Raw genomic sequence first — 1153433 nt, forward strand, 5'->3', positions numbered from 1 at the left:
TCTAAGTTTGGGTTTTTAGGTGCCACTGCAATACAAATAATGAAACAGCTGGATGGGGAGAGGCAGTATGATAATCTAGTGACTAGGGCACTGGAGTGGGATTCAGGGGACTAAGGGTATACATCCATGTACCTCAGTTTCCCCACTGGCAAAATGGGGATGGTGCTACTGACCCTCTTTGTAAACCACTTTGATAAGACCTAGGCTTTATTACCCTGGATTCCCCCTGCTGTTCACACAGCCTCAGAGCGTGTGTGCAGCGTGCGTCTCGGGGAGCCTCGCTCAGCCTGTTCCGCACACCCCTGAAGAACAGGCAGTAGCTGCAACCAGACACCCTCCCTCCCCGGGGTATGCAGGCAGCTAGACCGCCCCTCCCCCATCCTTGGGCGGCAGGCACGCACAGCCCCGCCCTCAGGGGAGCCCGGGGCAGCAGGGCTGACTCTGAGCCAGACACTCCTCCCCCTCCCCGCACGCAGAGCAGGACCCATAGAGCGCGCGGCGCCGGGCTAGAGAGTAGCCAGCAGGGGCCGCCGGGCTTGCGCAGCGCCCCCAAGCGGCAGCCGCGGCTTGGCGGTGACCGAGCGGAGAAAGGGAGAGGGAGAGTAATGGCGGCCAGTTAGTGTGTGACTGAGCCGAGAAGACGGCGGCGAACTCGGCGCGCTCGGTGTGTCTGTCTGCCCGGCCGCCCCGCTCCCCGGGAGGAGGCGGCGCCCCGCAGCCCTCCCTCCGCGGCGGCGGCTCCCCGTGTCCGCCTTCGCCGGGGCCATGGTGAACACCAGGAAGAGCTCCCTGCGCCCCCTGGGCAAAGCGGCGGCCGCCGCGGCCGGAGCCGGCAGCCATTTCATCTCGTCCCGGACCCGCTCCTCCAAGAGAGGCACCAAGGCCGGGCTAGAGGAGGCGGCGGCGGCCCGGGTGAGGGAAGCGGCGGCCCGGAGAAGGGCTGGGAGGGCACCGCTGCTGCCTCTGTCGGGGCCGGCGGGGCAGAGGCAGAGCTGGGCAGACGGGGAGGGGAGCACCGGCGGGGCTGTCTCTGCCGGGGTTGGGGAGTGACTTGGGAGCCGGCAGAGGGGCGGCAGGGGGAAGGGGATCCGTCCACACTCGGCAGTGCGGGGCTGGGGCGGTACGGACGAGGGGAGCTGGGATTTGCCGGGGGACGAGGGGTGCAGCTGGGCTGCCGGGCTGGGTTACTTTCGGGTGTGCTCAGCTGAGCTGGGGAGAGGGACGGCGGCTCCGGGGTGAAGAAGGGGGCTGGAGGGCGGGTTTGTGTGGCGGGAGCTTTGGGGGACAGGGGTTGTAGCCGTGGGGTGGTGGAAGACTTGGGAGCAGAGGGGACAAAAGTTCTCGTGCCGCCGGCTGGCTACATCTGTGTGCGAGAGGGGAACAGACAGGCTGCTGCTGTGCCCGGCAGGGGATCGGGGAGGTAGGAGCGGAGCAAAGCTCCCTCTCTGGCTGCGCCTGGGACTGCACGGGAGGGACAACAAGAAACAAAAGTTGGGAGCTGCGGCTCCAGTAGCATACAAAATAGTGGCCTCAACTCACCTATGACAGCTGTCCGCATCAGCCTTGACAGCCCTGCTTTGGGCATGTCTCCCTCCGTATTTTAATCCCTCCCTTGAAAAGCAAGGGAAAATAATAATTTTTGCCTATTTGCTTAATTAGCTGTTTTCCCAGCATGATTTATAATCAGAGCTTTGATTGTATGGTCTAATCACAGCTGAATCCAACAGCCTAATGTATGAAACTAACATTTTGTAGATTATAATCTATATCTACTGCCGATTTCAGGAGGCTTGTCTTCTCCACCCTTTCTGGAAAGATTTGCTGACAACAAATGTATGCTCCTCCTTTATTAGAGGGGGCTCCTTGTGTGATTGGAAGAAAATTGATTGCATTACTACTTTTCTGCTGGTGGTTCTTGTGCTCTGATTTGAAACCCATAGTCTTAACATGATACACAGTAGGTTGCCCCTGCACTCAGTGTGTCTAGAAAGATTTAGGGCTGAATGAATACAGGAATGACACAGCTGAGGATCAAAATGTTTGACAGTCATGCACCAAGGGACCACATTCCATTCACTGCTGAGGAGGAAGACATGGAGACAAGTAGAAAAAAGCAGTAGCAGCCAGAATTGTTAAAAACCCTCTCCCCTTCCCTTTGTTTACAAACACTAAAGAACACTGTTGACTAGGTGTCAGCTGTAAACTGTGTGTGCTTTTTCAGTCCTCTCCTGTTTCTTCTTAATTTCCTTCTTTTTTTCTCTGTCTGATTTTTCTTTCAGTTTCTGCTCTCTGCTATTTTTCTGTGCTATGGCTAGTAAAGCTTCTAACACACATTCCAGTATGCCAGTCCCATGAGCCTCGTATACCCCGTGAACCAAAGTTTGACTTAACCCTCTCTGGCTTGCTGTGTAGAGGAGTGTACTGCTGCTAAGCACTAAGATCATAGAATCATAGTAGATTATTGTTGGGAGAGACCTCGGGAGGTCATCTAGTCCAACTCCCTGCTCAAAGCAGGACCAATCCCTACTAAATCATCCCAGCCAGGGCTTTGTCAAGCCTTAAAAACCTCTGAGGATGGAGATTCCACCACCTCCCTAGATAACCCATTCCAGTGCCTCACCACCCTCCTAGTGAAATAGGTTTTTGTAATATCCAGCCTAGACCTCCCGCACTGCAACTTGACACCATTGCTGTTTGTTCAGTCATTTGCCACCACTGGGAAGAGCCTAGCTCCATCCTCTTTGGAATCCCTTTTCAGGTAGTTGAAGGCTGCTATCAAATCCTCCCCCCCCCCTCTTCTGCAGACTAAATAAGCCAAGTTTGTTCAGCCTCTCCTTGTAAGTTGTGTACCCCAGACATCTAATAATTTTTGTTGCCCTCTGCTGGACTCTCTCCAATTTTCCACATCCTTTCTGTAATGGAGGGCCCCAAACTGGATGCAGTACTCCAGATGTGGCCTCACCAGAGCCAAATAGAGGGGAATAATCACTTTCCGTGATCTGCTGGCTACTAATGCAGCCCAATATGCTGTTAGCCTTCTTGGCAACAAGGGCATACTATTGACTCATATTCAGCTTCTCATCCACTATAATCCCCAGGTCCTCATCTGCAGAACTGCCGCTTAGCCAATCGGTCCCCAGCCTGTAGCAGTGCAAGGGATTCTTCCGTCCTAAGTGCAGGACTCTGCACTTGTCCTTTTTGAACCTCATCAGATTTCTTTTAGCCCAATCCCCCAATTTGTCTAGATCACTCTGGACCTTATTCCCCCAGCTCAGTGTTATCTGTGAACTTGCCAAGAGTGCAATCCATCACATCATCTAGATCATTAATGAAGATGTTGAACAAAACTGGCCCCAGGACAGACACCTGCGGCACTCCGCTTGATACTGGCTGCCAACTAGACATTGAGCCGTTGACCACTATCCGTTGAGCCCGACGATTTAGTCAGTTTTCTGTCCACCTTATAGTCCAGTCATCCAGTCCATACTTTTGTAACTTGCTGGCAAGAATACTGTGGGAAACTTAGCAAAGCTTTTGATTCAAGTCAAGATATATCATGTCCACCGCTTTCCCCATATCCACAGAGCAAGTTATCTCATCATAGAAGGCAATCAGGTTGGTCAGGCATGACTTGCCCTTGGTGAATCCATATTGACCATTCCCGATCACCTTCTTCTCCCAGTGCTTCAAAATGGATTCCTTGAGGACCTGCTCCATGATTTTTCCAGGGATCGAGAGTGTTCCTTTCCATTGATTTAAAAATGCACAGACAAATTATTTCCTTGTTATGGAGTGAGGGAAAGGGGAAAGTGAAATTGTCCTGAAAATCACTATATCCATACCAAGATACTTTTACAAATGAAGTGTTTCTAAAGGCAAGTGTGTATCTTTGCATGACCTAATGGATTTGTTTTGGAATACATTGGAGCACTCTTACATTAATCTTAGGCACACTCCAAAGTATTCACTGTTGTTAGTCTTTTTTTCTTTAGAAAAATAGTAGCCAAAAGCTATCAGAACTTGTTAGAAGCTTTTTCTCTTCTTCCTTTTCATAATTTTAGTGCATTCATATTTTCATTTTCAGTATGCATTTTACACTGTAGCTTTAAGTATGGGAAGCTGTTGTTAATATAAGGTCTAAGAAATTGATAATGATGTGATCTGGAAAAGGTACAGAGAAGTGCAACAAACATGAATAGGTATATGGAACGCTTCTGTATTAGGGGAGAGTAAAAAAACTGGGACTATTCAGCTTGGAAAAGAGATAACAAAGTGGGAGAGATATGACAGATCTATAAGATCACAAATGGTGTGGAGAAAGTGAATAAGGAAGTGTTTTTTTACCCCCTCTCATAGCACAAGAACCAGGGGTCACCCAATGAAATTAGTAGTCAGCAGGTTTAAAACAAACAAAAGAAAGTGCTACTTCATCTAAATACACAGTCAGCCTGTGGAACTTGTTGCCAAGGCTTGTTGTGAGGGCCGAAAGTAGATTCCAAAAAGAATTAGGCATGTTCATGGATGATAGGTCCGTCAATGGCTATTAGCCAAGATGATTAGAGATGCCAGCCACCCCATGCTCTGGGTGTCCCTGAAGCCTCTGACTGGCAGATGGTGGGACTGTATGTTGGGGTGGATCACATGATAATTGCTCTGTTCTGTTCATTCACTTTGAAGCATCTGGCACAGGCCACTGTAGGAAGATAGGATACTAGGCTAGATGTAACGTTGGTCTTGACCTAGTGTAGTTATTCTTATGTTTGTAAGCTCTCAGATCTCCATGAAATGTTAAAAATATCTAACAATTTTCTGTGATTAAAATGTGCCAAAATCAATAAGGTGGTTAGATATCAATATTTATGTAGAAAAAAATAGCTGAAATTAAAAAAAAAAAAAACCCACACCAAGCCATGATTTATAAAATTACTATTATGAGACAGTGTTGTAGCTGCAGTGTTGGGGGGAAATGAATGGATTAGTATGTCATGTATGTGTGTTTGGAGGCAATTGTTTCATTTACTTCTCAAGTTGGTTGTAATGATGTCTCTCTTTAAAACCTACCATAGATTTGTGATCTGAGAACCCCAGCTCTGCTGGAGGTCTGGTGAATGGGAAGTTAAAGGTTTCAGCAGACTCCAGGCGCTCTATAAATCAAAAATATTGTCTATACCTTTGTGAGCCTGAGTTTACTTCCACAAGAGTGTTGACTTGGGATCCCTGTGGAATGCTGTTTCTTGAATATGTTTGCAAATACCAGTCAGGGAGAATTGGTAAGATTATTTTTGTGTTCCATACCATTGATTAAAATTGAGCCAACAGTATGACAGTATCCTCTAAGAATGTTGGCCATACCTGATACAGTAGATGCGGGTCTACAAACTGCACCCATCGGTTTTGTCACTCTTCCATTCCCGCCCGCCCCATGGTTTTTCTTGGCATTTTCTAAGATATTTTAGGTTATAAGCACACATTTATGAGGCTACACTTGAAAAGACCCAAACTTAGGGGAAAGGAATATATGAGATTTAAATGTCTAATGTATTAAATGTTAGTATGTTGTTGAGTAACATGTTTCAGGTGATTTGCTTGGTAGATTCAAAGACTCAGATGTAATACATGTGCTATGTATTGGCCACATACTAAGATTAAGAAAATCAACTTGCTAAATAGATCAAGGAATCAGATTTTTATTCTCTGTAATGGTATGGCAGTATTTAGTACTTTAAAATGTGAAGAGGAGAAAGCGAGGTGTATTGTTTTCATGCTTAATTTGTAATATTGTAAGTGTAATGGGAGGTTTGGTTGCCTTTTATGTAAGATGTAAGAAATTACCCATTTTACTATTAAAATGTCACTTGCAAGTGTTTTATGGCTTGATATTTAAACATTCTGACAGGAACAAAATTTATCAAGCTATTCAAAATTATAAAATTATGAAAGTAGGTTTTATAAACTTTAATTCTGAACCTCACTCAAACTGTAAAAAACTTAAGTAAACTTTTTTTACCCTAAAATACATGCAAGAGTTTCTATTGTTAATTTACGAAACTAATTTTTCTATGTCTTTTAGATACTGATATAAGAATTGTAATTGCAATGATTGGGTGTAATTAGCCATTGAAATTAAGTTTACCTTACTCCACAATATTGAGAGGTGATTCTTTAATGCAGTTGCAAAAAACTAAAAGGCATGTATTTATTTCTCAGCTACTATTATTGTAGTTTTTTTAATCATGCCACTGTATTGGTCAGACATTTTAGAAATCTAGATAAGATTAACCTAATTTAATTAGGCAAGGAAGCATTAAAAGTACTTTAAGAGCTACTTGAGGGCACTCTGATTACTGTAATACAAGTTCCTTGCTAAAAGTAGGACTGCCAACATGTTCAGTTCAGTTCAGTAGGAACATAGAGCTCTCCATTGTACTTAATTGCTAATAGGAGCACAAACAGAACTGGGGATTGACATAAAGCACTGTAGTTACATGGAACATAAGCACTATACAGCATTTTTATGATTCATAGTAACAATAAATATATATATCTTGATTTAAATTTCTAAATATATAAAAATTAATTGAAATAATTTTTTCCACATTAAAGGTGTGATAGTATAACTTTACAGATTCTTCTTCAGGGTATATAGTCATGGCTACTCTTTAGTTCTTAAAAATACCAATTACTCTTTAATGGTCAACAACTGAAACATATTAAAATATTTTTGACATGTTTTTGACTTTTATTTTTATTTAAAAAATATTAGTTTTAAAACGTGTAAAAATTAAAGAAGTATTTTTTCCTTTCAAACAGAATAGCAAAAGACGTAACATGTTTGTTTTTGTTTTGAAAAACGCTTGATGCAGATTAATGAGTATTATTGTCTTTCCTTTTACACTTAAACTTCCATTTTTACAAGTTCTAAGGACTTGTTGGTTTGGAATTTCCTTTTGATGATTACCTATATGACAGTGCCTAACACTCTTAATGGCTATTCTATGTATTTGAAATAAAAATGCTGGAAAATTCACTGATCTTGAGTCATGTAGGAAAAAGAAAATGACACTGCTTTGCACTTGTGTTTAAAAGTTATTTAAAGAAAAATATCCGTCCTAAAGATGCTCCTGTATTTTCAAATCACTGAGTTGAGTATTAGTTTTACTGTTTTCAGTAATGCTAATGGGAGTATTTCAGATAAAACTTGCACAATTCTTATGAAGTTATGAAAAAGATGTTGGTTAAAGGCAGATTCTTGAGGAAATCCATCTTTGAAAGCTAGTCGTCCCCCCCCCACCCGGCGCCCCTTGTTTTAGTGATGTTCCTTACTTTTGAGACCTGGCATGAGAAATTCAGGAATAAATCATGTAGTTTGTTCCTTAGTACTGTGTTGTTCACACATCTGTGCATAGTGGGAAATGGAACAATTGTTCCAAGTGGTCAACTTCCTGCCAATATTCTAGTATGCGTAAAGCTTGTTTGACATTATATCACTTAATGTGCCCAAATGAACATGTGGGGATAGTTTTTCAAAAGCAGTCTACCAAATCATTTTGCCTGTGATAATCTGGAAATTGGGTCACATACTAATGGCTAAATTTTCGTATAGAAAAATAATTACATATTTTGCTTGACACTGCTGGTCATATTCTGCAATAATACTATTCTGGATTTTGAACTCCTTGGAACTCGGAAGTGAAGCAGGATAAAACATAATATGTGAATAAGACCTCCAAAGGGCATTCGGGAAATGGTGTTGGTGATATAGTAGGCTGCTCTCTTTCTTCTGAGTACTAAACCAGTATCCCAGTGTAGCATTAATGGAGGCTGCTTATGGAGCTGCCATCTTTCAGATGAGTCTTAAAACAGGTCAGAGACACTTTTCATTAAAGATCCCATGGCATTTTTTGCTAGAATTGTGTTTAGCTTGGGGTTCTGCAAGGTAATTAACTCAGGTAATTATGTTCTGATCACCCAATTTCCCCTGTACTTTCAGTTGGATGTAGTATATTGTTCTGTAATTTCTGCCCTAAACTTCTATATACTGATAAACTGTTGATGTTCAGCCCAGTAATTGAATTTATTACTGTATAAATCTTTATAAAGCTCTTTTCACACCAAGTATCCAGTACCTAGGCGTGGATGACCTTTAGTCTTCTGCTACTCAGGTTGTAGCTATGACCTGGTCATTTCAGTGTGTTTATATATTTTATTACTAATATAGCACTCCCAGTTTGGGCAGTAAAAGCCCTCACACCACTTCTAGTGCAGGGAGAGGGAGGACCATGAGCTTATGTATCTTTCCAGGTATATTTCTCCATCCTTTTTTCTCTGCTATTTTCTCCCTGTCTGCTGGCTTTTTGTTTTGCTCTCCCTTTTCCTTTGACTCACTTTCCTGGTCTCTGAGCCTGGTCTTGTTACATTAACTTACTTCCTCATTACCTTTTGGAACATTTTTTGCTCCTCAGTGAGTGTTCCTGCTGCCTCTACCAAATCTCCTTTCTCAATTCCCACAACCCTACCGGTCACTGTCCAACTGCTATGGATGTTTGAGGTCCCAGCATTTTTCCGATCCTCCTGCTCAGTGATCTTCACCCAAATCATTCTGCTTATTTATTTAATTAGATTTATAGGAGTGCTAAAAGGAGTGCCTAGCCATACACTTTAGGCTTTCTTGTCCGAGCTGAAAATACATACAACAAACACATTGCTGTTTCAGTAGCAGTAGAGAGGAAGAAATTTGGCTATCTACCTTGTATGATATTTCTGTAGCGCCTTACGTCATAAATCCGAAATAACTTGTACAAATTATGTATATTATTCCCCTCCTTTTTAAGTTTAAATTAATACAGTAGTTTCTAAATGTAGTTCTAATCTGCTATGCGTAGCCTTGGAGTTTGGACCGTAGGGAAGGAAAACAATGCTAAGGAAAAAACCAAGCTGGTGTATGGTAGATTTTGAATATTTTTTCTTTTGGTTTTTGAACTTGTCATTGAATATTTACATGAACTAAATATATATTTCAAATGCTTTGATAATAGAATCTAAAAATTTCTGTAAGGTGGGAAGGATGCCTGATAGTTCAATATAAAACTGGCTATGTTAACTTCCTGTATTCTTCAATTTTTGTGGTGTTAATTTAACTAAATCAGGAGCTCTTAATGTGGCGGTTGTGAACAGGTATCCGGTAATTGCAAATACTCTGTCCCTTTCATACTGGTAAATGGGGTGGACCCTGTATAGAAAATTGGGTACCAATATGCAAAAAAATGGAGCACCACTGCACTAGGTGGTTGTTTCTTGTTCTAATTAGTAAATTCAAAACTGCTCATCAATACTTGAAAAGCATGAGAGTTAGTTTTTAGTGATTAGTAAACATCTGTATGGCTTGACATGCCTGAAGTTGAAGGAAGTTGTAGGAAATAAGAAATTGAATATGCTAATGAAGATGATTCTTCTGATGTAAAATGCAAACATTGTCAAGAATGAAGTAGTGAGTGGAAAGGGATTCATGCTTCTTTTAAAAGTTCAGAAAATAGGCTTCTTCAGATTTATCAAATGTGCCACTACCTTAAAGATTGGTTATTGAAGCAGAGGAGCAAAAGACAAGAAGTTTTGATGATTCTGCAAGTGAGGTATTTCTGATGCCAGAGTCACTATTGAAACGTAGCATCAATCATTATGAAGTCAGTTCCAAGGCTGGTCAGCAGCTGTTCAGCATCAGGAATGTTTTCTGTTCTTTGGCATCCAAAAACCCCAACAATCTGTCTGTGATTATGGAATACAAACAGTTGAAAGTAAAGGCTTTTGGTAAGAAAGTCGCAATCTTTTTTATGCAATAAATTTCACCTTTCAACCTAGCACAAAGTGAGCAATTTAAATAAATGATTAAAGCACTCATCACAAATATACTTCTCCAGACAAATTTAAACTTGCTTCTAGATGCTTTAAATAAAGAAACAGAGGAAAATTAAAAGAGTCATTGACACTGATGCAGCATAGATGGATGAATATAAAGTAATTACCAAGTAATGATTGCATGTATACATACGGGGAAAATGTATTTCTGCATAATGCTATTGAGTATGTGTGAGAAGAGAAACCTGTAGAATATTATGTCCTAGTAGCTAAATGTGCCATCCAAATATTCAGGGAAACTTATGACAAGGAGAGTTCTTTGTGGTTTTCCTCAGACAACCAAATTAAAATGAAAAAGAGGAGAGCTCAGGTGCAAACATCATAATCTTCTGACCTGTAAGTGGTTCAGCATTTTTATCCAAACGTTCCTGAGAAAGAAGCAACCCATAACACAGTCCTTAAGGACATTGCAGAAGGTAGAAGATACTTTGGCATCCATGATCAGCCTTCATGGTCGGTTGATTGAATGGAAAAAGCAGGCTTTATGCTTTAGTGCTCCAGTGACACTTGATGGAATTTTTAGTAAGACCGTGTTGCTCTATTTTCTTCCAACTACCATAAAATATGATTAAATTTGCACTGAGCATGAAGAACTTAAGTCAAAGAATTTTGCAAAAGACTGTAAAAGAAAGCACTAAATTTACAAAAGCAATTGAAAGAAGTTTTGAAGGAATTTGACAAATTACTGGAGGATTACTGGGAAATCTAACTTGATCTAATTAACAACAAAGATCTAGAACTTTACAAAACCAAAACCAAAAAAACAGTTCAAGGAAGCTATGGAACCTTTCCATGACTCAGTCAAAATGACTGATCCCAAATATAATATTATTGATTATAGTTAATAATACTTATCACTTACCTCACTTTCACTGGTAGATCTGAAAGTGCTGTACAAAGGAGGTCAGTATCCTTATCCCCATTTTTTCACATATGGGGAAACTGAGGTATAGGGAGGAAAGTGACTTGCCCAAGATCACCCAGCAGATCAGTTTCAAAGTGAGAAATTGAATCCAGGTCTCCTGAGTCCCATTCCAGTGCCCATTCCAGCAGGCTATTAATGCTTCCCTATAAAGGTTATAGGTTGAATCCAGACCAGGAAGAATAGGCTGAAATGTAGATGTTAGACAGTAATCTTGAATTCTTTCCATCTCTCCTAGCATGTAAAATTGAAGATCCAGATTTCCACCTCAAATTGGTGATGGGGTGGAGGGCATGTATGAACATGGTGAAAAACTCCGCAAGTTTTTAATCTCCCAGAAGGCAGGACAATGGACTTCAGAACTTTTGTTATAGTTTTACCCCCCCCACCCAAATCTGCACTCCTAGTCAACTCTTCATCAACTGAGTATTTGTGTATTTGTTTGGCTGCTATGGTTTAATAGGCTAGGTGCAGAAAAAACAAATAGGTTGTTAAAGTGTATTGATGTACAAGGACAGATACAAAAGAGTATCAGCCCTAATTAGTTAGGCTAGATATAGTTGTGCAGTTGTGTACAGAATTATACAGCTTTAAACTACACCTTTGTGGTTGAAGTGCAGTTCAGATAAAACAAAGTGCACAGTGCCAATGTGATCTAGACCTAGACTTTCTTTTGGAAAAAGTGTATGTATCTTTTTATGTCTGAGGAATAAAAATGCTTATAAAGTGAGCCCACATTGTATAGTATTTATTAGAATATCCTTCTTCCCTCAAGAAAAAACTAGTAGTATTCTAAATAGGGCATTACAACAGGCCTGCTTGGTATGGTAGAAACAAGATAAATTCTTTATTTGGTCACCTCTTTGTTTTCTTCCCTACTTGTTACATCCATCTTAAATAATAAAAACCTTTAGTAACCCACTTCATCAATACCCTGAGACATGTTTGCACTGCTGTTCAGAATATACAAGTAAGCAGTAGTTACTGACCCCAGATTTTCTAAGGTTAGTCAAAACATTGCTCTTATGAGCAATGTTAATGTCTACAAATCATAAATCTCATTTCAAGGAGATAAAGGCAGAAGTAGAGATACTTTTGAGTATCATCGGTAAAGCAGATTTCCTGATAACATTTAGTTGTTTAATACAGTTACATTTCAGGAGGTTAATTTGGTATTTGTAAAATGAGAGAGAAGAGAATAGTAATTGAAATAATTTGGACACCTTTAAAACTACATAGTTAAGAAATTAATTTAAAAATCTTGAAATTGAATATGTTAGTGAATAGTAGAAGAGGGAGACAAGATTATAGATGATGAAGGGAGTAAAATAATAGGTGGAAAACTATTGTATCAAGTTTTGCTGAAATGATATGAACAATATAATAATTGTGTTGCTTGTAGGGTGACCAGATGTCCCAATTTTATAGGGACAGTCCTGACTTTTGGGTCTTTTTCTTATATAGGCTCCTGTTACCCCTACCCCCTGTCCTCATTTTTCACATTTGCTGTCTGGTCACCCTAGTTGGATGTGGCCACAGGTTAAAGACATGGGAATGGTGTGACATATTATTCAATAAAATAGATGATTGAGAGAGCTGGTTTTACCATGATGGAAACTTTTTTTATATCAGGGCATCAACTGATACAAATTTCAGTGCCGCTGAATCAATAGTTGCACAAATGGGAACCTTCTTCTGAAATTCTCAAGTTGTAGAAGTGGCCTAAATGTATCAGAACTCTTATTCCAAAACTAGATTGAATTGAGAGTGCCCACTTAGTAAAAATCATGAGATTAGATTATATTGTTGCTTTACTATTGTGCTTCTGATCTCCTGAGTGAACTGTGTTACTTCTTAGCTTGGTTGGAATTGTCAAGGCTTGTCGGAATTGACGACTTCATTATCCATGTGGATGACGACCTTCTAGGTTAATTCATAATCATTTGTATTTATCAGGAAATGGTAAATTTTTTCAAGCCCAGGCGTAGATCACATTGGAACTATAAATTTTTTGTTTGAAGTGTAGTTCAGATAAAACAAAGGTGGCACTTGTGGGTTTTAGAAGCACCCAGAAGTATCAGAGACATCTTTGATGGAGAAAGCATGTGCTGGTCCTGCATCAGCAACTTTCCTCAATCAGTAAACCTGTGGGAATAGTGGTTGCTTCTGGATAGCCAGACAGCAGCTGTGGCTAAGGTATCTTTTTTCATTTTCTCTTGGATAGCAGCTTGTAACTTTTTAAAACCATAAATCCTTTATGTTTATTAGTATCCTCTACATGCTAGAGATTGCCTCTCTCTGTCCGTTAACTTGACAGTTGATCATGTGAAATGCTTGAAATAGCAGTGCCCATTGTATGCTTCGGGGCAGGCATTTATCAGTGAAGGGCTCTGGAGTTTGCTCCCCTCCTAGCTTCATCAGGGCATAAGTTTGTTGCCTTGGGCCATCCTGCAACACCTGATCTATTTACTTAAGTCTTTTTCTAAAGAAGGGGGTTGAGAAGGAGCATTGAATTATTTTCTTTAGTTTCTAGTTTGGATGTTATACCAATATAATAAAAACCAGCAGGATCTTATTAAGAGGGATAAGGCAAGGATGCCACATTTATTGTAAATATAATAATAAAGCAAAAGACAAAAGTAAACAAAGTTGTTTGACTAATTTCTATTACTACTTATTCCATATATATATATATACACACACACACACACATTCATTTACACAATCATTTATTCAAGTTTTGTATAGGAGTTATAGTTACCAGCCTAGAAGTTGCTCATGCCAAATTACTGGCCGCATATCTTGGTCATGAGGCTGGAGCCGAGTCTGTGTCAGATGCACATGATGCTCCTAGAGGCTGGCAGCAGAACCAGAGACTCAAAGTCCTCAGTTTTTGGAGTTTATTCTTATAGGAATTAATTCCTATGTTAATCTGTGGGAGCTGTTTCATCCTGCTGTTGCTGACTCAATCAGCAGATGGCACATTCCTGGTGGCTCCACACTGTTAAAGTAGCACATTCCTTCCAGGTGTTTGGAGTGAATCCCAGTTTACCCTCCGGGGGTTGTCTGATGGTCCACTTGACACATTCTTTGGCCGATGGATCCTTTCTAGGTTGACACCTCCCTAACCATTCATATACATCAAGCATTCATCAATATACATTTCATATCTTAGGCCTGGTCTACACTATGCATTTAAACCGATTTTAGCAGCGTAAAATGATTTAATGCTGTACCCGTCCATACTACGAGGCCCTTTATATCGATATAAAGGGCTCTTTAAATCGGTTTCTGTACTCCTCCCCGACGAGAGGAGTAGCGCTAAAATCGGTATTACCATATCGGATTAGGGTTAGTGTGGCCGCAAATCGACGGTATTGGCCTCCGGGCGGTATCCCACAGTGCACCACTGTGACCGCTCTGGACAGCAGTCTGAATTCGGATGCACTGGCCAGGTATACAGGAAAAGCTCCGCGAACTTTTGAATTTCATTTCCTGTTTGGCCAGCATGGAGCTGTGATCAGCACAGGTGACCACACAGAGCTCATCAGCACAGGTAGCAATGCAGTCTCCTGAGAATCGAAAAAGAGCTCCAGCATGGACCGCACGGGAAGTAGTGGATCTGATCGCTATCTGGGGAGAGGATTCAGCACTAACAGAACTCCGTTCCAAAGGATGAAAAGAAAAAATATTTGCAAAAATTTCCAAGGCTATGATGGCCAAAGGCCACACCAGGGACTCAGTGCAGTGCAGAGTGAAAGTTAAGGAGCTCAGACAAGCCTACCAGAAAACCAAAGCAGCAAACGGAAGGTCTGGGTCAGGGCCGAAAACATGCCGCTTCTATGCTGAGCTGCATGCAATTTTAGGGGGCTGCGCCACCACTATCCCACCCCTGTCCATGAATTCCGAGGTGGGGGTTGTAATCTCAACCATGGCTGAGGATTCTGCGGAGGGGGAAGATGATGAGGAGGAAGACCTTGCAGCGAGCACACAGCACTCCGTTAGCCCCAACAGCCAGGAGCTTTTTGTGACTCAGACAGAATTACCCTCCCAAGCCACTAGCCCAGACAGTGAAGCCATGGAAGTGACCTCTGGTGAGTGTACCTTTTGTAAATATAAAACATGGTTTAAAAGCAAGCGTTTTTTAATGATTGATTTGCCATGAGGGCTTGGGATGCATTCACGGCCAGTAAAGTTAACTGAAAAAGTTTGTTAACATGTCTGGGGATGGAGCGGAAATCCTCCAGGGATATCTCCATGAAGCGCTCCTGGAGGTACTCCAAAAGCCTTTGCAGAAGGTTTCTGGGCAAGGCAGCCGTGTTCCATCCACCATGGTAGGACACTTTACCACGCCATGCCTGTAGCAAGTAATCGGGTATCATTGCATGACAAAGCCTAGCTGCGTATGGTCCCGGTGATTGCTGGCATTCAAGAAACATCCGTTCTTTATCTCGCTCTGTTATCCTCAGCAGAGTGATATCGTTCATGGTAACCTGGTTGAAATTCAGGAATTTAATTAAGGGGACAGAGATGGCCATTTTCCTACTGGGTTGTTGCTTAAAAGAAATCCTTCCTTGCACGTAGCCACGCGGGGGGAGGGGAGGAAGGATAGCGCTAAGCTTTTTTGTGTTTGTAGGAATCGTCCCAGCTACCAGCCACGCGGTGGGGGGCAGAAAGGGAGGTGATTAGCAGTGATCTTCCATGATACCAGCCAAGCGGTGGGGGAAGAGATAAAGCAATCATCCTAGAGAATTGCATGGGGGGGGGTTGGCTGCTGCTGCTGCATGTTAACAGGAAGAAGAGTCAGAGGGCACTGTGTATATGAAGGCTGGAGAAGCTGAAAGACAATGGCTTACCATGGCCGCATGCAAGCTGAATTCTGATGCCCGGACCTGCATCTGTGAGATCTGTAACACCAGAGCCGCAGGCACTCAATATTAAGATGCAAAATGCGACCTTGTAGTGAAATCACATGTGCTATGTAAGGTGAATAGTGTTGTTCACTGTGAAAGAGTTTAACCATTGTTCTGTAAAATGTATCTTTTAAAATATTTCTCTCCCTATTTTCACCCACTCATGCAGCTCCACATTTTTCAAGCCTCCCTACTCCATCCCGAAGGCTCTCTCAGATAAGGCGGAGGAAAAAGAAGACACAAGACGAAATGTTCTAGGAAATCATGGAAGTAACCCGCAATGAAAGAGCTCATCTGAATGACTGGAAGGACGTGGTAGCAAAGTACAGGAAAGATGCCAGTGAACGTGAGGATAGGAGGGACCAACGAGAGGATAGGAGGGACGAACGTGAGGATAGGAGAGACGCTCGAGATGAGAGGTGGCGGCAGGAAGATCAGAGGTGTAGGCAGGAAGACCAGCGGCGGCGGGATGCAACACTGGAGCTGCTGCGTGATCAAACTGATATCCTCCGACGTCTGGTGGATCTTAAGGAAGAGCAGCGGGGTCACAGAGTGCTGCTGCAGCCCCTGTGTAACCACCCTCACCACTCACCATGTTCCATATCTTCCTCACCCAGACGTGTAAGAACACGTAGGGGAAGGCTTCGTGCACCCGCCCACTCCACCCCAATGGACAGTCCAACCAAAAGGCTGTCATTAGATTGAAATGTATTTAATGGCCTTTTCCTTCCCTCCTATGCTCCTCCCAAACCACACCCGGGATACCTTGTCAGTTCTCTGCCTCTTTTTATAATTACTTTTTAATAATGAATACATGATTTTTAAACGATAGTGACTTTATTTCCTTAAGCAAGCTGTAATCGAAGGGGGAGGGTGGGTTGCTTACAGGGAATGACTTTTAATAAAGAATACATGATTTTTAAACGATAGTGACTTTTTATTTCCTTAAGCAAGCTGTAATCGAAGGAGGAGGGTGGATTACTTACAGGGAAGGAGTCAATAAAGGGGGGATGTTCATGAAGGGGAAACAAACACAGCAGTCACACCTTACCCTGGCCCGTGATGAAACTCGTTTTCAAAACTTCTCTGATGCGCACCGCTTCCTGGTGTGCTCTTCTAATCGCCCTGGTGTCTGGCTGCACGTAATCAGCGGACAGGTGATTTGCCTCAGCCTCGGGTCTCCCCCTTACTCTCACAGAGATTGTGGAGCACACAGCAAGCAGCAATAACAAAGGGGACATTGGTTTGGCTGAGGTCTGAGCGAGTGAGTAACGTTCGCCAGCGAGCCTTTAAATGGCCAAATGCACATTCTACCACCATCCTGCACTTGCTCAGCCTGTAATTAAACAGCTCCTGACCACTGTCCAGGCTGCCTGTGTATGGCTTCATGAGCCATGGCATCAAGGGGTAGGCTGGGTCCCCCAGGATAGCTATAGGCATTTCAACATCCCCAACTGTTATTTTCTGGTCTGGGAAGTAATTCCCTTGCTGCAGCCGTTTAAACAGAACAGTGCTTCTGAAGACGCGAGCGTCATGAACCCTTCCTGGCCATCCCACGTGGATGTTGGTGAAACGTCCTTTGTGATCCACCAGTGCTTGCAGCACCATTGAAAAGTACCCCTTGCGGTTTATGTACTGGGTGCCCTGGTGCTCTGGTGCCAAGGTAGGGATATGGGTTCCATCTATCGCCCTTCAACAGTTAGGGAATCCCATTGCAGCAAAGCCATCCACTATGACCTGCGCATTTCCCAGAGTCACAACCTTTCATAGCAGCAGCTTAACGATTGCTTTGGCTGCTTGCATCACAGCAGCCCCCACAGTAGATTTTCCCACTCCAAATTGATTCCCGACTGACCGGTAGCTGTCTGGCATTGCAAGCTTCCAGAGGGCTATTGCCACTTTCTTTTACACTGTGACGGCTGCTCTCATCTTGGTATTCTGGCATTTCAGTGCAGGGGAAAGCAAGTCACAAAGTTCCATGAAAGTGCCCTTACGCATGCGAAAGTTTCGCAGCCACTGGGAATTGTCCCACACCCGCAAAACTATGCGGTCCCACCAGTCTGTGCTTGTTTCCCGGGCCCAAAATTGGTGTTCAATGGCTAGAACCTGCCCCATTACCAGCAGGATCTCCAAAGTGCAGGGGCCCGCGGTTTGAGATAATTCTGTGTCCATGTCCTCATTACTCTCGTCGCCGCGCTGCCGTAGCTGCTGCCTCCTCCTCGCCTGGCTTTGCAGGTCCTGGTTCAGCATAGAATGCACGAGAATGTGTGAGGTGTTTACAACGTCCACTATTGCGGTATTGATCTGAGCAGGGTCCATGCTTGCTGTGCTTTGGCGTTTGCAGAGTTCACCCAGGAAAAAAGGCGCGAAATGGTTGTCTGCTGCTTTCAGGAAGGGAGGGGTGAGGCTGTACCCAGAACCACCCGCGACAATGATTTTTGCCCCATCAGGCACTGGGCTCTCAACCCAGAATTCCAAGGGGCGGGGGAGACTGCAGGAACTATGGGATAGCTACGGGATAGCTACCCACAGTGCAACGCTCCAGAAATCGACAGTAGCCTCGGACCATGGACGCACACCATCGAATTAATGTGCTTAGTGTGGCCGCGTGCACTTGACTTTATACAATCTGTTTTATAAAACCGGTTTATGTAAAATCGGAATAATCCCGTAGTGTAGACGTACCCTTAGCCAGAGTCAATTAATGGCTTAAGGCTTACAGCAGGGGTGGTAACATAGTGTTCACTTTAAGAACATAGTCAGTTGTCTTGTTTGTAAGTTTTACATAGTAATAGAGTATCTTTCACAGGACAGATACAATCAATGTTTTCTGCAGACAGGAGCTTACAAGTTTTAACAGAAGAACTAAAAGATTTTTAAAAGCAGCAAAGAATCCTGTGGCACCTTATAGACTAACAGACGTTTTGGAGCATGAGCTTTCGTGGGTGAATACCCACTTTGTCAGGTGCATGTAGTGGAAATTTCCAGGGGCAGGTATATATATGCAAGCAAGCTAGAAATAATGAGGTTAGTTCAGTCAGGGAGAACACGGCTACCCCTCTAATGAAAGATTTTTGTACTTGGTGAAACTGGGGGGTGGGGGTCACTGTTACTTGGGGGAATCACTGTTAGTACCTTCTTTAATATCCCTACATGGAGAGTTCTTTAATTTATTAATATTTAAAATGTTACAGATACATATAACAACATGTAGGTGTATTATAGATTCATAGTTGAGAAGGCCAGAACAGACCATTGTAATCATCCAGTTTGACGACCTGGGTAACACAGGCCATAAGGCTTCCCTGAATTAACTTGTTTGAACTAGAGCAGCATTTCTCAAATGTGGCCATTGAGGCCACATGTAGCCACCAGGAGCTTTTCTTGCGGGCACAGCCTCCTGGGCAGTGATGGGGGGAGGGAAGCAGTGGACCCTCCCCCAGGGCTACCAGCAGGCATTGAGCCCTGCCCCTCTCCGGAGCCCACAAACGCTGGAGGAGCAGGCAGCCAGTGAGTTCCCCACCTTCCCAGGGGTAGTGAGGCTCATGCTTCGGGTTTCAGCCTTGGGGTGGTAGGCAGCAGGCTCCAGTCATTGGGCTTCAGGCTCTGGCCCTGGACCTCAGTCACATGGTGGTGGGTTCTGGCCCTCGGCTCACCAGTCTTGATTTAAAAATTCCCAGTGATGGAGAATCTGCCATTACTCTTGGTAAATTGTTCAAATGGTTAATTGCCCTCATTGTTTTGTGCCTTATTTTTACTCAGAATCCGTCTATCTTAAACTTCTAGCCTCTGGATCTTGCTATATGTTTTTCTTCAAGATAGAAGAACTCCAGAACAGAAATTAAAAATATTGAAAGGGAAGGATACAGTTGAAAATATAACAACACTGCATGCAAGCAGTTTTTGCTGAATTTCGTATTTGACATTATTGTAGATTAAAAGTATAGAGTGGGAAAGGAAACATTCCTCTGTGCACATATGTATGTGTGTATTTATACAGTATATATTTTTAAAAAGTGTAAGTTCATTTTCCCTTCATTCTCCCGTTTCTCCATCCAGGTGAGAGGACTGTAAATGGATTATAAACCTGCATGCGTATCTTACACTTAAATTAATGGACTAATGCCAACAAAGAATCTAAGTGGCATTAGATTAGCAGAAAATTTGGTTCACCACCTGTGCAGGATGCTCACCGCTGGCTCTTTGCCCCTTAGTATGAGACTAACCAAACTCCCCTAGCTGTAAAGTTTTGTTTTTATTCTTGAGCTCAACAATAGTAGTGAAGAGCATGACCATTGTGCTCCTCTTAGAGAGAGTGTAATCGGCACCTTCCGAACTTTAGTCAGTTCCTTACTTTCAGTTGGTAAAGGAGCTTTCTGGAGGAGACTGCTTTATTGTTTCAGCTCTTTTGTATCACAGTGAGGTTCATTGGGTATCCTCTTCTACTAGTCAGGTCCAGTACAGTTAGGCAGTTTTTTTCAGGCCTTGTGCTTCCATTCACTTTAGAACTAGTTTATTTTCATGGTCCTTTAGCATGTGTTTCTCTGCAGTGGCCTGGCATTTGTCTCGGTGCTTTGGAACAGAGTTTTTGTTTCTGCCACTGTGTTGCCTCAATATTGTTTCAGCCAACACCCTGGCACTACCAAGATGTTTTAGTGGGTGTTCTCTGCACTCTGGTGACAGCATTGCTATCAGCACATGAGATACCAGCTCCAGTGCCACGGCTTCACAGTAGTCTTAAGGCTGCTCATTGCTTTATTGCCTGAACAGCTGTTTCAGTGCTGACTTAATTTTGAAGATTGAGCCTGTCTCAGTGCTTGTTTCTTTGTTGGCCCTAGAGGTCTGCTCAGGTCTAATTTTTAGGTCTGAGCTGGACCCAAGCCCATTCAATCTGAGCCTGAGAGGGTTGGATCATTTTCTGACTCAACTCTTCTGCCTGAACCTGAGTCACTGCCACCACCTCCTGCCCCTGAGGTCTGCTCTCCTCTGCTTGTGCTCAGATAAATTTGTTAGTCTCTAAGGTGCCACAAGTACTCCTCGTTCTTTTTGCTGATACAGACTAACATGGCTACCACTCTGAAACCTGAAAGTGTCCTGTTGTTTTCCCACCTGACCTGGACCCAACACTTCAGATTAACTTTTACTGTGTGTGGGAATCAAAATAACTTAGGTCTTTTCCTTGTGCTAGCTTTCAGGCTTTCACGGTGAAAAATGTTGCATAGACTGCAACATGTGTTGCATCAAATCTAATTCAGGGCTTGGTGCTTTTTGTATTTGGAGTGGGCTTGATTGTCTCACATTCAGGTTAATGAGGTTAATGGTAGGTGTTAGTATTTTGTAGCTTTCTCTAAACAGGTTAAGAATTAATATTTTTAGAAATAATAAAGAATAATTAAAAGTTATTGTAGCCTATGTTAAGCAAAAACCTGCTTTGTTTTTAATAATGGTATGATATTAAGTTTACAGCAAGTTATCAAATGGCTTTAGGCGGTATTACATTGTTGTTCCTGTCTTTACTCAGCTTTGTTCTTCTGTACCACTCAGGCTAGTTTCAAACCAGTGCTGCCACTTCACTTGCAACTCTGCTTCTCTGTTGCACAGAGTAACTCCTGGCATTTCAGAAATGAAGTGTTCATTAAGATTGACTTGCATTAGTGGTGCACTTCAGTAATAGCACAGAACACATCTCTGGCAGTTCACACAGCATGTACAGATGTGGCTGTAGGTTATAGTACAGGACTATAATTTTGTGAGTGTTCAGTGGATTCAAGGTATAGACCTTGCTGGTTGTTAGTTGCAAAGTAGATTTGGTAATGAACATTTATTTTATAACTTTAAACAAGCCTTGATGACCATTTAATGTTAGGGAGTTAGAGTGGAGAGCTCTAGTACCGATTTATCTGAATTTTAATTGGATTTTGGGATCCAAACCCACTGCTTTATTTTAAAGTTTTAAAATTTGATTCTGCATTGTTGGATAAGAGATGAATACTTAAAAAAAATTATAAGGAGTTAGATCTGCAAAAAGCCAATCTGTATGTTCATTGGGGGAAAAAAGTGTCTTTTTAATCCTTGTCAAGCTGGCTTGTATTTGGATCCTAGTGAAGACAAGGCAGTTATAGTTTTACATGTTTGCTAGGCTCACCCACCTGGTTACTTTAACTAGCTAACAAGTGTTAAAATTGAGATTTTAATATGGGTTAATTAACATATGACATGCAGCATGGGCAAAAATATATGTTTTTTGTAAATGGAGAGAACATCTTACAATATGACATTTATGGGGCTGAATCTTAGCCAGTTGCCCAATACTGTAATAGTTTCTCTCCCCTTGCATGTGTAACAAAACTCCACCTGCCAAACCCTCCTCCAAAATGCATGTTTCTTAATTGTTTTACCCTTGAGTAATTGCAGTTTCATTCTAGTTAGGCAACCCATAAAGCCTGATGCGTAAATTGGAGATGCATAATCAGTTTCTGTATGAGTAAAATTCTACTTTGTTCCTAGTTTAAACATTTCCTGACATTTCTAATAGCTGTGCTACCTAGGAGATGAGTGTCTTGCTGTTGCAATAGAAGCTATGTAATCTCCACATTAAGACTGCTGCTGTGTGATCCCAAATTCCCCATTCCCACAGTCTTGATTATTTCTTATTTAATTTACCTTCTTCACTGGAAAACTCTCTAGTGTTACCTGTACAGTCATTTCCTATGCAGGTCTCTGAAGTTGCCTCTTATTTTCTTCTGGCTGGATTGTTATGATCAAGTTATCTCCTGCAGTCTTTTGAGTACTTCACAGTGGTGTTGAGACTAAACCCGTTAATGCTTGTAAAGTACTTTGAGAGCACATTAGATATATGCAATAGAAGTGCAAAGTCCAAGTGATGTTAACCAACGGTTGTGTGATGATTTGACTTTCTGCAAAGAGAAAAAATAACAATATGCAAAATGTTTGGGTACACTTCTTAATATTCATATTGAGGCACTATCAATTGAATATGCTCTGTCTGGTTCTTGCTAGATCTTACTATCCTCATCTGTGTCTGCCCTTCATTCTATTTTCTGATCTTTTCACAGTGATCCAAAACCAGATTCCATCTTGAAGTGTCAGGGTAGGCTCTACGTGGCCACCTACCTCTTTATGTTCTCATCACCTACTTTCATTTGTCTCCTGTTGGCTTCCAATTCCATCACCATCATTTATTTTATATCTTACAATGGTGCTGTACTTTGTGCATAGATCTTTCATTTCTGCCTTGAAAGGGTCAGCAGTTTCCCATGTTCATGTGCTGTTTCTGCCAGTCGTGTGACTAGTTTACATTTGGTGCAGTTTGGGAGTCATTTTTGGCTTCATACTAGAACGTGAAAGGGGCTCAGCCTCAACATTGGACTCCTCTTCTTCTGTCAGACAATCAGCATTCTTTTGTTGAATTCTTAGCTTAACTTTAGTACAAGTTCCATACTGTGTCAGAACGTACTGTATATATAGTTTTCTATTCTCCATGACAGTATGTCTCTTCCACTACACTTTAACCACCAGCACCCTATTGGTAACATATACATCATTTCATTATGGCAAATCACTGGATTTTTACTATAGCAGACATAATAAAAGATGACTTAGGTATTTTACTGAAACCCACAGCCAGTTTTCTTTGTAGAAGGGACAAGTCTTGAAAAGTTTACCTGACAGCTTTCTAGCCCAAAGAATGTGGGGCTTGTCTATGGTGCTGCAGCTGTGCTTTTACAGTACCATAGTGTAGAAACTTGCTACCATGACGAAAGGAATTTTGCCATCACTGTAGTTAATCCACCCTCTAGAAAGATAGTACACAGTACTTAGGATGGATCTTTAACTTTGAGCAATTTCTTTGGTGGGAAAAGATTGTGTTTCACTGAAATCAGCTGGGATTTTAGCATTTTTTTTTAATGTTACATTTTTTGTTTGATTGTGGACAATTCCTACTGAAGAAGGGACGTTTTTAGTTGGCTAGAAATCGTGTATGTCACTTATTTTTGGGTCTGGTAAGATGTTTTGCTATCTCCCTTGTCTGCTTTTTTTCGTCATGGATCAATGTGGTTAATATCAATTTCAGCATAGTTTGGTATTTAGAAGTATTCTTTCTACTAACTCTTTATGCTGTTATTGAAAACTGTAAAGGAAGAGTGTAGAAAAAGGTAAAAGCATTTAGTTCCTTTTTAAATATTTTTGATTTCTGATAAAAGCTTCTGAAAATATCTATAACACTTTTCATTTTTTATTGAGATAGATATCTCAATATTTGCACATTTTTTTTAACTGAAAACACAAAACCTAAAATTGCCCAGACATTTTGGTGATGGATGCTTTAGAATTAATGTGTTAATCACTTTGCTAAAGGTATGAGAGAGAACTGATCATAGTATCTTGCTGTTTCTTATTTTAATAGCTACTTAAAAAAATTCAGTAGTACAATAGAGAGAAAAGGTATTTTGTGAATTACAGTAATAGTGAGGGCAGTAATGTTTCCAGGGATACAGTACATTGGGTTTTAGAAAACTAGAAATATTTAGTTTAGAAGCCTTATAAATAATTATTGATAAGTACAGAATTTTAAAATTGTACACTCATCAGGTCCAGTGTTAAGTCTTTGCTAGATGACTTGATGAGTTAGCATTCAGCATGTGTGCATTTTTAAGGTACAGTAACTCCTCACTTAACGTTGTAGTTATGTTGCTGAAAAATGCGACTTTAAGTGAAACTTTGTTAAGCTAATCCAATTTCCCCATAAGAATGAATGTAAGGGTGGGGGGAGGGTTAGGTTCCAGGGAAATTGGTTTTTGCCATACAGTACAATACTGTAGTTGGGAGGTGCCTCCGCTTTACCCCACACAGGCACAGCCCACTGGGGCTGGAAACAATGAGGCAGGCAAGGAAGCTGAAGGTGTTGTAGGCTAGGAGAAGCACGTTGTGCAGCGGCAGCTTCCCATACTCTGCAAGCAGCGGGGGTGGGGGGCTCAACCCTTGGCTGCCCACTCCACACCTTCCCCCAAGCCACCACCTTTAACCCACCTCTTCTCCCCCCCCTTTACTCCGCACGCTGCGTCCTCGCTTCTTCTCTTGTCCTCCTGCCTGTGGCAGTCAGCTGGCTTGCAGGGCAGGAGGGATGGGGGAGGAGTGAGGACTCAGCGTCAACTTCCCCCCTCGCTCTCCTGCCTGTGGCAATCAGCTGATTTGTGGCATTCAAGAGGCAGGAGAGGGAGGGGGAGCTTGCATGCCGAGTCCTCCCTCCTGCCTCCTGAACACTGCAAGCCAGCTGATTGCTGCAGGCAGGAGGCGGCAGAGGGGAGAAGGGGCAAGGCACTTTTCCGCGGGGTCTGCTGGTGGGTGGGAGGCACTGTGGGAGGGAGTAGGGGAGCTGATAGGGGGGCTGCCAGCTGTGGACTAAGCAGACAACCAGAAAACATTATGGCGAAGCATTCCACAACTTTAAATGGAGCATATTCTGTAATTGAGCAGGGACGTAAGATCGAAACAAGTTAAGCGGGGAGTTACTGTACATGTCATGTGTTCCATGAGCATCAATAAAGCATTGCTATGTTTGTGTGAACTGGGTTTGATTTTCTTCTGGTGAGTAGTGGAATCTTATTTTTGTTATGGGAGTGTAAAAATGAACCAATCAAATGTGTTTGATGCTTTGTTTCTTTCAGAAAGATGAAGGTAGTGATGGTAGTTTGAGTGATAGTCACATATCCCCTCCAGCCAAACGTACCTTGAAACATGCTGATCCTGTGTGCAAAGACAAATCAAAATCGCGCAGTACTGGGCAGCGAGAGGAATGGAGCATTTCAGCTGGACAGTCCAGGTAATCTGGTGCACTTTTCTTATAGTCTGCATTGTCTTACTTCAGGAATAAGAACTATGTGAATCCTATGGGTTGTGTTCCTCCTTATGTGACACCACTTTATCTGTTAAAATGGGAATGGTGGAATGTATTGGAGTCCAATTTTATGTTATTTGTGCATCCAGAACTCTGTGACTTCATTAGGAGTTCTGTGTACACAAGGAATAAGCAGCTGAGCCTAAATTTAGAAGCAGGCCAAAGTACTGCGCATTCCATATAGCGCCACTGAAGGAGACATTTGTTTCATTTTCTGACCAATTGATTTAATTTTAAGAAAAAGTTTCCAGGTTCAAAGAAGTTCAATAGGATTCAAGTAATTATGCAAATATATGGACACCAAGCAAAAGCCTCAAACTGTTGTGCCTGGAACAGCTTGTTTGAATACTGATCTTGGCCCTTGTAACTGCTACTGCATATTGTATAGGACTAGGCATTCTTTGTTTCATATTGTTTTAAACTCCGTAAGTGAATGACAAAGTCATCCTTGTTACTGTTAGCATATGGGAACTACAATAGCTAATTATAAGGCAACACCCCTTAAGATGGGACACATTTAAATACCAAATTGATTCAAATTGATGTGGATAAGAGAGGTGATTATTTAAACTGAGAAATGTATGACTACAGTGTATTATATAGCCTGCTTCTTTCAGAAATCATCTTGGAGCATATACAGCCATCTCTGATATGCTGGTCATTTAGCAGTCTACACCAGCACTACACAACAGTTTAGCTGTTAGACAAGATGTAAAGAATACATGGTGGATTGATTTAAGTCAAAGCAATTTAAATCAACAATTTTAATCATGATTTAAAGCAGCAAACTGGAAACCTTATTTAAAATAATTGATTTTAATCATGCTTTGCTTTTGAACTTTTTAATTATTTTCCTAAAGAAAGGTTGATTCTCATTTGTTGGTAACCAATAAAATATATTGAATTGCAACTATGTATACCCTTAATGCAACATTTAGTGCTTCTTTTTCCTAATCAGAGTGATACGCTATCTCAACACACATTTATTTAAACAATTACCTAGCTAACTTGAATTTATTCATATTTTTAGCTCTTACATTTTTATTATGTTAAAAATGGTGAATTTCTTATTTATTAGATTAATTTTTTTACTTGTGATTTGTCAAGCTCTCTTTGGATGGAAATTCAAATGCAATTAAAATGCACAATTTTTTTTATTTTGTAATAAACTTCCTTTAATGTGCTGGTTACACAAAAAGAAGTATCAGAGTTTATCAAAACCTATTTTACATTAAAAAAGGACGTATTATCTATAGTTAGTGAATTGAACTGGTAGTTTCTGTCATCTGTCCTTTAAGATTTTAGAATTAGTGTAGGTCTCATCCTTTCAGACCTTGTCTTTTATTGATAGATTGCAAGGGGAAAGCAAGCTTTCCTGCTTTTTCAATTCCCAGTTGGTCTCTTCACTTTGAATGACCTAGTCATTTAACTAAACTAGTTGAATAAAGTGAAATGAAAAAAATCTTCTCCCCGCACCTGCAGAAGAGGCTACTGCTATCAAAAACATTTATCACTTCAGAAAACTCCAGTTCCAGATGCTTATTCTGTGACTTCCATCAGTTCAGTGGTTTGACTTTCTTTAAAATAGGCAGCAAACATGCACTGCTTAATATTATTCTTTTATTTACTGTAAAAAATTATAATAGATTATAATACGTTTAGGCCTACACCTATGTCAATTTCAAATTTAACTTTAAATAAAATACAGGTTTATTTTTAAAAAATAAGTTAATTTAAATAAAATCTGAGGTTTTTTTAATTGATCCTGGAAGAATATCACTTAGGTGAACTCAGTTTGCCTGAACTGAAATTTGGCCAGGACATTGGGCTAACATCATTGCTCCTTTAAGAAGTTCTACGATGTGTCTGATGACTGGATCTTGGTCTGGTACAGAAACTAGGTTTAAAGTAGAGAACTGAGATTAAAATAAAATTTTAGCAATGGGCTACTTGAACAAGCCCATACATAATAACCTGTGGGAGATTCTGCTTCTTGGTATTAAGCAACAAATACATGTGACCATAAAGCTATTACTAATGTTTGTTTGTCAAAAATGCCTGAGAGGGTCATGATTTGCAGATGCAATTCTCCCATGTGTTCCTATCCATCACTGTGACAAAGTTTTGAGGTCTACCATGGTGAGTCCCTTGTTTCATGAAAAATGTGTACACCTTTCCAGGTAAAAGATAGCAGAAGCCCATTTTCTAGTTAAATCCATCTCTTCAGAAGTAGACATTTTTGCAAGAGTAAAGGGGCAGTGAAGCGTAGGTCAAGTGATTTCCCTTTTCCTTTTTCAACTGGTTAATTTATTCACTTTCCAACCTGAAATCAGTTGTCCCACCCACCTTCCACTGTGCACAATAGTTATTGCAGTTCAGTGGTCCTTATACGCATTGTAAAGCACCTAAGATCCTTCAGGATGACAGACAGTATATGAATATAAATTCTTGATTTGACTAATCTATTTTGATTTTATATGTACTGGTACCAACAGGTTATTTTCAGCTAATATTCTATCATGATTTTAGGGAATTTATACATTTTAATTCTAACAGTATAATTTATGTTTTAATAAGTTAGTCTTAACGGATAAGAAATACAATCTTTTACTCTAATGTAAAAATCAAGACTGAATATATGGTACAAATAATTTATTAACCCATGTAATTTTTGGAAGAGGTTTGTATCATGTTTTGGCTCTCATAGCAACTCATTGGGAGTTTCCTTTCCTTTAGGAAAACTAACTTTAAAAAAAGAAACAAGAATACTTATGATTGAGGTCTTAAATAATATTTTTACTGTTGATTTAAGTAAACTTGATGTCAGTCTCTTTCCCTTCAGTTATTAGATTTGTTAAATAGATTTAATTTTTTTGTTTTCATAACTTTGCCCTGTGCATTTTTATTGCTTAGTTTTCATTGTTTTCAGTTATCAACCAAATCATTAAGAGTTTAAATGGTGTTTACTTCTGACTAGCAGCAGCAAGAGTACTGTTTCTGAAACTTGTGTGGGGCTTCTTTGACAGGAGGGGACATAAGTGAAGTGATGTTGCCTATTAGTGGAACAGATATTAATATGTCTTTTTCAGTATGGTGATACTAGTTAAAATTGTTTATTAGTATAGAAGTAAAATATTAGTATAGTGATAAGAACACAAGGACGGGTCAGACTAATGGTCCATCTAGCCCAGTATCCTGTCTTCTGACAGTGGCCAATGCCAACTTCAGTTCCAACTTCAGATGCAAGCCAAATTCTTGAGATCATCTTTTACAAATGCTTTAAATTATGCTTAATGTATAACACTTAAGGATTTCTATTTCAAAAGTATTGGTTTCATTGTAGCTTTTATGTAGTAAATGAAATGTTGATATATTTTTCATATTTAATATAATTTGTTTTCCAGGTTAACGTCTCAGGCTGCTGCTACGTTACCCACTGGACGTAGCTTATGTAAGTGTTTTCCCTGTGGTTATTTTATATTTAATCTTAACTACTTCTATATTGATGATTCTCAAATGCATATATTTTGACACCTTCGTCGGTGTGTTTTTCCCTTGTTTACAAGAAACTGTTTTCTCTCTGATTCCTTCAGATAATTTATTGAGTGCTTCCTTTGGGCATGAGTAGGGTTAAGATTCTGTCACGAGTATTTTTAGTGAAAGTCAGGGATAGGTCGCAGGCAATAAACAAAAATTCATGGAAGCCTGCGACTAGAGCCCTGCATGGATACAAAATTTGTATCTGCTCCCATTGACAAATGTGGACCATGGATATAAAGTGGATAGCTGAAGATTTGTGGGGCTCCAGATATAAAATTTGCATCCGATTCACGGATAGCCACAGATTAGCAGGACTCTACCTGCGACCTCTCCCTGACTTTTAGTAAAAATACCATGGGAGGGGGGCGGGGATAGAGACAAATAGAGTACTGCCAGGACTGCTGGAGCTTGTAGCTGCTCCAGCCCCATTGCTGCTCCTGCGGGAGGGGCTGACTGCTGCTGCTTCAATCCCAGCTGCTGCTGTGGCAGTGAGGAACCACTACTTCAGTGGGCCTGGGACTGGCTGCTGGTTAACTGTTCTGGCGGGTGGCCCCAGGGCTGACAGCTGCTGCAGCCCTGCCTAGAAGAAGTCACAGAGGTCCTGAAAAGTCACTGAATCCATGACCGTCTGTGACAGAATTGTATTCTTAGGCATAAGGAGCATCCTCAAACTTAGTTCCATGTCTCTTCCCAATTCAGAATTCCCATTTGGTGTCTCCTGGCCATAATCTTGTCTACACTTGCATCAACGTGTAGGTTACGTACAGCTACACACTGCAGTGAAAGGCTGGCTGTGTCCACACTCGCTGTGATGTGTAGCTACACGTGGCAGTGGAAGTCTCTGGCAGTGGGAGGCACTGGGAAAAGGCTGCGGCAGTGGGGAGCTGCTAGAGCCTTTTCTCCTTGCCTCCTCCCTGCCAGTCTCTTATCCTATGTTGGAGTCTTTCACTTCAGCAGGGAAAGGCTCTGACAGCAGGACACTACACCGCTCAAAATAGCGGCATAGATGTGGAAGACACTACTTGGGCATGTAGAGAGCCGTGTAGGGTATATACCCTAAGGGTCAGGCAGGTTTCTACTCTACTTCCCTAAGCAATGCCTCACTGTCTACACTGGTATTTCTGCCTAAGCTAGCTGGGTGTGCAGTGTACCTTATGTGCTGTTATAAGTGTAGACCTGCCGTTGATCCCAGATTTTACTTTCATGGACTTGTTTTGGTCTGTTTCTTGCAAGTGATATCTCTAATTTATCCAGTCCCTTTGCTTACCTAATACCTGGCCTTCTCTGGCTTGGCACACTGTTTCACTACTGTTCTTGAGACCTGCTATGTCTGCAGCTCCTGCCGCCTGGAACAATGTTCCTGTGAATCTTCACCTTAGCAGTTTGCCAGTTCATTTCAAATCTCAACTGAAAACGTATCCAGTTTTTATGTCTATACTCCTTAATTTCTGTCTCCTTTAGTTATATATTGAGTCTGAGAGTATATTCAATTGCATTAAGTGTTTTGGGTAATATTAATCACTTTTATTACCGGAGTACCTAAAGAACCAACTGTGGGGCTCCATAGTCTAGGCACTGGACAAAGTAGCATACATAAATTTCTATGCAAAATAAAATAAAATTGTATTGTATAAGTATAAAACCTTTTGATACTGTACTTAAAGGAAAGAGTAAGAACTGAAACTGTGCGAAGGGTGAATTAGTCTTAATGTTAACTTTGAAATACTGAATATTTGGTGTTCAAATACAAACTTACATAAATATACATTATTTTATGGTACAAGTAAATAGCCCAAATGGCAGAGAAGTACAGTTAGTAAAATAACATTGGTAGGGACTTAAAACAGATACCTCTTATTACAGTAAACGTCAGGATGCATGTTCAGGGGGGAACTGACTCTGTTTCTTAATATAATTTGGTTTCTTATCCTTGCTAAGTAATCTGATTATTGAATTCTTGTTTGTAAAAACGTTGTTTCCTGCATTTTGAAGTAGTAATACAAATTTCTCTTAGCTCTCAAAAGCCATTCCCTTCGAGGGGAAAAAAAGGGAGATGGAGACCATGCTTGCATAAACGGAGATATAGAAGTGAGAAAAAGTTGTCGGTCCAGGAAAAACAGATTTGAAACTTTGAATCAGAGTTTATTGTTTGATCAGCTAGTAAACAGGTATGTGTGGATACTTCAGTTGCACACATCACAAAGCATCTTGATGTTTTTTTTTTTAAAAACAGTTCGAAGGCCCTTTATTGCAGTTCTATCTAAATGTCATTTCAATAAATGAACAACAGTAACAACAACAGATGGAAGTTAAGTACATCTTGCTTGTATGGCTGAGTTATAAAATGTCAACAAGTTTGTAGCTGTTTCTTTACCACTTGTTGATAATGAGATACTGCATACAGGATTGGTGTCACTTTTTGACTTTACAGAGCAGATAAAGTTGATCAGAAAGGAAGGCACAGCTGTTGATCTCAACACAGAAATGGGAGCTAGGAATTCCTTGCTTTGAAAGTGGTTTCCTCTGTGGCCTTGGGCAAGTCACTTACCCTCCCTGTCTCAGTTTTCTCTTCCGTAAAATGGGTATAATATCTGCCTTTTGAGAGATTCTGAGTATCGCAGTGTTTGCAAAATGTTTTAAACGTGAAAAATGTTCTGTAATTGCTAAGTAAGATCTTTATTACTGATAATAAATGTATTCTGCTGAACTTTAGTTTTTTACAGAAACTGCTTTTTTCAATGTGCTCAGTAACCACTTGGTATCAGTTTATAAGTTTCTCTTGAGTTACTTTTTCCCTAAATGAATTTGAACCCCTTTTTTAGTCAACTCCTCTTCCTCCTCAATATAGTAATAGGAAAGCAATCTACTATAAAGATGGTAATGTGATAAGATTGTGACACTGACACCTGCATTTGTGTTTACATTGAGGCAAAGTGTCCAAAATTATGAACAATGACTTGAATGTATCTAGATCAGTTAGGTTGTGCATCAGAAATACTTAGTATTAATTATAAATTCAAAGGAAAAAAATGCTTTTGGGTAACATTTTTCTTCTTTTAACATTTTGATTTTTAGTTTAATTTTTCCTTTTGTTGAAGGGGTTTCTCCCTTCGTGGGTGTGTGTGTATGGGGGGTGGTGGTGGTGGTGATGGTGGTCACACTACATACTATCAGGTTTGGTGGAAGGGAATGACCATCTTCCAACAAATTCCCAAAAGTTTCACCAGACTTCTAAATAGTTATATCTTTATCTCCATTGATTTCAGGATTTCACACTTTAGATTTACCTTTAACGTTCTGACTGGAAATGATTGAAAATTGATAACAATTTCCAACTGTTATGCAGCTTTAGTACATTTCCAGTGGACAGGTATCCACGGTACACAAACCTTCACCGCAGTTAGCAATAATTTGACAGTCATGACAAATAAGTAGACGATTGATTCGGCCTGGCCGATGACTTGTCATCTCCTTCCCGAGAAGTGGTGCGTCCTGTTCAGTCCATAGCACCATCAGTTTAACAACACTTTAAGACATTTAAGGTAAAAGTACTTCTCTTGAAGAGCTTGCAGTCCAGTTATACAATGATTAAGTTAAATGATGCAACAGAGGCAAATTAATGAGCAGTGGAGTTCTGTATATGTCTCTTTCATTTCACATATTTGGTTTATTTAAAAAAAATTCCTTTATTTGTTAGCCCTTGCCTCAGAGAAATGCTGTCATTTTATAGAGCTTACAGGACTGAGGCACATTTACAGGAGTGCAGTGTTATTACCTGTGCTACACTGGTTATGCAGATGAAAAGCTTCAATCTCACAGGCTGTCAGTCTGGTACTTTTCACTAGTATACCATTCGGACTCACCAGATTTTAAAATTAACCCCCACAACTTACAAAGAGAACACACATTTTAAATTAAAATTGGTATTAGAGTTTGATTCAAAGCCCATAAAATAATCATTTTTTTCTTGTGCTGACACTTTGTATACATTTACCCTCTTCTTCCAATTTTCTTTATTACTGCTGACTATTTTTAGTTTAATTGATGGATTCAAGGAGTTGCAGGAGCGACTGAAATCAAATTTTAGTTAATCTGTAGATTTTATTCCATATATAATTCCGGGAATGATTGCGAAGAAACTATATTTTTAATGTCATGCGTTACATAGAATTATTTATATGTGTAAAAGTTCTGCAGCTCTTCTATTTTAAGTCTGAATATTTGTCTTTTTTATGTTAAATATTGTGTCTATTTAGTACTGCTGAAGCTGTACTACAAGAAATGGACAATATTAACATCAGGCGGAATAGGCGATCTGGAGAAGTAGAACGGCTGCGAATGTGGACAGACACAGAATTTGTAAGTTCAGAATCTGTGGCTATATGTATTTTTTTTATAACTCTCCATACGGCAGTTGCCTACAGTATGTTAAAATTCTAAAGCATTTTTTCAACTCCTAGTTAATGCTCACTGTTATAAATAAACATTGATGCTAGCTAGGTGTATTTAATTTTAGAAAGATATTAATATGCCATCCTGTTTGGTCAATGGGAAATTGACGGATGCATTCTCATATTGTGCTAGTGTTGTTAAATTGGAGAGGAAACATGGTTTAGTGGTCCGAAAACAGGACTGGGCAGCATGATGGCCTGAGTTCTAAACACAGGCTTTGACATTGATACAATCTGTGGCCCCGGAAGAGTCATTCCTTAATCCTCCTCATTTGTAAAATGAGAATACTTACCCTGCTTCTCAGGGTTATTTGTTGGTAAAACACATGGAAGATGGAAAGCACTACTTAGGTATTATCATTACTATTTGGGCTAACAATGCAGGTTACGAGGAATAGTATAGATTAAAGAGCAAATTCATTTTGTTCTAGGAAAACATGGACATGTATTCTCGAGTGAAGAGAAGGCGGAAATCGCTGAGAAGAAATAGCTATGGAATTCAGAACCATCACGAAGTATCCACTGAAGGGGAAGAAGAAGGTATGGATTGTACAGATGAACTATAGGGCTTCATTTGAAACACTAATGAAACATGCTGTTTAGAGGTAATGACTGCTTAAAATAGCTAGTGTATTGATACAAATAGTGTACAGTACTACTGCACTGTAATAGAGAGAATTAGTAATAATTTGCTTCTGCTTAATAGAAAACGAACAGGGTCACTGGAAATACTCAATATAGAAATTTTGCTCTTTAGCAAAGATTTATGGTGTCCACAGGTTTCAGTGTACTGCTGAAAAGGATCTGAGAGTTATAGTGGATCACAAATTGAACTAAAGCTTTTGTTTAAATTAAAAAAAGTTTGTTAAATTGGCATTACAAATCTGGAACAATTGAAACCAGATTTTCTGTATCTTAGAACTGAAACAGTTGCTCTGGGTAGTGTAAATCACAGTGAAGTGTAAATTTTGAAACTGAGTGGAGGCAATTTAAATAATATTAACTGTTATGCTAGTGATTATTTTAGTAGAAACATCCAACTCGTATCTTTAGCCTGTGGGTTTAGGTTTCTTTCAGAGAGCTTTAAATAGGAATTAGGCTGCAAATTTTAAAGTTGTAATTATTTTAGTATTTTATCAAATATTTGATTTCTTTTGGTTATCATAGGAATTTTGGGACAATGAAAAGAAGAGCAAAGGTATTCTAGGTTTTTGGAAATCATACAATTGTACAGTCAGAAGGGCTCTAGAGACATCATCAAGACCAATCCCCTGTGCTGAGACAAGATCAAGTAAACCTAGACCAGGAGTAGGCAACCTATGGCATATGCGCCAAAGGCGGCACGCAAGCTGATTTTCAGTGGCACTCGCACTGCCTGGGTCCTGGCCACTGGTCTGGGGGGCTCTGCATTTTAATTTAATTTTAAATGAAGCTTCTTAAACATTTAAAAAACCTTATTTACTTTACATACAACAATAGTTTAGTTATATATTATAGACTTTTATAGAAAGAGACCTTCTTACAACATTAAAATATATTACTGGCATGCAAAACCTTAAATTAGCGTGAATAAATGAAGACTCGGCACACCACTTCTGAAAGGTTGCCGACCCCTGACCTAGACCATCCCCGACAAATGTTTGTCCAGTGTGTTCTTAAAAACCTTCAGTGATGGGAATTTCACAACCTGTCTTGGAGGGCTATTCCAGAGCGTAACTACCCTCATAATTGAAAAGATTTTCCTAATATCTATTATAAATTTCCCTTGCTTTAGATGAAACCTTTTACTTTGTGTTCTACTTCAGTGAACGTGGAGAACAATTGATCACTGTCCTCTTTATAATAGTCCTTAACATATTTGAATATTGTTATTAGGTCCCCGCCCAGTCTTCTTTTCTCAAAACTCAACAGACCCAGTTTTCTTAACCTTTCCTCTTAGATCAAGTTTTCTAAACCTTTTATCATTTTATCTGCTCTCCTCCGGATACTCCAGTTTGTTGACATCTTTCCTGTGTTGTGCCCAGAAATGAACACTATACTGCAGGTGAGGTCTCACCAATGCTGAATAGAGCAGGACAGATACTTCCTATATCTTGCATTTGATACTCTTGTTAATAGACCCCAGAGTATTAGCCTTTTTTGTAACTGCATCACATGGTTGACTCATACTCAGATTCTGATCCACTATAACCCTCAGATTCTTTTCAGCAGTTGGCACGGAGTCACAGTTTCAGTACTCTCTGAATGAAGCCAGTCAGGACTATAGTGCAATGTGTCTCCCCTCGGGGCACACACTCACCAGGGCAAGAGGCCTCCCTGGCTTCAGTGTTTCCTGGGTTTGATCTTGGAGCAGTCAGCACCCCTGTTCACACAGTGAGCTTCCCACAGTGAGTCTACCTGGATGGGACACCTGGGGAAGCCTTAAAAATCCCAAAGGGCCATGTACCCCAACTTTGCAGTCAGCAGTGACTCTCTGCTAGTGTTGTAAAACGAAGGGGTTTATTTGTCATTGGGAACACGGCATTGAACAGATCTTGTTAACACCAGAAACCAGGAAGTTACAGCAAAGTTCATATTAAGGGACTCCAGAGCCCTGGGCTCTTCTCCCGACTCCCAGACCAGCAGATGGACTCCTTCCAACAGCCCAGCCTCACTCATGCCCAGCAGCCCCGCCTCCATGCTTTGTCTCTTTCCCAAGTAAACAGATCACCTGGTCTCTTTGTTCTCCAATGCCTTTGGCTGGCTCTTTGCAGAAGATGGGCTCTAACCATCAGTTGCGATGGTACAGAGTGTCGGCCATTCTTTTTGCCCAAACAGAAAGTCAGTAGTCTGGAGGTCACTGCAATGATCTCACACTCTTATCCTTTCACCTAGATACTTGAATAATACATTGGGAAAACTGAAGCCTACACACAGTATTTAGAGAAAACATTAAGACCATTCTCACTTTGTCACAGCAGTACTACTACCTAACCATTTTGTAGCTGTGCATTTTATTTTTCTTTTCTAAAGAAAGTATGTTGCACTTATCTTTACTGAATTTCCTCTTGCTGAATTCAGACCAATTTGTCGTTTGTTTTGAATTCTAATCCTGTCGTCTAAAAGTGTTTGGCACCCCTCCCAGCTTACTATTAACTGCATATTTTATAAGCGTACGGTCTGCTCCATTATCCAAGTAATTAATGAAAATATTGAATGCTACCAGACCGGATACTGATCTGTGGGGTCCCCCACAGATTCATATGCCCTCCCAGTGAACCACTGATAACTCCTCTTTTACTATGGTCTTTCAACCAGCTGTGCACCCACTGTATAGTAATTTCACGTAGACCACTTTTCTGTAATTTGCTCATGAGAATGTCATATGGGACTGTGAAAAGCCTAACTGAAATCAAGATATATCACATCTTCTGCTTCCCCCCGTCCATTGGGCCACTAACCCGGTCAAAGAAGGAAATTGTGTTGATTTGGCATGATTTGTTGTTGACTAATCCATGCTGGCTGTTCCTTAAAACTCTATCATCCTATCGGTGCTTACAAACTGATTGTTTAAAAAATTGTTCTAATATCTCTCCAGGTATGAAAGTTAGGCTGACTGGTCTATAAATCCCCAGATCCTCTTTGTTCCACTTTTAAAAGATAGATACTATGTTTACCAGTCTGCTGAGGCCTCACCTGTCCTCCATGAGTTCTTGAAGATAATACTTAACAGTTCTAAGTTTGTTTCACCTAGTGCCTTAAGTACCCTAGGATGAATTTCATCAGGCCCTGCCGACTTGAATACATTTAATTTATCTAAATATTCTTTAAAGTGTTCATTTCCTGTTTCGGCTTGCATTCCCTCCCCGTTTTTTTATATAATTGTGCTGAGTATCTACTCCTCATTAACCCTTTTAGTGAACACTTCAGCTTTCTTGATGTATAACACTGCTCTACAGCTAAAATGCTTCTGAAATAAATATAGTCCAACTTTACTAATTCTGGGTCACTGAGAACGAAAATGATGCTTAAAATTGTTGATTGGCTCTAGTTTTCAAGATATGCTATTGAGTCAGTGTATATACGACCCTTGACTTGGGAATCGCGGAGGATAAGTGAGTTATAAAGGGAAGGGATCTCAATTTAAACCAGAAGTGACTAAAATACATCTTTGACTGGATCTATGACTAAATCTGTGACTGGGTTTGGATAGCACTTGCTTTTTAGGCAAAACAATGAATGATGCAATCTGAAGCTGGTATTGCATCATACATGATATGAATTGCATCATGTTATTCCTAGAAGTCATGGATGATGCAATCATAACGAAGCTTACATCACTCTGCTGAAGAAATAGCCCTATATCAGCTCTAGAAATCATACAATGTCGTGCTCTCTTATTTGTCAGTGTTTGATTTTGCAAAGGGACACATTTCTGTTTAGCCAAAGTGAGCAGAGAAGCCTCGTACTTGTATGAACAGTGCAGATAACTTCTGCTGTGTTTGTGGTGAAGTGACTTTTGCATCACTAAAGCGCAGTACAATCACTATGGTTAAGAAAGCTATCATCTTTATTTTGGCTGCAAAATTGGAGATCAGGACAAGAGGTGGGCCCCACCCATATGCTGCAACACTTGTGCAACAAATCTTTGCCAATGATTGAACAGGAAAAGGAAATCTATGCCTTTTGCAGTGCCAATGATTTGGAGAGAGCCAACAGCTCATACCAGCAATTGTTACTTCTGCATGGTGCCTCCAGTTGGGAAAAGTGTGTCAAAGAAGAAAAAGTGGACTGTGCATTATCCAAACATTCCATCAGCTATACGCCCAGTACCCCACGGAGAAGGACTGCCGGTTCCTGATGCACCAGAATCATTCTCACTTGAGTCAGACGAGGAAGAGGAAGAGAATGAAACTTCTGGTCCTGAACCATCAATGTCACAGGACCCACATTTTCTCCCATCCTCCTCCTCTGAACCACACCTCATAACACAAGGTGAACTGAATGACCTTGTCAGGGATTTGGAACTACCCAAGAGTAAGGCAGAGCTGTTGGACTCCAGACTACAGCAGTGGAATCTCCTGGCAGGCTATCAGGGCAAATGGAGCCCATCAATGCTTGCAGACTATTGCTGGATAGTGACAAGAGATGCTCCATTTAATGAATACATGAGACAAGCCAAGAAGCGCCGAATAGACACTGAATAGGACTAAACTATGTACTTAATAGTTTTTTGCCTTTTTGTTTCATAATAAATTTTATTTATATAACCCTTTTGCTGATTTTTAAAGTGTTACATAACCAGGACAGGTGAAATATTATAATGTAAAGCAACCATAAACACATGAAAAGACCTAGGTTTACAATTTATGATTAAAACTCTACTATCTATGCAATATACATAGACATAAAATGTAAAAATTTAAATATCTTAACAGTAGCCAGTCAGTTGTTTTAATTGTCATATTTGAATTCAGCACATCAAAATACATAATAAATAGCACATTTTATTTCTGAAGCAGACGACTTCTCAAAAGTTGTAGACTAGTGTAATCGGTTATTAGCTCTCTTTCCTCGCTACTCTTTCCTTCACTATTCTCTTGTTCCTAAGGTATTAAAAAAAAAACAACACTTGTCTTGTCTTCTTTGTCTCTTGCAAGGTGTAACTCATGTTGTGTCTTAGCCTTTCTGATTTTGTTCAGACATGCTTGTGCTGTTCTTTTGTCCTCTATCCTAGCAATTTATCCATGTTTTCACATCTTGTAGGATTCCTTTTTGATTTGCATGTCATTTAAGAGCTCCTGATGGAGCCATATTGGCATCTTACTATTCTTCCTATCTTTCTTTTGCATTGGGATGATTTGCAGTTGTGCCCATAGTGTTGTCTCCCTGAGAAACTGCCAGGTCTCCTGACCTCCCTTTTCCCTTAGATTTTCGTCTCATGGAACCTTACCTATTCTCTGAGTTTGTTAAAATCTGCTCTTTTGATTTTCACTATCCTAATTCTGCTGCATTCACTCCTCCCTTTCTCCTTAGAGTAATGAAATCTATCATTTCATGATCATTTTCACCAAAATTGCCTTCCACCTTCAGATTCTCAATGAATTTCTCCTTGTTGGTCAGAATCAAGTCAAAAATAGCTGCTCCTCTGGTTACTTCATCCATTTTCTGAAACACAGAGTTATTCCCTGTACATACCAAGAACTTATTGGACATTTTGTGTTTTGCTGTATTACTTTTCAAACAGATTCTGAGTACTTAAAGTCCCCCACTACTTCTGGGTCTTGTGTTTTGGATGTTTCTGTTGTTCTCCAAATGCCTCATCCACCTCCTCTTTTTGATTTGGTGTCTACTGTAGACCCCCTTCCATATATCATCCATATTTTTTCACCTTTTGTCTTTACCCAGAGACTTTCAACTGGTCTGTCTCTCAACCTCCTTCTTGATCTCAGAACAAGTTTATATATTCTTCCAACACCGCCTCCCTGTTTCTCTGCCTTGTCTTCCTACCTATACCCCTCTATATCAATATTCCAGTCATGAGATTTATCCCACCAAGTCAGTATGCTGCTAGTTAAGTCATAATGTAGCCTAAGCATTTATATTTCCAGTTCTTTCTGTTTGTTGCCCATATCCTTTGCATTTGTGTGTTGACATCTGAGATATTGAGCAGATTCCCATGCTGATTATTCTCTTGTTGCTCCTAAGATCCTACAGTAATTTTCCATGCCTCCCCCTCATAAGATTCCCCGCAAACATCTAGCTTTTTGTTAGTTGTCTTTTTTATGCTTACCTGTGGGCTTTTGTCACCTGTCTCCTTTGAACCTAGTTTAACTCTCCTCACTTATCTATTTAGCTTGTGCATAGTTGTCTAGCCAAGCAATGGCATCTTCAGTGGCATGATGCAGTTCTTCTAGGCCACCACTGAACCTAGTCAGCAGGCAATGTTTATCATCATCTGTATTGCACCGCAGCTGCACAAAGGGCCGTCATGAAGGCCCCGGTGATACTGGTTAGCTGCAAAGAGACCTTGCCCAGTTTGGAACCTGTTCAGCAGGAACCGTCGGCGATGGTGCAGGTCAAAACCAGGTGGGCAAATTGTGGGGTTGGTGTTGAGGGGAAGTGGTTGGGGATTATAACAGATATCCATTCCTCCCACCAGAGTGTTACCGCCCTAACATCCTGGCGTGGCAGATGAGACCATAATGGGCAACATGACGGCAAATGTGCGGCTGGTGTTTAAAAAGGTCATTCATTGTGCAGCAGCAGGCTTGGGTTGGCGCATACTTTCTCCAGTAATTTTCCAGTGGCAACCTTTCAGCTTATATGAGGAGGCACAATATTGATCGAACTGGAAGCCATGGGAGTTGAGTCAGACACCGGGTGCCAGAGATGATGCACATGGTGGCATGAAACTGCGTATTCACTAGTTTGATGTGTGATGATCAACTCTTAACTGGCACGCAGTACTCTGCCACCGAATACGAGGTGGCAAGAGCTGATGTCCGCAGAGTTAGAGCAGGAATACCTGATGACAAACGTGCCAGTTTGCTCAGTAGATTATTGCGCATCTTAACTGTAGCTTCTGTCTTCTTCGAGTGGACGTGGTAATTCAGTGTGCAGTCTAAGGTCACATCTAGATAGACTGGTTCTACTTCATGCTTCACCTTTTGACCATTCTGATAAACATTCAGTTCTCGGTTTGTGCTGGTGTGATGAAGATGGAACAAACTGGAAACTGTTTTTATGATGCTAGACTGGATACGCCAATCTTACAGTAGTCAGCTAACTTTGTCATGTCCCGGTTTAAGGTGCCATCAAACTTGTGGAATGTCTGGGCCTTGGTACTACAACAGTGTCATCTGCGTAAATGAACTTTCGTGACTCCGTTATTGGCAGGTCATTGATGTAAAGGTTGAACAGGGTTGGAGAAAGCACAGAACTCTGGGGGATAACCCTTTGCTCTGTCGTCTCCAAGACTTGTCTTCTCCCCCATATGGACTTTGAACTGCCTATTGCAGAGGAACAGTTCAACGAGTCCTGTGACCAAAGGTAGCAGGACCCATGATACCTTCACGAGCAGGCCAGTGTGCCATACCGTATCGTACGCTGCTGTTAGATCAATTAAAAACAGACCCTGTTTTTAAGTTTATATGGAAGCCATTTTCAACAAATGTGGTCAGTGTGAGTACTTGGTCGCATGTGCTATGGCCTCGGCAAAAGCTGGCTTGGTCAGGGCTCAGAATTCTCTCCATGGTGGGTAATATGAGCTGTAGGTGGGTGGGTGAGTTGGCGCTTGAAGATGCTCTTCCTTTTCTTGGTAGGTGGACCCCATCTCCTCTCAGCAGTCCTTCCTGGAATAGCATTCATGGTTGAAAAAGCTTCCTGGTTGCACAGATGGTATCAATATGCATTCATCTCCAGGATGCATATCCCCCTGTCTGGGACCTTACCCTCAGGCATGAGGATGGACAAGAACACAACCTTCACCCTTACCCCCAGAGCCCTGTAGTCACTGCTGATCTGCTCAGGATCATACCTGGTAGTATCATTAGTGCCCACATGGATGAGTGACATGGGATAGTGGTCAGAGTTAATCAATAGCAATAAGACAGAAGTGGTCCAGAAATACCATCCGGCTAACTCCCTTTGCATCACCAGCCATCTGTCTTACCAGCCACTTGGCACTTGTATGCTTGTTAAAGCCTGGGCCTTACACACAGCTGTAATGGGTGACTCAACCCATCACACTCAGCTGTCTGTAATCACTGGCCTGTTCACAAAAAATTGTACTGCTCTCTCTTCAAAGAGCCCAGCTAGAGCCCTTCAAAGAGCCCTGCTAGAAAACAGGTGCTGACTCACCTACCTACAGGGCAACCTTGTTCAGACAGTCAGTAACCTAGCCTAGATTTCAAAACACAGCATCCAACCCAGAGTCCTACCACACTCGTCAGCAAGTTCCCATCACAGAAAGTGTTTCTGTTTTGTCCCCTTCCCCCATCAGAGTTAATCAGTAGCAGTAAGACAGACGTGCCCCACAAATGCTCACCAGTTGGCTAACTTCTTTAGTCTCCCAGCTGCCTTCATTTTACCAGCCACATGTCTCAAGTAGGTAAGGGATTATTATTAAAGTGAAAAACAAAACCACCCCCCAAGTGGGTAAAATAAATGAATTTTATGTAAAACCACATTATAAATATATAGAAATCTACTACATTTATTATTGTTATATCCTGCTGATTTTCCAAAAAAATCCCATAGAAGCCAACATCCTGCAGATTTCCAGTGGTGATTAGTTTGTTCTAATTAGTAAAGAAAATGATCCTTATTCATGTAGAATTTATTTTGTGGAATTATTTTTGGGGAGAGGGGGAAAGGGGCAAGGTTGCTGTGAGATTAAGTAGTAGAACTGTTACATTTTCTTTCTAGAATCTCAAGAGGAAGATGGAGATATAGAAGTAGAAGAGGCAGAAGGAGAAGAAAATGATCGACCTTATAATCTAAGGCAAAGAAAAACTGTGGAAAGGTACCAGGCACCTCCAATAGGTAAGGAATCAGGACCAGAGATGACTTTTCTACTCATGTTAGCTGGACTTGCTCTTTGGTAGAGCTCAAAGATAACATAGATTTTTCCCTGTTAAGTATTGTAACTGTTTTGCCCTGATTTCTCTGGGTTACCGAATAAACATTGTGAGATTGTTAAAGCATGCAGTTGGACATGAGGCAAGTAAGGTTTTTATTCCAAGGCCTCCCACAGACTTGTTAAGTGACTTGCCAAAGGTCACACAGTTCTCCTCTATTGTATTGCTTGGTTGAAATAATGAACAAGGGGAGAGAAGTTGGATAATTGCTGTTTATCCCTAAGGGTGCTTCTATGCAGAGTTCCACAGGGTTGCATCGTGCTTCCCCTTTTGTTCAACATGTATACGGGGCATCTGAGAAGGTTAATGGGAGAGAGAGCCTCTGGTATATTCGGTGTGGTGGTGGTATCAATTCTATAACTATCTAATCTGACCTATCTAGTGCTGTTGCATGCCTGGATCAGAATCTGGCGTAGGTGAGGACATAGATAAGAGCTAACTGGTTAAAGCTCAATCAAGATAAGGAGATAGTGATCCTGGTAGGTTGGGGGAATCGGAATGGAAGATATGGTGATGGTTAGGTTTGTTCCTCTTAGTGAGATTGTGTGCCCACCATTCATAACTAGTGTGTGTAACTGGGGATAGTGTTGAATCCGTGGATGTTGTCAGTTTATCACAAGTAGCATTTTCCAGTCTTCGTCTAGATAAGAGGTTGCAACTATTTCTTTTGGACATAGACCTTGCTGCTGTTCATGCATATATCACTTCAAAATTAAACTACCACAGTGCACTGCACATAAGACTACAGCTAAAAACAACATGGAAACTGAAGCTGTTGCAGAATGTGGTGGCATGAATTCTGCCTATTTGAAAAACCACTTCTCTATCGCTGCTATATTGTGACAGCTGCAATCAGCTGAGGAGTTTGAAAAGAGATGGAACTGGTAATGGAGGCCCCTCGTAGAGACAACTCTATCTTTTTCATTCTTTCCCTTGATCTGAAATAATCCAAATCTTCTGACAGTGAGGGTATGCTGTAAATCCCATTTCTTCATATGGCTTTTGGAGCGAGAGGGTCACAATAAAAGATGAGGATTGTGAGGAAGAGGGATATAGACGAGCTTATTTTCATTATGATTTTGTTTGCTGGGTTTTGGGTGAGGTATTTCTAATTTTTGGCAGTCACCTAGAGCTCAGGATAGGCACTTCTTTGTATAGATTTGTTATAAATGAAAGTGAGTGGTTTTTTTTTTTTGTAAAGTAGATTGTCATGTGGTTACCCTTTCTGTATTTATTTGATGTTTCAAGCCTGTTACCTTTTTTTCTCAGTGCCAGCTCATCAAAAAAAGAGGGAAAATGCACTGTTTGATATTCACAGATCTCCTGCAAGAAGAAGCCATATCAGGTAAATGTCACAAGCTTTTTGTAGGTAGAAGATATTTGTGTGTGTTCAGCATATTTTGTTAGCCGTTTATTTTGAAACTTTCTGTCTCTGGGTTATACTTATTAAACCCAAAGACTCAGAAATAAGGCTCTTGTCCTGCAGTGAGCTTCATGTAGGTGGACTTCTGTGTTCATCCAAAACTTATGAAAGATAGAAAAGCTCATTTCAGGTTTGGGGCCTAAGTGTCTCTTTTTTTAAAAGCTCTTCTGTTTGTAACCTGTTGTTTCTTGTATTACCTGAAAAAACTGAAGACCAAGTTAGCTGAATTTTCCTATAATTAATAAAAAGTCGTCAGTATAATAGCATCAGGGTGTTACAAATAAAATGATTGCAGAATGCCTTCATGGAAAGATGGTTAGTTAATCTGAATAATAGTATGAAGTAGTGTAGTGTAAAAGAAAGCTTTTAATTGCAAAAGTATATAGGAATGTTAAGAATTACTAGACTGGAACAGACCCAAGGTCCTTCTAATCCAGTATCCTGTCTTTTGACAGTAGCCCAGCACCAGATGTTTCAGAGGAAGGTGTAAGAATATTGTAGTAGGTGGATTTGGGATAACCTGACCTCAACATAGGTCTCATCCTGTTCTTAAGCCCCGAAGCACAAGGTTTAATATCCCTTCCAAGATTATATTAATTGTAACAAATCTAGATATTCTTGATAGCCGTATAAATATCCATTCCCACATTGTATCTTAAGTACTTAGCATCAACCACTTTCTGAGGCAATGAATTCCATAGTTTGATCACATGAATTGTGCCTTAGGATCACATTCTGATTAGGGAACAAATGAACATAAAAGTCATGGTTGTATCATAATGCCAAGTAGAAGTTCTGTGTGATTAACCATCTGCTCAGGAGAGGCTCAGGACTGGAATAGCAGGTATGAATCAGGGTCTTTGAAAGAACTGTGTATTTGTATACTGTAACAGTCTCTAATAGTGCTATATTAGGGTATGTCTATGCTGCAATAAAACACCCATGGTTGGCCTTTGTCAGTTGACTTGGGCTCCTGCAGTGTAGATGCTTGGGCTGGAGCCTGGGCTCTGCGACCCGATAGTGCCAAGCCCGAACATCTACACTGGAATTTTATAGTCCCACAGCCTGTTTTGTCTTTTTTAAAGCAGCAAATTTCCCTCTGTACTGAAGAAACAAAGGAAACAAAATGCAATTTTAAAAAAAAGCAATCATTTTTCTTTTCTGTTCTGTTCTAGTAAATATTTCTTCCAAGTAGAGTTCATCTAAATTTCAATAAACAGAAAAGTTTTTTTTGTTTTTTTTTGTTTTAAATTTTATTTTGTTTTTTTGACTTGCTCTATTGCCAGGTAAAACTGGTGTATAGTAAGTTGAACTTCAAAACCTTGAGCAATTTTTTTGTAAACTTAGGCACACAACTAGAGCCTGACCTTTAGAGTTTGTAAAAATGAGCTTTCTATGAACTGAAATTAATAGGATATTTTTTTAAACAAAAAAGCCTCCTGTCGTGTTTGCAACCCAAATATAATAGCATGATCCTGTTCTACCTTTTAAGTGAAATGAAGTAGAAACTGATTGTAGACCACATTGAAATTGACAGTTTTCTTTGTCTTGTCCAAGCTCACAGAAGAGCAGGAAGTGTGAATATGGGAAACAAATAATGCTTACAATTCTTTCAGTTTTAATAATTTCCTGTGTTTGTAAGATGAAAAAATGTGGTTTTTAAAGATCTGATTTTAAAAAGGGTTTTGTCCATTAGTTCCAGCCAAGTTATTTTATTTAAAGAGATAAAGCAGTTTTTGAACAGATGGTCTTCTTTGAATAGTGTCCCGATGGGTGCTCCAGTCTGGGTGTGCTAACTCTCCTTAAGCCTCTGATCTGAGATTTCTCATAGCAGTGTCCCTTTGGCCTGTGTACGCGTGCTAGTTAGGCCTGTGCCTCATGTCTTCGTTACGTAGTACTGCACTGACGAACCGCCTCAGTTCCTTCTCAGCCACCTCGGCCTGAGATGGAGCTCTGGCGGTTATCCCCATTGAGATTTCCTCAACTTTGTCCTCATTTCTTATTCTAGTAGTTAGTTGTAGTAGTTCTTAGCATTAGTTTAGTTCAGTGGTTCTCAGATTGTGGGTCAGGATCCCAAAATGGGTCACAACCCCCTTTGAATGGGGTTGCCAGGGCTGGCTTAGACTTGCTGAAGCCTGAGCCTCAGTATCCAGGGCTGAAGCCAAAGTCAGGGGCTTCAGCAGTGGGTGGCAGAACTCAGGTTGCAGGCCCCCTGCCTGGGGCTGTAGCCCTTGAGCATCAGGGTTGGCCCCCCTTCCCGGAGCAGTGGGGCTCGGGCTTTGGTCCTCCTACCCAGGGCAGTGGGGCTTGGGCAGGCTTAGGCTTCGTCCCCCCTCCTGGGGTCGTGAAGTAATTTTTATTGTCAGAAGGGGGTTGTGGTGCAGTGAAGTTTGAGAACCCCTGGTTTTAGTTATTTAGTAAGTAGTAGTAGTTTTAGCTTCCTAGTTTTGAAAATAATAAAAATTCTCTATTATATATTATATTTAAATAGATACTAGTTAGTAGTGCTTGTTCACTGGAATGTTCTACCCAGTTCTCCCAGCTTCAGATGGTGTCTGTTGTGCTGGGAGGTGAACCTGGTAAGTAATGGGCACTTACCGGCTGCATCTGTTGCCTTGGGAAAACACACATCCTGTCTGGCACTGAAATCCAGAGCCAGAAAAAACAGGGAGATAAAATGTTGTCTCCTCATGACTGAGAGCTCTCTATGCCTGGCTTGTGACCTGGGCCAAGAGTTCTCATTTGTACAATGGTCTCCAAGAAAATTTTCTGCCTCCATAATATCAGAGCCCCACTCCTCCAGGGCATCTAGGAGGAAGATGCAAGACTCCTCTCAGAAGTCCTTCGAAGGCCATGCCCTGGGCTCACCAGGTAGGGAATCTACCTCTAAAAAGCTGAGATTGTCTGTGTCTTTGGTCACTCTGGCACCATCTGTTCTCCAATTGGGTACCCATGAGGCTGCTGGTTCCTCAGGTACCTAGGGCAACATTAGACTGAAAGACTGCAAAGCTTTCTTTAATCATTAGTACTGTTAGCAGCCCGGGATGGCAAGAAGAACTCTTTCTCGATATTGAAGAAGCCCTCTCGGGCTCCTAATACACTTCCCTTGGAGCACCCGAGACCCATGGTACTGTTAGCGCCCTCAGCCACCATCACCTCGGTGGAGACTGCAGACTCAGTACCCATGACACACTCACAGGAGTTCCATTTTCTCTGAGACCTGGCTGAATCTGAGACACCAGATTTTCTGCTGCTCGGCTCCAACATGCTGTCAGTACTGAGAACATCAATATTGTCTGAGGTTCACCTGGTACCAGTGGTTTCACCTCAGATCTCCAGGCGCTCCATTATTCCAGAGTGAGTTTGAGGAAAAGGATGCTGATGAAGACCTTCCCTTGGTGTCTCAAATATCAACTCAGGGTTCTCTCACTCCTATAGAGGCCTCTTTCCAGAAGTCTCTGATGAAACTATAACTACTCATGGTAAAAATTTGCAACCAACATCTCACTGGTATGAGCACCGGTGGGTGCCCCCTCCACCTTATGCACCTCCTTCTTGGCCATATTAGGACCTTTGGCTGGCCTATTGCCAACAATACTACAGGGCATTGTGCATCAGTAGGCCCTATCAAATTCATGGTCCATTTTGGTCAATTTCATGTTCCTAGGATTTTAAAAATAGCATTTTTCATGATTTCAACTACTTGAATCTGAAATTTCACAGTGTTTTAACTGTAGGGGTCCTGACCCAAAAAGGAATTGTGGGGGCTTGCAAGGTTATTGTAGGAGGAGTTGCGGTACTGCTACCCTTACTTCTGCACTGTTGCAGATGACGGTGCTGCCTTCAGAGCTGGGTAGCTGGAGAGTCTGCAGAGCTGATGTCCCAGCCAGCAGCCACCAAAGAGCCACCGCCAGTAGCCACACAGAAGTAAGGATGGAATTATATGGCATTGCCACCCTTACTTCTGTGCGGCTGCTGGCAGGGCACTGCCTTCAGAGAGCCAACAGCTGCCACTCTCCAGCCACCCAACTCTGAGGTCAGCACAGAACTAAGGGTTGCAATACCACAATCCCCCCTAAAAGAACCGTACAACCTTCCTACAACTCCCTTTTGAGTCAGGACCCCCAATTTGAGAAACTCTGGTCTCCCCTGTGAAATCGGTATAGTAGAGGGTAAAAGTGTGCAAAAGACCAGATTTCATGGACTGTGACGTGTTTTTCATTGCTGTGAATTTGGTAAGGCCGTAATCATCACTCCTCAGAGAGAGGCAACCTGCATCACTTGCTCCCTCCAGGAGACATGACCCTCAAGCGGAATCTTTTAAGGAGCAGGCCACTGATACTGATGAAGACGTCTCTCCTAATATTTCATCATTGTCTCTGGATGAAGCTGTTATGATTCTTCCTCCAGCCTTGGTGGATGATTTTCAGCACTTCCAAGTTCTGGTCAAGAGAATTGCTGACTCCTTGCGGTTCTCTTTCCAGGAAGTTAAAGAACCTCATCATAAGCTGCTTGATATCCTCTATTCACCTACCTCTGCCCACTTAGCTTTGCCTGTCAATGAAGCTCTTCTGGACGCAACGAAGATCATCTGGCACACTCCAGTTACTGCATGCAAGAGAGTGGATAAGGGGTATTATCTTCCAGCAAAGGACTCCGAATTTTTATTTTCTCATCCCTCACCCAACTCCTTGGCAGTCGATGCAGTTAATGAACATGAAAGGCAGCACTATGCTAAAAACATGCCTCATGAAAAGACCACAAACGTCTAAACCTACTGAGGAGGAAATCTTATTCCTCAGTGTCCTTCCAATTTAAAATTGCCAATTACCAGATGCAAATGGCAAAATTCAATCACAAAAATATACCAAAACTCTTTTGCTGACCACTTACCAGGAGAGCTCAGGAATCAACTTAGTGCAGTTGTTCTGGCAAGCAGCTGGCCCTCTGCAATATGTCTACAAGCCTCCCCCGATGTCGCTGATGCTGCTGCCCATCTGATTTGCTACAGTGGTAGTTATGAGAAGGACTCTCTGGCTTGAACTATCTGGATTTCCAAAAGGCGTCCAGAATATGGAGGAGCACCTTCCTTTTGATGGGTCTAAGTTGTTTGTGGATGGCATGGATAAATCTCTGCAAACGTTAGACTCTATGGATACCTTACTTTCTCTTGGTATTTGTACACCCACCTACAAGAGAGAGCTCACAAGTCCCAGACAGCTCAGAGATCCCGTCCTGCTCAATTCCTTACCTCCCAGAAGCCATGTGAGCAGCATCAGAAGACACAGAGATTCCAGTGAAGGAAACAGTCTACTTCTGAGCCTCCCATATCGCACGCTTCCACCTCCAAGCAAAATTTTGACAGGCTGGTTGAGGGCCTGAACTACCATCCTCATCCTCTCAAGCTGCACTGAGTCACCTGCCTTGACCATCTTTACCACTTCAGGAGCACTTGAGAGTCAGTCACTACAGACAAGTGGGTTTTGGAGATCATCTCAACAAGATACACCATCCACTTTAACCAACAAACCCCCATTCCCTGTTGTTCTTCAGAGACCCCTCTCGTGAGAGCTTGCTTCGTCAAGAAATAGACTCTCTCACACTTGGGAGCTATAGAACCAAACCCCATGCACCACAGAGGAAATGGATTTTATTCAAGATATTTCCTGGTACCAGAAAAGTGTGGAGGTTGGAGACCTATCTCAGATTTGAGGCCACTCAACACTATGTGAATGCACACAAATTCAAAATGGTGACTTGTGGTGATTATCCTGTCACTAGAGTAATGGGATTGTTTTTCAGCCCTCAGCCTTCAAGATGCATATTTCCATATTGTGATCCACCCATCCACAAACTATTCTTGCTCTCTGGAGTGGCTCACAACTGACTGCCAGAAAACAGGGCAGACATCCCAAGCTGGTGGTATGTTCTTTAATTAGATTTCATCAAGCCAATAACTAATGTCCTCTTAGCTTATGTGCAACATGCCTTAGGTGGCTCATGAACAGGATTCATCACTGAATTTGGTTTGCTGGTTGGATCATTAGCTATACCAGCCTTACTATATGGAGTCACAGTCAATCCCTTTAAACTCTTCAGTCTATCTTGCCATTCAGACAAACTGAACTTCTTGGTGATAGTGGTCAGTTAAACCAAAAATCACACCACATCAGGTTGTTTCCAGTCCCAAGAGACCAGTCGCTTACCCCAGATTAATTGGTACTCCAGATCTTAAAACAAAGACAACACTGGCAGCCAATTCTGTAGTAAATTAACTAAAGATTTATTAGCTCAGAAAAGAAAATGAGTTATTGAGAGGTTAAAATAAAAAAAAAATGTGGAGATATGTATATCTCATAGAACTGGAAGGGACCCTGAAAGGTCATTGAGTCCAGCCTCCTGCCTTCACTAGCAGGACCAAGTACTGATTTTGCCCCAGATCCCTAAGTGTCCCCCTCAAGGATTGAACTCAACCTTGGTTTTAGCAGGCCAATGCTCAAACCACTGAGCTACCCTCTCCTCCCCTCCCTGGGTGAGTCACAGTTTCTAATTCCAAATGGTTGCAGTCTTTTCAGGGTACCCTGATTGTCTCTGTGGACCTTTGATTTGCATCTGGTACATTTCTCTGTAAGAGCCCAGACAGAGATGAAAGATCTTATAACTTCTGACAGAAAACCAGCTGATCCCATGTGGGCTTTTCCTTTGATGGCGGTGAGTGAGGAATGCACTTTAAGTCTTTGACCTCTGGTTATCACACACAATGGCCACTTCCTTTGGAATTAGCACGTTTCTGTTGAAGTTCTTCATTAGCATTCCACAATCCTCCTTTGATGGGTTATTTTAGTTACAGGGGTATACACAATGTAAATGTTTGCTACTACATTATAACAGGATGACTGAAAACAGTGCAAGTAATGTTCCATTAGTTTCCTGAAGTCTAAACATCAAATGCACTCTTCTACTTTCAACAATCACTTTGATCTATACTAATACAGAAGTGAATTGGACTGAATACACTCTGCTCTGCCAACGTGTCACCTACATTTCACTGTTGGCCCAGACCACTTTCAATACTGAATGCACTTCTTTTGACTATTGTCTGCCCTAAGTCGCTTTTCAAAAGTTATGTCCGAAGTAGCAGTGCAGCCATAGGAAAAATATTTTCGTAGTCCCATACCTGGACAAGTGGCTGTTGAAAGGTCACTCCCTGGAACCAAATGGCTCAGTTAACTTCTGAGGTGATAGATCTCTTCCACGAATTCAGTATGCAGTTGAACATTCAAAATTTCACTTTTACTCCTGTTCAGGTACATCTTGATTCAGTAACAGGAAGACCCTGCCTTCCTCTGCATAGCTTTGTGGCCCTTTCCAGCATAGCCAACATAGATATTCAGTCCCCAGACTCCAGTCAAGAATAGTCTTCAGTGGCATGTGGCAGCCAGCACCTTTGTCATAGAACACTCAAAACTCAGAACGTGCTGTCTTCAAGGGTGTCTCAGAACTGTTTATTCACCAGACGTCATTTAAATACGCTTCTTTTCATACCCACTTCTGTAAAACAATCCTTCAACTGATGGAAAGACCATCACAACGTCCCATTGTGCACATCCTGCCACAACGGACGGTCATCATAGTGATGGATGCCTCTCTGCTAAAGTGGGGAGTGTATCTAAACACTCACATGACCCAGGATGAGAGGACATTGCAAGAGACCATGCTGCTACACAACCTCCTGGAACTCAGAGCAGTAAGATGCCCCGTCTTCAGTTTTTACCATTTATCAGGGTCAAACACATAAAGGTCATAACGGACAACATATCATGCATGTTTTACATCAGTTGGCAGGGAGAAGCAAGATCCCCCTCCTTCTGCGCCAAGACTGTCAAGCTTTGAAATTGGTGCATATGCAACCAGATAATCATCACAGTGGCGTATCTCACGGGGGTTGAGAATGTGATTATGAATGAACTCAGCGGGTGCTTCTTCCAAGACCATGAGTAGGAAATAGACCCCAGCATATGACACCACATATTCCACCAATGGGGCTCCCCTCAGACAGACTTGTTCGCCACAGAATTAAACAAGACATGTACCCAGTTTTACTCAAGAGGTACACTGGGTCTCAAATCCTTGGGGGATGATTTTCACCTTTGTTGATCGTCAACTCTCCTGTGTACATTCGCACCAGCTCCTCTAAAAGCCAAAGTTATGCTCAGAATAAAAAGAAAAGACAAAGCCAGAGTCATACTAATAGTTATGACTTGGCCCAGACAAATGCGGTTTCCTTACCTGATACAGCTGGCTGTTTAGTCACCAATCACTGTTCATGCCGCTCCTCATTTCCTCTCCTAGGAAGCTGGGATGATCCTTCACCCCAATCTTACAGTGCTTCTTCTCAAAACGTGATTGGTAGATGATTCACAGGATTAGAGACTTACCTGCTCCGAGGAAGTAAAAAGAGTACTGCTACAAAGCAGGAAAAAGTCTACTTGCTACACAGACTCTTAAAAATGGACAAGATTTTCTTACCCATTCTTGGAACCAGGCAAGAAATAAGCACAGACAAAGGTCGAATTTGAGCAGCACTGAGGGTTGATTTGTTTCCCTTATTTGTGCAATTATACTCAGACAGAAACACAACTCATTCATGTCGGCAGGCTGCAAGTGCAGGTGTTGGTTTTGAATTTGCAGGTGGCTGAGATTGGCCAGGCATCAGCTGCCCGGAGATAGACCACTAGGCGACAAAAGTCCCCAAAGTCCCTTCGGATCCGTGGAAGGGCTTCCATTCTGTTCCCAAGTTTAGCATGCTGTTACATTTCCTTATTGGTACCCTCCCGGCTGTCCGTCTTGAGATTTATACCTTTACCAAGATAATACCATGATTCCATAAATGACGATATTTGCTTCTTTGTTTTACCATTGGCTGTCACATTCACTCCTTACATTAACTGCATGAATACAATTGGTAATATAGAGCAATGCAGCTTTAAGCAAGCATCTAACATCATTTGGGAGTTTCTGCTGCTTGTGGCTCTGTAACAGCGTAGCAGGAAACTGTGCAGACTGCACTTGAAAGAGCAAAAGCTACAGATTGGTCTGTTGGTGTGACCTCATTGTTGTAAAATATACTAGACTACATCCTGACTCAAAAGTTCAGGACTATTGATGAGCTCCATAAGAGTCCACCTGGCAGCCATCATGGCTCTCCCCTCTCCTCCCAACAGAGCATTATTCTGTTTTTGCTGATCCAACATCAGTGAGATTTCTCAGGGGACATGGAAACCTCTATCCATCAGTCCAGCTCCTGACTGGGACCTCGTTCTGGTCTGTAAATGCCGCAGGAGACTACTGTTTGAGTTGATGGCTACCTGCTCACTGCTCTGTTCTTCAGTGAAGAAGACATTCCTGATATCCATCACATTGACATGACAGATTGGGGAAATAGGGGCCCTGATGGCATGCCCCCTTTTACTGTGTGCGTATGTATATATGTGTGTGTGTGTGTGTGTGTCTATATCTATATCTATATCTATATCTATATCTATATATTTTTATATTTTTAAGGACAAGATCACACTGCAGTCCCATCCCAAATTTTTACCTAAAGTTTCTTCTGAGTTTCATATTAACTAACTCATTCATCTGCCAGTTTTCCAACCCAAATTGCATCTAGATAACCAGGAGGCACTGCTGCACACCCTGGACATCAGGAGAGCCCCTGTCCTTCTGTTTGGATAGGACAAAACCCTTCAGAAAGACCCACAGATAATTTGCTTTGCAAGCAGATAAGTCAAAAGGGTCCGCAATCTCTAATCAAAAACTTTCCAAGTGGATATCTGGCTCCACTAGTTCTAGCTACGAATGGTGTGATAGTCAAACACCTCTGAATATACATGCTCATTCTGCAAGGTCCATTTCCACCTCCATGGCATTCCTCAAGAATATTCCCATATTGAGATATGTGAGGCTACTACTTGGGTGTCTATACATACGTTTGCTGAACACTATGCTATAACTTGTGACACTGCTGATACTGTGTTTTGGCTAGGCTGTAGTTTCTTTGATACTGGACTTGACTCCGAAGCTCCCTCTGCCTTAAAGGGAATTTCTTGGTATTCACTAGAGTGGAGCGCCCGTAGGGAAACTACTCAAAGAAATAGTTACTGCACAGGGTGAGTAACCGTGGTTCTTCAAGATGTGGGTCTCTATCGGTGCTCCACTACCCACCCTCCTTCCCGTCTGCATTGGAGTTCTCTGCTATGGAGCTTTGTGGTAGAGAAGGATCTGAGGTCAGTTGGCCTGTGCAGTGCTGTGTAACAATGGCATGAGGCTGACTAGCATGCATGTGCAGGCCTAACAAACTCTTCTATGAGAAATGTCTGATCAAAGGTGCGTGGTGGGCTAGCACACCTAGAGTGGAGCACCCATAGAGACAGACATCTCAAAGAACCACTGTTACTGTACAGGATAAGTAACCATTTCTTCTCTGTACTTTCCTTGTGTCGTTAAGAAAAAAGACAGGTTGGAGGCATTATATATTTAAGCCATCATCCTCTTTAAGGTGGTATTAATTTCTCTTAGATTCCACATTTATGACAGGGATACCAAAGACACTGATCACTGCCTCCCTGCAACTTTTTCTGGTTGATTTTGCCTTTCCATTTTATCCTGCTTAATGCTGTTGTAGAGTCTTCCATAAAAACTCACCATAGTGACATACTTTGCTGTCTGATTTCTCTTGATGATCAGACTGTTGAACTTGGCTGGCTTTATTTGTGTCTCAGCTACAATAGCTGAACACATGCAGATTACCATATTCATATAGGTGATAGAATTCTATATCCCTTAAGAGATCCTTGAGAATTACATCTCTGGCTACTCTGTCCAGCAGCCAGATGTTTCTGTTATTTCATACAAATATAAATGAAACAACTTTTTTTAGCAGTCTAAATTCAAACTGCATTTGTCTATTTTTATATGTTTATGTCTATGATATAATACAGCTCCCAATCTTTTCAAAGAGTTCTCTAGATTACAGTACTAAAATGAAGAGAAGTTACCTGTATGGATTTTGAAGAATAGCCTGTATTGCACATTTTATTTTTCTTTACTTCAGAATTGCAAGTACAATATAAACAATTTCTAAATTTTTTTAATATTCAGTATGAAAAGCGTTTAGAAAAAGAAACTAACTATAAGACTTAAGAACTTTTGGAATTTACAAAGAAGGAATTTAAATAGCTAAGATGTTACACTCTTGATTTTTGTTCTATTAGCTTCAGAGAGAGATGAGCGATGTAGGAGGTTTTATCAGATGACTGGTCTATCTGAAAATGTTTGATATTATAGCTTACTTTTCCATTTTGGTGATATGAAATGAACCACATGTCCCTAGGGCTTTCTTCCCTCTAAGAAATGTTCAAGTTGGAATCAGACATCAGTGGAACAATATAAGAAGAGAGAAATTTTCCTCACAGATTGTTTTGATGTGTCAACTATTTATGGAGAAAAAGTTGCTAAAATGTCTGCTAGACTTCAACAGTGCTGTTACATAAATTCTTTTTATTTTGTTTTAACATTTTAAAAAAAGTGAAATGTATTATTAGCTGCATGTTTATTTTGTTCTTTAAATAGGAGAAAGAAACATGCCATTCATAGCAGTGATACAACCTCTTCAGACGAAGAACGCTTTGAAAGGAGAAAGTCTAAGAGCATGGCCAGAGCAAGGAACAGGTATCACAACTTGCTGAGTCTTTGTGAGAGCCAGTTTATATGGACCTGGCAGGAAAAAGCAGAATTATGGTGTAATATTCCAGCTAGTGTGAAAAGCGATAGTTTGATTCAGCAAACTATTTAGAAAACTTCTTTTGCCTATGAAACTTCAATAAATTTAACTTACAATAGAAGAATATGGGGGGTGGGGCTTGTTTTAGTTACTGAACAAATATTACATTATTATTTATATATCTATATAAAATATACAAATATATTAGCATATATACTTGATCATAAACTGGTTCATTTATAAGCCGACACCCTCCCCCCCCCAGATGGATAAGTAAAACTGGAAATTTTTTTTAACCCGTTCATAAGCCGACCCTGTAATTCAGGGGTCAGCAAACTTTGGCTCCTGGGCCATCAGGATAAGCTGCTGGGGGGCCAAGATGGTTTGTTTACCTTGAGCATCCGCAGGCACGGAGGTAAACCTAAGTAAACAAAGTGTCCCGGCGCGCTAGCTGTTTACCCTGACGCGCCGGGACAGCAACTGGTGGGTAAATTTTTGCGGGGGGAGAAGCTGGGAGTCAGCGGAGTAACCTTTGTGACCACCCCCCACATGAACCCACCCCTAGTCCGGGACCCCTCCCAGTCTCCCAATCCCATCCCTTCCCACCTTATCTAGGGAGGGCCAGGGAAGGATGTCTCTGGCTTGCTCCGGTGGGCCAGATCTGGCGATGCAGCCGCAGCATGCTCCAGTGGGCTGGGCTGGGCAGCATGGCCGCAGCATGCTCTGGACGGTGGGGCCAAGCGGCACGGCTGCAGCTTGCTAGCCCTGGAGCTGCAGCTGCTTCGGAGGCTGGGGGGAGAGCAGCGTGGCCAGAAGCGGAGAGACTCTGGCCCCTTCTCTTCCCTGCTGGCTCTGCTGCCTCTCTTGCTCCCTCTGTTGAGGGGAGAAGCTGTGTTCCACCTCTCCCTTTCTGTAGCCGTTCATAAGCCGCCCACCTTCTCTGGTGCTTCTTTTTTTTTACTTAAAAAATTCAGCTTATGAATGAGTATATACGGTAATTGTTTTTCTTTACTGCTGCTTTCTGTGAACCCTTTCCTTACCACTTTAAGTAACTATGATTGCTTAATTATAAGGCTCTTCTTTGTTTCCATGTTTTCACCTGGTTGGGTTGGGTGTTCTCTTTGTTGGTTAAGAAATATACCTTGGTACAGGTTTTGTGGTTGGGTCTCTGCTTCTTGAATCATAAAGTTATCTTCATTGTATTTTAGGAACCTCTTTGTACGTCAGGCTGTCATTAATAAAGAACACTATCTTAGTCATTCTAGTCTTCTTTAATTTTGATTACTTTGACAGCCCTGGCCTGTATGGTTTTTCACTATTCTTCATCCTTCGTGATCGATAGGAGAGTCTCTACTTTTGTTCTTTCTTTTTCATTCCTGTTATCTTAACCTAATGAATTTAACCGCTGTTATTGAAAACTGCTTTGTAGTTTTAAGAAGCATAGTTTTACAAATGTTGGATTAAGTTGAAGGATACAGGAACAAACTTGTTTAGCTTAATGTTGATTTTGCTTGAGAGGGATAGCTGCACTAGTATCTTAATCTTCTAGTTCTGACAGTTAAGCCATTTTACTTGTTTTATTGCTGATATATTCAATATCAACCTAAATTGCTTTCGTTTATTGAACAGGTGTCTGCCTATGAATTTCAGAGCAGAAGACTTAGCCAGTGGAATCCTGCGAGAACGAGTAAAAGTTGGTGCAAGTTTGGCAGATGTTGATCCAATGATTCTTGACAAATCGGTAAGGTTTGTTAAGACTTGTCTCTTTTTTATAATTATGCATTTGAGATAATGAAGATTAATCAGAAATCCTAATTGGCAGCTTAGTGAAAATCAGAGTTGAAGTGAATGCAAAATAAACTTTCAATGTAGTGTTGTTAACTAGTCTATCTGTTCATCCAGTGATGTCCATATACCAATTTTGGGCCAGAAAGCACTTGCTTTTAGTCTGTGTGTAATTCTCTGGTGAAATACATCATAAAGAAGCAAACAGGTCATATTCACAGTATATATTTCTTCTGCTGGTTATCTCTAAAGATAATTGCATTTCTAAAAGTCAGTGGATTTTTATTTGAATTTTTATGTTTGAGAAAACTTTACTGTTTTAGTACATCCATTTTTGCATGTGTTATGTAGTTACATACATATTTGCATACATGCTGTGTTAAAAATAACAAGTTGTTGCTTTACATGTTTTGTGTTTTCTTAGGTTCGGTTTGATAGCATAGGTGGATTGAGCCATCATATCCATGCATTAAAGGAAATGGTAGTGTTTCCTCTTCTCTATCCAGAAATCTTTGAAAAATTCAAAATACAGCCACCAAGGTAGGTGGATTGATTCTTTGTTGCTGTTTTTTTTTTTTAAATTTCATTGTACGCCCTAAAAGTACTTAATAGGATAACATGTAGAAGACCGGTCCTTTCTCTGAAGAGCTCACAAGGTAAATAGATGGATAGACAAATGAGGATTATACTATACACGAGTATTAGAGAGGCAGGAATATGTGGATTGCAAAAATAAATTCTCTCTTACTTGCAGGTGGCAGGTGTATCTCTTTGTGGTTTAATTAGAGAAATATTTTTTTGCAGGCTGCTGCAGAAGTGAACTTTTTTGTTTTCAATGACGTGAGGTGAGGGTTGGAGGTTTGACATTCATTTTGGAAGCGTGTTTCCAGTCATAATCAGCAGCATGATGACATGGAGACAATTCTGGAAAAATGAGACAAAAGGGTTATTAAACTAGTATCATTAACAGAGCAGGGTTGAGGGGATGCTAGAAGAGACCAGATGAGACAATTAGTCAAGGCTGTGTGTGATACAGGGCCTTGAAACAAGGACAGTAAGTTTAATGCACAGTGGAATAGAGTCTGTGATATGACTGATGGCCAGATAACAGTGTTGAAGCAACAGGCAAGAGATGATTTTGCCAGCAGGTTTTGAATGAACTTGAGGCAGCCAAGTCTCTCAAACTCTTTTTTTGTTACTAATTTTGTGCTGGTTTAACCAAGTCCCAAAACAGACATCCTGCTATTGAAGGATTCATCTGGGTAGGGGAAACTAATGGGAAGAACCAGTTGGAGAACATGAAAATTCTTTGAACGATTAATTGCCTCCTGCCTGAGAGTCTTAAGTGAAAGACACTGTTCTTAACTTAACCAAGTTGCAAAATAAAAAAATTAGCAGGTAGTATAAACTTGTTTTTCTGTGAATAGAACTTAATTGACAACGTTCTTAAGTGTACAAAGCAGACTTGAATCCCTAGCTATATTGTTCTTGTCATGCTGGCATTAGTCAAAACTTATTTGTAAAGAAGAAAGTGATCAGTTGAAGATATGAAAGGACCATATATGCTTTATAAGAAGGCTATTAAAAATATCGAGGTTCATGTAAAAACAAAAATTAAAGGCCTTCCTCCCCTAATGAAACATATGCAGAAACAAAATTGAATTCTGATGTAGTACGAAATTTTAAACGAAGAAAAAACTAATAATATTACAAAATACAAGACTCAGCTTAATAGTTTTTCATTTCTTTTAGTTTGTGGCATCTTATATTTTGTAAGATCAACTTAAATGTGCCAAGTAATGATGAAAAGATAGTCTTTTTTTTTTTTCCTTCTCTGGGCTCCCTATCTTGAAGTTTTTCAAGAGACATAAAATAAATTTGACTATAATATTGATCCATTTATCTTCAGGGGCTGTTTATTCTATGGTCCTCCTGGAACAGGTAAAACCTTGGTAGCTAGAGCTCTAGCTAATGAATGCAGTCAAGGAGACAAAAAGGTGGCTTTCTTTATGAGAAAAGGAGCAGACTGTCTCAGCAAGTGGGTTGGTGAATCTGAACGGCAACTTCGTCTCCTCTTCGATCAGGTTGGAAGATGTTCAGATACTTTTGAAATATATTTTCCATATAATATTTTTCATTGCAGTGTGTTTCATGGAGCCAAAATTGTCTTTGGATAAAAGGAAACTTTTATATAAGTTACAGTACAGGGGGCAGGATTTGCTAGAGCTTTAAATTTGGATGAAAGAGGAATGGTGATTAAATGATATTGCATTGTGTCTAAGTGTTATCAATCAACATGTATTAAAAAACAGTATAAGAGGAAGCTCCCTGACCTGTCCAGGACTACTAGTATCATAGTTGTCGTGGTGGGTGTGGGTAGAAATCACAACAGAATGATTTGAATCATTGACCTGGCATCTGGCTGGCATATTCAGGGCATATACTATGGTAAAGATTGATTTGAGAATTGTGTTTTTGAGAGTACACTTCAGGCACTTTTTAGTATGACCAATCCTTTACTCATTCAGCTAGCGAGGATGATGGAGAGGGGAGAGATTCAGGTAAAACAGTGGAATCCAATCTCTTGCACAAATGCAACTTTCAGATATAGGTACTTAGTTTAAACAAATATAATACTGTAGAGAAATACAGTGCTTTCTATAATTAAGAGACTTAGACTTTTAATTTCTTAATATTTTCCAGGTAAGGCCGTGAGGGGGGGGAGAGACTTCAGATAATAAAAGGTGCTAGTGGAAAATCAGGAAGTACTTTTTTTACGTAGTCTGGCTTCAAAGCAAAACAAAAAATTATGCCCTTCTTCATTACCTCAAAGAGCTTGTAAAAACATTTTGCTTTTGTTTTACATTAGAAACATCAAGTCTGATCTTAAAACTTTCTATTCTTGGAGGATTTGCCATTCTTGTTAAAAATGGGAATATAGTATCATAGAAGGATGAAAGATGCAGCTTTCACAGGAGGACGTAGGGATCTTATTCGTTGTTGATATTGCTTCTCTCAGAAGTTCAGAGCTAGTGGCACTGAAACTAAAGTTTGTCTGTTGTGAAGTCACATTCCAATTCCTCCAAAGTTTTCCCTACTACTTGAGCAAGAAGAGAGAAATGTGGGCTTTGAGTGGGGATTTTCAAAAGTGATCAGCACTGTCATAACTCTGTTGCAATATTAGGCCAATGCTAAGGGCTTTTGTAAATTCCACCCTAATATTTCTAATATAAAACACAAGCAAAAAAAAAAGAAACAAATTATGGAAGCTGTCTTCATGACTCATAGAAGGGCATTAAAGGCAAAAACAATGCTTTTTTTCTTGCTTTGAATTTTCTCTTGAAGTTATGTTGTCTTTTTGTTGTTTGTTTTTTTTAAATGTAATGCTTAACTGTCAGTTAACTGTGTTGGAAACACTCTTGCTCAAGTAGAGACTATAAGTATATATTTTGGAAATATTCCACTATTTGAAGAAAAAAAAGTCAGAAAGTACTTTTTTTTTTTTTTTACTTAAAGGCTGGCTGTAAAGCAAAACAAGAATTATTCTCTTTTCTTAGGAAAAAAAAAAGGCCACATTTCTGGACATACAATGCCCATTTCTGAACTTGTTTTTATATCTTTAGGTTTGTAAAGACTTACAAATCTAGCAGCAGCTGACTAAAACATGACAAGAAACTGATTGTGTTTATTACATTATAGACTCATAGACTCTAGGACTGGAAGGACCTTGAGAGGTCATCGAGTCCAGTCCCCTGCCCTCATGGCAGGACCAAATACTGTCTAGACCATCCCTAATAGACTTATAAAGTAATAGAAGAATAATTTAGAGTGTCGAGTATAGGTTAAATAAATACTATGATTGCAAGAGTAATTGAGATACTGGAAATGAGGCTCAGAACCTAGCATAAGAAAATGGTTTACAGTATTAACAGAAACAGCTTTGTATGAGAGGAGGAAATGTGTATCACAAGTTAAATGAATGTACCTGGGGGTCATATTCTTGTTTTACAAGTATGTATTTTAATCCCACCATGTCATTTTTTCTCTCCTGTGCGTCTTAGTCCCTTGATTTCATTGTTCTGATATTTTACCTCAGTATTATACTTTTTTCTTTGTTATGGGTATTTATTGCAATTTTATATTCTAAAAAACAAAAGAATTCAAAAATAAACATTTAAAACAGTTACAAAAATGTGATCTCCTGCATTGCTCCAGGCATTGAGAATTCAGTCATCTAAAGGCAGATTGTCACATTATGAATCAGTGCCACCCTGTTTGGGATTGTTCAAGAGTGCAGGAAAACTATGGCACTGGTGCCATCTTCCTTAGGTAAAGGAAAATACAGTCTGACTTGCTTTGGTTTAATATTACAACTTTGTTGTTAACCTTCAGATTCTCAGAGCTGGGTTTAAAAAAGCATCCCAGTGCAAGCTTTTAACATACAGCCTGTGGAAGTGTTACCAGCACATAGTGAAGAGAATTTGTTTTTACTCCATTGCAGAAGAAATTGGAATTAACAGCTAATATCCCTTCCTGTTTCTACCCACCAGGCATACTTGATGAGACCCGCTATAATCTTCTTTGATGAAATAGATGGTTTGGCCCCAGTTCGTTCTAGTAGACAAGACCAGATTCACAGGTAATGTTTTTAATATACTACTGCAGGTTATGTTTTTATTTTCGTAAATTTAAAATAGCTTTTTTGTAAAGCTTCATTTGGATTATTTCTTGGGTTAGATCCTTGCCCCTCTTCTGGCACTTTTACACTAGGTGAAAGATCCAGTGTGGTGTAAAGGGTCACTAAAAGTCCTGTTTATGACTAAGTGATGATTACTCCTGCCCATGCAATGCCTTTTCAAGACCACCTTGCAAACTCTGTCTGCAGTGATATTGGACAATGGGCAGCCCAGGGAGGACGGCATAACTTAATTTAGACAACCTTGATGGCCTGTTATATAGGAGACCTTGATAATATTTACAAAAAATTGTTTGTTTTTGAAAAATTTCTTCTAGCTCTATAGTGTCTACCCTACTTGCCCTCATGGATGGACTGGATAATAGAGGAGAAATTGTCGTAATTGGTGCTACAAACAGACTTGAATCTATAGACCCAGCACTCAGGAGACCTGGTCGTTTTGACAGGGAATTTCTTTTCAACTTGCCTGATCAAAAGGTAAAAGTTACAAAGGGATAATGTAAAAATTTCTAGAGTAAAGTAAGTAGGTATCTCTGAAGATCCACATATTTGATACAGATCTCTATCAAATAGCATTTGGTATGTTTCAGAAATGGTAACAGTTTGTCCATTGGTAGTTCTTTTGTTAGTGTGGTATTTCTTTATTTGGAAACTAGAATTCTTTAGACAACTCAAAGGCACTTACTCTCTCTGCAAAATTCAGTTCATAGTACATTTAAAGTTTTGAAAATGTTTTAAAAGTCATTCAAGCAAAAAAAGGCATTTTAATGCCTCTGAGATAGGACATATGTTCTTACAACTCAAACAGCTCAACTAAATTTATTGAAATTTCTCCAAAACAATCTATAACAGCAGACTGAGCAGACCCTCTTTCCTGTTGTCTCAGGTTTGCAGAAGACTCTCTCCAGGCAAACCATAGCAACAAAGTACAAATCTTCCTCTACCTCAGACTCCTCACTGGAAGTGTCAACTTTCATCTGAGACTAAACATGAGAAATTTCATCACAAAATAAAACATTTTGAGAGTTTAACAAGTTGATAATACACAGCAATTTGCACAGTGTTATATATCTTCAAAGTACTATGCAAACATTAACACTGGACTAACTTTCTGATTCTATTATAGTTATGGTTTCATCCATTTTGACAGAAGTAGCATGAAACTGGATGCAAAGCTCAGAATTCTTGAAATCTGCAAGAGCAAATAATTGTGTTGCAGTTTGCTAGTAGTGAGGGATTTTTAAAACGGTCTCTGTTGCTCCTCTTTGGGGCTCTTGTACACAAGCATTTAATATTTTACTAAACCATTCTAAGACAGTTTCCAACTAGAATCAAATTGGAAAAATAGAAATGCCCGCTAGCTAAGCAAAGAGGATTCCTCAGTTCAAAAACTGCTAGGTCCCTTGAAGTCTGTTTTCCAGCTCATAGTCTGTTGCAGTGCCCTAGTTCAGTGGCTCTCAACCTTTCCAGACTACTGTACCCCTTTCAGGAATCCGATTTGTCTTGCGTACCCACAAGTTTCACCTCACTTAAAAACTACTTGCTTAAAAACACAAGTGTCACAGCACACCTACAGAAAAATTGTTTACTTTCTCATTTTACTATATAATTATAAAATAAATCAACTGGAATATAAATATTGTACTTAAATTTTACTGTATTATAATATGTGGAGCAGTGTAAACAAGTCATTATCTATATGAAATTTTAGTTTGTACTGACTTTGCTAGTGCTTTCTATGTAACCTGTTGTAAAACAAGACAACTATCTAGATCAGTTGTCCCCTGGAAGACCTCTGAGTACCCCTAGAGGTACACATACCCCTGGTTGAGAACCACTGCCCTAGTCAGTGTGCTCTGTGCTGTGACATAAGTACTGTAATCTCACTGAAGTGTGGAGCTGGCCCAGAGAAGAGACAAGGTAAAGCACTATGCCTCACTTTTTCAAAACCATGCAATGTACTTTTAGAAGTGAAAAATTGGAGACCTTAATTGATCTTTCTCTGGGCTGGCTTCATTCTCCACTGAAGCTCTTTGGTAGTTCTGCTCTGAGTGAGAGGCATCATAGTGGAGCTGGCGACTCATGACTTTTGGGGACTCGAGTAAAAAAGGTAAGCTTGGTGAATTAAGTTTTGAAAGCCCCTCGTCACCTAGTTAGTGGGGGCTTCCATCAGCTGTTGAAGTACATAAAACCGTTTTGTTATTTGCAGATTACTTCAAAGTCATTTCAGTAACCCTAGCTGCAAATCTCCAGGCCTACAGATATGTTTGAAACTATGCATGTCTGGAATGTAATAATACTGAGCAGTAAAATAAATAAATATTGTGTTTGTGTATCAGCATTTAACTTTTTTTAAAAAGGAAATGTATAAAAAAAAATCAACATTTGAGCAACATTATCACTGTGAATTTAAGTGCACACACCTGCAAATTCAGAAAGGTTCCCACTGCAGTTGTAACTTAATCACATTACACTGTAAGCTATCTGGTGAAATGACTTCATCTTTGTATGGATTTGTACAATGCCTAGCCTGGTGAAGCCTGAATGCTGACTGAGGCTGCTGAGTACTATGATAATATAAATAGATAACTATATACACCTGTACCCCGATATAACACGAATTCTGATATAACATGATAAAGCAGTTCTCCGGGGGGCGCGGGACTGCATGCTCCGGTGGATCAAAGCAAGTTCAGTCTAACGTGGTTTCACTTATAATGCGGTAAGATTTTTTTGGCTCCCGAGGACAGCGTTATATCGGGATAGAGGTGTATATGGGAAGAAATACACTTAGCTGTCTGCATCATAATGAGAATTGCATATGTACAAAACAGGAGTTGTAATTTCAGTGTGAACATATTTTTACATTTTAGTTCGAGTATTTTATATTCACAACCACATGTTGCATTAATATATTTTTGATATTGGATTTAATGTGTAGGCTGTTAAAATCAAGTTTTAGTTGATTAGATTGGTTAAGTGTAATACTCGTGGAATTTTTCTGTAATAGTAAACTATCTTTGTAAAAGTTTAAATACTGAGGCGTTTGATAATGGCAGAAAATCTTATTTGGAAGTATAGTGGTTGCTACTAAGAGAGTCGGCGCACACAAGGATTTCCTATGCCACAAAACTTCCTTTCCTCTTGAGAATTTGTGTTGTACTCTTCTACATGTTCCTGTGACATTGTGTCAACACAATTAGGATAATTATTGACTCCTCTTGAATATGTGACCTAAGTGATTGAAATATGTTGATTTACTGTTGACTGCTGATTTTACTTGCTAATGCTGAAATACTTCTTTATCAGGCAAGAAAGCACATTTTACAAATTCATACCAGGGACTGGAACCCCAAACTGTCAGATCCTTTCTTGGGGGAGCTAGCTGAAAAATGTGTTGGTGAGTGGTACCATATTCGTGTTATCACATTTAGATGCCTTTTCTTTCTATAAAACCTTTCCTTAAAACTTGTAAAGTATGTTGAACGCTTGCTTCTGAAGTTCTGAACATGCATCAGATGCTTTGTTTTTTATTTATTTTTCAATTTTATTTTTATTGAGACTTTTATGCTTTCTACAACCCTTATTTGTAATCAGAAAAATCAGGCATGATTGTATCAAAGGGATTAATATACAGAATAAATACTCAGTAATAGTTTGAAGGTAATAATTCAGTAGATAATGTTTTTTCCTGACATAACCTCCAATGTCCTTTTGTAGGACTAGTGCCGACAAAAATAAAAGCACATGGGAAGCAGAATCTTTAGGTAAAGATTCCTTTAAAAACTTTACAGATGAGATTGGTTGGCACAGTTTTCCTGCCTTATTTGTGGACAAAAATAAATTTCAGTAGCTTTTACTGAATCTCTACCATGCTCTCTTCAGACAAAGACTCGCAAACTAACCACTGGTCTTAAAGCTAAGATATATCCTCCAGAGTCTACTACTGCATAATATACCCATGTGGCAGGCATAGGGCAAAAAACTTTCTGTCCGCTAGACTCAGGCACCATGAATATCTTAAATATACCATTGGAGCACTCAGAGACCTGCTGTACTGAATGGGAGGATGGTTGTTCAAGCCAGCTGCTTAAAAGCAGGACAGAAATAAAAACAAATGTTCATGTAGTGAGATTTTTAACTGGGGGAAATAACCCTAAAATACACACCACAACCTCCTCACAACAATTTGTCGTATAAAGATACATCCTCTGTCAACCATCTGCTCGGGCAAGCGTTGAAGTTCTCAGAACAAGGATAATCTCAGATAACTGTTCATTGGGATCCATCATCAAAGAAATAAGAAATTAAAATTGAGCATCAGTCCATTCAGTCAGCTACTGTACATCCGAATTATCCTCTTCATCCACAGGGACAACCATCTTCGAAGCAGCATCCCTCCGCTTTTGATCCACAAAGACCTCAACATCTTCTGGTGAGGAGAAAATATAACTATCCAGCAAACTCCAATTTAAGCTTTGCCGGGTATAAGACAGCATGTGCCAAACTCATTTAATGTAAATTCTGCTTGACTTTTTCAAAGGCCTGGTGCCACTTAATGGGAGAGGGGGGTTATCTGGGATAAAATCCAGTTTTGTTCCTTTGAAAGTTCACCATATTTCTGTCCACCTTGAGAATACAATTACATATTTTAAGATGTTCAGACTACAAGGACAGCCTTTTGTAGGTTTTACTGCAAGACATTCCTTGTGCTGAAGTAAAACCAGTTGGTTCTGGGGGAAAATTTGTTAATTTTCCAGAATAAGAAATATCCCCAGAATCTGGTGTGTCTGGTTCTTGCACCATTCTAATATTGTGCACTTGAATTTCTCCTTTCTGTATCCTGGAGCTTTAATGTCTTCCAGCATTTCCAAGACCAGAACATTGTGTCTACTATAGTCTCTACATCAGTCACAATAAGTCTAGTTTGTCTCACTTGCCCTGAGATTGCCTCATCATTTTTGTTCATGATGTCACGAACATCTAACCTTTTATTCAGGCTTTCTAGATTCTTTGGAGCCATGTGAACCTGCGTTTTGGTCCTCTTTTCACACTGATGCAGTAGCTATTAGTCTGCTCTTGTTCCCAAGAGTGGACAAAGTTTTAAAAAAAACAAAACAAAACCCCAGCCACCACCACCACCACCACCCAGTCTAGACTCAACAGGCTTTTTGTACAGCATTTTTACCTTTACCCTGTTTAGCGAACATGGCAACGCCTAAAAATACCTGAATCTTAATGAAGAAAACTACCGAAATGCTACAAATATAACTGACCTCTACTGAGAAGCAGTCATGAGAGTGGATAGCTTGCTTGTTGATGTATACTTCCCATACAACTTCATTTTAAAAAAAATGACAGGGCTTATTTATTTAAAAAAATAAGACAAACACAACCAGGACTTGTAGGGCAATAGCAGGTTGTTTCCTAAGGCTGGATTTTTGTCACAACTCTCATGGATTTCATGAGTTGATGTCTTAAAAATGACGTGTGCCATATGGAGACTTTTGTATCTGGGTTTGTTAAATAGTTGAAAAAAACTTCTTGGAGTGGCTTGAAGGCTACACCATTAAGCCATGGGCTGCCTGTGAGATTAAAAGAGTGCAGCAGCTCAGGGAGAGAACTGAAGTGATGTAAAAGGCCAGACCTTTGGAGTTTTAGTGGGAATTTTAAATTCCCAAAGTGGCCACAAGATGGGAAACTGAAAAAGCCATGAGCACAGGAAAAACGTATGGTCTTCATGCAGAGAGGTGTGTGTGTGTGTGTGTGTGTGTGTGTGTGTGTGTGTGTGAGAGAGAGAGATGGGTGCAAACCAGCCTGAAGTTTGTGACTTGTGCCTGTTTCTTGTACATATTTTTGTTTTGAATATTTACCTTCGAGGTAAATGGATACTCAGTTGTCTTGTTAATTCAATCTTTTAGAAAGCAAACCATATTAGCAACAGCGAAGTTGTGAACTCTTCCATCACCGTCTCTGTTAATCAGGTATATCCTTTCAAAATCTAGGTAGGCCATTTAAATAATATTAAACAAGGTTTTTAAAGAAATTCAGCACTGAGTCAAGACACTTCTTAGAAATATTCTATTTCATGTTCATTATCATAATTAAGCAACCTACAAGAAAAAGAGTTAATTTGTTACTAATTGGTTCTTCTTCTCCAATTTTAATACAGTGATGGAGAGAGATAACTGTTTGGGGTTTTTTCACCCCACTGTTGTGAGAAAGCTATGGTGGTATCTTTCACTTCAACCTCATACTGAGTTCTGTGCTGGCATGCTTCTTGTGCAGTGTGCCACAGAATTTTGACAATGATGCTTATGATGACATTAGGCCAAAATCTTGACCTTATTTGACAAGAAGATCCTACCATTGTCTTGTCATAGAAATAGTTATAACTGTTTTTTTGGGGAGGGCATTGGAGAGGAGAGAGTTTGAGGAGAAATCAGTTCCCAAGAGAAAAAACAGGGAAAGATGACTAGCAAGTTTCTGTAAAAGTCTGATGCATGTTTTGTAGTAGGCTGTTTGGGAGCCTGCTTCCTTACTGTATTTCTCCCTGAAAGTTGTGCCCAAAACAAAAAAAACGCTTCTTTGGTACAATCTGGTGATGGTAGGGAGCACAGAATGAACTATTTTAGTTTTGTTCTATCACAGGGAAAGCCCACCCCAAATTCAGCAGTATCTCCTAGATTTTTAAAAAGCAGAAGGAAATGCATTAAAATTTAGTTTTATTACTACAGTGACAATTGGGGATAAAATGAGTTCCTTCAAGGTTAGAGTGAAAAACCATGCTTCCTATTCAGCCTTGGCAACTTACTTGTGTTCTTACATCTTCTGGGCATGGCATGTATTTGCTTAATACTAAAAAACCTATAATGTTCTGCAAGATATTTTCTTGCAGTTGTCTTGTCAGTCACTTAAATGAGTTTACAAGTATGCACAAGAGAATCCTTCAGGAAAAGATGAATTATTACTCTTCAAATGCAGTTGCTTCTGAGAAATAGGAAAATAGAACTGGAGACTAATTGTATATCTGATCACCTGAGAATTTAATTTTCAAAAGAGGCCATAGGCAATTTCCTATTTGGAATTCCATGGAGATATACAAGCTATGATAAAAAAGACTGTTTGCAAGGAGTATTATAACATTATTAATAGAAGAACCGGAAAGGACATAGCTTTAGATTGCTGAGTCTTAATTTGTGTCAGAGATGCTTAAACAGGATTTTTATGATAATAGGGAGATTAGAGGAGCAATATAACCCTAATGCATGTTTGAGCTTAACAATTTTGATTTAGCTTTCCCCAAACTCATTTGTTCAGTCTATTGTGCTGTTCTGTCAGCAAATGGAGCATTGTGAACTGGTAAAATAATACACAAAGTTAAAAAGGCAAAGCAGCCTTTAGTGTATAACACAAATTCTAATTTACCCAGTACAAGTGAGTGCCCTCACCCTGCAGGTAGATTGCCACGTGTTAGGGTCTGTCAACATGGATGTAATTGTAAAATTGGGGCCTTATTACCTGAACAATGAATTCTAATCAGAAGCCACCTAAAGTTATTTAACTGTAAGAAAATAAATGACGGATTTATCCTCTAACAAAATGAGGGACAATAAGATTGCTTCTATCTAATCTGTTTTATTTCACTTGAGCTATGGCTTATTAATGTGAAATGGAAGATAGTTTTTAATTTAATCTGGTACTCAACTATTGTGATTATTTACACAGTTATAACTTTTTACCATTTTACTAGCCATTTTTCCAAAATGGAAAAAGTTTATTCAAAAAAGTTTTGTGTATGGAATCCAATATTTATGGTAATGTTCTGACTATAATCACATACTTGGACTCACATTCAAATCTTTATGGAAAAGTCCTATGGAATTTAATGGGACACCATCAGCTTAAAACCACATTTTCATCTTAAAAATGTTTACCTACTTTTATTACTAGCCCTTAAAATTAATATGACTAAAAAATTAGAAAACGGGGAGAGATTCTTAGTCATCCCCCAGTTTGTTTACTATGTGCATCTGTCAACACTTTGTATTGTCATGTTTATTTTTTTGTTGGTGGTGCAGGCCTGGTAAATGGGGGTTTACCAGAGGCAGTAATAGACCTGAAACACAGTGAGTGGGCTGGTGTGTGCACAGTAAGAGAGGAACAAGGCAGGAAGGCAAGCATAAACAACTTCAGTGATGAGGGTTTTGTGCCTGCCGGCGGACCTTCCTAAAACATAAAGAGGAGCAGGGAAACTATGAATTTTTTTCCTAAAAAGTGGTCTAAAAAAGTTTGATATACAATTTTAAAGGATGCTTGGCCAATTTTTTAAAAATTGTGAATAGATTCTATAAAAATCTATAAAAATGAGTAGAATTTAATACATTATATCGCTGTTAATTGTATCATTCTGTATGCTGGGTTAAAACACTATAAAATTTTTCTATTAGAGAATAATCTTGTAATTGGTTTAAAAATTGCTATTCCGTACTTCAGCAGCGGTGAAACAAAATGCACTAAAATAGATACATCTGTTGTTATGAAGGATAGACGCATACCAGTATAAGAAATCCAATTGTTTTAGTCCTGAAAGCAGCAAAACTATCAATTAGTACCACAAAAAACTATTTAAAAGTTTTAGACCTATATAATACAGTTGCATGTATGGCTCTAAATAATGATGATTAAGCAGCTATAGGTTCTAAACAGAAAATAGAATGAATAAAAAACACTACAACAGCATAGTAGATTTTCTGCTACCTTTCACCATACAACTATAGTTATAAAATTAAAAAGACAGAGAGAAAGAGTGTTGTGCTTGTCAGTAATACCTTAGTTTCTTCTAGCAGCTATGAAGAACGAATTAGGTGAGGGAATTTTCCTGTCTACTTATATGCTCTGATTAAATATTTTTCCTTAATATCCTCCATTTTCTCAGATGCTTTGTGGATATATGTACTTAGTCTCTAAAATTCATCTGGACCATTTGCTGCTTTAAAAAAAAAAATCACAATTTGTACGTAGGCATCCCTATAACTTTTTACAATTCTGTTTCACACAATTACAGTTGCAACTGATGCATTCATGTATAAAACAAAGACTATAAAGAAGAAAAGGAATAGAGATGACACAGGGCTGGGGGGAAGCTATAGTACATTCTATAATAAAATCTTGGAAAATATTGATATTGACATGATATGAATTTCTTGCCATATCGCATTGCTGTATAGGAATACCAGTGGGTGCTATTTTGTATTTGCATTTGCCTTTCTTCCATAGGCTATCCACAGTTATCTTTTTTTCTGGTGATCTTTGAGAGTAGTCCAGATAATGGTATCATTGTTTTTTAATAAGGGTTTAACATTTTGCTTCTTAAGCTGTAATCAGTTCCTGGGTTAATTTGCACTGGAACAGTACCTGTTCACTGGATGCAGTGTGAAAGAGTCTGTGACAATGAAGTGCAACTGGCTGCTCTTTTACTTTCAAGCTTGTTTTTACATATGCAAAATGTTGGTGCTTCTTTATAGAACATATGTATGTTTTTTTTTTTGTACACTAGGGTACTGTGGAGCTGATATAAAAGCACTTTGCACTGAGGCTGCCTTGATTGCCTTGCGACGGCGCTATCCTCAGATTTACGCAAGCAGTCAGAAACTGCAGCTTGATGTTTCTTCAATAGTTCTCAGCGCACAAGACTTTTACCATGCAATGCAGAATATTGTGCCTGCTTCCCAACGTGCCGTGATGTCTTCAGGACATGCACTATCCCTTGTCATAAGGCCACTGCTGGAAAGAACCTTCAATAACCTCTTGGTGGTTTTACACAAAGTATTTCCCCATGCCGAATATAGTCAAGGTGACAAAAGAGAAGGTACTTAGTTATTTTTATTTTTATTTTTATTTATTTTTTTTGCTCTTAATTATTCTGTTGTAGGTTGGAAAATATTCAGCATCCTTATCCTACTCCAAGCCTGAAATGTAATGAATCAAGTTTGCACCAATTTATGCCAGAACTGACTTTGATTTGCTTATTTTACTTGGACATATAATTAATTGTAATAATAATAATAATAATTGTAATTTATTAATGTAATGCTGTAGTGTCTAGAAGCCCCAGTCAAGAAACAGAATCTTATTGTGCTAGGTGTTGTAAAAACGCAGAACAAAAAGATAACCCCTGCCTCAAAGGCCTTACAATCGAAGTTAAGACGAGGCGATAGATGGAGACAGACAATGAAATGCTGTTGGTCAGCGTGATTGGGAGCGGTATGGACACAGCAGTGGCTTGTTGTCCAGTTTTTTGTGGGCATTACGGCAAAAGAGAGTTGTAAAGAGGGATTTGAAGGAGGATCATGAGGTAGTTTAGCCGACGTTTATGAGGAGCTTCTCCCAAGCACGATGGGTAGCCTGTGAGAAGGCATGGTAGTGCTTGTTTGAAAATTTAGCAAGTGGTTGATGGAGGCTGGCATCATGGGCTGATTGGAGGTGGGAGTTAACATTTTGTTAGCAAATGGGAGATCATGATTTATCCCCCAACCTACCCATTAAGGGCCTGGAAAGTGAAGACAAATAACCCCTTTTTCTTCCAGTGCTTGCTTGTGTCCATTGTAATGTAGATGTGTGCTTGCCCTCTGCACCACCACCGGAAATTTTTTCCTTCAGTGGTATCCATCGGATCGGCTGTGGTGCCCCTTGGAGTTGCACTGGTCGGCACCGTTGCAATTTGGTCTCCAGGAAAGAATCTTCAGAAACTGACAGGGAGGCGGAGTCATACATCTCTCTCAGGAACCGGCACCATAACTCCAGCTGGCACTACCCAACCATAGACCCAAGCCAAGGCATCTCACCCTTGGCTTGGCCTCCAGGACAGTGGCAGATACTAGTGTAGTGGCCTTTCTAGAACCCCTGGGCTTTTCCTCCGATGCAAGGATCACATTCCAGAAGATTATACTTTGTGGTGTCAGAGCCCAGAACACCTCCACCACTCCTCTTGGAGTGGGATCCAGGCTCTGGTACCAAGATCGATGCCAAATATCAACACCCGACACCACGCAACCTGTCTAGTGCCAAGGTTGAAGAACAGTGTCCTCTGCCTGTACAAGTGTCATCCTCTCTGGATGAGGCTGTTGTGGGAGCAGACATAACACCCTCCCAGGACGATTATAAGTCACATCAATAGCTCCTCAAAAAAGTGGCTCAAAACCTGGGTATTGAGGTGGAGGAGAACAGGGAGTACTCCCAGGCCCTCGTGGACGTTCAAGAGTGGCATTGTCACTAAACAATGCTATTATGGACCCCATACTGACATTATGGCATACCCCGGCATCCCTCCAGCCAACGGCAAAGAAAATGGAAAAGAAATAATTTGTCTTGGCTAAAGGATGTGAATTCCTTTATACCCATCTACCACAGCCTTTGGTGGTGTCGGCAGCCAATGAGTGGGGAACGACAGCGTCAGCAGGTGCCAAGGCCAAGGATGCCAAAAAATTAGACCTCTTCAGCAAAAAAAAAGTCTATTCAACAGGTGGCCTTCAGCTCAGGATTTGCAAATCAGCAGTCCTGAGCAGGTATAATTTTAACTCCTGGGACTCTGTTGAAATTTAAGGAGCTACTACCACAGAGTCCAGGCAAGAATTTGCTGCTGTCATGGAAGAAGGCAAATCTGTGGCAGGGTTGTCCCTGCAAGCCTTGGATGCCGTGGACGCTGCAGCTTGATCCATAGCCTCAGTGGTGGCAATGCGAAGCTCTGGGCTTCAGTCCTCGGACCTACAGTGTGAGGTTCAACAGTCATCACAGGACCTTGCTTTCAAGGGTATGTCACTCTTTTCTGAACAGACTGACTCCAAGCTACACAGTCTAAAGGACTCAAGGGCCATCCTGAAGTCTTTAGGGCTTTATACATGACACCCTTGAGGAAACATGATGATATGCCTCAGTTGGCTCCTCTTTTCTTCCCAGCACCCACCTGGCAAGACTACAGTAGGAGCAGAGGCTTTAGGAGAAGACCTCTGCACCAATCCTGGTCCGCACCTGTCTTCTCCCTTCCCCCCGACACTCTGCAGGGTCTGAGCAGGCCTTTCAATGAGACACTCAAGGATAACGTACAAGGACAGAACTGGGATCCAGCTTCACTAGTTTTTGTGGACCATTTATCCCATTTCTATCAGGCATGGGCCCGTATTACCTCAGATTTCTGGGTGCTATGCATGATAGCACTGGGATACAACATTCAGTTTAGTTGTCCGCATCCCCATCTCTCTTTAGAGACCTTTCTGTTCCCATTATTTCCTAATTTTGAAAGCCAACAGTGATTTCAGGCCGAGTCCAGACCTGTGAATGGTCAACAGATTCATGAAGAAGCTAAAGTTCCTCATGGTCTCCTTAGTTTCCATCATCCTCTCCCTGGAACCAGGGGACTGATACACTGCCCATGATTTGAAGGACGCTTACTTCCATATTTCAATCTTTCAGGGATACAGAAAATTCCTCAGGTTCGCTGTCTTGAGGAGAGGGGGTTCAGGTGTACCCTTATTTCAATGGCTAGTCAAAGGTCAGACCAAGGTCCAGGTGGAGTCCAACATAAAGTTAATACAGTCAACTTTCCAGGATTTAGGCCTGCTAATAAATGTGAGAGAAGTCTACTCTCTCCTGTGTTCAAAAGATAGAGTTCATTAGTCGATCTGTGACTCAGTTCAAACAAGAGCCTTCATCCCAGAAGCACATTTCCAAGCAATAGGGATGCTTATAGAGAGCCTCAGAAATCACTCCATTACCACAGCAAGAAACTGCTTGAAGCTCTTGCGCCACATGACATTATGCACAGGATGAAGTTCAATAAAGATAAGTGCAAAGTGCTCCACTTAGGAAGGAACAATCAGTTTCACACATACAGAATGGGAGGAGACTATCTAGGAAGGAGTATGGCAGAAAGAGATCTAGGGGTCAGAGTGGACCACAAGCTTTAATATGAGTCAACAGTGTGATATTGTTGCAAAAAAAGCAAATGTGATTCTGGGATGCATTAACAGGTGTGTTGTAAACAAGACATGAGAAGTCATTCTTCCGCTTTACTCTGCGCTGATTAGGCCTCAACTGGAGTATTGTGTCCAGTTCTGGGCACCGCATTTCAAGAAAGATGTGGAGAAACTGGAGAGGGTCCAGAGAAGAGCAACGAGAATGATTAAAGGTCTTGAGAACATGACCTATGAAGAAAGGCTGAAGGAATTGGGTTTGTTTAGTTTGGAAAAGAGAAGACTGAGAGGGGACATGATAGCAGTTTTCAGGTATCTAAAAGGGTGTCATCAGGAGGAGGGAGAAAACTTGTTCACCTTAGCTTCCAATGATAGAACAAGAAGCAATGGGCTTAAACTGCAGTAAGAGAGATTTAGGTTGGACATTAGGAAAAAGTTCCTAACTGTCAGGGTAGTTAAACACTGGAATAGATTGCCTAGGGAAGTTGTGGAATCTCCATCTCTGGAGATATTTAAGAGTAGGTTAGATAAATGTCTATTAGGGATGGTCTAGACAGTATTTGGTCCTGCCATGAGGGCGGGGGACTGGACTCGATGACCTCTCGAGGTCCCTTCCAGTCTGAGTCTATGCACCTACGTGATGCAGCATGCAAGACTTAGGTTCAGACCTCTCCAGCTGTGGATGGCATCTGTATACTCACCAAGCTGACACCACTTAAACACAGTCATCACAGTTCTCTCATCAGTGATTGCCTCCCTCCATTGGTGGCTAGATCTGCTGGCAGTGTGTGTAGGAGTTCCATTCTCAAGACCTCAAACATCAGTGTCTCCTGTCACAGTCACTTCGTCGATGGACTGGGGATGGGGGCTCACTTGGGGTCCCTCAGAACTCAGAGCCTCTGGTCTATGGAAGAGTTCTTGTTACACATCAATGCCAGGGAGCTCAGGGCGATTTGCTGGACCTGCCAGGCATTCCAATCCCAGGTGGCCTGCAGGTGTGTGTCAGTTCTCACAAACTACACAACAGTGATGTTTTATATCAACGGGCAGGGAGGAGTGAGGTCCTTTCACCTGTGCCAGGAAACACTTAGCTTGTGGGAATTCTGCATAGCCCACTCGATCCACCTCGAGGCCTCCTATTTGCTGGAATCACAGAACGAGCTAGCGGATCACATCAGCACATTGTTCTCCAACCACAAGCGGTCCATCCATATATATATTATGAAAGCCATTTTCCAGAAGTGGGGTAATCGCCAGATAGATCTGTTTGCGATGAAGCACAACAGGAAGTGTCTTCAGTTCTGTTCCTTCCTAGGTCAGAGCCCTGGGTCTCATGCAGATGACTTCCTCCTTCCTTGGATGGGTCATCTCTTCTATGCCTTTCCTCTCATACACAAGGTTTTGCTGAGGACCAAGCATGAGTCATCCTGATAGCCCTGGCTTGACCCTGCTAGCACTATTTCATCACATTCCTAGACCCTTGGTGTAAACACCAATCTGTCTACCTCCATTTCCAGACCTGATCTCCCAGGACCATGGCCATCTGCGTCATCTGAACCTTGAGTCCCTCACAGCCTGGAAACTCCATGGCTGAACCCCTCAGAGGTAACATGTTCTGCAGTTCATGAGATGCTTTTAGGGTGCAGAAGACCCTCCACTGGAGCCACTTACCTGGCAAAGTGGAAAAGGTTCTCGATCTGGTCTACACAGAGGTGTCTCACCTACACAATCAACATCACCATTAATTCTAGACTATTTACTCCACCTGAAACAATATGGGCTAACCGTGTCCTCTGTTAGGGTCCATCTGGATGCAATCTTGGCTTTTCACGCATGGGTGAACGGCCATTCTGTGTTCTCAAACTCCATCTGTAGTTTGTTCTTAAGGGTATTGAGAGATTGTTCCCTTTGGTATGGCAACCAAGCCCTCCCTGGAATTTCAGCCTTGTATTGTCAAGACTGACAGGACCTCCATTTGAAACATTGGCAACATGTTCTCTGCTCTTCCTATCCTGCAATGTGGCCTTCCTGATGGCCTTTACTTCTGCCAGAAAGGTCTCAGAGATCCTGGCTCTCACTTTAGAACCATGTTACACGATATTCTTCAAGGAGAAGGTCCAGTTGCTTCCACATCCAGCCTTCCTTCCAAAGGTGGTTTCACAGTTCCATAGTAACCAGGATATCTTCCTGCTGGTCTTCTATCCGAACCACATGCCAACAGAGAGGATCAGAGGCTCCACTTGCTGGACGTCAGATGTGCACTAGTTTTCTACATAAAAAGGACTAAATCATTTTGGAAATCTACTCAACTATTTGTGGCCATTGCATACAGCGTGGTGAAAGGTCTTCCAATCTCAGCGCAGAGAATTTCATCATGGATCACTTCCTGTATCCACACATCCTAGGATCTGTCAAAGGTTCGTGCCCTGACCCCATGTTCTACAAGGGCCCAAGCATCTTCGGCAGCATCTGTGGCACAAGTGCTTATGCAGGACATTTATAAAGCGGCAAAATGGTCATCATTTCATACTTTCACATCTCACTCTGCCATCGCCCAACAGGCTAGAGACGATGCTAGATTTGGCCAAGCAGTATTACAATCAGCTTGCCAATAAACTCTGAACCTTCCACCTGTACAGCTGCTTGGGAGTCACCTACATTGGAATAGACATGAGCAAGCACTTGAAGAAAAAAATGGTACTAACCTTCTGTAACTGTTGTTCTTCAAGATATGTTGCTTATATCCATTCCAACCCCCTCTACCCTGCTTTGCCAGAGTTAGCTGGCAAGAAAGGGAGGCTGCGCGTGACCTCAGGGAGCATCAGAGCTGACCCTGACGCATACCACTTGAGGAAGAGCTTTCCAGCGGCAGTGCTTGTGGCAAGAGCACGCCTACATTGGAATGGACATGAGCAACACACATCGAAGAATAGTAGTTACAGAAGGTAACTGGTTTTTTTTATGCCTTAGAAAAGGTGGAGCCAGTGGAAGGATTCAAAGAAAAGGGTGATATGGTCAAATGACAGGCTAGGAAAATGAACTTTGCAGTGGGATTTTGAATGGCTGAGAGTTGGGCAAACAGCATTTTGAATGGATGTGAGTGGTTGCATTTGTCAAGGCCAGAGAAAAGGATGTTTCAGTAACTGAGACACAAGATGATGAACACCTGCACAAGAATTTTAGCTGTGTGCATGTATAGGATAGGGCATGTCTTAGAGATGTTGTGGAGAGAGAGGGTATGGCTACACTTGCAGCTGTACAGCGCTGCTGCGGCAGCGCTTTGAAGTATGAGTGTGGTCACAGCGCCCGCGCTGGAAGAGAGCTCTCCCAGCGCTGCAGGTACTCCACCTCTCCGTGGGGATTAGCTTACAGTGCTGGGAGCCATGCTTCCAGCGCTGGGGCACTGTTTACACTGGTGCTTTACAGCACTGTAACTTGCTGCGCTCAGGGGTGTGTTTTTTCACACCCCTAAGCGAGAAAGTTGCAGCACTGTAAAGCGCTAGGGTAGCCAAGGCCAGGGCCTTCAAGATTTAAACAGACAGGATATGAGGATCTAGAGAGGTCTGAGTCGAAGATGAATCCAGGTTATGGGCCTGAATGATGGAGAGTATGGTGTTGCTGTTCATAGTAATTTAGAAAGTAGGTCAGAGAGTAAGGGGGATGGCGTAGGTGGAGGAAGATTAGGAGTTCTTCTGATGTGATATCCACAAGGAAATGCCAGAGAAACAGGCTGAGATTTAAGTTTGGACAGAAGGAGACGTATCTGGAGTAGAGCGAGAGAGAGAAAGTAGATGAATTTGTGTTTGCAAATGAGATTACTATTGAGGGGATGGGATAAGGCTATGTCAAAGCAACTCTGGCAACTCCTGGCCCTGGTGCTGAGTCTCTGCTGTCTGGGAAGGTATATACTGCTAAGAGGTAGAGCTCCCCAGTCATGCTTCCCATTGTTGGTGAAGGAGTGAGTCCAGGCTGCAAAGAAGGGTCTTTGGCAGTGCCTGGTCGAGTGCTTAGTTATGTTTAAGCAATGACCCAGGTCATTTCTTGGGAAGTTAGTTACTGGCAGGAGTAGTTGAGAATTTCAGCCCTTCTTCTTTGCTTACTTTAACATATGCTTAGTACTTTTTAGTGTTAGTACAGAATCTGAAAAGGCTCATGGTAATATATTTACACTTTATGAATGTATATGGATAAACCAAGATACAGAGAAGTGACTTGCACAATGTCACAAAGCAAGTCAGTGACAGAGCCATGAATCCTTGAGTTCTGACTTCTAGTTCCCTACTCTAGAGCAGTTCTGGCTTGAATTACTTAAATTTTTCTCCAGAGCTTTCTTAACAAACCCAGTTGTTAACCTCCAGGAAATACCACCTTAGAAGCCATTTGTTGTTGACATTGTTAAGAGAAAAGCATTCCTCTTTTTCTCATGTTATTTCAAAGTCTGTGTCCTGTTGCCTTTGCTCTAGTGCTGGTACTTTCCATGCAATCAATGACAAAGTTTGTTCTAAAGATTCTTTTATGCTTATGGTTAAATGGTCTATATATTTGTTTGTTTTCCTTCCTACTGATCTTTCCTTATTTTTACCAAAGAGAGCTTGGAAGTTTTCATTGAGTTTGAGTATTAGTCATAAACAGTTAGAATCATAGAAAAGTAGGGCTGGTAGAGACTTCAAGAAGTTACCAATTCTAGTGTCCTGCACTGAGGCAGGACTAAGTAAACCTAGACCATCCCAGACAGGTGTGTGTTTGAGCATATTCTTAAACATCCAGTAATGGGAATTCCCCAAACTCCCTCAGTAGCCTGTTCCAGAGTGTAAGAAAGAAAGTTATTCCTAAATCTAACGTAAATCATCCTTGTTGTAGATTAAGCTGATTACTTCTTCTCCAGGACATGGAGAACAATTAATCACCATTCTCTTTTCTAATACCATTCTCTTTTATATATATTTGAAGATTATCAGGTATCCCCTCAGTTTTCTTTTCTCAAGACTAAACCTGCCCATTTTTTAACCTTTCCTGAGAGGACAGGTTTTCTAAACCATTTATCATTTTGTTGCTCTCCTCTGGGCTGTCTTCAGTTTGTCCATCTTTCCCAAAAGTGTGGCACCCAGAATTGGACACAGAACTCCAGCAGAGGACTGTCTAGTGCTGAGTAGAGGAGGACAGTTACCTCCCATGTCTTACATTTGACCCTTGTGGGGTGCCAGGCTTCAGCCTGAGCCTGAACATCTACAATGCAATTTAACAGCCCAATAGCCTGAGCCTATGAGTCTGAGTCAGCTAATGGGCCAGCCACAGGTGTTTAATTGCAGTGTAGACATACCCTAAAATCAGTGTATATCATGTCTATTTCTTTACCCCATCCACTAGGCCAGTAACCCTGTCAAAGAAGGAAATTAGGTTGCTTTGGCAAGATTTGTTCTTGACATATCCATGCTGGCTACTCATAACTCTTAGTATCTTCTAGATGCTTGCAAATTGATTGTTTAATAATTTGTTGCAGTATCTCTCCAGGTATGAAAGTTAGGCTGACTGATCTATAATTCCCTGTGTGTTCTTTGCTACCCTTTTAAAAGATGGGTACTGTGTTCCCTTCACCAGTTCTCTGGGACATCATCTGTCCTCCATTGAGTTATTGAAGATAATTGCCAATGGTTCTGAGATTACTTCAGCTAGTTCCTTAATTACCCTAGGATGATTTTCATCAGGCCTTGCCAATTTGAATATATCAAACATACCTAAACATTCTTTAATCTGTTTTTCCCTATTTTGGGTTTCGTTCCTTCACCACTGAAGTTAATATTGTGTTGAATATCTGGTCACTATTGGATGAAAACCAAGATCCACTTCAGTTTAGGCTTAAACAGTTTCTCTTCACCTTTATTTTGTATGTTTTAGGACAATGCTATTATTACCTATACATTACATATACAGGCAGAAAAATATAAGGCAAGAAAGTTAATTGATCAAGTTACCTCTCCTAGGAACAGGGTGACTCTTCAAATTTCTGGTCTTTGCTGTTTTCTTTTCCTGTGTCATCTCTACTCTTGTTTTTAAGCACCTGTCTTTTATCTCTTGTTCTGTAGCTTTGTGCAGACTCAGTTTACCAAGGTACCTCATCTGTGTACCTATCTAATTAAAACATTATCATGCATAAATCACAACTAGCCTAAACTAATAGATTTTTGTTTATCTTGCTGAAACTTGCTTTCATCTGTCCACTTCTGTCATTCATTCTCTGCTTTCAATCCAGTTGGTTCTATCCAGTTCTTATCTTAAAATAATTATCCTTCTTATTGGTCTGTTTTTGTTGGCTGGGATTTTGGGCTTGTCTTGTTGGTTGGGGAGGCACATCTGAAGCCGTCTTGGCGCTCTGCTTTTGCCCTATTTGCACAGACCAAAGATTTTACAACTAAGACACAACTGTGTCTTACACAACCGTGAAGCTGTTTCAGTTAATTTCTGAAATGCTATATCAGCAGAGACACATTCAAAATGCACATTCCTTTACAGTCTTATTATAGTGTGTGTGTGTGTGTGTGTGTGTGTGTGTGTGTGTGTGTGTGTGTATATATATACATATATATAATACTAATTTCTCTAACATAATTCATTACAAGTTTTCTAATATACTATTAACCATTTTAGCAAAATTGGCATTAAACATTTCAGCTTCTTTGATGTCATCAGTTAGTACTCTTTCCTCACTAAGTGCTGGACCTGTGCTCTCCTTTGTCATTCTCTTGTTCCTAATGTATTTAAAGAGCCTCCTCTTCTTGTCTTTTATGTCCCTCGCAAGTTGTAACTTATGTTGTGCCTTAGCCATTCTGATTTTGTCCCTACATTCTAATGCTAGTCTTTTGTACTCCACCTGAGCACTTTATCCATATTTCCACTTTTTGTAGGATTCCTTTTTGATTTACAGGTCAACTAAGAGCTCCTGATGGAGCCATATTGGCATCTTACTATTCTTCCTGTCTTTCTTTTACATCAGGATGGTTTGCAGTTGTGCCTTTAATGTGGTCTCCTTGAGAAACTCCAGCTCGCCTGACCTCCTTTTTCTCTTAGATTTTCATCTCATGGAACCTTACCTACTAATTCTCTGAGTTTGTTAAAATCTGCTTTTTTGAAGTCTGTTGTCCTTATTCTGTTGCTCTGATTCCTTCCTTTACTTAGAATCATGAAATATGGCATTTCATGATCACTTTTTCACCCAAATTGCTTTCCACGGTCAGATTCGTAACCGATTCCTCCCAGAGCCACAATTTGGCCATGCCTGGTATAGATAATACTTAGTCCTGCCATGAGTGCAGGGGCTGGACTAGAAGATCTCTCGAGGGCCCTTCAAGTCCTACAGTATTATGATTCTACGCTTAATAGTTTTAAATATTTGTGCTCATATGCCACATTCCAGTTGATTGTTAGCATAAGTAAGTGATATCTAGAATTTTTTTTCTCTGTTTGGGTTTGAATGACAGCTACATAGTATATGCTTACCAGTTTAATCCCAACCCAGCAATGTTGGTTTTCGCTCTGTTATCTCTGTTTATCTTGAATTAATTTGGAATGTAGATTTCCAGTCATGCTGGATCTTCTGCCAAATGACTTTTCTGATTGGCGTCATGTGCTCAGGATTTTTCAGTTTACTTTCTTGCAGTTTTTCTTCTCTATTGTATTCAGTCTTTTCCTTTCATTTAAGAAGCCCTGTATAAAAGATAGTTAAATTCAGTAGCTGAGAATGGCTTGTTATTGAAGGAATTAAAATAGATTAAGACCCCAGGATATGAAAACAAAGTTGACTTGACCATTTTGATATTCTTTATCAAATTTGTGTGTGGTAGAAAGCAGTTCTCTGTTTCCAAACATAAGTTGTCCACTTTATCACTAGGAAAAATTATTGAAATATGAAGTATACTTCTGAAATTTGGTGGGCTTATTTATTTTGCACAATTGTGCATAGTCAGTAAGTAAGTTCAAATCAATAACATAGGCAATGAATGAATCTGCCAGCAAAATATATCAAGAAGCAGCATTTTGTAATGAGTTAAACCAGCAATTTAATTTATTGTAATACACAACTTATTTTTCTATCTTTATGGTTATGAAAATGGCACGTTGCTTGATGGTAAAAGGGCATTTGAATTTCTGACTGAACTCTATATTTTAACACTTTCTGGGTAGTACTGGTTACTAAAATCACATGTAGTAATTTCTTAGACATACCTTCTGATATTTAGACACATTCTTCCCACTTCATGTAGTATGTATTAAACTTTTTTTAACCAAGAAACCTCCAATGTCTTTGTTTGTTGAAGTGTACCAAGAAGTGACAGAACTCTAACATTAATAAACATCTCATTTTGAACAGACGCACCAAGTCTAATATTAGACGATAGTGAAGATGAAAATGCTTCATCAATTTTTGAGACAGGCTGTCACTCAGGATCACCAAAGAAACAATCGTCAGCTGCTATACGTAAACCCTACCTTCATTTTACAATGTGAGTATATTCATTTAGCTGTGAAATTCATAGGAGATCCGAAATTCTGAGGTCGTACTCTGATATTTTGCACTTAGAGTTCAAAGGAAGGGTTTATAAAGGTGCTTCATGGCAACATCCTTATATTTATATCTAAATGTGTTTAAAATACCAGGATATGTTTATCGAGAGATTTCTGTGTTGAAGCCTTTATGAGCAATTTTCCAAGCCATTCACACTCCTATGAAGTAGTAAGAGTGAATAATTGTGAGCTGGTTCTGTCCCCATTTAAACCTGTTTTGCATGCTGAGCTCTATTTAGCTTGAGAGTTCTCCATAGTTTAACTAAAATCGTTTAAATGTTTTATGATGACTTTGTGGTATTACAAACAGCATATGGGTATTCCAGAGTAGTGTTTGGCCTTTGGTACATAGCATTTTAAGAATGTAATTTCCATGCTTAGCCCCTGGGATATTTTTGAGACACATGCTGTGGAGATTGTAAACCTGAACCTCCAGCTGTTTTAGTAAGGAAGCAAAAATGCTGGTGTATTTTGGGAAATAATAAGTGCGCAATATATTGGCTGCTTTTTTTTTTTAACTGAGAAGTACTATTGAGCATCAGTGGACCAATAACAGTTATTATATATGTTTATAGTATTTAAATCTGATATTACAAATTAATTCGTTTCAGATCAAATTTCCTTGTATGCCAAAAAGCCTCCTCTTAATTTTTTCCTCACTTTGTGTGTTCTTAGCTGCTTTTCGAAGGAAAGTTGCAGAGACATTGTAGGTTAGAATTCGTGTATTAAATTTGGATGAAACACAACTGTTTATATTAAGATGGATGCTGCAACAAAAACCTAGAAATGTTAATTTTAATATGAATTGTTTAGATTAATATTTTGTATAGATTCTGTTGATGCCTATTTCACTAAGGAAAATGTGAGGCACTGTAGTAGAGCCATCTTGTGGAAGAAAGAAAATTATTTCTGAACAGTGATGCTTTAATAGTATTTGCAGTAACATGAACTTAAAAATAACTGATTAGCTTTAAAATAAAAATCTTGCTGTTTCCCTGAAGGTACATTGTCAAGGACTGCAGGCCTAACATTCAGGTTTCAATTGAAACAAAAAAAGAAACGTGTACACATATAACTAATTTTTGAATTTCATTATACATTTTTTTTTTTTTGGTGGATGGATTTATGACCTTCCCCATCAGATTTGTAAAGCAAAAGACAAGTTTTGTGCATAATGCATGGCAACTAGAAAGTGACTGCCCCAAAACATAAACAAAGTAAAACTGAGCAATCTAGTTTCACTCTTGAAGCTGAATGAATTTTAAAGAGTAGACAGAGTAATAAAGAGAAAATTAAATTAATTTTAAAATGTAGCTTTCAAATCAAGGTAATATTAATGTTTTAAACCCCATCCCCCTAATACCTGGCTAGAATCCTTTAAGATTTTTGCCTTTTAACAAAAATATAAAGTAATTTGCTAGACTCACATTTGGAACCTTTAAAGGAGTGAGTATTCCCAGCTGGAAGCTTATTAGTAAGAAGTGTGCAATATAAATACTAGACTAGATACTAGACCCTAAATCAGTAAAGTTCTTCAGCATTTTCATAAATCCTTTTAAATCGATGGTACCTAAGAACATGCTTAAAGTTACGTACCTTCTTAAGTGCTTTGTTGAATCTTGGGGTCTTGGCAGTTAGAAATGCATTGGCATGAAATAAACAGCCCCTGTGCAATATTTTTAATTCTGAAAACTAATAAGTCAACTTCACTTTGTTCTTAGAGCTGACAAAGAGCTTACTTGCATAATTTTTTATCCTCACCTTCTATCACTTAAAAAAATCCAGAAAATAAACAGCTAAACTTGCTTTTAGACAGGTACTTAAACAATATTTTTCATCCTTCATTTTGGTCTTTTTTGGGCTGCTAAAAAGTAACCTTTGTTAGTTAATGCCTTGCTACACACATGACTAAAGCTAGATGTTTATATCTGCATCCGATCTGCAATCCACAAAAATTGTCCATGAATAGCTTCAAATTTGCAGGGTTCTACTAACAGCTGCACGGGTCCCTGCACAGCAGTGACACATGGCTGTGCCAAGCCCCCAACCTCCTATTTGCCCCCTCTTCTCCTCACGAACCTCCTGCTCCACCTCCTCCTCCACCCCCGCCATATCTCCTTCTCTGCTCCAGGCAGGGAGGGTACAATTCTGGGCCCTCCTATGCAACGCTGCCCTTCCAGTGGGGGGTTCAGACACCCCTATGCAGCTGTGGCAGATCTAACGCACACAGACCCTGCCAGGACAGGCAGCGGCAACAACTACTCTCTTCACGACACTTGCGGTTGCTGCCTGCTAGTTTAAAGTACAACTATGCCTCTTTCAGAATGGTGCTTCACTCACTCCCTTCTGGGAGTTGTAGTTTACCTCCTCCGTTTGAGCAAGCTGGGGACTAGAACTCCCAGAATTCCCATCAGACTATTGCCATTAATCACAGCCTGCTGCTGCGTGATTCAGAGAGCCAAGCTGGAGCCTGAGAGCCGGGAGACAGCTGCTCTGTTTGGGTGAGTGTGTGGTGGAGAGCTCTGCACAGATACAAAATTTGTATCTGCACCCAACCTGTGATCTGCAAAAATGGTCCGCAGATATCCACATCTACGGATTTGGATATCTGTGGATTAGCAGGACTCTAAAGCTGCCTTTTTAAACCATGCAAACTCTCATGTGAACCTTTTAAATTGATTGAAGAGTGATTATATCGATTTAGCTTCTTTTGGTAAAGAATTTATTTAAGACAGTTGATGATAATCTAGGATTGCATCAATTTAATAATACCCACATAGATTTTGCACTGATTAATTAAATCAATTTCTAATCAGTTACACTGTTGCAACTGTGTGTATAGACAAGAGCCAAGGTAATCAGTGCTGGAACTGAGGCATGCCAAAGTTAGCACAGTACAGTCATCGCAGAACACCAATAGAAGATCTCTATTGTATTAGTTGAGATGAAGTCATTTAAAAACAATCTAAAAGAATTAAAAATTTAAACATTAGTAAGTAAAAGCTGAAACACCAGAAACTCTGTATAGATAAACATATATGTTTATATAATGATACATGGTGATATTTTTAAAATATTACTTCTGTTATAGGTCAGCTTACCACCAGCCAACCTCTTATAGGCCAAGATTACTGCTATCAGGAGAGAGAGGTTCTGGTCAAACTTCTCACCTTGCTCCAGCACTATTGCACTCTCTTGAAAAATTCTCTGTACATAGGCTAGATCTGCCAGCACTTTATTCAGTGAGTGCCAAAACACCCGAAGAATCATGTGCACAGGTGAGTCTACATAATATCTGAGCATCATAGAGCATTGATGCTAGCTGTGGTTTTATTCAGACTTATTTCCAATAAAGTATGATGTACACAATTATGGTCTTTTGGATAAAAGAAAGTGTACATGTGCCATTGCAAGCTAAAGCAGAGAAACATTCTAATATGATAACATTAACAAACTTTAAAGTTTTTATAGTTAGGAATTCTGATTTTTCTGCCGATGCAGCATGTAGATGGCAATGACGCTGACTGGGTAAACAGTTTTATCCGTCTAGGTAGTCGGGTGACAGCAGAAGGTTCTATATCTTAAGAAGTCATATGTTAGATCTGTCTCAAAGTCTTGCTTGGGCAGCAGGATGTCTGTGTGATAACTAAGACAAGACATAGTCAATTCTGTGTTGAACATTCCTGTGTGGAACAGAACCGTTAAAAACAGTTGAAGAGAATAAACAGAAGTTTTCAGTATCAAAAGTTATGGTGTATTCTTGATGTCCATTCGTTTGATTTTTTGTCACAAATGGGAAAATATTTGAATGGTCCTGGAGATTTGCAGTCTTGTATCAGGTGAGAACAAAACTGCAATAGCGGGGTTATGTCTAGCATGCAAAAGAAGATACGTTTTCACAGAAAGTTTATACAGCTGAGGTTGAAGGAAGTGGAGCATGAGATTGACCATGAATGAGGTTGGAAGATACAATTTTGAGGGATTTAAGAAGGCCAAATTCTCCTATACTGATTCTTGCCAAAGGAGGATTTGCAGGGGACTATTAGAATGGACTTCCAACCTCATGTGCCACCACAACTACACTGTAGTCATGCAATATCTTATAACTTCCGAGGAAAACTGGTTTCTGTTGGTTTGTTTGAACTGTGCGTGCACAGAAATTTGTCTTCGTTGACAAGGAAATAAAGACATACAAGTATTCGTAAAAGCTTTTTAAAACAGTCTGATTTATTATTTACATCTTATGTTCCTAAAAAGTCTGAGAGTCACTGTTTGGGAGTTTGGGTTAATGGTGTTCAGTTGACGCCTTATTCATTTGTATGAAAAGAAGATTGAAGAGGAGATAGATATGAAGGAGAGGATACTGAGATTAAGAAAGGAAGTGAGAAGTGAATAGGCCAGGAAAGAGGGGCGGGGGGTAAGGGAAGGTATATGGAGTGAGGACCAACTACTACGGAAGATGTGCATCTACAATATGATGTGATTAACCCAGAACTGGAGAATGTGACTTTTCTTGAAATCTTCCATTACAAATATTGCTCATTCCTATACGAAGCATAAAAATCAAGTCTAATTACTAAAATGTTTTTATGCCTTAAGAATACTGTTTTTTCATTAAGAGTTGCTTATGCCTGATTCCATTTTATATCTATATCTATGCAAGACAAAAAATGTTTAAAAGTATTAAGGTTAATGTTAAAAGTGTATTAGTAACATAAGGGCAGGGGCAGCTCTAGGCACCAGCAAAACAAGCAGCTGCTTGGGGCAGCCCATTAGCAGAGCGGCAGCTGGCAGGGATCCAGCCTGGGAGCTGAGAACCAACAGGGGGCCGTGGTAGCTGTAGTTCCTTGGTTAGCTCCCTGCTTATAGAACCAGCCCTGGAGCAGAGAAAACTACATTTCCCAGCATTCCCTTGGCCGCTATCAACAGGAAAGAGGAGGAGGGAGTATGGTAGCTGAATCCTCATGCTGCAGCTTGCTGTGAATGGAGAGCTCACTGCTTGAGCTGGGTGGCACTGTGAATAGGGAACAAGTGTGCCCAAGGAGTAGAAGGCTTTGGCCCAGATATCTCCTTCAGAAGACATCCCCAGACTGGGTTAGGGATACTGGTGTGACCTCACCTTGCTGCCCCCAAAGAAGGAATTGGGTGGACTAAATGGACAGTGCCCCTCTCTGTCTGAAGCCTAGCAAGGGAGGTATGTGGAGCCCACTAGAATTTAAAATGAAAAGTAAGGGAGGGGAAGCTCTGGACCTAGGCAGATTTAGATACAGTACTAGGCACTTAGGAGGATTTCCACTGCTGAGCGATGGAAGCAGAAATTGGCTTTTCCTTTCCATATTTAGCTAATATTCAGAAAGGGAATCTAACACCTGCCTTCCAGATTTGAACATTTCAAAATTCAGGAGCACTCAAGCTCAATTTGAGCAGCTGTTAATTCATTACTCCCAAATCAAATATACTGATCCACTGTAATTTGCTGTAGAAAAAGTAGGATAAAATTGAGCAAGAAATGCTTCCCAGTGGTTTTTCGGACTGGAATTGCTATTTTAACAGCCACTGCCCTTTTTTTTGTGTTTTGTTTTTGTTTTAGTTGTTTAAAAGGACGACAGTGATATTGCATTGGCAAATTCCCCATAGAAACAAAGAATGGAACAAAAGAATAATAAAGGCATCTCAACTTTTCCTCATTTATGGAGGACAGTCTTATAATATGCATCCAGATAGCCTCCAATCACACAAGCTGAAAATTGTTCCACTGCACTGCAGTTCTGTAATCATATGGGAACCAATCCTGTCTGTGTTCTGTGCACATCCAAAATTCCTGCTGAATGACCTGCCCTGGGAGCAAGTTACCAGTGACCCAGGGCTGGGGCGGCAGGGGGTGCAGGGGGAGAGGGCAGAGCCCAGCGCTGGGGCGGCAGGGAATGTGTGGGTTAGGGGGAACTGGTGAGGGGGAAGAAGGGGAGCCCAGAGCTGGGGCAGCATGAGGTGTGAGGGGGGAGCCCAGGGCTGGGATGGCAGAGGGGTGTGGGTGAGGGGAAGGCCAGGGCTGGGGAGGAAGATGGGGGGGAGAGCCCAGACCTGGGACAGCACGGGGTGTGTGTGTGTGGGGAGGAGAGCCCAGGGCTGGGGTGGCAGGGGGATGCGGGTCGAGGAGGGGAGAGCCCAAGGCTGGGGCGGTAGGGAGGTGTGGGTTGGGGGGAGGGAGAGCCCAGGGCTGGGGCGGCTACTGAAGTCTTTCACCTGTCCTATAGTAGGAAGCTTTTGTTGCAAACTATGTGTATGTGCGCACATACACATTCTTTGCATTAAACTATCTGTGCTCTGTACGCACATTATCAGCTTAGTGAATAATTGTGTGTGGCTGGAGTCCCATAATGCTATTAGCAAGCAGCTGTGTGGAAGAGAAGCTTCACAGAGTTATCACAAATAATTTATGTTGTGGTAATGTGTGCTAGCTTCATTTTTAACGTTACATTCAACACCTAAAAGAGGGCGTAGTTGGAAGAAGTAAACAAGTAAGGCCAAAATTCAGATTCAGAGCTCTAATACTGTAAAAAAGGAATGATATCCTTCTCTCTTTCTCCTGATTGGAGTCAAACTTATGACCAGAAAGACAATCCTTAAGTTAACGAGTCCTGTGGCACCTTAAAGACTAACAGATGCATTGGAGCATAAGCTTTCATGGGTGAATACTCACTTTGTCAGACACATGTAATGGAAATTTCCAGAGGCAGGTATAAATATGCATTTATGTAAAAGGATAAATGGACTCAAGTCAGATATTAGGAATGGCAATATACAAAAACCTGTAGGAGAACACTTCAACCTTCCTGGCCACACAATAGCAGATGTAAAGGTAGCCATCTTACAGCAAAAAAACGTCAGGGCCAGACTTCAAAGAGAGACTGATGAGCTTCAGTTCATTTGCAAATTTGACGCCATCAGATCAGGATTAAACAAAGACTGAATGCTCGCCAACTACAAAAGCAGTTTCTCCTCCCTTGGTGTTCGTACCTCAGCTGCTAGAAGAGGGGCTCACTCTCTCTGGCCACGTCCAGACTAGGAATTAAAATTGATTTTAGATACGCAACTTCAGCTACGAGAATAACGTAGCTGAAGTCGAATTTCTAAAATCGAGGTACTCACCAGTCTGGACGGCGCCGCATCGATGTCCGCGGCTCTCCGTGTCGATTCCAGAACTCCGTTCGGATTGATGGAGTTCCGGAATCGATGTAAGCGCGCTCGGGGATCGATACACCGCGTCCAGACTAAACGCGATATATCAATCCCCGAGCAATCGATTTTAACCCGCCGATGCCGTGGGTTAGTCTGGACGAGGGCTCTGATTGAACTAACCTCGTTATTTCCAGACTGATTCTTGCCTGCACATTTACACCTGCCTCTGGAAATTTCCATTACATGTGTCTGACAAAGTGGGTATTCACCCACGAAAGCTTACGCTCCAATACGTCTGTTAGTCTTTAAGGTGCCACAGGACTCATTGTTGCTTTTTACAGATCCAGACTAACATGGCTACCCCTCTGATACTTGAATCCTTAAGTTGTCATTCTTTTCTATAAGTGTTTTGGGCAAACTTAATGGAATCAATAGTAATCACCAGTAAGGAGCTGAAAGAGTTTGTAGCAATTATTGTGGACAGTACAACTCAAGCTGAAGAAACAATTTGAGTTCTTGAGGAATCTGCTGCCAGAAATAAAATGAACGTTAAAAAAAATTACAAATAGATATGGCCTTGTTAAAATAAACTAGATGAATATTTCTTGCTCTACTATCATAATGATGTCAGAATATCTGGGCTGCCAGAAGGCAAAGGGAAGTGTAATTGAGCTGAGTTTTTATGTACTCATGGAGTTGGATATAGAGGGTGAAATTTTGAGGTGTAACAGATATACTGAACACTGGCTCTCCTATGAGAAAAAATAGCAGGCCATGGGGAATAATAGCAAAGCTGCTAAAATTCTAAGAGAAACAAACCTGAAACTTAAAGTTAATTAATTAAAATGTTTCCTTGCTCTTGAAAAATTTCAGTCCTCCTGTCAAACATTCCATTTGGTTAACCACGAGCAACCAACCTAGTGCACTGTATATACAAGTGCCTGAGCCAAAACTAAGCGGCTTAATGGACTCCATATAATGCTTACAAATCTTAAAAAGCTTGTATTTGTGACATTTCACATTTTTCTATTCTGCTGCAAAATATGATACAGTTTAACTTTCCATGTGGTTTGCTTGTTGGATCTTTGTTGTAATAGATTATTAGAACAGAGTGTTGACTTATGACCTGTACCTGTTTTGGATGGCATTGTATATTGGCTTAAAGTAATTCAATTAAGAAAACAATATATTTATAAAAATTTGAATGGACAGCATTTTTATTGAAATTTGAGCTAACTAAGCTGATGAGAGGATGTCTATTGAAGGCATCAGGAGGCATTACCTAAGCCCATAAGTTTTCGTTTTTTTATTGTGTTGTAATACTCAATTTCTGAATTTAAATACTAGTGTTTCTCTTTACTAGATCTTTCGTGAAGCTCGAAGAACTGTACCAAGTATTGTTTACATGCCTCATATTGGTGATTGGTGGGAAGCTGTCAGTGAAACTGTGAGAGCTACTTTTCTAACTTTGCTGCAGGACATACCGTCATTTTCTCCTATATTTCTGCTGTCTACCTCTGAAACCATGTATAGTGAATTACCTGAAGAGGTGAGTGTTAAATATTTTTTGAGAGTGGAAGCATTACCAAAGTGTGTCTCTTTAAGAATATAGAACACTTAAATTAAAGTTGTACATAACCAGAACTTTATGCTATAGTTCTTATAATTTACTTTAAAATACCTCATGTTGAAATTGCCTTACATGAAGTTTAAGGTTAGTTCATATGTACTAACTCTTCAATCATTATCTTCTACATAGAAAACATCTGAAATAACAAACTTGAAACACTTTTGTCTTTATTTGAAGTGACAGTATTTCCTCTACGACTAAGAATGATTTCCATCTTCTTTGATCTCCATAAAGAAGCTCCCGCTGTTCTACACTGTGTGTTAAATTTTGCTCTGTTACACTGGTATAATTCCAGAAAAACTCCATTGAAGTTCTTGGAGTTAGTCTCGATTATACTGCAGTGTAAGAAAGACTCAGTGACTGCAGTGTAGCTTTAGTTGTTTTAAAACTTGAGGCATTCATGCAATTTTTTTTTCTAATTTTCTCTTTCTCCTCCTCCTCCTATCATTGCAGTAGCAACTGTTGCTGCACTGCCCCTTTAACTTGCATGTTATGGAAACTTCAATAACAATTCCAGATTATTCATTTTCCTTGGACATTGTGCTTCTTTGGAAATGGTTTGGTTACTTCTCAAGTACGGACAGTTTGTGTCTTTTGAAAAGTTTGATACTCTGTGTTTAAAATATACATTGATCAAATAGTTCAAGAACAAGTTGAATCATTTGACTCTTCATGACATTGTTTTCTTGCAGGTGAAGTGTATCTTTAGAATCCAGTATGAAGAGGTTTTTTATATTCAAAGACCAAGTGAAGAAGACAGACTGAGATTTTTCCAGGAGTTGATTCTTAATCAGGCATCAATGCCCCCACCCAGAAGGAAACAGACTGGTAAGCTACTTTACAATAAAGCCACAGTAGTGTGAGAATCTGTTTGAATAAAGTTTTGTACTGTAAAATGTTTTTCTTTTTAAATGGTTTTGGGAAATTCAGTTGTTGACCCTAACTACCAGTTTATCAATGTGCAGAACTTGCTTGTTTGTGTTATACTGAGTGAGATGGGGAGGAGCTTAAATGGTCAAGTTTGAAAAATTGGAAGGAAAATGGGAAATCCGCCCCCTCCCCCCGATTAAATGCATTGAGAAACCCCAGAAAGGGGTAGTCGTACAATTCCCTCTCACTAATACACCTGTACCTCGATATAATGCTGTCCTCAGGAGCCAAAAAATCTTACTGCATTATAGGTGAAACCAAGTTTTATCAAACTTGCTTTGATCCACTGGAGTGCGCAGCCCCACCCCTGGAGCACTGCTTTACCGCGTTATATCTGAATTCGTGTTACATCAGGTTGCGTTATATCGAGGTAGAGGTGTAGTTACTTTCTGACCTTTTCCTGCTTTCTTCCCTAGCTCTTTCTGCTCTGGAAGTTCTTCCTCTTGCATTACCGTCTCCTCCCCGCCAGCTCTCAGAAACAGAAAAGCAACGAATGGAGGACCAGGAGGAGAACACATTGAGAGAACTGCGGTTGTTTCTCAGGGATGTTACCAAGAGGCTGGCCACAGACAAACGCTTTAACATCTTCAGCAAACCGGTGGATATTGAAGAGGTCTTGTTTCAGTAATGTGCAAAAAATGAAGTTGAACCTATTAGAAAAAATATTTATTAATTAAAAAGGGCGTGGATAAATTAATATCCCAGTTATCCTTGCTATCCATGACCTAGCCAATTCTCCCCATCAGTAATCAGCTGGTGGCTTAGTCATAACCTTCTGTACCACAATGTGAGTGATCAGAAGCATATTCTCGTACACATTACTGGTTCAGCAGAGAAACTTGCATTACTCTAGCCTATACTAGTCAGTTTAAAATGCTTTTCCATTCTGAAAATCAGTATTATAAAAATGGTAGCACCTTATACATCAGATCTGCTACCAGGATGTACTTGGAATTGGATTTGCTTTCTTTAATTAACAAAAATTCGCTTTTACTGTTGAAGGACATAATTGGAAGACAGTGGGGTTGCCGTTATAACTGAGGGTGTCATTTGGCCTTAAAGTCTATTACTGTGCTGGTGTGTGAAAAGGAGAGAGTCTAGCTTGGCTTTCAGATAGAATACTAACTTTGTAGGGATGGCAGTAAGAAAAACATTCTTCTACTTCAATCTGAACACTGGTTGTGTAAGTCATTGAGAGACAATAAAAATGGACCCCTGCAATGTCACTTTTAGTGTAATTTTTTAGAAAAGAACTGCACTTTGAATTAAATGCAGAGTTAACAGGCTTTTATGAGAGGCCCCATCCAGTCCTCCACCAGCTTCAAGCCAGATTCAGTATTTGAACATTATTTGTGACTTAACTTCTTTATGTTAAAGGACTATGAACAATTCTCTTCAACTATGCAGAAGGAATATTATCATCATCGTTTTATAGATGGGGAATTGACACAGATGAGATTTAGTGATTTTCCAAAGGATTATGCAAAATCTATGACAGTGCTAGGAATTAATCCCAGATCTCTCAAGTCCCAATCCCTAATGCCTTAACGAGAAGACCTCCTTTTCTTATTTAACTGATCTGCTATATAAATTTGCAGTTTCACATGACAATTCTATTACTGGTGGTGATATATTTACTAGAAAAAATACAGGTTGACTTTTAGATCCCAGGATGAGTTAACAGGGCCTCTGTTTAGAAAAATAGCATTCTACTTGTAAACTGGACAGTGTACATTTGGGGATGCCATTTTTACTGCCTGTTCACAATAGAAAATCCACTTTAAATATATGTTTAAGCATTTAGCCAGTAGATAGATGTTGTATATGACATTTGAATTATGGTCTTAATCTAAGATTTATGTTGTGATATATTTTTTGTTGGAACTTCTAAAAATGCATGTTTACCTGGTTAGTCAAAAATTATTTCTCTGGAGCCATTACAGTTTGATCTAAATGTATTTCCTTTTTTTGGCAACCATCACCTTAATATATGGGTGATTTTAAAATATTCAGGACTACACAAACATTGAGACCTACTAATTTTAAATTGATTGTCATCTTAATTACATTGAAGCACTCATGCAGGGTGCATGTTTTAATCGAAGCAAATAATAATTAATTAATACGAGCATATCTCAGTGAGCTACTGTTAGTAGAGCTTTGTTGGTATCTTCTGTTGCCAAGAGTTAACCCCTTGTCATACAATTAATTCAGTTAAATACCTTTCACTCTGCCTGGAGGGCTGCTGAACCCATGATGAGGTGCACCATAGAAAGCAGTGAACTCCACAGACAAGGGGCCTCCTTCTGAGAATGCCCTGCTGCAAAGTCCATTGTGGCGAAATTAGATTTGGTGTTCATACAGATGATTATTGCAAATGTTTTGCAGAAAATTATTTTTAAAGATTAATGATTTGACTAAAATTAACAAAAAAGGCTTACCTACAGAATGGAGAAACAGTTTCACAGTTCTGCTTTGTGTGGGTGTAGGCCCACTATTTTTCATGTTCAGGACAATGTTAAAATATCAGAGGCTTTAATTGCAGCACCAGTTTAGTTTGCTCTGAAATTTAGATGTATCATTGGTTCTCTGAAGGAACTATAACTTTAGCACTATAATTTCAATTTCTCTGTTTAAAATCTTTGAATTAAAGATGTGTTGAAAATGAGAGTGCTCAAAATGTTGAACTGGCACATTTCTTAATTAGTACTGAGTATGCTGCATGAATATGTGTATAACGTGGGAAAGAGTGCCGATGAAATGCATAAGGCCCTGTGTCACTTCAGTATGCTGTTTGATTGTAGGTTTCAGATTATCTTGAAGTTATCAAAGAACCAATGGACCTGTCAACAGTAATAACCAAAATTGATAAACACAACTATTTGACTGCCAAGGATTTCCTAACAGATATTGATCTCATCTGTAGCAATGCATTGGAATATAATCCAGACAAAGACCCTGGAGGTAAGGAAATATTTAGTTTTGGCCTACCTAAATTTGAAACATAGTTGTTTAGTCGTGTGTATACTGTGTTATAAATTAGCTAAACAAGTGATTTTTCCCTGAAGGTCTATGCTTTTAATATTCTGAGAGACTCTTAAGTGGCAAGTTAGAATTTAAGTGAAAAATTCTAGCAGCTATGTCGTGGAGTGAGTGTGCAGGAACTAGTAAGCAAAGTAGGGTTAAAGCACATAACATTCACTTCTGGTAAATCAGGTTCCAATTCTGAGTAGGTCCGAAGTGAGAATGAATTTGATAGTTGCTTCTTGGTCTTCAGGGGACATCTGTCCACATAATAAAACCATCACATAATTTGGCAGAGCTATATGGAGAATCCTGCATAGCAACTTACCACAGTATGCATTTGCCTCCAGCTGTGGTCCTCACTTCCATGAGGACCAAATTCATCCACTAAATTAAGAACTCACCACTGGGGGTGGGGGAAGGAGCAGAACTAATCCCAAACAAAGAGGTCTGTTTTAGTTGATTAGGAAGAATATTCTTGCAAATGTATTTAAGTGGCATTTTTTCATGTGGCTGTTTCCAATTAAAAACAAAACAAAACTACAAGAGGACATTAGCGTGAAGGCTGTCCAACCTGCAGATATGGGAAATGTCATCCTCTGTATTTGTTGTAAAGAATGCATTATTGTGCGTTGGGAAGATGGATGTTGCTAAATAAGCCTTTGATCTGACAGCTTCCAAAGGTCAAGTCAGGTTTTAAAATGAAAAAGAAAATGCCCCTTTAAAGCATTTGTTAGTGTAGTGTGATGAATGGAAAACTGATCCTATCATCAAATGAAGACAGTGAATTAAAAGGTTTTCATTAAATACCATGAGACAAAACAAGAAATAGTTCTTTGAGTGGTTGCAGATATGTTCCACTCAGGTATGCATGTGTCCAGTGCACCAAAGCTTGAAAAGTTTGCCTAGCAGTACCCATAGGGCTGGTGCTTGCGCCCTTTCTTTGTGGCCCTTCACATGATTATTAAGGGCATTGCTGCTCTGACCCTCTTTTCCTTCTCACTGCCCGCAGCTAGAGTTGGAGTTTGTGTGGTGTTTCTTCATACTGATTTTATATTTCATTCTTCTGAAGTTTTGTTGTAAATAGTCATAATACTTAGTTATTTAGTAGTGCCTTAGCTACTCAGCCTAACTTTTCGAACTGTGTTTTTTCAGGTGAAATGCCTTCACCAGGATTTAAGCTCTGTCTGGTGTGTGGGATGGCTGTTCCTAATAGTGATCCTCATGTGTAGTGTTTAGAGAGGGGAACATTAAGGAAAGGTACTCCTATCTGCAAATCGTTTAAGAAGGAAGGGATCCAAGGGACTTGAGGCTCAAGCAGCACCTGATGCAGCATGCCATGAGTCCTGTTTGGCACCAGGCACGGTATTGGCTCCTCGGCCACCATCATAAACATAACAAGACGATGTTCCTCTGTCAGACTCTAAGACCTCCTCTAGGAGGAAGAGGGATCATTCACCTCCCTTGGGCCTCTGAGAAAATGACCTATAAAACAGACCATAGCCACTCCAGAGCTTGGAGAGAGTCCTCCTCTGCCAGAATCAGTGCAAACTGGCACCTTGACTCTTCAGATACACATGATGGAACTGGCTCTTCTACCTGCTCTCCAGTACTGAGGCAACATTAATTTGGGGCTGTACAGTCGACTCTGGCTCTGTCCATGGGATGTCTGCTGAGTCTGATGCCAATGACACTGGTGCCAATAGTGTCCAGTCCTTTGACATATCAGGTGATGTCAGATGTGTGTTGCCTTTTGGATCCTCATTTTCCAGTTGTCTGGGAATCTTCAGGTGCTGCGACTTCATCAGCAATGATGGATGGCACTGTGTGGGTTAACTACACAGGTGTCTCAGCTGCCAACATCACCCTCAACAGTGCATATCACATGGAGTACATAATTGTGGCTGGTGCTGGTACTGATGCTGAGGGATTTGCTAGCACAGCAGTTATCTTTGACATCAATAGTTGTCATTGGTGCAGACTGTGTCATTGGGATCAGTACCGACACCAGTGTCTGTGCCTTTTTTGGCATTGGTACCAAAGGAGAGTGCATTGCCCTTGCCAGTCATTCAGGGCACCAACTTCTCTGTCAGCCTTCGGGCTGATGCGGCCAGCACACTGGACCTCTGATGAGGCTGAACTCTGTCTTGCTTTTCCAGAGGTTGCTCCCCCGTTACCTCTGGATGATTTTGGGAATTCATCGTAGTCGAACTTGAGGTCCTCCCTCCCAGTCTAAAAGACAGTTGAGAACCCCTTTCTCATTCTGACCCCTTTCTGATCCATCACTGTTCCCGCAGCAGAGATGGGCTCTTGGCACAATGCCTACTGGCCACTGATGCCGTATCCCTATCCACAGTGGCCTGGGAATCCACAGGATGTTCCTTATTTCTTAAGGTCCTGACCTTCAACCCACTTCAGGGCAAGAGCACCCAACCCACCCATGGCATCGCTTCCCCAGCCACCTACATTGCAGATTCAGGCTGAGAGCACTACCACAGAACAGGAGCAGGGTCTGTTACTGCATCCAGAGAGGCCACTGACACCTCTTCCTTCATCTTCCTCATCACCAGATGACACTATGGTAATAGATGCTTCTTCTCCAGTACTGAACACTTTCAGGCACAGGAGGACCTCCTTAAATGATTGGCATTGGCCTTAGATATATAGGCCAGATTGGGGCAGGAAAACATGCACAGGTTAGTGGATGTTTTTAAATCCCAGAACCTAGGGAGAGTAACTCTCCCTGTTAACAATGTACTGTTGGAACTTGCTGAGGCTTTGTGGAACACCCTAACATCTTTAAAAGCAGCAGAGAGTCCTGTGGCACCTTATAGACTAACAAACGTATTGGAGATTGAGCTTTCATGGGTGAATACCCACTTCGTCGGATGCATGCATGCATCTTTGACGTCTGTGAGAAAGCATATGGTCAATCATTATGTATTTATGTAGGGATTCAAGTGTTTTTATTGGTGTCCTGCCCCTAACTTGCTTGTCATGACAGTAGCCCATGAGAGATCATGTCAAAGGAGGTACAAGTCCACTCCCAAGGACAAAGAAGTTGGATCCCCTGGGCAGGAAAATTTATTCAACCTCCTCCTTACAAATGCAAATTGCAAACCAGTAGGTTCTGCTATTCAAATGTAAGGCATTTCTCCAAGATCTTTGTTACTGATGAAGATTCTGTCTAGCTGGTTCGATTTTGAAATTTATCATTCAGTGCTGTTCCTTGGAAAAATTGGAACCTAGGATACAAATCTTATATGCATCAACAGTGTACTTGCTTCTTAGGCCAGTTGGATTTCCAGCTGAAGTGGTTTCCTTGAATTTCCATGTATAGCTTGCAGTGTTTGGGACTATGGAGACTTGCATAGTTGCATAAGCTGTTAATAGGCAGGAGTTGTTCTTAATGGCAAAAATCTGATACTGTAGGGTCAGATTTAATACACTTAACCTCATTTCATTCCCTAGATAAAGTTGCAGTGTAACAGAATGTGTTGGCCCCTTCAAAACCTGGCACCGCCAGCCCAAGTGTCACTGGAGGCTCAGCGCTTCAATATTGGGAAATGTAATCTGCAGAGGCCCTGGGAATTGTAGTATGAGGGTTCAGATGACTAAGTGACCCTTTTGACTGAGGTCAGGTGAGTTCAGGACTGAATATAGTGGAACTCTGGGAGAGTCCAAGGTTGAAGCAGTACCTGGGATGAAGCTCTCAACTGTGACCAGGCAGGAGGCCTGGAAAACAGTTGGAGGAGGCTGAGGGAAAGGGCCTCGGAGGGAACCAGAGGCTGAACTAACCCCACGCTCCGCTCCAGGAAGGGTGTGTATGAAGTGCAAGAGGACGAGGCTTTGGCTGTATGCTCCAGTGTGAAGACCCAGCCTGAAAGGGCCTCAGAGATGAGGGAGGTAACTCTGAACTCTGTCCCCACCAAGAAGCATCTTTCCTCTCACAAGAGCTCTGAAGCTTAGCAGGTGAAGAGGTGAGACGCCCCTGCTGCTAATGGAAGTAAAAAAACATTCTTCCAGAACCACTTCTAGGCCTCTGTCCCATTCCTTGGTTCTATGCAACAGGAAGATAGAATTACAGATACAGAGGAATCCACTTAAGGTGGCATCAAGCAAATTGGCACTGAGAATAAATGCAGCCCTGAAGAGTTCAGTCTTCACACTGACTTTGCATTTTAAAGATGTCCCTAAAGTAATCATTGGCATGAGATCACTTGGTATCGAAGCTACATCATACCCTGACATGTGCCAGAGCTCTAGTACCGGGACAACTGTATTCTAACTCCTTGGCACCAGGTCAGAGGACATCTAAGACTACAAGGTCAACTCCTGTGGTACTGAGATTATCAACCACTGCTGAGGAGTGAATACTACCTATGGTACCAAGCTCAACACCCTTCACGCACATGATACGAGGAATGTTTTTGGCTATCTCTTTTAGGGACACATCTGAAATAAGATTGACCCCTGAACTGGGACTCATTTATTAGAATATTCTCCTTTGTTGGCTAGATCAAAGTCTCCACTAGTGCAACCCAGAGTGTCTGTCATTTGAAGATCTTGCTGGGTCCCTGAGTTCAGGGTCATACAAAGTCATCTACTCTATAATGGATGGTGGCACCTTCCAGCTCAGCTCCAGTCTTGGAGGATTTTTCACCTTCCTCCTCTTCATCTTCAGGTACCTACAAGGAGCAGTTTCTGGAACCTCAGTCACCTCCACTGACTCCTTCAAGAGAAAGGGAGTACAGTAGCACCTCAGTTACGAACACCTCAGGAATAGAGGTTGTTCATAATGCTGAAATGTTAGTAACTATGAACAAAACATTATGGTTGTTCTTTCAGAAGTTTACAACTGAACATTGATTTAGTACAGCTTTGAAACTTTACTGTGCAGAAGAAAAAATGTGTTTTCCATTTATTTTTTAGTAGTTTAAGTTTTTAACAAAGTGCTGTAATATATTTGCGCTCCTCTCCCCCCACCCCTTTTTTTTTTTGTCTCTGCCGCTGCCTGATTGTGTACTTCCAGTTCCAAATGAGGTATATGGTTGACTGATCAGTTCATAACTCTGGTGTTTGTAACTTTGGGGTTCTTGGGCTAATGTGCCCTACCTGTATGGATTGCAGCCTTGGCCATACTGGCCTGGCTGGCCTCAACACTGAAGAAACCTAAGCCATCATTCAGCTTCTCTGAAGGAACCTGCATTTTAATTGTGTCAGAAAAGCCCTCAGGGACTTGTTCCTTCCCCTGTACCTCAAGTGGCTATGATGTTTCAACAACCTCTGAAGAGGAGGATGGAGAAGTGCAGGATGACACTTCTCCACACCAAGTTTTCTCATCATCTTCACTGGACAAAACAATGATCTCTTACATTCCTCCAATAATGGGGATGATTTTAACATGAATCAAGAGCTTTTAAAGAGAGTAGAAGAGGCTCTGGAAGCTTCCTTGGACCTGGTACAGGAGAAAACATGCAAGCTTTGGTCTTAACTATCTTGAGCAGTTTAGTATCATCTGCAAACTTTGCCACCTCACTTTTTAGCCCTTTCTCCAGATCATTAAGCTATTTCATATCCTGCAACCAGCTGCACAGAGCAGAATAGCCCTCACAATTAATAAGGGAATCCTCCAGCCAGGGGAGTATTTATGGGCCATCACCCATCATCAAGATATTTACAAACAAGTTAACCTCAAGGGTTTAGACCCACAATGGTCAGCTCTAACTTGGTTAGGCTGGCATTAGCAATGAACACTTTAAGAGTTTACACTTCTATACACTTTATTAAACAAGTGATGTAATTGCCTATTGCTAACTTGGTCATTACCTGTTCAGTCCTTTCTTATTATTAACTATCCCTGATAATTGGGACCTTTTCTTTGTTCTATTTTATCAGTTACCTTTAAGGTCCAGATTTTCCAATTAAGCTGTTGCCTTGCAAGGCCTTCCCATGACTGTGATGGCCTACAGAAAACATGTTTTTCTTTTTAAACTAGTCTAACCTTTTATCCTATACGCAGTCATCCCTGGTAGTCACCACAGTGAACGGAAAATCCAAGGCAGTACACAAATCCACCTCCAGGGAGATGGAACCAAAGAAGTTAGAACTTTTTGGCTGAAAAGTTTATTCTTCAGCATCTATGCAGAAGGTCAATTCATTGCTATCACTCATTATAGGCAATTCTAGACTCTATGGACATGGGAGCTATATTGCTGGCTAATGGAATTTGCATGTGAAGAGATTCAGGTTTGTCTGTGTCAAGGCTCCCTAAGGAAGTGCAGACTACAGTGCAAGACTTGACGTTTAATGGGAAGGACTTGTTCAATCCAAAGACAAACACAAAATTGCACTCCATCAAGGATTCTTGGATCATGGTCAGATCTTTGGGCCTTTACTTCCCAAATTTTAGGAGAAAGTATTATAAATCGCAGTTCTCTTCTAGGCAGAAATCCCAATCAACGATTTCATGTTTTTAACCATCAGAAACAATCTAGCCAGCTCAGAAAAAGAGAGAGGTTCCAAAAGAGAGAACCAGCCTTGTCATCTACTATCCAACCATCTCAGTCACAGAAGCAATAATTTTGATGCTTCGGTTGGGTATTCTGCACAGGACAGTGTGGATCTGTATCCCACTCTCCTGCCCTTCCCCCTGTTTTGGTTCCTGCCTCTCTCTGCGAATGTCTGGATTGCAATAACATCAGATTGTTGGGTCTTGTAGATAATCCAAGAGGGACGTACCCTCCAATTTCATACCTTCCCCCATCCCTTTTCAGGAAATAATCTCACGTGAGGAACTGAGTGCTGGGTGGGGTTGGTTCACCCTTATGCCCTCAGAAGGGAACATGAGGGCATGAAGGACACTAGTGTGACCCTTGCTGGACCCTACCGAACTTCCAAACTGTGCAGAGGGCACCAGAGGACTTAACATGCTTAAAACATCTTAAAAAATCAGTTACTATAAGGTAAACAACCCTTCCTTTCTCGTATCCTATCTGTCGTTACAAGTCTCTGTGGAGTATGTGACTTGCTGTGCTAGTATAAGTCACTTTATGACAGCATAACTGCATAGTCACTGAGGTTTTTACTGGTATAACTATTCTGGTAGACTATCACACCTGTAGTCAAAATAGTTATGAAACTGAAAGTGAAACTTTCAAGTGTTGACCAGGCCTTAGAGATAAGCCCCCAACCAAAATCCTAGATCTGAAAATCCTGGACTTTGGAGAAGCTTTTATCTGGGGCCAAAAATATTTTTTTGTTGTTTTTGGAACCATCTCTGCTGTTGTTAGATCATCTTTAGTCTCTTTCCCACTTAAAACAGAATGCATACATACTGTTGTGTGAACTCAACAGAGCATAAAGCAAAATACTTTATAACTATACTTTGCTTTAACTACCTTCATCATTTTTTAAATTACTCATAGCTGCTGATAGATTTGAAAAGCAAGCCTGGAGGTTTTTGGCAATGTAAAATTGTATCTCCTTCCCTACCAAAAAGTAAATACATCATTAATATACAGTCTCTTACTTTTGCATCCCAAATTCATGCACTTGGGACTGTTTTGTGAGAAGTGATTCTAGGGGCATGCAGAAGTATAGATCTAACACCCTTTTTTTGGTCAAGTGCTAGCAAACTGCTTCATTCTCTTGAAAATTGTTAACTATTTTTATGTTTATATTGCAATAGTACTTAGAATGTACTAATAATTTCCCATCTGCAGAAGTTAGTTTCCACTATTGACTGATTCTACCAGCCCTTCTAGTACTCGCAGCTTATTACTATACAGTGATTATCTTATCCACATCATACAGTACTATACTTGGTGAAATCTCCTGCCATTACTCATCAGCTGTGAAGCACCAACAGTGGTAGAGGAGGGAATACTAGCATAGACAGGGTATAGGAGATTTTTGTCACTGTCCTCTAATCCTAGGTGACATGATGGTAAAAGTAAATAAATTAAAATAAATAAAAAATAGGTGTCCTGTCAACACTAGCAACAGTCTCATTGTTGCTATCCCTGTAAGGGTGATAATGCAATGGTGGGAGACTTCCCAAAGAAGTGTAGATAGTGCCTAAGAGACCAGGTTAATGCATTTTCTGTACTTTGGCTTTTGACTCAGCAAATTCTCTCTCTGCCACAAAAATCACTACTTTAAAAGATCTAAATAATGGTATCCTTAATTGCTCTCTTATACTCTTCTAATTATTATCTGTAGTGATTCTTAAAGTTGAATTACATGTGTTAATTGCGCAATAATTTAATTTAGCCATTAGTATTTAATGTTTGCTGTTGAAATATTTATACCATTCAGAAAAAGAATTCAGGATGGATTATTGGCAATCTAGTTTTTGCACTAAGAACAAAGAAATAACTGGATAGAAAATGGTGTTGGGCATTTAACTGCATAAAACGTATCCCACAATGCTGTTTCTCCCCAGTGCAGTTTTTCCTATTACATCTCTGCTCATTTTCCAGCAAACTAATGTTGGAGTCTTGTCTTATCTACATCTGAAACTAGTGGAAACCAGTAATGTCTTGAGAAACATTCTTTTACTTATAATACTTGTGGCTCCAGTTTGGACAGTGAAGATGCCTTGGTGCCATGTCCCCCAGATCCAACTGAATACACAGCAGTCCTCTGCAGACTTACTTTCTGGTAGTTACGTTCATAATGTTAAAGCCACCAATGAAGCAAACATCAATATCATCAGCATAATAGTCAGTTAAGCACAACCATGAGTCTGTTACAGTATGATGTTTATTTTACAAATAAAAAGGCAGCCATAATCTGAAGCAAAGAAGTAGGCGGGTGATGTAGAAGACTACTAAAAATCTTAATGATATTGACACTAGACTCTGAAGGTTTTATTTTATACACAGCAGATTCAGGAATAAATGATTTTTCCAGGTTTTCCATGTGAGACTGAAGTTTCCATAGTTCCTTGTGATTTTTAAGTGTTTTAAACGAAATAGATCAGTAATACTCACTTTAGTAACCCACTCGGCAAACTGATTGCTTGGTTTGTTTGTCACTGAAGATCAGTTCATTGAGGTGGCAGCAGGCCCTGTGTGAACGATGTCATGGGAGAATACCACAGTATCCTCTGGCCTAATTTCAGGGAGTCTGTACTATCTTGAAGCAGGCAAGGCCACTTATAATTGTTAAGTGGTACTTTTTCCTCTTCTGATTCTCTGATGAAGGTTCCTGGTGATGCAAGCTTTGTGATCTCATAGCATATCTGCTTTCAAACCACAGGAAATAGAACTTAAAACTTTGTTGCATAGGTTCTTCTTTTGTGTACCAAGCTGGACAAATTTTTAGGCATCACTTTCTACTATGACATAAATTAATCTATTTAGGATGGTGGAAGCCTGCCTCTTGGCATTGAAGAAACTCTATCATTGATCAACTCAAAGCAACAGTTTTCCACCTTAGAAAAATTCTATATTGCCCAATAATTACATTGTTTTAAACTCATGTGATCCATATGCTAACTACTAATTTAAAAAAAAGAAAAGGGGTGAAAAAAGGGAAACTGGAGTGCGACATGTACTCCATAGTCACCAGCTTTCAGACCTACTGTGATGGTGATCTGTCTTCGTTTTTCCTATATTTGTTTGATTTGCTGGGTTTTTTTTCTTCCATTTCAAGGTATGTATTGTTGCTGTAATAGATATATTAAAATATAGTAAAACCACACACAGATATATAACAATGTGTACAAGAATAAGTAAAACTAATGTCTTATATTAATGTTTTTAATAGATAAAATAATTAGACACAGAGCTTGTACCTTGAAGGACACAGCACATGCCATAATTGCTGCTGAGCTGGATCCCGAATTTAATAAAATGTGTGAAGAAATCAAGGAAGCGAGAAGAAAAAGAGGTAAGTTCTGGAACTTTAATCTAAAGAAATATTTTTTGTACTGCAAAATATCAGATAATGTAGATAAATAAAAATAGGCATAAAATCAAAACTAAAAAAATATAAACATTTATATAAAAATTTGAGAAGCTTAGAAACAAAAGCGAGTGTACTAGGATGCATGGCAGAGGAAAAAAATTATTGATATAAAGGTATTACTGAACATGGTGGAGTAATGTAATATTTGACTATAAACTATACAGAAAGGACAGATTAGGTGAAGTGTGGTTGGTGGTGTATCTAAAAAGTTTCCATAGGATCTAGTGGGATAAATATCCTGATTGTAGACCATTGCAGTTGGATACATATGGATTCAAATCACAAGCTGCAAAAATGCAAGTATACTTCTGAATCAAGAAAAGAATACGGAGTGCACAATGTTGAGAGAGTTCACACAGGCAGCAAAGTCTAACCAAAAAAAAAAAAACAATAATGGGACTTCACCTATCCACATGTAACCTGGTCAAATATCACAATGAGCAGAGAAGAAATTTTGTTAAATTTTAAATGAATGCTTCTTGAAACAGCCTCCTAGAGCACATAGTAGTAGATGCTATTCTCAACATAACCCAAGTGACCACAATATAATCAACATCCTACAGGGGAGGAAAGGTATCAAAAACTAACACGGTGACACTAAACTTTAGAAAGGGAGGTTCCAGTAGTATCAATAAGCTAGTCAAAATAGCCCTAAAATCAAAAGCAAAGAAAATAAAGTTTAGATTTGGCATGGATGCTACATAAGAAAACAATAGTTTCATGTATTCTAGGGCCAGAAGGCGCTATTGTGATAATCTAGTCTGACTTCCCTAAATTCCTGTTGGAATAGAGCACATATTTTTTTTGATAACCATCCAGTCTTGATTTAAAGATTTCCAGTGATGGAGTATCTACCACATCCAGTGATAAAATGTGTTAATGGCTAATTACCCACATGGTTAAAAATGTCCACATTATTTCTAGTCTAAATTTGTCTAGCTTCAAGTCCTGCTATTGGAACTTGTTATAGCTTTGACTGCTAGGTTGAAGAGTCCTCAGAAATCCAAATTCTCTTCCCCCATTTGGGAACTTGGAACGTGATCTAGTTACCCCTATAACCTTCTCTTTAATAAACTACATAGCTTGAGCTCCTTGAGTCTCACTATAATGCATATTATAATGCATAGCAAAAGGCATGTTTTGCACCAGAGCGATCCCCATATCAAATTCAGGTCCTAGCTCCAAAGCATGTGTGTGCTGGAGTTTATCAGAGAAATGTCTGTAAGAATTTCTTTTAACATGGGGAAAAATAACTTACTTTTCCCTGATCTCGTTCTCAGAAACAGCTGAATCATTTTTCGCTAACCTTGCCCCACAAAATTAGCCTGAGGCAGATGCGTGGCATGGAAAATTTTAGTTGTAATGGTTTAAATATGGCAAAGTTATAAGCAGTTGAAAAGGGTCTTATAATGGGAAGTGGTGGGCAACCTTAACTTAAAGACAGTGTTACCAGCTCTACCTGTAAATAAGCTGTAGGGGTGATCTAAGAAATTAAAAACAAGTAAACATTATATCTGGACCTGATAAATCAAAATGATAGTTAAAAATCAAGTAATAAAACATGTAAAAGATCATGGAATCATAGAATATCAGGATTGGAAGGGACCTCAGGAGGTCATCTAGTCCAACCCCCTGCTCAAAGAAAGACCAATCCCCAACTAAATCATCCCAGCCAGGGCTTTGTCAAACCTGACTTTAAAAACCTCTAAGGAAAGAGATTCCACCACTTCTCTAGGTAACCCATTCCAGTGCTATCACAATATAATAGGGTCCAACCAGCATGATTTCAATAAAGGAAAATCATGCCTTGCTAATCTGCTAGTTTTCTTTGACTATGTCAGTAAAGTAATGGTGTTCCTAGCATCTGTTTGTCAGAGGTGGTGATGGACGGCAGGAGAGAGATCACTTGATCATTACCTGTTAGGTTCACGCCCTCTGGGGCACCTGGCTTTGGCCACTGTCGGTAGACAGATACTGGGCTGGATGGACCTTTGGTGTGACCCGATACGGCCGTTCCTATGTTCTTATTTAGACCGGAATGCCAACCTGTGGCTCTGGAGTCACATGCGGCTATTCAGAAGTTAATATGTGTCTCCTTGTAGTGGCACCGACTCCAGGGCTGGAGCTACAGGTGCCAACTTTCCAATGTGCCGTGGGGTGCTCACTGCTCAACCCTTGGCTCTGCCACAGGCCCTGCCCCCACTCCACCCATTCCCACCCCCTCCTCTGAGCCTGCAATGCCTTTCTTTCCTCCCCCCTGCCACTCCCAGAGCCTTCTGCATGCCATGAAACAGCTGATCAGGCGGTGCAGGGAGGGAGTGCTGATTAGTGGGGCTGCTGATGTATTTCTGTGGCTCTTTGGCAATGTACATTGGTAAATTCTGGCTCCTTCTCAGGCTCAGGTTGGCCACCCTTGATTTAGACTTTCAGAGGGTCTAGGGCCCTTGCAATATACAACAGAATTGAGCAGTCATGATGTTGGAGGCAAATTATTATAGTGGATCAAAAAGAGAGAGAGAAATCTGAGTAGTAGTTAAAGATTAATTTTCATTATGGCAAAAAACTGTGTGCAGTAACTTTCTGTACAAGGACCATTGTTGTTGTTTAATATATTTTTAATAAGCTGGATAAAGGGTGAAGGGACAAACATTTACAGATGGAACAAAATTTTTAGTCAAGTCCAACGAGGCCTGAGAAACTCTAGAAGGACCATTAGCTGGGTAAATCAGCAAATGAAATTCATTGTTCTTCTTTGACTAGTGTCCCTATGGGTGCTCCATGGTAGGTGCACTTGTGTCTCTGCGCTGCCAGAGAACTTTGGTAGCAGTGCCCATTCAGCCTGCACATGTCTCTCCCCCTGTCCCTTGTCCTCTGCCATGAGGCTAACCAGTGCGTGTGGGTTAACCCTCCCCCCCTTGGTTCCTTCTCAGCCACCCTTGGCTAGACATGGAGCTGTTAGCAATCTGTTCATTGGATTGTTATCTTTCTCTTAGCACTTCGGTAGTTAGTTAATCCCCTTCTTAGTTGTAGAACTTCCTTTATTTTCTTTCTTTTTGGGGGGCAGGTGGAAGAAACCTTTTTTTATTTTCCCCCTTTGTCTGGGGTTGCTCCAGCATGGGGTATGCCTGGTTCACCAGGCTTTAAGAGGTGTCTCTCTTGCAAGGAAGCTATCTCTAATGAATAAACATTTCTGCTGCATTCGTTGCCTTGAGGAAAGCCACATTTCCCAAAAGCAGGGGGTCTGCCAACAACTCAAGTCCATATTTCGGAAAGACAGAGAACTAAGACTAAAACTCCTCCTCAGAGAGGCAGCTTTTCAGCCTTCCCTGGACTCCTCATATCAGGAGTCACCCAAACGGTGCAAATCTTCCCCTCTTCCCCACAGCCCTCAACATTTATAGACTATGGGTTGAAGACAACCGCCGCAGACCCCTCATGTAAGTCTTTAAAAAAGAGGGCCATGAGCCCTGAGCTAGCCGAAAAAGATCACTGTCTTGTTCGGTATCATTGATACTGTCAGTACTGAGACAGTCTACACATGGTATCCATAGCTAATAAATGTCTGAAGCAGCTACCATTCATGCATCTAAGGATCTGATGAGCATATGCACCAAAGCAACAGTAGTGACAGATGAAAGCAGGAACAGAGACCACACCACTGCTAAGACGATGCTGCCGGTCTGAGTGTTACCATTAGCAACATCAAGAGTGAGGCATCTAGCCTCTGAGCCCTCAGTATGGCCCAGATCACTGATCCCTTCAGTGCTGCTGGGCCACTGGCAACCTCCATCAGCACCAAGTAGGTTGGCACTGCAGGAGTTTAGACACTCTAGAGACCTCAAGGTATCTGACACACCAAAGTTTCCCTTGCTCTGTACCAGTGCTCAGTTTACTTCAGATGCTGGACTCTCCACCGGTACCATGCCACGCACCTCCGTTCTCCAATGGTGAATTGGATTAGTGAACAGGAGGAGGTCATTTCCCATTTCTCCTCCCATGTTCCTACTAGTGCCTACTACCAGCTTCTTTGCTCCTCAATCAACATGGTATGGCCAACCACTGGTGCCACTACCGGGACCCCTTCCACCGCCCCAGTGGCCCTACTGGGATCCTTGGGTGGCATACAGACTCCACGCTTCCCAGCATCTAGTGTGGCCCACCATAAGTCTTTTGAGGTGCTTTCCCTCAGCCACGGTATTCAGAGCCTACGAACATCCAGAGGAGATCATGCAGGGAACCAGAGGGTGGATTCAAGGAGGACCAACATCTCTTCCTCCTCTCCAGACAAAGCAGTGTTGCCCCCTCCACCATCCCTAGTAGATGACTTCAGGCTATTTCATGAGCTAGCTAAAAGGGTGGCAGACATACCGCAGGGACCTCTTGAGAAAGTAAGACACCTATCAGAAAATCTTGGTTGTCTTGCACTCCTCATCTTCCTCTAGAATAGCCCTCCCCATCAATGAGGCCCTTCTTATATGGCAAATCTCGGCATCAGTCACGCCTGTCTGTACACAGGCTGATAAGAAATATTACATCCCAGCTAGGGATATGGAGTTTTTTCCCCTATCCCTCCCACTTATTCCATTGTAGTGGATGCAGTAAACTCCTGAAGTCAGCAACACCAGATGAGGTCTACCTCCTGTGAGACGGATTGGAAGTGCCTCGACGTATTTGGGAGAGAGGCCTATTCAGCTGCTACACTGCAATTCAGAATTGAAAGCTATCAAGCTCCGACAGCAAACTAGGACTACGTCAATTATGCCAAGCCTAACATGTTTATTGATCAGCTCCCAGAGTCACACTGTGCACAGTATTGGGTAGTGCTGTGAAGCGATTAAAAAAATTGATTAATCATGCTGTTAACCAATAATAGAATACAATTTTTATTTAAATATTTTTGGATGTTTTTTACATTTTGAAGTCTTGACTTCAGTTGCAACACAATACAAAGTGTACGATGCTCACTTCATATTTATTTTCTATTACAAATATTTGCACTGTAAAAAAACAAAAGGAATAGTATTTGTCAATTCACCTAATAAAAGCACTGTAGTGTAATCTCTTTATCATGAACGTAGAATTATGTACAAAAAAACCCTGCATTCAAAAATAAAACAATGTATAACTTTAGAGCGAACAAGTCCAATCAGTCCTACTTCTTGTTCAGCCAATCGCTCAGACAAACAAGTTTGTTTACATTTGCAGAAGATAATGCTGCCTGCTTCTTGTTTACAGTGTCACCTGAAAGTCAGAACAGGCATTTGCATGGCACTGTTGTAGCCGGCATCGCAAGATATTTACATGCCAGATTCATATGTCCCTTGATGCTTCAACCACCATTCCACAGGACATGTGTCCGTGCTGCTGACAGGTTCTGCTAGATAACAGTCCAAAGTAGTGTGGACAAACGAATGTTCATTTTCATCATCTGGCTCAGATGCCACCAGCAGAAGGCTGATTTTCTTTTTGCGTGGTTTGGGTTCTGTAGTTTCCAAATCAGAGTGTTACTCTATTCCACATCTCATCAAGCTCAGATTTTGGAAGGCACTTCAGATTCTTAAATCCTGGGTCGAGTGCTGTAGCTATCTTTAGAACTTTCACATTGGCATCTTCTTTGCAATTTGTCAAATTTGCAGTGAAAGTGTTCTTAAAACAAATATTTGCTGGGTCATCATCTGAGACTGCTATAATATGAAATATATGGCAGAAAGTGGTTAAAATAGAGCAGAGGACATACAGTTCTCCCTCAAGGAGTTCAGTCACAAATTTAATTAATGCATTATTCTTTTAATGAGCGTCGTCAGCTTGGAAGCATGTCCTCTGGAACAATGGCCAAAGCATGAAGAGGCATATGAATCGTTAGCGCATCTGACACATAAATATCTTGCAACTCCAGCTACAAAAGTGAAAACGCTTGTTCTCACTTTCAGGTGACATTGTAATTAAGAAGTGGGCAGCATTATCTCCCGTAAATGTAAACAAACTTGTTTCTCTTGACAGTTGGCTGAACAAGAAGTAGGACTGAGTGGTCTTGTAGACTCTAAATTTTTACATTGTTTTGTTTTTGAGTGAAGTTAGTAACAAAAAAACCTACATTTGTAAGTTGCACTTTCATAGTAATGAGATTGCGCTTCAGTACTTGTATGAAGTGAAATGAAAAATACTATTTCTTTTGTTAATCATTTTTATAGTGCAGATATTTGTAATCAGGAATAATATAAAGTGAGCACTGTACTCTTCGTATTCTGTGTTGTAATTGAAATTGATATATTTGAAAATGTAGGAAAAAATCCAAAATCTTTAATACATTTAAATTGATATTATATTGTTTAACAGCATGATTAATTTTTTTGGAGTTAATTGTGAGTCGACTGCGATTAATTGACAGCCCTAGTTTTGGGCCATAGTGAGGGACAGCTGGTGGCCAATACAGCACTCCAGTGAGCATTTGCACCTGAAACAGCAGCCCGCTCCAATCTCTACAATGGTGGTTATGTGAAGAGCGTCCTGGTGGCGCTTATCTGGCTTCACTAAGGAAGTACACACTACAGTAGAGGACATCCCCTTTGAAAGCACCAAATTGTTTGCTGAGAAGACTGACGCATTCCTCCATATGCCTAAAGACTCCAGGGCCATTCTCCGGTCATTAAGTATTTATACACCTGGACAAAAAAGAAAATATGGTCTGCAACCTCAGCATAAATCCCATGCACCACATTTCCCAACACAATGCTATTATGAACCTTCAAGATAAAAATGCAGTTTTTCCAGATGTAAACCATCAGGCCTCTAGTCTTCCTCTTCACAATCACTTATCTCAAAACATCAGTTTTGACATCTTGGTTGAGGCACCGACAAACCACTCCCCTAAACCAACCGCTACTGACTGGCCCTTCACACCTATTTGGGTACCCCCTTGCTTCATTCCACAACTGGAAAGAACAATATCCGACCAATGGGTTCTGGAAATTGTTCACAATGGGTACTCCATCCACTTCACCTCCTCCCACCTGCTTTCAGCACCCTTCTCCATCTCTCTTCAGGGACTCTTTTCGTGAGAGTTTATTATGACAAGAAATAGATCACCTTCACTGTCTAGGAGCCATAGAGCCTGTACCTCAATACCTACGTGGCAAAGGTTTCTACTTTGGTAATTTCCTGATACTTAAGAAGAAGGGAGTTGGAGACCCATACTGGACCTCAGAGCACTGAACAAATTTGTCAAAGCTCAAAAATTCAGGATGGTCACAGTAGCAGTAATTATTTCGTTTTTGGAACAGGGAGATTGGTTTTCGGCCCTCCACCTGCATGATGCCTATTTCCACATATCAATCCTACTTTCCCAGAGAGAGTTTTTCAGCTTTATCCTGGGCCAGGACCATTAACCAATACAGAGTATTCCTCTTTGGCCTCTTATCAGCTTTGAGAGTATTCCCCAAGGTCTTATCCATAGTCGTGGCTCACCTGCGCTCCCAGCAGATAATGATCTTCCTCTACCTGGACTCTTGTCTCCTCAGAGCCCACTCCTTCAGCAAGGCTTACCGGGTTACTCAAACTTCTGTAGACTTGTTCATGGACCTGGATCTATAGATCAGTGTCCAAAAATAGATGTTCACTCCAGTACAGCGGTTCATAGGAGCTGATCTCAACTCGTTATAGGCGAGGGTGCTCCTGCCGCATCACAGGTTCCACACTTTGGCTATGCTCCTAGAGGCCATACACACCAGCCCTAAAATATTAGCCAGACACTGCTTCCAACTTCTGTGATATCTCATGCCAAACTTCACATGAAGTGTGTCCAAATGTGTTTCAGCTATACAAACTAGACAAACCTCTGTCACTGCCCACCAAAGTCAAACACTCTATGGACTTGTACAAAGACCCAGCAAATGTTTTTCCAGGAATTCGCTTCTCACAAACTTTCTCATTGTCACTTCTCACCACTGACACGTCCCTCATGAAATAAAGCGCATAACTCAACAATCTTATGACATGTGGCAAGTGGTCCTCCATGGAGATGTCTCTTTGCATCAACCTCCTCGAACTCAGAGTGGTCAGGAACGCCTGTGCCACTTCCTTCCACTGATCAAGGGTACGCACATGACAGTCTTGACAGACGTGGCATGTATGTAATAATAAATTGCCAGGGAGGTGTCAAATCATGCTCCCTTTGCACAGAAGCACTAAAGCTATGGAACTGATACATTTCCCGCAGCATCACAGTATCAGCAGCCTATCGTCCAGGAGTACAAAACTCGATAGCAAACACTGTCGCAAGTTCCTATAGGGCCACAAATGGGTGATAAACTCAGCAATACTACATGACATATTCAGGCGGGGGGACACTGACTACAGAACTGTTCACTACTTACCTGAACAAGAATTGCCCATGCTGCTGCTTCAGGTCAAGAATAGTACAACACTGCTTAGGGGACACTCTCCTCCTTCCATGAGACAAGGATTTTGTCTGCGCTTTTTCTCCCATTCCCTCTACTATCAAAAGTACTGTTAAACATGGAGAGAGCGCAAATGTTATATTTATTATTCCCTCCTGGCTGAGACAGATGTGGTACCCTTACCTGTCACAACTGGCAACATGCCTGCCAGTCTCTCTCCAGTCAAGTCCATGCCGCCTCTTGCAGAACAAAGGACGCACTCTCCATCCCAGCCTGTGGATATTCCAGTTTAAGGCCTGGCTCCTTCATGGTTCCAGTACATAGAAAGGTCCTGCTTTGCAGAGGCACAGGCAGTGTTACTACACAGTAGAAAATTGGCTACCCACCATACCTGCTTGCAAAAGTGGACCAGGTTTCATGTCTGGTGTAATTCCAGACAAATTTCCCTAACGTCTGCTACTCTCCCAATTGTTTTAGATTATATACTGACTCTCTCAAGAAATCAGGACAATCTCTCAGTTCACTCAAAAGTTCATCTAGCAGCCATAGCAGCCTTCCATGAACAAACAGAAGGGTACTCAGTGCTCTCCCACCCCACCACGAATAGATTCCTCAGGGGTATAATAAACATTTTCCTCCAACCCAGACATCCTACTCCAGCAGGGGACCTAAACTTAGTACTAAAGAGCCTGACCAGGCTGCCTTTTGAACTCATGGCTATTTGTTCGCTCACACACAGCCTTCTTGGTGGCGATGGCCTCAGTGAGAATAGGGGAGATACAGCACTAATGGCACACCACTCTTATGTAGTACTCTTTTGGGACAAGGTTTCTCTCGGACCACACCAGAAATTCATCCCCAAGATGACCTTGTCTTTTCACATAAATCAACTGATTCACTTCCTGACCTTTTACCCTAAGCCTCACCATAATAACAAGCTATATTGCATGCACTAGACATTAGGAGAGCCCTGGCCTTACCTGGGTGGGATGAAGACCTTTAGGAAATCTCTTAGGCTTTTCCTTTCCATTGCGGGAAGGTCTAAAGGAGCATAGCATCCCAAAGACTCTTCAAAAGGGTCTCAAACTGTATCACACTGCTATCACCTCCATCTGGAATCTGCACACAGTGAAACTGAAAGGTAGTGAATTCAAAACAGATAAAATAAACACCACTTCACACAGTGCATAATTAAACTATAGAACTCATTGTGACGGCATGTTGTTGAAACCAACAATTTAGCATTATAGACTCATTGGACATCGATATACATAATAGGAATATACAGTTATAATACAGTAAATAGTTTGTAGAAGTTTTAAAAGGAATATAAAACTTACTGCTTTGGGGTTTTTGAAAATCTCTTAACTATTGGATGTTAAATGAAGATTGCCATGTGGGACAAATTATCCCATAGCTGCCAACTTTGGGGTTTCTTGCACCTTTCTCTGAAGCATCTGGGACTGGCCACTCTCAGCAGAGACATGACACTAGACTAGATGGACCTTTGGTGTATGTACCCGTGTAATTAAAAGCATGTGCCATAGCAGTGGGTATGTAGCAAATCATAATGTTTATGTAAATATTGCTTTAACTGTGTATCTATGGAATCTTTTCTAAAACATACCTAAACAATGTGGCAATAGGCGTCTTACAGCAGAAGATGCCATGAATTGGGGGGGGGGGGGGAAGGAAAGAATGGCTGAAAATATTGGATTAACTAACATCACAGAATGTAACCAACTATACCTGACTGTTAGTTGCAAAAGCAAAAAGCAGTCATCATTTCTGTTACTTGTTATTGATATGAGGAAACAAATACACTTTGCAATAGGGAGTGTGCATGCGTGTGTCTATATAATATAAAATACAGTAATAATGTAAACTTTTATTTAAATATATTAATTTTTCATGTGGAAAGTTTTTTTTTCCCCAAATATATTGAGGGAATATAATGAATCCTAAGACTTTTATTTTATTGAACATTGTGTCATGAATAGAAATCCTTTATAAAATGCTAATACAAATTTATATTTACATTAAATGTTTATTTAAAATAAGTAGAAAAAGCAAACTGTCAACGTGAAGTTGCTTTTGGATTTTATACTTTCATTTAGGTAATCTGGGGTAGGACAGGAAAATTTGGATTAAAAAAAATAAGGTTTGTGTTCCAAAATATGGAATTAATTGTTAAAGTTGCTTATCATGTGACTTACAAAGAGCCATATTTTCCTAAGGTCTGGTCTACAGTAAAAAGTTAGGTTGACCCAGCTTCATTGCTCAGTTGTGTGAAAAATCTACATCCCTGAGTGGCATAGTTAAGCTGACGTAACCCATGGTGTAGACAACATTACTTCTGTTGATCTAGCTGCCACCTCTCAGGGAGATGGATTACCTACGCTGATGAGTGAAGCCCTCCCATCGACGTAGGCAGTGTTTACGCTGAAGTGCTACACAACTGTGTTGCTGCAGCATTTCAAATGCAGATAAGCCTTAAGACATCAGATCTGACAGTTTTTAAGATCTTATGTCCAATAAATTCTATTGCCTGCTAAAAGCAAATATTATTCATTTAAATCTTGGTTTAGTAATGCCCATCTAAATATGTTAATTGCTGTGTTTTTAATGCAATACTATGTTCTAGGCTTCTTTCTGTGTTTGGTTTATGCAGCTCAGATTATTTAAATAGGTATGCTTATCTTTTATGTGCAGGCTTATCAGTAACAGCAGAGCAAATAAATCCTCATGGTTCCACTGTACGGAAAACAGAAACAGGAGTTGAAGAGGCATTTCGGAACAAACAAAAAAATGCAATAGCAGTTTGGCACAACTCTGCAAATAAATGTGCATGTGAGTACTTCAGATCACATTGTATTGAAGAAAGAACACTAGCCCAGAAAGCAATGATCATGGACTTGATACACACCTAGAAAAGGACTATTATTTCTATAAAATATCTGTTTTAGTTAGTGATTTATTTTTTATTTCCACTGTAGAACCACCACATTAAGCACACAGCTCTTGTGTCTTTAAGAGGCATCCATGTTCCAACTTCATTAAATCTTTGCTTAGGCAACCATTGAAAGGAAGTGGAAATCAGGATTTCAAACTGTTTTTGCAATGCAAAAAAGATAAAAGTATTACAATAGCTTTAAAATATTTTTTTCAGTGTAAAATAAGTAAAAAATTATCTTTCTCTGTGGTTAGAATTATCTTAAGGTTTTAAATTTTTTTTATGTTTCACATTTGTACAAAAGTAAATATTTCCTGTGTTAAGTTGTCTACAGAGCAGTTTTTTTATGGTAGATGTTGGTAGGCTTTGTTTTGCTTGCATGGATCCAGTTGTGAGCAACTTAAGTGTGCAGTGCTAAAAGCTGATGGGCACCCTCAACTCATCTCATTTAAATGAACGGAAGATGAGGTTGTCTAGCACCTTGCATAATCAGGACATCAATTCTAAAGTACAGAAGTATTTTATTGTGTTTGGTATGCTGTATAGGTTTTCTGAGTGTGGTTTAGGTAATAATAGGGACTATTAACTATTCTTGAGTGGTTTACTGATAGAAGTAATTAAATAAGCTGCGGTGAGCTTGGTTATAAAATTTGTACTATGTGAGCTTATTTGACAAACCAGAATAAGGGGGCATATGAGAGGGAATGTGTGTGGGCAAGTCACTGAGACTAGTGAATCAGCTTTGGGGTCAATAATAAATATTTTAAGCAAAAACTGTATAACTTCTTAGGGAAGTTCACGTAGATCGAAATGGGGAATTTCTTCACTGATCTTTCTTTTTTCTCTATAGTATTTTGGGGGAAAGGGGCTGTGTGCATGCAGCCGTCCAGGCATGAGTGTTGTTCCCAGGATATGAGACACACAAGGTGTGGTAACATCTTTTATTGGACCAAGAACTGTTGGTGGAAGAGATAAGCTTGACTAAGAGATCTCTGTAGCTTGAAAACTTGTCTCTTCTACCAATAGAATTTGGTCCAGTAAAATATACCTCACCCGCTTTGTGTATGTTTTTGGCATGGTAATGATACTACTTTCTTGGCACCAAAAAATGTTTTGGAAATGTATAGGATAGATTTGGCATCAAATAATTCCAGTCTGTGGCCTGTGTTTGTGGCCTTGTTTCTTGCCCATTCCTTCAATTGCTATGCTTACGGAATTAAAGAATCAGCACTGTGAAGTAATTGTTTATGTCTGAGATGTTCTAAAATAGTGGAAGCAGAAGTTTGCTTTCTATGTTTTCATTTTGCCACATGAATAAAGAAAAATGTGGAAACTGTACACAAAAATAAAGGTAGACAAGAAGTGTGCCCAAGATTGTTTGCACTCTGTCTTTGTGCCCTAAAACAGATTGCCACGCTGTGGTCCACAGAGTGTTTCCTGGTAGTGTTTGAGATGCTGTGCTGCTGTTTCCTTCCTTCATATCCAGCCAGGACTCTTGTGGAAACGAGGGTCAGCTGCCACTAGTCACTATTGTATAAAAAAAGTAGCTGCTTCCTTCCTCTCCCTTCCTGACCTTCTATTGGTGACACACTGGTAGTTTCCTCGCTGTGCCCCGAGACGTCATCAACTGAAGGAACTGCCAACTTCTCCAATATACAAGTGCAAACTGAGCTCTTGTCAAGGCACTGTCCTTGGGAAGATCTGGAACTATGAAGAGTGGGAGAGAGGAAAACTAGGGGTCTGGCTGAGATTGGGAGCACGCAGGAGGCAATCTAGGTTGTAAGAAGGGAGCTGGGTTAGGCTGCTGCACAGGACTGGGTGAGGTATCTGGGAACTAGAGGAAGAAACCAGAATTGAATGAATAGCCAGGATGGACCACCAGTATCTTGGGGAAGAGGATCAGGGAGGTGGAGGCACAGGTTCTTCTTCGAGTGATTGCTCATATCCATTCCAGTTAGGTGTACGCGCCGCGCGTGCACATTCGTCGGAAAACTTTTACCCTAGCAACTCAGTGGGCCGGCAGGTCGCCCCCTAGAGTGGCGCCACCATGGCGCTCCATATATACTCCTGCCGGCCCACCCGCTCCTCAGTTCCTTCTTACCGCCCGTGTCGGTCGTTGGAACAGTGGAGCGCGGCTTAGCTGACCTCCACTTCCCTAGCTACTCGTTTTCTCGTATATAATTATGCAGTTATAACACTTTTATATATATATTTGTATGGTTATACGTGTTTCTTTGCTAACATGGTTAGTTTAGTTAGCGGGGTTCAGGAAGTAGCCCTTCCATGAGCCCAGTGCCGGAGCCATGCATGGCTCACCCGGTTTTAAAAGGGGCCCGGCTTGCCAGAAGCCGCGGCCGAAGAGAGATCTACATGACTCCTGTTTGAAGTGCCTCAGGGAATCACACTTGACAGATAAGTGCCCCATTTGCAAGGCGTTTAAGCCGAGAACAAAAAGGTGCGGGACTTTCACTTATCCCTCCACCTTGGGCGCCGAGCGATGTTCAAGCGGCGGGCAGAAGCGCCTCCTCGGCACCGGACCCCGCCGGTACCACCAAGGCCTTTCGGCACCGACCGTCGCTGGCACCGATGTCGACTCGGCACCGCTCCCTTCTTCCGAGGTCGAGAGAGTCTACGATTCCTGCTGGTGCCTGGCAGCTCCCCGGCACGCGCCGTGGTTGAGCCCCCTGCTCCCGCTACTTCCGTGCCACCTGCATCGCAGCCAGAGAGCTCGCCTAAGTTGCGTTATCCGGCACCGTCACCTGCAGAGGCACCGATGACTTCGGCTCCGTCGATTCCAGTCCCCCAGGACCATGGAATCCGGTGCCTGGCAGCTCCCCGGCTCGCGCCGTGGTAGAGCTTACTGCTCCTGCTGCTTCGGTGCCAGCTGCACCACAGCTAGACAGCTCGTCTAAGATGGCTCGCCCGGCACCGCCGACGTCGGCACCGTCGATCCCGGTCCCACGAGGGCCGTAGAATCCGGTGCCTGACGGCTCCCCGGCACGCGCCGTGGTTGAGCGTATTGCTCCTGCTGCTTCCGTGCCAGCGGCACCGCAGCCAGAGAGCTCATCTAAGTCGGATCGCCCGGCGCCGACACCTGCTACGGCACCGATGACGTCGTCACCGTCGATCCCGGTCCCACAAGGGCCGTAGAATCCGGTGCCTGACGGCTCCCCGGCACGCGCCGTGGTTGAGCGTATTGCTCCTGCTGCTTCCGTGCCAGCGGCACCGCAGCCAGAGGGCTCGTCTACGTCGGATCGCCCGGCACCGACACCTGCTGCGGCACCGATGGCGTCGGCACCGTCGATCCCGGTCCCACAAGGGCCGTAGAATCCGGTGCCTGACGGCTCCCCGGCACGCGCCGTGGTTGAGCGTATTGCTCCTGCTGCTTCCGTGCCAGCGGCACCGCAGCCAGAGGGCTCGTCTACATCGGATCGCCCGGCACCGACACCTGCTGCGGCACCGATGGCGTCGGCACCGTCGATCCCGGTCCCACAAGGGCCGTAGAATCCGGTGCCTGACGGCTCCCCGGCACGCGCCGTGGTCGAGCTAATGTTCCGGCTGCTTCCGTGCCAACGGCACCGCGGCCAGAGGGCTAGTCTACGTCGGATCGCCCGGCACCGACACCTGCTGCGGCACCGATGACGTCGGCACCGTCGATCCCGGTCCCGCAAGGGCCGTAGAATCCGGTGCCTGACGGCTCCCCGGCACGCGCCGTGGTTGAGCTCCTGCTCCGGCTGCTTCCATGCCAACCGAAGCCTCTGAGGCACCGACAACATCGGCACTGTCGATTCCAGTCCCACAAGGGCTATCGAATCCGGTGCCCGACGGCTCCCCGGCACGCGCCGTGGTTGAGCGTATTACTTCCGCTGCTTCAGTGCTGACGGCACCGCAGCCAGACAGCTTATCTAACTCGGTTCGCCCGGCACCAGCTCCTACCGAAGCTCTGATGACCTCGGTACCGTGGATCCCGGCCCCACGAGGGCCGTCGAATCCGGTGCCTGACAGCTCCCCAGTACGCACTGTGGTTGAGCCTGCTGTTCCCTGCACGCCGGAGATGTTACCAACGGCGAGGGCTCTCAGTGCCATGACAGAGTCAGTGCTGCCTGACCCGGGCACCGCCGGTACGGGTAATACAGTCTCTTCAAGGGACTGTCCCCTGTCAGTACAGCAGAGCGGCACCGTTCATGATCACGGTCCCGCAGACACTCCAAGTCCTGTCGGCACGCTGGACACCACTGGCAGTCCCGGTGCTGTTTTCCTCGGTACTGGTCACACTCGCTGTACCGGTCGGTATCCCGTTCGCCGACCCGCTATCGGCACCGTTCCGACATCTGGCACCGGGGCAGGTACCTTGACTCCTGTAGCTCTTCTCCGAGCCTCGAGATCTCGGTCGACCTCCCAACACCGTTCTGGTTGCGGGTCTGGATCTCGTTCCAGGTACCGATACGCCTCCCGATGCCAGTCCCCGGTGCCGAGTTGGGCAAGGTCCGAGTGAGTCAGAGACTCGGCCCATGCCTTCTTTTAGTACCTCCATGGCCGTCCGGACACGCATCCGTGACAGCCCATATGCGCAGATTTTATGCTCAGGACCACGATCCTGATATGATGGCCAGCGGGCGCCAGCCCCGAAGCAGAAAGAGCCTTGGCGAATGCAAGGTGTACTCTGCAGGGGCCCTGCACCTCTGGGTAGCAAAGCAACAAGCCTTGCTTAGCTGCGATAATTATAGCACCTGGGTGGAGGAGTTTCTCCCTCGAACCTCCCACCTGGAGTTCGCTGCCGTCTTGGAGGACGGGGGAAAGAATTTACCCTTTGTTGGTAAAGGCATCTTCGCGGCAGAGACAGCCCCAGACTGCGAAGCCTGCTGGACAATAGGGTCCTAATGCGTCTCAGCATGTATACGCCAGCGACCAAACGCAGGCCTTTATGGCCCCAGCCGCCATACTCTGTGCCTAGCCAGAGGCAGAACTCTGGAAAACGGCAAGGCCAAGGTGGTTGCAGACAAACGTCAGGCCCCCTAAAAAGCCAAAGTCAAGGTCCCTCGCAATTACCACTGGGACCAAAGACGGACCTTCCAAGGTTCGCCGGAGGGCGGTGTACCAGTCGCAGGACGGGATCCCGATCCCGCTTTCTCCTGGCATGGCCCCAGTTACTTTCAGATCGCTGGGTCCTGCGCACGATGGAGCATAGGTACCACCTTTAATTTGCTCCAGCCCTGTCCCCCTTCAGCGGACGAAAGGGGCAAGGGGTTTTACTCCCGTTATGCCCTAGTCTCCCACTCGATCACAGGTCTCAGACCTCCCTGGTCCTGCATGGACTCAACCGGTTTAGGATAAGGTTGAAGTTCTACATGGTATCCCTGGGAACCATTATTCCATCCTTGCCTCCTGGGGGCTACTATGCCGCCCTGGATATGAAGGACGCGTACTTTCGCAGTGCCATCTTCCCTCCACACGGGAGATGCCTCCGCTGTATAGCCAGCGGTGAATACTCCCGGTTTACGGCCATAGTCGCCGCCTTCCGTCGCTGATGTCGGATATGCGTTTTCCGTATCTGGACGATTCGCTTATCCGAGGAGACTCTGAGACACAAACCGCTCAGCCGTGGGCATCGTCACGGTCTTATTCACAGATCAAGGCCTGATGATTGCTATAGAGCAATCCACTCTGGTTCCCACGCAGAGGTTGGGCTTCCTAGGGGCTCTCCTGGTCTCCTGCCTAGCCGGAGCCTGCTTATGACAACTGCGGTTTTAGGCGAGGGCAACAATCATCTGAGGTCTGAAGGCTTTCCCAACGACCTCAGCTCGCTCTTGTCTCAGTCTCCTGGGTCCATGGTTGCCCGCAAGTTTGTAACCAAACACGCCAAGCTCCGCCTCCGTCCTCTCCAAGTCCGGCCCACCGCGGCGTACCGCTTGGACAGGGAGCCAATGGTCATGGTAGTCACCGTTCCCTCGAACGTCTTAGGCTCCCTAGAGTGGTGGCTAACTCCCTCTTTGGTGTGGACAGGGATGCGGTTTCATCCGCCCCAGCCCTCACTGCCCCTGACGGCGGACACATCATCTCTCTGCTCGAGTGCTCATGGTCGCCTCCGAGCTTAAGGCCTTTGGTCTTCTAAGAAGCTGGCATTCCTCGTTAATGCCCCAAAAATGAGAGTAGTCCGCCTGGCATGCCAGGGGTTCCAGCGGCAGCTGCGAGGCCGTTGTATCTCGGTGTTTACAGCCAACACAAGGGCCAGGTGCTTCATAAGTATTCAGGGGGGACATAGTCCTCCCCCCCTTTTTTGTCAGGAGGCCATCCATTTCCGGGTCTTTTGCATGGCCCACTCGATGGAGCTGGCGACGTCCTTTCTCCCAGGCGTTCGGAACGTCTTAACTCTTTGACTCAGCAGGTTTTTCCTGTCTTACGAGTGATCACTCTGCCCCATGTGAGGCGTCCCGCTTTCCGGAAGTGGAGATGTTTCCTCACACAGACCTGTTCGCTCACCGCGAGAGCAGGAAATGCCAGGTGTTCTGCTCCTTCCAAGGTCTCTCCTCGGAATCGATCTTGGACGCATTCCTGATGCCGTGGAACGGCCAACTGCATTATGCCTCCCCACTGTTTCCACTGGTTCGTTACGTCCTGCTCAAACTCCGCAGGGGCAGAGCGTGCATCATCATGATCACTCCAGAGTGGTCCAGGCAGCACTGACATACCACGTTGCTCGGCCTGTCAGCCCAGACCTCATCACTCAGGGCAATGACAGGCTTCGTCACTCGGACCTGCAGCCTCTTCGCCTCACGGTGGCTCCTGCATACCTGAGTCGGGGTGACAGGCAGCCTTCCACCTGGTCAACGTACCGAGCCAGGTGGAAGCGTTTCCTTTACAGCTGCAGTACGCTCGATCTTGCTCCTGCTGAGGTCTCGATCCCCTCTATTTGGCCTGCCTCTGGCCTTCAGCGGCAGGATCTGGCGGTATCATCGCTGAGGATACTCTCAGTGGCCATCCCTACCTTCCAGCAGGCTAAGATGGACGTTCAGTGTCCCACGCTCTATGGGTTCGAGGTCCCTCAAGGGCTTGGAGCGCTTGCACCCTCGGGTGCGCCGCCCAGCCCCGCCCTGGGACCTCAACCTAGTCTTGGCCAGACGGGTCTCTGAGATCAGAGCTCTTACGAAGGTTCCACAAAGACAAGGTGCAGTTATGACCGCACCCGGCTTTCCTCCCTAAGGTGTTTTGGCCTTTCATGTTACCCACAGCTCAACGCAATGGGCATAACCGTTGCACTCCTTGGACATCTGTGGAGTGCTCGCATTATATTGTGCTGACAGAATCATTTCCTAAGGTGCCCCAGCTCTGCCCCGGTAGCGGGCCAAAGGGAGGGCTTGCTTGTTTTCCTCTCAGAGGATCTCATCTTGGGTGCTGGCGGACATCCCCACTTGTTATGATTTGGCTCATATTTCCCCAAGCCACATCACCGTGCATTCTACCAGGGCTCAGGCTTCATCTGCCGCCTTTCTGGCTCGTGTTTCTACCCACGAGACCTGTCGCGAAGCTCCATTGGTCCTCGGTCCTTACCTTTGCTTCGCAGTATGCCCTGGTTCAGCAGTCAAGAGAGGCTGTAGCCTCTGGCTCGGCAGTTTTATTCTGCCACATTTCACTCCGACCCCACCGCCTTTGTAAGGCTTGGGATTCACCTAACTGGAATGGATATGAGCAATCACTCGAAGAAGAAAAGACGGTTACTCACCTTTGTAACTGTTGTTCTTCGAGATGTGTTGCTCATATCCATTCCGCACCCGCCCTCCTTCCCCACTGTCGGAGTAGCCGGCAAGAAGGAACTGAGGAGCGGGTGGGCCGGCAGGAGTATATATGGAGCGCCATGGTGGCGCCACTCTAGGGGGCGACCTGCCGGCCCACTGAGTTGCTAGGGTAAAAGTTTTCCGACGAATGTGCACGCGCGGCGCGTACACCTAACTGGAATGGATATGAGCAACACATCTCGAAGAACAACAGTTACAAAGGTGAGTAACCGTCTTATCTGGAGACTAGTGAGAAAGAACTGAGGGGAATAGGGCCTAGAAACAAACATGAGAAAAGTTGGGAGTAGGGAAGGGAGTGAGGGGACAGCCTCAAGCAAAGGAAGAGCAGACTAAGCAAGGAACAAGGGAGCTTGAATGGCAGCAGATTGTGGGGCAGGACTGATTTTGTGAGGTAGTGGTAAAATGGTTTGCAGAAGATAATCATAGAATCGTAGAATTGGACATCAATAGGTCATCTAGTCTAATCCCTTGCATTGAAGCAGGACTAACTATTACCTAGATTATTTTGTTTATTGAAAGGAAAAAAGGAAATCCTTTGGAAGAGAGATTAAAACCGTAGTACCTTCTACAGATTTCTGATGATTGTCATAATATGTGGATAGTGTGTGTATGATTTGGTTTGGAAAGGACTGATTCTGAATGGAGGGAGAATAATTTATTTTAGAGCCAGAGTAGGATGTTTTGTAATTTACAAGTCAGTGAAATTAGGAGGGAATGAGGTAGTCTTTGCTATCAGAAAGGTTTGGCAACACTTGACTTAGAAACGTAATAGTAATATCAGAAAATGATCAGAAAATTATATGGGACCAAAACTTTTTTCTTTATAGTTAGCATTTCTGAAACAGACTTCCATTTTTTTTCTTTAAGGCTGAAACTAAATTCAGTTTTTTTCTTTATATGATGTTGATCTAGCTTTGATGTAGTCTTTTTGTATGCAGTTGCAACATCTTCCTTAACAATTTTCTCTTCCAGGAGGTTTGTTCATAACATTTAGAGAATAGTTGCCAAAAATTGGGGTAAGTCATATGAAACATATAATAATAAATCCTTTTATAAAGCAAGTTGTTGCGCATCTTCTCCTTGGGAACCGTATTGGAGAAGAGACTGCTTTAAGTGACTGCTTCTTGGAGCAGCTGGTATGGGAACCCACAAAGGAGAGGCATATCTCGATTTAGTCCTGAGTGGAGCGCAGGAGATGGTCCAAGAGGTAACTATAACAGGACCGCTTGGAAATAGTGACTATAATATAACAACAACAAATAACATCCCTGTGGTTAGAAAAACATCTCAACAGCCCAACACTGTGGCATTTATTTTCAAAAAGGGGAACTATGCAAAAATGAGGGGGTTAGTTAAACAGAAACGAAAAGGTACAGTGACTAAAAAACATCCATGCAGCTTGCAGGGATTTCACTTTAAAGATGCCATAATAGGGGCCCAACTTAAATGTATACCTCAAATTAAGAAACACCAGTAAAAGATCTAAAAAAAGAGCCACCGTGGCTTAACAACCTTGTAAAAGAAGCAGTGAGAGATAAAAAGACTTCCTTTAAGAAGTGGAAGTCAAATCCTAGTGAGGTTAATAGAAAGGAACATAAACACTGCCAAATTAAGTGTAAAAATGTAATAAGAAAAGCCATAGAGGAGTTTGAAGAATGTCTAGCCAAAAACTCCAAAGGTAATAACAAAATGTTTAAGTACATCAGAAATAGGAAGCCTGCTAAACAACCAGTGGAGCCCCTGGATGACCGAGATACAAAAGGAGCATTTAAAGACAATAAAATCATTGTGGAGAAACTAAATGGATTCTTTGCTTCAGTCTTCATGGCTGAAGATGTTAGGGAGATTCCCAAACCTGAGCCGGCTTTTGTATGAGAGAAATCTGAGGAACTGTCACAAATTGAAGTGTCACTAGAGGAGGTTTTGGAAATAATTGATAAACTTAACATTAAGAAGTCACTGGGACCGGATGGCATTCACCCAAGAGTTCTGAAAACTCAAATGTGAAATTGTGATACTATTAACTATGATTTGTAATCTGTCCTTTAAATCGGCTTCTGCACCCAATGACTGGATAGCTAATGTAACGCCAATATTTAAAAAGGGCTCTAGAGGTGATCCCAGCAATTACAGACCGGTAAGTCTGACGTCAGTACTGGGCAAATTAGTTGAAACAATCATAAAGAATAAAATTGTCAGACACCTAGAAGAACATAAATTGTTGGGCAAAAGTCAACATGGTTTCTTTAAAGGGAAATCGTGTCTTACTAATCTATTAGAGTTCTTTGAAGGGGTAAACAAACATGTGGACTAGAGGGATCCAGTGAACATAGTGTACTTAGATTTCCAGAAAGCCTTTGACAAGGTCCCTTACCAAAGGCTGTTATGTAAATTAAGTTGTCATGGGATAAAAGGGAAGGTCTTTTCATGGATTGAGAACTGGTTAAAAGACAGGGAACAAAGGGTAGGAATAAATGGTAAATTCTCAGAATGGAGAGGGGTAACTAGTGGTGTTCCCCAAGGGTAAGTCCTAGGACCAATCCTGTTCAACTTATTCATAAATGATCTGGAAAATGGGGTAAAAAGTGAGGTGGCAACGTTTGCAGATGATACTAAACTGCTCAAGATAGTAAAGATCAAAGCAGAATGTGGAGAACTTCACAAAACTAAGTGATTGGGCAACAAAATGGCAAATGAAATTTAATGTGGATAAATGTAAAGTAATGCACAGTGGAAAAAAATCCCCAACTATACATACAATATAATGGAGGCTAATTTAGCTACAACAAATCAGGAAAAAGCTCTTGGAGTCATCATGGATAGTTCTCTGAAGACGTCCACGCGGTGTGCAGAGGCAGTCAACAAAGCAAACAGGATGCTAAGAATCATTGAAAGGTGGATAGAGAATAATACGGAGACTATATTATTGTCCTTATATAAACCCATGGTACGCCCACATCTCGAATACTGCGTACAGATGTGGTCTCCTCATCTCAAAAAAGATATACTGGCACTAGCAGAGATTCAGAAAAGGGCAACTAAAATGATTAGGGGTGTCATGGTATAATTCCCCACTCTGAACCTTAGCGTCCAGAAGATGGGGTACCAGCATGAATTCCTCTAAGCTCAATTACCAGCTTAGTACTTGTAGCGCTGCCACCAACCAGGAATTCCAGTGCCTGGTACACTCTGGTCCCCCCAAAACCTTGCCCGGGGACCCCCAAGACCCAGACCCTCTGGATCTTAACACAAGGAAAGTAAACCCTTTCCCTCACCGTTGCCTCTCCCAGGCTTCCTCTCCCTGGGTTACCCTTAAAGATTACTGTGATTCAAACTCCTTGAATCTTAAAGCAGAGAGGAAAATTCACCTTCCCCCCTCCTTCTGTCTCCCCCTCCCAGACTCTCCCTGAGAGAGAAAGTAATCCTAACACAGAGAGAAATTAACCTTTCTCTCCCCCTTCCCTCCTTTCTCCCCACCAATTCCCTGGTGGATCCAGACTCAGTCCCCTGGGGTCTCACCAGGATAAAAAAACAATCAGGTTCTTAAACAAGAAAAGCTTTTAATTAAAGAAAGAAAAAAACAGTAAAAATTATCTTTGTAAATTTAAGATGGAGTATGTTACATGGTCTTTCAGCTATAGACACTAGGAATACCCTCCCAGCCTAAGTATACAAGTATAAATAAAAATCCTTTCAGCAAACACAAATTTGAACTCCTTCCAGCCAAATACACATTTGCAAATAAAGAAAACAAACATAAGCCTAACTCGCCTTATCACTTAGTACTTACTATTTTGAATCTATTTGAACCTGTATCAGGGAGATTGGAAAGAAACCTAGTTGCACGTCTGGTCATTCTCAGAACCCACAGAGAACAACAACCAAATTCTAACAGCACACACAAAAACTTCCCTCCCTCAAGATTTGAAAGTATCTGTCCCTTGATTGGTCCTCTGGTCAGGTGACAGGCAGGCTCACTGATCTTGTTAACCCTTTCCAGGCAAAAGAGACATGAAGTACTTCTGTTCTATTAACTCTTAACTATCCGTTTATGATAAGGGGTTTGGTATAGATCCCATATGAGGCGAGATTAAAGAGGCTAGGTCTTTTGAGCTTCTAAAAGAGGAGAGTAAGGTGGGATATGATAGAGGTATATAAAATCATGAGTGATGTGGAGAAAGTAGATAAGGAAAAGTTATTTATTTATTCCCGTAATACAAGAACTAAGGGTCACCAAATGAAATTAATGGGCAGCAGGTTTAAAACACATAAAAGGAAGTTCTTCTTCATGCAGCACACAGTCAGCTTGTGGAACTCCTTGCCTGAGGAGATTGTGAAGTCTAGGACTATAACAGCGTTTAAATGAGGACTAGATAATTTCATAGAGGTTAAGTCCATTAATGGCTATTAGCCAGGATGAGTAAGGAATGGTGTCCCTAGCCTCTGTTTGTCAGAGGATGGAGATGGATGGCAGGAGAGAGATCACTTGATAATTACCTGTTAGGTGCCCCAGAGGGAGTGAACCTGGCATTGGCCACTGTCAGTAGACAGGATTCTGGGCTAGATGGACTTTTGGTCTGACCCAGTATGGCCATTTTTATGTTCTTATGAGACTTTTCTTTTTTCGTCCGATATTTCAATGGCTTTGCAAAATCGTAAACAAAAAAAGATAGGATTGTTTATGCTGAACTACTACTAAAACAAGTTTAGCAAAGAATTGAAGTTACATTTTATCAAATAAAGATTTATGGTCAAGAATAACCAAGACTTGTGCATTTTTTATATCACAAATGCCATCATTTGGATTTCACCTATTTACTACTTTGTGAAATTGGTGCCATACTTTTAATTTTAATGTTAGTAATGTATTTTGGAATGGTTGTTTCTCACTGACTAAAGCTCAAGGTCTCTCTCTGTATCAGTGCAATTGTGTTTCTCAGGGTTAGATGACATTAGGCTGTCCGGCTGTCCCGGTTTTGTAGGAATAGTGCCGATATTTTGGGCTTTGTCTTATATAGGTGCCTATTATCCTCCCACTCCCTGTCCTGATTTTTCAGCTTGCTATTTGGTCACCCTAGATGACATGGTGGAAAGGGCAGGTGAGCTGCATCTAAGTTGTGGCTTCCATTTTTACTGCCATTGGTTGAAGCTGTGTCACATTGTAGATGACTTAAAAGGATTATTCCAATAGGAATTGAAAATTCATCCCTGAAAATACCAATTGACAGGTGCCTTCAACTTGGCTCAGTTTAGCCTATTCTTTATTATGAACTACATTCTCTTCTGATATATTGGTATCCACTGAAGTAAGTGAAGTTACTCTGGGTTTACACCAAGAGCTAAATGTGACCATATGCTTCTGATTGTGTTTGCTACTTCTCTTGTGCCTCACTATCCATATTGTAAAGTTCAGTGTTGTTGGTATTTTCATAATATCCCTGGCATAGTGTTTTCACACTTTGACTTGATAGTTAATTCTACTTCACATTACCTTGAAAACATGGATCATTCTTACCCAGGCCTCTGATTTTTTTTTTTTTTTTTTTTTTTTTTTTTTTTACTGTCAGATTTCTTAAGCAGTAACGTAAGTGCAGGTAGACTTCAGTTTTTTGGGTGAAATATTTTTGTAGGGTCAGAATCTTTTTTACTGGCACTTTTGAGGGGTATATCCTGTCTTTTCTTTGGTATTAAGTTCTTCATCCTTTTCCAAAGCTGTTAGAGCTCTGCTGTGTATACAGACAAAACCCAGTGTTTACTAAATATATAAAAGAAAATAGTAGAGATTGCAATTATAAAATGAAGCTATAGCAATTCTGAGGTCCTGGCTAGCAAATAGGCCATTGGAGTGTCGGATTAAAATTAATTTAAAATAAATACCAAAAATATAAAATCCCAACACTGTTTGTTACCCCTAGTTCAGTTACATTGTTGGCTGTCCTAGGCTCTGGCATCTTTCAATGTTTTTACAATTGTGCATATTAAATCTGGTAGTTTCAATGGAGAATATTTGCTGAAAATAGCTTTGTGTGGGCTCCTTGTACCCTGGCAAAATAGGGAACCTGTTCATCAGATCCACCAGTGTTAGCAACAAGGAAAGATGTAGTGTAGACAAGGATCATGTGGACTCAAGGGTGTTTTATCACCATGGCATCTAACCTTGCCCTATATGGAGGTGACACTATTGTGACTTGGGTGTAAGTTTTGTGGGACCACACCAGTGACATGAGTGAATGGTGAGTGGGGTTTACAGTGGTATTGCACGAGTGTGTGTGTGTGTGTGTGTGTGAGAGAGAGAGAAAGAGAGACAGAGAAGTGGTGCTGATGGTGTGTGTGGGCCCTGCTGAAGCAGTTAAAAATAGATTTTTGAGGCTAGAACAGCTAATGCCCCTTTAACTATGGCAATATTGCTGTAATAAAACTGAGTTCATATTGCTGTGTCTTGCCAGTAGATGGAGCATGTAGCACATTATTTTGCTGTCTTACAGTCAGATGCTTCAATATTACATCCAGATGGTCCCTGTGGGGAAGATTTGCTTTTTTGCTGTATTCAATAGAACGGTATTAAATTGGTGGAGTAGACTGATCAAGTGCTGTTCTCCTTGCGTAAGAACCTGCACAGCTTGTTATGTGGAGTGAAAGGTGCTCCAAATATCTTATCCATGTTTGACAATTGCAGGAAGGAAAATTCTTGTAGATTTATTTTAAAGCTAGTGAAGTATTAAAAATAGAATTAAATTCCAAACTTCAGATTAAAATTTCACAGCAAGTAAAAATAGTAGGAGAAACATATTACTGACTTTATCCTACTAGAGTAAGCCATGCTGTCTGCGAAGCTGCCTGTTGCTGAGACCAAACAAGGAAATGACTGGGGGGAAAAAATACTTCCTGAATAAAACCAATGTTTAGTGTATTATTTAAGTAAAAGCTGTGGCTTCGGATAGATTAGTCTTCACCAGTATTTGCAAATGACCTAAGTTTTGATGTCTGTTAACCCTCAGGTGGAAGGGTGAAGAAAGCTCTTCTGCATGTTTTCTTGTTTGTTTTTGGATGGTGACAATTTTTCTATAGCAATGTTAAAAAGAAAAAATTCTATTTTCGTTTCTCATCCTCTTTTCATTCTCACTCCCTCCACTCAAATTCCATTTATTCAGTTTCCTTTCCATTTTCTTTGTGATGACTTCTGACTGCTTAGCAGAAGTTACTAGCATTGACTAGTGACTGTAAAACAAGTGAGAGAGCCTGAGGGAGGAGAGGGAAGACTGGCTGCCCAATATTTTTGCAATTTTAACCAGTTTCTGCATTTGGGACCAAAATCTGCACTGTTTACTCTGGAATTTCAGCACTAGTATCTGATGGCATTTTAACTGTCACCTGGAACTGAAGGGTTAAGATGACTGACACTGGTTAAAATGCTGGTAGATGCTGATGCCTTGTCAGGCTAATGTTCCAAGTGTTGCTGCTTCTAATAGAACTGCAGTGATGATAGCATAACAAAGGTAAAAGAATTGTGGGCAAGAAGTATAGACCCAGCCATACAGGTCGCTGCTATATTGCTTCATTTCAAATAATAGATGGCACAGCCTCTTGCGGGGGTGGTTTAGTTGACAAGTCTTTTGAACTTTAGAGAAAACTTTTTAAAACTTTAAAAAAAATCTTCACCTTCAAAAAGCGACGGAGTCCCGTGGCACCTTATAGACTAACAGACAAAGTGGGTATTCACCCGTTAAAGCTTATGCTCCAATACGTCTGTTATTCTATAAGATGCCACAGGATTTTTTGTTGCTTTTTACATATCCAAACTAACACGGCTACCCCTCTGATACTTCAAAGTGAGTTACACACACTAATTAATCCTCAAAACAATCTTATAATGAGGTGGAGGTAAGTATTACTGACATTGAGTGTTTGAGGATGCAGTTACTATCTGAAATTAGAAGTTGGGAGTCCCTGGTTTTCTAGCCTGAGCTCAGACAACTACCATAGATCATGACCATGCCATACAAAGTTTTGTATTAGGAACGTACAAGAATTAACATGCTGGATCAGAACAATGTTTCATTTAGAGCAATTTCATGTCTCTAACATGACCTAGAACAGTAAAGTGCAAGAAATCCCACAGTTGACAATCATATATTACTGATTTTTGAGGCAAACTTCTTGGCTATATTAGTTAATGCTTTTATAAGCCTTTAAGAATTAGGCTTTTATAGCATCTGATTTTTTAAAAAAAATCCTATAATGAAGCTATGGATGTTTTTGTTACTCTTGACTCTCTAGTTGCTTCTTTAATCTTGTTAAACTCTTGTTCTCAGTATCTGATGGCAATGAGTTCCATAGACCAATTATGGATTGTATAAAATATTTTTTTGTTCTTTTTAAATATGCTGCCATTCAGTTTAATCGAATCTTTTTGTTTTGTGTTATGATAAAGCCAATGGGAGCTTCTGAATTACCTTTTCTGTATTTTTTTATTTTGTACACTTCTCTCTCAACACCCTTCATATTTGTCTCCTCCCTAACTCAAATAGTCCCAACCTATTCAGCCTCTCTTTGGGTACATCTTCACTACCCGCCATATCGGTCGGTAGCAATCAATTTCTCAGGGATCGATATATCACCTCTCACCTAGACGCGATATATCGATCCCTGAACGTGCTCCTGTTGACTCCGGAACTCCACCAATGCGAATGGTGGTAGCAGAGTTGACAGGGGGAGCCACGGACATCGATCCCATGCCGTGAGGACAGTAGGTAACTTGATCTAAGATACTTCGACTTCAGCTACGTTATTCACGTAGCTGAAGTTGCATATCTTAGATCGATCCCCTCCCCTAGTGTAGACCAGTCCTTTGTATGAGAAGTCTTCCTATGTCTGTAAACATTCTGATCACCAGCCATGTAACATTTATGTCAGGCCAGGAACAGGACTAGTGAAGAAAAGCCTTTTCTGTTGCAAGTGAGTTTTTCTGAGTTCACAAGGTTTATACTCAAATCAACATTTTGACTACGAACACTGCATGTATTAGTACAAGATGGTAAACGAAGTATCTGATTGTTATGCATTAAATTGTGTAAAGTATTGGGTTGAAGGTTGCTGTACATTATTACAGAATGGTTTTTGACTTTCTGCCTGTAATTTGGTTTTCCACCTTTTTCTTTTGCATTCTTTATTTTCTGAACCATGTTATTTGGTTCTGTTTTTCATTAATTTTTATTTCTCCTTTTGACAGAGAAACCAGTCTTGCAGTGAAAAGACTTCACAACATTCTCTTCTAGCCAATGATTTGAAACATCTGTCTGGATTTTTTTTTTAATAAACTTAAAGTAAAAGGTGGTACTTTGCAGTTGTTCATAATTACCTCACATTATTGCTATATGAAGGATGGTATTTAGTGGGTCTGAAGAGCCAACTGGATTGGCTAGTCATGTCAATACCTGTAATAGCTACCACTTACGGAGATGCTCAACAGGAGTACTAAGTTTCTGGACCATATAGATTGGCTGTGTATAACTGGACTCCACAGATAGAATTAATCTGTTTTCATTCTCTTTTAATTGGCGTAATTTCTCTTTTTAATTTTTGTGTCTCTGTCCTATCCCAAAATTAACTATTGTAATGATATATAATGATTGGAATGGGAGAAGGTCTATGCTAAATTATGAAAGGATTACATATTTGTGTTTCCTATCTCTCTTCTTGAGTAAGAGAAGTCAGGTTCATTTTTTGAATACTTGTCTATATATATTCCACTTTTGGTCAGTATGTCCCCTGTGTACTCAAGTTCAGATTGTTCTGGCCAACAGTGTTCATTGGGGTTGCATCAGTGCCCTGAATATCCTTGTCTTTCCCACCCAAGAGCATATAGGGTTTGAGCTATCCCCAACTGTTCCTCAGTTCCTTATCACTGGCTACGAGTTGCAACTTGCAGTGTCTGAGCTTCTTGCCCGCTGTGTGGTCTGTCAGTTGTATTGTAAATAGACAGGTATTTAGTCATTAGGATTAACATTAAATATTTTTGATATGTAAGAAGAAGAAACTTTTTTTCTTCTTTGTTTGAAATTTTACCAGCGCCGGAACCAGTCACGACTGAACACAGATCTCCGGCTTTAGAAACTGCCCTTCATGAGAGACACTAATGCCTCTTAACAATGGGCACACAAAATGCTTATTATATCTCAGTGATGTGCCATCTGTAAATTGTTCTTGGAGAGCTCAAGGCTAGAGTTTCACCTGAAGTCACTCTTTTTGAGGAGGCCAGTGCATTCCTCTTCAGACCTTGGAGTGGCTGGGGATGAAAATCCTGAGCACTCGTCCTCAGATTATTCCTGCTGGCTAGTCTGTATATGCAGATCATCAATACCTCAGAAATTACTTGGTTCCAACCTCTTGTTACTGAGGCCCCGGTACCAACACTCTTTTTCTATGCACCTACCAAAATACTGGCTTACTCCATACTGAAATCCTACACTGTGAGAGACCTTATAGTTTCTTCAGTACTAGACTCACTGGTATTTATCAGTAGTAAAGGGTACCTCCTTTGGTACTGACCACGTCAGCCGTATTGAAGCAGACAGTTTAAAAGGGACCATGAGTGGTCAGTAAAAGATACCATTATTCACGATACATTCGACCGGCATGGTCAAACAGACATAGGCCTGGAACATCATCAAAGACCAAAAAAAGTCACAGGTTCTGTTCCAGATCAGGGCAGAGTCAAGGATCTTCATCCAACACATTCCTGATCCCCTGGTCCCTGGGTCTAATATATGCTTACCATCTGATTCCATTGTTCTAATCTTGATAGTTATCAGAACTCTAAGGCAGGACTCCACCAGAATGATCATGATAGCACCAGGCAAGCCAAGGTTGTTTAGTTCAAAATCTCAGTGAATCTCTCTGTTCAACCTCCAATCCAGTTGCCTCTTCAACCCAATGTATCCCACAGACGCTGCAGATTCTCCGTTTGGGTCCACCTTCCCTGTACTTTCTGGCATGGATACTGGCTGCTTAACATCTGTGGGCCTGACCTGTGGACTCTATGAGGCTTGATTACTCTAAGTGGAAGAGATGCGGTCTAGGCATACCACCATCAGTTATCTCTCTGTCAGGTTCAAATACCTGAAATATCAGAATACCTTCTATTGGTAAGAATCTCTGGGCTATCTGTGAGCATTTTGAGGGTCTACCTAGCAATCATCTCAGCTTTCCCTCTGCCAATTCAGGAACATTTGACCTTCTCACACTCTACAGTAGCTAGGTTCATGAAGAGCCTTATGCAGGTATATTCCCCCAGTTCAGGGTCTTCTCCTTGGGATCTCACCCTTGTACTGACTGGTTGATGATGGGTCCAGCTGTTGAGCAACTAGCTATATGTTCCCTGTTTAATTTATCCATCAAAGTAGCCATTTTTGGAGCAGAAATATCTGCTAGAAGCTGGGGGGATACAAGCACTTGTGACAGGACTTCCATACATGGTATTTCATAAAGATAGGGTGACCTTGAGACCTAACTTGAAGTTCCTGCTTAAGATAATCTGTAATTTCCATCTCAACCAAATAATATATCTGACTCTTTTCTTTCCCTCATCCATGTTCCAACAAATACAAGGAGGAAGCTAAACTTCATAACTTAGATAACCATAACCTTCATTCTACCTGGACAGGTCTAAGCCATTTAGGATGTGCCCTAGATTGATTGTAGGTTATGGATATAGGGTGAAAGGACAGGTTATATCAACACACACTTTCTAGTTGGATTTCTGAATGCATTAAATTGTGCTATTAAATAGCCAATTTAGATTTACCATTGAGGGTTACAGCCCACTCTGTGATTGCTCAAGCAGCCCTTGTAGCATTTTTGAGAAGTTTTAGTAGTAGAGATATGTATGGCAGCTACTTGGAGTTCAGTGTACACATTTATCTAACATTATTCCATAGTAACATCATCAGTGTATCTGATGTACTCATTGGCATGACTGTCTTACAATCATTGTTCAGCTAGACTCTTTCGTCTCTGCTTGTGAGTTACCAACAATGGAATGTATAAATATATACGGACAAGCACTCAAAGATATGGTGACTTACCTTACAGTAAATGTGTTTCTTGTAGATTTGTTGTCCATAGAGATTCAGTGATCTGCCCTCATTTCCCACTACCATAGAATCCTGTAACACCTGGATTTTGTATTGGTGAAGGAACTAAGGGAGAGTTGGATTTTCCCAATCCACATCTTGCTGCATTTCAGTGGTGTGTGAGATCATTCTTAGTCTGTATAGTGTATTTGTAAAGGTGCTGTGTAAGCTTAAGCTATTATATTACTACAGGTCATCTTTGTAGGACCTTAAGGGCCATATACTTGTAATAAAATCAAATATTTTTCCACACTAGGTTATATCCTGTACAATAAGTTGTCATCACGCAAAGCTTGTAGAATATTTGTTCATATTCTATGTCTTGTCATGCGTGTTGCCCATTCATTTCATTAGAAGTTTGTAAAATAAAATGGAAACAAAAATCTGTGAACTGAATGGTGACTGAACTTTCCCTCTCATGTGAAACATAGACAAAAATAATCTTAATTAGTGTTGGGCTGAGAACAGTTTGTTAATAAAGCAGAGGTAAGACTGTGTGTGTGTGTGTGTGTGTGTGTGTGTGTGTGTGTGTGTGTGTGTGTGTGTGTAGTAATACATGCAAATATATGTGTGTTAATATAAATATAGACTCATAGACTATTGTTTTCATCAAAGTAATTTACCATCATCACCCACCCAGTGCACGTTTATGGAGCTTTTTGAATTTCAGTATCAGTTTAAAGAATTTGAATAAAAATTATGAGAACATCAAGCTTCTTGCTATGTATCACAGTAAACAGGTTGGTTTTTTTTTGGAAAGGTGTGCAATTGTTTAGATAACAAGGGAATGGGTAGAGTAATTGTTGATGGAGAGAGTGGGGCTGATGGGTAGAATCATAGAAGTGTAGGACTGCAAGGGACCTTGACAGGTCAGCTATTCCAGTCCCTGGCACTGAGGCAGGACTAAGTATTATCTATACCATCCCTGACAGGTGTTTGGAGGTTTTTAAGAACGGTTTAGACAATCATGAACATTCCACAACCTCTCTAGGTAATTTGTTCCTAGCTGTAAGGGTAGTTAAACATGGGAAGTTTTTCCTAATGTCTAACCTAAATCTCTCTTGCTGCAATTTAAGCCCATTACTACTTCTATTCTCAGTGGTTAAGGAGAACAATTTATCGCCCTTCTCTTTATAACAATCTTTTGTATACTTGAAGACTGTTACCATATCCCCCTTCAATCTTCTCTTTTAATCTTGGGGTGAGTGAGCTTGTTTGGTGGTTTGTTGTTTTTCTTTCTCTTTTGGGTTACTTCAAGTTACAGTGTCAGTTGGAATTGTGTGTTTAGGGACTGTTTGAGCCTTTGTTCCCTAGATCATCTTTGGTCAGCTTCAGTCAGCCTTGAGATCACACTCCCCCTGTGCGATTGACAATGGGGTTAGTACACCATATGACAGAAGGTTTTAAAAGTCAGAGGCTAAGCGACCAAGAGGAACTAGCAAACCAGGGACAGCAAACGGGAGGAAGGAGTCAAAATGTAATCGCTGTGATTAGGAAAGGCCACATTGCCAGTTTCAGTGCTGCTCCTGTCTCCTCCATGCGCACCTGTGTCCAGACAAAGACCCTGGCTATGGATGCCTCTGTCCAGATCTTGGTGTGGATTTGTAGACTGTGGCCTGCATTCCCTTTCATAGAAAACCAGGCTGAGGAAATCATCCAGTGTGAAAGGTGCCTGCTGGTGAAATCTCTCAGAAAGCAGGTTGGGAGAGCTAGAGGAGAAGGTGTCTAGGCTGAAGAGCATCCATGCACACAAGGAATTAATTGAGAATATTCATATGGACACCTCCAAGGCTGAGGAAGCTATCTAGCTAGAGAAGACAGCTGTCTTACCACTGAGGTAGGAGGCTATGGCTCTGTCATGGGGAGGAGACTGGCTTCTGGTTACTTCAGGCAGCAGGCCGTGCTCCATCCCTGCTCCCAATCTACTGACCATAGTGATGAAAAACAGTTATTCTAACTTGGCAATAGGGGATGAGGAATTGCCTGCAAAGTTGGAGGAGGAGAAGCTGTGTACCCCAAAGTATGGGAGGATAGCAGCCACCACTCCCAAGGGGTCGAAGGTGCCCTTCTGTCATCCTGATGTAACATCCTGGGAGGCATCTGCATCTGAGATGTTACAGATGGATTGTCAAGAATCATCCAACCCTCTGACTATTACCCCTTGGATTCATGTAGGCACTAATGATACTGCGGGGTATGCCCTGAGCAGATCAGAAGTGACTGGCAGGCTCTGGGAGTAAAGGTGAAGTAGCTGGGGGTGCAAGTGATGTTCTCTTCAATCCTTCTGGTCAAAGCTAGGGGCCCAGGCAGAGACTAATGCATCCTAGAGGTGAATGCGTGGCTATGTAGATGGTGTCACCAGGGGAGCTTTGGCTTCCTTGCCATGGGGTGCTGTTCTGGGGGGAAGGACTATTGAGCAGAGATGAGGCTCACCTGTTGAGTAAAGGGAAGAGTATCTTTGGATACAAACTGGCTAATGAGGGCTTTAAACTAGGTTTGACGGAGGCAGGAGACAAAAGCCCACAGGTAAGTCAAAAACATGGAGACCTGGTGAAGGGCAGGAATCTGGGGGAGAGCATGGGCAGTTATAGCTGTGGCAAGAAGGAACATGGAGGGAAATCAAATCAATATCTTAGATATCTGTATATTAATGCAATAGGTATAAGGAATAAATAGGAAGAACTAGAATACTGGTGAATAAACACAGCTATCTCATAGTTGGCATGAGAGACTTGAGGGATAATACCCATGACTGGAATATTTGTATAGAAGATGAGACAGACCCAGACCAGTTGGGTACAGGAGTCTGGTAGAGGGCAAATATACTGGTCACTGGGTGAGTAGTTTTCTGTTCCCTGAGTGACCAGAGCAGGATCTGCACTAGAGTAGTCAGGAACTTGCTAGAACCAGTTAAGGCAGACAGGCTGATTAGAACACCTTCAGACAATCAAGGCAGGCTAATCAGGGCACCTGGGTTTTAAAAGGAGCTCTCTCCAGTCGGATGGGGAGGAGCCAGAGGAGAAGGAGCATGTGTGAGGAGCTAGGAGCAAGAGGGCAAGGAGCTGAGAGTGAGAGAGTGTACTGCTGGAGGATTGAGGAGGACAAGCATTATCAGACACCAGGAGGAAGGTCCTGTGGTGAGGATAAAGGTGTTTGGAGGAGGCCTTGGGGAAGTAGCCCAGGGAGGTGTAGCTGTCACACAGCTGTTCCAGGAGGCACTATAGATAGCTGCAAATCCATAGGGCCCTGGGCTGGAACCCAGAGTAGAGGGCGGGCCTGGGTTCCTCCCAAACCTCCCAACTCCTGATCAGACACAGGAGGAGTTGATCCAGACTTGGGGGAGATCACTGAGGTGAGCAAATCTGCCAATAAGTGCTTGACCCACCAAGGTAGAGGAGGAACTTTGTCACAAAGGGTACAGTTGCTCAGGAAGGACAGGCAAGGGTAAAAAAAAGAGGAGATCTTGTCTTGAGGTTGAGATGGAAATTGGAGACAGATTTGTTGAAAGTCTCTGGGAAAAGATAAAAGGAGTAAAAAACAAAGGCGATGCCATGGTAGGGGTCTATTATAGACCACCTAAGGAGGAAAAAGAGGTGGATGAGTCTTTTTTAAACAATTAACAAAATCATGTAAAAGCAGCAAAGAGTCCTGTGGCACCTTATAGACTAACAGCTATAGTTAGTGCCACAGGACTCTTTGCTGCTTTTACAGATCCAGACTAACACGGCTACCTCACTGATACTTTTGATGTATTAGCAGAAATGTTGTAAGCAAGACATGAGAATTAATTTTTCCACTCTACTCAGCACTAATAAGGCCTCAGCTGGAGTATTGTGTCCAGTTCTGGGTGCCACATATCAGGAAAGATGTGGACAAATCAAATTGGAAAAAAGTCCAGAGGAGAGCGACAAAATGATTAAAGGTCTAGAAAACATGACCTCTGAGGAAAGATTGAAAAAATTGGGTTTGTTTAGTCTGGAGAATCATGAAGTCATAGTCATGTAGGACATAGGCTCCATGCACAGGGGGATGGTTTTGAATCAGTTAATTGTTTTCATATAGAAAATAAGGTATAAACAAATAAGATTAATCTATGTAGCAACAACTGGCCATCTACTTTGCTGTTATCATTTGAGAGTTACTCGTAAGCATAACAGTAGATAGCGATCTTAAGGAGAAATTTGTAGATGGGACAAGGCAATGGCCTTACAAACTAATTCAAGGATGGCATCAGATGCATAAAGGGGAGCATGGAAGATAGCACAAAGTTCTTGTGAGAGAAGTGGATAAATGGGCAGTAAAGGCTAGCATTGATAGTGGGGCGCTATGTAATAAAATAGATTAGTATGGAGAATCCAAGCTGTGAAAGACCTTAAAGGGAAGCCATGGAAGCGCATTTGTGACCTGGTGAAAAAAGGGAAAGCCAATGAATGAATGGACTCGAGAGGGGTGGCATGGTCAGTATGACGGATCAGGAGAATGATCTTAGCAGTAATGTTTTCAGTGGACCTGAACTGGAGTCCTGAAAACCTGAGAGGAGGAGGTTGCAGCAGTCAGGATGGGAACAGTCTGGAGATAGTTCTAGCTTCGTGGACAGAGGAAAAGGGCTGGAGAGAGTGGAGGAAGATGCAGCAAGATTTGGTCACTGCTTGGTTTACAGGTCTAGGTCTAAGCCAGGGGTAATCAATAGGTGGACTGTGGGCCAAATCCAGATTTCCAGATGCTTTTGAATGGATCTGAAATCTTTTTATTTACTTATTATTATTTTTTATTTTCTTCTCTGGAGTCTGATCTTGACTATACCTTGAGCAAGAAATTTGGACCTTGACAACAAATAGACTACTCCTCGTCTAAGCTAATGCCAGAGTTAAAGACAACATCTAAGTCACGAGACTTAGTGATGTAGACCACAAAGTGAGGAGAGTTTGGGAAGGAGGGAAAGGAGTACAGATTTAGCCATGTTTTGGGTGACTAAAGTGAATAGAAGGCAACATAACTTGATTATTGTTTTGATCTGTACTATCGTTATAATTAATACAGTCAGCAAGAAGGGCTCCCACTGTATAATGTATGTTGCCAAATACCATCAATTTTTTATTTTTAATTTCTCAGTGATGATATTAAATTGGAAATAATATTGGGGGGAGGGATAGCTCAATGGTTTGAGCATTGGCCTGCTAAATGCAGGTTTGAGAGTTTAATACTTGAGGGGGCCACTTAGGGATCTGGGGAAAAAATCAGTGAAGGTGGGGGGCTGGACTTGATGACCTGTCAAGGTCCCTTCCAGTTCTAGGAGATGGGTATATCTCCTATTATTATTATTATTATTATTATTATTATTATTATTATTATTATTATTTATTTTATTATTATTAGTGTCAGTATTGCAACATAAAAGCACTTCTTCTATGGGAAGTAACTCTTTAAAAATGCAGTGTCTTATTCAATAGATTGGTTCCCTCTGTGTGTGCTGCTTTAATGATGAAAAGAAGTTTTTTCTGTTTTTTCTTATCAATAAAAGACAATACAGCTTAAAGAGAGGGCTTGTGAATCACTTATTTTGATCACTATGTCTCCGGTTAGTTACACCTATGAAGCTAAGCTTGCACAGATGTGGCAAGGCCTAGTTTGGTCTTGAACTTCTATTATGGTGATGATGCACTAACTGGAAAGAACCCAGTTAGACTTTCTGGCCCTGATTCTCCAAAGCACTAAACGCATCTAATTGTAAGCACATGAATAATTTAATTTATTTTAGTGGGATTTCTCACATGCTTAAATGTAGGCATGTGCTTAAGTATTTGAATCATGGGCTCTGATCCCAGGATGAGTTTGCAGTGCTGACAGAACAAATGTATTATACTGGTAAACCGACCACATCTGATATAGAAATTGGGAGGTGATAAATATTTAATCTTTTACTTATAGCAAAGAACTGACCTTAAAGGAACTGTGCTTTTTTTGTTTTAAATTAAGTTTTTTTTAAAAATTCAACTTTCTGATGGAGAACCTTTTAAAAAGTAAGTCCTCTGCTATTTGAAAATTCCTTTAAAGAATTGTTGTATGGTTTCTGCTCCCCTGCTGTATTTTGTAAGGATCATAGAACCATAAAAATATAGGTCCAAAAGGACCTCGAGAGATCATCTAGTCCCTCCTCCTTCACCTCGCCATGCTGAGGCAGGACCAAGTATACCTAGACCATCTTTTTTAGTAGGCCTGAGAGCAAGCATATTTGGAATCCCCCGAAAGTGGAGCTTTGTCTCTGTATACACCTGCTTCAGCACCTTCAGTTTGAATTTTTCTGCTTCTATTATTGGTGAATGCCTTCTTGCAGAACCTGGAGAAGTGTATACAAGCTGCACCGAAGTTGTGCATGATACAAATGCAGCTGATCCTTAATAGTACCGTGAAACTGACTGTGTAGAAAGTGCTGTTGAATAAACAAACTAAGCGGGGAGATTGTGTTTTTTGTTTTTTTTTCAAAACTCTTTCAGCTCTAGTATTCTTAGAGGTTACTCATAACAATAGTATGTATACACTTTTCAGATAGAATCATAGACTTTAAGGTCATAAAGGACTATTATGATCATCTTGTCTGACCTCCTGCACAATGGAGGCCACAGAAGCTTACTCCCCCACTCCTGTGTCAAACCCCTAACCTATGTCTGAGCTATTGAAATCCTCAAATCATGGTTTAAAGACTTGAAGGTGCAGAGAATCCATCAGCAAGTGACCCATGCCGAGGGTGACCAGATGTCCTGATAAAATCAAGACTGTCCCGATATTTAACCCTTTGTCCTGCGTCCTGATCAATGTATGGAGGGCAGCAAGAGGGAGGCGCTGACCCTGTGAGTGCTCCAGAGTTGGAACACCCACGGGGAAAAATTACAGCCAAGCTCCTCCCTCCTCGTCTCCTTCTTCTCCCCTTCCCCCCAGCTCCACCCCCCTCCAGCACTTCCCACGGCCAAACAGCTGTTTGGCAATGCTTAGCGCTTTCTAGGAGGGAGGAGTGTGTACGCAGTGCGCTCAGGGGAGGAGGCAGAGAAGAGGCAGGGCAGGGGTGGGGAGTTGGGGGAAGGGGTGAAACAGGGGCAAGGTGAGGGTGGTGCAGGGGCGGAAAGAGGTGGAAAGTGGGCGAGCACGCACCCGGGAGAGGGGAAGTCGGCACCATAGGGGTGAGTGGCGGGTGGAGAGGCGAGTGGTGGGTGGGGGACTGAGGAGGGACACAGCAAGCCAGTGGATGAGGAAGGATGCGGGTGGGGGGGAAGGGCTGAGTGGGGAAGGGGGCGGGACCAGGGGCAGAGTGGAGGCGGAGCCTGGGAGGAGCAGGGGTGGACTGTGGGCGGGGCCAATGTGTCCCGATATTTTAGTGTGGTGATCTGGTCACCCTACCCATGCCCTATGCTGCAGAGGAAGGCGAAAACCCCCCAGGGCCTCTGCCAATCCTCCCTTGAGGAAAATTCCTTCCCGACCCCAAATATGCCGATCAGCTAAACTCTGAGCATGTGGGCAAGACTCACCAGCCGGACACCCAGGAAAGAATTCTCTTTAGTAACTCAGATCCCATCCCATCTAACATCCCATCACAGGCCATTGGACATATTTACTGCTAATAGTCAAAGATCAGTTAATTGCCAAAATTAGGCTATCCCATCATACCATCCCCTCCATAAACTTATCAAGCTTAGTCTTGAAGCCAGATATGTCTTTTGCCCCCACTGCTTCCCTTGGAAGGCTGTTCCAGAACTTCACTCCTCTTATGGTTAGTAACCTTCATCTAGGTTCAAGTCTAAACTTCCTGATGGCCAGTTTATATCCATTTGTTCTTGTGGCCACATTGGTACTGATCTTAAATAATTCCTCTCCCTCCCTGGTATTTATCCTTCTGATATATTTATAGAGAGCAATCATATCTCCCCTCAGCCTTCTTTTGGTTAAACTAAACAAGCCAAGCTCTTTGCGTCTCCTTTCATAAGACAGGTTTCCATTCCTCGGATCATCCTAGTAGCCCTTCTCCGTACCTGTTCCAGATTGAATTCATCCTTCTTAAACATGGGAGATCGGAAGTGCACACTGTATTCCAGATGAGGTCTCACCAGTGCCTTGTATAATACTACCTCCTTATCTCTACTGCAAATGCTTCGCCTGATGCACCTCAAGACCACATTAGCTTTTTTCATGGCCACATCACATTGGCAGCTCATAATTATCCTGTGATCAACCAATACTCCAAGGTCCCTCTCCTCCTCTGTTACTTCCAACTGATGTGTCCCCAGCTTATAACAAAAATTCTTGTTGTTAATCCCTAAGTGCATAACCTTGCACTTTTCACTATAAAATTTCTTCCTATTACTTTACGCCAGTTTACAAAGTCATCCAGATCTTCCTGTATGATATCCCGGTCCTTCTCTGTATTGGCAATATCTCCCAGCTTTGTGTCATCAGCAAACTATTAGCGCATTCCCACTTTTTGTGCCAACGTCAGTAATAAAAAGATTAAATAAGATTGGTCCCAAAACTGATCCTTGAGGAACTCCACTAGTAACCTCCCTCTAGCCTGACAGTTCTCCTTTCAGTACAACCCATTGTAGTCTCCCCTTTAACCAGTTCCTTATCCACCTTTCAATTTTCATATTGATCCCCATCTTTTCCAATTGAGCTAATAATTCCCGATATGGAACCGTATCAAATGCTTTACTGAAATTGAGGTAAATTAGATCCACTGTGTTTCCTTGTCTAAAAAATCTGTTACCTTCTCAAAGGAAGAGATCAGGTTGGTTTGGCATGATCTACCTTTTGTAAAACCATGTTGTATTTTGTCCCAATTACCATTGACCTCAATGTCCTTAACTACTTTCTCCTTCAAAATTTTTTCCAGGGCCTTGCATACTACAGATGTCAAACTGACAGGCCTGTAGTTACCCTGATCACTGTTTGTTTTTTCTTTTCTTAAAAATAGGAACTATGTTAGTAATTCTCCAGTCATATGGTACAACCCCTGAGTTTACAAATTCATTAAAAGTTCTTGCTAATGGGCTTGCAATTTCATGTGCCAGTTCCTTTAATATTCTTGGATGAAGATTATCTGGGCCCCCTAATTTAGTCCCATTAAGCTGTTCAAGTTTGGCTTCTGCCTCAGATATGGTAATATCTACCTCCATATAGTCATTCCCATTTGTCATCCAACCATTATCCCTAAGCTCCTCATTAGCCTTATTAAAGACTGAGGCAAACTATTTGTTTAGATATTGGGCCATGCCTAGGTTATGCTTAACCTCCACTCCATCCTCAGTGTTTAGCGGTCCCACTTCCTCTCTCTTTGTTTTCTTATTTATATGGCTCTAGAACCTTTTACTATTGGTTTTAATTCCCTTTGCAAGATTCAACTCTACATGGCTCTTGGCCTTTCTCACTTTATCCCTACATGTTCTGACCTCAGTAAGGTAGCTTTCCTTGCTGATCACTCCCATTTTCCACTCCTTGTTGGCTTTCTGCTTTTTCTTAATCACCTCTTTGAGATGCTTGCTCATCCAGCTTGGTCTACAATTCCTGCCTATAAATTGGGATGCAGGCTTCTGATAGTTTCTGCAACTTTGACTTGAAGTAATTCCAGGCCTCCTCTGCCTTTAGATCCACAAGTTCTTCAGTCCAATCCAGTTCCCTAAAATATGATTTTAAAGGTGAATGTGTGCTTTTAAGAACTTTTTAAACTAAAAAGTTAGACATTTCTTATTAACGTTGTAGTTAGTAAAGTCTTGAAACTAGTTAAATTATCAGATTAAGTAGCACTTTCAGAGAAGACGTTCTCAACGTTACATTTAGTTATGTTTCTCTGACCTCTTGTCATTTAATGCGCAGCACTCACATGTTACTAGCATCTTCAGAGCAACTTTGTGAACACTGATTTTCATAACTGACCTGGTGAGGTGGGTAGGTATAGTTAATGGACTTAGTTTCTTTCATTTTGAAAGATTGTCACTTTGAGAGAGTTTCCTGTTAATACTGATTTGTGCTGGCAGTATCTCTCCAGAGTAAACAATGTGACCACTTTAAGTATAGCAGCCTCCATTTTTCGATGGAAAAGCTCTTGCAAAGTGGTTATAACTTGTCTAAGAGCATAAGTAATCTGTATCGTAGCAGAAATTGGAATCCAGCAGTTCCCATCTATCTCTCGTTTGCTCAACCTACTAAAATACACTTTCTCATCATCTTATAAAATATGCTGAAATTCAACATTACAGGTGAATACTCTTCCTGAGCTATTGTTTGAAGTTTATATTAGGAACATAACCAAAAACCCCTTTTGAGATTGGGGTTCCTAGACACAATGCATATGTACCCTTAGAAGACACTGCCCCATCCCAGACAGTATATAATCTGACTTGAAACAAAGCAAACAGTAGGAGGGATGACAAGGTCATGGGGTTATGCAGCTTAATTCTAGCACAACATAATAGTTCCAAGTCATCTGAAGATTTAAAAAAAAAAGTGAAGTAAAATTGGCTTTCCTGAAATTCTACATCTCACAGCTATAATTGTCTGTCTGATGTTTTGTGGTCTAAATAGAAGTGGGTTTTCATGAGGAATGTGAAGAAGGAAAGAGGAGTGGCCTTACCGATTAATTTAATTAGTGCTTCCTGCACACTTGGTTAGTGTAAAATATCCATGATGGGTGAGATTTTCAGAAGTGGTCGGCATTGGCCTCACTCTGCTCTCATTGAAGCCAGTGGGAGTTCATTTTGCTGTTGACTTCAGTGGGAGCAGAATTAGCTCAATGCTAATTTGAAAATCCCCAGCTGTGGAAAGTTTGAGAATTGTGGGTGTCCGTTAGTATGTAGTCAATTATCCTAACCCATGTGTTGCAGATGTATGTGCTTTTAAAAGTGACATGTTTTTGTCTCTTCCAATTCAGTTCGAATAAGGAGGAAATCAAGACGACGTTCACAGTGGGGTAAAGGCATTATTAAAAAGAGAAAAGTCAACAATTTGAAGAAAGATGAAGATGATGCAAAATTTGCTGATGATGAAAATCATAGGGAGGGCAGGAAGCTGCTGGAGAATGGGGAGCTAGAAATCAGCACAGACTGCATTGAGGAGAATGGAGAGGAAATGGGAGATCTGTCTATGACAAATGATGAGTCCTCTTGTGATATCATGGATATAGATGCAGAACAGAGACTTAACAATGGGACAGTAGGAAAAGAAAACAGTTTTGCATCAACAGAAGAAGAGAGTTCAAATGAATCCCTGTTAGTAAATGACAGTCTTACTGTGAATGCTGAAAAGGAATCAAGGAAGGAGTCTCCATCCAAGTGGGACTGTGTGAATGGTGAGGCATCTACACACAGCTTAGAGGGGATACCTGTTCCAGAATGTCAGAATGGTAAAGCAGAACCAGTTGATGTTTCAGCATGTGACGATGATGTGCCTCGTAATGAGCAAAAAGGTGTGTCTGAAGATCAGCCAAAGGAAAAAACAGAAGGTTCTAGTGAAAATCAGGGAGCTGATTTGGTGAAACAGTCTAATACTGAAGTACAACAATACAGCAATAATGAAAAGACACCAGTGAGCAGCACAGACATTGAGACTAAAGATATTGAACCAGATAAAGAAGGTATGGTTTGTTTTCAGTATGTCCCGTATTGAGATTAATGCTGAAGTAAATATAGATGGGTATACTTTGTTGCAATAACAAGTGAGTAGTGTGTTTTGTGAACTGCAGCCAGGCATAGGCATAGGGAAGATAGGCAGCTGCGTAGGGCACCTGAAAATTTGGGGCACCACTGGGTCTTAGTGTCTACCCTCTTGTTTTCCTATCCCTGTTCTGACCCTTCCTGCAGGCTCCCACAGATGGCTGCTCTAGCCTGGTGAGTCTTCCTTGGGAGGGAATCTAGTAGTTAAAAGTGAAAAAACCTCCAGCCTGCCAGACCTATTAGCACAACATTGAAACTGTTAAAGAGACATTCAAGGGGTAATAAAGCCATTTAGGGCATTTGCCAACCCCAAGGTATATACTGACAGGTTTCAGAGTGGTAGTCCTGTTAGTCTGTATCAGCAAAAACAAGGACAAGTCCTTGTGTCACCTCAAAGACTAAGGGCTTGTCTACATCACAAAGTTGCAGCGCTGGTGAGGGGGTTACAGCGCTGCAACTTAGGAGGTGTACACATCTGCAGGGCATCACCAGCGCTGCAACTCCCTGTTTGCAGCGCTGGCCGTACTCCCGTTTTGTCTCGGGTGTAGAGGATCCAACGCTGGATCAAGTGTAGACACTTACCAGCGCTTTTCTTGACCTCCGTGGAATAAGCAGGTATCCCAGCATACCTGAGGAAGCCTCTCTGGTAATCAAGCTGGTCTCCTTCCCGGGTTTGCTCTCGCGTTCCCCGAACCCCCGAGCAAGCAGGTCTCCTTCCCTGCGGTTTGCAGGGGGGTTCGGGGAACGCAAGAGCAAACCCCGGGGAAGCTGGTCTCCTTCCCCGGTTTGCTCTCGCGTTCCCCGAACCCCCCTTGAAGCCGCCCAACAGCGCTGCAGTGTGGCCACATCTAACACCACTTGCATCGCTGGTTGCTGTAAGTGTGGCCACTCTGCAGCGCTGGCCCTATACAGCTGTACTAATACAGCTGTAACAACCAGCGTTGCAAAATTGTAGATGTAGACATACCCTAACAAATTATTTGGGCATAACCTTTTGTGGACTAGAACCCATTTCATCAGATGTCCACGAAAGCTTATGCCCAAATAAATTTTTATACTGTCAGTTTCTGACTTTACTGACAAAAACAGTTGTGCATTAATGTAATATTTACACAGAACATGTCGGTCCACAGGACCTTAGTTTAAAATTTGCTTTAAAAATATTTCATTAGTGAGCTGGTGAAGATTATGAAATCACATTTCTAAAAAATGCTTGCATAGAGTTTTAGATGCACAATCATCTTTAGCCTTAAATGTGTGGATCTTCAGACATAGTTTTTTAAATAAATCCTTCAAAAGACCTCCTTTATCTAAAACACACATTTTAATTACCATAGTTAAAAAAAAAAATTGCTTCCAAGTCTTCCTGTACTTTCTGTCCATCCCTTCATCACCTCTCCCCCCACTCCCCAGTGAAGAGAGCCCTTAAAGGGACAACAGTCCTTCCCTTCCAGATAGCTGGACAAAGAGTTCCCTTTCTTTACTTCTGACTATCCAACAAACTAGTTTTAAAAGAACCCTCCAGCAAAATCAGTACCTTAGTAAGACAAAATCCTTGTTATACCTAAAATCTTTGGAAACATATTTTTTTTAAAGTTGATGAAATTTCATAACCATGTCTCTTGTTATGGAGATCACACAAAGTAAATTACTGTTCCCTTTTTCTAAAAGCAATGAACAGTGTTATGAACACACTAAACCTCTCTGTTTAATTTAAAAGAATGTCTTTGTTTCAGTGAGTTAAACATGTAGTAATCTGGAATGCTGGTTTAAGATTTGAGTACATTTAAAATATAAATTCAACTTAGAAATACTGATGAAGAAAATGTAAAACAGAGAAGAGCTGCATCATGTATTCCATTATATGTAATGTTGTATTCAGCAGGACAGCTGACTCACCCTTACTATGAAGTTTTTGCAAATAAATCTCTGACAAACTTCAGGGCATATCAAAAAACCTGTGATTGACATTTTTTATTCCCAAATTTTAGTGCTTTTAATTAGGTACTTTCTTCATGTCCATTCTGCATGAGGGAGAGGGCATGGAAGTCTCTGCGGGGAACTGTGACTCTCCGCCACCATGAGGCAGGCTGGGCATCTCATTATCCTTTGCTGTCAAGTCCCTCCTCCCCCTCCCCCACCAGGCTGTGAGCTTGGACTGCCATCCGGCATAGGGGCACCAGTTTAATAATACTCCGTAGGGCCCCATAAATCCTAAGGACGGCCCTGACTGCAACCTGAACATTTTGAACATCTAATACTCTTATAACACAATTCCACCCTGAGTTAAATGTCATTTTTGGTCACATTTCCTTAGATAAATAAGTCTACCTCAGTACTGACAATGTTCTATGTGCTTCTGTATGGTTTCTGTGGGGAAACTGCAAATATACAGGTAACGTTCTGTGATGCTGAAAATAATTTGTTGTTTTTTTTTAAAATTCCTCACACTGTTTGTATGGGACCTAGTATGTTGTGGGTTCATAGTGGTTTCTGATCCAGGCATTTACCGTGTCACTGTTTTGGGTTTTAATTCAATAAAATATAGAAAGTATGTAATCTTACAGGATTTCCATATTGCAGATTTGAAGGATTTTGATGAAATCAAGTTGAGAGTAGTATATTTTTAAAAAATTTGTAACAAAAGGTTTTTGCCTGAGGTATATATGTTGCTTTGCAAGTGATGATCCCTGCTGGGAGCAGTTTACAATCAATAGATAGACATTGCAGAGAAAGGACAATAGACAAAGAGGTGGTAAGGATAATGGTGAATAAAAGCAGAGAAACATCATCTCTTGGGGGCCCGAGGGGAAGAGAGAAGTAAAAGGTGTTTGTTCGCTTGCTTTTTTGTTAGCTGTTCATGAATATGTAAAAGAACAATGTATCTTTAAATGGTTAGTGCTAGGGTTTGCAAAAAAAAAATGAGTTTTAACAAAGGTTTTTAAATGGCAGGTGTTGTTATTCCTCAGTGTATAAGGTTAGGAAGTGTTTTCCAAGGATAAGGAGTAGCATGGAATAAGGTACAGTAATAAGTGATAGGAGGAGATGAAGAGTATGTGTAGATTAGAAACTTGAGCAAGGCAGTGTACATGAGAAGATGAACAGGAAGAAGTGCTGATTTGTCAGGAGGAGTGGATTTTTGCAGGGCCTTGTAAGTTAGGAACACAATCTTCAACTTGGTGTGGAAGGCAGGTGGTAGCCAGTGAAGGGACTCAAACTGGGGGCAATGTGGTCTGAGTAACAGTGGAGGAAAATACTTTTAGAAATTTAATTATGTATATACTGAAGAAAACCACTGTGGCAACAATCAGTATTGTAAGAAGAGAGGAGGGTTGAGGCAAGAGAGAACCTATGGCAGGACAGGATCAGAAGTAGCAATAAAGAGAGAAGAGTAAATCTTGGGAGATGTTGTAGAGAAAGAACCACTAGGATTTTGCAAATGCTTGGATCTGGAAGGGGGAGAGAGAAGTCAAATATGACCTAGATTTCAAGCTTTGGTGTCAAAAGATGTTAAAAATTTACGCAGTGTTGGAGAAGGGAGGGCTTGGGAGGAAGAGAAAATTGATTTAATCAGGTGGAAAGATTTGGAGAATTTGCTTTGCACTTGCTGTTGCTATGTAGACTGACCCACTTTGCAGTGACTTGAAAAATTTTTGTTGAGAATTAAGGGCTCAGTTTTAAAGTTGAGCTATTTCATGGGTGCCTTTGAACTGTACAGTTTTTATGAACATAAATAAACTTATAGGAAACTATATACCATAATGAAAGTGAAGACAGTACTATGTGTTGGTTGAACCTTCATGTTTATATATTAAAAAAATGAACCTGTGCATTTTGTAAAAATCTCAATATACAAAGCTTCAGCAAACTTTTGATATTGTAAATGACATGATTCAATATACACCTCTACTCCAATATGACGCGACCTGATATAACACGAATTCGGATATAACGCGGTAAAGCAGCCCTCTGGTGGGGCGGGGCTGCGCACTCTGGTGGATCAAAGCAAGTTCGATATAACGCCGTTTCACCTATAACACAATAAGATTTTTGGGCTCCCAAGGACAGCATTATATCAGGGTAGAGGTGTACTTTAAAACAAAGTATAATATATTTTTAAAACTTAAAACTTTTTTTCTCAAGCTTTTACTTTAAATAATATATCCATCTACTTGTCTAAACTCCAGCAGTGTTGTTGTTTTATCTTCTGTCTAGATATAGAAAAAAAGTTTAAGAGATTTTTGTGAAAAATAAAGTTAATTTGGGAGAATCACACCATTAAACCAATGGTTTCCGTGGCTTAACTTTTTTTGTAGGTTTTGTGAGAATTCTACATTTGTCCATACTTCTCCCTACAATTTTCTTAAATTTCACCCATGGAAAAATTTGATCCGAGATTTTTGGTAGCATTGCCTGTTCAGCTTGCACATGCGTCTGTCACATCTCCGTGCCCTGTACCAAGGCAATGTAGCACAGCCTGGGTAAACAGCCTTATGTTCTTTCTCAATCGCATTTGACCAGAGACAGTTTAGTGTGTGCCTGTTTTCCTCTTCAGAGTTAGAATGTAATATATAGTGTTAGTTCGTTAGTTAGTTTGTAGGATTCTTAGTACTTTATAGTTGTTTGAACTGTTGTTCCTTTCTTCCTGGGGGAATTTTTTGTTTTGTTTTTTCCCTTACTGAGATGTCAGATGTTTTTTCTTGTATCTGGGATGCCAGGCTCACCAGATTTTAAACTGTGCCTCTTCTGTTGAAAAGTGATTCCCGTCAGTGTTGAGGGTTTTCAGCATATTGCTTGGGATACTCGCATATCCCCAGCAAGTGGAATATTTGTATTTGTTTTAAGGGAAGATCCCACAAAAACAGGGAGATTTAAGTATAGTGTGTTAGTGATGGAGAAAGCCTTAAGACTGACTTCTGACCTGGGAACAGGAAACTTCCTGAACAGGAGCCCTCTGCTTCCGTTAATGTCCTGTCTACATTGAGATCATGATCACGAGGGCTTCCAAGGTGAAGGCAGCATTGAGATCCTGGTCTCTGATACTCTCTGTCAGCAAGGTACCTATAATTGCTTCATTGTTTCTAAGAATTTCCCACTCAAAGACTAAGGACGGGGGGCAGATAAGTGAAGGAGAACGGGAAGTTCTTTCTCTTAGAAGATTCAGGAACCAGAGACCTCAGGGCCCTGTGAGGAGTGCTCTTGAGGCTCTAAGTACTTTGGGTGCCATGAAGCACTGTAAGACTTCATCTAAGTCCCATACCTTGCCGATAAAGGGTACGGTATCAAAGACTATTACTGTGGCTGCCATGAGATCCTGTTCTAGTAAGAGAGCAGGCTCACTGGAATCTGCAGTACCCTCAGACCCATGATCAACACCTCGGACAGTGACATCAAGAACAACTTCAGTGCCCATACCACATTCTGTTGTGGTCCAAGTACCCTCGTGAGTCACCTCTCTTTGCGACTTCCGGACATCTTTTGGTACCGAGAGCTGCTCAATCACCAGCTGTGCATGTTGTATTGAGATGCACTACTTCACAATTTCTACCATTCAGAAAGAACTGTTGTAACTTCCTTTACAATATGTAAAAGAGCATTCGTAGTCAGACTCTGAGCTTTCTGTTCAAGGCTTTCCAGTTTATTTGCTCAAGGAAATGTTGTTCTCTGCGGATTGAAGGAAGGCAGGATACAAGTTCTCTGCCTATTAATACTTGGAATCATCAGCATTGACTACCTCCCTTTGGCCTTATTGGGACCCATGGGCAGTGTACTATCTGCAGTTTTCAGGGTCCCTGATTCAGTCTCATAAGGAGCATAGAAGACCTCATTTTCCAGTACCTTCCATCCCTCCCCTCTGTGCTGAATCAGCAGGGGAGACCTTTATGGAGCAAGGGGCAAAGGTAGACAAGGAGGTCACCCACCATACAAATATCTCTTCTTCTTCTCCTGATTAGGCAGCAATGCTTCCATCATCACCATTAGCTGATGACTTTCAGCAGTTCCAGGACCTGCTGAAGCAGATGGTGAACATGCTACAAATTCCCCTGGAAGAAATCCAGGATTCCCATCACTAGTTTCTGGACATATTACATACTTCTACTTCAGCGCTGGTGCAACTGCCAATTTAATGAAGTTCTCCTTGAGCCAGCCAAGACCACAGGGCCAAATTCCAGCAGCAGCACACCCTACCTGCAAGAGAGCCAATTAAAAAATACTACACCTGGGCCAGGGAGCCAGAGTTTTTGTTTTTACACCTGACACCAAATTCTCTGGTCATGGACGCTGTTAAGGCAAGGTGTGGACAGCATATTCCTAAAGTTACCCCCTATAACAAGGACCAGAAGTATCTTGACCATTTTGGTCATAAAAGCGCCTCTTTGGTGACACTACATATTAGGATTACGAAATGCTGATGTCGAAATATGACTTCCTGAATAACCAGAAATTTAATGCTGTTATTTACCATTTACCACAGGAACATCAAGATCAGTTTAGTGCCATAATTAGGGCTGTCAAATGATTAAAAAAATTAATCGTGATTAATCGTGTGATTAAAAAAATTAATTTTGCTATTGTGCAATTAAAGAGAGAATAGAATATCATTTATTGAAATATTTTTGGATGTTTTCTACTTTTTCAAATATATTGATTTCATTTGCCACATAGAATACGAAGTGTTAAGTGCTCACTTTATTATAATTTTTATTACAAATATTTGTACAGTAAAAAACAAAAGAAATAGTATTTTTCAATTCACCTAATACAAATAATGTAGTGCAATCCCCTTATCGTGAAAGTTGAATTTACAAATGTAGAATTATGTATAAAAAAATAACTGCACTCAAAAATAAAACAATGTAAAATTTTAAAGCCTGGATGTTCACTCAGTCCTACTTCTTGTTCAGTCAATCACTGAGACAAACATGTTTGTTTATATTTGCAGGAGATAATGGTGTCCGCTACTTATTTGCATTGTTACCTGAAAGTGACCACAGGTGTTTTCATGGCACATTTGTAGCCGGCATCGCAAGATATTTATGTGCCAGATGCTCTAAAGATTCATATGTCCCTTCATGCTTCAACTATCCTTCCAGAGGACATGCATCCATGCCAATAACAGGTTCTGCTTAATAATGATCCAAAACAGTGCAGACCGATGCATATTCATTTTCATCGTCTGAGTCCGATGCCACCAGCAGAAAGTTGGTTTTTTAAAAATTTTTCTTATTTTTGAGGGGAGGGATGTTCGGGTTCTGTAGTTTCCGCCTTGGAGTGTTGCTGTTTTAAGACTTCTGAAAGCATGCTCCACACCTCATCCCTCTCAGATTTTGGAAGGCACTGCAGAGTCTTAAATCTTGGATTGAGTGCTGTAGCTGTCTTTAGAAATCTCACATTGGTATCTTCTTTGTGTGTTTTGTCAAATCTGCTGTGAAAATGTTCTTAAAATGAACAACATGTGCTGGGTCATCATCCAAGACTGCTATAACATGAAATATACGGCAGAATGCAGGTAAAACAGAGATATACATTCTCCCCCAAGGAGTGCAGTCACAAATTTTATTAACGCATTTTTTAAACGAGCATCATCAGCATGGAAGCATGTCCTCTGGAATGCTGTCCGAAGCATGAAGGGGCATACGAATGTTTAGTTTATCTGGCATGTAAATTCCTTGCAATGCTGGCTACAAAAGTGGCATGTAAATGCCTGTTCTCACTTTCAGGTGACATAACTAAGAAGCAGGCAGCATCATGTCCTGTAAATGTAAACAAACTTGTCTGTCTTTGCAATTGGCTGAACAAGAAGTAGGGCTGAGGGCTTGTAGGCTCTAAAGTTTTACATTGTTTAAGGTTTTTTGAGTTCAGTTATGTAACAAAAAAAAAAAAACACCCTACATTTGTAAGTTACACTTTCATGATAAAGATATTGCATTATGGTACTTATATGAGATGAATTGAAAAACATTCTTTATCATTTTTACGATGCAAAGATTTGTAATAAAAATAATATAAAATGAGCACTGTACACTTTGTATTCTGTGATATAATTGAAATCAATATATTTGAAAATGTAGAAAAGCATCCAAAAATATCTAATAAATTTCTATTGGTATTCCATTGTTTAACAGTTCAATTAATTACAATTAATTTTTTTGAAGTAATCATGTGAGTAAACTCCAATTAATTGACAGCCTTAGCCATAATTAAAAAGGAGGATCAGCTTTTGGTGAAGATGTCTTTGCAGGCTTCACTGGATGTGGCCAACATTGTAGCCAGGGCTATTTTCCCCCCGCAATAGTAATGAGATGAGCTTCCTGGCTTCAGTTGTCCGTTTTCCAGCAGGAGGTATAATCAGCCATTGAGGAGTTACCATTTAATGGCCACAAGCTCTTCAAGGATTTCGAAGATGACTGACTTCATACCCTAAAAGACTCTAGGGCTACACTTAGATCCTTAGGGGATATACATTCAAGTAAAAGTACATTCACAAGGTCTCAGTCTGCACAAAGATCCCATGTGATCCCATCTAGCTCAATTGTTACCTTCTGTAGAATATCTGAACCACCAGCAATATGGGGTTGAGATTCTCTAAAAGGAACATGACAACTACTCTGACTGCTTCATCCCAGCCATCAGCATCTTCCAAGCTCCGGTTTTTATGGTTTGGTTGAGAGTCTGAACCACTCGATAAGAGTTTCTCGGCTGCAGCAGTGTATCCCTTTTCCGTATGTTGGACACGGCCTGCCTGCGAGATATCTCTAATATATACCAGCATGTGTGGGAGACTAGGACATCAAACAAATGGATTTTGGAAGCTCTTCTGGTTATACAATCCAGTTTCTCCATCCTACCCTCCCATCCCTCTTCAGGGACCCCTCTCACAGTCAGTTGCAGAGAGAGATTATCACATTGACCCTAAGTCTAGGGGCCACAGAACCAGTTCCACTTCAACACTAAGGATAAGTATTTTTGATACTCTAGAGAAACAGATGTTGGCAGCCAATATTAGATCTCAGACAACTGAAGAAGAATGTCCAATATCTGAAATTCAGAATAGTCTCTCTAGCAGCTATAATTCCCTCCCTGAAGTCAGAGGACTGGCTCTCAGCCTCAAAGATTCTTAGTTCCATGTAGCAATTTAGCTCTTTTATGAAAGATTTCTTCGTTTCATAGTTGTTCACGATCACTACCAATACCAGATCCTACCCTTTGGCTTTTCTTCCACCCCAAGGGTTTTCTCAAAAATTATGGTGGTTGTAGCTGCCCACTTCCGTTGTTTAGGAATAACAGTTTTTCTCTACTTCAGCCACTGGATTCTCAAAGGATGGTCTTATCAGGAGGTGCTGTTGGCAGTTAAAAGAACAACTTTACTTTTCCACAGTTTAGGCCTACAAACAAGTGTGGAGAAATTGGCCTTGACCCCTACACCGTGAATATTTTTTAGAGGCGCGTTTCTGGATTTGATGATGGCTTATCCTTCCTCCCAACAGGTTCTTTGCTCCAAAGAACCTTATCCAAAGAATGCAGCGCAGTCTTCAAGTCTCTTTGTGTTTTTATAACACAGAACACTAGATTATATCTTTGTTTCCAGGTGTGGCTCAGGACGTTTTATATACCCAACAGACACAGTCTGAAGAAACAGGTGTCTATACCAAGCTGGGTTCAACAGTCACTCACCTGGTAGAAGGATCCTTCCAGGGTTTGTTCAGGAACCCCATTAATCCAGAATCCCCATACTGTCATAACATTGGACCCTTCTCTCTTGGGATGGGGAGCACATTTGGGTCATCACCCAGGCCAGGGCAAATGCTCACAACAAGAACAGTGCTTGCACATCAATCAGCTGGAATTGAGGGCAGTTAGAAATGCATATCCACCAACACCATTGCTTTAAAGGTTGTCAACAAGATCAAGCAGGACCAAGCGAGGGTAATTTTGAATGCACCAACTTGGCCAAGACAAGTTTGGTTTCCTTATCTTATCAGACTCGCCTCTGACCCTCTGTGGCAGTTCTTGCTTGATTCTTGACTGTCTCAATGTGGATCAATCACTTCACCCAAATCTGAATGTTCTGCAACTCCAAGCATAGTGTCTCAATGGTTCTTGGAACTAAAAGCATCGTGTTCATCGGGAGTATAATTTGTGGTGTTAAATATCAGGAAAATCTAGAAGATAATCTTACCTCCAGAAATGGAGCAGATACCATCTTTGGTGTAACTGCCATCATATTTCGCATGTCTAGTCATCTTTTTCTTGGATTACCTGTTGGAATTGAAGACATTGGTCTCTGTATGTGAGTTCCATCAAGGTTTTGTTAGTATCAATAACAGCTGTTTATTTGTCAATAGAAGGTTTCTCAGTTTTCGCACATCCAGGCACAAGGAGGTTTCATTAAAGATCTTCTGAATCTTTTTCCGATGGCTAGAGATCTTACTCTGCTTTGGGATCTCAAACTTTTGAGCCACTAGCTGTGTGCTCTGTTACATTTGTCTATGAAAGCGGCCTTTTTGGTGGGCAATTCTTCTGCTTTAAAGTTTGGGGAAAGTGGGGCTGTAATGGCAGGCCCTTCATTTACTGTGTTGTCCAGGGAGAAAGTATCATTACAATCCAATCCAAATTTTTACCTAAGGTTTCTTATGAGTTTCACATTAACCAAACTCTTCACCTTTCAGTTTTCTTTACTAAGCCTCATAACTCTATACAGCAAGCCGTCTTCCTTCCATACACTAGATGTTAAGAAAGCATTAGCCTTTTACTTGAACAGAACCAAGCCATTCAGGAAGTCCCCTAGACTTCCCCACCTCTATTGCAGATAGGTCTAAGGGATCCAGTATCTTCGTGCAGAGAGACTATAAGTGGATCTCCTGAATATATTACCACCTGTTGTGGTTTGGCTGATGCTCAACCTTCTGTAAGAGTGACTGCACATTCTACTAGATCAGTCTACATCTGTAGCCCTGTTCATGGATGTTTGCAGAAATCTGCAGAGCTGCAACATGGACTTCACTACAGACTTTTTCCTATCATTGTACTTTGGTTCACGCAGCTAGATCAGATGCTGCAGTAGGCAATGCAGACCTCTCTTCAGTGCTGGACTCTGTTCTGTACCTCCCACTTCCTTAAGGGGTTGCTGTGGTGGAGACACCTGAAGTGGAGTACTCAAACAGGGACACTACTCGAAGGAGAGGTCTTGTGCTGTAATTGGAGTTCTTTGAGATGTCTATCTGTGTGGGTGCTCTACTACCCATCATCCTTCCCCCGCACTTCAGAGTTTCTCTGTGGGACTCTGTCGTAGAGAAGGAACTGAAGGTCGTTTGCCCATGCGACCATATATAGCCTCAGTATGGGACACAAGCAGGGCTTAAATTCTTATAGATTATTTCCCGGAGCCCCGCTTCCCCCTCCGCAACATGCTATAAAAACTCCCAGGTCATTGAAAATATTTACCGGAGCTCTGCTCTGGACAGCTCCGGCTGAATTTAGCCCTGGACACAAGGATATATAGGGCACATGCGGAAGCTGAATGCGCACTGCTACCAAATAGCTTTGATCAAAGGCTCAGGGTGCATGCACACCTAAAGTGGAGCACCCACAGGGAGCTCTTGTTATTGCACAAGGTGAGTAACCTTTCATTCTTCTTTAATGACCCAGAAGGAACAGAGCACAGCTGTCAGTTTCACTTCCTTGTTACCCCACCAAGCAGGGCCGGCTTTAGGAATTGTGGGGCCCAATTCGAACAATTTCGACAGGGCCAGCAGGGATGACTTAAAAAGAAAAAACACATGTAAAAAACCACGTGGGGCTTGTGCTCATCGGGCAGTGCTCTGTGGCTTTGGCGGCACTTCAGCAGTGGGTCCTTCACTCGCTCCAGGTCTTCAGTGGCACTGAAGGATCTGACGCCGAAGTGCTGCCAAAGACCCAGAGCAAGCGAAGAACCCGCTGCCAAAGACCCGAAGCGCCGCCAGGTGAGTAAAAATTTAAAAAGCGCCTCTAAGGCGCAGGGCCCTCTTAGGAGCGGGGCCCGATTCGGGGGAATTGGTGGAATAGGCCTAAAGCCGGCCCTGCCACCAAGGAAGTACTACGTGGAGAAGCGTGGGTGCAGTTCTCCGCTAGATGGTGAAAGAGAGACAAGTGAAGGGGGGGAAAGGAAGCTAGTACAGTGGTAGAGTAAGTTTGGGACCAAATTGTCCCTTGTTCCCTAGCCCATTAGAAGCTTGAGAGTACTGGGGAGGCAGCACACATGGCCCAGTAGGAAGAAGAGAATTTTTTTTGTCAATCCCTAGTGGTCCCCCTTCAGTCCTGATGAGTTCCAGGTGGAGCAGTGTCCAGCCTTCCTCAGGGGTGATTATAGTAGAGCTTTGAGGTGCTGTCAGGAAAACACAAGTCACAGACATGAAATGAAACCAGTAAGGGGTTTGCATTGTGGTGTAGGATAGTCCAGTGAACTAGTATGCTCAAGAGACAGTTTGCTATTCCTGCCTCTGCTTGTGTATGCTTTCTCCTTATCACTCCTCATGGGTTGGCATTGACTGAGAGTGTGTTGAAGAAAACATGCCCTGGTGTGGGGCAGAGTGCACCCCTTAACACTAGTACTTGCAAAAGTCTTGGAGCGCTCTGTAATAAAATAATTATAAACATTAATTATTAAGAACAAATAAATGCTGCCGTAAACATATTTCTTTTCAATTCTGGCACCAGTTGGCAATCTGAAATAGAAGGAAGTTTATTCTACAATTAGGGCATAATTGTTGTGAATTCTTGCTCTGTCTATCAGAATGTTGTGATAAGGGAAGGGTAATTAAACTAACCATTTGGAATGTAAGGGAACACTCAGGATGTATTAAGTGAAAGCCAGTCAATCTGGAATTCTTACTTAAAATGTATGTTAAAAAAGCTTTAATATTGATCTAGAAGTTTACTGGGAATCACTGTTAACTTTTAAAGCTCAGGGAGATGTGACTAGAGCGGTGCAAATATCCAATTTTTCATTTCGGTGTCCTGACCAAAAAGTCTGGGAGGAAGAAAAAGTATTTTGGTTTGAAGTGAAGCAAAAAAGAAGTGGTTTTAAAAATAAAATAAAATAAAATAAAATAAAAAAAATCAGCTAACCCTAAAAGAAAAAGATACCACCCTAGTTTTGTGTCAAACTAAACATTTATTTCCAAGTATCTTAAAAAATACAACTGAAGCACAATAAGAAATAAAACATAATTTTTAATCAAAGTTGAAACATTCAGTTTTGAAAATGTTTCAACTTGTCTGGATTATTTTTTCTACTGAAACAGTTTGGTGAATTTAAAATGACATTGTGAAATCTTTCAGTTGACCTGAATCTGAATTTTTTGGTGAAAGAGTTTCATCTGAAAAATTTTGCCCAGCTCTAATTGTGACTTTCTTATACTTGTTAGGATATGTGCTTGTGTGTTCTGGACAAGTGGCATCCTTCATATTTATGTGGATACTAGATAATAGAGAATTATGCTAGCTGAACCTACCTATGCCTTAAGCATATATCAGCAGCTATAAGTGGCTTATCTTGAGCAGTGGTCATTACCTGGCATTATTTTTCAGATGGTAAAACAAACTCTCAATAGTAGACCTACAGATAAGAAATCTAATCCAATGATAAACATGATGATAGAATGACATCTGAGATCACAATAGCATCACCAGTTGAAATTACCCTGGCCAAAGTATGGCTCAGTTGCTACTTTGAGCCTTTTAATAAAAATCTGTCTTGTCTATTTCATTTAATAAAATTGAGAAATCCATTGCTTTGTCTCTCATAAAAAAAAAAAAGCCATACCAGAGTGCCCTCCACATATGTCTTTAAAATGGAAACAAGTAGAAATGAAAAGCAAGCTCAACTTGATCTGTAGGGGACACCACGTTATAGAGAAATGAATTGTGAATTAAACTAACCAGTGAAACTGTTGCTGGGTGATGCAATAAATAGATTCAGGCTATGTTAGAATAGACTCTGACCCATGCAATTCTTTTTGCCTGTTTAATCCTGTCACACGATGTTGAAATGTCTGATGACAGTAAGAGTGGAAAAGTACGAGTCAGTAACAATTTCCATAATGTGCATTCTGCAAAAGCCTGATTTAAAACATTTTTAATAAATCAAATTCAGACTTTAAATAAGTCTCTTTTAATAGTGAGGGTAATAAAACATTGGAACATCTTGCTGTGGAAAGAGGTGGATTCTCTAACAGTTGATTCTTTTCAGTAAAGATTGTCCTTCAGTATACAGTATTTCAACCAGAAGTTATGGGCTGGTTGCAGAATTAGTGGCCTGTGTTATGCAGCAGGTCAGACTAGATGATCTGCTGATGGGCGGTACTTGCTTTAATAGTAAATTCTAATTATCTTATATTTTCAGCCAGGTTTCCAAAACCAGGGTGTTGTGTACAAATGATTCTGTCCTATTCACAGCTGTCAGTAGTAATACACGGTCAAATTTTAATTTCAATGCCTCGATAATATGGTGGTATGGACTATATAAATGCCATAAGCTATTTTTAGTGGGGGTTTGAATGGGACATTATAGTTGAAAGACTATTGGAAATGTTGCATTTAATAAATATTTTATTTTATTTTAATTTTTTATCAGTTGTTCCTGATGTGCTGTAATTTTGCATCCAAATCACAGGTATATCGAAATTTAAGAAATCTCGAAAAGTCACTTTGGAGCCCCCAAAACCTGCAAGTCTGGAGCAGGTTCCGGAGGAGCCATTGGATCTCCTACCCCCTCTAATTGTTGATCATGACAGATTAAAGGTAATGGGACTGAGAACTAAAATTAATAATTACCACTATCAACCCTTTTCAAACACCATGGAAGATATTTTTATACTCTATACAGAAAATTGTGAAGACCCAGCTTCCCTTATTTTATATTGCAGAAAGTATAATCTTTTCTGTCAGCATTATCGTTTGAAGATTTTCTTTATCCAGCAATTTTTATTTAATTAGTGACCACATAACAAAATTAACTACTCATTTGTATCTTACTGCTGTATCTGCAGATACAGTAATAAATATACATATAAAATCTTTTTAATAATTATGGTATAACAGTCCAGTCCAGTGTTTCCAGTGCAGTTTGTGCAGACATGATTATGCAGTATGATGTAGTTGTGTTGATTGCTGGAGTTAATATCTGCTCTTTTCCTGATCCCCCCATCTAGTTTGTTTTTGGTTTTTTTGGTAGGCATTACAACAAAGGAGAGTTTTTTAAGAAGGGCTTTGAATGTTTACAGAGAGCTTCTCCCAAGTGTGAATGTTTTCCATGAGTGTAGTAATTAGAGAATCTCTGCATACTGAAACAAATGTAAAGAAGATCTCTAAGAGTTATCTGCTCTTAAGATTGTTGACAGCAGTTATATTATTTACATACTGAACCATGTTCTTGTTTGGAATATAAAATATCCTTCTAGCACATTTCTGCTTTGTCCGCAAACAATTAAATGTAATAATTAGTCTCAAACAGATTTCAAGAATGAATATATGAAAAACTTGATTCTTTATTTGTGTGTTATGTTTTTCCTCTTAACAGAAACTACTGGATATGTTGGTTAAGAGAAGTAATAACCTGACTGTTGACCAACTTGAGAGGCTGTACTCGCTCCTTAGTCAGTGCATCTATCGGCATCGTAAAGATTATGACAAATCACAACTTGTAGAGGTAAAGTTTTACAATGTCTCTTGTTTCTCATCTGAATTTTGCAATAGAATTTGGGTAGCAATATTTCTGTATTAACTAGTGCACATTTGAAACTGTATTAACTGCTAAAGATAAAAAGAAACTTGGTGCAATAAAGGTTAAGGAATACAGCGACCGTTAGTTTCTGATATGACCCAATCCCTCTATCTTTCCCCTGCAAACAATCAGACCCATCCGAGGTGTCTCTGTTTCTGTCTCATTAAATGCGATCTTAAAGAACATAAAGGATACAAATGACAAAATCCATAAAATTCAGATATAAGACTGGTGAAGTAGTAGGAACTCATTCTCTAGAGGCGAAATACTTGTGGCATCTTAGAGACTAACAAATTTATTGAGCATAAGCTTTCATGGGCTACAGCCCACTTCATCAGATGCATAGAATGGAACATATAGTAAGGAGCTATATATACGCATACAGAGAACATGAAAAGGTGGGAGTTGCCCTACCAACTCTAAGAGGCTAATTAATTAAGATGAGCAACTATCAGCAGGGGAAGTAAAACTTTTGTAGTGATAGTGACAAGAAGGTGTGAGGATACTTGACGTGGGGAAATAGATTCAATGTGTGTAATGGCTCAGCCATTCCCAGGCTCTATTCAAGCCTAAATTGATGGTATCTAGTTTGCATATTAATTCAAGTTCAGCAGTTTCTAGTTGGAATCTGGTTTTGAAGCTTTTCTGTTGCAAGATTGCCTCCTTTAAGTCTGTTACTGAGTGACCAGAGAGGTTGAAGTGTTGGCAGTCTTGCAACAGAAAAGCTTCAAAAACAAAAACTGTCTGTGAGCCAGTTATCTCTGTCACTGGCACCCTTCACCATAGAAATGTTTGCATTTCAGAAGCCCTATATCTGAAGAGTCTGTAAAGTATTTTGGGACTTCTGAGTAAGCATAGTGTTTTAATAATGTAAAGTGCAATTAGGGCTTAAATATCTTCTTTTAAAAAGGCTTTTCAGACTGAAGAACATGTTTTTTGCTATAGTCCAGGGATCGGCAACCTTTGGCACTTGTCTCATGAGGGAAATCAGCAGGCAGGCCAGGACTGTTTGTTTACCTGCAGTATCTGCGAGTTCGGCCAATCACAGCTCCTACTGGCTGCGATTTGCTGTTCTAGGCTAATGGGAGTTGCGGAAAGCCGCAGCCAGCACATCCCTCGGCCTATGCTGCATGCCAAAGGTTGACGATCCCTGCTATAGTCCGTTTATAAGATTAGGTTTTTAAAAATACTGGATTCATTTCTAACCACTGGACAGTAGATGGTTATTATGAAACCTTACATTTTTGTATGATGTGTTTAAAAACTACTACTTTTCAGTGGCCATGTTTCAGATAAATGATTGGCCTTAAATCAACAAACAGAAGTATTGCTTGGCAGCAGCTCTGGTCCACCCCTCAGCCTTCCTCATTTAGTAATACATGCAGGGTGCATCAACTGAAGTCTGATCTTAATACACCTGCATCTTCCCATTAACCATCAACTAGGAAAACTAATTTAAGAAGCAGTAATGCAGAAAACAGTCTCCCATTTATTGTTTTCCATCCACTAGCAGAAATGGTTAACAGAATTGTCTATTATATTTTGTTCAGGTTTAAAAGAAAATCATAGTAGATCTGATTATATAACACTAGTTTTATTTCTGTTGCTGTATATTTATATATAATTAATGCTTGGTGTCTCTTGCAGGAAATGGAAAGAACAGTTCATATGTTTGAAACATTCCTGTGATCTCTTTGAGATGGGTGGGTTTATCCTCTTAAACTGCTCATGGGAGAGCAGTCTTCTGAGCCATTCGATTTCCAGTTGCACCAAGTATGTGCAGAGCCTTGGTCTTAAGTGCTTGCTCTCTTTCTTTCTGTTAAATTTGGTGCTATTGTCTCAGGTACCTGAAACCAACCAGCCTACAAGAACCAAACAGAACTTCAGACAGTTGTATCTAATATAAATAAAGAATACAACACCACAACTTGGAGATTTTTGGTGCTACAGAAACGGCTCTCATTTCTGCTTCTGTTCTCTCTACATGCATTATCTTTTGGGAAACTTCAGACACAGTGGAGCAGACAAACAAACACAAACCTGGATAGAGCAGATCTAACTAGGTTGAATTTTTTTTTAATGGACAACTTTTTAAATTTTCTTTTTCAGTTTTTTTTTCTTGTTCTCTGGGGTAATGGACAGAAACCTGTTTCAAAGATGGCAGTGATGCATTGTGGTAGGGAACTTTAGTAACTGGATGTACAGTAATTTGAAAATGAGGCTCCCTAGAACTGCCTTTAATGTGCCTTTTTAGTCAATTGAGAAAGATAAGGCTATTCAAATGGTTGGACCTGTAGCAAATGGCAGAGTTAAAAAGTTGTCTTCAGAATGAAGAGCTCCAAAAGGATGATTTGCATTTCCTCATCATTGAATGGCAACCAGTATTATGATTCTAAAATGCCTGTCTTACTCTACAGAACTAAACTAAGACACACTGAAAAAAGCAACACAACTTTACCAAAACAGTGAAATTCTTTTATTCTATTGGTATATTTGTTATAGAAATAAACTACACAGTGAAACTCTCATATGTTACTGAAAACAAAATGAAGAGAATATTCATTAAGGGGGCTGTTCTTTTTTCCCACGATTCTATTTATTTGTTGTCCATTTTGAGTTCTTAGAAACAAAAGATGTTTAATTCTGGCAGGTTTCTTTCTTAAGTTTTGTTTTTATGAAAGCTAAGACTTGCTGAATGGACATAGAAAGGAGAGACAGTTAGCTAAAAGTCCTGGACCCCTAGCTCACTGTAAATACAATTTAATCCAGACTCCCACACCTTGGGCCATGTATAGCAGTATTAGTGTGGTGTAGGGGGAACGATACTTTATATGATCATTGGCCGTTTGTGGACCTCTGAACTAGGGTGTGTGGATTGCAGTTCTCTATAGCTGAATAGTGAGTGTATCAGTAGTTCAAAACTTGCCTTTCTGGAAATTGGAGAGACACAATCTAGGCAATTGCAAGAGGCAAGGACGTTGCACTAAAAGTCTTATCACAAGCTCAGTGTTAAAACACTATCTGGGCTGATTTGTTTCAGACAAATAAGTAGAAAATGTTGTAGACAGGTTGGCTGGTGTTGCCATGTGTTACCATTCATTATAACTGTTATATGTAGCTGCAGGAGCGTCTTTCCAAAATATGCAACACGTGTTTTGTTTTTAATTAGAGAAAACAGTCTTGGACTACTGCAGAGATACTGAGCTACCTCAGCTTTTTCTATTTTAGTTACCAACAGTGTTTACGGAGAACTGTAACACTCTCTGCTACCGTTTACATGCTGAAGCTAAGGTACTTGTCTTCATGTCTTTGGCTAGTAGTAGTATGCCACTGCAGAAAAACAAACTTGGGCCTTGGGCTACTGCAGTAATCCAAAGTGCTTCTTTGTATTTTATGTTTAAGCCTTCTAATTCTAGTTTGACCTTTTTCTCCCCCAAAATGCCACTTGTTTTCTTAATATCTAAGAGAAAAAAGTTTGAAGGCTTAGTATGCATATCGTCATACTATTCTAAATGCAAACCATGTAGAAACACTGTATATTTTGGTGAGAAAGTGCGATTAAAAACAAACAACCCAACAAAAACCCCATATTTCAAACAAGGTGTTCTTTGCTCTCTCAAATTGGATTATGGGGATTTTTTTCATGTTTCCTTTAGTATTTATTACCATCATTCCTGTTTCATATATTTTGCAGTCTGGTACATTAATAACAATTTTGTATTTTGATGGAAATTGTTACAAATTTTAAGATTTGATTAAATAAAATGTAGCAGATTTTTTGTAGCTAGTTTCTGATAAAAGGGTTTTTTGCAAGTCTCAGGTTCTTGCTGCAGATTTTTTTTTTTAAATATTTATTCCAGTTTCACTTGTTCAGAGAAGTATTTGTTCAAGTAGTAGCAGGACTTGTGAAAGGTAAAACTGCATACATTTTTAACATGTTGCTAAATTTGTATGAATTAAACAATTAAGTTTTTAGTCATCAGTGAATTTGACAAGCAAATATAAGCTCACGCCTAGCATTAAAGCTCGCGCCTAGCATTAAAATGCTTCCAACAGGTCAGTTCTTTTTAAAATAACCTTTAATAGTAATTAAAAGTCGATACAGAAACTGAAAGGTGCAACTTTATTAACTGAGGAGCTGCAACTTCAATATTCTAGGTCTTTTGAAAAGAAATAGCCAATCTAAATATGTTTTTCTTGGGTAAAATTATACCTGCCTTTCAGGCCCAAATAATCACATTACTACATCAGTTTTTTTTCCTTTACGGATGCCTGGTGGGTATAGAATTAAAGCAGCTGTTAATCTATCCATGTGGTCTAAACTTGTTTACTGTTTGTACATCTTTAATTTTTGTTTTGACATATAGCACGGGCAAGACTTTGTACAAATCAACCTCTGTTCCTCATTTTCTGATGTGAAAATTGCAAATAAACTCCTGTGCAAGGCCTTGTTCTTGAATCAGTAAAATGTGGCAGAGCCAGGTGGAGGTAAACTTTGTGGGCCATTGGGACTGTATTGGAGGTAGTGGAACTGTTCTAGGGTGAAGTTGATGGCTGTGGAGTAATAGTATTTGCAAGCTTGAATCTCACCTGTGATTAATTTTTGTTTGTTTTGTCTCCTTTTGTATTGTTGTTTTTTCTCATATGCCAATGTATTTATAGGATTGCTGGGTTTTTTGTACTCTTGTCTTCCCATTTTTTTGATTAAGTTGGTGGGTCAGCTGTGGCTTTTACATTCGATATATTGAGTGTCAGGTCCTGCAGCTGATAGTCATTTTATTTTATTGTTAGTAATCACAACATAAGCTTGAATCTGGGCTTGTACCTGCATCTTGTGTATCTTGTACATTGGGTTATTTAGACATCGGGGAGTCCTATTGTTTGGTTAATGTATGTCTACTTTGTGGATTAAGTAGACTTCTTTCATCAACTATGGTATATTTTGGATTCTATAGTTTTATTCAGAATTGTGTTAAAATTGATGTTTTGCATTTTAACTTCATTTTACATTAGTTTGAAGTAAGTTATTTAATTTTTGAACTTCTGGAAATTTTGAACATTTTACTGTAATTTGTAATATAACTGCTGTGAAATACTTGAATAAAGATGACAAGAAAAACATGGCTTTAGTTCCATTAAAAATGTTCTTGCATTTCAATGAAATGGTAATCTCCTAACTGAATGTCAGCCCTTTTCAAACCGGAGATTTCATTGATGATTCAGTAGGCATAATTTAATTTTGGGATCTCACTGATTGGTTGTTTAGGCAGTTTAGTCAGTAACTTTGCTCTCAATGTTTGCCTGTTAAAGGAAAACATCCACTTTTAATTTTGGGTAACTATTTGAAATTTGCAATGTGGATTATAATTAAATAACCTCAAGAAGAAAAATCTCCCTACTGTTAGGAAATGAGCTAAATTAAATTGTAGGATAATGGCAAGTGGGTAGTGCTGCTTTGCTGTAGATTAGCATCAAAGTGGGACCATTGATTTCTTTTCTCTTGCAGTCCTTTCCCCAGCTGAACTTTTTTTCTTTCTATGTAATGAACATTTTTCACTTTTCCAAATTGTTCTAACATTTTGGATTGGTTCAGTTCATTTAAAGCTAAAATTCTAACTCAACCCAGGTTATAGATACGCTTCTAGCAGACTTCAAGGTTATTTTTAGAAATCCAAGATGAGCTACAAATTGGGACAAACTGTCAATATAGAGATTATGTAAATCAAGGGTTACCCAGACTTTGCCCAGCTGAGGGCCATATGTGCCATTCACCTGGAGCTAGAAGGCTGTGTGTAATTTGTATAAGATGGAACAGATACAGATGTGCAGTTCTTTAGGATTAAGCCTAATTGTAGGAATTGGTATACTGAATTTTTGACCCTGTTCCCCTTTTTGGCCTTGTGTATTGGAACTACCAAGTTGCTGGGCATGTGAGGAGGATGTGGGGTAAGAAGGTTGGTAACATCTTATTTCAGGTCTGATTCTCCCATTCTGCTTTTATACACCAACCCAATAGCTTAGATAGATTCCAGGTGCCACTCTTTTGGCAAACAGTAACCTCAGGAGGATCAGAATAGAGAGTCGACCAGTTGGAGGTACACTCAGGTCCTACAACAGGAGCAGGCAAACTTTTTGCCCTGAGGGCCGCATCGGGTTTTGTAAATTGTATGGAGGGCCACGACCCCCTCCCGTAACCGGTCCGCCATACAATTTACGAAACCCGATGTGGCCCTCAGGGCAAAAAGTTTGCCCGCTCCTATCCCCCCCACACCTCCTATCTGCCCCTCCTTCTGCCCCCCCCCAGACTCCTGCCCCATCCAACCCCCCCATTCCCTGATGGCCCCTCTGGGAACCCTGCCTCATCCAACCCCTCATCTCATTCCTGAGGGCCCCCCTGGGACCTCTGCCCCATCCATCCCCTCCTCTCATTCCTGACGGCTCCCCTGGGACCTCTCCCCCATCCAACCACCCCTTCTACCTGTCCCTTGACTGCCCCTGGAACTCTTGCCCCTGCTACCCCATCCAACCCCCCCTCCTTCCTCACTTCCCCCCCAGAACCCCTGCCCTCATTCCACCACATTTCCCCTAGACCACCATCCACACCCCTGCCCCCTGACCACCACCCTGAATTCCTCTGCCCTCTATCCAACCCTCCCTGCCCCCTTACCGCGCTGCCTGGAGCACCGGTGGCTGGCAGTGCTACAGCTGCGCCACCTGGCTGAAGCTGGGCAATGCTGCCGCCGCCACCACCACACACCACAGAGCACTGGGTCAGGCTGGGATCTGCAGCTGCGCTGCCCCAGGATTTCACAGTCCTGCTGCCAAGAGCATTGCTCCAGCGGTGGAGCAAGCGAGCTGAGTCTGATGGGGGAGAGGGGACAGCAGGGGAGGGGCAGGGACTAACCTCCTGGGCCAGGAACTCAGGGCTTAGGCAGGATGGTCCTACGGGCTGTAGTTTGCCCACCTCTGTCCTACGACATGTTTGTGTCTGCTGCTCTGTGTAAAAGGAATGAAACTTGTGCCTTGCTGTGTGAGCACAGCTCTTGAAATTACATTTGTTAAACTACGTTTGTTATACCTGGTGACTCCATGACTAAAGAGCACTGAGAATTTTTGTCTCTTCTACTTCACTGTGACTGGAATCACAAATGCCTGTCCTGAGTAGATCTTGCAATTAAGACTGAGGGCAGTTCTGTGGCCTGCAATGTGTTGGAGGTTGGACTAGATGATCATGATGGTTCCCTTCTGACCTCAACACCTATGAGTCTAAGTTCTATTTATACACTTCCACGTTTGAGAGGGCAGAATAATTTGAGGTCAGTTTGGGGTTTAACTCTTGACATTAGCCTTTTAAACTACTATCTAATGGATAAGCAGCAAAGAATCCTGTGGCACCTTATAGACTAACAGACGTTTTGGAGCATGAGCTTTCGTGGGTGAATACCCACTTCCTCAGATGCACCCTATCTAATGGATAGGTGTCCATAAAAACAGTCATTCAGCACAGAGGGATGCAACTGGACATTCTCTTGAACTGGATATGGTTCACCTGGGACTGCAAGTGCAATTCATTGCTACAAGAACTATCCATATATAACCTGCTGGCTGTCTCAAACTGAGTTCTGTTGGGGGCCTTGTGATCTGGAGCACGTACTGGTGCTGCTGGATTCTGTTCCCAGTTCTTTTGTCTTACCTATCTGCGAAGCAGGGATATCATCTGCCTCATAGGCCAATTGTCAGATGTAATAAATGTTTGTGAAGTGCTTTGATACCTTTGGATGAATGATGCTTCAGAAGCAGTAAGCGGTAGCTTGGTTGTGGCTGTCATAGTTGTTATAAAATGATTCCATTAAAACCCTGTTGGCTCGTGAATATTTGACTAGTATAAACTGTTTGGGGTCAAGTTTTCCATGCTTGGTCTCTTGAGTGAAGTTCTTTGGAAAATCTGAGCAAAGTCTGACCCTTGGCACTGCATGCAGTATCGTCAACATTTCCTCCTTCAAATCCTTCTATAAACCTTACTTATTACAAGAGGCATATAACCTCTCTTCATGAAATGTTAACTAAACGGACAATGGTTTAAAAAACAAAATTACTCAGCTAAAATAATGAAATTGACCATATACATGTGAGCTTCTGCTCTTCTTCCTTCTATAAGCTATCTGTTTAGATTGCAGACTCTTCAGGGCAGAGACCTGAATTTTAAACTTGGACTAGCATCCTCCAGTGTCCAGCACACTGGGTTTCATTTAGGAGATTACTGGTTGAAAACTGTATACTGAACAGGCACAATAGGTAATTTTCTTGGTGAAAACTGTAGTCCCTTTGAATCAAAGCAAATGGGATTTTACACCTTAAGTCTACAGGTATGTACCTGCATAGCCTAATTAAACCCATATCCACAGGGGCAGATTAAGTGTATTCAGGGCTCTGGACACATCCCCTATAAAAGTCCATAGTCTGGCCCTGCAAGGAGCCCAAACCCTCCTTGATTTTGCAGTTGCAGGATCATCCACACCAGAGCTGGGTGCTGGCTTGGCAGGGGACTGGCACCACTCTTTTTGTAGCAGACTGGCCCTTCCCTGGAGCCTGATGCTCTGTCTTTGGGTGGGCTGTGGTCTATCTCCATGAAGGGAGAGTTTAGCACTCAGCTATAAGAGCAACAGGTGGGGGGAGGGAGCGCAAGAGCGTGTATGTGTGTCCCCTGCTGATATCACCCCAGCAAGTACTATGATAGGATGGCACCAGCAAGGGTTCCCCTAACTCCCTCTACAATCCTGTTGGGTTGACAGACACCCTCCCCCTACCCAGGATCAAATGTCTTGGTTAAGGTGAATGGGGCAGTTCACACCTGTTGCAGCCATTGTTTCAAGCTGTCTACAGACTCAGGAGAGGCGTAGATAGACTCAAGTAATATTCCGAAGAGTTTCTTTACAACTGTAAAGTCTAGGTGGAGGGAAATTTTTTGTTTGTAATGAAGGCTGAGATTGTGTTGTCCTGTGACTCCAGCAATTGGGTCCCTGGGCATCAGTCTATTGAGTCTAGGCCTTCATCTAGCCCTGCACATAAATTGATATAAAAGGAATTTACGAGATCTGGAAGCAAAATAGTTGCTAAGCAAGAAGTTTGTAAACTGGTGAAGTGGAATACCTCACTTTTTTTTCTTTTGTTTAAAACTAACCAAAACCTCAATATGTCATTGTGGGTGTGTCAATAACCTAGTCCCAGATTTGGACCTTAGCGTCCAAAATATGGGGGTTAGCATGAAAACCTCCAAGCTTAGTTACCAGCTTGGACCTGGTACTGCTGCCACCACCCAAAAAATTAGAGTGTTTTGGGGCACTCTGGTCCCCCCAAAAGCCTTCCCTGGGGACCCCAAGACCCAAATCCCTTGAGTCTCACAACAAAGGGAAACAAATCTTTTCCCTTCCCCCCTCCAGGTGCTCCTGGAGAGATACACAGAAGCAACCTCCGTGAATCTAAGCAGAGGGAGTCCACCCTCTCTAATTCCAGTCCTGGAAACAAAAACACTTCCCTCTTCACCCAGAGGGAATGCAAAGTCAGGCTAGTACATCTAACACACACAGGTCTCCCCTGACTTCTTCCTCCCACCAATTCCCTGGTGAGCTGCAGACTCAATTCCCTGGAGTTCCTCACTAAAGAAAAAACTCCAACAGGTCTTAAAAGAAAGCTTTATATAAAAAAGAAAGAAAAATACATACAAATGGTCTCTCTGTATTAAGGTGACAAAGGGTCAATTGCTTAAAAGAAATATGAATAAACAGCCTTATTCAAAAAGAATACAATTCAAAGCACTCCAGCAACTATAGACATGTAAATACAAAACAACAAACCATTTTTGTACTCACAACTTGGAAACAGAAGATTAGAAAGCAGGAAATAGAAAAATCCTTCTCTAGCTGAGAGAGATTCAGGCAGAAGACAAAGAACTCAGACACAAACTTCCCTCCACCCAGAGTTGACAAAATCTGGTTTCCTGATTGGTCCTCTGGTCAGGTGCTTCAGGTTACTTTTTTTTTCAGGTGAAAGAGACATTAACCCTTAGCTATCTGTTTATGACAGGGTGCACAGTTAAAATGAAAAAGAATCAGGAAATTAGTTTCAACAGCTATTAATCCAGCCACTGTTGCATTTCTACATATATGATTTTTTGTTAACTTTTATATTAAATAATATATTTATGCTCACTTAAACTGGGCACCTTCCAAGGAGTCTGTTTCAGTTCAGCCCAATAACAGTGAATGGGAATGACTACTGCTAAATTCCAGTTACAGTGCGGCTACCTTTTGAATAATGCCGTACCTTTAAATAATACTTTAATAGTGGGGAAATTCTAGGGCTATTTTTAAAATATAAAAGTTGCTAAATAAAGATTTAAAATAGTTTTTCTATTTAAGTGGGACAGCAAATTCATCCCAGGTTGTCCCAGTAAAGAGGATGCTACTGTACCATTCTACTAGTCAGACTTCTCTGATGAGCTGGACAGTGGTTTTATGACAGATCAACTCCATTTTCCCATTCCACTCAGAAGTCATAGGTTTGTTAGAGCAGAAGAGGGTTGGGGAAGAGTAGGGTAGCGGAATGGAGACGTCTACCGGCCCATTGCGCATATGTTAAGAAGAAGATCCTGAGACAGAGATTAAATTCATCCTAGACCATTTAAGGAACTAGCTGAAGGAATGTTGGAGCTGTTAAGTTATTTCAAGTTTGCTGTCACTGGGAGGACAAATCTAGTGGCATACCACAGGGGTCAGTCTTGGTCCTAGTACTATTCAATATTTTCATTAATGACTTGGCTAATGGAGAAGAGAGTGTGATTATAAAATTTCCAGATGACACCAAGCAGGGAGAGATTGCAAGCACTTCGGAGGACAGGATTAGATTTCAAAATGACCTTGACAAATTAGAGAATTGGTCTGAAATCAACAAGATGAAATTCAATAAAGATAAGTGCAAAGTAGTTCACTTAGGACGATAAAACAAATACACAACTACAAAATGGGGAATAACTGGGTAGGTGGTAGTACTGCTGAAAAGGATCTGGGGCTTACAATGGATCACAAATTGAATATGAGTCAACAATTGGATGCAGTTGCAAAAAAGGCTACTGTTGTTCTGGAATGTATTAACAAGATTGGGAGATAATTTCTGCTCTGCTGGGCACGGGTGAGGCCTCGCTGGAGTACTGTGTCCAGTTCTGGGCACCACCCTTAAAGGAAAATGTAGACAAATTGGAGGAGAGTCCCAGAGAAGAGCAACAAATATGATAAAAGGTTTAGAAAACCTGACCTATGAGAAGATTTTTAAAAAAAAACTGGGCACATTTAGTCTGAAGACTGAGACCTAAGTCTTATACATTAAGGGCTCTTGTAAAGAGGATGGTGATCAGTTGCTTTCCATGTCCACTGAAAATAGGACAAGAAGTATTGGACTTAATCTGTAGCAAGGGAGATTTAGGTTAGATATTGGGAAAAGCTTTCTAACTATGAGGGTAGTTGAACTCTGGAATAGGCTTCCAAGGGAGCTTATGCAATCCCTGTTGCTGGAGGTTTTTAGGAATAGGTTGGACAAATGCTTGTCGGGGCGGTCTAGGTTTAATTGGTTCTGCTTCAGTGGAGGGGCCTAACCTTGATGACTCCTTGAGATCCCTTCCACCCATACATTTTTATGCTTCTCTGCAAGACACTCAAGAGCTCCCCAAGGTGCTGGGGCACAAGGGGAGTTGAGGAAACAGTGCTGTAGGGGATTTCTTGCCTCTTTCCCATGCACTGCTGCTCAGACTCCTGCTTTGGCTCTTTTGGATCAGGGGGTTGGTGGGATGTATCTGAGCAATGCAGCTGGGATCTCAGTGAGGTAGACGGGGTGATGTTTGAGAATGAAAGTAGTTGGAGTAACTTGAATTTGTCAGCTTGTCTTTGCAGAGCTAAATTAGGTGTGATGAGTAAGAAGGAAACATTTTACTTCAGTGTGAATTTTGAAAACTGCCTTATCCCTGAGCATTAGGTGAGTAAGTGAGATGGGTTTGTAGGATTCTTCAGTTGGTGGTGTGTGGGAGTGGGGAAATGAAACTCGAGGGAAGTTTCAAAAAGTGCTTGCTTGGAAAATATTTCCTCTGGCAAAGTTAGTAAATCTTAGACCAAAAAAAGCAGAAAATTAGTTTTGTCCTAGAAAGAGTTAGTGTTAAATTTCGACTAAATTCAATCACTAAAGCATGAAATGGAGTGACTCATTCTGCTAAGTACAAATCTCGATGCATCTTGCACTATGATGCCATTCATGCATTTCCAAAATCAGCTTTCAGACATCACCTCGGCTGTCTCTGTACAGTGTAGGGCTTACATCTTCTTGCTCACATGGGTAGACTCTGACTTATAGGAATATGCAGACGCCACTTTGAGGAACAACAAATATTCATTGATTGATTTTAGTAACAGGATAAAGGATAGATGGTGAGATGCTGAATTGTATTAAAGTATCAAATTTTGGAAACAATTTTACAATTTTTAAGTATTTGAAACACAAATATACCAAGTAATTTTCATAAAATACCACAGTGTAATAGTGGAGCTAAAATTAACAGCTTTCACCTTGCATCGGGGCTGTAGAATTTCATCCTTAATCTACTTCTTGCTCTAGAATTTTGTTCCAAAAGAGGAGTTTTCATTTTTTTTTAAATCTCCTTCAGGATTGTGAAAACAACCTTAAAAATGAAAACTGAGTGTAACAGCTGCAGTGTTGTACTTTCCAGTCTTCAGTAATAAATCAAAAATGGGAATTAGTCTGTTGATTCTGAATCCTAGTGATGATTTATATATAATTAGCTATTTAACTGCTGATCATTCTAGCAGAAACATCAAGTTATTCAGAGAGTTTAAGGCCAAAAGGATGCATTAGGACAGCTAGTCTGACCTGCTTTATATTTGAGGCCATTAAATTTCACCAGTAACTTGTTTGGCTAAAACATATCTTCTAGAAAGGCACTAACTCTTAATTTGAAGACATTGCGATGGAGAATCCACCACCTCCCCTTGGTAATTTGTTCCAAAACTTAATCCTCCTCAGTATTCAGAGATGGATTAGGGGCTTGTGGGGCCCTGGGTCAGAGGAAGGGGGACCCCCTCTCACCTCTGCTGCCTGCAGTCCCTCTGCCCCCCCTTCCCTCCTTCCTGCTGGGGAGCTGGGTCGGGACACAGGGGCTTCTCCTGCCCAGCGCTCCTGACAGGAAGCTGGATTGGGACACGGGCTTCCCATGCCCTTTCGATGCTCCTACTGGGGGGCTGGGTTGGGGCACGGGGCATTGCCCCACTTTTCAGAAGGAGTATCAGGTCAGCTGCGCAAGCCCCAATGCTGGCAGGCACAGCAGTTGTGGGGAGTGTTGTGTACCTATTTTTCCAGCGGCCCCCCAATTGGCCTGGGCCCTGTTAACCCAGTGGCTAATCCGCCACTGTCAGTATTAGAAATTTGTGCTGTATTTCCAGTTTGAATGTCTCGCTTCTGCTCCCAGACATGGGTTCTCATACTGACTTTCTCTGCTACATGAAAGACCAATTTCTTACCTGGTAACCATTACCTGATTACCAGTGAAGGTGTTTATACATTGTAATTGTCACTTCAGTCTTCTTTTGGGTAAGCTAAACAGATTAAGCTCTTCAAATCCCTCATTGTAAGGCATTTTCTCCAGCCCTCAAGTCGTTTTTGCAGCTATTGTCTGTGCCTGCTCCAGCGATTCAGTATCCTTTAAAAAATACGGATACCAGAAGTATATGCAGTATTCCAGTATTGGTTGCATCAATGCCCCATACAGAGATAAAATCACCTCCCTACTCTTACTCACTACTCTCCTGTTTGGCCTCCTCCTTTCAGGAGATACCTAAAGAGCCATAGTCGGGCTGAATCTGCAGTTTGCAAGAACCCTCTGCCAGTTTTATCCTCCAAAGTGCTCCTTCCTGGGAGCTAGCAGCGCAGGGTCTGTCTATCTGCCAGCCCAGGGCTGGGCTCTTCTGAACCTTTTAAACCTCTTCTCCCTTTTAAAGCTTCTGCTCCAGGATTGCCATTTCTCACAGGTGCAGTGGCATGGGATTTGTACATCCCATCACAAGTATCTTTTCCCACTGATTCCACTGAAACTACTTGAGCAGTAAGATACTATTTTTATTTTGAGGAAGGATGGCAGAAAATCTAGCTCCAGGATTTGTTAAATTCCTGAAGAGCCTTGGATGGAAGCCATTATAGAACTGCAATGAATATTAATAATTCAGTACAAAACCTGTATTAAAATAATAGTGAGATTGCAAAGTGAAGCATCAGAATTCTGGGTATGACAAAGTTAAAGGCTGCATCGGGTTTCCAAAATTGTATGGAGGGCCGGTTAGGGGAGTCTGTGCCTCTCCAACCAGCCAGGCGTGGCCCAGCCCTTGCCCCCTATCTGACCGCACCTCCCCTGGTTCTCACCCCTGGATGGCCCCCCCAGGACTCCTTCCACATCTAACCCCCCCTATTCCCTGACGGCCTCCATGGGACTCCTGCCCCGTTCACCCCCTGTCCCTTGTCTGCCCCCAGAACCCCTGCCCCTGACTGCCCCATCAAACCCCTCCTCTCATTCCTGACTGGCTCCTCAGGACCCCTGCCCTCATTCAACCCCCCTGTTCCCTGCCCTCTGACCGCCCCGCCCCCTATCCACACCCCTCCCCCTGAGCATCTGCCAAACTCCCCCCCCCCATTCCCTGCCCCCTTACCACACTGGTAGCTGGCGGTGCTACAGCGGTGCTGCTCAGAGCACCAGGACAGGCAGCCGTGCCGCCCGGCTGGAGCCAGCCACGCCATAGTGCAGCACAGAGCAGCGGGTCATGCTGCGGCTCTGCAGGTGCGCTGCCCAGGAGCTCACAGCCCCGCCGCCCAGAGCATTGCGCTGGCAGCGCAGTGAGTTGAGGCTGTGGGGGAAGGGGCTAGCCTCCCAGGCCAGGAGTTCAGGGGCTGGGTCGGAAGGTCCCGCTGGCCAGATGTGGTCCGTGGGCCGTAGTTTGCCCACCTCTGCACAACATTGATTTCACCCATTCTCAATATGCATTGTGACTTCGTGTTATGACGTAGTCACATTTTTTAAATAATGCCATCACTACAATGGTTCCTGGCCTAACTGGACCTCTGACCCTACCTGCTCTCTTTGCCTCAGGTCTCAGGCCTCTAACCAGTACCTGTCTCCTGCGATAGACTCATGCAATTCTCCCAGGAGAGAGTGAAGGAAATAGCTGTTTTTTTAAATAAATAGCAGGCATTCTTCAGTTTCCTTCTGTGATATTTTCCTGCCTAGCAGCAGACAGTTAAGAGACTAGAAAGGGGAAATAAACAGGAAATGAAATAACGGCAAAGATACGGTTCTGCCAGAGAGAATACCAAGGGTCCTTGAGGAAACAATGGGGAAGCTGTTCACTGGACAGTAGCCTTGGCTTGGCTCCAGCTATTCTGGGAAGGTTTATTCTTCCCAGTCCTATATGTAGGATTAAAGGGGATGCTCAAACCTTAAAAATGCTTGCCTAGGGAAGAAGGGATCGGGTGGGCTGTCAGGCTGCCAGAGTGTGTTTGTGAGCGTTGACAGGGCTGCAGGGATATGCATTGAAGGAGTGACAGAACACAGCAGAGCAGTCTGCTGCTCCCAGCCTAGGGAGAGAGGTAGTTGGGCAGAAGAGAACTTACTGAAGTTGGCAGTGAAACATTACAGTAAAGGTAAGACCAATGCGCACAAGTCTTTTTTGCTTTAACCCTTTGCTCTTGGTGCTATGTGCCAGTGAACAGACAGACTTCTTAAACCAAGTATTTAGAACCAAAGCATCTCACAGAAAAAGACATTTTAAAACAACAAACAAGTCTTCATGAATGACTCATTTTCTCCAAGGTTTACCATTCCCTGGATCAACTGCTTCAGACTCCCTCCATGCAATCTCCCTGTGTCCTTTGATAGCTTCTAACAATTCAAACGAGGGTGATCAGCTGTCCTGATTTTATAGGGACAGTCCAATATTTGGGGCTTTGTCCTATTACTCCTTATCCCTGCCCTGATTTTTCATGCTTGCTTTCTGGTCACCCTAGGTCAAACACCTTCCCCTCCCTGCCCCCCAGCTCATTTCTTCTGAGAAGGGCTTTTTAGCTATTTACCGGCACGTTAAAGACGTATGGGCTGGATGAATGGACTATAACTGGATAGAAAGCTGGCTAGATTGTTGGGCTCAACGTCTAGTTGGCAGCCAGTATCAAGTGAAGTGCCCCAAGGGTTGGTCCTGGGGCCAGTTTTGTTCAATATCTTCATTAATGATCTGGAGGATGGTATGGACTGCACTCTCAGCAAGTTTGCAGATGACACTAAACTTGGAGGAGTGGTAGATACACTGGAGGTTAGGGATAGGATACAGAGGGACCTAGACAAATTAGAGGATTGGGCCAAAAGAAACCTGTTGAGGGTCAACAAGGACAAGTGCAGAATCCTGCACTTAGGATGGAAGAATCCCATGCACTGCTACAGACTAGGGACCGAGTAGCTAGGCAGCAATTCTGCAGAAAAGGACCTAGAGGTTACAGTGGACGAGAAGCTGGATATGAGTTGACAGTGTGCCCTTGTTGCCAAGAAGGCTAACAGCATTTTGGGCTGTATAAGTAGGGGCGTTGCCAGCAGATCAAGGGACGTGATCATTTCCCTCTATTCGACATTGGTGAGGCCTCATCTGGAGTACTGTGTCCAGTTTTGGGCCCCACACTACAAGGATGTGGAAAAAATGGGAAGAGTCCAGCAGAGGGCAACAAAAATGATTAGGGGGCTGGAGCACATGACTTATGAGAAGAGGCTGAGGGAACTGGGTTTGTTTAGTCTGCAGAAGAATGAGGGGGGATTTGATAGTGCTTTCAACTACCTGAAAGGGGGTTCCAAAGAGAAAGGATCTAGACTGTTTTCAGTGATACCAAGTGACAGAACAAGGAGTAATGGTCTCAAGTTGCAGTGGGGGAGGGTTAGGTTGGACATTAGGAAAAACTTTTTCACTAGGGATATGTATACAGTGATCGATCTATCAGGGATCAATTTATCACATCTAGTGTAGACGCGATAAATTGATTCCCCAATCACTCTCCCATTGGCTCCGGAACTCCTCCATGTCGAGAGGCAGAAGCGGAGTCAATGGGGGAGCGGTGGCCGTCAATCCCGCGCTGCAAGGATGCGAAGTAAGTGATTCTAAGTCGATCTAAGATACATCGACTTCAGTTACACTATTCTTGCAGCAGAAGTTGCGTATCTTAGATCGATTTCCCGCCCACCCCTCATTGTAGACCAGGCACAGGTGAGTGGTGAAGTACTGGAATGGGTTACCTAGGGAGGTGGTGGAATCTCCTTCCTTAGAGGTTTTTAAAGTCAGGTTTGACAAAGTCCTGGCTAGGATGATTTAGTTGGGGATTGGTCCTGCTTTGAGCAGGGGGTTGGACTAGATGACCTCCTGAGGTCCCTTCCAACCCTGATGTTCTATGATTCTAAGCAACACATACTGGCAGGGTAAATGTGGCAGAAGTATCAGTGCTGCGGAAAAAATTTTTAGACAAAACTTTTTTGGCAAAAAATGTAGATTTGGTGACACCAAAATGTTTTGGGAATTGGTGTTGCTTGCAGCAAATTGTTTTGGATGAAAAAAGTTCTAAAAAGATTCTAAAGGATTTGAAATGTTTAGATTTTTCAGTTTGAATTACCTTGTTTCAAAATTTTGTTAATTAAAAACAAGACATTTTTTTAAATGGTCAAAATTGAAACAAAATGTTTCATTTTGTCAAAACGTAACTTTGACCTGATATGGATTTTTTTTTCAACTTCTTGGGTTGCCAAAGATTTTGAAAAATTGTTTTGTTTGATCTAAAACCATTTGTTAATTAATTTTTTCAGACTTGGCAGTGAACTAAAAAAAAAACCCATTATTCATACAGCTTTACTAATTACCAATCAAGTGCTTTGTTTGAAAAGGAGGAAGAAGTGGATCATAATTTCAGTTACAGAGGTACTGGTGGTCGCATACCTGCTTTCTCTCAAAGTCTGTCCTGTGTGTGCATAGCCACTGGGTTTGTATGGTGTCTGGAAAGATTGTAATGTATTGCTGCTATGCCTAAGTCTAGGCTAGCTTCTTTCCCTGCCTCTAGCCAAGCCACTCTTCCTGATTTTCTCCTTACACTTTTTGCCAGGAGAATCAATATGCTGGAGTATTTGTGCTGTTTTCAGTGAACCAATTAATCACTGTTACTACATTTCTTTACATTTTGGGTTACATGTAAAGAAATAGGAGAGATTAGCAAAATCTAACAACAAATAGCTTCTCAAAGGAAAAGACCCTCAGGATGGAGTTGCTCTCAAGTGAGTTTAAGGCCAGAAGGGATCACCAGAACGTTTAGTCTGCCCTGCTTTATATCAGAGGCCATTAAATGTACTCAGTTACCCTTGTATTGAGCCCAATAACTTGTGTTTAGCGAAGGCATATCTTCCACAAAGGCATTCGGTCTTAATTTGAAGACATTGAGATGGAAAGCCCACTCCCTCCCTGTTAGAAATTTGTGCTGTATTTCCAATTTCAATGTCTGGCTTCGGCTTCCCACCATCAGTTCTTGTTATGACTCTGCTACACGACAGACCCTTTTCTTATATGATATTTTCTCCTCATGAAAGTCCTTTATACATTGTGTAGTCACCTTTCGGACCGTGTCTGCACTTGCTGTGGCATGTAGGTACCTGTAGCTACACACCACAGTGAAAAGCAAACTCGGTACCCACTCATTGCAGTGTGTAGGTGCACGTGTCAGGGAAAGACTTTGGCAGGCGGCATTTGCCTGGAGCCTTTTTCCGCTTCCTCCCTCTGCTAGAGTCTTTTCCCACTTACGGAGTCTTTCACTGTGGCATGAAAAGGCTCCAACAGTTGGATACTACACTGTTAAAAATAGTTTAGCTGTAGAAGGTTCTCCTTGGCCTCGTAGAGAGCTGTGTAGGGTATATACGCTGGGGTTCTGGTGTGTAGGGCACTCTAGTCTTCTAAGGAGCTCCTCAAGTTTTGGCAATGGGGATGGGGCTAAGAGTTTGGGAACAGCACATTTTTCTTCCGTATGTGGAAAGAAGCAGGAACATGTGTTTGTATGATGAGAGAATGATGAAATAGTTTCCAGTGTATTAGTAATGGAAGGTTATTAGACATCATCTACTTGGAATAAACATTTTTCAGTCAGAAGGCCTGGATAACCTGTACCGAAGAGTCTTAATAAGAGTTGTATGAGGAGATCTCTGCCCTGCAGATGTTAATTTTTAATAAATCTTATAATACCAGGGAATTGATGTAATCTGCGTCAATGTAAGACTTAGACTCTTGTAATTTGTCTCAGCACCTCATGACATTCTGAGTAAAATTTGAGCGCTATGCAGTATCAATAGAGCACATGTTAAATAGATAAGAACTGGCTAACTGACAGATATGAATGGGAATCTTCCTGCTTTCCCCTCTACACTTCTACATAGCAATTATATGTTGCCAATATGAAAATCTGTGACATATTGAAAAGGTGGGAACAAGATAAAATGGAATTTAATGTTAATAAATAACACGGGATACTGCACTAATTGAACAAGAAAATTAATAATTATTTACAATGGTAGTTTTTAGTAAAAATGAAGTGGCTACAGAATTGCCAGAATGAATCAGCATCCAAGCTCAGCTTGCCAAAATCTGATTATTTTTACTTTGGGATAGTGCCTGTACTATAATAAGCTCCCTATTCTAGATTTAAAAAATCAAAAGCATTTGGTCTTCCACTTTCATAATTTCATCCAGCAGATTCTTATTCTGCTACTATGGTGTAAACCAGCCCATGCCCCATAGATCAGAGTCTGGGAACCGCTCTGCTTGAGCACATTCCCCGAGCTGAGAAGAAGGTGCTAGTCTCTGCCCTCGAAGAGCTGCTATTCCTATAAATCTGCTTTTACCACAGGGGAAAAATAAAACACACAGGCTTCCATGGCTTGCAGTTGCCAGCTAAGCTTAATTGTATCCATACTCTGTGGCCACACAAAGGGGTGCGAAGAAATATAAGGCTACACACACTGAACAGTGGAGAAAGTGTATGTATTGCGGTGGTAGACATGGTTCAGGGCTGATGTCCCAGATTGGGCCTAAGTCACCATCACAAAACCTAGGTTTTATAACAACTTTATGGCTTACAAAATAGACACTGGAATTCGGGCTGCCAGCCTGATTGCTGAGCCAAAGAGAGCTCTTGAAATGCGTGCAGGAAGGAAGGTTTCAGAACATGAATTATCAGTTGGGCAGCCAGCACTGTCCTCCAGCCAGGTTGTAAAGGAGACTAACAGTGTCAAGGTAGCCCTTAAGATCTCACCTGTGAACTGGGAAAGGAGAGAGGACATTAGTAAAACATTGAAAGAGGACAAAAATTAAAAACCACAAGCAGCTGGTTACCCTTTTTATTCCTCTAATAAGGAACAAATGCAGACATTAGACTTGATGTCAGTGGCAAAGCTTCCCTCTCCTAGGCACTAGCTGAACCAAAACTTGAAATTCCTTGTAGTAAGCGGCTATACTTGATTGAAATAGAACTTGTGGGCTGACGAAAGAGAGAATTAAGGATAATTTGCCTAAAGAATCTAGTCCCAGTTCTCTTCTGGCTCAGGTGACAGCCCTCATTTGCATGAAGTCTAAACTGGGCCGCTGTTTAATCCAGCCTTATACAAAGTGGTTCTTCAAACCAGAAATGACACTTTTCTTGGTATCTCCAGGCCATGTGTAATGAAATGATAGCCCCACCATGCAGAGACATCTCTGCCTACTTCTCTCAAGATGGTAATTTTCCTTCTAGCTCTTCATTTTTTCTAACCAGGATGCTCAGGATGATCAAAAATTAGTGTTGCATTTTCTGTACCCCCCCGGTATCTGCATTGCAGCTGAAAGGAGGGTTTAATACCTGCTTTTAAAGTACCCAGACCCTGGAAGGGTGAAATGGAGCATTAAGGGTTTAGTTTAAGGCCCTCATCCAATTTGATGAGTCTTTATTTGCATGACAGGCTATACAAGTGGTGTCAAAGTATTAAGGAAAGACACCCCCTACTGGTATTTTTCAGAGGTTGGTATGACCTACCCAGCCCAGGACTACACATCCTAGGTGGGGTTTGATCTGCTGGGACTGGAAAATTAAATCAGCTTTTGAATCTAGTGTGGCGGGGTAAGGTAGCACCTTTCCAAGGGAACTGCTGCGCTTTCATTAGAAACTATTCAGGAAAGATTTGAGATTCAGGAATCCCCCAGATAGTGTCTCCTTGCTTGTAGTTAAGACTTCGTTTCCTTGAGTAGTAAACTTAACAAGTAAATAATCAGAAAGAGGAAAACAGCAACCCTGGGAACTGTGGGAGTATGTGGCGTTCACTGGAGGCAGCGAACCATCCCTTACATGGTAACTTTCAGTCCCCAGTGAGCTGATCTAGAGTCATACTAGTAAACAAGAGGTGAAAGGATTGGTATCATTACCAGTCCACTGAGCCAGCCTGTCCATGGAGTTTCTAAAAGCTTTTAAGGACAAAACCCCTTAGCAGATCTGTGTACATGATTCATTGAGCAAAGACTCTCAGCTAACTTCCCAGAGGGCAACTAAAATAATTTTCATATAAAATGAAAGCAAATAGCCTCTCTTTTGCTTATCCTACCAAGCCTTATTGACCAGTGCTGAGTAAGCCAGTCTTTCCGCAGTGTTGATGAAAAGGTTGGCAACTTATCCTGTGGGGTCTGGGTCATGGCTGCCTAATATCAAATTGCAAGGCTTTTAGTAATCTTCATGCGCTGTTCAACCTGAGCCACTAAGACCAAACAAAAATGTTTAAAAACTGCAATCCAGCTTCTAAATACTTGCAAAGTCACAGTCTGAACAAAGCTGAGACAAACTCAATAGTTTAATTATTTCTATAAATGTATATAACAGATGTTTGTTCCTACTATGGGTCTGAAATGTTCCACTGCAATGCACTGCCTCTCCCACCGGAGAGGTGTGGTTGGGACAAGTTATATTTGTCTCCTCATTAGTTCCCAACCCAGTGTTTTACAGATGACATCCAGTGAAACATCAGAGGAACCATGAGCTGTTACACTTCAGTGCTCTTGGAGACAAGTGTCCTTTTGTGGATTGCTGAACTCCCACTCCCAGATACAAAGGAACTTGACCACAGGGCAACAGTGGCTTTCATCTCTTAGAAATTACAAGACCAAGTAGCACAACTCCAGGCTCACTTAAATAAAGCAGTTTAGTAAGGTTTTACGATAAAGCTTCAAGATAATTGTATAAACCTTGATAGAAAACGAGCCCTCTGGTTCTTTACTTAATAGAGGTTTGGAAAAATGGAGTGGGGGAAAGGCAGGCAGTCTAGATAAATAGATCCCAGAGTTATTTATAAGCTTTTTTTTTTTAAAGTAGGCTGCAGGTATGTTGGAAGTTAGTAGTCAGTTAAATACTGGCAAGAAAAATTGGACCAGAGACAGATCCAGCTGGAACAAAAGCATTTTCCTCCATGGTTGCATGGAAAATTAATGTAAACATTAATGTGACATTGCCCTGTGTTCACTCTTAACAAAATTAATCCAATCTGGATGATGAATCTAGATCTATAAATATATTTATTATAATATAACAAGAACTTAACAGTAAACATAAACTATATACAATGCCATTACAGAGAACCCTGGTTGTTTTATATTAGTCACAGAAATAGCCAGTTTTGCTCCAGTGTGAGAAATGAAGAAATAAGCTAAATTGGAAATGTTGAATGTGTTAGGTCTTGTTGATTGCTAGCACCTCCTTTGGAGGTAGACACACACCAACACTAAAATTAGTCCTGCCCCAGGCAGTTAGAAACTTGTGCTCCAATCTTTAGGTTCACACTTGTACCCTGTTTGACATAAATACTTTAAATGACATATTATGTATATAATTTTGTTGTGCTTATTTTTTTCTCTAAAGAATAAATAATCAAAACAACTGCATAACAAAGGTTGGAACTTCACTATCAAAAGGAGAGAGATGTGAGTCACCATATAGCCTGACTGAGCATTTTTTAAATTATTTTTAAATACTGCAAGATACAAATTCCATACTATTTTGTTCTTTTATTAATAAAATAACTTTAAGGTGATTGGCTAACTGTCTGAACTGGTTTCCTGAAAGTTGTAAGCAGACCTCCCTGATACAAAAAGGCTAACATATTTGGTATGAAATTCAACTAGCTATTGACCGTAGTGTTTCTCATACAGAGATTCTGTAAAGGAATCTCTCCACAGAATTACCACCATGGCATTTAGAATCTAAAACTGTGACGGCAAATGTAGTAACTCTTTCTGCTGCTCTGTTTGGAAAAAAATCACACAAATCCTCTGCTCAGGATTATTTTCCATTTGTTAACTGTAAGAAGCTGTTTCCCCTCATTATATCTCCCTGCTCATCTCCCATTTGATCATTCCATTTACAAATTTATAAAGAATTTTCACATCACAATGCTTCTCTGGATAGACAATGTTTTAATATATATATATATATAAAAATATAACCCCTGTGCTGTGCATATACTTACAACTCTACACAGTAATCATTGTGTGTCTTTTATACTGGGCTTCATCCAATCCATTTTCTCTCATGGGATTTAAACTTGTGTGTTTAAAACGTGTGACTATTTTTATTCTGAAACGGTCTCATTCTGATGCCCCTTAATGAGAGAAGTTTGCATTTAAGACTTCCATACCTTTTAATTAGGAGATAGGTTTTGGTTTTTTTTTAAGATGTCCTCTTAGATGTAATTTAAAAACAAAAAGATAGTGGCATATATCCCAACATAAGGAATCTTGATTGTGATCCAAAAATGAGTATATGAGGCATCTTCTTAAATAACTTACTGAAAATGTGGAAATCCCACATCATATGGTTTGTTTTATTAACATGATTCCAATCAGAATATTTTGAAGAGGTTAGTTTAATCAAGAAAATGCCTCTGGACTCTAAAAATAATAATAATTGCATTAGAGGTTGCAAGCACTGTTAAGTTTTGCTCGTACAACAGAAAACAGGGTAAAAACCATTCTCCACTCCCAACACACAAATGCTGCCATGTAGGGGGCAGAAACCCATACAGCCCAAGAAACCCTTTTCACATAGAATGCCATTATAATCAGTTCTTCTCTCTCTTTCTCTCCTTTTTTTGCTGCTCTAGAGAACTGCAGTATTTATTTGAGCTGATGGAAGACTGACATCAACCTACGCCAGCTGTCACACAAGATATCTCTCAGTCATTGGTACTGAAAAGCATGTATTTGTTAAAAACAAATGTAGGAATCAAAGTGATAAGGACACTTTGACTTCTTTCTAATAGCCTAATGTGTAATAGTAAAACTAATCTTCTGCACAGTTATGTTAAGAATCAAGCTTGCTCTCTAGGAGTAAAATGCAGTTTTTTCTCTCCCCCCGGTTAAAAAATATGTGAAATTCTATTGCACCTGGGTTGACCCAAAGCCTACATCCGTAACAAGTGCCACTACAACATCTAGTGACACACTTGTATTATCAAGTTACACTATCTTACATAGCACGGAGCTCTCTGCTCCTCGTTCACCAAAAGGTGAAGATGATTTTCTACATTCAATGTAGAGAATATTCAAAACTTTAGAGCAATATGTTCGTTGCTTTTGTGTTTTTGTTCTTCTAATTTTATTTATTTTTCTTGTTGTAATAGCTTTTTTTATTTTTGCCTGCGTTTGGCAGGCAAAACCAGTTCTCCGTCCAACTCCTTGATAGCATCAACCGCTCTGAATGTACTTTTTAATTACTACACAGCCATGTCGAAACACAGGGCATGGCATATTGGGTAGAAGCGTCCACGTGTTTGTCTTAGGGTCGTAGGCTTCCATATTCCCCAGCGCAGGTCCTTCGCTGCTAACAATTCCACCCGTGGCATAAATTTTTCCATCAAGAACCACAGCACTATACACAAAAAGAAAAGAAAAGTTTTGCTTAGTATCTTGTAAAACAGTTCACATTGTAGTTTTTAATGCGCTTTTGTAATACAAGCCTAACACGATAACTATTAAAATAATAAGAAACACTTGCAGCTTTAGAAGGCTGAATACCCCTTCCATTAATTTTAATAACCTTCCCCTACCTGCGCTGCCCCTCCATCCCCCAGGTAAGCTTTCCCCACTTTAACCATACAGCAGGGAAACTGTGGAAGACATGACTCACTCAAGCCTATAGAGCAAGGGTCGGCAATCTTCGGCATGCGTGCCAAAGGTGGTACGCAAGCCGATTTGTGATGGGCTGAGCAGCCCATCGCCACTCTGGGGTTCCAGCTGCTGCAGCCCCAGTACACACCTGCTGCTGGCCTGGGGACCCCAAGGGAACCCCAGGCGGGCAGCGGGCTGAGCAGGCCGGCGGCTGAGACCCTGATTGGCAGGAGCTGGCGGCCGGAACCCCAGAGCGTTCAGCCCACTGCCTGCCTGGGGTTCCATTCACTCAGCCGGCAGCAGACTGGGTGGCTCAGTCTGCTGCCAATCTAGGGTGCCGGCAGCACTCAGCCTGCTGCTGGTCTGGGGTTCCGGCTGCCGGCCTCACTCAGCCTCCTGTCGGCCTGCGTGAGCAGAACCGCAGGCTGGTAGCGGGCTGAGGGGGGCCGGCGGCGAGGATCCCAGCTGGCAGGAGCTGGCGGACAGAACCCGAGGCCAGCAGCGGGCTGAGCGGGGCTGGTGGCAGAAACCCCAGACAAGGATCCCAGGCCCTGCTCAGCCCACTGCTGGTCTCGGGGTTCTAAATTGATAAGATCTGCACTTTAATTTTATTTTAAATGAAGCTTCTGAAATATTTTAAAAACCTTTAAATACAACAATAGTTTATTTATATAATATAGACATAGAGAGAGACCTTCTACAAACATTAAAATGTATTACTGGCAGGAGAAACGTTAAATTACAGTGAACTTGGCACACTGCTTCTGAAAGGTTGCCGGCGAGGGTATCAACAGCACAGCCACTGTTGCAATGTACCAGGCCTAGATATACACATAGGCACCACATATAAGTGTATAAACAAACAAATGTAGCTGCTATTCAGAAGTTTCTGGCTCCCAGTCCTGTGCATACAAAATGCCTCTTTTACATTACTAGTCTTTGCCAAAGCTGTAAAGGAGGAAACAGGCCCCCCCGCCTACAAGCTCAATGAAAACCCTTTTTTGACTCAACCCCTTGGCTGGTCAGTTATCTTTTTCTTTCATTGTGGAGGTTGGGGTCATGACCACATTTCCCCCTGAGCCAAACCCCCTCCCACCCCCATTTTCCTCTCTCAGACTCAGAAACACATCATACTGCCTGTATGTGGTTGCTGGTGTGAGTGCTGTCTGGCAAAAGGCATTACAGCATGCATACAAAGCCAATCAATGGCTATGGATACTGAACAGTCTCCGGGGGTGGGGAGCTGGGTGCCCTAGTTTATAAAAAGATTAGCATGTTTTAAAACTTTGCAAATTGTAAATATATTGCAAATAAAGCAAACTGAACGAAGGAGGGTAAGGGAGAGGCTCCCTGCCACTGACTGGGCTCGCTGAACTTAACACTAAGTAGCACATTCACAGATTTCATCAAACTCATTTTGAAGCAATAAGAAACATACAGAGCGGGTTGTAGCACAAGGAGGAAGAGTTAACATTTAAGGATGGGGCAAATGCAGACTCCTAAAAGATGCCAGCATAAAAAACAACCAACCAAAATGCCTCTGAAAAAAGAAGAATGTGAAGAACAAGAAGTGGGCAATGTCTTCAGTAGGAATCAGGATAAAAAGAAAGCTGAACTGAAAACAGTGATGAGAGGAGGATTTAAACAAGACGAGTATGAGTTACTTACACAAGTAAGTAGGAAATAATGAAGACCTTGTCAAAATAACTGTTAATCTGAAAGGAGGTAAATGGGGATACTTGAAACATTTGATTAATGCGTACATACAAATCAGCAGGGCTGGCTGATATACAGCCCAAGGTCTTAAGGGAATTTGCTAAGGAATTTACGGAACCACTGGTGATTATTTCTGAAAAGTCACATAGAAATGGGGAAGTACCAGAGGATTTGAATAAAGCAAGTGTTGAACCAATATTCAGAAAAGCAAAGACTCACTGTGAGATTACTGATTACTAATACACCTCTACCCTGATATAACGCGGTCCGTGGGAGCCAAAAATCTCACCACCTTATAGGTGAGACTGCGTTATATCGGGTTCGGTCCAGTACGGCGTACCGGCTCTTGCTGGTAGGCCATGCCAGACTGGACCGGCTTCCCCGGCGGGGATTTAAAGGGCCTGGTTCTCCACTGCTGCAGGGAGCCCTGGACCCTTTAAATCACCACCGGAGCTCTGGAAGTGGGGCTTGGGTGGGGATTTAAAGGACCTGGAGCTCCTCGCAACAGCCAGAGTCTCTGGCCCTTTTAATCCCCGCCCGAGCCCTGGGGCAGCCAGGCTCGAGCGGTGATTTAAAGGGCCCAGGGCTCCACACGAATTTGGATATAACACAATAAAGCAGTGGTGCTCAGGTGGTGCTTCAAAGGGCCCAGGGCTCCTGGCTGCTTTACTGCGTTATATCCAAATTCGTGTTCTATCGGGTCGCGTTCTAGCGGGGTAGAGGTGTATCTATTCTGTATAGCCTTACAATTTGCCCTCAGCTGAACTCCTACAGAAAAATGATAAAAGACAAAAACACCAAATACTTTTTCTCAAAGTGATCATTCCATATCTGACCTCTCAATCCTCATCCTCAACAGGAACCTGCACAACACCTTCAAAACACAAGCCTGGGAACTTAAATTCATAACTCTGCTTGACACCAAAAATCATGGCTGGAGATACTGATTTATGGCTTTTTATAACAATTTGTAACCTAGTAACCCTCCTTTGTCCTATAACTGCAGAGGTATTAACTGCCCCCTTCATCTTGAATAGTCTGTTGCAACATGTATTAACTCCTTATCTGTTCCATATTTGTACTTAGCTGTTGCCACTACCTGTCCCAGACTTGAAGTAGTGCTCTGCGTATGCCTCTCTCACCACCAGAAGTTGGGCCAATAAAGATACTACCTTACCCACCTACTCTATCTAAATGAATAAATAAATAAAATTAAAAAGATAGAGCGAGACTGAAACTAGGACCCTCCAACCAGCCTTTATTTAGTCATATATTCCTAACACTCCCAGCCCCTCCATCCATTTGTCAGTTACACCGACTCATTACATCGTGTCTTTAGAGACTTATGTGTAACTTTATGTAAGGAATAATGCCACTGAAGTGCACAATTGTACGAAGGATGAGCGTCTTGAATTGTAAGCACTGCAGGGCAGGGAAGCTTGCTTAATATGCCTACCAAAATGGTGTCCCAAACTTGATTGAGTATGACTGTAATACTGCTACTAATAAATAACTGCTATTAGTAGCAAGACCGACTGTTACGTATAAGCACTTAGGATAGTGGAATTATGAGAACTCAACAACATGGACTTGCTAAAGAACATAAGAATACAAGTCAGACTTAGCTGGCTACATTTGGGATAAAGACGTGTGGACACAGTTCTGTACAATGGTGACCTGTGCCAAACTGAGCCTTCATCTCTGCCCTAGAAAAGACAGCTTTCTAAAGGCTCAAAAGGGTACAATATGAGCATAAAAATGGCCACATTGGATCAGACTAATGGGCCACCTAGCCCAGTGGCCTGTCGCTGATCCTTGGAGTTTAGGGACAACTGGAGTCTGGTATTGCATCTCTGACCATTTTGGCTACTAGTCATTGATGGACCTAGCCTCCATGAATGTATCTAATACTTTCTTGAACCCATTTATACTTTTAGCCTTCACAGAATCCCATGGCAACAAGTTCCACAGGCTGACTGTGTGTTGTGTGAAGAAATACTTCCTTTTGTTTGTTTTAAACCTGCTGTCTATTAATTTCATCAGGTGACACCCCCCCTAGTTCTTTTGTTATGTGAAAGGGTAAATAACACATCCCTATTCACAAGACAGTCTGGCATACCAGTTTACCAATATGAACTGGCACAGGGTCACTCTGTTACAATGGGGTACAGAATACTGACCAGAGAGAGTAAGGGTACAGAAGGCATGTGAACACAGTAGTTTCAGCATGTTTTTGCAAACAAAAAAGTGGGAATTGGCCATATATGTACTGGGCTGCTGGTCCAGCTGTGCAAAGGGACACAGAAGAAGACTATTTTCAGGGATTGGCACTAGACGCTGTGGTATCTGTATTCTTCAGTTAAAGCCCTTGCTAGGGTAATCTGACAACACCTTACTTGAAAAATTAATTCAAATTGGTCTGGCTAGGAGCACTGCCACGTGGGTTAAAACAAAACTGATGGAAGAATCATAAATAAGGGGTAACGATAAGAGGCAATATTTGGTGCAGAGGGCGATGCTTTGGTCTGGTTTTATTTAACATCATCATTAATGAGTTAGAAACCTATGTAAGCAGCCCATTAAATTAAAGTTGCAAATTACTGGGAGGTGTTACCACCAGCAGGGAGGACAGACAAAATAATAGGAACACGGGGACCTTGAAAGGTTAGCAGTATGAATAGGCAATAAAAGGGGATCCAACTGAAAACACGAAAGTAAATACATCTGGGGAAAATACCTATATAGCTTACACATCAAGTTTCCAAAAGCATCTCAGGGTTAGCTCCACCAAGGAGATTCAGGCTCAGTGTTGCAAAGCCTGACTTTAGGCCCAGTAGAATCCACACTCCCAAGTTAGGTGTTCAAGGTCCCTATAAAATGCTTGTGAAGAGTTGGGTGCCGAAGAACAGGATACACAAAAGCCCACAGACTGAGTGGTGGGCCATCTAAGCTAGCTACTAGGAAATGCCAATCAGAGGGGCAACCCGTTGTATACAGCTCCACCCCTTATGTGTGCGCTTAAAACCCACCGCTCAGACGGAGTGAGGCAGGCCCCTAAGGCCAGCCTATACTCAAAAGTTATGTCGACCCAGCTACATTGCTCAGGGCTGTGAAAAAATCTACACCCCTGAGTGATGTTGTTAAGCCGAGCTAACCCCTAGTGTAGACCATGCTGGGCCAGTGGAAGAATTCTTCTGTTGACTAGCTACTGCCTCTTGGGGTGGTGGATTAACTAGGCCGATGGTAGAAACCCCTCCCTGCACTGTAGTGAGTATCTACATGAAAACATGACAGCAGCCAGCAGGTGTGTTTCTGTAGCATTTCACGTGTAGACAAACCCTTAGCCTGGGCTGGATCGAGACACCTATCTCTGCTTGGGATTCACAGCCCCAACCACTCTCCTGGAAACAGGCAACTAAGCCGGGTCAGCCCTTTCTCGAGGAGAAGATGGCGGTGGTGCTGCCTAAGTTTCTGCCAGTTGGCACATGCAAAGTCACCATAAGGCATGAAATCACTGAGCTGCTCAGTGCCTAACTCACACTTAAGCCCTGCTGTTCCCCTGCTTCGCTTGCCTAAGGGGCCTGATTTGGTAGGTGTGCATGGTACACATGTAACCTGCACAAGAAAAGAAGGAGATAGCTGGTGGTGGTTGTCCCAATAGCCTAGTGGTTAGAGCACTCACCTGGGATGTGGGCAACCCAAGTTCAAATCCCTGCTCTGCCTGCTTTGGAGTAGGGAGGTGAACCCAGGTCCTTTCACCAGCCCAGATGATTGCCCCAATCTCTGGGTATAAGGATAGACAGCACCACCAACTCCTCCTCTGTCTGGATGAGGCTCTATACACAAGGTAGGCACGAGCTAGGTATCAAGCTGCTAGGCAGTGTCAGGCCTGAGGCATGTTTATGCATGCTCACCAGCAAAAACTGGGGGCACCTAGGGGACTCTACCAGTGAAAACCAGGGTGCCTACAGGGTTGGTGGAAGCTAAGCAGGGGTTCTGAGTATGCTAGTGGTGCCTAAATGTTGGATTTAGGGCTAGATTAACAAGGAGACCTTAGATGCTCAACTGCCTAAGTGCAGTCCAAAACTTTAAGGCAGGTGGACGGAAAGTGGTATGTTCATCACTCCCTCTTCCTATTGTTCTTCTCCTCCCAGCCCCTCAGTTGTAAAAACAACATTAACGGAGGCTAATGTCTGAAGAAAGGAATAATCACAATAATTAGGATGCAAGCTTGTTGTTCGGTGCCATTAACACTAAGTGATTACATGCTGTCAGAACCTGAAGAGAAAGACAGCTGCGAGCAGAAGAACTTTGCTGTGAAAGCAACAAGCCCTCTGCCTGCTGTAGCGAGCGGAGCATACAGCCCAGGTCAAAGAACAGCTGAGCTTGGCGGAGTCACTATAATGCCAAATGGCTGAGAGTAATTTGTTCATAACCAAAGTATTTTTTCCATCTTCAAGTGAAATACTTTCCACAACTCTTGCTTGGAAATCGGACAGGGTGGTGGATGGCTGTGCGCTAGACTGGTTCCAATCTCTCCTCTCTGTTCCTGAGGCAAGTGGGTTTATTTTCTTTTATTTAAAACTGTCCATAAGAACGTACAAGAACAATCAGCCATACTGGGTCAGAACAACGGGCCAAAGGGGATGTCTACAAGGCAATTAAATACCCACGGCTGGCCCATGTCAGCTGCTTCAAGCTCTCAGGGATCAAGTTGTACAGTTGCCATGTAGATATTTGGGCGTGGGCTGGAATCTGAATGTCTACTCCACAATTTTGCAGCCTCACAGCCAAGCCCCAGGAGCCCAAGTCAGCTGACATGGGCCAGCCACGGATGTTTAATTGCAATGTAGAGATACCCTGCATGCACAGCAGGGGTGGGCAAACTTTTTGGCCTGAGGGCCACATCTGGGTGGGGAAATTGCATGAGGGCCATGAATGTAGGGCTGGGGCAGAGGGTTGGGATGCAGGAGGGAGTGAGGAGTGCAGGAGGGGGCTCAGGGCAGAGTGCGGAATATGGCGGGGGCTCAAGGGGTTAGGGGCTGCTGGAGTGTGGGCTGCAGGAGGGGTTCGGGTGCGGGCTCCAGCCCAGTGCTGCTTACCTGGAGTGGCTCTGGGGTGGCAGCAGCACGCACCAGAGCCAGGGCAGCCTGCCTGCCCTGGCCCCACGCCACTCCCAGAAGCAGCCGGCACCACATCCCTGCAGCCCCTGGGGAAGGGGGGGGGGGCAGAGGGCTCCGCGAGCTGCCCTCACCTGCGGGTACTTCCCCCAAAGCTCCCATTGGCCGCAGTTCCCCGTTCTTTGCCAACGGAAGCTGCAGGGGGCAGTGCCTGCAGGCGAGGGCAGTGCACAGAGCCATCCACCCCCCGCCCCCAGAGGCCGCAGTGATGTGGTGCCAGCCGCTTCTGGGAGTGGCACGGAGCCTGTGGCACTACGGGGGTGGTAATCCCGTGGGCCAGATCCAAACCCCTGATGGGCCAGATCCAGCTTGCGGGCCATAGTTTGTCCCCCCTGTGTACAGGGTTCAGGGAGGCATCTAGTTTTGCTAGTGATTTTCAACTGTGAACACTCTTTGGAGTTAGGCACCTAATGTGTTTTTTGCAAGAAGCCGGGGACATTCCCTCATAATCTTTACTGCGGGGGTTAAGGGGCTCAGCTGGATGTGGGAGACCTCCTAGTTCAAGGCTCCCCACACCAGATACGGAGAAAGGGGTTGAGCAACAATCTACCATTTCGCAGGCGAGTGCCCTAAATTACTGAGCTATGGGACATTTTGATCTGTGGCTCCCTGCATCTCTCATTTGAAGCTGTGCCACCATGGAGCAGAGAGACGGGCCCTTGGATGAGTGCTCTATTCTCCAGCATCAGTCTCACTCTGAGTATTTATCCACTGTGGAACAGCTTCAATAGGAGCAACTGAGGGTACTCCACATCAGAAGATCCTGTAGCCCAGTTTATTAGGGCATGTACCGAGAGGTGACAGATCGCTGTTCAAATCAGTTCTCTGGCAGAGGGGGAACTTGAACTAGGTGGTCGCCCACATCCCAGGTGAGTACCCAAACCCTTGGGCTAGAAGTTAGGAGGGAACTCTTCCCCTACAGCTGTTTTGTCAGGCAGCCTCTGATCAGGCCCTGCAGGTGAATTGGGCTGCTAAATGCCTGTATTCCCTTGGCTTGTGAATCGCTCTGGGGCTTAGGTGGCAGATAGGCATCTGGACGCTAGAGGAAGGAAACAATGCACACACCCACAGGCAGAAACTTAGGTACCCAGAGAACTGGGTAACTGCAAGAACTTAGACATCAAGTGAGTTCAGGCATCTGCAGAGTTTGGCAGTTTTGTGAAATCACAGCAAAGCCTAACCCTGGGACTTGGGCTCCAAAGTACTTCTGTAAACCTAGACTTTAGCTTTTCTTTTACTCTTTACTCACCCGCAGGACAAGAGAAGTACTTACCTACTTTTCATCAGAGGCTCTTAGTGCACTTTAGAGAAGTACTATGTACGAGTGATGCATTAGGACTCCATCCCTGTTTTTTAAATCAGTGTGTGAACTTGTGTGCACTGCATAAGCCATCTTGGTTTTTTGTTCTACTGCTTCTGTGAATAATTGTCTGATTTCACCCACAATAATTCTCATCTCTTTGAGATCACGTGTTTATGTTACAGCCAATGATCATTAAGAAAATATAGGAAGTATATAATGTTTAGGACAGGAAATGAGTATCTTATCCAAGTGCAGCCTGAGAGGGGTGGAATTTATTATCTGATTCAAGGAAGTACTTAACGTTGCGCTTAAGTCTTTCTCTATTCAGAAAAGCGGGTAAGCACGTGGTGGGTGCTTTCCATAATCAGGGCCCTCGTTTGGCAGAATATCAATTGCCTAAATTGAAATTTGGTGATGACGTCAAGGGACCTTTCACATCTCATCCAAAAGAGAGCAGCCCTAGCAGCACCGTTGCTTCGTAATGAAGCAATGTATTAACAGTAACTCAGACGGAAGAATCCTACCTCCTGAATCATCAGCATCACTGGCCACAGCAGCTAGGTCTGGTGTTCCTTAGAGATCTCCCATTCAAGAACTCTCTTGGCCTAAACCTTCTTAGCTTGTGAGTATCACACAAGGCAGCAGCACAAGATGGTATGGCTACAGGCTACTCTAAATTGTGAGACTTATAACATTCCCTGTACAAACTGGCCTAAAAACATTCATTCTTGGCTGGAAATTCACAACATTTGGAAAAAAAACTTTCTAGTCGTTTTTGAGGTTATAAAAATACATTTTTTAATGGCTGAACTGGTTTTCCCTTGTGCATCATATTCTGGTTAACTGAACATTTCAAGACTCTTTTTAATATGCGGAGATACTGAGAATGGGCATAGATCCACACACACTAATTTAATTGGAACAGATCCAAAAAGACAATTAAAGACTAGTAGGTAAATATACATAGAATTTCTTTACAAAACCTTCCTCTTTCAAATATTTACAAGTAAGAAATTAGCCCACTTTGTACACATTCTTTTGTTGCTCTTGCTTTTTAGTCAGATTTTCCCAAAACTTAATTATTTGTGGATTAATATATGGATGGGGCACCTCCAAAGAACATCCACTTGGAGGCTAGAGTTTAGTGGATGCTAATCTCCACAAGGCTCTCTCTCAATCTGGTAACTGTGCTAACAACCTCTGCCCATGTTCACAGAAAGTTTTGAAGCCAAGACGCTATGTTTTAGAAGGCTCAAGATTTAATGCCCAAGTTTTCCATAGGTTTTGTTAGGTGTCCCTGTGCTGCCGCAGATGTTATTTTTCGAATTAGATAGAAAATCAAGATTAAGACCACTCACAGTCATTAAAGATGTGCTGGAATTTTTTGTAGTTGCATTATTAGTGCGGGTGCCATGGCCATATTCTAATTATATTCTACCTAACTATATTCCCCCAGTGCTTTCAGTTGGATAGTGTTGGAGTAATAGTAATAGGATGAAATTTAATAGTGAAAAGTGCAAGGTCACGCACTTAGGGATTAATAATAAGAACTTTAGATATAGATTGGGGACGCATCAGTTGGAAGCAACAGAGAAGGAGAAGGACCTTGGGGTATTGGTAGATCACAGGATGACTATGAGCTGCCAATGTGATATAGCCGTTAAAAAAGCTAATGCGGTTTTAGGATGCATCAGGTGAGGTATTTCCAGCAAAGATAAGGAGGTGTTAGTACCGTTATATAAGGCGCTGGTGAGACCCCACCTGGAATACTGTGTGCAGTTCTGGTCTCCCGTGTTTAAGAAGGATGAATTCAAACTGGAACAGGTTCAGAGACGGGCTACTAGGATGATCCGAGGAATGGAAAACCTGCCTTATGAAAGGAGATTCAAAAAGCTTGGCTTGTTTAGCCTAGCCAAAAGAAGGCTGAGGGGGGATATGCTTGCTCTTTATAAATATATCAGAGGGATTAATATTAGAGAGGGAGAGGAATTATTTAAGCTTAGTACCAATGTAGACACAAGAACAAATGGGTATAAACTGGACACTAGGAAGTTTAGACTTGAAATTAGACGAAGGTTTCTAACCATTAGAGGAGTGAAGTTCTGGAACAGCCTTCCAAGGGGAGTAGTGGGGGCAAAAGACATATCTGGCTTTAAGATTAAGCTTGATAAGTTTATGGAAGGGATGGTATGACAGGAGAGCCTAATTTTGGCAATCGATCTTTGATTATCACCAGATAAGTATGCCCAGTGGTTGGTGATGGGATGTTGGATGGGATGGGATCTGAGTTACTGCAGACAATTCTTTTCTGAGTGCTGGCTGGTGAGTCTTGCCCACATGCTCAGGGTTTAGCTGATCGCCATATTTGGGGTCGGGAAGGAATTTTCCTCCGGGGCAGATTGGCAGAGGCCCTGGAGGTTTTTCGCCTTCCCCTGCAGTGTGGGGCATGGGTCACTTGCTGGTGGATTCTCTGCAGCTTGAGGTCTTCAAACCACAATTTGAAGACTTCAATAACTCAGGCATAGGTTAGGGGTTTGGATGGGTAGGGTTCTGTGGCCTGCTTTGTGCAGGGGGTCGGACTAGATGATCACATTGGTCCCTTCTGACCCTAGAATCTATGAATCTATGAATAAACTGTTGTGTAGTGTTGCTGTGTGCTGCTGAACAGCTGCCACACTTCTACCCAGAGGTGGCTGCATTTTAGTAGTAGCCAAGGCAGTTTCTGTGCATTATTTGTATATCAGTTATGCTTTAATGCACAGTGAGATCCTTCAGGATATAAACTGCTATATAAATGAAAGATCATTATTATTAGTCTGTTGCTGTGATTTAAATCAGCTGTCCATTTTCCCAAGTCCCAACCACATATTTCCTTCCAGATCTGCTAGAAGACCTAGGTTTTCTCTCTCTACCACTTTTCTCCCAGCTGTAGAAAAACGGACACTGCATGCTGAAAGGCCAGCTTTTAAATCTGTGGGCTTGAGAAGTAGGCAACTATTAAGAAATCATACTCCATAATCAGAGTCATCTGGGAATTTCTCTCCAAACAAGCTGTGCTCTAACCCATTTTAGTGTCTGAAGTTGATCCTAACTTTGTAACAGGAAATGAATAGGCTGGGGATCCACAACCAGTGCCACAAGTTAGTAGGCCCACTAGTTAAGCAGTGAAGTTATGCTTCACTGACCAAGAACCAGAATTTATTTAAAAGGTGAAAAAAAAACAAGCCCACCATGTTTGTGTTGTACTATTCAGCCTGAATCTAAGTTTTCTTAAGGGTTCCCATTCGACAGAGCCATATAACAAATCTTACTGGCTAAGAGTTGGAGAAGGAGGCTGAAACTGCTTTTCTCTGTCTGTTGGGAATTGCTGGTACTAAATTAGCTTCTCTGGAATCATTGCTGGTCCCACCGTGCTGCTGCTGTTACCCTGTGGAGAAACTCTGTAACACAGCTCTATTTGCATGCAGCCTGAATTCTAAGTAAGCAGGAATATGGAATTTTTAATCAGACACAGAAACATATTCTGTATTCTTTATGCTTGGAGAAAAATAAACCCTTGAAGAGTGAACTGGAAATGGAGGATATCTGTCTGCAAAGGGAGGACTTCTGAGCTATATGGAGCAGGGGAGGCTTTTTTCTCCCACTCCTTTGCAGAGTGGAGGGAGGTGGCCATCAGGACAGTGCAAAGCGCGATAATCACAGCTCCCAGCACTTGTCTTCTGCTGTCATCTGTGACTGAAGCAGACTAGCAGAGTATGTGGTTGGGGGGCCTCCAAATACCCAGCAGTACAAATATAGGCTGAAAATGAGACCACGATCATGTTGCTAAACACATATTTTCATGCTGTTTGGGAAACTCTAAAGATTCGGTTCACCCTAAACATCCAGTAGGAGATTTTCTATAGGCACAAAGGCCACTTATGTGTCTAACTCCCACTGACTTTCAAAGCAAGCTTGGTATATAACTACCCTTTGTGCCATTCAAATCCTGCCTCAGGTCAATATCAAAAGTCCCATTGTCTACAATGGGATTAGGTTTTGTCCCAAAGACATCAATTTATTTTAAATTGTAATTAAAAAGAGATTTAAATTGACCTCTACATTTTTTCACAAGTCACCCCTCCCATGCTATATGCAATCCCACTAGCTAGTTATTAAAGTGATAAAACCCTTCTGGTTAAAATATAAAAATGAGGTGCACAAACTTTTCCCAACAAACCAGGCTTTGTGTGAACCTGATTGAGGGAGGATCACATTAACATGTGGCTAATTTTTATGTTGTTAAATAACATCTGCATTTTTTTATTTATTTAAATCCTAGATAATGAGGCAACTCATGTAAGCTGCATCACACCCTTTATTTCTGGTTTACAATCTTTAGAGAAAAATATCATTAACTACTGTCTGAACACAGTGGGGTTCTCCTCAATTCAATTTCACTCTTGTTAATACAGAGGAACAGTGAAAATCTGTAATTAGCACAGAAGCAGCAGGAACACAGTGGCATTGGCTGGAAGCTGGTGTGTGATTTTTTAATCTGTTTGCTGCGGGACAAAATTCAGCTCAGCAGTCAAAAAGAGGGCACTCTTTTAAATATAAAAAATGTGGAACTGACATTTGAAATGGCTTTTTTGGTTTTAAGGTGTTTTCTGTCCTTATTTTGAAACTAAAAATAAAATACAAGAGGAGTTTTAAAAAATATAAACATTCAGGCACATGTTAGCAGTGATGCAGTGTGGCTCTCTGGCTAAGGAGCTGCCTTGGTGGTCAGCAGAGGTGGCTTCTATAGCTAAGATTTTGTCATGGTTATTTTTAGTAGAAGTCATGGACAGGTCATGGGCAAGAAACAAAAATTCACAGAGGCTGTGACCTGTCTGTGACTTTTACTGCTGCAGCTCTATAGTTTCCCTTGCTACCACGGTGGCTGGGTGCTGCAGGGTTCTCTCTCCTCTCTCCCTGCCAGGCTGTCCCTGGTCCATGGAACCCTGAGGAGGGCCCCCTGAGGAGGCTGTCACCTGTCACTGGAAACCTGCAGGGGGACCCTGAGGGGGGCTGTCGCCTGTCATTGCAAGCCTGCCAGGGCTCCGCTGGCTGCCAGCTGTAGTCCCGCAGCCCCAGGGACTGAAGCAGAAAATGTCAGGGAAGTCTCTGGGATTGACCTCCGTGAGAAAAACATAGCCTTACCCATGTGAACTGAGTATTATCATCCTCATTTTACAGAGAGGTAAACTGACTTACAGAGCATTTGTATGGCTTGCCCTGAGGTCATGCAGCCTGTCAGTGATTAGAACCCAAGAGTTCTGCCTCTCCCAGCCTCACACTGCAAATCATGGTGCTTAAATATTAAGGGGAAAAATGTTCAGTATGATGCACAAGGGCATTTAAAAACATGCCTAAATATGTATAATGAAGATGAATAAAAACATATTGTATATATCTCCCTTCCCCCTGCCACTCTCACTATGATTATTATGTAGTCATTTTTTTCCCCCAGTAGAAAATACTGAGGCACTGGTAATTCAATCTTAATGTTTTTTTCTCACCTGCAGAACTGCCTGGAGTGGTTCATGTTGGGACCTGCTTTAATATTGCCTTTCTCTGGGTCATAGATGGTGGTTGCTCTTGCATAAGCTCCTCCAAGAATAAAGATGAACCCATTGAGAGTGACTGCAGGAGCATATTTGTTATCTGTCAATGGAAAGCAATACTGAGATCAGTTTCTAGGCTCAGGTTTGGAGTTGTTTTTGTTTATACATTCCCTTTATTTAGAGATAAGTCACGTTTCTCTAAACCGCCAAGGCTAGGGAAAGAAAAATGAGGAAGTCTTTTTTGTTTTTGTTTGTCTCTCCTAAACTTCTCAAAGGCACTTTTAAAGTTCATCATCAGTCCTTCATTCCCCAACAAGCCCCTCCTTCCCCCTTTAAACTGGTACAGTTACAATTATCCTCTCCAAACCCTGATTGAGCCACAGTGAAAGCTCTGTTCTTGTATCTGAAATTAATGTATCAACTTGTTGCAGAGTTTCGAATTGCTGCAAATCTTCACTCGCTTTCCATTTCTGAGCAGTGGCTCAGATGAATCCTAGTGCAAAGAATCCCACTTCTTAATAGTATTAAAAAATAGATTATCTTTCGTATTCCTTTGTTGCTTGTAGGTGGGTCCCAACACATCTAAGAATATTTTCTGGGGCCTAACATTTCTCCCTTAATCTTTCCTGCAGACATAATCTGCAGCTGTCACTGACTTCAACCGGAGTTGTGAGTGCTCAGCATTTCTGACATGTTAGCCCCCCAAACGTTCTAAACTGATTTCTGTTGAAGTTTCCCGGGAATGCTTTAACACTGAGAAATTATCTGCAGAGTTATCAGACGATACTTGGTAAAGTTAACCATATCATTATTTTCATAAATAATATGTGAAATTTAGCTAGCAGACTTATTCCATACATCCCTATTATAATACATCATATGTTTATACACTGGGAAACTTTAACAATGCTGGTTGATATTTCCCATGCCTGGTGTTTGTCGCAGGCTATTTTTTTTTTTAACATTTCCGCTAAAATGGTCCAGCAGTTTCCAAGAACGAGATTGTTGTTCTGCACATATTAAAAAACTCCTCAAATTTTGAGCTGAGAAGTTCTAGCATCTCCATGTTTTGGAGCAGGGACTTGTAATTTGGCAGAGTGGCAGTCTTTGTGTCAGGGACAATCCTTTTGTTGTTCCAGTGAAAAAGGTGACCAAATTTGGCCAAGTTCCCCCAAAACTATGTTAAAAGAACATCATCAAGGTCAAAGCACTCAGAAGTTAGGAAATACCAGAATTAAGGTTGCCTGTTAAATCTTAAGTCAGCCCTCTTGTGTGTATGCCTTACGGTACTACATGAGCATGTATTTAAAATCTGTATCATAAGGCATAGACTACACTAGAAGTAAGTGGCTGTGATGTGATGTATGCTATTGTTCACATTTTAGCAGGAAAGAATCTTGCAGAAAGTTGGGCTACAGCATATGCTCAAACTTTTAGTTTCATCCTCCAGAGGATGTCAGCTGTCTGTGTGCAGTTAGTAAAGCATCCCAAGTGTAGAAAAAACAACAAGGAGTCCTTGTGGCACCTTGGGCATAAGCTTTTGTGGGCTAGAGCCCACTTCATCAGATGCATGAAGTGAAAAATACAGGAGCAGGTATAAATATATGAAAGGATGGGGGTTGCTTTACCAAGTGTGAAGTCAGTCTAATGAGATAAATCAATTAACAGCAGGATACCAAGGGAAGAAAAATAACTTTTGAAGTGGTAAGAGAATGGCCCATTACAAACAGTTGAGAAGAAGGTGTGAGTAACAGTAGGAAGAAACTAGTAATGGGGAAATTAAGTTTAGGTTTTAGTTGGGGGCTGGCTGAAGGTGATGGCTAGTGGCTTTCTGTCACTTTCTTTGTTGGGCCTGTCTTGAAGTAGGTGACTTCTCGGTATACCACTAGCCATCACCCATAGCCACCAACTAAAACCTCTTCGCCCCATCATCAAGAATCTACTACCTATCCTGAAGTACGATCCCTCACTCTCACAGACCTTAGGAGATAGGCCAGTCCTTGCCTACAGACAGCCTCCCCCCCCCCAACCTGAAGCAAATACTCACCAGCAACTATACACCACACAACAAAAACACCAACCCAGGAACCAAACCCTGCTACAAACCCCGGTGCCAACTCTGCCCACATATTTATTCTAGGGACAACATCATAGGACCTAACCACATCAGCCACACCATCCGGGGCTCATTCACCTGCACATCTACCAATATGATATATGCCATCATGTGCCAGCAACGCCCCTCTGCCATGTACCTGTGCCAAACCAGACAGTCTCTACGCAAAAGCAACCTCCATCCTTTCATGTATTTATACCTGCTCCTGTATTTTTCACTTCATGCATCTGATGAAGTGGCTCTAGCCCACAAAAGCTTATAAATAAATTTGTTAGTCTCTACGGTGCCAGAAGGACTCCTCATTGTTTTTTCTGATACAGACTAACAAGGCTACCACTCTGAAACCTGTCACCAAGTGTAGAAAGTACTGAAGTGGCTAAAGCAAGTTACTGGAAAAAGACAGGAGAAGTCTGTTGCTAACCAAGTATCTATATGCATATGTCGAAAAACAAATTACTCTTAGGAAAATGTCATCGCTCTTTGTGATTTAAAAAATAATAATCATGTAAAAGAAATCTGGGAAGAAACTAATTCACGTAGAAGACAGAACAATATCTTCTCAATTCCACTAAGCCATTATAACATAGCAGAAAGACTTATCTGTCCTAACACCTCCTATCCCATCTATTTCAAAATCAAAATGTGTGTGTGTGTGTTCTCCATATTTAACTATAAATTTTTTTCTGGTCTCTCTCTGGCTAACATTCTGCAAGAGAGTATATACAGCCCACAAAAGAGAGCTCAGCATTAAACTTCCAAATCTCACAGGAAATTTATTTTGGGCTTCCTCAAGGCAGAAGTAATAACTTCTCAAGAGGCTGAATTGCTGCCTTCATATTCCTATCTATCAGCAAAAAAGAGGAAACCCCTTTGGTTATTTAAATAGTGATATTTTTCTCTTTTTAAACAAGCAGATTGACTCTAGTAAAAGAATGAGAACCAGCCTATCAACTTTGATTCTTATCACTATTTTCAGTATTTCACCTATTCATAATCTTCTATTGTTTTCAACTTTAGCCACAATTTCTAAGTAAGTACAAAGTAAATTTGAGAGGTTTCAGGAAGGAAAAAGTTCATAGCAAGTAAACTCGACTTCTGGTGAGGACTTTATATTACAAAAATATAAGGGAACCCCACAGAGATGGAGTCATAAAAGTTATAAACCAATGTAGTTCATATTACTGTGGCTGCAGTAAACCCCCACAAGTGCCACTGACTTATCCCCAAACTCGTAATTTCCCTCTAGACGTCATGGTTTGATAACCAAATATGGTCTTCCAGTGTCCTCCAGGTGGATGGCGAATATCCATCCTTAGCTTTCACATCACTTGGATAGCATCAATTCCCCTTCCTTTCTCAATTTTCCTCTTCGAGGTTGGATAACCTTATTCAAACACTCCATATGCTCCATTTCCCTCCCCCACTTAAAGGTCACTTGCTAGCAGGTTAGTGATGAAACCATGTTTTGACCGGGCCTTTTTGATGATGGTGATGATAGATGTGTCGCTGAGCTCCCATGAACAGACAGCTTGGGCCACATTACTGAGGAACAAAACAGAAGCACTCTATATATTAAATGGCTAGTGGAGGAATGGGTAAATGGGGAAGGACAAAAAAAAAGGAGGAGGAAGGGGTTAGGGTGACCAAACATCCCGTTTTAGCCAGGATAGTCCCTTTTTTAAGCCCTGTCTCAGCCGTCCCAACTTTTTTGATAAAAAGTGGCCATTTGTCCCATTTGCTCTTGCCAAACTGATCAAGCTGGCAAGAGCAAATGGGACAAATGCTCACTTTTTTCAAAAAAGTGGGGTGCGGGGAAAAGTGCTGGGGAGGGAAGGGGGAGAGCAGCAATGCAAGCCCCAGTCTTTAGGAAATATGGTCACCGTGGAAGGGGCTGAAAGAGAAAAGAGTTGTTCTTCCCACAAAGAACCCTTTCAGCAGCAGTTTGAAGACATCTGGACACTAAATTCCACTTCCTGTCATAAAATCTAAATTGGAAACTGCCCAGTATTCCATGTATAGTTTTTGCAACAGAAAGTTAGTTGAGATTTAAATGCAGAAAAAAAGGTTAGGATTTTTTTTAAATGGTAGGAAAAAAGTCCACTGCTTTATTATTTCCCCCCTATCATTTTGCTAAGAACTATTGTTCAAAATGGATGAACTCACTGCATAACTCTATTCACTGAAATTGTGGCTCTTTAAAATAAAGGGGGAGTTTAAACCCAGTGAGTGATATTCTTTTAGCAATAAGTCATTCCAGAATGTGGTTTGTACTTGTAGGAAACCACTGGGCAGGTGCACTTCTTGGGTGGTTGAAAATCTAGCCTATCTGAGACATATACCAATAACCTCAAAATAACAATAGACTTCCTCTGTTTTGGCTTATGGCTACAGTATCACATTAACAAGCTATATATTCAGTAAGACAGAATTCTAAAATGTCCTGCTGCACTCTCAGCAACTGCTGAAAGATCTTACATTGCATTCCGAGCCAGTGCTTGGTTACAGCCTGAAATGGTATTAAAATGAATGGCGGAAATGATCCCTATTGTAAACATTTTATTGAAATCGCACCAGCCAAAACATTTTTTTTTCAAAAAAATGCTGGCATGCCACTGTATGACTGTATCCAGATATTATTCCTACTGAATAGTCCACTGAATTCCTTATGAGGTGAATATATGTATGCTTATGAAACAGACTGGAAAACTAGTTAATGGAAACCAAATCTGCTTTGAAAACTGTGTGTCTCCACTTCTCCCTGCATATCTAAGGCAGAAAAACTCATGCCTTGTGTAGCAAATCAACATACAGGAATGGGATAAGATGACATCCCTCAGCAGCCCAGAGACTGCAGTCTGATTCTTAACATAGCTTGTGAAGTCTGAACTGCAAATATTGTAATTAGCAGCCAGTTCTCAGATTTCAGACATTTGGCAAGGAGCTGCTGCAGCTCCTTGAAGCCAATGCCCTCATAGGAACAGGAGGGAAAGAGAAAATGGGAATGAGTATTATACCACTAACCAAGCACACATCCAGCTTCGGATCAATAGAGAGTGCACCAGAGGTGACAGTGCAGAAAATCTAAAGAGGAGGGGTGAGCAAATCTAGGGACTAACACAAGGGGTAAGAAACATACACTCCATGCTCATCTAAACTAAATAGCTATACTGGCACTTGCTCCCTCTCTGTTTAATATAGGATTTATGCTTACTATCTAGTAGGTCATGATTTTCTGTAATTTCAGAGGACAGGTAATACACCAGAGGCACTTAAATGAATCCTTGGCAAAGTCGCTCGCCTTCAGTCACAACAGTACCTTTTTTCTGTATGAAGGAAATTACTCTTGTATTTTTCAAAAGCAAAAAGCCCTACCGGAAATAATTTGTTCAGGTCTGGACACCAATTAACCAAGAAAATGCTGATGACCTGGAGGGCGTTAGAGGACAGCAACAAAATAGATCACGAGGCTGGAGGGACTGACTTGTGAAGAAAGATCAGAAGAGCTGAAATGTTATCAGCTTTGGTAAACGGAGACCTTAATAAATATTGAAACACCAAGGAGGGAGAGGCATTATTTAGAGTGCTACATGTGGATTATAGCTAAGCGAAATGAAGAGAAGGAAAATTTAGGTTTAACATTGGGAAAAAATTCTGAGATCTAGTTGGGTGTAGCATAGTTTCCCAATGGAAGAGGTGGAAGACCCATTGCTTGATACATTTAAAACTAAGCTAGATGAAGCACTAGAAAATATGCTGTCTGGAACAGTCCAGCCCTGGCAGAAGGATGGACTAAAGCAGAGGTGGCCAACCTTGGCCTGAGAAGGAGCCAGAATTTACCAATGTACATTGCCAAAGAGTCACAGTAATACGTCAGCAGCCGCCCATCAGCTCCCCACTCCACTCCCAGCACCTTCCACCCACTGGCAGCCCTGCTAGTCAGCACCTCTCCCTCCCTCCCTGCACCTCCTAATCAGCTGTTTCGTGGCATGTAGGAGGCTCTGGGGGGTGGGGGAGAAGCGAGGGCACAGCAGGCTCACGGGAGGGTTTGGGAAGGGGTGGAGTGGGGGCAGGGCCTGTGGCAGAGCCAGAGGTTGAGCAGTGAGCACCTCTCAGCACATTGGAAAGTTGGTGCCTGTAGCTCCAGCCTCGGAGTCGGTGCCTATACAAGGAGCCACAGGTTGGCCACCCCTGAACTACAGAGTCTTCCACTTTCTCTGATTCTGAATTTCTAAAAGAAAATCACAGGAATTGTTACTCCTTTAAATTAAACAAGGCAAAATCAGCCCTGGAATTATGAAGTAGAAATCTACAGACGTGATTAATATTGTCTTCAAAGTGTTCATGACAGCCGTAGTGCTCTGACTGAACACTCAGGCTGGGCATATAATTAGCCGGTTGATTCTCTCAGACATCCCTATGAAGCAGTGATGAAGGCCTCAGAGACCTGGCCTCAGATCTTTCCCTAGTATCTAAATTGCTGTTTACCATGCACTGTCTCAGCACATTCCAGAGTGCAGTGATACCCATCATGGGAGAAAAGGATGCCAAGCACATCTTTGGCCTACATGCAAATGCCTCTAGTGCCTGTCTGCCCTTTCTGAGGCAAAATAGTGAACAACATAACCCTGTATACCTGAGATCCTCTTGAGAGAGACAGCCAGACATAAATTGAAATTATAGCTGGTGTTCTCCTCAGGCCCTAAATGTCTTTCCTTATCCAACCTTACTGAAAGGAATCTAATAGAGTATTGTCATCTTCACCAAGAGAAAGTTTCCATGACAACACGTCACTGAGGAGCTGGTAGAGACCTGTGCAAGCCCCTGGTTAGCAGAGACAGCCACAAAAGCAAAATTTAGTCTTCCATTTTAATAAAAAATAAGTAAGTTTCTAGCCCTTTTCTTGCAAAATGTGAACTGATATAAATCGACACAGCCAGAGGAGGTAGGCAAGTGCAGCAGGAGAATGGGTGGAGGGGAAGGTGTGTGTGTGGGGTAAGATCCTCCCAAACACTGTCTGTGTGTTGAGGAAACCACTGAGCTTGGGCATAACCCCTCAAATCCTTACACCAGCTGTTTATAATGGTGTGATCATGGTAATAAGAATCTGACACAGGATTTGAGGGGATGGAATTATTTGATAGGACCTGACTGGAAATGTTAAGGTGGGCTCATCCTGTTGACAGTTTCAGCTTTTTCAGAGGCTGGGACTGAGCTGACAGGTTGCACCAGCTATTGCCAGAGCAGTTGCTACTGAGTAATCCACTTCTGTGTTTCTGCCCTCATAAGCACTTTCAAGAGCACATGGGAGACATCAGATGTAGTCCCATGACATCATCCTACATGCAAGGAAAGGAAGCCAAGCTGCAGCTGCACTGAATGGCAATCCTGCAGCCCCTATCCCTTCCTGCCAGTGCTTGCCTTCCCAGTCTGAAGACCTGGCATTGAGAAGAAGCCTGAAGCCCTGTTCTCTCACTCAACAGCCAGAGGAGGCCCATCCCCATCCACCAGTCTGAGGAGAACTTCCTTAGTCAGGGGAGAGCTACCCACCTTAAGAGCAGAGGAGGAACTCCACCAGCGAGGCAGATAGGGAAACAGAGAGTGTTCACTTGCCAGAAGCGAGTCCTAAAGTCACCACCCCTTGCCTCCATGCGAGAGTCTGAGCTGAAGACTAGGGGGGAACCTAATGATCCAGAGATGGACATGGTAGAAGAAATCAGATTTCGACTAGATACCAGAAATGTTCATGGGTCCCTGACCTGGGCTTTCCCACAGCACTCACCAGATTTTAAAATTTAACTATGGCGATAAGTAAATAAAACTCCTATTTTGCACATAAACTGTGTGGGTAGCTTTAAATGGAAAGCCCATTCAGAAACACAAATCAAAACTTATAGTTGAGTTAATGTAGGCAACTGGTTATTTGATATTGCATAAAAGAGTACATTTCAGTGCCCTAGCGTTAGACACAAAGTGAACTAAAACACAAAGTGACAAGATAATTATGCTTATTTACAATCACTGACTTCAGCATGTCTACAGTGGTCTTGTTAAAAAAGACAAGCCTTAGGAAGTTGTGCGTGAAATACATTTTCTTCAGCGGTGTAAGGACAGCATAGCAAGAAATGAAAACGTAAGCAGTGCAAGTATGAATGCTTGGTTGATTTTGTGGCACTACAGTTACCAGAATTGTTACTAAGTAGCAGCTTTGCTAGATGTTAGCGATTGCGAAGAAGAGATGTGAGACTGTTTAACTACAGAATCCTGCCAATCAACATAATCTCAAGTCCACAAAGGGTATGTCTACTTTGCAATTAAAAACCTGTGGCTTGCCCAGGCCACTTATTTGGGCTCACGGGGCTCAGGCTAAGGGGCTGTTTAATTGCAGTATAGATGTTCAGGTTTGGACTGGAGCTTGGGTTTTAGGACCCTGCGAGGTGAGAGGGTCCCAGAACTCAGTCTGCAGCCCAAATCTGAATGTCTGCACCACAATTAAATGGCCCCTTGGCCCAAGCACCATGAGCTCGAGTCAGAAGGCATGGGTCAGCCACAGAGTGTCTAACCACAGTGTAGGCAGAGCCTTACAGACTCCACTGAGTATATTTCCAGGTCTGCAGTCATCAAAAAGTTATTACTGCTTGATAACTGTTTCGTGACCTATGGGAAACATGTTTCAGTCCTAGGGCACAAGTATCTCATTTGGTACACTTATTGGCAGGCTCAGCAGAGAAGCCAGGGATTACATGAATGTAGAGCTGGGACTACCTTCTTCCTAGGAGAAATCTAAGTGGCACAGATTGGAGGCAGACTGGCAGGGCTATGTGAAGAGCTCACAATATTGCTGCCTATGCTATATCTGTTCTATGGAGAGAGGAGTTTGGTCTCTAGCTTGTTTCACTAGCATTGACATAATTTACAACAAATTATTCACCTAAAATCCCAACATTCATGCCAAGATTGGCTTGAATAGGTTAGCACACAACTTTCTGAAAGTGATGAACTTACAAGTACGAGCTACCATATGTCATACAATTCCCAGAGAGTAATTATCAGTGGTTCACAGTCATGCTGGAAGGGCAAAACGAGTGGGGTCCCGCAGGGATCAGTTCTGGATCCGGTTCTGTTCAGTTTCTTCATCAATGATTTAGATAATGGCATAAAGAGTACACCTATAAAGTTTGCAGATGATACCAAGCTGGCGGGGTTGCAAGTGCTTTGGAGGATAGGATTATAATTCAAAGTGATCTGGACAAACTGGAGAAATAAGATGAAATTCAATAAAGACAAATGCAAAGTACTTCACTTAGGAAGGAACGATCAGTTGCACACATACAAAATGGGAAATGACTGCCTAGGAAGGAGTACAGTGGAAAGGGATCTGGGGGTTGTAATGGACTACAAGCTAAATATGTGTCAACAGTGTAACACTGTTGCAAAAAAACCCAAACATCATTCTGGGATGTATTAGCAGGAGTGTTGTAAGCAAGACACAAGAAGTAATTCTTCTACTCTACTCTGTGCTGATTAGGCCTCAGCTGGAATATTGGGTTCATTTCTGGGCTCCACATTTAAGGAATTTATTGGAGAAAGTCCAGAGAAGAGCAATAAAAATGATCAAAGGTCTAGAAAACATGACCTATAAGGGAAGATTGAAAAAACTGGATTTATTTAGTCTGGAAAAGAGAAGACTGAGAGGGGAAATGATAATAATTTCCAAGTACATAAAAGTTTGTTACAAGGAGGAGAGAGAAAAATTGTTCTTAACCTCTGAGGACAGGACAAGAAGCAATGGGCTTAAATTGCAGCAAGGGAGGTTTGGGTTGGACATTTTGAAAAATTTCCTAATTGTCAGGATGGTTAAGCACTGGAATAAATTGCCTAGGGAGGTTGTGGAATCTCCATCACTGGAGATTTTTAAAAGCAGGTTAGACAAACCCGTCAGGGATGGTTCAGATAATACTTATTCCTGCCATGAGTGCAGGGATCTGGACTAGATGATCTCTTCCAGTCCTATGATTCTATACTTGCCCTCCCTGCATTCTTGTCATTGATTACCTTAGAATCAGAGACTGGTTTTAAATTAGTATTACTGGTTGTGGAAAAGCCCTTTATAGGGTTGGTTCTGGTTACATTCAAGAGCTGCTTGTATTCTGGGAATCTGAGCACATATAACACTTATTTAAAGAGCACATTATCTTATCTAAGGTCGAGAGAGTACCACATTTTTATTATGGGCATGAAATATGATCTCTACTGGAATTAATTCAATTTTCCTTTTATAAAAAGGCCACCAAGTCCCATTCTCTCTGGCTTTGTTTTTCTCATTGTTTTTAAAGGTTCATCATATTGAATGTGGAATGTCATTCTGTAAATGTCCTCCGAGCTTTAGTGGGAAGACATTTTATCAAAGTGGTTACTCAGGGATGAGCTGTCAAAATCTTAGGAACCGGTTCCCTACCGAGTCTTCAGCGGCACAGCTCCGGCGGGTGAAGGACCCACCGCCGAATACCCGGTAGGGAACTGTCCGGTGAGTACACCTCCCATTCATGTCCTGTCCCCGACTGCCCCCCTCAGAAACTGCAACCCATAATCCCCCCGCTCCTTGTCCCCTGACCACTCCTTCCCAAGACCCCCAACCCTAACTGCCCTCCCAAGACTCCACTCCCTGCCCAACTCGCCCTGCTCCCTGTCCCCTGACTGCCCCAACCCCATCCACCAACACCCCGACAGACCCCCAGAACTCCCACATGGCGCCTACCCAACCCCCACTTCCCCATCCCCTGACCGCCCCCCAAAAGCCTCTGCCCCATCCAACCCACCTTCACTCCCTGTCCCTGTCCCTGCCTTATCCAACCCCCCAACCCCGGCCTCTTACCCCTGCCAGGGCTGGGCTGGAGCCGCGCCACACAGCCGGACTCAGGCCTGGGGCCCAGACCAGAGCCACAGCCAGGGCCTGGGCCGGGGCCCGGCCCACAGTTGTGCTGCACAGCCCGACTCTGGCCGCGCGGTGCCTGGAGCTCTCCTCATGCCCCACCCCCACCCCAGTTTACCTGCAGGAAGCCCTGCTTCCTGCGAATCAGCTGATTCGCGGGAAGCGCAGAAAGCACGGGAGGGGGAGGAGAAGCCGGGGGGAGCGTCAGGGGAGGAGGTTGAGCTAGGTGAGCTGGGGCCAGGGGCAGGGAAGGGAGCTGGCACAGATTTTGTTAAATTTAAAAGCCTTCTTAGAACCGGGACAACCGATTCTAAACGAGCTTCTAAATTTAATAACCGGTTCCTGTGAACCGGTCCCAGATCACCACTGTGGTTACTACTACTACTACTTCGCAGTTGCAAAAATAAAGTATATTTTCCATAACCTCAGGGCCTTTTTGGTTAAGATCAAGCATAATATCACTATCACAGATGTCCTCCAGTAGGGGAGCAATTTTTTCAGTCTCTTGTGTTAAATGACTTTATAAATTTGCAAATAATTTGGTAGTATTTATTTCCCAATAAAAATCACAGTATGTTACACTTCCAGAATATTGTTAACGCATTACTTACATTTTCTCAAAAAAAGCACAAATACTACTCCCCATCCCCATCAATAGTTTTGATGTATTTTTTTGTTGGGAAATCATACAATTTATTTGAAAATGTATGATGTACCCATCTTGGGATATTTTTGGATGATTTTTCCAAGCACGCACGGCCTTGACACCTGCTAGACAATATAACGAGTCCAGGGAATGAATTCTCAGCTCCTCTGGCACTTGTACTATTTTGGTAAGGAAAAAGAATACTTTTTTGCATAATACATTCATTTTTGCAGTATGCTCTGAGCATAGAAAAACCTCAATGTCACTCAGTCGATTATAGGAACAGCAGCCGTTGTGTCCATGTTATGGAAAAAGCCAGGAAATAGGTTTGTTAGCGTTGCTGCAATACATAAATATGATTGTTGGTGGTTGATGCCCTCCTGCTGGGTGCTTCACGCTACATCATATGCATGTCATGTTACATTAAACTGGACACAAAGAACAGCCAGGGAAAAGGAAAAGAGCAATGCTATATCCACAGGGGAAGCTATAAACACAGATTTTATAGGCAAAAACTGACTCCCCAAAACTTGCTTCTTCCACGATGCCTGAAACAGGGGCTGCTAACAGGGAGTTTTGCAAGGGAGTTCTCCAAGTGAAGGAGGAGCAAATACAGCATCTGTGGGGTAAGTGACTGTCTGTAGTGTGTGTGTGTTTGTGTTTGGGGGTTACTTGCTGTGTGCTGAGCTTATGTTTGTCAGTCTGTTTGTTTGTTTGGTGGTTTGAAGGACCATGTGTTGTGGCTGGCAGTTGGAGGCCATGAGCTTCAAAGGAAGGTTTGAAAGCTCGAAGCCTCTGGTAATTGGCTGAGCCTTAATCAGTAGGTGGGGCATTAACTCAGGCCAGGGCTTTATAAAGCCGCGCACAAGCGACCAGGGGCTGCTAACAGGGAGTTTTGCAAGGGAGTTGGGAAGGGAGGGGGGGTCCCTTGTGGGTCCTACCTGTTCCCCTGTAGTCCCCTTAAAACCTATAATCCAAACCATATTCCAAAACCCCTTTCTTTAAACCACCCTTTCATTAACTAGGAGACAATGCAGGCAGAAGCCCAGCAGAAGAGTGGGGGCTATCCAGTTTATTGCGCTGAGTGTAGCATGTATGATTACCTGCCCTGTGGGCGGGTGGCGTATGTGTGCAGACGGTGCAAGGAGCTCCTGGCCCTCAGAGACCACGTACGGACTTTGGAGGCCAGGCTGGCGGAACTGGAGGAGCTAAGAGAGGCAGAGAGGTATGCTGATGAGGCTTTCCGGGACACTGTAGAATTGTCCCACCTCCGCTCAGACAGCCTCTGCGCTGTTGAGGAGGAAGAAAGGCCCAGGGAAGCAGAGCAGTCAATGGGAGCAGAGGGAAACCTTCCCATAGTTGGGACCCTCCTTCCAGATGGTGCTGGGGTTGCCTCTTGCACTGAGGTTACCTCTCCGGGGGAGGGAACTCCAGTTGCTAGGAAAAGGCAGGTGTTAGTAATGGGAGATTCGATCATTAGAAACACAGATAGCTGGGTTTGTGATGACTGGGAGAACCGTATGGTGACTTGCCTGCCTGGTGCGAAGGTTGCAGATCTCTCGAGGCATCTAGACAGACTTATGTGTAGTGCTGGGGAGGAGTCGGTGGTTGTGATACACGTAGGTACCAATGACATAAGAAGGGTAGGAGAGATGTCCTGGAAGCCAAATTTAGGCTGCTAGGAAAGAGACTGAACCTCTATGGTGGCAGTCTCAGAAATGCTCCCAGTTCCACGCGCAGGGCCAGGTAGGCAGGCAGAGCTTCAGAGTCTCAATGCGTGGATGAGACGATGGTGTAGAGAGGAGGGATTTACGTTCATTAGGAACTGGGGAAACTTTTGGGATGGGGGGAGCCTATACAAGAGAGATGGGCTCCACCTAAACCAAAGTGGAACCAGACTGCTGGCACTAAACATTAAAAAGGTTGTAGAGCAGTTTTTAAACTAGGAGATGGGGGAAAGCCGACTACTGCAGAGGAGCATGTGGATCGGACATAGACTTCTCTTAGGGGAGAGTCTGATGATAGGGAATCTCCAGGTTATAGTCAGGAACAGAGGACGGAAGAGGATAACGTAAGGGCCGGATCAGATGATAAACAGTCACATAAAAAAGAATCTGGCACATCAGAAAAGGGCAGACAAATAAACAGGGACAAGTTTTTAAAGTGCTTGTACACAAATGCTAGAAGTCTAAATAATAAGATGGGTGAACTAGAGTGCCTTGTGTTAAAGGAGGATATTGATATAATAGGCATCACAGAAACCTGGTGGACTGAGAGCAATCAATGGGACACAATCATTCCGGGGTACAAAATATATTGGAAGGACAGAACCGGTCGTGCAGGGGGAGGAGTGGCACTATATGTGAAAGAAAATGTAGATTCAATTGAAGTAAAAATCTTAAGCGAATCCACATGTTCCATAGAATCGCTATGCATAGAAATTTCATGCTCTAATAAAAATATAACATTAGGGATCTACTATTGACCATCTGATCAGGACAGTAATAGTGATGATGAAATGCTAAGGGAAATTAGAGAGACTATCAACATTAAGAACCCAATAACAGTGGGGGATTTCAATTATCCCCCTATTGACTGGGAACATTTCACTTCAGGACGAAATGCAGACACAAAATTTCTCGATACTTTAAATGACTGCTTCATGAAGCAGCTGGTACGGGAACCCACAAGGGGAGAGGCAACTCTAGATTTAATCCTGAGTGGAGCGCAGGAGCTGGTCCAAGAGGTAACTATAGCAGGACCACTTGGAAATAGTGACCATAATACAATAGCATTCAACATCCCTGTGGGGGGAAGAACACTTCAACAGCCCAACACGGTGGCATTTAATTTCAAAAGAGGGAACTATACAAAAATGAGGGGGTTAGTTAAACAAAAGTTAAAAGGTACAGTGACTAAAGTGAAATCCCTGCAAGTTGGATGGGCCCTTTTTAAAGACACCATAATAGAGGCCCAACTTCAATGTATACCCCAAATTAAGAAACACAATAAAAGAACTAAAAAAGAGCCACCGTGGCTTAACAACCATGTAAAAGAAGCAGTGAGAGATAAAAAGACTTCCTTTAAAAAGTGGAAGTCAAATCCTAATGAGGTAAATAGAAAGGAGCACAAACACTGCCAGCTTAACTGCAAGAGTGTAATAAGAAAAGCCAAAGAGGAGTTTGAAGAACGGCTAGCCAAAAACGCCAAACGTAATAACAAAATGTTTTTTAAGTACATTAGAAGCAGGAAGCCTGCTAAACAACCAGTGGGGCCCCTTGACGATCGAGATACAAAAGGAGCGCTTAAAGACGATAAAGTCATTGCGGAGAAATTAAATGGATTCTTTGCTTCAGTCTTAACAGCTGAGGATGTTAGGGAGATTCCCAAACCTGAGCCGGCTTTTGTAGGTGACAAATCTGAGGAACTGTCACAGATTGAAGTGTCACTAGAGGAGGTTTTGGAATTAATTGATAAACTCAACATTAACAAGTCACTGGGACCAGATGGCATTCACCCAAGAATTCTGAAAGAACTCAAATGTGAAGTTGCGGAACTATTAACTGAGGTTTGTAACCTGTCCTTTAAATCGGCTTCGGTACCCAATGACTGGAAGTTAGCTAATGTAACGCCAATATTTAAAAAGGGCTCTAGAGGTGATCCTGGCAATTACAGACCGATAAGTCTAACGTCAGTACCGGGCAAATTAGTCGAAACAATAGTTAAGAATAAAATTGTCAGACACATAGAAAAACAAACTATTGAGCAATAGTCAACATGGTTTCTGTAAAGAGAAATCGTGTCTTACTAATCTATTAGAGTTCTTTGAAGGGGTCAACAAACATGTGGACAAGGGGGATCCAGTGGACATAGTGTACTTAGATTTCCAGAAAGCCTTTGACAAGGTCCCTCACCAAAGGCTTTTACATAAATTAAGCTGTCATGGGATAAAAGGGAAGGTCCTTTCATGGACTGAGAACTGGTTAAAAGACTGGGAACAAAGGGTAGGAATAAATGGTAAATTCTCAGAATGGAGAGGGTTAACTTGTGGTGTTCCCCAAGGGTCAGTCCTAGGACCAATTCTATTCAATTTATTCACAAATGATCTGGAGAAAGGGGTAAACAGTGAGGTGGCAAAGTTTGCAGATGATACTAAACTGCTCAAGATAGTTAAGACCAAAGCAGATTGTGAAGAACTTCAAAAAGATCCCACAAAACTAAGTGATTGGGCAACAAAATGGCAAATGAAATTTAATGTGGACAAATTTAAAGTAATGCACGTTGGAAAAAATAACCCCAACTATACGTACAATATGATGTGGACTAATTTAGCTACAATGAGTCAGGAAAAAGATCTTGGCGTGATCGTGGATAGTTCTCTGAAGATGTCCACCCAGTGCGCAGAGGCGGTCAAGAAAGCAAACAGGATGTTAGAAATCATTAAAAAGGAGATAGAGAATAAGACTGAGAATATATTAATGCCCTTATATAAATCCATGGTACGCCCACATCTCGAATACTGTGTACAGATGTGGTCTCCTCACCTCAAAAAAGATATTCTAGCACTAGAAAAGGTTCAGAAAAGGGCAACTAAAATGATTAGGGGTTTGGAGAGGGTCCCATATGAAGAAAGATTAAAGAGGCTAGGCCTCTTTAGCTTGGAAAAGAGGAGACTAAGGGGGGATATGATAAAGGTATATAAAATCATGAATGATGTTGAGAAAGTGGATAAGGAAAAGTTATTTACTTATTCCCATAATACAAGAACTAGGGGTCACCAAATGAAATTAATAGGTAGCAGGTTTAAAACAAATAAAAGGAAGTTCTTCTTCACACAGTGCACAGTCAACTTGTGGAACTCCTTACCTGAGGAGGTTGTGAAGGCTAGGACTATAACAATGTTTAAAAGGGAACTGGATAAATTCATGGTGGCTAAGTCCAAAAATGGCTATTAGCCAGGAAGGGTAAAGAAGGTGTCCCTAGCTCTGTTCATCAGAGGATGGAGAAGGATGGCAGGAGAGAGATCGCTTGATCATTGCCTGTTAGCTTCACTCCCTCTGGGGCACCTGGCATTGGCCACTGTCGGTAGACAGGATACTGAGCTAGATGGACCTTTGGTCTGACCCAGTACGGCCGTTCTTATGTTCTTATGAAATAGGGATGTAGTAAATAAATAAAGACATAAATAAAATAATAATAATTAATATACAGAAAGGGGGAAAAGGAGTTTATTTTGGACATCCATAGGTGCTCAGGCCTAACCTGAATAACCATGTCATTGTAAAAGAAGCAAAGTGTCTTGTGGCACCTTATAGACTAACAGACGTATTGGAGCATGAGCTTTTGTAGGTGAATACCCACTTTATTGTATTCACCCACGAAAGCGCATGCTCCAATACGTCTGTTAGTCTATAAGGTGCCACAGGACTCTTTGCTGCTTTTACAGATCCAGACTAACATGGCTACCCCTCTGATACATGTCATTGTAGTGCTGCATCCTACTGTTGCATCCTATCTAACATTGACTTTAAAATCTTTAGGCCAGGCACCCTTGGTTTGAAGTTTCAGAAGAGTTCCATGTTCAAAAGCAATTTAGGACTGGATCCTCAAAGGTGTTCTGGCACTTGGGAGTTAGGTGCCTAAAGTACTGATTTCAGTGGGAGTTAGACGTCTAAATACGTTTGAGGATCTGGGCCTTAGGAAACGAAGTCCCATTGAAAATCAATGCTATTTAGACTCCTATGTGCCTATGTCACTTTTGAGAATGGACCTTAGGGTATGTCTACACTGGAGCTGGAGGTGTAATTTTTCAGCCTTCATAGACATACCTGTGCTAGCTCTGATGGAGCTAGTGTGCAAAAAAATCGAAGTCTATCCACAGTGACAAGAGTGGTGGGAGGGGTTAGCTATTCTAATACATACATAGGCTCTCAGATGGGATCATACTCAGGGCAGCTAGTCCATCTGCCCACTTGCAACACTCCATTTTTAGTATGTTAGCTTGATCATTGCTAATGTGTATAAGTCTATTTGAGCTGGAAATTATATCTTCCAGCTCCAGTACAGACATACCATTAGGCTTCTAAGTCACTTAGGGCTAGCTCTGTAAAGGGATGCAAGTGTCTAAATGCCATTTTAGGTGCTTACGTGCAAAATTTAGATCGTTAAAACTCCTACTTGGATGCCACCTAATGCTGTAGGCACCTATGATAAAGTCCCCTAGGGGCCCGAATTTCTGCCGGTGGACATGCACAAAGCCACCTAAGTCCTGACACCCAAGCTGCTTGGGACCTAAGTCCCTGCTCTGATGACTATTTATGGATTTAAAGGATTTTGAAAATTTTAGTCCCCTTGTCTTTCTATTGGTTCTGTAAAGCATGTAGCAGTCTCCTGGGAACTGTAAACATAACTAATAAAAACAGTGCTGGATCTTCATAGTCCACCTGTCTTGTGGATTTTCTATCCTGCAAGGTGAATTCCATTGAACAATATCTATGAGTTACTGCAAAAAAGACCTTCGCTTCCTTTGGGCAAGAGGAATTTCAACAACAGCAATAATAATACATTAAATGAATGGCATTGTTCTAGGCATGAAGTGACATTTGATGGCATAACAAAATTTTAGTGCACTGTATAATGTATAGGGTATCCATACCTGTGTTACTTTCCTTTCTGTCCCCACCTTGAACCCACCCCTTCTAGCTAAATATCCAGGGGTATTAATGAGTGTCATTTGCCTTGAGTGAAGGATCCAGACCACTGCATCTCCAGGTTAATATACTACATACTGCTGCCAACCCTGCCCAACATTGCTATTACAAACACCTTTTCCTCAGCCTTATATTAAAGACATATTTACATTGAGCCTCTTTGGTTTACTTATTTTGTGATACAGACATTTATATCATGACATTTATTTCTTTTTTAAATTGTAAAATGCTGATCACTTACCGATCATTGGAGACTCTATAAAACTCCATGCATTAGTCTGAGGGACATATGACTGCAGGACTCCAGCGGCTCGACCAGCTTCATTCACCCCGCCAAACACGTAGATCTTGCCACCACAAACAGTGGCAGCTGCAGAATGCACGGCCTTTGGCAGAGGAGCTATTGTCTCCCACTGATTGGTGATTGTGTCATACCTAAAACAAAAGCGATAGGAATAAGTCCAGATAATATAGTGATGGATGTATTGTAAACGCATGACAGATAAACCAGACTGAGAGATAAACAGCTAGGCAGACAGATAAAACAGACCTGAAAACATACCGTCTAACACCAAAGCAATCCAACTGTTTTGGTAGATAATGCCATTAATGCCACTTTCTATCCTTTAAAGAAGATAATGATACAGGCACAGAGAAAACCAGATCTATTTCTTCATATGCCTCTCAAGCCTAATTATAGCTTAGGCTAAAGAAACTTAGGACACCTTTGTCAAGATGACTTCCACTAATTAATTTCTACTAATTGGAATACAGTAAGATTATTCTTGCAAATCAGTGTGGTGATATCCAACAGCAACCAGAGGCAAGGAATTGTTAATATACTTAAATTGTTTAGCTTGTGAAGCTCATCACATCATCAAACATAATGCAACATGATAGGTCTTTTTACTTTAGATAACTAGACATTAATGCACATTTTGTGCATGTGTAAATTGCCTTCATTTAATTGCCACTGTATGTATCAAGCTACAACTACACTTCATTGCAGGATATTGCAAATGTTAATGGGGAGTTTGCCTCTGGAATAAGATTTCCTCATTGCATTCATTTTTAACATGTAGCGCAACAGAAAAGAAGATTCATTAGAGCACTAAATTAGTTTTAAGATCATCAGTATCTGATTTAATTAAGCCATTGACCATAAGGATGTGCAGTTAATAAACAATGGATTAAGATTCACTTTAGACAATGTCATAAGATCAGACATCTATTATTTTAAATAATGTGGTAGTGATCCAAAGAGCTCCAGTAAAATGAGCCTCGGAGTCAGTGGAAAACAACATGGTTCAATATTTCCATGTAATGGTACAGTGAGTCAAATAGTAGTTGCCAAAATGGTACTAACTCAGAACAGTGGATGGCAAACACACAAGCCTTCATCACCCATTTAGAGCTTTGGCTCCTGATAACAGGAGGGATACTTATAACATGCAAATACTCTAGATTCCTGGTCTTCAGAATCTCTTTCAGAAACTGACATATTTATTCCTAGTGATATTCTCCCTTTGTGACACATCTCTCAGTCTGCCAGGGTATGCCTACACAACATCGGGGAGTGAGCCTCCCAGTCCGAGTGTGCAGACTAAGTAGTTTGAGCTTCTTAAGTCTCTCTCTGGCATGTTTTCCAAATACCAGATCATTCTGGTTTAACTCCAGTCAACTCCTAAAGTGTCCACACAGGGATTTGCACCAGAGTAACTACATTGGTTTAAAAACAGAATAAATCTAAATCAATGCAACTTTCTTGTGCAGAGAAAAATCACAACCAGTTCATCCCTTAGCTTTCTGCTCTTTTCTATTTATATTCTTCCTTTCATTCTTATTATCTCCATCTTTAACTGCCACTTTTACAATAGTGGTGAGTATCTTCTGACACTCTATTCAACTGCTTACAGCCAAGAGAATTAACTTAAAAAACACCCACCTTGAACTCCTTCCTTGACTCAGACCTCTCATTTGACTCTGCTGTTTAGAGTAGTAAATTAAGACTTAATTTACTGGATCCCATCCACCCAAATATTTCCCTCTGCAAAAGTGCTCACAGTACTTCTGGCTCTCTACTATGCCAATGCTAGCTCCTGCTTCCCTGTTTCCAAGCCTGTCCACAGCATTCTCTGGTGGCGGGCTTACCCAAACACTGTGGGTCTATTGACCTCATCCCAGTTTATGGACTAAACCTGCAAAATAAAAATAACCCTCCTTGTTTTGAAAATTCTGCATTCCTCAGCTTTCCCTCGTAGGACTCATCTTTCTCGCACCTCACTCATCTCATTTAGCACGTGCTTTCACTCTCTTCCTTTCCCCAAAATCTCAGCATTAATGGCAAGACAGGCTTTTACTCTGCAACTTCTGTCCTTTGGAGCAGCTCTTTGCCTTATGAACTCTCCAACTCTTTTCATACCTCATCTGAAAACAAGTTTCCCCCCTTTTTCCTCAGCCTCTTAATTTCTCTCCTTCTAAGATTAAACAGCCTTATGACTGAATGCTTTAATTTATTCACATTATAAATGCTATCATTAACAGTAGTTTATAGACCACCAACTCTTCACTATCTTGTACATTATTTAATTTTGGAATACAATTTTCAGGAAGGATTCAATACAAAATAAAGCTTCATTGTGTAGTGTTGATCTGCACTCCAGATGGCTCAAATGATGTTTAAAATCATATTAATGGTTTTGCCTTTTTCATTTCCTTCTGACTGTTCTGAGGATCTTAATGAACTATTCTTGGACAAGGTTCTAGATATAATTTTGTTAAGACATCAATATAACAGTAGGTTCTGAAACAGTGTGTAAAGAGACAATTACAAATTATTTTTATATTTAATTTTTTAAACTGTATTCCATTTGCACATATAAATCAAAGTAGTTAGCCAATTTTAGATAAATCTAGAGGCCTTGCATCAGAATAACATACTTCCTCGTTCAATACCCTTCAGACAGATAATTACTATGAAGTATCAAAATCCATAAACATTTAGCCATATATATAGTCAGCATATGCTGACATTTCAGCTCTCATGTATTAAGAAGCCCCATCCATTATTTAGAAACCTAGTTCATAGATCCTCTTCATTCCTCCATCCGTTATTTGAACACAAGCACAGAATACTCCTGGGGGGATTCTGCGGGACTGCGCACTGGCAGAAAATGCTCCCCCTCTTACCCCCTGCAGAATTCTTGTACTTCCTTGCAGAAAATGACAGGAAAGCCACATATGTTTGTGTGGGGGGATAACCATTGATGCAGTTTTTTGGAGGGACTTCCCCCCCAAACAGAGGCGAGGCATGGGGGGGGGCAAACAGTTATGCGTCACTGCCCCCTACTCATTTCTGCAAGTGCAGAGCTGCCCAGCTGAAAGAAGGAGGCTGCATCTTGGCTCCGCTGACTCTGCAGCTAAACGTTGCCTCCAGTGTCAGCTGTGCTCTCCTTTTGTGTGCTGGGAGCCTTCCTGTTTTCTGTGGATCAGTGAGTGCTGGCAGTGTGGCTGGGTAAGCAAGGGGTGGGGGAAATGAGAGAAGGAGAGGGTGAGGGGAAGAGGCAGTGGGGAAGGAAGGGGGTGGAATAGGGCAGGAGAATGTTAAGAGTGAGGGGAGGGGCATGGTGAAGAACAGGGGATAGGGAAATTGCAGGGGGAAGTGGGAGTCTGACATTCGGTGTCCCCTCAGCAGAAGCTGGGGCTCCCCCGTTAAGCAGGCCCATTGAATCCTCACCCTAAGAAGTCCTATCCCCCCAATCTAGACCCCTCTGACGAGCCCCCCAGACTCAGACACCCACATCAAGCCTCTTCTCCCCACACCCAGACCCACTCCCCGCTCAGTGGCATAGCCAGGGTTGCTGCCGAGGGGGAGCAACGGAGAGAAAAGGCGCATGTCCTTTGGCTGCATTTCTGCAGCCCTGCGCATGTGCCGATATGCTGCTGAAAGATGGAGCGGCGGATGCGCAAGGCCACCGAAAGATGGAGTGGTGCGCCACCAAAATCATGGACGAATGGAAAAGGCGCCACTTGGTGAATTCTGGGCTTGGGGGAGCAGGCGCTCCCTCTGCTCCCCACCTAGCTACGTTACTGCCCCTGCTAAGCCCCAACCACCTTCACCTGGATCCCCTGCAGTGTCTCATTGCCCCTGCACCCGAAACCCCTCAATGAGCCCCTGTTCATTCAGATCTCCCATTGAGCCCCCCGCACCCAGATTGCCCAACACAGAAACATGTCATCCTGCACCTGGATCTCCCCCACACTAAGCCCCTCCACACTTGGATCCTGGTGGGCTGGCCCTGCCCTACCCACACCTGGTGCACCTGGTGCAGAGGGGCAGGTCCCGGTGGTGTTTCTGGGGCAGGCCTGGCCCTTGTGCTGTGTCAGGGTCAGGTGCAGTCTCACTGCCGAGTTCCTGTACTGAGGGAGGTGGGGGCTTAAGGGTGATCTCCCACCTCAATGTATCCAGTGGTCTATGCTCCCCACTGTCATGTTGGAGCCCCATTTATTTATTGACACATAAAATTTGCAGAATTTTAAAATACTGTGCGCATAATCTTTAATATTTTGGTGCAGAATTCCCTCAGGAGTAACAGAAGCAGACAGGTTGGTGTGCAAATCTCTCACCTTAAACATCTAGGGACTTATTTCCTGTTACACACAAAATTGCCAGAGGGGCTCGATTGAGAACTGTAGTGTCACTGCTATTTCCTTAACAACCTTCTTCCAAAAACATAGCCCAACAATCCAATCCCACAGAAGATGAGTCTTGTGTGCTTAAAACATCCATTTCACAGAGTGAGTTTATGATTCAGCTCAGCTGGCATGTACACGTTATTTCAATAAATTAATAAATAATAAGGATGTATTACACATATCTGTCTATTTATATATCTGTTTAGGTTTTAAGAAGGTTGCCCATCCTAGTGGTACCTGCTTGGCTCTTTAAAGACATATTAGAAGACAAAGAATGAAATCTTGGCCCCAGCTCATAACAGTATCATAATGTATACTCACAAAGGGGCTGACGAAAAATTGCACAGACAATCTTAATTCTGGAACTTCCTAATTTCTGAGTGTTTGACTTTGCAAGTTCAACATTCCTGTAATGCAGTGTTTTGTATGTAATACTATCTAGTCCGGATAATAAATGATCTAAAAGCATAGATGGTCTCCTGAGACTGTATTTCTGTGCCCCATCCAAAGCACATTCAAAAAGCAATGTCCAATCCACACTATAGTGGAAAATGTAATCTCTCTATTAGTGTAGGTCATAACCACAAACCCCTACACACAAGTAAGGAATTGAGAAGTTCCGAGTTGGATTTTAATTGTGCATGTGACATCAGAAAATTGAGCAATTAAATTCACATTGTTCTGAACGTTACTGATTCTCCTGAAAGAGATGACCCAAATTCAAAATGCCTCATTGCTCATAAGACTTGGAACAATTATTCCATCTGCCTTCAATTTCCTGAGTACCTGCTAAAATTAGAACGTTGGGGCAATAGGGAGATGTTTCTGTTTGAATAATGTCAGTCTGTGGGTTGCAGTTTTTAAGGTGAACTTTTTCTCCCTCACCTTTCTACTGTTAAAAGCCCAGAATGTCAATTCCAAAACTGAACGCGTAACACACATGCCCACAAATGATTTAAGCTATGAAACTAACACACTCTTTAATCCCTGTACTTCACTTTAATTTTTAAAAACTTCCGATCTCCCAGCATAACCCAGAAGGGACACACAATCTAGGCATGCACTCTGTTCTACCGTTGCTTCTCATAAGTCACTTTTATTGAAAATAGCAGATTAATTATAATTGCGAGTTTAACAAATCCCCATCACAAGGGCTTACCTACCTCTGCAGAGGCAGAATGCATTGAAAGGATATGGAGAAAGCCTACTATTCTCCTAGATAAGTATGCATAACAGGCCTACACTAGCCTTGCTTTTTTAAACTGTAAATATTCTAGCATGCTCAGTTTAAGGCTTGTTGGGGCCTGAGCCACAAAATCTTTCATCAAAACGTGTGTGTCTCTGTGAGATCACAATGTGCAGGCACCATGTGGTCTCAGGTTACGTTCATTCTTGCAGTGCTTCCAACCCCAAGAGTTCCAAATCATGAGAATTGCCTTAAAATCATGAGATTAAAAATACATTAGGGATTCTCCTATTAGCCTTCTGGCTTCCCGGCCAGTAGGATGAGTGTTTTCAAGTTTTTCTTCACAACCACAAGGGCTAGAAATTCAATGGAGCTATGACATGTGCTCCTCACCTTTAAAATGTAAGCTCAGATTCTAATGCAATCGTATGACTCTGGGAGCTGGGGACTTAAGAAAAGTACCAAATATGATGAGACGTGTGATAACAATTCCAAGAGTCATAAGACTTATTTTGGGGGCTGGAGGCTGATCTTGAGGGACAGGGGGTCTGGGGAATCACAGAATCGTAGAACTGGAAGGGACCTCGAGAGGTCATCTAGTCCAGTCCCGTGCACTTGGGGCAGGACTAACTATTAGTACTACTATTAGTATTAGGAAGGGGAAGGACCGGCTTTGCCTAATTCTCAGCCTACACAGTCACTGGTTTTGGAAATATAAACTGTTCTTTTTTTTTTGTTGATGGTCTGTTTAAGAGAGAACATGAGAATCAGAGCAGGAGAAAGAAACAGACTAGGCAAAAAGACATACTCTAATCAAAACTAAATAGTCTATTAGTGCACACAGGACACCTGCTTGCATCGCTGTCATTCCTCTTCATCTAAAAGAGGATTTTTAAAAAACAAACACCCCTACACTTTCTTTGTAAAAAAAAAAAGCATGACTTTAAATTACAGGAGAAGAGGTTTGGAAATTTGAAGAAATTTTGCAAACCTTTGAAACAGTTTTAGTCCCCCTGGGCCCACTCATCATCAGCTTGGCGTGTACAGCATGCACAATGCTAGCAAAATCCATTTACTCTTCACTATTTATGCTGCTTGTTTACTTTCTGTGTTCTCTCATTCACTGAGACAATGAACAAAGTCAGTTTCATTTTTGTTCATTTCACCTCTGCAATGATGGGATTGCAAACACTGCATGGAAAGGTTTACTCGCAGACATGCAAAGTGTCACACACTTTGGACGACACACACATTTGGTAGCCTTGTTATGTGTGTGCCACATCTCATGTACAATGTTAAAATGTGAAGACAGAGGTCAAGCTCCACACTACTCATATCCTCTTTTGTCTAGGGGAAGGCGCACTGGTCTAGGAGCCAGGAGCTCATGGCAAACATATCTGATTCTCCCATTTTACTGAGAGGTTGTACACAGTTACTTCTGGCAGACCTGAGAACAGAACCTAGGCCTTTACAATAGTAGTACCAAGACCTCAGTGTGTTTCTGAATGAATGCCTACTTAGCTGTGCTATCTGTCACTAATACTGTTGTAGAGTCAGCGATTGCGACACATTTCACAAATAGCTGTATTACCCACTGCAAAGTGTGCATGCCTCTAGAAGTTGGTCAAGGTAGAGGGCAACATCGTTCTTCTGCTCCTACTTAATCATTAGCTCATGCTCAAAAAAATCTTGTAATCTGGAACTGAAGGAACTGGGTTTGAACTCTACTCATGATCCATGCTGAGAAAAACAGTAGGTAATCATGCAATTACAGTATGATCCTGCAGCACAAAGAGGTAGGTTTAAGGTTGCAGATTATTATTATTATTATTACATGATAGGAGGGGCTGCTGCTAGCCCCACCTATTATTAAGGTTGCCTGATACTTCCCATATTAAGATCTTTTTTCAGCTTCAACTTTACCAGATATTAACCATTTGGGATGAATTTTTCTATGCTGGGTTTCTGCCTCCTGGTGATTTTTTGTGTGTGGAAAATTCTAGACAAAATGGTTCAGTCTTTTCGGAGAATGCAGCTAGAGAGAAATACTTTGTTTTGCCCATGTTAAAAAATTGGGCAGGCTTTTTTCGGACCTGCTAGTATATTGAAAAATCAGTTATTTTGCATAGCTCTAATTATAATGCATATACACAAGGAGGACAAATGAAAATTGCACAGGCAACCTTAATTCTACGATTTCCTAATGCTTGCGTGCTTGACTTTGCAACCTTAATATTTTCTTTTAATGTAGTTTTTATATGCAATATTTATATATTATTATATATAATTACATAAAGAAAACTATGTTAAAAGAGCATTAAGTTTACAAAGTCAAGCATTCAAAAGTTAAATGAAAAATCTGGTTCCCACCATGCTCTATTCAGCACATCTCAATACAGATTGAAAAGTGTTTCCATGTAATGGATGCTTATATGAGATGAAGTTGGTATGTCTCCTCTCCAATTCCCACACCACAAGCTACTACATATTTGTTTTAATACAATTTTTTTTCACTGGAACTTTTAAAAAAAGGGTAAATATTTCTATTTTTCTCATCCTCTGTAAAAGCTTGTTTTGACCAAATCAAAATTTTGGAGCTAATTTGAGTCAACAGTGTGCTTTTACATCACATGTCAAATAATTTCTTTAGGAGGAGACCCTTACCTTTCCACATGATCAACATTGCCTGCCACACCAACGCCTCCAATGGTATAAATTTTCCCATCATACACCAGGCTGTTGTGTCGACACCTTGGGACTGTCATGCGGGATACGAGATTCCAGTTATCAAGTAAGGACATGTAACACCAGACATCAGACAGCGTGACACCAGACTCCATGCCACCTGGCAACAAGGCATGGGTGAGAAAAGGAGAGAATTAAGTGAGAACTTGGATGCAGATAGTTCACTGTATGTTGCAATCTAAGCCAGTTACCAAGTAAAAGCTCTTCAAATGACATTTGAATAATTAAAATAAATTACCCTCAATAGGGAGCATCTGTTCCTATGAAGCAGATCTGTGTCATTTATTTATGCACCTCAAAGGTTTGGTTTTTTAAGATGACATGAGGATATCAAGATGTCAGACTAAGAAAGACGTGCATAAAGGAATATACACATCCAACAATAAATATCTTCCAATCTATTAAATTACTACACACTTGTAAGAAGGTGTCATGTGGCAGAGACTGACTGGCTTGCTAGACACTGTCCACTCTGAAACCCAGAATGCTTAATTCAGTTAAGTGACAAAGAATAGAAACAACATGTTTTGTACACATATAAAGTAGAATTGGGGGATTTTAAGGTTTAACTCCTAATTTTCAGACATCACTTCCATGTTTAGTTTGGTTTTGTGTTACAGTGCAGAGCAAGTCTTATAGGCACTGCCAAAGAAATTAAAATGATCAAGCAGTACAATAATACTGGATATATCTGTAGCTCTTTCTAGTTGAAGGTCCCAAAATATTTCACTTTCCAACACCTCATAAAGTGGGTATTATTATTCTTGTTTTACAGAATAGGAAACTGAGGTACAGAAAGGCAAAGTGATTTACCTAAGACCATACCAGGAGTCAGTGATTGAGCCAGGAACAGAACCCAGAGTCTCAGTTCTATGCCTTAATGACAAAACCATGCTTCTTCCTCAGTAATGCTTTACCAAAGGATATTTCATTAAACCTCCTGTGTTATCCACTGTGGAACACAGCAGTTTCAGGTGGTTTTATTTTATTCTACTTTTATATTTGCTTTGTGTTTCACATCTGAGCAAAGCAAAAAACCCAGTGGTACTCAGCAAGTTTTGCACTGAAATCATGTGAGGCTCCTGACTTTTACATGGTTTCCACCCACTACAATAAACTGGCCCAGATCCACCAGGTTCACAAGAAAGGGATCTAATAAACTTTGGGGGGTTGGATTTCATTATTAATCTTTTGCACAACTCTAGTTATTACACAGTCTGCAATGTGGATTCCTAATAGGATTCCTAATAGAAACTAGGTTAACAAAATGGCCGGCATTGCACAAAGACCTCCACTGGGGGACTTAACACTGGTACGAAAACAAAGAGATTTGGCTAAATTGGTAGCAATAATTTTTATTCAGCTCTGGTGGTTTTTAACATCTCTCTAATCAGCATAACGAGAAGTGATGGGGGAATTCAAAACCACGCAAACCACTCCTTGCCTGAGATTCTTTCTGTTCTCAGACATAATCAAACTTACTCAGGGCCCACTAGGAGGAGCCTTACAATTACCTACTAGAGGTTGCTTTTTTCCCCAATCCAAGCAAATGTACCATATGACTGAATACAAACAGACGCCTTTATACTTCAAGCACAAATTGAAGTCGGCAACTCTTTTAGATAAACCCTTTTCTGGAGCGTGGCTTCAGGAGCATTGAACCTAACAAGATTACTACAGTCTACTATCAAAAGAAAGATTTCAACAACACTCTTGTTAGCAAATATTTTAAGTGTAGGTCACATATTCAGCAGCTCAGTCAATCTTGAATGCAGCAACCCACCATTTAGACCCAACTTCAGCCACTGTTTTAAACTATGTTACTACAACCTGGAAACCTCTTTCACAGATTTGATGGTTGTCCAACCTATTCTCTATATAACTGCAAAACGTGCTGTTGACTGCTCTGGGAGGAAATTGCAGCTGAAGTGAAATGGAGAGTGATAAAAGCATATTTGTTTCTTTTTTCCTTTCCCCGAGGGGTGGTTGAATAAAACTGGCAACCATTCCTTCCCGCTTACAGTGTACAATACAGATTGTGAGGAGCCAGTGCTTTTCTTCTCCCAATGTGTATGCTACTTACCTGAAAGATAGATGTTGTCTCCAGCGCTGACTACACTGAAAAACTCCCGATCATAGAAAGGCAGGCTGGCCAATGGGTACCATTTATTGTTTTGAGGATTTAAGCAAGTGACCGCCGTTAAAGCTCGTTGGTTCATGCCAATCATCTGACGACCTCCCACGAGGACTATTACCTCAGCCACACCTAGGATGCAATTAACCAAAATACATTCTAAGAAAGCATCATCTCTCACCGGGAAGGTAACCTATCTAAAAGCACTTTGCAGTCAATCCATTTCTCTATGCCCATTAAAAATATACTTAGAAAAACAAGTCTTTTTTTGGTCTCCAATAGTCTGTAGCTAGCCTATCATTTATAATTTGGTTTCTTGAATATTGTTGCAGCTTATTAAAGGCTCACCTCTGAAAAAATATTGTAGGCTGAATGATAAAACAGGAGGCGGGTGGGGAGAAGGTGAAAAGGACATAGTGATAATGGGGAGTGAGGAGATACAATTGAAACATAACAGGATTTAATAAGGAGAGTTGGAACCACTTGTATTTGGATACAACCCCAACCTCACACAATAGGGCAAGATAATATAAAGGCCTCTATATCAAAAGATGAACAATGACTTCATTGGGATCAGGATTTGATCTTAAGCATGTAAACTGCCACCTGGCTTTGTCCTTGATTAATGCATCCTCACACCAAAGACTGATGCATTGAAAACTTTTAGGTTTTATCCCTCTTGGCTGCATTTCTTCAACATTTAAGTTTGTTTTCCATCCACTCCTTCAAAGGGGCCCTTTTTCAAAATACTCTTGTGTGCTTATGTAACAACAACAGACCCTGGTCATTGGTGGGTGGGATTGAACCTGAGATCTCTGGAACGTAGTGCCTGAGCCTTTACTGCGTGAACTAAATCCAGCAGGCTCGTAGCTAAGGCTACAGAGCAGACTCATAATCTCTCTCTTTAAGTGGTGTCACTAGACGCGACATAACACCACACCAGAGGTGTGTGGGTCACATTATCCCAAACAAACTTTGCCTAGTTAATAATTATTATTGTTACATGTGCATTACAGTTGTGCGCAGGAACCTCAGTCCTGGATCACGTCCCCGTGGTGGTACATGCTGTACAAACACACAGTGATGAGGCAGTCCATTCCTTAGAGAGCGCATTGATTTAGATTTACCTGCGCAGACGGAGATTTCCAAAACCTTTAATCTTAGGTGTACACTGGGCCACATTCCCTGCTGATGTGAACGGGTAGTCACTGGGGCCCATCTACTGAGGTTTTAACTCACAGTTTACTCAGTGCTTGGTCTGAGGTAAATCTGAGCAAGAATCTCGGGATCTGCTCCTATACCGGATTCCTATGGTACATCACATTTTAACTGCTTGACATCCTCTGGCCTGAAACACTCACTGTTGAGTGCTTGAGATATTTTGGATTTAGTGCTCAGTGTAATAGCAGAAACAGCAGCCCTGGTGCAAAGTACTATTCACCAGAATATTGGATTGTTGTCCGCCATCATCTGGATTTTTGAGTTTTCAGATTTAAGTATTCTTCAAACAAGTTTACTCTCTTATTAAGATATGAACCTAAAATACTATACAGTTTAATACAAATACTTCTTAGTAATGAGAGATCATTATTTTTAGTACATACCAGAAAATGTAATCTGATGTGCTAAAGATAACGTGCTGATAATAAATGACCTTGAGAGGGCATCTCACACCCTGCAGCAGACCCACAAAGGGTGTTTGGAGATCCTTTGTGCATCCATAAACGCAGACAATATGCAAAATAAATGGTTCTATATAATTAGACTCTGACCTAAAAAAATATAATCACCCTCCCTTATCCCAGAAGAATTACTTTCCCCTCATCAACAAGCTTCTGTAAAAGGTTTGCATTTCATCTATAATTTTATATACAAAGATAAAATAAGCATTTTTCAAAAATCTTCAAACATCACACCATTAGCCGTCTTCAGCAAAAGACTTTTTAGTGTGAATTGTTATTGAAAGTCATCTATGTTTCCTCCTTCTGAAAAGTGCTTTGAATAGGCAGTCTCCACGAGCGGCAAATGATGAGGCTTGATATACATTACATATACCATACTAGCTTCAATAGCCATGTACATCAGGAAGTCTGCTTAGCCTTGTCATTGTACTTGCTTGGAAGAAGCACCAAGCAAAACACATAGGAAAGTTTCAAGTATTTCTTCCACCTCTGATTCTTATTTGTAGCAGTTGTTTGATCCATACTATTTGTACTAACTTCCAGAGTAACAAGTATTTAGAAATTTTCTAACACTACCTTGATACAGATTGATTTATTACACTGGAGAATTGCTGCTTCTTTATTTTTGCTTAGCAAAAAACACATGTATGCCCCATGTGGAAAGCTTCTTGAAGCCACACATTTTTCACAGTGTGTGTGTGTGTGTGTGTGTTTTAAACATAATATATCTTGTGTGATCCTTTTGATTTGAATGGGACAAACAGCCTGATTTGATATTGTAAGACTTGTGGTATTGAAATAAGACTACAGCTACATAGTGCTGTGAAAGTGAAAACAGCTTTACAATAATTAATCAACTGATCCTCACAATACCCTGAGAGGAAAGTAAGAAAATATTATTGTCCTGAAAAAGCTGAGGCAGAGAAGACAAGGACCACATTTTTAGGAGTGTTGTCTAGGTGTAGGAGCCCAACTTTAAATACAGTAACTCCTCCCTTAATGTTGTAGTTATGTTCCTGAAATATGTGACTTTAAGTGAAACAATGTTAAACAAATCCAATTTCCCCATAAGAATTAATGTAAATGTGGGTGGGGTGGGGGGGTGAGGTTCCAGGGAAATTTTTTTCATCAGACAAAAGACTATATATATAGTGTATATATATATACACACACACACACAGTATAAGTTTTGAACAAACAATTTAATACCATACATAGCAATTATGATTATGACGCTTGGTTGAGGTGGTGAAGTTAGAGGGTAGAAGAGGGTGGAATATTTCCCAGGGAATGCCTTACTGCTAAATGATGAACTAGCAATTGGCTGAGCCCTCAAGGGTTACCTCAAGAGTTAACACATTGCTGTTAATGTAGCCTCCCACTCTACAAGGCAACATGAATGGAGGGAGGGGAGACAGCATGGCAGACAGAGACACACACACGGTGTGTGTGAAAGAGACATGCGCATTACTCCTTTAAGTACGCTGACCCCACTCTCAGTAAACTGCCTTTTTAAGTAGATAAGCAAGCTGAGACGGCAGCTGCTGTCAGGAAGCTCCCTACATCCTGAGTCCTGTCGTGTATGGAAGATGGGGTGAGTGGGGTGCAGGAGCAGGGGGGAGGGGGACACCCTGACATTAGTCTCCCTCTCGCTCCCTTGCACAGCAAGCAGGAGGCTCCCGGGAGCAGCTCCAAGGAAGAGGGCAGAAGCAGCACACGGCAGTGAGGGTAGGGACAGCTGAACTGCCTGGCAATTGCTAGCCTACTGGGCGGCTGCTGCACAGGGAACTTAGGCGAGTGGGGAGATGATAGAGGGGCTGCTGGTCCACCCTGGTTGCAAGCCCCCACTAGCTCCAGCGGGCTGCTCTTCCTGCAAGCAGTGGACAAAGCAGACGGCTGCTAAACAATGTTATAAGGGAGCATTGCGCAACTTTAAACTAGTATGTTCCCTAATTGATTAACAAGGTAACAACGAAACAAGGTTAACCGAGACAACTTTAAGTGAGGAGTTACTGTACTTAGAGCCCTATTTTCACAGGTGCTGAGCACCCTGCCATTGAAAATCAGACCACTCATTTAGGTGCCTAAATATGGATTTAAGTGCTTAGCTTTAGGCACTCTACTTCGATCATTTCGGTGCATGTGCCTAAAAAGTTGGGCTTCCCAAAAATAGAGTAAGCCAAAAGAGGGGAAGCTTTTTGGACCTTAAGTGACTTGCCTAAATGCCACAGAAGAAGGGTGATCATATTTCTCAAAGAGAAAACAGGACACTGCGAGTGGCTGGCCTGAGACCTACACCTCCCCCTCCCCGCCCACAGGGCTGGCCCGCGTTGCTTACCTGAGTCCTCTTCCTTGCGAAGGGGAAGGCAGGGCTTGGGTGAGCAGCAATGTATATACTAGATAGGGTGACCATAGTTCCCAAAGGCTGGGGCTGGCAGATCGCTGCTCTTCTGAGCCCTGCCTTCCCCCCTGCATGTGGCTGGAGTTGGGGTCACTGCTCGCCTCAGCCCTGCCTGCCTCCCCCTGCACAGGGCTGCCATTGTCGCTTGCCCCCCACCCCCACCCCAGCACATTTCTCTGCATCCCACTTTTTTGACAAAAGTGGGCATTTGTCCTGTTTGCTCTCGCCAGCCAACTTGATCAGTTTGGCAAGAGCAAATGCCCACTTTTGCCCAAAGAGTCAGGACAGTTGGGACAGGGCTTAAAAAAGGGACTGTCTCACCCAAAACAGGATGTATGGTCACCCTACACAGAAGGAGACAGAGTCGGAACTTGAATTAGAACTCTGGACTCCCTGGCTCCCAATCCTGTGCTCGTGAAAGGTGGTGAATGGAAGAGGAATAACACTTACTCCTCCCTTCCTATGCAAACTACAGACAGTCTGAACTGTTCAGTCTTGGACTGCAGGAACTGTCAAATCCGAGAGCTTTTTCTCTGAAGCCAGCTTTGCTTTACCTGCTGATAGCCTGGGCCGGGTTCTTGGTGTCTGCATCTCTTGTCGGGCATGTGGGAGCATGTGATAACGTTTTGCTTCATTCACTAGATCCCGGCAGGCCTCTGAAGACTTTATCAACTCCTCATTGTCAACAACATTTAGCAGATAACTGGGATGAATGAAGGGGAGGCGGACCACTGCCAGCAACTCTGCAGCATACTGGAGAAAGAACACACGGCAGCCTTAGTGCTTGATTTCAACCATTTGGCGTTTCCTCCTCCCCCATTACAAACACTTCCCCTTATTACCCAACTTGGGAATATATTATACTTTGAGCTGCCCTGAGTACCTGAGCTTTGCTGTACACAGTCCTGATTTTCATGGATCCTGCATATACTCCCCAAACCTTCACTATTGTTCAGGTAGCACAAAGCAACACATTCCTTAGATGCTCCACTTAGAAGGCTTTTTTGGGGGGGGTGGAGGGGGAAAGGTCCCATACAGAGACAAAACAATCTTCAAAAGCTGACTATTCTTGTTATACAGAGATTTTGTTGTAAAAGCAGATTCTCAACTTATGCTCAATATAACACCTTATGCACAGGAGACAGGCATTAATCTTCCTAGCTTCCTGAATTCACCTTGATATTTAAGATGGGTTGCTACATTGAAAACAAATGGCTTTTCTAGCATTTTGTGTGAAACAAAAGCAGATGAGCTGCTTGGGTTTGAATAGCTTCTATGGTGGAGCCTGAAAAACACCATCCAATTTGTTAACTATCTTTTAATTAGTAGGATTATTTGTTGGTGAAACAAACCACGTACTTCAAAGTTTTCCTAGAAATCAGATTCCTGTGGATGCTACGCAAATACTGACACTACACCTCATCTTCTATATTAATAAAATAAACCTTGTAGTGCAAAGGACATTGGAAGAAATGAAGCTGTCTGTCGCTGGTTATTGCTTAAAGGAAAATAAAACCACAAAAATGAAAATTGCAAGTGATAAATGAAGAGTCCATTCACTGAGAACCGATTTTAAATCATTGTTTATCTTACAGCATATCACAGAATACTTCATAGTAAGAGACAGAAGAGCTGGAGAATGCATTTATGGAGCTGGGTATAGGGAACATATCAGGACAATAAGGACTAACTAAAGCTGCATATTTAGAAGGACAGTAAAAGAAAGGTGACTATTCAAAACAGCAAAGATGAGTGTTACTAGTAAACGTTTATATTACCAGAGCACCCAAAGGCCCAAATTGGGATTAGGGCCAAGATTCAAGGAAATATTCATTAAGATTAAGGGGTTGAGCCTGAGCAGCACTTAATACCCAAAACTTCCACCGAACTGCAGGTGTTCATTACTTTCTGGAATCCATCTGCCTGTTTAGTTGTTTAGACCATGTTCATCACCTAGTGATGAACAGACTGGACTTCTACATAGATTGTTTCCGTCGACGTGCACGAGCTGAAATTGTGGAAAAGCAGCATCACTTGCCCTATAACCTCAGCCATGCAGAACACAACACCATCCACAGCCTCAGAAACAACTCTGACATTATAATCAAAGGGGCTGACACAGGAAGTGCTGTAGTCATCATTAATAGGTTGGAATATGAACAAAAGGCTGCTCAACAACTCTCTGACATCACATTCTACAGGCCATTATCCTCTGATCCCACTGAGGATTACCAAAAGAAACTGCATCATCTGCTCAAAAAACTCCCTAAAGAAGCACAGGAACAAATCTACACTGACTCACCCCTAGAGCCCCGACTAGGGGTATTCTACCTTCTACTCAAAATCCATAAACCTGGGAATCCTGGACACCCCATCATCTCAGGCATTGGTATCCTGACAGCAGGATTATCTGGCTATGTAGACTCTCTCCTCAGGCCCTATGCTACCAGCATTCCCAGCTATCTTCAAGACACCACTGACTTCCTGAGGAAACTACAATCCTTTGATGATCTTCCAAAAAACACCATCCTGGCCACTATGGATGTAGAAGCTCTTTACATCAATATTCCACACAAAAATGGACTACAAACCATCAAGAATAGCATCCCCGATACCATCATGGCAAACCTGGTGGCTAAACTTTGTGACTTTGTCCTCACCTACAACTATTTCAGATTTGGGGACAATTTATAACTTCAAGTCAGCGACACTGCTATGGGTACCTGCATGGCCCCACAGTATGCCAATATTTTTATGGCTGACTTACAACAATGCTTCCTCAATTCTCGTTCCCTTATGCCCCTACTCTACTTGCGCTACATCAATGACATCACATTATCTGGACACATGAGAAGGCAGCCATTGAGGAATTCCACCAAGATTTCAATGATTTCCACCCTACCATCAACCTCAGCCTGGACCAGTCCACACAAGAGGTCCACTTCCTAGACACTACAGTACTAATAAGCGATGGTCACATAAACACCACCCTATACCGGAAACCTACTTACCACTAGGCTTGCCTACATGCCTCCAGCTTTCATCCAGAGCACATCACATGATCCATTGTCTACAGCCAAGCTCTAAGATACAACTGCATTTGCTCTGGTCCCTCAGACCGAGACAAACATCTACAGAATCTTTATCAAGTGTTCTTAAAACTACGGTACCCACCTGGTGAAGTGAAGAAACAGACTGACAGAGCCAGAAGAGTACCGAGAAGTCACCTACTACAAGACAGGCCCAACAAAGAAAGTAACAGAACGCCACTAGCCGTCACCTACAGCCCTCAACTAAAACCTCTTCAGCGCATCATCAAGGATCTACAACCTATCCTGAAGGATGACCCCTCACTCTCACAGACCTTGGGAGACAGGTCAGTCCTCGCCTACAGACAGCCCGCCAACCTGAAGCAACTACACACCACACAACAAAAACACCAACCCAGGAACCAAACCCTGCTACAAACCCCGGTGCGAACTCTGCCCCCATATCTATTCTAGGGACAACATCACAGGACCTAATCACATCAGCCACACCATCTGGGGCTGGTTTACCTGCACATCTACCAATGTGATATATGCCATCATGTGCCAACAATGCCCCTCTGCCACGTACGTTGGCCAAACCAGACAGTCTCTATGCAAAAGAATAAATGGACACAAATCTGACATCAAGAATCATAACATTCAAAAACCAGTAGGAGAACATTTCTCTCTGGTCACTCAATAACAGTCCTAAAAGTGGCAATTCTTCAATAAAAAAACTTAAAAAACAAACTCCAATGTGAAGCTGCAGAACTGGAATTAATTTGCAAACTCGATACCATCAGATTAGGTCTGAATAAGGACTGGGAGTGGTTGGGTCATTACAAAACCTAAACTTAATTTCCCCAGTTCTAATTTCTCCCTATTGTTATTCACACCTTCTTCTCAACTGTCTGTAATGGGCCATTCTCTTACCACTTCAAAAGTTATTTTTCCTCCCTTGGTATCCTGCTGTTAATTGATTTATCTTGTTAGACTGACCTCACACTTGGTAAAGCAACCCCCATCCTTTCATGTATTTATACTTGCTCCTGTATTTTTCACTTCATGCATCTGACGAAGTGGGTTTTAGCCCACGAAAGCTTATGCCCAAATACATTTGTTAGTCTCTAAGTTGCCACAAGGACTCCTCATTTTTTTTAGCGTGTAAATGCCTCTAGTGTCTGGGAATCAGGTCACAGCTGCAGTGGAGGAAGAATGTAGAGCTACAAGGATGGAGAAAGGGAAAGATGAGTGAGCAGTTGTTGGTTAGAAATATTTCTCAAGATCTAGTGTGCACAATTGGTTCCACCCTGCTAGATGGCAAGCGATCATACTCATCACAGGAACATCTTCTACCACTTCCCATTTCCCTACAATAAATTTAAAACAGAGACATCAGTTTGGTAGGACATGCAATTATCTCTTTCCAGTAGGAGTTTATGCTTGGAGCCATGTCACCGTGATGATATAAACTAAGTTAAAATGAGCATGTGATGTGACTGAAATGGGTTCAGTCTGGCAGAGAGAAGAATACAGGTTTTCACAAAATCCAATCACTTCATTTAACAGAGTGTAACAGACATGGAAGTGCTTGGCAGTCTGAAATGTCCAGTTTTCTGAGGAGAGATGAGTGTGTGTTTGAATAACAGTAACACCTCTGAACTTCACAACTATAATAAATAACACTGTAATAACACTTTACACTTCTGCAGCACCTTTCTGTCAGAAGAGCTCAAAACGTTGTGCACACACTAATTATCGTCAGCCTCACAATACGCCAGGAGGCAGGCAGGTTTTACAGATGGGGAAGCTAAGGCAAATGATTAGAGTGACTTGCTCAACGTCAGAGTGACAGAAAGATGACCAGAAGCAAATGCTGACTACCTTGTTCTAACTGCTAATTCATGAGACTTCCTTAATACATGAGATTTGGGAGATGTATTTGCATAAGGCCAAAAGCTTGCAGGAAGGACCCTTTGGGTTCAATCCTGAGCATCACGCTGTTCCACTTGTATCAAGGAAGTGATGTAAAGGGAGTAGAAAACAACAGGGTTTCTCCTTCTGGGGTAGGAGGCGTCCTCAGTGAGTATAGCGTCATCTATACCTGGTTCTATGCCACCTGTCCTACAGCCTGCAATACAGGGGGCAAGTCAAAAGTGGGGGAGGTATGCAGGAAGTGCGGTCTTAACAGGCTGCTCTGTAGCAATTCCTATCTGTATGCTTGGGGGTCAAGGCTACTCTAATCTACACCAAACTCTAGGTTGGCCCCACAGAAGCAGACTCAGGATCAGGAAGACTCAGTGACCTCACTTGTGTCCCTAAAGTTTGCCTGGCAGAAGATCAGTTGAGAAACTGGGCACAGGTAAGAATTTGAGCCCTGCCATCTGCCACTGTTCCATACAGTGAAATAAAAGATGCTTCCGTGACTCTTTCCTCTACTAAAATTTATTGCAGAGGGGAAAAAAAAGTTCTGCCCTTTCCCTAGAGTTACAAATGTCAGCGACTTGGCTGCAGACATTTTAATGCCATTAAAATGATGTTAACTTGTGGGAGAGGGAACACAGTCAACATATGGCAGTGGGAGGCAAAGCTCTGATTTCAGGAAGTGCCTTTTTTAAGAAGTTTGGAGGCGTTTAGCCTTACAGAGGAGCCAAGATGAAATGCAGAATCAGGACACCAGGAATAATGAGGATATTGATGGGGACATCAAAGTTTAGCCAGTGAGTGTCTAATGGGGATGCTAATCCCATGCTGTAATGAACTAAAAGGAATAGCTAAATAATAGTTTAAGTAATGGAGAAATTGGAATATGCACACATCTACAGCTAAGGCAGGCCAAACAATCCTCCTAAGCATCCTGGTTCACCAGAAAGCTGCCCCTTCTGCCTCTCCAATAGGCCATGTGCAGGAAGCAGCCATACTGCCAAGTAAGACAAAACGCAAGCAAATACTCATGTCATTAAATGAAAACCTGGGGTTAGACACCAGGATGTCTTCATGTTTAGCTTAAATTGGCATTTAGGGGACAGCTCCCCTCCAGCAACGAGAGGCAATTCTCCTGACTCCACCCGCAGAGATACTGCATTCTTCCCCCATGCCTCCTAGAATAAATGAGGCAACGGCTGCTGAATTAGCAAAGCATACTCTCTCTTTCGCCCACCTTTCCTTAATTAGATTAGTGAGAAACTGTAACTGTGTTTCTCTCCCTCTCTTTCTCTGTCTGAGCTTGTGGCTCATTGTGAAGGCTAATAATAATTAGAACATGTCGCTCTCTCTCATCAGCATGAAAGCTAATGTCACATAGCAAAACTAATGACACATTTCACTCTTATTCTTTCCCCACCCAAACAGCTACAGAAATACAGCTGTACATGTGTGTGAGAAAGAGAGCACACACTTCTTCGCTGCCAGCATTAAGGGGATGTGTATATTGCTTTTTACCAAGGGATTTGTAGGGTATGTATAATCTCATTGTCTCTAGAGGATGGTAGAGGCTTTTATAAACCAGTGACTTTTCGCACTAGCTCCTTTAAGCACTATAGTCGATGGCGAGTTTCATTTGACTTTGCTGATTTAAGTACATCCAAGTGGTCTAGGGATTCTGTAGCCTTTTCCTTTCTGATTCTGCCTTGTGACTGCTTCATAGGCTCATTAGCTATGATTGTATTAAATTATCCTTTTTACTGAAGATTGGAATAAGTACTATTAAGCATTTCAACCTTCTTACCAGCCCATTTACTATTCTTCCTTTTCTTTCTCCTTCCCTTGCTCCTTGTACACATATAAAACTTCTATGGTTCCCTTTTACATTATTAATATCATTATTAATAATAATAAAATAGTACAATAGATACGAAGGGCACCTTTCAAAATGTACATGGCAAAAGTTTCAAAGAGCAGCCTCCAATTTTGTGGTTGCAAGTATGGGCTTACAGTTTGTGCCTGTAATTCCACTGTAGCTACATATTTTTTAGAGCATTCATTTCTCACATTCTGAATGCAAGTGCAAGTTGGGTAGTCGGAGATGCAAATATTCATATTTGCGCCTGCAATCACTTGGTGTAATTCTATGCAGGAGGTCAGACTAGATTATGATATGATAATGGTCTTTTCTGGCCTTAAATTCTATGAATCTGTTAATTTATTTTTTCAGGTGGTAAAAGGCAGACCATGTCTTAGACCCTTGAGCATTCAGCCCATCGTTTAGAGAAGGCTCCACTTCAAGGAATTCACCATTTAAATTCAATCACTGCCATACGAAGAATGAATGAGGCATGAGTATGGGGACAGACAGGACAGCTCTTCAACTGGTGTGGCTCCACTGATATCAATGGAGCTATTCTGATTGATTCCAGCTGAGGATATGGCTTATAGAATCACAGACAGTTGGGGATGAAAGGCTAGACCCCCTCACTGACTCTTTGTAGAGTTTGCTCTCCATGGGGGTGGGAAGGGAGAGCTGGCTTGACAACTCACGAGTAAGGGGGACTGGATATGAGGGAAGGAGTAGACAGACTTGGTGTGGGTTGGTTCCTGAGGCACATATACATTTGCCAGACTGCTATCGATTTTATTAGCTCAGCTGGCCAGCAGCTTCTTCACATAGCCTGAGTTCCCGAGGATTTATAAAACCCAGGACAAAATGCCTTTATGTTGCAAAACAAGCAGGGTTCCTGCCCCATAGAGCTTACAATCTAAATTTAGATGTGACACAATGAGCGAGAGAAACAAACCATAAGGTGGCATGCAGTGGGATAGCTCAGGGTTATACTAATCAGATCATACTGAGCAGTGGTGCGCATATGTCACTGGGCTCCTAGTAGGCAGAAAGCAATAACCCAATCTGGAATTTGGCCAATCCTTTGTGGTTAATGGCCCTATCCTGTGGGACCTTTAATATGCACACATGGTCATGATGTGTGTTTAAGATCTCCTCTGAAAGGATGGCACCTCTGACATCATAAAGCCCCCAGTACTACAATGGGATATTCACTGGTTACAGTTTTCACAGCACAGTGAAGATATAAATTGTTATGTGAGTGTAAAATATTACTGGGTCAGTACCGACTCAGAGTGATGGTGCTGCCTGTTGTACCATCAAGATTATTTCTTGCTGATTTGAGATGTCTCATCCATATATCTAACTGCATATAATTTATCCACTTAACTTCTGCATATGTTTTCTCTACCTCTGCAGTCAGAACAGCTCTCCAATTGGATCACAGAATATTTTAATGCTATTTACATTTCTGCTTGTTGGCCTGAATGGGGATGTTTACTTCATTAAACTTTTTGTGACCTTTCTTCCCCTAGGAATTATATCTGTATCATTAGTAGTTTATAGAAAGTTGGCTTTAGCATGCTATCTGACTTTCAAAACTCTCTTCAGTATCACATTTTAAAAAATAGCTTTTTACTCTGAAATCCCCAAGCCAGTAAAATCCTCATAGGTATTTTTTAAATGACTATCACTGTGCTTCTGATTGGGCTATTGTCACAACAGTATACTGCTAGTTTTAGGAAATATGTTTACTGTTGCAGAATCAAATTTCCTGCTCTTTAAATATTACACTGGAACGCTATCAAGATTTTTGACGTTTTTGAAGTAATGCCCAGAGAGGTCAAAATAATGTTTCCCTGATGTCTTACAGCTCATCTCTCTCCCTCTGTTTTACTATTCTTTCATACAAAAGACCCTTTGTGCTAGCTGCCTAAAGAAACATATTTTAGCTAGAAGTACAAATACAGAAGTAAGATTATCCATATTAAGATAGGTTTTTAGCCCAACGAACTGCTGTTTCAGCTGTTTATGCATAATTCTAAGAGACTATTTTTTAACATTTTAAAACTAAACTAGGAATACATTCAATTCATCAGAGAGACTGAGAAGATTAATACACCACAGCCTTAAAAAGATTTCTCTGCCCTCTCACACTGAGACTGGGTCCAAATTCAACTGGATTTTAGAGACAAAATAAAAAATTCTAATCTGACAGCTGCGGCAAAAACTCAGCGGTACTGTTAAACAATTATGAGATGACTCTGAGGTGGCAGCAATGCTACACCAACGATAACACACTGAGACCTGTAGGGAGCACACGTTTTTAGAAAGCAGAGGTTATCCCTTAGTTCCTGGGCTGGTGGTCAGATGATGAACTGCATGTTGAGCTGCACTGGCAATGAATGCTAGAAATCAAGAAATTTCCAGTGGCAGAGAGACAAGGCACTGTGGGTTAGTGCCAGGCAAGAGTCCTGTGCCCATCTTCCTGCTGCTGCTGGAAATCCTCCATGATCTTTTGAACTAGAACTCCCTACAGGACACCAAAAAGCCTTCGCAAACTACAGGTGTCCAAGTGCAATAGCAATGGGAAACTGGCTGTTTTTGGAAAGTTTAAAAAGAGTTCTTGAGATAGCAGCACCAGTTGCTGATTCGAAGCTTCACTAGAACAAAGCAAAGTTTTATTTTTGAGGCACCATAGTGCTACCTGGTGATCAGGGCAACCACTTCAATGCATATTGCCCATGGGTACCTCAAGGGCACGCATTCTTTCTAATAATCTCTTCCATATTTATAAGTGTTAGGACAAGTCCAAATCAAATCTCCACTCTCTGGTGTGCACAGCATTTGTCTGCTATTTATTACTGTTTAGTTTGCATTGGTTCAATTTCTTTGAACTGAAAATCCACTAACTATAAAGCGTGAGTATCATTATAGCTGGAAACCTTATAATGAGATGAATATTTGGAATGAAGTCTGGTTCCCAGGCCCCAGACTCACCCAGTGACTCAGTGGGAGGGAGCTACATGCAGAAATCCCATGCACAGCAAGAGGAAAATAGCACCCGCCTCACTTCTTGAAATGAAGTTTTAACATGACATCTTTATGGCAGCACAGCTGACTAAACACCATAATGTCATCAGTGTTGCAGAAAAGGAGCTGCTATCCTGTTCTCCAAACAGTTCATGGAGCAGCATGTGAACATGTATTTCTAGATGTAATGTGATCAGGTTATATTTAAGCACACAGGATGATGAATAATTAATTCATTATACTCAGAATGTATTTCACACTCAGACATTTTAATAAAAGAATCTTATCATAAATGTCTTATTCTGCTGACTAAACTCTACCAAAATAAATGTCCTCAGAAAGTAACAAACGATACAACAATCAGTGATTGGCATTTCATTTGTTCCGGTTATAAATATACACCCACGTATACACCTGTACACACACATATGTACCACAAAGGCATGCTGTCAAGATTAAATGGTGTTTATAATTTGCTTTGAAAAGGAAGAACACTCCTGACACATACAGCATAGTGATACACACATAAAAAGATTTTTTTTTCCTATTTCTAATGCAATCCTGAACTTCATTTCCCTTTCCATTCAGAAAAGCAGGGAGTGTGGCCTAATGTTTGGACCAGATGACTTGGGAGTCAGGAGTTCATGATTCTGCCACTGACATAAGTGTGACTACGTGCAATACAAGTAATCTCCTGTACAGCTACCCTGTATGTATATGTGCTTGCTGGATTGAGGCCTTAGTCATTCAGTTTCCTCAGCAATAGAAGAAAGAAACACACTGTTAAAAGTAGGAAGATGTGTTGGTAAAGCCACAAAAAAACTGAGAGGGGATTTCAGGACAGGTGCAGCTCCCAAAGCTACTTTCAACTTTTTTTTTTTTAAATTAAATAAACTAGATTTCAAGTTGATGGTATCCCTTTAAAAAAAAAAAAAAGAATGCCGTATACCAGCCTTTAGTGAGTAACCGAGAACTCCACCTTTACCCTGCTTTATTAATTAGTGGACCTGTTTTCTCTCTTGTATCACGTCTTCTCTTGATGTGGTTTTTTTATTATTCCTCTGGACCCCTGGGACTAGTATTAACTCACCCTTCTGTTTCCTCCACTCTTGTTATTCTTCTCTCTCCAGGCCTGCATTGGTTCTGTGAATTCTTATTTGTTTGGCCCCCTAGAAAAGGACTTATTTAAACCCCAGATCTCTAAGCAGTCTGTCACTATGTGAAGACACAATGATTACATCTCATTCCTTGCACTCTTCACTTTCAGAGAAATTGAAGTTTGTTACACCGCAATTATGGCATCCATTATGACTCTTCTGCTTTCCAAAGGGGAGGCTTTCAATGCATTCTGCTATTATTGTAGTCACTAGGGATGGGGTTTCCAAACGTGCTAAGCACTCAAATTTCATTAAATTTTAAAAGAAGTTGGGTGCCTAACTCCTATCAGCTCTTTTGAAAATTCCAACCTTCATTTCATACTTAGCCCATATTTGTCTTCCTGAGGCCTAACACCTGTGAACTGCATTGCTCAGTGAATTCATTTCTTACTATGATGAATTTAAGTAGCTTCCTGGTACAGGATGTCACCATTTTGAGTTTTCCTATCATTTTCTGCCCATTGCTAAGGAAAAGGTTCACAGGGTATTTGATACTTTCTGGATCATTAAGCTGGCCTTCTTCATAACTATGGAAACTTTCTGATGCTGCATGTTTGGCTATATGTGTTATTTGGGTATTTAAAATTCTCCAGGACTATGATATCCAAACACCTTGAGAGTTGCCCATTTTTCTTCCTTCCAGAAATGCACTGTCTCCTCTTCGTCATTCTTTGCATCCTAACCAAAGTAATTTTATTGTCATTCTCTTTAATTGCCAAAAGGTAAAAGCAGCAAAGAATCTGTGGCATCTTATAGACTAACAGACGTATTGGAGCATGAGCTTTCGTGGGTGAATACCCGCTTCGTCAGATGCGTGTAGTGGAAATTTCAGGGGCAGGTATATATGCAAGCAAGCTCGAGATAACGAGGTTAGTTCAATTAGGGAGGATGAGGCCCTGTTCTAACAGTTGAGGTGTGAAAACCAAGGAAGGAGAAACTGGTTTTGTAGTTGGCAAGCCATTCACAGTCTTTGTTTAATCTTGAGCTGACGGTGTCAAATTTGCAGATGACCTGAAGCTCAGCAGTTTCTCTTTGAAGTCTGGTGCTGAAGTTTTTTTGCTGCAGGATGGCCACCTTAAGGTCTGCTATAGTGTGGCCAGGGAGGTTGAAGTGTTCTCCTACAGGTTTTTGTATACTGCCATTCCTAATATCTGATTTGTGTCCATTTATCCTTTTCCGTAGAGACTGTCCTCCCTTGGTTTTCACACCTCAACTGTTAGAACAGGGCCTCATCCTCCCTGACTGAACTAACCTCGTTATCTCTAGCTTACTTCTTGCTTGCATATATATACCTGTGTTATAACCTTAGTCCCAGATTTGGACCTTAGCGTCCAAAATATGGGGGTTAGCATGAAAACCTCCAAGCTTAGCTACCAGCTTGGACCTGGTACTTGCTGCCACCACCCAAAAAATTAGAGTGTTTTGGGGCACTCTGGTCCCCCTGAAAAACCTTCCCTGGGGACCCCAAGACCCAAATCCCTTGAGTCTCACAACAAAGGGAAATAATCCTTTTTCCCTTCCCCCCTCCAGGTGCTCCTGGAGAGATACCCAGACACAAGCTCTGTGAATCCAAACAGAGTGACTCCCCCTCTCCATTCCCGGTCCTGGAAACAAAAAGGACTTTCCTATTCCCCCAGAGGGAATGCAAAATCAGGCTAGCCAATTCAACACACACCGATCTCCCCTGATTTCTTCCTCCCACCAATTCCCTGGTGAGTACAGACTCAATTTCCCTGAAGTAAAGAAAAACTCCAACAGGTCTTAAAAGAAAGCTTTATATAAAAAAGAAAGAAAAATTACAAATGGTCTCTCTGTATTAAGATGACGAATACAGGGTCAATTGCTTAAAAGAATATTGAATAAACAGCCTTATTCAAAAAGAATACAAATCAAAGCACTCCAGCACTTATATTCATGCAAATACCAAAGAAAAGAAACCATATAACTTACTATCTGATCTCTTTGTCCTTACACTTAGAAACAAAAGATTAGAAAGCTGAACTACTTCTCCAAAGCTCAGAGAAAGCAGGCAGCCAGAAAACAAAGACCTCAGACACAAAATTCCCTCCACCCCAAGTTGAAAAAATCCGGTTTCCTGATTGGTCCTCTGGTCAGGTGCTTCAGGTGAAAGAGACATTAACCCTTAGCTATCTGTTTATGACACGCCCCCCAAATTGCAGACAGTGGGGAAGCTCACTGGCGGCGATTTCCTTCTAGAACTTGAAAATAAACAGATTAATACAACACATGCACCTTTACATATACTACTAAGTATATAACTAACAGACTTCTACATTTTAAGAACACTTTTTAACTACTGGATTCTGGGAAACTCTCATGGGAGAGTGCATCAGCAACTTTGTTAGAAGCCCCTGTGATGTGTTGAATTTCAAAATCAAAATCTTGGAGAGCTAAACTCCAACGAAGAAGTTTCTTGTTGTTTCCCTTGGCAGTATGAAGCCACTTTAGTGCAGCATGGTCAGTTTGTAGTTGGAACCGCCGTCCCCAAACATATGGGCATAGCTTTTCCAGGGCGTACACAATGGCATAGCATTCCTTTTCACTGACTGACCAGTGACTTTCCCTCTCAGACAGTTTTTTGCTGAGAAACACGACAGGATGGAAGTTGTGATCTGTTGCTTGCTGCATGAGCACTGCTCCTATACCACGCTCAGATGCATCTGTGGTTTTTGGTCAGGTCGGTCAGTGGGGCAGCGATTTGGCTGTAGTGTGGTACAAATCGCCTGTAGTATCCGGCCAAGCCTAAGAAGGATTGGACCTGCTTCTTGGACCTTGGGACAGGCCACTTTTGGATAGCATCCACCTTGGCCTGTAGGGGGTTTATGGTTCCTCGACCCACCTGGTGCCCCAGGTAAGTCACTCTGTTTTGGCTTATTTGACACTTTTTGGCCTTAACAGTTAGTCCTGCCTGCCTGATGCGCTCAAAGACCTTTTCCAGGTGTAGTAGGTGTTCGGGCCAGGAGTCTGAAAAAATGGCCACATCATCGAGGTAGGCAACTGCAAATTCTCCCAGTCCAGCTAGTAGACCATCTACCAGCCTCTGGAAGGTGGCGGGTGCATTTCGAAGGCCGAAAGGAAGGACATTGAATTCATACACCCCCGCATGGGTGACGAATGCTGACCTCTCCTTGGCAGGTTCATCTAGCGGTACTTGCCAGTACCCCTTGGTTAAATCTATTGTAGAGATGAACTGGGCACGTCCCAACTTCTCCAATAGCTCATCGGTACGTGGCATTGGATAGTTGTCCGGACGAGTTACAGCATTTAGCTTACGGTAGTCCACGCAAAAGCGTATTTCCCCATCTGGTTTGGGTACCAGAACCACTGGAGATGCCCATGCACTGGTAGATGAGCGGATTATACCCATCTGTAGCATGTTCTGGATCTCCCGTTCTATAGCAGCTTGGGCATGAGGAGACACCCGGTAGGGTGGGGTTCTGATTGGGTGAGCATTACCTGTATCAATGGAGTGGTATGCCCGTTCAGTCCGTCCTGGGGTGGCTGAGAACAATGGGGCGAAGCTAGTGCACAGCTCCTTAATTTGTTGCCACTGCAGACGTTCCAGGGTGGTGGAGAGGTTCCATGCCACCGTCTTTTTTCCCGTCGTAGTAGACACCGTCAGGCCACTCAGCATCATCTCCCTGGACTGTAAACTGACAAACCTGTAAGTCTCTGGAATAGAAAGGCTTGAGAGAATTAACATGGTACACTTTAGGCTTTAGTGAGGAATTGGGAAATGCTATGAGGTAGTTTACAGCTCCCAGGCGCTCTTGGACCGTGAATGGCCCTTCCCATGATGCTTCCATCTTATGGGCCTGTTGCGCCTTCAAGACCATAACCTGGTCTCCTACCTTGAAGGAACGTTCTCTGGCATGTCTGTCATACCAGGCCTTTTGCTCTTCCTGAGCATCCTTTAGGTTTTCTCTAGCAAGGGCTAAAGAGTGTTGGAGGGTGCTTTGTAGGTTGCTTACAAAGTCCAGAATGTTAGTTCCTGGAGAAGGCGTAAACCCCTCCCATTGCTGCTTCACCAACTGTAATGGCCCCTTAACCTCGTGACCATACACAAGTTCAAATGGTGAAAACCCTAAACTGGGATGTGGTACAGCCCTGTAGGCAAACAGCAACTGCTGCAACACTAGGTCCCAATTATTGGAGAATTCGTTGATGAATTTTCGTATCATGGCCCCCAAAGTTCCATTGAACCTTTCCACCAGGCCATTGGTTTGATGGTGGTACGGGGTGGCAACCAAGTGATTCACCCCATGAGTTTCCCACAGTTTTTCCATGGTCCCTGCCAGGAAATTAGACCCTGAATCTGTAAGGATGTCGGAGGGCCAACCTACCCTGGCAAAGATGTCTGTTAGGGCCAGGCACACAGTGTTAGCCCTATGTTGCCTAGAGCTACTGCTTCTGGCCATCGGGTAGCAACGTCCACTAAAGTTAGTACGTACTGCTTTCCTCTGGGCGTCTTTTTTGGGAAAGGGCCCAGAATATCCACAGCTACTCGCTGAAATGGGACCTCAATTATGGAGAGTGGCTGGAGAGGGGCCTTGACCTGGTCTTGAGGCTTACCCACTCTTTGGCATACCTCACAAGACCGCACATACTTGGCAACATCCTTGCCCATCCCCTCCCAGTGGAAGGACTTCCCCAACCGGTCCTTGGTTCTGTTCACCCCAGCATGGCCACTGGGATGATCATGGGCTAAGCTTAAGAGCTTCCCCCCGGTACTTAGTTGGAACCACCAACTGTTTTTGCGGCTGCCATTCTTCCCGGTGTCCACCAGAAAGAATTTCCTTGTATAAAAGTCCTTGGTCTATAACAAACCGGGATCAATTAGAAGAGCTGAGAGGCGGTGGGGTGCTCCGTGCCGCCGCCCAAGCTTTCTGAAGGCTGTCATCCTCTTCCTGCTCAGCCTGAAACTGTTCCCTTGAGGCTGGGGTCACCAGTTCTTCCTCAGACTGTGGACTTGGGCTTGGTCCCTCTGGAAGCGATGTAGATGATGGGGTTGTTTCCGTTGCTGGTGAACCGCTCTCCGCTGGTGCACCTGAGGGTATTTCAGGCTCTGGCTGAGCCTTTTGGGTATGGCTGTCTTGTGCTTCTGCCAGTTCTGGCTCGCTGGCGCCCTCTGGCGTTGAGTTTGAAGATGTGGTTGCACTTGCTCGTGCTGGTTGCTGTTCCAGTTCCGGGCCTGGGACTGGAGATGCTGTGGCTGTTTCAGTGGTAGGCATGGAATCCGGGTCCACTACCTCTGTCTGGGTCTCTGGTAACACAGACGGGGCCTCTGTGGACGGCTCAGGAACAGGAATGGGTCTGGAAGCTTGCCTGGTTTGGCTACGTGTAACCATTCCCACTCTCTTGGCCCGCCTCACCTGGTTGGCCAAGTCTTCCCCCAGTAGCATGGGGATAGGATATTTGTCATAGACTGCAAAAGTCCACATTCCTGACCAGCCTTTGTACTGGACAGGCAGTTGAGCTGTAGGCAAGTCTACAGCTTGTGACATGAAGGGGTAAATTGTAACTTTGGCCTTTGGGTTGATGAATTTGGGGTCAACGAAGGATTGGTGGATAGCTGACACTTGTGCCCCCGTGTCTCTCCATGCAGTAACCTTCTTTCCGCCCACTCTCAAATTTTCCCTTCGCTCCAAGGGTATTTGAGAGGCATCCGGGCCTGGGGATCTTTGGTGTGATGGTGGTGTAATGAATTGCACTCGCCTGGTGTTCTTGGGACAGTTGGCCTTGATATGTCCCAGTTCATTACACTTAAAGCATCTTCCATCTGATGGGTCACTGGGCCGAGGTGAGTTACTGGAGACTGATGAGGTGGAAGGGTAGGGTGTCTGTGGCTTTACTTGGGTGGTATGTGGGGTCTTTGGCTGTCCTCGGTTGTAGGGTTTATGGTCTGTGTGCCCCCTGGGGTAATCGTTCCCCTTGACAGTAGCTTTCTTGCTTTCTGCCAGTTCCATCCATTTGGCTCCAATCTCCCCCGCCTCAGCGAGATCTTTGGGTTTTCCATCTTGTATGTACCGTGTGATGTCTTCAGGAACACCATCCAAGAACTGCTCCATTTGTATGAGGAGGTTCAGTTCTTCCAAGGTTTGAATGTTGTTTCCTGTTATCCAGGCCTCATAGTTTTTTGCAATGTAGTAGGCGTGTTTGGGAAATGACACCTCTGGTTTCCACTTTTGGGTTCTGAAGCGCCGACGGGCATGATCTGGGGTTATCCCCATTCTGTATCTGGCCTTGGTTTGAAAAAGTTTATAGTCATTCATTTGCTGCTTAGGCATTTCAGCTGCCACCTCTGCTAAAGGTCCACTGAGTTGTGGCCTTAATTCTACCATGTACTGGTCTTCGGGGATGCTGTACCCAAGACAGGCTCTTTCAAAATTTTCCAAGAAGGCCTCGGTGTCATCCCCTGCCTTGTAGGTGGGAAATTTCCTGTGCTGTGGAGCAATAATTGGCGCCGGGTTGTTAGGGTTGGCTGGCACATGCAGCCCAGCTTTTGCCAAGTCCAGTTCATGTTTTCTCTGTTTTTCCTTCTCTTCATACTCTTTTTGTTGTTTTTCCATTTCCTTTTGGTGTTTTTCCATTTCTTTTTGGTGTTTTTCCATTTCTCGGCGGTGGTCCGCCTCTTTGGCTGCCTGTTCTCTTTGGTAGGCTACCTCTTCTTCTTCTAGTTTTCTTTTGTAGGCTGCCTCTCTTTCTCTCTCTCTTATTTCCATCTCTGTTTGTTTTATTTCCAGTTGTCGCCTGTGTTCAGCTTCTCTGAATTGGTCTTCGGCCTCAATTTTTGCCTTGGTAGACATGGTTCCTGTTTTCTTGTGTTGGGGTGCCCTCCGGTGTTTCTCTTCTGAACTGCAGGCTCTCTGTTGCCTCCTGAAGTCTGCCTAGCAACAGTGCCTTTAGCTAATCTTCAATGTTAAGTAAACCTGAAAAACCACTTTATTTGCATTTATATAGTGCTGGTATGACTCTCAATGGGAGTGCTATTGTGTGACAAAAGACTCTTAACAGTCTGGTAATGGCTTCTTGCTTAACATGCAAGCCACAAACTGCCAGAGAGAGCAGAAATAAAAAATTCTCTCTGGTTCCCTTTTAAAACCAAACTTTTTCTCTGTGCTAAAAAGCCCTTAGCAGAGAAAAGAAAAATATAATATTCCTACTGGCTTCTGGATTCTGTCTATCTCCCACCCGCTGCCACTCATGTTATAACCTTAGTCCCAGATTTGGACCTTAGCGTCCAAAATATGGGGGTTAGCATGAAAACCTCCAAGCTTAGCTACCAGCTTGGACCTGGTACTTGCTGCCACCACCCAAAAAATTAGAGTGTTTTGGGGCACTCTGGTCCCCCTGAAAAACCTTCCCTGGGGACCCCAAGACCCAAATCCCTTGAGTCTCACAACAAAGGGAAATAATCCTTTTTCCCTTCCCCCCTCCAGGTGCTCCTGGAGAGATACCCAGACACAAGCTCTGTGAATCCAAACAGAGTGACTCCCCCTCTCCGTTCCCGGTCCTGGAAACAAAAAGGACTTTCCTATTCCCCCAGAGGGAATGCAAAATCAGGCTAGCCAATTCAACACACACCGATCTCCCCTGATTTCTTCCTCCCACCAATTCCCTGGTGAGTACAGACTCAATTTCCCTGAAGTAAAGAAAAACTCCAACAGGTCTTAAAAGAAAGCTTTATATAAAAAAGAAAGAAAAATTACAAATGGTCTCTCTGTATTAAGATGACGAATACAGGGTCAATTGCTTAAAAGAATATTGAATAAACAGCCTTATTCAAAAAGAATACAAATCAAAGCACTCCAGCACTTATATTCATGCAAATACCAAAGAAAAGAAACCATATAACTTACTATCTGATCTCTGTGTCCTTACACTTAGAAACAAAAGATTAGAAAGCAGAACTACTTCTCCAAAGCTCAGAGAAAGCAGGCAGCCAGAAAACAAAGACCTCAGACACAAAATTCCCTCCACCCCAAGTTGAAAAAATCCGGTTTCCTGATTGGTCCTCTGGTCAGGTGCTTCAGGTGAAAGAGATATTAACCCTTAGCTATCTTTTATGACAACCTGCCCCTGGAAATTTCCACTACATGCATCCGACGAAGTGAGTATTCACCCACGAAAGCTCGTGCTCCAATACGTCTGTTAGTCTATAAGGTGCCACAGATTCTTTGCTGCTTTTACAGATCCAGACTAACACGGCTACCCCTCCGATACTTGTCAAAAGGTAGTTCACTGGCATTTATAACATTTGACATAATGTCACTTTTCCTTCTCTGCATTGTCTTCCCTTTCCATCACTACTAGCTACTAAACTTACTGGTGTGCATGGTGTTCATTCAGCCTGCATTTGCTTTGCCTCAGTTTTATCCCATTGCCCCTGCAGTAGTTATGCTCCCTTGCACCATCCTAGGTAATTCCTCTCCTTTCCTCTTCAAATGCTTGCGGACAGTTATCCCCCTTTAGCTGTTGTTAGACCAAGTCAAGCATATTCAATCCTTTTAATCTTTCCTTCAAAATCAATTCCTCTAGTCCTTTAACCATTTGTTTTGTTCTTCTCTAAATTACCTTCAATTTGTCTACAAATCTGTGGTTCTCAGGTGCCATGAAGATACTATTTAGACAGAGCTTGCTCTGAGGACACAAGTTCATAGACAGCTCATTAATTTTTTTATGGGTAAGACATTTCATTTTATAAGTGGACATTTTGATGTTAAACAGTGTTTTTTTTAAAAGGGCACACTATCAGGTCCATATGGAGCACTGAGAAAGGTGACATAGAACATGGCACTCTGGTCAGATAATAAATTTACTACTTTAGATCTTGAATAGATATTGGGCCAGATCTCCAATTTGAGTATATTGACATAAATCCATTCACTGTTAGCCGAGCAACATTGGTTTGCACTAGCTGAGGATCTGGCCCAGTATCTAGTATATCCTATCAACACTCCATGTGACAAGTATTCTATCACCCCCCCACCACACACACACACACACACACACACACACACACACACACACACACACACACACATTTCACAGAGAGGAAAGTGGAGGCAGGTAAACTGGCTTACTCAAGGCCACACAGTGAGACTATGGCTAAACTAGGATTAGAGCACAAGAGTTTCTGGCACTAAGCCCTGCCTGTCCTACAACCACTCAGGGCCACCCAGAGGATTCCGGGGGCCTGGGGCCATCGGCGGCAGGCGGCTCTGGTGGATCTCCCGCAGGCGTGCCTGTGGAGGGTCTGCTGGACCCGCGGCTCTGGTGGAGCATCCGCAGGCACACCTGCGGGAGGTCCACCGGAGCCGCGGGACCAGCGGACCCTCCGCAGCCATGCCTGCGGGAGGTCCACCGGAGCCGTGGGACCAGCAAGCGGCAGGGGGCCCCCCGCACGGCAAAATGTCTAGAGCCGGCCCTGTTCGGCGGCGGGGGGCCCTTTCATTCTGGGACCCGCCGCTGAAGTGCCCCGAAGACCTGCGGCGGGGCCTCCCCACTGGCAAATTACCGCCGAAGCGGGACCCGCAGCCGAAGTGCAGCCCGCTCTTCGGCGGTAATTTGGTGACGGGGGCTCCCGCCGCAGGTCTTCGGGGCACTTCAGTGGCGGGTCCCTGAACGGAAGGGTCCCCCGCCGCTGAATTACCGCCGAAGACCGGGTTGCACTTCGGCGGCAGGTCCCGCTTTGGTGGTAATGTGATGGCAGGGGGTCCTTCCTCCCCGGAGCGGAAGGACTCCCCCGCCAGCGAAGACCGGGAGCGGAAGAAGCTCCGGGGCCCGGCCCCACAAGAGTTTTCTGGGGCCCCCGAGCGAGTGAAGGACCCCGCTCCAGGGGCCCCGAAAAACTCTCATGGGGGCCCCTGCAGAGCCCGGGGTCTGAGGCAAATTGCCCCTCTTGCCCCTCCCCCCGAGCGGCCCTGCAACCACTATACCATGATGCTTTTCAGACAACAGTGCCTCATTATGCAATATGTATTTTGTATGATCTCCCCAGAGGTAAACTAAGGTTAAAAGAAATAACTACCACGACAAACCCTACCATCTCCTCAATCAGTCTGGAAGAGAAATAAATAGAAAACCAGCAAATCCAGTTTTTCTAGATGTGTCAATCTATTGCTGGATTTCCGTCGAGTGACAAATAAAAGGAATCTCTAAAACCAGTGGTCTGCTTCCACTGCCACAGGAAATTACCTAACCATTCAGGAACCTGACATCAGATGCAATTTCTCTCAGTTAGATTGATTTTATGCAACTGCATTACTGGCAGGGCTGAAAGAGTTACATAAATGTTGCCATATGCAGTTGGCATACCGTTCCAAAGCACTGGGGTACAGTTATTTACCAAATATTAGTTTAATAAATATTTCATTATTTGAGCTCACTATCTGTCTTATGTAGATGGATCGGTGACTTTTGAAAGTTCTGTTACTCTACCTTTGTAGCACATCTCAGATGCTGTTTTCTGTAAAGCAGTACAGTTCTTTTATATAGCACTGTAAGACTCCTAAACGGCACACTTAACAGAATTAAAACTGGCGAGGGTATATCCTTTCACCTTGCTTTCCACAGCCCATGTCCATTCAGGAGCCTCCCACTGCCACTTTGAGCCTGGCCTTAAGAGGATTAACAACACTAAAAAGAATTTGATACCCAAGGAGCAGATTTTCAGTGGCACAAAGAACAGATAGGCACCCGATCCTCATTCTCTTGCAGTGAGAACAGGGGACTAAATCCCATTTGTGCTTTTGAAAATACACCTCCCCCGAAGAAGCTAACATAATACGAGGACTCTGGTGATTACAACCAAGGTAGTGCACAAGCAATAGCAGCTTTCCAAAGAGCTTTTCCTCCCTGGAGCTGTCACCCTACTTACTCCCTGCTGTGGAGAATGAAGAGCTATGTGTAATTTTTTTTTTTAAATAAATATCATCTCAGTTCACCCAGTTGAGATTATTCTGCCTGACTGCATGGAGTTCAATCAAAGGAGGCTGTTCGGAGGGGGGAGGGAAGGGGAAGGGGAAGAGGAAGAGGGAACAAACAGGAACAAGACAATGACAGAAATAAGGCTCCTTAAGGGAACAATGCAGAGAACTATTAATTGGGGAATGCCCCTGGCCAGCCTTTAACCACTCTGGCTAGGTTTATGATTACCATCCCTCAGTTTAAGCTTGAAGGGGATACTAAACCATTAAAGACCTCCCAGCCTAGAAAGGAAGGGGGCTTGAGTGGGCTGCCAGCAGCTGCCTCGGGGGAGATGCTGACAGAGACACATAGAGAGGGAGAAGATGCAGCAGGTAGCCTGCTCCCCCCAGTCCAGGAGCAGGGCTGTCTGGGCTAAGTAGAACTCACCCAGCAGTTGCAAGGAAAGAATGAGGTGCAGGTAAGAACCAGGCATATAGGTCTTTTGTTGTTTTACTCTTTGCTCTGCCTGCTATGTACCTCTGAGTAAATAATAATGCTTTGTTTTGAGCTCCCTAGGGAAAAGGGCTTACAAGTGCCAAACAGAGCTGGGCCTAGAGGATTAACATGCTTGGGAAACAGGGGAATTGCAGCCCAGAGATCCAGGCTCAGTGTGGTTCATCCACAGGGTTCCATGCACTTTAGAAGGAGAAAAATGGATCTAAAACACAGCTCACTCTATAACCACGATACCTGCCTTCCCATGCGTCGATGCCTTTACTCACTATGTTAACTTTATGAATTACACAGCAAGCGCTTCTGGGCAAAGACTTTGTCTCAATGTATTTTCAAAAAGCCCCATGAACACATCTGACACACCATCCATATACAATACATGATAGAATATAAAGAGCGTGCCCTCCATACTGTCCACCATTAAACTGCAGACCCCTGACCAGCTGTACCCCTGCAAGGATTCACCCTTGGTCAAGGATAGCAGTGAGGGTTGCACTGTACCTTTCAGCGGAATTTTAATTTGTAGCTGGAGCTCCACAGGACCCCCACTAGCAGAGGCTGCCTGCGGGCTGCCCTGAACCAGCATATTAACAAGTCTCTCGGGTCACGGACCCTCTCCCTTTTGTGACTTTGCTGGCTGGTTACTGAAGCAGTTGCTGTGGTGCCTTGCGCCCACTGGTTCCCTGCACCAAAAGGTCTGCAGCAACAGAGCCTGGGTGAATCAATCCCATTATAGCCTGAATTAAGTTACAGCATCCTGTGATGCTGGCAGACCAGGTGCCAGCTCATGCCAAGCCCGTAAGCTTCAACTGAACACTGACAAATACATAGCTGAATTAGTCTGGCTCACCTGTGGGTTAACATTGTTAAAACCGGTATTAGATTCATAAAAATATGTTTAGTGTTTAGACCTGTAAGTTGCTGCACGTATTGAGCTCACTTATAATAGCTGTATCCCATGTTATAAGATAATATTTAAGTGTTTGCTCTATAACTATAAAAGTGTTTTCTCTGAAATTGTAAACTTCCAGTCAAGAGAGAAGCACTACCAAGTGTGAAATACTAGCTTGCCACAGGAGGTATTATCTCCTCCTGCCCAACAATAAAAAAAAAAAAAGGCTCATATACACCAGATACACCACTGCGGAACATCAGAGGACAAAAGACTTCGTTATTGGCCCTCGTCACCCTCAATGAAGAGGAAATGTGCACATGAACATATCCCATCAGCTTCAACTCTGTGGCAAGATAGACTGGAGCGTCCAAGGGGACTGTCTGAGACTCCATGTTAAGGCTGTTTTAGTGCGTCAGAAGTTGATACCTGAGGCTTGGTTGGTGAAACCGAAGTATAAAACAACCTGTTTGGAGTTTGTGCCCTGGTTTGTAACTGTCTGCCCTGTGGTTGGCACTCAGGGTCATGAGCCACTCCAGATAGCTTGACATATCCATTCCAATCTGAGAAGTGTTCAGTGTACACAACGCATTGCCCTGACAGATTCAGCAGAAATGGTGGGTCTGATTCTGCAAGGTGTTGAGCACCTTGGACTCCCAATGAATTCAGGGACTGAACATCTGGTAGGACTGGGCTCGATATTTCTCATGCTGAAAGGAGGTGTCATCAAAATTTCTACAGATCATCTTTATCAGACAGAAGACAGGTTAGTCTGACTTTATATCCATCCCCAGAGTAATTTGTTTCTCAGCTCTGAAAATGTAGATGCCATTATAAAATTTTAATGAGAGGGTGTTTCATGGTAAATCTAAAAAGCAAGAGCTTCTGCTTTCAGAAAATAAGCATCTGACTAACAGCCTTATATATAATACAGCAGGATATAGAGAGGTCAGAAAAAGTCAGAGCAGCCAGCCTGCCACCCTTAAAACTGGGCTTAGCAATAGGACTGGACATGAAAGCAGCCAGCTATTGGTACCTTTAACATTAATTTATTCAAAACACTCATCTCCCTGTAGATACATATAAAAAATTGAAATAAAAACATAGGAAATCAAACACCACAGTGAGAAATTTGGAGAAACAAATAAAGCTATGAAAGCACTTCAGAAGCAGGAGAAAGAGGAATGTAACTTGGAAAAAAACCCACTCCAATTTCTTCAACATGAAAGTGAAAGAAGAGGAGGTAGCAGTGGCAGTGGCAGCAGTGAGAAGGAAAACAAAAACCACCACTTAAAAAACAAATTCATAACATCAGCACAGCAGGAGGCAGAAAAGAAATATTTAAACCAGCAATCTTGAAAACATAACCTAGATTGCCTGGTGATTGACACCCTCTGTTTGTGACAGAGAAACAGATTCATTCTGCAAGGTTCTTTCCACTACTGCCCTCGAGAATAATCCCATAATTCCATTAAGTTCTGTTTCAGTACAGGAGCAGCTCAGAACGGACTGTCTTCATCAAACTTTAAACAAGCAGAGAAACACACTAACAGTACTGCACATTTCCCAGGGCCAGTGAGAGCTGAGAAGGGGCCCATTTCAGTAAATCAATGGCACCGCATAAATGTTTTGTGATAATCATAACAACATATATGGCCCAGCTTTGGCTCTTGGTACCTGTTCTCAACCACCACTCCAACCACCAGGGTTGACTGCCTAGAACCCAGAGCCTGATAGCCAGAAATGGCCAAGCGCCTGCTTTGGCCTCTCTCTCCCCCCCACCCCACCCCACCCCACCCCACCCCACCCCAAATGGAAGCTCAGCAGGGTACTGGGGAAGTAACAATAACATGGGGGAGGCATTCTCCCTTCTGGGTGGGCCTGGACAGAGCCCATCTGCAAGAGGGAACATTCTGACCCAATAGTAAAGTTGGGGTTCAAACCAACAATCAATGTAGGTACTCGGACATCCCCTTATTACCACAGTTAGCTACCAAGATCAGCTAACTGCAAATCTTATTTAGTTATATCTAAGGTTTTTAAGTGTCACCAATGTAATTCATCTATCTCAAGGCCCATGTTTTGCCTTTATTGTCCTCAAAACCAGTCATTATTTATAACACTTATCTGGAGATAGTGCTGGGCAAGGTAATACATTTAACTTCACAAGTTAAGGGCAACTGCATAACTCAGACAAATAGTGCAGACAAGCTAACCCTAATAAATATTTATATACTACCAGAGGAGGTATCTGAATACCTAGTAAAGGTACAGTATAATTTTTTATACATAGTGTACTTATAAGTTGGTCATGCTATTAGCATTCAGCACCAAAAAAATTGTGATTTACTGAGGATTTTTGCTTCCCACTGTTACTGAATGTGCATGCCTTCCCAAAAATGTATCCCTTTCCTGAGGTAACATATCATGCAATTATAAACCTTAAAGCTTTAGCTTTGACTAAGTTTGCAGCCAACAATTCCAAGAGTCTATGTTTCTAATATATGTGTAGCAAATGAGAGGTTTTTAATTCTAAACAATCAGATAGGGGGAATCAGATTCTGAAATGGCATACAATTTGTGCATAACCTGGAGTCGCTTGCTGCTTTTTTACCTCCACAATCCCATCTTTTATTCATCTTCACATTTAAAATTGCACGGGGATAGTTTCTACTTTAAATAGGTATTTATGAGAATGGGGAAAGAGTGGTTTCTCAGATTATTTTTACCTGAGCTCTGAGTGCAGCATCCTTCTTAATCCATTTTATCACTGTTTCGTACACCAGCTCTTCTGCTTTGGTGTTCAGGCTGTCATTGGACATGTAGGAAATGAAGTCGTCTTTTGAGATATTAAGGATCTCCTCTTGATTGGCCACTTCTGGGAAAATTTGTAGGGCATATGCTTTGGCCATATTGTATAGTTCACTGCACTGCATAGCTTCAGCCATGGCTAATATTCCTAAGCAGTTGCTGGCAGTCAATTGTTTTTCTAAAAAGAGCAAATAAAATATAAATGAATGAATAAAAATGGCATTATTTCACTGATAAATAGATGCTATGAGCATAAATAACTCTGGTTCACTTTGAATAGCACCCAGGTTATTCCAATGAGTCACCATTAAAAGAAAAAAGTCTACCAAATGCAGTTTCTTTAGATCTGCTTTTTTAAATCTTTAACCGGGTGGAGGGTATTTTCTGGGCTTGTTTTTTGGTGTGTACTCTAGTGGTGTGGTTGGGAGAAACTTATTACCAAGGACCTCCTCTCCAGTAGGACTCAAGTAGTGAGACCACTGCTAATTCTAATGCTTACCATGTTCCTTTAAGAAACAGCAAAGAAGTAAACCCTAGTGCAGATGCTTTAAAAATAAACTCAGAAGGCTCTGAGGACATTTTTGAGGATGCTACAGTTGCTTCATGATAATGTATGTCCTGCTTAGCTACTAAGCCACTTCAAATAATAATAAAAAAATTTCCCCACAGGAACTTTGTTACTGTAGAATGTGATGACATTCCTTATGCAAAACACAGATTATACTAATGGTTTCTGTTAAATGTTGTGTAGTGGTGTTTCAAAGCAAATCATGCACAGAGGAGACAGCATTATCTGCTTCCTGGCAAACAAGGAACTGCACAGCGTGTAGTAACATGTTAAGGACGAGCTATGCTCTACACTTTGCTGTTCTTTTTGCTTTTCAGATACTCTGAAAATAAAAACCCACCAATAGGGTGCAAGAGGGTCTCTAGCCAAGGCATTAGCAGAAGCCTCAAAAAGTATGTCTACACTGCAAAGAAAAACCCATGGCACCACGGTCATGGCCTGCGGGGCTCAAGCTGTGGGACTAAAAATAGCACTGTAGATGTTCCTGCTTAGGCTGGATCCTGGGCTGCAAGACTGCACCCTTGCTGAGTTTCAGAAAATATTAAAAATATTCCAAAAATGCAGCACTTTTGTTCTGGAAAAGAGTGTGCATACATGGAGTTAATCAGCAATAGCTTCTCAGCATTAAACTCATACCCTGCCTTACTTTGGATTAACTTTAATGAGTACAAGCCTACATATACATACAAACCTGTTTAAAACTAGGTGGATAAAGTAAGCAGGTGATAGAAATCTAAACTTTTATCGCCACCAGTACTTGGAAAACTAAAGCCAAAAAGCAAATCTGACACTGGAGTCACATCAGTCTTGTAATTTTTAAAAGAAATGCCCCAGCCAGACCACCAGGGCATAGCCCTACAACATCTCTTATTCTGCATAATGGAAAACATCTGGTGGAATAAGCCTTTACTCGTATGAGAGCAGATATCCTACTTCAACACCTTTGCAAGTGGGGTTTTTGAGTTCTCAGATTTCTGTTCATCAGGTAACAGGCTTGGATATGGGACAACTGAACTGGCTGCAGCTGATCTTCTCTGAATGGGAGATGATGATCAAATATCTGTGCTGACTTTTCTAGATCTGAACCTGGTATTTTACTTATCTTTAATCCCTTGTAGATGTAGGCAGATGTTTCTGAGTGGCCCAGTCTTTCCTTTTTCAGAAGGACCAGAGGGTAGTGTTGGACAATTGCTATTCTTCCCCGAGAAACCTTTTTGTGGCATGTCACGGGCTCTATTTCATTATCCTTTCCCACATGTACGTAAGGCCATCAAGGTTTGTGAAGAAATGTGGGCTGAGATATATTCAACAGGTTGATGACACTTTATAAATTCTAACATAGCTGGTACAGTGGAACAAATGAGTTGATGCCTTTCTGAGATAAGAGCTCGGATGTCAGCTAGCTGGATGCAGTTCAGCTGGGGTAAGACTGAAATAATGTTAGTGGGGGAAGCAGCTGGGGGATAAATCATGTTGGGGGAAGCAGTTGGCAAAAATTATCTCAGCATCTTTAATTGAAAGGGTTCACCAACTACTTGCATCTGTAGTTCATCATATAGGTGTCTGATTAGATCTTGAAATACTTCCGGATGCCTAGGCAACAAAGAAAGGCTGGAGAACACTTTGCTCCATCTATGATTGAATGAGCGAGTGCTCCATTTCCCCTCTGATGCAGACCTTGCTACAATTATCTATGCCTTTGTCACTCAAGACTAGACTTGAATTGTACTCCACATGGGGCTCCCACCCCTAGATTATTCAACTGTTACACCAGTGCTCCAGGATAGCTGCCAACAGATTTCTGGGTGTAATTTAATAATGTCAGTTTTAACCTACAAATTCCTAAATGGTCTGAGACCTGGTTAAATACAAGATCACCTCTCTAACCCTTGCCAGATTGTTGCAAATGAGATCAACGGAGGCACTTGAGCTGGCAGGGCATTCTCTACTTATGCTTTGACTTTGGAATTCGTTCCCTATGTTGATCTGCCAGAGTCTGTATTTGTTAACCTTCCAGGCACGCTGCAAAGCTCATCTTTTATCCCAAGTATCTGGGGATGGAGTGGATGTCTGAGCAGGGATATAGGCAGAGATTGGTAGTATGCATGAAAGATTACTTGGCAGAACTGTGGTACCAATATAACAGGAGTTCAATAATTAGTGCAAGATCCCATCTGTTTGTGTTGAATGTTGTCTTTTTAATTTAGGAGGATGGAGCATATGAGTTAGGCATTACTAAAATCAGAACAAACACACCTCTCTGTTACAGGCTGTGAACCATTTAGTTAATGGGAGTCCATCCTTGCTTGTTCACACAAGCCTCTAGTGGCTTACTGTCTGGTCATATCTATAAGCTTCTGGATTTAATGATTCTCCAAAAGATGACAAGGCCCTTGTGAGGGTCTCACTTTCCCATCTTCAAACTGTCTGATGCCTCAGTTTCCTCATTGGCTGGGTGGTCTGGTTCTCCAGCTGACCCAAAAATTCCCCATCTGGAGTAGACAAAGACAATCAGAACACCTTCTTGGGCAGGGTCTGGTTGGACTTCTCTTCATACAGGGCTCCCAAATGCGCCTCTCACTGCTTCCTCCCAGGCTTCTTTTGGAAACTTGCTCTTCTCTCAGAAAAAAAATCAGAAATTCTGCTCTTCCCTAGTTGCCTCCTTGACAGACAGACCTCCCGCCCAGCAGGTCCACATCTCTCTCAGACTGAGGAAAGGAGACCCTTATATACTCAACATGCTTTGTGATCAGCCTACGGTTCCAGAGTGTACTGTAAGTCCCAGAATCAGGGCTGGCTCCAGCTTTTTTGCCACCCCAAGCAGTGAAGCAAAAGAAATAAAAATAAAGCTGACTGGCAGCACTTCGGCGGCAGCTCAATCAAGCCGCTTCATTCTTCTGCAGCAATTCGGCGGCGGATCCTTCACTCCCTCTCCTCCTATTCAGTGGCACTTTGGCGGCAGCTCAATGAGGAAGAGAGGGGCTGAGGGACCTGCCACCGAATTGCTGCTGAAAACCCAGATGTGCCAGCCCTTTCCATTGGCCGTCCCAAGCACCTGCTTCCTTCGCTGGTGCCTGGAGCTGGCCCTGCCCAGAATCTCTCTGTTTAGTTCACTGCTGTGACAGAAGCCCCCTCCTCACACACCCCAATTGTGATACTGATATATCTCCTGAATTCTGGTTTGGTTCACATGCCCCAGACCTTTCTCTTCCCTGCGTGCACAGACTAACCAAACCAGGGTGGTTTTTAGGAATTGTTTTTAATCCAGTTTCCTCTGCAACACTGAAACAGAACAAGAAACCCATCCTTTCTCTTTGTCCATGCACCAGAATGCTTGTTCATGCACCAGGCATCTTCAATCCTTGTTATCATCAACCAATAGCAAACACAGCATAGGAAATATACTCTGTGCTTGAAGCCATTTTGTCCAAAAGGGAGGGTAATTTTCCAATTCTGCAGGTTTAGTTGGCTTCTACTGGGGGATAATTATAAATCCCAGGTTTTTGAGACAACTGGTAGTTGCTAACTTGTGGTATCCAACTTCAGCAAGGATGCCTACTAGCTAGCTCCATATATGCAATGATATACACGTCCTTAGGCTCTGGGGCGCTCCTATAACTAATACCTGAATTTTTTATTGTAAATCTAGGATCACAAATAAGGCTGAAGGGAAAGTGATCCATGATAGATTTTGACTGGGAATGCCAAAGGATCAGTTCAACAGGGCATCAAAGTAAAACACTGAAGAGTTGCAAGAAAAGAGCGCAATAGATCAGTTGATTTGCTTATTGCACTTGCCTTGGCAACACATGGTATGGATTAAGTTAAAATCTATTACTGTACTACTGGTATCTGTTTCTGTACCAAGGAAGAGCTTATGTGCTATAATATGGTGCTTTTGATGCTAGATTCTTTAGAGAAAAAGGATGCACTGGAAAAAAGCAACCCTGAAGCCATAAGATGGGAGGAAGAGGAGGAAATGTCTTGGATATTCCATACCATTTCTGATCAGTTTACTAGCATTTAGCCAGCCATCATCTGGAACCTTCTATCACTTGTAGGCTTTGTTGCATTAGTCAGAACATAACTGGAAACGGTTGGCATTGCGCGTGTTGTTGACAAAAGCAGAACACTAAGTATAGAGCAGAAAGCGAGAAAAAAGCTGGAGATAGCCCTGGCAGTGAACAGTTAAGAAATGAAATTGTTGAGTGGGCTCCATTTCCCTGTCTGACAAATTCAGAGGGAGGTAACTAGTATCTAGATCAGTGAATCCTACGGGACATTTGAAAAGCTATTTTTGTGCTATGATATACTTGGTTCATGCATTGCCCAAAACAAAATAACCTTCTTAAACATTTATATGGCAAAGACTCCGCTATATCTGAAGCTGAATTCAGTCAAAGCTATAAATTCGTTCTCCAAATGAACTGTATGAATTCTCCAAATGAAAGTCTAAAACTCTGGTGACTCCCCATATATCACTAAATTTATAACCAACTCTCCTAGTTCATACTATAACATGGTTCACTGAATTCAAATATTAAATATTGGAAAAGGGAAATCTCACACTGATTTAGTGAAATAAATGCATTTTGGTTTGCTGGCTGAATCTTTCTTTAGTGATAATGTATTAAATACATCTAGTGATCATTGAAAGCTGTAAGATATATTCATTTAAAAAGGTACTGGAGGGAAGCTACAGAAAAGCAATGTCAGTACAAGAACCTATACTCAAGGTTCACAACCAACAAACTGGGCCTGAGAGAGACGGTTTTCAATCTACCATAGTACACTCATTTTAAACAAGAATTTTACATTTTTAAACAAGAGACAACAAAATATATTGAAAGAGGGAGCTTGAAATAATGGCCTGATTCATTACTGCATTGCTTCAGTTTTACACTCGTGTAGCCCCACTGCAGTCAGTTAGGTCAGCGTAGCACTGGGCAGTAACACAGTGATGAACCGAACCCAAGGTTGGATTTTGATTTTTGAACATGTATAGCATATTCCAAATGCTCATCTTCAAGACTGCATTTCTGATGTCAATTTACAATGACAAACTCTTGAGATAACTCCACGTGGGACAGAGGTAAATTTTGGTTCCAAAGGGAATGACATATCTTGCAATGAGGAAGAGTGAAGAGATATGTTTTAGGGAGGGTGAGAACAAGAGCATGAAAAAAAGTCTTGATATGGTGTGTATTGAAAGCAACACAACATCTGGGTAAAACTTTATATTAATAAGATTCCATTTATAAATGGTTTATACAGGGTTAACAAAACATTAATAGATCTTATAGGCACGTCACAGAAATGAGTACCATGTGTTATAGGTAGTTATGGGCACACCAGTACAAGGTGTTATAGATGGTTATAAGGCATGGTTATAGTTAACCTATCTTCCTGTTGAGACTCTGTATCAACATATAACCATTGACTATAATATCTATTAATCATTTATTAATGGAACCATAATATAAAAGTGTGACCACTCTACCTGATGTGGTTAAGACGGATCTCATTTACAAGACTTTTGAGAGTGCCAGGACTATTACTTCAGTGGCCAAAAGGATCTTTCACTTGACCTTTAGAATCTGTTTTTCAGGGTGCAGGAAAATGGCAGACTCTGACCCTTAACGGGGAGTTCATAGTCATCTACTGTTATAACAAACCTAGTCTGGCATAGCTTCTATAATCTACTGTAATAACCATATGAATGGGACATGCATTTGCATTTTAGAACTCAGTGTCTGCATAAAGTGCAACCTTTGTCAAATTAAATGGGATGCTGTACATCTACCCAAGATGTGAATGCAGTTGGATTTTTTTTCAGCTGCACAAACAACTTTACTGACTGTAAATCAGTTTAGTGCTGCAGCAATGGGAACATTATACATTCAGATCTCAGTTCAAACAAATGAAGTTCTATTGTGTTTCAAATAACATTTAATCTTGAATTTCCTAGGAGAACTATGAAATTTAAAAAAAAAAAAGGCCTAAGGCCTATAAACTCACAAGATGGAATGGGAATGACACTTACCTAGAAATGACACACAGACTTTACAGAAAGTATGAAACTGGAACTTGCTGGCAGCCTCCAGAAGAGTTTTTGCGTTGGCAGAATCTATGATCAAAGAACCTGTATAAACAAACTCCAGTAGTAATTCCAGAACATCTGCAGTGAGGTTTGACATGGCCAATTCCAGCTTCTCCCCGCCTCTGCTACTGTCTCGTGGTGACCTGTAACAGCAGACAAGGACATTCTTACAGGACATTATGCCATCCCCCTTTTGTTGTTGTTTACCAATTAGCGAGGGCTAGAAAATTGATTCATTAACTTTCTCCATATTTTTAAGGAATTGAAGAGTATGGTACTTTAAAATAACTGAACTTAAAGACTTTAACTGGATCTGAAAGAGAAGAGTCTTAAAGCGAGTTTTAAAAAAAAAATCAGTTTATTGCTACTCTGCATTTTCATGCAAAAGAAGGTTGCAAAAAAAAAAAAAAAAGGAAGAAAGAAAGAAAAAGAAAAGAATGAGCCAACATTAATGAGAATGAGGACCCGGATTAGCTTTCAAAGGGAAACAATACATTTTAATACTTAGAGTTAACATCTCATCTTTTGTGCATAATATGACATAGTAAGGCAAAAACACTCCTAAATTTCAAGAGAAAAGGTCACCTAGTTTTTCAAGAGCATATCCCCATCCAGTACATGAAATAATATTTTAAATGTCATGCGCATTTTGAGATCTATTTAAGGATCTTTTCTATCAGCCATAATAATAGTAAGTTTTAAAAAACTGTTGGGTTTTTTTTTTTGCTTGATTCCTCAATGAATGTTAATGTAACAATATATATGTTTTTGTTCTAAAAATATATTGTTCCCTTGTAGGCACTAAAAAAGGAAGCCCCTCATGGCATTGCTTTGAAAACTGAATACAAGACAAGATAGACAGACAAAATGGTTAGAGCAAAGAAGGGAAGGGGGTGGGAAAACAATAACCAGCTCTGCCACAGGAAGCCAGCAGCCATCCTCTAGGAAGTTTCATGACTGTGGCCTACGATTTTTCCTGCATAAAGTGCTAAACAATTTGGGGATCAAAATATCTCCTGCATTTGAAGTGTGCATTAGTGCTTGTGAAATTATGGGACAAAAAATAATAGTAATGTATTAAAATAAGGGCCCAGTTCCTAATGCATGGTTGGCTGGTGTAGCTGCAACACTAAGGACAGATAACACCTGAAAGACAAAAATGATAATAAATTTGGTAACGTCAAGAATGGGGGGAAAATCTGTTAAAGTAAGAAAATAAACTCCTTTAGTGGTTAGAGCCATTCAGCATCTTCTTACAGAAACATTAATTTCTCCTAATGACCAGACAATCAAAGTCCGCTCACTCCATCACTGCTACAGTTCTCGTGAAAACCATCGCATGATCAGCACCAAGGTGCATCATAGAGACCACCAACCTCTTCATAATAAACGGTCACATTAGCATCCACTGGCCAGGGCTGGCTTTAAATACAAGCAAGAATCACTTCCAGCAATTGCTTGGGAACCTACATGTTCAAGGTTCACAATGCTGTGAAGAAGCTTATGGTCAAATATCCCTTTCTAGCCCTGGAACCAGAGGACACAAGGCCAGAAATTCATAGTCTGATTCTGCCCCTCTCCCAACAAACACACATACAAAAATCCACAAAGCAATTTGAGGGTCCTGTAAATTGGAGGCATGCCCTGTCACTTTTTTTAATACCTCTGAGTTAGACAATGGTTTCAAATAGTAGAACAAGCCACATTTAGGCCCTGACCCTACAAAAGCTTATGTATGTGAACAGTCCTATTTAATGCAATGGTACTGAGAGTGAGTAAAATTAAGTGTATGCATAAGTCTTTGCAGGGCTGGAGTCTCTAATTTGCTTCATATTTCTATTTAAGGTACTTATATGGCCTCAATTACCACAAATATTCATCACCTCACAATCTTTATATCCTCACAGCACCCTGGCCAGGGAGCGAAGTACTGTTATTCTCATTTTACAGATGGGGAACTGAATTACAGATGGTATGTCTATACAGCATTTTGGATCACGCCTCCCAGATCAGGTCAACAGACTTGGGCTAACAGGGCTTGTGCTAACCCTTTAAAAATAGCGGTAGAGACAGCACTTTGAAGATGCAGCTCAGGCTGGAGCTCAGGCTCTGAACCCCACCCCTCTCAGGCTGGAGCTCCAGTTCAGGCTGGAGCTCCAGCCTGAACTGCAATTTGGAAAGCACTGTGTACACAGCTATTTTTAGAGCACTAGTGCAAGCTCTGCTAGCCTGTCTGTGAGGCTCACTCCAAAATACTGTGTAGATACAGGGTGACCAGACAGCAAGTATGAAAAATCGGGACAGGGGGTGGGGGGTATTAGGAGCCTGTATAAGAAAAAGACCCAATAATCGGGACTGCCCCTCTAATCTGGACATCTGGTCACCCTATGTAGATATGCCCAGAGAAACTAAATGATTTGCCCAAGGTCATGCAGGAAATCTATGTAAGAGCAGGAAATTAAATCCACGTCTCCCAAGTCCGCAGCTAGTGCCCTAAACACTGGGTCATCCTGTAGGAGATGCCATATTCTGAAAGCAGATGCATAAGCATGTACGTTAAGCAGGTTGCTTATTCTGCCCAACATGCACCCATTGTACTAAACCCTGACTTTTTAACAGGCGTTCTGTATGCTCTCAGAACTGTCATGCATGTAAGCAGTATTTTGCTCAGGCTACAATTCCTCTTGGGACAAGATAGAGAAGCAAAGATTGATTGAGCTCTGAGAGGAAGCCCGTAATCCAGTCTCTCTCTCACAATCCCCTGTACCTAATCTCTAGGTCTGTATAGATAGGGAACCTATCTAATGGTAGAGCAAGAGAACCTTTGACCACAAGGTATGTTGGATGCCATGCATCAAAGTGATTCCATGGTGTGGGAAGTACCTTGAGGTAAAAAGTTCTCTTGCTCTACCATTAATTGCCTCAAGTAACTGTTTGACATGAGTTCATCAGGCCGGTTTCGTTAATGTTATTTAATGTTTGGGCACAGATGCTCACATTTCTATAGGTATTCTGGTACTGGTGTGCTGAACAGCGCAACACCTAACTGATTTAGGAGCCTACATTTCATTTTCAAAAAGGGATTTCGGCATTCTGATGGGATTCAGACTCCTAAGTGCCTAAATCTCTTTTGGAAAATGAGATTTAGGACCCTAAATCAGTTAGGCATTACTTCATCTAAATACCTTTAGCAATATGGGCCAGAGAGCTCACTAATTTAAATGGGATTGTACGGCATTCGGCAATGGCAGGATTGAGTCCTCGCACGATAGGCAGGCCTGTTGCAAGCAAATATTTGTCTACGGTATTAATTCCATTTGTGCTGGCAAATGTTGTGGGGGTGAGTGCATGCACTGACAGGGGTAACAAGGCTCTTTGGGTGACTAATCATGTGCAGTTTCCGACTGTGAATGCAGCAGTGAACAAGCCAGACAGTGCAAAACCAGTAGCCTGCCACTGACATTAGAATAAAGAAAATACCAATTTAAGCAACAACTCCAGCCTGTCATTCTTTAGAATAATTAAGTTATAATCTCTTTTCCTTTGTAATACACCAAGCAATAAATGGCTGCTGCAATTGATTAAATACAAAAACAAAGCTAAGGTGTTCAGTCACAAAAGCCACTTATGGCAAGTATAATACAAAGCAATAGAGATTATTCATATTACTAAACCAGCCAGAAAAGGAAACTGAGTTGTGTCAGTTTCTGCCTCTGATGCTTTAAAAGTAGCATGTTGTGGTGCTTGGGCAACAGAGGCACAGCTTAGGGCAGTGGTGGGCAACCTGTGGCCCGCACACGGCCTGTCAAGGTAATCCACTGGTGGGCTGTGAGACAGTTCGTTTACACTGATCGCCTGCAGCTCTCAGTGGCCGTGGTTCGCCGTTCCCGCAGCTCCCACTGGCTGGGAATGGCAAACAGCTGTCACTGGGAGCTGCAGGGGGCCACAGGTTGCCCGCCACTGGTTTAGAGGTATCACTTACTTGGGATGCATACTGAAAACAGGCCTGGTTCAGCCAACAAAATAAAATAAGAAGCCTGCATGGCTTCCATGCTGATGACCTGGGCTCTGTAGATTTACTCGGCCTGGAAACCAGATGGATTATTGTCTAAAGCAGGTCCTAAGGGATCAACAGAGAGTTTTCAAAGAAACAGAGAAAGAGAAACATATGCGGAGACAGACTTATGACTGGAGACATCACAGAGTATTAGTGTGGTTTGAAATGGGATTCTGGGGTCCAGTTTAGTGAAATGGTTTTATAATAGAATTTTTTCTTAGGTATTTCCTTTCTAACTCTGATGTATTGTATAATGATATTCTTAAAGTGGTTCCCGTGTTTCTTATTTGATATGCAGCAGGATATAAAGATCCTCTATGCACCTAGCAGACTTCGTAAATGTACAAAAGTGGTCTATATTCTCCTCTCAGTTATATTGGTGCAAACCCAGTGAAGTCAGGAAGTTGCACAAGTATAACCAAGAGGAAAATTTAGCCTTGCTGTAAGTGCTTATACAGTTGACCAAGTGAAAAAACGTATGTGCATATATATACACTTGTGCACAAGGGGTCTGATCCTGCACAATTATAGTCAATGGGAGTTTTGTCACTCACTTCAGTGGGTGCAAGATGAGACCCTAACGGTCTAATATTGTTCTTAGAGAGGTCAACAGCAAAACTTCTACTGGGGAGAATTTGTCTGTAACTGAAAAAAGTGCACACAAATCAAGACATGCACACGCAGGAATGTTAATGGAAGCTCATTATAGATATAAAAAAGAACATGCACATACACATCTGAGAGACTGTCTCCTTAGCATTTTATTCTAGGCTGAAGCTGGGTAATATATGTTTTAGGTCCATGGACATAGTTAAACAAAGCACATTTTGCTATTTGCTCTGTGAACTCTAAAGTTTAACAATGTCATTTTATGGGCTTTCTAATCATTGCTCTTATTATAAAGGTCAAACATTTCACATTGTGACAGAAAATCAATAATTCTCCCAACAGCCCCTGGGGGCAATAAGTTTTGCTTCTAAAGAATAATGTGTAATAAACAATTTTAGACTTTACTTTATCATTGCTGCAATCTCTGAGAACAGCTAGAGTAAAAAGACGGTAATTCCTGATATATAAACTCATTAAAATTAGGGAGTGATTTAGAATAGAACTTTAAAAAGATGCATCTTGGGCTAAGCAGCAAAAAGGTTAGATTAGGTCTATATTTAAACAAGCTAAGAGAGTTCTTTTACAGCTTAACTATATTGTAGTTGTCAGGGAATTTTTTCAGATTAACAAATCATATAGCCACCCATGGGATGATTGTAGACCTAAAAAATGTGAAAACAAAATGTAATGAAGAGATAATCTACCTAAATAAACCAGGGTCCTTGGGCATGCTCTGTCCACTGAGCTCAGCTACAACTTTCAATGTAATAACTTAAACTGGAGAGATCATAGGCACAGGGAGACTTTTAAAGCAAAGGACATCTCAGTTATAAACTGGAACCCAAAGAACAAAGTTATTGGCCCTTTCACTGAGTTACTCTATATAGGGAAGCTAATAGAAATGCACACTGGTAAAACAGGATTTATATTAGAAGGGGGGAAAAATCCTTGCTTGCAATGTTCAAGATTGTGCTCTGGAAAATTTTTACACACACACACACACACACACACACACACACACACACACACACACACACACACACACACACACACACACACACACCCCCTCTCTCTCTGAATTCTTGGTATTAATGATAATTTTGTCCTTGAAATGCATTTCCTGAGATCCAGCACACATAGGTAAACATCAGCACTAGTGTTTCATGGTTAGTACAGACATAACTAAGTTTTCTTCATCATCTCCTGAATAAAGTTTAATATATATATGTATATATATATATATACACACACACACATATATACACACACACACACACATATATACATAAATTCTATTTATGAGATAATGCACTTGGTGTATTATATAAAATAACTTCACTGCATCATTTTTATCAAGAGGTTCTTTTTAATATAACCTTTCTGTGATGCAGTACAAAAAATTTTATAACGAGATGCTTTGAGTGTCAAAGCAGCATTTAGACTCCAGCTGAAGTACCCCTATATACGGAGTTCTCCTAGTATTTCACTTCATCAATTTACCGACAACAATACCTTTGCCTCTAACTGGCTTGCAACACTGTTTTGATTGACCAATGGTCTGATTGTCTCTTAGAGTTGGCTACAGTCTTACTCAGTTTCACTTCAAATGTGAAAAACTATCTGTGAGCAGTGGAGAAACCAGTTTTCTCACTGTTTACAAGCTATAGTCATAATAAAAGTCAAAGCAAATTCAGAGACAAGGTGGGTGAGGTAACATCTTTTACTGGACTACCTCACCCATCTTGTCTCTAATATTCTAGGACCAACACGGCTACAACACTGCATAAAACAAATTCAAAATATTCAAAATGGAGCCGCCTGCAAGGAGTGCACACGAATAATGCAAAACGCTTTATGTAAATGTACATTTCTGACTAGGAACAGTTGGTTCAACTTTATCCCACACTGCCTCATCATGCTGTATGTGAACAGGGAGACTAATAGACCTTTCAGTGACATCTCTTCATGTCTGAAGCAGTATGACTACATGGGGGGCAACCTCAAAGGCATGTCATACATCACAGCTTTGTCCTACGAAAATGGGTACCGAATAAAAGATTAACCTAAAAATAAAGACATTTTTGGTATTGTACCCCACCAGCATGCAGTGGTTAGAATCTGCCTCTTTCTCTGTTTCTATCCAGGGCCCATCACAATTCAACAAACAAAATTAAGCAGACAAGAAAATGAAATTGATTTCTATCAGATAGATTCAGCTATTGGGGGCATCTTTGATTTCCCTATTGATCATTATCCTGCACATCTTGGCCACTTGGAATTTAATGGCAATAGAACTCAGAAACCCTTGTACTTGAAAAGCACATGCCTCTATGGTTTGTGCTAAAGGAGATTTCTGTTAACATAATAGGGCTTGTGGCCCAAACAAATGAGCAGTTTTGATTCTATCCAGAGGGCAGTGGAACATGCATTCTATTCTTTACAACATATGTTGACACCTGCATCTGAGAGCCTTGATATTGCCCCCCCGATGCCATTGGTGTGGCTGGAAGTTGCACACACAGACCGTAGTATATGGCCCTAGGATTGCTGTCTTCTCTATCCAACTACCTAATGAACTTCCAGCTTCTGCTCCACCTCCTAAATGTACTGTGACATGCTGTTCTTATTGGTTTTGGTTTCATAGTGAGGGACATAATTAATACAAGAGCAAATATTTGTGTTCTCATTTCACTAGAGCAAAACATTTGCTACCTATGCCAATGGGATAAAAAAAATCAGAAATTAAATTGCTTCATTCCCTGGACAGTTTGTTTGGGTCTAAAGGAAACAGGAAATCTAAGATTAGAATATGAGATGAAGCACTTAAATCAAGAACAGCTACTTCTTTTTAACTGTCAAATTGTTTTGATTATCAAATAGAGAACACTAGACTGGGATTGGCAGCTTCTCATAAGGCTGAAGAGTCTGTTAGTTATGTGCTCATTAAAAACTTTTGTTCAAGTCTACACAATTTAGGCAGAATATCTTGTTTACTGTCGAACATAATCCTAGAGGTACATGAAGATCCAGGCAAATAAGAACAAAGTGCAGCATTGCTGCATCCTCACTATCCACTCTTTGACTTTTCATCATCAAAATTTTTAAATGGTTTAAAGTCACATGCCTGTTTATCTTGGGATAAACAAAAAAGAAGCTTAATGACATCTATAGCTTACCTCTAGCTAAGTAGAGAACAGATATTGTACTCTGCATGGAAAGCAATGTTTCATGCTTAAGAGCTTGATTTACGATTCTGTATAATTATAGGTTCATCATGAGATATAAATGTACAGATACACAAACATAACAACATGGATTTACACAACACAGACCCCAAGATGCATGTACACACTGTGGTCACATGTTATTTACTGATTTACTAGAGTTTATACAGCTGCAAGAGAATCAGTCAGGTAAATGATGAAACAAGGGACATTTATAGAGCAACATCATTGCAATACATGTGCCATAAGGCAGTGGATGTTCTATTAAATAGGATTTTTTAAAAATAAATTATACCCTAGCATGGCTTCTCTTTTGGAATTATTTTATCGATATCAAAATGTACTAACTTGCAAATCTCTGCCTTCTTTACGCTATCTCAGAGATAAATATTATCTGGAGCCTCAGCGACTATCCATCTTTCTCGTGAGACAAGAAAAATACATACTATAATGATGCTATACTGTGATTAGGGTAAAGAACTAGCAAAATCATGAGATTAAATAAATTAGTGTTTAAACATAGCCTTGCAAATTCATCATGAAACTTTACCTGACCAGGCACAAAATCTACTTGTCCACCCTTTACCATGACATTGATGCAGATAATGTTATTGCTTGCTCCAGGCAAAAAGAATTTGGCAAGGCTGATTTAGCATACTAGGTGCCAACCGCTCTCAGTTTGCAGCTGTTCAATCCCCGGTAAAGTCAGTGCAGTTCCATGAGTGTTAACCTGTTTGTGTATTGGGCATTTTCTCCTAATGCACCATCCACAAATCAGACAAATCATCATTTTAGACCAAGACAAACTATAGGTTAACAACAAATGCTTTTGTTAACAAGAGACGTGGCCAGAACAAAATAAAAAACGAACAAAAGAGGCAAATCTCAAATATGGTTTTAAGGCTATTCAAAGATGGAACACAATCTAATTGCTCTATGCAGGCTGCTTCAAAAAAGCAAGGCCAGGCTCAGTTGAAGGGTGTAATGCTATAGTACTGAGGTCACAGACTGAAATACAGATCTGCCTCCCTGCTGAGACTTGAGAAAGAAACAGACAAGCTTCAAGAGGTCAGCTTAAACAAGTGGCAAGAGAATGAGCCAATGGCTCTTGGAAGAGCAACATTTGCTGTCTCTGGACTCTTTTGCTAGGGTCGGGGAACAAAGTGAGAGCCTCTAAGGACCTGCTTGTAGAGTAATGAAAAACTGGGCCACAGTATTGAGTCTGGGCACCAACATACTTGCAAAAGCCTCATTTGAACAGAAAACAGCAAAATATATTGAGGAACAAAAATTTTGCTTTGGGGATTTTAGACGTAGGAAGAAGAATTAAAAATAAATGTCATGACCGACAACAGTTAATTCTTGAAAAACTACAGGTTCCTCTCATCCCGCTCAAATCTGATCTCTTCTGATCATATTTATTGCACAGTAATAAAACAGCTTACTACACAGTTGGCACTATACAAATAACAACAAATCCATTTAACTAGATGTGGTGAAATTTACACAAGTGTTTATGTAGGCCAGGCTACATCTAGGTATATCTAAGGCTCTCTTTCAATGCTGGAGGGGATAATTAAATATTTATTTATTAATTATTATGATTATGTATTCATATTAAGATAGTAGCCCTAAGGTTCTAATTGGCATTTCAAGAATTAGAATGAATTTTGCAAGGTGTTAGCTCTTTGATATAGGGTCTTACAGTTACATTTTTGTAATACAGTTAAGGCTTGTCTACATGGGGACATTCAGGAAAGTTAATCTGTATTAACTAAATGTGTGAATTTAAAGTGAATTAGTTAAACTGCATTAGATCCTTGTGTGGGCACTCTAATTCAAAATTAAAGTGGCCTTAATTCGGTTTAGCTTAATTCACTTTTCTGAGTGTCCCTGCAAAGGCAAACCCTTAGACGAGGCACATACCACCTTTAAAAAATATGTAAGTGAAAGGTATTATACCACGTAACTGGTAGTGTTTTTTCACATATCTCCTATTATTGGTACTGTGGATTTGTTACCTACAGCAAACCTTCAAGAATTGCTCTGCACATTTTGCCCATCACTGTTTAGTGCAACAGGAACAAAGGATTTGGCAAAAGCTGATCATATCATTAACCTAAATTCAGTATCCTAATCCAGCAGTGGCCAATACTGGATGTTAGGGAAAGGCAAAAATAAATAAATAAATCCCACCTCAAAATGCACTTGTGCAGTGTTGTAAACACAGGTGGGATGGGCAAAGTCAGTCTCATCCTTGACCCCCCACAGCTACCTTCTAGCACCCTGAATCATCATATTTGATTATTTTCATTTTAGGGCAAGACAAGCTTTTGGAGGGTGGCCGAAAACCACAGAGTTGAAGAGCCTAGTTCCAATCCCTGGACTGTGCAGTTTTTGCCTATCTGTCTTTGATCCATTTAGCTTTAACTGGCTCTTGTAATATAACTCTTCCCCTTTGCCCGTAAATTGCAAGTCCACAACACAGCCAAGCTCAGACTGGGCCCTGAGATGTAAGTAAATATAGCTAGGTCACACGAATCAGTGTCTTCCGAGCGGCTGCATGACAGCAATGTGGCTCACAGATAAGTCTAGCCAGAGCGAGGGCAAGGAACTGATTAGTCTGTCATTTCTTGGATAAGATTTGTAGGATTTGTAGTTCTGTCTAGAAATTACGTGAGTGAGAAGCCCTTGCCTACCAAAGAGAGAGAGGAGGCTGAGGTTAAGTGATTCTGCATCGTACCTCTGCAAGCTGGAACTGTCCTGAGGCAGATGCTTGATTTCCGCACCATAGCCTGAGCTTCAAGATGGATCTGCCCTGCCTCACTTGCCAGGTTTTGTCTTTCAAAACAGAATGAATTTATCTGCCTGCCAATGCAGAGCAAGCATCCAGAGCAAGCCTGTCACCCACCAATCCACGACTGTGTTTGCTTGGCTGAATACAGTCACACTTAAACGTCTGCTCTGGACTCTGTGTCAGTTCCTTGGCCCTTTGGTTCAGAAGCACAGTTAAGTATTTGTAACCTGCAGTTGGTTTATAGAGAAGCATGTGAATTTCTGCTCAGTGAAAACATGTTTTTCAGAGCCTGGCAGCTGCGTAGTATCAAACACTAGCGGCCAGCTGTGACATTAGGGTGTGAGTGTTGCTGCTGCTTAACAAAATACAAACGGCAGGAGAACAGCAATGACAAAAATGGCTGCCACTTGTAGGCGCATAAATCTACTTCCCATGGCAGTATTTCAAGACCAACATACTGTAGTTATGAGTTACTTGTTTAAGAGGAAAGGCATTTATAGTATTACTTGCACCTTCGCAGCAAACGAACAGTACACTTTGTACTCTCCATTAAACTTCCCTTTTTCATAGGCCCCATAAATAGTTTAACAGAAACAACTGATGATTTCCCTCTATGTACATCTCCAATTGCACCTGAAAAACGTATCTGATTTTCAAGACCATCTCCTCCTCTTTCAAAATAAAATAAAATAAAATAAAGCAAGGATTTACTTTCACAAATGTTTTATCTTTACAGGGAAGCTGAAAGAGGCAGATGCAGATATGCTCCCGACTTCTCAACTGGGGTTAAAAGCAAAAGTTCTTGATAAGAAGCAAAACAGGAAGGGATTGCTAAGAGTGGATTTTTCTTTCATCTGCTGTTTCTCATTTTTGGCTTCTCATAAGGTAAACACAAACCAGACAATCTGTTTTCCAGACACCTGAATGCTTTTGCAGTTTTGTCAGACTGTTTCAGAGGGAGAGAGGCAGATTTCTCTGTCTTGCATCCAAATTCTGCCTTCTTTTACAATGGTGTAAATCCAGAGTAACTCCCATGACTTCAATGAAGACACACTGGAATTTCAAGGGTGCAAGCCTTAGCACCCAGGTCCCAGACATAAAAAGAGGACCCGCTACCCCATTTTAGAAAAACAAAACAACAGAGAAAAGCAGCAGGCTATCCTGGCTTCTGGAAAAACAATTTGGTCATGAACTAAAGTGACTTTGCTCCTTTGGAAAAGAAATAGGACTAGAGTGTTGCCAGATTATGTTCCATCAGAATTCTTGGCTTTGTGATCTCATCTCCTGCTGTGTGTATTTTATGCTGTACGCTACTGGAATTAGCCAGCCCTTGGGGCTACAAAGTTAAGAGCATCATTAAAAGCAAATCTTGAACAGTTAAAAGGTACAGAATACTATTTGAACTTCTCTGTGCTGCTGCCTCACAAAGAAATACAACGCTGAGGTTTGCTTATAAGAGCCCGTATTTGGGCTCAGAAAGGAATTTTAACCCAAGAACTTCTTATCAATGTGAATTTGGTAAGGATTCCAGAACTTGGGGTTTAGGAAACAAAAAAAGCTAATCAAAGAGCTCCGGTGCAGTTTACTTTGCCATTTATATGGCAGCTGTATTTGTCTACTTAGCATGCAGGTTAAAAACATTATACCACATCATGGGATTTTCCATTCCTTTCTTCCAGACACACACAATCAAAACAAAGAAACATACACACAATCAAAACAAGGAATTCTAGTTACAAATGAAGCTGTAAAATCTGGTTCTGGAATGTGGACAATCTTGCCAAAGTTGGGAGGGGAGGGATGCTTGGGTATGGGGTTTTGGTTTGGCCTATTATAGAGATGGAGCCCAACGCAAAAATTAAGATTTGGATTTTGAAACATGCCCTTTATCCCTCCATAAAAATATATGGGGGAGGGAATCAAAGTTGGAGGGAGGGCTGTTTGGATTCTAGTCTCTCTCAATTCATGTAGAGATGATCACAGATGTATCTGACATATACACACGTATAGCATACACATACGGGTTGAGTCTGAGCCACAAAACTCAGATTCAGATTCTGGTCTTTATTTCAACCTCGCTTCCATAATTGGAAAGAATTCAGCTTGGGGTATCTGTTAGGGGCCAATTCCAATGCACACATACAAGATATGTGGATATTATTTAGGTTACAGGGGATCCTCCTGTTTTTCCACCTCTCATCCTTGTTTAACATTCATCCCCCCCCCCCAAGGTCATCTACTGCAATAACCTCCTGTTGGCCAAGTCTGAACAGGATCTTAAGTAATGCCACCTGATTAGCCAGAGGGCTCCTTCCAACAGGGGCTGAACATGCTGTCTATCTTATCACCAGCTCTAGAAGCAAGTGATAAGATCAGATAATGAAATACATCTCTCACACAAGGAAAGTTCTAAACATTAACCAAAAGAGTCACCAAGAAAAAAAATCCTTACAAATTTAACATAAAGAGTAGTAAGTCTGTTCCAAGAGTTTGATGTTTAAGAAAGCTACAAAGTAAAGGAGCATAAGAATGATAGTAATATAATTAGGCCTGCCAGCTGTGCTTTGGTTTGAGGGCACACACATTTTACCCAATCCTTCTGCTTTGCCTGTCTGCTTCATTCTTGTGAGCATGGAGGGTACAAGAAACCTGGAGCAGAGTTCAGACACATTTCAGCATGCTGCCTGCTTGTAGGAATGAAGCATATAGGTATAGTAGCAGGATGGGGAAAGAATGCCAGACAGTGAAGAAGTCCAATTCATTGACTTGTTATTGTTGGTTGTTCAGCATAGGAGTGTTTTGTTTTTTTTTAAATATTGGCTGAAAGCACAACTTGGGCTTGGTCTGGTGCACTCTGGCTTTCACCCAACAAAGCATATAAACTTGTGTTAAATTGTAAGTAAATGGGACTACTCATGTACTTAAGTGCTTTGCTGGTGTGGGGCTAGTGGGCTCAGCACCCTACAGGATCACGCCATTTTTAAGAACCAACAGATCTTCTAGGATCAGGAGAACAATATGTTTTTATTTCAAAATATACATATTTTAATGGCATATAGATAAATTAATGTTTGTTTTAAAATGTATATTCAGTTTTGGGTCAGTTAAATCTGACTGTGTCTTTTTCATTATAATGTGGTACACTGAGTCTGAGTGCTAGATTTATCCTTTAAAGACGTTGTAATTGGCCTTAATTATTGTCTAACCATCCGTTTTTACTCATTTGGGGTGTCACTTGCTATTCTGCCTTCAGATATTCACCTACAACACCCAGTGGTATCAGATACAGATAATCAGATGTGTTAGGGCAGTAGTTTGTCCATAGTGCAGGATATATAATGCAAGTACACAGAAACGTATTTTGCAAACATGTATATACATGATGACATGTAGACACACACCCAGAGTATCTTTACAGGGATGATCCTGTTCCCACTGAAGTCAGGGACCAAACTCTTGTTGACTTCAGCTGGAGCGGAATCAGATATTATATATCTATTGTACCACTGAACTCAACGTTCTTTATATAAATATTTAGGGAATACAAAGATATTTACTTATTCTTCAGCCACTTAATCCAACTGTGTCTGTTTTTATTTTTATGATAATAGAAAGAGTGCAATATAAATCACATTAAGGTTTCCGTGTGATCTGCGTTTCATCTTTCCTCAAAGGAGCTGTTAGCAACACGTGAGCATTATCAAGAGAACATTCTAAACATGCTGTATTTATAAATATACTGCCACTGTGAACTATCATGATTTTATATTACTAAGGGCATGCTCCCACAAGGTGCTGACTGCCTTTTGCAAGTTAAGTGTCTTCAACGTCCATTAACTTCCACGGGGTCATCGCAGGATTGGGCTTTCCAGTGTAGTTCCCTGAAAAGTGCATCTTTAAAATGGCACCTCAGGGCCCCAGGTTTAAGGTCTCTCAAAGATTAGCACAAATTTGCACACTCAGCAGGCGAACATTTATTTTTCCTATTATCCCCACCAGACAGCGTGAAAACTCAACCTGGCCTCAAGCTAGGTTCCTCCCTATTCAAGTGTCATCACCAGGAATAAAAATGTTGCTGCCTTGGATCCACCTGTGTGGCCCCATAAGCATTCATCAAGGTTATATGAGTGAGAGCGAGGCAGGGGGGCTGAACCGGTCTAGCTGAGATCAGAATTTGACCTGAGAACGCTTTACTACTGCTGCCGATGTGTGAGAAGGAGAAGAACACAAGCTGACTTTCAAATTCCTGGTTGAGTTTTCAGAGCCAGCAGTTCAGGGGGAATAAACACCCACCCTTTTCAGTCGGAAACTGAGTGAGTCTGATGTGAGTCACACGGAAACAAGTGTGGAAATCCAGGATTCCACTTTTGCAGAGTCACTTTTCAGAGAACTGCATTTAAGACTTTTTTTTTGTAAATGATTGCTCTGCTAAATCAGCATTCAGTCTATGGTTCATCTCCATTCGACAACTAAATTACACTCCTCCCCAGATTTTCTCTAGAAATAGATGGTGCCTGATGACTTTTGTAGATGAACCAACATCTTCACAGTCAAATCTAAACAGTGCGCCTTGGCCAGTCAATTACTGGGTTTCTATAAAGGATGTCTAAGATCTCCTTTCCCTATAGACTGCATACCTTATCTCGGTGAGAGGCATATACTGTAGTCTTAATTAGCAAGTGATAATGAGCAGACAGCAGAAAAAGGACAGAAAAGAGATATATCATAGCTAGAGCTAGCAATCATTAGGTTTACTGAGGGAAAATAACAAGCTACCAGGCCAACATATTTTTTATGAATAATTGATAAGGCAGTCGAGCACAATTATATCATAGTAATATAATATATATGCACAATTAGAAAAACAGCTTTGTGCAAAAGGACATAATACATTGAAAAGGAGATATCAGCCAATATGCCATCCTGAAATAAAATACCATCACTATTGTGTTAGTTGGTAAAATTTAAACACAGAATTTGAAAGCAAGCAAAATGTTCTGTAATTCCATTTTTAGCACAGTCCAGGCTCAGTCTGCTTAGGAAAATACTGCAAGGCAAAATCAGCAGCTGCATTAAATTTGCTGATGATTGAAAGAAAAATGAAAGTTATCCTGGTGGTAGTTTTTTTTTTATCCCTCCCTTCTTGCTACTCTAACTTACTAATAATATGAAAGTACCAATTTATTCCTATTGAGTATATGAAGCATACAAATTGAAAAATCAATGTAATGGAAAAAAAAGATTATCATGCACTGTTTAGAATCAATCAGCTAGAAACTGGGGGGTGGGGGAGATGCAAAGGCAGAGACATGAGGTTTAGAAATGTACACATTACATCTACTCTAAGCTAAAGCAGCGTTTGCTTAAGAAAAACTCCTCTTAGTCTAACATGCAGACTGAGTTATATTTTTATCTAACATTGTCTCTTTCCAATTTTTCCTATGAAAATTTGTCAATTGACTTTTTGCCTTTAAAAAGGCCTCAAATAATATTTTTTATAAATATTAACCCTCCTTTCTCCTAAGTGCCACACATGGCATGTAACAAAGATTTCAGGGCTGAAGGGGTTAATATTGTCTAAATACTTTATTGTTATGAAGTTTTAGCATCATTCACAGGAAAGCTTATGGCTCACTGTAGCCTGAAGGATAAAGTTTTGTACTATGTAATGGAATCCCTTTAAAATATTGATAGCAATAGTTCTATCATGTGGTCTGGATTACTACTAATAGTTCTGTTTTAAGCTTGGAATTCTAGTGATGGAACACCTTCTTCAGCCAAAATAGGCCATTACTGATCAGAAATAATTACATTGTATGAGTCAGATGTGTAACAAATGGATCTGAGTCTTGGTTTGAAAATACATTCAAAGGAGGTGGAAAGAATGGCTACTGGCTCTGTGACAGGAGATTCAATCTTCATAAACCTGCAAGAGAGGGGAAGAAAAAAGCGACACAAATGCGCCCTACAAAAGAACAGACCAGATCACAGCTGGAAGGAAGGCAAACCTTTTAATCAGGTCCTTGAAATACAAGCTGCAGGAAGCTAGAACATTTTGGTGGACTTCAAACTCTTTGCCTTCAACAATAATTTTCAGGTCTGTAAACTCTTTCGCTCTGCGTTGCTGGTTCAACTCCTTCAACATTTCTGCAGAACAGAGAAGACAGACAGTGCCAGGGTTCCCATTAAGAGTTTTTATTTATTTTTTTCTTGTAAAGAAGTAGAGAAATAGGAAACACTTGATTTTGTTTGTTGGCAAGACTGGCTCAACACTGACAGTAAAAGAAATAATAAACAAACTGGGCATTAAAAAAAAATAAGCAGGAACCAGTAGGTCTAAATAATTTAAAAAAACCCTAAACTTGTAGGGGTTAAAAACAAAAATTTAAAAATTCGAGCATCAGTAAATCAGACACACAGATAATGCATCATCACAGAAAAGTTGAATATAATTTCTTACAACAGAATGTGAGAACTACCTAATTTTTCTCCAAATGCAACTAACTTTTGAATGTATTGGAATAATATTAAGTAAAAACACGGCATTTTGATGTAATATGAACTGGATATATGTCAAAAGAATAAAACCAAAACCAGCATATCTTAAACACAAACATACTAAGAATGTGTGAAGTTTCTCAGTCAAGAAAATACAATACTATTAATTATAAGTATTATGTTATACTATATTGTATTAAAGTTTAACCAGGATTATCAATGCAGCTCATAAAATATCTTTACAATATAAGAACATAAGAATAGGTGACAATGTAATATGTTAAGCTAATCTTTTAACAGAATTCTTATGATTAAAAAAATCAGAGAGAGTAAATTATTGGCTTTTTTACTATTTTCCATCTTTTATACTCAGAGGATTTTCACCATTTCAGCATTTTTAATCTGTAGCCTTTGATAGCTTAATTTACAGCAACAATCAACTTTCGCACATCACAAGAGATTCACAATGACAAAAATAACCTCTGAAAGTATTTCTGTCCTACAGTAAGCACCTACCTCGCATGATGCCTCCTCTCATACAGGCTCTCGGTACTGAGAGAATGAAATAACAGCATGCCACATGTCTTCATATGTGAATGTGAACTATTAAGCAACCTTGATGTTCTATATGCCTGTTGGATCATTTAGGTGAAAGCCCTTCACTAAGGTTGGAGACCAGAATAATTATCAGGACAAATAACATACAGTTAAGTTGAGGGGGAGTAGTGGGGTTGAAGACAGTGATCAAGATGATAAAACTGACTTTAATATTAATGTGCTTTATATATACATATATCTATATATGCACATTATATATACACACACATATATATATATATACACACGTGCACACACACATACACACACACATATATATTTGCAATAGGTCAACATCCTCATTTCCTCAAACATCATAAAATCTTTACATCTAAAGGGTCCAATTCTCATTCACATGCAAGCCCTCTTTACAGTGTAAAGGCATCTTAAAGGGGTTTAATTGTATTTATGCCCACTATATTGCAGAATGATATAAAGGGGCCTTAGTGCAAAAGAGAATCAGAACCAAATAATCTTATGCTGCAGTCATGCTTCTCCTGCCTCCAAAATGAAATTCATCAAGCGTCATTTTAGAGATGCCTGTTATCCAACAGAACAAAAAAGCATGCGAATACTCAACTGCTACATTAAAAAGCAAACTGAAATCCAACCAAACCCCAACATCTGTGGTGAACATTTTTCAGGACTAAGTAAACAAATGTCACCTTGCACATTTATATCTATTTAAAGGAAACACAGTAGTGTCTGAAAGGCTAATTACTATGCGCTGAAATGGGTCAGCATCCTCCAGAGAGCAAGCAGATCATTAGAGAGGGCACAGAAATAACAGTAGGCTTGTGTCAGATCTATAATAGAGGAAAATATACCACTCTGTCCTGTGGGTGCTACACCATGGACTATTTTTAACACATTCTTTTAAACTAAAACATAATACTATTGCTCAAGCAAATGCAAAACTTAAATGGGGATGAAAGTGTTCCCTCTTATCTAGAGAAGTTTTAAGCTTTTGCTTGTGGCAAACATTTGATGATGGACTCTAGAACATGGGCCAAAGTCTGAGTTGGGCCTGAATCCTGCAGGCCTTGTTCAGTCAAAACCCCGGCTGAAAATCCAGGGGCACCAATGAGTGTTTTGCCTGAATAGGCCTAAGTGAGCGAGGTCTTCGGTTCCACAAGAACATCTTTATATGCTATTTTTAAACATGTTGGGTTTTTTGTTGTTTTAATTTCCCTTTTCTCTTCATACGTACACCACATTTTTCTAGACCTTCTCAATCTTGGCCCATCTTTTCCTCTCTCATTTTCAGTAACTGGATTTTCCTCAGACCAATTTTCTGTCATTTTATACCTTTATACCTCATTTTCTCCTTCAAACATGTTTTCTGATTCCGTCTCCTCTGCTATATATTTCATCCTTTGTTTCTGTATCTCTTTTTCAAATTTCCCCATCCAATTTCCTTTCCTCCTTTCTCTACACTTCTGCCTTCCTTAATCCCGTAGTCAATCCTCCTTCCTTCCCCAGTAGCCATATCTACATAGCCTTGCCATTCAAAAATCTTCCACATATAAGAGATCCAGGTAATGGGAAAGGAGATGGATCCTTTAAGTTTGGTACATCTTTTCCTTCAATATAGTCAGATAGAATAAAGCTTACTCTTGTGCAAAGGGTCAGGCATTCCAACACAACTTAATCCCCTGAGTCAAGCATTTATGATAAGATAAGGTGGCTGCAGTTAGAGCAACCATGCAGATGGACCTTTACCATTCCTTCAGACTGGGCGGGTGGGTGCTACTTAATACCATTCTGAACATGCTGGGATGGAAGGTGTGTGGGAACTGGCAGCAATGCATACATCTGTGGATAGATTAAAGACAACAGGGATGGGAGTCACTGGATCCATGACCATGGCCAAGAACTCCTTCATACTAGGATTCAGAATTCAACCTCTACAACTCCTCATAGGCTGGAGCAGAGGCTATTGAGGGGCTGTTCCCCATGTCTGGGATGGTTGTTTTTAAGTGCCTAAGACCCTACACAATACACTGTGTAAAGCCTGATAACTTGGGCTTTACACAGCACTCACTGATTACACCCAACCAGGGCCAGCGCTACCATTTAGGCGACCTAGGCAATGGCCTAGGGCACCAGAATTTTTGGGGGGCACTATTTTGCCGGGGGGGGGGGTGGCACGCGGGTCCAGTGGACCTACCGCAGCCATTTCGGCAGACAGCGCACTGGTCTAAAGGCTCCGGCGGACCTACCACAGTCATGCCTGCAGCAGATTCACCAGAGCCACGGCAGGTCCACCAGAGCCTTTAGACCAGCGGACCGCCTGCCGGCATCACTGCAGCACCTCCACCGGAGCCTTTCCAGCAGCGGACCATCCGCCAGCATGACTGCGGTAGGTCCACCAGACCCGCGGGGGGCGGCAAAATGGCCGTCCGCCTAGGGTGTCAGAAACCCTGGCGCCGCTACTGCACCCAACCCTGTAGCTGTTAGACTCTCTGTCTACATTGTTTGCAAGCAGGATTTACTTGTGCAGTATACTGCATGCATTCATTAAGGGATGCAAATCACAAAACACAGGTCTGCAGCAATGGTTCAGTTTGTCTCATAACAATATAAACCTGAACAAACCCAGAGAAGCAGCAGAAAGGCTTCTCTTTTGCCTCTGCAATTTTGAGGTTATAATTCCCCCCTCTCCCGTCTGACCCATTAGACTGCCCTGAACAGTCCTTTTTGTTATGGAGCTCAGTTTCTGAACCAAAGTGAGACAAAGCAGGGAGAAAAGAGAAGGAAGAAAGGAGTAAGTCAGGAAGCTCCATTGATTCATTGATCTTCCTTGTTGAGACCCCCTTTGTATTACTAAATAACTAGCAGGCATTAGTATTGGATACAAGGCTATATCAGAATGTATCCTTATTCTCAGTGTATTTGTAATGCTCATACTGTGCTTAGCTAGGCATTAATGATTTATGAGGATTCAGGCTCAGTTGCAAAACAAATTTTTTCACCAGGTAATAATGCCTGCCGATGAATTGTACACTGCAGTCCTGGCAGTGAAAAATGATCTGAGCTTTCCCTTGCTTCTCTCTTTTGGAGTTCCTATTTTAATCTTTTCCTCCTAAAGATGGGATTCCCTAAAAGAATCAAAAAGGGGCCCAGAGGGGCATTTATTATTATTCATTTATTCTTTTGGTTTCTTTGCTTTTAAAGAGGGAGTCTTCCTTTCTTTTTCTTTCTTTCTTTTGGGACCCACTTATATGCACAGCACAATTATAGCTAGCGAAAAAGAGGAAAGGGAATATCTACACTGCAATAGGGAGGTGTAACTGCAACACGTGTAAATATAGCAGCGTACCCATTGTGTCACAAGCAGCAGCAAGGGCTAGCTGCCCCAAATACATAGCCAGGCTTGTGGGCAGGACTGTATTTGATTAGCTAAACATGCTGCCACAGTGGCTACACTCTATTTTTAGCGAGCTAACTTGATCAAAGCTATGGGTATGCCTATGTGTGTGACAATCACACCTCCTGATTGCAGTGCAGACATACCCAAAGACCATAAAACTAGCACAGTGGGACCCAATGTTTTCTCCCCTCAGTGATTCCATGGCCGATATACGCAATTCACAAGTCAAAGGATTTGTTCCTATGTTCCCGCTCACTATAGGATCTAAGAAATTAAGCTGGGTCATTTCTGTTGCTTACATCATTACTAATGCTAAGGATCCTGTAACCAGAACCTGGCTGAAAACTGATGATGCATGATATAGAATAGAATCCAGCTTGCTCTCCCATAGCTCCATGGGCTCTGCCACTGGGCTAAGGACAGTAAAACCGAAAAAGGGATACGATTGAAAAGCCTACCTCCAAACAGCTCCACAAAGTTTGGAGTGAGAGGTACTTTACCACTTTACCACTATTAGACTTCACAACACGGCTAGGAGGTACTTTAAACACAGTTACACCCAGTTCACAAGAGAAAGAGAGGCACAGAATGTTGAAGTGACTCTGCAGAGGTCATACAGTGAGTCAGCTGCAGAGTCAGGAATAGAATTCAGCATCTCTGATTCCCAGATTCCAACTCTAACCACTGGACAACAGTCCCTCCCACTCAACTGAGAAATTACAAACTAAGCCAAAAAAGCCCAATAATCATGCTGCACGTAGGACCAACATTATTTGTGTTCTACTTCTAAAGAGCCAGCAAAGGGAGCAGAAGTAAACTAGTCAACCCAATTCCAAACTACCCATCATACTGCTATAACAGCCTACAAAGTAACTTGTTACCCACAGTTAGACTGTATTTCAAACAATGAGGACTGGCAACGCAACCCAAGGAGGCTTAATTTGTTTCTTAATAATGCCCTCAGATTTCCTTCCATTTGTAATAATAGATTCATTAGTTTAGTTTAAACTCTGAAAGGTGCCATGTATGAAAAAGGTGACAGCAGGAACTAACATACAATGGGCTTTTGTAACGTTTGGGAGTCAGCATAAACAACAGTTATTAAAAGTTGGCCTGGAAAAAGTGATGCATTTCAAAATTACCCTAAGTAATTAGTGATACATTACTGATTATGCCTGTGTGAAGTGAGCAAGAGATACAGAGAGCTTGCTTATACTGAGTTCATGTCACCATAATTAATGATCAGGACAGGAAAGATAAGATAGCTAAGAAAAAGCCACAGAAAGTAAAATCCAAATAATTTTTGGCCTGAAAAGTAGAGATTACTTCTCAGGATTATGATTTAAAAATAATCTATTACTATAAATAGGCATTTTAGCCACACTGACCAGCACTGTCCACAAACCTGCACGTTACTACATACCGTGGTACATTTGGACAGTCATATGAGAAGTTCAATTATGAAGCAAAAATAATGAGTCAGATGTGTAATGATGACAGAAAATTTTGTAAAGTAGTGACCAGCTTCACTTGAGTGTCTCCATGGGAAAACAAGATGAATGCCCCCTCCTGAGATGCACGGTTATTTCTGAGGGCAATTCACAGAACCATAGCCAGCTATGTGACCTGGCAGGATATTGCACTGGGTCTCACATTTTGTTAGTATCTTTTGAAAAACCCTTCTTCACCCCATCCCGATGTACACGAACACGCAGACAAAAAGAGTAAAAAGAATGGGGAATGCTATGCTGAATTGGTCCACTTACTTTGACAATAGTGTTAATGACAGGACTGATTTAGCTGTGTAGGCAAGTTTGAACCATATGCCTAGACGTGCTATTAGACTCATCCATCAGAAGTACCTAGGCCTCCCTGGCTATGCAGCTGCGAAGGCTGTTTTATATTCCAAGGTGGCACTTTGACACTGCACACCTGTCTATGACTGTGCTAATCACTCTGTACATTCCATGATGATGTGACATGGGGATTGGTTATTCCCCACTTGATAGATGGAGAAGATTCCACATGAATCTTGCTTGCTTGGGTCGCTTGCTGGTGGATTCTCTGCAGTTTGAGGTTTTCAAACCAGTTTTGAGGATTTCAATAACTCAGTCCTGGATTAGGGGATGTATAAAAGTGGATGGGTAGGGGGTTCTGTGGCCTGCCTTGTGCAGGAGGTCAGACTAGATGATCATATTGGTCCCTTCTGACCTATGAGTCTATGAGTCTATGAGTCTGTGATGTGAAGACAAAAACATCTCCTTGGATAACAGCTTTGTACTTATGAGTCAGAGAAACGAAAGGGCCCATCATTCTCTCCCACCTCCCAAGAAAACAGTAGGAGGAGAGGGGAGGGGGGATAAGTGACTTTCCAACAATAGAGGGCAGGAGAGGGCTCCCATCCATTGGCCTGTGATCCTGGCATGAGTCGAAACTTTGGGGTAATTATTTGTATGCTTTTCACAATTAAAACTGACATGAGCCTGCACCTGAAACATGTTCATCTTCATTCTTGTGGTCATTCACGTATAAGGCCCCAGCAGGGGTAAGAAGAAGGAAAGAGAGGGAGTGACAGGACAAAGCAGAGAATCATTCATATAAAGCTCTCCTCCCCAGCGTGAACGATTATAGGTGTTTATTGTGACCTGTCCACAGCAGACCAACCTTCCTCCCGAATAGTCAGTTTGCTGCAGAGCTGGGATCTTCAGCCATTGTGATCCCAACGCATATCGATTTCTGGTCAATATTATGAGCAGCTCATTTCCATATGGCCCCACATCAGACAAAATGAGCAATTAAAAAAACCCACTGCACCCTGTACTGGTGAACCAAAACCCAAAACGCAGACTCACTGACCGGGTTTTCTGTCAGTTTAGTATTGCGGACAACTGTAAATATGTATGCTGACAAAGAAAGCAATAACCAAGCTGCTGGAGAGAGTGTTAGATCATTTTTAAATTCAACATTGAACAGATAGTTACATAAGATCATTTCCTTCAAAAGACACTACATCTTCTAGTCTGTGATTTTCCCATTTTCAAGAGTACCAGTGATGATGAGATGCCTTGTGGTGCTAAATAGGGTTTCCATTATTCATATATGGCCAAATCTTGCATGCCTTCTTCATGTGAGTAATGGACACTGAAGTTAGTGGGACTACTATTCACATAAGGAGGAAGCTGAGCAGGGTTAGGCCTGTGATTAGTCTTCTTCAGGTTACTTAAAACTCTGGAATGCTAGAGCATCATTTTTCCCCACCAATTTGCAGTTCATTGTCATCATCTTAGCTGACATTAGGATGTACTCTGAGGACAGAAACCTCTTTACACGTTATGCAGGTGACATTTTCCAATCCTATATCATGGAGATAATTCTAGTGTATTATTTTAGCACCTTTTCTTTTTACATCCAGAGATGAAAAAGAGCTAAGTATGTGATTGCAGAACATCCATTTAAAATGTATTATTGGAGAAATCAATGCTGCTATAAAGTATGCTTTAATAATATAATATAAAAGGAGTTTGTTTTGTACTCAGGGCCCATATAAGAAGACAAATTTCAGCTTTCTTGACTCACACATTCTCAAAGTATAATCTTCTATATTGTAAAATTAGTGGAGTAGACAATATGCCTGAGAGTTTGTGAGTGCTGGGGGTTGCCAATCTCTCTAAGGAAAACCAATTTGATTAACTTGGGAAATTAAGTGGTTTTACTCTATACCTGGGGTGGCAGGACGAATGGGAAAAAGAAGACAATTATAGAAAAAATATGGTCTGTGCTGTTCTCCAGTGCAACCTGCGACCACTGAAAGGACAAGCAGTGAGACAACAGTTCCACATGCAGAGGTCCATCAAGATGTGCAGATTAAGATGGAGCATCATATGCCAAGATCTGTAGCCTTATGAGGCTCCCCTCTGATTAAATATGAGGCTGGCAGCAATCTGCTCCACATTAGACAAAACTGGCATAGCCCAGGGGATCCTGGCAAGTTGCCAATGCAGCCCTCTGTTCTGTACGCAATACGCCACTATTTCATGTAGCACTGTAATCTGGTTTCCAGTTAGACCACTATCTTCTCCAGAGATGGAGAGTTACAAATCCAAGCATGGAAACTCAAAGTTGCCTGGTTTTAAACAGAAATCTAGCCCTGATTGTTTAATTTGCCAGAAGATAGGTCTGAATATCAACAGATGCTTATGGGACAGTTAAAATATTTATTACTGTGTGATCTGGGATGATTCAGCTTTATCCTAATTGCCTGTAGCAGAAAACTAGTAGATAGCTTTTAGACCTTTTTTGATTTGTGGCCTGCTTTGTGCAGGGGGTTGGACTAGATGATCACATTGGTCCCTTCTGACCCTAGAATCTATGAATCCACGAATCTATATCCTTATGTAGTGCAAGGCAATAACTGAACATTTTTCTAGTTTTGAAAGCTCTGAACAAGAAGCACTCATATGTGCAACTGATCGTGTAATTAAAGGCTCCTCTACATGTCAGCAATTGTCAAGTGCTGACCAGTTCAGATGGAATAAAAAACAAAAACGACATATGAAGTATTCACACACAGAAAAAGGAAATGCTTGCTCGCCAAACTGCACAAATCACAAAAGTCTGCATTTTTTAAAAACAAGTGAGGTGATTTCTTACAATTAATTAGTGGTGTATCTAACAGAAATTACAGATAGTTTTAGAGGTTAATAAATAAATACTTTGCACTTACATAACACCTGTCAACTGAGGTGACCAAAGCAATTTACACACTTAATGAATTAGCCCCCTATTCTATGCCCAATTTAGTCAATAGCAGAACTCCCACTGACTTCTACAGGAGCAGGATTGAGGGCTTTTCCTCACACCGCGAGGGAGATATAAGTAAAGTACAACTTGGAGAGAAGTCGATAGTTATTAATCACTTGTAACAGCCATTTTATAACTGTTCAAATTACTGTAACACATGATACCTTGTGAAGGCAGATAAAAAACCATTCAAAAGAGCAGTCATGACACCCCACACTTTCAAAAGGCATAATGCATTATCTAAAACAAAAATACTATGAGTATAAAATAGAAAAATTTAGCACCCTATACCTCTCTAGCACCACCTGTCTTGGTGGCTAGAGCTCTCTGGCTGTGTGGTTCAAGGCATCAGCCCCCTTGCAGGGGGGGAAGTAAAAGGAGTCCAAACAAAAACTCAGCATGCTCCTGCGGCCCACAAAAAGGTACTGGAAAGTCAAAGAGGAAAAAAAAAAAAGGAGCCTGGGCTGCCAAGGCTCCCAAACCATTTCCGAGGTCAGCAATCCCTGGCTGGGAAGCTCTGAGTTGTAGTCCTGGTCCTTCAGGGACTCACCCTGCACAAAGCAGGGATCCTCCCTTTTAAGGACCTGCCCATCTCCAGGCTTGACAAGCATCGCAGGTACACTGGGTTGAGGCTGACTGTGTCCAGAGGAGCTCTTTAACCCTTTCCTGACTGGGGTGGTGACCTGCCCGACCACATATCTTCCCCTTAGGGCAGAGCTCAGGATCCCATTGTTGAAGCCCCAATTCCTGCAAAAAGAAGTCCCCATTACCATGTTTCTTTCCTGCATGGTATTGTACTTTAAACTATAGGATTGGCAAGACAAGTACCATCCCAGAAAACATGGGCTGATTTCCTTCATCATATTTAGTTCCCAGAGGGAGGCGTGAGCCATAATGAGGGAGAAAGTATTACCCAATAAATAGTTCCGAAGGGCTGCCAGTGCTTCCTTTTTCGATCACTGAACAGCCCTTTTCCCTGGGAAACAGCTTACAACTTAGATTCAAGACTGGGTGCTCCTCAGGCTTCACCTCTTGTGAACGTACTGCCATAAGCCTCCATCAGAGGGGTCCGTCTATAAAGCAAACTCTTTGGAAAAATTTGGATAGGAGAGGGCAGGTTCCTGGCACAGTCAGTCTTTGAAGGTGTTAAGGTTCTTCTCACGATTGTTGTGTCAGGGATCTTCCTTGGATTCCTTGGCTCTTTTATCACGTCTGCAGAGGGGCGGTGCTGGTGGCAAAACTGGGAATGAATTGCCTCTAGTAGCCAGCTAACCCAACAAAGTGCCTCACCTGCCTCCTCATCTGAAAAAAGGGATATGCTGACAATGCCTGCGCCTTGCTCAATAGAGCCCTAAGATGGACGCCTACCACAGTGTAATCCAGGTAAGTCACTTTCTGATTTGCCAGCTTGCATTTTGCTGGATTGGCTGTGAGGCTCCCAGGCAGGGATTGGAGGACTGCCCATACCTGTTGCAAGTGGTCATTCCAGTTGTCACTGTATGTAACTATGTCATGTAAATACACAGCAGCATACTGTTGGTGACCTAGGAGTACTCCCTCCATTAACTGTTGAAATGTTGCAGCTGCTTCATGTAAGTCAAAGGGCATTGTCCTGAAATGAAAGAGCCCAAAGGGGATTAAGAAACAGAAACAGACAGGAGTGGAGGAGCTTTGTCATTGCATTAAACACTAGAGGCATAATAGGAATATGATGATGATGATGATGATGATATTAAGACTCGATGTGTGGCTCTAGATAGTCAGTGGGTTCTTTAGTGGATAGAACCGGTTCAACACCAAAATACAGTCTTCTACCATTAGAGTTTAAAGGAATAACTTCATTAGCTGATGGCAGTAGTACACTCTTATCTTTTATGTGGACTAGCCATGATAACTAGGAATGGTTCACTTAGCCAGGAACTCCCTTATGAAAGTTTGGAAAAATGATGGAAGCTTGAAATGTACAAAAGTTCAACTGGTAAAAAGCTTAATTTCCCCCCCTAGCAACTTATGGATGTGAATTGTGGGAGATTAATGCTACTGACAAGAAGAAAATTGAAGCCTTTGAAATATAGTGCCGGCAGAGACTCTTGTGTATCTCCTGGATGGAAAACAAGACAAATGTCTGTGTTAGAAATATTACTGGAGAGAAGCAGAACCTGTTGTTGGAAATCAACAGGTGGAAACGTATGTTCTTTTGGACACATCAAGCATAGAGATGGAAATAACTTCAAGAAAGTTTTCATGGAAAGAATGGGGGTCGGTCATGGTGGTAGGAGATGATCAGTGAGAAGATGGATAGATGGTAAGGGACAGATCACTGGGAGGTCAGCTGCTGAATGCTCGAAAACAGCAATGGATTGAGAAGATTTTAAAAAATCCTGCTATGATGTCACCAATGTTCACACGCAAATAAATGGATTTTATTTTTATTTACTTATCTAGTAGAGAAAGTAGATATTTCCACAGTACACATTTTCACACTTTTAGCCAGCATGTTATACATACAGGGTGTTGACAGCTTGTCAGGGAATCATTACAGAAGCATTCCTTATTGGTTTAATCCAGAATATTTTAGAGCATCATAAAGCCAGGTTTTGGGAATGCTCACAGCTTTGCTGGACACACATGAGGCAGCTAAATAGTAGACTGGAGCTGCCAGAATCATTCCCTTTCTTTTGAGCAGGCACCAGGATGAAGTGAGTTGGGGGTAAAAAGAGAAGATAACCCTTTTGGAGCAGAAAGGAGTGAAAATGTGTGAAATGGAACCTCAAAGAGGCACAGAATCACTGCACAGTCCCACCATCAGTAAGGATGAGTTAACAGACTTGAAGTGGGGCACTCTTCTGTTTGTCTTTTGCATGTAACTGACCTTTCAGTGTACATCTCCCAGTACAGTCAGTTTTTGTACCCTTTGACTTGGTTTTGTGTAATACAGTTTGAATGAGAAGTTTTTTTGAAATTGGTCTTGGCTACAATTTATCAGAGTTTCTTAATGTCAGGTTGTATCTCTAACACAACATTCTACAAACACTGGTAGAAAGGTGAGCTAATTAAACACACCAAACACCACACATCTACAACTAATAGTGTTGGGAGGGAGCAGTATGCAGAATGCTGAGGAGGAGTCTGTTGTGTTTGGAGGCGGTAGCTTGGTAAAGAAGATGATGGAATAATGAAATCCCTAAGCGGGGGCGGGGGGCTGAGTTAAGGTTGTGGCGCATGGTCTGGCGGGTACAGTATTTGCGACAGAGGTAACGTCTGTCTGTGGAGATGGAGGAATACAGAATATGTATTGCTAAGGGGCTTGCCTTCATTTCCTTTTTTTGTGGGTTTGTATTTGGTATGTTATATGCATAGCAACCTTAAGGGCTTCATAACATAACATACTTTTTTGTATATTAGTTTCTATGTATTATTTCGATTGTGGCAGAACCCCAAACATACAAGGCACTGCACTGGAAGATACAGTTCCTAGCCTGAAGAGTTTACAGTCTAAAAAGAACAATCAATTGGTGGGGCAAAAAGTTAAAACACAGAAGTACAGAGATAAGGGTGATCATACAACGTATCAGTTGCACAATTTTGTGCATATGTATATGTGAGGCTGTATTATATAGTATATTTACAAGACTACATGTGGGTTTGTGATTCTCTTGTGGGAGAGGGAGAATGAGAAAATAAAAGATGTTCTTGAAAACCAATCCCCGCTCCCCCAAAAAACAAACCATACCAAATCCAACACCCTCCACCTTCTTCCACAAGAGCAAAAGGAATAGGAAGAAATATTGGACATGCACATTTTTTATGAACAAAATGTTCCTTTACTCAGATTTGCTCCAGTCAGAAAACCCTCTTCAAATGGGGTTACATTTCTTAATGCTCATCATTCCTTTAAATATACATTCTTTTAAAACTGGATTCAGCTGTGTAGTGTTTATACCTAGGGCCATACCAAATTCAAGGTCCATTTTGATCAATTTTATGGTCATAGGATTTTAAAAATTATAAATTTTATGATTTCAGCTATTTAAATCTGAAATTTCACGGTGTTGTAATTGTAGAGGTCCTGACAAAAAAAGGAGTTGGGGGAGAGGGTCACACGGTTATTGTAGGGGCGATTGCAGTACTGCTACCCTTATTTCTGCGCTGCTGCTGGCGATGGTGCTGTCTTCAGAGCTGGGCAGCTGGAGAGCGGTGACTGCTGGCTGGGATCCGAGCTCTGAAGGTACAGCTATCGTTAGCAGCAGTGCAGAAGTAAGGGTGGCATGTAATGTTCCCTCTAATCTTTTATATTTGTGTACGGAATGAATTTTGCTATGTGCACCAATATGGAGGTGATGTGTGGTGAGGGTGGGGCTGAGGGGTTTGGAGTGGGAGGGGGCTCAGGCCTGGGGCAGGGGGTGGGGTGCAGGGAGGTGAGGGCTCTGGCTGGGGGTGTGGGCTCTGGGGTGGGGCTGGGGATGAGGGGTCTGGGGTGTGGGAGGGGGCTCAGGGCAGAGAGGTGAGGTACTAGGAGGGAGGGTTCCGGCTGGGGGCACAGGCTCTGGGGTGGAGCTGGGGATGAGAGGTTTGGGGTGCAGGCTGCTCTGGGCTGCAGCAGGGAGAGAGGACTCTCCCAGTCCTCTCTCACCATGGCAGCTTTGAGGCTGGGACCAGGGGAAAGGTGCCTCTCCCCTGCCTGTGCAGCCCTTGATAGGCTGCTGTGTAGCAGTGCAACTTAGAGAGAACTTAGATGGCAGGGTATGGGATTGCCACCCTTACTTCTGCACTGATGCCTTTAGAGCTGGGCCCTCAGTTTGCAGCTGCCCCTCTCCGTCCACCCAGCCCTAAAGACAGCAACGCAGAATTAAGGGTAGCAATACCATACCATGCCATCTAAGTACCTTACTTCTGCACTGTTGCTGGGGGGTGGGGTGGCGGTGCCTTCAGAGCTGGGTGCCTGGCCAACAGCTGCTGGTCTCCGGCTGCCCAGGTCTGAAGGCAGAGCAGAAGTAAGGTTGGTAATACTGCAACCCCAATAAAATAACCTAACAATCCCCCCAACAACTCCTTTTTGGGTCAGGACCCCCAATTTGAGAAACGCTGCTCTCCCCTGTGAAATCTGTATAGTATAGGGTACAAGCACACAAAAGACCCAACAGCACTGGGAGAGACCAGATTTCATGATCCATAATGCATTTTTCACAGCCATGAATTTGGTAGGGCCCTATTTATACTTACAAGCACAAATAAAAAACTTCAGAGAAAATCCTGGCCCCACTGAAATCAATGGAAACACTATTGACTTCAATGGGAACAAGATTTCACCCTTAATCTTTTTCTTTTGCCTGGCAGTAGGAAGACTAATATTTAAAAAATAAATAGTAATTATGGCTGTACTCACAAATTCACGTGTGCCTAGATGTATTTTTATGGCATCCAAACTACCTTTAGATGAATGCCAATATCTTTTCTATTCATATCTCGACTTCCCAGGCCCTATAGAAACTCCCCACAGTATCCCATATTTAATGTAATATATGAAAGTACTTAAATTTGATGCCTGTGATTTTCACCCTGTGGTAGCACATTGCCACTTCTTTATAGCCACCTGTCTTGATACGTTATGAAACCTCTTACGATTCGTGAAACATCCTACTTTCTGCAGGCTAAATGTTATTTAAAAGTGAATTCTATCACAGCTTTCAAGGTATCTTAAAGTGTTTTACATAGTAATGAGTTAGTGACTAGTCACTGCAATACTACATAGGCAAATTCAGATGTCATTATGCACACAGCTGAAGTTTATATGTATAGGAATGGACATTATAATTTTCATTTTTAAATAGAAGAATCTCAGTGGACAGAAAAGCTAAAGCCAACCTTTTTCATAAAGTACGAGAGGACTTTAATTTCCACATGGGCAACCAAAAAAGGTGGGCAGCAGAGATCTGTAGTTTAAGATACCATCACCAGGTGGGCATTATAAATCTTCAATCATGTCCCCCTATAAACTGAAATGTCAGTTTGACATAACGCCTTCAGCGTATTTACAATTCATGACCTCATGCCTGTACAATTTAACAGCTATCTCTATTGCTAACATACTAAAAGTAAAGTATTACACATAGGAATGCAGCACAAACATTGTACTGCAATGCAGTGTCAGCTCTGGGAAGATGTCCAAGTTCTGATGAAACAACTCATGATCTCTTAGTTCAGAGTCAAGTACTAAAAACTGCACACCAAAATGCATTTGCAGTGTAAATCTGGAACAATTTAACAGAGTTACTCCTAGGCCCTGATCTGGCAAACACCTAGGCCCTGTCTATACATGAAAGATATACTGATTTAACTAAATTGATACAGTTGATTTAGTTAAGCTTATATAGCCTCTCTGTGTGACTAATCGTAAATCAGTTTAGGAGTTCCTTATACTGATTTAGTTTAACTTGATTTCTTACTCCCATTTGGTGACGCAGGGGGGAGCAGGGAAAGGATTTATTTCCTCCCTGCAGACCAGGAAATGTTGGATCCTGTCTACACTGTGCAGCGCAGTGTGCCGAAGAGGTGTGATCTGTAAAGCTCTAACTGCTCCTGTAGGTGCTGCTGGCATGCTCTAAAAGGCACCTAGTTCCTGTTAACATAATTCTGTTCCAGTTAGTGCAGCATGTTAGTGCCCTTTACAAATCCCACCCCTCTAATGTGCTTTGCTGGTTCACTGTAGGCAAGCACTTGGTATCAGTTACAGGCAATGGGAATTGTCCACGTGGGGCACCTTTCTGAGAGTGCCTCTATGACACTCCATCCACCCCAAGCCCCAACCTTGCAAATGCACACCAGCTATAGGAGAAACTGATGTCAGTGCCAATTCAAGGAGATTGCCCTGATTTAACTAAATTAGTTTCTGCACTGGTTTTGTTAAACTGATATAAGCCCTGAGGGTAGCCAAGGCCTTTACTACCAAATGGAATGCTAAGCACAGTAAGTTGTCAAATGTATTTTAGTAGGAGAACTCAAGTATGCAAGCGCTAAGTGTTTGCAGGGTCCAGTTGAGACAGTAGTGTAGCAGAGGAGAAGAAACACAGTTGGCCAGAGGAGAGTCTACAGTTATTGTTCTGGACTCTGATTCTCCTTTTACTTACACCAGTATGGTGGTGTATGTGTGTGTATATATATATTGAAATACGTTTATACTGAAACTAACATACAATACCATCGAAAGATGATTAAGGAAAAAGTATGGATTTATTGATGGTTTTAGGCTCTTAAAAAAACCTACTCTGCTAAATCTGTTTTTTTTTCCTTTTCCTTAAAAGTGTTAGATCTTTATTTCGTAACTCTCACTTGTATACTTGCTATTTCCTCCTAGCAGTATTTTTAAAGGTGGTAATATATCACAATAGAATGTGATTAGGATAATTTAGTGCATTCCTTATAATACTAAATTGCTAAAGACTGACATGGTATCTACAGTAGGCTGCAACCCCTCTCCCCCTTAAATATGTTGCACTGCAAGTGCAAAGTAAGATTGAAAATGAAGTAGCAGCCAGGGGCCTTCTGCATTTTTTTAAAGAAGATTTAGGTTAAATTTTCCAAAGTGGCTAAGTCGCTTAGGACCCTGGGACTTAGGCTTCTAAGCGTATATCTACACTGTAATATAAACCCAGGGTTCAAACTCAGGCTTAATGATAACCCCCCTTCCGTCTACGCACAAATCATGCTAACCCAGGGCTTGGACCCTGGGCTCCAGAATCCCATGGGGGTGGAGAGTCCAAGTCTGAATCAAGCTGTGACCCAGGGTTCAAGTCCTATTGCTTTCTAGTACAGATGCAGCACTACTGGATTCATGCTCTGGGAATATGCCAAAAGGATCCCACAATCTCATGAGATGACTTCTTTGTCCTCTGGATGGTCAAGTTTGGTGGACATTCAAGTTTTCCCACACTGCACCACGAACAAAGTGGCCCCATTTCAGGAGGACTAGGAAATCTGGGATATGGATGGTTGGACTTGGGTCTGCGTACTGTACTGTGGACAGTGGAGCTCAGGATTTGAGCCTGGGTTACAAATTTTTTAACCTAGGGTTGACAATCAGTGTAGATACTCAAGCCCTGGGTTCTCTAACAGAGGGTCAGCTGACTTGAGTTCCACTAAGTGTAGGTTGTCCACTACCCCTGTGCTCACATTACAGTGTAAACATTCCCACAGAGTTAGTAGAACTCGAGTTAGGAGATACTAGACTTAACCTATGGCTTGAGCATCTATACTCATTTGTAACTGTAGATTAGGAATTGTTGAATCCTGGGTCCCAGCCAAGGGCTCCAGCATCTACAGTGCATTATGTGGACCTGAGTCCAATGACCCATATCTCAGACTTCCTAGCACCCTCCCAAATGTGGCTATACTAGCTCCTTGTTCATGGTGCAGTGTCCACCAGGAAAACTTGACTGTCCATCAAACTTGACCGTCCAAGGACAAAGAAAGCCAGTTCATGGGACTGTGGGATACTTTTGATGGGCTCCAAGAGCACGTGTCCAGTGGGCCAGCATCTACACTGCAAAGCAATAGGGCTTGAATCCTGGGCCCTGTCTTGATTTGGACTTGGACCCTCTAACCCCATTGGGTCCTGGGCCCTGGATTCAAGGCCTGGGTTAGGACAATTTTTTCTGTAGATGGAAGCCAAGTTAAGCTTGAGCCTAAATTCAAATAATGGGCTGACACTGCAGTGTAGACATACCCTAAGTGATTAGGTGCTTTTGTAAATGTTACCCTATACATAATTTGTCATAAAAGAAAAATGTTGATACTAACATCTGTAGTAATAGGGTCAGATTGCATATTAGTAAAAGGTAGGATTTTGAGGGAGAAAACCAATACTATAAAATGGCTACATAGTACACTGCTGGACCCTTAAACGTTATCTATTCTGCAGGAATTTGCCTACCCTAGGTAATAATGAGTTCACGTTCAAGCAGAAAAGACTTTCTGCAGGAGAAGTGTGTTGGGGGGGAGGAGGAGGAGGATATGATTCTCCTGGTTTTACAACATTTTAACTCCAGTGGGCTTTTTGTGTTCTATTTGATTAACACTTTTGTAAGTGAAAGAATCGGAATCCAGACCTATAAACTGTAGAATTTCCTATTGTTAACACTTTTTTTTCTGTTATTTTCCCTTCAGAAACTTGGGACATTTATTCCTAATTCTCATGGTTTATAGCATCTATTCTGAAAATTAATTGAAATAAATATAAACCTTTAAAGCTACTGTGTATCAAGTAGAACTCCAATCAGAGAAAAGGGGACTCAATAAGCACAAAAGGCAATGTCTAGAACCCAGTGACAAACACTATTGTACTCCTCTACCTAACCTGACAAAAGGCCTGTACATCAAGAACTGGACTTTAGTCATTAGTGACTAGAATGGACTCTACCTGAAACTGGTCCTTTTTAGTCTTTTCTGACATTTAAAAGAGAATACCACAACTGCTCAAGGAATACTGTGCATCAAAAATCATCCATATGCTCCAAGTATACAGCCTGAAAGAGCTCAACCGTGTAAAATTAAAAAAGTAAGAGCCACACTTGATGAGGAAGAGGCTGATAATGTGAAGGGATTATAGATTTGTGCATAGTCCATAAAGAAACAATACTGCTGATTACATATCAGAAAGGAGGTGGCAAAATAGATTTGAACACAAAGTTCAGAGGAGAAGGGCGGGGACTGAACCTAATGGAAAGAGACACCAGGATGAAGACATCTGGCAGTTGGGGAGTCACGAATAAGGAAAGGTTGGTTAGGCAGCTGGGGAACCAAGATAGCAAGATCTTGAGATGTCAGACACTTGTGCTAAGTCATAGAAAAGGATGGAATGTTTCACAGTATCAAAAACAATATGGAGGTCAAGAAGGATGAGAAGAAAAATCCAATGTCAGATGAGAAAAGAGCATTAACCACATACAAAGGGCTAGTTTCAGGACTCTGTCAATGGCTGAAACCAGACTAGAAAAGTATCAGAGCTTGTTTTACATAATAAAAAAATATACTAGCCTAAAGCCACATAGACATACATACATATATATATACCAAGAGGAGCTCATTAATGGCAGTCACGTGGGAGTTAAATCCTCATGCACTTAGGCTAACAATGTAATGAAAGGTACTAAAACGATCAATTATGGAACTTCCTAAGTGACAGATATGAAGAGAGAAATCCTCTGCTTTATTGGACATTCCTCAAAGAAACTTTTTTACTCCCATGAAAACAGAAGTGTAAATATGCAGCTGTGACAGATGTTAGTATATGAATATTTATATATCCAAAGGCTTAGTGGACATTCTGGTCTACCCCACTAGGCATGTTAATATTTGACTAGATTAATCAAAGCATTAGGTTCATGAAACAATAATAAGCTGCCCCCTTACTTCCTTAGAGAAAGATGCAGTTCACGTCCCAAAGAACCTACCTACTTTCAGTGTGCTCAGTATCAAAGAATGTGACTCTGAAGCCTGTTAAAGTGACGCAGGAAACACTTTTGAATCCCCCAGCATTAGAAGTTTGGTTGAAACAAATTTTGAAAGTCTCTTTTAATAGGTTAAGAATAATTTGAGACTGATAAACAGTAACTCTGATCTAGGGTTGGTCCAAAAATAACAGGACAATTATCCTGTCAAATAATGTCAAAAATAGTCGAATATCGTAAATTTAGTAGAATAGTAACAAAAGAGTACCCTTAGGGTATGTCTACACTGGCAGAGTTATAGTGCCGGCAGTTACAGCATCACTCAGAGAGCGCTGACGGGACACTGTTGTTGTGTGTTCACACTGTCAGCTGCCTGTACAATAGCATGTCCACACTTGGAGCAGTAGTTGGAGTGGTGCACTCTGGAAAGCTGTCCCACAGAGCACCTCTTCCTCGTCTGCTGCTAAGAGTTGTGGGAAGATGGAGGAGGTCGTGGGGCATCCTGCGTCCTGTCCCAAAGCCCCATGATGCATTGCTTTGCATCCTCCCAGCAATCCCTTTGCTTCCATCCACATTTGGTGCCATCTTTCAACTGCTTGTGTACTGCGTGCTCTGCCTTTTTGGCCTGCAGGAATGGATCTTGCACTGTTGACCAGTATGCTGCTTGCTCTGACTAACATGTCACAGGTGGCACTGGAGTCATTCCTTAAACTACAAAGGCAAGAGGAGTGAGACATAGCTACTATGTGTGGTGAGATCAATGACACGAGATCGCTTGTGGCATTCACGGAGGCACTGATCATAGTGGAACGCCGCTTTTGGGCTCGGGAAACAAGCACTGAGTGGTGGAATCACATCATGATGCACATCTAGGATGACGAGCAGTGGCTGTAGAACTTTTGGATGAGGAAAACCACATTCATGGGACTCTGTGATGGGCTTGACCCAGCCTTGCGGTGCAAGAATACGAGAATGAAAGCTGCCCTGACATTGCAGAAGCACGTGGCAACTGCACTGTGGAAGCTGGCTACTCCAGACTGCTGCCAATAGGTCGCTAAACAGTTCGGAGTGGGAAAGTTAACCACTGGACTCATGTTGATGGAAGTATGCAGGGCCATTGATTGCATCCTGCTCCGAAAGACCGTGACTCTGGGCAACGTTCATGACATTGTGGATGGCTTTGCACAAATGGGCTTCCCTAACTGTGGAGAGATGATAGATGGCACACGTATTCCAATTCTGGCATCAGACCACCTAGCCACCAAGTACATTAATTGGAAAGGGTATTTCTCCAGGTGCTTGTGGATCGCAGTGTGTGTTTCATGAACATTAATGTAGGCTGGTCTGGAAAGGTGCATGACACAAGCATCCTTCAGAACACTGGCCTGTTAAGGAAGCTGCAAGGAGGGACTTTCTTCCCGGACCAGATGATCACCGTAGGGGAAGTCGAAATGCCCATTGTGATCCTGGGAGACCCCATCTACCCCTTTATGCAGTGGCTTATGAAGCCATACACGGGGCAACTTCACAGCAGCAAGGATCAGTTCAACAACAGGCTGAGCAAGTGCAGAATGACTATTGAGTGTGCTTTTGGACATTTAAAGGCCCGCTGGTGCTGCCTATATGGAAGGCTGGACCTGGCCGATGACAAACTCTCCATACTATTTGTGAAGGGAAGGGTGAAAGCTTCACTCAGGACTGGATCGCTGAGGTTCAGTGCCTGGAAGCTGAATTTGAACAGCCAGAGACTAGGACTATTAGAGGGCCACAGCGCAGGGCCATAAGGATCAGGGATGCTTTGAGGCAGCAATTTGAAGCTGAAAGACACCAATATTTGTTGCTATGCACGGGAGTGCAGTGCTTGTAATGCTAAGAAGTGACTGTGATTGGTGCAGATGATGCACTATGAAGGTTTAAGAAAATTGCCTGTTGCTTTGCAGGGCTGTTTGCTTTCAATTAGTGGAATAAAGATTGATTTCAAACCAAAACAATTCTTTTATTAAAAAACAACAACCAGAGGAGAGACAAACAAAAAAACACATTAGCACTGAGGAGGATGAGGGAAGGGAGGGTCCCAGGAGGAGATGGGGTCCTGGGATGGTTAAAGATTTGTGTATGTCCAGGTATCATATCCAACCTTCTCCTTTGGAATACAATGCAGTGGGTACTGTACTTCAGCAGGGCGAAACTGCAGAGGGACAGGTGTTGAGTACAGTGGGCACTGGGAGTCCGCAGGACTGGACTGTGATGGGGCAGGAGTGGAATGCAGCAGGTATAGACTGGAGCCAGGAGGTTGATAAGAGTATGTTGGTGGTGTCTGTGGGGTGCATGGGAAAGAGTTTCGCAAGAGTGGCTGAGGGGAGGATGGGCGCAGAGTTGCTCTGTTTGCAGTGTCTGCTTGGTGCTCCATAACGTTTAAGAGCCGCTCCATGGCTTCCTTCTGGCACGCCGCGTTCTCCTTCCAGTCTCGCTTCTCGCTTTCCCACTACTCCTTCAATACTTGTTTTTGGCCACAGAGTGCATCATGACGTCAGGGAGAAAGTCCTCCTTAATTCTTCGTGGCCGCTTTCTAATTCTGTGCAGCCGTTCAGCCAGCAATAACAAAGAGGGAGGCTGGACTCCCAAGGTCATATCTGTGAAACCAAAATACAAATTTTACAGAAGCAGGATTGTTTGCAACACAGAAACCACTGATTTAAAACACAGTCAGTATTCACATACCTGTCACTAACTGGCTGACCTCAGGCAAGCACACATGAGCCATAAGACTCCCAAAATCGTAACTGCAGGGACGAGGGACATCAATGCTGAAGGACCATACTGGGGTGAGCCAGCACTGGGGGGAGGGCTTATAATCATTCCTGTCCCCACATTTTCCATAGGCTGTGTTCATTATGGAAGATATCTCGCTGCTGAGGGTGAGCAGGGAATCAAGAGAGGGTCTTCTCCAAGACTGCGGCTTCTGCCCTGACCCCTATGCAGCTCGCCTGTGTTCAGCAATGGTCCCTCACCAGTGACGGCAGAGTGGCGTAGGAAAGTTACCCTTAATAGGGCAAGAAACAAAGCAGGTCTGCCAAAGAACCTGCTGCAGCGGATTGCCCAATATCTCCATGAGAGTTTCCTGGAGGTCTATGAGGCAGATTCCCGTGAAGTGAGGGAGTCAATCAACACCCTGTTTCATCACTCAGACTAGGAATGTGGTAGTATGCGAATCATACAGAAACAAGCTGCTTTCTGCAACCCTCCTGCCCCCAACAACTCACTTCAGCAATTCTTGAAATCAAGCCACTTACCAGGGGCCTCCTCTCCTGTTTGCGCTTTGCCAAGATCCAACAGCTGTGACTGGCTAGCCTCCTCCGGGGTACAGAACAGCTCTGGGCTGCATGCATCTCTGACCTCTGAGTTGTCCTCTGTCTCTGGGTCCTCCTCCCACTCCACATCCTCATCCAAGATTTTCTCCTCCTTGCTCGGTCCACTCTCGACTGGCATGCGAGCCACCAAAGTATCCACAGTGGCCTTTGTAGTGGAGATGGGGTCAGCACCGGGTACCATTTCCAGTTCTTTGTAGAAACAGCAGTTCATGGGCACAGCACTGGAGTGGTGGTTTACCTCCCGCGCCTTGTGGTAGGTGTTCCATAGCTCCTTCACTTTGACCCTGCACTGCAGTGTGTCCCAGTCAAGGCCGCTTTCTGTTACGCATCGTGAAATCTGTCCATAGGTATCATAATTCCTACAGCTGGAGCGCAGTTGGGACTGGACAGCCTCCTCTCCCCAAATGCTGATGAGGTCCAGCAGCTCAGCATTGCTCCAAGCAGGGGATCACCTCGTGCATGGCGCAGACACGGTCACCTGGAAAGATGCGCTGAAACCACTGCACGCATTACCAAGCAAACTGGAAGGGGACTTTCAAAGTTTGCAAGGAATTTAAGGAGTGGGGTTGATGGGTAGTCACCTGAGGGCACAGCAGTAGAGTTCAAACTGATGACTAGAGACGCGAGAACAGGCATTGTGGGACACTTCTTGGAGGCCAATCACAGCGCAGAAAGCTGTAAGCCTCTCGTCAGGGTGGTTTTTTTACAGCACTGTAACTGCACAGTTTTTGCGCACTAAGTGACTTGGCAATGTGTACACCTCGGGAGTTACAGCACAGAAAGCTGATTTACTGCGCAGAAGCTTGCCAGTGTAGACAAGGCCTAAGACTTTATGGTCTCCATTAGGCTAATCTTAGATATTTATACCTAATTAACAAAAAAACGAGTTACTTAACTGAGTTAGTTTAACTCAGAAAAATGCAAAACAGAATAAAATAAAGTTCGAAAAAATGAAAGAATAATAATAATTATTGCCTTTTAGCAATGTTAAGTTAAGATTTAAAAGTGAATATTATTCAAGACCAGACAGTTATAAAGGAAAAGAAAAAAGAAATTAAACAGAAATAAAACAAACATCATAACTATAAAAGAAAAAAGTCATTTTTAAATGGACTTATGCTAGGGAGGCAGCAGACCAAATCTTCAAGCAGCTTAATGGTTGTGCATCTTTCCTTTTTGTGTTGGGAGACGAGGTTTAATGACTGTGGACCCTCCTTTCCCTCCCCAACTCCCTTCTGAGTTAATTATGTATGTCTGTCTACTAAGTTAAGCTTGTAAGGTCTTTGCAGCAGGGACTGGTGTCTTTTAACTTCTTTAATGTGCTTTGTAAACTGCCTTGTACAAATAACGATGCACATATATTATATTTGTTCCAGAAGATTCCAGGTATGCAAGATGCTCAACTTTGAATTGGGTCACCTTTTCCCCAAGAAATGGCATTATCATTTAGTAAAGTGAGTGATCAAGACATTCCTAGGCTTGCTAACTGAAGGAACCATGGTGCTTACATCAGGGCATTCTTTTTAGAATATTTGACAATATTTGAACTTTTCAAATAATATGCAATCAACTGACTGATCAATTGACATCTGACTGGCCAGCTGACTGGCTTGCAAAGTCTAATCTGAATTGCAACATTTTTTGGGGTGGGGAGGAGGTGGAAATGAATTAAGCTTTGGAGACTGTTTACTGCATGTACTGTCAGTTCATTTTAATCATGTTTTAAAAGCAAGACTATACTCTTCAAATGGCTTTTCTTGCCATACAGACAAATAATGTAGAATGATTTAGTGTGCATTTTTTTCAAACAGAAAATAGCAATTTTGACTCTCTATTACCAGTTTCATAAGGAGAAATTACTTATTCATCAGAAATTGTATTTAGTCTTAGTTCTCTATCTTCCTTTTTGAAATGTAAAAAATGTTAACAGATTTACAAAAGGGGAGGGAAGTTTACATACTTTTACAGATCCTAAAACTTTACTAATTTTTATTAAACATCTTAAAGAAAATAGAACCTTTACCATCCCCCTCTCTGCCCTGCTGGAAAAAATCACATTATCTTAAAGCTATAACTAATCAAGAAACAAACTGAAGAAAGAGAACTGCCCCAATATTTCCAGAGAGAGACAAAGAATCATGAAGGCGTCAACTGCTTGGTATTCCAAGGTGGAACCTAAGAAATCAGCATTTGCCAAAAGATTTCATGCAATTTTAAAAGTGTATTTATTTATCAAGTTTATTATCATCAGTCCTCCTTCTGGAAAATATCCTTTGTCACCTACTGCATTTCAAGCCTATTTTGTCTGAACTTAAATGGAAGGGCTGGGAGTGGAGAGGGGAATTTCTGTAGTTAAGTACTGTTTTGTTAATAATTCTTTCAAAAATCCCTATAAAGGTATTTAAGAACTGCTTTAACCAAGAACTTATCGAAAATGTTCATCTGTAGTTAGAAGAGCATCAAACAAACGAATCAATTAACCAACCGTTCTGTTCACTGTCAAGGCTCATACTGCTTGGATTTCAGATCTTGACTCAGAAGATATTAAAAAATCCTGGGCCTGGTTCACCATTTTGTTCCTCCAGTTTTATTGGAGTTACACCAAAGTAAATCTGTATTAACACAGTGGTGAATCAAGGCTATTTCCCCATGTGACTAGGAAGTTAAAATCCCTTTTTCTTTGCCCAAAACTAGGAATCAAATGTGAGAATCACATAAGAATAATGCACTGATTGCTAATACTCAAATATTCACAATATCCGGCCAGCAAGTCAATATTTACATAGTAATGAGATTTCCAGCTGTTATAAGGACTATTTGAAGAACAAGTGTTTGTACGATCATCCCGCAGATGTCAGGCCACATTGGAATGTATTTGTCTAAGAAATATTTAAGTAAAAATCTGAGAAGGCTGCCTTCCACCTCATTCTTGAACCAAATTTGGAAGTGCTTGTACGGCTTTGTGATTTGTCAGCTTAGATAGCTACTTCAATTCACTAAGCAGTTAGAATTAAAGTGGTGGACAGAGTTATTTTTCACATTAACTGGAAGTCTGACATCTAGAGCTGTTAACTTGTACAACATGATCATGTTCCTTTGGGTTAATAGTGACAATACCTTTGCCACGAGGCAAGCTAATGGTATTTCCAGAACATTTGAGCTGGTAGCTTGATTCAGCCAAAACTTCATGTTCTGTTTTTCATCTTTTCTGTCGTTCATGATAACCTGATGAAAGGTTATATTAATCTAGCTCTCTTCCCTTGAAAAGGTCAATTCTGAAACATAGGACTTGCCACACTGGTTTAGACCTATTGTCCACATACTGTATCATATTCCCCCCCGACCCCTGCAAAAGAAATACCCTGCAAGAGTAAAAATAATGCAAGCAGAAGTCCAGCAGCAGAGTGGGGGCTATCCAGCTTATTGCACCAGATGCAGCATGTATGATTACCTGCCTTGTAGGCAGGTGGCATGAGAGTGAATTTCGTGCAAGCAGCTCATGATCCTCAGAAACCAAGTACAGGCTCTTGAGACCAGAGTCACTGAACTAGAGGAGCTATGGATGGCAGAGAACTACACAGAGGAGACTTTCTGGGACACAACAAAGCAGTTCCACCCCCAGTATGACAGCTTTTGTGCTGTTGAGTAGGATGAAAGTTCTGGGGAAGGAGAACATCAAAGTGGAGCACAGGGAAATGATCCCATAGTTGGAACCCTCCTTCCAGAGGATGCCATGGTATTATCTCGCACTGAGGATATCCCTCCATAGGAGGGGATTCCAGTTATTAGGAAGAGACAGGTGGGTTTGTGATGACTGAGAGAACAACATGGTGAATTGTCTGACAGGTGCAAAGGTTGTGGATCTCTTGGCACTATGTGAAAGTAAGCATAGAGTCAAAACTAGGAAAAACCTTTAATGAAACAAATTGTTCCACAAGATCTCTGTGAATAGAAATTCCATTAGAAATTCCATGTTTGAATAATAAGATTACAGCAGATATACTACGGGCCACCTGTTGACAGTGATTGTCAAATGCAAAGGGAAACTAGAGAGGCTACAAATATAGAAAGTTCAGTAATTATGGGGGATTTAAAATATCTCCATCGTGATTGGATATATGTCACTTCAGGATGGGATGCAGAAATAAAATGTCTAGATATCATTAATTCTTGGAGCAGCTAAACATGGATCCCACAAGAGGAGAGGCAGTTCTTGATTTAGTCCTAAGTGGCGCACAGGATCTGGTCCAAGAGGTGAATATAGCTGAACTGCTAAGTAATAGTGACCATAATGTAATTAAATTTAACATCTCTGGTGGGGACGAAGGGGGAAAATACAAAAGAAGCCCACCACAGTATTATACAAAAATGAGGAAGCTAATTAAATGGAAATTAAAAGGAACAGTCACAAGAGTGGAATGCCTGCACGCTGCACGGAAACTTTTTAAAAACAGCATAATAGAAGCTCAAATTAAATGTATACCCCAAATTTAAAGAAAACTGTAAGAGGACCAAATAAAAAAAACCACCATGACTAAACAAGACAGTAAACGAAGCGGTTAGAGGCAAAAAAAAAAAAATCCTCTAAAAACTGGCAGTCAAATGCAACTGAGGAAAACAGAAAGGAGCACAGACTCTGTCAGAGAGTCAATAAACATGTGGGCAAGGGGGATATAGCGTAGCAACACACAGTCAACCTGTGGAACTCATTGCCAGGGGATGTTGTGAAGACCAAAACTATAACTGGGTTAAAAAAAGAGCTAGATAAGTTCATGGAGGATAGATCCATCAATGGCTATTAGCCAAGATGGTCAGGGAAACAACCTCATGCTCTGGGTGTCCCAAAACCTCTGCCAGAAGCTGGGACAGAATGACTGGAGATGGATCACTCGATAAATGTCTCTGTTCTGTTCATTCTCTCTGAAGTATCTGGAACTGGCCACTGTTGGAAGATAAAATACTGGGATAGACGGACTGTTGATCTGACCCAGTATGGCCATTGTTATGTTCTTTAAACTAAGTTCTGCCACTTGTGGTTCCAAAACTAGATGCCGCTCATAGGAGCTACATAGCTTTTCATATGATCATTCTTTTTCTTTCTTGTGTGCTTTGATCAGCAATGGACATTTCAAAAAATAATAAATAAGCTTCAGAATTAACACTCCATTGAGACACCCAGATTATAAGGATGTGTACTATTCCTTTAAATCATGGCCGGTACCAGGTTTTCTGCCACCCCGAGCGGTGGGGAGAAAAAAAAAGCTGATCGGTGGCACTTTGGTGGCAGCTCAAGTGCCCTGCTCCATTCTTTGGCGGCAGTTCGGCGGCGGGTCCTTCACTCCCTCTCTTCCTCTGTGGCGGCACTTTGGTGGTAGCTCAAAGAAGGAGAGGGACTGAGGGACCTGCCACCCCTTTGTATTGGCCGCCCCAAGCACCTGCTTCCTTAGCTGGTGCCTGGAGCCGGCCCTGCTTTAAATAGGAATCAGCAGGTCAGCAATCAGAGTCTGGAACGATACTAGCAAGAGCTCTAAAGTGAAGCAGAGAAAGGGACAGAGAGAGAGAGAGTAGCTGTAGGGATAGTACCATTTTCCTTATTCTGATCAAGTTGCTAATTCAGTGTTAGATGGGAATGACCTTTTCTGTGAATTTTTACCATTGTTACATGATGTCAGAAGCTAACAACTTGAATTAGCACAAGTGAAAGGAAAGGGAAATGCCAAAGTTCACGAGGAAGAGGAGGAAGAGGAGGAGAACGTCAGGCAGAAGAGCGGAGGATCCATTCTCCCGAAAAGCCAAGAACAGTTTTGAAGCCTGAAACCCATCCCTTCACAGGACCAGTTGGCAGTGGAGTGTGATGCTAGGGAAGGCACGACTGGTGAGTGCACATTTCCAATCAAACTGTAGGGGTTACATGCTATTATTTCTTATATTTAATCTGAACAAAAAAGTAGGTGTAGATCAATGTTTCTCAAACTGGGGTTGCTGCTTGTTTAGGGAAAGGCCTTGGTGGGCCGGGCCGGTTTGTTTACCTGCACCATCCACAGGTCCGTCCAATTGCGGCTCCCACTGGCTATGGTTCGCTGCTGCAGGCCAATGGGAGCTGTTGGAAGCGGCGGCCAGTACGTCTCTCGGCCTGCACCTCTTCCAGCAGCCCCCATTGGCCTGGGGCAGCAAACCGCGGCCAGTGGGAGCCACGATCTGCCGGACCTGCTGACAGGGCAGGTAAACAAACCGGCCGGGCCCACCAGGGGCTTTCCGTATGCAAGCGGTGACCCCAGTTTGAGAAACACTGGTGTAGTGGGTATCGGTGGTCACTCCAGCTATGCAGAAGGTGCTCTCTGAAAAAGACTGTTTATTTGCCTGGGGTGGGGATGGCCTGGGAATATCTCTAGGAAGCTTTCATGGAGGTACTCTGCAATCCTTTGCAGAAGGTTTCTGGGAAGGGCTGCCTCATTTCATCCGCCAAGATATGACACTTTCCGGCACCATTCCAGTATTAATTCTGCTGGCATCATGGCAGCGCACAGCATTGCAGCGAAAGGGCCAGGTATGCAACTAGATGCTCACAGCATCTGCTCCCTTGCTGCATCTGTTACCCTCAAGAGAGTGATATTGCATAGAGTCATCTAGGGGAAACGGGGTGAAGATTTCAATGCTAGCTCTTAAACCTCAGACAATTCAACAAGTAATCCACCTTGTTAGCACTGACCCCCCACTTGGTAAGGCAACTCCCATCTTTTCATGTGCTATAATATATATTCTGCTTACAGTATTTTTCACTCCATGCATCTGATAAAGTGGGTTTTGGCCATCAAAAGCTTATGACCAAATAAATTTGTTAGTCTCCAAGGTGCCACAAAGACTCCTCGTTGTTTTTGCTGATACAGACTAACATGGCTACCACTCTGAAACAAAACACTGACTCCCTGCCCCAGGGACATAAGCTGGGAGAAGCACCTCTCTGCTGAAGTCACATTCAACACTAATGCTGAGCAGTTAAGAGCTCCACCTTATGCAACCTCCTGTATGAAACTCAGGGGAGAGAGGGCGCAGCCTCCCTCTGCCCTACCTAATTGGCGCCCTTGCAAACAACCCCCCAGCCTCGCCATGCACATCGTTAGAAGAAAGCTCCCCACAGATCAGGACACAACAACTCGAAGTGGCACCAGACCCTGCCAGAACAACAGATGCAAAATCTAATGGACATCTCTCCACTGCTAAGATGACCAATATCCCCCACAACATATCTTTCAAGATCCAGGGTTCCTATGCATGCCTATCACAACAGGTGGTGTACCTCATTCAGTGCACCAAATGCCCCAGCAACAACTATGTGGGTGAAACCAGACAATCACTGTGCTCTCAAATGAACTCACACAGAAAAATGATAAAGACAAAAACACCATATCACCCATGGGTGAACACTCTGTGAAAAGCGATCACTCCATATCTGACCGCTTAGTCCTGGTCTTCAAAGGATACCTGAACAATACCTCCAAAAGATGAGCCTGGGAGCTTAAATTCATAACTCTGCCGGACACTAAAATCCATGGACATAACAAACATTGGTTTTATGGCTCATTACAATGTGTATACACACGCTACGCCCTGCTACCTCTTAGTTCTCCTCTTCATTGCTAGGTGGTCTCCTACAGCATGTGTGAACCCCTTATGTGTATCAATTTGGACCACCTTGTATTTAGTTGGGACACTCTGGTTACCTTCTCCAGACCTGAGGAAGAGCTCTGTGATGCTCAAAAGCTTGTCCTTTCCACCAACAGAAGCTGGTCCAGTAAAAGACATTACCTCACCTACCTTGTCTCTCTCCTTTGTTGGCAGCATCTGCCTGGTAACCAAATGTCTCCCTCTCTCTGACCTGGAATATGGCATGCTCTCTCTAAATGATTTTATGATAAAAATGATGTGGTTTGGTTTTCCTTAGAAACTAAGCACATGTCATTTTAACATCTACAGCTTCAGCCGGCCTATGGCTTAGTATTCCACCTCTACCCAGCAACCTGAATCTCTCTGTTGACAATGAAATGTTCTGTTGCTCCACTGACAGAATTAAATTTTATTCCCCAGCAACAGAAGCAACAGGCATGAAAGCATTTGAACACACACACACACACACACACACACACACACACACACACACACACACACACACACACACACACACACACACAAAATGAGTGTATGTGGAAACTACATGGAATTAAATCTAAGCCCTGACAATGTTTATATAACAGGACTCTATGAGTAGCCTAGAAGGGGCTGAATGGACCTGTCATTTAAATTATACTGCACAATAAGTAAATGCCAATCTCAAAGTAGGTCGTTTCAATCTTACTGATCCTGTATTAAAAGTTACTATGAAGCAGAAGTTTAGAATTCCATCACAGTTTGAAAATGGCCTCCTCAAAGTTCACATACAATAAAAACACTCAGTGTCTCTCTATCAGAAGATTTAAAGCTATTTAGGTCTCTTTGTTCTCATGAAACCTAGACTATACAGTATTTATCCAAGATAGATGTAGAGAAAACAAAACAGAACCTTGATGTTAACCTCTTAAATTAGATGTCAATGTTTCAGAGGAAACTGTATGATCTGAAGGCACACAGAGAGACTATTCTTATAACAAGAATGGTGAGAAATCTCTTAATAGTAAAATGCCACTACAGTAATATGAGTCCAAGTAAAAAATTAATTAATTAAATGTAAAATATATTATCAAGCTTTATTTCAATGAACATTGCTTTTCAAATTATTTTTTAAATAATGTTAATACTTAGCATTTATGTGTAGAGCTTTTCATCCTCAATGTCCTTTAACAAGGAACTAATTTATTCTCTCAGCTAGTGTTATAAGAAATGCTGAATTACTCAATGCTTTTTTTGCCTTGGTCTTCACAAACAAGGTCAGCTCCCAGATAGCTGCACTGGGCAACACAGTATGGGGAGGAAGTGAGCAGCCCTCAGTGGTGAAAGAACAGGTTAAGGACTATTTAGAAAAGCTGGACGTGCACAAGTCCATGGGTCCAGATCTAATGCATGCACGGGTGCTGAAGAAGTTGCCTGATGTGATTGCAGAGCCATTAGTCATTATCTTTGAAAATTCGTGGCAATCAGGGGAGGTTCTGGACTACTGAAAAAAAGCAAATATAGTGCCCACATTTAAAAAAAGGGAAGAAAGAGAACCCGGGGAACTACAGACCGATGAGCCTCACTTCAGTCCCTGACAAAATCATGGAGCAGGTCCTCAAGAAATCCATTCTGAAGCACTTGGAGGAGAGGAAGGTGATCAGGAATAGTCAGCATGGATTCACCAAGGGCAAGTCATGCCTGACCAACCTGATTTCCTTCTATGATGAGAAAACTGGCTCTGTGGATATGGGGAAAGCGATGGATGTGATATATGTTGACTTTAGCAAAGCTTTTGATACAGTCTCCCACAGTATTCTTGCCAGCAAGTTAAAAAAATATGGTTCGGATGAATGGACTATAAAGTGGATAGAAAGCTGGCTAGATCATCGGGCTCAATGGGTAATGATCAATGGCTCAATGTCTAGTTGGCAGCCAGTCTCAAGCAGAGTGTCTCAGGGGTCGGTCACAGGGTCAATTTTGTTCAACATCTTTATTAATGATTTGGATGATGGGATAAATTGCACCCTCAGCAAGTTCGCAGATGACACCAAGGTAGGGGGAGAGATAGATATGCTAGAGGGTAGGGATAGGGTCCAGAGTGACCTAGACAAATTGGAGGATTGGGCCAAAAGAAATCTGATGAGGTTCAACAAGGACAAGTGCAGAGTCCTGCATTTAGAAAGGAAGAATCCCATGCACTGCTACAGGCTAGGGACCGACTGGCTAAGCAGCACTTCTGCAGAAAAGGACCTGGGGATTACAGTGGACGAGAAGCTGGATATGAGCCAGTAGTGTGCCCTTGTTGCCAAGAAGGCTAATGGCATATTGGGCTGTATTAGTAGGAGCATCGCCAGCAGATCGAGGAAAGTGATTATTTCCCTCTATTTGGCACTGGTTAGGCTACACCTGACATATTGCATCCAGTTTTGGTCCCCCCCACTACAGAAGGGATGTGGACAAACTGGAGAGAGTCCAGCAGAGGGCAACAAAAATGATTAGGGGGTTAGGGCACATGACTTACGAGGAGAGGCTAAGAGAACTAGAGTTATTTAGTCTGCAGAAGAGAAGAGCGAGCAGGGATTTGATAGCAGCCTTCAACTACCTGGAGGGGGGTTTCAAAGAGGATGGACTTAGGCTGTTCTCAGTGGTGGCAGATGACAGAATGAGAAGCAGTGGTCTCAAGTTGCAGTGGGGGAGGTCTAGGTTTGATATTAGGAAACTCTATTTCACTAGGAGGGTGGTGAGACACTGGAATGGGTTACCTAGGGAGGTGATGGAATCTCTATCCTTAGAGTTTTTTAAGGCCCAGCTTGACAAAGCCCTGGCTGGGATGAGTTAGCCGGTGTTGATCCTGCTTTGAGCAGGGAATTGGACTAGATGACCTCCTGAGATCTCTTCCAACCCTATGATTCTATGAAAGTGGCAAATATTTTTATTAATTTTTAAAACATTGTTCTGAGTTATATCTTTCTTTAAGTGGAATTTCCTCTAAAAAAAATCAAAATGGCAAAATTGTAGGTGGAGTTCAATATAAAAGTTGAAAAACAAAAGAAAATTTTCAATATTTTTAGCTTGTTTGAAAATTGCACTCTTTTGAATTAAAATAGGCTAATAATGGGAGATTCTATATTTTTTGTATGAAACTGGACCAATTTCAACCCCCCATAAAATCTTAAAATGCTCTAATTTTCAAATTTCTTTGAGTATTTCACACAGCCTTACTTACAAGACACCTGTGAGTTAAGGAATTAGTGTTATTACCATTTTATGCATTAGAAAACAGGCAAAGAGAAATTGAGGCCATTATTGTCAAACTTGTGTGCTTAAAGTAAAACCAGTATATGGATCATAATCTATAGTAAATTCATACTTTGGCACAAAAGTGTGTGGTCTGATACCCTATAGCCCAGGGGTGGGCAAACTTTTTGGGCCGAGGGCCACATCTGGGTGGGGAAATTGTATGCAGGGCTGGGGCAGGGGGTTGGGGTGCGGGAGGGAGTGCGGGGTGTGGGAGGGGGTGCGATGTACAGGAAAGAGCTCAGGGCAGAGGATGGATGCAGGGTGTATGAGGGGGCTCAGAGAAGGGGGTTGGGGTGCAGGAGGGGTGCAGAGTGCAGAAGGGAGCTCAGGGCAGGAGTCCAGGGGGGTACAGACTGCAGGAGGGGGCTCAGGGCCTGGGGTTGGGGTGCAGAAGGGGTGTGGGATGTGGCGGGGGCTCAGGGCAGAATATTGTGGTGCATGAAGTGCAGGCAGGGGGCTTAGGGCAGGGAGTTGGGGGTGGGGTGCAGGAGAGGTTTGGGCTCCAGCCTGGCACTGCTTACCTAAAGCGGCTCTGGGGTGGCAGCGGCATGCACTGGGGCCAGGGCAGGCTCTACGCATGCCTGCCCTGTCCCCAGCCCCGCGCCGCTCCAGAAAGCGCTGCGGCCCCTGGAGTGGGAGAAGGCAGACTGAGGGCTCCGCCTGCGCTGCTCTTGCCGTGCCTTAAGGTACCTCCCCCAAAGCTCCCATTGGCCGCGGTTCCCTGTTCCCAGCCAATGGGAGCTGCGGGAGGCGGTGCCTGGAGGCAAGGGCAACGTACGGAGCCCTCTGCCCCTCCGCCTGGGTCTGTAGGGTCATGGTGCTGGCCGCTTCTGAGAGCGGTGCGGGGCCCGCAGTGCCATCGGGGGCAAATCCCGCAGGCCAGATCCAAAGCCCTGAGGGGCCGGATCCGGCCCACAGGCCATAGTTTGCCCACTCCTGCTATAGCCCCATTAAGAATAGAAGTTGTGGATTCTTAGTACCTCTGAAAATCAGGTTACTTTTTAGGTAACTTAACTTTAGGTTCTCCAATTTGAAATCATGAGAGCAAAGCCACAGAAATAATCAGTGTCAGAGTCAGGAACAAAATTCAGGAGTTCCTGGATCTCAGTCCAGTGTCCAGAGTACTAGATTGTGACTCTCTGATCAGGACAACAAAACAACCTTTTATTGTTCTAGTCTGCTGCAAACTTCACATCAGATTGGAAGCAGAAGCCTCACATAGACAAGGAAGCAGAAAGATCTTGCTGTGCTTGATGTGAAAGGAGACTAGTGTCTAGGCTATGGCATCTGGTCAGGACATACAGGTAGAGACATAATTAGCAAATTGTTGCACCTTGCTCTGTTAGATGAATCATCACAGCATACAGCTGACACTGAAGGCTCTTCCACAGAGAGATTTACAATGACAATATGCTCTCAACATCCAGGAGATGTTGCTAACCTGGGTTTGAGGGTTTTGTTTTTTGTTTTAAATTGACTAATCACAAATCAGGCAAATGTGAAACATATTTTTGGTTTGCCTGATGATAAACTGAAAATTGGGTGATGATAAACTGAAAACTGCATCACTCTTCTATGCACCTGTATGGCAACACTTCAGGTCTGGGGCTTTCAAATTTTAAAAAAAGAATGTTTAGCTGAAATACGCATCATTCTTTGTGGGCTAATTTAATATTTGAATCTTTTAACTGTTCTTCTCATGGGCACATGCAACCTGAAAGAATTACAGTGCTGTGCCACAGTGCGACGGGGTCACTGAGATAGAGCATTACCCACACTGTGAACTGTGAATTTGACCTAAAAGTGCCAGGAAATTCAATACCGTGATGCAGGACAAATGACATTTCTGAAGACAACGAATACCGTGTTCTCTGACTCTACATTTAAACCCTGTAGCAGCATGAAACAAAGGGTGACAACATATGGTGAAAAATGCAGGAAATGATAAGGGGGTAAGGATGTTAATAGCTCTGACACAAATTATGACGGTCCGGAGATAAAGACAACTTCAGTCCCCGCCCCCCCGCCCCCAAATAACTTGGTTCTTTTACTAGCAATTCCATGTAGGAATTTTGGTGCTTACCAGAAATTTTCTTTCTTCAAGCAGTAAACTCCACAGGTCCTATGACAGGCCTTCAGCAAGCTCTAGCTCTGGAGGCTGAAATCTGACCGGTCATTGATAAATGTAACTATAAATATGCCTAGTGCTGAGCAATGAGAAGGATAGTGATATTGTTGAGTGTGACAGAAGGGAAATGGGAAAACTATGGGAGGAAGGATCAGAACTTTGGTTTTGGCCATGTGGCATTTAAGCCAATAATAAGACAGCTGAGAGGATATGTCAGAGACAGAGATGCGGGCAAGGCATCCAAGAGGATGTCAGAGAGACAGAGAAGCGTCCAAGGGGTTGCTTAGAGAGATTTTGATGTCTGGCTGAAGTGATATATTCTTCCCTCTAGACACTTGTGTACACTGAGTACAGCTGATACTTTAAATGAAGTGTCTTTAAATCCAGAGTGAGGCAGTCCTGAAGTAATGTTAGCATGCAATATATTTTTCTGCTCTTGATATATTGCTGCTACTAGTTTGCCAGTTTTTAAACTTTAGCCCACTTAAACCGCTTTGTTGGTGGACTTTTCTCTAGCAGCCAAAAAAGTAAAGATTTACCTGCTCCTTCTTAGATGGTTTCCTTTTACATTTTAGACAATCAGCTTTGCCAGAGTTGAGTTGTGTGATGGGACGCTAGGTAAACAGGCCCTTTCTAAATGGGAGGAACAAGAGCAGTACTGTTAGACTGACTAGGCCCGAAATCACAGTCTCTGCACTTTTCATTATTTATATTATGGTAACACCTAGATGCTGCAATAAGAATCTGGGTCCCATTGTGCCAGGCACTTTATAAAAATATATAAGCAATGTATTGCAGCAAATATAGTGCTGTCCAAATCAACTTTCTGCATTGTCTGGAGCAGAAATAGGAACAGCACACATGAGAATATAAAAACAGTCATACTGAGGAAGACCAGTGGTCCATCTAGTCCAGCGTCTTCCGACAGTGGCTGGTCAGATGCTTCAGAGGGAAAGAACGGGGCACTCATTGAGTGATCCATCCCATGTTGTCCAGTTGTGGCATTTGACAATCAGAGGCTTAGGGACACCCACAGCATGGAGTTGCATTCCTGACCATCTTAGCTAATAGCCAGTCATAGACTTATTCTCCATGAACTTGTCTAATTCTTTTTTGACCCCTGCTATAATTCTGGCCTTCACAACATCCCCTGGCAATGGCTTCCACAGGTTGACTGTGTGTTGTGTGAAGAAATACTTTTCTTTTGGTTTATTTTAAACCTGCTGTCTATTAATTTTATTGGTTGACCCCTGCTTCTTGTGTTATGTGAAAAGATAAATAATACTTCCCTATTCACTATCTCCACACTATTTATGATTTTATAGATCTCTATCATACCCCCTCCTATGCTGTCTCTTTTCCAAGCCAAACAGTTCCAGCCTTTTTAGTCCTTCCTCATATGGAAGCTGTTCCATACCCCTAATAATTTTTGTTGCCGTTCTCTGTACTTTTTCCAATTCTAATGTATCTTTTTTGAGATGGGGCAACCAGACCTGCATGTGGTATACCAGGTATGGGTGTACCATGGATTTATATAGTGGCATTATGAGATTTATCGTCTTATTATCTATCCCTTTCCTAATGGTTTCTAGCATTCTGCTAGCTTTTTTGACTGCTGCTGTATTTGAGCAGATCTTTACATAGAGCTATCCACAATGACCCCCAGATCTCTTTCTTGAGTGGTAACAGCATTTTGTATTTATGGCTGGGATGTATAACAGGAAGTCATACAGAAGGTAGTTTGGCCAAGAATGGAATAGCACTTTTGTGGATAGTGGTCCCTAATCTCGTCACCTGGCAAAAACAGTTGATATATTATTGTGCCTACAAAGAAAGAGACCAGTTCCTTGCTTGTCAATGTTCTAGCTGTGTACTGTCTACATCTTTGGAAGTAGGGTCAATTATTCCTGGTCTATTCTTTGCATGCTTTGACTGTTCACTTGTGCAATATACAGGCAAAAAGAGATTCTTTGTACATATGGATATGGTCTCAAGAGTGAGCAACCTGGATTCACCTTTCCCACTTACTTTTTCAGGTACATCATGGTGGGTGAACTGTTTGGTATAGCTGTAAATTCTCTCTTGAGTATGGAAGGATTCCATGTGTTGGACTATTACCATGTTCAAGTATTCTTCCTATCCACCCAGGTCACCATATATGGTTAGGATCTGTCCGCTTCTGAGGAATGGAAGTTTCTCTCTTTTCATCCACCAGTAATCTGCCCTGGGTAATTCTAACAGGACTTTGAACTTGGTTGCCCATGACAGTAAGGTCAGAATTTCCATCTCTTATGGAGTTTGATCCATGGTGGTTCGTATGCAAGACATCATCATCATCATCAAGAGACTCAGGAGGGACTGTATGGTGGATTGAGAGGAAGACTGAATCATCTGTATGACTTTCACTGACTTCCATTTTTGCTCCTGGGAGCTAAAATGTCTTGTGATGAATTGTGTCTTTCTGCACCTCTGTATGAATAATTGTTTGAACAGCTGTGAGCTGGTTCTTCTCTTTATTTATCATAAAGTCCTCTACTGCATGCCAGGTATTCACTGGGGCCACATTAATGGATGGTGGCTGAGTCAGGCCATTTAAAACGGTGTCGATATTAACCACTTTCTGTCTGAGAGTTCTAGTAGAGTCACCAGGATCTACATCAACATGTAGAGACTGTTCTAGATTTCATTTTGACAATTAGGGAGGAACTGGTTGAGAATTTGAAAGAGGAAGACTACTTAGGTGAAAGTGATCATGAAATGATAGGGTTCATGATTCTAAGGAATTGTAGGAGGGAAAACAGCACAATAAATATAATGGATTTCAAGAAGGCAGACTTTAGCAAACTCAGGGACTTGGTAGGTAGGATCCCATGGGAAGCAAGTCTAAGAGGAAAAATAGTTCAAGAGAGCTGGCAGTTTTTCAAAGAGACATTAAGGGCACAAGAGTGAGGGCCGGCTCCAGCATTTTAGCCGCCCCAAGAGGCGGGGGAAAAAAAAGCTGTGATCGGCACTTCTACCACCGCCACTTCATGCTTTGGCGGCAATTCGGCGGATGGTCCTTCCTTCCAAGAGGGACTGAGGGACTCGCCACTTAATTGCTGCCGAAGAGCTGGATGTGCCGGCCCTTTCTGTTGGCCGCCCCAAGCACCTGCTTGTTGCGCTGATGCCTGGAGCCGACCCTGACAAGAGTGAACAATCTCACTGCATAGGAAAGATAGGAAGTATGGCAAGAGACCACCCTGGCTTAACCAGGAGATCTTCAATGGTCTAAAAACAAAAAAAGAGTCCTATAAAAAGTGGAAACTAAGTCAAATGACAAAGGATGAATATAAACAAATAAGTCTGTAGGGATAAAACAAACAAGTCTGTAGGGATAAAATTAGAAAGGCCAAGGCACAAAATGAGATCAAACTAGCTAGAAATATAAACGGTAACAAGAAAATATTCTACAAATACATTAGCAGCAAGAGGAAGACCAAGGACAGGATAAGCCCATTACTCTATGAGATAGGGGGAGCAACAATAACAGAAAATGTAGAATGGCAGAAGTGTTGAATTATTTTTTTGTTTCAGTTTTCACCAAAAAGTCAGTACCGATTGGACATCTAAATTAATGAATGCCAATTAAAATAATGAAGTAGGATCAGAGGCTAAAATAGGGAAAGAACAAGTTAAAAATGACTTAGACAAGTTAACAACAAGGAGTCCGGTGGCACCTTAAAGACTAACAGATTTATTTGGGCATAAGCTTTCTTGGGGGAAAAAAACACTTTTACCCATGAAAGCTTATGCCCAAATAAATCTGTTAGTCTTTAAGGTGCCACCAGACTCCTTGTTGTTTTTGTGGATACAGACTAACATGTCTACCCCCTGATACTTAGACCAGTTAAATGTCTTCAAGTCACCAAAGCATGATGAAATACTTCTTAGAATAGTCAAGGAGTTGACTGAGGAGATATCAGAGCCAATAGTGATTAATCTGTGAAAAGTCATGGAAGATAGGTGAGATTCCAGAGGAGTGGAAAAGGGCAAATATAGTATCAATCTATAAAAAGGGGAATAAAGACAACCTGGGGAATTACAGACCAGTCAGTTTAACTTCAGTAGCTGGAAAGATAATGGAGCAAATTATTAAGCAATCAATTTGCAGACAATTAGAAGATAATAAGGTGATAAGTAAGTAACAGTCAGCATGGATTTGTCAAGAACAAATCATGTCAAACCATCATAACTTTTTTTAAGGGGGTAACAAGCCTTGTGGATGGGAAGAAGGAGAAAGGGTGAGGAGGGATAGTTTATTGGTTTGAGCACTAGCCTGCTAAAAACAGGGCTGTGAGTTCAATCCTTGAGGAGGCCACTTAGGCATCCAGGGCAAAATCAGTACTTGGTCCTGCTAGTAAAGGCAGGGGGCTGGACTCAATCACCTTTTGGGGTCCTTTCCAGCTCTATGAGATAAGTATATCTCAAATTATTTATTTTAATTTTATTTGGTATATCTTGACTTTAGTAAGGCTTTTGATACTGTCATACATGATCTTCTCATAAATAAACTAGGGAAATACAATCTAGATGGAAATGCAACCTAAGATGTGTGCATAACTAGGTGGAAAACAATTCCCAGAGAATAGTTATCAGTGGTTCACAGTCAACCTGGAAAAGCATACCAAGTGGAGTTGTGCAGGGCTCGGTGCTGGGTCCAGTTCTGTTCGATAGATTCATCAATGATTTAGATAATGGCATACAGTGTACACTTATAAAGTTTGTGGACGATACCAAGCTGGGAGGGATTATAAGTGCTTTGGAGAATAGGATTAAAATTCAAAATGATCTAGAGTAACTGGAGAAATGGTCTGAAGTAAATAGTATGAAATTCAATAAGGACAAATGCAAACTACCCCACTCAGGAAGGAACAATCAGTTGCACACATACAAAATGGCAAATGACTGCCTAGTAAGGAGTACTGCAGGAAGGGATCTGCGAGTCACAGTGGATCACAAGCTAAATACAAGTCAACAGTGTAACACCGTTGCAAAAAAAAAAACACCACCAAAAAAAAAACAACCCCAAAACATAATTCTGGGATGTATTAGCAGCAGTGTTGTAAGCAAGGCACGAGAAGTAATTCTTCCGCTTTACTCTGCGCTGATTAGGCCTCAGCTGGAGTATTGTGTCCAGTTCTGGGCGCCACATTTCAGGAAAGATGTGGACAAATTAGAGAGGAGCAACAAAAATGATTAAAACATGACCTATGAGGGAAGATAGAAAAAATTGGGAGGTTGTGTAATCTCCATCACTGGAGATTTTTAAGAGCAGGTTGGACAAACACCTGTCAGGGATGGTCTAGATAATACTTAGTCCTGCCTTGAGTGCAGGAGACTGGACTAGATGACCTCTTGAAGTCCCTCACAGTCCTATGATTCTATGGAGCTGTGATAAGGTGGATGGTAAGGATCATTATCTGAAACAGTATGAAACATAAGCAAACTGAGTGAGCCTACTGTGGAATGAGAAATTAGGAATATGGCGATGTGTCTTCTTGAAGACTTGGCTTACGAGAATTTCCCTTGCAATACAGCTTCTCCTTGAACTTCAGCTTTCACATAAACTTACTCAGGCACTTCAAATCCAGAAGTGCTCTGTTCCCGCCCATTCTCTCAAGGGGTGGGAATCTCCTCTATAACCCCAGTCTAAAGGAGGTGGGATACTGAGTATGTCTCGCACTACGGCCGATACCCATTTACCCAATATGGCAGGTGGCCGTTTGTCTGCACAGGAAAGGACTCTAGTTGAGACAAGTTATGCACAGAGAAAGAATCTGGGATCCAGTGTATGTCTACACTGCAATTAAACACCCTGGGGTGACCTGTGTCTGCTGACTCGAGCTTGTGGGACATGGCTATGGGACTGTTTAATTGTGGTACAGACATTCAGGATCGGGCTGGAGCCCAAACTCTGGGACTCTGTCAGTGGGCAAGGTTATCTTTTCACAACCTTTGCCTTCTTCTTTCCAGTCCAGAGCTTTTGATAAAGTCAAGCTAAAGCATCCTCGGTCAGAGTCTGAAAGAGATTAGGAGATATCTGCAACTCTGAGTTTAAAATGAACAGGGTTTTGGGCACAGGGAAAAAGGGAGGATCTGGGATTCAGGGCAGTGAGGGCTGGACCCTGCTTGGCTTTTGTCCTTTTGTCTTAGTCACATAGGGGAGGCACTGATGAGGAATTTCCTAGCAAGACAGAGGTGTGTGTGCATGTGTGTCTCCTTGGATCATTTTACTTTTAATTTGCCCCACAGAGCTGCTGCTCCTTTGATCCCTCACCAGGGTGTCTAAAGGCGAGTTGCTGATGCCTGGAAATTTTTGCTAAGGATGGCAAGTCTCCAAAGGGAATTGCAGTCACCTAATCAAACAGAGGGGGGATGGCAACTGCTCCAGGGAACAGTCTCTACCCCAGTATACCCTGGTGCTAAACTTTTCAGTTTTTGACAGTTTCTGACTCCTGCTCCTCAACTCAGACCATATCCTTTTGGCTCACAGCTAGGGTATGTGCTAAATACAGAATTGTTTTATATACTATATTGTATACAGATGATTCAGCTACCTCACATCCAACATCACCCTTAATTTTTGAATAGAGTAGTGTCATCACCTTCAAATGCCACAAAAGAGTTAACTATAAAACACATTCATAATTCACAGAGAGAGTAATGGTGGTCAGTCAATATTTTAGAAAATGCATATGTGTTGCTGAAATAGAGGCTCAGAGACACACAGTTCCTTTTGAGCAGCATAATCAGGAAGAAAAGAAGAGCCATGGTTTTGCAATGGCAGTTTTTTGCAGTAAATGTGTGATAACAGGTACTTTTGTTGGATTCTCATCTCTGCTCATAGTTTCCACTGACTATGAAGAGAATTAAACATTTAAGTTAGGGGACAGGAAAAGGGGATATCCATGATGAATGAGCTGTAAAGCTGAAGAGAATTTGCTGTACATCCTGACCAATTTAGCAGGGAAAGTAATCAATCCATTTACCTCTCTACTGAGAGAAATGGCAGGGAGATAAGAGGATAATGAATTCCAGGCACAATACCGATAAGAGGGACACTTAAAATGACCAGCCTGAATATATTCCGTAGTTAACAATGCTGACAAAAACAATGACAAAAAAATAATTTATTCATAGAAAATGAAGGTAGCCTTTTAAATCAAGGCAGCTATTGAAACCGAGGTAGCTTTACTAACCAGTAACCACTAGTGAAGTATCGTAGCAAAGGACACCTCCTCCCCTCTCCCCCCAAGCTTTCATGTTGTTTATAATGTGTCAGCTAAGTTGTGAGACCTTGCAATTTACAAATGGGGTAAGTTTTTCTCCTCTTTGGACAATTCTGGCTTTCCTCCACCTTCTGGTTAATGCAATAACACTTCTTAGGCAGCCTTGCATATTAATTTGCAACCTGAATTCATAATGGTTTTGCTCCACCGCTGCCATAACCTCTGTCCCTTAACCTTTTAAGAGATTGATAATAAGATGAGTGAACTAATGTCAAGCCTAATTTCTTTTTAAATAAAAATATTTGCTGATTCATTCCAAATGCAGCATTAAATTAAGTTAACAAAACTGCAACTGTCTGAAATAACTTTAGAGCTGAGTGTTGTATGACCACTTGGTGCAACAGGATGTGCTTGACATATATAAGTCACTGTAGCTATTGCATCTGACCAAAATAAATCCCATATTTGCTCAAGGTGCTTAAGGTCATGGCTCAGAGTAGGCTGCTCCATCCTGATTAGTTTCTTGAATTTCTCTTTACTATTTGAAATTGTTTATACAATTTAGAAGAATATGTTGGACCATTATCCTCTTGGTAAGTGAACCAAGTATGCATGCTGGGTTTTCACAATGCACAAGCAAGCACACTATCTAACCATCTAATCTTCTGGCCCAAGAGTATTTATTAATAATTATTGTTATTATTTTCAACATTTGCAGAAATACACTCTAATTACTTAACAAATCCCTTTCCCATATTTTGTCACTGGCATCAGATATGGAGGAAGTGTAGTAGTTATTAGAGGAGGTGTAGTAGTTTACTTATTTTCTATCTAGATGTCTATTACAAGTATAGGGGTTCGTTTTTGGGCATCTTTCCTCAGGCTGGACCAAATTATTATCTATAACTAGCATGACTGACATTTTGAGAATTCTTCTTCTATGTTTAAAAATCAATATCTGTTATTTAAATCTACCTTTTATTATTTTAATAAATGTACATAACACTACTGTCAGTCGTAGTAATTACACACACTCCTACCCCCACCATCCACTTTGTAGACAGGATACTGTATGATTCTTACCACATTAAAAGTTTTACTCCCTTACCACTCAACTGTAAGAAAAATGGATAAAGAGCACGTCTGAGTGAGAACATTCAAGTCACTTTGGTGAAGGTTTTACAACAAAAAGCTCTCACTAGATAGAGTTTTTTGTTGTTGTCTCTACTATATATATTGAATTTTCTCCTCTGCACTTGGTATGCAACTGAATTAGCAGGCCAGATGGCTGCAAAAGAGAAAAAACATACATTGCAGTTCATCTAGTCTCTATGTATGAACCCACAGTAACAGAAACGAAAAAAAGACTGGAAACTTCTGAGCATGAATGGACTTTTATTCTATTCTGCTTGTGCTCCTGGAGAGTACAGAGACAGGATAGGCAATAAAGGCAATAAAACTTGTCATCAATAAGAAACAGGTCTAATTGCCTTATAGCTGATGAAAGAAAAAAATGAGGGTGGACACACCCATTAAAAATTTTGCTGGAATTTCCCAATTTACACTGAAATTACAGGGTTTTTTTGGTTTGTTTTTTAATTCTGACCAGCGTGTTGCCAAGTCTTGACATTTAATTGAGACTCTCATGATAACTGATAATTTTCTTAAAGCCTCAGGTCCTGGGCCCTTGTGATTACATGAGAATCTCAGCTGTATTTTTTTTAAGTAAGCCTTTGTGGCTGCACAAAAAACCTTGAAAATTTGATCTGAGCGCATCTTGAAGGCTCAGAAACCAGAAGGAAAATAAAAAGAACCCAACCCCATTTTTTTAAGCCAATCTCATGATTTGGGGGAGAGGGTGGGTTAACTCATGATTTTTGTATTCTTGTGGTTGGCAACAGTGCATCTTGTAGATAAATACTTGACAAATTGGCAAGTTTTTTCTGATTTTTGTTTTAATTTTCCAAGTGGCTATACCTTCCCTATAGCACACGGAGATACTGCCATCGTGGGCTTCAGAGAAGTCCTTGCACATATATGTATCTACCGGCACATATATGTATCTACCAACATATAGCCCCAACAGCATATTACATGAAGGAGCCACAACCAATTCACTTAACCTGCTGAAAAATGTAACCCGCTTGCTAAGTAAAAATGGTCTTTGCTGGAAATAACCTTTTAATCTGAATCTATATTAAATTGATGTTTAGGAAGAACATTTTGTGAAACAGTCAGTTCTACTATACTGTCAATGCCAATCCCACTGAATAATTTCTGGCTTCTCTTGAATAAATGAAAGACAGTTAATCCGAGGAGCAAGTTAAAAGAACAAAATAAATAAAAATGTCAGCAAAGTCACTAACCTGTATCAGATCAGTTATGTAACCCACATTCTGTCTGCTACTATTCAAAACCCGCAGGGAACTGAGGATCTGGGTCATCTCCAGGATAAGCAGTGTCCTATCCAGCAATCAATATTCACAGTAGTAAGGTTTTCACCTCCCCCTTTATTACATGGAATCTTACGAGTTGACACTCTAGGGGGGAAAAATCTAAGTAATTTGCTACATTTCTCATTATGGCTCATCCCTAATTATTATGTCATTTGGACTCTTCAGTAACCCTGCAACTTTCCTGGAAATAAGATACTGCACTTCACTGTTAAGGTGTGACTCCTATAAGATAGGCTTAGTATAAAATAGTAAAAGCCACTACAATATTATTCCATCCATTAGAAGACCTGTTTCAATTACTACAAAGACCTAACAACAAGACTATATTGTCATGAAATCTGGAGAAACATCAGCTCTGCCAGTGTGGCATCTTCAACTTCCTAAGACATATAGTTGCCTCTTGTAACTTGAATAATGACTTTAAACTATATTTGCCTAATAATAGAATTTCTAGTGCCTAAAAATATCAAGGAAGTTTATTCACAGATATGCCAATACACCTCATGTATTACTCGGTGATTTCCAAGAACAAGTGCAAATAAGTTGCTTTGAACAACTGAAATGCCTCTTTGCATCTACTCCCTATTTTTTCCATTTGCTTTTAGTGGTCCAAATGCATTCATTTATGCCTGACACCCTCATTTAGAAGCGGTCCAGATGCAAAAGTCATTTCTTATGCTATTAAACTATTTGAAGTTGACAGTGCATGTTCAGGAACCAAAAGCCATTGTCTAGAGTTTATCTAAGAACCAGAATATTTTTGCCTTCACAGCAAAGCTTCCTATTTCATGGTACATTATGATTCCCACTCATTGCACTAACTTATGAGGAAGGCAGATTGATCTGATTGCTTAAACTGGTGAAGCTTAACTTCTCTTAAGTACACATCCTCAGGCATTAATTTGCTGCTCTTTATACTGCACTGTGTGCTAGCAGGAAAGACTTCCAAGTATCCCTTGATCCATGGAGGGTGTGATTAAAGTAGGAAAATCAGGACTCCTAGTCTGTATGTCCATTATCGCTACTGTCTCATTGTGTAACACTGGGCAAGTCACTTAGCTTCAGTTTTCTCTTTTGTAAGCTAGGGGAACAGATGTAAAGCATTGAGATTATTAATAAAACTTGCCAGAGAAATGCAGCATTATTATTATGCATGCTTTTTTTAGTATATTTAAAGGCTCAACTGACCACTTTCCTAACAGATGTATATAATCACATCCAGAAGAATCTAGAAAACAATTTATAAATGTCACTCTCAGAATACCTTACAAGTAACACATTAAGATCAGCAATAAGGGCTAACAAAAAGCATTAAATTATTTTCAGATCATGAGTCTTTCACAGTTCAAAGACATCCAAACTCTGAAGTGAAAGTTTGTTAGGCTATGTCTACACTACACAGCTTTTAGCAACAGGGCTGTGCTGCTACAGCTGTGCCGCTAAAAGGTGTGCATTGTAGCCGCTGTTTGTTGACAGGAGAGAGCTCTCTCAACAAAAAACTTCCAACCCTGCAACGAGTGGTGTAAGCGTTGTCGTCAGGTGAGCGCTCCTGCTGACAAAGGGCTGTTCACAGTAGTGGTTGTCATCGACAAAACTTTTGTCTTTCGTGTGTGTGTGTGTGTGTATCTGTGTTGTGTGTTTTTTAACACCTCTGAATGACAAAAGTATAGACAAAGCCTTAGTTTGCTTCACAGAATCACAGGCTCTGCTTCTTTTCTCTAATTGTTTCCAGAGCATGCAGATGCCAACATATACCTTGAAATTAATATATTCTCCCACTTATCTTGGGAAGTGGGACTCAGTGCTCTAAACCAGTGTTCCCCTTGCCAAATGAACCAGCAGATGTGGCAGGCCCAAGGGATGGCTGAGCCCTCTGATCCCAAAGATAGCTAAGTTGTCAGGAAGCTTCAACAGCTTTAGAAGCCTTTGAGAAACATGAAAGCATCAGACATTGCATACTAACACGTGAAACAGGTTTTAAGGTTCCACTTCAGAGGATCCTATCTGACAGAGTTGGGGAGAAAACGTGCTTGTCCTTCCAAGCGTGAGTGTGAGGGAAAAGGACCTCCAGAGATTATAACCTATTTCTGCTTCTGTAGTGCTCCTCTGCTGTTCACAGCAGGAGGAATGCAGAAATTAAAACTTGCATTCCAAATCGAGGGGCCCAATATATCTATCAGAACAAAGAGCTTCTGTCAAGCACCTCTGTTTATCATAATTAAAGTGGTACAAAAATTAAAAAATGGGAAAGGAGGGAGCAGATGGATGGAATCCTATCCTGGTGGCTCATTTCTGGTTGCTTCTTCTCTGTAGTCAGACCACAGCAACAGAAATGTGCTTTCCTCTCTATTCCTATTCTAACCAAATGATTGAATGCCCTTTTTGCTGCTGCAATCTCCTGGTGACCAAGATCTGTTTTTGTTATGGATGAACTATTCTATAATCATAGCAAAAAATTCACAAAAGCTGCTATATTCTACAGCATGCTACATTCAGCTACTTGCTGGAAACAATGTGAAAAACTAATGCACAGTAACCCAACTGGCCCTGAAAATACATATTTAAATGACCACAATGAAGTACTGTTGTAATGTGTAAGCTTGAAGCATGAGACAAGTAACAGAAAAATCTCAAGAACATCCAGAACTCACTAGAATACAAAACCTATCTCAGCTTCATCTCTCCCTTTCTTTGTTAGGTCCCTACAACCGCATACCCGCCCTCAGCACCAGCAACTCCCTTGTCATCTTCCCTCACAATGCCTCCCACAACTTCCTTTCATCACTGTGGATAACAATCCATTCTGCCTGTTACTCAGGCCTGTAACTTGGGCATCATCTTTGACTCTGACCTTTCTCTAGGTCCTCATCTCCAGGCTATGTCTAAATCTTGCTGATTCTGTCTGTATAACATCATTAAGCTATGGCCTTTCCTATTCAGTCACACAGCTAAAATTCTCATCCAGGCTCTCATCATTTCATATCTCAGTTATTGCAGCATCCTTCTTTCTGGCCTTGACAAATGCAACCTTGCCCTGCTCATATCCATTCACAATGCTACTGCTGAGATTGCTTACCGAGTTCATCACTTTGAACATGTCACCCCTCTCTTTGAATCCCTCCACTAGCTCCGCCTTCTCTATTGCTGTGTTCACTTTGAAGGCCCTCCATGGTCAATCCTCACCCCATCTGTGATCTCTCACTCACTACTGAGCTGTCGATGCTTGCAGCCCATGATGGGAGCTTCCACTGCCCATTTGTTATATTTTCAAGCAAACACCTTTGTGCTTTCTCCCAGGCTGCCCCACATGCTTGGGCGGTGCTTTCCACAAAGATCTCAAAACCCTACCTCATTATACATCTCCAAATCCTTCCTTTGCTGTGATGCTTGCAAAAAAAAAAAAAAAAAGGCCTACCACGCTGACCTATAATGTCTCATTGTTTCCTTATGCTCTCTCTTTGTCTGTATCTATTGTCTCTTGCGTTATGCTTAGATGGAAACACCCTTGAGATGGGGACTCTGTTTTCGTTCTGTGTTTGTACAGTGCCCAGCACAGTGGGTCTTGGTCCATGACTAGGGCTCCTAGGTACTCTGGTAATACAAGAACTAACAACAAGGTGCCTTCCCCTATCTCCTCAAGAAGACTGGTAGCTGTAGCATATGGCATATGGCTACAATGAGACGCTAAGGAAGATTAGAGAGGCTATCAAAATAAAAACTCAGTAATAATAATAGCGGGATTTCAATTATCCCCATATTGACTGGGTACATGTCACCTCAGGACGAAATGCAGAGAAAAAATTCCTTGATACTTTAAATGACTGCTTCATGGAGCAGCTGGTACAGGAACCCACAAGGGGAGAGGCAATTCTCGATTTAGACCTCAGTGGAGCGCGGGATCTGGTCCAAGAGGTAATTATAACAGGACCCCTTGGAAATAGTGACCATAATATAGCAACATTTAACATTCTTGTGGTGGGAAGAACATCTTGACAGCCCACCACTGTGGCATTTAATTTCAGAAAGGGGAACTATGCAAAAATGAGGGGGTTAGTTAAACAGAAATTAAAAGGTACAGTGACTAGAGTGAAATCCCAAATGAAATTAATAGGTAGCAGTGTTAAAACAAATAAAAGGAAGCTCTTCTTCACACAGCGCACGGTCAACTTGTGGAACTCCTTACCTGAGGAGGTTGTGAAGGCTGGGACTATAATAATGTTTAAAAGGGAACTGGAAAAATTCATGGTGGCTAAGTCCATAAATGGCTATTAGCCAGGAAGGGTAATGAATGGTGTCCCTAGTCACTGTTCATCAGAGGATGGAGATGGATGGCAGGAAAGAGATCACTTGATCATTGCCTATTAGCTTCACTCCCTCTGGGGCACCTGGCATTGGCCACTGTCGGTAGACAGATACTGGGCTAGATGGACCTTTGGTCTGACCCGGTATGGCCGTTCTTATGTTCTTATGTAAGCTGTATGAACACTTTTCAGAGACACCATAATAGAGACCCAACTTAAATGTACACCCCAAATTAAAAAACACAGAAAAAGAACTAAAAAAGAGCCACCATGGCTTAACAATCATGTAAAAGAAGCAGTGAGAGATAAAAAGGCATCTTTTAAAAAGTGGAAGTCAAATCCTAGTGAGGTAAATAGAAAGGAGCATAAACACTGCCAAATTAAGTGAAAAATGTAATAAGAAAAGCCAAAAAGGAGTTTGAAGAACAGCTAGCCAAAAATGCAAAAGGAAAATGTTTTTTAAGTACATCAGAAGCAGGAAGCCTGCTAAACAACCAGTGGGGCCCTGGATGATCAAGATACAAAAGGAGCACTTAAAGATGATAAAGTCATTGCAGAGAAACTAAATAAATCCTTTGCTTCAGTCTTCACAGCTGAAGATGTTAGGGAGATTCCCAAGCCTGAGCTGTCCTTTGTAGGTGACAAATCGGAGGAATGGTCACAGACTGAAGTGTCACTAGAGGAGGTTTTGGAAATAATTGATAAACTTAACAGTAACAAGTCACTGGGATCAGATGGCATTCATCGAAGAGTTCTGAAAGAAATCAAATGTGAAATTGCAGAACTATTAACTATGGTTTGTAACCTGTCCTTTAAATCAGTTTCTGTACCCAGATAGCTAACGTAACACCCATATTTAAAAAGGCTTCTAGAGGTGATCCCGGCAATTACAGACCAAAAAGTCTAATGTCAGTACTGAGCAAATTAGTTGAAACAATCATAAAGAATAACATAAATTATTGGGCAAAAGTCAACATAGTTTCTTTAAAGGGAAATCATGTCTTACTAATTAGAGTTCTTTGAAGGGGTCAACAAACATGTGGACTAGGGGGATCCAGTGGACATAGTGTACTTAGATTTCCAGAAAGCCTTTGACAAGGTCCCTCACCAAAGGCTCTTATATAAATTAAGTTGTCATGGGATAAGGGGGAAGATCCTTTCATGGACTGAGAATTGGTTAAAAGACAGGGAACAAAGGGTAGGAATAAATGGTAAATTCTTAGAATGGCGAGAGGTAACTAGTGGTGTTCCCCAAGGGTCAGTCCTAGGACCAATCCTATTCAATTATTCATAAATGATCTGGAGAAAGGGGTAAACGGTGAAATGGCAAAGTTTGCAGATGATACTAAACTGCTCAAGATAGTTAAGACCAAAGCAAACTGTGAAGAACTTCAAAAAGATCTCACAAAACTAAGTGATTGGGCAACAAAATGGCAAATGAAATTTAATGTGGATAAATGTAAAGTAATGCACATTGGAAAAAATAACCCCAATTATACATACAATATGATGGGGGCTAATGTAGCTACAACTAATCAGGAAAAAGATCTTGGAGTCATCAGGTATAGTTCTCTGAAGATGTCCACGCAGTGTGCAGCAGCAGTCAAAAAAGCAAACATGATGTTAGGAATCATTAAAAAAGGGATAGTGAATAAGACGGAGAATATCTTATTGTCATTATATAAATCCATGGTATACCCACATCTTTAATACCCTGTATATGTGTGGTCTCCTCATCTCAAAAAAGATATACTGGCATTAGAAAAGGTGCAGAGAAGGGCAACTAACATGACTAGGGGTTTGGAACATCTGAGGAGAGATTAAAGAGGCTAGGACTTTTCAGCTTGGAAAAGAGGAGATTAAAGGGGGTTATGATAGAGGTATATAAAATCATGAGTGGTGTGGAGAAAGTTAATAAAGAAAAGTTATTTACTTGTTCCCATAATATAAGAACTAGGGGCCGCCAAATGAAATTATTGGGCAGCAGGTTTAAAACAAATAAAAGAAAGTTCTTCGCAGAGCGCACAGTCAATCTGTGGAACTCCTTGCCTGAGGAGGTTGTGAAGGCTAGGACTATAATAGGATTTAAACGAGAACTAGATAAATTCATGGAGGTTAAGTCCATTAATGGCTATTAGCCAGGATGGGTAAGGAATGGTGTCCCTAGCCTCTGTTTGTCTGAGGGTGGAGATGGATGGCAGAGAGAGATCACTTCATCATTGCCTGTTAGGTTTACTCCCTCTGGGGCACCTGGCATTGACCACTGTCAGCAGACAGGATACTGGGCTGGATGGACCTTTGGTTTGACCCAGTATGTCCATTCTTATGTTCTCATGGCCTGTGGCAGACTGTTGAGACATTCTGAATCTCTCCAGTAATAGAAAATAAATTAATAATTAATAACAATAGTAATATCAACCTGCACTTACATAGCATGTTTAATTAGAAGATTTGGAGATTAGAAAAGTGGATAAATATTATTATCTTCCCACCTTACTGTGGAAAGAAATAATTCACATATACACATTATACAGTTATTTTGGCTCTGTACCTAGAACACACTTGAGCATGTGCTTAACTTGAGGACCTGAGGAGTTCCAATAAAGTCAATTAGACTGTTTATCCGTTAAACTTAATCATACGCTTAAATTCCTTGCTGGATCAAGGCCTATAATGTCAGTGTAGAAGGCAGAGCCTGAGCAGTACAAAGTCAACCTATATACAGTGGTTTGAATATTTTACATCAACATGTAATACAGTAGTTCATCTGATGGTTATCACAATTATAGATTTTCTTGTCTTTTTATATATTTTATGGATTATAACATTTTTATCAGAATATATTCTGGTTTTATAGATTAAACTATGCAGCATCAATTTATGCTTTTGTTCTCCATTAGTTTTCATCTCAAAGGACTGATTACTTATTAGTACTGATGGCAGATGAATCACATCAATTACATCAAGATGAAGAATTTATATAAAGAATGATACGTCACTGTTACTCTTATGGAAAAGTTCTATAGGGTTTAAGAGAAAATGATAATCTGTGTATATGCAGTGTTGTTATAGTCGTGGCAGTCCCCAGGATATTAGAGAGACTAGGTGGGTGAGGTAATATAATTTATTGGACCAATCTCTGCTGGTGAAAGAGACAAGCTTTTGAGCTTACACAGAGATATTTTTCAAGTCTGGGAAACTTAGGACACATTTACACTTAAAATGCTGCATTGACACAGCTGCACCAATGCAGCTGCGCCGCTTTGCCGCTTTAATGAAGATTCTCTAAGCTGATGGGAGAGAGCTCTCCTGTCAGCATAGTTCACTCATCTCCCTGAGGAGCGGTAGCTACGTTGCCAGGAGAAGCTCTGTCTACCCCGGGGACGGCTAGGTTGGTATAATTATGTCACTCGGGGGTATTTGTTTGTCACAGTTTCTACCCCCATCTCTCTTAAACTTAAGTACAGGCTTAAGTTCCATTGATTTAAATGGGACTCCATAATGGAACATCTTAAGCATGTGCCAGATCAGGGCTGAAGTCGATTTTGAATTACAAACTCAAATTGAAACCAAAACCCAAACCCTCTTGCACGTCAATAAATCAAAACCCCAGCTTGCCCCAAAAAACCAAACCAAACCAAGTACCCAAAAAAACAAACATAAAAAGGGTTGTTGATTAATCGCAGTTAACTCACGTGATTAACTCAAAAAATGAATCATGATTAAAAAAATTAATTGTGATTAATCGCACTGTTATACAATAGAATACCAATTGAAATTTATTAAATCTTTTTGGATGTTCTTCTACATTTTCAAGTGTATTGATTTCAATCACAGCACAGAATACAAAGTGTACAGTGCTCACTTTATATTATTTTTGTTTACAAATATCTGCACTGTAAAAATGATGAAAGAAATAGTACACCTCTACCCCGCTATAATGCGGTTGTGGGGAGCCAAAAATCCCTACCGCGTTATAGCTGAAACCCTGTTATATCAGGGTAGGGGCAGCAGAGCTCCAACAGTGATTTAAAGAGCCCTGGGGTCTAGCCGCTGTGCGGAGCCCAGGCCCTTTAAATCACCGGCGAGCCTCACTGCTGCAGGCCCAGGGTACCGGTGGCAGGGCTCCATCAGGATTTAAAGGGCACGGGGCTCCCTGCAGCAGCCAGAGCTCTGGACCCTTTAAATCACCGGTGAGCCCCGCTGCTGCAGCCCTAGGGTAGCGGCAGCAGGGCTCCAGCGGTGGTTTGAAGGGCTTGGGGTTCCCCACAGCAGCCGGAGCCCCAGACCCATTAAAGCACTGCCGGAGCCCCGCTGCTACCATGCTGTATGCGAACCCGTTTATATTGGGTCGCGTTATGGTGATGTAGAGGTGTACTCATACAACTACTATAGTGCAATCTCTTTATCAAGAAAGTGTAACTTACAAATGTAGATTTTTGTTATATAACTGAACTCAAAAACAAAACAATGTAAAACTTTAAAACCTACAAGTCCACTCAGTCCTATTTCTTGTTCAGCCAATTGCTAAGATAAATAAGTTTGTTTAATTTACAAGAGATAATGCTGCCTGCTTCTTATTTACAATGTCACCTTAAAGTGAGAACAGGTGTTCGCATGGCACTTTTGTAGCCAGGATTGCAAGGTATTTATGTCCCAGATATGCTAAACATTCATGCTTCGGCCATGATTCCAGAGTACGTGTTTCCACACTGACGATGCTTGTTAAAAAAATAGCATATTAATTAAATTTCTGACTGAACTCCTTGGGGGAGAAGTGTATGTCTCCTGTTCTGTTTACCTGCATTCTGCCATATATTTCATGTTATAGCAGTCTCGGCTAATGACCCAGTACGTTTCTTTTAAGAACACTTTCACAGCAGATTTGACAAAACGCAAAGAAGGTACCAATGTGAGATTTCTAAAGATAGCTACAGCACTCGACCTGTGGTTTAAGAATCTGAAGTGCCATCTGTCATAACATATTTCCCAGATTTGGACTTTAGCGTCCAAAATATGGGTGTTAGCATGAAAACCTCCAAGCTTAGTTACCAGCTTGGACCTGGTAAAGCTGCCACCACCCAAAAAATTAGAATGTTTTGGGGCACTCTGGTCCCCCCAAAAAACCTTCCCTGGGGACCCCAAAGACCCAAATTCCTTGAGTCTTACAACAAAGGGGAATAAACCATTTCCCCCCCCCTTCTCCCTTCCAGGTGTTCCCACCCTGGGTTCCTGGAGAGATACACAGAAGCAAGCTCCATGAATCTAAACAGAGGGACTCCACCCTCCCCGTTTCCAGTCCTGGAAACACAAGTACTTCCCTCTTCACCCAGAGGGTATGCAAAGTCAGGCTTAGTAAATCTAACACAAAGAGATTTTCCCCCTGACTTCTTCCTCCCACCAATTCCCTGGTGAGTTGCAGACTTAATTCCCTGGAATTCCCACTAAAGAAAAACTCCAACAGATCTAAAAAAGAAAGCTTTATAAGAAGAAAGAAAAATACATAAAAATGGTCTCTCTGTATTAAGTTGACAAATACAGGGTCAATTGCTCAAAAGAAATATGAATAAACAGCCTTATTAAAAAAGAATACAATTCAAAACACTCCAGCAACTACACACATGTAAATACAAAAGAAAACAATATAAACCTATGGTCTTCCTAGCTTTGTACTTACAACTTGGAAACAGAAGATTAGAAAGCCAGGAGACAGAAAAATCACTCTCATAGCCGAGGGGGTCAGACACAAGACAAAGAACAAAGAACTCACACACAAACTTCCCTCCACCCAGATTTGAAAAAGTCTTGTTTCCTGATTGGTCCTCTGGTCAGGTGTTTCAGGTTACTGATGTTACCCATTTACAGGTAAAAGAACATTAACCCTTAGCTATCTGTTTATGACACCATCCAAAATCTGAGAGGGACGAGGTATGGAGCATGCTTTTCAGAAGTCTTAAAAGAGCAAGACTCAGATGTGAAAACTACAGAACCTGAACCACCAAAAAAGAAAATCAACCTTCTGCATTTGGTTGCATCTGAGTCAGATGATGAAAATGAATATGCATCGGTCCATTCTGATTTGGATCATTATCAAGCAGAACCCCTCATCAGCATGGATTCATGTCCCCTGGAAAGGTGGTTGAAGCATGAAGGGATATATGAATCTTTAGCACATCTGGCATGTAAATATCTTGCGACACCAGCTACAACAGTGCCATGCAAACACCTGTTCTCACTTTAAGGTGACATTGTAAATAAGACGCAGGCAGCAGTATTGCCCATCAATGTAAACAAACTTGTTTGTCTGGGCGATTGGCTGAAGTAGGACTGAGTGGACTTGTAGGCACTAAAGTTTTACATTGTTTTATTTTTGAATGCATTTTTTTGGTACATAATTCTACATTTGTAAGTTCAACTTTCATAATAAAGAGATTGCACTACAGTACTTATATTAAGTGAACTGAAAAATACTATTTCTTTTGTTTTTTACAGTGCAAATATTTGTAATAAAAAATAAATATAAAGTAAGCACTCTATACTTCGTATTCTGTGTTGTAATTGAAATCAATATATTTGAAAATGTAGAAAACATCAAAAAATTTAAATAAATGCTATTCTATTATTGCTTAACAGTGCAATTAATCATGATTAATTTTTTAATCGCTTGACAGCCCTACAAAAAACAAAACAAAACAAAACAAAATCAAAAGACGAAACATACAACCCCCTTCTCTCCCACAAAACCTTTGAAAAAACTTAAATGGGAGAAAAACAGTTCTACCATGCACTGATATCTCAAAAATGGCCAAACAGAATGTTGCCAATTTAAAAATGCACCACAGCACTCAAAGTATGAACATTTTCAGCCCAAAGCTTTTTTTCCCAAAACAATTATAAATATCTGAAAACAAGGGCATAGTATGAAAATGCCTCCCACAAAGCCATAACTACAGCATTGCTAATGTGTTGCTATAATACTTGCTACAAATGATTATACTCTCTGGCTTTTGCACACCTATCCATTTAAGTAATTTACTTGAACTAAATTAAGCTTTGTTACAAATGTATAAATTAAATATAATTTAATATTTAATAATGTAATGCTTGCTATTCACAATTTCCACCACCACCACCTTCTGTTTCTAGACTTTTAAAGAGAAATCTTGCTGTTGTATTTGTCTTACTGTGACCTATGAGATAAGCCAATTTTGACAAAGCTAGTACAGTGACCACTCACTTACCCTAACAGTTAATATCATATTGAGCGTATTATACTGGTGTAACTTGTCATGCCAATAAAATTATAGAGAGGGAGTGAACAAACTTACTTCTATTAGCAAACCAGAAAAAGTTGTTTTTTTCCCCACTAATCATATTTTGTAATTGCCATAGTATGTTTCAGTTTATTTATGGAAAGCACATGCCTGACACACAGTATAAGTAACTAAGAAATGAGTTGTCAACAGCTAAGTAAAGCTGACTTTGAGGGAATCATTTCCATAGCAGGGAAGAGATTACATAGGAGAACCGGAGAGGTTTGGTGGCTGTATATTTATCTATGGGAAGTTCTTGCTATTGTACTTTGTATGGTGCATTTTAAATTTCTGGGATAAGTGACCAGAGCTCTAAATTGAGCGCTAATAAATTTAAACACCCACTGGTAACCAACGTTAATTATGATTTTTTATATGATAATTGTTTTCTAAATGCTCACGTGTGTTATGATTAATGCTACTGTATGTTAATTGGCTATATCAATTTAATTAACTGTGTTAAATTCATGACCTTCATATCTGATGTTTTAATAAACATAGTTGTACAGTGAATGCTTTATTAGAGTGATTTTTAACTTTTTTTCACTTGTGTCCCCTAAAAAATTTTGAATGGAGATGCGGACCCCTTTGGAAATCTAAGAAATAGTCTGTGGACCCTCAGGGGTCCATGGACCACAGGTTGAAAACCACAATTCTATGGTAACTACTATCTTTTGCAGACCCCTTAGACATAGTCTGTGGACCACTAGGGGCAGGGGTCCGAAAACCAGAGGTTGAAAAGAGCTCCTTTATTACATAAAATTATTACATAAAAACGTCCCACGTCACAATGCATAACTACATACTGATGTTACATTTCCTTGCTGTGATATACGCACCGAGTCCCAGGCCATTCTGAAAAGAAACTACAGATTTTAATTTATGTTCCAAATTTTGCCAGGATTATCAATGGTAGTTTTTGAGCTTTTTCTTTTAGTAACATAATATATCATAGTAAAAATGCACAGACAAGCGATGTGTCAGTTTTGATTTTTTCCACCTGATTCAGCAAGCCAAAATTCAGACACAGCAGTTTAAGCTGACTTGCACACTGAAGAATTTAAGTCTAAGCATTTAATCTGTTCTTTCCATAAATTTCTGCTGCTTGTGCTATTATAATGATGCTACTAGAGGAAGTTTATTTATATCACAGATTTTCAGCATCAGCACATTCAGAATACAACAGCAATCATTCAGTCAATAGCTAACAGCAATGTATGTAATAATATCATCACTAACTCTCCGAAAATCAAAAGCACATTTAGAGGAGACATGCTAAAATAAAGTCACTTTGTATCATCAGTAATACAGAATTTACTAAAACAAAATTTATTTCCTTTGCATACTATGTACACACGAGCTAACCCACAAGCATCAATTACACATGCCCTTTTGCAGCCACAGTCTGCAGATAATTAAGCAGTAATAAAATAAGGAAGTGCTTATGGGTCAATTAATAGAAATACTCCTTCTAGATAGATCCATTTTACGGCTATCGCCTTGTGCATCATAAAACACCTGAAGGGATTTTGCACATGAACTGACTAAAACCAGGGGGACTGTCAGTTAGTGGGAATAAACTTGACACTGTTCTGTCTAGACTCGGAGAAAGAAAACAATAGCAAGAACTCCACTTCTTTTTGTACAATAATACTCTATGCCCAATGCCCTCATACAGGACAAAGAAAGGCAGATACAACTGTTTCCTGTAAAAACACAATACCAGAAAGGGGACTGTGACAGATAAGAGCCAACCTATTTTTTTCAGTATATGTACGTATGATTTTTTTACAGGCTGCATCTAGCATCTTCAGTTCTACCATGAAAACAGTTCTCCTCCTTGCTGCTAGATGGTAGGCTGTGAAGTGCTTCTGAGAAAAGCCTGATTTGAGGGCTTGGAGCTGGTTCCCTCTCCCCTTACCCAAGGCAGTTTGTCTTCCAATTTTCAGATGGGTGTTGGAGAAGAAATGACACTTCCCTCAACCGTTTCCTCCTATTTCCAAGGAGTGGTCGTCAACATGTTTGCTTCTTGTCTTTGGGAGGGTGGAAAAATACTATATACACACACACACTTATATGTGTCTAGAGTGGTGTCCAAACTCAGAATGGTCAAGACAAAGTATTAGGGGAACACTAAAAGCCAGCAGACCACAGAAAAAGGACTCTCACAGGTGCATCTATGCATATGAACAGGCTGCCATAGTAACAGCAGGGGCAGCTGCTGTCATTGAAGATCACAGATAATAGTCAGTTTCCTTTCCGCGCCTTTGTTAATATTGCGCACAGTCAGCTAAGTACTATGTTGTTCAGTGCACAAATGAACCGCATAGTGTGCTCAGTGAGAAAAATGACTGATCAGTATGAAATTTCTATTTGCATGTTAATATAGAAAAGATTAACTCCATGGAAGTATAATCAAGGAACTACATGACTGGTGAGTAAAGGATCTTTGAGCACTAGCTGGATAGTGTCTGGAGCTAATCTTTCTTTTTTTTTTTTTTAAAATCCTCCTTTAGATTAAAATACATACACTTTCAATAGCAGTCATTGTTGATCTGGTTAAAATCATACAGTCGGGGGTATCCACCGAGGGTTACAAATTCAGGGTGAAGGTGTAAAAGCATGCAAGAAAATGTTCTACGGTAAATTACATTATCAGAACAATAAGCATTAAGGATACGATGCTAAGAACAGAATTGTTATCGCTGTGTGTATTCGCCCTGCCCCCTGACTTCAAAGTGCAATTGAGATTAACTTTCCTTATTCTTGGACTGGAGGAGGAGATTCCATTTTCTGGAAGGGAATGGGCAAGCATTGACAAGAGAAAAACTAACCTGAGCCAAACAGATTAAACCTTTCAGGATTTATCTTTGCACCTAAAGTTCCTTTAAGAGTTCAGCTATACTGCAGTAAACTTTTTAGAGAGATTTGCTGGGCACATTTGGAGACCTAGTGAAGCAGGACTAAATATGGGGAATGGCATATGGTAGAAAATGTACAAGTGTTTATCACAACCTGTGCATTGACCATAGGCATGCAGTCTGCAGTGTGGCAGTCCTTCCTCTTGCATATACCTACTAGAGGCTACCCTGTGATACTATGGAGATGAACAACCTAGTGAAGAATTGGGCAGCCTGCATAGGTGCCTTTGCTTCAGACTGAGAGTACATGACATCAGTGATCAGTGAACTGAGCTGGCCTCAGTTTAAGGTGTTGGGTTAGAAAACTTTCAATGGTTTGGGACTTGCTTGCCAGGGAAATCACTTTTCACCATGTCTGATACCTGATACCTTTACAGTGGAAACACTCCAGCTTAAATGGGAAGGGAGATGCTGACAAAGCATTCTCCATGAGTGGACCTTGACTGTGTAATTTGCGCTCTCATTTGGCACACCAGAGCCTGGATTTGTTAACCTTCTAGACATGCTGCAAAATGCATCTTTCTTCATGGACATCTGGCGAGTGAGTGGATGGTTATATATGGGTTTATTATTATAGTGGACAAAGATTATAACAGGAGTACTTGTGGCACCTTAGAGACTAACAAATTTATCTGAGCATAAGCTTTCGTGGGCTACAGCCCCACTTCATCGGATGCATGTAGTGGAAAATACAGTAGGAAGATATATATGTACAAGAGAACATGAAACAGTGGGTGTTATCATACACATTATAAGGAGAGTGATCAGTTAAGGTGAGCTGTTGTCAGCAGGAGAGAAAAAGAACTGTTTGTAGTGGTAAGGAAAATGGCCCATTTCCAGCAATTGACAAGGAGATGTAAGGAACTGTAGGGGGGAGGAAATAAACATGGGGATATAGTTTTACTCTGTGTAATGGCCCATCCACTCCCAGTCTTTATTCAAGCCTAATTTAATGGTGTTCAATTTGCAAGTTAATTCCAATTCAGCAGTCGCTCGTTGAAGTCTGGTTTTGAAGTTTTTGTTGTTGTAATATTCTGACTTTTAGGTCCGTAATCGAGTGGCCAGGGAGATTGAAGTGTTCTCCAACTGGTTTTTGAATGTTATAATTCTTGACGTCTGATTTGTGTTCATTTTTTCTTTTACATGGAGACTGTCCGGTTTGTCCAATGTACATGACAGAGGGGCATTGCTGGCACATGATGGCATATATCACATTGGTAGATGTGCAGGTGAACGAGCCCCTGATGGCATGGCTAATGTGATTAGGTCCTGTGATGGTATCTCCTGAATAGATATGTGGACAGAGATGGCAATGGGCTTTGTTGCAAGGATAGGTTCCTGGGTTAGTGTTTTTGTTGTGTGGTTTGCGGGTGCTGGTGAATATTTGCTTCAGGTTTGTGGGTTGTCTGTAAGCAAGAACTGGCCTGTCTCCCAAGATCTGTGAGAGTGATGGATCGTCCTTCAGGATAGGTTGTAGATCCTTGATGATGCGCTGGAGAGGTTTTAGTTGGGGGCTGAAGGTGACGGCTAGTGGCGTTCTGTTACTTTCTTTGTTGGGCCTGTCCTGTAGTAAGTGACTTCTGGGTACTCTTCTGGGTCTGTCAATCTGTTTCTTCACTTCAGCAGATGGGTACTGTAGTTGTAAGAATGCTTGATAGAGATCTTGGAGGTGTTTGTCTCTGTCTGAGGGGTTGGAGCAAATGTGATTGTATCGTAGAGCTTGGCTGTAGACAATGGATCGAGTGGTGTGGTCTGGATGAAAGGTACCTGGTGAAACCTACTGACTGATATACTTACCTACATGTCTCCAGCTTTCATCCAGACCACACCACTTGATCCATTGTCTACAGCCAAGCTCTACGTATCCTGTTCTTTTTGCGGATGCAGACTAACACGGCTGCTACTCTGAAACCAAAGATTATAACGTACCAAGTGGGTAAGTCCATTCTATTTGATACATACTGTGCATTTCATGTTGTTTTTAAAATATGAAATAAAAGCACCTGTAGCCTGGCACAGAGACACTTAAATAATAAATTAAAATAAACAAATAGCATTGTGGGTACAGAGGACTAAGTGACTGGAAGGTACCAAAAACAGACACATTGAAAAATGCTACCTCATAAAGACAGTAATCTCTCCCTGACCATTCCCCATTATAGCTAATCACCATTTTGCCAAAGGCACTGATAGAATATTTCTGGGGAGGACGTGGGAGGGTATGAGGGAAAGAGAAAGAATTCCTCATGTGTCTGGTCTCTCACTCCAAAACTGCAGCCCAATCTGAAAGTCAAATATTTCACTCCAGCTGGCAAATTCTCAGAAAGAGTCCAAATGGAATATTGCAGCAGGTGAAATTGAAAACTGGGCAGATAAGCGGTTGCGAGGCACACACTCCCCACGGCACTTTTTAATCAGGAACCCAGGACTCTTTGGTGGAGGTAATATCACATACTTACACTGGATTATATGGTACAAGTAATAGCCTTGCATGGGTAATAATTTTTTTTTCAGATTAAAAGTTTGTTTAATTTTAACACAGATATCTCTGCTGAGGGGTATAGCTGGATATTTCCACAGGAGTACACAGGCCTAATGCAAAACAAGCAGTTTAGCCCCTCTTCTCAGCAGTGATAGCCCAAGACAAAGCCTACCTAATAAACCAGCTGTAAATAGACAGATAGGACAGGGAAAGCACTGAGCCATGTACCAAATTGGCTTTGTACATACCAAGGGACTGCAAGGTAGATAGGAACGTGAAAGGCATCTTAGAAATAAGATAAAAGAGTCGATAAAAGTTAAAAAGAGAAAGATAGGGACATTAGCTAGACAGAAGGTAGTGGGAGTATAATTTCCTTTTAAAATAATTGCATTCTATTTAGGTTCTTACAGTACATGCCCTACCAAATAATCTGATCAGATGCATGTGTTCTGAGCTCCAGAGTAGACCTGATATACGTAATAAAAGCCCCATAAAACACATCCTGAGGTGACTTACTGCAATTGCAGATTTTGTTAAATTCTTTGTTTTTATTTTCCTCTTACCGCACTGGAGGCGAGAGTGTTTCTCAACCTGAGGATTTCTCTTTAGTTTTTCTATCTTAACCACTCCCCCACCTTAAAATACCCTTTTCTCCCTGTTCTTTGCTGTTAAAAAGGGACTTTCCTTATCTAGAACCTGTAATGCAGATGGAGGATCAGTGTTCACAAGCAGAGGTAGCCCAGCCTTCTCCTAAATCTCAATTATCCAAAGCGCTCCATTATCTAAACCAGGGATATGACTTTCCTATGTCTATTAGTTACACTGAAAATTCCCTTTGAATAGTCAGTGATACTTTCACAATGTGCCTTTGATACAAGGATGATCAAAGGTGACCAACAGTTTCTCCAAATGCTTTTACTACAAAAAAATGTCTGTGTGTAACTGTTTTTTTTTTGCTTTCCCAAATACTCTGAGACAACCTGCTACCCACCCTTCCTTCCCATCCCCTCATCAGTTCAGTTGCCATTGCACAATCAACAGTTCTTCAGCAGCAACTGTGTGAAGCTTTCAACTTCTTGATTTCCAGCAGGAAAGCTAGACTGACAAGTTATTTAATGCACCCAATTTAGAAGCTGAACCTGAAAGCAGCCCAGCCATGAGTGAAAATTTGTTGAATACAGAGTAGGAAAGGTGCTGTGAAGTTCTTTTTTTTAAATTTTAATTTAATATCGCACAAGGCACTAAAATGTCTTGTGTTCTTAGAAGAAAAGTCAAATAATACATTTTAGCTCTTCTCCTGTAACGCATGTGGGTTTATTTCATTAATTGATTTACAAAAGACACTCATTCACACACTCCCTGGTTGCTATGTGACTTGTACTGAGTCAACTTTAAGGACTGGTATCCACGATGACCCTCCTCCCCTTGAGACAAAACCATAAGAAAAGAAATGGGCTATATGGACTCAAGCCCAGCAGATGCCTTCTGGCAGCCAGTGGATAAGGTGAACTCCAAAATTCCATCCCACCATCCTCTAAAGTTTCAAACATTGGGAGTGTTATGCAACAGTGCTCCAGCTGGCCTCCACTGATATGCCAGAATTAGAAGCATGGCCTCTTCTCAGACAGGCAGGACCCAAACAATCCAGGGCTCCACAGATCACCTTAAACTGCAGCTGGAAGCAAACAGAAAGCTTCAGAATGTTTCAGAGAATTGGTGTTATATGCTTCCTACAACTAACAATGCCAAGCAGATGCATTCTGCTTCAGATGTAGCTTCTGAGTTCTCTTTAATGGTAGCCCCATGTATTTATTTATATTTAAAATATTATGTTAGGATCTAGGCACCCTAACATAATAATGATACAATAAATACAGTTAAATTAAATCTCAGCAGTATCAAAATCATCCGATCCACAGGAACTCAGCGGGCCACCTACCCCCTTCATCATCTCAGACTTCTCCAAAAGCCCTCTCAAGCAAGTGTCTTCTGCAATGTGCTAAAACACTCACCAAATTCAGGCTATTCTGGACCAGGGGGAGCAAGCTCTTGAGTCTTGGAGCCTCACAGGGAATATGCCCTGCCAGCTGCCCCCTCTCTTTTATAAATAGAGTGATCCAGCTCATACTTCCCTGCTGACTTCAGAAGTGGCATTATGGCACACGGAGAGAGGTGTATATATTACATACATGAGGGCTAAATCCTATTGGTGTAAACAGGTGCATCTCTACTGAAATCAATGCAATCCATTAAAACAAAAGGTTATGTCAGTGGTAAATCTGGCACACATGCTATACATTCAAGCTATAATATCCGATGTGGAAAGTCTTCCAATGTCTATATTGCAAATTTAATCTAAGGATGATATAAAAAAAATTCCACCCAATCTTCAAATCATCACCCAAAGCTATGTTATTCATACAGAAAATGTGGTATTTGGTAGGGTGTTGCCAGTGAATAAGATTTGCAATCAGAAAGACCATACCTTCTCCTTTTTGAGGTATATACTTTATAAAATTGTAAAATATCCTTTGAGCTCGGTAACAGGCTGGTGGTGTTCTGAAACAATTGCCTATTATATTGATCCACATTGCTTCATTGTTTTCTTGTGCCCGCCCTCTTTGCCTGTCTATCTCCATCTGTTGTCTCTTGTTTTATACTCAGCTTGTAAATTCTTTGAGGCAGGGACTATCTTTTTGTGTTCTGTGTTTGCAAAGGGTCTAGCACAATGGGCTCCTGGTCCATGACTAAGGCTTCTTGGCAGTATGGCAATACAAATAAATAACAACAATAAAGCAAAAAAAAAATCAGTTGTCTTCACATTAAAATAGGATGTCTTTCTGGAAGATATTCTTTAACCAAACAGAGGTTATTGGGCTCAATATAGGGGTAACTGAGTGACGTTTAATGGTCTGTGACGTACAGGAGATCAACTAGATGGTCTAATGGTTTCTTTTGGCCTTAAAATTGAAGAATCTATGAATATAAGATTACCAAGCAAGACACTTAGTTAGCAAGCATTTCAAGTTGCTAAGTGCTAGTGTAACCCACATACCTCCGGGGTGTGGTATTCTGTCCCCCTCTAGTGGCACCGAGACCACTTAGAGATTAATGAGTCAGCTACAGCCTTAGCTAAGAGCCATGTGGCTTTTAGCTCCTGGGGTAGAGGCTCATGCAGTAAGCTTCAGAGGTTCGAACCCAGGTTCGATCCTGCCCACTGACGACTCAGTTCTGTCGGCGTTACACGAATCCAAAGAAGACATGCTGTTATGCGTCATGCATTAAAAACCCCACAAACATTACAAATGAGGGAAGTCAACAGCTAAGATTAAATATACAATTCTGACCCTAAGCTTAATACAACATTCACTATCATATAGCCACACACTGGAAATTTCACTAGGCAGCACCAAAACAAACTTGGGGAGCAGAAGGGAAATAGAATTAGAGAATGAGGGAAAATGTGAATAGCACAAAAGGGACTAGGGGCAGGATGGGGCTGGACAGCCTGGAAGCAGTGGTGGAAACGGGCTGTAGTGAGAGTGCTGGAGAATAGCAGTGGAGGCTGTGATGGAGTAGTTATGCAGGCTGCAGGTGGCAGTAGGGGAGTTGTAGAAGTGGCAGAAATATCAGGGGAAGCAGGTAGGGAGACTGCAGGGATGTTGGAGAGCCACTTGATCCACTGAAGGCTCTGCTTTGATATCTTTGTGTTGCAAAGGTAAATCAGCTTAGAGATCTAATAGGTTGTAGCCTGTTTCCCTCTGCAACACATTAAGTGGCTAATCAAGTTATGTATTTCCATTCCCGCTTGCCTGATATAGATCCTTCCACGATGTGAAGATTTGTTATTAAACTATTTTTTCTATTAAAAACTCCATTTTGTTAGAAGACTACCTTATCCACCGCTCCAGGAATGAAAAGTAATTTAGCAGTGGCTAGTCCAAACTTTGCCTCACTCCCTCCTCTCTAGGCTGAGATTTTTTTTTAAATTGAGCTTAAGGATAAGTATATCAACACATGATAGCATACCACACATCAAAATCATGTATTACATGGACCACTCTCAGACTTTTAAACTCTATTCTTTGCTGGGAAAACATGAGAGAAATATCCTGAGATTCTGGGGTACATTTTGTAATTAAATACCAAATGCATAGTTTGGATCTGCAAAATTTTCACCAAACATTTTTTTCTACTAAGCTATTTTAACTATATACATTTTCAAAAAAAAAAAAAGTCTTCTCCAAACAAAAGTTGGGGGAAATAGAAAATTGGGGTTTTTTAATGGAAATTGGGACAAAACCTCAACTGTAGAGTTGGTAGAGTTGCCATTGTAATATTGAATTCCTATGTTGTATAATATAGAATGGTGAATCTTTCATTTTATGTTCTATTCCATTGGGTAAGAAACAGGCAAAAAATGAATAACTAACACAGAACCTCCTCTGCAAAGCACACCTCTGTAATGGGTCCAGAATTTCTGAGCCGTTCATAACTCAACTGCCACATTAAAGGAGATAGCTGAGAGATAATGAAAAGTAACCCCCCCAGAGAACAGAAACATGCAATGTACATGACTAGCCACTTTGCATTCCTGTTACTCTCCGGTAAGGAAAGGATGATTTAAATTACTGTGTAAATATTGGTACATGTAGAGGTTAAACAATATGTTGTACTGGAAACTGCCAAGCCTCCATTTATCCTTAGCCAGAGGACAGGACAGGCAGTATGAACGTGCATTGACAACCTTTTAATCTTATCATAGAGAAACCATTCCACGAATGAAAAGTAATTTAGCAGTCAGGCTAGTTCAAACTTTGCCTCATTCCCTACTTTCTAGGCTGGGATTTTTTTTTTAAATTGGATTTTAGGATAAGCATATCAACACATGATAATGTCACACACACCAAAAACCATATGCCAGTATAAATTACTGTATCAAACCTTAAGAAAATGCTTCTAAAGTCTAGACAATTTTCAGCCCCTTCTACCATCAGGATTAAACCTTTATTCCAAATTCAAACGCACCCAAACTGACATAACTTCTGAACAGTCACTGTAGTAGTCCTAATGTATAATTCACAGGATCACACACACCATTCCAAATGGTGAAACAACATAATACACTAGAGTAACACTCTTCTAAGCCCCAGCCCCATACCAGTCACATGCGTAAAGCTAAGCATATGTGTAAGTGTTTGGAGGATCAGGGCCTAAATAAACCCTCTTCATATTGAAAGTTACAACTTGTTTCAATGTATTGCAGGGTGCAAGTTACAATTCCATTTATAGTAAAATTCTAGCAATAAGATTATATAATATATCACACGCATTACATACACACCCCTAATACTGTGTGTTGTCTATATTTATTGTAAATATACACACTTCAAAAAGGGAGGGAACAAATGGATATGCGAGGGTGCTGAGAATCAGAACTCCTAGATTCTATTCCCAGCTGTGTACAGATTTATTGTGTGACCCTGGGCAAGTCATCGCAACTCAGTGTTGGATAGTTATACCTGCCTTTGTAAAGCGACTGAGATCCTCAGATAAAGAGAATCTAAACACAACAGAGGGTTATTTTTAAAAGAATGTTTTGAAGATTTGTTAGCATGAAGCTGGGGGGTGGAACCAAAGTCTGAGCTTTGTTCTCAGCCAGGGATCTGCAGATTTGCTGAAGTCATGAAAATAGCCAGTACAATCAAGCCATAAGCCATGCCAAGAACCTACTCCAGTCTACAGAACGATGAGACAATTCTTCCACAAATACTTAGCTCTAAGCAACTGCTGCTCCCTAAGCAGTACTTTTAATTCAGACTACTCTGCACCACTCCAATTAACTGTATTTTATGCTTAGTTGCATTATTCTCTATACTCGTACAGTTAGAATATATAGAGCCAAATTCCTCCCTCAATTACAGCTGAAGCTAGTGGAATACAGATGAGGGCAGCATTTGGCCCATATATTCCAGTTAAAGAAAAACAACCTCTCGACTTCCCAGTGCAATTTGGATTGGTCATAGAAGAAAGCAACAACAGCAAGTGATTAAACTTCATAGCACATAAATTCTTCAAAAAAAAAAAAAAAAACAGCAGGAGGAATAACCTTTTCTTCAACCCAGCATAAAAAATATAACCTCTAACAGACAGAAAATCCTATTACCTCCATCCACCCAATATTTGGGTATGGTCTACCTCCTCCTTATGCAGAAACTCTGCAGCGTCTGCCAGAGGAACACTCAAATGATGACCCCCACTTTAAGAGCATAATGAGTTTAGGAGAACATTATCCCACAGCTGCCTCCTGAATGGTTTCTTACAGCTTCCTCTGAAGAATCTGGGACTGGCCATTTCTGGAGACAAGATACTGGACTAGACAGACCAGCATAGCAACTCCTATGTATGCAGTTTGGTAAGCCAAAACGTTTGGTCAAAAAGTCAATTCTGCTGTAATTATGCATACATTTTTACACATCTGTTTCTGAAAATCAGGCCTGGATATACCTGGCTTCCTTCAGATAAATAACAGGTTTGCAGTGCCCACAGCTTCTGTCTCTCTAACACACGTAGCCATAAATGCTTTAACCTGCAGAAGACAAGTCTGTAACAGTTTTGAACTCTCTAGAGTCAATTTTTCATGGTAACTGTTTTATTTCAGTAACGATAAGTGATGTGGCAGGTAGATGTGGAAGGGAGAGGTTTTTTTCAGTATGCTCAGTGTCCAGTGTTACATGGGGTGGCTCCAGAGTTTGTGTGCAAGTGGCTGGGATCCCACTTGCATCCAGGGCCGGTTTTAGGCCGATTCCCCTGATTCCCCGGAATCGGGCCCTGTGCCTAAGAGGGCCCTGTGCCTTAGGAACCTTTTAAATTTTTTTAACTCGCCCGGCAGCAGTGAGTGGCGGGGGAACTTCGCTCGCTCCAGGTCTTCGGTGGCATTTTGGCAGTGGGGGGTTCTTCAGTGCTGTGGAAGACCCGGAGCGAGTGAAGGACCCCCCACCACCTTCAGGAACCTCTATATGTTTATCTGATCTTTTACTCCTTTAGATATTTCAATGCTGGATAATATCTAAGGTTCTCAGTTAGTATTGTCTACAAAAAGTTGGTTAGTGCATCTAAGAGGACCAAGGCCGGCTTTAGAAAACTGCGGGACCCAATTTGAATACCGAGCAGTGGTCCAGGTCTTCAGCAACACTTCGGTGGCAGGAGGTCCTTCACTCACTGCGGGTCTTCTGCAGCACTAAGGGACCAGCCGCTGCCAAAATGCTGCCAAAGGCCCAGAGCTAGTGAAGGACCCCCCCACCGCCGAAGTGTCGCCAAAGACCCAGATCGCCACCAGGTGAGTAAAAAAAATTTAAAAGGTGCCTAAGGTGCGGGGCCTTCTTAGGTGCGGGCCCGGGGCCTGATTCCGGGGAATGGGCCTAAATCTGGCCCTGATGAGGATGAGGCAGACGACTCCACCCATGCCACTCAGAGCAACATGGGCCCCACTGGAATGGATGCCAGCATTTCACCATGTGCCTTTATTTTTTCTACCCAATGCACCTGTCTCACTGTGCGGTGCTAACAAACAACACTGTTGATGTCATTTCTCATTCTTTTAGTCAGAGCATGTTGCATATCAGAGCTAATCTATGTGTTTTTTTAATGCCTGGTTCGGTATGTTTTTCCTTCTGCGGCATCCTCAGATGGTTAAGCCTGCTCAACTCAGGAATTCTTTATAATTTTCCATTGGGGATGTCTGTGTATGTTAGACTAATGGCTATGTTAAAAGCCTATCAGATAGCAGGAAATCAGGGACAGAGATCTGGTTAGCTGGATGTAGAGATTCCTTTAGAGGGTGTATCTTGGCTGCAGAATATTGTATTTGAATGCACATTAAAGTGGATGCTTTGCCTATGTTTTTTTCATGTACCCATGGACAAATCAATAAGGTATACAGTTTTTGAAATGACCTATAATTACTAGTGAAGTATCCAAGAGTTCGTGTCTGAGATAGTACTTTAGTTTCATAGCCTTAGAACATTCTTAACATTAACAGAGAAAAATTGCTCTTATTAAACCATTCAGTTGTGCGAAATTTTTTTAACCATACTGACATTAAAGAAAATTGAATTTGTTCTACAGGGAAGTTTTTAGAATTAAGATAAAGTGATGGTAAGAATTATTTCTTGGTTCAAGTGAAAAGCCAAGTTAAGCACAGGAAAGAAACCAGTGACAGGTGCCAGACACTGCCTTTGGAAGGAAATGCTGCTATTCTGAACTTTAGGGATAATCTCTAATGACCCCTGTAAGAAGAAAGAAAGAAAGAAAGAAAGAAAGAAAGAAAGAAAGAAAGAAAGAAACATTACTGACAAACTGAAATTTAACCCAGCACTTTAAAGTACAATTTGCTAAGGGAGTTCTGAAATATATACTGAGAGATTCCAAAAGATGATGGATCTTACTTTCAGAAATAGCAAGATCTGAAGGTCTTTAAAACTGCATGATACAAACTCTTTGTGAAGATGAAGGAAGTGTTCTTTATGTTACATTTTGGTTTGTACATGCAACATCAGGGGCCAGGCTATGAAGCTGAGAGCCCTGTGAAACCCCACCACGCTTCCAAATGACTGTTGAGAGTTTTAATGAACAGGGTGGACCTTCAAAATGTGTTTATTATACATTTGCCTTGAATAACATCAGACTGACAAATCACAACCCAGGGCTTGCAGACCTTTTATTTGTCACCAGCATTAGCTCAGGGGAAGCAAGAGAATGCCTTTGAACAAGGATTGATGTCTATTGACTAAGGATAAAGCTGAACCATGCTAAGAAAGCAAAGCAATTCATGGTGATTTCTTAAAATTAGTGCCTCACTGGTCAGAAGAAACATCTGAAACATTCTAAAATTACATACGTCTCAAGGGTCCACATTCTAAAATTACATATATCTCCAGGATCCAGATGAATGCAGAGTACTGTTAGGCCCGAGTTCCAGGCAAAGGAAAGTACCATTATGAAGCTTTCTATAAAGGAAAATACAGACTAAATATATGAAAGCCTGACCCTGACTCAAAAATATTCTGTCTCTAAGCACTGGATTTTGGTGATAAGCAGTGTAACAAGATTGGCTTGGGATCACCTCTGAGATTCCTTCACTTTAACATTCTTGAGCTCAAATATTTCTGTACTCTAGTGCTAAAAAAGGTCTTGTAACTTGTGTTTGTATTATTGAAGGAATTGTTATTATAAAATAAAAATTCACAAACATACATTGCTGCCATCTCATTACAGAAATTCTAACAGTCAGTGTGCTAGTTAAAAGAAAGAGACCAGGCAGCACTTTACAGTTTTGAATATGACTAAATACTCTGTAGAGCAGAAGCTGTAACATGAATGCAAAGAACTGTGTCTTCAAGAGATGCTCTTGAAGGTAAAGCAAACATGACTTTAGGTCATCAGTAACACCATTAACTAAGAGAAAACTGAGCTTGATGCAGATGTACAACAGAAAATAGGCTCTACAGTTTCAACTTCAGGGATTGTCACATCAAAAACTGGTAATTGTGACTCATTTAAATCTAGCAAACACAAGAAACCAGAGAGGACAAAACCCTCACAGAGGTCACCAAGGTTTTCCTGTCAAAAATATATATTGCAATCATTACAGAACAGACACTTCAGCTTCTCTGGAATAACTAACTAACTAAATAAAGCTAAAATACTTTTGCTGACAGAGAGCCTGCTTCCAAAAAACTAATGAGATCTTGCAACTGACTCGAACCTTCTTATAAATGTCTCCAACAATCATATTACCAGCAGTGATTTTTGCTTGCTTCCATGTGGCTAACACTGTGACATGCCTAACCTTATGTCTAACATAGGGTGTCCGAGAGGGACTGTGGAAAAGATGCACTAAAAAAATCTTCAGACATCTGCTATTTTTTTAAAGGAATTGAGGAGGATGGGGAGGGAAGAGCAGGTAGAAGTTAGAAATCCATGTCCATCCACAGTCTGTGTTTATGGCCTTGGCATTCCATGAATGTGCAAAGAAAAATGCCTCTGGAAGTGGTGTCATTTAAAAATATTCTGACATGGAAATGCTAATCAATAGACTCTCTATAGGAGTGCCTCCTTTAAGCCAATTAAAATGCCCAGTGTCCTAATGAAAATGAGACTTTAAAAATCAATTAAATATTTTATACGGGGTTGGGGAGGAGGCAGAAAACAACAAAAAGCCAATTTCCCCTGAGGGAAGATTAGCCAACACGATTTAACTTTAAGGCCTGCATCTAAAAGGATGCAGCTAATATGCTTGTCTGACTGCCATTTTGTAACCCAAGCTAAGTGCATTATAGAATCTATCAGGGTGTCGCTCAGAAATGCTATGGTTGGATCAATTCCTGCTGCAGGCACTGTGTTTCTTGAGTTTTGAAAGCAGAAAAAAATCCTTACATGAATCAACATGTCTTTGCAATGTTAGGCTACCCACATCCACTATGCAGACAAATACTTAAAACTGCTGAGAGAAAAGGACCTGAGATTTCTTGATAGTAAAACAAAAATCCCACATTTTAACTATTTATTATTTTGCAACCATTTGCGGGGGGCCTCTCAAAAACAAGTAATGAAATAGTATCTGCCTTCCAACAGCTTGCAATCTAAATCTGAAGATGACTTGACAAATGAGGGTTGTAAACTGAAAAGGTGGGGGAGTGGAGAGGCATCAGGATGCCTAAGTGCAGTAAAGTAGGTGTAACACAGGTTGTTGTGTCATGTCTCACTTTCGTGGTTGGTACATTTAGAGTATGCCTTCAGCCTACAGAAGCAAGCTTCCCAGCCGAGGTCAACAGACTTGGGCTAGTGGGGCATGTGCCCTTCAAATTGCTGTCTACACAGCTGTTTTTGTAGTGCTAGCATAAGCCCTGCTAGACCTAGTCTGTGAACCCAGGCTAGGAAGCTTGTGGCTGTGGGCTGTGTAGATATATGCATAGAGGATGAAAGCCTAGTACGCGTTTAGTTCAACTAGTAGAGGTGCATGATTTAGAGCTGAAAATCCAGGGTTCTATCTTCACTGACAAATGGTGATACAGAGGGAGTTTGCAGCCCATTTGCTGGTTGGCTAAACGAATCCTATCTTCATCTAACGCAATCTACACATAGGATAAGAGTCTACTGCTTGTTAGCCACTAACAGAGTCACTCAGTTCATTCCAGTGAGAGAGGTCTGTGCTTTAAAAGGAGCCCGAGGTTTTATTTTTTCTGGCGACTGGTGGTGGATTTGGTGGCAGTCATTAAACATGTATACCGGTATGTCCTGAATGAAGAAGGCACTGGCAATGTTTGTGAGAGAAAGAGATGAAAAGGGCAGTGAGGATGTTGTCATATTCAGAACAGATGTGAGAAGAGATCAGGTCTAAGAAGTAAGGTGGGATGGTAATTATGTGGAGTCTTGAAAGCAGTGCTAGCTGCAAAAGACAAATTCCATTTAATGCAAAATTAAAAAGTTTCCAGAGTTTGATTTTTATTCTGCACCAAAATGAAAATGAGACCTTTCACATTTTTTGCAGAAAAGCAGAGAGACCCACCCCAGAACAGCAGGTTAGGACATTCACCGAGATGGGGTAGGAAACCCAGGTGCGTGCTGTGATCACTCAGCTGTTGGCTATTCTGGTGTCTCTCTCCCTCTCTCTCTCCCCTGCCCCCCCATTCCATCCTGGACCTGAGAAACTGTCCAGATTAAAGTTTCATCAAAATTTCTGACCAGCTCTACTTGAAAGCAAAGTCAAGAAGTTTGAATTTGTTGTGAAGTAGGGAGCCTGCAAAGGGAGGGTTACTAATCACAATGTTTAACCAAATATAAGCTATTATAAATGTTATAAATTCTTATAAGTATTATAAATTCTTCACCTGGAAAAATACAGGAGGTGGAATATATACAGGTCATATGGGAAATTATTTGTTATGATGTCACAAAGAGGCAGGGCTTAGTAGTCTCTGCTAACATTTTGAGCATGCTCTATTTATTTATAGCTTTTTTATTTTAAAATTGGGCACTCAAATCTAGTAAAGCACAGATACCTCAGTAAGTGCTATTCGCTTGCAAGATATGGGGTTTTGCTGTGAAAGAATTTTTTTAAGTTGCTGTCCTGCAAAATGGCTCCTACCACGCTGGGAAAGTATATGTTTATCTGCAGCTGAAGGGATTTTCCTGAAGCATGTGTGCATACATATGCACACACATGCACACACACACATATACACAAAAACAGCAACAAAAATTCACACCTGGACTGAGACCAAGCATGGAAAGTTTTAAGTTCCATAGAAGAGTTTTTCACAATGTTATGAGCATATGAAAGGATGAGGTTATAAAAGACCCAAGATAAAATTAGTTAATGAAGTTGCTACCCCTCACACAGGAAAACCTCCCTGCGCTTTGAAATATTGAACTATCCGAGACTACTATGGAAATAAATAGGTGCTCCAATTGGACTGCATTTTCACCCCTAAAAATGATCTTTTGCATTTATCTTCTGGCCCATTCTGGTTTCTATGAGCCTTGTAGAAAACTGCTACATCCAGCATTCTTTCCAATTCCATAAGAATCAGAGAAAGGTCAAAAAGAGCAGAGAGAGCTCAAGAGGCCAAAATCCAGCTCGCTGATGAAGAGAAACTTTTCAAAGAGGGGATTTTAAATCCAATACCCCTAAGCAGCTCTCCTATCCATTCGAAGTTATGGTTTTCCTCACCTAATTTAATTGCAAAATGGAACTGCGACTGCTTAAAACTGAAAGTTGAACTGGATTTAAGGAATAGGACAGTTCAAATAACCCTTGGCACAAAGGTGGAAACCTGAGCTTTGCACTTGGGAACAGGAGCCTGAACTTAGAAACTAGCACCGACCAATAAATCTTCTGTTAATTTGCAGACAAGACATGTAAGGAGGCAGAACGTTGCTAAGAGAACTAGGGGATATACGGGAGCATAGCTAAGATCACAGGATAAGAATAGACTATGGGGAGCATTTGTGAGGATGCTTAGACCAGCAGCTAGACAAACAACCTCTAGAACCTTATAAAAGTTTACCCTGTTATAAGTGTAATTGAAGTCTCACGTAGCAATGTAGGGCCTCACCCAGCAAATACTTATGGCCAGGCATAGCACATACTAGGTATAATCCCTTTGATTTTACTGGAGCCACTCTTATTAACAAGCACCATACCTGGTTTTACGTGTTTGCAAGATTGGGCTTTTAAACGGTAAATTCTTTGGGGCAGAGGACTAGTATTTTTGTTTTCTTGTTTTTAAACATTGTAAAGCACATGCACATACATAGTAACTAAATAATAATAAAAATAATAGTCAGGTGCCTATGAAATAAACTGTGGCAAAGGATGAGGGGTAGGGAAGGGCTGTTGCTCCTGTTAATCTTGTTTAGGATTACTATGCTGAAGCTTTTATGAGTGGTTTAGTAAAGAAACTTCTAATGTACTGAGGTTTTCTAGCACTGCTGAAATATCTTTATTGCTTTTCTTACAAAGCTGTGATTAAACTAATTCCGCTATTGTCTATGGATTATTTTTCCTCTTGTGAACTGATTAAACCCATGGAAAAGGTTACAAATAAAAAAAACCCCTAAAGATGAAGCTCAGAAAGTGACTTCTAACTTCAAAATTAGCTGCAGTACGTTCATCTAAGTTTGGCAAGGATTCCTATAGTGCATTCCATTCCCATGTAACTAGTCACTGATTGGTTAACAGACAAGATGCCCTGAAGCCTAAATTAGCAAATGAAACCTGTTTAAGATTCACCTACCACTCCAGATTTCTGCAAAATTCATCCTGATTGTCTCACTGGATTCTGAGTTTCTTCAAGTATGAGTTGATTGTGCTAAATATTAGCAAACATTTGTCTTATCTGAGACTCCCTACAGCTGCTTTCCCCCCCACCCCCCATACCACATGTGATCAGGGAACGTGTTCTGTAAAAGGAGAACATGTGATTACATTGCACTGAGAAGAAGTATTTTTGTGTATAAAATATACGGGCTGAGCCCAAGCAACACATAGTGCATTTCAGGATTGGGGAGCACAGGAAAGTAGCTTTATCTCTCTGACTAGCTATCAGCCCTGCAAATCTGCTTTATATCTGCAGAGAGCCACTATCCGTGACCATGTTTGTAGATCGCGGATCAGATACGGATACAAATTTTGTATCTGGAACCCTGCAAATCTGTGGATATCTGCTTTATACCCGCGGACCATTTTTGCCATCTGCGGATCGGAGGCGGATACAAATTTTGTATCCGCACAGGGCTCTATGGCCACTCTACAGATATAATCTAGATATAAGGTACTGGCCACTCTACAGATACAATCTAGAACAGCTCTTAGGGCTGACCACAGTTGGGATGCAGGGAAGACTTGGCCATGTCCCCTTTTCAATGGCCATACCCTCTACACAAGCAACCGGGAAGGTCAGTGCCACTACACCCCCTCTGCAACACCGGAAGATTCCCTACATCAAAAGCTCATTCTGTTGCTGCCTATCCTAGTTTTAATGTAGCTTTGCACTTGGAGTGCAGCAAAAGAGCTGCAGGGCAGCCCAAGTTTTATCTTACAATTTGTCTGTCAATGGAATGAATTCGAACTATCTCAAACCAACAGTCGTGTTACTCTTTTCTTTGTGTTCTTTCTTTCACACACTCCCACATTAAGTTAGCGCAAGATCTTGTTCAACAGTTCACACTGAGACTACCAGAAAAAGCAGACTGTTCTGCAGCACATCCCTCACATGATTCCACTTTATTTAAGTTGTGGTTTTAGTCTTTGTTCTCTGCTAGTAAGTTTGAAAAGTAGAGTTACATTACAATACACTCTATAGCTAGAGTAGATAAGAACATAAGAATGGCCATTCTGCATCAATCCAAAGGTCCATCGAGCCCAGTATTCTGTCTTCTGACAGTGGCTACTGCCAGATGCTTCAGAGGTAATAAACAGAACAGGGCAATTTTGAGTGATCCATCCTGTCGTACAGTCCCAGCTCTGACAGCTAGAAATTTAGGGGCACCCAGAGCATGGGCCCTCTGACCATCTTGGCTAATAACCAATGATAGACCTATCCTCCATGAACTTTTCTAGACCCAGTTATACTCTCGGCCTTCACAACATCCATGGGAATGAGTTCAAAGGTTGACTGTGTGTTGTGTGAAGAAGTACTTCCTTCTGTTTGATTTAAACCTGCTGCCTACTCATTTCATCGGGTAACCCCTAGTACTTGTGTTATATGAAAGGGTAAATAACACTTCCTTATTCACTTGCTCTACACCATTCATGATTTTAGAGACCTCTGTCATATCCCCCCTTCTTTTCTAAGATGAATAGTCCCAGTCTTTTTAATTTTTTCTTGTACAGAAGTATAGTTTTCGTTGCCCTTCTATATACATTTTCCAATTCTAATATATCTTTTTTGAGATGGGGCAACCAGAACTGCATGCAGTAGTCAAGATGAAGGCCAGATTTATATAGTAGCAATTAGGATATTTTCTAACGATTCCTAACATTCTGCACATTGAGTGGATGTTTTCAGAGAATTATCCATGATGACTCCAAGATCAATTTCTTGAGTTGTAAATAGCTAATTTAGACCCCATCATTTTGTATGTATATGTTTTCCAGTGTGCATGACTTTGCATTTATCAACACTGAATTTCATTTGTCATTTTGTTGCTCTGCAGCCCAGTGCAAAAGAGCTTTTAAGTATGCATGGTGATTTAGCTACTTTGCATTAAGAGAAAGTAAATAAAACCAAATAAAAATAATTTACTTAAGTGATAAGCACTATGGAACTAATGGCAATAAACCCTCATTATCCATCCTGATTTTCTAAGATTGACCTGTGCATTAGCCTCTGCTTTACTGTAGTTCAGGAGAGCAGTTGTTATGAAAACACGTTATTAAATGTATTTATTTATTTTTTATAATTTTAGAAACCCTTGCTGATCCAAAGTAAGTAAAAGGTGACAAAATCCAACTTGACCATTACACGTGTATTATATATTTCAGGGGTCGGCAACCTTTCAGGAGTGGTCTGCTGAGTCTTCACTTATTCACTCTAATTTAAGATTTAGCGTGCCAGTAATACATTTTAATGTTTTTAGAAGGTCTCTTTCTATAAGACTATGACATATAACTAAACTATTGTTGTATGTAAAGTAAATAAGGTTTTTAAAATGTTTAAGACGCTTCATTTAAAATTAAATTAAAATGCAGAGCCCCCTGGACCGGTGGCCAGGACCTGTGAGTGCCACTGAAAATCAGCTCACGTGCCGCCTTTGGCATGCGTGCCATAGGTTGCCTACCCCTGATATATATACCACTACCCCGATATAACGCAACCCGATATAACATGATTTTGGATATAACGTGGTAAAGCAGTGCTCCGGGGGGAGGGGAGGGCTGTGCACTCCGGTGGATCAAAGCAAGTTTGATATAATTCAGTTTCACCTATAACACAGTAAGTTTTTTTGGCTCCCAAGGACAGCATTATATTATTTATAGTACAGTAGCCCCTACAGTTCTAATCAAGGAGTATTTCCCTACTGTGCAAGATGCTGCACAAACATGCATTAACATTACAGTCCACACCCCAAAGAGCTTAAGAGTTTAAGCCCCCAGTCTTGCAAGGGACTCTGAAGCCAAACTACAGCACCCACTAAGTGCACAGGGACCTGCTCACATGCAAACAGTTCCAGAGACAGATCCTTGGATATAACTAGAGCTGTGCGAATAGTGGATTTTTTGGTTTCACTGGAAATTTCTTTTTTGTTTTTTTTAAACTCGTTTCAGGTCAAACTGAAAATGAATTTTTCCTGAATTTTTGACAAATAAAAGAGTTAATTAAAATATAATTTCAGGTCAAAGCATTTCATTCAAACTTATGGTTAACCACATCCCTTCTAGACATTCTAATGAGAGAAGCATAGGCGATTCCTTAGGGTTGTGGAGGTCCTCTGGGGATCTTGTCCTCTCGTTGAATAGGCACTAGCTTTGCTTGGGGTTTTGCCTTTGATTTCTGGTATACTCGGGCTGCAAGACAACCAGTGAGAATGGGTATTGAATGGGTCCTGAACAACCTTTAGTATATGTAGTGTTGTTGTAGCTGTGTCAGTTCCAGGATATGCAAGTTCTGACATTCCTGCTATTCCTCATCCTCCCATGTGACTTCATTCCTATTCTATTTTCTCCCTTTCCTATCTTCCTTTTTTGTCTTCTGTCTAACTGATTCCAAGCCTGCCCAGCTTTGAAATTAATTTAACTGCATGGTGTCACCACCGTAAACAGCATAACAGGCTGAGACAGCATGAGCTGCCCTGGCCCAATGTAAAAGCTTATGGGTGGGAGGAAACCACAGTACACTAGCCAGATGTCATCCCAGAATGGGGAAACGAGCTAGGCCCTAGAGGCTAAAGCACACCTGTGTGCGACTGACCTGTCTATGGACCAGATGCTGTGCAGCATGTGAATAAAGCAAGCATCAATGAGACAGATGTTTACCTTTCGTCTCTATCCTTTCTCTTCCTCTCGTTTGTGTTTGTCTAAAGAGCACGAATAATCTTAACATCTGAAGTTGAGCACCTCCTAAAACTGAGTTGCTCTTTTTCCCAGCAAGGACATTTGATACCATCTGAGAGAGAATCAAGCAAGTGCTTTTTCTCTTCAAAAGACTCTATGCACAGCAAGAAGGGCATTTAGATAGTACTATAAGAGGGCCATGTAAGTACCTAGATAAAATAGAAAAGAAATAAGGTAGGTTATCAAAATGAAAATTGGTCTTTAGGATCTCTGTGTATTTATTTTCCATCACCTACTCCTCTTGATAGACAACTAGGAAAATTCAATTGTCTTTTTAAACCATGGACAAAATGAAGGTCTTGTTAAAATTTTGTCTATACATTTTTAAAACAGTGCACAGCATGTTAGTATCAGATCAGTCAGAAAGCCAATAGTCTTATCTGCTCAGATCTCAACTGCAAAGCAAGGTCAGTTCTTAGAGGGGAGGCCAACAAGGTGCTTCAGGTAGTGGCACTGGTGAAAAAGCTACTGACACTCATCACTCTGTATCAGTACAGGCTAGTGTCCCAATATTACCTAGTGGACACTGTTCTGCTGTAGGTGCCTTCTTAGGCACCTACAGGTTATGACTGATTGAGATTCTTAATAACCCTACAGCACTTATCACATAACTGGGGCTGCTAAACCTGTAATGCTAGCCAAATCCCAATTCTTCCTTTACAGTTCCAGCTCGACGTGGTATTCTTTTTACTTGTTATACTAACTATTGTTGCTGAATGCTACCTAACAGCTGTCACATTCTACCCTAGAATTGGTGGCACTTCAGTGGTGGGACAAGAGAATGCTAAGTACAGAGTTTAAAGCACAACAGGTATTAGAATTTTCATTAGGAATACAAGTATCAGAGGGGTAGCTGTGTTAGTCTGGATCTGTAAAAGCAGCAAAGAGTCCTGTGGCACCTTATAGACTAACAGACGTACTGGAGCATGAGCTTTCGTGGGTGAATGCCCACTTCATCAGATGCATGTACATAGGAATATAGTGTCTCTCTGTTGGTTGCTTTATGCTCAGGTACTAGAACCCTGCATCAGGATGCAGAAAAATTACTGTTGACTCATGCTGGAGGGTGAATTGGAGCATGAATCAATCTAAGGGGGTAGATTGTCCCTTGAGGGCAGTGGTAACTAGAGGCTGGGACAGAAGAGGTGTTGCAAGGAGTTTTTAGGAAACTCAAGTTTGGGGACAAAACCTAGAGCAAGGCTAACGTTTTGTTATTGTTTTTTGAGTAAACAATAAAACCAAACTATAGGAAGGGGTATGTTTGCAATATATACAATGGGCTAGATCCTCAGTTGATTTATATTGGTGTAGCTCCATTGACTTCAGTAGAACTATGCTGATTTACACCAGCTGAGAAGATAGCCCACTGTGTATAATTCTGGACCAGCGTGGAAAATCCATCTGCTTATATATTGTTTCATCTGCAATAAAATAAGAATCATGACCACTTTGAAAGAGATTTTAAAACTGTCTCATTTCTCTCTAGCTTTGGCACGGAGCTTAGCATCCTCTGCTGAAGCACTGCTGTGTAGTTTTTACTGCACCATTCTTCAGTGAATCACTATGGGTGCCACAGCTGTGGAGAGGGGCACTATATTTTCATAGTCTTAAGTGGCAAAAGCATACCACAGTTTAGTAAAAAAAAAAAAAAAAGTGGTGTTACTGTATATAACCACTGTAGTTCTCTCCAGATTGCTATAGATAGCTGCTGCACTTAAAGTGGACAATAAGGGTAATTTACAATAACTCTCTGGATGGTTTATACAACATATCTTGAGACTGTAATGAACTCCTCATAATTAGTGTTATTAATCATGGACCTCGTGTAGGGGATACATATCATGCATTCCATGTCAAAGGTTTTTATTAAACATTTTTTCATTTTCCCAGCTGAGGAATGCTAACAGGCTGCCATAAGTCTTTCCATCATTCAAATCTGCTCCAGTCTCATAAGCAATAATAGGGCTCAATCCAGATCTCAATTCATGGAGACTTCAGGGTGGCCAGGAACTTGTGGGAGGCACTCAGTACCCTACATGATGTATCACAGTTGAGTCTTCACTGACAGAGTTCTATAAGGAATCTATACTTGGGTCAATGGGGCCTGACAAGAGACCCATAAAACATCATACAATAAAACTGGAGTGGCCAACCTGAGCCTGAGAAGGAATCAGAATTTACCAATGTACATTGTCAAAGAGCCACAGTAATATGTCAGCAGCTTCCCATCGGTTCCACATCCCCACCCCTGCTCCCAGTGCCTCCCGCCCACTGGCAGCCCCACCGATCAGTGCCTCCCTCCCCCACCTCCCAACCAGCTGTTTCATGGCATGCAGGAGGCTCTCGGGGGGGAGGAGCGAGGGCATGGCAAACTCAGAGGAGGGGGTGGGAAGGGGTGGAGTGGGGGCAGGGCCTGTGACAGAGCCAGGGGTTGAGCTGTGAGCACCCTCGGCACACTGGAAAGTTGGCGCCTGTAGCTCCAGCCCCGGAGTTGGTGCCTATACAAGGAGCCGCATATTAACTTCTGAAGAGCCGCATGTGGTTCCAGAGCCACAGATTGGTCACCCCTGCAGTAAAATATTTTTAAACAGTATTTAGGCCTTGCAAAAGTAAGGTTCTACTCTGATTACAGCTGTCAAGGCTGATTCCCCACTCTGGCACTTTGAGTGCAGAAAGTGGGGGCCCACAAGGATTCTAAAAATTAATACTGGCCACTTCAGGCTTGTATTAAACTCCCACGGTTACAGCTTTACTCTGACCTTGGATGAGTAGATGCTGCCACCACCTAAGTGCAAAACCCCTTTGAGAACCCAGGAAAGTGCACTTGGGAATTCCTTCCTGTGGTGTACCCTCATGCCCTTTCACTCCCCTTCCAGGGAAGAGCTGAGAAAGAAAAACAAAGGAAATCAGTCATTGCCACCACCTAATTAAATGTGCACAAACCTCTTAGGGCACAAAAATCCAAATCTGTTCTTAAAAAAGGTAAATTTTATTAAAAACAAAAAGAAAGAAAATACACCTGGAAACTCAGGCTCTTGCTAGATTTAAAAAAACCAACAACATTTACAAGGATTAAGCATCAAGAATATCATTCTTGAGGTCCAGCTTAAAGGTTACAAGCAAAACAAAAGCATTGGGGACAGCACAGAGGAGTCCACAAGTCATAAAGAAATAAAAAGAGATAAATCTAACTGCATCTTCCTAGACACTTCCTGATATACTTACATATTGGGGATTTCAAATGAGTTGTTTCTAGGTATGATACTGATGATTTTTCATACCTGGCCCTAAGTTTCTTACAGAATCACTGCTCTGTGTCTGCTTCTCCCCGAGAACAACAGACAGACAAATGGGGAGTCTTGTTTCAATTTTAAAAAGTTTTAGCCTTCCCCTTAGCTCTTTTGGCCAGGTGCCCACTCGCTTCCTTTTACCTATGCATCGCAGTGAGACTTTTAACCCTTTACAGGTAAAGCAAGTAGAGAACAGCTACTAAGAGGGATTTTATAGCTAACTGGCTGGCTTGGTCCATAAAAGGGAGCTACTCCCCCATCTTCATTTATCACAACAGCTCTTGCTGATTTCCATAGGCATGTGTAGTAAGTGAGCTGCACAAGAACTAGTGGCACAGTCATAGCTAAAACCCAGGAATTCTGAATTCCAGTCCTGCTCTAACCAGTGGATAACATTTCCTTTCTGTTTGCACATTATTCTCAAAGCCTTTTGGTATCAAAGGTTGAGCAGTCTGCAAACCCTCATCTCTCAGCCATTTAACCTAAACTTTTAATGTAATTTTTATATGGAATTTTGTGTGTTAAATTGATTGTTTTATGGTTATATGTATATAAATCATAAAGATGTCACTGAAATCCTATGTTTTCCAATGTATGATCATAGAAGAGTCTGCCAAGGATGGCTCTAATCCACAAATCACTGAGAAGATAATGGTTTCATTAGTGTGCACTTCGGGGCCCTTAATCCACGCATCAATGACATAGCTCCTTTGGAGTTGCTACACTTTGTTCTGTCAATGCCTGCTCATGGAGCCTGGAATCTGTGGTCCTAGAATGCACAGTACTCTGAACTAAAGCCTTGTCCACACATAGGTTTGTACCAGTATAAGAAATGTTACTGAGGTCTGTGATTTTTTATCACAATAGTTATACTGGTACAACCTTTAGTGTTGATGCAGTTATACTGGTATAGTTTATTTTCCTTCCCTTACAGGAATTAGCTGTCCTGGTATAAGCATTGTTATAGTAGTATATAAGCATCCACACTGGGGATGTGGGATGGGGCTACACTGCTTTAACTATATACATATAGTTAAAGTGATACTACTGTTGTGTGTAGACAAGCCCTAAGAGTCCTTCTGAGAATGTGATAGAAAAAAGTGGATTTCTGAGGGCAGCGTGGGAAAGACTGTCCAAGTTCTTACCTGAGCCCCAGAAAGAATTATCCAGGCTCAAGCCCCCAATTTCACTCTCTTGCACACATCTTTAAGATGCTAGTGTTGTAGCTGAAGAGGGCTTGCTTTTTTGTTGTTTCCTCTTGGCTTTGACAACCTTATTTCTTAAGCAATATGGGAATGTGACTGAGACCAAGTGAATAAGCACAGTCACTTAGGCTGAGACTATATCTTAATCATGCTCTCTCTCTTGGTGTTGAAAATGGCCATGTCCCAACTTCACCACCAGTTAAACTGTCTTCTTCACCAGTTCAGGACAGGACCTGTTGCTGACAACTACTGTCAACCAGTGTAGTGACTGTATGGCCAGGTCTTATATGACAGACCCAGTTAGACTGGGACTGCCCTGAGCTTTGGAAATTGTTCCTGGGTATTTTCAGCATTGCTGGAGCACTGACAATGTGTGGAAGCACCTTTCCAACTATCCAGACAACATGTGAGCAGGTTCTCACTCTCTCTGCGGTCCCTCAGAACTCTTCCCAGCACCAAAACTGGCTCTCCTCACCTACTGTCAGTGGGAGCTGAAAGCAGCTCCTTCCACTGAATCTGAGAGGCATGATGCTGGTGACTGGGCTGGGGAGGCCTGGCTGAGAGATGCAACATTCTCCTTCAAGAACTGAAACAAGAAAGTAAGGAAAGAACGTGAGCCTGACATAAGGGTTGGGGCAACAAGGAGAAGCACAATGAAAGGTCCTGTGGGGAGGGGAACACATAGTTCTCCCCTCCCCACAGAGAGAGGGGAGGCTTCATCTCTCTGATCACAGCGACATGGGAGTGGAGGGAAGAATGACACAATGAAGGGAAGTTTTTCGCCTTCCTTTGCAGCATGGGGCACGGGTCACTTGCTGGAGGATTCTCTGCAGCGTGAGGTCTTCAAACCACGATTTGAGGACTTCAATAACTCAGACATAGGTTAGGGGCTTGTTATAGAAGTGGGTGGGTGAGATTCTGTGGTCTGCATTGTGCAGGAAGTCAGACTAGATGATCATAATGGTCCCTTCTGACCTTAAGTCTATGAGTCTATGACAGTTTTTCAGGTAACCTGGGGGTGTGAAATTCTAGCTCCCTCTCACTCAGTCCCTTGCTCACAGAGAGAGAGTGCGAGAGAGCACATGAGTGCACATCCTAAGCATTCCCATAACATTTTGGTAATTTTCTCTGCCCTTCATCACCCTTCTAAAAAGAAAAGGAGTAAAATAACCTAAAATTCACCAAAATGCACATAAGAGAACACCCTTGTGTCCCAGACCCCACTCTGCTCCCAAAGACTCCCCCTTCCAACCACAAAAACTTGTCCATAGAAAAAGGGTCCAAATGTTGGCAAAGAGGGAGGATGGAGAGGAGGAAACTGGGTGTCAGGAGTTTTATATTAAACAAGAACCACTGTTATTCCCTTTTCCTTTTTTATTCAGCTTGTCACTTTATCCTGAGGCACACAGACTATTTAACATGACTCATATGTGCCTACCACAGTATTTTATTGAAATTATTACATATGACTCTTTGTTAAAAATACTGGCTGTGACGGACAGGACTGTATATCTAGTGTATATCTCGACTTTCAAAAGTTAACTCTTCCTAGGCTGTTAGGAGCAGGAAGTCATGGCATAGGTCAGCCAAAAATTAAATCCTCTCCCTTGGATTTGTAATATGCTCAGATTTGACTTGGACATCCTGAAATATTAATAATTTCTGCCCAGTTAAAATGTAGTCAAAACATGCACTTTTTTGGGACAGATTTGCTAAAATTATATAAATTCACAAGGACAAATGCAATTTGTAGAGCTTACTAGTAATGTAATTTATTTGCCCTGAATATACCCATTTCCTTGGTTGAGGAGCTCCATTAGCTCTGTTATATTTGCAAAATTTGTATAAAAATCCAAGCCATAGTAACAAAGAAAATACTGTTACAGCACAGTCACAGCAATCACTTGTGTAAATTAAACAACTTTGGTATTTATTTGTTTAATTTTTAATTACAATCTCTAAAACCAGCAAGACCAGAATATGGGGCAGATGCTTCTGCAGAATTTAATTTAAAAAACTCAATCAACAAATATGGTCTGAAATTAAAAATGATGCTTCCTCTTCACTTGTTAACTCAGAAACAAATGATTTAATGTCCCACCCCTATTTATAATAATTTAATTATCATAACTAGAATAGCAGAGTCTAACAGTGCTCAGTCTCTAATACTGGGTCTACACTGTATCTGGGCACGCCTGGTTTGCTTAATGCGGTGCTTTAAATTTCACTGTAGTATTAAGCCTAGAAAAAGGAGCAAATGAATCCATTGCAAAATACCTGTCATTACCTGTATCATATCACTGAGGTATTCAAAACAGACAATATGAAAGCAGCCAGTGCAATTTTCATACTGTTATCATTTTTGATATTATACTGGCTAAAAGCAGTATCACACAAAAGCAATGCTTTCATCATTTTCAATGTGGGGATATGAGCAATTACATAATTTCTCATCATGATAAAGCTAAACAAACCTTTTCTTGAATAGAAAACTGTCATTTAACCAATTAATGGGTAATTACCCATAATAGACAGAAGATTGAAACTTGGACTTACATTCAGATTAGTTTGATTTATATTTTCCTCTCATTTTTGTTTCCTTAGTGTACCAAAAAATGGCTTGACAGGAGGAGAATCTATTTAATTTATAAGTCACTCTTCTGCACTTTTGGGAGTTGCTACAAAATCAACCTGACCCATAAGAAAAAAACAATTTACTTAAAACACTTAATTCTGCACACTGATAAAAACAGTCTATCAACCCAACGTGAACCAGAATTTATCACACCAGCACAACAGAAATTCTCTTTGGTGCCAGATTTCCAAAGCTAGGCACGTGAAACTGGGCAAAAACATCTGCTTGCAAATACCTAATATGTGCACAAAGAATCAGGTATTTAATGCACACAGCCACTTAGGTGTGAGGTGGTCATGTGAATGTGCACCAATATTGGAATCAGGGATGTGAAGATATACGTTAGGTGAATGAAAGTGTAGCTGAAGGGTTGATTGTACATGTCCTTACTTTGAAAACCTGGCTATTGACTAGCAAGCATCAGTATCAGTGTCCAGGACAGTGCATTTTCATCCAACCTTTGCCCAGTTTGAATATTCACTAAACAAATCAGCTGCTTCATAGACTCAAAGACTCATAGGTCAGAAGGGACCAATCTGATCATCTAGTCTGACCTCCTGCACAAGGCAGGCCACAGAACCCCACCCATCCAATTTTATAACAACCCCTATCCCAGGACCGAGTTATTGAAATCCTCAAAATTGGTTTGAAGACCTCAAGCTGCAGAGAAACCACCAGCAAGCGACCCGTGCCCACTTTATGATGTGAAATAGAACAGAGCAGTGAAAATAATGGTAATTAACTACACTGGGTAATATTTCTGTCAGCCAACCTGGAGTGTCACTTATCATGAAAGTTTGTTAGTAATTTCATAAATTAAGAAGATTTCCCCCCCTACCTTCAGCATTTGCCCCTTTAATTCCCCCCATTTCAGATCAGGATGGTTAGATCAGTCCTCCTGCCAGAAAAATGTTTTCCTGACTGAGGTGAAATTCTGAACTGACGTTATCCCTACAGTGAGGAGGTGATCTCAGCACCACTTTCTCATTGTGAAAGTGGATTAAAGGATTTTTTTTTATTAATAACACTTCAGAGATGTCTTGTTCATAGTAAAAGAACTCAGATCCTTCCTGCTTCAACAGGACAGACCCCTAACACTTGAAGTAAAGGAGAATCTCCATTAGCAATAAATCTCAATATAGGCTGGTTAGACAGTTCAGTAGTTCTGATTCCATCCAATAGTGAGCAGTGCTTAGCATGCACACCAATTCACTGTATCATTATATACCTGAAACAGAAATTACCCTTTTCCCCAAAAACACATCCAAGGGGGGTTTCACCTCTATTAAAAAAAAACTCATAAAACTCAGTTTTACAGAGTTTCCTAGCTATGATGTTTCCACTACATTACTATCACCAAGAAACAGTATCTCTGACTCTAGGAGAAGGATTAGCTAAAGGACCCCTGCATGGAGAATTCTTCTCCTAAAAGCAGTCTGGCCAAATTAATGCCTGGAAAAAAGAGAGTGTGGTGAGTATCAGCTCTCAGAAACTGATCATCAGCAACACCAGATCTCATAAACTGATCAGGTTTGGGGCTGGGTCAGCACTTGGATAGGAAACCACCAGGAAAGCAGAAATACAAGTGGAAGTGGTGTTGGCAGTTCAAACTGGTACTCTTCATTCTAAGTCAGGACTGATCCAATGCTTAAATGATTAGAGGATGCGATGCTACTAGAAGCACTGCCTCTTGAATGAGACAGAACACCCAGATCCTAATCAGAGGTGGCTATTAAATATCCGATGTCATTACTCCCCAGGAGTTAGCATATTATTCTAGTTCTTTTAGATAATTATAATCTATATTCCTAAAATTCTCATTTTTGTTTCAATTGGATTCAATATACTTATTCACCTCCTGTCCTAAACTTTTATAGTGTTGCCACATTCCGCCCCACAGATGGCCACACTCCAATGCTGAATAAAACAATTCCTCATGCCCAATCCTGCTCCTCCTGAGTTCAAGGGTATTAGGAACAAGCCTATAGTTGATAACTCAGTAAAGTCTGCAAAGACACTTTGGTATGAAAAGCACTGTATTAAATCATTTTCATTAGTACACATGAAGTAGCCATTTCTCCCATAAAATAGCTTTATTTTCTGTAATAAATATTTATATATTTATATTGTGAATTGTAATTATAGTAAGAAATTATTTCTGTCCACTTATATAGCTGCCTTTCACTTCATAAATAATAACTACAGTTCTGTACTTTGTACAAGGATTTTCTATGTTGCCCTTTCCCATAGGCTTTGAAAAGAAAGAGAATTTTAACTTTAAGGAACATCAAGTCTTATTGAAATAATAGCTAAGGTTTCCCTCACATCCAATGAATTTAAGCCTTTCTTTTTATTCCAAGAGTTTGGGAAGAAAAAGAAATGGTAAAATGATTTCCTGGCTTTGGTGAAATTCTGAACTGACTTTATTCTTAAGGTCAGGAAGCATTCTCAATACTGCTTTACCACTGTGAAAGTAAATTAAAGGTCTTTGATAACGCCTTGAGTTCACTTGTTTGTATTGCTGCACGTGGTGTGTCAAGAAGGCAGTCTTCACAAAAAGAGTAAAATAATGATGCATTACATAAAGACTTTCAAGAGCAGATTCCGTGGAAGGAAATCTTACTGGTGTTAGGCTTTATCAGATAACTGACCTCTGTAATACACTGGATTTGTGTGTCTTGGTAAGTCCATGCATGTATTCTCAGATAAAGCACTATCTTGAGTCTCCGGCTCCTGAAAACATTCCAAGGATTCTTCCTTCACAGAGGTGAGGCTCTAACTAGAAAAGCTAATTGCTTTTGACATATGCTATGACTTCTGAACTCATTTGATAGAAGGCAATATTGCAGAGGCTTTACGTGCAGCTCTGGCCCAGGGACTTACATATATGTAAAAGCATCATTCCTGCTATCTCATGTACTTCATTGCTTGAGCTGAATTTACTCTACTTTCCACTCTTTCCAGAACATCCAGTTTGGAACACAACTGCTCTAAATTGCAAACATAAAGATGGTGTGGTGTCATTGGCATTGGGGGGAGGGGAGGGTGGAGATGGATATGTTGTCAACCTCTGATATATAAATAGCACAACAACAGGTTTTGAATATACTCATAATGGAAGACAGACTGAATACAAGTTTATACAGATCATTAAACTCGTATATTGCAACATGGAGGACTTAGTTACACATCCTTGTGGCAAATGTACAGAAATGTATCAGAAAAACCTATTGCTAGTAAGAATTCTCTTACACAACCAACTATGATTGCCATCCAAAGAATTTCCTACTTTGGAAAATGTACTTTTATGGATTTTAAACATACAGAACAGAAATCCATAATTACTTTATCACATATGAGAACATCTCAAACTAACACACAACAGAACATTTCAGATGGGTAGTTAGCTATCTCTTTATTTCAAATCTAAGTTTACAATGGTTACTCTTACTTTTGCTTCAGACAAGGTCCTTGTGTCCTTTTGTCTTACAAAACCTGAACATCAATTATTTCCAGTTAAGCAGTTAATTTTTTTAATTGATGTTTGCCAAGTACTTTGAAGAGGTAAAACGCTACATAAGTCCTACAGTATTAGTATTATTTAAAATAGCTGCTGTTCAAAGCCCAGTCTGGCCTTGGGTTAGAGGACCATATCATCTGTAATCTCAAGGCACAGCAGGGTGAGCAGCGTTTCTGTTCTGAAATGTTTCTATTTCACAAGCCTGTTGAGACTTTTAAAAGCAATGTAATATGGGACAGAATCCTTCTTGTTCTTGTTCTGGTTGACAAAAAGGAGGAAATAATTCTTCCCCACTTCTTTAGGAGGAAGTTCAGCCACTGCTCTGTTTTCAGATGAGTGACCAATGGTCTCCTATATTCTCAAACATTTTGAACGAGACTCCCAAAAATTTCCACTTCAATAAATCCATGTGTAGAGACCTCTGGTTCTCTTCTAAGATAGCCCACTTCAGAATCTCCAGAATATATGTGTGTGTGTGTGTGTATATTTATTGTGATGCTCACAATAGCACCATAGATGTGTAATGCACTACACAGATGAAGTATAAAGCAGAGAACAGTAACAGGATGGCAGGGTTCTTCTGTTGACTCCACAATTATCATAATCAAGACAAATCCCAAAGGAATGTAGCCTCCCTGTAGATCAGTAGTTCTCAAACTTTTGTACTAGTGACACCTTTCACTTAGCAAGCCTCCGAGTGCAACCTCCCTTAGAAATTAAAAATACTTTTTTATATATTTAACACCATTATGAATGCAGGATTTCAGGTGGGGGCAGAGGCGAAAGTAAGCCCCAGCACAGCATACCGGCAAGAGCTGGTGCGCCGTACCGGGGCGGCCCAGCTTCCCCAGGTGGCAATTTAAAGGGCTTGGGGCTCCCAGCAGCAGTTGGAGCCCCAGGCCCTTTAAATTGCCACCAGAGCCCCGCTGCTGGAGCCCTGGGGTAGTGGCAGCAGGGCTCTGGGAGTTATTTAAAGGGCTGGGGCTCCCACTGCATCTGCTGCCCTGGGCCCTTTCAATAGTTGCCAGAGCCCCACAGCTGGTATCGCAGGGCTCTGGGGGCTATTAAAAGGGCCGGGGCGGTAGAAGCAGGGGAGTCCTGGGCCCTTTAAGGGCTCTGGGTGCTATTTAAAGGGCCCGGGGCTCCTGCTGCCACTATGGCCCTGGCCCTTTAAATAGCCGCCGAAGCCCCACTGCCGCTCCAGTGACTATTTAAAGGGCCCAGGGCGGTAGAGGCAGGGGAGCCCCGGGCCCTTTAAACAGCCCTGAGAGCCCCGCTACCAGAGCCCTGGTGTAGCAGCTGCAGTTGGGGGCTCCAGCAGTGGCTCAAAGGGCCCAGGGCGGTGGCAGCAGCTGAGCCCTGGGCCCTTTGAACTGCTGCCAGAGACCTCAGCTGCCACTGCTACCCCAGCAGGGGAGGGGGAGGGCACTTACCGGTACAGGGCAGGCTGGGGCTGGCTCTGACTCCCCTATCCCTGCCCCTTCTCCCCAGATCCCCGCCTCTTCTGGGGGCCAGAGCCAGCCCCAACTCAGCCGCGTACTGGCAAGTCCCTATTTCTACTTTCACCCTCGGGCAGAGGCTGGTCGTGGGACAACTCGCGACCCCCATGAAATAACCTCTCAACCCCCTGAGGGGTCCCGACCCCCAGTTTGAGAACCCCTGCTGTAGACTGAGTGCTGTCCAGACTGATCTCTAGCTAAGATGTTCTGGATGGATGTTCAGTCTATTTCCATCACTGGTGGTCTCACTGTGCCAGTGAAGAGTCCATGTAGCTGCCAACCATGAAATGCACCTTCCATTAATGCACTTTGTGAATTGCTGGTCTTCCATCCTAAATGTATGTTTGTACCAAGAAAACTGCCAAGACCAAACCAGGGGTGATGCAGGTGGTTGCTGGGTTTGTCTATGAATATCCTCATTGCTAATCTTGTTCTAGCATTTGCTGAAGATGGCTAGAATCGTCAATCCACCACTCTTCAGTCTCCTCAGCACCCACATTTCACAGCCGTACAACACAGCTGGCATACACGTGGTTCTAATCTTCAGCTTCACAGTAAGCTTCATGTCACGATGTCTTTGTGACCAACTGGGAATTTTCTGAAATATTTTTATGAATCCTATGCGTGCCTCAGTTTCCCACTGCACTTCACATTGTAAAAAACATTGTCTCCTGCTAAAACAGCACAGTAGGTATGAGGTGTGTCTGGGTGGAATAAGTAAGGTCATTAAAGAACTGACTGAAATTGACCCTAAATCAGAGCATCCAGCAAGACAAAGAGACACCCCAATGACTGAACCATCGGCACCTAACAGCAAAAAACCCTGGGAAGACAGAAAAGGAAATGGAGGAGGGGAAAAAGCTGCAGATGGAGGCCGTGACTGCTTGGCTCAGAACATGGTGGTGGCTTCTGCTATACAAGCGTCCACATCTTTTGAGCATCCTCCAGCACTGTCTGTGATGCTTCCGTGTATTTGAGAATCGCCACCTGCTTGATATGCCATCTGCAAGGTTAATACTGAGCTGGTAAGGTGCTGAACTTCTGCTGACTCAGTATATTCTGGTGCAGTTTGTTAACTCTACTAGAAAATTAAAGAAATTATAGTGGAAGTGGCTCCCGTGCCAAGGTAGGAAATCCTGAGAGAAACGCCAGGGACAGCCAAGCTCTGGACAGAAATTTGTGGTTTACCTTGTTACTGTGTCTAAGTTAGTGATAAAGAAAAACTTGAGGAAGGTTGTTCTAAGCATACAGAATAGCATGAAAGCAGGTAGACAGGTGGGCATATAAAATGATACAAATGGAACATCTGTATAAGTGGCATGAGTCTAAGAAAGAAGGGCAGGGAAGAGTGGGAACAAAGGGAGACAGTTTCAGATAAATTAGAAAGTAAATTTAAGAGCCTTGAGCAAAGAGTCTGAATTTGATTTGGGAGGATACAGGGAGCCAATAAAGGGATTTTAAGATGGTCCAAATGAACTTTGGAGTAGAGTTTTTGATGGGTTCAAGAGGGTGAAGTCAGAGTGTCAGAAAGGCCAGAGAGGAGGAAAATGCGGTAGCCAAGGCATGATGATTAATGCCTGCCAAAGAATTTTGCAAATTGTCCATGGGAATTTGCTGCTCACATGGTGTGAATCCAAAGGGCCCTAAAAAAAAATCCGTACTTTGTTCCATGTGGCTACTGTACTGAATGGACAGGACCAAATTACAGAGAAAGCAGTGCTTGAAAATAAAATTAAACAAAGGTCAGACATGACTCCCCCTACATTTATTTTGAAAATAGTTGGCTGACATTGGCATGGGCAAGGCTAACGGGATTCGGAAACCATATTCTGTGGAACCTCTTCTTGAGTGTGGTTTTTCAAAACCACTTTGGACATAGTTAGACCTGGTCCACAGTGACTTGCCATTCATATTCAGAACCAATTCCCCCATTCAAAGCCTTAATCCCTCACCCACTGTTTGAAGAAGCTGGGCAGGAAGAAATTGTGTCAATTGTTCAGATTTTTTTTAAATCATATTTTCAAATATATCCCCATTTCTATCATGGACAGGATCTTTTGGTGGCAGAACCACATCATCTACCAGTACAAGACATAAGCCAGGTAAGATTTGTCACACATTACTTTCAAAAGGATGAGAACTCAAGGGTACCAGATCTGGTACCTATGACTCTATTTAAAAAAGCAGCATTAAAGACGGTATCAGGCAGTCGATTACTTTTAAGAGAGTTAGGCAACGCTCATTAATTAATTTGCAAATGTCCCAATAAAATACATTGTAGCAATTAGATTCTCATGTTCTGGTTAGAAGTCAGAAATGAGAAGACGTGCACTTGCTCAGGATTGCTAATTCATCAATCAAAAAAAAATTAACTACAGATCAAATTCTTTATACTGTGCATTCTGTAAGTGATGTAGGACTCTTACAAATTCTCTTTGACCATTCCACTAAAACTCTCTGTATGTGAAGAATGGTGGCATTAAGATATAGTAGTGAACTTTGAAAACAATCCTGCTGGAGCATGCACTGGCGAAAATTATTATTGCAACCTCGTTCTGCTGATTACTGTGGTGTCTGAGTGCCTAAAGCTTCCCTAAAATCATTATATTTAATCTTGGAAAGATTGGGTCTGACATTGTACATGCAGTTATTTGCGAGTTAAAACCAGTGGGTGAATGTGCTAGAATGCTGATATCTAGTTACCACATTGGGCCTACAGATTATTATTTATTTATATTTTGGCCTAACAAGATCAAGACTTCAATGTCCTAGGCACTTACAAACACACAGTAAAAGAAATTTACTACCCTGAAGAGTTTACAGTCTAAATAGACAAAACAGTTGAAGGAGATTAGAGAGGATGTATTATCATCCCAATTATACAAACAGGGAAGTGTGACACGTAGAATAAATGACTTGTCCAAGACCACACAAGTAGTCTGTGGCAAAGTCAAAAATTGAATCCAGCTCTTCTGTGTCTCAATCCAATGTCTTAACCACAGGACTCTGCTTTCTCTTAGGCAGTTAGAGGGCTAAAAGTTAGCTTTTGCACCTGCAGTTAATTTTCCCAAACAATTTTCTGCCCAGAATTAGTTACACTCACAAAACTGTAGGTCAAGCTGAAGCCCCTTTAAAAATAAGCACTAAATTAGTAAACATCATTTTTTTCCACAGAAAGAGAAATGGATGATCATCAACAAAACCCTGTGTTGTATCAAGTCAACATTTACAAAGAATAATAGTATTGTTTGAGAACTAAAGAGAGTTCCAGTGTAATGAGGTCAAGGGTGAAGAGTATAAATGCTCCCTTTGATTAGGTCAGTGATGGTGCAACAGTATTCATTTGTAGGCATCACCTTGGTTTTAATTCATGATGTTTGATAGAGTTTGAAAATGAAGCGTTGAGAAATTAGTATTATAGCTACGAAATGCTCAGATTTTATTTCTTCATCTGTGATGACTTCTACAGTTATTTCTTTCTGAACCACAATCAGCATCTGATTTATTTTCCTTGCCAGTGAAAAGAACACTTAAACCAGTAAATATAAAAGAAAAATACCTGGAAATAACCAGCAATATTATCCATCAAAATTCATAAATTAAAACCAAAGCCTCTCAAGACTAATTATAAATTGAAGGGGAAAGCACTGCAGTACAGAACCTCGTTAGCCTCCATGGTTGACGTAATATCAAATTGCTTTAAAATACACTTTTCATATTGAGAGAAGTTCTCAGAGCTTGTCTTGGAATTTTAATGTAGTACACACGGCAGGACTATTCTGTGGATTTTCCACAGGCCCTCAGTAAGAGGAAGCATGCAGTCGTGCTGCCCCATGAGGACTCAATCTCAGTTTGGTACCTAGTTGCCCCATTACTCCAGAAAGGATGTAATCTGTTCCAGTCCTTTATCTGATACAGATTACTTCCACCCATCGCGTATGCTGGCTCAGCTGTGCTCTGCCCCACTTCAGGCTCAACAGTGCAGAAGGTGAAATAGCAGCCCTGAAGAGGCTGCTCTCCTACATTGTGCTATGAATCGCAATGCACGTAGCATGTGTGAGGGAGTAAAGGAGCGACTTACATCCCCTTACTCCTCCAGGCAGGTGGGCTGGGCAAGTGACAGATACTAAAACTGTACTTGAACATTCTTCTTGACTCACTATAATTTCATATTCTACAGCAAGCATGTATATATTTATTTATGTGAGCTTCAGTAGATCCTCAGCGCATAGCTCTGAATATACTTTCCTTCTAATTCCCATGACACTTATCTTTCCAAGACAGAACAGGACTTGAAACAGGGATGGAGTGCAATAGCTAATTCTGTACTAAAATATTTGTGTGACATTTCTATATGAAGATGACATGGTTTTGGAAGACAGCTAGAAATGCTTACTGTAAATTCAGCCAAAGGCAGTTACTGTCACATCTCAGTACTACTGTTGATCACGTATGATAGATCCCACACATTTCACAAAGCACAGAGATACAATTCTTCACACATGGTGCATAAAAGTAATTATTTTTTAAAATACTATTAACTTTTCCCATAATGTAGCTGCTTTTAAAATAGGAAATCCATTTGATTAATGAGGCTAAATATAAACAAAATGTATTTAATATGCAACAAAAAATAAACAACAAAAACACTCACAGGATCGCCTCCCACAACCCAGTTAGGAAGAAAGACTTAAAGGCAAATCCTGCAAGCCTGACTCATGTAAGTAAATCTTTATTTATGCAAGAAGTCATATTACAATTAAAGGGAGTACTTGCATGAGTAAACATTGCAGGATTGTCCTTTACACCATAAATAGAAAGAAAATCTGCTATATGTAACTGCTCTTATTAACATTCAAGAAAACCCAAACAATCTGACTTCTTCAGTCATACATTACAGAAGATCACTTTGACCTACTGCAACTGAAACAGCATATCAAAAGTGCCTTTAATTTTTTGTAATTTATTTGTTTAGCTTTAAATAGAAGTAACCAATTAAGAAACACAGTTTTGAGTGAATGCATTCTAATGTGGCCCCTACAGGAATACAACTCAGCCAAATGAAACATAATTATAGGAAACGAAATGTGAAATTTCAAATCAGTTCACTAATGAAGTCTAAAAATATCAGTACTCCCCTTATTCTGACTGGCAAGATCTCTTCTTTCACTTAGGGGATTGTTCTGTAATTATTCAGACCTGTGCAAGACTGGACTGTCAAGTCAAACAATAAAAAAGAAAATCTGAAGAATTTAATAAGAGAGATCCTAAGGCCGTCTGCAGCAGATCTTCTTATATCGCTGACCAAGGTCCCTCCGCAAGAGAGAGAAAATCTTTTAAAAAATGGTAAAGAACCAGTTCTGACTTTAAATGTTTCAACAGCTTGATATCATCACACTGTGTTTCCATTTCTTCTCAGAGAGCAAGCTGTCTATCATGTAAGAGCGTGAAATCAATTGGGCTGTAGAGCCTTAAATCCCCTAAGGGAGAAATTAAAACAATTTAAAAAAAAATAACCCACATGGTTTACAATAAGAATTCTACTCTACCACAGCAAGTTTTAAAGGTCGGGTTTCAAAACTCAGTTTTCTTCTCCTTTCCCTCCCTGGCCTCCTGCCGCCTCCTTTCCTTCCCCCGCCAAAAAAGCAAATAATGTATATGCTTGTTTGACATTCGATTTGCCAAGCAGAATTATAGTTTTATAAATAAAGGCTTTCAAGATTAGAAGTGGAGGAAGAAATGCCCTGGGTTTTTTTGTAAAACAAGCTCTGCTTTTGAGGCATTTGTATATGCATGCTTCATTGTCTCTCTTTACCATTAAAAGACAGGGAATAAATTAGCTGCTGATGACCTTACATAGGGAAGCTAGTTAAATCTAATTCCTGGGAAAACAGCTGTCTAGCCAGCAATTTATGAAAAATAGCACGGCTAATCGGTTAGCAGTTGTCACTAGTTAGAATTGGTGGTTTTCTCCATATTCTGCTTCTGAACATGTCCTAGAAACAAAGGTTCCCAATCACACGGAGGGATACTAAGTTCTTCTGCTTTGGCCTTGTATGATTGGCATTCTCTGTACCCTTTCCTCACCTTAAGTAGTAGCTTCTCTGAATTCAAGTAACCCACTGTTTCCCTGTTCTAACACATAACGGAGCTAATACTACTTTTACAATTGCAAGCCTAGAGTTTGGTGCAGTGTTAGCATCATTGATAGTCAAGAGTTTGAAAACCAATATCAAAAGCTTGCCATGATAATGAATTTTCCACCATGAGATTTAGGGCGACCAGATGTCCTGATAAAATCAGGACCGTCCCAATATTTAGGTGTTTGTCCCACATCCCAACTGATCTTTTGTCAGGATGCAATTTGTCCCAATATTTTGCTCCACTGGCAGCGTTCAGCTTTTTTTTTTTTGTTGCTCCGCCGGTGGACCTTCCCCAACTCCCACGTGTCCCGATATTTTCTTCCTCTCATCTGGTCACCCTACGATCAATGTACGATTGGGAAGCCATTTGTCCCGAAATTCAGATAAGGAGGCAAGCGTGTGGGAGGCGCCGACTCCGTGGGTGCTCCAGGGTTGAAGCACCCACGGGGAAAAGTTGAAGCCAAGGTCCCTCCTCCTCATCTCCTTCTCTCCTGCTCCCCCCAGCACACTGCATCCCCACTCCTTCCCCCATCCCAGTGCTTCCCGCCGCCTAACAGCTGTTTGGCAGCGCTTAGCGCTTTCCAGGATGGAGGGGGGAGGAGTGGGGGTGCGGCACACTCAGAGGAGGAGTGGAGAAGAGGCAGGGCAGGGGAGAGGACTTGGGAGAAAGGGGTGGAATGGGGGCGGAGTGAGGGCGGATGCTTGGGCGGGAAGAGGTGGGGAGGGTGAGCACCCACCCTGCAGAGGGGAAATCCGCACCATAGAGGTGAGTGGTGGGCGGGGGGGTGAAGAGGCGAGTGACGGGTAGCGAGGGTGAAGAGACGAGCGGTGGGTTGGGGACTGAGGAGGGACGCAGCAAGCTAACAGAGGGCAGGGAGGATGAGGAAGGGCGTGGTGGAGAGGCGCTGAATGGGGAGGGGGCAGTACCTGGGGCAGAGTGGAGGCAGACCCTGAGAGGAGTGGGGTGGACTGTGGGTGGGGCTGACAGCACCCCAATGTGTCCTGATATTTTACTGTTGCGATTTGGTCACCCTAATGAGATTAGACTATGGTTTGAAGCAGACAGAGTTATATTGCAAATTAAATGCCCACAATTGGATGGGGAGTGGTAGGTTGCATCCGGAACACCTGAAGCTACTGGCACTGATTAAGCAAGGTTTTTAAGCAATCCCATTGACTTCAATGGGATTACACAAGTACTTACAACTGGGCACATGCTGAATCAGGGCCTTAGGCCTGGTCTACACTCAAAAATTAGACCGACCTCGCTACGTCGCTAAAGGCTGTGAAAAATGTTGTGCCCTGTGCGATGTAGTTAGGTCAATCTAACTCCCAGTGTGGATACAGCTAGGTCAATGGAAGAATTCTTTTAGCTATTGCCTTTCAGAGAGATGGATTAATTACACTGATGGAAAATCCCTTCCATCAATGTAGGAGGCATCTAAACTGTGGTGCTACTGTGCTGTGCTGCTGCAGCCGTTGTAATGTAATCACACTCTTTGTCTGGTAAACTGAGGTAACCGGCCACAAAGGTTGAGAAACATTGCTCTGGAAAAGAAATGGCTTCAGTATAATAGAGGAGGATCTAATAGAACCACCACAGCTAAGAATCTCTCAGGTTTTGTCTAGAAGTCCCTTTTTCCCAATGGTTTATAACATGTAAAACCATCCAGGAAAACAAGGTCTTGGACTAGAAGGATTTGTTTTAAGGGAAGCAAATGACAAAAAACACTCAAAACAGCAGTTTACCCATTTTCAACTGCTTGTCTGTACCACTCAAAGCCCATTTAGCTTTTATAGGAGAGAAAAATAAGGAAGGCTAACAGCCTGCAGTGGGGTTTAGTTGTATCTGGTAGTTTGGGACTGGAAAACTAGAAAGCAGTCACAATATTTTGCTTTGGAAAATAACTTCTGAGCATGGGCAGTACTGGCTTTTCAAGAGGTGTTGGTAAGGGCTTGCACCTGCCAAACTAGAATTTACATAATAAGCAGTAAGGGTTATTGGACCAACCATTTTTTAATAAAGATCCCTTGGCCTTAATATAGATTTACACAATAGACTTTAATAGCTCATAGTGAGTACATAATTTACACGTGTCTTGCCTAAACACAAATATAAAAATAACACCACTAATCTAATGGATTCTTTGTGTTCTTTTGCATCAATTAAATAGATTTTGCTGACAAGATGTTTGTGGGTTTTTTTTAAGCTAAATTTTGTTTCAGCTTCACATATGGTATGTTAATAACTTTTTTAAAAGCTGGGCAAAACCCAAAAAGTGAAATAAAAATGATCACCACACAGAGACTAGATTAAAACAACATTCCAGTGTCTGGTATCAGACTGAAACTCTGAACATAACATTCCATTTCCCTGAGTATAGCAGCACATTTCGAAGCTGCTCTTCAGGAAGGATGAACCTTTGAAGATTCACTGTTCATAGGATTATTGTAACACTTAAGCCCAATGAAGTGGATAGTGCATAGACCTCCACCTTTAACATTGACTTTCTTTGGTTCCAGTCAATAATGCAACTTTCACTTGTTTGGTTCCCTTTGAAATGCACAGGGCGGAATCAGTTAAAAACAAGTTTTTACTCTTGCAGCTCAGGCTCAACTCAAGCCAAAGAAAGTGGTCTGATATAAATAAATATATTACATCTCAAAAGGAATCATAGAAACTGTGCAGCACTGAACAGCAGCTATCTCACGTGCTTTGAGATGTGGAATACCAGATTCTTTGATGGACCCTAAAAGGTGTCATTCAATACTAAAAAAAGTCCAAGCTTTTCTTTCTCCCCCTCTTAAGAATTGGTTTTGTCATCTTTAATTCATAAAAGCTACTGCAGAGCACAAGACAGGAAACTGCTGCTGGAGTGCTGGCACAGGTACATCAACAGCAAAGATGTTTTTATTGGCTAGTCTGTGCCTCTTTTACAGCTTTCTTGGCACAACTTGAATACTGTGGCCTAATTCATTCCTGAGAGCCCGTGTATTATGGCACCATGTATCAAAAACAACATTAAGAGGTCCAGTCTGACTTACCTTTTGGATGCCAAGGGTCTGTGAACTCGTACTTTCCCACGCCAATAGTCCGTAGCATTTGTACCCCATTTGTGGTCTCCTGATTGCCCGTCTGGCTGGGAGGAAGCTGAGGAGCAGCCGGCCCATTGGTAGCTGGAACACTATTGGGTAGGGCAGCTGAAGGCAGAGCAGGTGGCGGTGGAGGCAGAATAGGGCAAGTCATATGACCATTCCCTACTGCAGTGTGGCCTGGGTGAGTCACCTGACCAACCCCAGTCACAGAGGACATGATCGGCTGGCTGTTAGTGTACAAAGGCTGGCTTTGCAGGTTCACAACCATGTTATTCAGAGGCTGTGAAGGCTGCTGTTGAAGCTGATAATGAGCTGGCATTAATGGAAGCTGAGGGGTAACGTGAGGAGGGAGTGAGGGTGTAACTCCAATGATAGGGGCCTGGACATTCACTGCTGGGCTGAAGGTTGGAGGCTGAGTCATTCCATATGAATGAGTTATAAGAGTTGGCTGGCTACCGGCTGCAACTGTTGTAACCCATGGTGCTGTACCTGGGACAGAGAGGAAAAAAGAAAGCTAGCAATAAGAACAATTTTGGCAAAAAAAAAAAAACCAAACAAACCCAACACTAACTTTCTCTATATGTAAATGCTGCCCATAAATGAACCTTTTAGTAGCACCTAAGGTTTCTTTTTTTCTTTACAATATATAAAATGGTGCAGGATCTGGAACTATTCCAAACTGATAAGTGCCTAAAATTGCTGCAGTGATGTGAGTGCAATTGTTAAAATACTGATCAGGTAACATGCAGCATGTTTACAATTTTATGTATTTTGTGCTTTATGCAGCTTAAGTATATGCTTCCAAGAAAATTAACCTCTTTCCCCACCGTGATTTCATGGCTCCCTGACAAACACCCTGCGTGTGTAATAGTAGTGTTCCAGCCACTACATAGAGGTTGCAATTAGGCATCTGGCATAGCTGCACAATGTACAATGTGTGTCTGGAAGCTGGAAATCGTTTCAGGTAGTTCTGGACATAAAAGAGATCTTAAAGTACTACCCAGTGCCTTTTACTCTGGCAAAAACAGAGAAGGGGAAAAACACATTAATGAACTTGCAGGCATCTTAATATATTTCTATTAGCCCTGCTGTATAGGAAACTTGAGGGGGTCTTTACAAAGAGAGAGAAAAATCCAGCTGCAGTGTGTGTGTGTGTATATATATATATATGTGTATATATAAAAAGGACTAACAATAAAGTCTAATTTAGAGAGGTAATTGGAGATAGTGTATTGAATTTGCTTTGAACTATTTTCCCTGGCAGAATTACAAAGAAGATTGGAAACATACCTGGGTTTTCATTCTCCCTCATCTGTTTAGAGGGTGGTTCATCTGTGTCCCAGGGTGTAGATTGATTGATGGGTGTCTGTCCCCACCTAACACTAGTTGCAAGTCCTTGAGGCTGATTTTCAGTCTTGGAAATGCAAGGCGTCTACCAGAAAGAGAGAGAATACATGGAATAAAAATGTTAAGAATAGATGGAATAATAATTGTACCTGAAAGCTAGCAGCATTTATTGTTGTAGTACAAGAATATATACTAAGATCTTTAAATATCATTTTTACCCAGACTTGTACTAAATGTCAGTACCACAATACAAACAGCATTTGAAAAAAATATTTCTGGAAAAATGTAATAGAACCACCATTAACAAACAAACAAACCAAAACAAAAAAAAGCCACAGGATTTTCAGAAATAAATTGCTCTGCATTCTTTTTTTAACCTTGATAAACCTATTAATATAATCACTGTTTATATTAAAAAAATGAACAATTTTCTGTTTGCTCAGTCTTTTTTTTTTTAAAGTGAGTTTTTGCTTAGCAGGAAGCAGGAGGAAAAAAAAGAGCTACTTTATAACTGTAGGACAAATTACCATAGAACTATAAAGAGAAGACTTAGTATTTAGTGTCTGGCAACCCCTAAAATTGAACACTAATAATAATAAAAAAAGCACAGTGTAACTGTCTGCTGCTAAAGTGGCTATGCTGGCAGTTCTTTAAAGCTGTTAACATAATTGTAAAGTAGTGAAAGAAGCAAGACTCACTAATCATGGACGGGGGCATAATCATGACAATCATACAGGATTAAATGTAAACAATCACACAGGATTAAATGTTCAGCTAGGCAGCCGTTCAGTTTCACTGATTCCTCCCAAACAACTCATGATCTTACTGAAAAGATGCCTTTGAGTGCTCCAGCAAGTCCAGTTTCTCTAGAACTGCAGTTTATTTCATTGCTGGGGGATTAAAAGTGTTTATTGGTATTAGCAACCATAAAACAAATGGAACAAGCTGCCTATTAGTCAGTGAATGAGCATTGAGGAAACAATATTTAGAGCCCTCAAACACATAAATCCTGTCTGCCAGGTTGACCACTTGTTGCTCTATGTTCAGAGAAGTAATTTGGCCCTAAAGCTGAGGGACGAGAAGCTGGCTCTATAAATGCTCTTGGTGCTGCTGTCCCAGATGCAAGTTGTCAGAACTGCAAACCCCTTTGCCCTCAGCAGAACCTCAAATCCCCTCTATCAAACCCATCAACTCTCCCATCTCCGGCCTCTCAAAATATATCTGCTTCTCCACCAAGTCCATCAGTAGTTCCCCTTCCACTCCAAATCCATCAATTTTCTCACTACTCCCCCTACCTCAGAGTGTCCCTCTGCGTAGGGTGACCATACGTCCCATTTTGGCCAGACAGTCCCTTTTTTAAACCATCCTCATTGTCCTGATTTTTTTTGGGATAAGTAGGCATTTGTCACATTTGCTCTTGCCAACATGATCGGAGGGGGCGGGGGAGGTGTGGGGGGAGAATGACGATGCCCACACAGGTGGGGGAGGCAAGGCTCTGGCGGGGGCAGGCAGGCCTTGAGTGAGCAGTGACGCCAGCCCCAGCCTCTCATGGGGGGGTGAGGGTTTAGGGCTTGGGCAAGCAGCAACCCCTCATGAGTGGGGTGAAGGACCTGGAACAGTCCTGCAAGGGTGTGTGTGTGTGTGTGCTCGAACTAGCTTCACACGGTGTTGGGTTTTCTCTTTCGGAAATATGGTCACCCTACCTCTGCCCCTCATCTTTCTAGCTAACATTTCCCCGTTTTCACCCCAATCCCCTCTGAATCCCTCATTTCACCTCTAGGCGCTGCTTCCTCTTCATCTCCAGCCTCTCACCAATAGCACCTTTCTCCCTCGAGCTTTGGAAGGTGACAGGGGTTCTCCTTCTTTCTCCTAGAGCAGTGGGGAGAGCTAGACCCAGTAGCCAGAACCTCTCCCTCCCCGAGTCTGCCTGGAGGCAAACAGCCTTCTTTGTGCTGCTCTCCCTGCTGGCCAGCTGCTAGCACAGTATAGCTTGAGAGAGACAAGGTGGATGAGGTGGTATCTTTTAACTTGATCAATTTTTCTGTTTAAAACTGTACTTTTTTCCTATAAAATGTCATTTTGGATGATTTTTTATGAAAAGTCGTGAAATGAAAATTTGGTTTCTAATTTGTTTTTTTTCTCCAAAATCAATAATTACATTTTTAATTTTTTGTTTTTACCACTTTCCTCACTTTCTGCCTTCACCATTATTCCCACTAAGCGGAATAAAATGAATAAAAAGCCCAGGCTTAGATTTTGTTCTTTTTTTCACATTTTTTTCCTTCTGTAACTTTTCAAAACATTTTTGACTTTGGAAAATGTTGACAGGAGGAAAAAAACAAAGATAAAGAGGAAAAAATGAAGGGAAAAATCCTCTAGATAGCATTTCTATTATACTGTAATTAAATGGCAAAAAACATAAGGAGAGGGAATAATCAGAATTTTGAATATTTTTCAGTTTGGAAATTTGCCTGTGAAAAATCTCACATGAAAAATTTCAAATTAAAATCTGTTAAAAAGAAAAAAAAAACAGTGACAAATTTCTATCAGCTGTTCTCCAGACACTTTTCTCTATGTGCAACTGCACCGCTCAACAGTTGCACCACTCAACTGCTGCCAAGCCACTCGACACAGGCGATGGAGCACTGCAGCATACCACACCGAGCACTGCCGTCCTGCCCTCCACAGGACTGAAAACGGGGGGTAGAAGAAATGCAATGCTGTTGTTCCCTGCCAGTAAACTGGGTGGAATATATTCTCCTGTACCTTTTATATCTACCCCACACCTATGTTCTACAGCAGCAAATGCAATATGTAATCAACAGAGGATAGGAGGCAAGACCTTTTCCAGAAGGAACCCAATATTCATATTCAACCCCCATATATGACACAATCCATTTGTGCCATCTTTGTAAGTGCTTCTATTTTAAATTTGGCAGCTGTGTGCTGTGATTCTTTGTTTAAGTATTGGGGCTGTCTGAAGTGTTTATTAAGCATTTTTTAAAATTAACTGTAATACCATCATCAAGAGGTGCAGAACACAATGAAGTAACCATCAGACCTTATCAGCGCAACTTTTGTCACACGCTTAAACCACGAAAATTGTTTTAGGGTAAATAGTGGAGTAACTCTAAAGGCAGATGAAATTATATCAGCATCCTGAAAGATATAGGGCCAAACATATGCCATAACTGTAGCAGAATCCCCAAAGTATATCCAGAAGTGGGTTGAAAATAGAGCAGTGGGTCCAACCCCCTTCCAAACACTGGGAAAATTCAGCCCCAAACTTCACAGCTTGAGGCTGTCTCTCCAGCAGATCAAACCACAGCACTAAATCCAAACACACCCTGAAATTTAGGAAAGTTGCATTTGCATCTGGACTCAAACTCCATAGCTGGAGCCTATTTCTAATTATAACTATGAAATGTTGGAAAGACCACAGTGGGAAGAACCCTGCTAGTCTGCTACAATAATAAATCTGTTCTGCTTCAGCAAAATATTGGAACTTTTTCAAGAGAGCATTTTCACAAAGCATGTTCACAAATCCTGTTTCTTAATGGTTCAATGGATTTAAATGCACAAATCCAGCACATTGATTTCAAACTGCACTCTTAAGCTTGTATTTATTTGACCAGGAACAGCTACAAATTTGTTGGTACGAAATCACAACACACACTAATAAGGCACAATTTAGACAATACTGGATGGAAAAAGGCGAAAGCAGCTTACAAAACTTCCTGATATTTACTGTATTGCTAGACTCTACTCAAAATTCCAGGTTATTTTTCTTACTGTACAAAGGTTTACATTACAAGTGTTACATGTCTCTGACTTGATTGCAGAAATTACTGCTTTGCATATTTGGAAAGATTAATTATTTCCAATATTATCAGCACAGGGATCTTCGTTATGTGTGTGCGGGGGCACAAAAGTACTCATTTCAGCTTCTCATGTATAACACAAATGATTAAAAAATGGTCTGCATTATGCTAGTTGTGCATAGGGAAGAGATGTGTTCCATTAGTGTTAGGCAGACTTCACAGAAACTAATTGTACTATGTCACACTTTTATCTTTAGCTTTTATGTCAGATGCTTGTTGGAACTAAACAGGGAACACATGAAAAAAGTGAAATGCATTAAACAAAATTCTATCAGGTATGCATCTTAAAACGCTGCCAAATGCCTATTTATATGAAAAGACAAGAAGGTCTCTAGAAGGTCTATTACAGCCCATCTCAACAAAAGCATGCATTTCAGAAATGGCTGAAACACACAACAGACCACAGAGAATACTCAATCAATACTCTGCATATTTTCAGAGTCCATTTAAATGTGTCATTCACTCTGTGTTCTTAATTACAGGTAAATCGCACACAATCTAGGTAGGAGTTTTTTCACTTTTTTGTTTTGTTTTGTTTAAAGTTTCACTTTAAAAAGGTATATAAATTGCAAGTTGAGGGGTAAACTGCACCTGAAGAGGGTAGGTTTAGAAGATAAAATAAAAAAAGAGCAAGTAAAAAATCACTTAGAAAAGTTAGATGCCTGCAAGTCACCAGGGCCTGATGAAATGCATTCTAGAATACTCAAGAAGTTAATAGAAGAGGTATCTGAGCCTCTAGCTATTATCTTTGGGAAATCATGGGAGACGGGGGATATTCCAGAAGACTGGAAGGGAGCAAATATAGTGCCCATCTATAAAAAGGGAAATAAAAACAACCCAGGAAACTACAGACCAGTTAGTTTAACTTCTGTACCAGGGAAGATAATGGAGCAGGTAATTAAAGAAATCATCTGCAAACACTTGGAAGGTGGTAAGGTGATAGGGAATAGCCAGCATGGATTTGTAAAGAACAAATCGTGTCAAACTAATCTGATAGCGTTCTTTGATAGGATAACGAGCCTTGTGGATAAGGGAGAAGCAGTGGATGTGATATACCTAGACTTTAGTAAGGCATTTGATACGGTCTCGCATCATATTCTTATAGATAAACTAGGAAAGTACAATTTAGATGGGGTACTATAAGGTGGGTGCATAACTGGCTGGATAACCATACTCAGAGAGTAGTTGTTAATGGCTCCCAATCCTGCTGGAAAGGTATAACAAGTGGGGTTCCGCAGGGGTCTGTTTTGGGACCAGCTCTGTTCAATATCTTCATCAACAATTTAGATGTTGGCATAGAAAGTACGCTTATTAAGTTTGCGGACGATACCAAACTGGGAGGGATTGCAACTGCTTTGGAGGACAGGGTCAAAATTCAAAATGATCTAGACAAATTGGAGAAATAGTCTGAGGTAAACAGGATGAAGTTCAATAAAGAAATGCAAAGTGCTCCACTTAGGAAGGAACAATCAGTTTCACACATACAGAATGGGAAGAGACTGTCTAGGAAGGAGTATGGCAGAAAGAGATCTAGGGGTCATAGTGGACCACAAGCTTAATACGAGTCAACAGTGTGATACTGTTGCAAAAAAAGCAAACGTGATTCTGGGATGCATTAACAGGTGTGTTGTAAACAAGACACAAGAAGTCATTCTTCCGCTTTACTCTGCGCTGGTCAGGCCTCAGCTGGAGTATTGTGTCCAGTTCTGGGCACCGCATTTCAAGAAAGATGTGGAGAAATTGGAGAGGGTCCAGAGAAGAGCAACAAGAATGATTGAAGGTCTTGAGAACATGACCTGTGAAGGAAGGCTGAAGGAATTTGGTTTGTTTAGTTTGGAAAAGAGAAGACTGAGAGGGGACATGATAGCAGTTTTCAGGTATCTAAAAGGGTGTCATCAGGAGGAGGGAGAAAACTTGTTCACCTTAGCCTCCAATGATAGAACAAGAAGCAATGGGCTTAAACTGCAGCAGGGGAGATTTAGGTTGGACATTAGGAAAAAGTTCCTAACTGTCAGGGTAGTTAAACACTGGAATAGATTGCCTAGGGAAGTTGTGGAATCTCCATCTCTGGAGATATTTAAGAGTAGGTTAGATAAATGTCTATTAGGGATGGTCTAGACAATATTTGGTCCTGCCATGAGGGCAGGGGACTGGACTCAATGACCTCTCGAGGTCCCTTCCAGTCCTAGAGTCTATGAATCTATGAATCTATGACATTATGACTGATTTTACAATTTCAATAGAGAGAGGTGAGTTCTGGAGAGTCTGTTAGCTTTAGTTTGGAACTTCCTGCCGCTTTTATCAGTTTGATATACAGCTAAACATCAAATGAAACTAGCTTTACGTGTGGCGGTATAAATAAAAGTGCTTAGGACTAGTCTACACTACAGTCAGGCCAACGTAAGCTGCCTTGCATCAACCTAGTAGTGCATGTGTCTACGCTTAAATTTGTCTCCTACCGACGTAAGTGCCCCATTATGGCACCACAGTAACCTCACCTCCCGACCGGTGCTGAGCCATGGTCAATGTACTGAGGTTGATGCAGTGCACGCACAGACACTGCGTTCATTCCCTACGTTGACCCTAACAGTCTCCCAGCAGCTGTCCCACAATGCCCAATACTGACCGCTTTTGTCACAATTGTGAACTCCACTGCCCAGAGGTCACGGAGACCATAAGCCCCCCTCTCTCTAAAAACCTTGTGAAATTTTGAAATACCTTTTTTCTTGATTTCTCATCTTGGCGAGCACACCTAGCAGCTCTACACTGTTGTGTGCGACTGCCCAGCTGCCCATGCTGGCTACACACTCCTGCCTGGAGTAGACAGGAGATACTGGATCTCCTGGGCCTAAGGGGAGAATAAGCTGTGCAGGTATGAGCCACCATAGAAATGTGGACATCTATGAGCAGATTGGATGAGGGATGCAGGAGAAGGGGTACGACAGGCATCAGTAGCTGTGCTGCATGGAAGTGAAGGAACTGCAGCAGCCATAACAGAAGGCCGGGGAGGCCAAAAACCAAACTGATGCTGAGCTGAAGACTTGCTGCATTTATAAAGAGCTGCTTGTCGTATTTGGAGGAGACACCACCAGGAGCCTGTAGACCACCATGGATACCTCCAAGGAGCCTAAGACACCGACCCCAGGCAAGGAATAAGGAGGAGGAGGATGGGGGACAGTTGACCAGAAGATCCAGCTATGCTGCGAGCCAGGACCTATTTGAGACTCCACCACAGTCCAATCAATCCCAGCATTCGAGCATGGGCAAGCCCAGTGCAGGAGAAAGAACCTCGGGTAAGAACGTAAATGGATTTTCCATTACAATGATGTACTGATGGCACCCCCAACTTAGCATGACACAGTTATTGACATTTCATTAATTGACTCGTCCTAGAAGAGGCAGTGGTACGACAAAGAGAGGTAGCATTGTTATCTGCTTTTCATTCCTCTTTAGAGTCAGGCAGGCAGGCCATGCAAAGCAGTTCGTTTATGTACGCAGAGATGTCCCTTAAATTCTCCTGAGAGATCTCGATTAAACTTTCATGGTGCCATTCTGCAGTTCTCTCTCATAGGTTTCTGGGGGTGGCAGCTTTATAGCTTCGTCCATGGTAGAACACATTCCCACATCAGTCTGTAATAACTCTGGCAGGCACCATTGCAATAAACAGGCTAGCAACATATGGGCCTAAGTAGCTTCTGGATGCCAGTAGCAGGTGTGCTCTCTGTGCCTCTGATACCCCCAGCGGCGAGATGTTAGCTAAAATCATCACTGCCTGGGGAAAAGGGTGCCAGTATTCAGTGCCTTTGCCTTATACTCAGTTTCATGCAACCAAGCAATTCTCTCCCTATTTCCCTTGCCCCTGGAGGGCAGTGCTCACCATGGCTGGTGATGTGAGTGGTGCTGTGCACAAGCACTCTGAAGCAGACGTGTTAATAAGCAGTCTTGCTTAGCTTAGAGTTAAACTAATTGAATAAGCTAGTACCCATGAGCTACCACATGTAACTGCATCTTACACTTTGCAAGTTGAGTGAATGCAAGAGAGTCAGACAATGGGGAAGAAGGCTGATCTGTGTTTAAGGCACACGATTGGAAGTCAGGACACCTGTGTTCTACTCCTAGCTTTACTACAGATTTTCTGTGTGGTCTTAACCAAGTCACTTAACCGCTCTATAGCTCATTTCCTTACTATGGGTTTGTAAATTTCAATACTTTAATGTTAGTAAGGCACTTTGAGATTCTCAGCTCAAAAGCACTATAAAAATTCAAAGTCTTATCACAGGTGTTCAGACATGCATTATAGAAAGGTTAATACAGTAAATTAATCACATGTAAATAAATTATTGCAACCTGAAATTGCTTTTGACAATAGACTGGCTAGTTTGTGGCTATAGAAACTACTGATCTACTACCAGTTGGCTGAATAATTCCATCACTCTACTGGGCTTCATTTGGTTCCCTGCATTTTTCTCTTCTGTACTCATTTTTTTTTAATATAAAGAGCCTTCCCTTTTAATCATTTTCTGATCTCTGGTTTCCAGCCCTGGCCTGACTCTGACCCCGACTTGCTTATTGATCCTGGCTCTAGTGATTACTCCAAGCCCTATTAAGTGACTACAGCCTCCTGGCCATCGTTGACTTGTGGGCATAGCCCAGCCTTGACTGCTAGACCAGACTGCCTATGCCCAGCCCTTTAAAACAGGCAGCTTTCAAAAGAGTAAAACATAGTGATTATATTATTTGGAGACATACAGAGAAAACAAAACTAGGGTTAGACTGGTTCTTAAACCACAGAAATAAAGCCAGGAGCCCTTTTATCTGGCTATAAATAACAAAAAACACTCAGAAATAATCCCTCTCAATTTATAAGAAAATTAATTCCATTACAAATATAAAGGATGAATGGCAAGATATGAAATTACTCCAGAGTCTCATGAGGGTAACTGAGAGCAGAGTTGCCCCACAGTCCCCTGTTTAGCCCATATTACATAGGTTTACTAGGTCACTAGTAGCTGTCAAGGTAACCTATCTTTGAGTAGGCTTACGTTAAGGTAACATGGTTTAGAACTCTACAGTGAAATGACACCTAGTTTTTTGGTCAATGACACCTTTACGGTCAGTGAGAATCCAGGATCAAATGATACAAATAACACGCTACACAATACGTCAGCTGAATTAAAAAAAAACAACAAACCCAGAAGATGAAACACTTCTTGGGAGGTCCTTACAGTGCACTTTAGCAATCCCCTAAGAGGCTTGTAAAATTGCTGACATGCCTCTTGCTGCTGCTCAAAGTGCTAAAACCTCTTCAAACAGTTTCATGGGCAAAAGGGAACTGAAATGGATAAAGTGTTCTTACTTGTGGTTCCCAGCAGCTGAAGCTATTTTATTATGGCCTTCATTTAAAGTGATGGATGAAGAGTGGCGATTCTCTGTTCCAATTATCCAAAAGAGATTGGGAATGGCACTTTAATATTGAGATAATGTATCCAATATGTAACCTACTTTATTTTCTCCCTTCACTGAAAATAAAAAGGCACAGACAGACAAATGCACAGAGGCAAACATCCCCTCCCATAGAGGCAATCAGGGATCAAAACAGCTCCAATGTAATGAGCAAATTCCCCTTAAAACACTTAGTTATTACTAGCTGTAACCAGCAACAACTCGAAGCCCTAAACAGGACTTGAGCCCTGCTGTGTAGATGCTGTACAATGAACACTAGTGGATGGGGTCCCTGTCCCAAAGAGTAAGGGTGACCAGATGTCCCGATTTTATAGGGCTAGTCCCGATATTCAAGCCTTTTTCTTATATAGGGACCTATTACCCCCCGCCCCGTCCCGATTTTTCACACTTGCTATCTGGTCACCCTACAAAGAGTTTACAATCTAATTTGCAGTACTCATTCCTAAATACTGTATAAAGCAGGTATTTTCAGCATGCACATAACATCTAACATATACAGAGGCAGATCCTCAACTGGTGTAAATTGTCAAAGCTCACTGGATAGCATCCGGACTCTGTTTCTGAGTCCAGGTCAGTGGCTGAGCAACTGGTAAGTGCAGCGTGTATAATTACCTGCCCTGTAGGCATGTGGCGTATGTGTACATGCGGTGCAAGCAGCTCATGGCCCTCAGAGACCGAGTACAAGTTCTTGAGACCAGAGTGGCTGAACTGGAGGAGATAAGGAAGGTGGAGGGGTACATTGGTAAAGACTTACCAGGACATGGTAGTGAGGTCCACCCACCATCTGACAACCTCACTGCTTTTGAGGGGGATCAAAGTTTTGGGGAAGGAGAACATCAAGCTGGAGCAGAGGGGAAATAATCCCATAGCTGGGACCCTCCTTTCAGATGATGTCATGGTATCTTCTCATGGTGAGGATACCTCTTCAGGGCAGGGAATCCCTGTTATTAGGAACAGACAGGTAATAGTAATGGGGGATAAGATTAGAAATATAGATAGTTGGGTTTGTGATGACTGAGAGAACAGCAGGGTGAATTGGCTGTTGGGTGTGAAGACTGGGGATCTCTCAAGATATTTAGATAGGCTTATGTGAGGTGCTGGAGTGGAGCTGGTGGTTATGATACATCTAGGTACCAGTGACATAGGGAAAGGTAGGAGAGAGACCTTGCTGGCCAAATTTAGGCTGCTAGGTAAGAGATTAAAGTCCTGGACCTCCATGGTACCATTCTCTGAAATTCTTCCAGTTCCACGTGCAGGGCCAATAAGACAGGCAGAACTGTGGTGTTCGGAAGAGAGATTTAAATTTACTAGTAACTGGGGAACCTTTCGGGAAAGGAAGAGCCTATACAGGAAGGACAGGTTCCATCTAAACCAAAATGGTTGATGAAATTCAATGCTGATAAATGCAAAGTAATGCAGATAGGAAAATAGAATCCCAGCTATACATTGGTCTAAATTAGCTTTTACTATCCAAGAAAGAGATCTTGGAGTAATTATAGACAGTTCTCTGAAAATATCTGCTCAGTGTGCAGTGGCAATCAAAAAAACTAACCGAATGTTAGGAACCATTAGGGAAGGGATACATAATATAATCCCATTATATAAATCCACGGCACACCTACACCTTGAATATTGTATGCAGTTCCGGTTGCCCCATCTCAAAAAAGATATATTAGAACTGGAAAAAGGACATAGACAAGAGCAACAAAAATGATGAGGGGTATGGAACACCTTCCACAAGAGGAGACATTAAAAAGACTGGGGCTGTTCAGCTAAGAGAAGAGACGACTAAGGGGGATATGAGACAGGTCTATAAAATCATAAACGGTGTGGAGAAAGCTAATAAAGAATTGTTATTCACCCCTTCACATAACATAAGAACTGATGAAATTAACAGGCAGTAGGTTTAAAACAAATATAAGGAAGTACGTCTTCACACAACACACAGTTAACAGTGGATCTCATTGCCGGGGATGTGGTGAAGACCAAGAGTATAACTGGGTTCAAAAAAGAATTAGATAAGTTCATGGAAGAGAGTTCTATCAATGGCTATTAGCCAACATGGTCAGGTATGCAACCTCATGTTCTGGGTGTCCCTAAAATATAACTTGCAGAAGCTGGGACTGGACAACAGGGGGTGCATCACTTGATTATTTGCTCTGCTCTGTTTGGTCCCTCTGAAGCATTTGGCACCGACCCCTGTTGGAAGATAGGATACTGGGCTAGATGGACCACTGGTCTGACCCAGTATGGCCATTCTTATGTCTTAAGAAGGCTTTTGAGCTGATCCATTGAGAGGAAATAGTGCTATTTTAAAAGGGAAATAATTATATTAAAAATCTAGCGTAATGAATTAAAAATCTAAAACAAGAGGAGTGTGCAGGCAAGGCAGAAAATGAGCTATCCTGCAATAAAACCTCATTCAGGAACCTGTTCATGAGTGGAAAGAAGAACTCATCAACCTTACATTTCTCATTAACAGCCAATTCAACGATGATGCAGCATTGGTATTCTCTTTTCAAAGCTAATGTGGCCGCAATGAGAAAGAGAATAATATAGTTAACACACAGGAAAAATGTGGGTACCCAGCAAAAAAAGATAAAATAAATAAATAAAGGAAGTCTTAAATTTTAGTAGAGTTGAGTGAATAATTCATAACTGGCACCTTAAACTCCATCCAGAAATCAACAGACAGCCAATGCAGATTATGGATCATTGGTGGGATATGCTCAAAGTGAGATATGATACATCATTTAACAGGAAAGCACTGCCTTTTGCACTAACTCCAGTTTCTAAAATGATTTAAGGTGCAGCCTCCCATACACTTTAATAATTTAATCTCCAGGACACAAGGGCACAGATGAGAGTGGTGAGGTTCACATCCAAGAGAGAGTTGCAAGCTCCTTTACAACTGCAGATGGAAAACAGTCCCCCCATCACTGCTGCTACAATCATTTATCAGTAGCTGTGAGTCTAAGAAGACAAGCTGACAGACGAATGGCAAACACATACTTAATCAGAGGAGCTGATATAATTTTTCCAATATCCTCTGGCTGCTTCCCCTAAGCAACCAAAATCACCCCAATATTGTCTGGATTGTGTCTTAGCCATCTCATTCTCATGCATGCTCCAATCATTACCATAACATAAGATAGCCATTCAATTAAACCTGCTAGATCAGACAATGTAGAGAGAGCTGAGCATCATTAACATCCTGAAAATATATCAACTTCCACCCCCCATCTTGACTAAGACTTCATACACACATTGATCAGGAAAGGTCTTGTAATAGAACACAATGTGAGAATCCCTGGGCCAGAAAAGCAATTACCCAAACCTTCCTTCTCTGATCTCTCAGAAGGAAAAGAATCAAATCATCACAAGGCAATCCCAACTCTGCCAGTTTGGGTCCATAGGCAAGTCAGCAGCACCTCCCTGTTAATGATTTTGAAGGCAGCTGATAGATCTAACAGTATCAGCATGAACACCTGATTTTTATCCATCACCAGAAGGAGATCATTGACCAATACTACCAGTAAGTCTCAGTGCTATATGTAGCTCTGAAGCCATATTGACATAGGTCAAGGAGATCCAAGGTGTCTAAATACTGTGGGTTGTCTCACCACAGGCTTTTCCATTGTCTTAACCAGAAATGGAAGACAGACAAAGTTCTATAGTTGCCTAGATTGTCAGCACCAAGGTTTCTTGAACAAAAGTCATGACAATCTTTCCTAAAGAAGGTTTTGATAAGCTCTATCATTAGAGGATCAAATATTTGACCTCTAACGCTCACCAGTCTGGAAGGAACACTGCTGGCATATGGATCCAAAGCCCAGCTTGTGAAAGTAAGTTTTCCGAGCACATTCAGAACCTCAATGCAACATTGGCCTAAACTCATGCAGAGAAGCTCTGCTTCAGCTCAAGCAGTTCCTGCTCTGCTACCATGGATGTGCACAACTCCATCCAAATTAATGAAATATAGATATAAAAAAATTCTCATAATAAGAAGCCAGTGAATCTTCACCCAGAAGAACATATACACTGCATAAGTTTGCTCTTTGTGATTCTGCAAATGCTGTAATGGAGGGAGGAACTTCAATTTACCACAAATATTTTTTTTAATGAGTAAGAATGGAGCCCTTTCTCCTCTGAGCATATTCTCACATGCATGAAATTAATATAGCAGTTGACTTCTGAGTGAGTCAGCAAAGCAACCCTGGAATGGCCCAACAAGGGACCATGTTGAAAATTAAACAACTGCCCTGAACCCCTTACTCTGTTTCATGCCACCATCAATAAGGATTACAGTATTAGAGAAATACAAAAGGGTGTTTTAAAAAGAAAAGCAATATCACTTAAAACTCCAATTCATGCATTAGGTTGTTTCTACAGTGTTTCCTTTTGTTGGTCTGGATGCAAATCTTTGACATTCAAACCTTTCTGAATTCAGTGTTTCAATTATAGTGCACTCTCTTGGGCAGGAAAATGCATGTTCATTGCCTACACAGCAGGTACATTAAAAAAATATAAGAGTGCGTTTGTTGAATAGTGTTGCATAATATTGCTGATTTATTAACTTGGCTTGATCGATCCATCTATTGTCAAGGGCCTGTTTTGTTTTCACTTCCACTAGCACTTATGCGCATTCACCCGAGTTTCCATAATCTGAACCAGTTCTCCAGAGAGCTTTCTTTAATGGACAACAGAGAATTCTTTTTCTAAAAGTGGGATCAAAGTATATTTGGTCAACTCTCAAACAAAAGGATAGTCAGTACTATGAAAACTGTATGTTTACTTTTTATAGCAAGTAGCAATATAAACTCATAGGGCCAAATTCATCCCTGATGTAGCTCCATTAGCATCAACAGAATTATTAAACCAAGGATTAATATGGCCTAAAGTGAATTACAAATCCCAGTTTTGATAGTCTTCCATTAATAAATTGTTTACTCTATGCATAATTAAAGGATAGTGAATTCTGAACTCACTGAGAATTGTAAATAAAAAACCACCACCCAAAATCCTTTCATATTATAATTTTGATTCTCTTTTCTTTTGCAGAACAACAAAGACTTTCCAAAATAAAATTTATTAACTGTCTACATTTTAAGTAAAAGCCAACTAAAGGATGAGGGGAAACTGACTCGGGGCTTGGCTACACTCGAAACTTCAAAGTGCTGCCGCGGATGCCCTGCCGCAGCAGCGCTTTGAAGTGTGAGTGTGGTCACAGCACCAGCGCTGGGAGAGCTCTCTCCCAGCGCTGCACGTACTCCACCTCCCCATGGGGATTAGCTTGCAGTGCTGGGAGTACAGTTCACATGCTCTCACCCCCCGAGCGAGAAAGTTGCAGCGCTGTAAAGCGCCAGTGTAGCCAAGGCCTTACAAGATAAAACGCTTAGCTCTGGGACATGTACAGCATGTGCAACAAATTTCACATCATACATTAACAGGGCATGGAAGAAACCCCACTTATTAGAATTTACTCAAATTCAATATGAATGTTCAATTAAAACATCTTCTGAAGGTGAGTTATATGGCCACTAAAATTAAGTTGTGCAAAACAAAATTAGAGAGCTGCACCTGTCAAGGAGAATATACCTTTAATAATCCATTCCTTTTCATGCATACACGATGACACCCAAAATGTTGCTTGTTTGCTGCAACTGTATCAATCACGCTAAACATCTGGGCTACAGAGAGAAAAAATAATGTTTTACAGCAAAAATATTAAGAGTATATACCTACTTTTTTTCTCATCCAAAATCATATATCTGGATAGTTCTTATTACAAACTTCTCTTCTGGTTGGATTGAAGAAAATGCATTTGAAGGCTTGTCTACATTTGAAATGCTGCAGTTGTAGTGCTTCAGTGTAGACACTACCTATGCGGATGGAAGCATAGACAATCCACCTGCCCCAGAGGTGGTAGCTAGGTTGACAGAATTATTCTTCTGTCAATATAGCGCTGTCCATCGTGGGGGTTTAGGTTGGATTAACTACCCATTGCTGAGGGCGTGGATTTTTCAACCCTCTGAGCTGTATAGCTGGGTTGGCCTAACTTTTTAGTGTAGACCAGGCCTTAGGATTCCAACACATTTGTTCAAACCACCACCCTTAGGGCTGGTCTACACTGGGAACTTACATCCACATAGTTACATCTTTCAGGGGTGTGAAAAAGCCACACTTCTGAGAGACGTAGCTATGTTAAGCTAACCCCAGTGTAGATAGTGCAAGGATGATGGAAGAAGTCTTCCATCAACCTCGCTACTGCCTCTTGGGCAGGTGGATTAATTACAGTGATGGGAAACCCTTCTGACCGTTGTAGTGAGTGTCTACACTGAAGCACTCCAGTGGTGCAGATTCAACACTCCAGCTGTAGCATTATAAATGTAGGCATATCCTTACCCTTGAATTTTTCTGTTGGTTTCTGAAAGGAGGTTAACATTCCACAAGCTGTTCTGTGTTCCCAAAAGGGATCTGCCAAGCAGGCATAAAGTCTTAGGGCTCAATCCTGCTTACATTCAGTCATCTAACTTTAATCATGAAAGTAGTTCAATGCATGATCGGGCCCTTAGATGGTTATTTAGATTGACTTACAAGACACTACTGGTACATAAGGTTTATGGAATACAGAACTACCATGTTAATTTTACTGGATTGTAGCCTTACATCAAAACAAGAGGCTGGTAAATGAGGTTTGTTTCCACATCTCCAACCTACCAGTAGTCTGGGGATTGGGGATTTGTCTGGGGTTTACTGTCTGGGGATTTGTCCTGCTTTGAGCAGGGGGTTGGACTAGATAATCTCCTGAGGTCCCTTCCAATCCTGATATTCTATGATTCTATGAAGCTGCCAAATTCCTCTAAATATTTTCTCTCTGTAGAACTGACTTCTCATATTGGTTCAAATGCTTGAGCTGCTTCAAGCTTCATTCTTCTAAGAGATTCATGGCAAAAGCTTTGCATACCAAGAAATATAAATCTAGCACATTGCTATTAGACATACTTTGCTGCATGCAGTGTTGTGGTAGACGTGTTGCTCTCAGGATGTTAGAGAAACATGAGGGGGGAGATAATAACTTTTTTGGACCAACTTTTGTGGGTGAGAGAGGCTTAGACCTGAAGAAGAGCTCTGGGGAAGCTCAAAAGCTTGCCAAAAGAAGCTGGTCCAATAAAAGATATTACCTCACCTACCCTTGTCTCTCTAATACTTTGCTGCCCAGAGCCACAAATGTAACTAAAACAGATCATGGTGTTACTGTGATTAGCTCTGCTGACAGGGATGCTGAAGTTGTATTAAGATGCCTTCCACTTTTTCATTCAAATTCATTCCTCTTATTTTTGAGATATGAACCGGACGATCCCGCAATACATTTGTGTTCACTACATCATTTTATGAAATATTTCTCATTGGTTGCCAGAGTGTATTGGAGAATTTTAAAATGTAACAACTTCTTTCAGGGTTTTTTTTTTTTTTAACTTTTCATTTGACATAGGACTCGACGACATTCATTATATATAATTCTTGTGGGGTGGGATTTTCAAAAGTGCTTGTTAGTGGCCACTGGAGTCCAGGAGAGAAGAATTATCATTGAGAGCAGAGGGAACAGAGTTAGGACAAAGGTAAGTGCTACTGAACGTCCCAGCCTTATTATTTATCTTCAAATTTAATTTGATCACACTTAATAAAAACACAACAGTTGTGATTTCTTTCTCCAAGAAGCCAAAAACAATATTCCACAACATCAAGAGAAGCCTGCCACACACAACTCACTACCTCAAAGACAACGTGGCGGGCGGGGGCAGAGGGGAAGGGATGGAGAGAAAAGAGGAGCTTTCAGTGACCTCTAAATATCGCAGACTGTCAGCAATGACGGAATCAAATTTCAGTGTTAAAGGGCCCTCCATTGAGGACAACTCACCAACAATCCCCAAATGCTTAGATCGATGGATAGTTACTGTGAGTTCAGAAAATGACCTCTGTGACCTACTGTGGTGACTGACTAGTAGATGGGTGGTGTCCCAGGCAGCCAGATATAAACCTAAATATTGGGATTTACAGATCAAAGTCAATACTTTGAATTGCATTTAGAAGTGGATAGGAAGCCAATGGAGTTCCTGGAGAACTCAGGTAACATATTATTTTTGGATAATACTACCTAACAGGTAGACAGCCACACACTGCACTTACTGTAGATTTTAAGTGGTCTAAATGTAGTCTCAGGTACAGCATGTGTAATAATCTGATCTAGATGTCACAACGGCTTGGTTTGCTATGATAATCCAGGGATTAGAAAGAAAGGGTAAAAATATCTCACCAGTTGAATATCAAAGTGGCACTCTTGGCCACAAATGCCAACTAGGTTTAGATAAAGTCCAAACAGCACTGAAAATTGTGACCCTACTGAATGAAGGATGGAATAACCTCCTTCCCCCTCAACAACTAGTGACAGAAACCATCCTTCTTGCATCAAGGTCCCTGCACCAATGCACCAACCTCGCCACTGTCTATTCTGGGCTGACGTTTTCCAGTCCCAATCCCAGCCACTGCCAGCCACTCTGAAAGCACACATTAGAACATCCATCTGGCTAGAATGCAACACAGAGCTGCGTCTCATTTATATACTGACAACACCACACCATCTTGGCTTAATATGGAGCAACTCCCAATACCCCTAAAATTCATCAGAATCCCACTGAGGTCATTGGGAACAGGACTATGCCCTATCTCCCCTATAGCAACTTCATATACACATGAAACAGAAGAGGTGACAAAATAGTGCTTATACATTTGGTTGAGCCTTCAAAAGGAAGTGGATGTATGTGTATGGCTGCAACATGAGTACTATGAAAATGTCTGTCTCCAGTGCCTGCCAAAGAAACCCCCATCCCGTGTACTGATGCAAGAGAAGGGGGGGAAAAAGCAGGGGGCGGGAATTAAAACAGAGACTAGCGACATATCTGTTTTTCTAATGCTTCACATGATTAATTACTTGATTCATTTTCAATGACTGATTCAATCAATCCTGATCAAAATAACAGCTAAAATGATCAAAATGCCATACAAATTATTTGGTTACTGAGGATCCAATCAAATAAAACAGGATTCAGTTAGCCAGGATCAGATTAAGTAGAAGTCACTGTATAAAATAAGAAACATGTCTGTACTTCTGGGAATTTGTTGGATCTGTAATGTCAGAATTTCCCCCTCTCTGTAAGAGAATATATCGATCATTTTAAATGAAATTGTTTTTGTTTCACAACAGTTCTTCACACATGACAAGGAAAGTTTCGGTATCACAATGATGGGTAGTGCTGAAATTATTTATCATAATTTATATTGTGGTAGCACCTTGGAGTGCAGGGAATCAGGAACCCACTATGCTAAACTCTGTTAAAACATATAACAAAGAGACTCAAAGAGCTTACAACCTCTGCATAAGGCAAGAGACAGGGGAGTACATGGTAACAGAAATGAATGTACGATGACAAATGTAGGATAGGCACAGCAATCTCATATAATGGCACAGAATCGTATCTAATGTTGTGACATCAGCAATGGGCATGAACTAAGAGCTCACAAAGAAACTACCATCCAACAAGAAGCATTTATGAGAGACCTGAGTCTGTCAAGAATGCAGCTGCCAAAATTCATAACTATGAAATTAAATGAAGTACAAATATCACATAAAAATTGCTTTCATTTTAAATCCCTGACGTAGGTCTGTATTCACAGACCATCACAGACCTGCAGAGACAATGGAGTGCCACCTCACACAACTCTGCCACAACTCCCGTGGTATAGCTGGGAGCAGTGTTGAATGCATTGCAAAGGGGCTCCATGTCCAAACCTCTTCAGGCAAAGGAAGGCTTCAGAACAGGGGGAAGGGAATGTATCTAGGAGTAGAAGGGAATAATTCAATGCAGAGCATTATAAAGAAAAGGCAAAAACAAAACAAAACAAAACAAAACAAACCCTACAACTCCTGCCTGTTTTCATTGAGAGAATCCCACACAGATTATACTTACCAGGTGCTGAGAAGCATTCCACAGAACATTTGAATGAAATCATCACAGTTGGGTATTAACTGGCAGCCCTGATTGGTGGGACAGTGTGGGGAAAACTTCCAGTGTGACAACCACGGTGCATATATTCAGGGGTTAAACAAAGGATCTCAGTCCTTAGCGCTATCAGTCTTGCATTTTTATGAGCACCAAGTTCATGGGAAAAGTTAAAATTTTGAGAGATCCTTCAAATATTCATGTGTGTGCGTGGACATGCCTCCCCCCTCCCCACACACAAAGAGGCAGGTTACAAATGAAACAGCTGCACGAGAACTGCTCCGGATTCTGATGACAAACAAGTCTAGATTAATTCACTTGGTGTCATCAGAAGTCCTTGGGGTGTAGGCACATGTGTGTGAGCATGCCTCTATGTTGTACCCTACTAGCTCACAGTCTCTAGTGCATTTCAGATGCTAATTAGTAAGGACAGGTGACCCTCCTGGGGGTTAAGGTTTTGCAAACATCTTTATTTATTGAGCTCGCAACACTAATTTGGGGTTGCAAATGTCTTTTTTTCTCTTGTAATTTAAGGCTAATTGTTTTTGTTTCTCTCCACAGTGTGAATATATTTTAAAACATTATGGTTTTTTAGCCAGAGACATATCAGTATTGAGGATAAGAACATCTTTCCCCTCCAAAAGTGTCCCATTAGAATGTGCAATATATATGTATTTAATTCTCTCTCCTCTGCTCCTTTCTCCACAGTCTCCCTGTATTTGTTTTCCTTCCTGATAAATCTCAACTCAATTTTTTACCTAATTTTTCCATGTTTGTTTTCCTCTCTATGCCCTCTTAATCACACTCTTTCTTAAGTGGAAGAAACACCCAATTATATTCATGTTAGAACTGAACTTTCATATCTACAATGTGCAAATGGGATCAAAGTTAGGCAAAATAAATTCACTCAGCACTACAAATTAAACAGAGACTTTGCACCTGTTCTTTCAAGAGCGTTAAGACGTCAAGGACTCACCAAACTGTCACAAAAATATGATGAACAGGCACTTTTTGTATTTATTCATACAGACTGTTCAAATGTTTGTCAGATTTAACAGAAATGCTAACAGATCAGAATACAAATACTAATCTATCCCAAAAATCTGGTTATATTTTCTACTAAAGTAGTGCTTAGAGCCATTAAACAAGGATCAGGGCCATATCCCTGTATATAGTTTATATATCAGTTATGTTTTAAAAAGCTTTGGGATTCTTTGGGTTGAAAACTGAAAGTTATTACACCTCTACCCTGATATAACGTGACCCAATATAACAAGAATTCGGATATAACGTGGTAAAGCAGCACCTTGGGGAGAGGGCTGGGGGGGCCCTGCGCGCTCCGGCGGATCAAAGCAAGTTCGATTATAATGCGATTTCACCCATAATGCGGTAAGATTTTTTGGCTACTGAAGACAGCGTTATATTGGGGTAGAGGTGTATTATTATTTTAAATATGATTTATTAGAACGAGTCCTCAGGAACTCTCTCATCTGCTTTTAATTTCTTTTCATTTTATGAATGAATCTGTATACGTGTATTAGTAAGCAAAAATTCAATTGTGCAAGGCTCAATGGAGACAGAAATTCAAGCTAATAAATGTAGAACACCTCCAAAACTTGATTTCAAATAGCTTTCTGATACACAAATTCAGATAGCTTGGACCTTTCTAAGGCTAGCCCTGAGTACTGACTCCACTGGGAAGCTAGGAATCCCCCCTTTTCAGTGGAATAAAGCTGTACTTTCTGGCTATGCAGAAGAGAAAGATATTAGGTTTTAAAGTTGTGACATTTCAATGTCTTGAAAATCCAACTCAAACCCAGCACTGAATCTTGCCTCCACCTGAAAGGCCAGATGCTTTAGTTAGCATTAGTCCAACTGTAAAATATCAGAGGTAGAGAAATGTATATAACTAATACATTTAAAAAACTCTGAAAAAAATCTTTTCTATATGTAAAAATATCATGAATTTCAGGGCCTAGCTGATAAGCAAGTGCTGTGGATCCCATCATCAGAAACTGGAACTATTCCCTTTCCAAAGGCATGAAACTCCTTCTCTACCTGTGCAGAGTTACCAGATATTTGTCCTGAAAGCTGTCACTGACACAGGATTGAATAGTGCCTATCATGGGCCTCGGGCCAATGCTATTTTGCAGGAAATTTCCACATTTAGAGAGACTGAAGGAATGGTTGTTTTGGCAGGTTGATTTTTAAAACAAGGCAGTTGTTTCAAGCTGCTCAGGGATTTGGATTGTTAGAATAAATTCTAGGGAGATGACTTTGTGAGTAGAGGGCAGCAGAGGTAGACAAAGAAGCATGAGAAATGCAAGTCATCACATGACACCTTTGGCTGTATTACTCATCCTCTGTCCTCTGTCCCCTGGGACCATTTCTAAGGTTCTGACACACCCAAGCAGTTTCAAACAGCTACCATTAAAAGACTAACCAACAAAAAATCCCAACAACTAACAAAATCAGAGCAATGTGTATGTATCTGGTCATGTATGTTTCTGTACACTAGAGGGAATGGGGTGAAAAGGAAAAAAGAGAAAGAAAAGAAGACACTGGAAAGAGAATTTGAAAAGAACTCCAAAGGAAAAGGTACTAAAGAAGAAAGGAAGAAACAGGAAAGGAAGAAAAGGTTGTCTTAGAGAACAAACCAAACTAACATTCTGTATATAATATGAGTGGGGCTTTTTTTTAAAGCATTCCGCTTTGACCTCACCCTACTCTCATTGAAATCAACAAGAGTTTTAACACTGACTTCAGTGGGAGAAGAGTTAAGTCAAAGCTGAACACTTCTGAAAATTCTATCTTAAAGTCATACGGCATTACAGCAAATCTAGCGTGAGAGAGGGGAAAAAGATCTTCCAAGTTACAAGGTAGACAGAAAGATAAAAGCGACTGAGCGAAGAGAAGGAAGACCAAAACCAAGGAAGATGTAATACTCTAATTCGTTAAATTTTCCTGTAGTAATTTTAATGCAAAAAGTGTCAAAAGAAAATCAACACAATATTTGATTTGATGTTTTTAAACACACACATGCACACTCTCACGCACACTTTCTGTCATTGATTTGTAAAATAAAATGCAGATAGGCGCTCCCTAACAGGACAACATGAATTATGTAAGCCCATTTAGAAGTGGGGAGGTGTTCCGTTTTGAAAGAGTTCCTATTTAGTCTTAATCTACTCTTATCTTTATATCTCTATAGGTCACTCAGTGCATAAATATGGTGCACAAAAACAGCCCATGACAACAATGAAACAGAAAGTGCTTGCAGGATCAGTAACAGTAAAAATGCTCTTGCGTAAAAAAAGGGCCTTCATTTTGCATTCTGCTCAGCTTCAGGCAATATACCTGGATCTCAGGACTATTCTTTATTCTTGGGTAATTATTTAATGCTTTCACCCTGAGTATCACTCATTATGCCAATTAGATTTCATATAATTCATGTTCTCCTCCTATCATCCACACATAAAATCGCCTTTTAGTTTTTAACAACTCCATAAATAAGTAAATAAATAAATAAATAAATAAACCTTCTCCCTAAGGTTGTGTAAAATTCAGCCTTGTTACTAGTTCTAAACAGGAAACAGTCAGTCTGCATTTTTAGAAAAACAAATAAGGCTTACTATATTAATATGCTGCAACAAAGCTATTACTTAGTGCATGAGGACCGTTACTAAATACAAGTTTCGATGACAGAGTCAGATCATGTTGTCTAGACACAATTTAGTCCGCATTAAATTAAATCCATGATCATAGAAGGTTTAACTTCAAAAAAAGGAAAATATAGCCAAGTTAGTTAGATCGACAGCCTATATTATTTTGAGGCAGTTACACAAAACAAGAGACAGTCAGCTGTTGTAAAAAAATTCCCAGGGGAGCAACATTACCCAGTAGGATTTTTCTAAAATGTTCTTGGCCTGGTACGTGACATCAACACACACTTAATTTTGTAAAAGCAGCAAAGAGTCCTGTGGCACCTTATAGACTAACAGACGTTTTGGAGCATGAGCTTTCGTGGGTGAATACCCACTTCGTCAGATGCATCAGACGAAGTGGGTATTCACTCACGAAAGCTCATGCTCCAAAACGTCTGTTAGTCTATAAGGTGCCATAGGACTCTTTGCTGCTTTTACAGATCCAGACTAACACGGCTACCCCTCTGATACTTAATTTTGGAGAGACAAAAACCAGATGACCCTAACGGGCCTTTATTCAGGAGCTTTGGCTATCATTGAGGTCCCCAAACTGCTACCGTGACTGGTTTATTTCATACTTCATGGAGAGCCTCTGAATCTCTAAATTATTCTTCAATTCTGCTAACTGGGAGCTAAAGGAAAATGTAATTGTAACAGTAAGGGACTTGTTTCTCCTCCCAAATCAAAACAAGGCACGGAATTTTATTTTTTTATTTGTTTCAGAGAATTTTAGTGACAGGTGCCAGTCCCTAGATGCTGCAATCCTATTTATCCATAGAATGGCTATAGCTAAAAGGTGGATTACTTAAGAATATACCAGGTTTGAATCTACAGCTAGCATCTGATAGATTTGTTTGTGTCTCCCAAAAGACTGTCACAGAATACCCAGCTGACAGTATGTACTGTGCATGCTGGGTAATATTTGCCAACACCGCTTAGAGCCAGATTTTTAAAGATATTTAGGTGCCTAAAAATACAGATAGGCACCCAGTGGGATTTTTAACAGTGCCTAAGAAAGTTAGGTGGCCATAGATTTCAAGCTTTTAAGCTAGGTACTTTAAAAATCCTTCTAGGCACCTAACAGCATCCTCAAGTGCCTAAATACCTTTGCAAATCTGGCTCTAGGTGTGCACATCACTTTTGAAAATGGAATTTAGATACTTTTCAAAATTTTACCTGCCACCTGAACTGGAGACTTGAAACACTGAAGATTTGGAACACTCACTGGTCATGGTTCCCCTCCTATTCTCTAGCTCACATTCATCTCTCATGTTCTAGGAAGCTGGTAGCCACTGTTTTGTGCTTCTCCCTGTGTTACTCATAGCTTCATCCAGGCCACTGCTGACGGCAGAACCCATACCCATAGCGTACCTAATCTTTTCCCTGGGTACAGCACAACACAGTCTTCTTAGATTCCCTCACCAGTGTACCCCAACTTTCACCTGGAGCAGCAAAGTGAAATGATAGACTTATAGACTTTAAGGCCAGAAGGGACCATCATGATCATCCAGTCTGACCTCCTGTACATTTCAGGCTACAGAACCTCACGCACCCACTCCCATAATAGACCAATAACCTCTGGCTGAGTTATTGACGTCCTCAAATCATAATTTTAAGACTTCAAGTTACAGAGAATCCACCATTTACACTCATTTAAACCTGCAAATGACCCAGGCCCTATGCTGCAGAGGAAGCCGAAAAAGAGGATAAGAGTAGTCCATTTGCCATGACTAGCCCATCCTCAGGCTTTCTGCTGAGTCTGCTGATAAGAAATTGGCTGAAAACAGAGTTCCAAATCTGAAAGCATCCAAAACTTTGGGGAAATTTAGATCAGGATTCTTACTTCACAATGGCTCAGACCCTTCTCAACTGCAAACAAAAATGGCAACTGAAATGGCTCTGTTCACATGGGATATTGAACAAATATAACATGGTAACTAGTTTTAGTCATGACAGACTTAAACCAGATAAAATCCAGTAACATCAAAAGGTGGAAAGTGTTGTTAGCATAGAACTCAGGGAGGAGAAGTGGAACCAGCTGTTTAATTGTATAATATTAATGCCTAAGTCATACTTCCCATTTATTGATGTATTTGATTTCTAAGAGTAGTAGTAGTAAGCCATTACTCTGTATTCCCTAATGTCAGTCTGAGCTTGTTTCCTAAACTACATTCTCTGCTGTCCTAAGCTTTTCAATTGTCTAAGGCAGCTAGTAGTCTAAACATCAGGTCAGGAACCCCTGAACTCTGTAAATCCAGTTTAAGTAAAGTTGTGACTATAAATACTAAGGGTCTGTCTATGCTCTGAGAACACTGAAGATCCCAAGACTCTTTTCATCAGAGTTGGGATTTGTCCCAGTGCTCTCATCACCATGATGCTGCATAGTGAACTAGTTGCATACCATCCAACCTTCAGGGGTGGCTTCCATTCCATTCCAAGCTCTTGGTGCCCTTGACATACTCTTAAAAACACAATACTATAGGAGTTATAAACAAAAATCATCCAAAACCACAGAACCACTTCTTCTCACCCCTCCCACACCACCTCTGCTGCTACCTAAATTCTTTGTGATCCTGTAGGCAGAAGTTGATACGTACACGCAAATTATAATTAAGGACAGACCTTGTTGAATGAAGGATGCAATTATTTATTGAATAATATATTTGAAAAACAATGCATCATCCTAATATATTACTCAATGGATGTTTTCAACCATCTATAGAGCTGTTTGGATAATGCAAAAAAGATTCATTGAATAATTTATTTGACAGACAACAGCATTATTCATCAAATACATTATTCAACTAATAGTATTCGATCGGTACTAATTAAAAGCAGAGAAGCAATCGGTCTTTCAGATCCCAGCCTTGGCTCCGTTAAGAAAACAGACTGTCTGGCTCAGAAGTGTTCCACAGTGGAATGTCTCAGTGCAGCATTCTATCACAAGTGCAGCTGATCCACATGCTGCTTTTCTTAAAGGAGCCAGACCCAGCATCTCATCTGTACTCAACCAAACACATCCACATCACAATGGTAAGGTATGTACATATGCAGTTAACTCCTTTCATGCCTGACAGAAAAGGGACTAAATTGCAAAGGTTGGATTTGAACTTCCTCAGCATTCTGTCGTGATTGGATACAGGGTTTTGGCTCATCTTGAATGTCTCATAAACGACTGAAACAAATTGTTTTCCCGAACCAGTAGCTTCTTATCACAAACATGACACACAAACACATACAATTTTTTTTAATTGACATGCAAAAGGAAGCAATGCATAACATATGGATTTTCAGGAACTTCTTAAAGAAAGGTGCTTAACATTAAAGGGGGTCAAATCCTTCTAGACAGGAGTTGAGGAACCTTACTAATGTACCAGGTGATGCTCTTTTAGGACCACACAGGATGCAGTTATCATCAGACTGTCCTGTAGCTTGCTAGGTCCCTTACAATTAGGGTGACCAAATAACAACTGTGAAAAAACGGGACGGGGGTAGGGGGTAATAGGTGCCTATATAAGAAAAAGTCCCCCCAAAAGGGATTGTCCCTATAAAAATGGGACATATGGTCACTCTACTCACTATACAAAATGCTAGAACAATCAGCTGAAGCAAATCAGCCTCATGATCTTGGCAACACACTCCTTCAGTATTTAGCGTAACTTTTACTTTACAAAGAATAACTGTCACATAATAAACTTTTATAGAACTTCCAGGGAACATGAGTCAAGTGACAGTCAAATCTGCTGCTGAAAGAAGCACCAATGATTTGCAAATTAATGTCCTCCAAGCATTTAATTCTTCATCCAAAACTTTCTCTCCAGTTTTTTGGCAGATCACAAAAAGCAAATGCTTGAATTATTTTCAGAGAATAAAGTTCAAAATAATAAAAGTGGAGGTCAGACAATCATCAGTGGTATTCCTCTAACTACTAATTGGAACTGCTTTGCTAGTTTCATTTATGCTACTAATTTAAGCAGGCTTCCTAATGATTCAAGCCACATTTTTTACTCTAATCCCCTCCCCTGTTTTGAGGAGAGTAGATGAATGTGCTTAAATGCAATGCAGACAATAAATTCATGCCAGTTGAGAAGTAGTAAATGACATTTACTGGTTTCTCAGTTCCCATTTCATGATTGATATCGAACTATAAACAAGAAAATAAGTACCATTAAAAATCTTTCTGTACAGCAGCAAATAGGGTATTAGTGGCAGTTTGCCTGTGCTTATTAACAAGGCATGTCAGTTGCTGCACACTGATCAGTAACTGCATAAGAACTCAGCCTACTGTAGAAGTCCTGAGTCTATGTACTTTCAATTTTAGACCATAACCATAATACGCTCCACAACCCAATGAAATTTCTAATAATACTAACCAATGATGTGTTAAACTGAGACACTTCTAGCTTGAATGTTAAAAACTTCACTATGATTTAAAGGATCTATGCTTACCTTTCTCTATCAATTTACTGTTAATTTGCTGCTATTGAAGCAATTTATTTAAAAAATTGTAATATTTTATTTAAATTTTAACATCAGTCCTGTCATTTTAAATATATATTCAAATTGCATTTGCTTTACAAAATGCAATTCTGCAATTTGAGAGGGATACGAAATTGCATAAAAAGTGTTGGAGGGGAAGCAGAGAAGAAGAGATTACCTGAAAAAAATATCAAAAACGAGGAATAGGGGACAATTCTCACTACTGCTTAGAGGATGGAGTCATTAGGGGAAGTTTAGGTCACAATTATCTCCTGGTTACACAAAATGCTGTGTGCATTGCAATTGTAAAAAGTGTTAGATATCTTATTTTCTCTTTTTTGCTACTTGATTTTTCTACTGTCTATTAGTAATTTGGGCTGCAGTCTGCAAGAAGGACACCATAAAACCCCACACTAGTGAGTTTTCTTAAAGGTGTCCTCCATGTGCTTCCCCCGCCCCAAGCAATCTAAGCCTGTCTCTCTGTGTGTGTGTGTGTGTGTGTGTGTGTGTGTGTGTGTGTGTGTGTGTGTGTGTGTGTGTGTGTGTGTGTGTGTGTACGCCAAGCAATCTAACCCTCCGTGTGTGCGCGCACGCGTGCGTGCTGAGTTCCTCCCAATTCTAAGAGGGGCATTCAGCAGGAAATTAATTTTAAAACTACCGACATCCATATGGCACTGAGAGGCAATGCTAAGCTGTGATGCCCCAGCATTTGTCATTCATGCTGATATCACAGCTATTACAGTTTATGGATTGATTTTGCAAAGGACTTCTAAAACCCTGCACCTCTGGGATGTTATGATAATCATTCTTTAAAAATCTTTGGCAAATCATTCTCTGATCCAGCAGGGTTCTGGGGCAGCTGTAATGTCATAGTGTTATGCACTAGGGTAATTCAAGGGAGTGGAATCCGGTCAGCGTGAATTCAGGGACCTGAAATAAAAACATTTACAATTAGCTTTGCGATTAATGTCTCATTTAGCCAGGTTATTTGTGGTCTTCGGTGAATCAAAATATATTGAGCTTGTTAGTAGTATTTTTGAAATATTTGCACTTTTAAACAACAGTCCAAACAGTTTCAGGCCCTATCACTAGACAGCAACAGAGCATAGCAGAGGACACATTAATGTCTGCTGACAACCTCCTGAAATTACAGCAGTTACATTAAATATGGATCTGGCTATTTGAATTCAGAGACGAGGTTATGTAATGGACATTTCAAAGTTAATTGTCCACTGTAAAGGTGTCCAGCAAAAAGGGCTATATCAATTAAATATAACTTTAAAAAAATTACATATGTATATATATATAGAAAAGCCAGACTGAAAAAAGCGTCAGGTGGGTCTCCCATTAAGCTTCTTCTACACCAGGGGTCGGCAACCTTTCAGAAGTGGTGTGCCGAGTTTTCATTTATTCACGCTACTTTAAGGTTTTGAGTGCCAGTACTATATTTTAATGTTTTTAGAAGGTCTCTTTCTATAAGTCTATAATATATAACTAAACAATTGTTGTATGTAAAGTAAATAAGGTTTTAAAAATGTTTTAAAAGCTTCATTTAAAATTAAATTAAAATGCAGAGCCCCTTGGACCACTGGCCAGGACCCAGGCAGTGTGAGTGCCACTGAAAATCAGCTCATGTGCCATCTTTGGCGTTTTCGCATGCCATAGGTTGCCTACCCCTGTTCTACCCATTCTTCAGTGAGATTCCTGTCTCACTAGACCATTGGCGGCTCATCAAGTAAATTGCCTGTGTCAGGAATATCTAGTTCCTCAGTGCAGGACTGGACTAGAGCTGAGCAAATAATTGATTTTTTGGTTTGGTGGCCAAATTGAAAAATCTAGAAAAAAATCCAGTTTGTTTCAAACCAAAACGGACTTCCCCCTCTTCACCAAAATGAAAAACTGAAAGAAAAAAAAAAAGTCATTCAGGTCAAGGCAAAATGACATTTCCAAAATGAAAGGTTGATTCAAAACAAAATGTTGAGACACAACATTGGCATTTCTATTTTTTTTCAGGGTTTTTTCAGCTGAAAATACTCGCCAAATTCGACTTGAATTCACAAATAGTTTCGGTGTCTTGAGAAATGCACTTTTGGCAAATTTACTATTTGCCACAAAACATTTGCCCAGCTCTGTGCTGGATCGAGGAACAGAACTCAGGTTTCACTTGTGAGTGTACGGAGCTAACCACTGAGGGTCCTCAAATAAAGATTGTTGAAATAACTTTTCAGGAACACCATTTGCCATTCCCATCTCGCAATGGATACCCAGCTCCTCCTTCTTCTGGCGCCTCCAACAAACCAGCCCTCTCAAGGAGGACACCTCCATTTCACTTCACAGCCCTGCAGGCACAGATAGAGAACACTGAAAACACTTTACAACATTCCCTTAATTATTAAGGAGCCAACGTAAAAGAGCAACCTAATATTTTGATCTGGAGCTGCTACCGTGCCTTCATCTAGTTCAGTCTCTGGATTACTGCCTCCAATCCATCCATCCAACTCTCATTCCTACCTCAAACACTATGTAGCCATCTAGTCTCCGAGAGTGATTGGCATCGCAGTTGCACCAGGCGTAACCCCCCTACGGGTGATGTGCCTCTAGCTCTGTCATCTCCATTAGGGAGGAATCATACAATTCCTCGTCTTAGAGTAGGATCTGGTTTGTAACCCACCGTGTGCTAACATGCGACTACCTCAGCAGGCTCGAGTTATGTTCGGTACCTGCAGTTCTGCTCCTCAGGAGAGGTGAACAGTGGCACCCAGTGACCAGACTTTTCAAAACAAAGTATCATTTATTCTTCACAGCAGGAGCACTGGCCTATGTATCTGAAGCTGACCATCCCTTGCTCCCACCTGACATTAGCTGGATAGCCCTTACTTCTTCAGAGTCCCTCCACACTGCCTTTCTGCGTAATTAAGAAAAGGGCCTAGGCTTACTGTCTAGTGTCCTTTTGATTTTAGGTGGGTTCCAGACTGGGCAGGTGGGCCCTTCACAGTGAATAGCTAGCCACTGTTTTCTTAGTGACCCATGAAGTGTTTCCCCAGGAAGTATCTTATCTCTAGTTGTTTCATTTCCTGCTTTGCTTTTCCTTTTGACTGAGCTCCATGGAGTCAGACAAAAATCTCCCTTACTCGAACTGGAGAATCACAGAACATAATTAGCGCACATGCACTAATACATAGCAGTCCCACATCCTCCACAAACGTTACCAGAAGATTCAGAGGAAGGCGCAAGAATGCCCGAAATGGGCAATTATGAAATAATCTGTTCATCGATGAAGTTCCTTCTTAACCCCACAATTAGTGTGCTTAGATACAATCAACCCTGAAACATGAGGGCTTATATCCCTCATACATTTTTATCATCTCTCCTGCAACCATGGATCTTCCCATTATTCAGTTAAACGTCTAATCCCCTTTTTAACTCTAGAGCACTCTTGGCCTCTATGGCATTGTGACAAATGTGAGGATGCTCGGTCACAAATATTGATTTGTATCCCATCATGTAGCTTATTTATTGGATTTCTGAGATGGTGTGTTAGACTATTATAGGGGAGCAGAGAGTTTAAGCAAACTGTCAGGAGCACAGCTGATTCCCATCCTGATTGCAAGGCAACCCAGGAAACTCGGCTGGGCCCAATAAGCCTTCTCCAAATGACCCTGGATTCCCAATTGTGCAGAGGAGCTACTAGTCTGCTATTTAATCATTGCAGCACCAGCACAGTGGCTGCTCATTGTGTACCAGGCTTGCAGATGCACTTGCCCTGCTCCATTTTCCAGTCCTTCCTCCCCTCCTTGCTCCAGCCTTGTCCCACCTTGACTCTTGTCCTCTCCAACCTAGTCCTTGCCTCCCTGCCTTGGTCCCGTGACTTGACTTATTGACTTCAGCTTAGAATCATAGAATATCAGGGTTGGAAGGGACCTCAGGAGGTCATCTAGTCCAACTCCCTGCTCAAAGCATGACCAATCCCCAACTAAATCATCCCAGCCAGGGCTTTGTCAAGCCTGACCTTAAAAACCTCTAAGGAAGGAGATTCCACCATTTCCCTAGGTAACTCATTCCAGTGCTTCACCACCCTCCTAGTGAAAAAGCTTTTCCTAATATCCAGCCTAAACCTTCCCCACTGCAACTTAAGACCATTACTCTTTGTTTCATCATCTGCTACCATTGAGAACAGCCTAGATCCACCCTCTTTGGAATCCCCTTTTCAGGTAGTTGAAAGCAGCTATCAAATCCCCCCTCATTCTTCTCTTCTGCAGACTAAACAATCCCAATTCCCTCAGCCTCTCCCCATAAGTCATGTACTCCAGCCCGCTAATCACTTTTGTTGCCTTTCGCTGGACTCTTTCCAATTTTTCCACATTCTTCTTGTAGTGTGGGGCCCAAAACTGGATACAATACTGCAGATGAGGCCTCACCAATGCCGAATAGATGAGAATGATCACATCCCTCAATCTGCTGGAAATGCTCCTACTTATACAGCCCCAAATGCTGTTAGCCTTCTTGGCAACAAGGACACACTGTTGATTCATATCCAGCTTCTCATCCACTATAATCCCTAGGTTCTTTTCTGCAGAACTGCTGCCTAGCCATTCAGTCCCTAGTCTGTAGCAGTGCATGGGATTCTTCCATCCTAAGTGCAGGACTCTGCACTTTTCCTTGTTGAACGCATCAGATTTCTTTTGGCCCAATCCTCTAATTTGTCTAGGTCCCTCTAGATCTAAAGGTAGCCACCCTGCAGCAAAAAAAATTCAGGACCAGACTTCAAAGGGAAACTGCTGAGCTTCAGTTCATCTGCAAATTTTGACACCATTAGCTCAGGATTAAACAAAGACTGTGAATGGCTTGCCAACTACAAAAGCAGTTTCTCCTCCCTTGGTTTTCACACCTCAACTGCTAGAACAGGGCCTCATCCTACCTGATTGAACTAACCTCGTTATCTCTAGCCTGTCTCTTGCTTGCATATATATACCTGCCCCTGGAAATTTCCACTACATGCATCCGACAAAGTGGGTATTCACACACGAAAGCTCATGCGCCAATACGTCTGTTAGTCTATAAGGTGCCACAGGACTCTTTGCTGCTTTTACAGATCCAGACTAACATGGCTACCCCTCTGATACTAGGTCTCTCTGTATCCTATCCCTACTCCTCTCAGTTTAGTATCATCTGTGAACTTGCTGAGGGTGCAATCCCTGCCATCCTCCAGATCATTAATGAAGATATTGAAGAAAACCACCCCAGGACTGAGCCTTGGGGCACTCCGCTTGATACCGGCTGCCAACTAGACATGGAGCCATTGATCACTACCCTCTGAGCCCAATGATCTAGCCAGCTTTCTATCCACCTTGCAGTCCATTCATCCAGCCCATACTTCTTTAACTTGCTGGCAAGAATACTTACCCTTCGCCTTGGTGTTCCTGATCCCAGCTCTGGTTCTGACCTTTAGCTTGGCTTCTTGACCTTGACTCTGGCTTCATCCTTAGCATGGTACCTGCCTCCTGAATAGCTGCTCACAATTACTTCAAACTGCCATTGCAACCACCAGGCAAAGTTCTGCTCCACTTACTAGGTAGGTTGTCCAAGCCCTGCGAGCTTATACACTCTTCTGCACCAGTAGATACAATCACAAGACTAGTGACTGCAAGCCATTAAGGCTGAAAGGGTCTGAGACTGCTGAAAAATGGCTGGGTTTGCTGAGAGGAAAAAAACAAATATGAGGCAAAAGGAAGACCTCATCCCTTGGCCCTATAACAAAGACCACTGAGCAGCATAGTAATTGGGTCCACAGGAAAGGTGTGTGCTTTCAGAAAGCCCAGTTTCCCTGGAAGAAGGGAACAGCCTAGGAGACAAACTGAGACCTGGTTTGGTCCTTGGATTCTTAAAAGAATGCAAGTCTATTCTATTCCTGAAACCTAAGAGGAAACCCTATCCAATTTAGCTTGTAGAAGTGTAAGGTGAGATGGGACTAAATATGTGCGTAATACTGTTGTACTAAAATGCCTTTTCCCCTAATGTTTTGCTAAATAAAAACACTGTTTGAATAAGGCCGTTGGTAATTCTATCGTTCTCCCAAAAGGAAGAAACACAGGTGCCCCAAACCCAGTTGAACTTGCAAAGTGATAAGCGGTTGGTATACACAGGGCAATGTAGCCAGGTCCCAGTCTGAGAGTGGAAAAATCGCAAGAATGTATGCTGAGGCAGTTAAGGACAAGAGGATCAAGGCCTTAAGTCAGTGCTTTAGATAGACTGCAAAAGGAGCAGAAGTACAGCAAGCCCTGTAAGACAGACATCTTGTGGGTGAGTTACATGGGTAATTATGTACTATGTAAAAATATTTCTATTAGTTGTAAATTTGTTGCCCTTCAGTTTCATTGAATGTTCCACTGCTTCTTTTAAAGGAACACATACTTTTACTGCTCCAAACCATAATTAATTTTATTATGCACACACACACTGATATGAACATACGTACAACCAGATAGAGACATACACACATACAAAATCATGTCCCCTCTTATTCATCTCTAAACTAAACCTCCCTAATACTTTAAATCTTATTTCATCTGCTTCTGGTCATTTTTGTTGCCTCTCTCTGAATCCCCTCTATTATACCAAGATATACTTACGCCTCTGTACAGTTTCCTTTTTTTAAAAAAAAATAACAGCACTGCAACTATTGAAGTATTTCTCTCTTTGACCAATGCCTGCTAGTTCAACATATTTGTGATATTTGTGACTCTCTCTTTGGAAAATAAAGAACACGGGAGAATTAGGATTCAAACAAATCAATAGTCAACTACTATAAAATCCTACAGTATTTTCACTGAACGCTTTTTTATTGCTTCTTTCTGCAAATGTAGGTAACAAATAAATGAATTCTTACCAAAAGGAAAGAGAACTTGAGTATTGTAGGACTATGTTAAAACTGATTTAACTGCATGCTTACTTCCAGTTAAAGTGACTGGATTTTAAGTATTCGCAAGCTCAGCTTTTCAAGCATTCATGTCTATGCTTTGATGCATTGTATTTCAGATGTAAGTTTAGTCACCGATAAATTCCTTCTTAAATGATTTTCTGATATATTATGACCAACATAGTAGCACAAAAACATTCTCTCTTATGAAAGACATAGATGAAAATACTAAGAAGTAAACTGGGGTTTGACAATGCCATTCAACATTTCTCCCAAATTTTTGAACGTAAAACTTCTTAGTCCTCATTTCTAAGAAAGTTTTCAGACATCACAAAAACAAACAAAAAAATTTTTTTTCAAAGGGTCTTTGAAAAAGATCAACCCAGGAAAAAAGAAAAGAAAATCTGAACATTCTTTGAAAGTGGTGAAAAAAGTGTCCTTATTTCCAATGTCTTTTCACACATTATCCTTTTTTCTACTGTAATATGCCCAGGCACATGGATGTCTTGCTCAGCAGTGATCCCTGTGATGTAGAAAAGAGAGAGAACATCTTGCACTTAAGCAGGGCTTCCTTGTGATATTTCTTTGAACACCCTTCACACCACTTCCATCAAACACCTTTCCCCCGCCTCCCCATCCAAATCAGTCAAGTAACCTTACAATACTTCTTTTTCATTGCACACAAACCTGCAGTTGGCCAGATCTTATTCTTACCTTTTCATCAATATGCTGGAGACTGGTTTTAAGAATGGGGAGGGGGAGCTGAGGTGTGGGGGAAGCAGCTATACAGGTTACTTGTCCTCATTCCTTTCTTTAAACAGAAGAAGGGGAGCAATCTCTGCTTTTTTTGACAACAACAATTCCAGGAGTCCCAACTCTAGATTCTGCTGAATTGAGGCTATTTGTGTCAACACAGTCTCTAAGCACTCAAGCACATCATTGAAGCTTAGCATCAAAGCAGGCAGCCATCAAATAACATGGTACTTCAAGCTGCTTTGTTGTTTTCTGTTTTGAAATACATATTTTCAGAATCATATCTTGTCTATTCTTCCTAGAGCCCATCATCCGTCACTAAACTGGTGGCCTGGAATCATCAAGGCCAATAGTTTGAAGCCATGTTCTCCTCTCATTTTTTCCAGAGTTGAACAAACAATGGCAACTCAGGTGCAATGAAAGTATTTTGCACTGACCAACTTCAAATGATCACTCAAGTGACCAGTTCTTATTTAATCCTTTGCCATGTAGGGTATTTATGGGGAAGGGTCTCAACATGCTAATATCACTTTGGAACTAGTGAAGGGTAGGAATATTTTATGAACTCAAGGACAGAAATAATGAATTCGTGCTTTGTCTCCCACCACCTACCAATTCCTTTTCCTCTACTACACTGCCAATCTGTTCCATCTCCTCCTTGCTGTTCTCCTGACCCTTTGGAGTCTCCTGGGTTCTTTCACTTTCTCAGGCCTTGATGTCAGTCCCTACCTATTGCTACTTCACAACTTCTGGAATAGCCCTAGAGAATATACATGAGAAAACCCTTATCCAGAGATCCAATATCTGTCCGTCTACCTGGTCCTTGTTCATTGGTTTATTGACTCACAGTCTGGTCTGCCTAAAGTTTATGCACAGAACAGGACCAGTACTAGCAATGTAAGCTTCCCTACACCACTATGCCACTGTGCCTTAATTTTGATGGGATGGGATCATCTGTAGTGATGACAGGGTAGGCCTGTCTACAGAATCATAGAGCCCTTGATCTTTCAGCTGAGACTGCCAGTCATAATACTGGCTTTCACCAGCTGTCCATTAAGAACAGAACTGAGACCTGAAACTTGTTTCACATAATCCAAACAGCTATTAGATGGTATGTAATGTTGCTAATACCTAATGACATTGTGGAACTAAGCCAAATACCAACTAGTGACCTGGAGAAGAAAGGCTCTTTATCCTACAACCAATCCCCCTGACCTTTATTTTCAATCTGTGGGAAATTAAATATATTAGGACTACAGCTATAGTAATGCCACTCTTCAGTCTCCATGGTTAGCCTATATTATAAGACTGTTTTTTTCTATCCCAGACATCTAGCTATATTTACCAAAATGACAGCTCTCAATAATTATTACATTGTATATTTTATTTTTAAATCCTTTAAATAAAGAATTGTTTGTAAAAATGTAGCTTCATTTATTGGCTTTGAAACTGTGAAGTGTAGTGTGCAGCTTTCTGAAACGTCAAATCATGGAATCATGAAGCAAACACCTTCATGGATCCTCATTAGAGTCCTAACAAGTGTAAAGACTGTAACAGAGTCACATCAAGGGTCAGAGAAAATACAAAGGAAACATCCAGCTCAGTACAAGAGCCATGCAGGCTCTTTAGAAGAATGGCACAGCTGAAAGAGCTAAAGGAGTTTTATTAAAGCACCTAAAGACTTACTGAACTGAGTCAGAACCTGACCATGTCATCTCAAAACACAAGGCCTATGCAGTAGGCAACCCAAAACTAATAGATGGGCCAAATTCCTCCCTGATATCACTCCGTTGACTTGAATGGAGCTATTTTGTCTATAGTATTATGAGAATATTTTAATTTCAATAAAATGGCTACCTTGCTGAGATTAAGTCAGACAGATGTTTCAGCAGTTATTAAATCACTTAACTAATTACTCCAAATACTTTTCCAGCCATATCTACTATGATAAACACCTCGACCTAAATTACACTGAGTAAACTGCAGGGGAATTGTACAAGCTCTTGGTTTTGGGAGACGATAGGATGGAACGTAGTGTTTGGCACTTACTGTCATCAGCATTATAATGATTCAGCTAGAATATACATAATTTTGTTGCTGACCTTATATTATTATCTAATTAAGGTAATTTACGTAATTACTTGTTCAAAAGACTAATTTTGTTCCACAACATAAAGAGTTTTGGAGCACAGCAGTATGAGAGAATTAGATTCTAATATAGCAATATTGTAAAATTAAAACCTCTAGTGAGTCTAGTGAATCAAAAGGGAAGAAGAATAGCAAAAGTTGATAAGAGAGTAAGGAAACCTGGATCCTACTTCTTCCTCCTCCATAAACCTTTTGTGCAACCTCCTATGTGTTATGAAGAAATATATTTAGAATGTTTGTTGCTTTATGTAAACTCAGATTTAATCATTAATTATATTAAAATCTGTACAAAGCCAAAAAGACAAAACAAACAAACAAACAAACCTCAAACATCCTTCTTTTAAGAGAAGTCACAACTTCAGGGTGCTGTGAAGAAAAAGTTTTTGTCAAGAAATGATTAGCCTATAAATTTACCCTTTACAACAAAGGAAAGAATTGGGTTTGATCAGAAATACCATTTTGAGAGGAATACACTGAGTACATAGCAGTCTTGGTTATCTGTTTTGAGCTATAAACCTGACCATAACAAATGGGCCATCTTATCTCTTCCTGATTCCTGATAAAATTATTTGAAGTTTTTCTCTTGAGACTAATCCAGGGGCGGCTCTAGCTTTTCTGCCGCCCCAAGCACAGCATGCAGGCTGCCTTCGGCGGCACGCCTGCGGGAGGTCCCTGGTCCCATGGCTTCGGCATACCCGCCACCAAATTGCCACCAAATCTGCAGGACCGGTGGACCTCTCGCAGGCAAGCCGCCAAAGGCAGCCTGACTGCCGCACTCACAGCGACCGGCAGGGTGGCCCCTATGGCTTGTTGTCCCAGGCACGCGCTTGGAGCGCTGGTGCCTGGAGCCGCCGCTGGACTAATCCTAGAATAAAAGTTCATATAAAACAATTATCACTTTTGCACACAGTACAAGAGTTAAAGGAAGACATTTTTATCATATTAAGAGTTAGAAAACATTTGAAACCTGAAAAAGAGCTCTGTGTAAGCTCGAAAGCTTGTCTTGCTTAACAACAGAATTTGGCCCAATAAAAGATATTACCTCATCTGGTTATTTCTCTAATATTCTGGGACCCACACAGCTCCCACAACACAGCAGGAAACATTTGTTAAAATTTATTGGAATCACTGTAAACTCATGACTTTATTTAAAGGCGAAAACCTGTTGTCTTGTCTTTCAGTGCTTAGAAACTATAGAAGCTTATGTTCTTTAAATTTTGTAAATTGCTTATTTTCTTAATTATAATATTTCAATTCTAAAGGTAAAAATTCCTTATTATAAATACTTATTGCTATTTTGAGCTGTACAATGGACACGCACTTGACACAATCACGAAACAAAAATATTGTTAGAAGTAATTGATATTTTCTTCTTTTTAATACTTGGGAATTCACTTAAACACATAATTTTAACTGAGGAGGTAATTATTTTGAATGCATATGAAATTTACTGATCAAACTTAAAGTCACAGGAAGCAGCCTGAAGAAGTGTTAATAGAAGAAATTACATTTTGGAGAGATTATTTTGGTACTTCTAGTGAGTATGTTATATTAATAATATAAACTTCTAAAGTACTTTTTCTAAAAAGCTAAGAAACTTTTACATAGTCTGTCTGTATTTATACTCAACTGAAAGAGCTCTTCACGTACTCTTAAGCATTTGTAGAACTGGAATGATATTGCAGAAAATAGACCCAATAAAAGTTTTCAAAGTAAAACTTCAAAGAGAGTAAGAGACATCCCTACCAGAACCGAGTCAGAAATACCTTCTGATGTGCATATGTAACTCCTACAGCATGTGCATCAAGAGCTTGATCCAGCAAAGCACTTAAATGTGTGCTTAAAGTTAAGCATGCGCTTAAGTTCTTTGCTGGATATAGCCAGAATGTTCTGCATCATCCAAAATAGAGCTTTACATGAAAAAGCAACTGAGACCAATCTGACAAAGAGATGCAAAAGCAACAAGCCTCAATATTTGAATCCTACCACGCCCCTCAAAGGCATGTTCTCATGCATTCACGAGAAAAAAAGTGGTATTATATATACATATATAATACCTATATAGTGACAGCGTCAGGCCAGATTGCTACAAGAGAGTGGTCAAAGGTAGATACATTAGCTCCATGTTAAGCAGGTCCCTTTTCCCTGGGTAAGATAACAGGGCCTATTCCAGAACACTCAGGAACTTTCTAGAACTAATTAAGGCAGGCAGGTTAATTAGGACATCTGTAGCCAATTGGGAAGTTACTAGAATTAATAAAGGCTAATCAGGACACCTGGTATAAAAAGGTTCTCACTCCAGTTAGTGAGGTGTGCATAAGGAGCTGGGAGTGAGAGGACATGCTTCTGGAGGACTGAGGAGTACAAGCGTTAACAGACATCAGGAGGAAGGTCCTGTGGTGAGGACAAAGAAGGTATTGGGAGGAGGCCATGAGGAAGTAGCCCAGGGAATTGTAGCTGTCATGTAGCTGTTCCAGAAGGCACTCTAGACAGCTGCAGTCCACAGGGTCCTGGGTGGGAAGCCAGAGTAGAGGGCGGGCCCGGGTTCACCCCAAACCTCCCAACTCCTGATCCAACACAGGTAGATCTCTGAGGCTAGCAAAATCCACCAATAAGGGCAGGACCCACCAAGGTAGAGGAGGAACTTTATCACTCTCTCTCTGTATATATATATATATATATATAACTGATGAAGTTAAGAAGGGAAAAGACAAAGGAGATCATTACACAACACAGAAGGAGAGGCTCAAGCCAATGCAAGGACACTTGCTGCAATTTGAGAAGCTCACACAAAGCTCAGAAATAACACAGGCAAAGCAAGGACCATCAATGAGCCAAGACCCAAGAAGAACCCTACAACCTCAACACTTCCCCCCAAAAATGATGCCACCAAGTCCCAAGCTTCACTGAATGATATAAAGTCTTACACATGCATGGCCATCGGTTACTGAAAATGATTTCATTTGAATGTTGAAATGTTATTGTAACTTAAGTTTTATTAACAACTTATCCTGTTAAACCCCAAATAGCTAGACAACATAAGCCGACTAATGTATGACAGAGAGACTGTGGGGGATTTAACCTGAATTTAAGATACTTAGTTTTCATTAAATGTTCTGACTCAAACTATTCTTTGAACAAATTGGGGGGTTCAATAACACACTGAGACTTTAAGATAATACTCTTAGAGCTGCTTCATCAAGTAATGGAATTAAAGTTCTCCAGCTACCAAACTTTGTGGGACTTACTTTCGTCTATTTATAAATATTTTTAGTTTATCTACGATAAAAAGTATGATTAACCTTCCTTTAAACATTAAAAACGGTCTTTAAAAAAAAGGCTGGATTATCTACGATAATTACAGAGGATCTACTTTATTAACTCCTGTTTCAACTTCCCTACAGACAAATGTCCTCTAAAGTAATATATCTGACAGCAGATCTCACTCGAATGGAATGTATGATCTCCAATGGAAGTTTTCAACCAGGAGTAATGGAACTAGCATGCTAAATTTTATTGCTTATTTTTGCTTCTAATTTTCCCTTCAGAAAAAAAAGGTTAATAACTTTGATTTCGATTGCTTGTATCTATCATGGCATAATCTAAGGCACAGAAAGAACCTTTATAGCATGACACTAATAGTGGAGTCACATCCCTGATCCTGTATCATTAAAAAAAAGATTTATAATTTAGTCCATGTAATCTTTGCTTCATCAGACTATAATGTTAATAATTGGGGCAGATCAAATTATTTGGTTCTGAACTCCTCAACTCATATGTAAACTTGCCCTTTTTATCCACAACACCAAACATGAGTATATGGATTTGGCTAAGGCTTGTAAGGGCATCTTATTCAAGCGAAGGACAATAGGTAACTTCATCATGGTCGATCAGTAGCTATAAAAGGAGAAGATTTCTTATAGTCAAGGGCTCTTTAATGAAGCAGACAAAGGAATATGAGATCCAATGGTTGGAAGCTCAACTAGATACATTCAAACTGGAAATAAGGTCCACATTTTTAACTGAGCGTAATTAACCACTGGAACACCTTGACAAGGGATGTGGTGGATTCCCCATTACAAATCTAAATCAAGACTGGATATCTTTCTAAAAATGTGTTTAAGCTGAACCACAAAATGTGGGATTGATTCAAGAATCGCCTAGTGAAATTTTATGGCTTTGTTATGCAAAAGTACGAGTCGGTGATCATATTGGTCTGCTGGCCTTATGATCTATGAAACTTACTTGGAAAGGTGATGGTTGTATTTGGACTTGGTGGTTAAGGAGAAAAAAAGAGATGTGTCCCGTTGTATTAATTTAGATGGAATAAATGGGCGCAAAGAGTTAAAGGTGCTAATAAAAGCCTGAAACAGTCCTACACTGAACAGTTTTAAACCAGGTTTGGTTTGGTATAGAGAGACTCGGCTAGTTTCCTGGCAAACACACTAAGAAAATCCTGCCAAAGTTTAGTATATATTAACTAAGATACATAAAAGAAAAGAATTTAAACCAAGTTACAGTGTGGGTTAAAACTGAAATGAAATGGTTATGCAAAGCAAACTTAACCAAAACCTATCAGAGCCTGCTTTTAAGGGAATATCAGTTGGACAGTCCTGTTCAGTGGGGAGGAAAGGGTTAGTTTAGTTGCTCGGTTCTGAGCTGTGCGGGATGGGTGCGTTTCCTGATTTTAACAAAGAGACAGATGCAAAGGGAGAAGAGACATGATAGTGAAGGTGGAGGAGACAAGGCTTATGTAGATGTTCTCAGGATTCTGGGTGGCAGGTCAGTCTCAGATGGATGCTGTAGGCTGGCAGGACAGTCACGAAAGAAGTGATGTAGACTCTGGTTCATTTCCTAATCTAGGACATCATCTGGTTGGCCTGGTCCCTCTCCTTTACTGGTCTCTCTCAGGTTGGGAAGAGCTGGATGGGCTGCTTTGTCTCATTGTACTGGCAGCCCATCCGGTATGGTACTGTTAACCTCATGATCATGGGCTCAAATATTTGCAGTCATGAAATATTTCTGTTAGATTTCACAGTTTTTGGAACCCCTCGATTAAAAATTCCCTTTCAAAGAGCAACATGAAAAAGAGAATTATTACAAAACATTTACTTCTGCCCTAGGACTTGCTGTCCCTAGTGGGGATAGATTTACTTTATCACTCTCTCATAAATAAGGACACTGGACACAAGATGTATTGAATCCATATGGAGCAAGGAAAAGTGATCTTAATGACACATTTATTGGATGTATGCTGACACTGAATTTTTCAGTTCATTAGATGTTCTCCACGCTCTCTCTAGCTTGCTTATTTTAGGATTATTAGTTTTCTTGTTATGACTCTCCAGTCTGTTTCCTAATTGTCATTAAAAAAAAAAGTTAATCTGACTTTAAATTGGCATTAATAAAACCCTGAAAAGGAATCAAGGAAAAACATTATTATCTTAAGGCGTATCTCTGGAGAATCAGGGCCAAAGCCTACCTCTTGCCTTTAACCCATGGAAGACATGAAAGAAAGCTTTAATTTAAAAGCTTAGAAGCCTGTACACAATTCTGGTAATTGTTGTTTTTCTGTTTGATGCTTTTGAGCAGTTTCACTCCAAGACCTGAGATACATCAAAGAATGTGTATTTTATGGGCTTTGTTTGATGGTGAAAGCTTCTACTTATATGCTTTAAGTCATCAAAACAGTCTGGAGGAGGAGATGAGCAGAAACATCCTGGAAAAGAGTTCCAGATATCACCGAGTAAATGAAGAGGCATGAAAACTGGACAGACGTAACAGCTCTCCTTTAAAGTGCACCCAAATAGGGAGCTGAATATTGTATATGTACAATACACATGGGCCCGATCCAAAGCCCATTGAAGTCAATGGAAATACTCCTTTCAACTGCAGTGGGCTTTGGATCAGGCCTCAAAGACTTTAGGGTTAATGAAAAGGCTTATGGCCTAGATTCAAAGGTACTTAGGCACCTAAACCCCTGACTTAGGCACCTATGCAAAAATCACAAAACTCCCGCCAAACCTGTAGGTACCTAAATTCACTCAGCATCTAAGTTTTTGCAGTAAAAAGTTCCCTAAATTTGCAATGAAAGAGGTGCCGGAGCTCAAGCAACTAGATGCTAGGGCTCAAGCAATATTTTACATTCATCACGGATGCAGCAAGCGCAGCGGTGTCAGGGCTATGCAATGCCAAGCCTAGAGATGGTGGTGCTCAGCCCTGGCAAGCTCTGACACAAATTAAGCACTGCCCTTGTCTCCCGCCTGAGACCCAGAGCGATTCACAAACTAGGGAAGATAGGCACTTGTCCGCCTAACTCGTGTGCAGGGCCTGATCTGGTAGGACTGCTCCTCCTCCTCCTCTTCCCACCCAGCTTCCTGCCAAAACACCTTAGGCACCCAGCTTCAAGAGAGGGTTCACAACTGACAATCACTAGCAGAGATAGGCTTCGGAGAGATGCCTGTCTCTCAAGAGGAGTGGGATAGCATACATCCCTCTCCTTGGCATCTCCCGTTGGCTAGCTTAGGTGGCTCCCCACCTAGCATGCCGGTCTTTGAGAATTGCAGTGTCCCCATTCATGATAAAGCAGCCTGGGCACCTAACTCAGGCTTTGTAAATCACAGCATTATTCCTGTGATTTCTAGGCACTGAAAAGGTGGGCGATGTGATGCTCAGCATCTCTTTCATCAGAGCTTGGCGCCTTGATCTGATCAAATGTTTAACAGAGCACTGCAAGGAACAGGGATGAGAAGCCATTTAAGGAGAGAATTTGAACTTATAGCACATGCGTAGCTGACAGGAGTAGGAGGGGATGTTGCAGCTTAGCTGCCCGAGAGACCACCTGTCTTTCCGAAGAGAACACTTCAATCACTAGGAACACATTGGGTTTTTGGCGCCCTCTGCCTCTGGAGATGATGACACATTACTGTCTCATTTACTTGGAGCACAATTGAAGACACCCAGACCTCCTCATAATTAATGCTACAAAATGACCAAATGACACCCTTTCCACTATGGTTCTGCCTCTTTACAAACATGATCCTCACAAATGTGTGAGCCTGTGAGAACAGTGGCAGATAACACTGTCCTTACTTGAGCTGCTGTGGTGCATCTTTTATTTAATATCCAGATTCTATAGTGATGAGGTGCTCCAGAGTTAGACAAAGATCTGTTCCTCAAGTCTGTTACCCACTCACACACTGTATCCCTAGTATTTTCCTTTTTTCTCCTTCCATTCACCCTCACTCTGGTTATCCACAGCCGATTGCCCACCCCACAGCTGCTGTTCTTCTTCCCCTGACACTCCTTTAACCCAGCATGCTGTCAACACAGCAAACTTCACTTTGAAATTCCACTAAGCCTAACTTTGACTCTGCTTGGGGGCTGGCTTTGCTTTTCTCCCAGGGAGTGGGTATGCTTACCAATACTTAATAAGTTCCATGGCATGAGAACACAGGGATGAAAGCCACTGCTACATGAGAGAGAAAGACACACAAAATATGGGATGGATGTGTGAGCCTTCCGCTTGAAGCCGGAGTTTTGGTAGGCATGGTGACAGTTTTGTTCTGCATTGAAAGGTCTTATTTTTATTTGCCCAATTGTTTTCCTTTGCTTTTGAGATATAATCTCCATTATCACAGTCTTTCCTGCTCAATGCTTTTTTAATGCATGTTTTATTTATCTTAATAAGATCCTTTATGCTCCTGTGTGAATTCCAATTGTTATGGCTCATTTTAATTTCCTTTAAAGCTCTTGGCCATTCTTCTGTTGAAGTAAATCTCGTTCCACTTAATAAAAATTCTTCGCTATGCAGATATATAGAATTTCCTTGTCTTATCGCTGAAATTCCTGAATAAGCAAAATTTAAATTATCTGGCATATATTTTATATAGTTTAGTTTGATAAAGGTGATGGAGACTAACATGGGAAAAGCTGCACATCATATTAGGGTGCAGAGCAATCAAAGGAACTCATGGCATAGCTAAGCATGCCCCAATCCTTTCATTTTCAATTTGTTCTATATCTCCCCATTCAGGTTGCTAATCCATTCTGACTGGAGGGGCAAGAGGAGAGAAATTTATGTTGTGGCTGAATATCTGGCCTAGATATACTTTACTGCACTTGAAAACCTATGCCAGTGACAGAACTAGCTTTAACATTCTAAATAATGAAAAATACTTCTTGGGTTCATTTCAAGTAAACCCTGGAGGGCTTTTGCAGCTCATAGTTATTTCCAGGTAGTACTGTGGACTTAGCTCTAGAAATCATCAGTTTAGTTGTTTAAGCCACAATGCAATGCTATTTCTGTAATGTTTTTCTAGGGTGTAACTTTTTTTGCTCTTTTTATTATATAAGAGCACTGTGAACAACAAAAATAACTCTGTTGACCATGACTGCTTGTAATCATAATTGTCTCAGTCGGGTGGGCAAACTACGGCCAGCAGAAGTGGGGGCTTGCCCCACTCTGGCGCTCCCGCTGGGAGAATGGGGTTAGGGGCTTGCCCTGCTCTGCCTGCCCGACTTTCTCACGTGTTCAGGTGGGACCTGCGCAAGGGCATGCTTGTCACTGTGGCTGCACAACCCAAATGCGCCATCAGAGTCTGGAACAGGGGTAGACAACCTATGGCACACGTGCTGAAAGCGGCACGCAAGCTGATTTTCAGTGGCACTCACACTGCCCAGTTCTTGGCCAACAGTCTGGGGGTTCTGCATTTTAATTTAATTTTAAATTAAGTGTCTTAAACATTTTAAAAGCTTTATTTACTTTACATACAACAATACATTAGTTATATATTATAGATTTATAGAAAGAGACCTTCTAAAAACATTAAAATGTATGACTGGCACGCAAAACCTTAAATTAGAGTGAATAAATAAAGACTCGGCACAGCACTTCTGAAAGGTTGCCGACCCCTGGTCTGGAATGTGCAAGCCCCCGTGCCTGCTACTTGTTGGCTCTGGTGACTCTGCTGTTTTAATAGTGTTAATTTTCCATTGTTGAGGATAAAACAAAGAGTAGTTGACCAGAGAGTGCCAGCTGCATTGTTCACATTAATCAAAGAGGGCGTGGAAAGGAGGTAAGTTTAGTTTAATTATTGTAATACTTTATGATGGTATATTTATAAAAGTAAGGTTTAATGTTTATTTCCAGTAAAATGTATCTTTATTAAATAAAGTTTATTTGAATATCTCTAAATTTTAATTTTGTGAGCATTCATGGTCCACCATATAATTTCCATACCCAGATGTGGCCCTCAGGCCAAAAAGTTTGCCCATCCCCTGTCTAAGTAAAAACTTGCCCCCGCCCCTCATTTGTTTGTTGTATGTATTTGTTGCCATTCATCATATATTTGGATTGCAACCTCTTTGGGACAGAGACCACCCTTTCATTATATGCATGTACTGTGTCCTGTTCGGGAGCTATAATGTGGTTGAATATTATACCTTTTCGAAAAACTGCTAACCAAATTCTGGCTTCCCTTATACATACACAAGGAAAAGCTAATCAAGTAAAGGGACCAAAAGGAGACTAGAAAACTAAACTAATAAGTGATTCTGAGTCAGAAAAAAGGAGGCTTAGAGATAGCTACAGAATATGGATGCTGCATGAGTGACACAGCAGATCACCAAAAGAAGTAATGGTTTATGCAACATGCCACCAACTGGGCAAATTCATCAGACTCAAAATTGGCATAACTCTGAGGCTGAAGAGATTGTTTGGGACTGTAGGGAGTACAGAGAAGATGCCCCATCACTGTGCAGGGGATTATTGTTACAGATGCTAAAACTACTCATTCAAGCTCCATTCCAGGAAAATTTAGCACTAGCTGTGTGCAGCCAGCTAACAACCATGGCAGAGCTGCCAAAACACTCATGACAATGGCAAACCACAAGCAGGTGTAGATTCTGAACCTTTAGAAGCTCTTCATGCAGAAAACTTAACCCATCAAGCTTGGCACTCCTTGTCTGAGAGAGGGGACAATGAGCGATCACGGATCATACTTGGAAAGCGGGGGGCATCCTGGCATGAAAACAGAGAGGTGCACTCTCTGGGACTTTCCAAGACTCAGCTTGATTGGGGCACTTTGCTGCCACATGTTAGATTATGGTCTCTCCCATTTTTAAATGTACATCTGTATTAGTATCTTTAGGGTGGTGAGTGTATTTCCTGCAGCCAGTTGTGCACTGGAGTTGTGATTTAGACAGATGTTTACGCAGTTCTTGGGATAGTCGTTCACTTTTTAGTTAAGTCCCAGGCAGACTGCGAAGAACTACAAAAGGATCTCTCAAAACTAGGTGACTGGGCAACAAAATGGCAGATGAAATTCAATGTTGATAAATGCAAAGTAATGCACATTGGAAAACAATCCCAATTACACATATTAAATGATGGGATCTGAATTAGCTGTTACCATTCAAGAAAAAGATCTTGGAGTCACTGTGAATAGTTCTCTGAAAAACATCTACTTAATGTGCAGCGGCAGTCAAAAAAGTGAACTGAATGTTGGAAATCATTAGGAAAGGGATAGATAATAAAACAGAAAATATCATACTGCCTCTTAGACCAGGGATGGGCAAACTTTTTGTCCTGAGGGCCACATCTGGGTATGGACATTATCTGGTGGGCCATGGAATGCCCACATCTTGGATACTGAGTGCAGATGTGGTCATCCCATCTCAAAAAAGATAGATTGGAATTGGAAAAGGTTCAGAAAAGGGCAACAAAAATTATTAGGAATATAAAACAACTGCCACATGAGGAGAGATTAATAAAACTGGGATTATTCAGCTTACTGGTGGATTCTCTGCAGCTTGAGGTCTTCAAACCACAATTTGAAGACTTCAATAACTCGGACATAGGTTAGGGGTTTGTTATAGAAGTGGAGGGGTAGGATTCTGTGGCCTGCTTTGTGCAGGAGGTCAGACTAGATGATCACATTGGTCCCTTCTGACCTTAAAGTCTATGAGTCTATGAGCTTGGAAAAGAGATGACTAACGGGGGATATGATTGAGGTCTATAAAATCATGACTGGTTTGGAGAAAGTAAGTAAGGAAGTGTTATTTACTCCTTCTCATAACACAAGAACTAGGGGTCACCAAATGAAATTAATAGGCAGAAGGCTTAAAACAAACAAAAGGAAGTATTTCTTCAAACAACGCACAGTCAACCTGTGGAACTCTTTGCCAGAGGATGTTGTGAAGGCCAACATTATAACAGGGTTCAAAAAAGAAGCAGATAAATTCATGGAGGATAGGTCCATCAATGGGCAGGGATGGTGGGCAGGTTTGATGTCCCTAGCCTCTGTTTGCAGAAGCTGGGAATGAGCAATACAGAAAGGATCACTTGATGATTACCTGTTCTGTTCATTCCCTCTGGGGCAGCTGGCATTGGCCACTGTTAGAAGATAGAATAATGGGCTAGGTGGACCTTTGGTCTGACCCAGTGTGGCCGTTCTTATGTTTGGGTGGTTTGAAAACCCATGGACCTCCAACATTTTACATCACATGCCGTCCTGTGTACGAGGAATGAGCTAGATTCTAGATGTTCTTTTCTGAAACATCCTTCATTTAATTTGTATGCAAGTTTGGAGCCTCCCTTAGGTTTTCCCATCCACATCCAGAATACTCCCCTAGGGTTCAAAACCAGTAAAGGAATGCGTTGGAATACTGCAGCACAACATCCCTGGTTCCTTGAAACCAGATCCAATCGAAAATCCTAAATCCTTGTTTTAGAATTGAACCAGATTAGTACAGGGACTATCGTATCATTCATGGCTCACTAGGGACAAAGAAATCAGCTCCACCTAGATTGAGACACCAAGGAAATAGGCACCTTCAGTGCTGGGCCCTTGGCTGTTTAAGCCTTTACTATAGCAGCTCAGAACGTGCACTTGTCTGAGAACCTCTCGGGACTATACCAAACCCTCCTTTCAGTGAATGCCTCCCCATCAAGCGCAGGTACCAGAATAATTACATAACATAAAATGAAACAGAAATACAAGCCATCAAACTTCTAGGAGAAAGAAGAGCTCTTGTTTTGAGTCTTAGCGGACTATGTTCACTGCCTAGATCAGGGGTCCCCAATGTGGTGCCCGTGGGTGCCATGGCGCCCGCAGGGGCATCTTAATGCACCTGCATCCTGGCCCCTGGGAGAGCACCCGCCGAAATGCCACAGCAGCATTTTGGCGGGGACGCCTCTCGATGATGCCACTTGCCGTTGACAAGTGACGTCATCGAGAGGCGTCGCCACTGAAATTCGGCGGCATTTTGGCGGGTGCTGCACTGCCGCAGTGGTCCTTTGGCTGGTGCCTGCCAGCCAAAAAGGTTGGGGACCACTGGCCTAGTTCCTATGGTGACTGGTGCTCTGGATAGACAGGGCAATGTTTTTATTTAAACAGACAGTGAACATGTACTTTCAGATATGTGTAGATAGCAATATATAGATAATGTATATTATACACTATACACAGTGGTTTCCTCCTCTACAAGACAGATATTTAGCTCAGAAGAGTCAGAAATATGCACATTGAAATTATGTGTCAGGCTGCAAAGATATTCCAATCCTTACAAAGTTTTCTTGTCCATTCTGTTGCACACAGGGAGGAACACACTCAAATCCTTCACAGTCCTAAGTCCAGGTAAAAGAAGAGGATTTGACATTTGGGGTTCAATCCTGCCATCCAAAGCTCAGTCAAAGAGCAGCTATTTTACAAGATACTCAACAATGGGCATTAGAGCAGGAGGGGAGGACAATGACTTAAAGTTGATCTATTGAAATGTTCTTAGTGCTAGGCTAAAAGTGTAAACCATTTAAAGTCACTGATGTTCTTTTTGATTCTCTGGGAGACTTCCTAAATCAGCTTCAAATTTACTCATTTCTGCTTTAAAACAACAAGCTTTACAAACGATTAAAAAAAACCCAAACAAACACCACCCAGATGGTAACTATTATCTGAGCCAGAACACAGAGACAAATATATCCACTTAGGGCAAACTAGCATATTGTATTATATCACTATGATGTACTGTAATGGGATATGATTTACATTAAAACTTGTTGTGAATTAGAGATTTAACTTATGGACTTTCTACACAAATTAAACAACAAACGAGTATATGAAAATGTGCTCTAATAATGGCATGCATCCTGTCACCAAAGGCAGGATTATTTCCAGAGCAAAATACCTGGGTAAATGATCTCAAAGAGCAGCATACAGCTTCCAAACAATGCTGTACAGACGTGTTGTAAAACTGAAGTCCTGGTCACTTGTGGTCATTAATGATTTCATGGCACTCTTCAAAAGAGTAAGGGCCAGAATTTTGAATACAAATGGCTAGGGAACTGGTGCAATGTGACCATTGTTTATTATGGTAAATATAATTATCCCCGTTACTTTGAATTCTTCTCCCTCAGTTTGCTGCATCCACCTGAGCCCATAAACTTATGGCTCTCTGGTGCAGGGACTATCTTTTAGTTAATCGTGAGCACAGCACCTAGCAGAATGGGGGTTATCGGTGCTAACACAATACACATACATAAATAAAATAATAATAATAATAATTAATAATAATTTGCCAGGAAGCAAGGCCAAGTTCACACTTGCTACCCAAGATTCCCATTGTACCTTTACCTGGAAAACATACTTTTCACTTCCTGTCTGAAATTGTTTTGTAGTGCTGCTATGCACTTTAAATAGTTGCAGCATTCCACCGAAGAAGCAGCTGATTTTAGGACTGGATGGTATATAAAAATGCGTGTGCGTGCACATGCACACACACATTTTAGTTTTCTAATCTACATAACCATTTCCTGTTGTGCTTCTAATGACATGAAAGTTTTTTCTGCAAGGGAGGCTGAAGTTGTGAGTTAAGTCAGAAGATGAGAGTTTTGTTCCTAGCTCTTCCACAAGCATGCTGAGTGGCCATGGGTAAGTCATTTAATCTCTCTGTGCTTCAATTTCCCCATCTGTAAAGTACAAAGAATACTTTCCCACCTCACAATGATGCGTTTGTAAAGCTCTTTGGGAATCTTTGGATATAAGCTAACAGGGAAGTCAAAATTGTTATTTAACTGTCCTATGGTCAACTTGAAATATTGATGGCAAAGCTATTTCACTTTGACCATACAGCAATCACTTCACCACCTATCAAGTGTGGAAGGCGTCTTTTAAGCATTGACTGTGCACGCACACGCGTTTTTATATACCATCCAACCCTAAAATTTACCAATAGCGCGAGGATGTAATGAGGAGTTCCTGGTCTGTTGCATCATCCAGCTTTTGAGGAGCTAGGGAAGTAAGTGGGATAAGAATTTTTTCGTTTTTTTAAAAGAGAGAAAAAATTATGAGGGGAGGATAACCAGACAACATTTAGAAGCAGCCTTAGAATCTGATGAAATCCGTATCAGACATGTTGACATTTAGATAAAGTGAAAGTTATTACATGGCGACAAGATTTATATATCTTAATTAACACTCTGGGGATGAGCCCTCAGCATTGCCACAGCTGAACCACTGTCTGCTAACTCTATTAACAATGAATGCTGAGAGGATTACTGTCAACCCTGAGTTACTGTCATACGAAAAGGTAAAAATAAATAAATAAAAGAACAGTAACAAGACTATGCTTAGTGGGTAAAACTTTCAGAAGTATCTAAATCACTAAAGAGCCTATGTCCCATTTTCAAAAGTGACTTTCAAAGTTTCAGTGAGACTTTGCCCACCAGATATCTAAATGACTTCCGCAAATAGGCCTTAAGCTCCTAAACCATTTAGGAGCCTCTGAAAATTGTCCCCACTACAAAGAGATAATAAGGCAAGGTCCTATGATATTGAAGTGAAGAGTTCTGAGGAAAATGTTAGTGGAGACACTGCAGCAAAAAGATGTAAATGGGGAGAGGAGGAACAGCAAATAGAACAAGTGAATAGAACACGAAGGCGACATGCAATCTAACATTACAGTGGATTATTATATGACAAACATGAAATAAGAGCTTGTAATGGACAGGGTCAGATAATATAGAAGAGGCGGGAAGCAAAGAAGCAGAAGAGACACACAAGTAAAGGAGAATATTTTTCTGTGTAAACAGGACTTCTCAAACTGTTCATAGTGCTAATCACATCATAACAGAGTCTGATTCATGGGCCACTCACTTCTGATTGCATAAAATTGTTGTGACCACTACAGCTATGGCCTACATAGAAAAGTCATATAAGGAAAGCATTTAGGTACTTTTAACTGTCTTCAATGTTTCATCCCATTCTGAGGAAAGGGACTCAATCTACTTTGGCCTTTCATTTAATTTCTCTCTCATTTTTCAGCCGGAAACAAGCAGGATACCCAGCACTATGTGATCAGTTAGCACTCAACAGGCCACACCTGGGGACTCACTGGTGGTACGAGAGTGAAAATGTATGAAATGAGGTAGAAATGTAAGCAGTAAAATATAGAGAAATGGCAGGAAAATTGTTCCTTTGCTGTTATGCTCAGAGGACCAAATTGAAACCTGATGCAAATACTGCATTTTCACTGGCTTCAGTGGCACTGTGCCCATGCTCCCCAAGTTGGAATCTGGTCAGCAATCTAATCCAGTCTGCACCATGTCAGACAGCCAGGCAATTTAGCACTCATTCTATTTCAGATATAAACCAATGTCTTCCCCACAACCATACCAGCTGATACACCAGGATATTGGAGGATTGACATGATGTGTTGAAATTTCAGCACACAAAATTAACAGCTAGTTACCCAGGCGCCAAAGAATTCAAGAAAGCTAAAGGCAAAGCACAAGTCTCTCTCTCTCTCTCTCACACACACACACTAACAGCAATATAATGCCACCAGCTATAAATGAAAAGAGCAAGTAAGATCTAATGCATGCTAGAGTTGTTGGTGCTGTATAAATGTCTTGTTCTATTCCACTCTAGTGTTATTCCAGGGTTAAGCGTATTCAATGCCCTTTATAATCAAGTTGTCAATATACAGTCTTGATGTTACACATTGATTTTCTGCCAAAAAAAAGGAGGATGTTATCCCTTTGTTTTCAACAGCATGGCAGCAGGTTAATATTTTTAGATCATAATCTCCTCTATCACCACACAGACCTGGCCATCTTCCTGGCCCCACACAGTTTAACTGTATTTTTTTAAATATGACAGTCCGTCCCAGACATGGAGGTAAAATAAGGTGGCAGTGTATATATTAACAACTGGTAGTCTATGCAGCTGTATATTGTACCAACAGACTAGTCATACAAACAACCTTCTTTCCTCCAAACAGGAGCAAAAAAAGCAGCCAAGGAAACCGATCCTGTACAATAAGAAATGTAAATGTTAGATTTTCAATAGAGAGACATTAATAGAATAATAATAGTAACGATAATAATTACTAAAAGGGCTGGACAAAAAATTAACTGAACCTCACAAGGCCTTTTGGAAAGTTGGTGTTATCATGATTTTCACAGCTGAGGAAATTCAGACAGAGAGAGATTTAAGTGACTTGCCTGTGAGTGTTTTCAGCTCAATGGGAAGAGAATTTTGATCTTCCAAGCCTCAGTCCTATGCCTTAATCAGAGAGCTTATGCCTACACTACAAGCTAGGGGCGTGATTCGCAGCTTGCGGACACATACGTATGCTAGCTCTAACCAAGCTAACGTGAGTAAAAATAGTGCAGCTGCAGTAGCAGAGACAGCGATGGCATGGCTAAGCCATGCCAAATACATATGCACTTGTTTTGGGGTGGGTGTACTTGGCACAGTTGGGCCATATCTCTGCTCTTGCCACTGTAGTGCAGTGACACTAATATTTATCCCCATGCCAGCTCAATGAGAGCTAGCATGTGTGTCTGCGAGCTGGTAATCAGAGCCCTAGCTCATAGTGCAGATGTAGCCAAAGACATCCTTGGCTCCCTCCCCCAACCACATTACTGACCCACAAGTATGGAAAATTCAAGGGCTCTTCCAGTTGACCTCCCCTATCAAGAGCACTGAAATGAAAAGGAAAACCCACCCTGTTTTTTGTTTTAATTTTATTTCCATTCAGCAGGGAGTACAAAGGCTAACAAAGCACTGCCTCCTTTCTCAGTTACTATGGACACCACCACTTCCTGTCTGTCATTCAGGCCCAAAACCTGGGCATCATCTTTTACTGGGACCTCTCTCTAGATCCTCACATCCAGGCTATGTCTAAGACTTACAGAGTCTCTTTTGTGTAATATTGTTAAGATATGGCCTTTCGAATCCACCCACACAGCTAAAACGCTTGTCCAGGATCTCAATATCTTGTGTCTTGATTACTGCAACTTCCTTTTCTCTGGCCTTGATAAATGCCATCTTGCTTCTCATATCTATTCAGAAAATTGCTATCAAGATCATTTTGCTAGCTCATTGCTTTGACCATGTGATCTCCCTCTTTGCATCCCTTCACTGGCTCCCTGAACTGAGTATCTTTCTCAATGGACATTGCTTGAAACACAAATCCCAACCAGTGTACCTCAGAGTAACTCTAGATGGATCTCTCACATAATAACTTAACTATATGAGGAAAACTGTGGCTAAGGTGAAATTGCATAAAACCTTCTAAGCAAAGTGACCAGCACTTCTTGATGGGGTGACCAGATGTCTCAATTTTATAGAGACAGTCCTGATTTTTGGATCTTTTTCTTATATAGGCTCCTATTACCCCCCACCCATGTCCTGATTTTTCACATTTGCTGTCTGGTCACCCTACTTCATGGGGAGCAAATCTTCAGACTCTCTGATCATGTGATTTAGCCCTCTGTCAGTTTGCAGCAGAATACTGTGCTCTTGTCTGGCTCCATCTGTCACATGTCAAGTTGGTTGACACACAACTTATATAAACATACGTATCATAACTGGGAGGATTCAACCCACATCCCCCGTTCTGAAGCTCCCCATGTTAAGCAACATCACTCTTCCATATCTGTTGGTAGAGTGCTACAGTCAGAATGGTTGAGACGATCTGGGCAAACCCAGGCCTAGCAGTACACACAGACATTTTCGACCACCCAACAGTGGGCTTATCATTGAGGCACCCATTGTGGACCCACATGACCTTCCCAGGTTTCTCTGCAATGCCAAGAATGGTCTGCAGCTGATGTCAGAAACCAATCCCTTGTCACTGATCCAACCATGCGTGTGCTCAGCTTTGATTTGCCACACTGCTCCTGGGGCTCTCTGAACTGATTTTGAATGGGTCAGGGTCAATGTGCAGCCAATCTTCACACCTGGGGCCAACAAGAGGGTCCCACGTGGGGCTGTGGCCAAAGACGGACCATGTCTCACATCACCGATGACTAACCTCAGACTGGATTTGATAGTGTTGTGAGGTCTCTGCTCTTTGCTCACGAGCCTCCCGTGAATTGGCTTGGCAATCTCCACATCTGATAAGAAACTGGCCCCCTGTTTTCTATCATATCCAACGTAAGCTACTTGTCTTTGCTTTTAAGGCCTTTCATGACCTCCCCATCCAACTTATCATCTCTCATTCAGTTACCAAAAGGTCTACTCCAGCCTGCGATAAGCGCATGATGTCAGTTACCCTTGCCCGCTTGTTAACCTTTCAGATAAGGACTTTCATGCTTTCTCCCTCGTTTCCTCTCAGAGTCAGGAGGAACTCTCTGTAAACATCCACAAAGCCACTTCATTGTTCTCCTTCAAACACATGCTTAAAACTTTCCTCTTCTGTGATGCCTACGAAAAACTCGACAATGGAGTGCTGAGACCCCTATTGGTCATGCTGACCAATATTGTATCATTGTTTCCTTGTGCTCCCCCACCAGTCTCTCATTATCCATCCACTGTCTCATATACACTTAGACACAATGTCTGAGTTTCAGAAATGCTGAGCATCCACAACTCATGTTTAAATCAACTGGAGTGGGAGGTGCTCACATCTCTGCAAATCAGGCCTATGGTTTTAAAATTGACCTTAGTTCTTGCATGCTTGCATAAGACTCGGCCTCTAACATGCAACTATAAACAACACACATGAATAAAGGATCCAAAAGCAACTATAAACCACAGCCAAAGAGAGGATACAGCCAGAGATGAGTCAGTCAATTATTCACTTACTATGGAAGGCAAGCAAGGGAGACAGAAGATTCTTCTCCTTGAGCTGCACTTTAATCTTGTAAGTTTACAACCATTGCATTCTTGTTTAGAATACCTGTGTTGCATGCATGCAAAATTCATTGATTACCTTAAGTACAAGTGCAGTGAAGCTACACGCAATACCAACATGGTAACTTTAAATTATCTTTCATGAAAGATTTCTTATTACTCCACATATTTGTTGTTCTCAACTTCATTTGCCTGCATTAAAAAAAATCATTGTTTGTTAAGAATACCATTGCTTCGGGGCTGGCTGGCTCAGGGGATTGTGGTAGGGGGATATGGAAACACTTTAGGCCCTAGATATTATAGCCATGAGTGGCTTTGAAATACGTAGACAGATAGGTAATTTATTTGAACACAGTCTATGATAGCAGAGCTGATGCAGAGCATTAAAAATACATCATTCTTTCTAGGATGTTTAATGGTCAATTTTCCAAGATTTGTTCCATGCTCTTTCTATAAACTGGGCCAAGTTTTAAACCTCCCTGTGAGGATAACCAGCTACATTTCAAGGAATGTTTTTTTTAAAAAGGACAAAACAACTGTATGACAAATAGTGGACAAGGCATTATAAGGAACAGCAATCCACCATGAGTTTTTTATGGTACAAGATCATGTATTTGTGTTTGGTGTATATGTGATCCTTTGCATGGATTACTGCTAAAATACAGGTTAGTTTGCACTCTTTATTGGCTTGACCTGGGAAGCAGGATATTATGCCACCAAATGATGGGTGGTAACTGACCCATTTTCTCCTTCTGCACCACTGCTGTAGTTTCTGGGTTTCAGCTGTGACTTCAACCATGTTCCATTAGGAACCCCTATAGTATAGGGCTGGGGATGCTGAATATGTGCAGCACAATCAATCTATCCCTTACTGTCTAGCTACCAACCTGCTTTAGATTTCAGACAAAACATCAAAGAACTGTTATTCTTCTGATGACCACATCAACTAAAGACTTTTTTAAAAATGAGATTTATTAAAAAAGAGACATTTTTGAGAAGACTAACTGTATAACAAAATCCCTAACATTTAGCCACTTGGAACACTATCATACAGATCTGATGTCTGCTAATATTTACACTCTGTTGAACAGAGCTCTTTCTAAAGAAGCAATCTGAACACGAATCATTTTTCTATGAACTAGTTGACAGAGCCCATTAGATTTTAAGTAATTTGCCTATAGGGTTCCTTTACACACCTTGAACAAGAAATTATTCAAGTTTGCAGAAATCTATAAAAAAGCTTCCACTATCAACTTGCAAAATTTGACACATTTCAAAAGTTGACAGCTCTAACCTCTTCTGTTTTGCTCAAAGGAGCCAGGAAAACAGAAGACAGCTTATTAAAATGACTTTGTAAGATGGTGACAGATTTCCTGAATCAGAGACCAAATGGAAAATGAGGAGTGGGGAAAATGAAATTTCAAAATACTACTCAATGCAGGCAGTCATGAAGGGTTATTCATTTATTAATTTTTCAATCTTATTTCAGGCAAGGAGAAGAGAAAGAGAGAGAGAGAGAGAGATCATGCTTCACTTTCTGGATATTGGTGAGGATTTACTGCCATGTTTGACAAGGAAAGAACAGCATAGATTAGCTATTTGGATTTGCAAAACCCTTTGACCTTGTTTCTCACTACAGGTTACTATCTAGGACACGAAGAAAATCAACATGCTGTAAGAAAAGCTTTGCGGTAAGAGACAAAGGGGTGGTTATACATTGATACTTTCAGGCTGGGGAAAAGTGTCACACATGATCAATACCGAGACCAAGACTATCATTATAATTGTTATTTTTATTATTATTCTAAGTGATTTGGAAGGTTCTGAAAGCAAGACTTCTAATTTTGTTAGGATTCTAACTTGGGAGGCAGAGCAAATAATACAGAAGGACTGAGATAATTGAAACACCTGACCAAGTAAAACGAGAATGCAGCTCCCTGCTGATAAGCTGGAGACTGTAATTACCATAATTCACGAAGTAAAGAATCAAGCAAAGTAATGGATATTGTACATAATACAAATTGGTCACAAAACATAGAGCACCAAGCAAGTCACCAATGCTCCCATTGCAACATGCAACTGCAGGACTGAACTGAAATTAGTACAAGCAAGGCAGTACAAATACAATGTACAGGTTGGACCTCAGCACCATTACTAGACAGCATTAATTTGGCCTCATCTAGAGAAACATATACATTAAAACAATATTAAATTAACTTCCATTTCTATGATCTCTCCAGAGATGAAAGATCTAGTAGGCCAGTTAGTCTACTTCCTTGTTAGTGGAGACTGTTCCTTAGAGTATACAGCATTGCCTGCCCCAAACATTCAAAAATTATGAGTGAGGACCCTCAAAAATCCTGAGTCTTAAAAATTATGAGATTTAAAAAATGAAACATTTGGGGTTCTCTTCATTTGCTTTATGGGTTTTTCAAACATATAGGGCATCATGTTTTTGAGCTTTACTCACTAACCAGGAGGACCAGATATATCCTTTTTATTTTTTAAAATGAAAGCTAAAATTCTCCCATAATCACACAATCCCAGGAGCTGAGGTTTTAAGAACCTCCCCACCCCCCTGAAATAGGGTGAGAGACATGCAGTAAAATCACAAGAGTTGGCAACCCTGAGAATATTCTACAGCATTTTGTACAGCATCATGAATTACATTCGTTCTCAAAGATTTAAATAATTGGGAAGATGTACACGTTCTGTTGGCTAAGGAATTCGCAGTGACCTTATTTTACAAAGGACATTGCCAAGGTTGGCAGGACCCAAAATTAAAACCTAGCCTAGAAAATAAATTTTTCAAATGTCCTCCTGATTCTGAAAAAATATATTAGCCTGCCAAAGCAAGGGCTGCAAGATTATTAAAGTGCCAACTACAATTTATGCCCAAGATACCTGAGTGGCCATCTATATCCTGCCAAGGCAGCTGGGTTGCCCATGCTCTCTGGCCCCTCGTTATACTGAGATCAGGTCTTCTCAGTTCAATGATCCTGATTGTAGAACTCTTTCCTTGAGGGACTTGCACTGTTGCCTCATTAAACCATTCAGTATAAGAGCAAGCGGTCAGACCATCCTTAACCATTTTAATCTCTCCTCTTCATTGACTTTACCCCCCATCCTCCATATCTGTGAATTATAAGAACATCTGGTATCAGGGACAAATGGGCTAGGCTTATATTCATTTATGTTTATATAACAAACAGGTCAGAATGCCGAGTTTGGTTGCAATCAGTACCTCTGCGAGGGGCAGGAACATTGTATATTCCAATACAGGAACTCCTCATTTAACGTTGTAGTAATCTTCCTGAAAAATGCGACTTTAAGTGAAACGATGTTAAGCGAATCCAATTTCCCCATAAGAATTAATGTAAATGAGGGGGTTAGGTTCCAGGGAATTTTTTTTCACCAGACACACACACACACACACACACACACACACACACACACACACACACACACACACACACACACACACACACACACACACACACACACACTTTAAGTTTTAAACAAACAATTTAATACTGGTACACAGTGATGATGATTGTGAAGCTTGGTTAAGGTGGAGTCAGAACGTGGGATATTTCCCTTACTGCTAAATGATGAACTAGCAATTGGCTGAGCCCTCAAGGGTTAACTCTCTCACTCTGCAAGGTAGCAGGAATGGAGGGAGATATGCACATTTCCCTTAATTACACTGCCTTGTTAATTAGATCAGCTTGCTGAGACTGCAGCTCTGGTGTGCCCCCCTTGCTCTATGGAAGATGGGGTAAGTGGGGTGCAGGACTGGGGGGAGGGGGACATCCTGACATTAGCCCCCCTCTTCCTTTCATCCCTCCACCCCCGGCACAGCAAGCAGGAGTCTCGGGGAGAAGCTCCAAGGCAGAGGGCAGGAGCAGCACATGGCAGTGGGGGGAAGGACACAGTCAAACTGCAGGCAGCTGCTGTACAGGGAACTTAGGTGACCAGGGAGCTGATAGGGGGCTGCTGGTCCACCCTGGCTCCAAACCCCCACCAGCTAGCTGCAACGGGCTGCTCTCCCGGCAATCAGTAGACAAAGCAGGCAGCTGCCAAACAACGTTCGAAGGGAGTATTACAAAACTTTAAACAAGCATGTTCCCTAAATGATCAGTAACGTAACAACGAAACAACAAGAACCGGGACGACTTTAAGTGAGGAGTTACTGTACTCCAGTAGATTCCAAGCAGAGAGGGTGTGATGTGCAGACACGCCCATGAACACAAACAAACCCAGAGCCCCAGGATGTTGTAGCTGGTTGGTCACCCTGCCGATTAATTGCCATTTACCTATACGCTATCCTGTGGAGAACAGGATAGTGTTCATCTTGCCTGTTCAAGAAGAATGGGGCCGACAGGCAGAGAGGAAGGGATGGTGAAATGTGCACATACACAGTTCTAACAGCAAACAAAGCTGGTACTGTAGGTCTAAAACAACCCTCCTCTGCCCCACCATTTCCTCCATACACAGCTCCTTCCACTCTCCACTCCAAACTTAGGCACTTTATTCAAATATTTATTCTGGATGCAGATTATCTTTAATTGTTTTTTTGCTTGCTACTTATTATTGCTTTCATCTGTCTTGGAATGGGACCTACAGACTTCTAGGCAAATGGACCGAATGGGTGCCTCGTTTTACTGTGGCTTATGTACTTCAATTCTTTGCTAAAGATGTTATTTTGTAGCTTTCACAGTAATTCTCACAGATATCCTAGCAGCTCCTAAAATCTTCCATTTGTGCTTCTTTCCTCCAGAGCAGGCAAACACCGCAGCTCTGACTTGAGAATCTAGGCCCAAAAGCTTTCCTAAGTCAATACATATATTTAAAGCATGGGGCATGAAAATTTAAAAAATGTGAAAGATTGTGGGGACAAACAGGCAATCCTAGACTGTGATTTTTTTTTAAATTTTACCATAAAATAGAACAGATAAAACTCATGCTATTAGTTGTTGAGTGCTGTCCCAAGTGCAGGGTGATGCTAGGCACATAAATGAGGCTGCATTTGCTCCAAGCCTAGACACAGTTTGACGTCCAAATACACCAGAGACCAGCTCCCTGTGAAGTAGCATGGATAATTTCAGAGATCATTGATGCAAGTCTTTGGGGAAAGGGTGTGTTTTCAGAAGGTAGGTATCTGATGCAGAGAAGGCATTTCTTGTTGAACAGGAAAAGTAAAGGAGCTTTAACAAGAAAAAGGATATAAACAGGGCAGTTAGGACCATGCCTCCCTCCCAGAGAACGTTACTTCTAAAATTATTTATTCAGCAAATTTTATGCTAAATTTCTAAAAGCAACTTCTAAGGCTTGGTTCAGATTTATACCAAAGCAGCATTACACTGCCTTAGTGCAGAAAGAATCAAGCCTCTAATGTTTACAGTACAGAACCGCAGGAGTTAACCTTCTTAACCCTGCAAAACTGAAACCAAGACATGGTAGGAAAAATCATAAACCAAAATTCATCCCTTAGAAATGTCCACTGGAAAAGAACATTCTAAGGTCCGAATGTGATCCTGAATATTTATTTGCCATAACGCATGTGCATAAGTGGCAGAATAAGTGCAGCATAAACAATTAGATCATCAGTCTATAGACAATGGGCTAGATTACTAACTAATTTCAGTTAGCAACTCTGTTCTGCATATGGGGTACTTAGACTCCTCCAATTTATCTAATTATCTCCAAGGCTTGAATGATTTCAGCCTTGTGTAATTCTTCAGACTGACTAGTTTTTTTCCTGCAACTTATACAATGTATGAAACCAAGGGTGAAAAACCTCATGTGTCAACCTCCAGCCATCAATCAATCTCAATGATTTGTACACTAGAACTTTGCTAAGGAAAATGCTATTTATGGTAAAAGACTGTGTGCTTCACCGCTATCTTCAGCAGCTGAAGATACATTCTGAGCATGCAGACTACATAGGGACTTTTTGGTTATTTGGTTTGGATTTTTCTTTTTCATGTGAGCAAATAAATATTTGATTGATATAGAGAATTCCTAAATGTCAATACACATTCTCCAATGTACCGTCTGCTTGAATGTCAATGCATCCAACTGACAGGACATCCAGTACTGTCAAGTAGCAATATGTGCATAGTTGTATAGCATTGGGCTTGGTAGTTGAAGCTAAACCATGCAAAACTCAGAACAAATGTAAAATGAAAAGGAATGAAACATCTAACACAAGAAAAGGTTAGGGAGCAATAACTAATAACCCTTATTACTGTTATCCTGACCTAAAGTGCTCCTAAAATGCTTTACAAACTGGGGACTCTCCACTATCTTTACACCAGCTTTCCACTGGTGTAATTTCATTAACTTCAGGAGAATTACTTTCTATTTACCCTGTCACAAGTAAGAAGAGAATCCAGCCATCTCTGTACTGAAAACAGAATAACCATGTTGGGACAACAGCCCATAAATTGAGTTGGATCCAGTATTGTTGCACGATTGCTGACCTAAACTGTTGTGCATTGGTAATGTGCTCAATGTTTAGACCTGAAGAAGAGCTCTGTGTAGCTCGAAAGCATGTCTCTCATGAACAGACGTTGGTTCACCACAGATAATCCATCATGGACCTTGTCTGTCTAATGTTCAGAGGAAAGAAATTTAGGCTGGTAGAAATGAACCACTGAATGTGAAAACTCTCACAGCTGGTACATCACTGATAAAAATGGACTTCTACTGTACTGCCAGCTCTTTATGTTTAGCAAGGGAAGGTTTTCTACACTGTAATTTCTCTTATTTTCAGAAGATATCGTCTAAAATAATTGAAACCATTATATTGTTGCCAATTGTCACTATTTTACTGTGAGTCTCATAACAGTTGGTGTTTTCCTTAATGGCCCAAATTCTGGAGTATTCTGATTGTGTCAGAATGCCAAGTGCATTAAAAAATAAAAATATGGAAAGTGTTTCTAGCACTCAGGGTTGCAAAGCAAGCTTCAAGATCCAGAAAGCAAGTAAAAAGAATCTAAAATTTATTATTTCTCAAACTCTCAGATTTTTGGGTCCAGACTTATGATTTTATTTAACACTTGGGACTGACAATACTGCTGTTAACAAAAACAACAAAGTATTTCTCTATCTTTACCTTGCTTGCTTTAAAAATTGCCAACAAGGATTTTTTTCTCCTTCTTTCTAATGGAGCAGAAAATTAAGATTTCTTTGTTTGTTTTTGGCTCACTAGCTTCATCAGTGATGCCAGAACATCTATGGAAATTGAGTTTATTTGTTGATTTTACTGAAATTTGATAGGTAGGTAATACAAAAACACTGACTACAGAATGTGTGTACTGTACTTCTATCTCTTTTACACTCGTTTTCTTTGCAAGAGAGATTTGAAGATGTATTTGTGCTGTAGTTAAATATTTGCAATCTGAAGGGATTTAGGACAATTTTGAAGTTGGTCACAACTCACTTAAGCAGGCTAAGAGTATCTCTTAAACTTTTTATAATTAGTTTTAATGAGAATGCCTTTTGTGGAACAGTCATAAATCAAACCAGAAGGTCAAGCTGGCAGACATTTTCCAATCAGCTAGGGTATAGCCCCAACAGGTTTAATAAAATAAAAAGGAGATTAGCTTACATTGTACAGTACCACTGTTGGCATAAGTATAACAAGAAATGCACATATACACTCAACTGTTATATGAATATTTCAATAATCATATTATAAGATACACAGCCACAGTGAAGTACCAAACAAAAGAAAGGCCTTAGGGTGAAATTCTAGCCCTTCTGAAGTCACTGTCAAAACTCCTATTGACTTTCATTGGACTAAAGATTTCATCCTCTGGGTTTATTTAGCAACAAGATTTTGTATGTGTTGGGTAGAGGAGGAGGTGCAGCATAGTAAGGGGTTCCCTAAGATGCATGGTGCACTTTATCCATCACTCTATCTCTAACGAAAATGGCTCGAAATGCATATATATATAAACCTACTCTTGGGATTAAATGTAGTAGTTTTTAACATATAGTGGCAGTAAGGCCCAGTGGGAAGGCTACTAATGCCACAGCCAACTGATGCTGCTCCCACCACTGCTTCTTTAAGAGAGTAGAGGGTTGCTCAGTTCCCGAGAACCTTTCTGTGGGCAAGGGAAAAGGATGAGAGAAAGTGCCAAAAAACTTTGGCTGAGTACACTCATGTAAGCCTTCTGTGAGTCTACTGCTAAATCATCTTCTCAGACCCCAGGATCCCACTGTGGATCATTTATATGGACTCCTTTCCATAGCAAAGGGAGACGACTGTTGATTGAGTTATAGGAAATATTGATCAGCTGCTGGCCCTCCGGATGGGCTTGCCTCCTAACCATACCCTATAACTACATGCTCAAGTACTCATCCCATCCACCCAGCTACATTTTTCAAGAACAGAGAATTTTTATTTTGTTTGTAGACAGAAGAATAAAACAAGACTGAGATTCAGGTGATCAATCACCCAGTATATTCCCATACCACCACAGGAGTATGTGCAAGTGAAAATGAGATTATAACGATGCGGCAAGGGCTTTGTATCCATAACCATTCATTCCAAGGTGCATTTGTGCATCTAGGGTACAGATTTGTTCTGATTTTCCTTAAAGCAATAGCATCAGAGCTGTGTAAGCAGGTGAGCAACTATGCTTAGAAGCCCCCTTGGCGGGGGAAAGCTAAAACAGAATGTCAGATGGGGTGAGAGAGGAGAGGCAATAGCATCTGGCTAGCAAACTGCTCTCTGGCATTTTCAGTGATTTCCATGCGGAGCCAGGTGGCTTGATAATTTCAAATCCTGGCCACCTCTGCTAACACAATGAATTATGAGCACAACCATTAACAATAATAGGAGTTATGGATGTAATACCTCGCCTAGGAGACTGGAAATGTAAGCGGATGTTTTCTTTTGCAGCAGAGGTAGGAAGCAGAGGGAAAAACGTTATGTGGTGAAAATTAGGGGGAAAGAGAAAATGATTTTTTTTTCAGACATCCACTGCAGAGTGTCTACAATATTGCCTGATAATAAGCTGAAAATACAGACTTTATTTCCCTTTGGAATTCAAATGTTTGTACATCACCAGGGCATCTCTAATATCTAAGTAATAAGTGCAGCAGATCTGTAAGTACACTATTGAATCTCAAGTTCCTGCAGTACAATATCAGTTTGAGAGTGTGTGCTAGGAGAGGGGGAATGTTATTACATTTTATAAGGTTCTCCCAAGCACTTTCTGAATTTAAAGCTAAACCACAAGCTCCAGTAAGAGAATGCACTCTACTCTCCTACTTAAATCTGCATTCATTTATCTGAAACATTCCCCCTGGACAAAGGAAGAGGGTTTTTATTATTTCCCCAGCTCCTGAACATTAAATTTAAGAGTTCATAAAGACAGAGTGCAGCTTCTGTGCGATATATATTTATACTGCAGTTGGTAAGGTCTTGCAATTTGTGAGGTTCACTTTGGTGGATCTAACACATCTGCATTGCTGATAAAACTAGATCATGGCCTTCCTTACGTCTTATCTTGGTTCAAGAGACAACAGTGGAATTCACTAGTGCTTGTTGCCTTTCGGCCAGATTAACTGCAACAGAAATTAACAATTTCCAAGTATGTTTTATAATTGAACACCCTGTAAGAAAGTACAAATCACATTCTTATTTGGTATGGACAATTCCCAACATGATGTTCAAGCTACAGCATACCATCTTATTCCCTCGACAGTTGAAAATACCAGGTAGGCCAAGGCAGAATGCACTTGCTTATCTGTTTGAATAGACCAGGTATAGTGCAATGTACTACACCACTGATTTATATATAAAAAAAAATGTTAATGAACCACAACAATACTGCTTGTTCTAGAAGCCCAGTAACTGAAGGGCTGACTGTTGTTGTTGTGCAGGGGTAGGCTGCATCATTTAAACATTTAAGATTAAACGATTTAGGAGTTCAAAGCAAATCAGATGCCTATCAAACAATGTACGCCCTGTGAAGCTTCTCTAAATAAAGACTATTACATTTCTTTCCACTACCTCTAACTGCTCAGAATGTGTTGTTTGTTTACCAGTATCTCTGGTTCAAACTATAGAACTTCCAGATCCAATTTAAATTGTTCAAAGGGTCAGTTAGTTGCATTGATTGAACTTGGATCCAAAATATTAAAAAAGGTTTTATAATGAAATAAATATTTACTAATCAGATTATCTACCCAGAGAAACAATCTTTGTTGTTAGGCTGCCATTTATTAAGCTTTCAATCAACCGTGTGGCTTCTAATGAGCTGTGTTTTCATGTCTTACTTAATATAGAACAGCTTGTCATTCTGTGTCATACAATGTGGCTTTGTACTCCAAGAGAGACATGAATACCTAGAAGGAAGGAAAATACTGACAGTGACACCATGGCGTTAGTCAGTATTCTCTTTACATTAATGTTTATTATGGTAGTGCCTAAGGACTGATCAAGAATGATTTAGTCACTTTACAAACACAGTAAAGACTAGTAACAGACTACTCCTTGCCTCAAAGAGCTTACAGCCTAAGCAGATAAGGAAGATGGAGCACAAAGGCCACACAGTTCCTGGTTACCTGTCACATTGGTGTTTAGTGGGAATGCTTAACACAGAATGGAGTGTGTCTAGGTACAGGTAAAAACTGTTTCACAAAATTTGTCATGTTATTATAAAAATGCAAGGCACAAATGGTTACTGTGAAAGATTCCCTACTCTTGTGAGAATGCAATGAATAATATCCATATCTGACAAATACAAACATTTAAAAACAGGTTTCAGTAAGACCAAAGGGGAAAGATAAATGCATGGGGGTGCATTTGAATGTAAAAAATGCTCTGAAAGTAAAAGCTCTTATACAGCTCAAGGATCCTGATTTTCAAGATGTCAAGTGCACAACTGTATGCACAAAAAAATGTACACCGCTGATTTGCACAATTAAAGTGAACCAGGGATTTGGATAAATGATTGTCCCAGTGCTTAATTTGTAATGAAAGAGGTGCCGGGGTTCAAGCAATTTTTTTACTTTCATAACTGACGCAGCAAACCCAGAGGTGCCAGGGCTATGAACTGCCAAGTCTAGGGGTGCCGGGGCTCAGCCCTGGCAAGCCCTGGCACAAATTAAGCACTGGATTGTCCAGTTATACATCTGGCCCTTTGTGTGAGAAAATACTTGCTGTGCAATTCACCACAACTGTGGTAAATGCACATACATATTATTTATGCAATTGTATACCAGACTTTTTTAAAAATAGTCCCTTTCTGGATATTGTTAAAGCCACCAGCATCAAGAGACTTGTCCTTTGGAGACATGTTCCTCATCTGTTTGGAGACATGCAAAAGCTCAGATATGTAACTCGATGTTCTACTAGACCATGAACAAAGGGGTTTTACAGAAAATATTCTTCCATATAGAAAACTAATCTTGTGGCTTTTAATTTGCTTTACTAGAAATAATGTTAAGGGACAGGCATTGACTCAGAAATTCTGATTTAACGCTGTAACTATGTTCTTAACTCACTGTGCTTAAAAGCCCAGGAGATGGAATATGAACCATGGTTAGTCTTTCCTACTGAAAGAGCTATAATACTTTGGCAAAAATTGAAATATGGATTTGCTATTTTAGGGCCATTTAGATCGGCTATTTTTCTCAATCTCTAGGCATACTCTTCTGTTAGTGACATCACAAATTATGTCACTTTAACTTTGTCATTGCTCTTAGAGGTGGTTTAATCCTTTATATTATTTTGACAGATTTTTTTTGCTTTTACTATTTAATTATAATTTTTCCTTAGAAAGCACATTTCAATATAGGAACTAAGAGCATAGGAACTAGGAACATTTTCCAGTCCTTAATTAAGCCATACTGCTCCTCCTGAGATGAATATCATCCTTATTTTCTGGACAGCAAAGAAGCGGTTAAGTGATACCCAGCGTTCTACAGCCAGTCATTGTCAGAGCTGGAAACAAAACCTAGGAGTCCTGACTGTCAAGCCCTTTTGTATCCCTCAATACTTAACTTAACAGCTGCCAGTGGACATGCTGTATCAGTATTAGAATGCATAAAATACATTAAAACGGTGTGTACATTTCTTTTCTATTTAAAAATTTGCATTAGGAAAAGGCATTAAAACAAAATTGAAAAACAAACCAAAAATGTCCACCCACCCAAATAGTCTTTGTATCAGCTCAGTCAAGGATGCACACCCTTAAAGAAGGTCCTGTAACATTAGCATCTTGTCACCGGAAGACTGTCAGCCTCCGCAGTCTGCTGACAACCATGTTCATTATCAGCTAGTAAATGAACGACTGTGCAGTATCCTGGTTGGGAACCTGAAGGTCCTTCAGTATTAACAGCTTTAACACTTTTCCCTCTTTCTTTCAACTCTGTATTTTTAACAATGATGTTATTTAACACATGCCTGTATGAACAACTTTATTCTTTCTTCTGATCTGTTCTTATAAAATAAGTTTGTGTTAATACAGGCTGCCTATAATTCATTAAGCCAAATTCCTTTCCATTTGGAGGCTTATATAGTTGTTGAAAAGCTGTCACTATAATGAATTGTCACTGCAACCTTTTATGAACTTACCTTCATTTTTATGTCAAAATTTATCTCAACAGTCTTGCAGTACTTGCTTTCAATTATTTCTATAACATCACCCTTTCGGTAATATAGCATTCAAGATAATACACTGGGATAAACTTCTCCCCCACCCTGCATTCACACCACAAATAAATATAAGTTTTCTGTTTTAACAGGAGTTGTACTGAATGAGGTGAAGCTGCCTGTGCGCTTCCCAGTGGGCAAACAAACCAAAGGCATTTATTGATTCCAAACCAAAAAGTGAAAGAGTCATAAATAAATGCAATGGTCCACATTAGAAAGGAAGAAAAGCTATAAAAAATCCCCTTCAATGGCAAAAAATGAAGCCATCATTCTGTTTTACAAGACAAAAGCATATACACATGCAAATCCCACATATTCCAAGTGGTCGCTACATTAAAATAAAGGAGGTAATAAGGACAACGACTGAATGCTTAATTAACCTCCCTGCTGCCGTAACTACTGGACAGAATTACCCTTTCCTCATTCATAGTTGATAAATGTAAAATGATTAAGGGCCCAAGCCTGAAGAATAAAGCATCCTCAACTCTGAATGATTTCAATGGGAATGGAGGGTGCTCAGCACCTTGCAGGATATGCTGTAAAGAAGACTGGCCTCTCCAACTATGTTCTAAAACAGTCCCAAACTCTCCAAAGGCGACCAATAAAATGCACATTTTTTTTGCACTTGAGAAATTGACCTTTTCCCCATGCTTGAATTTTCTAATGGCTTTAAAACAGATCTTGGCCTTGTCTTCACTTGGAAGGATTTGCTGGCATACATATCCTATATAGATAAAATGGGGAAATGCTCTGGCGTGGATGCAGTATTGGAATCAAAAAGTTTATACTCCCAGTATAGTACACACACACTTAGATCAGTATAACTGTCTCCACAGTAGGTCTTTTACTAGCATTACAATTTCGGTGCGGGAAGAAAATCACTCCTCTAAATGAAAGTTATGCTGGTAAAAAATTTAGACCAGGCCCTTGAATCAAAATACCATATGAAAAATAATACTCTTAAAAAGCTTAATTTTCCCCCAAAAATAAAAGTAAGATTGGAAATGGAAGTACCAGCCTGAAAGTTATGAAGATTAACATGTTGCCTATATATCTGCCAAACGATTATACAACAAAATTAAATTTCACATATGATCGCTGAAGTAATGGAGAGCCAAACCATGCAGTTACTACTCACTCCACCCCCTACGGCAAAGCTTTTGAAATACTTGTTTTGTTGAGTAAGGAGAGAGGCAGGACTGTACAGAAGTTGTAGGACTTGGCTCATGTCAAGCTAAAATAAGACATCTCATATGTTAATAACTGAAATCCAGCTCCCACCAGTAATTTCAGACTTTTTTCGGTAGGGGTGTATGTGTGTTTGGGTATGGAAGGGGAAAGAGGTGAGAAACTGATTAATTTAATGTATGTTCATGAGATTCTTTTTCCCAATATAGACAAGCATATTCTCACAATGATCTCTACTACCACTTTTTTTAGTAATAATCATTATTATTAATTTGTATTGTGAAAGGGCCTAAGGGCCTCAGCTCTGGCCCCACCGTACCAGGTGCTGCTCAAACACATAAACAATAAGATAGCCTTCTGCTCCTACTGTGCCGCTGGCAGACTAGGTGCAGCTCTTATCAAGGCTTTAGGCCTCAGCCAAGCACCAACAAATTAATTGCTGGAAACCAGTCTGTTTCACCTGCATGTTAGTATGGTTAAGATGGGTATCAGACTTATAATAATGTGTTTAGTGTTTACACTTTATAAAATGCTTGTAAATTGCTGCACGCACTAATCTCACTTATAATTTCTTTCTGGATGCTATAAGGTAATATTTAAGTTTTTGGTTTATAACTATAAAAACTGTTTGCTCTGACACTGTGAACTTAGTCAGGAGGGATCATCTCTTGCCCATCAAGAAGGCCTATCAAAAATAAATGGGCCCTTGTGGACATCACAATACAAAGACTTTGTAAATTCTCCCCTTAGACTCCTGGAGAGGCTACTTGCAAAGGGGCTCAGCCCATCAGCTTGAATTAATAATAACTGGAGATATACATTGTCATAGCATTCCCTCTCAGATCTGAACCTTAGAGTTCAGAAAATGAGATACTAGCCCCTGAATCCTCTAAGTTTAATTACCATCTTAGATCTGATAGCACTGCCACCACCCAAAAATATAGTGTTTTGGGGCACTCTGACCTCCCCAACTTTCCCTGGGGACCCCAAGAACCCAGATCCCTTGGGTTCTTAAAACAAGGAGAAATAAACCATTCCCCCACCTTTCCCCCTCCCAGAATTTCCCTCCCTGGGCTATCCTGAGAGATACTGATCCAACCTCTTAAATCACCATACAGAGAAGCATCTCCCTTCCCTTCCACAAAGAGGCAAACAGATTCAAGGAAAACAGAGAGAGATTCTATCTCTCCCCCCTCCTGTCTCCCCAATCCGTCCTGGTGAGTTATCCCAATCCCCTGGAATAAAACAAGGGAAACAACGGGAAAAAAAATCAATCAGGTTCCCTAAAAAGAAATCTTTCAATAAAAGAAAGGAAAAAGTAAAGAATTATCTCTGTAACTTCAAGATGTAAAAATTACAGGGTCCTATAGCTTACAGACACCAGAAAGAGACTTTCCCCCCAGTACCAATACAAATCAAAATATTCCCAGCAACTACACATATAAAAATTAACCAGCCAGATCCACAATTGCAAATAGAGTAAAACAATCAAAAAGCCTAAACCGCCTGTTTTTACTTACTATTTGAAAAGAAACTTAGACCGCCTGTAGTAATGTCTGGTCTCTCTCAGACCCTCCGAGAGAAGAACACACAATGGACAAAGAACACACACAAAAGCTTCCCTCCACCCAAATTTAAAAGTATCTTGTCTTCTGGTCAGGTCCAGTTCCCTGCTTGTAACCTTTTACAGGTAGAAGAGACATTAACCTTTAACAATCTGTTTATGACATACCTATCTCATAGAACTGGAAGAGACCCTGAAAGGCCATTGAGTCCAACCCCCTACCTACACAAGCAGGACCAAGTACTGATTTTTGCCCCAGGTCCTTAAGTGGCCCCCTCAAGAAGTGAACTCACAACCCAGGGTTTAGCAAGCCAATGCTCAAACCACTGAGCTATCCTCCCCCATTGATCTATTCTGGAAGATGGAAATAAAAATAGCTGACAAGAAATTTTTTCATCTCCTTTGCTGTCTGGATTCTTACAGGGCCAGAGCTATGATCCAGAAGCAGAGATCCCCAGAGTCAACTTGGGTTAGCTCTACAAGACATTCAGAGCTGATAGATTGCTAAAACTCTGTCACCTATTGGAACCATAGAGTGCAACTCATTTATGTATATATATTTGCCTGCTTTCACCTTGTAATAACTCTCTCATTTCTTTTCTTAATTAATAAATCCTTAGTTAGTTTACTATAGGATTGATGACAAGAGATGTTTTTAGTGTGAGATGTAAGGTACAAATTTACTTGGGGTAAGTGACTGGTCTCTTGGGACTGTGAGCAACTTGAATATATTGTAATCTTTGGTGTATAGCAACCATCTATCACTAAATCCAGATTGCCTGGGTGGCAAGATAGTCCCCTTGGGCATTCCAGTCTCTCTGTGACTCCGTGGTAAGACTGTCATAGTACTTCAGGAGTTCACACTTGTTACTGGGATAGTGAAATATAATTAAAGAACATTCAAGCAGTTTGGGGGTCTCTGCCCTGCTTCCCTAACGTTGGCGTTCACAGCCATTACCCACTCCAGACACCTACATCTTAATTTTGTATAATGGCTGAAATTGGAAAAAAAGAATATTTAGCTGAATTCTCTTGGTGAGGGCTACAAGACTATGGAATACAGCCTCAGCAAAGAAGTAAAAATCTCAGTCACTGGGGTCATTTTAAAACTAGGCTGGAAGAACACTGAAGGCTACAGGTCTGATCTTAGCAAAAGGATTGGCAGAGTGTTCTTTTAATCCTCTCTAATTTCTACAGCTCATTAATACAAAAAACAAACCCAGAGAAAACTGAAGAAAGCGCACAGCATAACAGAGCAGTACCACTGTAGCATGCTCCCCCCCCATATCCTCTGAAAGTTTCTCTATCTCAAAGCTTCAGGGTCTGCACATTAAATATGGAGGAAGTGCCATGTCAGGGCGGCAGCACCAATTGCTGTCCATAATGATACATGCAGATGCAGGAATTTTCTCATGGCAGGTAATGCTGACACTGGCTGTATTGTTTTCTGCTTGGTCCTCTTCTGCTTGCTGAGCTCCAAGTATGAGTTCTAGAGAAGTCACACTGCCACAGAAAAAGAAGTGGGCACATGAACAGGCTCGGGGTACTGAGACTCTGCATAAGGACCCCCTGCCCTCACCGTATATCTCCAGGTAGGCAAGATTTTCCTATGTATCCCAGGTCAGCCTGAGGTTTTGCAGCACTGCAGGCAACAAGAGTGTGGACAGGAAACATCTCAGTGATTTCAACATGCAGAGTTTCCTGGATCTTCATATTTCCTGTGATGACAATCCTTGGATACAAACACATATTTCAAAGACTACTGAGAAAAATGCCCTCATTCTTGTAATTAAAGTTTCCTCCATTTTGAGCTATGTAAAGACACACGTGAAAAATACACTCAAAGCAGTTTGAGAGTGTGATCAGATTTTCTCCTTTCATCTTCAATCAGTTGAATCACTGTGCCAGATATTCTGATCAATTCTCTGAGCCCTACCTTGGCACACAGCAACATGCTCACCATATCATGGTCTTCTTTTTGGTCCATTTTTAATAACTCAGTAAAATTGTAGCGGAAGGCAGATAGCAGGAAGGAAATCATATGGATTGGATCTTCTATGTATTATCCCTCTGCTGATCTCACTGGGTTTGAAACATCCCAGCTTTATAACGTATGTAATTTGTGAGGATTTAAAAGTTTCAGATGGTTTTCTCCACCAGGGGACATGGTTCAGTTTGAAACTATAGAACATTTTTGCAGAGAGAGAGAGAAAGAGAAAGAGAGAGTGTTGGGGAACAGGGATGGGGGAGCACCAGTGAACAGCATGAGGACCTTGTCTTTTCCAGAAGGCTTTTAGGCCACTCTCTGTATAAAGGAATAAAACTCCAAGTCTCGGAGTAATTGCTTTTAGATGATTAAGTGCCTCAAAATGTTACTAGCACTTAAGTTTGGACGTAAAGGGCTATTGGTTGGTGCAACAGACAGATGTACTATTATTCAAAAAATTTTATGCCATCATCATACCACTGAATTTTTGCATAGTTTAAGGTGAAATACACATTCCAGGAATCTCCTTTTAATTAGCACAACACTGGTGTTCTGTGAGCATAAAAACCACAGGCTTCTAATAGCATATGGGTGGGTAAAAGTCTAATGGAGGGGTCAAACTTTGCCAGAAAGGACCTTCCCCTTGAGAGCAAGACAACTGGGGAAAAAAAGACAAGTGCACAAAATCTAAGGCTGATGCAAACCATCTTATAATGTGTACTGAGACTGGGGCGGGGAAGGTGAGGGTGGGGGGCGAATCAGCAGCACTCATCAACTAATCAGTCTCAGCTGAGATAACACATAATAAACTGTACTATTCTTATAATTGAGGTGATCTTTAAAAAAAGCAGGCTTGAATGATTTTTTTTCTCTGCTTTCTTATATTATAAAATTTTATAAAATCTAATCTTAAAAAATTATATAATACATAGTTTGGGAAAAGAGTGTCTGTACATCTGGGTATAGTGCTTAAATTATCCACAAATATAAAGTTAGTTTTTTAAAAGTCATATTATACATAGCGTACATAATCAGCAATAACCCAAACTTAGGTGAATAGATTTAATAATATAGTTTAGATATTAGAATCCGAATACTCGGGTACATCACTCATGAAAAGTCGTACAGGGATTTGGTTGTGGAAAACTAAATATATTAATGAGTAGAGATTGTCCCTCAGTAACTGAGAATTAGGTTGGTTCACAATCCATGAGGAAAGTATTTGTTACTTTCCTGACTGCGCTTCTTACTACAGCAATATCAGGAATAACAAGTCTCTTCTTCCTTATTTCTGCTGAAGGACTCCAGGGAGTACTAAAGACCTGGAGTGGGAACTTCCAGAGCCCTCAGAAGAGAATGCTGCTTCTCTGACAGACCACTTTGTCAGTAATTTAGCTGGTCTGTATAAAATTACCATTTATCCTGGATTTGATGGTAGCCTCTAGGTATCCTCATAGACTTCAAGGTCAGAAGGAACCATCATGACTATCTAGTCTGACCTCCTCCACATTACAGGCCTCAGAACCTCACCCATCCTCTGGTTGAGTTACTGAAGTCCTCAAATCATAAGCTACAGTTCTCACAGGCAAGCTTGGTTGCTAGGTGACAAGAGTTGTCCAGCAAAAAGGAATAAGTTATGCACAAAATAGTTCTAATATATAAAGCAAGAAGTAGTAATTTTCAGAAACACCTTTCAGTATATTATAAATCAGCCAAACTTTCCATTTGCAGGTCACCTTCAAAGTATAAGAAGTAAAAATGTAGGCTTGCGCTATATGATTTTATATATACACATACATATATATATATACACATACATATATATATATTATGCTAAATGGTATCCTGATATCCCTTTCTGCTAATGCCTTTCTAAGGCTATGTGTAAAGTCACTGCACCAAATAGAAAATGCCACTGTGGAGTCATAGGAGAGGTATATAACTAACCAAGGACATATGTGCAAGTTCAAAATGTAGAGCTATTGCCCTCAGAGCCCTTTAGAATACATATGATTAGAATATATATTAGGATTTTTTGGTACTATATGAAATTATTCAAAATGATTGCTGTCATAGCGACATCCTTATTTCAAATATTGTATAGTGTGCTTCAATCCAAACGTATAAAAGGAACAGCTGCAACATTAAAGCAATCTACTTCCTTTGCTACCAGCCTTCAATTGAACTTCACTCAGGTGGAATTGTTCGTGTATTTTCTTGTTTGACTTGGGTGGGAGTGGTGTTAAGCTGGAGGAGTATTAAAGAGTGACATGAAATAAAAGCATTCCTCTCTTTCAGAGATTATGCCATTATTTTTTAAAATTGTACATGTAAGTGTTTAGTTTACATATTTTAGCCCTGAGAAATCTAAAATGAAAATCTTTAGAGTGACACAGAATATAAGGGCATGTCTACACTGGCAGAGTTATAGTGCCGGCAGTTACAAGGTCGCTCAGAGTGCGCTGCAGGAAAACCGCTGTTGTGTGTTCACACTGTCAGCCAGGGGCGGCTCCAGGCCCCAGCACACCAAGCGGGTGCTTGGGGCGGCATGCCACAGGGGGCACTCTGCCGGTTGCTGGGAGGGTGGCAGGCAGGGTGCCTTCGGCAGCTTGCCTGCGGAGGGTCTGCTGGTCCCGCGGCTCTGGTGGACCTCCCGCAGGCGTGCCTGCGGAGGGTCTGCTGGTCCCATGGCTCCAGTGGACCCACCACAGGCACTCCTGCGGGAGGTCCACCGGAGCCGTGGGACCAGAGGACTCTCCACCGGCACACCTGCAGGAGGTCCACCGGAGCCGCGAGATCGGCGAGTGGCAGAGCGCCGAGGCAGCATGATGCCGTGCTTGGGGTGGCGAAATGTCTAGAGCCGCCCTTGCTGTCAGCTGCCAGCGCAATAGCGTGTTCACACTTGCAGCAGTATTCAGAGCGGTGCACTCTGAGCAGCTATCCCACAGAGCAACTCTTTCTGTTATGCCGCTAAGACTCATGGGAAGACAGAGAGAATTGCGGGGCATCCTGCGTCCTGTCCCAATTACCAGTATTGCATTGCTTCACATGCCAGCAATCCCTGTGCTTCCTTCTGCATTTGGCGCCATCTTTCAACGGCTTGTGTACTGCGTACCCTGCCTCACTGGGCTGCAGGAATGGATCCCAAACTGTTGACCAATATGCTGCTTGCTCTGACCAACACGAGAGGCAGTAGAGTTATTCCTTAAACTACAAAGGCAAGAGGAGTGAGATACTGATTTAGCCATGCATAGTAGCTACACTACGAGATTGCTTGTGGCCTTCACAAGCACCACAGTGGAACGCTGCTTTTGGGCTTGGGACACAAGCACAGAGTGATGGGATCACATTGTCATGCACATCTGGGATGACGAGCAGTGGCTGCAGAACTTTTGCAAGAGGAAAGCCATATTCATGGGGCTGTGTGATGAGCTCGCCCCAGCCCTGCAGCACAAGGACATGAGAATGAGAGCTACGCTGTCACTGGAGAAGCGCATGGCGATTGCACTGTGGAAACTGGCTATTCCAGACTGCTATGATCAGTCACTAACCTGTTCGGAGTGGGAAGGTTGACAGTTGGACTCACGTTGATGAAATGTGCAGGGCCATTATTCGCATCCTGCTCCAAAAGACCTTGATTCTGGGCAACATGAGTGACATTGTAGATGGCTTTGTACAAATGGGCTTTCCCTAACTGTGGAGAGGTGACAGATGGCACGCATATTGCAATTCTGGCACCGGATCACCTAGCCACTGAGTACATTAATCGCAAGGGGTATTTCTCAATGGTTCTCCAGGTGCTTGTGGATCACTGTGGGCATTTCACAGACAGTGTGCATGACACACATTTCACAGAAAGGTGCACGACACACACATCTTTTGGAACTCTGGCCTGTTCAGGAAGCTGCAAGCAGGAACTTTCTTCCTGGCCCAGAAGATCACCGTAGGGGAAGTCAAAATGCCCATTGTGATCCTGGGAGACCCCATCTACCCCTTAATGCCATAGCTTATGAAGCCATACACGGGGCAACTTGACAGCAGCAAGGAGTGGTTCAACAACAGGCTGAGCAAGTGCAGAATGACTGTTGAATGTGCTTTTGGCTGTTTAAAGGGCCGCTGGCACTGCCTCTGTGGGAAGCTAGACCTGGCTGATGACAATTTTCCTATGCTTATAGCCACATGCTGTACACTCCATACTATTTGTGAAGGGAAGGGTGAAAGCTTCACTCAGGGCTGGACCGCAGAGGCTCAGCGCCTGGAGGCTGAGTTCGAACAGCCAGAGACCAGGGCTGTTAGAGAGGCCATAAGGATCAGGGATGCCTTGAGGCAGCAATTTGAAGCTGAAAGCCACTAATATTTGTTGATATATTTGGGAGTTCAGTGCTTGTAATGCTAGGAGGTGATTGGTGCACAGATGCAATATGTGAGTTTAACAATGATATGTTGCTTTGCAGGGCTCTTTTTGCTCTCAATTAATAGAATAAAAATTGCTTTCAAGCCAACATAATTCTTTTATTAAAAGATAACAACAGGAGGAGAGAGTCAAACAAAAAAAGCCATCAGCAGTGAGGGGGATGGGGAAAGGGAAGGTCCCAGGAGAAAGAGGGGTCCTGGGATGGCTAAAGATTTGTGTATGTCCAGGGATTCAACCTTCTCCTTTGGAGAAAAATGCAGCGGGTGCTGTACTTCAGCAGGGCCAAACTGCAGAGGGATGGGTATTGAGTACAGTAGGTACTGGGAGTCCACACTGCTGGACTGTGACGTGGAAGGAGTGGAATGCCGCAGGTATAGACTGGAGCTAGGAGGTTGATAAGAGTGTGTTAGCAGTGCCAGAGCCGCCCAGAGGATTCAGGGGGCCTGGGGTCTTCAGCGGTGGGGGGCCCCCACTTCAGCGGTAATTTGGTGGCAGGGGGGTCCTTCTGCTCTGGGACCTGCTGCCGAAGTGCCCTGAAGACCTGCGGCGGGGGCCCCTAGCCACCAAATTACCGCCGAAGACCCAGCATTTTGGTGGCGGGCCCCGCTTCGGTGGTTATTCGATGGTGAGGGGTCCTTCCACTCTGTAGTGGAAGGACCCCCTGTTGCCAAAGACCTGGAGCAGAAGCAGCTCCGGGGGGCCCCAGCCCCGCGAGAGTTTTCCGGGGTCCCCGGAGCAAGTGAAGGACCCCGCTTCAGGGCCCCCAAAAAAGTCTCATGGGGGCCCCTGCAAGGCCTGGGGCAAATTGCCCCCTTGGGCAGTGTGTGTGGTGGGGGAGGGAGGGCACAAAGAAAGAGATTTGTGACAGCGGCTGCAGGAGGGAGCGGCTGCAGAGCTGCTCGGTTTGAAGAGCTAGTATTGCCTTGAGCGTGTCAACTTGGTGCTCCATAAGAACCGCTCCGTGGCTTCATTCTGGTGTGCTGCGTTCTCCTCTTGGTCCCTCTTCTTGCTGTCCTGTCACTCCTTCAATTCCTGTTTCTTGATGGCAGAGTGCATCATAACATCACGGAGAAAGTTCTCCTTAGTTCTTCTTGGCAACTTTCTAATTCTGCGCAGCCGTTCAGCTGCCGATAACAAAGAGGGAGGCTGGGCTCCCAAGCTCATCTCTGTGACGTTTAAACGCAACATTCTACAGAAGCAGTATTGTTTGCAACACAGAAACAACACTGATTCAGTGATTTAAAACACAGCCAGTACTCACACACCTGTCACTAACTGATTGACCCCAGGCAAGCACGCATGAGCCACACAACCCTCAAAATGGTGAGTGGCCGCAGAAGCAGCGTAAATCACTCTTCCCGGACCCTTCTGTACACTGGGCATGTGGCTCTTGGGGAGAGCCAGCACTGTAGGAGAGGCCTGATAGTCTTCCCTGTCCCCACACTTTCCACAGGCTGTGTTCATTATGGCAGATATCTTGCTGCTGAGGGTGAGCAGGGAATCAAGGGAGGGTCTTCTCCAAGCCTGCAGCTTCCGCCCTGCACTGTATGCAGCAATGGTCCCCACCCATGATGGCAGAGTAGCGCAGGAAAGTTACCGTTAATAGGGCAAGAAACAAAGCAGCCCTGCCGAGGAACCTACGGGAGCGGATTGCCCAGTATCTCCATGAGAGTTTCCCGGAGATCTCTGAGGGAGATTCCTGTGAAGTGAGGGAGCCTGTTCCACTGCTCAGACTAGGCCTGTGGTCGGAGACAAGCCTGCTTTCTACAACCTTCCTGCCCCCAACAACTCGCTTCAGCAATTCCCAAAATCAGATCCACTTACCATGGGCCTCCTCTCCTGTTTGTGCTCCGCAAACTCTGACAGCTATGATTGGCTAGCCTCCTCCAGGGTAGAAGAGAGCTCCTGGCTGCATGCATTTCTGACCTCCGAGCCATCCTCTGCCTCTGGATTCCCTTCTCCCTCCACAGCCTCATCCAAGATTTCCTCCTCCTGGCTCGGTCCATTCTCGACTGGCACATGAGCCACTGAAGTATCCACAGCGGTCTTTACAGTGGAGGTGGGGTCACTGCTGAGTATCTCGTCCAGCTCTTTGTAGAACCAGCAGCTCGTGGACACAGCACCAGAAGCACAGGAGCGGTGGTTTGCCTCCCGCACCTTGTGGTAGGCGTTCTGCAGCTCCTGCACTTTGAGCCTGCACTGCATATGTGTACAGGTCATGGCCCCTTTCTGTCATGCATCGTGAAAGTGTCCAAAGGTATCATAATTAATTCCTACAGCTAGAGTGCAGCTGGAACTGGACATCCTCCTCTCCCCAAATGCTGATGAGGCCCAGCAGCTCGGCACTGATCCAACTGGGGGATCACCTAGTGCGTGGAGCAGGCATGGCCACCTGGAAAGATGCGCTGAGACCACTGCACGCATCGCCGAGCAAACAGGAAGGGACTTTCAAAATTCCAAAGGTATATAAGGGGTGTGGCTGACAGTTGGTCACCCGAGGGCAGGGCAGTAGAGTTCAAACTGATGACCAGAGAAGCAAAAACAGGCATTGTGGGATACCTCCCAGGAGGCCAATTGCAGCACTATAATTGACCACGGTGTCTACACTGGTACCACAGCACTGGAGTCCTGGTGCAGAAAGCTGAACGCCTCTCGGCGGGGTGTTTTTTTTAAAGCCCTACAACTGCGCAGTTTCTGTGCACTAAGTGGCTTGGCAGTGCATACATCTCGGGAGTTACAGCGCAGAAAGCTGCTTTACTGCTCCGAAACTTGCCAGTGTAGACAGGGCCTAAGCAAAACAGAAATGTTAGCCAGCTTTAGTTAAAATCTTACTGTCACAACTGAGGACTTCTTTTGATTTCAACATGCAACAAGAGTGGGTCAAGAAGATTGGTCTAATACCTTACTGTCCTTGAAGAAAATGGGAGTTTTATCATTGACTTTCCAAGCAGCAGAACCGTGGCTCACACTAGAATAATCTCTGATATTTAAAAATCCAAAATCAAGTCAGTACAATTTAAATACATAAATGAATAAACTAACCAGATAATTGACGTCACCTCAATTCAAGAACTAACTTCTCATTTGCTCAACTAGTGATGTAGCGTCACATTACTCTTATTGATTTATTCCATCTATTTAAAGAGTCAGACTCTGATAGCACCCAACCTGAATAAGGGTCGCAAAATGGGGCCCAAATCCATTTTGAAGTCACACATAATTTTAAACATTTCTGATTAGAAAGGTAGTTAAAAGTCAAGGACTGTTAACCTCCCACTCTCACAAAACTTTAGCCTTCCAGTAGTGTAAAATGTTCGATCCTGCTTAAGAACCCTAGGACAATTACTATAACAGTTTCTGAAAATTTTGTTGCCTTAAAGATACTCCCATGGGTGGTTGGATCACTACTGGTATATGCAATAAAAGTCTGTAAAAACCAAAATTAATACTTTAAGGTCCCAGACGATTTATAAAGCGTCTAGCTATACAATGAATTTCTTTAATATAAAATTATGGTAGATGTTTAGAGCTTGTGTTACATCTGTACAAGATTTATACAATAAAACTATCTTGAAAATGATTTCATTTAATTGCTGCACATTCAAAACCCTCTTATCAAATTAATTCCTGGTTTATTCTTGAAGTGCCATTGAGTTTTAAAATATCCGAAGTATGTACAGTAATACAACAGATATATGAGGACATTGATTAAGAAGAAGAATTATCTAGGTAACTACAATGACTAATGAGAGATATAGGTGAGCCAGACGATAGTAGCCGGGTTTACATTTACTAGGAAACCAAGTAAGCTGCCAGTAACTGAAGTAGACGGTCTAAAAAATAATATTTCTTCCATTGTCTGAAGTGATTTTGCTGCAGTCTTCCAGGATTCCTGTAAAAGAACTCTTTGTATCCTAAATTTAGAAGAAAATGTTCACATGCAAGGAATTAAAAGATTTGCTAAATTGCTGGCTTCCATTCAACACAATCTCATCTTTCATTCACCAAGGGGAATGGTAAAGTGTGTTTTTTGCAAAAACTAGTTATACGTGAACTCCTGTAGAGATCATATAGACTTTTGTGAAGCCAAGGCATAAAATCTGCCAGACTTCTTCCTTCTTGCAGTGACTCAGACATTCAGGGATCTCTGCTTACCCAAAGACCTTGGATGAAATCTGACCCCAGTTAAGTCAATAAGAATTTTGCCATTGACTTTAATGGGGCCAGCATGCTAGCTCTGCTGTTTGAAGTTAATTTTTTGCATTGTCCTGGACAAAGCCTGATGATAACACAACATATGCACTTACATAGAGCCTCATCTTCCAGGCCCCCAAAACTACATACACACCTCTTCCCACTCACGAAAGCACAATCCTCAATTCTCATCCTCAGTACCATCTCTAACTCTGCTGCCTGTGTAACGCTGACAGACCCCAGTTGTTGGCACTGAATTTGGGACCTCTGAAGTTTAGCGTATGAGTTTCTGCTGCATGAACTAAAAGCCACATAATTCTTAGCCAAGGCTGTAGCAGACTCAATTTTGAACTGGGCTAGGCACCACTACAGCAGGACAGAGCACCATACCATGCAAGCATGGTTTACAACTTCAAACAATGACTTTCTTAAACCAGAGATAGGTATGATTCAGTGCTATTTCCAGGCTTCTGAATACATGTAGGTAGTTTCCACCTTTTGAGAAGATTCACAAACAGAGGAGAGTTGTGAGAGTGTTGCTTCAGATAGGACCCCAAAAGTCAGATATTCAGCACTCATTCTAGCAGCATTACACCCAAATGTAATGACCTTTAAACTTCTAATAATACCAAAGGAAAAAGGTATCTGGCCGTTAGGTGGAAGTTCTCTGAGTATATGGGATAAAAACTGGTCTGCCTGGTGCCACTCCCAGAAACATAGATATTATCCTTTCAGCGTTTTGCGTTATGTAATACAAATCTTAAAAAAGCTAATACCATTGCCAAAGGTCCAGAGATGCTACCTCCAGTGATGCAGAAGTAGATTCCAAAGACACTGGGGCAAATTCCGAGGCAGCTATGCCAATCGCTAACATCTTAGCACAAAACATGGGCGTGGGACAGTTTCATTCTCTACACATAAACAGTCACTGAATTTTCTCACGGTGAAAAGCCACAGAGGAAGCGAACGGCTTGGGAAAAGCTTGTGTTTTGGGCAAGAAGACCTTTATTTAGGGATTGCTCCTTTTTGAAAACAAAAATGTGAACATTCAGAGCTAAAATGAAAAGTCCTGAGGGACCTTGAACTTCCATTAGGCTTTTACCTCCTGGAGCTGGTGGAACTATGTGTTGTATAAGCTTGTTAAATTACCTAATCTGGTGGAGACTATCCCCTGCTTTGGAAACCAGACCCAGACCAGTCTCATTCCATTCTCTTCATGGAACTTCCCTACATGAGCACCATCTGTTCTCTCTTTAGACAACCAAGACCCATCAATTGAAGAAAGCAGTCTCAGAAAGAGTGTGTGTTGAGGTGGGAGGGAAGACACTGGGGAGAAAGAAGAAATGGGCCTGCCTTCCTCTCTCAATATCTCTAGGAGGTGCAACAGACTTAAGAGCAACTGTCTGAACAGCAGAGAGCAGAAGTGGGCAAACTATGGCCTGCAGGACCGTCCTGCTCAGCCCTTGAGCTCCCGGCCAAGGAGACTAGCCAGCACCCGGCCCCTCCCCTGCTGTCCGCCATCCCCCACAGCCTCAACTCGTTGCGCCGCCAGCGCTCTGGTCTGCCATTCCTGCCGGGCAGTGCAGCGGCGTGGCTGGCTCTAGCTGGGCTGCGAGCTCCTACTGCTCTGAGCGGCACGGTAAGGGGCAGGGAGCAGGGAGCGGCTGGATAGGTGTGGGAGTCCCGGGGGACTTGTCGGGGGCAGGGGTGTGCATAGGGATCGGGGCAGTTAAGCGACAGGGAGTAGGGGGCGTGGGATGGGTTGGGGGTTCTGGGAGGACAGGGAACGGGGGGGGTTGGATAGGCGTGGGAGTCCCGGGGGACCTGTTGGGAGATGGGGCTGTGGATAGGGGTTGGGGCTGTCAGGGGACAGGGAGCGGGGGGGTTGAATAGGGGATGAGGTGCCGAGGTGTGGTTAGGTCGGGGACAAGGAGTGGCGGTCGGGGACAAGGAGCAAGGGGGGTTGAATGGGTCAGAGGTTCTGAGGGGGGCATTCAGAGGGTGGGAAGTGGGAGGGGTGGATAGGGGGTGGGGCCAGGCTGTTTGGGAGGCACAGTCTTTCTTACCCAGTGCTCCATACAGTTTTGCAATCCTGATGTGGCCCTCAGGCCAGAAAGTTTGCCAATCCCTGGCTTAGAGGGAAGTAGGCAAGACACTGGAGCTCACTCACAAGACAAGTGCCAGCTAGGGGAATCCTTGGGAGAAGAGGGGCATTGTTTGGGAGAGAGGAGTATGAGACCATCCATAATTCCCATACAATGCTATTGGGCACCTATCCAAAGTGCAAAATATTTGAGGCCCTGATAATTAAGATATTTATGTTAAATGTGCCATTCACCAGAACAAACACACAATTCTCACCCCTGGCTAACTGGCAAAGCTGTCCTTTGAGGGAAAAATACTCAAAAATATTTTATCTGTTGGTAAATATTTTATCTGTTTGTATACACTCTTAATGCACAATTTGCACAAGTAACACCCAAACCAATGTTCAGCAGAGACTCTCTATGGGGGGATAAACCTCAACACTGATTATTAATAAAGTAGTTATAATTTATTCTTATAATGTTAGGAGAAACTTGCCTGCACTTTTACTGAATTTTAAGAATTACTTACCATTCTTAAAGAATATCATAGCTTACATGCTTATGTTTAATCACTTATGTAATTATATGAAATAGCCAGTCTAAGGAAATTTCTAGAGAATCTGTTTTCTGCCAACCACAGACAGCCCCTGAGTGATAAGGAAGGGAAGGATATACCAGTGGATAGGGCAGTAGCCTAGGACTTGAAAGACCCAGACTGGGAATTCCTGCTCTGCCATAAGCTTCCTCTGTGACCTTAGGCGAGTCACTTAGCTTCTCTGTGACTCAGTTCCCCATCTGTAAAGTGAGAATAGCATCACTTCCCTACCTCATCAGGATGTTGTGGGGACAAATACATTAAGACTGTGAAGCACTTTGAGATGCACTGATGAAAAGTGCTACATAAGATCTAGTTATTGTTGATTGTTATTATTAATACTATTATTTTTAAATCTCCTTACCCATAAAACTATGTTTATTACCTTCAAGTGTGTTTACACAGATTCTGGAATGCAGCTTTCTGGCTTCTCTTTAGCTTTAGCATTCCATACTATTTTCTTTTATACTATGTTTTGAAAGATGTATATACATGTTAGTTGTTGTGATTCATGCTTTGTATAGAGTACTTGATAGGAGTCTTTAACTGCAAATTGTAAATGTACTAGTGGAAATAGTGAGTTGTAAATTTAGAAACCCTTTGGTCAAAAGTCAAGCAAGCCAACAAGATTATCTTATCAAAGAAAAAGACACATCCCTCTCCTAGAAGATACTAGTTTGGCATAGATATGATTGTTACCTCAAGAAAAGAGAATTTGTAAGATACTCATGTTTTAGAAAAAGAACCAATTGTGTAAAAGAAGGTAAGGATGCTTTTTATTCAGGAAATTCCAAAGAGGAGTAATGCTTAGGATATGTATTATCAGAACTATAAACTAAGTCATAAATTTGTCCCTCCTCTTTGCCAAGAAAACCTTTAGTTTAAACCCACACAAAGAATACTAAAAATATCCTTATTGAAACTGATTTCTTTTATAAGCTGTCTAAAGTCTTCATTCTACAAACGTAAGAACATTTATGGTTGAAAAATGTTTTACTTCCAAATAATTTCCACTGAAAGGTAAAAATGCTTAAGATAATAAATGTCTTTTGAAATGTATATTTGCAAATATTATGTATTTAAATACAAGCCTTCATATAACTGCCTGATATCATTATTTGTTTGATGTTATATGTTATATTGTTATATGTTTTATGTACTAATGTAGCAAGGTCATTTGATGCTATAACTGGTTACGAACATAAAAACCACATAAGTATAAAATATTGATATTAATTGTGAATTAGTAATCTAGCGCTTAAGCAAGTCCTTAACAAACTAAGAGAGACAAGAGTCACCTCTCTAAGGACTGGTAAGAAGAAACTCCAAGAATTTATTTGATAACTATTTAAGTTTAAAGATTGTGTTTAATAATTAAATTTAAAAATACTATTTTGAGAGCAGAGAGACCTTTATACAGGAAACAGGAGCGTGCCTAGTAAACCCTGATGGAATTCCAAGGGATCTCAGAAAATGGACTGAACAAAAGAAAGAGTTAAAACTCTAGCTTTAAAGATGTTCTGAGAGTTTCCCACCACAAGGACAAAAGCAATTACATCCCTGCTGTCTATGCATTAGCAGACTGCATATTCATGAGCTGCATGAAGATACAAACAAGACAATCCCAGGAAGCTGTTGAGCCAATGAAAAGTGACAGCATCTGATATCTGAACTTAACCGAGCCCTTGAAAGAGTATATCTTCTTCCTTCAGCGAGACTATGGAAAGGGAGTGTATCATTCTCCCTGAATTGAGAGAGCAAACAGCACCACTTTCATCACAGCACTCTCATCTTAGTTCAGCTTATTCCTGGCACCTCTACAAGCAAAAAGAGCAGCAGCAACCAGACAGCTAAGAAGAACAGAGAATCAACAACACAGCATGAAGAAGCAGCAACCACCCAGCTCAGCACTGCTTCTGTGACGTGATGACATCACTGAAGACTTCAGCATTGTTGATGAGATGGAGTTTGCAAAAGTACTACCAAGAGAGTAGATTTAAATTTTTTTGGTTAACAATTTTAATGAGATATTGACATGCTATTGTAATTTAAGGTACTAACAGCTGGAGTGGAGATATCAGTTGAGCTTGATAAACAGAGAAGTAGTGGGATTTAATTAGTTATCTATGACATACTGAGGTAGCAGGTTTCAGAGGAATAGCCTGTTAGTCTGAATCAGTAAAAACAACAAGGAATCCTTGTGGCACCTTAGAGACTAACAGATTTATTTGGGCATAAGCTTTCATGGGCTATAACCCACTTCATCAGATGCATGGAGTGGAAAATACAGTAAGCAGGTATAAAAATATAGCACATGAAAAGATGGGAGTTGCCTTACCAAGTGAGGGGTCAGTGCTAATGAGGCCAATTCAATTAGGGTGAATGTAACCATTCCCAACACTTGACAAGAAGGTGTGAATATCAACAGAGGGAAAATTACTTTTGGTACCCAGCCACTCCCAGTCTTTATTCAGGCCTAAGTTGGTGGTGTCAAGTTTGCAAATTAATTCCAGTTCTGCAGTTTCTCACTGAAGTCTGTTTTTGAATGTTTTTTGTTGAAGAATAGCCACTTTTAAGTTTGTTATTGAGTGTCCAGGGAGATTGAAGTGTTCTCCTACTGGTTTTTGAATGTTACAATTCTTGATGTCTGATTTGTGTCCATTTATTCTTTTGCGTAGAGTCTGTCCAGTTTAGCCAATGTACATGGCAAAGGGGCATTGCTGGCAAATGATGGCATATATCACATTGGTTGATGTGCAGGTGAAAGAGCACCTGATGGTGTGGTTGATGTGGTTATGTCCTATGATGATGTCACTTGAATAGATGTGCAGTACTAGATACTGAGGTAGGACGCAATACTGATTGGGAATAATGTACTTTGATTTTAGTTTACCTAGAATCCACACCAGAGCAGACCCACTACTCAGGTGTAAGCTTTGCTGAAAGGTCTTCACAGAAGAGATTGTAACTGAAGTAGTCATTGTTTATTACTTGTTTGCATTCTGTTTTATCTTTCGTTGATAATAAAAGGGTCATAGTTAATAATTGGGATTATTTTGCTTGTCTTTAATCATGGTATCTGCTAAAACATGGGAAGAAAACCGCATGTGACTACCAACAGTCTGAGTCACATCCTTGAATTGGCATTATTAAGATTGGGCCCCTACCACTTCTTCTTTTTCTAGACTAGACATTTTTAGTAATCTGGGGGATAAAATTACTTGGCTCTCAACATCCCTTTCTACCTCACATCATTTACATTACACCATCTGCATCAGCTGGAGTTTCTCTCTTTTAGAGCAACACTGAAAATACAGATTCCAAGGAAAAAATACTGTTCTAGCGCCAAATTCCACCACTTTCACTCAGCTTGAGAAATACCTGACTCTGAGAGAAGTCCTGATGATTTTAGGATTGATTAACTCCATTGATTAAAGGTGCCAGTTGCTGTAAGGTTTACCCCTGGGTGAATGGAGTGAAATTAATGTGTCATGCCCAGACACATATTTTTAATGTTGCGGAGCATTCAGCTATAGCCTGGTGGAGGTGGGGAATGCACAGAAGCAGAGCTACCATATATTATGACCAAAAGTCAACATTCTTGCATGTAAACAGTCTATTAACAACTGGGAGAAAGGGGAAACTGATGCTACCATGACCATTAGCAGTCAGACAAGAACAACATCTTTGACTGGAAACCTACCTTATGACTTCTGAAAGGGTAATTTTGATCTGATTTGAGCTGATCATTAAAGCCCAGGAAGAACTCAACCCCGCTTTCCCCAGAATAAGTGTGAAATGAAGTCTCCTGGAATTTACTGAAAGCTTCACTTCTATTGTAAGTGATTGTTTTAATTTAAATACCAGAGCAATAGTAAATTTTCATGAAATTAAAAATAGTACTTATTAATAACATGAACAAAAACTGTAAAAGTTCAGTAGCTAGCAGCAATTCAGAGTTGCACAAGTAGCACTAAAATAATTAAAACCACTTGTGTTTCAATAATAATAAATACATGTCATGACCCTAAGCTGAAAAATAACATTAAAATCTATTTGGTATGTAAATTCACTTGAATGATAACAAGTCATGCACCATAAGAAAGCATGAAATAGAAAAAATATTTACTAATAAATTATGAAAGGAAAATCAAAGGAGAAAAAATACAGTTGTGTGTTTACTCATTATTTTACTTTAATTTCATCTAACTTTGTGAAAAACCCCAGGGGCCAAGGACATTAATTTTTTGCTTTTGCTGTTTTACCAATTCCTAATGGAGAATAACAAAAGAATTTCAATCACAGAAATTGGAATAATGGGAAGGAATCAGAAAGAAAATTGAAGAAAACTGCAGGATACCCAGAGAGCAAGAAATAAATAAGTAAATTCTAAACGTGTTTATAAAATGAGGGAAAATGCCAGTGTCATATCAGTTACCCTGGTTGATTTCAGCAGCAGCAAGACAGGAAGAAAATAATCTAGAGAGACTTAAAAAGTAACAAATCTCTAGGACCAGATGGAAATTTTCCTAGGGTATTAGAGAAGATCAAGAGAGAAACTTTTGGGCTACTGGCAGTCATCATGGAATGCTTGATGAATTCCAGATGGAATACAGAAATCAGTAAATATGGCACTGGGTCATGAAATGATATGAAATAATACTTTAGAATGAAATTAACAATACATTTTGTAATGCAGCAACACATCACAGCTACCGTAAAATGGATATAATTTGATGAGCTACCATTTAATATGTGATGTCAGAAACTATCACAACAAAATAAAACAAAACCTTCTGAATGACTTGCTGGTAGAAAAGGCAGTTAGTTCTCTCTGAACATCACACAGCAGTTCTCAATTTAGGGGACATCTCAGAAATTAGATCCCCTGGCATACTGGCAAGTGAAAGTATTATAATTTGTATTACAGGGTCACCCAGAGCAGTGGTTCTCAAATTTTTTTTTTTCACGGCCCACTTGAAAATTGGTGAGTCTCGGCACACCACTTAATGATAATTCCAAATGTTGTTTGTACTTTGGATAACTATTGTAAAGCACTTTGGATAAAGGTGCTATATATATTGTGACAGACCCAGGCCAGTGGGGTGCAGGAGTCTGGTACAGGGCAAATATAATGGTCACTGGGTGAGTAGTTTTCTGTTCCCTGAGTGACCAGAGCAGGGTCTGCACTAGAGTAGTCAGGAACTTGCTAGAACCAATTAAGGCAGACAGGCTGATTAGAACACCTGCAGACAATCAAGGCAGGCTAATCAGGGCACCTGGGTTTTAAAAGGGGCTCTCTCTAGTCAGATGGGGAGGAGCCAGAGGAGAGGAAGTGCGTGTGAGGAGCTGGGAGTAAGAGACACAAGGAGCTGAGACTGAGAGGGTGTGCTGCTGGAGGACTAAGGAGTACAAGCATTATCAGACACCAGGAGGAAGGTCCTGTGGTGAGGATAAAAAGGGTGTTTGGAGGAGGCCTTGGGGAAGTAGCCCAGGGAATTGTAGCTGTCACACAGCTGTTACAAGAGGCACTATAGACAGCTGCAAATCCATAGGGCCCTGGGCTGGAACCTGGAGTAGAGGGAGGGCCTGGGTTCCCCCCAAACCTCCCAACTCCTGATCAGACACAGGAGGAGTTGATCCAGACTGTGAGGGAGATCACTGAGGTGAACAAATCTGCCAATAACCGCAGAACCCACCAAGGTAGAGCAGGAACTTTGTCACTATATATATATATATACACACATATAAAAACCTTAATAATAATTAACTTTTTTGTTCTACAAATAAAAGCACACAACACATATTTTAATATCAGTAGTCTTACCTTTCTAATGTGATGGCTGTGCCCTCTCTCCCCCGCCACAGCAGCCCCTGAGCTGCGGCTGAGAAGGAGGGGCGTCTCCCCCACTGCGGCAGCTCACAAGCTTGTGCTCTGAAGGAGGGGGGTCTCTCCCTCTCTCACCCGCCGTGGCAGCCCCCAAACTGGGACTGGGAAGGAGGGGGATCTCTCCCTCTCTCCCCCACCGCAGAAGCCCCCAAGCTGTGGCTGGTAAGGAGGCGGGTCTCTCCCCCACCACAGCAGCCACAGAGCTGAGGCTGGGAAGGAGGGCCATCTCTCTTCAGCAGCTGCAGCCCTGGAGCTGGGGATAGTCACCTCTTTCTCTGGCCGCTGTTGCCCAGCACATCCCAAATTCCCCCCACCCCCTATTCTCAATGCACTGCCTCCTCCTACCTACCCACTATTCCCCACAAGGCCACAACCTCACCTTACATGTGCATCTTCTCCAGGCACCTAATTAGTGGAGCTATGCCTGCCCATTTTCACTAATTTTCATTGTCTCATGTGCAGCCACCCAGACACGCACCTTAGAGGGAACTATCCGCAGACCACCTGAATGGAGCTCACGGACCACTGGTGGTCCATGGACCACAGTTTGAGAACCTCTGACCTAGAGGTCCTAACTGAGAGCGGAGTCCCACTGTGTTAGGCACCGCATATGCATGCACTATACACATATGCCCCAAAGAGCTTACATGCTTACCAGACAAAACTGACAAAGGGTTGGAGAAGAAACAGAGTAACAGAGAAGTGAAGTGAGGTGCCCATGGTCACATAACTGGTCTTGGCAGAGTCGACAACAGCGCCAAGTCTCCTGAATCCCAGTCAAGTGTTCCATCCATTAGACCATGCTGTTTCCCAATATCCAACTATCATTGTCTATGAAAGGGGACAAAGCTGCTGTTAATATGCTGTACATAAGCTCCATACCACTCTCTTCCTCTCATCCTGGTCAGGTTCAGAAGTAGAGGCTGCCATGGCAGAAGGTTGGCCGAAAGAGGTACACTTCGATGGAAAGATGAAAAACTAAACAATGTGCTCAATTTGCTTTCTGTGTAAAATAATCCATTTCTAGTAATCCATTCTTTTTCCTTTTTTACTATTGTCTCTCTCCACTTCCTTATCACCTCCTATTCACTGTCTGTTTGCCCATCTTTCTCTAAGCACCACTTACCATGGTATGAGTGCTATTTTAATCTTACTACTTATGTTCCCTATTCACTAAGGGCCCACTCTATAAAGTGTGGGACATCCTTGATTCCCACTGGGCCAAAACGTGTATCTGTGATGCTGACTGACCAGATCATGCTAGAGTCTATTCAGGTTAATTCACTTGTGTACTAAATTAAAGCGACTGTAAACATGTAAGTGTTTTGGGTGTTCAAACTTCATAAAACTCATAAGTGAAAACAATGCATGTAACATCCTATCTGTTCCTGTCATATGTAATAGCAAACATTTACATGGGAAATACCCTTGTAACTAAATTACCCATCAAAGAAATCTTGTGAAATGCTAATGACGGACTTAAGGATTTTAACAGAAATTGCTAATTTCAAAGTGAATGACATTATGTATGTGGTCAGAGGTCAAAAGTCTAAGTGCATTCCTCACCTACCTTCATCAAAGGAAAAGCCCACATGGATAGAGACACTGCCAGCTTGCTTTCTGTGTGAAAATACTATAAATATGGATTCAAAGAAAGATTCTTTATCTTGGACTCCAACAGGGCATAATAACTGAACAAGAAAATGGAGATCCCAAGAATTATTCTGGGTAGCCCTGAAAGACCTTTGGGAAACCGGCAGTTTATGACATCATTCCCACCACTGAGAGTTACAAACTGTGATTTACCTATTATTATATTTTACCTGATTTAACCTCTCAATAACTCTCATTCTTTTCCTTAGTTAATAAATCTTTAGTTAGTAAAGTTTCTATAGGTTAGTTTCTATAGTAAATCTTTAGGTTACTATAGAATTTGCTGCCAGTGTTGGCTTTGGTGTGAAATCTGGAGTATCAATTGATCTAGGTTATGTGACCTGTCTCTTGGGACTGGAAGAAACCTCATGTGGTTTGATTTTAGGTTTAACTAAACTTTTGTCATGACGTTCAGTTTGTCTAGGTGGCAAGATAGACTGGAGAGGCTAAGGGCACTGTCTGTGACTATATGGTAAGACTGGTATAGTGTTCTAGGAATTCACATTTGTTACTAGCGTGGTGAAATCTAGCTATAGAACACACCACCAGCTTGGGGTGTCTTCCCTGAGATAGGCTCTCACAGTCGTGAGCCACTCCAGACTGCATGACATATTCCACTGAAATCAATGGGACTTTTGCCATTGACTTCAATTCATGCAAGCTCTAATTCATTAATTTTAATTTGGGATTGAGCGTACTCAGGCCATTGCTGGAGGAGCAAAGAACATAGTAAGGTCAAGTATTTAGATTGCAAACATCTCAGAGGAGAAACTTTTGTCTTGTGTATCTGTATTACGAAGTCCACACTGAAATGTGGCACTATCTAAATTAGTGATGAATAAAATATCAGTAAAACAGTAGCAATTATTATTATAATAAAATAAGTAATAATAAATAATACTACTGGTCCCAATTATGCAACCCTCACATTGAGTTGTACCTTAATCTGTGAATGGTCCCATTAAAAATGTAGGTAAGGAGATGAGGAAAGACAAAGAAAACTTCCAAGGATTGAGGGATTGGAACATGCAACATGAAGTCTTACAGAAATGTAAAGCTCTCTATTGTGGTCTATGAAGTAGGAAACACATGTAGAAAATAAATGGAATTGAAGATGACCGCAAAAAAGGATTTTGAGAGGAACCCTGGAGTAACAGAGGGAGTCTCTTTTTTAAAATGTCATGACAATCTTAGAGAATCTAAATAGCAGACAGAGCAGCAGACTAAAGGGCTTAGGCAGCAATGTCAGCAACAGAATAAAAGCCCCAAAATTATTAGATGAAAGAGTCTCATTTACAGTAACATTAAAGGCTAGATTAAAAAAAAAACAACGCAAGAAATCTTGGAGTGGAGGCTGCTGCCACACCTGTCCTTAAGTCACTTTTATAGCCCATTTTTTCAATTTGATACTATTTGGAATGGTTAAGATATCAAATCCTAATGAAGTGAGGTTTACAGTGGAAGAACTGCTGGGCACCTTATCTGGATGACAAAACAGGTCTCTTCCATCTCTAATTTTTGTGAGAGCAGCTGTATCATGCATCAGTACAATGCCAAGACAAGATGTGCCAATGAGACATTGTCTCTCCTCTCATCCTATTAAGTTCTAGTCTGGTTTCCACTCTGGAAAAAATAAAACATGAAACACCATATTAAGCTATGAAGGATAGGAAAGCTGCTTTCAGGATTAGAGTGGAATCTATGAAAATCAGTTCAAGAAGCTTAATATATGGAAGAAAAAATAGAAGAAATCTAATTAATAAACAAAGGTTTTAATTACAAGAAAGAAGTCATTCAAAAGACACTAGCAGATGATTCCATCTCAGCAGTTCAACCTTAAACATAAGCAAAACTGGGGCAAACATAAAACCATCTTTTAAGTCAGAAGAGTGGCTGAACTGAAAGGAGAAAGTAAAGCCTAAGTTATGCCAACTGCTGAAGTCTTCATTCCATAATGTGCAGAAAATTTAGAACTTGTGGGTTTCTCCTTCAGCAATAAATCTAAAATTGATTTCATGAAACAAAAAGGTAGTTTTTAGTAACCTCTGAAAACGTTAACTTCCATTTTGGGAATTAACAACTACATTCAAAGAAATATCATTACTAATTTCATAGCTATTCAAGAACCACATACAGCCATGACTTACTGAGCTACTGTGATATACAAGTTGGTAGTTCCATTAGAAACACTGATAAGTACTGCATAACTAGTAATGCACTACCGTGTGTTCAATACCACACATCACAGTATCATAAATATTTACTTAGCTACTATAGTTGCTCTGAGCTTGCAAATGCTATATAATGCAAACTGGTGCTATCTTCAATGTAATGTTTATTCTGAGGGAATATTTATTTTTTTCATATGTTAATCCATAGACTTGATTCTATTTTCTCCATAAATAGAAGTTATTAATTGCAGGTTGTTGGCTGAAGTGTGATTGTAAATCTGACAACTGGGCAGCCTTTATTTTCTGTGATCTCTATGTAAACCGTATGCAGTTTAAAAACAAAACAGCAGCAGCAGCAGCAAGTTACTTTCCTATCTGTCATTGCTGCTAACATCCTGGGATCTGTAAGTCAAGCTGGGTAGTTCGTTCCTCTTACTATGAATTACTACTATTAATTATATGTATTACAGTTGCACTTGGAGGCCCCAGCTGAGACTGGAGGTAGGACCTATTAGAATACATTATAAGAAAGAGTCACTGTTCCAGAAAGCTACAACCTGAACAAACAAGACCAAAATGGGTTAAAAGGGAAAAAAAGAGACACAGAAGTGGAGTGACTTTCTCAAGCCTCACAAGCAGGTGAGGTCTCCATAGTTCCCTCCCAGTGCTTTATTCACTGAACCACTTACTGTGGCTGAGGCCTGGCCTGACATGAGTAATTAACAACCAAGAGGGAGGCCTCATTTCTTGGAGGATAGAATTAAGGAGGTAAACAAATCATTAGGTTGAAAAAGACAACCTAGCTCAGGTAAGAGGGGGAACACCCAGGGAACCATTTATTAACAATATAATTTAGGAATGTAAAAGGGAGGTTGAGCATGGATAGAGCATACTGCACAAGCATTGATTCCTAAAAGGTAACCAAATCAATCCAAAAATGCATGATGTAATGTATAATAAATGCAATGAGATGAAAGAGGGTTTTTCTGTAACTTTTAGATGTGAAGTACATCTTTTAACCACCCCCTACACTTGAGTCTGATCATCTCAGCACAGCTTTGCTGTATGCTAAATAAAGGAACCTGAGTGATGAAGTTTGGAGTCGAACTGAGTCTCAGAAAACTGGATAAAGTGTTCTCCCACAACTGGACAAGATGTTCTGAACAAGCTGAGTGGGAGAGGTCTCAGAAGGAATGTCAACATTAACCACCAGCACCATAAAAACGAATCTCCAACTAAAACACAGTTGGCTATTTTATTGATGCACAAGGCAGAACATAATCTACCTCTCCTGTTCCATAGTAGCTAGTGCTATGTAACAAATACCTGATTAAAACTTGGTTTTATTCAATAGGACTCAAGGACCTATATAGGAACAATGACTATGTTTACTTTTCTGACTATAACAGCCCTCTAAATCTATGAACCCTAAATATACCACACTGTCATAAAAATATCACCACCTGGCAATCAGTGTTTTATCCACCTCCTATATTATTATTCAGTGACAAAACCCTAAGCACCATTGGCCTCTAGACCTTGTGTTACCTTATGTTTTTTTGGCGGCGTGGGTGGAGGATTATTAGTATCTTCCTCTGACGTAAATTATGCTGGCCACTGTCAGAGAGGATACTGGACAAGATGAACCCTGGGCCAATCTGGCATAGCAATGCCTATATTCATAGGAGATAGTCCTTTTGCAGAGAACCAAAAGGCAAGGGTTTGTTACAGGACAATAGGAATAAAGGGGGAAATAATAGTTTAGGGAATACAAAGCACTTAAGAAGAATGATTGCAGATGATGGGATCAGAGATGGGGAGGGGAAAAATAATTTGAGATGATCAGTTCAGTGGTGTGACCCTCGAACGGATTAGAAAAGCAGCTGGAATATGAAAGATCAAGAATGTTAAGGAAAGAGAAAAATTAGAAGATCTATGATCATAATGCTATCTTCCCCCCACCCCAGCATAGAACTCACAATGGTTGCACTTAGCTGCATCCAGGAGGAGTGGACAGACAGCTTCTCTGGCACTGCAGCATCTCTCCAATGCCAGCTGCAACACAGAAGCTCCCCCACCACCTCCACCACATGTGCACACTTCTGAGATTGAAAAACCTTCATGCAGCAAAAGCTAGCACAAATAGTGAATGGAGACATTACTTCTGAACAGTCTCCTAGGTGGAACCCAAAATATCAGCTACAGTAAGTCATCAAGTAAGTATTCACTTCTTCTTCGGAGCGTTTGATGTAGATGTGGATCTGCATATTGTGTGTGTGTTCTAAAAGAAGTGGATAGGGTATATGGGTGGTAAAAAGATAAAACATATCCATATGGGTCCTGAATATATATTTAGCCTACTGAGTGCAAATTTTATTTGCTTAACCTTAAAATACAGAGGGTTAGGATCTAAAGCACACTTGGAATTTACCAATGGCATTCTGAATAGACACTCTCAGCTTTCTTCACATATGTTTTTATTCAACATTTAGGCAAGAACTGAAATCTGCTTTATAACTTTTTGTGTGTGTGTTAGTTTTTGCAAATACTCATTACTTTTGTTACTCTAGGGTGAAATGTGCACCACCCACAGTACAAAAGATGTGTCCTCTTTCCCAGTGCAACTGCAGAGGCCACTACACATGTCAGCCAACAGGAACGCACGCCAGCCAATTGACTCATTTACACGGCACATTCAGAGCTGGTGCTAGCAATTGCCTCCCCAACATTCTGTGCCCAGTGTTCTCTCTCACTCCAAACTAAACTAGAGTGGAGAAACTCTTTAATCACTACTCACACATTCTTAGTTTCTACCCTGCCTATGCAAAGAAAAGCTTAGGTCATAGACACCAGATGGGATGGCATAGAAAGATTGTCATATGCATGCGTACACCAGCATATAGTGGGAAAGATCCTGCAAGGTGCTGAGTCTCACCTGAGCACCTTCATATCTCACTGTCTTTAGAGAGAGTTCTCAACAATTTGCAGAATAAATAACCACATACAATACAATGATTAACAGACCACAGCTGGGACTAGACCATAGGTCTCACCCGAGTTAAGTGTTCAGTTCACTCACCTTAGAAAGCTGCAGCATTTAAATTGCCTTTACCTAGTGTTTATTTTTGATTGATAACTATTATATTCCAGGTAATTCATACTAATCTCTCTTCAATATGTGCAGTTAAGCATTTATATAACATTCTTTGTTTTCCTCACTCAGCGTTTCATTATATTTTTCAAGATTAAAAGGTGAACTGAAAAGCTTTTTTATCTACTAAGACTAGAGTTCGGGTTTTTCTTTCTTTCTCCAGCAACCACTGATGAATTACTAACACCTGGAAACAAAGCCAGACCTTCATTCTCTACACAGCCCTAGGCATTCGTGATTCATCAACAAATGCAGAAGAAAGAAATACACAATTTTGAAGTCAGCATTTGACAAATAATGGAGAAATAGATCTTCAAATATTTTGCTTTAAAACTTATTTGGAAAGGTCAAGTTTACACAAATAGTCTGCTAATGATTTGGAATCTTAAAGTGTTATAAAATAATGTTATTTACTCAAACACATTAATTGAACTACTGAGATGTCTGGTAACAGCACAGTCGTTTCACTTTGCAGATGTGTTGTATTACAGATCTCTCTCTTATTGTGAATCATGCTGGATATGAGAGGCATCCACTTAAGTTTTGATACATTTTCTTGCTTTACTAAATTTTCCTGTCATATTTACATGCAAAAACTGCTTCACTTCACATTCAAATTCTCATTCTTGCCTGTTGTTTGTCTCGGCCACATCTGTGTTTATTGTGTGGCTGGTGGCTATGGTGTGCTTCTTAGCTAGAATCTGTCAGATAACTATTGTGTGATTTGTCTTGCTTTTAAAGGTGACCTTCCAACCAGGTAATACTTGCATCCATTTTAAACAATATATGCCAAATGCCCCAATGGAAAAGCAAGTGGGATGGGGGGAGAGGGAGGAAGGGTAGGCATTCAGCAAGTTACTAGTTATAATTCACCCCTTTCTTAGGTCCCATGATACTCCAGCTTTGCTATGGATCGCTGGCTCCTTCTTCAGTGTGCCCCAGGGTGAATAAAGGGGAAGTCTGAAAGTAAGCAGCCACAAAACTTTGAAAAGCAGAAGTTTACTATTTAAGTTTTCACCTCATGTTGCATGGTTCAGTCTTGACAGTTAACTTGCATTTAAAACAACCCTATGCAACAGAGCTGTCAGCCAGAGACATATTTGAGCCACAAAGGCCATTTAAAATTCTTTCCCAACTGAGGAAACATCAGTCATCCATGGAAGACCTCTATTCCTAGGTTAGGAGCTTGAGGGATGCATGGAGCATGCTCAGTAAGTTTTCAGAAGTTATTGCCAACTGCAACAATTAAGCTGGACAATGCTTATTGTTGTGCCCCTGGGAAAGGAACAGCTTTGACCATGATCCTGGGGAAGAGGCAGCCTTGAAGAAAGTCTCTGAACTGGGCTCACCAATTTAGGCATTATCCTGATGTTATCAAAGAGAGAAATACCTCCCTTGGATCTACGAGAAGCCTTAAGATGTTCTTCTTAAGCATATACGGGCCTGTTGCAGAGTTTCCTTTCTGCTTGACTGGGGCCTTGTCAATTATACTCCTTAAATTCAGTCCATCTATGCAGTTAACCTGCATCTCACATGTTACTAAATGTAGCCTAAAAATGGAAGGCTTGAAAAGGGTAGCTTTTTTGACAGCAAAGACATTAAAAGTTTAATAAAAAGCATTCAAGTGTTTATCATTTCTGTATATTGAAAAACACATCAGCGACATCTATTACAAATCATGTTGGCGGCATTAATTATTAATTATAGAATTCTACCTCTCCATTTCTTAGTCATCGTGAAAACAGTTTGATGAAATAACCTTTGTGAGTAATCAACAGCAATAACATCACCCAGGCAGGCCATAAATAATATAATGAAATGAGCAACATAGGGATTTTATCAGCAACCATGCAGTGAGGAAAAAACAAAAGAAAACAACAACAAAATCCATCCTGTAATCAAAGTATGTGGATACAGAAATACAAAATGCACCAGCATTAAAGAAAAAGTGAACTCTGGTAAAATAATGTGAATACCTCTGGCTAGCTTGCATGCCAAATCTCATCTTGTTGATAAACAGCACGTGGCCTGATATGCAACATCAAAGGTCCTGTAACCTTTTCTAATGCCCCATCCAGACCTACACAGCCATTAGTTTAATACAAAATAATATTGACAGACACTGGTGGCATTTGCTGAGTACAATGCCAGGGCCTTTGCAGTGTCTGGTCTACTTAGATCAGATGGTATGTACTTCGATTATTACTTCACATCATTTCACATACATTTGATGAAGACTATAATGTAAAATTAAAAAACCCCCAAAACTTCACCCTCCCCAGTAGCCTCTGTTGCCAAAACTAAAAGAAAAAAGCCGCTGTGCACAAATCCAGGGTTTATTACATAAAATTGCTCAACAGTATGAATATATTTTAAAGACAAACAACAATGTAAAAATCAAAAATGAGGGATACTCTCACAAAAAAAGACTAAGACATCTGTTTGTTAACTATATAGCTAACCTATCCCAAAGTCAAATCTCATTGGATGATATACAAATCTGACCTAGTGGAGGACAATTTTCCCATCAAGGTTATGTTACTTAATCAAGTGTATGTCCAAGAATAATATAAAAACCCAAAGATGAAACATCGTCTTTTCTCCCTGTCCTCCAATTATAATCTAGAGCTCTAGTGTTATGTACAGTATATAATACACCACACAGTAAGAACTATGCCAGCAAACACTTTAAAATATTCATGAAACAGAGAGTTGTGCTAGACTTTTAACATGACTATTGGTACTCTCCAATGGAGTGACAAATCAGAGTCAAGTAATGTCATCTGTTCCAGCTGATCTTTCCAGGCGCCAACCAACAAACAATGTGAATGCAGGAAGCAAACAGTAAGCAGGCAAAAAAAAAGCAGAAAAGTGTGTTTGTTTTGTGGGTTTTTTTTTTTTCTCCTTTTCCAGTAGTTGCAAACCCTAAGCAACCTATTGCATCCACAAGGAAATATAACAGATTCCCTTGGTCCCACACAAACATGAACAACTGGGGGTACAAAAGTGATTAGTACACAATAAGCTATTTTGAAGCATTACAGCATTATGTAGTATCACAAGGAAAAGCATCAACAGGTAACAAAGTGGAAACAAAATGTCCATAAAAGCCATTCTGCTGGGAAAATAATGAAGGGGGGGGGGAATCAATAATTGAACTTTCGGCTTTCCCAATTAGCAGGTATTTTAGAATCTACATGGCACTGAAACTTACTATAGTAAAACACTGCTGTAATTTAAGACTTCTAATTAAAAAGCTTTAACATTAACATTTGCTTCCCTACCACTTCCTTTCTTTAAATGTTTGTCTCTACATACAATAAAATTAAGAAAAAGAATTCAAATCATTGAAGAAATTATTTTAGGTTGAAGATTAAGAAAACATGAGTTAAAGGTGTTAGTCCGAACTGGAAGGATGGGTTTTCTTATGACTAAGGATACACACAGGAACCTTTATTTTCTGTGTAATTTCTTTATCCACTGTGTAATTTCTTTTTAGTTCATTCCAGCTACATGCCCTCCTCATTAGCTAATCCAGTCCATCTCTGATAGTGCATGACTGGTCCTTAGCATGTTTTGTAGTACTTTATCCAGTCCAATCATGCAGTTAAAAAGCACTGAGGCTTCCACTCCATCACATGGAAGTCGCATAGATCTCATTATTAGCAGGTTTCCTGTGATTATTAGCTTAAAATTCCCCTCTTCTCAATTTCAAAGGGATTTTGGTTACAATACAGGTTTTAGGCCCTCTGTGGATCAGTGAAGCTCTGTTATCATTGATTCCTCCAGTATGCCTACTCTAAACGTTGGTGCTTAAGAAATGTAGAACTGATTACCCACAAATTCTTCTTCATTCTATGCTGCCAAACTAAATTCTGACCTGCATAAACCATATTATTTTAGTCCTGAGCCTTTTCAGACTGAGACAATCATACCAACTTGTGTAGAATAATGTCTACTAGGATTGGGCACTCATTGGCACACCTACCATTGGAATTGAACTCTGGATTCCTGAAATTAAAGACTTAAGCAGTAAACCCCAATGCCAACTATTTTCTCCCCCACATACTTAATACATTTTCCTTGTATTCATTCTAGCATGCCACCCAATTATCCAGGCAGTAGGAGGACTAATAATCATGTCAAATGCTCAGCAAATACTATGCCCTTTTCTGAATGCACTTAATACATCTGGAAATTTCAGCACTAATCTATGAGCCACATGCTGTAACCACCTTACTCCAAGAGTTTTTCAGTAATGAATTCCATTTCTTTTCTTCTAAACATTTTAGCTGCCATATGTGCTCCACACAGGAGTCCTGACAAGACATTTATACTGCATATTTCTATTACAGTTTTTTCTGCTGCATCACAGCTTCATTTGCTGTCAGTCTTCAGTACATGGTCTGCTTTCCCAGTCTTTGTAGTCATCTCCCTTTGGAAAGGGGAAGAATTAAAAGGGACCTGAGAGAGGTATTTAAGACCAAGAGGTATAAAGGAAACTGACCAGGGTTCTGCTTTTACACTCTCTCATAAAACAAGAATCGGGGGTCATTTTGTGAAATTAAAGGCCAGTGAATGTCTAATTAATAAAAAGGAAAGACTTTATATTGTTTACTCAGCTTGAGAAATTTATTGCCGCAGGAGGTCAAAGAGATAACACTTCAGCAGGACTTACGTGAGTTGGTTAATTTTACAAACAGCTGCAATATTTTTGGGCATGCATGCTAAAAACCTGGGTAATAAAATATTTGGCTTTGTGGAACAAAACTGATTGCAATAAGGGTCAGGCAGGAATTCCCCACCAATACATGTGTACAACAGCACAGAACTGTGCAGGGACACCGTGAGGAAAGTTTGCTTTTCTTTGATGTATCAGATGGCCACTGTCAGATGCAGGATACCAGACTTGGTAGTCAGATATCCCATATAGTTGGATCCCATATAGCAAATGGATACCACTATGGATATTGGAATGCCTCTCTACTCAACCCAAGTACAATTCTCCAGAACTTCCATTTAAAGAAAATATCAAACGTCATATCTAAATTCTTCTTTCACCACTATTGATTTAGCAATTTCAATATAGTTGTAGTTAGCCAACTATCCTAGCACGAGTCATTGTTCAGTCTTTTGGTGTATTTTTTTTTTTAAGTCGCTGATAAGCCTTGTTCTGTCCAGAAAGTCTGTATCAGTTAATGGACCATCTTCTCCTAATGTGCTAAAAAACAAAATACCCACATTTTAAAAATCATGAAATCCAGCTCCATCCCAAAAAAGAACAGCAGCAAAACAGGCAAATTAATGTATATACCCTAAAAACAAAAGCAACCTTACTTGGAATTTGAATAATTAGGTAAGCATTTAAAATCTAAGGCCTTGTGTACACTACACAGTTTTGTCAATTAAAGTCAGCTTTTGTCGGAAAAACAGTGAAGGTGTACACACTGCAATGCTCCTTCTGACAATAAAACTCTCCTGCTTTGCCGACAAAATAAAACAACCTCAAAGAGAGGTGTGGAGCTTTTTGCAGCAAAGTTATATCGACAAAGTGTCAGTGTAGACACCACATTTGGTCATGTCACTGTAAATGGCTTCTAGGAGGTGTCCCACAATAGCCATCCTGACCGCTCTGGTCAGCAGTTTGAACTCCTCTGCCCTGCACCCAGATATACAGGCATCTCTCCATCCCCCTTTAAAGGCTCGGGAATTTTTTAAATTCCACTTCCTGTGTGCTCAGCATGGACAGCTCACATCATGTCTTTCCAGATGATCAGGGAGGCTCCATACAGCAAATGCTCTACCACTTGGAGAGCATCTGAGTTGTTGGATCTGTGGTCTCTGTAGGGAAAGAAAGTTGTGCAGTCCCAGCGCCGTCCAACCGTAGGAACTTTGATACCTACAGTCAGATTTCTCACGTTGGATAAGGGCTATGAAGGGGACATATCAGTTCTGTGCCAAGATACAGAACCTGAGGCAGGTGTACCAGAACACGAGGGAGGCAAACCATTGCTCTGGTGCTGTGCCGAAGACCTGCCGCTTCTATAAGGAGCTGGATGCCATTGTTGGTGGTTACCCCACCTCCACTGCCAAGAGCCCTTTGGATTCTTCGGCAGGGCTGGAGGCAGCAGACAATGGACTCAACCCCAAGGATGAAGTCATGGATGAGGAGATCGAGTTAGAGGATGATGTGGAGCACACAGCAGGGCTGTCTGTGGCACAGCGAGTCAAGACTCTTTCCACTCTGGAGGGGTCTAGCCAGTCCCAGCATTCCATCTCTGGTGCGCAAGATGCAGCAGAGGAGAGAACAGATAAGTGACCTTTTTGATGCTGCTTGGTTATATGAGGTAGAGATGTCCTTTGCTTTGTATATTCTAGAAGTAGGTGAAGGGAAAGAAATGTACAAGACTCGCTGTGTTTGCACATGCTTCACATTCCCTTGTGTATCTAAGCAGTGTGGTGTAACAGCATGTTAATGTAATTCATTAGATCTCCAGAAAGATCTCTAGGAAACTTTCCTGGATGTACTCGCCAATCCTCTGCCAAAGGGTCCTTCGCATGATCCTCTGCAAAGTGTTCATAACAGTGACCACAATACTAGGGAGCAGTGCAGGATCCATCCTTTCAGACAGAGATGGCGGGCATACAGTAAACAGGTGCTGTTGAAAAATGCTGTGAAATGCAGTCAGAGGCCCATGGAATGCTAGGACGGAAAGAATGGAATCATGGGACTTTGAGCCCGCAACCATGATGCACTCCATCTTCCCACAAATCCTAGCTGCAGAAGGTGGTGAGTAGCACAGTGGGATAGCCGCCCTGCACTGCTCTTTCTGTTGATGCTAGAGTACCAACTGTGGACGCACTCTGCCAATGGAAGGAACATCGTGTAAACATGCACAAGCCATATAAATTAGACTGGATTTTGGTTGTCGGCTTACCTTGCATCTACAAAACTGTAGTGTAGACAAGCCCTAAGCCTGAGGAACCTAACCTCCCAATGCATGATACTAAGGAAAAGGGACTGTACTTTCAAAGCATTAACTTAAGTGATGGGGGAGAGATTTCAGTACTGGGAGGAGAGTAGTGAATGCTGTTTAAAATATCAGTAAGGGCTGCGTGACTATGGGAGAACAGCTGGAAAAAATTCAGCAGCAATCTGATTTCACATACAGGAGCAGCAGAGCAGGAGGAGGAAAACACATAGCACAAGCCATCTATGATGGACCTCAAAATAGGGCCTAGGTAGAATTTTCAGAAGTGCTTACGTGACTTGGCAGCCTGGATCTTATTTTCAAAAGTATCTTAAGCACTTCATATTCTAAGTTCCACTGACTTTCAATAAGACTTAGGCTCATAAGTTCCTAAGTCAGTTTTGAAAATGGCATTTAGAAACTTTTGAAAATTTCATCCCTTAAGTGGGGCTTAAGCAGCACACAGGCCTTGCACCAGCACTCTGCAAAGGGGTGAATTTAGCTACATCTGGGGGGTGAGGGGGGGGGAAGAGAAATGGAACAACTGCCAGGTGGTTTGGGGTCTGAAATTTAGGTTACTGAACAAATGGTTTTGGGAGATGAAGAGGGTGACAAAGGAGAATTGAAGTGTTTTGATGAATCTGTACAGAACTTTAATTCAAGACATTTTTAAAGCCCACACTTTGGCCTGCAAGATAGCCTTCTACTTTACACTGCTATAGCCCTTTTCATTGGAAGATTTGAGAACACAGAGGCAAACATGCAGCACAGCCTTGTGTCAGTGCATTGGAACCAAGAAATGAAATTAAACATTTTTCTGTCCAAGCAAAAGTAGATGCATGTGATCATTTTAAAATCAAAAGGTTTAATAATCTTACTATTAGTAAGAGTAACAGAGGTGTGACAGCTTGGCAATTTAGCCTGACAATTCGCTGTTCCTCAAAAAATATGAGAGACAAGGCAGATATGGCACCTTGCTTTCTCATAGCACTGAAAACCCCAAACAAATCATGCATTAATGGTCATCTGCAGAACTTAGTTTTGCCAACTTCTACAATCTCATGTTGTCTCATGATTTTTGTGTTTTTATTTAAAAGCCCCAGCTTCCATAGACAAGTGTAACACACACACACACACGTATCCCTGCTTTCATTTAAAAAACAAATATGTTTCTAAGCATCATGGTCATGAGGAGAGCTGGACCTGTGACTAGAGTGTATCCTACGGACTCACAAGCCAGATGGGAAATAAAAAGATTATTGTAAAAAAGTCTTATGATTCTTAAGCCAGTCACGTGATTTTGAGGGGATTGACTCATGATATTTGAACATCTGTGGTCGGCAGCACTGGAAGACATTAATAGCAACTGGATGAAAAATGAAATAAAACAGACTGGTAACATGTGTAAGCACAAGACAGATGCTTGAATGCTTTTCTGGAGAACTATATTAGGATTTTATTGCCTCAAGACCAACTGGGATTAAGCATTGCCTTAAAGAAAGCCCATATTTTCAGACCATCCGGTCATAACTGCAAAGAAGGCACTTGGATACTATGATAAGAACATAAGAATGGCATATTTTATAATGTTTGGGGCTGAGGTATACAAGGTCCTAGAGAGACAGAAAGATAAGAAGGCAGAAAATTAGATACTGATCATTAGCAACACAGTATTCTATTCTATATAGATTCTTATACCATGTTCATCAGTGTAATATCTGAGCATCTTCTGGTAGTGCACTAAGTGATATCACTTACATCTGTCATGTGTAGTTTGTTTTGTCATCTGTCTACAGCAGTGGCCTCCAAACTGTGGGGTGCGCCGCCCCCAGCTGTTCTCTGGCTCTGCTCCTGGCTCCAGCCTCAGCCCTTGACCACTGCTCTGTTCCCGACCCTGGCCCCACTCCTGGCTCCAGACCTGTCACCAGCTGTGGCCCCAGCTTGGACCCCTTACCCCTATCCAAGCCCCCCCAAAACCATCTGAGGGCCACAGCCCTGCTCCCAGCCCCAGTTCTGGGGGATGGACAGGGGTAAGAGGCCATGAAAAGTTTGGAGACCACTGGTCTATAGGGTGGATATTTAAATCACTGATTTTAAACGTGTTTAAATCAGCAACAGAAAACCTTTTTTTTTTTAAAGTAATCAATTTTAATCTTATTTTATATTTGTACCTTTTAGTTATTTTCCTAGACACAAGTTTATTCTCATTGGTTGGTACCATTAAAATATGTCGATCTGTAACTAAATATAATTTTATCATTAAACTTGGTACTTCTTTTTGCTAAGACAATACACTAGATCGATATACACGTATTTAAGCAATTATATAGCTTAACAAATATTTGTTCAGATTCTTAGTTTTTACTTTTTAAAAATTATGTTAGAAAATGGTGATTCATTTCTAATGATTAATTTTTTAACTTGAGATTTGTATCAAGAACTATTTGGATGGAAATTGGAATTCAATTAAACGTACGCAAAAACAGCATATACTTTTTTAATTAGTTAAATAAAGCTAACAAATGTGCTGGATACATGAGAAAAAAAGAAAGTTTATCAAAAACATGTTTTGCATTTAAAACTAACTGATTTATTAAACAAAGGAAGTATTATCTGTAGTTAATAAACTGAACTGATTGTTTCTGGTCACCATGCCCTTCAAGAGTTTACATTAGTAGATCTCATCTTCTTTCATTCACAGACTGGATAAGGAGAAAAAGCTTTCCTGCTTTTTTCAACCCCCAACCAGTTTCTTCATTTTGAATAACCCAGTCATTGAACTGAACTAGCTGAATAAACTGGAAGGATAAAAGTACTTTCTCTGCATCTGAAGAAGAGATTACTGCTGCCAAAAGCTAGTTCATCTCTTCAACAAAATCTGGTTCTAGATTCTTCCACCAGTTCAGTGCTTTGACTTTTTAAAATTTTTTTGACAGCAAACATATATCACTTAATATTATTTTTGTTTAATTTAAATGATTTGTAAAATATTATAGTACATTTAGGCCTTAACATAGGTTGTCTTAATTTCAAATTTAATTTTAAACAGATTTATTTTAAAAAAAGGATTTAAATTAAAAAATCTGATTTTAGTAGAAAATCTAATTTAAATAAAATATCAATTTTTATTAATAATAATAATTGATTTTATCACTTTGCCCCTCTCTCTTTTAACCTGAGTATTACAGAGCCACCTCTGTGAGTTCAACCATTACTAGCCACAAAAGATTGTCCCCCCACCTCGATAATTCCACAGTCATGGTTATGCCAGGAATAAATGTTCCTAAAATATCACAGTGCAAACAGATTTCTATCACTATTACATTAACTGAATAGTACAACCCAAGTTTCCATGTCATTGCAATGATGAAAGGAGCATTATAATTAGAGGTTACATTAAAGAGTAAGAAAGGTAAGAGAAGTCTTGTACTGCACACTAAGATTTATTATAAAAGTAGAAATAGTAGAACAAAATTGAGAAAACAAACATGGACATTTTGTGACAAAATACAACAAAGAACTTGACATTTGCAGTAGACCTCATAAAACTTGAGGTAGTTTTAAGTAGGATTAACACAGCAAGCATCTTTCTCTAACCAAACTTTTAAAACCTAAATGGTATTACAGCTGCAGAAATTTCATGTTGTGTCATTTTCTCCATTAAGACTTTGATACAGTATATCTTCCAGTAATTTCACATAAGAAGAACAGTGTTAGTAATGAACTGTAAAAGCAGCAAAGAATCCTGTGGCACCTTATAGACTAACAGACGTTTTGGAGCATGAGCTTTCGTGGGTGAATACCCACTTCGTCAGATGCATGTAGTGGAAATTTCCAGGGGCAGGTATATATATGCAGGCAAGCTAGAGATAATGAGGTAGTTCAATCAGGGAGGATGAGGCCCTGTTCTAGCAGTTGAGGTGTGAAAACCAAGGGAGGAGAAACTGGTTTTGTAATTGGCAAGTCATTCACAGTCTTTGTTTAATCCTGAGCTGATGGTGTCAAATTTGCAGATGAACTGAAGCTCAGCAGTTTCTCTTTGAAGTCTGGTGCTGAAGTTTTTTTGCTGCAGGATGGCCACCTTAAGGTCTGCTATAGTGTGGCCAGGGAGGTTGAAGTGCTCTCCTACAGGTTTTGTATATTGCCATTCCTAATGTCTGATTTGTGTTCGTTTATCCTTTTCCATAGTGACTGTCCAGTTTGGCCGATGTACATAGCAGAGGGGCATTGCTGGCATATGATGGCGTATATTACATTGGTGGACATGCAGGTGAATGAACCAGTGATGGTGTGGCTGATCTGGTTAGGTCCTGTGATGGTGTCGCTGGTGTAGATATGTGGGCAGAGTTGGCATCGAGGTTTGTTGCATGGATTGGTTCCTGACTTAGAGTTCCTATGGTGCGGTGTGCAGTTACTGGTGAGAATATGTTTCAGGTTGGCAGGCTGCCTGTGGGCGAGGACTGGCCTGCCACCCCAAGGCCTGTGAAAGTGTGGGATCATTGTCCAGGATGGGTTGTAGATCCCTGATGATGCGTTGGAGAGGTTTTAGCTGGGGACTGTACGTGATGGCCAGAGGAATCCTGTTGGTTTCTTTGGTTTTCACACCTCAACTTCTAGAACAGAGCCTCATCCTCACTGATTGAACTACCTCATTATCTCTAGCTTGCCTGCATATATATACCTGCCCCTGGAAATTTCCACTACATGCATCTGACGAAGTGGGTATTCACCCACGAAAGCTCATGCTCCAAAAAGTCTGTTAGTCTATAAGGTGCCACAGGATTCTTTGCTGCTTTTACAGATCCAGACTAACACGGCTATCCCTCTGAGTAATGAACTGGAAGCACAAGAAGTAATATTAAGAAGATTAAAAGCAAAAGTGCTCATGGAAAAAAAAACCCTTGTCATAAAGGGCAAGAGTAGCATAAAATCCCTCCTTATCTGTAAAGGGTTAAGAAGCTCAGATAACCTGGTTGGCACCTGACCAGAAGGACCAATGAGGAAAGAAGATACTTTCAAATCTGGGGGTAGAAGGGGAGAAAGGCTTTGTTTTGTGCTGTGTGGGTGTTCTCTCTGGAGACAAAGGGAACGACCAAGCAAGTAATCCAGCTTCCACTGAAATGATGCATCTAATATTACAGAGGTAGTAAGTAATAGCAAGGAATTGCATTAGAGTATCTTTTGTTTTAGCTTGTGAATTTTCCCTGTGCTAAGAGGAAGGTTTATTCCTGGTTTTTTTTGTAACTTTAAAGTTTTGCCTAGAGGGGAAATCCTCTGTGTTTTGAATCTTTTGTTACCCTGTAAAGTATCTTCCATCCTGATTTTACAGAGGTGATTCTTTATCCTTTAATAATTCTTCTTTTAAAAACCGGATTGATTTTTTCATTGTTCTTATGATCCAAGGGTTTGGTCTGTGTTCACCTGTATGAATTGGTGCGGATATTATTCTCAAGCCTTCCCCAGGAAGGGGGTATAGGGTTTGGGGAAATATTTTGGGGGAATAGGACTCCAAGTGGTCCTTTCCCTGATTCTTTGTCTAAATCACTTGGTGGTGGCAGCATATTGTTCAAGGACAAGGTGGAGTTTGTGCCTTGGAAAAGTTTTTAACCTAAGCTGGTAAAAATAAGCTTAGGGGGTCTTTCATGCGGGTCTCCACATCTGTACCCCGCTCTGTGAGTTCAGAGTGGGGAAGGAAGCCTGACAACCCTATTTTTAAAAAACACATTCTCTGCAATTAAGAAAATGTACTTGAAATGAATCAGCTAAATGTTTCTGCTAATTGCCAAAAAAAAAACTTGATAAACTCAAGTCAAAACCTGTGATGAGAATATGAAAAGACACCTGAAGATTATGGCCCTTTAGCTATTAAAGAGTTCTTATACTATCTGGGAAGCATTTAAAAGCATTAGTGACTTATCTTCATGTTGTTCACCGCAATTTGTTCTTAAATTACCATATGAATCTCAGAATACAGTGAAGTTAAAAATATAGCTCATTAGGATTGCTCAGAAATACAATTCAATACCACCGATCAAACAGAATTCAATCCTTTTCTATTTAGTTAAAATGAGCTTCTGTTAGCACTACCACCTTCTAGGCACAGAGCTGCAGTACAAAGTCACAAAGGATTAAAATGTTTGCTAGATACCACCATGCATGTAACATTTGAGTAAATGGGGTAGTTTTTTACTGAGGGAACTAGGTGAGACTGGTTTGAAACCAGAGATGCTTTGAATCAGATCTGAGTTCTGCCATTGACCGTAACATCTGGAAAAATGAATTTGCATTTGAAAGCAATATGATAATACAAAAGATAATAGCATTACTACTAATAATAGAGAATTGTCTCATTAACTGTCATTTATTGTATATTTATACAGTACATGGCACTATAGAGCCCAACTTGGTGAAGGCTTTTAAGTACTACCCAATAAAAATGTTCAATAATAATAATCATGAAAGAACAAAAGCGAAAGATGAAGGACAGTATATGTTCTCTACTTAGCAGGGAAAGAGAGTTAATAACTGATGAAATCAAGAAGGCTGAGGTGTTTAATGCCTATTTTGCTTCAATCTTCACGAAAAAGGTTAATGGTGGCCAGATACTCAATACAATTAATATTAACAACAAGGGGGGGGAAACAAGCCAAAATAGCAAAGAATATTTACACAAGTTAGATGAATTCACGTCAGCAGAGCCTGACAAAATTCATGCTAGGGTACTTAAGGAACTAGCTGAAGAAATCTTGGAACCATTAGCAATTATCTTTGAGAACTCATGGAGGAAGAGTGAGGTCCCAAAGGACTAGACAAGGGCAAACAGATCTTTAAAAAGGGCAACAAAGAGGACCCAGGGAATCATAGACGAGTCAGCCTAACTTTGTTACCTAGAAAGATATTGGAACAAATTATTAAATAATCAATTTTTAAGCACCTAGAGGATAATAGAGTTATAAAGAAAAGTCAGCATGGGTTTGTCAGGAACAAATCATGTCATATCAACCTAATTTCCTTCTTTGACAGGTTTACTAGCCTTGTGGATAGGGTGAAGCTGTGATACATCTTGATTTTAGTAAGATTTTTGGCACATTTCCACATGATAGTCTCATAAGCAAACTAGGGAAATGTGGTCAACACGATTACTGTAAGGCACAAATGATTGAATGGCCATACTCAAAGAGTACTTATCAATGGTTTGCTGACAAATTGGGAGAGCATAACTAGTGGGGTCTTACAGGGGTCAGTCCTGGGTCTGATACGATTTAATATTTTCATTAGTGAGTTGGATAATGGATTGGAAAGTATGCTTATAAAATTTACAGATCACACCAAGCTGGGAAGGGTTGCAACCGAACAACAGGATTAGAATTCAAAACGATCTTGGCAAATTGGTCTGAATGCAACAGGATAAAATTCAATAAAGTGCGGGGTACTACATTTAGGAAGGAAAAATCAAATGCACAACTACAAAAAGGAATAACTAGGCAGGTGGGAGTACTGCTGAAAAGGATCAGAAGTGTAGTGCATCATCAATTGAATATGAGTCAACAATGTGATACAGTTGTGAAAAATGCTAATGTATTTCTGGGGTGTCTGAACAGGAGTATTGTATGTCCAACACAGTAGGTAATTGCACCAGTCTACTCGGTACTGATGAAGCCTCAGCTGGAGTACTGTATCCAGTTCTGGGTGCCACACCTTAGGAAAGATGTGGACAGATTGGAGAGAGTCCAGAGGAGAGCAAAAAAAATGATGAAAGGTTTAGAAAACCTGACCTATGAGCAATGTTTAATTTGTAATGAAAGAGGTGCCGGGGCTCAAGTAATTTTTTTACTTTCATAACAGATGTGGCAAGCCCAGGGGTGCCGGGACTAGAGGAACTACAAGCCTAGAGGAGCCAAGGCTCAGCCCTGGCAAGCCCTGGCACTGCCTATGAGGATAAGTTAAAAAAACAGGTACATTTAGTTTAAAGAACAGAAAACTGAGGGGAGACCTGATAGCAGTCTTCAAATATGTTAAGGGCTGTTATAAAGAGGACTGTAAAAGCAGCGAAGAGTCCTGTGGCACCTTATAGACTAACAGACGTATTGGAGCATGAGCTTTCGTGGGTGAATACATGTACATGCATCCGACGAAGTGGGTATTCACCCACGAAAGCTCATGCTCCAATACGTCTGTTAGTCTATAAGGTGCCACAGGACGCTTTGCTGCTTTTACAGATCCAGACTAACACGGCTACCCCTCTGATACTATAAAGAGGACTATGATCAATTATTCTCCATGTTCACTGAAGGTAGGAGAAGAAGAGGAGGTTACTCACCCTGTGCAGTAACTGACATTCTTTGAGATAAGTGTCCCTGTGGGTGCTCCACTCCAGGTGTTGGTGCGTCCCTGCCCCTTTGTTCGGAGATTTTTGTAGCAGTACTTGTACTGGCCACGCATGTGCAGAGCCTGCCCTGGCTCTGAGTATACCTTAATAGTACGCATGCGAGGCCGGTCTCCTCAGTTCCTTCTCTACAATGGAGGCTACACCAACTCCGAAATAGAGGGGAGGAGGGTGGGTAGTGGAGCACCCACAGGGACATTCATCTTGAAGAACGTCAGTTACTGCACAGGGTGAGTAACCTCCTCTTCTTTGAGAGAGATGTCCCTGTGGGTGCTCCACTACAGATGACTTAAAAGCAGTGTGTCTCAAAGAGGTAGGGACTTCGGATCTGAGGCCATGTCTACATCTAAAATTTTGCAGCGCTGGTTGTTACAGCTGTATTAGTACAGCTGTATAGGGCCAGCGCTGCAGAGTGGCCACACTTACAGCAACCAGCGCTGCAAGTGGTGTTAGATGTGGCCACACTGCAGCGCTGTTGGGCGGCTTCAAGGGGGGTTCCGGGAACGCGAGAGCAAACCGGGAAAGGAGACCAGCTTCGCCGCGGTTTGCTCTCGCGTTCCCGGAGCCACCCTGCAAACCACAGGGAAGGAGACCTGCTTGCTCGGGGTTCCGGGAACGAGAGAGCAAACCGGGAAAGGAGACCAGCTTCGCCGCGGTTTGCTCTCGCGTTCCCGGAGCCACCCTGCAACCGCAGGGAAGGAGACCTGCTTGCTCGGGGTTCCGGGAACGAGAGAGCAAACCGCGGCGAAGCTGGTCTCCTTCCCCGGCTTGCTCTCTCGTTCCCGGAACCCCGAGCAAGCAGGTAGGAGAACCGCTTGCTCGGCGGTTCGGGGAACGAGAGAGCAACCGGGAAAGGAGACCAGCTTTGCCGCGGTTTGCTCTCTCGTTCCCGGAGCCACCTGCAAACCGCAGGGAAGGAGAACCGCTTGCTCGGCGGTTCGGGGAACGAGAGAGCAAACCGGGAAAGGAGACCAGCTTCGCCGCGGTTTGCTCTCGCGTTCCCGGAGCCACCCTGCAAACCGCAGGGAAGGAGACCTGCTTGCTCGGATTCAGGGAACGAGAGAGCAAAACCGCGGCGAAGCTGGTCTCCTTTCCCGGTTTGCTCTCTCGTTCCCCGAACCGCCGAGCAAGCGGTTCTCCTTCCCTGTGGTTTGCAGGGTGGCTCCGGGAACGAGAGAGCAAACCGCGGCAAAGCTGGTCTCCTTTCCCGGTTTGCTCTCTCGTTCCCCGAACCGCCGAGCAAGCGGTTCTCCTTACCTGCTTGCTCGGGGTTCCGGGAACGAGAGAGCAAACCGGGAAAGGAGATCAGCTTGATTACCAGAGGCTTCCTCCTTCCACGGAGGTCAAGAAAAGCGCTGGTAAGTGTTTACATTGGATTACCAGCGCTGGATCACCAGCGCTGGATCCTCTACACCCGAGACAAAACGGGAGTACGGCCAGCGCTGCAAACAGGGAGTTGCAGCGCTGGTGATGCCCTGCAGATGTGTACACCTTCAAAGTTGCAGCGCTGTAACTCCCTCACCAGCGCTGCAACTTTCTGATGTAGACAAGCCCTGATAGGAATGCAGTAGATAGTACAGCTCTGCCCAATCGTGTATCAGAGAGAGGGCCCTGAGTAAGGGCATAGTGTTTAACAAATGTGTGTTCAGAGGACCAAGTGGTTGCTTTACAGATGTCAGCCAAGGGAACTTTGTGTAAGAAAGCCACAGAGGCAGCCAGAGATCTAGTGGAGTGAGTTCTGATGCCAGCTGGGGGTGTAACCTCCTTTATCTGATAGCACAATCGGATGCACTGAGAAATCCAGTTTGAAAGTCTCTGGGTAGAAATAGGGGTCCCATTGGAACGGTCCGCAATGGAGACAAAAAGTCTAGAAGAATTTCTAAAGGTTTGGTTCTATCCAAATAGAAGGACAAGGCCTTGTGTACGTCTAATGTATGCATTGTGGCTCTGAACGAGTTTGCATGTGGTTTCAGAAAGAAGGTTGACAGGTGTATCGGCTCATTAATGTGGAATGAGGAATGCACCTTTGGACGAAATTTGGGGTGTAATCTAAGGGTAACCTTGTCCTTGAAAAATAGCATATATGGTGGGTCTGCCAGAAGAGCTACTATTTCTCCTGCCCGTCTGGTGGAGATAATTGCCACTAAAACTGCTGTTTTCATCGAAAGATGTAAAAGACAGCAAGTGGTTAGGGGCTCAAATGGTTGTTGAGTTAGGCAGGATAGTACTAAATGAAGGTTCCATGGAGGGGTAGGCGGTTTAATGTCTGAGTATAGGGCTTGGAGTCCCTTGAGGAAACGCTTGATGATTGGATGAGCAAAGACAGTGGTATCATCAATTCTGTGATGAAAGGTTGTAATAGCAGCTAAATGGACTCTGATGGAGCTGAAAGAAAGGCCAGATTGCTTAAGGTCCAATAGGTAGTCAGGTATGAGCGGGAGAGGTACCAACGTGGGAAAAAGTTGCTTAGCTGAACACCATTGTGTGAATCGCTTCCACTTTCGGAGATGGGTGGTGTGAGTAGATTGTTTTCTGCTATGTAGGAGCACTCTTTGAATTTGTTCAGAGCAATCTAGTTCATTTTGGGAGAACCATGTAGGAACCAGGCTTTGAGGTGAAGCATGGACAGGTTGGGGTGAAGAAATCGGCCGTGTTGCTGTGATAGGAGGTTCGGGATGAGAGGTAATGAAATTGGTGGTCGAATCGACATTCTGGTGAGGAACGGAAACCACGGTTGTCTGGGCCATGACAGGGCAATCAGGATCACTGTGGCAAGGTCTGTTTGTATCTTTATCAGGACTCTGAGAATCGGCATCGTGGGAAAAGCACAGAGTAAGTTCCGGTGCCATGGGATCATGAATGCGTCTCCCAGGGTATGTTTGCCCAGTCTCACTCTGGAGCAAAAGTTGGGACATTTCATGTTTTTTGCAGTTGCAAAAAGGTCTATGGTATGGTGATCTCACATGCAGAATATGTTGTGAATAATTCTCTCGTCTATCTCCCATTCGTGATCCCAGGGAAAGTGACTGCTTCATTGGTCCTCCGTGGTGTTCATCACTCCGGGAAGATAGGCAGCTGATATCCGGATGTTGTTCACAAAGCACCAGTTCCAGAGCTTCATAGCCTCTGTGCAAAGCAAGTGGGAGTGAGCTCTTTCCTGCCTGTTTACACATAACATGCAGGCAATGTTGTCTGTCATTATGTGTACATGTTGATTCCTGATTAGTGGGAGGAAGTGACGGCACGCATTGCATATGGCTCGAAGTTCTAGGACATTTATGTGCAGGGAGGTTTCGGCTGAAGACCATAGCCCCTGGACTGTGTGGTCAGATGTGTGCACCCCATCCTGTCAGGGATGCATCAGTAGTCAATATGAGGGATGGAGCCTCCTGGAGAAAAGGGACTCCTGAACAGAGGTTGGAGGGAACTGTCCACCACAGTAGAGAGTCTTTGATTCCGAAAGGTATGGAGAGAGGCTTGTTTAGAGCATGCACATTCGGTCTGTAAAGTGTGGCCAGCGACGCTTGGAAGCACCTCATGTATAGTCGTGAATTTTGGACCATGAAAGTGCACAAGGCCATGTGACCTAGTAGTTGTAGACAGTCTCAGGCAGTGACCTGGGGACTGCTGTGAAGTTTTGTGGCCAGTAGGCTTCTGGAGTTGAAGCGGTCGGGTGGGAGAGATGCCAATCCCATCCAGGAGTCTAGGTCTGCTCCTATGAACTCCAGGTGTTGGGTGGGATGTAATGTGGATTTGTTTTTGTTTATCTGTAGGCTGAGAGATAGGAAACAATCGACAGTGAGCCGCGTGAATTGGAGAGCTTTGTCGAACTTTGAGGCTTTGGGGAGGCAATCATCGAGGTAAGGAAATATTATGACCCCTTGTTTCCTGAGGTAGGCAGTGACTACTGCTAGCAGCTTGGAAAAAACAGGGGGGGGCCGTGGACAGTTCGAAGGGTAGAACCCTGCATTGAAAATGTGCCGAGACGAGGTTAAAACAAAGGCAACGTCTGTGGGCTGGATGTATAGTCACATGAAAATAGGCGTCCTGTAGGTCGAGGGCTGAAAACCAATCGCCCCGCTCCAGTGCTGGGATTATGGCGGTGAGAGTAACCATCTTGAACTTTTGCTTTTTGATAAATTTGTTGAGCCGCCTGAGGTCTAGGATCGGTCGCCATCCCCCAGTTTTCTTTTCTGTTAAGAAATAATGGGAGTAAAAACCCTTCCCTTTGTGTCGTTTGGACAAAATTTCTATTGCTTCTAGCTGAAGGAGAAGTTGCACTTCCTGGAGGAGAAGTGGCTCGTGAGAGGGGTTCCTGAAGAGGGATGGGGGGGGAGGGTGGGTGGGCGGGAGACAAGGAGAGGAAAGGGATAGATTAGTCAATTGTAACGATCTCCATAACCCACTTGTTGGTGGTAATGCTCTGCCATTGATGGGAAAATGGTCGTAGGTGGTGTCCAAAAATAGGCGCATGCAGTGTTTGCTCTGAAGTGGGAACGCTGTTTTCTAAACCCTCGACCAAAGGTTCAAATCTGCTTATTAGTTGGAGAGGGTTGAAGAGCCCCCGAAGAATTGGGACGATGACACTGGTATCTTGGTCTCAGACGTTGCTGTTGTTGTTGTTGTTCCTGTAATCTATGGAACTGCTGTGTATATGTGGGGTAGCATGGACGGTGGTAAGGTTGATATCTATATTGTCACCTTTTGGTCGTAGGGGGTTGGATTCCTAAGGACTGGAGGGTTGCCCTTGAGTCCTTCATTGAATGAAGTACGTTGTTCATGGTGGAAGCAAAGAGTTTGTCACTGTCAAAGGGAAGATCTTCAATGGTACTCTGGACCTCTCAAGGAAAGGAAGAGCAGGAGAGCCATGAACCTCAGTGCATGACCACTGCTGTGGCGGTGGATCTTGCTGCAGTACTGACTGAATCGAGGGCCGCTTGAAGAGCGGTACGTGATATGATTTGTCCCTTGGAAACTAGAGCTGTGAATTGCTGTTTCTTTTGTTCTGGAATGTCATCAGTAAAGTCCATGAATTTGTTATAGTTTCTGTGATCATATTTTGCAAGAACTGCAGTATAATTAGCAATATGAAATTGTAGCATTGAAGATGCATATACTTTACGACCAAAGAGGTCCAAGCATTTACTTTCCTTTTTGGATGGGGTGGAGCAGGAATACTGCTGTTTGGTCCTTTGGTTGGCTGCATCTATTACCAATGAGTTTGGCGCTGGATGGGTAAAAAGGAATTCAGAGCCCTTAGAAAGGAAGAAGTACTTGCAGTCCACTTGTTTATCGGTAGGTAGGCTTGTAGCTGGAGTCTGCCAGATAGACTTAGCTGGTTCTAAAACGGCTACATTGATTAGTAATGCAACCCTAGAGGAAGAAGAGGGCTGTAGGATGTCCATTAACTCATGCTGTTGTTCAGGGACTTCCTCCAAGTTAATTGTCAACTTACTGGCAACTCTTTTAAAAAGGTCTTGAAATTTTGAGAAGTCATCCGAAGATGTTGGAGGAGGGGGAAGTAAGGCTTCTTCAGGCGTTACCTCCAGCTCTACTGGAATAGGAGCAGGACTTGATTGATCCTGCAAGTGTGACGGTGTTGCCTGGTGTCTTGTGTCACTGCCAGGTTCGTCAGGTGGTGGTGCTAGGCAGGTGTTGGGCTTGGTTGAGGTGGAGTAGCAGGTGTGTTCCCGAGAATATGATGCCCCTGGGACCCAATATTGCCATGGTGGTGGGAATGGCATAGGTGGTGCCATCCAGGGGCTCACACACCAGGGGGCAGGTTCCTGAGAATAGGTTGAGGTAATTTTTCTATGACCTCTGTTGACTGGGGTCTGAGGATGGGAGTCTTGATACAGTGAAAAATCCCCCTGTGGTCCAGCTTCCTCCTCACTGGAGGAAGGTTGTTCGGACCCTTGGAGAGAAGCAGGCATTCAGCAGGGGTGACTGCAGGATAGGTGACACGAGGAAATCTCTTGACTGAGTAAACTGCAGTGCTGAGGCTCCTGTGTGAGGTGAAGGCTGTACAGGAGGAAGCTGCGGTGAGGAAAAATTCCTCTGCACCGGTGTTTTGAGCCTGGGCTCACTGCCAGTCAGATCAGCAAGTATCAGTGCCAGAGCTGGTGCCGGGAGATTAATATCAGCCTGCAGGGGGTCAGGCAGGTCACAGTATGTCGGTGCCAAGCGGTACCAGAAGAGAGGCAGGCAACTGGAAGCCTGAAGCCCCGGCACTGGAGCTTTGCACCGCCGCCACAGGCGTGTTTCGCGCGGTGCCAGAGGAGCCCAGCTCGTCAAATATGCTCAAGAGGGGAAGCACTGGGAGGGAAGCGGTAGATCTGCCCGGAGAAATCTTGTGTCGCAGGATTTCCTTTGTGGATGACAAAAGGTGCCCTCTTTTTGAAGTTTTCTTGTGCTTCTTTGAGGTGGGGGTGGTGGGCAGCAGAGCCAGAATCAGTGCCTGGGTCTGAAGCTGACCCTAGGGATTTCTGAAGGAGGAGCAGTTTCAATCTAAACTCCCTGTCCTTCTGTGCCCTGGAGCTAAGTTTACTGCAGTGGGCACATCCTTGGGGGATGTGGGTCTCCCCCAAACATTTTATATATTGTGAGTGGCCATCTAACAGAGGGATAGGCTCCTTGCCGGTAGAGCAGTGCTTAAAGCCTGTGGAGCCAGGCATGTCCGAAGCGCCTGCAGCTGACTGGAACGAAGGAAAAAAATATATATTTTTTTTTTAAAGAAAGAGATAGAAATGGTAACTAACAACAAACTAACCACAAACTAACTAACGAGAAGGGTTACTGCAACAAGAGGAAAGAAGTTCTTAACGAGTCTGCTGAGCTCCGTCTCAGGCCCAGGACGGTAGAGAAGGAACTGAGGAGACCGGCCACGCATGCATACTATTAAGGTATACTCAGAGCTGGGGGCAGGCTCTGCGCATGCGTGGCCGGTACGAGTTCTGCTACAGAAATCTCCGAGCAAAGGTGCAGGGACGCTTCAACACCTGGAGTGGAGCACCCACAGGGACATCTCCCAAAGAAGTAGTAATGGTCTTAAACTGCAGCATAGGAGATTTAGATTAGCTATTTCTACATGTCACCTCAGGATGGGATGCAGAGATAAAGTTTCTTGACACCTTAAATCAGTGGTCTCCAAAGTGGGTAGAGCGCACTGCAGGGGGTGCGCAAGAGGATCCTTCGGGGTGCGCGGCAGGAGGAGCGCCACTGGAGTAGCGCCGCTTCCCTGCCACACTTCGGCAGTTCGGCTGGGAGTCCGAGCGGCTTTTTTTTTTCTTCTCTTCTTCGGCAGTTCAGCCGGGAGTCTGAGTGGTTTTTTCACTTCGACAGTTCAGCCGGGAGCAGGGGGTGCATGCTCAAATTTTTTTTACTGATGGGCTGCATGATCAAAAAAATTTGAAGACCACTGCCTTAACTGACTGCTTCTTGGAGCAGCTGGTTCTGGAACCCACCAGAGGAGAGCCAATTCTTGATTTAATCGTAAGCAGAGCACAGGATCTGGTTCAGGAGATGAATATAGCTGGACCACTTGGTAATTGGCACCATAATATAATTAAATTTAATATCTCTGTGGCAGGAAAGACACCACAGTGGCCCAATACTGTGGCATTTAATTTCAGAAAGGGGAACTACACAAAAATGAGGAGGTTAGTTAAACAGAAATTAAAGGGTACACTGCCAAAAGTGAAATCTCTGCAAGCTGCGTGGAAACTTTTAAAAGACATCATAATAGAGGTTAAACTTAAATGTATACCCCATATTAAAAACAGCCGGAGAACCAAAAAAGAGCCACCATGGCTAAACAGCAAAGTAAAAGAAGCAGTGAGAGGCAAAAAGGCATCCTTTTAAAAGTAGAAGTTAAATCCTAGTGAGAAAAATAGAAAGGAGCATAAACACTGGCAAACGAAGTGTAAAAATACAATTAGGAAGGCCAAAAAAGAATTTGAGGAACAGTTCGACAAAGACTGAAAAAGTAATAGCAATTTTTTTTTAAGTACATCAGATGCAGAAAGCCTACTAAACAACCAGTGGGGCCACTGGACAATCAAGGTGTTAAAGGAGCACTCGAGGACGATAAGGCCATGACCACTGTGGATAAACTAAATGAATTCTTTGCATCGGTCGGCATGGCTGAGGTTGTGAGGGAGATTTCCAAACCTGAGCCATTCTTTTTAGGTGACAGATCTGAGGAACTGTCCCAGATGGAGGTGTCATTAGAGGAGGTTTTGGGACAAATTGATAAATTAAACAGCAATAAGTCACCAGAACCAGTTGGTATTCACCCAAGAGTTCTGAAGAAACTCAAATGTGAAATTGAAGAACTACTAACTGTAGTCTGTAACCTATCATTTAAATCAGCTTCTTTACCAGATGACTGGAGGATAGCTAATGTGACGCCAATTTTTAAAAAGTGCTTCAGAGGTGATCCCGGCAATTACAGGTCTGTAAACCTGACTTCAGTACCGGGCAAACTGGTTGAAACTATAATACAGAACAAGATTGTCAGACATATATAAATGAATATAATTTGTTGAGGAAGAATCAACAGGGTTTTAGTAAAGGGAAATCATGCCTCACCAATCAACTAGAATTCTTTGAGGGGGTCAACAAACATGTGGACCAAGGGGATCCAGTGTACTTAGATTTTCAGAAAGTCTTTGACAAGGTCCCTCACCAAAGGCTCTTATGCAAAGTAAGCTGCCACAGGATAAGAGGGAAGGTGCTATCATGAATTGGTAACTGGTAGGATAGGAAACAAAGCATAGGTAAAAATGATCAGTTTTCAGAATGGAGAGAGGTAAACAGTGGTGCCCCCCAGGGGTCTGTTCTGGGACCAGTCCTATTCAACATATTTCATAAATGATCTGGAAAAGGGGGTAAACAGTGAGGTGGCAAAATTTGCAGATGACACAAAATTATTAAAGACAGTTAAGATCCAGACAGACTGTGAAGAGCTAAAAAAGGATCTCTCAAAACTGGGTGACTGGGCAACAAAATGGTAGATTAACTTTAAGGTTGATAAATGCGAACTAATGCACATTGGAAAGCATAATCCCACCTATATATATAAAATGATGGGGTCTAAATTAGCTGTTACCACTCAAGAAAGAGATCTTGGAGTCATTGTGGATAGTTCTCTGAAAACATCCACTCAGTGTGCAGCAGCAGTAAAAAAAGTGAACAGAATAATTAAGAAAGGGATAGATAATAGGATAGAAAATATCATGTTCCCTCTATATAAATTCATAGTACACCCACATCTTGAATATTGTGTGCAGATGTGATTGCCCCATCTCAAAAAAGATATATTGGAATTGGAAAAGATTCAGAAAATGGCAACAAAAATGATTAGGGGTATGGAATGGCTTCCATATGAAGAGAGATTAAAAAAGCTGGGACTTTTCATCTTGGAAAAGAGATGGCTAAGGGGAGATGTGATTGAGGTCTATAAAATCATGACTGGTGTAGAGAAAGTAGATAAGGAAGTGTTGTTTACCACTTCTCATAAACACAAGAACTAGGGGTTACCAAATGAAATTAATAGGCAGTAGGTTTAGAACAAATTAAGTATTTCTTCACACAACACACAGTCAACCTGTGGAACTCCTTGACAGAGGATGTTGTAAAGGCCGAGGCCATAACAGAGTTCAAAAAAAGAATTAGACAAAGGCATGGAGAATAGGTCCATCAATGCCTATTAGCCAGGACGGGCAGGAATGGTACCCCTAGCCTCTATTTGCCAGAAGCTGGGAATAGGCAACAGGGGATGGATCACTTGATGATTGACTGTTCCGTTCATTCCCTCTGGGGCACCTGGCACTGGCCACTGTCGGAAGACAGGATACTGGGCTAGATGGACCTTTGGTCTGACCCAGTAGGGCCATTCTTATGTTCTTATATAATTTCACCTGGTTACCCCTGTACTGTATGTTCATGCTGTTTTAGCTGTTAATTTGTCAAAAATTTGACACTCAGTGTAGCTTCTGTATAGAAATTATTCACAATAATAAACTTCAGCATGATAATGTATCTGCCAATCCAGAACAAAATTCTTTCTCTTTTGTATCTCATAAGAAATACAAGAGCTCTTATTTATTAATACACTATGTGCAATGGGCCAAATATCTCTCATTCGTGTAACAAATGAGCAAAATTAGCAATAATGAGAAATACCAAAATGAACATGAAAAGAGAGATTAAGAGGGAAACAAACATATGTGGAAAAAATACTATTGCTAAGTATTTGGCAAAGTTTCTGCTACTAGAGCCAAACAGGCTTAAGCAACATATGACTTCCCCCCTTTAGAAGGTAAAACATAAAAATATTAATAAGTATTCACAGCATATAGAGCTTTTCATATTTAGATCTCAAAGCACTGTATGAAGATATCATTATCTCTGTTTTAACAGATGGGGTCAATGACGTCTAGTGTTTAAATGGCTTGCTCAAGGTCACACAGCAAAACAATAGTATATCCCAGATCACGAAACTCCCATTGTATGCCATAAGACCATGCTGCCTCCCGATATAACACAGAGATGCCTCTGAGAAGCATTTCACAAATTGTTCGGGGTGGAAGAAGGGGGAGGCGGAAAGGAAAGGAGTAAAATGAAAAAACAGACGAGATGTGAGGAGGAAAACAAAACAAAACGACATAAACCATGTCTGCACAGGAAGGGTGAGAAATAAAGCCATCTCAGACAAACCGAGAAACAAGAGACGAGCAGGGTCTCATTTATGTTTCATCTATTTCATTTTTGGTGAACGAGCAACAAAGCAAAAAATCAATGAGCCATTTTGAAATCTTCCATTTTCATATAGGAAATTTCATTAAAAAGAAATTCAGTTTTTTCTGCATTAGAGAAAGAGCAAATACAATACAATACAATACAATACAATACAATACAATACAATACAATAAAAAGATGTTGAATCAGAAAGAAAGCACTCCAAGGAACAGAGCAAACTTCTGAGACAGTTGGGAAAGAGGAGGAAAAACCAGAGAATGGACCAGTGAGCCAAAGGGAAACTATTAACTTCAATAACCCCTTGCTCAGATGGAAAATACCTTCGGCCATGCCTGCTACCTGACCCCTGATTTAAGGCCCAAACAGGTGCCCAGTGATTTCAATGGAAGTCTTTCAACTGACTGCAGTGGGCATTGCATTAGGCCTTCATTGAAGAGTTGTGTGGTTGGTGAAATATTCCCAGCTTCTGAATTTGCCCAAAGACTGAGAAGCTGAATTCAGATAGCGCACAAGAGGTGCATAGTACCACCACCACCACAGTACTGGCCTGGCTGAATAGTGGTTTGCACTTGTAAAGCCACTTTCTTTGGAGGATTGCAAAATGCTTGGGCCAAGAATTTCAAAAAGTTAGACTCCTAAATCCAAATTTGTGTGCCCAAATAAGTGGTCTGATTTTCAAAAATTTGAGTACCAAGCAGTTCCCAATGACTAAGGAATATGGGACACTACTTTTTCCCTGTTTAAAGTTGAACCTAGCTCAGCAGTAGGCAAACTTTTTGCCCTGAGGGCTACATCGGGTTTCCGAAAATGTATGGAGGCCCAGTTACGGGAGGCTGTGTTTCCCCAAACAGCCAGGCATGGCCTGGCCCCTCACCCCCCCATCCAACCGCCCCTGTTCCCTCTCCCCTGACGGCCCCTCGGAACCTCTGCCCCTGATTGCCTCCACTGCCCCATCCAACCCCATCTCCTTCCTGACTGCACCCTGGAGCCCCTGCCCCCATCCACCCCCCTGTTCTCCGCCCTCTGACTACCCCACCCCCTATCCAGCCCCCAGACAACTACCCCAAACTCTCCTGCCCTCTATCCAACCCCCCCTGCTCCCTGGCCCCTTACCATGTTGCCTGGAGCACCAGTGGCTGGCAGTGCTACAGCTATGCCACCCAGAGCCCTGGGACAGGCAGCCGTGCTGCCCGGCTGGAGTCAGCCATGCCACCACACAGCGCAGAGCACTGGGTCAGGCCGTGGCTCTGCAGTTGTGCTACCCGGCAAGAGCTTGCAGCTCCACTGCTCAGAGCATTGCGCCAATGAGCTGAGGCTGTGGGGGAGGGGGAACAGGAAGGGAGGGACCGGGGGCAAGCCTCTGGGCCAGGAGCTCAGGGACTGGGCAGGAGGGTCCCACAGGCTGGATGTGGCCCGCGGGCCGTAGTTTGCCCAACTCTGGTCTTGCTCCTGCTATCAGCCCAATTTTCAATACTCTCAGGAATCAGATACCCCAAACCCACTGAATTTCATAAGAATTGGGTTCCTAACTCTTTTAGTCACCTTTCAAAATCTCACCCTGTTCAAAGTACTGTATAAAATTGGCTAAAGAATCATTGTAACATCACTGAGAAAAAGTATTATTATCATCCTCATTTTACTGATGGGGAAATGAGGAGCAGAAAGGGGAAATGTAGGGTTGCCAGGTGTTCGGTTTTCAACCGGAATGCCTGGTCGAAAAGGGACCCTAGTGGCTCCGGTCGGCATCACTAAAAGGGCCGTTTAAAGTCCAATCAGCAGTGCAGTAGGTCTAAGGCAGGCTCCCTGCCTTCCCTCGCTCTGCGCAGCTCTGGGAGCAGCTGGCATATCCATGTGGCCCCTAGGCACAGGGGTGATCAGGGAAGCTCCACGCACTGCCCTCACCCCAAGCACCGGCTCTGCAGCTCCCAGTGACTGGGAACCGCAGTCAATGGGAGCTGCGGAGTGGAACCTGCAGGTGCGGAGCTACCTGGACGCCTTTGCACCTAGGAGCCGGACATGCCAGCCACTCCCAGGAGCAGCACAGAGCCAAGGCAGGCAGGGAGCTTGTCTTAGCTCCGCTGCACCACTGGGCAGGTGCTGCCTGAGGTAAGTGCCATCTGGCTGAAGCCTGCACTCCAAACCCCCTCCTGCACCTCAACTCTTGGCCCCAAGCCAGAACTCGCTCCTGCATCCCCTCCCAGAGCCCTCACCCCAACACCCTGCCCCAGCCTGAGCCCTCTTCTGGAGCCCAGACCCCTTTTTGCACTCCAAACCCCAACCCCAGCCCTGAGCTCCATCCCACACCCAAACTCCTTCTCGGAGCCCACAGGCACCCCAACCCCCTGCCCCAGCCCTGAGACCCCTCTTGCACCCAAAACCCCTCATCCCCTGCCCCACCCCAGAGCCCATACCACCAGATGGAGCCATACCCCCTTCCACACTCCAATCCCCTGCCCCAGACCTGAGCCTGCTCCCGCACTCCAAACCCTTGACTCCAGCCCAGATCCCCCTCCTGCACCCCTCATTTCTGGCCCCTTCCCAGAGCCCACCACCCCCAGTCAGAGCCCTCACTCCCTTCCGCACTCCAACCCCGTCCCAGCCCAGTGAAAGTGAGTGAGGGTGGGGGAGAGCGAGCGATGGAGGGAGGGAACATGGAGTGAGTGGGGGCTGTGGCCTTGAAGAAGGGGTGGGTCCTTGGGGAAGGGGTGGAGCCAGGGTGATCAGTTTTGTGCGATTGGAAAGTTATCAGCGCTAGGGACCAAACTCCCCTATTGTACCGTGCTGCAGATGTGTTATCGATTTTGCGCAGGAACTCATGTCTGAATGGCGACGTTATGAACACATAATACAAATAAGGTAACAGCTGCAAGGATTTTCTTTGAACAGAGTTATTCCTTGGCCAGGATATATTGTAGTACCTTTTAAACACTGTCAAGAGCAATTAAAGTGCAGGTCAAAATCATATGATATATATAATTGCCTGACTCTCCCTTATCTGCACCTTTAGTTGAAGAGTATACATTTTTTCTCCATTTCTTTTCAGCAGAACATAATTATTACTGTCGCTGTCATTTCTTGGTCTTGATAACAATTAAATTAAATTTGGCACTTAAACCAGGACTAGGCACTTACCTTTTCAATGATATTTCATAACATAAATGCTGAGTAGACTGTGGAGAAGGGACGGGGTCTAAAGTATAAAGTTCAGAATTTATTTAACACATCAGACCTTGTTCATTAAATACTCTGTACTCCAAAACACAATATGATTAGACAAACAGGTAGCCATTTTCAGTGATGGGGGAGAGATTTAGATGTGAGGTTTCCCTGGAAGTTAATAGGAATCAGATCACTATACCTTCTTCCACCCCATCCCCTTCAACCCAAGCCTGAGTAATGAAATTTGCCACCACAATGTTTCACCTCTATAAGCCAAAGTCCTATACTGATGTTATAGATTTACATGCATAGCTGGACGGTTTTATGACATACTGTGGTTATGAATGCCAGGACAGATGTATTCAAATCTCATGCTTGAGAATATAAAAGGAGTTAAGAGGAAATTCCCCGCCCCCAATACATACACTCAATTTACGGCACTGCACAATTTATCAGACGCATTGTGGGTTTTTCCTCATATTCGTCTGGAGCCTGAAGTACTGGCTACATTCTATCCAGTATAGTATGGCAAAACCTAGGTTATTAAACAATTACATCCAAAGATTATATGAGTTTTTAGTAAATGTAAACTTTGTGGGCAGATGGAATCTTTATTGCCAATATAGAGCCAAATAAAGTTTGTCTAAGGTCTCAATTCATGACTCTTTTCCAAACAAACATAAATGAAATATGAGTATTTAATATAATGAAACATGAATCGCTGGCTTCTATACCATCCTAGGGAAAAATGTGAACCAGAAGGTATTTTAATGAAAAGTAGAAGCAAAAATCACAATCTAATGTTTAAAAGCCATAAGAGTTCATTTTAGTTTGAAAGGAAATCATTTTTCAAAGTACTATACTCTATTTAAAAACATAGATTGAATAAGTTTATTAAATTACCAGACCATTGCATTTATGAAATCCATAAGTCAGATCAATTGTGCACAGTCAGCTCTAGAAAGTAATTGCTGGGCTCTCTCAAAATGGACAAGCCAAAAACTTCAAGGACTAGCTTTTCCCTCTATTATTTATAAGGTGCACAAAGTGGTGGAATAGAATCTAATTCATAATGCCTTTTTAATGTTTTTATAGCACAATATTTTCACTTATTTCTAATCTCAGTGGATGACAGGTTGCCATTATTGAATTTCCATTAATATGAATTATGGGTACAATATATTTTACCCAATATCATCTACCCCAAGCCCTAACATGATTCTACAATAAAAATCACACAGTCAGCACATTTCTCAAGTAGAAAGCATTAAAAGTCATTGTAAATTAGTCTCAATATCTGATACTATACATTCAACCTTGACTTTGTGCCTGCCTGTTTTGCAGAACTGCAGCAATAACCTAGAATTATAGTTGTTGCCATTAAAATGTCAATATTTACCAACAGCTGCCACTCTCTGATATGTATGGCATCAGTCCAGCCATGCAATTAAGCATCTGTTTAATTTTAAGGATGTGAACGGTCTCATTCATATCAATAGCATTACACAGATACTTAAATTTAAGCACATGCTTAGGTGTTTTACTGGATTAGGGCCAGAATGCTCAGTCCCTTAGAGTATTGAGCCCTATCTGTGGTATCGCAGATACGAGTACCACGTGGTGAGAGCTGTTGGTGAATATAGGGTTTTAATAGAAAGTTACAGTGAGGCTTAGCTGGAATGGCCCCACAGCAAAGCTTTTCCTTTGAGGCACACTAAGTTTCTTATATATACTGTTTTAAGACATATTTGTGGTCCTTTATTACACAGATAAAAGAGAACACCCACATTTGGCAAACAACCTTGGATCTAACCCTCTTTATCTTCATCAGCCTTGTAAAATGATCAAGTACTTGCCCAAAATCTATTGATCCCCCTTTACCATAACAATAGGCAATAATGAAAAAAATATATATTTTATATACCTTACAAAACCAATAACTTCCTCCATGATGGTAGACAGGTATAAGTTTTTCAGTTAAGGGTATGTGAACACAAATAACCAGCTTGTTCTATTTAAATCTGGCTTCTACATCTTCTATTAAGAAGAATACAACTATCTAGTAGCCATTGAACTACCTTACAGCTATTATAGTTTGTAGGGGAATGTTCCCTGGATTCTAGATACACAATGCAAAACAAAATCATCCGCTGCTCTAAATGCGAAAACTAATGCAAGTAAAACTCATCATCAATTGCCCCCCATATTTAGGGACTGCATAAACCAATATGTCTGTTCAATACTAAAACCACACTCACAATGTTGTGCCAGTATCACTGATGATGCTGGTGCACAAGAGAGGAAGTATAACAAAGAACCCCCCTCCGTTAACTACAAGCTGAATTAAATTAAAGGGACACAAGATGGGAGGGGGGGGGCTCCAAGTCTGCCAAATGGGAAAAAAAATGACAAACAGAAGAGGGTGTAGAGGTTCTAGACACTTTCAAAATGTCAGAGAGGGCATGGTCCCAGCCCTGAAGAGCTTGCATACTAAAAGACCAGAAGACAACGAGCAGAGGAAAATGGTACAAAGAAGTAAAATGGTAAAAGATAATTGGCTATGTTAGGTAACAATATTTTAATACTGTGCTATTTTGGGATTTTACACATACATACACAGTGAATATTGGACAATACTGGGTATGTGCATATATATATTATATGGTACATACACACATACTCTCACCAAGTACCACAGCCTAGCCATAATCAGCAGGTTAGTTCATCCAGGTGTCATGGCAGAAGGGGGCCTTTAGCAAGAATCTGTATGCAAAGTGGGTAGGGGTCTTGCAGAAGAGCTCAGGAAGGGCATTCTATGTTTTAGGGAGGCATGGATATGCCTGTCAAAAAAGCAGACAAAAGGCTGCTATAATTAGAAGAGTGGAGGGTATGTACAGGTAGAGGAAATGTGAAAAGAAAAAGGGATAGATAAGCAGGGACAGTGTCCTTCCAACATTTTCTTAAATGTCAGCTTTTAACCATGACACCACCAACCAGGGGTGCTGGAACAATTTTCATAATGAGTGTGCTGAACCACTGAACCAAATTGTAAACACTGTCTATGATGGAAACCACTTCAAGCCCAGGGGGTGCAGCAGCACCCCTAGTTCCAGCACCTATGCCACCAACATTTTCTATGCATATAACAACTTTTATCAGATGATCCAAGGCACCGCGCACTCTGCTCTTTAACATCTGGCATTATCTAACGTGTTTCCCCTTCTTACTTTGGCAAAAATGAACAAACACTGAACTATCAATGCACACCTTCAACTTTACTTGTAACATTTAAATTTCATTTTGATTTCAATAACAATGTGGAGTCTGGTGGTACCTTAAAGGCTAACAGATTTATTTGGGCATAAGCTTTCATGGGTAAAAAACCAATAAATCTGTTAGTCTTTAATGTGCCACCGGACTCCTGGCTGTTTTTGTGGATACAGACTAACATGGCTACCCCTCTTATACTTTAAATTCAAGGCTTTCCTGCAGCTTAATTAACTGTTCAGGTACATTATTCAGATTTCTATGGAGTGCTGCACATTGAGAAGTACGGTGTGATAAGTGGGAGAAAGAGCAATATTTAAAGAAGTTCGGAGAACTCTGCTTACACAATGTACTCTATAAACTCTTTACAAGACAAGGAAAATAATTTTATAATCTTTGGCATAGGTTTACATGTGTAAAACCCATATTAATAAAATCAGTCCTTGTTCATTATTTGAACACAAATCCCATTAATAATTTCATTAAGCTACCACTTCAGTTCATTATTTTACTTATTCCCTCTTCAGTATATTCACTGTCAACATCTGCTGCTGTTCTTGAGAAAGAGGGTGAGCAGGGCATGCAATTGCATTTGCACTCAACACTGTACCCTTGGCTGGCTGGCAACCAGCGATGATATAAAGGGCATTTCATTCGCTCTTACACAGAGACAGAAAGCGTCGCCTTACAACATAAACAGCTTCCATCTTAACAGTGAAGATCCATCTCTGAATTCAAATTACCTCATTATCAGAGCTACTCTGCATGCTTGTTCAATACTTACAAGCAGAAGCTTTAAGGGGGGAAAAAAGGGAAAGAGAGATGTAGCAATATAAGTTTATACTTTGAAAGTAAAAACTTGCAACAGAAAACAAAATCACTTTTACCATGTTAGGCATTCAAGAAGGCAACAGATAACACAGTCCCAATGCACAGCAGTGTCTGTGATGATGAATGAAGAATGGGCACAGGACTCTTAAAAAGGTTATTACAGCAAATTTAAGCAAACCAATTGTGCAGAGAGTCTTGTGAGAGAGCTCAGATGGTCGCTTAACAGAGAAGGTTTTCAGAACTTCTATTCTAATCACCCAGTCTCAGCACAACTAGCTCAATTTGCTTTACCAATCTAAAAGGCTGAAAGATATGGGAAAAAAAGAGATACTTCCCTCAATACATTGAAAAAGGTGGAGTGCACGCCTATTTAGCTCCAATTCTCATAAATGGCTTTTTTTTGTTTAAACAAACTGTCATAACTTTAGTCCCAGATTTGGACCTTAGCGTCCAAAATATGGGGGTTAGCATGAAAACCTCCAAGCTTAGCTACCAGCTTGGACCTGGTACTTGCTGCCACCACCCAAAAAATTAGAGTGTTTTGGGGCACTCTGGTCCCCCTGAAAAACCTTCCCTGGGGACCCCAGGACCCAAATCCCTTGAGTCTCACAACAAAGGGAAATAATCCTTTTTCCCTTCCCCCCTCCAGGTGCTCCTGGAGAGATACACAGACACAAGCTCTGTGAATCCAAACAGAGTGACTCCCCCTCTCCGTTTCCAGTCCTGGAAACAAAGCACTTTCCTCTTCACCCAGAGGGAATGCAAAATCAGGCTAGCAAATCCAACACACACAGATCTCCCCCTGATTTCTTCCTCCCACCAATTCCCTGGTGAGTACAGACTCAATTTCCCTGAAATTTCCCAGAAAAGAAAACTCCAACAGGTCTCAAAAAGAAAGCTTTATATAAAAAGAAAGAAAATACATACAAATGGTTTCTCTGTATTAAGGTGACAAAATACAGGGTCGTTTGCTTAAAAGAATATTGAATAAACAGCCTTATTAAAAAAGAATACAAATCAAAGCACTCCAGCACTTATATTCATGCAAATACCAAAGAAAAGAAACCATATAACTTACTATCTGATCTCTTTGTCCTTACACTTAGAAACAGAAGATTAGAAAACAGAAACTACTTCTCCAAAGCTCAGAGAAAGCAGGCAGACAGAAAACAAAGAACTCAGACACAAACTTCCCTCCACCCAGAGTTGAAAAAAATTTGGTTTCCTGATTGGTCCTTTGGTCAGGTGCTTCAGGTGAAAGAGACATTAACTCTTAGCTATTTGTTTATGACACGCCCCCCAAATTGCAGACAGTGGGGAAGCTTACTGGCGGCGATTTTCTTCTAGAACTTTAAAATTTAATTTAAGATTACTACAACACATGCACCTTTACATATACTACTAAGTATATAACTAACAGACTTTTACATTTTAAGAACACTTTTTAACTACTGAATTTTGGGAAACTTTTACGGGAGAGAGCATTAGCAACTTTGTTAGAAGCTTTTGTGATGTGTTGAATTTTAAAATTAAATTTTGGAGAGCTAAACTTTAACGAAGAAGTTTTTTGTTGTTTTTCTTGGCAGTATGAAGCCACTTTAGCGCAGCATGGTTAGTTTGTAGTTGGAACCGCCATTTTTAAACATATGGGCGTAGCTTTTTTAGGGTGTACACAATGGCATAGCATTGCTTTTTACTGACTGACCAGTGACTTTTTTTTTAGACAGTTTTTTGCTGAGAAACACGACAGGATGGAAGTTGTGATCTGTTGCTTTTTGCATGAGCAGTGCTTTTATACCACGCTTGATGCATTCGTGGTTACTAGGAATGGTTTGTTAAAATTCGGGGCCCTGAGCACAGGGTGAGACATGAGCGTTGCCTTAAGTTGAGTAAAGGCCTTTTGACACTCATCAGTTTACTTAACTGCATTTGGCTGGGTCTTTTTGGTCAGGTCGGTCAGTGGGGCAGCGATTTGGCTGTAGTGTGGTACAAATCGCCTGTAGTATCCGGCCAAGCCTAAGAAGGATTGGACCTGTTTTTTTGACCTTGGGACAGGCCACTTTTGGATAGCATTCACCTTGGCCTGTAGGGGGTTTATGGTTTCTTGACCCACCTGGTGCCTCAGGTAAGTCACTCTCTTTTGGCCTATTTGACACTTTTTGGCCTTAACAGTTAGTCCGGCCTGCCTGATGCGCTGAAAGACCTTTTCCAGATGTAGTAGGTGTTCGGGCCAGGAGTCTGAAAAAATGGCCACATCATTGAGGTAGGCAACTGCAAATTCTTCCAGTCCAGCTAGTAGACCATCTACCAGCCTCTGGAAGGTGGCGGGTGCATTTCGAAGGCCGAAAGGAAGGACATTGAATTCATACACCCCCGCATGGGTGACGAATGCTGACCTCTTCTTGGCAGGTTCATCTAGTGGTACTTGCCAGTACCCCTTGGTTAAGTCTATTGTAGAGATGAACTGGGCACGTCCAACTTCTTCAATAGCTCATCGGTGCGTGGCATTGGATAGTTGTTCGGACGAGTTACAGCATTTAGCTTACGGTAGTCCACGCAAAAGCGTATTTTCCCATCTGGTTTGGGTACCAGAACCACTGGAGATGCCCATGCACTGGTAGATGAGCGGATTATACCCATCTGTAGCATGTTCTGGATTTTCCGTTCTATAGCAGCTTGGGCATGAGGAGACACCCAGTAGGGTGGGGTTCTGATTGGGTGAGCATTACCTGTATTAATGGAGTGGTATGCCCGTTCAGTCCGTCCTGGGGTGGCTGAGAACAATGGGCCGAAGCTAGTGCACAGCTCCTTGATTTGTCGCCGCTGCAGACGTTCCAGGGTGGTTGAGAGGTTCACCTCTTCCACGCCACCGTCTTTTTTCCTGTCGTAGTAGACACCGTTAGGCCACTGAGTATCATCTTCCTGGACTGTAAACTGACAAACCTGTAAATCTCTGGAATAGAAAGGCTTGAGAGAATTAACATGGTACACTTTAGGCTTTAGTGAGGAATTGGGAAATGCTATGAGGTAGTTTACAGTTCCCAGGCGCTCTTGGACCGTGAATGGCCCTTCCCATGATGCTTCCATCTTATGGGCCTGTTGCGCCTTCAAGACCATAACCTGGTCTCCTACCTTGAAGGAACGTTCTCTGGCATGTCTGTCATACCAGGCCTTTTGCTCTTCTTGAGCATCCTTTAGGTTTTTCTTAGCAAGGGCTAAAGAGTGTTGGAGGGTGCTTTGAAGGTTGCTTACAAAGTCCAGAATGTTAGTTCCTGGAGAAGGCGTAAACCCCTCCCATTGCTGCTTTACCAACTGTAATGGTCCCTTAACCTCGTGTCCATACACAAGTTGAAATGGCGAAAACCCTAAACTGGGACTGTGGTACAGCCCTGTAGGCAAACAGCAACTGCTGCAACACTAGGTCCCAATTATTGGAGAATTCGTTGATGAATTTTCGTATCATGGCCCCCAAAGTTCCATTGAACCTTTACACCAAGCCATTGGTTTGATGGTGGTACGGGGTGGCAACCAAGTGATTCATCCCATGAGTTTCCCACAGTTTTTCCATGGTCCCTGCCAAGAAATTAGACCCTGAATCTGTAAGGATGTCGGAGGGCCAATCTACCCTGGCAAAGATGTCTGTTAGGGCCAGGCACACAGTGTTAGCCCTGGTGTTGCCTAGAGCTACTGCTTCCGGCCATCGGGTAGCAAAGTCCACTAAAGTCAGTACGTACTGCTTTCCTCTGGGTGTTTTTTTTTTTGGGAAAGGACCCAGAATATCCACAGCTACTCGCTGAAATGGGACCTCAATTATGGGGAGTGGCTGGAGAGGGGCCTTGACCTGGTCTTGAGGCTTTCCCACTTTTTGGCATACCTCACAAGACCGGACATACTTGGCAACGTTCTTGCCCATCCCCTCCCAGTGGAAGGACTTCCCCAACCGGTCCTTGGTTCTGTTCACCCCAGCATGGCCACTGGGATGATCATGGGCTAAGCTTAAGAGCTTCCCCCAGTACTTAGTTGGAACCACCAACTGTTTTTGCGGCTGCCATTCTTCCCGGTGTCCATCAGAAAGAATTTCCTTGTATAAAAGTCCTTGGTCTATAACAAACCGGGATCGATTAGAAGAGCTGAGAGGCGGTGGGGTGCTCCGTGCCACCGCCCAAGCTTTCTGAAGGCTGTCATCTGCTTCCTGCTCAGGCTGGAACTGTTCCCTTGAGGCTGGGGTCACCAGTTCTTCCTCAGACTGTGGACTTGGGCTTGGTCCCTCTGGAAACGATGTAGATGATGGGGTTGTTTCCGTTGCTGGTGAACCGCTCTCCGCTGGTGCACCTGAGGGTATTTCAGGCCCTGGCTGAGCCTTTTGGGTATGGCTGTATGTTGCTTCTGCCAGTTTTGGCTCACTGGCGCCCTCTGGCGTTGAGTTTGAAGCTGTGGTTGCAATTGCTGGTGCTGGTTGCTGTTCCAGTTCTGGGCCTGGGACTGCAGGTGCTGTGGCTGTTTCAGTGGTAGGCATGGAATCCGGGTCCACTACCTCTGTCTGGGTCTCTGGTAACACAGACGGGGCCTCTGTGGACGGCTCAGGAACAGGAATGGGTCTGGAAGCTTGCCTGGTTTGGCTATGTGTAACCATTCCCACTCTCTTGGCCCGCTTCACCTGGTTGGCCAAGTCTTCCCCCAGTAGCATGGGGATAGGATAATTGTCATAGACTGCAAAAGTCCACATTCCTGACCAGCCTTTGTACTGGACAGGCAGTTCAGCTGTAGGCAAGTCTACAGCTTGTGACATGAAGGGGTAAATTGTAACTTTGGCCTTTGGGTTGATGAATTTGGGGTCAACGAAGGATTGGTGGATAGCTGACACTTGTGCCCCATGTGTCTCTCGACGCAGTAACCTTCTTTCCGCCCACTCTCAACTTTTCCCTTCGCTCCAAGGGTATTTGAGAGGCATCCGGGCCTGGGGATCTTTGGTGTGATGGTGGTGTAATGAATTGCACTCGCATGGTGTTCTTTGGACAGTTGGCCTTGATATGTCCCAGTTCATTACACTTAAAGCATCTTCCATCTGATGGGTCACTGGGCCGAGGTGCGTTACTGGAGACTGGTGAGGTGGAAGAGTAGGGCGTCTGTGGCTTTACTTGGATTGTATGTGGGGTCTTTGGCTGTCCTCGGTTGTAGGGTTTATGGTCGGTGTGCCCCCTGGGGTAGTCGTTCCCCTTGACAGTAGCTTTCTTGCTTTCTGCCACTTCCATCCATTTGGCTCCAATCTCCCCGCCTCAGCGAGATCTTTGGGTTTTCCATGTTGTATGTACCGTGTGATGTCTTCAGGAACAACATCCAAGAACTGCTCCATTTGTATGAGGAGGTGCAGTTCTTCCAAGGTTTGAACGTTGTGTCCTGTTATCCAGGCCTCATAGTTTTTTGCAACGTAGTAGGCGTGTTTGGGAAATGACACATCTGGTTTCCACTTTTGGGTTCTGAAGCGCCGACGGGCATGATCTGGGGTTATCCCCATTCTGTATTTGGCCTTGGTTTGAAAAAGTTTATAGTCATTCATTTGCTGCTTAGACATTTCAGCTGCCACCTCTGCTAAAGGTCCACTGAGCTGTGACCTCAATTCTACCATGTACTGGTCTTCGGGGATGCTGTACCCAAGACAGGCTCTTTCAAAATTTTCCAAGAAGGCCTGGGTGTCATCACCTGCCTTGTAGGTGGGAAATTTCCTGTGCTGTGGAGCAATAATTGGCGCCGGGTTGTTAGGGTTGGCTGGCACATGCAGCCCAGCTTTTGCCAAGTCCAGTTCATGTTTTCTCTGTTTTTCCTTCTCTTCATACTCTTTTTATTGTTTTTCCATTTCTTTTTGTTGTTTTTCCATGTCTCGGTGGTGGGCCACCTCTTTTTCTTCTAGTTTTCTTTTGTGTGCTGCCTCTTTGGCTGCCTGTTCTCTTTGGTAGGCTGCCTCTCTTTCTCTCTCTCTTATTTCCATCTCTGTTTGTTTTATTTCCAGTTGTTGCCTGTGTTCACCTTCTCTGACTTGAACTTCGGCCTCAATTTTTGCCTTAGAAGTCATGGTTCCTGTTTTCTTGTGTTGGGGTGCCCTCCAGTGTTTATCTTCTGAACTGCAGGCTCTGTTGCCTCCTGGGGTCTGCCTAGCAACCGGGGTTTTGCCCTTTGTTTTCAATGTAAAGCAAACCAGAAAAACCACTTTATTTGCATGTATATAGTGCTGGTAATGACTCTCAATGGGAGTGCTATTGTGTGACAAAAGACTCTTAATAGCACCTTAATGGTTTCTTGCTTATTATGCAAGCCACAAACTGCCAGAGAGAGCAGAAAAAAATATTCTCTCTGGTTCCCTTTTAAAACCACACTGTTTCTCTCTGCTAAAAAGGCCTTAGCAGAGAAAAGAAAAATATAATATTCCTACTGGCTTCTGGATTTTGTCTATCCCGTAACCGCTGCACACCATGTCATAACTTTAGTCCCAGATTTGGACCTTAGCGTCCAAAATATGGGGGTTAGCATGAAAACCTCCAAGCTTAGTTACCAGCTTGGACCTGGTACTTGCTGCCACCACCCAAAAAATTAGAGTGTTTTGGGGCACTCTGGTCCCCCTGAAAACCCTTCCCTGGGGACCCCAAGACCCAAATCCCTTGAGTCTCACAACAAAGGGAAATAATCCTTTTTCCCTTCCCCCCTCCATGTGCTCCTGGAGAGATACACAGACACAAGCTCTGTGAATCCAAACAGAGTGACTCCCCCTCTCCGTTCCCAGTCCTGGAAACAAAAGCACTTTCCTATTCACCCAGAGGGAATGCAGAATCAGGCTAGCAAATCCAACACACACAGATCTCCCCCTGATTTCTTCCTCCCACCAATTCCCTGGTGAGTACAGACTCAATTTCCCTGAATTTCCCAGAAAAGAAAACTCCAACAGGTTCTCAAAAGAAAGCTTTATATAAAAAGAAAGAAAAATACATTCAAATGGTCTCTCTGTATTAAGGTGACAAAATACAGGGTCGTATTGCTTAAAAGAATATGAATAAACAGCCTTATTAAAAAAGAATACAAATCAAAGCACTCCAGCACTTATATTCATGCAAATACCAAAGAAAAGAAACCATATAACTTACTATCTGATCTCTTTGTCCTTACACTTAGAAACAGAAGATTAGAAAACAGAATCTACTTCTCCAAAGCTCAGAGAAAGCAGGCAGACAGAAAACAAAGACCTCAGACACAAAATTCCCTCCACCCAAAGTTGAAAAAATCTGGTTTCCTGATTGGTCCTCTGGTCAGGTGCTTCAGGTGAAAGAGACATTAACCCTTAACTATCTGTTTATGACACAAACAAAGTTAGTTTTGGCCTAGTGAAAGATTTCAGCCTTGAAACCAATGTCCTCGGTATAGAGATACATACAGAGAAGATGGGCTATAGCAATGCAAGCCTCTTCACACTGCCCCATCAATGTGACTTAACTTCGTCCAGGAAAGGCCAGTTCCAAAATAAAAGACTACAAACAAGGATGATGTACACACGGAGGTGAAATGGACTGAGATCAACAGCTCATTTTAGACAGCTGACTGAATAATCACCTTATAGTAATGGTTTCACATTGGTAATAGTGACTGAATCTGTCTTGCACAATACCCAGTATTAACTCCTGAGCCACTCATCAAATGGACTTGATTATACTGTACTTTGAGAGATCTATAGTAGTTTGGCAGTCTGTTAAGGCTGGTATGGTAAGGAAGGTGAGCCACTGGGCCCATACACATAGCAACACATGCGAGGAAGACCAAAGTGTTGTTTGTATGTCTTCTTTTGATAAAAAGGCTACCAAACATAACACAGGCTCATGGAATTCAGTCCAGGCTCTGCCACGTGGAAGCAAACTATCCATTGTACACACATTTTGATAAATACACAAAACACAATATCTGCCACAGGACAGCCTCCCAGTCATGAAACCATCTATCAACTATCACTGATAACCAAGGCCCAAACCATCACATCCTGAGATGGAACACATGCAGGAGAGCCACTTGAATTTTGCTTGCAGTGTCATCTCCACGTGTGGAATGATACGTACGTGTGTAGCAGCAGCTATTTGTTGGGGCTGAAAACTGCACTTGGTTCATTAGATAAACTAAAATGCTGAAGGACAATCAGAATCTGGAGCTGTTTTCTTGCAACTCTACATGAGGGTATCACTGAGGCAGTTTGAAACTCTCTATTCATGAAATGACAATAATCAGGAGACTTCTGTTAATAAAAGGATATGTGATCCATTTCCAGAGAACAAATTGTACAGAAAATTGTACCTCAGATGGATGAAAATGGAAGAGGGGAGGCGAAAATTGGGCCTAACAAAAAGATATAACCATAGCCTTGGAATTTTCCCAGTCCTGGCAACTAGCACAGGTTTATGGGACCATGGCTGGCAGAAAGTGCTATTATTTACTATTCAATGTTGCAGTGAGAGTGAATAGATAATCTTGGGTAAGCAAAAAATCAATTGTGCAGGTAGTGAGAGATGTTTCTACTTCAGCATTTAATTGATAACATGCTTTTTCATACTAGATATATGTCAGCATTCATCTGATAACTAACATGGTCTCTCATTTCCAGACCCCAAAAATTCATTTTCTGCAACTTGAAATGTGTAAGACCACATTCTTCACTCTGGCACGGGAACTGAAGGCATTAGCTATTTGTGGTTCTCTGCAAATCAGTGCCTCAAAGACTTCTACTAAACAACAGAAACAGGCTCTTTCTGTGGCTTCTACTGCAGTCTCTAGAACATCAGCTTCTATTTAAAAAGAAAGAATGAGAATCATGAACTCTCCTGGCTGCAATGACTCTAATCACAATGCAAAACTGATGAACCACTGTCCTATTGAGTCTGCAGGCAGGTTAAAAGAATAGCACAAAACAGAGGTGAGAATGTTCCCCCAAGCCATTCCAAGTTTCATCTCAGTAGGCTGTGAAATTGTGAATCCCAGTTACAACCCATTTAACTCATGCCAACATTAAGTCATTTCCATTATAAGCAGAGCTAACTGGAAAACTGTCAAAAACAAAAGAAATTTTGTGAAAATATTCATGCTCCTCCTACCCATTTATTTTATTTTCTACCCATTTTACTTCTCAGGGATATTATCTACTGAGGGATTTTCTGCTGCAGTGGGCTGATTTGGATAGTCTATATAGAAATACTGCTGACAAGGAAAGGTTTACACAGGTGCTGGGAATGCTGGTGCTGTTTTGGTTTTGGTTTTCACTAGGATGCTGCGTAAAACAACATATATTTCAGTTACAAATAGGAAATGCTGCCTCCAGTAAAGCCAGTTAAGACCCTAGGAAATGTCAGGGGAATCTGAGTTAACTGGCCTAGGATAGGAAAACTGGGGGGAAATGGCAAGAATACGGATGTCTCTTCCTCCAGTCTGCTGGTTCCCACTTAATAGCTTTGAAAGGAGCCTTGTTCAGTCTTTCTCCAAGGGTAGAATGATGGCTGCCATGCTGAACCTTATGACTGGGAGCTGAACATGTGAGAGGGAAAAAGTAGTCAGGGGATCCTGAGGAGTTTGACAGTTATCTTCTCTTAGACAATATATATACAAAGCCCCTCCCTTGCCAACTCAGCCTCAAAAGACGATCACAGTAAGGAGGCAGGCTACAGAAAGACTGATTCCAGCAATGTTCAGTGTAACTGCTTCATGCCATTGCTACAGAGCCAAGCCCTAACTGAAAGCCTCTGGCAGGACCAATCATAAGCTTCTAGAAATTAAATTAAGCAGGAAATACAGATGGGGGCTATCTTTTATACTATATATCCCAATGTTACCTTTGTATCTCTTTGAATCTTTTCTTCACAGAGTCCTTTCTACAGCAGTCTATAGTGTTTCCACCACATATTACATAGGGTGGCTACTCAATGTAACATGTAACATGATATGCAATGCAGCTCACAAAATCTAGAGGGGAAACCACATATAAGAGGGCAAGACAAATGGATAATAGTGAGGGCCTGTCACTGCTTCTCCTTCCCTGAACACAGAACAGGTATCTCCACTGTAACTGGATTCCCTCCCGCTCAGGGCAGTACTTCAGTGACTCTGTACGTATGTATTTTGCAAAATGCTTTGTAATCCTTTGGGATGAAAGTTACTTTATATGTATATACTATTATCATATAAACAGCATATGTTCTAGAATGTTGCAGTTATCAAGCCAAAAAAGCCTCCATTTCTTGACATATTTGTGCAACAACTTAGGAATAATAAATATTATTAATGTACTTCTCAGTATTTTGTTCTAGGATTATTATGAAAGATCCACGATCACGGAATGTAAAAGTAGTCTTGTGACATGGGAAATTTTTTATTTATTAATCATTACTTATTATTTACACAGTGGGTGCACTGGACTTTAGAGACAAATGCTGCTTTACAGACAGCACATATTTCTTAATAGAACTTCTGTTTTGTTTTCAAAAGTGCATCAGTTTGGAGACACTATATCGTAGCGGGTAGCAACCACATATTTCAGCCTGACAGCAGCAGAACACAGTTAAAAAAAGAAGAGGCAAATAGACTTGTGGGAGAATTTTGAACAGTGAATTCCTCCAACACACCAATTAAAACACATGCCTATTATTTTAGGAAAGTGTGTATCTTCCAAGAACAAAATGTTATAGAAGCCAACAACAAAGACCCAGGCTTTTATGACTTGGTAAGTGTTAACCTCCAAGGCAAGAGGAAAACCAGCCCTGGAACTGGAAAAACCTACAAGTGAACCCAAAGGAAACACGGTAAGTGAACTCCCTCAGAAACAACATGCAGAGAGGGGCACAGGTCTCTGAGCTAACTGGTCAGGCTTAGTTCATTTCTCTTGTTTTGCAAGCAATTTCTAAGTTGAAGAAGGCAAATGAAATGGTAGTATCAACAAAACAATCCTCCCAACAAAAATAAAACTAAGAAGATTTTTTTGCCTGATATAGATTAGGCTTCAAAAAGTGCTACTAATTTTTGCCCATCATAAACTGCAAACACAAATGACAGACTGTAGACATTCAACCATCCAACCGCAGCTGCAAAACTGCAGACTCAAAATCAGAGTCTGCATGGAGACCCCTTAGAAAACTGTTGCCTTCTCCAACCCCTCTAAAATGTTTCCTAATTTTGTTCTGCCAATGCATGATTGCAATCAACATTTCATTGAATGAAAAAAAATTAGTTCTCTTTCAAGAAATTTCCGTAGACTACCTGGCAAAATTAAGCATTTGCAATGATAAACAAACAAACAAACATGAAGCTAAACCTTCTATACAAGTGCAAAGGTTTTATGTTTTGTTTTTTGAAACCAGGGGAATTTTGATGACGACAACAATGACTTGTATTAATATTTCTTGCATCAATTGTATCAACTGTTAATATTAAGCAATATTAAAACAAAATTTGAAAAGAAAGGTAGGATTAGGAAATAAAAAGAACTTCAAAGAATCCGTCACTCACCTCTTGGGCAGCACACATTTTGTTTACTGGATATTACTGATATTTATCATTTTCAGAAGTCAAGATACTTTTGGATCCAAACAAGGTCTCGAAACACCCCCTCCCCTTTTACCCAAAATTGCCATGTTTGTGATTTTGTAATTACTTCACTACATTAATTACTGCTGCAAACACACTGCCTTTCATCTTCAAAGGGAGCTGGGCCTAGAATCTGGCCTGACCTCTTAGGTCTTTCAACAGATGATAAACACATTGCAAGTAAAAAAAGAGCATGGTTATTTACTAACTATATGGATTAATTAGGGCATCTAGGAAACTTTAGCAGTACTGCAAGTCCACTATTAAAGATGCAAATGAAAAGACTCTTAGTACAGAGGAAGAACAAAGGAAAAGATGGGCAGAACATTTTCAGGCTGTTTTAAATAGAACAAGCCCAAATGAACCACTAGAAATATGTGATGAAGACCTACCACCAGAACTTGATATTGATTTTGAATATGTCACAATGAAAGAAGTTAGAAAACCAGAAGAAAACTCAAAAATGGGACTACCCCTAGAGACATTACTGGAGAAATACTTAAAATCAGTGGCCAAAAAAAAAAAATCCCTCCATACTTTCCTTGTGTTTTCGAATAGACTATGGAATGAAGAAAAGAACCAAACCCAGTGGAAGAGATTCCACTTAGAGTCATACTGCCAAAGAAGGGTGACCTTACGAACTGCAATAACTAGAGAGAAATCACATTACTCTCTATTCTTAGGAAAATCATGCTCAACATTATCTTGGAATGTATCAAGAAACAAACAGATCTCCAGCATAGAGAGGAACAAGCAGGTTTTACACCACAGAGATCATGTGCAGACCATATTGTTTTATAGATTTTCAGGAGATTTTTGATATCTTATATAGAAATAGTCTTTGGGAAACTATGATATATGATGGAATACCAGCAAAAAATAATTAGAATGATCAAAAACCTACATAAGGCCAAATGTTCAGTTTGAGATGGTGACATCATCAGCTAGTGGTTTGCACTGACCACTGGAGTAAGGCAAGGTTGTATATATTATGTCCCCGCTACTGTTTGCACTGGTCAATGACTACTGTCATGAGGAAAGTAACTGTAGAAGGCAACCAGGACAGTTAAGGACAAATGATAAAGCACAACTGGATGACCCTGCTTTTCCTGACATTGTCCATTTCATTCAACACACAACTTAATGGAAGAAAAGACCCTGCTTTTGGCAGACACAGCAAAACAAACTGGTTTGTTGATCAAGAAGGACAAGACAAAATATATGACTATCAGTGTCCCAAAAGCAGGCATCAGAGTAGATGGAGAAATGCTAGAAGTAAGTCTTTTTACTTATTTAGAGAGTGAGATGTGCAGTGATGGTGACACCATGCTAGATGTCAAGTAACAAATACCAAAATCAGCAAACTTCTATAAACTTGAAAAAATTTGGAAAAGTAGCATGATTGGCACAGATGCAAAATATTAATTTTTAATACCAGCATCATGTCTGGCCTCTTTTATGGAGCAGACTCATGGAAATCTACAGCCAACATTGATAAGATCCACAGGCAGTTCCTTTGAGTTGAAGATATTCAGAGTCCACTGGACAGACTTTCTTGCAACAACATGAGAAAATGCCAGTGGAGCAACCAACTTACAGCATCAAACATGGTAAGAAGACTACAATGAAACTATTTAGGGCAGGGGTCCCCAACGTGGTGCGCCCACGTCTTGGCCAGCGGTCGAGCATCCGCTGAAATTCGGCGGCATTTCAGGGGCGACACCTCTCAATGACGCCGCTTGCCGCTGACATTTCGGATGCTCGACTGCCGCTGCCACGGTCCTTTGTCTGGCTCCCGCCAGATGAAAAGGTTGGGGACCACTGATTTAGGGCATGCTTTAAGGATGCCACCAGCATGACTTCCACAAAAAGTGATAATATGGACATCACCCGGGAAGAGAAAAAGTGGGCGACCTGGAGAAACATTATGCAGAACAAGAGAGAAAGAAGCCAGATCCACCATCGTGACACTCAGATGCCTGAACAGACCAGCACAAGACCAACATACATTTCAGAAAATAGCATATGCCCTGTGCTCCTGAAGGTGTGGAAGATTAAAGAAAGAACACGTGCACTGGTTATACTGGGAAATTCCTAAAGAAGGGGAAGCCACACAGAAGTCTGGAAGCTGTGGACCACATTAAATAGCACATCACATCATAAGGTATTTACCAAATCATGCAAAGCTGCTGAACTTTCAGACCCAGTGAACTACAAGGAGGGTAGGGAAAATGCCTCTGTCTACCCTTACAAATATATCAGTGCTAATGCACCTGGGAACATTGCTTTGATCTTTTGATGTTTCTTGAGATGGCAGATTTAAAAAAACTTATAGTGATCCAATTAGGCCTGTGCATACAACAGTATCCTTCACCTAACAGAGGAAAAGGTTTGCACCTGGAAAGCCACAAAGCACAGACAGTGCTACATTTTAAACTTTTTTTTTTTCCTGCAAGTCCTTGGAAGGATAACCCATTTCCCTAGAACAAACTGTTGTACTTTTTGACACACACAGTCTGAAATCTGACTTGGAATCATAGTAATCATAGGGGAAAAAAAGGAAGGCTCTGAAATGCAACTCTTTTCACCTCTGCACTTGGTATGTGCAGTTCCACTGAGTCCAGATCAAAAGAAGTGACGGACTACCCAAGGAGAACAGTGTTCCATAAGAAATTTTGACAAAAAAGTGTCAGCTGTCAATACCAGACCCCATAGGACCCTACAGTAGCCCCATGCAGAGACGCTGCACTACAAGTCACGTATATTTTATCATGGTATATTTACTGTTTTCTAGCAAGCACACATTCCAATATTTATAATCTCTCTTTATGCAAGCCGCTTATGTTTTATAATAGTAAGAATAGTACATTTTAGTGACTGTGTAGAGCAACAAATTGTTGCATGTAATTAGTCATGTACAACATAAGGCACAACTTGAAAAACAATTCATGTTTACTTTTCCTCTGCTTAATCGGTATTTTAAATATTTACAGAAGCCAAACACCAGCTTATGCAGTTATCATCTCAGAACTGAAAGGACAAGATCTTACAATACTAAATACAACAATGTGTATCTGAATACCTGAGTGTCTGCTATGACCATTTGTTTGGCCAGTGTTTGACTCGGGGGAGGGGGGGGGCAAACTTCGGCCCGCAGGCTAGATCTGGCCGGTCAGGGCTTTCAACCTGGCCCGTGGGATTGTCAGCCCCGTGGCACAGTGGGACTAAGGCAGGCTAACTGCCTGCCCTGGCCCTGCACAGCTCCCAGAAGCAGCCAGCACCACATCCCTACGGTCCCTGAAGGAGAGGGGGCAGGGGGTTCTGTGCGCTGCTCTCGCCTGCAGGTACTGCCCCCTGCAGCTCCTATTGGTCGGGAACCGGAAACCATGGCCAGTGGGAGCTTTGTGGGTGTTACCTGCAGGCAACAGAGGCGCATGGCGCAGCCACCTCCCTTCCCCCTCCGCACCCTCAGGAACCACTGCCGGACATGCTAGCCACTTCTGGGAGTGACATGAGGCCAGGTAGGCAGGGAGCCTGCCTTAGCCTCACTGAGCATTGCTGCCAACCCCGGAGCCGCTCAAGGTAAGCAGTGCTGGGCTGGAGCCCGCACCTGAACCCCTCCTGCACCCCAAGCCCTTGCCCTGAGTCCCTTCCTGCACACCACACCCCCTCCCACACCTCAACCCCCTGCCTCAGCCCTACATTCATGGCCCTGCATACAATTTCCCTATCCAGATGTGGCCCTCGGGCCAAGAAGTTTGCCCACCCCTGGTTTGACTGAAGCTAGTTACAGGAACTGTTTGACTGTGTGTATGTCTGTTTGAAAAGTGTGGGTTGGGAATGCTTTGGTGCAGGTGGGCCTTGAGTGGTTGACTAGAGTGTGAACCAGGCGAGGGGCAACTGCTTCCAGTGCCTACTTATCCACATAGGCACCAACGATATTGCCAAGAATGACCTTGAATGAATCACTGTAGACTACATGGCTCTGGGAAGAAGGATAGAAGAGTTTTGGGTACAAGTGGTGTTCTTGTCCATCCTCCCTGTTGAAGGAAAAAGGCCCAGGCACGGACCGTCAAACTGTACTTTGGCTTCTTTGACAATGAGTTACAGTTCCAGGAATCTAGGCCATATGGTGGGCAGTGAAAAAAATCCGCCAAAGCGTATCTAGACTCAAGTAACGAAGACAAGGGAAAGGGGATAATTTCTAGAAATTACAACTGCATTAAAAAGGCAAACAGAAAAGCAACAGGGTAGTCTGCAAAATCTCTTCAATGCCTGTATACAAATGCAAGGAGTACGTGGAACACATAGGGTGACCTAGAAGTCATGGTAAATGAAGAAAATTATGACTTAATTAGCAACACAAAGACTTGGTGGGACAGACAATTCCCATAATTGGAATACCAGCATTGAAGGAGATAGTTTGTTCCAAAAGCATAGGTATGGGGAAAAAGGAGGAGGTGTTGTGCTGTATGTCAAGAATGTATAAACTTGCTCCAAGGGGAAGTGAGCAACAGACCTGAGAATCTCTGGGTAAGGCTAAGAAGGGAAAAGAACAGTAGTGACATTATGGTGGGGGTGTATTACAGATCACCAAATGAGGAAGAGGAAATGAATAAGTCATTCTGAAAGCAGATAACAAGATTAGCTAACACACATGAACATTTATTAATGGGGGATTTTAACTTCCCTGATATCTGTTGGAAGACTATTGCAGCAAAACGTAATACGTCCTGCAAATTCTTAGCAGCTAGGGGGTTGTCCATTTTGGATCTACCTTTGACCAACAGGGATAAATTAGTTGTGAATGTGAAGGTCGACAGAAGAGCGATTGGTGGTTGATTTAGCAGATCTTCACTAGAAAGGAAGGCCAAGGCAAAGAATGAGTGACAGATAGCAAGAAATGTTAGAGACAACAAGAAGGGGTTCTTCAAATATGTCAGTCAAAAAAGAAAGATCAGGGGTGGTGTTGGTCTGCTAATCAATGGAGAAGGTGAGCTGGTAATGGAAGACGATAGGAGGGCAGAGCTGCTGAATGCCTAATTTGCTTCAGTCTTCTCATAAAAAATAAATATGACTGAATGACCAGCAAAGTTACCACACACAATAAAGAAGAAGGGATGCAGATAGGGATGAGTAAAGAACATGTCAGATATCTCCTGACCAACTTGAATGAAATCAAATCAGCGGGGCCAGATGCTATTCACCCAAGGGTACTGAAGTAATTAGCTGAAGAAATCTCGGAGCAACTGGCAACAATATTTACAAACTCATGGATGATGGGAGAGGTCGTGAAAGAATGGAGAAGGGCTAATGTAGTGCCCATATTTAAAAAGGGGGGATCCGGCCCATCTAACATTTCTGTCCGGCCCACCCGGCTCTTTGGCTGCCCCTTTGCAATCTCCGGGCTGGTAACAGTCCCACAGTGCAGTGGGCACTCAGGCAGGCTGGCTGCCTGCTGTGGCCCCAAATCACTCCCAGAAGTGGCCGGCTGCTGCTGGCATGTCTCTTTACGCTGCTGGTGGCGGAGGAGGTGGCTTGGTATGCTGCCCTCACTCTCAGCACTGTCCTCACAGCTCCCATTGGTCAGAAACCAGCCAACGGGAGCTGCAGAGGTGGTGCTTGCAGGTACAGGCAACTCACTGAGACCCACTGCCCTCCTCCCCTCGAGGGGTGCACAGAGATGTTCCAGCAGCAGCTAGCCACAGCCACTTCTGGGAGCAGCCTGGGGCCATGGTATAGAGGCAGTATGCCTGAGTCCTGCTGCATTGCTGGCCACGAGCCACCTGTGGTAAGCGCCTCCCGGCCAGAGCCTGCATCTCTCACCTCCACCCACATTCCAACTCCCTGCCCCAGATCACAACCCCCTTCTGCACCCAAACTCCCATCCACCCCCTCTTACATCCCAATCCCCTGCCCCAGCCTGGAGCCCCCACCTGCATCAAACTCCCTCCCAGAGCCCACACTCCTCACCTTCTCCCGCACCCCAACACTCTGCACCAGCCCGGAGGTCTCTCCTGCACCCAAACTCCCTCTCATTCCCCGTACCACCTCCATTAATATAGTAGAAATGTGCAGCCCTTGGTGACTTACCAAAATTCATGGAGTGGCCCCCCTGCAAAAATTATTGCCCACCCCTTTATTAATGGAATGATGTCAGATTGGAGGAAGGTCTCAAGTGGGGTTCCACAGGGATCTGTTCTGAGCCTGGTATTGTTTAGCATCTTAATTAATGACTTGGATGGAGGTATAGAGAGCATATTGATCAAGTTTGCATATGACACAAAGCTAAGGATGGTTGCCAATACTTTGGAGGATAGACTTAAAATTCAGAGGAATCTTGATAAATTGGAGAAATGGACTATAGACTACAAAATGAAATCCAATAAAGACAAATGTTAGGTGCTACATTTAGGGAAGAAAACCCAATGCACAAATACAAACTGGGGAAAAATTGGCTTGGCAGCAACACTGCTAAGAAGGACCTGGGAGTTGTAGTGAATCATACCCTCAGCATGAGTCAGCAATGCGATACAAATAAAGCAAATGCAATTTTAGGTTGTATTAACAGACGCATAACATGTAAATTACAGGAGGTAATAGTACTGCTATACTCAGCATTGGTTAGGCCTCAGATGGAGTAATGGGTCTAATTTTGGTCACCAATGTATAGAAAGGATACAGAAAAACTGGAAAGGATCCAGAGATGAGAGACAAAGATGATCAAAGGGATAGAATGCAAATATGAACAAAGGCTGAGGGAACTGGATATGTTTCGTTTGGAAAAGAGGCAATTATGGGGGGAGGGATAGCTCAGTGGTTTGAGCATTGGCCTACTAAACCCAGGGTTGTGAATTTAATCCTTGAGGGGGCCATTTAGGAATCTGGGGAAAAATCTGTCTGGGGATTGGTCCTGCTTTGAGCAGCAGTTGGACTAGGTGACCTCCTGAGGTCCCTTCCAACCCTGATATTCTATAATAGCAGTCTTCAAATACTTGAAAGGCTGCCATAAAGAAGATGGAGAAAAATTGTTCTCTCTTGCCACCAAAGGCAGGACAGGAGGAAATGTGTTCGAAGTACAGCATAGCAGATTTAGATTAAACCTCAGGAAAAACTTCCTTACTGTAAGAACAGCAGGACAATGGAACAGACTGCCTTGGGAGGTTGTGGCAGCTTCTTCACTGGAGGTTTTCAAAAGGAGGCTGGATAGCCATCTGTCTTGGATGTTTTAGACACAAGAAATCCTGCATCTTGGCAGAGGGGTTATATAAGATCAATGGTTCTCAACCAGGGGTACATGTATCCCTCAGGGTTCACATAGGTCTTCCAGGGGGTATATCAACTCATCTAGATATTTGCCTAGTTTTAAAACAGGCAACATAAAAAGCAATAGCGAAGTCAATACAAACTAAAATTTCATACAACAACTTATTTATACTGCTCTATGTATTATACGCTGAAATTCAGTAAGTGTGCTGAGACACTTTTGTATTATTATGTCTGATTTTGTAAGCAAGTAGGTTTAAAGTTCAGTGAAACTTGGGTTATGCAAGACAAATTAGACTCCTGAAAGGGGCACAGTAGTCTGGAAAGTTTGAGAGTCACTGGACTAGATGACCGTTGAGGTCCCTTCTAATCATATGATTCTATGTACAGCAAATGGTTGGCAGGTAACAGACTGAAGAGTGAGAACCTTTTACCAGTTGGGGTAGGGGAACTAAATTATTTTGGATCTCAAAGGAAATAAATGTGTTAACATTTTACCTTTATGGCATTTTATCTTATTTCTTTTTACAATGCATTCTACAGCCATACAAATTTGTTTCTCCTTTAAAACAAGAATTTCCCCCACTTTCCTGCTCATTTGTTTTATATGACTTGGTTAAGCCACAGCATGGTGAGACAGGTTGATTTCTCCCTCTGCATTCCCTGTGCTGCTTTCCAGAGAGGTTAACAAACATTTTACACTCTCCTTCTCCCCTCCCACATTTCCTTTGAGCCGAACCACCCTAGGATCAAAACTCTGCTAGCAACAACACACAACCCTTAAATCTTATGGGACCACTGTAAACACAGAAGGCCAGGCTCTGATTTCAGTTATTCCCTGATAAACTCAGAGTAACCATACTACAGACAGTTACCCTTGGTTATGCTGAAGAAAATCCTATCAGAATTTGAGACTGGATTTTTTATACCCATTGTCATAAGTTTAACCTTGAAATTAACAAATCATTAAGCATGTGGGGGCTTAGGAATCAATTCATTTTCCAGGCAAAGGGTTTTTTAAATTAATGCCGAACAAAAAATAATCAGACAGTGCCTGACACCACACAGATCCTGTTGACGTATCAATCTTTTCAGGCATTTAAAAATAATATCCAGATAATAAAAGTAAATGTTCTATAACCAAAAAATCTCTAGGTAATAAAATTTCAAATTACAGCCCATGACAACACTTCTAAATTGCAGCTGTGATGCAGAAGCTTTGATGGAGAAAATTGTACAAGTAACACGGAAAGTAATTTGGAAAAGCAACAGAGAATAGAGGTGCTTCTAATATGAACAGATAACATGGTTGGAATATTGTGTGGCGCCCTTAATCGGATTCTAGAGTGTTTCATTGCCTATATCTTAAATAATGCTGCAGTTTTATGGGGAGTTCCCTGATAGTTTCTACTAGCAAATAAACCCATGGGAGAAAAAAATGAGCCAAATAATCATACGCGATGGGACTAAGAGTGTGTCAAAATGAAGCTGCACATTGCCCTTTAGTGCTATGAGTCACCTGCTTTCTCCTGCCAAACACTTCAGCAGTTAAAAGGACGCCAAATGCAGAAATACTCCACAACTGGGGATTTTGACCCTAGGATTCAGAATAAGCCATCCCCAGGTGGAAGCTCTGTGACCCAGTGGCTTGCAAACAGGACTGAGAGTCAGGAGGCCCAACTTGACAAAAAGGTGAGAATACTTGCTCAACGACCTTGAGCAAAATCACAATTTCTCTGTGTCTCACTTTCTCTATCATTATATAGGGATTATAACATTAACATACCTTAGAGGGGCACTGAGGCTTAAACAATGTTTGTAAAGTGTGGGCGACAGTAGCCCAAAGTCCTTTTTTATTTGTTTGTTCAGTAAAAAATGAAAAAAAAATCACCACATTTTTCTTTTTAATAACCCAGGCCAAACACGCAATTTTTCAAGACAATAAGAAACAGGTACGTGTGATTTGTGGAAAGGCATTTCACTTGCAGTTAGCAAGTTACTGGTATGTCCGGCGAGCAATATTAAACACTGAAGATTTGCATCATATCTTTAGTAATATAGTCTGTCCACACATATCAATGTTTTGTCTGTGATGTGAAGCACAAGTTCTTTTGGGGCCACCTTCTAAGAACACAGGAGTTGCCATACTGAATCAGATCTGTCTAATCCAGTATTCTGTTTCCACCAATGGCCAACACCAGATGCTTCAGAAGAAGGTGCAAGGAACCTCAGAGTAGGCAGATGTGGTATGACCTGTATTCCATGAAGGTATCACCTCATCCTTAATAGTTAGAAATTGGCTTAAACTCCAAAACAAAGTTTTATATCCCTTCCAGTACTCTTTTTGTTAGCATTAGTTATTATAATTCTGGATATTCTTATAATCTTGTCTGCTCAGACTAAATATTCTAAAGGGCCCTTCTGGACTTAACATCGATGGATCTTTAAACTCTGGGGCTCAATGACATCATGTCACAATGAGTTCCACAGTCTAATGACAGGTTATGTGAAAATATATTTCCTTTTATCCGTTCTGAATTTTTCACCTAGGGTTCAAATTAAAAAAGAAGAAAAGGATGGAAATATAATTAGTAGTGGTCAACAAGATTTTATGTACAATAGGTCTTGCCAAACAAACCTGGTATAATCCTCTGATGAGATCACAAGTTTGGTTGATAAAAGTAACTGCGCAGATGTAATATACTTAGACTTCTGTAGGGCAGTTAAAAAATACCAACATATACTATCAATAAAGCACATGTTAATTAGATTAGGCTGACTGGTCTCAAAGAGTAGTTGTCAATGGAGAATCATCACTGAATGGAGGTGTTTCCAGTGGGGTTCTGAAGAGATCTGTACTAGGCCTGAAGCTATTTAACATTCTCATCAATAGTCTGACCATAAATATAAAATCACCATTGAAAGCTGAAGCCAGATAAATTCAAAGTAGAATTAGACACACATTTTTAATAGTGAGAGTCACTAAACACTGGAACAAGATAGAAAGGGAGCTACCGGATTCTCCATCTCTGGATGTCTTCAAATCAAGACTGGATGCCTTTCTGGAAGATATGCTTTAGCCAAAACACAAGTTATCGGGCTCCATCCTGGGCTAAGAACTTGGCATATATCTGTTTTTAAAATAGACCAAGCAACTGTGCATTCTTCTGGTTTGTGATTTTCCAATTACATGGATTTAAATTTTTATGGTTAACCATTAGCTGGATAGTCAACAGTTGGAGGCAAACTCATTGCTTTGGGATACTACTAATCATCTGAGCTGAACCACAAGTGTAAATCTGCAGTATGCGAGACAGACAGCACACTTTTTCATCTACAAAACTTTCTCGTGTAGTTTGTGGGAAGTTTCCTAGGCAACATCCCATTAAATCAACTATTCAGATTCCTCACCCCTTCTGTTTCCCAAGCTTTATATCACCTACATAATGTTTGTTTTCTTCCTATTGATCTAGTTGGTGTCAAAACCATTCTTACTAGTAAAACTCATCTAGGAAATTGCCTAATAAGATAATTTAGAAAATTCTTCACATTTAACATATGATCACAAAACACTTAAAATGCTGATTTTTCCCTCCCTCCCCCTGAGAAGCAAACACTTTAGCATCATAGTTCAGCCTCAATGGGCTGTTAAACATCTGCAGCAAAGGCCGATCAACCCCAGCCAGCAGCTGGATTTTTAGCAGTACAGAGGTCATGATAAATGAAACCACTATGCTGGCTTCAAAACTTGCTTTATAATCTTCTCCAGACAAAGCGTGACCAAAATGCATCCATCGTGGAGGACATCTGGGGAAATCCCATATTCATTTTCATTGGGAACTTACTGCCTGTTGTCAAATAAAAATTAATGAAAACACTATGGACCCTTTTAAAAAACATTCACACGGTAAACTTTGGCCAACTGTTTCCTTCTGCAGCATTGACCTTGTTTTTCTACTTTGTAAAAAAAATCAATATGGTATGGTATTGCAGTAAAATTTCAGCATGTTCTTGGCTTACTTTAAATAACTTCATTGTCTTCTTTTCCCCTGTCTGCGTCTGTTGTATTTGGCACTTGCATTTATTAACATGAAAGCAAGTTGAAAGAAAAATGTAAATATCATAAAAAGAAAAGCAGCAGGGCATGTGGCTTGCCTGGCTAAAGCCACGGATACCTTTACAATGTGCTAGGGTTTTCCACCACCCTCCCTCCCCGCGCTCCCCTCCACCCCGCTTCAGCTTTCCTAGTAATTTCTGTATGCAGGAAGGCAAATAATATATTTCACTGATACAATTTTTTTTAGCTTTGTAGACTTAAGAGGATCTACAAGTTAAAAGAAACACACTACTAGTCAGTAGAATAAAATCAATAAAAAACCACTAGTCATTTTATTTCTTTGTTCTTTAACATTTTCTTCCTTCTTAACCTGTATTTATGTAAAAAGCAGATAGCCTTGTCTCAACTGTGGGCTCCCACTATTCCTATGATGATGCTACAGATGGCAATGTGGAAAGGCACTCTGGACAACTTACAGGGAAGGGACAGGCAACAAAAGCAAAAAAAACAAAAAAACCCTGTGCACTTTGCTCAGTTCCTGCTCTTTGTGACATAAAAATAGATCAGCACAGGAAAACTGGAACACTCCTCGGGTAGTTAGACAAACAAGGTGGATCATTTCCAGCAACAAAATTGAGAACTAAGTGCTTCACAAAAATTAATAAAAGCATGAAACTCGTTCTGTGATATACGGAACTGATTGCTCTCTCTGTTCAGTGATGGAACGAAGTGGGAGATCCACCAGCCCATGAAGGTCATCTTACTACACAAACAGCACACATCAGGACCAACAGAAGGAAAAAGGCAAACGGCCATTGGACTTCTTATTCCCATCATCATATAACATATAACATCATAAACAAGGGGCTTCTGAAGGGGACAAGTGTTGCCCCATCTGTAATTTCCTCTAACTTGTCATTACTGAAAACAAGAAAATTCTTACTTTGGTAGTTGAAGCTGCGGATGAGTTGGCCACAAGGCTCGTTCTCACGTCGCTGTTCACTGTGGTGCAAGCAGCCGTGGCTGGAGTAGGTAGTCGAGAGGGAACAATTGGCAAAGGCAACAGCCCAGGTCTGTTGTTGCAGTTGCTGCTCGCTGTACTGTTACAGTTACTGCTGTTCACGTGATTCCCATTGGAGCTCCATTCTCGGCGATCCCACCCAGTGCGATAATCTCTTTCAAACCGGCTGTGGTGCCGTGACATCTCGGTTGAGTATGGCTTCTTCTCAAAGGGAACTCTAGAGCTTGCCTGAAATGTTAAAAGCAAAGAGATGTTATAAAGTAAGCCCAAAGCAAAACCCCTACTCAATCATTTGGGCCAGTCCTGCCAGTCACCACCATGCCTATTTCGCAGCACAGGTGAAATTGTGCCAATCAAACATCAGGAGAGGGGATTATGTTTGTAGCAATCTTAATTTAAAATTGAAATGAGAGAGTTAGGATACTGACTGAGCACGTGGTGGAGAGAACAGTCACTCAGTTTCCAGGGAATTCCACACGCCCAAACTTTCTAGCAGGATCTCAAGAGACAATACACAAAGAATGAAACACCAAGTTAGAACCAATTCATCATCCAACCTCTCTAACAGCTTGCTAAATATGCCCTTTTGAAAATTAAACCTTTCATGGATCTTGCACCAAAGAAATGTCCACCCCACCAATCCCAGTGAGGGGAAGATGAAAAGAAAGCCTTCATATTTGTCATTGCGCCTGCCACTCTCATTTATTTTAACACATACAGACTCACAGATCCATTCATAGAGTTCATTAACTCCGCAAATGACCATTAGATTGTCCAGTCTGACTTCCTATATATCATAGCCCATTAAATTTCACCCAATTACCTGTTTTTGAGCCCAATAACTTGTGTTTGACAAAAAACAGATCTTCCAGAAAGGCATCCAGACTTGACTGAGAGACATCAAGATGGAGAATCCACCACCTTCCTTGGCGGTTTGTTCCAGTGGTTAATCATCCTCATGGTAGAAAATTTGAGGCTTATTTCCAATTTGAGTTTGTCTAGCCAGAGCTTCCAGCCATTGGTTATTTTTACAGTAGAACCTCAGAGTTATGAACACCAGCAGTACAAACTGACCGCAGGGCCGGATTTCCAATTAGTCGCAGTAGGCATGTGCCTAGGGGCATTCTAGGGGCACCTTACCTCTCTAAAACTGGATTCAACACAAAGGTCAGCTGTAAGCAGGGGGGCACTTAAGATGCTGTGCCTAGGTGTGCGGAAGGTGTAAATCTGGCCCTGACTGACTGGTCAACCACACACCGCATTTGGAACTGGAAGTATGCAATCAGGCAGCAGAGACTAAAAAAATTAAATATAGTACAGTACAGTGTTAAAATGTAACCTACTAAAATAATAAAAGGAAAGTTTACAAAGAAGATTTGACAAGGTAAGGAAACTGTTTCTGTGGTTTGTTTCATTTAAATTAAGATGATTAAAAGAAGCATTTTTCTTCTGCATAGTAAAATTTCAAAGCTTTATTAAGTCAATGTTCAGTTCTAAACTTCTGAAAGATCAACCATAATGTTTTGTTCAGTGTTATGAAAATTTCAAAGTTATAAACAACGTCCATTCCCGAAGTGTTCGTAACCTCTGAGGTTCTACTTCATGTTTCTCTCTGATAGATTAAAGAGCCCTTTAGTACCCACTATTTTCTCCTCGTGAATATACTTATATATTGTAATCAAGTCACCTTTCAATCTTCTTTTTGATAAATTAAACAGATTAAGCTCTTTAAATCTCTTACTTTAAGGTTCTCCAGGTCTTGAATAATTTTTGTGGCTCTTTTCTTCACCCTCTCCAATTTTTTAACATCTTTTTAAAAATATGAACACCAGAACTGAGCGTAGTATTACAGTATCAGGCTCAGCAGTGCCGTGTAGTAAAATATAATCACCTCCTTAGTCCTACTCACTACTTTACTTCTACATCCAAGGGTCGCATTGATCCTTTTTTGCCAGAGTATTGCATTGGAAGCTCACAATGAATTGTTTGTCCTCTCTGACCTCTCATTAGGCTCCTTTTCAGTCCTTGCTTTCCAGGATACAGTCCCCCATTTTGTAGGTGTGGCCTGCATTCCTTTTTTCTAGATGTGTAACTTTGCATTTAGCTGTATAATCTTTGAGTGGAGCCAGTTTACCAGGAAATCCAGATCACTCCATATGACTATCCTGTCCTTATCATCATTTACTACTCTGCCAAACTTTGTCATCTGCAAATTATACCAGCAGTGGGCAAGTCATCTCAGCACAGAACAGGGAAGCAGAAACTCCTGAGTTCTAATCCCAGTTCTGACAATTTCACACCACATTATGTGATGGGATGTACCAGCCCTACACTGGCCTAGCAAGGGTTAGCCAGGCACTTTGGGCCCAGGAGGCAATGCTCCCGTGCACTTGCTTGGCATGCTCTGGCTGGAAGCAGTATATAAAACGAGGCGGCTTAGCTCAGTCTGGGCTGACTGAGGAGTAGAATGGATACACGCTGCAGACTCCTGCCAGGGAGCCGCTAGAGTGCCAGCCTGCGGAGGCTGAAGGCACTGAATCATGGCGGGACCATAGGCAACTGCAGAGGATGCGGGATTTGGCAAGCCACTACCCCAGAGGAGGATTCAGAAGCAAGGGTAGGAAGTTTGTTGAGAGGAGAACTGAAGTCAGGACTGCTGGTTCCATAGGGCCTAGGGTTGGGACCCAGTGGAGTAGGATGGGCCCAGATCCCTCTGCCCCTTTCCACACCTATCACTAGACCCTACTCCCCAGACGACTAAGGCAGCTACATAGACTCCATCCATTAGGCATCGCTGCCCTGAGGCCAAAGACAGTTTCATGGATTTTGGCCAGGAGGTCTCGCTGCCTTGAGAGCAAGGACAGCTTCATGGACTCTGGCCCCTAGGCTTCACTGCTCCGAGAGCAAGGGTAGCTCTGTAGACTCTGGTCATTAGGCCTCACTGCCCTGAGGATAAAGGACAGCCCTCTGATCACCGACCGCTAGGCCTGTCTACCTTGACCCACAAGGAGCTACATTCACAAAAAGGGGGCGTTCTCCCTCCTTTTTCTTCCCTGATGGCCTGAAATCCCACTACACATGGCCTCGAGCAAGTCACTTAACCCTCTCTGCTTAAAATGGGAACATCCTCCAAGTGACACTGTGACATTTGTACAGCATTAGGAAGTGAAGAATATTATATATAAATGCTAAATACAGTTTCTCACATTAATAAATCATGAACATTTGGTTCATTACAGCAACTCATCTATTTTACTTGCATCACACAATCCAATTTATTATGAGATCAGAGAAACTCATTTTGTATTTAGGAATGCATACAACAAAAATGGGCAAGAAAAATATCCCAGCTTATGATAGCTGAAGAGATATTACTTCTTAGTATTTTTCTGCTGGATAAGGTCAGTGTTGCACTATGTGTGGTTTTACTTATGTTATCATCATGGACAACCACAGAATGGGCAGAATTTCTGAGCTCCGACACAAGCTGTCCTGCGGCTCCTATTAGCCTGTCCACCATAAATGTCTTCGCGCTGTTGAGTGAGACAACTTTATCTTAAGTGTAAGGTAGAAAAAACATATCTAGAAAATTCAAACCTAAGCCACTAATAGTGAGATATAACTCAGACATACTGTAAGACAGTAGCAAGTGAACAATTTTAGTAAGAAGACAACTGGTAATACAGCAGAATGGCAAGTGAAGCTGGCATATTAGAGACAAACGTGGCCCATCAGAGAAATACCATTTACGCTTAAAGAATGTTCTCCAATTGTACTAGAGGGGATTTATATCACACTCCTTATAACAAAAGATTGGGACTACTTCTCAAGAACATAAACAAGAAAAATTCGGCCAAAAACTACATCTGCAGAGGTTTGTCCTTCTACTCTATGACTAGTAAAATGGTGTGTAGAGGCCCACATATCAGCTTTTGTAATTGTTGTTTAGGAACCTTTTGCACCTCTTCATCCAAGAGGTGGTGTTGCTTTCCTGGGAAGGGTCGCAGGGCAAGATTTGCCCTGAGCAGTCTATGCTTCAGAAATAGCCATTCAAGTACCTTTGGATAGTTCTTCTGGGGGGCTCTCAATAAACTCATGATACTTGTGTCCTGTTCAAACAGAATTTCATGGCCCTTCTGACATGCAGTTTATGAGGATGCCTCTCAACCTTTTTGAAATGACATGGAAGTGACAAACCAACTTCTGATTATGGCAAAAATTAGAGGCACACTGTGCATCAACAAGGCGGTACAGTAAATAGAACAAAAAATCTTTAAAAAATCTTTTTAAAACATAGTGGGGGGAGATTTTCTATGAGCAATGACTGCCATCTCACAGAAAACTAGCACCAGAAATGTAGCTTTAAGGCTTAAACAATTTAAGACTTTTATAGCAGCTCTTGCATCGTGGTCTAAAAATACTTTACACATTGTAATCAAAAGGGGCACTATCAACTCAAATTTACAATTTTAAAATGTACTTGTCAAGCTGCGGGGAGTGGCTCACCACTGTGAGTGCCAACCTCGGGGCAGACTTTCAAGGAACTGGGCACAAACCCCAAACTGGTTGTATGTTACACAATTAGATTTCACCAACCAAATAACAAGTGTGAACTCCTCAAGCACTATAACAGTCTTACCTGGAGTCACAGACAGTCTCCTTGGACACACCAGTCTATCTAGCCACCCAGGCAAGCTTGTCTTTGTGACAGATTGTCTGTTATACCAAAAGTCACAACAATATTCAGGTTACTCCCAGTCCCGAACACTTACCCCAGGTCAAGTACCTACTAGATTTCTCACCAATGACAATGCTTGTTGCCAATTCTATAATAAACTAATGAAATGACCATTAACTAAGGGCTAGTGTACACTAGAATCACTGCAGCAGCATAGCTGTACTGATGCATCGCTAGTGCAGACGCTCTGTGCTGATGGGAGAGAGCTCTCCCATCAGCATAATAAATCCATCTCTGTGAGAGGCAGTAGATATATCTCCTGCCGACACAGAGCTGTCCATAACATCACTTAGGTTGGTGTAACTTATGTCATTGGGGGGGGGGACTTTTTCACACATCAAATCGTGACATAAGTTATACTGACATAAGTTCAAGTGTGTACAAGCTCTAAGAAAAAGGACGGAGAGTTATTTACAAGCCTAAAGGAGAAAAACATACACACAAACAAGTTACAGTCTTAAGTTCCAAAAGGTGATAGTAGCTGTTATACATACAAGCTCTGTATTTCCTTTAGGGCTAACCCAAGCCAAGCAGCTTGGTGATCCATTACTTATGCTTAGAAATATTGCCCTCTCCAAATTCCAACCAGCATAGTGATAACAATTTCTCCTTAACAGAAATTTTTGTTCCCTTCCCCCAGCATACATTTTGCTGTCTCTTCCCCCCACCCCCCAAGGAAAGGATGTGGACAAATTGGAGAGAGGCCAGCGGAGGGCAAGAAAAATGATCAGGGGGCTGGGGCACATAACTTACAAAGAGAGGCTGAGGGAACTGGGCTTGTTCAGTCTGCAGAAGAGAAGAGTGAGGGCAGATTTGACAGGAGCCTTCAACTACTACTACTTTGGAAGGGGGGTTCCAAAGAGGATGGAGCTGGGCTGTTCTCAGTGGTGGCAGATGACAGAACAAGGAGCAGTGGTCTCAAGTAGCAGTGGGGGAGGTTTAGGTTGAATATTAGGAAACACTATTTCACTAGGAGAGTGGTGAAGCACTGGAATGGGTTATCTAGGGAGGTGGTGGAATCTCCTTCCTTACAGGTTTTTAACATCAGGCTTGACAAAGCCCTGGCTGGGATGATTTAGTTGGGGTTGGTCCTGCCTTGACAGAGGGTTGGACTAAATTACCTCCTGAGGTCTCTTACAACCCTAATCTTCTATGATTCATGGGTTAGGGGGAAGCAATCAACAAAGTGGGTTTGACTGGTGTCTATAGGCCTTCTTGTGTTGGGGAGAAGATGAGACCTCTTGTAAGTAAGTTAGTATTTCACACTTGGTAATGCTTCTCTTCTGATTGAGGGCATTTACAGTCTTAGCAAACATTTTTATAGTTCCAGAGCAAACACTTAAATACTATCTTACAACATGGGATATCAATATTACAAGTACGGTTGCCAACTTTCTAATTGCACAAAAAAGAACACAAACACCCTTGCCCTGCCTTCCTTCTCTGGACCTTTCCTGAGGCCCTGCCCCTTCCCTGAGGCTCCGCTGCTGCTCACTCTACCAACCCCGGCCACTCGCTCACCCCCACCCTCACTCACTCTCTCATTTTCACCGGGCTGGGGCAGGGGCTTTGGGTATGGGAGGGGATACAGGCTCTGGGCTGGGAGTGTGGGCTCTGAGCTGGGGCCAGAAATGAGGGGTTGAGTGAGCGGGATTCGGGATGGTGCAGGAGGTTGGGGTGCAGGGGTGAGGGATCTAGAGTGGGGCTGGGGATGAGGGGTTTGGGCTGCAGGAGGGGGCTCAGGGCTGGGGCAGAGGATTGGGGTGCAAGAAGAGTTCCAGGGTATGGGCTACAGGCAGCTCCCCACAAGCAGTGACATGTTCATCGGCTCTGAGGTGAAGGCACGGCCAGGTGGCTCTGCGCGCTGCCTCCACCAGCAGGCACTGCGCTCACCACTCCCATTGGCCGTGGTTCCCAGCCAATGGGAGCTGCAGAGCCAGTGCTGAGGACAGGACAGGGGCAGAACATGGAGCCCCCATGGCCACACCTCTGCCTAGGAGCCAGGCAATATCGCTGCTTCCGGGGAGCTGTGTGGAGCCAGAGCAGGCAGTCTGCCAGCCCTGTGCTAACCGGACTTTTAATGGCCTGGTCAGCAGCACTGAGCAGAGATGCCAGGGTCCCTTTTTGACCAGACACCTGGCAACCCTAATTATAAGTAACATGAATACATGCAGCATCCTACAAGCATTGCATAAAGTCTAAACACTAAACACATTCTTATAACTCTAATAACTCTTTTAACAATACTAACACAAAGGCAGGCCAGACTGGTTTCCAGCTCTGCATTTGTCAGTGTTCAGTGAGGCCCACTGGCCTTGGCATGAGCTGGCCCATGGCCTGCCAGCATCACAGCACTTTGTTATTTTATATCTCTGGAGAAGTCCGTCTCTCTACATTTTTGCCCCTAAATCTATGCAACCTGCATGTATGTCTGGGGACATCTTTGTGGGCTCTTGTTTTGGAAGGTGGCTGGGAATCAAATGGCCCACTCCAGCTGAGCTAAAGGAGAATCTCCATAGTTGTATTAGTATTCAGGTTTATATCTTCTGTAGGCCAGCCATCTAGAGGGAATCAAATCATGCCTGAATGTACACCCCCACAAATGCACTATTCCTTGAGCAGAATTGACATGTCACTCAGCAGAGAGCAGTGAAACACATACCTAAGTCAACAGCTAGCAGTTTCTACTGCATGGTCTAAGACACCATGCCCCCAGCAGTTCCACGATCAGATGATACTGACAGGCAATTACATCAATAACTAGCAGAGGAAAGGGCTGCAAGGAACCCATTCATGTTTAAGAAGTGTATTTAAGACCCAATACCCTGTTTATGAGCACACTCCTTCCATGCCATGGCTGCCATTCTTAAAATCATTTTCTGATGCTCTCAGTAAAAGTTAAGATCAAACACCGGAAACATCACTGTTTGTACATATGTCATCAAACATATGCTACTAGTTTAGATATCACTTTTGACTGATGACAAAGATCTGACAGCAACAAGTGAGACTGGTGATGGCTACGTACTGCATGAGAATTCAATTGCCAGTGCTTGGTATTATTATTTTTTAAATAAAAACCAATATAAAATGGTCCCATAACTAGCTGCTATGTGGGGCAAGGGGAGAGGGAGAGGAAGTTGCTCAAGAACAGGTTATTGAATTTTGAAATATATTTATGACCCCATGGCTTACTAGTCATCTCCCTCCCCTATTTAATTGGTGAGGCCAGAGTGACATAATGTGCAAACACACCTACGCTCATAACTCAAGTTTATCCCACTGAAACTGTGCAATGAATGGAGCATAAATTATTACATCCCTCGACATGGTATTTGTTACAGCCCAATGTAAGATCTCTTGAAAAACTGCACTGAAATGGGATTGCAAATTGTTCTCAACAGTAGCACGGATGGTAGCAACCGTTATAGTTAAGGATGTATATGCATTTCCATCCTAACTCAGTTTTCAGTGGCTCCAAAATGTTCACTTTCCAGGCTAAAACTTTCCAGGCATGGTCTCTTTTCAAAGAACTTTTCTTTTGTCACACATTTTTAATTTGTGAGCAAAAATTAATCTTTCAGACATTCTGGAATACAAGAATGGGGAAAAAACAAATGACCCTAATTAAATACAAATAACTCTTATGATTTAAAAAAAAATTACTAACAAAAACACATGTGCGCGCGTGTGTGTGTGTATCCATTTATGGTACTTATACAGAATGTGGACCTGAGGCTGAAGAGGATCCTAAAGGAAGCAAGAAAGAATCCACTGATTGTCCTTCACGTGGGAATAAATGATACTGCTAGATTCTTGCTCAGAAGCATTAAAGAAGAGTATGGCAGCCTGGGGAAGACGCTTAAAGAAATGGAGGCTCAGGTGATCTTCAGTGGAATTCTATCTGTCCCAAGAAGAGGAGAGTGAAGGTGAGACAAGATTATGAAGATCAACAAATGGCTCAGGTAATGGAACTAGCAAGACAGCTTTTAGTTGTTGAACAATTGGTAGGTATTCATGGACAGAGAACTGTTTGCATGGCAATGGATTCCACCTGAGTTGGGAGGGAAACAGACTTCTGGGGTGAAGGTAAGCAACACTGATTAAAAGAGCTTTAAACAAGGAATTCAGGGGAGATGATTGGGAGATGCTCATATGATCTCTATGCCTGACTCTAATATTGAGCGGGAGGAAAGTCAGCTAAAAGAGGTTATAGCAATGGAGAAAGGAACAATGAGTAGAGGAACAAGAGGAAAGAAAGTGCCAGTTCCACTGACAGTAACAGGTAGGCGATACTGGCCGTAAAATGATTGTACCTAATCAGGTAAGGAATCTGGATGAAGCCAAGCAGAAATGACTAAGATGTCTGTACACAAATGCAAGGAATGCACTGCATAACAAAATGGGGGAACCAGAATTACTGGTGCAGGAAGTGAAACCAGATATTATAGGGATAATGGAAATGTGATGGAATGGTATTTGTGATTGGAGTACAAGTACTGAAGGGAATATGTTGTTCAAGAAAGACAGAACAAAAGGAAGAGATGGTGGAGTAGCACTGTATATTAATGACGAGATAGCCTGTAAAAGAATTAGAAGTGATGGAATAAATAAAATGGACTCTGTTTGGGTCAAAATCACTTTGGGGATGAAAGGTAACAGAGTCTCCACTGGGATTGAGCTTGGAGTCTATTACAGACCCGGAACATCCAAGATGGATATGGATAGAAACCGCTTTATTATTTTAAATGAAATAAATACTACCAGGAATTGTATGATTATGGGAAACCTTAATTTCCCGGATCTCGATTGGAGGACCTAGATATTTCCGGGTGTTATCGCCAACAGATTTCTTCACTAAATAGTCCCTGAATCAACAAGAGGTGATGCCATTTTAGATTTAGTATTGGTAAATAGCAAGGACCTCACGCAAGAACTGGTTGTAAAGGACAACCTTGGTTTGAGTGATCATGAATTAATTCAGTTTAAACTAAACAGAAGGATAAACCCTTGGAAGTCAGAAAGTGCAGGGGAAAAGTAAGAAGTACCAAAAGCCAAGCAGAGCTGGACCTTGCAAAGGAAATTAAAATCAATAGTAAAAGGTTCTTTAGCCATATAAATAAAAAGAAACACTGAGGATGGGGTGGAGATTAAAGATAATCTAGGCATGGGCCAACATATAAATGAATACTTTGCCTCAGCTTTTAATAAGGGTAATAAAAAGCTTGGGGGCAGTGGCAAGGTGAGTCATGGGAACGAGGGTATGGGAACAGAAATTATATCTAAGGTAGAAGCCAGACTCAAACAGCTTAATGGGACCAAACTGGGGAGCCCGGATAACCTCCATCCAACAACATTAAAGGAACTAGCACATGAAATTGAAAGCCCAGTGGCAAGGACTTTTAATGAATCTATAAACTTGGGAGTCATACCCTATGCCTGGAGAATTGCAAATATAATATGTATATTTAAAAAAAAAGGGGAGAGAGATTCTGGAATTGACAGTCCCATTACTTTGATCTCAATTGTATGCAAGATACTAAAACAAATCTTGAAAGAGAGAGCCATTAAAGACATACAGGCAAACGGTAATTGGGACAAAATACAACATGGTTTTACAAAAGGTAGATCATGCCAGACCAACCTGATCTCTTTCTTTGAGAAGATAACTGATTTTCTAGACAAAGAAAAAATAGTAGCTCTAATCTACTTGGATTTCAATGAAGTATTTGATAGAGTTCCACACTGGAAATTATTCATTAAACTGGAGAAGATGGGGATTAATATAAAAATTGAAAGGTGAGTAAGGAACTGGTTGAAGGGGAGACTATATCAGGTCATGCTGAAAGGTGAACTGTCAAGCTGGAAGGAGGTTAATACTGGAGTTCCTCAAGGAACAGTCTTGTTTAACATTTTCATTAATGACCTTGGCATAAAAAGTGGGAGTGCATTAATAAAATTTACAGGTGACACAAAATTGAGAGGTATTGCCAATAGAAAAGATGATTGGAATATAATACAAGAAGATTTGAATGACCTTGAAAATTGTAGTAATAGAAACAGAATGAAATTTAATAGTGAAAATGCAATGTCATGCACTTAGGGACTAACAACAAGAATGTTTGCTATAAGCTGGGGATGTACCACTTGGAAGTAACAGAGGAGGAGGAAAACCTGGGTATACTGGTCAATCACAGGATATCTACAAGCCACCAGTGTGAAGCAGCTGTGAAAAAGGCTAATGTAGTCCTTGGATGCAACAGGCAACATATTTCCAGTAGAGATAGGGAAGTGTTATTATCAGTACAGAAGTCACTGGTGAGACGTCATCTGGAATATTGTGTGCAATTCTCATCTCCCATGTTTAAGAAAGATTGATTCAAACTGGAATAGGTACAGCGAAGGGCTACTAGGATGATCAGAGGAATTGAGAACCTACATTATGAGAGGAGACTTAAGGAGCTTGGCTTCTTTACCCTAACAAAATAAAAGTTAATTGTTCTCTATATATACACATCACAGGGAACAACATCAGGGAGGGAGAGGAATTATTTAATTTAAAGGCCAGTGCTGGAACAAGAACAAACATGTATAAACTTGCCATCAATAAGTTTAGGCTTGAAACTAGACAAAGGTTTCTAACCAGCAGCGGATTGAAGTTCTGGAACAGCTTTCCATAAGAAGTAATGGAGGTAAAAATCTTAATTGTTTTAAAACTAAGCTTGATAAATTTGTAGAGGGCATGTGGCCCATCTGCAACTGTTAGTAGCAAATATCTGGAGATGAGGCACAAGGTGGGGGGGACTTTGACTTACTACAGAGAATTTTTTCCCAGGTGTCTGGCTGGTAGGTTTTGCCCACATGCTCAGGGTCTAACTGACTGCCGTATTTGGGGTCTGGAAGGATTTTTCCCCCAAGTCAGATTGTGAGGGGGTTTTTTGTCTTCCTTTGCAGCATGGGGCACAGGTCACTTGCTAGTTTAAACTAGAGTAAATAGTGGATTCTCTATAACTTTAAATCAAGATTTGAGAACTTCAGTAACTCAGCTGGAGGTTATGGGCCTGTTACAGGAGTGGGTGAGTGAGGTTCTGTGGCCTTCAACGTGCAGGTCAGGCTAGACGATCATAACGGTCCCTTCTGGACTTAATGTCTATGGTGGCCATTATCATAGCATCTGAGCACCTCACAATCTTTAATGTGTTTGTCTTCATAACACCCCATGAGATTAGGAACTGCTATTATCCTCATTTTACAGATGAAGAACTGTGGCGCAGAAAGAATAAGTAACTTGCCCAAGGTCAGGCGGGAATTCTGTGGAAGGGGAAATTACGCATTGCATAGGTGACGCTCATTCTACACTGTCTTAGTCAGCTGTGCAGCATACGGCTTTGTGAAGGTTCAGAATCAACAAGACAGCCTTCTGGGGGGAGGGATAGCTCAGTGGTTTGAGCATTAGCCTGCTAAACCCAGGATTGAGAGTTCAATTCTTGAGGGGGCCATTTAGGGAACTAGGGCAAAAAATCTGTCTAGGGGTTAGACTAGATGACCTCCTGAGGTCCCTTCCAATTCTAGGATACACATAAGATAGAACCACTTCTGTGGATTAGAATACCTCTAATCTTAAATAGACAGGGCAACCCTTGTTCCTGTTTGTCACATGCAATCAAAAGGTGTGTGTGCATATGCAAGTGCACAACCAATGGGGAAAACAAATCCTTTGGGGGGGGGCAGATGACCCAGCAGTTATTGGATGAAATGATAAATTTAGAAATAGAAAGGAGATCAAGATGGAATTAGGTGGATGATCTAGAAGAAGGTAATAGGCTGGAGAAGAGAGATCAAGCCACCAGAATGTTCTAAAAATCCTCTGGCAAGCTGAATCCAGATATACAATATGGAAGAGTGAGCAACCCACCAGTCTATACCAATGTCCACTAAATCCCAGAATAACTCATCACTGCACATGCTGTGCAGATTTCACATCGAACATTTAGAACCATTAAAATTTCAGGGAAAGGATGTGTAAGGCTACTGACATCATCTTGATTGCATCAACCCTGATACAATACTAATAAAAGAAGGGCATCACTTCCCCACATCTTACATTTACAGGAGCCGGGGGGCTTTTATATACAACACTATGACATAAACTTTCAGGGAATCTTGTAGACATCTCTCTTAACCCATCAAGGTCCAAATGTGCAACACAATGTAGATAAAGCCCTTAGAAAGGAGGGAGACAAAATTATTATCCATGCAGGACAGTTAAAATGCAGTGGGATTCCTCCTGCAAAGGTAAATAACTCTTTCTATAACTAGAGATTCATGGTTATTTCTCATGCAAGTAAGTTTCAACAATGAAATTCAATAATAAAAACTTAGAGACACCATGTCTGTGTAGAATGCAGGTAACTATGGGACTAAAATGAGCGGTATTTTATATAAGAACATAAAGAACAGCCATACTGGGTCAGACCAAAAGTCTAACTAGTGCAGTATCCTGTCTTCTGACAGTGGCTAATGCCAGGTGCTCCAGAGGGAATGAACAGAGCAGGTAATCATCAAGTATGTATGTAAGCAGAATATTTTTACTATGTGAAGCCCATGAACTTCAACAGGAGTTAACAAAGCCCTTCCAACTCTGGAATGAGAAGGGTATGTTATACTGATATTATGGATAAAATTTCTAGAAAAGGATAACTTTCTGAAATGCACCTAAGTGACGTAAAGACTAAATCCCATGTTCAAAAGCACCTACGTCCCATTCACAGCATATATCTTAGATATTAACTGTGGAATTGAACACATTATCTAAAACAAACACATATGTACGGATGCAAGAGCTACATTAGAAGCATTTGCAATTGCATTGTACTGCACAGACTTTGCTAGGTTTCGGCAGATCATTCAGGTAAATTTTAATGCTTCACATTTTATATTATCTGCTCAACATTTATCAGAGCCCTCCTTCCCCCAAGCTGAACACTTACTGTTTTGTAGAAAAACTTTCCCAGTCATGCTCTTCTAAATGACAGCCCAGCCTATGCCTTAGGGCAGCTTTCCCCTTGCTTTCCACATTCATCTAGCCTCAGTCTCCTTAAAATGCCTGTCTGCGAAAAAAGGCTTGCAGCCAATCTAAAGCTACAGAATCAGATTTCTTGGACTATTAGAGATTTAGCTTCATTAAATGACTTCAAAACTAAAGGTCAACCTTTTAATTTAAATTTTTCCTGGATAAGCTTCTGTTTCTAAATTTAATATTAAAAAAAAAAAAAGTAAAATGAGAGAAATATGATATGCCATTTGCATGAAAGCCTGGAGGCATCTACTGAAGTGGCTACTTGGTTATTAGAGGAATGGAAGAAAATAAAAGAGAAATGAAACATTCAAATAAGCAGCTAAACAGCATCATTAATTTTCAGACTGGACAAACAGAAGCACATATAAAATAGCTTATTAAAAAGCTTCACGATCAGTTAAGTCTATGCATAGCATAAGTATTTTATGAGATTTACACAAAAACAGGGATGATGACGAGGAGAGAGACTTGATGTAATCGGCTCCAACATGAAGAACTGTAACTGATAGGGAGAAAATGTCTAAGTACTTATGCTTGAATGATTTCAGATACATGCTGAAGGGAAAATGTTACTGGATGCAGTTTTATCAGAACATACCAATACAGCAGCCTCTTCCTTCGACATAGGGCTAACCACACAATGTTCACATATCCCAGACCACTATTATCCCAAAATATACCTATGTTTACAAGCACTCAGGATATTTTATATTTTAAGGACACACAACACAAACATAACCATATAAATATGGCATTAAAAAAATCCTTGAAACAATACAGTATAAAATTGCTAGGTCAGATACCCATAATGATGCTTAACAGAGCTGAGTTATAAACTCATAACAATGCCTATTTGTTTGTTTCATCTGGTACTATAGTACTACAGAATACAGTACATCTATGTAATACTATAGATTATAGTAAATCTTACTGCAATAAGTGGTGCTTTTCCATCTCTAAGTGGAATTCCATAAGTCTGCTAGGTCAGGTCCAAGTTGGGACATCACCTTTCCTATGCTTTTTTGGGTGAGTCAGCTTTGGGATTTGATTTATTCTGTACAAGTGCAATAAATAAACAAAATGTTTTATTCATGCTCAACAGTATTTACACATTATGAGGAATTTTTTATACATGTAGAGAATCATTGTTCTAGGCCTACATAGATCCAACGAATTCATTTTCACATTTTTGCTTAACTTATCTATTTATTTTGGACAACTTCCATGAAAGACTTCTTTGTTAGACTACATCGGGAGGAATCCAATCGAGATTCTGTAAAGCTGAACTTACAAGCAGCTGTGTAGAAAGATAAGAACTAGAAATATCTGAGGGGCAAGGAAACCACTTCATTATCAAGCAAGGTCTACTTTTGTAAACCCCGGATTTAGGCTCGTAAATAGGGTAAACAATTATAAAGCTTCTGTGAAATCCAAGGCAAGGCAGATAGACTTGAGCCACCTTAGTCAGAGCTAAAAAAAACCCCACCAGTAAGTGATAAAAGAGCAGAAGAAGATCTAAGATAGTACTGAGGATTTAATTTTTCTAACTAGACGCTGCAGGGGACAATTCAATGGGATTTTTTGCTGCTGTTCTGTTTTTTCAAATCAGAGCAGCAACAAAAGTGTCTTCTTGGGTACAGACTTCATTACCCAAGAATGACAAGGCAGATTTGGCAGTTCAGATTGTAAACATTATAGGAAAACAAAGACTTATTATTCTAAAATACTTCGGAGGGATATGGCGATTTCTCTGGAGATAAGAAAAGAGATAAGGACCCAAGAACATTTAAGGCAATAAAAACAGCCACATTGTCAGTGACACCCAATCCTGTAAATCTGGTTTCATCCCAAGAGAAGTGGAAATCTTCTTAATAGAGCAATTAAAATATATACATTCTATTTAATTTTTTCTTATTAAACATCTTAGAATTTCAAAGTGAAATTTGTTTTCAAATCTGATCATTCTCCATAGTTTATCATTTGTTTTCAGATGCTAATTCCTACACAGCTTCAGGGGGTTAAATGACACGTGCTGGTATTTGGTGTTCATGTACCCCAGCATCGTGAGGTAATCCTACATTTGGAAGTCTGAAGCCATTTGCACTCTTCCACCCCCACCCCCATTCATTCTGCAGGAACAGAAGGTGAAAAGAGCCCACCTAGTGTTGGGTACACAACTCGGGAACACATGACGTTGTGGAGTTTGCATTGAGTCTGAAAGTCACCCGTATCTTTGTTCTTTGAGGAAATGCTACTGGTAGCATCAACCCAGACATTAAGTATGGATTTTTTGGATCCACCAGATCTTAATATGGCTGTACTGAGACAGTATTACTCCACCCACATACCAATCAGTGTTCAGTGCCAACAAGCTGGTAAAAGCATATTCACTATTGCACATGAGAAAGGCGGATATTGGCAAGTCACATAAGAGTCAACTTAACTATGTGCTTTGAATACACCCTGGGGCAGATACAAGTTTTTCCGTCTACCTTTTGGAATAAAAACAGCTAGTGAAGTGTTTCAACAAAAGAATAATGAAATATTTGGAGATATTGCAGGCATCCATATAATAGCCATAACATGATAACAGCAGCAGCAATTCAGGCAGAACATGATCAGATACTGAAGAAAATGACGACAAGGGCTCAAGCAGAGTTCAACTCAGATAAAATCCAGTTCATAGTAGAAGAAGATAAATATATGGGACACATTCTCTCATCACAAGGAATCAGGCCAAATGACAATAAGGTTGAAGACACAGTTAACATGAAACCTCCACAAAACAAGAAAGCATTATGGAGGATTCTGGGGATTATTAGATTCCTTGCACATTGCATCCTAGGTGAAACATCTTTGACTGCTCCACTAAGACAACCACTGCATGAGAACATAACTTGGCAATGATCATGAGAATACACTGCAACAGCTAAAGACAGCACTCTGTAATGCATCAATACTCAGATTCCATGATCCCGACAAGCCAGTCACCACACAATGAGATGCATCCAAAGATGGTTTACAAGCTTGTCTACTGTAAGACAGAGGCCTTGTTTCATATGCATCATGAGCTCTGACAGAGAAGAACAAAATTATGCCCAAATTTAGATGGTGCTACTAACTATTGGATTTGTGACCAAGAAATTTCATCATTACATATATGGAGTATAGGTTGAGATACAGTCTGATCAGAACCACAGGAGGCAATCTTCTCTGCAAAAGCAAATGCAAGGCTATACCACATGCTACTTCAGTTACAAAAATATATTCTTAAAGAATATGGTAAAGAAATGTTAATTGCAGACACATTATCAAGAGCTGCAGTGGAACATATTAAAGAACCAGATGATGAGGCCACCTTTATACTTCGTTAAACAAACTGAAGGAGGACATAAGGGAAGTTCCTGTAGTGCAATCCTGACTTGTTATTGTATGTGAGGGCTGGCCATGCAGAAGAAAAGTGAATCCCAGACTACATTTATGCTGGGCAGTGAAAGACACTATTTCATTACAGCAAGATTTGTTAATGGCTGGTGACAAGATAATTATTCCTAATAATACAATGCAGGGAACGCTTAACTGCTTGTATGAGTCACATCAAGGCATTCAGAGAACAAAGGCATGAACAACAGATAATGTACTGGCCAGGTATGACCAAACACAGAATATCTTACAGAAGGATGCAGAGTATGTCAGAAACGGAGACCAAATAACCAAAAAGAACCATTATAATCTCATGAGATTCCTGACACTCTGGCACAAGATAGCTGCAGGTATTTTTTACTTCAAGAGACATTTTATCTAGTCCTAGTGGACTACTTCTCCAAATTTCCAGTGTCTGCCAGACAAGTCAGCACATTCCAGGATTGCTAAACTGAGAGCTAGGTTTGCAAGACACAGCATCCCAGCAGAGTTAGTGAATGTCCATATTCCGTCTGTGAGCAAAGCAATAGGTAACTTGAAAAGATCTTGGGGACTATATAACTCCCTCATATCAGTCCTGATACCCACAATCAAATGGAATGGCTGAGAGAAACACTCAAACAACAAAATTTATGTTTCACAAAACAACTGCAGTGGATAGAGATCCTGCTCAGTTCTTCTAGAATTGAGAAACACACCACTGAGAGGTATGGAATACTGACCCATCACAGCTGCTGATGGGGAGGAGGTTGAGAACGTTTCCATCGTCACATGCACTGATACAACCCAAAATACCTCAGATGTCTTACACGAGATTAAAGCACCTATGGGAAAGACAAAACAAATACTATGACTGGACATCTAAGCCACTATCTGTGTTCATTATGGAGACCCAATATGCATGGAGAAAACACAATGTTGACAACCACCAAGGGGTGGTAGCCATATCTCCAGAGCCATAGTCATACTATATTGAAACACCTACAGGAGAAAGTTAAAGACATTTTAGCAGGCATCTAAGACCCGGTCAGCCAGTGCCAACAACAGATACACCAGAAGACTCAAGCGGTACCTTGTGGTGTTGGTCCTGCTTTGAACAGGGGGTTGGACTAGATGACCTCCTGAGGTCTCTTCCAACCCTAATCTTCTATGATTCTACCTGTCCCAGAAAACCAGAAATCAGAATTGACACTAATATCTTCTGAATCACAGGTTGCATCAGAACCATCAGAAAGTAAATTCTGACACTTAACATTGATGCAGGCACACTCAGGGTCTAGATACTTAGAGTCTGTAGGGACCATCTTGTTATGTATCTAACAAAGAGAGCTGTAGTTTAAACTTCATATGCCCCATCTCACTCTGGGTTCCTGAAGTACTGAGGCTGCAGGATACTCACAAGGAAGACACTCTTGGCTGCCTGCCTGTGCTGTCTGAGTCTGAAGCTCCATCACCCTTTACCAGGGCACTCAAGCAGACACTCACCTCAATCCCCTGCCCATCTCCGTCCCTGTTAGTTGCTGCTGCCTCCTTCTCCCCCTGGGGGCTCCAGAGTCCCCTGGTGTTTGCATAACAAATGGAGAACAGAGAGGCCACTTAACTACCTTAAGTCAGGTGCCCATTGCAGCCCTCCACATCTGTGGAAGAAGCTACAGCTTCTATCTGCAACCCAGTTGAATGTATGAGGCTCCTGCTGGGTGAGGGAACGTGTGGTAGGGCTCTTATTTGTAACATTTGGCAGAAGGGACTAAAGTAGATGGAAACAGGAGGAGGTTCTAACATTCCACGAGCCAAGAAGGGGAGGAGGGAAAGGAGAGATTTGGAGAAATATTGCTGATGCAAGCCAGGGAAAGGAAAGGGAGCTATGCTGCACTACCTCTCTACTGCTACAATTTCCCCATATTTAAACTCTGCTTGAGTGCCCTGGCAAAGAGTGATGGAGCAGTTAGAGACAAAAAGACATCTTCTAATTTTTAAAAGTCAAATCCTACCGAGGAAAATAGAAAGCCAAATCCAGTGTAAAAGTATAATTAGGCAGACTAAAAAAGAATTTGAAGAGCAACTAGCAAAGGACACAAAAACTAACACCAATTTTTTTTTAAAGTACAACACAAGCAGGAAGCATGGCAAACAATCAGCGGGGCCACTGGATTACCAAGGTGAAAAGGAGCACTTAAGGAAGACAAGGCCATTTCAGAGAAGCGAAATGAATTCTTTGCATTGGTCTTTACTGCACAGGATATGAAGGAGATTCCCACACTTTAGCCATTCTTTTTAGGTGACAAATCTGAGGAACTGTCCCAGACTGAGGTGTCAACAGAGGAACAAATTGATAAATTAAATAGTAAGAAGTCACCAGTGGTATTCAACCAAGAATTCTGAAGGAATTCAAATATGAGATTGCAGAATTACTAACTGTGGTACGTAACCTATTGTTTAAATAAGTTAAAACTGAAGGATAGCTAATGTAATGCCAATTTAAAAAAAAATTCCAGAGGCGATCTTGACAATGAAATGTTAGTAAGCCTAACTTCAGTATCAGGCAAATAGGTTGTAACTATAGTAAAGAACAGAATTATCATACACATAGATGAACACGATATCTAGGGGAAGAGTCAAAACGGGTTTTGTAAAATGAAATCATGCCTTGCCAATCTATTACAATTCTTTAAGGGTGTCAGCAAATATGTGGACAAGAATGTTTCAATGGATAGTGTACTTAGGCCTGGTCTACACTGGGGGAGGAGGGGATCGATCTAAGATACGCAACTTCAGCTACGAGAATAGTGTAGCTGAAGTTGACGTATCTGAGACTGACTTAGATTGACTGACTTCGCATCCCCGCAGCGTGGGATTGACGGTCGCCGCTCCCCTGTCGACTCCGCTTCTGCCTCTTGCCCTGGTGGAGTTCCGGAGTGAACGACGAGTGCGTCCAGGGACTGATGTATCATGTCTAGACGAGACGCGATACATCGATCCCCGACAGATCGATCACTACCCGCTGGATCAGAGTTACAAAGGGATCTTACAAAGCTGAGCTGCTGGAAGCTGGTCAGTCTCCTGTTTTGGGATTTGGGAGAGGATAACCCCATGACCCTGGATTTCCCCCGCACCCTGCTTCCCAAGATGGACTTTGCTGAATGTTCCTGCTTTCTGTGTCAACAAGATCTGTTCTATGCTGTGTTCCCAACAACTAATAAACCTTATGTTTTACAACACTGGCTGAGAGCCACTGCTGACTGCAAAGGTGGGGTACACAGTCCCTTTGGGGGGCATATAAGGCTTCCCCAGATGTCCCATTCTGGTGGACTCCCTGCAGGGAGCTCATGGAGTGGAACAGGGCTGCTGAATGCTCCGAGGTCAGACCCAAGGAGCCACCGAAGCCAAGGAGGCTTGCCCTAGTGAGAGTGTGCCCTGAGGGGGGAGACACTGCAACAAGGGTCCTGTCTGCCTTCATGCAGAGCAGTTCCAGACCATGGAGCCTGTGCACTCCGTGACAGCAGCTAATCAAAGCTGCTGCAGAGCTCTACCGCCTCCGCTCACCAGCCAAAAGAAAAAGAAAAGGGAGCAGCAGCAGAAGATATCATTTTACAAGAGGGGAGGAGAAAGCAGAAACAGCCCAGTAGTTCAGGGCTGCTCTGCTCCCACTTTGTAAAGAATGGGTCTGCTCCTCCACTCCAGGCCCTGGAGAGGGGCAGGGGGAGAGTGTTGCAGCGTAGAGGAGAACTCCCTTGGAGCTGCCCGCCCCACAGGCTTGCAAGTGAAGAAGCTGCAGGCAGATGTGGGGAGGGGGTGAATGGGGCTGCACCATTGTTGGGTGGCTGGAGATGCAGAGTTGATGTGCGGCTAGGGCAAATATGAGGACTTTGGTCACAAAATTAACTGATTTGGGGCTGGAGGTGCCAAACTGATATGGAGTTTTAGGCACAACATTAACTGGTGTGGGGATGGCCAAATTTGTATTTCTCAGTATAAATTGCCAGTGGTAGTTGTCAAATACACATGGGAAGGAGAGTTCAAAAGTAGAAGACTACTAAAAAAAACCCCATTATTTAATATATATATTTTTTAAATCTCATGATTTTGGAGCCAGTCTCACAATTATTTGGATCTAAATCATGATTTTTGAACTTTTGGAGTTGGCAATTCCAGTTCCTAGAAGAATGGTAACATAGCAAACGCAGGTCATATGCAAAATTCTTTACTCATATTTTCCCTTTATAGTTGCAGCTTTGTGTATTTTGATTTCTGTGGTTAAACGTATTGCAAGCCATAGTAAAGCCAGCTTGAGTCTCATGGTTAAGTTATGGTTGCTGCACAAAGCATAATGTTTGCATTTTATAGACTATTTTATTTATTATGCATTTAATTCCTTTTAAGGAAAGGGGGAAGAAAAACCACCCCATACCTCATATTTATATTTAAATAGCTTCAACTAGCTCTGAAAGTTAACACCTCCTTGAGGTGAGTGGCACCAAAGAGGGCTGTAAATTACCTCATCTGGGGCTGACGATAAACCTGGTTAATGGGAAGCAGTACACCAGATTCCAGTGCGCTGGCTACATTGACACAACAGCAAGAGACAGGAATTAAACATTTATTAAATAATGAAAGCGTAGAGTTTTTAGAATATTTCAATAACAATTACAAAAAAACATTATACAGACTCCCATTTATCATAGTATCAAAATGCCTCACAATCTTTAACGCATTTTTCCTCACAGCACTCCTGTGAGGTAAGGCAGGGCTATAATCCCCATTTTACAGATGGGGAACTGAGCCACAGGGAGACTAACTGACTTGCCCAAGGTCACAAAGGAAGTCTGTAGAAGGGCAGAGAATTGGTCCTGGGTTTATAAAGTCCTAGGATAATGTTCTAAACATTTGGATTATCCTTCCTCTCTATTTGGGTCTTCTGAGTCTGAGGCTACCACTCTTTCCACTTGACCATCCTTTTCTTTATCTCAGGAACCACTTTTTTTCCCTACTCTCATAATGTTCTCTGGTCCTTAATAGCAAGACAGGTTTTGGGGGTGCAGATTTTTCTGTATGCTTCCATGAGACATTTGCTTCTGCAGGTCTGATTACGTATCAGTATCCTTTCATTGACTAAACTGATGGGATTGTTCTTGTTAACTCACCTAACAAAGGCTGATATTTTTCAAGTCCAAGGTCATGAATTCCGTTCCTGGTGCATGTCATTTTGCAGTTGTCTGGAGACTACAGTATCCATATGTATGTAGTCACAGATCATTACCTTTTTATTGAACTAACTACATATAAAATGGACCCATTTTATTTTTAGTTAGCTTAATAAACATGAATTGCTTACAACTTCTTTTATTCTGAAAGCCAACACCTCAAGAATGATAGGGACAGTGCCCACTATCCTAATGAATGAATATTAAAACCCCAAAGCCAAAGTTAACCACTTCTCAGCTGACTCAGCTATACTGTTCCAGTGCTTGTTATAAGTAATCACTGACAGCCGATGTTCCACGGTCATTTCTTACTTCTCTTATTTTTACATTAGTACTTCAGGAACTGGTGGCATTTTCTTAAATATTTACAGCGTGTGCCCACAATCATAGTGACATAAAAAGAAATCTGCCACCAAAATTTTCAAATTTGGGTCCCTGAACTAAGCTCCTAAATCCACATTTGCGCACACACACACACACATTTCCAAAAGTGGTAAGCACTTACAGCTCTCATTGACTTGAGCTGAATTTGTGAATGCTCAGAACTTCTGAAAAATCAAGCAAAAATTAATCCTAAATATGAGTTTAGGAGTCTAACTTTAAGCCCTCAGGTTTGAAAATATTCTCTAAAATATTGATCCTGGGTAACAATAATTCAGATGATGTTTAACCAAAGTTGGTCAGAGTTTTTGTGTAATTTCATAAATCAGTCACATACATGTGCCAACTGCCTATACGTACTGAAAGTCTGCACTCAATTCTTTTCCATATATTTGCCAGTCCTACAAGGTTTTTTCATCTTCTTTCTGTCTTTATTTCATGAAATAAAGTTAATTAAAAAAATGGAAGAAGAGACACACAGCATTCTGATAGTTTTCCTATGGGGCTAATTTTACTAGCAATTTGCGCTATTGTTACTGGTAAATCACTGGAAGTGCTAATGAAAAATTAAATGATATTTGAAAAATTGCATTTGGCAATATAACATTAGCATAAAATGAAAGGAAAGAAACACATGGGTACTGCTGTAAATGATAAGCTCAAATTATTGAAATTCATCTGAGTACATAGCTCATTCATTTACTCAGAGACTAACTTGAGTTACAGCAACATGTAATCATTTTAACTCATTTTAGATTTGGTGCTTGTGTGAGGTACCATCAGAATGGTGCATTACCTTCCTCACAGGCAAAGTGTAATATACAGATAGATGTAATATAAGCTTGCTATACCTCAGCAATCTCACCCAACCAATTGACCACCCCAGGGGTACAATGTAATTCAGTCTCCCGTCTGCTCACTTTGTGGGTTTTTCTCCTGATTGGTCAATTATTCCAAATCGAGCAAAATTAAATGTGGTATTTTTGTGATGTGGAATGATGTTCGCCAGTGACCAAAGTGAAACGAATAAATTAATTTCACTTAAAGCCTCAGGCAGAACTCAAAAATTCAAGTGGGGAGGGGGGAAGTTTGAGACTGCAGCTGCTTTATCTATTTGTTGCTCAAACCCTCTTGCAATTTACTGTCTTTAATTCAATTTTTATTCACAGATTGTTTGGGGGAAAATAATATTAGGAACCAGGAAGAGTATGTGACCCTATAAGACAGTGTGTTGTGCAGAATTTAAACTTATGGAGAGGCAATAGATGCTGTTCTCTTGTTCCATGAAATATATAATATTCACCCTGCCGGTTGCAAATTTATCCAGTAGATGTCAACACCAGCAAAAAATATGTTTTAAGCCAACCTTAACAGCAACAGCAGTCACTTCAATTTACAGGAGTGTATCAGAGGGACATTTAATCTTTGGAGGCATCAAATCTTTATTAGTTTCTACTGTCCTGTCCCTGCATCCTCAGAATCACCTCATGATAATCATACCTGGACTTTTTGAATCATTTCTTTTTGCTTTCAGAAAAAATCCTTGTCTGGCTTGTTGCACATTGGAAACATTGCTAATACACACTTTATCGTTTTCAGGAGAGAGAGAGAGTGTGAGTGAGTGTGTGTGTGTGTAGAAATATATTTGTTGCAAAGCAATTACTACATACAGGATTCTCACAGTTACTAAATATAATCTGAAGATGCCTGCTATCTTTTGACCTTTCACTGCATGGTTAAGCAATGAAATAATTTCATGGATTTTGCTCCTTCCTCAAGAAGCTCCCCAGCCGCAACAGTGACCTGAGAGTCCCATCCTGACCTCAGGTCAACAAATGCTTGCTGTCTCTGTTGTTTTTAAATAGATCAAGGACAATCTGTTGTAAGCCTTTTACCATTATCATCATTCAGGCTACTGAATTTGCTGCCAAGTTTTAACCATGCAAAAAAACAAGGCCATTTCTATTGACACTTTTAAATCTAATATTGAGACCTGACTGTTTGAACAGCTTGTGTGTAGAAACTGAAGCACAGATTTCTGTTCCTTTTTTGTTTATTTTTAGATAAATCTTGTTTCTATTCTACAATGTTTGTATCTGGATACCTAGTTTGCTGCAGTTACATGCTTCATGTATATTACAGTGGTTTTACATCATTGCCATTTAGTTATTTCAGTTATACTCTTTCTGGGGTAGAGGAAAAGAGGAGGGAATCAATGGATCATCTTCCTGATTGGTTGGTTTTTATTTCCCCACCATCTTAAACTAAAAACATCAGAAAGAAAACCAACTATGTATATAAATACCATGTGATGGACTAAATTCGATATTTTAAAACAAACAATTGTATTGCATTAGTGGTACACTTATAAAGTGGTATACAAAATGACAAGTAGATCTAAATTCTGTTGAGGGGGACTGTAATGGGGTGACGACTCTCCAGCGCGGCACCTCCTGTTGGTGGTCCTGGGAATTAGCTCTTTGACCCAGGAGCAACCTCTGCAGGCTGGTGTCTTGCCTTGCTGCTGGCCCCCATGTCCCTCCCGGACCCCTGTGCCCCTTCTGCTAGGGTACTGCCCCCTGCAGTACCCCGCGGTCTCTTTGGGTCTACCCTTCCCGGGGACCCCACAACCCCCTATCCCCACCTTGCCTCAGTCTTGGGCTACTGCCAGTCACCATCCAGTCCCCGCTCACTGGGGCGGACTGCAGTGTAAAAGCCACCCCTCACAGGCAAGGGGGGGTTGGGCCTGCTGCCTGTGCCTACCCTTGGGCTGCCCTCTGCAACCCCAGTACCCCTTCCGGCCTTTGTCAGGCCTGCAACCTGGGGCTTTCCAGGCCGGAGCTCCCTAGCTCCTCTGGCTTTTCCCCAGCCCTGCCCCACTTTAGGTACTTGGTTCCCCGGCAGCTAGGTCCTTCCCTCTCAAAGCTAGAGAGAGAGTCTCTTGGCTTCTGGCCCACAGCCCTCTTATAAGGGCCAGCTGGGCCCTGATTAAACTGGCCACAGCTATGGTCAGCTACCTACTCAGCTTCCCCAGCCGTTCTTCATCCCTCTTACCCTGCTGCAGCCCTCTCTGATGGTATACTATATCAATTCATCTAGAAATTCTACACCTCTGGAGAAGCAGGAGCAATGTCATAGGTCCAAATCTGTGAAGCAGTGCAACCTGATTGGTTGCCTGATGTCAACAGCAGAGCCAGCAGCAGTGATGTGATGACCATAACACTAAACCCCCAGAGAACAGTCATAATGGTTCTGTATTATCTGAGAGGATAAAGTCACTTTTCGGCACTAGGAAAAGATATCAAAGGCAAAATCTAATTTTGCTATCCTGAAATATGAAATGACGAAGCCAAAGATAATGCATTCAAGACCTCACATCCTAAGTAAGTAATTTGCAACTACATGGACATGTTAAAACTTAAAAATACACATACTGTAAATATAATGGTACTATACTTAGGTAGAAGGTAAAGCACAGATCTTAGGTACACCGGGTACACTGCATTCCATTAACAATTCTATTTATTTCTTCTTTAACTCAGGGTCCCATCAAAGAATCAGTGAAAGCTGGGCCACAATGATATCTTTTGCATTTTGCAGGCTGACTCATTACATTATTTCCATCAGTCTTACACACACACATATTTTTGTGGGCCACAAAACACAAGGACTATTATTATAATCTAGTCTAACATTCTAAATGCAGGCCATCCAGTTTCACCAAGTAACGTTTGTTACCACACACAATATTTTGTGGATAAACTATAGTGCAGAAAGAACACCTACTTATTCTAAACTTATCCAACCTGTCAATAGTTGGAGGCTCTATAAATTGTCTGTGTTCAGTCATTCCAGTGACCAATGGATCTTAGTTGTTAAGATATTCTTCCTAATAACTAGCCAAATTAATCTTTCCTCAGCTTCAAACCATTCAGACAGAGGGTTTCCTAATACCTCGCTTCCAGGGATTTCTTTGCTCTACGCCTGTGCACTTCATCGTGGCTGGGAGGCTCTTGGGTGAGTGAAGCAGAGCAGAGACTGAAAAAGCTCATCTCTTCCAAAAGCCAAACAGGATCCAGGCACAGCACCTCAGTAGAAACCCAGCAAGTGGATAGCAGGGAGGCTGGACACCTCTGATCCCCAGTGAAGTTGATTATGTTTGATTTTAAATTAATAATAAACACACTACCCGAATGTGAGAGGAAGCATGGTCTTGTGGTTATGCCATTGGACATGGACTCCACAGGTCAGGGCTCTGCCACAGGCCTCTTGCGTGACCTTGGGCAAGTGACTTAGCCTGTCTGCACTTTGAGGTCCTCCCATATGTAGAATGGAAACACTAATACTCCCCTACCTCACAGCGACACTGCGAAGATCAATTTATTTGTTCACACAAAGTGCTCAGATATTAGGGTGATAAACCACTATAGAAAAAAAGTCCCCCCCCCTTGTGGTAACTCATTTGAGTCTGCTTCCAATTTGGAGAACACTTGTTCATCATTCCCAGTTTATTAACCAATTTTTGATCCATGTTATGGCATTAGTTCAAATTGCTGTTTTTCCCATTACTATATATTATTTATACATTATAAATGTCTGCGCCACTTTACAGAACACACAGTTTACAAACTCACTCAGATGTGGTGCCACACCAATTGCTTTACTGCAGATAGCATATACCCAACGGATTCCCTGTACCTTAAGTCAAGAATGACATCCAAAGACGCTATAAGATCGATTCGGCATATGTTTTAAAAGACATAGTCTATTATTAGACATGTTTTTCTCAAACATTCCCATACTGCCCTCATTACATAATGTGGCCAGATTAAACAGAACACTTTGTTTAATAATTTCCTCGTTCTTCTTTGCCATTCTTCTTTAGGGCGGTTCCTAGCTTTGTCTTTTTTCCCGTCAGGTACATCTCCTGAATCCCACGATTCACTACACATTACTTCTAGTGGTTTCAAGATTTTTTTTTCTAACCCATAGGAGATGAACTCCCAGGTGCATTTAATTTGGAACTGTTGTGAGAATTTTGTCAGATGTTTTTTCCATCATCCCTTTGCTCTTGGTCTCCACAGTTACATTTACTGACAAATTTTCCTATACAAGTTTCTCCAATTTCCCCATCTTTTAAAATAATTATAAGCATTTACATAGTACATTTCATCTTCAAAGCATGTTACAAACAGTACTATTAATTCCCATAGCATCCCTGTTATTCTCAATCCCATTTTACAAGTAGTCAAAGAGGCACAGAGGTTAAGTGACTTTGATTCTAGCCACATAGGAAGTCAGTGACAGGTCTGGGACTAGAATACAAGACTTCCTGATTCTCAGTTCCAAGCTAAAAACTGGATCCTAATTATCTTAACACAAAAATTATGCTCTTGTGGCTACAACTCAAATCCTTTTGGATGTTCTGAACTGTGGAAAAATAATGATGGTGTTTGGAGGAGATTGGAGAGAAAGGGATAACACAAACCCACAAAGAACAGCACCTAAACACTATCCAAGTGATATCTTTGGCTCTTGTATTCTAAAGTTGTCCAGCAGTGCCCTACAGTGTAAACCACAATACGCATAATGTTTAGTGTTAGCAAAAACAATCGTCTTCACAGACAGAGGCACAATTAGTGCATTCGCACACATGGGTGGCAAGTCTGTAGAAATTTTGGTGGTGCTCAGAACCCGCCCCCCCATCTCCGTCCCCCCAAACTCCACCCCCACCTGCCTAAGGCTCTGGGAGGGGTTGGGGGGGAGGTCTAGGGTGCAGGTCCTGGGCTGGGGATTGGGGTGCAGGGTGCAGGCTTTGGGATGGAGTTTGGATGCTGGGTGCAGGCACTGGGCTGGGGCAGGGGGTGGGTGTGCAGGAGAGGGTGAGGGGTGCAGGCTCTGGGAGGGAGTTTGGGGGTGGGAAGGGGTGTGTGGGAAAGGGGAAGGGGTGCACAATCTGGGAGGGGGTGCATGCTCTGGGAGGGAGTTTGGGGATAGGAGGGAGTGCAAGGGTGAGGGCTGTAGGGCTGAGGATGAGGGATTCATGATGCAGGACGGGGCTTAGGGCTAGGGCAGAGGGTTCGGGTGTGGGGTGAGGGCTGTGGGGCTGAGGATGAGGGGTTCATGCTGCGGGGGGGCACTCAGAGCTGGGACACAGGATCAGGGTGCAAGGGAACGAGCGTTGGGGCTGAGGATGAAGGGTTCGTGCTGCGGGGGGAGTGTTGAGGGCTGGGGCAGAGGATCAGAGTGCGGGGGGATGAGGGTTGGGGCTGAGGATGAGGGGTTCATGCTGTGGGGGGGCTCAGAGCTGGGGCAGAGGATCAGGGTGCGGAGGGATGAGAGTTGGGGCTGAGGATGAGGGGTTCATGCTGCGGGGGGGGGGAGTCAGAGCTGGGGCAGAGAACCAGGGTGCAGGGGGATGAGGGTTGGGGATGAGGATGAGGGGTTCATGCTATGGGGGGACTCAGAGCTGGGGCAGAGGATCAGGGTGTGGGGGGATGAGGGTTGGGGCTGAGGATGAGGGCTTCATGATGCAGGAGGGGGCTCAGGGCTGGGGCAGAGGATCAGTGTGTGGGGGGATGACAGCACTGGCTTGGGCTGGGGGTGAGGGGTTCAGGATGCAGGAGGGGGCTCAGGGCTGGGGCAGAGGATTAGGTGTGGGGGGATGACAGCTCTGGCTGGGGGATGAGGGGTTCATGATGCAGGAGGGGGCTCAGGGCTGGGGCAGAAGATCAGAATGCGGAGGGATGAGGGTTGGGGTTTAGGATGAGGGGTTCATGATGCAGGAGGGGGCTCAGGGCTGGGGCAGAGGATCAGGGTGCGGGAGGATGAGGGGTTCATGATGCAGGAGGGGCTCAGGGCTGGGGCAGAAGATCAAGGTGCAGGGGGATGAGGGCTCTGGCTGGGACTGGGGGATGAGGGGTTCATGCTGCGGGGGGGGGCTCAGAGCTGGGGCAGAGGATCAGGGTGCGGGGGGATGAGGGCTCTGGATGGGGCTGAGGGGTGTTGAAGAGGCTCAGGGCTAGGGCAGAAGGGCAGGATAAGGGCAGCCTGCCTTGCCATTAGTGGATGGCGGGAGCTAGGACCCTGGGGCGGCAGACAACAGTTCTGCCGGGAGCTGTTCTACACAGGCAGCAGAAGCAGGCAGGGAAGAGGCACGCGCAGCTTTCTGTCAGGGCGTGGCGAGGGGGGGGGGGACACGTAGGGGGAGGGGTGGCAGGCGGGAGCTGGGACCTGCTCCAGGCAGGGACACGGCGGGGCAGGGCGGGGCGGAGGCAGACCCAAGGGGGCCGGGGCCCGATCCATGCAGGGCCCAGGGAGAGATCCAACTCCAAATATTGCTGGAGCAGGGCCCCCAGCCCTGAATATTGCTGGTGCCCGAGCACCGCAAACATATATAACCTGCCGCCTATGTTCACACAACATTTTCTGAGACATATTTTCCCAACCACTACCCAAACCAAAAACACAGACCTTCAAGCCAGAGAAAAATTTGCAATTTAAAACAAGTGTAGTCTGTTCCAAAATGGCTTCAGTAAAGAGCTTTAGTATTTGATGAGGAGATTACACTATTTTCAATTGCACGGAGCAAAAGTCTTTTAAAATAAAGTACAAGAATACCAATGCTAAGATTTGCAACAAGATAACAAAAAGCTAATCAGTCATTTGAAGATGTGCACCTTGCTGCATAAAGTTTCCAGAATAATGGAACTTAACTTCAGCATTTCTTTTATCTAGGCAGGAAGTCTAAACAAAATCTGTATGTAACATTAACTGTATGTTCTATGAGAACAAATGCAGAGTGTCAGGCTGGTATTAGAAGTCTATTTTACTGCCTCTAAAGAACTTTCCATATCTAAAAGAAAGCTCCTCCGTCCTCCAGGGATGGGCTTACAGAATCAGAAGATACTATCTGGCACCCACTCACTATTCATAAAGCTCTAATTGCCTTCTAGTGAGTGACTCATGACTATGTTGAAGTTTCTTGTTAACATGGCATCTGAGTACAAAGACAAATGCAGCCTTAGGTTCAGTGACGGAGTGCACCCTCTTCACTTAGGGTGATCACCAGACTTCACACAGAAAGGATCCGGCCCTTACTCACATACAACTGAAGCAGCAAAGAAGGCTACTGATATTGTCTATACTACATTCTGGATTCCTTACACTTATAGGGTTAGATTCAGCTCAGATTTAAGCAGACTTCTACTGAAATGCACCCAGGAGTAAGGTCCCCCCAGGAAGCACATTTGAGGATGGAAGGAGGAGGTTAACTGGAGGAAAGCAAGATATATGACGCTGTCCAAAACACACACAACCTTGTTAGCAGAGAGAAGGAAGCTATCCACCTATGGTACTTATGGCCTCACCGCCACTGTAATACTTGAGGACCTCACAATATTTAAGGTATTTATTCTCATAACATCAATGTAAAGTAGGGACATGCTATTAATCCCATTTTACAGATGGGTAACTGAGGCACACAGAGACTAATTGACGTGGCCAGTGCCACACAGGAAATCTGTAGCAGAGCAGGAATCCCAGATCTCCCAAGCCCTAGGGTAGTGCCCAAACCACTGACCCATCCTTTTTAAGGTCAATCACCTCCTGCCCTCTCCACTTCAGCCTCACTCTACCTACCCTCCATGCGATCCTCCTTTGTCCCCTCTCTTCTCCCACACCTACCCTTTTCCCTTTCCTAGGGTTGGAGCCATAGGAACAAACATTGCCCAAAGGGGAGAGCACTTGCTAAGGAGGGTGAGAACAAACCACAATACGAGCTGATTCAATATATTTCTTCATCCGTCTCTGTTAACTGGGCTCCTGTGCAGGTTTTGCCATTACCTAAAGCTGCTTCCCTAAACAAACAGACAAAAACCTTGAGGGAGGACACTTATGCTTTCACTCCCGCTATTATTTGGGAGGAAACCACTAAAAGGAGCCAGGTCATGCACAAAGCAGTAATTAAGGAACCTGCCTCACCTTACTAAGGCACCCACATAAAGCACATGCTTCTGGGTTATCAGTCAGACAGAAGCTGTTCTTGCCATTCCTGTTTCACAGATTATAGGATTTACACAGAGGTTGGTAAAATATTGTGTAGCATTGCTATAAAATAGCATGTGTTGCCTACATTGTAAGTCAGAGAAAAGTTATGCCATTGTAATATGTAGCTTTCCTGTAATAAATTACACTGATCAGCTAAAGTACAGGTTACAGTAAAGTCTACAGAACTCAATTCATGTTGTGTCAGTAATCTCAATATGGAAGAAAAAAAATCTAATTTCCCCTAGGAATTTTATACATTAGCAAAATGACTGAGATTTAATTGCTTTGAGAAAAAAATTATTCATACAGTCATTTAAAAAAAAGAAATATGATTGCGCAGTCCTTTTCAGCTATGGAAATAGCAAATAACACTCAATTTAAGCACTTTTCAGAAACCAATGAAGCCCAGCTTGCTGGTACTATCGGTCTTTTAATCTTGTGGCATTGCTTCTCCGAAAGATGCAATACAACCTGACTAACCTGCTCCTGTGCAATACAAGTACTTTAAAGGTGACCTGAAAAGTTATTAAAATAAAAAATTAAGCAAGCTTGAGCAACTTGTGCTGAAAGCCCTAAGTAACCAGAGAGGCACAGAATTCTGCACACTAAGGTTTAAATGCTAAAACTTGTCTTAATTTTTTGGTTTGGTTTTGTATCTCATGAAGTATGGTCCTGACGTAATTAGCTAAGTGCTCAGTGTGACGCCCCTGGGGGCCCTCGCACACTGTGAAACACAACTGTAAATGACTTATGGGAAGTGAGTGACAGAGGTATAGTCATGACGCTTAATGCACTAGTGGAGTGCTCAGATGCTATGGTGATAAGCACAGTACAAGAACTTATACAGAACAGAGCAGCAGAATTGGGTCAGGCTTTATGAGGGAAAGGGCCAAACCCCTTCATTGTGTAACTCTACTTCAGTTACTGATGTTGCCCTTTCCACCCCTCCCTACTGTCCTCCTACTTGTGTCATACTGTCCATGAGGTTGTCTGCTGCTAGACACAGGGAACTTGACCTTATACCTGTATCCAGACACCTCTAGCACACTTTGGGAACTGAAATGGGGACTTCCAGAGCCAAAAGCATGAGCTGCTACAGCTTGTGCTGAAGTGCCAAGGCTCTGTAGCTGGGCACTGTAACAACTCGTATCCTCTGTGGATATGCACAGAGGGGGACCTGTGACAGATAATTATCATTCGGTTACATCTTCATGCTGCTTGCTATAGTCTGAATGTTCCCTCCTCTGGGCTACTGGCTATTTGCTACAACTCCCCCCGACTCCCTCACGGTCTGGGCAGTGCAGCTTCACTCTACCTATTCTCCATGCTGCCCTCCTCTCTGCCTTACTCCTTCACCCGCCTCCCCTCTATGTCTCTTTTTCCTTCCCTTGTCTTCCTGGTTAGCTAGTCCACGCCACCCGGTCCAAACCTCGCAGCAAAATAATAAAAAAAAATCCCAGCAACAAAGAAGAACACCCCGCCCCCACAAAAATTCTGGACCTTAGCGTCCAAAATATGGGTACTAGCATTAATTCCCCTAAGCTTAATTACCAGCTTAGATCTGATAGGCTGCCACCAATCAGGACTTAGAGTAGAGCGCCTGATACACTCTGGTCTCCCCCAAAAACCTTCCCTGGGGGTTCCAAGACCCAAATTCCTTGAGTCTCACAACAAAGGGAAATAAACCATTCCCTTCCCCCTCCCTTCTTCCTCCCAGCTCCTTCCCACCCTGGGAACACTAGGAGATCGCCTGATTCAACTTCTTGAATCACCACACCGAGAGGAATGTTACCTTCCTCCTCACCCAGAGCCCGTACAGATTCAAGCTGCGTGAATCTAACACAAAGAGAAAATTTATCCTTCCCTTTTCCCCACCAATTCCCTTGAACCTTAACAAGGAGAAAAAAATCACACAGGTCTTAAAAGCAAAACTTTTAATAAAAAAGAAAGAAAAAGTAAAAGGTTTATCTCTGCACTTTAGATGGTAAAAAGTTACAGGGTCTTTTAACTATAAACAATAGAAAGAAAATTTCTCCAGCAGAAACACAATTTAAGCTACTTCCAGCAAGTACACATATGCAAATGAAAAAAAAAACAAATTAAAAGACTATGACCGCCTTTTCTTACTTACAATTCTGAATAGATAAGAGACTGTAGCAGGGAGATTGGCAGAAACCTGGTTGCACCTCTAGTCCCGTCCAGGACCCAGAGAGAACAAAGCCAAACCCCAAACCCACAAACAAAGGCTTCCCTCCACGAGATTTGAAAGTATTTTGCCTCCTGATTGGTCCTCTGGTCAGGTGTTTGCAGGTCACTGTTTGTTAACCCTTTATAAGTGAAAGAGACATTAACCCTTAGCTATCTGTTTATGACATGCCCCCCAAATCGCAGACAGTGGGGAACATTACTGGCGGTGATTTCTTCCTATAACTTTAGAATAACCAGGTTAATACAACACATGTACCTTTACATATACTACTAAGTATGTAAACTACAAGACTTTTTACATTTTAAGGACAAAATTCAACCAGTGGATTCTGGGAAACTTTCACGAGAGAGTGCATCAGCTACTTTGTTAGAAGCTCCTGAAATGTGTTGAATTTTAAAATCAAAATCTTGGAGAGCTAAACTCCATCGACGCAGTTTTTTGTTGTTTCCCTTGGCAGTATGAAGCCACTTTAGCGCAGCATGGTCAGTTTGTAGCTGGAACCGCCGTCCCCAAATGTATGGGCGTAGCTTTTCCAGGGCGTACACAATGGCGTAGCATTCCTTGTCACTGACTGACCAGTGACTTTCCCTCTCAGACAGTTTCTTGCTGAGAAACACGACAGGATGGAAGTTGTGATCTGGTCCTTCCTGCATAAGCACTGCTCCTATACCACGCTCAGATGCATCTGTGGTGACTAGGAATGGGTTGTCAAAGTCCGGGGCCCTGAGCACAGGGTCAGACATGAGTGTCGCCTTAAGCTGGGTAAAGGCCTTCTGACACTCATTAGTCCACTTGACTGCATGTGGCTGGGTCTTTTTGGTCAGGTCGTTCAGTGGGGCAGCGATTTGGCTGTAGTGTGATACAAATCGCCTGTAATACCCGGCCAAGCCTAAGAAGGATTGGACCTTTTTTTTTACTTTGGGACAGGCCACTTTTGGATAGCATCCACCTTGGCCTGTAGGGGGTTTATGGTTCCTCGACCCACCTGTCACTCTGTTTTGGCCTATTTGACACTTTTTGGCCTTAACAGTTAGTCCGGCCTGCCTGATGCGCTCAAAGACCTTTTCCAGGTGTTCTAGGTGTTCGGCCCAGGAGTCAGAAAAAATGGCCACATCATCGAGGTAGGCAACTGCATATTCGCCCAGTCCTGCTAGTAGACCATCTACCAGCCTCTGGAAGGTGGCGGGTGCATTTCGCAGCCCGAAAGGAAGCACATTAAATTCATACACCCCTGCCTGGGTGATGAATGCTGACCTCTCTTTGGCAGGTTCATCTAGCGGTACTTACCAGTACCCCTTGGTTAAGTCTATTTTAGAGATGAACTGGGCACGTCCCAACTTTTCCAATAGCTCATCGTTGCATGGCATTGGATAGTTGTCTGGACGAGTTACCGCATTTAGCTTATGGTAGTCCACGCAAAAGCGTATTTCCCAATCTGGTTTGGGTACCAGAACCACTGGAGATGCCCATGCACTGGTAGATGAGCGGATTATACCCATCTGTAGCATGTTTTGTATCTCCCGTTCTATAGCAGCTTGGGCGTGAGGAGACACCCAGTAGGGTGGGGTTCTAATTGGGTGAGCATTACCTGTGTCAATGGAGTGGTATGCCCGTTCAGTCCGTCCTGGGGTGGCTGAGAACAATGGGGCGAAGCTAGTGCACAGCTCCTTGATTTGTTGCCATTGCAGACATTCCAGGTTGGTTGAGAGGTTCACCTCTTCCACGCCACCGTCTTCTTTCCCTTCGTAGTAGACACCGTCACGCCACTCAGCGTCATCTCCTCCCTGGACTGTAAACTGACAAACCTGTAAGTCTCGGGAATAAAAGGGCCTGAGAGAATTAACATGGTACACTTTGGGCTTAAGGGAGGAATTGGGAAATGCTATGAGGTAGTTAACAGCTCCCAGGCGCTCTTGGACCGTGAATGGCCCTTCCCATGATGCTTCCATCTTATGGGCCTGTTGCGCCTTCAAGACCATAACCTGGTCTCCTACCTTGAAGGAATGTTCTCCGGTATGTCTGTCATACCAGGCCTTTTGCTCTTTTTGATCATCCTTTAGGTTTTCTTTAGCAAGGGCTAAAGAGTGTCGGAGGATGTTTTGTAGGTGGCTTACAAAGTCCAGAATGTTAGCCCCTGGAGAAGGCGTAAACCCCTCCCATTGCTGCTTTACCAACTGTAATGGCCCCTTAACCTCGTGGCCATACACAAGTTCAAATGGTGAAAACCCTAAACTGGGATGTGCTACAGCCCTGTAGGCAAAAAGCAACTGCTGCAACACTAGTTCCCAGTCATTGGAGTGTTCATTGACGAATTTACGTATCATGGCCCCCAAAGTTCCATTAAACCTTTCCACCAGGATATAGGTTTGATGGTGGTACGGGGTGGCAACCAAGTGGTTCACCCCATGAGTTTCCCACAGTTTTTGCATGGTCCCTGTCAGGAAATTAGATCCTGAATCTGTAAGGATATCGGAGGGCCAACCTACCCTGGCAAAAATGTCTGTTAGGGCCAGGCACACAGTGTTAGCCCTGGTGTTGCCTAGAGCTACTGCTTCCGGCCATTGGGTAGCAAAGTCCATGAAAGTCAGTACGTACTGCTTTCCTCTGGGTGTCTTTTTTGGGAAAGGACCCAGAATATCCACAGCTACTCGCTGAAATGGGACCTCAATTATGGGGAGTGGCTGGAGAGAGGCCTTGACCTGGTCTTGGGGTTTTCCCACTCTTTGGCACACCTCACAAGACCGGACATACTTGGCAACGTCCTTGCCCATCCCCTCCCAGTGGAAGGACTTCCCTAACCGGTCCTTGGTTCTGTTCACCCCAGCATGGCCACTGGGATGATCATGGGCTAAGCTTAAGAGCTTTTTCCGGTACTTAGTTGGAACCACCAACTGTTTTTGTGGATGCCAGTCTTCCTGGTGTCCACCAGAAAGAGTCTCCTTGTATAAAAGTCCTTGTTCTACAACAAACCGGGATCGATTAGAAGAGCTGAGAGGCGGTGGGGTGCTCCGTGCCGCTGCCCAAGCTTTCTGAATGCCGTCATCTGCTTCCTGCTGAGTCTGGAACTGTTCCCTTGAGGCTGGAGACACCAGTTCCTCCTTAGACTGTGGACTTGGGCTTGGTCCCTCTGGAAGTGATGTAGGTGATGGGTTTGTTTCCGTTGCTGGTGAACCGCTCTCCGCTGGTGCACCAGGAGGTATTTCAGGCTCTGGCTGAGCCTCTTGGGTGTGGTTGTCTGCTGCTTCTGCCAGTTCAGGCTCGCTGCCGCCCTCTGGCGTTGGGGTTGAAGATGGATTTGCAAGCACTGTCGTCAGTGCTGGCAACAGTTCTGGCTGCTTTTCCAGTTCCTGGTCTGGGACTGGAAGCACTGTGGCTGTTTCAGTTGTTGGCATGGGATCTGGGTCCACTACCTCTGTCTGGGTCTCTTGTAACACAGACGGGGCCTCTATGGACAGCTCAGGAACAGGAATGGGTCTGGAAGCTTGCCTGGGTTGGCTATGTGTAACCATTCCCACTCTCTTGGCCCGTTTCACCTAGTTGGCCAAATCTTCCCCCAGTAGCATGGGGATGGAATAATTGTCATAGGCTGCAAAAGTCCACATTCCTGACCAGCCTTTGTACTGGACAGGCAATTCAGCTGTAGGCAAGTCTACAGCTTGTGACATGAAGGGGTAAATTGTCACTTGGGCCTTTGGGTTGATGAATTTGGGGTCAACGAAGGATTGGTGGATAGCTGACACTTGTGCCCCCGTGTCTCTCCACGCAGTAACCTTCTTTCCACCCACTCTCAAAATTTCCCTTCGCTCCAAGGGTATTTGAGAGGCATCTGGGACTGGGGATCTTTGGTGTGATGATGGTGTAATGAACTGCACTCGATTGGGGTTCTTTGGGCAGTTGGCCTTTATATGTCCCAGTTCATTACACGTGAAGCATCTTCCAGCTGACTGGTCACTGGGTCAAGGTGGGTTACTGGAGACTGGTGAGGTGGAAGAACAGGGCGTCTGTGGCTTTCCTTGGGTTGTAGGTGGGGTCTTTGGCTGCCCTCGGTTGTAGGGTTTATTGTTGGAGTGCCCCCTGGGGTATTTGCTCCCCTTGACAATAGCTTTTTTCTTTTCTGCCACTTCCATCCATTTGGCTCCAATCTCCCCCGCCTCGATTACCGTTTTGGGTTTCCCATCTAGGATGTACCTCTCTATTTCCTCAGGAATATCATCTAAGAACTGCTCCATTTGTATCAGGAGGTGCAGCTCGTCCAGATTCTTAACCTTTGTTCCTGATATCCAGGCTTCATAATTCTTTCCAATGTGGTAGGCGTGTCGGGGGAATGACACATCTGGTTTCCATTTTAGGGTTCTGAACCACCGACGGGCATGTTCAGGTGTTATCCCCATTCTGTATCTGGCCTTGGTTTGAAAAAGTTTATAATTGTTCATGTTTTCCCTAGGCATTTCAGCCGCCACTTCTGCTAAGGGTCCACTGAGCAGAGGCCTCAATTCTACCATGTACTGGTCTTCAGAGATGCTGTACCCAAGGCAGGCTCTTTCAAAATTTTCTAAGAAGGCCTCAGTGTCATTACCTGCCTTGTAGGTGGGAAATTTCTTGTGCTGTGGAACCATTATTGGCGAAGGGTTGTTAGGATTGGCTGTGTTCTGTTGCCTAGCCTGTTTTAATTCCAGGGCCTGTCGGTGGGCCTCCCTCCGGAGTTCTATCCTGTCTTCTGTAGGCTGCATCTTCTTCTTCTTGTTTCCTTCTGTGGGCCACCTCTTCTTCTTGTTGTTTTCTTTTGTGGGCTGCCTCTTCTTCTTCTTGTTTCCTTCTGCGGGCCACCTCTTCTTGTTGTTTACTTTTGTGGGCTGCCTCTTCCTTGGCTAGTTCTGCATTAATTAGTTCCATCCGTCTCCTATGTTCATTTTCTTTGTCCATGGCTTGTTGCCGTGCTCGTTCCTGTCTCAGGCTTTCCTTGGAACTCATGGTTCCTGCTTTCTTGTGCTGAGGCGCCCTCTGGTGTTTACTGCCTGAAATGCAGGTCCTCTGTTGGCTTCCTGGGGTTGCTTAGCAACAGAGACCTTTTAACTTCCTAGCCTCTCCCAAAAGAGGCAAAAAGCTAAAGAAACTGTCTTTCATTTACAAATGTGTTCTGTTGGTGTAGCTGACTCACAGCTGGAGTTCTATTGTTTAACAAAAGACCCCTGTTAAACTTAATGGCCCTTGCCTGAGGCCATATCTATACACAGCCAGACCAAAGCAAGGAAAATAAATTCTCTGGTTGCAGTTTACAAAAATAAACCCTTTCCCTCTGCTTATAACCAGCTAGCAGAGAAGCAAATTAATAATCTTACTGGCTTTTGGATTTTTATCTTTCCCACACGCTGCACACCATGTCAAGTATAATTCCCAATTCTGGACCTTAGCATCCAAAATATGGGTACTAGCATTAATTCCCCTAAGCTTAATTACCAGCTTAGATCTGCCACCAATCAGGACTTAGAGTAGAGTGCCTGATAGACTCTGGTCTCCCCCAAAAACCTTCCCTGGGGGTTCCAAATTCCTTGAGTCTCACAACAAAGGGAAATAAACCATTCCCTTCCCCCTCCCTTCTTCCTCCCAGCTCCTTCCCACCCTGGGAACACTAGGAGATCGCCTGATTCAACTTCTTGAATCACCACACCGAGAGGAGTGTTACCTTCCTCCTCACCCAGAGCCCGTACAGATTCAAGCTGCGTGAATCTAACACAAAGAGAAAATTTATCCTTCCCTTCTCCCCACCTATTCCCTTGAACCTTAACTAGGAGAAAAAAATCACACAGGTCTTAAAAAGCAAAACTTTTAATAAAAAAGAAAGAAAAAGTAAAAGGTTTATCTCTGTACTTTAGATGGTAAAAAGTTACAGGGTCTTTTAACTATAAACAATAGAAAGAAACTTTCTCCAGCAGAAACACAATTTAAGCTACTTCCAGCAAGTACACATGTGCAAATGAAAAAAATAACAAATTAAAAGACTATGACCGCCTTTTCTTACTTACAATTCTGAATAGATAAGAGACTGTAGCAGGGAGATTGGCAGAAACCTGGTTGCACCTCTAGTCCCATCCAGGACCCAGAGAGAACAAAGCCAAACCCCAAACCCACAAACAAAGGCTTCCCTCCACGAGATTTGAAAGTATTTTGTCTCCTGATTGGTCCTCTGGTCAGGTGTTTGCAGGTCATTGTTTGTTAAGCCTTTATAGGTGAAAGAGACATTAACCCTTAGCTATCTGTTTATGACACCCGCCTCCCCTCTATGTCTCTTTTTCCTTCCCTTGTCTTCCTGGTTAGCTAGTCCCCACCATCCGGTCCAAAACTCGCTGCAAAATAATAAAAAAAAATCCCAGCAACAAAGGAGAACATCCCACCCCCACAAATAATGGAACTCACACGTTGTTTGCAAATCCTCACTCTGCTAGTCTATAATATCCCTTCCCCCATCCTTTTCTGTCTTCTCTGTTTAGACTGTAAGCTCTTCAGGGCAGGGGCTGTCTGCTATTCTGTGTCTTCCCAGTGTCTAGCACAATGGGGTCTGTTCTCAGTCCTAGGCATTACTGTAATACAAATAAACGAAAATAATGTTAGCAAAGGGTTAAAGGTAAAAAAAGGTAAAAATCCCAAACACATGTGCCAATCACTCTAACCACTATACCCCTGTGCCGAATCACTTTTCTTTTCCTTTCCTCTATTTTATAGTCTTTATACAGTAAGACCAGTGTTAACTGGCTCTCTCTTAATGTGTGTTTGTACAATGCCTAGTACATCAAGGATGCTGGGGTTTTGGCTGCTACAGCAACAAAGAATAAAATATTCATTATGATAGTAAAGTTTCATGGGTTTTTACATGTTATTTTTCTTTAAATACTACTATAAAGTAAGGATATTAAAAGCTCCAGGAATCACTGCAATAAAGACTGATATAAATAAGACAATCATAGAACCATGGGACCTTTATATAATGCCTATCACCAAAGATCCCAGATAAATTAATTTTGGGTAAAACTATCTTCACAACAGTCTTGTGCACTAGGTACATTAAGCATTATGCTGATTTCACAGATGCAGGAACTACAGGCATAAACAGCTCCAATGCTCCCCATACTCCACAATGATAAAGGCTTTGATCCTGTAAAGACATGTGAGATATGACTTACTTTAAGCAGGTGAGTAATCACAGTGAAGTCAATGAAACTAGTTATCTGCTTAAAGCAAAGCACGTGTGTAAGTCTTTGCTGTATCAGAGCCATAGCTCAAAGGGACTCCGTAAGTCGCTGCCTAGTAACTAGCCCTAGGGTGACCAAACAGCAAGTGTGAAAAACCATGACCAGGGGGGGTGTAATAGGAGCCTATATAAGAAAAAGACCCCAACATCAGGACTATCCCACATCTGGTTATCCTAGCTAGCCTCTATGCCACAACTTTTGTGACCATCTCCAAAACCATTTCAAGTTCTCTGAAAAACAGCAACTAAACTAACATTAGGCCAAAAGGAGGCCTGACCTCATGGCGCAAAAAGATTTTGGTAAGCCGATATCATTAAACAGAAACAAAAATATTATCTACATTTCAGCCACAGAAAGATATGTGCGGAGCAGGTGAGATATCAATGATGGTGAAATAGAGGAGGACATTAAAGAAAAAAAATGTAATTGTTCACAGTCTAAGAGAGTGTTTCAAACAACAAAGATAAAAAAAAGACGTTAGTTGTATTTCAAAAAAGTTACTTGATGGTGGTCTTTTAAAATTTTAATTCTGTTCTCCAGTGATGAGTACACCGTCAGGAGTCTTAGTCAGTGTATCAATTTACTAGAGACAGTTTCAGCAGCAGCTAGGGGGAAAAACTGTTCAATTCACGGATTCAGAAGATACAAATGGTACAAGCCATCCTATGATTATCCCTGGGATATCTGAGCACTTGGGCCTGCCAGTAAGGCCAAGAAACATGTTATTACTATTTTCCAAGTGATAAAGTGCTGGTGTAACTTTTGGGTGGGCTATTGTTTACTTCATTGCCCTTCCCCAGTGCCTAAAAATACCCAATTCCCATAAAATATAGCTGGAGATCTAGAGGTCAGTCTCTAAGGATTTTCAGCAAGGATTGCACAGGGTCAACCTCCCTACATTCAAGTCCCAAAAGGAACTAAATAAATGAATTTAATTATATAACTTTATAAAATCTTATGATACAAAATTCTATTTACAGCATGAAATGGCTATTTTATTATCCACAGACATTACCTTCACAGGTATACATAAATATAAATAAATAAAACTTAAAATCTGAACAGTTCAGTTCCCACAGCAATACAGTGAGAAGAAACTGAAAGTTCCCAAAAGCTTAGGTTTAGTTCACCTAAGTCTCAGTTAGAGTCTTTGATCACCAAATCTAGACAGTCTACTGAGTCTAAAACCACATTTTCCCTCCACTTGCTTGCAGGGCTCTTCAGTTGGGATCCATGAAGACCCATTCTCTGCTGAAATCACTCCTAGCCAATCAGCTAACTGATTAATCAACCACTCAGCAAAGTGTACAGATTTAAAGAAAAAACTGTTACAAGAAAATACAAAACTGAGAATAGAAAAATAGAAATGACTCTTTCCCTGTTATCACATTTAAAGAAAACTTGGTGACTTAGACTAGCTGACACAATTTAACTAGAACAGTTTGGCTAAAATCAAAACAGCATTCAAAGCATACAATTATAGACTCATAGTCTTTAAGGTCAGAAGGGACCATCATGACTGACTTCCTGCACAACCAGGGGCGGCTCAAGGCACCAGCACACCAAGTGCATGCCTGGTGGGGCAAGCTGCGGGGAGTGGCCTGCCGGTCGCTGGGAGGGCAGCAGTCAGGCTGCCTTCAGCTGCATGTCTGCGGGAGGTCCGCTGATAAGGCAGATTCGGCAGCAATTCGATGGCGGGTACGCCAAAGGCACGGGACTGGCGGACCTCCCACAGACATGCCACCAAATCCGCGTTAACAGCGGACCTTCCGCAGGCATGCCGCCAAAAGCCACCTGACTGCCATGCTTGGGGCGGCAAAATATATAGAGACACCCCTGTGCACAATGCAGGCCACAAAATCTCACCCACCCACTCCTGTAACATTGCCCAGGCTTCCCTGTTAGAGGGTTAACAATATCACTGACCTGATGCAAAACGCTTCAGAGTTAGGGACAACAGCCTGCTTTCCGCTCCTGGGCTCAGCTTCTCCCAACTCACACAGGAACATGGCCCTTTGTAAAGCAGCTGCCCTGACTGCTTGACCTCATGGAGTCTGAGTCTGAGCCCAGCAACAGGGAACCTATTGGAGCACACCCAAATCTACCACAACCAATTCCAGTTGTGGAGTTTCTGGATGTGGACTGCTAAATCTGCCTAGCAACAATAACCTAGACACAACTCACTCCTACAATGGGTCTCTTAAAGAGATATCTCCCTATTAGGCACATGGGTTACACCGGGTCTCAACAGAATGTTTATATGTTAAATTCCTGCATTCCACTTGCAACATGTGCATATGTAATGCCGAGAGGATCCCGGTTGTCAGCAGGAGGAATCGAACCTGGGACCTCTGGAGCTTACTGCATGAGCTAAAAGGTAGCTGCCTTTTAGCTAAGGCTGTAGAGCAGACTCATTTTCTCTCTCTCTCTAAGTGGTCTCGGTGCCACTAGATGGGACAGAACACCACACCCAGGAAATTTGTGTGTTACACATACACAGCAGTTACTGAAAACTCGGAGCCAGCGAACACTCAGCTCTGTGCAATGTCTCATTGACAGATTTTCATTTTGCTTATTTGTTCAGAGCCAAAATGTGCTTTGGTATTGGCCTCCATTTATTGGGATGCTGTTGAATCCCCTAGCCTCAGAAGAATGTGTGCCCCTCAAGGTTATTGTCACAGAGAGGCTCTCCCTTAGGTGGCAAGTGCCAGCCCATGGAGGGCTTTGAAAATGAAGACTAAGGTCAAATTAAAGGCTTTGTTCAGTGGGAAGGCAGTGCAGAAAATGGAGCACCAGGCTGATATGGTTTTGGCAGCCTGTTTTGCTACATAGGTAGCCTGTTGCATTCAGAGCCAATTAGAGTTCATCCTTTTCTTCCTGAGGTACAATGTGTTGCAATACAGCTATGACCATTCTACTCCTCACTGCATCTCTTTCTTATGGCTGCTCACTTTTACCATTGGAAAGGGAGTTGTTTAATAAAGCCAGCCATTCCCTAGTGACAAGGACTGCATATCATCATTTGGCATATATATGCATATAGTGTGAAAGATAACACTGTGCTATAAAAAAAGGTGTTGGGATACAACACAGCTCACAATGTTGCAATATTAGGAGAAAAAAATAGGAAACATCCCCCTCGCCTTATTTGAAGGCTTGAAGTCAGAGATGGACTCAAACAACAAGAAACCAAGCTGCAACCAGACTGACACTCCCTACCCCGAATTCAACATCTGTATTTTTTTTTTGCTTGGCCTCCTATATGGAGGACAAATGGAGCCATTTGCAAAAATTCAGCTTGTGATCTGGATTTGAATTTCATACAGCACCAAACTTCAGAGATGTTCAGATATAGGGGTTTGCCTCAGTTCCTTCCCTTCTCTAATGAAAGTAATTTATTTTTTCAAACATGCCACCTGAGACCGATGATGTTGCTTCAGGTCATATGTGCCACACATCTAACTGCTTTCTAATACTCTTAATAGTGCCACACTGATGTCTTCAGCTTATTATTATTACAGATGCAGGAAGGTCATGGTATTCTCTCTAAAATACTTCTGTAATGGAGTGGATTAATTTAATGAGTGCCAAGTACTGCAAAGGAAGTGACAATGATTTGATGTTTTGGTACAATTAAGACTCATTAGCCAGTGACTTTTTTCCTACGTGTCTGACACCATAACATATACATATCAGATATAAAAGTTCCACATTTATTTCTAGTCTTTTCTTTAAAAAACGCGAAAAGTGGAAATGAGAAAAGCCACGTATTTGATTACTTACTGCTGGCCTACTTTAGGAACATCACACGCAATCCCTTGTGAGAGCTATGGAATGAACATAAAATTCATATGTCTTATGTTAAATGACGGTTGAGGGCAAACACTACTAGAGGTTATGCAGTATTAAGCCTTCAGACATAGCTAAAACTGCAATATTTCTGGTAAATTGTAATCTAACCCAGATGCGTATATGAGCCAAATTTGTGGCACATTTTGCATGAAATGGGCAAACATGCAGGCTAACCTTCATTCAAAGGGGAAAACTGAAGGCACAGTTAGGACTGAAGCTGAAACATCCTGCTACCTGACACAGACATGAATAGGAGTTTGAAACCAAAATTCCAATGGGGCCCTAGATGTCTGATTGTAGCATTTTCTGGAATTCAGCCTTGGTTGGAAAGCTGCTTGAAGACTAAGAACCGACTCATTTTGTTCTCCCACTATATCTAGAGCCTTAATGTTCATGGTGCCTTGTCGCAAATTTGAGAACTTGGAGGAAAACGTAAACCCTGAAAAACTGAGTAGCAGAATATCCGAGCACTTCTTCCTTGACAAGTCTTTGAACATCCAGCCAACTCCACAGTGATCTACTAAGTGGAATCTTGTGTTTCTTGGGAAAACAACTCTTTTGATTTAAATGAACAATGTATACTAGACTATTCTCCCCTGAACAAATGTCACCAACTTAGTTTAGGTTTCAAACCTCCTCTCCCCAATCTAAAACACATTTATTCATTTTGGCTGGGAGAGGCATGATTACTTGCTGAACTGCAAAATATAACAGAAATAATTTCATGCAATTAGAAGGAAAAGAACAATCAAAGTAGCATTTTTATGCATTAAACATTCCTATCTACACCACTGGAAATCCAGACACAACAATATTGTGCTCAGCCATAATAACCAAAAAGTTACATTTGCCACCAATAAAGTGAAGTGGCCAATAAAATTTTTTTGTCCAAACTGAGTAGAGATTAAAAAATAAACAGCACAAATGGTGAGAAACAAATTTGATTTAAAAATATTTCAGTTGTGATAAACTAAACTTATTAACACAGGAAAGGACTTGTTTTTAAGATATTTATATCTTGACAGTGTGTCCTTTTAATACTATGCTATGATACATTTTTCAATGATTTTCTGGGTCCTCTCTAATTTTTATTTAAGAAAAATATTAAGTTACAATTTTTCAGAGTTATTAGTTAAACATAATTAAAGGTCCAACAGTGCTAGGTGCTGTACAGACATATAACAAAGACGAGGTGGGAAGAGTAAATATTATCGAAATATGGTGAAAATAATCTCAAGATGTAAAAGAAAACAGAAAAGTAAAAAAGAAAAGAAAAAAATCAATACAGCTTCTGGTTCTCCTTGCAAATTCAGCATCACTCAATTATATTCTACACCAGTGGTCTCCAAAGTGGGGTGCATGCACCCCAGGGGGTGTGCAGGAGGATACTTTGAGTTGCGTGGCAGGAGGAGCGTCGCCGGAGCAGTGCCGCTCCCTCCCCCGCCCCCCGTTTGGCAGTTCGGCCGGGAGTCCAAGCGGCTTTTCCCCCCCTCACCTCCCTCGGCTTTTTTTTTCCTTCAACAGTTCAGCCGGGAACAGGGGGTGCATGCTCAAAATTTTTTTACTGATGGGGTGCGCAATCAAAGAAGTTTGTAGACCAATGATCTAAGCAACTACAGTGCTGTTTATACCCTGTGCTGGGGAGCTATACACATATGTACTGTCCATGCTGCAGAAAGAAGTTTCCAGCATAGTTTAGTTTGCACCATACCTACATTAAATACATTATTATATAAAACACATACATATAATATCATATTTTATATTTTATATATATATATGGAGAGAGAGAGAGAGAGAGAAATATCTAACGTACATAATGCCATTTTGCAAGTAGTGTTCATTTTCAGGCTAAAATCGTTAGTATCCTACAACCAAACTCTTGGATAGTTTTGGGAGAAGTCTTTTCTACCAAAGGTATGTTATTGTGAGTTTGGGGAGCCTAAGGGTTCAGAAAACTTCAAAGACCTCACTCCATGATGTTTTTTTGCATTGGAATGACTGGGTCTAAAGCTGTCAGTCCCTCCTGCCGAGTCGTCTCTTCCCTCTCCCCTACCTCATGCTTTTTTTCTGACATCTTAAGACTGCCATGACTTGAGTGTGGCTCTGAGGAGCTCACAGACTGCTTCTCTGGAAACTCACAATTCTTTGTTTTTGTATCTGTCTTGGCAAGTGCACTTGTGTCTATATCCAGGCCTGATTGTGTAGAACAGTGGTCCTCAAACTTTTTACCTCATGCCCCTTTTACCTCTGTCCAGCATCCCCCCCCCACCCCCCCCACAAGCTGGAAGTAGAGCCATGGCTCCAGGAGGCGGGACACAGACAGGGATAAGGAGGCCAAGGCTGGGGCCACAGCTGGGGTGGGGCGGAAGCAGAGTCTCGGCTGGGGGCCAAGGCCAGTAGCTGGAGTCCTGGGCTCAACGCCAGCAGCCAGGGCCTGGAGCAGATGTGCGGCTGGCAGCGGGGCTCTGGGTACTGGGTTGGGGCCAGTGGCAGAGCTTGCTGGCGCTCTTCTCTGCCCCCCACCCATGGGGGCTGGCCCAGGCCCCAGCCACACACCCTGAATGTTCCCCCGCGCCCCTCTAAAGCTCCACAGTTTGGGGACTTCTGCCCTACAAGCTGCGATAGCCTAAAACTTCAATCTATTAGTGTATTGAATTAAACCTACTAATATTCAGGGTCAAAGTTCCTACTCCGTCCTTCGCTCAACCTTACTGTGATGAGGTTCAACAGGTCAGGAGACCCAAGAGATGTGAATGATTTTAAATACTACATGAGTTACATCCCTGTGAACAACCCCTTGAGTCATGGACAAACTGACAGACTGAGCTCTGAATGTTCTTTTTTGGGATGGGGGTTCATCTCAGACTCCTAATGCTGCTTCAGGAAGCTTATGTTAACATTTTTAAATGTTATTATGTAAATATCCTCATGTGTGACAGAAAAAAAAGTGGGTCTGGACATAAATCCTAATCAAATTAGTTAATAATCTCCATAGAGACCCCATACAACAAGGGTTGCAGCAGCTCTGTCAATCACCAAGTAAGGTTTCAAATGTCTTGTACAAATGACTTCATGTTTTTCTTACTGGCCTGATTAGGGGCCTGATCCATTAAAGTCAATGGAGTTGTTCCATTGAGCTCAGTGGGAGCAGGAGCAGGCCGTATATACCTCAAATGTAGAGAACAGTCCCTGAAATCCAAATTGTAAGAGGTATCCTCTTAATTATTATTAAGAAAAAACTTTAAGGTGCTCACCACCTTTAAAAAAATAAGCTCCAAGTCCTGCTCATACAAATGGTGCAAACATCAGATCACTGCAATACGATCCTGTTTATTAAAGGAGTAATATATAATAAAGAGAGAGGCCTCAGAATCATGACTATATCAGACCCAAAGTACACAAATTATCACATATTTACAATCTTTTTACATAAGGCGCATCAGTAAACACATTTCATATTTCACAATTATCTATGATATGCCACTGAAAGTACCATTGTATATGTTTATAGCAACTGTATCCAAGACATACTAAGAAGATTTCAGGGAGTACAGATACTCCAAAATGTACAGGGTACAACTAATTTTTTTTTTAAACAGAAGCAAGTGTAACTTAATCCAGTGATGCAAAGTATTATTGTTATAAATGATGTCAAGTGCCCTTGGATTTAATAGTACAAGTGCTCTATTCATCACAATATAAACTGGCAATAGTATCACTCTGCATTATTTTTATTAAACAAACTCTTCTTGTGGAGTAGTGCTACCCCATATAAGAGGCACAAAAACCATAACACTCTCATTCCAAGATGTCTCTGGCTATTATTGTGAGTAGGGTGACCAGAGAGCAAATGTGAAAAATTGGGATGAGGTGGGGGGGTATTTGGAGCCTATATAAGAAAAAGACCCAAAAATCAGGACTGTCCCTATAAAATCGGGACATCTGGTCACTCTAATTGTGAGGAAGTTCTTTACAGTCTTTTGAAAATAATGGTGCAGTCATTCCAATGAGATTTCATTGCTCTTCTAAATAAACAGAGCACTTACACAGTGCTTTTCATCTGTAGATCACAAATTGCTATACAAAAGTAGGGTAAATATTTTTCTCATTTTACAGGGAGAAGTGAAGTGACTTGCCCAAAGTCACACACACAATCATGATCACAGATAGAAATAAAAGCGAGGTCTGCTAACTCAGTTCTGTGTCCTATTGACTGGACCAGGTTGCTTTCCCTGCTTTTTCACTAATAGGAAAGAAGCCTTACATGTACCTCAGACAAAGGGAAATCAGCATACCAACTTTTATTGCACTAGCTGTTTCTAATGCATCCATCACCATGGTACCTGAGCATCACATTCATGTCCATGTGTAATTAGTCAATGTTATATACTGTGGATAAAAGGCTGGTAAGGAAGAATTTTTTTCTTCTATTAAAATCTTCAAAATTTTACTGGTTATTTGTTAATATATTTTTCTTGTAATGTGTGGTGGCACTAGTTTCACAACAAGATCACAATACACACAATATAACATCCTCTCAGGAATCACTGCAAATGCTCAACTCGTGCTATGCATCAATAGAAGTTATTCCAACCAATAAAAAAGAGTCTAAATTACCATGAGCACATGGCTCTGAGATGACATCAAGCATTCTCTCTCCCATGTGCTTGGCTGGCTGATTCATATGCTTAGGGTCTACTTACTGATTGCCATATGTGAGGTGGGAAAGGAATTTTCACTCAGGTCAGAACCCCCAACCCAGTGACCTTGGGATTTTTTCACCTTCCTCTACAGCAGGGGTGGTCAAACTTTTTGGCCCAAGGGCCACATCTGGGGCAGGAGTTTGGGGTGCAGTGGGAGAAGGCTCCGGCAGGGGTGTGGGGTCTGGGGTGGGGATGAGGGGTTTGGGGTGCAGAAGGGTGCTCTGGGCTGGAACTGAGGGGTTTGGAGGGCAGGAGGGGGATCAAGGCTGGAGTAGGAGGTTGGGGCATAGGAGGAGGTCAGGGGTGCAGGCTCTGGGTGATGCTTACCTCAAGCAGCTCCCAGAAGCAGTGGCATGTCTCCCCTCCGGCTCCTATGCAGAGGTGCAGCCAGGTGGCTCTGTGTGCTGCCCTGTCTGCAGGCACCACCCCTGCAGCTCCCATTGGCCGTGGTTCCCAGCAGGGGCGGTGCTTAGGGTGGGGGCAGCATGCAGAGCCACCTGGATGCATCCGACGAAGCGGGTATTCACCCATGAAAGCTCATGCTCCAATACGTCTGTTAGTCTATAAGGTGCCACAGGACTCTTCGCTGCTTTTGCAGGAGAAATGGCTCACTTCTTGGCATGCAAATTTCCTTCATTGGTACCAACTTCTTTCCACTGTTGGCCTCATTTTGTGGGATCATATTAAAAAAAACAAACAAAACACCCAGCAGCTCTGGTCACAGCACTCTTCTCAGCAAATCCTTTTATTGGCTCTCCAAGTTTACAGCTGCTTATTTTTGCCTTCAAAACTCTGCATAGCTCCACCCTTGCCTATGCTTCCAGTCTCTTTTCTTCCTACTGCCCCGTCTTCTCTGGCTCCATCTGTAGCCTTCTCTCATTTTCAATTTTGTTGCTTCTTCCACATTATCCTTTTCACATAGATTTCTACCCTCTGCTTTTCCAACTCATTCCCCAATCATGAAGCCAAGCAATGCTAATTTGCCCCTTATTATTTATTATACATTAAACCAACACACACAAATCCACTTTTCTTCACCCAGTTGCATCACCGTGATTCCATCTTGGGGGTGCTTCAATTGTGAACTGTTGTTTAGTATTATGTCTCTCTAGAAGAAGGAACCTTTCCCCGCTACACTTTCTGTTCTGTACAGTGCTGTCTGCAGTGTAAGTGCTCAACAAACAGTTTGTCATCTGGGCAGCAGATAATGCAACTACACAAGTATCTATATTAGCCAGTACAAACTACATCACTTTTATTGGAAATAAAAGTATTAGAGGAGGTATAAACAAACTGATTTTTCCACAAGGGAGGATGAAAGTGAGAGGTGAAACGCAGGGTCTGATTTTCAGAGGTGTTCAGAACCTGCAGATCTCACCTGCTTCATTTGGAGCTGCAGGTGCCCAGCATTTGTGAGGAAGCCTGAGTTCTCAAGCTGGGCACCCAAAATCAGACAGTTCTTCCGCAATTGTGGGTCTTCACATCTCTGCCACAATTTCCCCCTCTACACTATAAAATGGGGCTCATACTTCTCCAAATTTCAGCTGTGCTTTAAGTGTTATTTAATAAAATGCTTTGAAGAGGGTGAGTGTAATGCAGTTGGCAAAGTATAATTACTGCTTCTTCTGATGAGTAGCAGCAGTCTTAAGGGGCAAGAGCAGCAACTGCCCTCGGGCAAAACGGAAAATTGCCCTGAGGTGAAAATAACTTGATTGTGCAACATCACAATATATCTTCAAGCTTCGAACTATCTACGGCACGGCACGGTCTCTTAAACTATTTTTACCCTTGGGCAATATCTTATTGTCATCTCAGTCATTTAGATTATGTTAAAATCTCAAAACACAGGAGGAATTTCACACATAAGATTAAGAATTTCCTGCTTTATTTCCTACAGTGCAAAAAGGACCACAGCTACTGTTCTGAGGTAGCTGAATTCAAAAGAAAGGCAGCTCTCCAGCCAACCAGTTAAGAAAATTGCCATGTATCCACTCCTGGCAGAAATCTGGAGTAAATGTTCAAGAATATTTGGGGGGGCGGGTTGGCATGGGAGAAAGATCAATGTTTTATTAGTTATTCCAACTCTCAGATTTTTTTTGAAAGATACTTGATTTTTAAAACAATTTAATGTTCTGATAGACATTATAAATAAACGTTTTATCAGAGTCACCAGGTTTCTTTTTTTAAAACTGTGTTCCATAGGGATAGTTACAGGGAAAGATTATTACACATGTTCAAATCACAGCTAGATATTTTCAGAGATCCTGACAAACCACAAGTTTCACTAGCTTCCCGGGGAGCAGCAACTCTTTACCACCTCTGAAAATCAGACCAACAGTTGTGGTTTTGGGTGCTTGGAAGGTCTGCATGGAACCTACCAACCAGACTATAAACCTTCCCAATGCCAGAAGCTTATAGAAAAAATACTTCTGGGGGGCCAGAAGTATTACTGTCAAAAGCAAAGGGCAACAGACAGATTGTATCAGTTGATGATCAGAGCTGTACCAAGCAACAGCCTTAGACTCATTCAAAATTGGGAAAAAATCATAGATCGAAGTCTAAATTTCAAAATGTTAATAACTAGAAAATTTCCCTTCCACACCCTTTTTTTTTCCAAATGAAAATGATCTGATTGTTTTAATTGTTTGGGGTTTTTTTAAGATACAGGGGGGTCTGAAATTTATTTTTTCATTTATTTACATTTCTGCTTGCCTTTTTTTTTTAAGTTAGACATATCAGGAATGTTGATTTTCTAGGAGAACCTCTGAGAGTGTTAAAGGATATTTATTATTAGCTCTTATCTTAACTGACAAGGTGCAGGGCTGTTGAATCTTTAACAAAGGCTTCCTTTAGTCAAAATGTTAGGGCTGGTCTCTGTACAAGCTTGCACCAAAATATCAAAAGGTGCGAATTAAAATCTATTCAGCTATTTCAGTATAAGGCTTTGTGTGGGAACTTGTATTTTAGACAACTCAGCTTTAACTACTTTCATTCTGAGATGAGTTGGTCTGTGCACCGACTTGCACCAAAATAACTATCGTAACTGAATTGGTTTTAGAAAATCTATTTAATTAAATCAGTGGAAGTCTGTGTGGTGATTTAGGCACTGAAATTAAATAGTAATTGACAAAAAAAAAGTTCTAAACAGTTTGATTGAAACTCCATTCCCCTTTTAAAAGCTCACCATTGCTCTAGCTCTCGAGTCATTCAAGTTTTCCAGTCTAGGCAGGCTGACCCTCAATTTCTAATGTTAAAAGCAAGTAGAAAAAGGCTCCTAAAACGTTGTTTTAAACAAATCAAAACATCATCAACACAACCACCGCTATGCTTTCAGGCGTCCTTTTCACGTGGCCCTAAATCATCACATTTTATTTTAAATCTCCTACATTTTTGTATTTTTAAACGTACAACAAGGGCATTCAGAGCTCTGGTTGGGTGTGTTTGGGTATGATGTTTGTATAAGCCTGAAATTTGAACAAACAAGCAAGTAAAGAAAAAAAAAGAACATAAAGCCCACTGCCCTCACCCCTTTTGCAAGTCTCATTTAATGCCCAGATCAAAACCATTGTTTTTAAAACTTTGAAGAAAAATTGTATTTGGCCTTCAGAGTAAGCCTGGCAATTTTTAGACCAAATCAATTTTTCTTAGCAAAAATTATAGGAATTGGAGTGGGAGGCTTCAGAATGGATTTATGAAACCTAAAGGCAACTTTAGCTATAGCAACATTACTGTCTCTCCATAATATCCAGCGCATCTCATGTTTCCACCCCTAAATGCATGTTTTCGTGCTACCACTGCATTGTGTTAATTATATGTGTTTTGCACTAATGCTGAAAAAAGTGATGCCGCTATTTCTAAACTACAGAAACTAATTTTTAGTTTGTCCCCTTTAAAGTAATTTTATACTGACTTTTCAGTCACTATTTGTGAAAACTAGGGTAGGGGAAGGACCAGAGAACACTTCTAATGTATACACATCAATTTTTAAATAGCTTTTTATGTTCCTTGAGATGAAAATGCATGCAGCTTGGCTCATTTAGAACTGGTGCAACATTCCCCATCCTCAGATAAGTTACATCACGTGGGCTGCAGTCATAGTAAATCTCATGATTTATCAAGGCCAAGGACTGCAGGAAGTGATGCTGCTGATCCATTCAAAATGTTGCTGCACAGATCATTTTCCTAGCTTGTCATTTTCACAACGTCCATCTCTTGCATCCCTCCCTTGCTTCTCCTTCTCCATTATATCAAACAAACGACTGCCTTCCAATAGGAGCAGTGTGGTGTAGTGGTAAGTGGGGCCTAGTACAGCTACCCGAGTTGTGAGTCTAACTGTAGAAAGTGGGTAAAAGTTTATAAACAATGGGGCAAACAACCTAACTAGTTTTAAAATGGAGCTCGATAAATTCATGAACAAGGTGTTATGGTGGGGTTGCCTGTGATAGCAGGGGACTGAACACGATGATCCAGGAGTCCCTTAGTCTTATGTCCCCATGTAGTTGTTTATTTATGTCCCTGTACTCATACTTGCATGGCTCCTCTCAGCCCATCTCCACCCAACTCATCATCTCTAATATGCTGCTGAGATGTTGACTCTGCCTCTGATCAGCCCATGAGGCCAGTCTCCATCACCAGTCTGTTAAATTTTCAAACAAGCACTTTCATGCTTTTCCCCATGCTGCCCTCAAGTGTGGAAGGTGCTTCCTGTGAACATCCACAAAGCTGCCTCCTTGTCATCCTACAAATCCCTCACAATCTCTGTCCTTTGCCACGATGCCTACAAAACACTTGACAGGCAGCTGGTATGCAGACAGGGCCAGCTCCAGACACCAGCCAAGCAAACTCATGCTTGGGGTGGCAGATTCTAAGGGGCAGCATTCCGTCCAATCCTCGGGCGGCACGGCCGCTCTGTTTTTTTCTTTTGTTCGCCATTCTGGCCGCCCTGTAGCGGGTGGTGATGAGGAGGACAGGAGCGCCCTGTCTGCCCCAGCCCGTGCCAAGTCTGCAGCAAGCCCAGCAGCCCGCATCCTTCCCTCCCCGCCGACAGGAGTGCCACGGAGCCCTCCCGGCAGGCGGCGCAGCGGGAGGGGCCAAGTGGTGAGTGCCCTGGCTGAAAGAAGCCCTGGCTGCCCCCCTTCTGTCTCCCCCACCCCGCTCCCTCCCGCTCCCCCCTGCTAGCTGGGGCGCGCACTCCACTGCCCGGGGCACGTCTGCAGCGCAGGGAGTCCCACTAGCCGAAAGTTTGCACCCTGGCTCCGGCCACCCCGCAGGTTTGTTTTTTTTCCCTTGGGGCAGCAAAAAAGCCAGAGCTGGCCCTGTATGCAGGGACCACTGCTTATCATGCAGACCAGTATTATCTTATTGTTTCTTGTGCTTCCCTATCTGTCTGTGTCCATGACTGGTGTGCTTAGGGACTTCCACAACGTAAATAATAAAAGTAACAAGTTTTAAATTATTTTAAAATTATTATGTTCAAATAATTATAAAAATGCGGCCATTAAACGATCCCATGTCACCTTTTTTGCCCACCCATAAGAATAACGCTGTGTCCTTTTTGTCCAGGCCAAATTTAGATTTTGTCAATTCCACCTCAGAACTCTCTGCATTTCTGCAGTGGATGAAGTGACTCCTCTACAGAGTCTGTAAAGAGCTCTGGGATCTTCCAGGATGAAAGGTAACGTACCAGTACCAGAGTTCTAGAAGTGACAGACTACAGCGGCTCCTCACACAGTTCCCTCCTTTAAATTACAGTGGAAGCTAAGATGTACAGGATGTGATAGCATAGGGCCAAGACAGGAAAGCTTTGGATAAAGAGATGAAGTAAAGGGATGGCGTGATATTGTGTACTGGGCTACTGGCCATGTAAGTCAACTTTTGTGCCAGAAACTCTCCTTATCAGTATTGAAACTTGAAGGGAACTATATGCTGCTGGTTGCTTTAATAAAAGCTGTGTTTTATACTACTGTAAAATTATATATATATATATTCATCTCTCTACTGCCAACCAATGGCAGCAAATCCACCCCTGCAGTAGTTTTATCCATGCAATACAGAGGTTCTGCCTTTTCAATATAAGCAAGCATCTCGTAATGAAGAATACCTGCAAACCAGCCTATACTGAATCAACAAAGCAGCAATTATCACAGTGTTATCCTATATTTTAACACACCCTGTAAAGGGTAGAAGAATGAGGATTAAGCAGGTAAAACATTCAAAAGTACAATGACTATCTGCCGTGTCTTAAATTCACTTCTGTCACTTTCAGTTTAATGTTATACTGTAAAAACCTCCAAGGAAGTGAGCTTCAGAGGAGAGTCTGTCTTTCAGTCACTTCTGAAACTATGTACAATTTATCTGGTATTTCACATCAAAGGAAAAGTTTGGAAATTAGAATAATTTATTGTATTAATCAATAGAATTTATCAGTTCTGGTGGAAAGTATTAAACAAAAACAAAGTGTTGTATATGCTTTGGCAATGGAGTTATCTTTGCTTCTTTTAGAGAATATTAATGCAGACACTGGGTCAGATTCACACAGGTATAAGGGGATTGTTGGTTCAATATTTTACTAATACACCATAGCATTTAAATGGGATAGTATCAGGTTAATATATATATATTACTTATATCTTCTTAAATATATTACTATCACCACTTTAGATTATTAAAAGTGAGCAAGATTTAAAAATATATAATTAACTTCTCACCACTTATGCATTTATTTTCTGCAATCCACTTTGTTTGGGAAGTGAAGATAAGCTAGTCTGGGGTCGGCAACCTTTCAGAAGTGGTGTGCTGAGTCTTCATTTATTCACTCTAATTGAAGGTTTCACGTGCCAGTAAGACATTTTAACATTTTTAGAAGGTCTCTTTCTATAAGTCTATAATATATAACTAAACTATTCGTATGTAAAGTAAATAAAGTTTTTAGAATGTTTAAAAAGCTTCATTTAAAATTAAATTAAAATGCAGAGCCCCCCAGACCGGGGGCCAGGACCCAGGCAGTGTGAATGCCACTGAAAATCAGCTCGTGTGCCGCCTTTGGCATGCGTGCCATAGGTTGCCTACCCCTGAGCTAGTCTATTTCACATTGTTCATAATTAGTTTCACCTTCTAGTACTCATGCACTAGTATAGTTCCCCATGGTTTAGACTGCCAATATTGAATGTAACTGAAATGCCATGGCATGGGAGACTTTTACTGGAAAAAATTATACACAAGTTTACTTAAAGAAAAACAACACAATACCAAGATATGAACACAAGAGCTTTAATCCCCTAACCAAAGGGAGTTGGCAAGTGAAGAAAAAGGTTTAGACCCAAAGAAAATATTTTTCATTAGGATTTTGTTCTTAAAGCTTCATTTTTTATTATTAAGTTTAAGAAAAAAACCCTGTAAGCCTAATTTTGGAAACTAAAATAGGGACAGTGTGCCTTCACTCACCAACATGGGTATTTGTTTTCTGCAAATATATTTCTGCTAACTAGAAATCATTTTCTAAAAGAAAACTGTATTCTAAAGTTTTAAGTTGTGTGCTGGTGAGCCATTATCAAATGTGCAAAGAGGGTGGGGAGTTATCTATATACACTGCCAGTGGGTTATACTGTTTGTGAGACAGTAATGGAATGCTAGGCATAGGACTGCTAATTCCTATTGCTGGGAGCAGAGTGTGGTCTAGGGGTTACAGACTGTCTAGCCAAGGATAACAATGCCCTGGTTTGGTCATCTTTGGGGATGGAACCCTGGGGCTATGACCTGATGAACCAGGCCTATTAGCATAGTGGCAATAACAGAATCACACCTCTAGATTTGGTCTAGCTGTAGGTGACAGAGAGCCACACTGTGATAGCATGGGTTACACAAGCACCTAATTTGGCATATTCCTTGTGAAAATCAGTGTGTGCTAGAGTGGACAAGACTAGGATCTGTTATATTAAAATCCTGAGTCCTAATCCTAGCTATGCTTGAATTGACTTTGTGTAAGCTCTGAGTAATCACACCCATTAAGATGGCTGAACGATAGTTATTTCCAAAAGTAGTAATATGAGGCCTTAATAATAGTAAGGATTATGAAGACATTCTGTAAGAGGGCTCTCTATGTGCTCCAAAAAACACATGAAAGCAAGAGTTTATCACACTGGAAAAGGGATGCTGGGCAGAGTGGGACAGTTCTCTGAGCTCTCATGAGTTTAGCTGGCTAGTTCTTGCTCATATACAAGGGTCTGACTCAGGGGTGGGCAAACTTTTTGGCCCAAGGGCCACATCTGGGTGGGAAAATGCATGCAGGGCCATGAATGTAGGGCTGGGGCAGGGGGTTTGGGTGCGGGAGGGAATGCGGGGTCTGTGAGGGGGTGTGGTGTGCAGGAAGTGGTTCAGGGCAAGGGGTTGGGGCGGAGGACGGCTGCGGGGCATACAAGGGGGCTCAGGGAAGGGGGTTGGGGTGCAGGAGGGGATGCGGAGTGCAGGAGAGGGTTCAGGGCAGGGAGTAGGGATATGGGGTGCCAGAGGAGTTCGGGGTGTGGGCTCCGGCCCAGCACCGCTTACCTGGAGTGGCTCTGGGGTGGCAGCAGTATGCACCAGGGCCAGGGCAGGCTCCCTGCCTGCCTGCCCTGGCCCCATGCCGCTCCTGGAAGCGTCCGGCACTATGTCCCTGTGGCCTCTGGGGGAGGGGGAGCAGAGGGCTCTGTAGTAAGATGAGGCTCTGAAACATAAACCCTTGGTATCAGAGGCCCGGTATGAGGCAAGAGGCCTGAACTGAAGTAATGGTCAAGAGTTTGCTAACATAAAGCAAAGTTAAGCTGTGAGCCAGAGGCAGGCCCTGCTCACAAAAGTTGGCAAGAAGAAGGCTGCTAATTGGACGTATACACATATCTAAAGGGTATCAAGTATTTACAGGATAAACATGTGCCAGAATGGCCCCCAGAACATTCCAGTATGAATACATTCCACAGAGATAATGAGGAACAGGGTCACCCATCCTAAAAAACAGGGTCAAAAGGATATGAAAGAAAGACTAGTTTGTTCGAACCAACGTGTACTAGGAGAAAGGCAGCACCTCAACATGCAAAGGGGTTGTACCTCGATGCGTCAGAAGTGATGTGTAACTTTTTTGTACCTGTGTATAAGAATGCATCCCTGAGTGGATGTCATTGTCCATCCTAGGGGGCAGTGGAGAGTTCCGCCACTGACTGAGCTGTGTCCATTGTCAGGGGACACATATTTGTAGTATGTCCTGTAGAATCTGTGGGAAACTATTACTGTGCTTCGTTTGACAATAAACCTGGCCGGGTGCCTTCGTACCTTATCGGAGTCTGTGATCATTGGAGGTTCTGTCAGGGTCTGCTATGTCAGCTATCTGCGCAGAGCCAGGGCAGCACACAGAGGGAACAAACAAACGCAGCTGACTGTTATCAACACTGGATAGAGCAGAGCACCAAACTGGTGATGTCTGACAACAGCCTCCATGCACTGCCCTCATCTGTGGGTACCTCCCCTGAAGCTCCCAGTGGCCACGGTTTCCCGGCCAATGGGAGCTGCAGGGAGCAGTGCCTGCAGGCGAGGGTAGCACAGGGAGCCCTCTGCCCGCACCCCTCCCAGGCTGCAGGAACGTGGTGCTAGCTGCTCCTGGGAGTGGCGCGGGGCCCGCAGCACCATGGGAGTGGCAATCCTGTGGGACGGACCCAAAGCCCTGACAGGTCGGATCTGACCCATGGGCCATAGTTTGCCCACCCCTGGTCTAACTGATCACCACATGTGGGCTGGGAAGGAATTTTTCTCCAGATCAGATTGGCCATGACCATGGGAGTTTTTCACTTTCCTCTACAGCATTGAGTGCGGGCCAGTTCCTGGGATTATCTTGTTATACCTCACTTAATCAATTCCATCCCATTGCAATGGCCTCAAGCACTGATGCATCTCAGTCCCTCTTATTATCTGACTGTGGAACCATCACCTGTGGGCTGTAATATTTTGGTCTAATTTTGGTTGTTAAGTTTAGTGTGCGGGTGCTGGGTTGGGTTGGTGCCCAGTGATATACACAAGATCAGATTAAATAATCAGCTAGTCCCTTATGGTCTTCAACTCTATGAAAAAATATTTTCATAACAGCTCCTGCAGCAAGGACCAAAAACCACATGGTTCATGATAAATTCATGAGAGATGGCAACACAGGCGCCGGCTTTGTGATTTCCCAGGGGGTGCTGGGGAGGGAGGAAGAGGAGCTGATCAGAGGGGTCCATTGGCAGCCAGGAGGCGCTGGGGGGGGGAAGGGAGGAGCTGGTCCGCAGGTTTTCCAGTGGATGCTGAGCTCTCACTGTTTTTTTTTCCTGAGCACCTATGGAGTCGGCACCTATGGTTGGCAACACCAATGACCTATGCTGCCCATACTGTTCCCATAAGCCCGAAGTACTCATGCTTCCTTCTGCTAGCTTGGACATATTAGATTGTGAGTAACAAAGTAGCATGCTGGTTATCCCGCCCAACTCATCCATACTTACAGGAGTGACCAAGCATTAAAACATTTAACTGACTGAAAGGTTTGAAGATATGGACTCTCAAAGGAATACACGGCTGTTTCTTTTGTGATGTGTTGGAAATTGGCTACATGATGCACAGCTGTGGCTGGTGGCAGTACTGCCAGCCTCATGTGTTCAAAACGCATGAGACTGGTTTAAAAAAAATCATAAGATTATAAAAAAAAATTTATTATGTTAATTTGCCTTCTGGTTTTCGAGCCATTATGGTGCATTTGCGTCACATTTTCAAGCTTTTCTCCACAAACATGAGGGCTGGAATCTTGTAAACATTTATTAATGAACACTGAGATTCCCACCTACTCACATGTATCCAGAAGCTGAGCCTTTACCAACCCTCCCTACCCCAACAAAACAAATAACCAAAACACCAAATATCGCAACATTTATGATAAGATTACAGGAACTGGCAACATTGTGGGCTGGGTGCTTCAGATCCCTTTTCTCAAACCTGGTTGTTGACTAAATTTATCACCATTATGTTTCCCTTTAATCTACTCTCTGCATATTCCTTTTAAGAAAACATCATGGGCTACCTGTATGCTAAGCAGCCCAGTGCTGGGAGTATCCACAGTTTGTAATATTTTAATTCATTCCCTTCAGGAACAAACATTGTGGAAGTTATATAATGACTAGTGCTATGTGTCCAGTACCTAATACATATAAACTTCAAGTCACTACATGACTCCTCACCCACATACATCAGTGCTCTCATTCCTCCCCCTGGACCCTCTCCGTACTTACTCTGGTCCCAACTTCCCTCCTTATAGATACTTTGCATCTATCTCCCACTCACCTTCTAAAAGTCTTTCATGCCTCCCTTACACCTAGTATGCCCTACCTCTCTCTTCCTTCAAATCCTTCAGACATACATTTATATACCACCACAGGCATACATAATGCTTTATGGCTATTAAGCAGACAAGACTTCTGCTCCAAGGAGTTAACTCTTTAAACAAGCTTGTAAACTAAGGCTGAGCTGTTATCAGATGTTGTATATCTAACCCACCTTGTCTGAGTTTGAAGGTGAATACAAGCTTGCACAGGGGCTGTGGCTTCCTTTCTGTATAGTATAGAGCATAAAGTCAGCGCTCAACAAACACTAGTAACATTTTCCTCCCAATTATAATAAACATTTGCCTCTCAGGTAAAGAAACATTTCCCACTGCATTCCTGCACAAAGGTTCTTTCTTAAAGTAAATGTTATACTGAAATTATTACAACACCAATGAATTACTATTAATTAAAAGTAAGGAAAATTTACTGAACCAAATGATGATTCTGTAACAGATCAAATACCAAGAAGTATAAAGCATATTGCACTCAGTAATTAACTGGCTAGTGCATCTTAGATCACAGCTGTTTGTGTTTCACAGGCCCTGCAGTGTTTTTGCATCATGCAGTGATTTGATTTCCTGTACAGTTGGGTAGAACCTGTAGGCAATAACTGTATGTAAGAAAATTGATCTTAGAGAGAGTTCCAGGGGGAACCTCTCCGACCCCACACCCCATATTTTATAGGTGACAGACACTGCCTCCACAATAAACTGTATCCCAGCTGAGAATAAACATTTTTTCCAGTGCTAACTTTTGTGCATTCAGTATTAACAAGTCCATCTGCAATAGCATTATCTAGCATCTCTCAACAATGTAATGCAACCCCGTATTGCTAATAGCTAACAAAGACTTTTCTTTTAGCTCAAGTCCTCCTGTTCCAAGATCTCTTGAGTTGCATCTCTTCTGCTACTGTGCATTTGCTAATACAGTAGAAGCTCAAAGATATGAACACCAGAGTACAGACTGACCGGTCAACTGGACACCATGTGAAACTGGAAGTAATCAATCAGCAGGGCAACAGAGAAAATAGAAGCAAATACTGTATTGTGCCTGTATTGCATCTCAAAGGTAGGCTCATCTGGGCTGCTTGTTCAAACCTCAACCCCATCCCCTTGCACAGAGCAGCCACTTACAGCAAGATGCTGGGACTGCCAGCCCAAGGCAACCAGAGCCAGCAGAGCAGGAGCAGTGCTGGGAGTCTGCACTGCTTTCACCCCTCTCTGCGTGCACACACACACACACACCACACACACACCAACACACCCCCTCTGCAGAGGGCAGGACAAGCTTGCAAACTCATGCCAGCGCTGAGTAGAGAGCTCAGCTGCTGCTGAAACCTGGCCTGGGATATCAGCTGTTGGAGCTGAAGCCCAAACTGTGCTCTGTTCAGAGTTACAAACATTTCAGAGTTATGGACAACTCCATTCCCAAGGTGTCTGTAACTCTGAGGTTCTACTGTACCCCTGGTGTGAAGTGTAATTAGAACGCTGAAGTCCAAGGCAAAGAGTTGTTACATCATCTGTATAAGCAACAGCAAGATCTATCAAGTTGTTTCAAGTTACTTCAGCACTTGTGAAATGTGATGGATTAACAAACAAACAATGAAGTCTTCTATATACCCATTGGAAAAATAAAAAGGAACCCACCAGCAGTCCTTTACTGCCCCATCAATATGCATCAACACAGAAACAAGGCAATGCTCGCAAAAGCCGTCCAATATATCACGCAGAACAGTCTAAAATTCCCAGGTTTGGGATGTTTATTATTAACCATCCAAACAATGCCAAATATATACAAAATTCCTTAAGAACTGTATTTCATCTAAAAAGTAATAACATTAAAATAGCTAATTTCTGAGACTAATAACATCATTAATTCAGGTAACTGAAGATGGCTATTTGTGCAAGATGGACAGTATGAAATGTACTGAGACCAAATTCATTTCACATTGTCCAAATTATTACTTATCAACTATGAAATGACAACAGCTTTCTATCACTGTTGATCTGGTTCAGATTTCAAACCAGTGAAAGGCTATGAATCCTATTACCAGTTTCTTGAGCCCTCCATTGACAAACAGGAAACCAAAATGCACTATTGTTTCTAAGGAGAAGGACTGAGGGCAATTTTCTAAGAAAAAACCTACATTTTGTTGGTTCTATCACAGTGACCAGTGGAGTCAATTTGATAATGACTCATTTCATGAGACATTCTGCCACCCTGCCTAATGTCAGGTGACCAAAGCCAGGAAATAGAAACCAGTCTATAACTAGCATTCCTGTGTGAAACCTAATTATTGCAGTTACCATGCAGGTCTAAGCTTCTTTTAGATGGTGCACACATTTCTGCACATACACAAGGCAAAATGTTATGAATTCTACACAGCTTCAGATTTGCTATTTTAAAGCTCATACCAGCTTCAAGCTCTTACATGCTTATTGCAAATGAGAATTACATTTCTAGTTCTATCCTTCCTATACTAAATTAAATACAATTTACAGATTCAGGGTTGCATATTCACAAAGGGGATACTATGATCAAGAACCAGGAAGGATGTGCTAGAACTCCTAAGCAAAAGAAACGTGCTTTTTTTTCCAAGGGCCTTCCCCTTTATAGCCTGTCACTTACAGACACCTCCGGCATTTAAAAATACTCCATGCATTTGTGGAACTATTTTCCAGAACAAAACGTTATCATTCATCAGGAGCAGAGCAGTTTGCAGTGTGAACAATTCGCTTTAGTTAAGTACCATATGGCTGCCCGTAGGAAAATGCCAACATGTTTCAACTCTACAGCTGGGCCATGGTTCCTTTATTCATTGTGCAGATGGTTGTAATTGACACTACTACTAAAACAGGTCTCAAGCACTTCTGCAGGATCATTAGAGTAATTAGTTATTAAATACAGTTACTATTTTTAGAAAGCAGGTTTTAATGCTTGGCATGTAAAATGCAATATTTTGCTATAATGAGATAGGCTAAATGTTACAGGGAGGGGAAAAAAATGTAAGTGTTTTTGTATTATTTTATCCAAAAGACTAGAAAAGCTGCAGGAGAAAATCAAAAGACATAAAATTACTGGCTAAGGAATCAGCTGAAACAAGAAGTATTTTTAAAAGGATCTTCTACTGCAACTGTATAGAAAACTTTTGGGTCAGAGATAACAAGTCAAGAACAAATACAGCATCCAGTTAAAAAAAAAAAAAAAAAAAAAGGCACAAAATTTCTCTCTGTTACCTAATCCCAGAGATTAATATAACCGTATACATAGAATTTAACCATTTCAAGGCCTGACCTCGTCTGATCAGGTGTATTTATTTTAATTGCCATAAAGCAGACAAGCACCCATCCCATATTCTTGGTGCACTTACATAATTCAATTTTCAGGGTAAATATCAGAACAGGCTGCTCTTCTGACTACAAAAGTAACGTCATATTAACAGGATCAGGGCATTACAGAAGAGCAAAGAAAACAGCCCATAATACACAAAGGGTTAGCCTTCAGACCCAATATGTAGGCAAAGATGTAATAAAGCACACACTAAACCAGAGACATTTGGTCTCCTTGGTGTTACAGAGTAACATCCAACTGTCAGAGACAACAGCATGAGGAAGGGGATGCTCAGCCTTACAAAGCAGAACTATAAATTGCTTCCAATTGCCTAGTCATTGGCAACCAAAAAAAGACATAACATTCATGTGAGGAGAACAATAGAAACTACCGCTATACTTGCAATTATAGCACTGTACGGAAAGTTTGGTCAGGTTTCCATTATAAAGCTCAGTTTTGGGTGTTTTATGATGTTACTTAAAATATTTGCTGCAGGCTGCAATCTGAGAAAAGGTCCCATATAAAAAACCCAAACACTTTTTTATATGACAGATAAAAATAATTTATTCAAATGTAGGACCCCCTCCCCAGGAAATAGAAACTTACAAAAGATGTGTTCAATTTCTTAAGTTAGATTTTCTTAAAGTACATCATGTACATATATAATTTTAATAATAAATAACAATAGTACTGCAGATCTTAAAAGCACAAAGGATGATACATCATTAAACTGAAGTTATTTATGTCAGACTGTTATTGTTCTGTGCTTACAGCTGAACCAGCTTTCATGACTATTTTCAAAGGAGATGTAAAGCAGAGATCATGAACACTAGTCAGATTCATGGCACTTATCCCGTGGTAGGAGTGTTAACCCTACGTGTCTTGGCCAAATTTCAAATCAGATAATTACATTCTGTCTTCCTACATTCCACAGAGTTTCAATTAGATAGAATATTCTTCTTTAATGTCCATCCTACAGTCATGCAGTGTTGCTGTGTTCTGTTCAAAGACTGCCATGTCCTACCCCAGAGATGCCTGCATTTCATTGCTGAGTGGAATGATTGCTGCATATATAATTTATAAAGTGCAGTGGGAGCTTTCAGTAGACAAAATTGGTAGGTACATTTACCGGTTTAAAACTGAACTTTTTTAGGTTCTTTGTCTATGATATGCACTACTGGGTTACTTAACACATTGAACCTTTGTTTACCATAAATGAACATCTATTCTGCCAATTCTCCAAATATAAATATATAAATATTTTTAGCACACTGATGTAATTCTCACATGCAGTAGCTGAACAGTCTAATCTAAGAGCTGAGAATTTTAGATATTTTATTATTTACCTGCAGGCTAGCGTGCATTTTTCAAAGTCTCTGAATACTTTATTTGATAGATCTTAATAGCTTGGAAGGTTATGTTAGTCAATATTAAGTTGAGTAATGCAGGTGATTTCTAACCTTTAAATAACTTTTTTCCTGAGAACAGGGTAGGAAAATCAATACACCATAGCTAAAAAGGGTTCTTGATAGATAAACTATGGAACAAGTTCCCAGTGTGATGCCATAGCTAGGAGGGATGCTTGGATATATAAGCAGGGGATTATCAAGTAGGAGTAGGGAGGGGGTAATACCCCTGTGTATGGCATTAATGAGACCATTATTGATATCCTGTGTCCAGTTTTGGTGTCTGCACTTTGAAAAGAATGTTTAAAAAAAATTGGAAAGGGTTCAGAAAAAAAAAAACAAGAATGATGTGAAGTCTGAAAAACATGCCTTATAGAAGAGATTTAAGAAGCTCAATCTATTTAATCTATCCAAGAGAAGGTAAAGAGGTGACCTTACCATGGGGAAGAGATTTCCGAAAGAAGACGCAGCATTTTAGTCTAGCAGAAAAAGGCATAACAACACCCAGTGGTTGGAAGCTGAAACTAGACAAATTCAGACTAGAACTAAGGAGCAAATTTTTAAAAGTGAGAGTAATTAACTATTGGAACCACTTACCAAGGGACATTGTGGACTCTCCATCTCTAAATCCAGACTGGATGTCTTTCTAAAAAACACACTACAGCTGAGACAGAAGTTAATGGGCTTGAATCAGAGATTAGTGGGTGAAATTCTTTGGCTTGTATTTTGCAGGAGGTCAAACTAGAGGATCATAATGGTCTGCCCCCCCCAGCCCGCCCCCTTTTCTGGCTTTAAAGTCTATGGATTAGTTATTAGAAAAACCTTGAATGTTATCAAAAGTCACTTAGTAGCATCTGACATTTCAGAGCACCGACTTGCTACGTATTCCAAATTCTATAATATAGACCTCAACCCTCCAGGGTTCTCTTTAATTGCCTTGTAAGAAGGCCTTAGGAGCAGCTTGACAATTGGTGTAGAGCAGGGTTTCCCAACTGTTTTCAGAGTGGACATCTTATAGAGATATTGACTTATGGAGCATCTCTCCTCTCCCATTTCTCACTGTGCAGACCTCATCTTCCCCTGTTCACAATCAGATAACATCCCTATAGCAAGTACAGCAATTACTTTCATGGAAAATTAATTGCCCAGAAATTATTTTATGTCTTTTAATGTAACTCAGCAGGTGAAAATATACTATTAGCCCAATTCCTGCAGCCCAGCAGCACTGTGAGAACCAAATGGTACAACCAACTATGGAGTAAAACTGAAAGACTTTAAACTGTCAAAAAGGAAAAGAAAAATCTCAAAGTTGAACCACAAGTTGCAGGGCTGGATGATGTAAGAATCACTAGGTCAAACTCTATGGCCTGTATTATGCAGAAGTCAAATTAGATGATCATAATGATCCCTTCTGGTCTTCAAATCGATGAAACCAGGTTATCAGTGGGGAACAGCATACATGGTCTCTGAGTCAGACCGCAAAAATGAGTGATGGTACTCTCCCCCAAGCTCCACCCACTCATTATATGAAAATGAAATGCCACTAGATTGAGCAAATCTTCAAAACACGTTTATCTGTCTTCTCCGTAGAATGCTTCTATCAGCAGTGAAAAAATCAATGATGGCATTTAAATTGTCATCCTTAGTCTTCACAATTAACATCCTCTCAAAAAATGAATGAAAAAGCACAGTTCACAGCAATCTGAATAATCATGTCAGGATGCCTGTAGATTCTGAAAAATACCATTGCATTGGTTCAGATTTTGAAGGCTGTCTTGACAATACATAACGGCTAGAGGCAAATGTGTTTTTAAACTGCCAGCTTAGATTCTGGAGCACAAGATGAAGTCATCAAAGCAAAAGGACCAGTTTTTAGATTCTTGAGTTTATTGTCTGCACTGCCGTATCACAATAGCCAACATGAATTAAAATTTAGAGTTAAAAAAATAAAAGCAACACAACATACACACAGGCATGAAGGAGCTGTTGCTGAGAGCTAAATTATTTTACAAACGCGAGACTCAGACCTTATGAAAATATGCATTTCTAAAATAAGAGAGTGTGGCACTGGACAGCACCAGGCAATGCAACAATCTGAATATTTGTGTGTTTCATGCATACATAGAGCCTCTCCATTGACTTCCCATGAGTTTTGTATAAGCCCTGAGGTGTTGAAATACTTTGAGGTGTTGAAATACTTTACTGAGAAGTTTAACACCTCTGCAGGCTTCTCAGGTTATAGGTATACCTATCAGGCACAAAGTAGATTCATCTTTACTTCTCCAGGTTGTGGAGCTATAATTGTCAATTTCATTAAATAGGATGTTCTTTATCTTACTGCAAAAGAATAGAAAATAGAACACAAAGGAATAGATTAGAGAGGCAAACAGAGGAATAAAAAGCAATCATGAAGCAAAAAGAAAGTTAATATAGATTTAGAAAAAGAGCTCAAATCAGAACTTTTGTTCCCCATAGATCAAGGCTTACCACTCTGACATTATTGGTTTTAATTTCAAGGTCTAATCAACTCCCTGGCTATTGCAACTTTCTTATCGACTGAAAGAGTGAGGAAGGGCATGAAACACGTGGAAGCTGAGAGAGTTAACAAAATGAGCTAGGGCTTAAAAAAATACAATGCTACTATGGTCCCTTTATAATGTCAGTAGGAAGTTGTTAGGCTGTCATTCCACAGATGTTCATCCACACATATACAAGAACACAAACAAATCTCAGGGGATCCCTAACGTTATGTGTGGCATACAGAAACGTGAACATTCTTCATTCATCACACGTTTCCTCTTCCTCTTGCTGCGATAACAACCCAGGGAATAAAAAGGACGCCGCTTCCAAAATAATTAATCCAGCAGAGGAAATGTGGACTAGCCTATCAAACAACATCGCAACCCAGGAAGTGAACAAGCAAAACTACACTGAAATTATAGCAGTACAGTACCTTATATTGGGTAGAACAATTATTTTTAAATACTACAGGTCTGCAGATTTCCATCTGTTCTATTGGATTTTTCTTTGTCTTTCAAGAAAAAAATAGAAACAATTTTACCATATCATTATAATCTTTCCTTTCCTTTCAACAACAATTGAATGTTTCTTTTAGATTGTAGGTAAAAGGCAAAGCTCAGCCATTTAGACAAAAAAGTCTAGCAATTAATTTTCTCCTTTAAACAAAAAAAAAATAATAATCTGCACTACTACAGGTTCAGGTAGCCAGTATCTTTATTCCTCACAACTTCACAAAGGTTGTCTTAGAAAGGAAATTGCACCTATGATGCTCAGGACATAAGTCCAAAATGTAAAAATAAATTCTTCCTTGAATAAGTTTGAAAGTATGTTTGTAAGTAATTCTTCTTAATAAAGCAGGCAATTATGAGCTAAGAGTCTCATCCTGCAACACTTATCAGGAGGATCACAAAGTTAATGTGGTTGCGCGTATGAGGAAGAGCTCCAGGACTGGGCCCTAAATGTGTGGTGAGGCCATCTTGTTATAGTGTGGCACTCTTTTCAACCACAAGGGGCACTATCTGGTAATCAAGGTGTCATAAACAGAGAGCTAAGGGTTACTGTCTCTTTCACCTGAAAAGAAGTAACCTGAAACACCTGACCAGAGGACCAATCAGGAAACAAGACTTTTTCAAATCTGGGTGGAGGGAAGTTTGTGTGTGAGTCCTTTGTTCTGGTCTTGTGCCTGTCTCTCTCTCGGCTATGAGAGGATTTCTGTTTCCTGCCTTTCTAATCTCCTGTTTCCCAGTTGTAAGTACAAAAAGATAGGTTTGTTTTTTTTGTATTTACATGTGTGTAGTTGCTGGAGTGCTTTAAATTGTATTCTTTTTGAATAAGGCTGTTTATTCATATTTCTTTTAAGCAAATGACCCTGTATTTGTCACCTTAATACAGAGAGACCATTTTTATGTATTTTTCTTTCTTCTTATAAAGCTTTCTTTTTAAGACCTGTTGGAGTTTTTCTTTAGTGGGGAACTCCAGGGAATTGAGTCTGTGCTCACCAGGGAATTGGTGGGAGGAAGAAGTCAGGGGGAAATCTGTGTGTGTTAGATTTACTAGCCTGACTTTGCATTCCTTCTGGGTAAAGAGGGAAGTACTTCTGTTTCCAGGACTGGAAATAGGGAGGGTGGAATTCCTCTGTTTAGATTCACGGAGCTTGCTTCTGTGTATCTCTCCAGAAACCCAGAAAGGGAACACCTGGAGGGGGGAAGGGAAATGGTTTATTCTCCTTTGTTGTGAGACTCAAGGAATTTGGGTCTTGGGGTCCCCAGGGAAGGTTTTTGGGGGGACCAGAGTGCCCCAAAACACTCTAATTTTTTGGGTGGTGGCAGCTTTACCAGGTCCAAGCTGGTAACTAAGCTTGGAGGTTTTCATGCTAACCCCCATATTTTGGATGCTAAGGTCCAAATCTGGGAATAGGTTATGACACAAGGAAACAAGTGTTACCACAGAGAAATTTCCTCCTCCTCCTCTTACAAAGATGTGCAGTGAAAAAGGCTGTAAAAATGGCTGATTACAAGACAGCTGGGGGGAGAACGGTTTTGGGCAGGAAAAACTAAATTATCTGGGATCACAAAGCTCGGCTGAGCAACAAGCTGGGTTGGTTTCTCTATTCACATTAGTGTGTGTGCGTATATGTTCACGTGTCTGAGTATACATATGCTTGTGTTAAGTTGTTTTATTATAAATGCAACGTTGCCAGCTCTTGTGATTTTGTTGCAATTGTCGTGATATTTAGTGTTTTTCTTAAAGCACCAATTCTTAGAGGCATGTGGCTAGGAAAGCTCAGTTTTCATTAAAAAGAAAGATGCAAACTCTCATGCTTGCAGAGAAAAGTCTGGAAAACATTACCCTAGCATACCTGAAAGACAAATAAAATAATCCAACTTTTAAAAACAACCTCATGATTTTTAATCCAACCTCATGATATTTTGGGATCTGACTGAAGATTTCTGAATGCTTAAGGCTGGCAATATTGTAAATATTATTCCTTAGGGGAAACCCAAACTGGAACATGTAACTTGATTATCATGTCTGTGATAAAACTGTCCCATTCCAATTTCTAAATCTAGCCTAAATAAATAAAAATAAAGAGTATGGGTGAGGGGTTAGGATGGAAATAGTGATCTTTTTACACATATTTTCACCTAAAGCTAAGATGACATTACAACATATTAACTAATTGATGACATGAAATCAGCTCCTTATTAAGAGTGATAAATTCTAACAATAATCCGGTATTTTTAAGATTCCAAACTTGTACTTTAAAACAATCACTGTCAAAAATCAGCATCACACATATGAAGAGAAGAGTTAAAGCCTTTACAGGTCTACGGGCCAACAATTTGATACACTCCTAACAAATGATTAATTACGTCATTTGAAATTAAATCCCTCTCTTGCAGAGTTTGACAGTTTTGAGGTGGCGAAGAAAAGAGAGAACATAACAAGTAAAAAGAGAGAGTAGAAAGATAATCAGGGAAACAGGAGTAAAAGAAACAGGGTTTAGTTCACTGCTTCTAATTCCCAGGGAAAGTATAGATGTAAGGGATCACTGTTAGTCTGGCTGGTAAACAGCAACAGCTGGTTCAAATTCTGCCTCTAAGATTTCATTCATTTTACTGCTGACAAATACACTCAGTGAATCAGTGCCAGCATAACGTATTGTCTGCACACGCATAAAAAAAAAGTACAACAATGTGAAAAAACAACTGTGGAGGAAAAGAAGATATTCAGCCTAATTTCGAACCAATTCAAGTCTCGTGGGTTTGGAAATGCCGTAGCCTGCATGTGTGAGCTTATCCACGGTCACATTCCTCCTCGTGCTCTGCTCAACAGCATTTAAATGCAAGTTATTCTCTATAGGATAACACACATTTTACTTCTTACAACAAAACACCGAGGTTATCAAAAGTTACCTCCTAGGAATCTTCTTAGAACTCAGACTAGTAACCTCATTGTCCTACTGCAACCAGATTTAGCAGCATGCCATCCAACAATTAATCATATATCTCACTGCTTAACATTCATCAGCCACTCTGACCACTTCAACAAACACCTAATAATAGTGGAACTGTCATTTCTGGAAGCCTTTTGTCAGTCTGTTTTAGCTAAAAATCTGCAATATGTACTTGAACCACAATTATGAGAAAGGCTAAGGACAGAGAACAGGGTTTACTGTCACTGCAGTGCACACTGGAACACATGGCATGCCTTAGTCCAACCTTATAGTTTATGGTTTCTAGAAAAGGTATGGAACTTAACAGAAGTTCTTTTTTGAGTGTGCAGAAGATGACGGGGGGGGGGGTTCCTTTTAGCAATTTTTCCAAGGCTGTGAATAGCCCGTTTGGAATACAGCTAAAGTAAGAAAAGGCTACTTAAACTAATCCGAGACGTCCCTACCAGGCGGAACTGTACTTTGCACATGTATATCAGCACCTGTATGAACAGAAACAGTATGTATGTGCATGATTACTGCTTAGGCGACATTATTCCCAGTTTAGTGGAACATGATGCAACCGTTATGTATCATCTGAGACCATCACAAGGGAAGTGCTTGCTGAAGCAGCCTCCTTGCATCAAGTCATACAACTCTCCGGTGCCTATATACTATGGTGGTTGGTGTGCTATAAAAAATGATAGAGAATGAAAATATACTCTTGGAATGTGAAATGGTGCTTTAAAAGGAAAGCTGATGGTTTCAGTGTGTGCAACTAGACACCAGATAATGATATGCAAGTGGTCTGAAAAGGACTGACCAGTTGCAAAATGATTAAAACAGTGGTCCCCAAACTTTTCAACATCATGCCCTCCCTTACCCCTGTCCATACAGGGGACGCCGACAGAGATAAGGAGGCCAAGGCTGGGGCCGCAGTTGGAGGTAGGTCTAGGACTAGGGGTGGGGACTGAGGCAGCCTCCTCACATCAAGTCATACAACTCCAAGCGCCTATATACTACGGTGGTTGGTGTGCCATAAACAAACGACAGCATCATGCCCTCCCTTACTCCTGTCCATACAGGGAACCCGACAGAGGTGAGAGGGCCGCAACTGGAGGCGAGTCTGGGACTAGGGGCGGGGCCGGAACGCAGTTGGGAGTGGAGCAGGGCTGGGTGGTCCTCCCTCCCTGCCCACTCTAGAGGGGCTGGCCCAGGCCATGCCATGCCCCCCCAAACATTCCTCCATGCCCCCGCGGGCCCCACAGTTTGGAGATCTATGAATTAAAGGTTTTAAGGGATGTTTAAACCAACATATTACATGCTTGCAACACTCCTGGTTCTGAGGGTCAAGACTGCGACATGCTTTGGCAGAAGAAACAGAATAGCTAGGAAAACCTGGCACGCAGGAAAGGCATAAAAGTAACTCTATGACTGGTGCTCCCATAGATCTCACTTCCATACTCCAATCCACACTTCACAGGGCTGATAGTAGCAACAATTTCCAGACTCAGGATTTTATAGACATCAGCTCCTGGAGAAATCTGGCACAAATGTTCTGTGCATCATCAATCCAGCCACCAGCTGAGCAGTCCATTCATGTCCCACCCTCCCAAAGATTTTATATTATATATATATAAACACTGATTCTGGCCACCCTCCAGCTCACAGCCCACTCTGCCTTAATAATTAGAAATAAAACAATCCCAGAACAATTCACACTCAAATAGGGTAATCTGTTTTCAGGGTCTGCTCATTTGTGTCACAACAGAATGTATCATCCAGTTTTTGTGGAGCTGCTGGCCAGCTGAGACGGTGGAACTGACAGCAAGCTGGGTGAAGTCCCGCTAGATGACCGGTCCTGAGATCTGTCACACAATATTACTGACACCTTACTCTCCATGCGGCGAACAGAGCGGCTAACAGGGGAGTTTCAGTGGGAGTGCTGTTGGAGGAGCAGGTTTTTGTGGATTTTGTAGTTTGTAGTGTTTGTGTGTGAGTGTGTGTGTGTGCAGGCTGCTAGGGGCTGTGTGCTGGGAGTGAGGCTGAGCCCTGAGTTGGGGGCGGGGCTTACCTGATTAGGGGTCCTATATAAGCAGCCAGGCACTCAGGCAGCGGCACAGTCAGCTGCAGCGGCACAGGAGGCGGCGAACAGAGCGGCTAACAGGGGAGTTTCAGTGGGAGTTTCCAGGGGGAGGTTACAGGGGAGACCCAGGCAGAGGAACCAGGAAGGCAGACCAAAGAGGCAGGGGTCTGCAAGCAGCCCAACCCGTGTTGGTGGCCTGCAGAGTGGTGTGAGGCGTGGATTGCCAGGCACAGAGTTGGAGTGCTACAATGGAGGCGGAGGCAGCAGGTGCAGACACGCTGAGGATGACTGGATGCGGTAGCTGCGGCATGTACATGGTCCTAGAGGGAGCACCTGAAAGGAGTTTCATCTGCATGAAGTGCCGCCTGATAGAGCTGCTGGAGGAAAAGGTCAGAGGACTGGAGATGCAAGTGGAAACTCTGGCTGAGTTTAGAAGGGGATTTGAGCAGATGATGGAACACAGACATGACGAGGAGCAGGGGACAAGCTCAGACAAACAGATAGAAGCAGGACCAAAGGACTCTGAGGAGGGGCTGCTGGGTGAGGAAAGTGGACGATGGAAGCATGTGACTAGGAGAACCAGGCAGAGGAAAAGACGGGCCAGCGATGGAGAAATAGAACTCAGGAACAGGTTTGCTGAGTTAGGAAATCAAGATGGAGCACAGCAGGCTACTGAAGGACAAAGGGCGAGGAAGAAGAGGCGAGCAGCTAGTCCTGCAGAAAGAGGGGAGGAGTCGATGGAGGCGACACCAAGTGTGAGCCCTAGGAGGACTGTAAGGGCGAATACAAATCAAGAGGAAATGCAAGCACCTGCTGTGGGGGATAGACCGCAGAATCGCACTGTCGCCAGGAAAAGGCAAGTTTACGTGATTGGAGACTCTTTACTGAGAAGAGTGGATAGGCCTGTAACTAGACCTGATCGGGAGAACAGAAGGGTGTGCTGTCTGCCAGGGGCTAAGATACAGGATGTGGACCAGAGGCTGAATACGATCTTAGCGGGAGCGGGAAAGAATCCGTTGATTATCCTTCATGTGGGAACGAATGATACGGCTAGTTACTCGCTGGACTGTATCAAGGAGGACTATGCCAGACTGGGGAAGAGGCTCAAAGACATCGAGGCTCAGGTGATCTTCAGTGGGATTCTGCCGGTTCCTAGAGCGGGGCGACGAAGGAGTGACAAGATTATGGCGATCAACAGATGGCTTAGGGAGTGGTGTTATAAGACGGGCTTTGGGATGTACGGTCACTGGGAAGCGTTTACGGATAGACGACTGTTCGCTCAGGATGGACTTCATCTAAGCAAGGAGGGAAATAGAATTCTAGGATGGAGGCTCGCCGACCTCATCAAGAGAGCTTTAAACTAGGAAGTTGGGGGAGATGGTTGGGAGATGTTCAGGAGATCTCCACGCCGGAATGTAACCTGGAGAGGAAAGTAAACAAAGTGAGAGGGGATACCCTTGTGGTCCCAAGATTTGATCCAAGGAGGAATAGTGGAGAAACCAGAGTAACGGGTGATGCTGGTGGTAAAAGGTCGCTGCACGACGGAGGAAAGAATGTCACTGATGCCAAACGCCGAAAATTAAAAGGTCTGTACACTAATGCGAGGAGTCTAGGTAACAAGATGGAGGAACTGGAGTTACTGGTGCAGGAAGTAAAACCGGATATTATAGGGATAACTGAAACCTGGTGGAATAGCACTCATGACTGGAGCACGGGCATTGAAGGCTATGTGCTGTTTAGGAAAGACAGAAAGAAAGGCAAAGGTGGTGGAGTAGCCTTGTACATCAATGATGACATTAACTGTAGCGAAATAAGAAGCGATGGAATGGATAAGACAGAGTCTGTCTGGGCGAAAATCACATTGGGTAAAAAAGCAACTAGAGCTTCCCCTGAGATAGTGCTTGGCGTGTGCTACAGACCGCCGGGATCTGATTGGGATATGGATAGAGACCTCTTTAATGTCTTTAATGAAGTAAACACAAAGGGGAAATGTGTGATTATGGGGGACTTCAACTTCCCGGATATAGACTGGAGGACGAGTACTTGCAAGAATAATAGGGGTCAGATTTTTCTGGATGTGATAGCGGATGGATTTCTTCATCAAGTAGTTGAAGTACCTACGAGAGGAGATGCCATTTTAGATTTGGTGTTGGTGAGCAGTGAGGACCTCGTAGAAGAAATGGTGGTGGGGGATAACCTTGGTTCGAGTGATCATGAGCTGATTCAGTTCAAACTAGATGGAAGGGTAAACAAATGTAGATCTGGGATTAGGGTTTTTGACTTCTCGAGGGCTAATTTTAAAGAGTTAAGGAAATTAGTTAGGGAAGTGGATTGGACGGAGGAATTAGTGGATTTGGATGCGGAGGAGGCCTGGAATTACTTTAAGTCACAGCTGCGGAGACTGTCGGAAGCCTGCATCCCGAGAAAGGGGAAAAAAAACATGGGCAGGAGTCGTAGGCCAAACTGGATGAGCAAACAACTCAGAGAGGGGATTAGACAAAAGCAGACAGCTTACAGAGAGTGGAAGAGAGGCAGGATCAGTAAGGAAAGCTACCTTGGTGAGGTCAGAACATGTAGGGATAAAGTGAGGAAGGCTAAAAGCCGCATTGAACTGGACCTTGCAAAGGGAATCAAAACCAATAGTAAAAGGTTCTACAGCCACATAAATAAGAAGAAAACAAAGAAAGAAGAAGTGGGGCCGCTATACACAGAGGATGGAATGGAGATTAAGGATAACCTAGGCATGGCCCAACATCTAAACAAGTACTTTGCTTCAGTTTTTAATAAGACTAGTGAACCTTGGGATGATGGAGGGATGATAAACGGGAATGTGGATATGGAAATGGATATTACCGCAACTGAGGTAGAGGCCGTACTTGAACAGCTCGATGGGACGAAGTCGGAGGGCCCGGACAATCTCCATCCGAGGATATTAAAGGAACTGGCGCGTGAAATTGCGAGCCCGTTAGCGGAAATTTTTAAGCAATCGGTAAACTCGGGGGTTGTGCCGTATGATTGGAGGATTGCTAATGTAGTTCCTATTTTTAAGAAAGGGAATAAAAGTGATCCGGGTAATTATAGGCCTGTTAGCTTGACGTCTGTAGTATGCAAGGTCTTGGAAAAAATCTTAAGGGAGAAAGTAGTCAAGGACATAGAAGTCAATGGCAATTGGGACGAATTGCAACACGGATTTAGTAAAGGTAGATCGTGCCAAACCAATCTGATCTCCTTCTTTGAGAAGGTGACGGATTACTTAGATAAAGGAAATGCGGTAGATATAATTTACCTAGATTTTAGTAAGGCGTTCGACACGGTTCCGCACGGGGAACTGTTAGTCAAATTGGAAAAGATGGGAATGAATACGATAGTTGTAAGTTGGATAAGGAACTGGTTAAAGGGGAGACTCCAGAGGGTCGTATTGAAGGGTGAACTGTCAGGCTGGAAGGAGGTCACTAGTGGAGTCCCTCAAGGATCGGTTTTGGGACCAATCTTATTTAACCTTTTTATTACTGACCTTGGCACAAAGAGCGGGAATGTGCTAATTAAGTTTGCGGATGACACGAAGCTGGGAGGTATTGCTAATACGGAGAAGGACAGGGATACTATTCAGGAAGATCTGAACCACCTTATAAACTGGAGTAATAGAAATAGGATGAAATACAATAGTGAAAAGTGCAAGGTTATGCATTTAGGAATTAATAATAAGAATTTTGGATATACGTTGGGGGAGCATCAGTTGGAAGCGACGGAGGAGGAGAAGGACCTTGGGGTGCTGGTTGATAGCAGGATGACTATGAGTCGCCAATGTGATACGGCTGTTAAAAAAGCAAATGCGATTTTGGGATGCATCAGGCGGGGTATTTCCTGCAAGGATAAGGAGGTGTTAGTACCGTTATACAAGGCGTTGGTGAGACCCCATCTGGAATACTGTGTGCAGTTCTGGTGTCCCATGTTCAAGAAGGATGAATTCAAACTGGAACAGGTTCAGAGACGGGCTACGAGGATGATCCGAGGAATGGAAAAACTGCCTTATGAAAGGAGACTCAAAGAGCTTGGCTTGTTTAGCCTGGCCAAAAGAAGGCTGCGGGGGGATATGCTTACTCTATATAAATATATCAGGGGGGTTAACGTTAGGGAGGGAGAGGAATTATTTAAGTTTAGTACTAATGTAGGCACGAGGACGAATGGGTATAAACTGGATATTAGGAAGTTTAGACTTGAAATTAGACGAAGGTTTCTAACCATTAGGGGAGTGAAGTTCTGGAACAGCCTTCCGAGGGAAGTAGTGGGGGCAGAAGACTTTCCTGGCTTTAAGACAAAGCTTGATAAGTATATGGAGGGGATGTTATGATAGGATTGTAATTTGGGCAATTGATCTTGGATTACCACCAGATAGGTCTGCTCAATGATCTGCGGGGAGTTGTTGGATGGCATGGGAACTGAGTTACTGCAGAGAATTCCTTCTTGGGTGCTGGCTGGTGAGTCTTGCCCACATGCTCAGGGTTTAGCTGATCGCCATATTTGGGGTCGGGAAGGAATTTTCCTCCAGGGCAAATTGGCAGTGGCCCTGGAGGTTTTTCGCCTTCCCCTGCAGCATGGGGCACGGGTCACTTGCTGGTGGTTTCTCTGCAGCTTGAGGTCTTCAAACCAATTTTGAAGATTTCAATAACTCTATCCTGGGATAGGGGTTGTTATAAAATTGGATGGGTGGGGTTCTGTGGCCTGCCTTGTGCAGGAGGTCAGACTAGATGATCAGATTGGTCCCTTCTGACCTATGAGTCTATGAGTCTATGAGTCTATGAAGCCTCCCAGTGAGCAAACACTAGAGCCTAACACTACCCTGTACACACATGCAGACTGACTTCATGTAGAATCAGACTCTGGGCACAGACACAAATAGCAAGTTTACAGGCTACACAGCTGAATTTCTACCATATGGCTACCGATGCAGACTGCAGGGTGGTCTGTCTCACTTAGTGATCCTGGCAGGAAACTGCATCAGAGCAGAGATTATTCCTTTGCTCTCACTCCACTAACCCACGCTGCTTCTCATCTTACTAGCTACCCCTGAGCTGGCCTGAGGTCAGAGGTCATGCTGGCTGCTCAGTGGAGAAGCTGGTTCAGTTCCACACAATGTACTGCAGTGAGCAAGTGTTACCCACACACCTCCTGGGTGTGGTGTTCTGTCCCATCTAGTGGCACCGAGATCACTGAGAGAGAGACAGAGATTTTGAGTCTGCTCTACAGCCTTAGCTAACAGCCAGTTGGCTTTTAGCTCATGTGGTAGAGCAGTGTGGGCAACCTTTGGCCCATGGGCCGCATGCAGCCCATCAGGGTAATCCACTGGCAGGCTGCGAAACATTTTACGGACACTGACCGTCCACAGGCACAGCATCCTGCAGCCCCAGTGGCCGCGGTTCTCTGTTCCTGGCCAATGTGAGCTGTGGGAAGTGGCAGTCAGCACATCCCTGCGGCCCCTTCATCTGCAGGCGCCGCTTTCTACAGCTTCCATTGGCAGGGAACAGAGAACTGCGGTCTCTGGGAGATGAGGGAGAGGGGCGGTGCCTGCGGACAGTCAGTATCAGCAAAATGTCTCATAACCTGCAATCAGATGACCCTGCTGCGCCACAGGTTGCCCACTACCGCAGTAGAGGCTCATGCACTAGGCTCCAGAGATCCCAGGTTCGACCCCGCCTGCCAATGACCAGGGTCTGTTAGTGTTACACAAGCACCAACCTGAGTTCTATCAGCAGTAGCCTGGGCATCCCTGCTCTGTCCAGTTGTGAACTGATCTTGGGTCTTCCTGAAAATCAAGGGACCAATGGCCATAGTATTTCCAGACCTTGAAGGCCAGTCCTGGGTGACTGTGAGAGACTGACAACCACTAGGAAAATAAAATTGGTGATGAGCTTTCAGCCCTGGTGGCCACTGTGCATTAATTATGTTGGTTTACATTTTGAAGGTTATTTGAAAAGAAGAAATGGCTAGACACTTCTTTAATGTAAAAAGTTAAATATAAGCTTAAATTTTCTTTTATGCTTATTAACAGCCACCTCCTCTGCCCCGCAACTCCACATTAAGAAAGGTCCATTGTCACAGGTCGGCACTGCTAGCAGGGCAGGCAAGCCAGCAGAGATCAAGAGTGCTAATAGAAAATGTAGCATGTCTGCATTTTTTGAAAGTGAACCTGCCAAGTTTTAATTACATACACCTGCTGGTGACATAGCGTCGCTATCTAATAAATCAGACCATGGTTAAAATATGTTACCATGTGTATCAGGGGTTAGTTGCTTGTATTCTCTCCCCTGTCTCTGTCCCATGTGGTGCCCAGCCTAACACGGCACTTTGCCGCAACAATTTTATAGGGTGCAGGATAGGGTAAAAGGACTGGTACTCTACTGCTGTCCCCTTCTTATTATATCAGGAAGAACCAAAAGTTTGTGTGCAGAACTATATCAAGACGTGTTAACAATACCAAATGCAGATGATTCATTACAAGAACTTTATGATCACTGGCATGAAAATGGTTCCACACAGAACCCAAAATAGACCAATGGATAAGAAAAGTGCATCAGGTTAGGTTAGCATATGCAAGCAGTGTTATCATTGGCTGGGACAGTCAACAAAAATACTCCTATTGCAAAACTTCTTTTCTTCCTCCCATGCTTTTATTTAGGGAGGGAAGAGGGAACTCCCATCAGAACCCTTCATTAACCACATTTTTCAAATATGTAATTCCACATCGATTTACAGTATAATCCAACAGTCGTTAAGGCAACTGCTTACGAATCTAAGGCATATTTATGATGTAAATATTTTTACAAGTTGGTGATTCTGCTGGATCCCCTCCGCCCGCCTTCTCCCCTGTGCACTCTAGAGAAACTGCTATCAAAGTCCCTAGTGATCATTTCCTGGCTATGTCTGAAAGACTGGAATGCATCCAGACCTTCCTTGACCTTTATACCACCTTTTATATATATACCTTTGATAATTTCCCCTTCCCTGACATTCTTGGCTTCCATGACTCTCCTATCTTGGTTCTCCTCCTATTTCTCAGGCTGCTCTGTCAGTCTCTCCTCAAAGCAGAGATGAAAGGAAGAGGTCATCCTAGGACAGAATGTAGAGGAAAAAGAGGAGGTGGTGAAGAACACTGAGGGACTCCACTAGATGGTGACTGGAAGAGCAGAAATTGCTGCAAAAGCAGATGTAGAACATGTGGCTGGAGAGACTGGAGGATAATTAAGAGAGGACGGAGCTGCTGAACCAAGGGTAGACAAGATGTCAAGGAGGAAGGAGAGATTAACAGTATCAGAAACAGCATAAAAGTAAAAGGAGATGGAATTCAGGTCTCCAGACCTAGTTCAGAGAAGACCACTGGAACTTTGGTGAGAGCAGTTCACATGGGATAGAGAGGGAAAATGCCAGACCAGGGCAGAACTAGCAGTGAATATGCAGAGAAGACGTTTATGTGGTTGTTGTTGACAATGTGCTAGACGTATTTATAAGTGAAGGCGACAAAAGGAGAAAGGATAGCAGTAAGAGACACAAAGAAGAAATGGTCGGCTTTTCCAAGGATACCAAGGTATGTTTGTACACAAAGAAACAAAAGGTTCAGCATGAGGAAGTAGAAAGGGTAGCAGGACAGAGGAGGAGGAGCTAGGGCCAAGCAACCAGATAGAGGCACTGGAAGAAGAGAGTGGCTGGAAGCCCTCAAGCTTGGCGGCTGAGAAAAATGAAAGGAGAGGAAGTTGGAAGAGAAGCATGGTAGTAGAGGGGAGTAAATGAGACAGAAGAATATCATGTGAGATCCTGTCAATCTTCTCCTTTAAGCTGTTGGCAAGATCCTGGATATGAGAGAGATGATGTAAGGGGAATAAGGTCTTGAGAAGGTAGTTGAAGGTGATGAACAGGTTATGGGGATGACAGGCATTGAACTCAACGAGGGAGAAGCAGAGCTGCTTTGTGAGTGAGGGGGCAGTGATAAAAGAAGAAAACAGGCATGTAATGGAGGAAATCTATCAGGGTCACTGGATTCTTCTTGTGGCATTTGGTTGTACAACAGTAGGAACAGAAAAAATAGGCAAGAGGGATTAGCCAAGGCCAGGGTTTTGTGGGATGACAGTGCAGTGAGAGAAAGGGGAAGAAAAGTCAATTGTGAAGAAAAATGGGGTTCACAGAGGACAGGAATAGAACATGAGTAGCAGAGAACTCAGGGATGCTGATTCATAAGATTAGAAGCTACAGAGGAGGTAGGAAGAAAGTTTGGGTACTGGACGGAAATAGGACAGTGATCAGAAAGAGGGAATTCTGTGATAAAAAAATAAGAGAAGGAGCAGTGCTGGTGGAATGGGGGTCAACGAGTGGCCATTTTCATGCATGACAGAACTGATTCAGGGTCAAAGGTCAGTTGAGGATGTAAGGGCCAGAATGTAGGAGGTTAAATGGTGAGAAGGGATGCTAGTGTGAAAGTTAATGTCATAGAGGATGGGTGGAAGAATCCAAGGCAAAGAAAGACGAAGAGTGATGCATCATAGATTAGAAAGGAAGCAGAAGTGCTAGTAGACAACTGCTGCACGGAAGAGAGGGAAGAGGAGTCGAACATAGTAGTGCTCAAAGGAGGAATGAGCCTGCGGGGGAAGATGGTAGCATCTGGCCAGAACAGCAATAAGATTCTCTGAATTTTAGAAAGAGACAGACAAATCCCAGTCTGTGCTAGAGAAATTTTCATCATTGTGAAAGAGAGAATTTCCTCTAGCAATGGGTATTGCTTCCCTCCACTCCTAAATAATACACAACACAAACGCTCAAAACAGGATTTAAACATAGCCAATAAAAGGTGGTTGTGATAGACTGATAATATCCTGTAACATCCTGAACAAACCTTATAGAATTAAGATTAACTTAATTCAATGAAGTTTAACCTCACCTAATTAGAGTTAATACCTTTGGGGTAACATTGTATTAAAAATGCAATTGTGTATATGTTATTGTGGCATTGCATGTACCTTTTCTAACAGGAGGGGAATGTTAATCTATTTCCAACTTCATCAGCCCTTTGAAGCCACCTTGTGGACAGATGCTCACATACTAGTTCAAACTGGATTCTCCAGAGGCCAGCTGACAAAGGAAGGATTTTTGGATAAATAACTTGGTTTTAAACTGGCTCAGGATCTTCTTTCTGTTCCAGCAAACAGATAGGATTCCTGGTCCGGAGAGAGCTCCAAATCTTAGGAAGAATTGAAAGGCCTGGGCCTACTGAGGCCCCATAAGACTGTGTGCTTGTTCTGAGATGAAGCTGCAGTGAACTTATAACCACAAGGAATCCCTGTGTGTGAGGATGTGAAGGACTGCTCCTGCCAGAATCCATGTTAGGGGTGGGGTGAACCCTGATAAACTTATTAGTTCTTGTATTGTTTTAATATGTTTTCTCTGTTGTGTTTTTTTACCTTAAGAATAAAATAGGTTTGCATAGAAAGAGCTGTATGGTACTTATTACTGTTGACAATCGCTTTGTTATCAACCTCTGAAGAGAAAGCAAGCAGGAGTGTTTGAGCAGCTTGTTTCTGCTGGGAATAACACAGCGAAGGCAGGGAACTATGAAGCCTGGAAATAACCTGGTCAGAATGACCAGAGGAGCGTCTCCACCCAAATGGTAACAGCTGGGGTGCTGGAAACCTGACAGTGGGTGCCCTTGCTGGACCACTGAGGGAAAATACAAGGTGCCGTTGCCCTGAACAATGACAGTGTTAATATTTACAAAACTAAATGTACTTAAACTGATGAAAAACTGTACACTATATATTGTGTTTATCCTATATTTGATAACCTCTAAGAACATTACCAAATTTTTAAAAGGACTACAGTGGGCTTTCAAATGGCTCTTTCAAAATCAGCGTGGGGCACATGTTTCCTGAGGGCTTTAATTATGATGGCTCTAGACTGCATTAAACTCACATCTTCCCAATACCCCATAAACTGCAGCTTGAGAACCTTATGGAATTGACCAGGACCTAGATCCTGTCCCTGCTAACATTGGTGTTTTACGTGTAGTGGCTATAGCAGCAGTATGAAACAGAGCAATTGTGACTGCATTTCAGCTCAGACAAGAGCAAAATCTAAATCCATTCTCTCCTTCAGCTTCCAGTACAACATAAAAATGCTATAAAAATGGGAAAGGAAAGAACCAGGACAGCAGATCACAAATGGAAAGGATGTGTGGCAACAAATAGGTCAGACAAATGGAGCATTCCCAATCCAAGACTAACGTTTTTTTTGAAGAATATTTTCTGATTAATATGCCATCAAAAAGTACGATCTATGGAAGAGAAGGAGTCGCCCCACTACGTCTGATTATTCTTCCTTTCCACCTAAGTCCTAATTAGTAAATAATTAGTATATAACATGTTCAACAAAAACAAATAGTTATACAACAAGTGCATCCCAAGGTACCTGCTAGCCTTCTCTTGCGCAGAGGGATTGAGGCTAAGGTTCCGAGCCACAACCTCTGGCTCCTGCATTATGTTTCCTTGTTACACTGCTCTGCTCTGGTAGAAGCTGAGTATAATGGACTAAAATCCTAATCTGTAAAAGCACTCTGTGCCAGTGCTTCAGAGATCACGATTTTAGTCAATTTCACTTTGCTGCTTCTAGGGCACACAGCAGAGCGGCATATCAGGGAAGAACACAACAAAAACCCCCACAATATGCAAAGAGAGAGACAGATACAAACAGAGGGTTGAGGGGAGGCAGGAGGGAGGTAACATAATATGAAGGAAAAGGGTATAGAACAGGGTTGTGAATGAATAGGAACCCTGGCCTATTCCCTTCCTAACAGCATAGTATCTATAGCCAGTTAAGATGGCAATTTTGCAACAGAAAAGCTTCAAAAACAAACTCTAAGGAGAAGCTGCTGAACTTGAATTTATATGCAAACTAGATTCCATTAACTTAGGTCTGACTGGGAATGGCTCAGTCATTACACTGATTTAATCTATTTCCCCATGTTAAAGTATCTTCACACCTTCATGTCAACTGTCCGAAATGGGCCATCTTGATTATCACTTCAAAAGTTTTTCTCCCCTGCTGATAATAGCTTCTCTTAATTAATTAGCCTCTTACAATTGGTATGGGTACTTCCACTTTTTCATGTTCTGTATGTATAAATATCTTCTTACTGTGTGTTCCATTCTATGCATCCGATGAAGTGGGCTGTAGCCCACAAAAGCTTATGCTCAAAATAAATTTGTTAGTCTCTAAGGTGCCACAAGCACTCCTGTTCTTTTTGCTGATACAGACTAACACGGCTGCTACTCTGAAATAAATCCATAGTTTTCTGAGAGTTTGAGTGACCCAGAAAATATTTTTAATTATTTGGATTAGAAAATAATATCAGGGATAGGAGAATCCTGACTACACCTGGGGTGTGTTACAGAGAATCTATTACAATTTTATGAAGAGGGTTCCCCCCTCCCTTTTATCCTTAACATTAAAAAAATAAAAATTATACTGTCAAGGCTAGAAGAACTGAAATTTCATCTACCAGCTCAGTTTTTATTTGAATGCATATTTTACTGTCCCACACACAAGAGACTGGTGTAACATAAAGAAAGGTGCCCTGGAAGATCAATCACTAGGCAGTTTTTTTTTTTTGTTTTAATTCAAGGCACAATGGTCTCTATTTAAAAAAAAAACAAAAACACCAAACCAATGTGGACCAGCAATAACTGCCCAGGAAATGCAATAACTCAGACTTCACTGCGTGTTAACTATTAGCACCCGTGTGCTGCAGTCCATGGGGCAAAGATGGATTTTTCCAACCATCAGGAGAGCAGTATGATTGCAATTAGTAACTAGATTGTAAATAATTTTTTAAAAGGTACATTTGGCTTATCAACTTTGACAAAGTCTCTGTACCAGAGTGATATTTCCTAAATTTTGGATGTCAAAAGGGTTATCTCCACAGCTAAAAATCTACTTTAAGTCCCCTCACAGGCTAAGAATATCCTTACATAGGATTAGTATTATATACTGGTAATGCTCTTAGAAGTGAAAGCTGATTGAACTTTGTCCCTTGGGAGAGTTTAGACAGGACATCAGCAGTCCAGTGGACTGCTAACCTAGAACACCTTGGCAGTCACGGTCATGATTCTGCCATTGGCCAGCAGACCAACAGTAGTGATGCAACTTAATCTCATGGATAGAAGTCAGAAGATGCTGGCTTCGTTACCAGTCTCTGCTACTAGCTCATTCTGGTCATGGGCAGTTAACTCAGCTATTAAAGAGGGAAGAAACTCCTGACCCACCTTTGTAAATGACTTTTGGAACCTTGCTGAAAGTAGGGTGACCAGATAGCAAGTGTGAAAAATTGGGTGGGGGGTAATAGTTGCCTATCTAAGACAAAGCCCCTAATATCTGGAGGTCTGGTCACCCTAGCTGAAAGGCACTGTGCAAGTACTACTATTATTTGACACGTTGCCTGTGCATTTTGGTTAAACTAAATGGGAAATTATATTACATATACACTCTTGAACTGTCAAATGGATTATCTGGCCAATGGAAAATAATTGGCCGATGGAAAACATCCTCCAATCTGTTCAAGTATTTTTGGAATCAACAATGGTCTAGATGGGTTTAGATGAAAATCATATGACCTTACGGGCCTACAGGAAAGAATCTGCTCAGGATAAATCTAACATTGCATCATATTTAGGGAAGAAGGACATTTTCCAGAAGGACTTTAATGCATGCTGTGAATTCCACTTTTTTGGGGGGGGGAAGGAGGAAGGCTGAGAAACACTGTAGGAAACAAAAGTTATGGGCCTGATGAACCAAAGCTAAGAAAATAAAAATACTTTTCACCGACTCCCTTGGGAACTGAAAGGTGGTCCTGATAACAATGGGAGTGAGAAATTAAAAGAATGTGAGGGGGAGAAACTGTACAGAAAAAATGGAGACAGATTTCCATTGCCATTTATCCCAGCCAGAGTGTTCACTCTCAGCCCTTAGGAGGTGGGGGGTAGGTGCAGGAGCTGCCCCAGGACCTAAATGTAACAGAATCAGTCCTTCCATGCTCTCCCACACTTTCTGGAGTGGAAGTGGGGAAAAAGGAGGGGAGGCAACTTCCCTGTAAGATTGCAGCTTACTTACTTCCTTGTGCTGTTCCAGTTGTGCTGGCTGGCAAATTGGGACAGAAGGGAGGAAAGAAAGAAGGAAATGGAAAACAAGGCCTTGATTCTCGCCTTTGCCATCCACTAGTTCACAGAGACAGCATCCAGAGAACATGGGCTGCACTCTTCACCAGCCCAGAGGATAGGGGTCTTAGCCAAGCAGTGTGGTGGAATGGGCTTTACTCCCCCTCTGTGGGGATGTAAGACAAGGGCACAATTTAGCTTAAAAACAAACTATACAAGGTCATACTGGAACTCAGTATCCAGGTCAGGAGTAGCACCCATGCCTTACTAGTGCTGTGCTTCAGCCACTAGACTGCTGACTAGTACCTGTGGGTTTATCTTGTTTTTGGACACTATAGGAATAGCATGTCAGGAGCATTTATGGAAGTAGCATTGTCATAAGGTCCCTATCAGGTCTTTTCCCTCCTCTACCCAACATGGGAACAGCTCCCTCATTCACCAGTCTGAAGAGAATAGCCCACTCTATCCCATGAGCTCCAAACCCAGACAGTTTCAGGTTCTCAAACTCACATTCTGAGGCAATTTAGATTAGGACCTGTTCTCTGGTCACTCCCCTAAAACTGGGAAGCCTTCAACACTCTAAGCCTCGGTCAGGAGAGGGGAAGAATCAGCAGAGAAATTTGATCCACCCTAGCCTCAGAGCTCTCGGCCCCAAGAAAACTCTAACTGGGAAAAAAAGGAAGCTTGTTAACAAGTATTGACTGGTTTCCACTCTCCTTCTCCAAGACCTTTTCCTAATCCTCAGTGACACAGTGGCCTATCATCATTGTTACCTTTGCAGCAAAAGCCTTGGGATGAAGAAGTACAAACAAGGCCCAAAGTCACTGGATTCAGGCCTGATCAGTCACTATTTATAACATTCCACTACAATATTATATATATAAGACAAGAGTTGCTATATTGAACCAGGTTCAGCTTCTATTTACAGAGCCCATTTTCTTAGGAGCATACTGCTCTTCAAGCACCTTAACAACTGTCACCTAGATGCTAATTTCCTCTTTGTACTCGGCCTAACACTTCAGAACATGTTAAAAATCAGACATAAAAGTTATCGTATCCTAACAATCAGGAAACAAGAGTCTTTTAAAGGTTTGAATTCAACCACAAATGGATTTCTTCCTAAGTTAGGAAACATTTATATATTGCTGATTTACTACAGGTGCGGTAACCGAATTTGTACTTACACACACCAGCTGCAAGCAAATCAAGAAAAAAAGCTTCTTAAAAGACACAGAGGACTTGATGTCATTTGGGCTGAGACAGAATTTCCACATACAAGTGAACAAAACAAATGGGAATTTATAATTTTCTCTGTCACAGCTCATAACTTTTAAAGGTTGGAATTTCACACCCACACTGGAGTGGAATTTTATGTGTTTACATGGAGTGGAAATAAGATCTCTCTGAAAATAGTTTTTAGATCCTTTTTAGGCATCACAATAACCCAAATGTAACTCTTTTGCCAAGGGTATTGACCAATTTTGTCATCAAATAGGTAACTCCCCAACAAGCTTTTATTTTATTTTATTTTATTTTATTTTATTTTATTATTTATTTGGGGAGAAATCAATGCTTTTCCCTTTCTCTTTCCTCCATGGATACTATTCATAAGCAACAGATATTTTTGCCTTTTAAAAACCCCAATATGTTTTGGTTTTGTACAATTTCACTTCTGCAAGAGATCAACAACTGAGTCAGGCACATTCTAAAACAAGAAGCCACAGTGACTTTATCCAGGAAATATGAGGTGGCCGAGATCCAACATGGCGGGTGTTCAAGGTGAAAGAAAAGGGTGGGAATGGATTCACAAATTAATTGTCAATTATAGAAGACTGCTGGCATGGATTTTGGATGCATGCACAGGAGAATTTACCTGGGAATCTTACTTGATTGAGCCGTACACAATGCAGAAGCAATTACTGTATCACCAAAGAAGGGACAGCAGCATAATTGGACCAATAAGAGGAGTTAGTTGAAAGAAGCAAGGAAGCACAATTGCTGATACAAGAGAACAAACACAAAGGTACCTAACTGACTGCGATCACACAGGAGAGGAACAATAGAAAGGATGTACAAGCCCCTGCTGCATGTCTGATTGAAGGGCCACCTCTACAGAGGAGCACACAGGGAATGAATTGTTAATTCAATCTTTCGGCTGTAATCAAAGGCTGCCAAAAAGGTGTTAATTGTCATATTCACTTCTGTGATGTGGTCATGCCAACAACTCATTTCCTGTACCAGAAGTCACAAGAAACTGTTGACAGATGGCAAGGACTTCAGGTCTCCACTGACCTAGGCTGGGTTTGACAAGTGACCTGGAAGTGATGTAGTCAATCTCTTACTTTCGTTTCCCCTGTGCCATGCTGTGCTAACATTAGAGTCTCTTCTTCTTTAGGCTAGATCTACCTCAAGTGTTGTGCTTTTTATGCAAAGCCTGTGAGCAAACAGGAGTGAACTGTTTCTTGGCTTGTGTGACTAAAAGAATGAAACAGCAAATTCACTTTTTAGCATACATCTTCCCACGTGATTACAATGAAGAAGACCAGAGCTCAAATCTCAGACTTGGTCTTTGGCTCCTAATGCCATACCACAACAGTGTGGGAAGAATGAAAGATCCATGCCAGTGCAGCTGCTGTTCCTGCTGTAATTTTGAGGAAAGGGAGACGAGCTTCTGCCCAGTGCTTTGAGAGTGATATCATCATCTGAGCAAGCCAGGAAGAAAGGGAACACATGAAAACTAAAAAAGAACACTCCTCCTTAACAAAGTAAATAGTCATGCATGACTTTCGCAGACAAAGTTCCTTGCCCTGGATTGTTCACAAACTACAGGGCCACAGGAGTTTGAGCTAGGTTTAAAGATGTAAAGGAAAAATGAGCCAGTGGTTTTGGTGCTAGCCTGGACTTAGGAAATATGGGTTGAAACTTTGCTCTGTCAAAGGTTTCCCAAGTGAACTTGACCAAGCCACTTAAGGGCATGTCTACCTTTCGATATGGGGTGTAATTCCCAGCTCCAGTAAATATTCATGGGGGTGGGAGGGGCTAGCCACTCCAAGGACATGCCTAGGGTCTTTGATGTGTATGTACTTTGGGCGGCTAGCCACTCGCACTGCTACAGCTACACGATTTTTTGAAAACTAGCACACGTGTCTCCTCAAATTGGGAATTATGCCCCAGCCCAAAATGTAAACATACCTGTAGGCATGGTATACACTAAAAAGCTAGGTCGACCCAGCTATGTTGCATGGGGTGTGAAAAATCCGCACCCCCAAATGATATAGCTAAGCTGACCTAACCCCTGGTGTAGACAATGCTAGGTCGACAGAAGTATGCTTCCGTTGACCTAGCTACTGTCTGTCAGGAAGGTGAATTAACCACAGTGATGATAGAACTCTTCTCTTTGCTGTAGCGAGTGTCTACAATGAAGCGCTCCAATGGTGCAGCCGCAGAGTTTCAAGTGTAGACAAGCCCTAAGTCTCTCTGGTTCAGATCCACACAGGGATTTAGGTGCTACAATGCTGAGCATTGCAATAGCTAACTTTTTGGCACCTAGCAAATCATAGGAGTCTGCTGAGATCCACAAAGTCTGAGTTAGGTGTCTATGCTTCCTCTACAGTGCATGGGGAGAGACAGAATGGGATCCAAAAAAAGCCACCACACATGGTTACCTAAGCCAGCCAAAAGGAGAGGCAAATGAGAGCAGTGTGTCTTAAACCCCATCCCTCTCATGGAAATAGGCACCTAAGTCCAGCTTGCAGGGAGGTGCCTATCTCTGGTTAATGATTCACAACTGGGAACCCCACTCTTGGTGTCAGGCAGCTTACGTGCCTATGTGATTTCTTGTAAGAATGAATTAGGCACTTGCTCACTCCACACAAAGTGGGGTGGGAGGAGTAGAGTGGCTCACTGGAGCAGGAGGGCAGGACCCTGGATCTGTCACCTCTCAGGTGTGGGCCCAAACCACCAGACTAGAATCATTCTATCTGGCCCAACGAGTCTTAAATTATTTATTCAGAGTAGAAAACAGGAGAGACTGAGGTAGCCCTACATCAGAATATCTGAAAACTCCATGTCACAGCACTCTCCTGTGAAGTTAGTGACCCCTGTTCAAATCCTCTCTCTCACCTCAGGCTTTTTTTTTTTCTCTTTTAACACGTTCTATGGTCTGTGTTATACAGGAGGTCAGACTAAATAATCACAATGGTCCCTTCTGGCCCTGGAATCTATGAATGATTTGCTCAGGAGGGAGTTAACACTGTCTTGGGGGTTTTACCTCCTCTATTTGTCATTACTGCCTGTTGCTGAGCTGGTGGCAGGCTGCTATATAATACAATGCCATCTCTCTGTTTTCTAAGACTCAGGCAGAGTTTTTCCTCCATTTTTTTTAAAGTTGTGTATGATTCCTGATGATTTGAGGAAAACTTTCTCGTGGTTCCTTGTACTTTCTCCTCCTATATCCAAAATACTTCTATCTCAAACTCTCTGTCACACTGCAAAAGTTAATCCTCCTTGGGTTTACACTGCTTTTGTGCCTCCCAATTTCCACTGCTAGTTCATGGTCACCAATTCTGTATTTGGTCAGAGTCTGCCATAATTCTGCACACTTCACTGTGGTGAGATATCTGCTTGTGTGATAGTTCTGTGCATGGATCTGGAGCATTATATTCATTTCAGAAAACTGAGAATGAAGAACATATATCTGAAAAGCTGGCTGGTGCTAAAACCAATTGAAAAGAGGGATTAACTCATCTTTTCTGACACTGCATTATTATCATATCCATTTTACAGATGGGAAATAAGGATGCTTGGCCCCTAAGGAAAACAAAGCCACTCCTTTAATTCTTTAGCTTTAGATACCCGTGTTTGGAAAAACCCAAAGCCACAGAGGAACTTGCTCTTACCCAGACTGAATTAAGGCATCAGGAATTCATGAATGCCTCTCTCTATCCAGCACAAGCCAGCTTCTTAAAGCTAGGTCATGCCTCTCTATTTACACTATTGCCAAGCTGATCAGTGATGTGTGGCCTCTAACTGGTAGCTGGCTAGCAGATGCAGTCACACAAACTCTATGATCTCAGAAAACAGACGAAGTTTTAAAAAGCAGGCACCAATAACAATGCACAGGAATGCTCCTAGGGCTCCAAGAGGTCTATCTGACCATATTATGAATAACAACCTTCTTCAAAGTGCTCATGCAGCACAAAGCTGTGGCAGGCATGGTTACTAACACAGGAAAATGTTGGCTTAACACAGCTTGGGCACTCTCTATCTCCAAAGCATTAATCAATTATCTCCCTGTTACAGCTGGGGAAACAGAGGCACAGAAAGATTAAACGACTTGGCAAAGGGATTGGGGACAGTGAGTGGCAGAACCTGCCAGAGAAACAAAGATGACGTGACTCCTAATCTAAAGCTAATTCCTCAGACTACCTAGGGTGAAATCCCAGCCATTGCCCTCAGTGGGTCCAGGATTCACTCATAGTCTCCCCAACACACTTTACAGAAAACAAGCAGGGCTGCAATCTGGTGGCACATCTTCAGCAAGCTCAGAAACTGTTCTTTTTAACCTCTGCATGATCTGTAGTAACATCTCCCCTAGGTCTAATACATGACCTATCTGTATAGGTCTCCATTTTCTGTCACTGTTTGTTTTGTTTTCTCTTTCAGTAACTGTGACGCTCTGTACCTTGGGGGAAAACCTAGCACCCCCATGTTCATCCTTGTAAAATGACTGTGTGGTATCCAATGCAAAGTTTGTCATGTTGGGTGTCTTTGGAAGGCTCCTGATGCACAGAGTATTCTTGTTACACTAATGTTATAGGTTATAATTTCATGTATTGAGCTATAAGGCTGAAAATGTGTCCTCATGGTCTAAAATAAGCCCAGGCAAAAACTCTCCAAAGCACAGAGGCAGTTCACATATCAGGGCAGGTATGGGACAAACCCAGCCCAGCCTCACAGGAATAAAGGATGCTCAGCTAGGTAGCAACAAAAGGATCTGTTGGACTCTCGAGTGAGTCACCCCCTTCCTTTGGTCAGTTTGGGACTGCGATGAGGTAATACTCACCTGACTCTGAAACGAGGGGGAGGCAAAGCCAAGAGGGAAGAAACAACATGATAAAAGGGAGAGACTTTGCCATGCTCTCTCTCTCTCTCTTCTATCTACAGACACCACCAAATGACTCAAGTGCTGATCAAAGGGGAGAGCCTGGCTGAAGAGCAACCAGCCAGCCTGTGATGAGAAGCATTTAAGTTTGTAAGGACACTGAAAGTGTTAAAATCAGTTTAGAATGCATTTTGTTTTTATTCCATTTGACCAAATCTGACTTATGTTTTGACTTTTAATCACTTAAATTCTATCTTTATAGTTAATAAATCTGTTTGTTTATTCTACCTGAAGCAGTGTGTTTAATTTAAAGCATGTCAGAGACTCCCCTTGGGATAACAAACCTGGTACCTATCTATTTCTTTGTTAAACTGATGAACTTACATAAACTTGCAGCATCCAGTGGGCATAATTGGACGCTGCAAGACGGAGGTTCCTAGGGTTGTGTCTGGGACCAGAGATATTGGCTAGTGTCATTCAGTTGCACAATCCAAGGAGCAGATTCCGCACCAGAGGCTGTGCGTGAACATCCCAGGAGTGGGGGTTCTCACAGCAGAGCAGGGTAAGGCTGGCTCCCAGAGTCAAGGATTGGAGTTACCTAGCAGATCACTGGCCCAGATAACACCAGAGGGGAACGCCACAGTAACCATAACAGTTCTCTATTTCACTCACCCCGTCTCAACCCTTTTCTAAGCTTCCCTTCATCCATGAGTCTTTGATATATTCCCTTCCTTTCCTGATCTGAAGACTGGTAAGCACAGCAGGTGAAGAGTGTTAGCTCCACTTCTGCTGCTAATTGGCCTCACAGGCTCATTGAGACAGTGCTGGCAAATGACATACTAAGTTAATCAGAAACTTGGATTCATGAGAGAATGTTCACACTTACAGAGGCTGAGCAGAGATTTGCAAGTGAGCCTTTAAAATGAAGCACTTACCAAAACGAGAATGGCTTCCTCTAATTATCCTAGGTACATCTACGGCTTCTAGTACTGTATTATCTGAGCACATCACAATCTTTAATGAGAGAATAAATACAAATACTCTTTCGTGACAGGGAAGTCCTATTATTCCCACTTAGCAGATGGGGAACTAAGACATAGAGGCCCAGTTCCACTAAGGCACTCAGGCTCCTAAAGGTATGTCTACACTGCAATTACACACTCGCAGCTGGCTTGTGCTAGCTGACTTGGTCTCATGGGGCTCCGGCTCAGGGGCTGTTTAATTGTGGTGCAGATGTTTGGGCTTGGGCTGGAGCTGGAACCTGAGCTCTGGGAGACTTGAGCCTGGGCTCCAGACAGAGCCTGAACCTCTACACTGCAATTAAACAGCCCCTTACATTAAACTCCATGAATCCGAATCATCTAGCACAGGTCAGTCACAGGTGTCTAACTGCAGTGTAGATATACCCGAACTCTGAATTGTAGGCTCCATTACAATCCACAAAACTCCTGCCTAATCCTGTAGGTGCCTAAACTCACTCAGCTCCTAAGTTTTCAGACAAAATTCCCTAGGTGCCTAAGTTACTGCTTCTGGGCATATGCACTGCTGCCTCCCTCTAGGCGTCCAGATGCCTATCTTCCGAAGCCCCAGAGCGATCCACAAACCGGGGGAAGATAAGTATGATGGACAGGCAAACACTTACCTCCAACAAATACCTGAGTGGTCTGTCACTTTTTCTCTCCGCTGCAACACTTACAGAGCTTGTCATGCTGTAAAAGTATCACTGAATTGAATTTTCTCTAGTTTAGTAGATGGCATCAGCATATTATGTATGGATCATAGTCCATTTTTTTGGTCAGACGTGATGCAGCTCCAATATCGAAAACATAACCAGATGACTAATGTTCTTTGTTTACTTAAAGAGTTCCAAAGAATTTCCTTTTACTCTCCTTAACATCTCTAATATATCTAGTTTCATTCATTACAATGTTTTCTCTATTTATTTAACGCAGATCATGTTACTAAGGAACAGCTCCCCCTCCCTCAACTATAGGGATTCTTTGGAAAACTGGCTGCACAGTCCTGTCATTCAGTTAATTGATTTAACTAACTTTTTCTACATTCGTATTCTATGACATATCAAATGTTTGAGGTTGGGTTTTGGAGAACCTGCTTTCTCTCTGTATACTAAAGCAACCACAAGAATCCAATGTTTACACTAGGATAAAATGCCTGGAGTTAAGAGGAATACAAGAGTACAAGAGGTACAGTATTCTTTCATAAGGGTAACTTCAAGACTTTGGTTTAAAAGCATAAAAATCCCTCTGTGTTGCTCATTATGTTTGCTAAGTAGTCGTTAAAAAAATAACAGTTCTAGGGCCTGCCTATACTGAGTGTATTTGTACAGATATAGCTATACTGATGCAGAGACATGGTGTAAATGCACTCTTAGTGTAGCCTGTGGAGTGAATCCACATTAAGGGTTTGTTCATGTATCATTACGCTGGTGTAGCTACACTGATGGAAATATCCCAGAGCACTCATTTCTTAGCTGGTTCAAAATCTTGGATCATAACCTTTTGTGGTGAGTAACACACTGGTTTCCAACTCCTGATATTTACAAAAGTTCCTAGCGTGGGTGGGTTAATGACAATTTACAGCTTTTTCCATTAGCCTGGAAAACAACAAATCATCTATGAAGAATCTTTTGGGTGAAATTCTCATATTCTCCTACTCCCGTTGTTTTGGCCTAGAAAGTACAAACATGAGTTAATGAGGGAGATAGTGAACAGCAGTGGGGTGCTGTCTTCCAATTTTAGTTGGTTATTCAAAAGCCATTTTTTTTGTTTTTAAGGAGCATAGGCAGTGAAGTTTTACTAATGATGAATGTTTATGAAGGATCACACACTTCTCTAGCTCACAGGACTGTAAGGAGGATTAGTTTAGAACACTTTGAATGTGTAAAGTACTATATTATTTGACAGTCCGAGGGGTAAATAATATATGAATATTCCTTGACCTTCAGAGGAAAGAAAAAGTTAGTTTATTACAAACAAACTATGCATGTAAATAAGCAATAAAAGCCACTAAGTCAAGAGTACACTGACGATACAGAGAATTATACCCGAGCTGCCTCTCTCCTTTCACAGCTTCCAATTTTACAAAATTTGAGTTTTGTGCTCTTCATTCAACACGTGAAACAATGGCATAGGCTTTAAACAGAAGAAGTGACAGAATAAGAAAAATGAACTGTGAGGTCCAGGTACAGCCTTTAATGGGAAAAAACCTCAATCACAATATATTCCGAATGATTAATTCAGTTCAGATGTTCATCGACACTTCTTGGAACCTACTTTATAGCTTTCATTGATGACCACTAGCACAATAAGCGCCTAACATTTGACTTTTCACATATGCTTCAAAACAACAAAAGTATGAGAGAACTGTCTGTAGAAAGAGTAGGTCTGAGTTCACTCACTAAAGATCCTCCCCCAAGGAAAGAAAAACAAATTTGTTCTGAGAAATGTAAAAAAAAAAGTGGAAATTTTGATGTGAAACTACTCAGATTAAAAACAGGCAATTTTATTTATGCTTCTATGAAGCTCTCCAATTCCACTCAGTGTAATTACAGATGCCTCACTACTTACAAATCACCTCACACACTGCATAAAGGAATACAATTTTTGGCTGTCCAAATTACAAAAGACCGTAATGCACAAAGGCAATAAACACAGGTCTGCCAGCAATCAGATAACACTTATCGTAAACAATGGCTTTTGCTATTTATTATATTTGAAACAGGTTCAGCTACCAAGTCTTATAAGATTTGGCTATTCTTGTTTTTTTGTGGAGTTTCCAGCAGTTGGCTGCGGCAAGATAAAGTATTTAACCAGAAGAGTTTCAGAAATCGGGCCAATTTTGCATTAAACAGATAATATAAATGGCCACGCACTAACACTGTGCTTTGAAGAGAGAAATGTTCAGCTTGTGGAATTCCTTGTCCGACTCCCCATAACCTCTACAGGTTTACAACCTCTAACACCCTTTGCTTCCTCTTTTTGCCAATTTTTCTTGAATACTAAATACTATTGCATCCATATCCTCCCCAGTGCACAGCATGAACACCAAGATGGGTTGCACAGATACCAATGTCCGTCAGGCGTCAATGCTCAGAGCTGGGTTCAGACCTTGCCACTAGTTATAACGAAGACTGTGGACAGAACTGTGGCACATTCCAGGGCAGAAGTGGTTGACTTTAATGAGTTGCTAGGCCAACATCACTTCCGGCCTCATGCCCAGAGAGGACAGACAAGTTCTCACACAGTATACTGCAAAAGAATTCACAGAACGTGCTACAGACCATAGGATCTGCCCCTAGACGTCAGTGCTACATGAGAGTCAGTGTGGTGCCAGTGTGGACACGGGGCATTGCAGCAACTTGAGTGTTAATTTGCAACATGGCCACTCTAGCTTATGCTAGGGTAATACAAGAGAAATGACTTGAGTGTGGATCACTCAAGTTAACTGAAGTGAAGATGAATTCAGAGTGCACCTTAGAGACTGGGAGGGGAGAAGCAGTCAGTACTCTTCAGAGTCAGGAACCACATAGCAACAGATCCATGACCCTTGTCCCACTCCTGCCCTCCTAGCTCTAGAATCTCCTGTGGATCAGGGCTCCATGGCACATAGGAGGCGAATAATCTCTGCACACACTCTGCAAATCCATAACAGTTCCGCAGCAAAAAATAATAATTAATAATAAAAAAAATCCTTCTCCTCAGTCACGGAGAGTCAAGAGGGCCTCCTCAGTGACCCATGGTTAGTTCCCATGAAATTAGTGACAGTTTTACTATTATATCAGTGGCCTAAGATTTAGTCATAATGAAGTTGCAGCAGACCTGATACAGACATATCTATATATCTATATCTCCTATCAGGTCTGCTGATTATATAAATAAATAAATAAATAAATAAGAGAGAGAGAGAAAGAAAATCTGGAAAAGTGATATTTTTCTACCTACAGCTCTTTGATTTTAAATATATTTAGCAGTTATATTTTTTTCAGAAAAAAGGAAAACTCGAAGAACATATTGTAGATTGGCAAAAAAAATCAAAACAGGTTAATGGAATGTTAAGATTCAGAATTTAAATGCACTTGTCAGGAAACACAAAATTGTAATTCCCATAACAATTGTAATGAACCCTTTGCGCATATGCAGAATTTTATACTGCTGTATATGGTGAGAAATTTATGCCTTCCTATATATGCGTTATGACAGAATTACAGTTACATTGGGAACTATAACTTTGAATTTCCTGCCTTTTGTATATTAAATTCACAACTGTAATATTGCATTAACAGTTTTTTACACTGAATTCCCCTGGTTTAAAATAAAGGAGGGAAGACAGCAAGTGATCAGACACTGAAATAACTGCACTTGAGTTCTGCTGTGTTTCTATGTACAATTTTACTAACATTTGTTTTATCTGATTCTTACACCTACCTTCATCGTTAGGAATACACATATGTTTATTTCAGTCTTTATTTGTATGTAACATGTTCAGACCCAGCAGTACATATAACTGGAGCCTGGCACATTACAAATTTAGAAAGAGAGAGAACAAGTCAATAAACCAGTAGTTAGGGCATCCACCTAGGAAGTGGGAGACTCAATCTCCCTTCCCCTGCTTCCCCCTTTCATTTAGCAGCTCTTCTATTTTGTGCTTAAACAAGGTCCTGTAGACAGCTGAGGAACCATGCTAACCATTACCACATTGTTACACCGTTGTTTCAAGCAGGGTTCTAGCACTGTTTCCTTACTAAACTGGACAGAGGTATTATTGGCTGAGAGCCACATTAGAACAGGGTTATAAAGCCACACTATAGGCTATCTATGGTCCCATTTAGGGTACTGAATGCTACAGTATAGGATGGCCCAATTTACAACATGAGAGTTCCCAACACGTTTAAACATCTGCCAGAAAGAACGATGTTTTAAACTATCATACTGTAACAAGGTCTTGCAACATGGTAGCTTTCTACTGCGTAGACATAAAAGGGGTATTCTTAGGTATGGTTTGGCTAGTAGCCTTTAAATATCCTTGTCAGAATTGATCAGGGAAACCATACTCAAATCCTATTAGCAACACCTATGTTTAAATTACTTTCATTAATAGAAAAATGAAGATATATACTGTGTAAGTATTTTTATAACGCTTTTTGTTGTTCTTTTATGAAAGCCCTTCTTTAAGGCCGCTATTAGACACTTACAGTTACATTAACAGTAACTAAACACAATTAGAAGTTAGTAAAGCTAAGAAAACAATCCCATTAAACAAAATCTACTAAATAAAAGCAAAATGTGCTAAAACCAAACCAAACCTCTAGTCTGATCTGCTTTCCATGCCACACATCCATACAGAATCAGCAGTCCTCAGACGGGACAGAATTCCTTGAAGTAAAAAGACAGATCATTGCTATCTATTCAGACCAGAGACTTCAGCGACAATGGTCCATACACTAACATATCAGAAGAAAGACTGCCACAGAACTGAACTTTGGAGTCTGAGTAAATGAGTGGTGACACTTATGGAAGGTTTTTTCCCCCTAGTCTGTTTAGATTTATACAATTGTAGGTCACAATATTTAATCTACCCAACAATGGAAGTCTAGACATTAATACAGTGTGCATCACTGCATTGTCTGGTTTTGTATGGTACTATATACAAATGTTAACTAAAATAATCATTGAGTGTAATCTGGGCATAGAATTGTTCAGCTGAAGTTGCAACTACAAACAACTGTATCAGTAGATTAAGCTCTCAATATAATATGGCCTCAACTTTCCTGTCCAAAATTAGAATAAATGCATTGAGGACAGTTTTTATCTGTTCAGTGTAAGGCTCTCTGCCTTTCTTTATGCACAGTTTTATCTGTAATTATAGTTTCCACAAGCGAAGATGTTTTCCTTATGCCCAACAATCCACAGTGAATTTTAAAGTGATAAATACACAGTCACATGTGGTGCTCTGTCTAGTATGACAGTTTTTTCTTAACCCAGAATAGGAGTCAGAGACAGAAAGAGAAAAATTGCCTCCAATCATATTGTTACACTGTGCACAGTTTATGGCTGGCATGCATCCAGCTTGTGGTTGTGATAAGAAATGCATAATCCTATTATGCAGAGAAGAGTCAGAACGTACAAATAGATCTCGGAAATGGGTACCTCTCCTGTAAGATTACTCCTTTTCACCATAATAGTTCTGCAAGTAGGTCTAGACAGTAAGGCTGTGCTATTTTCCCTGCTGTTAGGTGACAGCCAGCTGTCAGAATAATTCACCACACATGAGCTGGTATTGTTGCAGCACACAAAATACAGCACAATTACTTACAAGTGCAATGTTAATTAAAACAATAACTACAAGCCATAGTAGAGTGGTATGAGACGAGTGTATTGTGCTGCATAAAAGACAGCCAGGTTTGGGAATGAGATGTCTGTCAGTTTTACCACCTTGCAATGTGAGGTCATCAGATCTTACAAGCTAGGCAGGGTTGAGCTGGGCTAGTTCTTTAAAAACAGAAGAGCTTAACTGTGCACTTAGGTGCTACAGGAGTTCATCCTGGTGGCTCTCTGGATTGCATTCTTCCTTTTGAGGCAATGCTGAACCAGTTTCAGGAGCCGTTGAAAGCATAGACTTTGCACATCAGATGTAAAACCAAGGTTCTGTACAGATATCCCCTGGCATGTCTGTAAGATTAGGGGTGCCACATCTGATTTTGCAGGGTAAATTAAGAACTCTGGATAATTCCATTCTTCTTAACAATTTCTTCTTCACCTTTTTCCTCACTTTCTGAAACAAACTGATGTATAGCATCACCGTGGCTCTGATTCAAGAAACCACTTACACACATCCTTAACTTTATGCACATGTTTGACTCCTAAATTGACTCTGTTCAGCCAAGTGCACTCCTGGAAGAGGATGCATTCCTAATTCAGGGTCTACGTGCTGATAAATTGCTGCATTCCACGCCGCAAGAGACTGTACTTTAATTGTGTGTGATATGATTTGGGGGAATCTGTGTACAGCTTATGGATTCTGGTTGATACTGTGGACTCACTCTGTCTGTGTCAGATGGCAAATTCTATTTTGAATGTGCAGCTGATTTGCCTTTTCTGCTGTCTTTTGTCTCCACATTAAGCTAAAACCTACCAGAGGTTAAAGGAGAAATTTCTGCACCTAGCACAGGGCTAACAATGGAGGGTTGTTAATTTTTGACAATTGTCCATTCAAATGAGACATCCTTAGGCAAAGAGACGGCTGCCACCAACAGCACAAGCAATTCTCAAGTCTGGACTCACCTGATAAGGCTGATGAGAGGGTCACCTGACAAAGGGGACAGGAGGTTATAAAAGAGAAGATCTCTCACTTGCATTCTGGAGACAGAACAGAAGGCACTGACTGCAAGGATCTGAGATGAGAGTCCACAGACACATGCATGGACACATACCCAGAGAGACACACCTGCATGCACACTAACTCACACCATGACTTGGAGGAGAAGTGAAGAGCTGCAGAAACCTTTGCAAAGCCTGTCTGTGTATTATGTACTACACCTACCATATATGCCTGAAGAGGTGACCTGTACACCCAGAGTGCCCACAGCATTAGAGCTCTGGAAGAAGGTGTGCTGAAGCTCTAGGCAACTTTGGGGGAGTCAGTAGTAGTTTCAGAGTGTAGGCAGGTGGAATGCCAGGTCTCAGTCTTCATAAAGGGATGCTAAACAGAGGATCTGCACCCTGAGAATGTGTTTAGAAACCTAAAGCCAGACACAGCACCTGGGATCTGCTCAGATTCAGGAAGTTTAAAACACACGTGGCCTAGTGAGGAGGGTCCCAAACACAACAGCCTGGTGAGTGTCCAGCTGTAGCAGCTTTTCTAGGGCTGTGTAACACCTGTATTTTAGTGGGAAGTGACGGGATATAACTATCAATGGAATGTTGAGAGCCTTAGACCGTTGACAGAGAATCCTTTAAGTTCCTCAAATGAAAGGGACTAAAAAGGGCAAAATATCCAAGCCACCAATGCTCAGACAAGGGTCACCGATGTGTCACATTGGAGTGAAAGACAGCAAATGAGGGCAAATGCTTTTATGAGGATACTTTCTTCTAATACATCTCTAGGAGCCGAATTCACAGGTAAAAGGTTTGTTATTTCAAGGATAGTATAGGAATCAGAGGAGAGGAATAAAAAGGGATACCTTACACAGTTCTGGAATGAAGAGGATCTGTAATTTAAAAATAATCAACGCATGCGCCTGCACACACATGCACGTGCATACACACACACACACACTTTTTATAAATATTTATAAATATTAGAATTGGAAAAGATACAGAGAAGGGCAACAACAACAATAATAATAAATATATATACATGTATATATACAATATATATATATGTTTTTTTTTTTTGAGATGGGGTGACCAGACCTGCATGTACTATTCAAGGTGTGGACATACCATGGATTGATATAGTGGCATTATGATATTTACTGTCTTATCTACCCCTTTCCCAATGGTCCTTAACATTGTTAGCTTTTTTGACTGCCACTCTATGCTGAGCAGATGTTTTCAGAGAACCATCCATAATGACTCCTAAATCTCTTTATTGAGTGGTAACAACTGGATTATTATTTCGAAAGTGCATTACTTTACACTTATCAACATTGAATTTCATCTGCGTTTTGTTGTACAGTCGGGTGAGATCCCTCTGTAACTTTTTGCAGTCAGCTAAAAATCCGAGTAATTTTGTACCATCTGCAAACTTTGCCACCTCACTATTCACTCCCTTTAGCCAGATAATTTATGAATATGTTGAACAAGACAGGTCCCAGTTCAGATTGACGGGACCCTGCTATTTACCTCTTTCCATTGTGAAAACTGGCCATTTATTCCTACCCTTTGTTTTCTATATTTTAAATGAGCTAGTGATCCATACAAGGACCTTCCCTCTTATCCCATGACTCCTTAATTTGCTTAAGAGCCCTTGCTGTGGGACCTTGTCAAAGGCTTTCCAAAAGTCCAAGTTCTGTATATCAACTGGATCACCCTTGTCCAAAGGGTTACTGACACCCACAAAAGAATTCTAATAAGATTAGTGAGGCAAGATTTCCCATTACAAAAGCCATATTGACTTTTCCCTAACGTATCATGCTCATCTTCGTGTCAGATAAGTCTGTATTTTATTACAGTTTCAGACAATTTTCCTGGTACTGAAATTAGGCTTATTAGCCAGCACCACCTCTTCAGCCTTAAAAAAAAAAATCAGTATTAGACTAGCTATTCTCTAGACATTTGGCACAGAGGCTGATTTAAACAATAGGTACATACAAGTTCTGCAGTTTCATATTTGAGTTTTTTCAGAACTCTTTTCCTGGAGACTTATAACTGCTGAATTATCAATTCGTTCCAAAACCTTCTCTATAGACACCTCAATCTGGGACAGTTCCTCAGATCTGTCACCTAAAAAGAATAGCTCAGGTGTGGGAATCTACACCACATCCTGCAAAGGCCTGATCTTCCTTGAGTGCTTATTTAGCACCTCAGCCATCCAGTGGCCCCACTGATTACTGGGCAAACTTCTTGCTTCTGATGTGCTTAAAAAATGCTGTTAGTTTTGTGTGTCTTTTGATAGTTATTCTTCAGATTCTTTTCAGGCTTGCCAAATTATACTTTTACACTTGTTTATGCTGCTTTCTATTTTCCTCACTAGTATTTGATTTCCAATATTTAAAGGATGCCTTTTTGCCTCTAACCGCCTCTTTTATTCTACTGTTTCGCCAAGGTGGAATAATTTTAGTCCTCTTACTTTTATTTTTTTTTAAATTGGAGTATACATTTAGTTTGAGCATCTATTATGCTATTTTTAAATAATTTCCATGCAACTTGCAGACATTTTACTCTTGTGACTGTTTCTTTTAATTTCTGTTTAACTAGCTTCCTCATTTTTGTGTATTTCCCCTTTCTGAAGTTAAGTGCTACTATGGTGGATTTCTGGGTATTTTCCTCCCTACAAGGAGGTAACATTTAAACTACTTTATGGTCCCAACTATATTTACCTCTTGGACCATCTATATTCATGGATGTTACAGGAGTGAAACTGAGTGGAAAAACTAAAGGGAAAAGAGCGGAGGTGAGAAAAGAAAGGATAAGAAAAAGAAGTAAAGCAATAGCAGTATTGATATTCAAAAATCATGAGCCAGGCCCTTAAACTCCTGAGGTTGGCTTAAAAATCATGAGATTTATAAATACATTTTGTATTCTTTTAATTTTTCTTTGAATGTTTGATTCTTTAGGGTTCATATTTTGAGCATTTTCCTCCGTAGCCACGAGGGCTAGAAACTTACCTTTTATTTTAAAGTAAAAGCTGAAATTCTTACATACCTATGGGACTCCACTACACTCCAAGCTAGGGGTGTGACTCCCAGCTCTCAGACATGTACCCACACTCGCTCTCATCTAAACGACCATGTTAAACATAGCAGTGTAGCCATGACAGCATGGGCAATGGCAGCAGCAGCCCAGGCTAGCCATCCCAAGCACAAACCTGCCTGAACCCCATGGGTATGTACTTGGGTCAGCTAGTCTGTGCAGCTGCTGCATGGTGCTACTACAGCTGCTGCCTGATGCTACTGCAGCTACACTACTTTTTTAGTGTGCTAGCTCAGATGGGAGCTAGCGTGAGTAAGTGTACGTGAGCTGGCAATGACACCCTTAGCTCGTAGTGTAGACATAGCCAAGTAATGCCATGGCACTCCATCACGTCCGGCTCTAAGCAAAACACCAACTACTGTAATACCTCTTGTAAAACTGCGAGAATTGGCAACACTTATAGTGCTCCCAGGACAGCTGAAGGGAAAGAGCAATTACAGTTTAGAAGAAAATAATTTACAGTCCTGATCCTGCAACTGACTACATATTGTGGATCCCTGCTGCCATGCAGACAACCCCAATGAAATCAACGGGAGTTTACCCATGCTGAGCGAACTGTAGGATCAACACCTATAAAACAATAACTCTGGAAAGGTTTATTAGATTCCCCACTTTCTCCCCCTCTTTCGGAGAAAGGTGCTCTGAGAGCAGGGAGAAATGGACTTTCACTAGTGTATACGTTTGGACAGCACCTAGCATAGTGTGGGCGCAACCTTAATGCATTTATTTGTACCTGAAGGTCTAAAATATTCAAAAGGATCCAAGTGGATGGAGATGTAAGCCCACGTGTAATCTAAATGAAGTCTAGAAGCTGCTCATTAAGTACAGTGTGTGTGTGTGTGTGTGTGTGTGGGTACAAATACATACTGGAACACACACACACAGAGTGCCATATGATCCCTAATTTGGGGTACTCCGCACCACTTACCTACAGCCTGTATTTGACAGCAGCACCTTTCTAACATTTAATGGTTTCAAACCCTCTTTCCCTCAGCATTATAAACAAGTTTTGCTCCCGAGGGGGAACTCGGGATGTATGTGCACAGATCCATAAAATCCAGATGAGTACTTTATAAACAAAAGCACCAATGCATATTTATCTTTAATAACTGCACTCACAGGAGTTGGAATAAGCCATTCCTTTAAAATAGCCTTAAAAAATTCAGCAGACTGGATGGTGCTGGTAATTTATTATGAGCTAGGATGCCTTTCACTTCCAGAAAGCTCATTCAAATTTAGTAGATTAGTACAACAGTAACTAATTACTGTCCAGTGACTATTCACGTCTGCATAAAATGAGTTGTCAGTCTTAGCCCAATTGCCACTTTGGAGTTAATTCCTAAAGACCAAAAGAACAACTGGCAAACCCAGCAAAAAGTCCAAGAAATGACCTACTGGCTGCTACAAGGTTAGAGTTGATCCTAACGTCACGGTGGCAAAGTAAAGCTAGCTACGGTGCTATTCCTTGTCTCGGACCTGTTCTGTGAAAGACGCAAGAACTTCAGTCTGCAGAGCTGTCAATCTTTCCCTACCCCATAGCATAGACTCAAGAAAATAGTTGTTCCTCAGACTGACACAGCATCATTGAAACCCCACGTGCTTTTGTTGTTTTTAAGAGGTGTTAGTATTACAAAATAGAGGTTGCACAGCCCATCAAAGCTTCACTCTTAAGATTTATGGGCTGCTCATGGGCTGCACCACAGGATCCTGGAACTGCCATGAAGACAGCACTAAAATAAGGGAACATTCTTTCCAGCTAAGCTTGTCCTTGGCTCACAGAGGCAAGCCAGTGCCTCAGCTCAGCAACAGCTCAGCTGTACTTTTTCATTTGCATGAATAATATAACGGCGATTATAATATAGCTTCCAGAGGAGCTGTCACATTGAAGAAAAAAAGGGGAGGGGAGATAATTTACTTTGCTGATACTTCTTTTTTTGAAGCACGTTCCTCTGTGCTTTAAGATAGGCGAGTGCGATTAAGAGCCGTCTCTCACCTTCAGCTGGTTTCTACACTGAAATCACAATGCTGTGTTTATTACATCAAGGCTCATGTTGTGTAACTGATGTCAGAAATCCATTCTCAATTAATTGCAGAAAATGGAAATGAAACCTTTCATTTAAGACAAGTCAAAATGACTTCATGTACAATGTTTTATCTTCTCTGCAAATGGATAAAAAAATGGGGCTTGGATTTCAACATTATATGCATAGGGAGATATTTCTATGTCCTCTGAATCATTTTATGATGGGACGGTGCAAGTGTTTACTGTAACTTGACTCAACAACAAAGCACCTTCAATGATTTTATTTTATTTTTATTTTTATTTTTTTTAGCAATAGGCCTAAATAATAGGAGAAATCCAGCTCCTTTTATTCTGTTCTTTACTTTTCCCCCTTATTTCCTGACACTGCAGGAATGTTTCTAAGCTTTAGCAATTTTCCTTATGGCTATACAAAAACAAAAATCCCTCTGTACAGGAGGTTGTAGGACCCTACATGGGAAGGCAAGGCTCTTTTGCCAAGTCCCCCTTGAAGATGGTGTGACAGACTGACAACATCCTGTAATATCCTGAACAAACCATATGGAATTAGGATAAACTTTTACTGAATTAGAGTTAATATCGCTGAGGTACATTGTATTAAAAATGCAATTGTGTATGTTATTGTCGAGTTGTATGCATTTTGATGGGAGGGGTAAAGAAGAGAGAACAGCAGCGGGTGATTATGCAAATTTGCTCAGGTTATGACATCTCCAAAGAAGCCATCTCACTGGAGAGATGTGCATATACTAGTTCAAACTGGATTATCCAGGGAACAACAAAAAAAGGATTTTTGGATAAATAGTATGGTATAAAACTGGCTCAGGACCTTCTTCCTGACTCAGAAAACAGATGGACCTTCTGGTTCACAGAGGGCCCTAATCCTTAGGGTAGGTTGCAGGGACTGGGCCTACTGAGACCTCATCAGCCTGGATGCTTGTTCTGAGCAGAAGCTGTGATGAACTTGTAACCACAAGTAGTCCTGGGCGGTTGGAGGGAGGACTTTTCCTGCCAGAATCCAGGTTAAGGTAAACCTTGATAAGCTTATTAGCATGCATGTAGGTTATTGTATTGTTTTTAATGTTTTTGCTGTAATGCTTTTACCTTCAGAATAAAATAGGCTTACATAGAAAGAACTGTGTGGTACTGATAACTGTAGTGATTACACCTGATAGCCTCTGAAGAGAAAGCAAGCTGGTGGGGATTAACACAATGAAGGCAGGAAGCTGTGCAGGCTGGAAATAACCCGGTTGGAAGGGAGAGAGGCGCTGATCTCCACCCCAGAGGTGACATCCAGGGAGCCAGAAACCTGAGAGTGGGTTCCCTTACTGGACCATTGAGGGAAAATAGAGTTACAGTTGCCTGGAATTGTGACAGGGAAAAGGACTCCCCACTAACTCTTATTCTCTGCTGTGTCCATGCCTCTCCAGCCATGCTGCTTAACCCAGCTCCTTGACTCCAGGTTTAGTTCCATGGATACCCAATCCACACCCCATTCTATAATGTTAGGGGCTTTTTTAATTAATATTTGTTTTTATTAAATTGAGTGAGGTTCTAACCAAGATGGCATGATTAAAAAACCATAACCATGCTCCACAATTTACAGTAAGATTGGCAGTTAAATTAGTTTGGCCCACCTGGGAAGATAATTCCAATCCTTTTTAATGCTTGGTTTTCTGTTAGTATGGGACTGAAGTTATAAAGCTGTATACTGAAAAAGAAAAGATGGTTTACTTAACTTTTACTCCATATAGAATACTGTAAAAAGTTGTTTGGATAACCACAGATTTATAGATTATGCAATGAATGATGCTAGACACCATTATGCCCGGGAAATCTGAAGAAAAACAAAAGGATTGCATACTCTTAAACAACTTGCAATACATTTTTTTTCTTTCTGTTTTATGGTTTGTTGTGTGTCTTATGTTCTGTATGCACATATGCTAATCTTCGTATTACTTTAAAGGAAGGAAACAGGAAGTGAGACAAAAAAGCATGTAGCAAGTAATGGGCACTGTAGTAAATGTTAAAAGAGGGATAGATTATTGTGAAATGGTAGGGAACAGAATGACGTGAAACTGTGTTCACATTTGAAAGATCAAACAAAATATAAGGGCTAAGCCAAAATAATTAATAGATTTCCTACTGACCAATTATTACTCTAGCAATTAATAACAAGGCAGATACATAGATAATAAATGAAAGATGGAAAAATACAGAACAACTTCAGATGAAAGAACAATGCAAAAAGGCACGTGTTCCTCTAGAAAGATTAAAGAAGTAGGAAGCTGGTTGAAAAGAACTCTGCTCAAATTATCAGTGCACAGACTTAGGTGGCAACACAAGGGCAATGAAGGCTGACAAAGAACGTGTCTGTGGTCAGTTTCCATTAGACACGATGAATCAGTTATATTAAATTTAGAATTCCAATAAAATCTTGCTATTGTTTTGGCTAATTGACTTAAGGAGGGTCCAGGGGATTATCATATTGTCAGAGGTTTATTATCCTGGAAAAAGGGTTCTTTCTATAGATAATATGATGGCAGATTGCCAGTGCTCTTGTGGTCACTGTATCCTGCCAATGGAGCAAAAGAAAAAGGATTAAACACAAACTTCGTACAGTGGTTGCCATTAAAAGACTAACATTTTCCCTGTCTCCAAAGAATGGTATCTGATATTTGGCAGTTGTTTCCTATTCTGAAAACTGTCAGCAAGTGCTGGTTGTTTACTGGCAACCAATGGATTCTGTTAACATGAGCACAACCAGTCTGAGCAATGGAATTCCCCTTCACAGTAAGTGATGAAAACAGTTTACTCCATTTGTTAGTGACAGAGAAGGGATGATCTAAAGCACTCAGCTCTGACTCAGGAGACCTGGGCTCAATTCCCAGCTCTGCCATTAACTACTTGGGAAATATTAATACTTCTGTATCTCACAGGTAGGCATTGTAAGAATAAATCCACAAATACCTGAAAGGCAACCTGAAATTGTGTTGATAGGGACCATAAAAAGTAGCTAGTTAGGATAAAATACTACAGTATTATCAGTACTTAAGCTATACTGAGCAAGACATTACAAGTTCTGGAATTTGGGCTTCTGTGGAGCTGAAAGTTCAATTCAGAAGCAGAATTTCTCCACGTGAGGCTCATAGAAGCACTTGGCTTCAGAGGTGCTGATTTTCTAATATGCGGGGGGGGTCCTCCCCCCAGCTCTGCCCCAGGCCCCGCCCCCATTCCACTCATTCCTCCAAGGCCCTACCCTGTCCCACCTTTTCCCACCCCCATTCCCATGCGTGCTGTGACATCACTCCTCCTTCTCCACCCCAGAGTCTCCTGCATGCTGTGGTACAGCTGATTGCGGCAGGAAGGAGGTGCTGGGAGGGAAGGGAAGGTACTGATCGCTGGAGTTGCCAGCAGGTTGGAGGCAGAAGGGGGAGAGGGGGTGATATGGAGGCTGCTGGTGGGTGCTCAGCACCCACCATTTTTTTCCGTGGGTGCTCCAGCCCTGGAGCACCCACAGAGTTGGTGCCTATGCTTGGCTTTCTCAATATTCCTTAGTCTTTGCAGAAAAAAAATCCAACCCCATTGATCAATATATAATTTTGGTACAAATTTATAGTACTGCTAATTGAGTACCATATACTTCGAGCAGATATGAGCAGTTCGAACATTCCCATGTGCAGCCATTTCAGAATAAGGGAGTTTTTTCCTCCATACATGTAAACAGTCTAAATTCTGGTCATACCCAGAATTTTCATTGTATTAAGCACTGTACAAATGCAAAAAAACTGTCCCTGACCAGAAGAGCAAATATCAGACAAAGGATGAGGGGAAACAGATGAACGGAGAGGTCAAGTGACCACCCAGGTGAGAAGTCACACTGCAGGTCAGTGGCAGGGCTGGGAATACAACCCAGGGATGAAATCCTAGCCCCACTGAAGTGAGTGGCAAAACTTGTTTGACTTCAATGGGTCAGGATTTCACTCATGGTTTCCAGAGTTCCAGGTCAGTGTTCTATCTATTAGACCATACTGCCTCTCATACTACTGGTTCTAACGGCATACCCCATTTTAAGCACAGGGAATAACTCTAAAACCAGAATGAAGTTCAGATGCAGGGAAAAAGGATTGGCCAGTGGTTAGAGTGGTTCAGTTCCTGTTCCTGTTCCTCCACAAGCATCCTCTATGGCACTGATCAACTCACTTTGTCTGTGCCTCAGTTTCCTATTTGTAAATTGAGGTTAATAGTACTTTCCTACTTCATGAGGGTGCTGCAAGGAGAAATACATTAGAGATTTTGAAGTTCTCAGATACTATAGTGATGGAGGCCATTTTAAAGTACATTCTACATGTTAAAAGAATCCCCTCTAAACCCATTTATTTGGTGATTAGACTACTTTAGACCAGATGGTTTCCATTTGCGGTCCATGGAAATGTTATCAACGGTAGCTTACGGGTAAACTTTTCAAAAGCACATAAATCTTACATACAAAATCACCTAAGTCACTAGGTGAAAATCAATAGGACAACTGCTTTTGAAAATTTCACCCTCCAGTGCTTTGTGCTTTCTACAAGGTATCCAGCTTTCTTCTTATTCTCCCGAAATTGTTGTTTTACTTTTTGTACTAGGATTTGCCCTTTTGGGAGGGATCAAGTGGGGGAAACAGTTATGTTTTTCTTCTGACTTTCAATCTTGTCAGTCACTTCCCAGTCTCTCCTTAAATTTGGGGGCTAAATCCAATGTCCTTATTCAAACAAACAATCTCCCACTGAATCCAGAAATAATAATTTCAGCTTTAGGACCTGAACTTTAGTGTCTGTTCCACTAACAGGTGTGTTACTAGTGTCTCATTGCTCCATTCTACTGAGAGTTGCATATGCAGCAACTCATGAGGCTTTTCTACATGTAACCGTAGAACATCTCGGGAGTTCCCAGATCAGCTCACACTTTATCTTCCCCTGCTGCAGCTGCAAGTGCTAAAAATTCAGAATAGCTAGAGGGCTCATTGCACCTTGCTGAGCTTCCCCAGAGAGACCAACAGGTGCCCAAGCCTCTGCAAGAATCTGACTATGAAGACTAATTCTCGGCTGCTGGCGTCTGTAACTCTCAATCTCTGAAAAAAATGTGATATGTAGGAGGGAAGGATTTCAAAAATGTGTAGCAATGAATTAACTAAAAAGCAGAGCATTTCCATTTCATCACACATTATGAGTCATCATCACTTTAGAAATTCATGTTTGAATTCTCATGATTCACATTTGCTAAAACTTTTTACAGTCTTCTGATAAGGTTTTTTGCTATAAAAACTATTTTTGTAGCAACAATTCTTTAAAATTCCTTTTAAAGCTACACCACTAAAGGGGTAAAATTTTCAGTAGCACCTACGTGACTCTACAAGCCTTAGTCCCATTTTCAAATCTGGGCTGAAGTCTCATTGAAAGTCCAGTGTGACTCAGATTTGTTACTTTCAGTGAGACTCGGGCTCTTCAGAGCCTAATGGCTCCTCCACACAGGAAAGATAGTGTGGAATAAGCTAGTGTATGGATTAAAAGTACAGTAGCTATTCCACACTAACTCCCTGCATGGATACTCTTATCCACATTAAAAGTTCCCTTTGGACAAAGTTAAAATTCACAAAGGCACTTTTAGAAGGGAACATGAGCATCTGTGTCCACTTGGATAGGATGCAGTCTGCAGGCAATTCCTCTGGGTGTTTATTTGAAATCCCCCTCAATATTTAGCATCCCTCCTCTTAATCACTTAAAGCACTTTATAAACATTAACCCTCAACACCACTTTTTGGAGAGATAAGTCTCCACTTTACAGACAGAAAAACAGAGACAGAGGATATGGTAATTTTTTTTAAGTGGCCTCTCTGATTATTTTGAGTGTCCAGTTTAAGATACCTTGCGCTCAATTTTCAGAGATCTGGAGGGCCTATAACTCCTTTAAAAAAAAACAAACTGTAGGTGCTCAGCATCTCTGGAGGAAAAAATCAGATGCAAAGTATTTCAAGCTGGATGCTTAAAAACTGAGACACCCAAAATTAGTGGATATTTGAAGATTTTGGCCTAATTGATTTGCCCACAGTTGCACAGCAAGTCTTTGTCCGATTAGAGGTTAAAACCCCTGTCTCCTGACACCCAGACCCCCACTGCAATTCTTAGAGAGTAACTCTTAGTAGCAATGGTGTTAAAACAGAGGGTTTTGTGTTTAAATAATCATGCATTTTAGTAAGTTAATTGGAAAAGCATGTACTTGAGTTTTTAACCTTCATTTTGATCTACAATTTTAGATTTATTTCTCCCATTTAAAACTGAAAAAAACATCACATAGGTAAGAGAACCATGTCAATAACAAAAATTGTTTATTCATTTTTGGGACCTTGTGACTGACATGCTAAAGACAACGACAGCAGAAACATTTAGGGAACTGCTAGCTATATCAGCTCCATTTATGTAGAAGTGTAATTTCGTATTCTATGTCTAATTTCCCTGTTATTTTCAGTGCAATTTAAAAACTATTTAGGGGAGAGGGTCCTGTTGCTAACAAAACAAACAAACAATTATTCTGTGGCTATGCAATATGCACTCTCTTTTGCTCTCTCCTAATGTAAATTCTGAACAGCTCTTGGAGATTTTATACACACAGAAGTTTCCATGAAAAAAAAACAAAACCCACAATAGAAGCTTCTTTACTCTTAATTCATCTAGGCAGTTCAATATGACTGAGGTACAAAATCTACTGCTGCCGGGTGGACAAACAAACATACATTGAACCTTCGCTAGAATCAAATGATTGTCTGTAAAGCTGTCTGCATGTTGAGAACTAGATGGGTTTGACTAGTGTATTATCTTTCCTAGCACATCAAACAAAGTCTACATAACCTAATAGCAAAAGCTTTAAAACAAATGTATTAATAGGTAAGGAGGTGGGGGAGGAGGGAATTGCCACTAAGGAAAGTCATTGCACATACACATCTTGCTACTAATCACTAATGTAAGTAGAAAGTGAAATACTTCCTCATATACAAAAGACACTATTGTTTCGCTTTTGTACCATTCATCATATACAAAATAATCTCATACTAATCACAGCATTTATCAGTCTGTGACGAAGAAAAAAAAATACAACCCAACAACTGCCACAACATCTTAGAGCTGACAATTCAAGAGCAATCAATATAATGCCGGTCTCAGACTGCTAGAAGGATTAGATTTAGCTTGAAAACAAGTAGTGCAATTAACAATTGGTATTGGGTCTAGTGTTAGGATTAGTAGGCAGTGCTAATCACAAGAAATGTAGAAGATTAGGAGGTGCTGGTTCCCAGTAAGGTTTTCAAGCACATGTAAATATTGAAATTCATTGTGGGATTAAAATACCGCAAGTCTAAAAGAGGTGGAATATTAAAGTAGCAGCCAGATTCAGTTAGGCTGTCCTCCACCTTCCCTTGAGGATTAGAGATTCTGCTTTTTCCAGCTTTGTAAAATTATGTAGCGTATCATGATGAAGGACACTAAATATGCTTTTACAATACCAAAGACAGGTACTGAGAAATGCATTACTGTGATATAAGGCAGTTAGGTTAGGGGGAAAAGAGATTCTGGTTACCAGAAGCTGGTCTAACACAGGGTGCATAACTGCACATCGAAGTGCTTAGAAAGGGAAGATAATGTGAATTGCTAAGATACTTAATGCATGGATCTTTTACGCATTAACAAGACTAGGGTGCACCTTAACGCATTGGTTTCTGGTTCTTTATGGCGGTTCTAAGATTACCTTCATGTTCCATTCTGCTTCAGTCATCAATTACCAAAGACAAATAAAGATCCCCAATGTTAATGTTGAAGCTAAAGCTGTGCAAAAACACATGAAAGAGATTTAATTAAAAAAAAAAATCGAGAAATTTTTTTTTAAAGTCTAAATGTGAAGTTTGGATTAGTAATTTCAATGAAACATTTCAACCAACTTTATTTGTAACACTGTGCTACACGACTCACTTTCTTTTCCATATGGAAGTCTCTGTCCAAAGGATTCTTAACACCTCAACCAGCACTGCCAAGGTTAGGTTGCGAGCCACATGTAGGCCTCTATTCGGTCAGTAGTGTGATGTCTAAAGGGGACACTGTGGGCCGGATCTTCCATTGACTGGATGCTGTCTTATGTCATTTGGCAGGGACATAAACCCAAGCCTCTCTCACACATCCAACCCTTTTCCAGAGATTCTCCACAGAGCTGGGAATGATAGGTCAATGGTATCCACACCTCGCTGCCTGCCCACTCCTTCACCAGCCTGCCTAGAATACATCTCTCCCTCTGTGAAGCCCCTAGGAGGGGCCTCTAAGGGTACGTCTACATTCCAATTAAACACCTGCAGCTGGCCCGTCAGCTGTCTCAGGCTGGGCTAAGAGGCTGTTTAATTGTGATGTAGATGTTTGGGCTCAGGCCAAAGCCCAAGCTCTGGGATCCTACCCGCCTTATGTTTAATTGCAGTGTAGAATACCCTAAGGAGACCAGGTGTTGCTGACCCACCACCACCTCCTTTCCACAAGGGAATGAAGAGATATACACTGCGAGAGCGCCCTGGGGATTGCTGGGTAAGGGGGTAGTGGGTAATGATCTCAGCCAAGTCTATGTAACTATTTTCTAGTGCTCATTTTCACTGAAGTGCTTCTGGTGCATTTAGTTGCACTTTTCACTTCCATATGATTTTGCTTTTCTTTTTCTCCTCAGAATGATCTCCTTTCTCCTTCTGCTACTGGCACCTGAAAAACCATCGATTTATGAGAGTTATAAAACAGTCATATTAAATAATAGAGGTGAACGCACTGTGTGTGATTTCTGCAAAAGTCTTTTCAGAAGAGATAAATTTATTCACTGCATTATGGAACAGTTTGAGAAAACAAGATCATACAATGTACAGCAGTGCCTCTATATTTAAATTGTGTCATTTCTATTCATGAGCACTCTGATTAGATACACTGCAAAAATCATCAGTAAGAAATAAATAATTCTGCCAAATTAATAGTTGTTGATTTTTTTACCTGCAAATGTAAGTAGCATCTCATTCACACTAGATAAAATTGCCATAATTTGGATGCATGGATCATGTTGGTTCAAGCCTATAAAGCATATTGAGTGAGTTACTCATCTGCATTTTCTTAATATTAAACATTTTCTTTTAAAATAATAATGAAAAAAAGTTATGTAGTGAGTTAAGATTGGATGAGGAGTATTTTAATTTGAAAGGTTTGGTGGCTCAGACTTCCACAAGTGGGCGGAGAGAAATAAATGGCTAAAAATGCACAGCTTGGGTTGAAAGGGGGGAATTTGGGGGGATATTGCTAAACTGTCCCTGTCAAAGAGGATTTATCCCAAGCTCATAAAATACACTTCTGACAAATAGTTTTGGTTTATGCCCTCTAAATGCACCAAGCAGCATGAACTGCTACTAATGTAATTGGATAACAATACCAACCTGCCATTACAAGAGTGCACACTGCACCAAGTCTGGGGAATACTCCATTTGAACTATGTGAGCAAGTTGGAACAAATGCCTCATAACATGAAGTTACTTAGCAGGAAGCCCAACCAAATATTGTATATTTAAGCAAAATGCATTTTATTGAACTACTGTATGTTGAGTATGAGTTGAGTATGTTGAGCTACTGTATGTTGATGAGTGCAGTACATACACTAGACTTATCAATACACAAAACACATTACACACCCTTAAGGAATTTGTCTGATTTGAATCAACAAGATATTCTCCTAAAATCAAATAATTTCCAGAACATTTCAAAAATGAATGCATAGCTGAATATCTTAAGGACACCTTGTTTGCAAAGCAGACAGACAATACAGATCAGAGAATTAGGTATTGCAGGCAAAGCAAAATTAAGAAACAGCTGCACATGCGCACAATATGACAGATTAGCAAAATAGGGGTAAAAACAAAAATAATAGAAAAAATAGAAAAAAATGAACTGACAACAAAATCTCAATGCACAATAAAGATTTTGGAAGCTCATTTGCACATACACCTCTACTTTGATACAATGCCGTCCTTGGGAGCCAAAAAAATCTTACCACATTATAGGTGAAACCGCGTTATATTGAACATGCTTTGATCCACCGGAGTGCGCAGCCCCGCCCCCCCCCGAGCACTGCTTTACCGCATTATATCCAAATATGTGTTATATCGGGTGGTGTTATATCAAGGTAGCGGTGTAAATTGGAAAACACAATTCTTGTATTAGCAATTGATGAAGAAACAATATACCTTAAACCTCTAGTACATTTGAAATTATTTCCTTTGGTTCAAAGCTGATAATCCTGTAACAACCAGTAACTAAATGGTGACTTGTCAGACTTGCTCTGAATGTAGAACGTTTGAACAGTTCTTTACTAACCCAAAGCCATTATCAAAACTATCAAAATTACAGTAACTAGACTTACTGCAGCATAAATTGTTGTTTTAGCCATTTAAATGTTTAGTGAACATAACAAGATTGGATTGGTTTTCAAGGGTTACTAGCATAAATATACCCTCACCCATACAGTACACTTTGTCAATTTCAGCTTCCCATAAATCAAATATACAACCAATCATCCTTTTATGCTAGATATTAATGGCAATTCCATTATTCAAATCTAGCTAGTGTACATTTTCCCTTCATAGGAATGTAAAGCAGTTCTGAGTAGACTTTTAAGCAGGCAATGGGAGATTCTAATCTTACTAAAATCCTCTTACTATAACTTTAGAGCAGGCAAAGATGAGGGATTCTGCATTTCTCAATTTATCTAGTCTGTGAAGAAGGCAGTTTTTAATTCCTGTAACCAGTGAAATATTAGAAATCCTTTTGCATGCTTAAAGGACTGTATCCTTCCTTAATAACATAAGAGACACTCAGCGTAATTGTTTTTGCTCATGTATCAGTAAGAAGAGATACAATTCTTCAGTATGTTACAATTAAAGGTTCTTATCACTATACAAACCTCTTTCAGAGAATTACTAAAACGAGTTTGCACGTTGTCTAATTTTCTGCTTAAAACTAAATGTTTACACTCAGTGCAAAATGAAGTGAAAGTGTAAAACAGGGGTCAGCAACGTTTCAGAAGTGCTGTGCCGAGTCTTCGTTTATTAACTCTAATTTAAGGTTTCGCGTGCCAGTGAGACATTTTAACATTTTTAGAAGGTCTCTTTCTATAAGTCTATAATATATAACTAAACTATTGTTGTATGTAAAGTAAATCAGGTTTTTAAAATGTTTAAGAAGCCTCATTTAAAATTAAATTAAAATGCAGAGCCCCCCGGACCGGTGGCTAGGACCAAGCCAGTGTGGGTGCCACTGAAAATCAGCTCGCGTGCCGCCTTTGGCACACGGGCCATAGGTTGCCTACCCCTGGTGTAAAATGTACATATATTTATGTCATCTACCAAATAAACAAAACAGAAAACTTAACTATCATTTATGCAGCACAATCTGTTCTGCCACTGGCTTTCTTCTCTCCCCCGTCTTCCCTCAACCTCTCACTCCATGAACACAGAAACATAGGAACTAAGAGGATTTATATTTCAATAATTCATCTCTTTTACAGTCATTTCTAACTATGCACCAAAGTTCATCCACAGTGCTAGCCCGATTTAGCTGATTCAAATAGTATTTTAAACAGTGTTCTGTAGTGATGGTCACAAAAGGCTTATAGGAAACTGCACAGCTGTGTTTATGTCAAAAACTGCTCTATAGCACATGATGAAACTCTACCCTGTCTGAGGGAGACACAATACCAGCCATCTCCTACCCAAATGCTACACTTATTTTGTAGAATTGCTCGTGCACAAAAGGCTTATTTTTCATTCCTGTGTCTATGTCTGTGGGTACGAAGGGAGGACTACAAAAGAATTCTTCCATGGAGAATAAGCAGATCAGTACTTTTTTTTTTTAAATGGTGGGGAGCCCTGCTGCAGTAGAAGCTGACTTAACTTGTGAAAAGTAAATCCTGCAGCATGGGCTGCGGGACTTGCTCACCTGATCCTGCAGCCATGTCAGCTCAAGATCAGATCCCATTTGGTTTCAAAAGCCAAGTGTAGTCTGGTCTTTCACCTGTATTGATGGCCACCAAAGATCACCTTACAAGATGTGATGCTGCCCATTCAGCTAGTGCAGAGGTGGGCAAACTATGGCCCATGGGATCTTCCTGCCCGGCCCTTGAGCTCCTGCCCTGGGAGGCTACCCCCCGGCCCCTCCCCTGCAGCCTCAGCTCACTGCACCACTGGCACAATGCTCTGGGCGATGGGGCTGCGGACTCTTGCCGGGCAGCGCAGCTGCAGAGCCCGGGCCTGACTTGGTGTCTGCGCTGCACGGTGGTGTGGCTGGCTCCAGCCGGGTGGCATGTCTGCTTGTCCTGGTGCTCTGGGTGGTGCAGCTGTAGCACCGCCAGCCATTGGTGCTCCAGGCAGCGCGGTAATGGGACAGAGAGCAGGGCGGAGGGGTGGATAGAGGGCAGGGGAGTTTGGGGTGGTGGTCAGGGGTGTGGATAGAGGTCAGGGCAGTCAGAGAGCGGAGAACAGGGTGGTTCGATGGGGTAGGGGTCCTGGGGGGGGCAGTCAGGAATGAGGAAGAGGAGTTGGATGGGGAAACAGGGAGCAGTCAGGGGCAGGGGTTCCGGGGCTGTTAAGGGACAGGGAGAAGGGGTGGTTGGATGGGGCAAGGGTCCGGGGGGGTGAGAGGGGAAGTCAGGAATGCCCGCCCCTGAGCTAGTGGCTTTCTTCCTTCTGTGACAGTAATGAACTTGTATTCCAACCTAGTGATGATGATCCTTTGCAACAATGTCTCTTGGTTGACTTGTACAACTGATATTCTAACCAACTGCAGTCATGGTTAAGATCACATAGCACTTTCTTCAGGGTTAAAATCCCTCTCTTGTGTTCTGGGGAAATTCCAGTTCAGATAACCTTATTCCATCTACCTAAAATTCCCTCGTAGTTTCAGTATAATCTGTGACTGCCATGATCAACAAGTATGGATTTAATTAGTGAAAAGACTTGAGTGGTTGACCAGGAGATGGATATACTCTGGGAGGTCAATGTAGAGAGTTCTTGTAGAGAATCCCCAGTGCTCTGACCCTTCAGGTCGTGTTTATCACAGCAGCAGACTGTAACAGACTCAGTGCAGTTCATGAGAGAAAATCTATAGCTTGAAAATTTTTAAACTCCCTGGGAAAAATGGTATCTGAAAATTTAGATTCTTTATGTTGACTGCCTGCTTGAGAACCCAAGCTCTCTTACAGCTGCACAAAGGCTTCAGTGTGCGGAGGTAGGGTTGGGAAAACTCAAGCTCTCACATAACCTAGAACCATTCCCGTGACTTTGGATACCTAAGAGAAACAAGAAGAATTTGCTTAAAGTCAACAAACTAGAAACCAAATACTGAAAATTTCATGAGAAAAAAATTAAAATTTCTGTAGCGATGCTACAGTACTTTGTTTGTGAAGAAAAGGGCTGCTGAAGTGAAGAATCATTCTGGGATATGGGAACTGCCAGTAGTTTAGTAACCAGCTGCAGTACCACAAATGAATCTTCTTGGTCAAGCTTATATTTTCAAATCCACTGAAGTGGAGATTGATTGCATCAAAGACTGAGGAAGGCACTAGAGACATGTTGAAAGTGGAGCTGGACGAAAGAAGACAAATATTGAGAACATTATTTTATTTAGTTTACTGTGCAGAACAGCAATGGCTCATTTGAAATAGGCGTGTGGTTTTTTTTTTTTTGTATATGCCACATGAATAATATCTATGTTATTGAAATAATATATTTGGTGAAGTGTTATGTTTGCATTACATGTTTTTGGAGAATTTGGTTACGAATACGTTGAAATAACTTTATTGGGCATCATATTTATGACATGTCTATTCTTGAAGTTCTATTTTGAGACCAGTCAGAATTTATATTCATATTGCACACTGGATATATAAATATAAATATAAATAAAAATAAAAGATGCTCAATGTTGTTGGTTATGTTGTGGGAGTCCTCTTTAAATACATGTAAAAAAAAGTCTTAAAAGTTGCACAAACTGGGCACCCTGCTACAGACTGAGATAGCTTGCTACCCCACGCTTTGTGAAGTGCTGATGCACATTTGCTCAGCAAACCTGTGTGCAATGAAGATTTTCCCCTCAACTTTTTTATACTAGGAACCTAATAAAATATCTTGGTTTACAATTGTTTTTATTTAAGAGGAATATAATGTTTTATTATGGATACAAAATTTTGAGCATGTGTATAAATATACACGTGACTAAACAGTATGTATAAACTAGTTCTAATCCAGCCCCACTTTTTCACAATAGTCCTTGTCCACAACAGTGTGATTTACAGTACTGTCTATTACTTTGTAATTTCTGATCTCTGGTGATAGTGGACATAATTCTTACTGCCTTTCTTTATGAATGTGATGCTTTATTTGTAAGGTTTCCCCCTTCCCACTGAAAATCTTGATCTTGCTGTGAAGAAACTCAACACTGTTAGAGAAAAATTTAGTGCTAAGATACTCTGACCTTTATAATGATTGTTTCTGTTGTTACGATAGGAAAATATATTGTAACATGCAAAGTCCCTTGTGTTCCAGTTAAAAAAAGCCATCTTCCAGTAACAGCATACTGTGATCAATAACACTTTCTTAATATGTTATATTACCTCTCACTGAAAATCTCTCACTTGACATTTCAGACTGCATGGGGGGAAACTCCTGACAAAACCCAAAATGGTAAACAAGATGCCGCAAATTAATTCTATCCCATGGTGATCTTTCCTTTCTTGAACAGTTTGACAAGTCTGGGTCATCTGACTTCAGCAGAAGCCTTTGCAGCTTGAAACAGAGATATCTGCTCCATCTACCATAGTGATTGCTATTTTAGTCTGGGTCATTTTGTGTTGAAATATGTTGTATGGTTTAAATGTCTCATTTCATCGGAGACCACACTCTGTAGGTTTTGAAACATTAAATTTAAGAAAGAGATGCATAGGCCTCATATACATTTTCAGATATGTATCTTTTAAGCCAGAATCCTGAACATAAGTATAGTTCACTTTCAAATCTACTGTGCCATGATGAATATCTGTTACTCTGTACAGAGGTGGATCCTGAGAAGCACTGAATACCTACAACATCAATTGAAAGAGCTCAGTTCTGCACTATTGAAGTCAACGGGGGCTTTCCTGTAATAAGTATTATTATTAAGCACCCCAGTCCTAGGTACTAACCCACATTGCTACATCAACAACAGCAGGATCAGGCCTGCCCGTGTTAAAAGCAGTAGTAGCACCTCAGCATCTCTCAGAGGCCACATCCTGCAAAATTTAGGCATGTGCAGAATTTGGTCAATGGGACTAATGACATGCACCCAAATCTTTTCAGGATCAGAGTCAGAATCAGTACCTACATTAATACAACAACAGAAAGAATAAGTGGTGCACAGTTTTTTTAATATTTATACTATGATAATACCCATTGTCCTCGGTGTTTCTCAAACACATGGGAAGATGCTGTCCTTTCTCAGCTGAATTTAGTCTAAGGTGTAAATCCAACAAAGTACTTAAGCACACACACAACTTTAAACCCATGGAGTAGTCCAACTGAACACAAAGGAACTGATCATACGTATACAGTGAAGAAGGTGCTTAAGTGCTTTAATGAATAAGAATCTAAGAAGAAAAGTGGAATATGAAGAGTCAGGGGAGAAGGATACAATTATTAATATAGTTATAATTCCCGCAACCCATTAAACTTATAAAGCAAGTGCCGACATCCACCCCCCGACATCCATTCCACAAGCCATTACTGTGAGATTGAGTTCCTCTATGCACTGTGGCAGAACTGAGTCTGGCAAAGAGATCAGGAGTTCCTTCATCTCAGGAAACAGGTCCATTAATGAGAAGCAACGCTGAAGAAGATATGGCAACATTTGTTGCAAAAAGTAAGCAAACAAACAGGTGAGGCTCACGCCACTGATGGAGCAAAAGTACAGGTGTGACATAAGAGCAAACTAGAAGGGAAGGACAGAAATGTGAAATGCTTTGAGGGTAAGGTCAATTAAAAAAAAAAAAAAAACTATCCAGCAAAACTCTATATAATTTGCATGAACAAAATATCCTCTGTGGTGAACGATTTCATTTGTAATAAATAAAATCTGCAATCCAGGCAACATCATGGCCTGATGACTCATGATCCATTCATAATTATCACTCATCTCAGTCCTAAATGAGCTCATTATTAATAAAGCTGGCAAAAATATTTTAAACTGCTCTTGTAAAAAGAACTTAATTTAGAAAGATATCACGTTTCCAGGCTCTCTTTCTAGTCCTAAACCTTGACTGTGTAAGATGGCAGCCTCATAGCAACCCTCATGTGTCTTTCCTTTGACTTCTAACAAGTGATTTAGATACAAGCATCTAAGCTGTATAGTAACACAAAACATTAGAAACTATATTTCTCTGGTTTAAAAGCAACTATTAACATTGCAGAGATAATTTTATACTATAAACATACATATTTTGACCTTTTTACGGTGTCTTTTTCCCAAGGAACTAAAAATATTTCACGGTTTCTGGAGGTCTCACAGCACCCCTGTGAATTAGAAGGATAAACTCTCCATTTTAAAAGACAAGGAAGCTGAGGCATAGTAGTCACAAAGGAAGCATGTGCCTCAGTTTCCTTGGGAATAGAACCCAGATATAACTCGCAAGCCTGGAGTTATGATATGGTGGCTAGAATTGTGGCTATCAACAGAAGCTATATATAAATACATAAATCGACAGGACCATATTACTTAAGCAATGTTCTCCCTTTTACTTACAGAACTTAAGCAGGCAACTCCTGATCAGCATTCATAGAATATTTGTTAGTATTTCCTGTGTCTCAGCTAGAGAAAATCCACCTCCCTTCCTGAAATCATGCTACTAGCTCATTGTGCAATACTGGGAGTGTATATGGAGCATGATTCTTCCCAGAACGATACTCTGTTTAGCAGATTTGCAGAAGTGTTTAGATTGCCTCATCTTAACATGTATAACAATGGTTATTGGACAACAACAAAAAAAAAGAAAAAGAAAAAGAAAATCCAATCTCTTTTTAAGATATAGAGCTCTGAATTTTTCTGGATAAGTGAATCTCCCACTGTGTGAAGGAGAGTTACTGCTTAGTTTCTGCGCCATATGCCAATACATATCACATTAGACTCCTACTTAAGGTTATAGATACCAGAAGACAGTGCAGCTAGCCTTTTCAACTTTGTTTAACTTGCTTTTCTCCCCAACTGACTGAGTCAATGAAAACTGAAATCTTTGCTTCAAACCACCTACGATGCAGAACAGAAATTTTAAAGCAGCAAGGCTGTGTCAGAGATAAAAGCAGTGTTCTTTCACTTCTGGCTTTGGTACAGAGGATGGAGATGTTCTTGTGGCCCCTTTTGTTTCTCCACATTATATTGTCAGTTGTTCTTTACTTTACAGATTACACACAGTATCACATTAGATGCAACCCACAGTTCCACTGCAACATACAGCTAAAAGCCATGCTGTTGAGTGGTAGAGCAGACAAGCAACTAATGGCATGTGGTCAACAGAAGTCTCACTTTATCGTTTACATGCCTCGCTCACACTTTCCTCAGGTAGCTAGTACTCTGTAAAGCAATTATTCTGCTGTGCTGGAGGAACCACAGCTATTAAAACAACTGCATTACAATCACAGCTCTCACACTCCTTTCCTCCATTTCAAATGATGTTGTTCTTTAATGCTACATATAGTCAAAACCGATGTCAGTTTGAATCAGAGACCAAAGGTTCCTATGTAACTGCCCACTTAGAATACTAAAGTTTTATTTCCATACTCTGCACCATAGTCAGGATTTATAACGCCTCGAACAAGATGTGTGAACAGCCCCCCACCCCCACATAAAAGATTAAAATGTATTTTAAAGGAAGCAACAAAGACTGAGAACATGTGAAAATGGGTCAGAAAGACCAAATGGTCATTCATGCTCTCAGCCCACTACAGCAGTGGACAAAGTGCATCTTGGAAAAAGGAGACAGACTCGGACACCTTAGAAAAAATTCTGATTCCATATGAAACTCAGCGAAGGGGAGGGAGTAATCCACAAATTAACAATGTCAGATTTCAGACTTCATACGAATATAAACATGACAACTTTATTAATACATTATAATTTGCTCTAACAAAACCACAAGAGTTCTCCTATCGTCAAGTAACAGGCACAGTACATTGTTTCAGAAATATCAACAGGAGGAATGTCACAATATCTTTACTTCAGTAGACAGCCAAGGACCATCCTCGGAACATTAGAGGAAGGTTTTTTATTTTCATATCAAGTGCATTATACTGCCACGTGCCCAGTGAATTTAACTTGTGATATTACCATGACAAAAAATAAATTCATTTATCTTTATTGTATGAATGCAAATTCTTCTCATTTAGCCCATTTTCCCTCCTCTTAGCTGTACTTTCCCATCTCATTCTATTTAATACTCTCCCTCAGACTCCCCAGACTCCTGTTTGCCTCTTGATCTGCTGTTTTCATCTCTTTCCCTGCACATATCAAGCCAAGGTACTTCCACATGAAGCTCCAGCCACCCAGGCCAGAGTACTACTGTTGTTGGAGCACTGCAACAGGGACTCTTCTCTCTTTCCTCCCTCCCCACCACCAATGAGCCAGTCAGCAAAGCAGGCAGTAGATTTTTTTCTCTCCCTGCTGACTTTTTCATCAGCTGACACACCCCTGGCCAGGCCAAGCTTGGCACAGTATCCATACTGGTGGCCAGGATATGATCTACCAACACATACAGAAACAGAGCTACTTTTTTAATACATATTTGAACATTTACTTTTACTACAACTAGAATACAATTCCAGGCAAAAACCTTACTCACAATTCTGGTTTATTTTTCAAAAACATTTATTTTATATTTGTATAGATGGGCTACGATCATATTTCATTTTTAATCTCCGTTGCCAGTAAAATGATTCCATTTTATATATCTCTCTGTTCTATCCTGAGCACTCTAACAATGTGCATATACACATGGTCTCCCAGCTGATACGTGCATGTGAGATCAGGCCCTTAATTTGTAAAACACACATTGAGAAGCTGCAAGCCAATCGTTTAAGGATGTTGCAAGTCTCAGAAATGTAATGTGTTTGCATTTGTGTGCATGTATTATAGGCAGGTCCAGTATTAACAATGCCTGATACTTCCCATTATAAGACCCTGTTTTCAGTTACTTAAAATATTGCCAAACTTTAAGAGATTGGGCTGAAATTTTCCAAACTAGGTGTATGTCTGCCTCAGGAAAATTTTGGCCAAAAGAGTTCATCCATTTCCAAGACTGAGACCAGGAAAAAATAGCTTTTTTGTCTATCCTAGTGACCTTTTGAGAAGCCCTTGTGCCCTCATGCTTTGGAGCAAGGGATTGAAATTTTGGCAGAGGAGTGAGCATACTCCAGCCAGAGGTGCAGAGGGATGAGGAGAACTTTCCCTGTAATTGCAGTTCCTGCAGCAGCAGTGCCAGGTCAGGATCAGGACACCAGAACTATGAGCAGGATGCCTCTCTCTCTGATTCCCTCGGTAACCCCCTGCTGACATCCAGGCAGCATAGAAGAGGAAGCTGCCTAATTCAAATGCAAAGGGGACAGGAGCCAGACCTGGGTAGGAGCACAGGACAAGGACCAAGGACGGGGAGGGGACTGGTAGGTGGCAGGGAGAGACTGGGAAAAGAGACTGTGAGAAGGAGCCAGGGTGAAGATGAGGAACCATGGGAAGGAGACAGAGCCATTGAGGAACGTAGAATATGGGCGTAAGAGTGATTGGAAACTTGGACTGAGGGGGAAGTTAGAGATCAGATGAGGAATGGGGTGTGACTGGGAACTAGGAATGGCTAGACAAGAAAACTGGGGACAAGGATTGGGGTGGAGGGAACTGGAAATAGCTGGACAAGAAGACTGAGTCTGGGAGGAGAGAGAGAAAGTCTGAGATTGGGATAAGACACCTGAGGAGTGGAGACAGGTACTGTCTAGGTCAGGGGTTCTCAAGCTTTTTCTTTCTGAGCCCCCTCCCCCCCATAAAAACTCCACATCCCACCTGTGCCACAACAACTGTTTTTCTGCATATAAAAGCCAGGGCCAGCATTAGGGGGTAGGAAGCAGGGCAACTGCCTGGGGCCCCACACCACACAGCCCAGTGAACCTAAGTTGCTAAGGCTTTAGCTTCAGCCTCAGGTGGCAGGGCTTGGGGTGGCAGGGCTTCAGCTTTCTGCCCTGGACCCCAGTGAGTCTCTGCTTGGCGGACCCCCTCAAATCTGCTCACAGCCCCCAGGGGGCCTCAGACCACTGGTTGAGAACTGCTGGTCTAGGTAAAGAGAATAGCACTGGAACAAGGAGATGGGTGGGAAAAAGACATGACTAGACAGGGTCTGGTTAGGGGCAAAGGGGTCACACCCCGGGGAAACAGGCGGCAGAGTGTGTCCAATAGAGCACCCCCACCTTGAATTGGAACCCAAGATTCCGGAGTCCCATCTTTCCTCTGCTGTCGGCAGGTATTTGTAAAACCCTTTGGCAAATCTCATCTCCCGCTAGTGCTTGTCCACATAGAAGATTACAACCGATTACTGCTATTATTTACTTCTTTAGCCAAGTAGCAGAGGTCTGTGCAGTGGATCTAAAGTTTCCAGCTGTGCTGATGACCTACGTGGGATGCCACATGATGGAACTTCTATTTTTTCAGTCTGTTTTGTTTAAAAAAAACGTAGGCAATCTTAATTCTGATGTTTCTTCACTTTTGAGTACTTATCTTTGCAACCTTAATAATGTTTGTTTAACCTATTTGTGTGTAATATATAATAAAGTGTATGCATGCACATATATAAATTAAGACATAGAATTTGTCCACCCAGTTTATAGCTTCTTATTGTAAAGGTTACATAATGTAGGGCCTGATTCTGAAGTCTTAGTACCAACACTGTATTCACATCCCACTGAATTGAAATATGACTCCTCATGGTAGCGTTTGCAGAATCAGTTTTTACTCTACTTCCCCACTTCTTATATTGTAACGCAGCAATTCAGTTGCCTCTGCCCAGATACAGATTTACTGCAGTCACTGAAAGATAAAACAGGGCCCAAATTGTATTTGTTAGGTGACAAGAGGTCATGAAGGAGAAAGCTGAAAAGATTTCAGGTGGATTTGCTATCTTGAAAACAAACTGTTTTCTAGGTTATAAAAAATAAGTAATTGTACTCTTACCTTGTGGTTTCCAGAATCTGTGTCAAATTCAATTTCTGGCAATACAGTAAGTAAACTGCAGGACTGCAAACTCTTGCATTTAGCAGGAGATTTCTGGGAAACCGGACTACCTAGAAAGAGTTGAAGAAAATAAAAGGCTATTTTCTATCTGAAGATGAAGTAATCTATATTTAATAAGAAGAGCCTTTCAATGAGCATAGCACAAGTGAAAAATAGCTCCACAATCGGAGAAGTTAAATGTCACCATGATCGGCACGAAGAACTTTAATCTCCCAGAGGTGACAAAAATCTCCATGAAGTGTAGAGAGTCTGGTTCCTGGTGGATTATTAGAGTTTAACAGAGAATGGCCAATAACCAAAGTAACATGGTGCTAACCCTCTTATCAAGATACAAAAAAACCAGGGGGTGGTGGAAATCTTCTCTTTAATAAATTGCTACAAAAAAGAGAGCACAAAAGCACATGCACAAGACAAAGTAGACCAAGACAATTTAAAAGCTATATGACATTATAGAAGAAAGGTTTTTTTTTGTTAGCAAAGAGCATGTCTCTGCAGTAAAAATAATCCCAGAAGATCAATTTCAAATAAATATATATATAGTTTTAATGCCCAGTGTAAAGTCACTATTCGCAATAACAAAGCAGTTTTATGCCTATGTTCCTCCTTTCAGATGTAATATATGTGAAAGTATTTTTCATGACAGGAAGTGGCATGTATCCCTGCAAGAATGAACTGCTGCCATTATCTGGGAATCAATACAATTATTTTAACTGAATATAACACTACCGATTGATTTCACATTTTTACTTTGAGTTTTGGGCTGTATGGGGAAAATTTTTACAGAGACAAGAGATCCCTGGACAGGTAAATGAGTTACTATAAATTAATTCCCAATTTTCAGTCAGCTTTCCTTGAACAATGCAATCAGTGGTTCTTTCCTCCAGATACCTCAAGTTAAGCATTCTCCTCCCCACCCCACTTTGTAGTGACAGATACACACAACTCACATTTTAGATATATTCTGAATCAGTACAAAATGATTCAAGGTCTCCACCTAAAAGCAGCACCACAGACACCATGCTCCATCTCGTGAGATGTGAGCACTCATGCCCCCCCCCCCCCCACTGAGTATTACCATCAATTATTTTTACTATGGCACCACCTAGAAATTTCAAACACAATCTTTGCAAACACATGTTAAGAGACAGTCTCTGCCCTGAAGAGTTTACAATCCAAATATATATGCCACAGGGTGGGAAGGGAAACAGAAACACAAAACAGGTGAAGTGACTTACCCAGGGTCACATGGCAGGTAAATGTAGAGCATTTACACCTCCCCACTCTTATGCCTTATCCACAGGACCAGGCTATATCTCCTTTAATGGAGTTTAATGAGAATGGCACAAATTCTGAGTACAATATCTATCAGAGAAGTATGTCGCAACATGCAGTTTTAAACAAGAGATGATCAATTCTAAGGACTCTCAGAGCCTCCCCCCTCTTCCCCCAATGGCATGATATGTCATTAGAAAGAACAGCAATAACAAAAGCAAAATGTTGGGAGAGGTTGTTGAATTAGTTTAGCATACAGAGACTCCATACAGAATCAGAACCCCAATGTCCTAAGCACTATTCAAATACCCAAACAGCGAAGGCCCCAATCTGCAACTGGCTCCATGCAGGTGGACTAGGTTCACACCCATACGGAGCCAAATTGACTTCTGTGGTGCTCTAAGCACAGCCAGATGCAGCATTGTTCCTTAACGCAGATGGAGATAGAAAATATAAATGTAGATGGAAAAATGGCAGGGACAGCTAGACAGAGGCGGTCTGAAGGGGGAAGGGGGAGCTGTAATCCTCAACCATGAAAATGATTTATAAAGAAGGGCTTATGCCCAAATCCTTCCTTGATCACCACTTCCACCACCCACTGTCCCAAAGAGCAGGCAAAATTGTTATATGGGCAAAACAAAAACAGGGTTAGAGGGTGTGTTTAAACTCGCTGCTATTTACATACCTAGCAGCAAAAAAATCCCGTAAAAGGACTTCTAAAAGATTTATTTTTTTAATCTTATCAAACTTAGTTGTGGTTCAACAGCAGATTACATTAAGGAAAAAAAAAAGGAACAACTGCAGATTCAGCATAACATTCTAAGCCATTAGAACAAAATGCATGTCCTGTATGAGCCAAATTAGAGAGGAGAGGATTTTTCAAACTCCCTATCCCATAGTTATCACTTCCTTTTTCATGTGTTATTTTTTCAGACATCAACTACCTTGTGAACATAAGATACCAGCTAGATGGGCCACTGTTTGGCACCACAGAAAATGAGCATCTTTGTATGTCAGAGACCGGAGTGTAGCTTAGCATTCAAATACCCAATTACTTTGGGTGTTGTGGGCTGATATCATCTCCATCTTTTGGAGCAAACAGACCTCAGTATGTAAGTCAATGTTGAGACAGAAAATGATTTTAAAGATGCTCAACACTGGATAATGTACACTGAAGACAAAAATGAAACCCCACCCCTCCTAATGCATTCCATAGCTTTAAAAAAATATGTCATGGCCCAGAATTATGACTGACTGTATGATTTGTATTCCTGCATCAATAATCATTTCTTAAGAAGGAAGCCTACCTCAGTAATATTCGCGGGGAGTTCACAAGAGCTTGGCAAACATTTCTGACAAAACAAAAATAAACTCAAACAGAAGGATTGCTCATAAAATGCCACATCAACAATTCCTTTGACAGGCATCTGGATTATGCTGCCTTTTAAATGGGAAAAACAAAGATGTTACTTCTAAGTTTAAATGGAAACAGTGAAATATGCTATTAAAAATATCAGATCATAAACAAAGCTATTTTACACAGACTCAAATGCAATGAGTAAGTATTACAACAAAGCTCGCCAGGATCCTTTGCAAGCAAAGCACTTACTGGAAAAGGGGGATGGGGGAGGGCATTTTGCTAGAAGTTGTGCACACAATCAATATTAGACAAGGACCACAGATTATTTCTGGGTGCCCAGCTCTATAGGAAAAGACGACTGACCACTATTCCATTGTGAAATGGCCAATCTAATCTGGTATCTTGCCTGAAGGGGTCTACACTTGATGCTTTAAATCAGTGGTTCTCAAACTTTAACTCACCAACCCCTTTCACGAAAATATCAAATCTCGCAAACCCCCTCCTAACAATGAGTATTTCCAGGGATTTTCTCACTTACCTGAGCATATATTACAGAAGCAGTGATACTGGAAATAATTTGGGGTTTTTATGACACACTTATTACACACTATTTATTATTACATTATTATTTCTCATTACATTATTCATTTAATTACATTATGAAAACGGCAACACTCTTTCAAAATTTCACTTTTGTAGCTCATATCACTTTGATTAAGCTTCCTCCATATTTCATCAAGGTGTACTAGACGTGAAACAGCATGAAGGTATTTAAGAAGCCAACTCAAATAAAGAATTCCTCCCATAAGCATTCGGGTCTTGAGCAGTTCAGGCAAACAACGCACGACTACAACAAAGCTTAAACTTGTTCTTCATATTAATTTTTAAAACACTAGCAGCCTATTTAATTTTAGAAACAGCCAAAAATATCCACCTCCCTTTCCATTTCTCATAAGAAGTCTTGAAGTTTAAATCTCCAGTGTGTGATGGATGCACTTGCTTTAATCTGCATAGCTCTTGGAAGTCTGGAACCATTGGAGAAAGATAAAGTCTCATGTCTGGTTCAGCATTGAATCTGCTTCTGTATTTGGTATTCAGATGTGCATATGAGGAAAATACTTTCTTCCATAAGAATGTTATTGAAAACGGTAACAAAACTATAGTAGCTTCTTCTGCCAGCAGAGGGTACTCGTTTCTTAAACTCAGCCAAAAGTTGATCAATGACAGACTTCTGAAACTCCTTTTTAGTTCGTAATCACAGGAGATTTCAATCAACTTCTCCTTTTCCTCAGTGCTCAATATCTGTGTTGAGAAAGTGGTATCATCAAAGGGGTTGAGAATCCAGTCACTATCGCCTGACATAGCTGGAAAGTATTGCCTGAACACTGTGTAAAGTCCTTTTAGGTGTGCAGTTATATTGGTTTTAGTGCACTGATCCAACCAAAGTTTATTTTCTGCCAGGAAGTTATAGTCATGGAGCTTGGGCTGCCGGTCGCCGCACCAAGGGGTCCATAGGGACAGAAGTGTCCACCATTATAGATTTTTTTCTGAGAATCTCCTGATTCATTTAAAGCAGTGGTTCCCAAACAGGGGTTTGTGAACCCTTGGGGGTTCACAAAATGTAAGTTAAAATTCTAATATGCCTATTTGTGCAATGCTGCCCATGGAGATGAAGCCTGAGGTTAGACCCCATAGGAAGCTTCCCCCAAAGCATGAGATGTGATTACCTCCTCTTACCTTGGACCACTCTAGACCATTGTTAATGGTCATTACATTATCCAGAAAATGTTTATCTCTAGCAGCTAATGCATAAGATGACTGTCATGATGCAAAGGAGAAGTTCTTGTTGTTCTAAATTATCTAAGATGTTCTCAAAATTTTTTGAGTGAAAACTGATGTTGCAATATGTGAAACTCAAAGACAGGATATTCAGATGCAAAAAAATAGACACTAGAAAGTCTATTTCTATGAACAGGCAGTGCTTCGAGCAAAACCGTTCACCTCTGCAAGAAAGTTTCTTTGAAGTTGGACACATGTAGCTTGCTACACTAGCTGGATGTCCTTAAAAATTCACAGCAAACTTTTCATGCTTCATTATGATTTGTTGGCTTTCTTGAGGATTTGGTGAGCATCTCGGAGACACACAGGACATTGAGAGCTCTCATCTCTTAACTGAAGCAGCGACTGCTGTATCTTAACCAAAATCAACCTTCTCACTAAAATGGCTGTTAGACATTGGAATTACAGGTGTCACCAACAAGAACAAAGAACGCTTTGCTCAACTTTCAGCCTCTGTCTCTTGAGATGTTAAAAGTTTTACTGGTATTCCAAAGTCTACCAAGATAGAAAATACCTAAAATGTCCATTGTAAATAAAATAATGTTTGTTTTTGCCCTTGAGAAATTTTTTTCAGGCCTTCTCTGTAAGCAAGCAAAACTGGCACAAACCCATTCATTCCCCTAAGCTCTGGCCTGTGCTGAGTCAGATAATCAAGGTTCACGTGAGGAGGTAGCCAGGCCATGCATTCTGTAAGATGGGCTGTTCACATGGATACAGAGATCTGAAGGGAGCAAGAAGGTTTTGCAGCAGTAGAGCCAGGATGATAAGCAGACTATGAAACCCTGTCCTAAGAAGGAAGACGGTAGAGAAACCCTGCACCACAGGCAGGAAGATTTTGATCACAGAGCTAAAAGGAACCATGTTGGGTTCAGCAAAGAGCCAAAGGGCAGCAGAAACTAGGAAGAAACCTGCTCGGCCCGCTGCTGCAAAACGGGAAGGAAGTGTTCGTTAAACAGGACTTGGGAAGAACGGCTTGTGCCTAGAAAGGTCAAACTGATTATTTTATTTTACAGCTTAATATGCCAGACCCTAAGAGAGGGAACATTATTTTGAAATGCCTGAGTGAGTGCCAATTAGTTTGAAGGGAACATGAGGTGGGGTGACTGCGACTGCCCCACTGTGGGGTGGCCTGTGTTGGACAGCACCCTGAAACAGGTGGTTAAAAAGATTCCTGCAGAAGGGATTTCAAAACCTAGAGGAGTAACTTCTATAATATCTCTGTTACTTTCAGCCTATTACATTCTGGCTGAAGTAACAGGTATTTCTTCTTGTTCCTTAACTAGCTGAATTTCTCCTGTGTGTCCAGAAGGATTGGCAAAAGTAATTTCAACTTATTTAAAGCAGAGGGATGTGAAGATGCATTGTGTGTGCTCTCACTCGACCACTTGGGGAGTTAAGGTTGGAGGCGGGGAAAGACCCCTACACTTATTTTGGCTGGGGCTTGAGCCTTAAGCTGAAAGTCTCACATGGTATCCCTTTTAGCAAGTCAGAGGCAAGGGCTAGCTATGGGCAGCAGCCTCATGCACTCATGGGAGCCCTAACCTGCTCCTTCCCCATCATGTTTTAAGAGAGCACCAGCACCCTGACTTGTCCTTGAGGGAGGCCACCAGAGAGATACAACAGACTACTGGCTCTTCCTGCCTTAAAAAAACTCTTTGGGGGTGAAGAGGGATAAGGAAGCTGATTGTGTGTTGGAGGGGGCCAGGTACCTTAAAGTCAAGCAAGCAGATGGGAGTTCTGGATCCTATGACAATCTAAAATAATTTGTTCACAGCAAGAATTTGTTCTCTTGATACAAACTGTTAGTTTGCATGAGAGTACTATAGATGTCATTCACCTGAGTTAAGGATGATATGCCAGGAAAATCGGAACTGCTCAGTTTAAAATAATAAAAATGAAAAGTGACTTAGGCTATATAAACCCAGGGTTTGCGGCCTTTCCATGTGGTGCTGAGGAAGCACTACACATCTGTCTTTCACCACTATTATGTGGTCTTCACAGTCAACTTATACTTTGTGGGCTTGTTCTGGTTTCCCTAGATTTAAACCAAGTCTAAATGAAAATAAACAACACATTTAAAAAAAAAAAAAAAAGCATGTGGCAAAAAACACAAGTAGAATTGGCCAAAAATCCAGACACGGGCAGCTGAGGGTGTTTAATACAAAGGAAAGAAAAGAAAAATGTGTTTTAAAACATGAAGTATTAAAGAGCAGCTGCATCCTAGAGCGGGGTAGCTTGAATCCTTGTGAGCAACAAGCTGTTTCAGCAGCCAAAGTCTTCTAGCTACTTGTGGAGGAATGAACCGCGTGAAGCTGCGGAATGCATGCATGCGACCAATATCACACACACACACACAAAATATAGATAGATAGATAGATAGATATAGATATATCTTTTAGAGGAGTTGCAGCCATAGTGGTGCCATAGACTTTTCCCCCTGTTTTCCTGCACCACACTGGCCCAGCATCATAAAAAAAAACACTCTCCCACCAACAGTCACTATAATTCATTATAATCCTGATATGCATGCATGGAATTGGGGGTAGAGGACAGGAGGCTGCCCTCTTCCAGAGCCTTCCAAGTCTCTCCGCACCCGGCAACAACCTAAGGATTGAACCCAGAAATGCCAACCAAATGGCTGGGGGTGTAACTACAAGGGTAATAATGCATGGTGGGTTAAATCACTCGCTTAAGCCATTGAGACAGCTTGCCAACCCGCAAAACAGCCACCTTGACCCCTGCCACTTCTAATGTGTTTTGCCAAAGTATAAAGCAAACTTGTGTCCTGTTATGTCATTTTTACCTCCATTCTCACTCCTTTGATCTTATTTAGGGAGACACTACTAGGTAAACAGTAGAACTAACACACTTCCCTTGACACACACACACACACACACACACACGTCTCACCAAGATTAACTGGATTTATATAGATACATGGAAGGGAGAAAGTCCTCTTAGGTCTACACTAATACTGATTTGTTAGTCAGGAATTTGTGTTAGACATTTTTTTTCAAAAGTGGGTTTAGACAATACAAGTTGAAAGGCCAATGTTATATGAACTATAGACCCAGGCATGGTTCTGCATCCTGTCTGTAAAGATTTATTAGAAGCTTGTTATTCACTAAACTGATGTGTGTATGTGTTGAGTCTAAGTTGAACATGCTCCTTCTTACCTAATGGAATGTCTCTCACACAGCTCAGCTAACAGTAATCCCTGTCCATCATGCCACACACTCATCCCACTACAGGTACAAGAGCCTTCTTCTCTGCATCTCCAGCTACTTGGGAACATTCTTCCTTTGTCACACACTCCATCTCATTTAAAGTCTCAGCTCAGAACTTCTCCTCACTCAATTTCTCTGTCTCTCTTTTGTCATTTAAAATCAGAAGCTCTCAAAACAGTGATCCATGGAGCATTAAATGGTGCAGGCTGGTCACATGAACAGTCACTCACCTGCTCCGTGGGTGTTCCAGACAGGTGACTTTTGCATGAAAGTGACTATACAAAACAAACAAAAAGCAAGACTTTTTTCACCGTATTGCACAGTGGGGCTGTTTCATTTCACAGAGGCTTACAGTATGAATCACTGAAGGGACATAGGCAAATAAAGGTGACAGTCCATGACCCAAGGAGCTTACACTCAAAAGACAGACATAGCACAGCAAAAGATGGCAAAGGATGTGGGGGACAAGAGTTACAAAGAAAAGATGACATATGCCCATGGTTACACATGATTCATGTCACTTCTTCGTCTATTTGTATTAAGTCACGTGTGAGTCAGTAGGTTATTTGCTATATTTTGACCAAGGTGTTATTGCAATTCATATGGAAAGTTGCAGGGCAATTACTCCCCTCCCGCCAACAAAAGCAACTATTTATTATTTGTATTGTAGTGCTGCCTACAATTCCCCAACTAATATTGGAGCCAGATGGTGCTATGTACTGTACATACACATAGGAAGAGACTATATCTTTCCCACAGATAATACAGTCTTTAAAAAAGTGGTGGGGCGGGGCATGAAAGTAAGTATTATTAGAAATGAGGAACTGAGGTAGAAAGAAATTGAAGTGATTTGCCCACACGCACACAAGGGGCCAGTGAGAATATTATCCAGGTATCTTGAGTCCGCAATTCAGTGCCTTAAAATCACAAGAACCTCAGAATCTTTCCTCCCAATCTACGTTGTATAGCTATAGACTTAATCTTCATGATTATGGGGGTGACTTTACACTGTACCAGTAGTGTGGCCATGGAGTTATAAATGAGGATCCCTGATCAAGTGCACATTCAGCCCAAATTATCTGCTAAAAAGTTATCCTCTTATGGGTTACATAAAGACATAATACATCTACATTAACCTGTGTGCCACTGAAGCAGCCTTTCCAGCAATTTGGCCTACTTTATCTGCAAGTAGAGTCTCATACCCAATTTGAGCAAGGGAGCACACATTTTAAATCATGATGAGAGACTCCAATTTTCACTGGATGCAGTGTCAAATTTATTTGTAATAGGATCATCTATTATCTGTCAATACTGAGCAAACATGGTGAGAAAATAATGGTTAGTAGTACATTAAATGTTCTATCTGGAATGCCCTGCCTGAGGAAAATGAGCACAATGGTGATGGAGTTGAAAATAAAGGGTCTGTTTATTTGTTGTTTAATGCAGCCCACCTGAAGTTAATAATTACCTCACATGTGTGATCAGAAGTTTAGAAAACTAGTTATCTTCCTTCCTCACCCCATTTTAAAGACAGAAAATCTATTCCAGTTACTAGGGCACGTTCGTTATCATAGCTCTACTGGTGGCAAAGATGAGATCAACACCAGAAAGAAGAGAGATCAACACCTGAAGAGGAAGGCAGAGCAGGGTGATGCTCAATGTAATGACATATGTAAGAGGCATAAGTCAGAGCACTGGATTGGGAGCCAAGAATTCCTGAGTTCTGATCCCAGCTTGTGGCTTCTAGGCAAGCATGCAGGTGCCTTCAGTGGGAGGCTCAGCAGGCTACAGACAAATAAATGACAGAGATGTTACCAGGGGGAAGCTGTGAAGAAAGCAGTGCTTTTTTACATTCACAAGTTAAATCCAGTTGAATAAGGATCATTGTTCCAAGCCAAGTGTAGGCTGAGGTTAGTCTCCAAAGTCACAGCATCCATAACTAGACCTTTGCTTTCTTTAGACAAGCCTTGGCCAGCTGCTACTATTCGCCCATTGGTCAGTCCATACACTGGCTCAGATGAACAATCCCATGAATTGGTTGTCTACAGGCCTTCCCCTATATCAAGGAAACCGGCATACTCTGTCTCACTCAGGAAGTAGCTAGATACTCTACTATGAGCCTTCCATACCACCAGGAAACCCCTAGATTAGCATCTGCCTGCAAACAAGCCAGCAGGCACAAATGGGGGACTACAGATGCAATCAGGGCATGGGTTACTCCAGCATTTTGACATCTAACCCAAATTACAGACCATAACTCAGTCTTCTGCTTGTAGCTGTAGCTCTCAGTCCTTGTGAGGATAGGTCCTTCTGAGCCTGGAAGGGTTGTATTCCACTTGTCAAGGCAGCCAGCTTTCCAAAGCCTGTTTCCTCCTTTTTATCTCTTCCACTTGGAAGATTGTTTATTTTAAGCTGGATATTTCTCACAGGTGTTGCAGAGAGGAACTACCTTCAGTCCTCTGCTTGAAGGCCAAATTATTAACACCTTCCTCACCTGGCTCACGCTGGGGTTTGTATACTCCCACACAGCACTCCATCACTGTCTTCTTCAGTTTCTTCATTAACAATGCACAGAAAACAAAAGAACTAGAGAAGGCTATGTACTTCCACACCTAAGTAGAGTGTTGCGAAATATTAATGGCTTTTTTTTTTGCGCTAATGGTGGACCACTCAAGTGTTTGATGGCACTTGGATTTGTGATTGATTATTGTCCCTTTTAATAGTTAAGCACACAGAGTTTGGGTATTAGAAGAGAGTGGAAGATAATATAATGTTACTGAGAAAGTTTAAATTTTTAATTTTACTTTCCCTTCCCACTCCTTAAATGCTTTATGCACAGGCACACAGAGTAAAATGCAAATAAACAATCAAACTAAGGATGTCTAAACCAGTCTAAAAAGTGAGAAGGGGGAAGAATATACAAACAAAGGGTCATGCTAAAAATAAAAACATGTTAGGAAAAGATCAAGGCCAAGGAGAGAAGCACTGGAAAGGATGACATACCATGGGGCAACCATAACACAGGCCCCATGGCTGCCAAAGGAAGAAAGGAAAGAGATTCACAAGGTGAGGGTGGCACCAGAGCACAAGTGCCAGTGTTATGTTCTCTTTGCTTGATATTGGCCAATACAATGATGAAGCATTCAGCAGAAGCAAAGTGTATATTTTGCCTAACACATACGAAGACTGATAGATTTACAGAAGTGTCCAGCTTTATTTTGCAGGTTATCTTGAATGTGCTGGAAACAAACTCTTCATAAAGTTGTACATTGTTCAGTAACTTCACTAATTATAGACTTAGCACTCTGCTATTGTTCAAGATATTCCTTTCCTAGTACAACTCATTGTTTAAGAAATCATGCATCGGTAATGGAAACTTTACACATAAGAGTGAAGTTCTCCTAGTAGCGAAGTGTCACTTCCACAGAACCTTTTTTCCTCTAGTAGGTAATATGCAAATTATCTGTGCTGACCTCTCCTTAATTTAGAATACCTCTGTCATAAACCAATTATCAACATTTGACACAAGCAGCACTTGCAAGTTTGAAAAGCAATTAAAATTTAGGAGCTGTCTCTCACAATAAAAAAAACCCAAACACTCACAGAAGTAGCATTACAGGAAAGTTGCTCCATGCAACCCATCATTCTAATTCAGCCTCAATCAATCAAGCCAGGCCTCGCTGAATAGCAGGGCTCAGGCAGACAAATAGCAATGTTTACGAGGTGCAGCTGGTGGTACTTACCTTTAACAGCAAAAGCAGCATCAGTTAAATTAACATTCTTCATACTTTCATTGCTCATTATGATTTGACAGACATACCCGCAGTCCACATAAAAGACTGAGAGTGAGAATGCTGTCTAACATCCTGCCATGAAACAAGACCACCTAATGGGAGCAACCACTGTAATTAAAACTCTGGAAACTGAGAATAAAACTAGTTAAAGAAGACAGTGCTGGGGATTATGACCTACTTTGAGTTTTATTAAAGCAATCACAAAAGTCTATACATCTTCTTAGGCCAAAATAAAAAACAAATAATCTACTACTTTTGATATTTATCCAATAAAGGACTCGAGTATCACCTTGATCCAAGACTCATCTGTGTTGTTGCAGGTTTGGAAGTGCAGTGGGGATGACAGAGATTACTTAAGTATTAACTAATCAGTTTCCCCAGGAGAACTCTTTCCCTAAATCCTATTTGCTCAACTTCACACGATTTTCTTTGATGGCGAATTCTACTTAAACAAGTTCTACTTAAAAAATTACAGCAACATTTAATCTCTTGGATCAGGAAAAGTTAATTTATTCAACTCAAGGCAGTATTTTCTAAGTCTCATAACTTGAGGTTTCAGAGGTAAATGTAGTATGAAAAAGGTGCTTAAAAATCTAATTCCAAATTGTCACAGTAACTGCATCTATTCAGGGACTGGGAGTCAAAGTGTATTAAAGAGGAATTTACTTGGCAGCAAAAAACCCTCAAAAATGCTGTAAAAAATTCATATGTACCTATATCTGCATGACATCTAAAGAGGACAAATAAAATTCTATGGGAATATGCTTTTGTACACCTATTTATTCTGAAGGTATTTATTCTGCCTGATCATGCACTTTACAGCTTCTGTAGAATTGGAAGAAATAAATTTTCCTTAAGCCATTTTATGATCTGATGGTTATTGTGGACTGGGATTTTCAGTTAGTGAAGATGGTTAATTAGCACGACACATTTCTTTTACAATAAATGTAAACCTCACACTTATATTGAATGCTTTGTTGTTCTTCCTATATGAACTTCTGAGCCTCAAGACTCCTTCCTTCCTCCACCGTGAAGACTCCATGTCTTCTTGACAAGGAGGACTGAGCAAAACTCCCTTTGGAGCCCATTAGTGCTAATCCTGATTTGTTCAGAAGTATCACTGCAAAGCTTTGAAAAGACTCTTCTTCCCCCAGGAGTAAAGTGTAGTAACTCCACAGCACTCCCAGCTGAGGACCTGAACGACCTAATTAGAATCTTGCACTCTGATCTCCAAAGGGATAGCATGTTATGAATCTACTAGACCCCAGCTGGCTTGCACAGTGCAAGATACGCAAGTTGGATGATATGCAAGTTGACTAGTAGTGGTTTGGAGGGATAAGGAAATCTAGATTTCAACACCCTCCTCAACACTTTTTTTTACCGTTGCAAACTGAGGCCCCAGTTCAGCGAGAATGTAAACATTAATTTAAGTTCCACTAAATTCAATTAGACTTAAACATGTTTTAAGTGCTTTGCTGAACTGGGATCTGACTTGTTGGTTATATGATGAAAGGGCTAAGCCCAGAGAGCACTGTAATACAGAGACACAGTGGAAGAAAGAATTTGGAAAACAATATTCAGGTTTGCAGCATTGAGTTTGCTATGATGTAAATCCATTATTTAATATATGCAGTTGTATTAAAAAAAGGTAGCACTCATCACATGAGCATAAACTTTCTACCTCTTCACTTTAAACTCCATGGAAAATCTCAAATTAGGATGTATACACTCATTAAAATCTGAAGTTCACGATGGGCCTTGGATCAGGCCTATGGGATTGTTTTATTTAATAATAATACTCAGCTCTTACACTGCATTTTTCATTATTAGATCACAAAAGCACTTCACAATCTTTAATGAACTTATGCTATTATCACCATTTTACAGACTGGAACCTGAGGAAGAAAGAGGCTAAGTGACTTGCCCCAGGTCACACAGGAAGTCTGTGACAGAGCAGGGAACTGAATTTAAGATACTTTCCTCTCAGGAAAGTAGACTAGTGGGGGAGCATCATTTTAGTTTCTACTGTATGAATAACTGCACCATTGATTTAAACCATTTCAACCCTAGCCAAATAGCTAACCAAACATGCTCTGGTGAACTTTATAAAAATATATTCTTAAATAAAATTTCCTTAATAGCAAATACTTTGCCTCAGGCAAACTCTGTTACCTCACTTAGCACTGGAACGTCTTATCTTCTGTTCATTTCTTATAATAATAAATAATTATGCTTTTTTGTTTAACTTAGATTGGATCTTCTACAGCTCTACATTTAAGACTATTTAAGACTTAAAGCGCTCTCAAAAGTACAAGCCTAACCTAACCAGTATCTCAGAGAGCAGAAATGCCAGTCGTTCAAATACACAATATGAACTGGCTACTTTAAATGAGCTGATGAGACCCAGGAGACAAACCTACACTTTTCCATAGCTTTGAAACTGGTAAAGGAGGAAATGTAGCATCTTTATGGTAGCAGCCATCACCTCTTGGGAGATGATAAAAGGATGCCTAAGTTTAACCCACTTCAAAAAGGGAACAAAAAAACCCCAACCCCCCACACCGTAACAAGAAGCAACAGGAAAAGCACTGGAGAATTCTTTTTTTTCCCTCAAGAGTATATTTATACAACACTGCTCAATATAGTCTCAGGGAAAAACCTCAGGCCACGTCTACACCTCTATACCACTGCCAGCTGCATCTAGTGAATGTGTAGCTGCGCGCTGCAATGAAAAGCACACTACGTCCACACCATGGTGCGTAGTTACACATGCTAGTGAAAGGCTCTGGCAAAGGAGAGGCAGCGGGGAAAAGACCGAGCCTTTCTCTGCTGCTTCCCCCGGCCAGAGCCTTTCCTCTCTGCTCAAGCCTTTCCCTGTGGTGGTGCAGACATGGTGGCAACAGCTTGGCAAATAGACAGTCATGTTCGGAATGTACTCAAATACATACCCACACCATTCAGGCATGTCTTTACTGTGTTCGCCTAAGCATGCCTCCCAGTCTATATTGCTAGTTATACCCTTGCTAGGGGAGCTACCTGGGTATGTACTCTACACACTACCGAAAGACGAGTGCAGTGTAGATGCATCCTTTGATGCATGTGTGTACATGGTTTGGATTTTGTTTTGGGAGGGGTTTTTTTGGTCTAGCTACATGATATATTAAACTATAGGAGACCCAAGGAATAGCATGTGTGTGCCAGTTACAACACAATTTGCAAAGAAATAATAAGAAATGACTCTATGTACACACAAGTGTACAGGCATTCCATGGGAGAGAGAAACCCTGGAACATAATACCACCAAGAGACCTAGAGGAGTTAGTGGATAGTCAATTAGAGATCAGCATACAACACTATATGGCTGCAGGCCAATGTGATTTAGGATTTCAGATGCAGAGACATTTCATTACTGTGCTATGAAGGGACTGTCCACTATTGTATACACTGGCAGCACTTTTTCCCTCCAAAAAAGTTAGAGAAGAAGTAGAGAAAAACCATCATAAATGATTAAGGGGATGAATTGATTATCATTACAATGTTTTCTTAAAAGAAGATATGTACAGCTTGGCTAAGGGGCAGAGAGTTAACTGACTGTGTAATACTAAGAAAGCAGAGAAATTATTTAACATTTAAAAGTAATGAAGTCCAAGGAATATATTCCCTGTGGATTGCACCTTGATAGAGTGAGAATGCTTGTGTGCAGCATTGATGCTGAAAGCTATGGTGGAGTGAGTTTTCAATTATTAAAGGCCACCAAAGCCAGACAGGTCAAAGGGTAGGGACCAGATGCAAAACAATCTACTGGTCCTCCAGTTTTGGGATTGAGTGATAAGCCAACAACCTATCTTTGTAAAAAATAATAATAATAAAAAATTATAATAATACAGGAAGGTTGCCATTCTGCCAAACAGCATGGCAACGTAATGGACTCTGTCTTGGTAAAAGCGATGAGTCTTGCTGAAAGTCATCAGGAAGCCCAAAAGTTCTCTACAAAAGGCAAAACAAACTACGAAAGTAGGTTTCTGGAAAATTAGAACAATGGCTGCAACAAGAAAAAACACAGGGGTGATAAAAGAAATGGACAAATATAATTAATGGTCCCTTCTGGCCTTAAAGTCTATGAGACAAAATAAGAAAGATATCTTTTATTGGGCCAACTTGTGTTGGTGGAACAGAGCTTTCAAGCTTTCCAGAACTCTTCCTCAGGTCTGGAGAAGGTAACTAGAGTATCCAAGCTAAAAACAAGATGGGACAAATTATTGAGCATAAGGGGTTCACACAGGGTACATGAAACCACTTAAAATGAAAAAGGAAATTAATGCCTCTGCCACTGTAGGACAAAGAAGCTTTAGTAGATAGGAGGGTATGTTACAAGTTGTTGTAATGAGCTATAAAACTAGTGCCTCTGTAAAGACCATGTTTTCCAGTATCCAGCAGAGTTATGAATTTAAGTTCCCAAGCTTGTCTTTTGAAGTTGTTGTACAGGTTTCCTTTGAGGATGAGGACTGAAAAGTGTTCGCCTGTGGGTGATAGAGTGTTTTTGTCTTATCATTTTTCTGTGTGAGTTCATTCAAAAGAGCAGCGCCAGTCTGGTTTCAACCACATAGTTGTTTTGGGGGCATCATGATGCACCTCATCCAGCACATCAATGTTGTGATAGGAATGTGTAGGGTCTAGGGATCTTGAAAGGTGTGTTGTGAGATGAATTAATTATTATAGAAGTGAAAATATGTCTGGAGGGTTTGCATCTATTTCCGCAGGCTCTGGTGCTGCTTTGAGTCGGCGTGTCCTGGCATGTGGTGAGGCTGTTCTGATGATGAGCTTGGAAATGTGGGGGGGGGGGTTGTTTGAGGAATTGGTTGTGAATCTGAATGTGGAAGGCAATTTGAGTGAAAGTGATCGTGAAATGACAGATTTCATGGTTCTAAGGAAAGGAAGGAGTGAGAGCAGCAGAATAAGTAACAATGGATTTCCAAAAAGCAGACTTTAACAAGAACTTGTAGGTAAGGTCCCATGGGAAGAAAATCTAAGGGATAAAGGAGCTCAGGAGAACTGCCAGTTTCTCAAGAAGACAACCTTCACATAGTCCATCAGTTCAAGATTGACATTTTCATGCTCTCTCTTTTTGTGGATTATGGAGTGAGAGCGACTCTGAAGTCCAAAGCATGACATGCATGCTTGTGAGCAGATCAGGCAGACAAAAAGTTATTGGTGAGCATCTTGGTAGCTATAGTAGTGGTATGAAGATTTTCCCTTTCAGCTAATCAATTATTTCCATTCTCTTCAAATACTTGGAAAGCTCTGAGTGTTGTGTGTCACCATGCTGATCTATTTGACACAGACTTCTTGAGATCATCTGGCTTTATTGCACCAAAATGTATGCTTTTCTTGGTGCTGTCCTTGTAGTGATTTCTGGGCCGACTTTGATTCCAACATCCTTGTGCCAAGTCTCCACAGAAAATTTTTCTGGGGAGTTAATGTTCAGGCATCCTAATGATATATCCAACCCAGCGTAGTTGGGCTTTTATCAACATGGCCTCAATGCTTTTGGAGAACCTCCAGGTTGGTAATTTTGTCTTGCCAGCAGATCCCCATAATGGCACGCAGAGTTCACATATTTAAGGCCTCTAGCTGATTGATATGCCATTTGTATGGTGTCCAGGTCCCACAGACATAGAGAAGAGATGTGAGCACGAAAGCATTGTAAAGTTTTTATTTTTGTTGACAGAGATATGTTGTTGTATTTCAGGACTTTGTTGCATAGCTTTCCTAGTAACTGAGAAGCTTTCTGTATCCTGTTCGTGATCTCTTTGTCAAGAGATCAAATCATTGGAGATGTTGCTGCCGAGATAGGTAGAACTGTCAACTTGCTTTAGTTGGATTCCACTAATGGATACGCTGGGGAATATGGCATGGAGCGGTGAAGGAGACAATATGAAAAGCACAACTGTAAACAATTCCGATGCACAAGAAACATAAGAAGAATAGTAAGACACCAATATGGCTCCATGAGGAGCTCTTTAATGACCTGAAAATCAAAAAGGAATTCTATTTAAAAAAAAAAAAGGAAACGGAGACAAATTGCTAAGGATGAATACAAAAAGGATAGCATAAGCACGTTGGGACAAAATCAGAAAAGCTAATGCACAAGACGAATTAAACCTAACAAGGGACAAAAAAGCAGTAAAGAAGAGGTTCTATAAATACATTAGGAGCAAGAGAAATACAAAGGAAAGTGTAGGTTCTCTGCTCAGCGAGGAAGAACAGTTAATAATGAATGACATCAAGAATGCTGAATTGTTTAATGCCTATTTTGCTTCGGTCTTCACAAAAAGGTAAATTGTGATGAGACACTTAACAATATTAACATTACTGATAAAGGAGGAGGAAAGCAAGCCAAAATAGGGAAAGAACAGGTTAAAGAAAGAATATTTAGGTAAGTTACATGTATTCAAGTCAAAGGACGTGATTAAATTAATCTTAAGAGTACTTCAGGAACTAACTGAAGCAATCTCAGACCCATTAGCAATTATCTTTGAGAACACTTGGAGGATGGGTAAGAACCCAGAAGACTGGTGAAGGGCAAACATAGTGCCTATATTTAAAAAGGGGAACAAAGAGAACCCGGGGAATCATAGACCAGTCAGCCTAACTTTGATACCTGGAAAGAAAGTGGAACAAATTATTAAACAATCACTTTGTAAGCACCTAGAGGATAAGAGGACTATAAAGAATAGTCACCATGAAATTGTTAAGAACAACGCATGCCATATTTCCTTCTTTGACAGGATACTGGCCTAGTGGATGAGGGGGAAGCAACTGATGTGATATATCTTGATTTTAGTAAGGCTTTTGATACAGCCCCACATGACATAAGCTAACTAGAGAAATGGGGTCTAGATGAAATTACTATAAGGTGGGTGCATAACTGGCTGAATGAACAACATGGCTACCCCCTCTGAAACCTGTCACCACACTCAAAGAGTATACTGTCATTATTTGGGGAACAAATATAGTGAGTTCCCACAGGGGTCAGTCCTGGGTCTAGTAGTATTCAATATTTTCATTAAAGATTTGTAAAATGGAATGGGGAGTACGTTTATAAAATTTGTGGATGACACCAAGCTAGGAGGAGTTGCAAGCACTTTGGAGGACAGGATGAGAATTCAAAACAATTTTGGAAATTTGGTCTGAAATCAACAATTAAATAAAGACAAATAAATGCAAAGTACTAGACTTAGAAAGAAAAAAAAATCAAATGCAAAACTACAAAATGAGTAATAACTGGCTATGCAGTAGTAACACTGAAAAGGATCTGGGGGTGGTGGTGGAACAAATTGAATATGAGTGAATTATTTGATGCAGTTGAAAAAAAGACCAATATTATTCTGCGGTGTATTAACAGGAATGTTATATGTAAGATAGGTGGTAATTGTCCTTCTCTGCTTAGCACTGGCAAGGCCTCAGCAAGAGTACTGTATCTAGTTCTGGTGACCACATTTTAAGAAAGAGGTGGACAAACTGGATAGAGTCTAGAAGAGAGCAACAAAAAATGATAAAAAGTTTAGAAACCTTGACTTACGAAGAAATGTTAAAAAACAAACCAAAACAAAACAGGGCATGTTTAGTCTTGAGAAAAGAAGACTGAGGAGGGACCTGAATACAGTCTTCAAATACAGTAAGGGTTGTTACAAAGAAGGCAATTGTTTTCCATGTCCACTGAAGGTATGACAAGAAGTATTGGATTTAATCTGCAGGAAGAGACATTTAGAAAGTTTTTCCTAACATCTAACACAAGTATGAGGATAGTTAAGCATTGGAATAGGCTTCCAAAGTAGCATGTGCAATCCCAGTCACTGAAGGTTTTTAAAAAGTAGACTAGACAAACACCTGTCAGGGATGGTCTAGGTATACTTGGTCCTGCATCAGTGCAAGGGACTGGAATAGATGACCTCTTAAGGTCTTTTCCAGCCCTATATTTCTATGATTCTATGTTGATTTTGCATTGGAAGAGAGGTCAGTGATATTCACTTTTCTTAATGTAACTTGTTTTATTTAAACTATATACACTAGTCCTTGAGAGGAGGTGGTCAAACAACATGCAAGGCATTCTCTTCTTCCAGGAATCCTAATCCAACACCAATGTACATTTCCCATGGAACAACTCTGTCCCAAGAATTGTCTCTAGTTAGAGAGATCAAGGTAGGGAGAAAACTATTATTACTGCTTGTAACCACTCTTCTAAAAATAAACTCCATATTAAAACTGACAATGCAGCATTTCTTCATGGACTGAAGAATGCTCAAACACTAAGAAAAAGGACTTTTAAAACTGTGTGACAGCACCATCTGGTGACTCCACTGTAATAATCTAGTGCTATTTGTGAACATGGCACTTTATGAATTTACAAATATTAAGGAAGACTCAGTCATTGCCCCCAAAAGTTTGTGATTTAAGCTACATGCTGGACACAAGAAAAAGGGGAGAAATTTTAAAAATCATTAAATTTGATAAGGTTTGGCACAAGTCTTCGTGGTTCCAGATGTATTGTTGCATTTGCCTTTTTTAAAAAATATATAGTTTTTATATAACTTTCATGTTTCTCTACATCAATATAAGCAAGAGAGAACGACAGCAGTGAATATGATAAAACTCTGACTAAATGGAAGATCCACATGACCAGAAAAATTTAGGCCAAGCATCAGGAATGATTTCCTGCCAGTGAGCTCTATTATCCAGGACCATGAAATAGCCTTCCAAGGGAAGCAATAGATGTTCCATGGTTTAGGGATATTTGAAACAAGACAGAGTGATATTGTGGGAGAAAGAAAAGCAATGTTAAATACAAACTTGCACTGGTATGCTTGATCTAATCTTGCCCTAGTGGTCTTTTCAACAGATAACCAGGATGCTAGACCTACAGCTAAACATACATTTTTAGCAGAAAAATCCTAAGCTGGAAACTAGGGCCTCAATCCTACAATGAGCTCTGTGTGACTGGTTCCCTGCACCCCTATGGAGCTCTACCGGGGCTCTGTCTGTGCAACATTCATTGAAGGCTCCGGGCGCTGAAGTCTCAGCTCTCATTTCCTAGCTTGAACTATAAGACTGCGCTCCCTCCCAAATGATTCAGTATTGCAGTTCACAATTAATTCTTAAAAGGACACACAATGCCTGGGCTGGGTTCTTTACTTGATAAAAATCATTGGCTATAAATGGATCAAAAGTTGATAAAACAGTTTATTTATGACAACAGAGGAATCCATTTTTACAATTTATACAAACTGGTCCAAGGATTTCCTTCTGAGCAGCTCACTAAATCCAGGCTCGAAAGCTAAAAGTGAGCACATTTAATACATTTCAGATGCTGAATGCTGTCGGGATCTGAAGATAAGCAACTTCTGCCAGACAATTTAGATTTAATAATATTTGTTGGTTTTTCCAAAGATGAAAGACTGTTATTTTAAATCATTGCTTCATAGAATTTGGTTTGCATACATTTAGTACAGAAAGGTAAGCCACGATTGTGTATTGTTATACAGTGACATAAATGCTCTATTTTCAAACAACCTTGTTTCTGCTGCAATCTTTTTCCAGTTAGACCATTTTCCATTTGTGAAAAACAGTTACATTTTGTTTCCGGGTTTTTTTCCCCCCTGCTTGCATTACTGAAAACTTGTTTAAACCCATTCATCTTTCAGTCCCACAACAACTTGTTCTTCAGTGCTCCCAGTAAGTATAAAGAAATGCAAACAAACAATCAGAGCTGTTTTTTGTTCTGCAAAACAGAATTCCAATCCAAGGGAAATTCAAAATTATAGCTTTTAGTTATAAAAAGTCAGCCCATCACCACATTACTTTAGTTGCATCTATGTGCTAAGGGGGGGGGGGGGGGGGAATCAGGATGAATTATTAAAACTGCCTCATATGCCCGTGGATCTAACAGCGTGCTTACACCATTGTAATCCTCGAGGATATTAATGCAAAATTAAGAAAAAAAAACTTTGATTATGCATCTGTGGTTTTTATACTACAAACAATCATCCCCCCAGAGGAAAATCTACTTTGTGACTCACCTATCTTTGTTCATGCTTGCTACCTGCAATTGCTGCAAACAAATGGAAGAGCAGATTTGGTGGACAGGTTCACTTCAACTTAGCTTGCAGAGGTGAAGGGCTATTCTACGAGCATGCTTGGGAGACAGAATGGGAAGCTAAGACTCACACATAGGTGCCACAGAACCTTAACCTGACCAGTTTTTAACTTTCTGATAATGATTTATTTTACTTTTATTATCAGAGGGGTAGCCGTGTTAGTCTGGATCTGTAAAAGCAGCAAAGAATCCTGTGGCACCTTATAGACTAACAGACGTTTTGGAGCATGAGCTTTCAGGGTGAATACCCACTTCGTCAGATGCATCTGACGAAGTGGGTATTCACCCACGAAAGCTCATGCTCCAAAACATCTGTTAGTCTATAAGGTGCCACAGGATTCTTTGCTGCTTTTACTTTTATTGGTATAAACATCAGCCTCTGAAAAAAAGACCTTGCCGATTGAAACTGTTTCTGCAGAGTTATTCCACTGTCTTTCAGCCACAACCTGTTTTTCAGCAATAAATACTCTGCACATATAGTGCTTTTTTGCATGTAAGTCTCAGAACATGTTACACCAGTGGTTCTTAACCTTTACTGCAGCCTGCAGCCCCTTTGGTTCTCAAACTATGTTCTCGCACCCCTTATCAAAAATCGCTGAAGTAGGTCAGTTCTTTAAACCTAGATACATCATAACTATAGAATGAAAGAGATAGCATTCACTCAGGCCAGGGCTTTATAAAGCCACGCATAAGCAACCAGGGAGCTTTGTGAACAGGGGCTGCTAACAAGGAGTTTCGCAAGGGAGTTCTCTAGGTGAAGGAGGAGCAAATACAGCATCTGTGGGGTAAGTGACTGTCTGTAGTGTGTGTGTTTGCGTTTGGGGGTTACTTGCTGTGTGCTGTGCTTGTGTTTGTCAGTCTGTTTGTTTGGTTGTTTGAAGGACCGTGTGATGAGGCTGGCAGTTGGAGGCCATGAGCTTCAAAGGAAGGTTTGAAAGCTCGAAGCCTCTGGTAATTGGCTGAGCCTTAATCAGTGGGCGGGGCATTTACTGAAGCTAGCGCTTTATAAAGCCGCACACAAGCGACCAGGGAGCTTTGCAAACAAGGGCTGCTAACAGGGAGTTTCGCAAGGGAGTTTAGAAGGGGAGTGGGAAGGGAGTAGGTGTCCCTTGTCGGTCCTACCTGTTCCCCTGTAGTCCCCTTAAAACCTATAATCTAAACCACATTCCAAAACCCCTTTCTTTAAACCACCCTTTCATTAACTAGGAGAAAATGCAGGCAGAAGCCCAGCAGCAGAGTGAGAGCTATCCAGTTTATTGCACTGAGTGTAGCATGTATGATTACCTGCCCTGTGGGCGGGTGGCGTATATGTGCTGTCGGTGCAAGGAGCTCCTGGCCCTCAGAGACCATGTACGGACTTTGGAGGCCAGGGTGGCAGAACTGGAGGAGCTAAGAGAGGCAGAGAGGTATGTTGATGAGGCTTTCCGGGACACTGTAGAATTGTCCCACCTCTACTCAGACAGCCTCTGTGCTGTTGAGGAGGAAGAAAGGCCCAGGGAAGCAGAGCAGTCAATGGGAGCAGAGGGAAACCTTCCCATAGTTGGGACTTTCCTTCCAGATGGTGCTGGGGTTGCCTCTCGCACTGAGGTTACCTCTCCGGGGGAGGGAACTCCAGTTTCTAGGGAAAGGCAGGTGTTAGTAATGGGAAATTGGATCATTAGAAACGTAGATAGCTGGGTTTCTGATGACCGGGAGAACCATATGGTGACTTGCCTGCCTGGTGCGAAGGTTGCAGATCTCTCGAGGCATCTAGACAGACTTATGTGTAGTGCTGGGGAGGACCCGGTGGTCGTGGTACACGTAGATACCAATGACATAGGGAAGGGTAGGAGAGATGTCCTGGAGGCCAAATTTAGGCTGCTAGCGAAGAGACTGAAATCCAGGACCTCTATGGTGGCAGTCTCAGAAATGCTCCCAGTTCCACGCGCAGGGCCAGGTAGGCAGGCAGAGCTTCAGAGTCTCAGTGTGTGGATGAGACGATGGTGTAGAGAGGAGGGATTTACGTTCATCAGGAACTGGGGAAACTTTTGGGATGGGGGGAGCCTATACAGGAAAGATGGTCTCCACCTAAACCAAAGTGGAACCAGACTGCTGGCACTAAACATTAAAAAGGTTGTAGAGCAGTTTTTAAACTAGGAGATGGAGGAAAGCCGACTGTTGCAGAGAAGCATGTGGATCGGACACAGACTTCTCTTAGGGGAGAGTCTGATGATAGGGAATCTCCAGGTTATAGTCAGGAACAGAGGATGGAAGAGGATAATGTAAGGATCGGATCAGATGATAAACAGTCACATAAAAAAGAATCTGGCACATCAGAAAAGGGCAGACAAATAAACAGGGACAAGTTTTTAAAGTGCTTGTACACAAATGCTAGAAGTCTAAATAATAAGATGGGTGAACTAGAGTGCCTTGTGATAAAGGAGGATATTGATATAATAGGCATCACAGAAACCTGGTGGACTGAGAGCAATCAATGGGACACAATCATTCCAGGGTACAAAATATATCAGAAGGACAGAACAGGTCATGCAAGGGGAGGAGTGGCACTATATGTGAAAGAAAATGTAGATTCAAATGAAGTAAAAATCTTAAGCAAATCCACATGTTCCATAGAATCGCTATGGATAGAAATTTCATGCTCTAATAAAAATATAACATTAGGGATCTATTATCGACCACCTGACCAGGACAGTAATAGTGATGATGAAATACTAAGGGAAATTAGAGAGGCTATCAAATTAAGAACCCAATAATAGTGGGGGATTTCAATTATCCCCCTATTGACTGGGAACATTTCACTTCAGGACGAAATGCAGAGATAAAATTTCTCGATATTTTAAATGACTGCTTCATGGAGCAGCTGGTATAGGAACTCACAAGGGGAGAGGAAACTCTAGATTTAATCCTGAGTGGACCGCAGGAGCTGGTCCAAGAGGTAACTATAGCAGGACCGCTTGGAAATAGTGACCATAATACAATAGCATTCAACATCCCTGTGGGGGGGAGAACACCTCAAAAGCCCAACGCTATGGCATTTAATTTCAAAAGGGGGAACTATACAAAAATGAGAGGGTTAGTTAAACAAAAAGTTAAAAGGTACAGTGACTAAAGTGAAATCCCTGCAAGTTGCATGGGCCCTTTTTAAAGACACTATAATAGAGGCCCAACTTCAATGTATACCCCAAATTAAGAAACACAGTAAAAACTAAAAAATGAGCCACTGTGGCTTAACAACCATGTAAAAGAAGCAGTGAGAGATAAAAAGACTTCCTTTAAAAAGTGGAAGTCAAATCCTAGTGAGGCAAATAGAAAGGAGCACAAATACTGCCAACTTAAGTGCAAGAGTGTAATAAGAAAAGCCAAAGAGGAGTTTGAAGAACGGCTAGCCAAAAACTCCAAAAGGTAATACCAAAATGTTTTTTAAGTACATCAGAAGCAGGAAGCCTGCTAAACAACCAGTGGGGCCTCTAGACAATCGAAATACAAAAGGAGTGCTTAAAGACGATAAAGTCATTGCAGAGAAATTAATGGATTCTTTGCTTCAGTCTTCACGGCTGAGGATGTCAGGGAGGTTCCCAAACCTGAGCTGGCTTTTGTAGGTGACAAATCTGAGGAACTGTCACAGATTGAAGTGTCACTAGAGGAGGTTTTGGAATTAATTGATAAACTCAACATTAACAAGTCACCGGGACCGGATGGCATTCACCCAAGAGTTCTGAAAGAATTCAAATGTGAAGTTGCAAAACTATTAACTAATGTTTGTAACCTGTCCTTTAAATCGGCTTTGGTACTCAATGAGTGGAAGTTAGCTAATGTAACCAATATTTAAAAAGGGCTCTAAAGGTGATCCCACCAATTACAGACCGGTGAGTCTAACGTCGGTCTTAGGCAAATTAGTCGAAACAATAGTTAAGAATAAAATTGTCAGACATATAGAACAATATAAACTGTTGAGCAATAGTCAACATGGTTTCTGTAAAGGGAAATCATGTCTTACTAATCTATTAGAGTTCTTTGAAGGGGTCAACAAACATGTGGACAAGGGGGATCCAGTGGACATAGTCTACTTAGATTTCCAGAAAGCCTTTGACAAGGTCCCTCACCAAAGGCTCTTACGTAAATTAAGCTGTCATGGGATAAAAGGGAAGGTCCTTTCATGGATTGAGAACTGGTTAAAAGACAGGGAACAAAGGGTAGGAATTAATGGTAAATTCTCAGAATGGAGAGGGGTAACTAGTGGTGTTCCCCAAGGGTCAGTCCTAGGACCAATTCTATTCAATTTATTCATAAATGATCTGGAGAAAGGGGTAAACAGTGAGGTGGCAAAGTTTGCAGATGATACTAAACTACTCAAGATAGTTAAGACCAAAGCAGATTGTGAAGAACTTCAAAAAGATCTCACAAAACTAAGTGATTGGGCAACAAAATGGCAAATGAAATTTAATGTGGATAAATGTCAAGTAATGCACATTGGAAAAAATAACCCCAACTATACATACAATATGATGGGGGCTAATTTAGCTACAACGAGTCAGGAAAAAGATCTTGGAGTCATCGTGGATAGTTCTCTGAAGATGTCCACGCGGTGTGCAGAGGTGGTCAAAAAAGCAAACAGGATGTTAGGAATCATTAAAAAGGGGACAGAGAATAAGACTGAGAGTATATTATTGCCCTTATGTAAATCCATGGTACGCCCACATCTCGAATACTGTGTACAGATGTGGTCTCCTCACCTAAAAAAAAAAAAAAAAAAAAAAGGATATTCTAGCACTACAAAAGGGTCAGAAAAAGGCAACTAAAATGATTAAGGGATTGGAGAGGGTCCCATACGAGGAAAGATTAAAGAGGCTAGGCCTCTTCAGCTTGGAAAAGAGGAGACTAAGGGGGGATATGATAGAGGTATATAAAATCATGAGTGATGTTGAGAAAGTGGATAAGGAAAAGTTATTTACTTATTCCCATAATACAAGAACTAGGGGTCACCAAATGATATTAATAGGCAGAAGGTTTAAAACAAATAAAAGGAAGTTCTTCTTCACGCAGCACACAGTCAACTTGTGGAACTCCTTACCTGAGGAGGTTGTGAAGGCTAGGACTAGAACAATGTTTAAAAGGGAACTGGATAAATTCACGGTGGCTAAGTCCATAAATGGCTATTAGCCAGGAAGGGTAAAGAATGGTGTCCCTAGCCTCTGTTCATCAGAGGATGGAGATAGATGGCAGGAGAGAGATCACTTGATCATTGCCTGTTAGCTTCACTCCCTCTGGGGCACCTGGCATTGGCCACTGTCGGTAGACAGATACTGGGCTAGATGGACCTTTGGTCTGCCCTGGTACGGCCGTTCTTATGTTCTTAATTTCACAGTAATATTAAGAATACATGAGAAAATTACACGTTTGGTAGATCATAGTGTGTTAAATGTTAAAGACCCACACAGAGATCACTCTTAGGACAGACTATATACATTTTGTATTTGAATGATCTATGATGTTTGCTTTGCTTTGTTAGTTATTTTTCTTCCCCCTTCGTCAAATCATTCAAGTCAAGTCAAGAGCTCCCAACATTACCGACACTCTGCCATGCAGAGGCCCACTGGTGCCAACCGACAAAGGCTTCACTGTTGTGTAACAACTCCTAATAGGCCTGACAAACTCACTACACGTAGCATTCTGCTTTCACGGTATTTATCCATAAATTATATCATGTGAGGTCTCTAAGAAAAGCTCATTTAATATTGATCTTCATAATATGAATGACGTTTGCAGAGTTGTCAATATGTGATGAAAATATATTTTGAAGTCAGCATCCAATGCAGAGCTGACAAACGGATTTTAGGTTAGATAAAGGATGTTGATTCACCTCTCTTTCTTTTGACCATGTAGATTAAGTCAACATGATGGAAGCCCTATGTACATATGAAGTCAATAGGGGATGGTAAATCAACAGCAAGGCAAGATACCAGCAACTGAACCACAACGGGGTTGTGCTGTCTCTGGGCTGAGGAAGGGCAGAGACGGTGCAGGGGAGAGGGATGACTGGACACACTGACTTGGTGAATATGAGGGAAGGCAAAATGACACCCTTTGATGCTGCACAGAATCTCAACCAGGGTTTGGTTGAAAATGCTGAAAAAGGCTTTGGGGTGAGATAAACTTATTTAGACAAAAAAGGTTAGATTGCTACATTAAATTTAATTTCTAAAAAGCATGTTATGCTTTTCTTTTCTATGTAATCATTTCTGTTTCCACTTATTATCCCTAATCACTATTTCCTTAAATCTTAGCCTTTGATAATAGATTTATGACTGTTTCCACCATAAATAAATCTCAATGCTTTGTTGTTGTAAAGGACCCAATCCTGACACCCGTCAAGCTGTGTGTATACTGTTCCCTTGGGGATAGCAAACTTGTTAATTTCTGTGAGTGTCCAGTGACAGAGGCGGGATATTACAGAGCGACACTTTCAAAGGGACTTGAGGGCTGGGGTACACTTATTGTTAACCTCCAGGGCAAAGTAAAGGCTGGCAGAGCCCTGTGGAGACTGGGTGGTTAGCAAAACCAACAGTGTTAGGGAGATGACACCCTGTGAAGCACCAGCAATTCTTCTTGCTGAAGACAGGAGGTTAACAAAGTAACGCCCAGTTCTGGTACCCCAAGAAGTGTCACTCCCTCTCCCTTCTGCATCCCTAGACACAAAGGGCAAACCCAACAAACTTCATTTTTCCCATAAACAATTTCACAAAATGTCTGTGCTGGGTCACTCACAACATAATGCAGCACTCCACAGCATTTCAGATATTTAAATTAATCTCTTAGCTGAGCCACTTGTCAATATCAATAGTACCATAAGAGGTGACTACTTTCCCCCTTTTATAACTGTTGCTATGAAATTAGAGTACATCTAAAGCAAGCTTTCCTACAGCATACTTCATGTGACCTAAATATTCTCCTTTCCTCTATAAAATTCTAGGAATGGCGCACTGAATATAGCTGGAGGAAAGAATAGTTTCCTGTTAAAAAAAAAAAAGTCCAGACATTAAATTAGAAAGACCCAGACCAACTGTGGCAGCACAATTTCAAAATCTCTTAAAAAGGAAATTAACAAGTGCTTCCCTTCAGTGCAATGCAATAATTGTAACTCAGAGTTCTGGTGATGGAACACTTTTTTTTTTTGCCGTAGGTTTTATGATAGTCACACTCATTTTACCCCAAGGGGAGCAAAGGGAGGTAACTAGTCCAAAACTTCAACTTTTTAAAAAATGCCATCAGCTAATGACAGACCTTAACAGCACCTGCAATTTTACGGCAGTCTACATGAGCATTAAGTGACAGACAACAAAAAAGCCGCAAGCAGCACTGCTCTAGAGTAAGCCTCTACTTGCCAGTGGACTTTCTTGTTATGTCAGCCCCACTTGAAACGGATGTGGAATTTTAAGTATCATTCTGGAATGCTCTCAGCTTGGAATATCTGGATGAAGATAAGCAATCCTCTAACTGAATGCAGCATTTACGAGAAAGACAAGCTATTTACTCCCTTTTAAATAATTAGGAGAGGTCTAAGAGGGGAAGTGCCAAACAATACCAAAAAGGAACAGCCTTGAAGCGATCATAGCACTCTGAATTTAATATTATTTATTATGCTTATTATGCTAGTGCTTCAGGGCCAAACAAGGTCAGGGCTTGTTGTGCTAGGCACTGTACAAACACAAAGTAATAGACAGTGTCTGCCTGGAAAAGCCTTTAATCTAAATAGACAAGACAGATAAGAGTAAGGAGGTCTCTCTCTCTCTCTCTCTCTCATACACACACAGTGATGGCAGCAAATGTCACATTAGTGTCATTTTTATTGTAGTTGGTCAGTTTTGAGTTTATTTGGGGGAGTGGGAGGGGGTTAGATGGAGTTAGCTAACCAGAAAGACAAAGGAAGGGAGAAGGGACAGGGCATGAAACACAGGTGCAGTGACAATGAGGTGAGCAAGACGGCTGGAAAGGGAATGACCAGAATGAGCACTGTGACAAGCAGCTGATGACACCTGTTGGTTCCTGCTGCAGAACCTGCTACAGCTGCTTTGGTCTGTGTCTGCTCTGCCAGCTTTAGCTTTGCTGGCCTGGGGGACCTGCTCCTCTGGAATATGTCTCTTGTCCCACCCCACATAGCTTGCATGGGCCCCCAGAGGAGATGTGGGGGGGTGACCCCTGCACAGCTCTGGGTTCATGTCAGGGGACATTCCTCACCCCCAGAAAGCTTCAGGACCTTCAAAATGCTTTGGTAAAAGGCCCCAAACATTGAAGTCAGTGGCTAAATTTTCTACTGATCTCAGTGGGAGCAGAATTCAGTCACATCTGAATTCCTCACTACGCTCTGCTGAAAGATTATCACCACCCCCATTTTACAGCTATAGACTGAGACAGAGAACAAAACGAATTATCCCAAGGCAATATAGGAGTAGCACTCATGAGCTAGTGTCTGGCTCAATCCATTAGAATGCGCTCCCTTTCAATATTAAAAACAGCATCTATCGTATTTAGGGTCAACAACCTCACCTTCTTCAGAGCAAGGGCAAAGCGGCTGGAATAGACACCAATGCAGTCTTCAATGAGTATTTATTCTCTATTCCATGTAGGACTTTGTGTTTCTAAGATAAAGCCTCTTATTGCCTTTCGGGTATTTTGTTTGAAATTTGTAATTACCTGATAAAGATGATAGAGAGTGTGGTGTTTAGCATTAACTAATTCTGTAGAAAAAGATTCATATTAAGTATTTTGCTAAGCAATAGTACATTTAACCAAACAAACAAAAACAAGAGATTCTATATATGGTTGCTTGCCAAACCCACATTTTAAGGTAAAATACAAAAGTCAGCAGCTTTGGCAACAGAATCCTGAGGAATCCTGAGCATCAGTCACTCCAGTGAGTGACTGCATCTCTTAAACATGTTTCATAACAACTGCAGAGTTGCCAGTTTGCAATCAGGACTCACATGTTTCAGCTTTCTAAGAACATCTTGCCAAAGAAAGGAAGCCACCAAACCGGAGAGTCCGATGTACCCAAATCCTTTAGTTATTTTGCAAACAAAACTCTCAACGAATTTGTCACAGGATAGCTGGTCCCTGTGGAGAGACTAAACCCATCTCCCCAGTAACATGGCAGAGGAGTCCAATCCAAGTAATTAAAGAGGGCTGGGCTCCACCTGGGCCTATGAAGGGCTGCTAGTGGGCAGATGAGATGAACTAAGGCTATATTTACACTTCCACTTATGTCGGCAAAAATTGTGTCTTTTAGGGGAGTGAATATTCCACCCGCTAAGCGACATAAGCTACGTCAGCATAAGTGCTAGCGTGTTCTTCTGCCAACATAGATGCTGCCGCTCATTGGGCGGTGGACTTATTATGTCGACAGGAGAGCTCTCTCCCGTCAGCTACACTAGAGAGCATATAGTTGTGCAGCTGCATCAGTACAGCTGCGTCACTGTGCTCTCAGGGTAGACATAGCCTAAGACAGGCTATGCCCTGGAGGAGGAAAAGAGTGCAGTTAGCTCCTGTGGTGGATCCCTGGAGGAAGAGCTCAGAGAAGCTTCCCTGGGGTGGCTGCTCCCAGAAGGGAGCAGGGCTGACTGAAACTGAGAAGCTCCCAGGAGCAGGAGTGCCAGAGAACCCTGGGAGGAGTGGCCTTGAAGTCTGAAACAAAGGAATGAGTTAAAAGACTGGCTTTTTGTTTGTTTTCCTAACTTCTGTTAAGGAAAAAAAAACCTCCTCGCAAACCACCAGGCATGGCAGTGCATGCTTTGGAGCGCAGGAGAAGCCAGGCCTGGTGACAAGCTTCAATAGCAGTTTTGTATGGATAGTTCTCTCTGTCAGGTGCTTGGCTGGCTAGTTCTTGCTCACATGCTTGGGGTCTAACTGATTACCATATGTGGGAATGGGAAAGGAATTTCCCTCCAGGTCAGATTGGCAATGATCTTGGATGTTTTTTGCCTCTCTCTGTTATGTGTGGGTGTGGGGCCACTTGCCAAGATTATCTGGATATATCTCAATCATTTCCCTGCCATCACAGGGGCACATAATAGAATTCCTAGAACTCCTGTGGCATGTAATACTTTGGTCTAATTTCAATTGTTGGGTTTAGTGTTCGGGTGCTGGGTGGGGTTGGTGGCCTGTGATATCCAGGAGGTCAGACTAGCTAATCTGGTGGTCCCTTCTGTATAAACTGACACCTGGATCTAGCCTTAGACTTCTAAAATTATTGTAAGTCTCCAGATAGCATTATTACAGACAGCGTTACAATCTCTTTTTAACTGAACAAACAGGCAGTAAGATCTTAGAACTGCTGGGTTCACAGCCATGCAATTAGTTAGATGTTCTGGTGGCACCAATCAAGTTTTGTTCCCTGCTTGAATCTCTGACTGGAATCACGTCCTTCCAAAAATCCAGGTGCACTCTTTTAACTGAAGAATTTCTTAGAATCTGTGCATTTCATATGTTTACAGTTAAGAGCACTTGATGTCAGAATATAAAAGAAAAGATTATCAACAGCCAGGACAACCTGAGAGAATGCTTTCCTTTCCCCTTGAAATGCTACCTTTCAAAAACTGTTTTCTTTTGACATGTTTTGTGGGTATCATTTCTGTCCCCCAGTTAAAAGGAAATTGTGAAACAATTCCAGATGGAAAAGATACTGATGTGTTTACTAAACAGATAAGCTTTCCACTTGTCACCACTTTACCACATCAACAATAAGTAAGTAACTCAAAAGTACGAAACTTGAAAGATTCAATACAAAAGTCTGAAACACCCCTCTTTTGTTTGCGGGGAGGGCAAGGAGGGAACTGGGTGCAGAGCAGAGCAGAGATATATATTGGCAGAATTAGAAAAACATAATATACCTACTTAGATCCTTTAACTGTGACATATGGACCCAAGTTTCCTAGTTAGTATCATCCCTAAAAGTAATTTTGAAAATTTTCCTATCCTAACACTGTGCCCTATTTAACAGCTACTTTGAATATGTCTACACTGCAGTTCAACACCCACACCTGGCCCAGGTCAGCTGACGGGCTCTTTGGGCTCAGGCTGCTGGGCCATAAAACTGCAGTGTAGATGTTCAGGCTTAGATTAGAGCCAAGGTTCTGGGAACCTCCCCCTTTGTGGGGTCCCAGAGCTTAGGCTCAAGCCCAAGCCCAAGCCCAAATGTCTATGCCACAGTTTTACTGCCCCATAGCCCGAGCTCCATGAGCCTACGTCAGCTGACACGTGCCAGCCACGCATGTTTAATTGCAGTGTAGACATACCCTTGTTTTTGTCCCAGACTTGCCTGCATTTCAGTTTTGTAGATTATGTGACATGTCACATAATTGCTGCTTGTAAAGTGTTTTGAGGTAATTGAAAGTGAAAAATTGCAGTACTTAGCTATAACTATCCTAAATTCTTCAAAATTCCAATATTTAACTGGACAGCAGGAATTTTTTTTGCCTTTTTTTTTTTTTTAAATACACGCTATACCATAAATCCAGAGTGAAATTGTTCCAGAAACTACAGCTCATTCGCACTTATTCTCACAAAATGAGAGATGCTACAAGCAATTGGCTGGAGTTCTAGCATGTTTCCTTTTGTTTTCTTTCCCACCCTTCAGAAATATGTCTTTGTTCTTAGAAGGCTTAAAACCGGATTTCACTCTGAAAAATGACTCTAAAAAGAAGCATCAAGGGGATCCCATATTTATGATTGCACAGTGCTTCTATATGAAGTTTGCTCAATTTACAAATAAAAGAGTTTTTCCTCCTTCCCCCCTGCCCCCCAACCAGCCCTGCAATAATGCTCAGAGTCAAACTGGGCTCTTTCCTTTTCTGTGCATCGACACCAGGAATAACACTCTTGCAAGTCATACTCTACCTTCAATGACATCTGGGCATCCTCATCATCTTCAATGGGGTTGCACAGATGTCACTTATGGAAGAATTTGGCAGTGCGGTTAATAACTCTGATTATTATTCTGCATTAGGAGAAGCACCCAGCTCCCTTTCTCAAAGCTGTGTTGGCTCTGCAGAGCAGGCAAGGACATTTCTCAGTAAAAATGGCAAATACAATTGGAAATATAGATAGTGAGCAGACTTGTTGAGCAAGATCTCATCTGTTTACCTAGTCACATTTTTTCTGTTGTTAACTGTGCTTTTGCTTTAGGACAAAATTAATTTTAGATTTAGTCTTTAATAACTACCTTAAAAGGATGCTGCTTACTTAAAATCAAAAATAAAATTAAAAAAAAAGTTTCCCTGTGCAACTTTTAAACACTTGCCTTAAATGCTATATTACCACATATCTCATAGACTGCATACCATACAAACCCTGCACCACCTATGGATTGTTTCTGTTTATAGACTTGTCTGTGTTGTTCAGAAGAATAGCATCTAAGTGCCTTACTAAAATTAATGAATTTAGCCTCATAATGCTACAGGGTATGAAATTCTGGCCCCAGCAACGTTAACAGCAAAACTTTCATTGGAGCCAGAATTCTACACAAGAAATATTATAATCCCCATTTTGCAGATACATAACTGCAATGTAAAACCATCCACATTTTTGGTATCAAAGAATAAATGCAACTACATTGTTTCTATGAAACTCATTTGTGATCATAGAATATCAGGCTTAGAAGGGACCTCAGAAGGTCATATAATCCAACCCCCTGCTCAAAGCACAACCAATCTCCAGACAGATTTTTGCCCCAGATCCCTAAATGGCCCCCTCAAGGACTGAACTCACCACCCTAGGTTTAAGAGGCCAGTGCTCAAACCACTGAGCTATCCTTCCCTCCCCATCATTAAAGTGATGTATCAAAAACCAAAATACCCTCTAACACTCCAGTAAAAGTGTTCTTAGTATTATTACTGAGTGCATTACAGCCTCTAACTCATTTAAATTCTAAGTGAAAGTGTTCAATGCCTATGGTCAATGGCCAATATCATGCCAATCTGATTACTCAAATGTTCCAGGATTTATTAGCTCCCTAAAAGAATGGATGCTTGTAGATAAGGCAGAGCACTAGGACTCAGGAGATCGGTGTTCTATTCTTGGCTTTGGCACAGATATCCTGTCTGACAAGTGCCAGCCTCTCTGTGCTCAATTCCCTAACTGTGAAATGGGGATTAGGATATTTCCTTAACTTAGGAGAATTTGCTAATGTATGCAAGGTGCTCAGATACATCAGTAACATGAGCCTATAAATAAAAATAAGTTATTCTATCATCCAAAAGTTTCCTTGTATTTCCTCTCCCACAAATGTAAATCTGTGCAGCATACCAGATCAGGTATTTCATAGAAACGTAGGACTGGAAGGGACCTTGATAGGTCATCTAGTTCAGCCTCCAACATTTAAAGCAGGAAAAAGTATTTTCTAGACCATCCATGAGAGGGTATTTTTCTAACCCTGTTTTTCAAAATTTCCAATGACAGAGACTCCGCAACTTTCATAGGTGATTTGTTCCAATACTTAACTACACATATAGTTGGGAAGCTTTTCCTTATGTTTAACCTAAATCTTCCTAGCTGCAATTTAAGACCAATGCTTTTTGTCTTGTCTTCAGCAGTTAAGGAGAACATTTTATCATTCTCCTCTTTATAACAACCTTTTACTTACTTGAAGACTGAGAAGACAGAAGGGGGACATGTTAACAATCTTTCCTCATAGGTCATGTTTTCCAGACCTTTAATCATTTTTGTTACTCTTCTCTGAACTTCCTTTAATTTGTCCACATATTTCTCAAAAGGATCTCATCGGTTCCTGCAGTGGCAGGAAGCTGTAAGGTACTCCCGCTGCCTAAGGCAGCAGACTCCCAAGCTCTCAGCCACCATGGGCAGCGGAGGTACCCCATAGCTCCTAGCCACTGCAGGCAGGGGGGTACTCTACAGCTCCTGGCTGCTGCAGGGGATCCCCGCCGTGGGGCAGGGGCACTGGCAGCTCCCCTGCCGCCACCGTGGGAGGGAAGAGGGACTCCCACAGTGCCCCTGCTGCCAAAATAGGGGAGAAGGAGGACCCCAGCAACTCTCTGTCACCGCCGTGGGGCAGGGGGCCCACAGCAGCCCCTGGCCGCCATGAGGGAGGGGCAGGGGGACCTCTGCAGCTCCCCACTGAGGCGGTGGCAGGGGGATTCCCACAGCACTCCCCACTGCTGGGAAGGGAGCAGGGGGACCTTGTGGCTTCTCTCCACCCCTGGTGGCAGGGTACCCTGGAGCTCTAAGCCCCCATGACTGGTGGGAGCCCCAAAGCTCCCAGACATCCCATAGCTGCCCAGTCCCTGCCCATTTTATCACAAATATTGTTAGTAAAAGTCACGGACAGGTCACGGGCAATAAAGAAAGATTCAAAAGCCCATGACCTGTCCCTTTTACTAAAAATATCAATGACAAAATCTTAGCCTTACTTATCAGTGCTGAGTAGAGTGGAAGAATTACTTCTCGTGTCTTGCTTATAACTCTCCTGCTAATACATCCCAGAATGACATTCACTTCTTCTTTTCTTTTTTCTGCAACAGTCTTGCTTTGTGGACCCATATCTAGTTTGTGATCCACCATCACCCCAAATCCTTGTCTGAAGTATTCCTTCCTAGACAGTCATTTTCCATGTTGTATTTGTGCAATGTATTTGTCAAACATTATGTTCTATACAGACATGTTAAGCAATGTGACCACTTACACATTGTTTAGAAGAAAGCTGCAGTTGTGGGAACTGGATAGCTACAGTGTCTCATTTCTCCTTAGTCCAAAGTAGAAGAGACAGTTCTATATCTTTCAGAGATGCCAGCCTGCCAGAATAAGGGGACTGAGTTTATCGTCACAGATGAAGTTGGCTGTATTTGCCTCCCTCATTACTTCAATTGGTATCATCTCTTCAGTGTGTAAAAAGAGAGGGGTAAGGCTGGACATAGTGGTCCTATTACACTGTCACATAAGGATGTACAGAACGTGTTAATGTTTTTTTAAGACAAACAATGTTAATGTCATGTTGCAGTCAGAAGGCATGCTATATGCAAGATACGGAGCAGACAATGCACATACTTTCTGCTATTCCATTCAAAAGATAGGCATTGGAAACATATTTTTATCATTTAAAAAGGAAAATGTCAACCTTTTACTCAGCCCAGAGAGTTGAGACTACTAGACATGGCTGCACTTCTCACCACGAATAAATGATCAAATACAATTGGAAACTAAGAGCCTAAATCATCAATCATTCTACCAGCTAAACCACGTATCTTTTCCCATAGTTCCACATCCAGCAGGACTGCAGAACTTTAGCCTTATGTTTTTAGGAACGCTCAGTATCCTGGAACACATTTAAATATAGAACATGAATACTTTTCTGTCAACAAAATTTCATCCTGTTTTAAACAATACTACCAGTGTCAAAAATGTCAGCAACTTTTAAGCATGTTGGCTACTCCCAGCAGCTAGCTAGAAATACCAATTGTATTTGATTTTTCCCCCTAAGGCCATCTCACAGATTTTTCACAACCAGAAGCAACTTTTGTAACTCTTAGGTTATTAGTAGATTTCACTGCTTTCAAAGAATATCAGGGTTGGAAGGGACCTCAGGAGGTCATCTAGTCCAACCCCCCCTGCTCAAAGCAGGACCAATCCCCAACTAAATCATCCCAGCCAGGGCTGCTTCACCACCCTCCTAGTGAAAAAGTTTTTCCTAATATCCAGCCTAAACCTCCTCCACTGCAACTTGAGACCATTGCTCCTTGTTTCCTCAGCCTGTGTGCAATTTCCACCATGAAAAGTTGTAAATTACTCTGTTTACTACCACCAGAAGGGTTGGTATCATGTGCTGCTAGAAGCAGACAGTCTTTTAAGAAAGACTTCTGTTATAAACATACACCAGACAAACCCAACTCAGTACTTGTGCCCAACATTGTTGTTCAACCTCCTAATGAATGAAGCAGGACCAGTCTCTGCTTCCGACACAGGATTTTAAAGTGCTCTGTTGTCCACTCTAGTATGATCATGCTGTCTAGGAAGTAATAGTTTGGCTTCAGGTACATATGAATATTTACTGGCAATGAGAAAAAAAAAAGAGACGCATGTTTCATGTGGGCAGCGTTCCTATGGTCTGAGGCCAAGTGTAGACCTAAGACTTAGGTCAACCTAGCTATATTGTTCAGGGGTGTGAAAAATTCCACACCCTATGTGACATAGTTAATTTGAACTAAACTTACACTGAAGACACCGCCAGGTCAATGGAAGAAGGCGTGGATTTTCTACAGTGACAAAAAAATCTTTCATTGTAGTAATACGTGTCTGCACTACAGCACTGCATCAGCAGAGCTGCAGCACTGCTGTAGTGCTTGAAGTGTAGACACGCTCTAAGCTATCTCCTATCTAATAGTCCTTATATAAGGCCAGGCCTAGAATGGTGTTCACAAAGCAAGGAGTATGTTTAAGCAAGTTTGTGGCAGAGTTCGGGAATGGAGGGATCACGGATGATTGCTGGAGTTTATTTCACACTGATTGAGTGTATTTCCTTCTCAAATATTGGATAAGATTTATCTACATGTGTCTAGGCACGGCTTGAATGCTTAACTTTACTCATGGTGAGATTCTGATCCAACATGAAGCCAAGCAGGAATTAGCTATAACCATCAACAAGGGGAAGCCAGTTAGGGAACAGGTAGGTGTGGTGTTAAATTAGTACTAACAAGACTTAAGCCATAGATTTAGGGAGGTGGGACTTGCCTGCAGGAATTTTAGGATTTCACAAAGCATTGCAGTCTGCATGACTTTGATCCAAGGGGCCGCTGCACATCTGAAGCAGCTCTTTACTAGATTCCAAATGGGAAAGTGCCTAGTTTGCAAAGACTGTTATGTTCATTTGTTTATATAAACTATTACACACAACTGAAACAAACAACACTGCAATCTGCTCTTTCCACCTTAAGATCTGCTATTGTGTGGCCAGGGAGGTCCTGCAGCCATCCTGCAGGAAAAAAACTTCAGGACCAGACTTCAAAGAGAAACTGCTGAGCTTCAGTTCATCTGCAAATTTGACACCATCAGCTCAGGATTAAACAAAGACTGTGAATGGCTTGCCAACTACAAAACCAGTTTCTCCTCCCTTGGTTTTCACACCTCAACTGCTAGAACAGGGCCTTATCCTCCCTGATTGAACTAACCTCATTATCTCTAGCTTGCTTCTTGCTTGCATATTATATTATATAATATATATATGCAAGCAAGAAGCAAGCTAGAGATAATGTAATAATATATATATATACACACACACACACACACACACACACACACACACACACCCCTGCCCCTGGAAATTTCCACTACATGCATCCCACAAAGTGGGTATTCACCCACGAAAGCTCATGCTCCAATACATCTGTTAGTCTATAAGGTGCCACAGGATTCTTTGCTGCTTATTAAAAAATCTGTAACTTGAATTCAGGCTCAGCTAAAAGTACACTCCAGAGTGGATTGTTGTTACCACTTATAAGGCTGCATGGCAGGTGGCAATGCCATTAATCTTCCACAATGACAAGCTGTTCCTCTCAATCATGGTTTGAGATAAATTTCAGCACCCATCAAGAGTATGAGCTTGAAAGTAGGTTGACTGTTCAGCCAGGTTAAAAATGCAGCTGATATTTTACTTAAGGCTTCATAATGTTTAGCAGAAGAAACACTAAGGCAGAAAATATATATTGATAAACATACAGAGTACAACAGAGTACACACAATGACACCGCATCTACACAAAATGTGCTTTTACTGGAACAAACAGTATTCCATATGTATCACACACATGCAATTTTTTCAAATGGATCAAAATTGTGTTATAACCCTAATAGCAAGACAGACAATCCACTTCAGACCCCTATGGAAGTGAACATTCATTATAAAGATTAGTTTTGATCTATTAAAAATATGCCTACTCCAAAGTGCTCATAGGGAAAGATACAGCATTATAACTATTTTACCAAGTAGGTAAAATAGGTGAAAAATGTGCTAAAATAGGCTAAGTACATGGCCAAACAGTAATCATCGGCACAACCTCCCACCCTTTTTTACGTTAAAGCCCAAAACTGGAGTTAGCATTGCACCCTGATGCTCAACAAACTACCTCTATTGGAGCAGTGAGGGAAGCACGTGCCAACGTTGGCACTTTCTCAATGGAGAGACCCTACCCTTAGTACACCACATAAGCAATGTTAGCAAGAGTGGCCCAGCTGAACTCAAACAATTAAGGTGGTTCACAGGAAAGGAGTCTGTGTCTCAAGACCCAGAGCATCTAGGGCTTGATGGAACAATACTAAAACCCTGAAATGCAGACAGAAGCAAATAAAAAACCAGTGTAGTCTTCAGAGGGTTGATGCACAATGCATTTTTTGTCTGACAAAGCCTAACAGAATGTGCTTTCTAAACTAGCTGGAGCAATCAGTAGCCTTCAGTAGGGATTACACAAGTATAAAAGAGCACATAAGTCTACCCCTGGGGGAATTCTGCACAAAAAAATTTAAAATGTGCACACTATTTTAAAATTTTGCAAAATTCTCATATTTTATTTGTCAAAATAACACAAAATAATCACACCCATTTCAATTATTTTTGGTTATTTATTTCAAAATACCTGTCAGCAAGTATGTCTGTGACAATACAGACAACAAAAAAGATTCAGGAAATCTTTTTTTAACAAATAGATTCCTTACTAGGCATATTAATTCAGAACTCTGAGAAATAATTAATTTAAACCACAATACAGAAACATATTTCCCCCATCCCTCAGAAGCAGTGCAAAGGCTTGGGGGACTCAGGGGTAACAGAGTAGTTGAGGGAGAGGGAAGTAAATTGCTGGGAAGGAGCCTTGGTATGAACTTGGAGGGCTGTTCAGTATGGGTGGGAAAAGTATGGAACAGGTTTTTGAGGGGGAGGAAGGCAGGGAAGAGAGCTTCCCCTATGCAGACCCTGACCTCTCCCATTCAGTCACGCACACCTGCCCTTGTTTCCATGTGTTCCTGCACCCCCATGTGTCCCTCCACCCCCACTCCCCCACATTCCCCGGTGACCCTGCACCCCTCCCCATGTGGCTCTGTACCCCCTCCCCATGTGGCTCTGCACCCCCTCCCAGCCACTCCTCCGTCCCTATGTAGTTCTGCACCTCCTCCCCCATCACCATGTGGCCCTGCACTGCCTTGCCACCTGGGACCCTGCTCCACCACACCCGTTCAGCCCCTGCCCCAGTCTGCCCTCCCCCACCAGCCCTTATTAGCCCCTTATGAGCACCCCATGATGTCTGTCTCCTCATAGCCCTTGTCTCCTAACCTGGCTTGACAGGTGCTGTGAAGAAGGCAGGCTCTCTTCCCTTGCTGGCTGGGAGCTGCTGCTGTGTTCTATCACCACAGTGCCCTCTGGTGGGCAAAAGCCAGAACTGCAGCAACATTTCAATAGAAGCAGCTTTTTTCTGCACAAAAATTCAAAAATAATTCAAAAATCCAGTTCATTAATTATGCATGTGCTCAGAAGTGCAGAATTTCCCCAGGAGTAATAAGTCAACCAGTAGCACCTTTAGCGGTGATGAAGACTAAACCAGAGAGAACCCATCCTGGCACTCAGAACTGCCATGGAGAAAAACAAATTTATTAACCAAGCAAACTGAATATGGAATCAGTGGGGCAAAACAGAGATTTAATTCCACAGTACCACTCTTTCCAGCATCATCTTTCAGGTTAGAACACCATAACACTAACATATAAAGACTCTTCCGCAGATTTTCTTTGTCATATAATTTACTGCTTCCCTGTAATTGCATCAATGAAGAAGTGACCAAGATCAGGGCATAAGGAGCTAAACCAATCAAGATGCATTACGTTCTGATCCCTGAATCAAATCAATTTCCATTTACCAAAGAGATGTATTCTCCCACTTCAATAAACGCTAAAAAGAGAAAGATGAAAAAGTTTCTTGATCCTTGTGCAATTAGAACCTAACTGAAAGCAGCTGATAACCTACAGTACACCACCCTCTCAAAAGCTCTCTCACACAGAAGAGTTCTGTTCCACAGCATTTGACTCAAAGAGAAGGACAGAATGCTTGCATCCTAAAGAATCCTTCAGCTAATTCAAGCCTACAAGAAGATGACTTCACTAGCAGCCAACTTTGGCTGATGACGAATTTCTGCACAGACACTGCCAAGCTTTAGGCTATTATTAGTATTAATTTTAATTGGGAACATTGAAATGCTGTGACTTAAGATTCATTAACAGTTTCCCCTCATGCAACCTTGAATACTTGGCAACTTATTTCTGGAAAGGAAACAGAGGAGACATAAAATAACTTAATTAAAATAGAGGGACAATGTGGGATTTAATTTGAATTTAATATTCTTGATTTTCATTGAGCTTCCTGTCTCAAGCCACTCTTTAAATGAGTCTGTGGATTAAAAGACATGCTGAGATCTTAAGTGAACACTCTTAGTCTATTCTTCAAAGTAACTGAATTAGAGCCTCCCTCCAATTATGGAATTTCTTGAGGAAAAGCCAGTAATGATATGAGTATTGGACTTTATTAAGATCAATTATTTGACAGTCTAGATACTGCCAGCTGACATTTTATATGAATGGGATTGAGAACATTGAATGTATAGAAAATATCACCATTTTAAGGCAATGGCAGAATGAATGAGAATGAAACAAGGAGAAGAGCCAGCACCATGAGACCAATAAGTGTTCTGTAGTCCAGTCTGAGGACTCCTGTGGTAGACAGCATGACAAACTGCCATATTTCATTCAGCTAATATTAAGGAAGTACCTGATATACTTTTCCATGTAAGCAATTGCTATAGTTACTAAACAGATGTTACAAACTGGTAATGGAAAGAAAGGGGAGACCAGGTGATCATGAATGGGACTAGACAGGGTCGGTCCACTCTGTGAAAAATGTTTGAAACCCCTTGATGTAACAATGAAGGGAATATAGAGAGGCTGTGGAAAGTGGGTATGGGGAAGGAAGCATGGAAAAACAACAGGTGCGATCTACCTGTAAAGCAAAGCTGCGTAAACATTAGAGAAATCCAAAATGAGGAGGCAAGAAAGGTGCGGGTGAGAAAGCAGAAAATTTAAATGTTAGTTCCAAAGGCAAATTGTGAATCAATATTTGTTAAGAGACTGGAGATGAAGACTTATGACTATTTGGCCAGGTAACTAAAGAGGAATTCATTTCCAAAGGTAGTGCATTAGCATAAACATCACCTGCTGGATCTGAATAAAAGCCAAGATTCCTTAGCTAATAAGATAATAACAGTTAACACCCCATCAATCTAACGGGCTCCAAGAATTTAAATTTGCAGGCATGAAGGACAAAGGGTTGGGGGATGGAAGACATTCCTGACAGACTGAAGGTCATTCACACAGGGACTGGAGGTTGATGATGCTTGATAATTAGAAAATGGGCCTGGAAAACGGACAGGCACAGCACATTACTGGCGCAAGCATCAGAGTATCTCAAGGAGTTTGGGGCTTGCCCAGGTGAAGCTAAGGAGGCTTAGTCCTAATTACTGTTCTGCTTTTGGTTTCATTTCCTTTAAATTTTCCAAAAAACTTGGTTGTATTTAAGACATTTGGCTCTTACACCGTCTCTGGGATAACTCACTACAGTCCTTTTTTTTGGAGAAAAGAACAAGGAATCTGATAGCAGAAAACAACAAAATCTGAGGTACTCGGTCAAGGATCATACGCCTTGGACATCAGTGAAAAGCAGTCTGAAGTCAGCAAGACAACTAGGTACTAAAAAGGAGCAACAGTGATAAAGGGACCAAAACATTCAAACATGGTTCTGGAATGAAACTTCCTTTGGTCTCTTATAAACCACTTGGTATTGTTTAAAATACCTGGGAAAGTAGGTTTGATTTCTACATCCAGTCTCTAACCACACATTAATGCACAAGCTCCTTTCTGACTTGAATAGAATCAACAAGTCTGCTTACTTTTTGAGTAGAATCAACTTCTCTTACGCAGGGAAGCAAACCTCACTCTGATAGAAACTTAGTTACCAAGTCTTAATTAGCACTTCGTTTTGTGGCTTGTTTTTTATTTTTATTTTTATTTCTTGTAGAGAAGTCATTAATAAGTGAGTGTCTGCTTGTCTGAGTCATGACATTTCTTAATGTACTAAAACACACTGGTGTGACAAATACCAGTGGTGGGATCGAACCTTTCGACTCGAGTCAGGATAAAACTATTATAATTGGCCTACGAGATCTTTTTTTGCTCCATTCTATAATTTTAACAATTTTTGGAAAAGATTAATTGGCATGCAACAAAGTAGCTCATGCTTAAAAACAAACATCACTTTCATGGCAATGCATGCTGCCACAACCATATTTTACAGTGGAGATATACAACAACAGCAACAACAAAAAGGTACAATCCCACAGTGTGGCAAGCAATGCGGCAAGAATTCTGAACACATATAGAGACTGAGAAAATAACATCCAAGTGGCAATCAGCTATGAAAAATATAGTTTTGTAGGCATGTACCCCACTGCTATATGAATAGACAACACATACACACGACAGGATGTTGGACCACCTTCCATTCCTAGTTATTAATATCCAGAAGATTTCTCCCTAATTGGGATCTAAGTATGTACAGGAGAAGCGCAATTCTTCTCTTTGATAGCCTATTGCTGAATTTTAGACTAGTGAGAGCAGGTGGTATGTCCTCTGCATTTAGGATTTGATCATAAAATTGCTATGCAATTGGGCTACAGTGAAATTTTCTCTTTATAGGATATGCAAGATTCACTTGGTTTTGATTATATGGTTGTTTTTAAAATTAACATTTAAGAGTATGCATTGGAGAGAGAGCAATTTCGCAGAGAGACGTTTTCTTTTCAGACCAGCTTTTCTCAACAGCACTACCACCTCTGGCTGTTAACCCTAAAATAATCAGAGTTGAAAGTTTCCTAGAGACAAGATTGTGGGGTTTTTGGGGGCGGGGGAGTGGAAAAGAAAGGAAAGGCAGAGAGATTCTGCTTCAGTCAATTTCTCTTCTGGCTGTGTAATTTGACACATTGGTACTCAAACGCTATCTATTCAACACAGTATGTTGCTAATCTAATCTAAAGCAGGAGTGTGAACACTGCTGTGCTATGGAAATACTTAACAATGCAAACATGATTAGCCACATAGAAGGAGCTTTACATGCAACTGTTTCGGGAGCAAAATTTAATAGTACAACAATGACGAGATGGCCTCCCTCTTCCCTTCTATCTCATCAACACTTACATTATAGCGCTCAATGCACACTAGGCTTTAATCTTGCTGTCCGCAATTTTTTTCCTTGCTAATATGAAGGCTCATCTAGCACTAATTATGGCAATTTAATGAAGAGCAGAGAAAAGAATGATTAATAAAGGCCTTCACCATTTGTTATGTTTTTGGCAAGTTGAGCTGCATTAGATCATGACTACAACAAAATTATGAGGCTATAAAATGTACTCCATAATCTAAGCAAAAAAGTAATTAGATGCATTTTACTCCATACCACAAGACAATTGATATAATTTGAGAAAAAAGAAAAAAATCCAAAATGTGACTCACACTTTGCAAAAGCAGCAAAGAATCCTGTGGCACCTTGTAGACTAACAGACGTTTTGATGCATGTAGTGGAAATTTCCACTACATGCATCTGAGGAGGTGGGTATTCACGCACAAAAGCTCATGCTCCAAAACGTCTGTTAGTCTATAAGGTGCCACAGGATTCTTTGCTGCTTTTACAGATCCAGATTAACACGGCTACCCCTCTGATACTTGACACTTTGCAAATATCATGTGTCTGAGACCCGTGATTCTGATTTAGGTATGCTCTGGGAATTTGGGACAAGAGAGAATCCCTGAACTGGGCACTGATTAAAGATCAGCTGCAGTAGGTGGAGAGGAGTTATGATGGCTAATTAGTCAGGTATCTTCAGTGAACATCTATGCAAAGATTTACCACTCCAAATCTGACGTCGCACTCATCCTCAACCTTCCTCCACCCCAAATATCCCCACCACATAGCTCTGTATAAGTCTTTTTTTAGCAGTTTTTCCATAAATTGCACCTGATGGGGAAGGTAGCATATATTCTCACACCAGTAAAATGATAATTTGATAATGTTAGTCAATCCTATAAGACCTGTGTAATAGTCAATACTATATAATACCCGTGTTCAATCTCTAAGATTGCCAGTGTTAACAGATATTCCAGAAGCCTGAGCAAACTTTAACCAAGTTGAATGTTTGTGTATTTGAGGTCTGTGCCCAGCCTACCTGCCATCTGACTACTTACTAAACAGGATAGCATCAAGACTAGATCTCAAAAAAGATTAAACAGGTTTTATGTTTTCCTTCCAAAATGTGAGCTTCTCAGCACTTATATGAATAGTGTTGTGCTGCAAACTGTCTTAGAAAAAAAAACAAAAAATATTAAATGGGGGAAAAAAAAGTTCTCAAAGAGGATTTAAATACAATTAGCTAGTCACTCTTCTGATCTCTTTTGGAAAGGATTTTAGGAGAATGGAACAAGGGCTCAACATCTTGAAAGTCAAATAAAATAGCTACAAAGAATGTTATTTTAAAGAAATGGACAGACTAGACAAAGGAGGCATTGGAACATGGGGATTAATTAAGAGAAATTATGTTGTGGAACTTGACAGTGCAAGTATTAAAGGAGCAATGTCAACTCAACTTTGACCCCAGATCTATGTTTGTGGAGAAACAAGTTTTAGAAAACTTTAAACCAATGGAAAGTTTTCACTTCTTTTTTTCCTCCTCTTCAGTTCTAAGGGGGGAGAAGTGTTTACACAAATAAAAATCCCACTGCAATGTTTACAACCAAAATACTGAATCTAAAAGTGAAACTGACTTTTGTGGTTTTCCCCAAGATGAAAAAATAGTTCTGATATTCTGTAAATAACTGATCTTATGTAAAGACATTTGCTAGTGCTCATGCACAGTGGGCACAGTCACATTAGAAATAACAAGGACGACATGCAAAGAAGAAACAACAAGTAAACCCCACAAAATGAATTGGATTCCAAGTGATCAGTTTTAATAAATCCAACATATTAGTAGTATCTGAGGCAACACGGTATGTTTGTCTAAAACAGGACTTACCTTGGCAGCACTCACTTAATATCAAGTGAAGATTCCCACAGAATTCTGCCAATCCAGCCTCAAGACTGAAATAATGTTTTCATTACTATAATCCTGACTGTAAATTTTGTCATTCAAATAAGGGGTAATTAATAAGTCCACCCTCATTTTCTTAGAAACACAGGACAGGAAGGGACCGGGAGAGGTCATCTAGTCCAGTTCCCTGCACTCATGGCAGGACTAAGTATTATCTATACCATCCCTGACAGATGTTTGTCTAAACTGATCTTAAAAATCTCCAATGACGGCAATTCCACAGTCACTCTAGGCAATTTATTCCAGTGCTTAACCACCCTGGACAGTTAAGAAGTTTTTCCGAGAGTCCAACCTAAGCCATCTTGCTGCAATTTAAGCCCCATTGCTTGTTGTTCTATCCTCAGAGGTTAAGGAGAACGCTTTCTCTCTCCTACTTGTAACAATCTTTTATGTACTTAAAAACTGTTATGTCCCCCTTCAGTCTTCTTTTCTCCAGATTAAACAAATCCAGTTTTTTCCAATCTTCCCTCATAGGTCATGTTTTCTAGACCTTTAAATCATTTTTGTTGCTCTTCTCTGGACTTCCTCCAATTTGTCCACATCTTTCCTGAAATGTGGAGCCCAGAACTGGACACAATATTCCAGGTGAGACCTAATCAGCACGGAGCAGAGCACAAGAATTACTTCTCGTGTCTTACTTACAACACTCTACTAATACACCTCAGAAGCATGTTTGCTTTTTTTGCCACAGAGTTACACTGTTGACTCATATTTAGCTTGTGATCCACCATGAACTCCAGATCCCTTTCTGCAGTACTCCATTTTGTATGTGTGGAACCGACTGTTCCTTCCTAAGTGGAGTACTTTGCATTTGTCCTTATTGAATTTCATCCTATTTACTTCAGACCATTTCTCCAATTTGTCCAGATAGGATTAAAATTCAAAACAATCCTCCAAAGCACTTGCAACCCTTCCCAGTTTGGTATCGTCCATAAACTTTTAGTTAATGGCATGGAAAGCACATTAATAATCATTGATGAAGATATTGATCAGAACCGGACTCAGAACTGATCCATGCGGGACCTCACTTGATATGTTCTTCCAGCTTGACTGTGAACCACCACTACTAACTACTCTCTATAAAAAGAACAGGAGTACTTGTGGCACCTTAGAGACGACATTTTTTAGTCTCTAAGGTGCCACAAGTACTCCTGTTCTTTTTGCAGATACAGACTAACACAGCTGCTACTCTGAATACTCTGTGAATGGTTTTCCAACCAGTTATGCACCCACCTTATAGTAGCTCCATCTAGGTCACTGGCTCCTCAGCCTTTCCAGACTACTGTACCCCTTTCAAGAGTATGATCTGTCTTGTGTACCCCTGAGTTACATCTCACTTAAAAACTTGCAAAAATCAGACATAAAAATACAAAAAAGTGTCACAGCACACTATTACTGAAAAAATTGCTTATTTTCTCGTTTTTACCATATAAATTATAAAATCAATCAATTGGAATATAAATATTGTACTTACATTTCAGTGTACAGTATATAGAAAAGTATAAACAAATCATTGTCTATGAAATTTTAGTTTGTATTGACTTTGCTAGTGCTTTTTATGTAGACTGTTGTAAAATGAGGCAAATATCTAGATGAGTTGATGGACTCCCTGTAAGACTTCTGAGTGCCCCTGAGAATCATTGATCTAGGCTGTATTTCCCTAGTTTGTTACAAGGTCATGCGAGATAGTATCTAATGCCTTACATATGGGGACCTTCTTCAGCAATCCATTCCTTTCTGTGTCCAGGTGTCTCTAAATTCCCCTCTCTGTTTCCAAGCTTCTCCCATACCAGACTGGATTTGGTTTTGGGACACTCCCCACATCCCTCCACAGCAACAGCAGAATTTTGACTGGCTCCCCTTGCCGTGTACAGGGGGGGAAAAAAAAAAAGGAAGGGGGAATTATGTGCTCCCTCAACCACTAGACTAAGCCTGAGGCAAAGACATTCTAAGATACCTTAATCCTCCTGACTGGTTTCCATCATGTTGTGGCTCTCTGCTGCTCAGAGTTCTCTAGTATTATTTTGTAATAATGACAGACAACTTTCCTGTCTGGTTTTAAAATTCACGTTAAGACAATATATGTGTCCTTCATGTGCTGTTTCTTACTGAATTGTAACTGTCATGGAGTCCCCGGGCGATGCCCTGGAACTGCCCCCCACAAAGCCAGTCAGGACTTTGGGGAGCCTCCTCTCCCTTGGAGCAGACTATCTTCAGGGCAAGCAGCTCACACAGCTTCACCTTCCTGGGTCTGACTGTGGAGCATTCAGCATATGCCCCTCCGTGCGCTTCCCACAGCAAGTCCACCCAGGCGGGGTCCTGGGGAAACCAGAGGGTTCTCCATGCACCTCCACTTCGTAGTCAGACGTGACTCTTAGCCAGCCAGTAAAACAGAGGTTTATTATATGACAGAAACATGGTCTAAAACAGAGCTTGTAGGCACAGAGAACAGGACCCCTCAGCTGGGTCCATTCTGGGGCCCAGCGAGCCAGACAACCCAGTCTGCCCTCACTTCCCGTCCCCAGCCAGCTCCAAACTGAAACCCCCTCCAGCCCCTCCTTTCTGGCCTTTGTCTCTTTCCCAGGCCAGGAGGCCACCTGATCTTTTTGTTCACCTTTAGCCATCCCCTTGCAGGGGGGGTTGGGGGGAAAGGCCCCAGCCATTTGCTGCCAAGAGAGAGTGTCAGCCATTTATGTATGCTGGAGACTTAAGAAATGCATAGGGGAAATTGAGGCACTCACAGTATTCAGAGGAAACATTCAGAACAGTCCCACTTTGTCACAGTGACATATTCATAATTCAATAAGGCACAGCATATGAACAATTATTTAAACATTTAAAAACGTGGTGGATTACTGGCTTTTTACAAAAACTGGCATATTTAAGCATAAAAAACAAAACCTATTACTGCTGTCTTTAAAACAAAAGCACACATTTTCTATTGCAGTGCTCTCTTCTCTGTCCTTCTGCAGCAAGAAGGCTGTGCCCAGCACCAGGAAATGCTGGAAGGCACTGTTTAAAAGTGTATTTTATTTTATTTGTGTACCTGAATCATAGATTCCAAGGCCAGAAAGAATCACTGTGATCAACAACTCTGACCTCCTATGGAATACAGGCCATAGGACTTCCCCCAAAATAATTTGTAGAGCAGATCCAATCTTGATTTAGAAAATTGTCAGTGATGGAGAATCCATCAAGACCCTCGGTAAGTTGTTCCAATGGTTAATTACACTCATCATTAAAAAATTACACCTTATTTCTAGTCTGAATTATTTCCTGGCTGACTAAAATTCCTAATCCCTACTCAATCAGAATCTTATATTAACCAACAAAAGGGCAAAACAGAAGGGGAAAAAACTCCTATCAGATTCTCATCACCATAGTATTAAAAAGACAGACTTATTTTTAGCCCATTTTCTTCCCATACCAATAGATCTTAGGATACAGTTCCTGGTGGTTAAATTACTATTACTATTATTTTTTTGCGCACACTGGCAACTTTTTATAGATACATTCTGGCACCATGGGTAAGGCAAACTATGCAAAGCAGATTAAAATAAAGATCTAAGTGTGAGTGCTTATTTAATATCCAATAGAGTACAATTATCTAAAAGTAAAGAGTTGAGCAGGGGACAGTCTATGCTCCAGTAGACAAGCTCAAGACACAGTGCGAGCCTTCTACCCACATGGAAAAGTCCTAGATAATTATATTCCTGCTATACAATTCTACAGAATAATTTTAGAAGACTATCAGTCTCCACTGAATTTTATGGGGATTAAGTAATTTTTGTAGAATCAGACTGTATCATCCTTGCTTTCTTTATATTTAAAATAATAACAAAAAACATACATAAAGAATCCTATTTGGGTCCAGATTTTTGAAGGTACTTGTGTGTTGCTGCACCCATGGCTTGTCTACACTTAGAACGCTGCAGAGGCGCAGCTGCAGTGAAGACACTACCTGTACTGATGGAAGAGCTTCTCCCATTGGTGTAGGTAATCCATCTGCCCAAGAGTATAAATTGACAGAATTCTCCTGTCAACCTAGCGCTGTGTTGCTCAGGGATGTGGATTTTTCACACCCCTGGGTGATGCAGTTATCCTGAACTAATTTCTTAGTGTAAACCAGGCCTTAGGGTATGTCTACACTATGAAATTAGGTCGAATTTATAGAAGTTGTTTTTTTAGAAATTGTTTTTATACAGTCAATTGTGTTTGTCACCACACAAAATGCTCTAAGTGCATTAAATCGGCAGACTGTGTCCACAGTACTGAGGCTAGCGTTGACTTCTGAAGTGTTGCACTGTGGGTAGCTATCTCACAGTCTCCGCTGCCCATTGGAATTCTGGGTTGAGATCCCAATGCCCGAAGGGGCAAAAACAGTGTCACGGGTGGTTCTGGGTACATGTCATCAGGCCCCCATCTCCCTCCCTCCCTCCGTGAAAGCAATGGCAGACAATCATTTCACGCCTTTTTTCCTGGGTTACCTGAGCAGACACCACACCATGGCAAGCATGGAGCCCGCTCAGCTCACCATCACCGTACATCTCCTGGGTGCTGGTAGACATGGGACTGCATTGCTACACAGCAGCAGCTCATTGCCTTATGGCAGCAGAGGGTGCATTATAATTGGTAGCCATCATTGTCGTATTCCTTGAGTGCTCTTTTAGCTGACCTCGGTGGTCAGTCAGGGGCTCCTGGGCAGACATGGGAGTGACTCAGCCAGGTCATTCCCATCTTCTGCTGAGCACCCAGGAGATGATGATGGCTAGCAGTTGTACTGCACCGTCTACTGTCAGCCTAAGATGTAAAAGATAGATGGAGCAGATCAAAACAAGAAATTGACCCAATTTGTTTTGTGAAATCAACAGCCTGCTAAACCCAGGGTTTTGAGTTCAATCCTTGAGGGGCCCATTCGTGTGACAGTTGTTTGTGTTTCTCCTTGATGCAAAACCACCCCTTTTGTTGATTTTAATTCCCTGTAAGCCATGTCGTCTCTCCCTCCGTCAGAGCAACGGCAGACAATTGTTTCATGCAAAACCAGGCAAGGAGGCAATGGCAGCGTGGTGACGAGAGTGATGAGAACATAGACATGGTCATAGACTTCTCACAAAGTATGGGCCTGGCAATGTGCCCTGGCAATGTGCACATTACCCAAATAATCTATGGTTCTATGTTAATGAGCTCTGCATGGTCACCTGTGTTGATCAGCTTGCCACGCTGGCCAAACAGGAAATGAAATTCAAAAGTTTGCGGGCCTTTTCCTGTCTCCCTGGCCAGTGCATCTGAGTTAAGAGCGCTGTACAGAGTGCTCCATTGTGACCACTCTGAGATAGCTCCTGGAGGCCAATACCATCAAATTGTGCCCACACTATCCCAGATTCGACCCAGCACTAATCCCCTCGAAGATGGAGTAACGAAATTGATGTAAAGAGCCCTTTTAAGTAAAAAAAAAAAGGGGGGGGGCTTTGTTGTGTGGATGGGTCCAGGGTTAAATCAAGATTACACTGCTAAATTCGACCTAAAGTCATAGTGTAGACCAGGCCTTAGTGTCTTTCAAAAGAGATTTAATATCCAATAGATATTAAAAGTCTACACCCCAACAACTATTGAGGAAATTTAGACTCAAGTGTCCAGGTCCTTTTTTAAAGAGATTTAGGCTCCCAAATTAGTTTGGTGGTGTGACACTGAGCACAGCAATAATGCCTAGATAGCTGGAAAAATCTGGACCTAGGTGCTCTAAGAATTATGCTTACAATGACTACTAAGCAGCAATTTAAAAAACCCAGAATTTATACACAAGTAACAAAATTAACCTCCCTTTTCCCCCATGAACATACTCTCAACCTTCCCTATCAACCCTGCCAAATAAACTACATTTGCAGTATATCTGGAGGGTCCTCGAGTTCTGGCTATTTCAGACCAAGGATGTGGGGCAAATGTCAGAGTCCTGAAGCCAACACAGCAGACATTCTGCCAACAGCGCCTGTTTTGATTTATTTAATTTATTTATTTTGATAATGAGGGAGATCCAGTTTCAGCACCCCCACTGACTGCAGCTGCCAGCAGGAAATCATGGGAGGAAGGTAGTCTCTGAGATTGGCCTGGGCCCAGATCAATTAAAGGCTTTTAAGAACATCAGACTTTTTAGCATATAGGATTATACTACTCTACCATTCCTCTTGCTCCAGCTATTCCATGCTGCCAGCATAGCTGTTTTCCACAAGTACTAAATTCACTTCTGTTTTCCCTAAAATAACTGAAGTCATTCAGTATTATTTTAGAATGAAATAATTCCCTGAAAATAAAAAACAAAAGTTCAGCACTAGACTTACAAAACTTGCAGCAACATGTAGTCAGCGAACATTAGCGACCAAGTGTAACCAACCCATCCAATTTCAGTTTTACTTGCTGCATTTTTTTGTTTTGATATATTGGTAATTCTGTAATCTAAAACTGTATTCCACTCAAGAGGTTTAGGACAAATTCATAATCAACATACCAGCAGCATGCTCTAGCCAAGTTGTGGCCCAGACCAAGCAGCAACTGAAAGGGAATCTAGCACCTCTGTGCTAGATTCATCAGATCAATAAAAAGAATATGCTTGAACGCAGGATTTAGCCAATGCCAATGCAAAGTTCAGGAAAAGAGAGAACATCAAAAAGGTGCATCTTAAAAGAAGGGCTAAACAGGGCCTGAAAACTTGACCTACTAGCCAGAGGCAGATAAGAAATATTAGCAGGGCAGGACCTTGGTGAGGTCCAGGGATAATGTTCTGGTGATAAGACTAACTCATCCTCAGTCCCAGCTACTGAAGAGAGAAAATGCTATCTCTAGACCCTGTTCTGAGGCTCTGTTTTTCACATCAGCCTCTGGAATTTTCTTTCCTTGCATCAGAGTCTGACTCATGGCTGTGAAGATGGTGGGAGAAAAGCAGAGTGACTATTCTACTTGTCCCCTAGCATTCTGGCGGCCGGAAGAGACAGACTCAGTGGAATGGAAATTGCATACCTTTCACACTCCTGGCTGCCATTAGGGAGATTCTTTGCAGCCATGTTGGTCTCTCTAGTACCCTAGGACAAGATGGGTGAGGTAATATCTTTTATTGGACAACTTCTGCCAGTGAGAGACGAACTTACACAAAGCTGAAGAAGAAAAGCTCAAAAGCAGGTGATGCGGGGGCAGGAGGGGGAACAGACGCACTGAAGATTACTCCACTAACTCTCCAGCTTCGGGGCAGGGGGGCAGATTGGCCCTGCCTCCCTTACCAAGCCCAGCTTATAGCTTTCACCAACAGACTGGAATGAAATTGACATAATTCTTGTTTGTTTTACTGGTGTCCAAAAATGTGTTGACGTTGATAGGCTATAGTACCCTTACAATCTACAGTTACAGCTTCTGATCGGATTAAACTGAAGCCTATGGAATTCAGTTTCCTTCTCATGCTTCTTTCCTTAGATCTGTTAATATTAGGACTTGAAAAATCCACACACAAATGAGAAGGAGGAACCCTTTCCTGGCGAATAGGCTGCAGGGTGGGATTGGGTTGAGAATCAATTAATGCAGAATTAATGCTTTAACTTAGAACTCTCCACAAAACTCTAGCTTTGATTATTGCAAAGACAGCCATGCATATATGATCCAATGCAGTGCTTTCTTCCTAAAACTGCACTCATCTTCCACGTTACTGACATTGCTATGAGTTTTCCAAGCAGCAACACTACTACGATCAGTTTTTACGAATGCTATCCACAGCCTTGTGGACAACTGAAATCCTGGCAAGAATTACATCAATTTCATTTTGCACGTTCCTGGGAAAACTCTGAGTAATAGAAGAGGCAGGTGCTGTTTGCAGGGGGTTGTACTTATAGGCAAGAGTGGCAAAGATCCTCTTCCCCTTCTCAAAACAGTCAGGAAGATAAAAGGAAGGATGGACTGATGGATTTCTTCACGCCAGCTAGGAAGACCAAAAAAGCATATAATATTTATGACACTTTCAAATCAAAGTTGAGCTGCAATATAACTGGGCTGTGACTGAGGTTAGAACAGTGATGTTCTCCTGAATGGATGCAGACGTGCCCACATCCAATCAGTAGGTCATTATTCTAGGCCTTTAAATGTAAAGTCAGTCGACAGGTGCTTACCAGACTACAAGTTCTGACCTGTTTACTTTTTATTTTTTATTTCTCACCCTAATCTTGAAATTGCCAATAGTCATTATGGTAAAAATCTAATTAATGCTCACTAATGAGTGGGAGACCGACTGCAAATTACTGAATTTGCCAATTACCACGTGAGTGAACAAGTTAAAGTATCACAGAATGTGCTCTGTTAATTTATTCTGACAACTGTAGTTTGCTTTAAATTATTTATGACACTTCAAAGAAGATTAATTCTTTTGTCTTTTTTTGTAAAAATACTGCCGTCTCTCCAGTGATACTAAATTACTGATGTGGGTGATCCTCTATCACAGGAGAGTAGGAATACCGACCTGGGGGTCACTTGCATGATAGATGATCCATATTTATTGGCCCTGGACCTCTTTCTCGGAAAGTGTAGATTTTGAGAGAGCTGTACTTCCCTGAAAACACAAAATCCATCTAAAATGCCTTAGCAATAGAAAAACCTGCTTGTTTTAGGGTCCACTCCAAAGGGACTACTAGTTCTTGGGCAGAATAGATTTGGTTTTTATAATCTCTACGACTACTCTCTGATGACTGAATCAGTGTCTCATTTCCTCCTGTTTGTTCAGGTCACTCCTGCAATGCAGTCTGTCTTGATTAGAAAGAGGGTGCCCTTCCATGCTATGTTTAAAACTTAAATGTGCACACTTTACTCTGTAGTTCTAGAAAATTTTGCTTTTCTTCCTTTTCTGTTTTGACCAGCTTTGTTGGCTAAATCACGTAAGCAAGCTCTGCACACATGAGACTTTGAATATTATCACTTTATAGTCCAGTGTTATTAAGAGCATTGCTCAACCTTCAAACCCGCCAATGTGTGTCACGTGCCATAAAAATGTGTGACACATAGCCAAAGTGTGGAACATTTTGTTTTGTTGCCCCATAACTGAAAATGTTTTTTAACTATCAAATGTATTTTAAAGGATTTTTTCCTCACTGTCTTAAATAAATGAGCTTTTCTCTTTTTTAAAAATTGGAAAACTATCATGCGCAGCCATACGCATCCCTCTGCCATGGGCCTTCAGATGTTCAAACGCAAACTTCTGCCATTTGGGCTAAGAGGATAACTTATTTATGTGGATCAACTCCTAAAGTTGCCAACTTTCTGACTGCAGAAAACTGAACTCTCTTGCCCTGCCCTCTGCCTCACCCCTTCCCTGAGACCCTGACCCTGCCTGGCCCCTTCTCCGAGCCCCTGCCCCCCTCTCACTCCATCTCCCCTTCCCTCCATCACTTGCTCTCCCCCCAACCCTCGCTCACTCACTGGGCTAGGGCAGGGGGTTGGGGTGCCGGAGGGGGTGAGGACTCCAGCTGGGGGTGTGGGCTCTGGGCAGGGATGAGGGGAAGGTCTCCAGGCTGCAGCCGAAGGGTTCAGAGTGTGGGAGGGGGTTCCGAGCTGGGGCAGGGTGTTGGGGCATGAGAGGGGGGTGTGGGATTCGGGAGGGAGTGTGGGTGCAGGAGGGGGCTCAGAGATGGGGCAGGGGGTGGGGTGCAGGAGGAAGTTTAGGGTGTGGGCTCCAGGTGACACTCACCTCAGGCAACTCCCCAGAAGCAGCAACATGTCCCTAGGTGCCTAGGCGCAGGGGTGGCCAGGCAGCTCTGCATACTGCCCCCACGGGCAGGTGCCGCCCACGCAACTCCTATCAGCCATGGTTCCCCCTGCGCTTAGGAGCCAGAGGGACATGCTGGCCGCTTCTGGGAGCCACACAGAGCCAGGGCAGGGAGCCTGCCTTAGCCCCACCAACCAAACTTTTAACAGCCTGGCCAGCGGTGCTGATTGGAACAGCCAGGGTCCCTTTTTGTCTGGGCATTCCAGTCTAAAACCCAACACCTAGCAACCCTATCAACATCTAGAGAAGGATGTGACACACTCTGCCAGCAGAATGTTGGGGGGAAAAGCAAGACTCCTGGGCTCTGCTCCTGACTCTGGGAAAGGAAATGCGGACTAGGACTTGGAGCGACAGTCACCAACGAGATACATAGGTGCAAAATTTGACATGTTTATTACGAATGGACAGTATGGCTCAGTGGATGGTTGTGGCTTCTGCTGCAGGAGCTTCAACCCCCACATCAGCCCATCCTTCTGCCTAGCAATTAATTCTGCCCCCCACGAAGCCTGTCCCTTAAGTCTTCATATCAAATCTCCTCCTACCTCTGCCCCTCAGCCTCACTTCTGCTCCTCCTACAACTGCAGGGGCTCTTCACCCCTTTCCCTTGGGAGTCACCATCTCCCCCTCCCAAGGCTGAGGGTTGTGCAGAAGCCATTCCATTGCTCACGGCCGGGGGGAGACCAGGCTGTCTGCTAGGGTTGCCAACACTGTAATTCAAAAACGCAGGAGAAACTCAGAGGCCCAAGGGTGGCTGGGCCAAATTTGAGTTGCACTGTGACACTGTGCACCAAGTCAAGTTGCCAACCAGCGGTACTACCCTGGTTGAAATATGGGAGGAAAGGCATCCTGTGCTTATTTAGTATGGGACAGACAATATTTTATTTAAATAAGGGCAGGGCCAGTGGTACACTTGCTGATGAGGCCCAGGGCAGAAACTAAGATGTGGCCCCCACCCTGAGCCTTGCTGTGCCAGGCTGAAGCCCAAGCCCAAGCCCCGCCTCCCAGGACTGAAGCATGAGCTGTCTGGCATCACAGCTCAGCTCTCCAAATGTTCCTCCACACACCCCTAAGGGACCCATCCCACAGTTTTAAATCACACTAAAGTAGAGGTTTTATTTCCACTTTTAGAGATTATATTACTGTAATACTCGCATTACATTTACCCAGAGTGACGGTGCAGATATGATGTCACATAGCTTTGCGGGGCCCCCTGTTGCGTAGGCCTTGGAAAATTGTCCTGCTTGCTACCCCCTAACACTGGCCCTGAAAGGAAATCCCTTATGACATGGGACTGTTGGCAATCCTAGTGTCAGCTCTTGAGAGGAGAGTGAGTGCCGCATACCTCCTGCAGCAGCTCTGATTGGCTGCTTTTCCACAGGAGGTGGGAAAGGCAGCCAGTCCAAGCACCCCCGCACCGGCAGCGCTACAGTTCCCAAAGGGTCGGAGATTCTGGCTTCAAAATCACCAGACTGGCTCCAGCCAGGCTGAAATCCCATGAGATGGCAACAGGGAGATCACTGCAAGGGTACAAAGGTGGGACTCCTCCAGCCTAGTGCCAGGGCTACTCCTTACAGGAGGCAGTCACATGCTGACCCACCCATCCGCCAGCCAGCATTCAGTCCCTTAGTCAGCCTTGTTTGGACCTTTCACGCAGCCCCCTAGTTTGCAGCTATGCCCAAGTATTTGTCTGTCACAACTACCCCTGCCTCCTTTGCCAGCAATGGGCTCCTTCCCAGGTCAGTTCTCAGCCTTTAAATCCCAGCTCTTGAGGAGCCTGGCCATCTCACTGCCATCAACTCCCAGCCTGCTGCTCTGCTCATATACAAATTCTGCCCTCTTTGACCTCTGGCAGTCCACGAGCTTGTGCTAGAGGAATTACGTTGCCCTCTATGGGCCCGATGTCACACTGGGGGTTATGAAACGGTGTGCCAAGTCTTCATTAATTTAAGGTCGCACATGCGACACCGGCAGCATGGGTGGCAGACAGAACCCCAGACCGGCCCCTGCCAGCCAGGGTCCTGGCTGCTGGCGCGGCTCAGCCCACTACCAGCCCTGGTTCTGTCCATCCAGGCCAGCAGCAGGCTGAGCGGGGCCGATGGGCAGGACCTCGGTTGGCAGCAGCGTGCCACTAAAAATCAGCTCGCGTGCGGCAGGTTGCCAACCCCGATCTACAGCCACACAGCATTTTGGAATGCCAGAAAGCACTGAAAACATTGTCTGTCTGCCACCACAGACAGATGTGGCAGTGTAGTCGAGAGGGTATAGAACTAGACTGAGACTCAAGTTCTTTGCCCACGTCTGCTACTGGATAACCTTGGGCATGACTTGCCTACAGTGTGTATGGCTCAGTCTGACCTTCGAAGCATACCTGATGTAAGTTTAATTAGCAACCAGCAAGAGGAGTATGATGCAGAGATAAACAAATTACACAAGCAAGCAATAAAACATTTCCTTTTTATATATTTAAATAATAAAATAGCAAATGTTTTATTTCTTCAGTAGTCATGCTTGTGGCATTACAGCATAAAGTATTTACTAGCTGTAAAAATGGATATTTACTTTATGCACATTTATCAGTGTGTATTTAACAATCACACGGCCTTTTGTACATAGATGTGTATAGTCATAAGTTTGTCACACTCTTAAAATTAGTGTAAAGACAAACACTATCTTAGGCGAGATATCTCTATGAAGTTGATCAGTTTGTAGATATATTTTTAGGTGTCTAATAGAATGGCAAGGATGTCTCGTACAGTCAGTCAATCTATGTCCGTTAAAGTCAGGATAACTGAACAGAGCAGCAGAATCCCCGTGGCAGTTGTCCAGATATCTGAAATGACAAGTCAAAGCCACATTTGCTTGTTTCCATCAAAATGTTTATTAAAAAAGGCTTGAGAGGAGTTATTGTTTAAAGCTCTGTGTGGGAGCAGAGGAGGAGACCTCTCCCATAAAGCAAGTCTAGATTAAATCAGAGAAAACGGATGATAAGATGTAGGAAATCTAGTGATATCAAAGCCTTGAATTCTTGATTTAGTGTTTGGTTTGACAATTAAGAAAAAAAAAAGAACACAACACAAGATGCTACTATGTTGTAATAAGCCAGGGCTGTACATATAGATGCCACAACTTGAGAGTGAAGCCAACCCGTAGAGGGGGCATGATCAATATACTAAGTTCTTGTATTATACACATAATCCTCCCCTCCCTTTTTATTAAACTTCCATATAATGACCTTCCTTGTGGATGAATTGAGGCCCAATCCTGAAGACAGTCAGTCACTCACTGAAGCATAGCTCTTCCCTCACAGAGTCTCACTGAAATATACAAGATATAGTAAAGAAAACCTATATGTGAGGGAGGGGAGTAACTATGGGATTGGGTCCTTGGCTGACAGATGATAGAAATGGGAAATGAAGGTCTTGATGTAAACTTCTTTGGAGGACCCCAGTTTCAGGACACAGTCAGATTCCCAAATGCAGAATTCCAAAAGGATCTAATCTGCAGAAATCCCTTCAGAACTCTTAGAGATGGGACTTTCCTTGTTGCTACTAAAATGCAGCAAGGAAACTCTGCATACAGAGATACAGTGCACCTTAACCCATTTCATATCTATATCCAAATGCTCGTGGTATAGCTAGACAGAGCAACCCCAGAGTATGTCCTCTGAATATCAGATACCAGAGGGGTATCTAAAAGGGACATGGGAATCATTGTGGACTTCTCAAAGACCACATCTGCTCAATGTGAGCTGCAAAGAAAACAGCAAACAAGATTTTAGCATGCACAATTAACAAGACAGGAAATAATACAGAAAACGTTATAATGCTATTAAATAATCAATGGTGTGGCCTCACCAGGAATGTGGTCATCCCATCACAAAAAGGGCATTGAAGAACCAGTAGAAGTTTAGAAAAAGGCTATAAGAATGATATGGGGCATGAAGACTCTCATATGGAGATAGATTGAAGAAACTAGAATTATTCACCTTAGAAACAAGCTGAATTAGAGGAGACATGATCAAAGTATACAAAATAATGAATGTTACAGAGAAGATATGAGACAGATTGTGCTTCCTAACACAAAAACATACAATCAAAATGAAAGGTAGCCAATTCAAAACAGATAGAAGGAAATATTTCTTCGCACAATGCTTGGGCCGTGGAACTCTCTGCCACAAAAGTCACTCACTGAAGTACTGATGTGCCACTAAGGCCAAGAACTGAGCAAGACTGAATGAAGGACTGGACAATTATACAGATAAGAATATCCAGCATTATAATAGCAAATAAGTTTTGGAAGAGAAACATCATGCCCCTTTTAGGACTTCCAGCTAGTCCCAAAACGTAGGAATTAGGACAAGACCTAATATGGGAGACAGATTTTCTTGCCCCTTTCTTTGAAGTATCTGGTACTGAGCACAGTTGGAGACAGGATATGGCAGTAAATGGACTATGGCTCCAACCTAGTATGGCAATTCCTATTATCCAATTGAATCTGATTTTCTGGATGTTTGTTCAGATTCAAAATTAAATAGGTTTACCCTAACCTACTGATAGTTTTAAGAAATATAGTATCTGAGTTACATGAACATATTCTGTATAGGAATGAGTGTTCAACTCAAATCCAGTGCACACAGCTTTCTCTTGAATGTTCAGACAGTATTTTATGGTTGTAAAGAACCTATGATATTTCTTGTCCCTTGGGAATCCTTCAGAATGAAAGATACATGTAAGATTATTATGGCTTTCCCTCACTAAACCATTGAGAGAAAAAACATGTATTATAGCTATTGTGTATTATTTCAACTGTGAATTAGAAAAAAAATCTGTCAGTTATATTTATGAGGCAGCAACAACAACAACTTTAAATGTCATGAAGTCCCAGATTTTCCAACAATGGCTTGTACTTGCTCTTTTCTGAAAGGCTCTCTATGTTTAAACAGTAGAAGAGCCACTTGCTGCACAAGCCTCTGATAAGTAAAATAGTCTGTACTGCAGTTGTAACAGTTAGTTTCATAATGGTATATACACATTTCTTTTTTAAATACTTGAGCCTGGCTGAGAAGCTAGAATCTGCTGGCACATTACATAGAGCATCATTTTATTTATTTTGGACACTCTTGCCTTTTCTTTTTAAAATTGTATTAGCTATTTGGTCTAATGAGTCAAAACACCTAGTTAATGCAGATTGTAAATTGCATATTTTTTGTAATTGATTAATTCTGTCTCCTGCTCTGGCTAAGCAGAAGAGTCATTAGAGTTGTGCCATGTAGGAATTGTTAAAGGTAAATGGAATCTGGAAGAACACACAGTCTATGGAACTGTAGTGGTTTATATTAGAATAAGGCTAAGGCTATCTTGCCAGTTTGGTTTAGTTTCAGTCCCTGAATCAAGGTGGCAGCTATTTCACTATGAGCCAGGATGTTCATTAGAGAGAACATTGTTTTTAAATGAATTGTTCAAGCTGTATTTCACTTCTCGTATTTTCCCCATCTTTATTCTTAATTCTTTTAATGGTTAAATTGAACTTAAAGGATTCTTGTATTGGAGACTTAGCCCTATGCATTTTTTAATTCAAACTTTAAAAAAAAAGTTGGAGAAGTCCCTTCTTTTTAAATACATCTAGGTATTTCACACTTCTGTCTGAAGATCGTTTTACCTATATTTTTACAGTAATCTAGGGAGTGTAACAAAAATATATTTCTTCATTTTTTTCCTATAGGTTCATTTTAAGTCCAAAAGGGACTATGGCGGCCATCTAATCTGACAGTTTGTATAACATAGACAATAGGACTTCCCTATATTAATTCCTGTTTCAAGTTAAATTGCCGTGCTTTAACTAGAGCATATCTTTTAGAAAAAACACCCAATCTTGATTTTAAAGTTTCCAGTGCTGGAGAACACATCACAACTTCTGGTAAAATGTTTCAATGGTTAATTACTCTCCTCTGTTAAAAATTTGCACCTTATTTCCAGCCTGAATTTGTCCTCTTCTCCCTCCCACAATCTTTGCTGATACTAGATTTTGGTCACTGGGGATTTTTTTAAAAGTGTTTTTTTAAAAAAATAAAAATTATTTTTAAATAATCCAATTTAAGATTGAATTTTAAACAACATAAGTTCAGTACTAAATGTACTATAACTATTCAAATCATTTAAATTATATACAAAAAATAATATTAAGGACATGTTTGCTGCCAAGTTTTAAAGAAAGTCAGATCACTGAACTGATGGAAGTCACCAAGAATTAGAGTTTGTTAAAGTGCTAAACCAGCTTTTGTCAGCAGTAGCCTCTTCTGCGGGTGAAGATAGAATGTTTTATTCCTTTCAGTTTATTCATCTAGTTCAGTTCAATGGCTAGGTCATTCAAAATTAAGAAACTGATTGGGAGTCGAAAAAAGCAGGAAAGCTAGTTTTCCTCTTCCAATCTTCATTTCACTTCTTGATTCCATTTCCTGTTTACATGGGGTAAGATGTGCCCATGATTCTTTGCAACTCTTTCCAATCCCTGGCACAGGTTCATAGGTTTTGGAGTTCTAGTCCTTTTCTCCTCAGACTTCTGTTGACGGAGCTTTTCCATCATATCCTCCATGTTCCATGTCCTTCCTTGATGTCCTCTTCTTCCCATGCTTTCTTTGCTGGTCATTCTTCTCTCATTCTTAAAACATGCCCAGCCCAACTCAATCGTGTGCTCTCCAACCTATCCCTGAGAGTCCCAAATTCATCTTCCCCCAAATTTCCTCCATGCACACATTGTCCTCCCTCCACCTGCCATTCTCCATGTACTATCTTCTTTTCTTCCATTTCCACAAGACCCACCGTTACCAAACCATTGTGCAGGCTTAGGGAAGCACATGCAGCATACACTTTTCCTTTTGTTTTTTTCTCCTCTTCCAATGAATAAAAATTAGATATGAGAGGATGAAATCTACTAGCTCTAAAATCTTGAAGGACATTGTGACCAGAAACAATCAATTCAACTAATTAACTACAGTCAATTCTTCCTTTGTTTAATACATCAGTTATAAATCATAGAATCACAGGGTTAGGAGGAACCTTAAGGGTCATCTAGTCTATACCCTCCACCCCCTGTGCAGGATTTGTTGGGTCTAAACCATCAAAGACAGATGGCCATTCACCTTCTTTTTGAAAACCTCCAGTGAGGAAGCCTCCACAAACTTCCCTAGGTAGTGTGTTCCATAATCTAACTATAAGAACAGTTGGACAAAATCCAAGGGAAAATTCTCCTAAATTGGCTATACTGTAGTTTGAACCCATTACCTCTTGTGCTACCCTCTGTGGCAAGACAGAACAATTTTTCCTCCATTTTTCTTATGTCAGCCTTTCAAGTATTTGGAGATATGTCCTCCCCTTAATCTCCTCTTTTCCAAATGAAACATTCCCAGTTCCTTCAGCCTTTGCTCATGGCTTGCATTCTATCCCTTTGATCATTTTTGTTGTTTGCCTCTGGATTCTTTCCAATTTCTCCACATCCTTTCTATACAGCAGTGATTAAAATTGGATATAGTACTCCAGCTGAGTCCTAACCAGCATGTAGAGCAGTACTATCACATCGCATGACTTGCACATGCTATACCTCTGTTAATGGAACCCCAAATTGCATTTGCTTTTTTTGCCACAGCATCGCATTGTTGACTCATTGTGGCTGTGATCCACCAAAACTCCCAGATCTTTTTTGGGCAGTGCTGCTGCCAAGTTTTATATTTGTGCATTTGGTTTTTCTTCCCTAAGTATAGCACCTTACATTTGCCTTTCTTGTATTTCATTTTACAACTGAAAAATGTGTTTTGATAAAAACTTATCCTTCTTAAGTATTCAGCACCTTAAAGGTAGCTTAACTCTTTTTAAAATTCAAATTTTGTTTTTGTGCATTTTAAATTGAATTTGAATGTCCAACTAATTAAACATTTACATAAATCCCAAGTAAAAAATAATCACCTAGTAAAGAAATGAATCATTCACCATTTTCTAATATAATAAAAAGTTAAAAATTAAGAATCTGGACTGATATAAGTTAAGCGATGTAACTACTTTAAGAAATATGTATACATATCCTCCTGACTAGCAAAAGAAAGAAAGAGTACATCAAATTTAGTGTAAAGGCTATACTTAGTTGCAAATCAACCTTTTTTAGTAGGACCAAACAATGAAATTCAGCCTTCTTTAGGCAAATAACTAAAAAGTACAAATGCAGAACATAATTAAAATGGATGATTTAAAAATCAAGGTTTCCTGATTGATTTAAATCAAAGCAATTAAAATCACCAATTTTAGTCATTTAAATCAGCAATCCATGCTAATTTGGTCTATTGTTTCAGAGAACAGAGTAACAACTGTAAAATCCAAAGCCACAAAAAAAGAGACTCTGGAGATGTGGTATATGAAACAATTTAGATTTCAAGATGACAGTGTCTCTTTAAAATACGATTTTTTTGCTTTAATTTAGGATAACATTTTGTTCAGTTATCCAGTTCCATTAAAGGAATGTTTGACATTTTATCTGCATAAGTTTTAAATAGCAAAAGGTTTGAATCTGAAGAATCTTTCATTTATATCAGCATTTATCATAAAAGACGGGCTAGATTTACTCAAGAGGCGAGCAAAAAGCATGGCAGATAGACAGCAAGCATTTTAAAATAAAAGCTATGCAAAACTATTTTGTAAAGGTATGATCCCTCAGTATGATTGTACTTGGAGCTGCATAATGTTTTTATGTCTGCTGTTACAGTAATTTTAACAATTAATTTTCCAGAACTGTTCTTCAAAGAAATACTGCATGAAACCGTTGAGTAGTTTGGAGGACTGTGTTAATAGACAGAATAAGAGATTCAGTGGGAGAATGAATTATAGTGCTAGATTGTTCAATCCTATGACAATCTTTCATATTCAGAAGACATTTGTCAGAAATTTCTGCACATGGCCCTAAATTTCCTAGAATGACTACTAATTTTGGATGCCCCACTAGACATTTCAAAGGGGCCTGGTGTTCAGTAAGCATGGGGCACCCACACACTGAAAGTCAGGCAGGCCCTGTTAAATGTCAGATAAATCAACATTTCCTATAACATTATGGATTTAAATTTTCAGAGATGAAGGGCTTGATCATCTCTGTCCCTCCAGGTCATGAAGATCTGTCCTTGTGAGTATGGGCACAGGCTCTAAGGCAGTGGTCACCAACCGGTTGATTGCAATCGACTGGTCGATCCTGGGAACTCTCCCAGTCGATCACAATCTCCACTGGAGCAGCAGGTCTGCCACTCAGCTTGCTCCCTGCCTGCCGCAGCCCCACGCCATTCCTGGAAGCGGCCAGCACGGCCCCACGGTGGGGGAGCTGGAGTCTCAGTGCACTGTTCCTGCCTGCAGGCACCATCACCCCAGCTCCCGTTGGCCGGGAACACGGAACTGTGGCCAATGGCAGCAGAGAGGGGCAGCACACAGAACCACATGCCCACTGCTCCCCCCTGCAGGGGCATGTTGGTCCCTTCCGGGAGTGGCATGGGGCTGGGGCAGGCAGGAAGCCTGCCTTAGCCTCGCTGCGCCGCCAACTGGAAGTTGCCCACGGTAAGTTCTGCCCAGTGGGAGGTTGCACCCCAACCCCTGCCCCCCTCCCAGAGCCAGCACCCAATACCCGCTCCTGCACCCCAAACTCCCTCCTGTACCCCAAACCTGATCCACCTCCCAGAGCTAGCACTCCATGCCACCCCGTCATCCTGAACCCCCTCCTGTACCCCAAGCCCCTGTCCCAGCCCTGAGCCCCCTCACAGAGCCAGTGTCCAACCCCCTGTCCTGTGCCCCCTTCCAGAGCAAACACCCTGCACCCCAACACTCTGCCCCAGCCTGGAGTCCCCTCTTGCACCCAAACTCCATCTTAGAGCTTGCACTCCTCACCCCCTCCTGCATCCCAACCCCTTGCCCCAGGCTCAGCCCAGAGCCCCCTCCCACACTGCGAACCCCTTAGCCCCAGCCCAGAGCCTGCACCCCTCCCAAATCCCAGCCCAGTGAAAATGAATGAGGCTGGGGGAGAGTGAGCAACAGGGGTGAGTGGGTGAAGTGAGCAGGGTGGGGCTTTGGGGAAGGGAAGGGGCCTCGGGGAAGGGGTGGGGTAGATCCTGGGTTGCCCTTAAATTCAAAAAAGTGATCTTGAGCCTAAAAAGGTTGGAGACCACTGCTCAAAAAGGTATGTTCTCTCTTCCTTCATTTCTATAGAAGACACGGAACAGTTGCTTTGCAGACACAAGACTCCACAAATCAGGACTAGTTTTTAACAGGAGCAGGATCTTTCTAACCCCTTCAACTCCACAGGGACTTATAACTATCTGTAACCTTGCTAGTATTATCATACTTGGGTTCCTTTTCTGTTGGAGGTAAGGAGTGAATAGCAATGAGGCAGCAGCATACAGTCACTCAAACTGTGGGGCACGCTAGGGGGGCATAGAGGAATGTTCAGGGGGGCACAGTGGGGCCTGGGCTAGCCCCCACAGGGGGCAGGCAGAGAGTACCATCCAGCCCCACTCCAACCTCACTCCCAGCTGCATTCTTGGCTCCCAGCCACAGCCATAGTCCTGTCCCTAGCCTTGGCTCCCCTGACTATGGCCTGACCATGGCTTCCACTCTCGGCCCTCGGCCCAGCTGCACCCCTAGCCACAGACCCCGTGTTCCCAGCCCCAGCCCTACCCCCAGCCTTGGCTCCTCTTTCCACACCCCTCTCCCGAGCTGTAGTCTCGCAACCCAGTCCTGGCTCCTGGGGCAGAGGGGGGGATGGAAACCTGGAGGTGGGGACATAACCATGAAAAGTTTGTGGAACACTGCAGTAGCAACTGCTGTGGGCCAGGAAGCAGTTTATATGACCCTGGTTTTCATACTGTTTTGTGGGTTTTTTTAAAAGGCATTGTCAGACATTGGAAATGTTCCCCGAATCATTCAATGTTTAAAACAAGGCTGAAGTTTAGCACACATATTTACAAAATTCTTCCTGTTTCTCTTCGATTCTTCCTGTTGAAGGTAGGGGTCCGGGCAGAGACAGATGCACTGTGGAGGTGAATGCCTGGCTGCGAAGATGGTGTAGCCAGGAGGGCTTTGGCTTCCTCGACCACGGGATGCTATTCGAGGAAGGACTGCTAGGCACAGATGGCGTTCACCTTTCGAAGAGGGGAAAGGCCTTATTTGCGCACAGACTGGCTAACCTAGTAAGGAGGGCTTTAAACTAGGTTCGATGGGGACAGGTGAGCAAAGCCCACAGGTAAGTGGGGAACAAGACCTGGGAGATGGGTTGGAAACAGGAGGGAGCACGGGCTATAATGGCAGAGAGGAAGGAGGGTCAGGGCAAAGCTGGGAGGCAAGATCAAACCAGTATCTTAGATGCCTATATACAAATGCAAGAAGTATGGGTAATAAGCAGGAAGAACTGGAAGTGCTAATAAATAAATACAACTATGACATTATTGGCATTACTGAAACTTGGTGGGATAATACACACGACTGAAATGTTGGTGTGAATGGGTATAGTTTGCTCAGGAAGGATTGACAGGAAAAAAAGGGAGGAGGTGTTGCCTTATATATTAAAAATGTACACACTTGGACTGAGGTGGAGATGGACATAGGAGACGGAAGTGTTGAGAGTCTCTGGGTTAGGCTAAAAGGGGTAAAAAACATGGGTGATGTCGTGCTGGGAGTCTACTACAGGCCACCTAATCAGGTGGAAGAGGTGGATGAGGCTTTTTTCAAACAACTAACAAAATCATCCAAAGCCCAAGATTTGGTGGTGATGGGGGACTTCAACTATCCAGATATATGTTGCGAAAATAACACCGTGGGGCACAGACTATCTAATAAGTTCCTGGACTGCATTGCAGACAACTTTTTATTTCAGAAAGTTGAAAAAGCTACTAAGGGGGAAGCTGTTCTAGACTTGATTTTAACAAAAAGGGAGGAACTTGTTGAGAATTTGAAAGTAGAAGGAAGCTTGGGTGAAAGTGATCATGAAATCATAGAATTTGCAATTCTAAGCAAGGGTAGAAGGGAGTACAGCAGAATAGAGACAATGGATTTCAGGAAGGCGGATTTTGGTAAGCTCAGAGAGCTGATAGGTAAGGTCCCATGGGAATTAAGACTGAGGGGAAAAACAACTGAGGAAAGTTGGCAGTTTTTCAAAGGGACACTATTAAGGGCCCAAAAGCAAGTTATTCCGATGGTTAGGAAAGATAGAAAATGTGGCAAAAGACCATCTTGGCTTAACCACGAGATCATGCGTGACCTACAAAATAAAAAGGCGTCATATAAAAAATGGAAACTAGGTCAGATTACAAAGGATGAATATAGGCAAATAACACAGGAATGCAGAGGCAAAATTAGAAAAGCAAAGGCAAAAAATTAACTCAAACTAGCTATGGGAATAAAGGGAAACAAGAAGACTTTTTATCAATACATTAGAAGCAAGAGGAAGACCAAGGACAGGGTAGGCCCACTGCTCAATGAGGAGGGGAAAACAGTAATGGGAGACTTGGAAATGGCAGAGATGCTTAATGACTTCTTTGTTTCAGTCTTCACTGAGAAGTCTGAAGGAATGTCTAGTATAGTGAATGCTTACGGGAAGAGGGTAGGTTCAGAAGAGAAAATAAAAAAAGAGCAAGTAAAAAATCACTTAGAAAAGTTAGATGCCTGCAAGTCACCAGGGCCTGATGAAATGCATCCTAGAATACTCAAGGAGTTAATAGAAAAGGTATCTGAGCCTCTAGCTATTATCTTTGGGAAATCATGGGAGACGGGGGAGATTCCAGAAGACTGGAAGGGGGCAAATATAGTGCCCATCTATAAAAAGGGAAATAAAAACAACCCAGGAAACTACAGACCAGTTAGTTTAACTTCTGTACCAGGGAAGATAATGGAGCAGGTAATCAAAGAAATCATCTGCAAACACTTGGAAGTTGGTAAGGTGATAGGGAATAGCCAGCATGGATTTGTAAAGAACAAATCGTGTCAAACTAATCTGATAGCATTCTTTGATAGGATAACGAGCCTTGTGGATAAGGGAGAAGCGGTGGATGTGATATACCTAGACTTTAGTAAGGCATTTGATACAGTCTCGCATGATATTCTTATAGATAAACTAGGAAAGTACAATTTAGATGGGGCTACTATAAGGTGGGTGCATAATTGGTTGGATAGCCATACTCAGAGAGTAGTTGTTAATGGCTCCCAATCCTGCTGGACAGGTATAACAAGTGGGGTTCTGCAGGGGTCTGTTTTGGGACCGGTTCTGTTCAATATCTTCATCAACGATTTAGATGTTGGTATAGAAAGTACGCTTATTAACTTTGCGGACGATACCAAACTGGGAGGGATTGCAACTGCTTTGGAGGACAGGGTCAAAATTCAAAATGATCTGGACAAATTGGAGAAATGGTCTGAGGTAAACAGGATGAAGTTCAATAAAGATAAATGCAAAGTGCTCTACCTAGGAAGGAACAATCAGTTTCACAGATACAGAATGGGAAGAGACTGTCTAGGAAGGAGTATGGCAGAAAGATCTAGGGGTCATAGTAGACCACAAGCTTAATATGAGTCAACAGTGTGATACTGTTGCAAAAAAAGCAAACGTGATTCTGGGATGCATTAACAGGTGTGTTGTAAACAAGACATGAGAAGTCATTCTTCCGCTTTATTCTGCGCTGGTTAGGCCTCAACTGGAGTATTGTGTCCAGTTCTGGGCACCGCATTTCAAGAAAGATGTGGAGAAATTGGAGAGGGTCCAGAGAAGAGCAACAAGAATGATTAAAGGTCTTGAGAACATGACCTATGAAGGAAGGCTGAAGGAATTGGGTTTGTTTAGTTTGGAAAAGAGAAGACTGAAAGGGGACATGATAGCAGTTTTCAGGTATCTAAAAGGGTGTCATGCTGGATCCCAATAGAACAGCAGGGAAATCAAGATTTCAGATTCCTTCACTAATCTGAACACTGGAACTATTAATATATGTTATGGGAGTGTATGTTGTTGCTAGAATTGTCTAACAGATACATTAACTAGGTTCTGCATCCATCTCCTCCACAAGCCACCCCCAACTCCCCTCCCACCCCCATTGTCTTCGTCATACATTTCTTCCCAACATCTATGTCTCCCAGGCAGACTTGTCTTTATCTACTGAATCAGCACTGAGTTGGGCTCAATCAAATCTCCACAAAAAGTATGCCTTAATTCACCCTATCCCCACACATGAGAGACTTAACAAGAAAGATATATTATTCTGCACTAATCATCAAATGCCTGACATTTTTTTTCTTTAAGTCTCAGCAACAACTTCCCTTTTACTATTCTAGTAGATGTTAAGCTACCAAATCCAGTGTTCTGCCCAAAAATGAGAAGGTGAGAGCAAGAAGTGACTTGTCAAATCTTTAGGACACTTCTGGAAAGCAAATTTCTCCAAGTTCCAGTCCCTGAGGGATAATAAAATGCTTTTATAAAATCATTTATTTGCTGTGACAACAATATAGCTGGAAAAATGTTTCCTGGCCAAAACATCTCATCTGAATAAAAAGTTTTAAAATATTCAGACATTTGACTAGGAGACTACCTGTTGCTGATCAAAGAGGAGCTAGTCTTGGTTAATTCTGCCGGCACCCTCATTTTTAAGGTGTGAGAATTTATGTCCATTTAATACCCAAAAGCCACTTATGGAGGGTCTCAGCTCTCCATCATGGAAAGGGAAGGAGTCATCTAATTCCACAGCACCATTCCAGCATCCCCTCTGACTTCCCCCAGAGAGCTCTGAATACAGAAAAGAGATGGAGAAATAGCGACTTTGCATCACCCTGCCACCTACTAACACCACAGAAGAAGCCAGTGCAACTAATGGCTCTCTCCATGCTACAGAGATCTCTGTTAATGGTGTGTTTCAGGGACAGCCATCAGCTGGGGAAGCCCTGATGGCAAGACTGGCTCCACGCTAGAGGGTGTGGGCAGGAGACTCCAGAGCCGGTGCAAGCAAAGGCCTCATTACGGAACTAAGGGGGATCTGCATGGACTGGGGACAGAAACCCTGTTTGTTCCACATGAATCCACAGCCTGGTCCAGAACGATCTGGGGAAGCCTACACCTGGGGTAACTCAAACTCCCCTTATCCTTCCCAGGTTTTTCCTGCAAGATTATCAGTGGGAGGGGCAATCTGAACCTTAAACACTCTGCATCTATAGAACAAGTACAGACAAGGCAGTGAAAGCTTTGCCACACTGCCTTGCCAATATGTCTGCCCAAGCCTGATCACCACTAGTCTGGCAGTTCCATCCCCATGGCCCATTCAATCTTTGGCATATGCTGAGGCTGCAAACCAGCCATAGTGTGAATAAATTTGTCCACAGGGAACCAAACTGAATTAATCTCATTATGTGCACTGCGAAAGGCTAAGGAAGGTCACAAATCTGAGAACTAGGCAGCCTGACCTTCAGCACAGATGCCATCATTATCAGCAGAGGGATGAGGAAGAGAGAAGTAAAATGCAAAGACATTTACAAGAGAAAATTACATTTTTTTTATAAGAAGAAGAAGAAGAAGAGTGACAACTAGGATGTCACCCCCAGTCTCCCAATCATTTAATGCCTTTTGCATTAACTGCTGCCAAATAAAAGGCATCAGGTCCATCTGGCACATGTATACTTCCCAGGCTGCCAAATGTTCCTTAAGATTCAGTGGATTTACGGTTGGGTGTATTTGCAAATTCCAATCTCCTAGCTGAGCTGTGTTCTTGAATAGAATCCTTGCCTCTTGAGATCCCTAGAAGGAGGTGAGCAGAGGTATGCTGTGATTATTCAGTGTTTGTTATACCTGTACTATGTATAGTCCAATTTTCTTGATTACTAATGGGTTTTTTTAAAAACAGCTGCAAGACACTTGTAAAAACAAACAATTCTTCCATCTCTAGATGAGTTTCAGGTAAGATGTGAAATCATTCAATCAGTGAAAAGGGAGGGAAAATAGATTATGTTGACATATCTGGCTAGCAACATACCAAATTCATCCAGAAAATAAACATTTATACACTGCAACTGCAAGAAGCTATCAGTGCATAATTTAGGATAATTTTTACCTTCCACATTTTACTAATATCATATCTGCCCTTTAAAACCATTTTATTTTCCCCAGTAATTGGTGATAAAATGCCCTCTTGTGGACTTGAGTGTGGACCACCTCAGTAGCACCAAGAGTTCCTGAATCTACAGAGACTTCACATATTTCTGAGAATTTCTGTTTAAATTAATGAGAGAAAGCACAGCCTAGCTTTCCAGCAGAAATGGATACCCACAGACCCTAGTAAGGCTATATTTGGTTACTAAGCATCCCATCCATATACGTGTTTTAGGGTTCTAAACCGTGCAAATATGAAAGCACTTCTATCCTCAACGTAGCCACAATTTACTATAATAACTACATGGTTTTGTTGTGGGTTTTGGTGGGGGTTTTGTTTGTTTGTTTTGACAAACGAATGCTCCCTTTCTTGTGTCTAAGGAACACAAATCTAAACAAAATAAACTCTTAGAGAAATCTGAACAGAAAGGATATGCACTACAATGCTAAGAAGCACCAGGAGGATTTCACAGAATGCAAGATGTCTTTTAGATCTGTATCAGAACTAAACCATACCCAGTGTAGTTCACTATTCACTTAAGAGTTTTCCAGTGCAGCCAAAGTCAAACTGCAGAGCTACTGCTATAAGAATCTAAGTAGTACAAAACACTTACACCACAGGAAAGAAGTGTGGATGTGTGATATAAGATTAATAGAAGCATTTTTTCCTCCCTGCAGCACTGATTTGCAGAGAGGTTCCTCAAAAAAGGTATTTATGCTTCCATTTACCTTCCCTACACCCCTCTCTCTTTGCAGCATTATATAGAATTTTAATTTTAAAACAAGGTTTATTTGCTAATTTAGGGTAGTAAAATTTGTTAGTTTTATTTTCATGGTGTTTGTGGAACACTTCTCAGTATCCCTTTTTAGGCCCTCATCCTACAAAGCAGTTACGCATATACTTAACTTGAAGCCAGTCAGAATATTTACTTGTGTAAAGTTCATCATAGATTTAAGCTGGCAGGATCAGGGTTTCAGTTTATCCTTTTTGACAAACAAAAAAGAAACACCATATTTGTTTGAAACTGTCCTTCATTTGTGTATCTCACACCCACAGTGCGGTGCTCCGTCCCTCTCTAGGCTAACAGGTAATTTAAAATAACAGAGCACAGGAACTAGAAGCTCATGCTATAAGATCCAGAGATCCCATGTTTGGGTCCCTGCAGTCAACTGTCCATCTGGGAATCTGATGTTACATTTGTAACATCCTCTTAAAGCTTGAATATAAGATTTCATACCCCAGCAACTCAGTATAATTTGTCACTACTGTTCAATAGTTGCTACCTACTCAACTAATTCTAGGTATTCAGTTTTGATACTAACGGCAATGAATCTTTTCCTGCTTATCAGAGGCAAGCCAAAATTAATGTTCCTCCTGTTTTTATACCAGTATGCATGGCAAGAACAAAGGATCCAAAAAATTGTCTTTAAGCTTCATAGCAATTTAGTAATGAAAAACAAACATGACAAATATCTGCCCAGGGACACTCATAGGATTCTCATTAATTTCAACGGAAATCCTTATTCTGATGTCCACAAGTGCATATTTTGGCTCATAAAAGAAAGAATTATCATACCCCTAAAACAAATTTTGGAAAGGGATATAGTCAAGTCCAAAAGATTACAACTCTTCCCCAAATCCAAAACCAAACTCGGGTTTAGTATATGACCCCTATTCTATGAAGAACTGGAGTTTAGATAGTTGCAAGACTTTCAGTGTGCCATCCTTTACAAATAAATTTTTATAAATTTTTATAAATACTTGGAGGAAATATGACCCATCAAATATTCATGTTTGACAAGGTTGAGTGATTGGGAGAGAACCATGCTGCCTGAAAGCAACAGAAAGTAAGTGGTTAAGCAGAATCTTATTTAGATCCAATTGATTTTTTTACACTACCAGCTTCTTTAGATTGCAAAGATGCCTAAGACCCTGATTAAACCATCACCTCAATGCCTGACTGTCACAATAATAGTAGAGTATATATATGAACATCTGGCAAGTCAATTGACCAATCTGCCATCCGTTCCTGCATGAAGATTTACAAGAATCCTGCTCTTAGCTTGGGAACTTCTCTTTACAGCAAGTCAAACTGTGGATCAAGATATATAAGAATGCAGCATTATGGAGAGGCAGCAGCTGTTTCATATAGTTAGAGATGCAACTGAGTTTCCATTATAAGCCCAAATTTGTCAGACCCTTCAGTCCAGCTGAACCACAGAATATTGGCCTCAAACTTGAAAGCTTAGGTTGAGGTAGAATTTGTCTGCCTAAATTAAGGTCAGGTGGACAATGCGTTCATGAATTACAACATGCAAAGAGAAAGCTATAATTCTGAAAACTTCTTTCTCTTCCTTACAAAAGAGGCAAAAACCAAAAACTTGTACACATAATGAGAGAAATTATGGGTCACTAGACTCATGTAGCTGATTCTAGTGCAAAGATCCAAGTATTAGAAACTCAGATTTATATTAACATTTGATATTTTTTAGATATTTAATGTCAGCATGACACATTAGGTGCTGGTAAACTAATTCTGGCTCATCTGTAATGCTAGAACTACCACTGGGGCCCACGATTTCCTGCACAGAGCCTCAGGAAGAGGGGGAAAGAGATGGGTATTCTACATCTTTCAGGGCTCCCTGTCTTCTTATTACTTCCCTCCACTTGCATACATACACCCTAAACTTTCCAAGAGCTCCACTCTTCTGGCCCATAGATGGCCTAGGGGGAGGAACGAGGGTGGCAACCAAAGAGAGGAGATTAGTGGGTCATTTCTCCCATTTCAAGTAAGAGTCTTGTGAGAGTCTTATGAAATTCTTTGGTGGTCACTCCCCAACTCCCCACAGGCCTTACTAGGATCCAGACAAGCCACAATTGGCTCAGAGGCAAAGGAGACTGTTAGGGCATTTGGAGTGGAGAAGCCCAATGAGACTGAAGCAGCATGGTTACCAACAAGCCTGCTAAGCTTGTGGGGGCTGTGGTTCTAAAACTGCCTCCTAGAGATTGATGGGGAGATTCCTCCCCCTCACCACCATGACCTCCATAGGAGGCCCCAAGAACTCTCCACTATCCCTGCAGAAATGATTCTCTTAGCAAGCCTCAAGGGTTGATAAGCTTACCCAGTCAGAATCCTACACCTGTGCTGATCCCCTCCTGTGGGCCTTATGGGGTATGCATTAGTGAGGCTCCTCTGTCCCAAGCCTCAGGAAGTCAACAACAAGGGGAGGAGGAGAAAAAATGTAAGAACATCCCGCATCCATTCCCAAGCTTCAGGTAAAAGGACTAAAAAACTAAACTAACTAATTAACTAAATAAAAATCCTTAATGTGAAACGGAGGTTCCATATACATGATCCTCAAATATATATTACCTTTTGAGAAGGTATTTAAGACAAAAGGGAAGCATTAAACACTGAGGAAGCTAAAAGCTAAAGCTGTACTTCTCAGAGAAGGCACTGTTTTGAACTCTAGCCAACACAACCTTAACTCTGGCCCAATAAAGTTGCATCCATATAATATTCTTAGAATGAAGCAGGAAGTGTTGCACACTTTGACTTTGTCTGTTTTTAAACTTAAATCCTAATGTTCTTCAAAAGATAATATACACTCCAATAACTTAGTTATTGCAACTTTAGTGGTTTTCTGGAGGGGGAGGCGAGTTGTTATCTAAAAAACCCTTTTCAAAGTCTTGAGGGATGCTGGTGTGAACCATTAAAGTGTGATATTGAAACCAAGTGAATTTTCCCTAACGTTGATACAATTTCTTTTTGTGAAGATCACAAATTTTAACACAGGCTGCAAAGCACTTCTGTCTAAGAAAGATGAAAAAATCCAATATGGGGCATCATGACAGCAAATAGCCTATAGTTCTCTTTAGCTTAGAGATTCAGCTATGTAGTGACCCCACTGCTTTGAAAGGCAGCCTTTTTTTTAAAATACTCATTTCAGGAAAGTCTTTGTTTTCTTACCTTCAATGCCAGTATTTTTCCTCCTCCAAACAATGATTCAGTTTCATTCACGGAGAGATAAGACTGATGTTGCAAAGCTAAGGCTGCCAACCCCCTAGAAGTTTAGTTATAAAATTATATTTTTAAAGGAGGAACATGTACTAGAAAATAGGCTTTTATTTACTTTGGTGATTTGATAATCTTGAAGACAAGGCCCAATGTTTACCTAGGATTTTACGGCCCCAAATGTAACTTCATTTATTTCAACAGATTTGAGACAAGGATGAATTTGGCCCATTATATAATATTGATCTAGACAAAAACATTTTAAAAAAGCCCAAAGCCAATGTTTTAAGTGACTTGCTTTATCCCATCCATCAGGAGATCAGCAAATATAGCCAGTTTTTAACAAAATCTCTCTCTTGCTATCTCTTGCCTCCAGCAAAGAGGAAGGAATTTAGTTAAATAGTTGCACAAGCTTCAGGAGGATTCACTTTTGGGCCTGATGATACAAGGAAGTTTGCTCTTTAGAATGTATTAGATTAATTAAAATTCTTCTTTTAAGAACCTGAAAAAAATAAATAAAAGTAATCTAATACATTCCTTCTCTAAATACTACCCTACGGGAGCGCGATGGCTCCTTCTTTCTCTGTCTCCGGTAAAAGCACACACACAAGACATTTTCCCCCTTCCAGATTTTTAAGTATCTTGTCCCCTTATTGGTCCTTCTGGTCAGGTGCCAGCTAGGTTATGGGAGCTTCTTAAACCTTTACAGGTAAAAGAGGAATTAACCCTTAACTGTATGTTTATGACAACTTGGGGTTAGCAATTCTGGGTATATACACCTCTACTTCGATATAATGCTGTCCTTGGGAGCCCAAAAATCATACCGCGTTATAGGTGAAACCGCATTATATCGAACTTGCTTTGATCCACCAGAGTGCGCAGCCCCAGCCCACAGGGGCACGGCTTTATCGCGTTACAGCCGAACTTGTGTTATATCGGGTCACATTATATTGGTGTATCTAGAGAAAAATCTAGACTGACAGAGTCCATGAAACCAGAATTTGATTACAAGGGACAAATTCTCCCCTTTGCATCTGTACATCCCTTCATTGATTTGTGAGGAATTGCATGAATAACTAAGAGCAGCATTTGACCCCTATCCTAATACTATAATTCCTAAATATTAAAAGCAGAAGCAAAGGTACATATTAATATTACTGACCTACCATCCCTACCTACAAGCAGTCTATTGCAAAAATATTGTACCAGCAACATATATTGCTTGAAAAAATTAAGATAGACAGACAGTGGCTGCTAATAGGAGATCAATTGGCATGCCTGGCTAAATTGTTATTAAGCAGAGGATACAGAAAAAGAAGCAATACTGCATGTGAATATATGCAAGTTTCTCCCAAATTAATTCACTTCTAATGGAATATTGATCAGCATGCCTGATGTTTGGAAATCTGAAATAATATTTAAAGAGAAAAAAATACTTAAAAAAAAAAAAAAGGAGTGCAAGATAGAGACTAATTTAGCAATGGATTTTCCCTACATTTTTCTTCTATTAATAGCTAAAAATAGGGTCTGAATGAAAAAAGAATGAGGGCAGTGCAGTATGGTTAACACTGTGCCTTTCACTGTGTTAGCAAGTCTGTCAGAGTGCACTGGAAACACTAACCACACACCCTCCACTCCCCTCTCCTCAAGAGGCAAGTACAGTGTTTCTCATAATCCCTCAACACACAATATGCGTACTATGTCTGGTACTCCTCTACTCCCAGGAGGACAGAGTACAGAATGCCTGTGTTAGTATTTGAGCTTTTCAGATGAAAGAGGTCAAGTTGTTTGTGAAACTGGGCGGGGGGAGAAGGGAGGCAAGGGAAAGTGTCTTTAAATGTCAAAATAACCACAGTTAGAGAGACTTAAAAAGCGAATATGTGCTAAACCTAATCTGGTATGGTACTTGGTGAGTTAGACATCACCCAGCAAGAGCCTTGGAGGGATTTGTGCCTGCCTCCAATGAGAGTTTCTAGGACTAAAAGCAACACACCACCTTTGTCTAAGCCTACCTGCAATAGGCAGAGTCCAACAGGCCTCAAACTCCTTTCCTGGGATGTGAGTCAACCTCAGGAGCACTTGCTGACCCCTGCTAGCAGGGAGCATTGTCCATGGGGAAAAGTGAGGGGAGGAATGATTCAGCAATGGACACAGGGCACTAAATAGGCTTCATTATGGCTGCCACCTTCCTTCCCTCCTTATCCTCCCCCATCAGCAGCTATGATGGCAAAGAGGGGAGAGAAATGGCTTGCTACCGTTGTGACTGTCATTTATATGACCCTCAGGTCCCGCTGAAATCACCTTTAAGCATTACAGAGTTAAAAAAGAAACATTTACTCTAGAGTTTCACTTTCTTATACTAGACACACCCACCTACTTTTACCTTTTGGCAACTCTCTGACATACCACTGGACCTTATTTTTAGAGGAGGTAAATTTGTTCCATCTCACCACTTCAACATTTACAATATCCCTCTACATGAGGCCCTTACTGCTTCCATTTTTATCTTCTTAAACAAATGCCAGACACACCCGGGGGAGGGGGGAAGGGACGGGGAAGGACAAACACAAACAAAATCACTACACACACAAAGCCACAAAAAAATTTTTAAAAAAATCCCTCCTTTGTTGTCACTGTTCCCAGCCCCATCACTTTAGCCACAGAGCAGGCACTACACAGTATAGTCCAGTTTCTTCTTCGAGTGCTTGCTCATATCCATTCCAGTTAGGTGTGCGCGCGCCGCGTGCACGTTCGTCAGAAGATTTTTACCCTAGCAACACTCAGTGGGTCGGCTGAGCGCCCCCTGGAGTGGCGCCGCCATGGCGCCGGATATATACCCCTGCCAACCCAACTGCCCCTCAGTTCCTTCTTACCGCCTGTGTCGGTCGTTGGAACTGTAGAGTGCAGTTTTACTGACCTCCACCTCCCTAGCTACTCGTAGTTCTCTAGTTACTTTTTGTGTATACCAGTTCAAAGTTATATAGTTATAGTTAACACTAACTATGAACGATAAGAATTAAGAGGGGTTCGGGCATTAGCCCCTTCCCCGCATCCGGTGCCGGGGCCCATGCCCGGTTCACCGGGTTTCAAACTGTGCTCGGCCTGTCATAAGCCGATGCCGACAGGAGATCCACAAGACTCCTGCCTTAAGTGCCTCGGGGAATCTCACCTGACAGATAAGTGTCGCATCTGCAAGGCTTTTAAGCCAAGAACAAAAAAGGAGCGGGACTTTCGGCTAAAGCAGCTCCTCATGGAGGTGGCTCTTACCCCTCCGCTTCGGCACCGAGTGCTGGTCAATCGGCGAGCAGAAGCACCTCCTCGGCACCGGACCGCGCCGGTACTGCCAAGGCCTCTCAGCACTGGCCGTCGCCAGCACCGAAGTCGACTCGGCACCGCTCCCTCTTCCCGAGGTCGAGAAAGCCTAAGACTCCTGCTGCTTCCGTGCCACCTGCACCGCAGCCAGAGAGCTTGGCTAAGTCGGATCGCCCGGCACCGACACCTGCCGCAGCACCGACGACATCAGCACCGTAGATTCCAGTCCCATGAGGGACGTCGAGTCTGGTGCCTGTCAGCTTCCCGGCGTGAGCCGTGGTTGAGCTTACTATTCCATCCACGCCAGAGACAGACACACACACACAGTCTCAACGGCGATGGATCTGATTGTCATGACAGAGTCGATGCTGCCTCAACCCCCGGCACCGCCAGTGCAGGTAATACAGTCTCTATCAGCAAGCCTGCCTTGAAAAGACCATCCTCTGTCAGCATAGCAGAGCAGCACCGTTCACGATCACGGTCCGGCAGACGTTCCAGGTCCCGTCGGCGCTCCCGCTCCCGATGCCGCTCGCAGTCCTGGTACCGTTTTCCTCCTCAGTACCAGTCGCACTCGCGGCACCGGTCAGTATCCTGTTCACTGGCCCACTACTCTCGGCACCGTTCCAGCTCCTGGCACCGCCCCAAGTACCGTGACTCCCGTAGCCCCTCCCGACATCGAGCCTCGAGATCTCGGTCGACCTCCTGGCACTACTCTGGTAGCAGGTCACGATCTCGTTCCCGGTACCAGTATGCGTCCCAGTACTGGTCCCCGGTGCTGAGTAGGGCAAGGTCCACTAGAGACAGAGACAGAGACTCTGCCCAGGGCTTTTCAGCACCTCCATGGCCATCCAGACACACATCAGTGTCGTCCCACGCGGACAGCTCTTATGCTCAGGACCGCGATTCTGATGTGCCCACCAGAGTCTTCCAAGAGACCCAGGCCCAGGACCAAGGACCCCATCAGTGGTCTTTCTGGACACCTTGGGTGTACCACCAGGCCCAAGGTGTACCAGTAGTTCCGTCCCACTCTGTCTCACAGCACCGAGTGCCAGAGGCGACGGTTAGTCATCCCCCTCCCACTGCTGCGGAGGAAGCCCCAGTTCACCCACCGGACTCCCAGGTTCCTCTGGAGCAGGAGATTGCCCAAGAGCAACAGGCCACCCAAGACCCACTCGTCGCCAGCATCTCCTCTTCCTCTTCTCCAGATGAGGCGGCAGCAGGAACATCCTCCTCGGGCCCTCCTCCAGTCGACTGAGAGCCCATCAGGACCTCCTAAAGGAGGGTAGCACTCAATATGAACCTCCAGGTGGTGGAGGTCCCGGAGGTAGAGGACCCGGTAGTGCACATTCTATTGGCGGATGCCCCTACTAGAGTGGCCTTATCATTTATTCGGACCATCCAGGCGAATGCTGATACTATATGGCAGTCCCCAGCCTCTATCCCTCCTGCGGCCAGGGGAGTCGAGCATAAATATATGGTACCCTCTAAAGGGTATGAGTACTTGTATGTCCATCCTCCTCCCTGCTCACTAGTCATCCAGTCCATTAATGAGAGGGATTGCATGGCCAGCAGGCGCCAGCCCCGAAATCGAAGGAGGCTAGGCGAATGGACCTACTCGGCCGCAAGGTGTACTCGGCAGGGGTCCTACAGCTCTGGGTGGCAAATCAACAAGACTTGCTTAGCCGGTATAATTATAACACCTGGGTAGCGGTGGGTAAGTTCATGGAGCTTCTCCCTCAAGACTCCCGCCAAGAGTTCGCTGACCTCTTGGAGGAAGGGAAAAAGGAGGCCAGAACTTCCCTTCAGGCCTCTTTGGATGCAGCTGACTCAGCAGCCAGGACTCTGGCCTCGAGTGTTGCCATGAGTTGCATCTCATGGCTTCAGGTTTCAAACCTCCCACTGGACCTGCAGTATACCATTCAGGACTTACCATTTGATGATAAAGGCCTCTTCTCGGAAAAGACTGACCTCAGGCTGCAAAGCCTGAAGGACAACAGGGTCATAATGCGCTCTCTCAGCATGCATACGCCGGTGATCCAATGCAGGCCTTTCCATCCCCAGCCTCACTGCCCATACTCTGTGCCTAGACAAAGATAGGACTTTGGCAGGTGGCGCTGCTGATGTGGTCGCACACGACCGTCAGGACCCCCAAGGGGGCCAAAATCAAGGTCCCTCGAAACCACCACCGGGACCAAAGATGAACTTTTGAAGGTGCGCCCGAGGGCGGTGTACCAGTTACAGGCCAGGATCCCTCTCCTCCCTTCTCCAGCCATCTCTCCTACTTCCTCCCGGTGTGGTCCAAGTTAACTTCAGATCGCTGGGTCTTACGCATAGTGGCGTATGGGTACCACCTCCAATTTATTTCAACCCCGCCCTCCCACCCTCCAATCCTGTCCCTCTTCAGGGACCCCTCTCACGAATAATTCCTCTTACAAGAAGTGCAGACGCACCTCGCTATAGGAGCTATAGAGGAGGTACCAAAGCACGAAAGGGGCAAGGGGTTTTACTCCCGTTATTTCCTAATCCCCAAATCAAAGGGAGGTCTCAGACCTATCCTAGACCTGCAAGGACTCAACCAGTTTATGATAAAAGTTGAAGTTCCAAATGGTATCCGTGGGGACCATTATCCCATCCTTGGATCCTGGAGACTGGTATGCCGCCCTCGATATGAAGGATGTGTACTTTCACATCACCATCTTTCCTCCGCACAGGAGATACCTCCGCTTTGTAGCCAACCGTCAGCACTTCCAGTTTACGGTCCTGCCTTTTGGCCTTTCTACAGCCCTAAGGGTATTTACAAAGTGTATGTCCGTAGTCGCCGCCTACCTCTGTTGACATCAGATACACGTTTTTCCGTATCTGGACAATTGGCTCATCCAAGGGACGTCTGAAACACAAGTCACTCAGCATGTGGGCATTGTCAAGGACCTATTCACACATCTAGGCCTGATGATCAATATAGAAAAATCCACTCTGGTTCCCATGCAGAGGTTAGACTTCATATCCTGGACTCCAATCCAGCCAGAGCCAGCTTACCACAGCCGCGGTTTCAGGCGATGGCAACAATCATCCGAGGTCTACAGAATTTCCCGACGACCTCGGCTCGCACTTGTCTCGGTCTCCTGGGTCACATGGCTGCCTGCACGTTTGTAACCAAACACAGCAGGCTCCGCCTCCGTCCTCTCCAAGTCTGGCTCAACTCGGTATACCGCCCGGGCAGGGACCCAATAGACATGATAGTCACCATTCCCCCAAGCACCCTAGGCTCCCTAGAATGGTGGCTAACTCCCTCCCTGGTGTGTGCAGGGATGCCGTTCCATCCGCCCCAACTCTCAATGTCCCTGACGACGGACGCATCATCTCTCGGCTGGGGTGCTCACCTCGGTCACCTTCATACTCAAGGCCTTTGGTCTTCTCAGTAGCTGGCATTACACATAAATGTCCGAGAACTGAGAGCAGTCCGCCTGGCATGCCAGGCATTCCAACAACAGTTGCGAGGCCATTGTGTCTCAGTGTTTACAGACAACACAACGGCCATGTACTACATAAACAAACAGGGAGGGAAACGGTCCTCCCCCCTTTGTCAGGATGCCATCCAACTCTGGGACTTTTGCATAGCCCACTCGATAGATCTGGTAGCGTCCTTTCTCCCAAGCATTCAGAATACCCTGACGGATCGACTCAGCAGGTCTTTCCTGTCTCACGAGTGGTCGATCCGCCCAGACGTTATGCATTCTGTTTTCCAGAAGTGGGGATGTTCCCACATAGACCTGTTCGCTTCCCGCAAGAACAGGAAATGCCAGATGTTCTGCTCCTTCCAAGGTCTCTCCCCGGCATCGATCTCAGACGCTTTCCTGACACCGTGGAAGAGTCAGGTCCTTTATGCCTTCCCACTGTTCCCGCTGGTTCACAAGATCCTGCTGAAACTCCACAGGGACAGAGCGCACATCATCATGATCACTCCAGCGTGGTCCAGGCAGTACTGGTACACCACGTTGCTCGACCTGTTGATAGCCAACCCCATTACCCTGCCACTCCACCCAGACCTCATAACTCAGGACCACGGCAGGCTTCGCCACCTGGACCTGCAGGCTCTTCCCCTCACGGCATGGCTTCTGCGTGGCTCAGCCAGTCAGAGTTACGTTGCTCTGAATCAGTATGACAAGTTCTCCTGGGTAGCAGGAAGCCTTCCACCCGGTCAAAATACCTGGCCAAGTGGAAGCGTTTCTCCTGCTGGTGCGAAATGCTTAATCTTACTCCCACTGAGGTCTCGATCCCCTCTATTTTGGACTACCTCTGGTCTCTCAAACAGCAGGGCCTAGCAGTATCATCACTGAGGGTACACTTGGCAGCCATCTCTACCCAGGAGAAGGTGGTCGTTCCGTGTTGTCACACCCTATTGTTTCGAGGTTCCTCAAGGGCTTGGAGCATTTATACCCTCAAGTACGCCGCCCACCCCCGATATGGGACCTCAATCTGGTTTTAACCAGATTTATGTCTCCCCCATTCGAGCCGTTAGCAACCTGCTTGCTACTATACTATCTCGGAAGGCAGTTTTCCTCGTAGCCATTACCTCGGCCAGACGAGTCTCTGAGCTTAGGGCTCTTATGGTGGATCCGCTGTACATTGTGTTCCACAAAGGCAAGGTGCAGTTGCGACCACACCTGGCTTTCCTTCCTAAGGTGGTTTCGGCCTTTCATGTTGACCAGGACATATTTCTCTCGGTCTTCTTCCCGAAGCCACGCTCAACGTGACGGGAGCAACAACTGCACTCCCTGGATGTCCGTAGAGTGCTCGCATTTTATATTGAGCGGACAAAACCGTTTTGTGAAATGCCCCAACTCTTTGTCGTGGTAGCAGACTGAATGAAAGGCCTACCTGTTTCTTCTCAGAGGATCTCATCTTGGGTGACGGTGTGCATCCACACTTGTTATGATTTGGCTCGTATTTCCCCAAGCCACATCACCGCGCATTCTACCAGGGCTCAGGCTTCATCTGCCACCTTTCTGGCTAGTGTATGTATTCAGGAGATATGTCGTGCAGCTACCTGGTCCTTGGTCCATACCTTTGCTTCGCATTATGCTCTGGTTCAACAGTCAAGAGATGAGGCAGCCTTTGGCTCAACAGTTTTGCATTCTGCCACATCTCACTCTGACCCCACCACCTAGGTAGGCCTTGGGAATCACCTAACTGGAATGGATATGAGCAAGCACTCGAAGAAGAAAAGATGGTTACTCACCTTTGTAACTGTTGTTCTTCGAGATATGTTGCTCATATCCATTCCAAACCTGCCCTCCCTCCCCACTGTAGCCGGCAAGAAGGAACTGAGGGGCGGTAGGGTAGGCAGGGGTATATATCCGGTGCCATGGCGGCACCACTCCAGGGGGCGCCCAGCCGACCCACCGAGTGTTGCTAGGGTAAAAATCTTCCGACAAACGTGCATGCAGCACGCGCACATCTAACTAGAATGCATATGAGCAACACATCTCGAAGAACAACAGTTCCAAAGGTGAGTAACTGTCTTTTATCTCTACTGAGTGTGGTAGAGGGAGTGTTTTCATTCTTATTGCAGGGCCACCTGACTCTCCAGAGAGAGGAAAAGATAAAGTTATTTTTTTGAGGTGACTTTTTTTTTAAAAACTGCTTTTCAACCCATAGAAGGGGAGCAAGAAGTTCAACAGAATCCTGTTTAGCTTGTAAGTTATTTTTGAAGCACTCTATGACATGTCACAAGTGGTTTGGGTTTTGTGTGTGTTTACTAGATAAAACAAAAAAACAAAAAACAACAAGAACTGTTTTAATTTGAAACCTTCCAATTTAGCATTTCTCATTACTTGACAGGTGTAGGAATATACTAGCTGAAAAATACAGTTAAAAGACGTGTGTCATACACAAATCTTTTCTTTAAGAAAAAAAACTATGTTCCAATTGTCGTGTCATATTTTCACCTATATTTCAATGAGCAGCTAAAAGAAACACAGCTGAGTCTGTTTCAACATGTGAACATTCAATCTAGTCACCAGACCATACCTTACTTGATTCTGTGGGTTTAATGAACTTTTCCCCATTATTCCCTTGTTTGTTTTTTTATTTGTAGTTTATCTGACAGTTGTTCAAAATGGAAAACCAACGCATTTGAGTTCTGTGTATTCTTCTTCATTACAGAAGTTAGTGCGTTTGAATATCACACTGAAAAGAAACTTTTCTTTGAGCAGTTCAGCACACTGTGACCTGCAGATCCACTAGTAGTGTTCACAGACCAAAAACAAAATCAGAGCTTTATAACAAGGTCTGACAAAGCATCTCTCAGAACGGTATTATCTGATTTAAATATTAATTACTCATCAACACAGACCTTAAGAAGTGTCTGAAGCAAAAGCTTTTAAATCACACTTTAAGTCCAGGATTTTTACTGTCTGCATTGTGATGCAAATCATGCTTTTTAGAGTTGAAACAGATAATCAGTCTCTCTCAATGTTCAAAAATATCAATAGATGTATGATTAAAGTCCAGCCCGACATATTAAGCAGATCTTGAATTTATGAACCCTACTGCATAAGAGCAGTATCATCTGAATTATTTGTGTGTAAATTTGGGAGATTCTTTACAGAGTTTCTGCACTATGCGTGTGCTTTACAATGTAGATTCCTGCAACATGCATATGTTTGACAGTTTTCAGTTGATTAATAAGATTCATTTGTTACAATACAGTGGAATATTTCCTTGCATTTGACTACATTGTCTCAGTTTCAAAACATACCCTTAGAAAGAGTAACTTTCTTGGACCCAAAGGTGCACTTTTCACTCACACTTATGCAAACTTTTCTGGTCTAGCGTTCCAGGGAAAAGAATCATGATCTATACAAACAAACACAAAAATGCACACTAATATCCCTAACAAAAAGGCACTGGTAATAGCCCTTTCATTTTATAATAATCTGTTATAAAAATGCATTACTGCAGACTGAGTCAGCATTCATTTTTAACATGTGGCACGACTGCAAAAAGTAATGAGTTTACCATAGAGTACCCAAGCTTTAAGGGATCAGTCTTCTCTATAGCCCCTATAGGTTATAAATGAAATGGTTGTACAAGTCAGTATTACTGCACATGAAGGTTAAAGGTTGCCTCAAATTTGTAATGGTATCAGGAAGAGGTCTGACATTACAAAGTTAAAGGCAGTCATGGTAACAAGCCAAATTTATCACTTTAAAAATCTAGACCCAGGTGTCCAAATAAAAACAAAAAGAAAACATAACAGTTATTAGGAAAAAATGTTTCAAGAAAGCTGTTATTCCAGCTATTTTAAAATATCTAATTCCAAGCTAAAAAAAAAAAAAGGCTTCAAAAATATTTATGGAAAAGTGTGACTTGAAACTAAATTATGATCAAGACCACGCATGAATGACAGCCTGAAGAGAACTTGCTTCATATAGAGTAATATGAACAGTTTTCAAACTTCTGATGAAACTATAGTTAAAAACAACAAACAATAACGTACAATTAAACAACATGTACTCAAGATTTGTGAAGCATGCTGTTTTTTATTAATCCAATGACACAGTACTCCCATATTAGATTTTTAATGCATTTTGTTATAGCTCAGAAAGAAGCCTTTACACCATTGAAAACAGAAGAAATGTAATGTAAAGGTGATAGAGGCATATCAAAGCTATTTACATTTCAAATATTCCTGCAGTTAAAGATGCCATTGGTAAGCTGTTTGACGAAATTTGCAATACCATCCCTTACAGCAGTAATTAATGGCTCTAAATGTATGGTACTTCTAACAGTTAGCTAACTGAGCTAGTGAAGCTGGTCCTTTGTCTTTTTAAGAAGAAGGTTTCATGAAAACAGCCAAGAGAATTGCACAAGTATAGTATGACCACTTGAACTAGCCATAGGTTTATTTAAAGAAGGGGGGTAGTCAATAGGCAGACCAAATCCAGCCTGCTAGAGGCATCTGAATGGACCCTGAAACTTTGACTAACCTTTCTTTAAAGAGTAATGTGTACTATCAATCTACTCACTTGTTTTTGGACGTTTAGGATATATATGAACATGGAACTCATTGCAGCAGGGTATTATTTTGGCAGAGAGAGATTAGTAATTATACATAAAAATATCAGACACATGAATAATCATAGAATCTATTGTTATAGTATCACGGCTAATGGTTATCAAATTTTCATGCTTCTAGGCAAAAACCCATCATCAGCAAAAGGAATTTGCTCCTCTACATTGGAGAAATTATATTGAACTAGATAGATTATTCATCTTTGCACTATTGGAAAGAGATCCTTTTGTGTGTAGCCCCACTGACAGATTGGACTACACACCAGCGTAACTGCAAGATTAGATCTTTACCGAGTGCACACAGTTTATGGAATGATAGGGTTCTGAAGACTCCAAAGGCATCACATAGCAATAAATCAAAGTGGAAGTGCGTGTTGTCACTTTAGAATAGCACATGCTTATTTACCTTAATTCATGGCCTACATTATTCACTCACCTGTATTACATTGTACATCCAACAATGTCTTTTTACTGGTCACATTGTTAACAATTCAGTTTCTTTAATAAAATTAGTAGAGGAAAAAGAAACACTAATAGTACAATGCACTCAGACCTTAACGGGGGAGGAGCAGGGAAGAAATGGGACTAATCTGTTTATACATCCAAGGATATGTTTTCCTAATATATACACCTGTAACTTCTATTAGAATCAGATGGGAGGGAGAAAGGGAACTCTTCATTTCTGGTGTGCTTGATGAAACATCAGGTAAACCGGTTTTAGGAACTAAATTAAAAGGTCAGGAAAAACAAGTAGTAATGGACAAAACTGAATTTCAGATGAGTGAACAATAGATGAGAGAAGCAGCACTGGGACTGATGCCAACAGTTAGGTGCCAAGATATCAAGAGCCTGATTCTGTTCTCAAACAGTGTACAGGTAGAATTACTCTAGCAAAGTCCATGGATTAATACCTGCACAAGGCAGGAGAATTGGGCCCATTTCAAGTGAGCAAAAAAATAAATAATAAATTAAAATAAAAAGAATTGCCAAGATCAGCAAAGAAGTCATGGATAAATAAAAGACTTCAGCGGACAATGTGTTCTTCACGGTAAGCGGCCATTAAAAGTGCTAGCAGTGATGATGCCATACCATAAATACACAGTTCTAGAATTTAGATTTGTGTATAACTGAAGCATGTGCTGTGTTCCTTTAATCATTAGAAGTTCCAGTCACTCTACATGCAATATACTTTTTATTGTTGTTTGGAAAGTAAGAGCAGGAATTTTACTGACTACTACTCTGCAGGTAGAAACAGGGATAGAATGAGTCTAGTGATAGAAAAAGAAAAAAGGTTTTCTCCTACATTCTATCACTTTTTGGTCCAGCAAGTCTTTTACAAAAGCACAATGGTGAATTAGGTTCTCTCACATATTGGGTACTTGAAGTCTGACCACCTCTCATGAGGAATGAAATTTCTCCCCCCCATCCCAGTGCATTCAGATGAAAACTAGTAACCCTTACTCTATTTGTAACCATGACAACCATAGATTATTTTATTTAAGTAATATAATTCATGCTGAACATTTGTTCATGGGGTTTGTTGTCGAGGGAAAGGTTGACACACCGTACTTGCATTTCATAAGCTACAAAGGGTGACAGATATGGACTGAAAACTTGGGAGTTTTTGAAGTTTCAGATAAATAATAGTTCTTCCAAGCCCACTTGAATCCAATGCAACTTCTATATCATTAATTTTTTAACTACTTTATTTAGAGTTCTGTAGAGCATGAACTACAACAAGTCAAAATGAAACGTTAATGACAATTACCTGTAAAATGACCACTGGACATAACTGGCTTTAAAATAAATTATAATAATAATAAATAATAATAATACACACATTATGGAAATAGCAAATATCTTGAATAATGCAGGCAACCTACAAATTTAGGGTATGAGTTTTTGTTAAAATGTCAGAATTGGTCTTTGAGACATAACTACATAGGAAGAGGTAATGAAAGTTGAAATATACATATACTTGCTAAGCGTTGATCTAGATAGGTCAGTATGCCAAATTACTTTAATGTCTGTCTTGTACATAGGAAAAGATTTCCATAAATAAATAGCTACTGCGAGGACAGGTTATAAGAATCAAAAAACATACTCTTCCCTGTATAACTAATGTAAGTATTCTACTGAGCACAACTAAAGCTTGAAGCAGTTGAAAATCAGTGTAAAATACAGCTGTAGTTTGCTTTTCTAAAGAAAAAAGTGTCATCATCAATTTAATCCAGAAGGCAATAAAGAGACACATTGTTGCTTTATTTAAGGGAGAAAAAGAAAGCTGGCTGGCTGCAAAACTGTTGCTTCTCTCACACAGATCATAACATCTATCAAGGGGGATTTAAAGTTTCAGCAGATTGCTAATTATAAGAGACAGTAATACTGTTATCTGCAGACACCTTAAAGCTACAGTAGTTTGGCTTTTAAGTAGCTGAAAACTGACCTTAAAAGATAGCCTGCTAAGCATATTTAAACCATTTTTAAAAACACATACACACACACACACTTTAAAAAGATATACCGAACAAAGAAAAACAGTTTCTCAGTTTACCAGTTTTATATACACATGACCCTTAGAAACATAAATAAAATGCCCACAGCAAGCATTCACACATCTTAGTTTTCCTTCCCTGATGAAAAATTTGGATTGCCCCTCCCTTAATCCAGTTGCTAGAATACTAATTTTCTAATCAGTTTTCAGTTTTTTTAAAAATAGATCAAATTTTACGCAAGCAAGGCTTCAGCATTTTTTGGTAAAAGAATGATCATACCATGTCTCAAAAAAAAAAAATCTAGGAACTCACTATTTAGTAAACAAGATTGGGGGGGGGGGAGAGACTGATCATAGGCATGCAGAATTTATGGAGAGTGTTAACAGCAACACCATTCCTTAGCAAAGCCCCCAAAAAGGTTTTTCATGCTCTTTATTTGGGGACCTGAACCAAAAAATCATGATGTCCACAGACCTGCATTATAGTATGACTAAGACAGTCACATCCATGTCAATAACAACAAAAAAGTAGTCCTACTCCATTCTCAACCTTAACAAGACCTCAGATTAAAAAAAAAAAAGGTACCCAAGGGACGAACACCTCCAAAACCGCAAGGATAAATAAAAAATGCAAGTAATAAATTTCATCTGGGACTACATAACGAGTGGGAAGCACATTTAGAAGTGATTTATTGATTTCACTTTTTTGAAAACATCAGTGTTTTGTCTCGAAGTTACTCAGATATCAACATATTCATATCATGCTTTTAAAAAATACTCTCAAAGCAACACACAAAAACAAGGGCAGACAGATTTGGCAGCTCTCACTTGGGGAAGAAAGGTTTCCCCATTTTTTTGTATTCGTTCTCAGGCAGTTTTAAAGCCAGCCTCTGCCTCTGGGGCAGATGGTTTTGCTGTAGGTGTGCGTTTCAAGGAGGCATTTACAACAGATGACTCTTAAAAAATAACCACCACCCTCGTTCAAAATATTGTCAGCAGCAGCCCCTCGCCTGGATGTGTCAGGTGCCCACGGCCACACGAAGTGTGGGAAGTTGTGGGTTGGGCTGTTTGTGTGGGGAGGGGTTGCTCACTTTGTTGGGTGGCTGTAGTGGAGTTGGTATAGGGATGGAGGAGAGGAGGAATACACACACCCCTCCCCAAAGCTCGACTACCCCATGGCACCCGCCTCCTTTCGCAGCCACACAAACACTCAGGGAGGAAGTTTTTAATGCGGAGAGCAAGCGCAGGCGCAAGCGATTCATTAGCCAGGCATTCAATACACGGGAGGCTGCTGCTGGCAAACCCCAAGCTTTACAACAACAACACTATTAAGGGGGCACACAACACCGGCACACACACACACAAGGACTGTCACCTGGGCGCCAAGCCCCCCAAGCAGGGCTGCACAGCCCCCTCTAGCCATCCCTGCTTTGCCCTGGATTCTGCCCGGCTCCTACCTCTCCCTGCTGGGCGGTGCGCACCGGGGGGCAAACGCGGGCTCGTGTCCTTGGCAGGCGAAGCGGCTACACCGCGGCTTCTTCAGGCTGGAGGAGGATGCACCGAGACGGCGGCGGCGTGAGGAAGAGGAGGCGGCGGCTTATACATTGCAGCCTCCCCCTCTAATGCGAAGCCCCGCAGCGCTGGGGCTGCCTCTCAGCTGCTGCCCAGCCGGTCAGATGGCTCCGGAGCCTGGGCGACGAGGAGGCGGCGGCGCAGGCAGCAGGGGGCTCGGCGGGGCTGTGTGCGCAGAGCGGAGGAGGAGGCTGGTGCAGAGTCGGTACCATGCTCCCTTCTGGCTCCCTCCTGTTCCCAGACTGTCCGCTTTAGATGGGGAGGGAGGCGGCCTCGGAGCCCAGGCAAGGGGCGGGCGAAACCAATCACAGCAGCAGGAGGGAGGGCCATGGGGGGAGGCGGGGACTCCTCGGAGCCGAGCTCTCCTCCCGGCTTCCCACCGATGTGTCAGCCGCCCCCTGCGGGAGGGGTTTGCAGCGGGCACTCGGGCACAGGGGAGCCGCCAGGCTGCGGCTTGCGCGGCTCTGCCCGTGGCCCCGGGCTCCGGCTGCGTTGCCAGGCAGGGGGCATTCCCAGGCAACCGTGGTGCGCCGGCGGCCGCTGAGCCGGGAGGCTGGGAGGTGCAGTCATTCCCCGGGGTGCGAGGGAGATCCCGAGCGAGAGATCCATGGCAGCGGTCGCCGGGAAAGTTAGACACACATGTGGGATCAGACTCAGGGCGGCTGGTAAAGAAACAGCGAGATGGGAGAGGTCTGTCTGCCCGGACTCGTGCATGTTTCCCACGGGCATCCATCCATTGCGCCTATTCCCGTACACACACACACAGCACATGGTTGTTGGCTGCCATTCTAAATCACCTGTCCATGAATATCTCTGAGAATAAAACCGGACTCTTCCCCCTTAGACGGTACACGAATAACTACGTGCAGGCGTTTAGCGTTCCCTGTTATGTTACTTAGAAATCCACTTAAACAAAACGTGTTTTTAAGGCTAGGTAAAAGCGCGCAGAGTCTATCTGCATGTTTCTCATAATTTAAGAGTAGCAGGTTTATGCCATTTTAAGAGACGTATACTGTGATGGGTATGTGTATACACCTGTGTAGGCATATACAGTATATGCCTATGTGAGTGTGTGTGTATATATATATACACACACACACACATAGACACAAATATATATATATATTTATATATATAATATTTCTGCAACTGTCATGAACCTCCCAGTCGTCTTCAAAAGTGATAGTATACTATAGTTTATGAGAAATACATGGGCATTTATCTATGGGCCTGATCCAAAGCCCAGTGAAGTCATGGGAGTTTTTGGATAAGTCCCTATGCACTTTTCATTTTAGATTTTAAACAAAAAATATGTACACTTGTACAGTATAACATATACGGATATACTGCAGATTATATGTATTATATGATATGCTGTATCACAGGGATTTTCTGATCTGTGCATGTACTGTAAATACAATAGTTTCGAAACATACAGAACACTATAATAGTTCATATAGACATAGAATAAGTGTAATCAAATCAGTTTTTTTAAAAATTCTAGAATGCATAGTAAGAACATATATATGCTCTAACACATGTACCATGAAAGAGACATGCCACAAAACAGCAAAAGTATCATCCAGAGCAATGAAGAGCAGGGAAGCAATCCAGTGTACACAAATGGGCAATGAAAACATGCTAGAAGAAAGGACATATCCTTTTTACTGCCTAAGAGGCAACAGGGAGTTAGGTTAAAAGAACAATTTAATTTTCCTCCCTCTTCTCATCCACACACACAAAAATGAAAATATCTTATTGCAACAGAGTAAGAGAGTTCTAAAAATAACGATGATGATTATTACTATTAGAATGCTTGTAGCAGAACATGGCCTCACTCTGAAATACGAATGAACTGTGTTAATAGACCACAAATTCTTCCTGATGATATATGGTGTATTAACACTGAAATCTTCAGTCTTTTACACTGCTGTGCAATGTGAGGGTGAGAAGTTCAGAACAGTTTGAATTATTTAACAAACAGAAGTGACACACTCTTTTGATTTCTATGCAAGTTTTCTGTTTTCTAAAATACAATAGCCCAGTTCAATGTTATTTGCCCTGGTGCTGTGTTATTTGTCCAGAGTATGCAGTTGACCTAGAATCTGATGAGAAGAAATCTCAATGGGACTGTTGACCTAACAAGTAGCATGTCAGTCTCTCCATGCCACTTGAATGTTCTCAGAGTGAATAGGTAAAGACAGAAGAGAGCATGATGCAGAGGTTCTTAATCCTTAATAATCCTTAATTATACACAGTGATTTTGGAGTACTGGTTTGTCTTGCTATCCCTTAATACATAGTACTTTGCTTCATAAACTTGACCAATCATCTCTCTTTACTATTTACAAAATCTTTCAAGTTATATGGGACAGACCTTGTTTGATATATATATATATATATATATATATATATATATAAAACAAATATATTTTATATATTTATATATATTTTATATATATTTTATATATATATTTATATATATATAATATATATATTAGCATAAGTGCTTCCATTTCACTCCCTCACTGGTCTCTTGTGATAATTAACTAGTTAACACATGTACAACACTTTTCATGTGTTCTCACCACTTTCCGATGTTTTTATTTTAGAAAGTATTTCATATTCTTTCATCTAACAGTATTTTAATAAGGCAGAGGAAGTATAAATCTTGCTCTGGATTCCTCCTCCCCCCTCAAAATATTAATATTACCAATTTCCTCTATTCAGGGGAAATGGGCCAGATTCTGATTTAATTCAAAGTAACTCCATTGACTTCAAGGGAGGTATTTTAGTTTTAAACCAGAGTAACTCAGAACATGGCCCATAGTTTTCTCCACTGATCAAACTAACAGTGAATATACATTTCACAGTAAATACTGTATGGTCAGTTAATTTAAGCATTTACATTTTCTTATCATATTAACTGTGATCATTTCCGGGGAAGGGAGTTCATTTTAACTCTGGTCAGTTGCACTCATCTTCTTTCTACCTGTTTTGTGCATTTCTGGAAGAAAAACCTGCTCTCCTAATTTCCCATTGAACCATTTGCATCCTGGCATTGTGATGGGGCAGGTGGATGGAAAAATGATTCTGAGTATCCTGTTCATAGAGCAGCGGAGTCAATGTGTGCACATGGCATATATTGCTTTAAAACCAAGATCAGTGCTTGATCTTTCAGGACATTTCTCTGAGCCTAGGCAGGGCCGTCCTTAGCCATAGGCAGAACAGATGGGAAACAGTGGAGCATGTAAGAGCAGGGCTGCTGGGTCCTAGAGAAAGACGAATGCAGCACAGTCGGTAGGAGGGGATTGGCTGCTGGGGTCTCTGGGAAGGGGTGGGGGAAGGAACTCATCTGTAGAGTGACCAGATGTCCTGATTTTATAGGGACAGTCCCAATTTTGGAGTTTTTTTCTTATATAGGCTCCTATTTCCCCCCACCCCCCGTCCTGATTTCTCACACTTGCTGTCTGGTCACCCTAGGTGCGGGTAACTGGTGCCTATATAAGACAAAGCCCCAAATATTGGGACTGGCCCTATAAAATCAGGACATCTGGATCTAGTCACCCTAGCTGGGGAGCGCATCTCTCCCCCAGGCTGGCAGTGATTCATCTCATCCAGGAGGAGCTGCATAGGGCAGGATGAGCTGCTGTGGCTTCATGGGTGCCCTGTCCCTGAGATCAGATGCTGTGCTAACTTCACCATGGTCCATTGGGCTGACGGTGGTGCCAATGGCGTGTGATCGGACCTGAGGGTTTGCTGCTGCTGTTGCCACTCTGCACCCCAAGAGGCGGATTTTGGGGTCCTGCAGTTTTCCTATCTCCTCCTCTACTGCAGCTGTTGGAGCAGCAGGCTGGAGGGTGAGCCAAGCATGAAAGCAGTACTGTGTTACCATTTAGACTGTCATTTAACAAATTTGTTTGCCAAAAATGCTTGCTAACAATCCTGAATTCAATTTCAATATTTAAAAAAAAAATCAATATCTTAGCCAAAAACAGAAAATTAAGTTGTTGACAATTATTTGTGACAAGTTTGGTATGGGGAAGGGAGTTGGTCAGTTTCATCAGAGGAACAAAAAATGTTGACTGACTTTCCTATAGCTCTGTTACTGCTAAAAAGAGCCCTCCAACAACTGTAATATGCTCATCTCCTTACTAGTGTATAGAGCAGGGGTCGGTAACCTGCAGCACACATGCCAAAGGTGGCACGCGAGCTGATTTTTGATGGCATGTGGCGATGGACTGAGCGGCTCAGCCTGCCGCTGCTCTGGGGTTCCGGCTGCTGCCCTATTGCCACCCGAGGTCCCGGCTGCCAGCCCCACTCAGCACCCGCTGCTAGCCTGGGGACCCCCAAGGAACCCCAGACTGGCAGTGAGCTGAGTAGGTCGGCGGCTGATACCCTGGCTGAGACACTCAACCCGCTGTCGGCCTAGGGTTCCATTCACTCAGCTGGTAGGTGAGCTGAGTGGGACTAAATTCAATGAAAAAGGAAAACAAGAACTAATGACAAAGTGCAAGAACCTAGAGCAATGGTCCTCAACCTTTTTCGTCTGGCAGGTGCCAGACGAAGGACTGTGGCAGTGGACAAGCATCTGCCGAAATTCAGCGGCATTTCAGTGGTGACACCTCTGGATGACACTGCTTGTTGGTGGCAACCTCTGTCATCCAGAGGCATCGCCGCCGAAATGCTGCCGAATTTCAGTGGCATTTCAGCGGATGCTCATCTGCCGGCCAGTACGCAGGTGCAATGAGAGGCCCCTGCAGGGGCCATGGCACCCACGGGCACCACGTTGGGGACCCCTGACCTAGAGAGCCTCCTGAAGCACAGCGATCGTTTTGATTTAAATGGACTTGAACTGTATGAAGAATTGAGTACACTGTCATCAATGTTGCCACATGCAAAATCGATAATGGAAATTGTACAGCTTACTCAGACCAGCAAATTTGTTGACATGTATCCTAATGTGTACATTGCCACTCGTATTCTACTAACAATTCCTGTAACAGTAGCATCAGGAGAATGGAGTTTCTCAAAACTAAAGCTCATTAAAAACTATCTCCGCTCTATAAGGAGTCAGGAACACTTGACTGGTCTTGCTATTCTTGCAATCAAACAAGACATCACTTTGTCTTTGTCATACTATGACATTATTACTGATTTTGCAGCCAAAAAAGCCAGAAAGATTGCTTTTAATTAAAAACAAATCTTTGTTTCAATATTTCTTCATATAAATTTCCAATAAAATGTTGACAGATTAAACAAATTATATTATTTGCATTATTCTGTCAAATCAGATTTTTTTCTATAGTGCTACTTCTTTAGTGCTAGTCCAACAACATTACAGTGTGCTTAATTAAGTTAAACTGGTTTTAATAACATGCATGTGGCAAGTTTTCCAATAGTGTAAGCTAAAGTTTGTGTTGCTAAGAGCAAGACAGGCACAGGGGCACCAGTTTAATAATCCCACCTAGGGCATCATAAATCCTAAGGACAGCCCTGAGCCTAGGACACTGTTCCTGACAGTGGGAATGACCTAGTGCTATCTACAACATGTGATTGCTAACTTTCATTATGCAAAAAGGGCTGGCAGCTTGCCAAGCACTTCTTTTAGGGATTAATAATATGGGTTGTGTGGGTAATATTGATAAAACAAGATTCCCACATTTAATTTCCTAAAAAGTTTGAATGCTGATGAAATAGAGGGTCAGTCTACAGCGAACCAGAAGCTGTGTTTTGTTTTGTTTTTTAAATAAGTTGTGGAGCTGTGACTGGAGGAGAAGATAGAAGATTGCTTATGAAAATCCTGAGATACAAGGGCAGCACCTTGAGATGAGACAGTTAGCTGGTAGCGTGCAAGTGGATCCTCTTATTCTCCAGAAAGGGGATATTTTTGCCTGCTACTGTATAGTACTATATTAAAACCCTGTATTAGCATGAGAGTACTGCTATTTGCCCTTATCTGTACTGATTGTATTGAAACCAATGGTGTCTTGCATTGTCACAGCATCAGGCCCATACTTTGGTACAATATCAGAGGACATACAGAACTACTTACTTTACTGTACAATTTGTTCTGGTCTTCAAAATAGCTGATGACACTGCAGTCAGATTAGCTGTTGGCAGCACAATACAGGTACCAGGGTAGTGCCAGTATTTTATCAGGGGGCTCCCACAAACATTAGGGATAACTCAGTGGTTTGAGCATTGGCCTGCTAAACCCAGGGTTGTGAATTCAATCCTTGAGGGGGCCATTTGGGGACTAGTCCTGCTTTGAGCAGGGGGTTGGACTAGATGATCTCCTGAGGTCCCTTCCAACCCTAATAATTTATGATTCTATCTTGTGATAAACCCCAGGACTGAGTATGCTGGAGAGAGAAGGGACATTTTTATTTATTTTAGGGGTATTGGGATGCTTTAAAAAATCCCTGCCTTTTTCCACAATCTGGTCCAAGTCCAAGGCAAAAAGATTTAATTTCCGAAGAACTTTTATTAGCCATCAGTGATTGTTTAAGCAGTAGCCAGAGAGATGTGTCTGCTACCAGAGGCAAGGAAACTTGGCTCTGCAGTCCAACTTTGTGTCTTAAGTGTCAGTCCCATTTTGAATCAATGGACATCTTCTTTACCACGTACACAAGTATCAGAGGGGTAGCTGTATTAGTCTGGATCTGTAAAAAGCGACAAGGAGTCCTGTGGCACCTTATAGACTAACAGACGTGTTGGAGCATGAGCTTTCGTGGGTGAATACCCACTTTGTCAGACATATACCTGCCTCTGGAAATTTCCACCACATGCGTCTGACGAAGTGGGTATTCACCCACAAAAGCTCATGCTCCAATATGTCTGTTAGTCTATAAGGTGCCACAGGACTCCTTGTCGCTTATCACGTACACAGATATTTTACTATGCTGTAAGGGTGAGTGTCCATGACTTTGAGAAGAATCACATTACACAGCTGGAAGTGCAGTTCCAGGCATGGAATCAAGGCCCAGCTCAATTAACTCATCCAGGACAATGGCTCTGTGCAGTAAATGTTCTTTCCAAACTGGTCTTTGGAGCTATGTGAAGACCCATTGGAATAAACTGTGATTGTCAACGTCATCCTCAAAAATGGGGAGACTAGTATTACATATTAGAAACACTGTAATCTTTCTGCTGCTGGGAATTCTAGTAACAGAGTTTTTGAATAATCACAAGACTTTTTTTTGGAAGTTCACATATTGGATGCTGTCAGAACACACCTCTTGTAGTGAAGTATGCCAGAGCAGTGTAAAGGAGTATTGAGAAATTTGATATATGAACTTCCAAAAAAGTCTTTTACTCATTCCAGTGGTCTGTTATAAGGTTTTCAGAGCAGTGTGTTGGGTCCTTAATGTGAGTAAAAATCAGGCCCAATGTATTACATTTTTATAATAATATCATTTCATTTGTTTTTAATAGTGAGAGTATTAGTTGGTACTTGTGCTTTTAAGTTTTGTCTGCATATGTGTTTCAATTATCCTTAATTTTCAATTTTTTAAAAGATCAGGGGAATAGAAATATACATTTAAAAATCTTTTTGTAGAAGGTTTGCAGCTTGAATTAGCTGTCTAAAATAAATACATGTTTTACCTTGCTATTATGTCTAGGGTGAAATCCCGGCCCAGTGGAAGTCAATGGCAAACTCCCATGGACTTTAGTAGAGCCAGGATTTAACCCCAACTGTATAACCGTACACACCAGACTGCAAGTTTTCGGTGAAACACCTCACCCTTTTAACCTTTTACAGCAGAATCAACACATGGTAATTGGGTTCTACTGACTCACTGGAGCAGGTGGTTGGATAAGAGAGGCGGGAGTGGTTTTGGAAGACCAAGGTTCTAGAGTGGGAATAGAGCAGTCCTGTGGTCTGAGCCCTAGCAACAGCCAAGCTGGAGGGAGGGTTGAGCTGAACTTTATGTCATGTGCTAATAAAAGCAAACCCCAAGAAGCCGGTGTCTTTGAACTCTAAACAGTATGTGTGCAGTATCTGAGAGCAATATAGGAACATCACCAGCTCACACTACATAACAATACTTTTGCACTTCCACAGTGCCTTCCCTTCATGGTCATCTTTAAGTCCTTTATAAACACTAATGAAAAGTATTGTTTTTATTTTACACACTGAACCAGAGAGAGATTACAGCTCAAATTTTCAAAAGTAGCCTCTAACTTTGAATGACCAGCTTGAGACTCTTTAAGCCTGATGTTCGGAAGTGCTGAGCACCTACTTTCACTAAATCGAAGCTGAGGTAATCAGCACATCTGAAAATCAGGCCTCAGTGACTAGACCAGAACTCCTGCTTCAAGCACAAGACATCAGGATTACTTGGCATTTTTCCTCTCATATTTAACTGCTTATCTTGTTACATATTTTTACATTTTAAATGCATCTGAAAATAAAACATAATATGAACTTGCTATGTAGGATTATTGTTCAGCTGCCCATCTAAATGTAAGATTGTACAATCCTCCTGGGTTTTTACTGCTGACATTAACAGAAACAATAACCTTTAGTTATTATCTGGTTATAGAGAAATTCTTGCCAATTCATTATTTCTATGGTCTATAAAATGTCCAGCCCTGCAGCCATTACTCAGGAAATACTACCATTGAAATCCATCTGAGTTGTACCTGAGACATTAGGAATGGGCCCAAGATGACCTCTTCTTGACTGTTATATATTGGACGTTATGAGCCTTGGGACCTGAGGCCAGATTTTTGAAGGTATTTAGGCACCTAGTAGTATTTTCAAAAGCATCTAGGTGCATAGCATCCATGAAATTAATGAGTTTAGGTGCTTTTGAAAATCCCATGAAGTCCCTATCGGGGTGGGGGGAGGGACAGTGTTGCCCCATGGCAAGAGTCTGCAGCAGTACAGGGAGAGTCTGTGGGGTCAGTTCTAGTAGAACCTGGACCCTTCCTGCTCCACCAGGTTCTAGCCCAAGGCCCCATCACTGGCAGGTCAGATATGTGGCCTGGGGCCAGACAGCACTAAGCCTATTCCCTGGGTCCCTTCCAACCTCAGCCTCTTCTCCTCCAAAGTCACAACAGGGTCAGCTTATGGACTCACAGGGGCGGTTCTCCTTGACAGTGACCTGGAGGCTCTTGTCCAATAATCACAGCGCACCATTCCTGGTCTCCACAGCGGTCAGCAGCAGTTCAGCAACAGAGTTTGGTCCAGGTGGTGTGGCATTCCTGCAGCCCCTAACCGGAAGCAAACAGTATATGAACATTTCCTTATTTTATACACCTTGCCTGAGCTGGCAGCTCCCTTTTGAGCTGGGCCTCCATTGCCTAGCAGGTGCATCTGGGTGGGGCCTGCTGGGCACAGAGCTGCTCATTAACCCTTGGTTCCCCGATGTGGGGCTTATATACCCCATCACAGTCCCCAAATACCCTTAAATATCTGGCCTTGAGGCCTTTAAAGAGCACAACAGGGTAAACAGAATAGAAATTAGAGCTGAAAAAGACCTGTTAAGGCTTTTAGTCCATGACCTTGCCAATGCAGGATTGTTCCCGATATTCTGTTGTCAAATGTTGTCTCCAGACTAGCTTTAAATGTGTTAAGTACTGGAGGAGCTCTCATAGGCTGAAGTATACACAGAAACTCTGTGTTCTCGGCACTTATATTACAACATCCTGGTCTCCCACCCTGAAAACCTGCATGTAAGATACAGACTTTCCAGAGAAAATTTATTCCTGCGTGGCCTTGGCAGCACTAAAAGGACTGAGGGTGAGGCAATTTTGGGTCTCCATTTCTATGTCCCAATTGCCATGGCCATTTGTGGACCTTGTTTAGTCTCACACCTCCTCCTACCTGTGATCCATCCCTGTAATGCCCCCCTTACCGAAGAGTTATACTGGGCCTTGATATTGATAGCAGACTTGTAGCAAACATACTTCTTTGCAGTTACCGTTCATGAGCAAGGAGATTTTCTAATGTTGATATTTGCTATTATACATGCACATGGAACAATGTCTTTTTACAGGGTAGTTTTCAGGGACCCTAGTGGTGACAACTAGGCAAACAATTCCTAAGAAAAAAACATATTCCTCAGATATAGCCCTTCCATTCTCTTTGTAAATTGTCCATGGCATGGATGTGTTTTATATGTGGTTGTCAATTAATGTGATTCAACAAATGTGAGTGAACATGTTCCTGTGCATGGGTTGCTCATGAACTGTTCACTTCAAGTGTTCTGTACTCACAATCTTTCACTCAAGTCTTGATTGGTTACCTAAGTCACATGGTAGTGTTTCTGTTCTCTGTTTGGATGACTTTTAAGAAGACGAGGAGCAGGTCTGATTAAGTCACTGTGAGTTTGATACTCTCAGGGAGTAGGACAGAGAATGAAGCACTTTAGCAGGATATCAGCAGTGAGTTTTAGTGAATTTTAAACCATTTCCTTTGTCTTTTTCCACAAGAGTATTAGTTCTGGTGTTATATTCTGTAGATCTCAGACTTAAAAAAATACCTGAGTTTCTGTAGACATTTAGGTTTTACCTGCCACATTCTCACAAATTGTTTATGTGTAAATGCACAGTTCTATTTGCAAAAGTGCAGGGTTATTTGCTTGAACATGGTGAAATAAGGGTTAATGTGGTTTTTGTTGTGTAAGCTGAAATGACTTTGTCTTTGGAGTGGGTGGGGGCGTGAAGGGAACCTAGAAGAACAAGCAATATATATACTGAGTTGAATTCTATTACATATGACAAAGTCACTTGCTAAAACTTCCCCAGAAGACAGAAGGGGGTTCTGCAGGAGTCATTTTGATTTATGGTGAACAGTAATAAAAGTAAAATCACTTTACTGTATGGGTAGTGTCCAGAGTCTTGAATTATTATGTGGCAGTGCCTATTAGTTTGGGCTTTATTGTAGAAAAGTCAGCCCTTCTGATGAAATTTTTCAAAACTTATTAAGACTTTGTTTAACTTTGTTTTCAAGTGCCCTCTGATCCTATCCTTTTTCACTGTCACTGAATTAATTGTATTAGTGCCAGAGTTCTGGCTTGGTGTTTGGAGAAATAGTGTGCATGGTGTTTTTTTAAGCAGTAGCGTTATGTCACCTCCTACCATATACTGGCATAGTCAATATAGTCCATCACCTACAGTATCACTAGAGCTGGAAGACAGGACAAGAAAAGTGTCCAGGAATATTCAGTCAAATTTTCTTGAACAGAGACATCATTTACCAGAGTCTTGTCAAACAATTCATTTCAGCTCTGAAAGAAATAGCCCTGTGACAACCTGTATATATGTGGAAGCTACTACTGCTGCTTCTGCTACTTCCTGAGTTCTTTAATTTAATATATAGGCCTAAATTTATGCAAGAAGTTGTTTGTTCAGCAACTACACATTATCTTTGTAGGGACTGGCCTCCATTACTGTGGTGTAGCTGAGCAATTCACAGACGTTAATGAGCTTGTCCTTTCAAAATCCCATTAAGTGGGGAAATGAGGCAGAGATATTAAGTGATTTGCCCAAGGTCACACAGGAAGTCTGTGGCAGAGTTGGGAATTGATCCCAGATCTCCGCAATCCCAGCTCAGTGATTTAACAGTAGGTTATCCTGCTTATGTGAAACCCTGCATATAGGTGAGGGTGAGAATGAAAGTGCTGATGCTGTTTTTGCTCCTAATAATGCTTTGCAGAGGTCTAGAATTTAATTTCTGACCTTATTTTTAAAAATCTACCGACAGCTCCTATATATTATATAGTGTGTTTGTGTGAGTGATGTGATTCCCTATACCTGATTAACAATGTCTTCATTTAGTATATTCTGTATAACATTCTGGCTATCTATGTAAATTCATAAATTTGAAATTCAGAAAGGACCATTATGATTATCTAATCTGATGACCTGCATAACACAGGCCATAGAACTGCTCCCAGTAATTCCTACAGCAAGTCCATATCTTGTAGTTGAGCTAGAACATTTTTTCAGAAAGGCCATTCGATCCTGGTTTAAAGACTTCAAGCGATGGTGAATACACCACATCCTTCACTAGGTTGTTTGAATAGTTAATTACCCAGACTGAGCTTCAGAGGATTCTTTAGGGATAGACAAACCCCATGAGCAAATACTACAAGTCTAAACTTGGTCAGATTATATAAAGATTTGGTTATGTGTAACCCTGTTCTTTGTGCAGAGCTTAGGTGTTATCAAGCTTTGCTTTGGTATACTATTACACAGAGACACACACATTCACGAGCAATGGGGACAGTCCCAGAAAGGAATTGTTCCTGATTATTAAGGACAGAAAAAAACAGTTCGGAAAGTGGAATTTTCTCCCACCCACCCCTTTGGCAGCTCTGTTTTGCAGTAGTCTGAAAGGGAAACCATGTGTTCTACAACCAAGCTGGCTGGAGAATCATAACCAAGGCTCCTGCAAAAACTTGCAGAATGAAAACATGTGCGTGCAAATGTGTAGTCAGGCAAGTATGTATGAGATAGGTGCTTTCCACACACATTCTTTTGAATAAAAATATTGCTGTATGAGTATTAGCTTGAAATGAGTAAGATGGGTCAGGGTAGAGCTGAATTGCATTCTCTTTAGAATTTAACGGCACATTCAGATAATTCTCCCCCACCCCCCACCACACACACTAATAAGGAATAGGAGCCTGTATAAAAAAAAGCCGCAAATATCGGGACTGTCCCTATAAAATCAGGACATCTGGTCACCCTAACACACACACACTCTTGTTCTCACCTCATTCTTGTTAGCACTTTCCTCCATGAATTCTTTTATTGAAATATATGGCCATGGTAAGCAATGCTGATTCTCAAATGATCAGACTCAGACTATATTTCTTTAGCTCTCTAGAGATGGGATATTTTGAGTTCTGTTCTGTCAGTTCTGATTAGGACATTAATTTGGGCTATATAAATAAATCCCCCCTGTGCTGATGGGAGGATAGACCCCCTTTCATGTTTAATGTAAATAGGGATTCATGACTGGCAACATTGTCTGGTAGAGGGAAGACTGCCACTAAAATAAATGAGTGCAGTTAGTGAAAATGTTTAGACTGCACTCTCTAAATATGGATTCTGTCTGTGCCCAAGGCAATGAAAGCCCTTAGGTAGTGGCTGTGTATAGATTTTTCTCTTTGTGGGGAAAAAAATAGGATTTTTTTTATTTGTTAGCCCAGGGCTCTCTTCTTGAACTTGATACTGATTGTTGATGTTGATTTCACATTTCATAAACAGCCAAGCCATGTTCAAAACTGACCTCAGCAACGACATAACCACTGAAGGTGGAGGGAAATGACAGGATCACCTCTGTTTGACAGTGAAAGGAAAAGGGCACCTTTCCTCAGAGCTTGTCAGCAACTTTCAGGCAATGTGTGAGTTTAGTTTCCTGTGTTTGAAAATTGAGTATGTTTGTATACTGATATTTTCTTTTTTTAGTTTGGACCTGAGCTAATGTACCTTTAGATAAAAAATCTCCACAAAATAAAAGTTGCCTAGAAGTACTTTTAAAACTCTATCTTTTTTAATCCCTGTAGGCAAAACTCAGCTTAACAACAGTAAGTATTTTTTTAAAATAGGCAAGAATCACTGTTGCAATGTGGGTGAGTATATTTTATTAGCTGGTAAATTGTTATGACAGTTTTGAAAGGCTGATACAGCCCAATAAAAATATGTACATTTCACTTACAATTTGTATTCTGGCGGTGTGACCTTGGATAAAACTCCTGTGAACTTCAATTTACCCTTCTACAAATAATCAGGTGCAGTAGTATTGCCATTAACTACCTGATTTAACGTGAGGCTGACCACAGGGCTTCAAAGTGCTTAAAGATCATCTGATAAAAGTGCTGCATAAGTGCAAGGTGTCCCATCATCTAGGAATATGAATTAGAGTTTCAAGATCCATTGTGCATTCATTTCCTCATTCATTAAGCTAATACGGTGTTCTGAGAACCGTTCACAGTTTTGGTCATTGTGGAGAAAGGACTGTGCCACCATAAAAATCGTCCCTCGTGGTCTTGGGGTAGGAGATATGATACTATGGTGGAAATCATAACAGCCTGAATTCTGCAAGGTCTGTTTAGAGAAGTGCTCTAGCTACAGAATGATCTTGAGCATATTGGGGTGAGTGGAAAAGCAGGGAACTGAACTTCTTATGAACTTCCAGCAGCCTCCCCTCCTTTCATAAAAAAGCAGTCCACAGTTTGAGACCAAATCCAGGTACATTCAGGTGAGTTCCCACTGAAATGACAAGTAGTTTGGCCTGCATGAGGGGTATGAGACAGGGGCCTGAATGTTAGGTCTAATCTAGGTTTGATTCAAAATGTATTTAAATGAATACAAGTCTTCTATTGCCTTCAGTGGGCTTTGGATCAGGTCCTAATGCCCCGATTCAGCAAAACACTGGACTATGTGGTTAAGTGTAATTGACTTAAATGGTTTCAAGTGAATCGGGGCCTTAGAGCACAGTATAGCAGGTGTCACATGTACTTCAAACACATTTAAAAGTTACCACCTGTGGCTCTGATCTTTCAAATACTTATGCTCACAACTAACTTTGCTCACATAAACTCAATGGTCCCAAGACCTGAACATGCAGGGAAGAGGGGACCCTTCCTATGTGTATATCATTCTTCTCGGATGGAAGGGGGCTAAGCTGCCTCCATAGTGTCATCCCACCAGTTTCTGTCCTGAAGGAGGGCACTCTGAGCTCCACAGAAGATGAGTGGATGAGAGCCAAGGGAGCATACATTGTGTCCTTCCAGCTCCCGTAGAGAATCTACAGCTTCAATTATCTGTTCAGGGCAGCCAGGGGATAGGGTGAGAGATGGCATCAAAGGCTAGAACTAATGCAGAGTCAGAGAACCTCTGTGCAGATCCCTGGGAATCCATAAGTTTTCTAGGGAGATCCTGCAGCCTTTTTTGTCAAGGAGACAGAGAAAACCCTTCTGCCGGTGTGGGGTTGGCGTATCTCCATGAATGTACCCTTGAGGAGGCTTCTTCTATTCCCAAAGTCCCTTCCCATGGGTTTTTATTATGAAAGGGGATGATCTAGTCCAGTGGGACTATACACATGAATAAATTATCTGAGTAAGTGTTTACCGAATGAAGCCCTAGTCTTGTTATATTTTACATAATGTATACAGTGTGCTAGGGACCAACACATGCAGCATATGAAAGTGTTCAGTGGTATATTTTGTAGAAATGAGATGCAATTATCTTTTTGGAAAGTATATTTCTGTATGTCTTGTGCTATGGATGGGTATTTTGGGAGACACTTTAGTGTATCTACATCAACAGCAATTTCTCTAAAGAGTGGTTTGCTACCAATTTAGCTGTTTCAGAGATGGTGTTTAGTGTAGTGTTATCTTTTCACTTAACTAATACTATGTCATTTTCTGCAAGGACTTTTCTTTTTATATTACTTATGGTTTTCACAGAAATTGCTTACTTGTAAACACCCACCTTGATTTCAGTCAGTGAAGACATGTATCTCTATGGCCCAATCCCATCACATAATGAGAGCCCTAAGCTCCCCCTGATGCCAACTCCTATTGAGGGCACTTAGCATCTCATATGATCAAGACTGTAGTTCCATGGCTAGGGTCCAGATTTACAAAGCTATGTAGGTGCCTAAAGATGGACATAGGGACTTACTGGGATATGCAAAAGCATCTGTGTTAGATGCCTAATTACCTAATCTGCTTAGCGTTTTGAAAATCCTAGTAGGAACCTGTTTGTGCCTTGAGATGCCTAAATCCTTTTAATAATGTGGTCCTTAGGCACTTTTGAAAATGCCAGCCTATTGCAAAAGTGAAGCCTTTTCCTCATATAGTCCATTTCCCCTATGTAATTTCAGTATCAGATCCAAAGAAAAAAATCATCCTTCCAAAAAACAGTAAGCAAATCATGTTATAAATACCTCCTCTATTGTTCTTCCTAAATTAAAATGTTTGCTGTATTGCCTTTTAGGGAGTATGTCACATAAGAGCCCAGAATCTATATTATAAAGGGCAATTTATTTTATTTTGAAAGTATTGTGTTGTATAAAAAGATGAATATTTGAGGAACTTCCTGACCTGCATGTTTCTCTTTGAAGGGATAGATTCTCTTTTTCTCCATATAAATAGATAGAGAGATTGTTAATTTAACAACACTGAAAGTATTCAAACTGTTGGACTTCAAATGATGAATCTCAACCAGCAGCAGCAGCAGAATTCAAGTAATTCTCTCTATGGGTATCAAGTATCAGAAGGGTAGCCGTATTAGTCTGGATCTGTAAAAGCAGCAAAGAATCCTGTGGCACCTTATAGACTAACAGACGTTTTGGAGCATGAGCTTTCGTGGGTGAATACCCACTTCTTCAGATGCATGGGTATGTCTGCACTGTAAATTAAGATGTAACTGTAGCACATATAGGCATAGCAACACTAGCTTTAATCTAGCTGCCATGGGTAACAATAGTAGTGAAGACGCAATGGCATGGACCTCAGCACAGGCCAACCACTGGAGTACGCATCCAAAGGGCTGGTACTTAGGTAGCTAGCCAGTGCTTAAGCCAGTGCTGATGCACCTTCACTGCTATTGTTACTCACCTTAGCTAGATTAAATTTGTAGTGCAGACATACTCTGTAAGTAGCTGATTTATGATTTCCACAAAATCCCTTGGGAAAAGTAGGTTTATGATTGACAACACAAAGAACACTCTCTGAACACTTACAGGAGGGCCAGGTTGTGTCCCAGTCATGGGTATGTTCAATCACATGTATAAGTCTGCACATGAGTAACCCCTCTGATTTCAGTGGGTATACTCATGGAAGTAAAATCACCCATGTGGCTTGGTGTTTGCAGGATAGGGGTCCAAGTTGTAAGCTGTCTTGGGCTGAGCCTCACGCTTCACTACATGCTTGTATAACACCTAGTACAAGGGACTTTGATCCCTGATGGGGCCCTCCAGGGACCACTGTAATATTATATAATATTAATAGACTACATAAAAGCAGCACTACTGCATGCTCTTATTCTGATGGGCCGTGCACACCAACAATCCAATGCATGAATTATTCCTGTCAGGAGACAGTAGTCAACGTAGGGATAGCCTTTGAAGATGGACTCTGACCAGCAGGCCTCACCTTGGAATGTCTTTCCTATGCCTTCTGTTCAGGGGGGTCTATCGGGCAATTTTTCTATATGTTTTTGGAGGGGACAGAATTGCAGAAGACTACTCCATAACACCTTCTACACCTCAGCCAAGCTATATAAACGGGGCAATTTCTAACTTCCATCAATGATTTTAAGGCCTCTCCCAAGTTCTTCTTCTTTTAACTATGGATGAAAGGCGTTTTCCTTTGGTTTATTTCCTCCTTCGTAAGAAACCCAGCATATGAATAACACGTCTAAATTACCATTTCAATGCGGCTAGAGACATTATCGAATAACTCTTCTTTGAAAGTGGTTTGATTGCAGCTGCACAGCAGTTCCAAGTTAAAGGGACAGCTTTAAAATAGCTAACTAAAAAATAAAAAAGTTACTTACCTTGACATTTGTCCTCTATCAAAGTCAGATTCCTAGGAATTCTCGTCTGTCCTAGATTCTCACCCTCACCCTCCCTACTTTACACATTTGCCAAACAATCCTTCCTGCACTCAAAAGTTGTTTACAAATTGAAATGCTCAACTTGCCATTGTATTAACCCCTAAGCAAAACAGTGGACACACGTTATGGGGCTGATGTTGCTGGCCTTACTGAGATAAAATTCCCATTGACATCAGGCCCTAGGATAGGATATGGCTGACACCGTCTGAGTTATTAAAGGCAAAGCACAACAATGGACTCCATTTAATATTTGAGTAAGCTTCTACCAGCGGGGGAGAGATTTCTTCTTACCCTCAGCTGCTGATTAGCTGATATATTTGGATTGCTAACCTTTATAACTTCTATGCTAGCTGGAGTGACTTCCAATAAATGGCTACTCTTTTTAGAAATTTAAGGTTAGTAAGAAATGTACAGTAAGAACTTTGAATTTAAATGTAGTCACTCTTTACTGACCAATGACAGACTGTCTCAGGATATTTGGGATGCTAAAAGCACCCTGGCCTTTCTGGTAAATGACTGTTATTTTTGCCTGGTCTCGTGTACTGATGACTATTTTAAAGTATGATATCTTGAGAGCCCTGGGTCTGAGCTCAGGCAGCTGGCCCCTGCCGCAACATCCACGCTATTATTTTTAATATGCTAGCTTGAGCAGAGCTAATGTGTCTGTTTACCTGGGCTGGGAGGCACTACCACAAGCAGTCCCATTGGCTTAAATGGAGCTATTCCTAGCTGTAAAATTAAACAAGAGTATGAGCGGTTGCAGAGTTGGAGCCTAAGAGTGTATAGCAGTGCTTTCTCGTCCTTGCCATTCACTTTCAGTAGTTATAAGACCTTAAAAGCACAACATTCTGATTATCATCTAGCCTTTATACCCCTCACTTCAAGCCCTAACTGACATCAGTGGCTGCTGTTCTGAGAACTCTTCAAGCTGGGACCAAAGCTGTTAGATATTGGAAAGTTTGTAATCTCAGCTTCCAAATTATATTAAAGTAGAGCTGGTAGAAAAAATGCAAATTGAGAAAGTTTTCCTGTTCTTCAGCCAGCTCTAGTATAAAGCATTAATTTCTAATCTCAGGTGTCTCAGATCATTGGCTGCTAAAGTCATGTAGGAGTTGAAGACCAGAGAGTAATCAGAAGGACATGATTTTCAAGTGTCACCTTACTTATGTAAATATTGTTATATATTTTGTAACTGATTAATCATTAAGTAAAACTTTAATAATGTCACAAACAAAAGCTAAATGTGAACTTTGGCTGTGGTTCCCTTTCCCAACAAAATCTGACTCTGTTTCATACTCAACATCCTAAACATACCCTATGATTCTCTTTTAGAGAATTATAATGGCCCAGTGATGGTCAATGGAAAAAGTATTGAATTTAGGGGGAAAAAGATGGGTGTTATATAAATGTGTATATAATGCTAATTAATAATGCAATGGCTTCTCTGGAATGTGGACACAGGAACTGCTTGTGATGTCATAATAGTATGAAACTCAAAGCAGCATCTTGAACTTTGATGTGAAACGGAATAAAAGATGTACAAAAATACTGTAAAAATATGTAAAAAAATTTATGACACTATTGAAGATTTTCATGAACATTAAACAGTAACAAAAATAATGAAAAATTAATGAATTAGGTTGTAACAAGTCTTGGATATCTAATATTTTGCATCTTGCCAGGTCAGAATAATACTTTGGTAGATAACAGAAGAAATGTTTTCAAACCCAGTAATTTTTCTAAGCACTGGCCATGGACCTCTGGCCAACAAAGGAAAAAAGTTCTGCAACCAGTCCACCTCCCATCCCAGTCCTAACACTGCTGTCCATCAGCACCCACATGAACTTAAGAAATGTGCCTTCCTGCACTGGAGAAAGGAGGAGGAGAGTGCCAAGTATCTGCCGGCATTAGGCAGAAAGACATATCATCTTTGGACCATGCTTGTAGATTAGCATGTTGGCTTGTGAACAAGCCAGTCCAAATCTGTAATGCTCAGTTCACATGGGGCTAATCACTGTTCAATAACATGATCAATTTCCACTCTCTTGTTTCAAGAGAGCAATCTGTGTTTTAAAACATCTGGCAATGGTACAGGCTGTGTAGATGGCAAAATGTCTGTCTGGCAATTCTCTGAAGTGCACGTAAATCACTTAGAAGCACATGTTGCTTTCTTTTAAACTCATTTGAATGGCCTTTATTTTTATTTAAGAGCTGCTCTGCTTCTGTTGACAGCACAATCTCACAGGGGTCATGTCTGGGTCCCTTTGCAGGATATATACTAGTGTATATTTCCCAGGGCATTCAGTGAGTTAAACAGAGAAGAAATGTTAGGGTCTGATGTGATGCTGCAATTGTCAGTGTGCAGAATCACTCATGCAGAACTACCATTGAAGTCAATGGCAATTCCATGCAGGGCACAGCTTTAGTACTGGGCCAGAAAGTCTCCATTTTGTAGTCACTAGTGATACTACTCAGCACTGGACTGGGACTCAGAACATCTGGATTCTATTGACTTCAATGCGAGTTCTGACTTTAATGGGCGTTTTCATGGGTGTAATGTTTCACATGTGTGCAAGTGTTTACAGGATAGTGGCCTTGTCATAAACAGATGATTAAGGGTTAATGTCTCTTTTACCTGTAAAGGGTTAAGAAGCTCACTAAACCTGGCTGACACCTGACCAGAGGACCAATAGGAGGACAAGATACTTTCAAATCTTGGTGGAGGGAAGTCTTTTGTTTGTGCTTTTGTTGTTGTTGCTGTTCGCTCTTGGGATTAAGAGGAACCAGACGTACATCCAGGCTCTCCAAATCTTTCTAAATCAGTCTCTAATGTTTCAGACTTGTAAGTAATCAGCCAGGCAAGGCATGTTAGTCTTATGTTTGTTTTCTCAACTTGTAAATGTTTCTTTTTGCTGGAAGGATTTTTACCTCTGTTTGCTGTAACTTTGAATCTAAGGCTAGAGGGGGTTTCCTCTGGGCTATATGAATCTGAGTACCCAGTAAACTATTTTCCAGATTTTACAGAGATGATTTTTACCTTTTCTTTCTTTAATTAAAAGCTTTCTTTTTTAAGAACCTGATTGATTTTTCCTTGTTTTAAGATCCAAGGGGATTGGGTCTGGACTCACCAGGGATTGGTGGGAGAAAAGGAGGGGGGATGGTTAATTCTTCCTTGTTTTAAGATCCGAGGGGTTTGGATCTGTGTTCACCAGGGAATTGGTGAAGCCTCTCAAGGCAACCCAGGGAGGGGAAAGTTTGGGGGGGACAGGGAGTGCGCCAGACACTGAATTTCTGGCTGGTGGCAGTGTTACTAGATCTAAGCTAGTAATTAAGCTTAGAAGGGTCCATGCAGGTCCCCCACATCTGTACCCTAAAGTTCAGAGTGGGGAAAAAACCTTATCAGGCTTTACTAGAAGGCACTTAAAGTTGATTATGGAATTTTAATAAAATAATTTTAAGTGAAAGAAGGAAAACTCCAGCCACCTGAATGACATGTAAAACTACTGAGTGGTGTGTTGTTAAAATTGTCCTCATATTTAAACTTTCCTCAGATAGGTTCAATTTTTCATTGGAAACCCAAACCCCAAAAATGTGTTGGTTGAAATCCAAACATTTTTTGGCTTTCAGATGAAATTTGTTTTGGTTTTTGTCTGCTGTCAGTGAAAAGTTCTCTGGCTTTGGGGGAAAAAAAAATCCAGTCACGTTTACTCACAATATTATTGTGATAAGGGCTGAGTAAATACCTAGATAGACAGATGTTTTCTTCATCTTTGGTGTTTGTCATCTGTGTTATATCCTTATTTAGAGCCTGATCCAACTTCCACTGAAGTCAATGGGAATCTTTTCACTAATTTTAAATGGCAATTGGATCATGCCTTCAGTGCAAAAGAGCATAGAAAGGCCCCTAGCTTACTTCAGATAAGAAACAACTCCTGTCTGAAGCAGGCCTTGTGCTCTCCAGACCTTGCTTGTTTCAGGAGAGGAGACAGAAAAGGCAAGTTCTTTAGTGTGACTTGGGGATGGGTCTCTAAATAAAGCAAACTTCTAGGACCTTCTAGGGTGACAGTAAAGGCTGCTGCATAGGCTTTCCCACCACACTGGGCTGCAGAAAGGACATGCTTTCAGTGCAGCTCAGGGGTGAAAGTAGAAATAGGGATTTACTGGTACGGGGCTGGGTTGGGGCTGGCTCTGGTCCCCAGAAGGGGTGGGGACTCGGATGGAAGGGGCAGGGATGGGGGCGGGTCAGAGCCAGCCTGCCTTGTACCAGTAAGTGCCCTCCCCTCCCCCGCTGGGGTAGCAGCGGCAGCTAGGGGCTCTGGCAGCAGTTTAAAGGGCCCAGGGCTCAGCCGCTGCTATGGCCCCGGCCCTTTAAATAGCCGCTGGAGCCTGCCGGAGCCCTGGGGTAGCAGTGGCAGCTGGGGGCTCCAGAAGTGGTTTAAAGGGCTGGGGTCGTAGAGGCAGTGGGAGCCCTGGGCCCTTTAAATAGCCTCCGGAGCTCCACTGCTACTCCAGGGCTCTGGGCGCTATCTAAAGGGCCCAGGACTCCCCTGCTTCTACTGCCCTGGCCCTTTAAATAGCTCCCAGAGCCCTGCAGTAGTGGTGGCGGGCTCCAGCGGCTATTTAAAGAGCCCAGGGCAGTAGAGGCAGCGGGAGCCATGGCACTTTAAATAACTCCCAGAGCCCCGCTGCCACCCACCCAGGGCTCCAGCAGTGGGGCTCTGGTGGCAATTTAAAGGGCCTGGGGCTCTAGCTGCTGCTGGGAGCCCCAGGCCCTTTAAATTGCCACCTGGGGAAGCTGTACCGGGGCATACTGGCTTACTTTCACCTCTGGTGCAGCTTGTTTTGAGAATGAGAATTTTTAAAGTCAATAACTTGATATAGAAACTGCAGCTCAGTCTGGAGTTAATCCTGGTCTAACAAATCCATGGATACCAAATTAATCCTGTGACAAACAAATCCAGGAACAAGGTAGTCCTGTTATGTAGTCACTTGTTAAAATCCTGCAACCCAGCAAGAACTCTCTTCCATTAAAATGTTTTTTTCTGCACACCTCTATAAACAACAAATATAGGTGGATGTGGACAAGAGAATGTATGTTGCAAAAATAGCTCTTGTGGCACAGAGGAGGATGAAGAAAGAGAGTCTTACTTAAAGTGTCATCGGAGGCTGTCCAAAATTTGGGTCTGATCCTGTGAACCTTATCTTCTGAACTTCAGTGGGACTCCATATGGCTGTGTGCTTTATGGCCTTGATTCAAGAAAACACCATGTCCCATTGACTTCAATAAGATTTAAGCATGTACTCTTTCCTGAATTAGGGATATTTTATTGAATTGATACCCATGCCACATCATCGAGTTTGCAGGAGTGGGCCCTCGTACCTTAATTCTGCAGCTTGTTCCAAAGGGGTAGAGCATGGTACTCCACTGAAGTTAATAGGCCTCTTCAATAATAGGGCATTGTACTAGCTTCTCAGAAAAAGTTGCAGGATCAGAACAATAATTAATAAGCCTCTGTCCTTGAAATAAAATGAACTTTATAGAAAAAAAAGAATAAATGTGTTTTTCCTCATACAACCCTAAATAATTCTAGCAGCTTTATAAAGAAAAAAAAGAATCCAAGAAAATGACTATGCTTTTTAGACTACATATATAGTTCCGAATTCTTTACTATCTATTATTTATAGCACCTTTTTAGAACGGATATTTTTTTATATTTAGGAATTGCTGGTATTTCCCCATGCCCTCTTTTGTTTCCATCTCAGCTTTACTTTACTTTGGTTCTTTTTATTTACTTTGGCACAGATGGCCAGATGTACAGTGAGAGCTTATATACCGGGCCTACTCCTGCTCCCTGGGAAATCAACATGAGTTTTTCCATTTTCTACAATAAGAGCCAGATTGGGCCTGTGATGAGAGATTGCAATGTAGGATTACTTAGCCTTGTAAAAGGAAGACTTAATGCAGTATTTATGATTATGAAGGGGATAAATAAAAACAGAGCTGTCGATTCTTTTTTCATTTTCCCATAGGAAGAGGAAAGAGATATTTTACACTGAAATAAATGGCAAGTAAATTTGAATCCAACAAAAAGAAATATTTCTTCACATGTCATGCCAGCAGCCTATTCTGTTCACTGCTGCTGGGGGTCAGATAAGCAAATTGAATTTAAAAAGGGGCGAGGTAATTTTTTGACCAATGATAGCACATATTCAGATATTACAGTTCAGGTGGGGCTAGAGTGCCTCTTGCACATAGGAAAGGTAGATTTTGCCTTAAAAACATAAGGCAAAATCTTGGCCTCAAAGTCAAAAGTCCCAAGGGCTTCAATAGGGCCACGATTTTGCCAACAGCATTTGCTACACCTGATTAGAGCAGTAGCCCATCTAGCCTCGTATCCTGTCTCTGGCAGTGACTACCACCAGATGTTGCAGAAGGAGCAAAAAACCTTGAAATGGGCAATTATGGAATAGCCTGCTCATTGGGAAATTTCTTCCCCACTCTTTCTGTTATAAATTTCAGGCACAGGCCATTACTGGAAGCACTAGGCCAGGGGCTCTCAAACTGGGGGTCATGACCCCTATCAGAGGGTCAGAAGGTTATTATGTAGGGGTCGCAAGTACATGCCTTCTTTCTAGTTATCAAGTCTGCTGTGAAGTCTGCACTAGGAAGTCTGCTGTGAAAAGTGATATTAACAAATATACAAATATCATTTTAAAAGAGTGTCAAACATAAAAATGTGTTTTTAATTTATATGAGGGAGTTGCACTCAGAGACTTGTTGTGTGAAAGGGGCCACCAATAGAATACAAAAAATTTGAGAACCACTGCACTAGGCATAATAAGTTTGATGGTAACTGGTCTGACCTGGTGGGAAAGAGTCTTCTAATTCCATCTGAAGGTGAGCACTGATGACATAAAAATAATTTGGAGAGACAGCAGGGGATATGACATGCATATGACGAAGTGGGTATTCACCCATGAAAGCTCATGCTCCAAAACGTCTGTTAGTCTATAAGGTGCCACAGGACCCTTTGCTGCTTTTAGCAGGGGATATTAACATTCGTAAATTTCTTGTGGAGGGGGGAGTTCAAGATCATAAAACACTAGCATTTCTAAATAATACTGGTTAGTGTAGTTTATCACTATGAATGTCCCAGCAGTCACACTGTGGACTTATAAACAAAATGAGAGATATCTGAGATCAGAGCACACTGCTAGTCAGATGACAGTAATTTTATTCAAGCAGGTCGAATTGTGATTTATCTATTTACCAGTGTTCCTTTACACAGCATGCAAACACCGCTCTAAAAGTTACAGTATTTTTTTATGATAGAAGTTCACTATTTCTCACTCCACAATTCCACAAAACTGATAGCCACAAAACCCACCAGACTCAGCAAAGATGCGATAGCTCGGGTGTCATGTTACTAAGTTCTCAAAATTGAGATGAGCTCCACCCATGGAGCTGTCGTACGGCATCTCAGTAAAGTCAGTGGGGCCCAATGCACACACAGGAGTCCAATCACAGGATGCTGATTGTAGGACTCAGGTCTAACCCTCCATTACATTTTGCTGCAATAAACTATCAAGCATCATCATAATTAAAACTAAACTATGTTTGTCAGAATTAGCAAAGTTCCTTGCGTGTTGCAGTATTCTTGACATTTTTTATCGTTTGTTTACTTTCCAATTCACAAAATTCATTAATGTGCAATGAGTCTGCCAGTTATTACTGTGAATTAGCGAAGTTTTACTGTACAGTAAAATTAAAAACCACAGTCTAGTAACAGTATCTGCACTGCGAAACATCCTCCTTAATTAAGCAATAGGATGTGAAAAGCTGTATATTTCTGAGTGATTATTGTTGTTTTATAAAGCAAGGAATCTAATGCAGAGTGATCACCTGAGAATTGTAGTAATTACCCTAAAACCACCACCTGGAGTGTCTGGCTGCTATGATGGAATGCAATCAAGATGTAAAAATGAGGATCAGAGTTAGACCTGTATATTATAAAGCCTTGCAAACATGGACGCTGACCTCAATGCCAGTTTATCAGAAAATTCTAAGTGCATTTTTTAAAAAAACTCTATAGAATTTAATGAAAAAGTGAGAGCATCTTAAATATTTTAAGCTGTCTATAAAATTTCAGAGAAATATATAGCCCTGTGTCATAGGTGGCTGCCTCCAGGATGCCCCCTTGGGGCCTCTATGTTCCCCTACACCTTACTTCCTTTCTTCCAGGCACTTGCAGTTCCCCTCTCATAAGGGGACGCTCATATTCTCCAACTTATGTGATAGGACAGCTCCTGTTTGGGGCACCCTTTGTCAGCAGTCTGTGGTATGATCAATGCACCTGTGTCAGTTTCCCCTTTTGTTATGGAGCTACCCGTGACTCCACACAAGCTTTCTGAATATAAATAGAGGGGTTAATTTATTACAAAAGTCCCACAACCAAAGTCTAGAATTCCCCAGCACACTCCAAACAGTAAATTCAATCTTGTGAGTCCCAACAGTCCATCCACACAAAGTATGGCTCCAGCATCCCTCATCATGGCACAGCTCTCTGGTACAGTTCCAGCTTCCCTCACCACAGCCCAGCTCTCTGGTATGGTTCTGACTTCCCTCACCATGGCCCAGCTCTCTGATGTGGTTCCGGCTTCCCTTACCATGGCCCAACTCTCTGGTATGAATCCAGCTTCTCTTACCACAGCCCAGCTCTCTGGTACAGCTCCAGATTCTCTCACCATGGCCCAGCTCTCCAGTGTGAATCTGGCTTCTCTTACCATGGCCCAGCTCTCCAATATGGTTCTGGCTTCCCTCACCATGGCCTAGCTCTCTGGTATGGCTCTGGTTTCCTTCACCGCAGTCCAGCTCTCCAGTATGGCTCTGGCTTTCCTCCCCACAGTCCAGCTCTCCACTATGAATCCAGCTTCTTTCACCATGGCCCAGCTCTACAGTACAAATCTGTCTCATCATTCCTCACCCCAGTTCCTCCAGTCTGGATGCTTCTTTGCCCTGTTTCCTTCCCAGGTATGGCTCCAGCTCTTGCGTGGAGACATCAGTGGACTCACCCCTACATTGTTCCCCAGTGTTCAGCCCTCTCCAGTCCTCTCGCTTCAGTTCTTTGGCTCAAAGAGCCAGCAGGCATCTTCTTCTGCCTCTTTCAACCTTCAGCCCTTTCCAGCCCTTTCTAGCCATTGCTGTCTGTCCTGGGGAAGTCTGTAGGTGACCCCCACTTTCCGCTTTCATAAACGCGACTCTTTCTGCTCCCTCCTTCAGGGACATCCCCTTCCCAGAGGGTCTAAGCTCTGTTCTTCTCCTAAGCCCTCTCTCTCAGCTCAGGGTTCTAGACTCTCTCTCCCTTGCTAAATTCTGAACTCCCCCTCATAGAACTCTGAACACTCTCATTCCTTGGGGCTGTCTCTTCTTTGTAACTCCTGGGGTAGCCCCGCCTTCCACATTACATTTGCTGCTTAATGAATTAATTAAATAAACAAACATTTATCTGATGCTCATCGCCTTGGCAACTGGTTGCAATGTAAAACTTAAAACCAAAGATGTTGTCTGCAATAGGCAAGAAAACAATGGATCCAACTGGCCAGAGCATTAATTCAAAGTATCAGAGGGGTAGCCGTGTTAGACTGGATCTGTAAAAGCAGCAAAGAGTCCTGTGGCACCTTATAGACTAACAGACATATTGGAGCATGAGCTTTTGTGGGTGAATACCCACTTCATCGGATGCATGTAGTGAAGCAGTTTCTCCTCCCTTGGTTTTCACACCTCAACTGCTAGAAGAGGGCCTCATCCTCCTTGATTGAACTAACCTTGTTATCTCTAGCCTGCTTCTGGCTTGCATATATATACCTGCCCCTGGAAATTTCCAGTACATGCATCAGATGAAGTGGGTATTCACCCACGAAAGCTCATGCTCCAATACATCTGTTAGTCTATAAGGTGCCACAGGACTCTTTGCTGCTAATTCAAAGTAGAATTTAACGGAATGAGAAAGACTGATCAGGATGTAAATATGAACACAGCTTTAGATAGAATTCTGCTAGCTGTCAGACCAAGATCATGCCAAAAATGTCATATGTTATAGTGATGTATGTAATGTTATCAGGATCCTCATCTATGACTGTGGGTCCAGACAGGATTTATGGAATCCCCTTATGGTGACTCTAGGTACGACAGGGTATTTTACTCGGGATAGGAGTTAGGGGGAATAAATGACACTGCAGTTTTCAGCTATCAGGTTAAATAATGCTTTTGATATACCCAAGCGGAGTCCTGCTGTTATACCCTATAAGAACCCTGCAAAATTTAAATGGGGGAGGGGGTTGTAATGCTTTTTGGGAGAGAGGGCACGTCGGAAATCCAATCCATGTTTTGGGGGAAATTTTTAACCAAACCCTTTTTCCATTTTTATATTGAACATTTTTTTTTCACCAACAAATGTCTGGCAAATTTTAGTCTTCACTGAAAATGGAAACAACAATCTTATAACAGAGACCTCTATAGTGAGAGAGCACAGTAATATGCTGGCATTATATGAAAGCAGGTAGTAGGAGAATGTAATTGTTTTCCAGGGGAAATGGAATGGCAAACCCCTCACACCTCTCTGGATCTCTAGTGAGTCGAGCTTTCATAAGTTATGGTTCATTTCCTTCCTTAACAGGAGGATGTTAAATCTTACCAAGAGACACAATGGAGGGTTTTCTCTGGCTAAGTACATTCATGTATCTTTGTTGAGTTGCTACCTTTGTTTGACTGTCATACTTTTCCCATTCACCTATATCAAGATACACTTATGTAAAGTTAAAAATGTTGTTATTGTTATTATCATCACACAATCTAAAATGGAAAGTAATTAAATGTATACAGAAGATGTCCTCAATTTAAAGCCATAGGTGGAAAATAATTCAAGTTAACAAAAGCCAAGGCTTCTAATAAACAGATGTATACTGTATTTCTGTGCAAAGGATTTCAGAAAGTGCAAGTTAATGTCACCACTAAAAAAAGAGCTTTTACTCTGCAGTAGTATGTGGTCTTGTGGTGTGTTTTCTGTGTCCTGGACCTTTAAATTTCTGAGACCTTCCCTTGGCTGAAGACTTTGGTGGCCATTTTTTTCTGAGATGTAGCATGCTACAGGAAACACATGGACACATTTAAAGCCCTGCAATCAGAATTAGTTGCTCTTGCAGGGAAGATTACTTTTGTTACTTCTTGATTTCATGTTCTCTATATGTGAAAATAAAGGTCCTTCTAACTGATAGCACATGGTTGGTCTTTATGTACAGAAAAACATGAAGGATCTTAAAATTTGTATTTGGTAATATTTCCTATTTGAATCATAGGAAACAATGCAGAATGCTATGGTGATGTCAATGCTGTGGCCTGGTAAATGCTCATTATTTTTAGTGGTATCCATGGTATAGTCTACAATTAAAAGAGCCTTCTCTATGAAACAGCATCTCTAAATTAGCAAAAGATTTTAAACTCCCATTTGTATTTCATAAACATGATCTTCAATTTTTGAAAGTTTATTTTTCTAGGCAGAAGTGTTATCAGCTCCCTTTGATAAACAATTAAATGTATTTGCATTTCAGGATGAAAAAGACAAACAAACTGGGAACTCTTCCCACACTTCTCCTTAGATCCTTCCTTTGCTGTTTGCCTTTGTTGATTACAATATTTATTGCTTTTCCTGCTCCTTCATTTTCATGTTTCATGCCACAGTCACCAATGTCTGTCTCTCTGGTTGCTTAGGCTCTGGTATAGTCAATGATATCCAAATAATATAATATGTTAGCTCCTTTTATTTAACTGTACTGAGTCAAAGACTTTCAACAGTCAAAAACATAAATATTAAATATTCAGAAGGAATATTGTCTTTAATTTAGCTGCACCTCCAAAGTCTTGTTCTAGTTATATAGAAACATGATAATGAAAGGTTTTTTTAACAATTTCAAATTTCCTTTTTTCTGTTCTTCTTTAATGCTGGTGTTTTTTGAAAGGAAGGGGGAAACATTCACGTTGTATTCACATTTCTTTTACATGTAAGCAAATCTGTATTTACTATTAGGTTGGAAGGTCAATGCTGCTCCTTTTTAATTTGGAGTTTGGCCACCAGAGGGAGATGCATTTTATTCTCTGTCATCACATTCGTATAACTTTCAAATGCACATCAGACCTGTATTACAAATGCCACAATTCTAGCTGTGGAAAGAAGATTGCCTTTGAATATGCTGAAAAACTAACTGAATTCTGTTTATCCATTTTAAGACTCAGCATTAGAAGTTTTATGTGATTCCCCAATTAATTTCAATCAAAAATGAAAACGTCTAACAAACTACATTCTCCTTTCCATTCATGCTATTATTAAAATAGCATTAGCAAATTAAGAAGGTATATTCTCCTCCCAATCAATAAACTCCCACCAGATCTAAGGACTATAACAAACCTCACCACCTTCAGCTCCAAGTGCAAGCAAGGTTCACTTATTCAACATGCCTTCTCGAACATAAACTTATAGCAGCATGTATGTTAAAAAAGAAAACAAACCCCAAACAAAACCCTACCAAACCGTAGGCTATAACAGTGAGATTTACATAAGTTCCTTCTATCTTTAATGGAGGCTTCCAAAGAAGAATATATTCCTGAATAGGGAAGATGCTGATGTGGTTGAAGAATCAGGTTTGGAATACTTATTAGAACCACTGGGTCAAATTCCAGCAACCTGAACTCAGCCTTTTATCCTTCTAAGTTTGATAGATTGATTAATTAAGTAATATGTGTTGATTTTTCGAATGAAACCTTAAAAGTTGAGGTTTTGTCTCTTCCTGTATAGATGTTAAGGCCCCAGTCCTGCAGTGAGTTCTGTGCAGGTGAACATCTACACTCACACAGAGCCCTACTGAAGATCGTTGCAAGATTGGGGGCTAATATCCCTTGGCATGTTTTAAAAGTCTGGGTTTGTATGGTACCTTCGGGTCCTTTGTCAAAATTTCTCCTTCCCCTCTACTTTTGTCCACTATGCTGATTTCTGGTTATCTACTGCTCTCTCCACCCAGAAGTGCCAATGGTGCTGTGTATATAAAGCTTGTGAAACACGGTGGCAAAAAAATTGTCATAGAAAGGTGAAGTATTATTAGAGAGTTAGAGCCTAGACCTATAACCCTGACTCATGCGAGTACTCCCATTGACTAAGGCCTAATCACATGATAAAACATTGCTAGATCGAGCATATATATTATACATATTTATATGTGTGTTTGGACAAAAAATAGCAAATCTTGAGGTAACAAATCTAGCACTCAGATTAGAAGTTTCAATCTAACACAGATCTGTAGAATCATATCAGTAGATTCATATTAGTGTATCACTATAAATCTGTTTAGTTTAAATGATTAATGATAATTTCTTTGTAATGTGCTCCATTTCCCCTGCAACTCCCCGAATTATGCAATTCATTGTGCACAATTGTATGAACACATGTAAGATGTGAGCTTTAACGTGTTCATGAAACTGAAAGAGCACACAGAGGATCCAAGATAATTAAGCCAAGCAGTCTGTATTTAAAGCAAGTCATATGATAATAATGTAGCAAAAGGAATAACAATCTGAAACAAATAATATTACTGAAATAAATATCTGAGATACGACCCATAGGAGTAATTTTAAGGGAATAAGCTATTCTACTATATGCACCTGTATAATAACTTCATCCATGCTAGGGAGCAGAACTGCTTTCACTACACTGGTTTCAAACCACCACAGTTAAAGAGGCAGAAAAACTGTGTAAATTTGGGTGTTGGGTCTTAAAGAGAGATTTGTGTTGCTGGAGTTCTGGAAAGTGCTGCTACACCTTTGGAAGTGTTACTGTTATTTTAATGGTTTAGTCATCCTTGCTTAAAGCAGTAACAGGACCTATGTCATACTGTAAGTAAATCTAGATTAGAAAAGAATGTCATGAGTCTGAGCCCATGCTTTTCAATCCTAAAAGGGAAATAATCCATTCCTGGAAATCAAGGCTTTCCTCGTATGCTAGGACATTTTCAAATTACTGTTTTATTATTCTTATAGGGCAATGCACCACAAAGTCACATCACAATGAACAGTAAACCCAACACATGGGAGTCATTGGCCAGCAATCTTTCTCTACATTTCTCAGTCTTCAAAGAGCCTTGAGAAATACACCATACAGAATCCTGTCCAGGCAGCCAGGTTGTGGAACCATGTTTTCTAGGGGCGCCTCCTGCTTTGGTAATCTTCCGACCCTTGTGTCCCACAAACTCAAGTTTTCATTGATCATCTTGGCAATAGCAGGTTTCATTTCAGTTATGCTGTAAATAATGGACAATTACCTCTTCATTAGTTGGTTGTGAGGTATAGCTGTTCTTGACAGAATTTGATCTATATTTTTTTATAATTTCAACGGCTAATATTGATGTTTATGTTTAAGCTTTTTTTATTTTTATTTTTGTTGATTTAAATTTTCAGAATTGCCGGCAGTTATAGGGGGAATCAGACAATGGCGGGATCAGACGATGATTATTTAATGAGAGTAGAGGCTAAGATTAAAAAAGTTAAAACTTTATAACTGTTGAAACACAAATACAGTAGTCAACATCAAATGTCAAAGTATACAAAGCAAATATCCTTAAATCAACTCAAATATGTTCTCAAGCAGCACTTTTCTTCCTATGCCTAGCTGCAAATTTCAATGACCATCAATGGAATATTTTTCTTTGCTTTGTGTGTGTATGGTGAAATTAATGTTTATCAACATTTACTGATAAAAATTAAATCCTTCCAAGCATAGGAATATCTAACATGCAACAGTCGCCCGCAGCATTCCACTCTGAATGCAGAAAACCTCTTAGTGTCCTGTTTACTTAGCACACATTGTAACCCATAAGCCCTTCAATGCCAACTGGCAGGGGGGTTACAAGAATATTTACATTTTGGTTCACCAAAGAATTTCATGTGAGTTCTGAAATGAATGCCAGGGTCATACTGGTCATTAATATCGTTGTGAAATGTATGTACAGATACTATGTAAGGAGTTATGTATATACACTAAAACTATGTTCCTAAAATCTATATCAAGGCAGAGTTGAAACTGGTTCCTGTCAGACAAAGGCTGTTTAGTCACCTCCCTGTCTTAGTCTGTATACAAATTAAGCATTGTAAACCAAAACAACGGGAGCCCTATTTACATATAAAGTCAATGGAGTGTGTGTGTGAAATCAACAGGGAGGGAGCTCACTGGAAAATGAGCTATAGAGGGTGGAGGGAGGGGTTGTCCTGACTCCTAGGTACAAACTATGAACTTTGAGGAACATAAGGAGAAGGCACCGCTTTATCCTGCATGTACAAAGTAATCAAGCAGTGCGATTACATTCATGAAAACGGGATTGCAACCAATCTTGGTTGAAACACGGCAAAGCACATTTGGGTGAGATAAACTTCTTTAGACAGAAGTTTAGGCTGTTATGTTAGTCTCTAGAAGGGGTGTTATGATTTTGTTTTATATGTGGCCCTTTTATTTCCATTATCATATCTCTTGAATCTTTGACAATACACTTATTTGCCGATTTTGTAACACCAACAGACTGTGGTTGTCGGTGGGTGGGATTGAACTTGGGGCCTCTGGATCTTAGTGCATAAATCTATACTGCATGAGCTAAAAGCCCACTGCTTGTTAGCTAAGGCTGTAGAGCAGACTCATTAATCTCCCTCTCTCTCTAAGTGGTCTCAGTGCCACTAGATGTCAAAGCACTTCATACTCTTTAATATATTTATCTTCACAAAACCTCTATGAGGTAGGGAAGTGCTATGATGGGGAGATGAGACACAGAGAGGACAAGTAACTCGCCCAAGGTCACACAGGAAGTTCCTGGAAGAGCAGGGAATTGAACTTAGGTCTTCTATATCCTTTCTCAGGGCCTTGTTACTGGACCATCCATGCACAGGTAAGGCCCCCAAAACCAAAAATATCCAAAGTCACTAATCACCTTTAGGCTATCGCATAAGCTGTTGTTCAAAACTGTTGTAGGTCTGCTTCTATGATGACTTGGTAGATATACCATTACTTACAGTAGTTAATACAGGTGATTACCATGGTTACCACACAAATGCATTATTTGTCGTTTGTAATTTTGACTGCACACTAAGAGGCAGAGCGAGAGTGAGAGAGCGTGCATTTGAGAAGTGTAGTCTGTCTTTACCTCACAGGGGTCCTGCAATATTAAATAAGTTAATGTTTGTGCAGAGCTTTGAAGATGTAAAGAGCTATTTAAGTGCCAAAATAATTATTATTATTATGAAGGTGAACCTAAGCTAAAGCAGCCACAGTCCTTGAAAAGACTTAACTATTGACCTCTAGAAGTAAAGAGAGGAAAGATGATGATGTGGTTAAGGCATTGGGTTGGGACTCAAGAGATCTGGATGATGGGATGGATTGCACCCCCAGCAAGTTCACAGATGACACTATGGCGGGGGGAGAGGAAGATACTCTGGAGGGTAGGGATAGGGTCCAGAGTGACCTAGACAAATTGGAGGATTGGGCCAAAAAAAATCTGATAACGTTCAACAAGGACAAATGCAGAGTCCTGCACTTAGGAAGGAAGAATCCCAGGCACTGCTACAGGCTGGGGACCGACTGGCTAAGCGGCAGTTCTGCAGTCAAAGACCTGGGGATTACAGTGGATGAGAAACTGGAAATGAGCCAACAGTGTGCCCTTGTTGCCAAGAACACTAATGGCATATTGGGCTGCATTAGTAGGAGCATTGCCAGCAGATCAAGGGAAGTGCTTATTCCCCTCTATTCGGCACTGGTGAGGCCACATCTAGAGTATTGCGTCCAGTTTTGGGCCCCCCATTACAGAAAGGATGTGGACAAATTGGAAAGTCCAGCGGAGGACAACAAAATGATTAGGGGGCTTGGGCACATGACTTATGAGGAGGCTGAGGGAACTGGTCTTATTTAGTCTGCAGAAGAGAAGAGTGAGCTGAGATTTGATAGCAGCCTTCAACTACCTGAAGGAGGATTCCAACGAGGATGGAGCTAGGCTGTTCTCAGTGGTGGCAGATGACAGAACAAGGAGCAATGGTCTCAAGTTACAGTGGAGGAGACCTAGGTTGGATATTAGGAAAAGCTATTTCCTAATAGTGGAATGTGGTGCCTAGAGAGGTGGTGGAATCTCCTTCCTTAGAGGTTTTTAAGGCCTGGCTTGACAAAGCCCTGGCTGGGATGATTTAGGTGGTGTTGGTCCTGCTTTGAGCAGGGGGTTGGACTAGCCGACCTCCTGAGGTCTCTTCTAATTCTAATCTTCTATGATTCTATAATTCTTGGCTTTGTCCCAAACTCTCTTTGACTGCTGACAAGTCATTTAATTTGTCTGTGCCTCAATTATGTTGAGAACACGAGGCCTATAAATGTACCCTAATTGTGAGCTCAACTGTAAAAAGTGAGTGAAAGTTCATAAAAAATTACAATAACCTGAAACAACGAATGTCAATGGGGAAAAGTACAAAAGTGAAACAGAAAGACTGAATTAATCCAAAGAAAAAGGTCTGCTCCTATATCTTGAGGACTGTGTGAAGATTATGCCTGGCAAACAGGAAAAGTGTGGAACTGAAAATCAATGAACCAAAACTGATGTGTCAGAAACTAGGTAAGTGGTGGATAAAATAATGAAAGGATGGGCTTTTCCACCCATCACTCCCTTTTGAGGGCCTTAAAGACTTTCAGGAAAAATTGGCTACTGGAGCAAGCCTCACCCTTGGCTGTCACCCCCACAGATCCCAGCCCTTCGTCCTCCTGATCGTTAGAGATGTCCTGACCAGACTGGGCCGGAGAAAGAGATGCAGATGACATTTCCTCTCTACCAGTTTTGGTTGAATCCCAAACACCACCTAGATTGTGAGACTTTTCCTTCCTTTCCCTCTGCCTGTGTCTTTTTCCTTCCCTGCCTTATTTCTTTTCTCTCTGAGGTCTCTCCTTTTCCTTCGGTAATAAAAGTCTGGTGTAGCCACCAGGACAGTATGTGTTGCAACACTGCTGCAAGCCTGTGACCAGAAAGAAGTAACTAAATGCAATGCCCTGACCAGCCTGATTCTGGTACAAATTTGCCAGGGCTTGATGCGGCTTATGACACCTGTTGTGCCTGTGTTTTTCCAGAAGTGAGGTTGCAAGCGATAGGCAACACCACAGATAGCCCCTGCATTTTTCAGCTATGCTGTTCTTTTCTCTGCACTTTCGTGTGTGTTTGTCTTGTTTGCTTCTTAGGAAATTGAGTTGGACTTCACACCTACAGCAATAATAACACCTCCAGCCCATCTCAAGTAACTTCTCTTTCCCCCAAAAAGGACAGTTACTACCATATTTGATACCATGTAAAAGTCCATCAGTCAAGGGTTTTTTTCCTTCTAGAATCTCTCTCCAGATAAAGGGAAAGAAGAGGTTATGAAAATGAAAGCGTTGCTTTATTGTTTACATTTCAAATGCTTTAACTGTTTTTCCTTGTTTTCTTTCCTAAAAGGTTAACAAATATTTAATGGTGTGTTTGCCAAGCTAAGATGTCTGGATACCAAATCCCAAGCCCTTGTTTAGAACTATTTACTGTTGGACAGTTTCAAAGTCATGTTAACACCTTTAACTCTCTAACCCATCTAAACTAATACAACAGTTCCCCATCTGTAAAATGGGTATAATAATACTCCTTTGCTTGTCTTATCTATTTGGACTGTAAGCTCTCTGGCATAGGGACTGTTTCTTAGTATGTGTTCACATCTAGGTGCTACCGTAATACAAATTGTAATAATAAAAGCCATGGCTCTGCCTTCCATATCCAGCAGAGTCACTCAGCAGGAACTTGGGCAAGTTCCATGGATACTTTCAGTGAAGAGCCAACCGCGGGAGGAAACGAGATTATAAACGAGCTACTTTTCATGACATCATCAGCACAACAATCCTGATCCAAAAAGACCCCAGGCTTTGTTCTGTGGCCGTGGGAGCTATTTTACTTTTCTATCTTTAAAGTTAATTTGGGTACAAACCAGTGTAATAAAGGTAATTGTTCCTTTAGGTTTATATGTAAATGCCATGTGGACTGAGTCCATAGGCTCAGTTTGTGTACATTGCCGTTGCACCATTGATTTCAATGGAGCTGTATGCCAATTTTGGACAGCTGAGGCTCTGGCTTTGTGTCTTCACATTCAAGCTGGATTCCTAGCTGAAATACTCAAACTCAGTGCAAACTGGAGGAGATCATGGCTTGAGTATTCTGATTCATCCTGATACAGAGATCCAGAAGACTAATAAATCCTCAGGAGAGGTAAATGAAGGGGTAAGTGGGTAAACCATGTTTTTAATGTCCTTTTTGAGACTGTCTTACAATAGGAATTTTACTGGTTTGGGGCTCCTAGAGAGGATTAATATTTGACAACAGAAAACACATGGCCTTCTAAAGCAAAGTTATCTTATGTGGGTGGAGGGGTTCTTTAGTTTTCCCCAAGGCCCAAAATATAATTCTCTCATTTTCATTGAACTAGCAGGACCCTTTGCTCCTGAGATCAAATCTATCCCACCAAGAAGGCAAGACCGGAACCCCAGAGAGGGCAGAGGAAGACATAGCAGGGCCATGAAGGACCTGCTTGCTGGGGTGAAGCAGAGAAATCAGGAGCAGTGGGAGTTTCTGAGGGCAAAATAGGTGTAATCTCTTCAGAAGGAGGAGAGGCTGTTAGACTGTTTCCTGGAAGTGGAGAGGCAGCATATAGAGAACAGGAACATTAGGATTACATTAGACCAGGGGCTGGCAACCTCTGGCACATGGCTCGCCAGGGTAAGAACCATGGTGGGCCGGGCCAGTTTGTTTACGTTGGCTATGTTGGCAGGTTTGGCGGACCGTGGCTCCCACTGGCTGCAGTTCGCCGTCCCAGGCCAATGGGGGCAGCGGGAAGTGGCGTGGGTGAGGGACGTGCTGGCTGCGGCTTCCTGCCGCCCCCATTGGCCAGGGGGAGCTGCGATCCACTGAACCTGCCGACGTGGCAGATAAAAAAACTGGCCCGGCCCACCAGGGTACTTACCCTGGAGAGCTGCGTGCCAGAGGTTGCTGACCCCTGCATTAGACCTTTAGGTCACAGCATCACACTGGAAGTTCATGTTCAGCTGATTATCCACCACAACCCCCAAATAATTTCCAAAGAAACTACTTGCCAGGTTAGAATCCCCCATGCTGTAAATATGGTCTATGTTCTTTGTCCCTGGATGTATGAATTTATATTTCACCATATTAAAATGCATATAATTTACTTGTGCCCAGTTTACTGAGAAATCCTGACAGCTCTGTATCAAAGAGCTGCCCTCTTCATTATTTACCACTCACCCAATTTTAGTGTCATCTACAAACTTTATCAGTGATTTTTTCCCCAGGACATTGAGAGTATAGGGCCAAGAACTAATCCCTGTGCAACCCCATTAGAAAGATGCCTGCTGAATGATGATTCCCTGTTTACGATTACATTTTGAGAACTATCAGTAAGCCAGCATTTAATCCATTAACTGTGTGCCATGTTAATTTTATATCATTCTGTTTTTTAAATCAAAATGTCATGTGGTACCAATTCAAATGCCTTACAAAAGTTAAAGTATTTTAGATCAACACTATCACCTTTATCACTCAAATTTTTAATCTCATAAAAATATGTACAGTTAGGTTGACAAGATCTATTCTCCATAAACCCACGTTGATTTACATTAATTATATTACCTTCCTTTAATTGTTTATTAATTGTATCCAGTATCAGCAGCTCTATTATTTTGCCCAGTCTCAATGTCATAGTGATCAGCCTATAATTGCCCAGATAATCCCATTATCACCTTTTAAATATTGCCAGAATATTAATTTTCTTCAAGCCTTCTGGAACTTCGCCTTAGCTCCAAGACTTACTAAAAATCAGTATTAATGGTCCAGTGAGTTCCTCAGCCACTTCTTTTAAACTCTTACAAGCAAGTTATCTAGACCTGTTAATTTTAAAATGTCTAACTTTAGCAGCTGCTGATTAACATCCTCCTGAGATGCTAGTGGAATGGAAAGTGTGTTATCATATGATACGATTACATCATCTGTTTCCCCCCCCAAATACAGAACTGAAATATTTATTGAACACTACTTGTGCCTTTTCTGCATTATTATTGATAATTCTATCACTTCTATCTAGCAATGGACAAATATCATTGTTTGGATTCTTTTTGTTCTTATTGCACTTAAACTCATTCTTATAGTGTTTAACTTTGCTGACCACAGATTTCTTCTTGTGTGCCTTTGCTTCCCGTATCAATTTCCAACCATTTCTAGCTTCTGATTTATATTCATTACTGTCAACTTCCTCTTTCTTCAATTTGTTTTGTGTGTGTGTGTGTGTGTGTATAATTTTTATAGCTGCCTTCACTTCTATTCTAACCTAGGTTGGTTTTTAAACTAATATGGCTTTCCCTCTTAATTGTGAGATTGTGGCCTTTTTAAGCTTGTAGTAAAATTCTTAAACAATTCCCACTTGTCATTCACATTTTTTCTGATTAAATTCTTCCTCCAAGCTGATTTGACTAATTACTGTTTTCAGCTTTGTGAAATTGGCTGTTTTAAATCCCCAAGTATATATATAGTAACATATATAGTAATATATATATTACTAGTCTGGACTTCATTCTGTTTGTACATTATAAGTGTAATCAAGTCAGGACATGTACCTAAGCTATCATTAATTTTTAGTTCTCTGATCAGTTCCTTTTTATCTGTCAAGACAAGATCTAATGTAGAATTCCCTCATGTGAGATGCAACACTTTTTAAGTTAAGAAATTGTCATCTAATATTTAGAAATTCCAAGGATGTTTTAGTCGTGGCAGTATGAGATCTCCAACATATGTTGTACATAGAAGTTTTTTTACTTGTTCATATTATACTTCTTTATATATTTGATCATCTACTTCATAGTTTCAGTAAAATTTCAGATTTATTTCACTCTCTGTCTTTTCTCTCTTGTGTATGGTGAACTGAGGGTATGTCTTTGGTTGTAGAATGAGACCTATGTTTTCTATCCTGGTGCATGGTATAGAAAATTGTTCTGGGACGACTGTGGAAATCTTTTAAAATCACCCCCCAAAGTTCAGGAACCTCATAAGTCTGAGGGATACACATCAGAGATGGGGAAAGATGTGGGTATTTTTTCTGTGCTGGAATACATTTGCTACTTTTCAGCATAGCTGGTGTCCTCTGCATCATCAGCAAAGGGAAAGTATCTGTGTTTCTTAATGCCTTTATTGCACAGATTGAATATTAAAAACAAAACAAAAACCAACAACATGGAACATGCTAAGAATCACTGTGACTCTCACTCAAATGTACCCCCTTCCCTCCCCTCACACAAATCTGAAAGTCATGCCATCAGACCTGTTAAGAGAGGTCTAAAACAACTGGGAATTGCAGTGGGCATTGGGAACAATGCATAGCTGAAACCATGAGCTGGAGCGCTCATGGAAAAAAATTAACAGGTGCTTAGCACCCACCAGCAGCCAGCTCCCTCCCTCACCCTCAGTGCCTCACACCCGTCAGTGGCCCCACTGATCAACTCTTCTCCTTCCCTCCCAGTGCCTTCCACCAGCCGCGGTCAGCTGTTCTGCAGCCTGCAGGAGGGGGCACACATGGGGAAGGGAGTGGAACTGGGTGGGAAGAAGCGGGGCCTGGACAGGAAGAGGCAGGGCAAGGGTGGAGCCTGGGGGAAGGAGTGGCGCAGGGGTGGGGCCTGGGACTGAGTGTGGTTGAGGACCCCAGGGCAAAGGAAAAAGTTGGTGCCTGTGGTCAAAACAGTGACAGAATGGCTGTATTTCCCCCAGCAATCTGTCCCCACACCTTAAAAATATTTAAGGATACCTATTAACATGGGTTTCAACACAGGTTTGAATTGTGGCAGGCACTGAAAAGGAATAATGGCACACAATGGCTGTGTTTGTCGCCTTCCTCTGATCAACACTTCACCTTAAATACCTTTGTTAAAAGGTGTCCATTCAGGTGGATTGTGTTAGTCAGTAAAGTAATTCAAAGCCTAGTAGGTCACAAACAGGACTGCGACCCTCCCCAGCAGCAATTGCTAAATGAATCATTAAACCACTGTATAAATTCAGGTAAGTGGGTTTCCCCATAGAACTGGAAATTGGGATTAAGGACATAGAAAATTAGAAGCAATGCTGTCTCCACCAGCAGACCCAACCCAAGATGTATCAACAGTGCTTCAAAGTTGTTGAGCTGGACAAATAGAGTGGACAAGGGATGCATAACACCACACCTACTCGTCCAAAACCCCGCCTCCATCTGTAAACATATTCGAGGTACTCTGTACTGATAGGTTTTATTCAGGTGTGCAGTGTGACAGGCATAAACAGATTATCAGCTTTGAGCAAGTGCAAATCACATTGTACCACAACTTTCAGAAGCCCTTTTGCCCCATACATTCATTGCCATGTGCCCTCATGTAAGTTGAAACAGTTGTAAGGTTGTAAAAGTGGCCTCAGTGGAAGCATAGGCCGATGTCATCTTCCATCTCCTTGCTGTGCTAGGCTCTGTGGATATATGGTGTTCCCTTGCCTGCCTGGATCCAGGACCAGTGTGCACATGTGTAGGATCTGGCTATCTGTACAAGGTTTGCAAACCAAAGTGTTCTGAGTCCACTCAGCATGGAAACACTTAACTTTACCCTCACAAATATTGTGCCGTGCACAGTGATCATATGAACAGAGTTGGCTACTCTGGCATTCAGACAGCTTTGCAGGCAATGCCAATGAGCCTACCAAATGTGCATTCCTCCACCATCCTGCAACTACTGATCTTGACATTGAGCTCCCTTTTTCCAGGGCCATGGACATCAGGGTATCGTTTTGGAAGCCATGGCAGCAGTGCTTATGTGCGGTCCCCAAATCAGCAGTTGGCACAGATATGCCACAATATCATTTGTGGGAATGAAGTCCCTGCTTCCTTTTTCAAGAACAAGCCTGATCTCCTCAAAATGTTGGCATCATGAACCTTTCCCATGCTCCCCCATTAGTATTAATGAATCTGCATCTGTGGCCCACCAAGCCTTGCACAATGATGGAATAGTGTCCTTTGTAGTTCCACATGCTCACTTGCCCCTTGTTGCAGGTAAACTATGGGCTCATGCACAGCTAGGGAACCCCATCCTCTCAAAAGCAGCTATTATTTCTGGGACTCTTCTTATGCCAGCTACCCATGGGTAAACCTCTACTTGCCTCTAAAACCTCTGCAACCACAACCCCAGCAGTGGACTTTCCAACTCAACCTGTAGCTGTCTGGTGTAGACAGCTCCCTCAGGGCCATAGCCACCTTTTCTGAACTAGTTTGGCATCCCTGAATTGAATGTTCTGGTGCTGGAATGCTGGTGCAAGCTCCTCACATAGCTCCATAAGGATGTGTTACCTCATGCAGAAGTTCCGCAACCACTACTGGTCATTCCAGGCTTCCAGGATCATGTGATTGCACCACACCATGCTAGTTTTCCTGCACCAGAAGCTATGATAAACCAAAGGGGATTCCATTGCAATTGCAGTATTCAATATTTCTGTTCACTGTATCATAAATGCATTTTCATCCTTCCTCAAGACATGACAACTTTGACTTGTCAGAAAATGCTGCTGAAATGCCATCCAGCATTTCACTGAGTGCCTAGTCCACTGCATAAACATTTGTCCTGCAGTAAGGAGAAAGACATCATCTAATTAATTCATGACTTCAACCCACTTTTGCATGAGTAAAAGTAAGGGGAAATATGATCTGGAGGTGCCAAAAGCAGATGTGTGAAGGTGTGGAACAGTACCAACAACATACTACAGAGTGGTTCCTAGAGTGGCTGTGTGTGATGCATAGAACACTAGAACCTGAAGTGGTAGCATTAACCTTGTGTACCTAGAGCAGCAGTGTGGACTCAGGTACGTGCATGTAAACAGTGTTCTATGCGTGTCCAGCAGAGTAAAAGTGGACTCTTGGGGTGGATTTGGCTGGCATGCACCAGCATGAGCATGATTCACTACTCAGGTATGCACACCAAGGTAGACATCGCCTAAAAGTGTTTGTGTGAAAATGGAGGCCCAGATGTTCAGCTATGACAAGTTTCCACTCAGCATAGCAAAGGGAGGAGTCATCAGGAAGCAAGTTATGGCTTTTATTGTCAGGGAAGATCTGAACCCTGTCATAGGTTAAAGAAGCCAGACCACAGTGTGTTATCTTCCCTTCTCTCTATGGGGGCCAGGAAGGCGGGGGAGTATTGGGGATGGGTATGTTAATCCTATTTCATTAGCAATGTGATGTGGCATGCAGGCAGGCAGAGTCTGAGGAAAGAGGTCTTTATTAAACATGCTGACAGGCCAGTATTACATGTTAAGGCTCTAGAGTTTCTCTGTTAGCAGCCTCACTCCAGCTTGTGTCCCTGGAGTCATGCCAAACTAGGTTCCTCCTGAAACCTGACCCCTTTCTTTTAGTACCACTTATATTACAAACCCTGCATCAGCAGTGAGCTCCCTCAAGCTGGAGGAATTCTCAGCTGGCTACACTCAGCTGTTTCCTGACCCTTTCTCATCTGTAAAGAGCTGTGACAATATAGTCCTAAGTGTCTGGGAGAAAAGATGGCCTGTGTAGCATGCTCAGAAGATTAACAGGTCTGAGAATGTCCATTCCCACTGAATTCCATGTGGTTGCACTGGTATCACCAGTGGCAGAATTCATCCCTAACTGTTTTTACCTCTTACAAGATACCATGAAATCTCACTTTTAAATATTTTTTATTTTATCTACGTTACATAAAACTCTGCAATAAAATCTCAGACAATTTAGCTCACTTGATGTACAGAACAGTAAACAGATACAGAGAAAGGGAGAAAAAATACCCTGGAGAAAAGTATGAATGAGCTTGAAAAGGACAAATAAAACAGCAGAGACATTTATATTGGTCTCCCCTACTGCTCCGAACAAAACAATTATGTGATAAGGGAAGCAAGAATGAGAGGAAATTCTTTCATTTTTCACATTGGAAGCTAGAAAGATCCAATAGCCTGTTTATGAAGAGCAATAAAGAAGATACATGAACTCGGTAAAGAGGTTGTGACAAATATATTGGGCCATTTTGCAAGGCCAGGATTTTTTTTTCTGTTTTTGTTTTTGTTTAGAGCTGTCAGCTAAATTTTTAAGGATTTTTTCTCTCCAGAAACCAATAACTGACAAGAGGGGCTTGTTACAATTATCAGAGAGAGTTATCACTTTTATTTAGGATTTGGAAATAAAATCAAAGAGGGGCAGATGGGACCTGAATTAAATGAAGTTTAGACAAGCAAAAATTATATCAGCCACCTTTAAAACAAACCAGAAAAGAAAAAAAAAAAGGTCCATATTGCTAATTTGAAGTTATAAAATACATGACAGAATCACTTAATACAATTTTACCAAGCATGGCAGCTGATATCAGGGTTGTTCATTCAATTTATCACTACCATGCTTTTGGTCTGAAATGCTTGTTCTTTTGAAACAGTGCGGGAAGCACATTTCACTTGCCAGGATAGGAATGACTCTCAAAGTATTATGACACTGTGATTGGGTGTTCACCACACACCAGCCCTGAAAGGATTAAGGAAGCTGAGAAAGGGTCAGTTAGCGTGATTAGGCCAGGCATGAGGGAATTAGGTTACAGAAGCAACCTCTGATGGAGCTCAGCTAGGCAGGTGTGGGCTGAGCTAATATAAAGCCAGGAAGCTGGCAATAGAAAGGGTTGCAGAGAATATGATTGCAGTTGTTCATAGGGTGCAAAAGGACAAGGTAGGTAGTAGCCCAGGGATACAACAGCAAGGTTCAGGATTGTGCAGGCCTTGACTACTTGTAGGGTCCCTGGGCTGGAACCCAGTGTAATGGGTGGGCCTGGATTCCCCTGACAGCCACTGGGGAATTAAAGAATTTTCCTTTCCTTGGGTAACAGAGGAAACAAGATTGTATGTTCACATTAGAGTGGTGTGAAATTTGTGGGCCAAAGGTTTTTTTTAGCTGAAAAAAATACAGATTTGGGGGTTACTTGCTGTGTGCTGAGCTTGTGTTTGTCAGTCTGTTTGGTTTGTTTGTTTGAAGGACCGTGTGCTGTAGCTGGCAGTTGGAGGCGGAGCTACCAGGAAGGTTTGAAAGCTAGAAGCCTCTGGTAATTGGCTGAGCCTTAACCAGTGGGCGGGGCATTCACTCAGGCCAGGGCTTTATAAAGCTGCACACAAGCGACCAGGGAGCTTAGTGAACAGGAGCTGCTAACAGGGAGTTTTGCAAGGGAGTTTGGAAGTGAAGTAGGAAGGGAGCGGGGGTCCCTTGTCGGTCTCAACTGCGACCCATTGGTCCCCCTGAACCTATAAACCAAGCCACATCCAAAACCTTTCTGTTTACAGCAGAGCAGAGCGGACAGGGAGCTGCAGATGGGAATTTGAGAGAGTTGGACAGAGGGAGGCTTACAGTGGTGAGGAGGACCCGCAACACCTGTGCCAGCACTGCTTCTGTCTCCTCCACCTGCGCCTGTAGCCAGACAGAGCACCAAAGCATGGATGCTTTTACCCAGATTCTGGTGTGGGCTTGCAAAGACTGTAATTTGCAATTTCCACTTACTGATATGCAGGCTGGGGGTGGCATCCAATGTGAAAGGTGCCTACTGGTGGAATCTCTCAGGCAGCAGGTGGGAGAGCTACAGGAGGAGGTGGCTAGGCTGAGGAACATCCATATCCATGAGCAATTCTTGGACAGTATCCATGTGGAGACAGCTGATGTAGCTGTCCCAGTTCACAGGACTACCGACACACCAGTGTAGGAGGAGATGCCTCAGGGTGTATCTGACACACCAGTGGAGGAGAAGGCTCAGGGTGGACACAGCCAGCTGGTTACTTCTAGCAGCAGGCAGTGCTCCACCCCCGCTGCAAACCCTCCTGCTGTGGTAAAAGATAACCGTTATGCTCTTCTTGATACAGGAGAGAAGGAATCACCCCCAACAGTTAAGGAGGTGAAGCCTCGTACACCTAAGGCTGGGAGGTCTACTGCCACCACTGATAAGAAACGTAGGGTAGTGGTGGTTGGAAACTCTCTGCTGAGGGGGATGGAGACAACCATCTGTCTCCCTGACCGTTCATCCCGGGAGGTATGCTGCCTGCCAGGGGCCCGTATCCGAGATGTTACAGAGGCATTGTCGAGGATTATCCGGCCTTCTGACTACTACCCCATGCTACTCATCCATGTGGGCACAAATGATACTGCGAGGTGTGACACTGAGCAGATCAAGAGTGACTATAGGGCTCTGGGAGTACGGGTTAAGGAGTTTGGAGTGCAGGTGGTATTCTCTTCGATTCTTCCTGTTGAAGGTAGGGGCCCGGGCAGAGACAGATGCACTGTGGAGGTGAATGCCTGGCTGCGAAGATGGTGTAGCCAGGAGGGCTTTGGCTTCCTCAACCACGGGATGCTATTCGAGGAAGGACTGCTAGGCACAGATGGCGTTCACCTTTCGAAGAGGGGAAAGGCCTTATTTGTGCACAGACTGGCTAACCTAGTAAGAAGGGCTTTAAACTAGGTTCGACGGGGACAGGTGAGCAAAGCCCACAGGTAAGTGGGGAACATGACCTGGGAGATGGGTTGGAAACAGGAGGGAGCACGGGCTATAATGACAGTGAGGAAGGAGGGTCAGGGCAAAGCTGGGAGGCAAGATCAAACCAGTATCTTAGATGCCTATACACAAATGCAAGAAGTATGGGTAATAAGCAGGAAGAACTGGAAGTGCTAATAAATAAATACAACTATAACATTGTTGGCATTACTGAAACTTGGTGGGATAATACACACGACTGGAATGTTGGTGTGGATGGGTATAGTTTGCTCAGGAATGATAGACAGGGGAAAAAGGGAGGAGGTGTTGCCTTATATATTAAAAATGTACACACTTGGACTGAGGTGGAGATGGACATAGGAGACGGAAGTGTGGAGAGTCTCTGGGTTAGGCTAAAAGGGGTAAAAAACATGGGTGATGTCGTGCTGGGAGTCTACTACAGGCCACCTAATCAGGTGGAAGAGGTGGATGAGGCTTTTTTCAAACAACTAACAAAATCATCCAAAGCCCAAGATTTGGTGGTGATGGTGGACTTCAACTATCCAGATATATGTTGTGAAAATAACACCGCAGGGCACCGACTATCCAATAAGTTCCTGGACTGCATTGCAGACAACTTTTTATTTCAGAAAGTTGAAAAAGCTACTAGGGGGGAAGCTGTTCTAGACTTGATTTTAACAAATAGGGAGGAACTTGTTGAGAATTTAAAAGTAGAAGGAAGCTTGGGTGAAAGTGATCATGAAATCATAGAGTTTGCAATTCTAAGGAAGGGTAGAAGGGAGTACAGCAAAATAGAGACAATGGATTTCAGGAAGGCGGATTTTGGTAAGCTCAGAGAGCTGATAGGCAAGTTCCCATGGGAATCAAGACTGAGGGGAAAAAACAACTGAGGAGAGTTGGCAGTTTTTCAAAGAGACGCTATTAAGGGCCCAAAAGCAAGCTATTCTGATGTGTACGTAAGATAGAAAATGTGGCAAAAGACCACCTTGACTTACCCTTGAGATCTTGCGTGACCTACAAACTAAAAAGGCATCATATAAAAAATGGAAACTAGGTCAGATTATAAAGGATGAATATAGGCAAATAACACAGGAATGCAGAGGCAAGATTAGAAAGGCAAAGGCACAAAATGAACTCAAACTAGCTATAGGAATAAAGGGAAACAAGAAGACTTTTTATCAATACATTAGAAGCAAGAGGAAGACCAAGGACAGGGTAGGCCCACTGCTCAGTAAGGAGGGGGAAACAGGAACGGGAGACTTGGAAATGGCAAAGATGCTTAATGACTTCTTTGTTTCGGTCTTCACTGAGAAGTCTGAAGGAATGTCTAATATAGTGAATGCTTACGGGAAGAGGGTAGGTTTAGAAGATAAAATAAAAAAAGAGCAAATAAAAAATCACTTAGAAAAGAGCAAGTAAAAAATCAGGGCCTGATGAAATGCATCCTAGAATACTCAAGGAGTTAATAGAAGAGGTATCTGAGTCTCTAGCTATTATCTTTGGGAAATCATGGGAGATGGGGGAGATTCCAGAAGACTGGAAGAGGGCAAATATAGTGCCCATCTATAAAAAGGGAAATAAAAACAATCCAGGAAACTACAGGCCAGTTAGTTTAACTTCTGTGCCAGGGAAGATAATGGAGCAGGTAATTAAAGAAATCATCTGCAAACACTTGGAAGGTGGTAAGGTGATAGGGAATAGCCAGCATGGATTTGTAAAGAACAAATCGTGTCAAACTAATCTGATAGCGTTCTTTGATAGGATAACGAGCCTTGTGGATAAGGGAGAAGCGGTGGATGTGATATACCTAGACTTTAGTAAGGCATTTGATACGGTCTCACATGATATTCTTATAGATAAACTAGAAAAGTACAATTTAGATGGGGCTACTATAAGGTGGGTGCATAACTGGCTGGATAACCGTACTCAGAGAGTAGTTGTTAATGGCTCCCAATCCTGCTGGAAAGGTATAACAAGTGGGGTTCTGCAGGGGTCCGTTTTGGGACCGGTTCTGTTCAATATCTTCATCAACGATTTAGATGTTGGCATAGAAAGTACGCTTATTAAGTTTGCGGACGATACCAAACTGGGAGGGATTGCAACTGCTTTGGAGGACAGGGTCAAAATTCAAAATGATCTGGACAAATTGGAGAAATGGTCTGAGGTAAACAGGATGAAGTTCAATAAAGATAAACGCAAAGTGCTCCACTTAGGAAGGAACAATCAGTTTCACACATACAGAATGGGAAGAGACTGTCTAGGAAGGAGTATGGCAGAAAGAGATCTAGGGGTCATAGTAGACCACAAGCTTAATATGAGTCAACAGTGTGATACTGTTGCAAAAAAAGCAAACATGATTCTGGGATGCATTAACAGGTGTGTTGTAAACAAGACACAAGAAGTCATTCTTCCGCTTTACTCTGCACTGGTCAGGCCTCAGCTGGAGTATTGTGTCCAGTTCTGGGCACCGCATTTCAAGAAAGATGTGGAAAAATTGGAGAGGGTCCAGAGAAGAGCAACAAGAATGATTAAAGGTCTTGAGAACATGACCTATGAAGGAAGGCTGAAGGAATTGGGTTTGTTTAGTTTGGAAAAGAGAAGACTGAGAGGGGACATGATAGCAGTTTTCAGGTATCTAAAAGGGTGTCATCAGGAGGAGGGAAAAAACTTGTTCACCTTAGCCTCCAATGATAGAACAAGAAGTAATGGGCTTAAACTGCAGCAAGGGAGATTGAGGTTGGACATTAGGAAAAAGTTCCTAACTGTCAGGGTAGTTAAACACTGGAATAGATTGCCTAGGGAAGTTGTGGAATCTCCATCTCTGGAGATATTTAAGAGTAGGTTAGATAAATGGCTATTAGGGATGGTCTAGACAATATTTGGTCCTGCCATGAGGGCAGGGGACTGGACTCGATGACCTCTCGAGGTCCCTTCCAGTCCTGGAGTCTATCAGTCTATAAACCAAAACATGTTATGAATTTGTATCAATGTTGCCAAATTGTTTGGTTGAAAAACAAATATATTCTGAAATAACTGAAACATTTTATCTTCACACTTTTGAAATGAGATCTTCTGATTCTTTTTTATTTCAAACTTTGTCTTGAAATTTCCTTCAATTTTATAATTAAAATAAGATTGACAATGAAGTGAAAATTTCAGTTTGACCTTAAATAATTCCCCCACCCCCAATTTTTTGATTTGCTGAAAATATAAAAAATATTTTGTTTTAGGTTCAGCAGTAACAATTCCCCCCCCTTCCCCTCATGTCTCCAATATTTTTTTTAACGGTCAGAGAACTAAAAAAAAGTTACTCTTGCAGCTCTAATTCTAGTGTCACTTTCAAGAACATGAATTTGCAACTTGCTTGGTAATAAGTGTATTTTTGTATGGACATGTGCACACACACAGATACAAGCATTGAGTATTTCTCTTTCATTAGCAAACTCCAACAGGCTAATTAATTTGCTCTTTTGAGCTACACAAAAAACCCACCTCAAAAGAACATTAAGGTTGCAAAGTCAAGCACTGAATGTAGGAAATTTAGGGTTAAAGGAAATCCTAGAGTCTATTCTAATTATTATTGGTATATATCTCCACTTCTGCGGTTAACTAGCAGTATCAAAGGAGATGGATTATAGGCTGTGTAGTGAGCAAGCCTATAGCTAAGGTCATCCACAGTTTCCATTATAAGACCTTGTTTTCAGTTGCTTGTAGTTTTGCCAAACTTAACTATTTGGGCTGAAAACTTCCATGCCAGGTGCCTGCCTCAGATTGAATGTTGGATAAGTTTCAGTAAAAATGGTTCAGTTGTTTCTCCAAATGTGGTTAAAGAAAAATACATTGTATTGATCATGTACATTTTTTTTAACCCTTGTTTTATTGACAAGGTCTAGTGCCCTCATGCTTTGGAGCAGTGACTTGAAATTTGGCAGGTTGGTTGCTTTTGTGTCAGGGGTGTGCCTTTTGCCATCCTTGTGAAAATCTGCCCTACTTTGACTAAACTATGAGCCTCTCAATATGTCTGCTTGCACATGCTAAGTATAGATTTATTAGAAGCTACCAGCTAAATATTCCAAAGATTTCTATCTGTACTGTGTATACTCCATCCCAGGGACACAAGGGCTGAACAGGACTTTCCACGCACTTGTTCTTCTCAGCAGCCAGGGCTGCTGTGCTGCCAGGAACAGGAACTGAGAGATGGGAGACTGTCTCTCCCATGCTCTCAATGCAGAGGGAGTGATGAGCTGGGCTGAGGTGGGTGGCAAAAGGGGAGGGAATGTGACAAAGTAGTGGGAGTGGTGGGGGGACTGCGACAAGACACTGATAGTGGGTTGAGATTAGGAACAGGAATGAGAGGGTGGGGATGAGAAACATGGGGGATAGGTACGGAGGGGCTGGTACGAGCTGGAGGAGGGGGAAGGACTAGGATTGGGATGTGAAACAAGGGGGAGAAACAAGGACAGGCTTGGTGTTCCAGGGGCAGCAGGGTCTGCAACCAATGGACTATTTCCCCTCTAAACCTGAAATAGAACCCAGGTTTCATGAGTCTCAAAAATCTTCTGCAAATAGTCAGCAAATAGCTGTAAGAGACAGTGTTAAAATAGGTGCTTCATCTCCCCTTAGTGCAGTGATTCTCAAACTTTTGTACTGGTGACCCCTTTCACACAGCACGTCTCTGAGTGCACCGCCCCCCTTATAAATTAAAACCACTTTTTATATATTTAACACCATTATAAATGCTGGAGTTTGGGGTAGAGGTGTTTGGTTTGGAGGCTGACAGCTCGCGCCCCACCATGTAATAGCCTTGTGACCACCTGAAGGATCCCGACCCCCAGTTTGAGAACTCCTGCCTTAGTGGCTGGGCTGCACATAAGATCATGACTTACCATCGCTATCGGTTACTTTGTTACCTGAAGTAGCAGAGGTTTGTGCTGTGACTCTGAAGGTTCCAACCCTGCTGCTAAACCATGTGGGTGTCAGTATGTTGCCACATGATGGAATTTCTAGGTTTTTTTCACTTTTATCTTATAAAGATGTAGGAAATTGCACACACAAACCTATATTAAAAGAACATTATTAAGGTTGCAAAGTCAAGCCCTTAAAAGTTAGCGAATGACAGAGTTAAGGTTACCTATCCTGTGCAAGCACCAAACAGTCCTGTGGCACCTTATAGACTAACAGATGTATTGGAGCATGAGCTTTCGTGGGTGAATACCTACTTCGTTGGATGTATCTGTCCTGTGCAGTTTCAAAAGTGCTCACCATTGGCTTAAATTGTCTTCAACTGAAATCAATAGTAAAAGGCCCATTGATGGGGAGAATTAGGCCAACACTGAATCCTTTTGAAAATTCCACCCTACAACGTTATCCTTGTGAAACATCTTAAATAAGATCAGCCTTACATTGTCTCTCACTGAGTTTCTTGGATGATTTTACTGCTATCAGGAATACAGCTCCAAGGAGAGATGGTGTATTGAATTGTTCAGTTCAGTAAGAACTAGAGTCAAGTCCCATGTAGTTCATGCACAGATGGGACAGCATGGATCAGTACTTCAAGAACCCTTCTAACCACAGGGTTTCTGTGCACAGAAACTAGTATGACCGCCATGTGGAAATTCACTGTGCTTAAGGCCATATTAGATGTCATCAAAAGATAGTAAATATTCTAGAGTCAAGTGCTGGGATGATTTTTTTCTACTATGCTTGAAGAGAGAACCTTTCCACTTTGCTGCATAAGTCTGCTTTGTGGATGGTTTTCCTCTGGTTCCCAAGAACAGTGTACAATCACATGAACGCTGGCATGGGAGATGAAGTGACTAAGGCCGGAGCAGAGAGAACTCTGACCTTGTTCCCTGCAGTGGTTGGATGGAACTGTAGGCATCTGGACTGCAGAGTTGGTGTATAGCAGCCTTATTGTGTCTGCTGTTTCTTCTGTTGTAAAGGAGTACGACCTTTGCTATTCTCTGCTGTCAGAGACTTTTTTTCATTAGAGATCTGTGAACTTAATTAACCTCATTGTGGATAAGGCCAAAGTAAGAACAAAGATAAGGGAATACTTTTATTCATATGATGATTATTCGATGGTTGCTTATTTTTGAGCAGGTGGCAGAAGCTAGCAATAGATATAAAAAGGAATGCACATTGATAACGTGGGTGTGACAGAAGCATTAGGAATGCCTAAAATAGATACTGTACTTAGAAAGCTTAACAGATTTGCCTCTTTTGTGATAGTCCAGAGACAACGATAGACATGTAATGCATGTAACCCCGATCCAGCTAAATGGTGCTTGTGCATGTGTGCGCAGTCTGAACAGCTGTATGTATCAGATCAGAAATGAAAATTCTACATTGTTTATGATCAAAGTACAGTAGCAACATTTTGCATAGAAAAGGCTACACCGGCACAAAGTGACAGTAGCAGAATTAATGCTTCCTCCAGGCCATGTTTTTTCTGCTTGGAAATGATTGACAAAGTAATTTTCTTTTTGTACTTTAATAAAAGCGTATACATTATACACACCACTAAATCCTCACTGGGCCAATTACACATCATAGGACTTATCTTGTCACAGCACCTAATATCCAAACAATAAATTAAAAAGTATTCTGTCTATGCTGATTTGCATACAAGGATATTTTCCAATTCCCAGCCTAAATTTTCTTATGAATGCTAGAACTCATACAAAAAGCTAGGTAGGCAGAATTCATGGCTAATAAATCCTGACTGATGGAAGTTACGTGTGTAATGTTTAAAGAAATGCTATATCAGTAGCACTTATTTTACATATTGGAATTACACTATGTGAGAGAAAATACTAAACAAATATTGAAGAGGTTCTTTTTCCATATAACCATCTACATGTAATGTTGACAAACCTTGCCCATTGGTGAGTGGGATCAAACCTATGAAGTTTAGTGCATGAGCCTCTACTGCATGAACTAAAAGCCACGTTGCTTGTAGACAAGGCTGTAGCAGACTCTTCAATCTCCAGGTGGTCTAGGTGCCACTTGAGGTGGACAGAGCACCATGCCCAGCAGGCATGGGTCACATACACACATAGAATGTATTTTTAAGTGACATATCTATTAATCTGACATAATCTGGATAGATATCTGTCTTGGATGGTTTAGACACAACAAATCCTGCATCTTGGCAGGGGATTAAACTAAATGATGCTTATAGTCCCTTTTAACCCCATGGTTCTATGATTTTTCATTTGCAGAAGAGTGTAAAGGGTGTTAGTGTGAATGAGAACCTGGTCCATCTGTCTCTTTGGCATAGGGAATTCAATAAAGGCAACAAGAATTAAAAAAAAAAGTTGCTTTGTTCATTATGCTAAAATAGAGTTTTGTTTATGTGACTAGCACCTGAACACATTGTTTTATCAGACTTGCAGGTTTAACTTGTCCAGATATTAAATTGTAGACACAGATTTTGCTCTGTTAGGGCTAGAAGCCAGGTTTGCACTTGATATGGGTGAAGTTGGATTGACCATATAACCCAGACTCAGCAAACTATTGACGGCAACAAGTGGGAAAATCCTTTTCCAATGTTTAGTTTACAAAGCACATCAAGCCATCACACAGTGGATCTGCAGGCACAACAAGGCCTCTGTTTGTTCCTTAGTTTGGCCTAAAATATTTTGATGGAAAATGTGAACCTAGTGGGCTAAATTCATAACAGGGAGGGCCAGATCATGGCCTCTGCACAGCCATGCTGGGAAGTAAGGTAGAATGTTGCACCCCCAATATTCCCTTGCGTGGGGTACCCATACCATTGGTACTTGTGGAGATGGGAAAGCAGCCTTCATGGGGCTGCTATGTCACCTTCATTTGCCCAACCAGTCCCACCTGCATGTGAACAGCATGCTGGCCCCTATAAATGTACCAGGGGAAACATTCTATGCCAGATATAGGAGTAAAGGGTGAACCTGGAGGTAGAGTGAGTCTCAACTCTGAGTCTCAATCTGCTTCACATTCTGCTCCTGAGGATGTCTAGCAATGACATGGTCATGGCAAAGACAGTTTAGCTCTGTATGAATATATGACTAGAACTGCCTACTTTGCTGCACTCTTTGGTCAGGGTAGCTATTCTGAAAATCAATAGACTGCTGGGTAGCTTTTTAGCATATACAGTATATCATTATGAAAGCATGCACATATTTAGTATTGGCCAGTCTAGTCTTTGCTGAGGGATCTGAAATTGTACAGCACTTAGAAGTGTACCTAGAAAAAACCCCATACACATCAATAATAAACTCAGTCAGACTACTAGGATCCTTATTCCTGATCCTTAAATTGATGTGGTCCAGTAGTTTAGAGTGAAAAAGATTTTTAATCTACTGCACTTTATAGTTGTTATGATCTGGGGAGGGGTATCTTTCTGATTTTACTAAAATATTGCTTTTAGTAAAAATTGTCAGATTAATATTAATAGTATTAATGTCAGATTCTAAAGGGCTACAGTGAGATCATTCTTATTTCTATTTCACTTTTGTTACTGTGAGTGCTGTTTGATGCGATCATCAATCATGTCAGGCCGAGGAAAGCAGGGAGGTAAGGTGCGGGCTAAGGCAAAGTCTCACTCCTCGTGGGTGGGCTGCAGTTCCCAGCGAGCCGCATGCACCGCCTGCTCTGCAAAAGTAATTACACTGAGCAGGTAGGGGCTGGTGCCCCGGTTAATAGTACTAATATCAGATTCTAAACATTTTAATAAAAAAGCCTGGGAAATTAATTAAATAAAATTAATCGCTCTAGTTTGGACCAGTTGCAGCCCCATCATCAATTTACTTTAGTTCCATGAGTAAGGCAACTCTGTTCCATGAGTAAGAACTACTACTGTGAGTAAAACAAGCAGGACCTAGGCCATGTCTGTGCTACAAAGTTTTGCTGATCTAAGTTACATCAGCATCCAGCCACTGCAGTTAGTATGTTGCTTGTGTGTGCATACTTGGCTCCTTGCATTGGTGCTGCGTGTACTCACGGGGAGTGCTTGTGTTGAGTGCTGCGGTGCACTGTGGGTAGTTTATCCCCCTGTGCAAGTTACTACTGTTCAGCACAGAATCTTTTGGATAGTTTTGGCAATGCACTGTGGGGCAGAAACAAGTTACAGAGGAGTGACTGGGAGCATGGGATCAATTTTCCATAATGCAATGATCTCCATTCTATAATATCGCTATCCCATCATTTTCAGGCCTATTTTCTGTTTCCCATGAACCCGTGCAGGACTTGTTGCTGTCTGCCATCTCTGATAGAAGCATGAAGCTTGCACATCTCTGCTATTGTCAGCAGCACTGCAAGCACAGGACTCACTATCTTCCAGTATTTGCAGAACTGCAAGAAGAATCGCAGGGAACATGATGATTTCTGAGTGGTCAGTTTGCTGTGGGACATATCGAGAACCTAGTCAAGGTTGTTATTGGTGGTCAAGGAGCAGCTGCAAATGGTGGAGCACTGCTTCTGGGCCCCAGAAATGCACAATGGCTGGTGGGATTGCATTGTAATTCAGGTTTGGGGTGACAGTGACTACAGAACTTCTGGATGTGCAAGGCCGCATTCAGGGGTGGCTCCAGGCACCAGCACTCCAAGCGCATGCCTGGGATGGCAAGCTGAGGGGGGTGCTCTGCCGGTCGCTGGTAGGGCGGCAGGCAGAGTGCCTTCAGCGGCTTGCCTGTGGAGGGTCCACTGGTCCCACTGCTTCGGTAGACCTCCCGCAGGCATGCCTGCGGAGGGTCTGCTGGTCCCGCAGCTTCAGCGGACCCTCCATGCTTGGGGTGGCAAAATGTCTAGAGCCACCCTGGCAACATTCCTGGATCTGTGTGCCGAGCTCATACCAGTCCTCCAACGCAGGGACACCAGAATGAGCTGCACTGACAGGTGATAAGCAAGTGGCAGTCACACTGTGGGAACTTGCAATGCTAGATTAATACCAGTCAGTGGGAAGCCATTTTAGTTAGAAAATCCACTGTGGGGGCCATTGTCATGGAAGTTTGCAGGGCCATTAATTGTATCTAGCTGTGTAGGACTGTGACTCTTGGCAATGTGAAAGATGTAGTGGATGGCTTTGCAGCTATGGGGTTCCTGAACTGTGGTGGAGCAACAGATGGCATGCACATCCCTAGTTTAGCCCCAGAGCACCTTGCCTGGAGTACCTCAGCAGAAAGGGCTATTTTTCCATGTTATGCAAGCTGTGGTGGATCACCAGGGATACTTCGTTGACCTTGATGTTGGCTGGTCAGGGAAGGTGCATGATGTGCATCTTTAAGAACACAGGACTGTTCAGAAACTGCAAACAGGGACCTCCTGGCCTGACTGGTGGATTATCCTGGTGATGCTGGAATGCCAATAGTGATCCTGGGGAACCCAGCCTTCCCCCTATCCCTCATGAAGCCGTAGATCAGCTGCATTGACAGCACCAAAGAAAGATTCACCTACCGGCTCAGAAGGGGCAGAATGGCAGTTGAATGTGCCTTTGGTAGAATGAAAGGGCACCAGCACTGTTTACTCACCAGATTGGATCTCAGTGTGAAAAATATCCCAATGGTTATAGCTGCCCGTTGTCATCCATAAATATTTGTGAAGCCCAGGGGGAAAAGTTGCTGCAGGGGCAGAGGTGGAACAGCTGTCTGCCAAGTTTGAACAGCCAGACTCAAGGGCTATCAGATGAGCTCAACGGGGAGCTATCTAGCTTAGGGAGGCTTGGAAAGAGCACTTTACCAGCAGGACGCTGAAATATGCTGGGGTGTGCTATGCTCAACCTGGGACTGCAGTTTGGAGGCCAGTTAGGAACTGTGTAGTGCATGCTGCACATCTGTGCATATATCACGGCTAGTGCACGTATTAATGTTGGGGTGCTTCCTCTACATGTGTGATGACTACACTGTTTGACACGGATTCTGCTGCTTGTGAGTGTACAAGACCACTACTTCCACTGCATGCTGCCATTATGCACCAGGTGTTGTAAACTAACAAAGATGAATAACTTTCAAAACAAAAGTTTTATTCACTTACAAAAACTAAAAAAGATCTGAAGAACTTTAAAGTGAACACATTTTAACTTAAAAAATTAGGAACCTTAATAAATAAATACTAGAAAGGAACATAGGTGTCAATTGAAGCTACACATATACGGATTGTGAGAGCCACGGTTGATGTATGTGAAGCGTGGCTGTCCAGATTGCAATGAGAGTGGAGCCCAGGATTATTGAACTTGGAGATCTACAAGAGTCTGCAGCCTCTGAGTTTGTTGATGGAGAAGCTCCATTATGTACTGGTGCATCTCCCTCTTTTTCCTGTGCCTTTCTCCTGTCCACTGTGGCTGTAATCAGGGCAGGGTGAGTGGGACAGCCACGGAGGGTGCAAAGCCATGGGCTGAAAAACTGGATGGAAACAGAGGTGTCATGTAAAGCCCTGCATAGCTGGGCTGGGGATGGAGTGCCACCTCCGCTCCCCAACTCATCTCAGTGGGCCACCCACCCTGTCTGGATTGGGGGTGCGATCAAAAAAATCTGTGTGGGGGGGATGTGACCCTGTGTGCTGCCCCATGCATTGCCTCTGGGTGGAAAAATGATGGAAAAAAGTGGTAGGAAGCGCAAATATGCTTGCTCACCCTAGGCGCTAAAATATCTAGTTATGACTCCGCTGTCCACTCTTCCATTTTTCAGAGTTGGTCTGCAACATTCACCATTCTGGCCGTCTGTTCAAGGTCTGATGCAGCACTGGCTTGCAGGAGCTCTCAGAACGTCCCCTGACATCTCTCTTTTCCCCATCCCGTCTTCTTATCCAGGTCAGTCATTCTGCTGGTATGGAGGGAGAACCCCTCATGGCCTCAGCTACTAATAAAACATACCGAGGTACCATGGTCTGTATAGTAGGACCAGAAAGATAAGATTCAGAACAGTCACATTCCCTTGCTCCCTTAAAGTTTTAAAACAAAACCTGCTTATTGACACCTACTTTGGAGTGCTGGTGCCCAGTTTCCTGCTCAGCTTAAGCCATGGTGAGTATGGCCCACCAGGGATTGGGAGAAACAAGGAGACAATTGCTTGATTGCATGAAATTAGGAGTACAGGGCAAGGGCACTGAATACTGGCACCATTTCCCCCAGCTGGTGGTTTTTAGCTGGTATTTCACTCCTGAGGGTAACACAGGCAAAGAGAGCACTACTGCTGCTGGCATCCCAAAGCCACCTGTGCCTGTATGTCGCTAGCTTGTTAACTATGGCAGGCACTATTACTGGCATGGGAAAGTGTCCTACAGTGAAGGAAGAAATAAGGCTGCCACCCCTAGAAACCTTTGGGAGGGGATTACCGTGTGCTCACGAGAAAAATTCATTGAGATCTCACAGGAGGACTCAAGGGACATCCTTCTGTACATAAACCAAGTGCTCCACATCCCCCCTACCCCTGCCTAACTCTCCAGGGGAATGAAGAGCAGATAGCAACTCTTGTACCACTGCCTGTCATAAACAGATAGCTAAGGGTTAATGTTCTTTTACCTGTAAAGGGGTAACACCAGTAACCTGAAACACCTGACCAGAGGACCAATCAGGAAACAAGACTTTTTCAAATCTGGGTGGAGGGAAGTTTGGGTGTGAGTTCTTTGTTCTTTCTTGTGTCTGTGCCTTCTCGGCTCTGAGAGTGATTTTTCTGTCTCCTGGCTTTCTAATCTTCTGTTTCCAAGTTGTAAGCACAAGAATAGTAAGACATTAGGTTTATATTGTTTTCTTTTGTATTTACATGTGTGTAGTTGCTGGAGTGTTTTGAATTGTATTCTTTTTGGATAAGGCTGTTTATTCACTTTTTTCTTAAGCAATTGACCTGTATATTCTCATCTTATTACAGAGACTATTTTTAATGTCTTTTTCTTTCTTTTTTTTATATAAAGCTTTCTCTTTAAGACCTGTTGGAGTTTTCTTTAGTGGGGACTCCAGGGAATTGAGTCTGCAGCTCACCAGGGAATTGGTGGGATGAAGAAGTCAGGGGGAAAATCTCTTTGTGTTAAATTTACTAAGCCTGACTTTGCATACTCTCTGGGTGAGGGGGGGGAGAGAGATTAGCTCTCTCAGCACTTGTGTTTCCAGGACTGGAAGCAGGGAATCTCCTAGGGTCGTCCAGGGAGGGGAACCTGTGAGGAAGTAACCAGGAAACAAGGGGAGGGGGTTATTTCCCTTTGTTGTAAGACTCAAGGCATCTGAGTCTGGGGGTCCCCCAGAGAAGGTTTTGGGGAGACCACAGTGAGCTAGGCACTGTATAATTCCTGGCTGGTGGCAGCTTTACCAGGTCCAAGCTGGTAACTAAGCTTGGAGGTTTTCATGCTAACACCCATATTTTGGACGCTAAGGTCCACATCTGGGAAAAAATGTTATGACATGGTGTGCAGTGGTGTGGAAAGATAGAATCCAGAAGCCAGTAGGAATATTATATTTTCCTTTTCTCTGCTAGGGGCTTTTAAGCAGAGAGGGTTTGGTTTTAAAAGGAACCAGAGAGAATTTTTTTTTCTGTTCTCTCCTGGCAGTAGCTTGCATATTAAGCAAGGAACCATTAAGGAACTATTAAGGGTCTTTTGTCAGACAATAGCACTCCGATTGTGAATCAAGTACCCAGCACAATACACATGCAAATAAAGTGGTTTTTCTGGTTTACTTTACATTTAAAAGATTAGCTAGAGGAAAAAAAAAGGCACTGTTGCTAGGCAGACCCCAGGAGGCAAGAGAGCCAGCAGTTCAGACAATAAACACCAGAGGGCACCCCAACACAAGAAAACAGGAACCATGACTTCTAAGGCAAAAATGGATGCTGAGAAACAAATCAAAGACGCAGAGCACAAGCGAGATATGGAAAAAAAACTACAAGAGATGGAGCTGAGGGAAAGAGAAAAAGAGGCTACCCACAGGAGAGAGTTGGAACTCCTGAGGGAAACCCACCGGCAGGCCCTGGAATTAGAAAAGGCTAAGCAACAAAACACAGCCAATCCTAACAACCCTTCGCCAATACTTGTTCCACAGCACAGGAAATTTCCCACCTACAAGGCAGGTGATGACACTGAGGCCTTCTTGGAAAATTTTGAAAGAGCCTGGCTTGGGTACAGCATCTCTGAAGACCAGTACATGGTAAAATTGAGGCCACTCCTCAGTGGACCTTTAGCAGAGGTGGCAGCTGAAATGCCTAAGGAGAAAATGAACGACTATAAACTTTTTCAAACCAAGGCTAGATACAGAATGGGGATAACCCCTGATCATGCCCGTTGGCATTTCAGAACCCAAAAGTGGAAACCAGATGTGTCATTTCCCAAACACGCCTATTACGTTGGAAAGAATTATGAGGCCTGGATATCAGGACACAATGTTAAATCCTTGGACAAACTGCAACTCCTCATTCAAATGGAACAGTTCTTGGACGGTGTTCCTGAGGACATAACACGGTACATACAAGATGGAAAACCCAAAAATCTCACTGAGGCGGAGGAAATTGGAGCCAGATGGATGGAAGTGGCAGAAAGCAAGAAAGCTACTGTCAAGGGGAATGAATACCCCAGAGGGCACACCGACAATAAACCCTACAACCGAGGGCAGCCAAAGACCCCACCTACAATCCAAGGAAAGCCACAGACACCTTATTCTTCCACCTCACCAGTCTCCAGTAACCCACCTCGACCCAGTGACCAGTCAGATGGAAGATGCTTCAAGTGTAATGAACTGGAACATATCAAGGCCAACTGCCCAAAGACCGCCAACCGAGTGCAGTTCATTACACCACCATCACCCAAAAGATCTCCAGGCCCAGATGCCTCTCAAATACCCTTGGAGCGAAGGGAAATTTTGAGAGTGGGCGGAAAGAAGGTTACTGCATGGAGAGACACGGGGGCACAAATGTCAGCTATCCACCAATCCTTCGTAGACCCCAAATTCATCAACCCAAAGGCCCAAGTGACAATTTACCCCTTCATGTCACAAGCTGTAGACTTGCCTACAGCTGAACTGCCTGTCCAGTACAAAGGCTGGTCAGGAATGTGGACTTTTGCAGTCTATGACAATTATTCCATCCCCATGCTACTAGGGGAAGACTTGGCCAACCAGGTGAAGTGGGCCAAGAGAGTGGGAATGGTTACATGGAGCCAAACCAGGCAAGCTTCCAAACGCATTCCTGTTCCTGAGCCGTCCACAGACGCCCCATCTGTGTTACCAGAGACCCAGACAGAGGTAGTGGACCCATATTCCATGCCAACCACTGAAACAGCCACAGCACCTCCAGTCCCAGGCCTGGAACTGGAACAGCAACCAGCACCAGCAAGTGCGACCACATCTTCAAACTCAACGCCAGAGGGCACCAGCGAGCCAGAAATGGCAGAAGCAACAGACAGCCATACCCAAAAGGCTCAGCCAGAGCCTGAAATACCCTCAGGTGCACCAGCGGAGAGCGGTTCACCAGCAACGGAAACAACCCCATCACCTACATCGCTTCCAGAGGGACCAAGCCCAAGTTCACAGTCTGAGGAAGAACTGGTGACCCCAGCCTCAAGGGAACAGTTCCAGACTGAGCAGGAAGCAGATGACAGCCTTCAGAAAGCTTGGGCGGTGGCACGGAGCACCCCACCACCTCTCAGCTCTTCTAATCGATCCCGGTTTGTTATAGACCAAGGACTTTTATACAAGGAGATTCTTTCTGGTGGACACCGGGAAGAATGGCAGCCGCAAAAACAGTTGGTGGTTCCAACTAAGTACCGGGGGAAGCTCTTAAGCTTAGCCCATGATCATCCCAGTGGCCATGCTGGGGTGAACAGAACCAAGGACCGGTTGGGGAAGTCCTTCCACTGGGAGGGGATGGGCAAGGACGTTGCCAAGTATGTCTGGTCTTGTGAGGTATGCCAAAGAGTGGGAAAACCCCAAGACCAGGTCAAGGCCCCTCTCCAGCCACTCCCCATAATTGAGGTCCCATTTCAGCAAGTAGCTGTGGATATTCTGGGTCCTTTCCCAAAAAAGACACCCAGAGGAAAGCAGTACGTACTGACTTTCGTGGACTTTGCTACCCGATGGCCGGAAGCAGTAGCTCTAGGCAACACCAGGGCTAACGCTGTGTGTGAGGCTCTAACAGACATTTTTGCCAGGGTAGGTTGGCCCTCCGACATCCTTACAGATTCAGGATCTAATTTCCTGGCAGGGACCATGCAAACACTGTAGGAAACTCATGGGGTGAACCACTTGGTTGCCACTCCGTACCACCATCAAACCAATGGCCTGGTGGAACGGTTTAATGGAACTGTGGGGGCCATGATACGTAAATTTGTCAACAAACACTCCAATAATTGGGACCTAGTGTTGCAGCAGTTGCTGTTTGCCTACAGGGCTGTACCACATCCCAGTTTAGGGTTTTCACCATTTGAACTTGTGTATGGCCACGAGGTTAAGGGGCCATTACAGTTGGTGAAGCAGCAATGGGAGGGGTTTACGCCTTCTCCAGGAACTAACATTCTGGACTTTGTAAGCAACCTACAAAGTACCCTCCGACACTCTTTAGCCCTTGCTAAAGAAAACCTAAAGGATGCTTAGGAAGAGCAAAAGGCCTGGTATGACAAACATACCAGAGAACGTTCCTTCAGGGTAGGAGACCAGGTTATGGTCTTGAAGGCGCAACAGGCCCATAAGATGGAAGCATCATGGGAAGGGCCATTCACGGTCCAAGAGCGCCTGGGAACTGTGAACTACCTCATAGCATTTCCCAATTCCTCACTAAAGCCCAGAGTGTACCATGTTAATTCTCTCAATCCTTTCTATTCCAGAGACTTACAGGTTTGTCAGTTTACAGTCCAGGGAGATGATGCTGAGTGGCCTGAAGGTGTCTACTACGAAGGAAAAAAAGATGGTGGCGTGGAGGTGAACCTCTCAACCACCCTGGAACGTCTGCAGCAGCGACAAATCAAGGAGCTGTGCACTAGCTTCGCCCCATTGTTCTCAGCCACCCCAGGATGGACTGAACAGGCATACCACTCCATTGACACAGGTAATGCTCACCCAATTAGAACTCCACCCTACCGGGTGTCTCCTCATGCCCAAGCTGCTATAGAACGGGAGATCCAGAAGATGCTACAGATGGGTATAATCCGCTCATCTACCAGTGCATGGGCATCTCCAGTGGTTCTGGTACCCAAACCAGATGGGGAAATACGCTTTTGTGTGGACTACCGTAAGTTGAATGCGGTAACTCGTCCGGACAACTATCCAATGCCATGCACCGATGAGCTATTGGAGAAGTTGGGACGTGCCCAGTTCATCTCTACAACAGACTTAACCAAGGGGTACTGGCAAGTACCGCTAGATGAACCTGCCAAGGAAAGGTCAGCATTCGTCACCCATGCGGGGGTGTATGAATTCAATGTCCTTCCTTTTGGGCTTCGAAATGCACCCGCCACCTTCCAGAGGCTGGTAGATGGTCTCCTAGCAGGACTGGGAGAATATGCAGTTGCCTACCTCGATGATGTGGCCATTTTTTCAAACTCCTGGCCTGAACACCTACTAAACCTGGAAAAGGTCTTTAAGCACATCAGGCAGGCCGGACTAATTGTTAAGGCCAAAAAGTGTCAAATAGGCCAAAACAGAGTGACTTACCTGGGACACCAGGTGGGTCGAGGAACCATAAACCCTCTACAGGCCAAAGTGGATGCTATCCAAAAGTGGCCTGTCCCAAGGTCAAAGAAACAGGTCCAATCCTTCTTAGGCTTGGCCGGGTACTACAGGCGATTTGTACCACACTACAGCCAAATCGCTGCCCCACTGACCGACCTGACAAAAAACACCCAGCCGAATGCAGTTAAGTGGACTGATGAGTGTCAAAAGGCCTTTACCCAACTTAAGGCAACGCTCATGTCTGACCCTGTGCTAATGGCCTCAGACTTTGACAAGCCATTCCTAGTAACCACAGATGCATCTGAGCATGGTATAGGAGCAGTTCTCATGCAGGAAGCAACGGATTACAACTTCCATCCTGTCGTGTTTCTCAGCAAGAAACTGTCTGAGAGGGAAAGTCACTGGTCAGTCAGTGAAAAGGAATGCTACGCCATTGTGTACACCCTGGAAAAGCTACGCCCATATGTTTGGGGACGGCGGTTCCAGCTACAAACTGACCATGCTGCGCTAAAGTGGCTTCATACTGCCAAGGGGAACAACAAGAAACTTCTTCGTTGGAGTTTAGCTCTCCAAGATTTTGATTTTGAAATTCAGCACATCTCAGGAGCTTCTAACACAGTAGCTGATGCTCTCTCCCATGAGAGTTTCCCAGAATCCAGTAGTTAAAAAGTGTTCTTAAAATGTAGAAGTCTGTTAGTTATATACTTAGTGGTATATGTAAAGGTGCATGTGTTGTATTAATCTGTTTATTTTAAACTTCTAGGAAGAAATCGCCGCCAGTGAGGTTCCCCACTGTCTGCAATTTGGGGGCGTGTCATAAATAGATAGTTAAGGGTTAATGTTCTTTTACCTGTAAAAGGGTAACACCAGTAACCTGAAACACCTGACCAGAGGACCAATCAGGAAACAAGACTTTTTCAAATCTGGGTGGAGGGAAGTTTGGGTGTGAGTTCTTTGTTCTTTCTTGTGTCTGTGCCCTTTCGGCTCTGAGAGTGATTTTTCTATCTCCTGGCTTTCTAATCTTCTGTTTCCAAGTTGTAAGTACAAGGATAGTAAGACAATAGGTTTATATTGTTTTCTTTTGTATTTACATGTGTGTAGTTGCTGGAGTGTTTTGAATTGTATTCTTTTTGGATAAGGCTGTTTGTTCATTTTTTTTTCTTAAGCAATTGACCCTGTATATTGTCATCTTATTACAGAGACTATTTTTAATGTCTTTTTCTTTCTTTTTTTTATATAAAGCTTTCTCTTTAAGACCTGTTGGAGTTTTCTTTAGTGGGGACTCCAGGGAATTGAGTCTGCAGCTCACCAGGGAATTGGTGGGATGAAGAAGTCAGGGGGAAAATCTCTTTGTGTTAAATTTACTAAGCCTGACTTTGCATACTCTCTGGGTGAGGGGGGGAGAGAGATTAGCTCTCTCAGTACTTGTGTTTCCAGGACTGGAAGCAGGGACTCTCCTAGGGTCGTCCAGGGAGGGGAACCTGTGAGGAAGTAACCAGGAAACAAGGGGAGGGGGTTATTTCCCTTTGTTGTAAGACTCAAGGCATCTGAGTCTGGGGGTCCCCCAGAGAAGGTTTTGGGGAGACCACAGTGAGCTAGGCACTGTATAATTCCTGGCTGGTGGCAGCTTTACCAGGTCCAAGCTGGTAACTAAGCTTGGAGGTTTTCATGCTAACACCCATATTTTGGACGCTAAGGTCCAGATCTGCGAAAAAATGTTATGACACTGCCTCAGGTACATCAATCTCAAGTCAATAGCTGCATCCTGCTAAGTTGGGAATCCCATCACTGTAATGGGAAACGTATTTACCCTTTTACCCAAGGTTCCTTTTCCTGTCTCGGGATCTCCTGTGCTCAGCTGCAGGGACTGGCTGGACTGCAGTCTAGTCAAAAATAGGTTCTGGCTCTGGGTCACCTGCACTCGTACGTCTCTTCCTTGTCCACGTTCTCCTCCTTGCCATTCATGGCAGGGACCTGGGACTTGGACTCCTCAGAGGTATCCACATTGTTTGCAGGGTGGTGGTGGTGTCTCTGCAGAGTATGGCACGCAGTTCTTTGTAAAAGCAGCAGGTCTGTGACTTGGCACCAGATTGATGGTTGGCCTCCTTGGACACTTGCTGCAGTTCCTTGGCTTTTCACACAGCACTGCTGCTTATCCCTGTCGTACTCCTCGTCCTGCATCCCCCCACAGCACTGCTCATAGAGGTCAGTGTTTCTATGGCTGGTTCAGAGCTGTGCCTGCGCAGCCTCTTCTCCTGACAGGCTAAGGAAATCCAGTATCTCCTACCATAGGCAGGAGTGCCTGTGAAGTGTGTAGCTGGCAAGGTCAGCTGGGCAGTTATGCACAACAGACCAGATAGAGGTATGCTCACCAGGGGCAGCTCTAGCTTTTTTTTTCACTGCCCTAAGCATGGTAGGCAGGCTGCCTTTGGAAGCTTGCCAGTGGGAGGTTCCCGGTTGGGTCCCGTGGATTTGGCAGCATGCCTGCGGGAGGTCTGCTTGCCCCACGGCTTTAGCGTACCCGCCGCAGAATCCATGGGACCTGACTGGGGACCTCCCGCAGGCAAGCTGCGGAAGGCTGCCTGACTGCCACCCTTTCAGGGACTGGTTGGTTGCCCCCCACGGCTTGCTGCCCCAGGCACGCGCTTGGAGCACTGGTGCCCGGAGCCGCTGCTGGTGCTCACCAAGCTGGACAACCAGGAAAAGGCATTTAAAAAAATTGCAGGGGTTTTACAGGGTGGGCTGGGGGCTTCCAGTCTACATGACTCCTGGCCAGTGGAATTAATAATTGTGATGCATGGTCGGGGTGGGCATTGTGGGACAGCTGCTGGAGGACTGTTAGGGTTGACATAGATAAGTGTCTAGGCTTGTGCTATGTCAGCCTCCATACATCAGCCATGGCTCAACACTGCTTGAGGAGCCAGTGTTACTACATTGGTGTAATGACGCACTACATGGAGGCAAATTTAAGTGCAGATACATGCTCAGTTAGGTTGACGTAAGGCAACTTACGTTGACCTAACTTTGTAGCATAGACCAGGCCCATGACCTTTAGGGCGTGTTTCAACATTGTTTTGAGCTTTCCATTTTTCACAGCCAGAAGAGGGAGCACTGCTTGAGTAATAAGAACAGGAGTACTTGTGGCACCTTAGAGACTAACTTGAGCATAAACTTTTGTGGGCTACAGCCCACTTCATCAGATGCATAGAATAGAACATATAGTAAGAATATATATATACATACACATACAGAGAACATGAAAAGGTGGGAGTTGCCCTACCAACTCTGAGGCTAATTGATTAAGATGAGCAATTATCAGCAGGAGAAAAAAAACTTTTCTAGTGATAATGACAAGAAGGTGTGAGGATACCTAACGTGGGGAAATAGAATCAATGTGTGTAATGGCTCAGCCATTCCCAGTCTCTATTCAAGACTAAATTGATGGTATCTAGTTTGCATATTAATTCAAATTCAGCAGTTTCTTGTTGGAGTCTGTTTTTGAAACTTTTCTGTTGCAAGATTGCCACCTCTAAGTCAGTTACTGAGTGACCAGAGAGGCTGAATGTTCTCCTACTGGTTTTTGAATGCTATGATTCCTGATGTCAGATTTGTGTCCATTTATTCTTTTGCGTAGAGACTCTCTGGTTTGGCCAATGTACTTGGCAGAGAGGCATTGCTGGCACATGATGGCATATATCAATTGGTAAATATCAATAATATAAAAAATATCACTGATCCCTAGAGTTCTGCTAAGATTCTCAGTGATGCTGGTGTACAAACAATAAAGTAAACGAAAGAGTGGTGCTGGTTTAGGCACCATTCAAAAAGGAAAAAAATGGAAAGAACAAAATTGATAAGGAAAGGCAATTTATTGTCAGACAACAGAGGGTATGTCTGTGCTGCACTAAAACACCCGTGGCTGGCCCATGTCAACTGATTCAGGCTGTGAGTCTGTACAATTGCAGTGTAGTTGTTCAGGCTTGGGTTGGAGCCCAAACATTTACTCTGCAGTTTTACAGCCCTGAGCCCTGTGAGCCTGGGTCAGCTGACGTGGGCCAACCATGGGTGTTTTATTGCAGTGTAGACACATCCTAGGGGAACATCTACACAGCAAAGAAAAACCCACAGCTGGTCTGTGCCAGCTGACTAGGGCTCGTGGGGCAGTTTGGTTGCTGTGTAGACTTCCGGGCTTGGGCTGGGGACTGGGATCTGGGACCGTCCCACCCCGAGGGTCCCATAGTCCAGGCTCCAGCCCAAGCCCGGAAGTCTACACAGCAATGAAACAGCCCCATGAGCCTGAGTCAGCTGACAGTTTAAAACCTTATAAATGACATACATTGTTGTCACTATTCATGGCAACTGGATCTTGTATTTCCCTCAGTGGTTCAGCCAGGGCACCTGCTATCAGGCTCTGAGCTCCTCAGCCATTGACTTTTGAGTGGAAACCCAAATATGGCCCTTCTGACTGGGGTATTTCCAGGCTACACAATTCCCTACCTTCATGGCTGCCCAAACACGCATGCTTGCTTTCTCTTCAGAGACTGATAACAGAATGATTGTCGACAGTTATGTATACCACATAGTTCTTTCTGTGCAAACCTATTTTATTCTTAAGGTAAAAAATCACTACAGCTAAAACATTTAAAAATAATAAAACAACCCATGCACATGCCAATAAGCTTACCAGAGTTCACCTCCCCACTAACATGGACTCTGGCAGGAGAGGTCCTTCAACACCTCACCGTTGTGGTTACCAGTTCTTCACAGCTACAGCTCAGAACAAGCACACGATATTATGGGGCCTCAGTAGGCCTAGTCCTTCTAATCCTTCCTTAAGGACTGGGGCCCTCCAGGGCCCAGAGGTCCTGTCTGTTTTCTTGATCAGAAAAGAGTCCATGAACCAGTTTAAAACTAGGCTATTTATCCAATAATCTTTTCTTTGTCAGTCCCTGGAGAATCCAGTTTGAACTTGTGTGTGTGTGTATATATTTGTATCTCTCTCTCTCTAAGGGGTGGCTTCAAAAGGTGGATAACAGGAAGTACACTAGCATCCCCTTCTTACTAGAGAAGGTACATACAGTGCCACAACAACACATACACAATTGCATTTTTAGCACAATGGACCCTAAAGGCATTAAACGTAATTCAAGAAGTCCATTGAAGATACTGAAGGAAATTGTTAGTCTGTCACAGTTGTCACTTAGAAACCTTTTCTTTAAAATATGCTTATGGAATTTCTAAGGATTTCTTTCTTTCTTAGTAAAATAAAGTGGTGCTGGGCAAGCTAATAAAGGCTGGAAATCAACATTGAATCTCTTAGTTTTTTCTCACCACCATTTCTAAGCCAATATCGGTGAAAATGCACTCTAGAGTCTATAGGATGGGCATAACTGAGGTGTGTTTGTAATGGTCATAGAAAATAGGGGTCAGTGAAATATCTTTGTGTGCAAATAAATACACTGCTCCAGAATCTTTGCTTTGATCATGGAAAGAACTAATTGACAGAGGCCATATAGAATATATCCTCCATTGGCTTTTTCTTTTCTCCTTCAGCTCCAATGATACTCTTGCATAAGTTTTCCAACAGCAGTAGTTTAGTATGAGAGGAATTGCCAGGTGGAACTGCCAAATCATCTGTCTAATATCCCATCTCCAACAGTGACCATCAGTGGATGCTTCAGAAGGAGCAAGAAATCTCATAATGGACATTTATACAATATCCTGCCCTGAGGAGAAATTTTTTCCTAACCCCAAGCAGTTTGTGGTTGGCTTATACTCTGAAGTATCTATCTATCTATCTATATACATATATATACACTTAATGAATCTATATTCCACCTATTTAGTTGTGGACAGGCTGATTAATAATATAAATGCAATAACTCAGTGTAGGTGCGGGGAGAAAAGAAAAATGTAGGAGATAATTGATATTACCATTCAGTGAGCAGAAAGCTGGAAAAATGAGTGTGCAGATGTCACAAACACCACTGCCTGAAAAAATTGTTTTTATTAGCTTAATATGCCACATGTATCTGGAACTAGTCATGAATTAGTAAAAAAAAAATATGCTCTGTACCATTTAAAGTTCTATACTTGACTAAAATAATGTATACCTTATTCTATGCAGTGCTTGAAGTGATACTGCATACATCTTTAATTTCTTCAATTAAGGAAAAAAGAACAAATGGAGTTAGATTTTAATTATTCATAGTTCATTTGAGAAAAATCTTTGTAAATGTGAGGAAGGAGAGCTGTGCTATCTATCATGGGGGGAAAAAGAATAGATAGAAAATCCACTCTATGAACTATTCAATAATATGTAAGCTTTGACTTCATTAGATACCGTAATGTGTAAAGAAAGATGTGTATAGAATAGGGTGACCATATTCCCTTATGCTGAATACGGGATACCTGGCAAAATTGCTCAAATTCAAGCCAGTTCAATGGCAATCAATCAGAACTGTGCAGTAAACCCCTCCCCAAAAGCTATTAAAAATTCCAGGGCTCAGCCGGGGGCTCGGGCATAGGTGTAGTATGACTTCTGTTTTTGGGGCAGGGACCAGCGGGGCTCAAGCCAGCTCCATAGGGTGGGCCCAGGGTGGGAGTGCCACCTCCACCCCTGCTTCACCTCAGCAGGCCACTCAGGCTGTCTTGGTTGTGCTGGGGGGGGGCATAATAAAAAATTATAACTCAAAGGTTGAGGGTTCAGCTAAAGAAGTATGAAAACAGATCAGGGTGCAGAAAGGGGGTTAGCCCAGGGCTGTGTGCAGGCAGGGAGTAGCTTAGAATGCAGGGAAGGGGTAGCTGGGGCTGTGTGCAGGCAGAGGGTAGCTTGGTGCAGGGAAGGGGTAGCTAGGGGCTGTGTATGGGCAGGGGGGTTACCCAGGGTGCAGGGAAGGGGTAGCTCGGGGCTGTGTGTGGGCCGAGGATAGCTCAGGGTGCAGGGAAGGGGTAGCTAGGGGCTGTGTGAGGGCAGAGGGGGTAGCTCAGTGTTCAGTGAGGGGGTAGCTAGGAGCTGTTTGCAGGCAGGGGGGTAGCTCAGTGTGCAGGGAAAGGGTAGCTAGGGGCTGTGTGTCAGGAGGGCTCCCCTATGATTCCTGTTCCCTGAGGGCTTTTCCAGCCATGGAGCTGGGAGCTGAGGAGTAGTTTCAACCCCCTGCCCCAGCAGAAGAGGAGGGAACACCACAGCTGCTTGCACCAGCTCTGCACTGTCCGGCTTCAGCTTCCCACCTCCGAAGTGGCCAGAGGACAAAGAGAGAAGGAGGTGTGGGAGGGTGTCAATTCCAGACTTCAAAGAAAAACAGCAGAACTAAAATTCATTTGTGGATTTAACACCATTAATTTGGGCTTGAATAGGGACTGAGAGTGGCTGGCTCATTACAAAAGCAGCTTTGCCTCTCCTGGAAATGACACTTCCTCATCTATTATTGAGAGTGGACAACATCCACCCTGATCAAATTGGCCCTGTCAACTCTGGTTCTCCACTTGTGAGGTAACTCCTTTCTTTTCATGTGTCATTATATAATGCCTGCATCTGTAACTTTCACTCCATGCATCTGAAGAAGTGAGGTTTTTTCACCCATGAAAGCTTATGTTCAAATAAATCTGTTAGTCTTTAAGGTGCCACCGGACTCCTTGTTGTTTTTCTACAGTATTAAGATGTGGGATAAACTGCCCCCTAGGAAGATTTTATAATAGTGGAGATTGAAGTATGTTGTTTTTATCCCTTACGAAGCTTTTTTTTCTTAAATATTTAAAGTTCTAACAAAATTATCTATATAAATGTCAAATTCCTCTTTGAATCTTGTTAAGTTCTTGGCCTCAACAACATCCTGAGGCAATGGTTCCACAGTCAAATTACACATTTAGCTAAAAAGTATTTCCTTTTCAGTTTTGACTTGCTACATTTCACTTGAATTGAATATTCCCTTTTCCTTGGGTTGCAAGACATGAAGAACAGAACCTCTCCACCTACCTTTTATATACCATTCATTATTTTATATACTTGTATCAAGTCCATTCTTTTCTATCTGATGTCTAATGTAAACAATCCCAGTCTTTTCAGTCTCATTGCATATGAAAGTTTTCCAAGGCTCCTAATCATTCTTGACATCCTTCTTTGAACCTCTATTTTGTAATTATAACCCTTCTACCAGGTAGTTTTGGCAGCAACAAGGGCCAGGGTCAGTGTCTAGGGGTTTCTCTTAACATTACAAAACAGAACTGGCTTCAGCGCCCACCCAGTATTCTGGGAAAACTGACCACCACCCACAGATTTCTTTAAGAGGCAATACTTCCCCACTCACAAGCACCGAGCCAGTGAATAACAAAAGAAATCTTTTATTAAAAGGGAGAGGAAACTGAGCATTATTTTGGGAAAACACCACAACGATTCAAAAGTATACAAATCATAAGCCCCTATAGTATGTTGGGCAGTGTCCTTGCCTCAGTTTCTCACTTTGTGGTGGGAAAGTCCAATGGATGAATGTCCCTTTAACATGCCATTCTCCTGTCTCTCCACTGCACTCCACTCCCAGTTGGTTGTCCAAAATCAGTGAAATCTCAGAATTCAGGTGGTGTTCACCCCCCCCATTTTTAAAGGGAGTGAAGTCAAGCAATGCATCTGCTGCTGTTATCTCCTCTTGCCTCTGTGATGCTACGTTCTGAGATTCCACCATGTAGCTCAGTCCTTAGTGATTTTAGCTCTCAGTGATTTCACCGGGTATTGGTAAACCTCACTCTGACTGCATTAGTCTTTTGCTGCAATGCTATCTCCACACCATGTCTAAGCCTCAGCCTCTAGACTTGCTCATCAGTGATTTCAGCTGTGTTAATCACTGAGCAGAAACAAGAGCTCTAAATTGAGTCTGATCAACACTGTATTTAAACTGGAGGAAGAAGGTCAAATAGTAACTAGGACTCTTTAAACAGTCTTCGCTATCAGGCTGGTATGTGTGTACCCACCCTCTTTGATTTTTCACTTGGATTTGGCATCACTACCCCCTAGTCAGTGACTGAGTTTAACATGAGGGTAACCCTCGCAATTAGGGCATGCTAAATATACTTCTGCTGCCCTTTATTCATGTAAAAAGCATAGCAACATTTCATTACCTCTGCATTCAATACAATGATTACTTTCAGCAAAGCAGGTCTATATGCTGGTCACCTAGACAAAGTAAGTGTCTATGCAAATACAATCTGCTCCTGAGACCTTTTCTCCTAGTACATAACTATGTGTCAGGGACAGCTCATTCAGATGCTGCTTACAAAATATCCTTTTTGGATCAAGTTACCAGTATTGGGCACAGTAGTCCAGAAGAGACCACACCATTAATATATATAATGACGTAATATTTCCATATTATGCTTCATCCCACTCCTTATGCATCCAAACACAGTTTTTGCTAGTTTGACTGCAGTTACATATTAAGCAGCAATCTTCATTGAGTTGTCCATGATGTCCACCTCCCTTTCCTAATATCAAAGCTAATTTAGAAAACTGTAAGGAGTATGAGTAGTTCGGTATTTTTCAGTTCGATGTGCATTACTTTGAACTTCACCTGCCATCATATTGCCCGTTCACTTAGTTTAAGTTCCTCTAAAGTTCCTTACAGTCTTCTCTGGACCTGAATAACCTAAATAACATTGTATCATCTGCAAATGTTGCTGCCTCACTGCTCTGTTTCCTTTCCAGGTCATTAATAGACATATTAAACAACACCAGACCTGATGCACTGCCTTGAGGAACTCTGCTGTGAAATGTTTGTTATGAAGAAATTTGACCATTACTTCTTACTTTTTGTGTTCTGTGTCTTTGCCAGTTTTTGATCCATTCCACACTACTTACTTTTTTAGTAACGTCTTGTGAGGGACCTTGTCAACTCTTGAAAATCAAAGTGAATGTATCCACTACTTTATTGACATGTTTAAAGAATTCTAAAAGCTTACTGAGGCACAATTTCCCTTCCCAGAAATCATGCTGGTTAGATCCCAGTCTATCATGGTCTTCCAGGTAGTTTTGATACTCTACTTGTAATTATCACTTCATACTGTATACCAAGTACAGATGTAAGGCTTACTGGACTGTAATTTTCTGGATCACCCCAGAGTCTTTTTAAAATATGTGTACTGTATTTGCTATCCTCCAATTTTCTGATATAGTTGCTGTTTTTACTGAGAGAGTATATTTTTGCTAGCAGCTCAGCCACTTCATATTTAAGCTTCTTCAGAACTCATTAGCAATATTGTCCTACAGTATGCTTAAGAAAACAAGTTACCTTATTTATAAGTGCTAAACTCAGTGCCTTGGTTCTGAGGCACTTTTATGAGGGTCCTACAGCCCAGGCTCCAGTCTGAGCCCTAATGTCTACACAACAGTTAAATAGCCCCTTAGCGTGAGCCCCATGAGTCAGTCAGCTGGCATTGGCCAGCCACAGGTTTTTAACTGCAGTGTAGACATATCCTTAGCTTCTGGTTGGAATTCAAGTCATGGGTTTTAATCTATAAAGCTTTCACTTGTTTCCTTGGGAGAATATTCCTCCCTCCCAGTATAGTTGTGCTCAGTGGAGGCATTCAGCCTAGGCACCTCTGTTTTAAATGGGATGGAGTTTTCTGCAGCATGTTTTTCTGGTAGAGGTTCTCAGATCACCACCTTGCTCTGCCTGGATTTGTTAATCATTTTGGCACTCCGCTTAGATCTTCTCCCAGGGAGAGAGTCAAGAGCTGTGTTTATTGTGGATGTTAGCATGTATTATGGTGATATATTAGGCAGAGCTGTCTCATATAATCTAACATTTTTTTTCCAGGGACATTTATAATCTTTCTTTCTATGTTTTAATTGATGTGTATGTGCCTAGAATTAAGGGGAATAGACCCTTTAGATTAAATTGAAATTAATAGATCAATATATAGGAGAAGACAAGAAATAAATCAGAGGCATAGGAACAGAACTATATCTCTTATCATGTTTCCTTTCTCTCCCTTCCCATCTGTATGGTTCTGCATGTGCATTAAGTTTACACTCAACTTAAAATGTAGTTTGGAACTCTGTCAATTTTCTACTTATGCAAAATTGTAGAACAGCCCAACACTATGGTGGTTCTATGACCAAATTAAGCCAGTTAATTAAGACAATTAGCATGTCTTTCTCCGGATGAATTAGCTAGAAGATACAGCTGTGTTTTAAAATGTTACATGATGTTTATTTTTTCAGAATTTTATCTTCCTAATGAGTTATTTTTGGCACAAAATATATTGTTTTCAATCTAAGACCCAGCTGAACAGTCCCTCATACAGCTGAGTAGTCCTTTGACTTAAAATCCTAGAATATCAGGGTTGGAAGGGACCTCAGGAGATCATCTAGTCTAACCCCCTGCTCAGGGCAGGACTAATCCCCAGATAGATTTTTGCCCCTGATCCCTAAATGGCTCTCTCAAGGATTGAGCTCACAGCCTTGCATTTAATAGACTAATGCTCAAACCACTGAGCTATCCCTCCACCCCATTGAGGTTTGAGTAGCGCAACTCTTGTGAGCAAAGACTACGCAGGCAAATAATTGTTTAAGTTTGGAGCCTAAACTATTTTGAGACAAACTAAATTTTTCACATTGTTCCCACCTTGCAAAGAGGATATGGAGACTGAAATGATTGGAATAAATGATCATAAAATATGGAAAACATTCTCTTGTACAAAGTATGTATTTTGGAGTAGATTCTCCCTTTTATACAGAGGCTAAGAGCAGAGTGAGGGGAAAAGCATACTAAGCAAAAACCGGTACTAAAAGAACATAAATACAGGAGTAACAACACAACATATGATGAAAGTTTGTCACCTGTTTTTTTGTCAGGTGTGAATTGCAGGGTTAGTTTTCATATACAAAATTAAAAATTTGTAAAATAGTGAGACAGTTTTCAACATTGTACCAAATTACAGAATAACACCAGCTATTGCAAACTGTAATTTCAACGAAAAAATTCAAATTTGGGAACCTAGATTTAGTCACCTAACTATATTTAGGCACCTAAATAAAAGAGGCCTGCTTTTCAGAGATGCTGAAAACCAAACACTCCAAATGAGGTGCATGTTTGGCATGCTGTGTAAAACATCCTCTTTTCATTCTGAAGAGACCTTTTGTGGGTAGGAGGACCAGGACAGTGTGGGGAGGCAAGTAGTCTCTGAAATACTACCTATCAAAATTAGCAGCGTGTTGTACTGAGTTCGGCACTTGCTGGAGTCTGAGGATCTGGAACATCCGGAGGTCATTGAGAAGAAAGATGCTGCAGTTGATACTTGCCCGTCTTCTCAAACAAAGAAGCACAACTGTATCTTCAAATTCATCAAACCATGCCACTGGCTTCTCTATCATATCAGAATCTGGATCCAAAATAATTCATGGGCTTGTTCCAGCTTATATCCTCATCATTATTAATAATAATGATAATATTTGTTATAATAATATTGCACTAGCACTTAGGGTCCTGGCCCATGACAGGAGCTCCTATGGCCCTATATAAACACAGAACAAAGACAGTCCCTAACCCGAAGAACTTATATTGTAAGTATGTCTTTTTATCCCCCTTCTGCTTTTCTCACTCCCTCTGCCCTTGCACAAACTGCTCAATGTCTCTTTGTACAGCCCATGTAGGCACAAGATCTTCCTTCTCTGCAGTTCTTGCCATTCTGAGCATCCTTCCTGTATCACTCACTCTTTTTCTCTCAATCTATGTACAAAGTTGAAACTACAGTAAAGAACAAGATTCAGACACATGGGTAAACATGATATGTTGGGGAAGAGTCAACATGGCTTTTGTAAAGGGAAATCATGCCTCATAAATCTATTAGAATTCATTGCGGGGGTCAACAAACATGTGGACAAAGGCCCAGTGGATATCGTATAGTTGGACTTTCAGAAAGCCTATGACAAGGTCCTTCACCAAAGTCTCTTAAAGAAACTAAGCAGTCATAAGATAAGAAGGAAGGTCCTATCATTGATCAGTTAACAGGAAACAAAGGGTAAGAATAAATTATCACTTTTCACAATGGAGAAAGGTAAATAGCAGGATCCTCCAAGGACCTCTAAAGGGACCAGTGTTGAACAACACTTTTTCATAAATGTTCTGGAAAAAGGAGTGAATAGTGAAGCGGAAAAATTTGCAGACGATGCCAAATAACTCAAGATAGTTAAATCCAAAGTTGACAGCTAAGAGTTACAAAGAAATCTTGCAAAACTGGGGACTGGTAACAAAGTGGCAAATGAAATTAAATGTTGATAAATGCCAAGTATTACATGTTGGTCAAAATAATCCCAACTATATATACAATATGATGGGATCTACATTAGCTGTTACCAGTCAGAGAGATCTTGGAGTCATTGTAGATAATTCTCTGAGAACATCTACTGAATGTGCAGCAGCCATCAAAAAAGCTAACAGCCTGTTAAAAGGGGTAGACAATAAAACAGAAAATATCATAATGTCATCTAAATCCAGGATATGCCCACACTTTGAATATTGTGAACAGTTCTGGTTGTCTCATTGTAACCCACACACCTCTTGTGGTGCTCTGTCCCCTTTAGTTGCACCGAGACCACATAGAGATTAATGAGTCTGCTATAGCCTTAGCTAAAGGCTATTTGGATTTTAGCTCATACAGTAGAGGCTCAGGCATTTAACTACAGAGGTCCCAGGTTTGATCCTGCCCACCGGCAACGGGGGTCTGTTGATGTTACAGGTGTTACTCTATCTCAAAAAAGATGCATTAAAATTGGGAAAGGTACAGAGAAGGGCAACAAAAATGATTAGGGGATGGAACAGCTTCCATACAAGGAGAGATAAAAAAGTCTAAGGACTGTTCAGTTTAGAAAAGAGATGATTAAGGGGAGAGATGACAGAGGTCTATAAATCATGAATGGTATGGCAAAAGTGAATAAAAGTGTTCTTTACTCCTTCACATAAGACAAGAGCTAGAGGTTTGTCATAAACAGATAGCTAAGGGTTAATGTCTCTTTCACCTGGAAAGAAGTAATCTGAAACACCTGACCAGAGGACCAATCAGGAAACAGGACTTTTTCAAATCTGGGTGGAGGGAAGTTTGTGTCTGAGTCCTTTGTTCTGGTCTTCTGTCTGACTCTCTCTCGGCTATGAGAGGATTTCTGTTTCCTGCTTTCTAATCTTCTGTTTCCAAGTTGTGAGTACAGAGATCATAATACAATAGGGGTTATTGTTTTTTTTCTTTTGTATTTACATGGTATAGTTGCTGGAATGTGTTAAATTGTATTCTTTTGAATAAGACTGTTTATTCATATTTCTTTTAAGCAATTGACCCTGTATTTGTCACCTTAATACAGAGAGACCATTTTTATGTATTTTTCTTTCTTCATATAAAGCTTTCTTTTTAAGACCTGTTGGAGTTTTTCTTTAGTGGGGAACTCCAGAGAATTGAGTCTGTGCTCACCAGGGAATTGGTGGGAGGAAGAAGTCAGGGGGAAATCTGTGTGTGTTAGATTTACTAGCCTGACTTTGCATTCCCTCTGGGTGAACGGGGAAGAGAGATTAGCTCTCAGTACTTTTGTTTTCCAAGGCTGGAAACGTGGAGGGTGGAATCCCTCTGTTTAAATTCACTGAGCTTGTTTCTGTGTATCTCTCCAGGAACACCTGGAGGGGGGAAGGGAAAAGGTTTATTTCCCTTTGTTGTGAGACTCAAGGGATTTGGGTCTTGGGGTCCCCAGGGAAGGTTTGGGGGGACCAGAGTGCCCCAAAACACTCTAATTTTTGGGTGGTGGCAGCTTTACCAGGTCCAAGCTGGTAACTAAGCTTGGAGGGTTTCATGCTAACCCCCATATTTTGGACGCTAAGGTCCAAATCTGGGACTAGGTTATGATAAGGTTCTCCAAAGAAATTAATAGGCAGCAGGTTTAAAACAAAAAAAGAGAAGTATTTCACACAATGTACAGCCAACCTGTGTAACTCATTGCCAGGGTATGTTGTGAGGTCCAAAAGTATAGCTGGGTTCAAAGAAGAATAGATAAATTCATGGAGGATTGGTCCATCCCTAGCTATTAGCCATGATGGTCAGGGGATACAACCTCATATTCTGGGTGTGTCCCTAAACATCCAACTTCCAGAAGCTGGGTCTGGATGACAGGGATTAGATCACTTGAAATTGCCCTGTTCATTCATTTCATCTGAAGCATTTGGCACCATCCACCATCAGAGACTGGATACTTAGCTAGATGGACCATTGGTTTAACTGTGTCTGTTCTTATGTTCTTATGTAAGGTTAATTGGAAAACAGATATTTTCTCCAGGCTGGGAAAAGTTTTATTGTTCAGCCACCCACAACAGCTCAACAGCCAACCTGGACAACTGTAATTTAACTACCTCTGGTTCCCTGGCTTAGGTGCTGACCTGCATTAAATATTTTGGGTGATCTCCAAAAGCGTGTTGAAAATGAAAACTAGCCTTCACCTCAGTTTTTTTAAAACACAGTCAAACAGCAGGAAAACAGAGGATGATTTGGCTTGACCAAGCTCCTATTTTGCTAAATTCCTCCTCTGGCCTGACTTACCAGTTGCTCTCACTTTAGAATGACATATGTCCTAAAAGAACCAGTAACCGCTATATTTTCTTGTTTCTTGTGATCTGGTATTTCCTGGAGAAGTCGCCTTAAAAAAAAAAAGTATTCACTTTAAAACTTTGCTCTTTAGTTCACTTGCCCTGTGTAACTTATCTCTACAATTGGGTTTAACTCCATCATGGATTTTAAAATAGTAGCCACTGAAGTCTTTCCCCACCAGTGCTTGCCTGCTCAGAAACCCAACCACCTCAGAACTAGTGGGAGGAAATCTGGATCCCTATTTCCTTCCCCCATCAAACTCACTTCCACTTCCAATCCCTCACATGATCTAGGGCAAGACCTGAGCAGTTAAAGTATATCAGGTTCCTCAACTGACTGCCCAGCTCACCACTGGTTGGGAACCCCCTTCTCACCTGAGCCACTGCCCCACAGCTAGATGCTGAGGATGAGTCACCTGATGAATTTAATTTTTTTGAGGCAGGAAAGAAGATCCTGATTTTTTCAGGGAGGAAAAGCAATTTTGAGAGGAAGTGTGGCTCAGTGGTTGGGGCATCAGCACGGGAATTAGGAAAAAGGGGTTCAATTCCCTACTCTGTCAGTCTTACTATGTAACCTTAAGCAAGTCACTTAGGACATGCTTACACATAGAGCAGCATGTGGGTTGGGTAGCTATATGCTGCAGTGAAAAGCAGGCTGTATCCACCCTGTGGTGGGCAGCTAGCTGTAAGAATGGCAGTCTCAAGCATGCAGGAGGCAGCTGCATCCTACACTGCTAAGGAAGCCGTGTAGGTGGGGAAGGGACTACTTGGTATGTAGAGAGCCATGTGGGGTACAACCTTAATATTCTGCTGAGTGTTTACTCACTATGCTGCTATTTATACCTATGCTGGGGGGCTTGAAGTCTATGTACTCTACAAGTTGCTGTAATTGTAGACACAGCCTAAGATATTACCTCCCCTACCTGTTTCTCTAATAGCCTAAGAGAAATCAATGATAACATCGTGGCAGTGCATAAAACTTTGAGGTACCTTGCGTCAGGGCCAGCTCCTGGCACCAGCCGAGCAAACTCATGCTGGGGCGGCAGATTCCAAGGGGAAGCTTCCGCTCAATCCTTTTTTTTTTTTAATTGGCTTCGGCGCTTCGGCCGCCCCTGCAGGTTTTTTTCTTTTTTCTTCGCTGCTCTGGTCACCCTGTAGGGGGCAGCAGCACAGAGGAGAGGAGCGCCCTGCTGGGAGCGGTGCCAGGTTTGTAGCAAGCCCAGCAGGGCAGCCCGTGTCCTTCCCTGCCCCCCAACTGGAGCAGCGCGGAGCCCTCCTGGCAGGCGACGTGGCAAGCACTCCGCTGAAGGAAGCCCTGGCCACCCCCATAGTCTCTCCCCCCTGTGGCACATCTGCAGGGCCGGGAGTCCCTCTGCACCACCGCTCCATCCACCCCTCAGGTTTGTTTGTTTGTTTTCCCCTTCGCTGCTCCGGCCACCCTGCAGGTTTGTTTGTCCTCCTGTCCTCCCCCCCCCCGGCTTCGCTGCTCCAGCCGGCCCACAGGTTTGTTTGTTCCCTCCCATCCTTTGCTGCTCCAGCTGGCCCGCAGGTTTTTTTGCTTGGGGCTGCAAAAAATCCAGAGCCGACCCTGCCCTATGTACTCAGTGAAAATACACTTTTCATTATATGAATTGATAAAGCTATTCAAAATGTACTATTTTGTTATGTGTATTCCAGTATCCTAGAAGCCCCAACTGAGAGGCCGTTGTACTAGGAGCTGTACAAATCCACATTAGGGGAGACACTGCCCTGAGAAGCTTGGTATCTGAACAGGGAAGTAAGCAAGTATTGTTATTCCAGTTTTTCAGATGGGGAGCGGAGGCTCAGAAAAACTGAGGGCAGGTTTACACTACAGAGGGAATTGATGCTCTGAGATCGATCCCCTGCCTGTCAATTTATCCGGTCTAGTAAAGACCTGCCAAATCAACTGCAGATCGCTCTACAGTCAACCCCTGTACTCTACCCCCGATGAGAAGAGTAAGGTAAGTGGATGGGAGAGTTTTCTCCCGTCAACCCCTGCCCCTACTGTAGACCCCACAGTAACTCGACTTAAGATAAGTCGACTCCAGTTACATTATTCACATAGCTGGAGTTGCATAGTGTAGGTCAACTTATGGCAGTAGCGTAGACATAGTCTGAGAGACTTTCCCAAAGTCCCACAGGAAACCTATGGTATAGCTCAGAACTGAAACCGTGTTTCCTGAGTCCCAGTACAGTGACTTAACCACAGGATGACCCTTCCCTGCTCAGTTTATTTTTATTCATAAAGATGATGAGTTTCTGGTGCTCCCAAGACTGTTCAGAATTATTCATAATTATTGTAATTCATTGTATATTATTGGTCCTTTTACTTATCGTTCCCCCAAGTATCTGCACTCTACAACATGTCAAACCTTGAAAGCATCAGAGGAGCCTGTAAATATGTCTCAGCTGCTCAGCTAAGTATGGAATAAATTGAAATAACTTCACTGTATGTTCTTTTTGTCCTCAGTCAGACTGGAAATAAGGCATACATTTTTTACAGTGAGAACAATTAACCACTGGAACAATTTACCAAAAGCTGTGGTTGATTCTCCATCACTGACAATTTTAAAATCAAGATTGGATGTTTTTCTAAAATATCTGCTCTGGGAATTATTTTGGGGAAGTTCTATGGACTGTGTTCCACAGGAGGTCGGACTAGATGATCACAATGGTCCCTTCTGGCCTTGGAATCTATGAATGAACAAGCAGCAACCTCAGAGAAATACTTTATTTTAGATCACAGGGCAACATGGCTCTGTCTTAGACAATGGCTAAAGAAGTCAGTGCTGAGATTTGTCCATATTCCCTAGATGGCTTTGAAAACCCAGCCCTAAGAATTGGGGACACAAAAACCCAGTCAGGAGTGCAAGAGCAGGAAACTAGCTCAGGCTTCAGGCAGTTTAGATTGCTGTTGGCTGTGCAAGGGTGTAATAAATGAATGCACTCTCTCACACACGCAGAGAGCATGTAACAGATATAACAAGAATCCCACTGCTAGCTATTGAAAAATGTCATATTTCATGGCTTTCACATAATAGCCATCTGTTTTGAAATGGAAACACATGTCCAAATGTCAGCCTACTGCAGGTATCCTCACATCTTTTTCCTGTTGTTGTTGTGGTTTTTTTTTGGTGGTTGTTCGCTACATTGTATTTTTCATTTCCACTTGCCGTGATATCATGGCATTAGATTTTGTTCTGGCCAAGAGGTCAGGGAGCTCAATTCAGTGTTAGCTGCCTTATTGGTCCATGGATTTCCCACTAAGACACCATGGATGATTAATGTGGCCAGTGCCCTGCCTTGCACAAAATAGGAACATATTACCTCCATTTGGAACTCATTCTTCCCCTGGCGTGAGGCCAGGAGCACAAATTTGTTCTCATGTTGATGTCTCCTGAGTCCGTGACCCTCAGGCTCAGTAGATTGTTTTCCTTTTTTATTCTTGTTATTCTTGTCTATTTTATGCTTGTTAAAGAAGGACATTGATGGCCTTAAATATATTCCTCTCATGATCAACTTAAACAAGATCATTATTTGTTTGTACGGCAATGTATATAGCTTTTTCGTCTCAGGATTTCTTGCTTGTGTGTGGCTTAAAAAGAACTGCATTGCATTCCTTCTCCCGTCACATCTTTCCTAGTGGAAAAGTAAATGCTTACTTGATACATGCCTTCAATGTTCTGTAAAGGTATGACCCTGATAGAGTTTCTAAATTATAAAGCAGGAGCTCTTTTATATTACCCTGAATAATGACAGGAAATCTAGTTCTTTATAATAAGTTATTTATTCTCCATTTTGAGGTTTTATCCACACCCCAGGAGGTGGCCATGTATATTTCAACAGGTGCTGCACTGAGATTGCTCAGATACTCTCACACCACATTAGATTGTATCCACTGGAAAGAAATGAATTTGAGAGCAAGACTTAGAGGCTGATGAAAAACGAAAAATCTCTTCTCTTGTTGAATGCAAAATTCATATCTTTTATCAGCATCGGTGTCATGTAAATACATATTTATGATCTAAGGCATGGCACAATGTGTCGGGGAAAGCAAGTATCCAGACAACATACCATGGACTGGAAAATTGACAAATGCTTTCCAAACATTCTGAAAACTTAAGAATTAATCTGGAAGGGGTGAAGAGGTGGGCAGAAGCAGGCATCACTTTTGGGTAACCACCCTGCCTGGTTACTAACTCGCTTTCAGGGAGAAACAAGCAGATTTATGCAGAACTCAGGAGAGATGGCATATGACCTGGGGTCCTGGGCAATTGGCCTGCTTGCCACTCACTAAGGCCCTACACTTGTGATCCCCCTAAACTTGTCCCATGACCCCTCTGGGAGCTACAACCCCCAGGTTGAGAAACACTGATCTAGATGAGTTGAGTACCCCCTGGAAGACCTCTGTGTCCACCTGGGGGTACACCTACTCCTCCCTGCTTGAGAATCACAGGCTTAGGTATTTGTATGACCCAAATTACCATAGTAGCTGAGCAGTTCATAATCTTTAATATACTTATCCTCTGTGAGGTAGTGAAATGCATTTTACAGATTGGGAACTGAGTCACAAAGAGACTAAATGACTTACCCAAAGTCACACAGGAGGTCTGAGCCCTGCTCACTGGATCATCCAGTCTGATATTTAGGGAACAAGAGGCAACCTCTGTGGGTCACATGCCACTACACAAATAAAGATGGCTGATGTAACCAGAGGTGTCCAGGCTTGTGTTGTCAATATTGCAATATAAGAGACAGTAGTGACACCCTGTGTAGGTGAATGTAGGAAGGAGAGTCTCTGCTCTGCTACACACATGTTTAGGAGACAGCTATAATTTAGTTAAAGCAGCAAAGAATCCTATGGCACCTTATAGACTAACAGACATTTTGGAGCATGAGCTTTCGTGGGTGAATATCCACTTCGTCGGATGCATGTAGTGGAAATTTCCAGGGGCAGGTTTATATATGCAAGCAAGAAGGTTAGTTCAGTCAGGGAGGATGAGGCCCTGTTCTAGCAGTTGAGGTGTGAAAACCAAGGGAGGAGAAACTGGTTTATAGTTGGCAAGCCATTCACAGTCTTTGTTTAATCCTGAGCTGATGATGTCAAATTTGCAGATGAACTGAAGCTCAGCAGTTTCTCTTTGAAGTCTGGTCCTGAAGTTTTTTGCTGCAGGATGGCCACCTTAAGATATGCTATTGTGTGGCCAGGGAGGTTGAAATGTTCTCCTACAGGTTTTTGTATATTGCCATTCCTAATATCTGATTTGTGTCCATTTATCCTTTTCCGTAGAGACTGTCTAGTCTGGCCGATGTACATAGCAGAGGGGCATTGCTGGCATATGATGGTATATATTACATTGGTGGACGTGCAGGTGAATGAACCGGTGATGGTGTGGCTGATCTGGTTAGGTCCTGTAATGGTGTTGCTGGTGTAGATATGTGGGCAGAGTTGGCATCGAGGTTTGTTGCGTGGTTTGGTTCCTGAGCTGGGGACCGTATGGATCGTGTGGGGTGCCCGGGATAGAAGCTGGAGGCATGAAGGCAGGCATAGCGGTCAGTAGGTTTTCGGTATAGGGTGGTGTTAATGTGATCATCACTTATTTGCACCATGGTGTCTAGGAAGTGGACCTCCCATGTAGGTTGGTCCAGGCTGAGGTTGATGGTGGGGTGGAAGCTGTTGAAATCGTGGTGGAAAAAGCTTCATCTTTGTTTCTGACTGACAGTAGTCAAGGATCAGTGCTACCAGACAGCAGTGGCACTCAACATTCCTTAATAATTTTTTCAAAACCCATGGACCTGGCCCACAAAATATCTCAAAATTCATTGAAGATACACTGTCATATGACCAGTCGAGGCTGCTGATATCTTAAAGAGGGCAGACAAGAGCAAGTTATGGGCTTGATTAAAAAGTCATAAATCAAAGAGGCCTGGAATCACAGTCCCTCAGAAATTGTTTGGATGAATATTTACCTTTTTAACTAACTACAGTGTATTTTTTTCCAAAGTGACAACAACAAATCTATGCGCTACACTGAAATGTCATGTGAATAGCAGCAAAAATCTTTTTTCTGCAAATTGGAAATAGGAAATTCTTCACTTTATTTCCTCCTTCTAATTAGTCTGAAATGTAAATGACAACAAAATATGGGATTAATGTGTCTTAATGAACTGCAGACTTGCATATTTATGTATTGGTTCTAGCAGCATAACCATTTGCAGAAACATTAATATGTAATATTTAGTTTGTCTGTTTTTTCTCTTTCCCTTCTTTTCTTTCCCTTCTCTTTTTCTTCTCCATTTTAATGCTCTTCTCTAACACTTAATCAGGTCAATAATCCCATTAATGTTATTGGGATACTCATGTGCATAAAGTTATGCCTACGCTTAAGTATTTTTCAGGGTTGAGGCTTCCATTCTGGGTGACCTTGAAAACTGGAGTAATAAAAATGGGGATGAAATTTAATAATGCAAAATGCAAGGTCATGCACTTCGGGACTAACAACTAGCATGTTTGCTATAAGCTAGGGATTTATCAGTTGGAAGCAACAGTGGAGGAGAAAGACCTGCATGTATTGGTTGATCACAGGATGACTGCAAGGTGCCAGTGTGATGTAGCTGTGAAAAAAAGGCTAATGCAGTCGTAGGATGCATCAGGTGAGGTATTTCCAGTAGAGACACGGAAGTGTTACCACCATTATACAAAGTATGGGTGAGACCTCATCTGGAACACTGCATGCAATTCTGGTCTCCCCTGTTTAAAAGGATGAATTCAAACTGGAACAGGTACAGAGAAGGGCTACTAGGATGATCCGAGGAATGGAAAACCTATCTTATGAAAGGAGACTGAAAGAGCTTGGCGTGTTTAGCCTAACCAAACAAAGGTTAAGTGGAGATATGATTGCTCTCTATAAATAGATCAGAGGGATAAATACCAGGGGCGGAGAGTAGTTATTTAAGTTAAGCATCCAGTGTGGACACAAGAACAAATGGATATAAACTGACAATCAAAAAGTTTAGGCTTGAAATTAAGTGAAGGGCTCTAACCATCAGAGGAGTAAAGTTTTGGAACAGCCTTCCAAGGGGAGCAGTGGGGGCAAAAAACCGTAACAGCTTCAAGCCTGAGCTTGATATGTTCATGGAGAGGAATGTTCTGATGAAACTGCTTACGATGGCAGGTAGCTGATTTGTGATTGCTAGCAAGTATTTCCAGTGGTCGGAGATGGGACACTAGATGGGGAGGGCTTGAGTTACCACAGAGAATTCTTTCCCAGGTGTCTGGCTGTGGGGTCTTGCCAAAATGCTCTGGGTCCAAATTATCATGATATTTGGGGTCACAAAGGAATTTGCACTCCAGTCAGAGTGGCAGAGACCCTGGTTTTTGTTGTTGTTGTTGCCTTCCTTTGCAGCATGCGGCACGCATCACTTGTAGGTTTAAACTAGTGTAAATGGTAGATTCTCTGAAACTTGAAGTCTTTAAATAATGATTTCAGGACTTCAGTAACTCAGCCACAGTTTATTGGCCTACTACAAGAGTGGGTGGGTGACATTCTGTGGCCTTCAGTGTGCAGGTGGTCAGACTAGGTGATCATAATCATTCCTTCTGGCCTTAAAGTCTCTGAGTGTTAAACCAGTGTGCATGAACATTCTGAACACCTGCCCAGCTCGGCCATTTTTACTGCTCATTATTTGCTACTAATAAACATTTGTGAAAAGGGGGTTTTGTTCACTGAAACACTTGAGGAATGAGAATTTATTGTTTGAATACCCATAATCACATCTGAAGAAGGACACCCATGGAGTAAGTATTTTCTGTTCACCAATGGTTATTTGTTATTCTTCAGGTTTTTTTTTTTAAAGTTCAGTCATCCAATCTGGGAGCAAAACTAATATCCAGTGACATAAGCAACCAGTCCTGGGCCACAAGAATTGCAAATATTGAATGGCTAAAGTCAACATCCCTCCACGACACTGAATTTTTCATTTAGACTACTTGGTGAATACTTGCTAGTAATGAATTTGCAGAAATCAGGGTTTGTTCACCAATGATTTACAAACAAAACAAACAAATACAAATGCTTAATGTGTTTGGACAATTTACTTGCGTTGAATAATTTGACCAGCTGTATGCCTTTCTATATTTTCCGTCAGTTTTCCTGATTGATGCTTTCAAATATTAAATCAGTTTATTTACTAACAAGACCATCTTTCTTTGTTTCTCTTCAAGATTGTTTCCCCCTCCCTTTTCCTTCCTTCTCTGAGCTTGATTTTTTTAATGCTGGCATTTTCTTTCTGTGACTTCATCTTCATTCTTTAAAATTCTGGTTCACTTCTCTATTGTGAAATCTCTGTTTCCTTTACCATTCCCTTTTCCTCTCTTCTTTAGGCCCCTGCCATTTTCTCCTGCCTTCTCCTTCCACTGTAGGGTAAGGATGTTTACAGGCAGAATCACATTGCTTCCAGGGCAGCTCTGCCTGGGCTAACACAGGAGTAAAGAGGAACCAGCACCCACCTCTCAGCTGAGGGCAAGTTCCTCCCACCATTCTATATCCTTTCTCTTCTGCATGTATCATGTTGTGTATCATGGATTATAAAGATTTAATGCCATGAATGAGCTGCAGTCACTATAGTTCTGGAATTCAGGAAGGATCACAAGAAAGCACAGCTGAGAGACTAAAGGGCCCAATACTCAGCGACTCCATACCTGTTTGTAGACTGGAACAAGTTGTGGCAGGACAAAGTTGGGACATTTGCATTCTCAGTAGTCACATTTATATATCTTAAGACCACAAAGGACTATTATGATTATCCACTCTGACTCCTGTATAACAGAGGACATAGAATTTCTCCCAGTAGTTCCTGCATTGAGCCCATAGGTTCTGGTAGATATTTGGGAGGGGACAGGGGAAGCAGAGTGTAAGTTAGAGCTTCTCTAACTTATACTAGAGACTGGGGAATCCTCTGACTGCCCAAAAATGTAGTATATGGTGCTGCAGGCTCTGCCTTCTCTCTTTTTGCCAAAAGGTGGGAGTGGGGAGAGAAAGTGTAGAGCCCTTACATCAGTTATAGAATAAGGAGGTCCCTGTACAGTACATTGTGGCATAGACAAGCCTTAATGTAATGAGTAATCAGGCCTTTCTTCATTTCAGAGCTAAGACAGCACAGAATCATAGAGAAGTAGGACTGAAAGGGACCTCAAGAGGTCATCAAGTCCAGTCCTCTTAGCTGAGGAAGGACCAAGGAAATTTAGACCGTCCCTGACAGGTGTGAAACCTGTTCTTAAAAACCTCTAGTGATGGGGATTGCTTTAAAGACTATTCCAGAGCCTAACTACCCTTAGAGTTAGAAATTTTTTCATAATATCCAACCTAAATGTCTCTTGCTTCAGATTAAGCCCCTTATTTCTTGTCCCACCTGCAGTAGACATGGAGAACAACTGATCCCTGTCCTCTTTATAATAGCTCTTAACATATCTGAAGACTTATCAGGTCCCCCCTCAGTCTTCTTTTCTGATGACTCAGCATGCTCTGTTCTTTTCACCATTCCTCAGAAATCAGGTTTTCTAGACATTTTGTCATTTTTGTTGTTCTCCTCTGGACTCTTTCTAATGTATCCTCATCTTTCCCAAAGTGTGGCAGCCAGAACTGGATACATTACTTCAGCAGAGGCCTCACCAATACTGAGTAGAGATGGACAATTACCTCTCATGTTTTACATACAGCATTCCTGTTACTACACCGCTGAATGATATTTGTCTTTTTTGAACATTGTGGACTCATGTTCATATCCACTATAACCCCCATTTTTTTCAGCAGTACTACCACTTAGTGCCCATTTTGTAGTTGTGCATTTGATTTTAATTCCTAAGGGTAGTACTTTTCACTTATCTTTTATTGAATTTCAGCTTACGAATGTCAGACCAAGTCTCTGATTTGTTGCAGTTGTTTTGAATTCTAATTCTGTCCTCCAAAGTGCTTGCAACCCTTTTTAGCTTGGTGTTATCCACAAATTTTATAAGGATACTCTATACTCCATTATCAAAGTAATTACTGAAAATACTGAATAGTACTGACCCTGGTACTCCCCACTATATATTTATCTTCCCAGATTGACAGCAAACCATTAATAACTACTCCGAGTATGTATCAGAGGGGTAGCCGTGTTAGTCTGGATCTGTAAAAGCAGCAAAGAGTCCTGTGTTAGTCCTTATAGACTAACAGACGTATTGGAGCATGAACTTTTGTGGGTGAATACCCACTTCGTCGGATGCATGTAGTGGAAATTTCCAGAGGCAGGTAGGTGTGTGTGTGTGTGTATATATATGCAAGCAAGAATCAGGCTGGAGATCAAGAGGTTAGTTCAGTCAGGGAGGATGAGGCCCTCTTCTAGCAGTTGAGGTGTGAACAGCAAGGGAGGAGAAACTGCTTTTGTAGTTGGCTAGTCTTTGTTTGATCCTGAGCTGATGGTGTCAAATTTGCAGATAAACTGAAGCTCAGCAATTTCTCTTTGAAGTCTGGTCCTGAAGTTTTTTTGCTGCAGGATGGCTACCTTTAAATCTGCTATTGTGTGGCCAGGGAGATTGAGGTGTTCTCCTACATGTTTTTGTATATTGCTATTCCTAATATCTGATTTGTGTCCATTTATCCTTTTCCGTAGAGACTGTCCAGTTTGGCCAATGTACATAGCAGAGGAGCATTGATGGCCTATATTACATTGGTGGATGCGCAGGTGACAGTGATGGTGTGGCTGATCTAGTTAGGTCCTGTGATGGTGTCGCTGGTGTAGATATGTGGGCAGAGTTGTCATCGAGGTTTGTTGCATGGACTGGTTCCTGAGTTAGAGTTACTGTGGTGCGGTGTGTAGTTACTGGTGAGAATATGCTTCAGGTTGGCGGGTTGTCTGTGGGCGAGGACTGGCCTGCCACCTAAGGTCTGTGAAAGTGAGGGATCATTATCCAGGATGGGTTGTAGATCCTTGATGATGAGTTGGAGTGGTTTTAGCTGGGGACTGTATGTGATGGCCAGTGGAGTTCTGTTGGTTTCTTTCCTGGGCTTGTCTTGCAATAGGAGGCTTCTGGGTACATGTCTGGCTATGTTAATCTGTTTCCTTATTTCCTCGTGCTGGTATTGTAGTTTTGAGAATGCTTGGTGAAGATTTTTTAGGTGTTGGTCTCTGTCTGAGGGGTTAGAGCAGATGCGGTTGTACCTCAGTGCTTGGCTGTAGACAATGGATCCTGTGGTGTGTCTGGGATGGAAGCTAGAGGCATGAAGGTAGGCATAGCGGTTGGTAGGTTTTTGGTATAGGGTGGTGTTAATGTGACCATCACTTATTTGCACCGTGGTGTCTAGGAAGTGGACCCTCCGTGTAGATTGGTCCAGGCTGAGGTTGATGGTGGGGTGGAAGCTGTTGAAATCATGGTGAAATTTTTCCAGAGTCTCCTTCCCATGGGTCCAGATGATGAAGATGTCATCAATGTAGTGTAGTTAGAGAAGGGACTCTGAGTATGGTCTTTCAGCCAGTTGTGCACCCAGTTTATAGTAATTTAGTCTAGACTAGAGTTCCCTAGTTTGCTTATGAGAATGTTATGTGGGACTGTGTCCAAAGCCTCACTAAAGCCCCAGCATATCTTCATAGCAGCTGGGAAGACTACAGCTCCTTAATATCGGAACCTCATCTCAAGCCTACTCTTCCTTGATGCTGGTTGCATATATCTAAAGAGAGCACATACAACAGACAGTACAGTGATGACTCACATGAGACCACTGTCTCCACCATATTCCTTTTGGCTGCAGTGACTCAAGCTGTGGAGGTGACCAGGCTGAGACCTGAGGACAGCCATCAGTGCTAACTCATTTGGGTACCGAGTGTAAGGACAAGGGGCAGGCAAAGAGCTGAGGGTTGTTGTGTGCTCCTAACCCTAATGAAGCAGCAGTGGTGTCCATGTTTACTGGCTTCCACTGTTCCAAGGAGTTCAGTAACGGGGGACTGTGGTCCTGCTTGAGGGGATCTTCACAAACCCTCTGACTGGGAGACCTTTAGTTTGAGAACTCCTGCTATAAGGTGAGATAGATGGACTTGGAGGAGGAAGTCAGAGGTAGAGAACACTTAGCACACACAGAAATGCTACTGGCTCATTGGAACCCTCCAGAGACATGTTTGTTGGGATGTTTCAGGAAGGACAGCTTTTGAGCTCATTTCTTCCATACATGGTAGTAAAGGTTTTTTCTACCTTTTATTTCTGAAACTGGATAAAAATCATGCTGTGTGACTTGGGGTGACATATATTTTGGGCATAGGAGTCTCTGGAAGACCTAAGAGTTTATTTAGAGCAAAGGGCCTGATCCTTATTTCACTTACACTGGTTTTCCCAGTACAACTCCATTGAGTTTGCAGGAGTCACTCCTAATTTGCACTGATGATAAGAAAGAGCAGAATCAACACAAGAAATGTAAGGAAGAAGCTCTACTTTGCTGGGGCATATTTATTTATTATTGGTTTATCCTGTAGGTCTGTGTGGTGCTTTGAAAACACAAAGGAGATGACAGGTGCTGCACCAAGGAATTTAACAATTTAGTAACTGTGGACTTAATCCTGGGAAGTGCTGAGTGTCCTAGGCTCCCTTTGAGCTGAACATGCTGAGCAGCTCTCAAGAGGTATGTGGTAGGCTCCCATTCAGGAATGCCCTTAAATATGTGCTTAACTTTAAGCATATGCTTAAGTGCCATTAACTTCAATAGGCAACTGCTGTCCTGAATACCAATGCTTTTCTGAATGTGGCCTAGGAAGAGATAATACCAGGCAAAGAAGAAGCAGAGGAGGGAGGAATAGATAGACACAGTTTACACATTGTAGTGTTATTAGGATTTTCATGGTTATAGCAGAAATTGGGTCAGTTCCTATTATTCTTGTATCACTTTTATATTTTATTATTTTAATGTAATTTAATGTAATATAAATGCAGAAGGATAAGTTCAGCATTGGAAAATGACTAAAAGTAAGAGGGTTGATGGTGGGATTTGAGGGAGGAAGGGGAAGTTGCATTTGGTATTTAAATTTCTGCAGATTCTGCCGTGCTGCTTCTCTTCCTCCTCTCTTCAAGCAAACACTAGCTGTGGGCGTTCCAAAGGGAGCTTATTCACAGCAAACAGTAGCTGTGTTTGTTTTTTTGATAAGCAGCTCCTGGAGCCCCGAGTTCACAACAAAACAAACAAAGGCATCACAACAAAACAAAGAGAGTAATCTTCACTTAAAAGCATTATGGGAAGCTTCTGGAGGTCAGTTACAGTGCAGTAAGATTATTCCCTGTTTACACTGGCACCCCAGTGCTGCAGCAGCAGCGCTATTCTCTCTATTCCTCTCGTCAAGGTGGAGTACAACCAGCGCTGTAGCCAGGGAGATACAGCGCTGTATGTGCCTTGCCAGTGTGGACGAGGAGTGAGTTACAGCTCTATAAAATCACCACCAGTGCTGCAACTCTCAAGTGTAGCCAAGGCCATAGACTCAGCTGTGCTGCTGGATGAAGGCTGTTGTAGTTTAGGAATCAGTAGAATGTATTGAATGGGTGCATGAGGAACACTGTACCACTTACACTAGAAATGAGTCAACACTCTTCCCTCTTTTTTCTCTTGAGCAGCATAAGACAGGACCATTTGAGAGCCAGGAAACACAAAAGGCAAAACAAAAGAATTTTTGTTACTGTAACTGAGGATTTGGAATAGGGGAGTTAAATGCTTGTACCAAATTGTTCAACAATTACCCTATTTAATCCAGCAACTGGCTGCTTTCAAGACTCATCACTGTGTTCTGTACAAAAGAATCTCTTACAAGAGTTGAACCAGGCATGAATTTGGCCCAAAGTTTTTAGTACACCTCTACCTTGATATAACGCTGTCCTTCGGAGCCAAAAAATCTTACTGCGTTATAGGTGAAACCGCATTATATTGAACTTGCTTTGATCTGCCAGAGTGCGCAGCTGCCCCTCCCCTGGAATGCTGCTTTACTGCGTTATATCCGAATTCGTGTTTTAACAGGTCACATTATATTGAGGTAGAGGTGTATCTACAAAGACATAAGACAGATGAGTTGTCAGTGTTTGAATACCTACCTATTGTAGGTGCTTATAAGGTCTCAATTTCTGTAACATCTGAACACCTCATAATCTTTAATGTATTTATTCTCATAACAGCCTGGTGAGAAAAGTAAGTGCTAAAATCCCCATTTTACAGGTGAGGAACTGAGTCACAGAGGAACTAAGGACTTATCTCTAGGGAGAATTAGTACGTAAGCTGGAGTGTAACCCTACAGCACATTAGCTTACTGCACCCTGCTACCAGGCACTAAAAGTCCCATCTTGCACTTTGATCTATTCCTGTTTGAAAGTGAACCACACACATGGCCAGTTAGTGTGTGGCAAGCTAGAATGCTGTCAGTGTATACCTCAGCTTGCTGCGCTCTAACTTGCCATAGAGACAAGTCCCCCAGCAGGATCACACAAGGTAGCTGCAGCAGAACAGGGTACTGAATGCTGCTCTCCAGCGTCCCACATTAACAACTTAATCACTGGACTATCCTTCTTAATAGCTGCAAAATATCTACAGTGGTTTCTTTGTCATAAAGCTCTTGTACCTTAACAACAAGACCATCCTTCTTCCCTCTGTATTATATTTGTTTATTAATATACTGTGTGGTCCGTGCTTTGTTTTCTTTTGTCTATGCTTGCTAAGAATGTTGGCACTTCAGCATTACTAGATTCTCCCGATGCCCTAATGATGTGTTAATACCTTCTTTCTTTGTGCTATATGAATCCCCTGCAGACAGCTACTCTAAGGAAGGCTGATGTACTTTGCCATTCTCATCATGGCAACAAGCTACAGTTTGCCTTCTGTTATTTCTAATGGTTTAAAATGCTCTGGCCTCTCAAGATCATGGAGCAACTTGAGGTGTATGCAGGGTTTTCTGCTATGGTACTTCAGTGGTTTAAACCTTTCCTCTCTGTCTGTGCTCAGTTTATCTTGTTAGACAGTGCTCTATTTGAGCCTGATGAGATAAATTGTGGTTCCCTCAGTGCTCCATGCTGGCTCCTATCCTTTTTAGCATTTATGTGTTGGGATCCCACTTCCCTCTGTTATATCAAACTTTTATAACCTAAGTGTTCCTTTCAGCACAGAGGACAGCGAGGGTCTGTATGTTTTGCTCCCCTAGCAGACCCAGCCGTCTTTACCCAGCATCTTTATGCTGCACCAAGGTACACATGACACTCAAGGCTGTGTATGTCAAAGCTAACTAAAACCCAGCACTGGCAAAATGGAGATTCTTGTAATTGTTTGTTTAGTTGTTTGTCAGTCTCTGAGCCTGTCAATTCCTCCTGCATTTTAATGGTAATTTAGTTAATCACTTTAATGATAGTACAGTACCTTGAATTTTTATAGCATTGTACTTCTCAAAGGATGCTAATTCACTTTGCACACTCAGTCTAGTCTAATCTATCTGTTCCCACAGCACTGAACTGCAAGCCCCTCTGGGACGGAAAGCTGCAGCTGTCTAAAACCTTAGAGCAACACTATTCAAAAATTTGGGACTGAAAGTGCACACAAAGAGAAAGTATTAGAATATTCTCACTGGAATCCAGTTTTCCATGTAGATTAATTTCTGATGGATTAGATGGAATTCTGGATCCATTGTAGACTTAAATGCTTTGCTAAATCAGGCCTTAAGCACGTTGCCTAACTTTAATGAGAGGACTTAAGCACAAGCTTAAAGTTAAGGATATACTCATTCATTTGCTTAATCATGGCCTTAGAGGAAGAAAGTAACTATTCCACTGTGAATCTATGATGGGGTTTCCCTGATGTTGCTGTTGCAGCCAACTAACTGGCTGCAGGACCATGAGTATGGCTCTACGCTGTGTGTAGACCTGGTTCTCTAGAGTGGTTTTGTCCCTGAGCACTGATCCCCCGGCTTCTATATCTGTCCCCACCTCAAACACCCTGCTTCATGTTCTTAGAACTGTGCAACTAAGCAAGAAGCCTTTCAGTCGCTCTGCCTCCAGTTTGTCCCCATCTTCCACTCTCCATCTTGCTGAGGCTCATGCACTCAGTTTGCTTGCAAATCACTATCTTTCTCTGCCTAGACATTTGTGTGAACAAAACAGGATTGCACGTATGTTCACAAGCAAGTGAAAAAGGAACTATCTGGTCAGACTGAATTTCACCTTGGATTTTGCAAATATATTTGCAAATAATCCCCCCTCCCTACCCCAACATTACTCGCCCTATAAGTTCCAGTGAGTTGATTACTGCATATTAGTTCTTGATGTCTGTGAGTTTTGTCACAATGCCCTTGCTGCATAGGAGGGAGGGATTATACACCACTGAGTAGCGATCCAAACATTTGTTTAGATTATAGCTATATTAAATGACAATTACTTGACCAAGAAAATATCAACAAACATGACAGGTAATCACTATTAATCTTAATTATTGTAATAACACTCACAATAAACAAGAACCGTCTGGCTACCCTGTCGTGTGTTTATTTCATTACTGGCAGAGACAGACATCTTTAAAGCCTTGTGATAAATTAATGCTTTTACCAATAACTTCACTCTACTATTACTACTGCCGCGAAGAAAAATAATCACTTTGAGTTTTCAATAGTTCTAGGATTTCTGGATTTCCCCTCCTCTTGTAGGTTAGACTAAATGTCCAGCCCTTTTAAACAAGGCCCTTTCCATGTAGGAGCTGATTGTAGTCTCTGGTCTAGGCTCTGGAAGCTGTTCCAGAGGCATGTAGGAGCCATAAATGAGCCACAATGGACTAGGAGAGAATCCTCCACAGGCAGCAGCAGCAGTATCAAACTTATGCATGAAATCCTATACTGCACTTCCTTCCAAGCCCTAGCACGGGAAGGTGCCAAGAATGAGAGAAGCATTGCAAAGATTTTGGGCTGCAGTACAGTTGATAGGCAGCCCTGGATAATCCCAGACAGCCCTCGGGTTGTCCTGCTTGCACCAGGGGTTGTTTAAGCCCATACAGTAACTCTGGATCCAGGGAGCGCAAATGTAGCCTGAAGCCCTCTTTGTCCCTCCTCTCCTTTTGGAGACACAGCACATAATCTAGCCTCAACTCCTTAGGTCGTTTCCTCTCTGTACACCAATTCCTCCCTTGTTTCTCTCTATATTAAATACTTAGAGACAATGAGCCTCATGTGTACTGGGATGCAAGTGTACTGGAATTCTGGCCTCACGTGTACTGGGATGCACGTGTACTGGGATGTAAAATATACTTCGTTGGCTTGAATAGAATTTCTCTGGATTTAAACCAGTGTAAATCAGATCAGAATCAGGGCTAATATTTGACCTTGGATGTGCTAAATGAAGTGGGAACCAAGCAGGCTCATTTGAGGGCAGAGTTTGTTTCTTAGTTTGATGTTGAAGAACTGGAAAAGGTACAGAAAAAGGTGAAAGGGAGCATGGGATATCTTCCCCCCACACTTTTTCAATAAAAAGGGACTGAAAAGAGTGGAAAGAATTAATTTCTAGTAGAGTTTGGGCAGTGTCATTTAAATTTGTCAGCTAAATTTGAGTGTCCATTCAATTTGTTTTTGTAATACTAAAATTGGACCTGTTTTGTACTAAGGTCCCCTTTTATCTGAAACACCCACGTTTGTGGGATGGTTTAGATAAATGTTTCCAGTTTTGGTGCATCTCTCAGTACTGGTTTAACGGCATCAAAAAGCTGGACAGAAAGAGAAGGTAGACTATAACTGGAGAAGGAAAATGGCACTCAGGTTATTTTGTAAACAGTGAGAAGGGAGATCAAATGGAAGTGCAGGAATGCTCATGAGAATGTTCTAAAAATACCACCTGGGGACTTGATACTTATGAACTTAATGTAAGTAATAATTTCAGTTAAACCCCTGTTGTTATTTTATTATTAGTTTTATTAAAGAAGTGCCCAGATGTCCCAGCTAAAATTGTGGCCCCATTGTACTCATCCCGTACATTCATACACACACAGAGAAAGAGATAGTCCCTGTCCCAAAAACTTACAATCTAGATAGTCAAAACAGGGAGAAAGGATGTAATAATATCCCTATTTGACAGATGAGGAATTGAGGCCCAGAAAAACTAAGTGACTTATCCAAAGTCAGATAGAAAGAATGAAGAATCCAGCTTAGCTTTCCTGAGACCCAATCCTCTGTCTTAACTCCAAGATCATCATCTTTCTCTGTACTAACTGCCAAAACTAGCAACTTGTGCTCTCAGTGTCACATGAAGAAACAGTGACTCCTTTAAGTGAGGAAAAAAAGATGCCTAAGCGTGATTAAAACTGAGCATTTATCTTCATCTCGATCAAGGAAGAAATATAAATCTTTACTGAAGGTGTGAATTCATAGCAACAAACACTCACAGTGAGCAAAAGCATTCGGGAGATAAATGGAATTTATCTGACAGTGTAAGATCAAACTAAAATCTAAAGTGATGCAGTGAACAATGTATAACAAGATTGCAGTGACTCCCGGTGCCTTTATAATCTGCCTAGTCTTTTGAAAATGTTTCCTATTTAAATGTTTATCCCAGCTGTCTAGCAAGATTAAGGGTTTTACTCCTTGAGTGCCATGTTCTCCTGCCAGGCTTCTTTACATAGAGTAGTTCCATTGGTTTCAGGGATGTGGTCAGAGGGACCAACTGCCTAGTGCACGTTCAAAAGGTCACACATGCTGTCCTCTAGTATATTTACTACACGTCAAGGATCAGTCATGTATTTTCCTTATGTTTTATGGGGGAATGGGCGAACCATGGCCACAGGGAGCTGCAGGCGGCCGTGCCTGCGGATGGTCAATGTAAACAAACTGTCTTGTGGCCCACTTGGGGATTACCCTGATGGGCCGCTGGTTGCCCACCACTGCCCTAGACTGTGCTGGCGCTCACCCTGACCTAAGCCTCTAGATTTTGTTGACGCTCACCCTTACCTGGGGCTCATAGACTGCGCAGTCGCTCTGCCTTGATTGCAGGCCAGAGCCTACTCACTGTTTACTGCCTCGCTCTGACGGAAGGCCCAGGGCTCATAGACTGCCATACTGCTCTCCCTGGCTGGAGGGACAGAACACTAGGTGCAGCTAGTTCCCCCCTTTTGAGCTCACCTTTACAGGTATGTGACAGAGAGGAGGCGTGGCCTTTCTCAGCGACTGACAGGGATGGCCATACAGCCTCCAGTCACATATGGAGGAATTATGTCTTGTACATGGATAACAAGACCAAGAGCTATAATGGTAAAAATTTAAAAAAATACCCAAAGAACAAAATAAGAGTTTTTAAAAGAATATAAATTAATACTCAAGAGCATAAGCTAACTTCCAACTATTGGAAACAACTTTTCTGAGGCTGGTTATCCCATCACTTCCTACTGGTGGGGTTTCTAGTACTTTCACTGATGCAGCTGGATTAAGTGGACTACTGGTCTGATGCCTTGTGGCAATTCCAATTTCAAATTTTGCAACATGAGCAAATATTCCTTCATATGAAACCACAAAGCTCACTTCCATGACTGACTATGGTATATGTAAAGCCATATCTCTCCGGTGTTTTAAGGTGTGAATAAATAAATGCAGCTGATCGATGTCTTCAGAGATAAGCAACTACCACAAGTAATCAGTGCTCCTATGACCATGGCATTTATAAGGTTAATGTTTCCTGAATACTACCTCTGGTAAATTACTTCCCCTATGCACTGTTCAAATTCAATTTCATTCTTTCAGAGTTTTCAGTAATAGTATCACTAGGTGATGCTGAGCTGAAGCTTCCTTTGGATCTGAAATTGTATAATTGAACTATTGAACTGATGCCGACCCACCACTTTGATCAGAGTCCTTGGTGACAGAACTCTTCCTTCCTGTTTGATGATGCCTTGTTTTGATTTTTTAAATTTTGAAGCGCAGCCCTGTATGTTTATTTGTGACTTTCCCCTGAACCACAAAAGAATCTGTTACCTTTGATAATAGTACTTTGCATTTATAGACCACCTTTCATCACAGGCGTTCTAAACACTTTACAAACGTTAAGCCTCACAAAAGCTCTGATGTAGGTAAGCAATTGCAAGGTCATGGGGGCAGAGATAGTCATTGTTCCATATATTTGTATGGCTTTGTATAGCACTAAGCACAATGGGACCTTGACACTGGGCGCTATTGCAAAATAAATATTTTTATCATCATCATCACCATTTTTACATTCAGGGAAAGAGATTCAAGGAGATATTGGGGGAGATTTTCAAAGGCTGGTCCTTCATAAACCTCACACCCGAAACACAAAACATTCTGAGAGGAGATGTGGGGAACTTTCTGTAAACCTTCCCAGAAGATGGATGTATTTAATATATCAGGTAGGTTTTTACCTCAGTAATACTGCTGTGGCCCTTCTGCCTGCTGTGGTCGACAGCAAAAAGGACCTGGTTCAGTTTTCTAGGGGTTCCTTCTGAAAACATAAATAACCCCTACTCAGACCCCCACCCAGAAATCTGGGAAACTACATCTACCATTCGGGTGCCCTTGATGGGCAGTACTTCACTCACAAGCTCTGAGTCCAGGGGCTTAAACAAAAGAGAACTTTATGGAGAGAAAGGGGAGGAAAGAGGAACAATAGAATAGATTTGGGAAAGCCAGCAATTAATGGATTAAAAATATCTGTTAGGTAAGATTTCCATCCCCTGAGGGATCTTTTTTAACAATAATCCCAACCTCAGTCCTCCTCTGGCTGCTGTGAGTGACAAATGTGTTCTGTCACTTCTCTCCTTCCCAGCTCCCAACTCACAGTTTGCACTTGAGTTGGTGGAGTCCAAGAATTCTGGCAAATTTCTCTTCAGCCCCCAAGAGAAGTGTTGCCTGGACTGCTTCGGGGGCTCTACCACCGGACCCAGCTGAAGTGATTTTAGCTGTGGGGCTGGGTAGAGAGACTAGGGTGACCAGATGTCCCGATTTTTCTTATATAGGCACCTATTATCCCTCACCCCCTGTCCCGATTTTTCACACTTATTATCTGGTTACCCTAAAGGAGACCCCTCACCTCAAGTGGGCTGCTATTATCTGTGGCTTCAGCCCAAGCCTCAGTCTAGCTGTGCCTACTGCCTTGGCTCTGCCCACCGCCTCAAACCTGCCTCTGTGCTGAGTCTGTAGAGAGGGACCAGTAGTATGTAGACCATTAAGAAAATCATTAATGCAAGAGAAACACTTCCAGCAGAAAGTAAGAAACCTTTCTCTGCATCTCCCTCTATTCCTAGTCAGGCTTCCTTACCCAACTGTGCCTGATTATGGTTTCAGTCAGGATGACCCATCATCTTAGGCACATTTGGTATAGTTCTCTTCTATCTTCATTTCCAAACAGGGTCAATAGTTTTTTATTGCTCCCAAACTAAATATATATATATATTATATATAATGCCAGCAGAGAGCTTCCTCCAATGGAGCCTCAGTCCACCTGGAGTTCTGAAGCAGCTCTGGGCTGCTCTTCTCTCTGTTCACCAACAGGAATCACTAGTGAACTCCCCATTTCCTAAGGCTTCAGGTGCAGGGCTGACACCGCTCATTACTGTACATTAAAAATAGGGTTCCACTAGCCTGGGAAATCACCAACTTAATACAAATATAAGTTTGCCATCTTTTTAAAACTAATTGCTTTGATATTTTTTAATTCATCACTTTTCATCTGACTTTGTCAGGGAAAGCTGCAGGAGGGACCGCCTTGGTGACAGAAGCAATTTTAATTGTGTATATTACAGTAACTCCTCGGGGCCCCAATCCCTATTGAGGTCTTATTGTGCTAGGCACTGTATAAATGCATACTAAGCGCTGCCTCAAAGAGCTCGCAGTCAAGTTAGATAAGGCCAACAAAGGGAAACAGAGAGGTTAAGTTACTTGCTTAAGGGCAGATAACAGTTCAGGTTGCCTGTCCAGTGCCCAAACTCCTGGACCATACTGCCGCACATAGAAGCATGTACAGCATCAGTGAATCTTCCTCGTTCTGTCCTGCCAATATACTTCATCCTTAATCTGGAGGAAACGCCTAAGGGATTCAGGGCCGGTGCAAGGATGTTTCGTGCCCTAGGCGAAACTTCCACCTTGCGCCCTTCCCCCCCCCGCACCTCCGTCCTGAGGCTCCCCCGTCTTGTGGCAGCTCCCTCCCTCCAGCCTGAGGCCTCCCCTTGTGGCAGCTCCTTACCCCCCCCTCCGCCCTGAGTCACCCCCCCCATCCCCAGCTCACCCCTGCTCCGTGCATGAGCACGCCATCGCTTCTTCACTTCTCCTGCCTCCCAGGCTTATGGCGCCTAAGCTGATTGGCTCCACAAGCCTGGGAGGCGACAGTGTGCTCGGGGAGGAGGCGGGGCAGGGGTAAGCTGCTTCACTTCTCCTGCCTCTCAGGCTTGCGGCGCCAATCAGCGTAGGCACTGCAAGCCTGGGAGGCGGGAGAAGTGAAGTGAAGCAGCGACGGCGTGCTCGGGGAGGAGGTAGGGCAGAGGTGAACTGGGGTGGGGAGTTCCCCTGCATGCCACCCCCTCTTACTTGCTGCAGGCAGCCCTCCCCGCGTTCCTCTTCCCCAGCTCCCTCCACCTAAATGCCGGTGGTGACCGGGGTGGCCGAAGAGCTGGCCGCTCTGGTCGCTTCCGAAGAAAATGGCTCCCCCGAAATGCCAGCGGCCTAGGTGACTGCCTAGGTCACCTAAATGGTTGTACCGGTCCTGAAGGGATTGGGATCTGTTTCTTGTTCCTTCAATCTGCCAGCTGAAGGGGGCAGGGGAGGGGCATGAGTGCTAAGGAGAATGGTACTTTTGTGATGTTGATATTTTCTGCTGGAAACCAGAATCATTTGCTTATGTTCAGCTATTTTAAAGATTTTTTTAAATATGCACAGTAAAGGCTTTTTTGGGGTAGGCTTTGTTTTTCTTCTGGGCCCTGGTGTAAACTGGTGTAGTGTCACTCAAGTTGGTGAAGTCAATGGAGCTATGCTGATTTACACTCACTAAAGGAGGAAGGATCTGCCCTTCTGTACTGAATACACTCCTCTCCTGCATTGATATGTGATTGCAGAATATTCATTAGAAGACCTCAGCATCAAACATATGTGTAAAGAAGCAAATCCAGAGTTACCATGCTACTTATATGAAAGTCATGCCAAGAAAAATAACCTAATTGGATCACCTCTCCTGTCATAGGTAAGGTAGAAACTCCCATTGATTTCAATTAGATCTGTGCTCATGTACCTGAGGACAGAAATAGCCATTAGATGTCTAGCTATGTAAGCGCTTCATTCTAGCTGTTTTGAATTAAGCATTGAATAGGAAAAACTGGCTAGTAAATTGAGTATGTTTTTAACCGTACATCCTTTGGGCCAGATTCAGATCTCAGTTACGGTGGTGCAAATCTGATGTAACTACACTGATTTCCCAGTGGTGTTAACTGTCGATTTACACTGTTGTGACTGAGATCAGAATTTGGTCTCCTGCTCAGTTTGTGGGAATCGAGGCTGGAGTGAACAGGAAAATAAATACCCACTAAATAATTAATGTATTAGACTTTAATCACCCTTTGCAAACCTTTCCCCATACTTTATCAGAAACACAGAGTGCAATCTTCAAACATGGTATCTCAATAGGATGTTTCAGACCCACATTTGGATATAGAAATGGACACTTAGGTGCCTGAATTTTGAGCTTTTTGGGGCAGAGATTGTCTTTGTGCTATTTATTTGTAAGAACCTAGCACAAAGGGACTGTGATCCTGCCTGTGGTCCCGACACACTGCTATAATAAAAATAATAAATAACAATGCGTGACAGGGTGGACTAGGCCCAGAGGCCTCCTGCTGGAGGCCTTTGGGCCCTACCACACTCATCTCAGGAAAATAAACCAAAAAAACCCCCAAAACAATAGAGAGGTCCTCCAAGCTGCCTAGAGTGGCTGTGTGGGACACAACCAATAAGAGGGGCTGCAAGGGGCAGCCAATCAGTGCCTAACAGGCTCATATAAAAAGAGCTGTATGGCCAGAGTGTCTTCAGTCTGCTTACAGGAACTAAAGGAGAAAAAGGTGTTCCTGACTGCAGAGGGGTTGCAAGGGCAAAGGTAGATAGTTGCTAGCAGGGACCAAGGAAAAGAGCGAGTACCTTCTGGCTGGCTGCTAGGACACAATTAAGACAGGCTATGGGGCAGTTGCCCAGGGAAATGCAGTTAGTTAAATGGATGTAGCAAATGGCAGCTACTTAGAGGGTTCCTGGGCTGGGACCTGAAGTAGTGGGTGGGTGAGCCTGAGTCTCTCTCCCTCTCCCCTCCCCTGCCAACAGCCATTGGGGAAGTGGCAGTGCCCTGAGAAGGGAGTTTAGACAGGCCTAGGGAAGGGACTGTACATGGAACTGTTACCCCTGGAAAAGGGCTGAACTGAGACTATCCCAGCTGTAGAGCTGGGGTCAGAGGACTAAAGGGCAGGTGGAGAGCCTCCAGGGAGAAAGCTCTGGGAGTGCTGCTGCATCTCAGAGCAGGAACCTTTGCATGTAAGCCAGCCAACTAAGATACTGAGATAAGCTCTGTTGGTCAGACTGAGCCCAGGGTGGGTGGCAGGGACACGATCAACTGAGGGTACCAGGGTGGGCTTTGTTGGGCTGTTTAAAGGACTGAGCCTGGGGAGGGCTACAGGACTTGGAGGCTTTGAGATAAGCCCGGTTGGATTGTGTACCCCAAAGGCAGAACAAGGAGTAATGGTCTCAAGTTGCAGTGGGAGAGGTTTACATTGGATATTAGGAAAAACTTTTTCACTAGGAGGGTGGTGAAGCACTGGAATGGGTTACCTAGGGAGGTGGTGGAATCTCCTTCCTTAGAGGTTTTTAAAGTCAGGCTTAACAAAGCCCTGGCTGGGATGATTTAGTTTGGAGTTGGTCCTGCTTTGAGCAGGGGGTTGGACTAGATGATCTCCTGAAGTACCTTCCAACCCTGATATTCTATGATTCTAAGGGACTTGTTTTGTTTAGTTTTCGCCCATGGACAGAGTAATGACTTGGCCAGAGAGCTGAGTCACTGAAGACATGCCTGACAAGTGTAGTGGCTGATGGGGTGTGTGTGTGTGGCACTGGGGGCCAAGAAATTGAGGGAAAACTGCAGGCATGGACAGACTTGACAAGGGAGTGCTTACAAGAGGTTGCTGCCACCCCATTATATAGTGACACAACATAACCCATTTATGCACCCACATGCTGATCTGAGTATCTAAGTATGTGTGAGTGTCATATGAAGGGTTTCAGTGTTTGAAAATGGAGATTGAAGTAAGAATACCTATTTTTCCAGTCCAACTAATATAGAAAGCTATGGTCCCCATTAGCTGTAATTCACATGATCCAACAATGTAAAAAACACTCTCCTCTGCATTTTCATTGCTATTAAATAGCATACTTTGCTCTTTTGATCAAGGAATTGCCTTCTACATCTTAGACTGTCACCATTCTGACTTTTTCACTATTGAAGGGCAGAATGGCAAGTTAACTATCTGTATTGAGAATTTATCTTGCAATTCATTGGGTCCATATTCTGTGCTTTTATGAATATAAATGCCAAATAAGCTATGGGTCAGTGATGTCTAAGGTTCTTTCACTTGTTTCTTTACTTGACTAAACTTATAGTAGGCCCCTTTGTGAACTTGCTTTGGCTGCACTGACAACAATTTACTTTTAAGGACAATGTCAGTGTTCCTGGCTTTCAAGAAGAAAGCCACAATAAATCCTTCACTTTCATCATGTTCTTTCTGGAGAGGGGCCCCAAATCCACATCTGGATCCAGATCTCAAATACCAAAATATTCAAGGGGTTTGGATCTGGGCTTGGGGCTGTCTCTACTTTTTTCTTTTAACATTTTTTTGAAACTTTCAAGGAAGAACAATTTTATCCCCACTCCCTCGGGTGCCCTTTCATTTCACTTGTAGACTGCTAGGCACTCTATGTGAATTACAGTACTAATTAATTAAACATCACAATCCCCCTGTGTTGTAGGTAAGGATGATTATCCCCACTTTACATGGAGCAGACTCATTCCTGTGTAAATCATCCTTTCACTCATTCCTGTGTAAATCAGAAGTAACTGTTGAAATCACTAGGGTTTTCTGTGTAAAATTGGTGACAGAGAGAAGAAGCAGGCCCAGCAAATTAAAGGCCCAATTTTAACCACCCTCATATATGCAATTCCCAATATGGTGATTACTTGGGGTCATAAGTAGGAGATGAGTTGTGATGAGATTTTCAACAGGGGGAGGGAGGAGTGGTGTGGGTGTGCTCAGTGAAGGCTGGAAGATTGCCAGTGGGAAATTCATAGAATATCAGGGTTGGAAGGGACCTCAGGAGGTCATCTAGTCCAACCCCCTGCTCAAAGCAGGACCAATTCCCAGATAGATTTTTGCCCTAGATCCCTAAATGGCCCCCTCAATGATTGAAACCCACAATCCTGGGTTTATCAGGCCCAATGATCAATTTCCAAATCATGCTCGGGCTCTCAGACAGAATGAGGCACGTTGCAGGTAGTTGGGGATGAAGAAGAGCTGGTGCCACCAACAACAACTCAAAAGGGTCAGAAGTTGGGAGCAGGATATTCACAAACATGATTGAGAGAGACAGGAAGAGAGAGGGGCTTGGTGGAGGATTGCACCTTTTCCAGAGTCCTAATGCAGGCAAAATCTGAGTTGTGCCCAGACCAAGGTGATCAGATGTCCCGATATTAATGGGACCATACAGATATTAGGACTTATATATGTAACTATACTCCCTCCCTGAAAAAAGTGTCCCAATTTTTCACACTTGCTATCTGGTCACCTTAGCCCAGATCATGCCCTCCCACAGCTCTGTCCTGATTCACCGCCTGGGTATATAAACAAGTATATGGAATGCAGAAGGGAGTGCCACTACAGGGCTCAATCCTGCCAGGTTCTGAGCACTCTGTCCCCTATCCAGCAAAGCTCACAAGTCAGTGACTATTCACAATACTTAAAGTTAAGCACATGCCTAAGTGCCATGCTGGTAAGATATAGAGTGCTCAGCACTTTGCAGGGTGAAGTCGGAAGTGACTTGTCCGAGGTTAAACAGTGAATCAGCCGCAAAATAATGTATAAAAGTTGGCTCCTATATCTCTGCTCTAACTTCTGGATTTCCATCCCAAGCAGCTCTTTCATTTAATGCATTTGCTCTTGAACTATATTTAATGATGTTGCTTGTTTCTGATTTAGCCACAACAACTGTATTTATGATGGCTCCACAGTTACCTCTTGAGCTGTCTGTCCCACTGGAACTGTCTATCAGCACTTCTTATGAGTTACTTGATTTAGCATATGTATTATGAACTTTGGGAGCTCTCTTCTGACAATGACTTGTTTATGTTGCTCACGTTGATCTTAGTTCAGCATGTTTATTAGACCTAGTCTCTCTGTCAGTGTGTTACTTTGGCATAATATAGATCTTTATCTGCTGTGTCCTTTGATTTCTCTAACCATATGGGAGATGTATCAACTCTCCAAGTTTTATTAATTGTCTCATTAGGATATTACAAGTTTTTCTCCACTAAATCTAAGCAGTTTCTCGAATTTACAAGCTGGACATAAAGTGACTCTATCTACTCCCTTTGTTAAATTAGTGTGGCTTTTTCAGATTATACTGGGTGCTAGTTGAAAGGTAAGACTCTGACAAATAGAGTTAAAAACAAACACAATTGTTTTAAAAAAATTGTGCATAGAAGGTGTGTGATATCTTCTAGTTCTTGCACAATTATGCCTTTTGCTTCCCCAAAGATAAAGTGGTAGAAACCTACTAATGTAGACAGTCATACCAGTATAAATATGTTTATGCTGGTATACCTTATTCCTGTACAAGAAGGGGAATAAGTTATACCAAATATAAGGCACTTTTATACTGGTATAACGGTGTCCACACTAGGTTTTGTACTGGTATAAATATTTGGTTTAAAAAAATTGCACCTCTAACTGACATAGTTGTATCAATACAAAGACAGTGCATAGACAGATTCATTTTGAATGACTGGTGCTATATAAAAGGCAAGCTTCTTTCTCATTTTTTTTATTATTCCTGACCTTCTCCCACTGCAGCCATCTCCCTATTAATTAATGTCCCAAATGGCTTCCTCCTCTCACAGCTCCCACTCATACCTAGCACACAGACTGGCTGGTCTTCTCCCACTCTTTCCCCAGCACAGACTGCAGAGGGTGCAGTTTTCACTCCTTGTCCCTTCCCCCTCCTTTGGCCCCAACATTGGTTGAACAAACTTCTGATGTTGCTTTGTTTCATTATATCTCGGTGCTGCTTCAGTTTGCTCCTAAAAAGCTCCCCTCCTCTTCGCAGCTTCTTAATAAACATTCTAGGTCCCTTTCTCTATCGTTGCTTATATTGTCTCTCTTTTTCACAAAGCTCATACACAGCCTGTATCTTATTTCTTCTTGCTCATTTCTTCTACTTTCTTCTCTTATTAGTAAACTGTGTTCCAGGCTCATTCTGTCTTTCCTAAGAAGCCTTGGGGCCAAATTGTGGTTTTTAGGTCACTAACCCTGGTCAGCGGCGACGAAGAACCTCCCATTCCAAAGAGAGCCTGGGGGAAGATTGTGCCTCAGGATGGTGTGGCCTGTGGGGGCATTGCTCTGCAGGCCAATGCGGAAGGGGCTCAGCCATTGTCACTACTCTTTTATGCTCCTCCCTGGGATGTACTGAGTGTCCCTCATCCCTTTGGGATCACACGCATCTCATGGGGCAGTTTAGGGAGCACTCCCCCCAGTACAGAGACTACAATTATGGATCTTTGGGGCAGGAACTGTCTTTTTGTTCTGTATTTAAGAACATAAGAATGGCCATATTGGATCGGAACAAGGGTCCATCTAGCCCAGTATCCTGTCTCCCCATAGTGGCCAATGCCAGGTTCTTCAGAGGGAATGAACAAAACAGATAATCTAGTGATCCAGCCCCTGTCACTCATTCCCAGCTTCTGGCAGACAGAGGCTAGGGACACCATTTGTACAGCATCTAGCACTATGGGATCCTTGTTCTGGGACTCCTATGTGCTACTAAAATGCAAACTGATAATGAATAATAAACAGGGCCATTGCAAGGATGTTTTGCACCCTAGGCGAAACTTCCACCTTGCGCCCGTCCCCCCCACTGCAGCTCCTCCCCCTCCACCCTGAGGCACCCTCTTTGCAGCACCTCCCCACCCCGCATCCTCTGCCCTGAGGCACGCCCCCCCACTTCAGCTCACCCCTGCTCTGCCACGGTCGCTGCCAAAGAAAATGCCCCCCCCAAATCCTAGTGCCCTAGGCAACCGCCTAGGTCACCTAAATGGTTCCCCCAGCCCTGATAATAAATGGGGTGGAGTGGCACCTTGTCTTCCCCACTCTCTTATATGCCGACATAAAGGCCTGGTGAGTGACGTAATATCTTTTATTGGAACAACTTCTGTTGGTGAGAGAGACAAGCTTTTGAGCTTACAGAGCTCTTCTTCAAGCTTGTGTCTCTCACCAACAGAAGTTGGTCCAATCAAAGGTATTAACTTACCCTCCTTGTCTCTCTCATATCCTGGGACCAGCATGGCTACAACAACACTACATACATGAAAGCCCATCACAGTCAAGGCTCTTGTATATAAAGTAGCACTGCCAGGATCACAGCAAAGCAGGATCAAACCAACAGACAGAAAATAACTAATGATATCCAGGGCTGGCCATACCATTTTATTGCCAGGCCTGCAAAACATTTTGCCCCTCTACCTAGTCACCCTGCAGAAAAAAATTACTTACTCCCGCCCTGCCCACCCAAAGAGCTCCTTGCCTTTTGTCCACTGGGATGACACTGCACCCTGCATTCATGGGAACGGACAAAACTATCCAAGATTTATAAATCAACATGGTAAGCACGTATGATGGAGAACAAGAAATGTCTCTGCTTTCAGGCCCCATTCCTGCTGGTTTCACAGCAAGCACTGTGTTGTCCTGGTTTTTGTAAGCTCTAGCAGATGGGCCACCTGGAGGAGTTGCTGGCCAGCTGAGATTGGCAGAAGGCTGGATAAGCACATGTTAACCTCAGGGTACATGCCTCGGGTCTGTCATCCAATAATGCTGCCAACCTGTTCATGATGAATGCTACCAATGAGTGCCCCTACCACATATACAGGACTTGATTCTCGTTTGCCTTATGGAGTCATTTACACTTTTGCAAAGTGAGCTGTGCTCATTGGGAAGCATTTTACATGTCCATGTCACAGGTGTAAATGATGACACAAGGTGTCAGAGTGCACAGAGGAGAATCAACCCTCTGTGCTACATTGTCTTCAAAATCAGGTTAATAATAATTACTGAGCCACTTTACATGGGCATTGCAAGGACAAATGCATTCCTGCTTGTGCAGTGTTTTGAAGATATAAGTCCTATCTAAGTGCTCAATGTTAATGTTTTTATTCAAAGGTGAACTGCAAAATGTTTAAGAAAACACTTGTTTGTAAGAATCTAAAAAGACTAAAGACAAATGCAAATGTAAGATTTTTATGGTGTTACCTTTGGAGAACTAAAAACCAGATTTGTCTTTAAAGTCACAACATTACAAAAGTGGCCTCTGATCTCAGTGAGGACAAGTTCCTTTGATATGTCTGAAAAAATCTGAATCATGAAGAGAAGTTGCAAAATTGCATGAGGCATATTATCTCTGCACATTACTTTGTTTTTGTTTTCATTTCCAACACAGGTGCAGCGGGAAAAATGTTCACTTTTAGCTAAGTTCAATATAAGATAAAAAGGGATTTATTTTTGAGTTGAGTGAAAAATGGCATCAAGCATTGTCAAAAAGGACTGTCATATATTTCCCCACTCTTGTAGCAACCCAGATATAATTCAGCTATCACTCAAAACATTTTGCCTTTGCACTGAGGGCGAGCATGAGAAAATGTAGCCTTATCAGAACATTTTGGAGAATGTTACAATGGAGTAATAATAGAGGGGATGTCTCTTTTAGGGGATGTCTATGCTTCACATGAAGCTTGCGTTCTTATTCAAGTTTGAGCCCAAGCCCTCCTTCTGTCTGCACACAAATCAGTGTGACTCAGATCTGTGAGCACTCAGGAGGACCCAGTCCTAGGACCTTTCTGGGGGGGTTAGATCAGAGCCTGAGTCCTGTTGTGACTCGGGTCCAAGCCCCGTCATTTTGCACTGTGGATGCAGCTTAAGGCAGAGAGCTAAGTCAGAAGGTCTGCATAGCGCAGGGTGGAGGCATGTTGGCATGGCTGTAAATTCTGGGTCCAACAATTATAAACCCAGATCTACAGTGCAGTGTGGATGCTCGAGTGCAGACTTGGAAACATTGAATAAGCAAGCCTACATCCCACAGACCTGGTTTACAATGCAGTGTAGACATGCCCATAGAGGGTTAGCCGTGTGGTTAAAGCATTGGACTGAGAGTTAGAAAGTCCGTCTTTAGTTTTCAGTTCTGCCACAAATCTCCAGTATAAACCTTGTGCAAGTAAATTAATATCTCTTTGCTCCAATTTCCCATCTGTAAAATTCCTTTCACCCAATTCTTTGAGTGTTTTATCTATTTAGATCTAAAGCTCTTCAGGGAAGGGACTATCTTGTGCCACGTGTGTGTTCTGTGCTTAGCACAGTGGCATCCTGATGTCGGGTCTCTAGATAATCATACAAAAATAATAATAATGGCATGTCTCTTTCATTCATATGTTTATGGTGTTCATTCATTGTGTTTAACTGTCATTCTCCTCACAATCCGTTACTGTACCCAGTTTGGTTGAAATACAGGCCTTTATATAGTTTGCTTTTGAACCATTTTTGAAAATGTGCAATTTTACCCATTGTCCTTTGCAAGCCTACCAGCTATGCATGATTTCAGTGCAAGCAGCTGGGCGCCACTTCTGCAAAAGAAAGCTGAGGGCCCTAAGACATGCTTTTGATATGAAATAAGTCTGTAAGGAGGGGATGTCTCCCAAAGAATCACCTTGCTAGCCTCTGTGACAATCAGGGCCAGACACCCCAGGAGAAGAGCAGGGGATCTGAACCCCAAAGAATAAGCAATTGAGCTAACTAATTGAATACAGTACTATAGAAGTGTATCAAGAAACATCATGTATGAAAGCTCCCTGTCATGTTGATCAATATTGTTTATAGTTTCTTTGTACTCCCTCATCTGTCTGTCTGCTTTTATCTTTATCTCTTGTCTTGTCTTTTTTGTTCTGAGTTAGAACAATGGGGTTCTGGTACATAGACTCATAGACTTTAGGGTCAGAAGGGACCAATATGATCATCTAGTCTGACCTCCTGCACAAAGCAGGTCCACAGAACCGTACCCATCCACTTCTATAACAAACCCCTAACCTGTGTCTGAGTTATTGAAGTCTTCAGATTGTGGTTTGAAGACCTCAAGCTGCAGAGAATCCACCAGCAAGTGACCCATGCCCCACGCTGCAGAGGAAGGCGAAGAACCTCCAGGGCCTCTGCCAATCTGCCCTGGAGGAAAATTTCTTCCCGACCCCAAATATGGCGATCAGCTAAACCCTGAGCATGTGGGCAAGACTCACCAGCCAGCACTCCAGAAAGAATTCTCTGCAGTAATTCAGATCCCACACCATCCAACATCTCATCACAGACCACTGGGCATACTTATCTGCTGATAATCAAAGATCAGTTGCCAAAATTAAGCTATCCCATCATATCATCCCTTCCATAAACTTATCAAGCTTAGTCTTAAAGCCAGATATGTCATTTGCCCCCACTACTCCCCTTGGAAGGCTGTTCCAAAACTTCACTCCTTTAATGGTTAGACACCTTCATCTAATTTCAAGTCTAAACTTCCTAGTGTCCAGTTTATACCCATTTGTTCATGTTTAGGGCTCCTAAATAAGCAATGGCTGCTGAAGCTGTGACCCATCTTTCAACTTGAAATTTAAATTTAAATTGAATTTCAAATAATTATCAACAGTAGTCATTTCTATATCACCTACCACTGAAGGATTTTCGAAGCGCTTTATGAATACTAAGCTGCACAGCAACACAGTGGGGTTATTTATTTTATTATTTGATGGAGAAACTGTGGTACAAAGAGGATGAGTGACTAGCCCCCAGACACACAGGAAAGCAGTGGCAGAGCTGGGAACACAGCTGAACTCTCCTGACTCTCATTCCTGTGCTAAAGCACAAGATTATTCTTCCCTTCTTGGAGTCACTTCATATTCGTGAATTGCAAGTGTCCAGTACTTCAGTGTTTGGTCATGTTGGGAAGAGTTTGAGAGAGAGATTTAGAATTTAGCTGTAAACCTTTTTGCTTACTTCTGATTTTAAATTATTTGATTCTTGGAAGGTGCTTTGAGATACTTGTAGGCCGAGCGGGACAGACAGATAAATATAAAGGTTAACTCTTTTGGCATTCTATTTAGAGAAAAAAAGTAGGAACTGGAAATGATTCCTGTTTTTGAAAGAATTTTAAGTTTTGTCCTAATGTATTTAAAAAAAAAAGCAAAGGAGTGATGGCTGAAAAAGGTTGAATTCCTTTGTCTGGAATTTTATGCTTTTTAGCTTGGAGTTCTTGATCTAAGCAACTGCTTAATATCATCCCTCTGAGGAAACTAGTAAAGTCCAGCTACATATGGAATGAAACAAAATCCATCTTTGAAAATAATTTACAATATATGATGAGAAAATGGACTTTTATGGCTACAGGCTTATAGAGGAATGGGAGACCCCTTTAGAAATGCTCTGTTTTTTATGTAACATGTATACTGCAAATTATCCCATTAAAAATGTATGCATTGCCTGTTACATTTCTGACAGTGCATAACACCCACAGCCAAATTCTGTTCTCCTCTATGCTGGGCAATAGCAATGACAGAGGGGATTCCACTGATATATCTGGAAGCAATGAACACCATAAAATTTATACTGTGAATTTCATCATAATAACTGTGAGCTAGATAGGCCAAATGATCCAATAAAACACTCCATAGATGATCCTCAGAATATGTAACATTCACTTCATGAATTGCTCTACATTCTCCTTTTCAGGGGTGGCCAACCTGAACCTGAGAAGGAGCAAGAGCCACAATAATATGTCAGCAGCCCCCCATCAACTCCCCACCCTGCTCCCAGTGCCTCCCACCCACCGGCAGCCCTGCCAGTCAGTCCCTCTCCCTCCCTCCCTGCACCTCCCAATCAGCTGTTTCATGGCATGCAGAAGGCTCTGGGAGGGGTGGGGGGGAGGAAAGAAAGGCATTGCAGGCTCAGAGGAGGGGGTGGGAATGGGTGGAGTGGGGGCAGGGCCTGTGGCAGAGCCAGGGTTGAGCAGTGAGCACCCCCCAGCACATTGGAAAGTTGGTGCCGGTAGCTACAGCCCTGAAGTCGGTGCATATACAAGGAGCCGCATATTAACTTCTGAAGAGCCACATGTGGCTCTAGAGCCACAGGTTGGCCACCTTTGCTTAGGAAGAACTTAATGGAACATCTGGAGTATTGGCCTGGCAATAATAAACAATTAAGCTTTAGTTTTTGAGGGCTTGATTCGCCACTGCCTTGTACCCTGTGAAATCATCCACAGGAGTGGAGGATGGGAGTGGAGGATGGAAGAGGGATCAGTCGGATGCATGTGCTGCAGACAGGGCCAGCGCTACCATTTAGGCGACCTAGGCAATGGCCTAGGGCGCCAGAATTTTTGGGGGGCGCTATTTTGCCGAGGGGGGAGGCACGCGGGTCCGGTGGACCTACCGCAGTAATGCCGGCGGACGGTCCGCTGCTGGAAAGGCTCTGGTGGAGCTGCCGCAGTCATTTCGGCGGACAGTGCGCTGGTCTAAAGGCTCCAGTGGACCTGCCGCAAGCATGCCTGCGGCAGGTCCACCTGAGCCTTTAGACCAGCGGACCACCCGCCAGCATCACTGCGGCAGCTCCACTGGAGCCTTTCCAGCAGCGGACCGTCCGCCGGCATTACTGCGGTAGGTCCACTGGGGCCGCGGGGGGAGGCGAAATGGCCGTCCTCCTAGGGCGTCAGAAACCCTGGCGCCACTCCTGGCTGCAGAAGTATCTGAAGAGTGTGTATGTGTACACGTGCACCTTAAGCCAAGCACATGAGAGCAGAGATTCAGGAAGGTGATTTAATCTGTTCCAGCGTACCCTCAAAGAAACATCAATAGGCAGGATATTAGCCTTTGGTTCCTATCCTCTTCACACTCCTTCCTGCTGGGATTTGTAGGGTTAAACTTCCTAGGGAAGGCCAAAGCTGTTTTCTTATTAAAAAATATTTAAACTCCTCAACAAACATACTCCTTTCATTCACCAGAGAAAGGCCCAGATAAAAAATCTGAACTTTGATACTGGCCCTTGTCTGCACAATGGGTGGAAACAAAACATCCACGAACTCTGGCTGTTTGGGTCCCGATCTGGCCTATTCCTAGGTTAGTATTTCAGCTCCCTTTTGTAAATATGAAAACCACAGCACAGCTGGAGGTTAATCTAGTACATCAGCTGTTGGGGTGTGGAGCAGACTGCTAGAACTCTGCTAATAAAAAAGCATTAACTCCATACCTGTTTGTTTGTGCCTGGATTTACTATTGTGAGATGCTACACATATAGAGGATATTACAGCCTTCTTTGGTCCTGCCTTCATGGAAAAACAGACAACGGAATTATTGCCTGTGGTTCAGCAACCTCTATTCCCAATCCTCCTTGCTTCTACCTATTGGAGCACAGGTGTTTAAACTCCTTCTTGGGAAGGCAAAGGTCTCAGCATGCCTCCTGCTGTAGCCCTGAAAGCTTCCTTCCAAACTGCTACTGTGCTTTGCACAACACATTTTTGGAATGAAGTAAAATTGCATGAGAAATTTTTTTTGGCTTGCTCTTTCAGGGCTATAAACTGTAGCTTGGTTCTATCACAACATTACAAAGCAGTTTGTTCTCCATCAAACTAACAGCTAATCCAGATGCCAGAACTTGGCACCTCATCCTGCAAAAACACTGCTGAGCATAATGCTTCCTGCTGACCATGGTTTCTACCTAGTAACAAGGTACTTAGATGTCCAGCTGTCTGTCAAATCCATCTGCATGTCGTAATGAACTCATTCTCTCTGGTGACCAGACAGTGAACACAGTGTTGTAGTAAGCACCTGTGGCTGGTCTAACTTACTGTGATTAGGTTTCCTAAGGATCTGTATTTTCTAAATACTGGTTTGCTGATGGAGAAGAAGAGAGATCTTAAGATTCTGAGGATGTTGAAAAAAGATGCTACCACTCTAGGTAGTGGGGTAGGAATTTTCTCCTTAGAGTGTCCTGTTTCCATTGGATTATTTTAGCTTGCAAGATCTGGCACAAATGAACAAGATGGAAACTTTTATCAGGAGTCCTTACTTCCAGTGAGTCACCTGCATTGTGCCATGTGACGCCTCCATGTTATCCAGCTTGGGGGGAAAAAAGCAAAAAGACCCGTCCCACCCCTGCCCCTTGCAATCCAAACCTTTGCTTTTATTTCACCAATCATTCCCAGTGCATCACTTTTGAATGAGGCTCCAGTAGCTGCATGCAATCCAAAGCAGCCGCCTAACACAGTACAAAAATTAAACCCTGTTACTTTGTCTCTCCAGCTTTGGTATAGAAATTTTTAGAAGCTGAGTGGACGGAATTTTTAAATTTAGGGTCAGATTCACCAGCCTGTCTGAGACATGCTGGAAAAGGGTGTCTGGGGGAGGGATGGGGAAGGGCAGTTGTGGTATTAGGCCATCTGTATAGGTCTCTGATCCTGGGACTGGCAGGTACCAGCCCTGATTCAAGCCTCCAGGCTCCCTTGGGCTTCTAGGGCAACTGGAGATCAGGGGTATATAGTAGCTCCCTGGCCATGCTGCTGTTCTTGACCAGACTCTTTAGTTTGGGGCCAGTGAAAGCGGGAGGCATAGGAACAGCCAGGCTGTCCTATGCCACCTGGGAAATCTCCTACACCAATGCAATTCCCAATAGCCGAGTAAAGCTGGCTTTAAGCCTGTTTTGCACCACTGGAGTGGCAAAGCAGACTTAACAGGCTGGTGAATCTAACCCATCATCTGTCAGATGCTAGCATTTAATGAATTCAGTGCAGGGAGCCAGTTTAACAGCCCTAGAAGTCCTCTATCCATAGTACAGGCAGAACACAGGCAGCAGCAGTATAAATTTTCCCCACATCAACCTCAGCTCTATCCTGGAGAGGCTGTTTGCTTCTGGCAAGATGACCCAGAGTATATTTTATGATCGGTGCTGTAATGATAGTCATTGCATCCATCATTCATTTTATACCAATGACCTTAATATACAACTGATATACATCTGGCATCTTCCATAAATACATTTCTTTAATTTTACATGAGACCTTCACACTTAAATGGAATAATGTTTTGTACAGTTCATCAGTGACCATAAATAGCAAGCGCAGTACTGCATACGTGCAATGCATACACAACTCAGTCTCACGTGGGCCTGAATTTATCTACAAAAAAATTCCCCCCACATTTAAAACCTAGTGATTCAAAGCTCCCTAGATACATGGGCAATCATCTAAATGCCAGTTCTGTACCTCTCTGCCACATCCTCAAAGGTTTCCCTTGTTACATTCTCTCAGAATGTTGCATAGATATGACAGAAAATTGATCTAGGTAACCATTTATTGATTTACCTTCTGGTAAGAAAAATTGTGTATTAACCTGAATTGCCCTAGTTCTTTCTTGGGCTCAGTTCCCTTCCTCCCCACACTGACACTCTGTAGAGGGGAAGATCCTTTTGTCTGGGGATGGAGATACTTAAAAAATACCGTGTTGTCTCACTTATCTTTAAAAATAAAATAAAATAGGTCATTCATATTTTCCAGTGTGTGAAAGAATAATCACATATAACAGCATATTTTACAATAAACTCACAGACATTAGAGCTGGCCCACATTATTCATCAAAATTTCAAATATAAATGAAAAAAATTGAGTTAAAATTTAGTGATATTTTCACAAATGCCCCCTGCCTCCCATTATCCATCCAACTTCATTAAATAGCTAAAGTCCATTTCACTGAGTTGGAAAACCTGTGCTGGAGTTGGCAGAGTGTTTTAATTAATTAACCAGTGGATCATCAAAATTAGAGCTAAAGAGAGAAGGGGCTGTATAAATACTCATGTAACTAAATCATGTAATGGTTCTTCCAAGGAGTGACTGACTAGGGGGTAGGGGTGGTAATATGTTTTAATCCAGAATCTATATAGCACCAAATCTGTTTATGCCCCCGGCTGAGTCTGATTATCTTACATTAGAGTTGGCTTTGATAATTTTTAATCATTCTGAACCTCAATCCTTGGCCCTGTCTGAAGTGGCCCAAAGCAACTTGAAAGCTACTCTAAGGGAGCAGCCAAGGGTTCCTTCTGGCACAGGAGAAATATGGGATGGTGCAAAGATAGTATTGTCAGCTCTAGCCTACCCAACCCTGCAAACAGTGGATGGGCATGTCAGGTGAGTGCTGGCCAGTGAGACAGCACACTTGGTGCTTTGCCTGATTCTTGGATTCTGCAAGCAGAATAATTTAGAACAGTATTGAGGCTGCTCTAACTTACATCAGGAACCATTTAGACTCCAATGGGGCTAGCACTGGTGGAGCAGAAAGGTGGATTACAGCCACCTTTCTCCACTGCTTTATTAGTTGTGTGGAGCGTAGACTAGATGCAGCTGAAGACTCATTGCTTAGTGTTACATTTTAATGGCCTCCTTTTTTAGGGAGTTTTTGGGGAAGGCAGATTAGCATTGTATGTGTCTAATGCTGTTGAAAGCATTGCAAAGCATTTTGGGAAGAGTTAAAGGTGTAAAACCCATGAAGCTGTAAAAACTGCTTTAAATAACAAAAAAGGCAAGCTTAAAAATATCGTCAGTAAAGACATCTGGGAATAGCAAATTAAAAACAAGATAATGTTGCAAAAGCTGGGTAAGGTGGCCCACACTCTAAACACCAAGTGGGTGGGTCTGTACTCCATTGTAAATCGCATCTTCCTGGTAGTGTACCAGCTTCAGCTACCAGGCAAACAGAAATGGATGCATGCCAATCAACTCAAAACATAAGTTTTTCCCTAAATTTCTGGTCATGGCATTGTGGGCCTCGGTTGTAAACCAGCCATCTGCCTGGACCATCCGGGTTTCTAGCTATCCATGGGATTATCCGGATATTTATAATTTTTAAAAAACAATACCTCCAAAGGCTCACCTTGGCTTGAGCTGTTAATGGGACCCAAGCCACAGGGTGGCACAAGGTTAAAGACGAGTTGCCTGGAGGACAGTGCATAGTCCAAATAAACACAGAAGAGCCAGAGCAAAATACCTGGTGGGTGGCTCTGAACCTCCCCTGGACCCCATAAAAACAAAGCCTGTTCCTCCTGTAGCGGCCTAAAGTAGAAGTGGAATGGGAACCCTTTGGCAAGCAATAGCAATTACTGATCTTGGGATGTAAAATGGTTGTTGTAACCTCCTAAACCAGGCAAACAACATCCATAATGAAAGCCAGGGCTGTAACAAAACTACTAATAATTTAGGGAGTTTTCATCCATGCCTCAGTTTCCCCAATAAGCACATGTATGTTGTTCTTTTTCTTTCCCTCTTGCTTTGTTAACAGAACAAAGCAGTAATAACGAGAGCCCAAAAACACCCCAAACAAAAGTGGTAGAACCGTTCTTGCTTCTTCAAGCCTGCAAAATTTGACAAGGCAAAATCATGTATGTATAGTGGCACATATCTGTGGGCATGCTCGGGTGTCCAACACTTCTGCCCTCCTTTGTTAATTTTAACACTGTTCAAAACTGGCCATGGTAAAAAAAAAAGAAAAAAGGTCAATTATCCATTGGTGTGGGGAGAAAGGGCAATTGTGGCTTAGCATTCTAAAAATGTGGCATCACGTGTTATCTGGGATTGGGTGGTTCATCGCAACATGTGGAAGATGGCTCCCTCCAATAACATAGCTAAGTGATATGTGTTGACTACATCTTCTATCAGCACATATGGATTGCAGAGGGCAACACTTGGCCAGCTGTTCTGCAACAAACCGTTAATATTTCTAACTATATTGTGTTTAATTTTTCGTAAATAATGCCCATTGTGTTTCTCCCATCAGCGCACACCCAAAAGCACTGTTCTGTATTCCAGACAGATGCCTCCTCCTCCATGATATTAAAACACACGCATATCGGGGGTGGGGTGGGGTGGAAACCTAAATGGTGACCCCTCCTGACAAAATGTTGATTCGAGGTCCAGGGGGAAGAATGCCACACCCCAATTGCCCCCCTCAGGGAGTCCCCGGGGAAGGCAGATCTGCATTGTATGTGGCTAATGCTGTTGCAAGCATTGCAAAGCATTTTGGGAAGGATCAAAGGTGTGTGGGGAGTGGAAGTGTTTTTTGCTGGTACGGGAGGTCGAGGGGGGAAGAAAGAAGAAAGCAGAGAATGGGTTAACTCAACACTGCAGCTAGCAAGCTTAGTCTGAAGATAAGACGCTGGCTCCAGTCCAAGGTCATGGCGCAAAACAAAAAATCTGCAGCTGCGTTTAACTCTCACAGTTTTCAGCCAGCCATAAGAAAAAAAATACGCTAAAACAGAAAACTACAAAAACAGAGTGAATGAGGTGGCGACGGTAAAGGCCAACCAAAAAAATCCAACAATTTCTCCAAAGCCGGTGTGTTTTAAGCTTGAAAAAGGCCACAGCAAGCCAATTAAAACTGGTACAAAAAGCACCAGGCACAGAGGGACCAGGGCCGCCCAGAGAATTCAGGGGGCCTCCACCGCCGAATTGCCACTGAAGCCCCAGCATTTTGGTGGTGGGTCCCGGGGCGGAAGGACCCTCCACCCCGGGTCTTCGGGGCACTTCGGCGGCGGGTCCCAGAGCAGAAGGGCCTCCCGCTGCTGAAGACCTGGAGCGGAAGAAGCTCCGGGGGCCCAGGCCCCGCAAGAGTTTTCCGGGGCCCCTGGAGCGAGTGAAGGACCCTGCTCCAGGAGCCTTGAAAAACTCTTGTGGGGGACCCTGTGAGGCCTGGGGCAAATTGCCTCACTTGCCCCCCCCCCCCCGAGCGGCCCTGGAGGGCCCTGAATAACAACATCCCCCCAAAACTCCAGGACTTAAAAACACTCCCAAGAGCTGGAACAATTTGGAGATTACAGCGGATTCCTCAAACAACCTGAGCGCAGGGCAAGAACTCCCGTCCACCTCTCCCCCTCTTCTTCATCTTATGTTACACCCAGGCCTGGCCAACTTTGGGTTGGGTGTATGTGAGTATGAAAGTGGGTTACGGCTTGGGGCTTGCGGCATTAATGCTTTCTTCCTTCCTTCCTTTGAGTGACGTGGAAGCTTTTCCAACACTCTCTGCTGTATTTTATTATTTTATTAAATCAGCTTTAAAATTTAAACACTTGGTGTGTTACATCATCTCCTCCCCAAACAATCCTGCGGCATCAGCCTAATCACCTGATGCTCCAGGCAAATTGGTAACAAAAATCTGTCACATTAGGAACTAATTCTAATTCATAGTAAGACCCTTTTCCATCATTCTGGCAGTTCTCCAAGACTAAAGTTCATCTCCCTGGTTGCAACTGTGAATAAAGAGTTTCACAACTTTAAAGTGGTCATGTTTGAGCTCCTCTATTATATTGATAAAGACGTTTAAAAATAAAGCAGTGTCCACAAGCTAGGGGGAAGCAGATTAAAAAGATAAAGGGCCAGATTCTCAGCTCAGGTAAATTGACATAGATCCTGTGAAATCAATGGCACTACACCAACAGATGAGAATCTGGTTCAAGATTCTAATACTATTACGGAGCTGTCTACAAGGACAAAAAAAAAAAAAAAAAAAGGAAATTGTAACCACCTTGAAAATAACTAATGTTTAAATATTAAAGGAAAGGAACAAACACTAATAAAAACACAGGAATAACAAAACTAGGTTAACCAATAACCATGAACTTTGTCCGTATCTAAATTATTAGAATTTGGGATGTTTTTCCCCACCTTATTCTATTAATTGTTGTTCTTGATATATACTACAGTAGCTCCCTAACAGACAAGACACACAAAAGGTGGGAGTGGAAGCTGAAGTGAGTTGCCCAAGATTGCCCAGCAGGTCATCGGCTGAGCTGGGAATAGTTCACATACTTCTTAATTCCCAGGCTATATTTTATATATAAATGTAAAAGCACCATGTTGCCTATCTTTGCACCCCTCCCTTTTCTCCCCTCCTTTATTGTGTCAAATGTAAGCTACTTGTCTTCACTTTAAAGACCCTTACCAGCCTATCCCCACCTACCCAGTGGTGAGCTGGAGCCGGTTCGCATGAAGTGGTTGTTAAATTTAGAAGCTGATTTAGAACCGGTTGTTAAAGGGGTGTGCAATTGGCAGAGGGAGGTTTTTCTGTCATTACACAGACCCATGGGCCACATCTTGCCCACCTGAGCTCCTGGCTGGGGAGGCTCCCCCGGCCTCTTCCCCGCCTTCCGCCCTCTCGCAGAGCCTCAGCGAGCCACGCCACTGGTGCCAGCACTCTGCAGCTCTGCAGCTCCTGCTGCTTTGAGTGGCATGGTAAGGGGGTGGGTCTGTGAGCTCCAGCAGGCCGCACAACATCCATACATGCTGCCCTGAGCAGCATGTTAAGGGGGCAGGGCCGGGGCGGGGAGGAGGGGTTGGATAAGGGGCAGGGAGCAGTTGGAGGGGGCGGAGGTTCTGGGGGGGAAGTCAGGGGACTGGGAACAAGGGGGTTGGGTAGGCATGGGAGTTCTGGGGGTCTGTTGGGGTGGTGGTGGATGCGGTCAGGGCAGTCAGGGGACAGGGAGTGGGTGAGTTGGGTAGGGGATGGGGTGGTCAGGGGACAAGGAGGGGGGGTGTTAATGGGTTGTAGGTTCTGAAGGGGGCAGTCCAGGGGAGGACGTGGCAGGGGAGACAGGCTGTTTTGGGAGGCACATGGGGCTTGTACTCACTAGGCGGTTCCCTGCCAGTTCTTTGGCAGCGGGTCTTTCACTTGCTCCAGGTCTTCGGTGGCATTGAAGGACCTGCTGCTGAAGAGCTGCCGAAGACCTGGAGTGAGTGAAGGACCTGCCGCCGAAGTGCTGCTAAAGAACTGGTAGGGAACCAGTTCTTAAGACTTTGGCAGCTCATCACTGCATCTACTTATCATATTTCATTTGCTCCTACCTCTGACCAGCCCATGATGCCAGCCTCCATCACCCACTTGTTAAATTTTCAAACAGGCACCTTACTGTTTTCTCCTGTGCTGACCCTCATGCCTGGGAGAAACTCCCTGTAAACATCTGCCAGACTAACTCATTGCTTTCCTACAAATGCCTCCTTAAAAGTTTCCTTGCTGCGATGCCTAGAAAAAACTCACAATGAGGTCCTCGAAAAGTATTCCTAGGCTATGGTAATATAAATAATAATAATAATACTCATAATAATGATAAATAACCGAGTGGTAGCTGGTAGGGCAGGATATGTTTCTCCACATCTGAAGTAACATTATTCTGTTCTGGAGAGGTGAAGCATCATCTTTAACACAGTAGCTTTTCAGAAAGAGAATGCAGTTGATTAAGTGGTTGCCAAGTGTATTTTAAGTTTAACAAAGCTCACGTCATATTTTTCCCTTACATTCGCTACAGTAATTGTACAAAGTGTATGATTTACTTTGGCAGCATTATTCAGACTTAATTACAGTGTTAAGAAGCAACCACAACTTGCAATAAAGAAAAAGCTACATTGTTGGAGGGATCAGCATGGCTGTTCTGGTTTTAAAACACATCTCTTTTGTCAAGAAAATAAATTGTGTAGAAAACTTTTTGGCTCACAAAAAGCACATTTAAAACAAACTTTTAACAGGCTTCTGAAAGGCTGTAAGCAGCTATGTTGTCAAAAGATTTGAGACCTTCCTTCTTTATTTCCTTCTTGGGCTTCAGCCTTATATACAACATATGTTGCCCAGCACTCAGAAGTAAATTCTGCAAAATGGAGGGTTCAGTCGTAAGTTGGAAATAAAGGGGTTTAACGTAGTACATCTTGCAATAGCAAGATGCCTCTGCTGGGGCAATGCATTTGCTGCCTGGCGTGCCTATCTGAGAACTCATTCAAGATGTCTCAGTATGTGTTGCCTTTATGCCAAGGAAAGTGCACAGGGAGTATAGATTGTACATTTTTCTGTTGGAAAAGGAATTGGATTCTCATCAGTGCCATTTTAGGGAGACTGGTTTTTCAGCTTCTAAATCAGGGGTAGGCAATCTATGGCATGCTAGCTGATTTTCAGTGGCACACACACTGCCCAGGTCCTGGCACCAGTCCAGGGGGCTCTGCATTTTAATTTAATTTTAAATGAAGCTTCTTAAACATTTAAAAAACCTTATTTGCTTTACATACAACAATAGTTTAGTTTATATATTATAGACTTATATAGAAAGAGACTTTCTAAAAACATTAAAATGTGCTACTGGCACGGAGAACCTTAAATCAGGGTGAATAAATGAAGACTTGGCACACCACTTCTGAAAAGTTGCCGACCCCTGTTCTAAATCATGCTCTCCTCATATCCAGCTCTCTTTAAACACAGTTTGTGGCCAATATGAAATGATAGACCTTAGACTACAAAATGTCTCTCAGCAGACTCAGACCTTAAAAGGAAGATAAAGAGGTGATCAAACCATTGGATTCTTCTCATGCCATTCCCAGGGCTGAGGCAGAATTGGTGTCTTGCATGACTGATTCTCCTCATTTGACGATGAAGAAAAAGAAAAGCTAAATAAGCATTTGAGACATTTGAATTTGGTGAGGAGAAATTCCTTGTGTTCCAGACATATTCCAGGACTGCAGTGTATCAGAGGAAGGAGTCAGGACTGTTAAGAGCCGATATAAAGAGCAGCCTGAGGAAGCCATCTGCCATCAACAACAAGTATTATTGGTTCTACATTGTGCTATATATTTTGAAGTATTATTTACTGGCACCATATCTATTTAATTATTTACATATATTGAGATGTAGATCACTCCGGTAACAAGGATTACGTCTATTCTTGATTTAAAGGAGCTACTTACTGGTAATAACGGTGTTGTTATTAATGGCTCCTTTTGGCTCTAATACATTGGGAGCTGATGACTTCTTGGATAAATATTCTAATATCATTCCTTCTTGCTCCTTGCAGTGTTGGATGAGGATATAGAATCTGTCCAGCTGGAGCCAATCTTGGAATACTATCCGCTAAATGGAACAGCCTTAGAGTCAAATTCTAGGAGAATAGAAAAGTTACATCTTAAGTCTCCAATGAAGGCTAGAAAACCAATGCAGGGTCCTAATTGAGGGGCAGGAGTCTAACATTAAGGCTTCTATAGTTTAGGTTATTTCTCCTTGTAGGGCCAGTTCTCACTTAGGGCAGTCATCTTTCCTTTTGGTACTGGTTTTTTTGATGGAAGTCTACCTGTGCACTGTGAACTTTGCCTATAGTAGGGGTCACCCTTGGGTATTTCCTTCCTATGGCCCTTATATTCCTTGAGGAATGTTCCCACTATGACAACAGACTCAGCCCCAATGTAAGCTTGTTAGAATTGTATGACTGTAGAAACACAAGCATACTTTTTGATTAGGTCAGAGCTTCTCTCTCATAGCTATCTAGCAACATGTCTGAAGTCAGTGGAGCTGGTCTGTATACATCATATGATGATCAAGCCCCCAGTGTATATATGGACAGTGACTGCTGTGGGGAAAGTTGCATTCTAGCCCTTTGTTTTCAGTCAGTTTTCTAGGGTGCTGACAAATGTATGTACTCGGCTCATCGAGTTTACAGGCTTCCCTTGGTTCACATAGAAATTTTCATTTGCGTTAAGTTTCTCACATAAAGAGATTCAATGTTATTGGGTTTCTGTCCAATCTGATCCCACCCCCAACACCCAAAGCTCGCTCTACCTCAAACATTTCTGGCTACCTGACCCTCTCAACACCCTTTCCCCCTGTTCTCCTCTGATTCTTGGGCCATCCAACTCCTTTCTCAAACTTCCCCAGCAGAAGTCCCATAGCTGTGGAGCTGCTAAGGTGCCTAGAAAGGAAGCATTGGAAATCACAATGCTGGAATAGAAATCATTATCAAGTTTAACTATGGCAGTCACTGCCACTATACACCTCATCCAAAATATTCAGACATGGTGCCTAATATGATGCTCTTGAAGCCACACGTAGATCCCCAAATAAGTGACCTGAATTTCAGAGATGCTGAGCAGTGACTTCAAATTCTGGCCATTGTGTATTCATCCAGTATGGGCCAGATGGTATCATTTACCTGCTGGTCTGCATTGGGGAGGGTGTGGAGCTGCATCAACTTAGTGGAAGTGCTGTGAGAATGCGTTGGTTCATACCATCCCAGTTGCAGCCCAGCCTGTTCTTCAGCATGGTTTGAAGGAGTGGCCTCCTTCCTGCCCCCACTGAAGTGGATTAGGAGACAAAGGCCATGGCTACACTAGAGAGTTGCAGCGCTGGTGAGGGGGTTACAGCGCTGCAACTTAGGATGTGGCCACACTTGCAAAGCACAGCCAGCACTGCAACTCCCTGGTTGCAGCGCTGGCTGTACACCTGGTCGAGCCTCAGGTGTAGTGATCCCAGCGCTGGTGATCCAGCGCTGGTCAGCAAGTGTGGACGCCCACCAGCGCTTTTATTGACCTCCAGGGTATAAGAAGGTATCCCAGCATACCTTAGAAGCCTCTCTGGTAATCATGCACACTCCACTGCCCTGAGCTCAGCTGACCCCACCTTTAAATGCCCCGGGAATTTTAAAAATCCCCTTCCTGTTTGCTCAGCCAGGTGTAGAGTGCAATCAATCATTCAGCGACCATGCCTCCATGCCCCAAACGAGCCCCAGCATGGAACAATTCCGAGCTGCAGGACCTCATCAGTGTTTGGGGTGAGGAAGCTGTGCAAGCACAGCTGCGCTCCAGAAGGAGAAATTATGATACCTATGGGCAGATATCACAGTCCTTGCTGAGAAGGGGCCATGAATGTGATGCGTTGCAGTGCAGGGTCAAAATAAAAGAGCTGAGGAGTGCTTACTGCAAAGCCCGTGAGGGAAATCGCCGCTCAGGAGCTGCTCCCACAACCTGCCATTTTTACAAGGAGCTGGATGCCATACTTGGGTGTGACCCCACTGCCAATCCGAGGACCACGATGGAGAGTTCAGAGCAGGGAGAAGTGGGGGACGGTGTAGAGGAAGCCGACAGTGAGGCTACTGGTGTGGAGGGAGACACCCCGGAGTCCCAGGAGGCATGCAGCCAGGAGCTCTTGTCAAGCCAGGAGGAGGCTAGCCAGTCACAGCAGCTGGAAGTTGCTGGTGAGGAAGAAGCTGAGGACCGTGCTCGGGGTAAGCAGATTTTTATGTTTTGGGAGAGGAGGGTTTGGGTTATGGCTGCCTGCATGCATGCCTAAACGTGGAATAGCCCATTGATTTGCTCTATCACATCTCTGTAATCTGCCTCGGTAATCTCTTGAAAAGTTGCAGCCAGAGCGTGGGCAATGTGCTTTCGCAAGTTTATCAGGAGAGCCACCATGGTCCTTTTCCCGGTCAGGCTAACTCGTCCGATCCACTGTGCAGCGAGGGGTGGGGGGACTATGGCTGCACACAGGCAAGCTGCATAGGGGCCAGGGCGGAATCCACATTGCTGTAGAAGACCCTCCCTCTCTTCCCAGGTAACACGCAGCAGTGATATATCTAGCAGTAGGAAACCCTGTTGAGAATTTAGGGATACTTAAGTGCAGGGCGCCAGGTTCGCGGCCCCCCCCCAGCCCCGCGGTGCGTTCCGGTCTCCCCACCCCCTTCCAGCATGTAGCCAGCCCCGCGGTGCACTCCGGTCTCTCCCCCCCCCTCCCAGCAGGCAGCCAGCCCCGCGGTGCCCTCCGGTCTTTCCCCCACCTTCCCAGAAGGCAGCCAGCCCCACGGTGCCCTCCGGTCTCTCCCCCCCTTCCCAGCAGGCAGCCAGCACAGCTGTGCGTTTCCCCCCCCCCACACCAGCAGGCCGGCAGTTACGCGGACCGCCCACCCCGCCAGCAGCTCGCCACCTTCCTGTTCACTACTGTCCCCTGTGCAGGACACCAGCTACCTCCTGTACCCAGTGCAAATAAACCCCAGTGACCCATCAGTCAATTCCCCCTCCCAGGTGCAGTCGGGGCAGAAACACTCACCCCATTGCTCGCCATGCCTTCGCTTCCCTGGCCTCTCTGTGTTATGTTAGATATGTGGGAAGGATGCTACAAAAAGTCTATAAACTCCTTCACTGTGTGATAATAAACAATGTAGCCTCTGTGTATTACATGTTTCTATCTATGTTTTTTTTAGTGACCTTGACTAATGCAGCCGGATCACTGGCCTCATGTCGCTTGCAGAACTTGAGAAAAAATCCGCGAAAATCAAAAGAAGAATTGATCAAAGGAGTTATGATTCACTACAACAGAGAAAGTAGGAAGACGCAGGAATGGAGAGAGAAAATGTATGAGTGGAGGCAAACAGAAAGCAGGAGAAAGGAATTGGCTACCAAAAAAACCTCAAAGCAGATGATAAGCCTCCTGGCTCGCCAAACTGAGTCTTTCGAGTCTCTCGTAACCATGCAGGGAGATCTGTACTGTGGTAACCCACAAACCTCCCAAAGCTCTCTTTCTTGTTCCCCAGTATTTGCACAAAACACCATTCTCCAGCAGCCAGTTTCTTATTACCCCCAGCTGCCCTCAACACCTGTATGATCACCTACCAGCCCTGATAACTACAATTCTTACCCTGTGCACTCCACCCCCATTACCCTGCAGCATAGTAATCCTGAAGTGCAGTAGACATTGAACAGTAATCCAAACAGGACATATTCAAACCTCTGAATGTACAGTCCACCACCCTAACCCCCCTGGCCTTTTATGTACTGTACTTTGAATAAAGGATTTTATGGCTTTTACAATACGTTTTATTATTGCAGGAAGCGGTAAATATTGTACCCCAAGGTAGAAAGGAGCACAGCAAAGGCACCAAACATTACTGTTGGCTCTCAGCATCAAATTGCTCCCTTAAGGCATCCCTTGAAGCCCTTTCTTGGGCCTCTCTAGTAGCCCTGCTCTCTGGCTGTGCAAATTCATCCTCTAGGCGTCGAACCTTGGAGGTCCATTCCTCACTGAATCTTTCACCCTTCCCTTCACAAATATTATGGAGGGTACCGCACGCGGATATAATAGCGGAGATGCTGCTTTCCCCCAAATCTAGCTTCCCATAAAGACATCTCCAGCAGGCTTTCAAACGGCCAAAAGCACAATCCACAGTCATTCTGCACCTACTCAGCCTGTAGTTGAACCAGTCCTTGGTCCTGTCAAGCTTCCCTGTATACGGTTTCATGAGCCATGGCATTAAGGGGTAAGCGGGGTCTCCAAGGATCACAGTGGGCATTTCGACATCCCCTACTGTGATCTTGCGTTCTGGGAAAAAAGTCCCGGTCCTCAGCCTCCTGAACAGGGCACTGTTCCGAAAGATGCGTGCATCGTGCACCTTTCCAGGCCATCCTGAGTAAATGCCAGTGAAACACCCACGGTGATCCACAAGCGCTTGCAGAACCACGGAGAAATACCCCTTGCAATTAACGTACTCTGATGCCAGGTGGGGTGGTGACAGAATAGGAATATGCGTTCCATCTATTGCCCCTCCACAGTTAGGGAAACCCATTTGTGCAAAGCCATCCACAATGTCCTGCACGTTCCCCAGAGTCACAGTTCTTCTTAGCAGGGTACGATTAATGGCTGTGCAAACTTGCATCAGCACCATTCCAACGGTGGACTTTCCCACTCCAAACTGGTTCGCCACCGATCGGTAGCTGTCTGGAGTTGCCAGCTTCCAGATTGCAATAGCCACCCACTTCTCCACTGGCAGGGCAGCTCTCAATCTCGTGTCCCTGCGCCGCAGAGTAGGGGCGAGCTCAGCACACAGTGCCATGAAAGTGGCTTTTCTCATCCGAAAGTTCTGCAGCCACTGCTCGTCATCCCAGGCTTGCAGGACAATGTGATCCCACCACTCAGTGCTGGTTTCCCGAGCCCAAAGGCGCCGTTCCACGGTGCTGAGCACGTCTGTTACTGCCACAAGCAATTGAGTGTCTTGAGCGTCAGGCGTTTCAATATCATTGTCTGACTCCTCACTGTCACTTTGCAGCTGAAGGAATAGCTCCACTGCCATGTGTGATGTGCTGGCAACATTCATCAGCAAGGTCCTCAGCAGCTCAGGCTCCATTTGTAACAGAAATCTCAGAAATCGCGCTACAGACTCACAATGCCGCCAAACTGCTCGGAATGTGTAGCAAAGCACCACGGGGTGTTGGAACAGGAAGCGGAAAGACCCGCACACTTCCTTCCCCTTCCCACAAGCCACAGCGCCAAAATGGGACGAGGTGCTCTGTGGGATAGCTGCCCACAATGCACCACTCCCAACAGCGCTGCAAGTGCTGCAAATGTGGCCACACTGCAGCGCTGGTAGCTGTCAGTGTGGCCACACTGCAGCACTGGCCCTACACAGCTGTACGAACACAGCTGTAACTACCAGCGCTGCAAAACTGTAAGTGTAGCCATGGCCAAACAGAGGTAGCAGCCTCTGAATTTCTTTAAATACAGGGACTCCAGTTGCATCTACTCTTTGTGTAGGGAAGGTTGGAAACTCTTTGCACCCTCTCATGCTTTGCTCCTATACAAGGGTAATGCACATTATCAACTCTGCAGCTGGGGAAGGTGTAAGAAATATAAAGTCCACAACCAGGACATGGACTTTATGTGCAGCGTACTTCAACAGAACCTATATCCACTTGAACACATACAGCAGTATAAATGCACAGTACAAGGACACCTTGCCTTCTAGTTTACATGAGTGATTTCTTCTGGTGAGAGTGAGTCAGGAACATGATTCAACATTCCTGGCTTTGAAGTAATAATGATCAGAGGCTCCAATATGCAATAATTGTTTGTTGAGGAAATCTCTTAAGATATTTAAAATGCTTTGATGAGTAAAAGAAAACCTTAGAACATTGTTACAGTCACCCACAGTGCTGGCATTTACATTCAAATGTAATGGATTTTCATTCTTTGTCAGCAGAGGCACCCATTGGATTTAGTGCTAACTACCTACATTTGACTTCCTTATTGCCAGAGCTGAATACCAGACCTCATTCTCTCTCCTCCTGTCTTTTGCCTCTATTTACTGCCTGGAGACTAGATGGTTTCTCTAGGTGTGAATAGTGTTGGGAAGGAAAGACAACTTGCTCCAACTCACAACGTTTTTCCTACTTGTTCCACTGGTGGTGCCACAATTGTTTTGCTTGTTGAAACTTGTGGACCACAGAAGGTCAGTCATCCATCCATCTAGATACTGCAGTTGTTTAGCAGTGAACAGCAACATACAACACACAAATTTATTGCAGAAAGAGAAGAATACTTTATCTTATTGCATCTTCTGGTGGAAGGTTGGGTTGCAAAGCTGAGAACAGACATTCTGGTGCCACTGTGCTAGCTAAGCAATGTTTGTTTCCTTTCTCTTGGAGATGTCCCAGTTTTCAGAGCTAAGGGCAATGGGAGTGTCTCTGAAAATCAGGACATATATGTAAGATCTGCACCTGAGGATGAAAATTTTGGCCCCATTGTAGTATCCATCTGTTCCCATTACTACAAGGAAACTTTCTACATGTAGATTCTTGAGGGCAAATCTTCAAATGATTTTAGCGCAAGATTTGCAAGTCCCCACAATGGAAATAGATTTTCAGAAGATCTCAGCTCCTGTTTAGGCACATAAATAAAGGCCAATTTCCAAATGAGCATGGGGCCAGAAGCTCCTCTAGTGACACCTATAGCTATGCTATCAAAGAAACTCAGCACCCAACATGTTGAATTTCTACTTTTTAAAATCTGGCCCTTAATGGACACAGATTCTTGACTTAAATGCAGGTTGGGTTTGGTGACTTTTGTATACCATAAGATGCTGATCAAGTTATTGGAAATGATTTGTCAATAGACTATGGTAAAATTTTCAAACAAGCTAAAGTTCAGATTTTTAAAAAATGTTGAGATGGGAATTAGGTCCCTAAATGCCCTTAAAAATGTGGTCCTAAGTAATTTAGGATCCTAAATCCCATTTTCAAAAATTACTTAAGCACTTAGGAACCTAAATTTCAGAGACAGGTAATGAGACTTGGGCTCCAAAATTCATACATCTCTTTTGAAAATAAAACTTAGGCTTCTAAGTCACTTAAACACATTTGAAAATGTTACCCCCATCTCACAATATCAAAATGAAATCCAGATCTGTTAATAGAAAATCATGGAAATCCTGTTTCATGCCTACCTGCACTCTTTCAAAGTCACAGCAAGGGAATGCTGAAACACTTTATTCTAATTGTTGCTAGCAAACTCACTTAGCAGTAGATAAATATTTTTCTTGCTAGAATTTAGGTAAGGAACTAATGACAAAATGGCTTTGTGTACCTGTCCAACATTTCATCCTTGCCCTCATTATAATTAAAATGGGAGGCAGCTTGGTCTGGTGGACTGAGCATGCAGCTGTTAGCCAAGAACTCCAGAGTTCTTAACAGAGCCGAAGTGCTTTACAACACATAAGTTACTTTAGCCCCTTTTCCTGTTTGTAAATTTTCTATTTTTGCTACATGTACTCTGTGCTGGGTAATAACAAGAGAGGATTCCATATTCCTAAAACTAAACTGGCTCTTTCTTAAGAGAACTGATTACAGAGGTACTGCAACCACTGGCGGCTCTATGTATTTTGCCGCCCCAAGCATGGCAGTCAGGCAGATTTCGGCGGCGTGCCTGCAGGAGGTCGCTGGTCACGTGCCTTCGCCTACCCTCCACAGAATTACCGTGGAACTCATGGACCTCCCTCAGAAATGCCGCCAAAGGCAGCATGACTGCCGTCCTCACGGCCACCGGCAGGCCACCCCCCACGGCTGCCCCAGGCACGCGCTTGGTGTGCTGGTGCCTGGAGTCGCCCCTGACTGCAACTGTAGTAGATAGTATTCCAGCCATGTGCACACAGATTAACTTCCTGGTGCTTCCTCCAAACTCTTCCCTTCTGCCACCTATACTCCTCCATTCAAGTTCCATGCAAGTTGTTACATCTTTTTTTTAACAATTACTGTCTTTTGTGTCAGCATTGCTGACTAGTATATAATCCACTGTAGGGACACGGCCTTTACTGCCAGCCTGTTAGCCCCCAAAGTCCTTCAGATGTGATGATCTTTGAATCAGTCTTCCACTGTTTGTTTCTGTTATTACTCTTGGGGGGGAAGGAGGGGAGGGAAATTTGCCTCCATCCTCCAAGTTCCGCGCAGGTTGCTACTATTATTGTGATTATTCATATTATGGTAGTACCAAAGGTCTCAGTCAGAACTGGAGCCTCATTATGTTGAGTGCTGTACAAAACACACACACACACACACACACACACACACACACACACACACACACACACACACACACACACACACAAAGCCAGTGCCTTGAAGAGCTCAGAGTCTAAAAGGCACAGGATCAAATAAAGAGTAGGGACAGGGAAATAACACACACATTAATGATCAAGGTGATGACTGGCATACTTTGTTAGTCACACATTTAGTTGTTTGTATTTATCTGTCTACAAACAGATGGTGATATTTACAAATTTGTTTGCTACTTGAGTTTGTTCCACAATGTTTTGTGCAGACATATTTTGCTACCATTATTTCTGAAAGTATTTGATATTCACAATTTGATGTCCAAGCATTTCATTAGTAAATGATCCTGAAATTTGTTTTCTGTGATGATTTGTTGAATAAATCTTTGCTCATATGAACAGTTATGAAAAGTGATCTACCCTTCTAAAAAATCCTTACCAAGTACGAACATGGTTGAAGTAAAATTCTATGGAGTAGTTAGTACAATATTCACGAATAATAATTCTTAACTGTATTGTACTGCTAATGCTGGCTGTGCTGCAGACCTGCTATGTGACCTCAGACAAGTGATTTACCACCAAAATTTCAAAGAAGAAGATGTGTGTGCAGATTGTGTATGTAGACAATTTTAACCAAATTTCTTTATCCTTCTGTTAATGAAGAATAACAATACTGCTCCTACAGTGGTGTTGTGAGGAGTAATTAATTACTATGAAGTGCTCTATAAGAGTTAATTTTATTATTAATTATTGGTATTACAATAGTGCTTACAGCCTATCATCAGTACTGGCACCCCATTGTGCTGGGCACTCTAAAAACCCACATTAGCAGACAGTTTTGGTCCAAAGACCTTACAAGTATGTCTGTGCAGCATTTTGGAGTGAACAGGAGCAAACCTTCCAGCCCAAGTCAACAGACTTGGGCTAGCAGGGCTCACACTAGTGCCCTAGAATAGCTGAATAGACAGTGTTTTGAAGTTGTGGCTTGGGCTGGAACTTGGACTTTGAAGCCTGGGATGGGGGCTGAGCAACAGGTAGGTGTAGCATGTGATAGCAGAGGTGAAGGGGAGGGAAAGTTGAAGATAAGAATAAGCAAAGCACAGGGTCAAGTGGGCTTACCATGTGTGTAACTAAAACCTTTCATATTAATGAATCAGTGTGGGAAGTGTTTTTTTTTAAATGGAGAGCACTAGAAAAAAGCTAAGAGTGCTAGAGAAGCACTGAGGTGTTATGAAGTGAGCTTCTATTACAGGAATTGTGTCATATGGTGTAGAGGTGCAGATTCACACCTGCGGCGCCTCCTGCTGGTCATCTCCAGGAATTAGCTCATTCCAGCTCCGGAGCGCCCTCTGCAGGCTGGTGATCCACCTGCCCTCTGGCCCCCGTGTCCCTCCCTGGACCCCGGTGCCCCTTTAACTGGGGTGCTGTCCCTGGCAGTACCCCACCAATCTGGGTCTCCCCTCTCTGGGGAACCCCAGCTCACTATCCCCACCTTGCCTCAGTCTTGGTTACTGCCAGTCATCACGTAGCCCCCATTCTCTGGGGCAGACTGCAGTGTATCAGCCACTCACCACAGGCAAAGGGGTTTGGACCAGCTGTCTCGGCATAGGTGTGACTACTCCTCTGTAGCTCCAGTACCTGTCTGGCTTTACACTAGGCTGCAGCCTGGGGGTTTTATGAGGCGAAGCCCAACAGCTCCCTTGCCCTATTCCCCAGCTCTGCTTCCCTCAGATACTCTCTCTCAGCTTCCAGCAGCCAGGCCCTTCTCTCTTTGAACACAGAGAGAGAGTGAGACTGCTTCAGCCCAGCAGCCCCTTTATAGGGCCAGCTAAGTCCATTTGGGGCATGGCCACAGCTGTAACTGTTTCTCCACTCAGCCTGGGCTGTTGTCCCAGCCTGCGAGCCCTCTCTCAGGGCTGGTTCCAACCCTGTCAGGGCTGGAGCGGGTCATCACCCTGCTACGCATGGATAACAATATTTTCTTTCTTTTAATATGGAATGGAGAGGCCCTCTGTGTCCCGGAGATTATTTCATCCTCTCATCTTCAGGCATAGTTTATTATTATTCCTCACTGAATTATCACTTGGAGAGCTGAATCTCAGTTCATTTATCATCAGTCTTGGGTCAATTTCACCTTCTGAGATTTATAGGGCTCTCTTCAAATTTATTGCAAGCTTTGTCTGAAGTACTAGTGCACTGACATTGGATCATATGGGTGCAGTAATCTTTCATTGGCCATATTGCTGCTGAACTGAAGGTCCTGTTTCCTTGTATCTTTCATCTCTGTGTCGAGCATATAATGCCTAGTCCACAGGGTGGCTTTTAATCTGGTCTGAAACCATTTTCAAATATCATTGTACTTTAATATGATTGTAATAAGCTTTACGTCCACACTTGGTATGGTTAAAACCATGCTACAGCTGTGGTTAGAAAGCTCACTACCGACTAGCAGTCTATAGCAAGGCTGGGAGTATTATTATTATTATTTTATTTATTATTTGTATTATTGTAGCAGCTAGGAGCCCCAGTCATGCACCAGGACGCTGTAGTACCAAGCACTGTACAAACATCAAACAAAAAGACAGCTGAAAATCTAAGCAACTCAGTTCTCAACAAATGAAATAAAACCTCTCTCCCCAATAGACAGGAAATCTGTACTAGGAACAACTGTGCTGGGAAGTGGATATCAGGTAAAAATTTCAAAAGTGCTTTAGTGACTCTGTTGGCTGTGTACTACTGACAGTCACTTAGGCACTTTTGAAATGTTATCAATCAAACCCAGTTCTGCAGAATCATGGTTGACAACTGTTTCTGAGACAGCTTTCACTAGCATGATTTAAGCTATAGGGTGGACAGGGACATATTTTCTTTAGTTACTGATTTATTTGTACGTGTCCTAACTACTGTATAGTCAGGCAGTCATTTCTTCATCTGTATGTTAGAGAGCTCTATAAAACTTGGGAAGTTTATTGGGACTCATACATCAGATTTGGATAAAAGTTGTATTAGATTCCCAACTGCCAGTTTTTGTGACCAAACGATGCTTCTGTACAGTTTACAGAGATTAAGCTATCATCTGAAGATGTGGATAAAACTTTGTTGTATGTGTCTGTGTGTCATGTACTGGTAATATCATTTCAAAGTAAAACGTCCTACTTAGATTTCCTTTCATAGAAACCAGACATCAGTGCTCTATCTAAGCTACAGAAACTGCTATGTTTGACATGGGAGTAAAACATGCAACCCCCTGGCTCTCCACAAGCTGTGTATTGTGTTAAAAATGGTTGTTCAACTACCGGTGTATGGATGGGATGGGGACAAAACTGAATCTTACCACCCTGCCATGTTAGATTCACCCATTCCTTATTTAACTGCAAATAGTGTTTTTTCCTATGGATACTGTAATGAATTTGGAGACATTTCATTTGCTATGAAAAAGTGTCAGATCATAATGTGGCCAGTAGGAGGCATCAGTGGATTTTGACCATGGTCATGTGATAGGGGTATAACTTTTTGTAACCCTGACCCATGGGCAGTTTCTGTATTTTGATTAAGCCAGGACATGAAGACTAGTCTCTTTCCAGAATACCTATGTGCTACATTCTTATTACATAGGGAACTGCCTAATGAGTAGCAATTAATGTATTAAACAGTAGCAGGTGTGTGTACTTTTTTCCTGTAAGGTAGAAACTCCATTGTTGATACTATTCCTTTGTTTTTTGTAAAGTTAAGCTATCTGGGTGGCTCTATGAAATCTATTTTTAATCAGATGAGTGCAAAGCACCTGATTCTGATCTCACTTACACTGGTTTAAATCAGGACTAACTCCTGGGCAGGTTTAGAGTAAGGTCTGGAATCTTATGAAATTAGGCTAAATGCAAAGTAAAATAGCCTAGTGTGATTACAGACATCATTGGTCCTTTGACTTTCTCACATCTTGGGGTACATTAGCTGATTTTCTCTGCCATCAGGTAGCAACGTTATGCATTATTTCTAATACCCTCCTTTTCATTTTCTCTGGCAGAATGGAAAATAGTAGAGTCTAGAACAGCCTCTCTTAAATTCAGGGTACCTTACCCCTTTAATTAAATTGAACTTCCCTTCTCTTTCGTATCTATCTATCTACTCATATGACCCTCATCACTGCAAAATCTTAGTACCCCTCGCACAATTCTGTTAGCTTTTAAATGACAACAACAACATCAACTTTAATTACTGCAATTTCAGTCTTTTTAACTGAACTCAGTCTTCATATTTTCTGCAAAAGTCTGATCACATCTGAATAAGGATGATTTAGCAGGTACTCTACTTTCTTTCCCCCCCTGCTTATCTGATACGGTTAAACACTCAGCTTTTTTCTTCCAGCTAATACTAGGTGATTGTAATGCTGTTTTGCGCTCTCCTCCTCTCTCCCCCCCAGCTGCTTTGGCGTACTTTTCAAAAGATTTTCATTGTTCATGGCTTCTTGTTTTGGTCTTTTGTAATGTTATATAACTCACTGGCAAAATGATAAACCAGCAACCTCCAACCTGTTCCATGGCAACTTTTTTTGCCCTCTGCTTTAAAATAGAGTATTGTGACAAATGTCACTTTATTTAAAATTGCTGTTATGTAGGTCTTCTTTCATAATGTCTTTATCTGTTTTAATTGTAGTTTATGTAGAACCACAAGAAGGAAACATAGAGCTTTCTAGTCAAATAAAGAGACAGGCTTTTTGCTCCCTTGGTGAAGAGTTACAGATTGAAGGCTAGATGTTTAATTCCCATTGGGAGTATGGCATGTAAGTGTTCTTGAATATCCCATTAGGTGCCTTTCTGCATCTGTAGGTGCCTAAATACCTTTAAAAAAAATCTGTCTCTAATGTTACTGGTCCAGTGTACATTGAAGAGGTCAGTGCAAAGGCTTCCACTGATTTGAAGTCAAAGGGAGCTTTGTCATTGACTCTAATTGAAGGAAGATCCTGCTCTAAATTAGGATGAAAACACAATGACCTCATACCATGCTGATGGGTGAAAACTGCGCAGTGATCCACTGAAATTCTAGAAGTGAAAATTGTAACAGCCAAATTCTCCCTTTGGATTGAAGTAAATAGGAACTTGTATGAATTCATCCAAGGGCAGAAATTGGCCCTAAGACTGGTGCACCTACTGCTGCATAGAAAGTGAAAAATTAGCCACATGGCTCAGAGAGCCACGGCAGAGACCCTTCTGCTATTAACTGGATTGCCACTACAGTATCATTGAACAGCATTATATCACCAGTAGAAAGAGTGTGGTAAAGGAAATCCCCTCCTGTGTGAATGGCATCCTTTGCAATTTAGTCTCTTTATTTCTTCGGTATTTTAATACCTTTCCTTGCAGGTTGCTCTAACTGCAGGACATGAAGCTCTTTTTGAAATATTTCTAAAATTTGGAAAAGCATAGTGCAGTTATGTCATTGCAGCCTGTGTGCAGGTGTCTGGTTGGACAAGATACAGGCAGCCCCTTCTCCCCTCTCATTTCCATAGTGGACCCCAGGAGCGCCGCCAACTTTTTTGGTGCCTTAGGCGGCGGAAGGTCCCACCCCCGAAACACTGCTGATGACCGAGGTGGCTGAAGATCCGGTTGCCGCCCCCCCAAATGTTAGTGTCCTAAGCGACCGCGTAGGTCACCTAATGGGTTGCGCCAGCCCTGGTGGACCCATCCATCATACTGCTGCATATGCTGCAGAGGAAGGCCAACTAGCACTGCCTCTAGCACATGCCACCCCCGAAGTGGCATTGCTGGGCATAGCATGGGTCACAGTAATAACTCTGTCCCTTCCCTGGTGCATTTGCAGGCCCAAGCAGCATTGGGGAGCACTAGATCGCCCATGCTTCACCCTTAAAAATGGGTATCACCCAATGTTGAGGATGCATTATGACTTATACAGGCATAATGTCTCCAGCCTCTTTTCTTGAGTGCTGAAGGCTCTCAAGAACTATAATTAAGCCCTTAAAGTGTGGCTTTTCTATGAAAGAGACTCTGTAAAAGTGATATCATAGGGCACAATGTTTATCATGTCTCAATGAATTCAAGTAAAAACATCTATTTTCTTAAATACAAGTGCAGCGAACTCAGCCTGAGCTTTCAGAACAAAGCTGACTTTCTTTGCTTCTTGAGCAACATCAACAGCCATAATGACTCCATAGGGCAAATAATACAATAACCTTATACTTCATTCTCCACTGTCTTGTGCCTTACGCATTATAAATACCTGTGCAAAGTGGGTGTAAAATGTTACCACCTGTGTATGTGCGTGGAGAATTCTCACACGGGAGCCCGTTACTCCCACTTTGCACAGGTGTACATGGTAGACAAGGTCCAAGACAACTGAGAACCTGACTTCTTCTCTCCTCTCTCTCCTCCCATCAAGTCTTAATTCTACCCTCGATAACATTTGTGCAGCTTCATTGCCTTCCGTGGATTAGGAAGTTTGTAAACTGTTCCGCTGATAAAGCATGAGTAGAAATAGACTCATTCTCATTCTCTCTTAGCTGTGTTGGTTCTGCAGAGGTAAGAGGAGTGAAATGTATTTTTTCTAACAAGTAGCTGGCTGTGCCTCTTAATATGCACAAGGAGCATATCTGCCAAGTAGGTAGGTGCTGTTTACCTACTCAGTTTCCACACTTTAACTCATTCTTTGCAGCAGGTTGCACCAGGAGATTTGTTGTATCTGTTATTCGATACAAACATGCTGCTATGTAAATTGAACAAAACCCGTGAGTTTTGAAATGGCCAGTTGAAGGTTTCATTTGGATGGTCAGAAATCTGTAGACTTCTTGTTTAGAGTACAGTAAGATACATACAACTTAAGTAATGCAAGAGAAGCATCCTAAGCCTCTATCTCTTTGCTTTGCTCGTTTGTTTTCTGATTCATTAGTAGCAGTGTGACTGTATGTCATGGTCCGATTGGTTTTCAGTGCAAATCCAGACCAGAGAGGGTCTGCTCTGTATTCTTGGGTGCCTCATGATGATTTGCTGTTGTAGCTCCCAACCTGCCCACTCCTAACCAGACAAGCAGCATGAACCAGTCGCACTCTGAGTGTGTGCGTGGTAGACATCTGTAGGTCAGCAGCTCTGACCCCAGCAGCCTGTTGACAGCCCTACAGCCTCACTCTGGCCTCCACTGACCTGGATTACTATTTGCAGGGTGACCCCAAAACACTGACAGTTCCAAATTTTCCCCAGATCATGTGCTCTGCAATGTCCAGCCCTAGCATGACCAGATAACAAGTGTGAAAAATCGGGTTAGGGAGTTGGGGGGGGGGGGGAATAGGCATCTATATAAGACAATGCCTCGAATATCGGGACTGTCCCTATAAAGTCGGGATATCTAGTCACCCTATCTAGCCGTCTCCTGGACTATTCAAAGAAACGGTATGGTTGGTTTGTTTCTTTACAAAGACAAAACCATATCACAGCTTATTAACCTAACTGGGGGTAAATACACCCTTCCCTTTAAACACAGCACTGAGATGGTTTATGGTAAAAATGAGATAAATTTGTAATGAAAAATATGTAGAATTAAATAAGTTCAAGTATGAGGAATGTGAGATAGAAAGAGTTACAAGTAAAACAAAACAATATACACTTGTAAAGGTCTAAAACTTAATCTAGCAAGAAGCAGGCTTTGTTGAAGATGGTTTCTTCCCAGCCATGCTGACTTTCCCTCATTCAAGACCTTTTGCAAAAGTACAAGATGCTGACTTCCCTTGTCATCTTAGGTGAAAAATCTTTGCCAAAGCAGGTTTCTCACCTATATTCAGTTTCCAGAGACTTCAACACTTTCTCTCCCTTTGTTGAAAGACAGATATTTCTCAGCTTGAAAGAGCTCTGTTTCCTTGTGTCTGTCTAGTGATGGGTGTCAAAGATGGCTTCTGTCTTTACTTATATCTTTCAAAGTTCAATGGACTTGTTTCAAGAAGCAGAGTGACTTTGTGCTGTTCTTCCCTTCCTGTGTGTAAATGAGGCTCACATTGTTTCTGATTCCACCATGAGTAATTTACATAGAAGACAGGTAGATAGTTAAAACAATGAAGAGTACTTGTGGTACCTTAGAGACTAACAAATTAATTTGGGCATAAGCTTTCATGGGCTAAAACCCACTTCATTAGATGCATGGAGTGGAAAATACAGTAGGCAGGTACATATCTATACAGGTACATGACAATATGGGAGTTGCCGTACCAAATGGGGGGTCAGTGCTAACGAGACAATTCAATTAACGTGAAAGTGGGCTATTCTCAACAGTAAAATACCAAGGGAGGAAAAATCACTTTTGTAGTGGTAATGAGGCCAATGTAATCAGGGTGGCCCATTTCAAACAGTTGAGAAGAAGGTGTGAGTAACAGTAGGGGAAATTAGTATGGGGAAATTGGTTTTGTAGTGACCCATTCACTCCTAGTCTTTATTCAGGCCTAATTTGATGATGTCCAGTTTGCAAATTAATTCCAGTTCTGCAGTTTCTCGTTAGAATCTGTTTTTGAAGTATTTTTTGTTGAAGAGTTGCCACTTTAAAGTCTGTTATTGAGTGTCCAGGGAGATTGAAGTGCTCTCCTACTGGTTTTTGAATGTTACAATTCTTGATGTCTGATTTGTGTCCATTTATTCTTTTGCATAGAGACTGTCTGGTTTGGCCAATGTGCATGGCAGAGGGGCATTGCTGGCAAATGATGGCATATATCACATTAGTAGATGTGCAGGTGAATGAGTCCCTGATGATGTGGCTGATGCAGTTAGGTCCTTTGATGGTGTCTCTTGAATAGATATGTGGACAGAATTGGCAACAGGGTTTGTTGCAGGGATAGGTTCCTGGGTTAGTGTTTTTGTTGTGGGGTATGTAGTTGATGGTGAATATTTGCTTCAAGTTGTGACATTCCCTCCTGTCTTGGCAGACTGTACAGCCTGATATAATTGAGAATCCATAATTCCTTACATTGTGTTAATACATACATTTCACTAATATATTAATCACTGATGTGTCATTCACTTTCAGAAAAGACCTCATTCTATAGACTTTTGTAATACAGTAATATTCTAGTCCAGGGGTAGGCAACCTATGGCACGTGTGCCGAAGGTGGCATACAAACTGATTTGCAGTGACACTCAAACTGCCCAGGTCCTGGCCACTGATCCGGGGGGCTCTGCATTTTAATTTAATTTTAAATGAAGCTTCTTAAGCATTTTAAAAACCTTATTTACTTTACATACAACAATTGTTTAGTTATATATTCTAGACTTAGAAAAAGAGACCTTCTAAAAATGTTAACATGTATTACTGGCATGTGAAACTTTACATTAGAGTGAATAAATGAAGACTCGGCACACCACTTCTGAAAGGTTGCCGACCCCTATTCTAGTCAATCAGTTGATACAATTGCTAATTACACCTGGTTGAGCCCTCCTGTCTTTATAGACCAGTAAACCTTTGAAATGGATTCATATACTGTGTGTAGACACCATGCTATCTTCTTCCCCACTTGTTAGTGTGAGATTTGCCTCCACCTCTTGTTAGCTTGATGGCTATGTTATATGTAAACTGAGGTAAACACACATTCCTTTGTTTGGCATAGACCTATTTAACAACTCCCCCTGACATACCTAGTTCACACATTTTAGTTTTAATTCCAGTTTATATTCATAACTCTTAATACCTGTCACCTACATACATAACACAAGAATATTAATGATCCATGAGTTATTAGTTTTCAAATGATACCTCACAAGGCATATTTTGTATAAAGGTTATTACAATAGTGCTTAGGGTGTGAATACAAGAATGGTTAGTGTCAAACTGTATTATTGCTTAAAGTCGACAAATCACACTATTCCGCAAATAAGGTCTATTTATAACTAATTCATCTTCTGCCATGTGTACAGCTCTAATTTTATAGAAGAAAATATAGCCTGTGCATACTTTCCTCTCTTAATTCATAGAATTACTGGGGTGCTGGCTGCATTCTGTGGCCCCATTGAAGATATCGGTTTATATACATCTCATTACACATCTCATCCACAACAGGATCCTATCTTTCCTAATAGAATGGTAATAATAATAATAATAATAATAATAATAATAATAATAATAATAATAAATTAATTTACATTTATGGTGCTTTTCAGCCAAGCATCTTAAAGTATTGTAGAAACATTCACAAATTAATCTCCATAGCATGCTGGTAAGTAAGAGAATTTCTATTATCTTCATTCCATATGTGGGAAAACTGAGGCAAAGAGAAATTAAGAGATTTGTCAAGATCAGAAAGAAAGCCTTTTCGAGACAGGATTAGAATCCAGATGTTCTAACTTCCAATCCTGTGCATCAGACATAAAATAATATTTCTGCCTGATGGCATGACTGTTAATGGCTACTATGAGGTCTAAATCTGAGGTGAATATGTATGACAGTGTACACTATGAAGAAGGCAGATCTGGATGGACTATTGCCTGATAGTTGTTTTGTATCCTGATAAAGATTGCTTGACAATTTATTAACAACTTTTGGGCAGTTCTGTTGAGGTGTGTATGTGACATTTAGGGTGGTCATCATTAAAATATTTCCCAATGCCTTTGACAATATAACACAACATTGCTTTTCATTTGAGATTACTATTGCAAAATGTGGGCCAAATATCCAGCTGGTGTAGATAGTCATAGCTCCATTGACTTCAGTGGGACTGTGCCAATCTACAAAAACTGGGGATCTGGCCCTGTATATTTTTGGATATTGAAATAAGTATTTGATTTTTAAATTGGCTTAGACAAAAGTAGTTTCATAACTTCATATTTCATTAGGTTTTTTTTAAAGAGAGTTTTGGGGTTGAGTGAAAATCAGTAAAAAAAAATGTAAGCTGTTATTTATTAACAAGGTAGATGGCTAACAGACTCCAGAATAGCACACAACTTATTGGTGTCTATGTTATAATTTGTTGGAATATCTGTTGCCCCTGGATATCTGCTATACAGCAGAGTTCAGCTCACTTCCGTTGTTCAAGAGAGTGAATGACCTTGGCTGTTTCCTCCAGTGACTGCAAAATGGTTACCAAGTGGGCGAAATTGGCATATGAAATCAGTTTCTACTATTTTGCGTGACTAGGCATTGTTAATTCAAAAATCTGACAGGCTATGGCTTGGGAAAAGAACACAGTCATCTGATATTATCTCTTCTAGCCTAAAATGCAACAAAAGAATAAAAATGAAATGAAGACTGAAGTGAAAATGAAATAATAATAAAAATAATTAATATAAAATGAATAATAACACCTGAAAACACCCACATGCATAAATTATATATATTCCTTTCCTCCTGAAATAAAAAACTTTCATCTTACAATTATATTTAATTTGTGAAATACCTACAGTGCAGCATGTGATGAGGAATCTGGAGCTGCTAACTTAAAGCAGGAAAAAAGTGGTAAAAAATGAATTGAATATCAAATGAACTTTTTTTTTTTGGTATAAAATAACATTTAAAAAATAACTACTCTAAACTTGTTTTAAGCCATTTTATGGGTTGAAATTGGGATCCAAATGAATTTGATTCATTGCTTCTAACTTAGCATGGAGTACTATGGAAACAGTGTAGAGAACAGTGCAAATACTGAGGTAACATTACCAAGCTATGAAAAGTAAATATTGAAAAGGCAACTACTCTCTATAAGACAGGATAATTCATTTATAGCAATACTGTTATCAGCTAAAATGCAGAGGCTACATAGACTGGCACTAGGAAATAACCATTTCAATTTTTAAAACTAGCTGAAGTGCGTTAAAAATAACATACTTTTATTATAAATAAATTTATGTCATTCTGGACGAGTGCTTTATATAAGCTTCTTGAGAGGCTGTCATGACAGTCAAAATACAGGGGTTTGACCCATATCCCATTGAAGTCAATAGAAAGACAGCTCCTGACTACAGTGGGCTTTAGATCAGGCCCAATGATAACTGTTTCGAAGAGGAATGTGCCTCTAGGGAGAAATGTAATTGCCAGAAAATCTGGTGTTTTCCATTTGATCCTATTCTCACTGAGGGACAAGAAGTCAGCTCATCATAGCCTGGAAAGAAATATATAAACCCCTTCAGTTCTGTATTTGTATCCCATAGCTCTAAACTGGCAGCTTGGTAATGCATATTGTGTCATATCAATGTCTAAATGATCTGGCTGTAAATGTATTGCGCAATGTTTTCCCATATATTTAGGGTAGTTGCTATTGTTGGGGAGGGGAGATAAATCAAATAGTTTCCAAGCAGACTTTTCCCTAGCTTTAAGATCTTCTATCCCACACCTGCTCTTATCTACTCAGGGCAAATCCAGCATCATATCAGCTCAAATCTTCAAGGAAAAATTAGCCTGAACTGGTTTTCATCATAATACTTTTGAAGATTAGGACTTAGTCAATCCTTTGGCTATTATTGAGTTTTTCAAACTTAGCCTCTTTCTAGGCCAAATAATAGAAGTCATGATTCTATTTCAAGTACTACAAAAAGGAAGAAGGAACCACAGCTGGCAGTGTCTAGCAAAGATAATGTATTTGAGGTAAGCGGTTCATGCTTCATTGGCTCTCTCCAGCCAGCTAATGAATAAAGGTATCTATACGCAAGCTTTTCTGTGAAGCTGATGAATTGTCTCTACAAAATTTGCTTTATACATGTATTGCTCATCTGAGGTTAAATGAATCCTTGAGTATTTAATTTTGCTTGTAGCCCATTAAAAGGAGATATAGTATCTGTCACGATTTTTACAGGACCTGGTATGAGTATTGGCAATATTTGGGAGAGGGACAGTTTAATCTGATATCCTGGGTTGGTATAAAACAGAGACAAGATCACAAATTTGGGGCACGCATGGTACATTCAGACATGAAGAGAAGTCCTCCTGGCATCTGTCTTTTTATGTATTATTAGGATTATTATCTATTCTGTACAATGCCAGAGTGTACTTTAGACAACAAGTAAGCTCTCTGGGGGCAGGGACTGTCTTTTTTGTTATGTGTTGTACAATGCCTAGCATAATGAGGCCTTGGTCAATCATTGGTACTTATGGGCATAATAATAATAATAATAGATATGGCTGAGCCCTGAGGGGTTTCAGTCCATTTTAGACATCACACCATGAGTGAACACAACAAAGAGTAGGGAGGAGGCTTTCAATAACCAAATTAGGTAATTAATTAGGAGCAACTCCTACGTCAAACAGAAAACACCATGTAAGCACTTCTCAGCCCCCTTATCCTCTGGAAAGTGGAGAGAGGAAACTGCTGTTTATGGACTTTCATGATGGTTTTCCATAACTTATTTCTCTTTTTACATGCCTAGGTGATAGGTGCCTTAGATATACCAGATAAAGAGATGGACTGATAATGGGACTATTAATAGTTGCAAGCATTATGCAATATTGAGCCTTAGGCTGTATATATATATACTGATATTAGAGGGGCCAGTTCTTCACCCCTGAAATGAACGTGAGTAGCAGGATTGGGTTTAGAATGCATGTGACAGGTTGGAACCCCCTTCTGGGATGCTACCTGAGGTACTGGGGTTTCACTGAGCCTGCCTGCCCCACTAGCCTGGGCTCCTTCTCCCAGTTTTGCTGGATTAGGCTCTCTAGCCCCTGGCAGCACACACACACAGGTAGGGATGCACCAGCTGTAGAATCACACAGAGTCTGCAAAGAGCTCTCTATGAGAAGACTCAGCTAGGAAATTGCCCAGCCCTCAAGTGCAGTTCCCCCCTGGAAAGTACACCCAAAATAACATTGTCTTGTACTTTAGAGAAATCTATACAACATAAGCTCATAAATTTGCCCCCTCCCTCAACGTCGAGGAAGGTATGCACAACTTCTTGCCTTCCCAATTAGAAATTGCACAAACTGGGTTTAGTAATAAACAAAACAAGTTTATTAATTATAAAAGGCAGAGTTTGAGTTGTTATAAGGGATAGTAAACAGAACAAAGCAGATTAACAAGCAAATAAAACAAAACACACATACTAAGCTTAAGATCTTAAGGACACTGGTTTCAAGAAGTAATTTCTCACCCTAAATATTGTTTTAGGCAAGTTGCAGAGTTTCTGTAGCTTAGAGTTCCAGTTATTTCTCTTTACAGACTAGACTCCTGTCTTAGTCTGGACTTAGCCCTTACTTTTCCCACAACTCAGTTCCTTTGTCTCTTCAGGTACTTTCAACAGTCTTTCTTCTTGGGCAGGAAGGCAATGGAGAAGAGTCCTGTTTTCAGTACTCAGCAGCCTTAAATAAGATTTACACAAGGTGGGAATTTTTTGTTTCCCAGTCTTGACTTCCCCCTCCTTTTAGTGGAAAATTACTAGATGTCCAAGATGGTGTTTAGCACCGGGTGGCAGGACCACGTGACCTAGTAGTGTCACAGATATGTCCCAGGACACCTCTCAGGAAGGAGAGAGATTAGTATCTTCAAAGTCTTATTGTTTCTTCCTAATGGCCCATGAAGGCTGATGGCCTGTTGCCTTGTGGGTGTCTGTCAAATACACACACTATTGTAATTGTTACATAGTCAATATTCCTAACTGTAGATATAGAAATGATACATGCATACAAATTGCATAATCACATTCAGTAAATTATAACCTTTCCGATGATACCTTACAAGACCCATCTTGCATAAAATATATCTCAGTTATGCCATATCCATATCATAAGCATATTTCCATAAAGAATATGGGGTATAATGTCAAAATGCACATTCAACACCTTATGCAGCAATACAAAAATACCACTAAATAAATCCAAGAGGATTGTGTACTTCTTGATATAAGACCATAATTTTGAATTTTCTGACTTTTGGAAATATATCTTATTGGCTGTAATGTTCTAGTAACACAAGCAATGTCTGAGCACTTCTTTCCCTTTGAAAGTCCAAGGCTGGATTCTTGGCCTCATTGACATTCATGGCAAAACTCCCATTGACTTCATCGGGCCAATCCCAGGGATTTTCAGGTGCTCAACACCACTGAGGTTTTGGCTTTCAAATTCTACACTAAACTGTCATCGTAGACGAATGATCTCTCGCTGAAATATATTCCTTATGTGTTGTCATAAACAGATAGCTAAGGGTTAATGTTCTTTACCTGGAAAGGAGTAACCTGAAACACCTGAACAGAGGACCAATCAGGAAACAAGACTTTTTCAAATCTGGGTGGAGGGAAGTTTGTGTGTGAGTCCTTTGTTCTTGGTCTTCTGCCTGTACTCTCTCGGCTATGAGAGGATTTTTCTGCCTCCTGCCTTTCTAATCTTCTGTTTCCCAGTTGTAAGTACAAAGAGATTTTTTTTTGTATTTACATGTGTGTAGTTGCTGGAGTGTTTTGAATTGTGTTCTTTTGAATAAGGCTGTTTATTCATATTTCTTTTAAGCAATTGACCCTGTATTTGTCACCTTAATACAGATAGACCATTTTTATGTATTTTTCTTTCTTTTTACATAAAGCTTTCTTTTTAAGCCCTGTTGGAGTTTTTCTTTAGTGGGGAACTCCAGGGAATTGAGTCTGTAGCTCACCAGGGAATTGGTGGGAGGAAGAAGTCAGGGGGAAATCTGTGTGTGTTAGATTTACTAGCCTGATTTTGCATACCATCTGGGTGAGGGAGGAAGAGGAGAGATTAGCTCTCTCTCGGTACTTGTGTTTTCCAGGACTGGAAATAGGGAGGGTGGAGTCCTTCTGTTTAGATTCACAGAGCTTGCTTCTATATATCTCTCCAGGAACCCAGGGAGGAAACACCTGGAGGGGAGAAGGGAAATGGTTTATTCCCCTTTGTTGTGAGACTCAAGGAATTTGGGTCTTTGGGGTCCCCAGGGAAGGTTTTTGGGGGGACCAGAGTGCCCCAAAACACTCTAATTTTTTGGGTGGTGGCAGTTTTACCAGGTCCAAGCTGGTAACTAAGCTTGGAGGTTTTCATGCTAACCCCCATATTTTGGACGCTAAGGTCCAAATCTGGGAATATGTTATGACATGTGTCCTTTAAGTGAGAGTAGTTTTTAATTTAAACCAAAATATTTCCCTGCCAACTTTAAATAGGGGCCATCGATTTTCTTCTGTTAGACTTTGATAAAGAAAAATGTGTAACAGAAGACAAAGATTGTGTACCATTAACTACAAGTGAAGAGGTAGTTGACTTCAGCTGAATCATTAATGAGGAAGAGGCTAATGGGGATAGGGGGAGGAAATGATCTCTTCATAATTTGTCAAGGGAAAGGTGGCTAGCTAAAAATCTCATTATCAACTCTGTTCTGGGATATAACTTTTTTTTGTAAAAGTCAATTTTATTAAGTTCTTCTCAGCTACAGCAGAAGTCTCAGTGTCAGTCACTGCATAACCCAGTGTTGCTGGAGTGGAGATGTAACAAAAAGTGATTGGTGATATTCTTAGCTTTCTTACAACTGAGTAAGTAAATTCATTCTCTCAGACCCAAAGAGATTTAATTTAATAGAGAGCATTAAGAATTGCTCTTCAAGGGAGGCCGATGAATTAATTTCGGAACTCGCATGTACAGCAACCTTATTGGAAAATACAATAGGATTTTTTTTGTCATAAAATAGCTGACATAGGACTCATTTAAAATACCCTATTAAATAATGTGTCTACGAGTTGTGTCCCTCATGTACTTGGGAAAAGTATGCAATGTTCTTTCAAGCACGTGCCTTTTTTGGTTTGCATTTTAATCTTTGCTTAGGGAGGCTAGTGATTACTCTATGGAGTGCTTAATTCAGCATGGGGGCACAATTTATGTCGCTGGGAACTGCACCTGGGAATTCAAGAGCTAAAGAATGAGCCTCTACTGCTTAAGTTAGAGGACTAAGTCCCCTGGTTGACATGTATAGCAGATTCATAGCCTCTGTAGCTCCAGTGCAAAGGCTAACTTATAATACCTACTGATCAGAGAGCTACATACAAGGAGGGTTACACACAAAGAAAGCAGAGCAGCATGGTTTGCGGGCAGAGTACAGGGTTGAGATTCAGGGATTGAAATTCTAGCCCTTTTGAAATCAATGGGAATATTGTCATTGACTGCAAGAGAGCCAGGATTTCACCCATCACGTTGTGAATTCTAATCCTGACTCAGGCACTGTCATGTTTTCGGCCCTGGGCAAGACACTTCACCTCTCTTCTTCAGGTTGCCCTATGTACAAAATGTGGTGACCGATGCCAGAGTGTGAGGATTAATTCATTACAGCACTTTACATGGGTAAAGTGCCACTATAAATATGCTCAGCACGACTATCAATTTGCTGAACCATTTAAATCAAGTGGTATTTTCCCCATGTTATATGGACTTTACTATGGAGCAGAACCAAATGACAGCCTCACACACCGTAAATGGTTGATACTGCTAGAAGATCAATTAACAGAAAATAATTTATTGAACAAATTTAGTGCTTTTTTTATCTGTAAATTATTTGTGAAGAGGCTTAGATTTTTTTTTATGAATTTGTACATTAATTGAAACTAGTCAATGAACTTTTCTTGTGATGAAATTTCAACCTGTTGGTTTGCTTGAGAACTGTTCACTTCAGCTATGGCTTCAAGTATCTGCTATTCCTAATACAGATTGTGCCTGACAACCTAAATGACATGGCATGGTTTCTATTTCCTATTTAGATAAAAGAAACTTTTAGAAACAGAAGGAGAGCTGGAGTACGTTGTTTGTGGCTCGAATACATATTGGCAGAACTTCCAGTGTGAATAGTTGGGAGAATATATTTGCCAGGTATTCATATGACTGTCTCTGCAAACATTCCGGTGAGCAAAATCTTGCTTCCTGGTGGAAAGCAAATAAAATACTGTCAAGCAAAATCAGCTTTTATTTAAATGAAGGTTCATAAATATCTTTTTACTGTGCTCAGACAGCTTTAAGGGGTAAGGAGGATTCATGAAAATTTCTGCAGTGAACATATCATCACTTCTTGTGCTGGCAAAGTGGCCCTTAATATCCCTTAACTGCAAAGTTGCTTAAGCCCTTCTCAAATGTCAGTGAAAGGGACACTTTCAAAACACAACCTGGGGAAATGAGATGGCCCATTTTCCTTTGGAAGTGACTTGTCATTCTCATCTGGAATGGTAGGAATCAAGAATGTGCTTCCAGCTAATAATTATTTCAGAGTATGAGAGGGTGTCTGAGCTGTGGAGAAAAAACAAAAGATTTGAGTGGGAGGAATGAGTAGGTTTCTAAAGGGTACTCTGAAAGAAAAAATCTGTGGAAGTTTCCCCCACTTTTAGAGCCTGATCCAATACTCACAGGAGTCAATGGAGGAGTTTTCATTGATGTCAATGTATATTGGATCCAGATGTTTATTAAGGATAATGATGTTTAGATTCCAGATGTTTATTAAGGGTTATAATGATCAGATCATTTAAACCAATAACAGGGTATATGTATTCTCCTATTAATATCTATTGAACATTGAATACTAACAACCTGGTAAAGTCTCTCATGTATTTTCTGATATTTGGGCCATCCATGGCTTGCTGTACATCAGCACATGTCTGTGCCAGATGCATGACTTAACTCAATTTCTTTAATTGATATGTCAAGTGTTTTTGGATACAGTAAAGATGCAACTTATGCTGACCAGACTGGTGTAAATCTAGAGCAGATCCACTGAAGTCAATGAATTCCTCAGGATTTAAACAGGTGTAAGACAGAGGAATTTGGCCACCATGAATATGATCACAGACCTATGGAGGAATCTGGCAATATCCTCTGTATGCAGTTGGAAACAGTGAACAATAGCTTATCACCTGCTGGTAACTGAGTCACAGCCTGGTTGTGCTTTTACTTTTTGCTTAGTGACTGAATAACTTCGCCTTTTCAGTTACATATGTCAGATCCACTCCCTGATCACACTCTCTGCAGTCAGGGGAGACTCTATTCTGTGGAAAGCACAGGTTTTCATGTTTGCCTCATGTTCAGTAGTTTTCTGTGGCATGCCAGCATGCAGTGACTCTAATGTATTCACTTAAATGAACTTCCTAGGGAAGTCCATACACTCTCACGGGTTTGGCTTTTTCCAGAAATAGACTCTCATTCTCTGGTAGCTTGAGAGTAGCCCTTGATTGCATTCTAGCAGTGTTTGAAAATTACAGCTCAGAAGCATTCATTGCTGCCTAATCAAGGGGCAGAGGTGGGGGATTTATTAGGAAACAGTATTTACTGACTCCCATCAGGTGGCTGCTGCCTAAAGTGTCCCCTGGGCTGCTGAGTTTTAAGCCGTGTGTGTGTGTGTTAGCATATGCCCTTGGGGAGTAAGAGCCAATAGACTTTTCCTAGATTTGAATTAATTTGGGAGAGAGAAATGTACACGTTCCATAGTGTTGCTTGTCTCATCGTTTAGATAGAGGGGAAGATGTGGAAAATGTTTATCTCTTGCTAAGTTAACATTATAAATGTGTTATTGGACATCGGGTAAAAATTTCAAAAGTGTCCACGTGACTTAGAAGCCTATGTCCCATTTCCAAAACTGACAAATGTAGGAACCAAAATCTCATTGAAAATCAGCAGGATTTAACCTCCTAAAACACATTTTGATATGACCCCATAGGTCTTGAGCAAGAGTCTGCAGGATTCCTGGTTTATGGCTGCCTCCCTGCTCCCAGCTAGTGGTTTGCAACTAGCCTGCTGCGCAAGAGAGAGCATGAAACCTGAACATACATCAGGAGGGCTTCCCGGGGTCTGATTGGACAAACACTGGGAACTCTGGTCAGGGCTTCCTATTTAACTCCTAAAGGGGCAAAGGAGGTTGTCTGCACAGCTGGGCTTTTCTTGGCTGCTGTGTTGGACCTACCTTGCCCTCTTGACTGACTCCTGAAACCTGCTTCCCTGCCTTGCTCCTCATTCCTGACTTCCTGCCTTGTTCCTGATCCTTGCCCCTGATCTCTGACTCCAGTTCTGACCCTTGGCCTGACTCTCAGATTCTGATTTCAGCTCTGACCCTTGTCTTAAATTCCTGGTCCAACTACTAGACCTGCCCACCTCCCTCTCAGCCTCATCAGTTTGTGGGGACCCCTACCCCAAGAGATGTGCCCAAGAAAGGAATGAGGATGAAACCAATTGGTCAACCTCGGCTCTGAGAAGATCCAGGCCTGCCTGAATGAGCCGCCTGCCTCCATGCAGAGAACCAAGCATTACAGGCTTGCATTGTGCAACTGACCAGTGAGAATCAACTGCTGGAGGAGTAGATGAGCCAATTCTGTACTGACAACACAATGCTGCAGCCACAATCCATGGTATGTGCCCTGAAGCAGAGTTCCTTGATACCCCTGCTGGAATGGTTTAATGGTAATTATCAGAGGTTCTGGAGATTTAGGAATCAATGCTGCCCCCAGTTCTTGTTCCATCCCTGCCCTTAACTTTTGGCTAGGCCTGGTAACTTGTTTATTGCCTGGATAAGCTTTGAATTGGGTCTCTCCTTTGCTGGAAAGCAATATCCTGCTATTGTCAAGCTGGAAAACTTTTCTTCAATGAAGATCATCACTGTATGATGGCCCTCATTGTGTCCACTCGGCAGAAGCTGCTTCAGCAAGGACAGGGCACCATCACCTCTTACATGGCACACTTCCAGCAGCTTACTCTAGACACCGAATGAAATGAAGCAGCAGAATGATACAAATTCCGATGGGGCTTGCAGGAAGAAATTAAAGAGGAGTTAGCCTGGGTAGAGGATTGTGCAGGCCTGGATGATTTCATTGACATTGCAGTCCAAATTGATGGCCGATTATGAGAATTAAGACTAGAAAAGAAGGGGTCCTTCCAGCCATCTTGTCTCTATGCAGGTCCATCAATGTGTGCCCTGCTTACCAAACCAATACAGATAGATTTGGCCCTCAGGCAGCTTGCCTGCAAAGAGAAGGAATGGTGCTGAAAATATAACCTAGGTTTTTATTTGTGGCAAATCTGGTCATGCTATTTCCGGTTGTCCCATATGAATCCCAACGAACTCAGGAGATGAACTGACCCAGTCACAATATGGCAGATTAGCCTGGACATCAAATCAAAAGAAGCCCCTGAGCTTTGAACCTCAACTCTGACTGGCTCATGAACCCAACTTCCTAAGAAGGACTCCCACCTGCAAGTATCAGTTCAGCTGTGTATCCTTGGAGGGGTCCTGTGAATCCCAATACAGCAGGCCCTGATCTATTTAGGAGAAGCTGACAACTTTATAGAATTGTGGCAGCCTGCACATTGCAAATCATCTTACAGCCTAAGGTCATCTGATCAAGGCTATTGATGGCTCACTCCTGTCCTTAGGACCCATAATCCAAGAAACAGTCTCTGTGGAAGTCTTTGTCCAGGAGCACAGGGAAATATTGCAATTTGGCATGATACACTCTCCGCACTTCCTGTTGATACTTGATATCACCTGACTGGCACTCTACAATCCCTCATCCACTGGCAAAGACAAGGAATCAGCTTCCCTTCAGAATTTTGCCAGCAACACAGCTGGGGACCAGCTGATGTTGATCTGATCTCCAACCCAAGAACATCTCACATAAGAGTGGCTACCCAGAAGGGTATACTCACAGTGCCCATGGCAGAACTCCTTTGTAAATACCAAGAATTAACTGATACGTTTCAAAAGAAAAATGCAGATATCCTCCCACAACGCCAAGCCTATGATTGCCCAATGGATTTGCAATCAGGAGCTCAGAGTCCATTTGGCTGAATCTACACTATGTCAGAGCCCAAATTGTCAGCATTATGAGATTAGCACCAAGAAAACCTACCTAAAAGCTTCATTTGTAAATCAACATCACCAGCTGGAGCACCAGTCCTCTCTATAAGAAGAAAGACAGCAGCCTTCGCCTCTGTGTAGAACACTGAGCCTTGAATCAAATCACAATCCAGAATTGATACCCTCCGTCCCTAATTCCTGAAATATTGGCTCATGTGGGGACTACCCAAATATTTACAAAGCTACATCTTTGGCAGTCTTTCAAGTAGTTGAAGACCTCCATCATGCCCTCCAGCAATCTCTTCTTTTCCAAACTAAACATACCTAGTTCCTTCAGCCTTTGTTCATATGGCTTGCATTCCATCCCTTTGATCATCTTTGTTGCTTGCCTCTGGATCCTTTCCAGTTTCTCTTCATTCTTTCTACCAAAATTGGACACAGTACTTCTGATGAGGCCTAACCAGTGCTGAGTAGAGTGGTACTATCACCTCCTGTGACTTGCATACTATACCTCTGTTAATGCAACCTAAAATTGCATTTGCTTTTTTTGCAGCAGCATCACATTGTTGACTCATGTTGAGATTGTGATCCACCACAACTTCCAGATCCTTTGCAGTAGTGCTGCTGCCAGGGGCGGCTCTATGTATTCTGCTGCTCTAAGCACGGCAGTCAGGCTGCTTTTGGCGGCATGACCGTGGGAGGTCTGCTGGTAATGCAGGTTCGGTGGCATGCCTGCAGGAGGTCTGCCGGTCTCATACCTTTGGTTTACCTGCTGCCATATTCCCGCCAAAGCTGTGGGACCGGTGGACCTCCCACAGGCATGCTGCTGAAGGCAGACTCACTGCTGCCCTCACGGCGACTGGCAGGCTGCTTCCCGTGGCTTGCTACTCCAGGCACGTGCTTGATGCGCTGGTGCCTGGAGATGCTCCTGGCTGCTGCCAAGCTAGTTATTCCCAAATCCTATATTTGTGCATTTGGTTTTTCTTCCCTAAGTGTAGTACCTTCCATTTGTCTCTGCTGAATTTCATTTTGTTGTCTATAGCTCAGTTCTCCAATTTATCAAGACCTTGCTGAATTTCAGCTCTATCCTCTGAAGTGTTGGCAACCCCCTCAGCTTTGTATCAACTGAAACACCAGACCCAGAACAGATCCCTATGGAACCCCACAGACTTCCATCCAATTTGACATCATTCCATTAATAGTTACTCTTTGTTGTTTTAAACCAATAATAGATCTACTTAATGGTAGTTTTTCTGAGCCACATTTCTGCAGCTTATTTATCAGAAAGTTATGTTGGACTGTGTCAAAAGCCTTGCTGAAGTCCAGGTGTATTATGTCCACCAGATTCCCCCTATTCACCAAACCAGTTATCTTGTCAAAGAAGGAAATCAAGCTGCATTGGCATAATCTTAATAAATCCATGCTGGCTGCCAGTGATTACCTTCCAGGTTGTCATAAACAGATAGTTAAGGGTTAATATCTCTTTTACCTGTAAAGGGTAAAGAAACTCAGTAAACCTGGCTGACACCTGACCAGAGGACCAATAGGGGGACAAGATACTTTCAAATCTTGGTGGAGGGAAGTCTTTGTTTGTGCTCTTTGTTTTGGGAGTTGTTCGCTGTTGGGACTAAGAGGGACCAGACGTCAATCGAGGCTCTCCAAATCTTTCTGAAACAGTCTCTCATGTTTCAAAATTGTAAGTAACAGCCAGGCAAGGCGGATTAGTTTTATTTTTGTTTTCTCAACTTTTAAATATCCCTTTTTTGCTGAGAGGATTTTACCTCTGCTTGCTGTAACTTTGAACCTAAGGCTAGAGGGGGTTTCTCTGGGCTATATGAATCTGATTACCCTGTAAAGTATTTTCCATCCTGATTTTACAGAGATGATTTTTTTACTTTTCTTTCTTTAATTAAAAGCTTTCTTTTTAAGAACCTGATTAATTTCTCATTGTTTTAAGATCCAAAGGGTTTGGATCTGTGTTCACCAGGAAATTGGTGAAGCCTCTCAAGGCTGCTCAGGGAGGGGAAGGTTTTGTGGGGACAAGAAGTGATCCAGACACTGAAACTTCTGGATGGTGGCAGAGTTACCAGATCTAAGCTAGTAATTAAGCTTAGAAGAGTCCATGCAGGTCCCCACATTTGTACCCTAAAGTTCAGAGTGGGGAAGGAACCTTGACACAGGTATTCGCAAATCTTGGATCCATCCTCCAGGTATTTGCAAATTGAATGTTTTATACATTGTTTTAGTAGCTTTCCAGGTATTGAAGTCAGGCTGACTGGTCTACAGTTCCCTGGCTCCTCCTTTTCCCCTTTTTAAAGATGGACACTATATTAGCCCTTCTCCAATCTTCTTGGACCTTTCCTGTCATCCATAAGTTTGCAAATATTATTGCCAGTGGCTCTGAGACTTTGTCAGCTAATTCCTTCAGTACCCTGTGGTGAATGGCATCAGGCCCGCTAACTTGAATTCATTCAAATTGGTCAGAAGATCTCTGATGTGTTCTTTACTTATCCTGATCTGCATCCTTTATCCTTTATTGTTTATGGTAACTTTTGCTAGTCATCCAGCCACATGTTAATTTTTTGTAAGAAGACTCGCATCCTGCTCTTACTTTTTTGTCTGACATATTTGGAGAACCCCTTCTTGTTGTCTAGCATTCTTTGCTAGCTGTAACACATTCTTTGCATTGGCTTTCCTGATTCTGTCTCTCTACGCTCGCACTATTCCCATATATACTTCCTATGTGACATGCCTCTCTTTTCATTTCCTGTGTGTGTCCCTGTTGCGTGGCAACACTCCATCCCCTTTTGGGGTGGGGTAAGGGTTGCTATAGCTCTGCGGCTGAATCCTCCCGACCACCTGTAGCCTCAGGGTGGTGCAGCCTAGTGAACAGATAGCTGACATCTTTGGGTCCTACCATAGTCCCTCTAGCTATTTGGGAAAATAATTCTCTGGGTGTAGGAGGGGTGAGGATTCCTGAGAGAGGGTTACATGAGCTCTTCTATCAGGTGTCTGTCTTTCTTCCATACCTGTCTCAGGGCAGGCAACTATCCCTCAAAAGTTGCATTACTAGCAGCTCAGTATTCTCAATCTGTAGAAAGTATAGTGTAGTAACTCTTTAGTTCTTAAAGACATAAATGCTCAAGGGCTGATTCATCTTCAGCCTCCTCTGTTGTCCTGTATGTTATATCTTCTATAACATTTGTCTTAATGTGATCGGTATTCTCATCTCAGGGGATATATTAATGTCTTGCTACGACTGTTTATTCCACCTGGTTGTTTTTTTCAGAGTATAGAAAATTACATTTCCACTATATTCAGTTTCTCATACCTTAAAAGCTGTAAGCCATATTCTATCAACCATAAATGGAGTTTTATGGCTTGGTGTACATGCTCTGAATTTGCAAGAGTATGCTGGAAAACTGTCCTGTGAGACATTTACTCTGTAATTCAGTTTACTCTACTTGAATTATGAGTCTGGTAATAAATCTCCATTATTTATCTGCACTAGTGATTCCTAGCCAATTGTGCATGTTATATGCAGGAGTTATCTTTAACACTGTTCATACTGAGAGTGGCTCAGAATATTTTCCTTTCCCTGTTTGCAGACAATTCATGTCCATATAAAGGGTCTTGCTTGCCCTTTGAAGTTTTCACGCTTATTCAGATGTCTTCTAGCTTCCTTACCCTATGATTTTTCAGATTGAAGGATTGTGTATAATTTCTTATTACAGATGGAGACATCTTTCAAGATTTTAGTTTTTGACGGTAGGGTTCTCTTAAAACTGGTACCTTTCGAGAAGAGAGCATTATTTTCCTTGTAGATGTTTTCTACACAATCTCGAATCAATTCATGCTCATACACCAATTATCCTGCAGCATGCATTGATTTCTTTTCTGTTTATTTTCTTTTGTTGAAATGGATAGTGCTAGATTGGAATACTTCATAGTCCCCTCCCATCTTGAGGTAACATGAATAGGAATAGTCCATGAGTTATAAATTATTTAAATTTGCTACCCAACTGCAATGGCTCAAGGCATGGGGCTATAATCCAAGAGTTTGGATCTATTATCTTCAGAGAACAACGATTAGGGGTAAGTATTTTTTTCAGTGTTTATGTAACTAAGACATGGCTGGGTGGATCTTGTCCAAAATTCCAGTGCCCCATATACAATCAAAATACCTTTAGTTGAGACCAGCTATGAGAAATGTCAAGCCCAAGATATTTTTCTTAAGGAAAAACCCTTTTTAGTTATCAAAAAGACGAGTTTAGAATAGAATGTCTGTAATTGCAATGTTATATCTAAGGTACAGATATTGTCGTATAAAACTTCAGGGTATATTGGAAATGCCAGTAATAGCTTCTGTTTTGAAGAAGAAGGATTAAATTGCAGTCTTAACCCCATTGACTTCAGTGAGGTTGATAGGAATACATAAAATAATTAGTTAAAATATATATTTAGGCTGGGTTCAATGAATAAGTCACTAGACTATCCATTACCCCCCATCTCAATCTATTTTGACTTATACTAGGTGCGTTCCTGGGTACTAGATTAATAATAGTAAATGTGCAGAGTGATACATGTACAAGCTCATGTGATTTAGCCATAACCAGGACAGGGATTTCGGGGTAACCCCATTTGCTTCTAACTATGAGCAGGAGTCAGGGCTCAGAATGGACCAAATAACAAATGGCTTCATTAGCATGCCAAGAATCATGTTTAAGTCCATGTTCTCCTCAGTTAGACACATTCCTTTACTCCCTCCCCCATCCCCTCCCCTCCCAGTTCCCTTGTGAATAAAACCAGGCAAATATACAAAGTTGTATCAGTGTCATTAGGGCTTGTCTACACTGGCACTTTACAGCGCTGCAACTTTCTCGCTCAGGGATGTGAAAAAACACTCCCCCCCCCCGAGTGCTGGAAGTTTCAGCACTGTAAAGTGCCAGTGTAGACAATGCAACAGTGCTGGGAGATGTGCTAAGGGCTTAATATTGCTCTCACCTAAATCAAAGGAAAACTCCAATTGACCTAAATGATGCAGGATGAAGCCCCACAGGTGTGATTTTTATATTGGTTTAATTAAATCATTACACTTTATGTCTGGACACTTTTAAATTGATCTATATCAGGTTTCAACCAATATAACTCATGTCCCTAAATGTAAAAGCACAAGCTAACCCATTTTAACTAGTTTTTAAACTGATATAAGCATGTCTACATATAATGCTGAATCAGTTGAACTAAGTTTAAGTTGGATCAATGTCTGTGTGTAGAAAAGGTGGTGCCAGGGGCTGGAGATTGACTTCTCAGTGCAAAGACTACTCCCAGCTCTTTACCCTGTCCTGGACACAGGTTAGCCTTCACTCTTGCTTTCAGTAGAATGCACAACCTGAGGCACCATTTTGTGTATTACTCAGAATTACAAGAGAGTTGGAGAGAGTTCACAGAAGGTGGCTGTAGAAATGCTGGCTCAGGCATGTCTGGGCATGAGGAGGAGCAGAGTTCCTCCTCTGCTAGAAGATTGTGATATGCCTATCTCATAGAACTGGAAGGGACCCTGAAAAGTAACGGAGTCTAGCCCCCTACCTTCACTAGCAGGACCAAGTACAGATTTTGCCCCAGCTCCCTAAGTGGCCCCTTCAAGGATTGAACTCGCAGCCCTGGGTTTAGCAGGTCAATGCTCACACCACTGAGCTATCCCTCCCCCTGGGAGAGGAGAGATTAGGATCTGAGGTCCAGCCTGGAAGATTTTCCCTCTGTTTCATTTCATTCATTGTATTTAGGTCCCCTTTTGTTAATGGGCCTGAGCTCTCCTGTAAGTGAGATGGAGTGGGAGTAGGAGAAGAACAGTCAGAATGACTGGTGGTCTCTTACACACTGTACCTAGGAGGACTCTCACCTCCGCACGGCCGTGATTCAAAAATTTGTTGGATAGCCTTAGCCAAAGCAAACATGCTGAATGACTTTGTGCTCACAGATGCAGTATGGAACTAATGCTAATTGAAAGAGCTGTTATAATCAGAGCATTTAAAAATACATTTTTTGTGAAGAAAGATTCCCAGCCCCCATTTACTCTTCTCTGCTCCTTTGCAGCTGTTGGTTAACATCAGTGAGCATCTGATTAACAGGCAAGTGATGGACTCCAGCAAAGCATTAGCCTAAAGATATTTGGGAGGTATTTTCCACTTTCCAGCCTCTTTCCACTTAAAAAAATGTCATGATAAATAATATATTTGCTGGTAGAAGAATCGAAGGGCCTAGTTCTCTTTTGCACTGATTAGAATCAAGGTCTAAGAGTCTAATTTTCAACTGGCCTTTAGCCCAGATTAGACCTGGGTGCAAATGAGATGCACGGATGGCTAAATGACAGGGCTTGTGCCTGCAATTAGTTTCAGGAGCAAAACATATGGATATAGATTGCACCAACAAGAAGGGAGGGCAGTTATTGAAAATGTAGGAATGTGTCATAAACAGATAGTTAAGGGTTAATGTCTCTTGAACCTGGCTGACACCTGACCAAAGAACCAATCGGGAGACAAGATACTTTCAAATCTGGGTGGAGGGAAGTCTTTGTTTTGTGCTGTTTTCTTTGTCCTCTGTTCTCTCTGGGGTCTGAGAAGGACCAGACATGTATACAGACTCTCCAATCTTTCTGAAAAAGTCTCTTCTATTCAATACTGTAAATACTAGGTAGCAGGCAGATTAGGCATTTGTTTGTTTTCTTTATTGCAAATGTGTATTTTGCTGGAAGGATTTTAACTCTGTTTGCTGTAACTTGTATACTTAGGCTGGGAAGGGGAGTCCCTCTGGTCTAGGTGAAGCTGAAAGACTCCTGTAACATATTCCATCTTGATTTTACAGAGATAATTTTTACTTTTTTCTTTCTTTAATTAAAAGCTTTTCTTTTCAGAACTTGATTGATTTTTTTTTATTCTTGTGTGAGACCCCAGGGGACGGGGTCTGGACTCACCAGGGATTGGTGGGGGGAAAGGAGGGAAGGGGGAGGGAAAGGATAATTTCTCTCTGTGTTAGGATCACTGTCTCTCTCTCAGGGAGAGTCTGGGAGGGGAAGAGAAGGTGGGGGAAGGTGAATTTCCTCTCTGTTTTAAGATTCAAGGAGTTTGAATCTCAGTGATTCCCCAGTGCAATCCAGGGAGGGGAAAATCTGGGAGGAAGAAAGGAGGGGGGAATGGTTTATTTCCCTTTGTTTTAAGACCCAGGGGGTTTGGGTCTTGGGTCCCCCAGGGAAGGTTTTGGGGGACAGAGAGTGTACCTAAACACAATATTTTGGGTGGTGGCAGCGTGATAAGATCTAAGCTAGGAATTAAGCTTAGAAGGGAACAGGCAGGTCCCCGCTTTCTGGACGTTAAAGTTCAAAGTGGGAAAGAGACCCTGACATGGTGGAAGCAGTGGGATCAGGATCCAAAAGCCAGTGAGTTTAAAAGTAAAAGACAGTAGGATTTTTTTTTCTCTCCTTTCAAACTGCTTGGATGCAGCTGAAGAAGATTGGGGGTTTTAAAAAGCAAAGCCTGTGAGCAGGCTAGAGGAGATTGTTTTTAAAAGCAAAAGTCTGCAATTTTTTTCTCTCTCCCTTCTGAGTACTCTGAAGGCAGAGGCGTTAAGTTTAACGAGGGTCTTTTGTTAAACAAAGCAGGCTTAAGCTGTGAGCAACAGAGACCAGCAAAAGACATTTGCAAATGAATGGATTTTTTTTCTAACTCTCCGGGCATAGACAGTTAGAAGTTTCTGTAACCAAGCAACCCTGAGCTGCAGCATTTCAGGCACTGAGCAGCAGAGGGGGCAACCAGCATAAGAAAGCAGGTACAATGAGTTCCAAGGAACGGGCACGACTGGATGCAGAGGAACAAATCAAAGAAGCAGACCACAAGCGAGACATGGAAAGAAAACAAAAAGAAATAGAAATAAAAGAAAAGGAGATAGAACTGAGAGAAAAGGAGATGGAGATAAGAGAAAGAGAAGAACATGCCAAAGAGGTGACCCACAAATGAGAGATGGAAAAGCAACAAAAGGAGCTAGAGATAAAAGAAAAAGAGAGGTAAGAGAAAGAAAAAGAGAGGGAAGAGAGGGAAAAAGAGAGAAAGCATGAACTGGAATTAGCACAGGCTAAGCAGAATGACACAGTCAACCCTAACAACCCTTCTCCAGTTATTGTTCCACATCCCAAGAAATTCCCCACCTACAAGGCAGGTGATGATACTGAGGCCTTCTTAGAAAATTTTGAAAGGACTTGCCATGGGTACAGCATCTCTGAAGACCAGTACATGACAGAGCTGAGGCCACTGCTCAGTGGACCCCTAGCAGAGGTGGCGGCTGAAATGCCTAAGGAATACATGAACGATTATAAACTTTTTCAAACCAAGGCCAGAATCAGAATGGGGCTAACACCTGAGCATGCCCGTTGGCGGTTCAAAGCCCTAAGGTGGAAACCAGATGTGTCATTCACCCGACACGCTTACCACATTGGAAAGAATTATGATGCCTGGATATCAGAAGCCAAGGTTAAATCTCTGGACGAGATGCACCTCCTAATACAATTGGAGCAGTTCTTAGAGGGTGTTCCTGAGGAAATAGGAAGGTACATCCTAGATGGGAAGCCCAAAACTGTAACTGAGGTGAGGGAGATTGGAGCCAGATGGGTGGAAGTGGCAGAAAAGAAAAAAGCTACTGTCAAGGGGGGCTAATATCACAGGGAGCACACCGACAATAAACCCTATAACCGAGGGCAACCCAAGACCCCACCTACAACCCAAGGAAAGCCACAGAATCCCTATTCTCCCACCTCATCAGTCTCCAGTAACCTACCTCGGTCCAGTGACCAGTCAGCTGGGCGATGCTTTAAATGTAATGAACTGGGACACAGAAAGGCCAACTGCCCTAAGAACCCCAACCGAGTGCAGTTCATTACACCACCATCACACCAAAGATCCCCAGGCCCTGATGCCTCTCAAATACCCTCAGAGTGAAGGGAAACTTTGAGAGTGGGCGGAAAGAAGGTTATCGCGTGGAGAGACACGGGGGCACAAGTGTCAGCTATCCACCAATCCTTAGTGGACCCCAAATTCATCAACCCAAAGGCCCAAGTGACAATTTACCCCTTCATGTCAAAAGCTGTAGTCTTGCCTATAGCTGAACTGCCTGTCCAGTGCAAAGGCTGGTCAGGAATGTGGACTTTTGCAGTCTATGACAATTATCCCATCCCCATGCTACTGAGGGAAGACTTGACCAACCAGGTAAAGTGGGCCAAGAGGGTGGGAATGGTTATATGCAGCCAAGCCAGGCAAGCTTCCAGACCCATCCCTGTTCCTGAACCGTCCACAAGGGCCCCGTCTGTGTTACCAGAGACCCAGACAGAGGTGGTGGACCCGGATCCCCTGCCAACAACGGCAACAGCCACAGTGCCTCCAGTCCCAGAACCTGAACTGGAAAAGCAACCAGTACCAGAACCATTGCCAGCACTGATGACAGTGCTTGCAAACCCATCTTCAACACCAACGCCAGAGGGCCTGAACTGGCAGAAGCAGCAGACAACCATACCCAAGAGGGTCAGCCAGAGCCTCAAATACCACCTGGTGCACCAGCGGAGAGTGGTTCACCAGCAACGAAAACAACCCCCTCACCTACATCGCTTCCAGAGGGACCAAGCCCAAGTCCACAGTCTAAGGAGGAACTGGTGTCTCCAGCCTCAAAGGAACAGTTCCAGACTGAGCGGAAATCAGATGACAGCCTTCAGAAAGCTTGGGCGGCTGCACGGAGCACCTAACCGCCTCTCAGCTCTTCTAACCGATCCCAGTTTGTTGTAGAACAAGGACTTTTATACAAGGAGACTCTGGTGGACACGAGGAAGACTGGCGTCCTCAAAAACAGTTGGTGGTTCCAACTAAGTACCGGGGGAAGCTCTTAAGCTTAGCCCATTATCATCCCAGTGGACATGCTGGGGTGAACAGAACCAAAGCCAGGTTGGGGAACTCCTACCACTGGGAGGGGATCGGCAAGGACGTTGCCAAGTATGTCCAGTCTTGTGAGGTGTGCCAAAAAGTGGGAAAGCCCCAAGACCAGGTCAAGGCCTCTCTCCAGCCACTCCTCATAATTGAGGTCCCATTTCAGCGAGTAGCTGTGGATATACTGGGTCCTTTCCCAAAAAAGACCCCCAGAGGAAAGCAGTACATACAGACTTTCATGGACTTTGCTATCCGGTGGCCAGAAGCAGTAGCTCTAAACAACACCAGGCTAAAACTGTGTGCCAGGCCCTAACAGACATTTTTGCCAGGGTAGGTTGGCCCTCTGACATCCTTACAGATTCAGGAACTAATTTCTTGGCAGGGGCCATGAAAGATCTGTGGGAAGCTCATGGGGTGAATCACTTGGTTGCCACCCCTTACCACCATCAAACCAATGACCCGGTAGAAAGGTTTAATGGAACTTTGGGGGCCATGATACATAAATTCTTCAATGAACACTCCAGTGATTGGGACCTAGTGTTACAGCAGTTGCTTTTTGCCTACAGGGCTGTACCACATCCCAGTTTAGGGTTTTCACCGTTTGAACTTGTGTATGGCCACGAGGTTAAAGGGCCATTACAGTTGGTGAAGCAGCAATGGGAGGGGTTTACTCCTTCTCCAGGAAATAACATTCTAGACTTTGTAAGCAACTTACAAAGCACCCTCCGACACTCTTTAGCCCTTGCTAAAGAAAACCTAAAGGATGCTCAGAAAGAGCAAAAGGCCTGGTATGATAGACATACCAGAGAGCGTTCCTTCAAGGTAGGAGACCAGGTTATGGTCTTGAAGGCACAACTGGCCCATAAGATGGAAGCATCATGGGAAGGGCCATTCACAGTCCAAGAGCGCCTGGGAGCTGTTAACTACCTCATAGCATTCCCCAATTCTTCCCTAAAGCCTAAAGTGTACCATGTTAATTCTCTCAAGCCCTTTTATTCCAGAGACTTACAGGTTTGTCAGTTTACAGTCCAGGGAGGAGATGGTGCTGAGTGGCCTGAAGGTATCTACTATGAAGGAAAAAGTGGCGGTGGCGTGGAAGAGGTGACCCTCTCCACCACCTTGGAACATCTGCAGTGGCAACAAGTCAAGGAGCTGTGCACTAGCTTCACCTCATTGTTCTCAGCCACCCGAGGATGGACTGAACGGGCATACCACTCCATTGACACAGGTAATGCTCATCCAATTAGAACCCCACCCTACCGGGTGTCTCCTCATGCCCAAGTTGCTATAGAACGGGAGATCCAAAACATGCTACAGATGGGTATAATCCACTCATCTGCCAGTGCATGGGCATCTCCAGTGGTTCTGGTACCGAAACCAGATGGGGAAATATGCTTTTGCTTGGACTACCTAAGCTAAATGCGGTAACTCGTCCAGACAACTATCCAATGCCATGCACCGATGAGCTATTGGAGAAGTTGGGACATGCCCAGTTCATCTCTACAATAGACTTAACCAAGGGGAACTGGCAAGTACTGCTAGATGAACCTGCCAAAGAAAGGTCAGCATTCATCACACATCTGGGGGTGTATGAATTTAATGTGCTTCCTTTCGGGCTGCGAAATGCACCCGCCACCTTCCAAAGACTTGTAGATGGTCTCCTAGCAGGATTGGGAGAATATGCAGTTGCCTACCTCAATGATGTGGTATTTTTTTGGGATTCATGGCCCGAACACCTGGAAAAGGTCTTTGAGTGCATCAGGCAGGCAGGACTAACTGTTAAGGTCAAAAAGTGTCAAATAGGCCAAAACAGAGTGACTTACCTGGGAGACCAGGTGGGTCGAGGAACCATAAACTCCCTACAGGCCAAGGTGGATGCTATCCAAAAGTGGCCTGTCCCAAGGTCAAAAAAACAGTCCAATCCTTCTTAGGCTTGGCTGGATATTACAGGCGATTTGTACCACACTACAGCCAAATCGCTGCCCCACTAACAGACCTGACCAAAAAGACCCAGCCAAATGCAGTCAAGTGGACTGATGAGTGTCAGAAGGCCTTTACCCAACTCAAGGCGACGCTCATGTCTGACCATGTGCAAAGGTCCTCAGACTTTGACAAGCCATTCCTAGTAACCACAGACGCATCTGAACGTGGTGTGGGAGCAGTTTTAATGCAGGAAGGACTGGATCAAAACTTTCATCCTGTCATGTTTCTCAGCAAGAAACTGTGTGAGAGGGAAAGCCACTGGTCCATCAGTGAAAAAGAATGCTACACCATTGTGTATGCCCTGGAAAAGCTACACTCATACATTTGGGGACAGTGGTTCCAGCTACAAACAGACCATGCTGCGCTAAAGTGGCTTCATACTGCCAAAGGGGAACAACAAAAAACTTCTTTGATGGAGTCTAGCTCTCCAAGATTTTGATTTTGAAATTCAACACATTTCAGGAGCTTCTAACAAAGTAGCTGATGCAGTCTCCCGTGAAAGTTTCCCAGAATCAACTGGTTAAGAATTGTCCTTAAAATGTAGAAAGTCTTGTAGTTTACATACTTAGTAGTATATGTAAAGGTGCATGTGTTGTATTAATCTGTTTATTCTAAAGTTCTAGGAAAAAATCACCGCCAGTGTGGTTCCCCACTATCTGCGATTTGGGGGGCATGTCATAAACAGATAGTTAAGGGTTAATGTCTCTTTTACCTGTAAAGGGTTAACAAGCTCAGTGAACCTAGCTGACACCTGACCAAAGAACCAATCGGGAGACAAGATACTTTCAAATCTGGGAGGGAAGTCTTTGTTTTGTGCTGTTTTCTTTGTCCTCTGTTCAATCTGGGGTTTGAGAAGGACCAGACATGTATACAGACTCTCCAATCTTTCTGAAAAAGTCTCTTTTTTTCAATACTGTAAGTATTAGATAGCAAGCGGATTAGGCATTTGTTTTCTTTATTGCAAATGTGTATTTTGCTGGAAGGATTTTAACTCTGTTTGCTGTAACTTGTATACTTAGGCTGGGAAGAGGAGTCCCTCTGGTCCAGGTGAAGCTGAAAGATCCTGTAACATATTCCATCTTGATTTTACAGACACAACTTTTACTTTTTTCTTTCTTTAATTAAAAGCTTTCCTTTTAAGAACTTGATTGATTTTTTTTTAATTCTTGTGTGAGACCCCAGGGGACGGGGTCTGGACTCACCAGGGATTGGTGGGGGGAAGGGAGAGAAGGGGGAGGAAAAGGATAATTTCTCTCTGTGTTAGGATCACTGTCTCTCTCTCAGGGAGAGTCTGGGAGGGGGAAAGAAGGGGGGGAAAGGTGAATTTCCTCTCTGTTTTAAGATTCAAGGAGTTTGAATCTCAGTGATTCCCCAGTGTAACCCAGGGAGGGGAAAATCTGGGAGGAAGAAAGGAGGGGGGGAATGGTTTATTTCCCTTTGTTTTAAGACCCAGGGAGTTTGGGTCTTGGGTCCCCCAGGGAAGATTTTGGGGGGACAGAGAGTGTACCCAAACACTATATTTTGGGTTGGTGGTAGTGTGATAAGATCTAAGCTAGGAATTAAGCTTAGAAGGGAATGGGCAGGTCCCCACTTTCTGGACACTAAAGTTCAAAGTGGGAAAGAGACCCTGACAGCATGGGAGCAAGGTGCCATGTACTCGGTGGCCAGCTGGACCTCAAGTCTGCAGCAGAGGCCCTGGATTTTGCCACGCTCTGGTGGAAATTCTGTGGCAGCCTCTGATAAATTAAAAAATGAGGATTTACAATGAATTGAACATGAATAATCCAGTCATAAAATGTCATATGCTGTGCTATTAAATTGTATTTATTTTATTCTCCCCATTTTCAGGTTTTCATACACTAAAGATATTTGGATTTACAGTGTCTAACAGCATTGTAGCAGTTGTTGGAAGCAAACTGGCTTTTGGCGCATGTGGAATCATAGGCAACAGTCTGGGATTGTGGCATGAGCACATTAGCTGGATGTGTTTGCTTCAATGATCAGCAGTGAAATAGTTAACTTTTAAATTGTGGTTGGTAGGTTTCAACAAAGACCATTCCTCTATGAAAGGGGAAGTCTGTACCTCTAACAGCTATCTTTTCTGGCTGCCTGCACAACAGGCATATATCAATGCATCACTCATGCACAGTTCACTTCTTCAGGTTTTCGCAAACACAATGTAAAACAGCCTAGAATCTTGAATTCAATTCTGCAACAAAGTGTGACAAATTCTGTGGCCATGGAATTACAGATTCTCAGGCACTGCATGAGAGCATAACTCAGAAGATCATCCATGGTAACTGTAGCCAACCCTACCCCACCCCTCACCATACAAACACCTGAGTAGTGTGGGGAAGGGGATACTATTAGTCTAGTATGAACCTGGAGGAGAGGAGCAATAGGGTCTGCCCAAAGCTTGGGGTTTAGTGGGAGAGGCTCTAAGCAGCTTCTCTCTTGTCACACACATTTTGTGCACTGTTGCAGGGCTGGGGACTAAAGCACCATTCCATTTTAAGATTTTAAAGATTTGAGCTGATCATGGAGAAATCTGAAATCCTATGTTTAACCCTCGTATTGGACCAGAATCACCCAACCATTTCTGTATTGAGGTCTTAGAGGCCCCTAGTATGTCAGAATTGGGGAAAAAAACACATGGGATGCATTTAAAACTGGCTTTATTGTAACCAGTGAACTATAAACCAGTGAACAAGTTAAAACTTTTCTAGATTCAGAAGCACAATATGATGGGGTCTAACTTAACCCACAAGCAAACACATTTTTAAAAAAGCTACACACTGTACAAGTGTCAGGGATCTAACCGACTCCATGTTTAGACATTGAAAACAGATAGCAACAGCAACAATATAAAAGGCACAAACACAACAAAGTGTGACCCCCATTACCTTTTTAATGACTTTTTTTGCCACATAAAACCCACAACAAGTTGGATGATAAAACCACTGTGGAAAGATTGACCTCATCCTAGTCTAAGAACATTTGATGTATGAAGAGGTTTGGCACGGAAAGTTTTATTTACATTTTTGTGCCTGTTAAGGTGAAAGAGACCCCAAAACATTAGGAGGTTAGAAAGAGAAAATTGAGAAGTTGAAAAAAGAAGAAAAATTCTGTAAAGGAGAAAGTAAAAAAAAGATAGACAACTTTTTACTCAGTGAATAACCCAGTACATAGAGATACAAAACACTCGCTATACACAAGATGGAAGCTTACTCACGATAGAATGCACACACTTCACAGTGTTAATGTACACTCTGCCACTACAGAGCTTTTCCAGTGTCAGACTCCTAATAGCACAGGCAGAGTTAGTGTCATTGAAAGCTCCCTGCAGTACAGATTACAAGAAACTGTGTAGTTACCTGCTCTAGTTGTTGTTTTGGTTAGACTGAGTAGGTGAAGTAAGATCATTAGGGAAAGGGTCCACACATAAATTCTTGAACTAGGGATGACAGATGAATATTCTATTTTAAACACTATACTTTCTAACAGTTAGACCAGTAGTATGTGATCTACTTTCCAGGTGGCTGGTTAGTATGACAAAAAAAGGTCATTCCATATACTGTTTGTATTAAATGCCGTGGGATTTCCAGATATTGTAACTGATTTTGGAACATTTATTCAGTCTGCATTCCTCCCAAGAGCAACAACTAGCCAAGAAAAGCTTCTATGTCCTGCCATGACAAGACTGCATTAATTGAGGCATTAGTGGATAATAAGGAGGTGCATTGGTTGGGAGGCATGCAATCAAGTGGAAGAGGAACACTTTTGAGATGTTCCCATCTACTTCCTAGTCTTTTCTGGGGGGAAAAAAAAATCAAGGATAGAGCAAATTGGCTGGCTTGATATGAATTTGAAGAAAGGCAGTGTTGCCTTAAGTGGTTTGGGGTAGAGGTTAGTATGACAGATTCAACATCAAATAAAGATGTATTGTAGAGTGTCTTCCCTCTGCCTAAAATGCTTCCTGCATGGTTAGCAATTGCTGTGTGCTAGTCAATGGTTGCACATCTCACTCCAGAGGTGGCTACATGTCAGTGATTGAAATAATCTGTGTACTGTATATTTAGGCTATAATCTACCACATGCATAAGAAGATAAGAACGGCCGTACTGGGTCACACCAAAGGTACATCTAGCCCAGTATCCTGTCTACCAACAGTGGCCAATGCCAGGTGCCCCAAAGGGAATAAACCTAACAGGTAATGATCAAGTGATCTCTCTCCTGCCATCCGTCTCCACCCTCTGACAAACAGAGTTTAGTTACACCATTCCTTACCATCATGGCTAATAGCCATTAATGGACTTAACCTCCATGAATTTATCCAGTTCTCTTTTAAACTCTGTTATAGTCCTAGCCTTCACAATCTCCTCAGGCAAGAAGTTCCACAAGTTGACTGTGTGTTGTGTGAAGAATTTCTTTTTATTTACTTTAAGCCTGCTGCCTATTAATTTCATTTGGTGACCCCTAGTTATGGTATTATGGGAATAAGTAAATAACTTTTCCTTATCCATTTTCTCCACATCACTCATGATTTTATATACCTCTATCATATCCCCCCTTAGTCTCCTCTTTTCTAAGCTGAAAAGTCCTAGCCTCTTTAATATCTCCTCATATGGATTCATTCCAAAACCCATAATCATTTTAGTTGCCCTTCTCTGAACCTTTTCTAGTGTATCTTTTTTGAGATGAGGAGACCACATCTGTACGCAGTATTCAAGATGTGGGCGTACCATCGATTTATATAAGGGCAATAATATGTTCTCCTTCTTATTCTCTATCCCCTTTTTAATGATTCCTAACATCCTGTTTGCTTTATTGACCACCTCTGCACACTGCGTGGACATCTTCAGAGAACTAGCCACGATGACGCCAAGATCTTTTTCCTGACTCGTTGTAGCTAAATTAGCCCCCATCATATTGTATGTATAGTTGGGGTTATTTTTTCCAATGTGCATTACTTGACATTTATCCACATTAAATTTCATTTGCCATTTTGTTGCCTAATCACTTAGTTTTGTGAGATCTTTTTGAAGTTCTTCACAATCTGCTTTGGTCTTAACTATCTTGAGCAGTTTAGTATCATCTGCAAACTTTGCCACCTCACTTTTTACCCCTTTCTCCAGATCATTAATGAATAAGTTGAATAGCACTAGTCCTAGGACTAACTCTTGGGGAACACCACTAGTACTCTTCTCCATTCTGAGAATGTATCATTAATTCCTACCCTTTGTTCCCTATCTCTTCACCAGTTCTCAATCCATGAAAGGACCTTCCCTCTTATCCCATGACAACTTAATTTACGTAAGAGCCTTTGGTGAGGGACCTTGTCAAAGGCTTTCTGGGAATCTAAGTACACTATGTCTACTGGATCTCCCTTGTCCACGTTTATTGACCCCTTCAAAGAACTCTAATAGATTCGTAAGGCACGATTTCCCTTTACAGAAACCATGTTGACTTTTGCCCAACATTTATGTTCTTCTATTTGTCTGACAACTTTATTCTTTACTATTGTTTCGACTAATTTGCCTGGTACTGATGTTAAACTTACCGGTCTGTAATTGCTGGGATCACCTCTAGAGCCCTTTTTAAATATTGGCATTACATTAGCTATCTTTCAGTCATTGGGTGCAGAGGCTGGTTTAAAGGACAGATTACAAATTCTAATTAATAGTTCCGCAACTTCACATTTGAGTTCTTTCAGAACTCTTGGGTAAATGCCATCTGTCCCAGTGACTTGTTAATGTTGTTTATCAATTAAGTCAAAAAACCTCCTCTAGTGACACTTCAATCTGTGACAATTCCTCAGATTTGTCACCTGCAAAAGCCGGCTCAGGTTTGGGAATCTCCCTAACATCCTCAGCCGTGAAGACTGAAGCAAAGAACCTATTTAGTTTCTCCGCAATGACTTTATTATCTTTAAGTGCTCCTTTTGTATTTCGATTGTCAAGGGGCCCCACTGGTTGTTTAGCAGGCTTCCTGCTTCTAATGTACTTAAAAAACATTTTGTTATTACCATTGGAGTTTTTGGCTAGCCGTTCTTCAAACTCCTCTTTGGCTTTTCTTATTACATTTTTATACTTAATTTGGCAGTGTTTATGCTCCTTTCTATTTACCTCACTAGGATTTGACTTCCACTTTTTAAAGGAAGTCTTTTTATCTCTCACTGCTTCTTTTACATAGTTATTAAGCCTCGGTGGCTCTTTTTTAGTTCTTTTACAGTATTTCTTAATTTGAGGTATACATTTAAGTTGGGTCTCTATTATGGTGTCTTTAAAAAGCATCCATGCAGCTTGCAGGGATTTCACTTTAGTCACTGTACCTTTTAATTTCTGTTTAACTAACCCCCTCATTTTTGCATAGTTCCCCTTTTTGAAATTAAATGCCACAGTCTTGGCCTGTTGAGATGTTGAGATGCAGAATCCCCACTAAGGAATGGGAAATTTGCACAAAAATTGAGAGTGGGATATAATTGGTATGTAAAATTTTTCATGTGTCCTAGGTTCTTTGGATGAAAGGCACTACATAAACGGCACTTATTATTCTTTTTCTTGCATAATTTATTAAAATAAATAAATAGTTGTTGTTTAGCACAATGCACATAAAGCTCCTGACATTAATCTGAAACATAGAGCCATATAACAACATTTTATGCTTCTTCTGTTGATGATTTAATTTTTGCTTTTGAGTAGCAGTTGCAAATGAGTTAGCCAACAACACACATATAAGTTAAGAGAATGCATGTAATCAATTAAAAATCAGTGATCTCCATTACACAAGAATCATCATTATGGAGAAAGGTGATGGGGAACTAAATTGAAGTTATACGGCCAATGCCACAAACTTCCTCTGCACTGAAAAAAATAAAAGCACAGAACCTTTCAGAATGCATGGGCAGACTTCAGCCATAAAAAGTATTGTAGAAATCTAATTCTAGTACTCTTCATGGACCTGAGCATGTAATGTTTGCTCACATATAAAGATACCCTTGAGGGGGAAAAACAGGAGGAGGTGCTTTTTGTTTATGCATTGTGTTGCCTGTGTGGAATAAAACTGAAGAAGTTATGAGGTTGATTAAACTTAATTTGTGGTTGAGAATTATCCACAGATCAGAAGTGTTCAGACACAATTCAGAAATCCTTCTGTTAGCAGACATGGTATTTTATATGGTTTTGATGTATTCCACTGTATTCTGAGGTGTTGCATTATAATATATTACACTCTGTCATGCCCCGTTATGCCATTTTTAGTAGGGCTGCAGAAGATAATGTAGGATGAAATGTAAAGATTCGAAACACATCGTTCTGAGGGATCCATCTAGGGCTGTGTGAAATGCAGTGGTTTTGCTTTCCAGGGGGTCTGCTTCAAACTTTGATTGTATTTTATCTTTTAGTCCTCATAGGTTCACACCCCTTTGCTTTGTATTCAAATAAGCTGGGAACCTCATATTCCTCCCATCAGCTCCTGCCCTACTCACACCCCATAGAGTTTTTCCTGGCCCCAGTGTTCAAACTGGGGGTACATCTACACTACAAGGTAATTTCAAATTAACTTAAACCAGTTTTATAAAACAGATATTATAAAGTCGATTGCACGCGTCCACACTAGGCACATTAATTCAGCGGTGTGCGTCCATGGTCCAAGGCTAGCGTCGATTTCCGGAGTGTTGCACTGTGGGTAGCTATTCCATAGCTATCCCATAGTTCCCGCAGTCTCCCCTGCCCCTTGGAATTCTGGGTTGAGATCCCAGTGCCTGATGGGGCAAAAATCATTGTCGCGGGTGGTTCTGGGTACAGCCTCACCCCACCCTTCCTGAAAGCAGCAGACAACTATTTCGCGCCTTTTTTTCCTGGGTGAACTGAAAGCAAATGCCATAGCACAGCAAGCATGGACCCTGCTCAGATCAATAGCGCAATCGTGGACATTGTAAACACCTCGCGCATTCTCGTGCAGTCTATGGTGAACCATGAACTGCAAAGGCAGGTGAGGAGGAGGCAGCTACGGCAGCACAGCAACGAGAGTGATGAGGACATGGACACTGAATTCTCCCTAACCGCGGGCCTCTGTGCTTTGGAGCTCCTGCTGGTAATGGGGGAGGTTCTACCTATTGAACGCCGATTTTGGGCCCGGGAAACAAGCACAAACTGGTGGGACCGCATAGTTTTGCAGGTGTGGGACGATTCACAGTGGCTGCAAAACTTTCTCATGCGTAAGAGCACTTTCTTTGAACTTTGTGACTTGCTTTCCCCTGCCCTGAAACGCCATAATACCAAGATGAGAGCAGCCCTCACAGTGGAGAAGCGAGTGGCAATAGCCCTCTAGAAGCTTGCAATGCCAGACAGCTACCGGTCAGTCGGGAATCAATTTGGAGTGGGAAAATCTACTCTGGGGGCTGCTGTGTTGCAAGTAGCCAAAGTGATCATTAAGCTGCTGCTGTGAAAGGTTGCGACTCTGGGAAACGTGCAGGTCATAGTGGATGGCTTTGCTGCAATGGGATTCCCTAACTGTGGGGGGGCGATAGATGGAACCCATATCCCTATCTTGGCACCGGAGCACCAGGGCACCCAGTACATAAACTGCAAGGGGTACTTTTCAATGGTGCTGCAAGCACTGGTGGATCACAAAGGACGTTTCACTAACATCCACATGGGATGGCCAGGAAGGGTTCATGACGCTCGCATCTTCAGAATCGCTGTTCTGTTTAAACGGCTGCAGCAAGGGACTTACTTCCCGAACCAGAAAATAACAGTTGGGGATGTTGAAATGCCTGTCGTTACCCTGGGGACCCAGCCTACCCTTTGATGCCATGGCTCATGAAGCCATACGCAGGCAGCCTGGACAGTGGTCAGGAGCTGTTCAGCTACAGGCTGAGCAAGTGCAGGATGGTGGTAGAATGTGCATTTGGCCGTTTAAAGGCTCGCTGGCGAACGTTACTCACTCGCTCAGACCTCAGCCAAACCAGTGTCCCCTTTGTTATTGCTGCTTGCTGTGTGCTCCACAATCTCTGTGAAAGTAAGGGGGAGACCTTTATGGCGGGGTGGGAGGCTGAGGCAAATCACCTGGCCGCTGATTATGCGCAGCCAGACACCAGGGCGATTAGAAGAGCTCACCAGGAAGCAGTGTGCGTCAGAGAAGCCTTGAAAACGAGTTTCATCACGGGCCAGGGTATGGTGTGACTGTTGTGTTTGTTTCCCCTTCATGAACCTCCCCCCCTTTATTGACTCCTCCTGTAAGCAACCCACGCTCCCCCTTCGATTACAGCTTGCTTATGGAAATAAAGTCACTATCGTTTAAAAAGCATGTATTCTTTATTAAAAGTCATTCCCTGTAAGCAACCCACCCTCCCCCTTCGTTTAAAAAGCATGTAATTATAAAAAGAGGAAGAGAATTAACAAGGTATCCCGTGAGTGGTTTGGGAGGAGGATAGGAGGGAAGAAAAAGGCCATTCAGCACATTTCAATGTAATGATAGCCTTTTGGTTGGACTGTCCACGGGGGTGGAGTGGGCTGGTGCACAAAGCCTTCCCCCATGCGTTCTTACACATCTGGGTGTGGAAGATATGGAACATGGTGAGTACTGAGGGTGGTTAAACATGGGCTGCAGCAGCACTCTGTGACCCCGCTGCTCCTCTTGAAGATCCACCAGACGTCGGAGGATATCAGTTTGATCACGCAGCAGCTCCAGCTTTGCATCCCGCCACCGCTGATCTTCCTGCCTACACCTCTGATCTTCCTGCCGCCACCTCTCATCTCGAGCGTCTCTCCTATCCTCATGTTCACTGGCATCTTTCCTGTACTTTGCTACCACGTCCTTCCACTCCCTCAGATGAGCTCTTTCATTGCAGGTTACTTCCATGATTTCTGAGAACATTTCATCTCGTGTCCTTTTCTTCCTCCGCCTTATCTGAGCTAGCCTTCGGGATGGAGTAGGGAGGCTTGAAAAATGTGCAGCTGCATGAGTGGGTGAAAATAGGAAGAGAAGGATTTAAAAAGCTACATTTTACAGAACAATGGTTATACTCTTTCACAGTGAACACTATTCACCTTACATAGCACGTGATTTCACTACAAGGTCGCATTTGGAATCTGTTAATATTGAGTGCCTACGGCTCTGGTGTTACAGATCAACACAGACGCAGGTCTGGGCATCACAATTCAGCTTGTATGCAGTCATGGTAAGGCATAGTTTCTCCCTTTGCTGCCTCTTTCCTGTTAACAAGGAGCAGCAGACACCAACCCCTCCCCTCCCCAATCCTATTCTCTAGGATTGGTTTACCCCTCCCCCCACTGCATGGCTGGTATCATGGAAGATCACTGCTAATCACTCCCCCCTCTATCCCCCCCCACCACATGGCTGGTAGCTGGGATGATTCCTGCTGGCCAAACGCTAAAAAGCTCAGCGCTATCCTTCCTCCCCTCCCCCATCTCTCTGTCGTCTTACTTAAATTCCTTAATTTCAACCAGGTTACCATGAATGATATCACTCTGCTGAGGATAACAGAGCGAGATAAAGAACGGATGTTTCTTGAATGTCAGCAATCACCGGGACCGTACGCAGCTAGGCTTCGTCATGCAATGATACCTGATTACTTGCTACATGCATGGCGTGGTAAAGTATCCTACCATGGTGGACGGAACAAGGCTGCCTTGCCCAGAAACCTTCTGCAAAGGCTTTTGGAGTACCTCTAGGAGCGCTTCATGGAGATGTCCCTGGAGGATTTCTGCTCCATCCCCGGACATGTTAACAAACTTTTCCAGTAACTTTACTGGCTGCTAATGCATCCTAAACCCTCATGGCAAATCAATCATTAAAAAACGCTTGCTTTTAAACCATGTTGTATATTTACAAAGGTACACTCACCAGAGGTCACTTCCATGGCTTCACTGTCTGGGCTAGTGGCTTGGGAGGGCTGGGAGGGTAATTCTGTCTGGGTCACAAAAAGCTCCTGGCTGTTGGGGAGAATGGAGTGCTGTGTGCTCTCTGCAAGCTCTTCCTCCTCTTCCTCCTCCTCATCTTCCCCCTCTGCTGAATCCTCATCCATGGTTGAGATTATAACCCCCACCTCGGAATCCACGGACAAGGGGGGGGTAGTGGTGGCACAGCCCCTTAAAATTGCATGCAGTTCAGCGTAGAAGCAGCATGTTTTTGGCCCTGACCCTGATCTTCCCTTTGCTGCTTTGGTTTTCTGGTAGGCTTGTCTGAGCTCCTTAACTTTCACTCTGCACTGCACTGAGTCCCTGGTGTGGCCTTTTCCCATCATAGCCTTGGAAATTTTTTCAAATATTTTTTCATTTTGTCTTTTGGAACGGAGTTCTGTTAGCACTGAATCCTCTCCCCATATAGTGATCAGATCCAGTACTTCCCGTGCCATCCATGCTGGAGCTCTTTTTCGATTCTCAGGAGACTGCATTATTACCTGTGTTGACGAGCTCTGTGTGGTCACCTGTGCTGACCTCCACGCTGGCCAAACAGGAAATGCAATTCAAAAGTTCGCGGGGCTTTTCCTGTATACCTGGCCAATGCATTAGAGTTCAGATTCCTGTCCAGAGCGGCCAGTGGTGCCCTGTGGGATACCGCCCGGAGGCCAATAACTTCGATTTGCGGCCACATTAACCCTAAATTGATATGTTAATATCGATTTTAGCGTTACTCCTCTCGTTGGGGAGGAGTACAGAAATCGATTTAAAGAGCCCTTTAAATCGATATAAAGTGCATTGTAGTGTGGACGGGTACAGCGTTAAATCGATTTAACGCTGTTAAAATCGGTTTAACTGCGTAGTTGGACCAGGCCTGGGACACTTTTTGCCAGCCTTTGTTCCAATTCCTACAAGATTTGTTACCACAACCTTCTTCTGGCTATTTCAAGCTCTGAGGGAAAGAGAGAAGGTGTGCCAGAATCTGTCTGCCTTGTGGTGGTGTTTGCCTCCCACTGCCTGTGCTTGTTGGGAAGGAATATAGAGCGTCCAACACCAGCCATTGCCTACTCTTGGTGGGAAAAGAAAGAGTGAGGAGTCCCTGGTATAGTTCTCTATGGTCCCGGCTGCCTCCTGGGCAGAGTTGCATTTCCTGGTGCCTGGCTCCTAGCAATAAATAACTCTTGCTGCACTTCATTGCACTCACTCCTTCTCTTTCTCTTTGCCTTGATATAACTCCTAACAGCATGTAGAGACAGGTTCTTATTAGATCAGTGGAGCTATGCCACTATATACCAGATGAGGATCTGGCCTATCATGCACTAGTATGCACTAGAGGTCAAGTTGGTTGGGAAGAATGCACCAAACTTTTATTAGCTCCACCTTGCTCAGTCTCAGTGTACTCAGACTTCTGAAAGCCTCTGTGATAATTCACCATGGGCAAATCCAGGGGATAGCAGGGCCAGCCCTTGTTTTTAAAGTTTACTGTTTAATTTCTCCTCCAGTGGCTTTAATCATCAGTGTCCTTGCCACCATGCCTCAGTGGGTCACAGGACAAACTGCTGAGAAATGGGGCAGACCCACCTCAAACTGGTGGTTATTCTACAGGAAGATACATCAAGTTAGTAACAAACATAAACTTCTGTCTCACCAAACTGGTTAACAATAAGTCATTTATGCAGTCTCCTTAAGTATCCCAGCCCTTGTTTCACCACCCAGACATTAGACTTAATGATGAGTGGTTATTTAAAACCAATTTAATCAAACAAAAGGTTCTTCTAATCCCAAGAAATCAGCCACACAGCCAAGTCAATATATAACTCAGTTCTTACCCAATAATCATGCTGTTGCCAATCCTTTAGTATCTAATACTGAAAGGTTTATTTATAAGAGAAAAGAAAGGTCAAAAAAATCAAATACATACAATCATCACAGAGCTCTTGTATCAGGTGTGAAGCTGTGATGGAATAAACTGCTGGCTTGTAAAATCTCTGGTAACTTTCAAAAGATTGGAAAGTCCTCAGTCCGTTGGCTGGAATGCTCCTTTTAGTGCAAGCCCAGAGATCAGAGCAGGAAAGAGGCAAACCAATGATGCTTCCAGGGTCTTTTATATCTCCACCCATGTGGAGGGGATGCTCTCAGTTTAAGGGCAAGTCCACACTACAGCACTACATCAGCACAGCTGCACTGATCAAGCTGCACTGCTGTAGAGCACCTGGTGAAGACACGCTGTGCCAACAGGCGAGTGCTCTCCCATTGGCATAATTGCTCCACCTTGATGAGAGGCAGAACCTATGTTGGTGACACAGCATCTCCCGCTGACATAGTGCTGGAGTAGACGCCGCGAAACTTGAGTCACTCTGAGTTTTATTTCCAAACCCCTGAGTAGCATAAGTTAGATCAACTTAAGCAGTAGTGTAGACCTGCCCTTACAGGCAGGAAAATTACAGGCACAAGATGGAGTCCAGGGCCACATGAGCTAGTCACATGTCCTTGTATGGCTTGATGACTTGTAGGAACAGCCATTACCTACATGGGGTGAGCTTCTTCTATGGTTTATTGTAAGAGTTAAGTGTTCCTTAATGGGCCATCAACTTGAATAGTTCATTCACACTGTGCTGGCCAGACTGGATGTAAATTACCTTGTGAGTGTTACCGCAGGAGCAAACACATTTGAAATACCGGTACGTTGTCAATATTTATAATGTTAGATACAAAGATGACACACACATATAAAGAGGATATTTGATAGATTGTGACTTTTCTGTTGATACCTTACATGACATAATTTGTATAAGATTTGTTGCAATTTCTAACAGTGACAATATTAATGATACAAATGGTCATATTTCAATCATACAACCTCACAGTCCTGACTGATGGTCAGTAGATAGTATGATAAATATGAACGCTGTTTTTTTTTAAACAAATGTTGATTCTTAATTCTATGAAGTGCTTTTCAGGAGATAGATCTGCCAATACAAACGGTTATAACTTGATAGGGCTGAAGATTCAGGAAATGATCAGGATATTATTTTTTGTGCACGCAAGAGAAGGATTTTATCCTACAAAGTCGAACCAGTGAGCACAGAGAAAGTTAGAAGTCTATGCTGTTCATAACCCCAATTGCACAAGGGCACGCTTGTTAATTTAACCACCATGCTAATCTGTTCTGATTGTGCAATGTAAAATAAAATATCCAACAACATAATTCTGCAGTCTTTATTCAGGCTAAACTCACAGTGAAGTCAGTGAGAATCCTGCCTAAATAAGGAATTCTGAGCAGGGCCCCTAGATATTACCTATAGCCATTATAAATTATAATATAGTCAGGCATTTCATTGTTCTTACATTCAACACACAATACATCAATTTAACTGATGGTAAAATGTTTCTCCCCGTAGTTCTAGAACACACTGTCAAAATGTTGTTTTATTGTTAGTTGCATTTGTGTTAGTTTTATAGAATCATAGAAATGCAGGGCTGGCAGGGACCTTGCAAGGTCATCTACTCCAGTCCCCTGCTGTGAGGTAGGACAAAGTAAATCTAGATCATCCCTGACAGGTGTTTGTTCTACCTGTTCTTAAAACCTCCAATGACTGGGATTCTCAACTTCCTGTGGACGCCTATTCCAGAACTTAATTACCCTTGTCATTAGAAATCCTAATATCTATCCTAAATCTCCCTTGCAGTACATTAAGCTGATTACTTCTTGTTCTACCTTCAGTGGACATAGAGACCACTTGATCATCATTCTCTTTATAACAGACCTTAATATATTAGAAGACTGTTATCCATTCCCTCTTTAGTCGTCTTTTCTCATGACTAAACATGCCCAGTTTCCTCATAAGTCAGGTTTTCTAAACTTATTATCATTTTTGTTGCTCTCTTCTGGACTCTCTCCAATTTATCCATATCTTTCCTCAAGTATGGAGGCTGGAACTGGACACCATACTCCAGCTGAGGCCTCACCAGTGCTGAGTAAAGTGGGACACATTACCTCCTGTGTCTGACACATGACATTCCTGTTAATACATTCCAGAAAGATATTAGCCTTTACTTCCAACTGCATCACATTGTTGAGTCATATTCAATTTATGCTCCACTATAACCTGCAGATTCTTTTTAGCAGTACAACTAGCCAGCCAGCTATTCCCAATTTGGTAGTTGTGCATTTGATTTTTCCTTCCGAAATGTAGTATTTTGCCTTTGTCTTTCATCTTGTTGATTTCAGCCCACTTCTCTAATTTTCAAGGTCTTTTGAATTCTAATCCTGTCTTAAAAAATGCTTACAACCCCTCCTATCTTGGTGTCATCTGTTAATTTTATAAGCATACTCTCCACTACGTTATCCAAGTCACTAATGAAAATATTGGATCTTACCGGACCCAATGCATACCCTTCGAGACCCCACTAGGTACATCCTTCCAGTTTGACAATGAACTATTGAGAACTACTCTGTGAATACAGTCTTTCAACCTCTTATGCACTTAGTTTACAATAATTTCGTCTAGGCTACTTTCCCCTAGTTTGCTTATAAGAATGTCATGTGGGGCTGTATCAAAAGCCTTACTAAAATCAAGATATATCATGTCTACAGCTTGCCCCACTATCCCCCAGGCCAGTTTGTGTGTGACTGACACAGGACTGAGATTCTCAGCCAATTTACTCCATCTGAAGATCTAAGATTGACTTCCTGGCTACATTTAAGTCAATGGTAAAACTCCTACCGACTTCAAGGGGGACAGAATTTCACCCCAGTCTTACAGACTTCTGTATATCCATGGAATGGACACAAAACCATCAGTGACAATACAATACAGCTCAGATAACATAGCTCAATTCTGACATGCAGGCATCACCTCCGAGGGTGAGAGAGTAGTTTATTCTCCATGCTTATTATGACCTTTCCCTCTTTACTGAGACTGCCAGTGTGTAGAGAGTAAATGGGCAATATGAGACAGCTATAGTTGCTGGGTTTTTTAGATGATGACATTTGCCCACTGGAAGTTTGACTGAGACCAGTAAATTACCTTGACATAGACTACTGGACAGACATCATCTGGCACCAACTTGATCCATTTGCATTCATTCACATATGAAATATTTGAAATAAACTTTGGAATGTAGCTTTTGAAATAAGTGCTCTCAATAGCAGAAATCTTAAGTCTTCGACCAATATAGTCATTTGTATCTATATTGGGTGATGCAAGAGTGACAGTAGCTTTTCTTAAACAAAATAATGAATGCTGGTGATGCAAAAATGAAAGAGGGACTGATATGAAAATGCCAATAAATAAATTAAATCAATAAAACCTTCTGGGAAAATGCCAAAGAAGGAACAATAGAGTTTCCCTTTCCTGAAGATCTGAACTCCTGTATGCTGGGAAATCCAAAAGCAGTCAGAGTTTTAAATTCCAACAACAAAGATGGCTTTGAAGAGCTCCAGACATTGTGCCTTTTGTTTATATAATTGCCTTTTGTTCATATAGACAATCAAAACATATCAAACTGCAACCTATTATACCTGATCTACCAAAGAGCTGAGCCTGTTATCCTCTGTGTGCAGAAAACTCATCAAAATTAATTGAAGAGCACATTGGGTTCAGGTTCCAAACCCTTTCATAGTTCCCTTTGAAGTATACAACATAAAATAATATCTAGTATCACTGTTTTCTCTATGCAGCAACTTCTGTGATGACTGGCTTTCACCCTCATGCAGCTGCATAGATGCAACCGGAGTAAATGAGCTGGAGGTAATTAAGTGCAGAGTTTGGCTCATGTCTTATTGGCCACCCATTTTTTTCTGTCCACTGGAGCAGTATGACAGCTATGGCCAGATTTACAGTTATGCGCCCCTAGTATCTTCAGTGCCCCCGCCTACACCCGACCTTCACGTTTTCTGTAAAAAATTAAACAAAAATAAATATAAATGATAATTTAAATATTTATTCAATACAATAACAAAAATACATGCAATTAAAACAATCACATAACGCACTTTTAACTTTTAGGTACCCCCTAGAACGCCAGCGCTCCTAAGCATGTGCCTGCTGAGGCTGACTGGAAATCTGGCCCTGATGACAGCTATAGTTAAGGTTATGTGAAGATAACCCCCTATTCTTCTGACATGGTCACCTATAAGGTTAATGTTTTCCAGACTGCCCCCAGGTGATATTTTGAAAGATTGCTAAAAGAAAAATAGGCAGCCATTTTTTATTATAACAGTGTCTGAGGTGAGGTGAGGTGGGGTGGGGAGGAATCAAACCTTTCCTTGTTATATTTTTTTTTATGCAAAAGTTTAAACAAGTATGCAGACAACCTTGCTTTAAAGGAAGATACAAAAAAGTAGTCCCATTAACATTTCTGAAAAATTCTCCAAAACGTTCCTAACATATCTTTCCCCCTGTATAATGTGTAGCATATTCAGAACGTTGGTTTGGAGGACTGGAATAAAGATTTTGTCAAGACTCAGATTTCGGTAGATGATGATGGTCCATCAGATCAGACGAGCTGTAGAACTTGTGAGCAATTGTTTCATTACTTGTAAATAATTCAGCCATTGCCAAATCATTTCATTAGACCACGAAGGGTATGGCTACATTGCAATGAAAAATTCTTAGGGCCCTGTTCAATTGACTTGGACACTCTGAACTCAGGCTGCTGGGCTAAAAATAGCCGTGTGGACTTTCCTGCTTGGGATGGAGCCTGGGAGCTGATACCTGGAGAGTTGGGAGGGTCTCAGAGTCTGGACTCCATCCAGAGTGGGAACATCCACTCCACTATTTTTAGCCCTGACAGCTTGAGTCAATTGAGTGGATTCTGAGGGCTCTGAGGACTTCTTTGTGGTGTAGACATACCCTTAGAGCCAGAGATAACTCCCACTCAAGTCAGTGGAAAGATTCCCTTTGATTTCTCTGGCCTCTAGACTAGGCTGTAATACCAGACAATATCAGCACGTATTCTCTTTCTACATGTATATATGTATACAGGTTTTCCACTGGCGTATGCTGTTTTCTGCTGGAGAGCCAACCTTGAATAAACAGCTAATCAGAAAAGCTTCCTCCTTTCCTGGCACTCCAAAGCCCTGAAGCTTATTTAAACAGTAATTACAATTTCTGAGCTAGCTAATAGTTTCAGGAATCAAACAATAGTGTCTTCGTACTGTGGTACTGTTCTTACCTTCAGTGATCATAATGTAGGAGGTCTGTTTCATTCAGCAAATACTAAATTCTCCAATACTTTTTTTAAAAGACTAGATTTCAACTACATATATTCAAAACATCATCTGAATCATTTTCCAAATGAATAAATTGTCTTTTCTTCCTCATTGAACCTGAAATCTGAACTTATCTGTTTGTGCAATTTCCTGTTCTTTGTTTCAATGACCCTTTTTCACCTATCATACTCATAGTAATTATTTGACTTCAACTGCCAGCGAGAACTCATCTTCTTTTTCTCAACAATAATTACTTCACTGAGCATTAAAGTGAAAAGGCCACTTTCCTCTTGTTCATCTCTTCCAGATGTCAAGTTATTTACAAAGCCTTTGAATTAGTAGTGTTATGATGAGAATTTTGGTAAATTGTATGTGAAAGAATTAGGCACATTATAATCTTGAATTCTCATTTACCCTGAAACTTTTTTTCTCACTTTCCTAATCATTGCTCCAGCCGGTGGATTATTACACATTCAGAGCATTTTGCCTATGAGATTCTGCTTGATGATAGCAGGAAATACGTCTAGCCAATAGGATATTTTCTGAGTAGCTATTAGAATTTCAGGTGTATTCATAATTTCAAAATAGAGGGAATACAAAACACAATACAAAACAGAACTGGATTGAGCTCCTACCCAGCAACCTGGGAAAACTAAACACAGCCTTAGGACACCTCTGAGAGGCATTACTTTCCTTCTCGCAAACCCTGATTCTGTGTATAACAAAAGAAAACTCATTAAAAGGGAAAGGGAACCTAGCATTAATATGGGAAAATACCACAAGTACAATTCAAAAGCACAAACACCCACACATGGTAAGCTTGTGCAGTGTCCTTTGCCTCAGTTTCCCACCTTGTGGTTTGAAAGTCTGATGAATGAATGTCCCATTTAACATGCGATTCTTCCCTTCCTCTGCTGCGCCCCCTCCTCCAGTTGGTTGTCCTTAGTCAGCAAAGATTCAGAGTTCAGAGGAGGCTCATTGTTCTGCAAGGACAAGGTTATTCGGTTGTTGATGGCCCTTTAATGGCTGTCCCTTTGAGGAACAGACAGCCATGTGCCAGACCCTCACCCTTGACCAGGAGAGGGATGATGCAATCTAAGCTGACAGTGTACAGTGCATTAATGGTATAATCACACAGACTTCATAATGTCAAACTGGACTTCATAAGTGCACATACATAGAATCCCCAGACTGTCATACATGGGTGTACATATATATACCTAGCTATACATTACATTGACACAACTGATAAAAAAAAATCTCTAAAGCCCAGAATAACTTCAAAGGCCATAAGCCCTGTATTACAGAACGATCTTTGAAATCCTGGCTTGTATTTAGTTAACTCTTTCATAAGAATGGAGAATAAGGCCATGTCTACACTGTAATGTTAAGTCAACTTCATGAGCTTCTGATTTAAGCACGTGTCCACACTACACTCATTTTGTTGGCGGAGTGCATCCTCACTAGCAGGGCTTGCATTGATGCATGGAGCACTGTGTTATGGGTAGCTATCCCACAGTGCATGTAGCTGAGTGGAATTTTGGGTTGGGCTTGCAATGCCTTATGGGACCAAAAATGGTGGTTAAGGGGACCTGGCGTTAGCCTCTCATGATGCACTTACCAGCAAACAAACCAAGCCTTTTTCACTCCTTTTTTTGGTAAGCCTGGGTTACCACGTGGATGCTATAGAATGATTAGCATGGACCCCGCTCATCTGTACACTGTTGTTGTGAGCATTATAAACACCTTGCACCTTATCCTGCAGTATTTACACAGTATTTACACAGTATTTACAGGAGCCACGGTGTGGCACAATGTGATGTCATGCAAGTAGCCCTGCTGGAAGACACAGAGTGGAGCAATTTGCAATTATTGGCGACAGTCATGCATCACCTTGAAACGACTGAGTGCTGTTTCTGGGCCTTGGAAAAAAGCATTGACTGATGGGACTGCATCATTATGCAGCTATGGGATGATGAGCAGTGTATGCGTAGGGGCCACTCTCCAGGAACTGTGTGAAGAGCTTTTCCCAGCCCTGAAGCACAGCAATAATAAAATGAGAGCTGCTCTGACAGAGGAGAAGTGAGAGGCTATAGCTCTGTGAAAGCTTGCAATTCCAGACTGCTACTGGTCAGTGAGGCATCAATTTAGAGTAGGTAAATCTACTGCGGGATCTGTTGTGACCCAAGTTTGCAGGGCCATGAACAGACTTCTGCTAAGAAGAGTAGTGACTCTGGGCAACATACAGGACATAGTGGATGGTTTTGCCACGATGGAGTTCCCTAACTGCGGTGGGGCGATAGACATAACACATATCCCCGTCTTGGCACCAGACCACCTTGCCAAAGAGTACATAAACCAAAAGGGATACTTCTCAATGGTGTTGCAAGTGCTGATGGATCACAGGGGCCATTTCATGAACATCAAAGTGGCATGGTTGGGAAAGGTACATGACGCAGGCATCTTTAGGAATACAGGTCTGTTCAGAAAGCTGCAAGCAGGAACTTTCTTTTCAGATTGCAGAATAATCATTGGTGATGTTGAAATGCCAATCATGATCCTGGGAGACCTGACCTACCCCTTGCTCCCATGGCTCATGAAGCCATTCACAGGCACGTACAGCAGTAAGGACTGGTTCAACCATAGACTGAGCAGAATGGTGGTGGAATGTGCCGTTGGATGTTTAAAAGGTCACTAGTGCTGTTTGCTTATTAGATTAGACCTCAGTGGAAGCAATATCCGCATTGTTATTGCTGCCTGCTATGTGCTTCATAATATCTGTGAAACAAAGGGAGAAAAGTTTCCACTGGGGTAGGGGGAGGGTTTTTTTGAAGCAGATCACCTGGCAGCCAATTTTGAGCCGTCAGACACCAAGAGCAATAAGAAGAGCACATCGAGGAGCTCTGCATCTTTGAAAAAACAGTTTCAGCAATGAATCAGAGTAATGTGACACCTGTGTTGTTCCTTACCAAACTGTCCCCTCCATTGCATTTTCTCCCCTGTAAATTCCACCCCCACCAACCACCATGTGTTGAATGAATAAAGAGCCTTTTCTTCTCAACTTGTTAAGTTTTATTATGCACACAAACACAGAGAGATAGCGAAGAAAAGTAAGATAAACTGGGGCAAAAGGGCTGATAACACTGTGGGGGGAGAAACAGGGAAAGCTGGTTTACAGATGCACTGCAATAACAGTCAAAGGTGTGGGAATGGGCTTGTTCTGTTCCTTGTGCCCTACTCTGCAAGGGATACCAAACTCCCCTCCACACCTCGCCTCATAAGATGTTTGGGGGAAGAGGATGTGGAACTGGGTGATGATAGCAGCAGGTTCAGCATTGGCTGCAGAGGGACTCTAGCATCCAGCTGCCTTTATTGAACCTCAGTCAGACTCCCCAACATGTCTGGTTGCTCCTTCATAATCCGCAGCATCTCTTCCTGCATGGCACGCTTTTGTTCCCAGCATGCTCACCTGTCCTCCCTATCCATGTCCAGGTTCTTGGATAGTGTCATTCTCCATGCTCTGGGCTCCGTCTTGTCATTCTTGGAGGAGCACATTAACTCATTGAACTCATTCTTTTTCCACCTTCTAATCTGGGAAAGTCTCTGTCCCAGTGTGGACAATGCGCTGATGGACAAGGTTTCAGCTGCAAGGAATGCAAAGCACAAGAGTAGTATTGACAGTGCAAACATTGTTTCTGGTGCAAAGTTAATATTTTTTACAAAAAAACTCCACCCCTCAATACACTTCACTGAAAGCCACAACTTAATCAGAATTGCTGGTTAATGCAAGAGTTAGTGTGCTGCTCCAGCCATGGTGAGTAAGGCCATGAGGCATGGGCGAGAGATCTTGTGCTGCTGCTTTTGTGAAGACATCCTTGGGATCACAGGTTGGAAGTTGAGAAAAGCCCCCTTTCCCCTAGTAACCTGATGGTGCTTGAGGATAGGCACCAGTGTAAAGCTTCCAAATAGTTTGTTTTTTACAAAAGTGGCACCAGATTGGGGGGGAAGTGAGACAAATAGAAAGCCGCCCTCCCCTGTTTTTTTAAAATGATGTTTGCAGTACACAGTGATCCCTGCCAACTACAACCATGGTATGTTTGGGAAAGCATGGTTGTGTTGTTACCCAGGGCTCTTTCAACCCAAAGCTCTTGGTAACTTTTACTCTGTGTGAGGTGGTGTCAGGAAATAAATCAGGGGAGATATGGCCGTCCGACCGATAGATGGCTGGCACAAACAGGACAACACAAGAGTGCTTTCACTTAAAGCTAAACTTTACTTAGTCTCAAGCACTTACACACATCCGCAACAGATTAGTAAAACACCCAGAATCCTTGATAATTACCAAAGCTGAGCATGGCTCTCGAGTGACACAGCGGCAGGCTTCCGGTGGCCAAATCTTCTGTCTGCCGTTGGGGACCGCAAGATGTATCCAGAGGGAGAGTCCAAAAAGAGTCCAACTATCTCAAACTTTCCCCCCTTATTTATACATTAGTAACAGAATGACATGCCCCTTAAAGCAATTCATTAAGTAAGCAGTTTCAATGTTCAAGCAAGAGGTTCCTTCTGATTATTGATTAACTAGGTATGGGTTTTTCAAGAGTTTACAGCCTTGAGACCCCAATAGACATTCCTGGGGCACATCCTGCTCTTTTAAAATACATGTATCAGCAACTTCAACACAATCCTTATCAGGAAGGACGCGGGGTCAACTGCCTTTTCTGTAGCACCCAAGCCCCCCCCACTCCTGCCTTGATCAAGCTGAGACTGCTGAATAGGCTGCTTTTAACAATAAGCCATAGTGGTTTTAGGCACTTTACTGGTTTGCCAAAATCTCCCTGTACAGTGTGACCCATATTTCACCAAACAGGGGGGATTATTTGTTGAATTATTTGTGGTTTAAGGGCTAGCATTGAAGACTTCCCTCGTTTCCCATAAGTGACACTATGCGATATCACTCTCCTGAGGGTAACAGAGATGGCAAGGGAGCAGATGTTGCAAGCATCTGGGTACAGACCTGGTCCTTATGCTGTAGTGCTGTATGCTGCAGTGATGTCAGCAGAGTTAATACTGGAGTGGCATGGGGAAGTGTCCGACCATGGTGGATGAAATAAGGCAGCCCTTCCCAGAAACCTTCTGCAAAGAATTGCAGAGTACTCCATGAAAGCTTCCTAGAGATCTCCATGGAGGATTCCTGGGCCGTCCCCGTTTTTTTCAGAGAGCCTCTCTGTGTAGCTGGAGTAACCACTGATACCCACTTCACCTACTTCTTTGTTCAGATTTAACAGAAAAAATAATAGCATGTAACCCCTATAGTTTGATTGGAAATGTGCACTCACCAGAAGTGCCTTCCCTGTCATCACACTCTGCCACCAACTGGTCCTGTGAAGGGATGGGCTCTAAGGTTAAAATCTGTTCTTGTCTGTTAGGGAGAATGGCTCCTCCACTTGCTTGCCTCACATTCTTCTTCTCCTCCTCTTCCTCATGAACAGTGTCCTCCTCGTTGTTGCTTCAGGTTGCCCAGGGCTCCTGGGAGGAATCCACAGAGCATTTTGAGATAGTGGTGGGGTCACTGCTGAGAATCACATATAGCTCCTCATAAAAGTGGCATGTCTGTGGGGCAGAACCAGAATGACTGTTCGCCTCCCTTGTCTTCTGGCACACTTGCCAAAGCGCCTTTATTTTCACATGGCACAGGTGCATGTTCCTGGTGTAGACCTTCTCCCCCATGTCTCACACAATTTTGGCATAGATGTCAGCGTTTCTGCTGCTGGAATGGAGCTCTGCCTGCATAGACTCTTCTCTGCTCTCAGCAATAAGATCCACCACCTCCTGTGTAGTCCATGCTGGAGCGCGTTTGAGGCCTTGAGGCTCCATGATCAGCTATGCTGGCGAGGTCTCCATGCTGATCAAACAGGAAATGAACAATCAAAAGTTTCCCGGGGCTTTAACAGTGGAGCAGCTGTTTCCTGTGTACCTGGCTGACATGCAATGGAGATGAAAGTGCTCTCCAGAGAGGTCACAGTGGAGCACTGTGGGATACCTCCTGGAGGCCAGTTCTTTCAAATTACATAACTCAGTGTTTACACTATCCCCACATCCAACCATGGATGTTGAATCAAGCTCTACGCCTCTCTCGGAGGTGGAGTACAGAAGTTGACTTTACAAGCCAGTTAGGTTGGCAGGAGGGACTTGGTAGTGTAGACACAGACATTATTAGATCAACCTAACACGGCTTATGTCGACCTATGTTTGTCGTGTAGACCAGGCCTCAGTTTCAGACAACACATGCCATAGTGGCTTCTCCCAGTGGTAACAAGTTGGAGGAACAGGAACAGGTCAGCGCCTATGGCATCTTTTATAAAGAGAGAATTCTCATTAAGAAAAAGAACAGGTCATCTCACCCCAGCTTTAGCTAGTCAGTCCGGGAATAGAAATAACAAATCAGGAGTTATTTCTGTTATAATCATATTCCGCATGTGAAAAATTGTAAGTAATAAAGCACCTGACTGTGCTAGTTCCTTTAAGGAAGCACAGATTAGGAAGGGCAGTTTATGACACCTAGGTGAGGCATCAAATGTCAGTGATTCCTAGGTCTTGAAGTTCAGAGCTCTTGGAAATACACTAATCCCCTCTCTCTATCCAGTATAAATAGCGACTAAGGCCTCGATCCAACATAGCATGTGAATAGTCCCATTGAAACTAATGGGATAACACACGTGTAAAATTATATTTGTGTTAAGTGCAATGCTGGTTCAGGGCTTTAGGATGCTAGCCCTCATTTTCCTTCTGATTTATTTATGGACTTCCAGCCTTATTTTTTCCTTTTTATACTTTTCTAAATGAATTTATTGCTCTTTGAAGGTGCTAGAGTTAAAGCTCTAGCGATTAAAGCTCTCTTTATCCTCACAGCAGCTATAAGGATGGGCAATGATAGTGCCAGTTTCTCACACACTGTCCTCCCAATGTGATTCATCCCTGTCCTGGGAGGACTATTGCTCATAGCGAGAGACTAATTTAGTCTCTTTGCCCATTCAGGCCTTGTTCTCTCTACTGAGGCTGCCAATAATGTTAGTGATCAGGGCCGTTTCTGCTGGTGGCTTTGTGAGCTGCACATGTTTCTGCTAGAAACAAAAGACGAGAAGGCAATATAATAGAAATGAAGGCCCCTGATCCTCCAAACTTTTGCACGTGTGCTTAGCATTAAGCTCTTGAGTGGCTCCACTGACTTCAATTATCTGTACAAATCCTTTAGGCTGCTTTCAAATCTTGGTTTTTGTATTCTGGGGGAAGGTCAGGAGTGAATGCCTCAAAAGCTAATATACTGCTCAGGTAAAGAAAAGCTTGACATGAATAGAACATGGGAAAAAAGTATGTATCTACCTACAAAAATAACTGAAGCCATTTTAGAACAAGAAATTAGGCAGGCCCAATCTTTGCCAGACTCTCTGCCATGGTATGGTCCGGGTAAATGCCACTTTCCTTCCGAGACTTTTCCTGCCAAACATCTGAATGCCAAATGGAGAGCCAGGCACACTGCCCAAGCACACACTCCAATACAAACCCTTCATCATTTATCTCATACTAATTCAGAGAGAGAAATATATATTATAAGCCCCCTTATCCTTAAAACTAAAACATCAACATTTCACCCCAAGCAGAAAGAAAACAACAATGTCCTGGCAGACCATTATAATGCACACCTCAGACTGGCAAGACTGGGAAACAGCATTTAAATATGATATTACTGAAACAGTCAGAGGATCACTGGGCTGCATACCTAGGCACAAAAACACTGACTCTAGCAACAATGAAAATAATCTGACAACATATTGTACTGTTTTTGTGGAAACATGATTTTGTCCCTTTAAGATTTCCATATGGAAAGGGAGAACAGCCATGCTGATGACTTCACTTCCTTTAACATTTGAGGATGGAAAGGAAAAACAGAGTCACAAGGAGAATGTGTGAACGATGATAACAGCACTGAGTAAAAAGGAGGAAGGACCTTTAGAAAAGCAAGGTAAAGTACAAGCCTCTGTAAAGAGATGTCTAGAGGACAATACATAGCTGAGAAGACTGATTGTATATATGTTGGCCTCTACCAATTTTGATACCCTGAGAATAAGGAGAGAATGTCAGGAATCATTCTCTACTGGGGAGTTTTAACTTATAGACTCAATTGTTTTCACCCACTATGGAGATTATTTATAAAGTCCAACATCTTCCAAAAGCAAACCAGCAATTTCCCCTTAATTCCACCACAGTTTCAATGGCTGCATGAAACCCTTTGCTTTGATTAACTTCTGCTTCCTACAATATGGACAGACTAATTTTTCACTAGCTTATTTTCTTCTTTTGCTTTAGAGCCAAGGACTCATCTCACAATGTAAGTAGGGAGGGAGATTTTCCAAGGCACAAAGGGAGATGTGTAATTAGCTCTCCTTTGTGCTTTTGGAATGCTCCCTGTTAATCGTTAGCCAGCCCATTCCCTGGCTCATAAACTGATGTTCTTGGGGACTGCATGGAGCTGTGATTTCTTATGTTACCACTGCAATATAGGCAGACACTAACTCCAATGGTGCACACAAAAACCCCCCAAACCAAGCTAAACCAAAAACTCATCACTGTGAAACAAGGATACAAAGGCTCCTAGATTAATATTTTTGAGTGAATCTGATAATTTGAGGTAGCTCTTTTTCTCAGTTGAATTACTGAAACGGGATTCTTCAAAACAGAGATGAATGAAAAGGGCACTACTTCATTCGATCTTTAAATTTTGCTGTGGACTCACATACACAGGATCAGTATTTTTTATGCATAACTTGTTTACTAAAACAATTAATTCTTTTTTAGGTACAAGATTTATGAAGAGTGTTGATAGTCAATTGCTTTCAGTACTATTAGAACAAAGCTGTTTTGTTGCTATCGCACAGTAGCAGTTACTTGTTATGCTGGATGCTCTTAAAAAATTATTGCTTTTCCATGTTATCATGTGTTTTTCTTAGTCATCTTGCCTAAGGCCAGGAAAAAAGAAAAGATGCTAAGTTATGTTCTAGTTCATACTTTCCAGTTTATCTTCTTTAAAAAAAAAATTAAAAGACAGCGAGAAATAAGGCTTTTGACAAAAGGGTATATTTGTAACAATGATGCCCAGAATGCTGAAGAATACGAATTAATATATTAGGAGGCTGATTCTACAAAACATTAAGTGTCCCCTGCTGGTACTCAGTGAATTCAACTCCCACTGACATTAATGGGAACCAGAGGTGCTCAACATCTAGCAATATTGGACCCTCTGTAATAATTTAGACTGGCAATTTCAAAGGAGCTCAAGGAAGTTAGGCACCAAAATCCTATTGAATTTGAATGGGTGCTGCATGCAAAACTCCCTTAGAAAATCCCAACCGTAATTGAGTCAGTAACTGTATACGTTCTGAGATCATAATTTGGAAATGTAGGAACCTAAATCCATATTTAGGCACTGAAATAAATGCAAGTTGGTCTTTCAAATATGCTGAGAACCCAGCAGCTTCCTGCTGAAATCACTGATAACCACGACCTGTTGTTGTTATTATTAATATGCATTATTTGTATTGCAGTAGTGCCCTCTTTGTGGTAGGCACCATACAAACATACAACTAACAGATAGTCTCCTCCCCAAAGAGCTTTCTGTCTAAAAACATGTGACCTGTGTATACAGTTTCCTAATTTAAAATGTTGAAATTGTTGCAGACTTCTACAGGAAATGTTTCAAAGCAATATACAGGAGTTCTGTGAAGAAACCCAAAGCAAAATAGATTTGTACACAGTATCAATAGGCCAGTTGTCATAAATAATGCAAACTTATTGAATATGAATATACTGTTCTTAGCAAACTCATCTTCCTTTTGTATAGTCAGTTCTGTTGTTGCAAATGCATACAAAGTAAACACAATGTTTTATAAATTGGTTAGGATGAACAGCAAGGATTTTATGCCCTATTACTTTTTTTAAATGCAAGACTTTTATTGGAGTGCGTTCTTATTCCCCAGTATGGCTCCTGTGATCCCTGAAAGGCACAGGGATGGCACTGGAGATTGAAGAGGGATTGAATTAACATCAGAAATATTTGTAGTCTGTTGATAGCCACCCTGTGTTTGGGCCAGAAAGAAAGTGGAATGGCTAATTATGTAACAGAACTATCCCAGATTATTAGGAATTATTATCCCATGACTGTCATAACTGTCCTACTCAGATCTGAACCTTAGAGTTCAGAACATGAGAAGCTAGCATGAAACCTCCAAACTTAATTACCAGCTTGGATCTGATATCTCTGCCACCAGCCAGAAAAATTCCAGTGTCTGGCTCACTCTGGTCTCCCCAAAACCTTCCCTGGGGAACCCCCAAGACTCAGATGCCCTGAGTCTCACCACAAAGGGAAAGAACCCACTTCCCTTCTCCTTCTTCCCCTCCAAGTGTTCCCTCCTTGGGTTCCTGGAGAGATATACAGATTCAAGCTCCGTGAATCTAAACAAAGGGATTCCACCCTCTTTACCTCCTCCCAGATTTCCCCGCCCTGGGTACTCTGGGAGATTCCCTGCTTCAAGTCCTTGAAACACAAGTACCGAGAGATCTAATCTCTGTCCCCCCTCACCCAGAGGGTATGCAAAGTCAGGCTTAGTAAATCTAACACAAAGAGATTTTCCCCCTCCCTTTGTTTCTTAGCCTTAACCACTGAAAAACACATAAACAGGTCTGAAAAAGATATAAAATGGTCTCTGTATCAAGGTGACAATACACAGGGTCAATTGCTTAACAGAAAAAATGAATAAACAGCCTTATCCAAAAAGAATATAATTTAACACATTCCAGCAACTACACACATGTAAATACAAAAAAACAATATACACCTATTGTCTTACTATCCTTGTACTTACAACTTGGAAACAGAAGATTAGAAAGCCTGGAGATAGAAAGATCACTCTCAGAGCCAAGAGGGTCACCGAACCAAGACAAAGAACTCACACCCAAAATTTCCCTCCACCCAGATTTGAAAAAGTCTTGTTTCCTGATTGGTCCTCTGGTTAGGTGTTTCAGATCACTTTTTGTTAATCCTTTAAAGGTAAAAGAACATTAACCCTTAGCTATCTATGTATGACAATGACACAGTACTCAGATCTGCATATAAATTGCAAATCACCTCAAAGCTCAGGGTTAATTGGTTCTAGGGCTGAAGTTGAGACCCATTTCCATTAGCTGTTGCTGGCTTAACCACTGGCCAGATTGTGCCTTGCACCCTGTTCCTTTGCAGACCTCCCTCTACAGTCCTGCATAACAGTGGGGCAGAGTTGCGCTCTGGGTGTCTGGGGAAGTACACATATTACTCCCCTCATGTGTCTCCTGTAGTACATGACTCCCCAGAGAGGGTTGGGAGGGGTGGGAAAAGGTATGGCAATCACACTGCCACACCTCAAGTACACTGGTAGAAGCTGATGTGTTCTCATTAGAGAGATCAAGGAGGAATTTTCCTGACTAGGGCAGAGTTCCTCCTAAAGCTACCTCTGGGATGGGGCAGGTTTGCACTTCCCCCAATGCAGATCTGTGCCTTGCATGCACATATGAGCCCCATCTTAAAATCTGGGGTGCTTTCTCCCACCTCAATGCTAAAATACCAGGGTCACATCCCTTACTGCAGTCCCATCATTTTACAATCTCCATTGAATGTCTTCCCAAGGAAGTGTGACTGCCTTTTCTCTGGCCATTATCACAGCTCTCTATATGGCAATGTTATGTGAGTTGAAGCTCCAACAGTGGGGAGGGATAGCTTTGTGGTTTGAGTATTGCTCTGTTAAATCCACAGTTGTGAGTTCAGTCCCTGAGGGGGCCACTTAGGAATCTAGGGTAAAATCAGTAGTTGGTCCAGCTAGTGAAGGCAGGGTGCTAGACTCAATAACCCTTCAGGGTTGCTTCTAGTTCTAGGAGATAGATACATCTCCATTATATTATTATTATTATTACAGGCCCAGTTCTGCTTTCAGATGTTAGGCAGTCTCACTGCTCCCACTGAATTCTGGGGGAACCTGAAATGTACATCACATGGCACAATCTGGTTCTGCATGAAGAACATAAGAAAAAAGTCAGTGCAGGAAGCTTTAGCTGACATAGAATTAATTTATTCTTTAGAGGACATAAGATCAGAAGTGCAGGACTGGAGGGACTTTGAGAGGTAATCTACTCCAGTCCCCTGCACTCAAGGCAGAACTATGTAATAACGAAACCATTTCTGACAGGTGTTTGTTGAACCTGCTCTTAAAAACCTCCAGTGAAGGAGATTCCACAACCTTCCTAGGGAATTTATTCCAGTGCTTACCCACCCTCACAGTTAGGAGTTTTTCCTAATGTTCAGCTTAACCCCCCCTTGCCACAATTTAAGCCCATCACTTCTTGATCCATCCTCAGAGGTTAATAAGAACAATTTTCTCCTCCTCCTTGTACTCCTCTCCTTTTCCCCCTCCTTTGGAAGCTGTTTTACTTGGAAGCTGTTTTCATATCCCCCTCAGTCTCCTCTTCTCCACTCAGATGGGTAAGGTTATTTCTGAGAATAGTAGCAAAAAGTGAAAAGCTCAGTTGGAACCGCATCCTACTCTTCACACCTTGTCCAGGAGTGGCAAGGATCCCCATCCATAACCTTCAAACTGTCATCCCTTGTCTGAATATACCTGGTGTCCCAGCACAACTGCACATATTCCTATTTTTATTACTTTCATGAAATTCCCAAGAGTTCTGGGGCCTCTTCTCTGTGTCCCTCTATTCAAATTCTCAGAAGCAATGCAAACTAAGCCCAGATTCGAAGAGACGATCACTCATGCTGAGTAGTGCCTGACTCCACAAGCAGTCTTATTTAAATCAGTGGAACCACTTATAGAATAAGATGCCACTCAATAGGAGGAAGGCTATCAGAATCTGGGTCAAAGAAAATGAAGGTAATAAAAATTATCTGGAGTGGAGGGGTATGGGATGACATAAAGGGTGTGAGGAGGTGACCACCCCACACAGGGGTTGAGGTGCCCAGGCAGGCCAATTAAGTTCACAGGCTGCACCTGCTAATTGAGAGCAAGCTCAGCTTTTCAGCAACAGGCAGGGCCTGTATAAAGCTAGGTAGCTAGCAACAGACTGAGACTGTTGGCAGAGGCTGCAGGAAGGTAGGCAGCAGTCACTCTCTGCGAAGAGGGTTTTGGAGCTGGTACATCCAGAGGGAGAAGGGGAGCCAGGAGTGGTAGGAAAGAGCAGTGAGGCCTGAGAGAGAATGACCCAGACCTGCTGAGTGTTCCTGGACTGGAACCTGGAGTAGAATGCGGGCCTGGGTTCCCCTACCAGCCACTGAGAGAATGGAACCATGGCAGAGAGAGGGAAGACTGTCTAGGACTGCTTGGGAGAAGGGACATTGGTACTCATGAAGGGAAACACTGAGTGACCCAGCAAGAAGGCTGAGTCATAAAGAGGATGCTGCGGTTCTGGGGGTTGGAGAGGAGCTGCAGACTGGTGAGAGAGACAGAATGATGGTGTGCAAGCTGTGGAAAGGGGTGTCAACCTCAAGCTCTAATCCCCAGAGTGACCAGGAGGAGACGCCAGACCAGTGGTTAGTGGTGTGCCCTGTGACAAAGGGCTTTCTAGTTAAAATGTAAATTTCATTGAGTGGAACAATTCTATTAGAAATGAAATGAGACCTTTGTCTCTTGAAATTAAAGTGCTTGTGAAAATGAAGCGGCCAGCTCTCTCTCTGAGAGCCTAAGGAGATAATATACTGAATCATTCATTTCCATTTCCTATTCTTTTTGCTTTCTTCAAAAGCACGATTTATTTCAAGTTGTTTCAGCCTAATAATGAATACAACACTGACCCACCATCATACAAGATCTGCTTTCAGATATTCTTCATCAAAGTTTGCTTCTATGCACTCAGAATACTCAAAAACACAGACGCGTAACACCTCACATGATGTTCTTATGATTCTTCTCAATGCTTGAAATTATTAGGGATTTTTTGGTGCCCAGCCCACCTGTGTATGCCTAGGTAACTCTAACTTTGGCTTCCAGGCTCTATTAACTGAAAGGAACTGTTGGACTAGGCAAGTGGAATACATTAATTGAAAATATTTTTTAGATGAAAAATGGCTTTTTCATCAATATGGACATTTCTGTTTACAACAGAACATTTTTGTCCAGCCAACTACTACGGTATCAGTAGAGTAAATTTTTCATCTGGTTCATTTAAAACACTGAGCTAAATTCACCAGTATGCCAGGCTATACACAGGCTTTGTGTCACTAGAGTAGCACAAAGTAGTCAGAGTGTAACGGTTGATTCTTGTGACTCTTTCCTTTCACTCTAATAAGAGTGAACAACGCACAGTTCAGATATCACAGGTAAGTGCATAAAATGGGCATGTTATCTATGTTGATTAGCCAGAGGGACTGACAAGCTGAGTATTAAAACTTTTTCTTGAATTTCAGAAAAGCCTGGTATTAGTTTGTATGTGAACCTGTTTTGTTCATTTCATTGCATGATTGCGTACAGAAATGTTTCTCATTTTGATTTATACTTTTCATAAGAGCAAATCAAGTGACAACATTTCCAATTTGCATGCACAGCTGCATATGAAATAGGAATTAACGGCAGGTGCGAAAGGCAATATCTGCAAGTTTAGCCAGCTAGATTTGCTTTAGGGTGTTTTGTACAAAATTATCAACACTCTCTCAGAAATTACAGCCTTATAAAATACAGTGGACTTTAGCTTATTCCATATTTATGAATTAGTGTTGTAGCAGGGCTATAAAGTTAAGAAGATACAACCATTGCCAGGGGCTGGCCCTTCAACTATTACTTGTGTGAGCAATGTTACTCACACAAGCGAAGTCAATCACAGGCTTAACTGTTTGCAGGGTTGGGTCTTTAATCCTTATTTTATGTTTGTATTACTCTCCCATATAAAAAGAGAAGCATTTGGGAGTGTTAGCCCAGAGGTGTACTGCACTGGAAAGTTTGAAGAAAATTGGTTCAGCTATTTCTGAGTTAGCCAAGTGTTTTTCAGCTGTTAAGAAAATTGTTTCAGCTATTTCATGCCTGGATAGCTCAGTCTTGTTTAAAAACATCAACCCTGGTGTGTATCTAGTCCTTCAGAAGAGTGTGTATATTGTCTTGTTTGAAGAAATTTGGCTTTGAAACCATATAGGTGCAGCTGTACCCTCAGCACCACTTTGTAGAGTGACTCTCTTCATATTGATCTTACTCTCTGCCCACCCCAATCTGGAAAGGGCTCGCAGGATCCCTAGTTTACCCCAGGCTCAGAGGATTTCCTAAAGGTACAGCAACATCAACTGACTTTAATGGGACTCATCAGGATGAGTAAAGATTAAACAATTTAACCTGGAAAATACAGTACCTGTATTCTTCAGAGTGGTGCCGAAATGGCACTCTTATGCCTGGTCTCAGTGTGCTCTGAAAGCTAAGCACTTCTGGACCTGATCAATACTTAGATACAAGACCTTCACAGGAAAAAGAAGTGATGTAGAATCACAATATCTCTTATGCACTTGACTGCTTCTGATAAGCTTCAGACAGGATTTGCTACTGACAAATTCCTGTAGTTCAATATGGAACCCTATTGTTTTTTGAGTATCAAGTGTCAGTTTCTTGCTGGAACGGATGCCTCTCAAATAAAGATGATCTTTCATTTTGTTCCCTATTTGAATTTCTTTATGCTGTATTATGTCAACATAATGTGTTGCAGTTTTTCATTTATTCTTGCCACAATGCATTTATGCAACACCTACTTTTATTAATGTAATATCTAAGAAGATGCTTTTATATGAAGCATCTATTTTTGGTGGCTTCTAACTTGGGGTGCTAAAATTTCTGACACTGCCAGCCAGAGGTAACTATGTTCAAAACATAGGATAAAATTTTGTCCCCTTGTTTTCAGTGAATACAATTGTTTAATGGTGAAAGTATGTACTGAAATACATTAATCATATTTTACTTCTTAAAGGAAATTAACTAGAAAGAATTACATTAATGCAAATTTTGAGGCAAAAGTCAGCATTTTTTTTAGTTTTATCATAGTAATGTTAACCCTGTCCCTTTGCCCATATGCATTTTATAGATGGGTCTTTCAAGAGATAACACTTGCCACTGTGACTGACACATGGCCAGAAAAGGTTAAGCAGACTACGTGACCCAGATTCAACCTTAGAGACATGGTACAAAAACTATGTAAATAGTAATTAGGGCCATTCCATGTTAAATAGGCTAGAACTTTGAAATATAAACTTGTATTGTTAAAGAATTGGAAGAAAATAGTGATTGTAGTAGTCTGTTTATGTATATCTTGTTAGAGGTTAACAATGTAACCAAATAATTCCTGTCTAGTACTGCATTTCATGAATTCAGAGATCAAAAGTAAATATTAACATTTAGCTGAAACCTGGGTGAAATAATGTCATGTCTATAAACTGCTTAATGGATAAATTACCTTATGTGAATCCATGTAGTTAATTACCGATGTTTGGGAAACAGAAGGTTACACCAAAGGCCTATTGTTCTCCCATGAATGGTATAAAGAGCTCTTGGGACCTGTTCCTTCATCTCAGATCTGCTTGAGCTTTATTCAGGGGAACCTAAGTTGTAAGACTGAGATCTCCAGTCCCATTTGGATCACTCTGAGAATGAAACATTGGACTAAATCTATGGACTCATTCTAAGAACTTTTCGCAATTCCAAATCTCCTCATCTCTACTATGAAACTGATCTCAGAACTGTACTCACGTCTGTGTGTATGTAATGATCTTTTAACCAACACTCTCTTTTTTATTAACTTTTAGTTAATAACAATTGGCTGTATGTGTGTATTTGGGTTAGATCTGAAATATTCATTAACCTGGGAGGTTGTGTCCAATTCTTTGGATTGGTAGAACTTTCATATTTGACTTCTCAGTCTGAGAGGGAGACCAAAGGCTGGGTTGCTTTTAAAGGAATTGTGTTTTGGCTTCTGTGTAACCAGCAAGGTATTGTAGAAGCTGTTTTGTGGCTAGCTTGGTGGATCTAAGCATTGGAATAACCACCAACTTTGGGGATTGTCTGCCCCATTCTTTGCCATTTGCCCTAATTGAGTAATATCAACATTCCCCCTCCTCCTCCCAGACCCTGGTCACAGTGACACATGATCAATAGAAAAGTTATTTTTTTCATTAATCTGCTGCACTGCTAAGGCCATGTAGCTAAATTGTCTTTCCAGCACAGAACGTCTTAATGTAAGTTTAACTGCACACTCAGTTTTTTGTATTCTGTTCATATGCTGTGTGCTGCTGCTGTTCAGTGCTCGGCTTTAATGCTGCTGTAGAAAGGGGCAGGGCTATGCTTCCTGTAAGAAGCTAGCTTTGAATCTGATCATTTTTGGGCAAATACTCTCACTCTTAGGGCCAGACTGAAAACTTTACCCATGTCAGAAAGCACTTACACACCCGTCTTCAGATGGACTGCTTATGGGAGTGAGTGCTCACCCATGTGAGTAAGGATGGCACAATCTAGCCCATGATGTTACTCTAACATAGGGGCTCTGGGATTTTCCAGTAGGGCTGTATTGTCCCTGCACACTGGACTGCTCATTAGGAGCTGGCACAGAGCCAAGGCAGCTCCTGGGGATATTGTGCTTCCCTGAACCATAATGTCTTGAGCAGCAGAGGGTGGTATGACACTGGTATCACCCTTGGGCTGGTGCAGAGTGCTCCCCCTGCTGGAGACAGCCCCACCAGCCTTCCCCCTGTCATATCAGGCATCTTGAGCTAAATAACAGAGCAAGATCTGACCACTTGACTTATCCCGGGTAGCATCTGACTCCTTGAGTAGCCTCATTAAATTTCACTGAGTAAGGTATCAGAATATGACCATTAGTCTGTACAGTCAAAGCAAAAAGAGCATCAATAACAGCAATTCCCCAGAACCAAGATTAAAGTGTCGCTTTTTGAGGTCAGCCTTGAGCTCTCTAGTCAGAATCCTGTCAAAATGCATTCTCAACCCTCTTTGTTTGTTTTAGAGCAGTGTCTGTACACCTCCAATTGAGGCGGTTATGGACAGCTGAGAAAATATAGTACTGTTTCAGCTTCGCTGTCCAGATCGGTTTACTAGCGGCTGAACAGTTTGAAAAAGCGTTACCTCTGGTTCCAGGTACTGTTGAGGTAGCAAAGTCCCTGCAAGCCTCTACAAATCAGCAGAGAAAGCTGCTGAAGCAAACAAAACTACCCCCACCAAAACCCCCCAACATCAACAGTAAAAAAGAAAAACACTCACTTGATTTATCTTAGTTAAATACCCTAATATGGTGCAGGTTGCTTTGAGGTATTGCAATGGTAAATGGCTCTAGCAGACTCAGATTAATTTAGACCAGTGTCAAGATGAATCATAAAGCATTCATTGCAAAAAAGGCATGGGGGGTACCTGGGGTGGTTCATGTAACTTCTTTTGTGAGGTTTTTAATACAAATAAAATAGCTGGGTTTTAGATTATAAATGTATATAGAGCAATAAACTCAGCCCATTTGCTGGTGGATGAGTGTCCACATTGCAAAACTCAGCATTAGTGGCACTTTTTTCAGCCTCAGTGTAGATGGCACAGATTAAAAGAGCAAAAGAACTGAACTATGCTCTTCTAGTTCAATAGATTGCTCTTGCAGCCTGAAGTTCAGGCACACTGGAGAGATGGTGTGGAGGATATTTCCAAGGTGTTGCCTCTGTGGAGAACTAGGAGCCTTTGGTTTCCAGGATTTTCAGTTTAGCATCCTTCATGAAACTAAAATTCCCTTGGCTGAGCTTCTGGCCAAGGGTGACAGAAAACTCAAAATAAAGACTGAGTTTTGATCTGATGCACCATGATCTTTCCTAATATACTTGACACTGCAGCGTCACAGGGTAGGATGAAGATTTAGATGTTGACTTTTCTGTTAAATTTATTTTTTCAGGAGTACCAGATGAAGATGGCACTCACTGCACCCTATCACAGACTCAGGCTCAGGATCCTTGGGCCTGATGAAGCTGCATTTACACTGATGATCTGGCCCTTGGTCTTAAAGTGTGCCTCTGAAAGAAACTCTGAGTGGTGGTGAAGATCCTCACACAGCACCCTCCTACATTGAGCCCCACTGTAGAAAGCAGCATTCTGACTCTATTTGTGAAAAATCAGTGAAGAGGGAACACACCCTCGAAATAACTTGGATTGTAAGCTCCTTATAGACTCATAGACTCTAGGACTGGAAGGGACCTCGAGAGGTCATCGAGTCCAGTCCCCTGCCCTCATGGCAGGACCAAATACTGTCTAGACCATCCCTAATAGACATTTATCTAACCTACTCTTAAATATCTCCAGCGATGGAGATTCCACAACTTCCCTAGGCAATCTATTCCAGTGTTTAACTACCCTGACAGTTAGGAACTTTTTCCTAATGTCCAACCTAAATCTCCCTTGCTGCAGTTTAAGCCCATTGCTTCTTGTTCTGTCATTGGAGGCTAAGGTGAACAAGTTTTCTCCCTCCTCCTGATGACACCCTTTTAGATACCTGAAAACTGCTATCATGTCCCCTCTCAGTCTTCTCTTTTCCAAACTAAACAAACCCAATTCCTTCAGCCTTCCTTCATAGGTCGTGTTCTCAAGACCTTTAATCATTCTTGTTGCTCTTCTCTGGACCCTCTCCAATTTCTCCACATCTTTCTTGAAATGCGGTGCCCAGAACTGGACACAATACTCCAGTTGAGGCCTAACCAGCGCAGAGTAAAGCGGAAGAATGACTTCTCGTGTCTTGTTTACAACATACCTGTTAATGCATCCCAGAATCACGTTTGCTTTTTTTGCAACAGTATCACACTGTTGACTCATATTAAGCTTGTGGTCCTTGAGGAAAAGATGGCCTTTTTTCTGTGTTTACACAGTGCCTAGTATAATGGGCTCCCCGTTGGGCTTCTAGATGCTACTGCAATAGAAATATTTGTAGCTGGTTTGTAGTTCTACTGCAATAGAAATAAGAAGTAATACCAATCACTACAAAAGAGGCAATATTTTTATTAATGTAGGGCTAACTTCTACAGTATCTATTGAAATAACTCTCATTCTTCCAGTGGGAGTTTTGCCTGGGGAGGACTGCATCATTTGGCTGATACGTTCTTTAAAAAAAACAACCCACATTCTTTCAGACACTTATGATTCCTTCTCTAGCTTTACTCACATTTACAGCCACATAAACACTGAGTACAAATGGCTGCAACTCCCTGGACTTCAATAGAATTGCTCTTAATTACAATAGATGTGAATTATTTATTTGCATTATGGTAGAACCCAGAAGGCCTAAATGCATAACAAGAAACAGTCCTGGCCGAGATCTGTTTACAAGCCAAACGGAAACAAGGCAAAACAAAGCAATATAACAAGAGAGAAAGCATAAACCTAACAGTGACAAGATCACACGGTCTCACCGACTAGCTAGTGCACACCTGCATGGTTCCAAAACTTTTGAAAGTTTAAAAACAATACATATTTATCTGAAAGTCCTCCTGTGGTAAGGATGAAGATATATTCCTGAAGGTGGAGAAAGAAATTTAAAAATTCCTTAGATTTATTGACTGGAAGACTTAATTTGTCACCCACGTATGGTTATTGAATTCTGTTGTCTGTTTCAGATAGATACCTGAACATGAATATTTAATGCTGCTGGCTGGTTCAGTTAACGTGTTACCTATGCATGCATATTTAAGGCTGCTGGGTGGTGATCATTAAGTTAAGTTTAATAAATTGTTAGGACGGCTAGAGCTTTTTGCTTGGGAAGTTTTTATTGTTTAAATAAATACAGTAATACTGTCAGCTCTTTCTGATTGCCACTGAAGGTAATCATCAAGATTAGGTAGGTTTAACAGGAAGAATGAGTCTCAAAGAGGGATTTGGAGAAGAGGGTAGTGGCTTCAATGTATCCATTCAGGAAGGGCTTGCCAGCTGTATGTGGCCACATAGAAGTGTAAGCAGGGTCTGAATGAGCTCTCCCCTGACATCTAGTGGTGATCCGGGGGAAAACACTTCAGGAGCAGACCATATTGGCATAGAAATGCCTAGTCTGCCTAGGTGTTCAGGAGAGGGTGTTGCTTTGCAAAATGATCCATTTTTGTCTGATTTTGGTTGCAAATCACTCTAGTGTTTGTATGCAGTGGTAATTTTTGTCAGAGTAACAGGCTGCAGAACTGTGCTTAGCGAGTCCTGATTGAGGGAGTCACCTTAACCCGAACCTCACTTGCTAAGCAAGAGTAGGGATGCCAAATCCCAGTGAAAATGAGTCAGTGGGGATAGGTGTTGCTAACTGGTGGTGTGGACGCTGCCCAAAGAGTCCTAGACACTATCTGAGGGGCTCCTCTCCAGCATTTAATGACAGAGCAGATTAGACTCAATTGAAATTCCTTGTTTCCAGTTGAGGATTCCTAGAGCTGACCTCACTACTGAGCAGGTCTAGGAGCTACACTTCACACTCTGTGTGGTGACCATGAAAGATGACACAGAGACTGCAGTGGCTGTGAGGTTCCCCACTACCTTCTGAAACTACTGAGAGCTGGGTTAAGAGTGGAGCTTCAGAATGTGATGTCATGAGAGCGGCAAGCAGAGGCAGCCAGTGGTGGCAGAGAGACAGTGGCCAATGACAAGTGACAGCAGCAGAGAGTGGTAGCAGAGAAACAGCAAGAGCTGTGAGCCAGTTGCAGAGGCAGCAGCAGAGATATTGCTTGATGGTCCCCCTGTTATAACCTTAGTCCCAGATTTGGACCTTAGCGTCCAAAAAATGGGGGTTAGCATGAAAACCTCCAAGCTTAGTTACCAGCTTGGACCTGGTACCTGCTGCCACCACCCAAAAAATTAGAGTGTTTTGGGGCACTCTGGTCCCCCTGAAAAACCTTCCCTGGGGACCCCAAGACCCAAATCCCTTGAGTCTCACAACAAAGGGAAATAATCCTTTTTCCCTTCCCCCCTCCAGGTGCTCCTGGAGAGATACACAGACACAAGCTCTGTGAATCCAAACAGAGTAACTTGCCCTCTCCGTTTCCAATCCTGGAAACAAAAAGTACTTTCCTATTTCCCCAGAGGGAATGCCAAGTCAGGCTAGCAATCCAACACACAGATCTCCCTTGATTTCTTCCTCCCACCAATTCCCTGGTGAGTACAGACTCAATTTTCCTGAAGTAAAGAAAAACTCCAACAGGTCTTAAAAGAAAGCTTTATATAAAAAGAAAGAAAAAATACAAATAGTCTCTCTGTATACAGATGACACAATACAGGGCAATTTCTTAAAAGAATATTGAATAAACAGCCTTATTCAACAAGAATACAAATCAAAGCACTCCAGCACTTATATTCATGCAAATACCAAAGAAAAGAAACCATATAACTTACTATCTAATCTCTTGGTCCTTACACTTAGAAACAAAAGATTAGAAAACAGAACTACTTCTCCAAAGCTCAGAGAAAGCAGGCAGACAGAAACAAAAGACCTCTTACACCAACTTCCCTCCACCCAAAGTTGAAAAAATCCGGTTTCCTGATTGGTTCTCTGGTCAGGTGTTTCAGGTGAAAGAGACATTAACCCTTAGCTATCTGTTTATGACACGCCCCCCAAATTGCAGACAGTGGGGAAGCTCACTGGCGGCAATTTCCTTCTAGAACTTGAAAATAAACAGGTTAATACAACACATGCACCTTTACATATACTACTATGTATATAAGTAACAGACTTTTACATTTTAAGAACACTTTTTAACTACTGGATTCTGGGAAACTCTCACGGGAGAGTGCATCAGCAACTTTGTTAGAAGCTCCTGTGATGTGTTGAATTTCAAAATCAAAATCTTGGAGAGCTAAACTCCACCGAAGAAGTTTCTTGTTGTTCCCCTTGGCAGTATGAAGCCACTTTAGTGCAGCATGGTCAGTTTGTAGTTGGAACCGCCGTCCCCAAACATATGGGCGTAGCTTTTCCAGGGCGTACACAATGGCATAGCATTCCTTTTCACTGACTGACCAGTGACTTTCCCTCTCAGACAGTTTCTTGCTGAGAAACACGACAGGATGGAAGTTGTGATCTGTTGCTTCCTGCATGAGCACTGCTCCTATACCACGCTCAGATGCATCTGTTGTTACTAGGAATGGCTTGTCAAAGTCCGGGGCCCTGAGTACAGGGTCAGACATGAGTGTTGCCTTAAGTTGGGTAAAGGCCTTTTGACACTCATCAGTCCACTTAACTGCAGTTGGCTGGGTCTTTTTGGTCAGGTCGGTCAATGGGGCAGCGATTTGGCTGTAGTGTGGTACAAATCGCCTGTAGTATCCGGCCAAGCCTAAGAAGGATTGGACCTGCTTCTTTGACTTTGGGACAGGCCACTTTTGGATAGCATCCACCTTGGCCTGTAGGGGGTTTATGGTTCCTCGACCCACCTGGTGCCCCAGGTAAGTCACTCTGCTTTGGCCTATTTGACACTTTTTGGCCTTAACAGTTAGTCCGGCCTGCCTGATGCGCTCAAAGACCTTTTCCAGGTGTAGCAGGTGTTCGGGCCAGGAGTCTGAAAAAATGGCCACATCATCGAGGTAGGCAACTGCAAATTCTCCCAGTCCAGCTAGTAGATCATCTACCAGCCTCTGGATGGTGGCGGGTGCATTTCGAAGGCCGAAAGGAAGGACATTGAATTCATACACCCCCGCATGGGTGACGAATGCTGACCTCTCCTTGGCAGGTTCATCTAGTGGTACTTGCCAGTACCCCTTGGTTAAGTCTATTGTAGAGATGAACTGGGCACGTCCCAACTTCTCCAATAGCTCATCAGTACGTGGCATTGGATAGTTGTCCGGACGAGTTACAGCATTTAGCTTATGGTAGTCCACGCAAAAGCGTATTTCCCCATCTGGTTTGGGTACCAGAACCACTGGAGATGCCCATGCACTGGTAGATGAGCGGATTATACCCATCTGTAGCATGTTCTGGATCTCCCGTTCTATAGCAGCTTGGGCATGAGGAGACACTCGGTAGGGTGGGGTTCTGATTGGGTGAGCATTACCTGTATCAATGGAGTGGTATGCCCGTTCAGTCCGTCCTGGGGTGGCTGAGAACAATGCGGCGAAGCTAGTGCACAGCTCCTTGATTTGTTGCCGCTGCAGACGTTCCAGGGTGGTTGAGAGGTTCACCTCTTCCACGCCACCGTCTTTTTTCCCGTCGTAGTAGACACCGTCAGGCCACTCAGCATCATCTCCCTGGACTGTAAACTGACAAACCTGTAAATCTCTGGAATAGAAAGGCTTGAGAGAATTAACATGGTACACTTTAGGCTTTAGTGAGGAATTGGGAAATGCTATGAGGTAGTTTACAGCTCCCAGGCGCTCTTGGACCGTGAATGGCCCTTCCCATGATGCTTCCATCTTATGGGCCTGTTGCGCCTTCAAGACCATAACCTGGTCTCCTACCTTGAAGGAACGTTCTCTGGCATGTCTGTCATACCAGGCCTTTTGCTCTTCTTGAGCATCCTTTAGGTTCTCTTTAGCAAGGGCTAAAGAGTGTTGGAGGGTGCTTTGTAGGTTGCTTACAAAGTCCAGAATGTTAGTTCCTGGAGAAGGCGTAAACCCTTCCCATTGCTGCTTCACCAACTGTAATGGCCCCTTAACCTCGTGACCATACACAAGTTCAAATGGTGAAAACCCTAAACTGGGATGTGGTACAGCCCTGTAGGCAAACAGCAACTGCTGCAACACTAGGTCCCAATTATTGGAGAATTCGTTGATGAATTTTCGTATCATGGCCCCCAAAGTTCCATTGAACCTTTCCACCAGGCCATTGGTTTGATGGTGATACGGGGTGGCAACCAAGTGGTTCACCCCATGAGTTTCCCACAGTTTTTCCATGGTCCCTGCCAGGAAATTAGACCCTGAATCTGTAAGGATGTCAGAGGGCCAACCTACCCTGGCAAAGATGTCTGTTAGGGCCAGGCACACAGTGTTAGCCCTGGTGTTGCCTAGAGCTACTGCTTCTGGCCATCGGGTAGCAAAGTCCACTAAAGTCAGTACGTACTGCTTTCCTCTGGGCGTCTTTTTTGGAAAAGGGCCCAGAATATCCACAGCTACTTGCTGAAATGGGACCTCAATTATGGGGAGTGGCTGGAGAGGGGCCTTGACCTGGTCTTGAGGCTTACCCACTCTTTGGCATACCTCACAAGACCGGACATACTTGGCAACATCCTTGCCCATCCCCTCCCAGTGGAAGGACTTCCCCAACCGGTCCTTGGTTCGGTTCACCCCAGCATGGCCACTGGGATGATCATGGGCTAAGCTTAAGAGCTTCCCCCGGTACTTAGTTGGAACCACCAACTGTTTTTGCGGCTGCCATTCTTCCCGGTGTCCACCAGAAAGAATTTCCTTGTATAAAAGTCCTTGGTCTATAACAAACCGGGATCGATTAGAAGAGCTGAGAGGCGGTGGGGTGCTCCGTGCCGCCGCCCAAGCTTTCTGAAGGCTGTCATCCGCTTCCTGCTCAGTCTGGAACTGTTGCCTTAAGGCTGGGGTCACCAGTTCTTCCTCAGACTGTGGACTTGGGCTTGGTCCCTCTGGAAGCGATGTAGGTGATGGGGTTGTTTCCGTTGCTGGTGAACCGCTCTCCGCTGGTGCACCTGAGGGTATTTCCGGCTCTGGCTGAGCCTTTTGGGTATGGCTGTCTTTTGCTTCTGCCAGTTCTGGCTCGCTGGCGCCCTCTGGCGTTGAGGTTGAAGATGTGGTTGCACTTGCTGGTGCTGGTTGCGGTTCCAGTTCCGGGCCTGGGACTGGAGGTGCTGTGGCTGTTTCAGTGGTAGGCATGGAATCCGGGTCCACTACCTCTGTCTGGGTCTCTGGTAACACAGACGGGGCGTCTGTGGACGGCTCAGGAACAGGAATGGGTCTGGAAGCTTGCCTGGTTTGGCTACGTGTAACCATTCCCACTCTCTTGGCCCGCCTCACCTGGTTGGCCAAGTCTTCCCCCAGTAGCATGGGGATAGGATAATTGTCATAGACTGCAAAAGTCCACATTCCTGACCAGCCTTTGTACTGGACAGGTAGTTGAGCTGTAGGCAAGTCTACAGCTTGTGACATGAAGGGGTAAATTGTAACTTGGCCTTTGGGTTGATGAATTTGGGGTCAACGAAGGATTGGTGGATAGCTGACACTTGTGCCCCCGTGTCTCTCCACGCAGTAACCTTCTTTCCGCCCACTCTCAAATTTTCCCTTCGCTCCAAGGGTATTTGAGAGGCATCCGGGCCTGGGGATCTTTGGGGTGATGGTGGTGTAATGAATTGCACTCGCATGGTGTTCTTGGGACAGTTGGCCTTGATATGTCCCAGTTCATTACACTTAAAGCATCTTCCATCTGATGGGTCACTGGGCCGAGGTGAGTTACTGGAGACTGGTGAGGTGGAAGGGTAGGGTGTCTGTGGCTTTACTTGGGTGGTATGTGGGGTCTTTGGCTGTCCTCGGTTGTAGGGTTTATGGTCTGTGTGCCCCCTGGGGTAATCGTTCCCCTTGACAGTAGCTTTCTTGCTTTCTGCCAGTTCCATCCATTTGGCTCCAATCTCCCCCGCCTCAGCGATATCTTTGGGATTTCTATCTTGTATGTACCGTGTGATGTCTTCAGGAACACCATCCAAGAACTGCTCCATTTGTATGAGGAGGTTCAGTTCTTCCAGGGTTTGAATGTTGTTTCCTGTTAGCCAGGCCTCATAGTTTTTTGCAATGTAGTAGGCGTGTTTGGGAAATGACACCTCTGGTTTCCACTTTTGGGTTCTGAAGCACCGACGGGCATGATCTGGGGTTATCCCCATTCTGTATCTGGCCTTGGTTTGAAAAAGTTTATAGTCATTCATTTGCCGCTTAGGCATTTCAGCTGCCACCTCTGCTAAAGGTCCACTGAGGTGTGGCCTTAATTCTACCATGTACTGGTCTTCGGGGATGCTGTACCCAAGACAGGCTCTTTCAAAATTTTCCAAGAAGGCCTCGGTGTCATCACCTGCCTTGTAGGTGGGAAATTTTCTGTGCTGTGGAGCAATAATTGGCGCCGGGTTGTTAGGGGTGGCTGGCACATGCAGCCCAGCTTTTGCCAACTCCAGTTCATGTTTTCTCTGTTTTTCCTTCTCTTCATTCTCTTTTGTTGTTTTTTCCATTTCTTTTTGTTGTTTTTCCATTTCTCGGCGGTGGGCCACCTCTTCTTCTTCTAGTTTTCTTTTGTGTGCTGCCTCTTGGGCTGCCTGTTCTCTTTGGAAGGCTGCCAGTTTGAGGCTTTCTTCCTTTTCTTTTATCTCCATCTCTTTTTGTTTTATTTCCAGTTGTCGCCTGTGTTCAGCTTCTTTGATTTGTGCTTCGGCGTCAATTTTTGCCTTAGAAGTCATGGTTCCTGTTTTGTTGTGTTGGGGTGCCCTCCGGTGTTTATCTTCTGAACTGCAGGCTCTGTTCCCTCCTGGAGTCTGCCTAGCAACAGTGCTTTTTTCCCTTTCTCTCTCTAGCTAATGTTCAATGAAGGGAAACCAGAAAAACCACTTTATTTGCATGCATATAAGTGCTGGTACTTGCCTCCTAATGGGAGGGCTATTGCATGACAAAAGACCCTTAACATGCAAGCCACAAACTGCCAGAGAGAGCAGAAAAAAAAAATTCTCTCTGGTTCCCTTTTAAAACCAAACTGTTTCTCTCTGCTAAAAAGCCCTTAGCAGAGAAAAGAAAAATATAATATTCCTACTGGCTTCTGGATTCTGTCTATCTCCCACCAGCTGCCACTCATGTTATAACCTTAGTCCCAGATTTGGACCTTAGCGTCCAAAAAATGGGGGTTAGCATGAAAACCTCCAAGCTTAGTTACCAGCTTGGACCTGGTACCTGCTGCCACCACCCAAAAAATTAGAGTGTTTTGGGGCACTCTGGTCTCCCTGAAAAACCTTCCCTGGGGACCCCAAGACCCAAATCCCTTGAGTCTCACAACAAAGGGAAATAATCCTTTTTCCCTTCCCCCCTCCAGGTGCTCCTGGAGAGATACACAGACACAAGCTCTGTGAATCCAAACAGAGTAACTTGCCCTCTCCGTTTCCAATCCTGGAAACAAAAAGTACTTTCCTATTTCCCCAGAGGGAATGCCAAGTCAGGCTAGCAATCCAACACACAGATCTCCCTTGATTTCTTCCTCCCACCAATTCCCTGGTGAGTACAGACTCAATTTTCCTGAAGTAAAGAAAAACTCCAACAGGTCTTAAAAGAAAGCTTTATATAAAAAGAAAGAAAAAATACAAATAGTCTCTCTGTATACAGATGACACAATACAGGGCAATTTCTTAAAAGAATATTGAATAAACAGCCTTATTCAACAAGAATACAAATCAAAGCACTCCAGCACTTATATTCATGCAAATACCAAAGAAAAGAAACCATATAACTTACTATCTGATCTCTTGGTCCTTACACTTAGAAACAAAAGATTAGAAAACAGAACTACTTCTCCAAAGCTCAGAGAAAGCAGGCAGACAGAAACAAAAGACCTCTTACACCAACTTCCCTCCACCCAAAGTTGAAAAAATCCGGTTTCCTGATTGGTTCTCTGGTCAGGTGTTTCAGGTGAAAGAGACATTAACCCTTAGCTATCTGTTTATGACACCCCCCTCCATTATTGGGAGGTGAACCCCGTGAATGTACTTCTGAACTCTGGGTCTTCACTAAGGACCGCCAACTCTGACTGGCATGCAGCAGAGGGAGAAGGGACATTAGTTTGTTGGACATTCACATTGCAAAGCAAGAAACTGAGGCAGAGGACACTGCCTACTACATTGTAGGTAAATGCCTATGATATGCTTTTGAATCATGGTTGTAGTGTTTTCCCTTTTAATAAGTTTTATTTTGTTCTACACAAACTCAGTGCTTACGAGAGGGGAAATAGTGCCTGTTGGAGGCTCCCAGGGGTGGTGGTAAGGTTTTCCAATTTACTGAGTCGGGGCTTGAGCCAGTTCTGTTTTGTGGTGTTAAGAGGAACCCCTAGATATTGAGCCTGGCCCTTGTTGCTGCTGACTCCACCTGGTGGAAGGATTACAGAAGAGATCAGACATGCAGAAGGCATGATATATAGAATCACACTCATTCTTAAACTGATGTTTATAAACAAACCAGCTACAAATTATTGATACAAGCGTTCCACTTAGCTTGAGTATTAGCTTTGTCGTCTTTGTCTGTCTGCCGATGGATACTGCCTGACTGGACCTCAGTACAGCACCCAGACATGTCAAATGACTGGATAATGTACTGCAAGTAAACATATACCAGGAGATATCCATAATGAGTGCAATATTTCTGGCTGCTTGTTTGTCAGGGCTGGCTGCAGGCACCAGCTTAGCAAGCAGGTGCTTGGGGGTGGCCACTCCAGAGAGGGGCGGCTCATCCAGGTATTCAGCAGCAATTCGGCAGAGGGTCCCTCGTTCCCGCTCAGAGCGAAGGACCTCCTGCTGAATTGCCACAGATCGTAATCGCGGGGTTTTTTTTTTTTTGGTCGCTTGGGGCAGCAAAATCGCTGTTTGTCACACTGTGTCTGACAAGCCTCTTGAAAATTCTGAAATATATAAAATCTTCAGTAGTCCTCTGAGGAGCTCCTTTAGTTTTCAATTAAAAATACTTGTGATGGTGTCCCTTAATGGTGCAAAGATAATTTTCCAAATGTGAACCAACAGTAGCTGTTTAAATGTGGCTTCAAGATCCTACCAACAAATAATGCTTCTATAGAACATTCCTTCTCTTTATATAAAGAGATGACGGGAGATCTATAAAAATGTGTAATTTTGAACTGTTTTACTCAAACAAGTTTTAGAATCATTTTATAAGAATTATGTCTATATTCAGTGTGTATAATGGATTTTTCTTATTTCAGTTAAGTCTTGGTACATTTAAAAATAACCGTTTAATATAATTTGAACAAAGTGTCCCATTTTTTCAGACAAATTCTGACTTTTGTATTTGCCATGATAAATCCACAATATTTCAATTTTCCCCCCTGACAAACAACTAGCCAGATCAATTTTTCAATAAAACAACCATATATGCCAACACAGAGATAAATGATGCTCCAATGATAATAGAAAATACTACTGGAGAGTAGCAAACACCCTAACAACTGAACATAGTTCATCAACATATGTTTGCCCATACAAAGATTCACCTCTGAATGTACAGATTATGAGTGAACAGGGGCCAAAATGAGAATGGGTCTTAAAAATGACAAATGTTTACACAGATGTTGGAGGTTAAAAAATGCTCTTCATATATGTCTGGTAGAAAACTTTCTGAGCAGCAATAATCCATCTATGAAATGTTTAGCAGCCACTCGGCTCACTCAAAAGATATAAACATGACTAAGTCAGGTAGAATGATTGTGCAAAAAGACAAAACAAATATGAGTCTACTTCATAACCCTAAGTATGGACCCTCATTCCAAAACTATGTTAAGCCATTAAAAACACTCAGTAACAAATATGCTCAAATTTCTATATAATATCATGTATAGCTAGATTGTACCACAAACTGCATCAATGTAGCCCCAAGTGAAACCAGCAAGGGAAGTGGAGTCATCATGCAGTATGTTACAGAAATATAAAACAGCTGCTTAAAACCTTAATGTACAATGAGATGCATTAGTGGAACTGGAATTTCTTAGTCCACACTGAGCTAAAGACTCAATTTTTTTAATTCCATGGCAGAATCTTTTACAGGTTCTTCCTTATCTTGCCATCTGTATTGATTCCTTTTTATGTTGTGTGTTTGTGTGTATACATGTGCAGTACACTGAGAGGACCTTTCGTGAGGCTCAAGGAATTATGTTTAAGTAACCTGGTGTGATTTCTTTAGCATTTGATGCCGTTCTGCTATTAATCCTGCACATAATCCTGTCTTCTGCTTTTCTCAGTGGCTCTGACTTCTCCTGGTACTCAAGAAGCACTGGAAGTGGAATATTTAGACTTATTTGCAAATGTTTTTTGTGAGGAAGTGTTCAGATTGTTACAAGCTGCTTGCTTTCAACAGCAATTCTGGCAGACTGAAGAAGACCAGCGTCAAAAAATAAAGCCCCAAAGAAATACAAGCAAATAAAGTAGCAGAAGCAGAGTGTATGCACCTTGTTCCTTAATGCTATTATTCACTTTGGGAAAATTATAACCTCCAGACTGGTGTGATGAGCACAGAAGCATCTGGTTCTTTGCCTCTTTCACATTTTGCCACAGCATTCTCCACCTGTTTGTCCCTTTCACCGTGTTGCATCAATGCTAATGATGGAGAAATCTTATCACTAGTATAAATAGTCCAAGCAGATAACGATGATTTTTGTGGATTGCCATCACTAGTCATTCTCAGTTCAAAATCAAAGTCTGTTGCAAATGCTTGGAAAGTTTGAGGTGAATTGAGGCCCATTATCAGATCTGAGGATGTCAGGAACTCATGTTTTGCAAATATTGACATTAGTTGATGGATGGCCCATGCAGATGAGGGCTATATAAGTATGGAGAAGTAATCAACTACAATAATGTATGTGTGTCCTTGTCAGAAAACTAAATCTGTTGCTACTTTTAAAGTCTGGCAGGAAGTTTTGTATAAAGTAATAGCTCTTCTTTGAGTAGTGTGCCTATGGGCACTCCACTTCAGGTGTGTTAGCACCCCCTGTGTCTTTGATTGGCAATTTTTCCTAGTAGTATCTGTTCAGCCTGCTCATGTCTGTTAGTCAATCTCATACTCCATGCCATTCCTATATAGTACTGCATGGGCGAACCACCTTCAGTTCCTTCTCAACTGCCTCATCCTGAGAAGGAACTCTAGCAGTCATCCTTCTGTGATCTCCACAGCTCTAATTTCTTTTGCTGATAGTTAGTAGTAGTGTTGGTATTAACATTTTTCTATAGTCCAGTCATCTTTATTCTAGCTGCTTTCTTTCTAAACAATTTTTTTTCTTTTCTACATATTATTTGGATGGACATTTTTCTGTCTGGGAGGTGATGCTTGGTTCTCCTGGCTTCGATTGCTGTTTGTCATGCCAGGAGACCATCTTGGTCAGCCATGGACATTCCAGTTGTATCCTCTACTTTGGGGAGTTGTATGTTGCTCAAAGGTGCAATTTTTGTCTGACGTTAAATCAAGAACCAGGAAAAATAGAGAAATAATGCTTTGCCTCCTTATGATGGAGAGTTTGCTATGTCCAGCCTCCAATCCAGGCCCAGCACCCCCCAAGCAAGTTTGCTGCTTCTGAGCCTCACAGTTCCAGGGCACCCAAGAGGAAAACACAGGACTCCTCTCAAAAGATTCTACCTCTAAAATGCTGAGGTTGTCAGTTCCCTCAGCTGACCCCAGCACCCACAATCTGTCCAGTCAGGTATTGACAAGGCTTACAGTTCCTCCAGTACCCAGGGCACAACTATACTACATGGCAACAAGGCTATGGGCCCAGAGGGACCCTCTGTACAGTCATTAGATTGAGGTGACAAGAAGAGCTCTTCCTCTGCTCCCTCAGTTCCAAAGAAGCCCTGTTGGGCTCCAACTGTACCTCCCTCAGAGCACACAACCTTTGGCATCATGAAGGATTGCAGTACTGTCAATGCCTTTGGCCACAACTACTTCAGTGCACTCATCAGCCTTGGTACCAATGCTCCTCACAGTACAGCAAGAGTTCCATTTCTCCCAGACTTACCTGTGTCTGAGACTTCCAACTCTCCGCTCCTTAGCAGGGCCGGATTAAGGTTATGAGGGGCCTAAGGTTAATGGGAGGAAAGGGCCTAAGTATGAATTAGATATTGCAAAAAAATTATGATGTCATCAAACATTTATCTACATACATATTTACTTATTTATTTATGTAAAATTAACAAGTTTATTCTACATTCAATTCTTCAAACAATGTCTCTCCCCGCCCCCAGCTTTAGCTGTGGCACTGTCATGAATGATGTCATTGTAATTCAAAGACCTGACAATTTCATTCTCAGTGTTCAAGAAGGACAAAGCACTGGGATGCTCTTGAGTCATGTTTGATCGGAGAACATTTTTGACCCTTTTTGAAAGAGAGAAGGAACATTCTCCACTACAGTTAGTGACCATTAGTGACAAATACAGCCATAATGCAGTTTCAACATTTGGGAAACATTCTATCACATTGGATTCAGTGATAACTTGGTACATTCAAATAGATTTGCTTTCATCTTTTCTTTGTCTGAGTGACGTGAATTCAACAAATCGAAGAAATTCTTTAGTAAAATCTACTGGGAGATCATCTGGATACTTGTGACACAGCCATTTGATACCTTCATTGACTTTGGAACTTGAAATGTTAAGTAAAAAATTTGTCAGTACATTAAAGTTTTTTGTCAATATTTTCATAACCTCGATCCGATGTTCTAATGAACCCTCCAGTTTGTCAATGATTGTGATGAAGGTATTAACTCTGAAGGACTCTTCATCACTGAATGAGTGGGCAGTGTGATATTCAGGATCGTCTCATCTTTTCTTTTGGCTTATTTTTGAGATTCATCATCCTTCATGCTCTCTAGCCCTTCAAGGATGTTGTGGTATCCCAGAACAACTTCATTCACAGCTTCAGCACTGGCACTCCACCATGTTCTTGAGACTGATTTTGGGCACTGGGCATCTCTTTGGTAATGAATTTCTAAGAATCACCCAACAACTGGTTGATGCAGAGAAAAAATTGTACAATTCTTGGACAAATCCAAAAAAGAAACTGCTTCAACACAACAATCCATGGCAGACTAGCCAACTAGGTTGAGTGAGTGTGCAGCACATGGTACATAATCAACCAAAGCATTGCACTCTTTGCCTGCATCCCTAAATATTTGCCACTTATATTACTTGCATTGTCATAGCTTTGGCCACAACAAAGGCTGATGTCAATCCCATTTGCAGTGAGGAAATTGAGTAGGTATGAGGCAAGTTTCTCCCCTGTGTGGCTAGTGATGTTTATGAAGGTCAGGAAATGCTCAACTGGTCCACTGGTAGCACATAATGCAAGATGACAGTCAGCTGATCTACGTGTGACACATCTGGTGTTGAGTTGATGGACCTGAAAAATATCCCACATCTTTTAATCTGATCTACAATAGCTGATAACATCTGTGCCAGCAGTGCAATGAATTTACCACAAATAGTCTTTGATAGATATGATGTATGACCTCTTCCACAATTTGCATGTTCATTAATATGCTAAGAAAGGGTTGAACTTAGCAATTAGTTCTAGAACATGAAGGTAATTGCCATTGTATTTCAATCAAACAGTCTCATTTGAGCCATGGAATGACAGACCATGCTCAGCAAGAAAAACTACAGTTTCAACTACGCATCTGAGAACCTTCTTCCAATAAGGACGAGCTTCCAAAACCTGTGTTTTTTTTCTCCCTATTTGACAATGACCACAAGTGCTTGCACCTGCTAGGGAGAAAGTCCTACTCGTCAGCATCGCTGCAATTCCTGATTGCCAATTATCAGGCTTTGATGGCAAGATACAACCATATCAACTATTCCAAACTAAACTTGTTCATTGAGCACCTACCAGCAGAACACAGGGAGCAGTTCCAGGCAATTGTTGCAGAGGGCCAACTACTCCCCAGGACAATCTTGCAAGCCTCCCTCAATGCTGCTGACACCGCTGCCCATTTGATTGCTACAGCAGGGATGATGAGAAGAGCCTCCTGGCTCCAGCTCTCCAGTTTCCCAAAGGAGCTTCATGGCACAGTTGAGGACCTTTCTTTTGAAAGGCCTAAGTTGTTCGCAGATACTACGGATGAGTTATCCACTTTAGAGGATACTGCTTGGTACTCACCTAGAGTAGAACACCCGTAGGGACACTGCTCGAGGAAGAAGAAATGGCTACTTACCCAGTACACTAACTATGATTCTTAGAGATGTGTCCCTATGGGTGCTCTACCTGCCCTCCTTCCCCTCTTCTTTGGAGTTCATGGTAGGAAAACTGTCCTCAGTTCTTTCTGTATGTAGTGTTTATATAAAAACAGGATAAGGTATGAAACTGAGTAACATGCATGTGTAGGCCGAATGGGCACTGCTATGAAAAAATCTCTGATCAAAGGTGCAGGGGGCACTAGAATGGAGCACCCATAGGGAAACACAGTTAGAAGAACCTCAGTTACTACATAGGGTGAATAACCATCTGTTCTGGCAACTGCTTTTCCCCCTTGCTACATATCTCACAGCACTGTATTAATGTCTGAATTTGCATACCCAGACTGGACCACCATACCGATGGTTGAGCTTGTGCACTGCACTTGTTTACACCTGAGTTCTCCTAATGGACTTTGGAGAACATCACCTTTGTGAAGTATTTCAGGGATAAGACTGCACCTTCCTATCAGAAGCTGAACATCAGCCATGTAAAGGTTATTTTTGGTCCTGCCAATATGGTATCAGATCTGTTGGAAGTTGACTTCTTTGACCCCATCCTCTTTTTGGCAGAGTTGAGTAAGTTCTTTATTTATTTTTCTGGCAAATCTCATCCTTCAATTGTTTATATCTGATTTTCTGAAGCTGGCTGACAGATGCTGGAATTATTGCCAGAACGAGGTCAATGTAGACTTTGACATCTTTTTCTAAAGCCTTTTCTTCTGTTTATGGCTGCTTATTTGAGTCTTTAAATAGTTTCCGCTACTATGAGTGCTTTCGCTGGTACTTGTTCAATGTTGAAAGAAAGTCAACTGTTTGTTGAAATCCTGGAATCCTAGGTGAAAGGTCATGGACTCCTAGAAGTGCAGGACTGGAAGGGACCTTGAGAGGTCATCTAGTCCTGTCCCAAGATTTCATCCAGTGATTTGAACCTGGTTAGATTCATGCTTGAATACCAAGGTGTTGTCTGTTCTATTGAGGATATAGTCCCTAGAAGGATGGATTCATTGCCCTCAATAATAACACTTCCTCTTGGATTGTTTTCACTACTCTTGGTGACCTGGACATTTTGCAATAATGTCCAATCTTGTGGGATCTCCTCAATTTTGCCTCTTTTTTGCTGTGCATTGTTGCCAGCTGTGGCTTGGTCTCTTGCCAAATCTTCCCCAGCTTTTCCAACCTTCCCTCCTATTAAGGTTTTTGGGGGTCTCAAGAACAGTGCACCGTTAGAGAATGTTGGAAATGTGAAAGGAGCAGTTGGACCTGTCATAACCTATTCCCAGATTTGGACCTTAGCGTCCAAAATATGGGAGTTAGCATGAAAACCTCCAAGCTTAGATACCAGCTTGGACCTGGTAACTAAGCTTGGAGGTTTTCATGCTAACCCCCATATTTTGGACGCTAAGGTCCAAATCTGGGAATAGGTTATGACATGGTGTTAGCAGTGGGATAGATAGAATCCAGAAGCCAGTAGGAATATTATATTTTTCTTTTCTCTGCTAGGGGCTTTTTAGCAGAGAGGGTTTGGTTTTAAAAGGAACCAGAGATAATTTTTTTTTCTCTGCTCTCTCTTGCAGTTTTTGGCTTGCATATTAAGCAAGGAACCATTAAGCTGTGACAAACAGGTCTTTTGTCAGACAATAGCACTCCCATTAGGAGTCAAATACCAGCACTATACACATGCAAATAAAATGGTTTTTCTGGTTTACTTTACATTTAAAAGATTAGCTAGAGGAAGAAAAGGAAAAAGGCACTGTTGCTAGGCAGACCCCAGGAAGCAACAGAAAACCTGCAGTTCAGAAGAGAAACACCTGGAGGGGGGAAGGGAAATGGTTTACTCCCCTTTGTTGTGAGACTCAAGGAATTTGGGTCTTGGGGTCCCCAGGGAAGGTTTTTTGGGGGACCAGAGTGCCCCAAAACACTCTAATTTTTTGGGTGGTGGCAGCTTTACCAGGTCCAAGCTGGTAACTAATCTTGGAGGTTTTCATGCTAACCACCATATTTTGGACGCTAAGGTCCAAATCTGGGAATAGGTTATGACAGGACCAAATTTAATTTCTCTTTATAATGTTAATATTGCTAGCAGCATAGGGAGACCACATCAGGCAAGTAAGTCACATTGCTGTTTTTTATGGTTTCTTATATTCTCACTTTTGCCATAGTTTTTGCTAGTGTAAGGTCTCAGTCTAACTGAACCTGTGCTGGTAAATTGGTGTCTCTTATGCCAGCAACTGTCCTATCTTTAATGTTTCATATTTACAATTTTCAGCAAGACTACGAACTAATAAGTCTGAGCTGTTAACCCTTGTTTCCAACACCTGTTGTGATAACTGAGCCTACAAATTTACCTTAATTGTGAGCTCAACTGTTAAAAGTGAGTGAAAGTTCATAAAGTATTGTAATAATGTTGCTGGGGAAAATTGCAAAAGCTAGACAGACTAAATCAGTACAAACAAATTGCAGGACTGTGTTAAGATGTCTGCTAAACAGCAGTGTGCGACTAAAAATTAAACAACCAAAATTGATGTGCCAGAAATTAGGCCTAATTGCTGAACAAAATGAGGGGGGTAGGCTGTTCTGATCATCACTCCCATTTGGGTCCTCAAAGACTTTGAGAGGAAAATTGATTGACAAATGGAAGGAAGCTACCATGACTCTGGCTGACTAAAAGATGACAGAAGAGGAAGAAGTGAGCTTCCCCCTCATGGCTGCCACCCCCACTGTCTCCTGAAACTTTGGCCTGTTCTGGTCAGGACATCTTTCATGATCAGAATGACAGAGAGCGGGATCCATGTGCCATCATCACTTCTACTGGTTCTGACTAAATCCCAAACAACACCTGGATGTGAGACTTCATCTCTGCCCTCCTCCGTGTGTATCCTTTTCTCTCCTTACCTTATTTCTTTTCTTCTCCTTCTCCTTTTCCCTTCTGTCGTATTAGAATCTGGCTTAGCTGGCCAAAATTTGTATATTTTGCCACACTGCTGTAGCCTTGTGACCAGAAAGAGGCAGCTAAATGCAGTGCCCGAAATAACCTGATGCTGGTACATGTTTGCCAGGTCTTGTAGCAGCTGATGAGACCATGTGCTGTGTGTGGTTTTTTTGTTGTTTGTTTGTTCTCCCCAGCAGTAAGGCTGCAAGTGAGAGTCAACTCCAGAGACAGAAGCTACATTTTCTGTCTTTGCTGTTCTTTTCTCTCTCTTTTGTGGGTGTTCGTTTTGTTTTCTCCTAGGAAATGAGATTGGACTTTAACAACAGATCCCGCCCATCTCCATTAACTTCTTTTCTCCTAAAAGGAAAGTTACTACCATCTTTAATGCCATCTGAAAAACTGTCAAACAAGGGCTTCCCCCCTACCCTTCTGATGACTCTCTAGCTAACAGGAAAGGAAAGCTGTTAAAATGAAAGCCTTATTTAATACTTTATATTTCAAATGCTTTAACTATTTTTCTTTTTTATCTTTAATAAAAGTTAAAGAGGTTATTAATGGTGCCATGGTACTAAGCAAGCTGAGGTCTCGTATGTCAAACCTAACACTGTTTGATGTTGGACTATTTCAGGATATGTCTACACTGCAAAGTAAGTCCAGGGTTGGCAGAACTCAAGTTAGCAGACCCTCAGTTTGTTAATATAGGCTTTGAGTGTCTACACTCATTTGTAACAACAGGTTAGGAGTTGTTGAACCCTCGTTTCCCAGTTGGGGCTATAGCATATACACTGCACTATGTAGATTTGAGGCCAGCCACATATCCTAGGCTTCAGAGTGCCCTCCCAAAATATAGCTGATCTAGCCCTTTGTTTGTGGTGCAGTGTGGGAAAACTTGGCTGGCCACCAAACTTGACTGTTCAGAGGACCAAGGAAGTCAGCTTCTGGGATTGTGGGATACTTTTGATGGACCCCCAGAGCATGAATCCAGTGGGACTGCCTCTACACTGCAAAGCATTAGGGCTTGAACCCTGGATCCTGGCTTGATTCAGGCTCAGACCTTCTACTTCCATGGGGCTCTGGAACTCTGGGTCCAAGACTTGGGTTAGCAGAATTTGTGTTGATGGATGGGGGATGAAGCTTGAACCTGAGTTTGAATCCTGGGCTTACACTGCAATGTAGATATAGTCTGAGTCATGGTTATATCTTTTTACTCTTTCATAGAATCATAGGAATAGAAGGGATGGCAAAGGTCATTGAGTCTAACCCCTTGTCAACATGCAGGATTTGTTGTATCTAAACCATCTGAAGACAGATGGCTCTTCAGCCTCCTCTTGAAAAGCCCCAGTAAAGAAGCTTCCACAACCTCCCAAGGCAGTCTGTTCCATTGTCCTACTGTTCTTAGAGTTAGGAAGCTTTTCCTGAGATTTAATCTAAATCTGCTATGCTGTAGTTTGAACCCATCGCCTCTTGTCCTACCCTCTGTGGCAAAAGAGAACAACTTTTCTCCATCTATTTTGTGGCAGCCTTTCCAGTATGTGAAGACTCCTCTCATATCCCACCCTTAATCTCCTCTTTTCCAAACTAAACATATCCAGTTCCTTCAGTCTTTGCTCATATGGCTGCATTCCATCCCTTTGATCATCTTTGTTGCTTGCCTCTGGATCCTTTCCAGTTTCTTTTTATACATTGGTGACCAAAATTGGGCAGAGTACTCCGGTTGAGGCCATTCAGCACCTCCCATGACTTGCATGCTGTTCTTCTGTTAATGCAACCTGAAATTGCATTTGCTTCCTTTTTTGTACCAGTGTCTCATTGCTGACTCATGCTGAGGCTGTGATTCACCGCAACTCCCAGATCCTTCTTAGCAGTGCTGCTGCCAAGCCAGTTTTTCCAGATTCTGTATTTGTGCATTTGGTTTCTCTTCCCTAAGTGTAGCAACTTACCCTTGTCTTTGTTGGATTTCACTGTGTTTATAGCCAATTTCTCCAATTTATCAAGATCCCTTTGAATTTTAGCTCTATCCTCCAAAGTGTTGACACAAACCTGGAGGCAGATTGCCATCTGCAAACTTGATCACTATGTTCTCTATACCTACATCCAGGCCATTAATAAAGTTGTTAAGCAACACTAGACCCAGAACAGATCCCAGTAGAACCCCACTTGGACTCCTCTCCCATCTGACATAATTCCATTAATAGTTAATCTTTGTTTGCCATTGGTTAACCAATTATCTATTCACTTAACAGTTCTGCCTGAGCCCTTCCATGCAGCTGCATCTCCTGGGGTCTGTACAGCCCTGCCAGAGGACAGGGCTGGGAGTGGTATCGGTACAGCCATGTTGCAGGAGCTGCCAGCATGGGATGAGGTTCAGTTCAGCACCACAGGGCTTTGCCAGGAATCACAGCAGCAAAAGGAGCAGAATGTGGGATGGCCGCTCCCAGGAGCCAGCGCCCTGCGCTGGCAGCTCCTCCAGCGAGACTGTACAGACCCCAGGAACCGCAGCTGCATGGAAGGGCTGGAAGCGGGACTGTGGGCAGTACAGCCGTGCCAGAGGAGCTGCCAGTATGGGGCCACCTGGCAGCACCATGTTCTGCTCCTTTCATCGCTGCAGTTCCTTGCTGAATGTGCCCCCCCCCAGGTGGCTGGAGAGGGGCATGTGGCCCTTCTTGCCCCTCCCAGGCATCTCCTGAGCAAGGTGAACCTCTGAATAGGCAAATAGCAGCTGCATTCTGTGCTCAACAGCTTGAGAAATAGCTGATTTACCAAACATAAACTCTTGATTGATGTAAGCTGTTTGTGCCAGGGACTGTTTTGTTTTGTGTTTATATGGTGTCTAGCACACAAAGATTCTGATCCATGGCTGGGGCCCTTGGCATTACCATCATACTACTACAACAGAATAAATAAATTGATGTGTTTGTGAAAAATCAACGTCCCTTTTTCCGATCTGCTTTAGTTATTGTGGCCGCCTCCTGCTCAGGACACCCAGAACTGTGAGCCACTGTGTTACCACTCTGCCTCAGCTGGGGTGAGCTTTGCTGCTGCTAAGCTGTGTATCAGTTCCCTGACACACCAGATTGTCTGCTTAGCCAGCAAACTCTTCAGGACTTGCCAGTTCTAACTTTACCTTGCAGGTAAGAACTTCCAAGTTCTCCAGAGATGTCTCCCTGCAGTGCCCACTCATTGGACATTCACAAAAGTTATTAATTTTTCTGCCTCCAAAGAAACAGTATGCACCAGCCTGTTATGATCATAGAATAGTAGGGCTGGAAGAGACCTCAGGCGGTCATCTACTTCAACCCCCTGCTCAAAGCAAGACCAACACCAACTAAATCATCTCAGTCAAGGCTTTGTCAAACAGAGTCTTAAAAGCCTCTAAGGATGGAGATTCCACCACCTCCCTACGTAACCCATTCCAGTGCTTCACCACTCACCTAGTGAACTAGTGTTTCCTAATATCCAACCTAGACCTCCCCCCACTGCAACTTGAGACCATTGCTCATTGTTCTCTCATGCATTCTTCACTCTTAATACAGAGCACTGAGATGGTCCTTGGATATTAGAGAGATAAGGTGGGTGAGGTAATATCTTTTATTGGACTAACTTCTGTTGGCGAGAGAGGTAAACTTTTGAGCCTCCACAGAGCTGCTCTTCAGGCCTAGACCTGAAGACAAGCTCTGTATAAACTGAAAAGCTTGTCTTGCTCACCAACAGAAGTTTGTCCAATAAAAGATATTTCCTCATGAACCCCGTATCTGTAAAGATCTCTCTATTTTTCTAAAGACCAGGTGAAATATTAAATATAAATTTTAAGACACTAGCATAAGGCAAAAGCCTTCAAAGCAGCTCTAACAGTTGGAGAACCCAAGATTTCAATATTTGTAATTCATTTGTAAGTAATGCTGAAAGCAGTTGGAAGGGATATTAAACCTTATGTTTCAGGATTCAAGCCAACTCTTATCTATTAAGGATTAGAATGAGATTTAATGTAAGAGGTGGACTATCTCATATCTACCTTCCCTGGGGCTTTTACTGTGGTACTGGTCATTATCATGGACTAAATGTACCACAGCTTTGATCCAGTATGGCAATTCCTATATTCCTTTATTTCAAAATGTCATATACAACTGAGTAGCTAGAAGGTTCTTCGTTAACTGCTTATTTAGAAGTACAGAGACACATTTTAGAAGTATGTTCAAGTGATTCAAACTTCATAAATGAAGAAACAATGAGCTGAACAAGACTGAGGTCCAGATACTAATCACCTTACTCACATTGAGTCACACCTTTCCTCACAAGTAGTCTGACTGAAGTCAATGGGGCTACTTGTGGCATAAGGCGCTATTCAGCATGAGTGACGATATAAAAATCTGGCCGTAACCTAAAATATTTATACAGCTGTTTAATCCTGCTAGTGTTGATCCCAATTAAGGCTGTTGGAGAACAGATGACTCAAATAATTTGTATTGCTGGGGAGTTGGCTAGTTGAATAAGTTTAGAACAGCATCAAAGGATGCAGAATGGCTTTTATATAAAAGGGCCAGAAAGCTTCAAAATGGGTATTCCTGCAGGGAAATAAAGCTGCTTACAGAGAAGCTGCATGATGAGAGAACACAGAGCTCTACAAAGCTAGCCAAGGAGATTGCACCACTGTGAACCAAAAGGTTCTATAAAAGCTTTGAAAAGTTTGCAGAGCTGTAGGTGTCAAAACAGGAGACTTTTGGAAAAGGATGTCCTGAGCAGATGTCCTCTGGTTGCTTAAACAGCTGAAATTCCACAGGCCGAATGTCTCAAGACATCTATACTTTGTGGATTTTGGGTTCTGGAAACCCGTAAATTATGTGCGGTTTCCAATCTCGAATCACAAGAGATGCCCTGTTTTTTCCTGGACTATGAAAAAGTTATGCATGAAGTACAACTCATTTTCTGATTTGCCTGTCTCAACTATTCACATGAGGCAAGGATTGTCTTCTCATTGGTTCATGTCAGATTTAAAAATAAAGAAGGGGAACCAGTCATTGGACTGTCTCTCAAACCTTAATACAACAAGCTTAATACCTTCAACCAATTGCTTCCCACACGCTGAAAATCACCAGGAGAACTGGGAATGAGAGCTCAGAGAGTTGGCCACATATGCTTCCCTCCACTGGTAACAAAGACTCACCACAGTTAAGCACCTAGTTAACTAAATGAAACCTCCATCTGCTGGCACTAAGGAGGCTGGCTCTGTGATCCTATATGATCATATTATACAACTGGAAATCAAAGCCTCCATGTACTCTAGAGTTGAAATGAAAATGTTTCTAGTCTTATATACATTGAACAGTGATATTGGCCCCCAACTTGGTAAGGCAACTCCCATCTTTTCATGTGCTATAATATATATTCTTCTTACTATATTCTTCACTCCATGCATCTGAAGTGGGCTGTAGCCCACAAAAGCTTATGCCCAAATAAATTTGTTAGTCTCTAAGGTACCACAAGGCCTTCTCGTTAATTTTGCTGATACAGACTAAGACAGATACCACTCTGAAGAGTGATATATTGATGTCACAGATAGGACAATATCACATTAACCTAATGTCAAAGGCACCTATCATTTGGGTATCTATGGAGAATGGCTTGAAGAAGCTTAAAAAGTTTTAAAAAGTATATTCTTCTTTCCCTCTCCAAGAAGCCAGAGTGTGTGAGGGTTGCCATTTGCAGAAGTGGTTGATTGAAAGGGGAGCACAGTGGTTAAAGGAGGCTGAAAGGAAATGGAGGAGTTGTGGGATACCCTTCAGAGTCCAAGCAGCATAAAGAGATGCAGTTCCTTCTTGCTGGAGCTGGATGAATCCACTTGCATATCTACTTTTCCCCACACCCATGAAGAGAAATCAGTGAAGTGTTTTGTCCTCTGATGTTCCACAATGGCCTGTCTCATATCTATGGGTCTTCCTTTGTTGGGCAGGATATGACACCTCTTGTGGAAAGCTAGTATTTCACACTTGGTAGTGCTTCTCCCCTGAGTGTGGGAGTTTACAGTTTCAAAGCAAATACCTAAATACTATCTGGTGGTGGTAGTGTTGCTTGTGTTGCAGAGTGCTGCTACTCTTGGAGCTCTAGTGTTAGCTGCACTAGCAGAGAGTGCAGCACATTGATTCAGTAGATCTCGATGTTACTCATAAAGAAAGACCACAGGCTGGATTCACCCAGGTTTATTGTCAGCAAAGCATGGTACTAGCACCCTGACCAATGGGTTACAGGGACACTAACACATACATGACTGTGACAAAGTAAAGGACCAGTCAACATAACAAAATGCTGTACCTTCGGCCGATACAAAGATGTCCCTCTTATGACTTCTCTTTTATACATTGATACCAAGTTACATATTACACTCCAGATATTGTTAGTTACCATCCTGATACCTTGTATCTGCTAGTTCGAACAAAACTTTCTCATCCATTATCTTGCCATCCCATCCTTATTTTAAGAATGATTGCTGTGTTCCTGTACAATCTCTTGGGAATTTGTTTATGTAGTTACATGAGAACTCTGGGTGTTCTTGTATCTCCTCTCCAGCCAGAAACGTGCTTACTTGGTGTAACTGTGCCTCCATGGGTCACAAATGAGAATACAAAATTCAGGACTGCTGAATAATAGGGCAGACACACCCCAAAACTGGTGGTTATTCGCCCATAAGATATACCAAACCAGCAACAAAAGTAAATTTCTGTTTCACCACACTGGCTAACAAAAAGTCAGAAAACCAGTTTCCTTAGGCGTTCCAGTCCTTGATTCAATACCTGAAGCTAGACTTAAAGATGAGTGGTTCTTTAAAAGCAGTTTAATCAAATAAAAGGTTCTTCTGATCCCAAAGGACCAACCACACACCCAGGTCAATATATAACTCAGATGTTATCCAATAATCACGCTGTTGCCAATCCTTTAGTATCAAAAATCTAAAGATTTATTTATAAATGGAGAGAAAGAAAGACGGGAGTTAAAATTGGTTAAAGGAATCAAATACATACAGTAATTGCTAAGTTCTTGGTTCAGGCTTGAAGCAGTGATGAAATAAACTGCTGGCTTGTTAAGTCTCTGATTACTTTCAAATCACTGGAAGGTCCTCAGTCCCTTGGTTAGAATGCTTCCATTAGTATAAGGCCATAGTTCAGAGGCTTGGGCAGGAAAGAGGCAAAATTGAGATGTTTCCAGTGCCTTTTATAGCTCCTGCCTTGTGGAGGGAAATCCATTGTTTGAAACAAAGCCCTCAGCACAGCTAGTAGGAAATCACAGGTGACAGGATGGTGTTTGGAGTCACATGGGCAAGTCACATGTCCATGCATAATCTTGCTTAGGCACAGCAGCAGCCATTACCTATACTTCAGATGGAACATTCAGAGGAAAGTCCATTCAGTGTAGATGGGTATCTTCATTGGGAGCTAAGTGTTCTTTTGATGGGCCACTTAACTTGAATAGTCCCTTCAAGATATGCAGACTATTACCCTGTGGGTGTTACTACAGGAGCAAACATATTTGAAATCTAGGTATAGAGCCAATGATCATAACTTCAAATACAAGAATGATGCATGCATACAAATAGCATAATAATATATGGAGATATACCTATCTCATAGAACTGGAAGGAACCCTGAAAGGTCATTGAGTCCATCCCCCTTCCTTCACTAGCAGGACCAAGTACTGATTTTGCTCCAGATCCCTAAGTGGCCTCCTCAAGGATTGAACTCACAACCCTGAGCTATCCCTCCCCGCTTTCCATAGATACCTTACTTGAAAACCTTTGCACAATATTTGTTGCAATTATATAACAGAGGGAGCAACAATGATCTACATAGTCATATTTTAATCCGATGATGTCACACTTGGTTAGCTACTACTTGATGTATTACTGTTCTGCCAAGGCAGGCCTACTCTAGTTCACACCCTTAGTTATACCTATGGCTCCTTCAATGCCTGTATCTGATGACATGGAATACTGATCTTATAAGTGAGATTAATGCATGCAACAACTCCCAAGCATTTCATAAAGTCTAAAAACATTTTTTATAAATGTAAAACTATTTTAACGATACTAATATACAGGCAAACCACTCTGGTTTCCAAATATACAGTTGTCGGTGTTCAATGAGGCCTAAGGGCCTTAGCATGAGCCAGCATCTGGTCTGCCAGTGTCACATAGAGCTCAAGTGTGGTGTTTTCATTTGCCTCCGTTATTAGGAGGCAGGTTGCACTAGTTGTAGCTTTTGTGCAGTAGCGACATTCAAATCCAGGTACAACAAGTGGCAATAGCCTGTGCTGGGTCTAAGCATGATTTCCATTGGCTCAGTTCTCCTCTAAGAGAACAGGGCACAGGGTTGCCAATGTTGGTTGGACGTATTTCTGGAGATTGCATCACATGACATAATCTTAAATTAAAGATTAATCTTTAATTCCTGTAGACTCCAGGCCAATCCCAGAGAGTTGGCAACTTTAACAGGGCATCTTCCTTGCCCCTGAATATACTTTTTTGTACAACCTTCGATATGAAGACATCCTGTTCTTGCTACAAGCCAGATTATATTAATCATAAAAAAAGAGCTCTTTTCTATTTCCAAATCAGGGTGGTTCTTCCAAACAACTGAGTTGCAATTGTACGTTTTCACTTTGTGTGAGACCTATCTTTGCCATTCAGGGGCGGCTCTATACATTTTGCAGCCCCAAGCATGGAGGGTATGCTGATCCCGCAGCTTCGGTGGACCTCCCGCAGGCACGCTGCCGAAGGCACCCTGCCTGCTGCCCTCGCGGCACCGGCAGAGCGCCCCCCGTGGCTTGCTGCCCCAGGCACGCGCTTGGAGCACTGGTGCCTGGAGCCGCCCCTGTTGCCATTTGCTTCTTTAGTGCTCTCACAACACACTATGGCCGCTTATGGTAGCAGTGTAGTGTTATCATAAACATACAGTCTTATACTTCCCTTTTTATTCAATGAGGAATATAAAGAATGAAAGTTAAAAGTTGTTCAGAGGTGAGAGCGGGGAGAACAGATTAAAAAATAAAGTGCTCTCAAAGCAAATCTTGCAGCCCCAGTTAATTGAATAGTTAAACGATCTTGGCATCCATTTGAAAGTTCCAAAGTATATCCCTTTTTGATATGCCTTTTTTCTTTCTTGCCTCCCTTAGCTTGTGCTAAGCCCCAAAGTCTGGCAAACTGACGGCGAGCTCTGAAGACAATCAAGACTGGTTCATGCTGTGGATTTTCTGAGGATATCCCAGCTTGTAGTCTGATGGTCTTATGCTGCATAGAAATTGTATGTACAACTGTGTTGGTGGGGTTGGCACATAAGACCTTGCAGACTTTTTGGTGCTGGGGCAGATGCCTAAAAGAGAGATGTATTTGTGGCAGGTGCCTGATTTGCCTCCTCTCTGCTGCTTGTAAAGTGGTGATGGTGGAGTAATATCTTTCTTCTGTGAAATTCTGTGAGCTCTGTCTCTGTGGGAAATAGCACAGTATTGTGATGCAGATTTTCTGCCAAATCTCACAAATCCCTCACTGCAGGGATTTCCTTTTCAGACATCTATAGAGTGCTCACATTCAGCATAGAAGGGCTTATCACTTCCTTTTAGGAATATAAGAAACAGTGGCACTTTACAACCTGCAAAAACCCACCTGGTGAGCAAGCTCTCATTTATTCAATTTTTCAAATCTTGTCAAGGTCTGCTGTAGAGAAGGAGAGAGTCTGATAAGTTATTTGCTATTACTTTAAAATATGCCTGCCTCAACATTGTTTCAAGAGATGTGCTTCTACACGTTGGAATATATAATTTAAAGCAGAATTATCTTTTGTTAAATGTATGACCTAATAATATGTAATGATGTCTGATATTTACATGGTACCATATGGCTATCTGGATATTTATATGGCCCCAATCACAAATTATCAGAGGGGAAATGTGGTCCAGTGGTTAGAGTGCTAGTCTGAGACGCAGATGCTTGGGTTCTGGTCCCTGTTCTTTCACAGACTTCCTGTATGACATTGAACAAGTTACTTAGTATCTCTCTGCCTCATCTTGATTTAGTCTGCGGAAGAGTGAGGAGGGGTTTGATAGCTGCTTTCAGCTACCTGAGGATGGATCTAGACTGTTCTCAGTGGTGGCAGTGATGAACACACTAGGGGGGTGATGAAGCACTGGAATGGGTTACATAGGGAGGTGGTGAAATCTCTTTTGTTAGAAGTTTTTAAGGTCAGGCTTGACAAAGCCCTGGCTGGGATGATTTAGTTGGGGATGGTCCTGCTTTGAGCAGGGAGTTGGACTAAGTGGTCCCTTTGGTCCTGAGGTCCCTTCCAATCCTGATATTCTATGATTCTCTGATCTTCCCATCTGTAAAATGGAGGTAGTAGAGCTTCCCTGCCTCCTGAAGTTATGTAGAAGAGTAGACTTTGCATGGTGTAACAAGCTCTTTCCGTATCTAATGCCTTCTGCTGACTCCTGCCCTGCAGCCATCTTTACATTGGTGGACGTGCAGGTGAATGAACCGGTGATGGTGTGGCTGATCTGGTTAATATGTAATATACGCCATCATATGCCAGCAATGCCCCTCTGCTATGTACATCGGACAAACTGGACAGTCGCTACGGAAAAGGATAAACGGACACAAATCAGATATTAGGAATGGCAATATACAAAAACCTGTAGGAGAACACTTCAACCTCCCTGGCCACACTATAGCAGACCTTAAGGTGGTCATCCTGCAGCAAAAAAACTTCAGGACCAGACTTCAAAGAGAAACTGCTGAGCTTCAGTTCATCTGCAAATTTGACACCATCAGCTCAGGATTAAACAAAGACTGTGAATGGCTTGCCAACTACAAAACCAGTTTCTCCTCCCTTGGTTTTCACACCTCAACTGCTAGAACAGGGCTTCATCCTCCCTGATTGAACTACCTCATTATCTCTAGCTTGCCTGCATATATATACCTGCTCCTGGAAATTTCCACTACATGCATCTGACGAAGTGGGTATTCACCCACGAAAGCTCATGCTCCAAAACATCTGTTGGTCTATAAGGTGCCACAGGATTCTTTGCTGCTTTTACAGTCCTTCCTTGAAGACACCTGTAATCTGCTGGGGTTGAAACTTTGCTGAAGGTTTGAGATGATAACTGCCTCTCTAACAATGTTAACCTCTCTAACAATGGTTTGGTGGAAGATTATAATAATTTTTTCAGCTTCCAACAGTGACAAGCTGTTGCCTGCATGCTCTGCCCCACTGCATTGTTTATGAATGATATGAGGCTAAAGTAGCCGCAAGGAAAGATGCTGAAGCAGTGCTGATCTGATCTAAACCACACTCTGACCTGGAGTGAATGCAACACAGGTTTTTAATATTTGTCTTCAAAATCAAAGAGCTCTACCCAGTTAGCTGCTGCAGCTGGGCTTGTAAATGGAGCTCATGTATGCAGGAGTGCGACTGACATATTGCACCCAATAGAGGAGAGTGGATCTCATACACACAGTTCAGCCAATAGCATTAGCTGCAGTTCACATAGCAAAGGTCAAATTTTTGTTTTGCCACCTCAGACAGCATCCCTTTAAAAAAAAGATGGACTGAAAAAAGAGAAAGCATGGGTGAATTTTGTAAGAAAGTTGGTAGTGTTTCTTTTTGAAGCTCCCAGCAGTCCAGGAGCCTGTATCATACATCTGTCAATTTGGGCTCGCTCTATATATAATATGCATATTTTGTGCTAGAGTACACATCATTATCATAGTGTGGAATAAAGAGCTACTTCTCCGTAAAAATATAGTGGAAAGAACCCACTTAAATGAACTTGGAAACAATAATGGAATGAAACTCCATTTACACTGAAACTCCAGTTAGTTTCAATGCCATTTGCAGTGTGCCGACTGCAGTCGCTGTTACACTGAACCGTTAACAGTGAATTTGTCCTGTGAAAATGAAGATATCACTCTACGCAAACTCCAGTCTATTTGAATCTGTGCAAGACTCTATAATGAATCCAGACAGCCACGTGAAAAGGAAATACCTCGTTATGAATGATGTGCTGGAATACTTCGCCTGACTTGGGTTAAAATATAATTAAGGAAATGCAGGTTCACCATGTTAATCATTCTCTCCTCCCACCTTTCACTAAATTAGCCTTTGAATGACCTGAATATCTCACATTTTAAAAGATAGATAAACAGGGTCTGATCCAAAGGCCATTGAAGCCAATAGGAGTCTTTTCATTGACTTCAGTGGGCTTTGGATCAGTTCAATGGGCCAGGTTCTGACAAGATACAAGGGACCTCCTGAGGGGTGCTGTGTGTCCTCAGCTCCCAATGACTTCAGCGAGAGTTCAGGATGCTTCAGTCTCTGTCAGGAGACACCTGGCACCTTGCACAAAAATACCATTTTTTTAATTCATTATGAATATGGTTGGCCAGAAAACAAGGATTCCATTTTGTGAAAAATTTCACACTTTCAGCATTTGTTTTCTTTCTACATTGGGATAAGAACAAGACATTTACAATTATTTTGCAATGAAAGAAACCCTGCACTCCTGGCATAGCAATTAGCCTAGTGACTCAGGCACTCGCCTGAGCTGCATAAAATGCACATTCAAGTCCCTGCTCTGAATTAGACAAAGTAGAGGCTTAAACCTTGGTCACGTATATCCTAGCTGAGTGCCCTAAGGACTTGGCTGTTCTGGAGTGGTATTGCTTTCATTCTGGTTTGACCAGAAATACAATCTTGTACCTGAGAAATCTTCCCCATGAAAATGTAATCAAAGCTGATACATTTCCACAAAAGGTTTTGGTTTAGATGAAAAAAAAAGTCAAAAAATTCCTAACCAACTGTAATAATGAGCCTGATTCAAAGCCTATTAATGTCAATGGAATGACATTCCTTGACTCCAGTGGCCTTTGGATCAGGCTCTAAGGCCCTCATTTATAACATATAAAAGCTCAGGCAGTTCAACCACCTCTTGGACTGTTAAAGTAAAAAGAGACATTTGGAAAAAACTCATTTTTGTAAGAACTGGAGTAATTTACAAGTAAAGGGCAAAAAGAACTTTGAAAAGTTTTCCAAACTGCAACAGCAGCAATTAATTGCTCAGAGTTTTTGTACTCAAACTTGTATATAAGGGTTTATTCTTGTGAATATATATATATATATACCTTATGCTAAGAGCTGAGCTCCGTTTAATGCCAAGTGTCTCAGCAGGATTGGACCCATGATGAATAAATATGATTTGGCTAAGGGTAATTGTTTCTGTCAAGCTCTTTAACTGTTGCTTAAACTTATCATTTTTCCTTATAGAAGGTTTAATATTAGGACGGAAAATAGTGAACATGGAATCATTCCAGCCTGATAAAACTAAGTCAGAATTCTGTCTTTAATGTGTTTAATATCAGACAGCTTTCCAAATTAGAGATAATCGTATGGCTGGGAGAGCTGTTATTCCTGACTATCCTGGAATTAATGTCTCACAGACAGTTGTACAGTTGAAATAAATTGTTATTAGCTCTGTATTTATAATTTTCAAAAGCAATATTAAAGGCCCTGAAAAATGATGCAGTACGTTTCAACACCTGAAAACACAATAGGAGATGGGACGGAAAATGCTTTGCAATAAATCACCCTGGTTAGGCTTCTAAGGAAAAAAAAAACAAGCCAAAACAAAAAAATCTAACTCTCATTGGCATTTAAAAAAGAAAATTAGATAAAAAAAGGAGAATGCCCTCAATTACAATATAGACTAAATGGAGAAGTAAGAGTTTGGGTCAAAAACTGGGTTATCAATACAATACAGAAAGCAATAATAAAAGCTAATAGACATTGTGTATATGACCTGCACATTGGATTAGAGACCAGTGTAGTAAATTAGCAAAATAATAAGATATTTTTGCTATATAATACAAAAGACGCTAATGTAACACAAAAGCTCTTTCTAGCCTGCCTTATCAGGGATTTCCATGTTGTATTTCTAGCCTGGTCTCTTGATTATTCCTCCGGTATACATAATGAAGTAAGTATAAAATGGAGTACACTGTTGAAATGAGGAGGGCTAGAGGAATGGAGGAAGAATCAGAGAGGGGAAAACAAAGTGGAGGAGGAAAGGAAGAGGGAAGAAAAGGGGAAAATTGAAACAGAGAAGATAAAATGAGAGGGGATGAATTGAAGCAGAGAGGGAAGACGGAACTAAAAAAGAAAATAAGAGAAGAGGAAGGAGAAGGATAGACAGGAACAAGAAAACCACAAACTTCGTAACATTCTTCAGCCTGATTGTGATTGCAGGGCCTGATTCTTGTGTCTGACTGAGCAGCCTGCAGCACAGAACATGAGAATGCACCAGTGTGGCTTTAGATCATCTTTGCAGCAACTTGCTTTTTGGATATGTTCTTAAAAAAGAAAGTGAGAGCAGAGATTAGCCCTGACACCTCTAAGTCTCCCCAGTTCAGGACAAGTGGTCTACACCTGAGATCTCTGCAAGCCCAGTGGGCTGGCTCAGCATAAGACACAGTGCAAAGCCTATTGATTGCCTACAGGGAACAAATTTTGAGGTCTTAGCCTTTATGTGTTTCATAATTTCCACCTGTAAACAAGACATTGATTGGTAAGGTTTAAGATAGTTGTGTTGGAAACAATATTAATGCCAGCAAAGGGCAAATATAGTGCCAATCTATAAAAAGGGGAATAAAGACAACTCAGGGAATTACAGACCAGTCAGCTTAACTTCAGTACCCAGAAAGATAATGGAGCAAATAATTAAGGAATCAATTTGAAACACCTAAAAGACAATACTTTCATTTTGTGATCTATTTATCACTAAATCTCATCATCCAAGGCCTCTGTCCTCCCCCAACCCTTGAGGGATACCATTTAGTAGTTCGAAAATCCCAGTGTACCTACTGAGTTTTATTCGTTCTGTAACTGTCCTATTATTGGATGGACATTGTTTATTGTCCTACAGATTTGCAGGTGGAGGTACCAGGGCTAAAATTTTCAAAAGACCCTAAATCCCACTGAAAGTCATTGGGAACTTGGCACCTAAGTCACAGAGGCACTTCTGAAAATTTTACCCCAGGTGCCAGTTTGCAGTGGCATTCAGAGATCATTTACAAGATTACAGCTATAACCCTTGAAGTGTAATACCTAGGGCGTAAGGGTTCCCACATTTCTAATGGATAATTTTACATGAGAAAATGGGCAACATCACGCACAAAATATTGATATATTATTTGCAGATCTCAGGCAACTCTGGATCAAGTTGTTCCTTTATTTCCTTGACTGTCAATCTTATCTTGCCTTAAGGTTTTAATACTGCCATCCATCATGGGAGTATCTCAGTGCCTTCCATGTAAAATCTATAGCAATACTGAAGTCTCTAACAGACTTCATGGAATCTCTGGCACTCCTAATTTTTCAGGGTAAAAATTCTGCTTGGAGATAGAGCTATTTTTAAAAGCATGTATTAATGTATCTTATTGGTTTTTTTTAAAGATTGATTTGTTTCAGAGTTTGCGGTTTTATTTTTGGTTGGTTAAAGTTTTGGAGGAGAAGGTGGTATAAATATTCTGAGTGTCATTTTTGTAGAAAGACCTGTACGAAGAGGAAGATTTCACAGCGTTTCTGAATAAGGGAAGCATAGCCAACTTTGTGTGAAAAGAGTTGCAAAAAAATCTGAGCACATAGATAAACATCAACAAAACATGTCAATCTGGGCTGTCCCTGAAAATGCTGGGATCTTCACTTTCTGAAGTTTAAAAAAAATGCTATTCTGAAGCTGTGTGTATGTATAGGTGCGCATGCACGTATCCTTTACACTAAAATCATTTTTTTTCCTGTGGTATTTGACAATGGACCTGCAGATGTCAAGCAGGGGCAGCAGAAATCATTTCCTCTTCCCTGAAGCAGACCGTGCTTCAAGTGATGTTAGAGCACAGTTCAGAATCATCTGTTACAAGGTTGAGGAGAGAGACACACTTCAGGAGAAAGCAGATGAAGAGGTTTTTTTTCTTCTTCACTCCAGTAACTCGTAGCAGATAATATAGTCCCTCCTGCCCCCTCCACTTTGTATGTTGTTTCAGGGATTGTTGGATTGTGTCAAGGCCATGGCAGGGGCTGGAGCTGGGATTGCATTATCACGAGCAATGGACAAACCTCTAAAGGTTTGGGGATTTGATTCAAACAAACTTCAAATTTCAATATTTTTATGGTAGATGACAAAAAGGTTCTCAGATACCACACTGCTGGATGGCTTTGAAATCTAAAGGTTCTATATAAATCTGCCCTTCCCTATTGAACTTGTCATTGCCAAGCTTCACCAGTATTTGTGCATTTTATTGTTTCATTCAGTTGTATCTGTGCCTTTTTTGTGACCTCTTATACCAGGTTCAGCCTCACTGAACTCCTCCACAATGCCCTAGCCTCTCCAGTTCCAAGTTCTACTTGAGAACTAGGACTGGTCAAAATGTGGGCATCTGTTACTGCAAACAAAGAAAACAAACAAAAAACAAACAAAAAAATAAACAAAAAACCAAAAAAATTGAAACAATTAAAAAATTTTCATTTCTATCAAATGGGTTACATTCAGTTTAATTTTCCATTAGATTCCATTTAATTCTGTCTCTTTTTTCCCATTTTTCCACTGAAAAAGATGTAAAAAACCCTCAAACTGAAAAAAATCTTTTAATTTTTATTCCATTCAAATTGAATTAATTTGATTTCTTTTTTTCTAACTGATTTTCTGAAAAAAAGAAAATTTTAAACCATAAAAACTTTTTTCACAAATTTTTTTGTGGTAGTTCAAAAAGACCATTTTACGTCAAAAAATCTTTTGTTACACGAAATTCAGTCAGACCTGTTAGAGACCAACTTTTTCTGTGTTGGATATAAGGAAACTTGTTGACCTTTAGCATACTCTTTTTGTTGTCTTTCTTCCTATGAACAATGCTTACCTATCTGTCCATCCTTAGACTCTGGAAAGTGTCTGTCTGGCATTTCATGGGCACCAGAACAAACTGTAAGTAAGTAATATTAATGTTAAAAGTGATGTTGCACTCCATGTGCTTTATGGAAAATTGGAATATACTTTACACTAAATACCCCTTGTATGGTGTCATTAGAAAGCTTTAATCTACTAAATGTGTTCATCCTATTTGTTTGCATATATTATTTCTATATCTGAAGCTAGGAGAATAAGATATAAACTTGTATCACCGATATAAACATATTAAGTGGAGGCCATTAAGAATGCTCCAGAAACAATTGGTTGTAAATGGCCCCAGTTATTTGAAAATCTTCCTGTGTACATGTGGGCCAGCCTATGAGAAATTGAGACCAGCGGTCTTACAGTGACATGTGACCATGTCACCTGATAATGAAATTCATCTTAAATCTGGTACTTTTCCATTTAGAAGGAGGGGTGGGGACCCAGAGAGACAAAAGATTACAGTCTTTTGCCAAAGCTATAAAAGAAGGTAGAGTAGGGGAGAGGTTTGGGCCCAGACTAGGAATGAGTCTAGTTTGTGAAAGAAGCTTATTGGAACATCTCTGAGGGTGAGATATTACCTGTAATCAGTTTCTTAATGTATTAGGCTTAGACTTGCGTGATTTTGCTTTATTTTGCTTGGTTACTTACTTTGTTCTGTCTGTTGTTACTTTAAACTACTTAAATCCTACTTTTTGTACTTAATAAAATCACTTTTGTTTATTAATAAACCTATAGTAAGTGATTAATACCTGAGGGAGAAAACAGCTGTGCATCTGGCGGACAATTTATGAATTTACCCTGTATACGCTTTATACAAAGTAAAACGAATTTATTTGGGATTTGGATCCCATTGGGAACTGGGTGTCTGGGTGCTGGAGATAGGTAACCTGCTGAGCTGTTTTCAGTTAAGTCTGCAGCTTTGGAGGTGTGGACAAGACCCTGGGTCTGTGTTGCATCAGGCTAGTGTGTCTGACTCAACAAGACAGGGTTCTGGAAGTCCCAAACTGGCAGGGAAAACAGGCTTAGAGGTAATTTCAGCACATCAGGTGACAGTCCCAAGGGGATCTCTGTGACCAAACCCATCACAAATAGAATAGGTTATCTTCTGAGATTTACAGAGCTTCCCACATCCTGCCATGCTGTGAATAGTAGAAGACCCTTTCTCATGGCACTATGTTGTGGCACTTCACCTCTATTCCCACATAGAAACAGGCAGTGTAGGAACATGAAAGTGAAAGAACAATAGGGTTAAAATTAGCTGAACCATTCCAAACTTCCACACAGCTTTGGGTTCAGTTTGAGTTTTGGGTGAACATTCACCCATCCCTAGTTAGCACAAAACAGTCAGTGAGCTATATTTCCAAAAGGGGGTTCATGGACGAATTCACCTTATGTCAGTTTTGTTTCTCTCTTTGTCTTTTCTTCAGCCTTTGTTTCTGTGTGAACTCAGTGTTATGTTGCCTCCAGGTGGACAGCCCTGGAGACTGAATTCCTGTCCCCATGGAACAGGTATATCATGTGGGGGATGGTGGTGCAAACGTCCTCCTCTTATCTTGCTTGCCATTGTGCCTTAAACTCCGCCCCTGCTCTGAAGGGGCTTAGTCTAGGAGTGAGTAATAGAAAGAGTGTACTACATTCTGTGGTCCATTCAGACCTTGGTCTGTTTGTTGAGAATGCAAGCAAGAGGTAGTGCTAGATATGACAATTACTGGGGTGCATCAATCCCTCCATGAGAACTTCCTAACCTCTAGTTTTCAACTTTCTCGCCTCTCCTCCTGGTACCTGGCTTCCTTGCTAGGGTCTGTGGCTTTTAGTAGGCTACCATGGTAGGCCTGCTTGTCAGCTTTTGGCCCACCAGTCATTAGCTCCTGTGAGTGATTTGGAGGGAGCTGGGATAGGAGGCAATGGAACAGAATGCCAAGCAGCTGCAGAGATCAAGCTGTAGAAGGGAACAATAAAACTAGGAGGCCAGGAGAGGAGAGAAAAGTGGAGTCATAGAGGGTCCTTGAAGGCAATAGGGGAGTGGGCAGAGTACACAGGATGCTACTAGTACGTAGTTGCTGAATTGATCAGACAAAATCTTCTCAGGCAATGGTTTGTTGGCATCATTTCAACTCTCCATGATTTGTTATTCATTATTTGTGTTCTGTAGTTGGTCACTTAAGTGACATGATGTTGTTTCTGCTTCTTTGCTGGCTGCCTGACAGTTTTTAACAGGATGATAATGAATAGAAAAGATCAAATAACATGTCACACACTGACAGAGTATATGTTGCTGTCCCTTTTAGTAGCTGGCATACTAGAAAATACTCCTACTGCCTATTCATGGGGATACTCCTTTAGTGCAAACAATGGGATCTGTGCTGCCATACAAAGGATCCTGGCTTCAAACCCTGCTGATGTTTTATACAGGGTAGGGGTGCTTATAAAATACTTGCCTGTATGAATTTTCAGGCGAATAATCAGTCATACTAAAATTCTTGAAAAATGCAGGATTAGTGAACATTTCTTGAATGAGTGGCCCAAATCATCATAAATTATGAAGAATACAGGGCTTGGACACAACTGATATATGCCCATACACCGTACTGCCATGTCTCTGAAGCTGTGGCTTTGTTCTCCAGATTTTCATCTTTCATTAAAAATAAAATAAAGATGAGCTGAATATAATCAATTCAGAGATGTCTAGTGAGTCCTCAGAGAGCCTGGAATGATTAGTCATAGAGGCCTAGATTGCCCAATTCATCTCAGTGAGAGGTTAACTCAAATGCCCAGTGATGATCATTTCAGTGTCAACGCTGTTAATAATAGCATTCTGCATGTCAGAAAGGAGAAGGAGAAACTCACATCTGCATTATTTACTCTGAGTGATGTCTTATTCTGGTGACCCAAGTAGGTGATCCCAGGAGATATCACCATCACTATCTTCCCCCTAGTCAAGAGAGAGCCATGTCTGCAGAGCATAGCAGAACAAATGGAGCTGCGGGAGCCCAGACTAAGGAGCTCGGTGGAGCCCAGAGAGCAGCACAATCTTGTTTTAAATATCGGTATACTCTACTCTGAGCAGTGACGCATTCTCATGGATGGAAATTATTTTGTGAATGGACCTCGGAAGAGAATCACCATTTCCCCTTGTTATACCTGGCCATAAAACCCAGAGCAATCATAGCAAAGCAAATTTGGTATTTTTATTTGAAAAAAAAATTGTGACTCAATGGTGGATTTTTTTGAGGCTGTGAGGGAGAGGTTGGTTTGGTTTTTTTTCTATTTAGTCATCTCTACTGACAACTAATGGATACTTCTTTGTCTTTTTGGAAGCATGAGATCCTGAGTTGTTTTTCCCACAAGATTTAACTGATGAGTGTGAAGTCTTTATTTATATAGGCACAGATTCATTATAAACAATCTACCTATGACTAGGTCAGCATTTTGGTGGCTTCAGCCCTCATTAACTTAAGGGATATATGTGGAATACAGACACTAGAAAATCAGGCCCATTCAGTTGGAAACCCTTCTGTCTAATTTTGCTAGCTTTCTTGCTCATTGTCTGTTCTTTTATTTCCCCTCTCTGGTTTTGTGTGTTTATATTTCCCTTCTGTACAGTTTTAATCATTGTTTCATTATATTACTTTCCACTTGACATATGTGTGCTACACTACTTTTTTTCCATATCATCTGCATTCACTGGGAGCTGTTAATGACAAAACCTGTTTTAACTACACCAGAAGCAAACCGTACGATCCTGTCCATTCTCACTATACATAGTGGAATGACTTACAGTTCCATGCAAGCAAGGGTCCTATAAAAATTCCACACAGAAGCATACACACCGGCCTTTATTGCAAGTTAAGAGTTTATTTCCTCTGCCTCTGTCTGCTTTTGCATAAATTTATATTCTAGCTTTAAATCTGCACAGATAATTCGATATGGATGACCTGCTTGATGATTTGTTCCTTTGACTCAAACACACAATATGCAGTGCCCTCTGCAGCATAATTTAATTTAAACCAGGTTAAGCCTCATTTTGTTAAGGATTCCAGCTGAAGAGTGTTAAGTCAAGTGTTAGGCTATTAGGACTGCAGCAAGCTGTTTACTCCAGGTTCAAACTCAGATGTTCAAGCAGGCCAAAATCATAGAAAATATCAACAGATGTGTAACCTAGTTTATCAGAGGGCTGTGGAGAGAGGGGAGGGTGAAAATTGATTAGACATAACACGGAATACAGGAATAAAGTCCTGGAAGACTATTTTAACTTCAGGTGATCCAGAATTAAATGGAGTGTGGGGAAAGAAAGAGAACAATTGCACTGAGCTGAGTCTGATTAAAGGTTTAAGTCCTGAATCAAAGGTCCTGATCCTGCAAACATTTATAGACATGAATTACTCTACTCATGTGAACAGTCTTCCCGTGCAAAATGGCTTGGACATGGATGCAAACTGAAACCCTTTTTAATGTCATAAGAAATGAGGCTTTTCTTTCTCATCTTCTTCAGTTCTTTACGTTCTTTGTTCTCTACTTAGCCTGCTTTTTGGGCTTTTCTTGTCACTCCTGATAATTCCTAATAACCAACTCAACGATTTTTTTAAATCATTTTTTTAATCAGCGTTTTCAGCCTGTTGATGAGAGCACACTGTTTCTGGCAGGAGGGATATTCTCCAGATTCTTTTGTTTTCTCTGTCTCTACCATTCTGCTTTCTGCCTTTGTTCCTCTCTTCTCTGTTTTCTTCACTTTTCTCTCCATTTCTGTTTACTGTCTGTCCTTCCCCTTGTTCCTTTTCTCACTTGCACCTCTTTCCTTCTCCTCCTCCATTCAATTTCTCTCACCCCCGCCCTCCACTGTCTCTCTCTTACTCTTGTCCTCCCCTCTCTAGCTGAGATATTATATTGGGGTTGGCTCAGCAAGCTGCATTATCTGCTGTTAAGAGATCGTGTGTCCAATTCTGCTCCGTGTTACCTTTAGCTCTTACATTCAACCACATTCCTCAGAATGACACAAACTTTGTTTTTCACTTTTGGTTATCAGTCGGAGGGGAAGGATGTCCTTTTGATTTAGGTGATGTGGTGGGAGTTCGGAGAAATTGATTCAACGTCCAGTTTGAAACAGACTTCCTGTATGACCTGGGGTTTCATTTATCTGAGCCTCAATTCCCTGCTCTCTACAATGGGGATAATATTTCCCTTCTTCCATACTTTGTCTGCCTTGTCTATTTAGACTGTAAATTCTTCAGGGCAAGGACTCTCTATCACAATGTGTTTTCTGACACTTAGCACAATGGGGGCCGGATCTTTGTTGGGGCCTCTAGACATTGCTCTAATAAAATAATAAACAACGGTGACATCATTTGGGACTGAGGAAGTATTGGAAAGCTCATGATAAGTCTTTTCTTTTGAGCTATCCAATTTTATTGTTAGGGCCGTACCAAATTCACAGCCATGAAAAATGTGTTACGGACCATGACATCTGATCTCCCCTTGTGAAATCTGGACTTCTGTGCATTTTACGCTATATTATGCAGATTTCATGGAGGAGACCAGCATTTCTCAGATTGGGGGTCCTGACCCAAAAGCAGTTGTGGGGGGTAACAAGGTTATTTATAGTGGGGTCACTGTATTGCCACCCTTACTTCTGGCAGGTGGGTGCCTGGAGAGTGGCAGCTGTTGGCCAGATGCCCAGCTCTGAAGGCAGTGCCCAGCCTGAAGCAGTGCAAAAGTAAGGGTGGCAATATCATACCATGCCATCCTTACTTCTGTGCTGCTGCTGCTGCTGGTGGCTCTGCCTTCAGAGTTGGGCTCCCAGCCAGCTCTGAGGGAAGTGCTGCCACCAGCAGCAGCACAAAAGTAAGGGTAGCAGTACCGCAACACCCCTACAATAACCTTTTTTGGGTCAGGACCTCTACAATTACAACACTGTGAAATTTCAGATTTAAATATCTGAAATAATTAAATTTACAATTTTAAAAATCCTATAACCGTGAAATTGACCAAAATGGACAATGAATTTGATAGGGCCCTACTTATTGTACATGGTTGAGAGGTTTGGATACTTTAGATAATAAGCATTGACCCAGGATCTATTCTCAAGTCCCGTTATCCAAACCAAAGTTGAACTCTGAATGTTTTGAGATTATGAGATGGCAGTGGGGATGTGAGAGTTGTGGTTTGATCATCGAAGAGACAGAGAGAGGAAAATCAGAAGAAAGAGGGATCCTAGAATAAAACTCCAAACAACACCTACTGGTCATATACTACTTTGGATCTGCACTGGGTCCTATGTGTATTCCCCACTCATTTGCATCAGAGAGGCTGATGGCTAAAGAAAGAAGAGAGAAAGGGGAATAATGAGCTTCCAAAGAGTTATTTTATTTGTTTTGAGTTTAGATTTTGTTAAACTTTTTATTTTTGTGGCTACTCAGGGAGAGAAGACTTGAGGGCAAAATATACTACTGTCAAGTGTTTCTTTTTTTAGGTCATGTTTGATCAGTTAGGGGAAAAAACACTTAAATAAGCCTCTTAATGCAAGTAAAAATAACATTTTATTATCTATATTATATGTGTCCTTGCTGGTTTAATTTTATGTGCTATATGATACTAGTGAGCTCCATGAAAATAGCAGTGTCATCTGTATTCTCCCATGGACTATTAATTGTTGACATAGTTTAAGACTCGTTAGTCTTCTGCTTTTTTGTCATGTGCTTGTCACTCAAGTTTATCTGGGGTTGTGCTGCTACTGAGAGGTATAATGGGAGGTGGCTGTTTGTGCCATACCTGAAGCTCTTCATCTTTATTATGGATATTATGGTAGTAGCTTGGAATTCCTATCCAAAATCAGGGTCCTGTTCTGCTAAGCGCTGTATAGCACAAGAAGCAAAAAACCAAAGACGACTGTCCCTGTCTTAGAAAGTTTAGAATCTAGGTGTCTGACAGGGGATGTGACAGATGGATGACACAGGCATATAGAGTAGGGGAGGATTAGGAGAATGAGTTAATAGTTAGAACTGGTAAAAAAAAAAAAAAGGGAGGATATGTCACAATTTTTTCAGACTTTTGAAAAATGTCCCCAGTGAAAGGGAGCAGGGGATAAAATTCACAGAAAACCCATCAAATTTTTCCATGTGTTTTTTTTGAATTTAGAAATTTGAAATTTCATCCAAATTTTGAAATTCAAAAAACTTCATCCAGCTCTAGTCACAGTAGAAGAAACAGATAAACGGCAAAAGGAATGGAGTTCAGCAGAAAAGCAGGAATCACAGTTGCTCTCTTATTTTCTGCCTTAATCCACTGACTTTCTGCATTTCTCCCTGTACCCTTTATATGTTGTTTGTTGGCAAGAACATCTAGGTAAGGGATGGTGGCCCATCAAGAGAAATGTGGAGGCCCGTCGAGAGAAAGCTGGGGACCCGGAACAACATTTTTGCTGGGGCCCTACTGCCTTTTCTATTTCACCTCATCTCACCCCAGTCACAGATGTTTTGGGAACCCCCCCTGAGCTTGGGACCCTCATACAAATCTTCTCCCTCTTTTCTCTACTCGTCAGCCAGTGACGTTTAACAAAGTGGAGCTTTTGTTCCTGAATGGGGCCTCTGAGAAAGACTCCAGCAGCAGGGAAGGCTCTGACAGCATGGAAGCAGTGGGGGAAAGGCTCTGGGGCATTTCCCTATTGCCTCCCTCATGCCAGAGAATTACATTGACATGTGTAGCTACATACTGCATCCTACTTTTCACTGTGAGGTGTAGCTACACATCCCCTACATGCTGCTGCCAGTGATGTGCAGTGTAGACACAGCCTTATTTAGCATGTAAGTTCTTTGGAGCAGGGTCTGTATACTACCCTGTGTTTAGACAGTGCCTAACACAAATGGGGCCCTGATCATGGCTGGCTCCTGCACACTCCCATACTAAACATCTTTGTAATAATTATTATTAATTAGTGCTTGCATGAATTAGTAGTCCCAGTAATCACAAACCCCAGCTTGACCCATGAATCCTCATAAATGAGTGACACACACACCCAGAGAACACTATTGCTGAAAGGATGAAATGGATATTCAGTATGGAAAAACTTGGACATTTTAATGGAATAAAAACTGTGGGCCAGGTCCTCAGCTTCACATAATGCACAGTCAACCTGTGGAACTCCTTGCCAGAGAATGTTGAGAAGGCCATAACAGGGTTCAAAAAAGAACTAGATAAATTCATGGAGGATAGGTCTGTCAATCGCAATTAGCCAGAATGGGCAGGGATGATGTCCTTAGCCTCTGTTTGCCAGAAGCTGGGAATGGGCGGCAGGGGATGGATCACTTGATGATTACCTGTTCTGTTCATTTCCTCTGGGGCACCTGGCATTGCCCACTGTCGGAAGACAGGATATTGGGATAGGTTGACCCTTGGTCTGACTCAGTAGGGCCATTCTTATGTATTTATGGAAATCCACATTGCTTGAATTAAACCCATCTATTTCTTAACATAATATGTTGCTTTAAAGGTAGGTTGAATATGTGGCCTAAACACTTGACAGTGTCTCTTTAGTAGTTAAATCCTATTTGACAATCAAAATCAACACTTAATATATAGCTGCAAACATCTTAATACAGCCTCCATCATATGATTTCCTCGTCTCAGAGAGATGTTTCTCTGAATGAGCTCCCTGATTTTTGCCTTTTAAAGGTACAGTATGTAATCAGCTAGCTTGTTAAGTAGTTTAACAGAGTGAAAAATATTAAATTACTTCCCTTGCTTACCAGGCCTTTGCCAATGCTATAAAATATCAACAAGGTGCCTGTCATCATCTCCTGCACTGATTAGATTTAATATAGTTTAGTCGAGGCAAATTCTGCTAATAAAATAGATGTTTCTGCTGTTCTGAATTAATTTTTCAGCCCACAAATCTCTCTTAAGCAGAAGAGATTTTATTTCCGCAATGGATTCTACCTTTCTGCATTCCTTTTTGGTTGAGTATAATTAGGCTTGGAAAGATTAGATTATTTTGTCTGTAAGTGTCAGTAAACATCAATTTCACTGTACAGACACAAACTGATGAAAAAATATTTCCATTGATCATAGCTGAAATGTACAAATAGGCAACGTAAGAAAAGGGCGGCTTGAGAAATTATTAGGGTTTGATTTATCAGAGTGGCCGTAAGTACTGATAAAAAGGACTTAAGTATAAATGCCCAGGACACCATTACAAAAGTCAGGGGCAGCTCTAGCTTTTTTGCTGCCCCAAGCACGGCAGTCAGGTTGCCTTCGGTGTCTTGCCTGAGGGAGCTCCCCGGTCCCAAGCCGCCAAAGGCAGCCTGACTGCTGCCCTTGCAGGGACCGGCAGGGCGCCCCCTGTGGCTTGCTCCTCCAGGCACGCGCTTGGTGTGCTGGTGCATGGAGCTGCCGCTGACAGAAGTACAAGTACACTGTGGAACTATCACTTGTGTATTTATAAGTAAAAGTACAAGTATAAGCACAAGTACTTTCAACTATAACATTCCCTGCAATTGTCTGGTCAATATATGGACAACTACCTTAGTAACACAAGCACATGGTGGAACAGAAGGAAAAAAAAGCAACAAGGAAAGGCAGAAGCAGACTAAGCAATTGTTTAGGCCCCAATTTCCCAGTGCTGGAGCATGCCCGGGGGCTGGTATATGTTTCCTGCTTCACCCTGGGCTTGTTCCCTCAATATAGGACACTGAGAGGTATGTGTCTGCCAGCTCTGCTTTCAGAACCTTTAAAATGTATTTCAGTACAAGTATGAGTACGGAATATTTAGAGTACTTAAGCACAAGTGTGTAGAATACTTCAAAATACTTTATGTATTTAAGTACAAATATACTTTTGTACATTACATTAGTACTTAAACACATGGGCACACTGGATTGAAAGGTATTTACTTTGTATATTTTGATATGTGATGTTGGCAATTTGTGTTTTAATGGTTGTAAAGCTTTACATTTTGAATCTCAACACCTGCTGTCATTAAATAATTATTGTCTGACCCCTCCACCTGTAATTTCTGGCAACTATGAAAATTTAAATAGATAAAAATAACAAAGCTAAAAATTAAACATTGATATTATCTGTTGAAATTATAAAAAGTTAACAATCAAATTCTCTCAAGTCTAAGTATGATATATAATCACATCCCATAATTTGATTAGAAGTCACTTTTTCATGCTGGCTGAATTTACACACCCTTTGTGACAGTATAGTCATACTCCCTTTTCCATATCGATGCATGGTAAAGGATAAAACATCACACTCAGATGAGACCCACTTACACACACATACACAAAACCTCTCCTCCTTTTTGTCTTCAAGATCTTGGAAGAATTTGTAGCTGCTGTATATAGCAATGACACCTGCAATGTTTTGTGGGAAGTAAATCCAGGTAAGTGTGACAGCCGCCATATTGGCTGACAGCAGAGATTAAAATGGGAACATCCAGCATTACAAACATAAGTTTTCATAGCTTGAGCTGAAGAAATAGTCTCTACAACTGGAGCTGTGATAGACTCACATCCTCTGTGGAAAGGAAACATAGGGAGATGCATAATACCCACTGACCTATGAATTACACAAGCATACACAATATACCAGATACACAGGACTGGCCTCCGTATATCTGATCTCAAGCTGCCAGGTGCTGATTTATTCCTGAGGAACTGGCTATTGCAGTCTCAGGGCTGTTCTGTGCTATGCTGGGCTGCACTGGCCCCAAAGGGGCTATTCTAGTATCTGGAGATTGTGCACTCTGGCCATCTCCCTTTTTCCTCAGCCTGTGCACTGAGATGGGGGTGGTGGTGCAGGAATTGGCATCGGGCAAACTACACTAGTTCTGCACCACCTGGGATTCCCTTATGCCAGATATCTGCATCGAATCCTCAGCTAGCAGGCTAAGACGGCTTTAAAGCAGTTTTTGCCACTGGAGTGAAACAAAGTAGCCTTAACAGCAGCCAGAATCTATCCCAGTAGGTCCAATATTATTTTACTAGCAGAAAGCCAATAGCTGACTTAACACATTAGCCTCCCTCTCTAATCTACACTGTACTTATCACTACAGTATCTGAGAGCACGTCATAACTACTTGTGTATCATGGACTGATTCTGCCAGTCATGGCAGATTGTCAAGTTAGAGCCAATGACAGGCAAAAACCTGGTGAGTTTCTGTGGTTATGCCAGACCAAACTCAGGGTGGTTTATATTTGAATTTAATTTTATCCTAATCACCTGAATCTGTAGGAAATACATTTTTAGGAAAATAGATCTGTTTTTGGCCTAACAAATCTCATCACAGCTGAAGGGTGATCTCAAGGTACACAAATAGAATACCTGTGGGAGTATAGTACTGGCCACTTGATTATTCTATATAGACAGTTTAATGGCAGCTCTTTACATTTGATAAAGAGCAAAGCTCTGTACATGCAGCGTATTCATGTGATGAAACCCTTTGCTGGTGAGCTAAAGGTTGAGTGGAAAACCTAGTGGCTAAGTTTTGCTCAGTTTCTGTGCTGTCTTCTGCATTGGTTATTAGCAGTAGGAAGTCAGTTGGGGAACAGGTACTGCTGGTAGTAGAAAGAGGCCACAGATGTCCTTCAACCAAAGCAACAAATAGGTTCCAAAAGTGAGCAGTATTGGCTGGTAAGACTGCCTGGCTAGGACGGCTTCGGAGATGCACTGAATTCTGCAAGGCCCCACCCATCGTCTAAAACTGCTTCCTCGTGGTGAAAAAGCTGAAGGGAGGATGGTGGCAGTATTCTGGCCTGCTGTCCCTTGGGATGAGTCCATCCCTGTGGTGCAGGGATTCAGGCAGCCACAGTGACTCTAGCTCTGGTGTTCTGTAAAAACAAAACTGGAGTTGATCTCTGCAAAATGCAGTATATCAGAGCTGATTGTTAGGAGACTTTGAGAGGCAATTGGTACTGTACCATTGATAAGGTGAGATCAGGGCTTGTAGAAATCATGGTTAATATCACGTGACACTGACAATCTGGCTAACTCTTGGCCAATATCATAGCTGTATTCAGTGGAGGTAGTAAAGAAAGTTGTGGTGAGACAGCTCTCACAGTATCTACCTATCTTAGAGCTCTTTGATCCTTTTATAGCTTAGCACAGACCTGGGAATGGAACTGAAATTACCAGCGTGGTGTTGGTAGGCAATCACCGTGGGGCAATTGATTAAGATCAGGTGTCCATGCTGCTATTGTCTGACCTGTAAGGAGCCTTCAATACTGTTGCAGAGTGCATCAGTGGTAGGCTAGTCTGTATGCCTTTGGGTGGCTCCATGCTTGCCCAGCTGAGTGATCCTAGACAGTGATATGCCAAGGATACTTTTCTTGCCTTCGGGAAACATCTGGAATAATTCATCTCCTCTCCCCTCCTGTTCACTCTCTAGATGGGACAGATAGGTGGGCTAGTAAGGACCTGCAGTGCTGTCAGTAAGCTGATTATACTCAGCTCTATGTCTCTAACCGATACACTTGACACAGACAGTTCTGTTGAATGCCTGGCCAGGTGGCAGAGGGAGATTGGGCCATGGATGAGAACTATGGGCTGAAGTTCAATTCAGAGAAGATTCGGGTGATACTAGTATGCATAGAGGGGAGAGGAATCAACCAGATGATATGGAGAGGATAAGAGTGTGGGCCTGCCATCTGTGATACGTGTTCACAGTCTGGAGGGGCTGCTGTGTCCTCAGAAGCTGTTAGATGGTAGCAGTGCCCAGATGGCCATTTACTATTTGCACCTGGCTAGAAGACTGTGAGTATTTCTTGTTGATGTGAACCTTGCTACTGCGACCCGGTCACCTCAAAACTGGATCGCTGCAGTGTGCTCTCCATGGGAGTACAGCTTAAATCAATTTGAAAATTAAATGGGTGCAGAATACAGTGGACGTGCTTCTTGGTGGGAGCATATGAGACCAGTGTTCTATGAGCTGCTCTGGCTGTCTCCAGGACCATCTTAGTGGAGAGATTGCTTCTCTCTCCATGCCACACAGCCCACAGATGATCAGTGGAGCCTCTCAAGATGGATCCCTTTCAACTGAAAAGAGACAGGGCCGATTATAGAGAATTCTCAATGAAGGACACTCAATTCTGAAAGAAACTGTCCACTCTCTTCTGAAGTAGCCCTGGTCTATTGACCTCTAGAGCACACTAGGTTCTGGGTTCAATTTCTTGCTCCATCACAAGCTCCCTGTCTAACCTTGAGCAGGTCCTGGCCTCTCTGTGCCACAGGTCCCCATATGTGAAATGGGGATAGTAGCACTTCCCTACCTCAAAGGGGTGTAGTGAGGATAAATACATCAATGTCCGTAAAGTACTTGGTTATGATAGGGGGCCATTTAAGTATCACAGATAGATAAACTGCAAGGTCCAGCTATCTGGATGGCATTTGATGGGGGTATTGATCTGTATGTGGGAAGGGAGACTTGTGCTGGCTGTTGGGGAAGGCATAAGCTGCTGGTTAATGTAATTTTCAGACAGGTATCTGGGGTACCACATGCTCTGGGCAGTTGCTGTTTTTTGTTCTTGTGGAAATCCAGATAAATAAATAAACAATAGCTGAATTCTCCACAAATGGCTTTTTAAACTACATGGTTTATTTCCCACCCTCCCCTCCCCAAACTACCTCTGCAATCTCTGTGCTGTATCTGAACATTGTCTCCGTACACTTAATGACCCGATGTTCTCCAAAACCAGAATGGAGCAAAAGATGGGACTCAAAACTAAATCGTCCAGGGACTGCACTAACAGAAAATGATGCTCTCGGTATGAAAACTATTAAAGGAAAACCTGATTTTGTCTTTATATACTAGGGTTCATTAACTCTCTCTCTGGTACAGCTAATGACCTGAGCAGAAGCTGTGGTTCATTAGCTGTGATTCTGTGACTGGCAATTGAACAAAGTAAGAGCTGGAAAGAGAGACTAAAAGTAGAAAGTAGGGCTGGGACATTGAGCAGCATTACATGATTCCAGAGGAGGCAAAATGTCAGTGGTGAAAATGCGTGACTTGGCTCCTTTATTTTTGGTGTGCCACGTCCTTTACTCCTTCGTTTCTCTTGTGGGAGCAATATGATATTTACAGCTAAATTCATCCCTACCTCAGAGCTGAGCTTGGTTCGAGCACTGAGAAAAGAGCAAAAGTGCTTTACAACTTCTTTGTGCCTCCAGGAGCTGTTTTGGTCTCTAACGCAGCTCAAAGCATCCTAAGGACTGTCCTAACCTGTGCCCCATTGCTTATGGCCCCACTGGTCATTCTGGCAGCAGGGAATAAACTGGAGGTCAGGAATGCCCTGGTTAGATTTTCTTCTCAGGGCCACATTTCCTGTTTCAAGAGCCCCTATAGGGAAATTTCCTGCCCCTATATGCTAGCACATCCAATGTCAAGCAACCTTTGGGCAATCATAAATCAGGCCTTTGGCATCAGCTCCCTTTTGGAGGATGAGAAAAGAGCAGATTGTTCTGTAACATTTGTATCTGGTTATGGAATGGTGTGGATCCACACAATTCCTACCTAGGGAGTCTTTAAAGGGTGCTTATATTTATAATTGCATGTGTTGAAAGTTCCTTCCTTTCCCTCTGTTGCTTACCAAAAGGAATTTGTCCTTTTGCTCAGCTGTGAGAAACAAAAGCTTATGACTGTCAGGAAACTCTGTTCTCCTTCAGTTTTCCATTCTCACAGTACAAGGGAAGGCCTTTACATTTTATTGAATTGTTATTCCACTCTCTGTGTGTGCTTGTGCGTCTGTGTGTGTGTATGTCAAACCTTGTGCAGCATTAATAAGTTACATAAATTAAGAAATAAAAAAAACAAACAAACCCAAAACCAACTGCTCAGATTTTCAGATCTGTTTAGTTTATTTTTTAAAACCTCATTGTACCTGATTTTTAGCAACATAATAAATTGAATGCCTCTCATTGCTTTCAATATTTAGACTTAAGTTTCTCAAGAGGAGATGTGCAGTTTGCATAATGAAATCATTGTAAAATGAACATTATACAGCATGTGAATTACAGGCAAATAGCCAGTGAATTCCCTGTCACTGAAGGTCATTCTTTCTCTATTTTTTTACATAAAAGATAACACACACACACACACACACATACACACACAAAATAGATATAAAAGAATTTAAAACAATTATAGAAAATCAAATGGATTTGAGTTGTGCATGAAAAAGCTAATATTTGCAGGTGGCTGGTTATTGAAATATCAAACCTGTATATTACCAGGAGCTAATGCCCACAAGGAATGAATGGAGAGAAAGACCCACAATCAAACATTTCTAAAACTTAAAAAGGGCTTCCAAATCATTCATGATGCTATCATATAACCACAGACATTAGACGTGGAAATGACATGTAAGACAATCTGTTGCTAGTGCAGCACTCTTCCTTGAATTATATTGCTTTCATAGAATCATAGAATATCAGAGTTGGAAAGGAACTCAGAAGGTCATCTAGTCCAATCCCCTGCTCAGAGCAGAACGACCAGGTTTTGTCCAACCTATTAAATGTTGAAAGTAATAGATCATCCCCATGGAAGACTGTTCCACACACCAATAGATCTCACTGTTGAGAACTTTTCCATGATATTCAGGCTAATTTTCCCTCCTGTTGGTCCTAGTTAGATCTTTACACTTATGCCTTTTTTCTGATATGAGCAAAACCAAACTTAGCATTTTACCAGGTCTATCACACATTTTGTCACCAACCTGCCGTTTCCCCACTTCCAAGAAAAAAGCAGTCATGACTGTTCATTTGCTGCTTATCTTCCTACAGTGTATGTGCTACATGACAAGGAATGTGTCTTACTATATATTTGGATAGTACCTGGCACACTGGGGATGTGTGTCTATATCCATCTGTTGTCTCCTGTCTTATACTTAGATTGTAATCCTTTGAGGCCGGAGCCATCTTTCTGTTCTGTGATTCTATAACACCTACAGCGGGGTCTGGATCTATGACTGGGCTCCAAGAAGCTATAGTATTACAAATAAATCATATTATTATTAATAATTATTAATAAAACATTATTTATTATTGTTGTTAATTAAGGAGGAAGATGTATTTAGGCCTTGTTCCCTTAGCCTTCAGCTGCTACTGCAGGAGCTATGAGTATTCGCTAACATTTTAATAACTTTTGCAAGGGATGGTTGTTCAAAAAAGCTGGGGTTCTGAGGTGGCTGTGTCTTACGTAGCATTTAAACACAGTGGCCCTAACCTTTGGATCTGGCTGAGCTGCACTAAACACAGAACCATCAGGAGCTGAGTAAAAGGTAGGACACCTTTAAGTAAGTAAGTTAGAGCAGCCTAAGGGCTGCAGTATTGACTTCCAGACCCGGTTGCTGTCACCACAGAGGGAAGGACAGGAAAGGTGCCCAGGGGCTGGTCTATTGGCTATTTCATTGTCACAAGTGACTGAAACCGAGGTCCAGAGAGGTTAAGACCATCACTTTCAAACTTGGGTGGATAAAGTTAGTCACCTAAATCCATATTTATATACCTAAATAAGAGGCATGTTTTCAGAAGTGCTGATCCCCTGTAAGTCCCATTAAAGTTTATGGGAGTTGTGAATGCTCAGCACCTCTGGTTTTAAGTTGCTAACTTTTATCACCCAAGTTGGAAAATTGAGTCCTATGTGACTTGACCAAGGCCAGAGAGTTCTATGGCTGAGATCAGACCCTTGCTCTGTCCACCAGACTATACTACCTTTTACTCTAGTTGGCTGCCCCTGCTTGTGACCAGAGGTTACACTGGTGGCTGAGATGCAGGTTAAAGGGGAGATGGCAGTGACTGTAGTAGCCTAGGTGGCACTGCCTTCTACAGCTGATCTGGGAACTTCCCTACCTCTGGTTTTTCCATACCTCAAAGGCCAGTCCTGGGTGGCTGTGAGGGGGCTGTGATTCTGTTGTGAGCTGCAGGAGAAAATCAGTGGAAAGCCTGTATCTGTTCACATTGTTAGAGTTTCCAGGCTATGATCTGGAGGGAAAAGGCTAGCTGTGTGCTTTCTTGTCACATGAAAACTGAGATTCTCTGTTACATTCCAAGCTCTCATAACCCAGGGGATGCCTCAAGCCATGGGCTCCGTAGTCTCATAATATCTGACTTTGCCTTTTTATTAAGGCCTTACACAAATGGAGATCTCTCTTGGTATTAATTCTGGGGGTGAGTGGGGAGGAGGGAGCTTATGGTCAATGCATTGCTTCCTCTGAAGAAGTGGCCTCTTATGTCGGACATGGTACATTTTTTTTATTGTCAAATTGCTGTAAATGTTGAGCAAGATTGTGCCTGGCTTTAGGGTGTGTGGGTATGGGTGGGGGGATGAGGGGAAATAAGGCTCAAAGGGGCCTTTTCTCACCTTCTGTGCTCTGGTGCAAAGGCCAGATATAGTAGCGACCCCTGTGCTAGAGAAGTGCAGGGACTTCTCCTTTTTAACACCTTTGTAGATGCAATTCACCCCAAAAGCTGGGTGCATCAGATGTATAAATCTGCACCATCTGAAAGGAAGGTACAGTGTTCATCTTTCCCGTATGCAGGAGGAGCTGTGGAGGCACACTCCATCCTTGCTTAACTGCATGAGCTCTGCCTAATGTATGGGGCAAGATGCGAGTCAGAGACTACCCCATGTATCAGGTGTATCACTTTAAAGTGCTGGTTCTTTACTGGGTCATCAGCCTTCAGGAGAATGCTACCATGTGCACAGGAACATATGAAAATGGCCATAGTGGGTCAGACCAATGGTCCATCTAGCCCAATATCCTTTGTTTTGACCATGGCAGGTGCCAGATGCTTCAGAGAGAATGAATAGAACATGGTAATTTATCGAGTGATCCACCCCCTGTCATCAGTGATGGATTAGCTACTGGGCCAATAGGGCCCATGCCCAGGGGCCCCAGCCAATTGGGGGGCCCCCAGAAAAATGGGTGCCTCTGTGCTCCAGTCTGCTCCGACCAGCGCTCCTGCCAGGAAGCAGTGTCAGGGCGTGGGAGTTTCTCTTGCTCCTTGGTAGGAGCTCCAGGAGGGCAGAGCTTTGAAAGTCCCAGCACCCTGATCCCATTTCCCCAGCAGCAGCACTGGTGAGGGTGGAGAACCCCACTTGCTCTGGCCCAGGGCCCCACACACCCCTAATTTACCTCTGCCTGTCATCAAGCCCCAGCTTTTGGTATGTAGCAGCAAAAATCAGTGAGGAAGGGCTTAATGTCATGCTGATTAACTTGGCAGATATATACAAACCCAGTGCTCCTCAATGGATATATAAATATTTTGATGCAAGGCCACTTACCACTGACACCAAAGATATAATGTCACCTGTATTTGTGTTTATCTTCCATCTGGATTTCTCACTGTGAAATTGCTTCTGTTTTGAGCACTTAATTACATGTGTGTGCATATGTTTTTGCTTTCACTGCTGCTAAGTGAGTCTGGAAATGTATTGACGGTGCCTTCATTTGCAGGTTATGTCCTTTACCTATTCATCTTCTTTTGCTTTCTTCAGATACACAGGGAATTTCTTGCAAGTGTCAAAATGACAAATTTGGAAACTGGAGTCTTTTGTTTGTCAACACGATGGTTAGAAGGGATGAAGTGGTGCCTCAGTCTGGGGAATTGTTAGGCAGTGAGTGTAATGATTTGGTGGCTGTTGGGTAGCAAATCAAATTGGAGATACTGGGAGGGATGGCTGAGACAGCTCTATGTAGAGAAAGTGGGAGGTGACAGTGTTTCTGGGATGGTGGCAAAGAGTTGGAGTAGGAGGATGTAGCTGCAGGATGTGGGAGTGGGATGGTGAAGGGAACTGCAATGGAAGGAACTGGCTGGGGTCAGTGGATAGGACATGAAGGAGAAAAAGTGGCGGCAGGGGACTGAAGCATACAAAAAAATCACTGGTACTATATGGTAAAGGCTTTCTTTAGCATCTAGACTCTATTCAGGAGCAGAATTCCTGCAAGATTTCTAGAATTGCATACACATCATTCCTGGGACATATCCCATCCCTTATAACTACTGCACCAATCACAGGTCAAGTTTCCCCACATTGTCCAATCAAAGCGTCTCTACCCTGGTCTGGAGAGACCATCTGCAGCATAGTTCAGTTTGTGCCCATTCAGATTGTCTCTGAGACTGCCAACAAGGTCTGGATTTGTGATGAAACCCCCATCCTCACTCATTAATACAGGCCACAAAACAACTGTCAGATAGTGACAGCTTTTAATCACTAGTGACCTTTGACAGATGATAGACTCTACAGATTATTAGCAGACCCTAGAGTCAGCCAGTATCACTGCTTTGCCTCCTTGGTAGAGACTGGTCAGATCAGATGTTGGTTCTATTTTCCTTTTTAATATGACTTCAGTGGGCAGGTTTTGGCTTAACAAATCATCTCTGGGCCCCAGTTTGTAAAGTGAATCCCTGGAGTCTGTAAAGACTCAGTAAATGGCTCTATCAAATAGCAATGAGATCTATCTATCTATCTATCTATCTATCTATCTATCTATCTATCTATCTATCTATCTATCTATCTATCCCAATACTTATGTAATCCTCACTGCTGTAGCATTTAAGCACCTAGCTGAGGGTGCAGGCTTTGATTTTGATTTAGCAAAAAATCACTAGTTGGGAGTATTATTTTGAAAAAACAGAACCTAGACAAATTGGACCTTGGTTCCATTTTACTTGAAGCACGAAAGTTGGAAGGGTGGAGATGAAGTTAGATAGTCTCATTCTGGTTTGATTCCATTTCCCCTTCTCATATGTGTGGTTACAGGCAACCACAGCACAGGCTGCTTGAGATGTGGTAGCCAAGGCACGGGGCACTGACATTACCGTTGCAATGCACTGGCTCTTTGGCAGGCACTCTATCACTGTAAATTCATTTAAACAGCCTTAGTGATAATTCCTAGTTCTAGAATCCTACAAATGCAGTGACTGTTTTTCTTATTGTCAGATGTGACACATATTTATCATTTAAAAGCAAGAATATTGTGCTCTATCTCCGCTATTGCAAAACAAATAATTAATAATAACAGTAGAATTGTGCTGGAGGAGGTGAGAGGGAACGTTCTGGAATGACTCTAATAAGAAAAATAATGATTAAATGTTGTGGTGCTGTATAATGTTATAATTGGATGGCACAGTTACATTTTGTTTACCTTATTGGTAATGCAATTTATTTTCACACACTTTGAGAATATTAAGTGTGAGCTGGACCTCACAGGAGAGCCAAGGCTACACTGATATGTTTCCCCTGGACCTTAGTGGGCGTGGGAAGTATAGGATCACATGCAAACTACTCTTGAAGGGTTAAATGACACTGATTTGTAAAATATTGCTCTTTGATTTTCTGGATATAATTACAAAAACAAATCCTTGCTATTGATAGCTGAAGGGCCTTCGTACCTGCAAATTTCATTTCGGGAGAATTGTGATGTTTTCCTTTGTAAATTGTGGTGATATGTTGCCACATAGCTGTTGTGGGTGGTGATGGATCTCTACGTGCATAAAAAACAAAAAGCATCTTCATGTTATTAGTGGAAACTGAAAAGCTTCTCTGCTTTATTAGTATACATTTTTTGTTAGGGAGTGTGTGCTTTTGTGAAAAGTTCCAGACTTACAGTCATGGAGACTGGAGGCCAAAGCAAGTTGAGCTCAAGCAGTGGAAGTGTAGATATCCTTACATTGTCCCAACAACTGTAACCCGGAGAAGCTACTCCCAGGGCTGAAAGGTAATTTAGTCTGATGAGTTAGTCCTCAGAACCCGTTAGTGCCATACAAATTGTACAGTAAGACCAAGGTACAGGTGTGAGCTGGAATCCTGAATCTAAACACTCCAAACATTCAGGGGGTTCAGAATTCTGCCATAATTTTGTGGATCTCAGTTTCATGTTGTCACCACAGTCTGTAATGGAGATTAAAGGTTGTTGTAACTGACAAGAATCTCTTTAACGTTGGGATTTTCAAAGAGCCTTTATGCACTTAAGGTGCCTAGACTGCTTGACTTTCAGTGGCAGCTGGGCACCTCTCTTACATTCTTTAGACGATCCCTTCTTTTATCTCTAGCACAGGCAGTAAGCTATGAGCCAGTTATTCAGTTGGTGTAAAGTGACATAGCTCTGCTGAAGCAAATAGAGCTGCATTGATTTACATGTCAGGGATAGCGTAGATATACTTGGTCCCTCCACAGCATAACCTCTTGGGGTCCCTTCCAGCCCTACATTTCTATGAATCTGTGATTCTATGTTGAAAATCTAACCTTGTCTCTGTATATACCCCAATCCCAAGTCTGCTTAAACTCTGAGGAGGTAAAGGGCACTGCTATCTGGACCCACATCTTGGACCCTGAACTCATCTCTACAAGAACTGAACAGAGATCTCCAAAGATCACTGGTCATTAACAGTCTGTGCTAGAGCTGAATTGGCATCATAGATGTAAACAGCTCTGAGGTTATGTTTTACCAGACCTTCTGTTCAACGTGTATGTAAGACTGCTAGAAGGGTCGGTGAAGTGATAAGAGCTGCTTTGCCTTCCATACACTGATAATGCCCAGATCCAATATCCATTTCACTTGACCTGCCTGAGTGACAGAAGGGATTGGGTGGGAGCTCGTTTGCTGAGGCTGAGTCCAGAAAAGATGAAGGTGACTGTCTAAGGGCCTGGAAGAAATGGTGGAAAATATAACATCTTCTCCCAAAGGAGCAAAATGAGGGAGTTTGGATGTTTGGCATTGGGTGATATTTTGTGTAGTAGACTTTATCTTATTAAGATCCATTCCTGGATGGGCTCATGCACTGAGTGATGACTATGATATATTTTGTTGTATTATTAAGAGGGCTGCATCTTAGTGTGGGTTAGTTGTGAGTCTTTGGGTTTGTAACTGAATTGCTTTTTGTTTTGTACAAATTATACTATCAGTGAGGTGTGAGATTAAATGAAAATAAACAAGACTGTCCATCACCACTCCCCATTATGTTCTCATCCCCGAGCTCTATCACTTTAAATGATCATCTCCTGGTTATAACAGACAGGTGGTAGTGTGGAGTCAAATTCCTTTTGCTAGAAACCCCGGTCTAATAAAGAATCTGTATGTGGAGAATGGAGGGAGGGTTATGTGTGTTTTTCAATTATTATTAAATAGAGCTGGAAGGGCAATTTTAGTCAAAACAATTTTCTATCAGAAAATACCATTTTGATGAAAACTATATTTTTGTGTGAAATTCTATTGATTTCAATTAAATGTTGTTTGGAAAACATTGGAAAATTCATTTAAAAAATGTTGAGGCGTCCTAATTTGACATTTTTAGAGTGAAATTTTTTTTTCAAAATGGCTTTTAGTTTACAAATTTATTTAAGAAGGGTCAAAATATACACAAAACATTTTAAATTTATTGAAATGAAATATTTCAATATTTTTCAAAGTAAGACCTTTTATCGGCCCCAAATAATACTTTTTCCAGAATAATTTTGTGAAAATTTTTGAAATGTTGGCTTTTTGTCCTGAGTTGGGATGACTTTTGTCTGAAATTTTTTGTTGGATGCAAAATCAGTTTTTCAACCATCTATATTATTAAAGTCCTTTTGAGTCCTCTGTGTGTGTGTATGTGTGTGTGTGTGTGTGTATAGGGTTGTCTCAAAGTACAATTTGTCTAAAGAAACCCCCCAGTATGAGAGTATCCTCTGTCTTATACTATCACCATTTTCCTGACTCTCATTTACATTAAAGCCACTTGACACTGCCACTTGCTACTTCAGTATAAAGTAGCATACATTACTTAGGGGACAATGGGCAAGGCAAGAATGTATGTCATTGAGGGACACTGAAATCAGAATCCCCCTCTTCTATTACAGAAATGCCTGTGCTGATCCACTATGAACATTTCACAGTGTACAACCTCCTTTATGATTCTTCCTTTCTAAGCCCTGGTGAACTGGACTAGTGGTTCCCCACTGAGCTTCAGAATGACAAATCTAACGATATGTTTTCAAGAGCTCTTAAAGACTTTTATTTTTATAGAGTTCCTGCAAGGTACTGCTGTGCTTGTTTTCTTATCAATTCATTTTCTTTTTTGTTGCTGCATTTACTCTATATTTAGCACATGTTAAAAGAGGCCAAATAGATTGGACAGATACAAAATCACACAGTAGGGCCTTATTTACCATACTGTAATAATTATGTAGCATAAATCTAAAGCCTTTTTTTACTACCATACTTTTCTTTTCTTTTTCTGCCTCTTTTTTTTGTGGGAGCTGCAGTTGCTCAATACCTCTGAAAATCAGGTCACATTTACTAAAAAATACGTATTGAAGCTTAACTTTTGGCACCCAGATTTGAACAATTTGGTCAGATTGTATTATAATTAAGATCTGTTGTTATATACATTCACTGCAGTAAGCTATGTTAAAGAATTGCTAAGGCAACAAAGAACTCAAAAGTCAGGAAATATGAAAGTTAAGGTTGCAGGCTCAATTTTAACTTCACCTCCACGAGCATATGCATTATGACACAGGCTTTAATTACAGGAGCACATTCTACTTCCCCTGCAAGCCCAATATTCTGAACAACCTATCCTATTCTGATACATCTAGAATAATATGCTATTAAGCACTGCACTGAACATTGAATGCACACAAAGGATGATTATTAAAGACGCACACTTAAATTTTACTACTGTAATTCAAATTTTGTTGATTTGTAATAAACATGAAATCTAAATGATGCATTGATGTGAGGTTTTTTGTGTATAACTTCCTGGAGTTTAAAAACAAAAAACACCCCCTCCCCTCCTCCCCACACCAAACAACCCACCCAGCCAACCAACAGAAAAAAGGATACTTACTAATTCTATAACTAACAGACACCTGTTGGCAAAAGTCTATCTATCTTTCATTGTCATTAGCAAATTGCTCTCTTGAGGACCAGTCCTGTTCCCACGGAAGTCAATGCGGAAATCCAGTGACAGATGCTAGGTTTACATATATGATGGGTGAAGGCAGGGGATTTTCAGTACAGTTCCATCAGTTCTGGTGGTTAGTTCCCTGGCTGATCTGTTGAATGGCCCTATAGGGTAGTACTGGACATGGAACTGTGTAGCGCTGGGGTCTGTTCACTGCTTGATCACTGTCATATTGTATGATATCTGGCAAATCACTTGTGCTCTTTCTCATTTTTCCCATTTATATAATGGAGACAAAAATACTCTGATTCCTCACTTTGGTGATGTGAGGGCTGGTTAGCTAATGAACATATAAAGTTCCAAGTATTAGAATTATCTGTCAGAGCCCAAACCTATTGACTTCCACTGCACAAATACAAGATATCTCTCTTCTTTAAAAGTGTTTCTTTGAGGGGTGATTGGTTATGTGTAACTGCTGAGGTTTTTTGAAGAATGTTCTTTGCTTTTTGTTTCTTGGAAAAGGGTAAAACCTTGTATATATTTAAATAAATGTTGTACATTTGTACACCAAACCCATGGTAGGTAGGACTTCTTTGTTTGATTGATAAATCAATCAATACATATTAAGGGAAGTGAGGAGGGTCCAGATTTTTGTCCCATCTGTTTCTAACTTAAGCATAATCATCGGTTTATTATAGTTATGTGTGAAAATATAGCTACAGCTTTCAGTATGTTTCAGGTCTCTCATGCACTGCTTCCCTCCAACGGCCTCAGTATTTTTAGGGAGATAGATGACTATATCGGAAAGTTAGCCACACATAATTTGTCACCTCTTGGCACCAACGACAATAGTCTTTCTTCTTTGGAAACGCACAGAGGTAGGATAGCGAGGAAGCTAAATAACTTCTCATCCTTGGGACTTAGTTCTTTCAACTCAGTGCTGAAGGCAGCTGGAACCTAGAGTGGGAAAACTACTGGAGCATTGTATGTTTAACACGGCATGTGAATATGAATGACAGGACTTTAGTTTTCACTGAGGCCAACCCTTGAAAATTGTCTTGAAAGAAATATTGACAGTGTGATCACAAAAAAAGTTCCCTTGAAAAGAGTTGTTTTTTTACAAACAAAATCTATTATTGATGTCTTGTTATTGACAAACTGGAGGAAGTGACAGAAGAAATGGCAGCCCGTGGACTCAGGACTTTGAAAATGAGCTTGTCAGAAAAATTAAGAAATACACTGCACTGGCAGGGAGATGGATTGGATGATCTTGCAGGTCATTTTTGTCTCTAATTGCTAAGATTTTATGATGTTTTTCTACAGCATGGAAAGCAAGGAAATTGATTAATGGTCTAGAGGGTTTGATGTATGAATAGAGTTGAAATGAATTGAATATGTATTGCTTGTCCAAACTATGACTAAGAGGGGGATATGCTAAGCATCTACAAAAGTACTTGAAGGGTGGGAGGGAAAGGAGTCATATGGTGTAGTTCCAGGAGTCAGGTGAAATTTAGTATAAATATTAGAAATAATCTCCTAGCATTGAGTTCTATTGTGCTCTTGAAAAGCCGCCCAGGGCAAATGGTGGAAGCACCATCCCTTGAATCATTTAAATCTGGCTGGATGAAGGGCTGGAGGATATGCTGAAGGCAACAATCTGGCCACGAGCGAGTGAAGTGGATTGGATTATCTGGTGGACAATATTTATTTGATATGGGTAGTATAGTACTAATTTAAAAATGGCATCTGGAACATAACCAATTTAGGAGCTCTATTTGGGGTGACATCACCTCAGCAGAGCCCTGCTGTGGTGACAAGATCCCCTCCCCAGTCCTTAACTTCCCTTTTTCTAGACCAGACCTCAGCATGCCTGCAGACAGTGAGAAGTAGTCTGAGAACAGGGTATGCCTTGGCCCATCTGAAGACCACTGACTGGCTTCTCTGCTTCCCACCATCCAAAGGGCTCTTGTGGAGAGGTGTCTCTGCTAAGACTCCCTCACCATCCTGCCCAGCAGAATATTCTGGGTGAGGGAGCCTGCTGTCAAAGTTCTTGCCTCTCAACAGAGGGTCCTGTGTGTGGAGACCCTTATGCCACTGCATGAGAGGGCTTTCTGTGGGGCCACCACTTGCACCAGACTGTCACCCAGCTGCAGCCTTCTGCTGAGTTGGTGTCAGCAATGTCTGCATACCACAGTTTTCAGGAAGGGCAGCACGTGATCCACCCAACCAGAACCTCTGCTCCTGAGGGTAATGCTATCTTGGTCACATCCTCCCAGGCAGTCCCAAAAATATTCTCCTTCAAATGTCTTCATTAGCCTCAAAACTCTTTCAGACAAGTTACCACCCCAGCGCTATCCCTCCCACAAGCCTTTGGCTATGAAACAGACCATATCTGCCACATGCATTCCTTGTAATGCAACAAAGTGTTCCCTCCTCATCGTTTGCTGTTATCTTCCCCTTCCCTGCTGCCGCTTCCAGGAGACTATTTACATTATTTGCTATGTTGTCTGTGTGATTTTAATTGTAAGCTCTGCTGGGAAGGGACCATGTCAGTAAAACACCATGCAGACCTACGGTGCTGTGTTATAACAGCCATGATGGTGCTCTTCTGGGTTTGAGAAAGTCTCTTTGCTGGTGAAATTAATTAACCGCATATGCTGCATGCTAACAGAGGGGGTTTGTATTGTAACCATAAACCTGTTTGACTCCGCTATAAATAAAGCTGTTGCTGTCATCCCCCAAGTAAATAAATGTGGCATCTGGCTGTTTTGATTGGCACAGGCCTGGGAATGGTGGTGGTTTGCCAGGGTTATGTAATATGAATATAAACAGGGTCAGGTGTACATTTTCTGTTTGATGCCCCCTACTATACTTCCTTTGTCTTTTTCCCCCCTCCCCAGACCTTGATGGCACCCAGTGATTTTAGATTAATTTATTTGCCATCATCTGATGATTGATGCTGTTTTGCTTTGGTACTTTGTAACTTTCCAATTCTTTAGCTGTCAGCATGACAAGCGCTCAGTGATTAATTAGAGCCTTTATTTTGCTCCTTTATTGTTGCTGTGCAGTCAAAGCTAAATTCTTGTTTTCCAGCAAATAATAAATATTCCCAAATGCAGGATTTTATGATTTAGATCAGAGTATTCTCCTTTATTCTTTTCTACTACTGAGAATTTTTTTAGCAAATTTATATGCTCATGAAAGGTGACAAATTGATGGCTTTTCAGAAAGGAACCCTGAGTTTGCATACTAAATTGGTACAATATGGACAGCACCGAAAGCATGACCACTGTGCCCCTTGATTGTGGTTCAATCCTTTCCCCGTTCAGGACAGCTAGAGAGTAATTAAGGTCAGGTCTACACTACAGACTTCTGCTGGTACAGCTGTGTCAGTCAGTGGTGTGAAGAGGTGTGACAATTTTTTCCCATTAAGATATCATATAAGAACAAACTCACTATGTACACAATATGATTCCCATTGTTGGCTGAACCATTATTTTTTCTATTTTTTAATATTGTCACATATGTGGCATATAACCTTTGGTGGTAAATTATCTTTCTTCCTTACTGGAGTTTATTAAGTGTTTGATCTAATTTATTTTTGATGCGTTGAATTTTTTGTTTCCACTATTTGTATGACTGACTGCAAATGAAGTTAGAGCAACTTAGCTCATTAGAAAATCAAACAAATTAGCTGAAGTAAATTAGAAAAGTAAAATTCATATTATAATACTTCTACTGTTTGGTTATAGTCTTCCTTTATGGAAAATTCAATACAAAGTTAATTTAAAAAAATAAGCAAAAAGCAAGAATAAACATTTTTTTTAAATGCCCCGGAGTTCACAATCCTATATCAGTTCAATTTATGGTATTGATTAGATGCTTACTTTCATTTGGAGATATATTAATGTCATTTTTGAGCTACTGTTTCTGGGAAAGGGGTGAGGATCACCTATGGAAGATTCATGCCATGAAAGTCTCATGCCTATTTAAGGACAAGCACATATTTCATGCATGACCTTTGTTCCATGCATGTGTGATCCTTGCCTATTTGCTAGCATAGGCATGCTCATCTTTTCCAGTATATTTAAACATGAATTGAATTTTCTGCTTCGAATTTTAATGGTAAATTGCTGTGAAAAAAGCATCATATTTCCAAAGGTGCATAATGGTGAAAACACTGAGGTTTTATTAATGATCACAAAGCTGCTTGACAGAATTAAACTTTACCGTGAGGAAAAAAATATACCTCTTCTCTGCCTTTAGCAAGATTAATTATATAGTTCATATAGAGTAGAGTATAATGGGCTGATTAAATTGTGTTTATGAAGTTTTGCTACACTGACTCAACAGTAACAGAAATTCTGGGCACACGACAAGTTCAGTTTTTATTAAAATTTGGCGTCTTTAAATATCATTAAAAGCAGCAAAGAATCCTGTGGCACCTTATAGACTAACAGAAGTTTTGGAGCATGAGCTTTCGTGGGTGAATACCCACTTCGTCAGAAGCATGTAGTGGAAATTTCCAGGGGCAGGTATATATATGCAGGCAAGCTAGAGATAATGAGGTAGTTCAATCAGGGAGGATGAGGCCCTGTTCTAGCAGTTGAGGTGTGAAAACCAAGGGAGGAGAAACTGGTTTTGTAGTTGGCAAGCCATTCACAGTCTTTGTTTAATCCTGAGCTGATGGTGTCAAATTTGCAGATGAACTGAAGCTCAGCAGTTTCTCTTTGAAGTCTGGTCCTGAAGTTTTTTTGCTGCAGGATGGCCACCTTAAGGTCTGCTATAGTGTGGCCAGGGAGGTTGAAGTGTTCTCCTACAGGTTTTTGTATATTGCCATTCCTAATATCTGATTTATGTCCGTTTATCCTTTTCCGTAGCGACTGTCCAGTTTGTCCGATGTACATAGCAGAGGGGCATTGCTGGCATATGATGGCGTATATTACATTGGTGGACATACAGGTGAATGAACCGGTGATGGTGTGGCTGATCTGGTTAAGTCCTGTGATGGTGTCGCTGGTGTAGATATGTGGGCAGAGTTGGCATCGAGGTTCGTTGCATGGATTGGTTCCTGAGCTAGAGTTACTATGGTGTGGTGTGCACTTACTGGTGAGAATATGTTTCAGTTTGGCAGGTTGCCTGTGGGCGAGGACTGGCCTGCCACCCAAGGCCTGTGAAAGTGTGGGATCATTGTCCAGGATGGGTTGTAGATCCCTGATGATGCGTTGGAGAGGTTTTAGCTGGGGGCTGTATGTGATGGCCAGTGAAGTCCTGTTGGTTTCTTTCTTGGCTTTGTCTTGCAGTAGGAGGCTTCTGGGTACATGTCTGGCTCTGTTGATCTGTTTCCTTATTTCCTCGTGCGAGTATTGTAGTTTTGAGAATGCTTGGTGGAGATTTTGTAGGTGTTGGTCTCTGTCTGAGGGGTTAGAGCAGATGCGGTTGTACCTCGGTGCTTGGCTGTAGACAATGGATCATGTGATGTGCCCGGGTTGGAAGCTGGAGGCATGAAGGTAGGCATAGTGGTCGGTAGGTTTTTGGTATAGGGTGGTGGTAATGTGACCATCACTTATTTGCACCGTGGTGTCTAGGAAGTGGACCTCCCATGTAGATTGGTCCAGGCTGAGGCTGATAGTGGGGTGGAAGCTGTTGAAATGGTGGTGGAATTTTTCCAGAGTCTCCTTCCCATGGGTCCAGATGATGAAGATGTCATCAATGTAGCGTAGGTAGAGAAGGGGCGTGAGTGGACGAGAGCTGAGGAAGTGTTGTTCCAGGTTGGCCATAAAAATATTGGCATATTGTGGGGCCATGCGGCTGCTCATAGTGGTGCCATTGATCTGGAGATATATATATTGTCATCAAATTTGAAATAGTTGTGTGTGAGGATAAAGGCACAGAGCTTAGCAGCCAGTTGTGCTGTGGCATCATCAGGGATACTGTTCCTGACAGCTTGTATTCCGTGTGTGTGGGATGTTTGCGTAGAGAGCCTCTACATCCATGGTGGCTAGGATGGTGTTTTCTGGAAGGTCACCAATGCATTGTAGTTTCCTCAGGAAATCAGTGGTGTCACGGAGATAGCTGGGAGTGCTGGTGGCATAGGGTCTGAGTAGAGAGTCCACATATCCAGACAGTCCATCAGTGAGAGTACCAATGCCCGAGATGATGGGGCGTCCAGGATTTCCAGGTTTGTGGATCTTGGGTAGTAGATAGAATAACATACCCTTAGAGCCCCGACCAGGGCTGCTTTGTAATTTTTTGGTGGCATAGCATTTCCTTTGGCCTAACCTATAGGCCGGCATTGATAAAATTAAAAGAATGTTATTTATATTGCAAAGTCAAACACTAGAAAATGCCAGATTTACAATGGTCTCTGCAACCTTAATTTGGACCCCTGGAGCATCCAACCTGTGCAATAGGCAGGGATTCTGGGAGACCTGCAGGGGATGGTGGTTATGGTTAGTATCTGGCTCAGCATCTCTCATCAGTCTGAGAGCTGGGAGAACTTCTGCCCAATATGATGCCCTAATGGGTGGGTACCCATGTGCTGGATCTGGGGGACTGACAGGGGAGCTTGGCGTCACTCTTTATTGCCTCTCATCAGCCTGAGAGTAGGGGGAGCTCTGGATCTATCTTGTGCCCTCTGTGGAGAAGAGGAAAATGGGACACTGGGGCTATGTGGTTGCTCTGAGGTGCTGTAGGAGCTCCTGCCTCATACAGTGCCCCCAGGAGAGATGCCAGACATGTTGTGGGGGGAAGGGGTTGTTGGGAAAGCCCATCACTGCTTTCACCCCATGTTCATCCTACTACAACTGTTCTGGCAGTTCCCAGGCATTACTAGCCCAGATTATGTGGTTGCTTCTTTGGTCATGGCAGGCCCAGGTGCTCTAGAAAGTTCAGTTATTGGGACAGGGTGCTAAAATTTTCCTAAGGAAAGTAAGTAAGAGAAGGAGAACGACTATTTTTAACACATTACAACTCTGCAGCTAAATCTGAATGGAATTGCACAAAGACAACAAATACAAGAAAAACAACCCGAAAGAATTCTACAACCTCATCTCCCATGAACCCACCTCAAGGACCATCTACATGCTTCCCAAGAAACACACAGAAGGGAACCCAGGCAGACCCATCATATCTAGCCATGACACTCTTACTGAAGGAATATCATGGCTCAGAGAAATCATCCTCAAATTACTCACCACACAAAGGGCCAGCTTCCTACAAGACACAACCAACTTCCTCCAAAAACTTGGCAAGAGTAACAGCTTCCTTCAGAATACCATCCTTCCCACCAGGGATGTCACCTCCCTGTACACCAACATCCCTCACAATGACAGCATTGCTGCCTGCCTCAAATATCTATAAGACAATGGACAACACTCATGCTATGTCCGCACTAGAGAATTTACAGCAGCATAGCTGTATCAGTGCAGCTGCGGCACTGTAAGATCGCCTGTGTAGCTGCTCTGTGCTGATGGGAGAAGCTGTCCCATTGACATAATTAAACCACCCCCAATGAGCAGCAGTAGCCATGTCGGTGGGAGAGCGTCTCCTGCTGACATAGCATTGTCCACACTGGCACTTCTGTCAGTGTAACTTATGTCGCTCAAGGGGGGTGTAGTTACACCGACAAAAATGCCAGTGTAGACATACTCTCAGATTTCACCCCAAACACTCCGCCAAACTCATTCATGTCTTTATTATCCATAACAATTTTACATTCAACAACAAGCACTTTGTCCAAACCATGGGAACAGCCCTGGGTACTAAGATGGCCCCTCAATATGCTAATCTCTTCATCAGCCACCTTGAAGAAAAATTTATGGACAATTGCACCATGAAACCAGTGATAAACCTGACATACTCATAGACTCATAGACTCATAGACTCTAGGACTGGAAGGGACCTCGAGAGGTCATCGAGTCCAGTCCCCTGCCCTCATGGCAGGACCAAATACTGTCTAGACCATCCCTGATAGACATTTATCTAACCTACTCTTAAATATCTCCAGCGATGGAGATTCCACAACTTCCCTAGGCAATCTATTCCAGTGTTTAACTACCCTGACAGTTAGGAACTTTTTCCGAATGTCCAACCTAAATCTCCCTTGCTGCAGTTTAAGCCCATTGCTTCTTGTTCTATCACTGGAGGCTAAGGTGAACAAGTGTTCTCCCTCCTCCTGATGACACCCTTTTAGATACCTGAAAACTGCTATCAGGTCCCCTCTCAGTCTTCTCTTTTCCAAACTAAACAAACCCAATTCCTTCAGCCTTCCTTCATAGGTCATGTTCTCAAGACCTTTAATCATTCATACATTGACAATATTTTCATTTTCTGGACAGATGACATAAACTCCCTCATAGATTTCCACAATTTCAACAGCCACAATGCATCCAGCAAAATCTCTTTAGAACACTCCCACAGCAGCATTGACTCCCTAGGTACTGTGATCTGCTTCAAATCACTTGTGCTCCAAAAGTGCGACCCTACAGACAACTAGATACAGGGAAGCCACTGCTCACCATATTTCTAGTAACAATCACAAATGCACCAATAAATCTGTTATCTACAGCCAGGTGCTCAGATACCGCAGAATAGGCTCAGAGTAGAAAGTCCAGGATACAAACTGAACACACTCAAATTGCCTTCACCAAACAAGAACACTCCACCAGAGAGGTAGATCATGTCATGGAATGGGCCATCCAGATACCCCGAGAAAACCTGCTTCAATACAGAAAATAAAACCCTTCGACCACACCCCCCACTTGTCATCTAACACCACGCACGGAACCCATATACTGTATAATTAAACAATTACAACCCATACCTGATGGGGGCCACATCCTGAAAGAAATTTTTCCTGAACCCCCCACTTCTGGCTTTCAAACAACTCCCCAACCCCACTAAGCTCATCATCAGAAGCAAGCTCTCCACAGACCAGGACACACCAACAAAATGCAGCACCAGACCCTGCCAGAACAACAGATACAAAACCTGCCCATGCATCTCCACTGCTATGAGGATCAACATCACCCCCACCATCACAACACATACCTCACAACATATGATATTCCTCCTCCAGTGCACTAAATGCTCCAGTAAGAACTATGTGGGTGTTTACTTGGTTCTTTTCCCCACTATGGAGAATGCACAGGATCATGGATTCTTGAGCTGAAGAAGTATGTCATTTATTCACTGCTTCAGTGAGTGATCAGTCCACCAAAATAGGGCACAGCACAGGGCTAAATGCAGGTGTACTTCTACATACAGGTGCTCACCTTAAACACATTGTTACAAAGTTATTCATTATATACTGTATAAGCACTTTCCTCCTAACACTAAGATTAGTCTGTTAATTCAGTTGTTTATCCGACTGGACTTCTGACCCACTTGTTTACTTGATCAGGTTGCTGACTAAGCTTTGTACCAGGGTGTTCTCTTTCCTTGATAGACAAGCAGGCAATGTTTCACACATCCCAGCACCTAAAAATTTTACATATTATGTATTGTACAGTGGGTAAAACCAGACAATTATTATACTCTTGAATGAACTCACACAGAAAAATGATAAAAGACCAAAACACCATATCACCTGTGGATGAACACTTTTCACAGAGCAATCACTCCATATGTCCTCAACCTCAAAGGAAACCTGCACAACACCTGCACAACACCTTCAACAGATGAGCCTGGGAGCTTAAATTCATAACTTTGCTAGACACTAAAAATCATGGACTTAATAAGGACACAGGATTTATGGTTTATTACAACAACCCACTTACCCCCCTTTTTCCCTAATAATGCAGATGTGTAAGCTTGCTACTTCACCTGGAATGGTCTCTTAGAATATGTGTTAACTGCTTATGCTTAAGAATCTGTTCCACCTTGTATTTAACTGTGACACTCTGAGTACCTTTCACCAACTGAAGTTGGTCCAGTAAGTGATATTACCTCACCAACCTTGTCTCACTTCCATAATGTGCCAAATATCAAAGGCCTGCTGCAAAAATGGAGATGTTAATGGTTTTCAAAAAAAAAAAGTGGCAAGCATTCTTTGTAATGGAAAGTATTAGGCATCCTAAATAGAGTGGTTGCTACCAACTCCCCCTGTGTTACGAGTGTGACAGGATCCCTCTGGGGTGCCACCTGGAACTGGGGTAACACTGAGCCCTCTAACCCAGCAGCCTGGGCTCCCTCTCACACTGTGCTTCTATGACAAGATGCAAAGCCCTCCAAGCTTGCCCTTTCACCAGCATTCACATAGGTAGGGACACACCCAGCTGCAGTCATATGCAGGCTCTCTCACCACCAGCCTCCCAACCTAGGACCCTGAGCAGTACCGTCCTGCCCTAGTCAAATCTGGCCAGTATATGGGTTTAATACCCGGTTCACTTCTCTCTCAATGTGAAGAGAACCATACACACTTGTGGTAACCAAGCTGAGATTTTCCCCAGACACTTTAGTCAAAAGCACACTAGTTTTGATTAAAACATAAAACAACTAAGTTTATTAACTACAGAAAGATAGATTTTAAGTGATTATAAGTGATAGCAAACAGATCAAAGCAGATTACCTAGTAAATAAACAAAACTGCAAATTAGCCTTAACACAGTAGATAGGTAGGATATAAACTAGCAAATTTTCATCCTGAGCGGTAAACAGACTGGCAGATTCTTAAGGCAGAAGCTGCCTTGGCTTTGCAGCTTGGGTTTCTCAGGGTAGAAATCATTTTACCCTGGGACCATCACTCCCCCCAGTTCAGTCTTTGTTCCTTGGGTGTTTCCAGGTGTGTTGTTGGAGGGAGAGTGAGGTACCATCATGATGTCATTTCCCCCTTTTATATCTTCTTCCCACTTGCTGGAAAGCTCTTTTGTTATGACCTGGATCAAACAGTTCCCATTGCGTAGTGCTATCTCTGAGAAGTTTCTATTATACACAGTTCCTAGGGTAGTCCTTGTGCTTTTGTGCATTTCCTCAAGAAGCCATTAACATTGTTTGGCCTTTTTACTGTTGTACCTGAAAGGCTGCTTGTAGGTGTTTTCAACCTCACTACATGTTTCAGTAACGCATACGCAGTAGGGCTATCAATTAATCACAGTTAACTCACACAATTAACTAAAAAAAAAATCACGATTAAAAAATGAATTGCAATTATTCACACTTTTAATTGCACTGTTAAATAATAGAATACCAATTAAAATTTATTAAATATTTTTGGTTGTTTTTCTGCATTTTCAAATATATTTTTTCAGTTACAACACAGAATACAAAGTGTACAGTGCTCACTTTATATTATAATTTTTATTACAAATATTTGCACTATAAAATTATAAACAAATAAATAGTATTTTCAATTCATCTCATACAAGTACTGTAGTGCAACCTCTTTATTGTGAAAGGGAAACTTACAAATGTAGATTTTTTTTGTTACATAACTGCACTCAAAAAAACAAAACAATGTAAAACTTTATAGCCTAGAAGTCTACTCAGTTCTACTTCTTTTTCAGACAATCACTAAGACAAACAAGTTTGTTTAAACTTACGGCACATAATACTGCCTGCTTCTTATTTACAACATCACCTGAAAGTGAGAACAGGTGTTTGCATGGCACATTTGTAGTCGACATTGCAAGGTATTTCCGTGCCAGATATGCTAAACATTTGTATGCCCTTCATGCTTCGGCCACCATTCCGGAGGACATGCTCCCATAATTAAATTTGTGACTGAACTCCTTGCGGGAGAATTGTATGTCTCCTGCTCTATTTTACCCATATTCTGCCATATATTTCATGTTATAGAACTCTCAAATGATGACCCAGCACATTTGTTTTAAGAACGCTTTCACTGCAGATTTGACAAAATGCAAAGCAGGTTCCAATGTGAGATTTCTAAAGATAGCTACAGCACTTCACTCAAGATTTAAGAATCTGAAGTGCCTTCCAAAATCTGAGAGAGAGGCGTGGAGCTTGCTTTCAGAAGTCTTAAAAGAGAAACACTCCAATGCAGAAACTACAGAACTGAACCACCAAAAAAGAAAATCAACCTTCTGGTGGTGGCATCTGACTCAGATCATGAAAATGAATGTGTGTTGGACCACACTGCTTTGGATCATTATTGAGCAGAACCTGTCATCAGCATGGATGCATATCCTCTGGAAGAGTGGTTGAAGCATGAAGGGGCATATGAATCTTTAGTGTATCTGGCACGTAAACATCTTTCGACGCCGGCTACAACAGTGCCATGTAAACTCCTGTAGTCACTTTCAGGTGACATTGTAAACAAGAAGTAGGCAGCATTATCTCCTGCAAATCAATGCATACAAACTTGTTTCTCTGAGCGATTAGCTGAACAAGATGTAGGACTGAACGGACTTATAGGCGCTAAAGTTTTAAAATTGTTTTATTTTTGAGTGCAGTTATTTTTTTGTACAGAATTCTACATTTGCAAGCTCCACTTTCATGATTAAGAGATTGCACTACATTATTTGTATTAGGTGAATTGAAAAATACTATTTCTTTTGTTTTTTACTGTGCAAATATTTGTAATAAAATAAATATAAAGTGGGCACTGTACACTTTGTATTCTGTGTGGTAGTTGAAATCAATATATTTGAAAATGTAGAAAATACCCCAAAATATTTAAATATATGGTATTCTATTATTCTTTAACAGTGCAATTAATCATGATTAATTTTTTTAATCGTTTGACAGCCCTAATACGTAGCCAAACTTCATAACTTCACATATGATGATAGCACATACAATCCAATGAGATATTAATGTCTAGTAGATCAAGACTTTTAGAATGATACCTCACAAGGCATACTTTGTGCAAAACATATCTTAATTATAACAGTGGTGACTAAGGGGCACCCAGGTGTCACAGTAGGGTTAGCAAACTTTGAGATGGACAAACAAAAGATTGTGATTAGTTCTAATGAAACTATTATGGATAAGGAGTTGTAATAAACAGTAACAGTAAAAATAAAAGTTTTCAAAAGTGGGTGCCTATTGTTAGTCAGCTGAAGGCTTCTTTAAATTTCAAAGGGATCTGATTTTCAGCAGCACTGAGCAACAGCAAGTCCCACTGAAGTACATGCAAATTGCTGATGCACTGCACCTCTGAAAAGTAGATCCTTATTCTCCAGATGCCTCCATTTACCCATCTCTAAAAGAAATATAATGATCTTTTCTGGACCCTACATGGCTGCTAGGAAGCTCATAAACAATCTAGACATCCCTGAATGAAAGCTGTTAGAGTACAGACAATGTCAGTATAATATTTGATTAAACTTCTCGTTGTTCTCGGTCAAATTGACCTTAGCCTGTCTGCGCTGATTTGAAGAAGTTAGCTTCTTCTGTTGCTATCATCAATATAAGGACTCTGGCTCTCAGTTGACCTTCAAAGCAGAAACATTAGCAGTATCTTCAGGCCTGTGCTACTTCACACAAAGTCATTAATTTTCTTTCGGTGTGTGTATATAAATACGTGTATATATGAGAGAGTCTTTCTCCGGGATATCTGAGCAGCATATTGGAGGCTCTTTCTTGGATGCAATAATAGTAAGTAACTGCAGCTATGCTTGGTGCTTAGAAGACTTCAAAGTCTCCTGAGGCTTTTAAGTTTATCAAACACTCTTCAGTGAAGTCTGCTTGATGTGCTTTGTTGAATGTCATTGTCAGTAGCACTGTCAGTGCTTTGAAATGGTGATTTATTTTTCATTTGGTTACTTTTCCAGAGTGATATGACTAAAGCAGCTGATTTGTTATTAGGGAGAAAACACTGCCATCATAACTAAGGGGCCCACTGTGACTGCGATGAGGAAAAGGAGCTTTCCCTGCCTCTTGAATGACGTGCAGGAAGCCAGACACAACTGCTCTCCTTGCCCCTTGCAGAATGCAGGGACTGCTCTCTCTAGCCACGTCAAAAGGGGTAGGGAGGATATGAGGCCATCACTCCGCACTGGACCATGGAGAAGGGCTGGTGCACATGAGTGAGGAGACTTTTCCTTCCTGAGGAGCTGCCATATTCCCCTAGCACATTGATTGGGAGTTTAAGGAAGGATTCTGTTTCCCTGACAGTTGTGTCACTCTACCCCACTACAGGACTGTGCCTAAATGGAACATTTGAGTGCTAAAGAAAGTTTCCAAGGAAGAAATTTTCCTCTAGAGTACTCCCTCATTACCTCCCCATTTGCTTTACCCTCAGTAGGGTATCAAGTGACTATCTTTTTAGATAACTAAGCCTAGATGTGGGTCCTTGTGGAGTCAGCCAATGCCACTCTGAACCAATCTGCACTGAGATACTTGCCATGTCTTTGTATGGTTGGCAAGAATCATCTTGTGAACTGTTTTAGCTTCCCTCTACTGCTTATTGGCAAAGATAGTAGATCTGTGAATCTGCAAAGTTGTCTGCATGGAGCATGGACTATAAAGTTGTCTCCATGGAGCTATAAGGACTCTGCACTGGTTGTAATATGTGACCTTATCTATGTTACACCAATTCATCAAGTTGGTCTCCGTGCCATCCCTGTAGTGTGCCTGCCACCCACCTTACGTCCACGTACTAAAGTGCCCCCAGTGGCACAGAGATTTGCTACTATCACCATCTGGATTAGAACTGCTTAAAGCAGTGTGGTTGTTCACCCTGCAAGTCTCCACGGGTGTTGTCCCTGTCTCATAACACAAGAACAAAGAGACATTTGATAAAATTGAAAGGTGGAAAATTCAAAGCTGATAAGAGGAAGTAAGTTTTCATGTAACATCTGATTGGGAAATCATTGCCAAAGGATGCCACTGAGGTAAAAAAAAAAAAAGCAGCATTCAAAAAGCATAACAAGAATATCCAGTTATAATAGTTAACACTAACAAAAATTTTGGAAGGAATATACAGCCTCATACTTCAGAGTGTAAACCAATCCCTAATTATTAGGAATTAGGTTGAGACCTTAATGGGGGTAGATTATCCCCACCTACCTATTGTGAGGTTTCTTGCACCTTCATCTGAAACATCATGTATTGGCCACTGTCAAAGACAGGATACTGGACATAATGAACCATGGATCTGATCCTATCTGGCAGTTCCTGTGTTCCTAGGGTCAGTATGGATATCTCTGGGATAATTGCCTAACTGGTGCAAACAGTCCTTCCACAGTGCAGAGACTCCACATCCCAAGCAGATGATTGCTTAGGTGGTTTTGACCAAAGGGGTTCAAGCTGGCTGTGAAGAAGGATGTCCCACACACTGTAGAGCTCTATGGAATGCTATTTATGCAGTTAACATCAATATCTTTTATTTCTGCCTCACCGTGGATTTGATCACTGGCTTGTCTCTGGAAGAAACTATCTTACAAACAAACGTACTGTGATCTGATTTGAGGGTGACATGTAGGTTCTGGTTAACCTTCGAAGGAATTGATCTAGGGCCACCTGATCTTAGTCCTACCCAATAATGTAGTGTATATTGAGGTGGCAGATAGGGGCATTGCCAGGTGTGGCAAGCAGTGACCTGAGAAGATGAAGGATAGAGTTTTCATTTTAAGACAAAGTAGTAGGGAATGGTCCTGGCATTGAGTTAATGCTGGGAGTGCCATGCGGGAATTGTGGGAGTTTGAGAACTTCTCCCACAATTTTCCATAGTTCATAGAAAATCTTTCAAAATCTCACAGAAGCCAGTGCTTCAAGGAGTTGCAGTGGGAACTGTGGGATGGGTACCCAGAAGCAATTGAAGACGTGAAGTACAGTGCTAGCATACTAATGTGGGCAAAGGTGCAAATGAATTGGAAACCAAACCATGATTAGAGTGGACACTGTTTTGTACTTACATTGGTGCTGTCCCACTAGTTCAGTTACCAAGGACTCAGCCTTCTAGTATAGACAAGACCTGAATATCAACAAAAGTAGGTCTCTTCCCACTTCATAAACTGTTTAATACCAAAGGTGCTAAGTTTCTGTGCATCTCCCTCCCCCTCCCCACACAGCTGCTTGTCATTAAATGTGGCAGCCTTCTGCAGAGGTATTGTTACTTGTAAATAAAATGTGGTTGCTAAGAAACACGATGATTAACATACTGACAATACAACCTTTGATAGTTTGGGCATCAATTGTCTGCTTCTGTAATCAGCAAGAAAATAATTTTTAGAGAGGTTTGTCAGACCGCAGAGAAGTAGGCTTTTTGAATTAAATTAGAATCTAGTGTTTTCATACCAAGAAAAGGTGTCTAAGCAATAACTTTTTTGTCAGGTTTTGGATACTTGATAATTTTTGTGTTTCTTTTTATGTTAATTTTCAGCTAACAAAATCAGGTTAGTGTTAATTTATCTGCAACCATATTTAAATAAAGGAAACTGGAAACTTTGGCTCACTTAATTTTTATATATGTAATTTTATATAGTAATTTTTCTTCTGGCTGGTCTAATCCCATTTTAAATTTCCTCTGCTCAAATTGTTCTAGTTGTCAGGGAATTTGGAAACAGATCCTCTTCCTCTGCACATGTAAAATCACCTACTCCTCCAACCGTCCTGTATGCCAGCTTAGACAAGGGCGTTGATTCTCCTTTCCATTGTGGAGAAACAAAAAAACAAAACACAGCATGGTCATAACAACATTCCCTCATTTTCAGTGGCTTACCTGGACAGTAAAAGAAGCTTGGACTGGGAGAAACCAGACAATCAAGTAGGAAACTACCCTTCTCATCTCCTGTAACTGAATGTGTAATTCATCTTGCATATGCTGTAACAGATGGGTGCTTAAATTACAGTTCTGTTCTGACAAAATGCCTAAAAATGGCACTGTTCTATCCAATCATTCTGCCCCCATATGTATTCAGAGTCATATCTGCTTACTTGAGTGACTAAAATACGTTTTTATTGCTTTTTAGCCCGGAAGAGGCAAGCCAATTAGAAGAGATGGGATCTGTTCTTTTCGACTGTAGCACTGTGTTCTATCTATATGGCCCATCAGTCCTACTGGGGCAAATCCATTATGGGCAATGGGACTGTGCAGGTGTTAATCTGGAGACAGCAGGGATGCAAAGGGTTTACTGAGGCTTGTCTACTCTACAGGGGAAATTCGATCTAAGCTATGCAATTTGAGTTATGTGAATAGCGTAACTCAAATTGATGTAGCTTAGACCTACTTATCAAATGGTCCACACTATGCAATGTCGATGGGAGATGCTCTCCTGTCAACTCCCAATGCTCTTCTCAATCCAGTGGAGTACAGGAGTTGATGGGAGAGCAATCTGCAGTCAATTTAGCGGGTCTTCATTGGACCCTCTAAATTGATCACCGATGCATTGATTGTCACTCATTGATCTCCCGGTAAGTGTAAAGAAGCCCTGAGAGTTTAATTTGGCTGGTGGATCCTTTATTAAGGGTGATGATAGAAAAAAAATCAGATAGTCTCTCTGTACCTGGGTTTCCAGCACCGGAAAACACCCATCCAGCCAATATTCTTATTTATAAACTTAACTGATGAATCTGCAGACCATGGAATCCCACAATAACATGTAATCATAGGTGAGAGAAGGAAACTTAGGCCCCCAGTTCAGAAAAGCACTTAAGCCCTTGCCTAATGATCCAGCTTCCAGAGAGAATAATTCCACTGATTTTAATGGGAGCTGTATGAGGCCCACTGGCCTTGGACCCATGAATAGGAATGGTCCCAGAGCCCAGGGTCCAGCTCAAGCCTGAACATCTAGACAGCAATTTTATAGCCCTGCAACCTGAGCTACATAAGCATGAGGCAGATCACCCAAGCCAGCCAACATTGCAGTGTTGACATATCTGTAGATAGCAGGCAACTGAGAAGAGTGTTTGGCTAGCTGAGCATGACTTCTAGTTAGTAGAGATGTACAGAGTAACTGAAGGCCACACTTACTTATGTATATTAAACGGAAACAAGTATAAGACAATACTGCGAGCACCTTGCTGAACAGGAGCAATGATATGCACATCTATGCCTGGCCAACAAGAGATGCAATGAATCTTTGTAATGTAATTGATTCTTCTACAAATACTAGCAATTTGCTGCTATTTGTATTCAATCAAACAAACAAGCATAAGTTGCTGTCGTCAGCACGTATGCACTGTTAATCTGATCCCATTTTTCTGGCCAACCCCAAAGCATGCCAGAATTCCACTCACTGAATGTTTGGACTGGTAGTTATTTTTTTAAAAAACTTGTTGCCATTTTTGTTCATTTTTTTCCCTTTCACTTTTGTTGTGAGAAATTGTTTTTAGTTTAAAAGGTGTATTTAGCTTGGTGACAAACAGAGCAATAACAGTAGGGGGAAATATTTTCTTTACATCATTGTAAAAAGGCATTTTGTTTGCTTTTTCTAGCAGATACTCTGTGGTATTCACATCTCTCTAGGTTATGTTTTGGTGTGTAATTCCAACCCAATGCAGTCATAATTACTTTCCAGTTTTTGAGTATTTTTTAATCGACTAGAAGGTTTTATTTTTCATAAATCAGAAAGGTGAAGCCATAATGCTCCCAAATCCATTAACTAATCCCATGAAACATGTTCTTACAATCAAATTAACAGAGGCTGGGCAATGTGCAGCATAAACAGAATAGTATTTTTCCCCAGTGAAGGGATTTGTTTTCCATGAATGATGATCTACCTAATATAAAATGTATATCTGCTAAATAATGAAAGGAAAGACTAAGGAATTTCTTAAACTGTTGCTGCTCTGCCTGGAAATTGAGGGTCACACTTCTGCTCTTACCTCCCACACATTCTTGCTCACTTACATCAGTGCAGCTCATGACAGGGTTACATCAGTACAAATGAGAAGCAGAATTTGACCAGATGTTTTTTAGATGTAGGTATCTCAATGCAGAAGGTTCCAAATTCTGAGTCACACCTTGTACAAAGCCATTGAAGTCAATGGAAATACACTGGGGGTAAATTGAGGCCCTATGACAGTTGTGGGCTAGATTATACTCTGCCCTTACATGTGCGCTCAGGGGGTAGGAAGGACTCCCCGCCCTCCTCAGCTCTGTCATGGCTAGTGTAAGGACCAGGCACCATTGCTCAGGCTCAGAGACTGTTCCCTGATACCCCAGGGGTACACTGTGTCCTAAAGAGGCTCCACAGATCAGCAGCAGTGTGAAAGAGCCAGTCTTACCCCCATGAGCCCTGACTGATTAGTGGCTGGGCAGAGAGAGGAGCGTCAGAGTGCTGCTGGCTAGAGGGCTGGTTGGAAATCCCTCCTGACTTCTTGCTGCCAGCCTGTCTCTCATTGGAATGCAACTCCAGACTGGGAGCTTAGCCCTATGCAAGTGAGCAAAGAGAATTGGTTGCAGGACACCCAGTTGGCCCAGAGCTAATAGGCTGACTCTGGGCCAGGGCTGGAAAGGTGATGCATAGCTTGAGCAGAGGAGTCCTGATCAGCACAGTGACCACAGGTCACACCAGCTGATGCAGCAGGGACCAGGGTTAACTATTCACCAGCATGCACCACACCCAAAGAGCAGCCAACACCACACGGGGCAAGAGGAACCTGCGAAAGATACAGGGGCTAGGGGATATTTGGGCTTTTAAACCTTTGAGAGAATATTAATCTGTATATTCAGCTGTCAGACACTTAGTATGCTATGCTATTGTTGGGGAGTGGGGTATATGTGATACCCCTTTAAAGGCTCCTGGATGATCCCTTGTACTAAATGAGGTTAGACAGGAGTGTTGGTTTATAACTGAGCAGAGCAGTTACTCCAGGGGTTAATTCCTGCCTCCCCGAAGAGTGTGGAAGGGAACTAAAGGGTCTTCCCTTAGTAGGAGGCAAGCAGTGTTCTCCCAGGCAAGTGGCTTATGATTTGTAGTCCATTTAACAAACCCAAGGTGCCCCCATCACAAGGGCAAGGAGAAGAATCCATGACTCCATACAGATGCTTTGCACTCACCTCTGGAGTCAGTCTAGCTCTTCAGGGTAGCAATCCATAACACATTAAGCACTGCCAACTAGGAATCTCAGGAAGGCGAGCTCCCAGACGGTGCTACATCTTTGTGCCATCCCTTGCTATGGGCTGTGCCTAAATGATCAGTCTCCTGTCACAGTTTCAGGGTAACTGCATCTGCTCCATGGTTTGCTCCAGGAGTTCCCAGTCTGGTCTTTAGCCCTTCTGACTGGGAATTTTAAGGCTGCACTGCTCCCTGCCTGATACTGTAATATCTCGAGCATGCCAGTCAGTTTAAAGGCAAATGCCTTCACTTTTTTTTCTCTCCGAGGGCCATAGACACCATATGCCAGCAGTTACAATTTACCAAACAGCTGTTTCTGAGCAAGCACCTTTATTGTTAAGATAAAAGCATTACAAGTTCCTATACACACGCTAAAAGCTTATATCAGAAGTCACTTACCAGTCTATGGGACCCTAGTAGGCCAAAGTCTTTCCAACTATTCTACAAGGGTTCAGGCCCTCAGACAGAAGGTCCTGTCCATTTGTTGGATCAGAAGGAAGGTTCTGAGTCAGTTTAAATGCAATCCTTTTATGCCAAAAGCCAGTTCTTTGTCTGTTGGTCTCTGGAAAATCTAGTCTGAACCAGTGTACGTGTACATTTACAGTGGGTGGTATCTCTTCAGATGTGTTTACAATGTAAGTGATTCACCCTAAGTATCCCACACTGTCCTTAGTTCCTGGCCGAGCTGTGGCACCACTTCTTCTGCCCCCTCCCCCGAAGTTGTGTACAATCTCTGGCCCACAATGATACATAAACTTCATACACATACTATAATATGGTCTCCAAAGATATTGCATGCGGTTGCAGTATATGTCATGCTACTCACCTGAATGAGTGAAAATACAAATGTGGAACTCTTTGATGAAAAAGAGTTCTCATGTGATTTCATTAGCTGCCACTGTTTCCCTCTGTTCCTGCCATCAGGACTGGTTCAGAGAATGCTGTCAAACCTGTAATCTCCGGAGGCATCTCCCCACCATAGACATTGTGATAGGTTCCCCCACAGGATGCCACCTGGAACTGGGGTACCACTGAGCCCTCTGATTCTTCAGCCTGGGCTCCCTCTCACATTGTGTTGCTGTGACAAGCTGCGGACCCGGTCCCGGTCCTATACTTCCATCAGCATTCACACAGGTAGGGACACATCCAGGTGCAGTTACATGCAGACTTACCAGCCACTGAATGAATCAACAATAGAGAGGCTACAGCCAAAATAACTACCAGCTTCCCAGCCAAGGATCCCAAAGCTGTACCATCATGCCCTGGTCAAAACCCTGAGAAGTATGAATTTATTATCCAGTTTGCTTACCTCTCAGTGTGGAGAGGAATATGCAACAGCCTTTGCCCCTTGAGCTAAGAACATAAGAACGGCCGTACCGGGTCAGACCAAAGGTCCATCTAGCCCAGTATCTGTCTACCGACAGTGGCCAATGCTGGGTGCCCCAGAGGAAGTGAACCTAAGAGGCAATGTGTTATACTAATAAAATAATATCAGCAGGATCTTATAAGAGGGATAAGGCAAATTGGCATGTTTATTGCAAATACAACAGGACAGTACTGACAGCTGTTAGAATCATTTACTCACACAACCATTCACACAAGTTCTGCAATGATCAGTTATAGTTACCACCCTTCAGTTGCTCGTGCCAAGTCACTTGCCAGGTGCCCTGGACACGAGGTTAGAGCTGAGCCATTGTCAGGTGCTCCTGGAGGGTGGTCGCAGAACCATACTCAAAGATCACAGTCCCCTGGCTCTATTCTTATACGTCTTTGGTTCAATGTAAGTCTAAGGGAATTGCTCTGTCATGATTGAGATAACCATCAATCAGCTTGACTGGCAGATGGTGCATTCATGATGAGCAAGTTTTACGCATATGTTATCTTTTATCTCTTCTTGATGCGCCCTGGGCAGATTCCGGCTTGCCTTCTGGGGGTCATCCGGTTTCCTGTATTATCTTCAGCCAGCAGATAGGTGTGAATCTTTCTTGAGTTTGGCTGGTACTATTTCCTGATCGATCATTTACCTGTCACAGACACTCACTTCCACTCACCCAGCATGCTCACATTTCAGCGTCCTCACATTCCAGTTTAACACATTTGATTTACATGTTATTCTGTTTTCTCTCCCCCTTTACATTGCTAAAGAACATGACTACAAGATTTACATAGGCACAATCAAAATTCCAAGGGATGAAAGGGTTAGTGGTAAAACAACACTGTTTCCCAAAGTCCTTATCACCCCCTGGTACAGACTTTCTGTCTTGTTTCTCTAGGCCTCAGATAATTAGTGTTTCTGTCCTTGGGTTAGTTACAGAAATTGCTATAACAATTTACAGCAAGGCTAAAAAGGCAGGCACACATCCAATCATTTAACAACTCCTTTCTATTCACACTTTCTACACATCTAATACTACTATATAATGTAATACATATCTATCCCAACAAATGATCAAGTGATCTCTCTCCTGCCATCCATCTCCATCCTCTGACAAGCAGAGGCTAGGGACACAATTCCTTACCCATCCTGGCTAATAGCCATTAATGGACTTAACCACCATGAATTTATCCAGTTGTCTTTTAAATGCTGTTATAGTCCTAGCTTTCACAACCTCCTCAAGTAAGGAGTTCCACAAGTTGACTGTGCGCTGCATGAAGAAGAACTTCATTTTATTTGTTTTAAACCTGCTGCCTATTAATTTCATTTGGTGACTCCTAGTTCTTGTATTATGGGAATAAGTAAATAACTTTTCCTTATCCACTTTCTCCACATCACTCATGATTTTATATACTTCTATCATATCCCCCCTTAGTCTCCTCTTTTCCAAGCTGAAGAGTCCGAGCCTCTTTAATCTTTTCTCATATGGGACCCTCTCCAAACCCGTAATCAATTTAGTTGCCCTTTTCTGAACCTTTTCTAGTGCCAGTATATCTTTTTTGAGGTGAGGAGACCATATCTGTACACAATATTCAAGATGTGGGTGTACCATGGATTTATATAAGGGCAATAATATATTCTCAGTCTTATTCTTTATCCCCTTTTTAATGATTCCTAACATCCTGTTTGCTTTTTTGACCGCCTAAGATTTCCAAGCACTTCATTCAAATCCATGGGTTTAGATAAAGCAAAAACAAGTTTAACTACAAAAGATAGATTTTAAGTGATTATAAGTGATAGCAAACAGATCAAAGCAGATTACCTAGTAAATAAACAAAAACTCAAACTAAACATATTAGAATGATAGGCTTTCAATTAACGATCTCTCACCTTGTCTGATGATAGAAGCTGGCTTGTAGATTCTCAAGGTACAAACTGCACTTGCTTTGCAACTTGGGATCCCCAGGTTTTCATCCACAGGCTATAAATCCTTTTAGCCTGAGTCTAGCACTTCCCCGAGTCTTTCGTTCCTTAAGTGTTTTTAGGAGTCTTCTTGGGTGGGAATGAAGAACCACAGATGATGTCACTCCCTGCCTTATAAAGCTTTAGCATATGGCGGGTGTGGCAGGTTCCCCCCACCCCCTGAGTGCCACCTGGAACTGGGGTACCACTGAGCCCACCTGACCTACCAGCCTAGGCTCCCCTTACATTGTACTGCTGTGACAGGCTCTCAAGCCCCCTCTAGCACACATACCGGTAGGGACACACCCAGTTGCAGCTACCCACAGATGCTGAGATCAGCTCTTCATGGGAAGGCTCAACTTAAGGCACCTCTCACTTCCTAAGGCCTCCCCCAGCCTTTGGAGTATAAATCCAAAATTATACTGTTTTGCGCTGCATAGAAAACTGTACAGCGTAAGTCATGAAATCTGCCTCCTTCAGAGGAATATACACAGCTTTCTGCCCCAAGTTATAATTTCCACACACAGGTTTTAGATAAAACAAAGCAAGTTTATTAACTGCAAAATAGATTTTCACCGAATCATAGAATATTAGGGTTGGAAGGGACCTCAAAAGGTCATCTAGTCCAACCCCCTGCTCAAAGCAGGACCAATCCACAACTAAATCATCCCAGCCAGGGATTTGTCAAGCCTGACCTTCAAAACCTCTAAAGAAGGAGATTCCACCACCTCCCTAGGTAACCCATTCCAGTGATTCACCACCCTCCTAGTGAAAAAGCTTTTCCTAATATCCAACCTAAACCTCCCCCACTGCAACTTGAGACCATTACTCCTTGTTCTGTCATCTGCTACCACTGAGAACAGTCTAGATCCATCCTCTTTGAAATCCTCTTTCAGGTAGCTGAAAGCAGCTATCAAATCCCCCCTCATTCTCCTCTTCCGCAGACTAAATAAGCCCAGTTCCCTCAGCCTCTCCTCATAAGTCACATGCTCCAGCCCCCTAATCATTTTTGTTGCCCTCTGCTAGACTCTTTCCAATTTTTCCACATCTTTCCTGTAGTGTGGGGCCCAAAACTGGACACAGTACTCCAGATGAGGCCTCACCAATACCGAATAGAGGGGAATGATCACGTCCCTCAATCTGCTGGCAATGCTTCTACTTATACAGCCCAAAATGCCGTTAGCCTTCTTGGCAACAAGGGCACACTGTTGACTCATATCCAGCTTCTTGTCCAATGTAACCCCTAGGTCCTTTTCTGCAGAACTGCTGCCTAACCATTTGGTCCCTAGTCTGTAGCAGTGCATGGGATTCTTCCTTCCTAAGTGCAAGACTCTGCACTTGTCCTTGTTGAACTTCATCAGATTTCTTTTGGCCCAATCCTCTAATTTGTCTAGGTCCCTCTGTATCCTATCCCTACCCTCCAGTGTATCTACCACTCCTCCCAGTTTAGTGTCATCTGCAAACTTGCTGAGGGTGCAATCCACGCCATCCTCCAGATCATTAATGAAGATATTGAACAAAACTGGCCTCAGGACTGACCCTTGGGGCACTCCACTTGATACTGGATGCCAACTAGATATGGAGTCATTGATCACTACCTGTTAAATCTGATGATCTAGCCAGCTTTCTATCAACCTTATAGTCCATTCATCCAGCCCATACTTTAACTTGCTGGCAAGAATACTGTGGGAGGCTGTATCAAAAACTTTGCTAAAGTCAAGGAATAACACATCCACTACTTTCCCCTCATCCACAGAGCCAGTTATCTCATTACAGAAGGCAATTAGGTTAGTCAGGCATGACTTGCCCTTGGTGAATCTATGCTGATTGTTCCTGATCACTTTTCTCTCCTCTAAGTGATTCAGAATTGATTCCTTGAGGACCTGTTCCATGATTTTTCCAGGGACTGAGGTGAGACTGACTGGCCTGTAGTTCCCTGGTGTGATTTAAGTGATTATAAGGGATAGCAAACAGAACAAAGCAGATTATCTAGTAAATAAAACAGAAACACAATCTAAGCTTAATATACTAAAGAAATTGGATTTGAGTAGCAAATTCTCACCCTAATTGTTGGTTTAGGCAGTTTTCAGAGATTCTTGAGGGCAAGCTGCACTTGCTTGAAGCTTACAAGCCCAGGTATTTCTTTCACAGGCTAGACAACCCTCTAGCCTGGGTTCAGCCCTTCTCCCCTAGTTCAGTCCTTGTTTCTCTGGTCTTTCTAGCAATCAGTGAAGAGGAGGAGTCAGTGAAGAACCATGATGATGTCACTCCCCTGCCTTAAATAGCTTTTGCATATGGTGGGAACCCTTTGTCTCCAACTTTAGTTCCCATGCATGCCTTTCAGTTGAAAAACATTGGTATTCCAAGATGGAGTCCAGCATCAGGTGAATTGGTCACATGTCCCTGTAGAGCTATAGCAACCATGATTTGAGAGGTGGTTTATAGCATCTTCAGGACCGCTCCCCAGGAAAGCTCCCTGGTGAATGATTATCATCTTCTAAGACCTATTGTTCTCCCTAATGGCCCTTTTCAGCCAGCCATCTAGACTCATTGCATTCTGCCTAGTAGGCATTCCACAGATGTAAAGACATTTGTAATAGATGCATAGACAATATTCCTAAATTCAGATACCAAAATGATACATGCATACAAATAGGATAATCATATTCAGTAAACCTTTCCAATGATATCTTACATGACCTATCTTATATAAAACATCATAGTTATGCCATAATCAGATCATAACAATATTCTACGAAGAATATGGAGCGTAATACCAAAGTAGGAACTCTTTGTTTCAAAACTTGGTCCCCAGACCTTTTTGTGTGACATCCCAAGATGGAGCCCAGGATCACATGGCCTGGTCTCATGCCCTTGCATCCTTTGCTGAGTCATAGCAACCATTACTAATAGGCTGTCTGGCACATTTACAGGAAGATTAAATTCTTCCAGGGTCCATTGTCTCTGCTGATGGGCATCAGCACTATCTGGATTCTTCATTGTTGTACCTGAAAGGCTAGTTGTGGGTATCACCCAGAATAACCATATTTGAAATACAGATACATAGTCAGTATTCATAACAAAAATAATACATGCATACAAATATAATAATCATATTCAGCAAATCATAAGTTTTCCTATGACACCTCACATGACCCATCTTGTACAAAATGCATCATAATTATGCCATAATCATATCATATCATAATAACACTGTGGAGAATATGCTGTGCAGTGTCACAGACATGCTGAAAATTAGCATGGTCTGGTGTACAAACTCTTTTGCACTGCAGGAATAAGAGAGTGACTTCTCTGGGGAATAAGCATGTCTCATCTCCCTATTTATCTCTTCCTTGGCTGGTCTGCATCACAGGTTCTGCCTGCCTCCCGTTTAACAAAGTATCTCCATCCACTATTCCCTTGACTCCCTCCATAGAAATGCACACCAGTTATAGACTCATGCTCTGATTCCCACCCCACATCTGTGGCACTGGAATTCTCTGCCCCATACTCAGCTGGTATGACAAAGGAATCTAGCTCAGGGTGATAGCTGCGAAGTTTGCACACTGCAGCCTGGAGTTCAGTCTCATGGCTTTGCTTCACACCCCAGATTTCCTTGAACTTGAAAGCCTCATCATTACTTCTGTTGGAGGTCAGGGCCATGCACTGGTTTGGATAGCTTATCCCCTAATGTCATTTCTGTTTACCTACGCAGAACCATCCCTTTTTCGCTGTGAGTTCGCCTACAGTGCTGTAAATTATTTACAGTGCTGTAAATAATTAGGGAAAGTAATGATGTAAATCCCAGTAGTAATCTCCTCCTATTAAGGGTACAACTACAATCTGAAATTCAATAACACCTTTGACATAATCAAACATTCCAGAGCCCTTTACAAAGCCATAAATTACTCACCTGTAAAGTAATGACTGCAGGGAATTAAAGCAGCCATTGAATCCATTGATCAGTGCTGGGACTAAATGAAGGAGAGGGAAGGCTGCAGAATTCTCTTTTTCTTGCTTTGGAAATTTCCATTCCACCTTTAATTTCTGCACACAATGTGTCCCTTCCCTGCAGCCCTGGCACAAAATAGGGAAGACCATATTGATGTGCGCTCTGACATACAAGGACTCCTCGCCGGCCTGTCAGCAGATGCAATATTATAGGGATCTGTCCTGGGTGGGACATGAGTGTATGATTTCCTAGGTCAGAGGCAAAAGTGCTCTTTAGTCACTGGTACAAATATGAATGGCAGTCACATCCTGAAATTTACATGCAGCATTTCTGAAAACAGGGTTCATTCAGAGCTTTCTAATGAAAAAACTGCAGTAATTACTTCTGTTACCTTAGATACCGTTATCAGGCTCAAACTCAACATCTCCTGCTTCCTTGATACTTTCATACTCTTAGTGGCCCTATCTGTGTCTTAGAGTGTGTAATCAGATTATTAAGATAGCAGCTATTTCCTTCATTGTTAATTATTCATTTCTTTTGGGCCCCAATTCTGCCATAGACTCATAGACTCATAGACTCTAGGACTGGAAGGGACCTCGAGAGGTCATCGAGTCCAGTCCCCTGCCCTCATGGCAGGACCAAATACTGGCTAGATCATCCCTAATAGACATTTATCTAACCTACTCTTAAATATCTCCAGAGATGGAGATTCCACAACTTCCCTAGGCAATCTATTCCAGTGTTTAACTACCCTGACAGTTAGGAACTTTTTCCTAATGTCCAACCTAAATCTCCCTTGCTGCAGTTTAAGCCCATTGCTTCTTGTTTTATCATTGGAGGCTAAGGTGAACAAGTTTTCTCCCTCCTCCTGATGACACCCTTTTAGATACCCGAAAACTGCTATCATGTCCCCTCTCAGTCTTCTCTTTTCCAAACTAAACAAACCCAATTCCTTCAGCCTTCCTTCATAGATCATGTTCTCAAGACCTTTAATCATTCTTGTTGCTCTTCTCTGGACCCTTCCAATTTCTCCACATCTTTCTTGAAATGCGGTGCCCAGAACTGGACACAATACTCCAGTTGAGGCCTAACCAGTGCTGAGTAAAGCGGAAGAATGACTTCTTGTGTCTTGTTTACAACACACCTGTTAATGCATCCCAGAATCACGTTTGCTTTTTTTGCAACAGTATCACACTGTTGACTCATATTAAGCTTGTGGTCTACTATGACCCCTAGATCTCTTTCTGCCACACTCCTTCCTAGACAGTCTCTTCCCATTCTGTATGTGTGAAACTGATTGTTCCTTCCTAAGTGGAGCACTTTGCATTTATCTTTATTGAACTTCATCCTGTTTACCTCAGACCATTTCTCCAATTTGTCCAGATCATTTTGAATTTTGACCCTGTCCTCTAAAGCAGTTGCAATCCCTCCCAGTTTGGTATCGTCCACATACTTAATAAGCGTACTTTCTATGCCAACATCTAAATCGTTGATGAAGATATTGAACAGAGCCGGTCCCAAAACAGATCCCTGCGGAACCCCACTTGTTATACCTTTCCAGCAGGATTGGGAGCCATTAATAACTACTCTCTGAGTACGGTTATCCAGCCAGTTATGCACCCACCTTATAGTAACCCCATCTAAATTGTACTGTCCTAGTTTATCTATAAGAATATCATGTGAGACCGTATCAAATGCCTTATTAAAGTCTAGGTATATCACATCCACCGCTTCTCCCTTATCCACAAGGCTCGTTATCCTATCAAAGAACGCTATCAGATTAGTTTGACACGATTTGTTCTTTACAAATCCATGCTGGCTATTCCCTATCACCTTACCACCTTCCAAGTGTTTGCAGATGATTTCTTTAATTACCTGCTCCATTATCTTCCCTGGCACAGAAGTTAAACTAACTGGTCTGTAGTTTCCTGGGTTGTTTTTATTTCCCTTTTTATAGATGGGCACTATATTTGCCCCCTTCCAGTCTTCTGGAATCTCCCCCGTCTCCCATGATTTCCCAAAGATAATAGCTAGAGGCTCAGATACCTCCTCTATTAACTCCTTGAGTATTCTAGGATGCATTACATCAGGCACTGGTGACTTGCAGGCATCTAACTTTTCTAAGTGATTTTTTACTTGCTCTTTTTTTATTTTATCTTCTAAACCTACCCTCTTCCTGTAAGCATTCACTATACTAGACATTCCTTCAGACTTCTCAGTGAAGACCGAAACAAAGAAGTCATTAAGCATCTCTGTCATTTCCAAGTCTCCCGTCACTGTTTCCCCCTCCTCACTGAGCAGTGGGCCTACCCTGTCCTTGGTCTTCCTCTTGCTTCTAATGTATTGATAAAAAGTCTTCTTGTTTCCCTTTATTCCCATAGCTAGTTTGAGCTCATTTTGTGCCTTTGCCTTTCTAATCTTGCCTCTGCATTCCTGTGTTATTTGCCTATATTCGTCCTTTGTGATCTGACATAGTTTCCATTTTTTATATGACGCCTTTTTATTTTGTAGGTCACACAAGATCTCGTGGTTAAGCCAAGGTGGTCTTTTGTCACATTTTCTATCTTTCCTAACCATCGGAATAGCTTGCTTTTGGGCCCTTAATAGTGTCCCTTTGAAAAACTGCCAACTGTCCTCAGTTGTTTTTCTCCTCAGTCTTGATTCCCATGGGACCTTACCTATCAGCTCTCTGAGCTTACCAAAATCCGCCTTCCTGAAATCCATTATCTCTATTTTGCTGTACTCCCTTCTACCCTTCCTTAGAATTGCAAACTTTATGATTTCATGATCACTTTCACCCAAGCTTCCTTCTACTTTCAAATTCTCAACGAGTTCCTCCCTATTTGTTAAAATCAAGTCTAGAACAGCTTCCACCCTAGTAGCTTTTTCAACTTTCTGAAATAAAAAGTTGTCTGCAATGCAGTCCAGGAACTTATTGGCTAGTCTGTGCCCCGCGGTGTTATTTTCCCAACATATATCTGGATAGTTGAAGACTTTGGATGATTTTGTTAGTTGTTTGAAAAAAGCCTCATCCACCTCTTCCACCTGATTAGCTGGCCTGTAGTAGACTCCTAGCACGACATCACTCATGTTTTTTACCCCTTTTAGCCTAACCCAGAGACTCTCAATACTTCCATCTCCTATGTCCATCTCCACCTCAATCCAAGTGTGTACATTTTTAATATATAAGGCAACACCTCCTCCCTTTTTCCCCTGTCTATCCTTCCTGAGCAAACTATACCCATCCACACCAACATTCCAGTCGTGTGTATTATCCCACCAAGTTTCAGTAATGCCAACAATGTCATAGTTGTATTTATTTATTAGCACTTCCAGTTCTTCCTGCTTATTACCCATACTTCTTGCATTTGTATATAGGCATCTAAGATACTGGTTTGATCTTGCCTCCCAGCTTTGCCCTTATCCTCCTTTCTCTCTGCCATTACAGCCCATGCTCCCTCCTGTTTCCAATCCATCTCCCAGGTCTTGTTCCCCACTTACCTGTGGGGTTTGCTCACCTGTCCCTGTCGAACCTAGTTTAAAGCCCTCCTTACTAGGTTAGCCAGTCTGTGCGCAAATAAGGCCTTTCCCCTTCTCGAAAGGTGAATGCCATCTGTGCCTAGCAGTCCTTCCTCGAATAGCATCCCGTGGTCGAAGAAGCCAAAGCCCTCCTGGTGACACCATCTTCGCAGCCAGGCATTCACCTCCACGAAGCATCTGTTTCTGCCCGGGCCCCTACCTTCGACAGGAAGAATCGAAGAGAATACCACCTGTGCTCCAAACTCCTTAATCCGTACTCCCAGAGCCCTGTAGTCACTCTTGATCTGCTCAGTGTCACACCTCACAGTATCATTTGTGCCCGCATGGATGAGTAGCATGGGGTAGTAGTCAGAAGGCCGGATAATCCTCGACAATGCCTCTGTAACATCTCGGATACGGGCCCCTGGCAGGCAGCATACCTCCCTGGATGAACAGTCAGGGCGACAGATGGATGTCTCCGTCCCCCTCAGCAGAGAGTCTCCAACCACCACTACCCTACGTTTCTTATTATCAGTGGTGGCAGCAAACCTCCCAGCCTTAGGGGTACGAGGCTTCCCCTCCTTAACTGTTGGGGGTGATTTCTTCTCTCCTGTATCAAGAAGAGCATAACGGTTATCTATTACCACAGCAGGAGGGTTTGCAGCAGGGGTGGAGCACTGCCTGCTGCCAGAAGTAACCAGCTGCCAGTGTCCACCCTGAGCCATCTCCTCCTCCACTGGTGTGTCAGTAGTCCTGTGAACTGGGACAGCTATGTCAGCTGTCTCCACATGGATACTGTCCAGGAATTGCTCATGGATACGGATGTTCCTCAGCCTAGCCACCGCCTCCTGTAGCTCTCCCACCTGCTGCCTGAGAGATTCCACCAGAGGCACCTTACACATTGGATGCCACCCCCAGCCTGGATATCAGTAAGTGGAAATTGCAAGTTACAGTCTTTGCAAGCCCACACCAGAATCTGGGTAAAAGCATCCATGCTTTGGTGCTCTGTCTGGCTACAGGCGCAGGTGGAGGAGACAGAAGCAGTGCTGGCACAGGTGTTGCGGGTCCTCCTCACCATTGTAAGCCTCCCTCTGTCAAACACTCTCAAATTCCCGTCTGCAGCTCCCTGTCCGCTCTGCTCTGCTTTCAACAGAAAGGTTTTGGATGTGGCTTGGTTTATAGGTTCAGGGGACCAATGGGTCACAGATGAGACTGCCAAGGGACCCCACTCCCTTCCTATTCCCCTTCCAAACTCCCTTGCGAAACTCCCTGTTAGCAGCTCCTGGTCGCTAAGCGCTAAGCCATCCTTTCTTACACTGAGTAGTAAGGACTATTTCTGTAGTAAGGGACTACCTGATGTAGGAAAGAATAGCAAAATCAAAGACCTCTAGCACTTTTAAGATGCTTATAGGAAAAAAAAGTGATTAACCCCTCTATGTAATTAGATGTTCCACTCTGATTAGAAAATCTTTACATTGCATTACTACGTATCAGGGAGTTTTACGTGTGAGAAGACAAGAGGATCAGGTCCAGTATTTATAAACACTGGTACATGTTTCTCAGCACTACTGACAGTTTTTCTTGTATTCATAATGCTCCAACATTACAATTCATTGTCGTTCTGTACTTGATTCCCACAGTGTCAAAGAATTTGTTATCTTGGTGCCAGCTTGAGGCCAATGGGACCACCTTGAAGCTGCTACTCACTGGTAGTGAGGTTGGCAGACACTGTCCTTAAGATAACAAATGTTTTGACACCGTGGGAGTCAAGTACAATAGAGAACATTTTGTTTTGATCTCCAAGGTACAACTGCAATTTTGTAACTTGCAACCTGGCCTTAAAAATCTTTTCTGTTCCTAATTGGTTGACTTGAGTATTGAATATGAGCATAGATCAAAGGCAGTGGGACTTCTTAGATGAGTAAGGTGAGCACAATTTGGTCTCAAAGGCTTAATTTCAAAAACTGTTAGGATCACTGTTCTTGTCCTTAGGATATAGTTAGTAAATGATGATGAATTCTGGTGAATTCAGCAGGTAGCCTTGGTTGTTTGGGGTTTCCATGGTACTAGGCACAACTGAAATTACCTCAGGTCTGCTCATGCAGTTTCTATATCCATCACTTAATTAATATTTGAGGGTGTGATCCAAAGACTAGTAAGGCCAATGAAAGGACTCCCACTGACTTCAATGGGCAGTGAATCGGGCTCTAACAGGCCAAATTATGCCCAGCCCTTATGCACAGAGGGTGGGGAGGAATGGAGGTGTCAGAATCTCCCTTTCTGCTCCCTTAAGGGTGCACAGTGACTAAAAATGGGAGGAAAGTATGTCCATGGTGCACAGTAGGGAGTAAATTGTACTCCTGCGAGATCCAGAGGGTGCTCTTCCTCTTGGAGGCAAAATGCCTCCCAGTGCTTCCTCTGGTGTGCTGCAGCTCTGCAACTTCTTACACTGCACTCTGCCTAAATAGCACAACGGAGCTCTTGATAAAATTCACTTCCAGACTTTTCATTAGCTTATCTCCCATACTAAAACAGGCATATATAAAAAACCTCGCCATATCTATGGTTAATGTCAGCTGTTACACCTCTATTGAATTCCATGCAGTTTTGCTGGCTTTTGCAAGCCATTAATTTGTCCCAGTACCTTCAAATTTTCAGATCTAACTGCTTTACAATTTCTTTAGAGAGATAAAGTGGGTGAGGTAATGTCTTTTATTGGACCAATTTCTGTTAGTGAACGAGACAAGCTTGTCTCTCTCTCAGCAACAGAAGTTGGTCCAATAAAATATATTACCTCACTGACCTTGTCTTTCTAATATCCTGGGACTGACACGGCTATAACAACACTGCATATTGCAGTTTCTTTGATTATTGATGTCACAGTCCTAGTGTATCATTTATAACAAGTGAAAAACTTGAGTTTTGGAGTAGGAGCAGGGAGAGTGAATTTAATGCAGATGAAAGGTGCTAGATGGAGAGCTCTGGAGACTTAAGTCCATTGTTCATCAGCTGGAGGTGTAACAAGGGCAGCATCCTTGCCATCTTCGCCAGGATGCCCCGCAAATGTGCCTCTAAGCTGCTCTGGAGATGCTTTTCTGCTAAGGAAAGGCACTACAGATTCCCTGCCTATTCAGTGATTGGCCTTTCTCCTGATGCTGCTGACAACTAGTGCCAAACATAAAGATTCTTTTCTGAGATGGATTCCTGTCCACTACGGGACTTGGACCCTCCAGCTCGTTTCCTGGAGGTGGCCCAAAAATAAACAGCTGGAAAGATCTTGCACCCAAGAGTTCTAATAGAATTGGCTGAGAAATGTTCTGGCCCACAATCATTAATGTTTAATAAATCTCAAAAAAGTGCTAATGTTATACCAGTATTCAAAGATGGCAAGCCGGATGACCCCAGTAATGATAAGTCAGTTAGTCTGATGTAGATTCCAGGCAAATAAATAAAAAAAAATGATATGGGTTCCAATCAATAACAAATTAAAGGTTTGGAATATAATTAATGCCAACCAACAAGGTTTTGCAGAAAATAGTTCTTTCAAACATTTTTGGATGAGATTAAAAGTTTAACTGATAAAGGAGACTGCATGGATGTAGTATCCTTAGACTTTTGTAAAGCATTCGAATTAGTACCACAGAACATTCTGTTTAAAAAACCTAGCACTACACAATATCAATATAGCACACTTTACATGGATTATGAACTAGCTAACAAAGAGATCTCAGAAAGAAGTTGACAGTGGGGAATCCTTATAGGATGGGATGCTTCTAGTGGGGCTCTGTAGGGATCATTACTATGTCCAATGCTATTCAGTATGTTTATCAATGACCGGGAAGTGAATAGAAAATCCCTGCTGATGAAATCTGCAGATGGCACAAAAATTGGCATAGTGGTAAAGAATGATGAGAACAAAGCAATTATACAGAGTGACTTGATAGGCTGGGCCCATTTAAAAATGCATTTTAACACAGTTAAAAACAAGGTTATATATCTAAGAACCAGGAATGCAAGTGATACTTATAGAATGGCAGACAGTATCCTGGAAAGCAGCAGCTTTGAAAAGGATGTAGGCGGTATAGTGGACAAGGAACTGAACATGAGCTCTTCAAGCAATGCTGTGGCAAAAAGTACTAATGCGCCCCTTGGCTGTAAAAGTAAAGCAACAGTGAGTAGGAACAGGAGGGGACTTTACCTCTGTACGTAGCATTGGTGAGAGTGGTGCTCAGGAGTGGCACCACGCTTTTTGCTGCCCTAGGTGGCAGCGCTCCTCCTCTGAGCATTTGGCGGCAGGGGTCCTTCCGCTCCGTGTCTTCAGGGCACTTCGCGGTGGGTCCCGGAGCGAGTGAAGGCCCCGCCACCGAATTTCCCCGAAGACCCGGAGCGGAAGGACCCCCGCCACCAAATTTCCGCCGAGGATGGCAAAATGCTGCCCCTCAAATCCTGCCGCCCGAGGCTACCACCTAGGGTCGCCTAGTGGAAGCGCCGGCCCTGGTGGTGCTGGAATACTGCCTACCGTTTTCATGTCCACACTTTAAAAGGGATGTTGAAAAACTGGAGAGGGGCAGAGAAATGCCCCCAAAACGATTTGAAGTCTGAAGAAAATGCCTTTCAGTGAGATACATCAGGTAGGTCTACACTGCAGTTACAGCGAGCCTCCTAGGCCAGGTAGGCAGACTTGTGCTTGAAAGGCTTATGCTAGCGTGCTAAAAATAGCTGTGTGCATGTGGCAGCACCAGCAGAGGCTCAAGTCCACTCTATCTCCTGGGTTTGAGCTCGGGTGGCTATTCAGAGCCTCCCTCGGGGTTGCAATGTCCACACAGCTATTTTTAGTGTGCTAGAATAAGCCTTGCTAGCACAAATCTGTCTGCCTGGGCTGGGATGCTTATTCCCAGCTGGAGTGTAGCCATACCCTTAAAGTGCTCAATTTGTTTAGTTTATCAAATTGGCTATGGTGTAGCGTCAATCCAGAGAAAATACTTGGTATTAAAGGGATCTTAATCTAGTGGGAAAAGGCATAAAAGAAGCTGGAAGCTGAAGTCAAACAAACTTAGATCTGTAACAAGGTGCAATTTTTTAAAAGTGAGAGTCATTCACCACTTGAACAAACGATCAAGGGCGGTGATGGATCCTCCATCTCTTTACATCTTCAAGTAATCGCGGGGTGTGTGGAGTTGCGGTAACATGGGTAGTGGCAGTGGAGGCCTGGCTGAGGCATGCAGAGTGCAAACTTACCTGAAATTGGTGGGTAAGTTCTTGGCATGGCTCAGCCATGCCTCTGCTGCTACTACCTGTGCTACCATGGCTGCACATCTATTTATTCTTGTGCTAGCTTAATGAAAGCTAGTGTGGGCATGTGTACATGAGCAGGGGAATCACACCACTAGCTCCTAGTGCAGACGTAGCCTATAAGTCTACAAAACCTTTCAGATACTACTGACCTAAACTGGATTTGAATCAATGATCTAGAGGTGAAAGATTTTATATCCTATTAATGCTCTCCTGAGTTGATTTCTAATAATGAGAACGAATCATAATTCTGGGTCATTTCATACCAAGAGAAAGTGTTTTCAGTGGATACATAAATGAGTTAAATGCTCATGAGGAACAAAACGCAATTATGCAAGGTTTTCTTTCCTCCATACATGACAATTAGGCCAGATAAACCTTTTGTTACAGCATTTTCAGTATTTGTGGGGATAATGTGTCCCGGAGATAAGAAGAGACAATATTTCACATAATTCGAACATGAAATATTTTCCACACTGTAACTATGTTGAGTGGATTAGTTATCAGGATGTCTAACAGCAATCTATTTAGGAAGCATTTATAATAACGCCACATATGAAAGTGGCACACTGCAAATCTTAGTTATGGGGCGAGAGTCACTGAGGCAATGTCATAACTCTCAGTGGAAATCTGTCAGTACATTCTAGGGCTGAATCTGGCCGTATATACCCTGAGCTGCACAACGAGCATCTACTAAGCCATTATGAAACTTTTCTGGACATTTTATTCTAGAGTACGGGGAGAACATGGGAAAGGAGTGTCAAAAATTATGACCCCCTTTCAGAGTTTTGGCATCTGTGATAAATCTTGTTCTATAGTTAGAAGATTTCCTTTATTGTAAGGATAAAACAATGCCAAGAAAACCCTGAGTCCAGTTGCAGATGAAACTTTATAAAACTTAACCTAGATGATATTTTCTTTCCCCTTCGAATCCACTTAAGTTCCCAGGATTGTTCTGGTATCTTTTAATTTAGTTTTACCCGTGAGAGGCTGTATTTTAGCTTGGTAGTTTAACTCTTGTTTGAAACCATGGATGTTTCTTTCTGATGTTCATTTCTAAATCAATGAGGCTAATTCATCAGGTGTTCAAAGAAATGTGAGGGGAGTCGATCTGCTAGTTCCATGCTTTTGACCCTATTAAGCACTGGCTTTACCTTGTTACTCAGAAATCCTGAACCGGAAACATCACATTGAGTCTTTGATTTATCTTTTTTTTTAAAAGCTGACCTCCCTCCTCGGTGAAATCAGTGATTATTCTGTTAATGAAACAAGTCAGACTAAATATAAAGAAATAATGGAGTGGGGGAGATAAGAAGAAATTAAAAATAAAATGGGTAAAATAACTCAGAATGAAGTAGTAAATGCAATATAAAAAACTCCACTAAGGGCTTGTCTACATGAACAATTCATCAGTGGCAAGCTGGGGTGTGAATCTGCCATGCAATAGCCTGTTGCGGACTAGCTGTCCATGTGGACTCTGCTGATGAGTGCTAACAGTTCATTAGAGCACTTTGAGCTACTCCCATGTGAAAGAAAAAAGCACTCTACCAAACTGTTAATGTACATTCACAGGGTGCATACGGATAGTTAATCCACAGCAGACTAGTATGGGGGTTACACTGCAGTTTGCCACAAACTAAACATTCATGTGGACAAGCCCTTAGACTAACTTCAGTTTTATTGTTGCTTTGCAAAATGTGACAGTGCATGAAGGACGACCCCGCCCATCATTTCAACATGCAAACATCAACCACAAATGGCAATAAAGTATCTGTTCTTTATTTTTCCCCTTCTTTCCCCCCCACCAGAAGCTAATGCAAAAGAAACAGCTTTGTACCTTTTCCGTTTGTCAAATCCCGATACATTGTGCTACGTTATAATCAGGTCCCATCACATTGTAACTATTTGACCTCATGTGGTTGCTCAAACATAACTTGTTCTAGTCTCAGCTCTTTCTTTAAAACCTTGGGAAAGTCATTGAGGCCGAGGTGAGAAGAAGGATGATCCAGTGGTTAGGATGGTGACTTGGGACTTGGGACACATGGGTCCAGTTTTCTTCCACTTCTCAGAATTCCCATGTGACCTTAGGCTCATCATTGTATTTTGTTTAGTTCTCCAAATGGACAATGGGGATACTAGCACTTCCCCACCTCAGGGGGTGTTGTGACGATAAATACATTGAAGATTATGAGGTGTGTCATGCTGTCTGGAGTGGTTCACAGCCATGAATACCAACCTCGGGGCAGACTCTCAAAAAAGTGGGGCAGAGACGCCAAACTGGTTGTATGTTCTATAATTAGATTTCACCAAACCAGTAGCAAATGTGAACCCTTGAGAGACTATAACAGTCTTACCATGGAGTCACAGATAGCACTGGTGCCGGTTTTCTCCAGGCCCAGGGGGTGCTCAACCCCCACCTCCACCCCAGATCACACCCCGCCCTGCCTCTTCCCCAAGCCCTCACCCCTGCCCTGCCTCTTCCCACTCTCACACCTTCCTGCCCAGTTCCACCACCTATTCCCTGCATGCCCATCCCCACTCCCCCTCTCTCTCCCAGAGCCGCCTGCCCACTGTGAAACAGCTGATTGTGGTGGGTGAGAGGCACTGGGAGGGAGGGAAAGGTGCTGATGGATGAGGAAGCAGGTGGATGGGAGGCGCTGCAGGGGAGGGAGAGCTTGGCTGCCAGTGGGTGCTAAGCCACCCACTAATTTTTTTCTGTGGGTGCTCCAGCCCTGTGGGGAGCACCCATGGAGTTGGTGCTTATGACAGACAGTCCCCTTGGGCATTCCAGTCTATCTTGTCACCAATCTGTCTTGTTCAAGCTCAACTTAGGGCAGGTCTAAAATGCTATATCAGCAAAGCAGCAGCTGCTTCTCCCATCAGTGTAATTAATTCACCTCTGAGAAAGGTGGTAGCCATGTCGATGGGAGCAACTCTCCTGCCAACATAGCGCTGTCTACATTAGGGTTAGTTCTACATTGGATTTTTCACACACTGAGGGATGTAGTTATACCAATATAAATCTGTAATCTCCACCTGGCCTTAGTGATAGTTGGTTGATATACACTAAAGATCACAAAAGATTCAGGTTGCCTCCAGTCCCAAGACACCAGTCATTTACCCCCAGTCATTTTATATCTTAGCTCTCTTACCAAAGGCAATGATTATAGCCAATCCTGTAGTAATCTAAGCAAGGATTTATTAACTAGGAAAAAGAAATTAAAACATTATTTACAGGTTAAAGCAGGCAAATATATACAGTAACTTGTCACTTAATATCCTAGTTATGTTCTTGAAAAATGCAACTTTAAGCAAAATGATGTTAAGTGAATCCAATTTCCCCATAAGAATTAATGTAAATGGGGAGGGGAGGGTTAGGTTTCAGGGAATTTTTTTTTTTGCCAGACAAAAGACATTAGATATATATACAGTATAAGTTTTAAATAATTGTCCACCAACAATTTAATACTGCACTCACTAATGATGATTGTGAAGATTGGTTGAGGAAGGGGTGTAGCGGGGCTCAGGGCATAGAGGCTTGCCCCACTCCACCCACCAAGCATTCCAGCCAGGGAACAGGCAAGCCCCCACTGCCCAACCCTGCTCCCCAGCTGGAATGTTGAGTGGGTGGAGTGGGACAAGCCCTGTGCCCCAACCCTGCTCCCTGGCAGGAGTGCAGGCGGATGGAGCAGGTGGAGTCAAACAACTTTATAATGAAACATTGAAGGACTTTAAAGGACTATGTTCTCTAATAGGTCAGAGACCTAAATAACGAAACAACATTAACTGGGAGGACGTTAAGTGAAGTTACTGTACAGAAATGAGTTACAGTCTATGATTCCAAAAGGTGACAGAGTTGTAGTAATCTATAAGCACTGAATGTCTTTTAGGTTGATCCTAGGGATCTCTGCTTTTGTTTCATATCTCCAACCCTGTGAGGGTCAAAACAACAAAAGAGATGAAAAATTTTCTTGTTGACCATTTTCATTTCCTTCTTCCAGAGTTCAAGATGATGAGATAAGCCCTTTTGAATATAATGTCTTCATGAGTGTGAAGGGGCAATCAACAAAGTTTCTGTATTGTGATATTCCCCACAATGGCCCATTCTGTTTTGATAGCGTTTTTAATGAGCAGGAGGTGATCCCTTCTGACACATTCACAATTTCAGAGCAAACATTTTTTTACAGCTATAAAGCAAAAACTTTAATATTGCCTTATAGCATGCGATAAAGATATTTTAGGTGAAATTAATGCATGCAGCAACTTACAAGTGTTTCATAAAGTCATAACAATGTGTTTAGTGTTTAAAGTTCAATACCCATCTTAGCCATTCTAACACACCGGTGAAACAGACTGGTTTCCAGCAATGAGTTTGTCAGTGCTTGGCTGAGGCCTAAAGCCATGGCAAGAGCTGGCATCTGGTTTGCAGCATCACGAGGTGGCTGAATGCTACGATAATGGAGGGCCATAGAAATACCTTAAGGAAGATAGAAGATTTTTCAAAAGTAATAGCAATCTGCTCAAGATACTAAAAACAAAACTCATTTCAGGCTACAGCCAAAAGTCGGTGAATTTTTAGATTTTTCAGTATATTGAGCACCCTATATGTTTAACAAATCTACAGTGCAATGTAGAAGAAGAGTCAGGCTGAAAGACTTTGGAAAAAAATCAGGCAAGTATCTGTGAAAGACCAGCTGACCCCATCACATTACAAGGGAGAAAAGAATGCAATTACATAGAATAAGGATATAGAGAAACTGAATGATTTCCTTGATTCAGTCTCTGCCAAAGAGATTGGTGGTGAGATACTCATCCCATAATTAATTTTTCAGATAATAAAGATGAGGCAGTATGAGAGGTCAAGGTGTTAAGTGAGGAGGTACTGGAGGAGTAGGTAATTCAAAGGGTAACAAGTCGGCAGGACTGGATGACAGGTATCCATGAGTTCTGAAGGAGTACAATAATGCAGTGGCCGAGTTGCTAAGAAACCTATATCTAATATCTCGTGAAAATAATCTACTGTACCAAAGGGTTTGACATTGAACCTGTCTTTAAAAGGTGCTAGGGGTGATCCTCAAAACTGTAGACCAGTGGTCAAAACAATAATGAAAGATTACCTTGTAGAATCTAGACTGATGTGCCATGATAGAGACAAACAAGCTTGACTTCCTTTTTTTTTAAACCCACACCTCTCATATCTACTATTATTCTTTGAGAATGTGAACAGAATAATGGATAAAAGAAAACCAGTTAATAAAATTAATTTGGATTTTCAAAAAGGCTTTGATGAAATCCCTCCTACAAGTCTGGGGAAACCAAGTAGTCAGAGGCGAGAGGGAAATTACTAATGTGGATTAGAAATTGGCACAGTGATAGGAAACAAAGAGAAGGAATAAATGATGAATTTTCAGCATGGCAGATGTTAACAGGGATGTGCCGCAAGGATCCATAGGATGATCAGTGTAGTTTAACATATTATTTATTAATGATCTAGAGAAAGAATGAACTATGAGGTGACAAAACTTGATGATTACAGACTTATTTCAGTTAGTCAAGCCCTGAGATGGCTGTGAGGAATTCCAGAGAGACTTCATAAGGCTCAACATAATGCACATTAGAAGGAATTACTAGACATTTCTGGGTTCAAAATTAATTAACCACCCTCCCACCACCCAAAAAACCAAAATCTCTGTGTTAATATATATAGCTCAATGACGGTCTCTGCTGAATGTACAGTAGTAGTCAAAATAGCTTACAAAATGTTAGGGTATTTGAAGAATTGGATACAAAATAATACTGAAGATATTATGATTACATTATATCAATCACAGGTATGCCCTCACCTTAAATACTATGTTCTGCTCTGGTCACATCATCGAAAAAATACAGCAGACATAGAATGTGCTCAGAGACCAGTGACAAAATGATTAGAGGTTTGCAAAGACTTCTTTATGAAGAAACATTGAAAAGATTGATACTGTTTAGTTTAGAGAGGAGATGAATCAGAAGGGTCATGATAGTAGTATTTAAAATAATGAACAATATAGGGAAAATAAACTGGGCCCCACTATTGGTTCTTTTGAGTAATACAAGAACCGGAGGACATTCAATGAAATTGAAAGGTAACAAATTTAAGATGGATAGGATGTATTCTTTACACAACTAATAATTAGCTTATGAAATTCACTGCTACAAGATATCATTGAGGCCAAAAGTTCAGTAAGACATAAAAAATGAATAAATATTTAATATGGATAAATGTAAGCAGTCAGTTGTACTAGACAGAGTTTTCTAAAAAAAGCCTGTCTGATATAATTCCTCTTGCTTCAGGGCATACAATAAGACAACTAGTGCTAGGTTAGGAAGAAATTTCCCCTGTGAAATTATTCCATAATTGTCCACTACACAGACTTTTGCACCATCCCCTGAATCATCTGGTACTGGTCACTATCTGAGATATGATACTGAATTGCATGGACCACTGGTCTGATTTGTTCTGGCAACTGTTATGTTTCTATATCTTTCTAACCATACACCTGGGAATGATGCTTCATATAGGTTGACAAGGGTAATAAGTGATGTTATTTGGTCTTATGATCATGTGGAATGCTCTGTGTTTTCATAGATATTTTGAGGGAGGTCCCCATCCAGTTAGTTAATGAATCTTCTGTTTCATATCTACCTCACAGCTCATTAATAAAGTCTTCATACTTCTGAAGTCCAGAAACAATAATGATTTCATAAAGTTAATTCAACCACTTACCTGAGAGATTGGCTGCTTAGCTTTAATCTGAACTGATAGTAGTATCTTGACTTCAGAACAGTCTGCAAGAATTTTGACTTCTGTAAAAGTTATTTTCTTGTTGGGAGACAAGCTGCTTACAACACACACTTTGCTTCTCTACTAAGGAAAAAGAACACTAAACTACCTAAACTACTACATGCCACAAGAGGCCACAACAATGGTTCCCTTAACTCACCCAACAGTATTGTTAATCTATCCAGCTATACTCAGCCCGGCAGAAGAGTCTGTCCTATCTCGGGGCCTCTCCTTCTGCCTGTCCACCCCCACGAACATGATACAGTTCTGCAGTGATCTGGAATCCTACTTTCGAAGTCTCCGACTCAAGGAAAATTTCCAACACATCTCTGAACAACACACTGACCCACAGAAGTCTTCCTACCAACACTACAAAAAGAAGGATTCGGCGTGGACTCCTGAAGATCGAAACAACAGACTGGACTTCTACATAGAGTGCTTCCGCCAATGTGCACAGGCTGAAATTGTGGAAAAGCAGCATCACTTGCCCCAGAACCTCAGCCGTGCAGAACACAACGCCATCCACAACCTTGGGAAGAACTCTGACATCAAAATCAAAAAGGCTTACAAAGGAGGTGCTGTCATCATCATGAATAGATCAGAATATGAACAAGAGGCTGCTAGGCAGCTCTCTAACACCACATTCTACAGGCCATTACCCTCTGATCCCACTGAGAGTTACCAAAAGAAACTATACCATCTGCTCAAGAAACTCCCTGAAAAAGCATAGGAACAAATCTGCCCAGACACACCCCTAGAAACCCAACCAAGGGTATTCTATCTGCTACCCAAGCTCCATAAACCTGGGAATCCTGGACATCCCATCATCTCAGGCATTGGCACCCTGACAGCAGGATTGTCTGGCTATGTAGACTCTCTCCTCAGGCCCTACACTCCCAGCAATCTTCGAGACACCACTGAGTGCCTGAGGAAACTGCAATCCATTGATGATCTTCCAGAAAATACCATCCTGGCCACTATGGATGTAGAAGCCTTCTACACCAACATTCCACACAAAGATGGACTACAAGGCATCAGGAACAGTATCCCTGATAATGTCACCGCAAACCTGCTGTCTGAACTTTGTGACTTTGTCCTCACCCACAACTATTTCACATTTGGGGACTATGTATACCTTCAAATCAACAGCACTGCTATGGGTATCCACATGGCCTCACAGTATGCCAACATTTTTATGGCTGACTTAGAACAAAGCTTTCTCAGCTCTCATCCCTAATGCCCCTATTCTACTTGCACTACATTGATGACATCTTCATCATCTGGACCCATGGAAAAGAAGCCCTTGAGGAACTCCACCATGATTTCAACAATTTCCAGCCCACTATCAACCTCAGCCTGGACCAGTACACACAAGAGATGCACTTCCTGGACACTACAGTGCTAATAAGCGATGGTCACATAAACACCACCCTATACCGGAAATCTACTGACTGCTATACTTACCTACAAGCCTCCAGCTTTCATCCAGACCACATCACACGATCCATTGTCTACAGCAGTGGTTCCCATTGGCCAGGAGCAGCGAACTGCGGACACTGGGAGCTGCAATCACCCAAACCTGTGGATGCTGCAGATACGCAAACCAGCCTGGCCCGCCAGGGGCTTTTCCTGCAGAAGTGGTGGAACAAGTTTGGGAACCACTGGTCTATAGCCAACCTCCAAGATACAACCACATTTGCTCCATCTTGCATATTATCATACAATCAACAATGTAGGGCTCAAAGGGACCTCAAGAGGCTATCCAGTCCACCCTCCTGCTTTGAGGCAGGACCAAATAAACCTAGACCATTCCTGACAGGTGTTTGTTTAACCTACTCTTACAAGGCTTTCATGATGAGGAGTCCACAGCCTTGCTGGGTAACCTGTTTTCCCTGATACCTAATCTAAATCTCCCTTGCTGCAAACTAAACCCATTACTTCTTGTCCTGCTCTTGGCAGGATGCTGCCATTTAGCTGTATTGAATACTGGTATGATAAACAATCCATAGACTGAAATTTGTTGAAACAAGACAATTTTAGATTACTGTAGAAATGTTTAGAATAGAAATTTTAGAATAGAGATGTACCAATCGCTAAATAACAGATTGTTTCGAATTGTTTCCCAGCTCTGCATCTCAATAAGCAGGGAATTCTATGGCCGGGCTTCTGGCAATGCAGTGGAGCCAAAGTAAAGAGATCATCATGTTAACTTCCAACAAGGAACAGGCTATGTGTTAGAAATATTATGAAACAGTTTTAGGGAAGGGCTTGTGTTAATCATATAAGAAAATCACTTACGTGCCAGGACTGAATCTTCCTTTGGGGAGAAGGAGCTGTCGATAGTTGCCTCATCATAGCACAATCAGTTATCCTCAATTTCCTTCATGAGGTGCAGGAGGAAAAGCTATCAGTGAGAAGAACAAATAAACCTGGATGTGGTATTTGTCTTTATTTCTTTATTAAAATCTGCAGCCTATTCTAAGAATCAACCTGCAAATAAACAAAGTATGCACACAAGTATGCTGTGTATTGAAAAAGTCCCAAGGACACAGAAAACATCCATCATTGCCAGGATAATCTAATGACTGTAACTTTTAGTCTACCCACTTCTAATGATGAGGTACCATCTAATGATGGTGCAATTTGAACATATTATACCTCAGTGTCATCATGTGATGACACTGAATCATGATTTATCATCCCAATATGACTGTGTAGTGTCAGCCCTGAAGCTATTTCAGTGTGAAGAATCTCTGTGTGAGATAATATCTTACATTTGGTATATAGTGCCATTCTTCCCAAAGTACAGGAACCACACAGACACCTCCAGAATAGGACGGGGAAGCTGGATGGACAATGTACACCCATGTTGCATAGCAGCAGAGAGAGATGGAATGGTGATCAAGAACTCTGCAGCAGTGAAAAGTCTCTGAGATCTTTAATGCCCACACAGAGAGGACAGGACCTCACATTTTCAAAGTTAGCATCTGAAAAAAACTGTGCATCCCAAATGGAATTGAATTTACCTACTTTCAGAGATCCAGCCCTGCCGAAGAGATAGCATGAAGCTCATGTTGAATACACAATACTTGAGCTGTCTGCATTCCAATCATTTGCACACAATATACCATCAGTAGCTTGTATGCACCACCAGTGTACAGTATAAGCATGCTCCAGTTGCAGTACAGTATTTGAATTTTTGGCCTGCTTGGCACTTGATATCACTGTGCTCTGCCATAGCTGTCAGATTAATCAGCCCCCCCCCTTTTTTTATCTGGGTTGGCTTTATTCCCAGATTCCAAATGAAAGAGAGAGCATTTTGCTTGACCGTCCTATTCCAACCGTTAAAAACTGTGACTTCAGGCTTGGATTCTCTAATGGTCTATTAAGTTGATAGCTGCCTGTCCAATTTTAACTTTTTTTCTTTTCACATTTAGCAATCCACTGAAATATAACACTGGGGAAAATCCAATGTCTGGAAAACATGACTGAGAATTTGTCTGTCTACTAAACACTTCGAGAGATTGCAGTGGTTTGGGACATTATGTTAGGGTATTATGGGGAGGTAAAACTAGCATAGTTTAAAGTCCTTAAATTCTGCCCTCTGTTCTGCTGATGTAAATCCAGAGTAACTCCACTGAAGTAAACGGAGCGGAGTTGTGGCCTCACTGACTTTATATATTTTCTTGAAAAGAATTTATCAAGAAAAATATGGTGTTCTGGAAGAAAGGCTATTGGTCCCTTGGAGCCCAAGTTAAACAAAAATTTTTTGGAAAGCTTGAAACCAGAAGAATGTCTTTTTATACAGGAAAAGCCCAAGTTAATTAGCATATGATAGCTCAACTCAGTTCTCCACTCATGGAGTAAACTAAATTCTACTTGACTTACTATCTGTTAAAATCAAGAAATCAATGCAGGTCATATTACAACACAATGTAGTTCATGCACTGCACTGCAAAACAAACAAAAAACTCCAATTATGGGGAGTTTCACATTTCAATCAATTAGCAGCATCTATTGTCAGTTACAAAAACAACAGGTTCAATTTAGGTGAAAGTTTCTTACTATATTGCTCAAATAAGATGTGATAAGATACCGCTATATTGCTTCCTGCAGAATGTTGGGGCTTTCAGATGATAGCTGTTGAATTTGTGTATTTCAGATTCTTAGCTGGGTATTAAAGTGGTAAATCTGAGATGTTAGTCCAGCTAGGCTTTTAATACTTTAGGAGCGTGGGTTAGTATGTAGAATATGTCTACACTACAGTAGCCATAGCAGCACAACTACAGCACTGCAGCTGTGTCGCTGTAGTGCCATAGTATAGACACTTCCTACATTGACAAAAGGGTTTTTTCCCTCCATATAGGTAATCCACCCCTCTGAGAGATGGTAGCTCAGGCTATGGAAGAATTTTTCTGTTGACCTAGCTGCATTTATAGTGGAGGTTCGTTTGACCTAACTATGTCACACAGAGTGTCAATTTTTTCACAGCTCTGAGCAATGTAGACAGGTTGATCTAATTTCTAGGTGCAGACCAGGCCTCAGTCTCCGTTCAGTTGTAGCCCCATGTATAAAGTGAGGCAGCTGCCTGGAGACACAGAATGGGATCCTTTGCTTCTTCAGGCTTGCCTGATTTGGTTCTTCTCACCTGGACTGGTCTTAAGTGATAAGTACATGTCTTTCTCCCTCTGGAAAGTACAGGAGCTGGTGGAAACCCTCAGTTGCCCTAAATAGTTCCCTTAAGGTACAGAGTTACCTTTCTCTGGTGTAGGCATAATTCTACCTCTTAGTAAAGTATGGAGCTGTCAGTCCTCAGCTTCTGCTGAACAAGATCTGAAAGGAACCTTGAGCTTCTAGCCTAGCCTTTCACTCTGAATTTTCTTTTATGGCTACATAGTGGCTCGTCCAGTTACTGGACCTACACCTGTTGCTTTTAACCTCCCATATTCACTTACATTCTATTTCTCTTCTCTCTCTCTCTCTCTTTCTCTTTTTATTTCTGGGAAGCTTTTCTCGTCTAAGTCCAGAAGCCTTCTGCCATTTGTCTTCTTGAAGATAGCTCTTTTCTCATCTCAACTATTTCTCGAAACATTACATTACAGATAAAGGTCTTTTAAAAAGACATTTTTTGTGAGGATATGAAAAGGGCTTTCTTTCATCAAAGAAAAATCAGCTCAGTGCACTTATTTTCTGCAGGACATGCTCATACTTGTACAAACTGATTCAAGTTAAACTCAGGGTCAAACCAATTTCAGCAAACACAGCTAAAATCATATTTAATACTCGTTTCACTAGTTTTAACATTACTTTTAACAACCATGATGCATGACTGTCTTCAGTATGTCAAAGGAAAGTGAAGATGGTATTTTATTTCAGTAATATTCTGATGTAGGATTAGTATCCACTAGCAACATACTGCAGCCACATCCAGCCCAGTTGTTCAACATACTTGGGTGGAAAACTTACATACTCATGACTGCATGTTTCTGTGTTCAAAGCAATGGCTCTTTTAATATGGGGTGATTGTGTCTGTAGAAAGAACCCCAGAGAGGGACACTCCAGTTTGTTCTGAATGGGCATCTGGCCCACAGGTTGGAAATCAACTGAGTTCCACTTCTATCCCAAAGATGTGGGGGAGGTTTAGGTTGTATATTAGGAAAAACTTTTTCACTAGGAGGGTGGTGAAGCACTGGAATGAGTTACCTAGGGAGGTGGTGGAATCTCCATCCTTAGAGGTTTTTAAGGTCAGGCTTGACAAAGCCCTGGCTGGGATGATTTAGTTGGGAATTGGTCCTGCTTTGAGCAGGGGATTGGACTAGCTGACCTCCTGAGGTCCCTTCCAACCCTGATTTCTATGATTCTATGCAGCTTAGCATGTATGTTTGGGGAGAAGTTAAGGCAACAAACAGATAGATTAAAAATAGACCCACAGTTCTTGGAGAAAAGAGAGCTGCTGACTAATGTTGCTAAGAATTGTGACTGACCAGAAGTTATTAAAGGGGTCTGTATCTGTAAACCTTTGCTACTGCTTTTGCTGTTCAGTAGGAACTCTCTATATATTATGAATAAAAGAGACTAGGAAAAAACATCCCCAGTTTACGCTTGGATCATTTGTTTCCCACCAAGGAATCAATTCACGTGAGAAGTCTCAGGAAAGCTGGTAGTACATATGTGCTTGGTATTACCTAGTACTGCAAAGAACTTCTACACTCTGGAGGGCTGCTCAGCCATGGCCTGTCATTCAGGGAGCTCATTTATAAGTTTGTAAAGCTGAGTATTACCTCTATCTGTCTCAGACACTTGGCCTTTTGCTCCAGAATGGTCAGAATGGACCTTTCTCCCAAGATCTGGAGATGACAAAATCATGTAGGGACGAAATCAGAAAAACTAAGGCACAGAATGAGTTATACCTAGCAAGGGACATAAAAGATAATGAGAAGAGCTTCTATAAATACATTAGAAGCAAGAGAAAGACAAAGGAAGGTGTAGGTCCTCTACTTAGAGGGGAAAGAGAACTAATAACAGATGACATCAAACAGGCTGAGGTGTTTAATCCGTTCTTTGCTTGAATCTTCATTTGACAGGATTACTGGCCTAGAGGATGTGGGGAAGCTTTAGACATGATTTATCTTGATATTAGTAAGGCTTTTGACAGTTGCATGTGACATTTTCATAAGCAAACTAGGGAAATGTGGTCTAGATTAAATTACTCTAAGGTGGATGCAAAACTGGCTGACAGCCCATACTCAAAGAGTTGTCAAACTGAGGGACTGTATCTAATAGGATTCTGCAGGGGACTGTCCTGATTCCAGTACTATTCAAATGTTCATTAATTATTTGGATAATGAAGTGGAGAGTATGCTTATAAAATTAGCAGATAACACCAAGCTAGGAGGGTTACTCGCACTTTGGAGGACAGGATTGGAATTCAAAATGACCTTGATAAATTAGAAAATTGGTCTGAAATCAACAAGATGAATTTCAATAAAGACAAGTGCAAAGTAGTATATTTAGAAGGAAAAAAAGTAAATGCCCTACTACAAAATGGAGAATAACTACTTAGGTGGTAGTAACTGCTGAAAAAGATCAGAGGGTTTTAGTGGATGACAAATTGCATATGAGTGAACAATTTGATGCAGTTGAAAAAAACTAATATTATTCAGGGATGTACTAAGAGGAATGTTGTATGTAAGACATGAGAGGTATCTGTTCCAATTTATTCTGCAATGGTGAGACCTTGGCTGGAGTACAGTGTCCAGTTCTGGGCACCCCACTTAAAGAAAGATGTGGACAAATTGGAGAGTCCAGAGGAGAGCAACAAAAATGATAAAAGATTTAGTAAACCCGATCTGTGAGAAAAAGCAAAACTGGGCATGTTTAGTCTTGAGAAAAGAAGATTGGGTTGGGGACCTGATAACAGTCTTTAGACATGTTAAGGGCTGTTATAAAGAAGGGATCCATTGTTCTCCCTGCCCACTGAAGGTAGGACAAGAAGTAGTGCACTCAATCTGCAGCAAGTGAGATTAAGGTTAGATATTAGGAAGAACTTTCAAACTATAAGGGTAGTTATGCTCTGGAATAGGCTTCTAAGGGAGGTTGTGGCATCCCCATCCTTGGAGGTTTTTAAGAGCAGGTTAGACAAACATCTATCAGGGATGGTCTAGGTATACCTGGGCCTGCCTCATCACAGGGGGTGGTCTAGATGACCTCTTGAGGTCCCTTTTGAGCCTACATTTTTATGATTGTCAGACCTAATAATCATGGACATTTCTGCCCCTCCTGTCACCCCTTTATCCATCCCCTTCAAAGGAGGATGCAGATTCATCAGGCTCACCCTCTGTGGGCGGAAAAAAAGGATGCTTGTTTTATTTTAGATTGCTCCTAAAGAACATAGTAGACAGAGTTTGAGGAAAGGAGCCCTCTCGCTCTTCAATAGTATTAATCCCTTCTTGGTACATCTCTTCAGTCAAGTCTTTCCAGAAGACTTACCGAGAAGGGGAATAGACGACATATCTTCCAGCAGTTGCCATCTCTCTGGCTTGTTTCTCTCCCACATTCCAGGTCTCACTCAGCAGATTGGTGAGGCTCTCTGCCTACTATCTCCCTGTGTGCAATTTATTTCTTCAAGAAAGGAAGAAAGAATGTTTTCCATGCCCCCTCCTAGTTAGTCCTAGGAAATGGCCATTAAAATGGTCCAGAGCCCTGGAGAAAGAGGACCGAAGTGTTACCCAGCACATCAGAAGAGGAGGGAAAATGCTCTCATGAATGAATTAGTCAGATGTCATGGCTGAGTAGCTCAAGACTCCAGACTGGGGAATTCTTTGCTCAGTCCTCATGTAAGGGACAAAATATCCCCATTAGGAACAGCAAAACACAGTCAAAATATCTACCAAAAAGGCTTTTTAATTTTGAAAGCCAACCCAGGAGCACATTGACTTTTCCAGTTTGCCTTTTCATTTGAGTGTCTTAAAGTGCTGTCAGTCGTTAGCTGTCACATGAAAAGCAAATATTGCATCGTTCAGCACATGCAAATTTGAAACACAAAGGAAGTCAGTTGTTTCAACCTGCTAAAGGACCAGAGAGACAAACAACCATGCAGAATATTTAGAGACATCTAACATGTGAGACAGCTACTTAAAGTCAGCTCTGTTACCTATTTCATGGCACATTTTGAAAAGAAATGCTGATCCAGCATTATCCAATGCTAATTGAAATGTCACTGTTTCGATTCTTTCCCAGTTGACAAAACCTGGCCACTGCTGGTGTGAGAACCTTCTACACTGAAGCTTCCGGCAACTGTAACAACCTTCATATCTGTCATTCTGATCTTCCATGTCATTTCAAATATAGGCTGGAAACATATTTTCTCCCTTGTCTATACCTCTGCATGTCTCCGTCCCTCTGCCATTATTGTTTAACTCTATAGGGATGCAGAATGTATACACAAAATAAAAAGGCAAAATATTATAGAAGTAAATTCTGAAATAAGTTAACTCAGCCCTGCTTTGAGAGCTTGATCCTGGATGGGAGAAGTCAGTGGTGGGAGTGTGTCATCTGACTTCAGTACAAGAATCAAGTCCTTAAAACAGCCTTTATTGATTTTCAGAATGAAACTGCCATACATCAAATACAGAAAGAGAAATACAGGTGCCTCATCAGTGTAAACAGTCACACTGGATACAGAGGCTTTGTCCACACTACACAGCTTTTAGTGACATGGCTGCGTTGCCACGGTCCACTAAAAGTCCTGCTGACAATGCGTTGTTCACACTGGCACTTGTCACAGCAAAACTTTTGTCTTTTTTGGGGGGGAAGGGGTTTAACTCCTCTGAAAGACAAAAGTTTTGTTCAATTGCCATTGTAGACATAGTCAGAGACTGTTTTTTTTCCCCATGCCTTTGGTTTACGGTGCTTAAAACTACTGAATGCATCAGGATGTGTATCATCATCATTGGCTTTCTGATTTGTTGTATATCTGACATATGCAGTTCTTGGTCGGACCATATCCTATTATCTGCTGTAAGTGTTCCCCCCTCAGCATTCAAAGTATGATTGATTCAGTTTTACCATTCTTTCCTGAATAGCCAATACATAGTAGTCAGACCCCTAAATACTTGTCTTTTTTGTGTGTGTCTCTTTAGATTCCAGCCTGTCTCTTAATAGTACAAGTTCGGTTATGTTTCAATAGAAATGGTGCTTCTATGCACCAAGCCTTTCTTTGTCTATGTTACAGAGACCGCGCTTCATTTCAGTCCCCCTCTTAGCTTCAGAATGCTCTTTATCTACTCTAGGCTGGAGGATTCTTTCTTCCATTGCTTTAGGCTGAAAGTGTCTTTAATTATCTTTTCTGCAGGCCCATCCCCAGTTTACTCCCTTCTTTTTGTTGCCTGAAGGCCACTCTTTTTTCCTTCAAGCTTCTTCCAGCTCCTGTGGCCAAAACCACATGCTTCATAGACTTTAAGTTCAGAAGGAACCATTATGATCATCTAGTCTGACCTCCTGCACAATGCAGGCCACAGAATCTCACCCATCCACTTCAGTAACAACCCCCTAACCTATGTCTGAGTTATTGAAGTCCTCAAATTGTGGTTTGAAGATCTCAAGCTGCAGAGAATCCTCCAGCAAGTGACCCATGCCCCATGCTGAAGAGGAAGGCGAAAAACCTCCAAGGTCTCTGCCAATATGTTCTAGAGGAAAATTCCTTCCTGACTCCAAATATGGCGATCAGTTAAACTTCCTTACCTAATGCTTTTGAAATGAACACTGATTGTTTGTTCCAGTACTGTTAACACTCTCAGCTTGCCTTAACAGATCAGCTGTGTGTGTGACAGAGAGGGAGGGGAATGGCGGAATGACTTATTTATCTCTTTTCTTCTCAGCCAACTTAAATGAACAGGGTTATGAGGTCTCAAAAATTCCTTCAGGAAATTTAAAAGAACCCACAGAGGCTTAGCTGAGTTTTAAGATTAATGGCCTGCATCTTTTAAAACGAGGCTGTTTATTGTCTAGAGCTTGACTTATTTTCCTGAAACTAAACGAAACAAAACAAAAACCAACAAACAAACAAACAAAAACCAGTGTTCTGAACATAAGCAACTGTGTGTATATATATATGCTTTTAATATGAGAGAATTATTCTGGGCTGACAGCCTGCATGTTTCAGCCCATTGTATTTTCAAACAGCTAACATGATAATCCCGAACACTACTGGCCTTGAAGCACAGCAGAGGTATCACAGCGTTACAGTATAGAATGCCAATGCCATTAAATGGCTACCATAAGAAGCGAGATCGTTTTACAATTAAATGTGCTAAAACACATTCTTCTTTTGAAATTTAGATAGTGTGGCTCTAGAATCCATAGTTGGATATCTTTTCTGCCTTGAACATTTAACCAACCCTTCCTCTTCCTTAATAACAGTTTTTACAGTAACTTGCTTTGGATGTGGCCTGATAATAATGCAAAGTAGATAAAGTCTAATAAAATAGCACAAAGATAAAGGCAAACTAAACAAGGCTGAATCATGGGTTCACTATCACTTTACCTGGATTTGATAAATGACATTGCCTGCATGCTAGACTGTACTAGTAGTCATATTTTCTAAGTTCTTGTCTAGTGGAAAAGTTAATGCATTTTTCTTCTTCCTCTGAATTTCTCAGTGAAGTAATTGCTATGTTTTTTCATTCTACCTGATGAAAACCTTCAGGTCGTTTTGTCAAGACGCCCTTTGATGCCAGGTGCGTGTCAATCTATGGACAAACACTTGAGTTAGAGACTCTATTCAGACATTGCTCATTACCAAATGAATCATCTGGAAACCTTATTATCAACTTTTCAATGACAGCCTCAAATACATTTACTTGACATTAGCACTTAAAAAAATTCATGTGTTTTTGCTCTCAGCCTCCCATTTCAAAAGAAAGAAAGATACTAAGGGTTGGAAGTTTCTTACTTTCCTCAAATTTCTTACTTTTCTCAGTGTTTTGTTCCCTCCAACTTCTGGTTCTATCACTGGAACACAGGCTGTAGACAGTGAATATAGTCTGTAGAAACGCACACTCATATTCTTTGCTTGTTGTTTTTGGAAATTCCTAAATATTAAAATATGTAGTTTCATAGAGATAGTTAATATCATCCAGTTCTCTTGAGAATTCTAAGATTTCTATTTTTTTAGTGCTTTTTAAAAAAATCCCTTATTTTAGGTTTGGTGAAACTAATGAATTTGGGAGGAAGGGCCTTGGAAGGAAGGGCCGACCCAAAAGAAACCCATTGGCTGCTCTGTCATAAAGATGAAGGAGCCAAAACAGATCTAAGACCAACAGATTGTGAGGGGCAAAAGTGCAGGGATAAAGAGTGGGGTTAAAGGTTCAGGAAAATGGTGTTCACTGGACATCGTACAGAAAACCCTGCCCCATAGTAAATGCCAGTCTATTTGATTTCTGCAGAAAGGTGTGGCTTCCCCACAAGAACTGTAATAGCTTCTCCCTCCAGAGAGAGGAAGAGTCAAAAAGAAAGAGAAACCAACTAATAAGAGGGGACAAATCCAAAATCCGCAAACAGGAGTGGGTTCACAACAGAGTTCACAAACTTCAAACAATCAGGTGGTGGTGGTGGGAACACTGAATGAAGAACCTAGAATCTCTTACTGTGTGTCTGAACTGTGCCTGGCACAATGGGGCCCCATCCCTCTCTGCAATACAAATGCTGAAAAATACTGATGCTGAGGTCTGGCAGATATGACAATTCTGCCAGCTGTGAAATGTCTACACCAGTGGTTCCCAAACGCGTTCCGCCGCTTGTGCAGGAAAAGCCCCTTGAGGGACCGGCTGGTTTGTTTACCTGCCGCATCCACAGGTCTGGCCAGTCGTGGCTCCCTGTGGCTGCGGTTCGCTGCTCCAGGCCAATGGGAGCTGCTGGAAGCAGTGCAGGCCAAGGGACGTACCGGCCGCCGCTTCCAGCAGCTCCCATTGGCCTGGAGCAGTGAACCGTGGCCACTGGAAGCCGCAATTGGCCGAACCTGTGGACGTCTCAGGTAAACAAACCGGCCCGGCCAGCCAGGGGCTTTCCCTGCATAAGCAGCTGAACAAGTTTGGGAACCAATGGTCTACACATTACTTTCATCTATCAAAGAACTCACCTGACACCAAACACCTCTTCTCCGAGGAATACGAATTCTTTAATTGGCATGCATGACTGGAAATGTGAGCTGACCAGCAGAAGTATGAGATGAATAGGGATTGGAATAAGAAAATTGGCACAGTTAATGTTTTTACTTTTCACAGAAATGAGCTCTTTTACCTTTGCAGGGCCAAATTATGTTTACTGTAGTCAAGTCCATTGGGACTGATTTTGGTTTAAACTTGATTCAAATACCTTTATTGCTTGCTGTTCTGTTTTTCACCTCACTACCTTTTCTGCCTGCATTTCTTCTTGCAAAAGCTAGGCCCCTCAAATGGAACATGACTGCTAGTTTTACAAAATAAATTTTAAAAAAATACTATTCTAATCAGCTTACTGGTTCAATCTGTCCTTTCAAGAATCATATATACCTCCATGATATCCTCTTTTTCCCCCTTATTGGAAGCCATGTCTCACTAATCTTTCTTTATAACTTATGCACTCAGAAACTTTATTCTGATTGGCCTGTACTGTGCCTTTTCACTCTTAGCAATGTCTTTCTTATAATAAGTAGAGTTGATCCAGCCAACAGTCATTGGATATGCTTTTCATCCCCTCCCTCGAAAACCAAACCTCTTCACAATTACTCCAAAGAGCATGATTTTATGCAGAGGTATCTAAACTTTATCACCCTGACCAGGCCTGGAGACTGCACCAAATTTGCATACCAATTTACATATTAATTAGTCAACTGTAATACTTGATTGCTTAATACGCTGGCTTTGTGTATGTGATCATGTCTCCCTTAGACCAACTGAAGGTAAGAGCCAGGCAAAAAGATAATAGTTACTCCTTTGGCTCAGGAGGTAGACAAGCTGACAGCCCAATCCAACTCCCATTAAAGTCAGTGGAAAGACACCAGCTGACTTAAGAACATAGCACGTAGGACTGAAAGGGCAGAGGTGGCTCTAGACATTTTGCCTCCCCAAGCATGGCTGCATGCCGTGGGGGGCACTCTGCCAGTTGCCGGTCCCGCTGCTCCGGTGGACCTCCCGCGGGCATGCCTGCGGAGGGCCTGCTGGTCCCGTGGCTCCACTGAAGCCGTGGGACCAGTGGGCCCTTTGCAGGCATGCCTGAGGGAGGTCCACCGGAGCCGCGGGACCAGTGGACCCTCTGCAGGCATGCCACCGAAGGCTGACTGCCTGCCGCCCTGCCGGCGACCGGCAGAGCACCCCCTGTGGTATACCACCCCAAGCATGCGCTTGGTGTGCTGGGGCCTGGAGCCGCCCCTGTGGAAGAGACATCCTGGGTCATCAAATTCATTCCCCTGCTAATCATAGGCAACCCCTACATATAATCACATTCATAAATTTATCAAGCTCTGTCTTAAAACTAGTTAGGTTGTTTGCCCCCACTGCTTTTATTGGAAGCCTGTTCTTCTGTCAACATTTTCCTTTAGGTTAAATGGCTTTTTACCCTCCCTGATATTTACCCCTTTGCTGTATATAACAATGGAGCAAGCATAGCCGCTCTCAGCCTTTGTTTTGCTAGACAAAACAAGTCAAGCTGTTTTAGACTCCTCTCGTAAGATAGGCTATACATTCCTCTAATCATCCTAGGAGCTCTTCTTTGCATCAGTTCCAGTCTGAATGAATATTTGTTGAACACGGGAGACCAGTCCCATCAAAGATCTCAGTAGGAGATGGATGGGGGCATTGGTGTGGAAAGTCTTAGCTTCTATAACTACTGACATCTGTAATATCTCTCTGTTCATGGCCATAGTTTATATCAAAAATAGCACCCCAGATGGACTTGAATTCCTTGGGACCTAAGCTTACCACTAACAAGGGGTCAAAATACAGTTCATGTAATTCATTGGCTTTACTAAAGATTGCACAGCAGGTAAATTAGTACAAAATTTGGCTCAGATTGACCAGAAAGGCACAATCTTTTTCATTTAGTCTTATTACTGCCCTATTTACTAGAAAAAGACAAAGAGTCGCTGCAAGGATGTTTCGCTCTCTAGATGAAACTTCCACCTTGCCCCCCCCCGTGATGCCCCCCGCGGCAGCTTCCCTGCTGTGCCCTGAGGAGCCCCCCTTGTGGCAGCTCCCCACCCCCACCCTCCACCCTGAGGCACCCCCCGCAGCAGCTCCCCCGCTCTGCCCTGAGGCCCCCCCCAGCTCACCCCTGCTCCGAGCACAAGCACCTCGAGCATGCCGTGGCTGCCTCACTTCTCCCGCCTCCCAGGCTTGTGGCACCAATCAGCTTAAGTGCTGCAAGCCTGGGAGGTGGGAGAAGTGAAGCTGCCATGGCATGCTCAGAGAGGAAGCGGGGCAGGGGTGAGCTGGAGATGCCCCTTATTTGCTGCAGGCGGCCCTCCCCGTGCTCCCTGGCCCCAGCACCCTCTGCCTAAATGCTGGCAGCGACCGAGGCGGCCGAAGATCCGGCCACTGTGGTTGCTGCCACAGAAAATGGTGCCCCCCAAATCCCAGCACCCTAGGCAACCGCCTAGGTCGCCTAAATGGTTGCACCGACCCTGAAAAGACATATACACATATAAATCCTGAGGCCTTTTATACTCCTGTCAAATATTATTCATTATCTCATCCATGTTTTTTTCTTGGTTGGTATTATGCTTCATTTTAGGCTATAGTCTCTGTGGATAGTTTGGATCCTCCCTCCTCTCATTACTTCACATTTCTCTGCGCTGAACAGCTTAAGCCAATTATCAGACCATAAACCTCATTTATCCAAAAAAAAATGGAATGTGTATGCTCTGTGCCTTTGTGCATGCTGCCCTCCTCCTATTTTGTGGCGTTATCAAACAAAGGCAAATTTTAAATATTGTCATACATGCCCCTACCCCTTTCAAAGTCCTGCTCTCTATCCTGAATTGTCCACTTTTTCCAGCTGAAAGGTGATAAAACAATATCAAATCCCTTAAACCAGAGGCAAATAAACTCTATGTAGCCATTTCAGATGAGAATTATGCCTCCAGTTAACAGAACTGACGCACATACAATCACTTGGCTGCCTACATTCATATACATCTGTTGGAGCAGTGTGTGGTCTGCTCACATGCTGGTCAGAGTCCTGCTGCTGGATATAGGTACCATGCAATTATAAATTTAGATGAGCAGATGCCATAATATTTCAAAAAACAAAACAAAACCAAGAACTGCAACCCCTCTCTTCTTCAGGAAGTCCCTTCTCTGTGCCAACATTGGCAACATTTGCCAGCTACAGTCAATTACACTAGCTTATACTAATGTGACATGCTGACGGAGAAGCCACAGAGTTCACAGTTAGTTAGTTGTTGGTTGCTGCCAAAAAGAAAAGCTCTATTGCAGTTGGTGCACTGGAAACCCATAAAGGCCATGTGGGGGTGTCAAAATTTGTGCCACAAGATAGACTGAAATATTTAAGTGGTGAATAATATACAGCTAAATTAGGCACTTGTCCCAAGAAATGGCAAAACAGCTGCAAGGCCATGACTCCTTGGTATTCAACAGCAGGGTATCATGAAACCCTTTAATGTAGCACAAGGAAAATAGGATCTATTTCAATAGTCTTCTTGGCTAAGAAACAGATCCTGTATGAAACTGTGTATGGTAGAGCTGTAGCTGTGTGTAGCAGATTAACCATATGATTCCAAGTCCAGTGTCAGCCCCAAGACAGAAGCAAATTGACACAAACGGTTGTTGCAGCTCTATGATCCCAGAACTATGTGGCTTGCCAGATTTTCTGAGGTAAAAATAGTTTTGCTTTTACCCTGATAATCTTCATAAAGCTAAAATTGTAATCACTGTTTCCCACGGATTTTTGCCTCTTTTCTTTGCATTACTCCTTGCCCTTTTCTGCACTGCTAACTTCTTTGTGGCATGAAAATGCAATCATTTACCCAACGCACAAAAGGGGTGGGCAGAATTGTTTTAAAGACCCACACCAGTGTTATAAGAACATAAGAATGGCCATACTGGGTCAGACCAAAGGTCCATCTAGCTCAGTATCCTGTGTTTTGACAGTGGTCAATGCCAGGGGTGCCCCAGAGGGAATGAACAGAACAGGTAATCGTCAAGTGATCCACCCCTGTCACCCATACTCAGCTTCTGGCAAACAGAGGCTAGGGCACCCTCCCTGCCCATCCTGGCTAATAGCTATTGATGGATCTATCTTCCATGAACTTATCTAGTTCTTTTTTGAACCCTGTTATAGTCTTGGCCTTCACAACATTGTCTGTCAAACAGTTCCATAGGTTTACTGTGCATTGTGTGAAGAAATACTACTTTTGTTTGTTTTAAACCTGCTGCCTATTAATTTCATTTGGTGACTCCTAGTTCTTGTGTTTTGAGAAGGAGTAAATAACACTTATTTACTTTATCTATACCATTCATGATTTTATAGACCTCTCTCATATCCCCCCTTAATTTTCTCTTTTCCAAGCTGAAAAGTCCGAATCTTATTAATCTCACCTCATATGGAAGCTGTTCCATACCTCTAATAATTTTTGTTGCCCTTTTCTGAACCTTTTCCAATTCCAATATATATTTTTTGAGATGCAGTGACCACATCTGCTCACAGTATTCAAGATGTGGGTGTACCATGGATTTATATAGAGGCATTATGATATTTTTGTCTTCTTATCTCTCCCTTTCTTAATGATTCTGAATATTCTGTTAGCTTTTTTGACTTCCACTGCATATTGAGCAGATGTTTACACAGAACTATCCACAATGACTCCAAGATCTCTTTCTTGAGTGGTAACAGCTAATTTAATCCTCATAATTTTATATGTATAGTTCGGATTATTTTTTCCAATGTGCATTACATTGCAGTTATCAACATTGATTTTCATCTGCCATTTTGTTGCCCAGTCACCTAGTTTTGTGAGATCCTGTTGTAACTCTTCACAGTCTGCTTGGGACTTAATTATCTTGAGTAGTTTTGTATCATCTGCAAATTTTGCCATCTTACTGTTTACCCTTTTTCCAATTCATTTATGTGTCAAAATGTTGAAAGTAGCACCTAAATGAACTGTTAAGTGTCAGAATGTGCTTTTCAGTAAAGAACATCTACCAAAGATTTTCCTTAGGAGTTCAAGGGTCTCAAATCAGAGGATGTGATCGAGCCCCAAAGCATCTAAGTCAAATGTTTGACAATCTCAAATGTTTCTCCATAATCTAAGGAGGTGATCTGAGTTAGCTGACAGATGTTCATGTGCAACTTATTATCACTGCTATTAAAACAACTCAGTTTCATCTCTGGACATCACCATTAAACAGCAAATTTCATCCTAAAGACTAGCTAGGTTTGTGGATTTCAAAAAGGCACAAATTGTGTTTTAATACAGAAATAATTTTAGCCAAGGTGAAGGTGGGTGTGATTTGAACCATAAAGAGTGATCTGATCTACATACATTTCCTCTGCACTGTTTAAAAACAAGCCACAGATGTGTTATCCTGTAGCCAGTGACAAGAACATAGCACATCACTTTCTTTGAGGACCTCAAGGAGCTTAACAAAGGGAGTTAATATCATTTCTATTTCACAGTCAGGGAGAATTGCTGAGATCAGATATTGAACTAATGATCAATTCAGCAACAGAACCCAAAACTCCTAGGAAGTCTCCTGCTCTGACCACCCTTACTCTATGAGATAAATGCTGTGACGATAAGGAGGCTTAAAACTGTGGAGATCTACCAATTAAAAACTGGTTTTAGCTGGAGCCGTCTAACTTTGTTATCAGTAACCTGGAAGTTAAAGCGGCAGGATTCCATTTGTAGCTGTGCCGAGCAGCAAAGGTGTCCAACTCAGCCAATTTTCAGTGTTCTTGTAATATGTTGAAAAGTCAGCAGCATGCTAGGTGTGCCTGGAGCAGTGTTAAATGTCACACTGAAAAATCCATCCTGGCATCTTGAAAAATCAGGCTCCACATATCTCCTCTCATATTTCTTCCACTTAATATGCTCCATTCTGCTGTATTTCTATGAAGGTAAAAATCTCCCATCACTGCAACTCTGGCCTTTTCAGCTGCCTTTATAATTTGCTTAATCAATCATTTCACAGTTCACTTGAATGTTTTGCCCAGGTAGCCCATGGCATATTCCCATAGCAGCTGTAGTTTATTTTCTGAAACACAAGACCAAACTCAGAGGTGAGCCTAAATAAGTTTAGAGGCAGCCTAAAGGGAGTCTGTTGATACTCAGACTCCCATTCACTCTGACTCTTAATTTAGAGGTGATGTGTGAGGGCAATGGTGGCTGGGATGTAAGTTACATGTGGGTAAGTGCGTGCGAGTGTAACTGATTCTAATAAGTAACCTTAATAGGTCAAAGAGAGAGTAAGCGGATGACTACCATGGCAAAGTGACTCTTAAGAAGCCTTTGTTGTACAAGTAATAACAAAGCACTCTAAATGCACACAAGGACAACCCACATTCAGACAGTGGTATTGAACCCCCAAGATAAGTGCTACATGCTAGGTGTATAGGTGACCTCAAGTTGTGTTGAATTGGATAAAATGGCACCACTTTTATTGGTCAATAGCATGTGCTACTTTTTCTCAGGCAGTAAAGACACACAAGAGATTTTTGCTTGAGAAACACCTTTGCATGAGGCATACATGAAAATAGGTACTCAAAAGGCAGGTCATCTATGTCTTCTGCAGAGAGAGGTAATATATAGAAACAGAAATGAGTGGAAGCATTCTGAGTCAGAGAATATAAATGTCTGGATAGCAGATCGTAGGAACAATGAGGAGTCCAGTGGCACCATGGAGTAAATCTCCATGTATCTGAAGAAGTGGATTTTTTACCCATGAAAGCTTATGCCCAATACATCTCTTAGTCTTTAAGGTGCCACCAGACTCCTTGTTGTTTTTGTGGATACAGACTAACATGGCTTCCCCTCTGATAGAGGGTAGGAAATCCTTGTTGTTAAGTTTGATCCCCTCCGATCACTATTTCATACTCCATTAAAGTCTGTTGAAAATCTACTCAGTATTTGGAATGGATTGTTACCATGACTGGACTTACGGCATATAGGACCCAAAATTATCAGAGGGAGAGATCAGACAGTGAATTGTCTCCACCTATGATCTCACTCTAGCAATGTGTGTTAAGAGGAATTGGGTGACTTGACTCCTCTTTTGATCTCATTGCTGGAAGGACAGATTAAAATCATGAGGCAAGTTTCCCCTCCATCTACCATAAGGGGAGAATGGGTCAGCCTGTGATTTACTGAGTCAATTCATAGCCCTGAAAGAGGCCCCCAAAGCATGGGCTGTGACTCTCATTTGTAACTTTTCACATAAGGCTGCTAAGCCATTGTGTTGAGACAACATAACTGGGATACTCTCTGTACATGAGCAATGAGAAAATTGGGACTTTTTGAGGAACTCATAACTAGACATAAGTTCCATTATACCATTGCCTAAAGAAACAATTGTCTTTTAAATCAGGCTCAGGTAATTCAACTGAACCATGAAAACCCAGACCAACTTCTTTACTAATGAGGAGTAGTGTCATAAACATTCAAATTTTCTTACTATAAGCCCTAAAATTTACCACCCACTGGTAAGGAGATAGACGAAGAATCCCACACTTAAACATTCACTGTAGACTAATGAAGAGAGAAAGAGAGAAAATTAGCTTACTTGGCTACTTTTCTAGCCAGCAGCCACTAGCAGTGATCTTACAAGCACATCATTGATTTTGGAAGTGGAGACTGAGAATGAGAAACGGAGAGGCGGGGTGGGATTGAAGGAGAGATGGAAAATATATAGTGAATAACTATGTCGACCAGGATAAATTGCCATTATTATAGGGAGTCTGAGGAGGTCTACTTATTATTTTTATACAATATTATGACAACAGTTAATTGAAATTAAATTTGCCAAGATAAAAAAAAAATCTTTCACCTTTTGTTCTGCTAAGGCCAACATCTAAAATACTAATTTTGTCCTGACCCTGTACAGTTGGGAAGTGGTTTGAGAGTTGAAATTATACTGTCTTTCTGCATTGCATAAATATTCACTCCCTCTTTTTGTACATACAAAAAATGGTGATGGACTATCATTATCCAAATTGTTAGCAGCTGTGCTTACTGAAAAATGTTCTCCTCAAATCTGTTGATATGTCAGAAGTAATAATAAAAAAACAAAAATTTCATACAGTACACTCAAAAGCCTGTATCGCTTGTTGCAGCTTATTTATATATATACTGCATTAAATCCAAGAAAATCTCCCATAAAATTAATGCATTTGCTGTCACTGTGTGTACAGATTTTACTGTACTTTTGGCAGATATTTTGAAGACATTTAAAAAAACCTATTAAATCCAAATATTTAACTTTTTTGAATTTCTCATAATCTAGATGGATGTTTTCTCTAAATTCTGTTTTTTCTTTTTTAGTGTTTTGGGAAGTCCACAGTTCTGTTGCCCAAAAGATATTGCCACATTTTGATTGCACAACAATCCAAGAGGACCCTCTGTTGCAATATGTGACTCAAACACTCAGTGCTGTATGTGACGGTTTACAAGCAATCTAGTGACTACTTGTGGACTTGCACTTTTGGGCTTGCACTCATTGAGTTGTGGTTTATTTAGTTTTATAATGATTAGGCCTTTTCTCTGTTTTTCACCTTTGAAGTTCTAAGGAATGTGCTGTCTGCAGAGATCAGTAGCTATTTTAATGTGTTTAGAATGCGCTTTCTTTGTTTTGCGGTTCTCTTAATGCTAAATAAAAATAATTCTGACTGAAAGTATCTATGCTCTTTTATGGAAGCATCTAGAGGCACCTGCAGAGATCAGAGTTTTTGTGCTGCTGACTGTACAAACACACAGTAAGAGATAGTCCTTGCTCAGAAGAGCTTACAAGCTAACTGGCTGAGACAGACAAAGAGCAAGGGGAGAAACACAGGTACCGAGTGGCGAAGTGACTTACCCTAGCTCATGCAGCAGCTCAGGGGATAAGGTGTGACTATAATCCAAGTCTCCTGAGTCCCAGTCTCATGACCCATCCACTACACCGTGCTGCTTCCTATTATCTGTGTATGGGGGGAAAAAAGAATGCAGGTGACAGGGATGGGATGGACTCTAAAATAGGGATCAGAGGAAGAGAAAGGGTAGTAAAATCCTTTAGTTCAAATGACAGTGGGCACTTATGGAAATATGGGTTTCCTGTAAACAAAGAGAAAAGAAAAGACACCGCATGAGAGTACACAGAGTGTTTCTCCTCTGTCTGCATTGAACTCAAATTTGGCTACCTGTGTTTGAAGACAGTAGAGTCCTTGGTGAGTTAAAGGTTCAATACACAGAAAACACATACTTGTTATTTAATTTAATATATCATAATGGGCTGATCTAGTCTTCCATGAGTGGGCCAGATTTTTTGCCAGATTCTCCCCTCTCCAGCAGCATGTCAGAGGATGAGGCACCTTACTATTGATTTCTGCCTATGATAATGAGAAGCAAGTCATTACCCTGGTCTGCCTCTTCTAGCATCTTCACCTCATTTGCTTACATACCCATTCTTCTAGCCTCATAAATGCCAGGGACTCAAGCTAGTTAAGACCAAGATAGACTATGAAGAACTTCAAAAATATCTCACAAAACAAAGTGATTGGGCAACAAAATGGCAAATGAAATTTAATGTGGATAAATGCAAAGTAATGCACATTGGAAAAAATAATCCCAACTATACATACAATGTGATGGGGGCTAATTTAGCTACAACGAATCAGGAAAAAGATCTTGGAGTCATCGTGGATAGTTCTCTGAAGATGTCCACGCAATGTGCAGAGGCGGTCAAAAAAGCAAACAGGATGTTAGGAATCATTAAAAAGGGGATAGAGAATAAGATGGAGACTATATTATTGCCCTTATATAAATTGATGATACTCCCACATCTTGAATACTGTGTGCAGATGTGGTCTCCTCATCTCAAAAAAGATATACTGGCACTAGAAAAAGTTCAGAGAAGGGCAACTAAAATCATTAGGGTTTGGAACTGGTCCCATATAAGGAGAGATTAAAGAGGCTAGGACTTTTCAGCTTGGAAAAGAGGAGACTAAGGGGTGATATGATAGAGGTATATAAAATCATGAGTGATCTGGAGAAAGTAGATAAGGAAAAGTTATTTCCATATTGCCATAATACAAGAACTAGGGGTCACCAAATGAAATTAATGGACAGCAGGTTTAAAACAAATAAAAGGAAGTTCTTCTTCACACAGTGCACAGTCAACTTGTGGAACTCCTTGACTGAGGAGATTGTGAAGGCTAGGACTATAACAGTGTTTAAAATAGAACTGGATACATTCATGGAGGTTAAGTCCATTAATGGCTATTAGCCAGGATGGGTAAGGAATGGTGTCCCTAGACTCTGTTTGTCAGAGGGTGGAGATGGATGGCAGGAGAGAGATCACTTGATCATTACCTGTTAGGTTCACTTACTCTGGGGCACCTGGCATTGACCACTGTCGGTAGACAGCATACTGGGCTGGATGGACCTTTGGTCTGACCCAGTACGGCTGTTCTTATGCTCTTATGACTTGGAGCTACACGCCTGATACGATCTTTTATGTTTGCACAGAGTAGCAAGGAAAAAGACAAAGCAGCCATTTGGGGCAGTACAGCACACAGCTATTTGAAAGACCATACTCAAGGAGTAGTTATTAATGGCTCAATGTCCAACTGGGGGGATGTATCAAGTGAGGTCCTGCAGGGGTCTGTCTTGAGTTCAGTACTATTCATCTAGACCACATTTCCCTAGTTTCTTATGTCACATGGGACTGTGTCAAAAGCCTTACTAAAATCATGATATATCACATCTATATCCCCCCTTCTGTACACCAGGACTGTAACCTCATCAAAGAAATAAATTAGATTGATTTGGTCTGAAATAAAAAAAGATGAAATTCAATGAAGACAAGTGCAAATTTCCTACACTTAGCAAGGAAAAATCAAATGCACGACTACAAAATGTGGAATAACGGGGTAGGTGGCATCACTGCTGAAAATGATCTGGGGTAATAGTGCATCACCAGTTGAATATGAGTTAAGAGTGTGATGCAGTTGCAAAAAAGGCTAATATCATTTAGGGGTGTATTATAGGAGTGTCATATGTAAGACATGGGATGTAATTGTCCTGCTCTACTAGGCACTGGGGAGGCCGCAGCTGGGGAACGAAGTCCTTTCTGGGCACCACACTTTAAGAAAGGTGTGGACAAATTAGAGAGAAAACCTGATGTATGAGGAAAGGTTGAAGAAACTGGGAAAGTTTAGATTTGGGAAAAGAAGACTGATGGGGGCGCCTGATGACAGTCTTTAAATATGTTATGGGCGTTATAAAAAGGATGGTGATCAATTGTTCTCCATGTCCGCTAAAGATAAGATAGAAGTAAGGAGGCTTAATCTGAAGCAAGGGAAATTTAGGTTAGATATTGCAAAACACTTTCTAACCATAAGGGTAATTAAACACTGGAATATACATCCCAGAGAGATTGTGGACTCCCCATCCTTGGAGGTTTTTAAGAGCAGGTTAGATAAACATCTCTCTTGGTCTAGGTACACTTGGTCCTGTCTCAGCAGAACGGACCAGACTAGATGATCTCTTGAGGTTTCTTTAGCCCTAAATTTCTCTGATTCTATAAAAGATTCAAAGATCCCTCTAAAATAAATTTCGGTGTAACATCCTCCCCATCATAACTCCCCAGCCCCCTCCACCTCAAGAGCCCTCCCCATCTTTCTTATAGCCAATTAACACAATTAATTGGTCACACCTGCTACTATGAGTAAGCAGGAATCAGCCAGCATCTCTTCACTGCGATCCACCGATAGAAAGGCCATGAGAAGAACCTAGACACCTTTTTAGACGTTTGAACCAAAGTACTAGATCTGAATATCCCTGAACTGTAAGGAAACCTAGATTTGGTTTAGGCTAGGCTACATCTACACTGTGAGCTAGGGATGTGATTTCCCTACTCCTGTACACATAATTGCACTAGTTCTCATTGAGCTAGCATGTGCATACATAGCGGTGTAGCCACGGGAGGCAAAAGTAGTCTACAAACCCGCCTGAAACTGGTGCTTATGTACTTGGCACTGTTCAGCCATGCCCCTACTGTGGCTACACGTTGCTATTTATATGCATGCTAGCTTGATGAAAGCTAGTGCAAGTATGTGCATATGAGCAGGGGAATCATACCCCTAGTTAGTAGTGTAGACAGAGCCTTAGAATCTGAACTCTAAGAATCTAATCCCCTGAACTATAAACATCTAATCTAATTAGACAAGATTCAGGTAAGGTGACCAGACAGCAAGTGTGAAAAATCAGAACGGGGTGAGGAGTAATAGGAGCCCATATAAGAAAAAGACCCAAAATTGGGACTGTCCCTATAAAATCGGGACTTCTGGTCACCCTAGACTCAGGAGACCTTCCTGGTTCAATTTCCAGGTCTACCAATAGTTTGCTGCATGATCCTGGGCAAGTCACTTCACTGCCTTGTGCCTCAATTTCTTCCTAAGTAAAATGTGGATAATGATACTGACTTCCTTCATAAAGCACTTTGGCCCAGATCCACAAAGCTACTCACACACCTAAACCCCAGAGTTTGGTGCCTATGTTCCAGTTTTGGCTTCATTGTGATCCACAAAACTCCTGGCAAACCTAAACACACTCCACAGCTAAGTTTTCAAGGTAAAGTTCCCTGTTTTTTGCCTCTGGGCACATGCACTGCTGCCTCCCTCTAGGTGTCCAGATTCCTATCTCCTGCCTAAGCCTCATAATTATTCACAAACCATGGGAAGACTGGCATTTGGATGCCTAAGCCATGTGCAAGGCATGAGCCAATAGGTGTGCTCAGAGGCCACCTAATGGATCAGGTCCCATTCAGAATCTGGCCAGAGGAGGCAACGGCACTGTATAACTTTTAGCCTAGTGGTTAGAATGACTATTTAATTATTTATCCACAGTGGAGCAGTCGTTGTGCCAGAGAGAGAATAAGATATTCGGCTCTTTAGCCTGGAGGTTAGAGCACCCACGTTGGAGAACCAGGGTCCAGTCCCTCTGCTCTATTCACTTTCATTATTTATCCAGAGTGCAACAGCGTCAATGAGAGAGATTGAGAGAGCCCCCCCACATCAGAATATCCCATAGTTTAGTGCTCTCTTATAAGAGTTGGGAGACACTCTGTTAACTATCCTTTCTCCACCCCCTCTGGCAGAGATGGGGGAATTGAACCTGGGTTTCCCACATCCCAGGCCAGTGGTCTAACCACTGGGCTAAAAGTCATCATGCAAGTAGCCACAGCTCCTCCTTCTCCAGTTGTTTAGCTCAGAGTGAGGCAGGTGCCTCAGTCCTTCCTGCAAAGTAACTATTAGACGCCCAAGTCACCTGACTGCAGGAGATGGGTTCCCATTCATAGATCACTAAGCAAAGATAGGTGCCTCCCTGCTGCCAGGCTCAGGCACCCCTCTCTAAGAAGGGATGGGGCTTAGCGCACACCTCTCTGCATCTCTCATTGGCTAGCTTAGGTGGCTCTGTGTCTAATGTGTTGGATTTTGTGGATTGCATTCTAAGGCACCCATATCTCCACATTCATTGTGTAGTGAGTCTAGTTGCCTAACTTGGCTTTGTGGATCTCAGTGTTATTCCTGGGATTCTCTAGGCACCTAAACATTAGGCGCTGTGATGTTCACCATTGCAATTTCTAAGTTCCTCCATGGATCCCACCCGTTCAGATCTATAAATGAAAAGTGCTGTAAGAACTAGGTAATATTATTGTAACATGCTTATTTCAAGGCCTGGGTTTAAACACTCATGGACTAAAGAAAAGCTGGAGTTTGGATCCAAATCTGAAATTTGGAGGTTGTGCCTATCTTCATTTATGAATAAGAGTAATTCCCTATTAATGTGATAAAAGATTTCTTCATTTACTCGGTGAAAGGCACTTGATGAAGTGTCCTATTAAATAATGATTGTTGTAGTGAAGGACAGTGCACTTGTTCCCATTTTTAAAAATTTCTGAAACAATAGACTGAGTTAGAGCAGCAGCTGTCTCAGATACTCCTGCTCTGTGCACAGTACATACTGCATGCTCTAATTAAACCAATGTTCATTTACTTTAGTGAAAAAAACCCCACAATATCACCACCACCACCAAATATTTTTGTCAAAATCGCTTTTGCAACAGATTGGTTATGTAGTTGGGGTGGGGAAAAGGAAGAAGCAGAGAAGCAAGTGAGTTATTCCCAGCACTTCTTGCTTGAAAAATCATTGATATCAGTCATCATCCTGAAATTAGTGTCTAATACCAGTTGCTGGATTTTTGTCACAAGCTGATAGAGAGAGAGAGATCTAATGCAGCTGTGGTAGGAATTATATGGTTGATGCATGATGAAGGGATTTCTTAAAGAATAATGGTTTCCAAAGGGATTGCAAGGCTAATTGGATTGTTAATGGGAATGGAGGTTTTCCGTGAGAGGTCACCAGAAGTCACTGAATGTTATTATTCAAATATGAGAGCAGTTCAGTGGCTTATGTGAAATGAGATGGCAGCATGTGTCCAGTTCTTTAGGGCACATGTGGGTAACTACATGATACTATGAGACACTTAGGCACAGATCTTTAAAGATTTTGAGGCTCCTAATTCTTATAGAGCTGGGCTTAGATGCCTCACTGATTATCTAGAGATAAGTGCCTCCCTCTGGGTGGGATTCTCAGCTGATAACCCTCTCCTGGGGTTAGATCAACACTTCTTGCAAAGAGAGAGACATACTCCATTATAGTCAATAGCCCAAAGGTTTGGGCACTCACCTGGGATATGGGAGACATCTCCGTAATTCCTGATTTGGAGCAGGGACTGGAGCCTGGGTTTCCCATGTCCTAGGTGCTTGGCCTAACCCCGGAACTATAGACATGCCCTCTTTTTCTAGCACAATGAATATTTAATTATGTTTACAAAGTGGAACAGAATTAACAGGAGAGACTTAGACCCCCTCCCATCCCAACATATCCAATAACTCTGAGGTTAGAGCACTTGCTTGGGATATGGGGGATGCAGGCTCGAGTATCTCCCCCAGATCAGGCAGAGCAGGAAGTTGAGCCCAATTCTCTGACACTCCAGGTGGGCACCCTAACCAATATATATATTTCTTCAAAAAAATTTTGACTTACTCATGCTTGCCCTTCTTCCGCCCCAGCTGTCTTTTATGTAGGTGCTGTGCTGCCCCATCACCTCGAGGTGGTATTCCAGTTATGGGCTCTGAAAGAGATCAGGTCATAGGCCGTCTCTAAACGGGGGTGGGATAGCTCAGTAGTTTGAGTATTGGCCTACTAAACCCAGGGTTGTGAGCTCAATCCTTGAGGGGTCCATTTAGGGATCTGGAGCAAACCCAGTAGTTGGTCCTGCTAGTGAAGGCAGGAGGCTGGACTCAATGACCTTTCAGGGTCCCTTCCAGCTCTATGAGATAGGTATAGGTAAACATGCCTACAGGACTGGGCCCTGCTAGCAGGATAAGGATTCCCCTGATGAGTTTGAGAATCCTGCTTTGGCTTGTATTAGGGCTCCCAGTACCCTATTAGCTACGGGAAGGAATTCAGTCTTAGGCAGCTTTGCAAATGCCTTTCAGCATAAATTTAGGCACCTAGGAGATTTAGGATGAGGTGGCAGCGGAGTGATCACTTTAACTGGGGAAAACAGTTAACAGTTCTGCAGATTAGCCAAAGACTTCATTCTCCAGTCTGGCATCTTTCATCAAACAGTAAACTGACATTTAAGAAAGAATGAAAAACACATTCTACTGACCTCAGATTAAGGTCAGCAGCATCTTCTGATTTATTACTATGTCTATGGAATCCCTCTCACACCTTTTATAAGCAACTTCTTTTGAAAATGTATTGAGGTGTAGGGCTTTTGAAAGGAAGCAATGCCAACTGTGCAATTATTATGTTGTAAAATGTTGTAATGCTTCAAAACAGGGATAGAGAAACCAATTCTAATACCAATGAGAATTGAACTATGATATGCATGCCGGATGAAAAACTTAAATCTACAATAGCCTAGAATTTAGGACAGAAAGGAGGAAGTTTAAAGTTCGCTACTGCCAGCGAACAAGTTATGAAACAAAGTATGGGTGTGGTCCCAAGACCATTTGCAAAGTCCAACATCACAAATTAAAAAAATAAATAGTAAGAGGCGACTTCTCACAGAAAGGACTCAAGTGCCTCCTAAATGTTCAGTTTATCAATGAAGCCTATATGTTCATTAAAAAGAAACAAAAGAGCGTAGCAAGTTGTAGGCACAGTGTACATTTATACACACAGTATAAACTCCTTTTCTTTATTACTGATGCTCCCTCTCCTTTCAAATCACTGATGAAAACTTAGCTATTCCATGTGGCCTACCAGCTACAATGTTCATATGGCATACCGGTAGTGGATCTATATTTTTGGCTGTGGATTAATGGCTCTTCAAGCAGAGAATTAAATTAATTAAATTTATTTGCTTTAAGGTGAAGCCTTGGTATGAGGCAGTATTAGGAACATAAGAATATAGAACATAGGACTGGAAGAAGATTCAAGTCCAGTCCCCTGTTATCACAGGCAATTCCATCATATAATCGCTTTCATACATTTATCAAGAACCATCTTAATATTCATTAGGTTGTTTTCCCCCACTACTACCATTGGAAGGCTTTTCCAGAACCTCATTCCCCTGTTATTTAGAAACCTTCTGATTTCCAGACTAAATTTATTAATGATCTGTTTATACCCATTTCTTCTTATGCCAATATTGTCCTTTACCTTGAATAACTATTCTTTCCCCCAAACTCCCCCAGATGTATTTACAGAGAACAATCATATCATCTCTCAGGCCATGTCTACATCTAAAATTTTGCAGCGCTGGTTGTTACAGCTGTATTAGTACAGCTGTATAGGGCCAGCGCTGCAGAGTGGCCACACTTACAGCAACCAGCGCTGCAAGTGGTGTTAGATGTGGCCACACTGCAGCGCTGTTGGGCGGCTTCAAGGGGGGTTCCGGGACCGAGAGAGCAAACCGGGAAAGGAAACCAGCTTCGCCGCGGTTTGCTCTCTCGGTCCCGGAGCCAGCCAGCAAACCGCGGGGAAGGAGACCTGCTTGCTCGGGGTTCCGGGACCGAGAGAGCAAACCGGGAACGCCGCGGTTTGCTCTCTCGGTCCCGGAGCCAGCCAGCAAACCGCGGGGAAGGAGACCTGCTTGCTCGGGGTTCCGGGACCGAGAGAGCAAACCGGGAACGCCGCGGTTTGCTCTCTCGGTCCCGGAGCCAGCCAGCAAACCGCGGGGAAGGAGACCTGCTTGCTCGGGGTTCCGGGACCGAGAGAGCAAACCGGGAAAGGAAACCAGCTTGATTACCAGAGGCTTCCTCCTTCCACGGAGGTCAAGAAAAGCGCTGGTGAGTGTCTACATTGCATTACCAGCGCTGGATCACCAGCGCTGGATCCTCTACACCCGAGACAAAACGGGAGTACGGCCAGCGCTGCAAACAGGGAGTTGCAGCGCTGGTGATGCCCTGCAGATGTGGACACTCTCAAAGTTGCAGCGCTGTAACTCCCTCACCAGCGCTGCAACTTTCTGATGTAGACAAGCCCTCAGACTCCATTTTGCTAGGCTAAACAATCCAACTTGTTTTAGTCTCCTCTAATAAGACACAATCTCCATTCTCCTGATCATCCTAGTAGCCTTTTTCTGCATCTGTTCCAGTCTGAATTAATCTTTCTTCAAGATGGTTGACCAGAATTTGTACACAGTATTCCAGATAAGGTCTTACCAGTGCTTTGCACAATGGCATTAATACTTCCATACCTCTATTGGAAATACCCTTGCCTGATATACCCTAGGATCGCATTTGCCTTTTTTCGTGGCTGTGTCACACTGGTTGCTCATTGTCATCAGTTTATCCATAAGGGTTTGGCTAGGCATGGAGATTGACACACAAGCTCAGGTCTCTCGTACACATAGGACTCATACAAATATTACAGAAAATTCTTACTTCACCACATCACTGCACATTCTTTTTGGTTTGTACTAGTGTTAAAGCAACTCATATGTCTATAGTGCTACTGTAACACAACGTCAACAGAAATACACATTCATAGAGTATATCCTTTTTTGCAGAACTGTGCAAAACAAAACTTCATCAAAAATGCAAGTGTTTTATATGTTTTTCAGATTACATCTGTAGGAAATGGATACAGTTCCAGCCATATTATTGGGGCTGTCAGGAATTGTATAAAAATAAAAGAATATATGTGTGTGAAATACTATAATTCTTTTGTGTCCATAGTAGAACTATTAATGTAGGTTTCTGGACACTGCAATATAAAAATGTTGTAATGCTTCAAAACAGAGATAGAGAAACCAGTTCTAATACTAATGAGAACTGAACTATGATATGCATGCCAGATGAAAAACTTAAATCTACAATAGCCTAGAATTTAGGACAGCAAGGAGGAAGTTTAAAATCTAAATGGGATAGTAACTGTCAAGCCACGTTATTATTTTCAGCCATGCACAGATAATAGGGAACAGGGAGTAAAAGTGGAAATTAAAAGAAAAATACATTTGGAGGAGACATGAGGAAGCAGTTTTCTTTTCAAAGGAACATAAATTTATGAAGTGGCCAATCGGGAAACACTGTCGAACTTAAACACTAGGGAAACTTAAGAAAATGTAAGATATTGTCTCGGAGGGAGCAGAGTACTGAAACTGTAATGAGGCGTAACTTATCCCTAGAGATCTCTGATGTTCTCTTATTGTATATGTGAAGTTCTTCTTGCCAAAACAGCAGCCATGACTACATGCAGTAGAGGAGGAAGATGCAAAGGAAAAGCTAGACTGCACTCTTTGTTTTTTGAACTGCACTTATTTGTAACCTTAGATAGCAAGCTCTTAGGGCAAAAACATGTTTTTCATTTTGCATAGTTTATTTTTGCTTTTTTACAGCACAGTATGAAACTATGGCACTTTGTACAATAGGTTAAGCTCAACAGAAATCTAGTTAGATTGTAGGCACATTGGGGCAAGCCCTGTCCTTTTGGTCTGTGTTGAGCATAATGGATTCCTGGTCTACAATAACGCAAATAATAAATAATTTCAGGCAATGTGAATCTTTCCAATCATATTGCTGCTAAGGTGGGAGACAGGACTTTGTGGAAAGTACATTCTGATCTGGATAAGTGTGAGGAAGGGGAGACAGCATAACTCATAGTGGCTGTAAGAGGTGAGCCTATGTTAACTGAGAAATAGCACCTTCACAATTCACTTCGTTGGCCTCATATCCAAGCTTTTTGTCCCCATTCAGCCTAGCTCCTATGTACCTTTTGTTATTTTGGTCTCATTCTATTCCCCTCCACTCCTACTTTGCTACCACTAAGTTAACCATTTTGCCACTCTCTTGTGTGCCTTCTTCCATCAGGTCCCCTGTACTCTTCCTGATTCGGTTCACCATGTCTACACCTCCTCCTTCTTCAAATACTCCTTAAATACACTTCTTGCAATAAATTTATAATATTTGGCCCACCCCTTCACCCCCAAAGAATTGTTTGTTCCCTTATTTACAATAACATTAACACGTGTAATAGCTGGTGAAGGGAGCGACACCAATAGTTCAGGTTGATTGGCACTTTCCAGTATAAGATCCAGTTTTCAGGTGCTTATAACTTTGCCAGACTTTAATTCTTTGCCAGAATTTAACCATATGGGCTCAGATTTCCCATGCTGGGTGTTTGCCTGAATTTTCAGAGAAGCTTTTAGCAAAAGTGGTTGAGCCATTTCTCATAACAAAACTAGGGGAAAACGTGGGTTTGCCAATGTCCATTTCTTTGAGACGTGCTAGCACATCTGTGCTTTGGAGCAGAGACTAGACATTGGAGAAGAGGGTCACTCTGTTGTCAGGGATGTGTTTTTCTGCACTCTCAAGAAAATCTGCCCAAACTTGTCCCAGTTACAAACCTCTGAAAATCCCAGTTTGCACAGGCTCAATATTGATTTTTTAGAGGCTGGAAGGTAATTTTTTCAAAAATTTTATCACCACTGAGAATGCCTCACCCTCACACAGCTCCTAAGTGATGAATGGAGTGAGCACGTGCCACCCCCACAGAGTGACTGAGCATGGTCAGTCCTAGGGCAGAAAGGGTATTCAGGGGCTTAGCATGACTTTTCCTGTAATTGCTATTCCTGTCAGCCAGAGCTGCAGTGGTTCCCAGCACCAGGGTGGAGGAGGAACAGCCTTAATTGGTCCACTGCAGAGGCGTAAGGAGTGGGGATAGGAGGACAGGAATAGGTTGGCATGGCATGGCATGGACAGGGACAGGCTTGGGTGGAGGCTGAGAGTCAATGGAAGCAGAAATGGACAGAGATAATAGGGAACAGGCTGGGGAGGGTGAAGACTTGGTAAGGGATAGGAGCAGAAGTGGCAGGCTGGGGAAGATGGGGCAGAAGGGTGGGTAAACACTATAGCACATTCCCTTCTAGAAATAGGTCCAGGAATCTCACTCCCAGCATTACTCTGTAGTCATCAAAGAGCTGTGAAGCCCTTTGGGAAAGTAAGTGTCTCATCCCCCTCTGGCGACTGAGACACACAGAGGATAACAGCCTACTACTGCTACCTGTTACCTCCCTCTGGCACACCCTTAATTCAAAGGTCTGAGCTGTGGATTGAAAGATTCCATGTGTCTGTAAAAGGCCTTGTGCATTGAACATACTGTACAAATAGCTAAGAATATAGATCATCTCACTGTCACAAACATATCTCTGAAATGTATCCTAAATTCCCCATTTTAACTTTGGACTGATATTTCTAGTTATACTCCCTTGTAACAAACTAGGTAATTTATCTCCCTCCTATGTCCTTGCCCCTTTCAAACATCTGCAGGTGGTTTCAAGTCCCTCTAGTAGCCAAGCTGGTACTTTAATCCTTTTAATCTTTCCTCAGAACTTTCTACTGCTTGTGCCGTAAAGCTGAGAGCAGACAAGAGAGCGAGGGAATACCACGTGATTGAAACTGCAATATTGGGGGAAATTGTGCCTTCAGATCCATGTACACAACTCCCATTGACTTCAGTGAGGGTGGCACATATGTATCCAAGCGTGGAATATGCCCCTGTGTATCTGAAGAATGCTCTGGGCCAAATTGTGCTTTCAGTCACACTAGTGGGACTCCACTGACTTCAGAATGTAGCCTTTTGTGTTTACTTGTTGAAAAGACATAGTGTAGAAAGTTCCTGGATGCCTGATAATATTCACTTTTGTTCTGTCAAATGTCAAATGCCAAACAAGCCAAATCCTAAATAAGTTCCCCAAATATCCATCTGGTGCAGGTATTTAGACTCATCTAAACAAGCCAAAAGGTCTTTTTACAGCTCTTTTTTCTTTGATGCCTACTCCTATATTAACTATTTTTCTGCATTTTTTAAAAATGATGTCCAGTGTAGTGCAGCTGGTTTTAGAATACTTACCCTGATCAACCCACCCTGCAGTTTGTTTCATAGTCTCTGGTCCATAATATACTTCCTTGAAAACTGCAAAGGAGCTCAGTCTTTTCATCCTTGTCTACTACTCCAATAATGTGCTAAAACATTAAGGCAAATGTCTCATTATTGTCCATGTTATCTGTACTAAATTATTCATTACAACGCTTTTAATGTGGCCCCTTAACAATATTTCCAATATCTTCCTCTCAACGGGGGTCTTGCTCCCTGACTCTTGATTTGGCTTTTTCTTGACTCTAAGCATGGCCTTAGTACCTCTCTAGTCCTTGAGTACCACTGTTCTCAGTGGGCTGTCAAAAATCTGCTAAAGTCTTTCCTATTTCCTTCACTGCTTCCTTCAGGATTCTGAGATAGAACTCATCTAAGCCCAGTGTTTTGTCAAAGGCAACAGTCCTAATTGCCTTATTATCTTCTCCATTGCAATGACAAAAGCTTTTAACATTTTACTTTCCCCTCCAGGAGAATGTCTCTCAGTCTCAGAGATGCTACCTTCCCCTTCCTTTATGAATAATGAGGTGAAGAATTCATTTAGGCCTGCAGCAGAATCAACCTCATCTGTCACAAACTTTCCACTCATGTTCCTCAATGCCCCTGGTGTCTCATTGCCTCTTGTTGGCTTCTGAATTTATATTTAGAATAATAGATTCATGGAAATTAGAAACACAAGAGAGCTATTAGGTCATCTAGTTCATTGCCTTGCTACCACAGGATTGTTCCCTGCAGTGCATTTCCTCATTCTTTCTTCAATCTAGTTTTAAATGGTCCAAGCACTTCCTTGGGAATCACTCCAGTGTATCTAACAGTCAGGAAGGTTTCCCTGATATTTGGCCTAAATTTTCCCTTTCTTAATTTTAACCCTGTACTCCAAGTTAGACCCACTTGTACATCCTTAAAATAATTTATTTCCATCCTTTCTGTCTATATGCTTCCCATAGTTAGAGATTGTCATCCCTTATCGGGGCAAATTTGCCCTCCTTTACAACCTCAATGAGTTCAAGGGGCCTGATGATCATTTAAACAAAAGTCCACTTAAAAGGACCTTAAGGTGAGCAGAAGTGGGCCCCTATTATAAAAACTGTGCCTGCCTGGCCAGTGCAGAATGGGCATGAAGCTCTTTGCATTGATACTACTTCCAGCCTGGGCGAGGTGACCAAGAGCTCATCTGGAATGAATAGCACTATGGCTGTTCTCTTCTTCCTGGGGTAACTGGGGGCAATGGAAAGCTGCACTAGGAGCCAGACAGCCCCCTGCATGCCCAATAGTCATTGTTGCCTCCCCTTAGGCTTAGGCTGTGTATGTGAGTGTAAACTAGGGCAGAATTTGTCCTATCACATAACTCCTAGCGTCTCTTAGCCAAGGAATTTGTACTTACCTCATTTAGTTTTCTTAAAAATTAATCCTCTCTGCCCTTTCATAAATTTGGTTGCTCTTCTGATAAGTCCCTGCAGCTTGTCTATGCTGTTTTATGATTCAGGTACCTAGAAGTGAACACGATATTCCAGGTTCTGAGTTATTAGCGCCACTGAACACACCTGCTTGTTCTAGCTCATGATATTTCTAAATGCTATGTTCTTTATCTTTATTCCCTTTGCTATTATATATCATTTGTTAGTCTAGTAATCCTGATTCATTATTACACTTCATAATATTTTCAGGCTTTTCATCATCTGTGTCTTATTCCCTGATATTTTCAGGTGTCCAGTATAGTTTCAACTTCCTTCATCATACTGTGAACCTCTTCCTTTTTCTTCTTGGACAGCCTAATGTGATTTGACATTTCCCCACCACGTTGCATTGCTCTGTTGTTATTTCCACATGTAGACACTGTGATTGGAAATGACTGCATATGATTATTGCTAGACACAATATTGTGAGTGTATTGCTGCAGGGTGTAGCTGTAGGAGGATGGAAACCTGAAGGAGAAGAGGTTTTCCTCACAGTTGTTAGGTTTTATCCTCATAACAGGGCAACATCAGGAGTCAACTAAGGTCAGTACAAAAATATATCCCCTTTATGCGTGTAACAGTGAAAAAGCAGTGAGCTGTTAAAAACAGGCAGCTAGCAATACAACTATTCTTAAAGACATTACAAAGTCAACTCAGTACAGTGTTAAGGGAGGGAGTGAGGACAAGTATCTTCCATGCACACTGGATTGTAATCTCTTCCTCCTCTTCCGTCATAATTACTGGTATTCTCTATCCTGCATTCTTGGTAAAAAGGGGCTCTATATGAAGGGTATATACCACGAGTGTTTGTATTTCCTTCCCTAGTGTAGAGAGACTCCCTAGAGTCAAGCGTTACAACATGCACCACTACAAGTCTTTCTTATTCCTAGTTTACATATTAGTAGAGATGCTTGGGTAATGTGTTAGCTGGTTCCACATCTTGTGGCTACTCCTAAATGCATATTGCCCTTTATATAGTTCCTACAAGTACAGCTTCCAGAAAAATTCATTTTGGATATTGTCATAGAAATCTACTGTCTCTGTGTCTCCAGCACTTTTGCTGTCATGTCATTGCCATAAGTAGTATAGATAGATAGATTTTAAGACCAGAAAAGACCATCATGATCCTCTAGTCTGACCATCTCTGTATCAGAAATTAAATAATTTCACTCAGTAATTCCCAAATTGAGTTCAATAGCTTCCAGTTAAACTAAAGTATATCTGATAGAAATATATCTAATCATGATTTAAAGACTTCAAGTGACAGAGAAACTATTATGGCCTTTGGTAAGCTGTTCAGCTGTTCAATTACCCGCACAGTTAAACATTTGCACTTTATTTCCAGCTTGATTTTTTGTTGCTTCATCTTCCAGTTATTGGATCAAAGGCATTGTTATGCCTTTGTCTACTAGAATAAAGAGGCCTCTATTATCACAAATCTCCATGTCTAGGTCGTGGTACAAAGGATAAAGTTATTTCTTTACCTTTTGCTTGAAAACCTAAATAGTTTGAGCTCCTTAAATTTCTCATTGTAAGGCATGCTTTCCAGACCACAGCTCATTCTTTTGGATCATGCCTTATTAATTATTATTATCGTTTATATTACCATTACACCTAGGAGTTTCAGTCAGGGACCAGGACCTCATTATACTAGGTGTTATACAAACAGAAAAAAAAGACAATCCCTACCCCAAAGAATTTACAATCTAAGTGTAACCCTCTCTGGAGTGGTTATTCCTGAAATATTACATTAAGCTTTTAGGGGACTTGCCTCTGGACTACAGCAGCAATGGCTACAGAGACAGAGGACTTCAGTTCCCACTTTACCTAGAGTCCACGGCAGAGACAGAACAAGCTGGAAGCTACTACAAGAACCAATCAGAAGCCAGAACTCATAGAACAAAGGTATTTTGGCTGTTGTTGGAATGGAGTGGGAGAGAGAAGCATTTAAGGTATTGTTGTTGTTTTATTTTACTTCAAGGACAAGGTAGGCCCATTATTCAATGTGGGGAACTAAACAATAACAAAAAATGTGGAAGTGGCAGTAGTGCTAAATGACTTTTTTGTTTCTGTTTTCATCAAAACGTTTAGTAGCAATTGGACATCTGACTTAATGAATGCCTGTGAAAATGAAGTAGGATCAGAGGCTAAAATAGGGAAAGAACACGTTAAAAATTACTTAGGGCTTGTCTACATCACAAAGTTGCAGCGCTGGTGAGGGGGTTACAGCGCTGCAACTTAGGAGGTGTACACATCTGCAGGGCATCACCAGTGCTGGAACTCCCTGTTTGCAGCGCTGGCCGTACTCCTGTTTTGTCTCAGGTGTAGAGGATCCAGCGCTGATGATCCAGCGCTGGTAATCAAGTGTAGACACTTACCAGCGCTTTTCTTGACCTCCGTGGAATAAGCAGGTATCCCAGCATACCTGAGGATACCTCTCTGGTAATCAAGCAGGTATCCTTCCCCGCGGTTTGCTCTGGTGTTCTCCGAATCCCCCCCCCAAGCGGGTCTCCTTCCCTGCAGTGTGCTCTCGCGTTCCCTGAGCCCCCGTGCAAGCAGGTCTCCTTCCCCGCGGTGTGCTCTCGCGTTCCCCGAACCCCCGTGCAAGCAGGTCTCCTTCCCCGCGGTTTGTAGGGGGGTTCGGGGAACGCGAGAGCAAACCACGGGGAAGGAGATCTGCTTGCAGGGGGGTTCGGGGAACACTGGAGCAAACCGGGGAAGGAGACCTGCTTCCCCGCGGTTTGCTCTCGCGTTCCCCGAACCCCCCTTGAAGCCACCCAACAGTGCTGCGGTGTGGCCACATCTAACACCACTTGCAGCGCTGGTTGCTGTAAGTGTGGCCACTCTGCAGCGCTGGCCTTATACAGCTGTACTAATACAGCTGTAACAACCAGCGCTGCAAAATTGTAGATGTAGACATACCCTTAGACAAGTTAGATGCCTTCAAGTCCCCAGGGCCTGCTGAAATGCATCCTAGAATACTCAAGGAGCTGCCTGAGGAGATATCTGAGCCATTAGCGATTATCTTCGAAAAGTCACGGAAGCCAGGAGAGACTCCAGAGGACTGGAAAAGAGCAAATATAGTGCCCATCTATAAAAAACGAAATAAGGACAACCCAGAGAATTCAAGACCAGTCATCTTAACTTCAGTAACTAGAAAGAAAATTGAGGAAATAAGCAATCAATTTTCAGACACCTAGATGATAATAAGTCAAGAACAAATCATGTCAAACCAATCTAATAGCTTTCTTTGACGGGGTAACAAACCTTGTGGATGCAGCAAAGTGGTAGATGTGGTATATCTTGACTTTAGTAAGGCTTTGCATACTGTCTTGCACAACCTTCTCATAACAAACCAGGGAAATACAGCCTAGATTGAGGTGGACAAACTTTTTGACTCGAGGGCCACATTGGGGTTGCAAAACTGTATAGAGGGGCAGTTAGGGAAGACTGTGCCTCCCCAAACAGCCTGGCCCCCACCCCCATCCAACCTTTCCCACTTCCCGCCCCCTGACTGCCCCCCTCAGAGCCCCTGACCCATCCAACCCCCACTCCTCCTTGTCCCCTGGCTTCCCCTTCCTGGGACCGTCTGCCCCTAACTGCCTCTGGGACCCCACTACCTATTCACCCCCTGCTCCCAGTCTCCTGACTGCTCTGACCCCTATCCACACCCCTGCCCCTTGACAGGCCCCCCAGACACCACACCTATCCAACCCCCCCTGTTCCTCATCCCCTGACCCCTATTCATACCCTGCCCCCTGACAGCCCCCCTGGGACTCCCACATTTATCCAACCTCCCCCATACCCCTCCCCTGACCACCCCCAGAACCTCCACCCCATCCAACCGCCCCGTGCTCCCTGTTCCCTGACTGCTCCCTTCGCCCTTTATCCAACCCCCCGGCCCCAGCCCTCTTTCCATGCCGCTCAGAACAGCATGTCTAGCAGCTGTGCTGCCCGGCTGGAGCCAGACGCTGCTGCTCTGCTTGGCAGGATCATGCAACCTCGCTGCCCAGAGCGCTGCCCATGCAGTGATTTGGCTGTGGGGGATGGGGAACAGCATCGTGTGTGAAGTTATGAAGTTTGGCTATGTATGTGTTACTGAAACATGTGAGTTTGAAAGCACCCACAAACAGCCTCTCAGGTATGACAGTAAAAAGGCCAAAGAATGTTAATCATTTACTGAGGAAATGCACAGAAGCACAAGGATTACCCTAGGAACTGTGTACGACAGAAACCTCTCAGAGACAACACTACACAATGGGAACTATTTGACCCTGATCACAGCAAAAGAGCTTTCGAGCAAGTGAGGAGAAGATATAAAAGGGGGAAAATGACATTCTGGGGGGACCTCACTCTTCCTACAACAACACAACTGAAAACCCCTGAGGAACAAGACTGAACTCTGGGAAGTGATGGTCCGAGGCTACAGGGATTTTTAGCCTGTGTATGAAAACCTGGGAAAGCCAAGGCAACTTGTGCCTTAAGAATTTGCCATCCTGTTTATCCCTCAGGGTAAGAATTTGATAATTAATATCTTGCCTATCTAATGTGTTAAGCTCAGTTTGCAGTTTTTGTTTATTTACTAAGGTAATCTGCTTTGATCTCTTTGCTATCCCTTATAATCACTTAAAATTTACGTTATGTAGTTAATAAACTTTTTCTTATTTATAACATAACCCTGTTTGTGCAATTCATATCTGGGGGTTGGGGCAAGAAGCTGTGTACATTTCTCTCCACATTGAGAGGGAGGGCAAATTTTTATGAGCTTGCGCTGTGCAGATTTTTCTATACAGTGCAAGACAGTATTATTTTGGGTTTATCTCCCCCAAAGGGGTGTGCATGTGAGTGTTGAGTGAATCCTCTCACACAGAGCTGACTTCACTCTGTGTCTGCAGCTGGGTGTGGCCCTACCTGTGTGTGTGCTGCAAGAGGCAGGAGAGCCTAATTCAGCAAAACATGGAGAGGGAATCTAGGCTGGTGGCGCAGAAGAGGCTCAGTGAAACCTCAGGACATCAGGTGGCATCATGGACAAGGGGGTCCAACCCATCACAGAGACATTGTAAGCCCTGAGGCAAGGTCATTCAGCCCACAGAGGCCTGGACTTGAGCCGAAGACTCTTTTGTGGAAGAGACTGGACTTATACAGATTTTGTTGGACTCTGTTATCCCTCCATCTTTGGAGGGGGCAGACTCGATTGGTGACCTGGTCGGAGGACTGAGACCGCAACTGCACAGGGGTGGCTAGCAGGAGACCCTAGAGATAGAGGAGAATTGCAACCCAGGTACTGAACCACCATGCAGTACAAGTGCAACCCATCACAACTTGTGGGGAATGTGGGCATCTGTTCTAGGCCTGCTGAAAGGTCTAGAAAGAAAGAAGGTAAAGAGGATGAATATGAAGAAATTGTTGAAGTGGCTGATGGACTGTCAACAACAGGCACCCCAACAGCAACAGCAACATAACCAGTTGTTTCAACAAATGGCTGCTCAGCAACAAGATAATCAGTGGAAGGCAGATCCCCTTCTGATCTCATAGTCTAATTCAGATGTGCAGGATGTGGCAGATAAAACACACAGATGTGCAGACACACTTGGTGAGAAGATCAGCAGCGAACGGTTTTGTGAAAGAAGACTATTAAGAGGGATTTGAAGATGGAGAGGGATGGTACTAGGCACACAGGAAAAAGGCAATAGTTCCAAGAGTAAAGGGTGGCATGAAAGATGTGATCAGATGGAAGAAATTGACTAACGGGGTCCCACAGCTGTAAAGGCTGAGAGTCCTATTCAATAAAGTTGTGTGATTCGGCAGAGCATCAGCAATGAGTGGCCATAGAAATGAGTCTTTTCATATAGGAAATGTACTGGAATTAAAAAGCTATTGCTTCTGAATATCTATGCAGGTATTATTCTGCAGCTTCCATTAAGAGTGGAAATGAGGGCAAATAAGCATATGCAGCTTCAGGCCAAACAAAACTGGAAGCTGCACATGCTTACACCGTACAGTGCCAGATTATTTACTGAAGAAGCTGCCAACACTGAGAGTAAATACATCCAATCTGCACACTGTAGTCAATTTAGGATCAAACCTATTTATTATCCTCTTCTACAGGGACCCACACACCTGCACAACATTTGGCTTTGTCAAAACTGTTTGCCTATTTAAACTAAAGGAGGTGGAGGAAGCTCTGGGTCCTTATGTGTGGACCCAGGCTTTTTATTAACTATTATGAAGACACTGACAATTAGCCTAGACCCCTTCAGCATCGAAATTGCCTATCATCCACTAAAATGGTGGCATCAAAAATATAATTAGCACCTACCTGCTATTTCAGTGTGAAGCGCAGCCAAGGAATATAATCATCATCACAAATCTTCCAGAGCTGCTTGGCAAAGATCTAGCCACTTTTGCTTTCAGCAGGCGTGTCCCTTAAAAAAAAACCCAAAACAAATAAACCTCAAGAACTTAATCTGACATTAGCTGCAGATGGTAGCCACAGCAATCCAAGTTTAATCTTTGAGCTCTCATATGCCAAGTTCAAATCCCCCCCATTTGTAAATTTCTCTTCTCCTATATTTTATAAAAATAAATGTGTCCTCTTACCATGAAGTCTCCTCACAATACCAGCTGCTAAGAGAATACACTCAAAAATAAAACTGTTGTCATTGTGAAATAAGATATATTTAATTAAATAAAATAGAAAAGCTAAGTGCTATTACAAGAACATAAAACTGTAAGGCACAAGATAAAACTAAATTACTACAAGGCAGCTCAATTCAATCTAATCCTTGAAGATAAAGACAGAGCCAGAAAATTGCAAGTATTGTCAAATCAACATAAGCCCTAAGCAAATATTAACTAAGGATATATAAACTGATTTATAATAAATACAAGTATAAATGCTAGGATTAGTTAAGGAAATGCAAACAGAACCACATTAGGGCGTAAAATAGTCCGGTTTTGCTCTGTGAACAAATGGGACGTGTGCACTAGAAAGCATCATTTGTCTTAGTTACATTTTCAGATTACCTAATTTGAGAAGATCTTGAGAAAAAGAATATGGATGAGTGGGATAAAATGGTATATTTCTGTCTAATAATTTTGAATAAAACTCAATTTTGAGTTTCTTAACATATAAAATGAAGTTTTCTGTCTGGTCTATTGTAGTCATTTGTTCTATTGTTGGTTTAGTTGCTAAGGCCTTGTCTACACTACGGGTAAATTGGCCTAAGTTCTGCTACTCCAGCAACGTGAATAATGTGTCAGGAGTCGACATAGCTTAGATCGACTTACTGTGGTATCTACACCGTGCTGCGTCAACAGGAGACACTCTCCCGCTGACTTACCTTAATCTGTTTGTTCTGCTGGAGTACCAGAGTTGATGGGAAAGCGCTCTGGTCGATTTAGCAGGGCTTCTCTAGACTCACTTAATTGACCCCCGCTGCGTCGATCCCCGGTAAGTGTAGGCATGGACTAAATTATTGTGAATGCTCATTATATTGACTGATCCAAACACAAGTTGGCTCCTCAGATGGTATAAATGGGTGCAGTTCCATTTACTTAAATGAGCACCTGGCCTATACTTTTGTGTGATACCAATAAAGATTTATTTAGAACTTTAAACTGATACCATACTTGCTGCCTTACAAGCTCTTCCTTAAGAAGGCAGTAGAGTAAAAGGTTTTGTATCTGTAGAAACTAATGGCTATATCCTATAATAATTTATACACATGACTAACTGTTGAGTACTCACACTGAGTAAGTGAGGGCAGCCAGTTCAGCACCAATCCAAAACCCACTGGAGTCAACAGGAATCTTTCTTTGGCTTCAATGAGTTTTGAATTAAGTCCTAGTTCAAGAGACAAAATAAGCCATTTTGACCAACAATTCTGTTCCTCTACATTTTAGTTTTTAACCAATCTGTCCTTTTTTATTTCCATTTTTGTTCCCTATTGAAAGGTAAAGATAGTATACTACCGGCTTCAGTGGCCTTCCTTAGTAGCTTATTTCAACTCACACACAACCCACTATGCTAAAAGAACATTAAGGCTGCAAAGCCAAATGCTGAAAAATGAGGACCTAGGTCTACACATTGAACAATGAGGATAAAGCAAACAAAACATTCAATAGCTGCTCGTTAAGTGAGCTCTGTTTGTCCTGTGCACTGAATGAGGCAGGAGTTGTTTGGAATCAAATAGTATGTGCTCATGTAATTAAAGACTGTAATATAATGTGTATGCAGGAAGGGGGCAAATCAAAGTTGCATATGCAGAGAACCTTAACTCTGGAATGTCCTAACTTTTGAGTGGTTGATTTGCAACCTTAATAGGCTTCTTTTGCTTAGCTTTTTGTGTGTAATTTCCTAGGTTTAAAAAAAAAAAAAGCAGAGTGAAAGAGCAGAAATTCCACCATGGAAACGTGGATCATCAGTGGGGTTGGAACTTTTAGATCCACCACACAGACCTCCACCATTTGTGCTAATGTAGTAAGTGGTAGCATGTAGACCAGCAATAGGGAGATGAGATATATACTTTGCAGTGGATTTCACCAATATCTGCTGACAGCAGAGGAATCATGAGGAATTTGGGGTTTCACTAGAGACTGTGGAGGGGAGAGTATTTTAATGGGCACAGACTCTTCTGCTTTCTGGCCCCAACTTCACCCATTCCATCCCATCTGTCCCTGTCCAAGTCTTCCCCACCAAGTCCCATTTTCATTGCATACCCAGTTCCAATCTCCACACTTCTGGCTTCTCATCCCAGTCATTTTCATTCTTCTTCCCCAGCCACTATTAGCCTTCCCCTTCAGGCTCCCCCAGCTCCCAGTTTCCTTGCCAAGGCAGGCTCAGTACCCACCTCCATCCAAGCTATCGCCTCCCTTCTCCTCCCGCACTGACTCCCAATCTCAGTCTCCCTCTCTGGGCCACTTATCCCTGGCTCCTTGCCCCAGTCTCTTTCCCCATCCATTCTCTGTCCTACCCTTGTCCCCAGCTCCTTGTCAGCTGTGTCTCTCCTTTCTCCTGCCCACTCCACCTCACTGGTTCCAAGTCCCAGTTTCCTTGTCCAGTCAACCCCCAACTCTACTCCACTTCTAGTTTCTCATCCTAGTTCAGTGTCACCCCTGTTCCCCAGCCAATGGCATCCCTGTTTCCCTACCAGCTCCCAGTCCCAGTCTCCTTCTTTATGGCTCCCAGACCCAGTGTTCTTGTCCAGCTGATCCCAGTCTCTCTCCTCTAACTCCTAGTCCCGGTTTCTTTCCCCACCCCCTCCTGCGCAACTCTTAACAGACTTCTTTTCCCAATATACTTCCTTCCCTCCCCCTGGCTGGATTTTGTCCCCTCTTCATTTGAATCAGATGGCTTCCCCCACTGTGCTGTTTGGGTGCCAGCCAGGGAGGGGTCGTTGAGAACACAGAAGAGACAGGTTTGCAGTGCCTGACCTATGCATATGTGTGCTACAGCATTTCAAAGAAAGTGTCTCAAGATTTTTTTTAGCATGAGCAAAACAATGTTTCCCCCCACACACCTTGTTCTTGAAAACAGCTGAACCATTTTAGCTGAAAAAATTTGGAAAAATTTAACCTAGGGCAGACTCCTGTCATGAGAAATGTCAGCCTAAATCATTAAAATTTGACAAAGTTATAAGCAACCGAAAACAGGGCCTTATAACAGGAAGTGTTGGACAACTTAATAATAGATAGCACTACCAGCTCTGCAAAGGGCCGATGGGGGGGTGGGGAAGCCAGTACAAATCACTGGGGCCCAGCGGTCTGGAAGGTGGCCCGGGGCCTGGCTTCGTCAGCCCTGTTTAGCCGATCTGCCCTTCCTGGGGAGTCAGAAAATTTTTTTCACCGGGGCCCAAATCTGCTCTCGGCGGCCCTGGCTTCACCTGTAAAATAAGTGTACCAGAATTGTGTTTAGTCTTAGCTTCATCATTCATAGGTTATGAGTCCAGGTTCATTCTGCCTCTCACTAGTAAAAATATTTTGTGTCATTCCACCTTTAAGCATATATTGAATACTGTCTGTGAGGTCATCTCAGAGATTTCCCTGCTGCTGAGAAACAGCTCAAGCTTTTTAACCTTCCCTCTGCAGGTATATTCTGGAGGCCTGGAGTCAATGTACTTTAACCTATATGTGATTTCTGCTCCAAGGCAAAAAAGATCCTTCCCATGAAGAGATGACTGACTGAAAATGAGCACACTAGATGACTGAAATCTAACTGATCTTTTGTACAACTATTTCACTTTTTTTTGACTGATAATCTATTCTCTTCCACCCCTACCCCCCATTATCCTAACACTTTTTTTTTTTTTAACTACAGGAATACAGTTGGATATTTTAGGCTTTCAAGGTTTCCCACAATGATACTTCTTCCTTTGATATCCTATCCCTGCGCTGACGCCTTCCAGTACCCTGTTAGTTTCTTTCTTTGCAAGGATACAGTGGCACATCTCAGGCTTTTAAGATTTCCTACAATCTTTTTCCTGGTCAAGTCACAGTGTGATTTTTCCTTTAATATTGCTCTGGGATGCACTTCTTGTCAGTTTTTATGGTATTCATGATTAATCCAAAGAAGAAACAGTCTGCTAGCAAAGAAAATGTTCACCCAGGTTATTTTTGGTATCATTATTAAACAAAACAGAACAAACCAAAAACACAAAAACAAACATAGCAAACTGCATAACCAGTAGATAAAATAAATGGATTCATTTTTGTATTCCTCTGTGAGGCTATTATATGTGCAGCTTTGCTGTTACAGGGAGACTACCTGTGTCGTTTTGTCCCAATTACTCAGTGCAAAGTTGGAGGCTTTCTGTGATGCATTACATCTACTTTGATGTTGCACTACACATCTCTGACTCAAATATGAGGTGTTAGAACAGGGTTAGAGTAACTGGATGCATATCAGAACGGTGTGAATAGAAACAGTGCAGCACCTGTATGGATACCCCTGATGTTAATTTCCAAATCACATGATGGAAAGGTGAGAGAGTTATAATTGGATCACCATGAAAGCTCAAATGCTATTTCATTAACTCCATTTTACTTCTTTAGATAGACTAGTGTTACCACCATTATCCCCAGAAGAATATTACTATGTACTAGACAAACTGTAAGCTCTCTGGGGCAGTGGCCATGTCTACCCCTGTGTTTGCACAGTGCTGAGTACAATGTGGTGTTGATCCTGTCTGATGCCTCTGGGTGCTAGCATAATAATAATAGATCCTAAGATCTTAAAGCATTTTATAAATATTTGATGATTGTCTCACAACACCTCTATGAGGTAGGTAAGTTTTGCATTTTATAGATAGGTAAACAGAGGCACAGAGAATTTAAACTACAGGCCTTATGACATACAGCAAGCCAGTGGCACACATGGGAAACAGAATATCATAGATTCATAGATCTTATCTGGTCAGAAGGGACCATTAGCTCATGATAGATATAAAGATAGTAGTGTTGATGTAATATACTTAGACTCCTGCAAGACATTTGACTTGGTACCACACATTTTTACTAAAAAAATAGAATGAGATAAAATTAATATGGCACACCTTAAATGGATTAAAAACTGGCCAACTGATAGGTCTTAAAATGTAATTGTAAACAGGAAATCATTATTGTATGTGTGCATTTCTAGTGGAGTCTTGCAGGTATTGGTTCTTGGCCTATGCCATTTAATATTTTTATCAATGATTTGGCTGAAAACCTAAAATCATCACTGATAAAATTTGCAGATGACATAAAAATTGGGGGCGTGGTAAATAATGAAGAGGACAGGTCACTGATTCAGAACTATGTGAGCTGTTTGGTAAATTGGGTGCAAGCAGATAATACAAATGCAAGCAGATGTAAGTTGTGTGCAAGCTCATATAATTATATTTGAATATATACATCAAGGAACAAAGAACATAGGTAAGAGAAAATAATATGCATTTTAATATGGCTAAATATAAATGTGTCCCCTAAGAAAAAAAGAATATAGACCATACTTATATAATGGGGAACTCTATCCTGGGAAGCAGTGACTCTGAAAGAGATTTGGGGGTTCTGGTGGATAATCAGCTGAACCTGAGCTCTAAGTGAGATGCTGTGACCAAAAGGGCCAGTGTGATCTTGGATGCATAAACAGGGGAATCTCGAGTAAAAGTAGGGAGATTGTTTCACCTCTGTATTTGGCACTGGTGCAACTGCTGCTGCAATACTGTGTCCAGTTCTGAAATCCACAGTTAGAAAGATGTTGATATATTGGAGAGGGTTCAGAGAAGAGCCATTAGAATGAATAAAGGATTAGAAAACCTGCCTTATAGCGATAGACTCAAGGAACTCAATCTATTTAGCTTAACAAAGAGAAGGATACGCGATGGCTTGATTATAGTCTGTAGCACTTACATCATGAACAAATATTTGATAGTGAATTCTTCATTTTAGTACAGAAAGGTATGACATAGTCCAATGGCTGGAGGTTGAAACTAGACAAAACTAGACTGGAAGTAAGGCACACATTTTTAACAGTGAGGGTAATTTACCAAGGGAACAATCTACTGAGGGTCATGGTGAAAGCTCCATTCCTGGCAATTTTTCAACAAAAATGGGATTTTTAAAAAATACATGCTCTAGGAATTGTTTTGGGGAAATTCTATGACTTGTGTTATACAGGAAGTCAGACTAGATAACAGCGGTCCCTTTTGGCCTTGGAATCTATGACTCTGTTAATCTAGTGTGACTTCCTGTATGACAAAGGTAATAGAATTTTATCCTTAAGAGTCCTGATTTCCAGGCCTCTGTGCTAATCACTGGAAGAACACTGCTGTGTGCAACAGTGGAGGATTTGGTGGCAAATCCTATATGATTTTATGTGGTAACTGTGGAACTGCTGTGTTCTATAGAGTAATTAATGTCTTTTGAAAGCTATACATTCTCTACCCACTATGATTATCTTTACAAACCTGTGCTATCATTACAAAAAAATCACTGCTTGCTTTGTGTTCTGTGAGCATCACCTTACATCATTATTAACACCCCAGATTTTTCTGCTTGATTGCACCCTAAAAAGTCCCCTCAATCTAGGGTCCCTACTATAAAAAGATTCTGTGCATCTTGCATCATGCCATACAAGCCTTCTAAACATGTTGGGAGCTGGCTGTAAAATGGTAAATATTTTCTGCAAAAATTTTCAGAAGAAACACAAATTGTTTGCTGTTTCAAAATGTATTATTTCCCTGGAGGGCATTCTGTGCCAAACATCTAAAAATTCTGCACACAATATTTTAAAATTCTCCAAAAATCTGCACATTTTATTTGTCAAATACATTTGGAGGCTCCAGCATGGCACTGGGGAGCATAGGCCACTGGCTGCACAGAGGTAGGAGATCACTGTGGAGCTCTCCTCCCTGGGACACGGACTCAGCATTGAGGCTGCACCCAACCCAGACACAGCGCAAGGACTGGGCCTGGCCCAGGGCCCTGCCCCTCTGTGCCAGGTACCCCAGGTGTGGGCAGACAGGCTCAGAGAGGTAATATCTGAGTGTGGAGGGGATTAGTATTGGAGGATCCAGGTGTGGGTTGAAAGGGTTCTGTGTGGGGCAATCTGGGTGCAGGTGGCTCAGTGGGGGATCTGGGTGCAGGGGGGATCTGGATGCACAGGGTGGGGTTCTGGGTGCAACGAAAATGGGACTCTGCAAGGGGGTCCAAGTGAAGGTGGATGGGACTAAGCAGGGGGGATCTGGGTGTGAGGCGGATAGAGCTCGGCATGGGGTTCTGGGTGTGGATGGCTCATTGGGGGGTCCAGATGGTATGGGAGTGGGGTTCAGTGGGGTGGGGATCCAGGTGAAGCTGGTTGGGGCTCGATGGGGTGGGGATCTGATGTGGGTGGCTCATCGAGGTAGTCCAGGTGCAAGGGGTGTGGGGTTCATCCATAGGGATTCTGAGTGTGGGGGGTGAGGTTTGGCGGGAGGGTCTGTGTATGAAGGGGTCTGGATGCATATGAGGGTGTTGGGTGGATGGGGGAGCAGCTCCCTATACAGGGATTCCCTCCCCCCTGCAGCTGAGGAGCGATGGATGCAGGAAGCGGGTGGTGGGGGGGGAGGAATTTGCAGAACTTCCGACAGCTGGGGGAGAAATCTGGGGGTGGGTCTGACCTGGCCCTGGATGCTGTGCAGGGGAAGAGAAAGTCCTGTCCTCCCCAGCCCAGCTGGGACTAGCAACTGAGCCCGGCCCAGGGTAGGAGCCATCAGCCAGGTCTTCCATAGTCCTGACCCCCCACCCACAATGATTTACCTCTCTGTAAGCTGTCCTGGGCACCCAAAACATACTGCTGGGCAGGGTCGCACGACTGCTCTTGTAACTTCCATTTGCTTCCCCATCAGAAAGTCATTTTTTTCTGTGGGGAAGCAAAGAAATCTGTGCATGCACAGTGGCACAGAATTCCCCCAGGAGTAACGTATGGAAATTTTGAATTGTTTCATAAATTATTGAAAATTTTGAAAGAACTAAAATTTTCCTGTACACTTTTCTGGTTCCAAAAACATTTTAAAAATATGTGAAACTTTTTGCCCAGCTGTTTTTTTAGCCCTGGCTTGTCTCCTACTGCATTTCATGTCACCCTGTGCATTTGATGTTTCCCACCTATCTGATAACCATATCACTGAAATCTGAAATTTCAACATAGCCACTGCTTTGACAGATGGCAATGAAATGTTTTCCTGCCTAGCGCCACAAAATTATTTGTGCTTTGGATCCCACCAATACTACAAAAAAGAAATGTTCTTTGGAACCTTTCCATGTGATCTTTTCTCTTTTCTTTAAAAAAATATTAATGGTAACAGATTAAGTGGATTTGCACTGAGTGATGGGCTTACAACCTGAGATGTCACAAGCAAGAAGAAACCACGACACTCCTAAAAGTATGATTATAATACATCTTATATAATCTTTTTTATCTCCTATCCCCTATCCAAAGCTACAGAATTCTCACAGCATCTCTTTGGGACAGTTAAGATAGAAACATGGGAACTCTGAGAGAAGTGTATCTGTCTAAGATACAGGCAAGACTGTATCAATTCCCTCTCCTTCTCTTCTCTCATCTTATTATGCTTTTTTCTGTACTTTACATTAAAAAAAATCAGTAGGGCCATAAATACTTGTCCATGCCTAATCATCTTCCATCTTGATACTGACAAGTCTCCTATCTGGCCAGCCAGATACTCATACTTTCCAAAATACGATGAGTGAAATTCTTTTATTTATCCTTTGGCCCAACCACATCTCTTACATACACCTTTTCTTCATCTCTTCCCTGACTCTCCCTTGCATGTCTAATCACTGAATAATAGAAGCGTAGGACTGGAAGGGACCTCAACAGGTCATGTAGTCCAGTCCCCTGCACTCAAGGCAGGGCTAAGTAATAAACTTCAGGTTTTTCACCCTTCCCTTGAGTGCCTTGCATTTTGTCTCCTGCCATGTAAATATGCTAGGACTAGAGTTTTCTACTCTATTCTATGTAGCTTCTTTTACCATCCTCATCACCTAAGTCCGAGAGTGTCTTCCACTACAGAATTAAGTGATGTAGCTAATACCTGTCACATGTGGTTTGTACTTTCTCTGGCCTGGTCTACACTACGCGTTTATACCAAATTTAGCAGTGTTAAACCAATTTTACGCTGCACCCGTCCACACAACGAAGCCCTTTATATCAATATAAAGAGCTCTTAAAACTTATTTCTGTACTCCTCCTCGACGAGGGGAGTAGCGCTGAAATCGGTATTGCCATGTCAGATTAGGGTTAGTGTGGCCGCAATTAGACGTTATTGGCCTCTGGGAGCTATCCCTCAGTGCACCTTTGTGACCGCTCTGGAAAGCCATCTGAACTCGGATGCACTGGCCAGGTAGACAGGAAAATCCCTGCGAAGTTTTGAATTTCATTTCCTGTTTGGCCAGCATGGAGAGCTCACCAGCACAGGTGACCACGGAGAGCTCATCAGCACAGGTAACAATGCAGTCTCCTGAGAATCGAAAAAGAGCTCCAGCATGGACTGCACGGGAGGTACTGGATCTGATCGCTGTATGGGGAGAGGATTCCATGCTAACAGAACGCCGTTCCAAAAGACAAAATGAAAAAACATTTGAAAAAATTTCCAAGGCCATGATGCAGAGAGGCCACACCAGGGACTCAGTACAGTGCCTTGTGAAAGTTAAGGAGCTCAGACAAGTCTACCAGAAAACCAAAGAAGCAAATGGAAAGTCCGGGGGAGGGCCCAAAACATGTCGCTTCTATGCTGAGCTGCATGCAATTCTAGGGGGGTCTGCCACCACTACCCCATCCCTGTCCATGGATTCGGAGGTGGGGATGGTAATTGCAGCCATGGCTGAGGATTCTGCGGCTGGGGAACATGAGGAGGAAGAGGAGGATTAGCTTGCAGAGAGCACACAGCACTCCGTTTTCCCCAACAGCCAGGAGCTTTTTCTCACCCTGACGGAATTACCCTCCCAGCCCTCCCAAGCAACTATCCCAGACAATGAAGCCATGGAAGCGACCTCTGGTGAGTGTACCTTGTAAATATAAGACATGGTTTAAAAGAAAGCATTTTTTAATGATTAATTTGCCCTGAGGACTTGGGATGCATTCACGGCCAGTACAGTTACTGTAAAAGTCTATTAACATGTCTGGGGATGGAGCAGAAATCCTCCAGGGACATCTCCATGAAGCTCTCCTGGAGGTACTCCAAAAGCCTTTGCAGAAGGTTTCTGGGCAGTGCTGCTTTATTCCGTCCTCCATGGTACGACACTTGACCACGCCATGCATGTAGCAAGTAATCTGGTATCATTGCATGACAAAGTCTAGCTGCGTATGGTCCCAGTGATTGCTGGCATTCAAGCAACATCCATTTTTTATCTCTCTGTGTTATCCTCAGGAGAGTGATATCATTCATGGTAACCTGGTTGAAATTCAGTAATTTAAGTAAGGGGACAGAGATGGCCATTCCTACTGGGCTGTTTGCCTGTGGCTTAAAATAAATCCTTCCCCGGGGGGAAGGGGAGATGCGATTGGCACTGAGCTTTTCCGCGTTTGGCTAGCAGGGATCTTTCCTGCTACCAGCCATGCAGTTGTGGGGAGGGAAAGGGGGGTGTTTAGCAGTGATCTTCCACGATACCAGCCACGGGGTGGTTTCTACTGCTGCACGTTAACAGGAAAGAAGCAGCACTCAACGGGCTTTGCTTGCTATTTGGGAAAAGAGGGCGCTGGATAGATGAAGGCTGCAGAAGACGAAAGACAATGGCTTACCATGGCTGCATGCAAGCTGAATTCTACTGCCCGGACCTGCGTCTGTGATCTGCAACACCAAAGCCGCAGGCACTCAATATTAAGAAGCAAAATGCAACCTTGTAGTGAAAACACATGTGCTATGTAAGGTGAATAGTGTTGTTCACCATGAAAGAGTATGACCACTGTTCTCTAAAATGTATCTTTTTAAATACTTCTCTCCATTTTTTCCCTCCCTCATGGAGCTGCAAATTTTTCAAGCCTCCCTGCTCTGTCCCGAAGGCTATCTCAGATAAGGCAGCGGAAACAAAAGACGAGAGAAGAAATGTTTTCGGAAATCATGGAAGTGACCCGCAATGAAAGAGCTCATCTGAATGAGTGGAAGGACGTGGTAGCAAAGTACAGGAAAGATGCCAGTGATCGTGAGGACAGGAGGGACCAACATGAGGACAGGAGGGACGAATGTGAGGACAGGAGAGATGCTCAAGATGAGAGGAGAGATGCTCGAGATGAGAGATGGAGGCAGGAAGATCAGCGGTGGCGGGATGCAACTCTGGGGCTGCTGCATGATCAAACTGACATGCTCTGGCGTATGGTGGAGCTTCAGGAACGGCAGCAGGATCACAGAGTGCCGCTGCAGCCCTTCTATCACCACCTTCCCCCCTCACCATGTTCCTTAGCCTCCTCACCCGCCAGACGAGTAAGAACTTGTGGGTGTAGGCTCCCTGCACCAGACCACTCCACCCCAGTGGACAGCCCAACCAAAAGGCTCTCATTATTATGAAATTTTTTTAGTGGCCTTTTCCTTCCCTACTATTCTCCTCCCAAACCCCACCCGGGCTACCTTGTCAGTTCTCTCCCTCTTTTTATAATTAAGTAATAAAGAATACATGATTTTTAAATGAGACTGACTTTATTTCCTTAGAAAGCAAGCTGTGATCGAAGGGGGGGTGTGGCTTACAGGGAATGAGTCAATCAAGGAGGCGGGATTCGTCAAGGAGGAACAAACACAACAGTCACACTGTACCCTGGCCAGTGATGAAACTGATTTTCAAAGCTTCTCTAATGTGCACCGCTTCCTGGTGTGCTCTTCTAATCGCCCTGGTGTCTGACTGTGCGTAATCAGCGGCCAGGTGATTTGCCTCAGTCTCCCACCCTGCCATAAAGGTCTCCCCCTTACTCTCACAGAGATTGTGGAGCACACAGCAAGCAGCAATAACAATGGGGACATTGGTTTGGCTGAGGTCTGAGCGAGTCAGTAATGTGCACCAGCGTGCCTTTAAGTGGCCAAATGCACATTCTACCACCATTCTGCACTTGTTCAGCCTGTAGTTGAACAGTTCCTGACTATTGTCCAGGCTGCCTGTGTATGGCTTCATGAACCATGGCATCAAGGGATAGGCTGGGTCCCCCAGGATAATGACAGGCATTTCAACATCCCCAACTGTTATTTTCTGGTCTGGGAAGTAATTCCTTTGCCGTAGCCTTTTAAACAGAGTAGTGTTCCTGAAGACCCGAGCATCATGAACCCTTCCCGACCATCCCACGTGGATGTTGGTGAAACGTCCCTTGTGATCCACCAGTGCTTGCAGCACCATGGAAAAGTACCCCTTGCGGTTTATGTACTGGGTGCCCTGGTGCTCTGGTGCCAAGATAGGGATATGGGTTCCATCTATTGCCCCACCACAGTTAGGGAGTCCCATTGCAGCAAAGCCATCCACTATGACCTGCACATTTCCCAGAGTCACAACCTTTCATAGCAGCAGCTTAGTGATTGCTTTGGCTACTTGCATCACAGCAGCTGCCACAGTAGATTTGCCCACTCCAAATTGATTCCCGACTGACCGGTAGCTGTCTGGCGTTGCAAGCTTCCAGAGGGCTATTGTCACTCGCTTCTCAACTGTGAGGGCTGCTCTCATCTTTGTATTCTGGTGCTTCAGGGCAGGGGAAAACAAGTCACAAAGTTCCATGAAAGTGCCCTTACGCATGCGAAAGTTTCGCAGCCACTGGGCATCGTCCCACACCTGCAACACTATGCGGTCCCACCAGTCTGTGCTTGTTTCCCGGGCCCAAAATCAGCGTTCAATGGCTAGAACTTGCCCCATTACCAGCAGGATCTCCAAAGTGCAGGGGCCCACAATTTGACAGAATTCTGTGTCCATGTCCTCATCACTCTCATTGCTGCTCTGCCATAGCCGCTGCCTCCTTGCCTGGCTTTACAGGTCCCGGTTCAGGATTGACTGCACGAGAATGTGCGAGGTGTTTAAAATGTCCATGATTGCTGTCTTGAGCTCAGCAGGGTCCATGCTTGCTGTGGAATGGCGTCTGCACAGTTCACCCAGGAAAAAAGGCATGAAACGGTTGGCTGCTGCTGCTTTCACAGAGGGAGGGGTGAGGCTGTACCTAGACGCACCAACAGCAATGTTTTTTGCCCTACCAGGCACTGGGATCTCAACCCAGCATTCCAATGGATGGGGGAGACTGTGGGAACTATGAGATAGCTACCCACAGTGCAACGCTCAGGAAATCGATGCTAGCCTCGGTACATGGACGCATACCGCCAAATTAATGTGCTTAGTGTGGCCGCGTGCACTCGACTTTATACAATCTGTTTTAAAAAAATGGTTTCTGTAAAATCAAAATAATCCCATAGTGTAGACATACCCTCTCACGCTCTTGCAGGAGATGGCCTGCGGGTCATCTTACAACAACGACGTCTTTCTCAGACTTTTCCCCAAGTGTGGGGAAGGAGGGGATGATAGGATGGGAAGCAGAGCATGACATTGGGACTGATTTTTCAAGTCTCTATTTTGATTTCTTTATGTGTTTTGCAATATGAATTTGTGGTTTAAAATTACATAATGCTCCTGTAGTGCTGGACTGGTGTAACATTAGATCATGATGATAGAACCTGGATAGGTAGATCTGCATACAATGAAATAAAGAAATAGTATTTCTATTAATAGATAAGGTGGAACCAGAGAAGCTATGGTAGTTATAGCTGTAATAGATCTCTTTCTAAATGCTTTCTTTAAAATCATATGCTTTTGGGACTGCACCCAAAGTGAAGAATATGATGATCCTAATAACAACAGTAGGTCAATTCTTAATATATTCAAATTACATTGTACATATTTTAAACTACATATGTTGCATATACTATCAACTACTGCATATATCTGAATAAAGTAAAATATATTTCCATAAAACAAATATATGGAAAATAATAGCTTTTACTATGGGCAGCTGGAAATCCTGTTTCCAGTGAACACACCTGATGCATTTATATAACTTCTTGGCTGTCTACACTTATGCCCACCTATTAAGATGTGATCTCGGTGCCTGTTCTTGAGTTGGTCAGACATTTGCCTTAGGGCATAAATGCCAGGGAGTGATGGGTTTAGATGGACAACCTGTATAACAGTGACATGCCTTCTCTCTTGAAATACCAACACTGCTTATGCAGCATGGCACTGAATTAAATCAGGATAAACTGTAGTGCCTGATCTCCTCTGATCTTAACAGGCACGCTACAGTATATGTGCCACATTGCATTAAATTTCAAACAATCTTTTTTTAAAAAAAGAAGTAGGTAATTCACCATCAAAAGAACAGGATGAGTTTACTCTGGCTGAAGCCTATTTCTATTATTTTGATGTTTTGTAAATCTTCATCTTACATTTCCACTAGCCTAATTCTCATCCAAAGCCTTTTCCATCATAGACTTTCAAACTGATGGACACATCTTACTTACTTTTCAAAGGGTCATTGCTGGTAGTGAGGTGTGTATTCAGGCCAATGAAACTTCAAATCATCCCATGGGTTGCAAATGCTTCTGGCCTCCCTAAAGATAAGAAGCGAAAGCCCAGCTGCATGATTCTCTTAGAACATTCTTCAGTCTTGCCGAACATTCCTGCTTGAATGGATTCATGGAGATGCTAGAAATTAACACCAGTGGGGAAAACTCTGTGAAAAAAGTTCAGTCATTAAATAATTTTCAGTGCTGGAAAAGGAAATGGTCCACCACCTGAATTTCTATTTATCTGTCTATGTATGTACCTAGCCTTGAAACAAGACTGTGTCTGAATTCCCCTACATTTCTCTCAGAGTTCCCAGTTCTGTACCTCTATGCATGTGGAATTCCTCATGACCTCTGTGGAAGTTCCAGGCATGAAGAGACACATTAGTTGTACAGAAACAAGTGGGATAGGTCCTAAGAAATGTACTGATACCTATATTCTAGTATCTAAAAGTCACAGATATTCCATCCTCTGGATCTCCATGGATTTTACCTTCCTTCGGGGGTACAGAAACCCAGACTCCTCAACACACTGGCTCAGTTCAACTGCCGTGGTGTCACTTTCCTCCTCCACTGCAGCATCAGCCACTAACTCCGCTGCATAGTATCGCCACTTCCTGCTGTCCTCCAACCAGCCTCTCTCCTATGTCAATAAGGAACCTTCCCAACATAGGTGCCGACTCCATGGCTGCTCCGGGACTCAAGTACCCACCAAAAAAGGGGGTGCTCAGCACCCACAGGACTGGATTAATCTGTTGTGGGCCCCAGTGCCTGGACCGTGGCCATGCCCCCACTCTACCCATGCTTCACCCCAAGGTCCTACTCACCACTCACCTGGGGAGGAGGGGCAGAGAGGAGCACCCACCAGCAATACCAAAAATCAGCACTTGTACTCCCCAAGACATTCTACTAGTCCCCAGAGCAAAGGGTGCTTTTCCAACTTCTCCAGAATCTGCTTCCACTATGAAGGAACAGGAAGTTGCATTTTATACAAACCTCCTCGTAGGTCTTCTAGTCTATCCCTCAGTCCATACAAGATTATTCCCCATAAACATAGTCCAGTTTAGTTTTTAATTGTACCAAGTGCTTCCCCTGGGGAACTGTTCAGCAGTCCCATGGAAATCACTGTTGGGAGATTTTTTTTTCAGGATATTGAACCTTAGTTTACCCTTACTTTAATTTCATCCTAGTTCTCCTGTCACCTAAAACAACTCCTCCCCATTTTTGGTGTTTACTCTCTTCAGATATATTGGCTGTTCTTCAAACCCTTCCTTCCCTTCAGTTATTGCTTAGCTAAGCTGAGTTCAATGGGACAGCTCACTGTGGAAAGTAAAGCATGTGAGTACTTGTTTGATAGAGGCCTAATTAAACAAAATCTAGGAAGGTTATTACTATTATAGCGTTATTATAACAACTATTATTTACTTGTATTATAGTAGTGCCCAGAGGCCACACAGAAATTAAAGCTCCATTGTGGTAGGTGCTGAATAAGCTTGTAGTTGATGACAGTCTCTGTGCTAAAGATCTTGCTATCTAAAAAATGTTTTCAGTCTACTAACTATCTTGGGAAAAATTAGCATTTATCACTTTCTGCACCAAAATCCCAGCTGGCATCTGTCTTCTCCACCCCACTTCACATCTTGTAATTTAGAAACAGTCCTGACTACTTACTGAGAAAAATACTAGATTGAATTATTGCCTTAATCAGTCATTTTAGGGCACACTTAAGAGTTTTTCCTGTCAGGAAATGGTAAAGACTGTGTCAGATTTAAAAATCATATCAATTGCCTGTTAAACAACAGTGAGGCTGATGGAAATCATGCAGACATTGCAGAAATATCTGAAATTATCCAAATTCAGTCAAGTGAAAGTAACTGTAGGTGATTTGCCCACTTAGCTAGATCAGTGATCTTTGACTTTCTATGCTCTAGAGCCCCTTAGAAATCTTAATGAATATCCATATTTTTGCTTTAACAAAATATAATATTTTTAGTAAAATCTGTACCCATAATCTCCCTTCCATCTCCTAGCAGACACTAGGAATATAAGAACCATCATGGGCCATCAAGTCCAATGTCTAGCTTCCTGTAGTGACTAATACCTATTATTTAAGAGGAAAGCCTTCACCTTTGTCCACATACACCTTTCTAATAATGTGCAGGAAAATTCCTTTACAACCTCTATGGCAGTAAGTTTGAAGCCCCAAAGCATGAGATTTGATTACCCTCAGTCTGCTCAACAACAAATGATTTTAATAGTCATAACATAATCCAGTCCTTTAAAACAAAACAGAACTTGGCCATAGTGTTTGACTGGATGACTTCCTGCTACAGTGAATTGCTCATTGATTATACTTGAACTGAAGTAGCATATCCTTTCATTTGATCTAAATTTAACAGATATTGGTTTCCCTGTGAAACTCCTTATTCTTGTATCATCAGAGAGTATGAAAAGGGAGAACTGAACTCTGCATTTTGAATCCCTTTGTTGAGCCTAATCTAGTTCTTTTTATTTGTCAGGCAGGGCTGGCTCCAGCTTTTCTGCCACCCCCAAGTGGCAAAAAAAAAAAAGAAAAAAGAAGATGATGAGCAGCGACACTTCGGCGGCAGCTAAATTGTGCCACTTCTTCAGCGGCAGTTCGGTGGTGGGTCCTCCTTCTCTTCCTCTTCTGCAGCAATTTGGCAGCAGCTCAAAGAGGAAGAGAGGGAATGAGGGACCTACCGCCAAATTGCCGCCGAAGACCCAGACTTGCCGCCCCGGTTCCAAACTGAGTGCCTCCCCTTGGAATTGGCCACCCCAAGCACCTGCTTCCTACGCTGGTGCCTGGAGCCTGGAGCCAGCCCTGTTGTCAGGTGACAGATGGATATGGACAGACCAATGGAAGAGTACAGGAAACAATGAAACAATATTGGTCAGCATGACAAGCAGCGGCCTCAGCACACCAGTACTCTAACTGCTGTCAAGTTTTTTGTAGGCCTCATGGCAAAGAAGGCTTGGGCTTTCCTTCAGGGTGAACATAGATGAAATACAGTGAAGGAAACTACATTAATGCCCCAGCATGGTTAAGATTCTGTATCATAGCTCAAAGCACTAACTTTTATACCTTCTTGTGGCTGAGTTCAAGTCTCTGTGGCACACATAATTGGAATAGAACCCCAACACTGTAAGGCATAGTCATCCCTGCGCCGATGCAGGTGCCAGTGCTGGCTCAGAAATGAGGTAGTTTGCAGCGCCCTATTCAGCAGCTGTGGGGACTTCAGCCTACTTCAGAGGCTCCTTTGGGACTTTGCAGGACCACAGCTTAACTGGAGTGCATGACAACTCCGGTCACCCACCTTGTGCCCAGGTCTCCTGCAGAGGCAGCATGGAGGTCTCCCGGCACTGGGATACATCGGATACGCCAGTGGTATATACCAGCTATGATGATTCAAGGGGGCCTTACAGCAATGTTGAATAGGGCCCTGTAAAATCTGGTCTAGCAGTGACAGGCACCATATAAGAACCAAGGTTATATAAGAAATGAAACTATATGCGAGACAAGACTATCTAGTGCACATAGTGAATAGCAAGAAGTGAACACTGGAAGACACAAGGCCAGCTCCTCAGATGGTGAAAATTAGCATAACTCCATTGACTTGGGCTCCATTGATTGAGGAGCTGGTCAATGTGAACAGTCAATGAACAATCCATAGACTAAAATGTCTTTTGCATTAACTGTCAAACACTTTTCAATAGCAGACAAGTTGACGAAAAGCAAAATCCATCTGCTGATAATTCACAAACAGAAAAAAGAGCTCAATGTGTCAAGTGAGTGATTCTTTATCACTAGTTCACCCAGCTCTAATAACTACCTCACAAAGATGTTGTGAGGATTAATTAGTTAATATTTGTAAAGTGCTGTGAGAATGAAGATTGTTAGATCAGCGCTAAATGTTTTATTTACATGATTTCACACAGTAGCCTGTCAGACTCCCATGGGGTTCGGCGTATCCCTGTGTTTGCAGGTTCCCACTTCAAGTTTAATCAGGACAAACCCCACTTTTATCAAGACATAATGTATTTTTATTGCACCAGCAGCACAAATGCATCCTACAATGTATAAATTAAGTGATTACTTTCTGTACATCTCACTCTCCAGAAAAAAAACCTATCATAAATTAGGACCCTTTGAAAGCATTGCCAAATGTAAATTTAGACTTCAGCCTATGAGCTCCTGTCAAAAATGTATCCACAGCCTCATTTGTCAGGTATTGTTATTGATTTTATAATGTGTAATGTTTTTCTTATTGAAAAAGTGTTCCCAGGCCTGAGCTTATTAACACAAGGTTGATTACTCTTTGGGGGGAAGCAAACAGTTCTGTCGTTTATTTAAGATGATAAGTGCAGGAAAATCATGGGCATTATATACACATTCAGTGAATGAAAATTATGGTTACTGATTAAATAATATGAGGCTTGAAAATTAAAGTATAATACAATGCTTCCTCTTTATGAAGCTCCTAGATGTAAGCTATATGAGTTACTGAACTTTGAAGAGGACATTTTACCTGTACATTATATAATTATTAGTTGCATTTTATTTCTCTCATTTTTATGGCTAATGAAGTTTGTATGAAATTACAATCTTTGCATTTCATGTTCCTGCAGTTTATGTACCAGCTGAAGATATAATTCTCTGATTGTGATACAGTATTATGATCTTTCCCATAGCAATCCATTCTAATACATATACACCACACCACAGGAATATGACTTCTGGTAGAGACTAGCTCAAAAAAGAGCAGATGACCTTGTCAGAAACAAAAGTTGAGATTTATAAAGCTAAATAAGGGTTTTAGATATATAATTCACGTTAGTTTCTCGAAGTCCCATAACTGGCTGTGGAAATTTCAATTAAATATAATATTTTCATTCAAATATCCTGACTAATAAAGAAAGAGGCAAGCAATACCATCTCTGATCCCCAGAAAAGGTATAGGGCCTGTTCCACCAGTACTGCTTGTGGTTTTATATCGGTGTAAAATCAGTGATGTTACAGTGGCATCAAACTGGAATAACACACTGATAAATCAAGCCCCAAGACATATACATCAAAATTCTGGTCCCATTGCAGACAGTGGCAAACTACCCATTCACTTCAACAGGGTCAGGATTTCACCCATGGATGAATTTATTTTCCTACAGAATTGTTCTCTACCAGGCATCAGCAACAGTGCTGAGTTTTGTGGTCCCACACTATACAAGTGAAAATTCAGATACAGGAACTGCTCCATGTCTTTCCATAGAAGCTGTCTCATTTGCACATGCTATAGTTCAGCAGGAAGTGTGGGAAGAGAAATTCCTCTTACACAGTGTAAAAATGTCAGTATTCCTTGATGCAAAGTTTATAGGCTGAGTTTTTCGGAATATTCCCACATCTCCACTCTGCTGAAGTCCATTATAAACTTTCTTCATTAACACATTTTGTGCATATAGTTCGGCTTTCTAAACGTTACCTATACTCTGTCCATACTGTCACTTGTTCAGGGGTGTGGTCTTTCCTTAGTTCCCACTGGAGTCAATGGAAATGTCCTTTGCTATCAATGGATGCAGAATCACGTCAAACATATCGCAATGTTGGTATTGGCTGGAAAGATAGGCACCTTAAAACTAGAGAAGCACTTTCCAGTTTCCTTTCCCTTTAAATAACAGAGTTTATGTCTCCTTTGGAGACTAGAGATGAGCAGGAAACATTTATTTAACTTTGCAAATAGTTTGTGTGAGTTTGAAAATGTTTACAATCCCAAACCCAGACAAAAAGTCAAAATCTGAGAAATCTTCACAAACCAAAAAATTGATTTTTTTTGTCTGAGTCAATAGATACATCAGGGCTGCCCAGAGGATTCAGGGGGCCTGGGGCAAAGCAATTTCAAGGGCCCCTTCCATAAAAAAAAAGTTGCAATACTATAGAATAATATATTCTCATGGGGGCCCCTGTGGGGCCCAGCGCCTGGGGCAAATTGCCCCACTTGCCCCCCCCCCCCCGCCCCTGGGCAGCCCTGAGACACATTTTAATTTCAATTTTGCTTTAGTTTTGACCTTTTCTCTTTCTTTACAACTTTTTTTTCAGTCTAATTAGTTTACATTTCTAAACCAAATGCCGGTCTGAACCAGACAAACTGCCAGGGTAATCTTGACAGAGTGAATCTGATTCAGCTACCCGGGCAGAAGACTCCCAGAAAGTGACTGCAGAGATAGCCCTGGCATAAGAAGGTACTGCTGGCATTTTCCCCTTTGAGATGGCTTTGGGAAGAATTTATTCTCAGGTGCATTGGAATGTGTATTTTTCTTTTGATCCCCTGCTGGAGGTGACATAATAATCCTGCAAAGGGCAAGGTCCTCCTTTCCAGGACTAAGAGAGTAGGGCCTGAACATAAGCCACTGGCCAGAGACTACCTGTGCCTGCTGATAGTGGGGCAGCACAACCCCGGAACAGCTTGAGTCATCCCCCCCACCCCGCAAGTAGCACCCTGCCTCCCTCCCCACAACTTACTGGAAAGCAGCAGCCCCTCTCTGCAGCTTCCAGCTGTTCCTTCTGCTTTTCCCTGCCAGGTGCAGCTTCCGGGCTCAGCTGCCCCATAGGCAAGGGGCCTGGATGCACCATGTGACCAAGCAATCTGGGGTAGCACATGACCCCTACCAGCCCCCCCATGCATCACCTTTGCCAGTGTAGATAACTGGGCGTGGCCAGGGCCTCCCACTCTCTGGGAGAAAAACCTAAGGGGACTTTTTTACAGAGACTTAACAGCAGATGGTGGCAGAGCTGAAATTAGCTGTTGTCTTACACCCTTGTAATGAACTTCTATTTCTCAGGGATGAACAACAAGAGCAGACAACTCTGTCAGCGGCAACAGAGGACAGTGGATATGGGTGCTGTCAGTCTTATTCTGGAATTCACTGAGGGTCCAGCATTCCCTCTTGAGCCTTCAGCCTTTTCTGCCATTTGAGTGGGATCTATGCTTATATGCTTAGCCTCCAGACCTCCCCTGGGGTCCACTTGATTTTTAATTATCTTTCAAATCTCCATTCCATATGCAGTTTGCTCTCTCAGAAATCTAGAGTAAAGCCTACTCCTTGTTTTCCATCCAATTCTCTCATAGTCTTCTCTCACAATTATTATTCTATAATCCCTTTTCTTTCTCCATTTTAATCTTTTTCTATAGTCAGTTTATTTCAGAATTAGGATCCTTATCCTTTGATCTATTCATTAGCAGTTTAACCTTACACTTTCCCCCCTGCTTTCTAGTGAAGTTATTACTGAGGATTCCTTAAATGGGGGGTGAAAACAGTAGAGCGGGGCCTTCATATCACAAAATAAGGATTTATAAAGGGGGAGTATTGGGAAGGGGTCTCCCCATGGGACACCTAGTGGGAAAAGAAATAGTGCAGTTTGGAAATGGATTAGAAAGCTAGACGGAGAAGGGATGCTAGGTCATTTGGGAGCCTTGCAGCTAGTAGGTATAAAGGCAATATATTGATGTTATGCAGCTAGTAGGTATAAAGGCAATAAAGTCAGTCCACATGTAGATAATGAAAAAAGTTGAACAAGTCAAAACAAGTGCATGACAGGACAACAGAGAGGCAAAGTTAGCTGGTAGATTAGACAGCCCCATCAACAGCCGACATCTGGCCACACTAGATACTCAAGAGTTATAGTTATTTTCCTTTTCTTTGTTCTCTTTTAGGTACAATCTCTGGCCTCTGGTCTTTCTTGTTTAGATAGGAAGGGTGGTGTAAGGGAATAGAGCACTGTAGTGGCATTCAGTAGATCTAGGTTAAATTCTTGCTTCAGCCATAGACTTCCTGTGTGACTTTGGGCAAGTGCCCCTGTGTCTCGGCTCTTGAATTGTAATAGAGAGGTAATACTTTCATAGCTTATAGGGGTATTGTGAGGAAAAATGCATCAATGATTGGGAGGTGCTGTGGTGATAGGGGCCATGTAAGTAGGTAGTTAGTATTGCTTATATTTTCGCCTATGCATAGCTGTGTGTATAGTGTTCAAAATCATTTTTAAGGTAATACTAAAATACAAAAGAACAAAAAGGAAAGTAGCAATAAATAGATAAGTATGAGAGTAATAGCTTCTTAGGAGTCTCTGCAGTCTGTCACGTAAATAAAAAATACATAGACATCTGTAAAAGATGTCTAGTACATACGGTGACCCATTTTCAAAATGTGCTTACTCTGCACATGAAACAATGCATTCTCTTGCATTTTTCTGCACCATCATCACTTGAAAAATCACTAGAAGCAACATGCACAAACCTCACCACTTGCTTACACAAATCAAGTGGAAATAGATTTTGCCCATGCTGAGTTTGCCAGTTGCACGCATCATTGATAGCAGACCAAAGTTTCTCCTCCCTTGGTTTTCACACGTCAACTGCTAGAACAGGGCCTCATCCTCCCTGATTGAACTAACCTCATTATCTCTAGCTTGCCTGCATATATATACCTGCCCCTGGAAATTTCCACTACATGCATCTGACGAAGTGGGTATTCACCCACAAAAGCTCATGCTCCAAAACGTCTGTTAGTCTATAAGGTGCCACAGGATTCTTTGCTGCTTTTACAGACCAAAGCTGTGCATCCAAATATGAACACATGCAAATGAAGGCCAGGCTGAGGTCTCTTTCAAAGTTCTGCCCTACAAAGTGCCATTTGAAAAAAGTGTTATATAACAGGGCTTACAAACACATATGTGCCTTTTACATTAACTCTTTACATTCTTACTTGTCCTCTCTAAAAAACCCACAAAAATCATTTGTGCACACAAATCTAATCCAATAAAAAGATGTTGTTTCCAGAAATGACAATCCTTAAAAAATGAAAACAATTAAAGTCAGTCATCTCCCCTTGAAATTACATCAGCAAATTTTAAGCAAAATTTGTGGTGGATATACGCTGGATTTCATTGCATCTGACTTAGTTTAAATCATCACACCCAGTTTTAAGGGTCCTATTTGTTCATCTATCTGAGTACTTCTATAGCTCCCTTCAATGTAGTATCTAAAGCCTTTATATTGCAATGAACTCTGTGCAGATGCATAGATCCCCTTGCATGGAATGTACTGCAGGATTGGCACCTTAGTGCTGAATATTGTCTATGGAGTGATAGCCCTCTAGAAACAGTTGATCAAATCATAGTAACGACACTTAAACTGCACAGTGGTATTTTGTATTTATATTATACTACCATGCTATAAAGTATACAGTATATATGCACTCAAGGGAATAGGAAAAGATCATCTGCATTCTAGCCTATTACCAGGTTTGTTGTTTTAAAATAAGATGACTTCTCTATTTACTTTTTAATTATCAACTCTGTACAAAATGGCTTTTTAATCATGAATGTCATGACATTCTTTTGATTGTTCTGATGTTACATTCACTCCAGTAAAGATAAAATAGGTATAATTAATAAAAAACCAGCATTCTGTGAACTCAAAGCCTACAAGATAGGTTTTTGTAAAATGAGCCCTTTAGAATTCCCAATAATATCAAAGAAAACACAAATGATAGAACAATAGAGTGGGACAATTCATTTCATTTATTTGTATGGTGCAACTATTGATGTCAGGTCAAACCATAAAGTCCTTGCATACTAGTTTGCTTAAACCTTCCTTGACAAACTCCAATTCTCTGCAGTTGACAAACTCCAATTCTCTGCAGTGGGAGTTCTGTCAGAGTAAGGAGTGTGGATTTGGCCTCATATGGTATGCTTCAGATGCCTTACTTCAGTCATTCTCTGGGATGTTTTCCACTAGCATCTCACATGTGGGCCCAGAGCCTACAATTAGACCCAGAGGGCGAGGGCCCACTGATATCAGTGGAGCTCTCTATGGGGGCAAGGGTCTGTGAGCATGGGTCTGACAGAAGAATTGGGGCTCTAACTTTGAAAAGAGGATTCTCTGCAGTAATCATAATACTCCAGTCTGAGTTGATCCATTCTTCGGTGAAGGAGCTTTTTGGTCAAAAAAAAATGTGTGTGTGTGAATGTTTTCAATAAGTGAAAACACAATTTTGTATCTTTCAAACTCAAGTTTGTTGCCAAAAAAAGAGGGCTTTAATAGCTTAGCTTCTTCTAGTGTACTGAATTTAAGGGCGCTTGTCTTATCTGCTAGGAGAATCTCAGGAATCAGGTTAGAGGCTAGGGCAGCTGTGACATTGTTCTAATGAATATACTCCTTAGGTGTAGGCTCTGTTGTATAACCTATTGGTAATTGTCTGGCTTCCAGAAATTATCTGACAGACTGACTTCTTTGAAAATGTTCTCTTTTTGATTTCCAAATTCCTGAGTATGAACACCTTTTTTTCCCCAACTGTTCATATTTGTTCCCTAAATCCCTGTGACCTAGAAACTTTTTCTTATGTTAGGAGAGTGCATTTCTTATGCTTCAGTTGCTTGAGACAGCATTCTTCTTACTGTAACTGGTTATACCCAGGGAAAAAAGCAAATCTGAAAATGCATATATTAAATGGTTTCATCTACTTATTTGCTAATAAGATATTTGTCTACCTGAAAGATCATAGGGATTAAAAAAGTCACACATAAAATGCTTTTGTCTGTGCATATGTGTGTGTGTGTGTGTGTGTATGCGAGAGCGATAGATTTTGAAGACAAAATAGTCAGAGCTATCAGAGTTTTATAATGCTGTCCATCACCGCAGTATCAGAGCTATATTCCTGTCAAATGTCTGAGTAACTCTCATCAGTGCTCATGGGAGTGATGTGTGTGAATCCAGAGAATGCCTTTTCTCACAGCAGGAGAGTAGTTAACATATATATTTTAAGGGAATTTAGTTCTTCTGAATGAGCTGCAATACAAGGAAACTAAATCCCTCACACTATCCTCCAAACAGGTGCAACCTGGGTAGAAACTGTGCACACTTCCCTGCAGGGTGCTGCCAATGCGCTTCAGTGCTGTGCTGGAGGAATTATCCCTAAGAGTGATAGGCTAGTTCTCTTTCCTTCTTGAAGACTCTCTGCTGAGAGTGCCAAGAAAGTAACTGCTTATTGCTAATTTTGTGGTTTTTGAAATGTGGACATTTGTCTGCTGGGAACTGGATTTAAACCATCAACTTATTTCACATTACTGCCCAGCATATAGCCATAAAAAAGTAATAACTTTCAGTCACACACTAACCTATGGTATATGCATTCAGACCAGTGACCTACAGATGAGAGATTCCATATTTCATCACCTATCCCTCCCATTCATTACTCCTTCTTCACATCTCAGCAGATATTTACAAGTATTTAAAGCTGATTAAAGTGGGGATTGGACTGAAAGATCCAAGAGCATTTCAGACACATCCATTTGAATGATTTATCGGTGAATCTATAGAATCTCTCTCCTCCACAGAAATACAATAGCAGGGGGGACTGGATGGCTCAGGGGACTGGTAATGGGATAGTCTTTCTTTTCTAAGATGCCTCTACAGTGCCAGCCCAGGTCTGCATGACTGAAAGTTGTTACCATCTGATGGCTGTTCAATGGGCTATTTGAAATGAGTTTCATGGCTCTAGTTTCCAGTGGAGAGGATCCACATCAGAAAAGCCATCATCTCACTTGGCAGCACTAATTGGCAGTATCCTTGCTACTAGTCTCAGCCAAGAGGCCAAGGACTGTAATGAGCTAACAAGGGTCCCTTCAGATCAGAGTTTAGGAACATTGTGGAAGCTCTCTTTCCTGCTGCCCGTGCTGCAGATTTTTGTGCACAGACAGAGAACTTTCAATTCCAGGGGTGTCAATCTGCCTCTTTTTTTATAAGCACTAAATTCAAATGAAAAATTCACTGAAAAAGACATACAATGAATTTCCAAGAGTGCTCTATTTTAATTTAAGCATCGTGTTTATGACACTATAATTTAGATCGTGTCAGGGCTTCTAATAAAAATCCTTATTTCACATGCTCAACCACTCTATAAAAATGCAGAATTAATTGGGGAATGCAGAGTCTTCTTTTATACTTCAGGAAAATGTCATTAAAGTCAATCACTTATTTTAGTACTTATGTGGCCTCAATTAGCCTAGTATGAGAGCACCTCACAATTTTAATGTATCCTCAACTGCCCTTTGAGGTAGGGAAGCTCTATAATCCCCATTTTATACTTGGGGAACTGAGGCACAAAGGAGCTTGCCAGGAAGTCTATGAGAGAACAGGGAACCTAAACCACCCAAGACCACCTGGTCTACACTACGCATTTAAACCGATTTTAGCAGCGTTAAACCGATTTAATGCCGCACCCATCCACACTATGAGGCCCTTTATATCAATATAAAGGGCTCTTTAAATCGATTTCTGTACTCCTCCCCAATGAGAGGAGTAGCGCTAAAATCGGTATTACTATATCGGATTAAGGTTAGTGTGGCCACAAATTGACGGTATTGGCCTCCGGGTGGTATCCCATGGTGCCCCACTGTGACCACTCTGGACAGCAATCTGAACTCGGATGCAGTGGCCAGGTAAACAGGAAAAGCCCTGCAAACTTTTGAATTACATTTCCTGTTTGCTCAGCATGGAGCTCTGATCAGCACAGGAGGCGATGCAGTCCCAAATCCAAAAAGAGCTCCAGCATGGACCATACAGGAGATACTGGATCTGCTCGCTGTATGGGGAGACAAATCTGTTCTATCAGAGCTCCGTTACAGAAGACGAAATGCCAAAGAGTTCGAAAAAAATCTCCAGGCTACACAGTGCTGCATGGCAAGTGTAACGGAAAGCCAAAGAATCAAATGGACGCTCATGGAGGGAGGGAGGAGGTATTGAGGACTCCAGCTATTCCACAGTTCCCAGCAGTCTCCGAAAAGTATTTGCATTCTTGGCTGAGCTCCCAATGCCTGTAGGTTCAAACACATTGTTCGGCGTGGTCCAGGGAATAGCTCGACAATTTACTCCTCCCCCCCATGTGAAAGAAAAGGGAAAGAAATCATTTCTTGACTTCTTTCAGTATCACCCTATGTCTACTGAATGATGCTGGTAGATGTGATGCTCCAGCAGTGAAGAGCAGCATCCACTCCTCTCCCCTGCCCGGTGCCAGATGGTGCAGTAGGACTGGTAGCCGTCCTTGTTATCAACCCGTGAGTGCTCCTGGCTGGCTTCAGGTGAGGTTGGCCGGGGGCGCCTGGGTGAAAACAGGAATGATTCTCCATCATTCCCAGTAGATGGTACAGAACGGCTGGTAACCATCCTCATCATAGCAACTGGGGGCTGAGCTCCATCAGCCCCCTCCCTTTTCTGAGTAAAGAAAAGATTCTGTCCTGCCTGGCCTGTCATAGCAGTGGCATGCTGGGCTCCTCTCCCCCACACCGCTTAATGTCCTGCCTGGACTGTCATAGCAGCGGGAGGCTGCCTCCCCCTCATTTTATCTCACTAACAAGTCACTGTTTCTTATTCCTGCATTCTTTATAACTTCATGACACAAATGGGGTGGACACTGCCACCGTAGCCCAAAAAGGTTGAGGGAGGAGGGAAGCAACAGGTGGGGTTGTTGCAGGGGCACCCCCCATGAATGGTATGCAGCTCATCATTTCTGTGGGATCTGGCACGAGGCAGCTGTGCTCTCTGATACACTGGTTCTCTAGCACCCTTGCCCCATATTCTAGGCAGGACTGACTCTATTTTTAGAAACCATAAAGGAGGGATTGACTCAGGGATTCATTCCCATTTTTGCCTTTGCGCCCCTGGCCAACCTCAGCCAGGGGCACCCATGATAGCAGCAGACAGTACAGAATGACAGATAACCATCATCTCATTGCCAATTTACACCAGCAGCAGATGGTACAGAACAACTGATAACTGTCTCTGCTATCATGCAAAAGCAAATGAATGCTGCTGTGTAGTGCTGGAGTATCTCCTCTGTCAGCGGCATCCAGTACACATACGGTGACTGTAAAAAAAAAGTTGAACGGGCTTCATGGTTGCCGTGCTATGGCGTCTGCCAGGGCAATCCAGGGAAAAAGGGCGCGAAATGATTGTCTGCCGTTGCTTTCCCGGAGGAAGGAATGACTGACGACATTTACCCAGAACCACCTGCGACAATGTTTTTTGCCCCATCAGCCACTGGGCTCTCAGCCCAGAATTCTAAGGGGCAGGGGAGACTGTGGGAACTGTGGGATAGCTACGGAATAGCTACCCACAGTGCAATGCTCCGGAAATCGACGCTAGCCTCGGACCATAGACGCACACTGCCGAATGAATGTGCTTAGTGTGGCTGCGTGCACTCGACTTTATACAATCTGTTTTATAAAACTGGTTTATGTAAAATCAGAATAATCCCATAATGTAGACGTACCCCAAGATTAGCACCATAACCACAGAACCATCCTTCTCCTCTTATCACATTTAATGTCGATATTTTATAAATTGCTATGCTTGTGGCTCAATAGTAAAAGACCGACTAGTTCTATTAACTGGATTCAGTGAAATACCAAATTAAGGCCAGTTTGGCAAGGTACTCAAGCACATGCTGAACTCTAAACCCATCTGTAATCCTATTAAGATCTTTGGGGATATCTTCATGCTAATATGAGGCACATGTATAAGTCTCTTGATGAATGACCACCTATATTAACAGCATAGAGAAAGAAAAGGATGGGCAAATCAGTAAAATAAACAGATGCTTAAATCTTCATTCTTTCAAAAATCAAATATTATTTAAGATTCTGTAATGACTGAATAATTATTTTTCATTTTCTGCCTGAGCTCAGAGCTGGAGGTGCCAAAACTCTATGAGGAAAGCTGTTCATGTGTTAATTCCAACCATGGCCAGAAGCAGAAGTGTGAGAAACCGCCTCTTTTCTCTGAGATTTCTTACCCAGGTTTGAAGTTTCAAGTAGTTAGGATAAACATACAGTTTTGGATACTAATCCAAACCGAACCTCAGGTCTGAACCCTTTGGGGAACAGACATCTTGAGTTAAGAGAATTTTAGTTTGTGTTTACATGATAATACACAAGGTATTAGCTATTTTCTGAGAACATCTGGATTCAAACAGATACAGATACTTTTATTTGCTATCCTTTGGCAAGGTATGATTAAATTAACTTGTGCAACTCACTGCTACAAGCTATAATCAGGGTTAAATGAATAAATCAATAAATGTAGAGGGCTATAATAAAGGCTTTCTCTTTTGTAACTCTTTAGGGTCTTCTATAGTACTCATCACTGTAGTATTTGAGCCATGTCCATTAACTACGTAGACTTTATATTCCAACCTTTAGCAGTAATCAAGAATGAATCTGCCAGTTTTCTAATGAGAGAGAACTATGATACAGTGATTAGGCATTTATATAATCAGGCACTTATATGAGCAATAAGAATATCATCCCTAATTACACTAGCTAGGATAAATATTTAAACTTTATTTTTCAGAAAATTTTTTGGCTGCTAACAGTTGGGGAGTAGGAAGAACCTTTCCCTAATGGCATGTAATTACAAACTTATCCACTGAGAGGTTCTCAACCTTTCTCTGAAGTATCTGGTTCTGGCTACTGTCTGAGACAGGATACTGGACAAGATGATCCATTGTTTAGAGCTAGTTGGGGAATGCGTATATTCCTATGTATGTTTACCAAAGTTATGATTAGATTATTTGAGGGGAAGATATCTGTGCTAGAAGGCATCTTAGAAAACTGAGAAGTTCTCTACTGTGCTTAACAGACTCCCCTTTCCAAAAATGAGTGTTCAAGTTAGCAGTGTCCTGTTGTAATTTAAGATAATGGCTGCATTGGAAACCTACAAAAATGAGCAAGCTTCTCCTGGCTGAGGGTTGAAAACTATTATATGCTATGCTGTGCTACTGCTTGCATCATAGATTCCAAGGCCAGAAGGGATCACTGTGATCATCTAACCTCCTGCATAACACAGGCCATAGAACTTCTCCAAAATAATTCCCACTTGAATTAGAGCAGCTCCTTTAGAAAAATAGCTCATCTTGCTTTAAAAATTGCCTGTGATGAAGAATCCACCACAACTGTTGGTAATCTATTCCATAGAAAGTAAAGTTGCTTATATCTGTATTTGTCTTTCTTCTGCTGTTCCTCAGTTTAAAGAGTAACAATTTCAAATTTAGTGTTGTTGTAGTTCTGTAGGTCTCAGGATATTAGAGAGACAAGGTGGATGAGGTAATATCTTTTATTGGACCAGCTTCTGTTGGTGAGAGAGACAAGCTTTCAAGCTTACACAGGACTCTTCTTCAGGTCTGGGTCTCTCTAATTACAAATTTAGACCGGATCCTCAGTTGGTGTAAATCAGTTCCATTGAAGTCAGTGGAGCCACACCAGTATAAACCAGCTGAGGATGTATCACATTCCGTAGCCTTTTAAGTATATGAAATCAATTGTGTTATAGTACTGCCGCCATTTAGATATAGCATATGTGCTTGTTTTTCCAGCATTGTCAATTAACCATTCCATGGTCTCTGTGGAATAGTTTTTTCTCCACACTGACAGTCAATGAGAATGAGTCCAGAAATCTATTTTTATAATAACTGAGACCTGTGATGCAGTAAAACTATGCCCGTGGTGTACTGGAAGGGATTTGTTTGGCACTGTCTTTTTCTACTGGCCTTAACTGAAGTGACAATGTTTTTTCAGAACAGTTCAACATCAGGCACACAGCAAAGCCTTGAAGAACCACTGATGCATCATGGGAAACTTTTGACAATCATTCTTTGACAACCATTCGATCTAGAAACAGTTTTGTTTTATGTACAAACATCCTTGTTTATAGGGGGTATGTGAGATCTTCAGATAAACAGATTTGGCTGACGGGTCAATCAGCACAAGACTTTTTTCAGACCCCTAACTCAAGAGGATAGTGAAGGAGAAGCTAAAGTGAAGGAGAGGCTACCCTGTAAAGTTTAGGCTTCTCTCAAGCTCCCAAGTGCAGTGAAGAAAATGCTACCTTTATTTGAAGACCTCTTGGCTTTTATGGAACTGCACCAGCATTCTCACTGAATGTACAGTACAACTCAGTGGGACAAAGCTGAACATCAGATTTAACCAATAGGGTTAATCAGTTGTCAGTAAACCATATTTTCCTTCAAGGTTTTTATTTTATTTTTTTGGGGGACGGGGAGGTAAGAGAATTTGCCATCAAAATGGGATCTTTGCTGCTAAAGTGTTCTTTGATTGTTCTTACATATCCACTGTTCTGAAGACATAATCCTGTTTATGACATCATAACATGTTGCCATGGAAACAACTGAGACATCACAAATGGAGGATTATGAATTCAGGTGGGGAATAAGGAACAGGAGCAAAAAAGTTTCCAAGCAACATGTGGAGTGTTTGTCAGTGCAATTTTACCATCTGAAAGTAACATTACCTAAGTATTACAGATACAGCATGCCCTATACTTAACAGGAGGGATATGTGCCATGCTATGGTAACGTTAATTATGACAAATACCAACACTTTCATGATCACCGCTGTATCTAGTTTTTCTCTAAGTAAAGCAAAATGAGGAAAGAAAAATAGAAAACATGACATATGCTTTAGTAAGAATAATCTCTAAACACAATGATTTAAGCCTTTAAGTGACACCTTGAAATCAAAACAAGATATGCCCTTTCCTATATACCACACAGCTAAAACTTATGTCCTGGCTCTCACTATCTCACATCTTCATTACTGCAACATCCTTTTTTCTGGCCTTGACAAGTGCACCCTTAGCCTGATCATGTCCTTTCAGAATGCTGTTGCAAAGATCATTTTCCTAGCCTGTCACTTTGACTATATCGCCCTTCTCTTGGCATCCCTTCACTAGCTCCATCTTCTGTATCATATTAAACACGAGGTATCTACCTTCACTTTCAAAGCCCTTCACAACTTATTCCCACCCTACCTATAACCTCTCCTTCAGCACTAAAATGTCAGCCCCTACCCCCGATCAACCCAGGATGCCAGTCTCCAGTGCCCAACTGTTAAATTTTCAAACACCTTTGTGCTTTCTCTCATGCTGTCCCTCGTGCCTGGGAGGAGCTATCCATAAACATCCACAAAGCCACAATCTGTAACCCACTAACCTCCTTTGTCCTTTGACTGTAGAGGTGTTAACTGCTCACTTCACCTTGAAAGGCCTCTTGCAACCTGTGTCAGCTCCTTATCTGTTCCACCTTTGTATATAGCTGTGATACTCTGAGTTCCTTTTCCAGACCTGAAGAAGAATGGTGGCCTGGTCTAGGCGATAGACTTATATCGGTATACTAGTATTGGTAATTATAGTGACCTAAGCCCGGGTGTAAACAATACTATGTTGGTGGGGTAGCTTCTCTCATTGACACAGCTACTACCTCTCGCAGAGGTGGATTAACCATGTTGACAGAAGAAGCTCTCATTGGTGTGGGAGTGTCTTCATTTAAGTGCTACAGAGATGCAGCTGCAGCAGTGCAGCTGAGCTGCTGTAGCATTGTATGTGAAGACAAGTCCTGGGTGTAAGTCTGAAAGCCTCTTACTTTCAGCAACAGAAGTTGGTCTAGTAAAAATAGCACCTCACCCACCTTGTCTCTCTTTTACAATATTGGTAGCACTTTTCCTGTGGGAGCAGTCAACTGAGCCACCTTGTCCTATACTCTGTAACACAAATCGTTTGCATGAAGTGCTTGTTATTGTAAAATTGCCACATGACTTGAGTATTAGAGTTGGGTAGATTGATGGCTACACTTGACATTTCAAAGTGCTGCCGCGGCAGCGCTTTGAAATGTGAGTGTGGTCGGAGCGCCAGAGCTGGGAGAGAGCTCTCCCAGCGCTGCACGTAAACCACATCCCTTACGGGTTGCAGCGCTGTAAAGCACCAGTGTAGCCATGCATTTGGATAGCTGAAGCTCTGTATCTATACATCACCTAGGCCTCTATTTGCATTGCTTAGGCAGGCATTTCACATTATTGCAAGATGCCAGCAGAAGCTTTGGTTATATTTTTCCTCAGTGTTCTACACTGAAGAGTAAATTGAGGTTCTCCCAAGCTTCCCTATTGTGGAAGGATTCACTTCTCAGTGCAGAGCAGTGTGTGCTTGATCACAACCCACTACCATCTTTATCAGACCAGGCATGCAGAGAGTCTTAACGCCTACACTAGCATAGCCACTCCCATGTGAAATACCACATTGTCTAATTTGTAGAGTTACTCCTGCACAAGGTACCTTGCTCATGTCCAGCCTAACAACAATATGGAGAGTCTGTGATTGCAAATCAGGCAAGACGAGGAAAGCAGATGGGCTAGACAAGTGGCTCCAGCTCTACATCTGTGGAGCAGGAATATTATTGGCAGTGGACTCTCTTTCTGTTCTTCTGTTCACAAAAGTCACAGTGATTGCCACCACCTGCCAAAATCCAGACACTACTGCCTAGCCAGCATTTGTATTATACACTGTACCTAGATGCCAAATAGCTGGGACCTTGCTAGGCTACCCAGAGAAAAGTGACTGATGAGCTTTGCATTTATTTCAATAGTTATCTCACAAGTTTCTCTTCCTACCATGTGAAAACAAGCCTGCCCTTTCGGCTGTGCTATACTTTTAAGTGGATAACAGTGCATGTGTGCTATGGTTATTCCATCCATGTCACATGCAACCTGTTTTCCTTAGAGTGGGGCAGGCAGTCTACCAGAGAAAGCCAACAGCACAGTTAAGACACAACAAGCTTGTTTACTTTTCATTGCTTTATTTCTTATCATTTTTTACTTCTCCAGCTGTTTCTTTTCCTTTCACTAACTGCAATTTTCTCCCTACTTTTCTCCAGTGATATTCACCTCCCTGGGCTCACGGTTTGTTCAATCTGAAAAGCCAATGTTTTTATGTGTTTGCTTTCCAAGCAAGTTTTCCCGAGTTCTCAGAGCTCTGCGTGTAACTGAAGTAATTATTGGATTAATCTGATTAATAATATGCATTGGAAAAAATCACACACTATAGATATGGGAGCACTGGGAAAAGGGAGATAGACATTTTTAATATCATCACTATAAATATAGTAGCTGCTATTCCAAACTCCTGTTTATAAACGGGGCACGCACCGATATCATGGATGTACCTCAGTATGTACATTGCAAATTCTTCTGGCATCCTGAGCTCATATCGCAGCTGTGCAAGTTTATTGTGTGGCAGCACGTGAACTAAGACACTGACTACAGGACCTGATTCTCTTCTCTTTTACATCAGCTGAACTCTCTGCATTTCATTGGAGTGACTCCTGAATTACAATGTGGTGAGATCTGCATCAGATTCACAGTCCTTATTGCATTCAGGCAGAAATATCACGCTGCTGGGAAATTCTGAAACCACCAGGTGATATGTATACAATGCTGTGCTGGAGGGGGCAATAGCCACCATGAGAATTACAAATGACACATCACTTATTACGTATGTGTGTGTACACAAACACACAACATTCTTTATAATTAAAGAGACCACAGCCATCCTAACAATTAATTTTAACAGTGAGAGGAACAAAAAATAGATATTTGCTCCCATAATAATAAAAAAGTCTTTAATGCAAGAAAATCAACCAGGATTTTCAATGGAACTTGAAAGATCAGATTTTAGTTATTCGTCTGCTCTGTTGATAATATGCCATTGCACAGAGCAATTCTTCAAAAGGGGTTTTGTGTCACAAGTCCATTCTAGTCTGTTCTACCACAGTGTCTCATGGTGCTTTCAGATTCATTCTAGCTTTTTTTTTTTTAATCTCAAACTAAATGTGATTTAAATATTACCTCACTGGTGTTATCTGAATGAAAAAGAATGACTACTGCTAGTGGCTTGCTTTCTGCTTAATAACACAGTGCACACAGCATCTTGTGCTCTCCACCCTCATGCTGCCCGCTGTTTAACCAGGGCTTTTAGGGTTTCATCAATTGCCACTGACACCTTACTGATAAATAGGTCATTCAGAAATTCAGTTGCATCTCAGTCTGGTGTCTTAGAATGCCTAGAATACACTGAATCATTTCCTTGGGCTTGCTTTCAGCTCCAGCAGAAGGCAAATACAACCCAGTAAAACTTAAATGAATGGATCATAAATATTAAGGAGTCCAGAGCGGCAGACTCAACTCTGCCTGAGTGGGGGTAAGCAGCACAGACCAAGTAGTGCGTAGGGGAAAAGCAATCCCCCCAACCCCAAGTCACATACCCCAAGTAGCACTCTTTCCTGAGCCAATGGGGAAGGCCCTGGAAGCAAAAAGATCCTGCCCCAGCCCACCTAGGCCCAGTGGTTAGAGGGTAATCCCCTTCTGAAGGCTTATGTCCTGAAGTGGGCCCTGAGCCTCAGTCACATGAACTGGGGGCAGAGTAGCCCTCCCAAGTGTGAGGTGCAACATTCCTGAGAGTTAACAGGACAGTCCAGAGGCACTTTCACAACCTCTGATGCTGCTGACATCACAGACCTTCCCCACTGAAATTGGACTTTCTCCTTTTTGGAGCTGATAATCTACTGGGTCCCTTCACTGATGAGTAACGGAGAGGGGAAGAGCTACCCTAGGGCTGTGATGGTCCCACAGCGCTATGTGTGGCAAAGTCTCCTGAGAGAAGGATCATTTGTCTGACTGTGGGGTGGGGTGAACTGACTATAGCTGTAGAGGGGCAACCTGGGAATAGGTTACATATTTAAAACAATATAGAAATGTTTAATAGATAAAAGGCACAAACAATCACCTTTTGGTTTATTCACATAGCTATGCCTGACCTCATTTGTATAAGAAAGCCCCTGTTCCCTTGCTATCCATTTCTCACCAAGATGGGTCTGGACATGTCCTGTTATAATGGAATGCTTGAGGGACTGTCTGGAAAGCAATATGCTGATATTTCATACCATGTTTATACCAGCTGGGTCATAAATTACCCTGTTATTTTGTAACCTTTGATTATAAATTGCCTTTTGAGCCATTTATTGAACTTCTGCTCAATACTAAACAGAAGATTCTGAGCTAAGGTGATAAGGGTTCACCAAGATATATCTACATACTTGCCTAGCAGACTGTAGTATTTAATAAATTGCATTGACTTATTGCCCTTATTGATTCACTGATGCCATTGGTATGTTCTGATTTCATAGACTTCTTTTGGGGAAAAATAAAACAAAAAAAGAGCTTTAATTAGTATATTTTTCGTATGAAGCTATAAATGGTGAAATGTCATGATGCAATGTATTCTGGTGGTATATCATTCACAATTAGATTGAACAATAATTTACTTATAAATGAAAGTAAAGGAGAAAACAAAAACCACCAAGTTACTGTGGAGGTTCTGAGATAATAAGGAGTAGGACAGTTTTCCCCACATGTAATATTCAGTTATTTGCATTTTCCCCCTCACTGATAACAAACATAACCTTTAATTATTTCACCTTCACATGCCATTCCTGAAACAATCTTTATATTAATTTATCTTCATATTATTAGCTCTGGTTATTGAGTCCAGATCATGCACAAAAATGGCTGAAGCCTAAGTAATAATGTTTTTCTGAAATACCACTGACAGAACACGTAAAAGGTAATTTTTTTTTGTTCTCAGTCAAACAACAGCAAAAGAAGAAAAATTCACACATGTAACTTACTCAGCAAATTTGATTTCCAGGGACAGTGTATTCTAGTGCAGTCATATAATCAATTCAGTCCTCCTCATCTTAAAATAAGAGCATTGTGCGGTGATATAGCACAATAAACTGATTACAACCAAAGGACTATGTTTGAAATAGTCTGTTTTAACACAGCACTCCGTATATGATTTTGTTGCTGCCTAATGGGTCACGTATACTGCACTGTTCTGTGATATAACAGTCAATACACTTTATAAACATTAATACTGATAATGCTGAAAGAGAGATGCATAATTTTTGTCTTTCTAACTTTATCCATCTCTAAATTAATTGGAATATTTTGGGAGTAAAGCGATTGGGTTCTATTTCTGAGTTGGCCAAAGATTTACTGTGGTCAATTTACCTAAGCCAACAGTTTCAAAGTACATATGCTCCTAGATCTTAAAGTCAGAGGGGACCATTATGATTTTTCAGTCCAATCTTGTGCAAAACATACCACAACGAGGGACAAAATCAGAAAGGCTAAGGCACAAAATGAGTTACACCTTGCAAGGGACTAAAGGACCTCTTCTTATTGCCCTTTGAAATATATTAAGAGCAAGAGAAAGACATAAGAAAGTGCAGGTCCCCTACTTAGCGCAGAAGGAGAGCTAATAACTGATGACATAAAGAAGACTGACATATTCAATGTATATTTTGCTTCAGTCTTCACTAAAAAAGTTAATTGTGACCAGAAAATTAATGTAATTAATATTAACAGAAAAGGGAAGAAATGCATGGAAAGAACAGATTAAAGAATATGTAGATAAGTTAGATGTATTCAAGTTGGCAGGGCCTGATGAAATTCATCCTAGGGTACTTTAGGAACTACCTAAAGCAATCTA

The 1153433-nt window shown here is 42.0% G+C and overlaps 2 protein-coding genes and 1 long non-coding RNA gene across 6 annotated transcripts; 2 read left to right on the forward strand and 1 right to left on the reverse strand.

The window, feature by feature from the left end:
- Nucleotides 1-622: 622 nt before the first annotated feature.
- Nucleotides 623-171084, forward strand: ATAD2B (ATPase family AAA domain containing 2B). 2 transcript variants are annotated; one of them, XM_030555339.1, is made up of 28 exons: nucleotides 623-912; nucleotides 25437-25591; nucleotides 29071-29117; nucleotides 31221-31374; nucleotides 33463-33565; nucleotides 34089-34197; nucleotides 43066-43182; nucleotides 44547-44622; nucleotides 56335-56433; nucleotides 58115-58226; nucleotides 58695-58810; nucleotides 60180-60354; nucleotides 62821-62909; nucleotides 63284-63443; nucleotides 66276-66366; nucleotides 72526-72837; nucleotides 84303-84435; nucleotides 87588-87774; nucleotides 93039-93224; nucleotides 93998-94133; nucleotides 94652-94848; nucleotides 97040-97199; nucleotides 107034-107156; nucleotides 118343-118480; nucleotides 149420-150121; nucleotides 164854-164981; nucleotides 165760-165888; nucleotides 167611-171084. In XM_030555339.1, the coding sequence occupies exons 1-28, from the start codon at nucleotides 766-768 to the stop codon at nucleotides 167650-167652; spliced, it is 4323 nt and encodes a 1440-aa protein (XP_030411199.1). In that variant the 5' UTR covers nucleotides 623-765; the 3' UTR covers nucleotides 167653-171084. The 2 variants fall into 2 exon arrangements, with proteins under 2 accessions (XP_030411199.1, XP_030411200.1); XM_030555340.1 differs by having other exon boundaries at nucleotides 94652-94833.
- Nucleotides 171085-188704: 17620 nt separating this feature from the next.
- KLHL29 (kelch like family member 29) lies at nucleotides 188705-766846 on the reverse strand. Of its 3 annotated transcripts, XM_030555343.1 has the most exons (14): nucleotides 766784-766846; nucleotides 674572-674681; nucleotides 546383-546688; nucleotides 390973-391114; nucleotides 389632-390171; nucleotides 287786-287924; nucleotides 271034-271233; nucleotides 264341-264600; nucleotides 238835-239033; nucleotides 234147-234329; nucleotides 231983-232163; nucleotides 223679-223872; nucleotides 204992-205136; nucleotides 188705-191010 (listed from the first exon to the last, which is right to left on the reverse strand). In XM_030555343.1, the coding sequence occupies exons 3-14, from the start codon at nucleotides 546641-546643 to the stop codon at nucleotides 190827-190829; spliced, it is 2628 nt and encodes an 875-aa protein (XP_030411203.1). In that variant the 5' UTR covers nucleotides 546644-546688; nucleotides 674572-674681; nucleotides 766784-766846; the 3' UTR covers nucleotides 188705-190826. The 3 variants fall into 3 exon arrangements, with proteins under 3 accessions (XP_030411203.1, XP_030411201.1, XP_030411202.1); XM_030555341.1 differs by lacking the exons at nucleotides 674572-674681; nucleotides 766784-766846 and adding an exon at nucleotides 641424-641492; XM_030555342.1 differs by lacking the exons at nucleotides 204992-205136; nucleotides 674572-674681; nucleotides 766784-766846 and adding an exon at nucleotides 641424-641492.
- On the forward strand, nucleotides 237187-260594 carry LOC115648151. Its single transcript, XR_003999474.1, has 3 exons — nucleotides 237187-237328; nucleotides 252114-252116; nucleotides 260579-260594. It is a non-coding gene; the product is annotated as an uncharacterized LOC115648151 (long non-coding RNA).
- Nucleotides 766847-1153433: the final 386587 nt, after the last annotated feature.

This window comes from Gopherus evgoodei, chromosome 3 (genome assembly GCF_007399415.2).
Source record: "Gopherus evgoodei ecotype Sinaloan lineage chromosome 3, rGopEvg1_v1.p, whole genome shotgun sequence".
Taxonomy (NCBI): Eukaryota; Metazoa; Chordata; order Testudines; family Testudinidae; genus Gopherus; species Gopherus evgoodei.

What these genes read in the sequence shown, in the direction of transcription:
- ATAD2B (XM_030555339.1), top strand. Translation starts at nt 766, where the DNA reads ATGGTGAACACCAGGAAGAGCTCCCTGCGCCCCCTGGGCAAAGCGGCG. An exon ending in ATTTCAGCTGGACAGTCCAG is followed by an intron (nt 25,592 to 29,070) that starts GTAATCTGGTGC and finishes TTTGTTTTCCAG; the next exon opens with GTTAACGTCTCAGGCTGCTG. An exon ending in GCAAGAAGAAGCCATATCAG is followed by an intron (nt 44,623 to 56,334) that starts GTAAATGTCACA and finishes TTCTTTAAATAG; the next exon opens with GAGAAAGAAACATGCCATTC.
- KLHL29 (XM_030555341.1), bottom strand. Translation starts at nt 641,489, where the DNA reads ATGACAAGCTCTGTAAGTGTTGCAGCGGAGAGAAAAAGTGACAGACCA. An exon ending in CACTCAGGTATTTGTTGGAG is followed by an intron (nt 546,689 to 641,423) that starts GTAAGTGTTTGC and finishes TTAACATTTCAG; the next exon opens with GCAAGCTCTAGAGTTCCCTT. An exon ending in AGACCCTTGGCATCCAAAAG is followed by an intron (nt 287,925 to 389,631) that starts GTAAGTCAGACT and finishes TCTGTTCTGCAG; the next exon opens with AAATGTTGAAGGAGTTGAAC.